This window comes from Bolinopsis microptera, chromosome 2, assembly GCF_026151205.1.
Source record: "Bolinopsis microptera isolate Bmic1 chromosome 2, MBARI_Bmic_1.0, whole genome shotgun sequence".
NCBI classification, from domain to species: domain Eukaryota; kingdom Metazoa; phylum Ctenophora; class Tentaculata; order Lobata; family Bolinopsidae; genus Bolinopsis; species Bolinopsis microptera.
In genome coordinates, this window is record NC_087073.1 from 15,528,400 (window position 1) to 16,645,962 (window position 1,117,563).

At 38.1% G+C, this 1,117,563-nt stretch overlaps 71 protein-coding genes and 8 long non-coding RNA genes across 119 annotated transcripts; 49 read left to right on the plus strand and 30 right to left on the minus strand.

Moving 5' to 3' along the window:
- Positions 1 to 6,001: 6,001 nt before the first annotated feature.
- LOC134826315 (uncharacterized) lies at positions 6,002 to 12,698 on the minus strand. The gene is made up of 3 exons (XM_063838646.1): positions 10,827 to 12,698; positions 8,290 to 8,478; positions 6,002 to 6,770 (listed from the first exon to the last, which is right to left on the minus strand). The coding sequence occupies exons 1-3, from the start codon at positions 12,638 to 12,640 to the stop codon at positions 6,200 to 6,202; spliced, it is 2,574 nt and encodes an 857-aa protein (XP_063694716.1). The 5' UTR covers positions 12,641 to 12,698; the 3' UTR covers positions 6,002 to 6,199.
- Positions 12,699 to 24,219: 11,521 nt separating this feature from the next.
- LOC134826836 (5-hydroxytryptamine receptor 7-like) lies at positions 24,220 to 31,720 on the plus strand. The gene is made up of 11 exons (XM_063839339.1): positions 24,220 to 24,278; positions 24,570 to 24,627; positions 24,787 to 24,930; positions 25,080 to 25,213; positions 25,429 to 25,520; positions 26,350 to 26,438; positions 28,974 to 29,110; positions 29,342 to 29,433; positions 30,889 to 31,075; positions 31,373 to 31,533; positions 31,713 to 31,720. The coding sequence occupies exons 1-11, from the start codon at positions 24,220 to 24,222 to the stop codon at positions 31,718 to 31,720; spliced, it is 1,161 nt and encodes a 386-aa protein (XP_063695409.1).
- A 179-nt stretch (positions 31,721 to 31,899) lies between these two features.
- LOC134826316 (arylsulfatase B-like) lies at positions 31,900 to 34,722 on the plus strand. Its single transcript, XM_063838648.1, has 2 exons — positions 31,900 to 32,152; positions 32,303 to 34,722. The coding sequence occupies exons 1-2, from the start codon at positions 31,984 to 31,986 to the stop codon at positions 33,778 to 33,780; spliced, it is 1,647 nt and encodes a 548-aa protein (XP_063694718.1). The 5' UTR covers positions 31,900 to 31,983; the 3' UTR covers positions 33,781 to 34,722.
- A 9,400-nt stretch (positions 34,723 to 44,122) lies between these two features.
- On the minus strand, positions 44,123 to 53,223 carry LOC134826321 (uncharacterized). Its single transcript, XM_063838653.1, has 7 exons — positions 53,117 to 53,223; positions 52,773 to 52,930; positions 52,109 to 52,265; positions 51,705 to 51,833; positions 51,300 to 51,407; positions 47,934 to 48,042; positions 44,123 to 44,688 (listed from the first exon to the last, which is right to left on the minus strand). Exons 1-7 carry the CDS (start codon positions 53,160 to 53,162, stop codon positions 44,583 to 44,585), a joined length of 813 nt encoding a protein of 270 aa, XP_063694723.1. The 5' UTR covers positions 53,163 to 53,223; the 3' UTR covers positions 44,123 to 44,582.
- Positions 53,224 to 55,594: 2,371 nt separating this feature from the next.
- Positions 55,595 to 68,381, minus strand: LOC134826837 (nucleolar protein dao-5-like). The gene is made up of 5 exons (XM_063839340.1): positions 68,321 to 68,381; positions 65,609 to 65,756; positions 63,928 to 64,063; positions 58,607 to 60,208; positions 55,595 to 56,196 (listed from the first exon to the last, which is right to left on the minus strand). The coding sequence occupies exons 1-5, from the start codon at positions 68,379 to 68,381 to the stop codon at positions 55,660 to 55,662; spliced, it is 2,484 nt and encodes an 827-aa protein (XP_063695410.1). The 3' UTR covers positions 55,595 to 55,659.
- An 18,751-nt stretch (positions 68,382 to 87,132) lies between these two features.
- LOC134826838 (arylsulfatase I-like) lies at positions 87,133 to 88,008 on the plus strand. The gene has a single exon (XM_063839341.1). It carries the CDS (start codon positions 87,133 to 87,135, stop codon positions 88,006 to 88,008), a length of 876 nt encoding a protein of 291 aa, XP_063695411.1.
- A 2,647-nt stretch (positions 88,009 to 90,655) lies between these two features.
- On the plus strand, positions 90,656 to 92,732 carry LOC134826322 (arylsulfatase B-like). The gene is made up of 2 exons (XM_063838656.1): positions 90,656 to 90,831; positions 90,972 to 92,732. Exons 1-2 carry the CDS (start codon positions 90,663 to 90,665, stop codon positions 92,447 to 92,449), a joined length of 1,647 nt encoding a protein of 548 aa, XP_063694726.1. The 5' UTR covers positions 90,656 to 90,662; the 3' UTR covers positions 92,450 to 92,732.
- Positions 92,733 to 93,440: 708 nt separating this feature from the next.
- Positions 93,441 to 99,556, plus strand: LOC134826839 (uncharacterized). The gene is made up of 6 exons (XM_063839343.1): positions 93,441 to 94,407; positions 95,146 to 95,277; positions 95,418 to 95,681; positions 96,335 to 96,647; positions 97,613 to 97,785; positions 97,962 to 99,556. Exons 1-6 carry the CDS (start codon positions 93,441 to 93,443, stop codon positions 99,428 to 99,430), a joined length of 3,318 nt encoding a protein of 1,105 aa, XP_063695413.1. The 3' UTR covers positions 99,431 to 99,556.
- Positions 99,557 to 103,846: 4,290 nt separating this feature from the next.
- On the minus strand, positions 103,847 to 106,628 carry LOC134811500 (uncharacterized). Its single transcript, XR_010159820.1, has 4 exons — positions 106,397 to 106,628; positions 105,335 to 105,445; positions 104,488 to 104,681; positions 103,847 to 104,109 (listed from the first exon to the last, which is right to left on the minus strand). It is a non-coding gene; the product is annotated as an uncharacterized LOC134811500 (long non-coding RNA).
- A 4,246-nt stretch (positions 106,629 to 110,874) lies between these two features.
- Positions 110,875 to 121,399, plus strand: LOC134811159 (uncharacterized). Its single transcript, XM_063817897.1, has 26 exons — positions 110,875 to 111,082; positions 111,222 to 111,318; positions 112,495 to 112,635; positions 112,804 to 112,990; positions 113,294 to 113,461; positions 113,673 to 113,853; positions 114,054 to 114,258; positions 114,418 to 114,517; positions 114,817 to 114,979; positions 115,140 to 115,237; positions 115,366 to 115,513; positions 115,689 to 115,859; positions 116,021 to 116,200; positions 116,408 to 116,542; positions 116,659 to 116,834; positions 117,321 to 117,504; positions 117,811 to 118,003; positions 118,628 to 118,767; positions 118,879 to 118,959; positions 119,078 to 119,206; positions 119,324 to 119,431; positions 119,578 to 119,670; positions 119,881 to 120,084; positions 120,278 to 120,394; positions 120,647 to 120,769; positions 121,207 to 121,399. Exons 1-26 carry the CDS (start codon positions 110,960 to 110,962, stop codon positions 121,300 to 121,302), a joined length of 3,741 nt encoding a protein of 1,246 aa, XP_063673967.1. The 5' UTR covers positions 110,875 to 110,959; the 3' UTR covers positions 121,303 to 121,399.
- An 8,645-nt stretch (positions 121,400 to 130,044) lies between these two features.
- Positions 130,045 to 134,909, plus strand: LOC134811429 (uncharacterized). The gene is made up of 5 exons (XR_010159803.1): positions 130,045 to 130,199; positions 130,322 to 130,436; positions 130,762 to 130,917; positions 131,802 to 131,917; positions 134,126 to 134,909. It is a non-coding gene; the product is annotated as an uncharacterized LOC134811429 (long non-coding RNA).
- Positions 134,910 to 143,989: 9,080 nt separating this feature from the next.
- LOC134826253 (uncharacterized protein KIAA2013-like) lies at positions 143,990 to 157,752 on the minus strand. Its single transcript, XM_063838569.1, has 11 exons — positions 157,570 to 157,752; positions 157,083 to 157,282; positions 156,497 to 156,600; positions 154,257 to 154,429; positions 148,602 to 148,719; positions 148,045 to 148,228; positions 147,140 to 147,297; positions 146,769 to 146,924; positions 146,122 to 146,253; positions 145,007 to 145,191; positions 143,990 to 144,853 (listed from the first exon to the last, which is right to left on the minus strand). The coding sequence occupies exons 3-11, from the start codon at positions 156,524 to 156,526 to the stop codon at positions 144,676 to 144,678; spliced, it is 1,314 nt and encodes a 437-aa protein (XP_063694639.1). The 5' UTR covers positions 156,527 to 156,600; positions 157,083 to 157,282; positions 157,570 to 157,752; the 3' UTR covers positions 143,990 to 144,675.
- A 318-nt stretch (positions 157,753 to 158,070) lies between these two features.
- Positions 158,071 to 161,254, minus strand: LOC134811455 (uncharacterized). Its single transcript, XM_063818289.1, has 4 exons — positions 161,121 to 161,254; positions 160,869 to 160,974; positions 160,319 to 160,530; positions 158,071 to 160,039 (listed from the first exon to the last, which is right to left on the minus strand). Exons 1-4 carry the CDS (start codon positions 161,190 to 161,192, stop codon positions 159,767 to 159,769), a joined length of 663 nt encoding a protein of 220 aa, XP_063674359.1. The 5' UTR covers positions 161,193 to 161,254; the 3' UTR covers positions 158,071 to 159,766.
- A 10,639-nt stretch (positions 161,255 to 171,893) lies between these two features.
- On the plus strand, positions 171,894 to 188,326 carry LOC134811422 (uncharacterized). Of its 18 annotated transcripts, XM_063818229.1 has the most exons (20): positions 171,894 to 172,061; positions 172,183 to 172,308; positions 172,525 to 172,585; positions 172,703 to 172,796; positions 172,953 to 173,133; positions 173,416 to 173,502; positions 174,118 to 174,361; positions 174,604 to 174,768; positions 174,959 to 175,061; positions 177,163 to 177,292; positions 179,037 to 179,226; positions 179,562 to 179,657; positions 179,970 to 180,085; positions 180,713 to 180,775; positions 181,399 to 181,593; positions 182,624 to 182,694; positions 187,097 to 187,171; positions 187,489 to 187,524; positions 187,626 to 187,669; positions 188,155 to 188,241. In XM_063818229.1, the coding sequence occupies exons 1-19, from the start codon at positions 171,922 to 171,924 to the stop codon at positions 187,640 to 187,642; spliced, it is 2,190 nt and encodes a 729-aa protein (XP_063674299.1). In that variant the 5' UTR covers positions 171,894 to 171,921; the 3' UTR covers positions 187,643 to 187,669; positions 188,155 to 188,241. The 18 variants fall into 18 exon arrangements, with proteins under 18 accessions (XP_063674299.1, XP_063674295.1, XP_063674296.1 ...); XM_063818225.1 differs by lacking the exon at positions 187,626 to 187,669 and having other exon boundaries at positions 188,155 to 188,326; XM_063818226.1 differs by lacking the exon at positions 187,626 to 187,669 and having other exon boundaries at positions 174,619 to 174,768; positions 188,155 to 188,326.
- Positions 188,327 to 190,264: 1,938 nt separating this feature from the next.
- Positions 190,265 to 197,373, minus strand: LOC134811985 (protein MON2 homolog). The gene is made up of 5 exons (XM_063819153.1): positions 197,186 to 197,373; positions 196,364 to 196,459; positions 195,987 to 196,178; positions 194,234 to 194,310; positions 190,265 to 190,444 (listed from the first exon to the last, which is right to left on the minus strand). The coding sequence occupies exons 3-5, from the start codon at positions 196,066 to 196,068 to the stop codon at positions 190,265 to 190,267; spliced, it is 339 nt and encodes a 112-aa protein (XP_063675223.1). The 5' UTR covers positions 196,069 to 196,178; positions 196,364 to 196,459; positions 197,186 to 197,373.
- Positions 197,374 to 198,369: 996 nt separating this feature from the next.
- On the minus strand, positions 198,370 to 353,740 carry LOC134811419 (protein MON2 homolog). Its single transcript, XM_063818217.1, has 34 exons — positions 353,551 to 353,740; positions 353,191 to 353,346; positions 352,675 to 352,775; positions 352,328 to 352,454; positions 351,963 to 352,030; positions 347,549 to 347,680; positions 346,656 to 346,844; positions 346,237 to 346,335; positions 345,904 to 346,051; positions 345,186 to 345,306; positions 344,790 to 344,904; positions 344,165 to 344,437; positions 343,812 to 344,018; positions 343,539 to 343,694; positions 343,219 to 343,431; positions 343,047 to 343,076; positions 342,617 to 342,804; positions 342,292 to 342,454; positions 341,952 to 342,122; positions 224,825 to 224,953; positions 224,459 to 224,635; positions 224,130 to 224,276; positions 223,725 to 223,909; positions 223,432 to 223,575; positions 221,362 to 221,489; positions 207,338 to 207,495; positions 205,420 to 205,537; positions 205,199 to 205,265; positions 204,784 to 204,974; positions 203,754 to 203,801; positions 202,932 to 203,027; positions 202,555 to 202,746; positions 200,800 to 200,876; positions 198,370 to 199,763 (listed from the first exon to the last, which is right to left on the minus strand). The coding sequence occupies exons 1-34, from the start codon at positions 353,711 to 353,713 to the stop codon at positions 199,182 to 199,184; spliced, it is 5,259 nt and encodes a 1,752-aa protein (XP_063674287.1). The 5' UTR covers positions 353,714 to 353,740; the 3' UTR covers positions 198,370 to 199,181.
- On the plus strand, positions 235,620 to 240,497 carry LOC134811986 (uncharacterized). Its single transcript, XM_063819154.1, has 4 exons — positions 235,620 to 236,584; positions 236,976 to 237,039; positions 237,256 to 237,468; positions 238,248 to 240,497. Exons 1-4 carry the CDS (start codon positions 235,620 to 235,622, stop codon positions 240,495 to 240,497), a joined length of 3,492 nt encoding a protein of 1,163 aa, XP_063675224.1.
- Positions 253,402 to 258,102, plus strand: LOC134811991 (protein MON2 homolog). The gene is made up of 9 exons (XM_063819165.1): positions 253,402 to 253,446; positions 253,536 to 253,664; positions 253,858 to 254,034; positions 254,218 to 254,364; positions 254,619 to 254,803; positions 254,953 to 255,096; positions 256,961 to 257,088; positions 257,571 to 257,840; positions 258,083 to 258,102. The coding sequence occupies exons 1-9, from the start codon at positions 253,402 to 253,404 to the stop codon at positions 258,100 to 258,102; spliced, it is 1,245 nt and encodes a 414-aa protein (XP_063675235.1).
- On the plus strand, positions 276,862 to 278,029 carry LOC134811843 (uncharacterized). The gene is made up of 3 exons (XR_010159858.1): positions 276,862 to 276,955; positions 277,117 to 277,251; positions 277,372 to 278,029. It is a non-coding gene; the product is annotated as an uncharacterized LOC134811843 (long non-coding RNA).
- LOC134811427 (sideroflexin-1-like) lies at positions 291,316 to 393,022 on the plus strand. The gene is made up of 8 exons (XM_063818256.1): positions 291,316 to 291,339; positions 390,795 to 390,979; positions 391,211 to 391,381; positions 391,518 to 391,672; positions 391,861 to 391,980; positions 392,134 to 392,250; positions 392,386 to 392,537; positions 392,689 to 393,022. The coding sequence occupies exons 2-8, from the start codon at positions 390,801 to 390,803 to the stop codon at positions 392,782 to 392,784; spliced, it is 990 nt and encodes a 329-aa protein (XP_063674326.1). The 5' UTR covers positions 291,316 to 291,339; positions 390,795 to 390,800; the 3' UTR covers positions 392,785 to 393,022.
- LOC134811992 (tetratricopeptide repeat protein 8-like) lies at positions 310,965 to 317,176 on the plus strand. Its single transcript, XM_063819166.1, has 4 exons — positions 310,965 to 311,201; positions 311,699 to 311,901; positions 315,532 to 315,727; positions 316,361 to 317,176. Exons 1-4 carry the CDS (start codon positions 310,965 to 310,967, stop codon positions 317,174 to 317,176), a joined length of 1,452 nt encoding a protein of 483 aa, XP_063675236.1.
- LOC134811428 (uncharacterized) lies at positions 350,484 to 352,167 on the plus strand. The gene is made up of 3 exons (XM_063818257.1): positions 350,484 to 350,669; positions 350,829 to 350,963; positions 351,084 to 352,167. The coding sequence occupies exons 1-3, from the start codon at positions 350,492 to 350,494 to the stop codon at positions 351,758 to 351,760; spliced, it is 990 nt and encodes a 329-aa protein (XP_063674327.1). The 5' UTR covers positions 350,484 to 350,491; the 3' UTR covers positions 351,761 to 352,167.
- On the plus strand, positions 362,425 to 370,099 carry LOC134826587 (tetratricopeptide repeat protein 8-like). Of its 2 annotated transcripts, XM_063839014.1 has the most exons (6): positions 364,474 to 364,668; positions 366,993 to 367,121; positions 367,248 to 368,722; positions 368,958 to 369,089; positions 369,239 to 369,340; positions 369,509 to 370,099. In XM_063839014.1, the coding sequence occupies exons 2-6, from the start codon at positions 367,010 to 367,012 to the stop codon at positions 369,656 to 369,658; spliced, it is 1,971 nt and encodes a 656-aa protein (XP_063695084.1). In that variant the 5' UTR covers positions 364,474 to 364,668; positions 366,993 to 367,009; the 3' UTR covers positions 369,659 to 370,099. The 2 variants fall into 2 exon arrangements, with proteins under 2 accessions (XP_063695085.1, XP_063695084.1); XM_063839015.1 differs by lacking the exons at positions 366,993 to 367,121; positions 367,248 to 368,722; positions 368,958 to 369,089; positions 369,239 to 369,340; positions 369,509 to 370,099 and adding exons at positions 362,425 to 362,679; positions 363,193 to 363,395; positions 365,319 to 366,889 and having other exon boundaries at positions 364,473 to 364,668.
- On the plus strand, positions 375,807 to 377,330 carry LOC134826840 (actin-2-like). The gene is made up of 3 exons (XM_063839344.1): positions 375,807 to 376,383; positions 376,583 to 376,642; positions 377,179 to 377,330. The coding sequence occupies exons 1-3, from the start codon at positions 375,807 to 375,809 to the stop codon at positions 377,328 to 377,330; spliced, it is 789 nt and encodes a 262-aa protein (XP_063695414.1).
- On the plus strand, positions 378,765 to 386,048 carry LOC134811425 (uncharacterized). Of its 4 annotated transcripts, none has more exons than XM_063818252.1 (7): positions 378,765 to 379,022; positions 379,163 to 379,326; positions 379,569 to 380,926; positions 381,082 to 381,198; positions 381,336 to 381,467; positions 381,593 to 381,694; positions 381,996 to 382,537. In XM_063818252.1, the coding sequence occupies exons 2-7, from the start codon at positions 379,221 to 379,223 to the stop codon at positions 382,128 to 382,130; spliced, it is 1,950 nt and encodes a 649-aa protein (XP_063674322.1). In that variant the 5' UTR covers positions 378,765 to 379,022; positions 379,163 to 379,220; the 3' UTR covers positions 382,131 to 382,537. The 4 variants fall into 4 exon arrangements, with proteins under 4 accessions (XP_063674322.1, XP_063674320.1, XP_063674321.1 ...); XM_063818250.1 differs by having other exon boundaries at positions 378,937 to 379,022; positions 379,221 to 379,326; XM_063818251.1 differs by lacking the exon at positions 378,765 to 379,022 and adding an exon at positions 382,648 to 382,736 and having other exon boundaries at positions 379,162 to 379,326; positions 381,996 to 382,161.
- LOC134811421 (uncharacterized) lies at positions 384,794 to 487,208 on the plus strand. Of its 5 annotated transcripts, none has more exons than XM_063818221.1 (20): positions 384,794 to 384,809; positions 454,613 to 454,824; positions 454,938 to 455,034; positions 455,123 to 455,273; positions 455,406 to 455,504; positions 455,766 to 455,932; positions 456,256 to 456,455; positions 456,604 to 456,692; positions 456,844 to 457,089; positions 457,591 to 457,743; positions 458,053 to 458,107; positions 458,236 to 458,367; positions 458,552 to 458,648; positions 461,236 to 461,443; positions 461,685 to 461,842; positions 462,432 to 462,501; positions 463,585 to 463,734; positions 476,116 to 476,199; positions 486,040 to 486,193; positions 486,364 to 487,208. In XM_063818221.1, exons 2-20 carry the CDS (start codon positions 454,656 to 454,658, stop codon positions 486,450 to 486,452), a joined length of 2,568 nt encoding a protein of 855 aa, XP_063674291.1. In that variant the 5' UTR covers positions 384,794 to 384,809; positions 454,613 to 454,655; the 3' UTR covers positions 486,453 to 487,208. The 5 variants fall into 5 exon arrangements, with proteins under 5 accessions (XP_063674291.1, XP_063674294.1, XP_063674293.1 ...); XM_063818224.1 differs by having other exon boundaries at positions 456,274 to 456,455; XM_063818223.1 differs by lacking the exon at positions 458,552 to 458,648 and adding an exon at positions 458,855 to 458,966 and having other exon boundaries at positions 456,274 to 456,455; positions 486,364 to 487,154.
- On the plus strand, positions 403,960 to 441,161 carry LOC134811423 (long-chain-fatty-acid--CoA ligase 1-like). 3 transcript variants are annotated; one of them, XM_063818246.1, is made up of 13 exons: positions 403,960 to 403,971; positions 421,767 to 421,875; positions 427,037 to 427,164; positions 427,492 to 427,636; positions 428,238 to 428,353; positions 431,517 to 431,644; positions 432,726 to 432,863; positions 433,530 to 433,695; positions 435,526 to 435,686; positions 437,354 to 437,524; positions 438,004 to 438,137; positions 438,406 to 438,592; positions 439,563 to 441,161. In XM_063818246.1, the coding sequence occupies exons 2-13, from the start codon at positions 421,823 to 421,825 to the stop codon at positions 440,121 to 440,123; spliced, it is 2,088 nt and encodes a 695-aa protein (XP_063674316.1). In that variant the 5' UTR covers positions 403,960 to 403,971; positions 421,767 to 421,822; the 3' UTR covers positions 440,124 to 441,161. The 3 variants fall into 3 exon arrangements, with proteins under 3 accessions (XP_063674316.1, XP_063674317.1, XP_063674318.1); XM_063818247.1 differs by lacking the exon at positions 435,526 to 435,686 and adding an exon at positions 435,736 to 435,896; XM_063818248.1 differs by lacking the exon at positions 421,767 to 421,875 and having other exon boundaries at positions 403,963 to 403,971.
- LOC134811424 (long-chain-fatty-acid--CoA ligase 1-like) lies at positions 416,221 to 419,023 on the plus strand. The gene is made up of 2 exons (XM_063818249.1): positions 416,221 to 416,538; positions 416,715 to 419,023. Exons 1-2 carry the CDS (start codon positions 416,248 to 416,250, stop codon positions 418,398 to 418,400), a joined length of 1,977 nt encoding a protein of 658 aa, XP_063674319.1. The 5' UTR covers positions 416,221 to 416,247; the 3' UTR covers positions 418,401 to 419,023.
- On the plus strand, positions 419,813 to 421,265 carry LOC134811426 (spartin-like). Its single transcript, XM_063818255.1, is given in 2 exon segments — positions 419,813 to 420,533; positions 420,536 to 421,265. Coding segments are annotated over 2 exon segments (1,356 nt in total). The 3' UTR covers positions 421,171 to 421,265.
- Positions 450,238 to 454,485, plus strand: LOC134811703 (carbohydrate sulfotransferase 1-like). The gene is made up of 8 exons (XM_063818732.1): positions 450,238 to 450,361; positions 450,476 to 450,601; positions 450,772 to 450,944; positions 451,225 to 451,345; positions 451,437 to 451,600; positions 452,665 to 452,829; positions 453,088 to 453,186; positions 453,359 to 454,485. The coding sequence occupies exons 1-8, from the start codon at positions 450,256 to 450,258 to the stop codon at positions 453,515 to 453,517; spliced, it is 1,113 nt and encodes a 370-aa protein (XP_063674802.1). The 5' UTR covers positions 450,238 to 450,255; the 3' UTR covers positions 453,518 to 454,485.
- LOC134811510 (nitric oxide synthase, inducible-like) lies at positions 464,799 to 468,389 on the minus strand. The gene has a single exon (XM_063818358.1). It carries the CDS (start codon positions 468,386 to 468,388, stop codon positions 465,170 to 465,172), a length of 3,219 nt encoding a protein of 1,072 aa, XP_063674428.1. The 5' UTR covers position 468,389; the 3' UTR covers positions 464,799 to 465,169.
- On the minus strand, positions 476,044 to 483,139 carry LOC134811420 (uncharacterized). Its single transcript, XM_063818218.1, has 15 exons — positions 482,917 to 483,139; positions 482,657 to 482,750; positions 482,224 to 482,433; positions 481,815 to 482,001; positions 481,499 to 481,678; positions 481,158 to 481,251; positions 480,923 to 481,035; positions 480,674 to 480,798; positions 480,517 to 480,593; positions 480,225 to 480,403; positions 479,827 to 480,027; positions 478,597 to 479,666; positions 477,474 to 477,660; positions 477,198 to 477,299; positions 476,044 to 476,990 (listed from the first exon to the last, which is right to left on the minus strand). The coding sequence occupies exons 1-15, from the start codon at positions 483,054 to 483,056 to the stop codon at positions 476,851 to 476,853; spliced, it is 3,099 nt and encodes a 1,032-aa protein (XP_063674288.1). The 5' UTR covers positions 483,057 to 483,139; the 3' UTR covers positions 476,044 to 476,850.
- An 18,632-nt stretch (positions 487,209 to 505,840) lies between the features above and the next one.
- Positions 505,841 to 567,552, plus strand: LOC134811040 (DNA mismatch repair protein Msh6-like). The gene is made up of 24 exons (XM_063817746.1): positions 505,841 to 506,170; positions 513,188 to 513,361; positions 513,745 to 513,994; positions 514,210 to 514,321; positions 521,166 to 521,431; positions 521,690 to 521,752; positions 521,908 to 522,021; positions 522,231 to 522,419; positions 522,586 to 522,694; positions 526,164 to 526,336; positions 527,779 to 527,983; positions 528,097 to 528,332; positions 528,691 to 528,827; positions 530,041 to 530,255; positions 530,537 to 530,670; positions 530,934 to 531,118; positions 531,957 to 532,097; positions 532,248 to 532,348; positions 532,583 to 532,755; positions 565,452 to 565,629; positions 566,150 to 566,239; positions 566,390 to 566,495; positions 566,610 to 566,722; positions 566,856 to 567,552. Exons 1-24 carry the CDS (start codon positions 505,878 to 505,880, stop codon positions 567,050 to 567,052), a joined length of 3,954 nt encoding a protein of 1,317 aa, XP_063673816.1. The 5' UTR covers positions 505,841 to 505,877; the 3' UTR covers positions 567,053 to 567,552.
- On the minus strand, positions 511,527 to 512,305 carry LOC134811044 (uncharacterized). Its single transcript, XM_063817751.1, has 2 exons — positions 512,035 to 512,305; positions 511,527 to 511,811 (listed from the first exon to the last, which is right to left on the minus strand). Exons 1-2 carry the CDS (start codon positions 512,210 to 512,212, stop codon positions 511,627 to 511,629), a joined length of 363 nt encoding a protein of 120 aa, XP_063673821.1. The 5' UTR covers positions 512,213 to 512,305; the 3' UTR covers positions 511,527 to 511,626.
- On the plus strand, positions 560,594 to 644,188 carry LOC134811042 (uncharacterized). Of its 3 annotated transcripts, XM_063817748.1 has the most exons (6): positions 639,260 to 639,439; positions 639,755 to 639,899; positions 641,405 to 641,538; positions 641,926 to 642,109; positions 642,347 to 643,537; positions 643,744 to 644,188. In XM_063817748.1, exons 1-5 carry the CDS (start codon positions 639,302 to 639,304, stop codon positions 642,454 to 642,456), a joined length of 711 nt encoding a protein of 236 aa, XP_063673818.1. In that variant the 5' UTR covers positions 639,260 to 639,301; the 3' UTR covers positions 642,457 to 643,537; positions 643,744 to 644,188. The 3 variants fall into 3 exon arrangements, with proteins under 3 accessions (XP_063673819.1, XP_063673820.1, XP_063673818.1); XM_063817749.1 differs by lacking the exons at positions 639,260 to 639,439; positions 639,755 to 639,899; positions 641,405 to 641,538; positions 641,926 to 642,109 and adding an exon at positions 560,594 to 560,621 and having other exon boundaries at positions 643,347 to 643,537; XM_063817750.1 differs by lacking the exons at positions 639,260 to 639,439; positions 639,755 to 639,899; positions 641,405 to 641,538; positions 641,926 to 642,109 and adding an exon at positions 627,962 to 627,971 and having other exon boundaries at positions 643,347 to 643,537.
- LOC134811041 (uncharacterized) lies at positions 569,677 to 581,711 on the plus strand. Its single transcript, XM_063817747.1, has 21 exons — positions 569,677 to 569,822; positions 569,934 to 570,069; positions 570,325 to 570,445; positions 570,595 to 570,689; positions 570,860 to 570,942; positions 571,075 to 571,204; positions 571,507 to 571,646; positions 573,783 to 573,897; positions 574,040 to 574,292; positions 574,504 to 574,874; positions 575,008 to 575,221; positions 575,348 to 575,460; positions 575,636 to 575,829; positions 576,095 to 576,242; positions 576,353 to 576,467; positions 576,651 to 576,754; positions 579,605 to 579,987; positions 580,252 to 580,446; positions 580,620 to 580,741; positions 580,856 to 581,040; positions 581,230 to 581,711. Exons 1-21 carry the CDS (start codon positions 569,776 to 569,778, stop codon positions 581,464 to 581,466), a joined length of 3,501 nt encoding a protein of 1,166 aa, XP_063673817.1. The 5' UTR covers positions 569,677 to 569,775; the 3' UTR covers positions 581,467 to 581,711.
- LOC134811045 (uncharacterized) lies at positions 581,726 to 585,732 on the minus strand. The gene is made up of 3 exons (XR_010159752.1): positions 585,303 to 585,732; positions 584,311 to 584,568; positions 581,726 to 582,989 (listed from the first exon to the last, which is right to left on the minus strand). It is a non-coding gene; the product is annotated as an uncharacterized LOC134811045 (long non-coding RNA).
- LOC134826520 (uncharacterized) lies at positions 594,257 to 615,063 on the minus strand. The gene is made up of 13 exons (XM_063838908.1): positions 613,011 to 615,063; positions 612,693 to 612,789; positions 611,542 to 611,646; positions 599,357 to 599,482; positions 599,009 to 599,093; positions 597,511 to 597,635; positions 597,224 to 597,320; positions 596,954 to 597,085; positions 596,463 to 596,557; positions 596,026 to 596,175; positions 595,665 to 595,814; positions 595,320 to 595,442; positions 594,257 to 595,185 (listed from the first exon to the last, which is right to left on the minus strand). The coding sequence occupies exons 1-13, from the start codon at positions 614,942 to 614,944 to the stop codon at positions 595,105 to 595,107; spliced, it is 3,300 nt and encodes a 1,099-aa protein (XP_063694978.1). The 5' UTR covers positions 614,945 to 615,063; the 3' UTR covers positions 594,257 to 595,104.
- Positions 636,674 to 639,165, plus strand: LOC134826437 (nuclear protein localization protein 4 homolog). Its single transcript, XM_063838812.1, has one exon. It carries the CDS (start codon positions 636,684 to 636,686, stop codon positions 638,460 to 638,462), a length of 1,779 nt encoding a protein of 592 aa, XP_063694882.1. The 5' UTR covers positions 636,674 to 636,683; the 3' UTR covers positions 638,463 to 639,165.
- Positions 644,189 to 648,880: 4,692 nt separating the features above from the next.
- LOC134811047 (carbonic anhydrase 2-like) lies at positions 648,881 to 705,000 on the plus strand. Its single transcript, XM_063817754.1, has 7 exons — positions 648,881 to 648,904; positions 689,698 to 689,896; positions 690,020 to 690,132; positions 703,685 to 703,834; positions 703,994 to 704,060; positions 704,177 to 704,319; positions 704,426 to 705,000. The coding sequence occupies exons 2-7, from the start codon at positions 689,710 to 689,712 to the stop codon at positions 704,612 to 704,614; spliced, it is 849 nt and encodes a 282-aa protein (XP_063673824.1). The 5' UTR covers positions 648,881 to 648,904; positions 689,698 to 689,709; the 3' UTR covers positions 704,615 to 705,000.
- On the minus strand, positions 653,213 to 655,188 carry LOC134811477 (uncharacterized). The gene is made up of 3 exons (XR_010159816.1): positions 655,073 to 655,188; positions 653,950 to 654,096; positions 653,213 to 653,795 (listed from the first exon to the last, which is right to left on the minus strand). It is a non-coding gene; the product is annotated as an uncharacterized LOC134811477 (long non-coding RNA).
- On the minus strand, positions 655,523 to 657,450 carry LOC134811049 (uncharacterized). Its single transcript, XM_063817756.1, has 5 exons — positions 657,174 to 657,450; positions 656,820 to 656,963; positions 656,528 to 656,650; positions 656,183 to 656,323; positions 655,523 to 655,857 (listed from the first exon to the last, which is right to left on the minus strand). The coding sequence occupies exons 1-5, from the start codon at positions 657,280 to 657,282 to the stop codon at positions 655,739 to 655,741; spliced, it is 636 nt and encodes a 211-aa protein (XP_063673826.1). The 5' UTR covers positions 657,283 to 657,450; the 3' UTR covers positions 655,523 to 655,738.
- On the plus strand, positions 657,982 to 663,756 carry LOC134811048 (protein C1orf43 homolog). The gene is made up of 6 exons (XM_063817755.1): positions 657,982 to 658,283; positions 658,480 to 658,581; positions 659,163 to 659,313; positions 661,749 to 661,912; positions 662,033 to 662,281; positions 663,066 to 663,756. Exons 1-6 carry the CDS (start codon positions 658,224 to 658,226, stop codon positions 663,141 to 663,143), a joined length of 804 nt encoding a protein of 267 aa, XP_063673825.1. The 5' UTR covers positions 657,982 to 658,223; the 3' UTR covers positions 663,144 to 663,756.
- Positions 669,994 to 670,417, minus strand: LOC134811832 (uncharacterized). The gene is made up of 2 exons (XR_010159855.1): positions 670,165 to 670,417; positions 669,994 to 670,077 (listed from the first exon to the last, which is right to left on the minus strand). It is a non-coding gene; the product is annotated as an uncharacterized LOC134811832 (long non-coding RNA).
- Positions 672,843 to 676,502, minus strand: LOC134811046 (tubulin alpha-1A chain-like). The gene is made up of 4 exons (XM_063817753.1): positions 674,782 to 676,502; positions 674,113 to 674,637; positions 673,576 to 673,950; positions 672,843 to 673,396 (listed from the first exon to the last, which is right to left on the minus strand). The coding sequence occupies exons 1-4, from the start codon at positions 674,782 to 674,784 to the stop codon at positions 672,944 to 672,946; spliced, it is 1,356 nt and encodes a 451-aa protein (XP_063673823.1). The 5' UTR covers positions 674,785 to 676,502; the 3' UTR covers positions 672,843 to 672,943.
- A 172-nt stretch (positions 705,001 to 705,172) lies between the features above and the next one.
- LOC134826548 (type-2 angiotensin II receptor-like) lies at positions 705,173 to 706,666 on the minus strand. The gene is made up of 2 exons (XM_063838946.1): positions 706,136 to 706,666; positions 705,173 to 706,007 (listed from the first exon to the last, which is right to left on the minus strand). The coding sequence occupies exons 1-2, from the start codon at positions 706,652 to 706,654 to the stop codon at positions 705,408 to 705,410; spliced, it is 1,119 nt and encodes a 372-aa protein (XP_063695016.1). The 5' UTR covers positions 706,655 to 706,666; the 3' UTR covers positions 705,173 to 705,407.
- A 4,668-nt stretch (positions 706,667 to 711,334) lies between these two features.
- LOC134826841 (uncharacterized) lies at positions 711,335 to 714,568 on the minus strand. The gene has a single exon (XM_063839345.1). The coding sequence runs from the start codon at positions 714,566 to 714,568 to the stop codon at positions 711,335 to 711,337; it is 3,234 nt and encodes a 1,077-aa protein (XP_063695415.1).
- Positions 714,569 to 722,471: 7,903 nt separating this feature from the next.
- LOC134811452 (uncharacterized) lies at positions 722,472 to 728,062 on the plus strand. 3 transcript variants are annotated; one of them, XR_010159810.1, is made up of 7 exons: positions 722,472 to 722,561; positions 722,781 to 722,854; positions 723,737 to 723,819; positions 724,773 to 724,916; positions 725,124 to 725,204; positions 727,052 to 727,252; positions 727,975 to 728,062. It is a non-coding gene; the product is annotated as an uncharacterized LOC134811452 (long non-coding RNA). The 3 variants fall into 3 exon arrangements; XR_010159809.1 differs by having other exon boundaries at positions 725,143 to 725,204; XR_010159811.1 differs by lacking the exon at positions 723,737 to 723,819 and having other exon boundaries at positions 725,143 to 725,204.
- Positions 728,063 to 771,523: 43,461 nt separating this feature from the next.
- Positions 771,524 to 775,618, plus strand: LOC134811395 (uncharacterized). Its single transcript, XR_010159800.1, has 3 exons — positions 771,524 to 771,802; positions 771,944 to 772,039; positions 775,018 to 775,618. It is a non-coding gene; the product is annotated as an uncharacterized LOC134811395 (long non-coding RNA).
- Positions 775,619 to 818,328: 42,710 nt separating this feature from the next.
- On the plus strand, positions 818,329 to 828,148 carry LOC134811228 (carbonic anhydrase 2-like). The gene is made up of 6 exons (XM_063817995.1): positions 818,329 to 818,524; positions 818,648 to 818,760; positions 826,820 to 826,969; positions 827,128 to 827,194; positions 827,311 to 827,453; positions 827,560 to 828,148. The coding sequence occupies exons 1-6, from the start codon at positions 818,338 to 818,340 to the stop codon at positions 827,746 to 827,748; spliced, it is 849 nt and encodes a 282-aa protein (XP_063674065.1). The 5' UTR covers positions 818,329 to 818,337; the 3' UTR covers positions 827,749 to 828,148.
- A 27,886-nt stretch (positions 828,149 to 856,034) lies between these two features.
- On the plus strand, positions 856,035 to 860,069 carry LOC134811937 (N-acetylglucosamine-1-phosphotransferase subunits alpha/beta-like). Of its 2 annotated transcripts, none has more exons than XM_063819104.1 (3): positions 856,035 to 856,195; positions 856,415 to 858,630; positions 858,821 to 860,069. In XM_063819104.1, exons 2-3 carry the CDS (start codon positions 858,239 to 858,241, stop codon positions 859,584 to 859,586), a joined length of 1,158 nt encoding a protein of 385 aa, XP_063675174.1. In that variant the 5' UTR covers positions 856,035 to 856,195; positions 856,415 to 858,238; the 3' UTR covers positions 859,587 to 860,069. The 2 variants fall into 2 exon arrangements, with proteins under 2 accessions (XP_063675174.1, XP_063675175.1); XM_063819105.1 differs by having other exon boundaries at positions 856,035 to 856,208; positions 858,821 to 859,987.
- Positions 856,790 to 858,135, plus strand: LOC134811939 (N-acetylglucosamine-1-phosphotransferase subunits alpha/beta-like). Its single transcript, XM_063819106.1, has one exon. The coding sequence runs from the start codon at positions 857,194 to 857,196 to the stop codon at positions 858,133 to 858,135; it is 942 nt and encodes a 313-aa protein (XP_063675176.1). The 5' UTR covers positions 856,790 to 857,193.
- A 20-nt stretch (positions 860,070 to 860,089) lies between the features above and the next one.
- On the plus strand, positions 860,090 to 864,960 carry LOC134811936 (uncharacterized). The gene is made up of 2 exons (XM_063819103.1): positions 860,090 to 860,324; positions 860,523 to 864,960. The coding sequence occupies exons 1-2, from the start codon at positions 860,144 to 860,146 to the stop codon at positions 862,094 to 862,096; spliced, it is 1,755 nt and encodes a 584-aa protein (XP_063675173.1). The 5' UTR covers positions 860,090 to 860,143; the 3' UTR covers positions 862,097 to 864,960.
- A 254-nt stretch (positions 864,961 to 865,214) lies between these two features.
- Positions 865,215 to 866,098, plus strand: LOC134811941 (N-alpha-acetyltransferase 38, NatC auxiliary subunit-like). Its single transcript, XM_063819109.1, has 2 exons — positions 865,215 to 865,392; positions 865,600 to 866,098. Exons 1-2 carry the CDS (start codon positions 865,236 to 865,238, stop codon positions 865,719 to 865,721), a joined length of 279 nt encoding a protein of 92 aa, XP_063675179.1. The 5' UTR covers positions 865,215 to 865,235; the 3' UTR covers positions 865,722 to 866,098.
- A 129-nt stretch (positions 866,099 to 866,227) lies between these two features.
- Positions 866,228 to 867,437, plus strand: LOC134811940 (ADP-ribosylation factor-like protein 2). Its single transcript, XM_063819107.1, has 2 exons — positions 866,228 to 866,553; positions 866,718 to 867,437. Exons 1-2 carry the CDS (start codon positions 866,261 to 866,263, stop codon positions 866,977 to 866,979), a joined length of 555 nt encoding a protein of 184 aa, XP_063675177.1. The 5' UTR covers positions 866,228 to 866,260; the 3' UTR covers positions 866,980 to 867,437.
- A 3,146-nt stretch (positions 867,438 to 870,583) lies between these two features.
- Positions 870,584 to 873,322, plus strand: LOC134811209 (uncharacterized). The gene is made up of 3 exons (XM_063817967.1): positions 870,584 to 870,702; positions 870,824 to 870,970; positions 871,153 to 873,322. The coding sequence occupies exons 1-3, from the start codon at positions 870,600 to 870,602 to the stop codon at positions 872,490 to 872,492; spliced, it is 1,590 nt and encodes a 529-aa protein (XP_063674037.1). The 5' UTR covers positions 870,584 to 870,599; the 3' UTR covers positions 872,493 to 873,322.
- A 2,067-nt stretch (positions 873,323 to 875,389) lies between these two features.
- Positions 875,390 to 885,633, plus strand: LOC134811234 (uncharacterized). Its single transcript, XM_063818001.1, has 9 exons — positions 875,390 to 875,595; positions 875,774 to 875,863; positions 881,926 to 882,048; positions 882,298 to 882,444; positions 882,733 to 882,907; positions 883,069 to 883,944; positions 884,149 to 884,324; positions 884,622 to 884,777; positions 885,053 to 885,633. Exons 1-9 carry the CDS (start codon positions 875,425 to 875,427, stop codon positions 885,341 to 885,343), a joined length of 2,205 nt encoding a protein of 734 aa, XP_063674071.1. The 5' UTR covers positions 875,390 to 875,424; the 3' UTR covers positions 885,344 to 885,633.
- A 112-nt stretch (positions 885,634 to 885,745) lies between these two features.
- On the plus strand, positions 885,746 to 890,351 carry LOC134811235 (uncharacterized). The gene is made up of 8 exons (XM_063818002.1): positions 885,746 to 885,976; positions 886,134 to 886,417; positions 886,752 to 886,833; positions 886,961 to 887,156; positions 887,312 to 887,970; positions 888,167 to 888,350; positions 888,777 to 888,910; positions 889,076 to 890,351. Exons 1-8 carry the CDS (start codon positions 885,776 to 885,778, stop codon positions 889,307 to 889,309), a joined length of 1,974 nt encoding a protein of 657 aa, XP_063674072.1. The 5' UTR covers positions 885,746 to 885,775; the 3' UTR covers positions 889,310 to 890,351.
- LOC134826842 (VPS35 endosomal protein-sorting factor-like) lies at positions 890,351 to 901,523 on the plus strand. The gene is made up of 21 exons (XM_063839346.1): positions 890,351 to 890,468; positions 890,872 to 891,090; positions 891,361 to 891,454; positions 891,625 to 891,749; positions 891,958 to 892,102; positions 892,269 to 892,405; positions 892,657 to 892,774; positions 893,093 to 893,226; positions 893,459 to 893,616; positions 893,787 to 893,920; positions 894,380 to 894,548; positions 897,365 to 897,458; positions 897,607 to 897,755; positions 897,875 to 897,991; positions 898,694 to 898,862; positions 899,046 to 899,196; positions 899,366 to 899,543; positions 899,717 to 899,843; positions 900,132 to 900,240; positions 900,384 to 900,514; positions 900,661 to 901,523. The coding sequence occupies exons 1-21, from the start codon at positions 890,355 to 890,357 to the stop codon at positions 900,772 to 900,774; spliced, it is 2,886 nt and encodes a 961-aa protein (XP_063695416.1). The 5' UTR covers positions 890,351 to 890,354; the 3' UTR covers positions 900,775 to 901,523.
- A 617-nt stretch (positions 901,524 to 902,140) lies between these two features.
- LOC134810991 (uncharacterized) lies at positions 902,141 to 906,412 on the minus strand. The gene is made up of 9 exons (XM_063817689.1): positions 906,026 to 906,412; positions 905,336 to 905,763; positions 904,914 to 905,007; positions 904,579 to 904,660; positions 904,178 to 904,309; positions 903,558 to 903,725; positions 903,285 to 903,375; positions 902,928 to 903,051; positions 902,141 to 902,291 (listed from the first exon to the last, which is right to left on the minus strand). The coding sequence occupies exons 1-9, from the start codon at positions 906,248 to 906,250 to the stop codon at positions 902,265 to 902,267; spliced, it is 1,371 nt and encodes a 456-aa protein (XP_063673759.1). The 5' UTR covers positions 906,251 to 906,412; the 3' UTR covers positions 902,141 to 902,264.
- Positions 906,413 to 910,719: 4,307 nt separating this feature from the next.
- Positions 910,720 to 916,420, minus strand: LOC134810992 (uncharacterized). Its single transcript, XM_063817690.1, has 10 exons — positions 916,361 to 916,420; positions 915,812 to 916,141; positions 914,376 to 914,800; positions 914,010 to 914,103; positions 913,482 to 913,563; positions 913,169 to 913,300; positions 912,635 to 912,805; positions 911,872 to 911,962; positions 911,417 to 911,540; positions 910,720 to 911,185 (listed from the first exon to the last, which is right to left on the minus strand). Exons 2-10 carry the CDS (start codon positions 916,013 to 916,015, stop codon positions 911,159 to 911,161), a joined length of 1,350 nt encoding a protein of 449 aa, XP_063673760.1. The 5' UTR covers positions 916,016 to 916,141; positions 916,361 to 916,420; the 3' UTR covers positions 910,720 to 911,158.
- Positions 916,421 to 933,099: 16,679 nt separating this feature from the next.
- Positions 933,100 to 937,379, plus strand: LOC134811901 (cilia- and flagella-associated protein 251-like). The gene is made up of 6 exons (XM_063819046.1): positions 933,100 to 934,934; positions 935,072 to 935,236; positions 935,545 to 935,733; positions 935,840 to 935,971; positions 936,146 to 936,281; positions 936,716 to 937,379. The coding sequence occupies exons 1-6, from the start codon at positions 933,108 to 933,110 to the stop codon at positions 936,952 to 936,954; spliced, it is 2,688 nt and encodes an 895-aa protein (XP_063675116.1). The 5' UTR covers positions 933,100 to 933,107; the 3' UTR covers positions 936,955 to 937,379.
- A 164-nt stretch (positions 937,380 to 937,543) lies between these two features.
- Positions 937,544 to 939,594, plus strand: LOC134811902 (cilia- and flagella-associated protein 100-like). Its single transcript, XM_063819047.1, has one exon. The coding sequence runs from the start codon at positions 937,544 to 937,546 to the stop codon at positions 939,221 to 939,223; it is 1,680 nt and encodes a 559-aa protein (XP_063675117.1). The 3' UTR covers positions 939,224 to 939,594.
- A 951-nt stretch (positions 939,595 to 940,545) lies between these two features.
- Positions 940,546 to 941,463, plus strand: LOC134811903 (DNA-directed RNA polymerases I and III subunit RPAC2-like). The gene is made up of 2 exons (XM_063819048.1): positions 940,546 to 940,646; positions 941,141 to 941,463. Exons 1-2 carry the CDS (start codon positions 940,547 to 940,549, stop codon positions 941,353 to 941,355), a joined length of 315 nt encoding a protein of 104 aa, XP_063675118.1. The 5' UTR covers position 940,546; the 3' UTR covers positions 941,356 to 941,463.
- Positions 941,464 to 941,648: 185 nt separating this feature from the next.
- Positions 941,649 to 963,055, plus strand: LOC134826614 (tetratricopeptide repeat protein 21B-like). The gene is made up of 16 exons (XM_063839067.1): positions 941,649 to 941,701; positions 941,818 to 941,947; positions 942,055 to 942,165; positions 942,288 to 942,457; positions 942,744 to 943,117; positions 943,232 to 943,330; positions 943,488 to 943,604; positions 943,766 to 943,841; positions 957,657 to 957,862; positions 958,039 to 958,131; positions 958,592 to 958,721; positions 959,233 to 961,254; positions 961,547 to 961,656; positions 961,879 to 961,999; positions 962,223 to 962,290; positions 962,431 to 963,055. Exons 5-16 carry the CDS (start codon positions 942,977 to 942,979, stop codon positions 962,506 to 962,508), a joined length of 3,261 nt encoding a protein of 1,086 aa, XP_063695137.1. The 5' UTR covers positions 941,649 to 941,701; positions 941,818 to 941,947; positions 942,055 to 942,165; positions 942,288 to 942,457; positions 942,744 to 942,976; the 3' UTR covers positions 962,509 to 963,055.
- On the minus strand, positions 945,595 to 948,172 carry LOC134826615 (potassium voltage-gated channel subfamily D member 1-like). Its single transcript, XM_063839068.1, has 4 exons — positions 947,966 to 948,172; positions 947,251 to 947,448; positions 946,701 to 946,807; positions 945,595 to 946,514 (listed from the first exon to the last, which is right to left on the minus strand). The coding sequence occupies exons 1-4, from the start codon at positions 948,128 to 948,130 to the stop codon at positions 945,692 to 945,694; spliced, it is 1,293 nt and encodes a 430-aa protein (XP_063695138.1). The 5' UTR covers positions 948,131 to 948,172; the 3' UTR covers positions 945,595 to 945,691.
- A 5,998-nt stretch (positions 963,056 to 969,053) lies between the features above and the next one.
- On the plus strand, positions 969,054 to 1,019,381 carry LOC134826534 (kinesin-like protein KIF23). 2 transcript variants are annotated; one of them, XM_063838927.1, is made up of 19 exons: positions 969,054 to 969,127; positions 969,272 to 969,716; positions 969,890 to 970,078; positions 970,334 to 970,479; positions 970,731 to 970,896; positions 971,472 to 971,582; positions 972,114 to 972,224; positions 972,593 to 972,712; positions 972,940 to 973,179; positions 973,511 to 973,627; positions 975,118 to 975,270; positions 975,511 to 975,684; positions 975,791 to 975,871; positions 976,529 to 977,276; positions 977,729 to 977,802; positions 978,729 to 978,797; positions 978,980 to 979,141; positions 1,018,204 to 1,018,256; positions 1,018,407 to 1,019,381. In XM_063838927.1, exons 1-19 carry the CDS (start codon positions 969,120 to 969,122, stop codon positions 1,018,411 to 1,018,413), a joined length of 3,174 nt encoding a protein of 1,057 aa, XP_063694997.1. In that variant the 5' UTR covers positions 969,054 to 969,119; the 3' UTR covers positions 1,018,414 to 1,019,381. The 2 variants fall into 2 exon arrangements, with proteins under 2 accessions (XP_063694997.1, XP_063694998.1); XM_063838928.1 differs by lacking the exons at positions 1,018,204 to 1,018,256; positions 1,018,407 to 1,019,381 and adding exons at positions 996,513 to 996,565; positions 996,716 to 997,103.
- LOC134826539 (DDB1- and CUL4-associated factor 12-like) lies at positions 1,003,906 to 1,009,881 on the plus strand. The gene is made up of 7 exons (XM_063838934.1): positions 1,003,906 to 1,004,354; positions 1,004,545 to 1,004,809; positions 1,005,629 to 1,005,789; positions 1,006,991 to 1,007,062; positions 1,007,267 to 1,007,445; positions 1,007,559 to 1,007,697; positions 1,008,242 to 1,009,881. Exons 1-7 carry the CDS (start codon positions 1,004,142 to 1,004,144, stop codon positions 1,008,410 to 1,008,412), a joined length of 1,200 nt encoding a protein of 399 aa, XP_063695004.1. The 5' UTR covers positions 1,003,906 to 1,004,141; the 3' UTR covers positions 1,008,413 to 1,009,881.
- An 8,277-nt stretch (positions 1,019,382 to 1,027,658) lies between the features above and the next one.
- LOC134826538 (DDB1- and CUL4-associated factor 12-like) lies at positions 1,027,659 to 1,033,466 on the plus strand. The gene is made up of 7 exons (XM_063838933.1): positions 1,027,659 to 1,027,935; positions 1,028,127 to 1,028,391; positions 1,029,211 to 1,029,371; positions 1,030,581 to 1,030,652; positions 1,030,857 to 1,031,035; positions 1,031,149 to 1,031,287; positions 1,031,825 to 1,033,466. The coding sequence occupies exons 1-7, from the start codon at positions 1,027,723 to 1,027,725 to the stop codon at positions 1,031,993 to 1,031,995; spliced, it is 1,200 nt and encodes a 399-aa protein (XP_063695003.1). The 5' UTR covers positions 1,027,659 to 1,027,722; the 3' UTR covers positions 1,031,996 to 1,033,466.
- Positions 1,033,467 to 1,036,640: 3,174 nt separating this feature from the next.
- On the plus strand, positions 1,036,641 to 1,048,886 carry LOC134826535 (outer dense fiber protein 2-like). Of its 2 annotated transcripts, XM_063838929.1 has the most exons (16): positions 1,036,641 to 1,036,818; positions 1,036,946 to 1,037,075; positions 1,037,428 to 1,037,540; positions 1,037,709 to 1,037,759; positions 1,037,895 to 1,037,962; positions 1,038,180 to 1,038,314; positions 1,038,455 to 1,038,574; positions 1,038,740 to 1,038,855; positions 1,038,997 to 1,039,093; positions 1,039,240 to 1,039,416; positions 1,039,588 to 1,039,766; positions 1,039,917 to 1,040,016; positions 1,040,177 to 1,040,332; positions 1,040,502 to 1,040,590; positions 1,044,129 to 1,044,302; positions 1,047,564 to 1,048,886. In XM_063838929.1, exons 1-16 carry the CDS (start codon positions 1,036,689 to 1,036,691, stop codon positions 1,047,694 to 1,047,696), a joined length of 1,968 nt encoding a protein of 655 aa, XP_063694999.1. In that variant the 5' UTR covers positions 1,036,641 to 1,036,688; the 3' UTR covers positions 1,047,697 to 1,048,886. The 2 variants fall into 2 exon arrangements, with proteins under 2 accessions (XP_063694999.1, XP_063695000.1); XM_063838930.1 differs by lacking the exon at positions 1,047,564 to 1,048,886 and having other exon boundaries at positions 1,036,683 to 1,036,818; positions 1,040,502 to 1,040,628; positions 1,044,129 to 1,044,217.
- Positions 1,048,887 to 1,048,891: 5 nt separating this feature from the next.
- LOC134826532 (uncharacterized) lies at positions 1,048,892 to 1,060,000 on the plus strand. 2 transcript variants are annotated; one of them, XM_063838924.1, is made up of 18 exons: positions 1,048,892 to 1,049,039; positions 1,049,216 to 1,049,305; positions 1,049,445 to 1,049,560; positions 1,050,160 to 1,050,255; positions 1,050,405 to 1,050,513; positions 1,050,621 to 1,050,688; positions 1,050,843 to 1,050,960; positions 1,051,092 to 1,051,188; positions 1,051,353 to 1,051,479; positions 1,051,670 to 1,051,764; positions 1,051,898 to 1,052,033; positions 1,052,251 to 1,052,344; positions 1,052,571 to 1,052,734; positions 1,052,961 to 1,053,138; positions 1,053,331 to 1,053,497; positions 1,053,749 to 1,058,278; positions 1,058,521 to 1,059,000; positions 1,059,153 to 1,060,000. In XM_063838924.1, exons 1-18 carry the CDS (start codon positions 1,048,892 to 1,048,894, stop codon positions 1,059,264 to 1,059,266), a joined length of 6,927 nt encoding a protein of 2,308 aa, XP_063694994.1. In that variant the 3' UTR covers positions 1,059,267 to 1,060,000. The 2 variants fall into 2 exon arrangements, with proteins under 2 accessions (XP_063694994.1, XP_063694995.1); XM_063838925.1 differs by lacking the exons at positions 1,048,892 to 1,049,039; positions 1,049,216 to 1,049,305; positions 1,049,445 to 1,049,560 and adding an exon at positions 1,049,905 to 1,049,926.
- Positions 1,060,001 to 1,062,893: 2,893 nt separating this feature from the next.
- On the minus strand, positions 1,062,894 to 1,066,146 carry LOC134826542 (charged multivesicular body protein 2a-like). The gene is made up of 6 exons (XM_063838939.1): positions 1,066,022 to 1,066,146; positions 1,065,412 to 1,065,727; positions 1,065,101 to 1,065,183; positions 1,064,638 to 1,064,692; positions 1,064,236 to 1,064,327; positions 1,062,894 to 1,063,610 (listed from the first exon to the last, which is right to left on the minus strand). The coding sequence occupies exons 1-6, from the start codon at positions 1,066,099 to 1,066,101 to the stop codon at positions 1,063,586 to 1,063,588; spliced, it is 651 nt and encodes a 216-aa protein (XP_063695009.1). The 5' UTR covers positions 1,066,102 to 1,066,146; the 3' UTR covers positions 1,062,894 to 1,063,585.
- Positions 1,066,147 to 1,066,261: 115 nt separating this feature from the next.
- LOC134826541 (N-terminal Xaa-Pro-Lys N-methyltransferase 1-B-like) lies at positions 1,066,262 to 1,067,364 on the minus strand. The gene has a single exon (XM_063838938.1). It carries the CDS (start codon positions 1,067,362 to 1,067,364, stop codon positions 1,066,504 to 1,066,506), a length of 861 nt encoding a protein of 286 aa, XP_063695008.1. The 3' UTR covers positions 1,066,262 to 1,066,503.
- Positions 1,066,292 to 1,073,526, minus strand: LOC134826533 (tonsoku-like protein). The gene is made up of 10 exons (XM_063838926.1): positions 1,073,359 to 1,073,526; positions 1,072,794 to 1,073,224; positions 1,072,377 to 1,072,577; positions 1,072,024 to 1,072,231; positions 1,071,567 to 1,071,710; positions 1,071,246 to 1,071,397; positions 1,070,830 to 1,070,941; positions 1,070,269 to 1,070,489; positions 1,069,803 to 1,070,021; positions 1,066,292 to 1,069,633 (listed from the first exon to the last, which is right to left on the minus strand). The coding sequence occupies exons 1-10, from the start codon at positions 1,073,465 to 1,073,467 to the stop codon at positions 1,067,687 to 1,067,689; spliced, it is 3,744 nt and encodes a 1,247-aa protein (XP_063694996.1). The 5' UTR covers positions 1,073,468 to 1,073,526; the 3' UTR covers positions 1,066,292 to 1,067,686.
- Positions 1,073,527 to 1,073,999: 473 nt separating this feature from the next.
- LOC134826292 (leukotriene A-4 hydrolase-like) lies at positions 1,074,000 to 1,076,484 on the minus strand. Its single transcript, XM_063838621.1, has 3 exons — positions 1,074,822 to 1,076,484; positions 1,074,519 to 1,074,634; positions 1,074,000 to 1,074,336 (listed from the first exon to the last, which is right to left on the minus strand). The coding sequence occupies exons 1-3, from the start codon at positions 1,076,361 to 1,076,363 to the stop codon at positions 1,074,102 to 1,074,104; spliced, it is 1,893 nt and encodes a 630-aa protein (XP_063694691.1). The 5' UTR covers positions 1,076,364 to 1,076,484; the 3' UTR covers positions 1,074,000 to 1,074,101.
- A 306-nt stretch (positions 1,076,485 to 1,076,790) lies between these two features.
- Positions 1,076,791 to 1,077,878, minus strand: LOC134826293 (small ribosomal subunit protein uS4-like). The gene is made up of 3 exons (XM_063838623.1): positions 1,077,745 to 1,077,878; positions 1,077,411 to 1,077,579; positions 1,076,791 to 1,077,108 (listed from the first exon to the last, which is right to left on the minus strand). Exons 1-3 carry the CDS (start codon positions 1,077,859 to 1,077,861, stop codon positions 1,076,822 to 1,076,824), a joined length of 573 nt encoding a protein of 190 aa, XP_063694693.1. The 5' UTR covers positions 1,077,862 to 1,077,878; the 3' UTR covers positions 1,076,791 to 1,076,821.
- A 6,906-nt stretch (positions 1,077,879 to 1,084,784) lies between these two features.
- Positions 1,084,785 to 1,090,692, minus strand: LOC134826540 (uncharacterized). 2 transcript variants are annotated; one of them, XM_063838937.1, is made up of 8 exons: positions 1,090,637 to 1,090,692; positions 1,087,822 to 1,088,091; positions 1,087,106 to 1,087,345; positions 1,086,831 to 1,086,930; positions 1,086,553 to 1,086,663; positions 1,085,425 to 1,085,573; positions 1,085,188 to 1,085,270; positions 1,084,785 to 1,085,036 (listed from the first exon to the last, which is right to left on the minus strand). In XM_063838937.1, exons 1-7 carry the CDS (start codon positions 1,090,689 to 1,090,691, stop codon positions 1,085,191 to 1,085,193), a joined length of 1,005 nt encoding a protein of 334 aa, XP_063695007.1. In that variant the 5' UTR covers position 1,090,692; the 3' UTR covers positions 1,084,785 to 1,085,036; positions 1,085,188 to 1,085,190. The 2 variants fall into 2 exon arrangements, with proteins under 2 accessions (XP_063695007.1, XP_063695005.1); XM_063838935.1 differs by having other exon boundaries at positions 1,085,183 to 1,085,270.
- A 4,563-nt stretch (positions 1,090,693 to 1,095,255) lies between these two features.
- Positions 1,095,256 to 1,099,921, minus strand: LOC134826536 (uncharacterized). Of its 2 annotated transcripts, none has more exons than XM_063838931.1 (10): positions 1,099,794 to 1,099,921; positions 1,098,484 to 1,098,595; positions 1,097,742 to 1,097,852; positions 1,097,407 to 1,097,555; positions 1,096,917 to 1,097,312; positions 1,096,661 to 1,096,760; positions 1,096,354 to 1,096,464; positions 1,095,901 to 1,096,049; positions 1,095,659 to 1,095,741; positions 1,095,256 to 1,095,507 (listed from the first exon to the last, which is right to left on the minus strand). In XM_063838931.1, the coding sequence occupies exons 1-9, from the start codon at positions 1,099,846 to 1,099,848 to the stop codon at positions 1,095,662 to 1,095,664; spliced, it is 1,263 nt and encodes a 420-aa protein (XP_063695001.1). In that variant the 5' UTR covers positions 1,099,849 to 1,099,921; the 3' UTR covers positions 1,095,256 to 1,095,507; positions 1,095,659 to 1,095,661. The 2 variants fall into 2 exon arrangements, with proteins under 2 accessions (XP_063695001.1, XP_063695002.1); XM_063838932.1 differs by having other exon boundaries at positions 1,095,654 to 1,095,741.
- Positions 1,099,922 to 1,101,357: 1,436 nt separating this feature from the next.
- On the minus strand, positions 1,101,358 to 1,114,044 carry LOC134826652 (putative methyltransferase NSUN7). 4 transcript variants are annotated; one of them, XM_063839114.1, is made up of 15 exons: positions 1,113,965 to 1,114,044; positions 1,112,132 to 1,112,240; positions 1,107,198 to 1,107,307; positions 1,106,890 to 1,106,983; positions 1,106,679 to 1,106,737; positions 1,105,277 to 1,105,446; positions 1,104,926 to 1,105,055; positions 1,104,486 to 1,104,659; positions 1,104,228 to 1,104,327; positions 1,103,833 to 1,104,072; positions 1,103,556 to 1,103,675; positions 1,103,135 to 1,103,350; positions 1,102,923 to 1,102,993; positions 1,102,665 to 1,102,789; positions 1,101,358 to 1,102,444 (listed from the first exon to the last, which is right to left on the minus strand). In XM_063839114.1, the coding sequence occupies exons 2-15, from the start codon at positions 1,112,223 to 1,112,225 to the stop codon at positions 1,102,363 to 1,102,365; spliced, it is 1,785 nt and encodes a 594-aa protein (XP_063695184.1). In that variant the 5' UTR covers positions 1,112,226 to 1,112,240; positions 1,113,965 to 1,114,044; the 3' UTR covers positions 1,101,358 to 1,102,362. The 4 variants fall into 4 exon arrangements, with proteins under 4 accessions (XP_063695184.1, XP_063695182.1, XP_063695185.1 ...); XM_063839112.1 differs by having other exon boundaries at positions 1,105,277 to 1,105,485; XM_063839115.1 differs by lacking the exons at positions 1,112,132 to 1,112,240; positions 1,113,965 to 1,114,044 and adding an exon at positions 1,109,372 to 1,109,568.
- Positions 1,114,045 to 1,117,563: the final 3,519 nt, after the last annotated feature.

Here is a 1,117,563-nt window from a genome sequence, read left to right on the forward strand (position 1 = left end):
ACTGTCGTGGCAAAGCAGAATTTGTTCAAAATCACGAATGAGCAAAATTTTAACCTTTCGCACGTGCAAACCTTAAGCGGACGTTGCGTCCGCATCTAATATTGAATCACCGTCAATTTTGGCGTGATGGTGTTTTATATATAGTTTGATAAGCATGAAAAGTTTCAAAGTATTTCAAGAAGAACTGTTATCACAACGGCACTCCAAAGTTGACAGAAATTGGTGAAAACAGCAATTTTCAGTGATTTTAGCAATTTTCTATCAATTTGGGCGTGGCCCCACGTGTGCAACTTTTCGATTTTCAACTTTAAAACTAGCCTATGACACAATTTAGATCTTTAGGAAGCAAAATTGAGCTCCACAACCCAAGGGATGGTGTAACACCAGAGAATACTAGAACGTAAAATTAGCGTTTTTATAAAATTATTCTTTAAAAAAGCACTAACTTCAATAGCGAATATCTTTATGAAGGAGCAAGCTAGAAACACTTTCCGGTAGATTTTGAGAATGCTTAAACAATTATCTTAGATGAAAATTTCCTCAAATTTTGAATAAAATTACTCCTCAATGGCGTAAAATCGATTTGAAAAATGACTACTTTGTGAAAAATCAAGTTTTAAAAATGGTTAACTTGATGACGTCATCAAGTGGTGATGATGACGTTGAATTACTTTTTAACATAATGTAAACTGAAGTCTAAACAATTATCTTCAAGACCTGTGGTCCGAAATGGCTGTATCTTTTATACTTCAGAATTTACGGACACTTAAATACAGGCTATAATTCACTGGCAAAGCGTCTATCCCTGAATATATATATATATGTATATATGTATATATATATGCTCGCCTAGTTTACTAAGCTTGAGCACTCTAGGGAATGAATAGATCTACCGCTCAGCTTAAATGCAAAGCTCCTAACTTGTAATGAGTTTGTAGAGCACTCTGGTACCTATGTAATTCCCTCATTATTAAGGCCTTGGTGGCCCAGTGGCGCGGCGTTGGGCCAGTAATCGCAAGGTTGCTGGTTCAATACCCGCCATCGGCAAAACCAACCTTGATGATTTGAGCCATACTGATGAGTCCTAATAGGACGAAACACTGTGTCTATGGATATATATGCTCGCCTAGTTTACTAAGCTTGAGCACTCTAGGGAATGAATAGATCTACCGCTCAGCTTAAATGCAAAGCTCCTAACTTGTAATGAGTTTGTAGAGCACTCTGGTACCTATGTAATTCCCTCATTATTAAGGCCTTGGTGGCCCAGTGGCGCGGCGTTGGGCCAGTAATCGCAAGGTTGCTGGTTCAATACCCGCCATCGGCAAAACCAACCTTGATGATTTGAGCCATACTGATGAGTCCTAATAGGACGAAACACTGTGTCTATGGATATGTATATATGTATGTATATATTTGACCAAAACCCATAATCATGGGTAGAGTGTACCGCTGCCAGTGTCTCTCTTTTCCAAACAAAAGGAAATGATATTAATTTGAGGAACAGTCCGCTAATGCAAATTGATACCGAGAATGAAATCGGTCGCTCGCTTTTTCAAATCAATAAGCTTTATTACAATTCGTGAGCCGTGATCGAATGGAAAAAGCGAGCGACCGATTTCATTCTCGGTATCAATTTGCATTAGCGGACTGTTCCTCAAATTAATATCATTTCCTTTTGTTTGGAAAAGAGAGACACTGGCAGCGGTACACTCTACCCATGATTATGGGTTTTGGTCAAATATCATCTCTTTTTGATTATAATGTCAGGATAATTTACACAGCTAGTCGAAACTTCATTAACAAGGAGGTAATTTCGACGATTTCGAAATTCTGCCTTTGAAAACGTTTCCTTGTGTTTAGTTAGGTATATCTGTCGATAACCGACTGAATATGGCACTTTTTACTCATTCAAGTTGGCATTAAATTCATATATAATGCCATTTAAATATCGTGGAAAGCAGAATATATTCGAAATCACGAATGAGCAAAATTCTCACCTTTCGCACGTGCAAACTTTGAGCGGACGTTACGTGCGCATACAATATTGAATCACCGTAAATTTTTGCGTAGTGGTATTTAATATATAGTTTGATAAGCATGCAAAGTTTCAGAAGATTTCAAAAAGAACTTGGATCACAACGGGACTCCAAAGTTGATAAAAATCGTGAAAATAACAATTTTTAGTGATTTTAGCTATTTTAAATCAATTTGGGCGTGTCCCCACGTGTGCAACTTTTCGATTTTTAACTTTAAAACTAGCCTATAACACAATTTACACCTTTAAGAAGCAAAATTGAGCTCCACAACCCAAGGGATAGCCCAACACCAGAGAATACTAATTCACAACTTTTGTGTTTTTATAAAATTATTCTTCAAAAAAGCACTAACTTCAATAGCAAATATCTTTATGAAGGAGTAAGGTAGGAAACTTTTCCGGTAGATTTTTTCCTTTTCACCCTTTTGAAAAAAGGCAATAGTGAAAGGTTACGAATGGACGTTTTTGCAGAAAAACGTGGATTTTGGGGATTGCAGTAGGTGGGTCAAATATATGTCGTGTTGCTTCCGTTCGTTACCATGTCAACTTGCCGCGCGCACGCGCGCGAGGATTGCTTGCGGAGATGTGGTGTATAGCTAGTCTGTGGTCAATGAATGCGCGGCGCACGAGCGTATTTTAATGTATACTAGTAATGTATAATATTTTGTAATAAGCCCAACTTGAACGTGGCACGCGTAGTGGAATTAAATTAAACTGGAATTAAACTTGAAATTACCAAGGAGAACACTAACGGACTCGTTTTGGCTATACATCAATTCATAAATAAGTTCATATATAAAACAAAAGCCGAATAAAAGTATGAAAATAAAAATCTTAAAATTTAACCGCGTTACAATATCACGAAGTGGAAATAAAATCAAATATAATAATTTAAATGCTAATAGAAATACTGGATGTGTGCATAAAAGCAAGTCCAAGGAGATATGTTAAACTACATAAGGTGATGGGACGTTGAAGGAGATGAGTAGGGGACGTGAAGCGAGGAGTGTATTGATGTTTCAATATTATTATTATAGCTGATTAGAGCTTATATTAATAGTTATAGTGAAATGGAAATCTAGCGTCCGCCAAGACGAAACAACGGGCGCAATTCTTGTTAGAATGCTTGAACAATTATCTAAGATGAAAATGTCCTCAGATTTTGAATAAAATTACTCTTTAATGGTGTAAAATCGATTTGAAAAGTTGTTGTTTTGTCAAAAATCAAGTTTAAAAAACACTTAAATTGATGACGTCATCAAGTGATGATGATGATGATAAATTATTTTTCAATATAAAGTAAACTAAAGTATAAACGATTATCTTTAAAACCTGTGGTTCGAAATGACTGTATCTTTTATACTTTTGAATCTACGGACACTTAAATGTAGGCTACAATTGACTGCAAAAAGCGTCTATATATATCTTCACGACAATCTGTTGTAAAACAGGGGTTCCAGAAAACCCACTTCCCGATACTCCTGAAACATGAAATTTTTTTTACTGTCGACTTGGACAAGGTCTAGACGCCCTGCAAAGTTTCAGATCTCTAACTCAATTTTAACATGGTTTTTAAGGCACCTGAATATGGCGATTTTGGGTTTTTTTACCTAATTTCGTATAACATGCTGGCGCGTATTTTGCGCAAATTTCTTAAAAACCTCCATATAACTATTTTTTATTCCTGTCATCTTTAACATTGAATCAGAATGTTTTGAACTTAAATGTACCTGCTGAATTACTTTCGAAAAAGTCTTAATGCCTGGAAAACAATAAAGGGGATATAATAGTATAGGGGGTAAATAGTATTGTGAATATAAGGGCGACGGTAATGCTTGCCAGCATTGTGATCACGACAATCTGTCGTAAAACAGGGGTTCTAGAAAACCCATTTTCCGATGCTCCTGAAACTTGAAACTTTTTTTGCAGTCGATTTGGTCAACGTCTAGACGCCCTAAAAAATTTCAGATCTCTAACTAAATTTTAACATGGTTTTTAACGCACCTGAATATGGCGATTTTGGGTTTTTTACCGAATTTCGTATAACAGTGCTGGCGAGTATTTTATGCAAATTTCTTAAAAATCTCAGCATAACTATTTTTTATTCCTGTCATCTTTGACATCAAATCAGAATGTTTTGAACTAAAAATAAATCTGCTGAACGACTTCCGATGAGTCTTAATGCCTGAAAAACTCCTGTCGGAGGCGGCGGCCTTCGGCCGCCGCTTCCGGCCGGAGTGCACGCTTCGCGTGCACGAAAGAGGCTTCCGACGTGTACCAAAGGGGGTGTAAAGTGTAAAGGGGGTATAATAGTAAAGGGGGTACAATAGTAAAGGGGGTACATAGTATACCCCCAATAAAGACACCGCTCGTGCTTGCCAGCACTGTGATCATATTGAATTCAACTACCTTTTGATCAAACTTGCCGTATGCTTGATTTTGAGTTACCTAGCTTTTAATGAGTTACCTAGCTAGCTAGTCTATTGCTCGCTTAGTTCTAGCTCTCTCTCTGTTCAGGAAGCACCCGGTATCACGTGCTAAAGTGTTTAGGTATGTATCCGACCACAATTTGTTTGTTGCGCCCTGTAAGGAAGGATGGTGGAGATTCTTTGATTAGGGGCTCTCATACAATGGGTTGTAGGTTTATAACCTACCAGGACGCGCGCCGAGTTGGACTATGGAACAGATATTTTACGAGTATCACCCGTTAAACAATGGGCGGCAAAATGAGACTGTGATCAAATCAGTAGCAATCGCATGACTACTCAAGAAATTACCTCAGCTGTAACGTATCCCTGATCCCATTCTTTTTTGTCGTTGCCACAGATTCCCAAGGGCTAGAACATAGAACATAGAATGCGTTACCAAAAACTATTCGTGTGTTCCGGAAACAATTTGTTGTAGGGCCGTTTAGAAACGCTGACTTTGTCGCGGAGGATAACGTTTTTAGAGTTAGAGTTGTCCGTTTTACTTTACGGACAATAGTAAAACTTTAACCGAGGCAAATTATACTAGTTTGCCTCATCAAACATTAGACAAATATGTCATTAACTTGATGATTAAGTCAATAGTCACACTATGTAGGGATACCAGAACAAAACTTTTATCTTTCTATGTAAGTATAAGCAGACGACAGACACGTCCAGCTTATATAAATAGTTGTCACTTTCTTTTCACTTTTGTCATAACGTGGCAAATTAAGATTCAATTCATCAATAACGCACAATGATTCCTTAATTACTGTTAAACTTTCAATCTAATTAATTACACTTGCAAGCTGTAAAGTATCCATAACCGTTTCCATCCGTTCTGCTTCGTTCCACCCAGTTCGTACATTCATTTATAATGTTAATTTCTACGACGAATAAATCATTATCATGCAAGCTAAATGTATCTGTTTTGAAACATAAATACTACTACTATAGTAGTATGCCATATCAGGAGCCCTATATAAAGTCAAAGAGTGTGTGTCCGGCTGAAGTCGGAAATGTAGATTATTATTTTGTGAACATGAATACGTTACCCTTGTTTAAGATGTTGGACGTCCAACAAACGTACGTTTGTTTTGATCTTGTAAGCTGCCAAGTGCCAGTTTCATGTAATCAAAACCTCTTGCCTGACTTACCAGGCACTATGTCTTATGAAATTGCTGGGCATACTTTTGGAACTTGCATGCACGTACCGGCTGGTAGTGGTACATTGTTTTCTAGCATATTCCTTGTCTATCAATATTATCATTGAGCGATCCAATAATGAAGATCAGCCCCAGTTGAGGTTGTTTTTTTCGGCATGTTCCTTGTTTATCAATATCATGTGATTTGTCCAATCAATAAGATCACCTTTGTGGAGTTATATAAGCCTCGGTTTAACCACTAAACTTATATTTTGTATTTTTGATGTAGTTAAGGGGTCGAGGTCAGGGGTGTTCAAATTAAGTTCCTTGTGACAATAAATTAGCGATCCTTTGTCTTTTCGAAATGATAATGATATGTTAATTCACATGAAAAAAATTTACAATATTCATTGCTCAATTACGAAGGAACAATCAAGTATCAAGCATCAAGTTTTCAGTAACACTTGAAAATTGAAATATATATAGAAGAAAAATAAAAATCACTATTTTATCTAAGAACGGTGTGACTCATTTACTGACAGTCACTAAAATTACACGGGGGTCTCAATGACCTCTATCATATTTAAAATGTCCTGCTTAGCAGTGTTCAGATCTCTCACTAACTCCTCGTGTTCAAGAAGAGATTTCTGAATCCGCTGATCAAGCACTATCCGCTGTTTCTTCTCCTCTTGGATGAACCTATTTAAATCAAGCAGCTTCACAGCTAGTTTCTGTTCGTAAAATTTAGTATATGCCCGGATATACTTCTTGTGAATGGGAAGGTTGTTACCAGTACTGCGGTGATATCCCCGCTTTAACTTTGCCGTCTCCACACACCTGGCACTGGACACCAGAGTTTTTTTAGTTTCCGTAAAGCTATTCTCGCTATCGCTATAAGTTTCGTGCAGGTTTGGCACAGATTTCTGATGGATAAAGGATCGCAGTTTCATTACTTTTAGATCGGGATTTAGTTTGTCCGCAGGGTCGGTAACGCTCGAGGAGGGCTGCTTTTTACTGCTGACATGCGAAGGACTGTGTCCGTAGATCGACTGGAGAACGGCCTTGTCACAGTACACTCTGTCATCCACGTGGATCGTAGATCGTCTCATTCCTTCCTTGGCCCTGAGAGTGATTGGTTTAATATCAGTGCAATATTCTTATCAGTGCAATATTCTTATTATGATTATACAACTATGTGATACCATACAGAAACTGCTGAACTAATGAATAGTATCGATTGAGGTGATATAACATGTTCAATCGGCCATTTAAATTATTCTCGATTGCATGCTTTCAGTTTCAAGCATCCTATGAATAGACTAATTTGAAGATACTATTCTATGGAGCGGTCGAATAGCACTTTAACTCTTTAAGTGGTTCTGAGTAATTGCAGACATAGTTCACTAATGCGTTACCGTGTTTAAATGCCCTTCAGCTGCTAAATTCAGGCTTTTGAAAGTCTTTATAAGAGGTCTGCAACGTTTAAAAAATCAGAACCTTGCATTGCAAGTTGCAATAAAATTCTTTCAATTTTGAATTTCTGGTGGTAGTATGTTTGATTTAATGGAGCAATCAAACGGCAAGTTGGTCGTTTAGCTCCGGACAGTCTATGCACGGTCCCTGCACGGTCCCAGCACAATGAACACTTGATGCACACACGGTTAGTAGCCGGCTAATGACCGCTTTTCAAGTGCCGGCTAGTAGCCGGTTTGGAACCTCAAGAAAGTAGGTCTGCTTTAGAGCTCAGCTAATAGCCGGCTAGTGACCGCCTAGTAGCCGGTTAGTAGCCGGCTAGTAGCCGGCTAGTGACCGCTTTTCAAGTGCCGGCTAGTAGCCGGCTAGTAGCCGGTTTGGAACCTCAAGAAAGTAGGTCTGCTTTAGAGCTCAGCTAATAGCCGGCTAGTGACCGCCTAGTAGCCAGTTAGTAGCCGTTTTGTGGTCACTATCCGGCTAGTAGCCGGTTAGTAGCCGGCTAGTGACCACTTTTTAAGTGCCGGTTAGTAGCCGGTTTGGTAATGTGAAGTTGAGGAGCTGTTATTACAAAAGTGGCTACTAGCCGGCTAGTAGCCGGTGTTCATATGTTACTGTGCAGGCACCGTGCATAGACCGTGCATAGACCGTGCAGGGAGTGTGCAGGGACTGACCGTGCAGGGAGTGTGCATCAAGTGTTCATTGTGCAGGGACCGTGCATGGAGTGTTCTTTTGTTGTTGCATGGACCGTGCAGGGACCGTGCATAGACTGTCCGGAGCTAAACGACCAACTTCCCCAATCAAACATTGTTAAGTAATGTCTCTAAAAGCCTTACAGTGGATAGCTCGGCACTCTGTTATTCGTTCCCACAATTGATACGTTTCATGGTTTATAACCGAACATTAAGATTAAATATTATTTTGCGGTAGTTAAGTGGCATGTATACTTTGACTATTGTCATCCTGAAAGACTGTGTCTTCCAGTACCCATAAAAACATTATATTATCGAGTCGTGAATAAGACTTAACACAACCCAAGCCAGGTAAGGATTGTATTCGACGTTTGAATTTCGTGTCAGATTTTGATGAGTTTTCTGTTACTCCCAATAGTATAATAATGAGCTTTTTGAAGCTAGCAAGAGGAACAGATTTGTTCCAAATATTGCCTCACCTGTCAGACTCAGGTAGCAGTTGGTGCCTCCTCCGTACAACAGCAATGCCCTCAGGGTTGATCCTTACTTCGATCTCCTTGTAATAGTCATCCTCGGCGGGCTTGATGAAAGTAGTGTTAAACATCTCGTCGTCAGTCTTGTAGAACACCTCGTCTGAGTACTTGTTCCGGGTGCCCGCCGTGCTCAGCCTGTCGAAGTATCATTGGTTCAATAGTTCAACTTAATACGACATGACGTCCATCGTCTTGATATAAATAATCCTATGATACTCAAGCTTAACAGTTTATAGTTGATGGTTTTTTAATATCACATGAGTCCAGATATATCTACGATTTGACAGTTTATTCGTTGTAGGAGTTTTCCAGAATTTGCTTATTTTAAGAAAATATAATGCAAATTTACGTCGCAGATTTGATAATAATCTGGAGCCAGACATATGGTATACGTGATATTTAGAAATTAACTTATAGATGCCTAACAGATTAGCTTTATCGTCGCGTTGCATTTGCAGTAGTTATTTAATGGAATATTGGCGAACAAGCGTGTGCGTGAACTTCAAAGAAATATGTGCGGTTACTGACAGTGATAGTGATACTGTATTTATTCAATCAAAATGTTCGTTTCCATCAATACTCTTCAACAAGGTGTCTGTTAGAAGGACGTTACATTTGTTACCAGTCACCATGTGCACATTGCATGACACGTTACGCACTAATATAAATCTGGGAGCAGGTTATTCACATAATATCTCATTTAAATTATGTTTCACCGGATGGCAACTGAGATAAACGTTTTAAAATAATAAATATTGATCAGAATCGATTCAAATTTGAATCGAACTACCTTAAGGCCAATAGATTTAACAAGTTACCATCATTTTAATCACAGATTTCGCAAAGTTTTAGTCTACAACAATTTTAGTCACATTTTTCGACTTTTCGAGACCATTTTCCATTCCTTTTATTTTATTTTTCCATAACACAAAGCAGCGGTTTTAACTATCCCATATTCATCCACAGTACTTTTAAATAGTGACCTAACTTGGCTCGTGACAAATATTTTTTGATGCAGTTTTTGCATTAGGTTAGGAAAGGCTAAATTCTAGAAAGGGGCGTTTCACATAATTACTTCATGAAGTATCTGCATCTAGTTTAACTCACTGAATTCAATGAATTAAACTAGATGCAGATACTGCCTGATGGAAAATGGAAGTAAGAGAATGTGAAAGCATATAAGCAGTGGATTACACGTGTAATAGTTAAAGTAGTTCAGCAGTAGTTCAGCAGCATAATATTCATGTCATATATGCTCTACCGAAATTTTGGTCTGCTTTTAAATTAGTTGCCGAAAAATGTAGTCTCAATAAATTTGGTTTACAACAATCAAAATTTTGACTAAATTTATGTCGACTAAATTTGTCATTCTTAAGGTATGTTGATCAATAATGAGGGTTGATGATACATCATACAATGTTGATAGAATTTTTATAAAATTATGATAAAATTTTGATGCAATAATGATCATCGAAGGATCATTGTTGATCAATAATAATGTTGAAATCAAGATTGTGAAGGGTCTTAGTCCCAGGGCTATTCAATACAAGCAGTGTTCACTTTTTTTCGTGTCGTTTTGTGCAGATAATAAAAATAATAAATTGAAATTGAATAACACCGCTTTTAAGATAAAACTTATATTCAGCAGTGTTTGAACTATTCATCCCAGAAAATATCATGAATACTGAGCTAAAAGATAACTTATGCTCGAAAATATATCGTCAATACTAAAGCCCGAAAATGGTACTTAAATATATTATGCAAAGATCGAATTCCAAATACGACCGCAATAGTTATCCATAAAGTTTTTCAAGTTCATATGGGGACAGTTTGAAAAGGTAAGATTTTATAGAAAAGCTTTAAAAGATTTAAAAGATCAACATCGAATAAAATAAATTTGATTTCTCAGTCACTAAGTGCCCTTTTCACTTTTTCAGTTCTATTGAATCGATCGTTTGCTTAGGATTGAAAATTAATGAAAGAATTATTTTAGATACAGCATTCATTTTATTGGCTTTTTAAAAAAATCGACCCATGATGCTAAAGAGAGTAAGAAATCGCTACTCTTATTTCATCATTACATTGATTTAATTATTAAATTAATCTATATTCAAATTAATTGTTTTTTAAATTTTGGTTTTGGGGTTCAAAAAGTGGGCCTTACTTCATTCTTATTCTACACTGGACGAAACATTTTCTGGATTTAATCAAGTATTATGGATTATTATTTTGCTCTACAGTCGATACCTCAAATAAATCATTCGAACAAGGCTCACTTAACTTGATAAAGCATTATGTTGCTTCATTAAAACCTAAATGATTTGTTCCCGTATGAGTTTTTTTAAAGGGTTCTGTAAATTTTGACATATTGACCACACACTGTAGCTGAATTTTTACGACATTTGACGTAAGTCACCGTCCGCAAAACTGTTGATTTTACAGCAGGGATGTTTTCTCAATATAATATAAATCACAAATCTTACCTAAGAACGTCTGAGTTTCGTTTGTCCTTGATTTCTCCGATCTTCTGATTATCCTGAGCAGTGTAATCCTCAAGTTCTTTCTTGATTTCTTTTAACTTTCTTTGAAGTGTTGCTCCACTGTAGTTTCCTTGTTTTGGTGGACTGTACCGTTTTAACAAGTCCTGCATCTCTGTTCTGAGATGCTGCTTACTTTCTGTTGACTGTTCCACCATCGTCGTATCCAAATCGTTATCAAGATCCACGTCACCATTATAGGCAGCTTCAATCGTTATATCTGGAGCCTCAATTGTTATTTCCGGAGATTCCATCCTTATATTGGACCCCTCCGCGTACACACCTCTAACCTTGAACTCTGGGTTCTCCGTTAACACACTTTTGGTCACTGTGGCCTTGGCCTTGCCATCTGCACTTAGAGGATTGTTACATTCTGTGCACCTTTTGACCGGGGTGAAAGTTGGGTTTTGGTAGGCTTTAATGGCTTTCGGTTTTACAAGGGTCTGTTTCGCGTGACTGATATCGCCACTGAAGTTAACCGTTTGAGAGTTTCCACGAGATGAACAATCTGAATTGGACGACTGTCTCACGTGATCAAAGTTGGGTGTAGACCGTGACGACTTTGATTTGCTTTTAACACTCTCAATCGAAGAAGTGCCTGAATCACGTCGCTCTGAGTTGCGATCTTTAGTCGGGGTAGAAGATTTGGGCATGATAGAACCCCGGGTTACATTCTTAAGCCTGACAGATTCAAGACTTGGTGCTGGCGAGCTGCTCTGACTTGTTTTTGACATACAGGGACTTCCACTCGAAGATAGGTTAGCCCTTCTCCTGGTCAACTTGCTTTCTCTTTTTGGTGACCCCGAAGACTCCTCAAACAATTTAGAGTTCCTTTGCACTGATGGAAGATGATTAGTATTTCTCGGGTGAACCAGAGGACTGACCAGACCTCGAACACAAGCAGATCCATTCATTATAGCGTCCTCCTGTTCCCTGTTAACATCCGAACAAGATGTAGCGGGAAAGCCTGTTTCCATGACTATAGGGATGCTGTGAACACTGTCTCTGTCAGTTACTTTCTTCATCACTCCCATGGTGTCATCCTCCTGCTTTGTGGTTTTCTTCTTACGGAATATAAAGGGAGAAAGCGCACGTTTGAGGGATCCAAATGAGCCTCCACTCGGTTTACCTGACTTTGTTTTGTTCATCTGGGCTTCTGATTGAGTCCTTCGGATGTCTTTGGAGAATAGGTTTTTCCTTTTTCCGCCATGAATGGCTAGGGATTGGTTCTTTCCCAACGATTTACCCCATCCATCATCCATTTCTTTGAACGAGAGCGGTCCCGCGGGAGCTGAAGATTTAGGAGGAAGAGTGCTGCCTCTCTTTTTATCAAGCTGATGAGGGTGTTTATAACTAACAGGTGGTTCTGAATGCCTGGAGACTGAAGAGTGATCACTAACACTACTAGGAATACTAGGCTGTGAGTCTGTAGCAACGTTCTGGAGATGATAAGTTCGGGTCAGATAACGATCCGAACCAAACTTAGCCTGGTGCAGGTCCCTAGTCGCGGAGGAGGTACTATCAAAGATATTACAAGTGTCGTTATTAAAGATACACAACGGAGAGGCAGGTGTAGTAACTGAAGAGATTGACGTGCTGTAATTCCCAACTGTGGGAAGTAGTCCAGGAGATGCCCGCTCTGGTGCTGGTGTCTTATCTCCTTCCTTCGTCACACGGAGTTTTTGTGCTTCGAGGAATGTGTCCGCAAAGTGGCTACTCACCCTACTCCCTCCGCTCACTGGCTTTCCCTTGTTCTGCATGATCTTATCGGATCTCAGTACAACGTCACCAGAGCTTCATATTACCGCTAGATCTGAATAGTACAAGTGTTTAAGGGGGGCTAATTGGTTTCAGGAGATAAACATTGTAATTGGAGGGAGGAATTGGCAAATAATTTAGTGAAATTCGAACCGTGTAATTATATTAAACCAATATACGTAGAGCACTTTTAAGGGTGTCTCTTACGGTGATGTTATCGCTAAATGATTAACTCGATCACATCATGTAGCCTTGGCGTGATTCGCTCACTCAAAATAAAGACCGGTAGAGACATTCTATTGGCTTTCTATGAGGTACACACTAAATTTTTAGTTTTAAAAACCTTTTTATCTTATCACGACTGGTTGGCAGCGGTGGATTATATATGTACGTACAGCAACATAATGTATGTATATACCAGCATGACGTTTACAATCACCGATGGAATGCATGTCCAAACCCTGCCTACCTGCCTAGGTCGGTCCAGATGAAACCAAGAATACTGTAAAAAACAGCGATGACTGTTTGAAGTAACACAACAATAACTCGTAAACAGAAATATGAACGAAGCTGAAACACCAGACATATCTTAAAATAGAAACCATCAAAGTCTACCAAATGGTAGTGCAGGGATATCAGGCAAAATATTTTACACGGCAGAAAATTTGCAAGGTCAACTGAACAATCATCCTTCAATTATCCTCTTGTTACAAAAACTTAAACGGCATAAAATTGATACGGATGCGTCAGTAAATGTTCTGTGCTAAGGTATAATGGTCACACAAGCAGTAAGTACCATCAATTATCATGGACATGTGCTTGCAAGACACGTCCGCATCAAACTAACAAACTGAAGGACAAAATGATTTGAGTTTCGTGAAACGAATAGGAGATAAATAAATGAAGACAAAGAGAATCAGAAAGATTTAACATCACCTCTATACAGCTATTTAGAAAGTATTTTAGGAGTGGCTACACATGAACTAGCACCGTACCGCAAAACAACGCAAGTACCACCACTAGGAAGTGGACTGAGGGGCAGTTCTTCCTCAGATATTATAATATGAGGGTGGGTCACTACATATTATAGCTGGACACCGCACATTTCAGGCAGAAGCTGGCAAATTGCCCGGAGTTAAAGAGAGAAGCCTTGGTAATTACACCTGCCATTCTAGACAGCTCGGTTAGCTCCACTCTGCCGGGTCGGAGGGAGCAACAACAAACTGATGTGTACTAGTACACGGAGTCATGTCGCTGTATTGTGGCATCTCTGCAAAAAGAGCGATGACTTTATGACATTTAACTCTGGAATTAGTCGTTAATTTTTACTACAGTTGTCGAAATATCCGCGTCATATTGTACACTTACCGATATATCGGCACATCCTGAAAACATTATACAGAGTACAGACTGATGGCGTGTATCAACTTACTGGTACTCCACCCAGTAGTAATAATTTCTCAGGAGACCAGGACAGAAAGCTGACCAACTGACTAACTGTGTACAAAGCTTTAAAACTTTTAATACAAACCAAACCATTGATCCTAGCAATTCTGCATAATCTAATTCAATATATGTTAAAGATTTGATGTTAAACCATGCTAAACAAAGGTCGGACCAGTCTACGAACCACAGAGCACACGTTCAGACTAGCCAACAAGTCGTCAGGAAGACAGAACACGGACTGAAGATTAGTAAAACCGAGGTGGTAGTTCCAGCCTTGCAGACTGATATTGTAAGAGTCATACAACCCGGCCCAGACGATGGCAACAGTATCTGGGGCGGCAGCAGCACCTATTTTAAAGAGATAGACTGAACAGTGAACAATGCAGACTAGTGTGGCCACGAGAAAACTTCAAGTTAGAGCACCGTTCATTAGAGGGGAGAGCACAATGGAGCCATTAAGATTAGAGCTGACTACTTGACTAAAGCTCTTCTCCTCTTCTCCGGAATGTACAGGTCATTCAGAGGTTCTTATTAAGCTGGCTTTTATTCGCAAGGTCACGCCCTACTTATACTGAAAAACTGATGTGAAGTCACGCAAGTTCAAATACATTAAAATCGGCCGGCAGCGAAATATGAACATAATATATGCAATGTTTTAAGTGATATGTCAAACGAGTTAAAGAAACTACATAGAAGCCACAGTATTAAATTATACTTTTAAACTTCTCGGGGAGCATGTTTTATTGTTTTGGACATAATGATAAAAGAATAAAATGTCGCATGTGTAATACATAAGAATAGAATCTTACAGAGCGTACAATAATATCAAAACATGCACTCCCCCGGACTTTACTGATAACTCCCGGACAGCTATGAGTAAATAACAGAGGAAATACTGAGGAACAGTTTGCAAGCAAATCATACAACGGGGGATCCTCATAATGTGTACACTGCGCAAACACTACCTCTGAGAGAACCTATAGAGATGATTGCTTGCCAAGTGCATCCTCTGGTGGCTGGCGAATATATCTTATCACTAGGTGGCACAATCAGCTGATACAGGCAATATGCTTGATTGTATGATTAGATTATGTGATAATTACTAATTAGAGGTGAGACCTTATTAGAGGAGGAATTGTAATCAGGTGAAGAAGATTGTCTGACCAAAGGAACCCTGAGAGAAACTGTAAAGTGACAGATAGAGTGTAAATAGAAACTACGGTTGCTAAAGATCTAGGCATACAGCATAATTACAAGGTCAGAAGGGCGAAGGCTACACAAAAGTGAATGACAAATTTCAGGGTGGAACCTCAATACACTGTCCAGGGGATATAATATACCTACTACAAATTATTATAGCAAGGGAATCTCTAAAAGTACATATCGGCTAATACTTCACTACTGTTGGGAGAAAGCTGTCGAAAAAGGTCCGAGTGCTAACAGCAGCCAACGAGGGTTCTCCAGCTACGTCAATGACAAAGTAGGACAACTAATTAGACTATTAGAGGATACATATCATCTTTAACTCTATTGGGAAGTGTATAACATGTATCTTGAATCTATAGTTTAGATCTCTGGTATGTGTCTCCGGTATGTCTATGGTATGTTTCTCTGGTATGTTTCTCTGGTATGTTTCTCTGGTATGTTTCTCTGGTATGTGTTTCTGGTATGTGTCTCCCGTATGTCTCTGGTATGTTTATGTATATGGTTATGTCTATTGTATGTCTATGGTATGTCTATGGTATGTCTATGGTATGTCTATGGTATGTCTATGGTATGTCTATGGTATGTATATGGTATGTATATGGTATGTCTATGGTATGTCTATGGTATGTCTATGGTATGTCTATGGTATGTCTATGGTATGTCTATGGTATGTCTATGGTATGTCTATGATATGTGTATGGTATGTCTATGGTATGTCTATGGTATGTCTATGGTATGTTTATGGTATGTCTATGGTATGTTTATGGTATGTCTGGTATATCTGGTATGTCTCTGGTGTGTTTCTGGTATGTCGTCAATAAATTGTCTTCATTATCATAGTTAACAGAGCCGAGGTACATACAAAACTGTCGCGCACTATAAAGAGCTCTATCACTGCAGACGTATAAAACATAAAATACTAGAAACCCGCTAGTCGAAAGCTTTGTTCGAGGAAATTTTAAAAATCAGTTATGTTTTAATTTCTCTTCATCAAATAGCTCTGTTATACTGTAGACATAATGGAATTTATCTAACAATGGCGACAGCGTTGTTAGTATTCGGATTCCCAAAACGATACTTTTTACCGCATCAAAAAATACCAATCACAACCAAAGTTATGAATATAAGTCATAGCGTGAGCGTAAATGTGAGCTAGTTTTGAAATTATGACGTAGCATACAGCATCACAACGCGCGTAGTTAAGATGTTATTGCTCGCGCACGTGCATTTTAACGTTGCTACGCAACAGCGCAGTAAACCTTTGCTAAAATAACGACATTATTCTAACGGTTATTTTACCTCACTTCCGACGTTAATTATAAAAAATCTAAAGCCTAAATCAAAATTCTAAGAATGCTATAGCCTATTCCTATCCTTTTTCTACAACCCTGCTAAAAATGGCGAGGTTTCAACTCCATTTGCGAGCTGGGTTTGATTTCACCAGAGGGTCATTTTGAGGTCGATTTTCGGTGTTTTTTCTTCTATGTCCCCGTTGCCGGGGAAATTTCGTCAAGTTTAAAATATAATATAGATGTAAACAGGAGAACAACAAACTGCACAACAAAAACTTTAAAATGGTGGTTATATGCGGCCTGAGAGCGGTACACACAAGTTCCAGAAACACCGTGTCACACTGCGTGAACATCTGTAGTTACTGACAATGACATATTCTTTAACCCCATGTAATCCAATTGTGTATAATCTAATTTAACCCCTCTTTGTCCAGAGATTGCAACCCGAGCCTACAACGGCGGTGGACCCAGAGTTGTCTCGGGGCTCGTGTAACACACAAGTCACAACATTTCTACAAACATCACCGTACTGGCGCCACGCACCACACCTTTTATACCTGATTAAGAGGTGCTGGCGATGGAGTAAATGCAGTGATCTTAAACCCTAATTCTTGTTTTCTAGCTGACTTCTTTTTGAAGAAATTGCACGGAATGTTGGAAAATTTGTAATTCAGTTGGACGCTGGACTGCCGGACGGCTGATTATTAAAAATACCCATCATTGCTCGTAGAAATTGTAAACAGATTATGAAGATTGAGGTGATCATTGCTCAAAAATATATATTCATGGTGGCGAATGAACAAATGTAAATTACAGCAGAAACTGATATAATCATAATAGTTATGGGTTATCTCCATTATTCATGTAATCTTTAGTAAATCGTGATTGTAATCCACGACAAAGAGTCAGCATATTGATTTGATTAAACAACAGAGGAAATTATGATTTAAACCACAGGGAATACGATTATGTTCTATCAGTAACAATTACCCATGACGGTTCAACAGGCCAAACTAATTTTGTGATTGTGAGATGGCAATCCCTCATTAATTATACTATTGCTTGTACTTACTAGCTTATTAGATAGCAGGTACCCTCTATTATCTATACATTGTTGTTTGTTTATAGAACCTGTCCCCAATCTCGTATTGGAAAACGATCCGACTAAATTCTGAGTGGTACCTGCAAAGGTATTTATTAAGCATTTAGAGTTCTGTAAAACTGCAGTAATTACAATTGATGTGCTAGAGCCTAGAATATTTAGTTAAATTTATCGATATCAGATATCGACCCCTGGCCCCTACTTCCAAATTTTCAATTTATCCCAAATTTATGCACAAATTGTGCAGAGTGTGAGAGTGATGTGTTGACTATTTCCTAGATTCCATTTAATAATATTAATGAACGATTTAATCTTGCGAAATGTAAATTTGTTCCCTACGTATTCCTCATGTAATATGTAACGTCAATACCAAACTAATTATTGAGGAGTTGATTCCTGGGTTGCAGTATGTCTTCCTGATTTTCCAAAGCTTAGAATTTTTTTTCTATTCTCACTTTTTTAATGAATGATACAATTTTAAGGTTAACGTTATCAGTTATATTATGGTTTATCCTGTGGTTATAGTTATAAGGAGGGCTAAAGTCAGGTTATTGCACAGTATATGCTGGGTTGTGTTATACTGCATATATAATACTATTATCAAGAGTTTAAATTCCCAAATAGTCAGACTGAGCAGGTTGAGCTGTAGTAAAACACAGTACTGAGGTGTTAAAACATTTTCATTACTATCTTCAGTAACATCCTGAATCAGAAACTCGGTTAATATCAGTTCCTACAAAGTGTAACATTGGAAATGAAATGACACAACTAAAAACGATATGAATATTTTTAAAAAACATAACTCTTGTGCCCCAATGCAATAGAAAACATTTAAGATAAATCCAATAATGGAATCCCAAACGGGTCCACGGCATTGAGCCCCAATGGACGTATAGTTCTTAGTTTCTGAATATAACGGTGTTCATCCACTTCTAGAGTTCTTGGGCTGCTATTACTGAGAATTGACACTTTATAAGCCTGGTTGAAATTGTCACGTTGTTTCATGTTATGAACTTCTACAAGGTGTTTACCCAAGCTGAATCCGTCGTCGTTTTCTTCAGGGACAAACGTATTGTCCGAAATGAGTTTGTAGTAATGGGCGCGATGTTCGTTTACTCGTGCCCTGAGGGGCTGCACCGTTCTTCCTACATAACACATGTTACAAAGTTGGCAACTGAAGAGGTATACAACATTGTAACTGACACATGTACCAGACACTGCTTTGGCTCGCTGTCCATTGACTGTTATTGATGGATGTGGAGATATGATGTTACAGGTACCGCAGTGTCTGCCCCCACATGGTCTTGTGTGAGGTTGGGTTAAGTCATCCGCAAACTGTTTTGCTTTGACTAACTTCCTTCTAAATGATGTTCCAGTACGTCTGACGAATTTGAAGATAGGGCGTGATGTACCGGCTCTAGATGATATTGGGGAGCCTGGGGTGTTTCCACTTGTATGGGAACCAGATAATCCTGAGAAGCTCCTGGTTCTACTGAGTTCTGGCTCCAATCTTTGTACCGATTCTACTAACTCTTGATCACTGCCATATGTTGAAATAACGCGGACTGCTGGTTCTGGAGACTTTGGTACCAGGACATTGCTGTTTGAGTTGTCCAGTGGTTTGAGACATCTTTCAAAGCCTTTGACCTTTTCACTGATGTTATCTACCATAGTTTTAGGGTAGTTGGATTGGAAGAAAAAGGTTTTTAATTCATCAATTTGTTTTCGGAGTCTGTCGTTATCATTGATGATTCGCCGGAGTCTCAGGCATGCACTATAGACTATGCTGCTGAATGTATGGTTCGGGTGGTGGGAACCGAAGTACAGGTAGGAGCGGGCATCAGTCTCTTTAACATGGAGGTCTGTCTGAAGATCACCTGCGGTGTCGAAACAAAATTTGATGTCTAAGAACGACACATAAACATTGTTATCTTCTATGATGTTCTCATCAATGTGGAGGCCAAGTTCTGCTAGCCTTGAGTTGACAGTCGCGATGAATTTTGAAAACTGTCTTTTCGTACCATGGAATACTATATAATAATACTATTATACTTATGGCTGGCTGGTGATCATGATTGTAAGTTGGGAGCTGGAGAAATAGTTTACGACTCAATAGCCCCAATGTAATCAGCCGGGGGCGTCCGTTTTATATACGTTATTTAATAGCCGTGGTACGTCTGCAAGGTTACTGTTTATTGGAGGGAGCTGACCGTGCTTCATGTGGTTTATAACTACAGCAATCATTGTTGCAAGATCAAAGACCATCGAACGAAGACTCCTATAGACATATGTAGAAACTTTCAAAGGAAACTTCATTGGGTGCCCATGAATCAGCTGGACCGGTGTTGTCCTCTGAAATCACGTTTATGTTCCACACGAGAGCAGGGACTATAGAAATCCCATTACTCATGTGTCAATATTATAGCTAAACTGCGTGCCACCATCAACTATTAACAGTTGCATGAATACTGCATTTTAGGTTTGTACTCCACTCGTTCTAACATTGTCATTTCAACTGTTCATGACCCTCATCAGCCGTCTACAAAAACTGTTCTATAGTGACTCTACATGATTGGAATGGCAAAGGGGATCTTATAGCTTCCAAATGAAACTCTTATCCAATCCAATAAACTTTTCTTCGATTTGAAAGATCTAGATGTTGATTCGCTCAAAATAATTCTCAAGTCGGATCTTTCTCAACCACTTTTTTTCATTTTCTGTATTGGATTTAGATGAAATTTGATCGAGATTTGTGAACACCCTCATTTGCAGCAACAAAAATTAGCATGAATGAAGGTGATTGGCTAATTTCATTTTCGATCATCCCACGAATGGTATGCGTGTAAACCGAATTGAAGGTCACGCGTATAAGTTAGAATCGAATCATTTCTTTACTATACAAATTACTGATACTGGCTTTAAGTGTTAAACTTTAACGATTATGGCTTCATGTTAACTTAGCAGTGTATCTATGAACTAAATGGTCACTCAAATTTATTATTAAATAGCTTATCAAACTCTTACTATTGGAACCTTGAAATCATCTATTGATGCCCGTCAATGTAATCAATACTAGATATAGTTTGACGGTTGTCAATTTCCATATTTTGACATTCAAATTGACTTTCCTGCTTCAAGTCATTAACTGCGACCCTCTCGAATTTTTTCATATCTATTTTGAGGTAACACGACTTTTGTCCGACAGTGACTCTTGTCCGACAGCACTATTTTCTTGTGTTTGAAGTGATATCTCAGATTTGGCACATAGAATATAAATAAATATAACCATCGTACTATCTGGAAAAGTTCAAGAAAATCGTATAGTACTATAGTAGGGTCTGACAGCAACTATTGTCCGAAAAAAAAACTAATTTCGGATCTGAACAAGAGTTGCTGCCGGACAAGAGTCGCCCAATCCTATTTTGACGAATATATCGAAATATCTGGTAGTAATAATGAGATATGAAGACGAATTTGGAATAAATAAACTGGAATAGTTGTTAAATTACGTCTTAAATACTCGCATTGAGTGTTACGCTGTTGGTATTGTTGACAAACCCCAACACCCAAGGAAAGTGAGTGAGAGCCGGCTAAGGTACCAAACGCTTTTAACTGAAAATGAGTGTTGGACTACATACATTGATCCTGATTTTAGTCAAAGTAACATTCATTACCCGAAGATCGTACTACGTTTCTTCTCCGTACTACAGCTATACAGGATGGAAAAACTACAGGTTTTTCGAATCCTATACGGACGTCTGCACTCTGTACCCTGCACTCTAACATTTTAACATTCTACTTTAAGTAGTTTGCCAGATTACACGATTACATTATTTTACGATTATAGTAATATAGTAATGCACATATTTGAACAATTTATCTCTAATCTACTGTTTGGCGTTATATTATAATAACTTATAACGATGAAGGATATTTAGACCAACTGAAACCTAAAATGTACGCTAATTCCTACACTTCCACAGCTCCGACAGCAACACAAACACCGCCACTCTGACTCATTATCTGACCTGGAAGCAGACCCTGGAAGCAGACCATTATATTGGCAGGAAACCGTAATAACAGTTTATGTGGCCTCACCCTAAACGCTAAAAACATTCGTTATAAACACACCAGTACCATTAACCCTAGTAGTCCAGTCAACAAACAATTTTTATACGATAAGCTACAATAAACACGCACACGTCTATTAGTATATTATACACTATAACTAGTAGCAAGGTGATACCTGTTTGTCGCAAGGTGATACCTGTTTGTTGACGTTATAAAAACAAATAGTCTGTAACAAGGTCCTCATTTCCTGTATTTCATGCGTATTATTTGCAGAAGTTAATAGGGCTATTTTAAGTTATTTGCTTTGCATAAATTGGCATGCTTAATATTAGTTTCATAATTCTCATGGTTCGAGCTTCGTAAAAAAAATCCGGTTAAAATATTGGTTAGGAAATACAATCTGTCGGAAATAATTTTCGCTGGCCTGACACGGTTGAACTGGAAACGCGTATAACAGTGTGGTCTGTGACACGGTTGAACTGGAAACGCGTATAACAGTGTGGTCTGTGTGGTCTGTGACACGGTTGAACTGGAAACGCGTATAACAGTGTGGTCTGTGTGGTCTGTGACACGGTTGAACTGGAAACGCGTATAAAAGTGTGGTCTGTGATAATAAAGACCGGAATATTTGGGATCCGGAAAATATCTACTCATAGAATTCTCTGTAGCGACCTTCGTAATAATTCATTCATGCGACTTAACTTGCATTTCTTGAACAGTTCATTGGACCAAAACGTATGCGTATTCTTTCACCACAGAGTACGATAGATGACTTGAAAGATTTTAATTCATTCTACAAAAATACGTGGGCCATAATCTTGAAATTTCGTGTAATGAAAAGGATTCGGTCTCTAATAATTATAACCGATAAGGTGTGCGTTACTACAATGGAATCCTTGCAAAGATGAATGAATCGAAGATCGTGCTTCTAGTTTCATTGTGGCATGGATTCTCAATTCGGTATTATTCTTTATATCACCATTTTGATATTTTTGATATTTTAGTTGGAGGGAAGTTGACCTAAAAATAATTCTCGCCTTCTCAAAAACAAATGATTGTGCGTCACGAACATATTATAAAGATATAGGTCCAAACTTTGTAGAATTTTTATGAGTTACGTTGAATAATGAATATGTATATAAGGCATAATAATTCGCACGCATTGAGTGCCTCTCAGCTCTTCACATATACTAAAAAGGTACCATTGTTAAACGAGAAGAGAATGATTCATTATTCGTATCTTACTATTTTACTCCATTATTTTGTCGATCGTTCTGTCGTTGTTGTGGAGTTATGAGACTGTAATTCAAATGAATTTTGGGACCTTTACTGATAGTTGAAATTCGACATATGACGTCATCTAGCGTCATCTAGCGTCATCTAGCGTGAAATATCGCCAGATGATGATAGATGACGCTAGATGACGCTAGATGACGCTAGATGACGCCAATTAGCGACATTGTCGCTAAGTGCACGGCACCTTTCGAATGTCGCTATCTAGCGCTATCTAGCGCTATCTAGCGCTATCTAGCGCTATATGACGCTATATGACGCTAGATGACGCTAGATGACGCTAGATGACGCTAGATGACGCTAAGCACGCAGCACTGACGCCAGGCGCTATTTTCATAAAATTTCCGCCCTTTTTTTTGCGACATCTAGCGGTATCTAGCGCTATCTAACGCTATATGTCGCAACGACATCTGACGCAGCGCTATCTAGCGCTATCTAGCGCTATCTGGCGCTATCTAGCGGAGAATGTCGGTTTGTGACAGTTTACGCTAGATAGCGCTAGATAGCGCTAGATAGCGCTATATGTCGCAACGACATCTGACGCTATATAGCGCTATCTGGCGCTATATAGCGCTAGATAGCGTGAACTGTCGTTAACTGTCGTTAACTGACTTATCCCGCTATCCAGCGCTTGATGTCGCCTGCGTCAGATGTCGTCGCGACAGATGTCGTCAGATGACGTCAGATATCACTAGATGGCGTCAGATAGCGTCAGATGTCGCGGCAACATATGACGCTAGATGACGCTAGATGTCGTCCCTAGAATTTTTATGAAAATAGCGCTATCTGTCGCCTGGCGTCAGTGCTGCGTGCTTAGCGTCATCTAGCGTCATCTAGCGTCATCTAGCGTCATCTAGCGTCATATAGCGTCATATAGCGCTAGATAGCGCTAGATAGCGCTAGATAGCGCTAGATAGCGACATTCGAAAGGTGCCGTGCACTTAGCGGCAATGTCGCTAATTGGCGTCATCTAGCGTCATCTAGCGTCATCTAGCGTCATCTATCATCATCTGGCGATATTTCACGCTAGATGACGCTAGATGACGCTAGATGACGTCATATGTCGAATTTCAACTATCAGTAAAGGTCCGAATTTTGCCCGAAAATGATATCCAAAATGCTTGACACATCACTATAGATATATGATTTTTGCTAATATGATTCAGGAAGGATGGAACAAGAAAATGTAACTGATTTTTTCACCGAAGAGAACCCTCATCGAGCATCATTGTGAGTAGAGGAATCCGAATTGTGATTAATAACTGTAATACTTTAATTTAAAGGAGGTTCAATGTTTAGCAACTACCAATCCTATCTATAGGAGTGGTAGTTGCTAAACATTGAACATATTTATAAATAATCGCCGGATTAACTTGTTATCACTGAACAGAATTATTAAAGTTTCTTTCCACGACGAGCTCATTAGGCACTTCTTCAGTCTTTTTTAACGGTTCAACGAAATTTGTAATGCTAGATGCGTGAGTCCACAATACCGAATATTAATAAACATGACATTTTCAGGTATTCGATAGATTGGTTGGATTATATACTCTTTGCTTTTGGAATTGGAGTCTTGACTGTGATTATTTTTGGCAATTTTCTGGTATGTCAAAATTACCCTTTCAATTCTGTTTAACAATCATTCGCTTCATCTCGGGGGTTTAACTTAAATATCTTTGACACTCAGTAACTGATAATATACTTAATTATTCTAATAGAAATCTTCCTAAATCCCCAGATCCTCCTGTCGATGAGAAAGATAATGATCCTGCATGTGCCTACAAACATTTTAATAGTGAACCTTGCCACCTCAGATTTAGGGGTGGGCCTCTTCGTCATGCCCTTCAGTGTAACCTCCTTCTTCAAGCTTCGGGACCATACCGTATGTTTAATGAGTCTATTATTTCTAGCTTTATTTGTAAACATTTCAAATCAACATCTGACCAGGGTCCTACTATAATACGTTCAAACCAAATTATCTCTGGAAAAATATCACTGAATTAATAAGCATAACCCAGTCTGTTGTCCCAGATCTTGTACGATCAGAGTGAGATGTGTAACATTGTGGGAGTGCTAAGACAGATGTTACTCTGTTCCTCTACCTACACTATAGCTGCTATCAGCTACGAGAGATTTCTGGGAGTTAAGAGACCTATGTCTTACAAGTCAGTTAAAAAACTGTCGATTATACGATGTGTAATTTTATTGAGTCTTCTACCAAATCATGTCCACGTATGGCTATTTTCTGGAATCAAATCTATTAACATTTATCTGAATTGCAAGTACCATGATTTATGTTAATATCGAGGTTTACACTAAACGAAATTTGTAAACTTCACTAAATTTAACGCTGAGAAAATAATCACTGCATCCGTTTCAGGAGGATTGTAAACAAGAAGTTTGCTTTGACAACAGTGGCAGCAATTTGGTTTTACTCCACTATTTACTCCCTTGTTACTGTTGCAATGCCAGGTACAGTTTTTGACTATCTTAAGTAGTAAATATTTAAGAAGTGGTACTGATATAGAAACCTTCCTTGCTAGAAGCCTCTGATATGAAGCTAAACTGCAAACAGAACTAATTATACCTGTCATCTACTGCGAAGATTCTAACATTCTGTAGAAATGCGCTTATCAGCAAATTTGCGACGATTAAGTTATAGCAAATGAATACATTTTAAGTAAATGGAGGATAAAGAAACAGGAGAAAAACAAAAATGACAGTTTTAACTTTTATCACGATATGATATAAAATATTATTAATATTATTGAACCCAAAAACTCTGCTAGGGAAGTTTTAATATAGACAAGTATGCTTTTAACTGAAAATATTAGAAATGCTAATAACAATGTAAATAGACGACTGGATCACGATCAGCTTGTCGAGAAGTCATTAAACAATTCGGGCGTTGTACAAGAAGCCTTTATAATTTAGAGACAGTACAAACGAAACTAAAATAATTACTAATTATAGTAGGGTAGTCCGCAAGTTGAAGTAAGTTGAGTTATTCTTTAGAATAGTTTAAATGCTTCCGTTTAATTACTAGGTACCTACTTAATGTTGAGTATTTAATTAAGCCATCTTTAAGTCCAGAAGTAGTAATACAGCTTATCTTGCTTGAGGGTTGTAGGGATAATGGTAAAAGCTCATTAAAAATAAAGTTTATTAAACAAATCGCCATGTTCAACAACCAAAAACGTGCGAATTGACGCGTGAGTGGTAACGCGTGAGCGGTAACGCAAACCTTTTTACTACATTAAACTATATTTTCATTCTCATAAAAAAATACTACACTCCACAGCTCATGTAGGAGCATATGTTTACAACGACTACACGGGTTACTGTATACAACAATGGTGGTTCGGGACCGACGTCGGAGAAACTATTGAGGTTATCTTTTTTCAATTATACTATTATAGAATTCAGATTGTAATAATTAGAAACTGATCGAATTCAAATTCAGATAACTAAACAGATGTAAGAACTGCTGTACTAGAGTACCAAGCAAACTGAGAACAGTATTTAGCTGATCAGAAGAGTTTAGACTGATTTCGCATGAGGCATATTCAATATATTAAAGGACCAGTTAACTGAAAAATTTGTAGTCTCCAATTTGGCTAAGATTTAAATCAGCTGTGACAAACTGGTAAAGAATCGTATCGCCGAAAGAACCAACTCTCTAGCGTACGTGTAACGCGTGTTATTGCAATAATAAGCTGTGGCCTCGTGACGTCATAAAGTCCCTCAGTGCGCGCTTGCATAGCGTAATTTACATTACAAATGTTTATCATCGTCAATAAAACACGTGTAACTCACTCAAATTTTAGAACTATGACTATTACCCTAGTTCTCCAAAATCCTTATAGTTTTGGCTATCATCCTAACTAAAGGAATAGCTGATTGGATGTACAGTGCTCACGTCATGATTTTAAACAGTGATATAGGTTCTTGAACAGTGGCGGGTGAATGTACGGTTAGAAAGTTTCTGCTATTACAACTTATGTCATATGTGATAATTTTGGATTGTTTTCATTGCTTAATTACACAAGCAGGGAGACTGTACCGATTATTTTTCCCCAGTCCATGAAACTCTAACGAATTTAGAAAGAATACAGATAAGTAGGAGTTTGTTCAATTCCGAGAGCAATTATATTTATAGCATAGCGAAATTTCTAAATTTAATCTGCAAGTGTCTGCCAGTACAGGAGACAAGAAGTCTGGCTACTTTACGGCCGTTCCTCTGGAACCATTAGTAGAAGTAGCTTCTATCAGAACAGTGCCGTGGGAACAGAATTCCCGCCAAAATACCCGGTCTACCAAATAGTAAAATTACTGATTGGAGGTGTGTACGGTGTGAGGTGTGTTTTGAATTAGACTTCCGGCTTACCTAGTTGTTATCCTAATTGCATTATCATCGGTGCATAACATAAATAAACTACTGGTAAGTTTAAATACCCAGTGCAAACGTGTTCAGTCGATCGACCCACTGAACAACTATAGAATTTCCAAGACCCTATTATTCTCTGGCCATATATTACGGCACGATCGATTGTTAGATGGCTAAATGACCAACGTTAATCTATACAATTCTAAAACTATGAGCTAGCACTTTAATCTAAAAATACCTTTTTTATATTACTCCTGATTTTTACATTTCACGTAAAACATTGTCGCCAGAGGTTGATCATGGACACTAACAGCTTAATTTGAGATAAATGACTTATGAGCTTCTCTAAAGTTAACTCTAAAGTTGTGTAGTCCAGTCATTTATGGACATTTATGGAAATGAACCTGCAAATGTTCTAATACTCACGAAACTTTGCAAAGACCTTCCCGAAGTTATGATTAAACGATTTTCGTTTGGAGACATTTTTTTGACCGTGGAGAAAACCCAGGAGGGCCACGCCCATATTGACCCAATAACGTAACCGACCCCTTGCTTCTGAAGGTCGTAGAGACTTCAAAATAGGCTTGAACGAAGCCGCATATGCATGTTTATATAGGAGTTATTGAGCAACACATGGCCTAAAATCCTTACTTATCGATAAATTCGCCAAAAACCATTTTGGGCGTGGTGCTAAGCCCATTTTCGATATGATCGTGATGGAGTCTTCAGACAGGATGCAAAAGAACCGCAATTAGCATATTAATATATGACTTACGAACAAACATATGCCTTAAAGTGCTTACTTTTTCAGTTATTGGCGAAAAACTGATTTTCGGTTCCAGAAATCATGCAAAACTATGGGTATCTGGTTAATTGGGCTATGAAGGCCCTAAAGGTTTTTGAATGTGTGCAAATTGTGCAGAATGGCCATGTTTATATACAACTTATGAAGCAACATGTACCCTAAATTACTTACTTTTCGAGTTATTCGGGGGAAAAGATTGTATTATGTCCATTTTTTACCTGTAAAATACAGTCTCACGAGCTACTCTGCGCGCAAGAGGGACTTTATGACGTCATCGCCAAAATAATACAAACGCTATTTACACGCGTTAGAGAGCAGTTAGAGATTTAGGAATTTCGACTCGTTGCTTAGTTTGCTATTTGTCACAATCTGTCAAAATATGAGGATAACTTTTTTTTCAGTTAACTGGTCCTTTAATTACATTTTAGGACTAAAGATACGCTTTGTATAAACCTGGCTATGTTCGATTAGTCGTGTTATTATTGAACCTGTAATTCATCGCTGTATAATAGTGTAGGAATAATTTCATGTGGTCAAAGTGTTAATTTCCCTCGCGATGATTTTTGCAACATGAAATATCAAATGAGAATTAACGAAACATAGTACATGCCACACGGGTTATTTTACTTTTAATTAGCACGAACAATCAGAATTACTTATAAAAATCTACACCGATGAAGAAACATCGACATATCAGAATTACTTAAAATGTTTAACTGGGTACCTTTTTCAGGTTGTCGTCAACACTGTCCTCAACTTCGTCATACCTTTTGCCTCCATGGGATATTACTACTCCAAAGTGCTGACGGCACTGCACGCAAACCTTCACTTCTGTTTCAAGATGAAAGTTCCCTCATCCTTCCAAGCAAAGTATGTCAGAACTAAAAGGGACCGTGAAATCAACTCAGCATGGACCATCCTCATAATAATGGTCGCTTTTGTACTTTGTTGGGTGCCTTTCCTCATCCAATTTGCTATGATTATAGCTCACAACTTCAACATGGAAGATCAGATGCAGTTGTACTTTGTGACGTTCGCCAACATTTCTTACTTTCTGGGGTGCGGAATAAATCCTTTAATCTACATTTTTCGATGCGCAAGATTCAAGAAGGAGTCGAAGAGACTGATTTTTGTCTTCCTCGAGAAGATTGTGTGCTGTGAATCAAAGTTGAGGAAAATGATAGCTGCCCAAGGTAAAATGGCAGCTGATCCTAATCAAGCTTAATCGCCGTTATGCTGTTTTAAGTTGGGTTGGCTGAATCTTATTTATCTATCTCCTAGTTTATTTCTGGAATGGCTCACCAACATGATGAAGGGGAGTAGTTTAATAGTTTGATAACCTATTATCATACAGTTATTTGTTTTCTTTACCAAAAGTTTTGAAACGCAATACTTTGCTCGTTTATTGCGTTTCATTATCAGCTTTTACCTGTTTTAATTCATCAAATAAAACTTTATAGAAGTATGAGTTATTCAGTAATTCAGCTTTCCATGATGGTTGGTAAAATTTCATGCTGAGCGTTTAAAAATTAACATGCTTTTTGACTGATTAAAGATTACAATTACAAGTTGAAAATATCATAGTCGTGGCCGTTGTGCCTTAAGTTCAATTGATTGCTGATTTGAAGGAACAATCGCTGGTTTTATTTTTTGTTAACTGCTACTATAACAGAGTTGCACTCCGCTGAAGTTTCGTATTTCGCGAAAACCATTAATTGAAGTTATCATGTTTTACCAGCTATAAGACTCTCAAATAAGCTGCCAGGCAACTAAACCCCATCCATTTAACCAGTACAATTAATACGTCTGCAAGTAATTGGCATTCTTGCATTATAAACATTGCGATAATTAGAAGTAGCTCCGACATCTAATTATTTAACTTAAAGAACCATTTAATACGAATTATATGTGCAACTAAGAACCATTGATGAAGTAGAAACAATAATAGCTAATAATGCCAATAAATCTACAGTCTTCTCATGATACTATTACTAGGAAACAACAAATCGCACAAGGAAAAAAGGGAGCGTAGGCGAAGGACAATAAAAAGGAAATATCCTTTAAATATTCGAATTAATACTAATAAATAAACTTTTATGAAATATCTGCTAGTCAAGCAGAGGGCACGAGCTAAAGGTGCTGTTATAATTATATCGTTAAATAAGTCCTCCTTGGATTAACAAACTCATCACCAAGGTGAAATTCGCAGATTAAGTGATAACTTAACATATAATTTGATATTTAAATAGGTAATTAAATGTACTGTTTTGGCAAAGTAAGTAAGTATTGGCATCAACGCAACCCATCGAAGCTATCCAATATAAATATGCACAGGCCTTAGAAATTAAAGCTGTATAACTTGTCCAATAACTTGGATGAACCAGAATAGTGCAATTAGTTAATTAGAAGCTCCCAACCGGACTCACACTTTATGTTCAGTAATCAGTGGAATGTGAATGTTGGAAAACGGGCAAATATAAATCCCTGGAGGTTATTCAAGCCATAAAAGTTAAAGAAACTACAAAGATTATAAAAAGCCATAAGGATTGGGGAAGGGATCATGAACTTTTTGAATTGGGGCCGCTAATGCAAAGGGAAATCAATTTTATAATCATTAAACCCTGCTTTGGTAACGCTTATTGTACCAGCGGATCCGACTCGAAAGAAGATGACACCGAATGACTACGCACGCGCAAGTATAAAGTACTACGCTACCACGCGGGCCAAGAGGTTAGCAGACGCTAAAGTGGGATCTCGTATGGCTGTATTGCGGAGGGAGGATAGCGAGTACAATACTAGTGCACTTGTCAGTTACAATGTGGAGGATTATTCCAGGTAGGTGCAATGTTAGAGGGGTCAGGCTTGACAGGATTATATAATATGTGAACTTGAAAAGTAGTTAAAATTAAAAACGAAGCCCAATTCCATAGCCTACTTGTGGACCCTGAAGCAAAAAAGTGAATGGAGTGGCTATGAAAATGTATTATACATTTACAATACAATACCTCTAACATATTCTAGATTTATCGAATTTTGATGTTTTACTTAAACAAACTATCGCGAACTGAAAGATAACTGATCGATATATTGTTTTTGTTAAACATTTGATCGTAATTACTTTCTTCCTCGCAGTCCTCCGTCAATCGAACTTGATGACACTGATGATCTGGGCGGGTACGGTAGATTACGACAGACTGTAGTGGTTATCCACAACCAGCCAAACCCTAACAGGCTTGATTCCAGCTACCCAAGATCTAAACGCAAAGTCACCCTCAACGCTGCCAAACTTAGAAGTTAGTAATATGTATATTATGTTTGTGGCTAAGCGGATTTATATTTTAAAAGTTTATTGCAAACTTGTTATGATTATCAAGAATTGGCAACCCGCCAAATTCGTACGTCACACACCTGAATGATAGAATATATTTAGGCAGTTGTAAGTAGAGATCTCTATTAGATTTAAATTCTACAGAGACTTGAGAGATGAGTTCGCTGATTTTATTTGTACTGGGCTTTGTAGATTTCTGCTCAGTTATGTCTTTGATTAGATTTTTCAAAGAATGAAATTTAACACCTAAACCGGTGGGCAAATGATAAGTAAAAGTTCCAACGTCCATGATAAGCAGAAAATATGGTATGGTATGACGTTTCCATAACAGATATAATCGAATCACGCTTTATTTTCCTTGAGAACAGTGCCATTAGTCGATTTGCTGTTCATCGGTGAATGATAATCAAAAGCTATGATTTGTTTCGTTGTTCTTTGTGCACTGTCGATAGTGCAGTCTGCAGCATTTGACGAGAGGCAACCTAATATCATTTACATCCTGAGCGATGACCTGGGACATGCAGACGTCGGTTTTACTGGAGGGAGAATCAAAACACCAAACTTGGATAAACTGGCAAAGGAAGGTAGGGACTCAGAAAAACATGCACATTCAACCCCAGATCCAATCTCTAACAAATTCAAACAAATCTAATAATATCATGATAAACAAAAGTGGTTTAAATTTACATCATGTATAAAACGATAGCTCGATTTGACGAGCTGTAAAATTACAGGTGTGCTCCTAAAACAGCACTACGTCCAGCCGATTTGTTCTCCAACTCGAAGTGCCCTAATGTCAGGCAGGTATCCAATACACACAGGATTTCAACATAGCGTCATCCATCCCGGGGAACCCTGGGGTCTTCATCTGGACGAGACCATCATCCCTCAGATACTTAAGGAGTATAACTACTCAACTCATGCTGTGGGAAAGTGGCATCTTGGTATGCACACATGGTCCTACACCCCTGCACATCGTGGGTTCGATGACTTCTTTGGGTACTATCTGGGAAGTCAGGACTACAACACCCACATAAGGGGCGGAGGATATGATCTGAGAGACGATTACTGGACTAAGAAAGGCAAGTTCGTTGACGATGTGAGATACGATCTGAAGGGACAGTACAGCACGGAGCTTTACACTCAGCGGATGGTAGATCTGATCTCTGACAAGAAGGCTCAAAAGAACCCCTTCTTTATTTATATGGCTTATCAGAACGTACACGCTCCTCATATGGTCCCTCAACGGTACATAGACCAGTATTCGACCCATATAAAAGATGGACAGGAAAAAACCTTCGCAGCGATGGTCAGTGCAATGGACGAAGGGATAGGAAACATAACCGCAGCACTGGAAGCAGCAGGTTTGGCTGATAACACCGTCATCGTATTCAGCTCTGACAATGGAGCAAATGTAGGGTGCGTAAGCCATGTCACTGCTAGTAATTACCCTTACAGAGGCGGCAAACGTTCTATCTATGAAGGTGGGATCAGATCACCTTCATTTGTATGGGCTGGAAGTCGACTAGCTCCTGCAACATCTAACGCTCTCATTCACGTTGCTGATTGGCTGCCCACATTTTGGGGTCTTGCTAGTCTGCAAGGGACGATGAAGCCGAACAACCCCATCAAAACTAAGTCACTAGATGGCGTAAATCAGTGGCAGACTATATCAGAGAATAAAGCTTCGGAGAGGACGGAGATCTTACTGAATATTGATCCTTATCCTCTAAGTAATGGTCACAAGGTCCCTAACTATGGGATCAGATGGAAAGAGTGGAAACTAATTCTAGGGTCAGGGGGTCCCCCAAGTGGCTGGTACCCAGCTCCAAGACTGAACGATCTCGAGACCGCGGACAGAACTTGCCACAAACCTATCGCAGGCCTCGTGGAGCTATACAATATCGAGCTGGATCCTTACGAACGTAGAAATGTGTCCGACCGCTACCCTCACCTTGTAAAGAAGCTAACTCACAAGTTGATGGCGTACAATGCAACTGCTGTTCCACCAGGGAACATGGCAACCGACCCAGCTTCCGACCCCATACATTTCAACCACACATGGATGCCTTGGATGGAAGATGGGGAGGAAGTAGGGGAGAATTTGAGGAAGAACTTGTGGGAGATGGAAGAGTACAACTGGGTCCAAATGGAGGTGGAAGAGCTGCCGGACCCTTGCTACCAGGTTGTGAATAATGGTGTAGATTTATGAGCTTCAACAAACTAGTTCAGAGTGATCAATATGATTTAACGAACAACTATGAACTGTGCTTATTTTTTACTTTTCCATGGTTATGTCAATAAATCTAACAAGATTTTAACAAGGTAGAAAAAAATGAAAGGTTTCGCTTATTGTTTGTAAAAAGTAGGTGCTTGAATTTTGTTGTGTTCTCTGAGCCATTATAGTAATCATTTATTTTTTATTTCTTTTCTAAAATTTTAGAAAATCTGTTAAACAGATAGTTAATTGGGAATGGAAGCATTCAGTAAAATAAAACTACCAAGTCACAAGCGTTTTTACTTATTTTAGCAAATGTGGAAAAACGTCACCCAAAATTTTTAGAACTGGTTATTTAATTGAGTGAAATTGGAATTACGGAAAAAGTTATAGTACAGCAACAGAGATCTGAAGAATATTATTTCAATATTTGATAACTTATCTTGGAGCTGTATTGAATTTATAGTAGAGATTTAGTATATAATAGCCTGGGGTCCCCAGGTAAATAAAGACTTTAAATTATGGGTCCACGTGCATCATAGTCGTTCACTAAGAGTATAGAACGCGAGCCCTTGCTAATTATAAATATGATTAGAGATGATCTGCACGATCAGTCTATCTAGAATTATAAAACACCATTTATCTTATATTTCTTATTTTCCACTTAACTCGACTCCAGTTTAATTAATTTTCCAACACGTGCCTTCCAGTATCAATCTATTAGTATTCGTCTTGCAGGTGTTTTTTATCTTTACGAGCTGATCCAAATAGGTGGCTCCTTAGTGTCTTACAGTCTTACGATAATTGCTGAGAGGTTTCCTTACGTTTGCTCTTTTTTCAGTTTCGTCGGTTTTTATCAATAATGGTAGTCATTGTATAGATTTGAAAAAATGTAGGACGGTCGCTACAATTAATTTAAAATTCGTACCAGATTTCAAACATGACGATCTTTGGAGAGAATTTTATTTGGTACGCTAACGGAACAATCCAAGACGAACCAACGGAAGCCTCATGCAACTACATCTTCTTCATATCACTGTCCCTCAATCTCCTCATCACCACAATAATAAACCCCGTGGTGCTATCTATCCGACTAAAAACTGCAGCACGGAGCATACCCAGCTTCCTAACATCCTTCCTGATGGTAACAGACCTGGTCACCAACACCTACTTCCCCGTACTATGGGGATACAAGCTGCTGAGGGAGAAGGAGGAAGATAAACTGGTCTATCTGACAACCACGCCCTACGAGGTATTCAACACGTGCCTGCTTGAGATCGTGTCAATTCTCTCGGTCTGGTACGTGGCAGTTTTGAGTAACCTGGCTAAGGACAGTATAATCCATCCACTGAAGAGGAGATCCGTGAAGAGAATTAAAGGTATCATCGTCGGAGGGACCGGTTCTGTTGTGGTCTTGGTAATCACTGTGGTTGCAGTTTTCGTGGTGGTACTGCCCGAGCATTTAACCATGATATTTTCCAGATATAATCAAAAAGTTGGTGATCTTCAAAACATAGCAATCCAAATTTTCTTGGCAATACGAAGTGTTTGTATTGTCCAGATCATCTCATCGTACCTCCACGTAGCGTACAAGCTGATGATAAAGAAATCAGGGATGGAGGAGACAAGAGTTCAAAACGAGAAAGGAGGTAGGGCCGCTTTAGCCATGAGCCTCGCTGCTATCGCGGGGTACATATTCGAGCTTACAACAAAATTTACCCCATACTTGGCACAAGGAAACTTAAATTATTACAACGGTTTCATTATTAATTGCTTCATACCTTCGATGCTAGCAGCGTACAATTCGTTCATTCAGCTAGCTCTGGTGAAGGAAGTAAAGAAACGGTTCACACCAAATAGAGGAGGAGTTGTTACTCCAGTTCAGCACACAATAGCTTGTGAATGTGAGTTGGATCATGAGGATGATTATATTCAAAATAACAATGCTGGGACTGAACTTTGAAGCACAGGATTTCAGTTCTAACTGACCGGCAGAGATGTGCACCGTGTTACTTTTAGGCGGCGGTGGTCTGGACGCCAAAATTGGTCGGCGGTGGCGGTCTGACCGCGGTCTGACTACTAGATATCCAAACCGCGGTCTACTGTGTACATGGTGGTAATTTGGTTGTTTAACTGATGTATATGAATCGATTTCTTAATATCACTCTACATTGAAGAACTAATTAATTTATTGTTAATAGCTGTATTTGTTGATCTGACGGCCAATACATCATAGTCATAGACCGCGGTCTGGGTCAAAATTTCGCGGCGGCGGTCTGGGTCAACATTACGCGGCGGCGGCGAATCGAGGTGCACGTCTCTGGTAAAGAACTATATATGGTAATGTGTTAACAAGAATGGTTCTTGGTAGAATTGTGTTCCGTTATTTCTCTCAAACTTGTACTTGGTTAATTTATATAGGTTCAGATTGCATCTTTCAAAATATGAAATTTAACACCCAAGCCAGTGGGTACTGCCAACGATAAGATTCTAGGTTTATGATAAACAGAAAATATGGTATATATAATCGAATAACCGCTTTACTTTCCTTCAAGGGGTTTTATTACTCGAGTTGTAATTCATTGGCAATTTATTTGCAAGAATTATGATTTGCTTTGCTTTTTTTGGTACTCTATCGATAGTACAGTCTGCCAATCCTGAAGAGAAGCAGCCTAATATCATTTACATTCTGAGCGATGACCTGGGCCATGGAGACCTTGGTTTTACTGGAGGGAGAATCAAAACACCAAACTTGGATAAACTGGCAAATGAAGGTAGGGACTCAGAAAAACACGGAAATTCAACCCCAAATCAATTATACAACAAGCAGAATGAATAAATAGTCTGTAAGAAATTAAATGATTATGAAAACGACTTTGGTTTACATCTGATTTGACGAGCTGTAAAATTACAGGTGTGCTCCTAAAACAGCACTACGTCCAGCCGATTTGCTCTCCCACCCGGAGTGCTCTAATGTCAGGCAGGTATCCAATACACACAGGACTTCAGCATTTCGTCATTCTTCCAGGTCAACCCTGGGGGCTTCCTCTTGACGAGACTATTATTCCTCAAATACTTAAGGAGTACAACTACTCAACTCATGCTGTGGGAAAGTGGCATCTTGGCATGCACACATGGTCCTACACCCCTGCACATCGTGGGTTCGATGACTTCTTTGGGTACTATCTGGAAGTCAGGACTAAACACCCACATAAGGGGCGGAGGATATGATCTGAGAGACGATTACTGCGCCTAAGAAAGGCAAGTTCGTTGGCGATGTGCGATACCGATCTGAAGGGACAGTACAGACGGAGCTTTACCCACTCAGCGGATGGGGTAGATCTGATCTCTGACAAGAAGGCTCAAAAGAACCACTTTTTATTTCTATGGGCTTATCAGAACGTACACGCTCCTCATATGGTACCTCAACGGAAATAGCACCAGTATTCGACCCATATAAAAGATGGACAGGAAAAAACCTTCGCAGCGATGGACGAGATTTCATTCTTGTATTGTCAAGCCAGGAGTGTTAGGGCTTCTCTTGACCAATTAACGTTTAATCCGTTTAATCTGTTTAATCATGGTGTTAAAACATTTTTTGTCACATTTAAGAACACTTTTTGTCGCATTTTAGAATATTTGAATCGGACTTTTTTGATCAATTAAATTATAATTTATATTCATATAATTTATTTTTTTAAATTGGAATTAGAACTCGGTAAACGCACAGTCACTTAACGCACGGTAAACTCACGGTTAACTCACGGTAAACGCACAGCCTCTTAACTACTTACTTACTTAACATACGTAACGGTATACTCACGTTTAAATGACGCATGGTTGACGAACTGTCTTAGTAAATGAGTCTTGACCAACAGAAACTACATTTAATTTAGTTCAATATTGACTGCTACTTTATAATCAATTTCTGCAGCTCTGGACCAAGTTTATTAATAATTAAGTTCACAGACAAGACACAATATGTCAGGCCAGACAACATAACGTTGGCAGGTATTCGCCTATTTAAAGGCAGTAAGATCAGTATATTAAAGTCATTATTGTAACGGTATATCAGAACCAGACAGAAACAAAGTGTGATGGGCCTGAGCGGAACCCCTCGGTTTCAGTTCCTTGTTTAACACTACTGCAGTATAGCAAGGGCATTCACCGAGTTCTCCACAAGATGCTCTGTCAAATGTTGCTTATATACCGAGAATCTACAGGAAATGTTTCCTTGTAGGTTTAGAGAGTGATCTGTGAACTGATAATTACCTCATTCAAAACTTAAAGGAATTAGAATTCCTATACTATCCCAACAAGCTACACCAAGCATAGCTTTAGACGAGAACAGCCGCGATAAATCAGCAGGCTAGCGCTCTTGAATATATATTAAACTCATTATTGTAACGGTATGTGACTCAATCTTTAAAGGAACCTGATGCTTGGTGCATCCTCCATAGCTTTGAGATTAAAAGCTTATAAAAGCTTTTAATTTCTAAATACAACTTTTAGTTTCCGTTTTTAGCTTTAAAAATAGTAATTCTAAATTCATGGGGCAGATAAAAGCACTAATAGTCTAATAGTAATCGACAATTTTAATAGGCATGCACTCTTTGGATGGCCTTTCTCCGTCTGTTTTACATATGTCGTACTATATTTTGCTATCTAGACTAACTTATTTGTACATGATGAGTGATCAAGACTTACTGTGTGGACATTGGAAAATGGAATCGTTACTTACTGACACAGTTAATGAAGTCTTCCTTTTTAGGGGACCAGTTCACTTCTTCGGTACTTTTCTTGCACTGCGACTTACTGCTGCCAACGTTACCCGTAGCAATCGTATATCCAGGCTGGGGGAAATTCGTTGTGACACATTTTACACATTTTACAATTTTACACATTTTACACATTTTACACATTTTACACATTTTACACATTTTACACATTTTCACATTTTACACATTTTACACATTTACAAATTTTACCCATTTGATTCATGGAATTAATACGGGAACACTTAGCGGGCCCAATTAATAGGTTAACCTTTTAAGATAATTACAATAGAATAATGCAATGGTGAGGAACTAAGAGTACCTGGCAAGAGAAGGAAATGAAAGAATCTTTAAGGTATGTGATAGGAGGACTACTGTCCTCAGATGTTACTATAGCTGCAGGATAGGATACCATGTACTTGTCCTCTCTTACTGGAGGACAACCCTCTGAAATTGTGGCGGCTGATTTAATTACCTTAAACAACAGTATTAATTGTTTCTTCTTTTAAATAAACCAGATTTTCCGGCTGCCATGAAACCTGTGGTGTCAGAATCAGATATACGCCAAACACAGTGCGAGAGCTGCAGCATGATTATTGTTGTTCATGTTAATTTATCAGACTTGTCACATTTGGGAACCTTAATTACCTCTTCCTCTCAAATGATGACTTCTTCATTCGTGAATTTTGTAATAAACTATTTTACCAAAACCCATAATCATGGGTAGAGTGGACCGCTGCCAGTGTCTCTCTTTACCAAACAAAAGGAAATGATATTAATTTGATTGACCGTTCTCAAATGCAAAATGATACCGAGAATGAAATCGGTCGCTCGCTTTTCCCCCACAGATGCCTTTGGGTAGTTCTTCTTAATCTATTACAATTGTAAATGAATGGGAAAAGCGAGGGACCGATTTCATTCTCGGTATCATTTTGCATTTGAGAACGGTCAATCAAATTAATATCATTTCCTTTTGTTTGGTAAAGAGAGACACTGGCAGCGGTCCACTCTACCCATGATTATGGGTTTTGGTAAAATATCATCTCTTTTTGATTATAATGTCAGGGTACTTTATAAAGTCGAAATATAAACTGATATCTTCATTAATATTAATAAGGAGGAAGTTTCAACGATTTCGAAATTTTTCCTTTAAAAACATTTCCTTGTGTTTAGGTAAGCATATCGGTCGATCACTGACTGAATATGCCACTTTATACTCATTCAAGTTGGCATTAAATTCATACATAATGACATTAAAAAGCAGAATTTGTTGGAAATCACGAATGAGCAAAATTCTCACCTTTCGCACGTGCAAACTTTGAGCGGACGTTGCGTGCGCATCCAATATTGAATCGCCGTAAATTTTTGCATGTAATTGTTTTATATATAGTTTGATAAGCATGCAAAGTTTCAAAGTATTTCAAGAAGAACTGTAATCACAACGGCACTCTAAAGTTGACAGAAAATGACGAAAACAGCAATTTTCAGTGATTTTAGCAATTTTCTATCAATTTGGGCGTGTCCCCACGTGTGCAACTTTTCGATTTTCAACTTTAAAGCTAGCCTAATGCACAATTTATACCTATAGGAAGCAGAACTGAGCTCCACGACCCAAGGCATGGCCCAACACCAGAGAATACTAAATCGCAAAATTGACGTTTTTATAAAATAATTCTTCAAAAAAGCACAAACTTCAATGACGAATATCTTTATGAAGGAGCAAGCTAGAAAAACTTTCCGGTAGATTTTCAGAATGCTTGAACAATTATCTAAGATGAAAATTTCCTCAGATTTTGAATACAATTACTTTTTAATGGTTTAAAATCATTTTTTAAAGTTATTACTTTGTCAAAAATCAAGTTTTAAAAACGGTTAACTTGATGACGTCATCAAGGGGTGTTCATGACGTCAAATAATTTGTTTATACAATGTAAACTAAAGTATAAACAATTATTTTCAAGACCTGTGGTCGGAAATGGCTGTATCTTTTATACTTTTGAATCTATGGACAATTAAATACAGGCTACAATTGACTGGCAAAGCGTCTATCCCTGAATATATGTATATAGGTATTTGACCAAAACCCATAATCATGGGTAGAGTGTACCGCTGCCAGTGTCTCTCTTTTCCAAACAAAAGGAAATGATATTAATTTGAATAACCGTCCGAAAATGCAAATTGATACCGAGAATGAAATCGGTCGCTCGCTTTTTCCAATCAATAAGCTTTATATTATAATTCGTAAGCCGTGATCGAATGGAAAAAGCGAGCGACCGATTTCATTCTCGGTATCAATTTGCATTTTCGGACGGTTATTCAAATTAATATCATTTCCTTTTGTTTGGAAAAGAGAGACACTGGCAGCGGTACACTCTACCCATGATTATGGGTTTTGGTCAAATATCATCTCTTTTTGATTATAATGTCAGGATAATTTACAAAGCCGAAATGTAAACTCATAACTTCATTAATATTTATATTAATAATTAGGAGGTAATTTGTGGCTGTTGGAATACACCGAAGTAAAATAAGTGTCTAGATAAAAAAAAGTTGGCATTAAATTCATATATAATGCCATTTAAATATCGTGGGAAAGCAGAATTTATTCGAAATCACGAATGAGCAAAATTCTCACCTTTCGCACGTGCAAACTTTGAGCGGACGTTGCGTGCGGATACAATATTGAATCACCGTAAATTTTTGCATAGCAGTATTTTATATATAGTTTAATAAGCATGCAAAGTTTCAGAAGATTTCATATAGAACTTGGATCACAACGGGACTCCAAAGTTGATAAAAATGGTGAAAACAGCAATTTTCAGTAATTTTAGCAATTTTCTATCAAATTGGGCGTGTCCCGACGTGTGCAACTTTTTGAATTTCAACTTTAAAACTAGCCTATAACACAATTTAGACCTTTAGAAAGCAAAATTGAGCTCCACAACCCAAGGGATGGCCCAACACCAGAGAATACTAATTCACAACTTTTGTGTTTTTATAAAATTATTCTTCAAAAAAGCACTTACTTCAATAGCGAATATCTTTATGAAGGAGCAAAGTAAGAAACTTTTCCGGTAGATTTTCAGAATGCTTGAACAATTATCTAAGATAAAAATGTCCTCAGATTTTGAATAAAATTACTCCTTAATGGTTTAAAATCGATTTGAAAAGTTGTTACTTTGTCAAAAATCAAGTTTTAAAAACACTTAATTTGATGACGTCATCAAGTGATGATGATGAAGATAAATTATTTTTTGATATAATGTAAACTAAAGTATAAACAATTATCTTCAAAACCTGTGGTTCGAAATGACTGTATCTTTTATACTTTTGAATCTACGGACACTTAAATGTAGGCTACAATTGACTGCAAATTGACTGCAAAAGCGTCTATACTATACTTCACGACAATCTGTTGTAAAACAGGGGTTCCAGAAAACCCACTTCCCGATACTCCTGAAACATGAAATTTTTTTTACAGTCGATTTGGACAAGGTCTAGACGCCCTGCAAAGTTTCAGATCTCTTACTCAATTTTAACATGGTTTTTAAGGCACCTGAATATGGCGATTTTGGGTTTTTTACCTAATTTCGTATAACATGCTGGCGCGTATTTTGCGCAAATTTCTTAAAAACCTCCACATAACTATTTCTTATTCCTGTCATCTTTAACATTGAATTAGAATGTTTTGAACTTAAATATAGGTACCTGCTGAACTACTTTCGATGAGTCTTAATGCCTGGAAAACAATAAAGGGGATATACTAGTATAGGGGGTAAATAGTATTGTGAATATAAGGGCGACGGTAATGCTTGCCAGCATTGTGATGTATGTATCACGACAATCTATCGTAAAACAGGGGTTCTAGAAAACCCATTTCCCGATGATCCTGAGACCTGAAACTTTTTTTGCAGTCGATTTGGTCAACGTCTAGACGCCCTGAAAAATTTCAGATCTGTAACTCAATTTTAACATGGTTTTTAAGGCACCTGAATATGGCGATTTTGGGTTTTTTACCGAATTTCGTATAACAGTGCTGGCGAGTATTTTATGCAAATTTCTTAAAAATCTCAACATAACTATTTTTATTCCTGTCATCTTTGACATCAAATTAGAATGTTTTGAACTAAAAATAAATCTGCTGAACGACTTCCGATGAGTCTTAATGCCTGAAAAACTCCTGCCGGAGGCGGCGGCCTTCGGCCGCCGCCTCCGGCCGGAGTGCACGCTTCGCGTGCACGAAAGAGACTTGTAACGTGTACCAAAGGGGGTATTATAGTAAAGGGGGTTTAATAGTAAAGGGGGTATAATAGTAAAGGGGCTATAATAGTAAATGGGGTACATAGTATACCCACAATAAATGCAACGGTCGTGCTTGCCAGCACTGTGATTAACGAACTGGTCGACAAATTAATTAATTCCTTTGTAGGATCGCAGTTGTTTATAATCGACTTCCATATATGGGCATTGACATACCATCACAAAACAGATACCGATCGTATCCCAAAACGTTCTTGGAGATGTCAGGCTTCATGTTGTTTCCCACTTCGCAACTTATCTTGAGACCTTCATCATGGTCCAGGCTAAAGGTGTTGACCCCGTCTACTTTTCTTATTCCGTTGACAAATTGCTGAAAACATGTAAAGTGCTATTATTATTTTGATCCCAAAATAAGAAGACACACCTGAGCTTTGTTTCAACTTCATCACAACTTTTTAATACAATGACACGTTATACCACAAACTTATAATAAATAATAAGCCAAGTTTTAAAACCAACAAACACAACAAACCAATATAAACTTACGTATCCTTCTACACACTTGACAGTGATAGACCCTCCAACTCCAAACCTTACCGTCAAGTTATTGTCCTCATTCGTTAAGTCTAAATCGTGAAAATAGGACACACCTTTCTGGACTATTACTTGAAAGTTGTAGGTGAAAGTACAGTCTGCTCTAGAGGTCGGCATCAAGGCCCAAATAACAGTTACTGAAATCAGGGATATGGTAATTTGATGTTTGGAAACTCTGGGTATTGCAATTTTAGGCATTTCGAGCGATTGAGTATACTTTCTCTGCATGTTTTTTTAGTTAGTTGTACGTGTTAATTAAGTACTGCATTACCCTGCTGGCGACAAATTGATTTAACCCAGCTTTATCCTTGATTAATTTATAAAAGAAGAAAGGAAATGTCCTTACATGAAAGAAAGTTGATTGAAGATCCTTGTGTTGTCCTCTGAAGAAAATCCATAGCTGTGGTGTACAAAATGCTCATTAATATATATTTTTCTTTCATTTTTTCTTTGTAATTTTGTCTCTCATTAATATCGAGGTTAATGAACATGGACTGTTTTAGATCTCACAGTCGGCGAAGTTTACTTTACAAGGGGTCGCAAGGTCTAGTACAATATATATTGTATATGTATATGCAATGTACTAGACCATGTGTGTATATGCAGTGTATAATGTATATGCAGTGTATATGCAATGGTATATCTTTCTCATCACATGGTATCGTTACATTACCGGCTTATTAAGATGTTAAAAAATACTCAAAATTATGCTTAAAGTATCATATATAGTAGAAATATTAGAAATACTAAAATATAGATCAGCAGATATTTCATTGGAATAATAATTTAAAGTTTATCAAACATGAACCAAGTTTTTCAGTAGGTTAAATATGCAGTTATATTTTATTTTAATTTAACACGCTCATATAAATCGAAATGTAGATGTTGTTAAAGTTGTAAATAAGACCACCATAATAACGTTTTCTCTTGAGATTTCACACAAATCACAATCTCTGTTCCAATTTGTTTTGCGAGTAGTCTCCAAAAATGCCGAACTTGGAGCACCACTCATGCCGTCAACGTTTAATCGTAATTTTTACATCCGTTCAGCTCATGATTCTCCTTATTCCTCAATTTACTCGAAATTATAAATTAACATGATTTTCGGCTAGTTAAAATGTCACCTGCAGTGCACATCTAGGCACCTACAAGTGCATCTCTATCTATCTAGACAGCTGCAATGTATACACACTCCGGTGTATTCTCGTTCCAAATGTTAGCACCGGTGCAAGTTAGGTTCTTGTAACCAACCAGGGTGTATCCAGGATCGCAGCTGAAGATGAATTATTATAGTTGCTTATCGTTCCTTATCTATAGTTTCTATTACCTTTCTTCTTCTTCTGCTTCTAAAAAAAGTTTCTTGTCACTTCTTATTATATTTTCTTATCATTTTCTTTGTGATGTGCAGTTTTTGTTACGTGTTGATAATCTAGCTCTCAATTATCTCTATTTTATCGCTACATTATAACTGCCATTGTGCGGGTACTGTGTTTTTACTTTATACAAGTACAAGTACACGATGGATGATGATGAAATGGATATTCTTCAAAGATTGTCAAATTACTCTTCCTACATTACCGATCACCATCAGGTCTATAACTCTTGGGTCACTGAACTCTCGGAAGCTATGAACTGTGACCATGAAAATGAGTTTTCAGCTGAAATGTTCAAAAAGCCAGTGAAGGCAGTTTTAGTCAAACATTTGTATAATGCGTATCGGACTACCAGTGATCATGTAGATACGTTTCTGGATATCAAGAAAGATATGGAGGAGTTGAAGAGCGATCTTATCCGATCGCAAAGTACTGTTATCAAGCTGCAGGCTGAACTTCTGGAAAGCAAATCGAAGCAATTGGAATCTTTCACGTATAGTTTTAATTATTCAGATTTGGTACATGATGGTACACGTATTTTTTAAATTTTATATTTTTGTAGCACGTGTAAATTTTTTAAAAGATAGTTTTTTCGCGTGAGTTGCATCACGGGGATTTTGTTGGTATTTTTATTTTTAGGGTGTTGTTAAGAGGGAGTTTTAGGATTTTTTGAAGGATTTAGTAGGTAGGGGGGGATTTAGTCGAATTTGTCAATACCTCCTGGAGATATTGACGAAATCGATTAAATTTTCCCGGGGGATATAGTGTAATATGTAGGCTGGTTGCAGCAGTTTTAGAGTAGTTTTAGCAGTTGTGTAGATTGTAATTTAGTGATTAATATGACCGTTAGTAATGGGTGTAGATTTAGGTAGTTAAGTGACCACGTGGTACCACGTGGCGCGTGTCGATAACGCATTTCTGGACATGTTAGGATTAGTTCTGGAAAAGCTCTTTAGGTGACGTGTTTAATCAAAGTGTTAACCGCTGATCTAGAACGCCCAACGTGGCCCGTCTTGCCACAGTTTAAGTTGTGATTGTTGATAATATCTTTATATTCATCATTCGAACGTTATTACTCGATTCAACTGTTTCCTTTGTTCAACTCTAGCTTAGGACCGAATTGTAGCATTTGAACCGTTTGATTCACAGTACCGCACTTAGTTGTTTGTTCCGTTATTCTTTTTCCTTCCTCTTTTCCTTGTCATCCCCTTTAGTTTTAAGATTCTTGCTATAAATGGCTACAGCTAACACTATTAATGCTAAGTACCAAACAACAAGTGGGAGGTGGATCGTTGGTATACCGTTAAATCGATTTAACACCGCAATTCCAGTCGCAAGCCTGGGACCACTACTAGCATAGTCACAACATCTACAAAGCTGCCATATAGCCTGACTGACAATTTTATCGACTGACTGACAATGTTTCTTCTTTTTCCCCATTTAGAATACAAAGATTTGTACATTTTAGCTTATGATTAATATTGTATTTTTACCTATAGTTTACCTAGATTGCATGTATGTAGTAGTCATATCAGAGTAATTGGCAATACAAGTTATCGTGATTGTCGTATTAACGTAGAGTTCAATACTTAGTTATTGTGAGTTATTGCGGTTGTCAGTCGCTAAGAACGACTGAGTGAGTAGTGTATATTGTGAGTACACCTTTGTGAGCAGGCACTGTAGACCATCGGTACGCCCCGGGAGGACTGGTCTGGTGCCACCTTGTTTTGCACTCCACTGTCAAGACCACCGTCCAGGACACTGTTCAAGCTGGGATAATCACATTCAGTCAAGCTGTTTCGAAACCGCACCTGTACTCACAGAAGAGAGCTTGAAAAAGGTTGTACAGAATGTTATATCAGAAGAGGATCGAACTAAGAATGTGTTAATATTTGGTTTCGAGGAGACTAGTGAAGAGAATCTGAATCATGAAGTTGGCAAGATGTTTCAGCAGATTGAAGAAAAGCCACACTTCGAAGCTGTCCGGGTTGGGAAGAAGTCAGCTGAAAAGATTAGATCAGTTAAAGTTTCTTTTGAAAATTCAAGTACAGTCCATCAGATATTAGTGAAAGCCAAAGAACTGAGACTGATTTCACGTCATAAAACTGTTTTCATTTCTCCGGACCGATCACCTGAGGAACGAACTATCCATCAGCAGTTGGTCTTAGAGATGAAACAGATTGCCAAAGAAGACACAGATAAACATTATTATATCAGAAGTGGTAAAATTTGTTGTAAGGACAAGATAGTGGAGTGAACGATTTATAATAATGTTTAATTATATACATCCTTAAGTTGTTTTTTTACCGTTGCTATGCTAACTTTTAATGTCAATAAGTAATTTAGTTTTGGATTTTTTATATCATACTCATTAACTGAATATCTTAGTTTGGGGTATATTCATAGGCCAGCCGCTTTGACATCGGCAATCTTTATTTTTATTTGGATTGTTGATATAAGCGGGATAAAAATGCTTTATTTCATTTCATTTCATTTTCATTTCATTTATTATTACTAAAACTAGCATGAACACTTTTATCCCCAAAACGGTGCCAAGAGACAGCAATATTTACTTATTTTACGATTTTAATACCACTTAAGGGTCCAAATTTCGGAATCCAAAGTTCTTATTCATTGGCCAATTTTTTATTACATCATACTGGTCAAAACTCAAAAGGCAATAAAAGCATTCGACCATCCAAACAAGTTTCAATGGTATATCTTTGTCATTTTCCCTCGATTCAATCTTCCCTCATTTGATCATTACCGTAGTTCTGAGCGGCCCACAATTACCTTCGAGTTCGACTACTAGTACTACCCTACGATAACCCTTTCTATGCATCTTTATTAGTGACTTGCCTCCCTACAAAGATAAAGGTCCATTATCTCTGCGTCAATGTATCCAGGATCCTCCCTGACTAGTTTACCGTACTCTCGAAAGGTTTCCCACTATCCAAACATAATTTCCTCTAATAAATCTTTCTGCCTCACTGACTCTCATCATCTAACTCACAGACCCGGGTTAAATATCTCATCTAACTGAAGTCAACAAATAATAAATCACACCGTTTACATATAGTCTGGAAATATAGTGGACAGGAATTTTAAATGAAAGTTTATAATTAGTTTATAAATGTTAACTTACAAGAAGGTTACGGAGTCCCCAGGTCTAAAGGGAGAGGCTCCTTTGGTAGTGCTGGGCTTATCAGTTGTAGCACCATTTGAAACCGCTTGTGTAATGTCTTTACAACCGCCTGAGAGGTTTTAGACGGTTTTAAAAACGGTTTTGATTTTCCGAAATAATAATGTTATAATGTGATTCATGGTCACTGGTCCAAAATTCTGTCAAACCGCGAAATTTCGATCAAGGAAACGGCAGAAAATCTTTTCTTCAAAAATATCTTTTTACATTCTGATGATTTTCCGTTTATCAAAGCTTTCTTTGGAAGTATATATAATAACATCTATAAACAAAAGAGCACCTAAAGAGGCTCAGCAAAGTGCTGGCCTATTTACGCTTACGAAGACTCATTCGTTCAATATGTCTCAAAGTAAATAAACTCCTCCATCCTACTCTATCTCTTGCTAAGTTCACTAAGTTGGTAAAATCATCTTCATTTTTCAAATAAATTTGTCTCTTAAATAGGTCCTTTTTTACAATAATATCATACAAATTAGTCCTGTGTCTACCCACTCGTCCCTTTAGTGTTTGACATCCTAGTGTAGCAAATAACAGAGACTGGTAGGCAGGCGTGTCGTTGTCACTGCGTAGAACATGACCTAGCATTGTCCACCGTGCTTTTTCCACTCTCTCGGAAAGGGGCCTGGTCTGGGTACGAGCGTAGAGGGCCTTGTTAGATATTGAGCTAGGCCAATAGATGTGTAGGATGCGCTTGAGGTGCTTCCTCTGAACAACATCTACAGACTCTAGAACATGCTGAGGTACGGCCCAGCAGCAGCAGTTGTACAGGAGCACTGATACTACTAGTGAGTCGTAGAGTTTGATCTTTCTCTTCTCAGTTATCTGACTCCTTTCTGATCCCTGGCACCACAGCTTGTCAAATGACCAGAAGGCAGAGTTAGCTTTATTTATTCTATTAGTAACATCCTGCTCTGATCCAAGCTTAGTACCAAGAAGCGTCTCGTTTCTCCACTCCTCTTTTCCTCTTAGTTCATTACCCCACTCGTCACAGGCACCAACTTCTTCCAAATACACTCTGGTAAACTTTGTCTTTGTGTCATTGACAAAGAGACTCCATTCACTGAGAATATTCTTGGAGATCTGAAAGATATCCTGTAACTCCTCCATATCTTCACCAATTTCCTCTACATCGTCTGAATAGCCGGACTCAAGAGGCATGTGGTTATCGGCTATCGGAGGGTTGGGTCTTGAGGGGAGGACTGCTCTTATGTGCACTACAGCTCCAGCTAGATTGAGGGTAAACAATTTACCAGCTGTGCTGTCTCCTTGGGAGGCTCCTATGTTGAAAGATAACATCTCTGAGTCAGTAGAACACACTCTGACTACTAGAGTGGTGTTAGCCATGAGGTATTGTACAAGCCTCAGGTCGTCTCTGGAGCATCCTGCAGCTTCTAGTAGTCTGATTGTTGTACCTCTGCGGATGGTATTGAAGGCAGCTGACATGTCGATACTCACTTTGTTCCATTCAAACTCCTTCTTCATTACTACTGATATGAGCATGCTCTGTGCCCAAACTAGGTCGGCACAGCTCCTGCCAGCTTTGTAGGCAGCTTGGAACGGTCCGGTGAAGTTGTCCACAGCTCTCTCTATTCTGTTTAGCACTATCAGTGACAGGATCTTTCTAGAAACATTCAGCAGGGTCAATGGTCGTATCGACTTAACTGGGCCACGAGTTTTACCAGGCTTAGCCAGTGGTGTGAAGTAGAACTTTGAGTAAATCAATCGTGTCTTGTGCCATCCTCAGTGACCTTGTAAGATGGTTATTCAAGAAAAATTCAGTGAAATTTGGGTCGCTGAAAGCTGAAATTCGAATTTATCCTACCGGTAGGACATATTCAAAATATTCATCGCATTAAAGTTTTCTCCGGATATACTGCTTTCAGTACCTTGATAGCGATTTTGTGTTTATCAAAGCTTTCTTTGGGAATAGAACGTCAGTCGTGTCTTGTGCAATCCTCAGTGACCTTGTAAGATGAACGAGATCCGAGCCGGGATATGCCCTCCTCAAGCATCTGAAGACACAATGTTCAAATGCTTTAATGGCCTTCAAATCAGCATGAAAAAATAAAAAATTGGTCGAGGAATAATAATTATAGTGCCCAAAATTTGGACCCCCATATTATGGTGTCAAAAACGCGAATTAAATAGGTAATAATTATTTTAGTCTCTTGAGTTTTTTTGGGTTAGACGGGTTTCTGGCCAGGAGTATCTGCTTAACATGCTTTGCTTTATACTCGGACGATGAGCCCTCGGTCCCCACAAAATCTTTAGAATTATAGTTAAGACTAGTAGTACAGTTTGTGAAAGGAACTCATGGTCAGTCTATAAAACACATGAAAAGCAGTGTGCTCCATACCCCTTAGTCTCTAGCTTTGTTATCAAAACACGTGATTCGATCACGTGATGTTATCTCATTGTAAACAGGGTTTATTTGTTTGATTACGTGTTGTATTGTAATGTATTAACACAAGTTAACTAATAATATTATGTATATGAGTACAGATTCGAAGTGGAACATCGAGTTTCGTTTTGGCGAGGTCTGGCGAGCTGGGAGCAACTTTCGAGATCATCTGGAAGGGCTGATCTAAAAGCATGCTCTGATCAGTATTTAATCTTACTAGACTAACAGGCTAGTTAACGAATATATGACATCTAACTTTGCTCTGCAAATACATTATCTTTCGCCGCGATTTTCGAAATTTTCGCCGTGATTTTGCCTAATTTGGCATGTCACGCGGCGCCGTGATTTTTGGCCTAAATAATCGCGATTTTCTTTTGTCCTTGGTTTCTGCTAGTGTAGTATAATTGCCCATGAGGTTTGATCGCATTTCCTCGCTGACAGGCTTAACACGTTAACAGTTTGGTAAATCCCACTTCATTACTGGTAAAACATGAACAAAATTAAATGTGAGTTGACATTTTACGCTTTTATGCTCTTATAAGTGGTTTGGGTGTGGTGACCATCGGGGATCTCAGTGTACGATTGATGTAGACCACAAGGACAGAGGAATTATTTTGGTGCCCAATCTTGCAACATGAACAGGTTTTTCTCACGGGGCCGGGGTACTGCGATCATTCCACGCCCAATCTCTGTTTGACTAAGTAAGCTGTATAACTATAAGCTGTATTACGTTATTGTAAACTTCAATCACTAGTAAAATTACGCAGACTTGTTCAACTTGCTGACATGATATTTTGCTCGTCTTGTACGCGCGAAAGCGTACATATAACATAAGGGTATTATATGGAACAATATATATAGCGACTATAAGTATAATATAGCGACAAAGTTATTAAGGTGTTACTTACTGATACAGTCGATGATGTTGTCAGTAGACCATGCCACTGCCCTGGTGTCACTGTCTTTCTTGCACAACACTGAGATCTTTCCAACGTTACCAACTGATCTTGTATACCCTGCGAGGATGTTGCTCGTAGGTATTTTCTCTGTTATATTCTCTACGCTATAAATCCAACTCTATCAATATCAACCTTTCTCTTTTTATAATTTTCTCTCTCCCACCTCAAAGAGGTAAAAAGCCCTTTCACCTGCTAGTTCCGCTTTAGAACTTCCAAAGTTTATACCATAAAATGCTTAACATAAATATCAACGCAACAGACCGCTGAGGTATTGAATATCAACCTTATGAGGCTAAACTGGCTGCAAAGTTTAACCGTAAAGACGGCGCGGTATTTATTACAAATATTACGAACCTGGTTGGCAAGCGAGAGACACGCTCATGAAGTTATTGGAGATAAGTGGCGGACTATTTTCCTCGCTGGTGACTATTGAAGCAGGGTACACCACTTCGTACCTGTCCTCTCTGTATGGTGTGCATCCCTCTGAAAATAGGACCGGTAGGTATTGCCAGTGATTTTAGGTTTAATCATATCAGTGCTTTGTTTGACTCTCCCAAATGGATACAATTACGTTTAGATCAGTATATAACCGGTTCAAGATTTAGGTCTTAGTCTCGACTCTTATATTCGCTGATTGACAATTTTCAGTAACCGATAAGAGTTGATATGGATATGATAATGATAATATAATATGTTTACGCATGATTTTTACTGGGTATAAACCGAGGGTTCAACTTGGTTTGTTAACCGTAACTCACCGTCGCAGTACAAGACTCTTTCATCCCCATTGAGATCCTCAAATATATTAGGGTGCAAGGCCCCAGTCTCCTCGTTGCAAGTCACCGTGATTCCCAATCCTTGGTCCATTGCAAATACGTTTAAACCTGTTGTTCGTCTTACACCATTTACAAATTGCTGCGAGCATATTATTGTAATATATATGCTACGTTACCAATCTGTATACTGTATACCGACGTGATTTTTAATTATTTCTTAATATTACTATAATTAGCTTTGCTGTAGTAACCGAAAACTTGACCCAACCAGCTCACAAGCAGTTAACAAGGTAACAAGGTAACAAGGAAAGCAAATTAACTTGCCAGTCAGCTCTCGGCTGTAATTTTCATCGGCCAATATCCAATTATGCGATATCAGCAGTCTTATCTAATTTTATATTTTGTGGGCCAAAAGAGACTCTTCCACGTCTTTAAATGTATTGCAAGTTAATACAAAGCTCGGTATGGTCCTTAGGACGGGCCTCGCGTGTTGGTATAAATATTCAACATAATTTGGTGCATATAATGCAGTAATATATAACGGGGTGTGGATCTAACAAAGCAGATGTTAGTCTAAAACTAGTCTTGACAGTGATGGAACTCCGTTTACTTAAGGCAAACGTTATAAAAATAGAAGTCAACTTACAAAGCCTTTGACTTGACATTTGATGACTGAAATCAATTCGTTTTCTTCATTTTCTGTAATATTTAGTTGGCCGGACCCGTAGGTGGTCGTCTTCTTCTCGTTACAATCTTGCATTCCGATCACAGGTATTGACCAAAGCCAAAGTATAGTCGTGACAACTGCAATGCAATATCACACAATTTTATTTTAAATGTTTTCTTTTAAGGGTTTGTTTTTTACAGACGTATTTATATGTAAATTGGAGCGTAACCTGATCAGATTATTGCCGTATCATATACGGCAGCGAAAATATTGCAGTGACAAATTCGTACGTATTTGTTTATTGATCTGTGCTAAGTGCTTACCAAAAATTGACCTCGACAATAATCCAGAATATTTAATACTGGACATAAAGACGTATTATCACACAAACTGATACTGACGATATAAACTACAACAGAAAGGATATTGCAAGTTGAATGTTGTCTAAAAATACAAGTGTGCAATTGTACTAAAGGAAATGACTGGACCCTAAAGTGAGGTATACCCAAATATTTAAGTTTTAACTAGACACGATTATTATCCGTATACTTCACAGATAAATTGCTGTCTTATGATTCCATGCATACTGATTACTGATACCCAAATTTAGAAGTTAATCGTAAGCGTTTCTGTACCGAAGGGCAAATCTTTGGACGGAATTTCTCTTCAGTTATCAATCAGTTAATTATGAATGACATGAGATCCAATACTGAAAGTTAGATAAGGGCCGGAGAAAGCACCACAAAAGCAGGCACGTAGCCAGGGGGGGGTGGGGGGAAATTGAACCCCAGAAAAAAAAATAGAACCCCAGAAGAAAAAAAAGCCCCCTAGTCCCCATGGTCGCCTGGTAACTGGGCTGTGTTTATGACTGCAGTCTGTACTGTTAAAACGGCAGGCAATTGCAGACTTCACCATTTCGTAAATTATTCCCAAATCCCATTATATTTATACATGTACTTATTCCATTCAATGTGGCAAGTACTGAGTTCGGTAGGGACTGGTAAGACATTTTGGCATTTTCTTAGTGCTTAATTTCCAGCGAAAAATTAAAGAGCAGTAGTACCACAGGGCCTAGACCGTAAGAAATGTCAAAATCTTAAGACGATGAGGCCTGAGCAAGTCGTAAAACTAAATTCTGATTGGAGAATGCAGATTGCTGTTGTTCAGTTACCAAATTTACGTAAGTACTTGATTCTTTTCAGTATCAGTTTATTGCTGTCCTACAAATTTCTTTAATGCCAAATGTCGTCTAATACACCTTTTTTCTCAAACATTTTCCGGGGGCTGCCCCCCGGGCCCCCTAACCCCCCCCCCCCCCCCCCCCCCGCACAGGGGCTCCGCCCCTTGACCCCGCTGAGAGCTGCGCCCCCAGACCCCTGTTGTAGGTTTACAACCTACCAGGACGCGCGCCGAGCTGGACTCGTCGACGGAACAAATATTTTACGAGTATCACCCGTTAAGACCCCTGCCGCAGCTTGCTCGCTTCGCTCGCTGCGCAGCTGAGTTGATCGCGTCGGCTCGCTTCGCTCGCCGAGGCCCCCCCAAAGAAAAATCCTGGCTACGTGCCTGCACTAAAAGGAAAATCATATTGTATTTGTCTAATTATAATCCTACTTTCAGGGATTGGGATGAAATTTCCTGAACCGAAATTTCATAGTTTTGACTGAATTTTGTCCAGTAACCAACTAGTCAATTAGCTATGATATACTTATAGTTATAGATGACATATGACACATTCGAGGTGCCGGAAGTCTGATCATTCCAGTCGGAGGAAGCATACAACAGCTAAAACTTTACAAAATGAAAATTCATATTCTTCCATTTCTGTCCCATTTTCAAGTAATGGAATTTTTGCCGAGTGACCAATTAGTCAGTTAAATATAAATGGTTATGATACGATTGAGTTTTTTGAAGTCTTATTCCACTTCCACTCGGAGGAAACTAAGTACAACACTACAAATCTATTACTGTATTAGTATTACATTTATTGAGCCATGTAACGTAATTCAAATTGTAACTTTTCGTCCTTATTACCTGGGGACCTCAGGCTATCATGTTCATAAACATAAAGATTAGGCGGAATGACAGGCTGAGCGCGGCCCAGTAAGTCTCGTCCATGACAAAGGCGTGGGCCGAAACGTCGATAACTATTTGTTTGAAAAACTGAGTGGAGACTCTCACTTTATTCCAAAACATCAATTATATGATCGACCCACTCAAAAGAGCGAAAACAAATTGTTATAAATGGTATTTGTTAAAATGAGTATTATGTAATCCGCTATCGTGTCCACTGCCGTAGTGTTTACTGCTGCGGTAGTCGTGCCCGGTGAATAATGAATAATTTGCGGACTCTATAAATTTTTGTAAATCGTGGTCATTGAATTTGAGGGCTAACATTTTTAATACATCCGAGCTAATCATGGTGAAATAAAACTAATCGATAGTCACAAATTTTTTTAAAGACCTATTTCATCAGTTAAAGTTTCGCTAAAAAAAGATTTACACTATTTTAAAAGAAATTTACACCATTTTAAAAGAAAAATTCTTACATTTGATAGTAAAAAGGAGGTCAATCAATAAAAATCAAACACCATGCTTGAAGTAGGTACCCTGTACTGAGGGCTCATCTTGTTTGTTTAAAAGCATGAATCAGGGATTTAAAATTACCAAGGGAAATACAACACAATTTACAAATGTCATTAAGACAAGGTGAGTGATCACAAAAAACCCGTAAAATGTCCTCTTTGGACTTTATATTGTCATTCACTATAATAATCATCTGATTCAGATTACATTTAACCTGTCAACAGAGGACTTCCCAACTTGAGGCAGCCTAAGTTAGAGTGGAATCTTTACTAACCCAATTTTAAGAAGAATGAACAGCCTTAGAATCAGCCCCCGTTTTAGCAACATCTCCATTTGTTGAAGAATCTTTAGAAGCATCTGCAGTTTGAGAAGCATCTGCAGTTTTAGAAGCATCTGCAGTTTTAGAAGCATCTGCAGTTTTAGAAGCATCTGCAGGTTTAGAAGAATTTGCAGTTTTAGAGGCATCTGCAGTTTTAGAAGCATCTGCAGTTTTAGAAGCATCTGCAGTTTTAGAAGCATCTGCAGTTTTAGAAGCATCTGCAGTTTTAGAAGCATCTGCAGTTTTATTGGGAGTATCATTAGATTTAACCTCTTTATCTGCAGACGAACCTTTTGAGACATCAAAGTTAACGATTTTGTTAGAATCTTTGTCATCTGATTCATCTTTGTCTGTTTGCTTTTCAACTGTTTTATCAGCTTCAGTATTCTCGCTCTTATCGGTTGAATTTCCTTCAACAGCCTTTGTTTCAGATGCTTTATCGGTCGTATTGTCCAGGACTACAACAGGTTCTTCCTTCAGCAACTCAGTTTCAACCTTCTGAAAATGTGAGAACTTGTCAACTTGTGTTAAATTCAAATAATTTGCTAAATTAATACTTCATTTGCACATCGAAAAAGTTTTAAGATTTGGTTGTCGTGAGCTTTATCTTATTACAATCGAATGGTGATTTCTAGAATTAATGATACATCCAATTCCACCAAAGACAGGTGTATATTAAAAAATAATTATGAACCGAAGAGAAACTAAAGTTCGAAAAGGTCGAAGGTAAGACAAGAGGCTTCATTACACCTGAAGAAGCAAAGTCTGTGATGGGTATTTCAGACAACACAAATAAGGCAGGCACAGGCCCGACCAACAGGCCAAGTACAGCTCCTCACCATAAACCGGGAAAGAGCTACTTTTACCCCTCCTTGAAAGTGCACAAACTGAGGAAAGACCAACTTATCCCAGGAGTTGAACCGCCAGTGAGACTTATTACAGCACTTCAAGAAGGTATCAGTAAAAAGAGTGATGTGTTTGTAGCCACGAAATACTTAAGACCCCTGGAAAAAGACTTCTGCCAAGACCTCCTTACAGACACAACAGATGCATTAATTTGGCTCGACGAAATCAACTCTAATAAGCCCCAAGTTGAAAAGAAAACATATAAACCGTTTACTTTTGACTTCAAGGGCCTTTACGACTCACTCAGCCCCTCCCTTGTCATTGAAGCTCTTAAATTTGCCATGGACCAATTAAGACCCGACTGGTCTATGAACTTCAAAGCTTGGCTAATTGACTTGGTGAACCACAGCCTAAAATCATCTATAGGTTTTTTCGAGAATGCTTGGTACAAACAAATACACGGTGTACCTACTGGAGGTTCTCTATGTGTTCAACTGGCAAACATCGCTGTGTTTTATGTCCTTAACAAGGAAGTCTACTCAAACCCCACACTAATGGACCAAGTAGCATCTGTTAAGAGATACATTGACGACGGAGCAGGTCAGTTTACAGGTACTACCAGACAGTTTTCAGCATGGATAAAGAAGGTCAACGAAAACATCGCTCCCGATGGCCTTGAAATAGATGAATTCCAAGCAGAAAATACAGCTGAATATGTCAGTTTTCTAGATGTACAGTTTACTTTCGACCATCAAGGAGAGCTTCAAACTGATCTATACGTAAAAGAAACAGACTCCAGGTCCTACCTACATTTCAGCAGTAGTCACCCCAATCACATATTCTCAGGAATTGTATACTCCCAGTGTTTACGCCTCAGGAGGATAATCAATTCAAAGGAGAGATTAGAGACCCAGCTTAACATTCTCAAACGGGCGTTTCATGAATCAGGATACCCTAGTAAAATGGCTGACAACATAGCTAACAAAGTCCTTGGCATGGAAAGAGTGTTAGTCAGGAAGAGTACGGTCGAGCCTAATGAACAATCCCCGCTATCAGCCATACCAATCAGAGTCATCTCCAGTTATGGAAGTGACAATGACTTGGTGAATGTTGTCCAGAAATACGAAGGTCACTTGAGACGAACTCGTAGTTTTAGTGAAAGTGAGAGTCAGCAAGCCACAAACTCCACCACAGCACCGAAAGAAAAAAATAAACTGTTTCAGTTTGTGAAGAAAACGGGATCTACGCTTAGATCTCGCCTCGTTACATCTAAACAGCTTGCCTTAGGTGCTAAACATGGTAAAACTGAACCCTGTCACAGAAGAAACTGCAAGTGTTGTAAAATGATCATGAATAAGGACTCCATCACATCAAATGGCAAAAAGATCAAATCAGCCCCTGGTTGTTGCGAGACCTATAACATCATCTATCTTGTACAGTGTTCGATTTGCAAGAAAAACTATGTGGGTAGGACTATTAATAGCTTGCATAAAAGGATGGACGGACACAGGTCCAAATTTTATGAAATCGTTGATGGTAGAGCATTTTATATTACTAGTGATGAGTATAGCCTAGGAGTTCACTTGATTGACCACGGTTTAGGAGTACATACAGATTTTAATGAAACTTTTAGAACTTTTATTTTAGAGAATTGCAGTCCCAGTACACTTGAAGTAAAAGAAAATAACTACATACATTTGCTTAATTCTCTTAGACCTTTTGGCCTTAATACTGTCAATCCCTTTGGATTACCTATATTCCATAAACCTTAATATGATCTTTTTACCTTTTTCGGATTCTTAATTTTGTAACGGTTTGAGTTTCACTAACCTTTTAACATTTTTTAGGTTCAATGTCACTGGAGATGACTACAATCGAAATATATTTGGCAAGAATCTGAATGTTTTCAGTGTTGAAAGTTTAAATTCTTAAATCCTGGAGTAGTCATTCGTGTCCCTGATATTTGGGTTAATTCTAACTCTCCTGAGAAACTAAAGTTTTATTTTCTTTCGATAAGTTTATTTTAAAAATTGATCAGATCATCAAAGAAACTTAGTTGTACCTTATGATCGGCGGGTTGGGGAGGAGGTTTTGTTGGAAACAGTTTGTTGACATCGAATGCTGGATTCTTCTTCAGTTCATCTTCGCTCACGGATACAACTTCACTGTTTTTACCAGCATCTTTCGTTTCCTCGCCGTCACTTAATTTCTCTGCATCATCACTAGATTTTTCTTCATCAGATTTTTTGTCGCCAGCACCTGATTTTGCAGCATCATCAGTTTTGTCACCACCACTAGTTTTTGCTGCATCATCAGTTTTGTCACCACCACTAGGTTTTGCTGCATCATCAGTTTTGTCACCACCACTAGGTTTTGCTGCATCATCAGTTTCGACAACGCCACTAGTTTTTGCTGCACCATCAGTTTTTTCACCACCACTAGGTTTTGCTACATCATCAGTTTTTTCACCACCATAAGGTTTTGCTGCATCATCAGTTTTTTCACCATCACTAGGTTTTGCTGCACCATCAGTTTTTTCACTATCAGATTTCGCTGCACCATCAGTTTTTACACTATCAGATTTTGCTGCACCATCAGTTTTGACACTATCAGATTTTGCTGCATCATCAGTTTTGTCACTGCCACTAGATTTTGCTGCACCATCAGTTTTTACACTATCAGATTTCGCTGCACCATCAGTTTTTACACTATCAGATTTTGCTGCACCATCAGTTTTGACACTATCAGATTTTGTAGCATCATCAGTTTTTTCACCGCCACCAGATTCTGCTGCACCATCAGTTTTGACACTATCAGATTCTGCTGCACCATCAGTTTTGACACTATCAGATTTCGCTGCACCATCAGTTTTGACACTATCAGATTTTGCTGCATCATCAGTTTTGTCACCGCCACTAGATTTTGCTGCACCATTAGTTTTGACACTATCAGATTTTGCTACACCATCAATTTTGTCACCATCAGATTTCGCTGCACCATCAGTTTTGTCATCATCAGATTTTGCTGCACCATCAGTTTTGACCACCGTCATCTCTTGAAGGTTCGTCTTGTTGACCACCACACTGGGATGAGGTTTATCATCTTTAGGTTCTGTGTCAGTTTCTGGTTTAGCAGAATCTGAGCCCTTTTCATTTTCCTGCGACTTCACTTCCTTTTTTGAATCTGCGCCGTCTTGAGACTCTGTGTCCGTTTTAAGTTGTTTCTCATCACCAGAACCAGCATTAACCTCTTTGTTGTTATTGTCACCATTTGGTGCGGAAGGTTTTTGGGCCGTATCTTTCGCGACATCCGCCTTACTCTGGTCGATAACGGCAGCTTTCTGATTTTCGGGGACAGCAGGTTTCACAACTGCAGGCACCGGTTTACCAGCCTGATTTCCATCGACAGCTTTAACATCTGCCGACTGGGTGCGTGGGACCCTCTTGTGAGGAGCAGCAGCTACTAAACAAAACGTGCACAACAATATAATCCGTAGTAGCCCCCCGGACAGATCATTTCTTTTGTTCCCCCTTGATAAACGCATTAACTTCTTCTTACCATCCCGCCTCAAAACCGCGGTAGCGGACTTGGGCACTGAGCACCACAAACTGACAAAGTTTCCACCGACACTGAGCTGAACTCTCCGAACTACAAATATCACGCACTAGAGAGCACTACACTTATACTTATCAGAGAAAAGAAGGTGCTATATGGGCCGCGGGCGAAGAGGAGTGCAAATATATTACAGAAGGTTATAACGTAACAGTATTAAGATTATGTGTACAACAGGTGTGTGCAGCTATGATTGAGAGTTGTTTAACAACAATGAGAGAGAGGGAGGGTGAGCCTCTAAATATGGAATAATTGTCAACATCGTCTCGCTGCCGCGAGAACAATTGCAAAGATTTAGATCAGTAGTCTACCAAATTTGTAGCACAATTATTATAAAACTCATGGGGCCGGTGTTGAAACAAAAGATTTATTCAAAGTTCGCACAGTAAATGCTTTAGTTTTACGGATGATACAGGTAACCGTAAATATTTGTTACAAATATTTGCCCCGGTACAGTAGGCAGTGGCGTAACGTTGCCTGTTGGCGCCCCCCTGCCGAAAAAAGCGCCCCCCTGTTGGCGTAACCTCCCCTTTTGGTGCCCCTCCCTAAAATTGAACAAATTAGGTGATTTTAGAGAATACGCCGGTAAAATCTCTAAAAAAGTGTGTATCTAGAGCAAAACGCGCAGTTTTGCTAGTACTTTAGTTAAGTTTTCGAAATTTTCCCACATTCAAACGACGATTTGGCGCCCCCCTAAGACGGCGCCCCCCTGCACAGCGGGGTCAGCAGGGCCTATCGTTACACCACTGACAGTAGGTACAAGATACCGCTTTGCGCGCGGGTCATAGGTTGTATATAAGTACTAACTCGAATGGGGAAAGTGGGGGCGGTATATAATACAAGCGTTATATTTAAAATATATAGGTAGGGCAAGTCGGCACTGTAATGTAAAGCATGATTGGGAGATTGCGCGGCGTGCCAATGACACGTACGTATGATGTCCGAAGATTTCGCATATTTTTTATCGTCATCACTGATTGTAAATGTAAATTCAGGAATTGAAGAATGAAAACACCGTACACACTGAACGAATAAGCTGAGAATGCTAACTCTTTATTATTAACATGGAACCACCTGCAGTGATCATGGACGATTAGGAGTCCCATGGTGGGTTGGGGGGGGGCCGAGGGGTGAGTGTTAATGTAGCTTGTTTGATCCGAATCAGCGTCCAAAACACATTGATGAAGAATGTTTTCATACCCTTAGGCCATAGCTTATCAGCTAAGGCTTTATACGAAATAAACTTTTGTTCAAATGGGGGTGAGAAATTTACTTTTAGCGGAGCCATGCAGGCACCTTGCATATTGAGTAGCGAAAAGACCTGCTGCTGGAGTACTTGACTATATTAATAGCTTCTTTGCTTTTAAGTTCTGGTAGTAGGTTATCCACTCGATCCGAGGCGCCTATGAGAATGACCTATCCATTTGTTTGTTCTTGTCTTGAGCGGTGAGCAAAATATAGATGACTTGATTTCCTTATCACTTATGGCATAATTTTACATGAAAATATGGTAGATAATAATCTTAATATAGTTCAAGTTATCTATAGAATTCAACTACCTTTTGATCAAACTTGCCGTATGCTTGGATTTGATTTCCTAGCTTTTAATGAGTACCTACTAGCTAGTCTATTGCTCGCTTAGTTCTAGCTCTCTCACTGTTTCAGGAAGCAACCCGTATCACGTGCAAAAATGTTTAGTATGTATCCGACCACATGTGTTGTTTGCGGCGCCCTTAAGGAAGATGTGGAGATTCTTTGATTAGGGGCTCTCCATACATTTACAATGGGTGTAGGTTTATAACCTACCAGGACGCGCGCCCGAGTTTTGGACATGAACATATATTTAACTAGTTATCACCCGTTAACCAATGGGCGGCAAAATAGACTGTGATCAAATTGTATCAATCGCATACTACTCAAGAAATTACCTTCAGCTGTCAGTATGAGCGTATCCCTGATCCCATTCTTATTGTCGTTGCCACAGAATCCCAAGGGCTAGAAACATCGAACATAGAATGCGTTACCAAAAACTATTCGTGTGTTCGGAACAATTTGTTGTAGGGCCGTTTAGAAACGCTGACTTTGTCGCGGAAGGATAAACGTTTTTAGAGTTAGAGTTGTCCGTTTTACTTACGGACAATAGTAAAAAACTTTAAACGAGGCAAATTATACTAGTTGCCTCATCAAACATTAGACAAATATGTCATTATCTTGATGACTAAGTCATTAGTCACACTATGTAGGATACCAGAACAAACTTTTATCTTTCTATGTAAGATAAGCAGACGAACAAGACACGTCCAGCTTATATAAATAGTTGTCACTTTCTTTCACTTTGCAAACGTGGCAAATTAAGATTCAATTTCATCAATAACGCACAATGATTCCTTAATTACTGTTAAACTTTCAATCTAATAATTACACTTCAAGCTGTAAAGTATCCATAACCGTTTCCATCCGTTCGGCTTCGTTCCACCCATTTATACATTCATTTATAATGTTAATTTCTACGACGAATAAATCATTATCATGCAAGCAAATGTAAATCTGTTTTTGAAACATAAATACAACTACTATAGTAGTATGCCATATCAGCCCTAATAAAGTCAAAGAGTGTGTGTCCGCTGAAGTCGGAAAATGTAGATTATTATTTGTGAACATGAATAAGTTTACCCTTGTTTAAGATGTTGGACTCCAACAAACGTACGTTTGTTTTTGATCTTGTAAGCTGCCAATTGCCAGTTTCATGTAAACAAAACTCTTGCCTGACTACCAGGCACTATGTCTTATGAAATGCTGGGCATACTTTTGGAACTTGCAATGCACGTACAGCAGGTAGTGTAACATTGTTTTCAGCATATTTCCCTTGACTATCAAATATTATCATTGAGCGATCCATTAATGAAGATCAGCCCCAGTTTGAGGTTTGTTTTTTTTTCGGGCATGTTTCCTTGTTTATCAATATCATGTGATTTGTCCCATCAGTAATAAGAGCAACCTTTGTGATTATAAAAGCCTCGTTTAATCCACTAAACATATATTTTGTATTTTTGATGTAGTTAAGGGGTCGAGGTCATTGGTGTTCAATAAGTCCTTGTGACAATAAATTAGCGATCCTTTTCTTTCGAAATGATAATGATATTTAATTCACACCATGAAAAAATTTACAATGATTCATTGCTCTATTACGAAGGAAACAATCCAAGAATCAAGCTCAAGTTTCAGTAACACTTGAAAATTGAAATATATATAGAAGAAAAATCAAAATCACTATTTTTAACTAAGAACGGTGTGACTCATTTACTGACATTCACTAAAATTCACGGGGTCTCAAGACCTCTTATCATATTTTAAAATTGTCCTGCTTAGCAGTGTTTCAGATCTCTCACTAACATCCCGTGTTCAAGAAGAGATTCTGAATCCTCTGATCAAGCACTATCCGCCGTTTTCTTCCCTCCATCTTGGAATGAACCTATTTAAATCAAGCAGCTTCACAGAGCTAGAGCTTTTCTGTTTCGTAAAAATTTTATATATGCAGCGGAATAGCTTCTTGTGAATGGGAAGGTTGTTACCAGTACTGCGGTGATAGCCCCGCTTTAACTTTGCCGTCTCCACACACCTTGCACTGGACACCAGAGTTGTTTTTAGTTTCCGTAAAGCTATCCTCGCTATCGCTAATAAGTATCGTGCAGGTTTGGCACAGATTTCGATGATAAAGGATCGCAGTTTCAATACTTTTAGACGATTTAGTTTGTCCGCAGTGTCGGTAACGCTCGAGAGGGCCTGCTTTTTACTGCTTGACATGCGAAGGACTGTGATTCCGTAGATCGACTGGAGAACGGCCTTGTCCACAGTACACTCTTCATCCCCGGTGATCGTAGTTTCGTCCCTCATTCCTTCCTGGACCCTGAGAGTGGATTGTTTATATCAGTGCAATATTCTTATCAGTGCATTATTCTTATTATGATAACAACTATGTGATACCCATACAGAAACGCTGAACTAAAGAATAGTATCAATTGAGGTGAATATAACATGTTCAATCGGCCATTTAATTATTCTCAATGCATCTTTCAGTTTTCAAGCATCCTATGACTAGACTAATTTGAATACTATTCTATGGAGCGGTCGAATAGCACTTTAAAACTCTTTAAGTGGTTCTGGAGTAATTGCAGACATAGTTCACAAATGCTTACCGTGTTTAAATGCCCTTCGATCTGCAAAATTCAGGCTTTGACAGTCTTTATAAAGATGTCAGCAACGTTTTAAAATATCAGAACCCTTGCATTGCAAGTGGCAATAAAATTCTTTCAATTTTTGAATTTCTGGTGTAGTAAGTGTGAAACTTTAATTGGAGCAACAATCAAACGGCAAGTTGGTCGATTAGCTCCGACAGTCTATGCACGGTCCCTGCACGGTTCCAGCACAATTGAACACTTGATGCACACAACGTTAGTAGCCGGCCTAATACCGCTTTTCCAAGTGCCGGCTAGTACCGGTTTGGAACCTCAAGAAGTTGGTCTGCTTTAAGCTCAGCTAATTGCCGCTGTGACCGCCCTAGTAACCGGTTAGTAGCCGGCTAGTAGCCGGCTAGTGACCGCTTTTCAAGTGCCGGCTATTAGCCGACTAGTAGCCGGTTTGGAACCTCAATAAAGTAGGTCTGCTTTTAGAGCCACCAATAGCCGGCTAGTGACCGCCTAGTAGCCGGTAGTAGCCTTTTTGGTGGTCAGATCCGGCTAGTAGCCCATTAGTAGCCGGCTAGTGACCACTTTTATACAAGTGAGCGGTTAGTAGCCGTTTGGTAATGTGAAGTTGAGGAGCTGTTTATTAAACAAAAGTGGCTCTAGCCGGCTAGTACCTGATCATATGTTACTGTGCAGGCACCGTGCATAGACCTGCAGGGGATGTGCTGGGACTGACCGTGCAGGAGTGTGCATCAAGTGTTCTTGTGCAGGGACCGTGCATGGAGTGTTCTTTGTTTGTTGCATGGACCGTGCAGGGACCGTGCATAGACTGTCCGGAGCTAAACGACCAACTTCCCCAATCAAACATTGATAATAAGTCGTCCTAAAAGCCTTACAGTGGATAGCTCGGCCACTCTGTTTATCGTTCGCAACAATGATACGTTTCATGGTTATAAACCGAACATTAAGATTAAATGTATTTTGCCGGTATTAAGTGCATGGTATACTTTTGACTATATGTCACCCTGAAGACTGTGTCTTCCAGTACCCATAAAAACATTATATTTTGGAGTCGTGAATAAGACTTAACACAACCAAGCAGGTAAGGATGCATTCGACGATTGAATTTCGTGTCAGATTTGATGAGTTTTCTGTTTAAAACCCAATAGTATAATAATGAGCTTTTTGAAGCTAGCAAGAGAACAGTATTTGTTCCAAATATTGCCTCACCTGTCGGACTCAGGTAGCATTGGTGCCTCCCTCCGTACAACAGCAATGCCCTCAGGTTGATCCTTACTTCGATCTCCTTGTAATAGTCATCCGCGTCGGGCTTGATGAAAGTAGTGTTAAACTCTCGTCGACAGTCTTGGTAGAACACCTCGTCTGAGTACTTGTTCAGGGTGCCCGCCGTCTCACCTGTCGAAAGTATCATTGGTTCAATAGTTCAACTTACTACGAATGACCTCCATCCCCCGTCTTGATATATAAAATCCTATGATACCAGCTTAACAGTTTTTATAGTTGATGGTTTTTTAAAATCACATGAGTCCAATAATACTACGATTTTGCAGTTTATTCGTTGTAGGAGTTTTCCAGAATTTGCTTATTTAAGAAAATATAATGCAAATTTTACTTCTCAGATTTGATATTAATCTGGAGCCAGTCATATGGTATAACGTGATATTTAGAAATTAATAACTTATAGATGCCTAACAGATTAGCTTTATCGTCGCTTGCATTTGCAGTAGTAATTTAATGAATATTGGCGAAACAAGCGTGTGCGTGAACTTCAAAGAAATATGTGCGGTTACGTGACGTGATAGTGATTCTGTAATTATTCAATCAAAAAGTACGTTTTCCATCAATACTCTCAACAAGGTGTCTGATCGAAGGACGTTACATTTGTTACCATCACCATGTGCACATTGGCATGACACGTTAACGCTACTAATATAATCTGGGAGCAGTTATTCCCATAATATCTCATTTATTTAAATTTTTTCAACGATGTGCAACTGGAGATAAACGTTTTTAAAATAATAAATATTGATCGAATCGATTCAAATTTGAATCGAGACTACCGTACGGCCAATACATTTAACAAGTTACCATCATTTTTAATCACTAGATTTTCGCAAAGTTTTAGTCTACAACAATTTTAGTCACATTTTTTCGATTTTCGAGACCATTTTCCATCCTTTTTATTTTAATGTTTCCATAACACAAAGCAGCGGTTTTAACTATCCCATATTCATCCACAGTAACTTTTAAATAGTGAACTATCTTGCTCGGACAAATATTTTTTGATGCAGTTTTTTGCATTAGTTTAGGAAAAGCTAAAATTCTAGAAAGGGGCGTTATCACATAATTACTTCATGAAGTATCTGCATTCTAGTATTTAACTCACTGAATTCATGAATTAAAACTAGATGCAGATACTGCCTGGATGGAAAATGTGAAGTAAGAGAAAGTGAAAAGCATATAAGCAGTGGATTACACGTGTAATAGTTAAAGTAGTTCAGCAGTAGTTTTCAGCAGCAGCATAATATTCATAATCCATATATGCTCTACCGAAATTTTGGTCTGCTTTTAAATTAGTTCCGAAAAATGTAGTCTCAATAAATTTGGTTATACAACAATCAAATTTTGACTAAATTTATGTCGACTAAATTTGTCATTTCTTAAGGTATTTGATCAATAATGAAGGGTTGATGAACATCATAACTATGTTGATAGAATTTTTATAAAACTTATGATAAAATTTTGATGCAAAAAGTCATCGAAGTATCATTGGTTGATCAATAATAATGTTGAAATCAAGATTGTGAAGGGGCTTAGTCCCAGGCTATTCAATACAAGCAGTGTTCACTTTTTTTCGTGTCGTTTTGTGCAGATAATAAAATAATAAATTTGAAATTGAATAACACCGCTTTTTAAGATATAACTTATATTCAGAGTGTTAGAACTATTCATCCCAAAAATATCATGAATACTGAGCTAAAAGATGAACTTCGCTCGAAATATATCGTCAATACTAAAGCCCGAAAATGGTACGTAAATATATTTATGCAAAGATCGGAATTCCAAATACGACGAATAGTTATCCCATAAAGTTTTTCAAGTTTCATATGGGACAGTTTGAAAAGGTAAGATTTTATGAGAAAAGCTTTAAAAGATTAAAAGATCAACACGAATAAATAAATTGATTTCTCATCACTAAGTGGCCCTTTATCAATAGTTTTTCAGTTCTAATTGAATTCATCGTTTGCTTAGGGATTGAAAATAATGAAAGAAATATTTTAGATACAGCATTCATTATATTGGCTTTTTAAAAACAAATCGACCCATGATGCTAAAGAGAGTAAGAAATCGCTACTCATATTTCATCATACATGATTTATTAATAAATTAATCTATATTCAAATTAATTGTTTTTTAAATTTTGGTTTTGGGTTCAAAAAGTGGGGCCTTACTTTCATTCTTATTCTACACTGGGACGAAACATTTTCTGATTTATCAAGTAAATGGATTATTATTTGCTCTAACAGTCGATACCTCAAATAAATCATTCGAACAAGGCCATTTAACTTGATAAAGCATTATGTTTGCTTCATTAAAACCCTAAAGATTTGTTCCCGTATGATTTTTTTTAAAGGGTTCTGTAAATTTTGACAAATGACCACACACTGTACAGAATTTTTACGACATTTGACGAAAGTCACCGGTCCGCACGAACTGTTGATTTTACAGCAGGATTTTTCTCATATAATAAAAGATCACAAATCTTACTAAAACGTCCTGAGTTTCGTTTGTCCTTGATTTCCTCCGATCTTCTGATTAACCTGAGCATGTAATCCCTCAAGTTCTTTCTTGAATTTCTTTTAACTTTCTTTGAAGGTGCTCCCTCTGTATTTTCCTTGTTTTGGTGGACTGTACCGTTTTAACAAAGTCCTGCCATCTCAGTCAGAGATGCTGCTTACTTTCTGTTGCCTGTTCCACCATCGTCGTATCCAAATCGTTATCAAGATTCCACGTCACCATTATAGGCAGCTTCAATCGTTATATCTGAGCCATCAATTGTTTATTTCCGGAGATTCCCATCCTTATATTGGACCCCTCCGCGTACACACCTCTAACCTGAACTCTGGGTCTCCGTTAACACACTTTTGGTCACAGTGGCCTTGGCCTGCACATCTGCACTTAGGAGGATTGTTACATTCTGTGCACCTTGTTGACCGGTGAAGTTTGGGTTTTGGTATGCTTTAATGCTTTTTGGTTTTTACAATGTCTTTTCGCGTGACTGATATTCGCACTGTAGTTAACCGTTTGAGAGTTTCCTACGAGATGAACATCGAATTGGACGACTGTCTCACGTGATCAAAGTTTGGGTGTAGACCGTGACGACATTGAATTTGCTTTTAACACTCTCAATCGAAGGAAGTGCCAGAATCAACGTCGCTCTGAGTTGCGATCTTTATTCGGGAGAAGATTTGGGCATGATAGAACCCCGGGTTACTTCTTAAGCTGACAGATTCAAGACTTGGTCTGGCAGCTGCTCAGACTTGTTTTTGGACATACAGGGACTTCACTCGAAATAGGTTAGCCCATCTCCTGTCAACTTGCTTTCCTCTCTTTTGGTGACCCCAAGACTCCTCAAACAATTTAGAGTTCCGTTTTTTTTTTTGCACTGATGGAAGATGAATTAGAATTTCTCGGTGAACCCGAGACTGCACCAGACCTCGAACACAGCAACACCATTCATTATACGTCCCTCCTGTTTCCCTGTTAACTCCGAACAAGAGTTAGGCGGGAAAGCCTGTTTTCCATTGACTATAGGGATCGTAACACTGTCTCTGTCAGTTACTTTCTTCATCACTACCCATGGTGTCATCCTCCTGCTTTGTGGTTTTACTTCTTACGGGAATATAATGGGAGAAAGCGCAACGTTTGAGGATCCCAATGAGCCTCCACTCGGTTTACCTGACTTTGTTTTGTTCATCTGGGCTGTCAGATTGAGTCCTTCGGATGTCCATTGGAGAATAGGTTTTTCCTTTTTCCGCCATGAATGGCTATTGATTGGGTTCTTTCCCAACGATTTATTACCCATCCATCATCCATTTCTTTGAGCGAAGCGTGTCCCGCGGGAGCTGAGATTTAGGAGGAAGGTGCTGCCTCTCATTTAACAGTCTGATGAGGGTGTTTATAACAACATGAGGTTCTGACAGCCTGGGACTGAAGAGTGATCACTACCACTACTAGAATACTAGGCTGTGATCTGTAGCAACGATTTCTGGAGATGAAAAAGTTCGGGTCAGCTAACGAAACCGAACCAACTTAGCCTGGTGCAGGTCCCTCGTACGCGAAGGAGGTACTAATCAAAGATATTACAAGTGTCGATATTAAGATACACAACGGAAGAGGCAGGTGTAGTTAACTGAAAGATTGACGGCTGTAATTCCCAACTGTGTGGAAGTAAGTCCAGGAATCCCGCTCTGGTGCTGCTCCTGGTGCTGGTGTCTTATCTCCTTCCTTTCGACACACGAGTTTTTTTTGCTTCGAGGAATGTTTCCGCAAAGTGGGCTACTCACCCTACTCCCCGTCCGCTCACTGGCTTTCCCTTGTTCTGCATGATCCTATCGGATCTCAGTAACAAAGTCGACAGTTCTTCCATAATTACCGCTAGATCCGAATAGTAAAAAGTGTTTAAGAGGGGCAAATGGTTTCAGGAATAAACCATTTAAAATGGAGGGAGAATTGGCAAATAATTTAGTGAAATGCGAAACCGTGTAATTAAGTTAATCCAATAAACGTAAGACCACTTTAAAGGGTGTACCTCGTTACGGTGATGTTAACGCTAAATGATTAAGCAACGAGTACACACATCATGTAGCCTAGGCGTGATTCGCTCACTCAAAATAAAGACCGGTAGAGACATTCTATTGGCTTTTTTTTTTTCTATGAGGAACACACTAAATTTTTAGTTTTAAAAACCTTTTTAACTTATCACGACTGTTGTCCAGCGGGTGGATTATAAATGTTACGTACAGCTAACATAATGTATGTATAAACCTCTGGTAGAAGACCCTAGATACATGACGATTACAATCACCGATGGAATGCATTACCAAACCCATGCCTACCTGCCTAGTCGGTCCAATGAAACCAGAATAAGTAAAAAAACAGCGATGACTGTTTTGAAGTAACACAATAATAACTCGTAAACAGAAATATGAACGAAGCTGAAACACCAGACATATCTAAAATTAGAAACCATCAAAGTCTATACCACATGGTAGTGCAGGGATCATCAGCAAAATATTTTACACGCAGAAAATTTGCAAGGTCAACTGAACAATCATCCTTCAATTTATCCTCTTGTTAACAAAAACTTAAACGGCATAAAAATTGATACGGATGCTCAGTAAATGTTCTGTGCTAAGGTATAATGTCACACAAGCAGTAAGTACCATCATTATCATGGACTTGTGCTGCAAGACACGTCCGCATCAAACTAAACAAACTGAAAGGCCAAAATGGATTTGATTTCGTGAAACGAATAGGAATAAATTAAATGAAGACAACGAGAACAGAAAGATTTTTAACATCACCTCTATACCAGCTATATAGAAAGTATTTTAGGAGCGGCTACACATGAACTAGCACCGTACCGCAAAACAACGCAGGAGATACCACCACTAGGAAAGTGAACGAGGGCAGTTCTTCCTCATATATAAAATATGAGGGTGGGTCACTACATATATAGCTGGACACACGCACATTTCAGGCAGAAGCTGGCAAATTGCCCGGAGTTTTAAAGAGAAGAAGCTGGTAATTACACTGCCTTCTAGACAGCTCGTTTAGCTCCACTCTGCCCGGGTCGGATGAGCAACAACAAACGATGTTTACAAGTACACGGAGTCTGTCGCTGTATTGTGGGCATCTCTTCAAACGAGCGATGACATAATGACATTTAACACCTGAATATAGTCGTTAATTTTTACTACAGTTGTGTCGAAAATATCCGCGACATATTGTACAACTTACCGAAATATCGCCACATCCTGAAAACATTATACAGAGTACAGACTGATGGCGTTGTATCAACTTAACTGTACTCCCACCCAGTAGTAAATAATTTTTCTCAGAGACCAGGAACAGAAAGCTGACCAACTGAACTAACTGTGACAAAGTATAAAACTATTAAGTACCAAACCAAACCATTGATCCTAGCAATTTCTGCATAATCTAATTCAATATATGTTAAAGACTTGATGTTAAACCATGCTACACAAAGGTCGACCAGTCTACGAACCAAAAGAGCACACTTTCAGACTAGCCAACAAGTCGTCAGAAGACAGAACACACGGACAGAAAATTAGTAAAACGAGGTGGTAGATCCATCCCCTTGCACACTAGATATTGTAAGAGTCAGTACAACCCGGCCCCGACGATGGAAACAGTACTGGTGCGGCAGCAGCACCTATTTTAAAGAGATAGACTGAACATGAACAATGCAGACTAGTGTTGGCCACGAGAAAAACTCAAGTTAGAGCACCGTTCATTAGAGGGGAGAGCACGTATGGAGCAATTAAGATTAGAGCTGACTACTTGACTAAAGCTCTTCTCCTCTCTCCGATGTACAGGTCATCAGAGGTTTCTTAATAAGCTGGCTTTAATCGCAAGGTCACGCCCTACTTAGAACTGAAAAAACTGATGGAAGTCACGCAAGTTCAAATACATTAAAATCTGCCGCAGAGCGAAATATGAACAAAATATAGTGCAATGTTGTTTAAGTGATATGTCAAACGAGTTAAAGAAACTACATAGAAGAGCCACCAGTATTAAATAATACATATAAACTTCTCGGGGAGCATGTTTATTGTTTTTGACATAAATGAATAAAGAATAATATGTCGCATGTGTAATACATAAGACAAGAATCTACCAGCGTCAAAAATCAAAACATGCACTCCCCCGGACTTTACTGAAACTCCCCGACAGCTATGAGAAAATAACAGAGGAAATACTGAGGAACAGTTGGCAAGCAAATCACACAACGGGGGATCCTCATAATGTGTACACTGCGCAAACACTACCTCTGAGAGAACTAAAAGAAGATTGCTTGCCAAGTGCAACCTCAGGTGGCTGGCGTGAATATATCTTTCACAAGGTGGCACAAACACTGATACAGTCAATATGCTTGATTGTAATGATTAGATCAAGTGGAATAATTACTAATTAGAGGTGAGACCTTATTAAGGAGGAATGGTAATCAGGTGAAGAATATTGTCTGAACCAAAGTAACCCTGAGAGAAACTGTAAAGTGACAGATAGAGTGTAAATAGAAACTACGGTTGCTAAAGACTATGCTACATCATAATTACAAGGACAGAAGGGCGAGGCTACACAAAAGTGAATGACAAATTTCAAGGTGGAACCGTCATACACTGTCCCTGGGGATATCATATACCTACTTACAAATTATTTATAGCAAGTGAATCCTCTAAAAGACATATCGGCTAATACTACACTACTGTTGGAGAAAGGCGTCGAAAAAAGGACCGATTGCTAACAGCAGCCAACGAGGGTTCTCCAGCTTACGTCATGACTAAGTAGGACAACTAATTAGAGGATACAGTATCATCTTTAACTCAATTGGAAGTGGTACAACATGTATCCAGAATCTATAGTTTAGATCACTGGTATGTGTCTCCGGAATGTCTATGGTATGTTTCACTTGTAAGTTTTCTCTGGTATGTTTTTCCTCTGTGTATGTTTTCTCTGGTATGTGTTCTGGTATGTGTTTCCGTATGTCTCTGGTAAGTTTAAGTATATGGTATGTCCCTATGGTATTTCTTAATGGTATGTGTATGGTATGTCTATGGTATTCTATGGTATGTCAAATGGACTGTTTATGGTCTGTCTATGGAATGTTTATGGTATGTCTGGTATATCTGGTATGTCCCTGAGTGTTTCCCTGGAATGTCCGCCAATAAATTGTCTTCATTATCATATTAGACAGAGTCCGAGAGGTACATACAAATACTTTCGCGCACTATAAGAGCTCCTCACTGCAGACGTATATAACAAAAATAATGGTAAACAGATAACAACAAACTGCACAACAAAAACTTTAAAATGTGGGTATATGCGGCCCTGAGAGCATAACCCACAGTTCCAGATACTCCGTGTCACACTGCGTGAACATCTGTAGTTACGACAATGCCATAATACCCTTTAACCCCATGTTGTATCCTATTGTGTATAATCTAATTTAGCCCCTCTTTGTCCGAGATTGCAACCCGAGCCTACAACCGGCTGGAAACCCATAGTTGTCTCGGGCTCGTGTAACACACAAGTCCACAACATTTCTATCAACAAACATCACCGTACTGGCGCCACGCACCACACCTTTAATACCTGATTAAGAAGGTGCTGGAGATGAGAGTAAATGCAGTGATCTTAAACCCTAAATTCTTGTTTTCTAGCTGACTTCTTTGAAGAAATTGCACACGGAATGTTAGAAAATATGTAATTCAGTTGGACCGCTGGACGGCCGGACGGCTGATTATTAAAATACCCATCATTGCTCGTAGAAAATGTAAACATATTATGAAAGAATGAGTGATCATTGCTCAAAAATATATATTCATGGTGCGAATGAACGAAGTGTCAAATACACAGCAGAAACGGATATAATCATAAAGTTATGGGGTTATCTCCGATTATTTCATGTACTCTTTAGTAAATCTTGAATTGTATCCACGACAAAGAGTCAAGCATATTGATTTGATTAAACAACGGAGGAAAATTATGATTTTAAACCACAGGGAATACGATTATGTTCTATCATAAATCAATACCCATGACATTCAACAGGCCAAACTAAATCTGTGATTGTGAGATGGCAAACCCACATTAATTTATACTATTGCTTGACATACTAGCTTATTAGATAGCAGGTACCCTCTAATATCTATACATTGTTTGGTTTGTTTAAAAACCTGTCCCCAATCTCTATATGGAAAACGTCCGACTAAATTTCCGAGGGTACCTGCAAAGGCTATTTATAAAGTATTTAGAGTCTGTAAAACTGCAAGTAATTACAATTAATGTGCTAGAGCCTAGAAAATTTATTAAAATTAACGATATCAATACGACCCCTGGCCACTACTTCCAAATTTTTCAATTTAACCCAAATTTATGCACAAAATGTGCAGAGTGTGAGAGTTGATAGTGTTTGACTATTTCCTAATTCCATTTAATAATATTAATGAAACGATTTAATCTTGCGAAAATGTAAATTTGTTCCCTACGTAATCTCATAGTAATATGTAGACGTCTCTACCAAACTAATTATTGAGGAGTGATTTCTGGGGTTTTTTGCAGTATGTCATTCCTGATTTTCCAAAGCTTAGAATTTTTTTCTATTCTCACTTTTTTAATGAAATGAATACAATTTTAAGGTTAACGTTATCATTAAATAATGGTTTATCCTGTGGTTATAGTTTATAAGGAGGGCTAAAGTCAGGTTTATTGCACAGTATATGCCTGGTTGTGTAATACTGCATATATAATACTATGAACTTATGGCTGCCTGTGATCATGATGTAACGTAGGGAGCTGGAGAAATAGTTCACGACATCAATAGCCCCCAATGTAATCAGCAGCGGGCGTTTCCGTTTATATACGTTATTTATAGCCGTGGTACGTCTGCAAGGTTACTGGATTTAATGAGGGAGCTGACCGTCTTCATGTGTTTATAACTACAGCAATCATTGTTGCAAGATTCAAGACCATCGAACGAAGACCCTATAGACATATGTCGAAGACTTTCAAAGGAAACATTCATGGGTGCCCATGAATCAGCAGGACCCGGTGTTGTCCTCTGAAATCACGTTTAGTTCCACACGAGAGAAGGGACTATAAAATCCCTTACTCAGGTGTCAATATTATAAGCCTAAACTGCGTGCACCATGCAACTATTAACAGTTGCATGAATACTGCATTTTAGGTTTTACTCACACGTTCTTAACATTGTCATTAACTGTTCATGACCTCATCAGCCGTCTACAAAAACAGTCTATAGTGACTCTACATGATTGGAATGGCAAAGGGGATCTTTATAGCATCCAAATGAAAACTCTGTATCCCTATCCAAAAAACTTTTCTTTTCTTCTGATTTGAAAGATCTAGAAGTTTATTCGCCAAAATAATTCTCAAGTCGAATACTTTTTCAACCACTTTTTTTCATTTTCTGTACTTGATTTTAGATTAAATTTGATCGAGATTTGTGAACACCCTCATGTTTGCAGCAACACAAAAAATTATCATGAATGAAGGTGATTGGCTATTTCATTTCGATCATCCCACGAATGTATGCGTGTAAACCATGAAGTCCACGCGTATAAGTTAGAATCGAATCATTTCCTTACCTATACAAATTACTGATACCTGGGCTTTAAGTGTTAAACATTTAACGATTATGGCTTCATGTTAACTTAGCAGTGTATCATGAAGAATAAATGGTCACATCAAATTTATTATTAAATAGCATATCAAACTCTACTATTGAACCTTGAAATCATCTATTGATGCCCGTCAATGTAATCAATACTAGATATAGTTTGAGACGGTGTCAATTCCATATTTAGACATTCAAATTGACTTTCCTGCTTCAAAGGTCATTAACTGCGACCCCTCTCGACTTTTTTCATATCTATTTTGAGGTAAACGACTTTTGTCTGTCCCGACAGTGACTCTTTGTCCGACAGCACTAATATTCTTGTTTTGAAGTGAATCTCAGATTTGGCAACATAGATATAAAAATATAACCATCCTAAATATCTGGAAAAGAGTCAAGAAAATCGTATAGTACTATATTAGGGTCTGAAGCAACTATATGGTTCCCGAAAAAAAAAAACTAATTTCGGATCTGAACAAGAGATGCTGGCCGGACAAGAGTCGCCAATCCTATTTGACGAATATATCGGAAATATCTGTAGTCATAATGATATATGAAGAAGAATTTGGAATAAATACACTGGAAAGTTGTTAATTACGTCTTAAATACTCGCTTGAGTGTATTACGCTGTTGGTATAGTTGACAAAGCCCCAACACCCAAGGAAAGTAGTGGAGAGCCGGCTAAGGTACCAAAGCGCTATTTAACTGAAAGATGAGTGTTGGCCTACATACATTGACCTGATTTTAGTCAAAGTAACATTCATACCCGAAGATCGACTACGTTTTCCTTCTCCTACACAGTATACAGGATGGAAAAAACTACAGGTTTTTCGAATCCTATACGGACGTCTGCACTCTGTACCCTGCTCTCTAAACATATTTAAACATTCTACTTTAAGTAGTTTGCAGATTACACGATTCCATTATTTCACGATTAAGTAATATAGAAATGCACATATTTGGAACAATTTATCTCTAATCCTACTGTTTGGCGTTTATAAAATAATAACTATAACGATGAAGGATATTTAACCACTGAAACCTAAATTGTACGCTAATTTCCTCACTTCCACGACTCCGACAGCACCAACAAACACCGCCACTCTGACTCATTATCTGACCTGGAAGCAGACCCTGGAGAAGCAGACCTCAAAATATATATTGGCAGGAAACCGAAATAACAGTTTATGTGGCCTCACACTAACCGCTAAAACATTCGTTATAAAACACACCAGTACCATTAACCCTATAGTCCATCAAACAAACAATTTTATACGATAAGCAACATAAACACGCACACGTCTATTAGTATATATACACTATAACTAGTAGCAATGTGGATACCTGTTTTGTCGCAAGGTGATTAACCTGTTAGTTTTGACTTATAAAAACAATAAGTCTGTAACAAGTCACTCTCATTTCCTGTATTTCAATGCGTATTATTGCAGAAGATTAATGGGGGCTAATTTAAGTTATATGCTTGCATAAATTGGCAGCTTATTATTAGTTTCATAATTCTCAATGGTTCGAGCTTCGTAAAAAAATCCGTTAAAATATTGGTTAGTGAAATCAATCTTTCGAAATAATTTTCTCTGGCCTGACACGGTTTGAACTGGAAAACAGCGTATAACAGTGTGGTCTGGACACGGTTGAACTGAAACGCGTATAAATTGTGGGTCTGTTGAGGTCAGTACACGGTTGAACTGGAAACGCGTATAACAGTGTGGTCTGTGGTGGTCTGTGACACGTTGAACTGGAAACGCGTATAAAAGTGTGGTTCTGAGATAATAAAGACCGGAATATTTGTGGATCCGAAATATCTACTCATAGAATTCTCTGTAGCGCCTTCGTAATAATTCATTCATGCGACTTAACCTTGCATTACTTGAACAGTTCATTGGACCAAACGTATGGCGTATCTTTACCACAAGGAGTAACGATAGATGACTTGAAAGATTTAATTCATTCTACAAGAAATACGTGGGCCATAATCTGAAATTTCGTGGAATGAAAAGGAATTCGTTCTCTAATAATTATAACCGATAAGGTGTGCGTTAACAACAATGAATCTGCAAAGATGAATGAATCGAAAGACGTGCTTCTGTTTCCATTATGGCATGGATTCTCAATTCGTAATATTCTTTATATCACCATTTGATATTTTTGATATATTAGTTTGCGAGGGAAGTTTGACCAAAAATAATTCTCGGACATCTTCCTTCTCAAAAACAAATGATTGTGCGTCACGAACATAGTAATAATGATATAGGTCCAAACTTTTAGAATTTTTATGAGTTACGTTGAAAAATAGAATATGTATATAAGGCATAATAATTCGCACGCATTGAGCGCCTCTCAGCTCTTCACATATACTACAAAGGTACCATTGTTAAACGAGAAGAGAATGATTCATTATTCGAACTACTATTTTTTACTCCATTATTTTGTCGAACGTTCTGTCGTTGCGGTGGAGTTATGAAGACTGTAATTTCAAATGAATTTTGCCCGAAAATGATATCCAAAATGCTTTGACACATCACTAAATATATATGATTTTTGCAATATGATTTCAGGAAGGTGGAACAAGAAAATGTAACTGATTTTTTCACCGAAGAGAACCACATCGAGCATCATTGTGAGTAAAGGAATCCGAATTGTGATTAATAACTGTAATACTTTAATTTAAAGGAGGTTCAATGTTTAGCAACTACCAATCCAATCTATAGGAGTGGTAGTTGCTGAACATTGACATAATTTGATAAATAATCGCCTGGATTAACTTATGTATCACAGAACCAGAATTCTAAAAGATTTCTTTCCACGACGGCTCATTAGGCACTTCATCATCTTTTTTAACGGTTCAACGAAAATTTTGTAAATGCTAGATGCGTGAGTCCACAATACCGAATATTAATAAATCATGAGCATGTTCAGGAATTCGATAGATTGGTTGATATATACTCTTTGCTTTTGGAATTGGAGTCTTGACCAGTGAATTAAATTTTTGGCAATATTTCTGGTATGTCAAATTACCCTTTCAATTCTGTTAAACAATCATCGCCTCATCCGGGGATTAACTTAAAAATCTTTGACACCAGTAACAGATAAAATACTTATTATTCTAATAGAAATCTACCTAAATCCCCCAATCCTCCTGTCGATGAGAAAGATAATGGATCCTGCATTGTGCCTACAAACGTTTAATAGTGAACCTTGCCACCTCAGATTTAGGGGCTGGGGCGTCTCGACAGCCCCTTCAGTGTAACCTCCTTCTCAAGCTTCGGGACCATACGTATTGTTTAATGAGTCCAAATTATTTCTAGCTTAATATGTAAACATTTCAAATCAACATCTGACCAGGGTCCCTACAATAATACGATTCAAACCCAATTATCTCTTGAAAAAAATCACTGAATTAATAGCAAAACCCAAGTCCTGTTTGTCCCAGATTACTTGTACGATCGAGGAGTGAGATAGTTAACAATGTGGGAGTGCTAAACAGATGTTACTCCTGTTCCTCTACCTACACTATAGCTGCTAACAGCTACGAGAGATTTTCTGGGAGTTAAGAGACCTAATGTCTTACAATTCATTAAAAAAACAGTCGAATATACGATGTGTAATTTTTATTGAGTCTTCTACCAAATCATTCCACGTAATGGCCTATTTTCTGGAAATCAAATCTATTAACATTTATCTGAATGGCCAATACCATGATTTATGTTAATATCGAGGTTTTACACTAACGAAATTTGTAAACTTCACTAAATTAACGCTGAGAAAATAATCACTGCATCCGTTTCTGGAGATTGTAAACAAGAAGTTTGCTTGACAACTTGGCAGCAAATTTGGTTTTACACCACTATGTTACTCCCTTTTTACTGTTTGCAATGCAGGTACAGTTTTTGACTATCATTAAGTAGTAAATATTTAAGAAGTGGGTACTGATATATAAACCTTCCTTGCTAGAAGCCCTCTGATAGAAGCAAAAAAACCTGCAAACATAACAAATTATACCTGTCATCTACTGCGAAGATTCAACATTCTGTAAAATGCGCTTATCACAAAATTTGCGACTATTAAGTTATAGCAAATGAATACTTTTAAGTAAATGGAGGAAAAAGAAACAGGAGAAAAACAAAAATGACAGTTTTACTTTATCACGATAAAGATATCAAATATTATTAATATAATTGAACCCAAAAACTCTTGCTAGGGAAGTTTTAATATAGACAAGTATCTTTTTAACTGAAAATATTAAGAAATGCTAATAACTATGTAAATAGACGACTGATTCACTATCAGCTTGTCGAGAAGTCATTAAACAATTCGGTCGTTGTACAAAAAGCCTTTATAATTTAGAGACAGTACAAACGAAACAAAAATATTACTAATTATAGATAGGGTGAGTCCGCAAGTTGAAGTAAAGTTGAGTTAATTCTTTAGAATCGTTTAAATGCTTCCGTTTTAATACTAGGGTACCCCCTACTTAAAGTTAGTAATAAATTAAGCCATCATTAAGTCCAGAAGAGAATTAAACAGCATATCTATGCTTGAGGGTTGTAGGGAAAAAGGTAAAAGCTCATAAAAATAAAGTTAATTAAACCAAATCGCCATTGTTCAATAACCAACCAAAACGTTGCGAATTGACGCGTTGAGTGGTAACGCGTGAGCGAAACGCAAACCTTATTTAACTACATTAAACTATATTTTCATTCTCATAAAAAATACTACACTCCACAGCTCATGTAGGAGCATATGTTTACAACGACACACGGGTTACTGTTACAACAAGGAGTGGTTCGGGACCGACGGTCTCGGATAAACTATTGAGGTTATCTTTTTTCAATTATACTATTATAGAAGTCAGATTGAATAATTAGAAACTGATCGAATTCAATTCAGAATAACTAAACAGATGTAAGAACTGCTGTACAGAGGAATACCAAGCAAACTGAGAACAGTATATTTAGCTGATCAAAGATTTAGACTGATTTCGCATGAGGCATATTCAATATATTAAAGGACCAGTAACTGAAAAATATGTAGTCTCCCATTGGCTAAAGTAAATCAGCTGTGACAACTGTAAAGAATCGTAACGCCGAAAGAACCAACTCTCTAGCGTACGTGTAACGCGGTGTTATTGCAATAATAACGTGGCCTCGTGACGTCATAAAGGTCCCTCAGTGCGCGCTGCATAGCGTAATTTACTTACAAAATGTTTATCATCGACAATATAACACGAGAAACTCACTCAAATTTTAGAACTATGACTATTACCCTAGTTCTCCAAAACCTTATAGTTTTAGGCTATCATCCTAACTAAAGGAATAGCTGAATTGGATGGTACAGAGCTCACGAACATGATTTTTCAACAGTGATATAGGTTCTTTGAACATTGGCGGGTGAATGTACGGTTAGAAAGTTTCATGCTATACAACTTATGTCATATGTGATAATTTTGGATTGTTTTTCAATGCTTAATTACACACGCAGGGAGACTGTACCGATTATTTTTCCCAGTCCATGAAACCTACGAATTTAGAAAGAATACAGATAAGTAGGATTTTGTCAATTCCGAGAGCAATTATATTTATACGCATAGCGAAATTCTAAATTTAATCTGCAGTGGTCTGCCAGTACAGGAGACAAGAAGTCTGGCTACTTTACGGCCGTTCCACTGGAACCATAAGTAAAGTAGCTTCTATCAGAACAGTGCCGTGGAAGCAGAATTCCGCCAAAATACCCGTCTAACCAAATAGTAAAATTACAGATTGGAGGGCGTGTACGTGTGAGGTGTGTTTTGAATTAGACTCCGGCTTACCTATTGTATCATAATTGCATTTCATCGGTGCTAACATAAATAAACTACTGGTAAGTTTTAAAATACCCCTTGCAAAAGTGGTTCAGTCGATCGACCCACTGAACAACTATAGAATTTCCCAAGACCCTATAATTCTCTGGCCATAATTACGGCAGCGATCGATTGTTAGAATGCTAAGATGACCAACGTTAATCTATACAATTTCTAAAACTATGAGCAAAGCACTTTTAATCTAAAAATACCTTTTTTATATACTCCTGATTTTTACATTTCACGTAAAACAATGTCGCCAGAGGTTGATCATGGACCTAACAGCTTAATTTGAAGATAAAATGACTAGAGCATCTCTAAAAGTATAACTCTAAAGTTGTGTAGCTCCCAGTCATTTAATGGACATTTATAATGGAAATGAACCTGCAAATGTTTCTAATACTCACGAAACTTTGCAAAGACCTTCCCGAAGTTTATTGGAAATAAAACGATTATCGTTTGGAACATTTTATGACCGGGGTTTGGGGGGAGAAGAACCCAGGAAGGGGCCACCGCCCATTTTTGCCCCAATAACGTAACCGACCCCTTGCTTCTGAAGTGTCGTAGAGACTTCAACATAGGCGTTGACGAAGCCGCATATGCATTATATATAGGAGTTATTGAGCAACACATGGCCTAAAATCCTTACTTATCGATAAATTCGCATAAACCATTTTGGGCTGGTGCTAAGCCCATTTCGATATGATCGTGATGGTGTCTTCAGATCAGGAAAGGCAAAAGAACCGCAATTAGCATATTAATATATGACTTTTACACAAAAACATATGCCTTAAAGTGCTTACTTTTTTCAGTTATTGGCGAAAAACTGAATTCGGTTCCAGAAATCATCCAAACAATGGTATCTGGTTAATTGGTCTATGAAGGCCCTAAAGGTTTTGAATGTGTGCAAATTGTCAGAATGCCATGTTTAAATACAACTTATAAGCAACATGTACCTTCAGATTCTATTTTTATATCTTTATTAAAATATAATTCAACTCATACTACACAGCGTGATAGTCAGGCTACCAGTGTTTTAGCAGAGCTTTCTCATAACTTTCAGATTCTTATTTTTATATCTTTATTAAAATATAATTCAACTCATACTGCACAGTGTGATAGTCAGGCTACCAGTGTTTTAGCAGAGCTTTCTCATAAATTTCAGATTCTTATTTTTATATCTTTATTAAAATATAATTCAACTCATACTACACAGCGTGATAGTCAGGCTACCAGTGTTTTAGCAGAGCTTTCAAATAACTTTCAGATTCTTATTTTTATATCTTTATCAAAATATAATTCAACTCATACTGCACAGTGTGATAGTCAGGCTACCAGTGTTTTAGCAGAGCTTTCAAATAACTTTCAGATTCTTATTTTTATATCTTTATTAAAATATAATTCAACTCATACTGCACAGCGTGATAGTCAGGCTACCAGTGTTTTAGCAGAGCTTTCTCATAACTTTCAGATTCTTATTTTTATATCTTTATTAAAATATAATTCAACTCATACTGCACAGCGTGATAGTCAGGCTACCAGTGTTTTAGCAGAGCTTTCTCATAACTTTCAGATTCTTATTTTTATATCTTTATTAAAATATAATTCAACTCATACTGCACAGCGTGATAGTCAGACTACCAGTGATTTAGCAGAGCTTTCTCATAACTTTCAGATTCTTATTTTTATATCTTTATTAAAATGTAATTCGACTCATACTGCACAGCGTGATAGTCAGGCTACCAGTGTTTTAGCAGAGCTTTCAAATATCTTTCAGATTCTTATTTTTATATCTTTATTAAAATATAATTCAACTCATACTGCACAGCGTGATAGTCAGGCTACCAATGTTTTAGCAGAGCTTTCACATAACTTTCAGATTCTAAGTAGAATTTCTTGTTTCATAGAATATTAGACAAGTAATTTGGTAAAGAATTGAGGGGTCAATTAAAAATAAAACAAGAAAATCCAGGTCAGTCCATCAACTGGGCTCAGATCCAAGTCAAGATAAGTCCCTCAACTAGGCTCAGAACAAATCCAGGTTAGCCCCTCAACTAGGTTCAGAAACAAATTCAGGTTAGTCCTTCAACTTGGATCCTCTGGTGGGGGAGATCTCTAGGAATGTCAATGAGAAGCTTTCCTACAACGCCCTCAACTTCGAGCAGGGGTAGCAGATTACTCAGTCTCCTGTGGTGAAAATTAGTTTAATAAATATTCTATGAATTATTTTAAAAATTTGTTTAATAACTCTATTTCATCAAGTAATTTTATAGCTAGATAATTAATGTTACTTAACAGAACAGTTAGGGTTTCAGTTACTTACATCAAGTAAGGCAGCCCAATCTATTTCGGGGATAGGCAACGGCATCTGCTTCCCTTTCGATTTCTGTAGAATTTGAATATGTTATTTACAATACAACCATCGTTTTTAGAACACTGCTTCGTTATATATAATTATATATATCTACCAAATAAAGTGAACCAATCGAATGGAATCGATTCTCTAGAGTTGGTAAAAGCAATGTGAAAATGGATTATTTAACTAACAATGCGTGATAGCACATAATTAAAGTGATAAGCATAATTTAATGTTTGTTTGATGTGAAATGCGATAACTAGTTTAAATTCTAGTATATTTACGATATACAACTTGCAAAGCACAGCCTATCTATGTCAATTTGTGATTTTCAATGAGCTTACTGGTTTCGTTTGGGGGTTCTCTGTAAATTCCTGAGAAACCCTGCCCCTTGACTTTCCTGATCTTGCACCCTGTAATATGATTAGGTTATGCATAGTGGTAGCATACATTGATATCTAGTTATGCAATTCATCTGAAAAAAACAAAAAAAACATTGAAATATTCACAAATCGCAATTCGACAGCGAATTGCACAACTAGACGTCGATAAAATTTATTGAAAGCGTCTATCTTAGTATGATAAAGCTAAGTTGGTTGTCATCAGACCACTCTAAGTGAAAATCTAATACCTAACATAAATTCTGAATCTCTTTTGTATACGATTTAAAGTCAGAACTATATGAAAATGAAAATTTACGTTGGTCTCAGCTGGTGTCACTGTCCTTTTTACCGGCTGAAAAATTATCGGAGTAGGAAGCAAACATACACTAAAACCATGGTTATCTTTATTTGTGAATTAAGACCATAAATATAAATACACTCTTTAATTCTTATACATTTTTTTAATTAATTGATGCTAAAAAAGTGAAATAGCAAATTCATTTATATTGGAATCTTTAAAAATGTACCTTTCTTTTTTTCGGGGTATCCTCTACTTGGTTGTCCAGGATGGCAATACCAACAATATTCTTAAACTTTCTGCCACCATGGTTTGCAGACACCTTTTCTCTGATTTGTATTCATACTCTATCAGTCTCCTAAAAGATTAGTATTGAAATACCTAAGCTAATAAAAGTATATCTTCGGTCAGTGGAGATGTTAACTAACTATTTTGAACTCATCATCAAGAACACACAGTCTTTCTACCAATACCATGTTACCATTGAAAGATCGTATATGACAGATATATCTTTTATTATCAAGGGTATTTCAATACTTTTAATGTAAGTAACGAGCTAAGCTACAGTACTTACTTTTAACAATTGCGGTATGATCTGGTTGTAAACTGTAAAGTCTTCTACCGTGTCATCGTTGAACATAATGGTAAGTGCTGTCTTATCCTTGCCTGGTGATGCCAAGAATTCTATTTTCCCGTTTAAGTACATAATCTTTCTAAAGTTGAACAAATGGTTAAGGGTATGAGAAAATGGATAACTAAAGTTTCTCAATAGTTTACATGGATTAATCAGTTAAAATTAGATAATATTGGTAAGAAGGTTTTAAGATTGTTGGAGGAACCAACAGAGATGAACAAGAAGTGAATAAAAATGTGTGCGTATCTAGTCTATCCGTGATATTTTTACTGAAAAATGGGTGTATTTGCGCTGGATAGGATCAAAATTTTAGTCTTTTGAACGTCATCGCAAAGAGTTTGAAAAGCGATTGTTCTTACACATTCAAGGAAAAGAAGCACCCACCCTTCTCATGGTTAAATATCGTCCCAGAGTCTTAAACAAAGAACTTAAACTTAAAGAGAACTGAATGTTAGTGAACTGGAAGTGGTGCAGCTATATAAGGACGCCTGTGCTCATTTCATTTGGGCTCAACATTCCTCCTTTTCTACTTACTTGTATCCAGTCCAAAAAAGAATTTCACTGTAGTTTGCTTGCATCAAGATACCTTACTAGCTTGCATCAAGATAGTATGGTAGGTAAACTGTGCTACACTTCACTTTGTTACTATGATCTGTGATAAATTTAAATTAAAATAAAATTTGTCACCGTTCAAGTTAAATAAGGCAGTCCAAAAAAACAATTTCACTGTAGTTTGCTTGCATCAAGATACCTTACTAGCTTGCATCAAGATAGTATGGTAGGTAAACTGTGCTACACTTCACTCTGTTACTATGATCTATGATAAATTTAAATTAAAATAAAATTTGTCACCGTTCAAGTTAAATAAGGCAGTCCAAAAAAAAGAATTTCACTGTAGTTTGCTTGCATCAAGATACCTTACTAGCTTGCATCAAGATAGTATGGTAGGTAAACTGTGCTACACTTCACTCTGTTACTATGATCTATGATAAATTTTAACTTCTAAGAATTTAGCTTCCATGCAATAGACAGTGAGCTAGTTGAACAATGAGTTTATCATGCACCTGGATCAGTAAACAGTACTTTCATCTAAGAACTGAATAAAGGAACGAGTTTGTGATGAATGCGTTAAAGTCTAGTAGGGTAGGGGTGTGGTAGTTTTTAGATCAAATAAGTGAAAAATTTAGCTTCCATGTGGTGGATATCAAGTTGGTTGAACAATGAGTTATTGAATTTTACAAGCTCACCGCTCGATTCAATCATCTGCTCTATCTAAATGAAAAACTTCGTACGCTGTTAATTAATCTTCATGGTTCATACAATAACTTCACTCGAGGAGAGACCGTTTGCACTGTTAACAATATCTAGAGAGGCCAGAGGGTTGACTGTTTTCTCTATTCTAGATCTATTCAATAGAGGCTGACAAAGTTTTATGGAACTGCAGACAATAGTTAAAAAGAACTAACTGTTTTCTGGATCTTCAGACTCTAATCATAGAGAGTTACTCTTTAGATCTACAGATAATAGTAAAAAAAAGGAGTGATTGGTTCAGCAATAGAGTTTGTAAAACGGTTATCAAGTATCAAAAATCCGTGAAATTTTTACAAGTGTCGAAAATGCTCGAAATTTTTACAAGTATCGAAAACCCGTGAAATTTTTACAAGTGTCGAAAATCCTCGAAATTTTTACAAGTGTCGGAAAATCCTCGAAATTTTTACAAGTGTCGAAAATGCTCGAAATTTTTACAAGTATCGAAAATCCGTGAAATTTTTACAAGTGTCGGAAAATGTGTGCAATAGCAAAATGTGTGCTACAGAGGGTAAATATCTCTTACTGGCTGATAACACCGTCATCGTATTCAGCTCTGACAATGGAGCAAATGTAGGGTGCGTAAGCCATGTCACTGCTAGTAATTACCCTTACAGAGGCGGCAAACGTTCTATCTATGAAGGTGGGATCAGATCACCTTCATTTGTATGGGCTGGAAGTCGACTAGCTCCTGCAACATCTAACGCTCTCATTCACGTTGCTGATTGGCTGCCCACATTTTGGGGTCTTGCTAGTCTGCAAGGGACGATGAAGCCGAACAACCCCATCAAAACTAAGTCACTAGATGGCGTAAATCAGTGGCAGACTATATCAGAGAATAAAGCTTCGGAGAGGACGGAGATCTTACTGAATATTGATCCTTATCCTCTAAGTAATGGTCACAAGGTCCCTAACTATGGGATCAGATGGAAAGAGTGGAAACTAATTCTAGGGTCAGGGGGTCCCCCAAGTGGCTGGTACCCAGCTCCAAGACTGAACGATCTCGAGACCGCGGACAGAACTTGCCACAAACCTATCGCAGGCCTCGTGGAGTTATACAATATCGAGCTGGATCCTTACGAACGTAGAAATGTGTCCGACCGCTACCCTCACCTTGTAAAGAAGCTAACTCACAAGTTGATGGCGTACAATGCTACTGCTGTTCCACCAGGGAATACTAAACATGACCCAGCTTCAAGTCCTAAGAATTTCAACCACACATGGATGCCTTGGATGGAAGATGGGGAGGAAGTGGGGGAGAATATGAGGAAGAACTTGTGGGAGATGGAAGAGTACAACTGGGTCCAAATGGAGGTGGAAGAGCTGCCGGACCCTTGCTACCAGGTTGTGAATAATGATGTAGATTTATGAGCTTCAACAAACTTGTTCAGAGTGATTAATATGATTTAACGAACAACTATGAACTGGGCTTTTTTTTAAACTTTTCCATGGTTATGTCAATAAATCTAACAAGATTTTAACAAGGTAGAAAAAAATTAAAGGTTTCGCTTATTGTTTGTAAAAAGTAGGTGCTTGAATTTTGTTGTGTTCTCTGAGCCATTATATTAATCATTTATATTTTTATTTCTTTTCTAAAATTTTAGAAAATTTGTTAAACAGATAGTTAATTGGGAATGGAAGCATTCAGTAAAATAAAACTACCAAGTCACAAGCGTTTTTACTTATTTTAGCAAATGTGGAAAAACGTCACCCAAAATTTTTAGAACTGGTTATTTAATTGAGTGAAATTGGAATTACGGAAACAGTTATAGTACAGCAACAGAGATCTGAAAAATATTATTTCAATATTTGATTACTTATCTTGGAGCTGTATTGAATTTATCGTAGAGATTTAGTATATAATAGCCTGGGGTCCCCAGGTAAATAAAGACTTTAAATTATGGGTCCACGTGCATCATAGTCGTTCACTAAGAGTATAGAACGCGAGCCCTTGCTAATTATAAATATGATTAGAGATGATCTGCACGATCAGTCTATCTAGAATTATAAAAGGTCCAACGAAACAAGAATCAATTATTGAACAGCTGGCATCCCAACACCATTTATCTTATATTTCTTATTTTCCACTTAACTCCAGTTTAATTAATTTTCCAACACGTGCCTTCCAGTATCAATCTATTAGTATTCGTCTTGCAGGTGTTTTTTATCTTTACGAGCTGATCTAAATAGGTGGCTCCTTAGTGTCTAACAGTCTTACGATAATTGCTGAGAGGTTTCCTTACGTTTGCTCTTTTTTCAGCTTCGTCGGTTTTGATTAATAATGGTAGTCATTGTATAGATTTGAAAAAATGTAGGACGGTCGCTAGATTAATTTAAATTCATACCAGATTTCAAACATGACGATCTTTGGAGAGAATTTTATTGGGTACCCTAACGGAACAATCCAGCAAGACGAACCAACGGAAGCCTCATGCAACGACATCTTCTTTATATCACTGACCCTCAACCTCCTTATCACCACAATAATAAACCCCGTGGTGCTATCTATCCGACTAAAAACTGCAGCACGGAGCATACCCAGCTTCCTAACATCCTTCCTGATGGTAACAGACCTGGTCACCAACACCTATTTCCCCGTACTATGGGGATACAAGCTGCTGAGGGGGAAGGAGGAAGATAAACTGGTCTATCTGCTAACCACGCCCTACGAGGTATTCAACACGTGCCTGCTTGAGATCGTGTCCATTCTCTCAGTCTGGTACGTGGCAGTTTTGAGTAACCTGGCTAAGGACAGTATACTCCATCCACTGAAGAGGAGATCCGTGAAGAGAATTAAAGGTATCATCGTCGGAGGGACCGGTTCTGTTGTGGTTTTGGTAATCACTGTGGTTGCAGTTTTCTTGGTGGTACTGCCCGAGCATTTTGATTTAACCATGATATTTTCCAGATATAATCAAAAAGTTGGTGATCTTCAAAACATAGCAATCCAAATTTTCTTGGCAATACGAAGTGTTTGTATTGTCCAGATCATCTCATCGTACCTCCACGTAGCGTACAAGCTGATGATAAAGAAATCAGGGATGGAGGAGACAAGAGTTCAAAGAGAGAAAGGAGGTAGGGCCGCTCTAGCCATGAGCCTCGCTGCTATCGCGGGGTACATATTCGAGCTTACAACAAAATTTACCCCATACTGGGCACAAGGAAACTTAAATTATTACAACGGTTTCATTATTAATTGCTTCATACCGTCGATGCTAGCAGCGTACAATTCGTTCATTCAGCTAGCTCTGGTGAATGAAGTGAAGAAACGGTTCACACCAAATAGATCAGGAGGAGTTGTTGCTCCAGTTCAGCACACAAGAGCTTGTGAGTTGGATCATGAGGATGATGTTATTCAAAATAACAATGCTGGGACTGAACTTTGAAGCACAGGATTTCAGTTTTAACTGACCGGCAGAGATGTGCACCGTGTTACTTTTAGGCGGCGGCGGTCAGGACGCCAAAATTGGTCGGCGGCGGTGGTCTGACCGCGGTCTGACTACTAGATATCCAAACCGCGGTCTACTGTGAACATGATGGTAATTTGGTTGTTTAACTGATGTATATGAATCGATTTCTTAATATCACTCTACATTGAAGAACTAATTAATTTATTGTTAACAGCTGTATTTGTTGATCTGACGGCCAATACCTCAAAGTCATAGACCGCGGTCTGGGTCAAAATTTCGCGGCGGCGGTCTGGGTCAACATTTCGCGGCGGCGAATCGAGGTGCACGTCTCTGGTAAAGAACTATATATGGTGATGTGTTAACAAGAATGGTTCTTGGTAGAATTGTGTTCCGTTATTTCTCTAAAACTTGTACTTGATTAATTTAAATAGGTTCAGATTATATCTTTCAAAATATGAAATTTAACACCCAAGCCAGTGGGTACTGCCAACGATAAGATTCTAGGTTTATGATAAACAGAAAATGTGGTATATATAATCGAATCACCGCTTTACTTTCCTTCAAGGGATTTTATTACTTGAGTTGTAATTCATTGGCAATTTATTTGCAAGAATTATGATTTGCTTTGCTTTTCTTTGTGCTCTATCGATAGTGCAGTCTGCCAATTCTGAAGAGAAGCAGCCTAATATCATTTACATTCTGAGCGATGATCTGGGACATGGAGACCTTGGTTTTGCTGGAGGGAAAATCAAAACACCAAACTTGGATAAACTGGCAAATGAAGGTAGGGACTCAGAAAAACACGGAAATTCAACCCCAAATCAATTATACAACAAGCAGAATGAATAAATAGTCTGTAAGAAATTAAATGATTATGAAAACGACTTTGGTTTACATCTGATTTGACGAGCTGTAAAATTACAGGTGTGCTCCTAAAACAGCACTACGTCCAGCCGATTTGCTCTCCCACCCGGAGTGCTCTAATGTCAGGCAGGTATCCAATACACACAGGACTTCAGCATTTCGTCATTCTTCCAGGTCAACCCTGGGGGCTTCCTCTTGACGAGACTATTATTCCTCAAATACTTAAGGAGTACAACTACTCAACTCATGCTGTGGGAAAGTGGCATCTTGGCATGCACACATGGTCCTACACCCCTGCACATCGTGGGTTCGATGACTTCTTTGGGTACTATCTGGGAAGTCAGGACTACAACACCCACATAAGAGGCGGAGGATATGATCTGAGGAGTGATTATTGGGATGAAAACGGTCAGTTCGTTGACGATGTGAGATATGATCTTAAGGGACAGTACAGCACGGAGCTTTACACTCAGCGGATGGTAGATCTGATCTCTGACAAGAAGGCTCAAAAGAACCCCTTCTTTATTTATATGGCCTATCAAAACGTACACGCTCCTCATATGGTCCCTCAGAGGTACATAGACCAGTATTCGACCCATATAAAAGATGGACAGGAGAAAACCTTCGCAGCGATGGTCAGTGCAATGGACGAAGGGATAGGAAACATAACCGCAGCACTGGAGGCAGCAGGTTTGGCTGATAACACCGTCATCGTATTCAGCTCTGACAATGGAGCAGACGTAGAATGTGTAGAGACGGTCACTGCCAGTAATTTCCCTTACAGAGGAGGCAAGCGTTCTCTTTATGAGGGCGGGCTTAGATCTCCTTCATTTGTATGGGCTGGAGGTCGACTAGCTCATGCAACATCCAACGCTCTCATTCACGTTACTGATTGGCTTCCCACATTTTGGGGTCTTGCTAGTCTGCAAGGGAAGCTAAAGCCAAACAACCCCATCAAAACTAAATCACTAGATGGTGTAAATCAGTGGCAGACAATATCAGAGAACAAAGCTTCGGAGAGGACGGAGATCCTGCTCAACATTGATCCTTATCCCCAACGTTGTGGGCACCAGCTTCCTAACTACGGGATCAGATGGAAGGAATGGAAACTCATCTTAGGATCAGGGGGTCCTCCGAACGGCTGGTACCCAGCTCCAAGACTGAACGATCTCGAGACCGCGGACAGAACTTGCCACAAACCTATCGCAGGCCTCGTGGAGCTATACAATATCGAGCTGGATCCTTACGAACGTAGAAATGTGTCCGACCGCTACCCTCACCTTGTAAAGAAGCTAACTCACAAGTTGATGGCGTACAATGCAACTGCTGTTCCACCAGGGAACATGGCAACCGACCCAGCTTCCGACCCCATACATTTCAACCACACATGGATGCCTTGGATGGAAGATGGGGAGGAAGTAGGGGAGAATTTGAGGAAGAACTTGTGGGAGATGGAAGAGTACAACTGGGTCCAAATGGAGGTGGAAGAGCTGCCGGACCCTTGCTACCAGGTTGTGAATAATGGTGTAGATTTATGAGCTTCAACAAACTAGTTCAGAGTGATCAATATGATTTAACGAACAACTATGAACTGTGCTTATTTTTTACTTTTCCATGGTTATGTCAATAAATCTAACAAGATTTTAACAAGGTAGAAAAAAATGAAAGGTTTCGCTTATTGTTTGTAAAAAGTAGGTGCTTGAATTTTGTTGTGTTCTCTGAGCCATTATAGTAATCATTTATTTTTTATTTCTTTTCTAAAATTTTAGAAAATCTGTTAAACAGATAGTTAATTGGGAATGGAAGCATTCAGTAAAATAAAACTACCAAGTCACAAGCGTTTTTACTTATTTTAGCAAATGTGGAAAAACGTCACCCAAAATTTTTAGAACTGGTTATTTAATTGAGTGAAATTGGAATTACGGAAAAAGTTATAGTACAGCAACAGAGATCTGAAGAATATTATTTCAATATTTGATAACTTATCTTGGAGCTGTATTGAATTTATAGTAGAGATTTAGTATATAATAGCCTGGGGTCCCCAGGTAAATAAAGACTTTAAATTATGGGTCCACGTGCATCATAGTCGTTCACTAAGAGTATAGAACGCGAACCCTTGCTAATTATAAATATGATTAGAGATGATCTGCACGATCAGTCTATCTAGAATTATAAAAGGTCCAACGAAACAAGAATCAATTATTGAACAGCTGGCATCCCAACACCATTTATCTTATATTTCTTATTTTCCACTTAACTCGACTCCAGTTTAATTAATTTTCCAACACGTGCCTTCCAGTATCAATCTATTAGTATTCGTCTTGCAGGTGTTTTTTATCTTTACGAGCTGATCCAAATAGGTGGCTCCTTAGTGTCTTACAGTCTTACGATAATTGCTGAGAGGTTTCCTTACGTTTGCTCTTTTTTCAGTTTCGTCGGTTTTTATCAATAATGGTAGTCATTGTATAGATTTGAAAAAATGTAGGACGGTCGCTACAATTAATTTAAAATTCGTACCAGATTTCAAACATGACGATCTTTGGAGAGAATTTTATTTGGTACGCTAACGGAACAATCCAAGACGAACCAACGGAAGCCTCATGCAACTACATCTTCTTCATATCACTGTCCCTCAATCTCCTCATCACCACAATAATAAACCCCGTGGTGCTATCTATCCGACTAAAAACTGCAGCACGGAGCATACCCAGCTTCCTAACATCCTTCCTGATGGTAACAGACCTGGTCACCAACACCTATTTCCCCGTACTATGGGGATACAAGCTGCTGAGGGAGAAGGAGGAAGATAAACTGGTCTATCTGACAACCACGCCCTACGAGGTATTCAACACGTGCCTGCTTGAGATCGTGTCCATTCTCTCGGTCTGGTACGTGGCAGTTTTGAGTAACCTGGCTAAGGACAGTATAATCCATCCACTGAAGAGGAGATCCGTGAAGAGAATTAAAGGTATCATCGTCGGAGGGACCGGTTCTGTTGTGGTCTTGGTAATCACTGTGGTTGCAGTTTTCGTGGTGGTACTGCCCGAGCATTTAACCATGATATTTTCCAGATATAATCAAAAAGTTGGTGATCTTCAAAACATAGCAATCCAAATTTTCTTGGCAATACGAAGTGTTTGTATTGTCCAGATCATCTCACCGTACCTCCACGTAGCGTACAAGCTGATGATAAAGAAATCAGGGATGGAGGAGACAAGAGTTCAAAGAGAGAAAGGAGGTAGGGCCGCTTTAGCCATGAGCCTCGCTGCTATCGCGGGGTACATATTCGAGCTTACAACAAAATTTACCCCATACTTGGCACAAGGAAACTTAAATTATTACAACAGTTTCATTATTAATTGCTTCATACCGTCGATGCTAGCAGCGTACAATTCGTTCATTCAGCTAGCTCTGGTGAATGAAGTAAAGAAACGGTTCACACCAAATAGATCAGGAGGAGTTGTTGCTCCAGTTCAGCACACAAGAGCTTGTGAATGTGAGTTGGATCATGAGGATGATTATATTCAAAATAACAATGCTGGGACTGAACTTTGAAGCACAGGATTTCAGTTCTAACTGACCGGCAGAGATGTGCACCGTGTTACTTTTAGGCGGCGGTGGTCTGGACGCCAAAATTGGTCGGCGGTGGCGGTCTGACCGCGGTCTGACTACTAGATATCCAAACCGCGGTCTACTGTGTACATGGTGGTAATTTGGTTGTTTAACTGATGTATATGAATCGATTTCTTAATATCACTCTACATTGAAGAACTAATTAATTTATTGTTAACAGCTGTATTTGTTGATCTGACGGCCAATACATCATAGTCATAGACCGCGGTCTGGGTCAAAATTTCGCGGCGGCGGTCTGGGTCAACATTACGCGGCGGCGGCGAATCGAGGTGCACGTCTCTGGTAAAGAACTATATATGGTAATGTGTTAACAAGAATGGTTCTTGGTAGAATTGTGTTCCGTTATTTCTCTCAAACTTGTACTTGGTTAATTTATATAGGTTCAGATTGCATCTTTCAAAATATGAAATTTAACACCCAAGCCAGTGGGTACTGCCAACGATAAGATTCTAGGTTTATGATAAACAGAAAATATGGTATATATAATCGAATAACCGCTTTACTTTCCTTCAAGGGGTTTTATTACTCGAGTTGTAATTCATTGGCAATTTATTTGCAAGAATTATGATTTGCTTTGCTTTTTTTGGTACTCTATCGATAGTACAGTCTGCCAATCCTGAAGAGAAGCAGCCTAATATCATTTACATTCTGAGCGATGACCTGGGCCATGGAGACCTTGGTTTTACTGGAGGGAGAATCAAAACACCAAACTTGGATAAACTGGCAAATGAAGGTAGGGACTCAGAAAAACACGGAAATTCAACCCCAAATCAATTATACAACAAGCAGAATGAATAAAGAGTCTGTAAGAAATTAAATGATTATGAAAACGACTTTGGTTTACATCTGATTTGACGAGCTGTAAAATTACAGGTGTGCTCCTAAAACAGCACTACGTCCAGCCGATTTGCTCTCCCACCCGGAGTGCTCTAATGTCAGGCAGGTATCCAATACACACAGGACTTCAGCATTTCGTCATTCTTCCAGGTCAACCCTGGGGGCTTCCTCTTGACGAGACTATTATTCCTCAAATACTTAAGGAGTACAACTACTCAACTCATGCTGTGGGAAAGTGGCATCTTGGCATGCACACATGGTCCTACACCCCTGCACATCGTGGGTTCGATGACTTCTTTGGTACTATCTGGGAAGTTCAGGACTACCACACCCACATAAGAGGCGGAGGATATGATCTGAGGATGATTCTTGGGATGAAAACGGTCATTCGTTGACGATTGTGAGATATATCTAAAGGGACAGTACAGCAAGGAGCTTTACACTCACGGATGGTAGATCTGATCTCTGACAAAAGGCTCAAAAAACACCTTCTTTATTATATGGCCTTATCAAAACGAACACCGCTCCTCATATGGTCCCTCAGAGGTACAATAGACCAGTATTCGACCCATATAAAAGATGGACAGGAGAAAACCTTCGCAGCGATGGACAGTGCAATGGACAGGGGATAGGAAACATAACCGCATCACTGGAGGCAGCAGTTTTTTTTTATATTTTTTGGCTGATAACACCGTCCACGTACTTCGCTCTGACAATGAGCAGACGTAGAATGTGAGAGACGGTCACTGCCAGTAATTTCCCTTACAGAGAGGCAGCGTTCTCTTCATGAGGGGCCGGGCTAGATCTCCTTCATTTGTATGGGCGGAGGTCGACTAGCTCATGCAACATCAACGCTCTCATTCACGTAACTGGATTGCTTCCCACATTTGGGGTCTTGCTAGTCTGCAAGGGAAGCTAAAGCCCAAACAACCCCATCAAAACTAAATCTCTAGGATGGTGTAACATCAGTGGCAGACAATTATCAGAGAACAAAGCTTCGGAGAGGACGAGATCCTGCTCAAACATTGATCTTATCCCCACGTTTGTGGGCACCAGCTTCCAAACTACGGGAACAGATGGGAAAGAATGGAAACTCATCTTAGGACAGGGGTCCTCCGAACGGCTGGTACCCAGCTCCAAGACTGACGATCTCGAGAAGACCGCGACAGAACTTGCCACAAACCCTATCGCAGGCCTCGTGGAGTTTACAATATCGAGCTGGATCCTTACGAACGAAGAAATGTGTCCGACCGCTACCCTCACCTTGTAAAGAAGCTAACTCACAATTTGATGGCGTACAATTGCAACTGCTGTTCCATCCCAGGGAACATGGCAACCGACCCAGCTATCCAGACCCCAACATTTTCAACCACACATGGATGCCTTGGATGGAAAGATGGGGAGGAAGTAGGGAGAATTGAGGAAGAACATTTGGGAGATGGAATAGTACCACTGGGTCCCAATTGGAGGTGGAAGAGCTGCCGGACCCTGCTACCAGCAGGTTGTGAATAACGATGTAGATTTATGAGCTTTGAGTGATACAACAAACAAATTCAGGATTCAATTAACTTGACAAAAAAATGTATTTCTTATTTCAGTGTTTTTAAAGGTTAACTGTCGAGATCGAATCAAAAGGTTTCCGAAACAGATCTGACTAATAATTTGTATAAATAAGTTTTTTAATGTTTTAATGTTATTTATATTTTAACTCGTTTTTTTTCATATTATGCACGGTGGGCTCGATTGAGCGATAGAAATAGAGGGTACTTGAATTGATAATTTCCGACAATGAAGGAAGCTTTTCTGCAAGTTGAATGGAAAGTTTAAAGGTTTGAGCAAATGTAGAAGAGCAGCAAATAGTTTTACAACATGGACTTGATTGATGTTTTTATTTTAAAACAAAACATAGACATTAGAAACCTACAAGTCCTACATAAAACTAAAATCTAAAAAGGTGTGAAACACTGTGGATTTCTGTAAATGTTTGCACAGTTTTTGGTGAATTTGTTTTCCGTTACGTCATTCAAACATGTGCTTGATTCAGCGTAGGGTTTGGCAGCGATTAGGGAGCTCCGTTATAGGCGCGCGGTTCCTTCGAGAGTGAAATTTTGTACCCATCGTATAAAGGGCGGGGGTGAGGCAACGTAGTTTTCTCGTATAAGGGGGTGGACATGCGCGTTTCCCGTGTTTATGCGCGGCGTTACGGCGGTGACTCAAATTCATTATTGAAGAGCTATGATTTGTTTCGTTGTTCTTTGTGCACTGTCGATAGTGCAGTCTGTAACATTTGACAAGAGGCAGCCTAATATCATTTACATTCTGAGCGATGATCTGGGCCATGCAGACGTCGGTTTTACTGGAGGGAAAATCGAAACACCAAACTTGGATAAACTGGCAAAAGAAGGTAAGGAAACAGATAAAACGCATGTTGATCATTGAACCACAAAAACCACTGTCAAACAAAATCCGGCAAAACGATTTGAAGTTGTATTATCAAAAAATTATGATAACAAACATGACTTTCATAAGAATCCAACAAAAAACAGCTTGAGCTAGATTTTATGCGCTGTAAAATTACAGGTGTGCTCCTAAAACAGCACTACGTTCTTCCAGTCTGTTCTCCAACTCGAGGAGCTCTGATGTCAGGTAGGTATCCGATACACACGGGTATGCAACACGGAATCATCCATCCAGGTGAACCCTGGGGTCTTCATCTGGACGAGACCATCATCCCTCAGGTGTTAAAGGAGTACAACTACTCAACTCATGCTGTGGGAAAGTGGCATCTTGGTATGCACACATGGTCCTACACCCCTGCACATCGTGGGTTCGATGACTTCTTTGGGTATTATCTGGGAAGTCAGGACTACAACACCCACATAAGGGGCGGAGGATATGATCTGAGAGACGATTACTGGACTAAGAAAGGCAAGTTCGTTGACGATGTGAGATATGATTTAAAGGGACAGTACAGCACGGAGCTTTACACTCAGCGGATGGTAAATCTGATCTCTGACAAGAAGGCTCAAAAGAACCCCTTCTTTATTTATATGGCCTATCAAAACGTACACGCTCCTCATATGGTCCCACAGAGGTACATAGACCAGTATTCGACCCATATAAAAGATGGACCGGAGAAAACCTTCGCAGCGATGGTCAGTGCAATGGACGAAGGGATAGGAAACATAACCGCAGCACTGGAGGCAGCAGGTTTGGCTGATAACACCGTCATCGTATTCAGCTCTGACAATGGAGCACATGTTGGTTATGTGAAACATATTACAGGTAGCAATTATCCGTTCAGAGGCGGTAAACGCTCTATTTACGAGGGTGGGATCAGGTCTCCTTCATTTGTATGGGCTAGAGGTCGACTAGCTCATGCAACATCCAATGCTCTCATTCACGTTACTGATTGGCTGCCCACATTTTGGGGTCTTGCTAGTCTGCAAGGGAAGCTAAAGCCAAACAACCCCATCAAAACTAAATCACTAGATGGTGTAAATCAGTGGCAGACAATATCAGAGAACAAAGCTTCGGAGAGGACGGAGATCTTACTGAATATTGATCCTTATCCTCTTGGTAGCAGGCACCCACTTCCTACCTATGGTATCATATGGAAAGAGTGGAAACTAATCTTAGGATCAGGGGGTCCCCCGGACGGCTGGTACCCTGCACCAAGTCTGAATGAGGTGGACCGGGCTTGTCACAGACCAGTGAATGGCTATGTAGAACTGTACAACATCGAGCTGGATCCATACGAACATAAAAATGTGTCTGATCGCTACCCTCACCTTGTAAAGAAGCTAACTCACAAGTTGATGGCATACAATGCAACTGCTGTTCCACCAGGGAATACTAAACATGACCCAGCTTCAAGTCCTAAGAATTTCAACCACACATGGATGCCTTGGATGAAAGATGGGGAGGAAGTAGGGGAGAATTTGAGGAAGAACTTTTGGGAGATGGAAGAGTACAACTGGGTTCAGATAGAGGTGGAAGAGCTGCCGGACCCTTGCTACCAGGTTGTGAATAACGATGTAGATATATGAGCTATGACGGAAACTATGCATAGCAATTTTTGGAGAAGAATAACATCAACATGTACACTGCGAGAGTACGATCAAAACTATAATATTGGGGGCTTGCTACGCTCAAGCTGAATATAATGATTTATGTTGATTCATGATTATTTTGATGAGTTTAAAATGCAAATGTTTTCAAAATGGCTTATTCTTATAGTGTTTGAATGGCGTCAGTGAATTGTTTCTCCTTGTTCTTTTTAAGGATTCTATATCTATATAAAGATATAAGAAACTGATCTAGTAGGCCGGGAAGTAACAAGTATTTTTAAAATATTTAAAAAAGTAGACATTAATTGGAATCGTAATTACTAAATTCAGGACCGCTAAATGATAGCAACAGATATACAGCAAACAAAATTTCAACATTTCAGAAATATCTTTGTGTAAAATATGTATCTTGGAGACAGCTAGTGTTACTGTTGACACGTTAAAAAAATCTAAAAAAGTTAGGAGCCAGTAATATTCAGTTGACTAACAGATCTCAACTACCAGGGCTAGGAGAGGAGACAATTGAAGAAGACAGTCACAGTGCCATCTCACTGGATGTGGACAGAACCCCTGGAGGTGACTCCTCCAGCACCAGCTCCAGACAAGTCAGCCCTCACTTGAGGATCCTGAGGGGACTCAGCAGAAAACTCCACGTTATAACCTCCACTATATCCAAACAAGATACTGAGATCAGCATGGGCTCCAGTAATGTCTTTTGTAGAAGCAAAACCGCTCCTCGGAGGGTAAGTTTAGAGAAGGGAACGAGCACTTTTTCAATGAACACTTCAGCAGAAACCAGTCAGGGAAGACAGGCAACAACACCAAGTTCTAACGACCGGAGCACGCCCTCTCTCTGGTATGAAAACATCACAACCCCTCTGAAAGCGTCCAAGAACATGTTCCGAGGAATGTTTGCAGATCTCCAAGACAAGACTTCTTCCACTTTTGGAGGGTGCACGCCGCGCACCGCACGTTTTTGCTCTGATGCGGACGACTTGAATCTAAATGAGCACTTGTATGGTGGCCGGGGTATGAGCATGGAGTCTCGAGTTATTGGCTTGACATCATATCCTGTAGAGGATATTGAGGACGAGACGTTTCAAGAAACAGAGGGGGAGGTGTTCGGCAACAGAAATGTCACACCAGCAAGACAGTCTGATAGAATATCAAGGGACAATTGTACACAACCAGCGGAAACTATAGCCAAAAGCCAGAGCACTGGTAATATAAGTGATTTTGGATTTGACCCAAAAATAAAATTCAACAATTTTGTACTTGATAGTAGTCTTTAGCCGTTAATTCTTTCATTAGCTTTTACGCACAATTTTTCGTTTAAGGACACGTTCATTTGAGTTTGAGGATATTGGTAAATATAAGTGACCCTATTAAAAGGCACAGTGTAGTTGACTTTGTCACACTATGAAATTACACAAACCCTTGATGGTTAGGATAATCGTCTCATCCTCTAGGCTAACTTTGTCACATAACGATATCTTAATCAGGTGATAAGATATCGCTTAAATACGGCCGGCACGGAAATGGTTACATTGTCACACTATAAACATGTGACAGAGTAAATATGGACCCCTTGCTGCCGTTTTTGACCAAAATTTTGAGTGTCCAGTTGATTGGATGTGTACATATGACCATTACCTACATATTTGACGACTTTTTTCGTTAGATGGTGCACTCAGGTTTACTCTGTCACACATTTAAGAAAATATGTGAACAATGTTTAGGGAACCCTGATAAGCAATGCTGAGTAGTGTAGGTTTAGTTAATGGCCTGGAAGTGCTAGGAATTGTTATTATATCATATAGTCGCAAGGAATTAAAACACAGAAGGCACAGACAAGTTTACTTTGTCACATAATCTTGATGATATCTGAACATGTGTGAAATTGAACAAATAATGATATACCAGCTTAAACCCTTTGTATTACGTACTATGGATCAAACAACACTGCTAGTACCATGCACCAGTCACATAAATCATTAACGTGTGGTAATATGTTAACAGTGTCACAATTAATCTACCACAACATGGTCAAAAATAGGGTAATTTCGTCACAAAAAAATTATCATAACTCTGTCAGCTCCTTGCTGGCAAAATAACTAGTTTATCGACATTTTTTTGATGATAAAATTACATAGTATTCTAATAGAGGTATAGTTCTTCAAAATAGGGGCAAGACATGTTTACTTTGTCACATCAGTTATTATAAGAGTTAGGTAATCGTTATCAGATTAACCGATCTTTTTCGTAGTATGGATCAATTAATATAGGCAATAAAGCATCCTAATTCCTATGCCAATTTTAACACACTATCTTGATATTGTTGGGGCAGGAAAAGTTAATTTTGTCACATGTTCAGTGTCTTTGACAAATTAATCTAAAATTGTTAAACTTGAGCTCTGATGTTCTGGACAACATTCTAACAATCGTTTCTGAAAGAATGTTGAATTCTAATACAGTTATAGATCTTCAAAATAGGGGCAAGACATGTTTACTTTGTCACATCAGTTATTATTAGAGTTAGGTAATCGTCATCACATTAAAATATTTTTTTTTGTAGTTTGGATTGATTTATTTAGGTAATAAAGCAGCCTATGCTAATTTTTACACACTGTCTTGAAATTGTTGGGGCAGGAAAAGTTAATTTTGTCACATTTTTAGTGACTTTGACAAATTTAACCTGAAATTGTTAAACTCGAGCTCTGATGTTCTGGACAATATTCTACCAATCGTTTCTGAAAGAATGTTGAATTCTAATACAGTTATAGATCTTCAAAATAGGGGCAAGACATGTTTACTTTGTCACATCAGTTATTATTACAGTTAGGTAATCGTCATCACATTAACATATATTTTTTTGTAGTTTGGATTGATTTATTTAGGTAATAAGGCAGCCTATGCTAATTTTTACACACTATCTTGAAATTGTTGGGGCAGGAAAAGTTAATTTTGTCACATTTTTAGTGACTTTGACAAATTTAACCCAAAATTGTTAAACTCGAGCTCTGATGTTCTGGACAATATTCTACCGATCGTTTCTGAAAGAATGTTGAATTCTAATACAGTTATAGATCTTCAAAATAGGGGCAAGACATGTTTACTTTGTCACATCAGTTATTATTACAGTTAGGTAATCGTCATCACATTAACATATATTTTTTTGTAGTTTGGATTGATTTATTTAGGTAATAAGGCAGCCTATGCTAATTTTTACACACTATCTTGAAATTGTTGGGGCAGGAAAAGTTAATTTTGTCACATTTTTAGTGACTTTGACAAATTTAACCCAAAATTGTTAAACTTGAGCTCTGATGTTCTGGACAATATTCTACCAATTTTTTCTGAAAGAATGTTAAATTCTAATAGAGTTATAGAATATATAGATCTTCAAAATAGGGGCAAGACATGTTTACTTTGTCACATCAGTTATTATAAGAGTTATTACTTATTATAAGAGACTATTTCATTATATAATCATTGTTTTTAACCTATTTACGATTTCGTTTAATTTTTTGTGACAATGTAAACATCAACTGATCTTAACTTGCATCAACTACATTGTCATCATGTAAAGTTTTCCCGCCTTTCCAACCAAAATCAGATATAAATAATTCGCCCAAAATTTTAAATTCCATATATTGTGACAGAATTAACCTCATTTCCCAATAACCAAGTGCCTGTATTAGCTTACTATTCAAAGCAACATATTTTAAGGCTATGATTGGTACTCCGTACTTGGTAGATCAACCATCAAATAATGAGTAAAAAGGGTTTTGAGGACACCTCACAGTAGAATAGAGGTATGGTATTCTGAGTGTGACAAAGTTACCTAAATATTGCCTTGTAACCGTTCGATCCGTGCCCTTTAACCAATGTTGTATCATAATTGTTAGATTGACCTAATCTACTATGTTCCAGACCAAGGAATGATAATTAGACAACTGCAGTTAACTAAGTCACACAAAATGTGACATTTGAACCATTATAGTGCCTAACAACAATAGATTTTCTTTCTGAGCAGTGCATATGGGAGTATGGGTTACGCGGCTAATGTTCAGAACTTCTGAACGTGCTAGGTTAATAGATGTCAAAATTAAGCCACTATCGTCAAAAACGCTATTATTTTTGTTTACCAATATCCTCAAACTCAAATGAACGTGTCCTTAAGTTATATCTATTTGCCTGGTCAAGAGTAGAGCTGCTTTAATTTTGTTCTGTTTTATTCGGGCTGTGAAAAATTGCTGAAATACCCCGAATCATTATTATTTGAAGCATTTATACTGTACTACATTTACCGTATTACGCTGAATTTTCAAATAATTTACTTTTTTGAACTATAATAGAAAAACAATTATTTCGTTAAATTGTCGAAGTAACAATGACAGCACCCGCTGATGAAACAAACAAAACAATTACAACCCACACGAGTCACACAAATAATATATTCTAAATTTCTAAATTGTCCAGATTTCAAATTTTTAGTTTTCTTTTGAAGAGCCAACGGGAAAATAAAGATGCTTCAAGTTAACAATGGAGGTGTTCGTTGTGGAAGCTTCAGATCTCAGTTTGAAGAAAACTTTGTCCTCTTTCTCGTCGCAGAATGTTTGGATGATTGACATGGTGTTGAAATCTTCTATCTGAAACTGGTTGTGCGGTTGTTAACAGGGTAAATAGGTACAATACTGACCGGCTGTGAGAGGGCTATTACTATTAGCCAGCTATCAGTTATAGCTACATTGCCAGATTCGCATCAACATGCATCGAAATCTTGGTTGAAATAAAATCAGGGCCTAGTTTTTCTATTAAAGCCATTACAACTCTGGGTCTGGCAAGAAGCTCGATAAGTATCGTCAACGAGCAAGGAAGCAGGCAATACGCATTATTGTGACCATATTCAAAGCGAGACTGTTTCTAAACGTATTATATGTGGCTATTAGTATTTACTCGTCTTATTTAATGAAATATATTACGATGTTGTTAATACTTGATAAAATATTTCATGACCTTACTAAGACACTTACCAGTGTCTTTACAAGGAAGGATTGTGATAGTCTGATCTCCTTGCAGTAACTGGTACTGTAAGATGTTATCCGATAGGGAGTAGTCCAGATCCCAGCTTGTAGCAGAGCAGAGAGACGGGCAAGTTTAGCTACACACAGATATTTGGTGTTGTTCATGTGTTTCATCCAATCTATGTCGTACGGATATACTTTACCTGCAACATTTCACAACCATGAGCAATAAGTTTGACAGTTAGTCTCAAGAGGTAATCCACCGAGGCGTGCAGTGCGAACTGTGTAGTGTGAACTGTGCAGTGTGATGGGTGCACCGCCTCTTTATATAATATAATGTCTTTAGTCTTACCGCCACCGTGGTACCCACTCATTTCATTATTTCACATTTTCAAGTTGCAGAATCGGCCGGAGATATGATCATCAGATAATTTACCTCATACCGTTTCTTTGAATAAAGTTAGTGCTCTCAAACCCCGATCAATATACTCCTGATAAATATCTACTTTCAAAGCACCCTTAATAATGAAATTAAAGCAGGCCATTCCTTTAATTGTAATGGGCTCATTTTGCGCTTATCTTTTATCACTTTTTAACAATTGTTTAAAAGTTTAAATGCTAATTTCGTCGTTCGTTCAATCTTTATTCTGCAACCCCGTACGTCTAAAAAAGTGTAAGTAGTGCGTAATCATGACTTCCTCTGTTATTGCTGGATCATCTATTAACATGAAGCCGACATGTTTTAATATAGTCATAGATGGTGTCCAATATTTGTTGGCGTACATTGGGGAAATAACTTGAATCTTCAAATGAACAAGATCCAAAAACACATGAATTTTATTTCAACAAAACTTACTTTCAAAGTAAAAGACACCCTGCTCTCCGGTCCTTGTTTTCGTAAAGAATCTTGAAATACAGCACCACACAGCCCGTCCATAGAAGACGTAGTCAAATTGCCTGGCAAGTCCTGAAATTGAAATGCTGATAAAGGTGGTACGCATTAATGAGTTGGATTGATATGCACTACTATACATGATTAATAAATAATAAATATACATGATATTTGGAAAATTCACAAATTTTAACGTATTTGAATATTAAATAATGGCATCAGCACCAAAAAAGTTTTCTTTCGAAAGTGCAGAAGTCATCGGATTCTCGGAATTAAAATATATTGTACGTTGGTTTTCCATTCTTACCACTGATCTAGCCTAGATAAATGCCGAAAAATAGCAATTTAATCAATGGAAGAACATTTATCAGTAAATAAATGGTCGAGTTGCCACGTGTTACTATAACCGAGTATAATAAAGCATGAAGTAAGCAATAAGTATTACAAGTAACGACAAAGGAACCTTTGTTGTGGCCGAGCTGTGTTATTCTTCGGAAACACAGCTCGGCCACAACAAAGGAGGCCATGCATAATATAATCATGAGATACTGGTATAACACACGTACTGCAGTTCATGATAATAAGATATTCATTTCTTGGAATTGCAATTCCAAGAAATTAAATTCTTATTATCATATTCATGTATACGATTTTCTTGATGTTTCTTGTCCTATATAGTATATATTGTAGCTACTATATATAGCTATTATATATGTGGCATAGGATTGTTATGATAATTTTCAACTCGGCCCGTTTCTAACAACACTATGACATAGTGTATAGAGTATAGAAAATAGACCCTGTATACGAATACAGTATTACTGTATAGTAAGAATAGAACTTTATAGTTTCTATCATTGAACCAACTTTCCTGGCTGGCCATACTATTCAATATTCATTCTGTAATGCCGATAAATGACCATGATACTAGCATGCTGTAAATTAATTTCATGTTGATAGATTTATCTTTCTATAACTACAGAAAATGTTTGAACTTTGATTAATAAATATTGAAAAATAACGTACCAACTAGATAAAAGGGGACGGCAGCCCATGTGAGGCTGATACAAGGGAGAACTGTGAAGACGAGATGGTAAAGAAGCTGAAACCCACCCAAAATATGGGTCAAAGAGGACAAGAGTGAGAAAAACACAACCTGTGAAGCTATGTCATGGCGAAAACGCATTTTGTACAACTATACAACCAGAGTGAGCTTATTTGTGTTGCACACAGATAGGTTATATACAGAAAACAAAAGGGATCGAGGCTGCATACAAGTGTAAAGTGCACAATACAGCTCTTATATTCAGTGTACTTCTAGGAGTGTGTATTCATTAAGATCTTTTGTTTGGTAACTTTACTTGACGAGCAGACAATATACTAATGTAAGTACCAAACTACTCACCACGTTATCTCATGGCTGTCACTTTTACATTATCTCCACACATTTAACTCCGGCATTCAGCGGGGATGCTATACCCAGAGGCAGGCAAACCGTCTTCATTTCATCCTTTTGTGGCCCACCTTTAAAAAAATACCAAACTGAGAGGTTGTCTGTGTAGAGAATTGGGTAGCGTATAAAAACTAAAAGCAGGTATTTCATTTATGTGTTAAGGTATAGATGGTTATTGGTTGAGTGATGCTGTCCCTTTTGGTCCACGTTCGTATTGCTTCAGTCGTGATACGTTCGGGGCTAAAACAAAATATACATAAGGAATAAAGTAATAAACCGAAAATTCCGATTTAGATTATTTTATAGTAAGCACGGTATTTCGTTTATATGATAGTTTTTATTTACGTACAAGGTTTTTTTGCATAAATTGGTCGTTGCACGGGCGAAATGGTTAGCTTAAATTTATGACCCCAACGGCCACGGGTCACTCATATAACGACTATTTTATTTACCTCGTGATTCATTGGCCTTCCTTTATTCACGATATTTTGTTAAATTATACATTTATTTATTTAATAGCCTATAAGTGCTGACAAAACTAAATTTATGTAAAAATTTCTACCGGTAAAAAGTTAAAATTAAAAATTCACTAGCCTGGGTTCTAAAGTCTAGCGCAAAATTAGTTTCATAGCATAGCGGTAAGGACAAAATACATTTTGACTTTCAAACTTTAAAAGTGCAACATCAAGTTTTTAATTTTTGAACATAATAAGCTTGGCTTTAGTGGGAGCGAATAAGCTGATAAAGAACCGAAATTCACAAAAATTATATCAAGAACATCCCCAGGTACCACAGGGTTGCCACACCCCAGAGGTAGGCAGAGCATCTCAATGCTATCCTCTCGTGGGCTTTCTTGGCCCAACCTCTCAAAAAAAAAGAAAGAAAAAAGTACCAACAAAATTTGGCACATTATTCGTGAAATCCAATAACGTGGCAATAACAATACTTAGAGGCTGGGGCCAGCTTATACATAAAGTCCGCTGGTAATTTTGGCCGTCCAGACTCCAGTAGTGGGCCGATAAGGTACTAAGGTAATTCGATAGAACATGACAACATTAACAAAGAAATAAGGTGAATATTTCTAAATATTCCCAACTTATCGGATGAATACGCCAAGAAACCAGTTCTGAGAGCACGTGGGCGGCACTTTGCTTATCACGTGGGCGGTACTCCTGCCAGTCATATATCCCAGCTCATTACTTCATTATACTTATATACTCCTCAGAAAAATTGACTGAAAATATTTTAACTTGAAGTGCAGTGCTCGTCTAGACTAAGTTCAGACAGTGGGAGCTTTACTAGCAGCTCTAACAGGGGGTACAGTTGTTGTAAATCTGAGAAGGTAAAGCTCGGGTGATATACGCGTACATATGTAACACTAAACCGGCCGATAAAGCATGAATGATATATACTCTTGCCCAAACTTATCATTCACTTCTACAAACCTGCCATTAAAATTCGTTCACTTTCGTATGTTTGAAATCTTTTTAGTTTGAGCTTGGATTAGCGGTGGAATTCCAGGGAATTTGGTGTGGTCTTAGGGCCTTTCTGTACGGTTGCTTGGTCATCAACCTAGGTCATATAGTAAATTCTTCGACTCAGTAAGTACTGCTATAGGATAGGTTCAGAAAAATAAAATTTCATTTTTATTTCTATTAATACTCAACCATGAATATTGGTCATATTATGCGGTTTTTGTGCTGTCATAATGATTTCTAAACACAGTACTAGGTACATTACATAATAAGGGCGTTTGTAAACGCGCTTAATCACTCAGATCATTTATGATGAGGTGCTAATTGATTTTGATAATGTAACCCGATCTGGTGAGTCTCAAAATTCAAGTGTGAATACCCACCTCCTTTCAGTTTTTGTGACGCCCAAGGCAACCCTTGCAACACTACAACCTTCCTGACGACTAATCTATTTCAGCAGTCTTGTACAAGGTAAGGAATATAACACTGTCAGATATAGCTTATGTAAGGGTATAGTAATCTAAATTTAGCCTAAAATGGGCTTTTTATGATTTTCAAAACTTTAATTATTTTTTCCACTTTAATTATTTCGGTTGGGAAATTACTAATATTTTGATACCTTATATTTCTGATATTATTTTTTGTTTTGAACTTGTTGTTTTAACTAACGATTTTACAATAATTATTATTAATTGTCAGTTTAGGGACATAAATCCGACTTTCCAAACTCTAATTCTGGCCATCAGAGATTTATTCAAGAAATTTATTAACTTTAGAGTATTTAATAATTGTGCTAGGATCGTGTCCGGACAGCAAATCCTTCGTCTTTTCTTATGTTAGCAACCGTTCATCTAGCTTTAGTGTCCATAATTGTAAAAAGGAAGAATTGTTTTGTGTGGTTTACCACTTTGTCAGGTGTCAGGACTCAGGCATGAGCTGTTTTAGAAGGTCTCCAAGAACAGGTTGAAGGACTTCATTATAAATTATTGATTAATTTCTCTTGGCAAAAGATTCCATAGCTTTGTGGCTTTTATCCCAATTAATGAGTTATCATGATGATTTACAACGGACCTCCGGACTTTGGTACATTTTTTTAACTTGTTAACTTATCAGGGCGATACGCCAGTATTGACACCATACAATCGACGCTTCTCAGTTCTTCGCTCATCCCTTTTTAATATTTTCCATTCAATATTCGCCCCTCGACTCTCTCACTCTCAGACGTAATTATCAGCCAAAACGATATAAAGTGCCGATGAAATCGTTGGATTCCATTGATTTTTTTCCTGAGCACGATAAAATATCAAACTTTATTTGTGCTAATTTTCAAGTCAACTAATCAGTGGACACTCATCGCACTAAGAACTCCTCGAAACGACGTCTCCCGTTATTTGTTTGTCAGGCTAGTCTTTTGATTGCTGGTTGTTTAGGGTTGTTTACTAATACTAGTTTCTCAAAATGGAGAGTTATCTGATTGTTGATCTAGTTGAGAAAATTTTCAAGCCGTCACCTTCACATTCCCTACTGTAGAGCAAACCAACAAACATAAAAGATTTACTGGGCTATGCCATTTTCAGTCCTCAGTCTTGCACTGCGTTTTAGTGGTAATTTCAATACGGAGTGGACGATTTAATTCGCTAAGTGGCTGAAATGGGAGCCGCCAGTGAAAGGCTCTTTACACTAGTTTGCCGGTTCCATGAAAGCATGAAGATCATATATCGGGCGAAATCTTTTTACGATCTTAGTCATAATAACAGTCTTTACATTTCAGCTGTTGTACCGGCTGGGAGGGTAACGTATGTTCAACAGGTGAGCAACTACAGTTCCAGAGTCTATAATTAAACTAAAAGTAAAATATTCGACCATTACAACAATTAAACTATTTTAAATTTCTAGTTAAGATATAAAACAGTAATTGCGTATGATTATAACTGTTTTTTCTCCAATATTAATACTTAATATTCAACACGTTCTCCCCCAGATAAAGATGAATGTAACGAGGTAGATGCACCTTGTCCAGGATACTGTATTAACCTACCTGGCTCTTTTAGGTGCGTACTTTTTTAAATTTTACAATTCACCCATCATTATCTACCCTTATAATACATGTATCACCCATAATTTTCTACCATTACAAATTATTTGGTTGAACTAAAAAATTTAACACCCACTTTATTTTTTTTAAACCTCGATCACCCGCTTATACGTTTATAAATATAATTGCCGCATTTACAACTGCATCATTCCTATTTTGGCCTAATTCATTCTCGTACATAGTCACATTAATTATCAATTTTCCACACGTAACCTGCGTTTTGTCAAGCCAGATGCAAACCGGTTTGCTTTATTAGGAAGGAACATCGTCGAACACTGAAATAAGCTTAAAGTAGAGAAAACTTGGCTGATAAGAGAATATGTGCTTGTGTGTCCTAGGTTCTTAACAATTTGTATGCGTGATGTTAGTTTTTCGGCATTATTGAATAGCCTTATCGGTCACAACCTTTACTTTTATCATACGAGGGGACCTTTTGCGCTAGTATCCTAAAATGATAAAGTAGGCAAAATACCCCAGCAATCACTATTAGATTGCTAGTTCATAGGAATCTTCATGGCTGTTTCACACGAGAGACGTGACTCAGAACCGTATGCCGATACCACTTCATGGATACGGTTCATAGGAACCACAGTTCACATTGTAATCTAATTTCTATCTGCAGGTGTGGTTGTCCAGATACGACCCAAATATCAGCTGATGGACGGCAATGTGTGAACCTCTGCGTTCTGGTGAGATCAGACTCTCATTCAATATTTAACCTTTCCAGTGACTTTTGAACTAATTCACCAAGTACGCGTATGGAAAGTTTTGTCCCTGGGAGGTTCAAGATAAGAGAGTAGGGATAGTTAACCCTGGGTACCATATCAGGCTCAGTGCGAACAACGTTGTGAGATTGTCAATGTTACTGCAGAATGCCACTGTTTCAGTGGTTACTCCTTGGATCAAAACGGGATCAACTGCACTGGTAAGATGATGTGTGAATATGAATGTTTTTGAATCCTCTTTTACCATCACACGTTATAAAGTATTTGTTGATACAGCTGTTACAGGATCAAAGTTTTTAAAGCTACAATACCTCCAACCAGTAATTTCCCCGGAACATAAGACCCTGCCCCCTCCAGACAGAATTACTAATAACAATCGCGGGTACACACTACACAAGTAGCTAAAGTATTTAACCTTTTGCTGTATCAGATCTCTATATCCCATCCAATAAAGCAAGAATAATGAATCTTCAACTCTAACTCCAGTCAACACAGCATTTGCCTTCACCGATATTTTGCTGCACCAGATATTTTGCTGCACCAGATATTTTGCTGCACCAGATATTTTGCTGCACCAGATGCCAAACAAAGTCGCGTGCCAACACATATGTAAAATATTACAGCGATGGAATAATCAATATTTTGGGCCTAAACATGTCAGTGGTGACGAGATAAGGCACCCCATGAGAGATAGTAGACATTTGAAGCCCACATTCCTAGCTGATATGAAAAATGAAATTGAACTTTGCCCTGTATATCTGAGTATCTGTGGTCTTAAACATCCGGGAAACACCATCTCTTCCTGGACCCTTCGAGAAGTACTGACTCCAAAACTTAACCTCGGAACTCGTGATCGAACTACCTTATTATGTATGCCAAGAAGCTGTGAGGGGTGCTTGACATACGATACATTTGGAATATTCTCCCTTATCACGGTCCTGGCCACCTGCTCTGATTATAAAAAGGGAGACCGCCACAGGTAGACACGTGAATACGTGGGGCTCGTTAAGCTACCAGTAGTACTTCAGGGCAGGGGCTCTTATTATTGTGACGTCGTGTTTATCTTACTGACGCCATAAAGTATAATCAGACTATTGCCCTTTGTAATTGTGACGTTATGAGTATGGGCTTTTATGGAAACTAATAAAAATATATTTTTCGGTTCTATTCTCTACTAGGGACCAATATTATCATGACGTCACTATTATCTTTCTGACGCCATAACGGGAATACCTGTGCTGTGCCGTGGCCGCTCCGTGAAATGAAATCAGACTATTGTTTCTTATAATTATGACGTTATAAATATGCTATTGTAATAATTATACAAACAAATGAACATAAAGTCTAGTACCGACTAGAACCGACGACTTCTTCAGACATTGACGAGTGTGTGACTAACGTTGCAATCTGCGCGGACCACTCCCACTCACACTGCGAGAACACGATAGGGAATTATACCTGTAAATGTGACACTGGGTACACGGAAAACGGTACTGTCTCTGATTGGACATGTCACGGTGAGTTCTCAAAAAGAAGTAACAGAGGATGAAATATTTTCTTAACTTCTCACCAAGTTTTTTAATAAATTAACCAGATTAACACTGCAATAGCATGGATTGTAATAAAGCATTTAAAACAATAAACACGGAACTACCATTCTCTTAGTACCCATACCTCCCGCTCAGATATTGACGAATGTACAAATGGAGTAGCTCTCTGTACGGACACGTGCACAAACACACCTGGAGGGTACACGTGCTCCTGCCCTCAGGGCTTCTATCTCCGTAACAACCACACTTGTCAAGATATAGACGAGTGTGCGAGCAACACTACTTGTCCTCTTACTGCTATTTGTACGAATACTCCCGGAAGGTTAGATCACACATTTGTTCGGAATTATCTTTTATCAAAAACAGAAGATGGATTGATAAACTGATAAAAGTTCCTTTTTTTTTTTCAAGAAGTTGGTTCACGCGTTCATAATTAGGGTGGACTCAGGACTGGATCTGAAGTGTTACAATGATGTCATGGGGAGCCCTAAAATATTTTGGTACTTGGTATTTGGTAACTTGGTACTCTCTTCGAAATGAAATTCGTAAGAAAGTTAAAAAATGTTGGTACTTGGTACTTTCCTCTAAATGAAATTCGTAAGAAAGCTAACTGTATTTACTTCAGCTTCAACTGCTCCTGCCCGAGTGGTTTCGTGTACAACGTAGTGAACAACACGTGTGATAATATAGACGAATGCGTGACCCCCGGAGTTTGTGTCAATGGCGATTGTCAGGATACACAAGGGAGTTTCCAGTGCAACTGTCATTCTGGATTCGGGTTTTTCAACAAAACGTGAGCAATAATTATCGTGTTCATTGTTCACCTCGTTAAGATAAGAAAAGACTGATCGTTATCGACAAATCATTTACAACTACAGCGACAAACATATTAATCTTTAAGTACGGAAATGACATAGCCACGTGTTAAAAACATTTGTATTTAGTATTTACGAAAGTGGATCATTGCTTCAAAACTAAGAAATCAAACAGCACCTTATCCGTAGTTTCTGCAAAGACATAAACGAGTGCAACATAAAGCCAGCCCTATGCCCCATGGGCTGTGTTAACACAATCGGAGGGTACCATTGCACGTGTTCGTTTGGCTGGCTGGCTAACATGACAACACACACGTGCGAGAAACAACCCTGGAACACTTGTCAGCAGATATGTCAGTACGACCCCAACGTAAGTATTAGTAATATAAAACCCTAAAAAGTCCTCCTCCTCTCTGAATCGCATGCCATTCCACCGTGCGGCCATTTCGATTAAAATTTGCTGATAAAAAATTTGTAAATAACAAAAAGATTTTTTTAAAAGAAAAAAAATGTAAAAACATTTACTGTTCTTTTGTTAAACTTCATTTATTTACTGTCAACTTTCGGCAGGACCATAATAAATGCATCTGTAAGTGCAGCAGAGGGTTCGAGGCTGACCCTTTGAACAGTAGACAATGTATTGATATTGACGAATGTGTGACACAGCCGAACATTTGTCCAAACGGGAGGAAATGCATCAACACAGTGGGAGGCTATCACTGTGACTGTCTACCTGGTTATATAAACGATTGGACTAACTCTGGAGCTTGCATAGGTGTGAGAACTTACATTTTTCACTAAGAATCCCGTTTAGGTTGTCAAAAGAGCTGTTCAACCAATTTTTATTTACCGATAGAAAAACTTTAATGTCATGTGGCAAGTCTTGATTGAAGTAGTGACTGCTTTTATCAATAAAAGCGCAATATTTCCTCAGATAAAAATGAATGTGAAGAGCCGCACATTCTTGACCAGTGTCTCAAAAGGAAGAACAGAACTTGTATCAACACCATAGGATCCTACAACTGCTCTTGCAAGTAAGCCTATCGTCTTGTTCGAACCAAAATTGTTCATTTAAGATGGCCACCTAGTGTGTTGGAAACGCGCAGATGCAGGTTTAAAGACATTTAAGTTTAACATCACAATCATAATCTGCGTGCCCTTTGGGGAAAAATATTTAACTTATTTCAATAATATATTACTTTTGAGTAAATATTGGCTGGTACTACGGACTAGTCCCCCAATTAATCAACAAAATTAGTACATGGACAATCACCACGGTAGGAATTTGCCTTTCACTAATTCATAGGAAAGATATCAAATGTTTTGTTCTCAGAGAAGGATTCGAGGAGGTGAGCGGGGTTTGCGCTCAGATAGACGAGTGTGAGACTGGTAGGGACGAATGTGAGTACTACTGCGAGGATAGTGATGGCAGCTACAAGTGCAGCTGTCCTCCTAATCAGAAGTTGGACAGTAATCTTCACAACTGCTCTATGATCGTAAGTTTATAGCGTGCTGGCACTGCTTTTTCAGCATCTGTTTTCTCAACAGCTTGTGAAGTTTCTTTTTCTGTATGACTAACTTCTTCTAAACTGCTCCATTCGACCATTCTCGATTCAATTTATAGTTTTAGTTTTGTAATTGAAATGTACCCTGCAGGAATGCGGAGCTCCAAAATTAAATAACTGTAATAGTTTATCAGCTAATTGTACGCAAGTTCATCTCAACTGTACAGACGATGATTTCTACTTAAACAGGTTAGTAACAAGTTATACAAACACTTTTATCAGGAGTCATATAATATTGAGTTCAATACTTTCATCTTGATCAACTGAAAATTTGTGATCTTTAAACACCACGAAAAAAACTAAGGGTGTGATTTCAGTGCCTGTCAGCTGACTTGTGATGAAGCTGGAGGATATTATTTAGATGGGCCTGGTCTGATAACCTGCACACATGCTGGTCAGTGGGACGATGAGACCAGCCGATGCTTCTGTTCCGATGAGGAGATTGTCACTCTGTCCAGAGATTGGGTTAGTCGTGTCTCTCAAGTCTCAGTTAAGCTTATACTCACGATGACTGTCATCGATATCACTGTTGGATTTAGTGAACGTTGTTAAATCAGGTTCCAAAATATCATGGTTTAAATACATGGTTGATACTGCACAGAGATAATGTGGTAAATTTTACTAATTTGATATCTCCTAGGTGAACGAGACAACAGGGACACCGGACAATATTGATATCATCATAGAAGTCCCAAAATGCAAGCCCTTCCACAACCACACCATCAAATATATAGACGGGTTGCCTCCCGCGATAAGGATCCTTCAAATGTCAGCTGACAGCAAGAAATTACTTATCAACAAAGACCTAAATGTACGAATTTATCGTTCAGTTGATTATCCTTTCGGGATTCCTTTCTTTTCTTAGCATGTTAAGAACGGGATAAAATTTCAAAGTGATGAAGTCAGAGATCGACTTAAATTTTATTCGAAAATCAACTCTATAAACCCCAGAATAACCCGGTTCATTTTCAGCAAATGGTAATCCCAAATCTCTCGACCTCTAATCCAGAGGACAAATTTTCATTTGAACTTGAGGTGACACACAGCTACGTGAACAGGACTGCTGTTCAGAAAGAGCAAGTGGTTTTGACTTTTGTCAATGTGCCTCAGGCTCCTTCTATACCGGAAGTAAAAACACCCTTCACCCTCTCGGTCAGTAAAGCCATAGCTATGAATATTTTCATTCATAGCCCCTTCACAAGCATGGGAAACTTGTTATCAATGCTTTTTATTATCGGATTACAATAAAAATTACGCCGACAATGCTGATGAATGACATATTAACTACCGATTTTCGAAATAAAATTGTATGTATCACGCAAAATCATGCGGTTAGGTCACGTAACCTTTTATTTACAGTCCATGGATAATGAGACCGACATCTCTCAAAGAATCTACGATTACAACGGTGACAAAGTCTCGTGTACCTTGGATGATTCTCTGATTGAAGTGGACTTGATCCCCACTCGTGGATACAAAAACTCTCACTCTATGGTAGGTTGATTGCACATTAATTAATACAGTGCAAGTACACAAACAAATGTTTTAATGTGCTTTTCAGTTTTACGATCACTGATCAGTTATTTTTGACGTATCCCTATTTCCAACAGTGGTTGAGAGTGAAGAACGGTACCTTTAAAGATGTTAAGGAGAGGAATAACGGGTCCTCCTCCTACAACTTTACAAAAGAGCTCTTCTGTGAGGATGACTCACCGGAGAATATGAGAAGCAGTAAAATGATTTCCATATTTTTTACCATCAACGACCCCCTTGTCGACATCAGCTCGTAAGCAACTCATTGATATTTATCTAATTCATTATAATATGAAGATTTTATTTCAAGAGCACCGTGATGCTACACTTAAGTTATTACATTATAATGTAATTCGGAAATCCGTCTTACTTTTTAATTTTATATGTACTTGCACCTTTTTTTTCACCTAGTGCCACGAGACATTTCTGGGAAATGTCTCCTAAAATCCCGGAAACACTTTTTAGCATTTTGTCCTATAAACTTGGACTTGATCCCAATTCCGCACTTTTCATATGAAGGAATTAATTTCTTACCAAAACGAAAACTCAATTACCTAAGTAACAAAGTCTAGTTTTTTGGAGATAATAAAATGTTGGTACAATTCAGGCAAACATGCTCATGTAAAATGTAGATTGTAGCAGTCACTAAAATCACTTAGCACATGGCATGATTCATTATTTGGAAATGATTAACAACAAAAGCTCAGAAAGCAAGTTTTTTAAATGTATCAAATCTTAGGATCCAAGTGCAACCAAGTAAAGCCAAGCTGGATCAGATACCAGCAGTATTCGAAGTAAAGGCATGGGGAAAATACATGGACAACTCAAATGGAAAATCAAAACGGAAGAAGTACGGAGTTGAAGGTGACGACACATCAGAAGATCCGGAGGTGGACGATATGGTGGAATCTACTACATTTGAGGTAGGTTAGTGGTTACTCAGAACAACAACTTAATGAACACGCCATCAATATTACTGAATATAGCTAATTAAGGACAAGGCTGATGGTGAAACTAATATATGTTTAATTGACACTTGCTATCTCTTATACTCATTTACATGTGATCACTTAGAGATGGATCCGATTCATCATGTGTAAATCCATGTGGGTTGCACCATCTCCGTCAGAGCGGCTTGCTTATCTGTAAGGGTTCATTTGGACACAAGCAACAACAAAAATGTAACACACGCGGGGTGACAACAGTATTGATAATAACTATCCCCATAGATTGAGCTTGAAAAGAATTACGAATACAGCGCATACTTTGAAGTAAAAGAAAGAACTCTGAAGTACATCCAAAAGTTGGAAAAACCAGGGACATACAAGTTACCCCTGCGTTTGACTGATACTCAGGACCAAAGTGGAGAAGGGAAGAAGTTTTCTGTAAACATAGAGATTGAAGAAGTGAAGACTCAGCCTGGTTAGTAACATTAGCTGTACTACGAGGGGATTTTAGGGAATTAAGGCCGACAAATTGGCTAACAGCGATTAATCTGCGAGCAGTGGTCACGTTTCCAAACCAATCACTTGCTACTCCTTAAAATCACGTGCTACTCCTTAAAATCACGTGCTACTCCTTAAATTAAAGTGTCAATTTGATTAACTTCCAATCTGAACAAGTTCAATTTCATGATAACTCCAACGAAATTACAAATTGAGTTAATAGTTCAAATCGGGTGTGTTAAGATTTTCGAATATGGTGACATAATTCTAAAATTACTTCGGAAAAAATAACAAAAATTAATTCATGTTTTCTCCAGGACAGTTATTAAATAATTTCCTCGTTTATACTAAGTTCATGATATTCATGTAAACACTTTTCTTTGCAGATGTAGGACAGATTGTGACGATTGTAAACACTTTTCTTTGCAGATGTAGGACAGATTGTGACGATTGTAAACACTTTTCTTTGCAGATGTAGGACAGATTGTGACGATTGTAAACACTTTTCTTTGCAGATGTAGGACAGATTGTGACGATTGTAAACACTTTTCTTTGCAGATGTAGGACAGATTGTGACGATTGTAAACACTTTTCTTTGCAGATGTAGGACAGATTGTGACGATTGTGGTAGTAGCTGTGGTCGTCATCGTGTTCGGTATGCTTCTCCTCATTTACAACTTCTGCAGACGACCTGCCTTCGATAAAAAGGAATCTTTTAGACTCAACCCGGTCTACGGTCAGGTAATTGTATTACCTTGATTTATAACATGTTGATGAAAACAACTCTGGAGTAGGGCATTATTTTGAAAATGTCCTTGGAAAGGCATGATATTTTATATTTTATCTCTCCAGGAGTTACAAGACTACTACGTTGATATGGAAAATCTGGAGATAGATTTTGATCGGAAACTTGGTAGCGGACATTTTGGAGTGGTAAGTGAATTTTCAAAGCATAGAGTCCGATCGGCAACAGATTTCATGTCAAATTTCCAACTTGTAACTCCCCTTTTATATTTAACATCAGGAAAGTGTATTCTGTAATCTACCCCAGGTTTACTTCGGACGAGCAACATCTCCTAAGATCTGCCAGAGAAATTTAGGTGAAGAGAAGTGGGTGGATGTGGCGGTTAAGGAATTAAAAGATACCGGTAATATGACGCAGATGGATGCTTTCCTAAAGGTTTGTTGATCGCTGATAACTATATACTACTGTTTAGATTACATAGACACCATGAAATCATGTTGAGCAATTTACAACTTTCTAATCTGGACCGTCATTTTTCTTTCATCCCTCCAGGAGGTACAAGCCCTGACCATGTTCAAACACCGTAATATTGTGTCCTTGCTCGGCATAGGAATATGTGATGGTCAACACAAGTACATCTTGATGGAGCACATGAATGAGGTAAGAGCTCCGGAATTTATCTGCGGAGTGAGGGTTTCGAGGTCAAAGTTGATGTTTTAAATGTATCTGCATTCTGCTTGTGTGTCTCTAGATAAAGGCTAATTCGAAGAAGACTAGTAGTAATTCATGACTTCTTTTTCAACCAGGGTTCTTTGAAAGATTTCCTGAAATCATTGAAAAAGAAAGAAAACAACATAATAGACCTGGAAGAGCAACACTTTATATACATGGCTGCTCAGGTAAGGAAAATTCCTAAAATATTTATAAGAATCACCAATGGCCCGTTTGGCTAACGCATCACATACGGTCTAGCTAGGGTTCAAGTACCCTTTAAGATTATTCAGCTGACGTATCACAACTCTACTCATGCCAAATTATGTTAGAATAATGATTTCATAACTTAAAATAAATGTTGGCATACATTTTGTTAATTTCATCATAACTTACAGGTAGCTGATGCTATGTGTCACATGGAGAAGATAAACGCAGTTCACAGAGATTTGGCTGCAAGAAACTGTCTCGTGAACAGCAAACTGATGGTCAAGGTGGCAGACCTTGGCTCGGCAACAAATCTCAGTACAGCATCAGGGTCGCTCACTGAGTACTACAAAGTCGGAGGGAAGCCAATACCCATGAGGTGGTCCAGTCCAGAGGTAGTCCTGATTAGTAGAATATAATTATCTAGGCTACCATAGTCCATCAGCAATAGCTTTTAACCATCTGAACTAATACCACCAAAGGAAAATAATTTATAACTATCACATAATTATGAAACAACTTGATGATTATCCTGATATTTTCAGTACTTTGTATAAAAATTAGAATAACCGTGAACATTTTCCAAAGGTATTGAGTACCGGCAAACACGGGATACCTTCAGACGTATGGTCGTTCGGAATTCTGTTTTGGGAAATTCTAACACACTGCGAGAGACCTTACAGCCATTACCAGGCTGAAACCGAGGTAAGTTGTGACTGACAGCTCCGGCTTGTCAAATTTTGATTGACCGTCTCGTGCTCATCAGAATCCGTGACAAATGAATTTAAAACCCCAGTCTTGTATCATAACCATCGATATTTCTTATATTCAATCAGGTTTTTCTCATATTTTTGAAAAATGACACTGATAAGACATTGATAATGATTCTTGATATCTGATTACCGGCCTGGAACAGTGCCAGAATATTTACTCGCTCACGAGTTGGTTTTGCTCCAGGTTTTAGATGCCATCAAAGGGGGAGAAGTCCTGTCAGTGCCTAATTCGTGTGATCCCAAGATAAGCGAGTTGATTTACTCCTGCTGGAGATACGAGTCGGAGTTCAGACCTAAGTTTTCAGATGTAAGTTAACTAAGGTGTCATGTTGATCACATCATGATAGATCTTGAATAACTAAAAGCCTTCCAAGTTTTATAGCGTTTTTATAATATATATATTTTTCGCTTAATGTGGACTGTAGACTGTAGAGCTAAACATAAAAAGTACAGATTTCTAAGTAATTTAATTATAAACCTTTATAACATGAAAAGTACAGATTTCTAAGTAATTTAATTATAAACCTTTATAACATGAAAAGGACAGATTTCTCAGTAATTTAATTATAAACCTTTATAACATGAAAAGTACAGCTTTCTAAGTAATTTAATTATAAACCTTTATAACATGAAAAGGACAGCTTTCTAAGTAATTTAATAAGCCTTTTTAATTTTATCTTGAAGTTTGAACATTGAGCCAAGTACAATCGGATCTCATGACAATGTAATTGTTTCAAATTTCAGATATTTGAGAAACTGACAGCCATTCTTACGAAAGTATACGAAGTTGCTTATTGTGAGCAAAAGGACCAACTTGAGGTGGACATTGGAATCTTATAGTATCTGATTCATGTTGCACTAGTTATCAAGAGATCAATCTAAGACTTCAGATTCGCCAAGAAGAGAACTGGGTTCTTTTTCAATTGTCATTCATTAAATGGCGTAGACCGAAGCGCTAGCTACCCGACCAATCCTTCTTAGCTTCAGCAAGTAGCTGATATCAAATAAAACGAAATAGGAGGAACATCAAAATAAATCAAATTAAAGAGAGGAACATCAAAGCAAAGAACTTTTAGCCTTGGACTATACGATCACCTGGTCCTTCAATGTCACTGAACGACTTAATCAACAACTCTATATAATATGTGAAATTCTATCGTTATTAATATTAATGGTTCAACATTTTCTGTGTCTTTAACAATCATACGCGATACTTTGATAATCAAGGAGCAAAATAAAACGCTCTGAGGAACTAATTTGATTTGACGAAACAACCGATTAAATTTAAATTTTGCACAAGGCGCAGTTGATATTTGTGATTACTCAACCGAACGAGGATGTAATAAGATTTGACTGAATCAGGAAATATTGGAGAGATATTATCGGTAGTGGATATTACCTAATATAATAAATGTAAACTTTGAGCTTTTTAAGCAATTACTATTTTTTTGAAATTTTAAACCATACAACTACAAGACTTTTAGGTGTAAATGGATTTTACAGAACTAATTTTTATATCACCAATTTCTACGATTAGAATTGGTATATAGTGCTTTTCCTTAAGGTTTATGTTTTACTTTTATCGATAAATATGAGGCCAAAAATATTTGAAAAAAGTATGACTTTTTGCCATAGTTTTATTTGAGCATTACTTCATTTGCTGCGTAAATTGTAAATGAAAACACAAGATTCTGAGTAAAAAGAGTTAATTAAGTCTTTTTTAATTGGTTAATTTCACGGGTGAATCCGTCAAGGCGTCAATATCGCTTATAAACATTAGACATTAAAACAGCCATCTTTTGTGACGGATCAACTTTGACTGAAACGTTAATTTCGGTGACTATACGTATAAATCACTATTATCTATTCTACAACTATTTGACGATTTTGAGAGTCATGGAAATTGAAGTTTGTGTTTGCAAAGAAGATAATTTGTTAAAATAATACTCATAGAATACTCAATTTTTGTCATGAAAAAAAAATCTTATTCGCTTGTATTATATTTGTAATGAAACATATATTTTTCCGGATTCTTCTTTTTTGGATGGTGTAGTACTATATTTATTATATCGAATAGACCATGAAGTTTAATTTAAAGATTGAGACAAAAAAGTAAAGCTCAGTTTTTTCAATAATGAAGCCTTGTCGCAGTTCCGTCCACGACTTTTGAAATTTCTTAACTTTAAGTCAACGGTGTATTTAGCCATTGAACCCCCAATGTGGACATGAAACTCCCAATATCCAGTTTAAGAAATTGTTAGTCATTTTTTAATGTTACTTGTGAAGGTGGTCCATAGACAGATACCTAGATGTAGGACTTTAGTCTTTACTGGCTGATCGTTTCCTTATCACTTATACATCATTTTTTGCATGTAATTTACATGAAGTTGTGTTTGGATAATATTTATTTCTGCTACTTTACGGCCATGATTATTTTATATGTACTATAATATATTATACTATGTATAACTTTATACCCACTAGAGAGGGACAGCGCATAATATGGTGGTGTTACTCTTAACTCACGCGAATAGCATCGCATACTGTAACTACTGCCGCAAATACAGTCTAACCTAGCGCACGTGTAAATCTATACTAAAGATCCAAGTTATATCCTAAAACACCTTAGAGATCAGATGGATAGCTGCACACATTGGATTGTGGGGTAATGAAAAAGCAGACGAGCTGGCCAAAAATGGTACAACCAGTGAATCCACTTTGAATTGCCCAATTCCACAATCTTACATCAAACGCCTGATCAACGACAAAGTCACAAAACTTAATCAAGAATCATGGATTACTGATGGTCCCAGACACACTAAACTGACACTTGGACATAAAAACATCAACATCATCAAAAATCTCAACACTACACTCAGTAACAACAGACAAAATTATAGAACTGCAGTGCACCTCATCACGGGACATTGTGGCCTCAACAAACACCTACACACCATTCGCAAATCAGACACAAGTGCTTGTCCTAAATGCGGCGACGAAGAGGAGACTGTCTCACACTTTCTCGGACAGTGCCCGGCTATTGCCCAAATAAGAGGTCAATATTTCCGGGACTACTACCTCTCTGTCAATGACATATTCGACGACCAACACATCTCCACCATTGTCAACTTTACAAACCACACTAAACGCTTAGTGGTGCCAGAGGAGTTGGACCAGACAGGTGTAACATAGCGACTACTTTAACGCCGTCTTATTTCGCCTCTCTCTTCCACACTCAACCACCACTTAAGCGTTTATCTATGACACACCCCACAACACTTACCATCATCCTTGATTACACATCTTGATTCCACTGGCATCCTCCCACAGGACTGCCATACCCCAGAGGTAGGCAAAGCATTCATATGCTATCCTCTCGTGGGCCAACCAGGCCCAGCCTCTCTAAAAAAAAAAAAAAAAAAATCCTAAAGCTCTAAAGATAGCTAGTGAGGTATCCTACTTATAAATTGCTAAGAGAAGTGAAAATCAGTCATTAAAGATTTACAGAAAAATAAATACTAAACCAAGATAACTAAAAGAAGAAGATTCCTACAAATACATTATTCTACTAATGCTATAAAGACACAATGGTCCCCCCAAACTAAGATACCCGACAAACCCATAACCCAAATTCTAGCAACCTCTGCCCGGGCCGATCTGAACCTCTCCCCAATAAATCAGTAAACGCCGATGTTTAATCGAACGCAACTCTCAATAATAAATTTTGCCCCATTGGCATTCCCTGCACCGCTAAAGTTCAAAATCGTGTCCATGCACTAACTAAATCTCGGTTATAACCACAATAACACCATACCCTTTAATTTTAAATATACATATTATCAGATACCACGAGTTTATTTTAGCTTTCTAGGTAAAACATGAATCAAAAAATGAATCAATCACACTCATATTTATTTGAACGTTGGTTGCTTTCATCATTAAAACTAGCTACTAAACTAAAAACTTCCACGTGCATAAGCTGCATAGTGCATACGTGGTTTATTGCAATTTAATGCCACCTTCTTAAGCACGTACCATGCACCCACGTACCACACGTGATAACCCCAGTGTAATCAAATTGCTTAATCTATTGAAGTACCGGTCATACATCAGTATTCCGACGGCAGTACGGCGGCAGTACGGCGGCAGTCCCGCGGCAGTACGGCGGCAGTACGGCGGCAGTCCCGCGGCAGTACGGCGGCAGTCCTGCGGCAGTACGGCGGCAGTCCTGCGGCAGTATGGCGGCAGTACGGCGGCAGTACGGCGGCAGTCCCGCGGCAGTACGGCGGCAGTATAGTGACAACACTTATATCAGAATTTTGATCCAATTATTCCATGATTTTGATGATTCGTTCACATTGATTTATGAATTAAAAATATATTTCGAGAAATCAATAAGTTGTAAATAAGTTCATACAATATCATTATAATTTTAAATCAGTAACTGTCACCCTGGAGCAATAAAATATTAAAATAATTCAGATTCATTGCAGGTACTTCTGGTATCTTTTGTATTTCTCTGATCTGATTATCGTCAACATCTGAACACCTAAATCTTGAAGAATGGATTCCTCTCTCAGCTCTACTACATCATCCCCCAGTATCCCTAGTCCGTCTACTTTTCAGAAATCAAACTCAGAGATTGTAAAGATTGCAGGACGGAGGACTACACTCGACTACCTTGTGGAGAACTACAGCTGAACATATCCCTCTGCAGTTTACATCGAACGACACTACTGGCTAGTAGATCTCGTCCCCTCTCTCCTAGTCCTACCAACGATCCTACTATCCTTCCTGGTGCCACTCAAGCTGTTATACCTTCTAGACGAGGAGGAGCTACTCCACCAGATACTGATAATGCTCGCCTAGTAAGACCTGTGGTTACACCTACCCGACCCTCTTCCAGTTCCTCACCACCACCTAGTAGACGCCGTCTGAACACTGATGAAACCTACTCCCGCTCCTCTGTAGCTGGCGAAGCCTTATCCTCCTACAACAGAGTGCACAGAGACTTTGCCAACCGTCCTGATACCTCCATCAGCCTCTCAAAGTTCCTGAAACAGAAACGAATCCCTGAAAGATCCTTCTACCGCAAGAAGAAGATAGCAGAGCTGATTATCCTTGATAGACCACGATTCGGCAGTCTCATCAAACAGATTCTCATGGAGGAGCGGACTGACAGGATCAACCAGCAGATTCTCTCTGACCGATGTGGGGCTATCCTCAAGCAGAGTGACTTTCTGGAGAAGAAACAACTCGCAATTGCTGCTGGAAAGATTCTCTAAATGTAAATTATTTTATTGCTCCAGGGTGACAGTTACTGATTTAAAGTTATAGTGATATTGTATGAACTTATTTATACAACTAATATTGATTTATTCAAATATATTAATTGACAAATCATCAAAATCGTCTCTTTAATTGACAAATCAATGTGAACTAATCGAATCAAACTCATGAAATAATTGGATCAAAAGTCTGATATAAGTGTTGTCACTATACTGCCGTGGCACTGCCGCCGTACTGCCGCGGGACTGCCGCCGTACTGCCGCCGTACTGCCGCCGTACTGCCGCCGTACTGCCGCGGGACTGCCGCCGTACTGCCGCCGTACTGCCGCGGGACTGCCGCCGTACTGCCGCCGTACTGCCGCCGTACTGCCGTCGGAATACTGATGTATGACCGAAGTACCACAAAGTACTAGTAATTGTTTAAGAGAGTTCTCTGGCAGTTACGAAACTCGAGAGACTGTGGGATACTGAAGGGAAAAGAAGCAGTTCTAACGAGCTCTTCTCAAACACAAGGATATAACTTGTGAACTCGGCTAGTATATATGAAACATTTGTCATGGAGTTGTAGAGGGAGTTATGTGCCTCGCCGGGCTAAAGTAGTGGATGACCTTGCTGTACGGCAAGTTAAACAAGGATCTGAAACTACTAGGTTCCGTACAGACTCAACTCTGCACCCGTGTCAATATGTTCATTATATGCAAGCCTCTTGATTTATAATCACCGAGTCTAGTAATTGTTTAAGAGAGTTCTCTGGCAGTTACGAAACTCGAGAGACTGTGGGATACTGAAGGGAAAAGAAGCAGTTCTAACGAGCTCTTCTCAAACACAAGGATATAACTTGTGAACTCGGCTAGTATATATGAAACATTTGTCATGGAGTTGTAGAGGGAGTTATGTGCCTCGCCGGGCTAAAGTAGTGGATGACCTTGCTGTACGGCAAGTTAAACAAGGATCTGAAACTACTAGGTTCCGTACAGACTCAACTCTGCACCCGTGTCAATATGTTCATTATATGCAAGCCTCTTGATTTATAATCACCGAGTCTAGTAATTGTTTAAGAGAGTTCTCTGGCAGTTACGAAACTCGAGAGACTGTGGGATACTGAAGGGAAAAGAAGCAGTTCTAACGAGCTCTTCTCAAACACAAGGATATAACTTGTGAACTCGGCTAGTATATATGAAACATTTGTCATGGAGTTGTAGAGGGAGTTATGTGCCTCGCCGGGCTAAAGTAGTGGATGACCTTGCTGTACGGCAAGTTAAACAAGGATCTGAAACTACTAGGTTCCGTACAGACTCAACTCTGCACCCGTGTCAATATGTTCATTATATGCAAGCCTCTTGATTTATAATCACCGAGTCTAGTAATTGTTTAAGAGAGTTCTCTGGCAGTTACGAAACTCGAGAGACTGTGGGATACTGAAGGGAAAAGAAGCAGTTCTAACGAGCTCTTCTCAAACACAAGGATATAACTTGTGAACTCGGCTAGTATATATGAAACATTTGTCATGGATTTGTAGAGGGAGTTATGTGCCTCGCCGGGCTAAAGTAGTGGATGACCTTGCTGTACGGCAAGTTAAACAAGGATCTGAAACTACTAGGTTCCGTACAGACTCAACTCTGCACCCGTGTCAATATGTTCATTATATGCAAGCCTCTTGATTTATAATCACCGAGTCTAGTAATTGTTTAAGAGAGTTCTCTGGCAGTTACGAAACTCGAGAGACTGTGGGATACTGAAGGGAAAAGAAGCAGTTCTAACGAGCTCTTCTCAAACACAAGGATATAACTTGTGAACTCGGCTAGTATATATGAAACATTTGTCATGGAGTTGTAGAGGGAGTTATGTGCCTCGCCGGGCTAAAGTAGTGGATGACCTTGCTGTACGGCAAGTTAAACAAGGATCTGAAACTACTAGGTTCCGTACAGACTCAACTCTGCACCCGTGTCAATATGTTCATTATATGCAAGCCTCTTGATTTATAATCACCGAGTCTAGTAATTGTTTAAGAGAGTTCTCTGGCAGTTACGAAACTCGAGAGACTGTGGGATACTGAAGGGAAAAGAAGCAGTTCTAACGAGCTCTTCTCAAACACAAGGATATAACTTGTGAACTCGGCTAGTATATATGAAACATTTGTCATGGAGTTGTAGAGGGAGTTATGTGCCTCGCCGGGCTAAAGTAGTGGATGACCTTGCTGTACGGCAAGTTAAACAAGGATCTGAAACTACTAGGTTCCGTACAGACTCAACTCTGCACCCGTGTCAATATGTTCATTATATGCAAGCCTCTTGATTTATAATCACCGAGTCTAGTAATTGTTTAAGAGAGTTCTCTGGCAGTTACGAAACTCGAGAGACTGTGGGATACTGAAGGGAAAAGAAGCAGTTCTAACGAGCTCTTCTCAAACACAAGGATATAACTTGTGAACTCGGCTAGTATATATGAAACATTTGTCATGGAGTTGTAGAGGGAGTTATGTGCCTCGCCGGGCTAAAGTAGTGGATGACCTTGCTGTACGGCAAGTTAAACAAGGATCTGAAACTACTAGGTTCCGTACAGACTCAACTCTGCACCCGTGTCAATATGTTCATTATATGCAAGCCTCTTGATTTATACACAGCTGGAGCGTCATAAAGCCTAGGACTTACGCAGGTATTTTAGCTGAACCGCCTTCTGATAAAGAACTAAAGCTGAAAATTCCAGACTTTAAAGTTTTTTTAGTTTAGCCCCTGAGAAAGACTGCTCAAGATTTCGGGACATTAATCAAAATATTTAACCCCTGGGGCCGGGTTTTTAGGTTAATGGTCATAGATCAGACAAAGCTGGTCGGTCGGAGGTCGGTCGGAGGTCCAATATTATTATTAATTAAATATGAAATATCCCAAAAAAGGACAACGGGAAAAGCGAGCGACCGATTTCATTCTCGGTATCATTTTGCATTTGAGAACGGTTATTTAAATTAATATCATTTCCTTTTGTTTAGGAATGACTGGCAGCGGTCCAGCGAGTCTCTATTAAAAAAACTAAAATTTGAATAAAATTACGATGTTAAGAATGATAAAATACTAAAAGCTGACTATGAGTACAAATGACAAAGTATAACTTTCTTTTTTGATGAAAAATGACGGACTTCGTAAAAAATTAATCTTTTCAGGTAAAAAAACTCAACATCTTCAGTTATGTCCAATTAATCTAACATCCTATCCTATCCAGCCAGATAGCCTCTTGTGATGATTCATTGTATCACGTGGTGACCCCCACTGTCGCTTCACTATCGTCTTCGACGATACAGGGGGAGCCGCGCACTTCGTGCGCGGCGGGTCATACAACGTATGACAAATGATTCATCAGAAGAGAAAAAACAAAAAATTCCTTAATGTTTTATATTAATTATTATCAAGCAGTGCCATGAGACCAGCAACATTATCCTCTGCCGTCTCCAATATCTGGTCCTCAGGAAGCTCGAAAGCAAACTCCCCCAGGTCCCTCAGCTCTATGGTATAGGAGTCAGTAACGTTGAGATCCTGGTAAGCCCGATCAGCACTTACCCCACTAGCAGTATTGGGTATTTAGTTATATTTTCGATTGTACTATATTTCTATGACAGTTATACATTTTACTTAAATAAAATTATTTGCTTTACTAGTAGTATTCTAAAAGTAGAATTAAAGAAAAGTAACGAAAAAGTCGATATAAGATAAACTTGTCATTATAAAGTGCGTTTTGCACACTATATAATGACAAAGATCAGCTGTCATTATAAAGTGCTTGTCACTATATAGTGTTGTCACTATATAGTGTGATTACCGGGTAGATGCTATAGGAGATGCTTCCCTTAGCGATAAGAGTGCACTTCTTTTTTTTCTTACATCCGATCCATCACTAAATCGTTGATAATCTGGAAGGACAAACCCTAAGATTCAAACACACGCTGACATCGGTCCAACTTTCCAGGTGAGACTTTGCTGCAATGTGCAGCTCCTCATTTAAAATTAACCCTCACACCCGATTTCTCGAGTATTCAGCTGAGTAGACCGGGAGCTGCATAGTCCACTCATGATCCTTAGCTGAACGTCAACGACGCTCACCCCACGACCAGGCAGACAGTGGGATTTGAACACGCAACCTCACGATTGCAAAGCTGGCGTTCTAACCAACTGCGCTACCTGGCCGTACAGGTATCAGTACGTGGGCTTGCCAGAATACTGCACGTGTGTGAACTAAAGTCTAAAACTACGCCGCGCAATGGATCGTGTTCAGCTGATCACTTTTCTTTGACTGTCTCTTTGTTACGCACTGTCTGGCGAGCTCCTGCGTTTGCGTTTGCTCTCTCGTTGCCTGCTCGTCTTTTTGCTGTAATGCCTGCCACCAAAGGAAAGGAGTGGAATGCTGTTATCATTGTTCAGAAAGGAAAGGGAAAGGGAATCAACAGTGAACAGGACAAAGTAAGATGTCTCTACTGCAACTACGAATTTTTTGCAACTGCTTTACTTAGCAAGACATAATAAATATTCAACCTTCTAAAACGTGATATCTAGTTCTTCAGCTATCTATCATTATTTTACAGCGAGGCTTGACCCGAGCTGCTTCAAAGCCGACTTAAGGGCAGTTGGACCTGTCTTAAAAGAAGTTGAATACTCTTCAGATAAAGCATGTATGAATATCTGTATCGCTACAACGAGGTAAGTTTTGATTATTTTAAGTACTTTATGTTATAAATAACATCAAATGTTATAAGTAACATCAAAGTATATAATTTGTTACTCTTTGACTTCTTTTTCATCATTAGTGGCAGTGCCACTTACCGAGCTTTGCCTTTTTGTTGCAGGTTGACAATGGTGACTTTACCATTTTTGAACCATATTGCACACGTGAAACGAGCGTTACCTGTAGAAGACTTACAGTAGTTCCACAGGAGTGCTTATAAAACTGACTTAGACAGTAAAAGTAGTTCCACAGCTAGACTGAGTCTATCAAAAACCTAACAATCAGTATTAATTTCTCCAGCTGTATGGCGGCGGTTATTAGTCCAAAGCTTTTGGATGTGACAAGTTGTTGGTGAGTACACTCTGTCCGATGATAATGCCTATGCTTGTTACACTGCTGAAAGACGATGCTTGGAAACCAAAACCCCTACTAATACAGCTACTACCCCTGATCCTAGTAATGAAATATTTAATAAACTTGCTCTGCTCTAACATTAATTAAGGAAACAATATAAGAATTAAAAATTTCTGCCCAATATAATTTCGCAAAAAATTAACTTTGGAAAATTCCAAAACTCCATGACGCTGTTTATTTCAGCCAGTTAGCGCGAGCCGACAGAAATTATTTAAATGTATCACTCGTGCAATGAATCAACTTTGGCGCGCGGGAACTTAAACTCGCTGTGAAGAAATTACCACTTTAATTAATAAAACTCTCAGTCCGTAGGGTTTCTAGGATATATGGTACAAAATATAACAAGAATTTCGCCGCAGTTACACCACGCACGATTAATTTTTCCTGCTTAAACCGTTAATATTTGCCACAAAAAGTTAATTTTATCGATTAATAAAAATTAGATATTGGATTATTTTGTTGTTAAAAAGTTGCAATATTTTCATCGTAATTTGTTATTGCGCGCGTGCAGGATTGCATGTAATCGAATATTTAGTACGCCGCGCACAAATTTTGGGCTAATTTAATTTGAACGGCATCGTTTGACAATTGAAATTCGCGTTGGATACTGCAATTAACTAACACATGCCGAGCGTCGCGCGCAGCATAACAGACGCTTCCTATACTCATAATTATAGGGGAGTGGTCTATATTGCGAAGGAGCATACTTTTGTCGACATCGCAGGACCGTCGGGCCACCTCATATATCCAAACCCGATTACTTGTTCCCTACGATCTTTTTGCCTTCGGCAAGAGCAGGGAAAAAATTACTTTTGTTACCTACCGTGCGGCGTGCAGACGTATTTTCTTAATTTTGCAAAATTAAAGTTTTCTGGATTTATTACTTTTATAAATTGACTACTTTTAAAATTATATTTATTTTTCAGATCCAGGTTTAACTTTACGCAACACAAATGGACTTGAACGGCAGCTTTCACAACGCGTCCCTAAGTCTCCACCTCCTGCTGCTGTAAAGTCCTAAAGAGAGATCACGGTACTTTAGGTATATACCATATTCGTATTAATAATTTTACCAAAAACCCATTATTGGGTAGAGTTGACCGTTGCCAGTGTCTCCCTTACCCAAACAAAACGAAATGATATCAATTTGAATAACCGTTCTCGAATGAAAAACCATACCGATAATGAAATTGTAAAACATTAAAATTACAACAAACCAACTTAAATGTATTAATGTTTTTAAAGCACCTGGATATGGCAATTTTGGGGTTTTGCCGAATTATATAGCTATTCTTTATTATTGTCATCTTTAACATTGAATTAGAATATGTTGAACTAAAACTACACCATAAACCCGCTGAATGACACCTGATCAGTCTAAGTGAACGAAAAAATAGTCAAGTACGTGTGTAATGGGTATATATGAAACATTTGATATGGAGTTGTAGAGGGAGTTTTTGGCACTATCAGTGAATCCACTTTGAAGTGTCCAATTCCACAATCCTACATCAAACGTCAAATCGACAACAAAGTCAACAGACTGAATCAGGAAACTTGGGTAACTGACGGTCCCAGACACACCAAACTGACACTCGGCCACAAGCATGCCAAAATCATCAAAAACCTCAACACTACACTCAGCAACAACAGACAGGATTACAGAACTGCAGTTCACCTCATCACGGGTCACTGCGGCCTAAATAAACACCTTCACACCATTTGCAAATCAAACACCAGTGCTTGTCCTATGTGCGGGGACGGAGAGGAAACTGTCTCACACTTCCTTGGACAGTGTCCGGCTATTGCCCAAATTAGAGGTCAATATTTCCAAGACTACTACCTCTCTGTCAATGACATATTCGACAACCAACACATCACCACAATTGTCAATTTCGCAAACCGCACCAAACGCTTAATTGTGCCGGAAGAGCTGGATCAGACCGGGGTGACTTAAAGTATTATCTCATATGCTGTCTCGTCTCGTTTTACTTTTCCAAACCCAGCTGGCATTTAAGCGTATCATTTTGACTCATATAACATCTTACACCATCCTCCACCAATCACTCTGATCTCACCGGTAACCTTCCCCAAGGTTGCCACACCCCAGAGGTAGGCAGAGCATCTCAATGCTATCCTCTCGTGGGCTATCTTAGCCCAGCCTCTCTAAAAAAAAAAAAGAAAAAAAAAAAAAAGAGGGAGTTATGTGCCTCGCCGGGCTAAAGTAGTGGATGACCTTGCTGTACGGCAAGTTAAACAAGGATCTGAAACTACTAGGTTCCGTACAGACTCAACTCTGCACCCGTGTCAATATGTTCATTATATGCAAGCCTCTTGATTTATAATAGTAAAAAGGGTATAATGGCTGACGGTCGTGCTTGCCAGCACTGTGATAACAGATTACTCTTACATTACTTGGACCAGTTCCAGACCTTTTCTTGACGGTTACATTTGTCCGGTAGTGTTCTTGCCGATAGATAGCTGGCCTATAACCGGTCTTGCTACTACATGTGGAACACAAATGGCAAAACATTGGAGGGGCACTCCACATGGAGTGCTCTTCGCTGTTCAAGGATTAAGGCCACTTTTTGCCACCTTTCTTGTCTGTCAAATATCTTTAGTTGCGAACATCGTAAAAGGCTGAAAATTCGGCGAATATGTACATTGTACAATGCCGACCGGCACAATGCCGACCGGCATTGTACAGATTTGCCGTACATTATAATAATGTAAGGGAGGAAGGCCATTTTAAGAAAACTTCAGCAGGATAATATCACATAACTAAACCATTGATTGCAAGCCACAAATAGCCACTAGTGTAAATATAGGGTATATGAATATCGCCACACCCAGTAAAAAAGGGCTCAAATTTATGGCTCTTTTGCAAAGGCTTAGAATAAGTATTTTATTACCATGGTAAAACTTTCTCGGGCCTTCAGCCCTCTTAAGTTCTACCCGGTCATATCTATACTTATTCAGTTATTCAACATGGCTTACTGAGTAGTGTGTGGATATGATCGAGAAAATATGTATTTAGCATTATCAATAGCAGTATTAAGTAACTTATTAAGTTTTTTAAAATTACACATACCCTGGTCGTCTCGCTCGCTCGTCTCACGTACCAGGATTCAGGAAGCTTGAAAAGAGCGCCGCGCACAGGGATTGGCGAGCCAGGTAACAACAGGGTTGATGGTTATCAAGGGTTAAAGCATGAAAACTATACATGTTGTTCATTAACACTACGTACTTGCAGTATTCAGACAGCATCTCATACATGATGGAACAACCCACAGAACGTCCCACCAATTGTTGTTCCAGTGCAACTGCAGCCAGCTATAAATGTGCAAGAGGAGCCGTTGTCTTCAAGTTCAGATCCAACTCTGTTTAATGTTGTTGTGGACAGTGAGCAGAATATTCCAAATTATGAAGTAGTGATGAGTTATCCCGCGGTGGTCTGAGGGCTCTTGCTAAATCACTCACCTAAATCATGATGACTATAGTGTATAGTGAAAACGTTTGCGCGTCTCCTACCTTTTAAATTATATATCAATATGCACGTTAGTAATTGTTTGAGATATGTTTAGCGCATACCAGTTCCATATAGAGTAGATATAAGCAATCAGGACTGATATTGTTTTCTAAAAATGTTATAAAACACGGCTCGACTATATCATGCTATTCAATCTATTGTACTTTTTTCTTTTGAGGTTTCTGACTCAGACTGCAGCTCTATATAATAATGGTTAAAAAGGTCCTGCGATTTTCGCGTCATAGCGTATAAACAGTCGCCGTGTTGAAGTTGAACTGTTACGGTTTCGTATAGTACTGTCGGGTTGTCATACTCATACGTTGTATGTCGTATGACCCACCGCGAACGAGTGCGCGGCTCCCCCTGTATCGTCAGGACGTGAAACGACCGTGGGGGTCACGACGTGATACAACTGTCGGGTACTAAATAGGTTGTGAACAAGAAAAATGCGGCCGCTTTTCTTTTGTGGATGGCCACTCAATTTCCCGATTCGATCCGTGATGGCATATTTTATCATATTCCATACATCATATACATAACAACCTGGGGAACCCTTCATGTATCACGTTGTGACCCCCACGGTCGTTTCAAGCTATGGTGACAATACAGGGGGAGCCGTGCGCGGCGGGTCATACAACGTATGAAAAGGGAACCCAGTCTTAACTGTTTATAAGCACATGCAGATATGACGGAGTTGGGAGTGACAGGCCGAGCGCCGCCCAGTTAATATAATTTCATGTTGCATTTGAAAATCGTGTATATTTCTATGTACTTATGTATTTGTAACTATATGTTTATTGTTTATGTAACCTGACAGTGACACGGATCAGGGATCTGTGCAAAATTAAAATAGTAATTATAACTCAAAATAATAATAATTTGTCATTTGTAGCGCGATGCGTTACTATGCCGCGCCGCGCATTCAATTATGCTTATCGCAACGATCGGCGCGGCGAAATGAGCTACTGGGCCTCGCCGAGCTGCGGAGAATTGACATCGTCAATTAATATGCCATCAATAATAGTGCCGGCATAGTGGGCTACGTACATGGTGAAATTAACAATGTACTTGGTCAGTTCAGCACCGCGCGCCAACAATTGTTTAATTCAGATTATCGCGAAAAATAACTTTGCGCAGGTAGAAACGCGTGGGCGATAACTGGGAGCGGGAGCACGTACGTACGCTCGCAAGTTACCATATACAAAAAACCGCGTCCGCTAACCCTTGTCCTTGACTCTTTTGTGCCTTCGGAACTTTGTAGGTTTACACCTACCAGGACGCGCGCCGAGTTGGACTCGTCGACGGTCCTGTTCCAATGACCCAATGTATGGCCATGGAACAGATATTTTACGAGTATCACCCGTTAATCGGAACTTTGAGTCATGGATCGGGGAAAATTTGACCATTGTTAATGATCTGGTCCGGCGCGCGCTACTTCGTAGCACTTGCCATCGCGCGCTACTTCGAAGAAATTTAGACGAGTAACATCCGTCAAGGAAAAATCCTTCCTATACACGTTGCAAAACTCTTTCGTATACTCCGACCGGCTTTTGTGGCCAGAGGCCGCCGCGCGCGAAAAGGGGTTACCACAGGTCCGTATATATAGTTGTAGCGCGATGCACTACTGGGTCGCGCCGCGCATCAAATAATTCTTCTCTTCGGTAGATCGGCGAGATGCACTACTGCAGCGCTCCTACTAAATCGCTCGCCCAAATTTTAAGAAAATTCTTGTGAGAAGGCCCTTTGGGTATGAAAGTGATTTGAATCGGTGTATTTTTGGACGCTGATTCCGAATCACCCCCCATGACCTAGGGTTAAAATGCTTCCCTGGAGAGTTATTGGCAAAAAACCGTTTTGGTCACGTGATAGGCTAGTAAAATACTAATTCGATTGTTTAGGGCTCGGGTTAGAGTTAGGGTTGTGGTAAGGGTTATGGTTAGCTTCGGGGTTATGGTGAGGGTTAGGGTTGGGATAAGGGTTTATATAAGACCGTTTTGTACGGCTGCAAAACCATAAAAACCAAAGTCACGTGAAATTTTTGGGCGAGCGAATTAGTAAAAGCCGCACCACTGTGCCTCACCGAGCTGCGAAGGATTCACATCGTGAATCAATATATATATATATATATATATATAGCTTGATTCACGATGTCAATCCTTCGCAGCTCGGTGAGGCACAGTGGTGCATTTCGCCGATCTACCGAAGTGTGGTTGCGAGAAGCATTATTTGATGCGCGCGCGACCCAGTAGTGCATCGCGCTACAAATATATAGCCGATTTTGCAGATTTAAGTTACGGGAAAACCAGCGGACCTAGCGGCAATATCGGATAGCTAGTGGAAACTAACGGATGTCTTACGGAAGCTAGCGAATGCCTAGCGGACATCTCACATCTAACGCGCGCAATTTTGCCGCGCAGCGTTATTACCTAGCGGAAGACAGCGGATAGCTAGCGGGATTTAGCGGTGTATCATGTCATTTTAGTTAATAATCGGTCTGCAGTCCATTTACATTTAGCTTAGCTGCAACCATTGGCTCTTACTTTGATTGACGATGTCAATCCGTCGAGATCGTTGCTCTGCGAAGCAGAGCAACGATCGACGAAGCAAGAATGCTAGAACGATGCGAAGCAAGAATGCTAGAACGATGCGAAGCAAGAATGCTAGTTCGCGCGGCGCGTCGAAGCGGCGAAGTCCTCCAAGTTCTTACTAAATCGTTCGCCCAAAAATTTCATGTGACTTTGGTTTTTTTGGTTTTGCAGCCGTACAAAACGGTTTTACATAAACCCTAATCCCAACCCTAACCATAACCCCGAAGCTATCCATAATCTTAACTACAACCCTAACCCTAAGCCTAAATAATCGAATTCACGTTTTACTAGCCTGTACTGTGACCAAAACGGTTTTTTACCCATAACTCTCCAGGGAAGCATTTTAACCCTACGTCATGGTTGGTGATTCGGAATCAGCGTCCAAAAATACACCGATCTAGATCACTTTCATGCCTAAAGGGCCTTTTATTTTCACAAGAATTTTCTTAAAATTTGGGCGAGCGATTTAGTAGGAGCGGCAACCATTAGACCTCAAATTTATTCATTTTATGCATATAATGATCAAGCCGCACTTGATTCACGATGTCAATCCTTCGCATCTCGCCGATCTGCATAATCTCGCCGATCTGCATAATCTGTGGTTGCGAGAAGCATTATCGCATATTGGATGCGCGAGAAGCATTATTGGATGCGCGCGCGCGACCCAAAAGCCGCACATGATGTACAGGTATGAGATGTACAGGTATGAGTGCTGCATTTTAGCGCGTTTCCTTTAGGCGTCCGCTAGTTTCCGCTGTGTAACCGCTATATTCCGATAGCTGACCGCTGGCTTTTCTGTAACTTAAATCAGGTAATACGGAGCTGTGTTACAACGTGTATCAACAAAATCAAGTAATATGCTCGCGCGCGACGGTACGTGAAACGACTCCACGCACCACTGTTACTTGCCGAATTAAATACTGTTCCGCGCGTTCCGTAAAATTGGTATCAAATGGATACAATTTAAATATCCCCATTTTGTCCTGAAACCTGTCGGAAGCTTTCATGATATGTTTTTATAGTGACGTTATGTACTAGAGGAGTGGTCTGATAACCCAACCCACTGCTATGAGTGTCCAATTCCACAATCCTACATCAAACGTCAAATCGACAACAAAGTCAACAGACTGAATCAGGAAACTTGGGTAACTGACGGTCCCAGACACACCAAACTGACACTCGGCCACAAGCATGCCAAAATCATCAAAAACCTCAACACTACACTCAGCAACAACAGACAGGATTACAGAACTGCAGTTCACCTCATCACGGGTCACTGCGGCCTAAATAAACACCTTCACACCATTTGCAAATCAAACACCAGTGCTTGTCCTATGTGCGGGGACGGAGAGGAAACTGTCTCACACTTCCTTGGACAGTGTCCGGCTATTGCCCAAATTAGAGGTCAATATTTCCAAGACTACTACCTCTCTGTCAATGACATATTCGACAACCAACACATCACCACAATTGTCAATTTCGCAAACCGCACCAAACGCTTAATTGTGCCGGAAGAGCTGGATCAGACCGGGGTGACTTAAAGTATTATCTCATATGCTGTCTCGTCTCGTTTTACTTTTCCAAACCCAGCTGGCATTTAAGCGTATCATTTTGACTCATATAACATCTTACACCATCCTCCACCAATCACTCTGATCTCACCGGTAACCTTCCCCAAGGTTGCCACACCCCAGAGGTAGGCAGAGCATCTCAATGCTATCCTCTCGTGGGCTATCTTAGCCCAGCCTCTCTAAAAAAAAAAAAGAAAAAAAAAAAAAAGAGGGAGTTATGTGCCTCGCCGGGCTAAAGTAGTGGATGACCTTGCTGTACGGCAAGTTAAACAAGGATCTGAAACTACTAGGTTCCGTACAGACTCAACTCTGCACCCGTGTCAATATGTTCATTATATGCAAGCCTCTTGATTTATAATAGTAAAAAGGGTATAATGGCTGACGGTCGTGCTTGCCAGCACTGTGATAACAGATTACTCTTACATTACTTGGACCAGTTCCAGACCTTTTCTTGACGGTTACATTTGTCCGGTAGTGTTCTTGCCGATAGATAGCTGGCCTATAACCGGTCTTGCTACTACATGTGGAACACAAATGGCAAAACATTGGGAGGGGCACTCCACATGGAGTGCTCTTCGCTGTTCAAGGATTAAGGCCACTTTTTGCCACCTTTCTTGTCTGTCAAATATCTTTAGTTGCGAACATCGTAAAAGGCTGAAAATTCGGCGAATATGTACATTGTACAATGCCGACCGGCACAATGCCGACCGGCATTGTACAGATTTGCCGTACATTATAATAATGTAAGGGAGGAAGGCCATTTTAAGAAAACTTCAGCAGGATAATATCACATAACTAAACCATTGATTGCAAGCCACAAATAGCCACTAGTGTAAATATAGGGTATATGAATATCGCCACACCCAGTAAAAAAGGGCTCAAATTTATGGCTCTTTTGCAAAGGCTTAGAATAAGTATTTTATTACCATGGTAAAACTTTCTCGGGCCTTCAGCCCTCTTAAGTTCTACCCGGTCATATCTATACTTATTCAGTTATTCAACATGGCTTACTGAGTAGTGTGTGGATATGATCGAGAAAATATGTATTTAGCATTATCAATAGCAGTATTAAGTAACTTATTAAGTTTTTTAAAATTACACATACCCTGGTCGTCTCGCTCGCTCGTCTCACGTACCAGGATTCAGGAAGCTTGAAAAGAGCGCCGCGCACAGGGATTGGCGAGCCAGGTAACAACAGGGTTGATGGTTATCAAGGGTTAAAGCATGAAAACTATACATGTTGTTCATTAACACTACGTACTTGCAGTATTCAGACAGCATCTCATACATGAGATGGAACAACCCACAGAACGTCCCACCAATTGTTGTTCCAGTGCAACTGCAGCCAGCTATAAATGTGCAAGAGGAGCCGTTGTCTTCAAGTTCAGATCCAACTCTGTTTAATGTTGTTGTGGACAGTGAGCAGAATATTCCAAATTATGAAGTAGTGATGAGTTATCCCGCGGTGGTCTGAGGGCTCTTGCTAAATCACTCACCTAAATCATGATGACTATAGTGTATAGTGAAAACGTTTGCGCGTCTCCTACCTTTTAAATTATATATCAATATGCACGTTAGTAATTGTTTGAGATATGTTTAGCGCATACCAGTTCCATATAGAGTAGATATAAGCAATCAGGACTGATATTGTTTTCTAAAAATGTTATAAAACACGGCTCGACTATATCATGCTATTCAATCTATTGTACTTTTTTCTTTTGAGGTTTCTGACTCAGACTGCAGCTCTATATAATAATGGTTAAAAAGGTCCTGCGATTTTCGCGTCATAGCGTATAAACAGTCGCCGTGTTGAAGTTGAACTGTTACGGTTTCGTATAGTACTGTCGGGTTGTCATACTCATACGTTGTATGTCGTATGACCCACCGCGAACGAGTGCGCGGCTCCCCCTGTATCGTCAGGACGTGAAACGACCGTGGGGGTCACGACGTGATACAACTGTCGGGTACTAAATAGGTTGTGAACAAGAAAAATGCGGCCGCTTTTCTTTTGTGGATGGCCACTCAATTTCCCGATTCGATCCGTGATGGCATATTTTATCATATTCCATACATCATATACATAACAACCTGGGGAACCCTTCATGTATCACGTTGTGACCCCCACGGTCGTTTCAAGCTATGGTGACAATACAGGGGGAGCCGTGCGCGGCGGGTCATACAACGTATGAAAAGGGAACCCAGTCTTAACTGTTTATAAGCACATGCAGATATGACGGAGTTGGGAGTGACAGGCCGAGCGCCGCCCAGTTAATATAATTTCATGTTGCATTTGAAAATCGTGTATATTTCTATGTACTTATGTATTTGTAACTATATGTTTATTGTTTATGTAACCTGACAGTGACACGGATCAGGGATCTGTGCAAAATTAAAATAGTAATTATAACTCAAAATAATAATAATTTGTCATTTGTAGCGCGATGCGTTACTATGCCGCGCCGCGCATTCAATTATGCTTATCGCAACGATCGGCGCGGCGAAATGAGCTACTGGGCCTCGCCGAGCTGCGGAGAATTGACATCGTCAATTAATATGCCATCAATAATAGTGCCAGCATAGTGGGCTACGTACATGGTGAAATTAACAATGTACTTGGTCAGTTCAGCACCGCGCGCCAACAATTGTTTAATTCAGATTATCGCGAAAAATAACTTTGCGCAGGTAGAAACGCGTGGGCGATAACTGGGAGCGGGAGCACGTACGTACGCTCGCAAGTTACCATATACAAAACACCGCGTCACGTCCGCTAACCCTTGTCCTTGACTCTTTTGTGCCTTCGGAACTTTGTAGGTTTACACCTACCAGGACGCGCGCCGAGTTGGACTCGTCGACGGTCCTGTTCCAATGACCCAATGTATGGCCATGGAACAGATATTTTACGAGTATCACCCGTTAATCGGAACTTTGAGTCATGGATCGGGGAAAATTTGACCATTGTTAATGATCTGGTCCGGCGCGCGCTACTTCGTAGCACTTGCCATCGCGCGCTACTTCGAAGAAATTTAGACGAGTAACATCCGTCAAGGAAAAATCCTTCCTATACACGTTGCAAAACTCTTTCGTATACTCCGACCGGCTTTTGTGGCCAGAGGCCGCCGCGCGCGAAAAGGGGTTACCACAGGTCCGTATAATATATATAGTTGTAGCGCGATGCACTACTGGGTCGCGCCGCGCATCAAATAATTCTTCTCTTCGGTAGATCGGCGAGATGCACTACTGCAGCGCTCCTACTAAATCGCTCGCCCAAATTTTAAGAAAATTCTTGTGAGAAGGCCCTTTGGGTATGAAAGTGATTTGAATCGGTGTATTTTTGGACGCTGATTCCGAATCACCCCCCATGACCTAGGGTTAAAATGCTTCCCTGGAGAGTTATTGGCAAAAAACCGTTTTGGTCACGTGATAGGCTAGTAAAATACTAATTCGATTGTTTAGGGCTCGGGTTAGAGTTAGGGTTGTGGTAAGGGTTATGGTTAGCTTCGGGGTTATGGTGAGGGTTAGGGTTGGGATAAGGGTTTATATAAGACCGTTTTGTACGGCTGCAAAACCATAAAAACCAAAGTCACGTGAAATTTTTGGGCGAGCGAATTAGTAAAAGCCGCACCACTGTGCCTCACCGAGCTGCGAAGGATTCACATCGTGAATCAATATATATATATATATATATATATAGCTTGATTCACGATGTCAATCCTTCGCAGCTCGGTGAGGCACAGTGGTGCATTTCGCCGATCTACCGAAGTGTGGTTGCGAGAAGCATTATTTGATGCGCGCGCGACCCAGTAGTGCATCGCGCTACAAATATATAGCCGATTTTGCAGATTTAAGTTACGGGAAAACCAGCGGACCTAGCGGCAATATCGGATAGCTAGTGGAAACTAACGGATGTCTTACGGAAGCTAGCGAATGCCTAGCGGACATCTCACATCTAACGCGCGCAATTTTGCCGCGCAGCGTTATTACCTAGCGGAAGACAGCGGATAGCTAGCGGGATTTAGCGGTGTATCATGTCATTTTAGTTAATAATCGGTCTGCAGTCCATTTACATTTAGCTTAGCTGCAACCATTGGCTCTTACTTTGATTGACGATGTCAATCCGTCGAGATCGTTGCTCTGCGAAGCAGAGCAACGATCGACGAAGCAAGAATGCTAGAATAGAACGATGCGAAGCAAGAATGCTAGTTCGCGCGGCGCGTCGAAGCGGCGAAGTCCTCCAAGTTCTTACTAAATCGCTCGCCCAAAAATTTCATGTGACTTTGGTTTTTTTGGTTTTGCAGCCGTACAAAACGGTTTTACATAAACCCTAATCCCAACCCTAACCATAACCCCGAAGCTATCCATAATCTTAACTACAACCCTAACCCTAAGCCTAAATAATCGAATTCACGTTTTACTAGCCTGTACTGTGACCAAAACGGTTTTTTACCCATAACTCTCCAGGGAAGCATTTTAACCCTACGTCATGGTTGGTGATTCGGAATCAGCGTCCAAAAATACACCGATCTAGATCACTTTCATGCCTAAAGGGCCTTTTATTTTCACAAGAATTTTCTTAAAATTTGGGCGCGCGATTTAGTAGGAGCGGCAACCATTAGACCTCAAATTTATTCATTTTATTCATATAATGATCAAGCCGCACTTGATTCACGATGTCAATCCTTCGCATCTCGCCGATCTGCATAATCTCGCCGATCTGCATAATCTGTGGTTGCGAGAAGCATTATCGCATATTGGATGCGCGAGAAGCATTATTGGATGCGCGCGCGCGACCCAAAAGCCGCACATGATGTACAGGTATGAGTGCTGCATTTTAGCGCGTTTCCTTTAGGCGTCCGCTAGTTTCCGCTGTGTAACCGCTATATTCCGATAGCTGACCGCTGGCTTTTCTGTAACTTAAATCAGGTAATACGGAGCTGTGTTACAACGTGTATCAACAAAATCAAGTAATATGCGCGCGCGCGACGGTACGTGAAACGACTCCACGCACCACTGTTACTTGCCGAATTAAATACTGTTCCGCGCGTTCCGTAAAATTGGTATCAAATGGATACAATTTAAATATCCCCATTTTGTCCTGAAACCTGTCGGAAGCTTTCATGATATGTTTTTATAGTGACGTTATGTACTAGAGGAGTGGTCTGATAACCCAACCCACTGCTATGAGGGGGGAGGGAGTGGGGATGGTAGGTGGACTTCAATATTTTCTTTCTGACATTTCTTATGAATTTTTTCCTAAAACACTTCAGCTGATAAATAGCTCGATTGGAAATATTTCCTCCACATTTTCATCGTTTTAAGTTAACCTTTGCAAATAAAGATTTCGGTAACAATTATTGAAATCAAGAGGTATGCTCCTGATCCCATTCGTCTTAAATAGCACGGCGATGATGATATAAGTAATTACCCGAATATAATTTCAAATAGTCGTAAAATACAATTCTCTCTTAACAGTGTAAGTTTACTTAACAGAAAATTGAATCATAAATGAAGTAAACAAAAATATCAAAAAAAACCATCTCATTGAAAATCCAGTCACAATCACATGTTACCACACCTGGAGAAGTGGACCTGCCAATATTATAAACTTCATTATAAACACTAATTTGTGTGTCCTTCTCGACAAAGAATAAATTATTTGACAAAAGAGAAACCAAGCATAATTATAAGTGCACATTCGCAACTAAATATTTATGTAAGCAGTAAATCACATTCGCCCTGTTTCTTTTTCGGTACAAAATAAACGTTTAATAGATAAACAATTTAAGAATTTTTAAGTAAATAGGTGTTGAAAGATTTTTAGAAACACTAAGTTGATAATATATCTCTACTACATCATAATTAATTATGTGATTATGTGATATCAAGCCAGCAAGATGTACATTGAATCGATATTTCAATTCATTAGGATATGTATCAAAGGAACTATTTGTAATTAGCAAAAACATTTGCCCTTCACTATACCCATTTACCCATTACCCCACTTTATGATAACTGTACGAGTCAATTATACGATATCGACAAAGTTAACTATAGAAATCACGGTAATATAAAAGAGTGACCACAAGCAAATAATCAACTAATAAATCAACTCATCAGCCTATCTAGCTGATTTATTTAACCCCCTGTCGCCGCTACAAAATTCCTTATAGATCATATGAAATAAGAGTGCGTGGAATACAACGATAACCATGGAAATGACAATGATGAATAGTGCTGAAATAGGATGTTCTTCCAGCGAGTGAAGATCTAGTCCGTGGTGTTCTTGTATAAGCTGCCTGTGAAAGGAGAGTGGGGTAGAAAAAATGAATGTTATAATCTAGCGATAATGCTGAGCTTGTTTGATAAAAATAGCGGAAACCTGATCTGATTTCAAAAGTTGTCATGACCACCGTGAAATCACCAAATAAAATATAAATTATCAAACTAACCTAAGAGTGATGAGCTGTTCCTGTTGAGTTGCGATATACACAATAGGAGTGGCTGGGTTAGTGGGGTGTATGGAGAATGTGATCTCCTTTCCGTTGCTCGGAACTGTTGCTATCTCGCTCGCGCAGATCTGATCACATGCGTATAACGGGATGTCGTTGAACTCTGGATTCTTCCAGATCTTCACCTGAGATAATTGTCATGTTAGTTATCTCGCTAGATTCCGTTATTGCACGTTAAAATTTAAATCATCCCCCATGATAATGTTTGGGATGGGCACCTTCCTTTAAACGCTTCATGATTCAGATAAACAGTTAAATATTTGAAAATTGCAAGAACTTCCCTAATTATGCGCATTCTCATTAATTAAATTTCATCTTAATGATACAATAATTTCATTCCAAACCATTTCACCATCCTTCAACGTAGACCCTTGGTCTACAAAAACAGTCTGTGCAACCTACTTTACAGTCTAGATTCTAGACTCTAGAAGGAAGATAAATGATTCATGCTAGCAACTTCAGTCGGATTTTACGTTTATCTATGTCACTAGCGGTCATTTCAAGGTCACTAAACGTAACGAGGACGGAAAATAAAAAATGATCCGTTGGAACATGCACTGAAATTAGAGCATAGAGAGAATCCTCTACGCTACATGATCTGACATGTAAATATGTGTTATGAAAAGGCAGAGTTTTAAAATGGCCGGATCATGCATTTTTGATTACAGACAAAGAAACGATAGAACAACCGGCCCCGGAGATATTCATGATCTAATGAGGCATAATATGCTCATATTATGATGACGGCAATGGATTAGGAATCTAAGGCTAATTAGAAATGAAATTTATAAGATCACGTCAGTATGGCTTGGTTGACGTGGTCACGTGAAATGACAGTCAGGCTGATGACTCTAAACAGAAGCATTATAGTTGTACAATATGATTTATTCGTCCAAAAGAAGGTTTAAGATTTTCCAATACTAGGCAGATATTATCCAGATGTCAGTTGTAAATAGTAAATTTATTGGTTTGCAAATAGCTTGAAATGAAGCTCCAGCAATGTGATTCCAGGTTATTAACAGAATCTAAAAGAAAATGCTAGTTATGCTACTCACGTATCCAGTGTGGGAAGGAGTGTTAACAGCTACAGAAATGTTGATAAGTATCTCCTGAAACTCTATACCCCACAGGGTTATGTACCCCTCCATTGAGTGGGGGTTCAGAGCCAGTTCCAACCCGTGTATAGTCTGTGGATATACATTATACATTATACATTATATAATATTATCATGTATAATATATATAATTATATACAATAGTTGTAGATGTGCGATATTTGTATGTTCCATTAGAACATTGTCATCACAGAGTCGAGTCTATTAAAAAATCAGAAAGTTTCTTGAAAGAATCGTCAAATGAGACTCAATTTAAACACTACACGACATAATCAGATTATATTATTTGTATTAATTGTTATATGTATATATACATTACATCGCAGAATATGTAGTAATTTAACTAAGGAGTTATATTACTTGTCACTATATTCAGATTACCCTGTAGTGCAGAGTATGTGGATATAATACAATATGTAACAACAACACTGTCTATCCATAGACTACTGATAACTTGTCAAGACATAGCTACCTCTCGGACTTGCATTACAGCTGATTCGTTTCTTTATGATTTTATTATAGCAGCTGGAGATAACAAAGGTAATCACAGCACACCGTTTAAATACATACAACTAACAAGCTCTAACCTCAATGAGACCAGTGAAGGATCTGAGAAGAGCCTGATAAAACATGAGCCTGCTAGAAGTGCTGAACTCACTACAGCCCCCAGTAGCGAGGACTGTTTTCCAGGAGGATAACCTAGCGTAGGCTGCGTCCAGAGACTTCACTTGAGTCCACAACACCTGGACAAGGAATGTTCTAGAACTATTCGTTATACTTTTAATTAATGTATGTGATGTATTTTTAGTGTACAATGCAGATTGTATACTTGTATTATTTAGTCACTGGATTACACGTAGGTGAGACTCATATCAACATGTTAACATGTAAAATGACAGTTGAATGAGGAGCTGACTGCTGAGCGCTCCTATAAGGAGAAGGCACGGCTGGTACCTACCGGGGAATGGCTGCTGGGTGAGCCCTTAAAACAGTTAGTAGTGGAGGATTCAGGTATAAGAGTGGGGGGCTTGTACATACTGATCAGATAGTACATTGTCAGGTTCACTTCCAGGGGTTTAGCCATCAGATGGTCTTGGAGCGGTTGTAACCGTAAACCTGAGAGAAGGAGTGTCAACTTAGTTTTAAGGGGTAGGATTGTAGACGAATATCTTACAGTTGAAATTTACATTTAATAAAGTCATTGAGATAATCTTAATAAAGCTGAGATAATCTTAATAAACCTGAGAAAAGGAGTTTAGTTACAATCTAGTGTTAAGGGTTAGAATTACAAGCCAATTGTAGACGAATGTCTTACAGTTTAAACTCAATTTATGTATCAAATTATGGATATGTCATTGTCTTGTACTAGAGTGACCCAATCCGCTAATAGCTTTGACATAATTTTTTGTAAACGAATTTTATTTTAACCTAGCAACTTATTTGTGCGTGGAAATACTGATCCTGATACAGTACCACCAAATGGCATGGGACCCGTAATTTTTCCCTTCGCATACATAATATTCAGGAGATTTTGGAAGATTAAATGCAGCATGCGTCATTAAGAATTTAGTAAGTGAATCAAGACCGGCGATCAGAGATAATTAGATAAAGAATTATAATTGGAAGCAGGGGCTAGTTCACGGGACCGAGTTCACGAGAAGTAATCCAGTCTGTAATATTTAAAAACGTCTGATTTTGAGTTTGGAGATAACTGGTTTTCCTTTTACTGCTAATTACTAAAAGCGACCTCTACAGTCTTAACATTCTAGCTTCATAGGCAAGACTGCCAAGACATTCCGTCATATAGAGTAATAGCTGTCAGTCCCACTACTACTCAAAGAGTAACAAGAAACAAAAACTCACCAGATTTTCTGATATCCTTCCAGTTAGCCACGTGATCGAGTACAACTTTATTCTGATCCAGGTTAATCAGCTGCTCCTTTACAATCTTACATACATCCTTCAGTTTCTCACTGCGTTCTCCAACGTCAGGTAGTTTACTGGAAGCAAGGGACACAAAGAGCTTAACATTGCCGTCTTTGTACGCCTGATAAGAGGGAAATGCTTACAAAAACTTGGGACAGACTTTTATATATCATTCCCTATCATTTTATGTTACATCGTGTCTTATCTTTTGATAAGAGGTTTAAACAAAATTTCGTTAAAATGATGGAAACATTTGTTTGTTTACGTCGCTCATGGTGAAATCTAGTTATATGAAAATTTAAATCAAGTTATACATTAAGAGTATTTAAATTTGGTTATATTAGTATTTAAAATCGAGTTACATAAATTTACATCATGGATTTATGGGCTTCACAAAAATATAGGTTTAACAAAGATTTTCGGCCAGATAATTTGAAGCAATACATAAGACCATGATAAGTCTACACTATAAACCAACCAACAATCGAACTCACCTCAATATCAATAGTCTTATGAGAGAGAACAGAAGCAGCAGCAGCTACATAAGCTTCTCCATTAATAGAGTGAACTAGATCAGAGTAAACTACTCCCGTCTTCCCTGATACCTTTATACTGAAACGGTGGAGATATTATTTTAAGGGTCATCTGGGAGGACTTAATATAATTAAAAAGTAATCGGTTGATAATATATTATTAATAATTAACAGATCATCAATAATATACAATATATAATAATAAATTGGCAGCAATGATAACGTATCAGATGAATATCTTGTACGATGTGAAGACTACCCGCAAATAATTTGCCATGTTTATGCTGCAAATATGCAGTTACCTGAGCAGCGGGAAAATAGACATGAGCAATGTGGTAAACTGTCGACGTACACATGACAAACGGTGGGCACACCAGCATAACTAGATACTGACTGCGCAGTCATGCAGTGCTCCTCCCTGGGCGTATTGCAACAAGTAACAGTTAGTGAGCCTTCTTAAAACTGGAGAGTAAATACAGAACGCATTTTGTTGTGGCACACTTTAGGAATTATACTTTGGACTGGTATTGTTTTTAGCGCCCCCATTGAACACCATTGAATATTAGCCCAACAACTTTAGATTAATTCGGTAAGTTCGATCCTTATTTTCTTGGCTGGACGAGATTCCAGAATCCGGCACCAACTTTTTGGCAACAAAGGTTTTCCATTTTGGGTAGGTACTAGGCAGCTAGCCGCTTGTGTTCTAAAAGGGTTGGCTTGCTGTTCGTTCAAATTTCAAGGATGTGAATTGTGAGCGGTCTGTTGTGATCTAATTTTGGTTGAGTATCAAATCCCGTCCTTCATGCGAGCTAAAATTGGTCACGTTATCTATCAACTGACTGTACCGGGCCGCGTGGCTACGTCACTCGGTGACCACGTGCCAGACAAACTGGTGCCGTACCATAAAGATCATTAAGTAGTACACACAAGTTCAGTGTGCAACTTGCACTTAAAAGATGCCGAATGCCTCCCAGCACACTAATTTATTATATTACACAGTGCTTACAGCACTATGTGGGCATGTTCTGACTTTTTACGCTTCATAATTAAGAACAAATAAAAATTAGTTATACAAATTAGGAATGGGTATCATGCCCAATGAATACCTAGAGTCTCACTGAGTAGAATCCTACCATCATGATGAAATTTATCTCAGGTTGTGCTGCGGACTCCTTTAAATGAGAATCCAGGTAAATATCCAAGTAACCGGGACTTTGGTATTTGTGTTCATTATACTTATCCATGTTACTCTGGTTATCTGACGACAAACACAATCCCTTTACTGTACGATACTGGCGAATTTAGGGGTTTTCTAAAGTTCTGCATTTCCTTTGAGAGGCACGATTCCTTCACGGGCTGAGGGGCTATGAAGATGCTCGTAAATACAGTTACTGCCCCGAAGCCCCGAGGATATATCAGCTACGTCATCACGGAAATGGGAACCTTCGTTTAAAACGCTGGATAGGAGCCAGGATAGGCAGCACTTAGTAAGAGCTATTACGGAAACATTACCGCAGTTTAGTTTCTTTAATGGGGAATGTTGTACAGTACATCACCATGCCTCACTGAGAATAGCAATATATATTTTGTAGGTTTCTTATTTATATTAAGAGCATTTCAAAGAAGCAGACCAAACATCTCATCTCTTATTGTAATATTACACATTCAACCAGATGTAGTGATGTATACATATTTACAGTATTCAGAAGAACAAGTAATACTCCATAAATTAGTAATCATCTGAGTTAGTTGTGTGCATGAGTTGTGTCTAATCACTGGCATGGTGTGGCATCATTACATGAAACGATGTGCACTGTGCAGCAGCCCACACTTCGTATCGACAAGTCCTTGGTTATGAATATTATGAAACATGAGCAGTGAATTGTTATATACAGTTTTGTACAGGTAATATTGATGTTACTGACATGTCATGGATGTGTTCCAAGTTTTGATTAATTACGAGAGCACAACCTGATAATTAATTAATATCAGGTAATTTTACGGGCGGGTAGCCGCTGCCAAAATACAAGGCATGTGTATACGTTAGCCTATCAAGATTCAAGACTCATTAACATACAGCTTTTGCTATTAAATAATACGGGTGATTGTAATTGACAATTGTTTTAGTTTTACGTGATGCAAATCCAATTAAGTATTAAACATGACAGGAGATGTATGGTGTGACACATATCCTGTCACCTGGTGTCATGTGATAAAATCAGACCAACTGTTCATATTAATACTTGTATTAGACAGATGAATGGGATGATACATTTTATGAAATTGCTGTTTAAAATAAGTGATTCAATTAAAAATATGACAATTGTCCATCAGAAAGTTCCAATATAGATATATCAGTTCGTTTTAATATAGAAAGTGAGTTTTAATATAGATACTACAGTAAGCTTTCAACACATTATAAACAATATATTATGACAAAGAACATTATTGTGATTGTAAATAAAAAATTTAGTTTAAGTAATTTCAACGATTTAGTGTACAAAGCTCATGACAGACGCTTATGGAGAAGCTATGGGTGAGTCGAGACTACTCGGCCACTCGATTTTATGATTTATATTCTATTATCTTGTGTTTGCTGTATATAGTTGATTAATAATAATAAACAATATATAATATATTGTATCTATATACATTATACATGTGTTAACAATTGCACAGTTCCACCTCATTGTAAAGCAATTGCAGCTAAAATGTACCGTACTGTACTGTACTACTTTACTATAACTTATTGTTCTAATTACTATACGGACACGTTCATTGAAGTTTGAGGATATTGGTAAATTTCTAAAATAGCGTTTTCGACGATAGTGGCTTAATTTTAGCATCTATTAATCTAGCGTGTTCATAAGTTCTGAACATTAGCCACGTGACCCATACTCCCATATGCACTGCTCAGAAATAAAATGTATTGCTTTTAGGCATAATAATGTAAAAAATGTCACATTTTTGTGACATTGTTTACCATAGCTGCCCAATTATCATTCCTTGGTCTGAAATATAGTAGATTAGGTCAATCTAACAATTATGATACAGCATTGGTTAAAGGGCACGGATCGTACGGCTTTAGGGCAATATTTCGTAAACTTTGTCACACTCAGAATACGAGACCTCTTTTCTACTGTGAGGTGTCCTCAAAACGCTTTCAACTCATTATTTGATGGTTCTTCTGCCAATCATAGCCCTAAAATATGTTGTTTTGAAAAGTTAGCAAATACATGCACTTGGTTATTGGGAAATGATGTAAATTCTGTCACATTATATGGAATTTGAAATTCTGGGTGAATTTCCGAAATCATTTATATCTGATTTTGATTTGGAAGGCGGGAAAACTCTATATAAGGACGATACACGGATACAGTTGATTCAAGTATAGGGCAGTTGATGTAAACATCGTTACAAAATGATACGACATCGTAAATAGGTTACATTTTGCGGGGAAAATCTATATAAGGACGATACACGGATACAGTTTATTCAAGTATAGGGCAGTTGTTGTAAACATCGTCACAAAATGATACGACATCGTAAATAGGTTACATTTTGCGGGAAAACTTTATATAAGGACGATACACGGATACAGTTGATTCAAGTATAGGGCAGTTGATGTAAACATCGTCACAAAATGATACGACATCGTAAATAGGATAAATTTTGCGGGAAAACTCTATATAAGGACGATACACGGATACAGTTGATTCAAGTATAGGGCAGTTGATGCAAACATCGTCACAAAATGACATTGTAAATAGGTTAAATTTGGAAACAATGATTATAGAATGAAATAGTCTGTGATTAACATATTACGTACATTATAAAATGGGCAGGGGTTTTTATATTTCCTGTATCTCTGTATTAATCATTTCGGACTGTAATTAGGACTGTTCACGTGAAAGAAATTGTATCTAAATTTTACAATGACGTACTCGTATGTGACGAAATTTACATTCCTTGACCCTATTTTGAAGAACCATACCTCGGTTAGAATTCAACTATTCAATGTTCTTCCAGGAATTATTGGTTGGTTATTGTTTAGCAAATTAGAACTCAAGTTTAACAATGCTGAGTTTAATTTTACTAAGTTACTGAAATGTGACGAAATTTACTTTTCCTGCCCCAACAGTATAATTTCAATGTGATGAAAAATTGGCATGGATTTCAATATTTCCTGTATAAATCCATTCTAACTATAATAAGGACTATTGATATGAAAGAAAATCTATCTAAATTTTAAAATTACGTATGTGACGAAATTTACATTTCTTGCCCCTATTTTAAAGAACCATACCTCAGTTAAAATTCAATTTTCTTCCAGGAATTATTGGTTGGTTATTGTTCAGCAAATTAGAACTCAAGTTTAACAATGCTGAGTTTAATTTTACTAAGTTACTGAAATGTGACGAAATTCACTTTTCCTGCTCCAACTAACAGTATAATTTCAATGCGATGAAAAATTGGCATGGGTTTCTATATTTCCTGTGTAAATCCATTCTAACTATAATAAGGACTGTTGATACGAAAGAAAGTCTATCTAACTAATGCAAGTGCTGATGTGACGAAATTTACATTTCTTGCCCCCTATTTTGAAGAATCATACCTCGAATAGGATATAATTTTACTTTATCACCATACTTATGTCGATAAACTAGTTATTTTGCCAACAAATAGCAAATAAAGTTATCATATTTTTTTGTGATGAAATTTACAAATTTTTTTACCATGTTCAGGTGTTGAAATTTTGCCAATGTTAACATATCACTCAATCACTACCATATAATAACTTATATGACCGGTTGTGTGGTTGAAATATTGTTAATTGATCCATAGTACGTAATATAGGGTGTTTAAGTTGGTATACTATTATTTACTCAATTTCACACATGTTGAAATATCATACAAAATGTATGTGACAAAGTTTACCTATTTCTGCCTTCTGTATTTGTATTTGCCTATAACAATGAAATATGTGAACAATTCCAAACACATTCAGCTCACAAAATAATGCTAGACTATTCGGCATTTCTTGTCAGGATGTCATAAATATCCCTCATATAAATTTCTTAAATGTGTGACGGAATTTACATGGTGCAACCATTTAACGAAAAAAAGTCGCTAAATATGTAGATAATAGTCATATGCAACTATCCTATAAATTTGAAATTCGAAAATTTGGTCAAACACGACAACAAGGGGTCCATATAAACTCTGTCACGTTTTTATAGTGTGACAAAGTTTACAACTCACTGCCGGCCGCATTTAAGCGATATCTTATCGTCTGATAAAGATATCGTTATGCGACAAAGTTTATCTAGAGGATGAAACGATTATCCTAACCATTGAGGGTTTATATAGTTTTATAGTGTGACACATTTTACATCATCGTGCCATTGAGTAGGGTCACTAATATTTACCAATATCCTCAAACTTCAATGAACGTGTCCATACAGTATACACGATATTAGATAGGTATCATATTATACTTATTACTTCTGTGTATACATATCCTCAAAGTGCTAATTTTCTGTGCTGTGCTGTACTGTTCTACTCCACTGTTAACTGTATTATATACAATATAAAACACTGCACAACAGTACTTACTTCTGTATGTCCTCCAAGTGGGTGTCTATCCCAGTTTTCACAGTAACCGTCTGTTTAGTCTTGGTAGGGTTGTTAATAGTAACATCATGTCCGATAACAGAGGTAGTAGCTAGGGAGGTGAATATCGTCTCCTTGATGGTGATACAGCTCTCTCCCACGTGGTACAGATCCACCTGATAGAGGGGGGGGGGGGGGTGAGAAGGAGATAAAACACAGTACTGGAGAAGTAGTGGTTATCTAGTCACGTGATTTACCAGCTCACTAGCCCTCTTACCTGACAATATATTATATACTCAGCCCCCCATCATTACCCACGTACCACATTCATACATTCGTCTAGATATGAAGATATCAAGACCCTTCTCACGTTGTACCATAGGAGCTGCCACTGCATTCTATAATCACCCTACATTCCTATATATAATACACTGAGAATGTAAGGAGAAGCAAGGAGATGTAGCTCGCCTGCTCGCATGTTTGGAGTTTAACAATTGCACGATAATAATTAATTAACTATACATTCCACAATCCTGTGGAATGGATTGAACAAGCATATCAGCTGATGATTATCTGCAGATGATTATTATATAGCAAGTATATAATATTCTATATGGTCTGTGGTTCTGAAACCACCTTATATTGTACAAGATGCATAGTACTTAATTCATAAGATACGTATTCAGCTGAACATCTTACAGAACCGTTTCACTGTCACTGTGCCAGATGTATTCTGAATATCTCACGGTATGAACTATTATGTGTTTAAGCGAGTTTTACTGCTCAAACTGTGGCTTCAGCAGAGATACTCAAACTTCTCGAAAGCTCTAACAGGAAATGAGAAGAACTAATTGCAGCACATCAGACCGCAGTCAAGTTTAAGGTTACCACAACAATTTCAATATGTACAAATCTGCGCATGAGTACTTAATACTTAAACAGTTATAATACAGCTAGCCCGGGAGCTTGTTACTTAATACTTATTCAGTTATACAGCTAGGGACTTGTTTTTAAAGTACTTTCAAAACATTTTCAAGTTTAAATCACATTTAAAGACAACAAACAAACAAAAAAAGACGTATTAAACCGTGGTCATTAGGAAAGTTCGCACGAGATAGACCACGTCACAACAAGAACTTTTAAGATAGTCATATGATGTTCAACTAATTGACTTTCGATTAATAAAATTTTTGAAGCATCTAGTCGAGGGCAAATTAAAGCTAACGAGTCATTTTACATTTTGTTTTCTTATGACAGCTTCCAAGCATGCAATAAAAGTTTAAACATGTTTATTCGATTCATCAGATCTCACTCTTTCAGAATCCGAAGAGAAGAGGTTGAATATGGTGTAGAGGCACACTCTCGAGGAACGTTTTGACGTTGTCCTCGGACTAGCCCTTCAAATTGTTTCTGTCTAACCTGTATTCATGAACAGTCGACGATCATATACTAACCTGACATGAGTTTTGAGAGGTGAGATTGAGGCTAACTCCTGTCACGCTTATTATAATATTTAATTAGTGATAGTTTTAATGTTGAATGCTTTTATTTACTGTATAACTCCACTTTTGAACTATTTGACGACCATTTATTATTTTCATAATCGCACCGGCTTTTTTCCAGGGAGTGCGATTACAAGACTAATTGCACCGTAAGCATATTCGGTGCGATTACAAAACTGATTGCACTACTTTTTTAGAGCCCTCTCAATAACTGTTCTACTACTATGAGGTACTGATTTAAATATTGATTTAATTTTAAATCAGTAACCTGGGGTAATTTATGTCCGACAGTGCAACAGATTTATGATCATAATAAAATAGAAAATATTTCCTTGCGTTTTTTCTTGTAAAACTTTCTCAAACAGTTCCATTTTTATTACACTTTATAGTTTAGAGCCTAATTTGGCATGATATCAGATCATGTGATATTATATTGCCCCATGGAGAGCATTGCCAGAGCAATTGGTCTCGTGCGTGAGCTAGGAGGTCGCCAGACATCTCATTTTAAACTTTTAAAGCCGTATCGATTTTCTATACGTACGCATATCAAAAATCAAATGTGTAACTAAAACAGAAATGAAATTACAAAAGTTTTAAATTTTTGTCAAAAAACAAACTTTAAGGGGTGTTTCTAATGACCAGGGTCTATTACAGATTTAAAATGATTAATAATGATCTTAACCATCAGCTATATTAAAATAGGTAATTCGATCAACTTTATATAGCCAGATTAAAATATACCTGTCCATTTTTGAGGTGAAGTACTGACATAGCCAGCGAAAAGGCACTGTCGTGAATGTAGAACTTGAGATTAATGTTGTGTCCTAGATCCAGAGGTTGGGCATCTGGGGGAGCAGTCATCGTTAAAATCAAATAACTTTTAATCCTCCAGTCTTAAATCTATACATTTACATAAAATAAGCTCTAGACTCAAGATCTTATTTTTTTTAGGGAAATGTATAAATTTATCATCACGAGTCTTATCTAGTACGTGTTAACTGTTAAAGTAGCCGGATATCATTTTGGCACGAGACGATTATTCGTACAAAGTAAGGTGTTGATGTATTATATTCCCTACAAAATCAACAACTTATTTTGTAAACTAGAACATTTTAGTGCGAAATATTGTATCAGAGCTGATAATCTGTGATCGGATACTAGACTCCAAGGAGACAGCTTTTAACTCTAAGTGCAGGTTGAAATCTTATAACTGAAAAACCCGGAAAGACAGTGATCTGTATTTTGAAAGCTCCAGCTTAATAAATATTTCGTACCACTTATAATATGTTTTAAACAACCCCCTCCAGACAGTGATATCTGAACTTACTATCAAGGAGGACAGAGTGAGCGCCAGTGAGCGGAGTAGTGGCCACGTGACCATTACCCACCAGGAACAGTCTATCTGGTCTCTTGGGTCCCTACATTCAGGACAATGTCCATTTCAGCTGATAGTCTCTCAAACTGAGCTCTGTACCCTGACAGACAGGGGGGGAAGTTGGCTACCCGTGTTGAGATCGGGGCTGTCTCCTGGGGGAGGATAGTTAATAGTTGAGTTAAATAGTTTAAAAGTAAAATAGTTAGGTAAAGTAGTAAATATCAGTTAAGTTAAAACTTATCTGACGATATTGATCGACTGATAATTTAGAAGACTGACAGTTTAAATAGCTCAACAGACAATAATAGCTTTGGTAAATCAGTACTTCTTTTATTGAAATTGTAAGGCTCTAAAAGCTAACAGCAACAAAACACAACAAACCACAAAAAAATAGAAAATGTATCACATAGAAATGGTTGCCAACAACAACAAAACTCACCGGTTCTGATTTAAAGCTGAGACTCCTAAAATAAAGACCAAGGAAGATGATAATACCAATAGCAACAAGGATCCGGCGGGTTCTGGTGGGGGCCAACACTACAGCCATGTCCACACGAAATGGTAAACTTGGCATTATGGAGGGAGTATGGAGCTCACTCTACGTCCTCATTGTAACATGGCTGTGATTATAGGGGGGACCAGTGTTAGATCTAGTGGACTATAATTGGTATTAATAGCATAATTGGTTAATTGAAATATACTATAATTGGGATTAATACCATAAAAGGTTTATCAAAATAGCCAGTTTGTATTTTGTATTTTGTATGTTAATAACCATTAGCCAGCTACTGCATACTGGAATGATGTCACCAATTAGTATGTGAATGTTGTGATTTAGTAGCAATTTGATTTAGCTCAAATTTGTCCATTATTGATTAATTGATTATTACTAGGATTAGCAAATTACCAAAAAGCAAGAAAACAACATCACTTATAGTTTATGATATACGTTTGGGTCTTATTTAATAAACTGTACAGTTACAGAGTTTCGTTAGAGGATCACAACGGTTGCACACACCCGATATTAGTACTAATGAAGCAAGATTATGTAATTTAAACAGCATTTAAATATAAATGGCACTAGAACAACGAAATTAGCAGGTTCACAAAAAAAACTGAACTTTAAGTGTAGCGTAATTTTAAAGAGTGAAATCAAACATCAAAGTGGATCAGTATAAATCGTGTTAACAAAGGTATCAATTGACAGCCAAGTAAGTAAAAATCAAGAAATTATCCTCATAATATAGTATTTACAATATATGTTTAAAACTAGCCTACTGATAATAATTACATTTTGATATTTGGATACAATTCTGAAGGGTTTCAACACAAAGATCATCCGTTCTGCGTATTTTATATGAATTTATGTTGGGTGGGTTTTTGGAGAATTAACAACAAGAGTAAAAGTTACAAGAGTAACGTTTAGTCGTAACCATGTAACCATGGTGACGAGTTGGATGGTCATGGTGAAATATGGGAGAAGTCTCCAAAAAGTTGATAGGATTAGCGGAAGTGGAGAGAAGATAGTCAGCTGGTCAAGCAAGGATCATACAGATATGGGAAGAGGTGACTAAGAAGCAAAACCCAATATTTGGCAGAGAACTAATATTGTGTATTAAGCAATTAATATAATCAAAATATCACAAATATCTGCTCCAATGTTCCGTGAAGATAATAGAATGCAGTTGTTGCTAGTTGCATGGATTTGAAACCCACATCTTCCTTCTGATGTGATGACCACCAAAGATTGCCTCAAATTCCTTGCGCTGAAAACTCCACAGATATCCATTTTGAAAAATAATAAAATCATTTCCTAATCACCCTCTTTTTCAGAGCATATCGCACTGTAAGTTTTAATGAACAAACTTTCGGTATTTTAAATCATTAATTTAACGCTGCTGGGTAGTCTTATTTAGCTTAATATGATTTAACGCTGCTAAAATAGCTTAATATGATTGATCCAAATGTGATATTTTTATAATACAGAAAATAGTGCATCAAATTAAAACAATGATAATAATTTACATCAAACGTCAAATATTTACAAGAAAATGCTAGCTATTTTCACTAATTTAGAACGTGTTTAGTTCTCATTTCACAGTAAACAGCTCATTATCGTAGACACTGATAGTCTTAAATTAGTCTTGCTCAGAGCGGCAAATGTTTGAGAAAGATGGCATGGTGGCTTGTGTTTTAGTCAATCTGCGATCGATTATTATTGTGAACTATTAAGTCAGCTTCAAGTTATTGTTATCAGGTCAATAGGCATGTTTCTATTTGAACTACGACCAAACTAGTGAATAATAGCTAGTCTTGAACATATTCCATGGTTTATCTACAATAAAAGGCATAAAAACCTATTTTTAACCGTTTTTATTTAATCTGGACCTTAAAAAACAACACGAAATCAGAAACAGCTACAACATCGCACGTAGCACAATAATTTCCATTTTCACCTTTCCTCTTAAATATATCATGCTCGGAGAACAACCGGTACATTGTCCAATCTCATATATAAGGTACCCAGATTTCATGCACTCGAGTAATCCACGATAGAAAAGTTACGCTAGTCCAAACAAACCGTCAAAAACAAATAACAAATGTATCAATAACGACAGGTCCCACAACAACTGTCCTCATCTACTGTTTTTGCTTGCCAGACTAGCAGCTATCTTCCGTAATCCCTCTATCCCATTACACATCTGCTTGACAAGTTTCTCCGCGTTATCCGCACTTTGTGATAACTCCCAGGACACCCTGTCAGTTTCACATGATGTTATTTGGGAGCGGGTTCTGGCCAGCTCAGATTCAGCTTCCGCAGCTCGTGCTTCACTGCGCTCTAGCTTTTTCTCTACCTTCTTAACCATCCGATCCAAGTCTTCGGTATCTTGTTCTTCTTTGTATCGACTCTGAAATGATCCAGTGTAATTTGGGGAACTGCATAGGTTTAAGATATCAACAGAAAATCTTAAGATGCAATAACATTATAATCTCGTTATTGTAAGGGTTGTGATCGTAATCTGTTGAAAAATGCATACTGAGAATAAATTTAAATGAAAAATATTCTGTTACTCGCTACATTTGTTAAAAAGGCTACTTTTACTTTGGACATGTTAAAATTTGACTATTATAATCATCAGTAGGGAATAAAACTAACTAATTTCTAGTATAAATCATTTCCTGCTCACCTCAGAAAGTTCCAGATGTAATCTCTTGCACTTCTTCCGGCTCTTTTGTAACTCATTCTCTGTCATGGCTAGTTGTGCTTGGAGCTGGTCCACTTTCAAGCCCAGCTGTGTTGTCATGAATTCCTTTTCTTCTAGTTCTGCATTACGTAGTTGCATTGCTTCCAGTGTGTCCCGTAATTCTCGCATGCTCATGTGGTACACACTTTTTTGGTCTGATGGGAGGTATATATTATATAAAGATTAAATGTGGGTAAAAGTGCAACACCAAAATAGACTTCTCGTTAGCTGAGGGCCTGATCACAAAAGATCGGGCATGAATACAACAATCTGTATGGGACTCAATAGTTCAATAGTGTGAATTGCTATATATTTGGTTTATATATTTATGATAGTCGATATGATATATAATACTAATTGTGTTCTATTTCAGAATGTGCCACAAACATGTTGTCTGTGGGGTTTGATAATTACTTGTAACAACTGGTGTGTTTCATTGCATAGTGATCCATTTAAAGTTAACAAATAGGTCCGGTGCACAGTATCCACTTACTTGGAGTGCCGGGTTTGGAGGGAGGTTTAGAGGAGGGAGCAAGCGAGGGAGAGAACATCTTCCTCGACAAGTTTTCAGATGGCATAGGATCTGGTTGATAAGACTTCTGTGGGAACGATGAAGATTAAGTTGATTTATTCGAACAACATGAAGAAATAGATTATTTAAATCCATGTAATAAACAGTATTCTATTGGGATAGAAAACTGTTGTTGTATGAACGACAACAAAGAAGATTATAAGGTCGACTTACTGCTACTTCATCGTGACCGTTTAAGAAATTCAGAAAAGAGTATGGATTCTCAGGATTCTCTGCATTTCCCATACCTAATAAAAACAACGTAAGAGCGATTAACTTTACATCATAATTCGATCTTTATCTAAAAATTGAAAAAATCCCGACAAACATGTGATTTTGATAATCAACGACATAAGATCAAAGACAAAAAATTAAGGACAGAAGATCGATGTTCAACAAATAAAAAATTGCAAGTTTTGATTTGCAAATATATATTCTTTTATCGTTTAATACCAATATTGATTACATGTTTCATAAAGTTAATCAGCATCAACAAATTTACAAAAGGGCAATAATATATAAACTTTTTTTAAGTGACCTCCCAACACAGTACACTAGCATAGTAGCACAGTGATGATTCTTGGTCCAAACATATATTATATATACATTTTAAATAATTTAGGGAGACCCTATTATAAGGTTCTCACGAAAGTTGTAAGGCTAATTCTAAGTAGTGCTATTTAAGGCTAGCACTACTAGTAAGTTGTAAGGCTAATTCTAAATAGTGCTATTTCTAGATTTGGTCAGTCCTAAAGGAAAAGCTTTCCTACTGGGACTGCACATCCCTTTAACTTTAAGATGTGCACTGGGAATGATCTTAGGTTAATTTCAAGGCATCCTTTGAGTTTAACTCAATTCTTCAGGTTCTATTCTTCTGATGTTCCAAAGATCTTTGACAGCTTGTGTAATACCGATATCATGTTGGTTGAAATAAAGTAATGTAACAATTGTTAATGCAGTCACCACTTTTAAGATTGCACTTATGATAGCCATTGCAGTTGTATTAGGAACATAATCAGTTAACACCTGCAAATAAAATACATAATTTTAGTGTGACAATGATTATTCCAGCATTTAAACAAATAGTCTCACATACTAATTTAAAACTTATTAAATTCAAAAGATGCTTCAGATGTCATTAAAATGTAAGGTATTTACCTGCTCAATACCCCAGTGGGTGTGAAGGGGGACAAGAATTGCGAGAGCATGATCAAAAGCAAGGGTTGGATATACTGCGGCTCCAACCATAGCACCGACGGTGAGAATGGATACATACCTCTCAGCCTGAAAACATATCTATTGAATTATCTGATGCATAGAAATGTAAAACAAGTGTAAGTGATTTAACACAGCTACAGGGCATGATACAATCTGCGAAAAGGGTTATCACGAGTCAAAAAGAGTTATTATCTATTGAAAGTTTAGTGCAGACTTACCCTCCAATGCTTAACACTTGAGTCAGAGAGATAAGACACTTGTGTCAAGTTGGGAAGCAGTTGCCTTGAAACAGGCCTCAGCCTCATGCAGCCAGATCTAACAACAGCTGATAACATCTAAGTTGGAATGTTCATTAAATATTCAATTCTCTTAACATTTCACAGGATACATTAAATAACACAGCATGAACATGAATTGAAATATGTTCAAAAGATTATAATAATAATATAATAATATATATATATATAACTCTAAAACTCTAAAGTAAAGTAAAGTAAAAATAATGACATAACATCATCACACATGTCTGCAAAGTATCAAATCACTATATGGAAAAACATAAATATCTTAAATCACCAAAATTAATAAATTATTAACTACAACTTTATTTTAAAAAATTCAAAAGCATCCCCAAAAGATAACCCTATTCATACTTCCCAGTGGAATAAAGATTTATAAATCGGTCACAAGAGCAACTGCCTAAACATGCAGAAGTGAAAACAAATAAATAAAAATACTAGCAGTCCTTGACACTCGTAATAAATAGAATATTAAATTCGTTTAATGTCATCAAATTCTTAACCATACATGTGACACCAACCTTCGTTGTGTAAGAATGATTTAACAACCTCTACTTGACACAAAACATGTACTAAAAGGTTTGGCATTCTGTATGACATAAATATTTATATAATACCAATAATTGGGCATCCATACTCCATTCAGCATCCATATTGATTCAATAGGCATAGTTAGTGTGAGCATCAAACTTAGACAACAAAGCTAGACTTCGCAAACGTTTTTCAGAGCAGTGCTACAACATTTACAGAAACAAAGACTTTCTACCTTGCATTAGACTATATTCCAGCATCATGATATCTTTATTATTGGAGGGTCCCTCCATTACCATAGTGAGTGAAACAAATTTAAAATTTTATCCTTTATTTTACAATCATAATATAATAATATTTATAAGCCTCCGTTTTGAAAGTTTTAAATTTTAATACATTCACATTTCTATTTAAAATTCAATTTTATGTACAAGTCAATAACTGGCCGCCAAAGCCGCGCATTCTTGAAAACAGGATTAACTTGATTATAGTTATACGACTATGTAAATTAAAAACTATCCGTGGTTTTTTCTTTTAAATAAATAAATTATAATTTTACCTAAGTCCAAAGCCAGCTTTGAAAAATTTACTATTAAATCATAATATATCGTCAACTTTAAATATTTACAATGCAACAATTCATTAATCTGTAAACACGCGTACTCCAGCCCCTAAACGCATAAATTGTTATGCGGCGCGGCTCAAGCCGCGCACGCACGTATTATTTTATACTGTTTGCTTTCTAATAAATATCGTGCCAATGTGTACGTCTAAATTGTAAACGTTCATGTTTTGTGTAAAGTGAATCCAATTGGGACTAGTGACAAGGATAAGGACCCAAGTGCCTGTACGGCTTTTTCGGGCCCCTGTGGACCACTACTCTTGAAATCACTCTACAACATTGAACATCTATATCTACTACGTCATTTGGCAATTATTGTCATTAATCTAACTTTCTAATTAATTGCCGAGGGGGAATAGTAAACGCTTCACATTAAAATTCAATATACAAAATTCAAAACCATCAATACGGTATTAAATATTATGGACAAGTCTATAGATCTATTTCGTAGTCATATATTCACATGATTTGCTTTATATTATATTATCTTAATACTGTAATGAAGTACAGTAGGATTTGTGTTTCGAGAAAGAAAGGTTGCGGTCAAATTATTAACAAAAGTAAACAAAAGTCCATCAGGGACTCCGTGCGCGTGGAGTCGAAAAAGGTACACGGCTGCTGTCTGGTGCTGCTAGGCATTTATTGATCAAGATGTTTTATTGTATTGATTTATAATGATTCTATTGTTCGTGACTAATCAAGTTCTAAGTGGAGGTATAAAGTGCTGGTCAAGATACTTCGTCATCTCATGTCCAGTATAATGATTAAGATAGTATACAATGCAGTTTTAGTAGTTGACCCATACAGTTAAGTCCGTCATAACTCACAATCGTTAAGTCGTCGGTCAATTGTCAAAGTCGTTGTGTGTTTATTCGTTGAGATAGCAGTAAGATAAGATGTTACGCGCGCGCGCGTTTAATCCCGTCGACGTGAAATGTGACAATGAAAACGCCATAGAATTATTATTTTCGCGCGTTACGTAGAGTTTACCAGTGTGTAATACTAGTTAACACTGGGTGTACACTGAGTGTAAGTGTAAGTTTCATATACAAGCCGTTGAATATTTCCAATTTTGAGTGTATCGTGAGCATGTTTTACAGTGCGATTGCTCGGTACTAGTGTGTTTGTGTATATATATACATATATCATTTGTGGAGTATGGTGTAAGTAATGTTTTTGGTTGGAGTGCAGTGGTTATATGTATGAGAAAAGATATATGGTCATTTTAGTAACTCACATAAATCAGAACTTGGGCTCATTTGTGGCAAAATTAAGCTCACACCAATCAAGTGTATCATGCTTGAATTGCAATTCTCGTAAGGCAATTTTCAATATATTCTTAAACCCGTTTGTCAGAGTATTAAAACTTATCTTACTTGATGTTTGTCGACAGCTGTTCCACATGTAGGATGATTGGTAGATGAATTGTGAGGATGGTTGTGATGTAATGAAATAATCCTCTCGTCGTGGTGACCTGTTAAATGATGAGTACAGTGATAATGGTTCCTCTAACTTATTAATTTTGAATAGTTCTAAGAGACAAGTGTACTTGTACAGATTGTGGACCGTCAACAACCTGTGGGTTTTAAACAAGGGCTTGGAGTGTTCTTTTTGGTAAAAGTCCACCCCCAGTCTTTGCTTATCAACAGGTCGTGTTCGGGCAGGCACACGTTTTAAACTTCTCTAGGTAAGCTTCTCTATCCCCAAACAGAATTCTTATACACTTTTTCTGTGTTTTAAAGATAGGTTCAAGTCGGTTATTGCTAAAACCACCCCACACAGATATTCCAAATCCTAAATGTGATTCAAATAGAGTATGATATAAATCCTTATAATACTGCTTTGGGACAATGTGTCGTATTCTGCACAGCTTTCCTACTTCGCATTTAAGTTTTGAGTTAAGTGACTGCGTATGTGATTTCCAGTTAAGTTGGTCGTCAATAATAACGCCTAGAAATTTAGCTTCTTGAACTCTTTTAATAACTACATTATTTAAAGTTAGTATGTTCTCGTCATTTTCTACTTCCTCTTTGGCCCGTGAGGGTTTAAAATGAATAAAACAACATTTCTTAATGTTAATATGTAATAAGTTTAGTTTCATATACTTGTACACAAATGATAGAACTTCATTTCCTTTTTCGTATAGTCTTTTGACACATGTGTCTTCTATAAATATGTTAGTGTCGTCGGCAAATAGTATAAACTTTCCTATAATTGATGAGTTACGGATGTCATTAATATAAATAATAAAAAGTAAGGGACCAAGACAGCTCCCCTGCGGCACTCCATAGACTACTGGAAGTTTCTCGGATTCTTCACCTAATACCGAGACATACTGGTATCTGTTCGACAGGTAACTTGCTATAAGGTTATTTGCATTTCCACGGATTCCATAATTTTCTAACTTATGCAGTAACTTTTCATGTGATATTGTATCAAAGGCTTTACTAAGATCAATAAATATTCCAAGAACGTGTTGTTTTTTCTTGAGGCAAGATTCTACGTGGTTCACTGAGTAATTTAGGGCATAACTGGTCGAGTGATTTTTACGGAATCCGTACTGGTTTTCATATAAGGAGTTCTGTGAATGAAAGAAGCTGTATAATCTATTGAATATAATCTTTTCAAATATTTTACCAAACACAGCTAGCGTTGATACAGGTCTATAGTTTTCAAGGAGTTCCTGGTTATCTTTCTTGTAAATGGGACTAATCCTTCCAACTTTAAGGTCATCTGGAAATATGCCATCTTTCATACATTCGTTATACAGTACAGTGAGTAAAGGAGTAACTATTTTAGAGGACTGCTTAATTACATGAATCGGTATGTCACTTGCCTTGCCATTTTTAAGTTCAGATATGATTTTGCTAACCTCGTCTGTTGTGCAGTCATGCATGTAAATGCTGGAAGTGTTTGAAAGCGGTAGATAATCATAGAAACTAGGTATACTGTTTATGTTAATTTGTCCAAGATCATTGTAAGCGGTATTTAGGTCATAGGATAAAAAGATAGAAGATTAAATGATGCAACCAAAATCTTTATTTTATTGAATTTAGAAATGACCAATATAGTAAATGTATGTTCTATTTTTATTTTTACATTTTAGTTTTTCAACCATACATCATATTATGCAATATCCCGTGAATTCCATGGAGACAGCTCAGAGAACCTGGCAATGGCATTATGTTACTATTAGGTAACCCTACAAAATTGTAAGTGCCCCCTACAAAAATTTTACTATACCAGATTAAAAAAGTTCAATATTTTTTACAGTTTTTCGTATACACATAATGTCACAATGACCCTATATAAAACAACCCTTCAAAAACTCAATATTTGAAAATCACCCTTGGCCTTGTGGCTCCAAGTTCAAATCTAGACTATTTATATTGACAAAGTTCTTTCATGCACCTCTGTTTCACCTAGCAGCCATGAGTCTACGCGTACTGCATGACGCGCTTGTTTCACAAGTAGAATAATGCCTTCAGCGGTCGCACGCTACTGCAAGCGAGAGGGCTTTGGTTAGAGCAACACCTCTGTCTCCTCGAAGAGAATTCACCGTTGTTCTTAAGATTTCGAAACGACGGCGCTTCCTTAATATATATCCTACAGCATTTGAATATCTTTGACTTGTATCACGTTGCGACCCCCACAGTCGTTTCACCCCCTTTATCGTCCTGACGATATTCCATTTTACTAGCCAGCTTATTCGCCAGTCTTTCAGCTTCACCGCCCATTTCACCAGACGTTAACAGTTAACGGGTGATACTCGTAAAATATTTGTTCCATATATATACAGGACCGTCGACGAGTCCAACTCGGCGCGCGTCCTGGTAGGTTATAAACTTACAAACCAGACGTTGAGAAAACTAACGTTTGCAAAATGATTACTGTTTGCATCATATCAGAAAAGTGCTTAGCTCTTTTATAACTTGTCAAACATTGTTTGAAGCGCAATGCGTAACTATGCCGCGCCGCACACTTAATTATGCTTCTCGCAACGACGAAATGCGCTTCTGTACCTTGCCGAGTTGCGATGAATTGACATCGTCAAATTAAATACATTGTATGACCCGCCGCGCGACTGTGGGGGTCACGACGTGATACAAGTATTTTTAATCATTAATGCATATACAAATATAAATGTTTAAAAATGTTTGATGTTCAGCCTTTGTGAAACTTTATCATACGTTGTATTTGTATCACGGTGGTGACCACCACACTGTCGCTTCACTATAGTGACAGTATGACAACGTTGTATGACCAGCCGCGCACGAGTGCGCGGCAACTTTAAAAAGTAATTAATTTTTAATGCAAGCAACAAATTTAGCACCCAATTTACCACTTTTGGAGCACAAACTCAAACCTAAAACCGGCCGAGCACAAAGATATGTTAACGCCACGATTATTGGGTGGATTGATTCCCAGAATATTTATCAGCACGCGGCACTAATAATATAAAGTTCATTATCGAATTTTATCGAATTTTATACGAATCAAATTGGATTGGTGCTTTCGGTTGAGATATAAATCCTATCCGTAAAAGACAAAATCAACGTGTATGAAATTATACCTGTATACATAGTGCTGATCTAAATTTGATATTTTGGCCTAATAATTTTACCCTTATCAATAATGACCAAATTATTAAACATGATTATGATTAGTGATTTTCCAGACTAGTGTTCGGTTTCCTTTATAAATTTGCACTCAAGGATACCTCCACAAGATCAAAAAATCGTTTGATAAGGCAAAATTTAGCCATTCGCACCAAAAAGGTAGGAACTTGGCACTGTTTATGTTATGTGTTAACTGTTACTGGCCAATGTATAGTGTATACAAGAAATGTGAAGACTATGGTATGTTAGCAAATAGCTATTTAGTTTATCAGGCTTTTGTGTTAACCGTTCAGGCTGTTTTGAATTATTTGTCATTCAATTTTATTTATATTTAATGACCAATCCCTTTTCGTTTGTTCAATCCATTCAACATGGCAGTAAGTAGTAGTAAACCCGCGATGGGGTGGCATGTGCCTCAATAAAAATATTACAATCATTTATTATTATATCAATTTATCGTTAAATATTTCAAAAATATAAATAACGTATGGTTGATCCTTCACACTTGGTAAAATATATAAAAATAAAGTTAATCTACACTAAAGAATAAATAATCTATATTATATAAATCAACAATATTAACTCCCCATCTTCTTGTAGTCATTTATCAAAGCGGTAGAAATCCAAGTAATTTTAGTACGCGGTGCGCAAGGAATTTCGTTTAAAAAAAATGTGTAGGCAAGATAAGCCTAAGTGTGGCAGTGAAAATTGAAAAATAAGTTGCAGAATAAATTGCAGTGACTGACTGTCAAATGCATTATCGCAGTTCATTTATTTGACTGCACTAACGTTTAAGATTCTTACAGCTGTTATATTTTGCTAATATTTTGTTTAAAAGTTGTAAAGGACAAAGTTCTTGTCCGTCCACGAAAGGTTTTCTAGGTCAAGTTTTTGTTTGTCCTGTAAGTAACGTACAATGTTGTCCTTGTATGAATTAATAAACTTATCTTGTAACTTAGGTACGTTGAAGGGAAGGATTTTATTTATTTCGTTTATCGTGTTGTTATATAATCGTGGTCCTACGTTAGAGATGCTATAATCGGTGATCCGTAATCTGTTGAACTTAATTTCAAAATACTTTGGATTTCTCCTTTCCGTTTGTCTAAGCGGTGATTTTTCAAATATACTACAGATACTCGATGGTGCTACTCCCATATAAACCTTGTGCATCAAAGTTAGACAGCTTTTAGCAATGAGATTAGGAAGAGCCAAAATTCCTATATTTTGTTGAAGATGGATTTTGTGTGAGATGGTAGTTTACGTTTTTCTTTGTCGTAAAAATAGTTATGATATTCTGAATCAGTGGCGCGAATAGCTTTCTTTTGAGCAGAGAATAAAGACTGAATGGAATTTAAAGATTTAGTACCCCAAACAGTAGCGCAGTAATACAGGTGAGATTGAATTAAACTATTGTATAGCATTTTTTGAGCTTTATTCGGAATGGAACTTTTAAGTTTCATCATTACGCCTGCATTTCTGGATATTTTAGTCTTTAACTGTTTAATGTGCTGGCTCCAGCTAAGTTTTGAGTCAATAATGACACCTAAAAATCGTTCATGTTCACTTTTCACTAGTCGCTGTCCTTCTATACTAATATTTATATCCTCTGGTAATCTGTTAGTGAATATCATGTATTTAGTTTTTCCTACATTAAGTTTAAGACCGTTGTTTTTAACCCATGTCTGTACAGTATTTAAAACTTTGTTTGCACGCATGTTCAGTTCAGTGTACGTGTCGGCAGAAACGATGATGTTTGCATCATCAGCGAAGAAAATATAATGGGCTATATCGCTTACATTTGCAAGGTCGTTTATGTAAATAATGAACAATATAGGACCAAGAATGGACCCTTGAGGAACTCCATGTTCCAATCCCATTTTTTCTGAACTGCAACCGTTGACGTGAACATACTGTTTCCGGTTAGTTAGATAAGACTCAAACCAGGATAAACTAAGGCCTCTTACACCATAGTGCTCCAGCTTATGTAGCAGTATCTCACTGTCTACTAGGTCAAACGCCTTGGAGAAGTCAAGAAGCAGTAATGCTGACACTTGCTTCCTTTCTAGAGCTTTATGTAAGTTAAACTGAGCTTCAAGCAACGCATGTTCACAACTGTGACCCGATCTAAAACCAAATTGCGACGCATATAGAATATTACGTGATTTTAGGTGCTTTACTAAACGTGCATGCATTATTTTTTCGAATATCTTTGAGAAGCAGGACAAAAGTGAGATTGGTCTGTAGTTTGTAATTTCGCTGCGCGATCCTCCTTTATGGAGTGGGATAACCTTAGCAAGTTTGAGCTTTTCGGGGAATACTCCTTCGTGAAGGGAGTGTGAGATCAGGTGATTAACTACTGGAGACAGCACATTGCAAACCTTTTTAAGAGGCTGTATATTCATATCTGAAGTCGATTTGTTCTTAAGATCATGTATGATTTCAGCAATTTCGGAGGGCGAGGAGTCCTCCAGCTCCATATCAAAATCACATCGACTAGATTGGGGAAGAGAATGTCCTACTGATCCTGCACCGCGAACCAGATTGTTTTCGCTCTTTAGGTTCTCAGCTATATTAGTAAAATAATCATTAAAACTGTCAGCTATATCTTGTGAGTCGGTTATAACTCTATTTTTATAGTTAATCTTACTTATTTTTATTTTTTCTTTTGATTTCTTGTTTAATATTTGATTAATCATTTGCCATTGTAATTTGCTATTGCTCGCATGCTTTTTAAAATATGATGCGTACTACTTCTTTTTCGCAATATCTACTTGTTTTTCAACAAACTTTTTCATATGCTTATAAGTTTTTTCATTTTTTTCAGTAGGCTCTTTAACAAAGGATTTATATAGTTGGTTCTTTCGATTGCATGCACAGTAATCAATTAAAAGGCATGGTTATTTTAATATTATGAACATTTTGAAATCCCACTTGGTTGATGGAGATTAGAACCAATTCTTTACCCTTATTAGTGTAACAATGGATTATATTTAAATTGACCCACTCATTTTTAAGAGGTGTAACTAGACCTGGAGCTCCAGGATTATTTAAAACATATAAGTGATACGAAAAGCTTGATTTAGCAGTAAATCGAAGTCTTCTAAACATCCTCTCCAGTACACAATCAAAGGGAAATTTATTTGGAGCAAAATAAGTAACATTGCATTCACCAATCCTGAATGAAATACTAGAACCTCAAGAAGCTGATCCGCATGTCTCCGCTACTAAAATGTTTAATGAGCCCAATCACTCATCACTTAACAGTTTAATCCTCAAAGTGAGTTGTACAATCTAGGTTGTTTTAAGTAGCTGTTGATAGTGTAAAACAGGAGTGACTTGATCGTTTTCATAACTTCGATTTACAATCTGTACCATAATAAAACTAGCACTGCCATGGGGTTCAAAAAGAGTCATTGTAAGCCTCCAGCGTAATGGTCCTAAGTCTCTGCCCCATGCGGTGCCTGTCAGCATCAGCTAACAGAATAGCCCTAACATAACGATCAAGCCAAAAATTAGGTTCTATAATGATTTAATATTGTTGAATAAAGAGATTTGAATATAATATTTGTTTTATTCTGATTGGTTTGTATCAATTCCACATTTTCCTGACGTAATTTAGCCTCTTCTAAATATCTGTTTATACTCACTTAATAATATTTCCAGAGCTCATGGAATTGTGATGTCAGATGCAAACAAAAAGCATTTTCTTACTGTTGACAGCAATTCTTCTCATATTCACTGCAGTTGACTCCATTGAACCTGTTTGCTTTAACTGTCACTGCAGTACATATGAACTAGACACCAGTATCTCTTGCAAAAAGGCCATGTAAGTATTATGATCTATAACTTGTTGCCTACTTTATCCCTTTCTCTACCTTTTGTGCTTCAGGCTTCTTTTGTTCAGGCAAAATATCTTGATTTTTCATCTTTAACAAAGATCTTTTCAGAACTGATAAAACCTCATACTTTACACTGTGGACGCATAACATCAGTGTAGTTCAAGGTAGTGATGTTGTACTAGCCACTGAAGTTAAATCACATACTGAGAAATACTGTTGGTGCACTGATGCAAAGTGAGTAATACTGAATTGTTTTACAGTAATTATGTTTTTTTGTTTCCTTAAATCACAATAATTGTAAATTCAATTGAAATGGAGCCCTTTATCTGCTAAGTAAATATGGTATATTTTAAATTAAAGATGCTTTTGTGCCAGTGAAAATATATCATAATTATTGTAGCTACTTTGAATAATCTAGAGTAATCTTTAATAATTCCTCTTTTGTTACAGGTTAGAGTGGAATGGATTGTTTCAAAATTCGTCTGGTCGTCTGCTCACTGTTAAAATTCTGGTAAATAACGTACAGTAAACATTTATGATTTATCAAATATCAAAGATGGAAAAGGTTGATGGAAAAACTGTTAGAAGTTATCTTTTCTGAATGCACTATGACATTACACTTCTTCAGAATGCTACTAAGACAGAAACAGGGCACTATTGGGCTGTTTTATATCTCTCAGAGAAATTTTATTTCTCTGACCCCATATTCCTCAATGTTACAGGTAATGTACTTTTAGCTGTACATGGCCTATCATTTATTTATCATTCACTCTGTGCCTCAAACATATGTCAATTCATAATATTCTAGCTATTTAAAAATGTATCTAGAATTTCAAACAAATTCTTAAAAAACTGTCAATAAATTTAGTTTCCTTCAGGACCACCAGAAGTCATCCCTAGCCCACCATTGAAGGTAGACCCTAAAATGGGGGCGCTGATAGTTGGAATCTTATTTGTGGTGATCATGTTCTCCGGTATTTCCATTCACTGTTTGAAGCTGCACAAAAGGAGTTTACAGACAAAGAAGCGAAAGAAAGAACGCATGCAATACGATCTAGAGTGAGAACCATATTTTTTGTAGTTAAACTCTTAAGTTTTGTTTCATAAAAACAATCTGAAATCTATCTGATTATTCCAATGCCACGTGTACCGCGGTACTGACTTTCTTTTAGTTACAACATTGATCTTTCATTTATAACGTAGTGCAGAGTGCAGTCTTCCGTAAACTGTGTGGCAAATTATCGCCCCAAGATTTTGTTACGTTTCTTATAAATGTAGATTAGTTTTGTTGATTAACAGCACTTTGAGGAACTCTGATTTCGAATATGTATTCCCATCTAGCAGGGTAATGTATAATCCCAACTCGGATTATGACACCGTCGACCCCCTCTCAAACGGCAATGAGTACATTGCTCGACGAGAAAAAACGTAAAGTTTTACCACTAATCATTGTTATCCCGCTCTGTGATCATACACTGTTAATGCTGTGTAATATTTAATTGTGTACGACATGTGTAAATATTGTTGTGCAGTTGTCCGCTGGGAAAATGAACGTGATGAGCATTTGTTATCAATTCGTAAATGAATCATGTAAGTGTTTGATATGTGCACAGGGGGACAGAAAACCTGATAATGTTGCTCAGACAAAATTTTAAAAGTTAAAATATTTGAAGTAACTAAAAAATATGTATTTATCAAAAATGTTAGGGTCAAATGTAAACTACTGATCCAAGGTCGTGTAAAATTGTATTACTTAATCTAATAACTTACCAAGTGATGATTGTAATAACTTGCGTATTAAGTTGATAATTTCAACAACTTATTTTTTCCTCCTCAAAATGAACTGTAAGAATGCTGTGTTGTTGAACGTTCACACTACAAGCCATCATAAACATTAAACATGTTTAATACAAAACATTAATAATATTAATCATGTATAATACAGAATTCACTTTCATACGCAGAACAATTCCTGCTGGTCCGAAAAATTTCAAACAACAAAGTTTATTCAAATTCTTAACGCTTAATTTAAACTTGCCACAGGTCTGAATCCCGCATCCCGCTGGCCCGTTGGGAGCTCCAACATCCTACCAATATAATCCAGGAGTCGGACACGGAACTGCCAATATTCGGACCTGATCCCCGGCCTCCTAGCGATCTGGAAGAGGAGGGATCAGCATCCAGCAAGTCAGATGAGAGCATTGCCAAGTCTTCTGATTCTCTGAGTAGTTCCGAGGAGAGTAAGGAGGATAAGAAAGAGGGAGAGGAAGTCGAGGTACCAGTTAAGGTAATCCGAGGCGTGATTTTATCTTTATCTCTGATCATTAGCTTCCGTGTCTATATTATCTCTTGTAGACTGTGTAAGTGTATAATGTGTGTAGAGACGTAGAGGTTGGAATTTTAGTGTGCAAGTTTAAAACATAAAACTGTGGATATGTAATCGCATAAGTAACAATTGTAATAAGTTTTAGATCGGCCGATCTAAGCCAATTTGTACTAAACGCCTATTTAAACACTAAACCAGTACAGTTCCCCTACCTTCAGACACCAGCCCCCCGACAGGAACCCTCAACAAGTAATAACAGAGTCCACCCTGCACCCTCCTCAGCTCCAGCTAGCCCGCTTATAATGGTTCCAATAAAAGATGATAGGTTCACTACAGAGAGGTCCTGGTACAAGTCTCTTAACACCGAGGTTTGGAGATCTAATCGTTGTAACGTCTTAAAACTACACTCATTCGTCTACCTACTGTTTTGATGTTTTAAATAGATAATGTTATGTTCAATTTTGGTTGAGATATGTCACAAAATATGAGGCAAGTCAAGTAAAATATTTTCAATTTATCGGAACTTGACCTGAATTGAAGTTTGAATCTCGATTACAGGTTGTGAGCGAGTCCCTTCTATGCAACAAAGAACACGCAGCGAAGAAAGAAGAGAAAAAGAGGAGGAAATCCATGGCAGCCTCACAGAGCAGTCTCGCAAAAGGTACATCTCCTCTACCACAAACTATAATACAAGGCGCACAAGATAGAACTAGACGCCAGTGTGTAATAGAGAACCCGTACACCCCTCCCCTCACCCCTCTCTCTCACTCACCAATACCAGCCAGAACAACTCTCTCTCTTCCTCCCGGAAATACTGACCTTCAAAGAGGACACAGCACAGTTTACAGGACTTACAGTTCACCGACAGCCGACCGACATTACTTACACATACCACCGAGACGAGAGCGTAGAATCAGCATTCCCCGCCCGATTAGAGAGATTAACTCCACTATAATGGATGAAATTAGGAAAGAAACAGTTATTACCCCCAAAAAACGCAGAGCCAGCGTTGCTGGTCCTATTTTTAGTAGTAGACAAACTGATCCCCTCTCCAGTTTCCGTGACAAAACTGTTGATGATAAGTTTACTGCCTGGGTACTCCGAAACAAAATGACCCGTTCAGTGACGGACCCTGAACTGGGTGAGGATGACAGACTCTCTGACTATGGAGTGACTCCTTAGTTAAATTATTACCTGTACACTTGACAGGCCCTTGTCAAGTGTCAACCTCAAAATAAAATGAATCATCTCGTAAGAGTCAATTTATCGCCGAGTTTTGATATGTTCTGACAATTTGTATATTTTACTTCAAAATTTGAACGAACCACATTATGCTGTCTTAATAACACACAGTAAAATATCACATTTATATAAATAGACTTACTACTACGCCCACCGGTCACCACTCTGAAGTTAGCCGATCTCAAGGTCATACCTGACACCCCGACCACGAACATGACACGGTTGCTTGCTAGATCTCAAACAGATACTAACCCTCGCCTCAGTTGAAGTAGACCACAACTCTGGTGGTGACCACTACAGCTGCTGATGTATCTTGTGTAGCACAACTTGTGTAGTACATCTTGGTTTTATTGTACATTTACACAGCATATTCTGCAACCAAATATCTGGTTTGAAGATGACAACTAGACACTTCAGGGCTGACTGTTTATGTTTATTTGGCACTTCTGGCCAAGGTTTTACCTACATGTCTGCTGTACTACATGTCTACTGTTTAGCCTGGCCTGACAGGTGTAAATGTTAAAACCAGCGTATGGAAAATCACATCACTGCTGGCTTAATTTTTTGGCAAATGATAGAATCCGCTAGACAGAGATAATATTTTTAGACAGTTCTCTAATAAAATATAATAAGATGATAAGATATAAAGCAATTTTTACATCATGTATTTGTTACTTTATATCCTAATGAACTAAAGTGAGTAAAGTGCCAATAATTCTAATGTTTATTTGTTTAATTGCAGAATCAGGTACTCCACTATTGTACTAACAGTGGCAGTAATTGGTATGAGGGTAATTACCAATAATGATCAGATATTTAACGCTATCTTGTGGTTTGGCATGAAGTATGCTTACAATAATACTGTTTACCTTGCGGTATTTTTTCCCCGCAAAATGCGATAAACCGCCAATTATCGTTAAATATAGATTTAGAAGAAGTTCATCGCATTCCGTGACTGGGTTTTTGTAAAATCTTACGGAGTTAGCAGAACTAGGCGTATTGAACTTCATTAACGATCACAAAAATTGGTCCATTTCGTCACAGCTACAAGTAAATTAAAATGTACCGCCCAGCTTCGGCGCCGCGGGGTTTCTAAATATTAGTGCAATTAGCAAATGAGAAGCTGCCTTGTAGCCGGCTGTGGTTGAGGCCAGGATACTTTGAGTGTTCCTGTTCTTTCTAGATTAAATACAATATCGTCACGAACAGCACGCAATAAATCAACAACCCATGTTGTTAATTATTCACTGACTTACATCCTATACAAAACATGTTCATATTGTTCCATGACGTGTAAAATGCTGGAAAGCCTGATCCTGACTTAGTTTGTAATCTTAGACAAAAGCTTCTGATTTTGTGAGGCATTGACATTTTTAAAGTGCGTGAAAATATGGTGCCAATAATAGTAAAGCTGATATGAGACTATAATATGTATAATATATACTGTATTCTAAGCAATGCCCTCCAATTTTTATATTCTTATTAATTCTAGAAGTTCATATAATAAGAATTATTCGCAGGTTTGCTGAGGGTTGGTGATCTGGGATCTGGTGTGTTCGGATCCAACTCTCACCTAACACAAGATAAAATAGACAGGCTGACTGAGGCACACAAGGTTCTCTCTAGAAATAAGTACAGATACGGCATGAGGTACGTGAAAATACGATTATTATTAATTATAAAACTTATTTACATTAAACATAATCACTCAACTGCTTTCTCAAGGGTTTACTAGTTTTATTGAAATGTAATAAAGTAGTCGATATTTACATTTTAATCTTGTTACCCTGAAGACTACTCCTATATTTCCAGACAATAACTCCCACTCTTGTTACCCTGAAGACTACTCCTATATTTCCAGACAATAACTCCCACTTATTACCCTGAAGACTACTCCTATATTTCCAGACAATAACTCCCACTTATTACCCTGAAGACTACTCCTATATTTCCAGACAATAACTCCCACTCTTGTTACCCTGAAGACTACTCCTATATTTCCAGACAATAACTCCCACTCTTGTTACCCTGAAGACTACTCCTATATTTCCAGACAATAACTCCCACTCTTATTACCCTGAAGACTACTCCTATATTTCCAGACAATAACTCCCACTTATTACCCTGAAGACTACTCCTATATTTCCAGACAATAACTCCCACTCTTGTTACCCTGAAGACTACTCCTATATTTCCAGACAATAACTCCCACTCTTGTTACCCTGAAGACTACTCCTATATTTCCAGACAATAACTCCCACTTATTACCCTGAAGACTACTCCTATATTTCCAGACAATAACTCCCACTCTTGTTACCCTGAAGACTACTCCTATATTTCCAGACAATAACTCCCACTCTTGTTACCCTGAAGACTACTCCTATATTTCCAGACAATAACTCCCACTCTTGTTACCCTGAAGACTACTCCTATATTTCCAGACAATGTCAATAACTCCCACTTATTACCCTGAAGACTACTCCTATATTTCCAGACAATAACTCCCACTCTTGTTACCCTGAAGACTACTCCTATATTTCCAGACAATAACTCCCACTTATTACCCTGAAGACTACTCCTATATTTCCAGACAATAACTCCCACTCTTGTTACCCTGAAGACTACTCCTATATTTCCAGACAATAACTCCCACTCTTGTTACCCTGAAGACTACTCCTATATTTCCAGACAATAACTCCCACTCTTATTACCCTGAAGACTACTCCTATATTAATTCCAGACAATAACTCCCACTTATTACCCTGAAGACTACTCCTATATTTCCAGACAATAACTCCCACTCTTGTTACCCTGAAGACTACTCCTATATTTCCAGACAATAACTCCCACTCTTGTTACCCTGAAGACTACTCCTATATTTCCAGACAATAACTCCCACTTATTACCCTGAAGACTACTCCTATATTTCCAGACAATAACTCCCACTCTTGTTACCCTGAAGACTACTCCTATATTTCCAGACAATAACTCCCACTCTTGTTACCCTGAAGACTACTCCTATATTTCCAGACAATAACTCCCACTTATTACCCTGAAGACTACTCCTATATTTCCAGACAATAACTCCCACTCTTGTTACCCTGAAGACTACTCCTATATTTCCAGACAATAACTCCCACTCTTGTTACCCTGAAGACTACTCCTATATTTCCAGACAATAACTCCCACTCTTGTTACCCTGAAGACTACTCCTATATTTCCAGACAATAACTCCCACTTATTACCCTGAAGACTACTCCTATATTTCCAGACAATAACTCCCACTCTTGTTACCCTGAAGACTACTCCTATATTTCCAGACAATAACTCCCACTCTTGTTACCCTGAAGACTACTCCTATATTTCCAGACAATAACTCCCACTCTCTCCCCAGTTTGCCCACCCCGCAACATGCTGGAACCCGTCCCACCGTTATGGGAATATTCGCTGACACCGTGCCACACAACCACATACCAGCCGGAGCCACCATCCACATCACCAACCCTGACAAACGCAGAAATCATGTTCGGAACATCTTCGGGGACACTTCTGCTCCAATCAACTATAGAGACAGATCAAGATCGGTGAGTGTTTGTGTTGTACAGTCAGAACACATTAAAGGACAAACTAGAGAACAAACAACCAAACGAACAAACGGACAAACCACAGAACAAACCAAGAACAGGACCAAACTGAGACGACATTCACACTGCGTCGTACTGACTCCAAGTAAACAAACAGAGTTACATGCTCTGGTACCGACTAACTCATGTACTATAAGATCTGTCTGGGACAGGAATAAGGTTAGAACATGAGAGTCAGCAACAATTGTTACTCAACTTATGGTTAATTTTATCTTTTTCAGATTTCCCACATCTTCAATAAGGAACATTTATTCTCAATAATCAACAATTCTCAGGGATCACACTATGAAAAGGGATATGGGAGTTATCATTTGATACGAGTGTGGTCGTATGAAAATGATAACGAGATCTATCGTGTCCGTCCTCGTACTGTAAGAATAAAGTTACTGCAAGATAAATGGGGGCCTTGATCTTATCTGCTTATCTAACAGTACTCTCGAATGATCGTGGGATTTGTCTTATAAAAGTCTAGAATTGTGTGTAGTTTTTGCGGCTTCTCAGCTCTTAGTAGATTACACATTATATAATGGGTATATAATATAATATGATTATTCTTACACTAACAATTACATTTCCAGCTGATACCTTTCGACCCACCGTGCTAACCCCGCACACAAATATAATTGACATAATATGTCAATATTGTAATAATAATTATAATATTAATATTACCCACCTCCCAGGTTCAGTTCTCAGACGCCAACATAACGAAGCGTTACAACTCCGCTGACGATCTATCGGACCCTAAACCCAAGGATAAGAAACCTAAGAAGCTGAAGAGTAACCTGAAAAGCAAGAGGTTTGTGGGGCTACGCTGTGTACTTGTTATCTGTATGCTAGTTGTGCTTTGTCTGTAGCCGTATCTGATTTTACGTGATACATCAATTGCTAAATTAGAAACCTCGGTGACGTTTTAATAGGTTTAGTTCGTGAGTCATGCCAGTTTCACCATTTTGGAGATAAGGTGGCTAGAATGTTGTTGACCCAGTTATATCTGTTAAAATGGACGTGACTTTTTGAAATTATTTAAAACTGAAAGCAATTCTTGCTGAATTGATAATTCAGCGGTCAAAACCGCTTTTTTTTATTGTGTAGAAGTTCAGCAATGAAATATATATATATATCTATATATAATGTATTTTAAACTTGACGAAATCCCCCCGGCAACGGGGACAGAAGAAAAAACACTGAAAATCGACCAAAAACCGACCCTTCTTTTTGAACATAACTGATTTTTTAAATTTCCTCGAACAAAGCTTTCGACTAGCGGGTTTCTAGTAATATATATATTACAGACCGTTTGTACATACTAGCGCACGCCCTATTAAATTATCTTATCTAATCTCATTATTGCGTGTTGAAACTGTGTTTAACTGCATGCCTTGTAATCACTTTAACCTGGCATGATGTGATTCCTTGATTTTAGGTCCCACAACAAGAATAACATTGAAGTTGATGGATCTGCTCCGGATGACTATAGTACTCATAAGTAGGTTATCTTTCTGTTGGGGTTTCAGTTAACAATATTTGATCCTGCTGTTCAATTAATAATTCAAATCATTTAAATTTAATGTGTCCGCTGTTGGATTTGTGGCAGCTAATAATCTGTGTGCAATTACTTTGTTAAGTTTATTGCTAGCAACTGTTTCTATGTTAAATCATTTTTCACATTGTACAACACGTACAGTCTGTTCTGATCAAATTAAACCGGTTTTGCATCAAACAATTATCGAGTTGAGATTATCGGTAATACAATATCGTTTAAATTTCGGAAGTTCATCGCTTTTGTATCAGATCAAGCAATTTTTGTGCAAGAACTAGCAGTTAGCACGAAATATGTGGAATATTTGATAACGTTTAGCATTCTTGTCGCTACAAATTTAGCCAATAAAGATGGCAGGAGCCCAATCGGCTTATCCTAATTCATCAAACGATAACTCGATTTTTCATGAAACAGTTGCTGAGCAAATCATGTCGTGGTAATTCTAAAAGCAATTATCTGAAAACTCTAAAAAAAAGCACTGTCTATCTCCAGCACTCTTTATCTGAAGCTTTCTCTCTTTATCTGATGAAGTATCTCCTGAAACTAATCTCTCTCACACCTCCTCTCAGTGGTTCAGAACCACGCCTGTCTAGTTCCGGATCCAGTGTCTCTAAAGAGGAGAAGGTGGTGGTTAGAAGGGGTTCAGCTCCAGCACCCAGTGATCAGATCAGTCTGCCCGAGTTAGACCTGACTCCTGCCTCCCCTGTTCCCTCCCCAGTTCAGCTGAATATTGAGCCTCCCACTCCTACCTGTATAAACAACAGGTATGTGGACGGGGTACATTATATTACACGTGATGTGACAGTTTGTTTGTTTCAGGTAGACTTACGTATGTTAATTGTAGTTTTAATCATCTATTCGAGAACTTTCTAAAAAGACCCACAATTCTACAATTGTTTGGCGCCAAGGACATATCCAATTTGTTTCTGGGATTCAGGCCACAGGGATACCGGCGATACATCTCGTATAAACAATATACATGTTAATTCTATAACCTCAACCAGTGCAAATGTGTATGTAGAACTTTAAAAAAATTCGATCGAAGAGTATTTGTCAATTAATTAAATTAACGGCCAGGTAGCGCAGTTGGTTAGCCAGCTTTGCAATCGTGAGATTGCGGGTTCAAATCCCACTGCCTGCCTGGTCGTGGGGTGAGTGTCGTTGACATTCAGCTAAGGATCGTGAGTGGTCTATGCAGCCCCCCGGTCTACTCAGCCGAATACTCGAGAAATCGGGTGTGAGGGTTAAATGAGGAGCTGCACATTGCAGCAAAGTCTCGGGCGAAGAAAGTATGGTACACACTACCTTAACCGTCACTGGCTAAAAAAACAAATCCTTCGGCTTCCTGTAATTGGCTGGTTGCACTTGTGTAACAATATGGCTGTTGGAATACTCCGAAGTAAAATAAGTGTCTAGATTTAAAAAAAATCTGTACAAACTGGTGCTATATCTGTGTCAGAAGTCAGGATGTTCGAAGGAAGGATGAGGCTCTTAATTTCCATGGTTTCTTTCAGCTGCTATAAGCTGATAAAAAAACAATTTTCTACTAATTTCACGCGGTCCTCTCATAACTTGTGATTGTGTAATATCCAGATAGGAACTAGGAACTCGTTACTTCATAGCACAGTCACCGTCGGCCTTTTCTTTGTTTCTTTGGTTATGTTTATCAACCCTCCAAAGTAATCAATATTTTATATTTTTCTCGAATCATTTTACTATCAAAGTGCTGGGAATTGTAATGTTGGGCTGAAAAGAAACTAAAAAATGTAAGAATGTAACAGTGTCACACCCCAGGTTTATTGTTACACAAGTTGATAGCGACATGGAAATTGACCCGTCTTCTGGCAACCCCGCTGAGAATTGTGGTGAGTTTAATTAATGATGCTGTAGTTTGTACTTTTCAGCCATTCTTCAATCTTCATCTGCTTTAGATCTTTAATCTTTACTAATGTAATTCGTGTGTGCCATGAGTTTCTCGCCAGCACTTGAAGACGTAGCCAAATAGGGTGTCAGCGATGTTTTTTATTTATTAGCTAAGAGGATGAAGATAAGTGAACTGGAGCACCGATCAAATTAATGTTTTCAAGTGGTGTGCTTTTATTGTGTGAGGTACAGTTCTATCACACATTTTTGTTCCCAGTTTCAGAAAAAAAAGTTAAACGAAAAATAGGCTGGACCAACAGCGAGGTTCCGATTGCACCGGTTGTACCGGTCGTACCGGTTGATGTTCCGGTTGTACCGTGACGAATGTAATTTGTCGTTTTAGGCAAGATTTCTTGTTTTGTGCGTGAAAATGATTGCTAAAAATCTCAATCACTGACTTGCTCAAACATTATTGTGTTGTCATACATTGTACGTGATCTCAATTATCAATTGATAATAATTTAATGATGCTGTCCGTCTCGTGAATTTCGTGAAGTTACGCAACGTGATCAATTATTGTCACTCACATAATTTGTTATAATTATTATCTGAAATCTATACTGTCTTGGTGGGTGAAGGATAAATATTCTATCGATTACTAATCTCAATTATCAATCAATAACATAATACCGTTAACTGTGATTGGTGGAACCAAAATATCTTTTGTGATCCTATCAATTTCATATTTGTATTTTGAATCTAAATCACTTAAAAGTCTGATCACTATGATAATACTATGTCGATACTCGATACATTATACTATCTGGATTGCTACCTGTACACAGCTGTGAAAGTTGGATTCTGTTAACAGAAGCTGAACTTCCTCAAAACTTACAGCTGAACGCCAGTCGATACCATTGAATCCCTTTCCATAGTTTTTACTTTCATTTCAGATTCTACAAAGAAGCACCTAGCATAGTAAAGAAAACAGTAAATGTTGAAGAGTTGAACTGTTGAAGAGTTGAACTGTTGATTCAGTGGTAGCAGTCTAGCAGAGTATACACATACAAGAACAGCTACAGTAGATCAAGATAAGATTCTGAGTCTTCTGAGAGTTCTCGACAACCTCTTCGGCTTTAGCATCGCTGTTAGTTTGAATACGAAGCAAATAAGAATTGTACACTGTGCATGTTAGATAGAACAAACTTTTACCTTATCGGCCCTGGCCTAATAACGGACCTGACCAGTGACCCTGACAATCGAAGGCCTCATATTACTCACCTCATTCTTAATTATCAATTATCACAATTAATTCCATGCCATTCAGATGAATTCTGTAACGACTGTTTTGACAAATTTTATTCATTGTGGTCGGCAATCTGCTGGCTCCCATATTTTAATGAATGTGAAAATATGCAATTTACAGAAATCGTACGAGTTTTTAGCGGCACTAGTAAAGTCTAGAATATATTGTGTGCTTGCTTTACCGCTAATTTTGTCATGTAGGTAGTTACTTTATTTGGCTTGATTTCTACGACCAGTCAACGTTAATCAGCCTGCACACGCACATCTTCACGAATTTTTTACTAATCTTTAAAATAAATTCTGCAGTTCAGGATTACAGAATTCAGTTATTGATTATTCTTGTTATATTAACCAATAACGAGGAATTTTCAGTTGTTTTTTAACCAAATTTTGTATTTTTTCAGATGAGAGATTTTATTACCTTAATTGGTTCTCTTTCACAGTTTTCCAATTTGAATTATGTTATCTAACATAGTTGATATTGTTGGGTAGATGACGTAATGTCATAGGGGTTCACACATTACGTAATTACTTTTTGGCCAAATTTTAAACCCCCTCCCTCCCCCTCCGTAATCATTTTTAAACATAGCTATTGTGTCAAAATTACACTAGCGCAGTCATTTGGAAACCCCTATCCCCCCTCGGCTGATTACGTAATATTATGTGAACAACCGCATAGGTTCTATTTGTTTCTGAAAGTTTTTATTTCAGATATTTCTTATATCAAGTCCCGGGTTTCTTCAGAATTATTGCTATTGTGTTCATATTATTAAAATAAAGTAGAGTTGTAAGGAAAAACTGTGTTTTAGTATCTTGTATCAAAAATTCACAGATAGTTCTTGAAAATATTGGAAAATAAATGATGACATTAACCGGAGAGTTAATGTGATGCACGAAAAGCCTTTTAGCCCTATAAAAGTGGCACAGTTTCAGCTGTTTTTAAAATGTGAGTCATGTGGCACGAGAATTGCATGTGAAATGCAAATATATTCGGAGATTCATACTGTAAAACCCTCATTTACCGCGCCGGGTGTAGTTATTTTCCCCGACAACCCCAGGCCCAGTAAATTGGGGTTTAACCTAAAAAGCTTGTATTATGGGTCCGTAGCATGGATGATGCAATGCAGGTATGTATAATGAATTAGCATTTAACAACAGTGGGGCGTTACATTACACTTAACATGAGGGTAAGATAGAATGTTGTTGAAGTCTCCCGACGAAGAAAATAGTACATGTAAAATGTAATCCCTCAATTACATTGAGTAGTTTGCCTTTCTGTGAATACCCATTGTTATTGGTTATAATAATATATATATAACCCATTCTAATCCTTGGACAGTTGGTTTATGGAAACCCATAACATAATACTTTAAAATAACTCATACTAAAAGTATAAAAAGCCATACATAAGTTCAAACTTGGCTCAAGTTAAAAGTTTAGTATGTAACGTGTTGAAAACTATAAATATGTGTTAAGCCAGAAACGTCGGCATGTTGCATGTAGGCATGTTTCTTGACCAACTCCCAAGGGAATTACTCTCTAATTTTGGCAATTTCTCTGTTGGCAAGCGGGATGTTTGAGACAAATATTTGCCGGAACATGATCCCTGGTTTACAGGTCTAGTCAACAACTACTGATATATAACAATTTAAGATATTATGTGGATTCTCAGACATAATTTAAGATATTTTATAAACATATCCCATTATATTCGATAGCAGCACCCTACTCAGGTAAGTAGTGTAATGGTGTCTCCCATTGTATCCAGTTTACTTGCTCAGCTCGTACTTGTACCAATGCATGCAGGGTTAGATTAATTACTTCCCAGCCCAAAGTTGTAAGTGACAATGCAAGTGTGGAATGTATAAGCCCACTACTACATAATCCTCAACATACCATTCAAACTTTATATCATTATTATCGTGTCCCAATAAAGGAAAGTGCAGAAATAAAACTTGGATGTCAACCTATTTTACCGATAACAATTCGGAAATCTAAGAAAAAATAAGACTCTGCAAATCAAATTTATGATGTCAGAAAAGTTTTGCAAATTATGCGGATATAATAATATTAATAGAATTTTGTCAGCGCATTACTCGCTAGAAAATTGAATTTGTTGTTTAAAGAGCTATTTCTGGATTACATCTGACAAAAATGTAAACAGCATGATATAATAACGTCATTACTCGAATAAGCCTTTGAAAGGTAAGTTACTATTCTTAGACCATAAAAAAGTCTTATCACATGAATCAACTAAGTACTTCTGTAAGATAAGAAAATAGCAATCGTGTTATTTCTTGGCTTACCTAATTGCCACACATTGCGAAAGTGTGGAACGTTCAGATCTGAAAACGTCCGTACGTGACGTCACGCCGATGTATTACAACCATTGAAATTAGTAGCAAATAGTACGTGGTCATGATGTATGACTAAGTGGTCAGGTTGTGGTTGCTGTTACTCTACCTTACCTCTTTACCTCATCTCAGAACAATATGTCATGTGTCTGACTGAACATATAAGTAAGCATGATTTTAGTGCTAAACGGCTGAGAATAACCCAGAAAGGGAAATCACAGCATCTTTGGGAAAGAGTACACATCTTGTGACCCTCTCAGCTTGTGTCAAGTCTGAGTGTCCACTCTCAATAATCTGCCAATGTCATTACAGCATCAAACAACTGCTAGCCAACTACATTATGTCTTAATTACTGCATGTGAAATAATATGTAATGCATATTATCTTACTTTCCTGAGTGAAATAGAGAAATGTATCAGTCCGCAACTTATTATATTCATGAAAATCATAAAATGTACATTTATGGTTAAGATAAGATTATAAAATGGAACTGGGTCCACTGAAAACTCAAGTTCAACTTCATGTTCATCGTTTGGATTTCTACATCTCTGAAGAGCACATATTACATTTCCATGTACACAGTACACAGTGCACAGTACACAGTACACAGTAGACAGTACATAGTACACAGTACATAATACACTGTACACTGTACACAGTACACAGTACATAGTACATAGTACATAGTAAACAGTACACTGTGTACAGTACACAGTACAGACACTGTTTAATAATTGCTTTCCAGATCCACTGAGTAGACCAAACTACTGGGATTTCTCTGGCTCCGGATCCAGTGTGGACGACTGTGGCCGAGGCCAAGGTAACAACCAGCTCTCTTATCATTTTGATGTTTTATATTAAAGAATGGCATTCGGTTTCATTTTAAATTGAATGTCTGATTATGAAATTTGATTAAATTGATTTTGTTAGTACAATCTTAATTAGGGGTCGTTTACATATTATTACATAATCACTTTTTGGACAATTTTTAACCCCCTCCCCCTCCGTAATCATTTTTACACATAGCTATTGTGTCAAAATTACACTAGCGTAATCATTTGGAAACCCCCTTCCCCCCTCGGCTGATTACGTAATATGTGAACAACCCCTTATGTTAAAACTCTAATCTACCTTCAGGTGGCCAGAAGAGAATGCAGCATCTGACAGTGCCAGGTATTATAACATTCATTTGATAACTTGATATTTCCGTTCATAGATCATGGAATGCTTTGCCACAATCATATTACGTCTTCTGTCATTTGAGTTTTTCTCAGGATATTTGAGGTTCTGAAAAGTAGAATCATAGAATATAGGCTATGTAAGTTGTATTCGTTGTATTTTGTGTGGTTATTGAGCATGTTATTGTGAACTTTTCTGCTTGGTGTAAACTTGAAAAACCCTGTTTCTTTGTTAGAATTCTACCATCTGTACAGTACAGAGGGTTAAATGGATATAATAGGACTTAGAGACAGCAGCTGCAGGGACTTCATTTAAAGTTGATATTCTCCTTACTAATAATATGAATAACCACTGACCGGTCCATTTAATTTATACTTTGTAAACCTTATCAAGGCCGTCGTGTGTGACCAACTAAAGGTACAGATAACATTAAATGAACTCTTAAAAGATAAACGAAATCCTGAAAAGTTTTACCCAACACTGTGAATAGTACACACGACCATTCTAAACACGGTTGTTTAAACTATGGGTTCTAGAAAACTCGCCGCCATATTTCTACTTACACTGTCCCTTAATTAACATATTCTCTCAGATATTATGTTAAACATATTTCCACATGCACAGGTGGTTTGTTGTACCCAGGTCTGGTTCTACCATTCGAGGATCCCACGAGTGAAGGTATTGATAATCGCGGTTACTGGTCAGAATGAGATGAATCTAGGACATTGTTTAGAGAATGGAGTTATACAGTAGGGTAGAATATGAGGGTCGGAGTATAAGTGGTTTGGAGTTGTAGACTCGGGATTGCATTGTCTGATTCAAGTTTTTAATTTTGAATATTATTTAAGGGTCATTGTGATCATAATTGGTCCGTGAAATAGTGAGTTATATCTGAGTTCCTTTTAAAAATTAAGATCATTTGATAACATAACAGCTTTACAGCGATTTTAGTACCTTTCATTGATCTCTCCATTTTTTTAAACCGTGATAAGGAATTTATCAATGTTCTATCTTATTAGACAAACAGTTTTATTTATTTTACGCCGTGAATTACTTAATTAAGTTTAACTCTTTTTAGTGTTTACGTTTTTTATTTTCTTATACTATATATGGGATTAATTTTACTGGCCACTACATCACAAATAAAAGCGCTTGTTAAGTGATAAAAATGGGGGGGGCGTGGCGTTGTCTCAAATAAAAATGATACGGGCAGCAACCTAGTTAATTTAGTTTTGTGTTAGTTATTTGCAAGTCTAATTCGAATAGATCTTGCTGCTTCAAACGGGCTAACAGTTTCAGCTTAACAGATTGAGTAAATACTATATATTATTCAATGCATGTAATCTTTTACATAGTACTTTATATATTTGAGGTTTCGACTTTTATACGGTTGTATTTTGCTGTCCAAAACAAAATAACTAAGGAATGTTTACTGTCAAAATTAGATATTAAATCGTATCTATATCTATCTAGAAGTAAGGACACTTGCTTCATTTTGTAATGAAACGGAAATTCCGTTATTACTAGCAGCTCAATTTTTTCAAATCATTAAAGGGATTGGTAACTAAAATGGAATTGCGTAAACTAACTTCCTCCATTAGAATGGCTTTAACCAAAAATTATACATTTAACGAAATCAAGTATGTTATCATTCGTTTAGGTATTAAACTACAACTAAAAGGACAATCGCATTTCAATTCCTCAAAGATTAAATTTAAAGCATACAATATGTCACGGATTACGACCCAATCATATATATAAATCTATATATTTATTAAATATTAAAGCAATAATCTTTAAAAGTTAGATCTAATGTTTTCCTCTAATATTTTTGGCCTGCATCAGTTGCGAAGTTTGGCAGGAGTATTCCCTGACTTTAACCTAATCGTTCTAACCTAAGTCGGTTTTCTACTACTTTAACTTAAACAAAAGTGCACATCAGTTACATAATTAACATTAATGAATTTATATTGACTTCTCCTCCTTTTTAAATGTATGACCTTACCAACTAACATACAGAATTCAACATACACATCAGAAAGAGGGTAGCCGAAATAACTAAACCTTCTCCCATAAAATTCACAGATAAAAACCAGCAGGAATTACTCTTGTGAAGTTAATTTGGCCCCACTCTACAATGACAACTTTAATTCCTTGTACCAAGAGAGAACCCCTTAACCCAATATCCTTTAACTTTCATGTCAGTACAAAACAAAGTATTCACTATAAGAGTTTTCCAGAACGCTAACACACGAACAATCCGACAGCGGACTAATTGTACAAACACAAGTCTCATCCTTCTGGATCTAGATGTTTTTCTGCTCATTTCCAACCACCTTGAATCCAAAGTATATAAGTTCGTTTTTCTGTGAGGACAAATTTCTTCTGTTCTCAGCGTCTGTTTAAATCTACCTCGTTCTAGTGGTGATCATGTTTCATTTTCTGTCGGTTTTGTGGTCAAGCTCAGTCAGCTGATCCTCAAGTTCAGATGCCTTGAATAACACATAATCCTGGCACGATTCGCATGCTAGTTCTATACTAATTGGAGCCTGCTTCTGGTTCCTCAAACAGCTTGAACCAGGTTCCTGACACTGGAACCGATGGCGCTATCAACCGTTCCTCAATAGATGGAACACCGTGGCGCATCTATATTGTTTCTGGTTCGGAAGACGGAGCTGAGCCCTGTTCGTAACGGCCCATGCTACCTTCACTATATCAGCACGAGATTCCCGCTTTACACCTCCACTGTCTGTGTTCCTTCAGAGCAAGCAGGGTCTGACTTTGCTGGTTCGTTAGAGACATGTTCTAGATCATTATTGTCGACCCCATCAGTCTCAGTCTCGTCTGCCGCTAACTTTGGCGGGACGAGCAGATCTCTGAATCTATGCAGTGCTTCTTTTAGTGTGTCCCGCACCTGAGGATAGGTAACTGTTAGAAGGAAACTGATTTAACGGAATCTTCTAGAATACTATAATTATTATACGCATTCGATCTTAAACTCTTAGTTAATTTCAATGTATTCTTTCCTGAGTACCTAGAGAACCTTAAAACATCCCTTGAAGTCTAGTTTAATTTCAAGGTATGTGATTCACCTAATTAAGGTAGGTAAGGTAAATCACATGTGCATAATATTATTTTAACACTGTAAACTTAATAATATTATCTGGAAACTGTAAAGTGGAACGTATTAAATCAAGAACTTGATACATAATACGGAGTATTCACGACACAGGTCTAGAGTCTAGACCATACCATGATGCAGCATGTATTTCAATCTTACATTCCCTACTTCTACATAGGGGGGGGGGGGGGGGCAAAGCCCCAAAAGGCCCCGATTTCTAGGGCCCTTTTTGGATTTTCGATATGTGTAGGGCCTTTTGGGGCCCTAGAATTAACTTCAATTTCATCAAGTTTGATATATAGCTAAGTGCTTTATTAAGAAACTGTTTACACCATTAAAATATTCAAAACCCCTAAAAGAAATCAAGTCATCCTAAAATGGTGATCAGTACAGATCAAGACAGCTAGAGTTAAAATTTGTTTCTCCAAGCAACTCTATCATCGGCTAATATCTTAAGCTTATTAAGATCATTCAAAGAGTTAAGTTTTAAACCTCTACGGGTCAAATCATTCACAATAATCTTGAACAAATTCTTACGATGCGCACCGACGCGCCCTTTACAGTTTGTTGTGACAGCAAACTTTAACGCTAATGCAGCGGGGGAGTCATCAGCACTACGCAAGATATGACCTAGGAGCTTCCACCTTGCTTTAGGGACACGATCTGATAGCTTAACTGAGTTACATCTTAGGTATAAGTTTGCATTTGATATTGTTCCATGAGGCCAATAAATGTTCAGTAATGATCTAAGGTGTTTTCTATGGCAAATGTCTAGTTTTTCTAGTGACTTTGCAGTAGGACACCAACTACTGCAATTGTACATGATGATTGATACAATTTGGGCTTCGTATACTGCTATCTTACTGGTAACGGAGATATTCTGCTGAGACCAGATCTTGGTGAACTTATAGAAGGCATTGTTCCCAGCAATGCATCGAGCAGCTATATCACTTTCACTACACAACAATGACCCAAGAATCTTACTCTTCCGCCAATCTTCATTTCCACGTAACATGGTATCATCACGACCAGGGATTGTTTCTCCAACAGGAGCGAGGAAAACATGGGTAAATTCTGTTTTCTCTGTGTTAATGAACAGGTTAAACTCCTTGAAGACTTCCTTAGCTATTGGTAGGATAGCTTCTAAGGATTCTTTTTCCACGTTCATGAAGTTACAATCATCTGAATACGCTGACTCCAGTGGCATACCTTCTTTTGAAATAGGGGGATTGGGTATGTGTGGGGGAGACTCTGCTAGTCGATGGCGTAGTTCTATAAGAGCTCCTGCTAGGACAAGAGTGAAAAGCTTGCCGGAGAGACTGTCACCTTGAAAGGACCCAAGAAGACTCTCGAATACAGCAGATAGTTCTCCTTCCACTCTGACCTTGAGCATGGTGTTGGTTAAGAGGAGTCTTACTAGCCTGAGGTCGTCGTCTGTGCATCCAGCTTTGACAAGAAGGTCAAGTATAGTCTGGCGTTTGATTGTGTCAAATGCTCGAGACATATCTATGCCCATCTTGTGATACTGGAAGTGTTTACGCGTGACAACCGATATCAACATCCGCTCAGCCCACACTAGATCACCACAACTTCTACCATGTTTGTACCCCGCCTGCGTGCTACCAGTGAAAGCATCAACTTTGTCTTCAATTCTCTTCAGTACAATCATGGATAATATCTTACGAGCACCATTTGATAGACATAGAGGTCGTAGACTAGTGACAGGACCAGCTGGTTTGCGAGGTTTCGGTAAGGGGGTGATGATGGCTTCACCTATAACATCAGGAAATGAATTGGTCTCCAATGCGCTATTGATGATCTCGGCATATTTTGACCAGAATTTTGTACCAGCATTTTTCAACCACTCGTTGTAGACTTTATCTGGACCAGTGGCTTTGTTGTTCTTGAGAGATTGGGCGGCTTTCTTTACTTCATCACATGTGATGGGTATGTCTAGGCAGCGTCCATCCCCTATAAATGCTTGAAGTGGTTCATCATCACACGTGAACTGCTTTTCGTAGTAGTCTCTGATCACTTGAGCTTTACCAGCATCTGTGGCAACAAAGTTACCTTCTTCATTGTGGACACTGATAGTAGATTTGGGCTTAGTGTCAGCTAGAGTACGCACAGCTTCAAACATCTGCCTTGTGTCATCTGTTGACATGATGGTTCGAGCGATGTCATCGGCACGTGTGTCAGCAAGGTTCTTGAGATGCTTACGGATGTCTTTCTGTAACCTGTTGATCCTTGTACGGACTTGAGTTCTGTCAGCAACTTGGTTGTTACAGTTAAGTGCAGCTTGCAGGGTTTGTCTCTCTTTTACAAGGGCTTCAACAGTTGAGTCACTACTGAAGTTACGGTTTCTGGAGCGTGGTAGTGTCCCGATTACTTCATCAGCAGTTGTCTTAAGGACATCCATCAGGTTAGTGAGATCATCATTAGGGTTTGATGTTACCTGAGAGTTGTTGACTTTCTGTTCGACTGAAAGTTGGTATTTGACTTTGGTGGGAAGGTCAGTGGTGAGCAGGGAGTTGTTATATCTCTTAACTACTGAACTTATCTTTTTTGTAGGAAAGATTTTGTAGTAGGGGGCTAGTTTGATCTTACAAGCAACGAGTCTGTGGTCTGAGTTAGTAGCAAGACCGCCATATGCTCTACAATCTTGGAACATGAATCTGCTGCGTGTTCTGCACAGAATATAATCTAATTGGGCAAAGACTGGACGAGTAAGTTTGCTACCTTTAGGGCGACCTTTGGCAGAAATACACATAGAGAAAGTAGTTCGATGTCTACAAGGATGATCAAAATAGGTATTGGTAGCAAACAGTTTGTTTAAGCACATGAAGTTTAATAAATGTTCACCGTTGAAATTCCTTGTACCCATTCCAAACTTGCCCATATACTCTGTTACACCATACTGATAGTCCAAAGGAGATAAGGTTCCCAACTTACTGTTGAGATCACCACAAACAAACAATTCATGAGATGCAGGAACTGAAATAGCATGGGTGAGTTCTCTGTAGAACTTTCTAAGAAGGGCAGGGTTTCCTTCTGCTTTAGGAAGTGCTTTAATGATATTATCTGACTACTTGCACAGTACTTTTATGTTTATTTTCAAGTGTATTTACATCGAGATTATGGTCCATAAACACTATCAAATAGTGGACAGGGTCAAAAGGCCCCGATTTCTAGGGCCCTTTTCGGATTTTCGATATGTGTCATGTGGGGCCTTTTGGGGCGTTGGCCCCCCCTACATAGTACATTCCCTACTTCTACATTACTTCAGTCATTTGAAACCGAGATCTGTGATGTCAGGTGGCACACAGGAAATTAATTTAGCAGCTTACGTGTGAATTCTGACAGTGTTACAGTGTAAAATAAATGATCACAATTCACAATGGCCATTCATAGCCTGACATTAAATCACTACCACTATTTTAGTATTCACTGTCTGGCAGTCGAGTAGGAGTAAAATTGTAACATCTTGTTGACCGACCATTAAAAAAACATGACCTGATCATGATAATGGTATAATATGGTATTTTTAAAACCGGACTAAATGATAAGATAATAGCAACATACCTCGTTAGAATTGCAGGTCACACAGTCGATAAGATAAGGGTAGAGTCCAACTACGTGGTCCCATACCTCCACATCAACTGAAATATTTTAAATATTAAACTATCCGTGTTAAAATGGAGTTTCTAGCATGTTCACAAACACGAGTATACGAAATTCAATGTTGATTGGGTGTGGCCTCTAGAAATATATTTTTATTAATTTTGGCGACGGAATTTTCGAATGAGTAGTTACAAATACAGCATACCATGTGCAAAATTGCAGGTCTCAGATATAATACATGACTAATGACTATGTTATAAGACCCAACGTATTTGTACTGATTTTTGGCCCCCTCTCCCCCTCCCTAGTTCCTGTATTATATTATGATAATATGGTAACTTGTATCAGTCACACTGTCATAACACGGAAACACTACCCATTATATCATGAATGTTCTGTATGAAATAGAAACAGTAGAAACCTTAACCACGTACTGTACAAAATGTTGTGGACATATCCAATAAACCACATTCTTATCATTTTTTTCCGACGGCATGCCGTCCTGATAACCTTAAATGACAGACATGATGTCTGTCATTTAAAATTGTCGGCAGTCTTATCACATTACGTATCTTGACTTGCTCATTTGCCCACTTCCCACCTTAAGGGGGGGGGGGGGGGGTCACCCTGATTTTTTGTGAAACTTGGTTTCGAGATAGCAGTTGACCAACAAACTAGGACCAGTGACCGAACTTTTGAGGGGGTCCCCGACCCCAACCGCCAAACGGTGCCCGCGGGGCAGCCACGCCCATATTTGGTTCAAATTAGGCCCAATTTAGCCAAATACCCTGAACATGCCCAAAACCCAGATTTTATGTGCACTACTTGTAGCTAGTGGTCCCCTGAACAAGTATATGAATTTTCATCAAGATTGGGCAAAAAATGACTGAGTTATGAGCCAAAAACCATATGACCATATTTGGGCATACGCACCAAATTTGATCGATTTTGGCCCATAAATTGGTCAAATATCAATATTTTTGAATAAAACCAACTTTATATGAAAGGTAAGCTTATACTACACATTCTCTATGATTATCAGCTCAGTATCTACCTAACTGTGGATTCTGTGTTCAAATAATCACAAAAAATGAACAAAATCGTCCATATCTCAGTTCGTGATATTTGCAAAACTGATTTCGCTCAAAACAATAGAACTCGATAGGGTTTCAATATTTTTACATGAAATTTTCAGAATCAACGTAGAATCGCATTTCGACCTTAAGTCTTGTATTGAAATTTTGAGTTAGGCCTTTAAAAAAATTTGGCGGCCAAATTCCAAAATTTGCCAGGCATTTTTCAGAATTTGGCCGCCAAATTTTTGGTGCGCATGCCCAAATATGGTCATATGGTTTTTGGCTCATAACTCAGTCATTTTTTGCCCAATCTTGATGAAAATTCATATACTTGTTCAGGGGACCACTAGCTACAAGTAGAGCACATAAAATCTGGGTTTTGGGCATGTTCAGGGTATTTGGCTAAATTGGGCCTAATTTGAACCAAATATGGGCGTGGCTGCCCTGCGGGCACCGTTTGGCGGTTGGGGTCGGGGACCCCCTCAAAAGTTCGGTCACCGGTCCTAGTTTGTTGGTCAACTGCTATCTCGAAACCAAGTTTCACAAAAAAATCAGGGTGACCCCCCCCCCCCCCCCCCCTTAAACACTTCGCATTTAGTTTTTAAACTTAAAGAGATAAGAAACAGTCGACCACTTACTGTGGGTCATGTGGTCACGTCTAGCTTGCAGGGAACCAATAAGAGAAGATATGGCTCTCATCACAAAGGCTATCTCCGCCATCCTAGAGCGGGGGAGAGGACAGCGGCCGCTCAGCTTCTCGTCCTTCACGTAGTTTTGTAGCACCTCCTGGCAGCGTTTCAGTAGAGTCCCCAGTGCTAGTTTAGATACATCTGAAGAGTTGTACTGTGAAGCAAAATAAGCACGAGTTTTCCTAGATCTTACGGACTCAAGGTATAGTAGTAAAAGCTTTGTCCCCTCCATGTCCCCTCGACAAAAGTACTCAAGTCGCTACTTCACACCGTAATGTACACTTCCCACTCCCATATTAAAAGAGAGAAGATAATTGTATACTGACCTCCGGACGAGCTACTGGCTTTGTAGAAGGAAAACTGTAAGAGTGTCTCAAAACATGACTTAGCGAACTGTTCTCTCAACGGTAGAGTGTTGATTGCTGGGAGGCAAATGTTAGTTGTTACAGTAACTTACTTTTTCTGCTTCTGTTAAAGGTTGAAATAAATCGTATGATAGCCCAAAGACTGTGTTATATTATCTTAATTTCATGACTGGCCTTGATAACGTAATAACGTGTAAAACATTCATTAACCACAATAATTGAACATCAGTTTCATTTAAATGTAAGGTTACAAACAGTGATTTAAACAGTTATTAAACATTCTTTGTTAATCATGCGACACTGCATACCAGTTATCAAATTGGCCACTCCAATAAACGTATAATAGGCAATTTGTATAACAATCTGATGTGAAGTTTAATAAATAATTAGAGGGTAGGTGATACACTTGACAGCATTGTGCAAAACACCAAACTGCACACATAACACATGGACAGTCACACGCAGTTCAACACAATTATCAAGTAAATCTAAGTAATGTTAATCGTAACTGTGCGTAGATATGCAGACTAAGGAGTGATGAAATTTATATATGCTAGTGATGTCATTCCAGTCAAACCCAATGCCGTCGGGAAAATGATTTTTCGACAATAGGAGAATGATAACTATTTTTAACGAAATTGGCAACTGACAGGTAAAATGACAATATAAGAATGTGGCGGATTGAAGATGAAACTATGTGTTTTAGTGATGTGATTTGTGATTTGTGAGTGAGAGTTATTTATTTACTTGCATGAGATGAAAAATGTAATAAATTTTACTTACCATCTGGATCCGTAGCTCTCAGCGTGGCTGGCAATGGGTTGTACAATTCTGCTATTGAAATAAACAAATTTAGCGCTTCACATTGTACAGCAAACACAGAATGTTTATCCTACCCGATACCAGGTGCTAGTAATTTTTTGTTACCATTATAATTTAGACTATGTTATTAAGTTGGGCGGTTTATTTTATTTACTGTCCAGAACGTGAGATGGTGAAGCTGCATAAAATGGCAGAAATTTGTCTACTGACGCTATTATATCTTCTGCAGCAAGCAGTCCTCGTGTCAACCTGCTCTTTCTAATGTAGGAAATACTGTATTTTAACAACCTAAACAAAATTTAGACGACAGTAATAGCTAGCACAGCGACATTGGAATAGCGAGAAGATTTAGAAAAAGCTGCTAGATGGGTGTGACGCTAAGTAAAGCAATGAGTTATTCACTGTTCACTGTTTTCCATTTTCCAATAACCAAGGAGTAAAATGCACGGAATTTTGTTGACGTGTGTGGTTGATAAACTTGCATCTTGCAGTGGGTGGTTTGATTGTCATGAGTTTGCTCAACATCAGCAAAGTGTACGGCAAAGTGATTGGTATTCTGAACCTTTTAAAAATGAAGATCAATTTGATAACATTAACAGCTTTAGCAGCGATTTTAGTACATTTCTTTGAATTTTCTCATTTTTTACCGTGATAAGGAATTTATCAATGTTCTATCTTATTAGACTAACCAGTTTATTTTATTTTTACGCAGTGAATACTTAATTAAGTTTAAGCTCTTTTTAGTGTTTACGTTTTTATTTTGTTATACTTATATATGGGATTATTTTTACTGGCCACTACTTCAAAATAAAAGCGATTGTTAAGTTTTAAAACGTTGTCTCAAAATAAAATGATACGGGCATGAAACCTATTTAATTATTTGTTGTGTTAGATATTTGCAAGTCTTTCGAATAGATTTGCTGCCTTTCAAACGGGCTAACAAGTTTCATGCTTAACAGATTGAGTAAATACTATAGTATTATGCAATGCAATTGTATCTTTTACATAGTACTTATATATTTGGAGGTTTCGACTTTTATACGGTTGTATTTTGCTGTCCAAAACATAAAATATCTAAGGGAAAGTTACTGCAAACTTAGATATTAAAGTCGTATCTATATCTATCTAGAAGTAAGGACACTTGCTTTCATTTGTGAATGAAACTGAAAATTCGTTATTATTAGCAGTCTCAATTTTTTCAAATCATTAAATGGGATTGTAACTAAAATTGAAATTGCGTAAACTTCCTCCTTTAGAAAGGGCTTTACCAAAAATTTATACATTTATCGAAATCAAGTATGTGTATAATTCGTTTAGTATTAAACTACAACATAAAAGCGACAATCGGCATTTCAAATTCCTCAAAGATTAAATTTAAAGCATACAATATGTCACGGATTACGGACCCAATCATATATATATATCTATATATTTATTAATATTAAAGCATATTAATCTTTAAAGTTAAGATCTAAATGTTTCCTTCTAATAGTTTGCATGCATCTGTTGGCGAATTGGCAGGAGTATTCCTGACCTTTTAACCTAAGTCGGTTTCTAACCTAAGTCGGTTTCTAATACTTTAACTTAATCAAAATGCACATCATGTTACATAATTACATTAATGAATTATATTGACTTCTCCCTCCTGTTTAAATGGTATGACCTTACCAACTAACATACATAATTCAACATAAACATCAAGAAAGAGGGTAGGCCGAAATTAACTAACACCTTTCTCCCATAAAATTCAACAGATAAAACCAAGCAGAATTACTTTGTGAAGTTAATTTGGGCCCACTCTACAATTACAAAATTAATTCCTTGTACCAAGAGAGAACCCCTTAACAATATTCCTTAAATTTCAGTCAGTACAAAACAAAGTATTCACTAAAGAGTTTTCCAGAACGCTAACACACGAACAATTCCGACCAGCGGACTAATTGTACAAACACAAGTCTCATCCTTCCGGATCTAAGACTGTTTTCTGCTCATTTCCCACCACTTCTGAATCCAAAGTTTTAAGTTCGTTTTCTGTGATGACAAATTTCTTCTTGTTCTCAGCTTCTGTTAAATCTACCTCTGGTTCTAATGGTTGATCATGTTCATTTTCTGTCGGTTGTGGGTCAAGGTCATCAGCTGATTCCTCAAGTTCAGATGCTTGTACTACATAATCTGGAACTGGTTCGCATGCTAGTTCTATACTAATTGGAGCTGCTTCTGGTTCCTCAACAGCTTGACCAGGTTCCTGAACAGATGGAACCGGTGGCGCTTCTATATTGTTCTGTTCGGGAAGACAGGGAGCTGAGCCATTGTTCGTATCGGACCATGCTACCTTCACTATATCAGAACGAGATTCCGCTTTTACCTCCACTGTCTGTGTTCCTTCAGAGCAAGCAGGGTCTGACTTTGCTGGTTTGTTAGAGACATGTTCTAGATCATTATTGTCGACCCCATCAGTCTCAGTCTCGTCTGCCGCTAACTTTGGCGGGACGAGCAGATCTCTGAATCTATGCAGTGCTTCTTTTAGTGTGTCCCGCACCTGAGGATAGGTAACTGTTAGAAGGAAACTGATTTAACGGAATCTTCTAGAATACTATAATTATTATACGCATTCGATCTTAAACTCTTAGTTAATTTCAATGTATTCTTTCCTGAGTACCTAGAAAACCTTAAAACATCCCTTGAAGTCTAGTTTAATTTCAAGGTATGTGATTCACCTAATTAAGGTAGGTAAGGTAAATCACATGTGCATAATATTATTTTAACACTGTAAACTTAATAATATTATCTGGAAACTGTAAAGTGGAACGTATTAAATCAAGAACTTGATACATAATACGGAGTATTCACGACACAGGTCTAGAGTCTAGACCATACCATGATGCAGCATGTATTTCAATCTTACATTCCCTACTTCTACATAGGGGGGGGGGGGGGGGGGGGCAAAGCCCCAAAAGGCCCCGATTTCTAGGGCCCTTTTTGGATTTTCGATATGTGTAGGGCCTTTTGGGGCCCTAGAATTAACTTCAATTTCATCAAGTTTGATATATAGCTAAGTGCTTTAATGATATTATCTGACTACTTGCACAGTACTTTTATGTTTATTTTCAAGTGTATTTACATCGAGATTATGGTCCATAAACACTATCAAATAGTGGACAGGGTCAAAAGGCCCCGATTTCTAGGGCCCTTTTCGGATTTTCGATATGTGTCATGTGGGGCCTTTTGGGGCGTTGGCCCCCCCTACATAGTACATTCCCTACTTCTACATTACTTCAGTCATTTGAAACCGAGATCTGTGATGTCAGGTGGCACACAGGAAATTAATTTAGCAGCTTACGTGTGAATTCTGACAGTGTTACAGTGTAAAATAAATGATCACAATTCACAATGGCCATTCATAGCCTGACATTAAATCACTACCACTATTTTAGTATTCACTGTCTGGCAGTCGAGTAGGAGTAAAATTGTAACATCTTGTTGACCGACCATTAAAAAAACATGACCTGATCATGATAATGGTATAATATGGTATTTTTAAAACCGGACTAAATGATAAGATAATAGCAACATACCTCGTTAGAATTGCAGGTCACACAGTCGATAAGATAAGGGTAGAGTCCAACTACGTGGTCCCATACCTCCACATCAACTGAAATATTTTAAATATTAAACTATCCGTGTTAAAATGGAGTTTCTAGCATGTTCACAAACACGAGTATACGAAATTCAATGTTGATTGGGTGTGGCCTCTAGAAATATATTTTTATTAATTTTGGCGACGGAATTTTCGAATGAGTAGTTACAAATACAGCATACCATGTGCAAAATTGCAGGTCTCAGATATAATACATGACTAATGACTATGTTATAAGACCCAACGTATTTGTACTGATTTTTGGCCCCCTCTCCCCCTCCCTAGTTCCTGTATTATATTATGATAATATGGTAACTTGTATCAGTCACACTGTCATAACACGGAAACACTACCCATTATATCATGAATGTTCTGTATGAAATAGAAACAGTAGAAACCTTAACCACGTACTGTACAAAATGTTGTGGACATATCCAATAAACCACATTCTTATCATTTTTTTCCGACGGCATGCCGTCCTGATAACCTTAAATGACAGACATGATGTCTGTCATTTAAAATTGTCGGCAGTCTTATCACATTACGTATCTTGACTTGCTCATTTGCCCACTTCCCACCTTAAGGGGGGGGGGGGGGGGGGTCACCCTGATTTTTTGTGAAACTTGGTTTCGAGATAGCAGTTGACCAACAAACTAGGACCAGTGACCGAACTTTTGAGGGGGTCCCCGACCCCAACCGCCAAACGGTGCCCGCGGGGCAGCCACGCCCATATTTGGTTCAAATTAGGCCCAATTTAGCCAAATACCCTGAACATGCCCAAAACCCAGATTTTATGTGCACTACTTGTAGCTAGTGGTCCCCTGAACAAGTATATGAATTTTCATCAAGATTGGGCAAAAAATGACTGAGTTATGAGCCAAAAACCATATGACCATATTTGGGCATACGCACCAAATTTGATCGATTTTGGCCCATAAATTGGTCAAATATCAATATTTTTGAATAAAACCAACTTTATATGAAAGGTAAGCTTATACTACACATTCTCTATGATTATCAGCTCAGTATCTACCTAACTGTGGATTCTGTGTTCAAATAATCACAAAAAATGAACAAAATCGTCCATATCTCAGTTCGTGATATTTGCAAAACTGATTTCGCTCAAAACAATAGAACTCGATAGGGTTTCAATATTTTTACATGAAATTTTCAGAATCAACGTAGAATCGCATTTCGACCTTAAGTCTTGTATTGAAATTTTGAGTTAGGCCTTTAAAAAAATTTGGCGGCCAAATTCCAAAATTTGCCAGGCATTTTTCAGAATTTGGCCGCCAAATTTTTGGTGCGCATGCCCAAATATGGTCATATGGTTTTTGGCTCATAACTCAGTCATTTTTTGCCCAATCTTGATGAAAATTCATATACTTGTTCAGGGGACCACTAGCTACAAGTAGAGCACATAAAATCTGGGTTTTGGGCATGTTCAGGGTATTTGGCTAAATTGGGCCTAATTTGAACCAAATATGGGCGTGGCTGCCCTGCGGGCACCGTTTGGCGGTTGGGGTCGGGGACCCCCTCAAAAGTTCGGTCACCGGTCCTAGTTTGTTGGTCAACTGCTATCTCGAAACCAAGTTTCACAAAAAAATCAGGGTGACCCCCCCCCCCCCCCCCCCTTAAACACTTCGCATTTAGTTTTTAAACTTAAAGAGATAAGAAACAGTCGACCACTTACTGTGGGTCATGTGGTCACGTCTAGCTTGCAGGGAACCAATAAGAGAAGATATGGCTCTCATCACAAAGGCTATCTCCGCCATCCTAGAGCGGGGGAGAGGACAGCGGCCGCTCAGCTTCTCGTCCTTCACGTAGTTTTGTAGCACCTCCTGGCAGCGTTTCAGTAGAGTCCCCAGTGCTAGTTTAGATACATCTGAAGAGTTGTACTGTGAAGCAAAATAAGCACGAGTTTTCCTAGATCTTACGGACTCAAGGTATAGTAGTAAAAGCTTTGTCCCCTCCATGTCCCCTCGACAAAAGTACTCAAGTCGCTACTTCACACCGTAATGTACACTTCCCACTCCCATATTAAAAGAGAGAAGATAATTGTATACTGACCTCCGGACGAGCTACTGGCTTTGTAGAAGGAAAACTGTAAGAGTGTCTCAAAACATGACTTAGCGAACTGTTCTCTCAACGGTAGAGTGTTGATTGCTGGGAGGCAAATGTTAGTTGTTACAGTAACTTACTTTTTCTGCTTCTGTTAAAGGTTGAAATAAATCGTATGATAGCCCAAAGACTGTGTTATATTATCTTAATTTCATGACTGGCCTTGATAACGTAATAACGTGTAAAACATTCATTAACCACAATAATTGAACATCAGTTTCATTTAAATGTAAGGTTACAAACAGTGATTTAAACAGTTATTAAACATTCTTTGTTAATCATGCGACACTGCATACCAGTTATCAAATTGGCCACTCCAATAAACGTATAATAGGCAATTTGTATAACAATCTGATGTGAAGTTTAATAAATAATTAGAGGGTAGGTGATACACTTGACAGCATTGTGCAAAACACCAAACTGCACACATAACACATGGACAGTCACACGCAGTTCAACACAATTATCAAGTAAATCTCAGTAATGTTAATCGTAACTGTGCGTAGATATGCAGACTAAGGAGTGATGAAATTTATATATGCTAGTGATGTCATTCCAGTCAAACCCAATGCCGTCGGGAAAATGATTTTTCGACAATAGGAGAATGATAACTATTTTTAACGAAATTGGCAACTGACAGGTAAAATGACAATATAAGAATGTGGCGGATTGAAGATGAAACTATGTGTTTTAGTGATGTGATTTGTGATTTGTGAGTGAGAGTTATTTATTTACTTGCATGAGATGAAAAATGTAATAAATTTTACTTACCATCTGGATCCGTAGCTCTCAGCGTGGCTGGCAATGGGTTGTACAATTCTGCTATTGAAATAAACAAATTTAGCGCTTCACATTGTACAGCAAACACAGAATGTTTATCCTACCCGATACCAGGTGCTAGTAATTTTTTGTTACCATTATAATTTAGACTATGTTATTAAGTTGGGCGGTTTATTTTATTTACTGTCCAGAACGTGAGATGGTGAAGCTGCATAAAATGGCAGAAATTTGTCTACTGACGCTATTATATCTTCTGCAGCAAGCAGTCCTCGTGTCAGCCTGCTCTTTCTAATGTAGGAAATACTGTATTTTAACAACCTAAACAAAATTTAGACGACAGTAATAGCTAGCACAGCGACATTGGAATAGCGAGAAGATTTAGAAAAAGCTGCTAGATGGGTGTGACGCTAAGTAAAGCAATGAGTTATTCACTGTTCACTGTTTTCCATTTTCCAATAACCAAGGAGTAAAATGCACGGAATTTTGTTGACGTGTGTGGTTGATAAACTTGCATCTTGCAGTGGGTGGTTTGATTGTCATGAGTTTGCTCAACATCAGCAAAGTGTACGGCAAAGTGATTGGTATTCTGAACACTGAGGTAAGCAAAGATGTCATGCCAAAACTAGCAGATGGGTCGTGCAATATCTAGCAACTTTGATTTTTTTGCACGCACACGTAAGCTTACTTTTGTGTTTAATCATGTGCTGATAAACTGAGAATCATTTATTTTTCATAATAAAAAACAAGAATTAATAATTAGGAATAGCTCATGGCTAGTACAACAATTGTAAGATTTTCATTATTTTTAGTAATTATTGTTGGATCTTAAAATGTTAGATTTTTTTTGAAACCACTAGAATTTAAGCAAATCACGGTAAAAAATACCACAATCAACTAATTACACAATCAATAAATCAACTTAATTAATTAATTGGGCATGATCTGAAATTAAATGCCACACGATCACGACACCCCAAATTCAAACAGTAAATCCAGGAAATGATCAGATCACACTGCTCACCTGTAGTGAGGGGTTGAGGAGAGGTAGCATGCACGGAGCCCCGGTTAAGCAGTGTCATAACGTGGGATATGAAGGTGGGGGGAGTGTGGGAGGCGCGAGGGAGGATCTGTTCCTGGATCAGTCTGATCATCTTAACGTCCAGTTGTTCGTGTGCCATTCTCTCTTCGTATGTCAAATTCATTGGGGGTCTACTGAAAAAGTGTTGATAAACCTTGCAAAAGGCTGCTTTGTGCTGGGGGAGGTTTTATGCGGTAAAACTGCTTTTCTAAACTGGCCATGCTATAGACTTATAGATGCAAAATACCACTATTTTTTATGTCTTAACGTGAATCAAACACTTATACTGCGTGCAACCCAATGTAATATGAAATACACGCAGAAAAATGTGTTTACATGCATGGTCTCGGTTACTTACTGATCCCCAAACAAGAATTCTTCGATACATTTTCCAAGTTCTATCCACATTCCTTCAAACTCAGACGCTGAAAATATATTCAACAGTTACTGGTTAAAGTAAACATACACCTGTCTGAGTATAAGTAGTTAATAGTAGTTGCATTATTCTCCTTGGTAAAAAAGTGAAAATAAATACACGTTAACAGCTTTCTTTGTGAAATGATGACTGAGATAATAAACCTGTATCACAAGCCGTGTCCACGCCCTCCTCAATAACAGATATCAGTGTAGCATGGCAGAGTAACCATGTAGATTGTGAGGGACAGCTGTACTTTAATCCCAGCGGCCCGCGAAGCATCTGAAAATTAAGTTATTATAATATGCTGTGCAATGTTAATTATTAACATTATTTACTATTTATAGTTGGCATATTTTCGATGGCCCAACTGATCGCAAGAGTGTAGTATGAAATCAAGTTTGTGCATTCCTAGGATACCATTACGTGGGGACTGAGTTAAGGGGTATTACTGCCCCTCTGCCCGTCCAATATTGTGATTTCATGAATTTACTTGATGTAGGGCGCTGGTTGTCTTTCTATGAGAAATCGACGCGCACGTACCATCCTGCTGAGAAATCGCCCCTAGCTCTAAATATTTGTCTGATGAATTCAACTAGGACACTTTCACCGCGATCGAGACCGGAGTCAAAGAAAGCGGTTGATTGCTCTCCTCGAACTACGCGTGCAGTAAGTCTGCAATTCCAACGAAATGTTCTCAAATTGGAAATGTGTAAAAAGTTTAACAAGCTGCACGTGGGCTGCTATAAATAGCCTAGCAAGTAGCAACTAATGGTGTGCACAGATTTGCTTGTAACTCTCACCTTACGTTGTAATCTGCTCGATCCTTTGATTGAGAAAATTCACAGTTTCAAGAAATGAAAGATTTGAAGACTCGACCCTCCTGATCATCGCAATCTTCATACTGATGCTAGGGAGTGCTATTCTGGGCCTGTTCATATATTATGTGAGGGCCATGAGAGCGGACAGCCGTTTGGCTTGTAGCAGGCTCACATTTACGATCAACAAAGTCCGAGAATTAGACATCGTAAATGATCGAACGTTCAAAGAGTTCGAAATGTTGATAAATCGGAAACTAAAGACAGTTTTCGCTCAAACTCCAAGGATAGCACACCGAACATCAGAACAAGGACTACAGACGGACACCGTTTTGGAAATAGGAAAACAGGATGTTGCTCTCTAGGCAGACATGAGCAGAGTCAACACCCTCTCACTGCTGCTGGTACGACCAGCCCTCTCATCTGATGTTGTCATCCCCATCGCTGAGTGAAAGACACATCATGATCACTACCACGGACATGGAATATTGGAGACCCCCTCACGGAAACGAAAAGATTGGAAGATGGAAATCGCAACTACTACTGTAATTTTACAACCACACATCGGATTTTACAACCACACTCTGATTTTACAACAAAAAATCGGATTTTAGCACACCATTTTAAAGACTTTAGCAACCACCACAAAGACGTCAAAGTCATTTTATTTAGTCGGGCAAGCAACACTGCACGTCGTGCTTGTGCCACAGTGGGGGGAGCAAGGTAGGAAACTACCTGCTCTTCGTGCCAGCCTTATAGCTCTGCTAGATCCTGTCGACTTGTCAAGTGACGGGGTCTAACAGAACTAGGGGTTCCACTGCAACGGATCTGATCTGGCTGGTGGTCCTGGAGTGCGGTCAACTCCATGGCCATTTTTAGTTTAGTTAAATTATTCTTGCTGCATTGCATCGTGTACTTTCACGCAGCATGCATGATAAACCTAAAATACATATATACCTAAAATACCTAATAGTAACTAGGCGGCCAGCAGTGGGGTTACGTTGCATGTTGGCGCCCAAAACTGTCCCACATTCAAACGACGATTTGGCGCTCCCTTTTAGGTGAAAGTTCAGATATTGAACAATTTATTTCCATACTCACGAGAATTATTAAACCTCCATCTGAACACATCTGCAGCCGACAAAAATTTCATAAATTGAGTGAAAGAAGCTCTACTGAATTAGAATATTATATAGACTATAACTATACGTTGGATGAACTTTAATCAATAATTAATGTTTTCACAATTTAAGCTACATCTTACCTTGACAATGTTCTCCATGACATGGGTCTTGATAATGCTATCCTCTGTCTTGCGGGTCCTGTAGATTTCTACAGCACTGCTAATACACTGTTCTCCTAGCGCTATGTAAACAGATTCCTCAGATTTGGACATCCTCGTCTGATGTGCTAACTTTTTACCTGAGGAAATCATCTCGATTAAGGATGGGATCAGGGAGAATAACGGTGGATGTGAAGGGGTATGTAGAGATGAAGACTTGTTTGCGGACGTGGGACGATGGGAACCATTTACGGATCAAGCGGTCTGTGCGTACAGAATTAATCACCTGAAACTATGCTTGGTGTAGCTCGTTGGGATAGTGTACCGTCACAATAGTGACTTTAATATCTACCACGGCCAAACTGTCCACTTAAAACTTTAAAAAGCACCAGACGCTATCTTAAACACTTGCATTCTGATAATTGTATGTTTTTGAGACAAGCAATAGAACAGCCGATCAGAAAATGTAAGCAGACTTATTCGGAACAATTTGAATTGTGCAGTATGACTAAAGTTTTGAACGGATCACCCAGTATTATTCATCATTGGACCAATGTTCGTCATAATGGTGTCAAAGCGAGAAAATGCTCAACTTGCGATGCAGCGCTATTTTTAGAACTCTAAATTTGGAATGAAAACTCTGAACAAAATACTTTCAAATTCATGAATAACATAAAGTCTACGTTAATGCCACAGCCCACAAAGCATTAAAACTCAAGTTTTAGTAATGATATACTTGTATATTTGATATCAAGAAAATTGTACCAAAAATTAAATATCACAGTTTTCTTCCAGTGGTCAAATGTTATCACATCAAACGTTAAAACCCCAAAACACCAACGGTTTAATCCTGCGAGCGTAAGCATTCCTTATCCAATGTTCACTGCAACTGCTGGCTCCAGGTAAAACTTTCCTGATTAAATTTAACGCTCGTTTCATCCATCTCGTTATCACACAGTAGAGACCAAAGTGTTAACTATAACCACTCCTCCAAGAGAGTATTTCTTAACCATAACACCAACCCTTACATTGTCGTAATACTTGTGTCCAACAACCAGGAGGACGTTGGAAACCATTAGTCCGGTCCAAATAATATACATTCCTTCCGCAGTAAGTCTAGCTTGAATGGTCATGGAGATTAGGCCCAACAGGATTGTAAAAAGCCAGTACGCTATTATAATTTTGTAGATAAGCTCCTTTCGTACTTGATACTCGACCAATTCTGTAAGGAAATATTTTATCTTCTCTTTGGTGATATTTTCAACTATGCAGTTCATCCTGGAATCCTTCTCCAAAATCTGGTAGGCCTCCTCCACAAGTGATAGAAATTCAGAATCGAATGGTTTGTCAGTGGTGTGAGTGACATACTTTTCTTCTGTTATATCATACAGGAAGCGAGAAGGGATGTGTCCCTCTGGCGGGCTCATTTCACCGACAGTGTAAATAATCGCGTATGATAAATAAGTATATCAGCCGCAAACTTAAGGAGGACGGTGAAGAGGTATTGTGGTTACCAGTACTGCGCAGACATCAAGAAAAAGGAGTTAAGTTTGAAATGTAAGACGGCCAAACTTTCAAGCAACGCAAAGGAGAAACTGTGGCTCCCGGGTCTCGAAGAGTGACCTTTACAGCTGCGTTGAGGAGTAGAGATGCGAATTGCGTAATGGAGTATTGTCACGCGTGTGCTATTAACATACCGTACGTTCTTATGTCTTAATGTCATAAAGAAAAGATATTATTAAATTGAGACCCTCAAAGTAGCAACATTAACTAACATGTCATATTTCAGGAGCCGACTCAAATAACAGCTCTCGGGGACACTCCTACGGGGACAGCCTGCCGTGATGATTGTTCATCGTTACCCGTGAAAATATGTGTGATTTATCGATCATGACACGTACCATACCTTGTTTCAAAGTACCAACCGGGTTAATATTTATCAATCCAGAATACTGGCATTCTACTAATTGGTTTAATATGTTGGTAACGAAGTGAAAGCTACGCTCCGCTGTTGTGCGGTGTATTTCAAGAGAATTGTAACTTAACACTTAATTAATATGTGAACCATTCCGTGTGAATTAAATTTGGTTATAATGGTTTTTAATTAATATATTATATGAATTATTCCAATTATTTCACTGCTTTAGATATAGTCACTGGTTAGTGGTTATTCGTGACGTACTTCGTAAAAGTAGGAAAATATTCTTCAGAAAATCAGAACGTTTTAACGTTTTTAAAATATAAAAATAAGTAAAAAGTGAATATGCGGTAAAAAATGCATTCAATATTTCTGACAATCCCTTGACTAACATATTAACCTACAACGAAACAAAAAATAAGACATAATATCACGTATTTTCCTAGAAGCATAATCAAGACCCAGATGGCCAGAGGTATTCACATCACAAACACGCAAGATAAAAACGTTTCACTGAGGGGTCGTTCACATATTACGTAATCAGCCGAGGGAGGGGGGGTTCCAATTGATTACGCTAGTTTGATTTTGACACAATAGCTGTGTATAAAACTGATTACGGAGGGGGGGGGGGGGTAGAAATTGTTCAAAAAGTGATTACATAATATGTAAACGTCTCAATAAGGCCCAACACAGGGACTGAACTGATTCACAGAAAATGAGAACACCATCACAGTATCTGATCCTAATATCCCCTGTCCAGCAATCCAGCACTGAATAACCAGATAAACACATTCCTAAAATAACTTAACCTAAAATAAGACGAGTTCTCCGCCCTCTGAGAATATCTCCACACGTGGATATGGCATAAAATGGCATAAATGGAGAATTAGTATTACCCAAGGGTTTTTCCATTTTCTCCATAGAAAAAGTCACCATTTTATACCATTTAAAAACGCAATTTTTTACAAAAAATATAAAGGACGAAATAATTTAAATACAATAATCATCTAGAATCTAAATATTATTTCGAACACCAAAAAGACAATTTTTGCCCTTTTATCGTATTTCGACCTTCAACAATTTTCCAGCTTTTCTGGAAACGTTTTTTTGTTCACGTTTCATGCTACCCTGATCATTATTAGCCGAAAATGTTTCTTCGATTTTCGAAGTCCGCACCTACCCTTCGATATATAGTCGATATAATAATCGATATACGATTTTGGACTCGTGAGTACAAAAATTTTAAAAGTTTTTTTAAGTAAAATGTTTTAAAAGTTTTCCTGGAAACCACTTTTCTTCAGTGTTCATGTTACTCTGATCATAATGAGCCAAGCACCTTTTCAACTACTTACTATAGCCGGATATCCGATCGATTTCTAAATTGTATCACAATCAGAGTGAAATTTAGTGGAATTTGAATTGCAAAATAGTCGAATTGATCTTGGCCTCTAGTAACCTGTTATGAGCCTCTAGTAGCTTGGTATGAGCTTTGAGACTTGAGTAGCCTGGTATGCAAAAATAAACATGTTAGTGTCCAAGTAAGCTGCCACAAACGTAATTCGGTGATCAAAATTCATGGCATAAAATGGCATAAAATGGGGAATTACCCAAGGGTTTTTCCATTTTCTCCATAGAAAAGTCTCCATTTTATGGCATTTTATGCCAGTGGCCCCTCCACACCCTAAACCATCTCTTCTTTCTCCGAACTAAGAGGGTTTACAATAACAGTTGGCTGGTCTTTTTCCGTGAACTTGTCAATTATCCCGTACACCTGGGTGTGGTCGTAAAGCTTGTGTCCGATGACAAGGAGAACGTTAGACAGAAGTAAACCTGCCCAAATAACATACATTCCTACGTCCGTGAGACATACCTCCAGAGTCATGGCAACTAGTCCCAACAGAATCGTTATCAGCCAGTATCCTATGGTTACCATGTATATGTGCTCTTTTCGAGCCTGATAGTCTATCAAATCATCCAAGTATTCTCGCCTCTTCTTATTCTCCATATCTTTCACTGAAATAGCCATGTCGATTTGAATATTCTTTTCCAGAATTTTCCGAGCATCTTCAAGAAAAAACGCCAGTTGTTGAGCCTTCAACATTTCTTCCTTGGTGAGTATCATCTGTTTTTCTAATATCAATATCTTTGTCTCTGACAGATCATGCTGAGTGCTTCCTTTTCTATCTTTCGCCTTCATGATGCTTCAAATGGCCCTTGAATAATAAACTGTTATAAAAGACGTGCAATTATTGACGAAAATATATTATTTGTTAAAAAATAAGCGATGAAACGTTCGGCTATCACACAGGTGAAGATGATCTATTAAATATCCGGTAGAAAAGGTATAAAGAGAGAGAATCGCAAAGAATTATCAAATGCTATTTCAACTCGAGCAGCTTTACAAATCATCAGAAATTGCGATCTACGATCACGAATTACCCCATTACACACTTTTTAGGTCAATTTAAATCGTAGAAATTAGATTTGCTAGCCGGATTACGCCAGAAACTAATCGTTATACCGTTTTGGGTTGAAATTTTAAACACAGGCAGCCGTACAATGAGGTGATAACTGTAAGATAGAAACCAAGTCTTGGTTTATGACACCGGTCAAATTTAGACAGTATTAAATTAGATCATTCTACAATATTATTCCAGACTCGGGAGGGGGAGTATTTCCAAAGTTGATGACGACTTCGCGAAAGCTAACAACGCAATATTCACAATGATACAGGATGAGGCTTAATCGCATTACAATTTAAAAGTTAGTTTACCAGTTGCTGTGTGGCGCACACTTTTAAACATTTTCACTTTGACACACTTTCCCACGTAGTATAATAGTTAAAAACGGCCGAGGGTCAGATTTATACTATAAAATATTGAAAGCACATTTTTGGTCTGGCTTGGAAAGATGCGACAGCCGATACAATCTCAAAAGAAGCAACTGGAAGAACGTTGTAACATATTATCAAATCACGGCAGACAGTCGCTCGGTCCATACGTCATGATATGTTTATAATATTAACGGGGAAACTGTAGAAACGAAACGTAAACAATGCAAATGTAACTTTGTGTTCCAGGCGGCGTAATTAGTTTCCACATTCAATGCAGATTGAATTCTACATTCAATACCATGCCTTGCAAACAGCACATTTTTTGTATATATATAGGATTCATATCAGATTGTTCTAAAAAAATGTGTAGATAGAATTGCTCATGTGTAGGAAACAAGGTTACCAGGTTTAAGTTTTTTCTCGAAACAGGCAATATTTGGGTTCCGAGAAATAACAATAACTCAATTTGCTGTGTATGTTCTGCATTATACGTGTAATCCAAATGTTGCCTCTGATCTACAGCATCTATAAGAGAGCACGTACGTTGAACACGTCCGTTCTGGTTTCAAATCTTCTCAGCGAAAGAGAAGAACTTAACTTGACATAAAGGAGATGGGGAAAATATGTATGATGATAAAATGTTGAAAAGCTCATTGAACAAGACAAGGAAAATTTGATTGTTTTTTTGCTAATCGCCATGTAACATGTACGCATCGTCACTTTCAAACCTCTCAAAGAAACATGCTGCATGGATCATAAAACACCGTTCAATTTCCCATCAACGGATTACAAAAAGACAACAAGACGTGCAGTGCCGAAAGAAATGATTGTAGAAAAACGCATAATAGGATAAAAAGTAACGTGAAGCTGTAACAATATTTAAATTTAAGTTAAATCAACTGCAAACTAAATATTGGGGTACAATTTACTAGAAGGGCGGAAGTGATACCAACACTTTGAGAGAAGCCGTAAATAATAACTATTTGTCAAGCAATAAAACCACAAAACGACTGTAACTGTGAACTTTCTGGAACAGAAAATGAACAAGGTTGTTACTCAAATGTGATGTGACGAATTAGATGCATGATACTCTTTACATGCTGCAAACAATGTAGTTATCACTCATAGCTATACAATGCAGTCTGCGCTATACACTGCGCTATACAATATACACTGTGAACTGGACACAGCTATACATTGCACCATATATACATTGTACATTACATTATAAAATATACACTAGAAACGCACTTAGATGTGTATGAAGTAAGAGGAAGGCTGCTCAGATAAGATGAGATGTGACCTGGCTGACTAGACTCTCGAACATTCCAATGTATTGTTTTGCTAATAAAAACTCAAAAAGTACTATTAATTACAATTGCTTACCAGACTAGAAGTCTTTAAAACTATTTACAAGTTACATCGTCATTGGTTATTCATACATTTTGATACTCAACTTTTAGGGTATTTGCAACATAATGTTTAAATACATACCCTTACTTGACAAAATAATGATCTATATTCTATAGCAATGTGTTACGGACTTGCGAAACTTTTGAAAAGTTGACAATTTAACGTTCAGAAATTCACTTTTAACAAACAAAGAACGAAAAGCACCTACGTCTCGATTTTAACGCCAAACTCATCCACACGAAGTAGGTATGATTCAAGTAATGCAGGGTTACGGCACATTTAATACTGCATCAGAGCACAGCGCATAATGTTCAGAGATATTGATAAAGTATCTTAGATCTAGATTATTCCATTTCATAAATCAGATAGGGTTGGGCTGAGAAAATCAGATAAAGATGGAACAATATTGGATGAGTTAGTAGAACACCTGATGCAGTGTGATTTCAGATATGAACACGGTTTATGGTTTCTGCAGATCTTAGCCAGGGAGATGGGGATAATATCATAGAGCCGGGGACCCAGCTATCATGCAGAACGTAATGAGAATAAACTCGCACAATCTTACAGTTGGACAACAGAAATGTTTATCATGAAGAAGTCATTTGCCCGGGAGACATGATTGAATTATATTTGATACCTTGAGAACATCAAGCAGCACTGATTGTCGCACGCAAATTATTACATGACTATAACAGTAGTCATGTATCTGTAGTGATAAATACGCTCTTGTATTCGGGAGTCTCACAACTATGTACATGGGTCGATGCAGCACCTAGAATCCTAGATCTAACATTCATGTCTTGTTAAGGACGTAATACCTGCTCAATGTAGAATAGAATAGAATAGAATAGAATATTTATATAATAATTATTATTATTTATAGAATACTTATATATAATGCTATATTATGAATATTCAAGTTCCCTCAGCTCAGGATAACCAAGCCGTTCCATTCATCTTGTTGGAGCATTGTGTAGTTCAGACACACCCAATGTGTTTGTGTCACGAGAACACGATACATATGGAGTAGAAAAGGCAACGAATATGAAATGAAATTACCTAAGTTGATTTAGGTAATTCCCCAAAAGTTCCCCAAAAAAATTTTCAGATTCTACCAATGATTGTAGGTATTGTATTTTGTTCTTTTCGTTTATTTTATATATTTACATATCTATACGTGCTCTGTATAGCATTCTTACAAAATTGAGCAGTAAACACAGGGGGTCCAAGGGGAACTTTGGGGAACTTTTTTTTGGGGAACTTCAGGAAACCTGGGGGACTTTCCCAAAGTTCCCCAAAAAAATTATCATGCCAAAAAATTATCATGCTGCAAGTATCAACAAGTAAGTTAAAATTATACCTTATAATAACATACATGTTAACATTAATGGGTATTAATGTATATTAGAGAAATTTTGAATAATTTTGGGGAACTTTTTTTTGGGGAACTTCAGAAAGTTCCCCAAAATTCCCCAAAAAAATTATCATGCCAAAAAAATTATCATGCTGCAAGTATCAACAAGTAAGTTAAAATTATACCTTATAATAACATACATGTTAACATTAATGGGTATTAATGTATATTAGAGAAATTTTGAATAATTTTGGGGAATTTTGGGGAACTTTTTTTTGGGGAACTTCAGAAATCTTGGGGGACTTTCCCAAAGTTCCCCAAAGTTCCCCTTGGACCCCACCCTGATTTATTCATTCGAGGAGAAATTCATGGTTAGGTCAATAAAATGCCATATTTTAGATCCCCACCAACTTTAGCCACCAAATATACAACATACATATTGTGTAAGCATAATTAAAAACATTTTATATCGACGTTTTGATAACAGAAAAGCTAAACTGATTTCAGAATCTCAGAAATAATTCAACAACAGAATATGCAACATAAACGAAAAAGGTTTCATTCGTTGATCAAAGCTAGTAGTGGCTGTCTAAAAATATAATCCCAATAATTTTGGACCTCATGATAGATTTAAATATTAGGCTACGTCATGGATATACTTAGATATTTCATCACAGGATCTATATTATGCTCTCTTGAGTAACATAAAATATTATGTAATTTGTAATGAGATTAAATCTTATGAATTAGGGAAAGCGGTTTTGCCAAACCGTTTTAGCTAAAAAATTGATATACCTAGCCACATTAATGAGAAACACATAGCGGTAAAAATTGAGCCATAACCCACCATTATGTGTCGATGTCTACATTTTCAGCCGATTTGAAGTACAATTTTCAAATTCACTTCCTCGCTCCGGACCTCATTTAACATAAACAATCGTCATGAGCCATTAGGTCTACAGCACATGAGGAAATATTTTGTGATCTGAATTAGTCTTGCGATGTAGACTTCAGCGGTAGGGCAATGTGTAGGTACGTGTTTTTTCGTTGAGAGCCTCTATTCCGATGCAATTTTCAAACGATGACCCGTTTATTTATGAATATTCATTAGCATACCAAACATTTCATGTGTTAGACATTAGCTTGAAATCCAAGGATATTAACAAAAAAGGGTCGAATCTTGAGATTGCAATTTGCAAGCTGACAAAGTTACAAGGCAGCAACGTATTCATGAAACTTTTAAGCAGAATTTTTAATTTGCCACTAGGTTCCGGTTTGGCAACAAAAAAATTGATTGATGATGATATCCGACAATTTTCGGTCCAACAGACAAATTCCTAGAATTGGTGTGATTATATGTATCATCAAATGCGTCATCCATTATGATATTTATTTGCACCGAAATGATGCTGTAAGTTGATTCGGCTGGGATAGTGATATTCCGTTAATTAGCGGTCAGTTAAGTTCTTAGGAGCAATCGGCATGCCCAAAAACACGATCAGATCGCGATTTACATATATCTTAAAAAGGAAACCAAAACCAAAACTTCTACAAACTAAGGAGGGTCCCATTTCTCCGAGACCACGTCACGGTTATACAGAACGGTTATTCTAGAACTATAAAATCGAAGCTCGGGAGAAGGTGCAATAATAGTCACGTAGGTGAGTTGCGGAGGGTTACACTGTTGATGTATTGAGAATTGAGATTTGCTAAACAAGTCATAAGTCTCCTACTCAACAGAAAATTTAAACAGATTTCTGTATCAAATCTAAATTAGGACGACTCACATTTAATCACAATTTTAATTGCTAAATGATAAATAATTATATTTAAAGGACCAGTTAACTGAAAAAAAAGTTATCCTCATATTTTGACAGATTGTGACAAATAGCAAACTAAGCAACGAGTCGAAATTCCTAAATCTCTAACTGCTCTCTAACGCGTGTAAATAGCGTTTGTATTATTTTGGCGATGACGTCACGAAGTCCCTTGCGCGCGCAGAGGAGCCCGTGAGACTGTATTTTACAGGTAGAAAATGGACATAATACAATGTTTTTCCCCGAATAACTCGAAAAGTAAGTAATTTAGGGTACATGTTGCTTCATAAGTTGTATATAAACATGGCCATTTTGCACAATTTGCACACATTTAAAAACCTTTAGGGCCTTCATAGCCCAATTTACCAGATACCCATAGTTTTGCATGATTTCTGGAACCGAAAATCAGTTTTTCGCCAATAACTGAAAAAGTAAGCACTTTAAGGCATATGTTTGTTCGTAAGTCATATGTTAATATGCTAATTGCAGTTCTTTTGCACCCTGTCTAAAGACTCTATCACAATCCTATCGAAAATGGGCTCAGCACCACGCCCAAAATGGTTTTTGGCGAATTTCTCGAAAAGTATGGATTTTAGGCCATGTGTTGCTCGATAACTCCTATATAAACATGCATATGCGGCTTCGTTTAAGCCTATTTTGAAGTCTGTACGACCTTCAGAAGCAAGGGGTCGGTTACGTTATTGGGTCAATATGGGCGTGGCCCTCCTGGGTTTTCTCCACTGTCAAAAAAATGTCTCCAAACGAAAATCGTTTATTCACACCTTCGGGAAGGTCTGTGCAAAGTTTCGTTAGTATCTGAACATTTGCAGGTTCATTTCCATAAATGTCCAAAAATGACTGGACTGCACAACTTTAGAGTTAACTTTAGAGAAACTCATAAGTCATTTATCTCAAATTAAGCTGTTAGTGTCCATGATCAACCTGTGGCGACAATGTTTTACGTGAAATGTCGTTTAACTTTAACCATCTAACAATCGATCGTGCCGTAATATATGGCCAAAGAATAATAGGGTCTTGGAAGTTCTATAGTTGTTCAGTGGGTGCACTTGGTATTTAAACTTACCAGTATTTTATTTATGTTATGCACCTCAACTACTGGCAGAGATTAAAGGCCCTAGATCTGATGTCATTGCAAAGAAGAAGAGAACGATATTTAATCATTAACATGTGGAAAGTTCTGCATTGCAAGTGCCCTAATGATATTGGTATCCAGTTCTCGGTGACTCTCAGACATGGTCAAAAAGCAGTTGTGCCCAGTATAGCTAAGTCCAGCAGTCAACGTAATCAAGCACTACATGACAACTCATTTGCAGTAACCGGACCTCGATTATGGAATGTAATCCCAACACATATGCACACCATCGAGGATCCTATGCAATTCAAAGCAGCTTTAACGAACTTCGTGAAGTCATTTCCGGACGAGCCTCCAGCTCCAGGATATGCAGCCGTCGGAATGGAAACTCCTTGCTGGATTGGAGTGGTGATAAAACAGTTTCTACACTGTCCGGGGGGTCGACTTTTTCGATGGCCCGATAGAGGATTCTATGAAGCCCTAGAAAGTAACAAAGTAACAAAGTAAGTATATGTACCGATGATAATGCAATTAGGATAACAACTAGGTAAGCCGCAAGTCTAATTCAAAACACACCGCACACCATACACTCGAACTCCAATCTGTATTACTATTTGGTAGACCGGGTATTTTGGCGGGAATTCTGTTCCCACGGCACTGTTCTGATAGAAGCTACTTCTACTGATGGTTCCAGAGGAACGGCCGTAAAGTAGCCAGACTTCTTGTCTCCTGTACTGGCTGACACATGTGGATTAAAATTAGAAATTTCGCTATGCTATAACTCTATAAATATAATTGCTCTCGGAATTGAACAAACTCCTACTTATCTATAGGTTCTTACTTACTCCTACTTATCTACTCCTACTTATCTATAGGTTCTTTTCTAAATTCGTTAGAGTTTCATGGACTGGGGAAAAATAATCGGTACAGTCTCCCTGCTGGCTGCTTGTGTAATTAAGCAATGAAAACAATCCGAAATTATCACATATGACATAAGAACTGTAATAGCAGAAACTTTCTAACCGTACATTCACCCGCCACTGTTCAAGAAGCTATATCACTGTTTAAAATCATGACGTGAGCACTGTACATCCAATCAGCTATTCCTTTAGTTAGGATGATAGCCAAAACTATAAGGATTTGGGAGAACTAGGGTAATAGTCATAATTCTAAAATTTGAGTGAGTTACATGTGTTTTAATGACAACGATAAAGATTTGCAACGTATTACGCTATGCCAGCGCGCACTGAGGGACTTCGTGACGTCACGAGGCCACAGCTTATTATTGCAATAACACGCGTTACACGTACGCTAGAGAGTTGGTTCTTTCGGCGATACGATTCTTTACCAGTTTGTCACAGCTGATTTAAATCTTAGCCAAATTGGAGACTACAAATTTTTCAGTTAACTGGTCCTTTAAATGGGTGTCTGCTGTCTCCGCCAAACTGCGCGCGTACATTCAAAACTATAGCTGCCATCAATTGTTGTGCATAAATAAGCAGCTATCTGGTGTTCCATAATGGAACCACCAAAACAACAGCTCATCACAATGCTGTTAAATTCGCACTAAACGTATTATTCGAATTAAATTCGCATACGAATTTTTCTCTGAAAATTGCCGCATTTAAAAATATACCAAATACGGGAACAGGAAATCACGTGTCCGCATCAAAATGTTCACGATAGTTGGCTTTGTATTGTGCAATGTTGCCAAAACATGTGCTTCCCGCAACACGTGCGTGGTTACTGGTTAGTGATCACTAGCGTGGGTACTGACCAAGATCGCTATGTGGTTAAATTTAGCTCATACCCGAAAACGTTATGGAGTAAACTAACTTTTCTTGATAAACTTAAAATCACTTAATTTCCTCCACAGTCTAGTCTCCTTGTCGAGGTTTGTAAGTTTGAGATTTGCATGTTTGAAGTATAACGTCACAATTCACATATCCAACTAGATTATAGACTCAAGAATGCTGCGCGTTCTATTCCCACAGCCGCATTTTTACCGAATTTTCCGCGCATATTTTGGCGAATTTAACAGCCCTAAAAATTAAAACTTGACGTTGAAAATTGGCGAATTATTCGCGTACTTTTTGAACACTGTAAATACGCCGTACTTTTTGACGAAAATTTGGCGAATTTAACAGTCTGAGGTCATCATAACATGGTAAGGATTAAGCGGTACTAAAGAATAGGGAAACTACGCGGACGACCGGTTAATTAACAGGTTAATACACGGTTACCGATCACTAATTCAACGCACGAAAAACACACGATTGACGCACTCATGGCCCGCAGACATCAAAAGGGTACTTAACTCACTGTTTGTCAACCGTGCGTCACGTGTCCAGCGACCGATTACCAAGTTCCCGATTGAAGTTCAGTCTGAATACTGAATGGACACCTTAATATAAAAAGTGTAACTGTTGTTATTTACGAGGTCTACGAGGGACATAGTAGTAGTTATACTGCTGATTATTATTACTCTGTTAGCGTATTTGTGGACCAAACAATGATAAGAAGGCAAAGAACTAATTATCGGTTGTATTATTATATTTAAAGGCACCGTACTGGAGCTGGAAGTTGATTAGGTTGGAATAGTGAAATTCCGTTAATTATAACGGAATGGATAATAATTGAATTTCCGGCATAAGCCAGAAACTCAGTAGTCAGTATTGGTCCTTTAACCAAGCAGGACGGTAACAAAATACAAATGACTTGGGAGGAAGCAGATAATATCGTTATACAAAATAAATTATGGAAACAATGCTAAGCGTAAAAATAACATACGGATAAAGATCAAAACAAAACAGCTCGTAGCCGAATGGGTACCTGTATTATATCCTGATATGCCATTTGAAGGTGATGGTAGTTGAGAAGGTGATAAATGGTGAGAAAGTGATAATCTGTGCAGTGGCAGAGAAAGTGATGGGACGGGGTTAATCGGGGACACTTCAGACGACAAACTGGGTGCAGGAGGGGGAGTATTGCAGGACTGGTGTGGCGTGAGGTTAGGTGCAGAATGTTGAGGTGTAGTATTGGATCGGGGTGATAATCTGTAGTCTAAAGTTGGGCGAGGTGTTCGAGGTGATAGAATCTTACCTGAGAGAATAGAAAATGATGGAAATAGAATTAAGTTACTATGGAAGTTGTCGTGAAGTTTAATGATAAATGAGGGATGAACTGGCGGGTCAGTTTAATTTGGACACCAAGAAACCAGCAGCGATACTTCAAACGAACCAGATTTATGATCATAATTTATTCATGAACTCAATACATTTCCGACATGACCTACGCATTTTCGTAACTACCCTAACTAAACAGACTTAACATACATCGAAATTTATCAAAGATATTAAATTTCAAATCCTTTATAATTCAAATCTTAAAATCAGCCTGAATACCAGCGATCCAAGTGTTTAACCAGAAGTGTTGACTATAGTGGACTACCCCAAAAGTTAAACCTCCCAAGTCCAACACTTTTCTACCGGCCCTTCGCCACCAGCACAGTAACTGATAAAGTTAGCCACAGTTACTACTTATGTACTAACCAAATAAGTATGATAATATGTACTTACCAAGTAAATCGAGAGCAGGAGTACCGAGGACAGGGGGAGGGAGGTAGGAGAGTGTACCTAGAACCAGGTACTCCATTACCACGTGGGCAGCTAGGGACATCTCCGTGTCCGGGCACTGGTCCACACATCTGGTGGGGTGTTACGGTCAGCTAAGGGTTAGCTTTACAATTAGAGTTACGGTCAGCTAAGGGTTAGCTTTACAATTAGAGTTACGGTTAGCTAAGGGTTAGCTTTACAATTAGAGTTACGGTCAGCTAAGGGTTAGCTTTAGAATTATAGTTACATTTAGCCATAGGGTTAGCTTTAGAATTAGAGCTACGGTCAGCTTAAGGGTTAGCTTAAGAATTAGAGTTACGGTCAGCTAAGGGTTAGTTTTACAATTAGAGTTACAGTTAGCCTTAGGGTTAGCTTTACAATTAGAGTTACGGTTAGCCTTAGGATTAGCTTTAGAATTAGAGCTACGGTTAGCTAAGGGTTAGCTTTACAATTAGAGTTACGGTCAGCTAAGGGTTAGCTTTACAATTAGAGTTACGGTCAGCTAAGGGTTAGCTTTAGAATTATAGTTACATTTAGCCATAGGGTTAGCTTTAGAATTAGAGCTACGGTCAGCTTAAGGGTTAGCTTAAGAATTAGAGTTACGGTCAGCTAAGGGTTAGTTTTACAATTAGAGTTACAGTTAGCCTTAGGGTTAGCTTTACAATTAGAGTTACGGTTAGCCTTAGGATTAGCTTTAGAATTAGAGCTACGGTTAGCTAAGGGTTAGCTTTACAATTAGAGTTACGGTCAGCTAAGGGTTAGCTTTACAATTAGAGTTACGGTCAGCTAAGGGTTAGATTTAGAATTATAGTTACATTTAGCCATAGGGTTAGCTTTAGAATTAGAGCTACGGTCAGCTTAAGGGTTAGCTTAAGAATTAGAGTTACGGTCAGCTAAGGGTTAGTTTTACAATTAGAGTTACAGTTAGCCTTAGGGTTAGCTTTACAATTAGAGTTACGGTTAGCCTTAGGATTAGCTTTAGAATTAGAGCTACGGTTAGCTAAGGGTTAGCTTTACAATTAGAGTTACGGTCAGCTAAGGGTTAGCTTTAGAATTATAGTTACATTTAGCCAGAGGGTTAGCTTTAGAATTAGAGCTACGGTCAGCTTAAGGGTTAGCTTAAGAATTAGAGTTACGGTCAGCTAAGGGTTAGTTTTACAATTAGAGTTACAGTTAGCCTTAGGGTTAGCTTTACAATTAGAGTTACGGTTAGCCTTAGGATTAGCTTTAGAATTAGAGCTACGGTTAGCTAAGGGTTAGCTTTACAATTAGAGTTACGGTCAGCTAAGGGTTAGCTTTACAATTATAGTTACATTTAGCCATAGGTTTAGCTTTAGAATTAGAGCTACGGTCAGCTTAAGGGTTAGCTTGAGAATTAGAGTTACGGTCAGCTAAGGGTTAGTTTTACGATTAGAGTTACAGTTAGCCTTAGGGTTAGCTTTGCGATTAGAGTTACGGTTAGCCATAGGATTAGCTTTAGAATTAGAGTTACGGTTAGCCTTAGGGTTAGCTTTAGAATTAGAGCTACGGTAAGCCTTAGGGTTAGCTTTGCGATTAGAGTTACGGTTAGCCTTTGGGTTAGCTTTAGAATTAGAGTTAAATTAGCCTTAGGGTTAGCTTATGGTTATCTGCCTAGATTTGCACCTATTTCTGTCTAATTTACAACTCATAAACCTAGTCGACCAATAGTATCATTTACAAACAAGTCGTGTGTCATATTTTATCTGAACACTTTTACACCAAGTTTACTGCCTGCTGATATTATTTGTCATCGTGCTTAAAAAACACACCTATTCACATGACTTGTCGTAGGACAGCTCGGAGTTCTGATTATTCTAAAACAGTATCGTTGATTCTTAAAGAGTTCAGTTGATGACAATTTGAATTACTGTAACTTTAATTTTATATTACTTCTATCCTTCTCTTCCACACAACCAAATTTACGTCTTTTATACCGTATAGCCTAACCTAGGACTACCCCTACAATATTCTCTTCAGAAAAGATGGTTGGTTTCAGCTGAATTATCTACTCACTCAAGAGCGATGAGGATAGAGGATTGAAGTGGAGTCAGGTTGCTATCCTGAGCACTTAGAACGAACGGTAGGTCTGGTCCTATCGGGACAGCAGCAACTCCTCTCACTACTTTGGAAAAGTTCATCATATCCTCCCGGGTGAATCTGGACAATAAATTTCTGTCATTGCACTAAGAACCAAATTACAACTTGGAATCAATTTTTGACTGGTAGTGGAAACACCTTATCACAATGTTGACACAACTGAGCAAATCATTAACGCGTGATTTACATAACCAAGCAAATTATCTGACCTGCTGGCGACTCTGGGGTAGATAAGAGTGAATATCCTCATGAGACTGGTAAGGAAGTTCTGAGCAGGAAGATCATCAGTACCCTCTACCGGGTAGGAGAGGTAGGGGTGGGTGATACGGTGCCCTATGGTGTGCCACGTGTGCCAGGCTACGTCCCATAATTCTGACGCTCCCTCCTGGGTCCCCTTTAGATTGGAGTTAATTAATTATTAGGGAAACAAGGATTTACAAGTCTCGTGGTCCAAACAATAATTTGTTCTTTTTACATTTACCTCAAGTTCAGAAGGTTGTACATGACATACATTTGAGTAGCGTTACGTAAGTACATACATTAGTGTGGTGGTCCAAGTTTTTGACTCGATATTTTACGGGGGTACATAGTTGCACAGTTAATGGAATACTTACATTATCCTTGAGTAGTTCGTGAAAGCTAGTTAGGGCAGCGGTTGAGACCTCACTAGTCGGATGAAGAGCTCCACTCTCTATGTGCCTCAACAGTAACTCCCATGCTCCGAAGAAATTGTCAAGCTTGAACAGGATACTTCGCCATGTCTGAGAAAATGAGTTGCAAATTTAGCACGTTGCAAACATAGAATTAATAGAGATGTTTCATGTTTTCTAATGTGAAGAAAGGTTGCTGCAAGAAATGTTGGTACATACTAATGACTACATAAACATTAAACAGTGGTATTTGACAGAATCACTGCAGCCCCCTGTCCAAACTCCAAACATACCTGAAAGACCCTGGCAACGCCGGAGATGGCCCCAACTTGAGTCTCTGCCCACTGTTTACACGCTGTGTTACGGGTGTGGTGTACTAAGATAGGTGTACTGGACTCTGCTCTCTCGAGAGACTCATCAGGAGCGGTGGAGGAGAGACATTTCACCTCTTCCAGCAGCGGGAATAACACCTGAACAACCGGGTTGTACTCAGATTAATTGTGTTCTACAAAGAAAGTGAAATATCGGGTGTGTTCACTGTCCAACATAATACACAAAGGACATCGTGAAAATCACCTGTGAAAATCACCCGTGATTGCCTTTTCAATGCCTATATATAATGCCACCTTGTCTCGCTAAGTTACAAATAGTAAGATTACCTTCCAGAGGACAATGTTCCAGGTCTGGGGCTTGAGGAGATCACCGTGAGCACTGAGGGTTGAGAACAGTGTCTGTCCCGCACTCTTCCGAACAGGTGGTCTCACGTCTATACACAGATCTCCTACTCTCTGAAAGGACAGGGAATGCGTGAGAAATATAATATTACATAATATATATTATATGTATATATATATATTGTTAGTCAGCCACTATTGTCAGTAAAACAACGCGTTGACTTTACAGTCATCCTGATATAAAGACATGTTAGTAAATTTATTCAGTGAAATATCTGGAGCCAGGCCATACGTTCATGAGCGCTGAGTGCTGACTCATTCAACCATAAAGTGGAACTGCCCATGAAACAGTGCGGACAGCTACATAATTATAAGGACTTTGTTGGTGTAGTGGAAAAGGTGGGTAGTGCTGTTTTTATGGCCTGTTCGGACTTTCATTCTTGGCCTAGGTTATGTGGGACAAGCAACCGCTGCAAAACAGAAAGACCACTGCTCGAGAAGGTGAAGGTTATCAGGTTTCAGCGTGGCTCGGTCCAAATGGAATGGAAATCAGAGCACAACGAGGTTTTCTTCCGTTCTGCTCCATTTCTGCGGCAGAAAGAAGAGAGATTGATCCGGTTAGGTATAATTATAGCTTTCCCACAAAATCAATCACGGGGTATAGCAAGCGCTAAAAAGAAAGATATAGTTCAAAAACTTTGTAGACTTATGAGCCCCCGATTTTTTCGTCAAGTTTTAAATATAAATAGATATATTCTCGATAGTATTGACTGAATAAATAGTATCTGGAGAGAAGATTTGTAGGATACAATACTTGAGTAGGAACAGTGTGCCTCGTGACGTGTAAAACTGTAGGTACTTCGCACGAAAATAGCTGGATAACGCAATATTGTTCACACACGTTTCGTGTACCTTCTTAGCTTAACAATTACAGTGAATGGGATATTGACTTTGAGTACTCAGAGTAGGGAATGTTAGGACATGATTGGATCTTGTGATATAAAGTAAGAATAGCTCATCGCATGTAATACTCAACAAGCTGGTATATTTTTACTACAAGCTTACAGGAAAAATGTTTCATACTTTTATTTTGTGCTCGATAGACTCGGCCTGGGTCAGCTGCCTTATAGAGCGAAACATATCTATTCATTTCTATATATAATAGCTCATCTTATATACCTCATATTCACGCTGTTTTCAATCTAACTTTTTGTTCGTATTGATTCGTGATCAAAGGGACAGTTTCAATATTCCGTATTATTACAACCTGTTCCTGACCATACATATTTCTTGTACGATTTTAAAGCTTTTTTCGAGTATGAGTGTTGTGCCTTATAACATGGTAAACACTAAGTTTTCTGCTTACCTAGCTCATAGGCTTCCTCAAACCTGTACATCCGCTAGCTGAACGCTTTATTCAAGGAAATTTAAAATCAGCTATGTTATAGTTTCTTGTTATCATCTATCTATCTACGATCTAGCTCCGTAATATAAATTGTATGGATTTTTATTTGCCGATAACGATAAAGGTTTTATTTAAGTATTCCCTAATTGATACTTTTACTGCATCAAAAAACATCAATCACAACCAAAGTTATGGATAGTCATAGCGTAAATAATTGTAATGTGAGCTAGTTATGACGTATCATAGAGCATGACAACGCGCGATGCTAATCTGTTCTTGCTCGCGCACGTGCAATCTCTTGATGTTGCTAAGCAAGGACGCTGTTTACCTTAGCTAAAATAACGCCATTATTCTAACGTTTATTTTACCTCACTTTCGACGTTAATTATAGAAAATCTAAAGCCTTAATCAAAATTCTAAGAATGCTATAGCCTATTCCTATCCTTTTTTTACAACTCTGCTAAAAATGGCGAGGTTTCAACTCCATTTGCGAGCTGAAATTGGTCACGCCAGAGGGTCATTTTTAGGTCAAAATTTTTCGAAAACAAAATTATTTTTTAATCCGCTGAGGAGAAGGGAATGTTTTTGTGTTCTTAAACCATCACCAATCAATTTGTCGTAAAATTTTAGGTCAGAATGATCGCAGATAAAGTTCCCACTAATGTTGGTGCACTTGAGCACTTTTCTCAGAAAACGAAATTTTAAATTTTTTTATTTCAGCGTGTCCCAATATTACAACCAGTGTTTCATCACAATAGTTTAAGGCTAATTTTTCGTCTTATTTTCGATGACCAATGTTTTGAACGGGTCATTTTCATCAGAACATGGAGTTGTGAACGAGTACTTCGTACAGATAATATGCTCTGTTAACCTCCCTGAGTCCCTGATATAATAACCGCTTTCTTAATAGTTTTATCCGGAAAAACGTTTTTTTAAGAAGGTAATACGTTATCTTATAATTTTCTACTTGTAGTCAGGAGATTGGAATGTTAGATTATAATTAAACTGATTTGATTCAAACAAGGTACTTATCAGGGGTGTTTCTGTTGATCAGCTTCATCAGCTGTTGATCAGTTTCTGTTGATCTATTATAATATGATAATACAAAATTAATTAAGTTTTTATTTTCGTCCCTTAAAATCACCACGAATATACCTTTGTTAGACTCGACAACGATGGTTTAGTAGATGTAGACAAGTGACAACGATGGGTAAGAAGCTGAAAGAAGAATACATATTTAGGGGAGACATCAAAGGTTTTGATAAACTCAAAGGATCAATAGGTGTGGATTGGTTTGATTTCAGAGACATGAAAAGTCAATACTTCCTCTCTCACGCTCACAGCGATCATTTTAATTTTAACGATTCTCACAAAAATAAAACCCGCGATTGTATCGGGTTATTTGCTTATGAGTTTGGCCATAAACTTGAGCAAAGACCTCATACAAAAACTCATTGTACCGCAACAACTTGGGAAATTATCAAACGACTTCCTATTGGCAAAGTTCTTGCTACGGACCATCAAAATTTTGAGACACTAAATAACCATATTGTCATCGTGGAGCCAGATATTGAGAACTCAATAACGATAGAGCTACTTGACGAGAATGGGGAAAACTCTGAACAAACAATTGATGTGACCGTAATCCCAGCTAATCATATTCCTGGAGCTGTTATGTTTCTGTTTGAAGATAAAAAGGAAAACAAACGAGCTCTTTATACCGGGGACTTCCGATACAATGTCAGGGAAGAGAACGATGAGATGACAGCTTTGAGAGAATTCGTTGAAAGTTATAAGAAGGTTATTGACTATTTGTATGTTGATATTACATGTTTAGATCTAGGGAGATTGTATCATCCCGACCAGAATCAATTTCCAAGCAGGCAGGAGATGGTTTGTAATCTCATCGAGTAATGGTTTGTAATCTCATCGAGAAATATAAACCTAAAAATGTTCACATAGACGCAGAGTTACTAGGAGCAGAAGATATGGTAACAGCTGTTGCGGAATCCTTCAATAACACAGCTGGTGATATTATATCTAGACTAAATGAAGGTTGTTTAAGAAGGGAACTTTATGAGTATACATTGCAATGCATAAAGAAAACCATTGAAACTGAAGTTCATATTCATATTCATAATAAACGTATCTTTGACTTTAAATCTGTTTGCAGAAAGTGTAAAGAAGATAAGGATACACTAAAAATTCGGGCTACATTGAAATGGATTTTCGGAAAAGATAAGAACTATTCTTACAGTAATCCGGACACCTGGATGAACAGTTGTACAATAAAGGCCAAAGTAAGGGAAGATGGCAGGTTCTGTATTCACATCACTCCTCGGATTATGAGCTAAGAGAGTTCCTTTCTCACCTCAAATTCAAAGAAGTGTTTCCGATAAGTGAGTGCTTTTCTCGTAAATATTTTAAAGGAATCAAATACAAAGATGTGACCGGCCCAGAAATCAACTCAGAAAAGAAACATCACCATATCAGGAAATCTCTTTATTTTTCCCTCAAATCCACATCAATGAAATACAATGACGTACCAGTAAACGTTCTCTGGCTAACAGGAAACAGTGATTCGGATGATGGAGTATTATATATGCCGGATGATAAATTTCACGTAACCAAGAGGTACTTCAGGGATTATGATAACATCTTATCAGAAGTGAAGGAAAACAGCCAACCAGTCGACTTCCTGATCATTCCATGTACAATGGAGCTACAAAAGTCACTTGAAAAAAATGGTTACGATCTCTCTCGATTCATAGACAACTTGACAGAGGCAATAGCGACTAAAAACGTAGATGAAGCAATAAGTAAGGTGCTATTTTACTCCACTATAAATGACATGGATGATGAATGGGAACAAATAATCAAGAAAGTTCCCAGAGTATTTTACATAGACCTGAGCAAAGTACCCGAATACACCGATTCCGACACTCCTCTGATTCTTGAGTCTAGTATTATTTTGGAAACGTTGAAGAACTTGATCAGGAACGAAGACAAAGAAGTGGATGTTAGTGACTGGCCGATGCCGTATAAGTTCAGTGAACGGAAGAGGGAGTATGAAAAAAATTGATAAGGATATTTTCTGCATGAGATTCACTAAAGCTGATTAAAGCTGATTAAAGTTGATTAACTTTCCAATCCCGTACAATATCAATATAAGCATGCACAGTAAGTTACTATAGTGTAAAACGTGTAAAGTGTAAACTTATTTTTGATTGATATCAATTATTAATTTTTATTGCCATTGGGTTTTGATTTTATTAATGGAGATATGACCAGATCAGGTTCGTAATTATTTGCCGATTATGTGATTCCAACCCCGGCCCCGTAAATATATACATGCACGATAGGTAATTATAGAATAATTTAGAATATTATGTACTATATCGTATAAACAAATAAACTTAAAAAAAGGCCCTCTGGTAAAGGTTTGATGTTACATGTAATTGTAGTAATTGTGACTCTATAACTATTGACTATTGGGTAAAACTTTTGTTTTAATTGGTATCAATCCATATTGATTTTCATGTAATTAACATAACCTTGATAATATCAATTCAACTTCTATTTAAAACGAAGCAAGGTGGTTCTACAACGCTAAATTGTTTCATAATTTCTGCAACAGGGCAATCAGTATTCCGGCGTGGGTTTACAGAACACAGAAGATAAGGGACCGGTAGTAGATTCAGTGGTCGACCGGGGGCAGGATTCTGACCGGGGCCGGGGAGCCCCAAAATAGCCGGGCCGGGGCTGACCACTGAGAATTGGCCGGGGCCGAGTCCGGGAAATCATCCATTTTGCAGGGGCCGGGGGTAGTTTACCAAACTGAAGTCAGAAATTGAAACACGAATTTGATAATAATTTAGGCTGGTGTGATGCAATCGAGAAGGATTAACCTCAACGTGCGGCTTATCCTCACCGACTTGAGGATTAAACCGCAACTTCGTGCTGTGAACCAAATCAGGATAATCCTCATTATCCTGAGATCCATACTTAATTTCTAATCCTCAACTCGGAACTGAGGATAACCCTTAGCTGCTACTTTATCTGGACCTCGGGATTTAAAAGTAATCCCACATCCAAATATTGCTCGGTTCACAAAAATTTACCATAAATGTTAGGCTCTGTAGTTTACGTTGAGCCGTAGTTTTAGCTGCAGTGCAGTATTTTTACTTACTAGTTTCTACGTATGTTTTATCGCAAATTTCTCGGAGACGATTAATTGAAAAGTCTGATACTGAGGAAGAACCACGGTTTTTATGTTACTAGCCGTAGTCTAATTTAAGCCGTATGCTGTATTTTCTATATTTAAACGTACTCAACGTAGACAACAAATTTTTCAACTTTGAAATCTCATAATTACCATTAAATTGTGTTTGATTTTTTTCAAAAATGTGCCAAAATCATTAATGAAATCCCCGGCTGTGCCCCCGGCAAATGCATGGTTTTTGGCCGGGGCCGGGGTTAAATTTATTGGCCGGGGCCGGGGTTTACCCCCGGCGCTTTTCCAAATTTTGGGCCGTTATGTAACTTTGTCACATAACGATATCTTAATCAGGTGATAAGATATCGCTTAAATACGGCCGGCACGGAAATGGTTACATTGTCACACTATAAACATGTGACGGAGTAAATATGGACCCCTTGCTGCCGTTTTTGACCAAATTTTTGAGTGTCCAGTTGATTGGATGGGTACATATGACCATTACCTACATATTTGACGACTTTTTTCGTTAGATGGTGCACTCAGGTTTACTCTGTCACACATTAAAGAAAATATGTGATGAATGTTTAGGGCACCCTGATAAGCAATGCTGAGTAGTGTAGGTTTATTTGATGGCCTGAAAGTGCTGGGGATTGTTATTATATCATATAGTCGTAAGAAATTAAAACACAGAAGGCACAACCAAGTTTACTTTGTCACATAATCTTGATGATATCTGAACATGTGTGAAATTGAACAAATAATGATATACCAGCTTAAACCCCTTATATTACGTACTATGGATCAAACAACACTGCTAGTACCATGCACCAGTCACATGAATCATTATCAGGTGGTAATATGTTAACAGTGTCACAATTAAACTACCACAACATGGTCAAAAATAGGATAATTTCGTCACAAAAAAATTATTATAACTCTGTTAGCTCCTTGCTGGCAAAATAACTAGTTTATCGAAAAATTTTTGATGATTAAGTTTCATAGTATTCTAATAGAGTATAGTTCTTCAAAATAGGGGCAAGATATGTTTACTTTTACCATGGATAAACGCCAAAAGAGGGCTTTCTACCTTACCATTGTAAGATCAATCTTTGAACATTGCTCAGTTATATGGTGTCCTCAGCGATCGACACACATGTCGAAGTTTGAGGCAATCCAGAAAAGAGCGATCAAATGGATCAATGGACAACAGTTTGATCATTATAGTGATATTGTATTCTATGAGAAGCAGAAGGAGCTTAAAATTCTACCCATTAGATCTAAGTTCATCCATAATTCAATTACGCTCTTCTATAAAATAGTAAATGATTTGGTAAGTATATCTCTACCTGAATATATTACTGTTGTTGAAGCTGAAACAATGAGGTACACAAGGAGCACGGCATCAGTCATTGAAGGACTTGACACCAGCACATATACCTGCTCTATTGTACCAAACTGCGATAGTTTCAGAAACAGCTTCTTTTATAGAACAATGCTTCTGTGGAATGCACTGCCAGCCTATGTTAGACAGACTGAGAAAATTTCTATTTTCAAAACAAAGCTAACTGAATTTCTCTGGTCTTCTGACGTATGCTGGCCTGATTAGACAGCCCATCATGGAATATTATTATATATATATTTTACTTTATGAATGTCATACTCTCTATAATTTGCCCCTCGCACCTGCAGTAGAACGCGCCGTTTTTACTCTTATGAAACAACCCGAAACAATGGCGCGTCACGCAGTACGTGAGTGGCTAGATTATAGATTGTTCTATTATAATATTATTTAATTATGTTATTTTGTTGTTATGTCGTGTAAGTTTGTGGAGTAGTAGCAAGAAGGTATCGTATACATTTAAATTTGTTCTCTTGATTATTTATTAATGATTTTATGTAGGGTCGGCACCAATGTAATTATGGTCTTGCCACCGTGTTTTGGTTCAGCCGAAATAAATTTTACCTTGATGTTTTTACATATTGTTTCTCACTCCAGCTGAGTCTGGTAGTGTTGAGTATCATGAATATTTTTCTAGCTCTCTTTTTCCATGTTTTTGCTTCACAGGAGATATTGTGGTCTTTTTATTGAATATAACTGTAATACATTGATGTAAAGTTTATTTGAATTTTGAAATTTTAAAAAAATCAGTTATTATAAGAGTTAGGTAATCGTCATCAGATTAAAAGATATTTTTCGTAGTTTGGATCGATTAATATACCTGTAATAAAGCACCCTATGCCAATTTTAACGTGCACTATCTTGATATTGTTGGGGCAGGGAAAGTTAATTTTGTCACATTTTCAGTGTCATTGACAAATCAATCTAAAATTGTTAAAATTGAGCTCTGATGTTCTGGACAATATTCTTCCAATCGTTTCTGAAAGAATGTTGAATTCTTATAGAGTTATAGATCTTCAAAATAGGGGCAAGACATGTTTACTTTGTCACATCAGTTATTATAAGAGTTAGGTAATCGTCATCACATTAACATATATTTTGTAGTTTGGATTGATTTATATAGGCAATAAAGCATTCTAGTATGCCAATTTTAACACACTATCTTGATATTGTTGGGGCAGGGAAAGTTAATTTAGTCACATTTTTAGTGACTTTGACAAATTTAACCTAAAATTGTTAAACTTAAGAATGTTGAATTCTAATAGAGGTATAGAATATAGATCTTCAAAATAGGGGCAAGACATGTTCACTTTGTCACATCAGTTATTATAAGAGTTATTATAAGAGACTATTTCATTCTATAATCATTGTTTTTAACCTATTTACGATTTCGTATAATTTCTTGTGACAATGTAAACATCAACTGATCTTAACTCGCATCAACTACATTGTCATCATATAAAGTTTTCCCGCCTTTCAAACCAAAATCAAATATAAATAATTCGCCCAAAATTTAAAATTTCATATATTGTGACAGAATTAACCTCATTTCCCAATAACCAAGTGCCTGTATTAGCTAACTATTCAAAACGATATATTTTAGGGCTATGATTGGTAGAGCAACCATCAAATAATGAGTTGAAAAGGTTTTTAGGACACCTCACATTAGAATAGAGGTATGGTATCATGAGTGTGACAAAGTTACCCAAATATTGCCTTGTAACCGTTCGATCCGTGCCCATTAACCAATGTTGTATCATAATTGTAAGATGACCTAATTTACTGTATTTCAGACCAAGGAATGATAATTAGACAACTGCAGTTAACTAAGTCACACAAAATGTGACATTTGAACCATTATAGTGCCTAACAACAATAGATTTTCTTTCTGAGCGGTGCATATGGGAGTATGGGTTACGTGGCTAATGTTCAGAACTTCTGAACATGCTAGGTTGATAGATGACAAAATTAAGCCACTATCGTCGAAAACGCTATTATTTTTGTTTACCAATATCCTCAAACTCAAATGAACGTGTCCATATAATAACATAAAATTCTCGAGAATAGCAGAATATCATATTACATATATTATATATTGTCCGTTTTGTCTACACTTATTTTCATGACTCGGGTATACATTTACAATGTACAGAGTGGCTTAGGGTAACTAAAAAGGAGATAAGCAACTCGGCCTCAGGCCATCCCAACTTGCGGGAGAGACCTGCCCTTGTATCTTGTGTTGTAGTTTGAGTGATACCGCTGCCGGTAGGGTGCCGGAAGTGGTCGCTGTGCAGGACTGACAATTTCATTTGATTCTGAAACTTGAGGACGTTTTTTATTGCATGATGTTTAGTGCTGATGTTGGTTAGATAACCATTGCCTTTCTTATTTTAAACCCCTCCTAGTCCCGTAAATACATACCTGCATCTCGTATATATAATAGTGTTGTAATCAGTTTATATTTTAAACTAATTACAACACTACAAATCTATTACATTTATTGAGGACGTTACAGAAGGAATGTATTTAATGTAGTTATGGAGGAGTCCCAACTCTCCTCACGTCCGTAAATGGAGTTTTCTTTGTTGTTATTCTGTGGTTATTTTGATATTATCTTATATTTTGATTTTGTTGATATTTGTTGATATTTGTTGAAATTTGTTTTGATTTATTATTATTTGTTCTTTTGTTGTATCTTTGCATTAGTATTATGATTTTGGTGTTCAGTAATGTTTTATTAGGAACTTAGTAAATTTTGTTTTTGTAATTATTTTTATTCAGGACGATACAGAGTGAATGGATTTAATGTAGTTATTGAGGAGTCCTAACTCTCCTCACGTCCTTAAATGGAGTTTTCTTTCTACCATATATAATAATAAATAAATAAATTCTACCATTTATTACACGCTTCGACATTAAAATATACCCAACAAAGATGGGATATGTTTAAACACATTACGATATTGATGACCTCATGAAATGTAATATTAACGATTACGCTTACCTTAGAGGGTGCAAAATGTATGCAAACATCATTTTTATTTTATTTTATTTTGATTGATTCCAATTTCTGTTTTAGTAAAGCTCATCTCTCAAAGACGCATTTTGTAATTGAAACGAATTTGTCTTGTTGGACGCAGCGGACGAATGGTTCAGGGGCTGTGACTTGAAATTGAGTTTTAGCAGACAGACGATCGTATAATAAGCAGTATTGTCAGTCCTTTAATTAGTCATGTATATACTTTTGTAAAAGTCAAAGACAAAACAATTAAGGTCACAGGGGGGGGGGGTCCGAGTTCAACTTTGAGATTTTGAGATAATATGTTCTAGAGCTCGATCTAAGTTTTCAAATGCTTTTGTTCTCAACGAAAAAAAAGTTTCCCATCTGTAGATGTTGCGCGTAAAATTTTGAGGTTTACCTGTAATTCTATTGTAAATAAAAAGTTTAAATACGGTTTTGGCAGAAATCTATCTTCTTTTACAGTTTACATCAATGGAACCTTGTAACTTGGCAAAAGTGTTTGTGAAGGCCTTGTCCAACAGAAATATGAGGCGATTTTTGATATTTTGGTGTTTTCAGGAGAGCCGGGTAGTACGTGGACTGCCAACTGGGCTCGGAACCCTCCCCCCCCCCCCCCCCCCCCCCCCCCCCACCCCTGTGGCCTTAAGTAGCTTTAGCAGATTATCGAATGCAGCTTTTCATTATATATTGCACTTTTAAATTTAAGTCACCACAAAATACCCCTGTTAGCCAAGAATGGATCGGAAGAAGATGAAGGTCCGTACAGATTACATATTCCGAGGATTTATCAAAGATTTTGGTGACAAACCAGAAGGAATACACGTGGACTGGTTCGATTTCACATCTGTAAAGAATCTGTACTTTCTCTCTCACGCTCATTCCGATCATTTTACCTTCGAACATTCTTCTAATTACATTGGGTTATTAACCAAAAAATTTATCGAGCAACTTAAGAAAAAATCTCACATCAAGATTTATTGTACCACTACTACTTGGGAAATCATCATAAGACTTCCTAAAGCTAAGGCTGTGGTGGAGGAACTTGACAAGCTTAAAGAAAAGAACTTTGTCCTTGTGGAGCCAGATATTGAAAATCCAATAACGATAGAGCTACTTAACAAGAAAGGAACCAAAACTGGACAAACGATTGATGTGACCGTAATCCCTGCTAACCACATCCCCGGAGCTGTAATGTTTCTGTTTGAAGATCTTAAAAATAAGAAAAGAGCGCTCTATACTGGGGACTTCAGATACGATGTCAGGGAAAATAACATTGAGATGAGAGATTTGGAAAAATTTGTTAAAAATCTTAAAGCTAATGCTCGGATTATCGACTACCTGTATGTTGATATCACATACTTAGACATAGGTAGGTTATATCATCCGGATCAGAACAAACTACCAACCAGACAGGAGAGCAAAGATGCAGTTTTTGATCTTATCAGGCGTCAGAATCCAAAAAGTGTACACATAGACGCAGAGTTACTAGGAGCAGAAGATATGGTAAAAGCTGTCGCGGAATCCTTCAATAACACAGCTGATGATATTATATCTAGACTAGATAAAGACTGTTCAAGAAGGCAACTGTATGAGTACACTCTGCAAGGCATAAACATTCCCTGTGTGGGAACTACTATTGAAACTGACGTTCACATTTATGATAATGCAATTTTTGACGATGAATCCCCAGCTTGCGGAAAGTGTGACGATGACACGATGAGTATTCGGGCTACATTTAAATGGCTTTTCCGATATCATTTAAAGAATTATTCCCACGGTGACCCGGAAACCTGGATTAACAATCGTGAAATAAAATACCGTAACACTAAAGATTACTGGCAAGTGGTATTTACTCATCACTCATCGGACGCTGAACTGAGACAATTTTTCTCTCATCTTGAGTTCAGAAATGTTTTTTCCGATTAACACACCACTTCCTCGGTATTTAGAAGGAAATAATTCCACTCCTAGAATAAGTTTAAATTCAAAGGAGGAACAAACATACATAACACGATCACTCCGTTCTTCCTTGAATAAAGACTACTTCAAGCCTAAAGTCCTCTGGTTTTCAAGAAACTCCCGTGTTCACAGAATGAACGAAAAATTTCAGGTGACCGTCAATAACTTCAACAACTGTGAAGAGATCAGGTTCCAGGTGCATCATAATATAAATCATTCAGATTATATTATCATCCCATGCCCACCTTATCAGTTATTTATCAGTGATTTCATTGATGACCTAACACGCACATTGAGTTTCAAAACCGCTGTGTTATTCTATTCTATCACGGATGGCTATAGCGATGAATGGAAGCAAACAATCAACCAAATTGGGTCTAACAAGGAATTTTTTTACATTAACCTGTCGAAGATTCCATATTACACCGGATCAAATGATCCCGTAGAAGCCGAAAATCGCATCATTATCGAGACCTTAAAGAACTTACAAAGAAACCGTGACAAATTTTTGTTAGCTAAAGACTGGCCTATGCCTTATGAGTTCAGTGAACGGAAGAGGGAGTATGAACAGGATCATCAGAAAGAGCCAGCAAGTCAAGAAGTAGGGATGGTGGATACTGAGGAGGTGAACAACAACATTGGTGGAGCTGAGGAGACTGCTTTTCAGAAAGATGAACCCCAGAGTCAGGAGATTGAAATGACAGAACCTCAGAAGTGACCGGACATTAAAACAGCTGTATCATATTTGCAGGGCTGACAATTATATATGATTCTGAAACTCAAGAACGTTTTTGTTGCATGATGTTTAGTGCTGATGTTGGTTAGATAATAATATTAATATATAATATTTTTATACAGCGTTCTAGCGGTACGTTATTGATGATCTCATGACGTGGAGTAGACGTTAGTTAGGAAAATTAATGAGAATGTGCTGAAAGAATATCACGTTACATCTTGATATTGAATAATATGCTGACCTTAGAGAATGTAGGCAAAACATTATTTTAATTTTCTTTCATTTTAATTCGATTGGTTTAAAGTTTTATGCTATTAGAGATATCTCTTGAGATAGATTTGTTTCTTTGAAACGGAGCAGTTTTGTTGCACGCCGCAGTTAATAGTTCGGAGGATCTAACTTGCAACCTAGTTGAACCTGACGGTTGATCGTCAAGAAGCAGACATTGTGAAATGCACTTCGTATATTTATTAATGATGAATTATATAAGTATTCAGATAAGAATACGCTATTTTGATGACTAATGTGGACGAAAGTATAGGACGACGGCGTGGTCGGTAAAATTTCGTAGGCGGCGTGCAACAAAACTGCATTTGAATTTCACACTGAATTTAACACACTGTATTTTAGAATGAATGTTACAGTCAATACTAACAAATATATTGCAGATAGGCGAGATGGGCGAGACAGAGCCCATGTTTCAAGGCCTGATCGAAGGTTTTAAAGAAAAGGAGGATGCTCCTGGTGGAATGGCAGTTGATTGGTTTGAAGGCAAAATGAAGAATCTATATTTCATTTCCCATGCCCATGCGGACCATATCAAAGGATTATTTAGTCATGAAAATGAGTTTTACAAACAACTAAAGTTGAGACCCTATGCCAGGATTTACTGCACCAAGGTCACTAAGGAAATTATCTCAAGACTTCCAATTGCGAAAGACAACCCCGATGTGATGAACGAACTTGAGAAACACTTGTCTATCTTGGAACCCAATAAAACGAAAAAAATATACTTTTATTTGCTTGAGAAACTAACCCAAAAGTGGATACAAGTCCGAACAGTCACAGCCAACCATATTCCTGGAGCTGTAATGTTCCTGTTCGAGGATGGTAAGAAACGAACTCTTTATACTGGGGACTTCAGATACGATACCAGGGAAAAGAATAATGAAATGCAAGCTTTGAAAGAATTTGTTGAGAATTATGATGAGGTTATCGATTATTTGTATGTTGACATCACATGCTTAGATCTAGGGAGATTGTATCACCCCGATCAAAATGTGCTGCCGAGCCGGCTGGAAATTACAGACACAATCTGTCGACTTATTAAAGACAAGAAGCCACGCGATGTTCACATCGATGCAACGCCGCTCGGCGCTGAAGGCATGATAAAAGAAGTAGCGAAGATCTTGAATAGTCCGAGAGACTCAATTATAGATAAACCAGCAATTAATGACAGTAAAAGGAAGGAGCTCTACAGATATATGCTAAATGATCTTTCGAACACGTATTCAGACACCAGTGAAATTGGTCTTCATATTTTTGATAAAAGAACCCCCAAATATAAATGCGTTTTGTGTGACGAACATACACTAAGAATTCGAGCTACATTAAAGTGGATTGTTAAACAACCCACAGGAAAGTATTCCCACAGCGATCGCACGACTTGGATTAACGAGCGTGATCACAAAAACGGAGATTATTGGCAGGTTGTGAATTCACACCACTCCTCTGATCATGAGCTGAGAGAATTCATTTCTCACCTTCAATTCAAGAAAGTGTTTCCGATAAGCGAGCCCTTGTCTCGCCAATATTTTAAAGGAATCTATTACAAAGATGTGACTGGCCCAGAAACCAACTCAGAAAAGAAACATCGCCAAAAACCGGTCCCCAAACATTACAAAAAACCGGTCCCCAAACATCGCCATATCGAGAAATCTCTTTATTTTTCTCTCGAATCCGCATCAATGAAATACAATTACGTACCAGTAAACGTTCTCTGGCTAACAGAAAACAGTGATCCAGATTATGGAATATATATGCCGGATGATAAATTTCACGTAACCAAGAGGTACTTCAGGGACTATGATGACATCTTATCAGAAGTGAAGAAATACAGCCAACCAATCGACTTCCTGATCATTCCATGTACAATGGAGTTACAAAAGTCACTTGCACTTACAAAACTGTATTACGATCTCTCTCGATTCATAGACAACTTGAAAGAGGCAATAGTGACTAAAAACAAGAAATTCGATGAAGCAATAAGTACGGTGCTATTTTACTCCAACATAAACGACATGAATGATAAATGGAATTGGAAACAAATCATCAACAGTAGTTGCTTGTACAGGGACAAACTAATTCCCAGAGTATTCTATGTAGACCTAACTAATGTACCAGAGTACACAGAATCAAACAGTCGGTTGGTTCTTGAAACTCTCATCATTTTTAAGACGTTAAAGAACTTAATCAGGAATGAAGACAAGCAAGTGTTTGTTAGTGACTGGCCGATGCCTTATGAGTTCAGTGAACGGAAGAGGGAATATGATCAAGAAAATCAGGATAGAGCCAGAGAGCCAGCAAGTCAAGAAGTAGAGATGGTGGATACTGAGGAGGTGAACAACAACATAGGTGAAGCTGAGGAGACTGCTAATGAGACGTTGACGACGGCCTTGGATCTTTCAGAGACAGAAACCACGCAGAATCCTTCCTTACATTCCTTAACTCCCTTACTGAAGACCTCAACTTTACCCAAGAACATCCCTCTACAGACGGAACTATACCCTTCCTTGACGTTCTCATCCACCCTGACAAATCCACATCAGTCTACAGAAAACCCACCCACACCAACCTCTACACCAAGTACTCCTCCTGCACCACCAACTCATCTAAGAACGCAGTCATCCGATCACTGACCAGAAGAGCCCACAACATCTGCTCACCCCAACACCTTGACGACGAACTCCAGACAGTACGACACGTTTGCCTCCAGAACGGCTTCCCTCCTCACCGCATCACCACCATCATGGACGAAGTACAACGGAAATTCACCAACCCCTCTCGCCACCAATCCCTAGCCTCATTCAACCGACAGACCCGTGAACATGCCCTTAGTGTTTCTCTTCCTTTCCATCCCTCCCTATCCAAACCCATCTCCAAGATACTCGGACAACACGACATCAAAGTCACCCACTCCTCTGCTACCTCCCTCCGCAACCTCCTCACCAAAACGAAGACCACACCCCCTACTCACCTCACTCCCAACACCATCTACGAAATTTCCTGTTCACAGTGCCCCTCCAAATACGCCGGACAGACCTACAGACCCTTGGTCCACCGCATGAAAGAACACAAACGATGTTACAGACTCAACAACGCCATCGACGAATCCACAGACAGAATCAAATCAGCCCCTGCACATCATGCCCTGACCACCGGCCACACCATCTCCTGGAACAACATCGAAGTCCTCAAATCCCTCACCTCACGCTCCCAACTTGACCTCACAGAACACGCAGCTATACAAATACGACAACCAGCTATGAACAGAACAGACCGCGCACCATTGCAGTAATTCTTTAGTGTTCCGGTATTTTATTTCACGATTGTTTAATCCAGGTTTCGGGTCACGTGGGAAATTAATTCTTTAAATGGTATCGGGGAAAGCCATTTAAATGTAGTCCGAAAATTATCATCGTTGTAATCGTCACCACTTTCCGCAAGCTGGGGATATCATCGTCAAAAATTGCATTATAATAAAATGTGAAACGTCAGTTTCATGTAGTCACACACAGGAATGTTTTTGCCTTGCAGAGTGTACTCATACAGTTGCTTCTTGAACAGTCTTATTTCTAGTTAGAGATAATATCTCAGCTGTGTTATTGAAGGATTCCGCGACAGCTTTTACCATATCTTCTGCTCTAGGTAACTCTGGTCTATGTGTACCACTTTTTGGATTCTGACGCATGTAAGATCAAAAACTGCATCTTTGCTCTCTGTCTGGTTGGTAGTTTGTTCTGATCCGGATGATTTAACATACTATCGTCTAAAGTATGTGATATAACATACAGGTAGTCGGATAATTCCGAGCTTTAGCTTTAAGATTTTTAACAATTTTTCCAAATCTCTCATTCTGTTATTTTCCCTGACATCGTATTGAAGTCCCCAGTATAGAGCGTCTTTTCTTATTTTTAGATCTTAAACAGAAACAATTACAGCTCGGGGATGTGGTTAGCAGGGATTACGGTCACATCCATCGTTTGTCCCAGTTTGGTTCCTTTCTTGTTAAGGTAGCTCTATCGTTATTGGATTTTCAATATTGGGCTCCAAAGGACAAGTTTTTTCTTTACGCTTGTCCAAGTTCCTCCACCACAGCTTAGCTTTAGGGATCGGGGTGATACAATCTCCCGAGATCTAAACATGTAACATCAAGATACAAATAATCGATAACCTCATCATAATTCTCAACAAATTCTTTCAAAGCTTGCATTTCATTATTCTTTTCCCTGGTATCGTATCTGAAATCCCCAGTATAAAGAGTTCGTTTCTTACCATCCTCGAACAGGAACATCACAGCTCCAGGAATATGGTTGGCTGTGACTGTTCGGACTTGTATCCACTTTTGGGTTAGTTTCTCAAGCAAATAAAAGTATATTTTTTTCGTTTTATTCGGTTCCAAGATAGATAAGTGTTTCTCAAGTTCGTTCATCACATCGGGGTTGTCTTTCGCTATTGGAAGTCTTGAGATAATTTCCTTAGTGACCTTGGTTTTTTTCATGACTGAATAATCCTTTGATATGGTCCGCATGGGCATGGGAAATAAAATATAGATTCTTCATTTTGCCTTCAAACCAATCAACTGCCATTCCACCAGGAGCATCCTCCTTTTCTTTAAAACCTTCGATCAGGCCTTGAAATATGGGCTCAGTCTCGCCCATCTCACCTATCTGCAATATATTTGTTAGTATTGACTGTAACATTCAGTCTAAAATACAGTGTGTTAAATTCAGTGTGAAATTCAAATGCAGTTTTGTTGCACGCCGCCTACAAAATTTTACCGACCACGCCGTCGTCCTATACTTTCGTCCACATTAGTCATCAATATAGCGTATTCTTATCTGAATACTTATATAATTCATCATTAATAAATATAATACGAAGTGCATTTCACAATTTCTCCCATGTCTGCTTCTTGAACGATCAACCGTCGGGTTCAACTAGGTTGCAAGTTAGATCCTCTGAACTATTTACCTGCGGCGTGCAACAAAACTGCTCCGTTTCAAAAAAACAAATTTATCTCAAGAGATATCTTTAGTAGCATAAAATTTGAAACCGATCAAATTAAAATAAAAGAAAATTAAAATAATGTTTCGCCTACATTCTCTAAGGTCAGCATATTATTCAATATCAAGATGTAACGTGATATTCTTTCAGCACATTCTCCTTATACTTAAATCCTAACTAACGTCTACTCAATCATCAATAACGTAACGCTGTATAAAAATATATAATATTCTTATCTAACCAACATCAGCACTAAACATCATGCAATAAAAAGTTTCAGAATCAAATATAATTATCAGCCCTGCAAATATGATACAGCTGTTTTAATGTCCGGTCACTTCTGAGGTTCTGTCATTTCAATCTCCTGACTATGGGGTTCATCTTTCTGAAAAACAGTCTCCTCAGCTTCACCAATGTTGTTGTTCACCTCCTCAGTATCCACCATCTCTACTTCTTGACTTGCTGGCTCTCTGGCTCTATTCTGATTTTCTTGATCATATTCCCTCTTCCGTTCACTGAACTTATACGGCATCGGCCAGTCACTAACATCCACTTGTTTGTCTTCGTTCCTGATTAAGTTCTTCAACGTTTCCAAAATAAAACTACACTCAATAGCCCGAGAAGTGTCTGATTCAGTGTATTCTGGTACCTTAGTTAGGTCTATATAGAAAACTCCGGGAGCTTCGTTGTCTCTGTGCAAGCGACTACTATTGATTATTTGTTTCCATTTATCATTCATATTGTTTGTAGTGGAGTAAAATAGGACAGCATAAATTGCTTCATCGAAGTTCTTGTTTTTAGTCACTATTTCCTCTTTCAAGTTGTTGATGAACCGAGAGAGGCTACAGTCAAGTTTTCCAAGGGACTGTTGTAGCTCCATTGTACATTGAATGATCAGGAAGTCGATTGGTTGGCTGTATTTCTTCTTCACTTCTGATAAGATGTTATCGTAATCCCTGATGTACCTCTCGGTTACCTGAAACTTATCATCGGACAGACTTTCTCTGTCAATTGAATCACTGTTTCCTGTAAGCCAGAGAACGTTTTCTGATTCGTCATTGTATTTCATAGATGCAGAGTCGAGAGAAAAATAAAGAGATTTCCTGATATGGTGATGTTTCTTTTCTGAGTTGGTTTCTGTTTGATCACTTACATATTCGAGCTTTTGATATGTGATTTCTTTCCAATTTTCACGAGTGACTGGTTCGTTTATCGGAAACACTTCTTTGAATTTGAGGTGAGAAAGAAACTCTCTCAGCTCATAATCCGAGGAGTGATGTGAATACAGAACCTGCCAGAAGTTTCTATCTTCCCTTACTTTGGCCTTTATTGTACAACTGTTCTTCCAGGTGTCCGGATTACTGTAGGAATAGTTCTTTAAATAATATTTTCCGAAAATCCATTTCAATGTAGCCCGAATTTTTAGTGTATCCTTATCTTCTTTACACTTTCTGCAAACAGATTTAAAGTCAAAGATATGTTTATCATGAATATGAATATGAACTTCAGTTTCAATGGTTTTCTTTATGCCTTGCAGTGTATACTCATAAAGTTCCCTTCTTAAACAACCTTCATCTAGTCTAGATATAATATCACCAGCTGTATTATTGAAGGATTCCGCGACAGCTTTAATCATATCTTCTGCTCCTAGTAACTCTGCGTCAATGTGAACATTTTTAGGTTTATAATTATATTTCTCGATGAGATTACAAACCATTACTTTGCTCTCCTGCCTGCTTGGTAATTTGTTCTGATCTGGATGATACAATCTCCCTAGATCTAAACATGTGATGTCAACATACAAAAAGTCGATAACTTCATCATAATTCTCAACAAACTCCTTTAAAGCCGTCATCTCATTGTTCTTTTCCCTGACATCGCATCTGATGTCCCCGGTATAAAGAGCTCGTTTGTTTTCCTTTTTATCTTCAAACAGAAACATTACAGCTCCTGGGATGTGGTTAGCAGGGATTACGGTCACATCAATCGTTTTTCCAGACTTCTTCCCATTCTTTTTAATCTTGTAGAGCAGCTCTATCGTTATTGAGTTCTCAATATCTGGCTCCACTAGGACAAAGTTCTTGTCTTTAAGCTTTTCAAGTTCCTCCACCACAGCCTTAGCTTTAGGAAGTCTTATGATGATTTCCCAAGTAGTAGTGGTACAATAAATCTTGATGTGAGGTCTTTCCTGAAGTTGCTCGATAAAGTCTGTGGTTAATAACCCAATGATATTGAGATCATCTTCGAAAGAAAAATGATCGGAATGAGCGTGAGAGAGAAAGTACAGATTCTTCATGTCTCTGAAATCAAACCAGTCCACGTGTATTCCTCCTGGTTTGTTGCCAAAATGTTTGATATTTCCCTGGAATATATGGTCTTCACGAACTTTCTTCTTCCTGACCATCGTTGACTAACTGGGGTATTTTTGCGGTGAATTTAAAGTGCAATTATATTACGAAAAGCTGCAATCGATTATCTACGAAAGCTACTTAATTGTTTTATCATTGACTTTATAAAAGTATAAATGACTGATTAAAGGACTGACACTACTGCATATTGTGCGATCGTCCGTCGGGTAAAACTAGATAACAAGTCACAGCCCCTGAACCCTTTTGTCTGCGGCGTCCAACAAGACTACTTCGTTTCATATACAAAATGGGTCTTAAGAGATAACGTTTAGTAACATAAAACTTCGAACCAATCAAAATGAAAGAAACTTAAAATGATGTTTGCATACATTTTACATCCTCTAAGGTCAGCATAATATTCAATACCAAATGATATTGAATACGCAACATGATATTCCATAATTGCAGTCAAACTTGCCCAAACTTGTAAACCTTAAGTCTATGTCATGAGATCATCAATAACGTAATTTGTTCAAACATATTACATATTATGTATATATATTTTATATATATTATATATACGAGATGCAGGTATGTATTTACGGGACTAGGAGGGGGTTTAAAATAAGAAAGACAATGGTTATCTAACCAACATCAGCACTAAACATCATGCAATAAAAAACTTTCTCAAGTTTAAGAATCAAATGAAATTGTCAGTCCTGCACAGCAGCCACTTCCGGCACCCTACCGGCAGCGGTATCGCTCAAACTACAACACAAGGGCAGGTCTCTCCCGCAAGTTGGGATGGCCTGAGGCGCTTATCTCCTTTTTAGTAACTAAACCCCAAGTCACTCTGTACATTGTAAATGTATACCCTCATGAAAATAAGTGTAGACAAAACGGACAATATAATATAATATATGTAATATGATATTCTGCTATTCTCGAGAATTTAATGTTATATATGAGTTCGTTGATGAAGTAATTCATCAACACTCAGAAGATAATAATATTCTGTTTGCACGATTGAATCTTTATTTATGATTAGGTGGTGTGATTAAAATTTATTGAAAATGAGGAAACATAGTAAAAACGATAAAATTAAGATCGAGTTTTGATAGAACCGTGCTCTGTTGAGTCTTATTAAGGAGAGGAGAGGGAATAAGACTTTAACACCGCTTTCGCAAAATAATGTAAGTACATGATTACGGAAGAAGAATATTCATTGTATTGTGTCTGATATCAAAGATGGTAAGGACCCTGAACTGGAGCTAAACCGAAAATTTGAACGACTCTACCAACGCAACGCAGTGTCTGACGTCTATCTACTGCAGGCTTATAAACTTAACGAAAATAAGCATTAAATTGAACAAAATCACGCCTTATAATCTTCGTTTTACACTGCTCTGGCGTAGTCATAAAAAATAGACGGTTTTCTTCTACAATCGACAAAACAAAATGATTTTGAGACAAATTCTGTGCGCCAATAATCATATCCGTAAGAATATAGACTGTCAAAAAGAAGATGACTTGTCACGGGGCAGTGGATATTGTCACGGGGCAGTGGTGTGTAAAAATCAGTTTTAGGACTGAACAATTCTTCGATTTTGTCATTGTTGTTGCAGAAAAACAATTCGTCAACTGCCACTCCTCCAGACGCATCTAGAATACTTGTGAGTTCTATATATTATAAGGGTTTTGTCTTGTTCATTTCACGTAAATAATTTGCATAATATTCATAAAAATTGGCTGAAATATTCAATTTTAGAATTTTTACTGTTAAATTTAGTGTGACCAACCAGGGCACCGTCGTTTTGACGACGTACCTCCATCTCCAATAACGAACCAATATTGATACAGAAAGTGCACGGTAGTACATGGTATCTGCTAGATAAAAGATTCAATCCACTCAGTGGTCGACCGGGGCCCCGGCCCCGGCCAAAATCACAACCCCCGGCCCTTCCCGGCCCCGGCCCAAAATTTGGCAAATCGCCGGGGGTTAACCCCGGCCCCGGCCAATAAATTTAACCCCGGCCCCGGTCATAAACCATGCATTTGCCGGGGGCACAGCCGGGGATTTCATGAATGATTTTGGCATATTTTTGAAAAAATCAAACACAATTTAATGGTAAATATGAGATTTCAAAGTTGAAACATTTATTGTCTACGTTGAGTACGTTTAAATATAGAAAATACAACATACGGCTTAAATTAGACTACGGCTAGTAACATAAAAACCGTGGTTCTTCCTCAGTATCAGACTTTTCAATTAATCGTCTCCGAGAAATTTGCGATAAAACATACGTAGAAACTAGAAAGTAAAAATACTGCACTGCAGCTAAAACTACGGCTCAACGTAAACTACAGAGCCTAACATTTATGGTAAATTTTTGTGAACCGAGCCATATTTGGATGTGGGATTACTTTTAAATCCCGAGGTCCAGATAAAGTAGCAGCTAAGGGTTATCCTCAGTTCCGAGTTGAGGATTAGAAATTAAGTATGGATCTCAGGATAATGAGGATTATCCTGATTTGGTTCACAGCAGGAAGTTGCGGTTTAATCCTCAAGTCGGTGAGGATAAGCCGCACCTTGAGTTTAATCCTTCCCGATTGCATCACACCAGCCTAAATTATTATCAAATTCGTGTTTCAATTTCTGACTTCAGTTTGGTAAACTACCCCCGGCCCGGCCCCGGCCCCGGCAAAATGGAAGATTTTCCGGACCCGGCCCCGGCCAATTTTCAGTGGTCAGCCCCGGCCCCGGCTATATTGGGGCTCCCCGGCCCCGGTCAGAATCCTGCCCCCGGTCGACCACTGAATCTACTACCGGTCCCTTATCTTCTGTGTTCTGTAAACCCACGCCGGAATACTGATTGCCCTGTTGCAGAAATTATGAAACAATTTAGCGTTGTAGAACCACCTTGCTTCGTTTTAAATAGAAGTTGAATTGATATTATCAAGGTTATGTTAATTACATGAAAACCAATATGGATTGATACCAATTAAAACAAAAGTTTTACCCAATAGTCAATAGTTATAGAGTCACAATTACTACAATTACATGTAGCATCAAACCTTTACCAGAGGGCTTTTTTTGAGTTTATTTGTTTATACGATATAGTACATAATATTCTAAATTATTCTATAATTACCTATCGTGCATGTATGTATTTACGGGGCCGGGGTTGGAATCACATAATCGGCAAATAATTAGTACGAACCTGGTCATATCTTCATTAATGAAATCAAAACCCAATGGCAATAATAATTAATAATTGATACGAAACGAAAAGAAACGAAACACTGTATTTACTACCCCGCTACTATGCGACAAAGATATTGTATAAAGATAACTAAATAATTTACACAATACGGTGCCTATGTCTGAGCGGCTCTCCTCAAATAACTTTCTCTCCTCCTCGGAGCAGAAAGTTAAAAACAAAACACGGGTCTCATAAACCAAAAAATACTAAATAATGTTAAAGAGATAATATCAGATTAACTGTCGCAAAAAATGGTTAAAGTATACATATTACATATTTGATTTTATTGACACACCGATAAAAACCAGAAAAACAAGAAGTGGATACTCGGGAAAAAAAACACACAAAAAAAGACTAAGCCACAAAAAATAGCTTAACCAGGCTATAGCTGATCATACAAATAGTTCTTTAACTTACCCTTAAAAGAAAGTTTACACGTTTTACGCTATAGTAACAATTACTGTGCATGCTTATATTGATATTGTACGGGGTTGGAAAGTTAATCAACTTTAATAAGCTTTAATCAGCTTTAGTGAATCTCATGCAGAAAATATCCTCATCAATCCATGCAAAAGAGTGCCTCTTGCAGTTCTTATATTTTGTAGGTTCAAGTTTTAGAGTCAAAATATACGATTAAGTCGATTTCAGGATAGTTATAGTTATCAGAACTATGTATGCCCTGATTCCTGAAGTTTCTCCCTTTTAAATTGTCATTCCTCTGTTAAACCACGATTTATAGATTCATCGTCGTTTATGTTCTTCGTCGGTTGACCTACCTATGTCTAAGCGTGTTATGTCAACATACAGAAAGTCGATAATCGGAGCATCAGCTATGAGTTTTTTAACAAATTTTTCCAAATCCCTCATCTCATTGTTTTTTCTTTTTTTCTAGTATCTGAAGTTTCCAGTATAAAGAGCTTGTTTCCCATTATTTTTATCCTCAAACAGGAACATTGCAGCTCCAGGGGAGCTGTTAGAAGGGTTCCAAAATCAACACGCTCAAAAACGACATTCTTAAGCGACTGAAAGATTTGAAAATAGCTCTGGCAAACCAGCTTGCTGATTTTTCTCATACTCCCTCTTCCGTTCACTGAACTTGTACGGCATCGGCCAGTCGCTAACATCCACTTCTTTGTCTTCGTTCCTGATCAAGTTCTTCAACGTTTCCAAAATAATACTGGACAGAGGAGTGTCGGAATCGGTGTATTCGGGTACTTTGGTCAGGTCTATGTAAAATACTCTGGGAACTTTCTTGATTATTTGTTCCCATTCATCATCCATGTCGTTTGTAGTGGAGTAAAATAGCACCGTACTTATTGCTTCATCTACGTTTTTAGTCGCTATTGCCTCTGTCAAGTTGTCTATGAATCTAGAGAGATCGTAACCATTTTTTTCAAGTGACTTTTGTAGCTCCATTGTATGTACATGGAATGATCAGGAATTCGATTGTTTGGCTGTATTTCTTCACTTTTGATAAGATATTATCATAACCCCTGAAGTATCTCCCGGTTATATGAAATTTATCATCCGGCATTAAATATAGTTCTCTATCATCCGGATCACCGTTTCCTTTAAGCCAGCGAATAAGCCAGCGAACGTTTACTGGTACGTCATTGTATTTCATTGATGTGGATTCAAGTGAAAAATAAAGAGATTTCCTGATTTGGTGATGTTTCTTTTCTGAGTTGAATTCTGGGCCGGTCACATCTTTGTATTTGATTCCTTTAAAATATTCACGAGAAAAGCACTCACTTATCGGAAACACTTTTTTGAATTTGAGGTGAGAAATGAACTCTCTTAGCTCATAATCCGAGGAGTGATGTGAATACAGAACCTGCCAGAAGTTCCTCACGTTGTCTTTGTCCTTTATTGTACAATTTTTCTTCCAAGTGTCCGGATTACTGTAAGAATAGTTCTTATCTTTTCCGAAAATCCATTTCAATGTAGCCCGAATTTTTTTCCCTGCTCTTGCCGAAGGCAAAAAGATCGTAGGGAATAAGTAATCGGGTTTGGATATATGAGGTGGCCCGACGGTCCTACGTTGACGACAAAAGTCTGCTCCTTCGCAATATAGACCACTCCCATATAATTATGTGTATAAAAGGAACCTATTTTGCGCGCGCGACGCCAGTTATGTGTTAATTAATTGCAGGCATAGCAACCAGTTTTAGGTGCTTGACGACTGTTAAATTTCCGCTAGCTCTCCGCTAGGCATCCGCTAGGCATCCGCTAGGTTCCACTATTCATCCGCTATTGCCGCTAGTTTTTTAATAAATTACCGAGTGATAAAATTCAGAACAAACTAAATTATTACATCAGCTGATAAACTCGTGGCCGATTATTTAACAGTTGATTGACACTGAATGGTAAAAAGCGATTACATTTACATATTTAAGAACAGATGTTACTTTACATTTACATTCAAGAAGCAACTAAGATCAAGATTGCGGTATGCTTTTAAAGATTCCTATATAGTCGATGGTGCTGTAGATGTGTCGAGTAAGCATCAAAATGTATTAGTTTATGTTAGATACTTATAATAACTAAGATGAGACAGAATATTCTATTCCAGTCAAAAAAGTTGGCATACGACGATGCAATAATATGACGTGACATAATACACATCGTTAACACGAAACAAACCGCGCAAAATATGAAATGATCTACAACCAAACCACACGTACACAGATCAACGCGACACTACAAAAATGCGCGCAGAATTTTCAAGTTCTGCACGTGGCACGCCAAATATATCGAAAACGATTATCATGTTACATGTGCGCCAAACACCACTCTGGGATACAATAAAGTAGAACAATTACATTGTAGGCAGTAGGGAAATTTGATCGTGCGTGGTTTTACCGCGGCGAAATTCTTGTTAGTGTATCCTTATCTTCTTCACACATTCTGCAAACAGATGTAAAGTCAAAGATCCATTTATCATGAATATGAATATGAACTTCAGTTTTCTTTATGCCTTGCAGAGTGTACTCATAAAGTTCCTGTCTTAAACAATCTTCATCTAGTCTAGATATAATATCAGCAGCTGTGTTATTGAAGGATTCCGCAACAGCTTTTACCATATCTTCTGCTCCTAGTAACTCTGCGTCTATGTGAACATTTTTAGGTTTATATTTCTCGATGAGATTACAAACCATTACTTTGCTCTCCTGCCTGCTTGGTAATTTGTTCTGATCTGGATGATACAATCTCCCTAGATCTAAACATGTGATGTCAACATACAAAAAGTCGATAACCTCATCATAATTCTCAACAAACTCCTTTAAAGCCGTCATCTCATCGTTCTCTTCCCTGACATCGTATCTGAAGTCCCCAGTATAAAGAGCTCGTTTGTTTTTCTTTTTATCCTCGAAAAGAAATATCACAGCTCCGGGAATATGGTTTGCTGGGATTATGGTCACATCAATTGTTTGTTTAGATTTTTTCCCATTCTTGAAAAATAGCTCTATCGTTATTGAGTTCTCAATATCTGGCTCCACGGTGACGATGTGGTTATTTAGTGTCTCAAAATTTGTATGGTCCTTAGCAAGAACTCCGGCAATAGGAAGTCGTTTGATAATTTCCCAAGTTGTTGCGGTACAATGAATTTTTGTATGAGGTCTTCGCTTAAGTTCACGGCTAAACTCATAAGAAAATAACCCGATACAATAGCGGGTTTTATTTTTGTAAAAATCGTTAAAATTAAAATGATCGCTGTGAGCGTGAGAGAGGAAGTATTGACTTTTCATGTCTCTAAAATCAAACCAATCCACACCTATGGCCATTAATCCTCTGAGTTTATCAAAACCTTTGATGTCTCCCCTAAATATGTATTCTTCTTTCAGCTTCTTATCCATCGTTGTCACTTGTCCACATATACTAAACCATCGTTGCCTAACAAAGGTATATTCATGGTGACTTAAAGGGACGAAAATAGAACTTAATTAATTTTGTATTATTATAATATAATAGATCAACAGAAACTGATCAACAGCTGATGAAGCTGATCAACAGAATCACCCGTGATAAGTACCTTGTTTGAATCAAATCAGTTTAATTATTATAATCTTACATTCCAATCTCCTGACTACAAGTGGAAAATTATAAGATAACGTATTTTTGTTGTTTGCGAAAAAAGCAGAAATGACCTTTTTAAGAAAACTTTTTTCCGGATAAAACTATTCAAGAAAGCAGTTATTATATCAGGAAAGTTAACAGGGCAATTTGTACAGAGTACTCGTTCACAGTCGTTAGCAGAAAATATAACATCCACACATAATATGGTCCGGGTTGCTTATCATAATAGAATTAGTTTCCTTGGAAACGTTATGTATTTCATTACTGAAGACGAAATGAGAGCTTCTATTCACTATAATACAAAATTCATCTGGATTTGTATAAGTTTCGACTGACTGCAAGCTTTTGTCACATATGAACGTTGAAATTATGCTTTAAATAGCTGCAACACATTACACGATGGTTTAAATGGTTAAATTTGTTAAAATGAATCTATATAATCAACATTTATTGTTGAAGACATAACTAGCAATAATGTGAATAATAACTACAAATGTACAAAAGAAACAAGCATAAGGCTAAAGAAATATGTTATTGTTAAACGAATCAGCATTAAATTAATTATTTAACCGGGAATGTTTTATTGTTAGCAAGATATCAAGACTAGAGGAAGGAAGCACTGATTGACGAACCTAAGCCCGATAAAAGTTTCATATAATTATAATCATCTCACCAAAACAAATAAATCTTTGTGTCCGAAAACTGAGGCGTGTTCGTCAGATAAGTCGGAGAATAAAGCAAAAGAGTGCCTAAAATAAGTCGTTAACTTAATGCAGACCGCAGTTTATTAGAACAAGAAATGCGGCCGCTTTTCTTTTGTGGATGGCCGCTCAATTTCCCGATCCGTAATGGCGTATTATATCCACCAGCGGGCTCTTTTTGCTACGGCAAGAGTAGGGGAAACAATAACACAATCACGAGATTATGAGAACAACCCATTAGTCGATGAAACACAGAATGTAATATAACACCGTCCTCTCAGAGAGTAGGAGATCTGTGTATAGACGTGAGACCACCTGTTCGGAAGAGTGCGGGACAGACACTGTTCTCAACCCTCAGTGCTCACGGTGATCTCCTCAAGCCCCAGACCTGGAACATTGTCCTCTGGAAGGTTAGTTATCTTACTATTTGTAACTTAGCGAGACATGGTGGCATTAATCATTATATATAGGAATTGAAAAGGCAATCACAGGTGATTTTCACAGGTGATTTTTACGATGTCCTTTGTGTATTATGTTGGACAGTGAACACACCCAATATTTCACTTAGAACACAATTAATGTGAGTACAATCCGGTTGTTCAGGTGTTATTCCCGCTGCTGGAAGAGGTGAAATGTCTCTCCTCCACCGCTCCTGATGAGTCCCTCGAGAGAGCAGAGTCCAGTACACCTATCTTAGTACATCACACCCGGAACACAGCGTGTAAACAGTGGGCAGAGACTCAAGTTGGGGCCATCTCCGGCGTTGCCAGGGTCTTTCAGGTATGTTTGGAGTTTGGACAGGGGGCTGCAGGGATTCTGTCAAAAATCACTGTTTAATGTTTATGTAGTCATTAGTATGTACCAACATTTCTTGCAGCAACCTTTCTGCACATTAGAAAACATCTCTATTTTAATTCTATGTCTGTAAGTGCAACGTGCTAAATTTGCAAATTATTTTCTCAGACATGGCGAGGTATCCTGTTCAAGCTAGACAATTTCTTCGGAGCATGGGAGTTACTATTGAGGCACATCGAGAGTGGAGCTCTTCATCCGACTAGTGAGGTCTCAACCGCTGCCCTAACTAGCTTCCACGAACTACTCAAGGATAATGTAAGTATTCCATTAACTGTGCAACTATAATGTACCCCCGTAAAATATCGAGTCTAAAACTTAGACCACCACACTAATGTATGTACTTATGTAACGCTACTCAAATGTTATTGTATGTCATGTACATTGTACAACCTTCTGAACTTGAGGTAAATGTAAAAAGAACAAATTATTGTTTGGACCACGAGACTTGTAAATCCTTCAATCCTTGTTTCCCTAATCACTAATAATTAATTGACTCCAAATATCTAAAGGGGACCCAGGAGGGAGCGTCAGAATTATGGGACGTAGCCTGGCACACGTGGCACACAATAGGGCACCGTATCACCCACCCCTACCTCTCCTACCCGGTAGAGGGTACTGATGATCTTCCTGCTCAGAACTTCCTTACCAGTCTCATGAGGATATTCACTCTTATCTACCCCAGAGTCGCCAGCAGGTCAGATAATTTGCTTGGTTATGTAAATCACGCGTTAATGATTTGCTCAGTTGTGTCAACATTGTGATAAGGTGTTTCCACTACCAGTCAAAAATTGATTACAAGTTGTAATTTGGTTCTTAGTGCAATGACAGAAATTTATTATCCAGATTCACCCGGGAGGATATGATGAACTTTTCAAAAGTAGTGAGAGGAGTTGCTGCTGTCCCGATAGGACCAGACCTACCGTTCGTTCTAAGTGCTCAGGATAGCAACCTTACTCCACTTCAATCCTCTATCCTCATCGCTCTTGAGTGAGTAGATAATTCAGCTGAAACCAACCATCTTTTCTGAAGAGAATATTGTAGGGGGTAGTCCTAGGGTAGGCTATACGGTATAAAAGACGTTGTGTGGAAGAGAAGGATAGAAGTAATATGAAATTAAAGTTACAGTAATTCAAATTGTCATCAACTGAACTCTTTAAGAATCAACGGCACTGTTTTTGAATCAACGATACTGTTTTAGAATAATCAGAACTCGGAGCTGTCCTACGACAAGTCATGTGAATAGGTGTGTTTTTTAAGAACGATGACAAATGATATCAGCAGGCAGTAAACTTAGTGTAAAAGTGTTCAGATAAAATATGACACACGACTTGTTTGTAAATGATACTATTGGTCGACTAGGTTTATGATTTGTAAATTAGACAGAAAGTGGTGCAAATCTAAGCAGATAACCGTAAGCTAACCCTAAGGCTAATTTAACTATAATTCTAAAGCTAACCCTTAGCTGACCGTAACTCTAATTCTAAAGCTAACCCTAAGGCTAACCGTAACTCAAATTCTAAAGCTAACCCTAAGGCTAACCGTAACTCAAATCGTAAAGCTAACCCTAAGGCTAACTGTAACTCTAATTGTAAAGCTAACCCTTAGCTGACCGTAACTCTAATTCTAAAGGTAACCCTATGGCTAACAGTAACTCTAATTGTAAAGCTAACCCTTAAGCTGACCGTAACTCAAATCGCAAAGCTAACCCTATGGCTAACTGTAACTCTAATCGTAAAGCTAACCCTAAGGCTAACAGTAACTCTAATTGTAAAGCTAACCCTTGTTTGTTTGTTTATAGAACCCGTCCCCAATCTCGTATCGGAAAATGACTAAACTCAGGTCTGAGTGTGAATACGGGTGGTACCTGCAAGAGTGTTCATTAAGCATTTAGAGTTCTGTAAAACTGCAGTTACAATTGTGCTAGAGTATTTTTAGAATATACGATTGGTATCAGATTTATATCCCTACATGCTTCCAAAATTTGTAAAGCCGTAGTACATACATATCATATTACACCGGAGCCTACACAGTGCAATCTCCTCCAGTCGATCTGCGCCGCGTATGTTTATATAAGCGCGCGGCGCAGACTGGAGGAAACCACACTCTGCAAGTTCGATCCAGTGCAATGCTACATGTACGTACTACGGCTTCATCTCCAACTTTCTGCACAATGTACTGGAATGTTTTGAAGGAAAAGAAAGAACAACAAAAATGATATATATAAATAAAATCAGCGATTTAATGTTAGCCTTAGGAGGGTAACTTTAATTACCTGGTTTCTAAAATCAGCTTTTTAAAAAAAATAATAAAGTATGTAACGTCGATACCAAACCGATTATTGAGCGATAATAACTGAGTAGTTGATTCCTGGGTTGCGGAGTCATTCAGATGTTCCAGTTTTTTAATGTGGTTCTTGTTCAGTTCTTGACCAGAAGTGTCTAATGAAGTAAGTCAGACAAGCAAACTCTTCCTTAAATGCTGATATAAGTCGTCTCAATCCCAGAAATTATGAATGATGACCCAGTGTAAAAGTGCAGAAATCGGCCGAAAATAACAAAGACTAAAAACAGTTAAAAAGTGACAGGATTCAAACACAAGGAAAATTAATAACTTAGAGCATAATAAGGAATATCTCCAAACGGAGTTTTCTGAGAGGGTGAGAGGTTCTTTAATTAGAGCTAATGATTAAAAGAGACCCACTAAAGGTACTAAATTAACCGGACTGCTAGCAAGGAATCGAGATTGGGAATAAAAATAAAAGCGGAATAAATTTTAAGATCAAGCTAACCCTAAGGCTAACTGTAACTCTAATTCTTAAGCTAACCCTTAGCTGACCGTAACACCCCACCAGATGTGTGGACCAGTGCCCGGACACTGAGATGTCCCTGGCTGCCCACGTTGTAATGGAGTACCTGGTTCTAGGTACTCTCTCCTACCTCCCTCCCCCCGTCCTCGGTACTCCTGCTCTCGACTTACTTGGTAAGTACATATTATCATACTTATTTGGTTAGTACATAAGTAATAACTGTGGCTAACTTTATCGGTAACTGTGCTGGTAGCGAAAGGCCGGTAGAAAAGTGTCGGACTTGGGGGTTTAACTTTTGGCGTAGTCCATTATAATCAACACTTCTGGTTAAACACTTGGATCGCTGGTATTCAGGCTGATTTCAAGATTTGAATGATAAAGGATCTGAAATTCAATATCTTTGATAATTTTCGATGTATGTTAAGTCTGTTTAGTTAGGGTAGTTACGAAAATTCGTTGGTCATGTCGGAAATGTATTGAGTTCAAGAATAAATTATTATCATAAATCTGGTTCGTTTGAAGTATCGCTGCTGGTTTCTTGGTGTCCAAATCAAACTGACCCGCCAGTTCATACCTCATTTTACATTTATCATTAAACTTCACGAAAACTTCCATAGTAACTTAATTCTATTTCCATCATTTTCTCTCCTCTCAGGTAAGATTCTATCACCTCGATCACCTCGCCCAACTTTAGACTACAGATTATCACCCCGATCCAACACTACACCTCAACGTTCTGCACCTAACCTCACGCCACACCAGGCCTGCAATACCCCCCCTCCTGCACCCAGTTTGTCGTCTGAAGTGTCCCCGATTAACCCCGTCCCATCACTTTCTCTGCCACTGCACAGATTATCACCTTCTCACCATTTATCACCTTCTCAACTACCATCACCTTCAAATGGCATATCAGGATATAATACAGGTACCCATTCGGCTACGAGCTGTTTTGTTTTGATCTTTATGATCCGTATGTTATTTTTACGCTTAGCATTGTTCCCATAATTTATTTTGTATAACGATATTATCTGCTTCCTCCCAAGTCATGTGTATTTTGTAACCGTCCTGCTTGGTTAAAGGACCAATACTGAGTTTCCGGAAATTCAATTAATATCCATTCCGTTATAATTAACGGAATTTCACTATTCCAACCTAATCACCTTCCAGCTCCAGTACGGTGCCTTTAAATATCATAATACAACCGATAATTAGTTCTTTGCCTTCTTATCATTGTTTGGTCCACAAATACTCTAACAGAGTAATAATAATCAGCAGTATAACTACTACTATGTCCCTCGTAGACCTCGTAAATAACAACAGTTACACTTTTTATAATATGGTGTCCATTCAGTATTCAGACTGAACTTCAATCGGGGAACTTGGTAATCGGTCGCTGGACAGTGGACACGTGACGCACGGTTGACAAACAGTGAGTTAAGTACCCTTTTGATGTCTGCGGGCCATGAGTGCGTCAATCGTGTGTTTTTCGTGCGTTTAATTAGTGATCGGTAACCGTGAATTAACCTGTTAATTAACCGGTCGTCCGCGTAGTTTCCCTATTCTTTAGTACCGCTTAATCCTTACCATGTTATGATGAGCCCAGGCTGTTAAATTCGCCAAATTTTCGTCAAAAAGTACGGCGTATTTACAGTGTTCAAAAAGTACGCGAATAATTCGCCAATTTTCAACGCCAAGTTTTAATTTTTAGGGCTGTTAAATTCGCCAAAATATGCGCGGAAAATTCGGTAAAAATGCGGCTGTGGGAAATGGGAATAGAACGCGCAGCATTCTTGAGTCTATAATCTAGTTGGATATGTGAATTGTGACGTTATACTCCAAACATGCAAATCTCAAACTTACAAACCCCGACAAGTAGACTAGACTGTGGAGGAAATTAAGTGATTTTAAGTTTATCAAGAAAAGTTAGTTTACTCCATAACTTTTTCGGATATGAGCTAAATTTAACCACATAGCGATCTTGGTCAGTACCCACACTAGTGATCACTAACCAGTAACCACGCACGTGTTGCGGGAAGCACATGTTTTGGCAACATTGCACAACACAAAGCCAACTATCGTGAACATTTTGATGCGGACACGTGATTTCCTGTTCCCGTATTTGGTATATTTTTTAAATGCGGCAATTTTCAGAGAAAAATTCGTATGCGAATTTAATTCGAATAATACGTTTAGTGCGAATTTAACAGCATTGTGATGAGCTGTTGTTTTGGTGGTTCCATCATGGAACACCAGATAGTTACTTATTTATGCACAACAATTGATGGCAGCTATAGTTTTGTATGTACGCGCGCAGTTTGGCGGAGACAGCAGACACCCATTTAAATATAATTATTTATCATTTAGCAATTAAAATTGTGATTAAATGTGAGTCGTCCTAATTTGGATTTGATACAGAAATCTGTTTAAATTTTCTGTTGAGTAGGAGACTTATGACTTGTTTAGCAAATCTCAATTCTCAATACATCAACAGTGTAACCCTCCGCAACTCACCTACGTGACTATTATTGCACCTTCTCCCGAGCTTCGATTTTATAGTTCTAGAATAACCGTTCTGTATAACCGTGACGTGGTCTCGGAGAAATGGGACCCTCCTTAGTTTGTAGAAGTTTTGGTTTTGGTTTCCTTTTTAAGATATTCATCAGAGGCACATATTAGGTGCGGTAAAAAAATCGAAATTATGCGGTACCGCACCCGACTATAAAGGTAAAATGTGCGGTAAGGTGCGTTAAATTTTTACCAATTATGCGGCAAATGTGCGACGATTTTTTCGAAATTTTTGCGGGAATTGTGCGGTTTTCTTTTGCATTTTCTGAAGGACTTTGGAAATTCTAAACGTATAACCGCCGCTCTTATCAAAAACAGGTCTGTTTATGTGTTACTGAGGGTGTAGTTCTTTACTAAGACCATGATTGAACCTATATTGAGATTCAGTTATCTGAGAACAGTGACTTGATCTGGTAGAGATCAGGAGACAGTTATTTGAGGACGCCTCTTGATAGAGTCGATCAGATCCCATGCGTGGTCGCAAATATGTGACACGCTTGTTGGCATTGATCGTCAGTACTTGTGAACCATTTGATACAAGATCCATTAAGCCCACTATAAAGCCAACGCTACTATATATACAACGCTACTATATATACAACGAATAGAGCTCATTACCCGATAAAAAGGGCTGCAGGTATGATCGAAGTACGGTAACGACGAGGGTTCCATAACGGCCTGGGTCACGGTCCCGAAAGGGCCTGGGTTACGGTCCCGAAAGGGCCTGGGTCATGGTCCCGAAAGGGCCTGGGTCACGTGGCAACCGGGTCACGTGGCCTAGGCATGAGTTCCAAAAGGGCCTGGGTCACGGTCCCGAAAGGGCCTGGGTCAGGGTCCCAAAAGGGCCTGGGTCAGGGTCCCGAAAGGGCCTGGGTCACGTGGTAACTGGGTCACGTGGCCTAGGTATGAGTTCCAAAAGGGCCTGGGTCACGGTCCCGAAAGGGCCTGGGTCACGGTCCCGAAAGGGCCTGGGTCAGGGTCCCGAAAGGGCCTGGGTCACGTGGTAACTGGGTCACGTGGCCTAGGTATGAGTTCCAAAAGGGCCTGGGCCACGGTCCCGAAAGGGCCTGAGTCACGGTCCTAAAAGGGCCTGAGTCACGGTCCTAAAAGGGCCGGACTTTTAACATATTTTGGTTTTTAAACTCGAAAATCTTAACGCGAAAATTTCAAAATTATGCGAAATTACGCGGAAAATGCTAGATTATGCGGAAATATGCAGAAAATTACAAAATGTGCGGAAGTGTGCGGAAAACAATAAGTTATGCGGAAATGTGCGGAAAACAGTAAATTGTGCGATCCCGCACCCATCGCACCTAATATGTGCCTCTGATATTCATATATGTAAATCGCGATCTGATCGTGTTTTTGGGCATGCCGATTGCTCCTAAGAACTTAACTGACCGCTAATTAACGGAATATCACTATCCCAGCCGAATCAACTTACAGCATCATTTCGGTGCAAATAAATATCATAATGGATGACGCATTTGATGATACATATAATCACACCAATTCTAGGAATTTGTCTGTTGGACCGAAAATTGTCGGATATCATCATCAATCAATTTTTTTGTTGCCAAACCGGAACCTAGTGGCAAATTAAAAATTCTGCTTAAAAGTTTCATGAATACGTTGCTGCCTTGTAACTTTGTCAGCTTGCAAATTGCAATCTCAAGATTCGACCCTTTTTTGTTAATATCCTTGGATTTCAAGCTAATGTCTAACACATGAAATGTTTGGTATGCTAATGAATATTCATAAATAAACGGGTCATCGTTTGAAAATTGCATCGGAATAGAGGCTCTCAACGAAAAAACACGTACCTACACATTGCCCTACCGCTGAAGTCTACATCGCAAGACTAATTCAGATCACAAAATATTTCCTCATGTGCTGTAGACCTAATGGCTCATGACGATTGTTTATGTTAAATGAGGTCCGGAGCGAGGAAGTGAATTTGAAAATTGTACTTCAAATCGGCTGAAAATGTAGACATCGACACATAATGGTGGGTTTTGGCTCAATTTTTACCGCTATGTGTTTCTCATTAATGTGGCTAGGTATATCATTTTTTAGCTAAAACGGTTTGGCAAAACCGCTTTCCCTAATTCATAAGATTTAATCTCATTACAAATTACATAATATTTTATGTTACTCAAGAGAGCATAATATAGATCCTGTGATGAAATATCTAAGTATATCCATGACGTAGCCTAATATTTAAATCTATCATGAGGTCCAAAATTATTGGGATTTTATTTTTAGACAGCCACTAGCTTTGATCAACGAATGAAACCTTTTTCGTTTATGTTGCATATTCTGTTGTTGAATTATTTCTGAGATTCTGAAATCAGTTTAGCTTTTCTGTTATCAAAACGTCGATATAAACTGTTTTTAATTATGCTTACACAATATGTATGTTGTATATTTGGTGGCTAAAGTTGGTGGGGATCTAAAATATGGCATTTTATTGACCTAACCATGAATTTCTCCTCGAATGACTAAATCAGGGTGGGGTCCAAGGGGAACTTTGGGGAACTTTGGGAAAGTCCCCCAAGATTTCTGAAGTTCCCCAAAAAAAGTTCCCCAAAATTCCCCAAAATTATTCAAAATTTCTCTAATATTCATTAATACCCATTAATGTTAACATGTATGGTATTATAAGGTATAATTTTAACTTACTTGTTGATACTTGCAGCATGATAATTTTTTTGGCATGATAATTTTTTTGGGGAATTTTGGGGAACTTTCTGAAGTTCCCCAAAAAAAAGTTCCCCAAAATTATTCAAAATTTCTCTAATATACATTAATACCCATTAATGTTAACATGTATGTTATTATAAGGTATAATTTTAACTTACTTGTTGATACTTGCAGCATGATAATTTTTTTGGCATGATAATTTTTTTGGGGAACTTTGGGAAAGTCCCCCAGGTTTCCTGAAGTTCCCCAAAAAAAAGTTCCTCAAAGTTCCCCTTGGACCCCCCCCCCCTGTGTTTACTGCTCAATTTTGTAAGAATGCTATACAGAGCACGTATAGATATGTAAATATATAAAATAAACGAAAAGAACAAAATACAATACCTACAATCATTGGTAGAATCTGAAAATTTTTTTGGGGAACTTTTGGGGAACTTTTGGGGAATTACCTAAATCAACTTAGGTAATTTCATTTCATATTCGTTGCCTTTTCTACTCCATATGTATCGTGTTCTCGTGACACAAACACATTGGGTGTGTCTGAACTACACAATGCTCCAACAAGATGAATGGAACGGCTTGGTTATCCTGAGCTGAGGGAACTTGAATATTCATAATATAGCATATATATAAGTATTCTATAAATAATAATAATTATTATATAAATATTCTATTCTATTCTATTCTATTCTACATTGAGCAGGTATTACGTCCTTAACAAGACATGAATGTTAGATCTAGGATTCTAGGTGCTGCATCGACCCATGTACATAGTTGTGAGACATGACTACTGTTATAGTCATGTAATAATTTGCGTGCGACAATCAGTGCTGCTTGATGTTCTCAAGGTATCAAATATAATTCAATCATGTCTCCCGGGCAAATGACTTCTTCATGATAAACATTTCTGTTGTCCAACTGTAAGATTGTGCGAGTTTATTCTCATTACGTTCTGCATGATAGCTGGGTCCCCGGCTCTATGATATTATCCCCATCTCCCTGGCTAAGATCTGCAGAAACCATAAACCGTGTTCATATCTGAAATCACACTGCATCAGGTGTTCTACTAACTCATCCAATATTGTTCCATCTTTATCTGATTTTCTCAGCCCAACCCTATCTGATTTATGAAATGGAATAATCTAGATCTAAGATACTTTATCAATATCTCTGAACATTATGCGCTGTGCTCTGATGCAGTATTAAATGTGCCGTAACCCTGCATTACTTGAATCATACCTACTTCGTGTGGATGAGTTTGGCGTTAAAATCGAGACGTAGGTGCTTTTCGTTCTTTGTTTGTTAAAAGTGAATTTCTGAACGTTAAATTGTCAACTTTTCAAAAGTTTCGCAAGTCCGTAACACATTGCTATAGAATATAGATCATTATTTTGTCAAGTAAGGGTATGTATTTAAACATTATGTTGCAAATACCCTAAAAGCTGAGTATCAAAATGTATGAATAACCAATGACGATGTAACTTGTAAATAGTTTTAAAGACTTCTAGTCTGGTAAGCAATTGTAATTAATAGTACTTTTTGAGTTTTTATTAGCAAAACAATACATTGGAATGTTCGAGAGTCTAGTCAGCCAGGTCACATCTCATCTTATCTGAGCAGCCTTCCTCTTACTTCATACACATCTAAGTGCGTTTCTAGTGTATATTTTATAATGTAATGTACAATGTATATATGGTGCAATGTATAGCTGTGTCCAGTTCACAGTGTATATTGTATAGCGCAGTGTATAGCGCAGACTGCATTGTATAGCTATGAGTGATAACTACATTGTTTGCAGCATGTAAAGAGTATCATGCATCTAATTCGTCACATCACATTTGAGTAACAACCTTGTTCATTTTCTGTTCCAGAAAGTTCACAGTTACAGTCGTTTTGTGGTTTTATTGCTTGACAAATAGTTATTATTTACGGCTTCTCTCAAAGTGTTGGTATCACTTCCGCCCTTCCAGTAGATTGTACCCCAATATTTAGTTTGCAGTTGATTTAACTTAAATTTAAATATTGTTACAGCTTCACGTTACTTTTTATCCTATTATGCGTTTTTCTACAATCATTTCTTTCGGCACTGCACGTCTTGTTGTCTTTTTGTAATCCGTTGATGGGAAATTGAACGGTGTTTTATGATCCATGCAGCATGTTCCTTTGAGAGGTTTGAAAGTGACGATGCGTACATGTTACATGGCGATTAGCAAAAAAACAATCAAATTTTCCTTGTCTTGTTCAATGAGCTTTTCAACATTTTATCATCATACATATTTTCCCCATCTCCTTTATGTCAAGTTAAGTTCTTCTCTTTCGCTGAGAAGATTTGAAACCAGAACGGACGTGTTCAACGTACGTGCTCTCTTATAGATGCTGTAGATCATAGGCAACATTTGGATTACACGTATAATGCAGAACATACACAGCAAATTGAGTTATTGTTATTTCTCGGAACCCAAATATTGCCTGTTTCGAGAAAAAACTTAAACCTGGTAACCTTGTTTCCTACATATGAGCAATTCTATCTACACATTTTTTTAGAACAATCTGATATGAATCCTATATATATACAAAAAATGTGCTGTTTGCAAGGCATGGTATTGAATGTAGAATTCAATCTGCATTGAATGTGGAAACTAATTACGCCGCCTGGAACACAAAGTTACATTTGCATTGTTTACGTTTCGTTTCTACAGTTTCCCCGTTAATATTATAAACATATCATGACGTATGGACCGAGCGACTGTCTGCCGTGATTTGATAATATGTTACAACGTTCTTCCAGTTGCTTCTTTTGAGATTGTATCGGCTGTCGCATCTTTCCAAGCCAGACCAAAAATGTGCTTTCAATATTTTATAGTATAAATCTGACCCTCTCGGCCGTTTTTAACTATTATACTACGTGGGAAAGTGTGTCAAAGTGAAAATGTTTAAAAGTGTGCGCCACACAGCAACTGGTAAACTAACTTTTAAATTGTAATGCGATTAAGCCTCATCCTGTATCATTGTGAATATTGCGTTGTTAGCTTTCGCGAAGTCGTCATCAACTTTGGAAATACTCCCCCTCCCGAGTCTGGAATAATATTGTAGAATGATCTAATTTAATACTGTCTAAATTTGACCGGTGTCATAAACCAAGACTTGGTTTCTATCTTACAGTTATCACCTCATTGTACGGCTGCCTGTGTTTAAAATTTCAACCCAAAACGGTATAACGATTAGTTTCTGTAATGGGGTAATTCGTGATCGTAGATCGCAATTTCTGATGATTTGTAAAGCTGCTCGAGTTGAAATAGCATTTGATAATTCTTTGCGATTCTCTCTCTTTATACCTTTTCTACCGGATATTTAATAGATCATCTTCACCTGTGTGATAGCCGAACGTTTCATCGCTTATTTTTTAACAAATAATATATTTTCGTCAATAATTGCACGTATTTTATAACAGTTTATTATTCAAGGGCCATTTGAAGCATCATGAAGGCGAAAGATAGAAAAGGAAGCACTCAGCATGATCTGTCAGAGACAAAGATATTGATATTAGAAAAACAGATGATACTCACCAAGGAAGAAATGTTGAAGGCTCAACAACTGGCGTTTTTTCTTGAAGATGCTCGGAAAATTCTGGAAAAGAATATTCAAATCGACATGGCTATTTCAGTGAAAGATATGGAGAATAAGAAGAGGCGAGAATACTTGGATGATTTGATAGACTATCAGGCTCGAAAAGAGCACATATACATGGTAACCATAGGATACTGGCTGATAACGATTCTGTTGGGACTAGTTGCCATGACTCTGGAGGTATGTCTCACGGATGTAGGAATGTACGTTATTTGGGCAGGTTTACTTCTGTCTAACGTTCTCCTTGTCATCGGACACAAGCTTTACGACCACACCCAGGTGTACGGGATAATTGACAAGTTCACGGAAAAAGACCAGCCAACTGTTATTGTAAACCCTCTTAGTTCGGAGAAAGAAGAGATGGTTTAGGGTGTGGAGGGGCCACTGGCATAAAATGCCATAAAATGGAGACTTTTCTATGGAGAAAATGGAAAAACCCTTGGGTAATTCCCCATTTTATGCCATTTTATGCCATGAATTTTGATCACCGAATTACGTTTGTGGCAGCTTACTTGGACACTAACATGTTTATTTTTGCATACCAGGCTACTCAAGTCTCAAAGCTCATACCAAGCTACTAGAGGCTCATAACAGGTTACTAGAGGCCAAGATCAATTCGACTATTTTGCAATTCAAATTCCACTAAATTTCACTCTGATTGTGATACAATTTAGAAATCGATCGGATATCCGGCTATAGTAAGTAGTTGAAAAGGTGCTTGGCTCATTATGATCAGAGTAACATGAACACTGAAGAAAAGTGGTTTCCAGGAAAACTTTTAAAACATTTTACTTAAAAAAACTTTTAAAATTTTTGTACTCACGAGTCCAAAATCGTATATCGATTATTATATCGACTATATATCGAAGGGTAGGTGCGGACTTCGAAAATCGAAGAAACATTTTCGGCTAATAATGATCAGGGTAGCATGAAACGTGAACAAAAAAACGTTTCCAGAAAAGCTGGAAAATTGTTGAAGGTCGAAATACGATAAAAGGGCAAAAATTGTCTTTTTGGTGTTCGAAATAATATTTAGATTCTAGATGATTATTGTATTTAAATTATTTCGTCCTTTATATTTTTTGTAAAAAATTGCGTTTTTAAATGGTATAAAATGGTGACTTTTTCTATGGAGAAAATGGAAAAACCCTTGGGTAATACTAATTCTCCATTTATGCCATTTTATGCCATATCCACGTGTGGAGATATTCTCAGAGGGCGGAGAACTCGTCTTATTTTAGGTTAAGTTATTTTAGGAATGTGTTTATCTGGTTATTCAGTGCTGGATTGCTGGACAGGGGATATTAGGATCAGATACTGTGATGGTGTTCTCATTTTCTGTGAATCAGTTCAGTCCCTGTGTTGGGCCTTATTGAGACGTTTACATATTATGTAATCACTTTTTGAACAATTTCTACCCCCCCCCCCTCCGTAATCAGTTTTATACACAGCTATTGTGTCAAAATCAAACTAGCGTAATCAATTGGAACCCCCCCTCCCTCGGCTGATTACGTAATATGTGAACGACCCCTCAGTGAAACGTTTTTATCTTGCGTGTTTGTGATGTGAATACCTCTGGCCATCTGGGTCTTGATTATGCTACTAGGAAAATACGTGATATTATGTCTTATTTTTTGTTTCGTTGTAGGTTAATATGTTAGTCAAGGGATTGTCAGAAATATTGAATGCATTTTTTACCGCATATTCACTTTTTACTTATTTTTATATTTTAAAAACGTTAAAACGTTCTGATTTTCTGAAGAATATTTTCCTACTTTTACGAAGTACGTCACGAATAACCACTAACCAGTGACTATATCTAAAGCAGTGAAATAATTGGAATAATTCATATGATATATTAATTAAAAACCATTATAACCAAATTTAATTCACACGGAATGGTTCACATATTAATTAAGTGTTAAGCTACAATTCTCTTGAAATACACCGCACAACAGCGGAGCGTAGCTTTCACTTCGTTACCAACATATTAAACCAATTAGTAGAATGCCAGTATTCTGGATTGATAAATATTAACCCGGTTGGTACTTTGAAACAAGGTATGGTACGTGTCATGATCGATAAATCACACATATTTTCACGGGTAACGATGAACAATCATCACGGCAGGCTGTCCCCGTAGGAGTGTCCCCGAGAGCTGTTATTTGAGTCGGCTCCTGAAATATGACATGTTAGTTAATGTTGCTACTTTGAGGGTCTCAATTTAATAATATCTTTTCTTTATGACATTAAGACATAAGAACGTACGGTATGTTAATAGCACACGCGTGACAATACTCCATTACGCAATTCGCATCTCTACTCCTCAACGCAGCTGTAAAGGTGTAGCTTCCCGTCTTCTATTGTATAATTTGAGTTCAGGAGTAGAAATGAGACAAGGTGTATAAGATAGGGCAGTGTAATGTAAACGATGAAGATACACTATAATCTATCCGACAAGATCACAACTAGAGTCAACTAAGATCACAATAGAATCACACTATAGTTACACTAAAATCACACTGAATACGGTTGAAATAGCTAGTATATAAAGAGGGCCAAACGCTTGCGGAGGTTAGCCACAACCTTGCCTAGAGGCCAGTTGTGGCGTGCAAGCCTTTGCAATGCTTAACTGTTTTAACTAATAATTGCATGTCATATATCGACCGTTACACAAACTACTATAATAACCTAATCAGATGTTATATCTATTACTCAGCTCTATTACAAGCAAGCGATATCATTATTAATAAAGTAATAAGTATGTGCCCCCTACACCTACCCGTAAGATTAAAGCACCAACGAACCCCACATGTGCACAAAATTACCGTCTACCGCAGCTTGCTCTAATGACCCAGTTTACCCCAACTAGTGGATTCTAAAGGTGCCGCTGGGGAATAAAAGCCCAGCTTGAGGTAAAGCGATTCTAATATCTTGTAACGCATTCTAAATATCCGTGCCAAATGGGAATGAATATAATCAAGAATAACTGTTGTTCTGAACTGAAACCATTAAGAGGGGTTTATAAATATCTGTAAAGATATGTGTGGATACCATACTGAGCCCCGACTAGGTAACAGTGAGTGTACACCTAAGACAGGTACCACGTGTCGAATTAAGTCTACCGGAAAGGAATCCCGGCTTCATTCTGGGTCCTAGTAACAAAAATCGGAGGGACATTTTTTTTTTTGGAATCATGGTAACAGGTCCTGGTAAAAAACTCGGCATACGGAGTCATTTTGGCCGGTGACCACAACACGAATTGTTTGAAATTATGTTGATAATCTTGAGTTGAACATCCCGAAATGTTCGTTCTAAGTAAAACAAAATGCAATTTAGAGAAAGGACACATAATTATATTAATATTTAAAAAAAAATGACATAAGCATTCGCCTTTTATTATTATATGGCGAGCGCATACCTAACATATGCAATCTGCAACTGATAAAAGTTTCTAAATGAAAGCGAATACAAAGCTTTTTATAGATGCTGTTCATCAATCGCTGGATTGCAACCAAAAAACTGGTGATATATAATATCTAAAGGTTCCACGTGGGTAAAAAAGTGCTTAAAGGGGCATACCCAAACCAGTGGTTTGTGCCGTCCAGACCAAAATGACCTCATATGGCAGTTCAGCAGTGACCTTCTTGCGCACCGGTTTCCACACCAAAAATAATTATTTTTTGAGAATACCTATTTTTTTGTAATCGAGCATTTTCCTGGTTAAGAGTGCAATTTTTCGGAAAAAATTATTTTAGTGGTTGAGAACGCTATAAGTTAAATAAGATGTTCTTGCGTTATCGGGATGAAAATTACTTGCTCGCCGTTATTCACAATCTATGTCAAGGTGAGTGTAAAAAAAAAATCTTGATATCGTCAATCTAAAAAGGCTGGTGAGATCTGGTATATGAAATTTTTTTAAAAGTCAAAAAAGCTAGAAAATGATGTCCTCTTTCCAGGGCTTACTTTTAAAAAAACAAAAAGTTCAGTCGAGTGAAGATCGGATTATTTTTGATGGCCTGACATCAAATTGTTCTCTGAATTCTGGCGCATTTTTGGATGCCCTCAAAAAAAAGATTTAACTCAAATTCACACTTCTGATCTATTGGAAACCTCAAAGCCAAACCAACAAATTGATGGCACCATCTTTTTTTTCGTTTTTAAATATTTACTGATTTTTTCTAAAGCAGTATTTAGGGGTGATTTGTTTGTTCATATCTCATATATAAATGTGCTAAGTTATGGGAGGTTATTGTTTCAACCCTACAAAAAGTCACTAGTCTACATTCCTATCAAAATTTTAGAAAAATCAGTAATATTACAAACGAAAAATGTGCTAAAATTTGTTGTTTGGCTTTAATGGCATCAAAAAACTGCGCCAGTAATTCAGAAGAAACAATTTGATGTTCAAGACCTCAAATAAGCCGATCTTCCCTGACTGACTTTTTTGATAAAAGAAAAAGGCCCTGAAAAAGGACCACTTTTTTTAAAGCTTTTTTGACTTGAAACAAAATTTCATAACACACACCAGCTTATTTTTTAGATACGATATCAAGAGATTTTACAACACACCTTGACATAGATAGTGAATAAAAAAACGCGAGCAAAATTCAAACGCGATACGCAGCAAGAAATGGAAATACCTTACAAGACATAATTTTTGTGGATCATAATTCCGTGGGGGAACGTGAATTAATGGGGGAGAAGCGAAAAATATGGGGATTTTTTTTTATCATCATAAATCCCAAATTTCGTACCCCAAATAAATTTTTCCCCTCCTCGCATTTTTCACGCTAAATTAGTTTTCAGATAAAATCAAAAATCAGTTTTTTGACGAAATTTTTAAAAATACGTGGAAAAACTAATTAAAATCATTTCCCTTCGTTTAATAAAAAAGTAAAATCGTCTGCGTCATCGTCGTCGCTATTCTTCAACCCACCTTGAGTCCTCCTCACTGCGTGTAAGGTCCCAGGTGTATGCCTCCCTCAACACTAGGAGTTTTGAAGCTTGTCCCAATTAATGTCTCCCCTACTCCTTGAAAGGTGAAGACTAAGTTTTTTGACTTTCTAAAAACCCTCCAGAGAAAAAAAAAACAGTAATTTTCTATTCAGTAATTTTTAATAACTTAAGTAACTTTCTATTTTACCGTGAGAAAATGCGTATCCTTGTCTCACAAAAACAACGTAAAACAACTTATTTGACAAATTCCACCTCAAATTACTCTATTTGTAAGTAAATAAAGCCAATTACATAAAAAATTAAAAAATGTTGTGGGATTTTTGAAATGGCGGGAGGCCACAATTTTGGTAGTACGAAAATATGGGGATTTTTTTTTTATTTTTTTTTTGTCCAAATCCCCAAATTTCGTACCATAATAAATATGTCTCGTAAAAGGTAACCTTATAAGTAGCGATCTCATCCACAAAATATTTTTTTTTTTTTTTTTTTTTTTTTTTTTTTTTTATTTTTTTTTTTGTTTTCCGAAAATTTGCACTCTTTAAACCAGGAAATGTTTGTTCGATTACAAAAAATAGGTAAGTTCCCTCCAAAATAAATTTTTTTTTTTTTTTTGGGTGTGGAAACGGTGCGCTAGAAAGTTCACTGAAACAGCCTAACAAATGAGGTCATTTGGTCTGGACAAATTTGAGGGTATGCCCCCTTAATAACTGTTTTGAGACTAGTAATCAATCTCATTATTTTATGTGCTTTTAGTATCGGGATTTTTAACTTGCTCTTATTTATCAGCTTACCAACATACAATCTACTGTTACCATTCGGCTACCTGTCCACCGTGTACATATTGTATTCCACCGTGTCATTTGAACCATGGGAAGTAATCAGAAATCAAAATGACAGGTATGGGGGGGGGGGAAAACATTAAGATCATCACCGGAAGCTACCTTGATAAAAAGGCTGGAAATACCTATCAGACCGGTTATCTCCACTTTTGAACAGTGTTCAAAGGTACGTACGGAGCCATTGGTCAAGCGACTCGAATCAGTTTAACGGTTTTGGTTACGTGAAAAAGTTGTGCTGGAAGTTTTCTCGGTATTGCTCTTGCTGGATCAAGAAGGGTTTCAAAGTCTTTGCTAAGCCCAGCTCTTATGAATTGTATTTTATTATTTCGGTTTTTCAAAGCTCTACATTACCCAACCATATGTAAAGAATGTGGTGAGGACTATGTTTATTGGACCACGAACCTCAAGTACCGCCTTTTTTCAACCTGCGTTAGGAAGGAGATGTTTTTACAAAAAAAAATAAATAAAAAAAAAAAAAAAAATAAAAAGAAAAAAAGGTTCACCCATGAATGCGAGAGGAACAGAGTGCTGCACGAGACACTATCCAACCATGACATATACCCTGCAGGATTTTGTTTGGTTGAGTGATAAGTGTCATGATATTGATATGACCGATAGAACCCAGAAAACATAAGAAAGTCCACGTCATAAAATTCCCGGAACGAACTCTCACCTGCTGGGGGGAATCAGTTTTCCCCTGACAGCTCTAATGACTTATCAAGCATTGCTTCTCCAGAACGCTAAACATAAAAAAAATATCGTCAAACCGCCAATTGAATCTCTCCGATCTCAAAACACAGAACCTTAGCATGCGGACCCTCGCTCCTCAACCACAACTGAAAAACACGCTGCCCCATCCTCCAACGAAACTATGTCGAATTTTCCTAAATTGGACTGGCCCCCACCGGTATGAGCGGGAAGAAGGAAGTTAGGTGGGAAAAGCTGCTCACTAATTCATCCCCGGGTTGTGTGAAAACCCAGTTTCCCATGTTCAGGGACGAACAGTTAGAAAGGGTTGCAAAAAGGGCAAGAATTGTCCTTTTTTTTTTTTTTTCCTTCCATCCCGAAATCTGCAAAAACTGGCGCTTGGACATCGGTTCATTGTTTTCTAAAAAAGGATTGTTCGAAATTTTATCCCGTCGCTCCGCTCAGGAAAGTATAAACATAAACAACAACAACAACAACAACAACACCAACCCTCAGTGTCCCCCGAAAAAGCGAAGTAAGCAGAAACAAAAATGGTGCAAAATCAGGAACGTCAGCAATTCTGGAATCGACCAATGTTTTTTAGGGAGAGTTGCGAAACGTTGGGTCACTGGGTAGAGGGGCGACCAAGTATAAGCGATGGAGAAGAAGATGAGCCAAGGTGCACCCAGCGTGCCAACCCACAACACGCAGCCACATCAGCTCTCCAAGCTCCCCCCACCAATGATGTACCCGCTCCAAAGCAACCCCAGCCTATGATGTCTCTAGGAGTGCTCCCAGGCTACCGCCCCATCCATGCCTTACCTCTCCCATTCACTCCTCATCTACTAAATGCCGAGGAGCTTGGAATCCGTCTGGCGAAGAGTGGTCGGTAGAATGGAAAACTTAATGACCTTATTGGTCAAAGTTTGAGGAAAAAACGAGAGTCAGGGCACGTGTTCCCCTTCATCGCGATTTACGGAGTCCTGGTAAAGTTCCATAAACTACAGTGACGCTCAAACTCCAGATACCGGCTACTCAGTTTCAAGATGGACCGTAGCAAGAGGAGTGGAGGAGGTGTTTCTTCTCTACTCCAATGTCGTCTCGATCCCATGTCAGCTTCAGAGTTTTTAAAACCGACGACGGTACTTGTCAGGGGCCTGTGCAAATGTTACCCCATCCTGCGAAATAGGCTATTGGATGGCAGGTCATCTACCAGACGCCCCCCACTGATGCGAGCCTATTCAAGCTTTCTCAAAAGCTTTTTTGGATCACTTGGGCACGCTATCAAAACCTTGACCAACGATTGATGAGTTGTTTCATAACAGGGGAATTCAACCTACTCTCAGGTTGACGTGGGGATCGCTTCAAGATCCACACCCGGTGGGGAAACATTCAGAAAATCAAATTTTATAAATTCGGCCCAACGTTGTTAAAACTTTTATTTCAACCTATCTTCTTCTCAGTCAAATGGCAACGTGCCTACCAGAGAAACAAAACATTTTGGGGAACCTGGTTTTTCTGTTAACAATGACCGACTGGCTATCGATGTTATATACGGGAAGGGGCAACCGGGGGGGGGGGGGGGGATATATCTGATCACGATATGGTCAGCGTCCTACTCTCCTTCCAACAATCAACCCTGTGTGATGGAGGAGGCCCATGCTACATATCTTGTAGAAATGAACTTTCGAAAGCATAGATTTCCATCAAGCTGATTTTCGCCCCCAACGGAATAAGTTTTTGAAGCTATTGATTGGGAATGAACCTGAGAGATGCTGGTAAATACGTTCGAGGAATTTCCTCCTGCCAAGTTCACTGGATAAAGTACTAAAACCACGTGCATATCGAACATTCCCCAAGAAACGACCTCCCATCAGCAAGCCTAAAGCTCTACAACTCTCTCAGAAGACGGAAGTTCTACAAGCTGAAAAAACCTCGTCTCTCTTCCGCAGCAAGGTGCGCCGGTGACAATGCCCGAATCGAAGGAAACTTGAAGAACGAAATTATTCGGGGCTGGGTGCTATGAAATAAAGGAGGGCCATAGTCAAACCGGTCCTGTAGGGAAGGTGGTGAGAATCCCTGCCACGTTTTTGGTCAGTTTCGCCGGGGCTCATGTCTTTCCTCGAGGGAGCATTAGTGTCTACAGAAAAACTGACAAATCCTAGCGAAGTCCAATCCGAACCACATCTTCCATCGGAGGTGGTGCTGGGTCAGCTGGTTACTGAACGGATTGGCCTGGAGAAAGGCATAGTCCTGTTATTCTTAAGTTAACCATAGAGGGGGTCAGGCGCTGTTCGCTCACGGCTGGTTCTTGGAGCCAACACCCTCAGCCCCACAGAAGTGGGAGCAATGTCGGTGGTGGCTCACCCAGATAACGGACAGTGTCTCTCCTTCTTTCTTCTTGGACTTGCATTGTTGCTGGTGAGTCAGCTGGCAACAGTGTACCATACTGACTGGATCTGATCACACCAGTCTCATTTCCAGGCGTTCCCACCCCCACTCACTCACCCACTCACACGCCGCCCCCCGGGCCGCTCCAGCTAGTGGATATCTAGCAATTAGTTATTTTCCAGCTAGTGGATATCTAGCACTTACTCCTTTTCCAGCTAGTGGATAATGGTGGGTTTGCATTCTTGAAGAGTGGGTCTGACAACCAGAGTGGTGGGTCTGCACTTGAGAAGAGTGGGTCTGGCAGCTAGAATGGTGGGTCTGCAATCTAGAAGTGGGTCTGGCAGTTAGAATGGTGGGTCTGCAATCTAGACGTGGGTCTGGCAACATGAATGGTGGGTCTGCACCCTTCAGGCTTAAAGAGTTGGTCTGACAACCAGAGTGGTAGATCTGCACTTGAGAAGTGTGGGTTTGGCAGCTGGAATGGTGGGTCTGCAATCTAGAAGTTGGTCTGGCAACCAGAATGGTGGGTCTGCACCCTTCAGGCTTCAAGAGTGGGTCTGACAACCAGAGTGGTGGGTCTGCACTTGAGAAGAGTGGGTCTGGCAGCTAGAATGTTGGGTCTGCAATCTATAAGTGGGTCTGGCAACCAGAACGGTGGGTCTGCAGTCTGCACCTTTAAAGAGTGGGTCTGACAACCAGAGTGGTAGATCTGCACTTACTTTATATTATTGTGATGTCTGATTATTACTGTCCCCAAATTTCTTTAATGCCAAATGCCGTTTTAATCACCCTATTTCTCAAAAATTTTCCTGGGGGTTCGCTCCCCTTGCCCACCAACTTAATATTATTCTGATGTATGATTATTACTGTCCCCAAATTTCTTTAATGCCAAATGCCGTTTTAATCACTCTATTTCTCAAAAATTTTCCTGGGGGTTCGCTCCCCAGCCCGGCCCACCAACCTTGTATTATTGTAATGTCTGATTATTGCTGTCCTACAAATGTCGTCTGGAACACCCTATTTCTCAAAAATTTTCCGAAGGCCAAGGCTGCGCCCCCCTAGCCCCCCAACTCTGTATTATTGTGATGTCTGATTATTACTGTCCTACAAATTTCTTTAATGCCAAATGTCGTCTAAAACACATAATTTCTCAAAAATTTTCTGGGGGGCTGCGCCTTCCCCCCTCCCTAGCCAACCAAACGAGCTTCGCCCCGGCTACGTGTCGTGTCGGGCTACGTGCCCAGAATCGAAAAAACTTAATCTTTAAATGAATAACGGAACCTTCTTTTTGAAGTTACGAGATGATAATATAATTGGGAGGCAAAGTGGGTATCGGGCTTGGGGCTCATAATGCGCAAAATTTGGCCGCTGTCGAGTGGGTCTGCCTAAAATTCACAGATCTAGCTATGGGTCTGAGACATTTGTAAAAAAAAAACCTTAGTTACGGTGGCATCACCGCTCCATACGTGACTAGCTAGCTTGGAGGTCGTTATTAAGTCATTAAACGTACATTAGTTTAAGTTATATTATTATAAGGGACTAGTGTAATAGTGTGACGTGCAGCTGGTTTTACAGCCTACACACCACATTTGTCGAATGAAGTGTTGTTATGAGCTGCATCTCTTACTAGGAGCTTTGTTTTCTGACTAGTAACGGCTTCTTTTTTTCATGTCCACATCTAATTCTAAATTTTATTGTTGGAGCTCTGTGAGTGTGTTTTGTTCTTAGCACTGTATTTTTACATGGCTTATGTTCTGTTTTACCGTAGTTTATTTTATACAGAGCTTTAGCAAACAAAAATTGATACAGCATTGATCATTCATGCTTCCTAATGCAATTAAACTCTCGGTTAACATTTTTATTTCTGGGAGTAGGACATTAATACTTGTGATTCTCTTTTGCTTGACAATCCAAATAATCACATGATAATTGTTGACTTGATAACGATGATTGTAACACTTACATACCCATAAAAGTAACGTAATTAATCATTGATACGTAGAAAATAAATTGTTCCATGTTGTGTGTACTTTTGTTACGTGTTTATTATTGAGCTCTGTTATCTCATCTCTTATCGCTCAGGATAATAATATAATGTACTGTATAAACGATACTCTCTACTTAGAGGAATCAGCCTCGAATTCCTGGAATATCTCTGAACTGAGCCGGAATGACACATTTTGTAAGGGTGTTTACACGTTTATCAGATACACTTCTGCACCACTGGGCCTGGCTATCATCTTCATCAACATCTTAGCTTTCAAAGCTATAAGTAAGTATCAGCTATTTCATGAGACTGCGCATTTTGTAAAATTTAGTGATGTTCATATTAATTTGGAGCTATTTAATCATTAATAGTATTTGCCGATTCCCGGTATCGGACAACATTTTCATAGAAATTAAAATATTGATTATTCGTGATATCTTTTTCAGGCAATGTTATGAGATCACATCTATCGTTTGGAGGAAACGCTGTAACTCTAAAAGGGATCACCTTTTTTGACGTGATGAACGGATGTTTTCTGTTAATATACTTCGTTGAGACTGCTATGGGCAGCTTTTTGAAAGGTTTGTGATTTTCAGATTTTGCAGAAATTGAAGATAAGGTAGAAAGCTTCACAACATGAAAATACGTCTTCTCAAAATACGCGTTATATAATGTCACACTTTTACAGAATCTTTCTACAGGTAGCGGCAGCGGTACTGGAAAATATTTCTGGAAAGCAGAGGTGTGGTGTTCGTGGCTGTGCATATACTCATCCGTCCTATTCCGTCTCTACCTTTGCTGCCAGCGTCTCTACAGTTACGGAATGCTCCTCGTCACTGCTCAAAACACCCATCTCATTCCTGAGTCTAGGAGGAAATCCTACAAAGTATGTTGTGCTCTGTTTATCGTTGCAAACATCGAGCTAGCAACTGTCCTTCTGACCAAACACCCTTGGTACAACTTCTTCAAGGAGAGAGGGATGTACACAATTCCTTTTCTGCTCATCCAGGACGTAGCGGTCGTTCTAGTGAGTCTCCTCTCAATTGTTGTCCTTGTTTCTTCCACTTCGCGATCGTACAGCAACGTTCTCGTGTCATCTGCCGTTCTTCCGCTCTGTCTGATTTCAGTCTCTTCAGTGATCACTAATCTAGCTACTTTTTACGGTGACGTTCTATGTCTGTCAAGGTCTATAGAGGTCACGAATCATTTTTTACTTACAATGAAACCAGAATGTTTTATACCATTGGCAAAAGCCTTGACGTACTTCGATTCTCTATTTTTCCCGATTATTTTGTTTTATACGAGTGCAAACCTAAGAAAGAGCCTTGAGCAAGTTGTATGTGGCGTTCAGCCAGTTAGTCAGCCACTTGTACAATAATTGTGTTCCTACCGATTAGTTTTCAGTTAAATCAACAGTTTAAATTTGACGATTTGTGACTTCGCTAAGACAGATCATAAGATCATTTAGTATTTGAAGTCGAATTCTTGAATACTAACAATTTTGGTGGAACTCCGATAGCGTTAAAAAACAGTGCTTGAAGTATCAACAATACAATTGTAATTTCACGTGTTGTCTGCTTCGTTGGGAGTTAACTTGTTAAATCAATTTAACCTACTTGGAAAAGTAAGTAAGCATCAGTAGCACAAACACCCATCTTCTCGGTCTCCGGAGGACCACTTTCATCTGTAAAATTGATCATTTACTAATACTATATCATTTTAAATCTTGAATAATAATAATAGTTATGTCTCTAGATTTCTGAACCCACAGCTTCCATTTTATTGTTTGAAATTGTCACAAGAACTCGTGTTTTGTTATCAGTGGATTCTTATTCTGTTTAAATGTAGAAAGTTAAAGAAAGATGTTTATCACAGTTTTGTGACCCCTACTGCAATTGATGGAAATATTAACTAAAACTATTAACAAATAACAGTTTTTCAACTGAAACGAATAAATTGTTATTACTTGTGAAGCCCCAAACTTACTCTGTCTAATCCCCTCCTGAACGACCCTATCGAATACAACAGCAACGACCTGTCTCAGGGTGGCAGCTGCCGTGTTTGCGATTGTGTGTTCGGAGGACGAGTGAAGTTGAAAACAGATCGCAATCGCCTGAGGAGAATAACTTGATAAAAAGGCAAATTTTCACACTGAGTATTGTCATATTGAGTCAAATTACTACATAAATAATACAGATTGTCGTTAATTTGGTGTAACGTCAAATCATAGAGATATAATGGCAATCTTTACTAAAATTAGTCTCGCGTACTTTACATTTTACAGTGAACTATTGAGCATGCTGCAAGAATTTCTCAGAAAAAGCTGGCATATTCAGCGCAGCAGGAATTATCATTAAATTATAATTGAATTAGGAATTATAATGGGTACCTGAGCGAGTGTTTCTCCGTGCAGCAACTTTGTGGATGTAAGCAGCAGCAATATAGTCTGCAGTATCCTTAAAAGCTCTATCTCCTGTCGGTGCATGTCACCTGGTGGAAATAAGTAATTAGAGATAAAATAACATTTTGTTAATCATGCATGTTTAAAGTGGTAAATTATAAAGTTTCAATATCTTTAAAAATTACAGCCCTTCTTTAGTCTCTAGCTCCGTATTCACAGGCAACAAACACAATAACACCGAGCAATTATTTGGACCTGTTCAACAAAATATATATCAAAACAGTTGAATTCTTGCCAAGTCGGCACTGTAATTAAAAAATATGATCACGCACAGTGACAAGCAAAGGCACAGCACGTTTTATGATTTTCAAATGTACCTCAAAGCTCAACAAAATATTTTTTTTGGGTAACTTGGTAATATTATAAATTATGTAATTTATAATATTACCAAGTTACCCAAAAAAAATATTTTGTTGAGCTTTGAGGTACATTTGAAAATCATAAAACGTGCTGTGCCTTTGCTTGTCACTGTCTGTACAGACAGGATGTTTTTTAATAATTTGTTTTCAAATTTCAAATATAAGGTTAATAATATTATGTACTCACTCAGAGTTTTAACGATAATTGTTACAGATGTATCAGGCACAGCATCATGAGAGATCAGCTTTTGAATACAAGTGATACTGATAAGAATCAACTTTGGATTCTTTGTTTCACAGCCGAGGATAAAGGGTTGAATAACATCGTCTGACCTGGCAATAACTGAAATGTTCATTATTGAGTTTCTACTCTAAACTTAGTTTTAAATACAATGTGGTACCTTAATTCCCAAAAATTTGGGCGACAAAAAATTTGATCGGGCCTCTCGCCCAAATTTTTTGCAGACCAAATTAATTGCATAAATCTTTTCCGTCTGCTAAATTTTTTGCTAACCAAATTTTTGGCATTTGGCCTGTGGCCCTGAAATCTATACAAAGATGGCTTTTTCTTCATATCCAAGTGAAATAATATTTGAAATTTTAGTTTTCTAATCTGTCATTCATGGCTTGACCAAGTAAAAAGGCTTATATTTTAAATGAATCGAAATAACTGGAATAGCTAACAGCTACTAATAAAACAAATGGCTAGAGGTACGGATAGCTAGAGATTTAAACAAGATCTCCAAATGGATTATCATCCACAATAAAGTCTGATCTACAAGCATCAGTTATACCTGACTTCTCAAAGCCTTTCCTTATGTCATCTGGCCTCCCTTCTAAATATACAAAAAGTTCGTTGATCCAACGAGCGTGTACTTCACGGATCACTGTCAAGCGGGTATCAATTTTCACATTGTCTGACGAAACTCCTCCATTGAGCTGACACACTATGTTTTTCGCGCACCGATCTTCGTACTTATTGCGCATGAATTTCTTAGCCAGTCCATTGATAGATATGTCCAGGTGCTGTAGATGATGGGTCATATTAGCTGGAACTTTCTGTAGGATGCAGTTGTTGGCTGTCATCAGATCTTTTAGTGTCTGTGTGTGTTGGGCCCGAAACACATCTGATATCAGTAGCGCTTTCTCGAACTGATTTTATGTAGGGAAGAAGGATTTTCTCTGAGAACTGGACACTGGTCAAACCTTTCGACCATCTGGTGAGGCGTCATAATGATAATTGTATGTGAAAGGGGTATGATAAGATATGCTGAGTGTAAGTAGACTAAACTATCTGATTGATAGACTAAATATCACTATTGTATATCTATCATTTTGTACTGTGCCATCATCACTGTATTTTTTAGTAGTTACTGGGCAGATCGTAAATTTCATAATGTGAAACAACTCAGACTACCACCTACATGCTTAAAATTGAAAGCAAAATGACTGGAATAATAAGGAATAATAATGAACTAAGGCAAATATCTAACTGAAATTTTAGTGGAAAATCGTTCATTTTTCGAAGAATTTGTGCCCAAATTTTCGGTCGCCCAAATGAGTTCAAATTTTCTGCCCAAATTTTTCGGGCTCAAATAAATTGTGCTCAATATAATGGCACACAAATTTTTTGGAACTAAGGTAATTTAAAAACTTCATACATTGTTTTTGTTAAGATGAAAAACTTGAATAGTCAGTAATGTTTTTGGCTATTATACATAACAGGATTATATTCAGGTCCTTCTTGTTAATACTAGAACCTAATAAATTTGAAGTAAATCAAAATAGTAACTCACCTTCATTTATATGTTTATCATTAGCAGCACTTAGACTTCTGAGTTTTAAGATGGCTCTTTCAGCTGCATCTTTCACTGCAGGGTGCCTCCTCTTTGCTTCTGAGGAAACACTTCTAAGATCTGTCTGTAGGGTGTCAACCAAGTTTTTCCATTTCCCGATCATTGCATATCAACAATACCTACTGAAATTCAATCTTTGACATTTGACAAGTATGTAACTAGATAAAAGATATTAATCGAAGTGGCCATCATTGTTCACTGTTGAACTACTGATAGATGTTACACAAAGTTAGAGTTAGTTCATTGAAAATGTCGCCCAGGCCCAGTAAGTATGTGGTTAGTGTTTTAAAGGAGTTTAGGGTTGGTTTGTATTATGGCAGTTGTGTAGGTAAGCTTGGGTAATCTTGGATTAATTGTTTGAAAACCTTATTCAATAACTGTCACACTGGGTGATCTGAGTATGCAGTCAGTTTAGGGTCAATTTTAGATAGATTCTGGGTAAGTTGGTGTAAATTTCAGGTTACTTTGAGGGTTAATTCTTCTGTTTTTTTCTTACCAAATTTTATTTTGTTGACCTCTGCTGTTCATCAGTTTGGCCGCTTTATTTAGTTACTCCAGAAAAGCATGTATAATTCAAACAATATATAATAATAATAATAATAACGCATAATTTGTATACCGCTTAGGCCGTGTAAGCGACCAAAGTCCCACTAATATAATGGGGTTGATACTGGCCAACAAAGCGGTGATGGCCAAACAATCAAGTGATGAAATTGGCAGAGCACAATCAATTCAAGTGTTGCAATGAGTTGAGCACACTACGTAGGTAACGGAAATGGTTCATTGCTACCAATTGAACTTTAAACAATCAAATATATACACACAAATTTTCAATTCATATTTACCGAATTTTTCTTGGAGAAGTTATCTTTTGACTCTTAAGGTTGCGAACAAAATGAAGGAGCAGACTTTAGGCTAGAAACTTTATTGTATTTATAGACAATAATATATTTATAGCCTAAAGTCTGCTTCTTCATTTTTTTCGCAACCTTAAGAGTCAAAAGATAACTATCATATTTTACCTTTAAGTTATTATATTCATAGACATGTATATGTCTGAGTGGTTATGTTTTGTTGTTTCACACACACTCATTCCCTTAGCATGTAAATACAACAAGGATGTAAATATAGAGGATTCAGGTGAACGGAACGAGAGCTAACCCTGAAGGGCAGGTAGTGTAATGTTTAGCTTATTTTGGTTTCTATGTAGTAGTTTCAGTTTCTTTGTAGTAGTTCCTTTAGTCCTAGGTTTGTAGTTTTGGGGTTACTACTTTCTAACATACTTTCTTATATTTACAGGGTTGTTTTTAGTTCTAGTGAGTGTCTGCTGCTGTAAGAGTGAAAGCCAGACAAGTCAAGTTCCAGTGTGTGTGTGTGTCACGGGGACCACACAGAAGAACCTAAAGAGAAGATCTAGTGTTTGTGAGTAAGGGAATATCACAACACGTTCACATCACTTCTGGGGAAGTGATAGAAGAATTAGTTTCTAAGAAGTTAGAAGAAGTTAGAAGAAGTAGTTTATAAGAAGTTTGAACTGTTATTAAGAAGGATTTACAGTTTTGGGAAGATTTGTTTGTAATCACATTACCACACCACTCACGAGGTTAAGTGAGTGAGAGTTGTGTTTGAGGTCTGTGTAGAGTGACGTGCAGTGATAGTGAGTGCAGCGTTAGTGTGCTAACCCATTACCAATTTGTTAACAATTCATTTACTAACCCATTTAACCATTTGTTACCAATTTAGTTACTAACCCAAATTACAACTTGTTTTACTTTGTCTCCCGTGATTGATCAGAACATACAATTAAACAGTGGTAGCAGGAAGGAACGATTAGATCAATCATGGGGGAAGACAAAGTCCCTAGGTTAACAGATACAACGTGTTATGGGGATTGGAAGAGAAGGGTTACTGTATGGGAAGTCTCAACGAGCACAACTAAGAACAAGAGAGCAGCTACCCTTATAACGTGTATGAGCGGTAGACCAGAGCAGGCTGCTATCCAACTCAAAATCGACGATTTGAAAGGAGAAGATGGAGTAAAGAAACTGATAGCAGAAATGGACAAACTGTTCCTACCAGACAATACCCAGCAAGTGTTTAACGCTTTGGATGCTTTTTTGGAGTATAAAAGACCAGCTGATCTATCTATGGAAGACTACTGCAGGGAGTTTCACTACAAGAAGAAAATAGCAGAACAGATGAGCGACAAGACAGACATGTTTGATGATGGTGTCCTTGGCTATTTCCTACTCAAGAACAGTGGTCTTGAACAGAACAGTATGACCTTAATTAGAGCTACAGTGACGAAGCTCGAGATCAGTTTGGTGGAAGGAGCTTTGAAGAGAACGTTTGGAACAGGACTATCAGGTACGCTGATGGGTTCTTCGGGACTGGGAACATCAGCTATGTCGATTAAACAAGAAGTGATGTACAATCGACACTCTTCAAGCGAGACTGATCAGTCAGGGGACTGTTCCTCAAGAAATCAAGCATCTACATCGCTCACTAGTTCAGATGAGGCAGAGAACGAGACCTTCTACAATAAAGACTCAAAATCGTATGGAAACAGAGCTAGAGGATCATACCATGGTTATAAGGCAGGAAACAGTTTTAGCTCAAGAGGTAACTACAGAGGTAACTGCAGCGGTGATTACAGAGGCAGGGGTAACTACCAAGGGAACTACAGCAACAGAGGAGGCAGATACGGCAGCAGAGGGGGTTCCAGCTTCAGGGGAAGAGGAAAGTACAGTGTCCAGAACAACCAGCAGAACAACAGGAAGGATCAGAACTTTGTTTGTTTCTACTGTGGGGGTGAAGGACATAAGATTGCAGACTGTCCCAAGAGACTGCACTGCTGAGAAGTCTACGCAATACTTCCAGTCCTTTGCTAACGTCCAAAACAGTGAGACTTTCTTGTGCCATAAGACCTACAACGGTGCCTTGTTGGATTCAGGCGCTAGTGCTACAGTTTGTGGGGAACAGTGGATGACGAAGTTTGAGTATTCACTGACGACTAGGGAGAAGAAACTGGTGCAAGAAGAGCCGTGTCATCAAGTGTTCAGATTTGGTGACAGTGACCCCATCATATGTACGACGAGGAAGAACATACCCATAACCATCTGTGGGAATGATATCATGCTATGGACATACGTTGTGGAGAGTGACGTACCCTTACTCTTGTCCAGAACAACTATGTCAAAGATGGGCTGCCAGATAGATTTCCAGAGGAGCGAAATCAAGGTATTTGGACGGACAAAGAAGCTTGTTATAACAGATTCTGTTCACATGATTATCCCCTTCGAAGCCAGAAAAGTGATCAAGTGTGATGAACCAGAACCAAGCCCAAAGACTAAGCCAGCTTCAACTGATCAAGCATCATACATTGTAGATTTGGAGAATAGTAAAAAGACGGCAGAACATCTACACAAGTATTTTGCCCACGGATCTGCTAACAAGATCAAAGAAGTTGTGTTAGAGTCAAGCTTGGAGAAGAAGAGCGAAGTGTGCAAAGAGCTTGATCTGATAGAAAAATCTTGTGATCAATGCCTGAGACACAAGAGTAAGAAGATACCGCATAGAAAAGTTGCTCTACCTGCAGGGAAAGCTTTCAACGAAAGAGTTGCGATGGATCTAAAGATGCTTGAGTCTGGGGATACTATTTTGCACATGATCGATTGTGTAACCCGATATGCAATGGCGATCAGTGTAAAGAGCAAAACAGCTACTGAAATACTGGAGAAAATATTCAGAGTCTGGATCTCAGTATTTGGAAGACCTGGTCAGTTCTTAACTGACAACGGAGGAGAGTTTGTCAATCAAGAGTTTAACGAGATGTGCCAACTACTTGACATCGTTATCTCCACTAGTCCTGCAGAATCACCTTTCTGTAACGGTATGGTTGAGCGCCATAATGGCATCCTGGGAAAGATGATAGACTCAACTATGGGAGACACAGGATGTAGCTTGGAAACTGCGATTTCCTGGTCTGTAAATGCCAAGAACACACTGACTAACGTGCAAGGATTCTCCCCAAGTCAGCTAGTATAGTGTTCGGCTACAATCCTAGCAACAGCAGCTTACTTGATGAAAGACTGAAGCTATCAGTTCTTAAGACTGAAACTACAAGCAAGTTGGTAGCTAATATGATAAACGCCAGGGATACAGCAAGAAAGAAGTTTGTACAACTTGAGAACACCAGCACCATCAAGAAAGCTCTTACTGAACGTGTGTATGCAGGGAGGAATAAACAGTATAAGAATGGAGATAATGTTTATTTCAAACGTGAGAAAAGCAAGTCATGGCAAGGACCTGCTGTGGTAGTTGGACAGATTGACAACATAATTGTTATAAAGCATGGGGGACTGCTATATCGTGTCCATCCTTGCAAGATAATAGAGAAGCACGAGGCTGACAGTCAGATAAATGGGGATGCAGAAGAAGGAAAATCTGATCAGTTGGAGGAGCCTGACACAGCAGCTGTCAAACGAATGCTATCAACACTGGATAGTGATGCAGATCCAGATTCTGATAGCAACTACGACATCCTTGAACCCAGTGACTTGGTTCAAGAGCTGGAAGAAGACGAGATTCAAAGACCCTCGGAAGAACAGAGTCAGGTGGGAGTTGGAGGACGAAAACCCTCTGAAAAGCAGAATCAGACGGGAGTTGGAGTTCCCAGAATGAGCCAGAACGCTGCTAAGCCTAATACAGGAAGTACACCTTCGCAATCCAGCGGATGGAAGCCTGTGCCAACTTCTAACGGAAAGTTGAAACTGAAGAAAGATGATGTGATACGGTACAAGAATAGTAATGAAGAAGAATGGAAAAATGGTATCATCATCGGCAGAGCTGGTAAGGCTACTGGGAAGATGAAGAACAAGTTTAACATCTTGACAGAAGATATAGAAGACCCAGAACCCATACTGCTTGATAAAGTTGAGGTTGAGGTACAAGGTACCTACCACCTTGTAACGGATGTTGAAAAGGACGACCCAGCTCTCATCAAGGCTAAAGAGGAGGAGATCAAGAGATTTCAAGAATTCGACGTGTTTGTTGAAGTTAAAGACCATGGACAAACCAGTGTAACGTCTAGGTGGGTCATAACTTCAAAAGGAGATGGAAAGTACAAGGCAAGACTAGTTGCCAGAGGATTCCAAGAAGAACTTAACGGACAGTCCGATGCTCCGACTGTGAATAAAATTAGTAAGAGGCTGTTCACAGTTGCTGCATGCCGAAAATGGGAAGTAAAGAGTTTAGATGTAACAAGTGCTTTCTTCCAAGCAGATGAACTCGACAGGGAGATTTTTGTCAAACCACCAACTGACATAAGGAGAAAAGGCATTGTTTGGAAGCTAAAGAAACCACTTTACAGTTTGGGTGATAGTGCTAGAAGATGGTATCTAACTTTAAGAGATAGACTCATAGAGGCTGGATGTGTTATCTCAGTTCTAGATCAGTCAGTATTCAGGTACTATGATGAGAGGAATAGTTTGTGTGGTATCATAGTAACCCACGTTGATGATCTACTGTATGCTGGGAACACCAAGTTCCAGAGAGAGATTATGAGAAAAGTACTGTCATACTTCAAGATATCAAGAATGAACGGAAAAGATTTCACATACCTTGCATTGGATGGTCAATAACTCAAGAAAATGGTTACATATCTGTGAATCAGCGAGAATACTGCAAGTCCATTGAACCTGTAACTGTCAACTCAAAATCGCCTAAAGACAGTGAGCGTTTCTTGAATGATTCAGAGAAGACCAAATATCAAGAAACATTGGGGAAGTTGTTATGGCTAAGTAGTCAAACCAGACCTGACCTCAGCTATGACACGATGGAACTGTCGACCTACACAAGTTCAGCTAAAGTCAAACACCTCAGTATTCTTAACAAGGTCGTTAAGAAAGTTAACTATGGACCCCAAGAGATCAAATATACCGAAATGGATATTGATCAAGGTGAACTGCAAGTAATATTCTACTCAGATGCCAGTTTGGGTAACCTGCCCAACAAGATAGACAGTGGGAGAGGCTATCTAGTCTTCATATCTGATAGAAGGCGAGCTTCACTTGTTGCCTGGTCTAGTAACAAGATCAAGAGGGTAGTTCACTCTGTGTTTGGAGCAGAAACTTTGGGATGTGTATATGGTTGTTCAGCAGCCATTTATGTCAGACAACTGATATCAGAGATACTCTACGATGATCCTACAAAGGCAGTCATACCTATTGTTGGATATGTGGATTCCAATCAGCTTTACCAACAGGTTACATCTACAAAACAGTGTCTAGACATGAGAATGAGGCTAGACATAGCTGGTATCAGACAGACAGTGAAATCAGGAGAAGTTCAAGCTATCAAGTGGATTCCTACTAAAGAGATGCTTGCTGATTGTCTCACAAAGAAGAACGCAGACTACAGTAAACTGAAGATCACTCTTGAGAGAGGAAGATTCTGCTGATTATTTTGTTGAACTACTGAAGATATGGAGGAACTTAGTGGAGTTGGGTTAAAAACATATAAGAGATACGATGATTTAACTTGTAGAAGCTTTCAATAAACATGTGTTAATCGTCGTCAGCTGAATGTGATGTGGTGGGCAATGCTTATATGTGAATGAGTGGTGTCAGGGATGGAGGGTGGGGGAGGTGTGCCGTGTGGGTGGGAAAGTGAAAATTACAGTACAATGTCAATCAAAATTTAGTCTTCTGTTGAGGTTGAGAAGGAAATGCCAGATGGTCTGGACTTTAAGGATTTGGCAATTTTAGGAAGAATGGGGTCCCAGAGGGAACTACATTTGGGTGCGCGGTCTGTTCTGTTCATAGCTGGTTGTCGTATTTGTATAGCTGCGTGTTCTGTGAGGTCAAGTTGGGAGCGTGAGGTGAGGGATTTGAGGACTTCGATGTTGTTCCAGGAGATGGTGTGGCCGGTGGTCAGGGCATGATGTGCAGGGGCTGATTTGATTCTGTCTGTGGATTCGTCGATGGCGTTGTTGAGTCTGTAACATCGTTTGTGTTCTTTCATGCGGTGGACCAAGGGTCTGTAGGTCTGTCCGGCGTATTTGGAGGGGCACTGTGAACAGGAAATTTCGTAGATGGTGTTGGGAGTGAGGTGAGTAGGGGGTGTGGTCTTCGTTTTGGTGAGGAGGTTGCGGAGGGAGGTAGCAGAGGAGTGGGTGACTTTGATGTCGTGTTGTCCGAGTATCTTGGAGATGGGTTTGGATAGGGAGGGATGGAAAGGAAGAGAAACACTAAGGGCATGTTCACGGGTCTGTCGGTTGAATGAGGCTAGGGATTGGTGGCGAGAGGGGTTGGTGAATTTCCGTTGTACTTCTGTCTGGAGTTCGTCGTCAAGGTGTTGGGGTGAGCAGATGTTGTGGGCTCTTCTGGTCAGTGATCGGATGACTGCGTTCTTAGATGAGTTGGTGGTGCAGGAGGAGTACTTGGTGTAGAGGTTGGTGTGGGTGGGTTTTCTGTAGACTGATGTGGATTTGTCAGGGTGGATGAGAACGTCAAGGAATGGTATAGTTCCGTCTGTAGAGGGATGTTCTTGGGTAAAGTTGAGGTCTTCAGTAAGGGAGTTAAGGAATGTAAGGAAGGATTCTGCGTGGTTTCTGTCTCTGAAAGATCCAAGGCCGTCGTCAACGAAATGGGAGTAAGTGTTCGGAGGGTCAGGACATGAGGATAAAGCTAAGGTCTCGATTTCAGCAAGGCGGATTTCAGCTAGTTCAACAATGAGGGGGGATCCCATTGTACCACCTTCGTCTTGGGAGTAGCCCTCCACAAAGTCCTCGCATATTGATCGTGAGTCAGTACAACAGTGGCGTTGCCCTTATCAGCAGGAAGAAATTTCAATTCAGATTTCTTAGATTTTAAAGATTTAAGAGCGGTACGTTGTTGTGGAGTCAAATTGTCGGTGGTCATGTCACGTTTATTGTCAAATTTAGATAATACAGAGGTGACCTGATATGTGGCTGAGGCTTCCATGCCTTCTCCTAGTTGTTTAGTGATATTCTGTATGAGGGGAGCCAGGTCGGGGGTAGGATCTGAGGTAGGTGTCGGGACGAACTTCAGTCCAAGGGAGAGGACGTCAGTTTCAGCTGTGGAGAGGGTCTGTCCGGAGAGGTTGATCACTGTTTTGGCTGTGGTGTCTTTCTTGGGGGTAGGTGAGGTCTTGAGGAGGGGACCATGAAATGTGGGAGAGGGTATGTCGAGCGTTTTAAGAGTGTCGTAGGGTGAGAGGAACGGGGTGTCGTATTCTGAGAGTAGTACCGCGAACTTCTTTTGGTGAGTAAGGAGTTGTTTTCTGTGGGTGTATGAGGATTTTTTGGTGTTGAGGTGTCCTAGTTTCTGAAAATATTGAGGGGTTATGAGTGATTCTATGTGTCTGAGGTTGTGCTCATAAGTGCGTTTGTGTTGTGCATATTTGAGGCGATAGTGGTTGAGTCTTTCAGTGATGAGGAGGTTAGATGCGTGAGTGAGGACTTCAGTTGAGCGTTTGGTGGATAGTGGGTTGGTGAGTCTGAGTCCCTTAGGGATGAGTGAGTGATCACGGCAGGCTTTCAGGAATGATATGTGACATGAGTTAATGGCCATGTGTTCTATGCTGTGAGAGGTGGTTTTGGCCAGTGTGGATGCATGCTGTCCAAATAGTGATATGAGTGAGTCATTAAATGAAAGTTGGGTGGTACGGTTGATGTGTTGATTAGGTGTTTGTGTTGTAAGGTTGGTGTGTTGATTAGGTGTTTCTGTGGATTCTGCACTGTTTGCTGTCTGATCCATAGGGGTGGGAGCGTATTTTAAGATTTTAGTATTGATAATGTCTTTCTGTGAAGGAAACATGTTCTTGAGGCGTGTTTGGCAGGCTATTTACCCCGAAATAATAACTCGTGGTATGGGACGCGAGATTTCGTGGGCACTAGCTTGTCGCGGCCACTGGAAAATGTTTCTCAGAGAAGATTTTGAGTACTTGTCGTAGCGCGCAGGAACCTTCTTGTGTGAAGTAGACCTAATTTTATGTCATTTTCGTTTTAATTTTTTACGCGCGCACGAAGCGCTAGTTTTAGTCTTTTCAAAACTTTAAAATAGGGGGAGTATCATATTTTACCTTTAAGTTATTATATTCATAGACATGTATATTAGTACAGACAGATCCGTCTGAAAAAATCGATCTGCCGACACACAAAGCTTACAAAGGATTTTTGACGTTTTTGAGTCCTAATAGATGTCCTTTATGGCTGACCAACTTTTCCAAACTTTTCCACGTGTCTTAAGGCCACTTTTTGCCACTTTACCACTTTTTACCACCTTTCTTGTTTGTCGAATATCTTTAGTTGTGAACATCGTAAAAGGTTGCGGATCAATCGAGTGTGTTCATATTACCATGAAAAAAAAACTTTTGTTGTAACAAGTTTTACGTCAGATAATCAGTTAATTGGATAATTATCAAATAGCTAATTAGCAAAATTCTAAAAATTTTTTATTGGCTCAAAATGATCGGAATAGCTTAAAAACACGGAGAAAAGTAGTTTTTAGAAAAACTTTGAAAATTTTTCACTCACATTTTTTTTCGAGACTTGGAAAAATTTCGAAAATTCAAAATATTTTTTTCCGCCAAAAGTGATCAAATTGCATGAAACGCGGAGAAAAATGCTTTTCAAAAAAACTTAGTGAATTTTTCGTTTCAAGAATACTGAAATCACCAATATTTGTAGTTGGAGTTCAGTAAATCGCGGCAGATTTTAGTAATGAGAAATTACTAAGTGGAAAGGTCTGAAACTGAAAAACGTTAACCATACGATATAAGAGTTTCATGACTAATTACAATACAGCCTTATCGATCTTCACAGAAACTGCACCAATGGCACAGTCAAGATCGAAAGACGAAACGATAGCCTGCTGTACTATCATTTTATTGATTTCAATGATGAATCAGTGGGGTTAAGATAATATAGAGTTTTAATACTTTCAACACTACTATATAACAAATAATTTGAGATTATGTGACTGATTAAATGCTGAAGATAAAAGAAATATATTCATTTTGCTAAGATTATGTTTGCGTTTCATTGCTCAACAGCTGTTCGAAGGATCAAATTTAAGGTTAAGATAATCACATTTGTAATAAATAAAAACTCTCTGTACCGTCAATTGTGCTAATCTAAACCGGCCTACCTGGATTACCAGACCTCTTCTTTTCCTCAACAATCAAACCAAGTTGTTCATATAGCATTTGGTGGGCGATGTAAGTACTTATCGAGCTGTATTCAATCACAATACGACACAATACGTGTATATTATATGGCTCTTAATGAGGTTTATGAAACGCTTAATACCGTGAGAAACCCGGTATAGAGACGTTTTACAGTTTATCACGAAAACGTATACTTGGCCTCATGGCTCATTTACAGTTCGAAGAAGGCAAGAACAGACCAAGGAAACTAAGGAACAGCCAGATCCAGGAAGCAAGTGTAAATACACCTTCCAACATCTACTGTGACTTGTTTTGTATTGTACTGCATACCGCTTCATTTGCTATGCGGTATAAAATCACCCCCATATGTCAGGGTCGGCTAAAAGTAAAATCAACAAGGGTAACATACGGGCAAGGATAAGATTTAGATACGAGCGTCGGGCAAGGGGTAGTAAAGAACCGGTAATAATTCATTCAGTAAAATGTTCCACGAGAGTCAGGATATTTTGGAAATTGCTAATAGAGACAGATCCTGATCAGGAAGGATTGTTAATGTTATTGAGGATGTTGATTTGAAATCTGGACGTTGTGAAGTAAAAATACAGTTCTTCCCGCAGGATATTCGGGGCCCATTATGATCAGCTCGGGACAGATCGAAGAGCATTGAAAAGAGCGAGTTGACATTTTAAGCTTTCTGGTCTTTTCTTGCCTTCTTTGAGCTGTCAAAGAGTTATGAGGCCAAGTAGACGTTTTCGTGATAAACTGTAAAGCCTCTCACGCCTCACGGGAGAAACGAGAAGTGTACGGTATAGAACGTTTCATATACCTCATTAAGGGCCATAATATAATATACACGTATTGCATTGTGTCGTATTGTGATTGAATACAGCTCGATATGTACTTAAATCGCCCACCAAATGCGATATGAACAACTTGGTTTGATTGTTGAGGAAAAGAAGAGGTATGGTAATCCAGGTAGGCCGGTTTAGATTAGCACAATTGACGGTACAGAGAGTTTTTATTTATTACAAATGTGATTATCTTAACCCCACTGATTCATCATTGAAATCAATAAAATGATAGTACAGCAGGCTATCGTTTCGTCTTTCGATCTTGACTGTGCCATTGGTGCAGTTTCTGTGAAAATCGATAAGGCTGTATTGTAATTAGTCATGAAACTCTTATATCGTATGGTTAACGTTTTTCAGTTTCAGACCTTTCCACTTAGTAATTTCTCATTACTAAAATCTGCCGCGATTTACTGAACTCCAAAGTTACAAATATTGGTGATTTCAGTATTCTTGAAACGAAAAATTCACTAAGTTTTTTTGAAAAGCATTTTTCTCCGCGTTTCATGCAATTTGATCACTTTTGGCGGAAAAAAATATTTTGAATTTTCGAAATTTTTCCAAGTCTCGAAAAAAAATGTGAGTGAAAAATTTTCAAAGTTTTTCTAAAAACTACTTTTCTCCGTGTTTTAAGCTATTCCGATCATTTTGAGCCAATAAAAAATTTTTAGAATTTTGCTAATTAGCTAATTGATAATTATCCAATTAACTGATTATCTGACGTAAAACTTGTTACAACAAAAGTTTTTTTTCATGGTAATATGAACACACTCGATTGATCCGCAACCTTTTACGATGTTCACAACTAAAGATATTCGACAAACAAGAAAGGTGGTAAAAAGTGGTAAAGTGGCAAAAAGTGGCCTTAAGACACGTGGAAAAGTTTGGAAAAGTTGGTCAGCCATAAAGGACATCTATTAGGACTCAAAAATGTCAAAAATCCTTTGTAAGCTTTGTGTGTCGGCAGATCGATTTTTTCAGACGGATCTGTCTGTACTATATGTCTGAGTGGTTATGTTTTGTTGTTTCACACACACTCATTCCCTTAGCATGTAAATACAACAAGGATGTAAATATAGAGGATTCAGGTGAACGGAACGAGAGCTAACCCTGAAGGGCAGGTAGTGTAATGTTTAGCTTATTTTGGTTTCTATGTAGTAGTTTCAGTTTCTTTGTAGTAGTTCCTTTAGTCCTAGGTTTGTAGTTTTGGGGTTACTACTTTCTAACATACTTTCTTATATTTACAGGGTTGTTTTTAGTTCTAGTGAGTGTCTGCTGCTGTAAGAGTGAAAGCCAGACAAGTCAAGTTCCAGTGTGTGTGTGTGTCACGGGGACCACACAGAAGAACCTAAAGAGAAGATCTAGTGTTTGTGAGTAAGGGAATATCACAACACGTTCACATCACTTCTGGGGAAGTGATAGAAGAATTAGTTTCTAAGAAGTTAGAAGAAGTTAGAAGAAGTAGTTTATAAGAAGTTTGAACTGTTATTAAGAAGGATTTACAGTTTTGGGAAGATTTGTTTGTAATCACATTACCACACCACTCACGAGGTTAAGTGAGTGAGAGTTGTGTTTGAGGTCTGTGTAGAGTGACGTGCAGTGATAGTGAGTGCAGCGTTAGTGTGCTAACCCATTACCAATTTGTTAACAATTCATTTACTAATAAATAATAATAATAAATACAACATTTATAAACCGCCTTATAGCTAAATCATATAACTCGATATAATTTAATCCTGGAGATAAACTCCAGTGCTTTCTAAAGCGGCTCTTACATTAACTGAGCTTAGTTTAATTGAAAATTAGACATGACAAGTTCATTTTACCTATGTAAATGCAAAATCAATCAAATGCTAGAGAAAAGAAGTATGTTTTAAGTTTGGTCTTGAAAGATGTAACTGACTCAGCTGATCTTATGTCGTATGGCAAGGAATTAAATACTTTAACTGCACAGTGACTAAAAGCTTTCTCTGTGTTTACATAGTTAGGAGAGGGCGGAAAACTAAGGTAAAAATAATCATTATCAAGACGTACATTTTTAAAACTTTGCTGCCTAGGAGATATCAACTCTTTTAAGTAAGGAGGAGCTATATTATTTAAACACTTGTAGGCAAGTAGGGCAATCTTAAAATCTATTCTAAATCTAACTGGTAGAAAATGAACTTTCTTAAGTAGTGGAGTAGTGTGTGCCTTTCTTCCTCTCCCGAAAATAAATCTTACAGCAGAATTTTGCACCTTCTGTAAACGACTTAAATCATAAGAGCTCAGTCCAAAATATACGCTATTGCAATAATCAATTCTAGAGAGTACTAGAGCATGAACAAGCTGAATCTTAAGGTTAAAAGACAGTTTTGATGCAATAAACCACAAATTTCTGATCTGAATATTACATGCTTGAACCACTGACGTAATCTGATCACTCATTGAAAGATAACTGTCCAAATACAGCCCAAGACTCTTCACAGTTCCACTAACAACATGTGGCTCTTGATCCTTAACAATCTGTAGAGAGGCTGGAATATTTTGTGAGTCAAATTTAGAGGATATAACGATGACTTCAGTCTTAGAAGAATTCAGTTGAAGGAAATTGTTTGTCATCTATTTCTTGATATCAGACATACAGTGTTCCATATTGTGCTCTAGCTGTGATGGGTCATCAGAATCAAGAGTGAAATACAGCTGGGTGTCATCAGCATACAAATGAATATAGCACCCATGCATACTTGCAATGTTCTCAAGATCTTTGGTGTACAATATGAATAGCAGGGGGCCAAGGATTGAACCTTGTGGCACACCTATCTCAAGAACAGTTGCTGAGGAAGACGAATCCTTGACTTTGACACAAAATGAACGGTTAGCCAAGTAGGACCTGATCCATGTAAGAGCAATGCCTGTAATGCCATAAGCAGATCTTAGCTTCTTGATTAATCTTGGGTGATTGACAGTATCAAATGCAGCACTCAAATCTAGAAGTAAAAGAACAACTTTAGTTTTCTTGTCAATAGTTATCAAGATGTCGTTATGGATTCTGGTTGTTGCAGTTTCACAGCTATGAAACTTCCTATAGCCGGACTGAACTTTAGAAAGCAAGTTGTTATCCTCAAGATAACTGGTGAGCTGTATAGATACACACTTCTCAATGATTTTTGACAAGAATGAGAGATTGCTAATAGGCCTATAGTTAGATAGAGATTCACCGTCAAGGCCACGTTTCTTCAAACTTGGACGAATGAGAGCCTCCTTAAGTTTTATAGGAAACTCACCTTTAACTAATGATTCATTGACTATAAATGAGATCAGAGGAAGGAGTTCTGGGAGACACTTGATGAGAATCTTTGTAGGTATGGGGTCAAGATCACAGAATTTGTTAGACATATTCTTTATGATGCTTACTAGTTCTTCATCAGACACATGACGGAATTGTACTATCTTTGGGCTATTAGAAAGAGGAACAAATTCATCTGAGTTAGGAGAATCTTGGGATTGTTGTTCTAAATAAATGTTGTTGTATATGTTGTCGACCTTTGATTTAAAGAACTGTGCAAAGTTGTTAGCACTCTCAAGATTTGAAGAGCAAGAAGGTGTAGTAGTACTAACTTTTTCTTTATTGAGCAACTTATTAACGATGGAATAAGTCTTTTTAGCATCACCTGCACTAAGTTGAATGAATCATACAGTACAACCGGTCAAATTAGACTAAGTCCAATTCAATGCTTTACGGACTACTTACCAAGGCCAAATACCTCAAGTATATTTCTCAGCGATTGTACACCAGAAGAAATAGAGAAAATCATTAGCGAACTCAAGAATGGAAAAGCTAGTGACATCCCTATTCACGTCATCAAACGAACGTATAAGATTATAAGCCCACTCCTGTCAGTATTATTTAATGAACACATGAGAAATGGAACTTTTCCAGACCGACTGAAAATTGGTAAAATTAGCCCTATATACAAAAAAGACGGTACAGAATATCTCGAAAACTATAGGCCAGTATCTACCCTAGCTGTGTTCGGAAAGTTATTTGAGAAAGTAATCTACTCCCGTTTGTACAGTTTTCTTGTGTCGCAGAACGTTTTGTTTGAGAACCAGTTTGGTTTTAGGAAGAGTCACTCAACTAACCACGCCCTTAATTACTCAGTTGACTATGTAAACTCCCATATAAAGGAAAAGCAACATGTATTAGGTATCTTTATCGACTTATCAAAGGCATTTGACACTATCAGTCACGATAAACTTCTCATAAAACTTGACAAATATGGTATAAGAGGTAACGCAAACGAGCTTATTGGAAGTTACCTATCTAACAGACAGCAGTACGTTTCAGTTTTAGGTGAGGAATCTGATAAACTCCCTGTTATTTGTGGAGTACCACAAGGTAGTGTTTTAGGACCGCTACTGTTTATAATTTACATAAACGATATCTATAACTCATCAGACCTAGGAAAATTTATACTTTTCGCTGATGACACCAATATATTTGTAGTCGACAAATCTGTCCAGAATCTCTACCAAAAAGCTAATACTATAATGAATTCTGTTTACAATTATATGAAATGCAATCTTCTCCACATTAACATCAAGAAATGCTGTTACATTCACTTTACACCAGGAAAGAAGGATGTAACTAGTAGTAGTAGTAATGATCTTATTTTAACGTTGAATAACACAGTCATTAAACGTGTTGATGAAACTAAATTCCTCGGCGTTATTATAGATAAAAACCTTAACTGGAAACCTCATACTGCATATCTTAGTTCTAAATTAAAGTGTGGAGTCGGTAAACTCTGCCGTATGAGAAGATGTATACCTAAAGAGCTGTATAATGACCTCTACCACACTCTTCGAATCTCATCTAGGATATGGGATCTCAGTGTGGGGAGGCATATCGAACAATAGGCTTGAACCAATATTTAAAATTCAAAAAAAGTGCACTCGTATTCTATTTGGTGATCAAGAGGCATACAGTAATAAGTTCAAAACATGTGCTAGAACCCGCCCAATTGGATCCCAAAAACTCGGAGCCGACTTCTATGAACGAGAATCAAGTAAACCCCTTCTCAGCAGAAACAAAATACTCTGCGTGCATAATTTGTATAAGTACCACTGTCTACTTGAAATGTTTAAAATAATCAAACTTCACACTCCAATACCGATGTACAATTTATTTCAAAAGTCACCCCGACGTGATAACTACTTTATTAACCCCCGCTGCAACCAATTTGTTTGCATATAAAACCTCGAATATGTGGAATAAATTCCTTAAACCTTCTAGTAAGATTGACTTCTCGTCCCCAATTGCACTTGTTAAAGGTCGCATTAAAACTATGCTACTCAATGCTCAAAAAGCTGGAAACACTGATGAATGGTCAGAACTCAACTTTGATGGAAATGACATGTGCCTATAATTAAGAACACACAAACTAGTCCATATAGATTTCATACTACACACACAAAATAACACACACAATACACACCACAGTCAAACATAGAAACTATATATTTACACATATAACACAAAACACTGATCAGCTCATCCGCTTTACACTAGTGTCTGGACTTGTCTGGAGTGTTCGTCTGGAACGTGGGACGGACTCACAAATATATTGTGTAAACGTAGCGCACGAAACTTAAATATTGTATAACTCTATCATTTCATTACCCAGCGTGATTTACCGCGCCAGAATAATGAAATGAAGCCGCGCTATAGATCTGTGAACCTACAGTGACTTATATCTTATATTTTGTATCTCTTACTACGTAACGCGAAATTAAGTTGTATCACACTCCCGGTTTTGGACCCCAATGTTAACCTTGCAGCAACTGTGTCAGCCCAATATACTCTAGAAGTATGATCACACTTATTTTAATGGGGGGGGTGACATGTCTCCAATGTCTCCAATGTCTTTTGTCTTTTTTGAAAAGATAGGGTGCAGAGACATGTCCTGGAGACATTGGAGACATTGGAGACACAGCTTTTGGAGACATTGGAGACATTGGAGACATTGGGGACATTGGAGACATTGGAGACAAAGCTTTTGGAGACATTGGAGACATTGGAGACACTGGAGACGTAGATGTATGATTGGAGAAGGAGGAGGATTTAGGAGGAGGATGACCCGGGAGGAGGACTCAGGAGGAGAAGGAGGAGGATGAGGACTCAGGAAGAGGACTGAGGAGGACTGAGAAGGAGGAGGACTGAGGAGTACTGAGGAGGATGGCTGAGAGGGAGGAGGAGGAGGAGGAAGAGGAAGAGGACTGAGGAGGAGGAGTAGGACTGAGGAGGAGAAGGAGGAGGACCTAGGAGGAGGACCCAGAAGGAGGACTCAGGAGGAGGAGGAGGAGAACTCAGGAAAAGGACTGAGAAGGAGGAGGACTCAGGAGTACTGAAGAGGATGACTGAGGAGGAGGAGGAGGAGGAGAAGGACTGAGGAGGAGAAGGAGAAGGTGGAGGAACTAGGAGGAGGATGAACCAGGAGGAGGACTCAGGAGGAAGAGGAGGAGGACTCAGGAGGAGGACTTAGGAGGAATGAGAAGGAGGAGGACTGAGGAGAACTGAGGACTGAGGAGGAAGAGGAGGAGATTGAAGAGGAGAAAGAGGACCCAGGAGGAGGAGGACTGAAGAGGACGATGAGGATGAGCACTGAGGAGGAGGAGGAGGACTGAGGAGGATGGCTGAGGAGGATGACTGAGAGGGAGGAGGAGGAGGACTGAGGAGGAGGAGGAGAAGGACTGAGGAGGAGAAGGAGGAGGACCTAGGAGGAGGAGGACCCAGGAGGAGGACTCAGGAGAAGGATTCAGGAAAACTGAGGAGTGAATAGGAGGAGGAGGGGGAGGACCTAGGAGGAGGAGGACCCAGAAGGAGGACTGAGGAGGAGGAGGAGGAGGAGAACTCAGAAAGAGGACTGAGGAGGACTGAGAAGGAGGAGGACTGAGAAGGAGGAGGACTGAGGAGTACTGAAGAGGATGACTGAGGAGGAGGAGGAGGAGAAGGACTGAGGAGGAGAAGGAGAAGGTGGAGGAACTAGGAGGAGGATGAACCAGGAGGAGGACTCAGGAGGAAGAGGGGGAGGACTCAGGAGGAGGACTTAGGAGGAATGAGAAGGAGGAGGACTGAGGAGAACTGAGGAGGAGGAGGCCTGAATAGGAGGAGGAGGGGGACTGGGGAGGACTGAGGAGGAGGAGGACTGACGAGAAGGATGAGGAGGAGGACTGAGGACTGAGGAGGAAGAGGAGGATGAAGAGGAGGAAGAGGACCCAGGAGGAGGAGGACTGAAGAGGACGATGAGGATGAGGACTGAGGAGGAGGAGGACTGAGGAGGATGGCTGAGGAGGATGACTGAGAGGGAGGAGGAGGAGGACTGAGGAGGAGGAGGAGAAGGACTGAGGAGGAGAAGGAGGAGGACCTAGGAGGAGGAGGACCCAGGAGGAGGACTCAGGAGAAGGACTCAGGAAAACTGAGGAGTGAATAGGAGGAGGAGGGGGAGGACCTAGGAGGAGGAGGACCCAGAAGGAGGACTGAGGAGGAGAACTCAGGAAGAGGACTGAGGAGGACTGAGAAGGAGGAGGACTGAGAAGGAGGAGGACTGAGGAGTACTGAAGAGGATGACTGAGGAGGAGGAGGAGAATGACTGAGGAGGAAAAGGAGAAGGTGGAGGAACTAGGAGGAGGATGAACCAGGAGGAGGACTCAGGAGGAAGAGGGGGAGGACTCAGGAGGAGGACTTAGGAGGAATGAGAAGGAGGAGGACTGAGGAGAACTGAGGTGGAGGAGGAGGAGGACTGAATAGGAGGAGGAGGACTGACGAGAAGGATGAGGAGGAGGACTGAGGGCTGAGGAGGAAGAGGAGGAGGATGAAGAGGAGGAAGAGGACCCAGGAGGAGAAGGACTGAAGAGGAGGATGAGGATGAGGACTGAGGAGGAGGAGGAGGACTGAGGAGGACTGAGGAGGATGGCTGAGGAGGATGACTGAGAGGGAGGAGGAGGACTGAAGAGGAGGAGGAGAAGGACTGAGGAGGAGAAGGAGGAGGACCTAGGAGGAGGAGGACCCAGGAGGAGGACTCAGGAGGAGGAGGAGGACTCAGGAGGAAGACTCAGGAAAACTGAGGAGGAGGAGGAGGAGTGAATGGGAGGAGGAGGGGGACTGGGGAGGACTGAGGAAGAGGAGGACTAAGGAGAAGGATGAGGAGGAGGACTGAGGAGGAGGATGAGGACTGAGGAGGAGGACTGAGGAGTACTGATGAGGATGGCTGAGGAGGACGGCTGAGGAGGATGGCTGAGGAGGATGACTGAGGAGGATGACTGAGAGGGAGGAGGAGGAGGAGGAGGAGAAGGACTGAGGAGGAGGAGGAGGAGGAGAAGGAGGAGGACCTAGGAGGAGGAGGACTCAGGAAGAGGAGGACTCAGGAGGAGGACTCAGGAAGAGGAGTCAGGAGGAGGACTGAGAAGGAGGAGGACTGAGGAGAACTGAGGAGGAGGATGAGGACTGAATAGGAGGAGGGGGACCTGGGGGAGGACTGAGGAGGAGGGGGACTTGGGGAGGACTGAGGAGGAGGAGGAAGACTGACGAGAAAGATGAGGAGGAGGACTGAGGAGGAGGACTGATGATTGAGGAGGAAGAGGAGGAGGATGAAGAGGAGTAGGAGGAGTAGGAGGACTCAGGAGGAGGAGGACTCAGGAGGAGGAGGAGAACGACTCAGGAGGACTCAGGAGGAAGAGGAGGAGGAGGAGGAAGAGGAGGAGGCTGTGTCTCCAATGTCTCCAAAAGCTGTGTCTCTAATGTCCCCAATGTCCCAAATGTCCCCAATGTCTCCAATGTCTCCAAAAGCTGTGTCTCCAATGTCTCCAAAAGCTGTGTCTCTAATGTCCCCAATGTCCCAAATGTCCCAAATGTCTCCAATGTCTCCAAAAGCTGTGTCTCCAATGTCTCCAATGTCTCCAATGTCTCCAATGTCATGTCACCCCCCCCCCCCCCCCCCCCCCCCCCCCTTTAATGAACAAAAGACCCATAATTAATTTAATCAGATACTCGTCAACAGCAGCAGTTTCCTTACGTGTGATGTGTTGTCCTTCTCCTTTCTGTGTCCCCGTCGTTTTGTTTTGTGACAATACATTGTAGTAGTGTTTTAATATTTAAATCGAACGCAACTCAATAGTTAATAATAACAAACACAAATACTATTTTAAATAATTGATTAATATCGATTTATATACGAACCAAACATTAATTAATCTTTAATAACCTTTTATATATGTGTTAAACGATCCAGGGCATATCTAAAATTCGATAATGAACTTCATATATTATTAGTGCCGCGTGCTGATAAATATTCTGGGAATCAATCCACCCAATCGTGGCGATAACATATTTTTGTGCTTGGCCGGTTTTAGGTTTGAGTTTGTGCTCCAAAAGTGGTAAATCGGGTGCTAGTAAAGCTCTTGCAGGCAACTGGCTCCTTTTGCCAACTGCTTTTGGTTTAAGCGCTGACTCACATTTGGAACTGGCACTGGTATAATTGTAATATCCTACGAAGTCAGCATGCTATATTATTTTGCAAAACTCGTTTAATATCTTGACAATATTTAAAGTTTATGGTTTTAGGTTTAGGCGCGGCGCACGCACCGCTTATATGTTATAGCTCATTCAGCTTCTGTTTTCAGCGCTGTGTTGCTACACACTGTATAGCATGTGGGTCAAGCGCGGTGCCGCGCCTAAACAGCAAAAGAGTTATTTATTTTAAAATTTATTTTTGTATCTCAAAAATGATGTAAAGTTTTTAATATGACGAAGAATTAAAGCTATTTCCGTATAGCCTAAGTGCTAAGCATGCTCGTTAGAAAAACTATGAACAATGAACATAACATGCTAGCTTTCTTTATTTTGTAAGTCGCGTCGGCTGACATCTTGGGTTGTACTGGATGTAACAAGTTTATTATCGGATGTCTACTTATATTTATTATGATATCATTATTCATTGTAATGGCAATAAAATTTAAATTTTGTTTTACTTAAAAAAATTTTGTTTTACTTACTATCTTGTAACCTTGTTTTGTAGAAGTGATCTCTTGTGGATACAATGACTGAGGATGCTCTCTCTCTCAGTGGCGTAACGAAAGGCCCTGCTGACCCCGCTGTGCAGGGGGCGCCGTCTTAGGGGGGCGCCAAATCGTCGTTTGAATGTGGGACAATTTCGAAAACTTAACTAAAGTACTAGCAAAACTGCGAGTTTTGCTCTAGATACACACTTTTTTAGAGATTTTACCGGCGTATTCTTTAAAGTCACCTAATTTGTTCAATTTTAGGGAGGGGCACCAAAAGGGGGGGGGGGTGTCATGTCCGTCTATGTCCGCCTATGTCCTGTCCTTTTTGGATTCTATGAGACAACGGACGTGTTTTTTGGGACATTGGCGGACACGGACGGACATTGGCGGACTCGGACGGACATTGGCGGACTCGGACGGACATTGGCGGACTCGGACGGACATTGGCGGACCCGGACGGACATTGACGGACTTGGATGGACATTGATGGACATTAGCGGACATTGGTGGACATTAGCGGACAAACATTTTGAGGACTGAAGAGTACTGAAGAGTACTGAAGAGTACTGAAGAGTACTGAGGAGGATGGCTGAGAAGGATGGCTGAGGAGGATGGCTGAGGAGGATGACTGAGGAGGATGACTGAGGAGGATGACTGAGAGGGAGAAGAAGGATCAGGAAGACCCAGGAAGAGGAGGAGGAGGAGGACCCAGAAGGAGGACCTAGGAGGAGGAGGAGGAGAACTGAGGAGGATGACTGAGGAGGAGGAGGACTCAGGAGGAGGACTGAGGAGGACTGAGAAGGAGGAGGACTGAGGAGGATGGCTGAGGAGGATGGCTGAGGAGGATGGCTGAGGAGGATGGCTGAGGAGGATGACTGAGAGGGAGGAGGAGGAGGAAGAGGAGGAAGAAGACTGAGGAGGAGGAGGAGAAGGACTGAGGAGGAGAAGGAGGAGAAGGAGAAGGAGGACCCAGGAGGAGGAGGACCCAGGAGGAGGACCCAGGAAAAGGCCCCAGGAGAAGGAGGAGGACTGGGGAGGAGGAGAACTGTTGAGGACTGATGAGGAGGACTGAGGACGAGGAGGAAGAGTAGGAGGAGGACTGAGGAGGGGAGGAGGAAGAGGACTGGGGAGGATCAGGAAGACCCAGGAGGACCCAGGAGGAGGAGGAGGAGGAGGAGGACTGAGGAGGACTGAGGAGGAGGACTGACGATGACTGAGAAGGAGGAGGACTGAGGAGTACTGAGGAGGTTGGCTGAGGAGGATGGCTGGGGAGGATGGCTGAGGAGGATGACTGAGGAGGATGACTGAGAGGGAGGAGGAGGAGGACTCAGGAGGAGGACTCAGAAGGAAGAGGAGGAGGACTCAGGAGGAGGACTTAGGAGAAATGAGAAGGAGGACTGAGGAGAACTGAGGAGGAGGAGGAGGAGGACTGAATAGGAGGAGGAGAAGGAGGGGGACTGGGAGAGGACTGGGGAGGAGGAGGACTGATGAGAAGGATGAGGAGGAGGACCCAGGAGGAGGAGGAGGACCCAGAAGGAGGACCTAGGAGGAGGAGGAGGAGGAGGACCCAGAAGGAGGACCTAGGAGGAGGAGGAGGAGGAGAACTGAGGAGGATGACTGAGGAGGAGGAGGACTCAGAGGAGGACTGAGGAGGACTGAGAAGGAGGAGGGCTGAGGAGGATGGCTGAGGAGGATGGCTGAGGAGGATGACTGAGAGGAAGAGGAGGAAGAGGAGGAAGAGGACTGAGGAGGAGGAGGAGAAGGACTGAGGAGGAGAAGGAGGACCCAGGAGGAGGAGGACCTAGGAGGAGGAGGACCCAGGAGGAGGACCCAGGAAAAGGCCCCAGGAGGAGGAGGAGGACTGGGGAGGAGGAGAACTGTTGAGGACTGATGAGGAGGACTGAGGACGAGGAGGAAGAGTAGGAGGAGGAGTGAGGAGGGGAGGAGGAAGAGGACTGGGGAGGATCAGGAAGACCCAGGAGGACCCAGGAGGAGGAGGAGGAGGAGGACCCAGGAGGAGGAGGACTGAGGAGGACTGAGGAGGAGGACTGACGATGACTGAGAAGGAGGAGGACTGAGGATTACTGAGGAGGATGGCTGAGGAGGATGGCTGGGGAGGATGGCTGAGGAGGATGATTGAGGAGGATGACTGAGAGGGAGGAGGAGGAGGACTCAGGAGGAGGACTCAGAAGGAAAAGGAGGAGGACTCAGGAGGAGGACTTAGGAGAAATGAGAAGGAGGACTGAGGAGAACTGAGGAGGAGGAGGAGGACTGAATAGGAGTAGAAGAAGGAGGGGGACTGGGAGAGGACTGGGGAGGAGGAGGACTGATGAGAAGGATGAGGAGGAGGACCCAGGAGGAGGAGGACTGAGGACCGAGGAGGAAGAGGAGGAGGAGGACCCAGGAGGAGGAGGACTGAGGAGGACTGAGGAGGATGGCTGAGGAGGATGACTGAGAGGGAAGAGGAGGAGGAGGAGGAGGAGGACTGAGGAGGACTGAGAAGGAGGAGGAGGAGGACTGAGGAGGACTGAGAAGGGGGACTGGGGGAGGACTGAGGAGGAGGATGGAGGACTGAGGAGAAGGATGAGGAGGAGGACTGACGAGGACTGAGGACTGAGGAGGAAGAGGAGGAGGATGAAGAGGAGGAGGACGACCCAGGAGGAGGACCCAGGAGGAGGACTCAGGAGGAGGAGGAGGACTGGGGAGGAGGAGGACTGTTGAGGACTGATGAAGAGGACTGAGGATGAGGAGGAGGAGTAGGAGGAGGACTGAGGAGGGGAGGAGGAAGAGGACTGAGGAAGATCAGGAAGACCCAGGGGGAGGAGGAGGAAGAGTAGGAGGAGGAAGCATCTAAATGTTATTTCCATTTTTGTCCGTTTTTGTCCATTTTTGTCCGTTTTTGTCCGCTCTATTTTTTGTCCGTTTTGAAAATATAGGGTACTGAACGGACAAAAATCATGATCCCCCTATAACAGCAAAAATTGAACATTTTATTTAGCAATTTAGGTGTCCATTAATGTCCGCCTATGTCCGCCTATGTCCGCCTATGTCCGCCTATGTCCGTCTATGTCCGCCTATGTCCGCCAATGTCCGCCTATGTCCGTCTATGTCCGCCTATGTCCGCCTATGTCCTGTCCTTTTTGGATTCTATGAGACAAGCGGACATAGACGGACGTGACACCCCCCCAAAAGGGGAGGGGGCGCCAACAGGGGGGCGCTTTTTTCGGCAGGGGGCGCCAACAGGCAACGTTACGCCACTGCTCTCTCTGATGTTTTCCTGTACAGTCGTTTATAATCTGGGCAATCATGATTCTTTTGATACAGTCTCTCAATCTTTCTTCTCATTGCTTTTGCTAGTTGACAGTGTGTAGACCACCATTCAGCGTTATGATCTTTTCTTGGGATGAAAGTTTTTTCTTTAGCATGCTTGTCCAAAATACTGCTCAGCTCAGACTCATAGATATCAACTGCACTATCGAGGTCATTGAAGCAATCAGTGTCACATAGTTTTGACTTAAGAATGTCCTCAACAAAAGCATCTAGGTCTATGCAAGCAATGTTTCTGTAAGTAATTGGTTCTAGAGTGCCTATGGGTGCTGGAGATACATTGCAATTAAAAGCAACAAAGTAGTGGTCAGACGATGTGCCAGAATCAGTAATGACAGGATCTAGAACTTCAATGCAATCGTGAGTAAAAGAACCATCCCTGGTAATTACAAGATCTAATATGCCCCCATCTCTGTGTGTTGCAGCTGAAATTTGTTACACCCACCCACAAGACTTAAGTAGTGAATTAAACCTTTGTGCAACTGAATCATTTTCGTCTTCAATGTGGATATTAAAATCACCCATGATCAAGGGCTTTCCAGGTTTGTCTACTAAATCAACCAAGAGTTGCTCAAAGTCAGTTAGAAATTGGGGGATGTTAGCACTCTGAGATGTGGAGGTGCCAGAACGGTAAATTGAAACAATTCGTAGTATATCTCCAGAAGAACCCATTTAACCAATTGTTACCAATTTAGTTACTAACCCAAATTACAACTTGTTTTACTTTGTCTCCCGTGATTGATCAGAACATACAATTTAACAGTGGTAGCAGGAAGGAACGATTAGATCAATCATGGGGAAGACAAAGTCCCTAGGTCTTTTGACTCTTAAGGTTGCGAACAAAATGAAGGAGCAGACTTTAGGCTAGAAACTTTATTGTATTTATAGACAATATTATATTTATAGCCTAAAGTTTGCTTCTTCATTTTTTTCGCAACCTTAAGAGTCAAAAGATAACTTCTCCAAGAAAAATCAAGGTTAAATGCGACTCATAAATATAGCCCCCTTGAACTGTATTTACCGAAGTGAGCAAAGTTCGATTTATTTTTTAGTATTGACAAAATAAACGATGTAATTTTTTAATTTGTTAACCTACATTACAAATTTCGATATAAATTCAATAAAGACTGAAAGTTTATAAACACCTTGTAAATCAAAGTCTAATTCAAATACAATCGGTGAGTGTTATTTAATCACCATAAGCAATGAGGAATTGCTCTAAGGATGTTGAATATATCATACCAATAGATAGCGCTCGATTATAAATATATACAGTTTTGAAAATGTGCTGTACTACGCCGCGCATAAGTGTTTATAAATTAGATTGTGAACATGAATATTTGTTTCGTGAATAATTAAATTAAGTTTTTGCATTGTCATTTTCAACAAGCAAAAATTTACTGAAAAGTTGATGTTGATCTTCATAAATTAACTCGGAGGTTGGAGGACTTCGCCGCTTCGACGCGCCGCGCGAACTAGCATTCTTGCTTCGCATCGTCGATTATTGCTCTGCTTCGCAGAGCAACGATCTCGATGGGTTGACATCGTCAACCAAACTCGGAGGCTTCAAGTTTTAATATTTAAATTAAATAGCAAGCTAGATTTTTAGTTTACTAAATTGTAAATTTATTCATTATTTGTTATTAAATTGTTTGCAATCCAAAATTAAATTAATTTTCCTATTTAAATGTGTTGTGTGCCGTGCCCTGGTCGTACGTTTGGTAATATTTTATTTATAGCATTTTTTGAGTAAACTGCATAAATTATGTATTTATTTTATAATTGTCAACCAGATTGTTTTAATTTTGTAAAATCTAAAACGCGCGGCTTAGGTGCGTCGCGTTTGGAGTCATTTTTAAAAAATGTTGTTTTCTTGAATTGTATTAATTGGTAATACATAATAACAATAATAGAAATCAAATTTTGATCAACCTGGTAAGCCCAGGTTTTTATATTTATGTTCATAAAACATAAATATAAAAACCGAACAGAGATTCGGTTGAATGACAGGCTGAGCGCTTTTACTAAATCGCTCACCCAAATTTTAAGAAAATTCTTGTTAAAAGGCCCTTTGGGGATGAAATTGATCTGGATCGGTGTATTTTTGGACGCTGATTCCGAATCACCCCATGACGTAGGGTGAAAATGCTTCCCTGGAGAGTTATGGGCAAAAACCGTTTTGGTCACGTGACAGGCTAGTAAAACATGAATTCGATTGTTTAGGGCTCGGGTTAGGGTTAGGGTTGTGGTAATGGGTAAGAGTTATGGATAGCTTCGGGGTTATGGTTAGGGTTAGGGTTGGGATTAGGGTTTATGTAAAACCGTTTTGTACGGCTGCAAAACCATAAAAACCAATGTCACGTGAAATTTTTGGGCGAGCGAATTAGTAAAAGCCAATGCTGAGCGCCGCCCAGTAAATTTTGATTATTTGTCTTTATAAAAAGCTATTAACACCAATCACACGAGCTTATTACTTTTGATTTGTAATTCAAGCAAAATTGTTTTCGTAGTTAAATATATCCTATTTTATAAAGGTCTAGTATTTTGATGACACGAGTTGAGATCTCGAGGACTGCAGTCGTACTATACAGCAAAAAAATCTTTTGACCTCTTATATTATTCGGACTCGTAAAATCTGGACTATTAAGGATTGGACAATACGTAACCTGAATATCCGAGGAGAGTTCTGTTATGTAGCTTGTTATTGTAATTTGTGATCCAAACATACAAAAGAAGGCATATTACCTGAATAACTTAGGTGAGATCTTGGGACGTTTGCTTGGTCTCAAAATTCAAAACTGAGCACTGCTTACTATCAGTATCTAGCTTAATATCTAAGGTGAGATATAGATCACGAAACCTTCTTTTGACTTCAATATCCGAACCTTGTAGAAAGTAGGATTATTTTCATTTTGGTTTGTTATATTTGAGTACTGGACCGTTTCTGCTTATGATATGACTGTTTGGCTGGGTAAGTTGATAGGAGTGACTAATTGATTGGAGTGCCTAATTTTGTGAGATGGAATACCACACAGGGCAGAGGTACTCAGATGCTGTGGGATACATTAGGAAGCGCCGTCGTTTCGAATTCTAAAGAACGACGGTAATGTCTCTCCGGGGAGACAGAGGGGCGAGAAAGAACTTTGTCAATATAGACAGTTTAGATTTGAACTTGGGGCTGCAAGGCCAAGGGTGATTTTCAAAATATTGAGTTTTTAAGGGTTATTTTTATATAGGGTCGTTGTGACATTATGTGTATACTGTTTGAAACATTTTATTGATTGAAATAAATTTTCGTGCACATACAGTTGAATTTTATAATTCAATTTTGTGAGCTGTATGTTGATGATTATGCAGGCCCTGCGTGGGGTTGAACTTACAATTTTAAATTTATCTATAAGTATGATATCACATGTATTGATTGTACTCTGCTTAATACAGGTTTTGTCTTCCTTTTAGATCCCCAGATATGATTCCCCAATCATCTTCTTCTTGATGTTTAACCAAAAAAAACTAGAAACGGCTGAAAAGTTAATTTAACAGTGCAAAAGCATGAACTCGCTCAGTCCAAACTCGCTGCATTAAAAAGTAAATTTAATTCTGAGCCCCCAACACAATATATCGGCCAGTAATTAAATAACTTGGTGTAGAGCTCAGACAGCACACTCCATCCATCAGAGGCAGCTATTGAGGGCGTCCAGGCGTCCGTGGACGCCCTAAAATTATTATCTGGTGGCTGGTGCTTAAAATAGAAATAGTAATTAGTAATAGTGTTAGGAAATAACAAATCGCAATATAAAGCTCTTTATTCACTATCATACGTTTTAATGTAAGCGCATGCATGATCTTCGTGAAATTTTGTGTTGTAGGGAGTCCAACCCTACCATTGGACTTCTCAGCCGCGCAGTTTTAACACATAGTTAATTGTAAACGTTACAAAGCACATCGTGGGCATCCCACTACAGGTAATCTATTATGATTTGCCTCGATTTGAGGGTCCAGGACCCTTTGCAGTTTGAACTATTGACTGCTATGATACTGCGCGGCTAAGATTGTACACGTGTGGTGTCCTGTTTCAACCATGTTATAAGTTTTTGTTTTTGTTTGCTGTCGCCTGTAAAGTGTTACACATTACATATAACAAGGCCCTGTGTGTAATGTATTCGGTAGTTTGGAGGGATCAGCTTGAGCCGGCTCCCAAGCCCCCTCCCCCCCCCCCCCCCCAGTCCATCGATTGGACCCCCAACAAAACTGCCAGCCAGCTCCCACGAGCCGCCTCTGCCATCCATCATTATACAATTAGACCCCTGATTATAATGTATCTTGAGACATGGCATAATGTTTTTAGCTCTTTACTTATCTCCTTCGATAATTACCATCATCATTATCGGGGGATGAAAACCATTGACCACATACAACTGAACTCAGAAAATAGAAAAACATCCATACAAACTCAAAATAAGCAATTCATGAAGCATACACTCTAATTATTGCAGATTATAGATGATACAGTATTGCACTGCCTCCAGAATCTAACCCACCACTGTAGTAAATGACAACAGGCTAGTATTACAATACCACTAATGATACACAAAACCACCAATTAAACCATCTCCCGAATATAAAAATTAAAAAAACTTTAATCATTTGGTTTCGTCAGAGTTTTGTCGGCACTAAACCAATAAAAACCATGCCCATAACTCCAACTGTTTTCTTGATTAAGCTGTTCGGAAATTACCCACAGACAGACAGACACACAGACACACACATTTTGGGATTATTAGTATAGATTAGACTACAATTATATTAGCCCAAATTTAATTTTAGACCTTTTAATTTTTTCAGTACTTATAAATCAAATAGTTTTTGCTATGTCTCCTCAGTGAGCTTGAGGTAGGAGTGTGTAGGAATAATCTCGGTTTGTCATCCCGCTGTTTGTGAGGAGTCCTCGCAAACAGCGGGATGACAAACCGAGATTATTCCCACAGCACACACTCCCCCACCGTTTTAAGTTAACACTGAATTCGAAAAAGGTTTAACGTATTGATCTAGTTTATAATGTGTTCTTTTTGTGTATTGATGATTTTATTCTATACTGTATAGTTTTTATTAAGTTTATATAAGTCAAGTTTATACTTTTATATAACTGAAAGTTGTTTGAAAGGTATTCCTAAACTGATTCACACAAATTCCTATTGTTAGAAAGTCAAAATGTCTCTCATGGAAAAGCAACTCGACCCTTTGTTCTTAGCTCGGAGCTACCTCAGAAGAAGGAAATTTGATTCCTGTATAGAGATTTGCTCCAAAATGCTGGAGAAAAATCCTTATGATCAATGTGCCTGGTTCATGAAAGCTAAAGCCCTGACAGAACAAGTTTATGTTGATGAAGTTGAAGCGGACGCAGATGGAATTGCTGAGATGCTTATGGATGACAATAGTATTGCTCAGGTACTTTTCTTTTTATTTTACATCTCACTTCTGAGGCGAGCCTTTACCAATTGTCATTCTGCTGTTATATTAACTATTAATTGAACTCATTTTTCAAACTCATTCCAGTCTACGAAAGGACTGAGGCAGTTAAAGAAATATAGCCCCGATCATGATAGACCAAGAATTGGACCGTAGATCATATCAAAATTGTAGCCTGGAATCATAGCAACACATTTTTCATGAACTTATTACTATATTAAATAACTTTCTGTTGCAATGATAATAAGGTTGAGTATTGTATCATTACCAAATAACTAACACTTATAAATTTGAAATTTAGCTGTATATAAATTGATAATATATAACATGGTTGGTCTGTATAGCTATAATGTAAATCACGAGGACGAAAGCATAATTAATGCTAATTGATTAGGACATCATCAAAAATATCTACAATCGAGGTGTTTTACAATTGTACACGACGACAACAATAGTATCATTGCTGACTCTCCTAGGTAGCAAGACCTGGCACCTCCTTCAAGAAACCAGGAACATCAGGACAGGGCACCTCAACCTCCCAGGGGGTCAGACCCATGTCCCAGTCAGGGAGACCAGTCAGTGGGTTTGTGAGGCCGGGTACTCAGTCTGGCAGACCTGGTACCATGGAACAAGCTATCATGACTCCCCGTACTGCTCATACTGCACGACCTGTTACCAGGTATGTTACCAGTGCTGCAGGTATGTTACCAGTGCTGCAGGTATGTTACCAGTGCTGCAGGTATGTTACCAGTGCTGCAGGTATGTTACCAGTGCTGCAGGTATGTTACCAGTGCTGCAGGTATGTTACCAGTGCTGCAGGTATGTTACCAGTGCTGCAGGTATGTTAATTATTACCAGGTATGTTACCAGTGCTGCAGGTATGTTATCATTGCTGCAGGTATGTTAATTGTTACCAGGTATGTTACCAGTGCTGCAGGTATGTTACCAGTGCTGCAGGTATGTTACCAGTGCTGCAGGTATGTTACCAGTGCTGCAGGTATGTTACCAGTGCTGCAGGTATGTTAATTATTACCAGGTATGTTACCAGTGCTGCAGGTATGTTACCAGTGCTACAGGTATGTGTTTCTTTCAGTTTACTAATGTTCTCTGCCGTATCTATTCTAAGAAACCTTGCTTACTTTTACTGTTAGAAAATATTCAGACATTATTATTTTCTGAGAATTGGAATAATAAAAGCGCTCTTTCTTTATTGTAGATCAATATTGATATTTATAATTTAGAATATAATACGAATGAAATATTAAGAGATGAAGTTGTATCTGTCCTTAATTTTTAAATATAATAATATATAAATACAGTCAAACCTCTTTATACCGTGCCTTTCTATACCGGGTACCTCGGTCGTTATTATTAATCTTCATATTATAATTTCCTATATTTATAAATTAAATTTCAATGTATAATCATAGATAATAATCCTATTTAGGAGTAAAATAGAATCAATCTCCTCAAGAATCAGTTTTTCTCAGGCTTATGTGATGCAGAGGCACATATTAGGTGCGATGGGTGCGGGATCGCACAATTTACCGTTTTCCGCACATTTCCGCATAATTTATTGTTTTCCGCACTATTCCGAACATTTTGTAATTTTCTGCATATTTCCGCATAATCTAGCACTTTCCGCGTAATTTCGCATAATTTTGAAATTTTCGCGTTAAGATTTTCGAGTGTAAAAACCAAAATATTTTAAAAGTCGGGCTTTTTACGACCGTGACCCTGGCCCTTTCGGGACCCTGACCCAGGCCCTTTCGGGACCCTGACCCAGGCCCTTTCGGGACCCTGACCCAGGCCCTTTCGGGACCGTGACCCAGGCCCTTTTGGAACTCATACCTAGGCCACGTGACCCAGTTACCACGTTACCCAGGCCCTTTCGGGACCCTGACCCAGGCCCTTTTGGGACCTTGACCCAGGCCCTTTCGGGACCGTGACCCAGGCCCTTTTGGAACTCATACCTAGGCCACGTGACCTAATTACCACGTGACCCAGGCCCTTTCGGGACCCTGACCCAGGCCCTTTTGGGACCTTGACCCAGGCCCTTTCGGGACCCTGACCCAGGCCCTTTCGGGACCCTGACCGAGGCCCTTTTGGAACTCATGCCTAGGCCACGTGCTCACGTGACCCGGTTACCACGTGACCCAGGCCTTTTCGGGACCGTGACCCAGGCCCTTTCGGGACCGTTACCCTGGCCCTTTCGGGACCGTGATCCCAGGCCCTTTCGGGTCCGTGACCCAGGCCGTTATGGAACCCTCGTCGTTACCGTACTTCGATTATAGTGTATCAGTTATCATTCGTAACTTCACCACATCATCTGCTTACTCTATATCACATCACAACGTCATGGACCGTTTCCTAAAGAAACGAACAGCTACAGACAGTGACCGGCTGCACGACGGCCAGGCCCCCTCATTATTCGGGGTCCCACGGAGATCATATCATGTCACCAATTAGTGACGTATGATTAGTGATGTGATCCATCAGTAGAATTTAATTGACCTAGAAATGGGCTAGATACAGAGTAGAGTTCACATGTCAACTCTGTTCACATAATATTATTAGTTAAATTGTGTTAATACTTTACCATACTACACGTAGTAAAACAAATAAACCCTGTTTACAATGAGATAACATCACATGATCGAATCACGTGTTTTGATAACAAAGCTAGAGACTAAGGGGTATGGAGCACACTGCTTTTCATGTGTTTTATAGACTGACCATTAGTTCTTTTACACAGATTGTACTACTAGTCTTAACTATAATTCTAAAGTTTATCTTTTGTGGGGACCGAGGGCTCGTCGTCCGAGTATAAAGCTGACACTCTTGATCACTACGTTCATAGAAATATTTCCTTTACCCTCATGAGATGTTGTCTGTATATATTGTCTTAACAATTGATCAATGTTCTCATTGTTCCAAATCTCATGATTCAATTTCACTTAACAAATTAACTCCTAACTAACCTTATGCCTAACTTACCTTATGCCTAACACGCATTACACATTATTTTATTTCCTCATCTTTGCCTTTGTTGATTGTTCATCTTCTCGCACAATTCCTTAAGTGGGCTAGTCATCGTCATGTGAATGTTTGCATAATGATCATTATGATCATTATGAGCCTAACATATTTTTTTCCGGTTTACTTGCTACACGTTGCGATCAAAAGGGTGTTTCAACGATTTACTTTACTGAAGCCCGTACTGTATCTAGCCCATTTCTAGGTCAGTTAAATTCTACTGATGGATCACATCACTAATTATACGTCACTAATTGGTTATATGATCTGATCTCCGTGGGACCCCTAATAATAAGGGGGCCTGGTCGTCGGCCTCTCCAGTGACCCATCATCAAGCTCACCACACAAGAAACAGAAGATACCTGCATGGGATCTGATCGACTCTATCAAGAGGCGTCTTCAAATAACTGTCTCCTGATCTCTACCAGATCAAGTCACTGTTCTCGGATAACTGAATCTCAATATTAGGTTCAATCATGGTCTTAGTAAAGAACTACACCTTCAGTAACACATAAACAGACCTATTTTTGATAAGAGCGGCGGTTATACGTTTAGAATTTCCAAAGTCCTTGAGAAAATGCAAAAGAAAACCGCACAATTCCCGCACAAATTTCGAAAAAATCGCCGCACATTTGCCGCATAATTGGTAAAAATTTACCGCACCTTACCGCACATTTAACCTTTATAGTCGGGTGTGGTACCGCATAATTTCGATTTTGTTACCGCACCTAATATGTGCCTCTGCAATGTGATGTATACATGGGCCATGAAGTGAGCAACCTAGAGGGGATACGATTAGATTATTAGATAAATATACCATTAGTGGGCTTAGAAGGCTACAACTTTCCCTGAAAATGCGTGCTCCTACTGGAAATCATTAATCGTTCAATTTCCGTAGAACTAGAAAGTTGCATTAATGTACCATTCGGGCCACTTTGTTAGCTTGGGCTTTATTAAACGAAGCCGCCCACTGATCTATGACCGTCATTATCATTCATTCGATTGTTATTCCGGGTAAGGACAATGTGGCCCTAAATTGGCTGCATCTGATTTGTGATCCGTTGTTGCGTAGACAACAAACTGAATTATAAATGTTTTGTAAATTGCTTTTATCCCAAGTCTCGACCTATTCCAGTCTCGACATATTCCACACCACTTATCACCTGATCGTTCGGTTTTCCGGTTTTTAATCGGTTTCCGGTTTTTAATCGGGTACTTACAAAGCCGGCAGGCTGTAAAAATTGCAATAAAATAAAAACGCATTTTATTGCAGTGCGTCCGGTAGATTTGTACGTTTGGGAACTGCGTCCATGCTGTCAGAGCCTGACGGCCCTTTCATCAACCCCTCTCAACTAAATCTTGCAAAGTACGCTGACAGGCCTGGTCTCAACAAAGTCCTGTTCGATTATCTCTTCTACCACGAGAACGACATCAAGAACTCCCTCGAACTTGCAGCTCTTGCAACTCAGGTAAGATTAGAAACATGATGTTAAAGTTGCGGGTTTTCATCTCCTTTTTCTGGACACGTGACAGGTAGATGGGTGTCATCAGTCATGTGTCTAGAAAAAGTGGTATTGCGAACTCACCAAACAATTAGAAATACTCCGGCAATCTGGTAATCTGTCCACGGATACTTCATCACCTTGTTGCAGTTATTTACCACTAGCACTAAGCGCTTTTTTAACGTCTGTTTGTTGGCTGTGCGTTAACCGTTTGTTTACCGGGCTGTGCTTTAAGTTTCCGTGTTTTGTGTCACGTGACCAACGTCCGTTAACAGTTTGTAAACAAGCGTTCGACAGATTACCAAGTTCCCGGATAAATGTTTATCATTATAATATGATAACATAACACCATCATGAACTAGCATGTTACACACAATATGTAATATCACGCTCTCTGGTTTGCTGATTGCTAATATTGTGTTAAACTGGAAACTGAGCTGTTTAACGGATTGCTCTTACGTTGCTTCTTGCTTTGCTCTCGTGATATAGATATGCACACTTGCTTCTTATCATTATTGTACTGTGAACGTTTCCATCTAATTTACCTGATTTTTCATCTAATTTACCTGATTTTTCATCTTATTTACCTTCCCTACACAGTCGTCCAAATATGATGATTGGTGGTGGAAACAACAGCTCGGCAAGTGCTACTACAGATTGGGACTCTTCCGAGACGCGGAGAAGCAGTTCCAATCCGCCCTGAAACAACAACCAACAGTTGACAACTACCTGTACCTGGCTAAAGTGTTTGTGAAGTTAGATCAGCCGCTAGCTGCTCTGGACCTGTTTGAGAAGGGAATGGAAGTGTTCCCGGGGGAGGTGTCCCTGATAATCGGGGGAGCCAGAGTACACGAGGGGTTAGGAGATCTGGATAGCTCGGTTAAGTTCTACAAGAAAGTGTTCCAGTATGATGCGTCATGTGTGGAGGCTATAGCTTGTATTGGTACTCATAACTTTTACTCTGACATGCCTGAAATAGCTTTACGTTCCTTCAGACGGCTGCTGCAAATGGGGGTTTGTAACACTGAACTTTACAATAATATCGGACTGTGCTGTTTCTATGCGCAGCAGTATGATATGTCTCTGACGTGTTTCGAGCGTGCGATAAGTCTTGCTCAGAAGGAAAACGTGGCGGATGTGTGGTATAATGTCGGGCATATTGCTGTGGGAATTGGGGACTCAAACCTGGCATACCAAGCATTCCAAATGGCTCTTATCTCGGATAACAACCACGCGGAGGCGTACAACAATCTGGCGGTTCTGGAGATGAGGAAAGGAAAAGTAGAGCAAGCCAGAGCTTACTTCCTCTCAGCCATGACGATAAACCAGGAGCTATACGAGGCCCATTATAATCTGGCTATTCTCTCTGAAGGGCAGGGTGACCTAACTCAAAGGGGGGCAATAATGAATGCCTAATGTGAGTATCATCTGTCAATGTCTTGTAAAAAAGTCTGTAAAAGAGATATGAGTAACTTATATCAAGAAAACAACAGGAAGTTGTCGTCGTTGAAAAAAAATAAATATCTAGAATATAAATTAGAATATAAAATAACAGTCAGTCAAATGTGTCGCAAATGTAAATTATCAAATGGTAAAACTGGTGATACAGTCACCAAAAATAAAACTAAGTATAATAGTTAGAAAATAAATTAAATTGGTCTATAAACACCACTAGGTATAATAGGGTCTATAAATAAAAGTGGTTTATAAAACTACCAATTTGCGAACCCTAATTTTTCAATATTTAAAAAATAATAATGATAATAATAATAAAAATAAATACAACATTTATAATCCGCCTTATACTAAATCATATAACACGATTATAATTTAATCCTGGAGATAACTCCAGTGCTTTCTAAAGCGGCTCTACCCTTTAACTGAGCTTAGTTTAATTGAAAATTAGACATGACAAGTTCCATTTGACCTATTTAAAATGCAAAAATCAAATCAAAGCTAGAGAAAAGAAGTATGTTTTAGTTGGTCCTTGAAAGACGTAACAGACGCCGCTGATCTGATGTCGTATGGCAAGGAATTAAATAATTAACTGCACAGGTGACTAAAAGCATTCTCTGTGTTATCATAGTTGTAGGAGAGGGGCGGAAACTAAGGTAAAAATAATCATTATCAAACGTACATTTTTAAAACATTGCTGCCTAGGAGATATCAACTCTTTAAGTAAGGAGGAGCGATATTATGAAATCATGTATGTGAATTATAAGATAATAAAGTTAGTAGTATTACTGAGACTGTGTTTACATAACACTACAATTTTAGATTACTGATTGGTATTTAACCGATACCTGACTTGACAGCTCCCTCCCAAAGGGCCCTCAAACAAAACCGGATTTTTTCGATCTATCAGTTGAGTCGACCAATAAAAATTCTCAGTAGACTTAGTGGTAGATCCAACAGTACCTTAAGATCACAGATAAGCTATGTTAAAAAAACCGAAAAGATGCTACATCATAAAAAACATTTGGAAGTTAGCTTAGTTTTATAAAAACGTCAATCAAACAATTTAATAATACAATAAATTGAATCGAGTGATGCAATTGGCAGAGCACAATCATAATCCTGAGCAATAAATCTCATCTTTCCCTCATACTTCTTTTTTTCAGGATCAAGTTGAAGGACTAATGGGATATAGGGCCGTCCATACCTTCTTGTCTGGCCTGAAATGCACAGTTGAAACAATCACAGTATATAATACATTAATCTAGTTAATGATCATATAGATGTTAAGTCATGATTAGAGTTATTCATAAATAATTTGTCAATTTAAAAATTACATGCTAATACAATCTAATAATATGAATATAAAGGATTAGTAACCATTATTTACTATGCAAAATGCCCCATCCACATAGTGTAAATATATATAGAATCAAATTCCATATCATCATTAAACTGCTCAATAGTCAGTTTTTATAATATAATATGCCCAGGCAAAATTAAATAACTTCTATATACCTTACTGTCATACTACAAATTAAATTAAAACATTTGAAAATCTGTTTACCAGAGAAAAAATTTTCTAATCCTAATGCAAGTGAAATAATTTAGGATGCAATAATGAATGCCTAATGTGATTATCATCTGTCACTGTCCTTGTAAAAATCGTAAAAAGAGATTATGAGTAACTTATATAGAAAAAAAACATGAAGTTGGTGTCTGTTGTAAAATAAATAAATATCTAGAATATTAAATTAGAATATAAAATAACATCAGTCAATGTGGCGTCAAAATGTACAATATCTAATGTTAAAACGGTGATACAGTCACCAAAAATAAATACTAAGTAAAATAAGTAAATAAATAAATATGGTCTATAAAACAACCACTAGTATAAATAGGTCAATAAAATTTAAAAGTGGTTATACAACTCCCACTGTGCGAACCCCTTATTTTCAATATTAAGAAAATAATAATGAAATACAAAGAAAAATAAATACAACAATTATAAACCGCCTTATAGCTAAATCCTATAACTCGATATTAATTTAAATCTGAGATAAACTCCATGCTTCTAAAGCGCTCTTACATAACTGAGCGTATGTTTAAAATTGATAAATTAGACATGACAAGTCATTTTTACCTATGGTAAATGGCAAAATACTTCAATGCTAGCGAAAAGAAGTATGTTTTAATTTTGGGTCTGAAAGATTAACTGTCTCACTGATCTTATGTCGTATGCAAGGAATTAAATACTTTAACTGCACAGTGACTAAAAAGCTTTCTTTCTCTGAGTTTACATATTTAGGAAGGGCGAAAACTAAGGTAAAAATAATCATTATTCAAGACTACATTTTTAAAAAAAACTTTGATGCCTAGAGATATCAACTCTTTTAATAAGAGGAGCTATATTAGGATATCATGTAGTGAATTTAAGTTAATGAAGTTAGTAAGTATTACTGAGCTGTGTATTAACCATAACACTACAATTTAGATGTACTGATTGGGTATTTAACGATACTATCTTTTACAGCTCCCTCCTCATAAGGCCTCAAACACCGATTTTCGATCAATCAGTTGAGTCGACCAATAAAAATTCACAGTATAATAGTGTAGATCCAACAGAACCTTTAAGATCACTGATAAAGCTATTTAAACCGAAAAGATGCTACCTCATAAAACATTTGGAAGTACATTATGTTTTATAAAAAACGGTATATCAAACAATATATATATACAATAAATTGAATCGAGTGATGCAATGGCAGAGCACAATCATAAATCATGAAGCAATAAACCTCATCTTTCCTCATACTCTTTCAGGGATCATTTGAAGCACTTAATTGGATAAGGGCCGTTCCATACCTTCTTTGGTCATTGGGCCATAAATGCACAGGTTTTGAAACAATCCAGGTTATAAACATTAATCCTAATTAATATCACATAGATGTTAATCATGATTAGTGATATTCATAAATAACTTGATCAGATAAAAATTACATGCGAATACCAATCAAATAATATGAAAATTAGGAGTAGTAACCTTATTTACTATGCAAAATGCCCCAAACCACATAGTGTTAAAATTTATATAGAATTCAAATTCATACCATCATTAAACCTCAATAGTCAATATATTAGCCCAGGCAATATTAAATAACTTCTTATATACCTTACTGTCAACTACAAAATTATAAACATTTGAAATCTGTTATCCAGAGAATAAATTTCTAAGACCAAATGCAAGTGAAATAATTTAAATGCAATAATGAATGCCTAATGTGAGTATCACTGTTCAATGTCCTTGTAAAAAAAGGTCTGTAAAAGAGATATGAGTAACGTATATAGAAGAAAAAACAGGAAGTTGTCGTCTGTTGAAAAATAAATAAAATATCTAGAATATAAATTAGCAATAAAATAACATTCAGTCAATGTGTCGTCAAAATGTACAATTATCAAATTTACAACTGGGTGATACAGTCACCAAAAATAAATACTAAAAAAATAATAAATAAATTAAATGTGTTCTTAAAAACTACCCCTAGGTATAATAGGTCAATAAATTAAAAGTGGTTTTTATAAAACTCCCACTGTGCGAACCCTTATATCAATATTAGAAAATAATAATGATAATAATAATAAAAAATAAATAGCAACATTTATAAACCGCCTTAAAGCTAAATCATATAACTCGATATAATTTATCCTGGAGATAAACTCCAGTGCTTTCTAAAGCGGCTCTTACATTAACTGACTTTATAGTTTAAATTGAAAATAGACAGACAAGTTCATTTTACCTAGTAAATGCAAAATCAATCAAATGCAAGAGAAAAGAAGTATGTTTTAAGTTGGTCTTGAAAATGTAACGACTCAGCTGATCTTATGTCGGTATGGGCAAATGGAATTAAATACTTTACCTGCATCCAGTGACAAACAGCATTCTCTGTGTTTTACAAGTTAGGAGAGGGCGCGAGACTAAGGTAAGAAATAATCATTCTCAAGACGTACATTTTTTAAAACTTTGCTGCCGAGGAGATATCAACTCTTTTAAAGTAAGGAGGAGCTATATTATGATATCATGTATGTGAATTTAAGATAAATGAAGTTAGTATATTACTTAGCTGTGTTTACATAACACTGAACAATTTAGAGTACAGATTGGTTATTTAAATCGATACCTGATCTTTTGACACAGCTCCCTCCTCATCAGGGCCGTCAACTAACCGATTTTCGATCAATCCATTGAGTCGACCAATAAAAATTCACAGTATAATATGTGTAATCCAACAAACCTTTAAGATCACTGATAAAGCATTTTAAACCGAAAAGAATGCTACATCATCAAACATTTTGGCAGTAGCATTATGTTTTATAAAAACGGTCATTCAAACAATATTATATATAAACCCAATAAATTGAATCGATGAACAATTGGCAGAGCACAATCATAAATCATGAGCAATAAATCTCATCTTTCCCATCATAGCTCTTTTCAGGATTCAAGGTGAAGACTAATTGGGATATAGGGCCTCATACCTTTCTTGTCCTTGGGCCAGAAATGCACAGTTGAAACAATCACAGTTATAAAACATTATCTAGTTTAATGATCATATAGATGTAACATCATGATTAGTGATATTCATAAAGAAATTGTCAATTTAAAAATACATGCGAATACCAATCAAATAATATGATAAATAGGAGTAGTAACCATATTACTATGCAAAATGCCCCAACCACATAGTGTAAATTTAATAGAATTCAAATTCCATATCATCATTAACCTCAATAGTCAAGATAATAGCCAGGCAAAATTATAACATCGTATATACCTTACTGTCTACTACAAATTAATTAAAACATTTGAAATCTGTTAACCGCAGAGAATAAATTTCTAAACCTAATGAAGTGAAATAATTTAGATGCAATAAAGAAATGCCTAATGTGAGTATTCATCTTCAATGTCCTGTATAAAAGTCTGTAAAAGAGAATATGAGTAACTTATATAGAAGAAAAAACAGCAGATAGTTGTCGTCTGTTGAAAAATAAATAAAATATCTGAATATAAATAAATAGAAAATAACATTCAGTCCAATGTGTCGTCAAAAATGTACAAATTATCAAATGTTAAACTGGTGATACAGTCACCAAAATAAATACTAAGAAAAAGAATTACATAAATTAAATTGTGGTACTATAAAACTCCACTAGTATATGGTCAATAAAGTAAAAGTGGTTTAAAAAACTACCACTGTGCGAACCCTTATTTCAATATTAAGAAAATCATATATGATAAATAATACTAAAAAAAATACAACAATTTATAAACCGCCTTATAGCTAAATCATATATCTCGATATACATTTTAATCCTGGAGATAAACTCCAGTGCATCTAAAGCGCTCTTACATTAACTGAGCTTTAGTTTCATTGAAAAATTAGACATGACAGTTACATTTTACCTATGGAAATGGCAAAATCAATCAAATGCTAGAGAAAAGAAGTATGTTTAAGTTTGGTCTGAAAGATGTAACTGACTCAGCTGATCTTATTTCGTATGGCAAGGAATTAACATACTTTAACTGCACAGTGACTAAAGCTATTCTCTGTGTTTATCATCTGTTAGGAGAGGGCGGAAAACTAAGGTAAAAATAATCATATCAAGACTACATTTTTAAAACTGCTGCCTAGGAGATATAACTCGTTAAGTAAGGAAGGAGCTATATTATGATATCACATGTATGTGAATTTAAGATAATGAAGTTAGTAGTTATTCCCTGAGCTGTGTACATAACACGACAATATAGCTGTACTGATTTGGGTATTTTAACGATACCTGATCTTTTTGACAGTCCCTCCTCATAAGGGCCTCAAACACCGATTTTTCGATCAATCAGTTGAGTCGGACGACCAAAAAAATTCATAGTATAAATATGTGTAGATCCAAACAGAACCTTAAGATTCACGATAAACCTTAATTTTTAAAAACCGAAAGATGCTACATCATAAAACAGTTGGAATTAGCATATGTTTTAATAAAAACGGTCATTCAAACAATATTATATTTACAATAAATTGATCGAGTGAATGCAATTGCAGAGCACAATCATAAATCAGAGCAATAAATCTCATCTCTCATCTTTTCCTCATAGCTCTTTCAGGGATCAAGTTGGAAGGACTAATTGGAAAAGGGGCCGTCCATACCTCTTTGTCTTGGCCAGAAATGGCACAGTTGAAACAATCACAGTTTATAAAACCATTATCTAGTTAATGATCATATAGATGTTAATCATGATTAGTGATATTCATAAATAAAATTGTCCAATTTAAAAAATACATTGCAATACCAAGTCAAAAAATTATGATATATAGGAGTATATTGTAACAAATTAACAAATTCAAATGCCCCAAAAACCACATAGTGTAAATTTATAAGACTTCAAATTCCAATCAACATTATACCTCAAAAAGTCAATATCAAGCCCAGGCAAAATTAAATAACTTCTTATATACCTTACTACGTCATACTACAAATTATTTAAACATTTGAAATCAGTTAACAGATAATAATTTCTAAACCAATAGCAATGAAATAATTTAGATGCAGATAATGACTGCCTAATGTGAGTATCATCTGTCAATGTCCATGTAAAAAGTCTGTAAAAAGAGTATTATGAGTAACTATATAAAGAATAAAAAACAGGAATTGTCGTCATTTTGAAAAATTAATAAAATATTCTTAGAAAATAAATTAGAATATAAAATAACATTCAGTCAAAGAGTCGTCAAATGTACAATTATCCAAATTTTTAAAACTGGGTATACAGTCACGGAAAATAAATAACTAAGTATAATAGTAAATAAATTATATGTGGTCTAAAAAAACTACCACAAGGTAACATAGGTAATAATTAAAAGTGGTTCATAAAACTACCACTGTGCGAACCCTTATTTCAATATTAAAAAATATAATGATAAAAATAATAAAAATAAATACAACATTGATAAACCGCCTTAAAGCTAAATCATATAACTCGATATAATTTAATCCTGGAGATAAACCCATGCTTTCTAAAGCGGCTCTTACATTACTGAGCTTAGTTTAAATTGAAAAATTAGACATGACAAGTTCATTTTACCTATGTAAATGCAAAATCAATCAATGCTATGAGAAAAGAAGTAAGGTTTTTAAGTTTGTCATGAATATGTAACTGACTCAGCTGATCTTATGTCGTATGGCAAAGAATTAAAATACTTTAACTGCACAGTGACTAAAAGCTTTCTCTGTGTTTACATAGTTGGAGAGGGGCGGAAAACTAAGGTACAAATAATCATTATAAAGACGTACATTTTTTAAAAACTTGCTGCCTAGGAGATATCAACTTCTTTAAGTAAGGAGAGCTATATTATGAAAAACATGTAATGTGAATTTTAAGGATAATGAAGTTAGTCGTATTTTACTGACTTTGTGTATACATAACCCTACAATTTAGATGTACTGATTGGGTATTAACGATACCTGATCTTTTGACAGCTCCCTCCTCATAAGGGGCCTCAAACACCGATTTATCGATCAATCAGTTGAGTCACCAATAAGATTTCACAGTATAATTGTGTAGATCCAACAGAACCTAAGATTCAACTGATAAAGCCTATTTTTACCAAAGAAAAAAATAAACCAAAAGAAGCTACATCATAAAAAAAAAACAAAAAAACCCATTTTTGGAATAGCCATTATGTATTTATAAAAACGGTCATTCAAACAATTTAATATATACAAATAAATTGAAACGAGTGATGCAATAGGCAGAGCCAATCATAAATCATGAGCAATAAATCTCAATCTTCCCTCATACACTTTTCAAGGGATCAAGTTGGAAGACTAATTTGATATAGGGCCGACCATCTTCTTTGTCTTGCCAGAAATCTCACAGTTGAAAACAATCACAGTTAAAAACATTAATCTAGTTAATTGACAAAGTAGATGTTAATCATGATTAGTGATTATTCATAAAAATAAATTGTCATTTAAAAATTACATGCGAATAACCAATCATTAATATGATATAAGGAGTATAACCATATTTACTAGCAAAATGGCCCCAACCACATAGGTGTAAATTTAATAGAATTCAAATTCCCATATCATCATTAAACCTCAATAGTCATATAATAGCCCAGGCAAAATTAAATAACTTCTTAATACCTTACTGTCAACTACAAATTATTTAAACATTGAAATCTTTTAACCAGAGAATAAATTTCTTTCTAAACCTAATGCAAGTGGAAATAATTTAGATGCAATAATGAATGCCTAATGTGAGGTATCAATCTGTCAATGTCCCTTGTAAAAAGTCTGTAAAAGAATATGAGTACTTCTATAGAAAGAAAAAACATGAAGTTGTCGTCCTGTTGAAAAATAAATAAAATATCCAGAATATAAATTAGACTATAAAGTAACATTCAGTCAATGTGTCGTCAAAATGTACAATTATCAAATTTTAAACTACTGGTGATACGTCACCAAAAATAAATACTAAGTATAATAAGTAAATAAATTTAATGGGTCTATGAAAACTACCACTAGGTATAATAGGTCAATAAATAAAAGTGGTTATATAAACTAACCACTGTGCGAACCCTTTTTCAATTATAGAAAATAATAATGAATAAATACTAATAAAAAAAAATACAATCAAGTTATAAACCGCCTTATAGCTAAACATATAACTCGATATAATTAATCCTGGAGATAAACTCCAGTGCTTCTAAAGCGCCGGCTCTTACATTAACTGAGGCTTATTTAATTGAAAATTAGACATGACAAGTTCAGTTTACCTATGTAAATGCAAAATCAATCAAATGCTATGAGAAAATGAGTATGTTTTAAGTTTGGTCTTGAAAGATGTAACTGACCCTTCAGCTGATCTTATGTCGTAGTGGCAAGGAATAAATACTTTAACTGCACAGTGACTAAAAGCTTTCTCTGTGTTTACATAGTTAGAGAGGGCGAAAACTAAGTAAAAATAATCAATTATCAAGACGTACATATTTTAAAACTTTTGCTGCCTAGGAATATCAACTCTTTTAAGTAAGGAAGGAGCTATATAATGATATCATGTATGTGAAATTAAGATAATGAAGTTAGTAGTATTACTGAGCATTGTTTACATAAACACACAATTTAGATGTACTGATTGGTATTTAACGATACCTGATCTTTTGACAGCTCACTCCTCATAAGGGCCTCAAAACCCGATTTTTCGATCATCAGTTGAGTCCGACCAATAAAAATTCACAGTATAAATATGTGTAGATCCAACAAAACCTTAAGATCACTGATAAAGCTATTTTTAAAACCGAAAAGAAGCTACATCATAAACATTTGGAAGTAGCATTATGTTTTTATAAAAACGTCATTCCAACAATATTATATATAACAATAAATTTGAATCGAGTGAAGCAATTGGCAGAGCACAAATCATAAATCATGAGCAATAAATCTCACTTTCCCTCATAGCTCTTTTCAGGGAGCAAGGTTGAAGGACTAATTGGATATAGGGCCTCCCATACCTCTTTGTCTTGCCAAAATGCACAGTTGAACCAATCACAGTTATAAAACATTAATCTAGTTTAATGATCATAATAGATGATTAATCACATGATAAGTGATATTCATAAATAACTGGCAATTTAAAAATTACATGCAATACCACTCAAATAATATGAGATATAGGGAGTAGTACCATATTTAACTATGCAAAATGCCCCAAACCACATAGTGTAAATTTTTATAGAAATTTCAAATTCATATCATCATTAAACTCAATAGTCAATATAATAGCCCAGGCAAAATTAAATAACTTCTTTATATACCTTACTGTCATACTACAAATTTATTTAAACATTTGAAATCTGTTAACCATAGCATAAATTTCTAAACCTAATGCAAGTGAAAATATTTAGATGCATAATGAGATGCCTAAGTGGAGTATCATCTGTCAATGCCTTGTAAAAAAGTCTGTAAAGAGATATGAGTAACTTATATAGAAGAAAAAACAGGAAGTTGTCCGTCTGTTAAAAATAAATAAAATATCTAGAATATAAATAGAATATAAAAAACATTCAGTCAATGAGTCGTTCTTAATGTACAATTATCAAATGTAAAAACTGGGTGATACAGTTCACCAAAAATAAATACTACGTATAAAATCAAGTAAATAAAGTAAATGTGGTCTATAAAACTACCACTAGTATAATAGGTTCCAAAAATTAAAAGTGGTTTATAAAACTACCACTGTGCGAACCCTTATTTTCAATATTAGAGACAATCATAATGATAATAAATAATAACAATAACATACAACATTTAAAAACGCCTTTATAGCTAATCATATAACTCTATATAATATAATCCAGAGAATAAACTTCCATGCTTTCAAAAGCGGCTCTAAACCTTAACTGAGCTTAGTTTAAATTGAAAATTAGACAAGACAAGTCATATTTACCTAGTAAAAAGCACATCAAACAATGCTAGAGAAAAGAAGTATGTTTTACGTTTGTCCCTTGAAAGAAGTAACTGCCACAGCTAGTCTTATGTCGAATGGCAAGAATTAAATACTTTAACTGCACAGTGACTAAAAGCTTTCTCTGAGTTTTACAAAGTTAGAGAGGGCTGAAAACTAAGGTAAAAAATAATCATTATCAAGAAGTACATTATTAAAACTTTGCTGCCTAGAGATATCAACTCTTTTAAAGTAAGGAGGAGCTATATTATGATATCAAGATGATGGAATTTAGATAATGAAGTTAGTAGTATACAGAGCTGTGTTTTACATCACACTACAATTGTAGATGTATCTGATTGGGTAATTTAACGATACCTGATCTTTTGACAGCTCCCTCCCATAAGGGCCTCAAACTCCGATTTTTTTCGATCAATCGTTGAGTCGACCAATAAAAATGTCCACAGTATAAATATGTGTAATCCAACAGAACCTTCAGAACACTGATAAAAGCTATTAAACGAAAGATAGCTAACATCATAAAACCATTTGGAAAGTACATCTTATTTTTATAAAAACGGTCATTCAAAAATATTATATATACAATAAATTGGAATCGAGTGATGCAATTGGCAGAGCACAATCATAAATCATGAGCAAATAAAATACTCATCTTATCCCTCATAGCATCTTTTCAAGGGATCAAGTTGAAGGACTATGATATAGGGCCGACCATCACCTTCTTTGTCTTGGCCAGAAATGCACCAGTTGAAACAATCACAGTTCTAAAACATTAATCAGAAATGATCATAATAGGATGTTTAATCATGATTGTGATATTTCATAATAAATTTGTCAAATAAAAAATTACATGCGAATACCAACAAATATATGATATATAGGAGTAGTAAACCAAAATTTACTATGCAAAATGCCCCAACCGCAATAGTTGTAAATTTAAATATGAATTTCAAATTCCAATCATCATTAAACCTCATAGTCCAATATAATAGCCCAGGCAAAATTAAATAACTCTTATATACCTTAAATGTCATACACAAATTAATTAAAAAATTTGAAATCTGTTAACCAAGAGAATAAATATCTAAACCTAATGCAAGTGAAAAAATTTAGATGCATAATGAATGTCTTCCCCTAATGTGAGTATCATCTGTCATGGTCCTTGTAAAAAAGTCTGTAAAAGAGATCTAGTTAACTTATATAGAAAAAAAAACAGAAGTTGTCGTCTGTTGAAAAATAAATAAAATATCTAGAATATAAATTAGAATATAAAATACATTCTCAGTCAATGTGTCGTCTAAATGTACAATTATAAATGTTAAAACTGGGTGATACAGTCTCCAAAATTAACTACTAAGTAAATATGTAAATAAATTAAATGTGGTCTATAAAACTAACACTAGGTATAATAGGTCAATAAATTTCAAAGTGGTTTATCACTACCACGTGCGAAACCCTTATTCAATATTATGAAAATAATAATGATAAAAATAATAAAAATAAATACAACATTTAAAACCGCCTTATAGCTAAATCATAAGAACAACTCGATCTAATTTAATCCTGGAGTAATAAACTCAGTGCTTTCAAAGCGGCTCTAACATTAACTAGAGCTTAGTTTTAATTTGAAAATTAGACATGACAAGTTCATTTAACCTATGTAAATGCAAAAACAATCAAATGGCTAGAGAAAAGAAGTATGTTTTAAGTTGGTCTTGAAAGATGTAACTGACTCAGCTGATCTTAGGTCGTATGGCAAGAATAATACTTAACTCACAGTGACTAAAGCTTTCTCTGTGTTTACATAGTTAGGAGAGGCGGAAAACTAAGGTACAAATAATCATTATCAAGACGTACATTTTTAAAAACTTTGGCTGCCTAGAGATACAACTCTTTTAAGTAAGGAGGAGCTAATATGATACATGTAATGATGAATTTAAGATAATAAGTTATTAGATATTACTGAGCGTGTTTACATAACACTACAATTTAGATGTACGATTGGTATTTAACGATACCTGATCTTTTGACAGCTCCCTCCTCATAAGGGCCTCAAACACACGATTTTTCTACAAATCAGTTAGAGTCCGACCCATAAAACATTCACAGTATAATATGTGCAGAATCCAACAGAACCTTAAGATCACTGATAAAGCTATTTTAAAAAAACCAAAAGGAATGCTACATCATAAAACATTTGTGAGGTAGCATTATGTTTTTATAAAAACGTCATTCACAACAATATGTATATCTCCATAAATTGAATCGAGTGAAGCAATTGGCAGAGCACAATCATAAATCATGAGCAATATATCTCATCTTTCCCACATAGCTCTTTTTCAGGGATCAAGTTGAAAGGACTAATTGGGATATAGGGGCCGTCCATACCTTCTTTGTCTTGGCCAGAAAGCACTAGTTGAAACAATCACAGTATAACGAAAACATTAATCTAGTTAATGATCATATAGTGTTACTCATGATTAGTGGATATTCATAAATAAATAGTCAATTTAAAAATTACATCGAATACCAATCAAATAAATATGATATATAGGAGAATAACCATATTACTATGCAAAAAGCCCCAACCACATAGATGTAAATTTTGATAGAATTCAAATTCCGGCCATATCATCATTAAACCTCATATCAATATAATAGCCCAGGCAATTTAAATAACTTCATATATACCTTACAGTACATACTACAAATTAATTAAACATTTGAAATCTGTTAACCAGAGATAAATTTCTAAACCTAATCAAGTGAAAATAATTTAATGCAATAATGAATGCCTAATGTGAGTATCATCTGTCAATGTCCTTGTAAAAAAAGTCTGTAAAAGAGATATGAGTAACTTATATAGAAGAAAAAACAGGAAGTTGTCGTCTGTTGAAAAATAAATAAAATATCTAAATATAAATTAGAATATAAAATAACATTCATCAATTTGTCGTCAAAATTACAATTATCACAATGTTAAAACTGGGTGATACAGTCCCCAAAAATAAATACTAATTATAAGAAAGAAAATAATTAAATGTGGTCTATTAAAACTCACCACAAGGTATAATAGGTCAATAATTAAAGTGGTTTTTATAAAACAACCACAGGTGCGAACCCTTATTCAATATTAAAAAAATAATAATGATAATAATGAAGAAAAATAAATACAACATTTATATTATAAACCGCCTATATAGCTAAATCATATAACTCGATATAATTTAATCCTGGAGATAAAATCCAGTGCTTTCTAAAGCGGCTTCTTACATTAACTGAGCTTAGTAAATTGAAGAATTAGGACTGACAAAAGTTCCTTTTACCTATGTAAAATGGCAAAATACATCCAAATGCTAGAGACAAGAAGTATGTTTTAAGTTGTCATAAAGATGTAACAGACTCAGCTGATCTTATGTCGTATGGCAAGGATTAAATACTTTTAACTGCACAGTGACTAAAAGCTTTCTCTGTGTTTACTATAGTTAGGAGAGGCGGAAAACAAGGTTAAAAATAATCCATTATCCAGACGTACATTTTTAAAAAACTTTGCTGCCTCGGAGATATCAACTCTTTTAAGTAAGGAGACTATATTATGATACATGTATGTGAATTTAAGATAATGAAGTTAGTAGTATTGACTGAGCTTTGTTTTACATAACACTACAATTTAGATGTACTGATTGGGTATTTAAAACGATACCGATCTTTGGACAGATTCCCTCCTCAAAGGGCCTCAAACACCGAATTTTCGATAATCAGTTAGTCGAACCAATAAAAATTCACTTATAATATGTGTAGGATCCAACAGAACCTTAAGATCAACTGATAACGCTATTTAAACCGAAAAGATGCTACATCATAAAAATTTGGAAAGTAGCATTATTTTAAAAAACCGGTCAAATCAAACAATAATATATAAACAATACAATTGAATCGAGTAGATGCAATTGGCAGAGCACAATCCTAAATCATGAGCAATAAATCTCATCTTTCCCTCAAGCTCTTTTCAGGGATCAAGTTGAAGGACAAATTGGATAATAGGGGCCGCCATACCTCTTGTCTTGGCCAGAAAGCACAATGAAACAATCACAGTTATAAAACAAATAAACTAGTTAATGATCATATAGAGGTTTAATCTATTTGTGATCATCAAAATAAAATGTCCATTTAAAAATTACATGCGAATACCTAATCAAATAATAAAAATATAGGGAGTAGAAACCATATTACTATGCAAACTGCCCCAACCACATAGTGTAAATATATATAGAATACAAATTCCCTATCATCATTAAACCTCATAGTCAATATAATAGCCCAGCAAATTAAATAACTCTTATATACCTTACTGTCATAACTACAATTAATTAAACAATTTAAATCTGTTAACCAAGAATAATTTCTAAACCTAAGGCAAGGAAATAATTTAGATGCAATACTAAATGCTAATGTGAGTATCATCGTCAATGTCCCTGTAAAAAAGTCTGTAAAAGAATATGAGTAACTTATATAGAAGAAAAAAACAGAAGTTGTCGCTGTTGAAAAATAAAATAAAATATCTAGAATAAAAATTAGAATATAAAATAACATCAGTCAATGTGTCGTCAATATGTACAATTATCAAATGTAAAACTGGGTGAGACAGTCACCAAAAATAAGTACTAAAGTATAATAAGTAAATATAATTAAATGTGGTCTATAAAACTACCACTATCTAATAGGTCAATAAATTAAAATGGTTTATAAAACTCCCACTGTGTGCGAACCTCTATTTCAATAGTAAGAAAATAAAAAGTTAATAATAATAAAAAAATACAACTTATAAACCGCCTTATAGCTAAATCATCTAACTCGATATAAATTAAATCCGGAGAAAAACTCATTGCTTTCTAAAGCGGCCTTACATTAACTGAGCTTAGTTTAAATTGAAAATTAGACATGACAAGTTCAGTTTACCTATGGTAAATGCAAAAACAATCAAATGCTAGAGAAAAGAAGTATGTTTTAGATTTTGGTCTTGAAAGATGTAACTGCTCAGTCTGATCTTATGTCGTATGGCAAGGAATTAAATACTTTTAACTGCACAGTGACTAAAAAGCTTTCTTCTGTGTTTACATAGTTAGGAGAGGGCGGAAAGAGCTAAGGTAATAATAATCATTATCAAGACGTACATTTTTTATAAAACTTTGCGCCTAGGAGATATCCACTCTTTTAAGTAAGGATGGAGCATATATATATCATGTAAGTGAATTTAAGATAATGAAGTTAGTAGTATTAACTTAGGCGTGTTTACATAACACTACAATTTAGATGTACAGATTGGTATTTAACGATACCTGATCTTTTGACAGCTCCCACCTCATAAGGGCCTCAAACAACCGATATTTTCGATCAATCAGTTGAGTCGACCAATAAAAATTCACAAGTATAATATTGTATAGAACCAACAGAAACCTTAAGATCACTGATAAACTTATTTAAAAACCGAAAAGATGCTACATCATAAAACATTTGGAAGTAGCATTATTTTTTAGAAAAACGGTCCATTCAAACAATATATATATAGCTATAAATTGAATCGAGTGATGCAATTGGCAAGAGCACAATCATAATCAGAGGCAATAAATCTCATCTTTCCCTCATAGCTCATATCAGGATCAGTTGAAGGACAAATTGGAAATGGGCCGTCCATACCTTCTTTTTCTTTGGCAGAAATCAACAGTTGAACATCACAGTTATAAAACATTAATCTAGTTAATGATCATATAGAAGTTAATCATGATAGTGATATTCATAAATAAATTGTCAATTTAAAAATTACCTACATGCGAATACCATCAATAATATGATATATAGAGTATAACCATATTTAACTATGCAAAATGCCCCAACCACGTAGTGTAATTTATATAGAATTCAAATTCCATATCATCATAAAACCTCCATATCAATATAATAGCCCCAGGCAAATTAAATAACTCTATATACCTTACTGTCAATACTACAAATTAATTAAACATTTGAAATCTTGTTAACCAGAGAATAAATTTCAAACCTAATGCAAGTGAAATAATTTAGAGTGCAATAAAGAATGCCTAATTGAGTATCATCTGTCAATGTCCTGTAAAAAAGTCTGGTAAAAGAGATATAGTTAAACTTATATTGAAGAAAAAACCAGAGTTATGTCGTCTGTTGAAAAATAAATAAAATACTAGAAATAAATTAGAAATAAAAATAACATTCAGTCAATGTGTCGTCAAAAGTACAATTATCAAATGTTAAAACTGGGTGATACAGTCACCAAAAATAAATACTAAGTAATAATAATTAAATAAATTAATGTGTCTATTAAACTACCACTAGGTAAAATAGGTCAATAAATTAAAATGGTTTATAAAACTACCACTGTGGCGAACCCATTTCAATATTAAGAAAATAATAATGATAATAAATAATAAAAATAAATACAACAATTATAAACCCGCCTTATAGCTAATCAAATAACTCGATATAATTTATCCTGGAATAAACTCCAGTGCGTTTCTAAAGCGCTCTTACTTAACTGAGCTTAGTTTAATTTAAAAATAGGACATGACTAAGTTCATTTTTTTACCTATGTAATGCAAAATCAATCAAATGCAAGAGAAAAGAAGTATGTTTTAAGTTTTGGTCTTGAAAGATGTTAACAGACTCAGCAGATCGTTATGTCGTAGGCAAGGAATTAAATACTTTAACTGCACCAGTGACAAAAGCTTTCTCTGTGTTTTACATAGTTAGGAAGAGGGGCGGAAAACTAAGGTAAAAATAATCATTATCAGACGTACATTTTTAAAACTTTTGCTGCCTAGGAGATATCAACTCTTTTAAGTAGGAGGAGCTATATAAAGATATCATGTATGTAATTAGATAATGAAGTTAGAATATTTACTGAGCTGTGTTTTACAAACACTAACAATTTAGATGTAACTGATTAGGGTATTTACCGATAAAACCTGATCTTTTTGACAGCTCTCCCTCCTCATAAGCCCTCAAACACCACCGATTTTTCGATCAAATCAGTTGAGTCGACCAATAAAAATTCACAGTATAATATGTTTGTAGATCCAACAGAAACCTTAAGATCACTGAAAAGCTATTTTTAAATCCGAAAGAGATGCTACATCATAAAACATTTGGAAGTAGCATTAGTATTATAAAAACGTCATTCAACATATTATATATACAAAAATTGAATCGAGTGATGCAATTGGCAGAAGCACAATCATAAAATCATGAGCAATAAATCTCATCTTTACCTCATAGCTCTTTTCAGGGATCAAGTTGAAGGACTAATTGGATAAAGGGCCTTCATACCTTCACTTTGTCCTATGCCAGAAATGCAACTAGTTGAAACAATCACAGTTATAAAACATTAATCTAGTTAATGATCCATATAGATGTTAATCATGATTCGTGATAGTTCAAAATAAATTGTCAATTTAAAAATACATGCGAATACCAATCAAATAATATGATTATAGAGTAGTTAACCCATTTACTATGCAAAATGCCCCAACAACCACATAGTGTAAATTTATATAGAGATTCAAATTCCATATCATCATTAAACCTCAAATAGTCAATATTAATAAGCCCAGGCAAAATTAAAATTACACCTTATATACCTACTGCATACACATTAATTAACCATTTGAAATCGGTTAACCAAGAATAAATTCTAAACCTAATGCAAGTGGAAATAATTTAGATGCAAATAATGAATGCCTAAGTGAGTATCATCTGTCAATGTCCTTGTAAAAAAGTCTGTAAAAGAGTATGAGTAAACTATATAGAAAAAAAAACAGGAAGTTGTCGTTCTGTTGAACAAATAAATAAAATATCTAAATTATAAATTAGACATAAAAAATAACATTCAAGTCAATGTGTCGTCAAAAGTACAATTATCAAAGTGTTAAAACTGGGTATACAGTCCACCAAAAATAGATACTAAGTTATAATAAGTAAATAAAAAAAATGTGGTCTAAAAAACAACTACCACTAGGTAAATAGGTTCAATAAATTAAAATTGGTTTATAAAACTACCACTGTGCGAACCCTTATTTAAATATTAAGAAAATACTAATGATAATAATAATAAATAATACAACATTTATAAACCGCCGTATAGCGAAATCATATAACTCTATAAATTTAATCCTGGAGATAAACTCCAGAGCTTTCAAAGCGGCTCTTACATTAACTGAGCTTAGTTAATTGACAATTAGAACATGACAAGTGTCATTTTTTAACCTATGTAAATGCAAAATCAATCAAATGCAGAGAAAAGAAGGTTGTTTTTATGTTTGGTCTTGAAAGATGTAAAGACTCAGCTGATCTTATGTCGTATGGGCAAGAATTAAATACTTTATCTGCAACAGTGACTAAAAGCTTTCTCTGTGTTTACATAGTTAGGAGGAGGGCGGAAAACTAAGGTAAAAATATCATTATCAAGACGTACATTTTAAAACTCGTTTCTGCCTGGGAGATATCAAACTCTTTAGTAAGGAGGAGCTATTTATGATATATGTATTGATTTAAGATAAGAAGTTAGTGTATTACTGAGCGGGTTTACATAACACTAAATTTAGATGTACTGATTGGGTATTTAACGATACCTGATCTTTTGACAGCTTCCCTCCTCATAAGGGGCCTCAAACACCGATTTTTCGATCAATCAGTTGAGTCGACCAATAAAAATTCACAGTAATAATATGTGTAGATCCAACTGAACCTTAAGAACCTGATAAAGCTATTTTAAACCGAAAAGATGCTACATCATAAAACATTTGAAAGTAGCATTATGTTTTATAAAAACGGTCATTCAAACAATATTTATATACATATAAATTGAATCGAGTGATGCAAGTGCAGAGCACATCATAAATCATGAGCAATACAATCTCATCTTTCCCACATAGCCTCTTTTCCAGGGATCAGTTGAAGGACTAATTGGATAGAGGGGCCGCCATACCTTCTTTGTCTTGGCCAGAATGCACAGTTGAAACAATCCACAGTTAAAAAACCTTAATCATAGTTAATGATCATATAGATGTTAATCAAGATTAGTGAATATTCATAAATAAATTGACATTTAAAAAATTACATGCGAAAAACCAATCAAATAATATGATTATTATAGGAAAGTAAACCAATTTACATGCAAAATGCCCCAACCACATAGTGTAAATTTATATAAATTTCAAATTCATATCATCATTAAACCTCAATAGTCCAATATAATAGCCAGGCAAAATAAATAACTTCTTATATACCTTACTGTCATACTACAAATTAATTAAACATTTGAAATCTGTTACCAGAGAATAAATTTCTAAACCTAATGCAAGTGAAGAAGTTAGATGCAATAATGAATGCTAATGTGAGAATCCATCGTCAATGCCTTGTAAAAAAAAGTCTGTAAAAGAGAATATGAGTAACTTATATAGAAGAAAAAACAGGAAGTTTCGCTTTTGAAAAAAAATAAAAATCTAGAAATAAATTAGAATAAAAAATTAACATCCAAGTCAATGTGTCGTCAAAATGGACAATTATCAAATGTTTAAACTGGTGATACAGTCACCAAAAATTAATACTAAGTATAATAAGTAAATAAATTAAATGTGGTCTATAAAACTACCACTAGTTATAATAGGTCAATAAATTAAAAGTGGTGTTAAAAAACTACCACGGTGCGAACCCTTATTCAATTATTAAAGAAAATAATAATGATAATAAATAATAAAATTAAATACAACATTTATAAACCGCCTTATAGCAAATCATATAACTCGATATAAATTTAATTCTGGAGATAAACTCCATTCTTTCTAAAGCGGCTCTTACATTAACTGAGCCATAGTTTAATTGAAAATTATACATGACCCAGTCAATTTACCGAAGTAAATGCAAAATCAATCAAATGCTAGAGAAAGAAGTATGTTTTAAGTTGGTCTTGAAAGATTATACTGACTCAGCTGATCTATGTCTATGGCAAGGAATTATATACTTTAAACTGCACAGTGGACTAAAAGCGTTCTCTGTGTTTACATAGTTTAGGAGAGGGCGGAGAAACTAAGGTAAAAATTAACATTACAAGACGTACATTTTAAAACGTTGCTGCCTAGGAGAATCAACTCTTTTAAGTAAGAGGAGCTATATTATGATATCATGTATTAATTTAAGATAATGAAGTAGTAGTATTAACTGAGCTGTGTTTTACATACACTACAATTTAGATGTACTGATTGGTATTTAACGATACCTGATCTTGTGACAGCTCCTCCTCATAAGGGCCTCAAACACCGATTTTCGATCAATCAGTTGAGTCGACATAAAAAATTCACAGTAAAATATGTTAGAACCAACAGAACCTAAGAATCACTGGGAATAAAGCTATTTTTAAACCGAAAAGAAGCTACATCATAAAACATTTTGGAAGTAGCATATGTTTTATAAAAACGGCCCATTCAAACAATATTATATATACAATAAATTGAATCGAGTGATGCAATTGGCAGAGCACAATCATAAATCATGAGCAATATATCTCAGCTTTCCCTCATAGCTCTTTTCAGGATCAAGTTGAAGAACTAATTGGATATAGGGCCGTCCATACCATCATTGTCTTGGCCAGAATATGCACAGTGAAACAATCACAGTTATAAAACATTAATACTAGTTAATGACATATAGATGTTAATCAATATTAGTGAATTTCAAAAATAAATTGTCATTTTTAAAAATTACATGCGAATACCAATCAACTAATATGATATTATAGGAGTAGTAACCATTAATTTACTATGCAAAATGCCCCAACCACATAGTGTAAAATTTATATAGAATTCAAATTCCATATCGTCATTAAACCTCAATAGTCCATAAATCGCCCAGGAAAAATTAAAAATAACTTCTTATATACCTTACTGTCATACTACAAATTAATTAAACATTTAAATCTGTTAACCAGAGATAAATTTTCTAAACCAATGCAAGTGAAATAATTTAGAACAATAAATGAATGCCTAATGTGAGATCACTGTCAAGGGTCCTTGTAAAAAATCCTGTAAAAGAGATAGGAGTAACTTATATAGAAGAAAAACAGAAGTTGCGTCCTGTTGAAAATAAATACAATATCTAGAATATAAATTTAGGAAAATAAAATAACATTCAGTCAATGTGTCGTCAAAATGTACAATTATCAAATGTTAAAACTGGTGATACAGTTCACCAAAATAAATACTAAGTATAATAATCAATAAATTAAATGTGGTCTATAAAACTACACTAGGTTTAATAGTCAATAAATTAAAAGTGGTTTATAAAACTACCACTGTGCGAACCCTTATATCAATATTAAGAAAATAATAATGATCATAATATATAAATAAATACAACATTTTATAAAGCCCGCCTTATAGCTAATCATATAACTCGATAAATTTAAAATCTGGAGATAAACTCCCAGTCTTTCTAAAGCGGCTCTTACATTAACCTGAGCTAAGTTTAATTGAAAATTAGACATGACAAGTCATTTACCTATGTAAATGCAAAATCATCAAATGCTAGAGAAAAGAAGTAATGTTTTTTAAAGTTTGGTCTTTGAAGATGTAACTGACTCAGCTGATCTTATGTCGTAAGGGCAAGGAATTAAATACTTAACTGCACATGACTAAAAGCTTTTCTCTGTGTTTTACATATTAGTATGAGGCGGAAAACTAAGGGTAAAAAAATCAATATCAAGACGTACATTTTTAAAACTTGCTGCACTAGGAGATATCAACACTTTTAAGTAAGGAGGAGCTATATTATGATATCATGTAATGTGAATTTAAGATAATGAAGTTAGTAGTATTACTGAGGCTGTTTTATACATAACACTACAATTTAGATGTCTGATGGGTATCTAACGATACCTGATCTTTTGACAGCTCCCTCCTCATAAGGCTCAAACACACCGATTTTCGATCAATCAAGTATTGAGTCGACCATAAAAATTCACAGTATAATATGTGTAGATCCAACCAGAACCTTAAGATCACTGATAAAGCTATTTTAAACCGAAACAAGATGCCTACAATCATAAACAATTTGGAAGTAGCATTATGTTTGTATAAAAACGGTCATTCAAACAATATTATATATACAATAAATTGAATCGAGTGATGCAATTGGCAGAGCACAAATCATAAATCAATGAGCAATAAATCTCATCTTTCCCGTATACTAAAACTCTTTTCAGGATCAAGTTGAAGGACTAATTGGATATATGGCCGGTCCATACCTTCTTTTCTTGGCCAGAAATGCTAACAGTTAAACAATCACAGTGTATAAAACATTATCTAGTTATGATCATATAAGATGTTAACATGATTAGTGATATTCATAAATAAATATAGTCCAATTTAAAATTACATGCGAATAACCAATCAAATAATATGATATATAGGAAGTAGTAACCATATTAACTATGCAAAATCCCCACCCACATAGCGGTGTAAATTTATATAGAATCAAATTCCATATCAACAATAAACCTCATATCAATATAATAGCCCAGGCAAAATAAATAACTTCTTATATACCTTACGGTCATAACACAAATTAATTAAACATTTGAATCTGGTAACCAGAGTATTAATTTTCTAACCTATGCAAGTGAAATAATTAGATGCAATAATGAATGCCTAATGAGTATCATCTGTCAATGTCCTTGTAAAAAATCTTTATAAGAGATATGAGTAACTATATAGAAGAAAAAACAGGAAGTTGTCGTCTGTTGTGAAAGAAATAAATAATATCTAGAATAAAATTAGAAATATAAAATAACATTCATCAATGTGTCGTCAAAATGCACAATTACAAATGTTTCAAAACTGGGTGAACAGTCCACCAAAATAAATACTAGTATAAATAATAAATAAATTAAATGTGGTCTATAAAACTACCACTAGGTATAATAGGTCAATAAATTAAAAAGTGGTTTATAAAACTACCACTGTGCGAACCCTTATCAATATTAAGAAAATAATAATGATAATAATAATAAAAATAAAATACAACATTTATAAAACCGCCATTATACTAAAGCCATATAACTCGATAAAATTTAATCCTGGAGATAAACGTCCAGGCTTTCTAAAGCGGCTCTACATAACTGATCTTAGTTTAATTGAAAATTAGACATGACAAGTTCATTTTTAACCTATGTAATGCAAAATCAATCAAATGCTATGAGAAAAGAAGTAGTTATTAAGTTGGGTACTTGAAAGATGAAACTGACTACTGATCGTTATGTCGTATGCAAGGATTAAATACTTTAACTGCACAGTGACTAAAAGCTTTCTCTGGTTTACATAGTTAGGAGAGGGCGGAAAACTAAGGTAAAAATAACATTATCAAGACGTACAATTTTTAAAACATTGCTTCCGTAGAGAATAACAACTCTTTAATTAAGGAGGAGCTATATTATGATATCATGTATGTGAATTAATGATTAAGGAAGTTAGTAGTATTACTGAGCAGTGTTACATAACACTACAATTTAGATGTACTGATTGGTATTTAACGATAACCAGATCTTTTGACAGCTCCCTCCTCATAAAGGGCACAGAAAAACCGATTTGTTCGATCACGTTGAGTCGACCAATAAAAATTCACAGTAAATAATATGTGTAGATCCAACAGAACCTTAAGATCACTGCTAAATGCATTTTAAACCGAAAAAGATGCTACTATCATAAAAACATTGGAAGTAGCTTATTTTTATAAAAACGGTCATTCTAACATATTATATATACAAAAAATTGAATCGAGTATGCCAATTGCAGAGCCAATCATAAATCATGAGCAATAAATCTCATCTTTCCTCATAGCTCTTTTTCCAGGATCAAGTTAAGCCCGAATTTGGATAAAGGGGCCGTCATACCTTCATGGAATTTTACCTATAGTTGGAGCCGACTCATTAGCATCAGAACTTGTTCGTTTACTGAATACACTGAGTACACTGTCTAATAATAAGAAAACTTACTGACTTTTGACCTCAATCCGTAGTCCATGACATGACGTGCCGGTCAAGAAATGTTATAATAACTGAAAACTATCTTAAATAAAAGGGTAAGTGAAAGTAAGGGGACTCTTGAGTCTATGTAATCAAACATTAGCTCAAACCTGGAATAAGCTGATCCACAGAGTGTCAAAACAGATTTCAGAAGGGTGGGTCTGTCTGAGTGCCACGATAGGCCCTGATATTATCTCCTGTTTCCTGATCTCACCGCATTCTTCAGTTGAGTTGCTAGAGATCTTGTCATGGTTCTGGTACAGGAAATCACTGATGTGCCACTGAAATTATATTAGGTTTAAGAGAACTGATCAGGGGTAGGTATTATCGAGGTGACGAGGAAACTGATTCGTTTCAGAATATTTAACATGCTGTTCGTTCGTGTCCTCATACTCTAGAATACGTTATAGTTCCCCTAACATTTAGAAGTGACCACAATAAAATGCTCACCAGAAGTCCCACGGCAGTGAGACTAATATTGAGCTCAGCTCTCTGATGTCCGAACCCTCCCGTCACCTCGACACACTGCGCTATACAAGCAGGGTGGATGAGAGGTAGGAAGTCGTTAACGAGGAGATGTTGGGAGAGGAAACCTTGCCGTACCACTGTTTCTCTGAGGATGTTAGGTTTTGTTATAAGACGTACAATTAATAGCTCTCATTTCTAAATAACGTTCAAATAGTACTTGAGGAGCAGGATGCTGTTGCCCAATTTTATTTATGTTAGAGAGTCGAGTGAACAAAAGTTGTTTTGAGTCAAAAGAGGTGGAACTTACGAAGAAGCATGGCCAGCAGTGACGACGGATCCCAGGATGTAGAGAACGGGAGGCCACGCAGCGAGCGGTAGAGTGTGGCCCCGTGAGTTAAGGATGTCATGGAGACATTCCAGCTGTTTTAGTCGGACATCCTCACTTCTTATCTCGCACATTTCTACCAGAGGACCCAGTAATGATGTCGTCAGTTCCTGAAAATGGTTATTTGTAAAATACTAGCTGATTATTTGTTAACTTTTTGTTGCTGTGCTGAAAAAGCTGCACAAGACATTCCACGCACAGAATCGAAGTTTAAATTTGCTTTTAGTCAAAGAGTTTTGAGAACGAAAAACTCAGAGCCATGCAAACGATAAAACGAAAACTTGCTTTCTAATATAATATGAGATTGACAAGATATCTTTCTCACAATCACACAAAAATCACTTTATCTTACCAATCCAGTCACATTTCTCGGGACATACGGCTGATAAAAAGTATAAAAATGGTAAGCAGATAAATCCTCTTCATAATATCTACATGATTATTGCTTAGTTAACACCACAGCTTGAACAATGCATTGACGGCAGATTTTAAGAAGTAAAACCTAGGGTATACTCAGTACTCACAGCATTCTGAGATAATGGGAGACTGTGGTCCGCCTCAATAGCAGCACGGAGGAGTTTAGTGAGAGAAAGAGCACCCCAGGTACGGCGAGGAGTGTATTTCTCGTGGCAAACTGTGAGAAGGTGAGCAGAGACTTGCTCCCATAGCAGGTGTAATCGAGACAGGTTTACTAGGCATGTTTCTAGGATCTTACCGACTGAGAACAGCGACTTTTCCTGAAACGATTATTCATATATTCACATGATATCCCATATTCCCATGTGATGCATAAAATCAAACTCCTGTAAAGGTATAAAACCCACATTCAAGTTATCGAACTTACTCTGGTAGTGGACGCCTCAGTTTCAGCCGAAAGCTGACAGAGAGCTTGTATCAAGTGCATGAGGGCCTTTTCAGAGAGGTATTGTGAACTCTGGAACAGTCTAGATAACATGCTACATATGATCGGGAGATCTGCTGAGAGAGCAGCTGTCTTCACCTGCAGGAGAAATAGATCGTGATCTTGATTATAAGGTTAGAGCTTACATTTTCAATTAAAATGTCTAATTTAATTTGTTCAAATAGGCTAACAAATTCTCTAATTTTCTTCACTCACCACATTAGCGCCATCAGCAGATGGACTTGGAACTAATTGTCCGTTATCAGTAGGAACCAGGCCCAGTATCCAGGTCAGATGTTGCAGTGTTCTGAGAACCATGTTCCAACCAGTTCCCAGTATCTTGCCGTGACAGTGCGCCATGGAGAGGAGGGACCTCATGCACTGTATGTTCTTAGCGGACAACATCACTAGATGCTTGTCGTCCTGAATGTTCATCTTAAGTTAGTAAGGTAAAATGAGGAGAAAATGTGTTGTTGTTGTGTAAAATTTGTAAGCATTCGAATGAACAAATTGCATATTTGCGGCGTTCAATTTATCAAGAACTGAACATTTAAATACAATTCTCTCACCTCGACATGCTTAACTCCAGTAATGAACAAGTCGTAATGTGGGGGAAGTGACGCTTTACACAGCGCAGTGATGAACGCATCTCGGGCAATGTTAATTCCAAGAGAACCACAAAGGCTAGCGAAGTCCTGGTGACTTTTAAGAACAAGCTCTCTTGCAGTTTCATCTTGAGCTGCGTCTAACAGTAGAGACAGAGCTGCAAGTAGACCGTGCCAACTTGCATTTGTCATCTCTGACACTGTTGCCATCAACTCGTCGTCAGAGTTAGATTCAGCCTGTAGATGTTAAATGATAAAGTGTTTATAATATACCATCTGTTATTGTTTCTAAGAAGCGGCTGTAAACTTCATTATAACACCAATGGACTAAGTTTAATGTGTACATACTACATCAATACATCGTAAGTGTGAATACAATCGGACAGTATATATTATGTATTAATGGCCCACCACGCGTACATCCGTGCGAAGGCGCGATGCTGTCATGGAAAATGCTTTTTTGATACACTTTCAATACAGAGTTTGCATCGCGCGTTACAAATACGCGTCTTTTAAGCGACACATTTTTACCTCTATTTAAATTCCTCCGATTAACAACAACACGATTTATCCAAGCGCCAACACTCACAAGATTATGACTCTGAAATATGCTGTTGATGATGTGGAGGATAGCTGCATAAGTGACCCCCAGTGTGTACCCATCCGTGAACGGTGGGGCCTCCGTCTTCTCTAGTGCTGATAATCTGTAACAGGTGTGGTATATTAGACCTGCAGTTTCGCTCCAGCGCTACTCAAAATAAGCTTTCAAGCGGTCATTAATGGTCTTGGTACCAGACATTGGAAATAGTAGCAGTTTCAAATTACTTTCAGTCAAAAGCTTTTACTTTCTCATACGAGCTTTAAATTAGCAGTGCTTACCATGTTTAAATTAAAAACAAGACAATGTTAAATATGACTGCTACATGTTAACAAACATTAGAAGAAACATGAACAATGTATTGTAGATATGGATATAATTACTTACAGTAAAGGTTTGAAAGTGCTCCTCATACTGGGAAGTGCTGATAACATTATGGTTGTGTGTCCCAGCGAGAATATAATATTGTCCAGGGGCTGCTGTCCTAGATGTACTGGACTCGCTACACCTGTACAATATGGGGTATTGAACTTTGCTGAGACATTGTTTGAGTTAAAATACAATTATTTTAATTCTAGGTTAACCATCATGCTTCGTCAAAGCAAAATCTTCCGATCTAGCAATAGTCTTCATGGGATGAAAAACACCGAGAGCTGGGTTAGTACAACTCTACATTACTCTCAAACATATCCACTACTTTGAAATGTTGCATGTGATGTAATTGATGATTTGCGAAACCAGAGTGTTATAAGCTTTTAAGTAAAGTAACTAGATTGGCGATATCTAATGATCGGCTATTAGTGTACATTGTGTCGCAATGCGAGACATCGGCGAGACATTGTCGCTTGTCCAGCGGTAAATGAATTTTACACATAAACCTGATTCATTTAGCAGTATTGTATTGCACATCATAATGTTATCTTGACATATTATGATAAATTATTAGTTATACGGTAAATATCTGACTAATTACACATGCCAACATGAAAAAGCATTAACACCAGCCAAGTTTGTGGTTAGATTCCGGCATTCCTAAAACCACACAGAAAATGTGGAGTGATCACTAAAACAACGGCCCACAAAATGAGGATCTTACTAAACAAACCATTTTGGCTGGCAGGAGTGTTCCCCGTGAACAGGGACTGAAGGAAGCCCCCCATTGCTCCCATTATTTCGTGGAACACTTTAGAACTCTGGTCTTGTAGGTCGTAACTTTTACAGAAATCAGATAAGAGCGCAGGTTCACTGCATACCTGAGGTTATCAGTTGTTAAAGGTATCGGAACCGTCTTCTAAACTTCATCAGCTTCTCTTTGAAGTTTGAGTAGTTAGATCATATCTCTGATCTCTATTCAAAATTCTAACAAAATATCATGTCATCTGATCAGTAATAATTTGTAAAATATTTAGCATGTTATGTAGCACACTGGACAACATACTTGATGTAAAACTTCGAGAGCAACAGTTCGTTGCCAAAAAGGCTTATCAGCATCTAGAAACTTCACAATGATCGATAAGAATATTTCACATTCAGTTACCTGGTAAAGTGAGTTATTATATTAGACATAATCATGCGACATTACATTATCCAGGAAAAATAATTACCCTTTAAATTCTCAATGTTACATCCAAAATTTTATTTGGAAATACAAATCTCAGATATGCAGCCATGATACCCAAAATTTAATTTAGTCATAAAAGTCTAAGTTATGCAACCCCCAGTCGCTGAATAAATTCGCAACATGTAACGTATGATAGATGAAATAATCATACTGACCGAGTGCATTGTGAACTGCTTAACAATATTGGTTACTTTAATCACGACAATATCAAGCTACATTGTTTTAAGATCACGTACCAGTTCTGAATGATAATTCTTCAGCAAACAGTGCACGATCCTAAGCAACCTGACACACACAGAAAAGAGGTTACTATCAGAAGTGGTGCTGGGTTTGGGTCCTCCTCTGCTGTGTTTTATAGAGGGGGAGAAGAGCTTTATTATCAGGGGACACACCCGTTCTTTTAGCAGGAACGTGAACTCCTTTTGCTGTGGTGTGGTAAAGGTATGTTATAGTTATGTGGTGAGGAAAGTTAATGTATGTACATTGTACATTATTATAATATTTAATCACAATATTGTTTGATGTAATTAGCACCGAGGCAATAGTGTACTACCTTGATGTAATTACTACTATAGAGTTTTAAGTATCCAGTCATTTGGACGTGTGCCAAGTTTCAATACAATACATCTAAAGTGTACCCATATAGAACTGACAGCTGAAATCACTCGAATTGGCACGGTCCACCGACAATACTATTTTTAGGTTAATTTTGATTGGCTGACCGTGCTAAGATTATCTACTCTTACTACTTTACTAACAATTCTAAATCTCTAGGTACCAAGAATTGTATTGCTATTCGATCTAATAACAGAGTTTTAAATGTAGTTGAGGACGTTTGTTTAGAACAATATAAACTAGGAAGAAGATTGAAGCGTCATGGATAAAGTCACTCTCCCCGTCCTAAATTTATAAGTCTCTGTACAGTGTACGTGATATGTAGTTTTGTTGCTGTGATCCTTCGTTTATCAGCATTCAGCATGAATACATTCCTTTGTTTGCCAGTGCACGAATACATTCTATTTCTAACTCCGCCCTCTCACCATAAACATTTTCTACTTTTAATTTCCACCTCGTCCCTCTAGTCCACTAATTAATCGCAAACTGTTTAAAAACATTGTGGTTAACTCACACTCACATCAGTAAAGGTATCGTGAGAGGAGACCAGTACGTTCTCCAGCAGCTCTAGTCCAAATGTTCGGGGCACCTCCTTCACACCGACCAGCCAATAGGGAGGCTCCCAATTAGTCAGCTGACATATGTCCTGTAGAGGGGAGGATAGTTGTTATTTGTCAAGTTTTACAGTTATTAAATTGTTAATTCGTGGGGGAGGATAGTCGCTATTTGTCAAGTTTTCCTTTTACAGTTATTAAATTGTTAATTCGTTAGCTGCCGTACTTTAATTTAGAGGAATGAATGTTATGAAGGATTTTTATTTCTGTAACATTTTACGGCCAATCCCAGCTTTCCTCGTGGCCAAGTAACACCAAGCTAATTAGTAATACTACTACTGCTACCCGCTGTAATATTGTCATTTAAACAAATTACAGAACTACAAATCTATTGCATCTATTGGTATGGGTGAATATTATGTAATGGGATTAAATATTATATCTAATCTAGTCATATCCAGTCCGCATATCCAGACCGCACACTACCTAGGACTAGTAGCGTCTCAACACACATAATACACTAGTTATAATACACTAGTTACACTACTTACTTTAGAGCTTTAGGTTACCTTACACACATTGTTCAGCTGAATATTGTGGCCAATATTATCTGAAATACAACTAAGACTATTCCTCATTTCATACCCTACACACAAGGATATCTTTAGCAATAAATCTCTGTCCATTATATGACTCAGTGTGTACACCAAAATAACACCCCATATAAGCTTAAATAATATAACGGTCTCTTTTGTACGGTTCTCTGAAGACAAAGCTCCAACAAAATGATCGGGTCCTGCAGTGATCTACAGTTTCGCAATATCACTAGTTGGTGTCATTCACGCACACTCATAGGTGCAAGGGTACATTTAAAAGTAAAGATCATTTCATTTTTACTGAGCAGGATAATATATTGCTTTGGAGAATTAATCTAGGCCAATTCAATCAACAAAATTAACGAAATGATCAGAGCTCTGATCATTTCTTTAAATTTGTTGATTGAATTGGCCTAGATTCTCCAAAGCAGAGCTGACATATAGGTTTGCACTCTGCACTTTCAGCAACAATACTATAATAACCACGCTTAGGTCTTTCTGGCATGTGTAAATAGTGTGAGTGGCGGAGTTAATTAGTGAATAATAAAATTTTTATTTTTTTAAAAAAAACTAAAAAAATTAAACACTTCAAATCTATTACATTAATTGAGGACGTTACAGAAGGAATTAATTTAATATAACAATAAAATTTAATATATATTTTGTAATTCATACTTACAACCTGGATATTTGATACATTTGGTCGTGTTTACAAATAAAGCTGGTATGTAGAAGAGATAATATTAGCTTTTAGTGATATCGTCACATAATTAACGATGATTTACTTATCAATTTACAGTAATAGGACACAGCAGTTCTAAGACCGATTAGTGCATTTTTGTTTGATAACTTGATAAGTAGTTCTATAGTCACTGCTTATCAGCTTTATATTACTAAAGTGTTTAGTTTGTTTCATACTATACTATAGATTTTCCGAGTGATTGTACCCCATCCATAATTTCTTACATGCTACGAATTTTTGACTGAGAAATTTGTGCCTTTGTTACAATTGTTACTTTTAGTTTAATAAATTATGATGATTATATATGAATTTTATTTGATAGATTGCTTATCTTAAAGTTTAATGTTTTACAGGCTCTAATGATGTATTTTTACGAAGATTTCAAACCTTACGTTTTGTTTCGTGTCCAAAAGCATTATATAATTAATTTAATATGGTCCTCGGAGTCCTGACTCTCCCCCCCTTTAAAGGGATGGCGTCCTCTCTGAGATTCTTGTGGCATGTATAAATAACACCTTGATACCACGCGTCACATGATAAAGGTATCACATATTTGAGACACAAACTGCTTGTAATACACACATACTCCGTAATGTTTTATCAGTTTTACCTTAGTCACGTTTGATTAAGTCACGTCTTGTTCGAAATTGTTTTTACTTTCTGTAACTTTCTGTTACGGTGGCATCACCGCTCCATACGTGACTAGCTAGCTTGGAGGTCGTTATTAGTCTTTAAACGTACATTAGTTTGAAGTTATCTTATTATAAGGGACTAGTGTAATAGTGGGCAGCGGTTTTACAGCCTACACACCTCATTTGTCGAATGAAGTGTTGTTATGAGCTGCATCTCTTACTAGGAGCTTTGGTTTTCTGACTAGTAACGGCCTTCTTTTTTCATGTCCACTATCTAGATTCTAATTTTTATAGTTGGGAGCTCTGTGAGTGTGTTTTTGTTCTTACGACTGTATTTTTACATGGCATAAATCAAGAGGCTTGCATATAATGAACATATTGACACGGGTGCAGAGTTGAGTCTGTACGAACCTAGTAGTTTCAGATCCTTGTTTAACGTGCGTACAGCAAGAACATCCACTACTTTAGCCCGGCGAGGCACATAACTCCCCTACAACTCCATGACAAATGTTTCATATATACTAGCGAGTTCACAAGTTATATCCTTGTGTTTGAGAAGAGCTCGTTAGAACTGCTTCCTTTCCCTTCAGTATGTTCTGTTTCACCGTAGTTTATTTTAATACAGAGCTTAGCAACAAACATTGATACAGCTTGATCATTCATGCTTCCTAATGCAATTAAACTCTCGGTTAACATTTTTATTTCTGGAGTCAGGACATTAATACTTGTGAGTCTCTTTTGCTTGACCAATCCAAATAATCACATGTAATTGTGACTTGAATAACGATGATTGTAACACTACATACCCATAAAAGTAACGTAATTAATCATTGATACGTAGAAAATAAATTGTTCCATGTTGTGTGTACTTTTGTTACGTGTTTATTATTGAGCTCTGTTATCTCATCTCTTATCGCTCAGGATAATAATATAATGTACTGTATAAACGATACTCTCTACCTAGAGGAATCAGCCTCGAATTCCTGGAATATCTCTGAACTGAGCCGGAATGACACATTTTGTAAGGGTGTTTACACGTTTATCAGATACACTTCTGCACCACTGGGCCTGGCTATCATCTTCATCAACATCTTAGCTTTCAAAGCTATAAGTAAGTATCAGCTATTTCATGAGACTGCGCATTGTAAAATTTAGTGATGTTCATATTAATTTGGAGCTATTTAATCATTAATAGTATTTGCCGATTCCCGGTATCTGACAACATTTTCATAGAAATTAAAAGATTGATTATTCGTGATATCTTTTTCAGGCAATGTTATGAGATCACATCTATCGTTTGGAGGAAACGCTGTAACTCTAAAAGGGATCACCTTTTTTGACGTGATGAACGGATGTTTTCTGTTAATATACTTCGTTGAGACTGCTATGGGCAGCTTTTTGAAAGGTTTGTGATTTTCAGATTTTGCAGAAATTGAAGATAAGGTAGAAAGCTTCACAACATGAAAATACGTCTTCTCAAAATACGCGTTATATAATGTCACACTTTTACAGAATCTTTCTACAGGTAGCGGCAGCGGTACTGGAAAATATTTCTGGAAAGCAGAGGTGTGGTGTTCGTGGCTGTGCATATACTCATCCGTCCTATTCCGTCTCTACCTTTGCTGCCAGCGTCTCTACAGTTACGGAATGCTCCTCGTCACTGCTCAAAACACCCATCTCATTCCTGAGTCTAGGAGGAAATCCTACAAAGTATGTTGTGCTCTGTTTATCGTTGCAAACATCGAGCTAGCAACTGTCCTTCTGACCAAACACCCTTGGTACAACTTCTTCAAGGATAGAGGGATGTACACAATTCCTTTTCTGCTCATCCAGGACGTAGCGGTCGTTCTAGTGAGTCTCCTCTCAATTGTTGTCCTTGTTTCTTCCACTTCACGATCGTACAGCAACGTTCTCGTGTCATCTGCCGTTCTTCCGCTCTGTCTGATTTCAGTCTCTTCAGTGATCACTAATCTAGCTACTTTTTACGGTGACGTTCTATGTCTGTCAAGGTCTATAGAGGTCACGAATCATTTTTTACTTACAATGAAACCAGAATGTTTTATACCATTGGCAAAAGCCTTGACGTACTTCGATTCTCTATTTTTCCCGATTATTTTGTTTTATACGAGTGCAAACCTAAGAAAGAGCCTTGAGCAAGTTGTATGTGGCGTTCAGCCAGTTAGTCAGCCACTTGTACAATAATCTCTCAATTTATGTTCCTACCGATTAGGTTTCAGTGAAATCGACAGTTTAAATTTGACGATTTGTGACTTCGCTTAGACAGACTATTTAGTATTTGAGATCGAATAACGATAAAAAACAGTGCTTGAAGTATCAACAATACAATTGTAATTTCACGTGTTGGCTGCTTTGCTTGGGAGTAAACTTGTTATTAATAACCTACTTGAAAAAGTAAGTAAGCATCAGTAGCACAAACACCCATCTTATCGGTCTCCGGAGGACCACTTTCATCTGTAAAATTGATCATTTACTGATACTATATCATTTTAAATCTTGAATGATAATAATAATATTCATGTCTCTAGATTTCTGATTCCACAGCTCCCATTTTATTGTTTGAAATTGTCACAAGAACTCGTGTTTTGTTATCAATGGTTTCTTATTCTGTTTAAATGTAGAAAGTTAAAGAAAGATGTTTATCACAGTTTTGTGACCCCCACTGCAATTGATGGAAATATTAATTAAAACTATCAACAAATAATCAGTTTTTCAACTGAAACGAATAAATTGTTATTACTTGTGACTTACTCTGTCTAATCCCCTCCTGAACGACCCTATCGAATACAACAGCAACGACCTGTCTCAGGGTGGCAGCTGCCGTGTTTGCGATTGTGTGTTCGGAGGACGAGTGAAGTTGAAAACAGATCGCAATCGCCTGAGGAGAATATCTGAGTATTGTCATATTGAGTCAAATCACTAAATATTTATGATACAGATTGTCATTAACTTGGTGTAACGTAAAATCATAGAAATATAATGGCAATCTTTAAACTACTAAAATTAGTACTGCAAGAATTTTTCAGAAATATCTGGCATATTCAGTGCAGCAGGAATTATCATTTAATTATAATTGAATTAGGAATGATAATGTGTACCTGAGCGAGAGTTTCTCCGTGCAGCAACTTTGTGGATGTAAGCAGCAGCAAAATAGTCTGCAGTATCCTTAAAAGCTCTATCTCCTGTCGGTGCATGTCACCTGGTGGAAATAAGTAATTAGAGATAAAATAACATTTTGTTAATCATGCATGTTTAAAGTGGTAAATTATAAAGTTTCAATATCTTTAAAAATTACAGCCCTTCTTTAGTCTCTAGCTCCGTATTCACAGGCAACAAACACAAAAACACCGAGCAATTACTTGGACCTGTTCAACAAAATATATATCAAAACAGTTGAATTCTTGCCAAGTCGGCGCTGTAATTAAAAAATATGATCACGCACAGTGACAAGCACAGGCACAGCACGTTTTATGATTTTTAAATGTACCTCAAAGCTCAACAAAATATTTTTTTTGGGTAACTTGGTAATATTATAAATTACAGAACAGACAGGATGTTTTTTAATAATTTGTTTTCTAATTTTAAATATAAGGTTAATAATATTATGTACTCACTCAGAGTTTTAACGATAATTGTTACAGATGTATCAGGCACAGCATCATGAGAGATCAGCTTTTGAATACAAGTGATACTGATAAGAATCAACTTTGGATTCTTTGTTTCACAGCCGAGGATAAAGGGTTGAATAACATCGTCTGACCTGGCAATAACTGAAATATTCATTATTGAGTTTTTACTCTAAACTTAGTTTTAAATACAATGTGGTAATTTAAAAACTTCATACATTGTTTTTGTTAAGATGAAAAACTTGAATAGTCAGTAATGTTTTTGGCTATTATACAGGATTATATTCAGGTCGTTCTTGTTAATACTAGAACCTAATAAATTTGAAGTAAATCAAAATAGTAACTCACCTTCATTTATATGTTTATCATTAGCAGCACTTAGACTTCTGAGTTTTAAGATGGCTCTTTCAGCTGCATCTTTCACTGCAGGGTGCCTCCTCTTTGCTTCTGAGGAAACACTTCTAAGATCTGTCTGTAGGGTGTCAACCAAGTTTTTCCATTTCCCGATCATTGCATATCAACAATACCTACTGAAATTCAATCTTTGACATTTGACAAGTATGTAACTAGATAAAAGATATTAATCGAAGTGGCCATCATTGTTCACTGTTGAACTACTGATAGATGTTACACAAAGTTAGAGTTAGTTCATTGAAGATGTCGCCCAGGCCCGGTAAGTATGTGGTTAGTGTTTTAAAGGAGTTTAGGGTTGGTTTGTATTATGGCAGTTGTGTAGGTAAGCTTGGGTAATCTTGGGTTAATTGTTTGAAAACCTTATTCAATAACTGTCACACTGGGTGATCTGAGTATAAATAATAAAATAATAAATAAATACAACATTTATAAACCGCCTTATAGCTAAATCATATAACTCGATATAATTTAATCCTGGAGATAAACTCCAGTGCTTTCTAAAGCGGCTCTTACATTAACTGAGCTTAGTTTAATTGAAAATTAGACATGACAAGTTCATTTTACCTATGTAAATGCAAAATCAATCAAATGCTAGAGAAAAGAAGTATGTTTTAAGTTTGGTCTCGAAAGATGTAACTGACTCAGCTGATCTTATGTCGTATGGCAAGGAATTAAATACTTTAACTGCACAGTGACTAAAAGCTTTCTCTGTGTTTACATAGTTAGGAGAGGGCGGAAAACTAAGGTAAAAATAATCATTATCAAGACGTACATTTTTAAAACTTTGCTGCCTAGGAGATATCAACTCTTTTAAGTAAGGAGGAGCTATATTATTTAAACACTTGTAGGCAAGTAGGGCAATCTTAAAATCTATTCTAAATCTAACTGGTAGAAAATGAACTTTCTTAAGTAGTGGAGTAGTGTGTGCCTTTCTTCCTCTCCCGAAAATAAATCTTACAGCAGAATTTTGCACCTTCTGTAAACGACTTAAATCATAAGAGCTCAGTCCAAAATATACGCTATTGCAATAATCAATTCTAGAGAGTACTAGAGCATGAACAAGCTGAATCTTAAGGTTAAAAGACAGTTTTGATGCAATAAACCACAAATTTCTGATCTGAATATTACATGCTTGAACCACTGACGTAATCTGATCACTCATTGAAAGATAACTGCCCAAATACAGCCCAAGACTCTTCACAGTTCCACTAACAACATGTGGCTCTTGATCATTAACAATCTGTAGAGAGGCTGGAATATTTGTTGAGTCAAATTTAGAGGATATAACGATGACTTCAGTCTTAGAAGAATTCAGTTGAAGGAAATTGTTTGTCATCCATTTCTTGATATCAGACATACAGTGTTCCATATTGTGCTCTAGCTGTGATGGGTCATCATAATCAAGAGTGAAATACAGCTGGGTGTCATCAGCATACAAATGAATACAGCACCCATGCATACTTGCAATGTTCTCAAGATCTTTGGTGTACAATATGAATAGCAGGGGGCCAAGGATTGAACCTTGTGGCACACCTATCTCAAGAACAGTTGCTGAGGAAGACGAATCCTTGACTTTGACACAAAATGAACGGTTAGCCAAGTAGGACCTGATCCATGTAAGAGCAATGCCTGTAATGCCATAAGCAGATCTTAGCTTCTTGATTAATCTTGGGTGATTGACAGTATCAAAGGCAGCACTCAAATCTAGAAGTAAAAGAACAACTTTAGTTTTCTTGTCAATAGTTATCAAGATGTCGTTATGGATTCTGGTTGTTGCAGTTTCACAGCTATGAAACTTCCTATAGCCGGACTGAACTTTAGAAAGCAAGTTGTTATCCTCAAGATAACTGGTGAGCTGTATAGATACACACTTCTCAATGATTTTTGACAAGAATGAGAGATTGCTAATAGGCCTATAGTTAGATAGAGATTCACCGTCAAGGCCACGTTTCTTCAAACTTAGACGAATGAGAGCCTCCTTAAGTTTTATAGGAAACTCACCTTTAACTAATGATTCATTGACTATAAATGAGATCAGAGGAAGGAGTTCTGGGAGAAACTTGATGAGAATCTTTGTAGGTATGGGGTCAAGATCACAGAATTTGTTAGACATATTCTTTATGATGCTTACTAGTTCTTCATCAGACACATGACGGAATTGTACTATCTTTGGGCTATTAGAAAGAGGAACAAATTCATCTGAGTTAGGAGAATCTTGGGATTGTTGTTCTAAATAAATGTTGTTGTATATGTTGTCGACCTTTGATTTAAAGAACTGTGCAAAGTTGTTAGCACTCTCAAGATTCGAAGAGCAAGAAGGTGTAGTAGTACTAACTTTTTCTTTATTGAGCAACTTATTAACGATGGAATAAGTCTTTTTAGCATCACCTGCACTATCTTGTAACCTTGTTTTGTAGAAGTGATCTCTTGTGGATACAATGACTGAGGATGCTCTCTCTGATGCTTTCCTGTACAGTCGTTTATAATCTGGGCAATCATGATTCTTTTGATACAGTCTCTCAATCTTTCTTCTCATTGCTTTTGCTTGTTGACAGTGTGTAGACCACCATTCAGCGTTATGATCTTTTCTTGGGATGAAAGTTTTTTCTTTAGCATGCTTGTCCAAAATACTGCTCAACTCAGACTCATAGATATCAACTGCACTATCGAGGTCATTGAAGCAATCAGTGTCACATAGTTTTGACTTAAGAATGTCCTCAACAAAAGCATCTAGGTCTATGCAAGCAATGTTTCTGTAAGTAATTGGTTCTAGAGTGCCTATGGGTGCTGGAGATACATTGCAATTGAAAGCAACAAAGTAGTGGTCAGACGATGTGCCAGAATCAGTAATGACAGGATCTAGAACTTCAATGCAATCGTGAGTAAAAGAACCATCCCTGGTAATTACAAGATCTAATATGCCCCCATCTCTGTGTGTTGCAGCTGAAATTTGTTGCAGCTGAAATTTGTTGCAGCTGAAATTTGTATGCAGTCAGTTTAGGGTCAATTTTAGATAGATTCTGGGTAAGTTGGTGTAAATTTCAGGTTACTTTGAGGGTTAATTCTTCTGTTTTTTTCTTACCAAATTTTATTTTGTTGACCTCTGCTGTTCATCAGTTTGGCCGCTTAATTTAGTTACTCCAGAAAATCATGTATAATTGAAACAATATAAAATAATAATAATAATAACGCATAATTTGTATACCGCTTAGGCCGTATAAGCGACCAAAGTCCCACTAATATAATGGGGTTGATACTGGCCAACAAAGCGGTGATGGCCAAACAATCAAGTGATGAAATTGGCAGACCACAATCAATTCAAGTGTTGCAATGAGTTGAGCACACTACGTAGGTAACGGAAATGGTCCACTGCTACCAATTGAACTTTAAACAATCAAATATATACACACAAATTTTCAATTCATATTTACCAAAGTGAGCTGAGCAAAGTTCGATTTATTTTTTAGAATTCACAAAATAAACGATGTAATTTTTAAATTTGTTAACTTACATTACAAATTTCAATATAATTCAATATAGTAATTCAATAAAGACTGAAAGGTTATAAACACCTTCTAAATCAAAGTCTACTTCAAATACAATCGGTGAGTGTTATTTAATCACCATAAGCAATGAGGAAATGCTCTAAGAATGTTGAATATATCATATCAATAGATAGCGCTCGATTATAAATATATACGGTTTTGAAAATGTGCTGTACTACGCCGCGCATAAGTGTTTATAAATTAGATGTAGATTGTGAATATTTGTTTCGTGAACAATTAAATTAAGTTTTTGTATTGTCATTTTCAATAAGCAAAAATTTACTGGAAAGTTGATTTTGACCTCCAGAAATTTACTCGGAGGCTTCAAGTTTTAATATTTAAATGAATTAGCAAGCTAGATTTTTAGTTTAATAAATTTGTTTATTATTTGTTATTAAAACTTTCGTGATTGTTTGCAATCCAAAATTAAATTAATTTTCCTATTTAAAAATGTTGTGTGCCGTGCCTTGTCATACGTTGTATGACCCGCCGCACGAGTGCGCGGCTCCCCTGTATCGTAGAAACTCTATAGTGAAGCGACAGTGGGGTCATTGTAAGTTTACAACCTACTAGGACGCGCGCCGAGTTGGACTCGTCGACGGTCCAATATTATATATTTATTTATTATGATATCATTATTCATTGTAATGGCAATAAAATTTAAATTTTGTTTTACTTAAATTTTGTTTTACTTAATATATATGGAACAGATATTTTACGAGTATCACCCGTTAACGTGATACAAGCCGTGCCCTGGTCGTACGTTTGGTAATATTTTGTAGCGCGATGCACTACTGGGTCGCGCGCGCATCGAATAATGCTTCTCGCAACCACAGATCGGCGAGATGCGAAGGATTGACATCGTCAATCAAGTAATATTTTATTTATAGCATTTTTTGAGTAAACTGCATAAATTGTGTATTTATTTAATAATTGTCAATCAGATTGTTTTAATTTTGTAAAATCTAAAACGCGCGGCTTAGGTACGTCGCATTTGGAGTAATTTTTAAAAAATGTTGTTTTCTTGAATTGTATTAATTGGTAATAAGAATAATAAAAATAAAATGTTGATCAACCTGGAAAGTGGAAACCCTTGTATCACGACATTACGTGGTGACCCCCACTGTCGCTTCACTATAGTGTTTCACATAGCCATTTGCCTACGCGTACTGCGTGACGCGCTTGTTTCACAACAAGGTCGCGCGCTACTGCAAGTGAGAGGGCTCTGGTTAGAGCAACTATAGTGTTTCTGTAGAATTTCTACGATACAGGGGGAGCCGCGCACTCGTGCGCGGCGGGTCATACAACGTATGACAAGGAAACCCCAGGTTTTTATATTTATGTTCAGAAAACATAAATATAAAAACCGAACAGAGATTCGGTTGAATGACATAACAGGCTGAGCGCCGCCCAGTAAATTTTGATTATTTGTCTTTATAAAAAGCTATTAACACCAAACACACGAGCTTATTATTTTTGTTTTAGTAATTCAAACAAAATTGTTTTCGTAGTTAAATATATCCTGTTTTAAAGGTATAGTATTTTGATGACACGAGTTGAGATCTCGAGGACTGTAGTCGTACAGCAAAAAAATCTTTTGACCTCTTATATTATTCGGACTCGTAAAATCTGGACTATTAAGGATTGGACAATACGTAACCTGAATATCCGAGGAGAGTTCTGTTATGTAACTTGTTATTGTAATCTGTGATCAAAACATAGAAAGAAGGCATATTACCTGAATAACTTAGGTGAGATCTTGGGACGTTTGCTTGGTCTCAAAATTCAAAACTGAGCATTGCTTACTATCAGTATCTAGCTGGACGTAGCAGCTGTTGGACTGTATGCACCATTCGAAAGAACATTCTTCGACATCAGGGTCACTCATCCTAATTGCGACTCCGATACATTTAAGCCAATAGATAAAATCTACAGTGCGCATGAGAAAGAGAAGAAAGATCTCTTTGAGGAGAGAGTACTTCAGTCAGAGAAAGGGTCCTTTGTCCCACTAGTCTTTACAAAATCCGGAGGTATGGGCCCACTCTGCACTGTGTTTGTAGATCGTATTTCTGAAAGGATAGCTGACCACAATAAAGAAGCTAAGAGCCAGATCAAAAATCACATCAGAACACGATTCAGGTTTGATCTGCTACGAAGCACACTCCAGAGGCGGCTCGTGGGAGCTGGCTGGCAGTTTTGTTGGGGGTCCAATCGATGGACTGGAGGGGAGGGGGCTCCCTCCAAACTACCGATTACATTACACACAGGGCCTTGTAAATGTAATGTGTAACACTTCACAGGCGACAGCAAACAAAAACAAAAACTTATAACATGGGTGAAACAGGACACCACACGTGTACGATCTCAGCCGCGCAGTATCATAACAGTCAAATTGCAAAGGGTCCTGGACCCCCAAATCGAGGCAAATCATAATAGATTACCTGTAGTGGGATGCGCACGATGTGCTTTGTAACGTTTACAATTAACTATGTGTTAAAACTGCGCGGCTGAGTAGTCCAGAGGTAGGATTGGACTCCCTACAACACAAAATTTCATGAAGATCATGCGTGACCTTTATATTGCGATTTGTTATTTCCTAACGCTATTACTAATTACTATTTCTATTTTAAGCACCAGCCACCCTATAATAATTTTAAGACGTCCACGGACGCCTGGACGCCCTCAATAGCCGCCTCTGGCACACTCATAGCACTCAGGGGAATCAGAGGAAGACAAAAAGCCCAGCACCTTGACTGGATGACGTATCCTTCAATCTCATTCCTCAGAAGACGAGCTTTGAGGTCTCTTAAGTTTGTTTATGTAAATTTTATAGATAATTTATTATAGCTTTTATAATGTGTAAAATTTTACGGACGAAATGATCCCAGGGGGGACTCCCAACCCACCGCCTCGGCGGGTAGTTGATACACCCTTCACAAGCAAGAGCCACTTTGGTCTACTTGCTGTGAGGTGTCTCAGCTACATGGGTTGGGGGTCCCCCTTTTTTTTCATTTTTTTTTCAGTACTTAGCTTAATATCTAAGGTGAGATCACGAAACCTTCTTTTGACTTCAATATCCGAACCTTGTAGAAAGTAGGATTATTTTCATTTTGGTTTGTTATATTTGAGTACTGGACCGTTTCTGCTTATTGATTGAAATAAATTTTCGTGCACATACAGAATGAATGTTTAATAATTTAATATATATTATGTAGACCAAGCTCTGTGCACGGGATGCTTCCTGGAAGAATCCAGTTCTGTTAGCGGGGCACCCTACCTAAAGCCAAATTGAGATATAATAATCATATTCCTAGGGAAATAATCAGAAATCGAATACCAATCAAATTGATTGATTGAAATAAATTTTCGTGCACATACAGAATGAATGGTTAATAATTTAATATATATGTAGACCAAGGTCTGTGCACGGGATGCTTCCTGGAAGAATCCAGTTCTTTTAGCGGGGCACCCTACCTAAAGCCAAATTGAGATATAATAATCATATTCCTAGAGAAATAATCAGAAATCGAATACCAATCAAATAATATGATATATAGGAGTAGTAACCATATTTACTATGCAAAATGCCCCAACCACATAGTGTAAATTTATATAGAATTCAAATTCCATATCATCATTAAACCTCAATAGTCAATATAATAGCCTACAAATTAATTAAATTATGATATGACTGTTTGGCTGGGTAAGTTGATAGGAGTGACTAATTGATTGGAGTGCCTAATCTTGTGAGATGGAATACCACACAGGGCAGAGGTACTCAGATGCTGTGGAATACATTAGAAAGTGCCTTCGTTTCGAAATCTTAAGAACGACGGTAATTTCTCTCCGGGGAGACCGAGGGGCGAGAGAGAACTTTGTCAATATAGACAGTTTAGATTTGAACTTGGGGCTGCAAGGCCAAGGGTGATTTTCAAAATATCGAGTTTTTTAAGGGTTATTTTTATATAGGGTCATTGTGACATTATGTGTATACTGTTTGAAACATTTTATAATTCAATTTTGTGAGCTGTATGTTGATGATTATGCAGGCCCTGTGTGGGGTTGAACTTACAATTTTAAATTTATCTATAAGTATGATATCACATGTATTGATTGTACTCTGCTTAATACAGGTTTTGGCTTTCTTTTATATCCCCAGATATGATTCCCCAATCATCTTCTTGATGTTTAACCAAAAAAAACTAGAAACGGCTGAAAAGTTAATTTAACAGTGCAAAAGCATGAACTCGCTCAGTCCAAACTCGCTGCATTAAAAAGTAAATTTAATTCTGAGCCCCCCAACACAATATATCGGCCAGTAATTAAATAACTTGGTGTAGAGCTCAGACTCCATCCATCATTATACAATTAGACCCTGATTATAATGTATCTTGAGACATGGCATAATGTTTTTAGCTCTTTACTTATCTCCTTCGATAATTACCATCATCATTATCGGGGGATGAAAACCATTGACCACATACAACTGAACTCAGAAAATAGAAATACATCCTTACAAACTCAAAATAAGCAATTCATGAAGCATACACTCTAATTATTGCAGATTATAGATAATACAGTATTTCACTGCCTCCAGAATCTAACCCACCACTGTAGTAAATTACAACAGGCTAGTATTACAATACCACTAATGATACACAAAACCACCAATTTAACCATCTTCCGAATATAAAAATTAAAAAAACTTTAATCATTTGGTTTTATCAGAGTTTTGTCGGCACTAAACCAACAAAAAAAACCATGCCCATAACTCCAACCGTTTTCTTGATTAAGCTGTTCGGAAATTACCCACACACAAACAGACAGACAGACACACACATTTTAGAATTATTAGTATAGATAAGACTACAATTATATTAGCCCAAATTTGATTTTAGACCTTTTAATTTTTTCAGTACTTATGAATCAAATAGTTTTAGCTATGTCTCCTCAGTGAGCTTGAGGTAGGAGTGTGTAGGAATAATCTCGGTTTGTCATCCCGCTGTTTGTGAGGACTCCTCACAAACAGCGGGATGACAAACCTAAATTATTCCCACACCCTCCCCCACCGTTTTAAGGTAACTCTGAATTCGAAAAAGGTTTAACGTATTGATCTAGTTGATAATGTTGTCTTTTTGTGTATTGATGATTTTATTCTATACTGCATGTATAGTTTTTATTAAGTTTATATAAGTCAAGTTTATACTTTTGTATAACTAAAAGTTGTTTGAAAGGTATTCCTAAACTGATTCACACAAATTCCTATTGTTAGAAAGTCAAAATGTCTCTCATGGAAAAGCAACTCGACCCTTTGTTCTTAGCTCGGAGCTACCTCAGAAGAAGGAAATTTGATTCCTGTATAGAGATTTGCTCCAAAATGCTGGAGAAAAATCCTTATGATCAATGTGCTTGGTTCATGAAAGCTAAAGCCCTGACAGAACAAGTTTATGTTGATGAAGTTGAAGCGGACGCAGATGGAATTGCTGAGATGCTTATGGATGACAATAGTATTGCTCAGGTACTTTTCTTTTTATTTTACATCTCACTTCTAAGGCGAGCCTTTACCAATTTTCATTCTGCTGTTCTATATTAACTATTGAATTGAACTCATTTTTCGAACTCATTCCAGTCTACGAAAGGACCTAGGCAGTTAAAGAAATATAGCCCCGATCATGATAGACCAAGATCAGAATTGGGCCGTAGATCAGTAGATCATATCAAAATTGTAGCCTGGAATCATAGCAACACATTTTTCATGAACTTATTATTATATTAAATAACTTTCTGTTGCAATGATAATAAGGTTGAGTATTGTATCATTACCAAATAACTAAAACTTATAAATTTGAAATTTAGCTGTTTAGAATTGATAATATATAACATGGTTTGTCTGTATAGCTATAATGTGAATCACGAGGACGACAGCATAATTAGTGCTAATTAATTAGGACATTAAATCAAAAATATCTACAATCGAGGTGTTTTACAATTGTACACAACACACGAGTAGTATCATTGCTGACTCTCCTAGGTAGCAAGACCTGGCACCTCCTTCAAGAAACCAGGAACATCAGGACAGGGCACCTCCACTTCCCAGGGGGTCAGACCCATGTCCCAGTCAGGGAGACCAGTCAGTGGGTTTGTGAGGCCGGGTACTCAGTCTGGCAGACCTGGTACCATGGAACAAGCTATCATGACTCCCCGTACCGCTCATACTGCACGTCCTGTTACCAGGTATGTTAATTGTTACCAGGTATGTTACCAGTGCTGCAGGTATGTGTTTCTTTCAGTTTACTAATGTTCTCTGCCGTATCTATTTTAAGAAACCTTGCTTACTTGTACTGTTAGAAAATATTCAGACATTATTATTTTCTGAGAATTGGAATAATAAAAGCGCTATTTCTTTATTGTAGATCAATATAATTTAGAATATAATACGAATGAAATATTAAGAGATGAAGTTGTATCTGTCCTTAATTTGAAAACATAATAATATATAAATACAGTCAAACCTCTCTACCGGGTACCTCGCGCTCGGTCATTATTATTTATCTACATATTATAATCTCCTATATTTATAAATTCAATTTCAATGTATAATCATAGATAATAATCCTATTTATAGGAGTAAAATACCTTTATTTTCTATCTTCAATTAATAGAATCAATCTCCTCAAGAATCACTTTTTCTCAGGCTTATGTAATTATGTGATGTATACATGGGCCATGAAGTGAGCAACCAAGAGGGGATAGGATTAGATTATTAGATAAATACACCATTAGTGGGCCTACAACCTAGAAGGCCTACAACTTAGAAGGCTACAACTTTCCCTGAAAATGCGTGCTCCGACTGGAAATCATTAATCTTTCGATTTCCGTAGAACTAGAAGGTTGCATTAATGTACCATTAGGGCCACTTTGTTAGCTTGGGCTTTATTAAATGAAGCCGCCCACTGATCTATGACCGTCATTATCATTCATTCGATTGTTATTCCGGGTAAGGATAATGTGGCCCATAATTGGCTGCATCTGATTTGTGATCCGTTGTTGCGTAGACAACAAACTGAATTATAAATGTTTTGTAAATTGCTTTTATCCCAAGTCTCGACATATTCCATATCACTTACATATTCCTGGAAAATGATTTTCCACTTTATTCTGTTCTTTTTTTTTCCGTAAAAAAAAATTCAAAGAACTATCAACTGATCGTTCAAGTTTCCGGTTTTTAATTGGTTTCCGGTTTTAATCGGGTACTTACAAAGCCGTCAGGCTGTAAAAATGGTAATAAAATAAAAACGCATTTTATTGCAGTGCGTCCGGTAGATTTGTACGTTTGGGAACTGCGTCCATGCTGTCAGAGCCTGACGGCCCTTTCATCAACCCCTCTCAACTAAATCTTGCAAAGTACGCTGACAGGCCTGGTCTCAACAAAGTCCTGTTCGATTATCTCTTCTACCACGAGAACGACATCAAGAACTCCCTCGAACTTGCAGCTCTTGCCACTCAGGTAAGATTATAAACATGATGTTAAAGTTGCGGGTTTTCATCTCCTTTTTCTGGACACGTGACAGGTAGATGGGTGTCATCAGTCATGTGTCTAGAAAAAGTGGTATTGCGAACTCACCAAACAATTTGAAATACTCCGGCAATCTGGTAATCTGTCCACAGATACTTCATCACCTTGTTGCAGTTATTTACCACTAGCACTAAGCGCTTTTTTAACGTCTGTTTGTTGGCTGTGCGTTAACCCTTTGCTTACCGGGCTGTGCTTTAAGTTTCCGTGTTTTATCCGTGTGTCATATGACCAACGTCCGTTAACAGTTTGTAAACAAGCGTTCGACAGATTACCAAGTTCCCGGATAAATGTTTATCATTATAATATAATAACACCATCATGAACTAGCATGTTACACACAATATGTAATATCACGCTCTCTGGTTTGCTGATTGCTAATGTTGTGTTAAACTGGAAACTGAGCTGTTTAACGGATTGCTCTTACGTTGCTTCTTGCTTTGCTCTCGTGATATAGATATGCACACTTGCTTCTTATCATTATTATTGTACTGTGAACGTTTCCATCTAATTTACCTGATTTTTCATCTAATTTACCTGATTTTTCATCTTATTTTAAACCTTGGTTTTATCTCCCTATACAGTCGTCCAAGTATGATGATTGGTGGTGGAAACAACAGCTCGGCAAGTGCTACTACAGATTGGGACTCTTCCGAGATGCGGAGAAGCAGTTCCAATCCGCCCTGAAACAACAACCAACAGTTGACAACTATCTGTACCTGGCTAAAGTGTTTGTGAAGTTAGACCAGCCGTTAGCTGCTCTGGACCTGTTTGAGAAGGGAATGGAAGTGTTCCCGGGGGAGGTGTCCCTGATAATCGGGGGAGCCAGAGTACACGAGGGGTTAGGAGATCTGGATAGCTCGGTTAAGTTCTACAAGAAAGTGTTCCAGTATGATGCGTCATGTGTGGAGGCTATAGCTTGTATTGGTACTCATAACTTTTACTCTGACATGCCTGAAATAGCTTTACGTTCCTTCAGACGGCTACTGCAAATGGGAGTTTGTAACACTGAACTTTACAATAATATCGGACTGTGCTGCTTCTATGCGCAGCAGTATGATATGTCTCTGACGTGTTTCGAGCGTGCGATAAGTCTTGCTCAGAAGGAAAACGTGGCGGATGTGTGGTATAATGTCGGGCATATTGCTGTGGGAATTGGGGACTCAAACCTGGCATACCAAGCATTCCAAATGGCTCTTATCTCGGATAACAACCACGCGGAGGCGTACAACAATCTGGCGGTTCTGGAGATGAGGAAAGGAAAAGTAGAGCAAGCCAGAGCTTATTTCCTCTCAGCCATGACGATAAACCAGGAGCTATACGAGGCCCATTATAATCTGGCTATTCTCTCTGAAGGGCAGGGTGACCTGAATACTAGCTTTAAAGAGGTCAGGAAATCTCTGGAAGCTTTCGCTGAACATGTTGATTCTAAGAATCTTCTGACCCAGCTCCGCCAGTATTTCACTTTGTTGTAAATGGTTTTGGGAAATATTCAGAAATTATCAGAATTGTTTTTTTCCGTAAAATGTACATCAGACTTTCTCAGTATCACCCATGTGTATTGTATGTATTTAACTGTATACTATACATAGTATAATTTATTAATGGTTATAAGGTTATGTTTTCTGCAAACTACCCTGAAAATAAGCTATGATTTTGTGTACAATAGAAATTTCTCCAGAACTAAAAACTTTCACAAAACTCGGACGATAAAAGGACTAGTGATCTTGCCACGTATATCTTGTAAATTGTTTAAAGGTTTAATGGTTTAATTAAGTTGTATGTGACCACCGAGCAAGCTATAATGTGGTCATTACATGGCCCGGAAGAGCATCACAGGCCAGGATATCTATCAATTATAATACAATTATCATTCCAACTGTCTCGCTTTATTGCATGTCATTTTCCTTAAGGCCATATTTGTTGAAGTTTCGTGTAAAAATATTCGTGTGTACATAGAATGTGATGTTATCTTAATAAATATTAATCCTTGCAGTTGTATAGAATTATGTAGTAATTGTATCATATAATGCATTTTATTATACCTTGCTCACATATTATTATACACCTATATATTGATAGCAATTTCCTGTAGATATTGATTTAGTTCGATTGTAATTTGAAACTCGTTTTAATGATCTTTTTACACTGTGTGAGCTGTAAATCTTCCTTTTTTATTATCATACTCAATTATTTTTCCTGTTGTAAAACATAAAATGTGTTATCATCCCTTACTTAATAAATCAAACCTCTTTTAGCCCCGAAAAGCGGTCGAATGGCATGCTATCTGACGAACACAGTGTACGACTGCGATGCGAAGACCATATTCCAAGCTTCTGTCCACATCCTTCGTCAAGATATCCAAGCTGCCAGAGACGTATTTTCAGGTGACTTTCTTTGTCCCATGTAGTTATATGATGGCATGAGATATTCTAGATCTGAATGATATCCCTCGACAGTCTACAGTGAGGAGATCATACCACCAGAAACTGATCCTTCTTTTTATTTTCTAGGAAAGCTCCAGGACTTCAGTAGTATTTCAGAACTTCTCGGCCCGGCAAATCATGATCTTAACCAGACCGTTCTGGGATGGTTCGACGGAAATAACGACTTTGTCCCAGAGAACCCCGATCACTTCTTTGACAGAGTGTTTCTTCAGCTAAATTTTACAGATCCCGAGATTATGTCGACATGTGGTTTCCTTGAACAAGCAGGAATCAAGTGTCATAATGGCTTCCTCAGTGACTATCCCTCCGAGATATATGAGAATCGTCTCAAAAAGTTTAACGACTACACCATGAAAGTTCTCAAAGACAACACCTCAAACATCTGGCCTGACATGACGCCCTGTCAGCGTACTAGCTGCAAAGTCCTCCTCTGGACTGTAAAACACAGCAACCGGTCATTTCGCGGTCATATATTCCCCATCGATCAGTTTTACGGGTATCACGGTCGGTACATGTTCCTGATGACCGACCTAGCTGTGATTGAAGACAGTGCTGATATTCAGCGCTACATATCACGTGTAATTGGTGGCGGACACAAGTTCAACAGGATAGTAGCTGACATGAAACGGAAGGAGGCTGTGGGAGCGATAGCACCCCGATGCTGCCTGGAAAAAGTTGCCAGCACCATAAAACAAACACTATTTGACCTTCATTCTGAGGACAACAAATTGATATGTACTGCTACGGAGAAATATGAGGCTGCAACTGGAGAAATGTTACCTGAGAACTATATCAAAGCTATCAGACATGCCATTGAACTGTACCTCATACCCGGGCTGACCAACTGTCTGAACGCTGTGCGGAGCTACATACAGATCTCCTCAGGTGAGGTGGGGTTGTGGAAGATGCAGGACGGTGAGGACTACTACGATCATTGTCTAAGGTGGGAGACTACCACCACCCTCACTCCCGAGCAGATATTTAATCAGGGTAAAAACGATACTGAGAACACTCTGGATAAAGTAGTTCAGGTTGTGAGGGTGATGAATGAAAATGGGGATATGACTCTGAACAGTTTGGATCCGCCATCTGTAATTTTAAGGGATATGTTTGAAAACAAGAAGTTTAGATTTCAGAACGGTCCTGAGGGTAAGAAGGCAATTATCAAGTACTGCCAAAATCTGCTGAAGGAGGTCTCTACAAAGGTGGACCATTTGTTCAGGGAGAAACCATTGGCTGCGTGTGAAGTATCCGAACTCCCTGAAGCAATGTCCCTGGGGGGTGCTGCTGCGTTCTACCAAGAGAGCACTCTAGATCTCACTCGACCTGGTATCTTCTACATTAACACTGGCAACATGGCAACTCACCTCAAGCCTCAGATGAAGAGTCTAACAGCCCATGAATCAGTGCCTGGGCACCACTTCCAGATCTCCCGCATGATGGAGAACAAGAAGCTACCGGCCTTTCGGAGACGTTACAGTTCCAGATACGCAGGATTTGTTGAGGGCTGGGGCTTGTACTGCGAGTGCTTGGCTAATGAGGTAACTTGTTCAATGATCATTATATATATTCTGTAAAATACAATGTGCTTTGATTCATGACGTATGTTTAAAAACCTTCTCTTCACATTCAGATCATAACTTTTTTGGAAATCCAATTCATTGCATTGAAATCAATAAAATTGGCATCAATTGGCAAATAATAATTTCTTTGGACAGTGCTTAATTTATTGTACATAGTATGCACGGTATCGTAAATTTAAACGTTTTATTTCAGATTGGTTTCTATAAAGACAAAAGCGGTTTAGATAGCTACGATACATTGGGCTATTACACGTTCGAGCTCCTGCGATCAACTAGACTCGTTGCTGATACAGGAATACATCGCTTCAAATGGTCAAGGGAGAAGGTAAATCGTAAAAAAGCTGTACATAAAATAAACATCTGGCATCTGTTTGCTCTGCAACTGGGAATCTAACGTCTCCCATCGAATCAGCCAAGTTGCAGTTTTGATAGCAATTTTGTGTTCAAAAATTAAAACTAATTATATATTAACAGGCTATCCAGTATATGATGGAGAATACAGGGATGGGCAGAGAAAGAATAGAGTCGGAAATAGACCGATACTGTGTTCTTCCTGGACAGGCTTGCTCATATAAGGTGATCTTATTGTGTTCTAGGTAGCTAGTTCAAATGAAGTAAAGATTATTTCGAAAAGTTTCAAGTGCTTCGATTACATGTTTTAGGTGCTAGTTCTATAATCTTTATATCATCTTTGAATAATATATTTACCTATAATTACAGCTGAGTAATTTAAATCATCCTCAGATCGGACAAATGAAGATTCTAGAGATTCGAGCCAAGTTAGAGAAACAAGAAGGCTTTGACCTAGCCAAGTTTCACGACAAGTTGCTAGGTTTGGGTTCAGTTCCACTGGAAATACTAGAGGAGGAGATGTGGAGTGGGGAGAAAGTATAACTTTTCTTCCATATGGAATGTTTTGTTCACTGGACTTGCAGTATGATTATCATGTTACCTTAGTTAAGTGACCACTTTGATAAGGAATATAAGGAACTGAACCCTCCTATGATTTTAATTTAAAGCTGATGTTTTTAAATTATGTTTAGATGTAAAAAATGTAAAAAAAAGACAATTTGGTATAATTCTTATTTGAGATTTAAACCCGTTATATTAGTGGGTAATAACATTGATGATTTCAACTCCTCCGACAAAAATCTTTGTACTTGTGTCTCTTGAAGTGGAATCTTTGCTTGTTTAGAGTTATGAGATTAGACTAGTCACGCATTGGTTCTTTTATCTTTAGATTATTGTGTTTTATCTGTTTGTAAGAAGCATAGAAAGCATGTAAATAGCTCTTTTGGACGAATCTTTTCAGATCTTTTTATTGTTTTTACTAAATTTATTTTATTTTTATTTTAAGACTAGATTAGATGCAGTGTTTCGATCGCAGAAGGTCTACTCAAAATGATAGAAATTGAATTTCAAAACAATTGAAATTTGAACAACATCATACAACTAAATTAAATAACGACTCGGAATATTACTGTGTGTTAACTAAAATATAAAAGAGTGTAATGTGACCCTGCCCCTGTATCTCGAATATCCGCCACTTATCTTCCCCTCTTTGGCTCTCTCTCTCTCTCTCTCTCTCTCTCTCTCTCTCTCTCTCTCTCTCTCTCTCTGGATCTGCTCCCTGCATCTTGAAAGTTGTTACACCCCCCCCCCCCCCTCCCCCTTCTGAATGATGCGATATTAACGCTTTTGACTTAATCCAATTATCTAGAAGATACAAATTATCATTGCGCCATGGCAAAATTCGTCCAAATGGCGAAGAAAAAAAAAGATCCTAGTACTGTAGTATGTCGTAAGGTTTTTTTTTACATATTTGATAGATTTACCGATCTGGCTTGACAAAGATTTTCAGAAAAAATCATGTTCGCGGGAAGCAAAAATCCGATGAGTTTTTTAGGGGGGAGGGGTAGGGGGTTGAGGGGGCCGGGGGTTGGGAAGGGTTGTCACATGACGAGAAATTTTTTGCAAAAATTAAACAATCTTTATTTGTTGATATTATTCACCCCTGTTGCCTAGAGTGGTGGGTCTGCACTTGAGAAGAGTGAGTCTGGCCGCTAGAATGGTGGGTCTGCAATCTAGAAGTGGGTCTGGCAACCAGAATGGTGGGTCTGCAATCTAGAAGTGGGTCTTGCAACCAGAATGATGGGTCTCTACCCTTAAAGAGTGGTCTGTTAACCAGAATTGTGGGTCTACACCCTTGAAGAGTGGGTCTGACAACCAGAATGGTGGGTCTGCACTTGAGAAGAGTGGTTCTTTCGGCTGGAATGGTGGGTCTGCAATCTAGAAGTTGGTCTAGCAACCGAAATTGTGGATCTGGATACGAGAATAATGAGTCTTCACTCTCTAGAAGAGTGGGTCCGGAAACCAGAGTGGTGGGTCTGCACTTGAGAAGCGTGGGTCTGGCCGCTAAATGGTGAGTCTGCACCCTTTAAGAGTGGGTCTGACAACCAGAGTGGTGGGTCTGGACTTGAGAAGAGTGGGTCTGGCAGCTGGAATGGTGGGTCTGCAATCTAGAAGTTGGTCTGGCAACCAGAATGGTGGGTGTACGTACACCCTTGAAGAGTGGGTCTGACAACCCGAGTGGTGGGTCTGTACCCTTGAAGAGTGGGTCTGACAACCAGGGTGGTGGGTCTACACTTGAGAAGAGTTGGTCTGGCAGCTAGAATGGTGGGTCTGCGATCTAAAAGTGGGTCTTGCAACCAGAATGGTGGGTTTGCTTTCTTGAAGAGTGGGTCTGACAACCCGAGTGGTGGGTCTGGACTTGAGAAGAGTGGGTCTGGCAGCTGGTATGGTGGGTCTGCAATCTAGAAGTGGGTCCGGCAACCAGACTGGTGGGTGTACGTACACCCTTGAAGAGTGGGTCTGACAACCAGAGTGGTGGGTCTGCACTTGAGAAGAGTGGGTCTGGCAGCTAGAATGGTGGGTCTGCAATCTAGAAGTGGGTCTGGCAGTTAGAATGGTGGGTCTGCAATCTAGACGTGGGTCTGGCAACATGAATGGTGGGTCTGCACCCTTCAGGCTTAAAGAGTGGGTCTGACAACCAGTGGTAGATCTGCACTTAAGAAGTGTGGGTCTGGCAGCTGGAATTGTGGGTCTGCAATCTAGAAGTTGGTCTGGCAACTAGAATGGTGGGTCTGCACCCTTCAGGCTTCAAGAGTGGGTCTGACAACCAGAGTGGTAGATCTGCACTTGAGAAGAGTGGGTCTGGCAGCTGGAATGGTGGGTCTGCAATCTAGAAGTTGGTCTGGCAACCAGAATGGTGGGTGTACGTACACCCTTGAAGAGTGGGTCTGACAACCCGAGTGGTGGGTCTGGACTTGAGAAGAGTGGGTCTGGCAGCTGGAATGGTGGGTCTGCAATCTATAAGTGAGTCTTGCAGCTAGAATAGTGGGTCTGAAATCTAGAAGTGGGTCTTGCAACATGAACGTGGGTCTGCACCCTTAAAGAGTGGGTCTGGCAATCAGAATGGTACGTCTACACTCTAGAAGAGGTGGATTTTCGCCCTAGAAGGGTGAGTCTGGAAACCAGAAAGGTGGGTCTACAATCTGGAATATTAGTGGGTCTGGCAACCAGAATTGCGGGTCTGCATTCTAGAATAGTGGATCTTCACTCTAGAAGAGTGGGCCTGGCAACCAGAATGGTAAGTCTACACTCTGTCAACCAGATTTGGGGGTCTATAAACTAGAATATAGGAGATATGGCTACCAGAATTGTGGGTTTGGACAACCCGAATGGTGGGTCTTCACTCTAGAATAATAGGTCTGGTGGGTCTACACTTTAGAAGAGTGGGTCTGGCAACTAGAATGGTGTGTCTGCAATCTATAAGAGTGGGTCTGGCAACCAGAATAGTGGGTCTGCAATCAAGGGAATCAAGATGAGTGAGTCTGGCAATCAGAATGGTGGGTCTGCACCTTAGGGTAGTGGGTCTGGAAACAAGAATGGTGGGTCAGAATTCTTGAATAGTGGGTCTTCACTCTAGCTAAGAGTGGGTCTGGCAACAAGAATGGTGGGTAAGAATTCTAGAATAGTGGGTCTTCACTCTAGAAGAGTGGGTCTGGCAACCAGAATGGTAAGTCTACACTCTGTCAAGTGTCAACCAGAATTGGGGGTCTAAACTAAAATATAGGATATATGGCAACCAGAATTGTGCGTCTGGAGTCTAGAGTCTAGAATAGTGGGTCCGGCAACCCGAAAGGTGGGTCTTCACTCAAGAATAGTGGGTCTGGCAATCGGAATGGTGCGTCTACACTCTAGAAGAGTGGGGCTGCCAACCAGAATGGTAGGTCTTCGCCTTAGAAGAGTGGGTCTGGCAGCTAGAATGGTGGGTCTGCATTTTAGAATAGTGGGTCTTGACTCTATACCTACTAGAAGAGTGGGTCTCCTCTCTAGAAGAGTGAATCTGGCAACCAGAATGGTAATTCTTCACTCTGTCAACCAGAATTGGGGGTCTATGAACTAGAATATAGGAGATATGACAACCAGTCTGGACTCTAGAATAGTGGGTCTGGCAACCAAAATGTTGAGTCTGCACTCTAATAGAGTGGGTCTGGCAACTAGAATACAGACACGTACCCAAGGGTAAGACCCCCGGAAAAAAATTGAACCCCAAAAAAAATAAGCCCCCTAGTCCCCATGGTCGCCTGGTAAGTGGGCTGTGTTTATGACTGTTTGATTAAACGACACGACAGGCAATTGACTTTAGCATTTCGTAAATTATTCCCAAATCCCACTATACAATATGTACTTATTCCATTCAATGTGACAAGTACTGAGTTCCCCCCTAGCCCCCAACTTTGTATTATTGTGATGTCTGAAATTACAAATTTCTAATGCCAAATGTCGTCTGAAACACCCTATTTCTCAAAAATTATCGCCGTCCTACAAATTTCTTTAATGCCTAATGTCGTCTAAAACAAATAATTTCTAAAACTTATCTTGGGGGCTGCGCCCCCCCCCCCCCCCCCCCCAGCCCCCCAACCCCCCAACTTTATATTATTGTGATGTCTGATTATTACTGCGCCCCCCAGCCCACCAACCTTGTATTATTGTAATGTCTGATTATTGCTGTCCCACAAATGTCGTCTGGAACACCCTATTTCTCAAAAATTTTCCGAAGGCCAGTGCTGCGCCTGCCTAGCCCTCCAACTTTGTATTATTGTGATGTCTGATTATAATTACTGTCCTACAAATTTCTTTAATGCCAAATGTCGTCTAAAACACATAATTTCTCAAAAATTTTCTGATTGGCTGCGCCCCCCCCCTCCCTAGCCAACCAACTTTATATTATTGTGATGTCTGATTATTACTGCCCTACTAATTTCTTTAATGCCTAATGTCGTCTGAATCACCCTATTTCTCAAAATTTTTCGGGGGGTGCGCCCCCCCTAGCCTCCCAACTTTGTATTATTGTGATGTCTGATTATTACTGTCCTACAAATTTCTTTAATGCCAAATGTCGTCTAAAACACATTATTTCTCAAAAATTTTCTGGGGGGCTGCGCCCCCCCCCCCCCCCCCGGCCCCCCAATTTTATATTATTGTGATGTCTGATTATTACTGTCCCCAAATTTCTTTAATGCCAAATGCCGTTTTAATCACCCTATTTCTCAAAAATTTTCCTGGGGGTTCGCTCCCCTAGCCTCCTAGCCCACCAACTGTATATTATTCTGATGTATGATTATTGCTGTCCTACAAATTTCTTTAATGCCAAATGTCGTCTGAATCACCCTATTTCTCAAAAATTTTCCGGGGGTTGCGCCCCCCAGCCCACCAACCTTGTATTATTGTAATGTCTGATTATTGCTGTCGTACAAATGTCGTCTGGAACACCCTATTTCTCAAAAATTTTCCGAAGGCCAGGGCTGCGCCCCCCTAGCCCCCCAACTTTGTATTATTGTGATGTCTGATTATTACTGTCCTACCAATTTCTTTAATGCCAAATGTCGTCTAAAACACATAATTTCTCAAAAATTTTCTGGGGGGCTGCGCCTTCCCCCCTCCCTAGCCTCTAGCCAACCAAAGGAGCTTCGCCCCGGCTACGTGTCGTGTCGGGCTACGTGCCCAGAATCAAAAAAACTTAATCTTTAAATGAATAACGGAACCTTCATTATGAAGTTACGAGATGATAATATAATTGGGAGGCAAAGTGGTTATCGGGCTTGGGGCTCATGATGCGCAAAATTTGGCCGCTGTCGAGTTGGTCTGCCTAAAATTCACAGATCTAGCTATGGGTCTGAGACATTTGTAAAAAAAAAACCTTAGTATGTCGTGTCCAAATAATTCAACCTCATGCGCACGAAATCTAGTCTAGTACGACAAGAATTTTATAAACAAATTTATTTTTACTACCGTGTGTAATTCAGATAATTGTAAATTTTATTAATTGATGTAATTAAGTATCTTAATGGATAATGATCCTGAGGTGACGATGATTTTATTCAACTGCAGTTGATAATATGTGAAGGAATTTAGGTTGTTTTACATTTTTATTTTATCTTGTAATTAGTACCATGTAAATATTTAATGTAAAATAAGCTTTTATCCGATCCTAATGAAAAGTGCTGTTCAAAAATGTTATTTACTTCATAGATATACTTACAATTTAGCATATTTTATAAATTGCGTTGTTTTAATCTCGTTTCATATTTGCGTCAAGTTCAAATGCTTATTAAACGAGACGATCCATTCACATGGAAAATGTAACAGTTGATATAGAAACAAAATGAATTTCAAGTGCATTTGAAAAAGTGTCAAGATACGCGATCAACAATCCTAATGTAATAATGATATAATTATATTGTGCATCCCGAGTGTAATGTTACAGTTAATTAGTTTTAAACACTAATACTCTGAAATTATATCCACGTCTGCAATAATACTTCCTATTTGCTGTTCAAACCAGTTCTGAAAACTTGTTCAAACTTCAAACTTGTTTAAATAACTTGTTCAAACTTTTGCAAACTAAATCTTGATCTTGTTCTTTAGCACTTTTTTATGTGAAACACAAGTTTTTCAGTTCCGTTATGCCACCCGAATGAGCTCCACTAGTTCATATGGTTCAGATACATCAGAACCAGCCACTGCTATTGTAATAGATAACGGTTCTTACTCCGTAAAATGTGGGTTTGGTGGAGAAGATGCACCTGAAACTTGCTTTGTAACATACCATGATGTAACCAAGACGTGTGAGGACGACAACACTCTCCTTCATGAGAACTACCACTTTGTAGACGAGCGGGATTTACCATATTCTATATTGAACCCGGGTGATTTCAACAAGTACCCTGTCATCAGTGAGGGTGTTGTTAAAGATTGGGACTGTTTGGAGGCGCTCTGGGAGAAGTTCTTGCTGGAAAATAAAGTGGACTGTTCCGAACAGCCGGTAGTAATGTTGTCAGCGATTAGTAACAACAGTGCTGCTAGCACTAGGAAGTTTTGTGAGATTTCGTTTGAGAAGTTTGGGTTTAAGAAGCTTTGTATTGCAGCACCGGAGACTATGGCTCTGGTTGCTAGTGGGAAGGATATGGCTGTGGTAACAAATATCGGGTACGATAACTGTGTTTCTGTGCCGACTATCTGCCCACTGAATGGTTTTAAGAAAAAAGTTACACGTAGGTTTTCCTAATCTCTCCTTTTCTTTATGTGCGCTTTTCTTTTCTTATAGGAAACAGCAATTTCAATTTTTTTCAACAAGATGTGAAATTTGGGACTGTACTGGGTTTCTGTTAGATTTGTATATTTATTTGAATTAAGTTCAATTAAATTCATCATAATATCAAAATTTAGATAATATTGTTAATTCTTTATCAGGCGAAGCTAAAACCGAAGATGTCAAGATATTCCCAGTAAAAGTGGGTGGCAAGCATGTCAGTGAGTACATAAAACACGCTCTAATAAACACACACCACCTAGAAGACAACACCAACCTGACCCACATAGTTGAGGACATCAAAACACGTCACTGTCACGTGACACCCTGGGGAGCAGACCCACGTGACGACTGGTCTCCAGAGCAACAGTACACTCTTCCTGACAACACCACCATCTCTCTCACCGACCTGGTCAGAGACAGCACCGGGGGGGGGGGGGATCTGTTTTAGTACCCGAGATGAGGACAGTGGTATGAACATTGCTGACTCCTTGTGTAGGAGTGTGGTGAGGAGTTCTTTACATAACCAGGGTTACAGTTCACATACCATGTGGGATAACATGGTGAGTACGGGGGAACTTCACGAATTTCCAAACCCGGGATGCAGGATGCCCACGTGGAGGTTCGAATACAGAGTGATCCAGGTAAATTCTTTTGTAGAAATTCTTTAAAGTTATGTTTTGTGATCCTGATATTATTATACACTTTTCCAATGTGCTGGGTATCTGATAACAGTGATTTAATTTACTGTATTCAGGTGCTAGATTCAGGACGGTAGCAGCGCCTGAACGTAAATATTCCCCATGGATTGGGGCATCCATTTTCAGTTCTCTGTCCGGGTTTGGGGATTATGGTTTATCTAATTTGGACTTCGAAGAACATGGGCCTGATGGAATGGAGATACTGTAATGGATGTTTGCTTTCAGTGAGTTGCTTCAATTTATTTACAATCAGTGTTGGGATAATTGTGGTCAAATTAATTTGAGTGTGGTAACCCTGCACGATTATGATTCATATTTTGTATTTTAGACCTTGATTATTAGAAACACTCCTCCAATTTCGTTATTTTTGCTTGAATTATAAGCTTTTCAATTTTGAATAGTTTTCTACAATATTAAATTTTGTGTGAGTTTTGACTTGATGTATATTATATCAATTTGAGTAAAGATTGGCTGGAACTCCGGGCCAATTGCCCAATGCCCCCAGTTTTAAAAGTTGGGCAATTGCAAGACCAGTGAAACTTGCAAATATTTCTAAAATATATGCAAAATAAATATTCCATAATATTGGTCGTCCCAAATATCACTTCCTATTTGCTGCTCCTAAACTTGTTAACATACTGGGCATGTTCTGCACAGTCACGTTTCACTGGTATTTGTTAACAACTAAATCTTGTAATTCAGCGCTCATTGTTACTACAAACACGTACAACAAGCAGTTTTATTGTGTACAAGTGATGACGCTGCTATACTGAGTTATTGCTTGCCCTATAATTGCTGAGCTCCATTACTTACCAAACTGATATGGTTTTTTGCCAAGATTCGCCCTCTTTTGATTTTTGATTTTATCAAAATACATCGATAGTATTTTAAGTCGCTGCATTATTAATAAACTTGCCATTATTAACTTGTCACATTATGAAATAATGATAATAAGCTTTGTGGATTTGATATTATGAACTTGTAGCTTTGTGGATTTTGATATCATGAGTGTAGCTTTGTGAATTTTGATATAATTACGAGTGTAGCTTTGTGGATTTTGATATAATTACGAGTGTTGCTTTGTGGATTTTGATATAATTACGAGTGTAGCTTTGTGGATTTTGATATAATTACGAGTGTTGCTTTGTGGATTTTGATATAATTACGAGTGTTGCTTTGTGGATTTTGATATAATTACGAGTGTTGCTTTGTGGATTTTGATATAATTACGAGTGTTGCTTTGTGGATTTTGATATAATTACGAGTGTTGCTTTGTGGATTTCGATATTATGAACTTGTAGCTTAGTGGATTTTGATATTATGAGTGTAAGATTTCTGTAATTTAGTTATTAGCTGAATACTGTAATAAACACCTTGTGGTTGATTCTCTCGTATTTCTACTCTTGTAGATAATATGTCCTGTTTCTCGTGTTGTGTTCAATATAGCGTACTCTACAATCTAGATCTATAAAATGGAGTAAGAGTTACTGGTATGGGGGCGACAGCCTCTTATCTCTCCGCATAGTTTCTAGTTGTGCTAACTAACAATGGAGTCTGAGGTCTGCTTAACATCAACTTGTAGAACTTATCAATTAAAATTGTCTCATTCATCTCCTATTATAAGATTACATTCACACATGTCACATTTGATAGTTGAACGGCATGAGATTAGTGGAAAACAAACGAACGAATAAACTTCAAGTTGAAGTTGTTTTGAACTTTGGCAATGAACCTTATTACCTGACCACTGACCACTGACCAGTATACACTATACAGTATACACCAGTATAGTATACACTATACAGTCTATACACTACACGGAGCTAGGAAGAGTCTGTTTCCATGCAGTCTCACCCTAGTAGCCTCATCAAGCAGGTGCTAAAAACGTACGACATTTACGGTTAGTGTCAGATTGGTGTTGAGATTGCCTCTCATGGGCCAAATTCCTGAGATCAATCAAACATTCGAAGCATGGAATTGATTAATCATAAAATATAAAACTGTCTGTTCAATGTTCCTATTACATAAGGTTTATTTTAGGTCTTATAAATTCACCAAGCAGTAAACGTTGTAACTTTATTAAGTTATACTGACATAGATGATGGAGGCTAGGACATTGTATGGATTGCAGCCATCGATTGTGTTTGAAGCGTCCGTTCACATTTTGCGTCACAATTACTCAGCAGCAAAAGACGTCGCATCAGGTAACTAGTTTTATTTTTTAGGTCTGTTTGAAAGTTTGGATTCCGCTTGTAACAACTTGTCCGAATCGTTTTTTTTAAAGAAAAAAATGCGCAACTATAATATGTATCATTAATTTATTATGCATACTGATTACTGTCATATACAAATCTTTCATAGCTTCTCAAGAGTGCTGTTAAATCAGTAAATATCACTTTTTATAGAATTAAGCTTATTATGGTATGGTAACTAAGCTCAAATTCAGGCAAACTACAAAAATTGTCCGGTGTCGAAGAATTGCTCGGAACTTCTCAAGATAATCCTGATAACACTGTCTTGTTATGGATAGACGGAAAGAACAACTTTGTCCCACCCAACATTGACCATTTGTTCGAGCGTGCGTTCCTAGAACTGAACCTGAGAAACCCCGAAACCCTTTCAAAACTCGGATTTCTTGAGCTAGCTGGCATTAAAAACCAAAACGGATACCTTCAAGAATCTCCTTCCGATCACCACGAGGAAGTGCTAAAGTTATCCAGTGAATACATGCTATCTGCGCTGGAAGAGAATTGGTGGGAAAATTTAAGTTCTGAACAAGAGCTTTCTCGAAAAATCCTAAAATGGAGAGTTGAGAATAGCAACCGCGATTTCAGAGATCACATTTTTCCAATTTCACTGACCTTTACAAGTGACCTTAAACAGTTCATTGTCCTTATGATCGGTAATCCTGTCGTAGGAAGTATTCCTGATGTTGACTTGTACATTCACCGATTGCAATCATACAAAATGAAGTTTGAACTGATTGCCTGTGACATTCGCAAGAAGCGAGAAATCGGAGTGATGGTTACCAAGTTTTGTCTGGAAAACATTGTGAGTGTCATCCAAGGACTAATCGAAAATCTTAATACCGAAAACAGTAACTTGGTGCTTGCAGTTAAGGGTAAATACAAAAAAGCCTCAAATGTTGATTTACCCGAAGATAAGATTGAACAAATTCGATCGACGATCAAGAAATATGTCCTGCCAGGATTTGAGGAAATTCTTGACGAAGTTAAGATCTGTATCCCTTACTCCTCTGACACTGCTGGAATTTGGGGACTACCCCGAGGAGACGAATTCTACAAACACATTTTAAAATGGCGCACTTCAACTGATTATACTCCCGAAGAATTGCACCAAATCGGGCTGGATAATGTGAAAAAGCTTCTGGAAGGTGTTCAAGCTGTCGTAAAACAGCTCAATGAAAAAGGGGACACGATTTTTAATGATGAAAACTCCCCTGAAGAAAATCTGAGGATTCTTTCGGTGGATGAGAAGTTTCAATATGAAGATAATGAAAAGGGGAGGGAGGAATGTATTAAAGATTATGAACGTTTATTAGATGAAGTCACCGATAAAGTGAGACACTTATTCAACATGGTTCCTCCTAATCGGTGTATCATCCAGCCAATGCCTAAAGAAATGGGAGGCAGCCTTGGTGCTGCAGGTATTTACTATGAAGGTTCCTTAGATTTAACGAGACCTGGAATGTTTTTGGCCAATCTGACTAATTTGAAGCGTCATAATAAAAGTGGAATGAAAACCTTGACTGCTCATGAAGCGGTTCCTGGACATCACTACCAGGTATATATAATTCTATAAGTTAATAACATTATGTTTTTAAACTCAATTTGTTTTATATACTACTGCTAGTAATTTACATTAAATGTACATTTTATTCCTGATTGGATCCACATACTTTGTTTGTCAGTGAAATTATGATAAGCTGATGATCTCAGTGCTCAATCGAGAGGGAGAACTTAAAGTTGCCCTATTTTCGGAGATGTAGAGGGTTTGGAATGTTCGCTGCGTTTTCTGAAGGATGGGGTTTATATGCTGAACATCTTGGTAGAGAGGTGAGACCCTTGTATTTGTCTAAATTCCAGATGAAAATTCCCCAAAAATAATGCTGCATTCGATTTTGAAAGTTATCGGTATTTTTAATCGATATGGGAATTGTGCCGCATGTCAACTACCTGTATTTTCTTTTCAGACGGGGTTCTACAGAGAAGATGATGGAAGTGAGGGTTACAGTGTGTTGGGTTACTACTGTGCTCAGCTACTCCGTTCTACCAGACTGGTTGTGGACACTGGTATACACGCCTTCAAATGGACTAGACAACAGGTTTCTATATATAATATTATAATTATCGATTTTAATTTAATATATTGTGTCTTTGTGTGGATTTTAGGTGGCGATTGTTTCGAAATATCATGAATTGTAATGATTTCAAATTTATTACTCAACAGGCAGTAGATGTGATGGTTCAGAATACCGGAATGGATAGGATTGTAGCTGAGGCAGAAGTGGACCGTTACTCTTCCCTTCCTGGACAAGCTTGTGCATACAAGGTATCTTCTAGAGTACTAGATCTGCAATATTGAGAACGATAAATTACGTTAATATTTGCAATATTTTATATTTGATACACGTCCTGTCTTCCCTGTTAAAACCTATTACAATACTAATTGTTTAGATTTTAGTCCACGATTGCTATGGCTATTATTATGTTTTAACGCAATGACGCGTAACTTTGTAACTTTGTAACCTTGTATTTTCAAACAGGTTGATTTTGATATTCTCCCTTTTTCATTACGTGTAACCAGTGAAAGTATAATGCTGTTAGGCGCTTAATTTTAACACAATTCTCAGATAGGGCAGCTGAAAATATTGGAGATAAGGGAGAAGTTGGAAGAACGGCCAGACTTTGATATCAGGAAGTTTCACGACAGAATACTTGATATTGGAGCCGTTCCTCTGGACATATTGGAGGAGGTTATGCTGTAAAGTGTAAACACGAGTGTAACTGTAACTTAAGGTTTTTATAAACTTTACATTTTACGATCGTTATTTTATATATCCGTATTTGTAGTTATTCTAATGTTGAACCTCCAGCCTTCTATGTGGGCTATGAAATTTGTTGTAGTTGAATTTTTACCTTTTTAGAACTTTGCAATTATTTACTGATTTAAATTCTGTAGTGTTAGTTTTTGTTGTTATATGGTACAATTTAATATAATATAACATGATAATATTTATGAATATGTTGCTTTAGTACTTTTGTCTCGCGAGTTAGGTGTTAATTTACCCAATTCATTTCTTTAAAAGAAGCCATTAAAAATGAAAAAGTACTTTTTAGTTTGAAAAGGATTCTTATATCTTTACCTAAATTCCGCAATTCAAATTGCCACTATAATTAGTGTTTAATTTAAACACGGGTATTCTCATGATCTATATTATTATTATTAATAGATCTATTACACCGACTCGGTTACTCGTACCTTAATATTTGGCTATGTTATAGGACCTCATGACGACTGTAAGAACACTGTACGGACTGAAGCCCTCGGTGGTGTTTGAAGCCTCTGTTCACATTCTCCGCCAGAACATCCCTGCTGCTAAAGATATCGTCTCAGGTAATGACCGGAGTTATTTAGTTTTGGTTTCAGTTACCGTTTCACAAGCAGCCGTATAAAGAAACTTGATGATTTGTTTTGGCTAATCATTTATGACACTCATGTTTAAATTAAACTCGATTTCAGGCAAACTACAAGAATTTTCCGGTGTTGAAGAATTGCTCGGGACTTCTCAAGATAATCCTGATAACACTGTCTTGTCATGGATAGACGGACAGAACAGCTTTGTGCCACCCAACATTGAAAAGTTTTTCGAGCGTGCTTTCCTACAAATGAACTTGAACTTTCCCGAGATTCTTACGTTCATGGGGTTTCTTGAGCAAGCCGGCATCAAGAACCATAACGGATACCTTCAAGAATCACCGTCCGATCACCACGAGGAAATCTTAAAACTGTCTAATGATTATTTACTCTCTGCACTAAATGACAATAGATGGGAAAATTTAAGTGGTGATCAAGAGGTTTCTCGAAAAATGCTGAAGTGGACCGTCGAAAACAGTAATCGTACGTTCAGAGACCACATTTACTCCATGAGCCAAATGGACGGAGCTCACACCCTATTTGTAATGCTGATGTCCCACTTTGCTGTGATACAAGACGATGCCGATGTCGAGTTTTACATGAATAGACTGGAACAAGCTAAGATGAAGTTTGATCTGATTGCTACAGCCATGCAGAAGAAGCGTGAGTTGGGAGTGTTGCCTCCTAGGGTTTGCCTTGAAAAAGTTGTCCGATCTATTGAGGGGATTGTTACGAATCTCAAAACAGAAAACAACAATCTGATAACAGCAGTTTTAGAAAAGTACAAAGCAGCAACGAAAAATGATTTGTCGAAGGATAAAGTTGAGAGTATTCGAGCTAAGATCAATGACTACGTCTTGCCTGGATATGAAGTAGCATTGGCAGAGGTTAAAAATTGCATCGCCAACTCTTCTGATGATGCTGGCATTTGGAAACTACCTCGTGGAGCTGCATATTATGAACATTGCTTGAAATGGCAGACCACTACCGATTACACTCCTAAGGAAGTACATGAGCTTGGTCTTCATCACTGTAAGAAATTTCTGGATGGTGTTCAGAGTGTGGTGAAACAGCTTAATGATAAAGGAGACATGACTCTCAACGCTAACAACTCCCCGGAGGAAAATCTTAAGATAATCGGTGAAAATGAAAAGTTCCTGTACGAAGACACAGATGAAGCAAAGGAAGAATGTATTAAAGAATATGAGCGATTGTTGGTTGGAATCACCGAAAGGACAAAAGATATGTTCAACATTGTTCCATCTAGTACGTGCATAATTAAACCCATGCCTCAAGCTATGGGAGAAGGTGGAATGGGCGCTTGCTATTTCCCCGGTTCTTTGGACTTAACGAGACCTGGAATGTTCTTTGCTAATGTAGTTAACATCAAGTCTCAGAATAAGAGCCAAATGAAAACTTTGACTGCTCATGAAGCTGTTCCCGGTCATCATTTCCAGGTATGTACATGTTTCCAGATATCCTGAGGTATTTTGGTCGGGTTCTTTAACTAAATAAATCACCTCAAAAGTACCCTGATTCTATATTATGATGAAATAATTGAATAATGTGTACACTGTACATGTATTTCGATTAGTTTAATTGATTTTTGTTAATTATATTGACCGCTGCATCATATCTCATAAGTTTGCAGAGTCTAACCCTATTTATATTGTAGAGACCTTTGGCAGGATATTTGTCTCGTTAACAATAACACGATACCTTTAATTTGTATAAAAGCTTGTCTTTGAAGACGTGTATTTGCTGACGTGTCTTATTTTCTGACGTGTTTATTCTGGAAATCCCTTTTGCTACAGTACAGTATTAGAGAATCTAAAACCCCATAACTTTCTTTCAGTGCTCGTTGCAGTTAGAGAACGAGAAACTTCCCTACTTCCGAAGATCCTGTGACGAGGACAGATATACTGCGTACATTGAAGGCTGGGGACTGTATTCTGAATACATTGGAAATGAGGTAGATACATACACTTAATACTTTCAACAGTACTATATAATTATAACAAATAATTTGAGGAAACGATGTAACAGAGACCAGAGTCAATAGATTTTAATGTTGCCATGGGGTGGCAAATCCCCATGCATCGTGGTCCGGTAGTTTCATTGCGTCTTAATATTGTAATGATAAATTATGACATTACACTGATTTTATTCTTAGTCTGCTTAGTTTTGGTAGAAGGGAATCAACCGGACATATCTTTGGAGCTGTGATTGGTAACTGTTATCTGCCTGTTCTCTGACTGTTATCTAACTGTTATCTAACTTTTATCTGACTTTGCAATCCTTTTCTTTTCAGACGGGGTTCTACAGAGAAGATGATGGAAGTGAGGGTTACAGTGTGTTGGGTTACTACTGTGCTCAGCTGCTGCGTTCTACCAGACTGGTTGTGGACACTGGTATACACGCCTTCAAATGGACTAGGGAGCAGGTTTCTATTTTTTTATAACATTCCAATCAACTTGTAACTTGGATACCATTAGAAAGGCAGCTTGTAGTCGTAGATAACTTTTAAAGCTTAATTGAGAACGAATTATATATATTAACACAATGTGCCATTTAAATAAGTTACACGAGTAAATATTGAAACTGGATACGCCTAATAAAGCTTATATAATATAATCATTAACAGGGAATTGAGCTGATGATGAAGAACACGGGGATGGCCAGAAAAGAAGCAGAGGATGAAGTTGACAGATACTGCGTGCTTCCTGGCCAGGCGTGTGCTTACAAGGTAAAATAAATATAACAGGCTTATTAATTAAAGAGTTAAAGGTTCTAAATTATGACCGTTATTTCAAATTAATACCAACTTCATTAATTCTGACTTTATTTTATTTTTCAGATTGGCCAGCTCAAGCTATTGGAGATAAGGAAGAAGTTGGAAGAACGGCCAGACTTTGATATCAGGAAGTTTCACGATACCGTACTTGATATTGGAGCCGTTCCTCTGGATATTTTGGAGGAGGTTATGGTGTAGGCTTTAAGCTATCACAGAATATTTCTTTTTTTGTTGCTATGAATTAATGTTTTCCTTTAACATTGATTAAGTTTAACATTGATTAAGTTTATATATTATCTGTTTTATTTAAAAACATGTGCATGACGTAATGGTGTTTCATTAAATTAATAAGTTATTCAGTATTCATTTTGGGCCATTTTAAGTTAAATTCATGAATTTGTTTCATACATGATTGACATAATATTCGATTTCAAATAATTTATTTCATGGCATGGGAGATGTTGTTTTTATCTGATGGTCCAAGTTTTCATATAGCATCAATAATTCATTGACCATCTTTCACATTGAGCATTAAAAATTAATTCTTGAATTATAGATTCTTCGGAAGGTTTTAAAGGCAACTTTTTCAAACAAACAATCTATATACGAACAATCTTCTCAGGAAAGTTACATTACATGGCAGATATCCTCCGAGTCACTTCAGCCGCACTAGATTCCTTACTAAGCGCCTCATCCTCCTCTACCTCCGTTACAAATCAGAGTTTCAATCGCCGACTCAAGGTCTCTGGCAAGCATGTCAAGGAAATATCACTAGAGGAAGTCTTGCGAAGAAGTCAGGATGAAGGAATTAACTTGGCAGAATTTCTGAACAATCAACCTGCAAATTCTTCTGCTAACGAACTTCATTTCAACACCGAACATAGGACCGTTACTCCGAGTAAGTCAGTCTTGGTGGGTAATTTTGTCGATGATGAGTCTCGACATTTAGTTGCCCCGAGTGCAGACAGCTCCGAATACATTTCTATTATTGACGTGGGAAAGTCTTTGTCAACAACAAACAGTCTCTCTTTAAGTAGCAAGGATTCCTCCCATTTAAAGAGTCTAACTCTGATGTAAGTATGGATAAAACCCTACGAGACACTGTTGATCTCATACCCGTTAAAGAATCCAGTGGCAGGAAAGACACATCTGCAGCAACTAGCAATGTCTCCTCGTTGAAGACAGCAGAAGTTGTTGATGCTAGCACACCTAATTCGGCCCGACACAAAGAAGCTACTCTTGGCGAACCAGAAGTTTCGAATATTAACTCAGATCATTCTCTGGGTCGTCTAAAAACTCCAGACATGTCAGACCAACCACCAGCCCTCCCACCTCTACATCTTCCACTGAGGGGTCTGAAACAAGGGTCCTTGGGTTCAGTTGAGTCTACAAAGGAACAACCCGTTCCAGATATTGAGGTGAAATCACTTTCAAGTGCTCACTCAAGCACAGCCCGCCAGATGTTACAAGGGACTAATGGTCCAACAAAGCGAGGAGCTGTTGCAGTACAAAGGATCAACCCTCCACCTGCCCCTGCTCCAGTAGCTGATCAAACTTCCCAGATCGCGGCTGCAGTGGCAGCGGCCGTAGCTGCTACGACTCCCTACTATCAGTTGAAAGCAGAAATGGAGATGAAACTCGAACAGCTCACCGCTGAACTACAGAGGCAGAATGCCCCGAAGATAAATAAATCTGATTCTAAAGATGCAGTAGAAGTTTCAGCTCCATCGGATGGAGCAAACGATTCGCTAGATATAACTGTGGTTCCTGAAAATGATGAGAAAGAAGATATTGGTTTGCCAACTCCGATTCACCCTAGAGTCGCACCTAAGCCACGATCTCACAGAAAAGCGAGAGAAAGATCAGGCATGCAGGGTTCCCAAGAAAAAAATTTTGGGGTTTTAATGTTTAGAAAAAAATTGGGGAAAAGTTAGGTTAGTTCTGATGAACCTGTCACTAAACGTGTAACAGCTGAATCTTTAAGGTCTCAGTTTGAGGAATCTGCTGATGAAACTCAACAAAGTGTTTCGAATCCTAAATTTATAAATCGGACAAACGAGTATGAGTTGATGAGAAAAGACTTGGTCAACCTGCTGAATGAGGCAAGGAATGCAAAGAAAGAGATTGAAGATATGAGACATACTGAAAGAATGCAAGGTTTGAGAACCACTGTGAGGAGCGAGGCTCCTGCTGATGTTTACTTAGAGAGGATCAGAGAACGTGAGGATAAACTCTTCAAACCGAGGTACTCTGCTAGCGAAAGAGAATACAAAACCCCTGCTTATATCCTCCAAGCTAAAGATACTCTGCATGAGATCGAAGAAAAGAGAAGTTCGGTTGAAAGAAAAGGCTATCCCTTGGACTCAACCTACCTTTGCGAAGAGCAATCGCCTGAGGACGAGAAAATCTCTAAAAGGATTTCAGAAATCTTGGACAACATTCAAAAAGAGGTAAAGTCCACGAATCCTAAGAAAACTGTAATTAAAGCTGAACCGCCTAAACCAATAAAGCGGAAACCTAAACCAAACACAAAGCTTGCTGAGAAAAAGGCTCTTTACAACAAGCTACGATCTGAAAATCAGTACCATAACATCCAAGCCAACATAGGCAGACTAAAAGAAGAAGAAAAGGTAATGCGACCCGGACCAAGAGCTGGCGAAGATAAAAGTAGTTACCAGTCACCTTACAAACGGTCAGGTTTACCTCAGAGTTTCCCCCTTGCTCCCCTTCCTAGAAGTTTTCCTCTGGATCCCCCTTCATTTCAGAATCAGAGCACTCCTTTACGCACATTGAGACAACAAATCTCAACTCAAACATCCTTTGTGGCAAGGGAAACTTTTAATTCAAATCAGTACTCAAAACCTTCCACCAGAGACGTCTCAGTGTACCCCACTCCTACTCCGAAACATGCTAGATCAACAGTGCTCTCCACTTAAAATACCTACACAAGATAAATCTCAGAGTTACACTCCTCTTCCTTCTGAAGAAGATACAACATACAGCTACGAGGAGAGTGAGAGAGACCTGTTTATGGGGGTTGTAGATCTACCTCGGAGTGTCACTATCTCTGGGGTTAAGAGGATACCTCCCCCTGTCGACAAGTACTCTGCTAAACTTATCAGTGACAGACATCCGACAAAAACGTCTTTTCACCCTACTACAAACGAAGACAAAGTTTCAGTGATGCAATGGTTAGAGGAAGCAATTCTTGAGAAATTGTTAACCGATTCACCCGAGAAGACTGCTGCACAAGATGAGGTTTCACAGATTCTCGGAGAAGACGTGATGAAAGCGATCTCAGATCTCGGTTTGGGACTGTCTCCTGATCAGTTGCACGGGTTGATGTCTGAGATTATTAAAGAGCAGGTCGAGGAGAGGATATCACATTGTATCACTGAAGAGAAACCTCCGAAACCAGCTTCTCCTGAGCAGCAGACATATCCAGGAAATGACAGTAAACCAACATACGATGAATCATTTGAATCATCTTCATCATCCTCCTCCAGCAAGTCCTCCTTATCCCCAGCTGTAACCCCCAGTTTCACTGAGACAGAGGAACCTTCCGCATCACTCTCCCATATCTCTGAAGTGTCGTACATGTCTCCACTTAGGTCTCCAGTCTTCACTCCTCCTCTCAGCCCCGAGGTTGTCTCCGTTAGTGATCACACCAAGTCACCTGCTCTACCTGAAGGTGTCCCTCAATCAGCTAAAGTTATGGTGAAGAAACAACCACCTACGTATTTCAATGATACGCTGGAACAGGTACCACTTGATTTAACTGACGAGTTTGTGGATCCTGTAACTGTTTTCACTCCAGATTTGACATCATTACAGCAGGACAACACCCTGTCTTTGGAGGGTACTACAAAAAGGTCTGCTCTCGGACCATTCACCCCCCTAAACACTGTACAGGACCCAGTTTTAGATGATTCTCTAATATCGCAGCACCCTCTAGATGTCACGAATCATTCAGTCATTTCTCAACATCCGCTCGAACTGACAGCCTTATCAGAAAATATAGACATCCCTCCAACAGTCGAGCCTGAAGACTCGTCAGCATCATCCACCACGATGTCTTACACAGAGACAACAGATCACCCTATTTCAGCCGGGGAGATACTGCCAGGTATGTTGCCAAGAGAGATAACTCAGCAGGTGTTTACAGGACCATTAAGTGAGGGTGAGTGGCCTCTCTCCCCCAGAGCAACTGACTTCCTGCAACTTGTCAAGGATCCAGACATCAGAGAGCTGCTAGAACAGCGAGTAAACGCGACTAGGAGTCCGGGATACGCCTTATTCCACCCTCAAGATGACACTATACCTGAGGAAATGGTATCACCCTTAAGGGACGAGGGCAATCTCCAAAGATCTGATCTTGAAGCGGGACCTTCACGAACCTTACCACCAGCTCCGAGAAGAGTTTCTCTGCCAACCCCTAGCCCCCGGCCCAGAACGCAAAGTTTGGAACATTTGGAGACCCTGGAACTTGTCACCCCTCTACCAGATGGAGATGATGGGAGAGTGGGCAGTCCTTCTCCTCCACCCTTTATGGGACTACAGCTAGAGGACTATGAGTTTTCTGGCGAGGAAAGTGTCACCAAGTCTGATAAATCTGATGATAGTTTTTGAAAGAGAGACTTTTTCATTTAAATATATTTATTTATACTGTGACAACTATTGTTGCATTCCTCCCTAAAAGGAAAACCATTGAATCCTTCTGACAACCAAGTGCTTCAGTCATGTTGGTTTATATGAACAATGAACATTAATTGAGGTGATAACACGAGTACACATGACTCTTTTAAATCTCATTTCTAAAATGTTTTTAATTCAATCTTGATATGTTTGACAGGACACGGTATTCAGCACATAACATTTACAGATCTATACATTTTACCGTTTTATCAGACGTTTGCTTATGCATAAGCACCACAGTATTGAATTATTTATTCGTAACTTATTCAGAATTGTTCATTCTACAGAACTGTACAGTATTATATTTATAAACATATTTATAAATACATTTTGATACCACATTATCTTGAAATAAATTTCAAACTTGTTTAATGGACCCTTTCTTCCTAATTTATCTTTACATCTTGTTACTTAGTATCTATCAAGCATTCTGTATTGCTGCAACCTTGAAAAAGTATACACACTAAACTTGATTACCAGATCACCCAATACATTTGTTAGTAATTTGAACCAACATATCTTTCTAGTCCGATGATGGATTCAGATGTCCGGATATTACCCGATTCTGATGTCGATATAACGAAATCACGATGGGGAGATCTGACCTTCTATACTAGATTCCGCCACTTCTTTAAGCTTACAGATCCTACTAACTGTTTAAAGGGCAATAAGAAACTTGATGAAGCTCAGGATATTGTGAAACAATACAAGTATGTTTTATAATATACAAGTGTGTTTAATGTTCCATAATCCCACTAACCGATCATGTCATACTGTCTTTCTATATTGAGTCATCAACTCAACTTTTAGCATCAAGTTTTCAATCTCAAATTGGATACCATTCAGTGAGCAACCACTTCATCCGGTAATCCAGTAACCAGCTTAGACGGGTTACTTTAATAATAATAATATGTTAATAAATTGACTAAAACCCCTCACAGATCTGACGGTACAATGCCAGTAGGAGGGGTGGAGGCTCTATGGAGTGCTAAGTACCTGTACGAGAGTGCCTTCCACCCGGAAACAGGAGACAAGCAGAATGTTATCGGCAGAATGAGTTTCCAGGTTCCAGGTGGTATGGTAATTACTGGTATTCTCATGGCTTTCTACAAGTAAGTAGGCTTAGTTTACTGCTGAGTGTTAAATCAAGTACCTGTGTTTATCAAGTCTCGACTGTTTGAATGGTGAATATGGCGATGATCACGCCGTCCTGAAAATAGTTTTTTCATCCGAATAAATTTATTTCAGGAGCCCGTTGGAAGTGTTTCTAGGGCAGTGGTTGAATCAGTCGTTTAATGCTCTAGTCAACTTTACTAACCGTAGTGGAGACAAGCCGCTTCCAAACAGTGTCATACTGTCTGCTTACTTCGCAGCTACATCTCTAGCTACTGGAGCTTCTATTGGTTCGTTATTTCTGCATATTATGATATTTTGAAAACATGCCATCGTCCATTCCTTAACTTGCTTATAATGTTTTAAGTTCGCTTGATTTTGTTTATTTAAATCTAACGATCCAAAATGTACCAGAGATGTCTCCAATATTGCAGGAATCCATAATTATTGTAGGATTCCAATTCCCCAAATTTTTCAGGTCTAAACAAGACTCTAGCTCCTCGAGCACCTCCAATAGTTGGACGTTTTGTTCCCTTCATTGCTGTGGCTGTAGCTAACATGGTTAACATTCCTTGTATGAGATCTCAGGAACTTAAAGGTACCGTTCTACTCCAAAGAGAGTGTATTGTAACGATTAAACTAGAATTTAAAGAAACACATAGCACCCGTTTAAAACATTGTCATTATCATTGGGGGCCTGAGTATGTTTTTATATTGTTGCTCTTGCAATTAACATTGTCTCTTTGTTTAGAAGGAGTAGTGATAGTGGACGCTGAAGGTAACAAGTTGGGACAAAGTGTTACCGCAGCTCAGCGGTCCATTGTGTCAACTACATTCTCAAGGATCTGTATTGCTGCTCCGGGAATGTGTAAGTTTAGAGTTTTACAAGTCATAATAAGTATATGATATTAGTCATAATTGTAATTGGAGCAACAGACGTATAGAATAATAGTGCAGTTTGTTTTTATCATATATACTAATCTGACCTCGTGTCCCCACCCAGTGATGACGCCTATAATAATGGAACAGTTGGAGAAGAAGCCGGCTATAAAGGCGCTCTCAAAATGGAAGAATTGTGTGCTCCAGACTCTACTGGTGGGGAGTTTCCTTTTGATTGCCGTTCCTGTAGGTTGTTCACTCTTCGCTCAAGTACAGGTTGGTCATTGGGTGCAGCAAATGTGTTTCGTTTTTTCTGAACAGCAGTAATTACAGCGATTTGGGGTTACACTGACAACCCATAATTGTTATGAATAAACAGCTCTTGTTTTATAAGGATTCAGTCTATAAGCCAGTGCTATATTTTCAGAGTATTGCTGTGGACGATTTAGAAGACGATCTTAAGAAAGCTATTTTAGCTAAGGATAGTAGCTTGAAGACTGTTTATTATAATAAAGGACTTTGATTGATGTAACAGCCGGTGTATAATTTATTATTTTGGGACATTTGTTTAGGAGAGTTTTTATTAGACGAGTTTTTTATTCTCTTGTATGATACTCTAATATTTTTATTGCTCACTTTCAAAAATTATTGAAAATTGATTGTTTTTATGAAGCGATATGTTTATAAGTTTATAAGTTTTAAGGATTTCTAACCATGGTATCATATTGGATATGATTATTTCTATGGTAACTGGTTTATTAGATGTGCTTTTATCTTGTTCGGCATCTTCTTAATAATACTTACAAGCATCAAGCATGCCGTCGAAGTGCGGTCGAAATTGTCATAAAATTACAATCTTTCCATCAGTGTTTTCTGATTTCAAAAATTTGATATGAATGATTAGAAAGAACATCTCATACGATTTCGATTGTAGTATTGTGAATTGTCAATGTATAATGGTGATAGTCGCTAAAAACAGAGTTGCGGCATTAAAAGAATCTGAAAGCGCGAACTCTAAGTGACGTCGGGCTATATAAAGTTTTACTGTTAGAGCTGTTTGTTTGCGCGCACCAATTAAATATGAATGATATACCTTACAAGACATATTTATGGCGGCCTAATTTGCGACGACCGAAATTTTGGCGGTCCGAAAATATGGCGAAATTGAACAAAAACCGTCAAATTTCGGACGTCACAGAAAATAAGGGTATTTTTCATCATTTTTTGTGACAGTAAGCAGTAAAGAAATTTCTGAAATTCGGTAAAATCATGTTCAAACTTAATCTGTATTAAGACTGTAAGACTTTCATGTTAGCACATACATGTATTTTAATGCAAATTTAAACTGTATTGCTTGACATTCAATTCGTCATTGGTGTTGTGATAATTTGTCCCAAGTAGTCATGGATCTGACGACATTCCCGTCTATATAACTTCCGCCCCGGGGTTTGAGACTTGGAATACCTCAAGGGACCCATTAGAAACAAATTTGGCTTGGGTAGAAATTTTGGCTATGGTGCAGTTTTGCGCAATCGACCACGCCCTTTTTTGGCGCTTTTGCAACTTTAGAATCAAAATAACTCCGCTTCTAATTGGAATTAGAAGCTCAGCTTGGCTTTAAAGTTGTTCAGAAGCATCTTATTTAGGGGGGTAGAGCATAATTTTAAAGTCAACAGACATCAGGTTGTTGAGTTATGTGACCACACCCTTATTTACCCTCGCGAGTCGTGATTTTCACACTAAATACGAGATATCTCGGCTTCTGATTGAGCTACGTGCTCATCCTGGGCATTAAAATTTTCAGAATCATCACATTGAGTAGGGTAGACCACAATTTCAAAGTCCTCAGATGTCAGGTTGTCGAGTTATTAGGCCACAACCTGTTTTTACGCTCTCGCGGGTAGCGATTGCAGCGCTTAAAATCAAAATAACTCAGCTTCCAATTGAAGTTAGGAGCAAAACTGGGGCAGCAAAATGTTCACAATCATCACATTAAGTGGGGTAGAACGTAGTTTCAAAGTCCTCAGACGTCAGGTTGTTGAGTTATTAGGCCCCACCCAAATGTTTACGCTCTCGCGAGTCCCGATTCGACGCTTAAAATCAAAATAACTCTGCTTCTGATTAGAGTTAGGAACTAAACTTGGGCATAAAAATGTTCAGAATCATCATATTGAGTGGGGTAGAACGTAGTTTCAAAGTCCTCAGACATCAGGTTGTTGAGTTATTAGGCCCACACCATAGTATTTACGCTCTCGCGAGTCGCGAGTGGACACTTAAAATCAAAATAACTCTGCTTCTGATTAGAGTTAGGAACTAAACTTGGGCATAAAAATGTTCAGAATTATCATATTAAATGGGGTAGAACGTGGTTTCAAAGTCTTCAGGCGTCAGGTTGTTGAGTTATTAGGCGGAACCCTATTTTTACGCTCTCGCGAGTGGACACTTAAAATCAAAATAACTCTGCTTCTGATTAGAGTTAGGAACAAAAGTTGGGCATGGAAATGATCAGAATTATCATATTAAGTGGGGTAAAACGTGGTTTCAAAGTCTTCAGACGTCAGGTTGTTGAGTTATTAGGCGGAACCCTATTTTTACGCTCTCGCGAGTCGCGAGTCGACATTTAAAATCAAAATAACTCGGCTCCTGATTAGAGTTAGGAACAAAAGTTGGGCATGGAAATGTTCAGAATTATCATATTAAGTGGGGTAGAACGTGGTTTCAAAGTCTTCAGACGTCAGGTTGTTACCTGAGGACCCCAGGCTATTATGTTCATTAACATAATATATAGATTTGGCGGAATGACAGGCTGAGCGCGGCCCAGTAAGTCAGGTTGTTGAGTTATTAGGCGGAACCCTATTTTTATGCTCTCGCGAGTCACGAGTCGACACTTAAAATGAAAATAACTCGGCTTCTGATTGGAGTTAGGAACAAAACTTGGGCATGGAAATGTTCAGAATTATCACATTAAGTGGGGTAGAACGTGGTTTCAAAGTCTTCAGACGTCAGGTTGTTGAGTTATTAGACGGAACCCTATTTTTATGCTCTCGCGAGTCGCGAGTCGACACTTAAAATCAAAATAACTCGGCTTCTGATTGGAGTTAGGAACTGAACGTGGACATAAAAATGGTCAGAATTATCACATTGAGTGGGAAAGAGTGTGGTTGTACGGGATTTAGAGAGTATTCACTGTTTGCTCTGGGCGAAACTTACTTTTTCTGGTTATTAATTTAATTTTCAAACTACTTTTACCATTGCAGTTGTGAGCAATTCATCTTGGCCAGGAACAAGAAAAACACATTATTTATCGTATAAGGTGACCTATAAGCCTTATAGGTCACCTTATACGATAAATAATGTAATTAAGGTCGACGTAAGTTCGTCAAACATAAATAGAAAAATAGAACTCAATACATGAGATCATAAATAGAAGTATTAGAACTCAATATTTGAGATCATAAATAGAAACATAGAACTCAATACATGAGATCATAAATAGAAGCATTAGAACTCGATATTTGAGATAATAAATAGAAACATAGAACTCGATATTTGAGATCATAAATAGAAGCATTAGAAATCAATATTTGACATCATAAATAGAAACATGGAACACAATATTTGAGATCATAAATATAAACATAGAACTCAATACATTTGTTAATAATAATTGAAATACGTCGTCTGAAAACTTTAAAACCGCACTCTACCCCATTTAATATGATAATTCTGGACATTTCTATGCCCAAGGTTAATTCCTAACTCTAATCAGGAGCCGAGTTATTTTGATTTTAAGTGTCGACTCGCGACTCCCGAGAGCATAAAAATAGGGTTCCGCCTAATAACTCAACAACCTGACGTCTGAAAACTTTGAAACCACGTTCTACCCCACTTAATATGATAATTTTGAACATTTACATGCCCAACTTTTGTTCCTAACTCTAATCAGGAGCCGAGTTATTTTGATTTTAAGTGTCGACTCGCGACTCGCGAGAGCGTAAAAATAGGGTTCTGCCTAATAACTCAACAACCTGACGTCTGAAGACTTTGAAACCACGTTCTACCCCACTTAATATGATAATTCTGATCATTTCCATGCCCAACTTTTGTTCCTAAATCTAATCAGAAGCCGAGTTATTTTGATTTTAAGTGTCCACTCGCGAGAGCGTAAAAATAGGGTTCCGCCTAATAACTCAACAACCTGACGCCTGAAGACTTTAAAACCACGTTCTACCCCATTTAATATGATAATTTTGAACATTTTTATGCCCACGTTTAGTTCCTAACTCTAATCAGAAGCAGAGTTATTTTGATTTTAAGTGTCCACTCGCGACTCGCGAGAGCGTAAATACTATGGTGTGGGCCTAATAACTCAACAACCTGATGTCTGAGGACTTTGAAACTACGTTCTACCCCACTCAATATGATGATTCTGAACATTTTTATGCCTAAGTTTAGTTCCTAACTCTAATCAGAAGCAGAGTATTGTTAATTTTAAGCGTCGAATCGGGACTCGCGAGAGCATAAACATTTGGGTGGGGCCTAATAACTCAACAACCTGACGTCTGAGGACTTTGAAACTACGTTCTACCCCACTCAATGTGATGATTGTGAACATTTTGCTGCCCGAGTTTTGCTCCTAACTTCAATTGGAAGCTGAGTTATTTTGATTTTAAGCGCTGCAATCGCTACCCGCGAGAGCGTAAAAACAGGTTGGGGCCTAATAACTCGACAACCTGACATCTGAGGACTTTGAAATTGTGGTCTACCCTACTCAATGTGATGATTCTGAAAATTTTAATGCCCAGGATGAGCACGTAGCTCAATCAGAAGCCGAGATATCTCGTATTTAGTGTGAAAATCACGACTCGCGAGGGTAAATAAGGGTGTGGTCACATAACTCAACAACCTGATGTCTGTTGACTTTAAAATTATGCTCTACCCCCCTAAATAAGATGATTCTGAACAACTTTAAAGCCAAGCTGAGCTTCTAATTCCAATTAGAAGCGGAGTTATTTTGATTCTAAAGTTGCAAAAGCGCCAAAAAAGGGCGTGGTCGATTGCGCAAAACTGCACCATAGCCAAAATTTCTACCCAAGCCAAATTTGTTTCTAATGGGTCCCTTGAGGTATTCCAAGTCTCAAACCCCGGGGCGGAAGTTATATAGACGGGAATGTCGTCAGATCCATGACTAAAGATGCCAGAATTTATTTTTATTATTTTACTTGATATTACTTTTTAAAAACAAAATAAAGCAGTGAAGGCACAGTCATTGAAATAAGCTAAAAGATAATGCGACAGATTCTATTACGACGACCGAAATTTTGGCGGTCCGAAAATATGGCGAAATTTTCAGAAAACCGCCACATTTCGTACGTTATAAATATTTCTTGTAAGGTATTGAATGTTGGCGCGCTCACTGCACTATATAATAATTATAATAATTGATAATATACTCAGCTATTATTGATTATGCAATTTACCTGAGGACCCCAGGCTATTATGTTATTACTGGGCCGCGCTCAGCCTGTCATTCCGCCTAATCTCTATTATATTCGGTTGTTTACCAACATTAAAGCCTGGGGTCCTCAGGTAATTATGTTAATAAAGATTTGGCGGAATGACAGGCTGAGCGCGGCCCAGTAATATGCAATGTGCAACTACTATCGTTACCTGTATTGTGTATTATAATATATTATATGATTATGCTGTTATCAGTCTAGTACAGTTACTTTATAATACACCATACAAGTAATATTATGTATGATTACATGACGTATGATTGCTCTATCCAGAGCCCTTAAGCTTCATGCAGTGAAACAAGCGCGGCCGCAGCGGCGCGAAAGCGCATGTGACATAGTTAGGTAAAGACTTGACGGATGTTATTCGTCTAAATTTCTTCGAAGTAGCGCGCGCCGCTTTCTTCTCGAAATGGCCCGACGGCGCGGCAAGTGCAACGAAGTAGCGCGCGTCGGGCCAGACCATTAACAATGGTCAAGGTGAAGACGTATGACTTGGAAAAAGTATGTCATACGTTGTATGACCCGCCGCGCAAGAGTGCGCGGCTCCCCGCCCTGTATCGTAAGAACGATAAATTGAACGATACTATAGTGTCATAGTGAAACGACCGTGGGGGTCACGACGTGTTACAAAACAAAGAGTGTTGCTAATCATAAATAATATTTTAACGGGTGATATTTGTTCCAAATCACTTTATTTACAGTCAATCTTCGATATTATTCGAAAAGGGCCCCTGTTGAAACTTAAAACCAATATTTAAATTGATGTATTTTTGGACGCTGATTCCGAATTACTCCCCAAAGACAAATGGGTTAAAATTATGCTCCCCTGGCAAGCCGCGCCGCAAGATATTGGCGAAAAACTGTCTCGATCACGTGATATGATAATCGATTGTTAACGGGTGATACTTTGTATCACGTGGTGACCCCCACGGTCGCTTCGACGATACAGGGGGAGCCGTGCGCGGCAGGGGGGAGCCGTGCGCGGCGGGTCATACGACGTATGACAAGTGATACTTGTAAAATACTTGTTTCAAATTATACCGCGTCCTGGTAGGTTATAAACTTACAATATGGTTGTATTGGGATGCACCACTGGGCCTTACCGTGCTGCTAAGGATTGACATCGTGAATCAGGTGATATGACCGTATACGGTAAATTATATTAATTCTTCCTTATATATAAGGAAGAATTAATATAATTTACCTGGACCCAGGCTTTTATAACCAAAACGAGCGCGCCAACTCGTCGACGGTTTTGACAAATATTTTAATAAAGTGTCATTGTAGGTTTATAACATACCAGGACGCGCGCCGAGTTTGGAACAAATATTTTACGAGTATCACCCGTTATAAGTGTCATTACACCCGTTAAATCGATCATCGACGATATGTTAATTGACGATGTCAATTCATCGCAGCTCGGTGCGGCACAGTATGCAGTATTAAATAGCGCATCTCGCCGATCTAGCGAGAAGCATAATTGATTACTGGGCCGCGCTCAGCCTGTCATTCCGCCTAATCTCTATTCTGCCAAATCCTTATTCTATATGTTTATGAACATGATAGCCGGAGGTCCCCAGGTATCATAATTGAGTGCACTACAAACGATATACAAATAAATATTTTAACTTCAAATAAATATTTTACGGGGTGAACTTATGGAACATTTTGTAAAATTACCATATACATCTTAGTTTAAGGACTTTGCCTGATTCTTGCATGCTTCTCATTGAAGAAAGTTGACATCGTCAATTAATATATTGTTATATAAAACGTACTTCATACTTGTTAATATGCGGGTATCACCATTCACCAGTTCAAAGTTTTTTTTGACAACTAGAAAAATTTTAATTGTTTATTAAAATATTTAGTACAAACAATGTTTTTAAATTGAGCTAAGTCACGATATATTCTGTAAAACGAAATATTCTGTAAAACCCTCTGGTGTCGAGATTACTCCATCAGATCCCAAATTCGGATCCACTACTGTTAAGGAGACCCGCATCCAGTAGGGACTGTCAGCGGTAAGCTACAGCTCCTGCTGGTAATCGACTCGGAAAACAGTGGTGGTCCCCGTTTTTGGGTTGGAAATGATGAAAACCAGATCTAAATCAGTTGAGAACAAAAATACCGATTCTAGTAGGCTTACTAATCCAGATCAATGTACAGACCCAGAAGAAACAAATAAAACTGTCTCTCAAGCAATCAAGGATTTGAGGACACTTACCGAGACTTGTCCAATATGCGATCTTAAAGTGACTGAGTATGACGATGGCTTGCTGTGCGAAAGATGTCACTCATGGCATCATAGGAATTGCTTGAAGATCAGTAAAACAGAATACAAGAAACTGAGTGAAAGCGATGATGAATATCTATGTACAAGTTGCGTAAAAACAACATCAAAGGACGCTGATACTGTGGTAGAAGAGGCAAAGGAGTGCTGTTTCCCAGATCATGAAAATGTAAGTGATCCATCTCGATTGAAATTAGGACCATGGAATAGTTGGGAAGTTCTGACAAAATGTGAGGAAATGTATGGTGTTATAGTTAAATGGAGAAGAAACATATTTTTGCTTCCCTCAGGGGCGGCAGGAAAAGCATTCATCGAAGAAATGACTAAAGTGGCCAACAATTTCATATCAGGCAGTGCTATGGAATCATTGACCATGACCCTTTTGATGATAATGCCATCACTGCTGTTGCAGAAACCCTCAAAGAGGTCCAAAGCAAAGGAACACACTGAAGTGTTGAAGAGAAGACTTGTTTTGTGGCAGGCAGGTAAGCTAGAAGAGCTGCTGCGAGAAGGACAGGAGATTCAGAGGAGATTGGGAAAGGGGAAGCATAAACATGGCCATGTTGAGAGAGTCTTCACTCGACTCATGATGAAAGGAAAAGTCAGTGCAGCAATGCGGTGGATTGGTGAAAATGCCACCGGGATTCTTGAACCTACTCCAGATGTGATTAAAGTGCTGAAAGAGAAGCATCCCAAGGCATCACCTGCATCAAAGGGAAGCTGTCTGAGTGGACCAGCGAAGAGGGTAGAGCCGGTTATACTTGACAGTATTGACGGGGAATCGATAAGACAAGCAGCAAAGAGAGTACAGGGTGCTGCAGGGCCTTCAGGAATGGATGCGGATGCATGGAAGAGACTACTGTGTTCTAAACAGTTTGGTAAGAAGTGTGAGGATCTATGTAATGCCATAGCAGGGATAGCAAGGAAACTATGTGTCCGGAATTTGGATCCAACGCTGTTGACCTCATTGACAGCATGTCGACTTGTCCCCCTGGATAAAAAGCCTGGAGTCAGGCCAGTAGGCATAGGTGAAGTCTTAAGAAGGATAATAGGGAAAACAGTAATGACCCTCCTACAGAAAGATCTGGTTGGAGCAACTGCTCCTATTCAAGTTTGTGCTGGTCTTCAGGGAGGAGTGGAAGCAGCAGTCCATGCTGCAAGGGACTGCTTTGAAGACCCTGAAACTGAAGCTATCATCTTAGTGGATGCAGAGAATGCATTCAACTTGCTGAACCGAGAGGCTGCTCTCAACAACATGAACATTGTATGTCCGGAAGTTGCTACTTACATTATGAACACCTACAGAATGCCTGCTAGACTGTTCATTGCAGGAGGAGATGAGCATCTTTTTAGTGAAGAAGGGACCACACAAGGTGATCCACCTGCCATGGGATTTTATGCCTGTGGTACAATACCATTGATTGATGCAGGAAACATTGAGAGAAATGTGACTCAGATCTGGTATGCTGATGACTCTGCTGCTGGGGGAAAACTGGAGGAAATAAGGAAGTGGTGGGATAACCTCTGTATTAAAGGACCACTCTTTGGATACAACCCTAAATCTTCTAAAGAATGGGTGATAGTCAAGCCTGAGCACGAAGAGAAGGCAAGAACCCTATTCCCAGATGTCAATGTGACAAGCATTGGTCGACGATATCTGGGCAGCTTCATCGGAACAGACCAAGGAAAAGAGGCTTTCATTGAGGAAAAAGTTCAAGAATGGTGTCGTGATCTTAAACAGTTAAGTGATATAGCATCAAGAGAACCTCAAATAGCATACAGTGCATACATGTATGGGCTTAGTAAAAGATGGAACTATGTGTGCAGAACTACCCCAGGAGTTGCAGATAGGCTCACTCCTCTAGAACAAGTAACACCTGATGAGTTTATCCCAGCTATCATTAACAGGCTGTTTAGCTGCACTGATGAACTAAGGAACATAATGGCTCTACCACCAAGATATGGAGGATTGGGTATACCAGTTATGATGGAAATGGCAGACCGAGAGTACAATTTCTCATGTAGAGCCACAAAACCCCTTAAAGAAGCTATTCTCAAGCAGATAGACAACTACACAGAGGACTGGAGACACAGTAAAGGAGTGAAAATTGAGATAACGACTGAACGAAATCTCTTCTATCAACAAAAACAAGCAGAAATACGCCAGGAGCTCGAGTCAACACCACTGGCAAAGTTGATGTTCCAACTAGCGGCTGAGAAAGGGGCAAGTGCTTGGCTAACAGCACTACCTTTAAAAGAGCAAGGATATCTGATGAATAAACAACAGTTCTCAGATGCAATAGCTCTCAGATACAACCTGAACTTAAAGGACTGCCCTAAGACATGTACGTGTGGCCAGAAATACTCAGCAAACCATGCGCTCATCTGCAAACTTGGTGGATATGTGTCACTGCGGCACAACTCGCTGAGAGACACCTTTGCAGAACTAATGAGAACTGTGAAATGCAAGGATGTGCAGACGGAGCCAGTTCTTCTACCAGTTGATGGTCTAGAATTACCAAGGGGAACAGTCCTAGGAGACCAAGCCAGGCTGGACATTTCTGCAAGATCGATTTGGAATGCTTCAGAGAGGGCATTTTTTGATGTAAGGGTATTTCATGCCCCAGCCCCCTCCAATGCAAGCAAATCGATACCAGCAATGTACCTTTCCCATGAAAATGAGAAAAAGCGATGTTACAATGCAAGGGTTCTTGAAGTGGAGAAAGGAAGCTTCACACCTTTAGTGTTCTCGACTTCTGGTGGAATGGGTGGTGAAGCTGAGAGACTGGTCAAGAAGCTGGCCAGTAAGATGGAGTACCACACTGGCCAGAGGTACTCAGACGCTGTAGGATACATCAGAAAGCGCCTTCGCTTTGAAATCCTTAGAACAACAGTGATTTCTCTCCGTGGAGACAGGGGTGCAAGAAAGAACATTGCAATTGTTGATATAAACAGTCTAGATCTTAACTTGGAGCCACAAGGCCAAGGGTAATTTTTGATTGTTAAGGGAATTTTTTGAATTCTTTAAGGGTTGATTTTATATAGGGTCATTGCTATATTATGTGTATATTGTTTGAATAATTTTATTATATAAAAAAATTGAGCTAATTCGACGTGCTTCGCGAACTGTCATTCCTGTAACTATGGTGAGCTTCAAATAGTGTGTGGTATAGATCTGTATTGTGTATGGACTTCTTTTGCGTGGTACAAAGTCTCCAACTGTATTCAGAGTAGTAGAGACATAGTTTAACTACCAATTAAGTGCTCTTATTAAGAGGCCTAAAGAAAATTGCCCGTCGATGGCTATTTCATGACACTTGGTTTCTTTGTATTGTTTTATCGGAAAGCCATTATATTATTATTATTTATATGGAGTATACCATTTATATGGAGTATACCATTTATATGGAGTATTACCATCGAATCTTCTCTTGTCCACTGTACCGCTGTTCCTACAGAGAAACCATTCAAGAGCACTCCACTAGTGACCAACCATGCTGGTCTATCTTAAGAGATGGTAGTGATGGCAGCATCACTGCCTTCCGATCTTTAGCACAGATCGCCATCGATGAACTATCATAGAATTGATACTTATACTTATAGTGCTCCTTCACCTCCATCCCCCTTCATGTCCTACATCTCCTTATGACATCACTCCCCCTTCAGCCTCTACTACTCCTTTACTACTCCATCTACTGCCTCATCTTCTGGACATCATTATCTTCTAGTTTAGTTGAGAATTCTCAACACCCACTTCCAAGTCGAGTACTCTCGACCCACTTAGTCCACATACCTTGCAAACTTACAGCAGGGTATTTGTAATGGTCTAAGTCCCTAATACACGCCAAAGATGGTTCCTCTATACTCAACCGTAGGAGAAGAGAATACATTTATTGAGGTTGTATGTCAATGTAAATGGTTGTTGCATGATAAAGTTATCTTAAAGACATCCTAAGGACTATCAGACATCGATTTTTAAAGCAGTTTACTCCCATCTATCACCTAAAGATTATCAGACATCACTTATCCTTATCCTCCGGAGTGCTACAAAGGTACTGTAATCATAAACTAAATTTCGAACAGTAGCATCTTTTTGTGATAAACTATGTCTGGAATACCAGTTGGCTCAAGAGATTACAATCTGAGATATCGAGGGAATTCTGTTAAATTCCCCAGTAACGGCTCTCGTCCTACTGATAAATGTTCAAATTGCTTAACTCTATTAAGAGAGAATGATAGTCTTCGTCGGCAAATTTCTATTCTCTATAAACAATTATCAGAAAGTGACAGTGCACTTAAAGTTCCCCTCAGCGATGGTTCACTTATCCCTGTGTTGCCCCAGGTACCTGATCACTGTGAAAATTCTATCAATGTTCCCCTCAGTAATAGCTCATCCTCGCATCTTGTTTCTGAGTTAAACCAAGAGCTATCCAAATTAGCAGAAGACAGTGAACATTCAGCAGAAATTATCAACTCGGAAAATCCAAAACACTCTGTAAATGGTGTCAATGGTGTGACCAACTCTATCAATCCATACCAAGATTTGAGTCGAGGAGTTTTTCAGTTTGTTGACACTGCCAAGTTAGATATAGAAACCCACTATACTCATGAGTTTGAGAATAGGACAGTTGCATATTATGGGGACTTTCCTTACGCTTACAATGGAGGCTTTCATAACACTAGGCCAGTAGCAGACAATCCCTACCTAAAGTCTATTTTAGAACGCTTACGCTCACAGTTCCCAAAGTTAAAATTCAATAGTGCTATGATTACCAAGTATAGAAATGGTCAGCAAGGAATTCCCTTTCACTCGGATGACGAGAGGTCAATTTCACCAGGCTCCATGATCTCCACCATCTCTTTAGGGGCTACTAGAGTCCTAAGCTTCAGATCCAAACTTAGAGCTCATATTGCTGACCTTACCCTCTCCCATGGTGACATAATGAATATGACCAGACAATCCCAGACCAGCTTTGAACACAGCCTCATCCAGGACAAGTCTAAAACCATGAGAATAAGCATTACTCTGCGCCTAATTGATGGCAGCGCAACCTTATCTACTCTGTCTGATGTTTCCAGTCAAGTTAAAAACACTGAACCCTCGGCCCCTAAGACTAGATCAATAGAACATTCTGGTAAATCTTTGTGTGTCTACATTAGCTCTAGTATGTTCTCCAAATTAGAGGGAGAAAAGCTATCGTCCAAACAACATGAGGCACATGTATTCAGCTACCCTGGTGCCACAGCCAATGCAATCAATGAACGGTTTCAATCAGATGTAAGAAAAGACACTCTTAATACCAATAATGTGAAAAGCATTGTACTTATGTGTGGTACAAATGACGTGGACTCTATCCTGAACAGCCCTCGCAACATGAGGACTAAACTTCTGTGCCCTGATAGTTTTTCTGGTGATGCTAGAGCTCTTGACTTTACAAACAATTGTATTGAAAAACTTGTACTTTTCCTTCACAAGTGGGCACCTGGAGCTGATATTAAAATTGTTAACTTATTACCTCGGGAGAGTTTCTCCAGAAACAAGGTTATAACAGATATCAATGGATGTATATCTTCTCTGCAAAGAAAATACACCTATGTAAAACTGCTCTCAACCGAGACAAATCGTTTCTTGTTTAGTGATAAGAAAGGCTTTAGAAAATCGTCATTTTTTAGTAGTTATGGAGAGGATAATGTCCATCTCAATGATTATGGCATAGTTAAATTAGCAAGGCACTTGAAGTATCATGCACACCATTAGAATACTGCTGAATACTGACATAACACTCCTACCATCAGTTTTATTTTTACAGTACGACATCCAGACAAATACAACCTGCTTCTATTCTGTTTTTTAGTTTAAACACAACTTTACAACTTTTATTCATTCCATTGTGAATTAATAAGATTCACAAGATGACAAATTTTAATAATGCAGCTGATAGGTTTCACAACCTCTGCATTGGTCATTGTAACATTCAAGGAGGGCTTCTTAATTTAGCTAAAAGTAATGAACTTTCCCAACTTATTAGAGATCATAAATTAGACATACTTTCCCTAAATGAGATGAATCTTAATGATACTATTGACACAGACACCATAAATATTCCTTCCTCCTTCAACCTTATGCGATGCGACAGGCCAAACAGTTCTAGGGGTGGTTGTGGCTTAATGATAAACAAAAAACTAGCTTACACAGAATTAGTTATGGATAGTAAGCTTGATAACATTGAAGCATTATGGGTGAAGCTTAAGAATAGCAAGATCAATGTTTGCTGCTTCTATCGCTCTGGAAATTATTGCAGTGTTGATAACTTTATTGAGTACATTCATTTTTGCATGAAAAAATTGAATGGGAAAAAGGTTATCTGGATTGGGGATATAAACATTGACCAGAATAATATCTCATCCACCCAGTACAAAAAATTAGATATGACCTTGAGATGTTACAATCTAGTTCAAACCATTCAAGGGATAACTAGAGTTGCTAAACGTGGAGACAATTTTACCCAGACTACTATTGATGTAATATTCACTAACTGTTATGCAGATTTTGTTCAATCTTCTGTTCTTGATGAACGTATTGGGGATCATCAAGCTATTATGTGTGAGATAGATTGTAAAGTACCTATAGCTCCTAAATTTGAAAAGGTTGAAATTAGAAATCATTGTAAACGTAATGTTAAACAATTCTTAGACTATCTAGATACCTGTTCTGATTACAGTCCACTATTGGAAAGTACAGATGTTGAAGCTATCACTGCTGGCCTTTGTCATCATATTGAACAGGCATATGCAACCTTCTTCCCTTGCAAGACCATAGAAAGGCATGAAAAGTTCATACATAAACCTTCTACTGAACTTTTAAATGCCATTAATCATACACATTTTCTTCTAAAGAAATTCCGTAAAAAGAAGGATAAGAGAGACAATGGAAATTGCAATAAATGTGGTACATGTAGCAAATGTATAAAGTGTAATGAGGCCTGGGATTGCTACAAGATTCAGAGAAATATTAGAAATAAATTAGCTAAAACCTGCAAAAAGGCTAATGTAATCGATGATCTACAAGTTAAAAGTGCCAAGAATGATATTAAAGGGATATGGAAAACTATCAAACTGGCATCAAATATGACCCCTGGTACAACTAATTGTCAAACTATCAATGAGAATGATCCTGAGCTATTTAACTTTCATTTTGCAAATGTTGGATCAAGATTACAAAATCAGGCCCCCAATATTGAAAGAGTTAGTTTTACTGATTTTTTACCTCCTAGAACTTCTAACATCTCATTTGATAGATTCCAAGAAATAAATGAAACTGATATCCTAATGTATGTCGAAACGCTCAAGAATGACAAGGCCTCATATGACGATGTGCCTCTATTTTTACTTAAGCAAGCTGTACCACACATAGTTGAACCACTGACCCATATTGTCAATTTGAGCCTTAATACAGGTGTTGTACCAACCCTTTGTAAAAAAGCTAGAGTAACTCCCATCCATAAGGCAGGAATGAAAGATGATCCTAATAATTACAGGCCAATATCCATCCTTCCACTTATAGGAAAACTTATAGAATACTTTGTCGGCAAGCAACTCACTGATTACATGGAAGAGAACACACTTTTCATCCGGCATCAATATGGCTTTCGGAAAAATCACTCCACAACTTATTTGATGTACGATCTGATGGACGAAATATATATGAGTAAATCTAAGTCTTATAAACCAGGAATCATCTTTCTTGATCTTAAGAAGGCCTTTGACACAGTGAATCATGAAATATTGCTTCAAAAATTGGCATATTATGGAATTGGTGGCATTGCTTTAACTTGGTTTAAGAACTTCTTATCTTGTAGATATCAATGCACAAGGATCAATGGCAAAATAAGCTCATTTTTAGAAGTTCTGAGTGGTGTACCACAAGGAAGCATCATTGGGCCTATATTATTTAGTATCTTCATAAATGACATCATTTATGCCTGTAACCTATCTAAGCCCTTTCTATTTGCAGATGATGGTGCACTATTCTTTGATCAAACCTGCAGAAGCACATTTATAAACATGAAAATAGAACTTATGACAATCTTTAAATGGCTCAGTGTTAATAAATTATCACTCAATGAAAAGAAGACTGAATTCCTATTGTTTGATTCTGTTGATCAACATGATGAACTAACCATTGAATGTAATGAGGTAACTTTCACAATCAAGGAGTGCAAAGAGACAAAATATCTTGGCCTCATTCTAGATAGTAAATTAAACTTCAAAAGCCATGTAGATTATATTATTAGGAAGGTCATGAAGAGAATTGGTGCCATGTATAGAAGCAAAGCACTGCTACCCATTAAATATAGGAAAATGTTTGCCAATGCACTCATGTTGCCACAATTCGATTATTTAGACACGATCTATTGTAGAGCTGGCAAGACAAAACTTGCTGAACTTGACACTCTGTACAAAAAGGTAGCCAAAATAGCTCTCAACGTTCCACAAACAGAGAGCAGCCTTAATGTTTATAGAGACATGAAATGGTTACCACTCCATCTTAGACGACAACTCTGTCAAATTATATGTTTGGAATCATCCATGACAATTGTCCTACAAACTTTATGAACAAATTTAGTTACATATCAGGAGGTAGTAGGAGCGGCGAAAGCTGCAACCTATATATTAATAGATCAACATCACATAAAAACTTTCAATACTTGGGGGCAAAATGTTGGAATAATGTTCCAACAGATCTACGAAATCTGCCCGATGTTAAAAGCTTAAGTGATTCGTATAAGAAACAGCTACTCTCATCTATAACTTACTTGACTTGACTTACTTGACTTAAGGCGGGTAGTATTCCCGAGATCCATTGACAACAGTTCTCCACAGCTTTCTGTCCTCCATCAGTCTAGCTATCTCATCTACTGATTTCAGCCCAGTATCTGCTTTTAGGTTATCTAGTAGTGTTAGGTAAGGTCGCCCCCTGTTAGTATGCCCATGACTCGGCTTCCAGAGGATCAGTTTGTTCAGTGTCAGCTCCGGATGTCGGTGAGCATGACCTGCAAGTCTGAGCCTTCGTTGGGTTATCTTGGAGCTGACTTTAGGAAGATCACCGTACAGACTGTGGTTGCTGACATGGTCTCGATATTGATTGATGTTAAGGGCCATTCTTAACATTCGTGTATAGCAACCATCAACCATCTTCTCCAGCCTTTTCGTCATAGTCCAAGTCTCAGAACCGTATAGAAGCACCGACTCGACTAGTGCTGTGAACACTCTGGTCTTGATAGACTTTCTAAGGTTAGATTTCCAAAGTTTTTTGAGAGTGTGGCATGCTCCCCATGCTCTTCCTTTCCTAACCCTGATATCACTCTCACTGTCTCTGATTCTAGAACCAAGATAGGTAAAGTCTTCCACGTGCTCTATTGTGTTGTTACCCAGGGACTTGATGGTATCAGGGTTCTCGATGTTCTGAGTAATGAATTTGGTTTTCCCTTCATTCATTTTAAGTCCCACTGTAGCAGCAACTCTTTCTACCTCTAGCATCAGCATCTCTGCCTCCTTTACAGTATCTGCTATCAGAGCAATGTCATCTGCAAAACCAGTGTCTGTTATCTTCTCCGCCTTGACTCTCCTACTCCGATAAGGCTTAATGGTAAATCCTATTTCAGGATGCTTGCTTAAGGCTTGTCTCATGCAATAGTCAAGGGCTATAATGAACAAGTATGGTGCTAATGTATCCCCTTGAAGAACTCCTGCCAGGATATCAAATAGCTCGGTATCCCCATCTGGTGTTATAACTTTGCCCTTCGTGTTGACATAGAGAAGATTAATGATATCTACAATACTGTCCGGTATTCCATAGGCCTTTAGTATTTGCATCAAAATTCCCCGGTGAAGTGAATCAAAGGCCTTCTTAAAATCAACAAACACCATAGCTACCGGTAAATTTCTCTGTCTAGCCCCCTCTAGAATCCTTCTGAGTGCCAAGATGTGACTAGTAGTGGACCGTCCTTCCCGAAAACCATTCTGAGTGTCCCTAAGTACCCCCTCTATAGCCGGCTGGATCCTATTAAGCACCATTCTATTGAGAGTCTTAGCTACGAGAGAAGTCAAAGATATCCCCCTCCAGTTTCCAGGGTTGGTCAAGTCTCCCTTTTTGGGAACCGGGATGATGTTACTTATCCTCCACTGATCTGGCGCAATACCATCTGTCAGGGCTTTGTTGCAGAAGGACAGCACGATTTCATCCAGGTCGCATCTTTTGAGGACTTCAGGTGGTATGCCGTCATCACCTGGTGCTTTACCTTCTTTTATCCTGTGTTTAGCAGCTTTAAGCTCATCCACAGTAAAAGGTTCTGTACTGATGTTGAGTCCTTCATCATCTATAACAACAGACCCTAATTACACCGTCGACAATTCATATGACAAATTTTACACTGCAATCATAGTCGACGATAACTAAGTATCTTCTAATTCTTTTAAATCTGAGGCATATATAATTTATGTCGAAAGGATATTCCCTTTTTGACCACCTTACCATTCTGATTGATTTTGCACATGACTGACATGTTTTAACTGGAGAAGGGATTCGCACAGTGGTAGTTTTATAAACCACTTTTAATTTATTGACCTATTATACCTAGTGGTAGTTTTATAGACCACATTTAATTTATTAACTTATCATACTTAGTATTTATTGTTGGTGACTGTATCACCCAGTTCTAACATTTGATAATTGTACAGTTTATTGACGACACATTGACTGAATGTTATTTTATATTCTAATTTATATTCTAGATATTTTATTTATTTTTCAACAGACGACAACTTCCTGTTTTTTCTTCTATATTAGTTACTCATATCTCTTGTACAGACTGTTTTACAAGGACATTGACAGATGATACTCACATTAGGCATTCATTATTGCATCTAAATTATTTCACTTGCATTAGGTTTAGAAATTTATTCTCTGGTTATCAGATTTCAAATTTTTAATCAATTTGTAGTATGACAGTAAGGTATATAAGAAGTTATTTAATTTTGCTTGGGCTATTATATTGACTATTGAGGTTTAATGATGATATGGAATTTGAATTCTATATAAATTTACACTATGTGGTTGGGGCATTTTGCATAGTAAATATTGTTACTACTCCTATATATCGTATTATTTGATTGGTATTCGATTTCTGATTATTTCTTAGGAATATGATTATTATATCTCAATTTGGCTTTAGGTAGGGTGCCCCGCTAAAAGAACTGGATTCTTCCAGGAAGCATCCCGTGCACAGACCTTGGTCTACATATATATTAAATTATTAACCATTCATTCTGTATGTGCACGAAAATTTATTTCAAAAAGAGAATTAGGTGACTGTATTTTGTTCTAATGTTGATATTAATATAAGTATGTTCTAGTTGTTAATCCTTTTGTTTTAACGTTTTTATGGTACTCTCCTTAAATTATTTCAATGCAGTCACTCAGATGATTTTTAAATCAGGACACTTAAATAAAGACACATACTCTGCCCACAATAAGGGGCCATAATTTTAAATTATGTAACAGTATAGAATTATTATTATTATATGGAGTTAAAGCAAATCTGGTATTTCTACTGGTTCAGTTTAATTGAATATGTCCGTGTGAAGGTTCAGATAGCCATGTGTATACGCGTACTGCGTGACACGCTTGTTTCACCCTCGTGCGCTACTGCAAGTGAGAGGGCTCTGGTTAGAGCAAGTGTGAAGGGTGTTATGGACCATATATTTTCTTATAGATGTCAATAGTTGATTGCCTCTCTCATACGCCTCATCTACAGTTTTTCCTTTAATGGAGATAACAGTGTGTACAGTAAAACCCCAATTTATCACGCCCCGATTTACCACAAACCCCGATTTACTGCAAACCTTGATTTAACGCGGCTTCTTCCTTTCTCCCAAACTCCGCGGTAAATCAGGGTATTGCTGTATTTATATGCAAAGGAGGAATAGGAGTGATCCAAAAACATAATCTTGTAGCTAGCTTTGATAACTTGCAATCAAAAGGTTAAAGATACAGGTCTTGCTGGCTAAATTAATCCATGGGGTGGGGAAAAGACTGCAGGTACATAATAAACAGTCCACAGTCCCTACAGTTGACTCAGTCAAATAAAAGGAAATTACTGTGAGGAAGGGCCCTACCAAAAGATTTAAATCTTGTCGGTGTACCCATCATATACAATATACATTATACACACATGAATGTATTGTAAACAATTATGGCCCCTTAGCTTATTGTGGGCAGAATGTGTCCTGTCGGAATATTCAAGTAAAACAAAGATCTTTTAGCAACATCAAAAAAAAGTATTCTGTACCCATGATAAATGCGTTATAGTAAGTTCTTGATGTTAACCGACACCACTGGTCCTAGTTAGATTTAGCCATGGCACGACTACTCAAAAGTAACAGTTAAATAGGTGTGACATACTATTATATTCTTATAATTATATCATATGAATTGATTGCACTGCTAATAAATAAAATACTTTGTTTTACTAAAAAAATACTTTGTTTTACTAGTACTCATATTCAATATTACTACCATTTCAAAGAAGTGGTTTTATCCAAGTATTTATCAAAAATGTAGATATAAATCTCAGGAAATCTAAGTTCGACCCATATCTATAATCTCTGAAATTTCTGTGCAATTGTACGAAGAATTACGTAAGTTATTAAAGGGTTGTATGGGCAGTTTCTTCTGGGCCACCCTGTATTATATAAAATTGTACTTTTTATGTGCTTTTTATGTGTTGGAGGATGCTTCCTATAAGAATCCTGTTCTTTTGGTGGGGCAACCAGAACAAAAGCGTCCAGAGATTAAACAGTCATGTTTTCTTTATTTTCACCCTTAAAATTAAGAAATTTTGTTTAAGATGGGTTAGCTCAGTTATTGCATCTTTTGTGTCTGAATCAATCATTTCAACGTACACAAATTCTATCAAAGTATGATAATGTCAATAATTCATCTTGTGTTACACCAGTGATCTTGTAAACAATTTGACTGTTGATTTCATTGCAATATATTTACAGGGTGTAAGTCATGGTCATGTTAGTGTCCGCCGGAATCCTTATCTTACGACATGTATCAGGCAACCCTGAAATTCTGCTTTTAAAGTCTGCTGAAGGTTGTTGCTGGGGTCCTCCTAAAGGCCATCTAGAAGGATCTGAAAATGGTTTCGATGCTGCTATTAGGGAAACTTATGAAGAAACTGGAATAACCTTCGATGAAATTGATATGATTGATGGCTTTCAAGAATTAATCTCCTATCAAAGTAGGTCAAGACGGTTCAAAACTGTTGTATTTTACCTTGCAAAAGTGGTTGACTCAGACGTGAAAATCAACCTGTCATCAGAACACAATGATTATGCATGGACCACTCTGACTAAAGCTCTTGCTTTAGTTCAACTGGAATCGATAAAGAAAGCTCTCTGCTCGGCATTTGCTGTTTACAAAGATGTTAGAAATAAGCGCCCTGCAATTTGTGAAGCAATGTAACACTAGCCGATATTCAATATGCTTAGGTGTTAAATCAAACTCTGATCAGTTGATTGAAACCGTTAGTTTTTACATTCATGTTTCTGTACCTCTCTACTTATTTTTTGAAAATTTAACACAAGTATAATTTTGATGCACAATAGTTTAACCCTGTGCTCAGGGTTTTAGATCATATATCTGCATATTTAGCAAAGCTTTCATTGTTTGTACATCCTTTGACACACTAGCATTTTCTACTGTGAATGTACATCTATTTGAATTTTATGTATAGTATTTTAAAGTAAGCTAATTTATTTATGATGTCCCATGTACATGTCGTTGAGGCAATTGTCATACCGCTTAGGAAACATTCTTACTTAGAGATAGTATATTATGAATTATAGAGGACTGAACATAATACCTAAGTTAGTATAGAACAGTTAACATTTATAAACTACTAGAATATTTAGAAATAGATTATACCGATGGAGTAGGCATATTTAAACTGTAAATAGACACCAGTAGAGGCATGGCCCATTGATACTTTTTAATGTACAATATAGACATATTATGGTAGCCAACAATTGTCATTACACTTATATCTAAATTATATGAAGAAGTTTTTATTTATCATTCCAAATCGAGATTTTTAACGTAAAAGGATAATATTTTTATCGTTTTTAATAACCTTTTTTGTACATTTTTTGTTTTTGTACACTTTATGAAGTTATGACTCTTTAAAATGTTTCTATGTTAAGATAGTTTGAACAGAGAGATTTTACTATTTCTTGTTCTTACATGAACAGTAAAATTTTTTTGCACTTCTATTCAATACATTGTAAAAATATGTAGCTGGACACTACACCCATATTCTAAGTATATTGTTGGAAGCTAAAGTATCAATAGTCGATGATATAATACATATTATGTTAATGTTAATTCGATCATCAACATGTAGATTGTAGAAGGACCTAATCGTGACCCCCGAGGGTTCATTTACCGTTCTTATTATAAATTGCAATAGTTATAACCTTCTGGAACTACAAAAATTGATAGGAAGTGCATGAAATAGGTACTTAAATGAGGTTGTGCAGAAATGAGTTCAGTTCAAAGCTTCCGCCAATCATTACATAATATATAATAAACCTCAGTTTTCCTCCATCATTCCTTGAACTCACTTCTGGGCAGTCGTATTAGATATTCTGGAAACACGTTTCCAGTGTATAAACGGCTTATGATAGATGTCTATTTGTTGCCTTGAAGTAAGTGTAAGACCATTCAAGTACAGTCAAACCACTGTTTAGAAGGCTTTTTGGGGGAGTGCAAAAATTCCGGGTAAATGAAAGTGAATGTTAAAACTTACAATTTCTTTAACCATAAAGAGAAAAAAGCCTGGATATTCGAGGAACCTGGTAAATAGTGTCACGGTTAAAATTGGTTTGACTGTACAACTTTATTGGCAATTATTAGGAATTGTTTGATAATGTTTCATCTTGGTTAGGAATCGTTCACATTATATATTACATATGCATAAGCCAACTTCTAGACGAGGGGGTTTGGGAATGGGTAGTACCCTTAATTAATTTCTATACATAATAGCTATATCTAAACAAGTTTATAGAGCAGATGGGGTGGAGGTAAAGAAGAAAGCTAAAATCTTGCTTATGTTATGTGTGAACGATCCCTTATTGCCGATAAGGTTTGATCTTTACAACGTTAAAATTTGACAGCAAGCTAATTATTTGAAGATGTGAGATTTAGAGTGAAATTTTACTTATATGATGTTGAAAACCCAATTAGAACTAGGTTTAAGATTTAAGAAGCATACACCTTACTGACTATCAACTCAGAACAATATGCAAAATTTCTAGTTTTTAAATTTTTTGATTCTTTAATAACTTTTTGACTCATTAAAATGTATAAATTTTATCGAAACGGTTATCGAACCATTTCAGTGCATTAAAACAATGATATCATTGATTGCTTTTAAAACGTTCAAACACATCACATTTTAAAGATGTATGCTTCTATTAATTGATTTTAGGTTGTGTAATTGAATTTACAATTCAAGACTGCAAAACGGCTGGCTTGGAGCCAATGTTTTTAACTGAAACATTGGTGTGCTCTACCTCACTAACGTGAGAGGTTAAGATTTAAATGTGATATTATCAAAATTTTAGTCTCTTGATTGCATAGCAATATCATCATACTTGACTATATCAAAACTGAGGGATAAATTCCTCAAACTTCTAAACAAGGATGAAATTGTTGGATGAATCGTTTAAGTTAGATCAAAACCACGCCTGAGCTGCTTATACGGTCAAGGAAACACCTCAAAGATTTTTATTTCCGAATGAAAATACAAATTAGTTAGTTTTAGGATATCCATTTACAATGTTTTGCAGTCATGGTAATATTTTAATTACTAAAAAGGTATGTTACTTTAAACGATGTTTATAATTGAGGGTTGGATATTCTAATCAACTGTAATATTTCTAATTGGATCGTATCCTCTGCGTCTAATTGCTACAAATTGTCTTATTGCTACAAATATTTCAAATCTTATTATTATATGTATCAGTTATTGTATAATTTTAATTAACAATTTGTTACTCACTCTACATAACTTTGATGTTACACGTTCTTGTAGGTGTTAAAAGAGTGATGGTTGTGGGGATTGCCATAGCATCGGCAGTGTTTGCAGCAGCGTGCTACGTACTCTATACCACCAGAGTACCTACCCCAAAGGGGCTGCCTGCTAAAGTCCTCACCAGGGCCGTTAATGGAGAAGAACACCATCGGGAGAGTGTAATGGAAGATGGCTGGGTCCCTGTTATATCCACACTCTATGAAGCGTTCAAAAGAGGATATGTTTTGGGCCCTTCAGCTCCTTTTCTGGGGTTCCGGCAAATGGAGCTCCCTGGCAAGCCTTATAAATGGCTTAGTTATGAACAGGTATTTTGATTTTAGACTTAGAATTCAGTTTTAAAAGAGGTACAATTAATTTTAATTTCGTGTGTTAATTTTGCATAAACAACTTGAGAGTTAGAAAGTAGTTTGAAGGTTATAAAGTAGTATAATAATAATATACAATTTCTTTATTAAGAAACACTAATTTAAATTTTTTTCAGATATACGAAAGATTCCGAAATGTAGGATCGGGTCTTGTTGATAAAGGTTGTCAGGAACAGAGCTTTGTTGGGATATACGCCAAGAACAGCCCTAACTGGGGGGTCGTCATGCACGCTTGCAGCGCTTACAATATGACACTTGTGCCCCTCTATGATACCCTGGGTGCTAAAGCAATGACACACATCCTCGATACTACCGGACTTGAAGTTGTCTTTGTTGATTCTGCTCTCGTATATAATATCTTAAAGTGGGCTGAGGAGTCTAAGATAAAGTTGATCGTGTCGATAGGCAGTGATTTGTCCGATGAGAACATAGAAAAAGCGGCAAGTCTAGGTGTTGACATCATTAAGCTTGGTGACTTTGAGGTTTATGGCCTGACCAAACGAATTGAGCCCAGGCCTCCTACTCCAGAGGACATAGCTCTGATTTGTTATACCAGTGGAACTACTGGTACACCAAAAGGAGCTCTGATATCCCATGGTAACATTGCTGCTTGTTGCATGGGACTGAAAGCAAATGTCACCACTTTTCTGGACCACCGTGATACCATTATCTCTTACCTCCCTTTGGCTCATGTTTATCAATTCGCCGTCGAATGCTTCTTTGCTTATTTAGGGGCAAAGATTGGATATTTCCAAGGAGATCTGAAGCTTCTTCTGAACGATTTTGAAACTCTTTCACCCACCGTAATTCCATCTGTGCCTCGAGTTTTAAACAAAGCTTTTGATAAAATAAACGGCCTTGTTCACGAAAAAGCTCTCGTTGGGAAACTCTTCGACATCGCCTTAGCATCAAAAATGAAAGAGGTTGAGGCAGGAATCTACCGTCGTAACTCTCTTTGGGACCGCATTCTTTTCAAGAAAGTACAGAAATCCTTTGGAGGTAAATGTCGTCTGCTGATCACCGGATCTGCACCTTGCCGAGGTGATATCTTGCAATGGTACAGAGCTGTATTGGGATGCTACGTTATGGAGGGTTTCGGTCAAACTGAGATGTCCGGAGTGAGCACTATGTCATTGGACGGTGACCACTCGATTGGTCACATCGGAGTACCCTTCCCATCTCTGAGAGTTAAGCTTGTTGATGTACCTGAGAAAGAGTATTTTGCAAAGGATAACCGCGGTGAGATCTGCTTCCAAGGCCCCACAGTCTTTAAAGGCTACTTCAAAGACCCCGAGAAGACGGCAGCTGCTATCGACAGTGAAGGATGGCTGCATTCAGGAGATATCGGCAAGTGGACAGACCATGGATGTTTATCGATAATCGACCGAAAAAAGAATCTGTTTAAGCTTGCTCAGGGTGAATACATTGCTCCAGATAAGATTGAGGCCGTCTACGAGCGCTGCCCAATTGTTGGTCAATGTTTCGTGTACGGAGAGTCCCTCAAGTCAAGTCTTGTAGGTATCATAGTACCAGATGAACTGATTCTGTCTAAAATGGACCCCCCAATTTCTGTAGAAGAATTTGTTGCAGATCCCAACAGTGCTGGCATGGTCCTCCAAACGATCCAGACAATGGGCCAAAAGGAGCTGAAGAGTTTTGAACAGGTACGACACATCAAACTTGTACCCGAGGCTTTCACTGTTGAGAACAACCTGGTGACTCCTACCATGAAGAAGAGAAGAGAAGCTATCGCTGCATCTTACACTGATGTCCTTCAGTCCATGATGGTCAACATGGTGTAGTTTGTTCAATATCCATCCAATATCCACTGTAACGAACAGTTGTAACTTTTATAATCCTTTGTGCTATGTCAAAATATCTTATTAATATCATACCATAATACTAAAAACTTCAAAATTATTATATTGAAGTTTGCTTGCTATTTATCACCTATCATTACCAGAGTATCCCATAATATGTACTGGGATTCAAACTTCATTGCACACGTTTATGCTGGACACACTTATTTTAAATTAGATTTCAGATTAGATCCAATTAGATTTATTTTTCCAAACTATCTGATAGTATCAGATAGCTTAGTAACATAATTGAAACTTTTTCAGATATTCCCGGATTGATTTGATTTTAGAGAATCAGATTTAAAAGTATGTTCTTACTGGAAATGGGTGGACTTTCATTTACACGAATTGAATAGTTTATATGAAATTTTTGTGTTTTCAACCATCCCAGGTTATTGTTGTGTTTGCCAGTTTTAAATTAATCTTAACGTTTTATTTATGAATAATTTGTACCTTGATTTTTGTATCCTTCGTGATTGTTAAAAATAAGTTTAAAATTATTATTATCATATCCATGATGTACTTTTTTTTATGTGTTAGCTTGGTACTTCGCTCTTCTATAATTATACTCTGTCGTAATTGCTTACAGGAAGAAATTAAAACATACCATCTCCAAACTTATTTAAATTGTATGGTTCCTGTAAGTCTTAAATCTAACCATACTCTTCACGAATACTATCAACATGGTGATAAATTGCGTTTAAACATTTCACAATTCCGGAATGGCACTTTAAATGTATAGGCCAAACGGATTCAATTCATTCGATTAATTAATATAATTCCATTCTTAATATCAAATCCATGTCTAGGCAACCTCCATAATAAGATGTGTGGCTGAATAGCAAACAAAGACGCTTTCAAAGAATTTTTCAAATTTGTAAGTTTCATCAGCAGTCCTTTTTAAAGAGAACACTAGGTTTTCCCGGATGAATATTTAATATCCTGCAGAGCACAAATTTTAAGCATGTCAACATCATTGATCAACCTACCATTAAATCAATTATAGAACGTTGTAAATTTTACAACTCATTCAATCCTCTATAACAGTCCGAAATATAATTACTATTAACATGATTGCTTTGTAAATTCCTAATCCACTCGCCCTTCATATAATTCCACTATGAAAATTCACTCTCAGAAGCTTTATTATCTAATATTACTGCAGGATGCAAGCTTCACACCAGAGTCCATCCAGCTGTACCCAGGTGGACAGTATATACGAAAGAATCAAAACGAAATTAAAGAACGGCTACAAACTAATATTCGAAGCACAGAGTGCTGACACAGAGGGAGATGTGGAGCGCGCAAAACACTTATACTATCAGGGGCTCAGTCAGATAACCAGAGCTATTAGCATGCGCTGCTCTGATCCCAGATTACAACAAGACGTTAAGAAGGCTACCTTTGTTTTGAATATGGCAAAAGAGAGGTTACGAGTTTTGGAGGAGGTTGTTAACGAGCCAAGTGCACCTCCGAAAGAGGAAGATATGGACTTGTCAAATTTGTTGGAAGATATGGATGATATCCATAGTCTCCTTTCTGGTGCTCAAGAGGCAAAGGAAGTCATTAGCATTCCATCGGGTATCTCCATATTTGATGTTGATGGTGCTGGGGAAGTCACCCAAACCGGTAAGAATGTCTCCGCGAAGGTGAGTCACCTGATCTCATCCAAGTACACTAACCCTGTATCGTGTCTCCAGATAGGAGAGATGATGTATCCACTGGTCTCTAAAGCCTCTCCAGTGCTCCAGGTCGGGGAGAAGCAGTTCATGTTCCCATCCTTAACTCAAGCTAATAAATACATGGGGGTCATCCTTGAGAATGTAGACTCCAAACAGGTGGCTGATTTTCAGAAGTTGATCATGTCCCTCACCAACCTCCACGTCAAATCTTGGGATGACGTGATCCTGGATGATAGTTCTAGTAGTGTACAGAGTGTAGAACCAGTCCGACCACCGCCCCCAACACGACCCCCTGCTCTCTCCACATCAGAGTCCAGCACTGTAGTTAAACCGTATCTGAGAGAGGATCCTCCAGCTCCTCGGACAGTTGATAAAGTATCAGGAGGTATCAGGCTACTGCTGAGGTGGTGTCCATGGGCCTTGTTTGGGGTTCTAAAGTTGGAGGAGACTTGTTGCGGAAAGGAGCACATTCTCTGAAAGAGCACATCAAACCAAGCACCAGGAATGTAGAGATAAGTGATAACACTCGGCAACAGATTGCAACTCTCCGAGATACCACTAAAAACGTGTCCGTCCTGACGGGACAAGCTGTTTGTCAGCTAGCTTCAGGGATATCAGCCCTCGCTAAACTGGTTGCTCCACATGTTACTGCTGGCGTTAAAAAAGTAGTCGGCTCATCAGATAACAAGTATGTGGCGGGTGCTAAGAGCAGAATATCAGAACAAAACGTGAAGGACGCCTGTCAGGTGGGAGCCAGTGCACTGGCAGGATTAGCGACACTGTATGATGGTCTGGAGGAAGGAGCCAAGAACCTGGGGCGGGCCCTGGCTGAGGGCGCTAATGTGACAGTGACAGCTAGATACGGCGAGGCTGCTGGGTCAGTTGCTGAGGATAGCATTCACAGTGTTGTTAATGTGGGTTTAACTTATGGGCAGGCTCGGAAACTGGGCGGGAAAGCATTGGTTAAGCGAACTGCGAAGTCTACTGCTAGTGAGGTTGTGAGACACAACGCTAACGGTCAGACACAGTGAATTTTATAGTTTTCTAAAATATCACGTACTTGTACGTGTTCATGTTAATAGTATTGTGTATAATCTTGGAGGATTTATACGCTTAATTTTATTACCGAATTTTATCATCGGGCGGGCGCCATAATCAAGTTATAAGTTTGACAATGTGAATTTCATGATATTTATTATTCTGTTTAGATGTGTAATATATTTATAGATGTTTCTCGTATTACGTTTTGCAGAAGCTCTGTTGTGCAGAGAATAGAATACTCTCTGTTTTTAAATTTCATCCAGTTCAATGTTATACTCATTACAAATATCTTGTTTCTTACATTTTCAACTGAAAAAACAAACACTTGTTTAATTAACTAACGTGAAGCACTTCTCAAGTCTCAATTAACTCTTTTCTTTTTGAAATTGTTGAACTGCTGACTGAAAGGCTATTTGAAGCTATTTTAAAGCACTGTGAATTTTCTTAATTAAGTCCCTAACCTTCCTACTGCAGCATTGTATCGTACTCTTGTAAAATCTTTGTGGTGTTAACATAAATGATAAATAACAACACAACAAAACCCAACCTCATTCCCACATTATCATAACGTTTGTATTGTACCAAGTGTTAAGGTGACTGGTGAGCTGTCAGACTGACCACACTTCCTGTACTACTTGCAATATGGACCATTACAACAACCTTGTGACGACTGTCCGACAACTCGTGTCTACCAGGTAAGAGACATTCTGCTCAATCAGCCCCGGGGTACTTTAATTCTATGTAGTTATAGTGCATGTGGCATGTAATACCTTAAATCGTATCTTGTGATAATATGTAATACCTTCATTCTTATCTTGTGGTATGTAATACCTTCATTCTTATCTTGTGGTATGTAATACCTTCATTCTTATCTTGTAGTATGTAATACATTAAATCTTATCTTGTAGTATGTAATACCTTCAATCTTATCTTGTAGTATGTAATACCTTCATTCTTATCTTGTGGCATGTAATACCTTCTTTCTTATCTTGTAGTATGTGATACCTTCAATCTTATCTTGTAGTATGTAATACCCTAAATCTTATCTAATATCTTGTAAATATGTAATACCTTCATTCTTATCTTGTGGTATGTTAGTTGATTATAATTGGTTAGTTCTTGTAATTACATGTAAAATTTGAGTTCCAGTCTGGTTCCAGACATGATGGCACCCCACCTTCACAAATTCAAAAAGTTCATTCTTATATATTGTAGTATGTAATACCTTCATTCTTATCTTGTGGCATGTAATACCTTCATTCTTATCTTGTAGTATGTAATACCTTCATTCTTATCTTGTGGCATGTAATACCTTCATTCTTATCTTGTAGTATGTAATACCTTCATTCTTATCTTGTAGTATGTAATACCTTCAATCTTATCTTGTGGCATGTAATACCTTCATTCTTATCTTGTGGTATGTAATACCTTCATTCTTATCTTGTAGTATGTAATACCTTCATTCTTATCTTGTAGTATGTAATACCTTCATTCTTATCTTGTAGTATGTAATACCTTCATTCTTATCTTGTAGTATGTAATACCTTCAATCTTATCTTGTGGCATGTAATACCTTCATTCTTATCTTGTGGTATGTAATACCTTCATTCTTATCTTGTAGTATGTAATACCTTCATTCTTATCTTGTGGTATGTTAGTTGATTATAATTGGTTAGTTCTTGTAATTACATGTAAAATTTGAGTTCCAGTCTGGTTCCAGACATGATGGCACCCCACCTTCACAAATTCAAAAAGTTCATTCTTATATATTGTAGTATGTAATACCTTCATTCTTATCTTGTGGCGTGTAATACCTTCATTCTTATCTTGTAGTATGTAATACCTTCATTCTTATCTTGTGGCATGTAATACCTTCATTCTTATCTTGTGGTATGTAATACCTTCATTCTTATCTTGTAGTATGTAATACCTTCATTCTTATCTTGTGGTATGTTAGTTGATTATAATTGGTTAAGTGGTTAGTTTTTGTAATTACATGTAAAATTTGAGTTCCAGTCTGGTTCCATGATGGCACCCCACCTTCACAAATTCAAAAAGTTGGAATGAATTATCGATTGCTCAAACGATGACAATGCATGTTGATTTAATTATTGTTAAAATTGTCGAGAATTTTTACGATCTACTCATTTTAACGATCTGCTTATATAATTGTTATGACCTGATTATATTTTTCATACAGTGAGCTTATCTTCACGACCTGCTGATAACTGTGTTCCTCCGCAGAATCGGATGATTTTATTCAAAAGCCGCCGTCAAATTCGCTGCCAGTGACGAAGGCAAAATCGTCAAACTTCTAAAGTTCTAAGTCACCATTGAAAAAGTATTCCACAGTTGAATAAACTTAATTCTTATAGTGCACTTCTGTGGAATTGTAGCAGAGCATGAAGAGATAGTGTAATTCCTTGATGTTGTGTAGTACTTTAAATTATAATGTGGATAATTAATTATGTAATTACTATGTACATACATAATCATGTCATTGGTTTGGCTGTAATGTTGTGGAATTTATCCTCAAATGTTTTGTAAGTGCCGTTGGGTAATGTGGTGAGTGGTTGTGTAATGTATACTGTGGCCTTATGGATCCCTTAAATTGTCCTGATTTGTACGGTCTTTATTTGTGATAAACTCATGGTTGTAATCAATCATTTTTGAAAGTTTTTTACAAAACAATCAATGATTATGACGTTGGACTCTTCATTTATTCTTATTTAACAAACATACTAGATGTGGATTCTGGTGGAGAGGTTAAAGATATTTTTGATGCGTTATAGAGTTATAATCAGTTATATCTGGGGTTTAATTGACCAAAAGTAGAAGCTGATTGGTTTAATGCTGTCACGTGACAAAAAATATGCTTCATACTCACCAGAATCCAAATCTATTTCTTACTCCATGAACGTGATTAGAGTCTCTTAAAATTCGCATATTTTCAATAATATGGCTTCAACTTTTTGAGTGCAATAAATACAACAGAAACAATACACGGTAACGGTCGGATTTATTGGAAAAAGTTAATACAGAAAATTGGTTATGTCCTGTGGTGCGGTTGTTCATTATAAATTGTAATGACTCACTGATTGGTTTAATGCTGTCGTGACTCAAGAGCAGTGAGATAAAGCCCTTCTAACTGAAGCAATCCGATTTAAAGATGGTGTAGAGGAGACTTATTGAGCTAGGTACTAAATAAGGACTTTAGGCTTGAGTGCATTGCAGTCGGCTAGCTTTATATATGAGGTTCAAACCCTCACAACTAATCCGGAGATTAAATTTCAAAACCGTCCACTGGTTACTCACTTAGAATCTTCATGCAGACCTATAATTGACGCTTGTGACCGTTGGAGTGTCGGTGTAACTTAATATGCAAATACCGGCTTATATCGACCTAGTATTGGCTAGAATGTTTGGTTTCTTTCCTGTTAACAGACTCCAAGTTAACATACTTACTTTACTTTAAAGATTTTAGGTGTTGGTGAGAGTTGGTAAGTTCTCTGTCGTCTGATTTTAACCAGCCCGTTTTCTATTTGTCAATGTTTATAATTACTGGTTGAGAGGGATTCTGCTGACCACCTTCAGCTGAGGCGCCCTCCCAACTGCACGCTTTGCTGACCACCAGATCACCCCATATTTTCCTCGTCCCCTCTTATCAATATAAGTTAAATTTTCACTCACTGTGCAGTGTGCAATGTTACAGAGTCCCTTTGGTACATTTGTGAAATTTATCCTTGTCTTGCTAAGGATCAACAGCTGTTTGTTGGTTTGTAATAATCTGATTGCTGTCAGCAGTACGTCACACGCACAGCACGCACGATCCTAATATGGGCAGCTAGTAGCGTGCTCATATTGTACGGTGTTGTTTGGCAACCGCTTGTACTGCTCAGTATGTAATGTTATGTGTTGTGTGCTCTGTGAATCCTTGCCTTGTGAGATTGTTTGAATATTTCAGTTTGATATTGTAGAGAGAGGTTTCGTTTGTGCAGCTAAGTAGGTTTTTAATGGGAATTGTTGTTCGAGAGGACGTGATTTCTACGCCGCCCAAATATGGGATCTCTATGGAGTAACAAAATGTGACGTTTAGTTTCTTAAGAGGCAGTGCTCATTCGAGATCAAAGATTCTAAAGGCACTATAAAAAAACAATGCAGGACAGCAAGATACTATGTCATCATAGTTGTTGAGTGCCAATGGATCTACCAAAATAGGTTTCTTAGTAGACCAAACAGATAGTTGTTACTGTAGATAGGTCCCGACAACGAGGGTGCTTGTTGTAAAGGCACAGTATATTTTCAAATAAGCCTTCACTTGCCAAGAGAGTTTAACCAAGCGTTTAATGTAGCTGGCGGACCCATCTTTAGACGAATCAAGAGCGGTCAGGAGAGTTTTTAAGAGCGGATCTGCTATATAAAAGGTTGCCAATAACTTGCCAATAAGTAGCCGTATTTTGTCATCATAATCGGAATCAACAGGTGACATAGTTTACAGATTCAGTGTACGTGTATAATGTATGTGTGTATACTTTGAAGTGTACATTGTACAAGGCCGTCTAACAATTACACGTACACAGTGATGAGCTCGTCTTATTGTAAATAGAAACAGCAGATAAGGGAGAGCTCTACACAAATGTAAACATATATAAACGTATGCAAAATGTGTAATATGTGCTTTACAAATGTTCACTTTATCTAGTAGGAAACCGCTATTTTTGATAGTTGCATGAATGCGATCAATACTCTTTTTTGATCAGTATAATTTATTAAAAATCAATTTCTTTTTGGTGTGATCACTTGAGTTCCGCCAATCCAGCAAACTGCTGATATTCAGCTTACATATTGTAAGGTAGTGCAGCCTGTTTGAAGATACATGACAAAGACATCAATTGCAAACCTAGCAATAAATCACAGGTTTTACAGCATTTATGCAATAACAACCATCTACATGCTCATAATTTCTAGATTTAAATATGCTGATGCGGTGATCTTATTCATACATGATCATCTCCAAACTTGATAGATGATTATGGTAGACAAATCAAGATAAGACGTTGTTAGTTGAACATATATATATAGGAGATGTGCAACCAACCAGCTTTATTTGTTTTATCTGCCCGTCCTAAAAGAGCTTATATAATTGTGTTAGACTGTACTATAGTGTATAGTGTATAATGCTAGATTAATGTAAGATTACTAATATATTTTGCATGAAGGTGCATTTGTGGCCACGCCAAAGAGAGAGATGGCAAGTTATTATATAATACGTTGTTTTTAGACTGAGAGGGTGTGTACAGTTATTCGCAATATTATAGTCGCTATGAGTCTTCATTTCTTACTCTTGATGTAAAGAAGTTTTTGTGATGACGTTGAACACTAAGTGTATCGTATTAGATGCAGATTCAGTACAGAATCCTTACAGAAAACTGACATATTATTTTACACAATAAGTATATTTTAATTGGAAACTTTGTACCAACAAGTTTTAAAAAATAAAGCTCTGCTAGATTTTAGAGCTGCTCTACTATAAATAATGTATCCATAAACATTCTACGATTAGAAATATGTTCCTCATGACAGGAGTACTTGCTAAGTTAGCTAGTACTCCCAGTACTCATTACTCAGTACTCAGTACTAGTACTCATTACTCAACTACTAGGCTGAAGCAAATTCTACCGCTCCGACCCACTGTATTCCTGATGCATCTTCAAAAAGCATGTGCACTTTTCGAAGCTTTTAAATGCTATCAACTTATCAGCGACCTTGATTTACCACTGTTGATAATCATTGCTAAACATGTACTAAACCATCATGTTACACACCCCCCCTCCTGACACATCCCCTACCCAATAGAATGCAGGAGTTAGATATAGACGAGAGTATCTTGGTGCCGGCCGCCCTTACAACCAGCGCCCTAGCCCTCTCCTACGTCATGTACAGACAAGCCTTCTCTCTCCCACCCCGCCGAGCTCTGCCACCTCGTGAGTATTAAGTGTTCCAGCTATACAGTGGGGAAGCATGCTGTGAACGTCTGGTACTAAGAAACTATCAAGTAGCTGAACCTGATCACATTCAATAAAGTTAACTAAACAATAAAAGCATGTATATTGAGTAAGGTTCAACAGATTTCGAATCCGAATATTTTCCGGTATTAAACCTATTCAATGGTTTCCGGGATCGTAATTACAGGAATTTTTCACTAGTTGAGCTGACATTTCAATGCTAACATATTATGACTTTATGAAGAGCATAGTGTATCTCGACCTCTGGTAGCTCCACACTGTTTCCTAGCCTACACTTTATTTCAGAACTGACGAAAGAGGTAGACGCAGCCACGTGCGAGAGAACCTCAATAATACCCGACCTAGCCCCAGAATATCTTGACAGGTGGAAAGAGTTTAAGACTGCTTATGATTGTTTTCAGAATGGATTAAAGATCAGTCCTCACGGCCGGTAAGTAATTATTAGCTCCTGAAAAATATTTTCAATTGAATCCCGGAAATTCTTTCAAGGGTTGCCAGCAAAAGCCGGAATTTATTGAAATTTCGGACCTGATTTCTGGGTTGAAACATGTTTTCTATGACGAAATAGATGTTGTTTTAAAGGCTCATAATGCTTCACTTAAATATTGCTAGTTTGAAGAATTTTGCCAATAATTCCCGGCCATGCAAAGGGTTTAAAACGAAAAGCTTTGTAAGCCAATTAGGCAATATTTGACATCCGAGCAGGCTTATCAGCAAAGATAGGCCCAGAACAAGTTTGACGTTGCCGGCTGCTGTTCACATTCATTTCATCTCCACAATATAAGCTTCTGAATGGGTTTAAAATTCGATTACCACTTGTTCGAACATAATCCCAACTTGTCCGGTACCAGTAATGTACGTACCTGGCAAGGGTTGGCTATAGAATCCCATTTTCTGGTATTCCCTGGAAAGATAATTCCCGCGTCATAACTCAGTTAATATCATAAGATATTGTTCACCGCATGCTCTCAGTTAATATTATATGCTGTCCACCGCATGCAAGCTCACGAGTAAACGTAACAATGTGTCAGGTGTTTGGGAGAAAGACCGGGACCCGATCAGCCATATGGCTGGCTAGACTACACTGAGGTATCAGAAAAAATAAAACGAATGGGCTCTGGGCTTATCGCATCTGGGTTTAAACCTGGTGAGTACAATAGTATACTATATATTCCATATTATAGTCATGTATACTTATAGTGTATCTATATATAGTGCTACAGAGAACATATCTCCTTCAGAAGCCTAGGTTATGTTTTATACTGATTTGTTACTATGTTATATCTTTATATTATAGTAAATTATGTTTAAAAGTCATGAAAAAACGTAATTAATTATGGGGAAATTCAAGGAGATGCCCCTGACTCCATGGCAACACGTGCGTGATCGATTTATAAAACCAAATTAGCAAATGACATTATTACACAGAAATGTTGAATAACTTTGGCTCTAATACGTTACTTTTAAAACATCGAGTTTACTATTATCTGACATCTAGCACTATCAACACCAGTCCCTCCGATCAGTATTGACCGGTTATATGTTGTCTTGACTAAAACAGACGTTTGACTAAAACAGACGTTTGACTAAAACAGACGGGGTTCATAAATCACAGTTTAGCACTTAGTATACTAATACAGCTCTTTAGTCTTTAGGTATGGCTCACTATAGTTCCTCCGTAAGTCTACACGATTTACGGAGTACAATTGTTGTGTCTAAACTCTAAACGGATCCACCCCATTCCTAGAAATCGCACTATATTACTATTAAAGACTAAAAGTTAAATAAAATGATTTAAAGAAAGAAATCCAATACTTTACTCAACGCCATTCGGGAATGTTAGTCCATCCAAATAAGAGAGTGTAATGACGTCATAAAAAATGTATTTAGTATTTACATCATGTAAAAGTAATTTAATTAGCAGTAAATGAACTTAAAAGGCATCAGTAACGGAAGTACCAGCGTCTCTGCTGTAATAAAACATGAGAATTACGTTATTTGTTTACCTGGTTTGTTGATGGAACTTGGGAGCCAAGCCAAATTTTCTAATCGCACACGAACGGCGAGCCTTAAATTTTCCCCATTCCTGAGCTATAAAATCAACTCGTGATAAACGTACTAGCTTCAAGATATTTTCTTAGATAACTCTTATTTATAACTCCTATTTATCGAATTATCGGTGTTAAAGTAGCGAACTTACGTGTCTACTTGACTTAATTCACCTCCACAACAACAATTAGATATACAAGAAGCTGAGTACAACTGTACAAGACGTGATGTAAAATGAAATTACAGAGTCGTTAATGAACTTAAAATACCAGATCAGTAGGTGAACATCTACCGGTGGCTCCGTTGTAAGACATGAAAATTACGTAATAGTTGTTTACTTGGTTTGATATTATTGGGAGCCTAGCCAGGTTTATAATAGGAAACACGAATAATTGTTGTCATGGGACGATGATTTCGACGGGCGTTGCAACAACCTAGGTAAATCATTTCCGCATTTTTGAGTATTTCATAAACCGTAGAAAGTTCAAGCCGTTTCTACGTTATTAATTGGAAGAGACTATTCCTTGACAATTGAGACTTCTCGGACACCGAATTTACTTGGTGTGATAATTATGTGGAGCCTAGCCAGTTTTATTATAGAAAACACGAATATTGAATTTTTCTCATTTCGAGCTATAGCGGTGAAATTAGGCTTTTCCTACAAATACAATAAACCATAATAAAGAAGGCTATACCTTACTAATGCCAATCTCATGAGTTTTGAAAGAGCGAATCCATTACGTCAATGGACTTTATTCAAGACTAATAGTTCACCTCCAGAACGACTTAGAAGCATGAAGTTGTAGTGATGTGATGTAAAATGAATTCACTGCTCTTGCGATTAATTAACTTACAATACCACCAGTAACTGAAGTACCAGTGTCTCTGTGAATTACGTGATAGTTGTTAAATGTTAATCCACTATAAAATTATCACCGATCAGGGTCATATTATGACTAATCTAACAAATTTTATGAACGAGAATAATCGTTGTCATGGAACGGTGACATCAACGGGCTTTAACTACATTATTTAACTACATTTCCTAATTTGTCCGAGAAAGCTCGAGAAAAATGGTGTTTTTGAAAGAGCTGTATGAGTTAAAATATTCATACCTTTTTCATTGAAAACATGCAGTTTTTCCAAGGATAACATAATTTATCGGGACAATGATTTACAAACAAGCAAGATATTTTTACTCATCCGCACAAATTCCAACGTTAGTGGGCCCCGGTAAAATACCTGTTGGGACTCAGTTAACTGATCATTGGATACAATGAGGCTGCCTATCCTATGCTATCGTTTTTAGGGTTACTAGAAGTAGTTTCTTTGAAATATACTATTTTTCTTTAGAGAATATTTTGCATTTAATCCAAGGTATAAACTTTTGGAGTAATGGTGCTTTTCCAAGAAATATAATAATATGATCGATTGCTCGATTGGACCACAACTCCACATTTTATTTTATATTTCTTTGAAATAAGCGCCCTATAATCCTTCAGGGTTGCTAAAGGCACCAAGCACCGTTCCTCCATAATATGTAATATATTTTCTTTGAAATATACTATTTTTCTTAAAAGTGGATATTTTTATTCTGTACCTAAGAAATAAAATTTTGGAGGAATGGTACTTTTCAAATAAATATAATACAATTGATTGAATCTAAACCACAACATCAATTCACGTTACTTATATACTTATTTGAAATAACAATAACATCATATTCATAATCCGTAGAAGAATTCTAGCCGTTTAAGCAGCAATTTTTCTTTAATGAGCTTTATTTAAGAATTCTATCGTTGTCAATATCAAAATTGCAAATCTTTAACTCGAAAAGCATCAGGACTATTCGGCCTCAAATCTCGATGTTTTTTGTCCCTCTCATTTTTTATCCCTCATGGTTAAAGTCATGGTGGTTAAACAAAATGCGGTGTCTTCAGTAAAGACTAGAGACCAACGTTTTCTTATCATCAACCCTGGAAATTCAGTAATATCTCTCTCCAGTCTACCCCCATCCTACTCAATATCATATTTCGGCTTTCAAAGACTGGTATATCTCTAAATATACCATTCATTTGAAATTAAAGTCACGTTCGTTATGACTTCATGATGAGTGTGTGTAATTTTGTAGACGCCAGCGCAAACACAAAGAATCAAGTGCAAATATTTCCATATTTGATATAAAAATTACAAACCTACTCAGAATGCACTACAGTTGGTGCTGGTTGGCAGGGTCCCAACTTAATCCTCTTTTCCCCCAGGTCAGGACACGCTTGTGGGTATCTTCGCACAGAACAGTGTTGCGTGGCACAGCACTATGCAGATGTGTAACCACTACAGCATGGTCCTCGTTCCCTTGTACGACACTTTAGGTGAACAAGCTGTTCAGGTGAGGAATGGCATAAACTTGCCTGTTATATAATCTACAGTTTTCATGGTGTCGCATGTAGATTCTACATGCGACACCATCAAAAGTACGGGTTGCTAATGGAAGATAAAAATTACTTTCAGAGCAGAAACTGTCCAGAGTTTTAATTTGATTAATTTGGGCCTATAACGTCAGAATTCAGAAACTTGATAATATACAGTTACTGATATTATCGTCGGGCCAAAGATCAAAGAAAGGATGTTTAGACGGCCGTATATTTTCTCTTTTAATGAGCACTGTTCCAAAAAACAGGACGCTTTGTTCTGAGGCCTGAATATTATAAAATTGACGCATTTTTTGCGATTTGCAACCTTGCAGGCCATAACTGTAACCGATTCATACCCGAAATAAAATTTCAAACTAATACGATTTTAATTATCGCGTGACCCTCTTAATCTTATCAGAACTGTAATAAAAGGAGCGAAGCGTGATGTTGATGTAGAGTCATGAGACAGTACTCCCAGGAGGCCTTGTTTGACTTATGACCCATTATCGTATTTTTAAGGGTTTTAAATTTACCTACTTTCCGTAGAATTATGAAAATATATACTGCAAAGGTCCGACCACTGATAAGACCGCTAATTAAATGATAATTAACGCCCTGTAACAAGATTTTTGAACGAGTATAACAGGTTGCGTGAGGTCTATACGATAAACGACCAAATAAACGCAATTACGACTTATCAGAAATGCAAATTAGTATTTAATTAATTTATAGGGTGTTTATTCAAAACAGCAGCTACCAAGCCTCATTTCACTTGCATTTCGGTGACCTGATAATAATATAATAATTGATAAGAAAATGTCCCTGTTTATTGTGCAGAGCAAAGTACGCTTGTTAATTGTACAATTTGTGATGTTGGCAAGTTGCCATGTTTGCCCCCCCCCCCCCCCCCCCATAGAAGTGTCTGCAGGGTTCTTTCTTAAGCCACTGAAGCTGTGAGATATTATGAAGTTATAAGCTTCCGCTGTATAAACTTCAACTGTATTTATATTAATTCCTAATGTTGCAACCAGGTAATTAAAATGCTTTTTTCCTCAGTTCATACTGGGTAAGACGCAGCTGAAACTAGTATTCACGGACAGTAAAAGACTAGACATCCTTCTGAAGTACATCACAACGGACTCTAGTGTTTCAGTTATAGTGCTGACTGACGGGACTGCTTCTTCCGACCAAGAGGTATTTCAGCACCTTCTTTAGCAAAACTTCTTGCTATAAGATCACTGTCTATGATTCTGCACGTCACATGATATTTGTGTATATAACTTATAAGATTTGTGCCCCTGGGACTCAGGTTTGATATCTGAATCTCCTTTAGGAGCTGAGAAGGAATAGATTGTGCTTGCTTTCTGAAAAGTGGTGCTAAGTGCGAGCTAGGACTGCGCCCTTAGTAGTACTAAGTGCGAGCTAGGACTGCGCCCTTAGTGGTGCTAAGTGCGAGCTAGGACTGCGCCCTTAGTGGTGCTAAGTGCGAGCTAGGACTGCGCCCTTAGTGGTACTAAGTGTGAGCTACGACTGCGCCCTTAGTGGTACTAAGTGCGAGCTAGGACTGCGCCCTTAGTGGTGCTAAGTGCGAGCTAGGACTGCGCCCTTAATGGTGCTTAGTGCGAGCTAGGACTGCGCCCTTTTCGACTTAGTGACTTTTTCATCGCTAATAACCAACTGCGGACAGAAGTGTGTCTACGCACTATGCTTGCTTTCCTACAGTGTACAAATAGTACTTCTTCCTTACCAAAATTAACGCCCTACTTAAGATACTTTCTATTGTATTCGGAATAAGTCACCATTGCTACCGGCTACTTCAGTTTGATAAACCATCAATCTTTAACACAGTTAAATTACCAGGCAGCAGCGTCGGGGGTTGGTATTGACATCAAGTCTCTTGCTGAGATTGAATCACTCGGAGAGAAAGCGCTCCAATCCTTCTTACCTCCTGTTGCTTCAGATGTAGCTCTGATTTGTTATACCAGTGGTACCACTGGCCTGCCCAAGGGAGCAATGATCACTCATAGTAAGTCCCGTTTATTAATATTTACACAGTCATGGTACGTGGTGTTTAGGACTTTGGGATTGTTCCAGATTATGATCTTTGTATATAATTCGTTTTCGTATTTATTCTCTATTCCGTTGCAGAAGGTGACAAAATTCGCACGAATAATTTTGTTGCATTCTTTCTCAAGACCATTCTAGATTAAGTTTATTTCAGCAATAGATTTAAAACGTTAATTTAAGTCACGTATTCAAAATATAGAACTCGCTATAATTCAATTCGATTTTTAAAACTTTGGATCAGTCGCTTTATTGGTACCGCGACAATTGACCCCCCGACAATTGACCCCCCGACAATTGACCCCTATGTAATTACACTGGGGTCAATTGTCGCGAAATCTAGGTTTTAGTACGACAATTGACCCCCCGACAATTGACCCCCATGTAATTACACTGGGGTCAACTGATCGGGTTAGCCTTAGGGTCAGGGTCCTGGATCAGGATCCTGGGTCAGGGTCCTGGGTCAGGGTCCTGGGTCAGGGTTAGGGTTAGGGTTAGGCCGTTAGGGTTAGGGTTAGGGTCAGGGTCAGGGTCAGGGTCCTGGGTCAGGGTAAGAATTAGGGTTAGGCCGTTAGGGTTAGGGTTAGGGTTAGGGAGTTAGGGTCAGGGTCCTGGGTCAGGGTCAGGGTTAGGGTTAGGGTTAGGGTTAGGGTTAGGGTTAGGGTTAGGGTTAGGGTTAGGGTTAGGGTTAGGGTTAGGGTTAGGGTTAGGGTTAGGGTTAGGGTTAGGGTTAGGGTTAGGGCTAGGGTTAGGGTTAGGGTTAGGGTTAGGGTTAGGGTTAGGGTTAGGGTTCTGGGTCCTGGGTCAGGGTCAGGGTCAGGGTCAGGATCAGGATCAGGGTCAGGGTCAGGGTCAGGGTCAGGGTCAGGGTCAGGGTCCTGGGTCCTGGGTCTTGGGTCCTGGGTCCTGGGTCCTGGGTCCTGGGTCCTGGGTCCTGGGTCCTGGGTCAGGGTTAGGGTCAGGGTCAGGGTCAAGGTCCGGGGGGTCAATTGTCGGGGGGTCAATAGTCGGGGGGTCAATTGTCGGGGGGTCAATTGTCGCCCACCCGCTTTATTGTGTTTACCTACACATAGACACTAACATGCAGAAAACTTTATCTCGGATCTGCATGAAAGGGTAAAATATACTAAATGTCATAACATTTGCTGAAACCAAGGAGGCAAAAATCACAACACCACTTTCTGACCTTCTCCAGTTTTTCAACGAAAAAATGCTGTTCACAGTGAAAATCACAACACCACTTTCTGACCTTCTCCAGTTTTTCAACAAAAAAATGCTGTTCACAGTGAAAATCACTTTCTGACCTTCTCCAGTTTTTCAACAAAAATAAGCTGTTCACAGTGAAAATCACAACACCACTTTCTGACCTTCTCCAGTTTTTCAACAAAAATAAGCTGTTCACAGTGAAAATCACAACACCACTTTCTGACCTTCTCCAGTTTTTCAACAAAAATGAGCTGTTCACAGTGAAAATCACTTTCTGACCTTCTCCAGTTTTTCAACAAAAATAAGCTGTTCACAGTGAAAATCACAACACCACTTTCTGACCTTCTCCAGTTTTTCAACAAAAATAAGCTGTTCACAGTGAAAATCACAACACCACTTTCTGACCTTCTCCAGTTTTTCAACAAAAATAAGCTGTTCACAGTGGAAATCACAACACCACTTTCTGACCTTCTCCAGTTTTTCAACGAAAATAAGCTGTTCACAGTGAAAATCACAACACCACTTTCTGACCTTCTCCAGTTTTTCAACAAAAATAAGCTGTTCACAGTGAAACCTCCGTCCCCAGATAATGTAGGCTCAGTATGCGGGGTTATTATCAAGAACCTGTGGGGATTCAAAGTGGACCACAACGATGTCTTCATATCCTACCTCCCCGCCGCTCACGTCTACGAATTTGCAATGGAGTGTTTCCTCGCATCCCTCGGTGCCAGCATTGGTTTTTATCAGGTGAGTTTCTTATAACTATCCCATATTGTAACCCACGTGTCTTCTTCAGATAACGTATTCATGACCTGTCTGGGAATGGACAGGAACATCCAGCCGTGGCCCCATGGTAAGGATGACTGTATGTTATCGTATCTACCTGCCGCTCACAGCTACCAGTATTCTATGGAGTGCTACTTTGGGCTGATTGGTGGCAGTATTGGGTTCTATCAGGTACTCTGATTAGTTCTGTCAATATGGCAGGAATCTTACTGTTCAGTGCGCTGGATTGATCAAATCGTAATCCGGAATGTTGGGATCATGTTTAGAATCGTCGTATTGATTGATGGATCTTGTTATGATTCAGTACAATCCCTACAATGAACGGTGCTTAGGACGGCCTTTTTTAGTCTTCAGGTATCCCAATCAGGGGGTTAGCGACAGACAATTTCGTCCCTAGATGAGAATACTTATAATTTTCTACATCAGTTGGTGATTTGTAATGTTCAGTTTGTATTGTTATGTCGATCGATTAGAGAATAGAGTGATACAATTGTATTGATTGTCAGAATGGCTAGCTTTATCAATACTACCAATCTTATGAATTCTGACGAAAAATCATCTGACTCGAATGAGAGCATAATGTCGAATATGAGATTTGAAATAACTTAATCCAATCATTTTATATGTGTTGCCATGTTTATGTATGCAACGTGTCTTCGTGTAATGAGTTTAACAAACTAGTTTCTTAACACATCAATACATTTATTTATAACCGATTTCGTACATCGTACGAATTGGAATGTACCTAAATTAGTGATATTATGTACTATATCTTCAAGAAATGTTAACCCATGCCATGTATCTTCATTTAATCGATACAAAAGAACAATATTTTCAGTATCACGTGCATAAAAACACAGACATACACGTGGTGCTGTGCCAGGGTAGGCAATGACCAATTTGCTTGCAGTCTTGAATCCCAAATGGCAAAGCGCCAAGATTGTTTTCCCCAGAAAATTCTAGGGGAGTCTAGGTCGTTCTGGAAGCTTTGAAAGGGCTAGAAAAGGGCCCGAAGTTTCCTGTTGTTGACGTTGTCTTTCACTAACTCTACGGCGCATAAAAACATACATGCATAATATTATGAACATGCATAATATATTATGGCGGACAAGCTACATTTCTCTGAGAAATATCCATAAATTCAACATAATTATTCAATGCTATATTCAAGTTTGAACTTACTTTAACGAGATTTATGAGATTTAAAAAGGTGCACATTATGATGATCACCATGGCCAGTGAACTTTCAAAAGTTGTTTACATTCTCAAACCTCCAAATCACGTCCTTTATCTAACATAACACGATTGTACATGTAGACAACAGCCTAGATTTCATACGAAATTGTTAATTCTTTGCTGTCAAGTTGTCTACAGGCTGCTTATTCAATGTAACAATTAATAATCATGTATTCCGTTATTTGCTAGAATATAAAACAAGACGTGATTGACCGTTACTGCATGTATAATGTGTATAATTCTGCTACTTATAAAACTCAGCACTGGTAATGTGCTATACATAACAACACAGGACCATGAAATCAATAATGTTGTGAATTGGAAATCATTAATTTCGTCCCAACCCCACTATTTATTCCCCTTCCCCTGCTCAATCACCTCATACTCTACAGGGAAACATTAAGCTGCTACTGGACGATATCGCTCACCTGCAACCCACAGTATTCCCGTCTGTACCACGTGTGTTGAACAAACTCCACGACAGAATTATGGAGGGTATTGGACAGAAACCCGCTTTCGTTCAGTGGCTGATCGGCAAAGCTACGGAGAGCAAGCTCGCAGAGGTTTGGATTCTCATCACATACTTCTTAGAAATTCTCTTGTATTTCTTGGCACCGATCTAATTGTTTTGCAAGTCATATTGCTGGAATGATAATACTTTGTGGCTAAGGTAAAAGGTTACAAATATGCGGAAGGTATATCGTGTCGCGTTCGTCATGCATAATTTTCCATAATTTATGTTGATATTTCTGTAATAACGGTGGAGATCCTTAGCCACATGGGCCACAAATTGAATATTTTAAATGGCTAATGGATATTTTTAGCACACTGTTTTTAACTCGTCGTTTGAGTCATAAAGTTAACCTTTAAACCTAAACAAAATATTTAAAACATTTTTAATTTCTTTATAAAACCGAGAATAATATGGAACTGGATCTGAGTAAGACTGTGCCCCATTTTGTCCCAAAAATAAACATAATAAAACGTCGATAATTATAGATCTGTAAAACAGCACCGATTATAGCATCCTGTATTTCTTCAGGTAGAACAAGGTATATGCCGACAAAACTCAGTGTGGGACTACCTGATATTTAAGAAGATCAGAAAGCTGCTGGGAGGCAACATCCGGCTTGTCATCACTGGGTCAGCCCCCATTGCTCCCAGTGTGTTGCAATGGTACGTGGAATCTTAGGATCTTAGGATCAGTATTCGAATATCTTGACTCCTAGATATGCCGACTGATCGTATTTTTTATTGTGTTGCTCTGCAGGGTAAAGTGCTCTGCACTTTGCAACCACAATCAAACCTGATTTGGTCATGCTGGAAATGCACTAATATTTAAAATGAGTGAAATATTTATAATTTCTCATATTGTTGAAATATTAGATTTTAATATAACGCTCCATTGTGTTCTACGGAATCTCACCCCACGATTACCCTCCAGGTACAGATCAGTATTAGGATGTTTCGTGATAGAAGGGTACGGACAAACAGAAAACTGTGGTGTGGGAACTATGTCCATGTACGGAGACACCATCCCAGGGCACGTGGGTACACCCGCCCCCGGTACCAACATTAAACTTGATGACGTGCCCGATATGAACTATAGGGCCAGCGAGGGCAAGGGCGAGGTGGGTTTATTATGGTATTTTCTTATCTAGGATGTTTTAAATACTGTCACGGAACTAGTAAATACTTCAGCCCTTAAATTCCTCAATACGTTCCTGTAGCAGTAATTTACCAACCGTAGTCGTACGCGTATAAATCGTTTTTGGCAATCTTTAATTGCCCTTATCAACATCTCTGCAGCCAAATTGATCGCACAATGAATTACCAAGGTCTACTTACCTAGTGTGCAAAACTAAAATTCCTCAAAGGTACGTGCAACACAATTAGTGGTGACACACAAAACCCCCGTTATTTCCATATCAGGTTTCATTCCTTTTAATTTGCTCCTGCTTCTCGATGCACAGTTTGGATGCTATTTTGGAATACAAATTTGGGTGAATCATGAAACACTTAAGTTTTTCATTGACTCCTGCGCTGACGTTGCTTATAAGTTAGCCTGATTTAGCCGATGGAATAGAGTAAACAACGTAAAATTGGATTAGTATGTGATTTTTCGGATAACACAACATATGAACCGGCCATATAAAGAAGGTTTGAAAACTGTAAAGTCAGGAATAGGAAAGGGCTCCGTTATTCGCGTGTAAAGACTTGAGAATTTCTTCTAATCACTCCATTCCTCATTTTTTATCTAGACACTTATTTTACTTCGGTGTATTCCAACAGCCACAATGTTACACAAGTGCAACCAGCCAATTACAGGAAGCCGAAGGATTAAATTAAAGAGTTCCTCACCATTTCAATATTCCGTTTTAACCTAACCTGTGTAAATCAGCGTGATTGATTTACCAAATACCAACTATCTGAGTTGTGTACATGATAGTCTCTGCCTCTACACTGTTGGAATGGTTATTGTTCTATAAAGTTAACATATATGTACGGAACACAGCTGTTGGACAATTTCCACACAGCTGCCTTCTCAATTCTTCAATAGTCACGTACGTACTACGTATGTTATAACTCTATTATTTTCAGGTTTGTCTCAAGGGGCCGATCGTATTCAAAGGATACTATCAAGACCCAGAGAAGACCGCAGAAACGATAGACAGTGACGGCTGGCTGCACACCGGGGACATAGGAACATGGACCCCACATGGCTGTCTCCAGATAATCGACCGTAAAAAGAACATCTTCAAGTTGGCTCAGGGAGAATACATCGCCCCAGAGAAGATAGAGATCGCGTACGAGGGCAGCCCTCTTGTCGCACAGTGTTTCGTCTACGGTGACTCCTTGAAGGCTACCCTTGTTGCAGTCGTCGTGCCTGAAGAAGCTGCTGTCAAAGCTAAATACGGAGAGAAAGTTACCCTCCAGGAAGCTTGTGGAAAGAAGGAAGTGTATGATGAGGTGATGAGCGAACTGGCCAGGATCGGTAAGCCCGTGTTGAAAGGATTTGAGCAGGTGAAAAAGGTGCACCTTCACCACGAACTCTTTTCTGTAGAAAACGACATGGCGACGCCAACATTCAAGAAGAAGAGGGTTAACATCGCAGGGAACTTTAAGGGACAGCTCGCTAAGTTATATGAGGGCCTTGATTAGTATTTTGAAGTGGTCAGGGTGTATGTACCGTGTTATATCGGATATCGTTAGTACAGCGAATAAAATTGATACATGTTTTTACCATGTGATAACTGAATTGTTGATTACGTAGTGCCTACTGCCTGATAGAAGCAATTATTATCCTAATCAGATTATGAAATCGCCACTCTCTTTTCACGTCTCGTTATGTTGATTTATAGGTTTTTTTGTCGCGCAACAACAACAATAGTTGGCGCAGTTAGCGTCAAATACTCAAGATCTCAGTAACAATTTACTAATTTGACCAATTCCAATATCTTCTTACACGGTTTCCTGGTCTGTTAGGTATCTAGAGTATACATCAGTCGCTGTGTACTGTGTAGTGTATAGACAGAGCATACATCTTGTATTTTTACTAGCTGCTGTATTTTGACATCTGAAATGAATGAGGTAATGACTTGTTCTGTGTTCAATGAGAAATGTGAACCAGATACCGCATTTTTTAAATTAGTAGCAGTAGTAGTAGTAGTAGTAGTAGCGACGGAGATGTGTGCATTGCTGCGCTCAGCGATTACAGTAGAACCGGAAAACATACTGGAAGTAATGCATAACATAACATTTTCTGCATAATTGCATGCGTTTCATGAGAGTGGTGGTTGAAAAAGAAGTAAGCATTGATTTTTTGTAGTTTGATGTTTAATGATATGATAGTCAATATAAATTATTTACTTCGTAAAATTGTATCTGTTGAAATTTAACTTATCAAACTGAAGGTGAGGGTATTTGTTGACTATAATAAAGCATTTAAATGGCGTTTTAAATCGTTGTAAAGTGTTTATTGTGATCCTAAGGATTAGAAACTGACAAGATTGGATATGATAAAGACCAAAGAGAAGATGAAAGTATCTTGACTCATGACTCAGAGTGGTATTGGATGGAAGGATTGTGCTTATATTAGTGTGATTAATCGATATGTACACAGCTTGTTAGCACCGAAATGAAATAGTTTTTGCGTGTTGATACTTGATATTTAGTACTTGCTAAAATTTGTATTGTAAACTTATGTGTGCTCACTTGTCGAGGTCATTCTATCTGCAATTTGAAACCGAATTCTTTATATGGTTAGTGGCTGATTTAAGATAAAACATCCAAAAACACGCCCCTTTCAAATCAGATGATGTTGTAACGTAACGTAGGGCGCCGCGGATAAATGATAATATTATATGAAAATCGGATACATCCTATCGAGTAACTGCGCGTTAAAAATAATGCGCGCGTATATATACGTCACTTCATGAATGCAGTTTGTTTATTCTTTTATTTTAGTAAGGGGAAAAGTGGCATTCCGTTGGATCGGTTTGTTCACGACGATTTCTCAACGGAATATGGTAGTTAAGACCCTTACGAACATAATTAGACTTGTTGCCAATTTTGTATCTCGCCGCCACACCCTTTTTTTGCCACGCCCATTTTGAGGGTCTCGCGTGTAGTGAAAATCAGAGTTTTTGATAATTTTGGTCGAATTAGTCATGCTATATATCAAACTAGGGGTATTAAGACTCGAGAAACACGTTGCAACTATCTATTTTAGTCTAAAACAATTCAAAATCAACATTTCGATAAATTTTATTGAATTTTAATCTTGAAAACAGGAATAAACAAAGTTTCCCATCTCAAGGTACTGAAATGATATTTAAAACAATCAAATCTAGTATCATTGTTAGACTGAAAAATACTCAGAATACCATAGGCATTTGGTATAATAGAGAAACATCATAAAACAAACTCCTCGCCAAGTGTAAACACGCTGGCAGTGAAATAAACAAGGTACAATATACTGACGAAATATGGTACAATTCGAAATTAAAGTGCACTTCATAACCAAAATATCCATATATATTGTGTTGATGCATTTTGATCATAGTTCATTAAAATTTGTTCATTGTGAAGCACTTCATTTAAAGCTAGTCGACGGTTTCAAACATACTATCTTCGTTATCGCAGTCTATGCATAAACAGGCTTCTGAACACCTTTGATTGTTTTTGTGGCAACCACATTGGTTGTTCACGCACTTGTTCTTTTTACATTTGCAGGTTATCATCTCTATACAAAATTCCGGTGCAGGTAAAATGTCCGTCATGACAGCTGCCAATCTGCCATCTTCAATCTTCCACCCCTGGTCTACAGAACAATCGGGATCGGAAGTGTGGGATGAAAGCTTAAAATTGAACGTTTCCACATGAGTGTGACGTAGTTTGCTCGTTTTATATGGAATTTAAGTGCTGCTTCCGTTGGAGGCAGGACTTCTCCATCTTCCTGATGTTTGGAATATAGCTCCCATCTCAAGGAGCCAACGTCCTTGACATTAGAGTATCTATTGAGATCGTCTTGTCTCTTTATATACAGTTTTACAGTGAACAAACTAAGACAGTCAATCACATCATGTGCGATTTCTTCACCTCCACCGAACAGTTTCAGGCCTCTCATCATAGCTTCGTCATCGGCAAACAAACGAAGTGTTTTTAACGCCCTTGATTTGGTGATTTTGTTGAACCTGCCTGTGTAATCACATCCCGTGAAAATGTAAGCTCCAAGGAGGGCCTCGCATAAACTTAATCCAAGAGAATTCACCACCGACTTTATTGGGACTACTTTTCTTTTTTTACTCGTTATCAGCTCAAATATTATGTCCATACCAGTTACCTGCGTTGTAAGATATATAGCTAGTATAAAGACATCGGTATCTGGAGATACTATCCGAAATGTCGGAGGGTTCACAGCATCAGAGCTAAGCTGCCTGATAATGCACAGCAAAAGTGTATCAGCTTCGTGCTGGCTATGTGTTTCAATTTCCCACTCTGGCATATTTGATAGTATCTCAGTTCCTTGCACAATGATAAACAACTTGTGCAAGGAACCTAATTCAGCCATGACCATCTTTGAGAAAAACTGACACATGATTTTTTTGTTCTCTGGGTGAGACATAAGCTCCTTAAGTTTGATGTTTTTGATAATGGTCCGCTCTGACAGTTTGTATTCAATTTGATTTTTGTGTCTGTCACACCATGTCTGTTTCTTCAAATTGGACAATGATTGGTCGTAACGATCAAATACTAAGACAACCTTTGGATACAGAGAAGTTTCGTCAATAATCCGTTTAGTAAATTGTTTCGAAAGATCTTCTAGTGTAACAATATCTGGAGACATTTTCAGCTGGTTTGCAATACCCATACCGTCAATAACAATAAAGTCCTGCGATGGGGAATGTGATGATTTCTCTGTTGAAACTCCGACGTGACCAATTATATCATTGAAAAAGTCAGACTTGTCAGTGCACTTCAATAATCTTCCTTCAGAGTTGAACAAAGAGTGAGGAACCACGGTAAACTCGTAAGTCTTCACCAGTTCTGCAACATCCAGGCTTGATCTTGAGCGTGATATTACGAGGAGACGTGTCATTAGCCCTCGCTCCTCTCTGAGTTTAACAATCTTTTCTGTGGTCTTGATCGTTATGGCTTTATTCAGAGTCTTGAAGGTTTTCAGTTTCCGTTTTGTTAATGTTTCCCATATAGAGACGTTTGTTTTCGACCCTTCAAATCTTTCAGTTGTGAAATCATTCAACATTACCTCCCCAATTTCTTTGATGTTCAGTATCTCCATATCGTCTTTCAGTACGGTGTGAGACATCACATTGAACACTATTTTGGTCGTCTTCAAGTCAACATCAAGGAAATCAACTAACGCAGCTTTGTAAATTTGGACTCGTTCGGTGTGGAACTTTTTATAACCATTTGCGTCTTCATAATGAATATGGTTTGTTGTATCAGGATTTGATGTCTCAAACTGCTTAGTAAATTGCTCCCGCAGTAATCGTTTAATCGGTGCAGTTAAAACGTACGTGTCAATTCCTTCGTCTGACAAACCTACTATCCCTCCCATCGACTTAAGCTCTTTGTTAACTTGCTCAAGACAGTGGTCCACTCCTATCGCTACGAAAGGCGCTTCAGTTTTATTACAACAAAAATTTTTGGAGAGGAATAACCACGTTGCTGGATCTTCGGTTCGGAGTTTATTCATTGAGGACAAGTACACAGGTGTCATTCTGGCGTAGTTTTGCAAATCCAAAGCAAAGAAGTATTTTGTGAATTTATCCAATGATACTAGGTGTAAGTTCCAAAGTTGTTGCCTTGTAGCTCTCATAAATAGTAACATTGTTTGTATCATTTCTAACACATTATTGAGAAACTTTCCCTGTTTCGGAAGATCTTCCCTGAATGTCTGGAACTTTGAAAAGATTTTACCCGACTTCAATTCCTCGATGAGCTGATTATGACAGGAAGGCACATCTTGTAAGCCTGTTCTCATCTTATGCAGAATGGGACCGACAATTTCTTTTACCTTTTCCTTAGATTCATCGTCAGTGTCCAGAAATTGATCGTATAATGTCTGAAAAATGGACGTGTATAATATCAGGCTAGCAGCCACGCACCGTTTCATGTGCTTTCCTTCTAGAATCTTCCCTATGGCTAATGGACCGTAAATACCGCAGTGACTGAACAGCTTCTCGAGTCCACTATTGTCAATATATTTCCCAATAGCTCTACACATAGCAAAAACTACATGTAACTCGCCCATCCTGAATATGAAGTGATCTCCGATATCCCCTTTGGAATACAACTGTATCGCCTTTATGTACAGCTGCAGATCTAAAGTGACGATCGTTTTTTGATCTGGTGTGATTTTTGTAGATATGCCTTGGCACATCTTCAATGCTGTATACAGTGTCGACCAATCTGTAGGCGGTGACTTTATAAGAGGAAGCATTGCAATGTTTGTGACCCCAGCTTTGGAACAAAGTCTCGCGTTGTATGATTTCTAGGTAAGTGTAAACTGATTTTCTTCATCATATAGCTGTTGTAAGCCCCAGGTTTCGTCGTAATGTTGATATCTTTGCTCGTCAACACATACAGTTCCACGATACTTCGGAAGAGGTGGAGATAACATCTTTGGGGGGTAACATTGCTGCAGCTTAACGTTGAGATTGCTCCGTGTGTCATCATTTTGAGTTGATGATACCCTTGACAACTTAATCACTTGTTCTCCCAACTTAACATCATTCTGGAAAACTGTTATCAATGTACCATGGAGCTGACCTTTCCCATCTTTACTGTCCCGCTGGAAATCAGAGTTATCAATGGCAAAATAGGGTCTTGTTTTTTTGCAGATTGTTAAAGGCACGTAGCAGTTGTTTTCATCTAAACAATGTACCTTGGCGTAACTCTCGATGCAATCTTCAATGAGCTTTATTTTTTTGTAGTCTTCAGAAACGTTAAGGCCCTTCGTTTCCGTAATAATCTTTTTGCTCCGAGTACTGTTGTGGATGGAGAGTCCTAAACCAACAGAGAAAGGGGTTTCATTACTGTGGAATCGCTGTTGTGGGCCATTAACATCACCTTTGGCTAAGCTTCTTCTCACAGATCGATCACTTTTCGTGTTAATGGAGATGAGCTGACACAGCATATCTATTGTCTTGCTGGTTTCTTTAGCCTTAAATTGTGTAAGATCGCCGGTAACATCACCATACAGCAGCCATTTCAGAAACGATTTCAATTCAATAGGAGACTGGAATGAGGTAAAATCTCCTGTAAACGTCCATTTGCTTAGCTCTGCGTCCTCCATCGACTTTCGAATCACAAGTGCTGCCTTACGAATATTCCACATATTAAGATCCTCAATCAATGCATCAACTGCAAAAGAGACAACTCTAGTAGAACATACAGTATCAGGACGATTTTTTAGTGTGTTCGGGATGAAGACTATACCACTTAGATTGTCAAGAATCAATTCCTTAATGTGCTTTTTAAACTTATTTGCTCCAAGAACACTCTCATCGACAGGAACATGGTGCGAAAAAATGGTGACGTACTGTTTATGTAGCTCCTTGGTATTGGTCCGAAAGTCTCTGTAACCGACAGTCTCGCACTTATCTAATAGCCAAATAAGAAACTCAAGGTCTACGGCCTGTCCTGGCTCGGTACTCTGCACCCTCTTCTGTTCAATTTGATCGGCATTTCTCTCTGCTTCAACCAAACACTTCTTATGATACATGATATCTCCAGCAACCGCATCTGGGACAGCTCTCAAGCGAATCCCAAGCTGTTCATCAGTAGTGACCCTAGCAATACGACAAAATGATTCACTTACAGGGAGAGTGAGAACGAGATGCAGTGTATCAGCTGTCCCCAGGCAGAACACACACGATCTGCGAACAGAAATAAAATAGAATCAATTGAACTCCTGAATTTATTTTTAAGATTAATAATAATTAACAGTTAATTAGGGTTAATATTTATCAATTACATCACCAGCAACACGGCTAAACGGACACAAGGACAATATCACGAAAATAAACCGAAACGGACTCAATCACGCACACAGGGACAATATCACGCAAATAAACAGACTTTATCACGCACACAGGGACAATATCACGCAAAAAACGGACTTAATCACGCACACAGGGACAATATCACGCAAATGAACAGACTTTATCACGCACACAGGGACAATATCACGCAAATGAACAGACTTTATCACGCACACAGGGACAATATCACGCAAATGAACAGACTTTATCATGCACACAGGGACAATATCACGCAAATGAACAGACTTTATCACGCACACAGGGACAATATCACGCAAATGAACAGACTTTATCACGCACACGGGGACAATATCACGCAAATGAACAGACTTTATCACGCACACGGGGACAATATCACGCAAATAAACAGAGTTGATTACGCACACAGGGACAATGTCACGCAAATGAACAGACTTTATCATGCACACAGGGATAATATCACGCAAATGAACAGACTTTATCACGCACACAGGGACAATATCACGCAAATGAACAGACTTTATCACGCACACAGGGACAATATCACGCAAATGAACAGACTTTATCACGCACAAAGGGACAATATCACGCAAATGAACAGACTTTATCACGCACACGGGGACAATATCACGCAAATGAACAGACTTTATCATGCACACAGGGACAATATCACGCAAATGAACAGACTTTATCACGCACACAGGGACAATATCACGCAAATGAACAGACTTTATCACGCACAAAGGGACAATATCACGCAAATGAACAGACTTTATCAAGCAAATAACGTACTCCTACACGAACAATTATAAGATAACACAATATGACCTTGTTTTAATTATTATCAATTTAAAACAAAAAGTGCTGCAGTCTTTTAAATCTAAAACTGACCTGAACACTGAAGACGGCAATGCTTGAGATCTTGTTAGTATTCCTTCATGAGGTTCAGGAGAGATGTGCGGGGGATCTTTATTAGCAGGCTTTCCTGGACCACGATTTAGCTGACAGGGTTCTCCTGAGAAAATAAAATAATCAATACGCGTTTTGCATTTAATTCTATGTTTGCAACTGTCAGACAGCGACAGGATGCACAATTATGTAATTTTCATAAATTAAATTTAAAGGACAAAAGGCACCTGTAAAATTTTGAGTCAGTATATTTTTAAATGCCTTAATTGGTAATCAGAATCCAGTAAGAAGATGGTGGCTTAGTAAATACGTTGCATAAACTTTATACAAAAAGCACATAGACCGTACCTGAGTCAATCGATTCTTGGTAGCGCCGTTTGCACCGTTGAAGTTTACTTATGGAGCTGAATTCCTGATAACAGATGCGATGATACCAGCCAGATAGCAGGTCAATAGCAGTTTTGCCAGATTTTAGGAGAATTTGGCACGTCTCCAGTACCTTTTGGTCTCCCCAAGATGCTCGATCATGGACATTCTTAAGAAGCTTGTCGATAATTTCGACACTGCTTGGGCAACCTAGAAACAAACACAATTAACTTATACATATAGTAAGAGGACATAAATTAGACCATGTACGATGTTTACACTGCAATATCGATATTCGGTACTGCACATTTGAAAGAAAAAACTGGACGATTACATAGCAAATGTTGTTGCTGATATTAATTCCTGCAACTAGTTATTCGTATACAAAAGTTTTGAAAAAACAAAGCGGGATATATATATATCAATTTAAACTTACTTTTTGTTTGGTTGCCATGCACCTCTTGGCAAAGAATGCAGTTATCTAGTGTAAAGTCGACCCGACGACGTTTCAATTTAGACAAGATCATGTAATAGCAATACTCTGAAAGTGAGGACGGTTAAATTAAATTTAAAAACTTACAAAAGTAAAAAGTAAGTTCGATTGAATTCGAATTCTAACAATTTCTTTGTGCACAAATATTCATGGCATTATAAAAAGTTGAAAAAAGAGCACACGTACCGATTGCAGTTCAAAACGAAAAATGTGAGAGATCTTCGTCTATCGGGCATCCCTGGGGAAGGCAGGGCGGGCCTACGCCCCATACACTTCGAGTTTAAGTCTTCCTCCACAGAGCATTCCGATAGTATGAGCCCAGCAAGTTAGAGATCATCTTATCCCATCGTGCATACACAAATATATGTGTAATATATATGCATATATGCAGCGTGGGAATGCCAGGGACTGTCTTTTGCTTAATGTCTAATTGTTTACCAGACTTTGTGAAACCAGTTAACTTTAGTATTTGAACATTGTAATTAAGTTCTTGAGACTGAATAATTAAACAAAACGCTAAATATGGAAATATGTATTCGCAAAGTACTCATGTAACTGCACCCATTTTATCATAGTTAGTTTCATTCTAATCTAGATAATATCAGAGAACGCGGTTCCTGAGCACATTGGCTTTAAACAGATAGTTGCAACGTGTTTCTCGAGTCTTAAAACCCCTAGTTTGATATATAGCATGACAAATTCGACCAAAATTATCAAAAACTCTGATTTTCACTACACGCGAGACCCTCAAAATGGGCGTGGCAAAAAAAGGGTGTGGCGGCGAGATACAAAATTGGCAACAAGTCTAATTATGTTCGTAAGGGTCTTAACTACCATATTCCGTTGAGAAATCGTTGTGAACAAACCGATCCAACGGAACCCTTAAATCGACCACTTTTCCCCTTACTATTTCGGAATTTTGAATCTATCTTTCGTTGGGACGGCACGCCGCACGGTATTGATATTTGATTTCTCTGGTGACTTACTTTGGACCACTATTCAATGAATGCTCTCTGAATTCAACGAACATGGTCTGCTGTGACAAAGACAAGTCACAAGTGCCGTCGATTCTGAGAATTGTCCCAATCCTTGCTCTGTTTTCTGCTTATTATTAGTACGTGCAGCTGACAGCTGTGTTACAGCTGACAGCTGTCCTGTAATAATATAATATGAGAAGCGAACAAGACGATCACTAAGTCATTACAAACTGAGATCGGATTCCTGGAAAATGTAACAATCGTAAACTGCTCCATTTTTCGGACACAACAGTGAACAGGGCCGGCGTTACGAGATATCAATTACTGGGTAATTACTTCTTTTCGACATCTGCATCAATCCTTAGAATGTGTCACTACAATCATACTAGAGTAATCAGCAAATGTCAACAAACGTCACCAGGACCGGAGTTGTGGTCTCCGAGTCGGTAATCACACTATATAGTGACAACACTATATAGTGACAAGCACTTTATAATGACAGCTGATCTTTTTCATTATATAGTGTGCAAAACGCACTATATAATGACAACACTATATAGTGACAAGTTTATCTTATATCGACTTTTCCTTACTTTTCTTTAATTCTACTTTTAGAACACACGGCTAATATAATATTAGCCGAATTCAACTCGTTTTTACCAAAAACTAGCTTATATGCTGTAAATTGGACAGTGAACACCTATCGCCATCATCAACATGGAGTTGTTCGCCTATTATAAAGTATAAAAACTTAAAAACAATCACACAATTTGTGAACAGGACGATTTAAATGAATTCTAGCTTCAAGACCGTTATTAAACTGGTTACAGATAGTATCGTCACTTTAAGTAGAAAACTACTTATGAATTGTGACTTGTGTACTGGAATTGTAGTTACTGCTGTAGGTAATTGTAGGTACTGCTGCTCTCGTAGTTAGCTTACAGCTCTGTATGGTAAGTTTGGTAATTTATATTCCCACTTATTCTCAACGTTGTTATCGTATGTCGTATGTGAACACCATTATATTGATCTCTCCCATATTCAACACAATAGAGGCTTACAGGGGCATGGTACGACATCATCGGCACATGCCAAAACCCTCTTACAGTATGTCTCTTTTTCTCTGAAAACACACATTCTGTTCAACATTTTATTGTGTGCTAATATAATAAAGCTGATAAAGAACTCTTTTCTCTTACCTCTTGTTTTTCTTTCACACAGGTTTCCTTGGGACGACAACTAACTCAAATGCTGCAGTTATTGGATTTCTTGTTTTCATAATACTCACTGTTTACTGCTATGCCCTTTTGCAGATCTCACAGCCAATCGAATCTTCGTTGACTAATAGTAAGCTAATTGTTTTTCATTATCTTACACTTCTGGCATGGGCACCAATGAACATTATTTCACATAAAATCCGATTCCTGAAAAAATCACATATTAATAACTTATGAACAGAAAGTAGCTTAGGAATCAGATTTGTAAAACGATTACCATTAACTGCTGAAAACGATTAGGTGCTCCGGTGTTCCGACCTCAGCTGACTCTTATTCTCTCCCAACAAAGATCGGGTTCCAGTTGGCTGGGCTCCATTTTCAACTCCGATCCAGAGATATTCTATCTGTTTGAACCGCTACACACCAAGATATATCAGTCATCATCCCTCCTTCTCTCCACTGTCGATGCTCAGGTTTGTCTGTTTGACCAGAGAATCTGGCTGCATCGTTCTTCAGAGTGGTATCTCTAAACAGGCTTTCGCCTTTCATGTTCTTCAGTCTTCACACAATTATCCAATAGAATTAGACGTCTTTCTCGAGCGTAGGCTCTCCGGAGCTGATGTGGATATTTCACAAACTAAATGTTTTGTAAATTTTCGTTTTATGGTGTGGCATGGCTTCATATAGAATTAGAGTTTTACAGCCACTCAGGCAAGATTGTACGTAGAGGTATCGAGTCAGTCCTATTTTTAGGTTGAAATTCTCCACAATATTTGCACCTGCAACTTTGACAGCGAAATACCTTCTTATGGTGTTTTGGAGCACAGCAGTGTGGGGCAACGAGCTCAAACTTTGCTCTACAACGTGGATACAGGTGAAGTATATTAGTTTCCTCGTTCACACAAAACATAATTCGTGATTTATGATTTAATTGGAAATGCCGAAGATAATCTGGTTACTTTTAGGTTACCTTCGGGACCAGTGTTTATCAGCTAAAGCAAGAGTAGCTAAAGTGGTCAAGATAGCAGACATTTACACGTTAGAAAGACTGCAGACCAAATACCCAGGGTGCGAGTTAGATGTGGTCCATCTTGTTAGAGATCCGAGAGGTTCCGTCAACTCAAGGATGGTGAGAAACGCCTCTTATGAGTATATTTCTATTGAATACTCGACATTGCATGATTGTTTGGTCTTTCATTTGAGAAGTTTTGATTGTATATCATCGAATGGAACGACCGCTTGATTTGAAGCAAAAGACTATTAAATTAACAAAGGACGCTATCGAATTAAATAACTTACCTGCACAGCCTATTAGTAAAGATTCTTGAATGCGATGGTCATGGGGACAGAGATACTGTAAGTTCCTATTCCGAGGAGCGATGAGCTAACACCTCTGCTGTTACCTTATCTTGTGCAAACTTTCTGATATCTCGAATTAAATAAAGACAAATTTAACGATACGTAACGAAGTAACAAGATAAACAGGGTGGGGATTTAATCCTTGTTGAAAATATTCCTACCTTCTGATTGGTTCATCCGCGTCACTACGGATGTTCTGATTGGATCGCTGCTCGATCACATGATCAATCTGCTAGCCGATAAACATCGAGCAAGATAACGCATCGTCCACTGAGCATCGAGTAACATAATCATGTGATTTTATTGTCAGCCATTCATCTTCGGGCGAAGTAACAGTGCCAGTGTCGACGTAATAAGCAATCCTCTGACACGAATCACGATACTGCTTATCTCTCTATATATTCCCTTATCTTTTCCTAGTCTCTTGAAAATATGTCTGCTATATATGATAACCTACCACGATAGAATTTTCTAGACGTTTAAGTATGCATAGCGTATAATGGAGGTGGGTTATGGCAGTGCAACTCCAGAATTAGAGTGGTTGTTTTAAGATGATTGGTTAATTAATATAAATATAATGTCGATGACCCAATACACAATAGAAGCTAGGTAGAAGATTATTTATTTATTCGATAATTCTCACAATTTTAAGCGTCCGATTCTGTAGTTCCCGTGTCTAGAGGCGTCTAGAGGCGTCCGATTCTGTAGTTCCCGTGTCTAGAGGCGTCTAGAGGCGTCCGATTCTGTAGTTCCCGTGTCTAGAGGCAGCATTTCTGAACAAAGTAAAACCAGGACAAAGTTAGGTAAACTCAAGATTGAGAAGTTTTGCCTCAGGGAACATTCCAGAGGTTCTTTCCCGGAGAGGTGACAACAACGAACTTTACAGTGGAAGATGTGAGCAGGGCTGCTGGGATTCTGTGTGAGGATCGGACCAGGTTGGTTAAGGGGCTGCAAACTTTTCATCGAGCTAGGAGACTTCTGACCGTCAAGTATGAGGATGTGAGTAAATAAACTTTAATCAACTTTATAAAATTCAAAATTGAGGCCAAGGCTCATTTATATAGTCTATTGGAAATAAACTTGATATTAATTTAAATTTTTGTAATATGCTAACAATCTGTTACTGTTAGAACAAAATATGTATCAAATGTATTTATAAGTATATATAATCGGAACTTTGAACTTGAATAAATGAATACTGTCGTTCAATGACAGTCATCATCAAGTATGATTGCCAATTAACGTCCCTTTTTCTAGATAGCAGAAGATCCTATAACATCGATCAAGGATCTATTCTCACAACTGGACATCACATTCTCGATCAGCGTGTACAACTACATTCTAGAGTCCTCCAAAGTAAGTTAGAGCTCATTGATTTGGAACTTTGATCCCCAGTAGTAGTACGGTAATGACCTTCTGACCATGCAATCCTTCCGTCAGTCATACTTCGATTAAGCTGAAGGGTGTAATTAAAATCAGTCCTAGCAAAACCGATGAGTTCAATGTTTTCCCCTTTCTCAATTCTCAGGCATCCAGCATAGAGTCTGGTGGGTATGACACAATGAAGAACTCCCGGGCAGTATACAAAAAGTGGATGCAAACCATGGAAACCTCACACGTCCAAGCAGCAACCGTTGCTTGTTCTGAGCTGTTAAAAACTCTGAACTACAACACCACACTCTCCTGATAACTTATCACTTCTTGCATAATTTATGTTTTTATGATTTGCTCCTCTTCACAAGTTAGACGATTACAATAGCAGGGACACGTGGACTGCCGTGCATGACGAGGCAAGCAGCCGCCGAGCAGCTACTCAAATAACCGGGCCATTCTCCTTTTCTGATATCGGTTATCGTGTTTTACACGTCTGTTTAATATAAGTGTCCACAGTATAGTTGATTTGCTTGCTTGAATACCTGGACAATACTTCCTATCGTGACGTTTTAATTAGAATTGTAGGCTGAAGCAGTAGACAGATAGATACGAAGAAACAGCCGCTGTGTTATATTGAGGTCGATTGCTTGTTATACAGTGTTACAGAGTGTTCTAAGTAAATTATCATTAGCTCTATATATAAGCTGTGTAATTACTTGTTACAAGATCAGAGGATAATTTTCTCTTAACATTGACCTTTGTACCTTGATGACATATCGTCTTTACCGTCACCATTTACCAGTTATCCTCTTATAGTCAGTCTTCAGAGCACATTTACCTCCACTCTGTATGTTCTCATAGTTCATTTCATTTGTGGGACCTTTTAATGGTGTTTCTGTTTGTGGTTAGAAACCTGATCAGTGGTATTTTACTGTGAAATTACAAATCGACTTTACAACTCACACTAGACCGTAGAGCCCCCTGTACTTACTATTCTCCTAACTTTATCCTAAAACTTTGTCTGATTGGACCGACCGACTCTACAGTAATCGGCAACTTGTTTAATTAAATCTATTTTGATTAAGTTTAATGTGTGCGGTGAGATTGTCTGATAGCGTAGTCTCAGTTGCAATTGTCACTGCTGACTACTCTTAATCTCGCTTCTGACCTAATCAATTTGCTGCCTTGACAATGGTCTTTGTATTTGTATTTTGTACTATGTTGGATAAATTTTTAGATGCATCTAATTACAGCTCTTAATTTCAGAAAGTATACGTTTTGAATTGCTTGTTTAATCTTTTTACACTTTTTTATTGATTAAAATTAAAATGTCCGAAATTGATGGAACTAAAATATTTTTGCTCTCCAATTACCTGTCAATAATTCCAGCCTTAACTAAACAGTACACAGCTAAACCAGTAACAAGTTGAGCGCCCCCGGAAATGTGAGAGATGACGACACTACTAGAGCGCCCCATAAGAGAGGACCGGAGTGTTCCACCCACAAGAGCACCCCGACCTGTAACTCTCAAACCTGTCGAGGATGAAACAGACAAACCTCGACAAGTTTACCGTATCAGAAAGTCAGACTACGTCAAGTTACCTCCTATCAAACCCAAAGGTTAATAATTCTTCTCAACTTTGACTTTCGATGAATAGAAGTTAAACAGTCGATCACGATCCCTCATTTTCTCCCCTACCTTGAAATCCCCTCTAATAATCATTTAAAAACAGCAGCGAAAGAAATACACCGGTATGATGAAGACAGAAGCTTGTGTGATCGGGTTGCCGACGAGATTCTTCTAGATGAGCACATGCTAGATATAGAGAGGTATGTTGAGCAAATAATACCATCCTTTATACTTATGCTTTTCACTGACCATACTGTTTAATACAAAATCGTTATATCATTTTTCCAGGTATGTAAAAGATCTTTTGCCTGATCTTGCATCGCATCCTGCTAAAATTAGAGAAACTATACGATCACCCACCATGATCAGTGAAACAGATCTCAGTCTTTGGAAAGGCGGAGCCGGCAGAAAGGGGGCACATGCAGCTGGCCACCAAAGGGTAAGTTAAGGGGGCCTATTTTATTGTGTTAACGATTCTTCTTTTAAATCTGGGTATTTTTGATAATTTCGGTTTAAGTTTGGGAATCTATCGTTATTCGAAGTTGCGTTTATCTATTTCTTTTTTCGACAGAAGGGTTCACATTTGCCGATAAGCGCTTTGTATAATCTGGGGCAAGCACTGCTCACCGTACAACAAGCCAACCTGAACAGAGACCTTCTCGAAAAAGAGGTTACTATTTTTCAAATATGTATTTTAAACCTTTCTTTAGAAGAAGCAGAAGTGTCCATTCAATCTGAACGCCAATCCGCTGCAGCTTTCCAAATATCAGCCATATTATTATTTATTGCCTGTTATTGCAATCTACATATATATGTATATATTTTCATGGTGCAGCGAGCGAAAAACTAATATTAATTTGCACGTTGAAACCTAACTTAACTGGTAACACTCGAACAGTCAACCACATATTTTAACGTCACCTGATTGCAGGTGGAGATAAAGCGTATCCTGGAACAACACCGTCCCATCCTACTCAGAAGTCTGAAGAACTGGCGAACGTTAGGGAAAGATGCTAAGATGAGACGTGAAAGGTTGGCGATTGATGGAGCTGGATTTGGCGGGGACGAAGGTGATAGCATGGGCTCTCCTCTTGGCAGGTAATCTGAGAAATGTTGACCTTATATCGCTTGGTTCTGTACTATTCTCATAAACCTGATTGTAGATTTAATAATACCTTACTACGGTACTACGATAAGATCAAACCATTCCAATTTCCATTCACTGTAATTGTTCTCAATTCATTGAGAGATTAGACGTTATTCATACAGGATACTTTATGTCAGAACATAGAATCAAGAACACTTTCTGAATTTGTATGAATCGTGAGTTGTGACTGTGATGTATATTTCTACATAGTGGTTTCTGAATTGCATGTTCCATACAAAATACTGCATGCTTCTTCTACATAACTACGATATAGCAGCATATCTGCAAATAGGGACAGTGCCCTCGGGGACAGTGCTCTCGGAGACAGTGCTCTCGGACTGTGGGAATCAGGGGATCAAGACACCGACTACCTGCCCTCACAGCGAACCCTGGTGACAGGGGAGCAGGAGAGAGCTAACCTCCTTCACAGTTTGACGGAGGGAGAGTTAAAAGAGGACACTGAGGATACCACGGGTAGGATTATCTTACTTAGTTATTTGATTCGTTCAACTCAATCTTACTGGTTAATCTTACAATCTGATCCGATAAATTAACCAATTGTTTCATTTATCTATTTGTCTTTATTTGACTAAACATGATAGGTTTTTTGTATTTCATACAGAGACAGAAAGTCCGGAATATGGGGACTCCAGTGGTGAGGCTGACAATGAAGACGATAGTTCTAGTGATGACGATATAAGCCCCCTTCAGGTACATATTATTCATATCGGCACAATGGGAGAATATTAACTAAACGATTTCTCAAATGGCAGATCATACTTATTGCCATAATATTCGTGGTAAAGTTCATTCAATAATTTTCTTATCTTAATCAAAGCATGCAACCCTCAACCCTCTTTAGTTTAATTCACCTACGGACACAACTCCTTCTACCTCTACGATGGCATCTACTACACCACCTCAACCCACTCCTGTTTCCGCCCTCGAAGTGAAACAAGAATCTGCCTACATCCCCTCACCTGAACCAGACATATTGCCAACTCCGACACCAAAGCTGCAGAGCAGACAAAGTCTACCTGCTGTTTCTGCCATGTCCGAGGACTCCCTTCGACCTCCTCACAGCAGTGACATCCCCCACTCCGGCAAGGTTTCCTCAGCATGAGAAACTTAGTTCCTTGTTAAATGGTGCATGTCTTTGTCACTGATCGGATATCCGACGTATTTTTTTTCAAAATGGAACCCCGACTTTGCATGAAGCATTTTTACTCTTTGTTAGCCTTTTGCCTATTTTGCATGTTTTTGCCAATAATGAGCACCGGCTTGATGTGAAATGCATGAGTTCACACAATTTTACAGCAATTCGTTTGTAGATAAGATATAGAGACTATAGAACGAGCGTACACGCTCTCATTTGATGCCTACAAGCACAACAAGCATGATATATTCAAGCTACCATTTTAAACCATGTTTCACACACTTAACGGCTACTGCATCAATTACTGAAGAAACTAGACTGTAGCCAGTCAAATCAAATCCAGTGTGTATCGCAGTGGAGATGCTTCCATTCTGTTCCGAACACATGAACGCTCAAACAAAAATTAAAAATCATGTTCCTGAAGTTTCATGAAACCGTCAACTGCATTTGTAGACCAGTGGGACAGATCGGAGTGTGCTGGCTCCAAGTGATGATATTTTGGGGATCAATGCCATGTTGAACGATACTGACGACGAGGAAAAAGGAGAGGGGGAGTTAGGGGGAGAAGAGGATGAGGATGAGCAGGAACACAATTGGTCCTCAGAGGTAGTGTTGCAACAACACGCTTTATTGTCTTACCACTTCAAAATCTTATACGATCAATTCTGTTCTTTTAGTTTTATTGCCTTTGATCGCTTTCTAGTACTACAAAGAACAAATTCTTGCAAGGAATTTGTGTACTTAACAAGATCTTCTGTTTCATATATTATATTAGACTGCTTTGTGCGATGATGCCGCAGCTTTAGAAAATGGCGGCGAGTAGTTCGTAGTGGAACATCAAAATGTGTATTATTCACACCATAGTTAGATCGGGAGTATATGAACAATATTTAGAGAACGCTTCTTATATTTCAGGATTCCTTGTCAGCAACAGAAGACGATGACCTTGATGAGACTCCGCCTGCTGTTTGTAAGTTTTAGTGTTCATTAACATGGTGAAATACAAATCTATTCACTGATTATCATTAATTAAATATGAAATCACCGCTTTAGTATGGTCCAATACTCAATACCAAACGATTAATTCCAGTATATCAGATGTTTACAAGCCTAAAGTCAAAACGCCTACTCCAACACCACCTCCGACGCCTCCCCCAGAGCCACCTGTTATTATAGTGGAGAAGACTCCCACACCCCCACCTCCCGTTGTTACAGCTCTTACCTCCCCAGGTTCCCTTTACTTCTCAAACATTTCTTAGCTGTCTATTTTTCGAACTGTTACGTGTTCGCATAAGACTAAGCCCTGTTTGCATTTTAAACATGCGGTCTCAGCATTGAACCTACGATTTACAATTAAATGCCATGATATTTTTGTGGGTAAGGGTTTGATTTCAAGATGACCAGCCGTTTCCAGCGAAAAAGATTCTCGCGAAACCGCCGGCTCGTGTAACCATGCAGCGCCTTGCTGAGGACGACTTTATCAAGGGCAAGATGGCCGAGGCAGCCGCCAGGTAATGGTATTTTTATATTTATCTTACCGGGATTCTGTCTTGACTTATCCATCGATCTGGCGGTATCTAGAAAATGTTTTCCTTACATATCGATCATATAGGAACATCATATTTGTGATGGAGCTCAGGAGCTGATTGATGGGTAAGTTAAGGTAGAATATTCCCTTATTGCAGAATGTAATTGTGATTTGGTGCATGTATTTTAGAGAAGGCGAAGCTCGCTCCACCTCCTCGTACGAAACGCCTTACTTTTATGGAGGAAGAGATGCTCAGGCAGATGAAAGAGGACCGTCAGTTGGAGAAACAGGAGCGCGAGCGGTAATTCGTACACCTTCTCTTTGTAAGGACATGACATCCTCATAGCCCTGGCCTTCTGTATATAGTTTAGAGAAATAGAACAGAAATGTGGAATAGAAGACTCCGTAGAACATTTTACACCTGTCTGTTCTGCACTTTTGAGCTCCCTCAAGCTAGTGCATCTTCTTGTTCTTTGTGCTGTTGATAGACAACCAGTGACTACTGCAATTCTTACGTTCCCAATCTATATCTTGACCACCAATTTTCAATGCTATTAAAATCACTTAAAGCACAAGCTGATAACATTTTAAGCAGAGCCGAGTTCAAGTCATGCACCCTGGCAGCAGAGCTTGAAGAAGTTTCCTGTTTTACAGATGTGCTTCTAAACAATCTGTTCGTTCATTGATTTTGAGAAGTTTCCTGTACTACAGAAGCGCTTCAGCACAAGCTGGTCTTTTATCGATTTAAAGAAGTTTCCTGTTCTACAGAAGCGCTTCTATACAATCTGCCCGTTCACCAGTTTGAAGAAGTTTCCTGTTTTTTTTACATACGTACTTCTAAACAATCTGTTCGTTCAACAGTTTGAAGAAGTTTCCTGTTTTTTACAGACGTACTTCTATACGATCTGCCCGTTCACCAGTTTGAAGAAGTTTCCTGTTTTTTTACAGACGTACTTCTAAACAATCTGTTCGTTCAACAGTTTGAAGAAGTTTACTGTTCTACAGAAGCGCTTCTATACAATCTGTTCGTTCAACAGTTTGAAGAAGTTTCCTGTTTTTTACAGACGCACTTCTATTATCGATACAATCTGTCCGTTCATCAGACTTTTTATCTCCGCAATTTAAAGTATCGATACAGAACTAACAAGCACTTATTTACATTTTACTGATTCTGCTTGAGTCACGTGCTCCGATCTGATTGTGTCTGGACGGTCTCCGCGAGTGTTCATTGGTGGAGTAACAGACCGCCTTATTATTTCATTAGTCAGAAAAGTGGCCATAAATCATGTATGTAGTGTGTCCAAGTGGTGAGAGCGCCGCGGCTGATAACAGTTTCGTGTAATTGTTTTATTCTATTCTTGCGAGCTCCGATGATCAATGAGACTGCAGTATACGTTCTTCAGATTTAGATATTGTTGCGATATCTTTTTGTGGACAATTGCTTTGAAAACAGGAAATCGTGGATCGTCTGTGCTTGCCTCTGAGATTGACATTGGCTTTAAAAGCATCTGATACTTAACACTACCAGTAAGTTCTCACCTATGTTCGTAATACTTCTAACAATCCACCTGATTGCATACAATAGATTGTTACTAATACTTTACTTTAATCATCATTATTCATTCTATCCGGGCAAATTAAAAGCTTTCTTACGGTGAGCGTTTTAATATTTTCAATGAAAATTGTTGCGTGATCATCAGAAATAAGTAGCTCTGATTCACTGATAGCAGGATAGATACATTTAACAGTTAAATTTGATACTAACCAACAATGATAAAATGTGGTGACTGAGTCATAAATCTTCAAATATTACGCGAAAAAGCATGCAGCTTTACTCTCTTCCATCGCTCAAAGAGATCTGCATCGGTGCATCCGGCCACAATCACCGACAACTTTTTAATCAAGACGGCATATATTGGACATTGGTGTTTCTAAATCCATTTCCCACGATACAAGCTGGTGTTTCTTTTGTTTTACTTTTTCCTTGCTTTTCCTCTATACGTTGAAGTAAGATTGTGTGGCTACAGTTGATAGTACCACTATAATGGCTCTATCCGCTGCTGTGGATGATGATTTTGATAGAAGGGTCATGTTATCTATTGGGTTACCCTTCCTTTTGAAGAGAGTAACAAACAAATTCAAGCAGAAGTAAGTTGTTATGAAGTAGAGCGAAAGAGATAATGGCCCAAAATGAACCTCGACCTTGTATTTGGTGTTTACCATGTGATCTTTAGTTCTCATAGATATTAAATTAAGATCACAAATATGTACTGTTAATCTAATTGTAGTCTGTAGAGTGACTGTTGCTGATCGCTGATAGCATCAGGCTATATTAAACTGCTGATTTTCCATTCTGCTAGGTCTATATTTCTGACAATAGTATTGACTACTGATGTAATCTTCAGCTATTCCCTCATTCAACGTTGTTGTAGTAATTTTATACCAGCTGTTATCCTGGTTTCTGCAATGTTCAGACTTGCATTTTTACAGATGATGGTGTAACATCTAACACCGGGAAATCAGACTCGTTATTTCTACTTTGGCATGATTTCTAACATTTCCCCCCTCAGAGCGAAGCAGCGGGCAATTGAAAAGGCTCTGGAAAAGGAGATGGAAGAGGTAATGGAATCCCAGAACAGTGAAGAACTGAACGGAGACGAAAATGTTGATGAGATCCTTCAGAGATTTACTATAGTGGATAAGGGGAGACTAAACTATCTTAACAAGATCTTCAAAGATTACCAGGCTGAGGAGGAGCACCCCTACCTTACACACCAGGTTTATTAACTGTGTATTAATTGTTAGCACAGAGTATTCTCTTGTTATTTGGTGTAGTGGGTGAACTTGGAGATTTAAGACCGTGTTTGTTTGCGTGCAGATCCCTTCTTCTTGTTTCAAGAAAAGAAGATTAGTAATTCGCTATTCTGCTATTTGTGAACGAGGACTGTTTAAAATAGTTTACTTTTCTTAAAGCACCGTTGTCCCTGATATCAAAATTAACTTAATGTAAATCTTTCAGGAGATGAAAAGGGCGCTGTCTCAAATGAAATCCTGCACCAAAATCACACGGAAACAACTGAAGTTCATCGAGTTACTCCTCGGACTCAAAAAAGAGAAAATTTCGTTCCATACGTTTGCCGTCATGGCCACTCTGATCGATCACATGTCTCATAAAGAGTAAGTCGTGACCGCAAGATTGCAATCGCTGAATAGGAATATTTAAAGTTGAATTTTGGTTTACGAAACTTGGCACTAAGTTATTCTGAACCGGTTAAATCAAAAATTGTATTTATTGAAATTCGAATTGTCCGAGTAATGAACGAATGATATTCAATGGTCAGCAAATTTTCGTCGCATGCTATTTGCGTACACTCGACACGTACAATTCCTCACTGTAAATAAAATTGATAAAACCACAAATCGCATCTTTTAACAGTCTTGAGTCTTCATCATGTTTCAATTTTAGATTTTAACTATCCTGCATTTGTCATTCATTATGCATTTCTGTACTAAAAGTGAATCACGCACTAAACACGCTAACATTTTAAAAGACTGGTTTAAAAAGAAGGGAGTGGTGTTTTTGGAAGAAATGTTGGATCTGAACTTTCCGTCGAAGATTGCTGCTTACAATCATCTGTTTGAGCTTATGAGTTTGGCGGAAAGATTTTCAACTTTTCCGCCATTTCTCGGTGCGACCAAAAATAAGCCCATCAGAATTATTGTCATCATGAAACCTAATACTCTAATATATGGTTCTAAATTTCAGCCCGGCGACGCTGGCAATGTTCGACAGCATTGATCTGACCAGGCTGGAACACGATCTGCCTAGGTTAAAGGTTAGTTTCAGATCTCTTCAATCGTAATGAATAATAATAATCATATTTAGTTATAATAATCCATGTTTTATCAATTATATTTCGTCAAAAGCTTTCAAAGGTCGTTAAAAATAAGGTTAATTTGTCAATGTCCCGAGTAGGCTCGGGACATTGACATTACTATACTTGGGGGGGGGGGGGGGGTCCAAGGGGAACTTTGGGGAACTTTGGGGAACTTTGGGAAAGTCCCCCAAGATTTCTGAAGTTCCCCAAAAAAAGTTCCCCAAAACTCCCCAAAGTTCCCCAAAATTACTAAAAATTTACTTTAATACCCAAAATATACATTAATGCCCATTAATGTTAACATGTATGTTATTATAAGGTATAATCTTAACTTATTTGTTGATACTTGCAGCATGATAATTTTTTTGGCATGACATTTTTTTTGGGGAATTTTGGGTAACTTTCTGAAGTTCCCCAAAAAAATTTCCCCAAAGTTCCCCAAAATTCCCCAAAATTATTCAAAATTTACATTAATAGCCAAAATATACATGAATACCCATTAATGTTAACATGTATGTTATTATAAGGTATTAAATCTTAACTTACTTGTTGATACTTGCAGCATGACTCAATAGAGCTGTAAGTTATGCCTTACTATCTGATTTTTTGCATTACATTTGGTTCAACTCCTGTATCATCATTTATAATTGCTCGGTGCAATTCAAATATAGTTATGTTTACTGCTCAATTTTGTATGAATTCTATGCAGAGCACGTATAGATATGTAAATATATAAAATAAACGAAAAGAACAAAAAACAATACCTACAATCATTGGTAGAATCTGATAATTTTTTTGGGGAACTTTTGGGGAATTTTGGGGAACTTTGGGAAAGTCCCCAGGTTTCCTGAAGTTCCCCAAAAAAAAGTTCCCCAAAGTTCCCCAAAGTTCCCCTTGGACCCCCCCCCCTATACTTATAGTGCCACTCGTTGACTCGAAGTTAAAAATTCATCTTTAAATTATGAAGATGACATTACAAATATACAAGATCTTTATAATTATTATATTACTGATAATGAAATTACTGTAAAACCCCTCCAGAGATTATTTCACTGCGTAAGCGAACGAGACGTGTTCGGATGGCCAAAATTGACTACCACAGCGATGGAGATAGAGCTGTTGGCCGCTTGCGTTCCCGAAAGTACAAGAGTTAAAATAATTAAAGAACTTGACCCGGACGAGGTCGGCGAGGTGCGTCTAAAACTTTTGTCCTGTTTTTATTATTATTGATGATTAATATTATGTTGATTTGGTCTTTTATTGATAGCGATACGTAGACCGTAGCGAATATGGTGAAAATAACGAAAAGTTTATCTGTCTTTAAACTAGAACGGCGGCAGGACGACCGCTTCACGTACTTTAAGTCTAAAAGTATTGTCTCTGTTACGTAACGCTAAAATATACGCCCGTGGAACTCCCGCGTTAGGTAGAAAAATAAACAAGCAAAACGTCCTGGCTTCAGGAACCAATGAGATGCAATAGTTAAGAAGAACGATTTCCAAAAGGTGGTAAAGCATTACTTAAGAAATGCTTAGCTAGAGGTTTCAACTTTAATCTCAGATGTAATTCTGGTTATTTATATTATCTGAGAGCTTTGAAGGGGGCGATGAAGAGGGGCAAAAAACAAGAGAGGAAGCTGAAGAAGTGTAGTTATGAATGTGAGCCGGGGTACCAGACACTGCGTCTCGTCCTTCAAGGACAAGATTATTGATAGTATCAGACAGATTAAGAACGTTGAACTACCTTGAAATTGAAACATTGTAAATTACAAATATTTTTCACACAATTGCGGTGCAAATTTTATTTCTTATAATTTTCACGTACCTTATGAGACATATTTATGTTCTACATAATTCCGGTGACCTAAATGATTTGGGAACGAAAATATTGGAATTTTTATCGAAAACCGCCATATTTCGCCACAAATCCCCAAATCATGGTATTTTGGGATTTTTTTATCTCCTTATTTTACAAAAAATGAAACCCAATATTTGAGAAAATTAAATACAAAAATCTTTTAGTGTTCATTAATTGTTTGATGAATCATATTTATAACTTACTATTTTGATCAGCTGATAGTAAATCAATAAAGCCATAACTAAGGAAAATACGTGAAAAATAATTTGGGGAAAATAATGATGTTGACCCCTAAATTTTGGTAATCCGAAAATATGGTGTTTTTTTTTTCGAAAAACCACCGACTTTCGTACCATTTAAATATGTCTTGCAAGGTATATAGAATAAAACAACGAGTATAAAATGTTATATATTGAACAATATAGATTAAACAATCTTATATTTCAAAGCAATGTTAAATTTTCATATTGGATTTTAATTTATCGATAGAAAATAAATAGTTCAGTTAGCTGTTTTTATTCTCAGAATTAGCATATCTAGATATTGATGCGGTAATTACAAAAGATTTTTCAATAATTTTGGTTATTAGTTTTTGTAAAACACCTTTTCATAATCAGTAACGTATGTCAAGTTAATTTTCATGCGCATGCAAAGGCGTAGCTTTACGTGTAATGAACTGTTATTATACACGCATGGCCTCCATACATTTGCATCAGTTCTAGCGAACAATACTTTATCTTAACAAAACTGTTACAAGTTTGTAAAATGTTCAACCGAATTTCTCCTCCTGGTACCGCTTGCGACACATCATCTCCTGTAGCGAAACACACCCTTGCTCCAGTAGAGTCTTCTCCAGCTGACCCCTGACTCCACCCACCGCCTCACTTCCTCCACACGAGTACATGTAACCACCATCCCGAGACACTCTAGCTACAACCTCTCCTTGCTCTGCTATGAGATCCTGGACATAACCCTTCTTTGCTAACACTGTCGTGAGACCTGTTTTTCTCACTGCTTTCCAATTTTGACCGGGCATCTTGAAGTTAGGCTCTGTTCTCGAGTAGGCTGCTACGAGATCTTGGACACGACTCTTCTTGAACATTTTCTTAGCCTCTATTTTTATCTCTACTCTCCCATTTTGACCGGGTTTCTTGCAGTCTGGCTCTGATCTTGAGTAGGCTCTGAAGGTCTTTATGTTCAGCACAGTAGCAGCACTCTCCAGCAGTGAGTTAAGGAAATCATGTTCTTTGTATCTGCAGCCGTGGAAGATGAAGATGGGTCCTGTCTTAATGCCTGTACGGGCAGCTCGTTCCCGGGCATCGATAAACGACATGAAGGGAGCAAAGCCAGATCCAACTGACACAAGAAGCAAAGGGAGTCTTGAGTCCTGTGGCAGCCTCATCTGCTCGTCACCTTTGGAGAGGTAACCCTGAATCTTCTCGCCCAGGGGTGCTTGTCTCACGAAATCAGAGGTCAATCCTCTGACCATCTTACCGTCACTCATGAATTCATGCAAGGCAATCAAAATGTTCAGGGTATGGCTATCATTTTGACACGAGGCTATACTAAAAAGTCGTCTCTTGATTGTGGGTATTTGCCCGATGAACTTAGCGCTGTCCAATTCTTCTAATTGATCCTCCCTGCTTGTTTTGTGTCCGTTCTCACCATTTTTGTCGTCTTTCTCAAGGGTTTCATGTAAATTAGCTGGTATTTGTTTGAGATCTGCCACATTGCCAAAGAATTCGTCTATGGTAAGTCCTGAATAATTGGGATTCCATTGTCGCCAAGGCTCATGGATCGCTATCTTTTCTTCGATTATTAACGGGATACTGCTGAAAGGAACATCAGAAAGACGTCGCACGATCTTTTCTTTAACAGATGATAAGTTTTTAGGGAAGATTCCTATGTGTTGTCCAGGAAGAAAGAGTAGCATGTCACGTTTGGGATCGGCGTTATAAGATAGAGTAAGCAAATAGTACTTCTCTGATGCACCGTCCGGAGACAGGCTTTTCTTTGCTTTTACCGTAAACTCGAACATCTTCTCCGAAGGACCTATTTCCTCTTGGAAACACTCACTCAGGCTTCTCTTGTCCGAGTACCGCCATCTGTAAACTTTGTCTAAGGTCGCACCTTCAATAGCAGTGTCCTGTGGCCGTCCACTCAAAGGTAAGTAATCCTTGCAGCATTTCTCATACAATGCTTTAATCCAATTGTCGAATTCTAGCTTTTGGTTCCCTTGATCGTCGCCGAATCCAACTTCAGTGATGCGCGTTCCTCCCCCGATCTCCATTTCTCTATCAAGGGTCTTTCCAAAATTTGCAAAAGTTTCTATGTACTGAGAAGATCCCAGTCCAAATACTGCGAACTGCATGCCGTCAAAACGATAGGATTTGTTGAGGAGGTTCCTGTGGAATTCCTCCGCCATTGAAGGGGGTCCTCCTTCTCCAAAAGTAGAAGCAATGGCTATAACGATGTCAGAGCAATCAATGCACTTCTGAAGGCCGTCTTTATTGGTAATTGAAGTGATTGGTAGGATAGACGCGCTAAACGCCTTGACGAATAGTGACTCAGCGGTCCTAGCATAACTCAAAGCGGTGCCCCCTTCAGTGGCATACACTATGGTCGCTCGTTTTCTTTCTTTGAAACGTTCCCTCATCATTTCAAGGCATTTCATGACCGTTGTAGCCAACGCACGAAAAGATACTTTGTTCCGACGTTTCCTGAAGAACATCTCAGGGCCTGGCTGGTATTCATAAGATGGTGACAGGGTATACCGTAGCATCTCCTGATGGAAGGTGGGTACCAGACCACCTGACATTGGTGGAACCACCCAGAGCCAATCTGTAGGACACCCTCCTCTTGTCCTCATTTCTTCCTTCATAAATAGGTGGAAACTGTCTGAAAGTGTAAAGTGATCCGTCATGGAGACGCGAGCAAGTTTGAAGCTGTGGTAAACTGCCCTTGTCAGTTCCGTAGCCACTGTACATTTCCAATAGGTAGAGTTCTTCGAAACATCCAACTTTAACGCCCTCCCGATAGGTTCCATAAGATTGTATCTAGACTCAGCCAGCAGATTCATTATGGAAATCTCAGTGTCCTGGAAGAAACCGGCGACTTGATTGCAGGTATATTGGATACCTCCTGCCTCTAACATCATTGAGCTTACTGAAGGTATTGCATACCATTGTAGACCCAGCTTAGTAATTTCTGGTTCTGTGGGATGAGTAATATCGACTACATACCCTTTGATGTCATTCGGTATCTCAAATACCTCCGTATTTTGGTTGGCATCCGTAATTATGATGGGGAGTAACTCAAAGTTACCCTCCTTTATAGGCTTCCAGCCTAAACTCTTGGCAAGGTTGGCAAGATAAACGTTCTTAGGGTCACCAATAACATCTCCATTTTCCTTTTCAAAACCTGCGAAAGCGAGCAGAACACCATTCCAAACTCTTATTCCCGGTGTATCTTTGGCTTCCATGTATCGTTGACGAAATACAATGGCAGATGGGTTTACCTGACCCCCATTATACGACACCCTCAGATTTCTGCAGATAGCATCGAAGACGTCTCGACAAGATGATGCTTTTCTTGCATCAACTACTGTCAAGGTTTTCCAGAGGTGTCGCCCGACGCAGCGTGGTGCGTTCCTCCAGGCAGTTTTAGCGGCCCAGCTGAGCTCCTCAGCAGTGTGCTCGTAATCACCGGTGGCCTCCATCGTACTTAATGCCTGAGTTACTCTAACTTTCTTTGTTAAGATGGGGTTACAGAGTTCCAAGTCAGCGTAATAGTTATCGAAGAACTTGTTCATTTGGACGATGGCTTCTGCTTGAGTGAGAGGACCCCGTCCGCTAGTTAGCATCTTTGAGCCTTGGCAGGGTGCCCAGGGTCCGAACTTGTCCCGACTATCTTTGTGTAGAGAATCAGTCAAGGGTACTGAAGCATCACATCTGAAGTCATTCAGTTCTACGTTCTTCTTGAACGACATATTATCTGGGTACAAAATATTAGTATGTGATAAGAAATATAAATCCTGTTGAAACAAGGTAAGGGACATGAAAGCTTTTATACATTTATGTAATTGCTTTGCAGGTGTGTAATTAGAACAGTAATCGTTTTTATAGATCGGAGAATTTGTGAAAATTACACTCAGGGTGTTTCATAATAAGGCAGTACAATATTAAAAACTTAATGACTGTAGTCATCGTGCCAGCCTCGACCTGACGTAACTGAACTGACATTAACTACCAGTAAACAGATTGTCAGATTCATTTTCAATAGCGAATGATAGTGCCACTTGAGCTGGCCGGTGTTCTCCTGGCTCCTGAGATTTGAGAATATAGCCATACATCTTCCAACGCTAATATTCAATACGCTTCCGCAGTATTTCAACTGCCATTGGAACTGCCATAGAAAAATCTTTATGAATTATGACGTGAACGAATTCCCCTAATTATCGTGCTCAGATCATGGTATTAAAGGGGTTTACACCAAAACAGGGGATTATGTCGGCCAACCGAAATGACCTCATAGGAATTTCAGTGACCATCTAGCGCACCGTTTCCACACCAAAAAATTTTTATTCGAGAATACCTATTTCTGTAATCGAACATTTCCTGGTTAAAGTGCATTTTTCGGAAAAGCATAATTTGTTTTGTTGAGATATAAGTCAATCATTTGATGATATATCAAGCTGAAATGTTGCACGAAGTTTATTCATATCTTGTTCAAGATGTGTGTAAAATCTTGATATCGTATCTAATCTGAATAGGCTGTGTTTCTATAAAATTCGTAAAGTCAGTTCTTACTTGAGCTGGACTTTACAAATCAAAGCTATGGCAAACAAGGCACGTCAAATGGCCGCATGGGTATTAAGTGTCTTCCACACCATAAGTTCTACTATCATGTTGACACTATACAAGTCCATGGTACGCCGTTTACTCGAATAGTAATTCTGCTGCCCATTATGAAATCCTTACTATATATAAAGCGAGACGATATATATGGACACGTTCATTTGAGTTTGAGGATATTGGTAAACAAAAATAATAGCGTTTTCGACGATAGTGGATTAATTTTAACATCTATTAACCTAGCACGTTCAGAAGTTCTGAAAATTAGCCACGTAACCCATAATCCCATATGCACTGCTCAGAAAGAAAATCTATTGTTGTTAGGCACTATAACGTTTCAAATGTCACATTTTGTATGACTTAGTTAACTGCAGTTGTCTAATTATCATTCCTTGGTCTGAAATATAGTAGATTAGGTCAATCTAACAATTATGATGCAACATTGGTTAAAGGGCACGGATCGAACAGTTACAAGGCAATATTTGGGTAACTTTGTCACACTCAGAATACATCCCTCTATTCTAATGTGAGGTGTCCTCAAAACCCTTTTAACTCATTATTTGATGGTTGATCTACCAACCATAGCCCTAAAATATGTTGTTTTGAATAGTTAGCTAATACAGGCACTTGGTTATTGGGAAATGAGGTTAATTCTGTCACAATATATGGAATTTTAAATTTTGGGCGAATTATTTATATCTGATTTTGGTTTGAAAGGCGGGAAAACTTTATATGATGACAATGTAGTTGATGAAAGTTAAGATAAGTTGATGTTTACATTGTCACAAAAAATGATACGAAATCGTAAATAGGTTTAAAATAATGATTATAAAATGAAATAGTCTCCTATAATTACTCTTATAATAACTGATGTGACAAAATAAACATGTCTTGCCCCTATTTTGAAGATCTATATATTCTATAACTCTATTAGAATTCAACATTCTTTCAGAAAAAATTGGTAAAATTATATTGTCCAGAACATCAGAGCTCAAGTTTAACAATTTTAGGTTAAATTTGTCAAAGTCACTAAAAATGTGACAAAATTAACTTTTCCCGCCCCAATAATTTCAAGATAGTGTGTAAAAATTAGCATAGGTGATAGGCTGCTTTATTACCTATATAAATCAATCCAAACTACAACATAATATATGTTAATGTGATGACGATTACCTAACTCTAATAATAACTGATGTGACAAAGTAAACATGTCTTGCCTCTATTTTGAAGATCTATAACTCTATTAGAATTCAAGATTCTTTCAGAAACGATTGGTAGAATATTGTCCAGAACATCAGAGCTAAAGTTTAACAATTTTAGATTAATTTGTCAAAGACACTGAAAATTTGACAAAATTTACTTCCCTGCCCCAACAATATCAAGATAGTGTGTAAAATTGGAATAGGATGCTTTATTGCCTATATTAATCGATCCAAACTACGAAAAAGATCTGTTAATCTGATGACGATTACCTAACTCTTATAATAACTGATGTGCCAAAGTAAACATGTCTTGCCCCTATTATGAAGAACTATACCTATATTAGAATACTATGTAACTTTATCATCAAAAAAATTTCGATATACTAGTTATTTTGCCAGCAAGGAGCTAACAGAGTTATAATAATTTTGTTGACGAAATTACCCTATTTTTGACCATGTTGCGGTAGTTTAATTGTGACACTGTTAACATATTACCGCCCGATATTGATTTATGTCACTGGTGCATGGTACTAGCAGTGTTGTTTGATCCATAGTAAGTAAAATAAGGGGTTTAAGCTGGTATATCATTATTTGTTAAATTTCACACATGTTCAGATATCATCAAGATTATGTGACAAAGTAAACTTGTTTATGCCTTGTGTGTTTTAATTCCTTACGACTATATGATATAATAACAATTCCTAGCACTTCCAGGCCATCAAATAAACCTACACTATTCAGCATTGCTTACCAGGGTGCCCTAAACATTCTTCACATATTTTCTTAAATGTGTGACAGAATAAACCTGAGTGCACCTAAACCATCTAACAAAAAAAGCCGGCAAATATGTAGGTAATGGTCATATTATGTACCCATCCAATCAACTGGACATTCAAAAATTTGGTCAAAAACGGCAGCAAGGGGTCCATATTTACTCCGTCACATGTTTATAGTGTGACGATGCAACCATTTCCGTGCCGGCCGTATTTAAGCGATATCTTATCACCTGATTAAGATATCGTTATGTGACAAAGTTAGCCTAGAAGATGAGACGATTATCCTAACCATCAAGGGTTTGTGTAATTTTATAGTGTGACAAAGTCAACTACACTGTGCTTTTTAATAGGGTCACTTATATTTACCAATATCCTCAAACTCAAATGAACTTGTCCATATATATCCGAACCATTTTACTGACACCACGGCATCAACTTTAACACAACTTTCCGCAAAAACCGTGAATGATATACAACTTAAACTTTTTTGACTGGTTCAAATTAGGTAATTATCCAATTAACTGATTCTCTGACGTGACAATTTTAGCAGCAAACGTTTTGTCATTGATCATATTTATATGATCAATGACTGCAGATAGAAGGCTGCAGATTCACCAAGAGTGTTTATAAACACTTTTGGTGAATCTGCAGCCTTCTACGATATTCACAACTAAATATATTCGACAAACAAGAACTGAGATTAGCAGTTAAATATTTGATGAAGCGTTCAAGTTATAGGAATGTGCTGTCAATACCGAGCAATGGATTCCCAAAAGTTGCTACTTTTGGGAATCCATCGGTTCAATTTTAGAAAGAAGCATTACTAAAAGGATACTCCCATCGACCATAGAGTTTTCTAAGGCTTGATTGTTGCAAGATAACCATTAAGTTAGGGCATACACGTGGAAAATATTGGAAAAGTTGGTCAGCCATAAGCGTCATCTAGTGACACTCAACAATTTGAAAAATCTTTTGTAAGCTGGTTTAAGTCAGAATTGTCTGTACTAAAATGAAAATTTGGATCCCTGAATCTTATGTCGTAAGATTATCGCGAGCCGCCACGCACCCTTAGAAATAAGCTAAGAAAAATTCTTCAACGTGAATATTTTACTTATCAGACGGAGCTGAGATTAATAGTTAAATATTTCATTAAGCAACGAGCAGTTCAAGTTATAGGAATTTGCTGTCAGGTTTGAAGCCTTTTTGTTTTTGTCCCAAGGGGTCGTTCACATATTACGTTTATTCCAAATGCTTACGGTTGATTACTTCAAACTTCAAAGGTAGATCTGATGGGTACCACCAGTTCAAGTACTAAAGCATGTTTTTTTCGCAAAAAGGGCATACATCCTTTTTGCTTATATGATATCGACGACAACTCGAAAAATTAGAATTTAAGGGTATAATATGATGCTTCATAAGTTGTAGATATTTATGGCCATTGCAAACAGTTTGCACCTAGTCTCTGTTACCTTAAATTTATCTAAATTTATAACCAACCTATATTTATTTTCTCCAAATTAACTAATATGTAGCTTAAGGCCAATAAATTTGGTTCACAATAAATGTTGGTAACCATAATTTGAGTCACAAATTTTGCAAATTTTTAGTCTACAACGATTTTAGTCACATTTTTCGACTTTTCGAGACCATTTTCCATCCATTAATTTGATTTTTCCATTATTTAGCTAGTTTTTCCCGATTTTGCGCATAAAGTCATACTTTAAAATTTAACGTCAGGCATGTTTATTAAATGGTTTGTTGCAATAAAGAAATAAAACAAATCATTTGTATAATAAAATGCCATCTAATCTATCAATTCGGTAATGAGAACCCGTCTGACAATTACATTATATTAAATATAAACAATGTAAGCTCAATATTATTCATGTCATATAATATGCTCTACTGAAATTTTGGTCTGCTTTTAAACTAGTCGCCAAAAAATTTAGTCTCAATAAATGGTTTAAAACAATTTTAGTAAACATTTTGACTAAATTTATGATAGACTAAATTTGTCGTTCTTAAGGTAAGCCAAAAATCAAATTTTTGCTAATAGTTCGAAAAGTAGGTGTTTTAGGTCATATATTTCTTCCTAAGTTGTATATAATTGTGATATTTGCAGTCTGAGCACTTTCAAACCATCATTCGCCTGCCATAATATGATCAATGCAGTCATTTTGTAACCCCTGTTGGGCTCTTGAGCTTCCTAATGGCATAAATATATTTGAAAAGTTTGGTTGTTAACACCTGATGAAAATGTGCTCTACACCTTTAAATAGAATCAACTGACGATTTTTCCGTGTTAAAACTTTTTTGGAGCATATTAGTTATTTTGGCCCAGTTTCAAAAACCCAAATCACGTGATAATTTTTCGGGCGAGTGAAATAATATGAACACAAATTAACATGAGTTTCATTAGAGCATTAAATCGCGGTGTGCGTCATTACAGGATGCCATTTTACTATGGAGGCTTCAAATAAGTTAAATTTTACTTGAATAACGAATTTAAGGATATGGTATGTATTCAGTATTAGGTAATAGTTATTTTAATGTGGGTATAGTTGTAGGTATATGCTCCTATAAAATCACTAGATTGGGCATATAATGCGTTCACAAAATAAAAACCATTACTACCCATGCAATTAGTGCTACCAAAATATAAATTTTGATAACTGCACCACTAATCAACTAATCGTCAATTTCCGTATACTATGAAATGCATGCAATATTCCCAAAAATAATTGAACTCTTGTCCATGCCATGTATTCATTGGCAGTTGGTGCAAATACCAATCTTCTCTCCAAATGTGATTATCTTGATCGTGTGTTATTGACGTGAAATTCGGGAACAGAAATCTTCTTGAAAATCTATAAATAGAATGTAAAACATTCTTCAGGGCGGTCAGTAGACTACCTTGTGAGTTGTAGTATGTAGTCATCCGTGCCAATAATCAAAATATTGATTGTAATGCTGAGCACTTTTACTATTATATTACTGACACTGTCAACACTACTATGTAACAAATAATTCGGTCCCACTATTAAGCATTCGCTAAGGATTTTCTCTTGGGCCCTGAGAATCTGGAAGTAGGATCATTCTATGTGTTTTTTCTATGCTGATTCCGAAACAACCCCATGACATAGGGTTAAAACGCTTCCCTGAGGAGTTATGAGTAAAAAAACTGGTTTGGTCACCTGTGACCTGATAGCCTAGTAAACAATATATTTAATGTTGCCATGGGGTGGCTAGTCACCATTCATCACTAGTTTTACTGCCTCTTTATATTTTATATAATATATTATATTATAGGTAACATGTGCTTAATAACTTTAAGTTTAATTGATTACCATTTATACGTTTACCTGCATTAAGAAACAAGTCTGGTTATGCAACTGAAAATATGCGATTAATGCTTCATTTTAAATAAAGTTCATTTGTCACCTATTGAAATTCTTTGTCGGGTTGAACAACTTTATTTTAAATCTAAAGCATCGAAACCATGGAAACCTTACCCTACCTACTACCTTGAGAGAGGCCCCTTCAAAGGACTAACTTCGTCAGGTATTTTGCCCTCAGTCAGGTATTTTGCCCTCAATGTTTCCCATGATACTGGCAAACCAGGCAGGCTTGATCGGTAGTAGTAGCTGAGCAGTACTTTTCCAAACAACTTGGGTAAAATGGTCCGTCGATTCCCAGCCAATATCATCATCTTTACTAAGTGTGAATTAAAAAAATAAAAGTTTGCTACCCACTACCCAGTGGTATAGGAATAGTTTTCTTCTTGGGGGGGCAAAATCTTAAAGTTTTTATAATGTAGTACGCGTTGTGCGCCACAGCCGGAATTTCAAAAATTTCATGTCATTCGTTGTTATTGAGAAAAGTTTGATATGCAGCCCTTATACAATTTTGTGCAGTAAGGAGTCCGGGCAAAACATTCAGTGTCGAACATTCCTGTAAAAAAGTTGAAGGTTGTGGCAGGATGGCCGAAAGATGCATCAAGTCAAAATTTTATTGGCAAAATAGTAGTAATATAATTGTAATGCTTTTGGACACGAAGGGAAACACATAATGTAAGGCTTGAAATCTTCGTAAAAGTACATCATTAGAGCCTCAAATTATTTGTTATATAGTAGTGTTGAAAGAATTAAAATATATAATAATAATATAATTGTGTACAGTTTGCCGAGGCAAAGATTTTTGAGCATTTGCTCGTGCAAAAGGCCTAGAAGCAATTTGGCAATAGAGATCATTTTCAAACACAGTTTCAAGGCCGGTTTAAATAATGCCATTTTATGCATACTAGGGCCTGCCAGTAGTTCATGTGAAATGAGTCTAAAAGGAACGAGAAAAGGAACACACATTGTAGTCTATTGGGAAAACTTTCAGCGGATTTGCTATCAGGATGAAAATCTGGCAATGAGAAATGATAAATCCAGCAAGATTTTGTTGTGCCTCGGGGAAGACAATGAAAACAATGAAACCATGGAATAATTTATTTTCAATACCGTTATGAATCTTGACCCTTGTTGTTATATTATGACTATTAATATAATTTATTATTTACATTGATGCAAAATATGGTGATAATATGTTATTATTAATACATTATATATAATTAATATAATGTAATTAATACATGATTAATATAATTTTAATGGACATAGCATATTATGGTACTATAGTCGTCGTTACGTTCCATCTAACCAAAGCTTACCGACCATTCTGATAATCCTATGAGTACGCCGGAAACCATATGCTAGTCAGATTGCTGGGTTACTGTACTTAGAAAAACAAAAAACAATGAAACCTTTTAGGGGAGTAAATTATTACAAATATTAATATTGATTACATTACTACACATATTACTATACATCTCTATTTCAGATTTCTATATTCGACTTCATCCTGTTCACCCCATTCTGGGTCTACCTACATGACGGAATAATAGACAACCCTTTCAGAGAAATCGTAAGTTTCTCAATCTGTGTTTGTAATAATTATATAAGTACATACTACATAATTGTAATAATCATTGATTACTAAGACTTTCATAAAGCCCTGACAATTAGTACTCCTGAATCGTTCGTTTGAAAATTTTTAACCATATTCCCATGGATCCAAACTGAAATGTTTGGTCGTAATTTTAGTAATTTTAATTTTGGTTATTGATTGCAATAATTAAATTTAAAATGCCCTGGATCATGGATTGTGGCTCAGAGGATCCTCAGCAGCTACGTTTAGAGAATTACTCTTATCAAACATGGATTAGCAATGACAAAATGTTGACGCATGATTGATAATTATTGAAAATCTACCTGGAATAAATAGCACTAAAATTAAACGTTCAACTGTCAAAAGTCTGTTTCACGTCATCTAATTCTACAGAGTCATCACTGATGGAAGCAATTCCTACGAAGTATCACATTCCAATATAACAGAATGATATTTTTCATCTCCTTTTGTGTTGAATATTGTTGGATATACTGGTGGTTGCTGCCAGATCTGTTTATACTTTTCATCTGATGGTTGGTCCACAATCCACACAGTAGTTAAACGGGTTGTATTCAGGCGGTACTTTTACGGCTAGGAACTTAAAGCATGAGGTACTCTATCTCGACTCTATAAACAAGCGCAAGATGTCTTGAATTTACCGCCTCCCCCTGTTTCTATCATCTTACAAGAGCAGGTGTTGTAGTGACAGTCTGACTCACTGGTGGAACCTTCGCTAGACGTCTTTACACCTGGACACGTGTTACAACCTGAAATACAAAGTGTTAATAGCAGGACTCCTCTGTGAACGCATTATTAAATCTTATTTCCAAATAATCTTTCATTGCGAATATTTTTAAATTGTGAAGTGATCCTTTTTCCATTTAATTCAATTATATCAATGTCGATAAGGGCATTAAGGTTGACTTGAATGGAAGAGTTGAGTGTGATGAGAAGGTAGGGTGGTTGAAACTGACCATTTGTTCCACTGTCAGCATTGTCCCCTCCGGCCATCCAGTGGGAAGTGGGACAAGTTTCACACCCCTCCTCCGTGTAGTAGCTCCCTCCCGGACACGACCCTGTTACAAGAGTATTCTTAAGGCTTCAACAGCTTGTAAAGCATGTGTATTCATGAATTCCCCTCTTTATACCAGCAAGATCAGTACTGAAGTCAGAACTTAATGAACATGTAGAATCTCTGACCCTAAGACACTGTTCCTTCTAAAACTACAAATCAAAATTAGAACTGTTACCTGATCTGAGCCTGCACTCAGGGACATCCCCCTCCTCAAGACTGGCCACTTTGCACATGACAGTCTCGTAGCTATCCATACATATCTCACACGTGATACTGTTCTGACCAATGAGTTCGTAGCCGTTGTTTATACAGGTTACCGTTATAGTGTTCTCCCCTCCAGAAGTCAGGATAGCATTCGGTACCTGGTAATGATGATACCTTCAGTTAGAGCTTTAGAGGTTCTGTACTATTATCCATTGTATTAATGTGATCCTTGATGTATGGAAACCATCAGAAGATCTTAAGGGGCCGGGGCCGGGGGCCGGGGGGGTCTTAATCAAAATTCTCTCGAAATTTACTTTTTAAATGTTTCTGATAGAGGGGAGTGATATCTATTAGCTGCTTTTGGTCCCATGGAAAAATATTGTTCCTAGCCAAAATTATCGCCGGTCAAAGGTCAGCGCTTATGTGTAATTGTATTGCGCTAGCGATTTTCAATCGCGCGCCCTGAAAATCGAGTCTTAAAATCTATCTTCTCCTACATTTTTTGAGCAATCACCCTGAAACTTCCAGGATATGTTTTAGGGATCATTTAGAAGAGATCTGTCGAGCCGAATTTTATGATGGGCTTCAGAAAATTTTTTATTCGATTTTCAAAATCTTGGACTTCATTTTTTGACGATTTTTCCAGGTCCAACATTTTCAAAATCGAATAAAAAATGTTTGGATGCCTATCTTAAAATTCGGCTCGACAGATCTCTTCTAAATAATCCCTAGAACATATCCTGAAAGTTTCAGGGTGATTGCTCAAAAAATGTAGAAGATAGATTTTTAGACTCGATTTTCAGGGCGCGCGATTGAAAATCGCTGGCGCAATACAATTACACATAAGCACTGACCTTTGAGTGACTTTGACCGGCGACAATTTTGGCTAGGAACAATATTTTTCCATGGGACCAAAAGCAGCTAATAGATATCACTCCCCTCTATCAGAAACAACTAAAAAGTCAATTTCGAGAGAATTTTGATGAAGACCCCCCCCCCCCCCCCCCCCCGGCCCCCTTAAATCTGAATAATTACTTCTTAGCGTTATCTGCTGATAATAATTCTACATAGGCATGGAAATATTCAGTATTCACCTTGAGCTCGTTGCACGTGTTGCATTCAGGGGCATCATTGTTAAAACTAGTCCCAGTACAAGTCAAAGTAGAAGACCCCTCTATTACAAACCCAGAGGAACAGGACACGGTGATGACCTGGCCTGATGTGGCTGGCTGACTAGCCCCCGTTATCTCTGCGTTATCTACCGTTATGACGGGACATGCAGGCAGGGTACAGGTCGGGGTATCCACGTTAAATGTTGTACTTTGGCAGATCAGCTCGGTATCCCCCTTTATCAGGTAACCGTTGTTGCAAGTAACTGTGATTGTAACCCCGTGATTAACCGGCTGGCTTGGGGTTATTTCTCCGTTATCTACAGTGATAGGGGAACATTGCTGGATCTGACATGTTGGCAAAGTTCCAAAATCCGTCCCGTCACAAGTCAACTCGCTGTTTCCACTTATAGTGTAACCATTGTTACAGGTAACAGTTATTGTTTGTCCTGAACTGGCTGGCTGTGTTGCACCTGTTATCTGAGTGTTATCTACTGTTACAGTAGTACAAGTGCTAGCAGACACAGGGTTGCAAGTTGGAGAAGAGCCGCTGAAACTAGTTCCAGAACAAGTCAGGGTCGCGGAACCTGATATCTCAAACCCTTGGTTACAAGTGATGGTGATATCTGTCCCTGAGTTTACTGGCTGTGTTGGTGTTATTGAGCCGTTATCCACCGTTATTGCTGTGCACTGCTGCTGTTGACATATTGGCATAGTTCCAAAATCCGTCCCATCACAAGTAAGCTCACCATTCCCACTACTCAGACTGTATCCATTGTTACAGGTGATGGTGATAGTGACATCAAAGTTTACCGGTTGAGATGGAGTTATCTGCGCATTGTCTATTGTCACAGTAGCACACTGTTGGATGTCGCATGTTGGCAAAGTTCCAAAATCCGTCCCGTCACAAGTCAACTCGTTGTTTCCACTTATAGTGTAACCATTGTTACAGGTAACAGTTATTGTTTGTCCTGAACTGGTTGGCTGTGTTGCACCTGTTATCTGAGCGTTATCTACCGTTATTGCCGTGCACTGTACTTGTGACGGTGCTGAATCTGAAAAAAAAGTATCTAGTCATACAATATACATAAGTGTAATAGTCCTCGCTGCTCTATGTTATTTTAAGTTCTTATACCTCTCGCACCAAACTTGCTCACCAAAACCCCTAAACTCCTTCTATATCGAGGGGTGAATAGTTTAACATAGTTCCCGTACCTGAGCAGCCACCCTCCTCTGTACAGCTACAAGTAGGTAGATCCTGGTCCCACACCCCCGCATTACAGGTCATAGTATTGGCTCCCTCCAGGGTGTAACCAGAGTTACATGTTGCTGTGGCTATTGTACCGTATGTTCGGGCGGTGTTGTCGAATGTTATCGCTCCGTTATCTACTGCCGTGCTGATATCCCAGCAGGTAGCTGAAAATGTGGATTAATTTTAGTTCTTAGGTCATGGTCTCTGATCTTTAAAATTTTAACCGGGCAGTACTGCAGGAGTCCTCCTGTTATATTTCTCACTAAAAATTTGTTGCATCCCTCCCTACTAGATATTTGGTGGAGGGGTTTTACTGCATCCCCCCCCCCTACTAGATATTTGGTGGAGGGGTTTCACTGACTTGCTCTGCTGCACATCCCTCTTGCTACATAAGTTAGCGAGTTCTTGAAGGTCCAAACACCGCTGTTTTTGTTCACCATTCCATACTTGCCGCCAGTGAAACTTGACGATGTGAAGTTGACGTAGTTAACTGGTGTGTAGTTATCTACCCAGTTGTACTGTTCGTCTTTTAAAGGGTCCCTGGGGTTTGATATTGTGTTGTTGTCTTTATTTGATTAAATTAACTGGCAGATTCACGCCTGTTTTTCGGATTGTCAACCTTAAGAAAGTGAATATTATAAGAAATGACTCACTCTATACCGATCCATATGAAATTGAACTTATCATTGCTCTTTACACCCGGAACCAGAGCTTCAACCTTCTCCACAACCTGGCGGGGTAAATGCCTACATATCCAGTCAATTTGTATTTTGCTATCATAGTAACTGATAATATAAGGTTCTATTTTACCTCCTGGTTATGTTTCTGGGTAGGGATAACAGCCAGGTCCCAACCCGTACCCATAGCTTGACAGGATGCCTGACAGTCACCTTTAGTCCCCAACTTGGCGTCCAGACAAAACTCGTACTCAAAATCTGTCGAGATGTAGGCATCAACTGCTGATATTTCCTTAAACTGGAACTATTCAAAAGGTTGCAAGAAAGTGGGTGGTCCTTGTAAAAGGAGCACTGCTCCCCACAATAAGACACATTAATGTACCTCTTCTGGTGATGGCGGTCATGTAGTATGCCTCATTCCAGTAATTGCAAGAATCCAGATTTCCGTCTCGTGCCAGGTTGATATAACCATAATCACCCCAGTCCGTTCCGTAGCTGTAAAGAGTTAAACAGTTAAGTAAGGTGTGCAGATGCAGTAGGTGTGTGAAGATTGCTCACGTTGTAAAACTAGTCACACTTGCAACTCTTGTCATACTTGTAAAACTTGTGGACCCTACCTGTTCTTGACTCGAATGGTAGTAGGGGTGTAACCTACAAGCAACATAGCATGAAGGAGGGGCTCACTTGCACAGAGACTGTCTGACCAGGTTCCTGCAGGACCGACAAGTTTACAAATGGTTTTCAATAAACCGGTTATTAGATTGTTGCAATATTCTATCACTATCAGACAATATAGGACGCATCAGCCTGATCGTGATTTCAGTCGCTGAGACACAAACGCCAGAAAATCTTACTATTTTACCTCCGGAGTAGGAGAAAATCTTACTATTTTACCTCCGGAGTAGGAGAAAATCTTACTATTTTACCTCCGGAGTAGGAGAAAATCTTACTATTTTACCTCCGGAGTAGGAGAAAATGTTGTTGCTGATGTAAACTCCGATAGATACTGGTGAGACATTGAGGGCGGCGAGAACACTGGCCTCGTTATTTCCTGCCGGATACCAGTCCGTAAACCATATCTTGGTCATGCGGTTATTGGTCCCAGTTTCAATATCAGAAGTGTAGGTACATGGTTCATCTGAAAGTTATTTCGAACTGAGTTTTTAAATGATCTATGAAGTTATCAGGTAAGAGTAACATAAATGTTTGTTAGTTTTAAATCTTGATGCAGTTGATATCGACAAAAAGACACATTTTAGGCACATATCACGTACAATCAGCAGTGTAGGGGTGATCAGAGGCGTATAACATGAACTGTCTGAACTTGGTCATCTTGTACCCATCATTAGTTGTTCCTCCTGCGCATCCAGAGTAGGAGAACGTGCAGTCTACAAAGTACTGCTCAGAGAACTTAGCGAACTCTCCTGTCAGCTTCTTGTACAGTGCTTCTATTGTACACGTCTGGAAACAGTCGTGAAATGTGGTTTTTCAGGGGTTTGTGAAGCAGATAGAAAGTTACGACTTTGAATAAATTGTTACTTTATTTAAACTGTTGAAGTTCAGAGCGCTAAACATAGAGTTCTGGTATTACACGCCTTTAAATTTGATATTATTTAATGTAATAGAGTAAATAGTAAGATGAACCCATGATTTCTGCTTGAGGCACACCGTGTTTGAACTCACATTGGGAAAGCTCCAGCAGGACCCGCAGGAGGCCTGTTCTCCTGGCGTGTGTAATCCAACAGTTTTCTCCCAATAATCGAAAGTAGTTTCAGTTGATCGCTTTGAAATGTGGTGTTGTGGTGGTGAAGATAAGGTTGTCTTTGGTATGATATCAGTTATATTCAGTCCCAAATTGTAAGGTGCTGTCCGTGTTGCGTACTCTTCATCGTTCTGGTGTTTAGTTAATAGTTATTGTTTGCAGGTTGCACTTCTGATACAAATATCCGTTATTCAAATTAACCGTTATATCAAAGTCAATCGATTTTGCTCAATACACTTAAATTTAAGTTAATTAAACCTTCTCCTTCGTTATCATAAGCATATTTGATAAGTTAATAAGTAATAATTGTTCTGCATCGAAAATATATTGTCATTCATATGCTTGTAGACGCACAAGGACAGTCAGTCTGTTTAAACTTTCCAACATCACTCCCTCTGTATTTTCATCTACAGTCGTTTTAGATGATATGAATCTTCCCCAACGCTGACTTAGTGAAAATGGTGGGGTTAGCTAATAATTGATTGCCATGAGAAGTTTTCTAACGAAGAATTAAAGACTATCAACCATAAAATCAGTTCTATAGCGTTCTTAACCAATTACCAAATTTTAGGAAACTGTAGAAATAATTCGTACAATCATAAGCTTTCATTAACCTTCTGTCAGCATCATTGATCGGTCTGATTCCCCATCTGTTGAGAGTGTTCTGAAAAAGTTTATTTGCTTCTATTGTAACTTCTGTAGAATACAGTGATTGCAGTACCATGGTGAGAAGCAGCAAGAAACGAATCCTCATTTTTCATCGAGGTACACTGATTCAGGGAAGACCTACGAGATTGGATTTATGCTCATTTATCTTTTCCTTCTTTCTATTTAGTTTTTCACAACAAACTTGATCAAGGTGTAAAATGTTAACATGTATTTCATTTTTTGGATTAGGATGCAAAAATAATGACTACGGAAACATGAGCAACAAAACGGAACAGCTAAGCAGCAACAAACAAAACCTTCGCATTTTCAGTGTTAGTCACATACATATTACCCGTAATAGTACTACCCTTCTTTGATAAAGCAACAATAGCTGTTTTATTTGGTGACTTTAATGGTAGGGCTTGCTTGATAGTAGCACACAGTTGGGCTGTGCTTGTTATCGGAAAGCTTGTAAAGTCCCACGATTAAACAGAATGTATGAAGTTTGAACTTAATCAGTCCGTGATATTATGATATTTGTCCATGATATCAAAATATAACATGCATGATGAGCTGATACATATAATGAATACTATATACTACTATAAAACAATTATTAATAAAGATAAAAAAGATATTTTGCGCCTCCTAGTACCTCAGCAATCAGCTCGCTTTGCACGTTTTAAATTATCAATTTGTGCTCCGAGTGACGAATCTACTAAATTTTAAAACGAGTGAGACTACTTCAGCTATCATGAGACAAAAAAGAAAAACGCTGGGATATTTTCAACCAAATCAGCAAAAACCCGCCTAAATCGATAATTAAATTACAAACGATCTGTTAAAAAGGATAATACTATATTTCCATTCCGAAAAGATTTCGAAATTTCGTTAAAATCCAAAAATTGGATCGATCTCGGAGTTTTAAAATTCTGCTTCAATGTAATCAGACCTTTCTGCATCAACACTCTGACAACTAAACTACGTCACAAATATTTCTTACTGTCACAACTCAGAGTTGTTCGGTAGAATTGCCATTACCAACAGACTGTTTACTAGACTGGACTAAGGAACTATGATTATATATACCTACTGCTTTCCCTTGACAACCCCCATGATACTCATACAAGCATCCATAAAATCCCTTACAGAACGGCTCCAGTGTGTCTATAAACGTGGTATCTGAGTGACGTAGTCACGAGGTACTGTCACGTGGTATGACCCGTGATAGTTCTTAGCCATTTAGAGGGCTGATACACCCTGGTGTATCAGTGTTTTTTTTACTTCCTTGCACTTTTTTACTTCCTTCCACGCTTCAACCTGGAGCTCGCCTGTCATTGATACTTATGAAAATACAGTACGTTTATAACGGAGGTCACATGAACAACACCAAGCATCCATTGATATGTTAAGAAATCGCCACGTGATACGTGATGTCATGCACGCTACCTGTCAGGCCTCTCATTGGACAATGAACACTTTTGAAGGTGTGAAAAATCAGTTTTTCGGTATTTTCGACCTCTTAGTTAACTCCAAATTTCAAATTTTTGGTCGTAAACGGTAAGTATCACCGTGAACCTGAGCCGTGCTGTAAGTAAATTATAAAACTGCTGACAAAACTCGTGCCTTCGGCTCTCGTTAGGTCAGCAGTTCTATAACTAACCATATAATCATATTATAAACATGATCCATGGGCCAGCATTTTAAAATTGCTGTATCATACGTAATGTCAGCAAACGTCACTGCCTAACTGTCCTGATTAAATCTATCCATCATTTTAAGATTGTGGATATTATCACAGTTCATAGGCGAACACTGCATAGCTTCGAACGTCATTGGACATCATCGACTTTTATTTGTACAGTCCTAATGTGTACGTTGAAACCTTTAGACGTTGAGTGCTCTGTAATCATGGTCTGGCTAAATAGTGACAAAAAGTAATGTAAATTGGTCAAATCAATATTATAAGAATTTGAAAGCAACAAGAATAAGATTTTTTGACAAATTTATAATTTGATTTGATTCCTAAGTTTCGAAGTCCGAAGATCTACTGTTCAACTTTATAGACAGAAAACGTACTTCGTAGTTAATATATTCGAAGTAAAGCAGAATATTCTGGTAAAAACAAAAGACAAGTAACAAAGGTGAACAATGTACGTAAGGTTTTACTTTCACAATAAAATTATCGTAACAATTATATATAGTTTAGACGGATATACTTTTATCTAGTTTAGCAATTGTTTCACTAACAGTAATAGCTGAGAACAAACACGGTCACGTTTTAACATACACTATTAACGAAATGTTTGCATATCATAATTTCGTTCCGTGTCAGATATTCACACTCCGTAAAAACGCTGCTGATCGAACGGTTAGAGTTGATAGACATAAAACAGTGTATACTGTATAGCAATACTGCTTCAACCATTACCAAATTATATCTTCGGTCCTTTCGTAAAACTGTTTAAATCATTAAACTGTTAAATCATCACATTTATGGAAATATGATCAAATTAATATAAATTAAAAAGTACCTAACAGGATTCAAACTGATAGTAATCAGTAATGGTAATGCCGCTGCTTAATCTAGTTGCGAAAGTATCACGAATTCAAAACACAAACAAGTATTAATGACAAATGATTAGTAATAACTGAACACCCCATAACTACTATTACTGGTCACTAATTACCTTAATTTGTATGCACTGTTAAAACAGACTGAAACCAGACACTGATTTTGACATTTAGACAGAATAAACAGAACTTTTCCTAACGATCTGACTACCGAAGTGTTTATGATACGGACTACAGTCAATATTACTGGTAAATTTTCCTCCAATTAAATTAGGTTACAGTACAGGTCCATATCATTCTCCCAGAATAGTTTCAAGTTTGTTCATGTAATTTGTCCATTTGCAATCAATCACCTCAACAATCTTTACAGTTTTTTACAATCATCCCAAAGTTTATTTCCGAGCCTAACTGTTGCCATTTTCCAAATCAAGTGAATTGGCAAAATGTTCAGTAAAATTTCGACCTAACCGTAAACCTATATAGTTTCCAGCTGATAACTAACGTCTCGTCTCCAGGAGAGAGAAGTGGTGTCGCCAGTTCACCGAAAGTGGGGTGTGTCGGTGCTGTGGTTGCCGGAGAACCATCAAAACGCTCGAGAACCTCGTGCTAGTCCTGCCTCTGGGTGTGGCAGTGAACGTTCAACTCCTCCAGTCTACATTGAGGATCCAAGTAAGTCATCATTCGTATAAACCATTTAAGCATTTACCAATGATTACCTTTTTGACAATGGAATTCAACCAAATGCTGGAGATGTAAATAAGATATTTGCCGTGTGACAGTATTGTACTTAAAATATTACTAGTAATTTCCCATGTGACCCTCACTATCCAATCTCTCAGAGATGAGAACGGTGCAAGGTGAGCCGGACTATTCTGATGAGGAGGATGACGATACGGAGGGTATCGTAAACAGCGATGATGAGGACTGATAACCATGGCAACTACCGGCAGAAGATGCAGAATGCATCCTGTTTATATAACAGATAGTCACGTGTTCTAGCAGATAGTCACGTGCTCTAGCATGAGGAATTGATACTAATTTCTGGGTCTATTTGTACTATTGTAATCGGATTTTGGGAACCGAAAACCTTCATAAGCTGATATTGACATTGTTGTTATGGCTTAATTCAAATTGTGGTATGAAAAGATGTATTTCATATGAGAAAGAAAACGTCAGATTAAAACATCATTAAATATGAAAGGGGAGTTTTTAAATTTTGGTCGTTGAAAATTGAACTGATTTGGTTTACTTTTAATCTCCAATATTCTGTTAACAATATCCTCATAGTGTTCACTATCAACTATACCAAGGCAAATAATCGTATATTTGGAGCGGTGCTCATGTTTCAGCGACTGCATAGCGACTGCATAGCGACTGCATAGCGACTAGACTGCATAGCACGCTTAATTAAATAGTTTGCGATTTGACATACAATTATACAATATGTTCGCGAACATGATTATAGTGTACCGGTACGCTTGTTGGCGTTACTTGTATGCGCGGGTTTTTTTGGGTTACTTCGCAAGGTTAGGCTTCGCTCTTCAGAATATTATTTTTACATGTTCAATGTTGCAACAATTAATCAGCTCTGGAAGATTTATGTCAAATCTAATTAATAGTTATAACATTGAATAAACTGTACTTTTGTTTCATTTACATTATAATTAAGCTTGTATCACATCGTGACGGTCGTTTCACTATAGTGAGAGTTTGAACGATACAGGGGTGTAGAGTTTGAACGATACAGGGGGAGCCGCGCACTCGTGCGTGGCGGGTCATACAACGTATGACAATATTAAGCATTCAGTTTGTACTTGTAGCGCGATGCGTTACTTTGCCGCGCCACGCACAAAGAGAAGAATTGTTTGATGCGCGGCCGGCTCAGTCTAGTAGTACATCGCGCTACAAAATACAGCTCAAAGCAACGTCTTAAATTTTGCCCTAATTTAATTTTTATCACTTATACCAACTCCGATTATAATATCCACCAAGCTTTTCGGACAATTTTTAAAGTCCTATTGGAAGGTCTTTCGCAGATCGAACGATCTTATTCTTATTCCAGGAATTACTGGTCATACGTTGTATGACCCGCTGCACATGCACACGAGTGCGCCGCGCGGCTCTCCAGTATCGTAGAAACATCATGCACATGCATTGCATTATAAACAATTAACAATTAAGTGAAACGATAATGGGGGTCACGGCGTGATATAAGGAATTACCTGGGGCCGGGACCTCAGACTATTTTGTCATTATATATAGTTGTGTTTGTATCACGTCGTGACCCCATCGTCGTTTCACTATAGAGTTTCTACGATACAGGCGGGTCATACAACGTATGACAACAGACGGGTATATATATAAAACTAAAATGTAAGTATGAACCACAGAATAATCGTTTAATATCATAAAAGAGCAATACAATGGCAGTCTGAACTAATATAATAGCACACCAGTTCACAGTTAGACCTAGGCAAAATTGAAAGAATTGCAAAAAAGAAATTTACATTAGAAGTCGGAAACCACATACGGCAATAACTAAATTATATTACCAATTACTGTTGGATGAATTTGTATCATGTTGCGACCCCCACGGTCGTTTCACTATGGTCCTTTATCGTCCTGACGATACAGGGGGAGCCGCGCACTTCGTGCGCGGCGGGTCATACAACGTATGACAAGGATGAATCGAGGATTCAGAGGTAGTCATGACACTCGCATCGCTTTGTAGCGCGATGCGTTACTAGACTGTGCCGCGCCGTGCACTCAATTATGCTTCTCGCTAGATCGGTTCACATATCCATGTGTATACGCGTACTGCGTGACGCGCTTGTTTCACAAGTTCTTTGCCGCCTACGGCGGTCGCGCGCTACTGCAAGCGAGAGGGCTCTGGTTAGAGCAACTAGATCGGCGAAATGCGCTATACTGTGCCTCGCCGAGCTGAGATGAATTGACATGTCGTCAATTAAGCATCGCTCGATTTTACCACCCAATAATTAAATATGATAATCTAACTCACAACTCAGCGCGGCTCTTGTAGCGTATACGTCACTTTTGTAGCGGGATGCCGCACCGAGCTGCGATGAATTGACATCGTCAATTAAACGCGATGTCACTTCTTTCCAATTGATGAGCAGCAGTTTCTTTGCACTATAGTCCTCGCCTCCTGTGGTGTGTTACCTGGGGAATAGAGATTCGGCGGAATAACAGGCTGAGCGCGGCCCAGTAAGTGGAGTGTGGCCGGGAGGCGGGCGCGCGCCACTGCAAGCGCAAGGGTTACCTGGGGACCCCAGGCTATTATGTTCATAAACATTATATAATATGAATAAAGATTTGGCGGAATGACAGGCTGAGCGCGGCCCAGTAAGCGCAAGGGCTCTGGATAGAGGCAAAGCGAGCCTGTGCACTGTGGTCTCCAGGTAAATTGTTGATTGTATCACGTCTGACGTAGTGACCCTCATTGTCATTTCATTTAATGAAAGCCATGATATAGATACAGCCGCACATTCGTGCGCGGTGTGCATACAACGTGAGGCAACTAGTTTATAGTAGAGGCTCTTACGGGCAAAAATACGTGTATTCTGCTAAGAGTTTAGAGACCTAACCGCTAATTAGACACAATAGTATGATGAAGGATCGATAATATGTTAAGAAGTATAAATTTGGCTTTATTAGTCACATGCTATACCAATGCGCGTTTTAAACTTTGGCAGTATATTATTCTAAGGCAAATAGAGTAATCATAATCATATTTTGTCAGCAATAAGATCACATTATTTTCTATTTGGTGTGAAAATATGAGCTAGAACGGACATAATCTCGCTGAGTTATAGCTGTTTGAAATTTATGATGAACGCATGGGTGCCAATTGATAACAACTAAATGCTTTTGCGCGTCTAAAATTTGGCAAAAACGCTTGCGGAGTGACAATATTCAAACTTCGATAAAGTATATGATGTGGGTACTTCTCAGAAAGGAAAAATTTAGGCAAACACGATGTGACTATTTTTGGGTTGATTTAATACAACTGCAAAAAATTATTCAAACTTCAAGCAAAAAAGTCAAAATTTTTACCACTTTTTTGGATTTTTACCTGCGCTAAAATAGAGGGATTTGTTTTATTTTTATACCATCTTGTGCGGCTGTCTTTTAGCTATCTTTGTGCAAATTTTGCCGACATGCCAACAAAATTAACTTGCTCAAAATATCAAAAAACATGGTTTTTTGGCCTTTTTTTGGCCCAAAAATCGGGTTTTTGCGATTTTGACCGCACTAACTCAGTCCAATCATCTTGAAACTACTTTTAAACGATTCTACGGTCAAAAATACGTCTAGTAAGGTGTATCTGGGGTCCCTAGCGTATCATGCAGACAATGCCCGTAAGAGCCTCTACTATTAGGGTAACTTAAATTTCAGTTTTAATTACATACAGCATACATCGCGATCGAGTCTAGTTGTTGCTTTGCAGATTGCATACTGTACCTACTTGTTTAAAGATTCCGTTGCGGGTTGCCAAAATTTGAAAGTTCAAATATTTTAGACCACACCGTACCCATTCAATATTAAAACATTTATATTTTATTTTGTGAACATTGCTAGCTCTATCCAAAGCCCTTGCGCTTAAGCAGTGGCGCTCGCCAGCCTCCCGCGTGCAAAACAAAAGCGCATGCAGTGGCGCGAAAGCACATGATTAGGTGAATTAACTGTGAACATGCTCGACGCCTAATTTTGCAGAGACGGTAAATTATCAAATCATGCGCATAAATATTCCATCTGATCTAAAAATATGATGTGAAACGGATTAGAAATGACAAAGTTATCATGCATTTTTTGTATCTTATTAGCAAAATTGATTGTGTGACACTAACTGTGACACGCGCGCACGACATTTTAATTGGGCAGCCTCACAACGATTAAATTCTCACAATGTTTATAACGGGGTGGTCAACGGGGTTACCTTATACGTATTGAATAAACTCCTTATTATATACTTTGTATTTCGAAGCTACAACTCTAATTTTTTCGGGACATGATTAAATAAATATGTTAAAAAGTTCGTAGAGGGCTTAATATCCGTATAAATTTAAATTTTGGGAGGTTTTAACAACTAATATTTTTATTTAATTGCCCTTTTCTGTAATCCTAAACATTTTTTTCCGTAAATTATTTTTTCTGTAAATTTAAAAATTTGTTTTTTTTTGTTTTTGGTCTGCACTCTCCGATCCTGTATCACCCTGGATTCTTCTCGACGTATCTTTGTAAAAGGTATATACCTTCTAGTCAATCTTTTGCTACTCCAAGTCCCCTAAGATATCTGATCTAAAGTTCGTGCTAGTTATATATATATATGAAATATATTTTTGTCTGCTTTAATTGATACTAAATAAAATTGTTGTTTTCTTGAAATTGTTGTTTTCTTGTTTTGATGAAGGATCAAATTTGATATTTTACGATTCTGAATCATTCTTCATATATTATATGTTTTGTTGTTATTTTTGTCGTTATTTCGCTATTATGTTATATTTTGTTGATATTTGTTTTGATTTATTATTATTTATTCTTTTGTGTTCAGTAATGGCGTTCAGTAATGTTTTATTAGGTTTCGTAAATTTTGTTTTCGTATTCATTTTTATTCAGGATGATACTTTGATTGAAATATTGAAATAAATTTTCGTGCACATACAGAATGAATGGTTTATAATTTAATATATATGTAGACCAAGCTCTGTGCACGGGATGCTTCCTGGAAGAATCCCGTTCTTTTAGCGGGGCACCCTACCTAAAGCCAAATTGAGATATGATAATCATATTCCTAGAGAAATAATCAGAAATCGAATACCAATCAAATAATATGATATATAGGAGTAGTAACCATATTTACTATGCAAAATGCCCCAACCACATAGTGTAAATTTATATAAAATTCAAATTCCATATCATCACTAAACCTCAATAGTCAATATAATAGCCCAAGCATAATTAAATAACTTCTTATATACCTTACTGTCATACTACAAATTAATTGAACATTTGAAATCTGTTAACCAGAGAATAAATTTCTAAACCTAATGCAAGTGAAATAATTTAGATGCAATAATGAATGCCTAATGTTAGTATCATCTGTCAATGTCCTTGTAAAACAGTCTGTACAAGAGATATGAGTAACTGATATAGAAGAAAAAAAACAGGAAGTTGTCGTCTGTTGAAAAATAAATAAAATATCTAGAATATAAATTAGAATATAAAATAACATTCAGTCAATGTGTCGTCAATAAACTGTACAATTATCAAATGTTAAAACTGGGTGATACAGTCACCAAAAATAAATACTAAGTATAATAAGTTAATAAATTAAATGTGGTCTATAAAACTACCACTAGGTATAATAGGTCAATAAATTAAACGTGGTTTATAAAACTACCACTGTGCGAACCCCTTCTCCAGTTAAAACATGTCAGTCATGTGCAAAATCAATCAGAATGCTAAGGTGGTAAAAAAGGGAATATCCTTTCGATACATCAATTATATATGCCTCAGATTTAAAAGAATTAGAAGATACTTAGTTATCGTCGACTATGATTGCAGTGTAAAATTTGTCATATGAATTGTCGACGGTATAATTAGGGTCTGTTGTTATAGATGAGAGTAGCTGTTTCTTATACGAATCACTAAAGCTTTTAACATCGGGCAGATTTCGTAGATCTGTTGGAACATTATTCCAACATTTTGCCCCCAAGTATTGAAAGTTTTTATGTGATGTTGATCTATTAACATATAGGTTGCAGCTTTCGCCGCTCCTACTACCTCCTGATATGTAACTAAATTTGTTCATAAAGTTTGTAGGACAATTGTCATGGATGATTCTAAACATATAATTTGACAGATGGAGTTGCCGTCTAAGATGGAGTGGTAACCATTTCATGTCTCTATAAACATTAAGGCTGCTCTCTGTTTGTGGAACGTTGAGAGCTATTTTGGCTACCTTTTTGTACAGAGTGTCAAGTTCAGCAAGTTTTGTCTTGCCAGCTCTACAATAGATCGTGTCTAAATAATCGAATTGTGGCAACATGAGTGCATTGGCAAACATTTTCCTATATTTAATGGGTAGCAGTGCTTTACTTCTATACATGGCACCAATTCTCTTCACGACCTTCCTAATAATATAATCTACATGGCTTTTGAAGTTTAATTTACTATCTAGAATGAGGCCAAGATATTTTGTCTCTTTGCACTCCTTGATTGTGAAAGTTACCGCATTACATTCAATAGTTAATTCATCATGTTGATCAACAGAATCAAACAATAGGAATTCAGTCTTCTTTTCATTGAGTGATAATTTATTAACGCTGAGCCATTTAAAGATTGTCATAAGTTCTATTTTCATGTTTATAAATGTGCTTCTGCAGGTTTGATCAAAGAATAGTGCACCATCATCTGCAAATAGAAAGGGCTTAGATAGGTTACAGGCATAAATGATGTCATTTATGAAGATACTAAATAATATAGGCCCAATGATGCTTCCTTGTGGTACACCACTAAGAACTTCTAAAAATGAGCTTAGTTTGCCATTGATCCTAGTGCATTGATATCTACAAGATAAGAAGTTTTTAAACCAGGTTAAAGCAATGCCACCAATTCCATAATATGCCAATTTTTGAAGCAATATTTCATGATTCACTCTGTCAAAGGCCTTCTTAAGATCAAGAAAGGTGATTCCTGGTTTATAAGACTTAGATTTACTCATATATATTTCGTCCATCAGATCGTACATCAAATAAGTTGTGGAGTGATTTTTCCGAAAGCCATATTGATGCCGGATGAAAAGTTTGTTCTCTTCCATGTAATCAGTGAGTTGCTTGCCGACAAAGTGTTCTATAAGTTTTCCTACAAGTGGAAGGATGGATATTGGCCTGTAATTATTAGGATCATCTTTCATTCCTGCCTTATGGATGGGAGTTACTCTAGCTTTTTTACAAAGGGTTGGTACAACACCTGTATTAAAGGCTCAAATTGACAATATGGGTCAGTGGCTCAACTATGTGTGGTGCAGCTTGCTTAAGTAAAAATAGAGGCACATCGTCATATGAGGCCTTGTCATTCTTGAGCGTTTTGACATACATTAGAATATCAGTTTCATTTATTTCTTGGAATCTATCAAATGAGATGTTAGAAGTTCTAGGAGGTAAAAAATCAGTAAAACTAACTCTTTCAATATTGGGGGCCTGATTTTGTAATCTTGATCCAACATTTGCAAAATGAAAGTTAAATAGCTCAGGATCATTCTCATTGATAGTTTGGCAATTAGTTGTACCAGGGGTCATATTTGATGCCAGTTTGATAGTTTTCCATATCCCTTTAAGATCATTCTTGGCACTTTTAACTTGTAGATCATCGATTACATTAGCCTTTTTGCAGGTTTTAGCTAATTTATTTCTAATATTTCTCTGAATCTTGTAGCAATCCCAGGCCTCATTACACTTTATACATTTGCTACATGTACCACATTTATTGCAATTTCCATTGTCTCTCTTATTCTTCTTTTTACGGAATTTCTTTAGAAGAAAATGTGTATGATTAATGGCATTTAAAAGTTCAGTAGAAGGTTTATGTATAATGAACTTTTCATGCCTTTCTATGGTCTTGCAAGGGAAGAAGGTTGCATATGCCTGTTCAATATGATGACAAAGGCCAGCAGTGATAGCTTCAACATCTGTACTTTCCAATAGTGGACTGTAATCAGAACAGGTATCTAGATTGAAATAAATTTTCGTGCACATACAGAATGAATGGTTAATAATTTAATATATATGTAGACCAAGGTCTGTGCACGGGATGCTTCCTGGAAGAATCCAGTTCTTTTAGCGGGGCACCCTACCTAAAGCCAAATTGAGATATAATAATCATATTCCTAGAGAAATAATCAGAAATCGAATACCAATCAAATAATATGATATATAGGAGTAGTAACCATATTTACTATGCAAAATGCCCCAACCACATAGTGTAAATTTATATAGAATTCAAATTCCATATCATCATTAAACCTCAATAGTCAATATAATAGCCCAAGCAAAATTAAATAACTTCTTATATATATATACCTTACTGTCATACTACAAATTAATTAAACATTTGAAATCTGTTAACCAGAGAATAAATTTCTAAACCTAATGCAAGTGAAATAATTTAGATGCAATAATGAATGCCTAATGTGAGTATCATCTGTCAATGTCCTTGTAAAAAAGTCTGTAAAAGAGATATGAGTAACTAATATAGAAGAAAAAACAGGAAGTTGTCGTCTGTTGAAAAATAAATAAAATATCTAGAATATAAATTAGAATATAAAATAACATTCAGTCAATGTGTCGTTAATAAACTGTACAATTATCAAATGTTAAAACTGGGTGATACAGTCACCAAAAATAAATACTAAGTATAATAAGTAAATAAATTAAATGTGGTCTATAAAACTACCACTAGGTATAATAGGTCAATAAATTAAAAGTGGTTTATAAAACTACCACTGTGCGAACCCTTCCTCCAGTTAAAACATGTCAGTCATGTGCAAAATCAATCAAAAAAAGGTAAAAAAAGGGAAAATCCTTTCGATACATCAATTATATATGCCTCAGATTTAAAAGAATTAGAAGATACTTAGTTATCGTCGACTATGATTGCAGTGTAAAATTTGTCATATGAATTGTCGACGGTATAATTAGGGTCTGTTGTTATAGATGAGAGTAGCTGTTTCTTATACGAATCACTTAAGCTTTTAACATCGGGCAGATTTCGTAGATCTGTTGGAACATTATTCCAACATTTTGCCCCCAAGTATTGAAAGTTTTTATGTGATGTTGATCTATTAACATATAGGTTGCAGCTTTCGCCGCTCCTACTACCTCCTGATATGTAACTAAATTTGTTCATAAAGTTTGTAGGACAATTGTCATGGATGATTCTAAACATATAATTTGACAGATGGAGTTGTCGTCTAAGATGGAGTGGTAACCATTTCATGTCTCTATAAACATTAAGGCTGCTCTCTGTTTGTGGAACGTTGAGAGCTATTTTGGCTACCTTTTTGTACAGAGTGTCAAGTTCAGCAAGTTTTGTCTTGCCAGCTCTACAATAGATCGTGTCTAAATAATCGAATTGTGGCAACATGAGTGCATTGGCAAACATTTTCCTATATTTAATGGGTAGCAGTGCTTTACTTCTATACATGGCACCAATTCTCTTCATGACCTTCTTAATAATATAATCTACATGGCTTTTGAAGTTTAATTTACTATCTAGAATGAGGCCAAGATATTTTGTCTCTTTGCACTCCTTGATTGTGAAAGTTACCTCATTACATTCAATGGTTAATTCATCATGTTGATCAACAGAATCAAACAATAGGAATTCAGTCTTCGTTTCATTGAGTGATAATTTATTTACACTGAGCCATTTAAAGATTGTCATAAGTTCTATTTTCATGTTTATAAATGTGCTTCTGCAGGTTTGATCAAAGAATAGTGCACCATCATCTGCAAATAGAAAGGGCTTAGATAGGTTACAGGCATAAATGATGTCATTTATGAAGATACTAAATAATATAGGCCCAATGATGCTTCCTTGTGGTACACCACTCAGAACTTCTAAAAATGAGCTTATTTTGCCATTGATCCTTGTGCATTGATATCTACAAGATAAGAAGTTCTTAAACCAGGTTAAAGCAATGCCACCAATTCCATAATATGCCAATTTTTGAAGCAATATTTCATGATTCACTGTGTCAAAGGCCTTCTTAAGATCAAGAAAGATGATTCCTGGTTTATAAGACTTAGATTTACTCATATATATTTCGTCCATCAGATCGTACATCAAATAAGTTGTGGAGTGATTTTTCCGAAAGCCATATTGATGCCGGATGAAAAGTTTGTTCTCTTCCATGTAATCGGTGAGTTGCTTGCCGACAAAGTATTCTATAAGTTTTCCTACAAGTGGAAGGATGGATATTGGCCTGTAATTATTAGGATCATCTTTCATTCCTGCCTTATGGATGGGAGTTACTCTAGCTTTTTTACAAAGGGTTGGTACAACACCTGTATTAAGGCTCAAATTGACAATATGGGTCAGTGGCTCAACTATGTGTGGTACAGCTTGCTTAAGTAAAAATAGAGGCACATCGTCATATGAGGCCTTGTCATTCTTGAGTGTTTCGACATACATTAGGATATCAGTTTCATTTATTTCTTGGAATCTATCAAATGAGATGTTAGAAGTTCTAGGAGGTAAAAAATCAGTAAAACTAACTCTTTCAATATTGGGGGCCTGATTTTGTAATCTTGATCCAACATTTGCAAAATGAAAGTTAAATAGCTCAGGATCATTCTCATTGATAGTTTGACAATTAGTTGTACCAGGGGTCATATTTGATGCCAGTTTGATAGTTTTCCATACCCCTTTAAGATCATTCTTGGCACTTTTAACTTGTAGATCATCGATTACATTAGCCTTTTTGCAGGTTTTAGCTAATTTATTTCTAATATTTCTCTGAATCTTGTAGCAATCCCAGGCCTCATTACACTTTATACATTTGCTACATATACCACATTTATTGCAATTTCCATTGTCCCTCTTATCCTTCTTTTTACGGAATTTCTTTAGAAGAAAATGTGTATGATTAATGGCATTTAAAAGTTCAGTAGAAGGTTTATGTATGAACTTTTCATGCCTTTCTATGGTCTTGCAAGGGAAGCAGGTTGCATATGCCTGTTCAATATGATGACAAAGGCCAGCAGTGATAGCTTCAACATCTGTACTTTCCAATAGTGGACTGTAATCAGAACAGGTATCTAGATAGTCTAAGAATTGTTTAACATTACGTTTACAATGATTTCTAATTTCAACCTTTTCAAATTTAGGAGCTATAGGTACTTGACAATCTATCTCACACATAATAGCTTGATGATCCCCAATACGTTCATCAAGAACAGAAGATTGAACAAAATCTGCATAACAGTTAGTGAATATTACATCAATAGCAGGCACGTAGCCAGGGGGGGGGCTAGGGGGGCGGCAGCCCCCCCCCGGAAAAAATCGAACCCCAGAAAAAAGATAAGCCACCTAGTCCCCATGGTCGCCTGGTAACTGGGCTGTGTTTATGACTGCAGTCAGTCAAAGATTTGAACTGTGGATTAGTAAATATATGTCATTAAATCCAAGCAAACATTCTAGAAGACTTCTATAATTATAGTCAATAGTGTCCCCTAGACCGTAGGAAATGTAAAAATCTTAAGACGATGAGGCCTGAGTAAGTCGTAAATTCTGATTGGAGAATGCAGATTGCTGTTGTGAAGTTACCAAATTTACGTGAGTACTTGATTCTTTTCAATCCCAGTTTATTGCTGTCCTACAAATTTCTTTAATGCCAAATGTCGTCTAAAACACCCTGTTTCCCAAAAAAATTCCGGGGGGCTGCGCCCCCCTAGCCCCCGCCAAGGGGCTCCGCCCCTGGACCCCTGCCACAGCTTGCTCGCTTCGCTCGCTGCGCAGCTTGATTGGACGCGTCGGCTCGCTTCGCTCGCCGACAGCCCCCCTCAAAGAAAAATCCTGGCTACGTCCCTGATCAATAGTAGTCTGGGTAAAATTGTCTCCACGTTTAGCAACTCTAGTTATCCCTTGAATGGTTTGAACTAGATTGTAACATCTCAAGGTCATATCTAATTTTTTGTACTGGGTGGATGAGATATTATTCTGGTCAATGTTTATATCCCCAATCCAGATAACCTTTTTTCCGTTCAATTTTTTCATGCAAAAATGAATGTACTCAATAAAGTTATCAACACTGCAATAATTTCCAGAGCGATAGAAGCAGCAAACATTGATCTTGCTATTCTTAAGCTTCACCCATAATGCTTCAATGTTATCAAGCTTACTATCCATAACTAATTCTGTGTAAGCTAGTTTTTTGTTTATCATTAAGCCACAACCACCCCTAGAACTGTTTGGCCTGTCGCATCGCATAATGTTGAAGGAGGAAGGAATATTTATGGTGTCTGTGTCAATAGTATCATTAAGATTCATCTCATTTAGGGAAAGTATGTCTAGCTTATGATCTCGAATGAGTTGAGTAAGTTCATTACTTTTAGCTAAATTTAGGAGACCACCTTGAATGTTACAGTGACCAATGCAAAGGTTAAATGAAATTTGTCAGCTGAGTTGTGAATATTTGTCATTTCACAAAACGTGTTAGTCGTTGTGTCTGATTAAACTAAAATCAGGTGAAAATTATCTGCCTGTAAATATTTTCAATAGAAAAGTTTTAAACTTGAAATCAAAATAAATATTCAGGTGGAAATGTCATGTTGATTTCAATGGTGGGCATGGTACTTGATGTGCTTTGCTAGTTTAAAGATACCATCGCTGTTTAGATGCACATTGTCTTCCCCAAATCTACTAAAACAAGATGATTTCCTAAATCCAGATCTATCACTAAACAAAAATCGATTCATCTCTGTGGGTATAAAGCTAACAAACGAGTATTTGGAAGGAATCTTAGATAAAAAGATATTGATGTCATTTATCACTTTATTTCTAGCAAAACTTTCTCTTGGTAAAATGTTTATGATCTTAATTTTTGCAGCTGGAGCCCACAAGTGAAGTGACTGGATCAGATTATCAATAGAGCGATTGGTGTTATCAAGGGCCTTTGCTTTTCCTGTGAACTCATCGGGTGACAATAATCTATTCCTCATGTGTCGAGGACTCTCTAGGATTAAGTCCACATCATTAGTTCCACACATGAGTACGATGGTCTTCACATTATTTGCATCAATTGACCTCTTTCTTTCATCTGAGTGGAAGCGTTCATTGATACCGTTTGCAATGCCACCAGGATAGTGAAATACATGTGCTTCTTGATGAGCAGAGGATAGTTTTGTAGCATCTAACTTGCTTGAGCTAACATACACAGCAAGGGATTTGCTTTTGACTGAAGCAGGGGGTACGGTGCTCTTATGAGTGATTTTGTTGGGTGATGATTTCCCTTTGATTGAGGGTTCAGTTTCTCTTACAGTAACGAAAGGCTTACTTGAGGTATCGGGTGGAGCAGACAAGGTTGCACTGCCATCAATCTGGCGCAGAGTAATGCTAATTCTCATGTCATCAGTATGGTCCTGAATAAGGCTGTGTTCAAAGCTGTCCTGAGATTTTCTGGTCATAATCATTATGTCGCCATGGGAGAGAGTAAGATTGGCAACGTGGACTTTGCTTTTAGACCTAAAACTGAGGACTCTTGTTGCTCCTAACGATATGGTGGAAATCATGGAGCCTGGTGATATGGACCTCTCATCATCTGAATGGAATGGTATTCCTTGCTTGCCATTTTCGTACTTGGTGATCATGGCGCTGTTAAATTTCAGACTTGGGAACTGTGAGCGTAAACGTTCTAAAATAGACTTTAATAAGGGATTGTCATTTAACGGCCTTGTGTTATGGAAGCCTCCATTGTAGGCATATGGGAAATCCCCATAGTATGCTACAGCCCTATTGTTGAACGTTTGTGTGTATTGTGTTTCCATATCCAACTTGAGAGTATCAACAAACCTGAATACACCTCGACTCAAATCATGATATGGATTGATGGACTTACCCACAACGTTAACACTGGTTGAAGATTGTTTGTTAACATCAGAAGAATTCACAAGAGATGGGTTGCTATTAAGTTCAGTCACACTGCTAACTTCACAGTTTTGAGTTTCTGATTCATGTTCAGAGATAAGAACATTGTCCCTGCAAGAGAATGGAACCGCAATTTTGTCATGGCCTGAGCCTTGGGTAAGTTTGGTTAGACGAGCAATTTGTCTCCTCAAATTGTCGTTTTCAAGACTTAGTGATATACAGGTAGAACATTTTGCTTTTGCACTGTTAGGTCTGTCACGAAGGCTGTAATTTCTGATTGGGATACCGGACATAGTTCAAATAAACACAATAATGCAAAGAATTCAGGATAGAGTCTAAAACCGATGCTACTGTTTATAGTTATTTAGTTGTTGATTACAGTACCTTTGCAGCAATTCAGAAGATGGGAATGAGTGGTGTCAGAACAGGTATCTAGATAGTCTAAGAATTGTTTAACATTACGTTTACAATGATTTCTAATTTCAACCTTTTCAAATTTAGGAGCTATAGGTACTTTACAATCTATCTCACACATAATAGCTTGATGATCCCCAATACGTTCATCAAGAACAGAAGATTGAACAAAATCTGCATAACAGTTAGTGAATATTACATCAATAGTAGTCTGGGTAAAATTGTCTCCACGTTTAGCAACTCTAGTTATCCCTTGAATGGTTTGAACTAGATTGTAGCATCTCAAGGTCATATCTAATTTTTTGTATTGGGTGGATGAGATATTATTCTGGTCAATGTTTATATCCCCAATCCAGATAACCTTTTTCCCATTCAATTTTTTCATGCAAAAATGAATGTACTCAATAAAGTTATCAACACTGCAATAATTTCCAGAGCGATAGAAGCAGCAAACATTGATCTTGCTATTCTTAAGCTTCACCCATAATGCTTCAATGTTATCAAGCTTACTATCCATAACTAATTCTGTGTAAGCTAGTTTTTTGTTTATCATTAAGCCACAACCACCCCTAGAACTGTTTGGCCTGTCACATCGCATAAGGTTGAAGGAGGAAGGAATATTTATGGTGTCTGTGTCAATAGTATCATTAAGATTCATCTCTGAATACAGGTTACATCAAATGTTCAGTAGATATTATGTACTTGGACAGAGTGTAAAACGTGTGTACATCACTATTTTCAAAGATTCATCTCATTTAGGGAAAGTATGTCTAATTTATGATCTCTAATAAGTTGGGAAAGTTCATTACTTTTAGCTAAATTAAGAAGCCCTCCTTGAATGTTACAATGACCAATGCAGAGGTTGTGAAACCTATCAGCTGCATTATTAAAATTTGTCATCTTGTGAATCTTATTAATTCACAATGGAATGAATAAAAGTTGTAAAGTTGTGTTTAAACTAAAAAACAGAATAAAAGCAGGTTGTATTTGTCTGGATGTCGTACTGTAAAAATAAAACTGATGGTAAAAGTGTTATGTCAGTATTCAGCAGTATTCTAATGGTGTGCATGATACTTCAAGTGCCTTGCTAATTTAACTATGCCATAATCATTGAGATGGACATTATCCTCTCCATAACTACTAAAAAATGACGATTTTCTAAAGCCTTTCTTATCACTAAACAAGAAACGATTTCTCTCGGTTGAGAGCAGTTTTACATAGGTGTATTTTCTTTGCAGATTTGACATACATTCATTGATATCTGTTATAACCTTGTTTCTGGAGAAACTCTCCCGAGGTTATAAGTTAACAATTTTAATATCAGCTCCAGGTGCCCACTTGTGAAGGAAAAGTACAAGTTTTTCAATACAATTGTTTGTAAAGTCAAGAGCTCTAGCATCACCAGAAAAACTATCAGGGCACAGAAGTTTAGTCCTCATGTTGCGAGGGCTGTTCAGGATAGAGTCCACGTCATTTGTACCACACATAAGTACAATGCTTTTCACATTATTGGTATTAAGAGTGTCTTTTCTTACATCTGATTGAAACCGTTCATTGATTGCATTGGCTGTGGCGCCAGGGTAGCTGAATACATGTGCCTCATGATGTTTGGACGATAGCTTTTCTTCCTCTAATTTGGAGAACATACTAGAGCTAATGTCTATGACACACAAAGATTTACCAGAATTTTCTATTGATCTAGTCTTAGGGGCCGAGGGTTCAGTGTTCTTAACTTGACTGATGTTCTTGAGGGATGGTTTACATACGATTGAGGGCACAGTTTCTTTAAGATCTATCATGTTGTGTGAAAGTTTACTGGAAACATCAGACAGAGTAGATAAGGTTGCGCTGCCATCAATTAGGCGCAGAGTAATGCTTATTCTCATGGTTTCAGACTTGTCCTGGATGAGGCTGTGTTCAAAGCTGGTCTGGGATTGTCTGGTCATATTCATTATGTCTCCATGGGAGAGGGTAAGGTCAGCAATATGAGCTCTAAGTTTGGATCTGAAGCTTAGGACTCTAGTAGCCCCTGAACTCTAAAGAGATGGTGGATATCATGGACCCAGTGACATAAAGTGAGGAATCTAAGAATCTAATTCCTAGCCATATTAATTTCCATAGCCACGCCGACTAATTTTTGTCAACAAAATTATTAAATCAACTTTAAAATAGTCGCTCTCGGTTGTTACACACTGTAACGCCGCGCACTGTACTTTAATTCTATATTTATCTGAGAAGATGTTCGAATCGAGCGCAAATGGCAGATTCCTGTCAGGATCCTAGTTCTTGCGCTTAACTTGCGCGTTACCAAATAATCCAAGATATTTCTGTCAGGATCCAAGATTTTCCTACTACCAGTATGGTAGTATGGACTGTTTGGTAGTATGGTAGTATGGTAGTTGCAGGAACGCGCGAAGACTTATATGTAAATATTACTAAAGCGTACATGGAATCGTATCCTAGTCGGTTAATCCGTCGGTACTATATTAGCAGATCGCGAGTTCGAGACCCGGAAAGGAATTTTTTCACAATCTTTTGGCAATTATGAATAACTATACTAATGAATTAATAACTATACTAATGTAAAAGTAAAATGAAATCGTTATCCGGCCGCGGAGCGGCCGAAAAATTTATGGTAGTCGTTTTAAAAATATATGGTAGCCGTTTTTTCTTTCCAGACTGGATTCCTAGTCCCTTTTTAAATTTATGTCACTGGGATCATGGAGCCTGGTGAAATTGACCTCTCGTCATCCGAGTGAAAGGGAATTCCTTGCTGACCATTTCTATACTTGGTAATCATAGCACTATTGAATTTCAACTTTGGGAACTGTGAGCGTAAGCGTTCTAAAATAGACTTTAGGTAGGGATTGTCTGCTACTGGCCTTGTGTTATGAAAGCCTCCATTGTAAGCGTAGGGAAAGTCCCCATAATATGCAACTGTCCTATTCTCAAACTCATGATTATAGTGGGTTTCTATATCTAACTTGGCAGTGTCAACAAACTGAAAAACTCCTCGACTCAAATCTTGGTATGGATTGATAGAGTTGGTCACACCATTGACACCATTTACAGAGTGTTTGGGATTTTCCGAATTGATAATTTCTGCTGAATGTTCACTGTCTTCTGCTAATTTGGATAGCTCTTGGGTTAACTCAGAAACAAGATGCGAAGATGAGCTATTACTGAGGGGAACATTGATAGAATGTTCACAGTGATCAGGTACCTGGGGCAACACAGGGACAAGTGAACCATCGCTGAGGGGAACTTTGAGTGCACTGTCACTTTCTGATAATTGTTTATAGAGAATAGAAATTTGCCGACAAAGACGATCATTCTCTCTTAATAGAGTTAAACAATTTGAACATTTATCAGTAGGACGAGAGCCATTATTGGGGAATTTAACAGCATACCCTCGATATCTCAGATTGTAATCTCTTGAGCCAACTGGTATTCTAGACATAGTTTATCACAAAGAGATGCTACTGTTCGAAATTTAGTTAATGATTACAGTACCTTTGTAGCACTCCGGAGGATAAGGATAAGTGATGTCTGATAATCTTTAGGTGATAGATGGGAGTAAACTGCTTTAAAAATCGATGTCTGATAGTCCTTAGGATGTCTTTAAGATAAATTTATCATGCAACAACCATTTACATTGACATACAACCTGTAATGGTCGTTACATTTACCGAGGCATTAGTTCCCACTGGGGGTCCTCAATAAATGTAATAGATTTGTAGTGTTGTAATTAGTTTAAAACTCAGGATGATACAGAAGGAATGTATTCATATAATATAATTCGAATGGCCAATCACAATTCAATAAAATTTAACTCGATGCGACTATCCAAACTATCAAATAAATGCTAAAATGAACCTTCATTAGAAAAAATTATGAATGAATAAGAATATTTTTCTAGTTGACAAATTCTTCGAACCAGTGGTGGTACTAAGTCATACCAGAAAGAATTTAATCATTTCAATTGGGCATTCAGTGACTGATCTATAATAAAGGCCAACATATTATGGGTACCGACTTTTGGCCCACCCTGGCCCAGGGCCCTGTATAAGTGATAATCTCGTTATTTCAATGCAAAATCTGTGCAAAATACCGACGTTCAACTTAAATCTGAGAATACAATCTTTTTTAGAAATTACAATTCAATTACATATTATTTATCACCCAATCAATACAATCAATCAATTAATATTAATATGTTGTCCAAATACTTTTTAGCACTAAATAGTACTATATTCCGTTCCGTTAGATGCACAGTGGTAATGTAAAAAGACTTCAATTTTTATTGATGTACCAGGTACCTTTATAGATAACAGCAGGCCATTCCATGGCTCCACTTAAGCTATGAGTATTAGTAGAATCATCCTTGATCCCGAGAGTAATAACTTATAAATTGTGCACAGTAGCGTAACCAAGGGCCCGCGCCATCTTGGGGGGGGGGGGGGGGGGGGGTCAAATCGTTGTTTTGAATGTGAGACAATTTGGAAAAACTTAACTACGGTGGTAGCAAAACTGCATGTTTTGCTCTAGAAACATACTTTTTTTAGAGATTTTACTGGCGTATCCTGTAAAAAATGTAATTTGTTCAATTTTTGGGAGGAGCGCCATAGGGGAGGGGGCACCAACAGGTGGGGGGGGGGGGCAACTGGCATTGTTACGCCACTGATTGTGCACTGCCTACAATCGTAGCAAAGGCAGCAGCTGGTGTTTCCGCTATTCCACTGAGTCTCTGGCGGATTTATCTGTGTTTATGCTTTGCCAGATATGGTACACTTTCTTATTATCTTAACTGCATATTATTTTTCTACAACCAGTTGTAAACTTTAATTGCAAGCTATAATTGATTCATGCAAAGAGTCACATTTTTGGGCAATTATTTTATATTTTAAGCTGGGGAGATTTTACCAAGTTTAAAATACAAGGTCTTCAAGAACAGCTGAAAGCTAAAGATTCTGTACTCCATCAGTGAATATTGAGCATAATTTTTATTCCAAAAACCGTAAACATGTACATGTTGGGTTCATAACATGTATTCAAAACCAGTGTATTGATTTGACCCCGTCTGAACTGAAGATAGCTAAATATTAGCAGAGGTTGGCTTTCAAAGTTCACTTTTTTGTTGTTATGAAATATTGATGGATTAAAAATTTTTTTGATGAACAATTTTGTAAGGTGAACATTTTGTTATTATACTTTTATGAATTGATTGACTGCAATAGAATAAAAACAATGTTCTCAACAAAAATCAAGCAGGATGAAAAAGTTTTTCAAAGTTGTTCCCACTGCTAGTAATCCTCTTGGAGGCGGGGTAAATAATGCCCAATCACCTGCAGCAGCAAAACCATCTGCTACCTCCATTGAAAAAATTCAAAAGTTGAAGGGGAATGTGGGTGATAGGGAGAAAAAGAAAAGAAAGATTGGTTTGGACAATGACATATTTGATGCAGATACAACCATGGAGGATTGCCCAGAGGACACTGCATCTCCTGCTGAAGAAATTGTGATATCAGATGATGAAGTTGTGATATCAGATAATGATACTGACAAGTAAGTCGTCTTTGCAAGCTAACGTTTTGTCAACAATGTTTCTTGGTCAAATTACCCATTATGTCTTTAATTCGATGATTGATGTTGGCTTTATTGGGATTCTTACAGAAAGCATCTTGTAACTTACATAACAGGCACCGTTTTATATATCTAAATTATTAGATATCCATTTGTGTTGCAAAATTTATAGTTGAATTCAGTTGAATATTTGATCAGTATTTTTTGGACTCAGTATCAGACCAATTTCATTTAATCATACTATGAAATGTTGGCCTAATTTACATGAAATGCTCTATTTGATTTTTAGCTGAACATGCGGATTCTACCTACAAACAGTGGCCACACCTATGTTTCACCCATTTGTGTTCCTCAAAATTTTTGAGAGGCTCAAATAAATTTGTTATGGCTAATGATTCATGTTCGAAATGTGACTCGCAAATGTGACTCGCAAATTTTCTAACCTGATAATACTGGTTAATTTCTATTATTTCTTGCGACCTGTGATGTTGGCAAATTATAGTGGTTGTTGCCCTCAGAATCCACATTTTATGAGATATTGAACTGTAAATCTCAGAGGATATTTAGTGTAAGCGTACCTTCTGCAATTAAGTTATGGGCCTTAGATTGTTGGTCACTGCTAAGTGCTATATCGAAATCAAGTTTCTAAAAATTCAGGCTTACCTCCCGTAATTCGAATAAGTATTACCATTTTCAATATTATTTTGTGAAATCATTGGAATCAATGCAATGTAGAATCATATCCAGAACTAACGTTTTAAACAGATTCTTGATTTGAATCACCATTCAAATTTGCACATAAGATTTGTGTTATATTAAATCAATGCAATGTAGAATCATATCCAGAACTAACGTTTTAAACAGATTCTTGATTTGAATCACCATTCAAATTTGCACATAAGATTTGTGTTATATTAAATCAATATTTGAAGGCTTGATACAAAAATGGTCAATCACAACCACAAGAATAGATAATGTTAAATGTTGCCACATCGAAATTGTCTCTCATACAGTTGAATACATAATCAAAAGGAGTGGGAGAAACCCTGACTGTGGTATATCACTGACCAAAATTAACTTGGTTTGGATGGCTGATACCGGCTAAGGCCTGCCAACATTTGTCCTTTAGTGGTTTTCGCTTTGACCAGTCTAGGTGTATTAATTTCAGGAGGTTTGGGAGGTCCTGTATTTTCTGACTTAGCCTCTAATCTTTTTTTTTCTTCTTTCTTTTCCGTTTCACGATCACTCCATTCCTTTAACAATTGTTCCTCGTCCTTCTTTTCATCTGATACAGTAGTGGTAATGGTGACTTGACTGATGTGAAAGTTTGAGTTTGGAAGGCCCTTAATGCCACCCCTGAAAACCAAATAATCTTGGAGCTGGCTGGCCTACTACAATTAGTCAAGTTTTTTGTTGATGAGTGTTAAGTGTGTCTAAAATTACCCAAAATCACGTTATACAAGGAGAAAACTATAAAATATCGGATAAGTGTAATAAGGGGTCGTTCACATAGTATTATTTAATCCCCTCCCCCTCCGTAATAACCGTGATCAAGACCCTACCCCCCCCCCCCCTCCTGACAATTGTTTTTCAAATATCTTAAATTTAAACTAAACGTTTTGCCTTTCCAAGCTGAAAACAATCCAGTAAAAATATTTCCGAAGTTCAAAAGTTTCCGAAATTTTCATAAGTCACCACCTCACCCTCGATATACGATCTTGGAGTCGAGGTTCCCCCTTTGTGATGCAATCTCCCCTATGCAATACGAGTTCGGAAGCGGGGAGACTGCCTTTCAATGTACGTATCGAGAATGCAGAATGACTCGGGCCGAAAATATTTTAAATATCTATGGGGACTCTTCCGGTTGTGATACAAATTTTTGTTTGTTGAGTCATTCATTCTGGCCGTTGGAGCATACAAAACTTTAAGTTTTCGCGATATTTGTCAGATGAGGTTTAAATTCCATCGTAAAGTTGCTGATCTACACAGTGTGGCATTTTCCTATTAAGAGTGCAGTGCCCTTGTGAGGGATTATTACTATTATTATTATATATTTGTTACGATTAGAATTGGTCATTAGAACCACCCGGGCACCGTCTCGGTTTTACGATATACAATCAGTCAAAAATTTAAAAATTTTTCCTGGAAACTACTTTTCTCCACATTTCATGTCACCCTGATCATTATTAGCCGAAAATATTTTTCAGGGCCTAGCCCTCGAGAATTTTTCCTGGAAATTAATGAAATTTCTGATTGATATCCGAAAATTTTGATTACGTAATCAACGACCAAACCCCTCCCCCCGGCCCGTAATCAACTGTAAGCATTTGGAAACCCCCTCCCCCTCGGCTGATTACGTAATATGTGAACGACCCCTAAACCAATGCAATGCCCATTATATAAATTACCCATCCCAGGGCCAATATAAAAGATGTAATGATGTTCACTCTATTTCATGATATTCTTAAGAGCTGATAGCCTTGTAAATTCCTAGGTTGACTTACATCGTTTTTCTGTATATGTTTTGCTGTTATCAGGCTTCGGCGTTTCGAATGGAGTGTTCGAAAAATTGGTTGTGAAAAAACTTTTTTTGAAAAAGTTAAACATTTTAAACAAAGGAAAGGTTGGAAGCAAAGGGACTATGCTCAGATGCATGTGAAAAGTAAAAAGGAACAGAAACGGAGCTCCTTGGGAGTCTAGAACTGTGATGTACCAAATCATCCTCTGAGTAACAAATATTAGACGCCACGGGACACTACGTGAAAATACAGGTTCCCAATAATTATAAATGCATATTGCATACCCTAAAGGGTGTGCTATAGATTTTACCACGAGACGGCAGACTGAATGTTCTTGGAATGTTCATGTCAATTGCCCAAGACCTGTTCATTACAATTGTCCCAAATGCTGGCTTAATAATCTTTTTGATTTTACCCAAAATTTGTTCTTCTCACAACTCAATAAGTAATTCCTTAGAAAAGCAGGATTTAGTAGATCAAAGCTTGGTCTGAGTATTATCTTAATGGGGATAAAGTATATTGTACCACTTCAAATTTTGATACGTGGCCAAAGTAAAATATTATTGTTTCTAAGCATTGCATTGATCTATTAGAACAAAGGTTATCAAAGAAGTATCAAATCAACAACATTAATTTAAAGTAACAAATTGCCTCATTTTCGTCAGCCGGCAGGAACCTCTATAAAACGGTGGCGGCACACTGCGGCATGAGGCTAGACTGAAAACGGTTGCTGGAGAACTTGAGATTCTCAACCTGTCGATCCATCATCTTCTTTCTCTCCCTATCGGCTATATCCCTTGCCATGTCTCTTGATTCGTGCTCCTCTCTTTAATTTCGATGAAAGTTTAAATCCGTCCTTTCATAAGCTGATATGGCAGTAAAATTGCAATACTGATAGTTGGATCATATCCGGTGAAATTGCAGTTGTAAGAATTAATAACGATATTCTGATGATGATCGGCCGAAAAGAAAATTGCATCCTTCTCCTGCATTGGATACGATAAATCACAACTTAAAGTTGAAGAACAGTTATGGAATTGCTGACTTAGCACTGAATTTGCTGAAGTTAAGCTCAACAAAGGAACATCGGATGAATTTTATTTAGATATTAGTGATAGTGTGCCACAAGGATCAAATTTGGAACCGTTGCTCTAATGAACGGATCCAAACTCTAACTACTAAAGGTACAACTTGTAACACAGTGTATTCTGGGCTCACCGAAAAGAATCAAGTTACAGAAGATCCAAAATAAGGTTTATACTCGATATACACGGCAAAAAGAGGAAGAGTCGATAATGCCTTATCTTAAAAAGCTTCACTTCCTTCCTGTGAGATGCAGTGTCAAGTTTAAGATCACACATCTTGTATTCAATTGTTTTAAGTACTATAGCACTAGACGACGTGAAAGAACTATTCAATTGAAGAGATATTCTTGGAAGAAGTTCAAGATTAGATTGACTTCTATTTATTAAGAGTTCATAAGAAACTTTGATCTAGTAGAGCTGAAGCAGCATTTATTAATTTGGTCATAAAATATGGAATGAACTTCAATACTTTATAGGATCTTTATCGAATATTGAGACTTTTAAATCATATCTAAAAACTTTATAATTTTGTATACCTTTTATAGATATTAAATGTGCACCATAGTATGTTCTGTCCCTAATATTTTTCTATGTTAAGCTGGTAGGTAGTTAGAATTAGATCTGAATGATTATTTTGTTACAAATATTTTAAATACTTTGTAGACAAATAATTGCGTATAATTTACCTTCCCTGGAAAAGTTGTCGTCGTCACGAGAGTGATACTGTTGTGCTCTGGGGCTGTTTTGACGCCTCTGTTTTGTTTGACTGTCGAGTCTCTTCCGACTCTTAACTGGTGAATCTACCCTCTTCTTCCTCTCTCTACCTGCCACATCCCTTGCCATATCCCTTGCTTGGTGCTGCTCCCTTTGATTTCGGTGAAAGTCGAACACCGTTTTTCTACCAGCTGATGATGTGATTTGTGAGGGATCAAAAAGGTTGAAAAAGGTTTGAGAAATCGAATTTTTGATACAAATTCGGGATTCACTCGAGCAGGCTGGTGGGAAATTTTGGCTAGGGAAGAAAAATACTTTTGAAAGGTAATGTTAACAGCAACATTATTTGACAAATAATTGCGTATCGTTTACCTTCTCTGGAAAAGAGATTATTATGAGAGTTATCTCGCAGCAGCGGCAGCAGCAGCTTTTTCTTTTCAAGCAGCGGCAGCTTCTTCTCTTCAAGTTGAGTCAGATTGTAACCGTGTGCAGTCATGATTAAGGTTCTATTAAAAATTAAAGTATCAATAAACTTTTGTAATGGATGTCGGGTGAAGAATAAGCTTATAATCTCGCTCGGCTCTTTTTGAAACTTGCTTGGGAAAGCAAAATTTGGTCTTTAACGTCAAGATTCTAACTTGTGACGTGACAATCTTGTCAAGGAAACCAAACTAGCAACTGGTGATTTGGATTCTAGAACTTTAAGTACCTTAGTTCACATTTTGATTACGCCTTTTTAGACATTGTCCTTATTTGTTCATTTATTTGAAAATAAAAAGCTTGGCACTGTCGTGTAGCTAATTATTTACAATTTAGTTACATCGTCATTTTGGACACTCAATAAACTGTCTAATTAAATGGTGCTATCCTCTGGATTTTGTATCGATCCTCAAACAATGGCGTTGATGATACAGTGACAAGACAGATTAGTAAAAAGTATAGATCTATTAAAACAGGCATTAATATGAAAACAAAGATTGTTAAGTAAGTTTTTTAACAGAACTATCAAAAGAAGAACATTTTCAATATGGAAACAAATTGTGCTAAATAAAAAGTAGTGCAATAAATTGCTCCACTCATTAAAGATTTCACAAATTACAAAAGTCTGAATGATTATTGATTAGTGAGGCAGATATTTACTAAGGGCACTCGTCATAGTTTGTTTATGTTGGAACTGCTTGCTGGAGAACTTGGGATTCTCAACCGGTCGATCCATCCTCTTCTTTCTCTCCCTATCTTCCATATCCCTTGATTCACGCTCCTCTCTTTGATTTCGTTGAAAGTTAAACTCAGTTCTTCTATCAGCTGATGATGTGATTTGTGAGGGATCAAAAAGGTTTGGATAAAATGATCCATACAAAATACAAATAGATCGAGCAATAGTAAAGATACAATTAAAAACCAGTTCATTTAGTGAAGCATTATCAATTATGTTGCATTTAATTAATTAATTCTCTTATCTAAAGGCAGCTCAGGACTAGACATTTATTACTAGTTCTTTGAATGGTTACATCATTGACAAATATACCTTGTCTGGAAAGGGAGTTGTTGTGAGAGTTGTCCTGAAGAGCCCTGGAGGTGTTAGGATATCTCGGTTTTGCTGGGTTGTTGAGTCTCTCCTGTTTCACCTCCTCCATTCGTTTCTCTGACCACTGCTGCAGCTTCTTCTCTTCAAGCTTAGTCAGCTTGTAACCGTATGCAGTCATGATGAAGATTTTATCAACAATTTAATTATCAATAAACGCTTTGATTAATGTCGGGTGAAGAACAAGCTTGCATGCTTTCTTTTAAACAATTTTTTGAGAAAGCAAACGTTTTTCCATGACGTCAAGATTCAAACTTATGACGTGATAATCCTGTTGTAGCAACCAAAGTATGACCTGTTTTCTGGATTCTAGGACTTTGAGTAGCTACGTTAACATCCCAATAGCACCATTGTGTAGGCCACTCCTTTTCCAGAGAAGGGAAACAATGTGGATAATGTCGTGGAGCTTGGACCTTATTTTATTATTTGTTAATTTACTAGAAAAAACAACTTGACACGGACGTGTAGCTTATTATTCAGAATTTAATTATGTCATTGACTTTTTAACTTTTATCAAATAAGATTTTGGGCTTAATAAAAAATCAAAACCAAATGCTCCTCTCTCTAATAACTTGTAAAAAAACTAAGAAATTTGTCGGCTCTAGTTTAAGAATTCAAAGATCTGTGGTTCAGAAAATGTAATTAAAAATTTTGTCTTTTTATACAATGACCACTCAACAAACTGTCCAATAAATATGTCGTATTATGAAATCTTGTATGGTAGTGATTCTGGATCAATTATTCTTTAATTAAAAAAAGTTCCTTTGGTGATAGGATAGATAAGTAACTGAGTTACATTTATCGTGTTTAACCGGTTAAGTTTAAAGTAGTACATAACTCGCGGAAATCCAACTATCCACTCCGTAATCGATTGGATGACAATTTAACTGAAGCACGGTTTTCTGCTTTGAGGAACTTGTTTTGTTAGTTCAATAATTGGACATTCAGATTTCAGGAGTCAGAACACACCCGGATTATTACATTTTGTCGGGAATCCCCGCATTTTGTCGTTTGATTAATGCTTTAAAATCTGAATGTAACCCACTCAAAATTGATGTGTGAGTGTATCCAGGCTGATAATGTAATATTATTTCAGTGATATCAGAGGAAAGTTGGTTTGGGCTAAGCTGAAAGGTTTCCCATGGTGGCCGGCCGTGGTGTGTGATGATCCAGATTCCAACAGATACATCAGGACTAACAAAGCAGGCGTTGAGAAGACTCATGTTCAGTTCTTTGACATACCTCCTTCACGGGCTTGGGTTCCTGCCAAGTTAGTTAGTTTTGTTTAGTTATACTACTTGGGCTCCTGCCAAGTTAGTTAGTTTTATTTAGTTATACTACTTGGGCTCCTGCCAAGTTAGTTAGTTTTATTAAGTTATACTGCTTAGGCTCCTGCCAAGTTAATTAGTTAAATTAGACTTTAGTTATACTGCTTGGGCTCCTGCCAAGTTAGTTAGTTTTAGACTTTAGTTATACTGCTGACATTCTGAAAAGTAGATGTTGTAGTTTTAAGGGTTCAATTTAACTGGTTTACTCTATTGAAGTTAAAGTAGCGGAATTTAAAATAATACGGCAGCAGGGTAAATAGATTGTTCGCCGCTGCTTCTGTAGCTCATTATGTATATTGTACTTGATGAATTTTCATCGACTCAGGTATTGTAAAGACTACCAAGGTTCCAAAAAAGATAAAAAGTTCCTAGAAGAGGACCCCGAGCAAGAAAAGGCATCCAAAGAGGCTGATACGTATCTAGATAAAAGTTTGTCTGCTAGACTTGAGCTGCTCCTTGTAACCAATATCGAAAATAAGGAGAATGTGGAGAGTGTGAATATCAACAAGGAGAATTCTGCCGAAGAAGAAAAGAAGGAGCCTGTTGAGAAGAGAAACACGGATTCCAGCAAGAGGGTTTGTTACTTTTGAACTTTTAGTCGTCAATTCTTTCTCTACATTCAATGTATCAGCTCCATTTTAATTCTTGAAGAAGTAAATGTTTGACCTTAGACGTCATGTTAGTCTAAACTCTTTGAATCTGTAAATTATTCGACCAACAAGATATATTTTTGATGAGGTGTTATTATTTAAAAGTGCTTAACCCTACTAAACTGGATACATCGGCTTAGGCTCAAATGAAACGCAAAAATGAGGAGGAGGACGATGATGAAGAAGACTTGAAACAAAAGATTGTGCAGCCGAAAAAGAGAGCTAAGAAAACGGTTATCAACTCTGATTCTGGTAATTTGTAATCAAGTAATTCGGGCCTATGTTTATTTTAAAGAAAGGGGGCATATTGTCTAGAAATTACAATACATCTAGACGTGTTTTACCCCTTTAAAGTTTAAGACTAATATTTAAATTTAATTTATGATCAGTTTAAATTAACTAAAAATGGAGTTGACCGCACTCCAGGACCATCAGCCAGATCAGATCCGCGGCAGTGGAACCCCTAGTTCTGTTAGACCCCGTCACTCGACAGGATCTAGCAGAGCTATGAGGCTGGCACGAAGAGCAGGTAGTTTTCTACCTTGCTTCCCCCACTGTGGCACAAGCACGACGTGTTGCTTGCCCGACTAAAGCCATTAAAATGGTGTGCTAAAATCCGATTTTTTGTTGTAAAATCAGAGTGTGGTTGTAAAATCCGATGTGTGGTTGTAAAATCACATCTGTAGTAGTCCCGATTTCCATCTTCCAATCTTTCCGTTTCCGTGAAGGGGTTTCCAATATTTCATGTCCGTGGTAGTGATCATGATGTGTCTTTCACTCAGTGATGGGGATAACAACATCAGATGAGAGGGCTGGTCGTACCAGCAGCGGTGAGAGGGTGTTAACTCTGCTCATGTCTGCCTGGAGAGCAACATCCTGTTTACCTATTTCCAAAACGGTGTCTGTCTGTAGTCCTTGTTCTGATGTTCGGTGTGCTTTCCTTTGTGCGAAAACTGTCTTTAGTTTCCGATTGATCAGCATTTCGAACTCTTTGAACGTTCGCTCATTTACGATGTCCAGCTCTCGGACTTTGTCGATCGTAAATTTGAGTCTGCTACAAGCCAAACGACTGTCCGCTCTCATGGCCCTCACATAATATATGAACAGGCCCAGAAGAGCACTTCCTAGCATCAATATGAAGATCGCCATGATCAGGAGGGTCGAGTCTTCAATTTCTTTCATTGCTTCAAACTGTGGATTTTCTGGATCAAAGGATCAAGCAGATTACAACGTAAGGTGAGTGTTACAAGCAAATCTGTGCAGACCATTAGTTGCTAGGCTATTTATAGCAGCCCACGTGCAGCTTGTTAATTTTTGCTCAACTTCATCTGATCTGCACTTGTATGTGATCTGCAAAGTTATGTTCTTCATATGTGGGACCATTCTTTAACCATTTCTTATAAGAACAAGGCCGGCGATGGAAGGCAGTTCATTGATTTTGTTCCTGCTGGGAAAAGAAAAGCAGGTACAGACGACCGGAAGGAGAGTCGTGGTTTTGGGATCTTGAGTGGGTATCGGGATTGGATAGTGCTGTCAGACCTTGAGGGGCAGCTTAAGTTTCCCAATGAGATTGTGGAAACACGGCTGAGGCCGGACCTTGTGATATTCTCAAGGTCGGCAAAGACAGTTATTTGGTGGGAGCTAACAGTACCATCTGAAGAGCGGATCGCTGAATCGCACGAGTACAAGCTCGACCGATACAGCGGTCTGCAGGCTGAGATTCAGGCGAAAGGTTGGTGCTGTTATAATGCCGCAGTCGAAGTTGGAGCTAGGGGAGTGGTTGCGCAGAGTTTGGAGAGAGCTGCAAGGATGATTGGTTTTAGGGGAAGAGAGCTGAAGAAGCTGGTACGGGACAGCGGGAAAGAGGCAGCCCACTGTTCCAGATGGATTTACTTGTTATCGAGAAAGAGGGAGTGGGAGTTCAGGAAGGTTGGAGCTTGAGAGTTCACTATAACATCTAGAGGTACCATAAACGTTATCTCGTCGCCAATTGCGAGCTCTAACGGGTCTCCTCAAGTGACTCTCGGATCAGATGGTGGTTCAAGGGTGGACTGCTGGGGCGCCTGACAGGAAACCGTATTGCGATTAAAGCCCCGAAACGGTGTCAGGTTGGTAACTGATGATTCTGATCCATGCTCCTGTGAGTTTGCTGTTGTATCTCAACTCGCTAAACTGAGGCATCTCCGCATCTTGGGTGAATATGGGGGTGATGCAACGTCAATTAATGTCAGTATTCCATAAAAACCCCAAACTGACATTGACATTAATTGACATTAATTGACATTAATCGACATTAATTGACATTAATTGACATTAATTGACATTAATTTGTCTTGAAATTTGAGATTATCATTATTCGATAAATATTCAATCTAGGTAAACTATAGGTAAAAATATAATATTAATCATAAGCTAAAATGTACTAATCTTTGTATTCTAAATGGGGAAAAAGAAGAAACATTGTCAGTCAGTCGAGAAAATTGTCAGTCAGGCTATATGGCAGCTTTGTAGATGTTGTGACTATGCTAGTAGTGGTCCCAGGCTTGCGACTGGAATTGCGGTGTTAAATCGATTTAATGGTACCAACGATCCACCTCCCACTTGTTGTTTGGTACTTAGCATTAATAGTGTTAGCTGTAGCCATTTATAGCAAGAATCTTAAAACTAAAGGGGATGACAAGGAAAAGAGGAAGGAAAAAGAATAACGGGACAAACAATTAATTGAAGTATTCATAGGAGCATTAGATATTGTAATTACAAGCTTCAATAATAAATCACTGACTAAAACTTCTAATTAAAATGACACTTGGTACGCTCGCCCATTTTCACTGGTCAGTCTGAACTTCGGTTTAGCACGTTGTACACTTATTCACCTAAGTTTCAGAATTTGTTCAGTTTAGCAGAGTTAGTACCCGTGTTTCAATAAATCAAAAGATATCAGGGGAGTTCTTTAATAATGTTACGGTCATCTAGAATACCGAACTTCCTGAAAACGTTATCATATTTCCTCAGACAACGTTTAATGCCTTTAATCAGTCTATCACGGCTATATCCTCTATCAATTAGAATTTTGAATATTTTGTGAAGATGGGAGGTAAAGATATCCAATCTAGTGCAAACATTACCATATCTAAGAACTTGACTTGAAAAAACGTTGTAGCCAACCTCGGTTGGGATGTTACTGTGAGGAAATGTAAGGGATACAACATGAAAATTAAAATCATCAGTTTTGTTATACACTGATATTTCTAGTCCTTCTGTGGAAATATTAATATTTAAATCAAGGTAGTTAATGATTTTATTATTGGAACCAGCTCGCTCCATCTCCAATGAATTAGGATAAATATCTTTAATCAATTTATGAAAGTAAAGGTAGTTAATAATAGATAAATCGTCAACATATCGTTTATTATTGGATAATATCTTTGCTAATCCCATTTTCTTTTCCTGAAGTAAACGTTTCATATAATTAAATTCCTTTTTGCCAACAGTGAGATCAGCTATAGGGGAACTTGAATTTCCACCCATAGGAATACCCTTGGTTTGTATGAATACAATCCCACCGAAGACGACATAAGTGTTATAAATAATAAATTTAACAGCCTCTTTTAGGTCATCTTGACTAAAGCAGGCATGAGAATCATAGGTTTTATTGGAAAAGAAACATGTATTACTGTCTCTTTTAGAAATACAAATATATCTATTACGGTCTGAAAATATTAAATCAACAACTTCATTAATCATATTCTCTACTTCAATCAAGTCTAATCTGGTATAAAGAGTAGTAAAATCATATACTTGTATATTATAAACATCGCTATTTTTGATAGCTTCAAGGAATTCACTTGAGGAATCTATGCTCCAAAACATGTTTATACCGCTGTTGTTGTAGATTGCCTCGCAGTATTTCTTGAAGTATTTCCTCAAAAGTTTCAGACAGCAGTTAACTTGGACGTTAAGTTGTTTCGTAACGCAAAAACGGGCACCTGCAATGAACCTCGCCTTGTAAGGGTTCTTATGAAGCTTAGGGTTCCAGAAGATGCGTGCTAGTCGCAAGTTTTTATCTTCAACTTGTACATTAAATCTCTCCTTTAGACTCTCAGATATTTTATTGACATAATGAGTCTCGTCTTCGCTACAGGGTTTACAAGATATTCACGTCTATGTAAGTTAGACCGGTTCAAAAAAACAAAATGTCCTTGAATAATTATGAGTATGTTCTTATCTGTTGATCCTTAGCTTCAAAGACCACCAAAAAAAATTTCAGCTTCCAACTCTTCCATCTTCGGTCCCCACCGGCCACGCCCATATTTTATTGGTTTCTTATACAGGTAAAATATCTAGAATCTGCTTTTTTAGTATGAAGGAGTAATGTTAACTGTTTAAGATTCGTTATTCAAATATAAATGTCATGAAGGCATTTCGTTTAATGTGGGTTTTAAGTTCTGATGATGTTGAGAACCACGCCCTTGGATGGCCACGCCCATTTAAGAAAATTTAATTTCGGAAAACCGTATTATTTTAGTTTTATTGTTTAATGATCTGAATTTTTTCACATTTCACATTTCCATATGTGATAGTAGTGAATAAATTGATGATATAAACGTTCTAAAGTGCTAAAAATATGGTAGAACTACATAATCTCTGGTCGAAAAATATCGTGTCAATTAATGTCAGTATTCCAAAATTTTGCAAAACTGACATTGACATTAATTGACATTAATTGACATTAATTGACATTAATTGACATTAATTGACATTAATTGACGTTGCATTCCCCCCGTGAATATGCGTACATCTTCATACTAAACCCAGGTGTGGCATGTGTCAGTGAATACGGGCGAGCGGATGCAATAGCGAAGGTGGTGTGGCAAGGCCTAAAAGACACAGTCAGATAGTTGTCAGCTCCGTATTTCGCTGCTACTGATGCAGTCCTTGATCTGGCAATCAAGGCTTCTCTGTTTTTCGTCTAACTATGTACCGTTGGGCTTGTGGAACCCGTAGGGGGGACATACATAGGTTAGAATGGTTTTGTGCACCAAGAGGAGTGAGGGAATGAGGGTTGAAGAGAGAGAGAGCTAGAGAGTTGTTAGGGTGGTTAGGATCAGTGGGTGGAGTGTTTGGTTGGAGCGTTCTGTTTTTGCTGTATAGCATTTTAGTCACTCCGCAGTTTATTAACTGTGTCTCAACTCTAAAAATAGTTAACATGATAATTTGGAGGGTATTCTGCATACTTGATATATATAATAAATTGATATATATAATAAATTCAGCGTTACATGAGTACTGAGAAGGGGTCAGAAAGACGATTTACAATATGGCGCGGTCGACGAATGTCTTTTAGGTGTTAAAACACTAGCGCCTTCATCACATTTTACCGCCACGCGCATTATTATATATATACAGGGTGGCCCAAAAGTGACTACCCACACGCAACCTCTTAATAACTCACGTAATTCGTCTCCAAATTGCACCCAAATTTCAGAGATTATAGATATGGGTCAAACTTAGATTTCCTGAAAGTTTCGTAAGCCACGCCCAATTACAGTGGGCGTAGCGTGACACTCCCTCTTTTTCACTATTGTCTTCTTCTTGTATTATATATATACTAGTGTAACCCGGCCTTCGGCCGGGATTTCACTGCCGCAGTTAAAAAGGGTAGGAGTAATTACCTGTTGAGTCAAAACCCGCATTTGGTGAGCAATTCTATTCGGAGTGCCCTCACGTCGTATCCAATGGTATCAAGTAAACAATAGAAATTAACCCTTAACACCATGCACCACACCCGCCTATCATATTTGTGGACATGCATTACAATGTCGTATGAAAGTATGAACTCTCTCTACAGTCCAAACAGACCGTTTGAGCTCTCCCTCCCCTAATAAGTTTATAATATTACATCACCATGTAATATATTATTATCTAACTTTTAAAACAATCTCGAAATAGTAAAGAAACATCTTAAGAGACTGATAAGTGCCCAAAAAAATGTAATATATACGCCATGTAATATATACGCTACATAATATTATGCAGAGAGAGCTAGCCCCGTAACTCTTGCCGTTCAGCTCAAGCCATTTTATGTAACATTTGTGGTACAAAACCGTCAATTAAACCACTTACCACCGACCGATTTAAAAAACCTTTTTCATTTAACTTCGCCAGAGTTTTGTCGGCACTTTACCGAAAAAATCAGCCCCGTAACTCTTACCGTTTTCTTGATTAAGCTGCTCGGAAATTACAAACAGACAGACAGAAAACACACATTCTGGGATTATTAGTTAGATTAATTGATCGTCAATTGAGTGCGCTGCATTGCTTTAATTTATACCTCTGTAATCATGCCATGATTATCCTGATGTGATCATCTTGACCAATGAATTATTAATTAATTTAAACTGTATATTTTACTGCTCGATACAGTCGAAAGTTAATTTCTGAATGCATAGCTGACCCGTTCGGTTTTAAAATTAAGGTTGGGGTTCTAAATCGATTTCCTTTTGTCCTTGGAGGCTGGAGCCACAGAGTAGAGAGGAGAAATCACAAGTAAGCTTAATTTAATAATCCTCACTCCGTCACCACTCGATCACATGATACAATTCCAGTTCTGCCCTCCCACAAGCTGCTCAACAAACAATTATCTCAAGCTCAAGTTGATAGACCGTGTGAGACTGGTATTATCTATGAGAAGTTCACAGGAGCAATTAACCTACTCTCCCAGAAGTTCACAGGGCTTGTTAAGAGATTGCCATTAAATTATATATTTTCTAACATTGAGCAGTTCTTTCTAAATTTGGAATACTTCTTAGTAACAACACAAATTGGTTTAAAAATATACTGAAATTAAATGTGCTCTTAAAACTGTGAAACGCTAACACCCGGCCTGCAATTAAGGTTAACACTTCTAATTATAGAAGTCGTATGACAAGATTGTAAAGGACGACTATCATTTATTTAAAATCATATCTGGCGCTTCGATTTTCCCAGAGCTAGGCGAACTGAATCCGACGGTTATCATTCTTCTCCTACGTGCACATTTACTGACGTTCCCAGATTGAAGTTTATCTCTTACATTAACTAAGATGATCATTTGCAGAGAGTGATTACAAACCAGAAGATGACGAAGAAGACCAGGAAAGTTCAGGTGTTGAGGAAGAACAGCTCTCTCCTAAAACTCCGAAAAGCAAGCCCCATTCCAGTCACGGATCAGCTGATTCTAAAACTCCACTTTCAGTACGGACCCCTGTGACCCCCAGGACCCCTGTTACTCCCAGAACTCCAATTACTCCAGCATTTAACTCTAGTAAGGCTGCCGCTAATCTGGCAAAGTTTTCAAGAACACCCAGCAGTGCTAAATCAAAGGTTAGATGTATTCTGGGTCATGTTTTGGCCTTATTCAGTAAACGTAATAAGAATCTCAGTTCAGACAGTTTAGAAGCTCTGATAAGACTGGGTCATTTTTGGGTAAACTAAATTGTTGTCTAGAATGGTAAAATGTGTTCGCCACCCGCGGAAGTGATAAACTCCACTTTGACGTGCAAGATTGCAACTTCCATGTTAGATGACAAGTGCAATTTAGGTATCAGTAGTACAGAAATTTTAATTTAAAATATCTCCCAGGTCGGGGAGCCGACTCAGTACTTACACCATACGTTGAAGTGGCTCAAACCAGACAATATTAAGGTAAAATATTTATCAACCCATCATTGTGCCATGTAATTTTTCTTGAGAGACTTTTACCAGTGTTACATGCATCACGATTCACGAGACTCGACTCGTTTCAAGGAACAAGTCAGGATGTATATTGTATCTTTGTATAATCTACTAACTCCTACAAGGATGGAGCTAAAAAGACACCTGGACATGAGGATTATAACCCGAGAACTCTCCACGTGCCACCAGACTTCCTCAGTAAATGTAGTCCTGGCATGAGGCAGTGGTGGGAGATCAAGGTCTGGGAAACTAATATGAGAATATTTGATACGAAATTTGTCTCTTGTGCGTGACCTTATTAGCAGTATTTTGACGTAGATAATTAGAAAAATGTCTTGTCGATATCTTGCTAAGGGGAATAGCAGTTGCTTTTTAGCAATTAAACAACAATTAAAGTTCTTATGTGAACAGTTTTATTATTTTATTTCAAAATTGTATCCCTTTTCAGAGCAAACATTTTGATCTGATTTTGTTTTTCAAAGTTGGCAAGTTCTACGAGTTGTACCACATGGATGCTGAGATATCCGTTAAAGAACTAGGCTTAATCTACATGAAGGGGGCCTTCGCTCACTGCGGCTTTCCTGAGAAGGCTTTTGGGAGATACTCAGAAACATTGGTCCAGAAAGGCTTCAGAGTGGTGAGGCTGTCTGCGAATTATACTTAATTGAACAAGGCAGTCATAGTACATTAAATTTTATTCTTGAATTGCTACAGTTTCAGTTTGACAATTAAACGAAGCCTATTACAAGCACTTAGCAGTTAATTAATTAGTTCAATTCCGGAATAATAGGTCTTTCTGACAGGCCCGCATTGAGCAAACCTCGCGACCAGCCGAGATGAAAGGGAAGCCAGTGACCAGGGAGGTCTGTGCTGTTATAACGAAAGGAACGAAGACTCACAGCGTTTTGGAAGGTTAGTTGGTTAAATTTACTGATATTTTAAAGCCATCGTATGTTGGGGTTGCAGCGAGCGGTGAGAATTTGTCCCAAATTATCTCCGATGACAACCATTTCAGTGATGGTCTTTTATCTAATCCTGACTTCTGAACGTCTTAAATTACCCGTACAAGCTCTTTTAGGTGTACATACATACTTTATACTACCAATGATTTAATAAATATGATTAGCCTTATTCATAGATTGATGGTGGGGTGACATGTCCGCTACTGTCCTATTATCTTATTGAGTGTCCAAAAAGGACAAGGAAATTAGCGGACATTGACGGACGTTAGCGAACGTTTTTTTTCCTTAGGCGGATAATTTTGGTCCTGCCTTTTTGAACAAGCTAAAATTCTATTGTTACTAATACTGATAATTAAGTATTAACTCCAAAATCGTGTTATTTCTTGATATTAAACGAACCTCCTAGCATGCGAATCTATACTGAGAGTGATAATTTGATTGACATTTTACGGCTAGTTAGTCTTCGTGGTATACTCTCAAAGAAATGGCTAGAATGTAGAGTAAAGGAAATCAATAATATGCTATTTATGTGTCATCCAATTATCGTGGAGAGCATATGGAAATGGAAGTGTTTAACTGTTCTATAATCTGCGTGCAATCTGACAAAATTGACATCATATTATTTATAACTGAAAAGACAATATTCTTATTTGACATAAAACTCTGCGTGCACCAGACACCCTTCAAAATTCACTGGTTCCAACAACCGGTTCCGACCCAATGGTTGTTTTATATGAGATTTCGCTAACTGGGGTTGTCACTGCTGTTGTCACTGTGACGGGACCTCCTACTGAGATAGTGAGAACCTTTTAACAAACGGAAACATTTCTCGCTAGGAAATGGCCTTCAGTTCTCGGTAAGAAAATTCATTTGAATTTTGAAGGATAAAATGAAAATATTTTAAACATTTCATAACTCTCAATGTTTTAAATCAAAAAATAAGTCATATCGTGAAATTTTCACCGTCACTCAATATTCAATCAGCATTTTGAATAGCGAAGAAGACAATGAATCTCGTAACTCGTGTGTATCTTTTGACTGAGAAAGTCCTTGATGATGACGAACCTCAATAGCATTGCAAGATCGGACTGTATCGTATGAGGCAACTTGCGCTACCTCCTCGGTTCTGGGATAGGGGTCAATTTTATTTTAGACAAAAATGTGTGGTACATTTTAACAACTACTGTAGCAGTACATCAATAAATTATTCAACCAACAACAACGAAACTAATTCCGGACGATCACGATTCACTTTGAGATTTCAATCGATCTATCATCCGTTATAACACGTGCAGGGGGAATCAGAAACACGAGTAAACACAGTAATCAGGCAGGTTTAACGAAGATCATGCGAGCTGTTGCATCATCAGTGCTAGCACATCAACTTTCTACCTCAGGAAGGGGGGAGACACAGGTGCTGCTGTGAGCCGTTATACTCCTGCTCGTATCCTTGGGCAGCCTGATCACATGATTTTGTTTTAATAACATCTCATTTCTGAGCGTAGAATTCAGCTGAGTAGGTTGCATCTGTATCGAGCGACTGAGATTGTTGATGTAGCTCTGCTTCTTGTAGTTGTAATCGGTAACCTGTATCGGTTTGCCTCGTTTGAACTTTGAGGTTGTGTGCCTCATTTCCACCTTACAGAATCCCTCAACCTCCCTGAGTGGGAGCTGTCTGGAGAGTTTAGGGGTGTAGTAGTTGCGGGACCTGCACTTCATCTGATAGAACTTGGTGGAGTTGGCGGGGGTTTCTGGCGGCGGCGGCGTGGTGTCACTCGGCGTCTTGCTAACGAGCCTCGCGATCAGATCGTTCAAGTTCATACCTGGTGCAAGAGAAAAACTAGTGTCACTGATAATAGGAGGGTTACCAGCACTGAATATATCTAGACACCAGGAAAGTAGTGTCTTTATTAAACGTTTAAACTTGTAGCCAATGTGAGCGAGTATCGGTGCTGATTAAAACTATTCACGCTCACAATACTGATCAGATGCACACATTAACGTTCCAACGTATACAGCCTCAAAGCAAAACGAGCGAACACCGACAGCTACAGATGAACTTTTTATGTGATATTATGATAATGAGATTTGCTGACCCAGCAGCGTGGTATAGACCTAATCTCGAATTACATGATATAATGTCGAAATAATATTCAAATCACGCTCTACACGAAGCAGCACCGTGTCAAATATATACGAGATAAACCGTGCCACTTTTGCCAAATTAAACGACGGTCAATTCACACTCCATCTCATTCACAATACACAAGCTACAATATGACATTTTCATTGGATATTTAAAACAATTTATCCACATATCCCGGCATATCTTTTGTTGATAATCAGATGTTATTTAAGAAGCTCGATTAAAAAACTTGAAATTTAATTTAGCATGGTAGGTCATGGCTCTAAACTGCAGAGCTGAGATTTATAGTAAGTAAAGCCAATCGTAAACCGGTTCATTTCCGGCGTGCTGGGACTAAACAAAGATTCGAACTTCCGAAACATCATACTGCATATTATGTGAAAAAGTTGGCTGAATATTATGTTGAAAAGCAATGGCACTGGATGGAAATAAGTAGAGTAGAAGTGGGTGTGTTCGATGTAAGCTAGCGGTAGATATCAATTAGTGAACACTGTCAAAAGCAATCGTATCAGCCCAAAAAATAATATCGGATTTTTACTGTTGCGGAATAAATGCGGCTACAGTGTATCCGAATAATAAGAGCTTGCATGATTATTGTGCATACCAAATGATTGAAATCTTCGATTTCTCAAGCAATTAAAGTTTTACTTATTATTAGATAACAAAATGCGGACAGCAATAAAAAGTTAAAATGGCTCGGTGGTTTGTGAATTACGGTTACTGGGTTGAAAGATTCAGAAATGAGATAGTGCCAACTTCGTCACAATAGCGTTAGAATTAACAAACACGTCTTGAAACCTAATTGCTGAAATCCCTTTTAGAGTCCGGAAATTGGATCAGAAAACTGATGTAATTTTATTTTGGAGCAACTGTTTAGTAGATCAAATGTCCTCTGGTCCTCAAACTGGATACCGTGTTAATAAATCCATTTTCCCATGGCTTATAATGGTAACATGCATTACGGTGACAAATCGATGGTATTGATCGATTGCCAACCCAAATTGTGTCGTCATAAGTCTCACTTAACAGTTAGGAGCAAGAGTGAGTCTGCGACAAAGGTTTGTAATTCATTTCGGGTTTTATTGGATAATCTGATAATGACTGCTAATATTAGTTCACGGACAAAAATCATACATTGTAAAAATCCTTGTACATCTCAAAATATCTCAAATCAATAGGCTGTGGTCATGAACGCGTCAAACCATCCCAAACGACTTCGATCTCAAACAAGAAACTCCAACAAATTAAAATTAATCCGATCTAACTTGTGCAGGTCAGTCTCCGGAGGTGCAGAACTGTTACTTGATGGGGGTGTGTGAGGGGGAGGGGGAGTATGGTGTGTGCCTGATAGATACTTCTGTCGGGGTCTTCACTCTGTCACAGTTCACTGACGACAGACACAGTTCCAGACTACGGACACTCATATCTCACTACAACATCGTTCAGGTCAGTTTCATGGAGATCGAAAAATCAGCTTTTACCGTTAACAGAATTTAAAATTTATATTTCGACAATGTTATAAAAATGTTGAAGAGTAATATAAGGCGTGTATCTGCAGAAGATACGCGAAGCACTAATGATTGCTTGCTGATCCAATATTGCAGCTCGTGAATATCACAAATTCTTGCACATAAGCTCCGACTGAGTTCATTCACATATTTTAGATGATAGTGTAGTAAGGATAGGCGACCTGTCTGCTAGGCTCCCTCTCCTGAGAGTAAGGACCCTGAGAGTAAGGCCGGTGACTGACAGCTGGGCGCCAGTTATCAGGATTATCAGTGCTCCTAACCAACAACTCAGTGTACTCAGTAAACTGCACTTCTGTCCCTTCCTCCTCTCTCTCACAGCAACAGCAGCAACCTCCAGTACCTGGTCCTCTTCTTAGGTGTTTAGCGTAACAACAGAACATCAGTACCATCAGGAACATGATCACACACGCAATGATGATAAACACAGCAACAGCAGTGTAATCGTGATCCTGGCAGATGGCAGCCCCTCTGATGTCAGTCCCACAGTTGTAGTGACCGTAACAGTGGACGCCATGTCCCCGCCACTGGTGGAAACTGTCGTCTATCCAGCAGAGAGGGAGTCCGGATCGGTTGAGGGTACAGTAGGAGTAGGAGTTATCACAAGGTATGGAGAAGTTCTGACCCATGCCGCTACCCCAACATTTGGTGTCGTAGCAGTCATAATCAGCAGAGATTTGGTGGAATAGAAATATTAGGATGAAGGATGGAGTAATAGTCATGACGTCCTGAAACAGTTTTGTTAGATAGCTGCCTTTAACTTTTCCATGGATCTGATAAGTGCATATTTCTGTATCACTAAATTGTATTAGCATTACATAATATGAGCATGTTAACAGCAAATATGTTGATATGCATCGATTAGTCTGGAAGGACACAGCGATGTCTCAACAGGAAAATAGCAAAACTCGTCCTTATCTAATAAATGACGGGAAACAATCAATAAATATAATAATAGTGCTCAATTCGACAATAATTATAGAAACTAATCAGAAATCTCACTAATCCTAATCTCGATGGTGTGGGTATCATCTTACATTAGATTAACACATTAAGCTCTTATCACTAGTACATTCACTGCTTTGTTAAAAGAGAAAATAACGTTCGCAGTTAATAATGTAGATAATGTACAGGTAGATTATGTGCCTATGTGTTCTTCCTGGCTGTTAAATTAGAATTGTAATTATCATCGTAATTTAAGGTCAGTGTAAACTGGAAATACACTGTGACAAAACTTAATTTCAATCTAATTCAGATAACTTTACGTGGTTATTCAAAAATCGGCCATCTTTCTTCGATGCACAGTTCAATTATAAATGAGAAAATGAAATTTCCTTAAAGTTTCTGAATTATCTTCCTCAGGTTCTCTATCCACGAAGAGAGATATCAGACAAGCTGCAGAACGTTCTGAAGATGGAGCTGGGACAAGCTCTTCAGGAACCACTAACTAAAGAAAAGGAGTTCTGGGGTGCTAACAAGACACTGAATCAGCTAGCCTCGGGAAAATACTTTGTGGAGGAGGGGCAGGATGATGCTGTGTGGCCGCAACTCTTCTCCGAGATCACAGGTTCGAGCTCACCATCATATATTCTGGTGAAATGTATTCGTTATATTTCCACTCGGAAACGCTAAATTTATTTAATATTTAAGTTCACAAACTTCACTCCACTATACATACAGTGGGTGAAGAAAGAAGCTTTAACGCGGAACCCAAAGAAGAGTACTCCCTGGCTGTGTCGTCCCTGGGAGGCTGTATCTGTTACCTGCAGAAGTGCCTGATAGAGCGACCCTTGTTGGCTCTCAAGCAGTTCCAGTTGTTTGCTCCTGAGCAGTTTCATGTGCGAAGTGGTGGCAACAAGTTCCCGTCTGAGAATCAAAAGCTGGTTTTAGACAACATTTCCATCGCTAACTTAGAGGTAAACTCTGAAGCTTTTCCATTATTATTTGTAGGCGTGGCTAGACAATAAACACGCAATATTTATAGTGTTAACTTTTATGCATCCTGAGTGCAAATTATTTGCTGAAAGTATTAAAAAGTTTGTTTGAATAAAATATGACGCAAAACAAACATGTCCTCTTTTGTGAAATGTGAATTGTATTTGTACCGATTCGTTTTTAAACTTTTGCGGCAGCTGCTGGTGTCGCCCGTTTTAAAACTATACGATCGTCCATTGTGCTCTAATGATTTTTGAATGAAAAACGTCTAAAAATATCCGTTGTATCATTTAAAAAAAGTTTAAATTGTCCGTATAACTATAATCTAACTATTTTCAGATCTTGTGCACGAGTGAGGGTAAGCAGGAAGGCTCGCTGCTAAGTATACTGGACAGGTGTGTCACTGCAGCAGGGAAAAGGTTGTTGAGACAGTGGGTTTGTGCTCCGCTCTGTAATCCTGCCCAAATAAATCGCAGGTAAGACTTACTTACTTCATAAAATAAGAGATTATAATTTCAAATTTGAACACCCTATACTCAGCTAGCTGCTAGTACTGTCAACTCTATCTAGTCTTTGTTCAAAATGCGACATAATTTTCGCGGATTCAACTACAAATTTCACTGTGTGTGGTTATGAAATACGTACAATGAAACTAATAATACTGAATTATATGCGATGGTCAATGAAGAATTTACTATTAAGTACAGGGTGGGCCAAAAGTCAGTACCCATACGTTGGCCTTTATAGCTCAGTCACTGAGTGCCCAATTTAAATACTTCTTTCTGGTATGACTTAGTACCACCACTGGTTCGAGGAATTTGTCAACTCGAAAAATATTCGCGTTCATTTTTTTCAAATGGAGGTTCATTATCACATTTATTTGATAGTTTGGATAGTCGGATCAAGCTAAATGTTATTGAATTGTGTTTGGCCATTCGAATTACGTTTGTCCTGAAAGAATTAGAACTGTAGCTTCTCAGATGACCGAGATATGAAGCATAACGAGTTTATTCATTACGTGTGATCAGGTGATTGGTTTACCTAATCACGTGATAAGGTGCCCCCGTTAACTACCCCGTTATACATTATGGGAATTGTTAAGGGTGCCCAATTAAGGTGTCGTGTCACGGTGTCACATAATCACCCAGTCAATTTTGTTAACGAGATACAGAAAATGCTTGATAACTTCGTCATTTCTAATCCGTTTTGCCTCATGTTTTCAGATCATATGCAACATTTGATAATCTACCGTCTCTGAAAAAAATTAGGCGTTCAGCATGTTCAGAGAAAACAATATAAGTGTTTTAATATTGAATGGGCGTGGTCTAAAATATTCGAATTTTCAAATTTTGACGACGGAATCCTCGAACCAGTAAGTACAGTATGCCATCTGCAAAGCAACAGCTCTCAAATATAAAACACGGCGGAGCTATTAAGGCCAACGTATGGGTACTGAATTTTGGCCCACCCTGTATGTTGCCGGAATAATGATACTGGAGATTTGAAACATAAAATTAAATTGCTTAACAGGAAAATTAAATAGCTTAAAGTTAATAGTTCAGAATTTAGTGGCTGAGGAAGACTGGAGTAGAGCTGTAATTTATATTTGATTTATTAACTTCAAATATTATAACTAGAAATACTGTATTAATTCCTCGCTACTATTGCTCTACCCACAAATCTCCACAGGTTAGATGCCATAGACAATCTGCTAGCGCATCCCGGCAAAGTGAAGCAAGTCCAGGGTGCTCTGAAGAAAGTTCCCGACTTGGAGCGACTTCTTCGCAAGATACACGCGCAGGGTGTAAAGATGCCGAGGGAACATCCCGATTCTAGAGCCGTATTCTTTGATGCTGAGATTTATAGCAAGAAGAAAGTGGTCGATCTTGTCAACTCGCTTGACGGTAAGTTTCATGTACATCATGATCATCCAAGTTCTTGTTTCTTGAGATCACGTTGAAATAACTGTTCTTTGAACAGCCCCCGCCCAGTCTCAGAAAGGATCAGCAATTTTAATTTGACTAATCAAATTGCGCAACATTAATTCAATAATCAAATTTAATTTAATAATTGGGCTTATCTGTCAAGACTGAGTATTTGAGCTGGCTTCGTTTATTTCAACCACTTTCTACAGCTCAATCTAAGTATTGAGGGAGGATCTACCTTACTTACCCGATTTTCCCAGGTTTTGCAAAGCTGATGAGTATGATGAAACTGTTCGAAGACGTCCAGTTTACTTCAGACTTGCTCAAAGAAATAGCTGAAATCGACGCTGAAAAGGGATTCCCAGATCTTACTGACTTATTGAAGTTTTACCAGGTTACTTGATTACCATGCCTATAATTCCATGACGACACGATGAGTCATGCTTTGTCTTGAGATAATGCTCTAAAGTCTAAATAATATATCATTTATCAGTATAATAAGGATATAATACGTTGTAATTGTAGGCTGCCTCGTTGTATTATAAAACCATCATGACGTGTAAACGTTAAGTGTAATTACCACCACACCTCAACTAAGTTTACAGAGAGCGGGGCAGTGTTATTATGGATTCTCAATTAATGATATTCTGTTTTCAGAACTGTTTCGACAAAGAAGAAGCTTTAAAGAAGGGTATTATAATTCCCAAGGAGGGGGTCAACGAGGATTTTGATCAGGTTGCATCTGAGATTGAGGCCATTGAGCAAGAATTTGAGACTTGTCTACGAAAGTACAAATCTCAACTCCAGTGTAACCTAAGCTTCTTCGGGACAGCTAAAAACAGGTAACAGTTAATCTGATGAAAATTGTGGTATCTTATCGGGACTGTTTATTTTGGACACTATTTTTAAGTTTATGATGTTTTACGTTTTTTGAGAAATTTTTCAACACAATTAACCTAAAATAATTAGATTTAGTTTCTGTTGTCGTGGTTAATAGTTATATGGGTGGTAAGTAACAGTGATACTAATGGATACTAAATAAATGACAGCTTCGGTCATGGCATAAAGAAAGATTTAGAAAACTTAAAATTGTGTAACTGGTCAGTATTTGAACACTTCGAATTTTAATTTCCCCGATCTTCCCTTTTTACAAATCAAGCTCCAGCCTCCACTGGCTCCAGCCTCCACTGGAAGTGGAGTCCACTGCACAATGAGACAATGCAGCTAAATGTGTGCCAGCACTAAACTGCTCAGACAGATCGGTATTCGACATAACTCACAATTGATTATGGAACATGCCGACTTTATAGTTTTATAGTTATCTTAGTTATTAAGTTAAGTAATTAAAACTTTAGGGTGGGGCTGAGCCAGTGTCTCATTCTTGGTGTCTCATTCTTACGTAGTTTCGGTTGCCCGTGGCGCAGTTTTATAATTTATCAGACATATTTCTTACCAGACAACGAAAATTAATTGTTTATAAGCATGCAGCAAGATTTATCAGGATAAATTTAGAATTCCTTTATACTAACCAGATTATGGTTAGTCTGCAGAGCTATAAAATCAAAGGAGAATTCTGTTTACTTTTGAAGATGAATGAGAAATATGCTATTAGGAATCAGACGACATTTTAGGATTTAGGACACGAAAACGATAAATTGTATTTAATAAACGCATTTTCAGGTTCCAGACAGAAGTCCCAGACTCAGCCAGTAAGAGGGTGCCATCATCTTGGGAAGTACAGTCTCAGAGGAAGGGATTCGTCAGATACTACTTTCCCGAAGCAAAGCAGCTTAAAGTGGACCTGGAAAAAGCTGAGATCAGGTAACTGTTATGTGCGATTTAGCCGTCTATTATAGCATTAAATGGCAACAAAATCAAGAAGTTTATTCGGTTAATATGCGTTTTAGCGATTATATCAATTAAAACTTAGATTTTCATGAACTGGCCCGGTTGATTACTCGATGATCGCAGGAAAGAAGAGGCCCTAAGGGATACAATGAGGGTGCTCTTCCACAAGTTCTCCAAACACTATGACATGTGGAGCAGAGCTGTGAAGTGTAGCGCACTGCTTGGTAAGATATCATTATTATGTAACGCGATGGAAATACCTGTCCAAACCCAGGATACATAACATGAAGACTTTGTTGTAACTTTGTATGAAAAGCATTAACATACTCATGAGACACAGCTTAACTGGTTTACCATCATCGCTTATAATTAATATGCGGCGTCAGAGCCTAAGCTCCAAACCGCCGACACTCCGCCATCTTATGATCCTCTACAATCTACATTCTACAACCCCTCAGACGTGTTACTGTCGCTGGCACTGTACAGCTCCTCTCACGAGACGATAAGACCGGAGATAGTTGTCTCGGAAGAACCATTTCTTAAGATAGAAGACGGTAGTCACCCCACTCTGATGCCCTCTTTCTCCCCTGGGGAGTTTATCCCTAACGACACAACCCTGGGAGGTGACCAGGTATGTAGTTTTACATTTACCTTGCAATTTTTCAACCTGATATTTAAATTCCATCCTCCCTGAGTGGTATAGTTAATGGTTTAAAGGTCTATAACATATAAACGACAATTACAAAGCGACATCAAGAGCCTTGTCGCTTTTTACTGACAATCTCGCCAACCGATCAGACAAGCACCCGACTGTTGCTCAGTAAATATATAATTTCCAACAGTTGAAGTCATAATTAATGCATATTACCACACAAAGCTAAACGATGCAGTAACTTCCTCTGTTTCTAGTTCCACTGGCGCTCTATAGTCGCTAGCCGTCCACGCAGACGCTAACAGAACAATTCTAGATCTAATGATTGTCCTGGGATTGGACTGTTGTATCTGGAATGATATAAATTACAAGTCTATATTAATGGATTGGCAACATGAACAACTGTAAAGATGTATCGTTACAGCGTATGCCTAGTCGAATAATCAATTTCGAGAAAGTTCGGGCGATACCTGATATTGAGGATATTACTGCAGAATGTCGAGAAATGAATGGGACCAAATCAATTTCTATGGGAAATAGCGGTATATAAATAGCAAGCAAATAAGTCCGAAATTTATACAGTATCCATAGGTTTGGAGCTAGGTAAGTCGTCTTTTTCGTAACCAAATCTCAAATCACGTTTTTCTAGGGCAACAGTTTTTGGAATAAATCGTTCATAATTTTGATCACCATAAGTCAAATGTTTACGAAAAGTTCTAATTTTGTTGACCAAGAAGGCAGTGCAGTCCGGCCCTAAGTATGACCACTGGAGACGTATTTGGCCACATTAGGGTCGACCAAATTGGGGCTCATAAGGTTATTGTGTTACATAGTAACTAAATATTTACGACGTTAAGCTCCGTCACGCCCTATTTTACATTGCTTACTAAGCATGTGGTCAAGTTGAAACGGAGACCGATGAACAATGTAGATCTTTATCGTCTAGTCAATATTATGGGTTATCTGATTATCACCCATATATACCTTACAAGACATCTTACTATATATAAAGCGAGACGATATATATGGTTCCGTGCCATTTTACTGACACCATGGCATCAACTTTAACGCGACTTTCCGCAAAAACCGTAAAAGATATACAACTGAAACTTTTTTGACTGGGTCAAATGCTTTAATGGCCTTCAAATCAGCATGAAAAAGTAAAAAATTGGCCAAGGAATAAGAATTTTAGTGCCCAAAATTTGGACTCCCAAGTGGTGTCAAAAACGCAAATTAAATAGGTAATAATTATTTTAGTCTCTCGAGTCTTGACACCACTTTAGGGTAGACGGGTTCCTGCTAGTATTTATAACGTACGAAATGTGGCGGTTTTCCGAAAATTTCGCCATATTTTCCGAAAATTTCGCCATATTTTCGGACCGCCAAAATTTCGCCATATTTTCGGACCGCCAAAATTTCGGTCGTCGTAATAGAATCCGTCGCATTATCTTTTAGCTTATTTCAATGACTGTGCCTTCACTGCTTTATTTTGTTTCTAAAAAGTAATATCAAGTAAAATAAATAAATAATTCTGGCATCTTGGGACAAATTATCACCACACCAATGACGAATTGAATGTCAAGCAATACAGTTTAAATTTGCATTAAAATACATGTATGTGCTAACATGAAAGTCTTACAGTCTTAATACAGACTAAGTTTGAACATGATTTTACCGATTTTCAGAAATTTCCTTACTGCTTACTGTCACAAAAAATGATGAAAAATACCCTTATTTTCTGTGACGTCCGAAATGTGACGGTTTTTGTTCAATTTCGCCATATTTTCGGACCGTCAAAATTTCGGTCGTCGCAAATTGGTCCGCCACAAAAAAGTCTTGTAAGGTATATAATTTCTATAAGTTATAACTCTGTTCTTGTCCTTAAAGGCTTCGGCCAAATACATGACGACGGGGTATTATTCCTCTGATATTAATTAAACTGTGATTTGTCGGAGCGATGGTTCCACTTCCAAATAGTTAACCTCTGCTAATAAAGCTCCAAACAGCGATGGTGGACCTATCTTACTTTATCATCTTTGAGGTAGTTTGACTGGGATCATCTTTGTAAGACATCGTCAAATTGTAAGGGCGTCTTAAAATTAAATCACATTTGAGATGCCGACTGCCTCAGGGAAGATTTGTGCCTCGCAATGTTAAACTTATATTTATCTAAATCTTTTCAAACAATACATAATTATACAGAATTGAATGCTTCTAAATAAACCTCTCTCGATAATATAATAACTTGCATACTAAACCTAAACCTAATAATGAGATGAAAGATGAACTATTGCTTGTATTGACCGAATATGGTATTTTCTATCGTTCTTTCATTCGTCTTAAAATCACATACATATTGCTTTGGTTTTCACCCTACGCCGAAAAACGACCATTTACGACCGACCATGTGTTCCAAAGTTTTCATGTAACCGATCACCACAATTTAATCGTGGGTTGCTGAAGCCTTCATATGAAATGTTAGTTTGATAATTTATGTGAAGTCTTTGAGTTAACGTTTTTTGAATTGACTGGCAAACTATCAGATCAAACATTTTGTGCGCCTTTAATCGCACATTTGTAAACAGAACAATCTCACAATTGTCTTGCGGTCTAAGTGAATAAAATAGATAATTGTAGGAGAGTTGCAAGTCTTGATTAGTCTACAATCAACTCGTTTAAGTGACGTCACCAAGAAAGTAGGACCGACCACACTTTAAGTTAACTTTTAAGTTTAACAACCACAAAATACATCTAGTAGCTGTGAATTGACATTACTAATCAATACGTGGAACTGGAAGTTAACATTGGTTATGGAGTCTAGAGAGATCCAGATAGGTGCAAAGTAACTAATGAACAAAATGAAGTAACAAAATGAGTAACAAAAATGAACAGATTTATATAGCGCAAACACATGTCTTCTTTGGTGGCCTACTCCCAAATCACCTCCACCAAAAGAACAGTTCTTTCTTCCATTACCACTGGTAATACCAGGACTAAGTTAATGTACATATTATCAAGAGACAAATTATCTGAGATAAATTATCTGATAATATAATTTGATGAGGCCTGGACGAAATGTAAAAATAGTTGTAAACCATCCATGCCAGTAAAATAATATAAGTTGCACGTTGTGCCACTACCATAATTGTAAAATAAATCAGTTACCTGCTAACTAAATATTTACGAGGATTACTATTAGCTCTTGCATCACAATACCACACAGTACGTGAATATAACTATAAGGCCCCAATGGGTATATGACAATGAGGCGCTTGACAGGTCTTTTTGGGAGGTTACAGATACTGGGGACAGGGGATCACGTAAACCACGTCTGACGGGGTATTATTCCTCTGATATTAATTAAACTGTGATTTGTCGGAGCGATGGTTCCACTTCCAGATAGTTAACCTCTGCTAATAAAGCTCCAAACAGCGATGGGGGACCTATCTTACTTTATCATCTTTGAGGTAGTTTGACTGGGATCATCTTTGTAAGACATCATCAAATTGTAAGACATCATCAAATCATATTTGAGATGCCTATATATCTTGTATTTCATTTATAGATCCAGGAAGATATTTGTGATTTTGAGTTCCTAGTTTGTTAGAAAGAGTTTTCGCAGTAGCTTAAAAGTATCTTTGAGCACAGCACTGAAAACAAACATCAAACACTAAAGATAACATCATCTACACGTGGGAAAACAATAGTGAACTCGTAGGACATGAGTATTGAGTATTTAAGGCGGTGTTTAGAAGGAAAATCACATGACTTGTATTCATCCAATAATTGTTTAGTTCAGACTACCACCATTAACTTCAGTCAGAGGAAAAATTCAAATTCTATATTATATAATAATACCTTATGGCCAATAAATTTGGTTACAAAAATGTTGGTTACCATAATTTTAGACACAAATTTCGCAAATTTTTAGTCCAAAACAATTTTAGTCACATCTTTTCAACTGTTCGAGACCATTTTCCAGTCCATTTATTTGATTTTTTCCATTATTTAGCTATGTATTTTTTTTCCGATTTCGCACACAAAGTCATACTCTAAAGTTTAAAACGTCAGGCATGTTGATTAAATGATTTGTTGCAATAAAGAATTTTTCAAAAATAAACCAGTAGGAACGGTGATGTCATTATATTAATTATAAACAACGTAAGCTCAATAATATTCATGTCATAGATGCTCTACTTGAATATTGGTCTGCTTTTAAATTAGTCGCCGAAAAATTTAGTCTCAATAAATCTGGTTTACAACAATTTTAGTCGAAATTTTGACTCAATTTATGGTAGACTAAATTTTTCGTAACTATATTGCTATTTTTTGAAGATCGCACAAATATTTAAAATCATAAAATGATAACTGCGAAAACATCGTAAATTTCACGATTCAGTCTGTTTGCGTAAAGAATGCTTCAACTATTTTTGAATAATGATTTCCTTAAACTTTCCCCACCCGAATAATTTCCTTTCGAAGTTCCTCCTGCTCCTCATTTCAGACGAACAGATGCTGTATTTATGTTTTGTCGACCAATAATTTGGAATGAACTACCTTACTCAGTGAGATTATCATCGGTAGAATGTTTCAAAATGCCCTAAAGACATTTTATTTCCGCCTAGCTTTTGATAATATTCCTAATATTTGTCTATAATGTCTGAGCTGATATGAAAGTGCATAATTTTGGTAATTTTATACCAATATTTGTCCATAATGTCTGAACTGATAAAGAAGTGCATAATCTTGATATTTCCAAGTCTCGCTTGAATGACTTAAATTTACAACTTTATTGGGTATATTTTAATGTCAAAGCGTGTAATAAATGTTAGAATTTATTTATTTATAACTGAGTGGTACTCTATTCTATTTTCGCAGTCCCAGAGTTTTGTTATGAAAGGTATTCACTATTCAAGCAGAGCCACTAGTTTTCAGTCACAGCGATTTACCATTTAAACTGTTCTTCTCTCTGTACGTCTTGATATACCCACTATATAGCCACTGGGAGCCACTATATAGCCACTATTTTCCTGCCATCATAGCCAATAAAACAAATGATTGCCGTTGTCTTGATTGATTAGTCTGGAGTCAATTTGTCCATGTGACCTCACTACCAATGACACTGACATGACAGGGCATTTAGTCAACTTTAATTCCTGGAAATTTAGCAAACAAATATCCACCAAATAGTCCACGAAGAATGAGCAATTTTAGTTGGCTGCAATTTGGTGGAACTGGAAGTTGAAGCTGGGTTGGATGCAAAACGACTGTAATGAACAAGTTTATGTCCAACAAACATTTAAAATAAATCTTTAGATAAATGTAGTTTATAAAGAAAGTGGTCAAACAGTTTTCTTCATACGCGAGTCCACGAAGCACGCACCAAAAGCAGACCCCCCTACGACTAAGTATCAGTAGTCAATGACTAGACAGGGTTATTGAAAATTACAAAGAATAAAATGGCGTCTGGACTTGGGACCAGCTCATAGTACATTTCATTAATGCCCTCTGAAAACCATTCTGCTAGCTAAAAATGATGATATTGTTAGGTAAAACGTACTGAAAATTAAAATTAAGATTAAAATTGAAAACGAACTGAACTAACAAAAAGAATGCCACGTCATGCTAAAATAAATATTCCGAATTTAAATTAGTCCCAAATTTTCCCCAAATGTTAAAATACTTGTCGAAAAAGATTTCACCCTGAAAAAAAAATGCCCGGCAAATTTCAGAATTTGGCCGCCAAATTTTTTTAAAGGCCTAACTCAAAATTCTGTCCCAAAACTTAAGGTCGAAATGCGATTCTACGTTGATTCTGAAAATTTCATGTAAAAATATTGAAACCCTATTGAGTTCTATTGTTTTGAGCGAAGTCAGTTTTGCAAATGTCGCGAACTGAGATATGGGCAGTTTTTTCATTTTTTGCGATTATTTGAACACAGAATCCACAGTTAGGTAGATATTGAGCTGATATTCATAGAGAATGTGTAGAATAGGCTTACCTTCCATATAAAGTTAATTCCATTCAAAAATATTGATATTTGACCAATTTATTGGCCGAAATCGATCAAAATTGGTGCGTATACCCAAATATGGTCAAATGGTTTTTGGCTCATAACTCAGTCATTTTTTGTCCAATCTTAATGAAAACTCATATACGAGTTCAAGGGACCACTTGACCACAAGTAGAGCACCTAAAATCTGAAAAATACGGTCTCCGTGGCACTGGTAGTGGAAGTAAACAGGTAGACTCTCTCATTTAAAACTCTCTCTCTCTTCCTCTCACTGAACTACGGTGAGTTACTCACAGTCTCACACGAATAGTTTGTCGTAGAGCTCTCTGGTTGTGCCTTAACGCTATTTCACCACAACAATCTTTGGACAATTATACTTAGTGTCAAATATTTTACAGCTTGAATCACCCCGCTTGTAAGTTTCCAGTTTGTTGGAAGGATTTTGCATTGTAGCTACCAAGTTTTTTTTCTAGCCAAAAAAACAACCTACCCCGAAAAAAACCTCAGATAGAAAAACAGTAGTTACTCGTGGGATAAGTATTATAAGTATAACCGGCGGCATTGTCCACTTCATAATCCACTCTTCAACCGTCTCTGAACGGTGATAATGTTATTTGAGAATTACAGTTTGATTTACCATAATCCCCCTCACATTGTTTGTAGCGGCTCTCTCCCTGATCCGTGCTAAGTATTGTACCAGTCGTGCTGAATTTGAGACGGGTGTTAGATTTGGTCCCCTTTACTTACCGTGTGTGTGACATATTGCACCCCTGATATAATAATAGAGTGCCAACACACCTCTCACTCGTGGCGTATTAAAACCGTAATTTCGTCGTCATCTCTTATTTCCAATACCACGTATAACGATCACCTCCTTGTCGTCGTATTTAAGCGGTCTCGTATATTATGTTAGATTTACTGATTTACCGGCAGGATCATCCCAGACATGCAACATTCAACACGTAATTTGTTTTTCGATTGCTGTGTTATCTTTGTGTGTCGCGATAAAGCGCGTGGGACTAGTCCGCGAGAGAGCTTTTATATTGTCGGTATCATGTTTTAACACATCTCTGGTATTGGTCATGAGAATTCATTTATCCTTGCACGTAAAGTGAATAGAATTCTGTCTCCGATGTCTGTCCGTGAGTGGCTGATATCAACGAAGATCTTTGCACCCCATTATTTATTTCTTTGTCGAATATTTTTTATGTTGAACATACAACGGCCAATATTTGGAAATCTTTTGGGGAGTATTTAAAAAGGCAACTGCAACAGGGAGTGACAAGGTCACATTTTAACTTTTAAAGAGATGGCAGATTGTTCAAGAATAAAGAGCTCTCGCTCAATTATTTAAGCATGTCTATTATAGCACTCTTAATTTTGGGCGTTTATCTCCTAACAAAAATGGTGTTTGACGTGTTCCTTCATAACAATAAAAATAGTGTGCTGTGAGCCTGTGTAAACGGTTCCCGTGAGAAATAAAACTTCAAGTGGTTAAGCTGGGACTGGTATTAGATTGTTGTAATGTTGATGTTTAAGGTTGGGAAGGACTGATCCCACCTTTCTGATTGAGATGTCTTGATTTTACAAATATTCAGGTGTATCCAATATCCGTGTCTAGGAATTGACGTTAACTTCAAGATACAAAATGTTGATATTTTCTAAATTTCTTACTGTAAATATAATTATTTACTCAGGGCATCGTTTTTTACTGTAATATTTTACTAGAAAAAACACGTTTGTTTTTCTGGGTCCAACCCTTCACCACCTGGTGCCTCGCAAGTTTCCTCTTGTCAAATAACTGTCTTCTCTAGTTTAACTCTTCATAACTGTACTCTAATATAGTAATATTGGGCAGTTTTTGCAAAAGCACTGGAAGTTAATTGACCGGTGCAGTGTGTCGGGTAAGCGTCCTAATCCTAGGTATAACCTGACAACCGCAACTAAATAGTGCAGATCTACTTGAGAGATAGTGAGAGTTTCTACTTTCTGTTGAGCTTCCTCATTTCCTTTTACGGTGCAGTTCGATGCGACATCTTTAAAGAGGACTCATAAACATTAAACATTCTGTCAAGTAAAGCATTTAGATCTCTTTAGCAGATTCCCTCTCAAATTGAACAGTTTACTGATCGAGTCTGCCTGTGGTAGTCTCGACAAGTTATCATAATATCTCAATGATAGTATGTATGCAATAAAGTGCCTCTGCTTAAAAACACAATATTATTATTACTAAAATGCACTTATGCACCAGAATATGAAATTAATAGGTCCTCTCGACTGCACAATTGCTCTCCAAGTTTATTCTCCAAGCTTCATAAGTTCACTGATATTATTGAAATTTAAATTTCTAGAGGCTAGTTCATTAATCAATAAATTGAATAGATGGCTCACTCCGATATAAACACATGCCCAAACATGGCATATCTACCTTTATTGACTCTCCCTCTCTCTTACAGTTTTCTAGACACACTATGTTCAAACAGGTTTTTATTACTCATCACTCTTTGACACTGTACTGGTCAGTATTCATTCCGGAAGCCGGAAAGCCATGTTGTGAAATCAGAAATGAGAATGCGTTTGAACCCTAGGATGATTCCTGTGAGAGAGCTTTACCAATTTGATAGCTGGTGCAGACCAGCTTTTGCTGTTATATATTATTACGCATTGAAACTATTGGACTACGCGTACGGTGTATGGGGACTTGCCACGCCATAAAAACTACCAATATGTCAAGCAGCTTGACCTTGGTATTAAGGGTGATCTCACGACTTATATCGTTTAAGCTATATCTGTTAAATGAGGCGTTTCCCGGATGACACCTTAGAGCATTTTAGTCATAGTTACACTAGTCACTACTTTTTTTAATACTACAAATTAATCATCCCATAGATTAGACGTGTCTTAATTGGACAGGAAACCCTATTTATTCAAAATTTATTAAATAAATTATCCATTATTGGTACCACCGACTTCAATAGCATTGAATATCTCTAGAATACTCGACAATTAAATTAACCAGCAGTTTGATGCTGCTTGCTCCGTGATCTTAACGCTCTTAATGAATTATATCGTTAATGTTCCCATTAATATGTTTTTAGGACGTCGGGATTTAAGCTACTGTAATTCCAATTCTCTACTTTAAATCGTTAAGATAATTGCTTTCCGAAGGATGTCCAAGAAGATCTCTTTCAAAAACTGCCAACTCAAAATCGAATCGAAGAGTTAATCTGTGATTGAACTTTTATGTCTAACAGTTTAGAGAGTAGCGAACATATATTTCTACTCCAGTAGCAGGGAGGATTTGAGTGTGCACTTCGATGTATAGAGTTTTTTGTTGCTGAATCGGGTTAAATAGGTCATTAATAACTCAAAAAATCGAGGGCCGCATTTTGTGTCGCTAGTCCCAACCCTGTGGAGCCACGCCTATATTTTATATCAGGCGCGTATGTGGGAAATTCGTATCTCAGCTTCCGAAGGATCTAGAGACTCAAACTTGGGCTTAAAATGACCGCAATACGCATGTTTATATTAGCACTATGAAGATGTTAAAGCCTCCAGAGACTTATTTTTCGCGTAAAATGAAAAAAACTAATTTTCACTGAGGCGCGATGGAGATGACACGTTTTAAGCCACCAAAATTCATAAAATTGAGTATATCGTATGTGAAAAGTAGCAAATGTGCTGACAGGAGAGTAGCAACTTGTAAAAAAGCTTACAATCTCCAGGTGAAGGGTAAGAATTCTCACTTTTTTGCTGTATTATGTTACACCGTGAATCATTAATTCTTTATTGTACCGTGCTTACTGCTAAATTACAATTTTCGAGTTATCTTTCACGACCTTTGAGATAAATCTTCGAACGTAACTGGATATCACGCTACACCTCTGAAATTCTCAACAATACTCGACATACCTCAACAGTCAACAGCCCTTAACAGTTGTTTTGAAACGTGTACCAATCTCGCCTAGTTCGTGGATCCTTGTCGTGAATATGAATGTGTCGCTTCATGTTTGGATTATTGTTGCAGCAGCTGCTACTCTTTGGGGTCTTTGTGTGATACTTGGTAAGTACTTTAGCTTTTATATTGTTGCTTGAAGTTAATTCCTAAAATTCTCAGCGTATTTATTGATAAGTTGTGGGCATTTACGCAGTTTGTATAATAACGTAATATCGTAGAGCTAAGTGCATCGACTTTCAGGTTGTTTTGAGTTTATATGTTGGTCACGCAAACAGTGGCTTTTGAGAAGGCAGAGTGCTAGGAGGGTGACATATCATCGTGTTTCAATCAATGCTTTAGATGGTGTAAGTTTGATAGCCGACTCAGTTATTTCAAATTTACTTAAATATTAAGAAGTTCAGTATTGCACTATGAATAGCTTTTTCGTGAATTTGATATTTTTGTATTTAATTACTTCGTGATGATGGGTCTAATAAATTTAGGACATAGAGATTAGTATATCAGAAGATGCTGTCCCCAGAGTGTCTTCACCACCTCCTATTGATGATGGAATTCCAGGACCATCAGGAATAAACGTTAGTAACCTCAGTTTTCATTTGTTAGTTAATCAGTTGTGCAGGCTAAAAATGTTCTAATCGAAAATTAATTAAATTGTTATGTAGCTTTACTTGTAGAGGGTAGATTCCTCTAATTTACTTATTCGTCATGTTATTCGGATTTTTTTAACGAGATATGTATCCCTCATTATTTTTTTAGAGAGGAGAAACGGGTCCTGAATCCAAGATCAAAGGAATTAGCCTCTTACAAGATCAAGAGAGAGCAAAACTTGGAGACGCAACGAATGCAAAGCTAGTATGTGTTCTATGTGAAAAAGAAGAAAAATATCCGGAGCGTGATTTGCAAGGTAAAATAATAGTTAAGTTAGTTATATTTTAGTTAAATACGAATTAAATTGAATTACTTTTAAGGGACAGGTTTGTTACTATACTAACAGAGTAACTTGGCGGTTATTTTGAGTGTAACTTTTTTAAACGTGACGAAGCTTAATTCAACAGGAGATGACGATAAACGAAAGCTGGTATACGAAGCTGCCATAAAAATGGGGGATAGCAAAGTTCTAGACAACATTGCTAAATGTCGTGATACTTTTCGCTTCCACAACCAGTACAAGTATAATAAAATGAAAAATCCGAAGCAGTGCTTTAAAACCTATATGAAAAGAACCAAACGATTCAAACCCAAATCAACATCGAAAGATATATCTCAAGAAGAAAAAATGTCCTGTGAAACTACAAAGAGAAAACGTGAAAGCACCAGATCTAGATCAGCAAGCGGAGAGGTACCTGACCAACCAAGTAAGAGATCTAAAGCTACAAAATGCTCCGTCTGTCAAAAGCATCAAACAGGATCATGGCCAAATCAAACCTCACAGTTATACAGAGTATCTGAGATGAAAATGGGATCTACACGGGCTTCAAAATTTTTGAGTGCAATGGCATTTAACGAGGATCATCTCCACCAGCAGTATATCTATTGCCAGTCCGTAGGTGACATCTTTGCGGCTGACATTTACTATCACAATGCATGCATGAGCTCGTACCTGATTTCTTATGAGAGACAAGTTGAAAAACTTATGAACAATTTTCTGAGAGAAAGTGAAGAGAATATTTATGATGACGGATTGAAGGGGGTATTCGAAAAGCTTGATTTTGAAACCCAAGCTTACAAGCTGACTGATATCACAAAGACTATAAACAATGATCTAGATCTTAATTACAATAATCGAGCTACAAAATTCAATCTGATCAAATTCTTAGGAGAGGATATATCATTTTCCTACCCTAAAGACAGATCTGTGTCCCAGATAGTGTTTAAGCCGTCAGTTCCAGTATCTGGAATTATTGAACATAACCTTAGAGATCGTGATGTAATTATGGAATGTGCAAAAATCTTGTCAGCTGAGATCAGTTCATACAAATTTGAATTGGAAAACAGTTTGTGCTTGCCCAGTGATTTGGCTATATGTTTAGAGCGATTCAAAGATGCGAGACCGCCTCAGTGGTTGAAGTTTATCTCGAAACTTTTCTCGGGCAGAAAATGTACGCAGGGAGATTCATGGTTTCTCAAATTCGATGCATCATTTCAGTTCTTCTCAAATTGGATATCTGGGCTTAAGACACCGATGCATTGTGGCATAACCCAAGCTGTTCATTGTCTGACAAAGTCAAGAGAACTTATTGACATCATCAACAGGTTTGGCTTTGGAATAGGCTACGATTCAATGAAAAGAGACGACATTGAAATGGCTCAGACAGATATCGATACTGCGGGAAAGGATCGATGCCCAGTGAATAATTCCATAAAACCTGGAATTCCGATCCAAGGAGCTGTGGATAATTTCAACCACAAGGAAAGAACTGATAGTGGGGGAGATGTCAGCAACGATACTGTACTAGTCATATGGCAGAATGGAAAAGAGGATGATTTGGAACTAAGGAGCATGAGTAAGCGTGACACGACCAAATACGCTGTAGACAGAAAGCGGAGTCTGCAGCACACATTACCTTGCCAGCAGCTAATGACGTCGCAGCTTGCTAAAAATTCAGGAGAAATAAACGAGGAGTTCTCGCCAATAACTGCTCACATACACAAGAACTCAATTTTGACTGAAGTGAACGACGATTTCTTTGCATGGTTTGTATCCAGACTCAAAGGTACAAACGATATCCCCAATTTTACTGCTTTGCTCAGTAAATTAACCTCTAGGGAAGTTAGAATGATGACAGCAAGATCATTTATCCCGATACTGCCGTATCCTGCCACCTTGATGGACAGCATCTACACATCTATGATGAATTTCAAAGATGTGCTGCATCAGAGAGGCGAAAGTTCTGGAGCACTATGGTGTGATGAAGGGGTGTACTGTCTGGCAAAAGACATACAACTATTGAAACCGGAATTGTTCGGATCAATTTTTTTAGGTCTTGGCCCGTTCCATTGGAGTAAAATAATCATGGGGGCAATCGGAAAGTGGCTGAGTCCTTCAGGAATTGGAGATGCCCTGAAAAAGTCTGGAGTCTTTGCAGCTGATGTCGCACTGTCAAGTGTTCTGAAAGGAGGTGATTACATGAAAGCAAAAGACGGCATTAATATGATTGCTGAGTCTATATTACGTCTACAATACGAAGCTTTTCTTGAAAGCGATGAATTCATTCTATGTAAGGAGGAAATCGATCTTGACGGCATAGAATTTGACATTGAACAAGTATTAACGAAAGTCTATGACAACTCTGACGAAAACGACTTTGAAAGCTGTTGGGAGAGTTACAAGGTTTCATTAGACAGATTACACAAAGCGTTTCTTCAGTTCAAAGGATCTAATCACGGAAACGAAAACTTTCTCTACTGGGAAATTTTTCTGAGAGACATGTTCCCATGTGCAAGAGACTTTGAGGTATCCGTCCGCACTGGAAACTGGGAACTGTTTCTTTCTGCAGTGGAAAGGAGCTTAGAAATCTTCTTTGGCACAGGAAAGCCCAATTACAGTAGGTATGGAGCCCTCTTTTATCAAGATTGTTTGGATTTACAGAGAAAGTTTCCAACTCTACATAAGCACTTCAAAGACGGAAACTTTGTCTGTTACTTATCAGAGCGCAAGGGAAGTGCAATAGGATTTGACCAGGCCCTTGAAAAGGCGTACAACTTCACGGCTAAGGCAGCAGGTGGTATTATTGGGTCAACTCGCCAAAAAGAAGCAGTGGCTCTTTGGAATATCATTAAGCACCACAAAGATTTGTTTGTCTCTTTCTTGAAAGAAACTGCAAATATTGGCGAACACCAAGGAGAGCTGAACAATTTACACCACGAGTTTAATCTCAAGTCTGCAGGTAAGGGCAAGTCCCGAGTTGAAAAACTGGTTGACTACATCAAAACTGTAGGCAATCCCTTTGGAGTTGATAGCCCTGCTATGCTGATCAATCTCACAAGTCGTGAAGTTGTACTAAACACAGAATACCTTCTAAACTGTGTCGAATTTGGACGAGCAAACTATGATGAATTCGTCCAAGAACGTTTAGTTGAGAAAAGCAAAAGCTTACACGCCTCCATAAGCTTTAAGTATCAGTCTCCTTATATGTATATTGAATCTAATGTAATGGCTAAACAGAAGAAGGTAAAGGTGCTCACAGACGACCAAATGAATACATCAGCGGTAAATTTTATCGAGTATGCAGCATCCAGGGGTTGGGATTTGGAAGAAGTGATAATTTATCCTTTAACTTCACGTCCAGTGTATCTACTAGAGAAAGATTCCCTGAAGCAAAAAAAAGCCCCAAAATCGGATCTTGCCAAACAATTGTTGCAATTACTTGACAAGGAATCTATTGTGGTTAACAACACAAACCAGATACCTCATGTAGAAACGACAGCAGTTGTAATTGATTTTATGGCGATTGTCAGGAAATTGACATCAGTCAAGTTAACAGATGTCAAAACCTTCGGCTCACTTTGTGAGAAAATTCTGAATAACGTGACATCATATGGGCAGCAAAGTGAACAGATACATCTCATTCTAGAAAACTATAAAGATATGTCTATCAAAGGAGCAGCACGAGTAACCAGGGCAACCAAAGACGGCAATTTGAATGTAGGAGCGGTTTGTGAAGTGGTGTCTGAGGAACAGTCCTTACCATCTCCTTTGGATGATTTCTTCGACAGACAGTCCAACAAAATCAGCTACCAGAACTTTTTTGTACAATATTGCTCTTCTCACTACGTATCAGCAAAGCCACTATATTTGGCAGGAGGCTTAAAATCGGACCCAGACAAATGCACAGTGATTTCAGACGGTGTAATAAATGAAGCGATAGAATTTAGGGCATCTCACGAGGAGGCTGATGATCGTATTATGTTTTCGATCAGTAAGATTCATGCTTTATCAACAGAAAGTTGTTGTGTTTCTGTTGTGTCACCTGACACAGACATTTTCGTAAACCTTCTTTATTATCTCCAAAGTGCATGGCATGGTCTAAATCTTTACTTGCTCAGGAAGGGTGATTTTAAAGTAAAGACAATACGCCAAAAAGAATTGCTTCCTCTACACTTGCTACTGGGAAAAGTCGAGTCTAGTCTAGTGAGAAGCCTGCCTGCAGGTCACGCATTAACAGGTTGTGACACTGTTTCAAAAGTTGGCACAAAGTTGGCTTTGTTAAAAGCTCTTAAGCAGTTCAGTCATTTTATCGAAGATTTTGGATTGGATGTGCTTGACGAGGACATGCTCGAAAAAGCAGAACAATTTTTGGTGAAAGTTGTAGCTAACAAGGCCTTCATGAACTGTGCAACTTTTGACGAACTTAGACTAAGAATGCGGCAGCAAACAAGAAACGTAAGGTTTGTGGATCTTCCCTGCTCGTCTAATGAAGTAAGGCAGCATGTTCGAAGGGCTTATTTCCAAGCAAGGTTGTGGCTTGAAGCTGGAACAGGGGATGCTTCCCAAATCCTTGATGTGACAGAATATGGATACGACAGCAACTTATCTCCCACTTGGTTTGTGCCTCCACAAAGACCCCTTGATATACCTGAACCATGTAAATGTAAATCCTGTGTCAGGATCACGTGCCCATGCAGACAGAAACAATATGCATGCTCTAACTATTGTCAATGTCGTGAAATGTGCAAAAATCCAATCAACAATTCGAATTAGGAGAGATTTGACTTATTTTGAGTTTTATGGGCAAACATTGATCGGTAATTGTAAAAGTTTGTAAAATAAGAACTGTGCATGTGTTCAGTAAAAATCAGTTATTTTAAATTGTAAGCTTTTGTAAATATTGTTGCTCTTCTATCAGATTAAGTTAGCATATTTGCTACTTTTCACATACGATATACTCAATTTTATGAATTTTGGTGGCTTAAAACGTGTCATCTCCATCGCGCCTCAGTGAAAATTAGTTTTTTTCATTTTACGCGAAAAATAAGTCTCTGGAGGCTTTAACATCTTCATAGTGCTAATATAAACATGCGTATTGCGGTCATTTTAAGCCCAAGTTTGAGTCTCTAGATCCTTCGGAAGCTGAGATACGAATTTCCCACATACGCGCCTGATATAAAATATGGGCGTGGCTCCACAGGGTTGGGACTAGCGACACAAAATGCGGCCCTCGATTTTTTAAGTTACCAATGACCTATTTAACCCGATTCAGCAACAAAAAACTCTATACATCGAAGTGCATACTCAAATCCTCCCTGCTACTGGAGTATTCCAGGTATTAATTAGTGCTCTTGTTTCTTTTTCTGAATAAGAGTTATCTGCAGGAGGCAAAGCCCATTTTTAGTCACGGTTATTCGTCACAGATGTCCAAGAAGATAACCAAAAGTGTTGAACTCGACAATGGGTCAAATGGGTTAATTAACAATAACATAATAACACAATGTCTAGACTTCTATTTCGGTAGTTTAGAATTCCAGTCGATGTTAACAGTATTGATAATTTCCGGATATCGGTTAATTAAGGAGTGGGATGGGGGATGGGGGGGGGGGGGGGCAACCTCATGCCCATTTATTCCTAAGATTTTGATCAGATGGGCATCGATTTATCTTTAAACCGCTAAAACGAAAATAAACATCACCATCGTGTTCTCCTTCCTCCAATTAACATGTACAGATACATTTCAGCTCAATACTAAAGTATGGTATCAGAAATATTTTATTTTTCTATTTGTACCGAAAAATTATGAAAATAATGCTCATTTTGCCCATTTATTTCTCAACTTAACCCCCCCCCCCCCCCCCCCCCCCTTCGACCGCCTCCCCAACCATTCATTAAATCCCCTCTAACACAATTATTCGTCACGGTTATTTCCACAGAAGTCCAAGAAGATAATTAAAGCTGTGAACTCAGGTCTCAGATATTGCTCGATTTCGTTTAATTTGTTCGTGTTGACTTTTTGAGTTCACTCAAATCTCAACCTGAGTCATTCCTCAGTTTCCGTTTATAAAGTTGTAATTCGTCTAGTCACTAGACAGGTTATATGGTAAGTCTCTGGGTCCAATAACCGGATAGTTCGCTGACGCTCATCGTCAGCCACTACATAATTCAATTTTCGTAGTTGTCTGTCAGTATCTTAGATCAAATTTTATCGGCAGCAATCTGGGCCATGAGCGCGTCTTATAGTTATATCTAGCTTTGCTTCAAGTTCAATGTTCTTCCGTCCAGACAACGTTGGAGTTTATACTAATTATTATATGACATCCCTAGCTGCTGATACGGTCTATAAAGCAGCTGAAACTATCAGTGACAACCGAGAGCAGCTATCGTGGTTCATTTTTGTCCATTTTTAAAAATTAACTATCGTTCCTAGACTGTTAGATGGTTGTCAGATTATAAGTGTTCAAAATTTCATGAGCGGTCGAATATTTGAAATGGATATCATTGGTACGGATTTATTCTCCGGTTGAGATGATATGCAGTTAGACGGTCTTGATCTTCTTGCGGATACGTTCACCTTTAAGTAGTTTCGATATTGCGCCTTTAATACACAAAAGGTCTTTATATAGCACGTTATTCATATATATATATTATATAGAGGCCGGCTGGAAGGCAGGGTATGGAGAAAAGTTACGCCTTACAGTGCGGGAGATTGTAGAAAGTGCGGGAGATTACAGAAAGGAGGAAGATTGTACAGAAAGGAGGGAGATTGTAGAAAGGAGGGAGATTGTAGAAAGGAGGGAGATTGTAGAAAGGAGGGAGATTGTAGAAAGGAGGGAGATTGTAAAAGGAGGGAGATTGTAGAAAGGAGGGAGATTGTAGAAAGGAGGGAGATTGTAGAAAGTAGGGAGATTGTAGAAAGTAGGGAGGTTGTAGAAAGGATGGAGATTGTAGAAAGGAGGGAGATTGTAGAAAGGAGGGAGGTTGTAGAAAGGAGTGAGATTGTAGAAAGTAGTGAGATTGTAGAAAGGAGGGAGGTTGTAGAAAGGAGGGAGATTGTAGAAAGGAGGGAGATTGTAGAAAGGAGGGAGATTGTAGAAAGGAGGAGATTGTAGAAAGGAGGGAGATTGTAGAAAGGAGGAGATTGTAGAAAGTAGGGAGATTGTAGAAAGTAGGGAGATTGTAGAAAGGAAGGAGATTGTAGAAAGGAGGGAGATTGTAGAAAAGAGGGAGATTGTAGAAAGGAGGGAGGTTGTAGAAAGGAGGGAGGTTGTAGAAAGGAGGGATATTGTAGAAAGTGCGGGAGATTGTAGAAAGGAGGGAGATTGTAGAAAGGAGGGAGGTTGTAGAAAGGAGGGATATTGTAGAAAGGAGGGAGGTTGTAGAAAGGAGGGATATTGTAGAAAGGAGGGAGATTGTAGAAAGGAGGGAGATTGTAGAAAGGAGTGAGATTGTAGAAAGTAGTGAGATTGTAGAAAGGAGGGAGATTGTAGAAAGGAGGGAGATTGTAGAAAGGAGGAAGATTGTAGAAAGGAGGGAGATTGTAGAAAGGAGGGAGATTGTAGAAAGGAGGGAGATTGTAGAAAGGAGGGAGATTGTAGAAAGGAGGGAGATTGTAGAAAGGAGGGAGGTTGTAGAAAGGAGGGAGATCGTAGAAAGGAGGGAGATCGTAGAAAGGAGGGAGATTGTAGAAAGGAGGGAGATTGTAGAAAGGAGGGAGATTGTAGAAAGGAGGGAGATTGTAGAAAGGAGGGAGATTGTAGAAAGGAGGAAGATTGTAGAAAGGAGGGAGGTTGTAGAAATGAGGGAGGTTGTAGGAAGGAGGGATATTGTAGAAAGGAGGGAGATTGTAGAAAGGAGGGAGATTGTAGAAAGGAGGGAGATTGTAGAAAGGAGGGAGATTGTAGAAAGGAGGGAGATTGTAGAAAGGAGGAAGATTGTAGAAAAGAGGGAGATTGTAGAAAGGAGGGAGATTGTAGAAAGGAGGAGATTGTAGAAAGGAGGGAGATTGTAGAAAGGAGGGAGATTGTAGAAAGGAGGAGATTGTAGAAAGGAGGGAGATTGTAGAAAGAGGGAGATTGTAGAAAGGAGGGAGATTGTAGAAAGGAGGGAGATTGTAGAAAGGAGGGAGATTGTAGAAAGGAGGGAGATTGTAGAAAGGAGGGAGATTGTAGAAAGGAGGGATATTGTAGAAAGGAGGGAGATTGTAGAAAGGATGGAGATTGTAGAAAGGAGGTTTTAAGAAAAGCTGCCGGTGGTGGATATAATATAAGAACCATTTGATGTATGTAAAGGACAATGAATGTGGTACTGTTAGCACTAGTTAGTCACTAGTCCCCGTAGCTTATCAATTGTTTGTTTACAGTTATAATCTCCTCCTGGCCATAATATAACAGTTCAGCCTTTGTTCTCATATTTCAACCCATAGTTTGGTACTGTGTTAAGCACCTGAAGTTGACTGTAAATTGTTCAAAGTTCAGCCAAAAACGAGACAACCGGATCGGGGTTACAGTTGACTTAATGATGTAACCCGTTAACCTTGAAGTTGAAACCTTGAAAGTATACTTTAAGTTCATTAGTTGACACTTTGTTCGGATCAGTTTGCCACCCATTTAGACAGAATTTGTCGGTTGTTTAAAGTATTGCAAGCAATCTGTCATTATTTGTCTAGGTATAAGCATAAAGCGACTCTGGGTGTTTAATCGGTTGAAAAGTCAAAACATTTCGGTTAAATCGGTGATTATTGCCATTCGCTGAAAAACAGGCAATTTGTTTGACGTTGATTTAACAATTTTTCACCGTAGTTGCCAGTTATCTAGAAAATCTTTAAAAGTGCCATAATCCTTCCAGTGTTTTCATGGTGATGGAGGGTAACCCTTTTCCAGTGTTTTCATGGTGATGGAGGGTAACCCTTTTCCAGTGTTATCATGGTGATGAGTGATGGAGGGTAACCCTTTTCCAGTGTTGTCATGGAGATTCGAGGGTAACCCTTTTTCAAACGTTGAAGTGTCCTCATTATATCACCTTGATCACCGACTTGATTCATTGCTTAAAGTTCAATCAATGAATCAAGTCGATGATCAATATGCTAAAATGAGGACACTTCGTTGCCTTTAAATACCTGAAGTTCAAGTTGAACTTCATGTTATTTACCCGTTGATTTCTATTAATATTTAATGAGAGTAAGACAGCTAAGAGGACTACCTCCGTCATGATGCTGAATCGTAAAGTTGTAAGTTATGCTTGCAGTTGTCAGATTCATTAATTTCGACATCTCACATCATTTAACTTAATACAGAGGTACCTCTACCTACCCAAGGTAATACCCACTCTGTATCTTACAAGCTATATAATATATATAGCCACTTTATGTAGTCGCACTACTAGTTCTCGAGGAATTGTTATGCCATATAATTAACGAAGTCTTTTTATAGTTAATACTTTTTTGCTGCATTTTAATCTTGTATTAAACACTAAACATTAATTTTGGTAAATTCATCTCGCCAGCGTCCATTAAGTTAGTTAGATTCTTAAGAAAGTTTAAGATTCTTAAGAACTCGCTGCATTACAGAATACAGAGTGACGGTGTGGCCTGATGTCTCGCGACTCTACTCCTATTTCATGGTCCTGTTATCAGTTTTTTATTGGTCAGCACTTAGAGTACGGCCGTAATTTCTTTTCTTTGTTTCCTCGATAATTCATATAATTTTCACGCTGCTTCGTGCCAAAAATGTCTGGTCTTTCATCTGGAGCCGAACAATGTATATGAAATTCTACTCTTAAGATTTCATTTGTGATCGATATTATCTTGATTTCTTTTAAACAATCATCAGTTACCAGTTCTACAAACACGGCCACGGCGAATACCTATGTCCTAGTCCATGCTTTGCAACATGGCTGATGGCCATAGCATTAGCATATATCATCATTATTCAATACATTTCGGGTTTTCATAGCGAAAATACCAACAACAAATAAAAACTTTGTCTATTTCATTTTTCCCTCCATAACAAGGTATCAAGGACGGGGATAATGACTCTTATTATAGAACAGTCGGGGTAGCGTTAGAGGCTAACTTAGACTCAGGACTAACTAGCATGCTGAGGGTTGTTGACTGATCCACACTGTAATATCCAATATGATCATGGCATAATGCCATTTACGGCTCACAATAAATCAAGTTGACTATTCAATGTGTACACGGTTCCAGCTCCTCTTGTAGTAGTCATTCTAGTAGTATTGGTGCTGTCAGAGGGGTCATACTGCAGCTGGAATTAGAATGACAATTGCAAGGGACCCCAATAGAATATACGTCACCTCTAACGTATCTACTCGTTCAGTGGATGGAGTAGTCTAAGTTACCATTTCCCTTGATTAGAATAGACCCCTCCCTGTACTGCCATAGAACTTGGTCCCCCATCCTTCGTCTAAATATTCGTGGAATATTAGGTTGAGCGTTAGTTTTGTCGGCAGTCGACTATGATTCAAGACGAATTATTAGTAGCCATTGTCAGGAAATTAGATGTTGTACCGTATGAACGCTGTCTTTAAAGTTTCTGAGCTTTCTTGGAGCTTTCCAAGAATGTCTGGGTACCTCCTTACACGTGTTCTAACTGGTGCTTTGTATGAACTCCGAACCACCCTTGCTATCACCAGTGAAGGTTGCGCCCTAGAAACTGACATTGTACCTTATATACTGACTTCAGTAAGCAGGGATGTATTTTGTTTGTGGTCGTTAGCCTGTTGCTTGGCCATGCCTTTTTAGTCAAGAACTCAAAATGCATTTGGTGGACTTTAAAGTCAAACAGTAGAATAATGTGACAGTGACACCTCGACTTCTGGGAGGGAACTCCGATCGGATGCGGCATCTTCATTCTTCGATGTTCACTGAGCTATTTTTAATAATAACTCAAAACAATTTTTTAAAGTCATTAATCTGTCAGCAACCAAGCAACTTATACAGAGTTCTAGAAAACTGCAGAACAAGACATCAATATTTAGAATGACTTTGTCAGTTTGTGCACAATTATCTATTTGAAGAACTTTTCCATTTCTCTTGACAAATAGAGTGGAATTTTGTAACCACAGTCGTACACAAAAGAGGGTTCCCATGATGTGAATTCTCTAGAACAGTTTATAAATATCTTTTATCGTTTACTGTCAGTTTTGGGTATGACCTCTAGTGGCTGAGATATCATGTTTAGGCCTCTTGTTCTTTAGAGAAGCGTGTGGTGATATTGTCTTATAACTCGCCCATTTTTTAATGCTCTTTGCTTCTGCATGGTCCCGATGCAAAGTATATCCCTTCCACTTCAGTTCACTCTACTTGCTTGTCAACCTTGTATGAACCTTATAATAAGTGATGAGTGCTAATTGGAAATCAGGTGCCCTGTCAACTGTCAATGGTTCAACGAAGCAACGGAATTTGCTTATTTATATTCTGATTTAACGCATTTTGTGGTAGAACTTTATTTTGGCTTTTGACACATGAAGGCGATATATCACTATCAGTGATATGAGAGGTAGATTGCTTGTCAAAATACCCCACGGTCTGCTAATAGGAAACATTAATTCTCCACCAATATTTGTCATGCAAACTGCAAAGTACCACACCGCCCTCTCAGTATACCCAGTACCCACATTAAATGAACTGGTTTTACTGGCCGTGTCAACTGTCAGTAGTTGCAGACTGGTCAGGGTTTGTCTGGTGTTGTTGGTGCTTTACTCGTGCGATTGTGCAATATTACAATATTACATGAAAATATAATATTAAAACTCGGTCCTTAACCCTAATTGCACATTTTGCTTTCCATTTTATAGCCATCCAAGATCTGACGTGGTCGATCTCACTCTGTTCTACCAATTGCATAATTTGAAGGGCGGTCATCTAGTCATGGTTTACTGATCGAATCCTTTTTCTATAAATCATAATTTCAGTCTTTACCGACGCAGTATATTGAACGTTAACTTGTTTTGGAACAGCTTAACAGTGTTTGTAAGTAACGAAATCATTCCATCGTGCGAAAGAAGAGGAAGAATACACCATCACAGTATATCCATCATCAATACCCTCAGTCGCTCAAACCCCGATCCTGGTTAACAACGTCATGGCAACCGCTGATGCCAGGTCTCCTTTAATCCCCTAATCTACGTTGTGCTAGTGAAAAACTGATCTCGTTATAAACTCCACAGGCAACTATATAATGTTGCAGTGCAATTTCACCATGATATAGTTCCGAAGAACTCCTCAGCAGAATTCCACATAGCTATGTCGGGCTTCTCGGAATCATGCGTAATATTGATAATTTGTTATATATTAACACGTTAACATGAACTGCAACTCGAATTTAAATATACGCAATTTAGGTTTTAGGCTCTCGTATAATTAAATATCTGACGTTATAATACCGACTTAAGCGTTGAGATACCCATTATCAGCTGTAATGCTCGCAGCATTTGTTATGCCCACAGCATTTGTAATGCTCACAGCATTTGTAATGCTCACATGTAATGCTCACAGCATTTGTAATGCTCACAGCATTTGTAATGCTCACAGCATTTGTAATGCTCACAGCATTTGTAATGCTCACAGCATTTGTAATGCTCACAGCATTTGTAATTCTCACAGCATTTGTAATGCTCACAGCATTTGTAAATTTAATGATCACAGCATTTGACTTAGAGCCTGTTTATTATCTGAGGGGTGCACGGTGCCATTACTTGATGTTGAACTGCGCACGTTGTTATGTAATTTATATTGTTTGTTGTTTGGGCTATCACGCTTACCGTTTTGTCTTATAATAATAATTTTGTCTTTATAAACACATTTAGGGTTTTGTTAAAGATATTAATTATGATTAAGCCATAGGGAAAGATTAGACTTGGGCATTTTTTTAAATTATCCTTTGTTTAGGACTTTTGTTTAATAATTTGATAGTAATATTAGGCCATTAACAGCGTTCAAAACATTTTTGTTCCGTTTAGTCTACCCAAATTTATCTAAACTTGTTTTACCTTACCAATTGTAACACATTAACATTCTAGAAAACAATGAACGCCACTTCGGAGGAGATACCCTCAGTTGAGATGCTATTTGGTGTGCTCTCCGTGATCTGCTTCCTGATCGGAACTCCAGCCTCCCTCTTCTGTCTGATGTTCTTCTGGGAGAAGCCCCGGAAAACTATCAACATCACCATGTTCATCCTGATCAGCTTTGTGGACATGATAACCTGCATCCTGGTACTCTTCGTCGGACTTTCTGCTTTCAACGTTCACATTTTCTTCGACAACATAGGCTTCTGCAACTTCTGGGGTCTGACCTGGAGTGTGGTGATAAAGCTTTCTATCGTGATGATAGCGGTGTTGAGTGTGACCAGGACCGCCTCTATCCTCTACCCGCTCTCTAAAGTCAGTGCTAATGTCTTCCTCGGGATCGTGGGAGGCTACCTCCTCCTTTTCCTCATCCACTCTACCATACCCTACTGGTTTGGTATCCAGTACTCCTACTTCGAGCAGACAGCCCGGTGTACCTGGGATGATATAGAGGTGTACGGTTGGGGGGCTGGTAAAGCTGTCGAGTACTTCGTCACCCCTATCCTGACCTTCCTGGCACCCACCCTCACCGTCATCGTCTGCTTCTGTGTACTGATGTGTAAGCTACTGTGTCGGGCCCACAACCAGCTCCACTCAGGCAGGAACAATGCAGGAACTACACCCAGACGACCTCGTGTCTCTGTCATCTCAGTTGCCTCCACCATGAGCATGAGGGGGGACGCTAAAGTGCACTCTACCATCACCGTCCTGATATTGTCAATATTCTACATGGCCCTAACTGTGCCCTCCACTGTGATGAGACTAGTCGGATACACTCACGAACTTTACCACAAGGAACCTTACAACCTCACTGTGTCATACGATCTTTTCAGACTAATCACAACATACTTTCTACCAATAAACTCGGTTTGCAACACCATCGTCTATTTCGTGAGAATTAAAGACCTCCGCAAGTACACGTGCAAGATTTTCTGCAACATATTCTGCCCGCGCACCCCGTGCAACAGTGGGTCCTCTACCACCTCGTCCAGAGTTATAAGAAACAGTGTGGCTATGAGCAGCTGTAACGAGAGACGAATCAGTGCTGAGAGGCGCATAAGTGCTGGTGTGATGTGTAATGTTGGGAGTAGAAGAAGCGCTTCGGTGCTGGTACCCGTATTTGCCAAGTCGTGTCCTCACTTGGATGTTATTATTATCCAAAAGAAAGATAATAATGGTAATCTTCGTCCCCAACTATCAAGAAAAGATTATAATGCGCATGCATAGCTTTACGAGAATTATTCATTATTTTTTAATAAGACTCCTAATAAAGTTAAACAATTTATATTGATTTTTTGACAAGGGTCGACTGGATACCGGTAAAATCGACAATTTTTGATTTCCTTGTTCCTGGGAAATGTACATGATCAGTCTTAAGGATAATTTTGTTTTCCGAATTTGCGACATTTTGTGCCAAAATTGCAAAACAAAAGCAATTATGCCCCTCTTACCTTCTCCGGTTCCTTTCGATGCTTTGATGTATAATGAGAATTTAGAAGTAATATAGAGTTAGCTTTAGTTCATTTAATCCTTGTAGTGATTAAATTATTAATTCATTTGTTTGATGCTGGATTGTGTGCTGTTCACCGCAATTTAATAGTATCTACTATAACTAGATACTAGATACTATGTATATGACTAGATAACTTAGTTATAGTTCTTGCTGCAGTTTACTACAGTTTAACCCGAGTTTCTGCAGAAACCGACAGAAGGTTTTATTTTGCTAAACCGAGGGTAAATTTGGAGACGGTTTTTAATGAATAAAAGTAAGGGATTAAGATTTAGTAGTTCAAACGACTCGCACCACAGTACAAGAGTTGCAACGGTAACTTTTGAAGTATTGCGGTTCCACTTCACAGTTCCGCTGTAGCCGGATAATCTGCTCGGTAGTCGGTACATGGTATTTATTACGCGTTGCTTGATGTTAACTTTGGCCACTGCACCATTTATATTAACTTCACTATGTCTCGTTTTTTAATTGTACCAGCCAACTGAGTTAAAAATTAAAGCTCAAAAATAAAACCTCATAATTCATGATTAAAACATTTCAAAATAAAATCTATAGAATCTCGATATCAATCCCATATCACCTAATACAGAATATTACTTAAAATTATCTACTAGCCACCTATTTAAGCCACTTAACGAGGAAGCAGTAATCAGTATGTCCCGATAATGTCCTGATCCACATTTAAATTGACCCAGAATGGACAAAGTTGATCATATAATTATACAAATCAGAGAGCACATCCTCGGTTACGTCCCCGACATCCTTGCAGTTAGTTCTCAGCCAAGTGTGAACCTCCACGAACATTCTCTGGTTATCAACATCGGTCAGGTCCGGTTTCAGGTATCTGTTCAATCTGCCCAAGTAAGCGGAACATTTGTCCGTGTCCGGAATACACTTTTCCATCACCCAGGACCACTGACCGAGCCAGATGTCTCCTGCTTCCTCGTAGTTACCGCCGTCCTCCAGGCAAGCTGTTACATCCTCCCAAACCACACAGGCTGATCCGGACTGGACTAAAGCCAAGCAAGAATAGAAGTCAGCTGCGTTGCTGACTGCTAGAAGAGTAAACAAAGCGATTAATTTTCCTGAAAGCATGACTAGATTCGAAAGTTAGGTGCGATGATAAAGTGAATAACGTTTTATGAGGAAAATCAGCTCATCTTTTTATAAATTAGATTACCAAGGACTCCTAAGTGGGGTAGCAAAAATGATTGCGCGTGAATATTTTTAATTGCCATTTTGATGTATACCGCTGAACAACGCCTGATTCACGATGGAAACTTGTGGATTGCAATGCCCGTTTGGAACAAATCGTTCTCTTTTGACACGAGACATAGCGTGAGAGGAAGGACTTGTGCAAAGTTTGGAGATCATTTTCCAAAAACGGATCAATTTTTATTAAAATATTGGAAACTTCATTATTTGATTCATAGCAAGATTATTCTGTTTTATCTCTGGAACATTCGGGCTTGAACATGGGTGGCACAGTTCTCATATCACGTCAGCAGTGTGGCGACTAAGTACTCATAATATTACCAACTTCTGTACTACTTTATTTCATAGCAACTTATTCCAAATCACCATATTATCACTCGATCAGACGGGCAATATCGTAATTGGATAATTTCAACTAAATTAGACGGAGGAGGAGATATTTATTTGCACAGTAACCAGTTGAGCAGTGCTTGGTACAGTTTGAGGGAACAATAAGTTGATGGAGATTTCTTGACTGACATAACATTAATAAGATATCATGATTTTATGCAAATATTTCATCGAATACTCATAATATAACCAAATATGTAACAGAAGATTGTAACTTTGATCTACTATCTGGGCCAGCGATCTGCGATATGTGATATACATTACCCCGTTACCAAGTCTTTTTAAATGTCGAAGTTCCAGCTGTGTTTTTTCGGCTTTGACAAAATAAAAACACATCAAAAACTAGCGCCGCTCTTATTTTGAATCCAAAATGAGAAGTAGTAGTATAGGCCCTTACGGTTAAATTAAAGATTAACGGTTTTCTGTCGAGTAGAACAAGTTTCTGAATTTCACAATATCATTTTATCATTCAAATTTGCTGGAATTAAACCTCAGAGTGGTCTAACAACATTCCCCCGCCCTCATTACCATTCCCAGAAACCTATCTTATATCATTATACCATTCTCTTTGATATTAATCCTGCAACTCGAGTAAAACCGGTTAGCTGATAATATTTCATTCGCGGTGGGAACATTCAGTAGTTACTAGTTATGTCTGGGTGAAAATATATTTGTATCTCAACAAACCCGATTAATTAGTTTTAAACTAATTACAACACTACAAATCTATTACATTTATTGAGCATTATGTAGTGTAACGCGATGAAAGTATTTTAAGCGGGCATATCCTGTCCAAACCCAGGATACACGGCTTAAAGAATTTGTTTTAACTTGTTTGTATGAAATGAAATGAAATGAAATGTAATAATGTGCTTGTATACCGCCCATATGGTTAGCAACTGACACAAGTGCCAGGTACTAACCATGTCAGAGCGGTTCTAAAGAGTGAGGTGAAAATATCCAGCAACAAACAACTAAATCATCTCAAAAACAAATCTATTTAGGAAAAATTAAAACTTTAAATATATCATATAGTAATCATAGGAAGATTTATTGATATATACCACACTATCGATTAACAATAAACCACCAGAAAACTCTTCAAAAGTAACATAATATACTTATAGGAATCAAAAGAAGGATTAATAATATGTTAATACACATTGCACTACTAAATAAAGATACACCCTACAACAAATCATGAGAACAAAGAAAAAACAGCACTAATCACATACAGTCATATAAATAATGTTTAAGGGTACCTTTGAAACTGTCTACGTTGCGTAGTGATCGTATCTCCCAGGGAAGTGAGTTCCAAGCAGTTGGTGCGTAGTTGGTGAATCGACGTTGATCAATCTTACTATTTGTAGTTTTAGGAGTCTTTAGTCTGTAACAATCTCCTTCTACTTTTGATCTTGTACTAGCTATTGTCAATGGGTTTTCAATCACTACAAGATTCTGTATGTAGGCCGGTGCAATCCCATGCACAGCTTTATAAGGCAGACTTTAAAGAAAATCCTTTGGTCAAGAGGAAGGATATGTGCTCTCTTGTAGTAGGGAAGTAGGTCTTCTGATCGGTCTTTGATATTGTAGATGAACCGTATGGCACCATTGAGGGTTGATCTTAGCTTGTTTAGTCGTGTCTTTGGTAAATTCATGTAAAGAGAATTACAGTAGTCGAGCTTTGATATTACAAGCTGTGTTACCATCATGAGTTTCACTCCTTCATCCAGATAGCGCCCAATCGTCCTTAGATTCATCATTGTCCAGCTGCATTTCTGTTTGACACTATTAATTTGTCTTTCCATGGTAAGAGACTTATCAAACTTTACCCCAAGACTCTTCCAGCTGTCACCTTTACATTCAGTTGGAGTGATAGTTGTGTTTCCAACTGAATCGTCACCTCCATTTTGCAGTCTTTAAGAACTTTTGATTTGCCTAGGACAAGTAGTTCTGTCTTTGACTCATTGAGTTTCATAAAGTTTCCAACCATCCAATGCTTGATTTCCGAGAGACATCTATTTATCCGATCTTTGACATCTGCAAGTTCGCTTGGGAAGCTTGGATGAAAAGATATGTATAACTGAGAGTCATCCGCATATAGCTGGATGTCTAGTCCAAATTTGGCAGCAATATTCTGAAGGTCTTTAATGTAGAGTATAAACAAGATGGGCCCTAGTAGGGATCCTTGAGGGACTCCAAAGAGGAGTTCAAGAAGAGACGAGATAGTATCGCCAATCTTTACACAGAAATATCTGCTCTCAAGGTATGATCTCATCCATTGAAGGGCTTTCCCAGTTACACCATAATGCTTGAAAAGTTTCTCAAGGAGGATTTCGTGATCAATAGTGTCGAAAGCTGCACTGAGATCCAGGAGAACCACAGCCACGATGTTACCTGCTTGAATCTCCTTGTTTATGTCGTCAGTCATCCTGACAAGAAGGGTCTCACAGCTGTGCTGTGGGCGGTATCCAGACTGGACAGGGCAGTGAAGGTTGTTTGTGTCCAGATGGTCATTCAACTGGTTCAGTACAATTCTTTCCAGGAGCTTGGATATAGCAGAAAGGTTCGATACTGGTCTATAGTTACTTAAACTGTCAACATCAGCGTTCTCTTTCTTAAGGGTTGGCTTAATAACCGCTTTCTTCATTTGAGAAGGAAATGATCCTGTCTCAGTAGACGTGTTTAGGATGTGCAGGAGTACAGGTGTTAGCTCATCCACACAGCTCTTCAGTAGGAATGAAGGAATGGGATCCAGACAGCAGAACTTGTTACTCATCATTTTAACCAGTTTTCTGAGGTCTTCAGCACTGATAGGGGAAAACGTGTGAAGAGTTGAAACATAATCAGGTTCACTTGAAAGAGCAAGTGTTTCCTCCGGGACATTTTTGGATGCATCCAATTCAATGTCTTTCCGTATTTTGTTAACTTTCTCAGCAAAGAAGTCTTTGAAATCCTCTGACAGTTTTACAGGGTCTTGATGTTTGGGGAGATCCTGTGTCTCGTTACCAAGAAGTCTGTTAAGCTTCTTGTAAAGGGCCTTTGAGTCTCCTGATGATGCTCGAAGCGACTCTTTGTTATAAGAACATCTCTTCACAAACTCTAAACTAACAAATCTATCTCTGAGATCTATGTAGTCTTTCCTGGTACCCTTTCCTTTGCGCCATGCACGTTCGGCTGCTCTCCTCTTTTGACGTAGCAAACTAAGGTCTAAGTCAAGCCACGGCATGGGTTTCTTCCGAAATTTCTTCTTTATAACAGGACAGTGCTTATCCATGAGTTGAGTAAGGACAGAGTTATACAGTGAAGTCGCTTCTTCAGCAGTTAAAATTGGATCAATAGTTGACAGGTTGGAATTCCTTAGATCATCCTTAAAAATTTCAATGTCTATGGATTTGAAATTTCTGTAGCTCAGAAATTTGCCATTATCATTCTTACTAAGTCGAGTGTCAACATCGAAGAGTACTAGAAAATGGTCTGAGGAAGTTCTTGACTGAACAATGTTAAAATTGCTAATCTACTGGGTAGAGATCACTAGGTCCAGGGTACCGCCCTGATTATGAGTTGGGACTATTGGAACATGTTGTCGGAGGTTGTACTGAGCTAGCAAGTCCAGAAACTTCTTTGGATAGTGTTCATCGGGTCTTTCAACATGAAAATTGAAATCCCCAGTCAAGAGAGGGTTTCCTGGCTTTGCACACAGTATTTTAAGGTATTCTTCAAACTCCTTTAGGAAGTCACATTCTGTGTACCTTGCTTTCTTTGTGTAGGGGGGTCGGTAGATGTTTACTAGTCTCAGCAACTCTGATTCAGCACTCAGAAGTGATTCCATCACTTGAAATGACTTAAACTTGGTCACTTTGGTATTAGGCTTCAGTTCAATCGAACTTCTGTAAACCATTGCTATACCACCTCCACTGCGGTGTTTTCTAGGATCAGAAAGTATGCTCCAGCCACTATCTTTTATCTCAGTGAGTTTTGCTTTGTCGCCATCTCGAAGAAATGTTTCTTGCATAAAACAAATGTCACAGTCTGTTTCCCACAAATGTTCTAAAACACCAACAGTCTTGTTTAAAAGAGATCGGACATTGAAAGTTCCACATCTCAACTTCTTCCTAGTCTCATCTTTTGGTCCTTGACCCTTTGGCGATAGGCGTTTTTTGTCTGCTCCGTGCATCCTGCAGTTCTAGACATGACTCGTTCTTTTTCTCTAATAAAGAATGGACAAAGATTATCAGCAGCTTTATGCGTCTTTGCAGCATTTTTCTCTGTGGCACTTTTACTATTAAAGCAGTTAGAACACTTTATCCGATCAGTCCTATTTTTTATCCTGTTTTCACAGTCTTTAGAAGTATGTGCTCCAGCACAGTAGAAACATGTAGGAGAGGCATCTTTTAGCTTGCAGTACTGTGACTTTGCCATATGGCCAAATTGCTGGCAGTGGTAACATTGTACTACATGGAGTCGGTCATATACACGATGTCTTTGTAGGCCCAGGTATATATAGTCACCACATTTTCTGATGACTTCTCTAGCCTCTATGGGCAGTTGAATGACAGCAAATTTTTCTTTGATATCATAGTAGACTACTTTGACATTAGCATCCTTCATACCTGTGTTCTTTTCCAATAGTTCATCAAGGATCTTTTCTTTGGTGTCAAAATCAAGGTGAATGTCAGATATTGTTAGTTTGGGATCTAACTTCTTTGGTTCTACTGACTTTGAATTGACTTTAACTGACTTACACTTTTGTGTCAGCGCTCTTTCCGCTTCTTTCATGTCATCTTCAGTAGTAAAACTCAGCACTGTTGTACCATTACTTACCCGTTCATCTTTAACTCGGACACCTTTAAGAGAGTTCTTCACGTCCTTACGATAAACTTCGGTCCATTCATGGTTAGTGATAGTAGTCTCTGTATCATCCTCGTTCACTGGTGACTTGGCTATAGTAATCGTGTGCCTTGCTGGCAGGGGCTTCTCTATTGGGAGGTTAGCTTGCAGGGATTCCGCAGGGGAAATGGCAGCCACTGAAATAGCTTCTTTCAGAAGATTAGGTAGGACTTCACTCAATTGTCTCTTAATTATGTTTTCTAGAGTTTGGCTGTCCTGTTCCGGAAGGGGGACAAGTGAGGTCTTTGCTAGATCAATAGCTCTGGTTGCAATGATGTATAGTTCTTTACAAACCTTGAAAATATGTTCTTTGTTGTTGCTGGTGGGTATATCTGTTAAAATCTTTGCTTCGTGGATTGTTTTCTTACCTTGAAAGGACTTTTCGTTGATTAGGTCGAGCTCTTCTTCCAGTTTCTTCAAGTCATCCATATCTGCTAATGAAATCAAGGTCCTATACCCAAGATAAGCTGTAAGTTTTTAGAAAAACTTAAACAGCTACAGTAACGTAGATCTGGGTGTGTATGATAACAACTTAACAATAGAAACCTCAAATTATTTGTTATATAGTAGTGTTGAAAGTATTAAAAAACATCAATATAATATGTACTATGAAAAATCTTGCAAACCGCCACAGTTGAATGTCTTACTAAAAAAGGATAACAAACGAATAATTCACTTCAGAAACTCTGTCTGGTAGTTACGGGCCCGAACATGGGTGGCAAGTCCACTCTGATGAGACAAGTTGGTCTCCTGGTGATCCTGGCTCAGATGGGGTGTCGTGTTCCCGCTGCCAGCATGTCATTTTCTCCTGTTGACAGAATATTCACCAGACTGGGCGCTTCCGATAATATCGTCAGAGGTTAGTGTTCTTAGTGAGAGGTTAGTGTTCTTATTGAGAGGTTAGTGTTCTTAGTGAGAGGTTAGTGTTCTTAGTGAGAGGTTAGTGTTCTTAGGGAGAGGTTAGTGTTCTTAGTGAGAGGTTAGTGTTCTTAGTATAGTTTTTTATAGTGGAAGGTTATGTTTTGAGTTTTATATAGTTTTTATAGTGTTATATAAGAAAATTTCATTAGCTGTTGGAACTTTCAAGTATCACACTTCACTATTTAACAAGAGGCATTTATTTTATTTACTTCATTTCACTTCGTCTCGGCGAAGATAACCTCACATGAGTTTCTTATTTGATGTATTGATTGCTTGGCTTTGTTTATTGATTCTCTATAAATATTAAAATTAAATAGTTCCGCTTTCAAAGATTTTAGTTTATCTGTATTTTATTCATTTAACTTCGTCTCGGCAAAGATAACGTCACATGAGTTTCTTATTTGAAGTGTTGATTGTTCGACCTATTAATTGATTATCAATAAAGAGTTTCGCTTCAGGGGAGAGCACATTCTTCGTTGAGTTATCGGAAACAAGTACAATCCTAACCCACGCTTCAAGACATTCTTTAGTGCTCCTGGATGAGCTGGGTATGGATATCATACAATCCTCTAGACATTACGTTTACAGCATGACGATTAAATCAGAAATAATAATACTATTTGCTGGTTATTTAAACATTATTCAACCCATCAAATAAGCTTCTAGCTGCACCCTCTTACCTGCTTGATCTTACACAGGTCGAGGAACTGCTACATACGATGGAACAGCAATAGCGGGGAGTGTTATTGAGAATATCAGTCAGGAAATCCAGAGCAGAACCCTCTTTTCTACTCACTATCACAGGTTATTATATCTGCTTGGTTTGTAAGGTTCGCCGTTTGTTATATCTCTTATTTCGAGTGATGTTAAAATGTATAACAAATAAGAAGCCTCCGGTAATATTGTGGTAATGTACAGGTTGGTAGATGAGCTGGGAGAGAAAGGTGAGGTGACGTTAGGTCACATGAGCTGTATGAACAACAGTGAGGAGGACGAACAGGACATCACATTCCTTTACAAACTCTCTCCGGGTATTTATATCTAGATACAAAACTTTCTATTCATCTGTTCTTAGTCTACTAATAATAAATAGTATAATTTACCTTACAGATTAATTTCAAACGGTTATTTATTCATGATTACTAAGCTCTCTTGCTCGCCCAGGGTCTTGTCCGAAGAGTTTTGGATTTAACGCCGCCCGACTCGCTGGAATTCCGGAACCAGTCATTACGGATGCTCTCAAGATCTCCACTCAGTTTGAGAGACTGTCAGATAGGTTCCACATCTTTGGGAAGCTGCTCAAACCTATATCAGATCTAGATCAATTGTGCTCGAGATTGGAAACTGTTCTTTCCTCTTAAACTATTGCAGCAAATTTCAGAACTCTACTTTTTAAAGATTTGAATTTCTTGCACTTCATACCACTATCATGTATTTTACGATTTTTATTTATCATTATAAATTATATTTTATTGAGTTTAAGCTCGATTCACTTTTTAGTACTCAGTTTTTTACAAATGGCTAAAAAATTACGATGGCAACGATACATTTTTTATTTGGAATTTAAGTGTTTAGATCACTAGTTGAATCTTGTATCAACGATCATGGATCAACATTTCATAAAAGTATTAGTTTGTCAACTTGATTAGATTTTTGCATTTAGAATTTTTTAAAAGTGGACTTTATTCGGCGATAAGTAAACTACATGATGTTTTAACCTATCAAAATTTGTATTAAACTAAATTCAGTTGGTCGCCACGCCATTTTATAACAGTGAACAGTAAATTAATAATTCATTTGTATGTTGTAATATTAATATTCTTAATCATAATTGATCGATATGTTTAACTTTAAGAGAAAAGGTAATTTCATTTCTCCAAACTAAACTTGAGCAGCCTAGACAGTAGAAGTTTAAGTAGAAGCAAGCATTATGTAAGCATGATGAAACAAAATATCAAAGGTATTTACCCCACTCCTACAGTTGCACCATATGCACGGTCCACAATATTGCAGGTGCATTGTGGTGGTGCAATCTAAATAGCATGTTCTACTGCATTGGAGGACTTCACCGCGCAAACTAGCATTCTTGCTTCGCATCATCGATCGTTGCTCTGCTTCGCAGAGCAACGATCTCGACGGATTGACATCGTCAATCAAGTTCTACAAAGCGGTAGAAATTAATGATTTAAAGCCCCGTGTTAAATTGACGGCTGAAATAATAAAATTCTCATGACTCCAACGCAAATCGCAATTATAGGTTTGTGTATCTTACTATATTAATATATTAATATAAACAATAAACTTAAAGCGAGACGATCTATATATATCTATATGTTTAATCCTGTATATATATCCGTACCATTTTATACTGACACCACGGCATCAACTTTAACACGACTTTCCGCAAAAAACCGTAAAATATATACAACTTAAACTTTTTTGACTGGTTCAAATGCTTTATTAATGGCCTTAGAATCAGCATGAAAAAAAAAAAAAAAATAGAAAATTGGCCAAGAAATAAGAATTTTAGTGCCCAAAATTTGGACCCCAAGTGGTGTCAAACTTGAGCTTGACTAACCCTGAACCCAGCGCGCACTACTTTGTACTTGTGGCACTTGCCTCGGGCTAAAATTCGGAAAGAAATGTGCTTTCGGTGGAAATTCAATTATAACTTCCGCTATGATTACAGATAACATTTACATAGGCCATATTTTTTCTCATTAAGGCGGCCCCTATGATCGACCCAGGCCTCAACCCGGCCGTTGCGTAATCAGTAGTAATCAGTAATAATGTTAATTAAATTGACGATGTCAATTCTTCGCAGCTCGGCGAGGCCCAGTAACGCATCTCGCCGATCTTACAAAGTGCTTTCGCGCTACTACAAGTACAAGCAGCATGCACTTGGAGGACTTCGCCGCTTCGACGCGCCGCGCAAACTAGCATTCCTGCTTCGCAGAGCAACGATCTCGACGGATTGACATCGTCAATCAAAGCATGCACTAAACTGTACTGCACTGATTTGAATTTGTATCTATTCTTCGTTTGGTAGCTAGTTCTAGTTAGTACGACGGTATGTCTAACGTCATATGTGTAATCAGTAATTGTATCATTCAAATTTATTTTTAAAGCGCGCGCGCATGTTTGCATGCACGTCAAAATTTAATTAAAAGATCGAGCGTGTAAACGCGCGGTAGTGTACATAACATTTGGTGTTTGGAGTTTATGTTATGGTCGACAAAGCGTTCGCGTTATAGCAGTTTGAATTTGTAGTTACACGCGTTCGCATGATTATATATTTGAAATCGTCAAATCTAATTACTTAAACCCTAATTTTGCATTAATATCTGACCCTTGTCTGAAAGTCGTAGGTACGCAATTTTGAGCTTGCATTGTTCACACTACACCATACAGAAGTAGTAAAAGGAATCATGTTCACTCCCTCTTTCTTACAGTTTATCGTCACCATTTCGTTTATATCATAATGGTCAGACTTTATTAGTTTCTAACCCACTATTGTGTCAAGACTCAAGTTAATTCAATAATTATTATATAATTTATTTGATCGTATGCAGTTCCCACGACAGTATGACTATGAAGGGAGCGAAGCCAGGGTAGGCCGTTGGGACTTGGGTTCTGTGATACTTTTCCTTTGAACCTCCCATACAGTAATAAATTCACTTCGAGTCTAATAAAATGTTAATGTAGCTCATTGAGTACAGATTCTGTCTACAGTGAACCACTTAAATCCTGATCAATTTATGCATTCGTACCTTTAAAATGTAAAGTTACTATATTTTACCATATTTCAGCATTATATTAATAATAATAGGTTTTGTACGGATTCAAAATGGTCCGAAGATTGAAGCATTACGATATTATTGCAATTGTCCGCTTCTAGTTCTTTTTTAAGATTCTAACAGTCAGATCAAAGTTCAAACACAAACGGTAAAGCTAATAAATTATGTATCTTTTTAATTTTCTCTTCAGGTTCATGATCAGCCAAAAACACAAGATTTTATAATACCGAATTGAAGGTAATCACCAATAACCAAAAGAATCGACGTGACTACAATAAAATGACATAATGAATGGATCTGGCTCAAATAGCTCACTCAATGATTGCTTGGAGACGTGAGTTTTAAGTTGTTCGTTGTGAACTTTCAAAGATGACGTGCTTTATGAACTTTTAGAATTTTCAAACCTTTCCCTTAAAAAACCCGCTCATTATGTCATCTGCATCAGGGCAGTATGGTATAAGATCGAAGATGCTAAGAGGGGTCGGGGTTTCGATGACATAGCGATCGACTATGAAATATTAACTAGCCGTGTGGAAGTCTTGCAAAACGATTGCGATGATGAAACGCTCATCACCAGCAAGGTATATAAATATTTGTATAGCTTCCAAAAATCAAATGCAGATATTTATCACGGAATTCAACTAAATTCTTATGTAATATGTTTCACTGCGTACAACTACAGTGTACACACTTGTGTTGTATCTCGCATTCTTATCTCTCATTCTATCTCTCAGTCTAATTTTGATTATACTTCTCATTCTACAGATTATTCCAATATCATAATTACTATTCGCATTCATACTAGCTGTTAACTGACCTCTTCAACTCCTGAACAGGCTCAAGAAGGAATGAAAATGTGTACAGAACTGTCAAACGATTTAGAAAAATCAGCTGGAAGGGGAACAGATTTACTACGCGGACTAGAGGACCTCATTGAGGATTTACTCTTCAGATTAGGTTTTTCTCCTAGATTTTTAAATTGCAAGTAAATAATTCTGTAATTAATGCATTATATATTATAGGAAAACTCCTCTTCAGTGAAAATGCATGTGACTGTATTTCGGATGTTTAAACGTTAAAAAATTTCAAATTATCTCCCCTTGTAGAGACGATACATCACTCTGGGCCTGGAGCAGAGGAGGAAACTGAGGAGGTGGAGGAGGAAGAGGAGGAGCCCTTCGATGAGGAAGATGCCAACTCTGTATGTTAACTCTTGTGAATGTGATGTACTCAATCTCATCTCCGCTTCAAGAAATCGAAATCTTTACGCACCAAAACCGAATTTGTGTAATCAAATACTTTTACAGTCTTAAATGTAATTTCTTTATGATTATCGCCATTGTTGCAGTAACTCAGAAAATCATGCTTTAGGAGATATTGGCGCTCCTGAAAGAGAGGGCTAAAGTTAAGTCCACTGTCGAACGTAACATCTTTTCCTGTAATGCTAAACTCAGGTAACATTAACAACAGGATTGCCCCCTTTTAAATGTCACTAATGAAAAGATAACGTTTTTTTACAAACTGAAAACATACAACCTATCAATTACATGTTTGAAGAACCCTCTCCTGATACCATAATATTTCAGCAACATAAAGAAGGAAATCTCAGAACTGGTAAACAGCAACCCCCGAAACCGACGTATGAGTAAACAGTTCAAAGCCCTTAATTTCGCTGGGATGAGTATGGGAATCGGAGCCCGTAAAGAACCTCGGCCGGTAAGGCTAATGAACGTCTTTCATAAACTTTCTAAATAAGTAAATCAACGAAGTATGGCCGTAGGTGATACATTGAAGTAGCCTAAGCTAATAGATTATAGCACCAAGAACAGTGCGATTTGCTGATTTGCGTATTTGGTATTGTTTTTAGCATATATTTACAATATATTTAGTTTTTTACTTTTCAGTTTTCATCGTTTTTCAAAACACTGATTCGCGGATAATTTGAAATTTGGAGACGTAGTGCACATTTATATGTTACTTGATTTTTTCTCATTTCTTCAAATTAATGTAATCTCCAGAGTATCATTGTTAAAACCCAAGAAGAACCGGAACAGTTCAACCCTGCAGCCTTGGATGTCAATTCTACAGTTCAAGCTGTTTTGAAATTCATAAACGATCAGGATTTTCTTCCAGAAGAGGCGAACCCTGCAATAGCAAAGTATTTTTTTTGCTGCTATGTAGTCTATTGTGATGTGACGTCTTAGTAATATATTATATTAGTAATTTGACCAAAACCCATAATCATGGGTAGAGTGGACCGCTGCCAGTGTCTCTCTTTCCCAAACAAAAGGAAATGATATTAATTTGATTGACCGTTCTCAAATGTAAAATGATACCGAGAATTAAATCGGTCGCTCACTTTTCCCATTCATTCACGGCTTACAATTAATCACATGCTGTAAAAATTCCTTTGGGTTGCGTTCGGGTCGATATACCTAGTATTTCGGGATAAGGGTGGTACTGGTAGTTAGTGAATTAGCTGAAGTTTATTGAATCTTTATTGCTGAGTACAGCTGCCTTCGGGTAGTTCTTCTTAATCTATTACAATTGTAAATTAATGGGAAAAGCGAGCGACCGATTTCATTCTCGGTATCATTTTGCATTTGAGAACGGTCAATCAAATTAATATCATTTCCTTTTGTTTGGGAAAGAGAGACACTGGCAGCGGTCCACTCTACCCATGATTATGGGTTTTGGTCAAATATCATCTCTTTTTGATTATAATGTCAGGGTACTTTATAAAGTCGAAATATAAACTGATGTCTTCATTATTAAGGAGGAGTTTCAACGATTTCGAAATTTTTCCTTTAAAAACATTTCCTTGTGTTTAAGTAAGCATATTGGTCTATCACTGACTGAACATAAAACATTATAATCATTCAAGTTGCCATTAAATTCATATATAATGACATTGAACTGTCGTGGTAAAGCAGAATTTGTTCGAAATCACGAATGAGCAAAATTCTCACCGTTCGCACGTGCAAACCTTGAGCGGACGTTGCGTGCGCATCCAATACTGAATCACCGTAAATTTTTGCATAGTGGTATTTTATATATAGTTTGATAAGCGTGCAAAGTTTCAAAAGATTTCAAATAGAACTTGGATCACAACGGGACTCCAAAGTTGATAAAAATCGTGAAAACACCAATTTTCAGTGATTTTAGCAATTTTTAATCAATTTGGGCGTGTCCTCACGTGTGCAACTTTTCGATTTTCAACTTTAAAACTAGCCTAATGCACAATTTATACCTATAGAAAGCAGAACTGAGCTCCACAACCCAAGGGATAGCCCAACACCAGAGAATACTAAATCGCAAAATTGACGTTTTTATAAAATAATCTTTCAAAAAAGCACTAACTTCAAAGGCAAATATCTTTATAAAGGAGTAAGATAAGAAAACTTTCCGGTAGATTTTCAGAATGCTTGAACAATTATCTAAGATGAAAATTTCCTCAGATGTTGAAAAAAATTACTTTTAAATGGTGTAAAATCAATTTTAAAAGTTATTACTTTGTCGAAAATCAAGTTTTAAAAACCGTTAAATTGATGACGTCATCAAGGGGTGTTTGTGACGTCAAATAATTTTTGTATACAATGTAAACTAAAGTGTAAACAATTATTTTCAAGACCTGTGGTCGGAAATGGCTGTATCTTTTATACTTTTGAATCTATGGACACTTAAATTTAGGATACAATTGACTACATTTGACTGTCAAAGCGTCTATCCCTGAATATGTATATATCACGACAATCTGTCGTAAAACAGGGGTTCTAGAAAACCCACTTCCCAATGCTACTGAAACTTGAAACTTTTTTTGTAGTCGATTTGGTCAACGTCTAGACGCCCTGCAAAGTTTCACATCTCTAACTCAATTTTAACATGGTTTTTAAGGCACCTGAATATGGCAATTTTCGGTTTTTTACCGAATTTCGTATAACATGCTGGCGCGTATTTTGCGCAAATTTCTTAAAAAACCTCCACATAACTATTTCTTATTCCTGTCATATTTGACATTGAATTAGAATGTTTTGAACTTAAATATACCTGCTAAACTACTTTCGATGAGTCTTAATGCCTGAAAAACAATAAAGGGGTATAATAGTAAAGGGGGTATAATAGTAAAGGGGGTAAATAGTAAAGGGGGCAAATAGTATTGTGAATATAAGAGGCACGGTCATGCTTGCCAGCATTGTGATATATTTTGAGATTTTGTTGATAACTTTTAGCTTTAATTTTATTAAAGTGTATTCATAGCTTTTCAAGTCGCAAATAAAAAACTTTAACTTCGCAGAGTGAACGCTTTGCAAAAGTTTCTACAGCACTCCAAGAACGAACTTAAAGCTGCAAACCAGAGAGCTACAGAGGATCAAATCAAATGCAACAACCTTGCAAATCGGTTACCCAAGGTTTGTACAACTACTGCCACATTTTAAAAATAATTTTCGGTAGTTTTTTGTTTGTCCGAGCTGGGTATTATATTATATATATTGGATATTACTACTACTAGTGCATAAAATAAAACCACAAACCACTGACAACATGTTTCAGTTGGAAGAGAGTCGAGTAAAACTAAGTCAGCGGGTCGACACCTTACAAGACCAAATCAAGGACAAAGACACGACAATAGCTAAACTGAGCATGAAAATAAGTTCATTAGAAAGTATGGCCAATAAACCCACGGCCACGACTAACTCCTCAGTGGTAAAGGAGCGGAAGGAAAGCAAGGGGAATATTAAACAAGCTGTGGTCCCTAAAGCCGTGTTGCGAGAAATCCTCCAGTCGTCAGATATTGAAGTCGAAGGTACAGAACTATCGTTAAACATCCGATAGTTAGGTGTTAAGTGGGCAGAGAAAAAGTTTTACATTATTCTTACTCATCGCTTGACTGTGTCAAACCCTGAACTGAAGTATGTGAAGAAGTAACGAGTAAAAGTGTACTGTTTAGCATAATAAATAGCAGTATTTAGAAGCCTTAAACGATCACTACAAATTGAGTTTCTAGGATATTTCAGGTAAACTTCAAGCACTGGCTGCTTCAAACGAAGCGATAAGGGTAGTGTTAGTCCGGAAGAACAAGCAAATCAGGCAGTTGGAAGGGACCATCATCCAGCTGAACGCCACAGCTAACTCTCAGAAAACCAAGATCGTGGAATTGGAGGAAGCGATTATATCGGGGACAGCTAATGCGGAAACTATCAGGGAGGAGAGAGTGGAGCAGAAGCCCCTTGTTATTGATGAGCTACCACCGCCCCCTTCTCCTGATATTGATATCGTAGATTCCAGTCATATTACTGAGTCCATAGACCTAGATTCTGAGGGGATGAGTACCCCAACTTCTAATGAAATTATACTGATTGACGGAGCTACAAATACAGAAATAGAGGTTAGATTTTTAAGCATTACACGACATAACAATTCGACTGAGATCTTCAATTGCCCTCCTAGTCCTCCTTATACCTAATATTAAATAAATGACAGCTCTAGATTTTGAATCAATTTACCATTCTCATTTGCAGATGGAAGATTTGGAAACTCAAACGGATGAGGTTGAAGAAAAAGACAGCGATTTTGTCAGTCCTGATTTGGGTGAATTATTCATGAACAAGAGGAAGAGAAGAGAAAGCAGAAAAGTGAGTGTGGCGATTGCAGCTGATGCTGGCATTCGAAAAGCTGCACGAAGGGTAAGCGTTGTTGAAGCCGCCCACAGAAAAGGCAGTATGTCACAAAAAGGTAATTGATTATTTACGAAGATTTAAAACCGATTTAGATTTTTGTTGAGTTTCTAGGAGAATCTTTTTAACTCATAGGAGGTGGGTATGATAAGTCGAGTCGATATTTAAATTAATTTAAACTCAGATGTGTTCGGTATTGGAGCGGGGTCAAAATCCCTCACAAAATCTGACCTGGCTACGTTACATGAGTTTCAGCGGACACACGACATAAACAACAAAACAGTCAAACAAGTTGAAGTGAGTTAACAAGCTTCTGAGCTTCTCCTAATAATGAGCTTATAAAATATTGGATTAAACTGCGTGATTAATGATAAACATGTTATTTGTAGCTTGACAATATTGTTAAAAGTTATCCTTGAGTTTTACCCTAGTTAACCCTTCGCTGTATTCATTAAAGTGATTTGCATTTCAGGATATTGCTGTACTGCAAAAGTACATAGCTTCAATGCGTGAGCAATCTGAGAAAAGCATGGAAAAAGTCCGAGAATTTATAGGAAAAGAGAAAACAAGAAACGATGCGACTATCAGAAGGCTGATAAACGAGCACGAGAAATTCCTAAGTAACCACAAGAAAGAATTTAACAAAGTGTTCTACTCCATACAAAGGTTAATCCACTAAGTAGATTAGTAGTAGATTAGAAGTAGATTAGAAGTAGATTAGTAGTAAATTAGTAGATTAGATTGGGGAACAGGAGAACCTACTTTAGGCTTACCGATTAGATAGATTAAAATTGTGGATGGAACCTTCTCTAAACCTGTTCTGTCCAATCTTGTGTGTACCTACTTGATAAAATTAAGTAAACCAATGGGCAATGCCAACAAAGATCTTAATACTAAATACCTCATATTCTCATATCTATGTCGGTTACAGATTTAGAGAAATGCTGATTGAGATACTAAACGGAAAGGATATAACACAGATCGTGCCAACAACTACTGTCAAGAATGAAATGAGTCCAATACAACTACGTATTCAAAGTACTGAGACGCTCAGTTCGCTGGAATTTGACGTCTTTCAAGTAAACTTTTTTGAATTTCATTTAAGAATTAGTTTTATTTTAAATTACCTAATTCAATGCACTACAATAGATCCTTCCTGGACGAGCGATTAAACAATATTTCAATTCAGGCAATCAAGCAGAAGGACATGAAGATAAGAGATCTTTCGGGAAGAAAACGTCTGGACGATAAAGACTTAGATAGACGAATTAAAGACAGAGAGAAAGCTGTATTTTCAATTCTTGGTATGTAACTATCTCGGATGTATCATGTAACTATCTTAGCAAATCTTAGCAAATCTTAGCAAATCTTAACAAACTGTGACTCCTGAATTTCCCAAAGTCTACTGCCACTTTTTAAGTTTATGACTATTTTAACATAAGGTTGTTTCCTTATTGTAAATCACACGGTAACAAAAACTGTTACAGATCACATGAACGATAGGTTAAAGAAGGAAAAGGAACTCGTTTCAAAGAAAGAAAAATGGGTTAACGAGAAAATTAAAACTGAGCTGGAATATGAAAAAGCTCAGGTTAGAACATCTTCTTAAAACATTTTATATCTAACTGATGAAGTATATTTACTTCGTGGACAAAATTTCAAGCGAGTATGGATTCTAGAAACTTAGATTAACCGTAATAAGATGATTTAAAATATATGAGTATAATTATGTACATTGTACATATATGTGTAATAAGCTCTGATCACATTTGATTGATCTGTATCCGTTTGATTGATCTGTATGTACTTCAATTGTACATAGAAGTCTAACAATATATGTTAAAGCAATATCATGATCAACTAAAGTTTAGTCTCCACAACCGTATCAATTGACAATTATACTGTTTAAATGTTTAACTTCATGGCTGATGAGGTAATGCCATCCTTCACTAGAGCACGAGATTTATTCTGATTCCTTGTTTCGCTCTCATCCAGCGTTCCCCGATCACTTGTATCTGTTTTGGTTTTGGTCAGTGCAAGAGGTCTTCTTTTTATCCATTTTCTGAACCGGTTGAATCTAAACCAGTAAAGGACGGGGTTAGCACACGCATTCAGAGTGGTGCTGAGACTGAGAAGCTGGCGACGTTCCAAGAGTAGAAATACATGAGAGGAGTACTGTAGATGGGACCAGGGTATTGTAATGTCTTTATCGTGATCAGGTAAAGGACAAAGTTAAGGTAGAGAGGAATGTTGAAGATTATGTAAAGGATTGTTACCAGGATGATGGTTAAGGTAAATCGGTTATTTCTCTTTTTCACAGCTGCTTCTTTTGTCTTTATCAGTTTGGTCAGTCCGATCTTGTTTTTCCTTAGAGTTCATTATCTAAGCTGCTGAAATAATGCAGCTCATGGTGATCGGAAGGATAGGACATGCAAGTGCTATCGTATCCATTGTATGGCCCAGTTCACCCCAAGTTGTTGAAGCATGGTCCCCCGGGTTTATCCCAGCAATAACCAGCCTCCCAATGGTACCAGACCCAGGAGAGGCGGGAACAAGGAGAAACATGTCATCAGCATCCAAACAACAGCTAGGAGGACCAACACAGCTCTGACACTGACTCTTCTTAGTGGGAAAAGAAGGATGTAGGTTCTGGAAACGGACAGAGCTGGAACCAGGAACACAGACATTCTGTGTGATATCCTGATTCCTGAAGAGTTTGTCTTGGGTTGGAGAGTACCCTGGGAGCCAGACGCCGTGTCATGTCATGCTTAAACGAGAGTAAACTGTAAAGATATGGGTCCTGAAGAGCGGTGAGTATGTAGAGGTATTTCATCACTCCTTTCAGTCGTTCTTTAAAGAAGAAGCAGATAGCTAGAATATTGGTAGGAACTCCGAATGCAAAGTAAATCAAATGTATTGTCCATATCATGAGGTCCGTGCTGGTAGAACTCTGTTTTGTTGTAAATTTACCTGCAATCTGGTCGGAATTAGAAATTAGTTGATCGACAATACCATTACGTATCATTCCATATCACTATTCATTTCAATCCAATGAAAACTAATGAGCAATAAGTGGTTTCTAACTTTAATTCAAGGATAAAAAGGTTCACGCTTTAAAAATACGTCCTTATAAGGATTTTTATTCCGCTTTGCAAAATAAAACCCTACCTAGACGGTGAGTATTATATTATGTGCATACATCCGTAGGATTTGAAAGGCACTGCAATGTTATCTTCTTCTAACCCTAAGCTCCTAAGTAAAACTATATACTCCAGGATGGAAAAAATGTTACAATCGTAATAGTCAAAACGATATAATATTCGTAATGAGTAAAATATAATAAAAAGTTCAGTAAGGTACTATCATAACTAGTCGAGTTGTTTTTAAAGATATCAATATAGCAAAATATCAAGTATGAACACTCAGATCTTTTTTTGTCTTGATGTCGAACAGATCCAGGAGGGAGTCGAGGAAAGGCTCTTCTTTCTTTTTGAAGAAAGCCTTTCCACGCCGAGATATTGGCACCTTCAAAATAGACTTGTAGTTTAGATGAAGGGACTTGATCTGCTTTACAATTGTGACGGTCGTCTTCAATACGTCTACGTATCATAAATACTCCCAGAACGTCACCAACTCTTTCCTAACGGTTAAAGCAGCATCAGCTAGACTCACAGCTCCGTGGTGATGCTCCAGTTCGAACATGATCCTCCGAAGTACGACACCATTTGAAGGCAGTTTGGAGAAGGGCATTTCATCTAAAAGAGTTGGGAGAAAGGGAAGTTCCCTACGGGGGATTCTTCTTTTAGGCATGATGTTCAGATTGTAGATGGCTTGGTGGTGGATTGTAAAGAGGGATGAATCGATATGTTTGGAACAGAAGGGACTGGTTATGTACTACTAACTACATGATGTCAGCGCTTGTAGCCGGTAACTCTTGCAGGTACCACCCGTATTCACACTCAGACCTGAGTTTAGTCATTTTCCGATACGAGAGTGGGGACGGGTTCTATAAACAAACAACTCTGGTAACCCTAGTGGATCATGTTATCAAGTAGTCGGGTATTAGTGATTAGTGATTACTCTGGTAACCCTTATACTTATAGTGGATCATGTTATCAAGTAGTTGGGTATTAGTGATTAGGGTTTATGGGATCTGATCCCTTTATCCAGAAACTTTTTTTGCAAGTATATTTTAAATAATCTACCAATCAAATTGCCAACTAAATTCTGCGAATCTATCAATTTAACCAGTGTTAACTGTTAAGTGTGTTACTCTCAAAAAATGTGGTGTTCGAAAAGTTTGTCTTGAGGCGAATTTAATTACCTAAGAAGCTCTGGCATTTATTTTGATTCCCTGGCCCCTATACTTACGCTCCTTTTATCATAACGGTATTATGTAATTATCATTCAGCAGGTTTCCACTGATGCGGTATATTTCCAGGAAAACGAAGTTCAATCTATAGAGAAAGCTCTAGTAAAGTTCTGGAAGGACCATCCCGAGCTAGTTGGGACATTGGGAATGAGTGAGGTGCAGTCTCGTACCCCTTCTGCAACCCCTCATGCCTCTTCTGAAATTCCTAGTGCTGTTAATGATCCAGGGGAAGTATTGCCTGATCAACAGAACATACTACCCTTCCCTGGTCCACAAAGAGTGTTGCCTGCACCTCCTTCAATGTTTGAGGAGGTTTCAGAGCAGTCGCTCGTGCCTAGAATGTATGTTAGGGTGGCGGATCAGAGAGGTAACCTTGATACATTCGATAAAGCCCATAGATTGGGGATAATTAGCAATCTCGCTCACAAACTTGTCTCCAACATCATCAACAGGTAAGGGACTATTATATTCCGCTGATGGATCAGATTATAGCACCATGGTTAACTTTTTACCTCGTTTACCTAGCTAGCTTTTAAGGAGAAGGGATCAAGGACTACTTTAATGTGACAGCTCAGAGCCAACGCTAATTAAATCTTTTCATCGCTTGAGCACCTGTCTAATATAAACGCCATTTTAAGCAATCGGGATTTTTTTAAAATCATAACCTTAAATACGGCAGAAACGAAAACCTTAGGTCACCAAAATCCTGCTTTTAGGTGGTTGGAGTTGATAGAAACGAAGATCTGTCACTTGTTCCGAGCCTACATCAAGTATCGCCGGTTCTCAGATCTTCAGAACGAAGTGATGAAGGAGGAACATGGTTCCAGTGACATGAACCGGGCTTTCCTTCTTCACCGCAGGATTAGAAATGCTATGGACCTCCAGCACAAACGACTTCACATCCAAATAGGGTCGGTATGATTTATACTGTTACAATTATTCCAGTGTTCAGCACTTGTCGTGTTTAAACCTTCTTTTGAGACCTTTTCTCGGCCATTTTCATTCTGATGCTGCTTGGTTTTTTTTTTCTTCCCATAAAAATGATGTTTGATAAAATGTATTAAATGTTAACTTCCTTTATCAGAAAATTTTCATCGTACTGCGGAAGCTTGCTAGAGGAAGAGGAACACTTCTTTGATACTCTGCAGGACAGCAAACTTCTTAAATCTGTCGTGAGACCAGTTTTTCATCAAGGCAATTGTAACCGTAAGTCTACTTTTATAGTGCTATTATTTTCATTCACTTTAATTTAGTTTTTAATGCGATCTCTGGAACCGGATCGGCAAGTGAAAATTCATTTTCAACTGAAATTCTCTCCAGTGATGTTTAAGAAGCTTCTGGACGTACAAGAAAAGCGTACAATAAACGTGACAGTCCCCTATGTAATGAAGCAGGACAGCACCTCTACTTCCAGCACTATTCCTGCTAAATTAGAGGAAATTCCAGTGTTGAAACAAGTCGCCAACAATAAACAAATTGGGAACTGGAAAACTGATTATAAAGATGTAAGTTAACTTAATGCTGCCTGGACAAAATAATTAATAATTATATATTTTAAAGGAGTTTTATTCAATACTGACACACCTCAAAATTATTTTTTAGAGTATGATTTCTTAAAATACTGTGACTTTTCGAGAATTTCTTTCATTTCCTTTTATTACCACTTCCTCAAATGTGAACATCATTAATCTCAGGACAACCGATCCAAGCCCCTCCTTATACCAAAAATGTTCCAACTAGACACCGACAGAATGGGGGCTATCAGACTATTTACAAAACAGCCGGCACAGCCACGTTCCCCGAGTCGCAGAAATGCTAGCAGATTTACATTGTCTGGACTACCTCCAATTCCACACTTGGAGAGAATTTCTTACATTCCTACCATATCCTCTGTTTGGTCTACTACTGACAAGGATAAAACTGAACCTTAGATAAAACTACTTCTCAAAATTTGCAATATTAGTTGCAGAGAATTCGATTGTTTGATTTTGTACAGATTTTCTTTAATGAGACTAATTTAAGATAATACCCAATACTGTTTTTTATCATTTTGACCAAATTTGTAAGTTCATTTCCGAATTTTTAGATTAAACACAGGTGAGTGTAAGTTTTATCTCATTAGTGGTGTTATTACACTTTGCTCTTGGATTTATTATTACTTCAAATGTGAACAATTAAAAATGATGTTTTGAGATTTTATGCAACAAAATATGGTGAATTTTGCATCTTTCAAAAATCTTAATACAGTCAACAGGTTGTCGGTGCAGCGATCATAAAAAATTTGAAATAAAACTGAAAAATGTAAAATAAAACTCAACAATTCAGGTGCAATGTGCATAAACCTGCTCCAGTAAATATGCACATTTTCAAGTAAAAAACTCTAATTGTACAGAACAGTAGAACTTTGTTTCGTTTCTATCCTTTGTAAAAATTAAAAAAATCGTAAAATGGTCCCCTTCATCTAAATTTCAGAGTTTGGCATCAAACCCCATATATAATTGATAATGGTATAGGCACATTTCTTTATTTTAGTTAATGACGAAACCTCAAACCGCTTTATCTAGAATTATAAATTTGAGTTGCAACTAAAACATCACACTATTATAAATAAATAAAAATATACTATATTGGCAGAGAAGCCACGCTTCGAATTGGGAGTAAAGCTGCTGAAAAACATAGAGCTGTCAAAGTATCATTTGGAAGCTCTAGCACCGTTCATCAGATACTGATCAAAGCTAAAGAACTCAGACTGTCTCAGTGTTTCAAAACTGTCTTAATTTCACCGGATCGATCACACTGGATCCTCATTATTATCATAGTCCCGTTGGATTTTAGAAACGATATCTCGCATCAAGAAACGCTCTTGTCCTTTAGGGAAGATAGGGATGGTATAGTCTTGGGAAAGCTGAAGCTGTCCAACGACTTCAGTCAATAAGGCAGGTTTATTCTGTAGAAATGTGCAGGCCACATTTATGTTTTTACCGTACTCTGTTAACTCCCATTTGATTGATGCATTGGGATTACTAACAATCTTATTTTTGTTTAAACATTTGTTTTCAAAAGATTCCCTCATTTCTACAAACTCGTTGACTTGAGATGCTACTTTTTCTCTGCCTACCCTATCGAGGTGCAGCTCGAATGTTTTGTTAAAATAATCAAATATTTGAGCATCTATAACTTGATATTTCAATATTTTTGCTTTAATTTCCTCTGACAGTGTCACTTTTGGCTTTGAGCTGACATTACGATTTAGATACACAATGTCAGTCATATTCCAGCTAAGATATTCTTTAAGAATGATAAGACTTTCGTCCATTCTGTCGGTTATCATAACAAAGTCCATCTCTTGGTCCAGATGTTCTATAAAGGCGTTTATCTTCTCTTGAAGTGTTGATTCCAACATTCTGCAATACGATGAAAATATTAAATATCAATTTCACATGACCACCTTTTTCTTCAAAAATAAAGATGTTTCATAAATTATGGACCAACTTTTACATAAATACGAGGCCTTTTTCCAGCAATCAGTGTTTTTAATGATTAGTTACAGATTTCAGAAGTCTGGTTACCAAATGTATCGATTATTCAGTAAAACTAAACGGCAGTATCGAGATAGCCCGACCACTGTCCGCGGACAACTGTCCGCGGACAGTTGTCCGCAGACACCTGTCCACAAACACCTGTCTACCAGATCATTTTACTGCATAATAACAGTATCCCCTGAATCAAGCAGGGTTCACATCATCCCCTGAATCAAGCAGGGTTCACATCATCCCCTGAGTCAAGCAGGGTTCGAGTGTGGATGAATATCTTCCAGTCAGACACCGCGTTTTCAGAAAGTCCAGTCATCTGTGATACCGCAATGCCAGCTAGACGCTAGTCCTTTTATACTCAAACAGAACAGCAGTTGTATGAAGGTCTTGAGAGCGAGCTTCTGTCCAGAGAGGATGCTGTCTGTTCTGATATTCTTGTACTTCTTGCAGGGGGAGCAGCGCCATATCAGTCCATCTGGAGACTTCGAGGACGAGCAGGGAACCAGGGACATAGATGCATTACACCCAGGACAGGACATGGAGCTCTTTAGGAGGTTTTTCTGGAATAGGAAGTCTCGAGCATTCTCTAGGGAGGCGGTGGGTCCATTAATTTCGTCCATTAGACAGAAGAGTACCATGTCAGGAATTGAAATAGTTGTTGTTGTTGATGATGGCAACTGATAATACTTCACCAAAAACGAACGACTTATATACCACATTTTAATCGTAATCATTTATTTCATTGAGCAATCAATATTATTCGTAACTAATTATATCCGAGAGACCACATTTGAATCGTAATCAATAGTTTGATCCAGAAATTTACTACGCTACAATTAATTATGCTAGTCGTAACTAATTGCATCCAAGATACCATACATACCATTCATATGATCTGGTAACCAATCAACTATTCACAAACACCTGTTGCTTGATTCAGGGGATATTGTTATTATACAGTAATATGATCTGGTAGACAGGTGTCTGCGGACAGTTGTCCGCGGACAGTGGTCGGGCTATCTCGATACTGCCAACTAAACATCATAACAAAACAACAGGCAACGTTACGCCACTGCCACTGTCCAGTCTTTTTGGCCCAAAGTTCCAATGAAACGAATTGTTCTGAGACAAATGGAGTCTTCCAACCCCCTTGTGGCTTGTTCATGAATATATTGATTCGCTTGTTTTGTTAGTGGTTAGGGCAAATCTATATCAGCCATTTTCTGTAACCTAACTTGGTACGAAGAGAGAATTTGGATGAACGGGATTAAAAATCGGGACTAAAAACGAAGCTTTTACATTTGATGACATACCATTCGCATTGTGTACTCATCCCTATAAAACCTAAAAGCAGACTGAAACTGGGACACTGGAGATCTGACAATAGTAGAGTAAAGAGAGGTTTCTTTGGGCATTATCGTGTGTTCAGCATCTGGTCGGAAAATTCCGTGTTGACACTGCATGTTGTACACTGATCCAGGTCTTGGAGGTAGCATGCTCCTGAAAATAGGAATTATAAAATATGAGGTATTATCGTTTATGTCATGACCAAAATTATTCAACTTAATTTTAACCTTTTGTCGAGTACGACGTAGTAAATCAAACTTTTTTGATTGTTTAACGTATTCAAATTGAGAGTACCTAAAGATCGTGTTAACGTTGATTTCGTGAACTTTAGATACGTATTCAATTCCAAAATGTAGAAGACGAGTATCGTTATTTTACCTTTAGCTACACAACAAAGTTCAGTAAGCGCCGAACTCTCAACAGTGTTGGTGCTATACAGTATTGAGTATACAACTCTCAGTACATTATGGGATATGTGGTCTAATGAATATATGGGCCAGTTTGCAGGTTTACTGAGTGATGCTGCTAATGATCTTGGTTGTTGGGTTGAGGAAGTGATGAAGACAATAAACTGTGATCAAGATATTCATTATTCATTAGATAAGTTATATTACATTTATAGATAAGTTCAAGAAACCGAACAAGGACGTTTTACTTTTAGTAAAGAACCTTTTTGATGCGTTTCGGGGTATATAAGGATCTTTTCCTCAAAGTGACAAGGAAAATAAAGGAAATGAAAACTGACATGATTAATTCTCAGAAATCAGAAATCATAATGTATCACATAATATATCACAGTGATAATGTATCACTGTCATGTTGAACACTGAATAATTAGTTCTAATTCTCCTTTACATGCCTGCATGCGTTTAACTTCATAAACTCACCGGGATTCTAAAGGGTTTATGTCATGCTCATAAGGAACCACGACAAAGTTGAGCCTTTTTCTGACTCCACGAAGATAAAAAACATCAACTACAGTGGAAGTTCCACACTTGTGGGTCTTTATAAACATCAAGTTCTTTTTAATTGATATCTGTTCCGAATGACTTAAACTTGGCTTATCTTTTGACTCGAACAGTTGATCTGAATTAATTGTTAATGTTGAAATCACTTTCTCTGATGTGTCTGAAACTACACCCTCACTGACAGAAATATTTATTATTGGCGAATTGACCATATAGGAGCCTGTGTCAGAAATCTCCACCCTTTTTCCTTTGTCATTTGCTAGTTCAAACATCAAGAAAACCAAACATGTAACCAATATGCACACGCCAAGTTTTAAACCAGTGTTCAGTGAAGGTACCATTTCTGATCGTTGTTGATGATAGTTATTTTAGTGTCAAGTTGCATAAACAATAAACATGGTTAGTGGTTACATAAAAATATACACGATTTTCAAATTCAATATACCTAAGGCCAATAAATTTGGTTCACAATAAATTTGGTTACCATAATTTTGGTTACCATAATTTTAGCTACATATTTCGACTTTTCGATACCATTTTCTATTTCATTTACCTTAAAAACGACAAATTTTGTCTACCCCGTCTGAGCATTACAGATAAAGCTGCAGTGAATTACTCAGGAATTTCAATAACATCAGATCCAGAGTTTGTGACTCTGTATCACTAAGTTCTTCAGTACACTGTTCAGTTTCTTTTTCACCCTTTTTCGACATTACCATTTTTGTCGGAACGACGTAGTTTATGTCGATATGATCCTTCAGCCGTTTTAAGTTCAACAGAGCATGCATTGGGATGGATCGATTAAAAAACTTTCGGTAATCGTACTGTAGTGCGACACATACTCTAGTGCGACAAGTACTCTAGTGCGAAGTCCGACATGTATGCAGTATATATATAATGATCCACTGAGTCACTCGTAAGCAGCATATGATCCTAATACCTATCACACCCATCGTATGAAGGTATATCTCCGATTGGGATAACAAGTTCATATGCTTGGGCCATATATAAGGTCACGATGATTCTACCGAAGCATCGAACAACATCAACATGTCTTCTACAATCACCTTCATTCCTGGACGCACTACTGGTTCAAGAAACTCTATCCATGACGGATACCGCTACTTTCTTCTTTGGGATTCTACCTACTCAGCAGAGAGAAGAAGATCTTTCCTGTTCGGCACTGTGGAAAACATGGATCGTTTAGCTGAGGCCCCTCATCTTGTCATCGATGGTACCTTTAGCACCTCGCCTAACTTGTTTGCACAGTTGGTGACTATCCACGGACTCTATCCTGACGGCTGAAGAATTCCCCTTGCATTCGGCTTACTCCCCGGAAAGACACAGGCTCATTATGAAGCCCTCTTGGATGAGCTTCTTGCATTTGGAGTCGAACCTCAATCTGTCATGAGTGACTACGAGAGAGCCCTGATCAACGCTGTGGAGACAACCTGGCCCACTACTACCAAGAGAGGATGTTTCTTCCACCACAAGCAAGCACTTTGGAGATAGATGCAGTAACATGACCTAGTCCTGGAATACAACGCAGAGAACTCAGCATTGTAAAGAATGTAAGAAATTGCCGAGGGTTGGCACAACGGTTTTCGATCCGTGATGGGCTGCACCAACCCTACTATCTGGGGATTTATCGACGTCCTGAAAAAGGAGCAGGATCTAACCCAGTGGAAGATCAACCAGAAGATTCTCAGACAACCACTTCCTCGCCGACAATCGACATTGTAAACACTGTATTGCAATGTCAAATTTTTATTGAATATGTAAAGTTTTTTGTCGCACTTTAGTTCGTGTTTGCACTGCAGTACAGGTAGTGCGACAGTGTCGGCCTTCGAACTAGACACCATGTTAGTTATGACGATGCTCGCTGCTGTGCAAAACAACCTGTACTTGAAGGAGGAAACCGCTTGAAGTCATACACAGGGAGATCATACTCCAGAGCCATGAAAGGTTAGGTTATCAAACAAAAGAACTACTACGGCAATATCAGCTTCAAGAAAGCAATGACAGAAGAAATCATTAAAAAGATGAAGTCAGGGACAATATTGGTAAAATGTGACTTTTCCCAAACTCGATAACATATTATGTCAAAAAAGAAGTGCCTAAAAAAACCTTCCATGGAACCACGCTTCCTGACAAAGTTACCATTATAAGAGAAAGGAAGTCGAGAATGAAATCATAGGACTGGACTGATGTATCTTATGTATGCTCACATGCTTATTTATACACACATGCTTATTTATACAAAACATGCTTGTTTATACAAAAACACATGCTTATTTATACAAAAATACGTGCAATTTCAATTGTTTCTTTCGATAAATAGTAAGTATCAAACAAAAATCAATTCGCAAGTCGAAGCAAACCGTATAAAAATCGAACTACTTGGACGATTACGTCTGCTAAATAGTGTGTTTACACAGAACTGAGAGGGCAGTCCCTTTGAGCATAGGAACGTTGTACGCGACGCATCACTTTCTTAATTAAGCTGTAGCGTGGCGTAGGAAGTAGATAGGGATTCCAAACTTTCACAGATGCAATTACATATGACATAGCGCAATACAAACATGCCCTTAGATACATAGAACAAGGTAGCATTACGTCATCCTATAAGTGAGTAGTTCTCTGTCGCCATTTCAGAAATAAATGCTTTTTCTCAGGGTCTGGCATTCGATAAAATCTTATGAATCGTCTCCCGGGCCATTTAGAAACCACTAGCAGGAACCCGTATAACCCTAAAATGGTGTCAAGACTCAAGAGACTAAAATAATTCTTACCTATTTAATTCGCGTTTTTGACACCACTTGGGGGTCCAAATTTTGGGCTCTAAAACTCCTATTCCTTGGCCAATTTTTTATTTTTTCATGCTGATTTGAAAAGCATAAAATCATTTGACCCAGTCAAAAAAGTTTCAGTTTTATATCATTTACGGTTTTTGCGGAAGGTCGCGTTAAAGTTGATGCCGTGGTGTCAGTAAAATGGCACGGATATATACATATATATCGTCTCGCTTTATATATAGTAAGAATAAGATGTTATTCTTACTGAAGTTTTTGGTACAGTCACCTTCGCCACATGACAGTGCACCATGATGACTTCTGCATTCTGCAAGATTGAAAATTCTGATAAAGTATTGAACCTGTTTGCATTTCAAATTGTACAACAGATGTAACCTTAGTTGTAGTGAACGCTGAACTTAGTCGTACTGAACGTACGTTCCAATCATTTTGTAGTGAACGTTTGTGAACGTTAGTGAACGTTAGTCAATATTTTGTGATGCTGTCAACGTTAGGGTGCGCTATGAACTCTCCCTGAAGTTGAAATATTTTACGTTAGGGTGCGCTATGAACTCTCTTTGAGGTTGAGATATTTAACGTTAGGGTGCGCTATGAACTCTCCCTGAAGTTGAGATATTCAACGTTAGGGTGCGCTATGAACTCTCTTTGAGGTTGAGATATTTAACGTTAGGGTGCGCTATGAACTCTCCCTGAGGTTGAGATATTTAACGTTAGGGTGCGCTATGAACTCTCCTTGAAGTTGAGATATTTTACGTTAGGGTGCACTATGAACTCTCTTTGAGGTTGAGATATTTAACGTTAGGGTGCGCTATGAACTCTCCCTGAAGTTGAGATATTCAACGTTAGGGTGCGCTATGAACTCTCTTTGAGGTTGAGATATTTAACGTTAGGGTGCGCTATGAACTCTCCCTGAGGTTGAGATATTTAACGTTAGGGTGCGCTATGAACTCTCCTTGAAGTTGAGATATTTTACGTTAGGGTGCGCTATGAACTCTCCTTGAGGTTGAGATATTTAACGTTAGGGTGCGCTATGATTATGAACTCTCCCTGAGGTTGAAATATTTAACGTTAGGGTGCGCTATGAACTCTCCTTGAAGTTGAGATATTTAACATTAGGGTGCACTATGAACTCTCCCTGAGGTTGAAATTTTATAAGAGGTCGTACAGCATGTGTTTTTAATATGTTTTCAACATACCCAAAGTCAAATTTATGGTTGATTTCGGGGAGAACCCCTCGCCCGGTTACACTGTTACAGGTCACTCCATTTCTTCAAACTAAGTCGCTTACAATAAATAAAGTTACGACGGAGTTGTTTGAAACTAAATATTATACAATTAATGGCGTAATTACATTGTGACAGATGCAACCCTCCCTTGCGGGTTATTTAAATAAAAATTTAATACTTTCCAGAGAGCCGAAACCCATAAATTTCCGACCAGTGCAAGTGGGCGGTAAGATAGTGCCAAAGATGTTTAACAAGGGTGATTTAACGAAAAATTTGAATTCATTTGAAACGTAAGTGGTCCGTACCGCTCTTTGTAGAACGATTTTAATTACGGCAATTGTTTCATTTTAAGAAAGAGTTACAGGAGTACAGAGGAAAATTGTGCATTTAACGATTATAATTTGAATCATTTCAATCGTGCTCACTGCTCAATGGGAATTTCAATCAATAATTTTATCTGGCTAGCAAATTAAAAGATAAAACACCTGGCAGCACACGAATATAAAAGTAAGAGACAATTCCCATAAATCAGTTGCCAGAAAATATCGTTTTTCATCAAGTTGTGCACCAACTAATCTTTCCTCATCCTTTGATACCATCATGGCCACCAGCCAACTCCTAACCATATCAGGTAAACGTAAATTCATTATAAAGTCAAATGTTCGCAAAAAACCAACCCAAAATTTAGATTGTATCATGAACCTTAGCTATTGCTTAATTCTGATCTTAGTTGTAGTGAACGCTGAACTTAGTCGTACAATGAGATAAAACCATGTTGTCGGAATTAGACAGTAAATAAACAATAATGAATAAAAATAAGTCACTAGTATAGCAAATAGTAATGAAATTATTGCTCCTTAATTCGTGAATTGTTCATAAGACGCAAACTTGCGTTAACATAAATAAGGTCTCGCTGCTTGTCAACTGTGAGGCGGTTTCTTTTTTTGTTTATCACCCAGTCGTACAAGCTCCAATTCGTCTCACAGGGTGAGGCTGATGTCGATTGCGACAGCGCTTTCATTGCAAAACTCTGTAGTTCGGGTACCTCGCAACCGAAGTTGCTCCACCAAGAGACTGGATCGTCAGAATCTTGGCTAAAACTTGAGGCAGCGTCAGTACAGAATAAGCCTCTTTTTTCTCGGTAGAACGTGTACTGCGAAATTATCTTCTTCTTTGTTGCGCCGTCACACCACGTGTCCATGACATCTAGAAACTCCTTCCAGACATCCTGATTCGTGTGCTGATCATATCCCTGATAAGCCGGGTGAGCACAAAACCCTACTGAATGTAGGGGGAATGGAGCTCGAGCCACCTTTTGTTGGCAAGACTAACCATATCACTCTTATGGTTTCTATTGCGGAAAGCAAAATTTGCTAACTTTAAGGTGAACAGATAATATTTGTAATAAATTACACCGATGAAACCAACAGGAATCTTAAGAATCAAAAAATCATCAAAAAACGAGGTCCAAGATTTTCAAAATCGAATAAAATTTTTTAAAGGCCTATCTCAAAATTCTGTCTGGCTCATCTCTTCTAAATGATCCTTAGAACATATGCTGAAAGTTTCAGGGTGATTGCTCAAAAAATGTAGGAGAAAATGGATTTTTAGACTCGATTTTCAGGGCACGCGATCAAAAATCGCTCGCGCAATACAATTACCACACACGCGCTGACCTTTGACCGGCGATAATTTCGGCTAGGAACGATATTTTTCCACGGCATCAAAAGCATCTGATAGATATTACTCCCCTCTATCAGAAACAACTAACTAAAAAGTCGATTTTGAGAAAATTTCCATAAGACTCCCCTGCCCCCATAATACAGTCAAGTCGGCTATAGACAATTGTCTTACAGTTACACGTTATCAATATGTCCTAGTTAATAAAGGACGATGGGTTGAGCAAATTATTAATCATTAAGTATTTTAATTGTATTATCATAAAAAGTATATATTTTCATTACCTAAATATGCAAAAGTTAACTGGAAATTTCATTTGTCAAAAAAAGTAGAGCCATTTACTTTCCACACACTATTTTCAACTCACCCTGTATTGTCTGAAAATCTAAGCAAGACCATTATCGGCTCGAGAATTGAGCATAAATAGTCGACTTCTATCCAGAAATGGGGGTCAAACACTAAATCTTTAGCGCACTCAAACAAATTCTTGTATGCATTACTTTTATTGCTAACAGACTCAGTAAGGGTTGGATCAATATAAGTCTTAATCAAAGTATCCTTGGAACCCTTCAGTCCCTCTAACATAATAAACTGGGTGGCAAACCGAGTTTCCCCTGGTTTTAGCAAATTGACAAGAGAATGGGTTCTTAACGTTTTTAGAATCATGTCGTGATTCTTCACATTTGTAACTATTTTGTTACAATTCGACAATGTCTCCTTGGTCCAGCTCAACTTCCCGACATCCTCGGCAAGTAGATCGAACTGGTGGGTTACACAGCATGATCGTATGATGTGTTCATAATCAGCTTCGATTAAGCGTCGTAGAGATTTATTGACATTTGGATTGTCTGTTACAACGTGGCAAATCCTGTCGGCAAGTGGCAATGGAAACGCTAGTACTTTGCCGGATAATTGGGCTATGTCCGGCATTTTAATTTCATTATAGCAATTAACGTTCCTTATGTTCCGAACGTTAAAATCTTTTAGCGAACGCGTTCACAAACTATTTTTAGTGAACGTTCCGTACGTTCACTACAACTAAGGATGTAACTATTGTGTTGTAACAATGTAACAGTTATCATGTATTTTCACTAGGTAATTATACTGAGTTAATTAGACTAGCAGGAACCCGTATAACCCCAAAATGGTGTCATGAAGACTCAAGAGACTAAAATAATTCTTACCTATTTAATTCGCGTTTTTGACACCACTTGGGGGTCCAAATATTGGGCTCTAAAACTCCTATTCCTTGGCCAATTTCTTATTTTTTCATGCTGAGTTGGAGGCCATTAAAGCAGCCTGTCATTCCGCCGAATCTCTATTCTATCTATGATTATGAACATAAATATAATACCTTATCGGACCTTATTTGGACGGACATTACATGAACGGACATAATTATGAACGGACATTAATATGAACGCTAGAAGGCCTCCAGCAGACCAATTGGAGAACCTTTCCGTCGTTAACTTACGGCACAATAAAGTTATGATAGTTGTCATATTCTGGACAAAAAGTTCGAAGTGAAAAAAATGTTTGAAAAAAATTCAACGGACTTTAACTTGGACGGACCTTAAATGAAAGGACTTTATTCTCGAACATTGAATACGCCGTATTTTGAGCCGATTTTTTGACGTATTTAACAACGATGGGAGCAATACCCAAAGGAGTAGTGCACTTGCGAAAACTGCTCCGTCATGGAATCGGAAATGGAGAGCTACTGTTGCAGAGAAAGCACACTGATTGCTGACACAGTAATAGGGCAATCAGAGAAAACCTGCGTTACTCTGGTTGATATTTTTAGGAAGACGATTGAAGACGAGGATATCTTGAAACTTCAAGCAACTAGTCTACAAAATTTCAAGAGAAACGTTGACGGCACCATTATATAGGCCCGAGGGTTTACGATACACTGCCTACACAACCTTCTTACAAATTTGCTCTTTAAGGTTTTATGGCAAGGGGAGGAGATATGTTTTGCCATCATGTGTAGTGAAACAAATCAGAAATCTCTACCCATCCCCAGCCGGAAAATACAGAGACTTCTTACCGGGAGCAATTAACTCGCGGATTTAGAGCGTTTTAATGGATGTTTTATGGTTTTAAAGTCTAGGTTCTATGTCAAATACCGATGTAAAACTTTCTCATACAGCTGTTCAATAATAATTTAACGATGCAAACATTACAAAAATGAAATATTGAGCCTTCTAACGAGCGGAAAAAAGAAGGCAAACAACACATAAACACTGTACTGAGAGGGAACACCATTCCAAACTAGGAACGTTCTGCGTGCAGCGTTAAATTTTATAGTGTGCGTGTGATATCTTCATTTATGTGGAACTGGAAGCTAGAAATTCCGTTCTTTGATCATATTAGAGTAAACGTAATGGCACCACAAAATCTTTGCCAAAAGTGAAAAACTCATTCATGTCATATTTGCTCTACTGAAATTTTGGTCTGCTTTAAAATTAGTCGCCGAAAAATTTAGTCTCATGAAATTCGGTTTACAACAATTTTAGTCAAAAGTTTGACTAAATTTATGGTGGACTAAATTTGTCGTTCTTAAGGTACAGGGTGGGCCAAAAGTTATTGGGCATACGTTGGTCCAAATAGCTCAGTCACTGAGTGCCCAATTGAAATAATTCTTTCTGGTATGACTTACTACCACCACTGGTTCGGGGAATTTGCCAAATCAAAAAATATTCGAGTTCATTTTTTTCAAATGAAGGTTCATTTTCGCATTTATTTGATAGTTTGGATAGTCGGATCGAGCCAAATTTTATTGGATTGTGCTTGGACATTCAAATTACGTTTGTCCTGAACAAATTAGAGTTATAGCTTCTCAGATGACCGAGATACGAAGCATAACGAGTTTATTCCTTACGTGTGATCAGGTGATTGGCTTACCTAATCACGTGATAAGGTGACCCCGTTAAACATTATGAGAATCGTTAAGGCTGCTCAATTAAGGTGTCGTGTCACATAATCACCCAATCGATTTTGCTAACGAGATACACATAATTTTTCTGATCAGATGCAACTTGTAATCAGGCGTCCAGCATGTTCAGACAGAACAGTATAGGTGTTTTAATAATGAATGGGCGTGGTCTAAAGTATTCGAATTTTCAAATTTTGACGACAAAATCCTCGAACCAGAAGGTACAGTATGCTATCTGCAAAGCAACAGCTCTCAAATATAAAACACGGCGGAGCTAGATTAAGACCAACGTATGCCCAATGACTTATGACTTTTGGCCCACCCTGTAGAATTATAATTATATTAACTGGGCGGCGCTCGGCATGTCACTCCACCATATCTGCATGCTTATTAACAGTAGAGACTGTACTGGGGTCCCCAGGTTGTAACTTGTATGGAATATTGAATATGATAAAATACGCCATCAAAGATCGGGAAATTGAGCGGCCATCCACAAAATAATTAAAGCGGCTGCATTTTTTGTTTGGTTAATCGGTACAGAAATAACAATTACAATGAATAAGTTGACGAAATGAGAAATCCTTGCCCATTAACCAGGCTATTTTCTCGACTTTAGAATTGCATTCCAAGGAAAGAATAGTTTAAGAATCTCATCCATCAAAGGCCTGAAACAGAGGCTTGAAAGTATGTAGTCATTTTAGTATCAAGTTCAAACTTAAATCTGAGATAATTTTAAAATGATACTTTGATACTTGATAGTCTGATCTGATAGAATCGAGAATCCATGCAGCAACCGCGGCCGTACACACCAAACAATTGCGCGCGCTCAGATCAGATCACGTGATCGAGCGTAGTCGTTGATTGGTCATTTTCTTTTATTCATATCTTTTGCGCCGCGCCTTGCGTATTCGTAGTTAATAATGTGCTTCAATTCCCAGAATTGTCATGGAATTCTGCGGAACGTGTTTGATATCTTCTTGTCCACATAAACGTCTGTTAAAAGACATCGCTCAGAGCGGTCATAAGAAGTTTAAAAGAAATATTGTCGAGGAACTAGGCAGTCTTTATCTTGGTGCGCTCCTCTCACATATAAACTGGACAATATCATTGAAGGTCCACCGGTCGGCTTTATCTTTCCAGCAATTCTGAAGAAAAAAACATTTCACTGATCACTGATCAGTAAAGTTTGATAGAAAACGAGAAGTTATCACTTCTCATATAGAAGTGTACTGAATTTTCTAAATAAATGCAATTAATGACAATAAGAAAATTAACATACGGTAATTATGATTCTGAACATTTCTGGAGCTTTGTTCGGAATGGCTAAGCGCCTTCCACTGTCGAAGAAGTCTTTTAACATCTTAATGTCTCTGATCGGAGGCTCACATTGTAAATACGGTACCTGGAAATAAAATGCATTTTCAGGGGACACGGAGACCGATATAGATTACAGCTGATTTAGTTATTCTGTATACAACACTCATACTTTAAAGTACAATGCGTGTACTTTTAAAAAATTCAAATCAGTTTTAAAAGTTAAAGTTTGATACTGATTAAATTTAAGAATACGGAAATATGAGCCATATCACAAACAATCTCACTATCAAACAAATTAAAAAGTCACCTCAGCGTTGTTGAAAATTTCACAACACGTGATACCATAGGACCAGACATCTAGAGATTTTCCGTAAGTGTGAGTCTCAAAGAACTCTGGTGGGTACCAGAGGTAGGGTATAACTCCTGTCTTGTGCTTGTAGTACTGCTTTTCTACACTCTGAGATGCAGCTCCGTTTTATATCCTTAACTACGCAATTATTAAATCACATATATTAGATAAAGCAAATTAATAAAGATGGTAAAATGAGACCTTCTTTTGGAGATATCATTAGGAATTTAAGGAATTTATAAGGCCGTCAATCATCTCTTCTTCCTGTACTATATACATAATACACGTTAACTATACATAAGTTTGAACACACACCCACCCTAGAAAGACCGAGGTCAGATATCCTAACTTTGTACTGGTTCTGTACCAGTACATTCCTAGTAGACAGGTCCCTGTGTATGTAGTTCTCGTTAGAGAGGAACTTCATCCCCTCCGCTATCTGACTTGCAAACAGACACAACCGCTCCACCTGTAAACCGCAGGGTTGAGTAGGAGGACCAGGTATTATCACTGTGAGTCTGTCCGGAATCATAATTAACTATCCTTACATTTGATAGAAGTATAATGTAATGTTATGTCATGAGCAGAAATTCAGCTTTGGAATGTCGCCATATCCACTGTCAAAGCAAGAGATATTTTACCATATAATAACCAAAAGATAAACCTCCAGTACGATCTCTATGAAGATCAACGACTAAACTATTTCCATCCTTACAACGCCCTCTTGCTATAGTAAGAACTGGTAGTTTTACTCACGGGTATGTCCGAGTTTTGTTCGATGTACTTATCAAGTGAACCAAACTTGTAGAAGTTCATGATAAGCCAAGCAGTACCGTCCCTTCTGTAAACACCTGTTAAAGTAAGCTTGAGTAATCACGTACCTAACAAGGCCATCACATGGGTACAATGTACAATGTACAATGTACAATGTACATTGGTAAGCCTCTGCAATGTCAATTCAATAGCCTGAGAGGGCAAATCATATTATCGGATTTTTCAATATCTGATGATGTGGAATTTGCAGGCAAAATCATAGACAGCGCTCAATGAGTTTAATGAAGTTAAGTAGTGTAAAATGAAGTTAAGTAGTGTAAAACATGGTATGTCAAGTCGAACGGATTGTCCCACTTGTATCTGGTTAAACATCAGTCAACACACATTGTTGACTATAAAACGCACGTGCAGGGCTAACTAAAGCACGTTTGCAAGAAAACAGCGCGTGAAAGAGAAAAAAACACAGAACAAACCTTTAAGAGGAATTATGTAATCATGTTTAAGTTGAGTCATGGCATCGATCTCTTTCTGTATATCGATAGCTTTTATATCAGGGTGGTACATCTTCACTGCTACTTCAGTGCCCTCGTCAGTTCTTAGGATACCTGGTGGAGTACAGCTTAAATGTAGGGTACACATTACACATTACACAATAGCTGTATTGATTTTCCTCAGAATTTACAGAAATGAAATTTGAAAGTTCACCTTAGTATATATTAAAGTAGCTGTTAATATGATCATACCTTTTTTGACGCTGGCAAAGTTTCCTTGTCCTATTATCGTTTCAGTCAGTATAATATCAGAGTCCTCTATTTCCTTTATAGACTCAATAACATCCACCTGGCATTATTATCCGGGCTTTAAAATGAACGCTAAGAAGTAACCTATCATTTTTACTACTAATATGTTAAGACCTAATCAACTATTAATGTTACGCTCGGGTCTGAGGCCAGAACAGGAAAGTAACACACATTTGATTAAAAGATTTTCTAAACCACAGAAACAAACTGTAGAAATGTAGAAGACTAACCTCAGAAGAGGGAATGTTGAGTTTTAGTTCGTACTGAACGTTATTGTTGATAGAATCATAGTCCAGCTGGTTGGGTCCATCCTCTATACTCTCTATCGAGTTGTACGGACTAAAGTAGTTCGCCTCTGAAAATACTGATCATACTCCCGTGATATTAGAGTCACACAATATAGTGCTTAAAATAAGGTTAACATATTTAGTGGGGCCAGCTATGGTAACCTTGTTACTCCCGTGATATTAGAGTCACACAATATAGTGCTTAAAATAAGGTTAACATATTTAGTGGGGCCAGCTATGGTAACCTTGTTACTCCCGTGGTATTAGAGTCACACAATATAGTGCTTAAAATAAGGTTAACATATTTAGTGGGGCCAGCTATGGTAACCTTGTTACTCCCGTGATATTAGAGTCACACAATATAGTGCTTAAAATAAGGTTAACATATTTAGTGGGGCCAGCTATGGTAACCTTGTTACTCCCGTGATATTAGAGTCACGCAATATAGTGCTTAAAATAAGGTTAACATATTTAGTGGGGCCAGCTATGGTAACCTTGTTACTCCCGTGATATTAGAGTCACACAATATAGTGCTTAAAATAAGGTTAACATATTTAGTGGGGCCAGCTATGGTAACCTTGTTACTCCCGTGGTATTAGAGTCACACAATATAGTGCTTAAAATAAGGTTAACATATTTAGTGGGGCCAGCTATGGTAACCTTGTTACTCCCGTGATATTAGAGTCACACAATATAGTGCTTAAAATAAGGTTAACATATTTAGTGGGGCCAGCTATGGTAACCTTGTTACTCCCGTGATATTAGAGTCACACAATATAGTGCTTAAAATAAGGTTAACATATTTAGTGGGGCCAGCTATGGTAACCTTGTTACTCCCGTGATATTAGAGTCACACAATATAGTGCTTAAAATAAGGTTAACATATTTAGTGGGGCCAGCTATGGTAACCTTGTTACTCCCGTGATATTAGAGTCACACAATATAGTGCTTAAAATAAGGTTAACATATTTAGTGGGGCCAGCTATGGTAACCTTGTTACTCCCGTGATATTAGAGTCACACAATATAGTGCTTAAAATAAGGTTAACATATTTAGTGGGGCCAGCTATGGTAACCTTGTTACTCCCGTGATATTAGAGTCACACAATATAGTGCTTAAAATAAGGTTAACATATTTAGTGGGGCCAGCTATGGTAACCTTGTTACTCCCGTGATATTAGAGTCACACAATATAGTGCTTAAAATAAGGTTAACATATTTAGTGGGGCCAGCTATGGTAACCTTGTTACTCCCGTGATATTAGAGTCACACAATATAGTGCTTAAAATAAGGTTAACATATTTAGTGGGGCCAGCTATGGTAACCTTGTTACTCCCGTGATATTAGAGTCACACAATATAGTGCTTAAAATAAGGTTAACATATTTAGTGGGGCCAGCTATGGTAACCTTGTTTGACTAGAGTCTAGACCGGGGAACTTACCAGACGTCATTTCCTTGTAGTTGGAATCATCGTTATCTAGATTGCAGTCGTAATCTGGTGTCTTGAACCACAACAGTCCGTCAATCTGCGTATATTATTCACATAATTATATAATTAATACATATGTATAATTATGGTAATTAACTGGGACGGAGCTAATTTAAAAAAAATAAAACAGTGATAGACTGTGAGAGTAGTAGCTGATAGATGCTGCATATCATTCTACAATACATGAACATTCACTATCTTGATGTTTTAAATGGATTACTAGGTAAAGTGAATTATTTAGAGTTTTGTATTATTGAGAGAAAGAATACTGCAGGTGATACAAAGAACTTTAGAACCGACCTCCTCAATCTCAAGCTCCTCCAGATCACGCAGGTCGTCGTCCATATTAGCAAAAGTGTACATGTTGGAGCCCGTTCTTTCCTTCTCAAGATCCAGCAGTCTTACTACCTTCTCCATCGACTCAACCTGTAAATTTAGTACTTTTAACACGTGACTTTTGCGGTGTATTCTGATTGCCTGGCACTGTGTCACGTGACTCTTGTGACCTATAGTGAGCCCTCTGATTGATTTATTGGTGATATTGTGGTAAAACGATTAACTGCAGTACATTTTATACGTTATTAGGTGTCGTATAACATTGGTAAGTTGGCGCAATGTTTGGTGCACGATTATAAAGAGGCATCTCAATATGGAATAATGAGAAACGTTTGATCAGAGCTAGAGGTTCACGACATTCTACACGTCTGTATTATCTAAACTACAATTAAACGCTGAAATTTGAATTGATAGAAAAATAATCATAAACATGTTGTAAAACATTTGTTGTTCGAATTGAGTTGGGCTTGAGGGAGTGGGAGAGTCGGAGGGAGAACAAATATAAAATAACAATAAAACCAATCGCTGGAGCAAAATCGTGACAATTAGATCGGGTTTTATTGTTTTTTTGGGTTGCAACCCCTCAAATAATATAGAAAATTAATCATTCTGAAAACATGTTATCTTTTGTGCTTGCTCTGGTAATCCTCGTTGTTTCCCAGCTGACGTTAGTTAGACCTTTGTCGGGAGAGGGCCCCCGTTTTACATTGGTTCTTTGATCTGTGGAACGTGATCTCATCATTGATAGGAGTTTGGCCTCCTCAGTTTGAGAAATTCCCTAAAACTGCGCACTGTTAGTGCGTACACAAAAAATAGCCATGATGTTTAAGGGGACATACACCAAACCTGTCCAACCCAAATGACCTCATAGGCAGTTCAGTGACCCTCTAGCGCACCGTTCCCACATCAAAAAAATTATTTTAAGAATACCCATTTTTGTAATGGAGCATTTCCTGGTTAGAGTGGAATTTCCGGAAAAACACAATTTGTTTCATGGAGAGGCTAAAAGTTAATAATTTCTTGCGGTATCGAGTTGAAATTTTGCTCGCCGTCTATTCACATATATTTCAAGGTGTGTGTAAAATCTTGATATCGTATCTAAAAAGGCTGGTGAGTTATAAATTTTTAAAGTTTAAAAAAGTCAAATTTTTTTGGCTTTGCAGATAAAAAATCACATTTTCTCCCATAACTTCAAAGGAAAGCCTTTTAGGGTGTTTTGTTGTTCATAACTCATATATAAATGTGCTAGTTGCGGTTATTTTGCGCCCTTCTAAAATTCACTAGCACATTCCTATCAAAAGTTTAGAAAAATAAGTAAATATGAAAAACGAAAAATGTGCCTAAATTTGTTTTTTGGCTTTGAAGTCAAATAGATCTGAAGATAAATGAGTAAAAACATTTTTGAGGGCATCAAAAACTGCGCCAGAATTCAGAGAACAATTTTATGTCAAGCATCAAATCAATCCGATTTTCCCTGACTGACTTTTTGGTTAAAATAAGTCTGAAAAGGACAATTTCAGCTTTTTGACTTTTTTTGACTTTAAAAATGTATAACTCACCAGCCTTTTTAAATACGATATTAAGATTTTACACACACCTTGAAATAGATGTGAATAGACATCGAGCAAAATTTCAAGCCGATACCGCAAGAAATGATTAAGGCCAGAGGGGGGGGGGGGGGGGGTAAAAGTCGATTTTCCAGTTTTCACATATTTGTTCAGAGCTGCTGGAGACGAACAAGAAGAAAAAAACCGGATCGAAATCTGACCTTGCGTTTTTAAGATATCGCGCGCCAAATATTGAGGTTTACATGTAATTACATGTAAAACTTTAACTTAAACTGTAAAAAGTTAAAAGTCCCTTAGTTGAGAATACTGGCCACATCCAGAAGCTGAAACTTGGCACAGTTGTTCCTTGGGCTGTCACCCACAATTCTATTGCACAGAATTTTGATATTTGCCTCTGTTCTCGAGATATGAGGTTAACTTTACCCCATTTTTCGAAAAATGTCGAATTTGGGGCAAAGTTAACCTCATATCTCGAGAACAGAGGCAAATATCAAAATTCTGTGCAATAGAATTGTGGGTGACAGCCCAAGGAACAACTGTGCCAAGTTTCAGCTCAACTAAGGGATGTTTAACTTTTTACAGTTTAAGTTAAAGTTTTACATGTAATTACATGTAAACCTCAATATTTGGCGCGCGATATCTTAAAAACGCAAGGTCAGATTTCGACAGTAGATGAATCCATAAATTTGGAACTTGGGCACATCGCAGTATTGGCCGTATTTGAGTGCTGGGAAGGCTCAGTTCGGTTTTCTAAAATGGATATTGCCGTAAGCTAGGCCTAGGAGCCATCAAAAGTCGTATAAAATTACCCATGGAATGACCAGAAATGAACGAAAATGAACATTCTTCTCAAAGTGCTCAGAATGGTTTAAAATGGGTCGGAAAGTGTTTACATTGGTCCTAGGACCACTCAAACCAAGTTTGGGAATCACTGCATGTCTAGAACCGATGTTACCTATGTTCCAAAATGTTCCAATTTTGGCACAATAATCCTCCTGAGAATCCAGATTTTTGGAACATGGGCACATCGAAGTATTGGCTGTATTTAAGTGCTGGGAAGCCTCAATTCGGTTTTCTAAGATGGATATAGGTAAAAACTAGGCCTAAGAGCCATCAAAACTCAAACAACATTACCCAGGTTCATGGAATGAACGAAAATGAACAAAAATGAATATTGTCCTAAAAATGCTCAGAACGGTTTAAAATTGGTCGGAAAGTGTTTATATTAGTCCTAGGACCACTCGAACCAAGTTTGGGAATCACTGCATGTCTAGAACCGATGTTACCAATGTTCCAAAATGTTCCAATTTTGGCACAATAATCCTCCTGAGAATCCAGATTTTTGGAACATGGGCACATCGAAGTATTGGCTGTATTTAAGTGCTGGGAAGCCTCAATTCGGTTTTCTAAGATGGATATAGGTAAAAACTAGGCCTAAGAGCCATCAAAACTCAAATAACATTACCCAGGTTCATGGAATGAACGAAAATGAACAAAAATGAATATTGTCCTAAAAATGCTCAGAACGGTTTAAAATTGGTCGGAAAGTGTTTATATTAGTCCTAGGACCACTCAAACCAAGTTTGGGAATCACTGCATGTCTAGAACCGATGTTACCAATGTTCCAAAATGTTCCAATTTTGTCACAATAATCCTCCTGAGAATCCAGATTTTTGGAACATGGGCACATCGAAGTATTGGCTGTATTTAAGTGCTGGGAAGCCTCAATTCGGTTTTCTAAGATGGATATAGGTAAAAACTAGGCCTAAGAGCCATCAAAACTCAAATAACATTACCCAGGTTCATGGAATGAACGAAAATGAACAAAAATGAATATTGTCCTAAAAATGCTCAGAACGGTTTAAAATTGGTCGGAAAGTGTTTATATTAGTCCTAGGACCACTCAAACCAAGTTTGGGAATCACTGCATGTCTAGAACCGATGTTACCAATGTTCCAAAATGTTCCAATTTTGGCACAATAATCCTCCTGAGAATCCAGATTTTTGGAACATGGGCACATCGAAGTATTGGCTGTATTTAAGTGCTGGGAAGCCTCAATTCGGTTTTCTAAGATGGATATAGGTAAAAACTAGGCCTCAGAGCCATCAAAACTAAAATAACATTACCCAGGTTCGTGGAATGAACGAAAATGAACAAAAATGAATATTGTCCTAAAAATGCTCAGAACGGTTTAAAATTGGTCGGAAAGTGTTTATATTAGTCCTAGGACCACTCAAACCAAGTTTGGGAATCACTGCATGTCTAGAACCGATGTTACCAATGTTCCAAAATGTTCCAATTTTGTCACAATAATCCTCCTGAGAATCCAGATTTTTGGAACATGGGCACATCGAAGTATTGGCTGTATTTATGTGCTGGGAAGCCTCAATTCGGTTTTCTAAGATGGATATAGGTCAAAACTAGGTCTAAGAGCCATCAAAAGTCAAATAACATTACCCAGGTTCATGGAATGAACGAAAATGAACAAAAATGAAAATTTTCCTTAAAGCGCTCAGAATGGTAAGAAAATGGTGGCAAAGAGTCAATATTTTCGTCCAACAGAGTCTTAAAGTTGCATTCAGAATTATGTACAATTAGCACACGTACCTCCAAGAGAAGGCAGAAATTATTTTATTGGGCAACTATTTTGGTATTAATAATCCCCCAATTAAATATATTGATGTATTTGTTCGTTGAGGGATGAAGGTTGCGGGTGAAAGGGTTGGTTGAGCGAGGTAGGTTGCTGGTGAAGGGGTTGGTTGCGTTAGGTAGGCTGGTGGTGAATGAGTTGGTTGAGGGATGAAGATTGCTGGTGAAGGGGTTGGTTGAGTGAGGTGGACTGCTGGTGCTTCTTTGAACTGGTAGATAAAGAGGTAGGCTCATCAATTTAGTGAAGGGATTCATTTTCGTTGTAGTTGTTGTGGTTAACAGAGAGGGAAAATGATTTGTATAACTTAATTATCTATTTATTCTCTTCTTATTCATTAACAAGCTTGCTAAGTTAATCCTATTGCTGATGACCTGATCTGATCTTACGCCTCTACATCCGATCACACCAAATAAGATCGGATAACCTTGCTACGCTCGGATCACCTTATTCAGATCACATCTTTATTTGCTTCCACACATCTATTACACGAAGTGATGTGATACAAATGAAACTGATGTGATCTAAATATAGGGTGTACATTGTGTGACTGTCTGACTGTTTATGGAATCACTGCATGCCTAGAACCGATACGAGGGGTGCAGAATACCGAACCATCTTAACAGTACAGTAAATGAATAGTCTGTTGATTGGCCTTATGACTCTTTCGTAAACTCTTTGGAATTGCTCAGAGCGGTTTAAAATTGGTCGGAAAGTGTTTGTATTGGTCCTAAGACCACTCGAATTGGAACATTATGGAACATTGGTAACATCGGTTCTAGACATGCAGTGATTCCCAAACTTGGTTTGAGTGGTCCTAGGACTAATATAAACACTTTCCGACCAATTTTAAACCGTTCTGAGCATTTTTAGGACAATATTCATTTTTGTTCATTTTCGTTCATTCCATGAACCTGGGTAATGTTATTTGAGTTTTGATGGCTCTTAGGCCTAGTTTTTACCTATATCCATCTTAGAAAACCGAATTGAGGCTTCCCAGCATTTAAATACAGCCAATACTTCGATGTGCCCATGTTCCAAAAATCTGGATTCTCAGGAGGATTATTGTGACAAAATTGGAACATTTTGGAACATTGGTAACATCGGTTCTAGACATGCAGTGATTCCCAAACTTGGTTTGAGTGGTCCTAGGACTAATATAAACACTTCCCGACCAATTTTAAACCGTTCTGAGCATTTTTAGGACAATATTCATTTTTGTTCATTTTCGTTCATTCCATGAACCTGGGTAATGTTATTTGAGTTTTGATGGCTCTTAGGCCTAGTTTTTACCTATATCCATCTTAGAAAACCGAATTGAGGCTTCCCAGCACTTAAATACAGCCAATACTTCGATGTGCCCATGTTCCAAAAATCTGGATTCTCAGGAGGATTATTGTGACAAAATTGGAACATTTTGGAACATTGGTAACATCGGTTCTAGACATGCAGTGATTCCCAAACTTGGTTTGAGTGGTCCTAGGACTAATATAAACATTTTCCGACCAATTTTAAACCGTTCTGAGCATTTTTAGGACAATATTCATTTTTGTTCATTTTCGTTCATTCCATGAACCTGGGTAATGTTATTTGAGTTTTGATGGCTCTTAGGCCTAGTTTTTACCTATATCCATCTTAGAAAACCGAATTGAGGCTTCCCAGCACTTAAATACAGCCAGTACTTCGATGTGCCCATGTTCCAAAAATCTGGATTCTCAGGAGGATTATTGTGACAAAATTGGAACATTTTGGAACATTGGTAACATCGGTTCTAGACATGCAGTGATTCCCAAACTTGGTTTGAGTGGTCCTAGAAACAATATAAACACTTTCCGACCAATTTTAAACCGTTCTGAGCATTTTTAGGACAATATTCATTTTTGTTCATTTTCGTTCATTCCATGAACTTGGGTAATGTTATTTGAGTTTTGATGGCTCTAAGGCCTAGTTTTTACCTATATCCATCTTAGAAAACCGAATTGAGGCTTCCCAGCACTTAAATACAGCCAATACTTCGATGTGCCCATGTTCCAAAAATCTGGATTCTCAGGAGGATTATTGTGCCAAAATTGGAACATTTTGGAACATTGGTAACATCGGTTCTAGACATGCAGTGATTCCCAAACTTGGTTTGAGTGGTCCTAGGACTAATATAAACACTTTCCGACCAATTTTAAACCGTTCTGAGCATTTTTAGGACAATATTCATTTTTGTTCATTTTCGTTCATTCCATGAACCTGGGTAATGTTATTTGAGTTTTGATGGCTCTTAGGCCTAGTTTTTACCTATATCCATCTTAGAAAACCGAATTGAGGCTTCCCAGCACTTAAATACAGCCAATACTTCGATGTGCCCATGTTCCAAAAATCTGGATTCTCAGGAGGATTATTGTGACAAAATTGGAACATTTTGGAACATTGGTAACATCGGTTCTAGACATGCAGTGATTCCCAAACTTGGTTTGAGTGGTCCTAGGACTAATATAAACACTTTCCGACCAATTTTAAACCGTTCTGAGCATTTTTAGGACAATATTCATTTTTGTTCATTTTCGTTCATTCCATGAACCTGGGTAATGTTATTTGAGTTTTGATGGCTCTTAGGCCTAGTTTTTACCTATATCCATCTTAGAAAACCGAATTGAGGCTTCCCAGCACTTAAATACAGCCAATACTTCGATGTGCCCATGTTCCAAAAATCTGGATTCTCAGGAGGATTATTGTGACAAAGTTGGAACATTTTGGAACATAGGTAACATCGGTTCTAGACATGCAGTGATTCCCAAACTTGGTTTGAGTGGTCCTAGGAACAATATAAACACTTTCCGACCAATTTTAAACCGTTCTGAGCATTTTTAGGACAATATTCATTTTTGTTCATTTTCGTTCATTCCATGAACCTGGGTAATGTTATTTGAGTTTTGATGGCTCTAAGGCCTAGTTTTTACCTATATCCATCTTAGAAAACCGAATTGAGGCTTCCCAGCACTTAAATACAGCCAATACTTCGATGTGCCCATGTTCCAAAAATCTGGATTCTCAGGAGGATTATTGTGACAAAATTGGAACATTTTGGAACATTGGTAACATCGGTTCTAGACATGCAGTGATTCCCAAACTTGGTTTGAGTGGTCCTAGGACTAATATAAACACTTTCCAACCAATTTTAAACCGTTCTGAGCATTTTTAGGACAATATTCATTTTTGTTCATTTTCGTTCATTCCATGAACCTGGGTAATGTTATTTGAGTTTTGATGGCTCTTAGGCCTAGTTTTTACCTATATCCATCTTAGAAAACCGAATTGAGGCTTCCCAGCACTTAAATACAGCCAATACTTCGATGTGCCCATGTTCCAAAAATCTGGATTCTCAGGAGGATTATTGTGACAAAATTGGAACATTTTGGAACATTGGTAACATCGGTTCTTCTAGACATGCAGTGATTCCCAAACTTGGTTTGAGTGGTCCTAGGACTAATATAAACACTTTCCGACCAATTTTAAACCGTTCTGAGCATTTTTAGGACAATATTCATTTTTGTTCATTTTCGTTCATTCCATGAACCTGGGTAATGTTATTTGAGTTTTGATGGCTCTTAGGCCTAGTTTTTACCTATATCCATCTTAGAAAACCGAATTGAGGCTTCCCAGCACTTAAATACAGCCAATACTTCGATGTGCCCATGTTCCAAAAATCTGGATTCTCAGGAGGATTATTGTGACAAAATTGGAACATTTTGGAACATAGGTAACATCGGTTCTAGACATGCAGTGATTCCCAAACTTGGTTTGAGTGGTCCTAGGAACAATATAAACACTTTCCGACCAATTTTAAACCGTTCTGAGCATTTTTAGGACAATATTCATTTTTGTTCATTTTCGTTCATTCCATGAACCTGGGTAATGTTATGCTACTTTCGATGGCCCTTAGACCTAGCTTGCAACTATATCCATCATTTACAATTATTTTTGGCACTATTTAGAGCTTATTAGGGCAAATAAATGCATGGCACACTTTTGGCACAATTTTGGCACATGTTCCAAAAATGTTCCAAAAATGTTCCAAAAATCTGGATTCATCAACTCGATTTCGATCCGGTTTTTTTCTTCTTGTTCGTCTCTAGCAGCTCTGATCAAATATGTGAAAACTGGAAAATCGACTTTTACCCCCCCCCCCCCCCCCTCTGGCCTTAACTTATAGCCACTCCACGAAACAGATTGTGTTTTTCCGAAAATTCCACTCTAACCAGGAAATGCTCGATTACAAAAATGGGTATTCTCAAAATAATTTTTTTTATGTGGAAACGGTGCGCTAGATGTGCGCTACCAGCTGTTTTCTTTGCTATCACCAGAAGCAGGGTTGATGTCACTACGAGGGTGGTGTAGGAGACAATGTTAACACCAAAGTAACAGATCACGCAATACCACCGGTACCATGCTGGCACACTGCCAGTTGTTTAGGAGTCATAGTTATAATTAGAGTCCCAGTAGCTGAAGTAGACTGTTTCTCGGAGGTAGATCATGTTTACGGCAAGTATTGGAGTGTAACCAGCCAGCATCAAGACCCACACAGTCACACAGACCTTGTTTCCTAACTGGGAGGATCTTGTTGTTAAAGGATACTTCACAAGAAGCAGCTTTAGTGTTGAAATGGTGCATGTTAGGATCATGGTCAATCCTGTACAATAATAGTTGATGTTGTCCTCAACGTGGCAGAGAACCTCGCCTGTCATCCAGCTATCTGTGATTAGAGCCAAAGTAACTGACAGAACCCTGAATAGAGTTTGAAGAAGATCACAGATTGCCAGATGCTTTATCACATCTACCGTCACCTTGTGCAGTTTGATAGCATTGTATTTAATGGTTGCTACGAGTATGATACTATCTCCTATGAGCGACGCTTCAAGAACAGTTAAAGAGTTAAGCTCAACAGTAACAAAATTGACCGCTCAGCGCCATCATTTATAGCTCATAAAGCGCCTTGTTGTCAGTTTGCATCTGTTACCTTTATAAAGAAGCTACCTGAGCAAAAGGTTACAGTATGGTCCTATGCTGTGTAAGTTTCTTAAGAATATCTAGTTACGACGTTTAATTACTGATAAAATTATGATTTGAATTATTGGTAATCACAATGTTAAGAAAGGTTTTCAGTATTAATTAAAAACTAGCCGTTCCAATACTGTGATGTAATTCCATCTTAAAGTGCTGGATAACTCATCTGAAAGTTCGTATAAAATGTATAACTTTACACTTTTACACTTCATAGAAGTGCAGTAATACAAGTATGATTGTATGGACTGTATTGTATTGTATTAAGCTGTTTTGCAGCATATTTTGCGCTCTGCTACATCTATAATCTATATTATATTTTGACAAAATCCCCCAAGCAACTGGGACATAGAAAAAAAAAACTGAAAATCGACATAAAAATGACCCTCTGTTGTCACCAATTTCAGCTCGCAAATGGAGTTGAAACTTCGCCATTTTTAGCAGGGTTGTAAAAAAAGGATAGGAATAGGATATAGCATTCTTAGAATTTTGATTAAGGCTTCAGATTTTTTTATAATTAACGTCGGAAGTGAGGTAAAATAAACGTTAGAATAATGTCGTAATTTCATCAAAGGTTACCTGCGCCGTTGCTTAGGCCTTAGCAACATCAAGATTTTGCACGTGCGCGAGGAAGAACAGATTAGCAACGCGCGTTGCCATGCTCTATTAATGCTTTTCAAACAAAGTTACAACTAATTCTTCATGTAGCTATGTAGTGCATCCTGGGTTTGGACAAGATATGCCCGTTTAAAATATTTCCATCACGTTACATTACATAATTCTCAATATAAATGTAATAGATTTGTAGTGTTGTAATTAGTTTAAAATGTGAGCTATGATACGTCATAACTAGCTCACATTACAATTTACGCTATGACTCTCCATAACTTTGCTTTGGTTGTGATTGATGTTTTTTGATGCGGTAAAAAGTATCGATTAGGGAATACTTAAATAAACCTTTATCGTTATCGGCAAATCAAAATCGATACAATTTATATTACGGAGCTAGATCATAGATAGATAGATGATGACAAGAAACTATGACATAACTGATTTAAATTTCCTTGAATAAAGCTTTCAGCTAGCGGATGTACAGGTTGAGGAAGCCTATGAGCTAGGTAAGCAGATAACTTAGTGTTTACCATGTTATAAGGCACAACGCTAATACTCGAAAAAAGCTTTAAAATCTGCCCAAAATGTATGGTCAGGAACAGGTTGCAATAATACGAAATATTGAAACTGTCCCCTTGAACATAAAGGTAGATTGATAACAGCGTGAATATGAGGTATATACGATGGGCTATAGGAATGAATACATATGTTTCGATTTATAAGGCAGCTGACCCAGGCCGAGTCTATCGAGCACAAAATAAAAGGATGAAACATTTTTCCTGTAAGCTTGTAGTAAAAATATACTAGCTTGTCGAGGATTACATGCAATGAGCTATTGTTACTTTATATCACAAGATCTAATCATGTCCTAAAATTCCCTACTCAAAGTCGATATCCCATTCACTGCAAATTGCAATTGATAAGCTAAGAAGGTACACGAAACGTGTGTGAACAATGTTGCGTTATCCAGCTATTGTCGTGCGAAGTACCTACAGCTTTACACGTCACGAGGCACACTGTTTGACTACTCAAGTATTGTATCCTACAAATCTTCTCTCCAGATACTATTTATTCAGGCAATACTATCAAGAATATGTCTATTGATATTTAAAACTTGACGAAAAAATCCATAATTTCTACAGTATATAGGTATATAACAGAGCTAGATGAATAGAAATTAAAACATAACTGATTTTCCTCGAACAAAGCTTTCGACTGGCGGGTTTCTAGTATAATTATATATAGAACTCCTGACTTTCTCTGACTTTATATATATTTACGTCCCCTAGAGATCTACTCATGTTAATTTTAAAACACTTATTGTATTCGTCGGCTAAAGGATTTTTTGCCATTTCAAACCCCCCCCCAGCCTCTCCATAATTACTTTTTACACATATATTTTTAGTGTAGAACCAACAATTATATTAGTGCAGTCCCCCTCGGGCTGGTTACGTAATGCTACTGATCTCTTATGAAATACTACATATTAAGCCGTTCGATGATTCGTTAATTCGATGTTTCTTTCTGCGCTGAGTACTGCCATTTCATCCTTGTTTCAATCTAACAAATTTCTCGTCAAAATTTTAACGAAAACTTTGATCTGAACTCTTTAATTATCTCATATTTTTGTCTGTTCTCACAAAAACAGACAACTCAACAACTTAACGTGAATTCAAAATCAACCAAGTCACATATTTTTACAAAGATAGATAAAATAAAGTTGAAAAGTCTCCCGATTAATTAACATCGATAAAATTGGTTCATTTAGCTTCATTTTAATAAGTTTTATGTAATTCCTTAGCCAGAAACAACAACAGCACATTATAAGTGCAGATCAGAAGCTAGCCACTGCAATCTCCGTTAAATGAAGATAAACTCCTTCTCAAGACAATAGTGTTGGAGCAGACATAGCCACCACCAAGAATTGCAAACACATTTCAAAGTTTCAATAAATCATAAATTTGACGGAAAACCAGAGTACAGATTGAAATTGAGTCACTTTAGTCACATTAACATAATATTATACATAGTTAGCAGGAATGTTTGCCTATACACAAAATGAGTTGATAGTATATATAATAATATAATGTTGTATAATTATTATAATATCCTGCCGGTGACCATGTAACTGTAAGAACCTCTATGAGGGAAATTCTAGAATTACACATTTTAAATTGTCAGTAAACTCAGTGTAAGATATAAACCGTGTAATCTATTTGTTGTGTTAAACTCAACGTTACATAATACTGCGCTGCTGAACGATATAACTTACGCAACTAAGTTTGAGACAGTGGTCGATGGTTTTCTCTAGCATGACCTCAAGAGACTTGTTATCATGCTTCACCTCCAAGTCTACTTTATACCAATACTCCTTTTCCTGAAGAAAAAACAATTAATGATATCAAAGATGTCACTTTGAGACATATGAGAATAGAGAGATATAGGTGATGATACTGTGGGCAAATTTTCGGCGACAACGCCATCTTATGGCTATAATTGGTACAAATGTTAGTATACAATTCTAAATTCCTGTTTCATTTGTCCCTGTCTCTTTCAACCGGATATTATCCAACTATCAGTATTTCATCATGAAACTAATAAACAGCGAACTACTCCAACATTTGATAGGTGATATTATTATATACACTAGTGTAACACGGCCTTCGGCCGGGATTTCACTTCCGCTTTCCATTTCTATTTAAATCGTTTTAGAAATTAACCCTTATCAACTCCGCACCACACCCGCCTATTATATTTGAAAACATGCATTGAAAGTAAACTAACAGACCGCGATGAGTGGCTCCCCCTCCCCCCTAATAAGCTTATAGTATTAGATGACAGTGAATATCGAGGCTAACCTAATTATGACTTATGTACTAACGCTACATATGCAGTAATGGGGGGGGGGGGGGGGGGGGGGGGGGGGGGGGGGGTGGGGGGGGGGGAGAGAGCGAGGAGGGAGAAAAAGTGAGCCATTTTATGTCACATTTGTGGTATAAAACCATCCATTAAACCACTTACCACCGACCGATTTAAAAAACCTTTATCATTTGGCTTCGTCAGAGTTTTCTCGGCACTATAAAAACCAGTCCCATAACTCTAACCATTTTCTTGATTAAGCCGCTCGGAAATTACATGCGCACAGACAGACAGACAGACAGACACACACACACACACACACACACACACACACACACACACACACACACACACACACACACACACACACACACACACACACACACACACACACACACACACACACATTCTGAGATTATTGTTTAAGATTATATATAGTTCCAACTAAGATCAGGAGTTAAACATTGATTCCTGAAGCTATCACTGTATTACTGTAAAAACATCTATACAAAGTTGTCTCAACTAACAAGGAATTAATAATGAAAAATTCCACAATTACAATACCTGATGAAGTAGCTCGACAAGTTGAGCATCAGTAACGTCAGACAGGGGAATCTCTGATTTGTTGAACATCTGCCACAGTACTATTCCAAAACACCACCTGATTTAACAGTCATACTTTAATCAAGATATTTAAAGCAGAATTGGAGGAATTTTAATACATCAGAGTGTACTCTTGTGATTGAAAAAGGAAAACTAATTTGTGGTATCAAATATAATTGTTTTGAGATAATCATGCATTTCAGTTTGCCCACTATTAATATGTACTTGTTTTTCTCTGTCAGATATTTCATAGATTAAATAATTTGTTTGCTGTTTTACCTATCAGTTAATTCGTTGAAATGATGATCGAAAAGTGATTCTTTAGGAAGCCAGCGTGCGGGATGATAACGTGGTTCCCCCGGGACAGTCTCCAACTTGAAAGACGGCTGTTCTTTCATTTGGGATCTCTCTCCATCCAAACGCTGAGTAGCAATGCTAATCCTCAGAATACCCACACCACCTACCTTCACTACTTTGGTGATAGGGTCCACTAGACAGTTGTGCAGAACTGGGAACCCGTGAACAATTTGCCTTTCATGTAATCCATAAATTCCTGAAGCAATCTGATGAGCCATTTTCAGGATATCATGACTGTCGGTGGTACCTTTGTTTCTCAGATAGTCGTGCAGACACACTCCAAAATCCTCAGTTATCTGGCACACGTTTTCACCTTGGTTGTCATTGCAAATGCCAAACAATCTGATGAGGTTTTGATGAATTGAGTTAGCATCACAGAGAGACCTGACCATGTTTTCAATTTCAAGAACTCTCGTGTTTGCTAGTCCATACCAAAAATTCTTGGGTAGCTGCATGAGTCGAACATTATGCTTTGAGTCATCTAAAGGAGAATAGAAAGTCCCACGTTTGTAATCATCGATCGTTTTTATTGTTTTTATACAGTTTGTCGGCAAAAAAATATGCCCTGGGATATTTATGTCTTTAACCATTGCGTCTGTAATAAATTTTTCAAGTCGTTTTCCGTTGATGGAAAAGTGTGATGCGAGCTCAAACAAGGAGCAAAATTTCTTTCCTCTAAAAGCATCGATTCTATATATAGGAGGTCCAAATCCAATTTCTTGAGAAAATGTGACAGTCATTTGATGAATCTGTTCATCCATACAGTAACTCAACGAGATTTCCCCTGTCGTCTGATTTTCATTGAGCTTCGGAGCTGCATCAAATGTGTTAAACATATACCAACCATCTTGAGTGCCATACCGCTTCAGTATCATCCTGACATCTTGTCTGGTGAGCTTAAAATGAACAGGTGGATTAGGGGCAATAAGGGGACATGACTTGTCATGGAGAATAATTTGGCGTCCTTTCTCATCAACAACTTCTGCAGGACAGGGTTCTTTTCTTGAACGAGGATATTCTAAGTTAGCATAGAAGAACATCATTGCAACACATTTTCTCCACTGTTTGTATTGATTCAGACCATCATCTTCGGATGATGATTCATTAGGAGCGAACTTGATCCCACACCAATTTCGTTGAGTCAATATGTCAATCCTCAAATCTTTTTCAAAGGCTTTTATGTAAAGATTGGGATAAGAAAACTCTATGCTATGTAGCTCTGGCCGATTCTGTTTCAATGATGCTGGATTGATGAAACATTTCCTGTCCTCTTCTGTAGCAGACTCATTATCCCCCAGTATCTCCATTTTTTCTCTGCAGATGTGCAACTTTCCAGTACTGAACCCTGACTTTAGGGTCATATCAATAGATACACTGAAAACACCCTTATTGAATCTGTTTACCTCCTTTATATTCTTATCCACAGTTCGGATGTAGTTTTCCATGCATTCATATTCGGTCCTTATATCTTTCAAATCTTTTAATGCTTTTGTGAGGGTAGCTTTGACTTCTTTTGATTCCATATCTAAGAGAGGGTGCTCAGTCAATTCTTTGTAGTGCCGTATATACTTATGGGGCTTTTGAGAATCTCCAAACACCATAGCCATAACCATAATCTCCATCGCACACAGTTCTACCAGAATCTCAGCTTCATTGGGAACATTTCCCTCCCTTACATCATTTTTATACTGATGGTAAATATACTGAAAACAAGAATTGTCAATGTAATAAAGGCAATCTCTTTCAGTGTGATAATCAACATATCGATAGTATATAGGCTCATTGCTGACACTTTCCATGGGTTTCTTATCAGGAATAAGATAAAAACCATCCTGTATGAGCATAAATCCTTTCATTGAGTTCACTGAAATCTTCCTGTTTTCTGCACATTTTAACAGTACTTCATTGACAGAAACCCCCTTCTCCAAATAAAGAGGTTCACCGAGATAAAAGTTGATTTTTATCTTTTCAGGATCCATCTGGAAAGTCAGTTTGGTTTAATATTCTAAAATCATTGCAAAATTTTAGTTGCCCTAGACCGGGGGGGGGGGGGGGGGCCGGGGGGGATCAGGTACTAAGTTCTGTACGTGATGTCGCCTAAGTGTAATTTTGGAATTTTGTCAAAAGATCCACCCACCCCCTTCGCGGTAGTAACTGTTTTTTCGGATCATAATTAAGACACCCACCCCCTTTTGCCGGCTTTTGTGGTACTAACTGTTGAGAAATCACGGTACTAACTGTGTCTTGGTATATAAAATAAGATACCCACCCATAAATTGCTTTAAACAGCTCATTAAACATTGGGAAATGGGCAAATTATACCCACTATTTAGTAGGGGTTTTGTTTTCAATGTAGTCGAATTAGATTAAAAGTTACAAAAACAGTAAAAAATTCAAAAAACCCAAAATAAACTTTTTAAAAACTCAAAACCCGTTCCCAAAATTGAAATTTGAGGTAAAATGGTTTTTTTGGGATTGGACACCCCCCTTAGGACCATGTACTAACTGTTTTTCTGGGGAATGTACCATGTACTAACTGTGTTTTGGAAGAAAATATGACCCACCCCCCAACGTCACATACGGTACTAAGTGTATGATCCCCCCACCCCCCCTCGAATTGGAAGAATTACAGCAGGAAAAATTGTAAACAAGCTTTTCAGATGGTCATTAATATGGCTCTTTAATATCATGTTTGGAGTGATTTGAATTGTTTCTAACTTGCCTTCTTTGAAACTTGCACCGAGCTCTAGTAAAGATACTAACATAAATTAGGTTTGTACCAAGAGTAAATACACCACAAGTATCAAAATATCTTTTAAGTAAGATCTATAATTTCTTCTAAAAACTCCACACTGGTCACTCATATCTATTAATTAGAAATAAGATAGTTTTAGACACTACACTGACTGGGCGGCGCTCAGCCTGTCATTCCGCCACATCTTCAGTCGGTTCAATACGATTATGAACATAAAGCCTAGGGTCTCCACTACACAACTGTCCTTCTATGGCAAGCTCACCAATAGCCTGCTGGGCTTGCTTGAGAGAATCTCAAAATATCTTAGACAACCATGCTATTTGAAAGCGTTTACTGGGCGGTACTCAGCGTGTCATTCCGCTGCAGCTTTAATCAGAATATTATGGGGTCCCTAGGTAAGAAAACGTTTGAAATAGGTAAGCTCTATGTGAGATAATGATAACCATATTACTATATAATATATATAAAGCAAGAAGATAAATATATTTGTTGCCATTTTACTGGTGGAGTAAATTATGTTTTTACAATGTTGTGTATATATTTGTTTGTTTCAAGTTCAATAATATTTCAAATATTTCAAACAATATACACATAATATAGCAATGACCCTATATAAAATCAACCCTTTAAGAATTCAAAAAATTCCCTTAACAATCAAAATATTTTTACCCTTGGCCTTGTGGCTCCAAGTTAAGATCTAGACTGTTTATATCAACAATATTTTTCTCGCACCTCTGTCTCCACAGAGAGAAATCACAATATAATATTGGTAACAATGGACCATTTTCGTTACCTATTTATCATTTTGGTGCATTCTTTCAGACCTCAGACCTGCACGGATGATAATTAATCACTCTACACTCGACTGTCACGTGACGAAAACGCCGTGATTTCATTGGTTAACCTGATAACGCGCCGCAGATCTCTATAAACACAAATTATTCATCGCGCGTGCAGTAAACTCAAATTAAGTCCTAATTTGTTACCGAAATTTGGCAACTATCAACATCATGGCACAATTAAGTCGCATGCCCAGTAAATTGCTAATCAAATGTACGGCACTAATAATACAGTCTACACTTACAGTGTATGAATTCATGAACGAATTTATTAAGGCAGATTGGTAGAACAACGATCGTAAATGATAATTTGTATTAACAGTGGAAAGTGTTCTTAAGGGAGACTGTTGTGCAGCCATGTCGGGAGTTATAAAACACCGAACACGACATTAAAAACACTTTCCAACTACAAAACTTAACCACTAAACCAGCTTTGAGCACCATTTCTAGGTTATGAGACGGCTAAATGATGCGAATAATAAATCCTCAGAGCTCCCAGTACTCTACATTAAAAACACTTTCCAACTACAAAACTTAACCACAAAACCAGCTCTGAGCACTATTTCTAGGTTATGAGACGGCTAAATGATGCGAATAATAAATCCTCAGAGCTCCCAGTACTCTACATTAAAAATACTTTCCAACTACAAAACTTAACCACAAAACCAGCTCTGAGCATTATTTCTAGGTTATGAGACGGCTAAATGATGCGAATAATAAATCCTCAGAGCTCCCAGTACTCTACATTAAAAACACTTTCCAACTACAAAACTTAACCACAAAACCAGCTCTGAGCACTATTTCTAGGTTATGAGACGGCTAAATGATGCGAATAATAAATCCTCAGAGCTCCCAGTACTCTACATTAAAAACACTTTCCAACTACAAAACTTAACCACAAAACCAGCTCTGAGCACTATTTCTAGGTTATGAGACGGCTAAATGATGCGAATAATAAATCCTCAGAGCTCCCAGTACTCTACATTAAAAACACTTTCCAACTACAAAACTTAACCACAAAACCAGCTCTGAGCACTATTTCTAGGTTATGAGACGGCTAAATGATGCGAATAATAAATCCTCAGAGCTCCCAGTACTCTACATTAAAAAAACTTTCCAACTACAAAACTTAACCACAAAACCAGCTCTGAGCACTATTTCTAGGTTATGAGACGGCTAAATGATGCGAATAATAAATCCTCAGAGCTCCCAGTACTCTACATTAAAAACACTTTCCAACTACAAAACTTAACCACAAAACCAGCTCTGAGCACTATTTCTAGGTTATGAGACGGCTAAATGATGCGAATAATAAATCCTCAGAGCTCCCAGTACTCTACATTAAAAACACTTTCCAACTACAAAACTTAACCACAAAACCAGCTCTGAGCACTATTTCTAGGTTATGAGACGGCTAAATGATGCGAATAATAAATCCTCAGAGCTCCCAGTACTCTACATTAAAAACACTTTCCAACTACAAAACTTAACCACAAAACCAGCTCTGAGCACTATTTCTAGGTTATGAGACGGCTAAATGATGCGAATAATAAATCCTCAGAGCTCCCAGTACTCTACATTAAAAACACTTTCCAACTACAAAACTTAACCACAAAACCAGCTTTGAGCACTATTTCTGGGTTCTGAAACGACTAAATGATGCCAATTATAAATCCTAAGAGCTCCCACTCTACATTAAAAACACTTTTCAACTACAAAACTTAACCACAAAGCCAGCTTAGCTTTGAGCACTATTTCTAGGTTCTAAAACGACAAAACGATGCGAATTATAAATCTCCCACTGCGTAAGCCGGTAAACTAATTAACCGGCTAAAAAAGCTGAGACGGCTATTATGTATTATCGTAACGACATGATCACGGCCGTTAAATGGCTATTAGTTGACTGTTCATAACAGCTGCTCTATATTTGTGCGCTCTATCATAAGGTTGTTTCAGAGCTGCTAAACTCCGGCTAATATAACAAGCCTTTTTATATAGCCATTTAAGAAGGAAAAATACTTAGCACTTTACAACCAACAATCACTCATGTTTTAAACCTTTATAGCGAGTCGGCATATTACAATTTTACCGAAGTCAATTATTTTTACTTGAAAAGTATAAGAGTTAAGACTGCAGAATCTTTAGTATTATAAGTATAAAAAGCAGAAAAACACGCCACATGAGGTCTCAAAATATAGATAACAGTAAGATTTTTAATCTGCCTGCACGTGAGATGGGGGGGAATGTTTTTTATTCTTCTTCTTTGCAGGAAGTGGTAACCTGCTCTATCCCTCTAGTTCTTTTTGTTGTTACGCCACTGCTTGTTGTATTTCCTGCTATCACCATGGTTGTGTGTTCCAGCCCTGTTAGGGTTCTTGGACAGCCAGGACTGTTTTTCTTTGCTCCTGATAAGATATTTATGATAAGATATTTATGAAAAATAAAATAAGAAGGAAAGGAATTATTCAACGTTTCAATGTGACAACATCGTAATCAAACGTGGGATCAACAGAAATTTGACTCTCATAAATAATATTCAATTCGGATTTCAAATATAATAAGGACCTAAATAAAGTAGTGTTTAAACCAAATTAATTGATGAGTACACCCGTCTTATTATATGCTATAGATTGAGTTATACAATATAAATATATACATGTATGCAGAATTTGATATGTATGAATCATGATCCCACCTAATTTGTGAACGGAAATTATTGCGGAATCGAAACTTTTTAAATACAGTAAAACCCCGATTTACCGCGGAGTTTGGGGAAAGGAAACATCCGCGGTAAATCGGGGTTCGTGGTAAATCGGGGTTTTGTTTGTTTACATTATACTAATTGTATCGATGTAAATACGTTTGGTCAAAGAAGAGTCAACCTAAAAGTAACAATTACATGGTAGTTCAGTACACTAATAAATATGTTGAGGATATCAACCTTAACAAGATCCTGAAATCATTCTCAGACATGCAGACTTCCTCAAGTCTCATGGAATTAAAATCAAGTCTGAGAATAGAAAGCTTCCATATCTGTATGGTACGACAAAAATGCACAAGGACCCTATTAAATTTCGATTCATTACATCTGGAAGAAATAGTTCCTTACAGCAGTTGTCTGTAGCTGTTGAATTATGTTTGAAAACGTGTCTGAAAGTTGCTAAAAATTATTCTGGGATTAATCTTACTTCGGAATATGTATTTTAGCATGACGTGTCATTCTTTTTGTTAGTTCGTTTTCAATAATTAATCTACAAATATCTACAAAAATCTACTTGGCTCCCCCCCCCCCCCCCCCAGATAGTTACATGGCTATTAGACGATTAATCTGAGCAAGTTTGAGCGAATTTATATGTGCCAAACTTGAGATATGACTTCAAACACATTAAAATATCTCAAATTGGCAGTTTTGGTACGATATTTGACGAAAGTCGATTATCTCAAGATCTTACTGATAGAATTTCTTAAAATGTTTCCAAATAGTTACATGGCTATAAGACAGACAATATGAGCAAGTTTGAGCGAATAAATAATATTATTTATAATATTATATATAATATTATACATTGCAGTGAGTGACTCACTGCAATGTATAATATTATATATAGATAATATTATAGGCTATCCATTATCGGTATGAAATCTTTTATCTAGATAAACAGATAAAGATTTAGGTTTTATCTAGATAAAACCGATAAAACCGATAATTTTTCTGCTGAAGGCCAAAGCCAAAACCAAAACGTTTTCCAAATTTCGCAAAAACTAATTGTCGACTTTTATTACTGTTTACCAGTAATCTTGCTAAAGTACCACTTCCTTTCTTTTGAAAATATTAGAGCATCAGTTTTCTTCTCCGGGGAGCAGAAGTGCACCAGTTCTCTTCAAAGCAGTAGACCAATTGTTTTCTACTCCTAAAGTCCTAATAACAGTAGTGTACTACCAGTTCTCTTCAAAACAGTAGACCAAGGGTTTCCTTCTCCTCAGAACAGTAGTGTACTACCAGTTATCTTCAAAACAGTAGACCAACGGTTTCCTTCTCCTGAGAACAATAACGCACTAGTTCTCTTCAAAACAGTAGACCAGTGACCACCAGTTTTCTTCTCCTGAGAAAAGTAACGCAATAGTTCTTTTCAAAACAGTAGACCACCGGTTTTCTTCTCCTAAGAACAGTAACGCAATAGTTCTTTTCAAAACAGTAGACCACCGGTTTTATTCTCCTAAGAACAGTAGTGCACCAGTTCTCTTCAAAACAGTAGACCAAGGGTTTCCTTCTCCTAAGAACAGTTGTGCACCAAATACCAATTCTCCTCGAAACAGTAAAGCATTTGAAGTGATTTCTTATCCTGTTGATAACTTGGAGCAACAGATTCCTTCTCCTGAAGACAATGTTTCACGCCCAGAACACTTACAGAATTCAATTGAGTGCCCTGCCGGTATTTTTGAATTTTTGACTCTTGTTCACAGTAACATGCTCGTGCCCGTCTCCAGAATGGTTGTAAGATAAAATGCCAGCATCTTCCTCAACAGAACAATGTCAATAACCTTCTCTGGATTTCGACAGTTCATACAGTTCTACAGTTCCAGAGGTATACAAATGTGAATAAACATCTTAAGCTCACATTCAAGTAAACTACCTCTTCTATCTAGTATCATACTAAAAGACGTTTGGGACTGTTTCTTGGATTACTTGGGAAGGCAAAAACAATAGTATTTCTTTACAATTTTACGGTATTGTGGCAGTATTTTCGGTAATATCTAGTGAATTTTTATACCGATAAAAATATGTTTTATCTAGATAAACAGATAAGTTTTTTTAACGAATTATCGGAGATAATTATCGGTTACGATTATCGGAGTGGATAGCTAAAATTGCACATCGTTTATTAATTGTAATTAACAATTAAAGCAACTCATTGAATGTTTTATCTGGCAACAGTTATTATACATAGTGTGCACTGAGTAGGAATGTGAGTATGCATTTTTTGTACTTATTAACGGTGAATCTTAACGTGGGCTAATTTTATTTGGTGATATCAATTATTTCATAGCCAAACTGGGGAAGGTTAAATAAAACAAGTTGTAATTAAATTAAATTAGCTGATAGTAGAAACTTTTCGCAAATAAACTGTGAACAGTGAACAGTGAACACATATAATTTGAGAGAGAATTGATTCGTTCACCGGACACATATAACATTATACTGTCCAGAGATATTATGGGAGGTTCAAGCTTATTAAAAGATTCTTTGAACTTTTGAAAAGTAGCAAAAATTGAGAAAAATTGATAATCTAGGAGGGGATAGGGAGTTGGTTCAAACATATAAGTAATAAAACATGTTTTATTTGCAGAATTATACAATATGCATATGTTATCGTCTTCGACTATAAGGGATGATGGGGCGATGACGTGATTATAATTATATATGATAAAGTTCCAGGTGGTGACTTATTGAAGGCGTGTAAGTGTGAGGATGAAGAATCAGCCTTGATGCATGAGCTGGAAGGGTGAACGAGGTAAAAATATGTACATGGTACAATTTCATAGAAACTGAGAACAAAAATCCTTTACATCAGTACAGACCGATATGCTTGCCTTCAATTACAAACCTTGCTTTAAAAATGATATTGTTATTCAAGTTAAAAGCCTTCGAAGTTTTTTAATAAACTATCGCATGATATTGTATATCAATCAAATTGCAACTCTTAAGTTAACTTGTTGTTTAATTGTATTACTGAGTCATAAATGAACACTTGTAGTACGTACCTATATGGCGGTTGATCTGCAACTTGTCCCATGCTGATAAACCTGATAATTAAAATATTTGTTGTAAATATCTATAATATTCACACTAGATTCTAGACGGCAAAGTTCGAATTGCAGTCGGAACTGCAGAGTGGCGACGTACATTTTGTTAATTTACTAAAGTAACTGGTAAAAACACTTCTATGGAAATAAAACCAGGTTATATAATAAATTTATAGTCTATTAAACTACATCGATAATAGTATATTATATGGATAACAATAATAATAATATCAGTTTCGGCTGCTCAGGTCAAAATCCGAAAACCTATCATTTTATGCATCCTAGATTTAATGATTCAAATAAGAAGCGCAGTGTTTCTAAAGTAAGCAGCATTTTAGACCGTAGACTTTTAGTAAAAGTCTACGGTCTAAAATGCTGCTTACTTTAGAAACAGTTTTACAATAGCTGGATCAGCTGGCTTAAGGAAAAACAATATATGCTCTTCGCATTAAAAAAACACAATTAAAACGAATGCAAAATTTGTGATTCTACTTCTAGGATCACATATCAAAAATGTTTTTAAATAGGACTCAAGCAATCAGGCGTAATCTAAATTCTAAACTAGTTTATTGATACTTGGCTTTGGCCGCTTTGCTTTATATTAAAATCTCAGCATTTTGATCCAGCGAAAAATTCTATTTGTACCTCGACTCATATGTCATACGAGACAGTACACTAGAAAATAAGGCTCAACAATTTTAACTTCTGAAGGCGGCTCTGTATCATTCTACATTCTGACAACAGTCCTTATATGCTATGTCAACAATTTTAAAACCTATTCATTCAACTTATAGGATTTCAAGGTATTACACAAGTGGCAATGATGAATCATGGATGATAATTGATTATTGACGAAAACTCGACAAGCAAGTTTGAAACCCAAAGTAAGAAATCGGGATCAAATATGATTGACACGTAACGCGCGCGTATAACATGTGCTTATCCAATGCGAAACTAAAAGTGGTGAAAATGGAAGAATCGACTGTAGAGTGATTTAGCGCGACCGGACCTGCACATTTCTTGTTCCTTCGGTTATATTAAAGTTGTATATGTCGTCCTTCCACTATCCAATTAACAGTCAAGGACTGTTAATTGGATAGTGTCCTTGGCCTTGACAGTTAATTGTGCGCGGCGGGTCATACAACGTATGACAAAGAATTACGAAACTGAATTAAGTGTAAAATAATTGTTAAACTTTAATCCAAGTTTTTTATCAGGAAGGACCAATTTTTATTACAACCAGTACAATCAACAATGTATTAATGAAAGTAGCAAAATTTGTTTTTGAATTTAATTTAAATTTAAATTAATATATTTTTGTATTATTTTAAAAATTTAATTGACGATGTCAATTCATGGCAGCTCGGCGCGGCACAGTTACCTGGGGATCTCAGGCTATTATGTTCATAAACATAAAATAGAGATTAGGCGGAATGACAGGCTGAGCGCGGCCCAGTAACGGCACAGTAGCGCATCTCGCCGATCTATTGACCATTGTTAATGATCTAATAATCTGGCCCGGCGCGCGCTACTTCGTAGCACTTGCCATTTCGAGAAGAAAGCGGCGCGCGCTACTTCGAAGAAATTTAGACGAGTAACATCCGTCAAGCCGATCTAGCCAGTCGCTGTGAGAAGCCTCATTGAGTGCGCGGCGCGGCACAGTAACGCATCGCGCTACAACAATTTAACATTTACTAAATTGGGTGCATTGTAGCGCAATGCGTTACTTTCGGTCCGCGCCGCGCACTCGATGAGGCTTCTCAAAGCGACTTTCTCGCTAGATCGGCAAAATACGCTTTTGTGCCGCGCCAAGCTGCGATGAATTGACATCGTCATTTAAGGTTGGGTGGTGTTTAGCTTGTCCTTCCGCTAAATCTTTATTCGTGTTATTGAATTATTTTATAATGCATTACGTGATTGTCAATGTTACGGTTTAACTTTCTTCGAAATAAAATATTTGGCGTCTAAGGCGCGCCGTGCATGTTCAAACTATGTTGTTCAGTTTGTAAAATCGAGCGCTACAGCTATTCAATTCTTCTGTGCGATCAATAAGGAGTTTGTTTCTTTCGTTGCTATAGTGTTATATTCGCTGATGATTGCTCTATCCAGAGCCCTTGCGCTTGCAGTAGCGCGCGCCCGCCTCACGAGCGTACTAAATCACTCTACAGTCGATCTTCGAGATTGTTCTAAAAGGGCCCCCGACAGTTGAAACCAACTTCAATCGATGTATTTTCGGACGCTGATTCCGAATCACCCCCCATGACATAAGGTTAAAATGCTCCCCTGACGAGATATAGGCGAAAAACTGTCTCGATCACGTGATATGACCGTATAAGGAAGTTAGTCTAATTTCTCGTTAGGGTTAGGGTTTCAGCATATGCTTTTGTTAAGGATTGGGTTAGGGTTAGGGTTGGGATCAGATAAGAGGGTTAGGGTTTCGAATAGTCGTTCAGGACCAGATAGAGAACGGGTTGAAAAAGTCACGTGACAGTCGAGTGTAGAGTGATTAATTATCATCCCCCGCCTCACGGCGGTAAAAAGGTAAAAAGGGCTCTAGCCATGAACCCACCCAACAATTTTGGCACCACTGTACAGTGGTGCCAAAATTTCCCGCGCTTTTTTCCTCATATGCTATGCAACGTGTGTAGCCTTTCAGATTGATTCACGATGTCAATCCTTCGCATCTCGCCGATCTGCATACGTGGTTGCGAGAAGCATTATTGGATGCGCGCGCGCGACCCAGTAGTGCATCGCGCTACAACCTTTCAAACATTGATTGTGTAAACGAGGTGTCGTACGTCACTTAGCTAAAGATCGGGTGACAGGGGGCTGACCATGCCCGAACCTAATTGATCATTGATTGGGTCTGAGGTCATGTGATTATGAGCCTATGAGGTCACGTGACTATGACGTCACCAGACTTTGTCCTTTGTTTCCCGCTCATTGGACCAGGTGAGCTTGCATGCTTGTGAATGTAGGTGTAAATACAGCTGTACTGTAGTTTATACCTAATTAACCCCTATACACTGTCACTATGCACTATAGAAACCTGAAAAGTGGTTACTGCATACTGGAGGGAGAAGTGCCAAGACTACCTGCGCTACATAGACGCTGTTGTCAGCAATGCACGCGCGCGCACGAACCTTCCCATCGGGGTTCGTGGATAGGTGCTTTTCTTGACTTGTGAAACAAGCGCGCCCGCAGTGGCGCGAAAGCACATGGTTAGGTGAAGCTGATGAAGACTTTACCGTTTCGCCGCCTCCTTTTAAAGTAGCTTACCTGGTGAGCCAGACTTTTCATTTCATAAACAGATTGAAGATACGACGATATGAAAGAATCGAATTCTGAAGTAAAACAAAATTTTTTTTTTTTAGTAAAACAAAATTTTTATTTACCACAAAACAATCAATACATATTTAATATTATTATACATTTACAAATAAATCTAAATTTAAATTCAGCTATAGACACAATACACAGCCCGCCGCGCAGACAGCCATACATTGCTGAGAGATTCTCAGGTGCAGATGTAAGCGCCGCGCGCGCGAGGTTTGTTATCTTACAATTACATGTCACGATATATTATTAATTATCAGAGAATTTTAGAAGCAAAATAATAATTGCATATTGGGAAAATTTCGGTCGTTAACGCAGTATAGGGCGTGGACACTGCAATGCTAATAACGGAAAATTTGGAGGCACGAGTTTCATTTAATTCAGCTACCCAATTTATATGTGACATGTACTTGTATTAAATTCAGATAAATGTTAGTAACAATCGACGCCAACATTGTGCAACTGTAAACTGCAAAATGTTAACGTCGATTATCACTAAATCACATCTCGCAAGTTACTAATTCTTTGCACTATATATGTTACGTCACTATAGCATATGTCATTCATATTGTACGTTATTGGTTATATAAGATAAAAATAAACATTTTATAATTGTTTCAATGTTCAACACAGCTAAAAAACGAATACCTACTTGCCCATCGATTAAGCAGTCGCCAAAACAAGGCTCAAAGTTAATTTACCTTCACACCTCGTTTTGGAGACTGAAGGATGTCAATAAATAAATAATGGATAACATTAATACTGAATATGATGGATAATCAGTAATATCAATAAAATCCACAATCACTAATCATGTTTTCGATGGGCAAGCACTCGCAACTGGATGCTGAAACAAACGGCGCAAGTCTTGCACCGTTCATGCAGCATACGTCGCGAGATATCATGAGCTCCGCTAACTCTGCGATTCTAACGGATGAATTAGGCTACCCCGACAGAAACACAGGTAACAAGGACACGAACACTGTTCGTTAACTCGTACCCCGGGTACCCCCTATAAAGATCTATGTCCCGCCGGAGACAGCCCACCACCAGTCATATCGAAAGCAGCTTTTAATTCTGCATTATAAATATCGCGTCGTCATAATAAATAATATACATTACCACTACACACTTGTCACTACCTTACAAGACATTTTTATAACGTACGAAATGCGACGGTTTTCCCGAAATTTCGCCATATTTTCGGACCGCCAAAATTTCGGTCGTCGTAATAGAATCCGTTGATTATTTTTAGCTTATTCCAATAATTGTGGCTTCATCGATTCATTTTGTTCTTGAAAAGTTAGTGATATGATGGTGGGACAAATAAACACAATATTCCATGATGAATTTAATTTCAAGTGATACGTTTTAAATTTACAATAAATTACATTTATGTGCTAACATAAACGTCTTATAAGAGACTAAGTCAAGATAAACAATTTAATACCAAACTCAATAAGTGAAACTGAAAGAGTCGAGCCGGACCCCTTAGAGGAAGATGAAGAAATCGATTTATAAGTTTCATTTTGTTTCAACATGATTTTACCGATTTTTAGAAAATTTTGAATTTCCTTTGTGTCAGAAAACAAAATGATGAAAAATACCCTTATTTTCTGTGACGTCCGAAATGTGACGGTTTTTGTTCAATTTCGCCATATTTTCGGACCGCCAAAATTTCGGTCGTCGCAAATTGGTCCGCCACAAAAATGTCTTGTAAGGTACACACTTTTATGCACAGTACAACTAAAATATTAACAAGAGACAGAAGAGTTTTACATCGGCTCAGCACCGCAAGGACGTTGGCTATACACGTGGTTCATAAATTAGTTTGATTTGGGTACGGTTCGACCGGGAAAGTGGTCGGGGTTAGTTCTCATAATGAGTAATCACTGTCGTCAGATATATTAGAGCGGGAACTCCCCCAGGTTCCGGACGAAACGCGCACAGTATTTAGAGTATCAGCGCGCAATGCTGTGCGCGCTCCCATATTGTTTTATCATTCGGCGATCGCGTTCAAGTAAAACAAATTTTTTTTTAGTAAAACAAATTTTATTTTATACCCACAATCAATTCATATTTAGTTCAAATATTTAAAGTCAAAATAACCATTTCACATAAGTGGTTATATTATAATAAAATAATTTGTGATAAATTAATAAATTAATTTACACTCAAAAATGAACAAAATATACACAATTTTTACAAGTGCAACACTGGTTCAGCGCGCGGCTGATCGAAAAAGTTTGATTTGATTTACTAACTACAGTGTACAGCGTACATGAAAAAATTACTTACTGAATCTTTTAATACTAGACACATTTTAATTCAGATGTTGTTCAATGAGTTAGCCACAAAAATGTTCAAATTATGTAGGAGGGTAAAGGACACAATTGCTAGTAGTGCTTCTTTGTGCCCGGTTAGGAAGTGCTATGTTGTTTACCTAATTTCAAGCATGGTATCCATAGATAAGATTATCAGTCAGTAAGTGGGAATAACAGGCAAGTATCACTTCTCACTCAGAATTCAGTGAAATTTTTGTCACACCAATCAGTTCCATACCTGTTTTGAGCTCTTAGAAGTGACTGTTTAAGCAAATTCTTGACAGAGCTGCAAGGGGAGGTGAAATTCATCGGCCCAACTTTACGAAATTCGTTCCACAGCCATGCAGATTTGTACATAAATTGATTAGTTGGAGAGGGCAAAAGTAAGTAAGTAAGTAAGTAAAGATTATGACATTACATCATCACAAGTGTCTAAAAAAATATCATTGCACTAAATAGAAAAATAATTCAAATAGATATATTCTTCCATCAACATTAATAATTTATTAAATTCAATTTTATTAATTAATAAAATCTAATGCATTATATATAAATAATTAATTAAAACTTCCCAGTGGAATAAAGATTTATAAAACGTTTCTTTGCCACAAAAGGATGAAACCAAAGATATTCATTATGTGTCTTCTTATTGCTTAAATAACTGGGTCCTTCAATTTTCCCTAAAACTTCGTTCGAAACATTCCAAAAATAAAAATCATTTACAATGTTTTTAGAAATCATTTCTTTCTTAAATCCTTCCAACCTAACTTTAAAGCTTAAAACTGTCGAGCAGTTCTTGACATCTGAAGGGAGTTTGTTCCAGTAAGGAATGACTCGCTCCGGAAGAAAAGAAGACTGGAGATTCTTAACTTTAGTTACACTCTTACTACACCTATTGGTTGAAACTAGATTAAGACCAGATCTGCTCATTCTGAACAAACCCGATCCATATTCAGTCAAACCACTAGTTACTTTAAAAGCTTCAATAAGGTCCCCACGTATTCGCCGCTCTGCCAGCGTTGTCAAATTGAGGATATCCAGTCTACGGCTGTATGGAAGAGTACCCACCTCATCAATAAGACGGGTAAACCGCCTCTGGACGCTCTCCAGCTCCAAAACAGTCCCCCAACTTCCATGAGCCGCAACTGGATTCCACAATTGGACACAATACTCAAGATGAGGTCTTATCAAAGCTTTATAAATAGCTATCATTACAACCTTTTCTCTAATAACTAAGTTCCTTACAATCCAGCAGATCATACGATTTGCTTTAGAAATACATGCTTTTATCTGTTCATTCCAAAGCAAGGAGCTATGGGTAATAACCCCCAAATCTTTTTCCTGTGCAGATACTTCTAGTTCTTTGGCTTTAGGTAGGGTGCCCCGCTAAAAGAACTGGATTCTTCCAGGAAGCATCCCGTGCACAGACCTTGGTCTACATATATATTAAATTATTAACCATTCATTCTGTATGTGCACGAAAATTTATTTCAATCAAAGTTCTACTCCATTCACAATATAATTCGAGTTAGGATTATTATTCAGATTAATATGGACTACTTTACACTTGGCAGGATTGAAGTTTAAGTGCCAAATACTCTCCCAAATTTCGAGTTCTAAAATATCATCAGATACACTTTTATGGTTAGCTGCATTACAAACTAACTTGAGATCATCTGCAAATAATTTAATCTTATTTTTAACATTGTCAGGTAAATCGTTTATATAAAGAATAAATAACAAAGGACCTAATACTGACCCCTGGGGAACACCAGATAATACGTGTTTCACCTCAGACCATTGTCCTTCTACACAAACCCTCATGGTTCTGTCTGTCAGAAAGTCTTTTATAACATCTAAAACTTTTCCCTTGACCCCAAACCCCTCCAATTTAGATAGAAGTCTAAAGTGGGGAACTGTATCGAAAGCCTTACTAAAATCAAAATACAAAAGATCAACAGGAGCACCTTCGTCTAAAATATCAAGAATATTATCAAATGTCTCTAAGAGATTAGATAGACAAGATTTACCCTTCACAAATCCATGCTGATGCTTTGAAATTCGTTCTTCTAAAAATGTTAATAAATGTGCCCTCACCAACTTTTCATACACTTTGCACAAAATACAAGTTAATGAGACAGGTCTATAATTTAAGGGATCAGATTTAACACCCTTTTTGAATAATGCTACAACAGATGCTGTCTTCCAAATGTCAGGCAGGACTCCTGTTTCTGAACATTTAACAAATAATTTAGTAACAGCTTCAACAAACATTTCATCGTATGCTAAGGATTTCAACAACTTTGGATGAACGCCATCCGGACCAGAACTCTTAAAAACATTAAGCTTTAAAAGCTGCTTCTTGATATCAGAACTGCTAATTTCCATATCATCAATCACCTCTTTGTTATAACTCTCATTTTGGGGAAGAGGGCCAGGTGGTTCACGCACAAACACAGAACTAAAGGCACTAGCAAGTACCTCAGCTGACTCAGATGAACTATTTGTGCGTGTACCATCTCCTCTATCTAAAGAAACAACACTTGATTTCACTTGACGTTTATTACGCAAATACGAGTAAAAAGATTTACAATTCTGTTTTAAATTAGATGTAATCTTCTTTTCATAATTTACTTTAGCTTTAATCTCTGCCACCTCAAAATTATGCTGCTTGCTATTTGCACAGCTCAAGTTAATATAAGAAGGATTAATATCAAATTCAGCCCATGCTCTGTCCTTGTTCTTCCTCATTCTTTTAAGTGCAGTTGTACTCCATGGCAACTTGACAGGTCTGTTGTCGAGATAAACCGAAGCAGCTGGGACAGCTGCAGCAACAGACTCCAATTTACTATGTAGTTCAACCCACATATCTTGAACATTATTTTTACAACTATAATCCCAGTCAATATTATTCATACTAAAGTTAAATAACTCTTCTGAGGAAATCTTACCCCAAATAGGCTTTAAAATCTTTTGTTTGGGACTTTTGTTAGTATTGGGTGAAACAATCAGTTCGACAAGTATCCCAACATGATCACTTTTGCCAAGCGGAGAAACGATCTTACAACCGTTGACAAGAGCATCATTTGTATACAAAACCTGATCAAGAAGACTCTCCTGGAGAGTATCTTTCACAAGCCGTCTTCTGGTTGTTTCGTTAGTAAAGTACCACGTCAAACCACTGTCATTAAATAAATCAATATACTTTTGTTGAATCATTAAAACCTGATTCTTACTAGAAATACCACTATTTACACTACCAGTTTCCCATGATACATTAGGTAGGTTAAAATCTCCTATGATAATGGTTTCAAAAACATTCTTTTCACTAGATATGTTCTTGATGCAAGATAATAACATATTGTTCTGTTCTAAATTCAAAGAAGTAGACCTATAAATACAGCAAATACTAATCAATCCACCAGAGGTATTGACATTAATAGCTAAAGAGTCTGGTGCTTTTAAAAATGAGCTCACTAATGACGCATTACAACTGTTTTTAATATAAATAATAGAACCGGGCGAATAGAATAGGGCGTGATTAACAAATTATCTTTCCTATTTGATAAGCCGAATAGGTAGTATAACGAAATTGGTACTCGTGACTTAATGATCTTAAACAATTCCATTAAACAACGGTATCTGTATGAAGAAATAGCGGATTCATACATTGAGTGCCGCCCAGTACAGTAAAGAGATAGAAATTAAAGTTCGGGACTTAGAGAAAGTTCCGCTACAAAGGGCTTTGAGTGTTTCTCCTTAGTGTTTTTTTTGCCTCACAATCGTTAGGGCATTTCGTCGTTATTGCTGGTCGGAAAGTTGCAACATGTCCAAATTGGATGGTATTTACCGGTTGCTATTTTTTCGGTTTTCGTTGTCTGCCATGCCTGAAAGACGCATAGCCGCGATATATTCGAATCTTTCAGTATCCATTAATGTGAAATTTTCGAAATTTGTCTATGTATACAGTAAAACAAGTTAAGTAAAACAAAGTACTTTATTTATTAGCAGTGCAATCAATTCATATGATATAATTATAAGTATATATACTTATAATTATATCATATGAATTGATTGCACTGCTATATATAATAGTATGTCACACCTATTTAACTGTTACGTTTGAGTAGTTTTGCCATGGCAAATACAAAGACCCATGATCTGCTGTCTGTTGTAAGCTTGTTGTAGCAAGTGTACTTTAACATTACTTGAAATTTTAACCCACCTAGGAGCATTTGTGTTGTAATGCACTTAGTCAATAAAGACACCGTGGTTGTTATAAAAAGGAGATGATGAAGCAAGTATTCAGGAACATAGGCATAACACAAAGAAGATTGGTCGGTGGGGATTGGGAGCCACTTAAATCACCTTTACACAGTGCCCCTCAGTAATCCATCATCAAACACATTTTTTGTGCGTTTCCATGGCGACCGCGCCCTAAAATTTGGATGTGCATCTCTAATTTTACTCCGAAAACTTTTGCCCTGAGATTATCCTTCATATGTATTAAATAAAATATCTCTACAATCATCATGTGACGAGATATGAATGATTATCGGATACACGTGCAAACTTGAATAAATGCTGAAATGCAGTTTGACATAAAGTGATGGACCACTTTTGCTTTGTTTCTTTGTATTTAGTTGCTATAATTTGCTCCACGATTATTCAGTAAGACGGCCAACTTAACAATGATGTAAATTCAATTTCTTGATTATCTTCAATTGAATAATATTTGTGAACACCAACTCTTTTGTCCTACATATTTGTCTGGCCCCTGGCCCTAGCAGCACATTTGTTACCGTAGCAACCACATAATTACTGCAAATTAATTAAATAACTTTGCTGATAAAAACATAACATATTCACACTTTCACAGCATGTCACTCACATTTCGTTCCAACCAAGAAGGGAATTAGAAATTAGAAATTAGAAATTAGAAATTAGAAATTAGAAATTAGAAATTAGAAATTAGAAATTAGAAATTAGAAATTAGAAATTAGAAATTAGAAATTAGAAATTAGAAATTAGAAATTAGAAATTAGAAATTAGAAATTAGAAATTAGAAATTAGAAAGATCATTACAAAATTACATGTGTCAGATCCCAATCAGTTATATGAAAGTTATACAACCAACCAAAAAAAACATAATATCGTAGATAAATAAATAAATGGTTTCAAAGTGTGCACGGAATATGGATACTAAGTCATAGCTTACTTTTAGGAAATCTTTCACGAAATAGATTATAAACAAAATTTCTGGTCTCAAAAATGTAATCCTCATTAAATAATTTACTGAATTGACTATTTGCGAGCATGTCATGTTGTGAAGGTCTGTGCTGTTTATTTGTCTGATCTCCTTGTAGACAGGACATTCTTTAAGCAAATGGACTTCGTCTTCTTTAATGATGTCACTAAATGGGAGCTCGTTTAGGAGGTCTATGGTGATTCTGTCTGAGCTGCAGCAGAAGTGGCAAGCTCTGTAAAAGCTGTTAGAATTTTTCCAGCCATATCGCCCCGTCTCGATATTAGGTTTGTGGGAGCTTGTCCTCAGCCATCTGATACATCGGGTTTTCTTGTGATTGGGTAGAGATAGGTATGGTTCTAATCCAAAGCTGCTTTTGACTTTGTTGCAGAATGCAAGCTTTTGTTTTCAAGTCGAGCTTTTTCCCACTTTTCTTGGAACCAATTTCTCATTCTATTCTGGACGAGTTGGCTGTTCGGCATGGGAACATTCTTCCTGTGTCTCCCCATATCGGGATATTTGAAGTTCTCTTGTTGACCCCAGTTGTCCATTTTGGAGGCGAGAGATGCAGGCGCTCGATGCTGTCATTTGCTAATTGACTGAGTGTGTCTTTGTCGGACTGTGTTTTCTTCTGGCAGATGTTGATGAGAATGTTGGTATAGGGGAGCCACACCTGACTACCGTATGAGACGACAGGAAGTATAAGGGTATCGAAGAGTTTGAACACAACCTCTTTAGAAATTGAGGAGAGATCAACCGTCTTTTTCAGGGAGAAGTATGCTCGAAGTCCTTTGATCCTGAGCTGCTCTTGGTTAAGCTTCATACTGCCACATATTGTGAAATGAGTACCTAGGTAGCAGTAGCTTTTGACCGAGGGGATTACAATACTTCTGCCGTAGGTAAATGTTTTACTCTCGAGTAACTGCCTTCCTGAGGGATTGAAGATGATGACCGCAGTTTACTATCAATCCCCGGAAGAAGAGAAAGAGGAGGAAAAAGCAGTTGAAGAGAATGAAGATACCTCTGATAAAGAGAACGCTGCTTCGTTACGCCACTTAGGGGCTGTGATAAAAATCTGTGTAAAGTTCTAGATTGCAACAAAACAGACAGAATGCAGTTTACAAACAAAATTAAAACATTAGTAGGTATAAATCTTGAAATATAACTAATAGCAAGTCTTAAACAAAGACAGGATTTTATGTGACACAATCCAGATAAATTACAAAATTGCAAAACTGCAAGCTTAAATGAATTTTTTGCTTGACCCTTGGCCTTGTAAATCTATTCCCTAAATCAATATGAATTGCTTTATATCATGATTAGATGTGCAGCTAAAATTTATTTTGTTTTAATTCCTAATTAGGATTTGCTGTCAACAAAAGAAGTCAATTGAATTTTGATAAGTAAATGACTGGTTTCTTTTCATAGTTTACAGTTAAAAGTTAACAGTTTCAAACTTTGCTCATAGAACGGTAGTCAAAATCTTTACGTCAATAAACAATTACTTATTTGTTATTGCTTTTGTGAAAATTATCGCGTTATCATTACATTTCATGATGATTTCACAGTGTATTTAGTTATTACTAAAAAATCAGAGGGGCCGGGCCATGGTCTTTCTTTTTCTTACAAAATACATATAATATATATATAAAATACATATAATATATATCATCATCAGCATATATGCTATGATATATATTATATGTATTGTATATATATATTTCATGGCTGGACTTCTACACAATAAAAGAAAGCGGTTGTGATTAGATCTTCGAAAGTCTTTGCATCGTTTATTTACATCAATTCTGAGAAATTATATCATTAAAGTAACTACAACAAATACGAATCATATACAATTGAGAATAAATAAAAACTAAAAGCAGTGGGAAAATCTGATGAACTGAAATTTAAAAAAAGAAACTGAAAGCCGTTAAAAATGTACTCTTATCTTATCTCTTATCTAAATACTGATAACTGATTCTCGGAAAATCACTTAAAATCACAACAAAAACCTGTAAAATTTATACTTAAGTAAAAAATGTAATATGCACGTCTCTGGAATAATGGTATACGGGTATTTGCCTCACCGAATGGCCAAAAAAAAGGAAGGTCTCTCAAAGTCACAAAACACATATATATATATACAGGGGGCCAAAAGCCAGTATGCAATCGTTGGCCTCAATAGCTTAGTCACTGATTGCCCAATTGAAATAATTCTTTCTGGTATGGCTTAATACCACCACTGGTTCAAGGAATTTGTCAACAACTTTTTTTTCAAATGAAGGTTCATTTTTGCATTTATTTGATAGTTTGGATAGTCGGATCAAGCTATATTTTAGTGAATTGTGTTTGGCCATTTGAATTACGTTTTTTTTAATTAGAGTTGTAGCTTCTCAGATGACTGAGATGTAAAGCATAACGAGCTTTATCATTACATGTGATCAGGTGATTGGCTTACCTAATCACGTAATAAGGTGACTCCGTTAACCACCATTCCGTTAAACATTATGGGAATTGTTAAGGGTGCCCAATTAAGGTGTCGTGTCACGGTGTCACATAATCACCCAATCAATTTTGTTAACGAGATACACAAAATGCTTGATAACTTCGTCATAATTTCTAATCCGTTTTGCCTCATTTTTCAGATCAGATGCAACATTTAATAATCTAACGTCTCTGATGTTCAGAGAGTACAATATAGGTCTTTTAATAATGGGCGTGGTCTAAAATATTCGAATTTTCAGATTTTGGCGACAGAATCCTGCCATCTGCAAAGCAACAACTCTCAAATATAAAACACGGCGGAGGTATAAGACCCAACGGTTGCACACTGACTTATGGGCTATGGCCCCCCTGTATTATATATAATACATTATAAAAATTGAATAAGTTTACATAACAGTCATAAGATGATAGATCATAATATAAGATGACTAGAAAGCCTGTGGTAACAGGGAGGAAGCTAGTAGTATTCTTTGAAATAAAGATTTAATCGCATAAAAAAATGTTCATCTTAACCAAAGATACAGCCGATTTAAATGTAAAACACTTAAAACACAACATAATCACCACAAAACCGATCAAAATGCCGTTCCAACACTCATTGCATGTGCACGTTTTGACACTGTTACCAGGCCATGGTTGCTATGCAACCTTTTGGTTTTTACCTAACTTCCTATTTTCATCTAATTTGCATCTTTCATTATTTATAATCATGTTGAAAAGTTTTTATGTTCATTGAAATTTAGTAGATCATTAACAGTAATTACTTCCTCAGTTGAAAGGTTTAAAATGTCGATCCTCATTCGAGTGAGATCTTCAAATGGTACGGAAAGAATATCCATCGATCCCGCAGTGCCCTTTTCTGACTTGGCAAAATTGTTGAGTGAAAAGTGTGATGTTCCATTGGACCAACTTTTTGTTTATCGTGACTTGAAAGATAAGAACCCGCTTGGGAACTCCAAAACTCGCCAGACATTGAAAACTTTGCGTTTGAATCATGGTGACATGTTGTTCATCAAATCTAGAGTTGAAACCCCAGATTCAGCGACTTCCTCCACGGTTCCGTCGGTTGCTTCCACAGACAGCCCTGTGCCCTCTCTAAGCAGTATCAATCTTGATGATGTTGACAGCAAGCTTTCTAAAAGTGACGGTTTGATCGGCAGGAAACTTAATCCCCAGCTCTGCAATCACAACGAGAATGGACGATGTGTACACTGTAGCCCTCTCGAGCCTTATGATGATGACTACCTGAAAGAAAATAAAATCAAGCACATGTCATATTATTCGTACCTCAAGAAGCGGAAATCTGGTTCTAACGGCAAGTTTGTGCAAATGGAGGATATTGACTGTAAGATCAAGCCAGGGTGTTTGAAACATCCGCCTTGGCCTGAAGGTATTTGCACCCAGTGCCAACCCCAAGCTGTTACTCTCAACCAGCAAGAGTACAGGCACAGCGATTTTGTCGAGTTTGAATCAGCTGATATTGTCGAGAATTTCATTAGCTATTGGAGAGAAACTGGTTTACAGAGAGTTGGGTTTTTGTATGGTCGATATGACGTGGAACCACATGTCCCGCTAGGTATCAAGTCTGTTGTTGGTTTCATATATGAGCCTCCACAGAACAATGATCAAAAATCTATTGAGTTGCTGGACGATCCTTATCATTGTGTAGTTGATGAAATTGCCAAGCTACTGGGACTTCATTGTGTTGGGTGGATATTCACTGATTTACAAGCTCTAAGCATATCTGATGGCACTGTGAAAAACCTTAGAAACGGCAAAACATTTTACCTCTCTGCACAAGAATGCATACATGCTGCATATTTTCAAAACAAGTATCCATCTCCTTCCCGATTGAGTCAGTCTGGAAAGTTTGGATCTAAGTTTGTCACGATATGCATATCTGGAAACGAAAGCAACACTATTGAGATGTTTGCATATCAGGTATCTAACCAGTGTATGGCATTAGTCAGAGATAATATTCTACTTCCAGCAAGAGAACACCCTGGCCTTGCGTATGTCAAGCTATCTTCGGAGGAACAGTATGTTCCTGATGTTTTCTTCCGTGAGAAAGACGAATACGGGAACATTGTAACGAAGGAGGCCAGGCCTTTACCAGTTGAGTATCTACTGTTGCAACTTCCGACTGGAACTCCTAAAGATGGACACAAGCCCCTGCTGCCTGGTGGTGTGGCACCCCCTAAGTTCCCTGTTGTAAACAGAGAGTCTCTGGATATGGAAGTGTTTAAGAAGTATTACAGAGAACAACCTGACGAATACTTTTTGGAGAGTCTGTCCGATATCAACGTGCTCTTCTTCTTGCATACCAATGATACACTGAATTTCCAGGATAGTCTGGCTGAACTTTGTACGGCAATTGTCAAGGTGGACAGAGATGCGGGCCAAGCTTTCAAGGAGAGTCCAACCTGGGCTACTCTGGAGCAAATACTGGCGGTGGATACTAATCTGACTGCGAGTAACGGAAGTACTTGGTCGTGTAGTATCTGTACTTTAATCAATAATTCTGACAAGACGCTCTGTGAAGCTTGTGGAACCCCTAAATCGTAGTGATATTTCAAATCTGCTGGCCAGTGCTCTTGGAAGTTATGTTACAGTATTTATGGGGAAGCTGTTATTGGTTTTTCTTTGTATTATTTCGGGTGTGAAAATGTTCCCCAGGTAGTCAATCCAATACAGTTAGAAGTTGTTTTTCATTACAACAGCTAGATTATGATACAGGGAATAGGGACATAATTGATCTTTATGGAATTTGAGGGGATTAATATTTAACAACATGATCATTGAAAATTGTTCAAATACTCAGGTGTCAGAAAAGTAACACTTTTTCTATTAATGTTAAATTATATATCTGGTAGCTGCTTATATTTCATCATTTATACTCTGAATATCGAAGGAGTAAGAATGCATGATGTATAAGAACGCCTTAATGGGTTTAATAAAACTGGGAAAACTTATTTCAGGAAGTTTTTATAGTTACCAGTTTTTCCTGGTCATATTGCTTAACTTTTAGTGCATTTTAAATAGAATATCAAGGGAAGAAATCAAACGCGTTTTAGTGTAAAATAATATATCATCTGTAATCATGCTTATTTCATGGGAAAAATGCAAAGATAAAGAGTAGATGATAAGATAAGAAAATCGGTGATCATTATTACTACAAAAACTTCAGTTGTATTGTTAAATGCTATTTTTCATTTGTAATTTGTAACTTGCAATATGTTTTTAATTGAATAGTTGGGTATGAAAACTAAATTTAACAATTATATATAATGTGTAATATATTTGAACCTCTCTCACTACAGATAATCTCCTAATTTATACAGGATTGAGTCGAAATAAATACTGCATCTTAAATATTTATACAATCAATCCAATTTGTTTAGAAGATGAAATTAACAAGTTTGTTGATGCTAATGGTGGTAGTGCGGTGCACAGATTGCTCTCTGCCGCTAGGTGACTCTTTCGGGGATACGCTGAACAGTTTTCTCTTCACAAGCTTTGCATCAGTACGCAACACCACTCTTGTAAGTTAGACTTAGACACTTATTATATCAATAATCATTATTTGCATTTAACAAACATGGATCAAATGAACGATAAAAGGGATGATAATATTCAATTTTGTCAGCTCTGCGATCTTTTAATTAGTTGATAGCCCGTTGGTATCCTTTGATTTTTGATACCATCAAACGTAATACCTATATATGTAAATTGTATCGTCTAGACTGTTCCTTGATGACGTTAATTTATTTTAATGACCATGTCAAATTGATAATATTTAAATTTATTAGTGACTGGTATTATAATTTTGTCTGAGATAAGAATTCGATATGTTTCAGATTCTTTCGCAACGATTCCACGAAAAGATGGCAAAATTTGACGTTAGTTCTGACAAAGATTCTTGGGGCCACGCTCTGGTTCGAATCAAGAAGTTTTGCGAGGAAGAAATCAGAACGATTTACTCGGACGTGTTTGGAATCGATCGTAAGTTTCCTATGATGATAAGTTATAACTAATTCTTACATATTATCGCGTGAATGTGAGCTAATTTGACTTCACCAATTTTAATTGCGACAATTTGACTTCCAATCAGTAACGAACAAACTATTAAGATGTAATTCATCAATTTAATATTCTAGAGATAGGCAAGATGAGATGGTTATCTTCGTGGCCATTTCATATTAACCAATTAGATGTCATCATTTGATAAGCTGTCATCATTTAAGAGTAATAACGGTTCAAGATATGATAAATTGTATCTAACAGCGGCATAACGGGACACTTGCCATGCACCAAAATTTTATCCTGGCTAGGCTGAAGGATTTAGCTCCCCTCGACCTTCTGTCGAACGAAACTTTTAAGTAGGGAACTTTTTGCTTTACCCATCATGCCTATCCAATGACCTTTACGATTTTTTGGTAAAGGTCATTGGATAGGCATGATGGGTTTGAGTGGATGATAAACTGTTACTAAAACATGATATCTCTAAACTGACAAGTGAAATTGTATAGACTATGGCTCGTCGTAACACAGGACCTCAAGTAACGACACTATTGCTAGAAATTTGATTTCAATCTAATGCAAATGCCCCGCGCGGCGGAGGAATCAAATTATTTCGCGCGCGCGATCGACATTATATTTGTTTGCTGGTCACGCACGTCCGAATAGATATCTTTGTGATTGCATCGACGGACCACGTGTATGGACTCCGTACGTCCAGTTCCGAATTGGAAGCTAGCTCAGTTTCGTCGAGACGTGTCTCGCACAGCCGTGAACTGTGTTACATTTCCGGTAACATTGATACACTATTGATCTGCGTCCTACGGGATACTAGAACGTAGGCCTAGTACATATTTACTAGTTCTTTTTTTTTTATCTAGACACTTATTTTACTTCGGTGTATTCCAACAGCCACAATGTTACACAAGTGCAACCAGCCAATTACAGGGAGCCGAAGGATCTTTTTGGCCAGTGACGGTTAAGGTAGTGTGTACCATACTTTCTTCGTCCGAGACAATGTGCAGCTCCTCATTTAACCCTCACACCCGATTTCTCGAGTATTCGGCTGAGTAGACCGGGGGGCTGCATAGACCACTCATGATCCTTAGCTGAACGTCGACGACGCTCACCCCACGACCAGGCAGTCAGTGGGTTTCGAACTCGCAACCTAACGATTGTAAGACAGGCGTTCTAACCAACTGCGCTACCTGGCCGGGGCCGCTAAAATGCATTAATATATAACGCTGTCTTGAGTATTTTAAAGCCCACCACATTTGTGTGATCTTTCTATAACTATCGTTATAACTGACACTCAGACACTGCTACTTAAATTAAACTACTACATCACAATGTTATTCAAGCTTCACTTATTGCCCCAGACAAAATTTTATATTGTACCAGCTTCAAACCTCATTTGACTCTCCGCTCTTGAGTCTTGCTTGAATTACCATGATTAAAGGACAGGATAAGTAACTTGACTATTCTTTCAGTAAACCAGCTGAAAATCACTCAAGCAAACCAAAAGCAGCTTGTCCTAATACTGTGTGGAGTACTGCTCTTGTTTTCTACTTTTATTATCCGAATATTCTCTCTGTGGACCATCTTTACTCTCTCACTATTGCTGGTTTGTGTTACTGCTCTCTTTTTTAAATGTAGACTCCTTGGATATTGAGGCATTCTCATATCTTTAGCATTCGTGTAGCCTGTACATATCACTGTGAACATCGTGTGTCCCTTCACTGCTCAAACGAAACACGTGTCCCTACTTTTGAGGGTGCAACGAATATATTAAAGAATAAAGGGCCGTCCACAAACCACAATTTACATAGAATCACAAACCCTCATCTCCTTGTCCCTTTTTGGCACAATTCTTTAAACTGAGAAATTGTTTGTGCACACTCCGCTGAATGTATCCATTGAAGAACAAAAAATGAGTCAAAAAGTGTCCTTTCAATGAAAATATCTTAATAAGTCGTTCAAGGTTCTTGAGACAAGTAATGTTCTATTTCAGGTATCTGTAAAAAGTATTTACGGGACACCAGCAATGGTGCACGCGTCCCTTTATCTTCTCGGGATACTGCTGGTAGCAGTTAACTATGCTCTTATGTACCCCGTGCAATCAATGGTGCTTCTCTTAACTTGGCAACTCGCCAAATACCTTGTGTGGTTCTGCAGTCCAAGTCCTGCCAGCCAAAGTATGTTTTTGGTTATCAAGACCGAGTATTTTTTGGGATTTGCTTACTATATTATACTTACTATATTATATATATGTATTTATAGGGATAATAATTTAGTTACTGTTTCAATCTCCAATAAGTAGGTTCACTAGAGATTTGGATCGGTTTAATCGTGCAACTACTTTTCGTAACCCCACGGCCCACAGTCTCTTTAAATTTTGAAATACACCCAGTAACAAACTGTGCCCTTACCAGGTGACGTGACTGGTATTGAACGGAGACTGATTTCCGTGGAGCAGAGATTAGAGCGGGCTGAGTTCCAGCTCCGGGAGTTCAGACAAGATCTCCGCCAACTTCACCAGTAGCTGCTCTATTCTTGTCAGTAGTGGAGCATGGCCATATTCTACAAGGCTAATGTCCTCTCAAATAAAGTGAACCTGTACAATTTTTAAAAGATGTAACTACTTATTATTTATGTGTTTGATGTATATTTAAATTTAGTTGTGCGGTGGAATTACTATTTTGAATTTTGTTAATCGTGCTAAGATGTCTGCTTAGGGTTTTAAACTACTCAGTATTCATGTTCCCATTTCAATGAAATTTCTTTTTAACATTTGAGTAATAAAGTGATTTATGTATATTTTAAATTTGAAAGTTTAACGGGTTGAATCGACATGAAAGTCTGCGAAAACTGAAATGATTATTTCTAGGTAAGGTAAATCTTTCCATTCTTCGCCCTTGCCCATGCATGTATACTCTTTTGACTAATTTATGACGCATACTGGATTTTATAATGGTTGATAGTTGTTGAACCCCTCCAGAACTTGTCCATACATTCATAATGGTTTATCGTCCAGAATATGTCCATACATTCATAATGCTCATTGTAAGTTTGCTTTTGACCGTTAATACATCTAAGTTATATCAACAACTTAATCATAATTGTACCATGTACAACATTTATATATTCAATTTTATGAACAAATAAACATTTTACGCCTATTTGATTTAATGAGTTTATTGTGGTTTCTATTTAGATGTAGCTTGGAAATACTCTTGTATGTCCACTAATTGTTGACCTCATATTCGTCTTAGTGGTTTATCCTTCCATTAATTTCCTAGATAGTCTACTTAATTTACTTACTATAACAGCATCCACGTACTTGCAACCAAACCGACAGAACTTAAAGCAGGAAGGAGCACGTGATCAGTATGTTAAATAATAAATAGTCTCCTAACACCACCTCTTCACGTTAGACATGGGACACAGTATCAGAAGTAAGAAGAAGAGGGCATTCAGGGCTGTTAAGCGTGTCCGGTACGGTCTGAAGGAGCGGGCTACTCTGGTTAAAATGCTGGAGACTGGTAATCTCAACAAGTATGTCGAGGAGTACCAGAAATCCAAGGAGGAACCTGTCGAGGGAGCCGAGCCCCAGAAACAGCAAGGTAGGATGCCGATTATATTAGAGTATGCTCAATATTTGTAATCTATATACTTAGTGCTATTCTGAATTAGTTGCTTATTAAACTTATATTTCGTCATATTGTATGATATCCGCCCTGGTAAAAACTTTTGTTTCGTTAATACACATATACATCAGGTTATAATTTGATATCATTCTCAATTTCCTCTAATAATCGGTGTTGTCTAGAAGGTACTGAAGTTGAAGGAGGACTCCAAGAAATGAAAGATCTGTCAGAAGAGCAACACAAGCGAAACTGGGACAGTAAGAACCAGATTAGGAGGAAACGAAAGAAGGAAAAGTTACTTAAACAAAAGAGTTACCGAGGTAAAAAATATACCTTTGCCAAGGGATCCATGACCAAGTCCTCTTGGTAAATGATGTCTAGATGTCCTGGAATTTTTACCTTTCTCGACCAAATTATTTGTTTCCTTATTTTTAAGTTATTTTTAATGGCATCAGTTAACTTTATTTTTAATAGTAAATAAGCTGGAGTTTTGGTTGTTGGTGCGATCCTCGGGATCAGGGAGTCATTGACTCCTTGTGTAATGTTGTAAGTCGTTATAAATCCCTAACCGTCAGTGTTTTTCCCAATAGCTGCCTGAAGCTGCTAAGTTTACATTTTACTTATTTATTTCCTTTGTTTTCTTGATCTTTATTTAGCGCAGCATAACCGTGATATCCTGAGATTTTAACCAATTGCTTCAAAATTCTACTCGGAAAATTTAGGAAAGAAAAGGTATAGTTTTTAAATAATTGGTAACAAAACCGTCCAAGCTGTTAATAGCCAGGTAATCATGATCAATATCCGTGTTAATAATATCGTATCAAAAGAAATAATGTGTTATACTTTAAATAAAATAATAAAGTGATTAATTCCGACAATTCACAGTCACCTTGCAATCGAGAAACTAAGAAATCACGCCGTAAAGTTTCAGTGTACATCACTGATGCACTGAAAAGTATAAAATAACAAAACTGCTGAAAAGAAGTCCCTCTGCCGTCCGGGTTATACTAAATTAACTTTTAGTTTTAATCTATAAAATCCAGTAATCAGTATTAATCTCTGCACTGTTGGGCCGTTGTTGGATCATCTTAACCCACAGGTGGTCTCCATATAACATGTTGCAGCTTTGCAGCACTGTTGTGTTCGGCGGTTTTCTGCAAGTGTGTCCGAGTAACAATACCTCTCAATTACCCCACACTTTGTTTTGTAATGCCAACCTGAAATTGATTTAGTATCAGAACTGTAATGCAGTGATGTAGAATTGGCGGTTGTGATATCTGATAATTATAATAGAGGGCCTTGCAGCATTTCTACTCGAAGCGCTAGGAATTCTATACTTTAATAAGCGTATTGTTGACCGTAGAATCGAGTAAAAGTGGTCCAGTAATGATGGGATCGATTTTTATCTTTATTTCGGACGTCTGAAGCTGACCTAACCAAAAATTTCTAAAAAACTGCCAATTCTTAATCAGTCCATTTAAAAAAGTTTTGTAACATCAATTCAATAGCTGGTATGCTGGAAAGTGCCGAATATAAATAATATATTTAAAAGAAACCTTTGTCCCCTTTACAAGTGTCCTGTTTTACATAATCACTGAGACAAGAACACCTGCCAACTTGAGCCATCTGTCTGAAAGTGAGATTACTACAGCTGCTCAGCCTCTTTACTCTGTCTTCTGTGTCTGGCAACGTTGGAGGACCATGAGAAGGTTGCTATTTAATTTGGGGTTTGTACTTAGCATCCCTTTGAGAAGGGATGCTACTTAGGTTTTATGCTTTGAGAAGGGTTGCTTTTTTGTAGAGATCAAATCAATTCAATTATTGGCGTCCTCATATAAAGTAAAACTGAATGAGATGTTCAAAACAATCACCGTATTCCGTAACAAGTTGTAAATATAGGAGTAATTCACATCATATTACGTAATCAGCTGGAGGAGGGGGGTTTCCAAATGATTACGCTACTGTAATTTGGACTCAATAGCTATGTGTAAAATGATTACGGAGGGGGGATGGGGGTTAAAAATTGGCCAAAAAGTGTTTACGTAATATGAGAACGACCCCTAGCGAGCGAGTGTTGTAAATATATCAATAAACATTAAACATGCCTGTGATTTGAGTGTTGACTAAGACCAACCAAAATACCCAAAGAAAAGCTAATGTGCTTGTAAAAGCGGGCAAAGCAGACATAATTGAACTCACGAAATAACAGATATCCTGATCACATAACGGGGGTGTTGCGGAGCTGGGTCACGTGACTATTATCTGGCAGGAAGAGGCTCCCGTTAACTCATTTAAGGAGGGCCTTGCAAACTGCGTTATAGGTACAACCCTCTTCTTGGGCCCTGTATTAATGTACATTATTTTTCTCATCCAACACTGAAACATGGTGAAAGATTATATTGCAGACGCAATGTTTTCGCTATCTAACTAGCTAGTGATAAGTTCTCTCTGATTGTAACAATAGACGAGGTTGCTCTTCTGTACATTCATGTCTCTATCATAAACCATTTATTATATCCAGTCTGTCCACCTACGTTTGAAGCGGTCACAAAGCGGTCACAAAATGCACCCCCAGTAGAATAAATACCGTTATCGCTAGCTAATTCGACACTAAGGCACTTGGCAAACTATCAGTATCAGTATTGGAGACAGTATGAGTACCTTTTAAGTCTTTTATTTTAAAATTATTTGAGACTAAACAATATTCAAAAAATAAATGACACAGAATTAGAATTTCACACGAAGAATTCAGAATATCATAGTGAACATCAAAAAACGAACTTTCAGATAAGAAAAATCACACCCAAAAAGCAATACACAATCCCCTTTTAAGATCATATCTATCTATCATAAAGAATAATTAAGCATCGAATATTTTTCCGCGAAAATCGCAAAATATCATTTCGTTGAAGACTGTTTATAAACGGAAATGAATATCCTAAATTATACGTTTTACAGTTCAGTTTCTTTTACTATATGGTTCTTCGGGTCAATCCTATGCTAGGGTTTCATTCGTATGTTTACGAAATTTTTCCAGTGTCGGGCTCTTAATCTGTTTGGTAGTTTTATCTGCTCTCGGCTTTTTCGGAGAACCACCCACCTGCTTCGATCCTGACATGGCAGATTTAGCAGCGCGGGAGTACCGTTGGCTAGACTGTTGGATAGTCTGTGCGGATGCCCTAGTAGATAGTGTTGCGTTGCCCAAGATGCGCACCTTGTCTTTAATCCCAATGACCAACTCTTTGATGCTCCTCATCCTAAGAACATGAAGCCAGGGGTGAAAGAAGAGGGAACTGTAGCTCAAGAGAATAAAGTAGAACTCACGCTGGTAGTTTACATTATCAAGGAGGCCTTCCTGGTACATGTAAGTAGTAATTCGGACATATGTAACCGGGAAGTTGGTAAGGACGAAGGAGAAAGTTACCAGCATGACCACAATGCAGCTTTGTATCAGCTTCCTATTCATTTGGCCTCTTTGTTGAACTGTGTAGTACCCTGACGACCCCATCTGAACCACTAATTTCAGAATGATCAAATTGGAGATCAGTATGATTAGCCAGGAAATTCCTGAAATGATCCCAGGGATGATCACTTCTGCCTCATGTAAGGCTGGTACGAGTTCACTGACAATCGAAGTTTCGAGGTCGCATCTTATTGGGTTTTTATAACGAGACACTTTCCTTTCTCCATCGTGTGGCTCTGTGTAGTATAAGCAGTTAATGAGAGAACCTCTCTCGTTAGAGGTAACTTCGTGTGTTCAGGTAGGGAAAGAAAAACGGGTACCATTCTTAGTAGAGGTAGGACAAGTATCACTCCACAGACTATTTTCATCCTTATCTTGGTCGCTACCGACATGTACCGGAATGGCTTTATAATTTGGAGGCATCTGTCAGCAGAGAGTGCTACAATTATCAGCATACGAAGATAAAAGAGGTATTCATAGAGGATGAACCCTATCTTTTGTGTGTAATAGACCAAAGACTCATTTTTCCTGAGCTCTTCCTCAAAAGTAAGTCTGATCCCGATGGGAAGTCCCAGCAGAACAGCGAGGGCCAGGTCAGCACAGGTCAGCAGCAAGCAGAACAGACAGGAGTTGCAGTAGGGGGAGTCTTTAATTCGCGTCCAGTTCTTACAGACAAGGCCCAGTAGAAATCCATCCACCACAGTGAAGAGACTTGCGACCGGTAGCAGGATATAACCTGCAATCTTTAAATCAGACAGAAGTATCGGTGTCGGTAGGGTGTTGTTATTGGGGGGATCAGTTGGAGTAGAAGTAGTCGTTTCACCTTCCTGCCCTTTAGTAGCATCTTGAGTTTTTCCTGTTATTAGGGATAAGGCAAGGGCCACAATCACCAACATTTTGTTTCTTCTCATCTTTATCCTCCTGTTGAGTGTTGATGTATCAAATAGTTTTCATCGCCCCTAAAACATATGATATGAGTGATAAAATGTTATTTTTAAATAATCTCGCTCCCTGGGTCGCTTTGAAACAGGGTTTTGGAAATTTCGTCGATTTAATTTTTAAATTTTTAAATTTTTATGGCGTCATAATGAACTTTTTAGTTAGTTATCACTAGTTGAAAAGGTTGTTGTTTCGTGACACCGGGTCAGATAAGTTCATAACGTTTACTGCTTTAGTGATATATCACTCAGAAAATGCTAAAATTGGGGGAAACGTGCCACTCGTTCGGCATGGTCGTCGTTGACCACAAGAGTTAATACTCCACGTGTAATTTATAGCAAGTCACAGGAGTTTTGAAAGTCTACATGTTCATTGTGGATCACTTCAGCAATACTACGTGGTAACTGGTAGACACGGACTCCGTAGACTTTAAACAATGGCATGTAGCTGGCTTCAAGTAGTGAAGGACAATTTGAGCTGCAAAATAATTTGTTCCATTTCATATCAAGGATGTTCCTTCAGAATAGTTTGTAGAGAAGTGACCGATTTTGTATTCTTGATAATATTACAATTTAGTCTCATTGGTCTATTTAGTCTGGCCAGGGTGATAACACTCAGTTGCATCATGGGGTTGCCCCCCCCCCATACTGTTTTCAAAAAAATTTCCCAAAGGGGAACACACAATCAAAGCAATGATGATGTACGTATCTTGCCAGCCTACGTCCTACTCCTACACCTACAAGTAGATGCATAAGCAGGGTTGGGAGCGGACCTTAAAACCTTTAAAAAACCTTAAAAATCGTGAAATTGCCAAAAAAAAAACCTTAAAAAGAGCGGTTTTAGCTCAAAAAACCTTTAAAAAGGAGATCAAAACCTCAAAAAGTTGAAAGTATTAAATATTTTAATACTTTCAACACTACTATATAACAAATAATTTGAGCCTGAAGATGGCGTTGACGCCGAAAATTTGCCCTTACTCCTTACTTCCTTGTTTCACTTGTCCTTGTCTCTTCCAACCGGATAATATCCAGATATCAGTATTTAGAAATGTGTATACCGTAAACTAACGATCAAAAATAATAGCTCTATCATTTGATCTATTCTCGCTATATCTAAAAAAAGAGGTTAACCTGATTTAATCACGTTTGGAATTTACTTTTTCTGATGATTATGAACCTAAAATTTAGAGTTAACATTTGCTGACCGAAATAACAAAAAATTATGGAGTGTAATAAAACATTAACCTCAATTTTATTAACCTCATTACCTCAATGTTGTGTAGTCAATTTTGTGAAAATCGGTTAACCTCAATTATTAAAAAAAGTTAAGCAGCTACAAATATGTGAATAGCAGCAATGATTTTGTCATCAAAAATTATATTGATTTAGAAAATAATATTTTGGTCGATGTTTTTGACCCCTTACCCCCTCTGGCCTTAAGATCATATCTATCTATCATAAAGAATAATTAAGCATCAAATATTTTTCTGCGAAAATCGCAAAATATCATTTCGTTGAAGACTGTTTATAAACGGAAATGAATATCCTAAATTATACGTTTTACAGTTCAGTTTCTTTTACTATATGGTTCTTCGGGTCAATCCTATGCTATGCTAGGGTTTCATTCGTATTTTTACGAAATTTTTCCAGTGTCGGGCTCTTAATCTGTTTGGTAGTTTTATCTGCTCTCGGCTTTTTCGGAGAACCACCCACCTGCTTCGATCCTGACATGGCAGATTTAGCAGCGCGGGAGGACCGTTGGCTAGACTGTTGGATAGTCTGTGCGGATGCCCTAGTAGATAGTGTTGCGTTGCCCAAGATGCGCACCTTGTCTTTAATCCCAATGACCAACTCTTTGATGCTCCTCATCCTAAGAACATGAAGCCAGGGGTGAAAGAAGAGGGAACTGTAGCTCAAGAGAATAAAGTAGAACTCACGCCGGTAGTTTACATTATTAAGGAGGCCTTCCTGGTACATGTAAGTAGTAATTCGGACATATGTAACCGGGAAGTTGGTAAGGACGAAGGAGGAAGTTACCAGCATGACCACAATGCAGCTTTGTATCAGCTTCCTATTCATTTGGCCTCTTTGTTGAACTGTGTAGTACCCTGACGACCCCATCTGAACCACTAATTTCAGAATGATCAAATTGGAGATCAGTATGATTAGCCAGGAAATTACTGAAATGATCCCAGGGATGATCACTTCTGCCTCATGTAAAGCTGGTACGATTTCACTGACAATCGAAGTATCGAGGTCGCATCTTATTGGGTTGTAGTAACCAGACATTTTCCTTTCTCCATCGTGTGGCTCTGTGTAGTATATGCAGTTAAGTAAAGAACCACTCTTGTTTAGAGGTAACTTCATGTGTTTAGGTAGGGAAAGAAAAACGGGTACCATTCTTAGTAGAGGTAGGACAAGTATCACTCCACAGACTATTTTCATCCTTATCTTGGTCGCTACCGACATGTACCGGAATGGCTTTATAATTTGGAGGCATCTGTCAGCAGAGAGTGCTACAATTATCAGCATACGAAGATAAAAGAGGTATTCATAGAGGATGAACCCTATCTTTTGTGTGTAATAGACCAATGACTCATTTTTCCTGAGCTCTTCCTCAAAAGTAAGCCTGATCCCTATGGGAAGTCCCAGCAGAACGGCGAGAGCCAGGTCAGCACAGGTCAGCAGCAAGCAGAACAGACAGGAGTTGCAGTAGGGGGAGTCTTTAATTCGCGTCCAGTTCTTACAGACAAGGCCCAGTAGAAATCCATCCACCACAGCGAAGAGACTTGCGACCGGTAGCAGGATATAGCCTGCAATCTTTAAATCAGACAGAAGTATCGGTATCGGTACGGTGTTGGTATTGGTGGGATCAGTTAGAAATGTAGTACTAGGTTTTGGAACAGTCGTTTCACCTTCCTGTCCTTTAGTAGCATCTTGAGTTTTTCCTGTTATTAGGGATAAGGCAAGGGCCACAATCACCAACATTTTGTTTCTTCTCATCTTTATCCTCCTGTTGATGTATCAAATAGTTGTCATCGCCGCTAAAACATATGATATGAGTGATAAAATGTTATTTTTAAATAATCTCGCTCCCTGGGTCGCTTTGAAACAGGGTTTTGGAAATTTCGTCGAAATTTTTAACTTATAAATTTGTATGGCGTCATAATGAACTTTTTAGTTAGTTATCAATAGTTGAAAAGGTTGTTGTTTCGTGACAACGGGTCAGATAAGTTCATAACGTTTACGGCTTTAGTGATATATCACTCAGAAAATGCTAAAATTGGGGGAAACGTGCCACTCGTTCGGCATGGTCGTCGTTGACCACAAGAGTTTTAAATACTCCACGTGTAATTTATACCTTCCCAATAGCGAGTCACAGGAGTTTTGAAAGTCTACATGTTCATTGAGGATCACTTCAGCAGTACTACGTGGTAACTGGTAGACACGGACTCCGTGGACTTTCAACAATGGCGTGTAGCTGACTTCAAGTAGTGAAGGACAATTTGAGCTGTAAAATAATTTGTTCCATTTCATATCAAGGATGTTCCTTCAGAATAGTTTGTAGAGAATCCACCGATTTTGTATTCTTGATAATATTACAATTTAGTCTCATTGGTCTATTTAGTCTGGCCAGGGTGATAACACTCAGTTGCATCATGGGGTTGCCCCCCCCCCATACTGTTTTCAAAAAAATTGTCCAAAGGGGAACACACAATCAAAGCAATGATGATACGTATCTTGCCAGCCTACACCTACAAGTAGATGCATAAGCAAGACCTACAAGTAGAGGCATAAGCAAGACCTACAAGTAGAGGCATAAGCAAGACCTACAAGTAGAGGCATAGGCAAGACGGAGATACCTATTACTATGTGAGATCGAACCAAAGAAACGTTTAACATATTTTATGGAAATGTGCAAGCTTTGAACATGCTCCCATTACTGTAAAGTCCCTATCCTTCAAGGTTTAATTAACACATTTATAATGTATAGTCCCCTAGCTAGTCTACTAACATTAAGATCAGACTATGGTCAGTCAGCTAAAGACCTGCCTCTTAGTTCAAGATATTATTTCCAATGAGCCAAACAGGGCTAGAAGTCGAGCAGAAATCGATGCATTGCACTTGGCGATTGATCTTGAAAATATATTTGTGAGGTTTTAAATTGAAAATTCCCCATTAGCCTAAAACCGGGTGTTAGGAAGGCTGCAGGAACTTGCCGAAAAAATTTAAATTAATCCTTATTTTTGGAATTGTATCGGTAATAATATGTATTAAAAGCCACATGGAGTTGCACAATAACTGTGATTCGAGATCTGACTCTGGTATTGGGAGTCGGATACAAAGTCCCGATATTACGATTCGAGATCTGACTCTGGTATCGGGATTCGGAGGGCCCTGCAATCCAAGGGCATTCCGATATTTTAATGGAGCGCAACTATCGATAACACATCTTGAACCCCTGCACCGATAAAACTCTTTGCACTATAGCTAAATCTCAGAAACGCCATGCTCTCTTAATATACTCTCCCTAAATACTAAAATAGGCATCGTACATTGTAAAGTGTGATCCGACCTGAAAAGTTGAAAACCCAGGCAGCTTTTTGTCGAGCCTTATTTACTATGGTCTTTAAATGTGAGGATTCTATGTGGGTATCAAAGATAGATCGTTGAACCGGAGGTCTCAAAGTTGACCTATATTTGAGGGTGACTTGTCTAAGTACTGATATAATTCACTGACAAAGGGAAGTTATCACCTTATATAAGATACTTTGTCTCCGTGAAGTGCGTGTGTGGGATTGTCCCTTGCATTTATTCACTTTCTGTTAAACGTGTCCGTTTTTTTTAAAGGTGGACTCAGATTTTTGTTCTATTTTACCATTTAAACCATCACACGAAGAAATAAAACTACCATTTCAATACACTGCAATTATTAGATAAACAAATTAATAAGTAAGATAAATAGGCTACATTTTAAGGGGGCATACACCAAAACAGTGGTTTGTGCCGTCCAGACCAAATGACCTCATAGGCAGTTCAGTGACCTTCTAGCGCACCGTTTCCACACCAAAAAAAATTATTTTGAGAAAAAAAATACCAAATGCCTATGAGGTCATTTGGTCTGGACAGATTTGGTGTATGCCCCCTTAAATGCGGGCACTGTAATGATTCTTGGGTCATCGATATACTAATAATTATGGAAAATTTTATATGAAAAATTCATTCTTTATTCATATCTAGAAAACTTCAAACTTTTTATGGATCAAACAATTTGACACTGGCATTATTGTTTAGTGTTTACCCATTTCTACACATATTTTCTATTGCACCCTTGCGAGCGTTCTAAATCACTCTACATTCGAACTTCAAGATTTTTCTAAAAGGGCATCGACGGTCGAACACAACGTCAATCAATGTATTTTTGAACGCTGTTTTCGAAACACCCCACATGACATAGGGTTAAAATTCTCCCCTGGCGAGATATCAGCGAAAAACTGTCTCGATCACTTGAAATGACCATATTAGGAAGTTGGTCTAATTTTTTGTTAGGGTTAGTGTTTTAGCATATGCTTCAGTTAGGGATTGGCTGACAGCTAGGGTTGGGGTCAGTGTAGTGGGTTAGGGTTTCGAATAGTTATTCAGGGCCACCTAGAGAACGCGTTAAAAAAGTCGTGTGGCAGTCGAGTGTAGAGTGATTAATCATCATCCTGGCGGTTCACTTAAGCTCCTGCACACTCATTTACACAGTGATGCAATGTGAGGCAGCATTCCCTCAATGGGTACAATTTATTCCAATTTTCGCATTTTGCTAGACGGTTTCTTCTTTTACACTCTGAAATCGAGATGTTTTGTCAGTGTCAAAAGTATGTTAACGTACAATGATAACAACGATTTAATGCTATTCGTAATCATTTATAATTAATAAAACATACAACTAAGTAATAAATGCTTAATGCATACGTGCAAATCGATTATAGAATACGTACGGGCAAAAGAGACTTTTGAAATGCTGAAAGATTGTAAATGCTTGAATTCACTGCACTTGGTATCGTAAATCTCCTGGGCACCCTTCGGCAAGCACGCTCGGCAAGTCCATTCCGACAAGCATTTGTCGTATTGAACTTGATCTGAAACTTCAAAATACTGTCAAAGTCCAATTAGTCAAGACATATAATATATAACATAAACATAATAACATATAATATAAACACCCTGACCTGGTTCACCGCATATACATACTTATATTTTCCAGGAATTATTTATTTTCCTGATACACGTTTTATTGTATTAATTAGACACGAAGGTAAACACACAATTGAGGCGTTTTTGTTATTATATAACATGAGCTCATGATTTGATTTCTAGTTTATTATGTATCTAACAGTAATGTTGAAAGTATTACATCTTTACTATACTTACTATTGGACTCAGGCCGCAGCGCCACGATTCTAAGGTCAGTTTAACTTTCTACGATCATTAACTTAGAGCATTTCTACCGTAAAGAGTTTCATGATAGGTACACAATTACTGGCAGCTGTTAGTGCAACATAATATCTGATTACGGTCTTTAAAACCTTTGAGCCATGGTATGGAGTAAGCTATCACGTGATACTGGTAGTAGTACATTTGGTGTGATGATGATAATGAGTTGATAATGTTATTTACTCTGATAATGTTGATAATGTTGATAGGGGGGGTCCAAGGGGAACTTTGGGGAACTTTGGGAAAGTCCCCCAAGATTTCTGAAGTTCCCCAAAAAAAAGTTCCCCAAAACTCCCCAAAGTTCCCCAAAATTCCCCAAAATTATTCAAAATTATTTAAAATTATTCAAAATTATTCAAAATTATTCAAAATTATTCAAAATTTCTCTAATATACATTAATACCCATTAATGTTAACATGTATGTTATTATAAGGTATAATCTTAACTTTCTTGTTGATACTTGCAGCATGATAATTTGTTTGGCATTATAATTTTTTTGGGGAACTTTGGGGAATTTTGGGGAACTTTCTGAAGTTCCCCAAAAAAAAGTTCCCCAAAATTCCCCAAAATTATTTGTTTCATTGATAATTTTTTGGGGAATTTATAGTGTTGATAATGTTACTTACTCTGAAGAGCGTGTTGCGCCTCCTCCACATCTGTGGTTAATACCACAAGGGCACCAGCTGTTACGGACAACAGGATCAAAATCACAGACGGATTCATAGTGGATATTGGACAAGTTGGTAATGAAACTTGTTGTGGAGGTGTTGAGGTAGTATACCCGTCTTTGCGTGATCTTCTCTGGCGCGTCGGTTTGTGTTTCCTTCTCCCAGAATTAGATTTTCCTGATTTGAGTTTAACTTGAACACGTTTCACATCTACTCATACTGTACTCAAGTGTAATTTACAAATCTCCTTCTCGGCGAAAAATATTCTAATTTTTCGTATAATTGTTTTGAAACGCTAATTTTTAATTCCAATGGTTTAAATGAGTTTGATCATTATCTATGCGAATTGATAAACAGAGATTCACTATTATCAATAAAAAAGAATGATCTATAATTGAAATTACACGATGTGCACGTTTTTATGAGAGGTTAATACATACAATTTCACTGTAAACCCTGTAAAAGTGTAAAATTTCGGTAAGAAGGTACAATAACATATTCCATACATCACACGTAAGCCTTAATTCAACGACTAAATGGCATAAAAAAGTAAGTCGAAAATCTTATAACTTATCGAAAATTATCATATCGTATACATTAGAATATTATCATATTTAGCGAAAATCAACATCCTCTGATTTCTTTAAAGGATTGAGCTGCTCTACAGCATTGCTTTCTTCCCCTTTCTTTCTCGTGACCCAGCAAGTAACAGTAGTGGTGATACTGGGCGGCTTTCGAGGAGTCTGCAATTATTGTCTTTAGTTTGTTCTCCATTAGTAATACATGTGATACATATAATGGGTAAAATGGTATCAGATAATAATAGAGAATGTACAAAATGCGTGTATTAATTATTATCAATTATAATTGACTAATTGTATACTTAATCAATATACATGTACTTATATAATACATACTTATACTTATGGCACTATCTGTGGATAGATTATAAAGAGGTACAACTTAGAACGCCCGCCCGCACCCCCCCCCCCCCCCCCCCCCCCCACTGCAAGTATGCAACTTCCAGCCTCATAATGTGACTAGGCCCAGTATAAACTTTTAACTCACCATATTTGCCATAAGGTGGTGTCCCCTGGTGGTAACAGAGGAACTTCTTATGCAGGATAGTTTCCAGACACCTACAATCCAGCATGTTTATTGGGTTCCTGCAGTCGTATAAGTATACATCCGGCCTATCGGCATCCTCCTCTGAAATTATACTTCTGTCATATTTAACTTATATTGAGTTATATCATTTCTATATATTAAGTCTACTGTGTGTGTTATAAGTATCAATGTACGTTGCAACTTGATTCAGAAGCTAACTACACAATACACTTGTAGAGATTACATGTAGAGATTACATGTCTTGCAGCCCTTCACATAATCCACATATTTTTATTGTAAACTAACCTATTTTGTCCCATTCTTCTGTCTCTGAATCTTCTATCTCTCCCCATTCCTCATCTCCTTCCTCTTCTTCTTTATCTCCTTCTTCGCCCCAGCTTGAGAACCCAGGTCGTTTCTCTTTATCTTCTGGCAGTGAAATGCTTTCAATTTATTAGTTCGTATATTTGTAAGAGTTATGACCTATAATACATATTTGGGGTACAAAATAATCTAGAAATGGGATAGTTTTCATGTATTATATTCTTATTTGGAAAGATGGGATTTTAAAACTAAACAAATAATATGTTGTTGATACCATCATTAATGCAAGATCTGCATGTTTTAGGGCACTTTTTGGCAACTTTTCGCTTGTGACAATCTTCCACCATACACGGACACCACTTTGCTCTATCTCGGCACTCTTCCTTGATCGGTTCCTCGGTGTTGTCTTTGGATACCTCTGTAAAGTTTTCTCTGAATTACACCAATTACCAAACCATAACATGTAATATAATGTCTCATCTCCTGATCAGAGGATATGTGCACACTCTCTAATTCTATAATCTATGTACTTACGTATTGTGTTACTATTTTATATTATAGACCCTTAAATCTTAATTCTCTTATGAACAGTAATCCAGTGTACTGTGTACTATTTAAATAATATTACTTGTGGTAGAGGATCCTTCCTCCTCGTGTTCTTTTCCCGCCCCAACGCTGGTACATTCAGCAATACAAACCACTATCAAGCTAAGCAGCACAAACCTGCCCCGAATCATTACAAACTTGCAAACAAATTGAGAAGTTCAAGCTTGAAAGACTTTGCAGAAGCGACCAAAAAAGTACTATAACGATAGAAATTGTCACTAAACAGTCAGCAGCCCGATATTGAGTTTCATACTAAAATTAATGATTGTCTTTATATCGAGTTACCCTGATTTGACCCTATACTCTGGCTTCTTGCAGGGCAGGGATTGCTGCAAATCTAATTTAGTTTCAGTCTACAGTTGTTAGTTAGTGACTGGCGTAATGTCAAATTAACTGCTCAAATCTTAATGTGAGGGTGATATAACTGTTACCCTGCATTGAATTCCGGAGATACGGAGACACTCGGATGACCTAGAATTAAGTCACCTTTGATGCATCTTTCAAATCTTCCGCAACTTACGCGAAATAGAAATCTCTGACTCAAAATCATGGCTTCGTACCGTGCGGTGCATCTTTAATCTTTATACTCTAGACAACCACCCAGCGAGCACACGACAGTGTTTATTAATGCTATAATTACTTCGTACTTTATCAAAATTCAAAAACTTCGTTCTTAAAAAAATCTCCATGGATCTTTTGTTAGGTATGCTGCGTTGTTGGAAAATGAAATTATGATCGTTCAATGCAGAAAAAATCGAAAATATCTAGATAACTCAATTTATTACACGGTACTATTTATTGATCGATATTTACAAAACTTTAAATATTCCACTCTGTTAGGCAAGATGGCTAAATGGCATGATTGAGCAGTAATTAGTTGTGTTGAGGCAGCTCACGGACGATGGATTTACAGCTTATTTAGAGTATTGCAACCGAATACCAATTGCTTACAATAGCCATATAGAATATACAAGGGAACATCCGTCCTCCTGCAGACCACCGTCAGAGACTTGTTAAGAGGGCTGAAGAGGACCAATCTCACTCAAGATCAAGTGGGGTGATTTAACTGAAGATGGCAGCTGCTGGTATCAGTCAGAATATCATCCTAATCATCGTGGTGTATGCTGTTTTGGTGAGTAGGTTGGAGTTTTGGCAGCAGTTATTCGGGAGATAAATTTAAAATGGGAAAGGTAGAGCCAGTGTTGGCCAACTGTTGGCTCAAATTTATACTACTTAATATTACTCCATGTTGATTCGTTATACTTATAATCATTGGGATTATTGTTAACCACATTGTTTTTTAAGTCACATGCTAACATTGTTGCCAGGTTGGGTTGATAATAGTGCTGATACTGTTTCGAACTAATCGCCGTATCCAGCTCCGACAGTACCCCACTCCCCACACTCCCATCGGAGATGAATCTAACTTGGTAGGATTATTTATGATGTTGTTGACGTTTATCAATGGTTGAAAAATAAGGGTATTATTTTCGTCTTGAGACACCTTGTTCTGTTGTGTAAATTTTAACCGTGAAATCAATGTAGTATGAGCATGACGTCATGTGTTTCGCTCAGGTGATACATTTTTCTCTAAAAATAACCAATCTATTTAAACTCAAACGTGTTCTCTTCATAACTAACTGGCATGGGTTGAATATTTTCTAATTTTACCTTAAATTTGCGGTTTTTGCCCGAAAAGTAGTTTGAGTCGCATTAATTTTCCTCAAATACCTAAATTGCCAATGCCATCATCTAGATTTCTACCCGGCGATTTAATATTCTTTCCCTAAAATATATCACATGACCATACTATGTGGACGAAGAATCTCGCTGAGCATCTGGCACTATCCCACGGAAAATTCCTCATTCAAACTGGTCTACGATTTTCGCCCGCGGAATTTAATTTAGTTCAAGGTGATTTAGTTCCTCTTTCAAAATAACTTCCAGCCGGCTGCGGATTAATTCGGTATAAGAAATACTGATTTGTGTCTAATAAAAACCCTTCCATCAGGCTATGAAGGAGGAAATAAAAGTCGGTCTTGGTAGGGTAGCAGAGATCAAGGTACAACCACGGTTTTTGGCGGTTGAAGGACAAGAAGGCGAGTCTCCCGACTCCGACCTTTCACATCGCATGATTGCTGTAGATTCTATGAGATCTTTAGGTGAGTTTTATCTTACAGAATTTTTAAAGAATTAGCTCTCTGCTAATACTTATTTTTGTCTTACATTTTCATTCTTGAGTACGATTCTTCTAGAAGAAAACGTGCCCATGTGCAGACGAAACTAAACCTGAAATTCTAAATCAGAATATTCAGGGTGCACTCAGAATGTTGTGTCCTGTTGAAATTGAGGGGGGGGGGGGGGGGGTTGGGCGTCTCCATCAGTCTCGATTCATTACAAAAATTGCGGGTTTTTCTTGCATCGCGGTAAATTTTCGACGACAGGTCTTGAAGACAATTCTTATACATGTGAATTCACAATTTACTATTAATTCACTAGAAAATGTTTGGTACACCCACCACGATTTTACCGGTAATAAATTTATTTTTCCAAAACCCTGTTTCAAAGCTATTTGCAGCCACAATCAAAATGATAGGTCGAAACAAATGGAATATTGCAGAACTATGGCATCGCTACCGTAGTTATAATTAGAAATATGATTAGAATTAGGACAGGGTGGTGCAGCCCGCCCCATTTTACATGATTTAGCAATTACGGTCTTGCCAAGTGGGCTGTTAGGTAAATATTTACGTGAATTGTCAATATAAATTTAAGATTTTAGAATCTGGTACCGTCAAATCATGAGTCATATTGCTATATTATGAATATTTGGCTCAGTTTATATGATTACACAATGTTAAACATGAAATATTACAAATGACCTAGTGCATACAATGGTAAATATTTCGAACACTTGGATTCTAAAATATCAAATGCGGCCGCGGGTTCAACGCCGCGACCATTATGCCAGTTAGCGTTTAAATAGAAGTTTGCTTGAAAGCAGCTTTTCAACTTCAAGATCGAAACATCAAGATCTATGACAAATATATTACTAAATAGCAAAACTAAGGCCTCCACAATATAAAAAAGTAGGAAAACCGTTCCTTTAAAGATCAATTTGGTAGCTTTCTTTATGACGCACTGCAGTCAGCAATGATCTTGTCCTTTTGTTAACAATGATCTTGTCCTTTTGTTAAGAATGACGCTATTGTCTAGACCTTTTGTTCGACTTTGAGCGGTACAAACTTTTCATGGCAAATGGATAACTAGAAAGCAAAACTGAGTCCTTCGCAGTGCCACTGCAGTATAAAAAGCAATAAAACCACTCATGCACGTGCCCTCCTTAGTTTAATTTTGCATGAAGAAGCTTTCTATACGACACACGGTCAAAATCAATCAATCAATCAATCTGTGAGCCGCATGACCCTGTCCTTTAGTTGATAATGACGCTATTGTCTAGCTCTCTTACGTTCGACTTTTTGATAGGTATAAACCTTTCATAGGGGGTAATTATGCCATATCTATAATGGAGTAAATACATATACAGTCATAAACATTTAACACCTATTACTACCACGTACTGTAAGAATGCCGTAACTCTCAACTACCGAGCACACCTATGTCGTGCTCGTAGTCGTATAGTATATCCGCTCATATAACATATCAATACTAATAGCCCCAGTAATTCTGTGTGTGGGAAATTTCCGAGCGGTTTAATTAAGAAAACGGTAAAAGTTCGGGACTGGTTTTTTCGGTATAGTGCCGACAGTGGCGTAACGTTGCCTGTTGGCGAAAATAAACTTGAATGGCTTTTACCCAATGAAAATAATCGGACATGGCGAAACAATATTATGAAGATTTACTTGTGCAATCCCTAAGGAATGGCGATGAAAAGTCATCTATTGGAAGAATGCACTATGGGACTTACTTAATGAACATACTGCGTTGATTTCATAATGAAAGGCCACTTAGCAGTTATCTTTATAAGTTATTTTAAGGTATGTTAAGCGTAACCCGGCAACGAGAGTAATAAAGGAAGTTAATTGGTTATTTAATATTTAAAATCATTACATGATGTAACTTAAATTTGAAGTATAGTATGTTAATACTAGTAAAAGTTATCAGTTCCAGATGAGAACAACAATTTAAATATTCCTGATGACTCAACGTGTCTAAGTTACTCCCCAAGATAATACACAAGATTCCTCAATTATTTCTCCTTTGTCGCCCGTATTATACCACAGACACTCCTCAAAACTGAAAATGCTCACGGTAAATTATTGTTCAGCTGTGTTGAATATATATTATATAACCTCCTTCAACTAAGTCTCTATAAATATAATGAGTTCTGTAAACTGTGTAATAGTAGCTGAGTATTTGTATTACGGACTAGCGCTTCCAGTGAGCTGAGATTAGGCTGCTATTACCAAGGTTCTTACGCCCCTTACTAATTACAAATACTAATACTAATTACCGACCATCTGGTATTGAAGCTTTGTAAGTTTGTATAATGTAATAGTGGTGTGGGCTACCAATGCCTCCAAGACGAATACTGATGTTATTATTTCCAGTAAACTGACAACGTATTTCTCATCAGATCGGATGGTGAAAGAGATATTGCCGACTTGGCAGAAATCCAAGAAGCACAGTGTCCGAGAGTTCCTGTACATAATGTCCCGTCCTAATGCCCCACTCGGCCAGGTGGACGATGTCTGCCTTGCTTTATTGGACTCTTACGAGAGGGCAAGATACGGTGCTCAGGTACAGCAGTGTGTATTGTGCTGCTCGTTAGGATTCATCCTTTCTCTGCTCCTGCTCTATTAAAATTAATGATTTTCTCAGTTTATATAGAATCTCAATCACCAACCAATTCTATTTCAGCCGTACAACGAGAACGAGAAGAAAGTTTTCATAGACACTCTGATGGACCTGATAAACAGACTCTCTATTTTGGATCCAGAGGACTTTGCGGAGGGCCCAGAAAGTACAGATATCGACCAAGATGATCTAGTTAAGTGGCTGTCAACTCCGGGCAGGGCCCCAGAGTTCAGCTCACTGGCCAGGAGCAGCAGTATCTCCATCAACAGACGTTCTGATCTTAATATCAGCGAGAGTAGAGATCTCATTGACGTAAGTATGACGTCACAATGACGTCACAATGACGTCACACTGTGACGGTGTCAATGTTATGAGTTATGAGAAAGTCTGTGTACTCAGAACAATTGGTCCATCAAGGGACCTAGTGTATTAGTAATTAAGTGGATGTGAACATTTTTTGATGGCGGTGTTGGTGTCGAACCACTCCAAATGGGGCAGTGACCGAGAGTGCCCAATGTCATGACAAGTTTACGACAATATGTGACAATATGTGCCAATATACGACAAGATTTGACAGTGAATTGACAATATACGACAAGATTTGACAGGGAATGACAATTTTTGACAGTGAATTGACAATATACGACAAGATTTGACATGGAATGACAATTTTTGACAGGGAATTGACAATATACGACAAGATTTGACAGGGAATGACAATTTTTGGCAGGGAATTGACAATATACGACAAGATTTGACAGGGAATGACAATTTTTTGGCAGGGAATTGACAATATACGACAAGATTTGACAGGGAATGACAATTTTTGACAGGGAATTGAAAATATACGACAAGATTTGACATGGAATGACAATTTTTAACAGGGAATTGACAATAAACGACAAGATTTGACAGGGAATGACAATTTTTGACAAGGAATTGACAATATACGACAAGATTTGACAGGGAATGACAATTTTTGACAGGGAATGACGGGGAATGACAATATACGACATTATTTGACAAACCGTGGGAAAAAGGGCACTCTCGGCCTCGGTCACTGCCCCAAATGTTTAACACGACGTTTATATTTCAGTTGTCCCTATCTGAGCCTGACGTGGCCGGGTCCTTAACAGGTCACATGGAACGACCGTCATCTCTCGATCTGTCGTGACTTCAGCCGGGGACAGGGGGACAGGGGTAGGATTAGGACATTAATTATTTGTTATAAAGAACAGGATAATTAAATGTAGAAACTTTAGATCTGGAATCTAAATCTTAATATCCCTTTAATATAATCTGTTAAAAATGTTACTAGATATCTGTAATGATTATGTTTATATATATGTTGATTTTGAAAATTTCGATAGACCGTACTTTACCCGGATCTTATAATGTCAGCTATGAATCGAAATTGAAATTTATAGCAATGATAGAAAATTAGTTTAGGAGATCACATCTTTTCAAGATCTTTGATTTTTAGATCCCTTCTTGTTACAATTTATAAGTGTCAAATAAGCGTTATCCTAATAATAGTTTTAAATGCATAATTCATTCTTGAGATTGTAAGACTTAAACTACTTTTGTTAACTGGTTTTCCCGCCCTTTTACTTTCTTTATAATAAAATTATGAGTTAATGATGGCAATTTTTCGAGGCACAAAATTTGAAAATTAGTTCTAATTTCAGCGGTTCAATTGCATTTCGAGAATTTATTTTTCGAGTTTTGTGAATATATTTCAGAGATTTTTGTTGATTGATTTTTGGACTAATATTACTTTTCATGCAGCTATTTTGTTCTATTTTTCTTACCAATCTCAGGAAATAAAGTGAAAATTAAACACCTTCTGACGAACATCGTGGGGTAATGGTTTATGGTAGTAATGCTGATGCAAGTAAGGGGGTTAAAGTGACTTTAACAGTTGGGAGAAATGATGTCTGAAATGGCAAAGTGGTTTTACTTTTAGAGGTTGACATACAGTAAACGAGCCTAATTAGGGTCATTGGTAATGAGTATATACTTATAGTCGGGAAGAGTAAAGTTGTGTAACTAGTGCTACTGCACTAATATGAATGTGTAAACTGCTAGTGTCTTGCTCCCAAAACTCGATAATTTACCGAAACACGGTCAGCACACGATTGATATACCGAATGAACAGTTGGCACACGGTTGATGCACAATGATCACTTCCCGCACAGTTTAACTTGATGCACACACGGCCACGATAATCACCGTAACCGGCCGGTAAGGGGTCGTTCACATATTACGTAATCATTTTTTGGAACATTTTTACCCCCCCCCCCCCCCCCCCCCTCCGTAATCAGTTTTACACATAGCTATTGTGTCAAAATTACACTAGCGTAATCATTCGGTAAGCCCCCACCTCCTCACTCCTCAGCTGATTACGTAATATGTGAACGACCACTATAAGTGGTCACTAGCTTAACGGGTCACTAGCTTAACGGGGGATACTCTTAGGGGTCGTTCACATATTACATAATCAGCTGAGGGGGGGGGGGGGTTCCGAATGATTACGCTAGTGTAATTTTGACACAATAGCTATGTGTAAAACTGATTACGGAGGGGGGGGGGGTAAAAATTGCCAAAAAATGTATTACGTAATATGCGAACGAACGAGAGGGAGAGCTTCAGCTAACGGCAATTGATAAGTTTGTCGAAGAAGATGATAAATGAAACTCGAAGATAGGTGGTAAAAGATAGAAGTGTCGACAAGGCTTTAACAAAACTTCCTCTACTTAGGATAACATAAACAAGGCCCGACGACCTGACTTAGCACGTGAGGCCGTCCAATTTTAAGAGCCAAGACTATGTTGTATGTATCTCCATGCATGAAGGGAGAATCAGCAAGTCTTAAACAATTTGAGGAAGCTGAACTATTCGTCAAGTTGTCCCAAACAAGATTGAACTCCCTTTGAGTTTATATAATTATAACAACGTTACTGGGCGGCGCTCGGCCTGTCATTCCGCCTATATTTCTATAATTGATAATATGATTATGAACATAAATATAATAGCCTGAGGTCCCCAGGTAAATAACAACGATGACTCTCTTGACTCTGGTTGTAATTCTCTGCGATTATATATTGGAGTTTAGTACGCACTCCCGATATCAGATAACAAAAGTAAAGGTGTTAATTAGCTCGCAATGCTGAGGTGCCTTTCTCAGTTGTCATGGTAACTAAAAGTGAGGCTTTTAATGGAGAATGGTAAGAAACACTTCTTACAATACTAATTAAATAGGTTATCAACCTACAATCACTAACCGGTAACTAGCAGGTTACTGACCACTTTCGAAGTGCCGACTAACACAAAGGGGTCATTCACATATTATATTTATATTACTTCACCTAGCAGTAGCCATGACTATGAGTCTAGTGTCTACGCCATACGCGTACTGCGGTCGCGCGCTACTGCAAGTGCAAGCGAGAGGGCTCTGGTTTGTGGTTAGAGCAAACATATTATATTACGTTTAATCACTTTTGGATGATTTTTAACTTCCGGCCCCCTCCGTAATCAGTTTTACACATTTTGTCTAAATTACACTATAGTAACCTGAGGACCCCAGGCTATTATGTTCATTAACATATAGATTTGGCGGAATGACAGGCTGAGCGCGGCCCAGTAACACTATAGCATTTGGAAACCCCCCTCGACTGATTACCGTAAACCGTTACGTAATATGTGAAGCCCCACGAAAACCTCACCGAACCTCCACGCAGTGTGAGGTGGGTGGCTCGAACTTGTAGGTTTATAACTTACCAGGACGCGCGCCGAGTTGGACTCGTCGAAACAAATATTTTACGATCAGTTGACATACGTTGCATGCCACTTTTCGCGCGCGAAGCGCGCGCCGCCGAAGGTGATATTTGGATACGAAACATGTATCAAACGATCAGTATCACCCGTTAACTTTTGTCATACGTTGTATGACCCGCCGCGCACGAGTGCGCGGCTCCCCGGCCCTGTATCGTAAAAACTTTACACCATAGTGAAACGACCGTGGGGTCACTCGACGTGATACAAGTTAACTTTAAGCTCGAACGGGAGGTACATGCGCTGGTTGTTTCTAATATAAACCTATGCAAAGGAAGGGACTAGCCAGCTCTACAATTGATTGACGATGTCAACCCTTCCAGATCGTTGCTCTGCAAAGCACTTGCATTGTGCATGGAATTAAGACATCCTTTGAAAAATTGTTATACTTATAATCAACATCGATAATGTTAATGTGCGTAAAATTAAATTGATCACGACTGTACTTGGTACTGCTGTCTGCAGATCACCAGGTGAAATCTGTTAGTGTTAAATTAGTCAAGAATAAACTCAATATCATAAAATTTAAAATGAGGCAGAATGCAGAAGGATAATAAATTTTTTTCTTTAATTCAACAGCTTGTTGAATTTTTTCTTTTTACTGGCTCCTGGGTTTTGAGCCTCTCGTCTGACACCACAATATGATGCCCGGCTTTCATATCCTCATTGGCGCATCTCAACTTACTTGGTGAAGTTGGAAGATGAGAAGAACTCTGTTCGGCTGTAAACTTCATGAACTTGAAGGGAGCTGAAATGTGAAATGGCTGACCATTTTATCTGCGGCTTGCAATATCTGTTCCATGACATGCAATGGTCGTTGCTCCTTGTGGAACATTAAAAAACGAAGAATATCCTTGTTTTACGGAGGATGGCTTGGAAGGGTGGTAAGAGTTCCGTTTATGTAATCTGATAACTTCATGGTTAAAATTAAATCGAGAAAGCTTTTTGAGAAATGATCACTAGGAGGTGCACGATAATAATAAACTTGCTCGGATTTTAAAAATTTTTGTACCACTGTTTTCTAGAGATTGTGAGAATTTCCCCAATACCAAATTTGTCATACCTTTTTGGAAAGATCAGTGAGTTTCGCCTAGGTGCCATATTTGATGGTGCGCGGCTTTTGGAGCAAAAGTAGCTGTAAAAGTCGCGTAATTTGACCAAATTCGTCCAAATTTGACAATTTTTGTCGTATTATTCGGATTTATCTTCAGTTCCTTAAATGAGATCATTCTGGAAATTGGCGACGACCTTCCAATAGGGCTTTCACAACTGTCCGAAAAATTTTGTGGATATCGGAGTTGATATAGTGATCAAAATGGGGAAAAATACGCTACTTTTAGCTGTAACATAATGTCTGATGGTTGGATATGCTTTAAATTTTTCGGACACTTTCCTTGTAAGTCTTTAAGTAAGCCTACCAATTTTTGTTGCAATTGGAGGTCGGGAAGGATACTCAATATCTATTTGTTTGAAGAAAATTGTGCTGGCCGAAATTAGCGCTAAAAAACCATCCTACAATCGGCACGCGCGGCTCACTGTCGATGGCGCACTACCTATGATCACTCCATATTATAATCCAAGTTTTCTTTATTGTCTATGACCGCCCACGTGCAAATTGAGACAACTGTCAACATTTTATGTAGGGTTGCCATGGTTTACTGTGCGATTACTACGCAATTGCACGCTCATTTTAATTTGCTGTAATGTTGCCAAATAATGAGTGCATACGTGCAAATTGCGCGAAAAATAAGAATTTGCAATAAGCAACGGCTTTGTTGTTATATTATTTGTAGATATCTAACTCTGTATTTTTTTAAACTGAAACTTTATCAAATATTCGGAAAAATAATTCCTTCGTCTTTTCAACCTGAGATCTGTCCCATAACAGCATAACCACGCACACAACCTGAGAAGTACAGGATTCGTTGTTTACAATTATAAGGATTCGCAGAGATGCTGCAGTATGCTTTACCAACCGATAAGCTGCTCAGCTCATAATAAATTGATTACATTCAATTGCATTTTAAAGCAATTTCCCCTGAAGTATGATCATTATAACCAGTTTTATCGTGTTTAGCGTCATCAAAAACATAGGGTTACACTTACATGATATTTACTGGGCCGCGCTCAGCCTGTCATTCCGCCAAATCTTTATGTTAATGAACATAATAGCCTGGGGTCCTCAGGTAAACATGATATTCGCTTCGATTTTCATTAACAAAAAATCCTTCTATTTTAAAATCTCTGGCCTAGCTGCCTGATGGGTTTCAGAAGGTGATCCATACCAGATCGAAATGCTTAACCTTACCTGGGGACCTGATCAGGCTATCATGTTCATAAACATAGAGATTCGGCGGAATAACAGGCTGAGCGCGGCCCAGTAACGTTAACCCGGCGGGGTTGCACCAGGGGCGGTGGTAACAGAGTTTCAAGAATCAAGACTCTCGGAGTCTGTTTGCTGTTGTCGATATCTATGTGTAATATATTTATGGTATATAATTTGCATTTGGAAGTCTCTCTCTCCAGAGTCCAGCAGCAGGAGTTGGAGAAATAGGATGCGTTGTGAAAGCCACCGTAAGGAAGGCTTACAGTCGACGCCGACCACTCAGATTATCATGTATCAGAAGAAGTAATATGTGAAGTGTGAACGAACCCTTATATATATTAATCACCAGGAGCCAGTCCACGACAGTCTTTCGCATGCTAGAGCAGGCTGTCTTTAGTAACTGGCTTATGGCTAGTGACCACTTTTGAGTAAAACCGCGGGTCTAGAACGGCGTTACACGGTACAACAAACGGCGCTATCTGGTTCCTAATCCTAAGCGGCGAGGCACAACTATAAGTAATAGTATAAAACAAAATATGATCAACTATGGCCATTGACCATTTAACATTGGCCTAAATACACTAATATTACCTGCTGTAATAACTGTGTCTGCAGTTACTACTGCTCAGCTCCTGAGATGAGCAATAAAGATAATTTCCGTAAATTCCCTGGTTTAGGTATGGGCATTGGGCCAACGACAAATTGTAATACCCTGAACTAGTTAAGTCCTTTTTTCCCTTTTAATGCAGGTAAAGTGAGGCTAACAGATCATTTCTAATTTTTCAATTATGTTTGAACAATAACGTCCTTTAAGTTTAAACTATCCTTTGACCTGGTATACATTATATGGATACTTTAGGTCGATGGTAGACTCCACCTACCCTTTCTGTCTTTTGATGGAGGGTAAAATAAAACTAACTATCAAGGGTTTTTTTTTCATTATTACATTTTGATCGGTTTTGTGATAATTATGTTATGTTTAAAGTGTTTTATATTTAAATCGGCTATATTTTCGGTTGGAATGGATATTTTTGGATGCGATTATAATTACAACTTTTTTCTAACAATACTACTAGTACTATAGCTTCCTCCCTGTTATATATATATACTAGAAACCCGCCGCTAGTCGAAAGCTTTGTTCGAGGAAATTTTAAGCATCAGTTATGTTTTAATTTCTCTTCATCATATAGCTCTGTTATACTGTAGACATAATGGAATTTATCTAACAATGGCGACAGCGTTGTTAGTATTCGGATTCCCAAAACGATACTTTTTACCGCATCAAAAAATACCAATCACAACCAAAGTTATGAATATAAGTCATAGCGTGAGCGTAAATGTGAGCTAGTTTTGAAATTATGACGTAGCATACAGCATAACAACGCGCGTAGTTAAGATGTTTTTGCTCGCGCACGTGCATTTTAACGTTGCTACGCAACAGCGCAGTAAACCTTTGCTAAAATAACGACATTATTCTAACGGTTATTTTACCTCACTTCCGACGTTAATTATAAAAAATCTAAAGCCTAAATCAAAATTCTAAGAATGCTATAGCCTATTCCTATCCTTTTTCTACAACCCTGCTAAAAATGGCGAGGTTTCAACTCCATTTGCGAGCTGGGTTTGGCATCACCAGAGGGTCATTTTGAGGTCGATTTTCGGTGTTTTTTCTTCTATGTCCCCGTTGCCGGGGAAATTTCGTCAAGTTTAAAATATAATATAGACTAGAAACCCGCCGCTAGTCGAAAGCTTTGTTCGAGGAAATTTTAAGCATCAGTTATGTTTTAATTTCTCTTCATCATATAGAGATATAGCCCCAAAACGATACTTTTTACCGCATCAAAAAATTTCAATCACAACCAAAGTTATAAATATATATAGGTATATAGCGTCATGAGGGTAAATGTGAGCTAGTTGTGAAATTCTGACGTAGCATACAGCATAACACCTAACCTGAGGACCCCAGGCTATTATGTTCATTAACATAATTGATTTGGCGGAATGACAGGCTGAGCGCGGCCCAGTAACATAACACCGCGCGTTGAAATCCGCTGTAGTCGAAAATTTTATTAAAGGACACTATAAGGGAGCGAATTTATCGTTCGAATTTATCGGTCATCGCTAGTCAATGGTCAAACAATCCAACAAATATGCTTTAGTTCCCGAACCCTGCTTCACTGAAAATATATGAATTACACATTTGAATCATTTCGGTAAATGTCAGGTCCCTCATCGTCTCATTTGATAGATCTGTTCAAATTGAAGTTTTTACGTATGAAAGAATTGTGATAAATAAAAAAGGAAATTTGTGCTGGATGAAATTGGTAAAATGACATAATCTATCAAATGACTCAACACTTGGGACGTTGAGTGTAGATTTAACCTGAGTTACAAATGTGAATAAATGGATATAGGTTGGAAAAACGTTAGAATTATTATTCATTATTATTATCGTTATATAAAAATATTATATAACAATTGATTAATATCTATAAATAGATAGGAAGAAGTCACTGAACCGGTTGGATTAAATGAAATGTGACGGACCTTTCTGATCATAGAGAGAGATATGGATGTATGATAGTATGATGCAAGTTCTGTAAATAGGGTTACGAACAAAATATAAATGTAAATTGTAAATAAATAAATCAAATCACATAAAAAATGAAACGCAATCAAAATATAATCATTACACGAAATATACAATGACAGAAGATAAAAGATAAAAGATAAAAGATAAAAGATAAAAGATAAAAGATAAAAGATAAAAGATAAAAGATAAAAGATAAAAGATAAAAGATAAAAGATAAAAGATAAAAGATAAAAGATAAAAGATAAAAGATAAAAGATAAAAGATAAAAGATAAAAGATAAAAGATAAAAGATAAAAGATAAAAGATAAAGAACAGAATGACATAATAAAATAAAATCTCTGACATAATGAAATAAAATCATAAATAATAAATAAAATCACTTCCGCTTACTCCTTCTTTTACCCTTCCCGCTAAAATCAGGTTCATTAAGATAAATCTTGATAAAATCTTCGTTGTCTTTTTTGAAATCGTCGTAATTTTCTAAAGTCTCAAGGATGGTGGAGACTATTACCAATGACTGTTGTACAGTCTCACCATCCTTTGGGAAGTATAATTTCTCCTCTCCATCTGAATGTTGTAGATGTCGTTTACTCATTGTCTTAAATTAGTAAATAGTCTTAAATATAGATATCTATATTATATCTATATAAAGTTCAATCACAAAGTTTATGAAATCATTTATGATACAAAAACTTACCAATAAAATAGGACATACACGCCTTTCCATCTATCACTTTCACTGTCATCGACATGTTATTCTCTGATCGAAAAAAGGACATTTTTGCTGAATAGTATGGGGAAAATGAAATATTTTATCAAAATCAAATGACTCAACACTTGGGAAGTTGAGCGTAGATCCTAAATCAAATAGGTTAATAAATGGATATTTACGTAGGTTGACAAAACGTTAATTCAAAATTATTATCATTATATGAAATTATTATATGAAAATTGATTGCTATGAAAATAAGTAATAGCTAGTTATGAAGAAAATCCTTGAACACGGGATTCTTTGCAATATTGCCCCGACTTGACTGCACCAAGATATCCTTAGATGGGATCTCTTCAGTATGGATGAGGAAATACCGTTTCTACCTTGACCCGGAACTATTGGGAGGCACTGTTTGAAGTCCCCCGACATTACCACAGGTATCCCACCGAATGGTTTGCACACTTTCCTTATGTCCTGGAGAGTACGATCGACTGCCTCAATGACCATTTTGTTTAGAAATAGAATCGTAACTTCATCTATGATGATAATATGCGTATTGCATAGGAGATCTGAAAGGCTTGTTCCTCTGTTGATGTTACACATGAAGAAACCCGCTAGTCGAAAGCTTTGTTCGAGGAAATTTTAAAAATCAGTTATGTTTTAATTTCTCTTCATCATATAGCTCTGTTATACTGTAGACATAATGGAATTTATCTAACAATGGCGACAGCGTTGTTAGTATTCGGATTCCCAAAACGATACTTTTTACCGCATCAAAAAATACCAGTCACAACCAAAGTTATGAATATAAGTCATAGCGTGAGCGTAAATGTGAGCTAGTTTTGAAATTATGACGTAGCATACAGCATAACAACGCGCGTAGTTAAGATGTTTTTGCTCGCGCACGTGCATTTTAACGTTGCTACGCAACAGCGCAGTAAACCTTTGCTAAAATAACGACATTATTCTAACGGTTATTTTACCTCACTTCCGACGTTAATTATAAAAAATCTAAAGCCTAAATCAAAATTCTAAGAATGCTATAGCCTATTCCTATCCTTTTTCTACAACCCTGCTAAAAATGGCGAGGTTTCAACTCCATTTGCGAGCTGGGTTTGGCATCACCAGAGGGTCATTTTGAGGTCGATTTTCGGTGTTTTTTCTTCTATGTCCCCGTTGCCGGGGAAATTTCGTCAAGTTTAAAATATAATATAGATATATATATGATATTAACACGGGCTTTCTACTTCTAGTTTGTTTATAAAACCAGCTTACTGTACTTCAAGCTTTCAAGAGTCCTAAGAGTATAGTAGGAATCCTAGGGTGTTCTAATTAAGTAATTGGTAATTTAGCAAACTCCTGGTTTGTGGGATGTTGATAATGCACTGAACCCAAATGAACACTCACATTTTGAACTAAGATTTAATCAAAGAACAAACATTTACACAAATATTGTGAAAAAGATTCTGATCACATCAGGGTGATATAGTTGAAAAGTTTTTACTTAGTTTAGTATTCTTCGGCCTCTTCTTCACCTTCACCCTCAACAGAGTCGACACCGACCTCTTCGTAGTCCTTCTCCAGAGCAGCCAGATCTTCTCGAGCTTCGGAGAACTCTCCCTCCTCCATACCCTCTCCTACGTACCAGTGGACGAAAGCTCTCTTGGCGTACATAAGATCGAACTTATGGTCAAGACGAGCCCAGGCTTCAGCGATGGCGGTAGTGTTGGACAACATGCAGACAGCCCTCTGTACCTTGGCAAGATCACCTCCGGGAACAACTGTTGGTGGCTGGTAGTTGATACCGACCTTGAATCCAGTAGGACACCAGTCGACAAACTGGATAGTTCTCTTGGTCTTGATGGTGGCAATGGCAGCGTTGACATCCTTGGGGACAACATCTCCTCTGTACAACATACAGCAAGACATGTACTTGCCGTGTCGTGGGTCACACTTCACCATCTGAGGGAAATATCGTTTTAAAACATCTGATCTGCAAATGTTGAGTTAGACAGCAGAGTGGTGGGTTATTATTCAGGAACAAGTATTTTTTGGTTAACTTAACTATAAAGCTTATGCTTATAAGTGTTCATATCCTGTTCAAAAGATAGGATATGTGATTAATTATTACGACTAATTACCTGGTTGGCTGGCTCGAAGCAAGCGTTGGTGATCTCAGCAACTGAGAGCTGCTCGTGGTAAGCCTTTTCGGCGGAGATGACTGGAGCATAGGTCACCAGAGGGAAGTGAATCCTGGGGTATGGCACCAAGTTAGTCTGGAACTCAGTCAGATCAACATTCAGGGCACCGTCAAATCGAAGAGAAGCAGTGATGGAGGAGACGATCTGTCCAATCAGTCTGTTCAAGTTGGTGTATGTTGGCCTCTCAATGTCCAGGTTTCGGCGGCAGATATCGTAGATGGCTTCATTGTCGACCATGAAGGCACAGTCAGAGTGCTCGAGGGTGGTATGGGTGGTAAGGACAGAGTTGTATGGCTCAACAATAGCAGTAGAGATCTGTTGGGGATGTTAATGATTAGTGGATACATTAGAACTCGAAGGATAAGTTTAAAGCGATTGTGGTCTGGTTCACTTTCAGTTTAAGAGATGAAAAACTGGGTCATGCTGTGACTCGTTATTCAAATTCAATTGCGACTTGTTCTATATTCAATGACATACCTGAGGTGAAGGGTAGATAGCGAACTCAAGTTTGCTCTTCTTTCCGTAGTCCACACTCAGTCTCTCCAGGAGAAGAGAAGTGAACCCAGATCCGGTACCTCCACCGAAGGAGTGGAAGACAAGGAATCCTTGAAGACCGGTGCACTGGTCGGCCAGTTTCCTGATTCTGTCCAGGCAGAGATCGACAATCTCTTTGCCGACGGTGTAGTGACCACGAGCGTAGTTGTTGGCAGCATCCTCCTTTCCAGTGATGAGCTGTTCAGGATGGAAAAGCTGTCTGTAGGTTCCAGTCCTCACTTCATCAATGACTGTGGGTTCCAAGTCGAGGAAGACAGCACGGGGTACGTGCTTTCCAGATCCAGTCTCGCTGAAGAATGTGTTGAAAGCATCATCACCACCTCCGATGGTTTTGTCAGAAGGCATCTGGCCATCAGGCTGGATACCATGTTCCAGGCAGTAAAGTTCCCAGCAGGCATTACCGATCTGTACACCGGCTTGTCCGAGATGAATCGAGATACACTCACGCTGAAATTAATGGTGTTAGACTTTAATCATTATTAAGAGTATGATTACTTTAAATGCAAAGCTAGATCTATGAAAATATTTTCGTGATTCGTATCGTATAATTAATTTAATTCGTATAATTAGTATAAATCGGCCGTAGCTTACCATGATTATTATAGTCAAGAGTTGGCTTCGGAGTAACGATACGAGACTAACAAAATTTCAGCAGAATGAATGTGAAGCGATAATCGGACAATTTATATGCAATGATCGTTGACAAATTGTCTTTATTGTTCCCGGGGTAACGTGCACTTGTACAGCTAAAGTTTGTTTTTGCTTGCTGTTACCAAGCTGATTCATTCTCAGCATGCATTCGTAGACTTCAAGTAATGTCAACAAATGTAGCAGTCATGCATCACAATCCCGCCCCAATACGAGTATTGAGTCTGTGCTTGACTGATCAAGCGATTTGCGAGTTAAAACATTTTGATGGGAAGCATGTGATTGCAACTGCACGAGACAATCTATCAGTTAGCTTTTGGAAAAGATATCGTAAAGCTTCGACTTTGAGGCTGTAAACTTAGGTTATAGTCAATTGTATATCAAAGTACTTAAAGTAAGTATATTCCCTAGCTATACAATTTTGTGGCGTACAATTTTTCTTTTAAAATAATCAAAATTGGTATCAAAATCATTAGGCTGATGATTCTAGGCAATAATTGCTTGAAATGAGAATTTTGTATGGTCATCCCCGTCTCATCGCTTACTAGTTAATTGTTCTGAGATTACATACATTAACAAGTAGTCTAGTCTCATGTGAGCTATAGATATATATAATCCAGCATAAGAACCTCTACGCTTACAGGTGTACTAATCTTTACTTTAATTCTGTAAAGTGATTGTTGCTAACTTTCACAGTACACTAGGGGTGGTGTTATATTTCAAAGCTTATCCGACAGTGAACAGACAACTGACTGCTGATTCTCTTACCACTTTTCTGACAGGTTTTTATCAAAGAAACAGTACCAGGTGCAGTTTACAGAACCCTTTACGCTTTGATCTCATTTGTTGTCCACAACACTTTTCATTTTTGTCTATTAACAGTGTTTGAAGTAAGATTCAAAGACTTCAATCTCACTTCACATTCAGCTGACAGATGATGTTCAGGATTAATCTTGTTGTCGTATCTGCTCTACTGATGAGTTTAGCAGTATCTGATACATGTGGCCAGGACCGAGTAGTGCTGGGGGACTGGTTCGTGGCCCATGGGTCCCCTGACCTTCTTGAAGAACCCATCCCAACCCTTGTGGGCTACGTTAGCACTAACCCATACGATGATCCTACCAACCCACCTCCCTCTACAGATGTGTACTGTGCCATGCAGTGGTCCAACACCACTGACCCTGATACCGGTCTCCGGAGATACAGACTGAAGAACTTTAACTCTGAAGGGGAGGCGGGTGCTGCCAACTTCTCCATCACACACAAGGGACACTGTGCGAGCTGCTCCACTCTACAGGACCTGGGGGTGTACATTAGGCAGAACTTAACGGATTCTACCAGGACATGTGGCAAGGAAGGTGTCATCTCGTCCGAGTGGCAACATGAGTGTCTGCAGAAAATTGGTTTCTCCGAGCAGTGTATCACAATATGGGAATACAATATTCTGAACACAAGAGACCAGTGCTTTTGGACCTGTATGTGGAGTGATATCAGGAACGAGCCCTTTAACAAACCAGACGGGAGTTTGAACGATTGTTTACAATGTGATGAAGATAAATCGGGTCCTAACTTCAAGTACTTTTCAGGGAGAACAAGAAGGAACTCCGGAATTCCAAGCTCCATTAAGCGGCCAGGTTCTCAACAATATAACATGGAACATTGCTATTGGTATGGTGATCTTTAAATTTAAGATATTTTGATTATTAAAATTCGCAAATATTTAATCTAATTCAAAATGAATAATCTGAGTTTAATTTGTTCTGTAATCTGTTATTGTGATTCTAGATGGGACTAGAGTTCGGGCGCTTGTAACATGGTTTCAATTAGTGATGGTATTAACTAGTGATAATGCAATAATAAAGCTAACGCAATACTCACAACTTAGCTTCCTGGTTTTACTCGCTCATAACCAAAGGGAAAATTACTTAAGTTACGTACTTTTAAAATATCTGTTAAAAGTACGTTATACTTTTAAATATCTTAACACTTTTCACATTTAACATATTTAACTGCTTCTGAACGATCGTACAAATTGTAAAATTATAACTCAAAAATCTATTAAGAGCTAACAAATACACGGCCCAACACTATGTCATCAAATCCCCTCACAATAGTCTCTCTCTCTCTCTCTCTCTCTCTCTCTCTCTCTCTCTCTCTCTCTCTCTCTCTCTCTCTCTCTCTCTCTCTCTCTCTCTCTCTCTCTCTCTCTCTCTCTCTCTCTCTCTCTCTCTCTCTCTCTCTCTCTCTCTCTCTCTCTCTCTCACTCCACGTGATATGTCGTCGCATCATTTGATATATCGTCATTTCATGGTCCCTAAACACAAAGGCATTTTCTGTACTTTTATACCATTACCGTACTTATGAACGAACCTTACTATATACCAATCATAACCAATATCATCACAATCATTACCAATATCATCACACGTGACATTCATCATCATGACAAGTATATTTCGAGAGGTTTCTAAAGTCCTAACATTACTAAAGTGTATCCTTCATCCTCCTCCTATCGCGACAAAATATTATAATTTTTAAATGAAACAGAAAATTCTGCTCTAGTAATAATAAGTGAAAGAGTCTTGCTTAGTGGGACAAATTATGTAACTGTCCCCGCGGTCCACGTATATCTTTGAAACATTCCGTCACATAGAATAACATTTAATAAGTAAATTTGTACTATTTTACATTATCTGAACAAATTTAAGATGTTTGTTGTACTTGTTACCAAATGGAAGTGGGGCAGATCGTCCTGGCACATGATAATGGGTTACTGTTTCCTCCGTTCGTGTAATTCGTGTTAACTTACCTCGCGATCCAAAGTGAAGTATGAATAAATTGATAAATAATTATAAATGCAAAACTAATGTACTTGGGCTTCCTGGACCCAATGTCACCAGGATATAGACTATTCAGTATTCACTGGTATTTAATATTTAGTAAACGCTTCCTTGTGATTATAATGTACCGGCTATTCAATTAGACTTTGAAAATAATTGTAGTGATATGTAACTGTTATTGCATACAAATTTGCATTTGATTATTTTATTGTTGTTATAATTTTTCAGGAAACTGGTCAGTCAGGTGTATCTTTGGTTGTAGTGGGGGGGGGGGGGGGTGTTGTAGTACACTTACATAACTATTCATGTACAACTTTACAAGTATTAGTAATGATTTAAGTTAGTACCTAGCTTATTTTATAATCATACTTTGAAAATGATCATCTCAGTCTTTCAGTCTGACGTAAATTTTATGTTTGAAATGACTGTAATTTCATCCAGCTCACTAAAAATCCTTAATGCTTTAAATTTAAGCAGTAAATTTAAGCTTAGAAATTAGTTTAAGAAATGTAAGTTAAATTTCTTACGTCGAAATCCTTTCTGAAAATAAATTAATTCTATTCATAAACTGTATTACTATTAGTCCACTTGAACTTGAAGGAATTTCAAGATTATTTTTAATTACAAAAAACTGTCTACTAAAGATTATTTGACCGGCATTCGTCATAAGACTGACTATGATAAGACTTACGATTATTTGGCATAATCGTAAATGATTATTCCAAATAATCATTTACGATCATTAGTAATATTGATAAACATAATTAGGCAGATTACCTTGTGCACTAATAACCCATTTGGTAACATCTGATCAACTCACTTCAAGTGCTGTAACATATGGTCAACTTGATAGCTTTAGTGAATATTGATTTTTGGTTCTTGATGGTTAATGTAGGTCGAAAAGAAATCTTGCATCATAGCCGTAACGGCGTAACGTTAAAAATAGTCTTTCAATTGAAAGGAAAATTCGTGATTTATCGTGGAAACTGAAATATTCGCGATTCGTTGTGGAAAACTGAAATCCAGAAAATGGGGGAAATGTAATCAAGGATCTGAGAATATTCCCGTAGACACGTCTTCCACCCCGAGGTTTGAAACCTGGAACTGCTGAAGGGATTAATGCAGTGGGAAATGAGGGAAATTACGATTCCGCACTTGCTAGATTTATTTTTGTCCTTGGTCATGAATGCGCTAAAGTAGAGTTTTCTGTGATAGTAAATAATGGTCATCTCGTGGCCTTGCACAATGCACAGCGTTCTGCTCTATCGTCTACTCTTACTTTTGTCTATTGTTATTGGATTGACCATGCGCTCGCTTATACTTCGTAACATTCGGAAGAAATGTAGACGCGAATCATTTGTCAATCATTCTTCAGCTAAAGCTGAATAGAAAGGTTCGATCGCTCGTTGCTTTGTTCACTAATTAATAAGTGATGACTCAGCTCGTTGAACAGAGGACAAGTCTATAAATTTAGTTCTAGATCCACGATCAGTATTATAGATGGCACTGGTAGCTTTGTACAATCCAGCCATGAGAAAGTTCAGGAATTGTGATCTGCTCAGGTTGATTTATGCGATTATACACTCGAGGTCCCAAATGCAGTTAACAGTCTTGGTTATATTCATAAATCCTAGCAATACTATACTACAGGGTGGGCCAAAAGTCAGTGTGCAAACGTTGGCCTTAATAGCTCAGTCACTGAGTGCCCAATTGAAATACTTCCTTCTGGTATGACTTAGTACCACCACTGGTTCGAGGAATTTGTCAACTCGAAAAATATTCGCGTTCATTTTTTTCAAATGGAGGTTCATTTTCACATTTTTTTGATAGTTTGGATAATTGGATCAAGCTAAATGTTATTGAATTGTGTTTGGCCATTCGAATTACGGTTGCCCTGAAAGAATGAGAGTTCTAGCTTCTCAGATGACCGAGATATGAAGCATAACAAGCTTGTTCATTACGTGTGATCAGGTGATTGGTTTACCTAATCACGTGATAAGGTGACCCCGTTAACTACCCCGTTAAACATTATGGGAATTGTTAAGGGTGCCCAATTAAGGTGTCGTGTCACGGTGTCACATAATCACCCAGTCAATTTGTTAACGAGATACACAAAATGCTTGTTAACTTCGTCATTTCTAATCCGTTTTGCCTCATTTTTCCAGATCATATGCAACATTTGATAATCTACCGTCTCTAAAAAAATTAGGCGTTCAGGATTTTCAGAGAAAACGATATAGGTGTTTTAATATTGAATGGGCGTGGTCTAAAATATTCGAATTTTCAAATTTTGACGACGGAATCCTCGAACCAGTAAGTACAGTATGCCATCTGCAAAGCAACAGCTCTCAAATATAAAACTCAGCGGAGGTATAAGACCCAACGTTTGCACACTGACTTTTGGCCCACCCTGTATTACTAACAACTAAGAGTCAGAGCATGTTCACTCTGTGCAGTAACGTGTAATATCTGGATAGGAATATTATTTAAGAGTTGCATTGTTGTAAATGTAACTGAAATTACCATCTGGTCGGCCCATGGACCATGGTGATGTCAAATGAATTAGTTAATTGCAAGAGTCACATCATTAGAGAAATGAGCTGTTGCGGATCCTTTAACATCAATTTAACCAGTCCAGTCATGTAATTTAACTTTAAGCACAGGCCAACTCATAAATAATGTTCCTATCCAGATATTACACGGTACTATAATAACACATGCTATCTTACTCTTAGTAACAAAGTGATGATGTTTAGTATTCAGAATTTTTGATGATTCCGTAAATACTTAAAAGCTTAAATACGACCAAAGGAAACTATTCTCTTTTAAGTTTAAAATAACTGTTAAAAAGAGCAGTTTCCCTTGCAGTCGTATTTACGTGATCATCACAAATTTTGAACACTAACAGCATTACATGCTGTAACCTTGGAATATAATATTGGAGGTTTATATATATTGTGTATTTAGTATTGATCGCTTTTGTTTTCTTGTGTTTTGTGAACGAAATGGCTTTCGTTTCATTTTGCGAGTAATTAATATAAATAATGGTGCTTAGGAAGCTTGTTAGCATGTACAATTTGGCTCACACTCTTCGACTGTTCATAATGTTTCACGATAAAAAACATTACATGTCCGATGTCGTAATAAACGTTCTACTTCTAATCTTACTTTTCAGTAATATGATAAAGTACATCCGAATTATACTTGAACACCTCATGATGTAATCATGATCTTTGTTTCCCTAATAGATGGTGGAAATAGAACGGAATGAAACAAACAATACCCATTTTATTGGTTATGTGGGCACTGGGCACTAGGAAATTCATCGTTATAATGTTATAAAGAGTGTTATTATTAATATAAGATATTTGGTGCAATTTATAGTTTGTACGTGATATCAGCATCGTTGTGTTTGAGCCATGAACCGCGACACACTTGCTCGCTTGTAGTTGCAGTTGTTTTCTGATTTGGGTTGGTCTTCTGATAAACACTCCAAAATAATACGGTATAATACAAATACACCCGCTTTTCTATATATTTTCATACAAGTACGGGTTTTACTAATTAATTTTGTACTAACTAATCGTCAGCGTGCTATCAGTATCACGTGACATGGGATTTTACGATTTTGCAGTCGAATGAAACGGTCTTACTGAACCCTAACCCAATGGGCAAGGACAAAAGAAAATCGCGGGGATATCGCGGGGAAATCGCGGGGAAAATCTCGAAAATTGCGGCAAAAGATAATTATATTTTTGCAAAGACATTGCACACGCATTTATTGAGAATATTAGTATAGATTATATCCAGGTTATAGAATATAGATGCGAATCGATAAAACGGAGTACGACGGAGACTTGAAGTCATTTATAATTCTCGATCAGCTTGGGGGCCATCTACTTAGGACGTCCGCCAAAATCGCAGATTTTCAGACCACCCCCTCCCCCTGTCCTAAGTAGGTGGCCCCTTGCCTTAAGGAATCTCTAATACAAAGCCGAACCGCATGGGGTACGTATAAAATGTGGCAGTATCCAGATAGCCCGACGGACAGCTGTCCACAAACATTTTATGGACAGTTGTGAGTTGTCCACAAACATTTTATGAAATCATGTGACCGCATAACAGTACACAGACAGTAGAGTGTAGACACTGGATCAAGCAGGGTTCACATCTTCGCAAGCACGGTTGGTTCACACTTCACATCATCGCAGCTTGAGTCCACTTGTCGAGAGGCTGAGGAGAAATATGTTTGCAGATAGGGTCGCAGGGTAAAGTTATAGGGCTGAGTTCGTTCGTTTCGTTTTCTCTGAGACCAGTTGTGTCGGGCGTCCAATCGACGGACTCAGGGGGCTGGGGGAGTTGGGGGTGGCCCCCCTTCCCCCTCCCCCAACAGCCAACGGCTATATTCGCCGATGACTGCATACAATACCACAGCAGAAAGTTAATTAATTAATTAAATTGTTCTAACGTATAAGGTAGGATTTCAAATATTACATCGAAGCTAGAACTTACCGTGCATATACTAGCACACACCCACAGTGAGTCTCCCCAAAGCAGCAGCAAAAGATGCTCTCGAAACTACTCACCTAAAAATTCTTAAATGGATATTGGGTGTCCACAAAAAGGCAAATAACAACTTCTGTTACGGCGACACAGGAAGAACCCCCTGGACAGTGACCGTCCTCCCTCAATGTATTGCCTACTTCTATAGAGCATCACAAGCGGTAGTATGTAACGTGAACACACTTCTGCACCATACATTTCAGGAGCAGAAACAACTGAACCTTACCTGGTATGACACTTGGTCCACTATATCATCAAGATAAGCACCTCCGCTAAACCAAACTTACACCCCGCTCTTGTATTGCAGCACGTGAGCACATGCACGAAACCTTTGTGAACCACTGGAAAAAGGATCTTCACAACCAGCCGAAGATGTCATTCTACACCGCGGTCAAATCTGAGTTTGGTGAAGAACAGTACTTACAGATTCCGTGCAGGCTTAAGAGAGCTAACATTGCTAAACTTCGCTCTAGCAGTCATGATCTGAGGGTAGAGAAAGGTCGATATACTAGTGATCGATACAACACAGCATTGAAAACGTGTCGTTTTTGCTGCTCTCCTGACACAGACGTCATTCGCTTTTTCGAAGAGCTACCTTTCTTTGAAACACCTATCCTAAAAACTGAGGACCATGTCATAACCGAATGCCCTGGGTATAGGACGCAGCGGCGGAAGTCACTGCGGCGGTGTACAGTCCGGCGGAGGACGGTACAGCGGAGGTCGGTACGGCGGTAGTTTCCAAAAAGGTTGGACGGTACGGCGGATCACATGACACCCACTTTACTTTGGACAGTACGGCGGTACTACTACTACTAGAAACTGTACCTATAAGATAGACCTAGCACTGCTAATATAACAAAATCGATTAGCTTTGAAAAGTTTTATTTTCCTCTTTGTTACTTCGAAATTAACTTTAATTAAAATTAAATTGGATAAAGTTTAACATATACATTGTGATTGCTAAGAACAGTTCTTGTTCCACTTTCTGGTTCGTATCAGATCTCGTCCGGTCTGCACAACGGTGGTTAAGCGAGTGCATGATGAGCTTGTTACGGTGAGATCTCATATCACTGCGCCGAGATGCAATGGGTAATAACAAGGGCATGAGAACACGTCACGAGGGATCGCATCCAGGAATCTGATCAACCGTAGCCAAGAAGAGAGGTTGCTCAGTGAAACGTAGATAATGATAGAGGCAAACAGTATATAAAGCGGATCAAAGTTGAGGAGATTATCTCATTAGCACTACCATATCCACTCTCCAGTACTGCAACACTACAACTTGAGTACAACAGCTACAACGATGTTCGATGAAGATACGGTGAAGGTGGTCAGAGGGAGAACTGCTAAGAGTCAGAACCTTCTACACCGTGGTTTCCGCTACTACAAAGATGGAAAGCCGACTCTGGATGGACGACAGGCTTGGAGGTGCGTGAAGTAGAACGACAGATGCAAGGGACGACTCCCGGATCTGGATACGCAGACTGATGATCCTCGCCTACAAGTACATTCCTACAGCGGACGTCCCGGACGCCTTCTTCAGTATCCTGGACCAGATGCCACCGACCTTGGACATCGACGACCTCCTCGCCTACTTCCAGACGACATGGATCCAGGGACTTACCACCACCTCTGGTACTGGACGAGCCAAGTTCCCTCCACTCTCCTCCACGAACAACTTCGTGGAGTCCTGGAACAAGAAGTTCTCCACTATCCTTGGACACTCCTACCCCACCATCTACAACTTCATCACAGCACTTCAGATGGAGCAGAGTTCAACAGATGGGAAGCACGCAGCCTACCTGGTCGGAGAGAACCCACCGAAGAGGAAGAAAGCTCACAGCGACAAGGACAGGAGGATTCACCGCATCGTGCAGAACTACCACTCATACGAAGATGATGTCTTGACTTACCTGGATCTGCTCAGAAGTGTTATGTGAATTATTGATTGCTGTAACTTCTTGATAATGATTTGTGGGATTTAGATATTATTGCTATTGAGTGTGTTATATTAACTTTTTGATTTTCAACAACTCAATATTCTCGATTTACATTGTTTGCAAAGCCCTGAATAAAAAAATGAACAACTAAACTAACAAGAATTATACAAAATGATAAAGAGAAAATAAAAAATAAAACTTATAATGCGAATCTAGAACAAAACTTAGAAACAAGTTGAATGTGTAAATTCTGTCTTACCTTATCGGACCTTATTTGGACGGACATTACTTGAACGCTGGAGGCCCTAGCGTCCATTTTAATGTCCGTTCAAATAAAGTCCGTTCAATTAATGTCCGTCCAAGTTAAAGTCCGTTGAAATTTTTTCAAACATTTTTCCATTTCGAACTTTTTGTCCAGAATAAGACAACTTTGAGAACTTTATTGTGCCGTAAGTCAACGACAGAAAGGTTCTCCTTGGTCTGCCGGAGGCACAGAAAACTCTACTACTACTACTACTACTACTAGTATATGATGTTTTCAAGGGTCATTTGGCGGAAAAAAGTCAACGAAATTATGGCACTCAACAACATAGTTCATGAACTAGTCCCCGCCAACATGTCAAACTTGTTCCAGCCTCTAGATATTACGGTAAATCGTGTTGCCAAGGACATTGTCCGACGTTGTTATAGTTCATATTACTCGGGGGCGGTAATGAAACAGTGCTAGGAAAGCTCCACGTGATGTTAAGGTTGACCTTAAGTTGTCTAAGATAAAACCACTTCACGCCGAATGGCTTGTAAAAGTTAACACTGAAATGCAGGACCGGGCTAGTTTGATTTTTTTAAAAAAGGTTTCCATAAAGCTAGAAATCACTGATGCTTTAAGCATGGACTATTTCATGCACGAAAACCCATTTGATGAAGATGATATGTGATATTAGACACTGATCATGTACACATATTTTAACATTTTTACTGCTTAATGACTGCTTTTCTTACTTACTGTATAAAAAATGGATTTAAAAATCATTTGCTGAAATTTAAAAAACATCAAAAAATATTGAAAAAAATTCGGATTTTGGATGGTTTTGAATGCCTTCGAGCGTTCATATTAATGTCCGTTCATAATTGTGTCCGTTCATGTAATGTCCGTCCAAATAAGGTCCGATAAGGTAGGTACAGTTTATAGTAGTACCGCCGTACTGTCCAAAGTAAAGTGGGTGTCATGTGATCCGCCGTACCGTCCAACCTTTTTGGAAACTACCGCCGTACCGACCTCCGCTGTACCGTCCTCCGCTGTACCGTCCTCCGCCGGACTGTACACCGCCGCAGTGACTTCCGCCGCAGTGACCGGTTCCCGATCATAATGAACTCCTGTCACACAAAAGAATTCGGGAAATACCTAACAGACTCTTCAAACCTTCGAAATCCTAAGAATAAGTCCTAATCCTCGCCTCACGTCCCCTACTCATCTCCTTCATCGTCTCATCAACTTATCGTAGTCTCTAAGTCTAACCTATCTCCTTGGACTTGCCTTTATGCACACATCCAGATTTTTTATTAGCATTTAAATTATTATATTTGATTTTATTTCCACTTCGTGATATTGTAACGCGGTTAAATTTTAAGATTTCATTTCAATACTTTTATTCGGCTTTTGTTTTATATCTGAACGTATTTACGAATTGATGTATAGCCAAAACGAGTTCGTTAGTGTTCTCCTTGGTAATTATATGTTTAATTCCTGTTTAATTCCTTTTTCAAAATTGTCCCACATTCAAACGACGATTTGGCGCACAAACCTTAAATTTTAACAATTAATCAATGTTCTCATGGTTCCAAATTTCATGATTCAATGTCACATAACAGTTAACAGATTAACTTTTAACTTTAACCTTATGCCTAACACATATTCATAACATATCATTTTATTTCCTCGTATTTTCCTTCGTTCATCTTCTCGTGCAATTCCTCAAGTGGGGTAAGTCATCGTCATGTGAATGTTTGCAGTTTTCCAGACATGCGAGGATCTGAAAAAACGTCAAAAATCACGATTTGTCGCGGAGAATGTTGGTGTTACGATTTCCATTTGTAACGGGATGTCACTCCACAACGGGATATTTGAAGTTCTCTCGTTGATTGTAAGCCGTTGAGATTTACCTTGTCATTGTAGCTGACGTTTATTTGCCCCTCCCGTGTTTTGACGCTGCAGATTACCGAGTAACAGACATGACTATCGCTTTTACAGAATACACCCTGCAGTGAGTGGTGTTCCACTGTACCAAACAGTGTATTTAGATTTTAGATACTCAAAATCTTGAAATTGAGTAGCAAGTAGGAGAGTCCTGCATTGAGTGCATAGTGGAATAACTCTGGTGAGGAGGGCGCTTTTAAAAATCATATCACACCTTTTTTTCCGTTATATTTTGTGTAGATACATCACCACACAGCTCTCTCAAAGTTCAAACTGATAATAATATAGTTGATGTGGATTTTATCAGGAAATTGTACGCACCATCAAAGTTAAACAAACATAAAATACCCATTCACCTTGTCGCCCCCCGCAATTCAGGGTACCGCCCAACGTATGTTTACATTGCACATTGTGGTCTGCCATCGTTCGGCCTATTCGGTGAACATAAACAAATGCGGCGCACTTTTTTCCGTGAATTAGTTATATGATCGCCACTTTCACTTCAAGTTCATGAGTCATGCTAGCAGTAGCTTAGCTCTTCCTCGACTAAGCCCTAATACTCCAAAAGCAGGGAGGCGTTGTGTGTGCACTTCGCTGCAAAGAGTTTTTTGCTGCTGAATCGGGTTTAATAGGTCATTGGTAACACAAATCACTGAGGGTCGCATGTTGTGTTTCAACCCTGTGGGAGTGGGACCACGCCCATATTTCATATTAGGCGCGTATGTGGGAGATTTGTAAGGGCTTAGAGACTTAAACTTGGGCTTGAAATGACTGCAATACACATGTTTAAATTGCAGGCACTGTGAACGTTTGAAGGCTTAAAATGCTTCCTTTTGAAATTGAAGCAAATTCAGAAAAGGGGCCGTCTTAGGGGGGCGCCAAATCGTCGTTTGAATGTGGGACAATTTCGAAAACTTAACAAAAGTATTAGCAAAACTGCGCGTTTTCTCTAGATACACACTTTTTTAGAGATTTTACCGGTGTATCCTCTAAAATCACCTAATTTGTTCAATTTGGGGGGGGGGGGGGGCAACCATATTAAAGTATATTAAAGTATATCCCCGGGTCAAAATCGGAAAAAATCCTACATTTTAATATACTTTAATATACCTACAATTAGAAGATTTATATTCTTCGTTAAGATTTACATGATGAACTATATTCTTCACTCAGATTCGCAAGATAAGCCTGTTTTAGGACTAGTACATGAATTTCCATCCAGATTGGTCAAAAATTGGCTGAGCTATGAGCTTTAAAAAGTATGCCCATATTTGGGCATACGCTTTTGCCCAAATTCGCTTTTGACCAAATTCGATAAAATTTCAATATTTTTTAATGAGACTAACTCTACTATGTGAAAGATATAACTCAGTGTTTGTTGAATATAGTGGATACTAAGTAAAAAGACCTCCATGAACAAAATTGGGAAAATTGCACATAATATCTCGGTTCGGAATACTAGCCAAAAAAAATTAAAATTGAAATAACTCCATCAGTTTTCAATATTTTTTCAAGAACTTTTTGGAATAGATTAAGAATTGCATTTCAAGCTTATTTTGGGCAACAATTTTTGAAGTAGGCCTCCAAGGAGATAGGGATATTAAAGTCTATTGTAGGTATATTAAAGTATATTAAAGTATATCCCCGGGTCAAAATCGGGAAAAATCCTACATTTTAATATACTTTAATATGGTTGGCCCCCCCCCCCCCCCCAATTTTAGGGAGGGGCACCAAAAGGGGAGGGAGCACCAACAGGGGGGCGCTTTTTCGGTCCAGGGGGGGGGGGGGGGCCAACATGGTAATGTTACGCCACTGTTTCTGCTAGTGTAAATAAATTTATAATTATGGAGCATCGCATGCCATAAAACTTCCAAGTTTAACATGATTGCAAAATCTCTATTCAGATCCTCCTCAAAACTATTTAACTATCTCATTTCCCTCAAGTTACTTCAAACTGCTTCAATTTCAAACTTTAAACATCTAACCATCTGCTTATAGCTACCAGTTACCACAAGCTGGGCTCTCTCCAATTATTATGACTAACCATCTCCAATATAACCTCATACATAGCGAACTAGAGTTCCAGTCTGGAACTCTACCTCTAGTTCTATCTACATTCTGCTACCCCCAACCAAGCGCCATATCTACCCAGCTACCCAGCTTTTTAAGAGATTTTACCGGCGTATCCTCTAAAATCACCTAATTTGTTAAATTATAGGGAGGGGCGCCAACAGGGGGGCGCATTATCGGCGGGGTGCCAACAGGCAACGTTACGCCACTGCCACCAGCCCGTTTTAATTCTAGCTCTTTCTAACAACCTCTGAATGATACCTTCTGCTCTACCTGTAGCTGCCACCAGCAATCTGGATTCTCGATCACATCTTGAATCAAAGATAACTTTAAAATTTCCTACGAAAGTATATTTGTACCATGTTAGCTAAGTTAGCTATAAATCAATAAGCTGGATCATCAGCGATAAAATTTCTGACGTACTCAATTCTTCCTCTATTTCATTAGTCAGTCTATTTCATTGTATGATATCTTTTCGTTCTTTTGGATCCTTTGGATCTCTTGGTGACATCCTTAAAAGTTAATTTAAGGAATTAACTTTAGTATTTAAGTCGTTCCTGGTATTGAAAAATTGAATTAAACCTTGCAAAGTGGATTTGTTAAACAGAAGCTGGAATTTCCCAGTTTTTTATTTGTTCATCTCAATTAAGCAAACTCAATACCGAAGACTAACGTCTAACGTGTGACTCTATTAAACTTTAATCTACAAGATCAACCTACAAGATCTTGTAGATCAACACGTGATGTACAAGTGTTAAATGCACGTGAGCTGCACGTGAGCTGCACGTGAGCTGCTGATTCATATTTGAGTTGTTATCCTACTGTCCGAACGTCGCTCGGTACACACCGAGGATATCTTTACTTTTAGAAACGTGCCCTTATTTATATACAAAATTTTCCTCCGGCAAGCAATCAGCAATGATATTCCTTTGACAAGTAAAGTTGTGGAAGTTGCTTGTTTCCAAAATGCAAATTATGAAAATCATCACGATTGTTAGCAATCAATAGGCGTTGCCATCAAACTGCCTCTAATTTTAATACTCGCAAATCTTCTTTGTTTTCAATTGCTAGATATTTACTGTAGCACGGTCATTATAATTGTTTGTAGTGACTTTGCACTTGCAGTGTGGGACTGGTGCGTTTACATTTGTTATTTATCCCATTTAAGAAATAACTTGCTACCACGGTATAACATTAAATAAGAACTTTACCATTTTCGATAAATCAGTTACAAATAAATCCATAAATTAGCACTTCAGACGAAATGTTAAAAGCAGCGGTAACCGTGTTTCTGGTAGCTGTGGTTTACAGCAGTGGCGACGTAATAGACTACGACACACAGGGCGAATGGGGAGGAGTGTGTAACAAAGAGGAGTCCAAGAATCAGTCTCCTGTTGATGTGATATCCTCTGAAACCAGCACTGAAGTGGATGCTAAATTTGTTGAACTGAGTAAGATGCAACTTTGGATTTTCTTTTTATTATTACGTAATTTGTTTCACATTGACGTAGTTAACTTAGGCATAATACTAATATCTATTAAGTTTAATTATTTAATTGCTTCCCCATTCCCAGGCTCTGGACAGGGTCTCGCTGCAACGAACGAAAATAACTTGAACGCCATCAAGATCAAGTTTACTGAGACAATTAAATACATGATTCCATGGATGGAAAACACTGAGGGCACGGTAAGTCAACCATTTCAATTTTAGGTGCTAATAGTATCTATTTGATCTTTGAACAAATCATAACTTATACTATGATACTTTATTATGATTCTTTTTTGGATCCTCAGCGACAAAATTTGATTACTATTTATGAGGTTTAAATTTGACCAAAACCCATAATCATGGGTAGAGTGAACCGCTGCCAGTGTCTCTCTTTTCCAAACAAAATAAAATGATATTAATTTGAGGAACCGTCTGCAAATTCAAATTGATACCGAGAATGAAATCGGTCGCTCGCTTTTCCCATTCATTCACGGCTTACGGATTGTAATAAAGCTTATTGAATGGGAAAAGCGAGCGACCGATTTCATTCTCGGTATCAATTTGCATTTGAGACGGTTCCTCAAATTAATATCATTTTATTTTGTTTGGAAAAGAGAGACACTGGCAGCGGTTCACTCTACCCATGATTATGGGTTTTGGTCAAATATCATCTCTTTTTGATTATAATGTCAGGATTTGCTCGGAAGTCCCTTGTCTGCCCACCGAAGTACCACAACCGAAGTGGGTTTGCTCTGAGACAGGTAGTGACAGCTTCAAGACTCCAAAGGTCTGTTGCATTGATATTTATTATTTTATGATTTCGTATATACTTTGGGAGTCCTGGAATGCAGCTAGCAGGAGTTGCATTCTGTGGGCACGGTGATAGAGCCTCCTTCTTTATAGTAAGAGGCCAGAAACCGTTGACCAGAACAGAGAGATAATGTCAGGATAATATACACAGTCGAAACTTCATTAATAAGGAGGTAATTTCAATTTTCAACGATTTCGAAATTTTACCTTTGAAAACGTTTTCTTGTTTTAGGTATGCATATCTGTCGATAACAGACTGAATATGGCACTTTTCACTCATTCAAGTTGGCATTAAATTCATACATAATGCTATTTAAATATCGTGGGAAATCAGAATATATTCGAAATCACGAATAGGCAAAATTCTCACCTTTCGCACGTGCAAACTTTAAGCGGACGTTGCGTGCGCATACAATATTGAATCACCGTACATTTTTGCATAGTGGTATTTTATATATAGTTTGATAAGCATGCAAAGTTTCAGAAGATTTCAAAAAGAACTTGGATCACAACGGGACTCCAAAGTTGATAAAAATCGTGAAAATAACAATTTTTAGTGATTTTAGCTATTTTAAATGAATTTGGGCGTGTCCCCACGTGTGCAATTCGATTTGCAACTTTAAAACTAGCCTATAACAAAATTTAGACCTTTAGGAAACACAATTGAGCTCCACAACCCAAGGGATGGCCCAACACCAGAGAATACTACTTCACAAATTTTGTGCTTTTATAAAATTATTCTTCAAAAAAGCACAAACTTCAATAGCGAATATCTTTATGAAGGAGCAAGGTAGGAAAACTTTCCGGTAGATTTTCAGAATGCTTGAACAATTATCTAAGGTAAAAATGTCCTCAGATTTTGAATAAAATTACTCCTTAATGCTTTAAAATCGATTTGAAAAGTTGTTATTTTGTCAAAAATCAAGTTTTAAAAACACTTAACTTGATGACGTCATCAAGTGATGATGATGACGTTAAATTATTTTTTTAAATAATCTAAACTAAAGCATAAACAATTATCTTTAAAACCTGTGGTTTGAAATGACTGTATCTTTTATACTTTTGAATCTACGGACACTTAAATGTAGGCTACAATTGACTGCCAAAGCGTCTATCACAATGCTGGCAAGCATCTCGTGACAACTATTGTAGTTTTAATACTGTCATAGCAAGGACTAGGAATAGCTCAACTCTAATAAATTTTATTCGTTGTTATGACAGTAAGTAGAATAATAGGGGTGTGTATAAGAAAGAAGATGGCTCCCAGGAGGTTGAACTACCGCTTCCGGCCGGCATGCCATCCGTGACGTCATCCCACACGGCTTGAAGTGGTGTGACGTCATCTCACGTGGTGTAACGTGGTGCAATGCATCCTCAAATCCTGTCACATGATGTGACATCATCTCACGTGGTGTGACGTGGTTCATCTCACGTGGTATGTCATCACCTCACATACTGTCACGTGATGTGATCTCATCTCACGTGGTTACTGCTCCCTTGCTTGCACCAGGGGGATAAATCATACCACGTGGTGTGACTCATCTCACGTGCTGTCTCATCACCTCACACACTGCCACATGGAGTGGTCTCATCTCACGTGGTGTAGTGTCATCTCACATCATGACTCATGGCTTGACCCAGGTCATGTGACCCACACAGTTATCCTATCATTATACCTTAACGTATACAGCCTGTCACGTGATTAGTCACATGATGCCAGACATGTCCTAATATGGAATAATTCTAGTCTTATCGTCAATGTGCCTGGATCTTGTTTCAGTGCAAACACATTCAGCTTGACACGTGATTACATCAAATATTTGAATGTGATATAAGACTGCTTTAACCCTTCAGACGTGCTGTAACCCCTATCTAGCCACATGATTGCATCAATTAATAGAATGTTATATAATGCTGCTTTTACCCTTCAAATGTGTTTTAATTTTATCTAGTCACGTGATTACATCAATTATTAGAATGAGATTAAGACTGCTTTAACCCTTCAGATCTGCTTTGACTGTATCTAGTCACGTGATTACATTTGTGTAATGCAAAACGAGCAGGATTAGGTTAAAGTACCATGTCCCACCATATGACACACCAGTGTAACATGAGTCTGCCTCTTACACCCCTCATATATATTTAAACCACGATGGAAACTGAGAAAGATGAAGCATAATCATAGAAATAGACACCTTTTTTCTGACAGCAGTTTGTAGTTTTCTGGGAACTCTTCTTTTAATTGCTTGAACTTTTCGATACCTGACTTTTTTAATATTTGATACCAACCTACCAAGGGAAGTAGAAAGAAATGCAAAGCTGTCCAAGAAAATAAAGTTGTCAGTAAAAACAGCTTTGAACTTTTCAAGCGTCTCAGGGAGCACGTCCAATCTCTCGACTCGTTTTGTCAAATCTAGTAGGAAGAGGTTGAGATCATATCCTTTTAGCTTAAGCACAAATGCTGCAACCTTTATCGAAATAGTTTATGTTGCAGGAATTGCATGCTGCACCTCTAAAGTTATTCTCTTTCTTCAAGTAGTCATGATCTCGAACTGGGTAATTTTTTTCAGATTCCCAGTTCAATTTTCTGTGACAGATTGTCGCACTCTTAAACTTCTTTTCATCCTCTGGCGTCATATTTATCGGAAGTTGGTTCTTTTCATAGCATTTCATCATCTCATCATGTATGCTAGCTAGCTGTGATATGAATTCTTCAGTCACAGGGATTAAAAGTATGATCAAATCGACTAGTAGTGTGGACATGTGTATCCAATCGAACGGGTATTCTGCTTGTACTGACTCCGCCATGGTAAATGACAAAGAATCATTTGATCACTATGGTTGGGTGGTAAACACTTTGAACAGTCATTATCATCTTTCATTGGGGATTTTGTAATAGGGAAAATCCAACGTGTAAGGAGTGTCACAAGGGATACGAACACTTTTTCAGTAACCCTTAACCATGTAGTTTCATATGTGGTTATCTTATTTTGTAATGTCACCCTCCGCCCCGGAGGGGCGGAGGGTGAGGGTGACTACTGACTTCCCCGGGGCAATTCACAAAGAATCATTTGATTAATGCTGATTGTGTGGTGGTCACTTTGAGCAAGCAATTCCATGTCTGAAAAATTGCATGTAATGTAGGAGTGTTATTCAATATATGAGGCTGACGTAGAGTGAGAGTACAGCTGTAACAAGACCCAGATTCTGAATTTAGCAGTCTTTACCCAGATGAAGCATCATGTGACTAATCACGTGACAAGCTGTATGTATTGGGGTGAAACAACCTGTTGCAAGATGATAGTGGAATTTCAAAGTCACATTGCTTGCACCAGGGGATAAATCATACCACGTGGTGTGACTCATCTCACGTGCTGCCTCATCACCTCACATACTGCCACATGGAGTGCTCTCATCTCACGTGGTGTAGTGTCATCTCACATCATGACTCATGGCTTAACCCAGGTCATGTGACCCACACAGTTATTCTATCATTATAACTTAACGTATACAGCCTGTCACGTGATTAGACACATGATGTCAGGCATGTCCTAATATGGAATAATTCTAGTCTTATCGTCAATGTTCCTGGATCTTGTTTCAGTCCAAACACATACAGCTTGACACGTGACAGCCATTATATAGCGATAATCGCAAATAATCGCATGAAATAACATATTACATTAGTATATAATAGATTATAATAGCATATAATAGCATATAATCCCATATAATAGTATATAATCGCATATAATCACATTCATTTATGCATATAATCACGTATATCATATCTAGTAAAATCACATTTTATTGTTTATACTCGCAAATAATCACATATAATTGCAAATAATCGCACATAATCGCATATAATCGCATGAAATAACATATAACATTAGTATATAATAGCATATAATAGCATATAATCGCATATAATAGCATATAATCGCATATAATCACATATAATCGCATTCATTTATGTATATAATCACGTATATTATATCTTAAAATCACATTTTATTGTTTATACTCGCAAATAATCGCATATAATTGCAAATAATCACATATATAATAGCAGGGAGGGAATAATCCAACTTATACATACAACTTATTAAAGTTCCTTTCAAAGATTTATTTTCACACTGATTACCAAGCACCATCCTGGAGATGGAACTGTAACTCTTGAGTCTGTCGAGCACTGCACCCAACATGTAGGAATACCTCCCAGTGGGGACATCAAAGGATCACATCAGATGGTACAAGGGGATCATCGCAAATTCTATGTCAATTAGTCAGACGGAGATCATATTCGAGATTTATCACTTTCTGAATTACCATTCATAACCAGTACTCAGCGCACCATTGATTTCTGCTTTCAAATGATAACTACTAATACTTAATTATATGCGATTATTTGCATACATGATCAGTTATACGTGATTATATGGGATTATATGTGATTTATATACGAGAGTGAATGCAATTATCTCTGATTGTGTATAATTATATGCGATTATATGAGATTAATTGCATACATATATGAACAATTATACGTGAGTATATGGGATTATATATTATGATTTATGTATGTGAGTGAATGGGATAATCTGAGATTATGTATAATTACATGCGATTATATAGTATATATGTGATTATGTGTGATAGCAAGGTATAATACATGACAAGTTAAGCCAACCAATAATGTCGATGCAGTTGAAGACCTCAAAGTTTTGTGAATCCATTTCTTTCCTTTGCACTGAAGGTAACATACCCAAAAAATTCAAAGCTAATGAATGTGAAAACATATACTTCTCCTTGGATTTACGAATTCCAAAACATCTCAGTAAACGACTTGATAAAAGCAATAATGGATATAAACAGGATAATAATGATTTACCGAAATTTGGTTTCGTGAAGCGCTTAGAAAAGATCTTTGATAGGGATCTGATGACAAATAACCCCTGGTTCAACCCAGAAGTTGCGATAAATTATTTTGACAAAAGGGTTAAAAAGGTTCGTTTTGTGACAACAGAAATCCAAGGTGACGTTCCACAGCTACCAAATTGCAGGAAAAATCACCTGATAGCTAAACCTGGTCAGTTACATGCCCCAAACTGTGAAAATTTCTCTCAGGAAACTGTTGAGATAATTGGTGATTATGCTTATCAAAACAGGCAATTCATCCTACAGGATCATGAGGAGAGGGTTGCAAATTTACAAATGATGATGAGGAAAGGCCTAAAAATATAAGTTTCATGGAATTGAGATACTGGATATGATGTAAAGACTTATGCTTGGCTTTTCCTGGGGATTTCTCCATGTGGAGTGTGGCACATCACAGCAAAAGTGCATTCTTCCTAGATCAAGAGTACCAAGAGATTTGTCCATGTGAAGTGAGACACATCACAACAAAGGAGCATTCTTCCTAGATCAAGAGCATTGTGAGGAGTATGGTATGAGACGATGAGCATTCAATCACTCTTGGGAAGAAATCGTTTAGATGTTTAATTGAAGATATTTAATATTACATCTGAACTCTCACTCTACCTCAGCCTCATATATTGATTAACACTTCTTACTTTACACACAATTTTTCAGACATGGAATTACTTGTTCAAAGTGACCACCACACAATCACAATTAATTAAATGATTCTTTGTGAATTGAACACCCTCGTGGGAATTGCTCTAACATTTTTGTAAATGTATAATTTAAAAACATGTTTATTTCGAAAATTATCGATAATTTTCGAAATAAACATGTTTTTAAATTATACATTTACAAAAATGTTAGAGCAATTCCCACGAGGGTGTTCAATTCACAAAGAATCATTTAATCAATTGTGATTGTGTGGTGGTCACTTTGAACAAGTAATTCCATGTCTGAAAAATTGTGTGTAAAGTAAGAAGTGTTAATCAATATATGAGGCTGAGGTAGAGTGAGAGTTCAGATGTAATATTAAATATCTTCAATTAAACATCTAAACGATTTCTTCCCAAGAGTGATTGAATGCTCATCGTCTCATACCATACTCCTCACAATGCTCTTGATCTAGGAAGAATGCTCCTTTGTTGTGATGTGTCTCACTTCACATGGACAAATCTCTTGGTACTCTTGATCTAGGAAGAATGCACTTTTGCTGTGATGTGCCACACTCCACATGGAGAAATCCCCAGGAAAAGCCAAGCATAAGTCTTTACATCATATCCAGTATCTCAATTCCATGAAACTTATATTTTTAGGCCTTTCCTCATCATCATTTGTAAATTTGCAACCCTCTCCTCATGATCCTGTAGGATGAATTGCCTGTTTTGATAAGCATAATCACCAATTATCTCAACAGTTTCCTGAGAGAAATTTTCACAGTTTGGGGCATGTAACTGACCAGGTTTAGCTATCAGGTGATTTTTCCTGCAATTTGGTAGCTGTGGAACGTCACCTTGGATTTCTGTTGTCACAAAACGAACCTTTTTAACCCTTTTGTCAAAATAATTTATCGCAACTTCTGGGTTGAACCAGGGGTTATTTGTCATCAGATCCCTATCAAAGATCTTTTCTAAGCGCTTCACGAAACCAAATTTCGGTAAATCATTATTATCCTGTTTATATCCATTATTGCTTTTATCAAGTCGTTTACTGAGATGTTTTGGAATTCGTAAATCCAAGGAGAAGTATATGTTTTCACATTCATTAGCTTTGAATTTTTTGGGTATGTTACCTTCAGTGCAAAGGAAAGAAATGGATTCACAAAACTTTGAGGTCTTCAACTGCATCGACATTATTGGTTGGCTTAACTTGTCATGTATTATACCTTGCTATCACACATAATCACATATATACTATATAATCGCATGTAATTATACATAATCTCAGATTATCCCATTCACTCACATACATAAATCATAATATATAATCCCATATACTCACGTATAATTGTTCATATATGTATGCAATTAATCTCATATAATCGCATATAATTATACACAATCAGAGATAATTGCATTCACTCTCGTATATAAATCACATATAATCCCATATAATCACGTATAACTGATCATGTATGCAAATAATCGCATATAATTAAGTATTAGTAGTTATCATTTGAAAGCAGAAATCAATGGTGCGCTGAGTACTGGTTATGAATGGTAATTCAGAAAGTGATAAATCTCGAATATGATCTCCGTCTGACTAATTGACATAGAATTTGCGATGATCCCCTTGTACCATCTGATGTGATCCTTTGATGTCCCCACTGGGAGGTATTCCTACATGTTGGGTGCAGTGCTCGACAGACTCAAGAGTTACAGTTCCATCTCCAGGATGGTGCTTGGTAATCAGTGTGAAAATAAATCTTTGAAAGGAACTTTAATAAGTTGTATGTATAAGTTGGATTATTCCCTCCCTGCTATTATATATGTGATTATTTGCAATTATATGCGATTATTTGCGAGTATAAACAATAAAATGTGATTTTAAGATATAATATACGTGATTATATACATAAATGAATGCGATTATATGTGATTATATGCGATTATATGCTATTATATGCGATTATATGCTATTATATGCTATTATATACTAATGTTATATGTTATTTCATGCGATTATATGCGATTATGTGCGATTATTTGCAATTATATGTGATTATTTGCGAGTATAAACAATAAAATGTGATTTTACTAGATATGATATACGTGATTATATGCATAAATGAATGTGATTATATGCGATTATATACTATTATATGGGATTATATGCTATTATATGCTATTATAATCTATTATATACTAATGTAATATGTTATTTCATGCGATTATTTGCGATTATCGCTATATAATGGCTGTCACGTGTCAAGCTGTATGTGTTTGGACTGAAACAAGATCCAGGAACATTGACGATAAGACTAGAATTATTCCATATTAGGACATGCCTGACATCATGTGTCTAATCACGTGACAGGCTGTATACGTTAAGTTATAATGATAGAATAACTGTGTGGGTCACATGACCTGGGTTAAGCCATGAGTCATGATGTGAGATGACACTACACCACGTGAGATGAGAGCACTCCATGTGGCAGTATGTGAGGTGATGAGGCAGCACGTGAGATGAGTCACACCACGTGGTATGATTTATCCCCTGGTGCAAGCAATGTGACTTTGAAATTCCACTATCATCTTGCAACAGGTTGTTTCACCCCAATACATACAGCTTGTCACGTGATTAGTCACATGATGCTTCATCTGGGTAAAGACTGCTAAATTCAGAATCTGGGTCTTGTTACAGCTGTACTCTCACTCTACGTCAGCCTCATATATTGAATAACACTCCTACATTACATGCAATTTTTCAGACATGGAATTGCTTGCTCAAAGTGACCACCACACAATCAGCATTAATCAAATGATTCTTTGTGAATTGCCCCGGGGAAGTCAGTAGTCACCCTCACCCTCCGCCCCTCCGGGGCGGAGGGTGACATTACAAAATAAGATAACCACATATGAAACTACATGGTTAAGGGTTACTGAAAAAGTGTTTGTATCCCTTGTGACACTTCTTACACGTTGGATTTTCCCTATTACAAAATCCCCAATGAAAGATGATAATGACTGTTCAAAGTGTTTACCACCCAACCATAGTGATCAAATGATTCTTTGTCATTTACCATGGCGGAGTCAGTACAAGCAGAATACCCGTTCGATTGGATACACATGTCCACACTACTAGTCGATTTGATCATACTTTTAATCCCTGTGACTGAAGAATTCATATCACAGCTAGCTAGCATACATGATGAGATGATGAAATGCTATGAAAAGAACCAACTTCCGATAAATATGACGCCAGAGGATGAAAAGAAGTTTAAGAGTGCGACAATCTGTCACAGAAAATTGAACTGGGAATCTGAAAAAAATTACCCAGTTCGAGATCATGACTACTTGAAGAAAGAGAATAACTTTAGAGGTGCAGCATGCAATTCCTGCAACATAAACTATTTCGATAAAGGTTGCAGCATTTGTGCTTAAGCTAAAAGGATATGATCTCAACCTCTTCCTACTAGATTTGACAAAACGAGTCGAGAGATTGGACGTGCTCCCTGAGACGCTTGAAAAGTTCAAAGCTGTTTTTACTGACAACTTTATTTTCTTGGACAGCTTTGCATTTCTTTCTACTTCCCTTGGTAGGTTGGTATCAAATATTAAAAAAGTCAGGTATCGAAAAGTTCAAGCAATTAAAAGAAGAGTTCCCAGAAAACTACAAACTGCTGTCAGAAAAAAGGTGTCTATTTCTATGATTATGCTTCATCTTTCTCAGTTTCCATCGTGGTTTAAATATATATGAGGGGTGTAAGAGGCAGACTCATGTTACACTGGTGTGTCATATGGTGGGACATGGTACTTTAACCTAATCCTGCTCGTTTTGCATTACACAAATGTAATCACGTGACTAGATACAGTCAAAGCAGATCTGAAGGGTTAAAGCAGTCTTAATCTCATTCTAATAATTGATGTAATCACGTGACTAGATAAAATTAAAACACATTTGAAGGGTAAAAGCAGCATTATATAACATTCTATTAATTGATGCAATCATGTGGCTAGATAGGGGTTACAGCACGTCTGAAGGGTTAAAGCAGTCTTATATCACATTCAAATATTTGATGTAATCACGTGTCAAGCTGAATGTGTTTGCACTGAAACAAGATCCAGGCACATTGACGATAAGACTAGAATTATTCCATATTAGGACATGTCTGGCATCATGTGACTAATCACGTGACAGGCTGTATACGTTAAGGTATAATGATAGGATAACTGTGTGGGTCACATGACCTGGGTCAAGCCATGAGTCATGATGTGAGATGACACTACACCACGTGAGATGAGACCACTCCATGTGGCAGTGTGTGAGGTGATGAGACAGCACGTGAGATGAGTCACACCACGTGGTATGATTTATCCCCCTGGTGCAAGCAAGGGAGCAGTAACCACGTGAGATGAGATCACATCACGTGACAGTATGTGAGGTGATGACATACCACGTGAGATGAACCACGTCACACCACGTGAGATGATGTCACATCATGTGACAGGATTTGAGGATGCATTGCACCACGTTACACCACGTGAGATGACGTCACACCACTTCAAGCCGTGTGGGATGACGTCACGGATGGCATGCCGGCCGGAAGCGGTAGTTCAACCTCCTGGGAGCCATCTTCTTGCTTATACACACCCCTATTATTCTACTACAATAATATAACTCTGAATGTTAACAAGTTTTTTAAAAGACTGTAGAAGAAGATATCATGCCTCATTCGTTGGAGTTCTCAGACCCGTCGACACTCTACTGCACAATTTCTAAGAAGAGGGTTGACTTCCTCAAAATGGGAAACAGGAGAAAAAGCTACAGACCATCAAGGCAGAATTAAAAGAATCATTTACCTAATACTTTTTAACAGTCACAGAGTTTTATAATAAATGAAATCGGTCGATCGCTTTTCCCATTCATTCACGGCTTACGTATTGTAATATAATAAAGCTTATTGAATGGGAAAAGCGAGCGACCGATTTCATTCTCGGTATCAATTTGCATTTGCGGACGGTTCCTCAAATTAATATCATTTTCTTTTGTTTGGAAAAGAGAGACACTGGCAGCGGTTCACTCTACCCATGATTATGGGTTTTGGTCAAATATTCACAATACTATTTACCCCCTTTACTATTTACCCCCCTTTACTATTTACCCCCTTTATTATTTACCCCCTTTATTATTTACCCCCTTTATTATGTACCCCCTTTACTTTTATACCCCCTTTACTATTATACCCCCTTTACTATTATACCCCCTTTACTATTATACCCCTTTATTTTTTTTGCCACGACAGTTTAATGTCATTATATATGAATTTAATTCCAATTTGAATGAGTATTAAGTGGTATATTCAGTCAGTGATCGACCGATATGCTTACCTAAACACAAGGAAATGTTTTTAAAAGAAAAATTTCGAAATCGTTGAAACTTCCTCCTTATTAATGAAGATATCAGTTTATATTTCAAATTTATAAAGTACCCTGACATTATAATCAAAAATTGTAATAGATTAAGAATAACTATCCGAAGGCAGCTGTACTCGGCAATAAAGATTCAATAAACTTCAGCTAATTCAATAAGTAATAAATACCACCCTTACCCCGAAATACTAGGTATCGACCCGAACGCAACCCAAAGAGATTTTTACAGCATCTGATTGATGTAATCAATCGAAACTTATTACAATTCGTAAGCAGTGAATGTATGGGAAAAGCGAGCGAACGATTTCATTCTCGGTATCATTTTGCATTTGAGAACGGTCAATCAAATTAATATCATTTCCTTTTGTTTGGGAAAGAGAGACACTGGCAGCGGTCCACTCTACCCATGATTATGGGTTTTGGTCAAATATATATACAGGGTGGGCCAAAAGTCAGTGTGCAAACGTTGGGTCTTATACCTCCGCCGTGTTTTCTATTTGAGGGTTGTTGCTTTGCAGATGGTTTACTGTACCTACTGGTTCGAGGATTCCGTCACCAAATTTTGAAAATTCGAATATTTTAGACCACGCCCATTCAATATTAAAACACTTATATTGTTCTCCCCGAACATGCTAGATGTCTAATTTTTTTAGAAACGGTAGATTATTAAATGTTGCATATGATCTGAAAACATGAGGCAAAACGGATTAGAAATGACAAAGTTATCAAGCATTTTCTGTCTCTCGTTAACAAAATTGACTGGGTGATTATGTGACACCGTGACACGACACCTTAATTGGGCACCCTTAACAATCCCCATAATATTTAACGGGGTTACCTTATCACGTGATTAGGTAAACCAATCACCTGATCACACGTAATGAATTAACTCGTTATGCTTCATATCTCGGTCATCTGAGAAGCTACAGTTCTAATTCTTTCAGGACAAACGTAATTCGAATGGCCAAACACAATTCAATAACGTTTAGCTTGATCCTACTATCCAAACTATCAAATAAATGCAAAAATGAACCTTCATTTGAAAAAAATGAACGCGAATATTTTTCGAGTTGACAAATTCCTCGAACCAGTGGTGATACTAAGTCATACCAGAAAGAAATATTTAAATTGGGCACTCAGTGACTGAGCTATAAAGGCCAACGTATGGGTACTGACTTTTGGCCCACCCTGTATATATATCCATAGACACAGTGTTTCGTCCTATTAGGACTCATCAGTATGGCTCAAATCATCAAGGTTGGTTTTGCCGATGGCGGGTATCGATCCAGCTCAAGGTTGGTTTTGCCGATGGCGGGTATATATATACTTCACGACAATCTGTTGTAAAACAGGGGTTCCAGAAAACCTACTTCCCGATACTCCTGAAACATAAAATTTTTTACATTCGATTTGGACAAACTGCAAAGTTTCAGATCTCTAACTCAATTTTAACATGGTTTTTAAGGCACCTGAATATGGCGATTTTGGGATTTTTACCTAATTTTGTATAACATGCTGGCGCGTATTTTGCGCAAATTTCTTAAAAACCTCCACATAACTATTTCTTATTCCTGTCATCTTTAACATTGAATTAAAATGTTTTTTACTTAAATATACCTGCTGAACTACTTTCGATGAATATTAATGCCTGGAAAACAATAAAGGGGATATAATAGTATAGGGGGTAAATATTGTAGGTTTATAACCTACCAGGACGCGCGCCGAGTTGGACTCGTCGACGGTCCTGGAATATGGAACAGATATTTTACGAGTATCACCCGTTAAGGGTAAATAGTATTGTGAATATAACGGCAACGGTAATGCTTGCCAGCATTGTGATAAACAATTGAACGCATATTCATGGTGGTAATAAGGGATAGTCAATCCACTTTCAAAGGTAATGACATCCTGTTCTCTGACTGCAGGTGGCACAACTACATCTCCATTGGGGGGCTCAGGATAGTGACGGATCTGAGAACTGGCTGGACGGGAAACAGTTCTCTGCTGAGGCGCATCTTGTTACTTCTTACGGAGACGGATCAAAATACGCTGTTATCAACCGTTTCTTCAAAGTCGTAAGTTACATGCTACCAACGTTATGCTAGCAGCTGGAAGTGGACCACAAATGCCACTTATCGTCGATTGAATATCTGCTGTTGAGTTTTAGTAGGGAGTTGATATAAAAGATTAAATTTAGCTGTAAATTCCTTATCCTATGTTAAATAAATCTTCAGGGTGCAGAGAATGCTCAGATCGCTAAAATGATCGCTTCAGCTGAAGCAGAGGGTGAAAATAGAGACAGTAAGTTTCGCCAATCAAATTTATTATAAAATTCAATAAGTATTGTCAGAATTGGTCATCATCACTGATTTTCTGAAGACGGTCGAAGGAAATCCACTAACTTAACGTTTTTACAGTTGCGGATTTCGACTTGAGTGCCCTCTTTCCAAGTGACATCAAGGAGGTCATAACGTATGAAGGTGGATTGACTACCCCTGAGTGTGACGAAGTTGTTCACTGGATTGTCGTTCCCGAACCTCTCACAATATCAACCGCACAGGTATGACATTTGGAACAAAATATGACAAAAACAACAATTCGTCTGATTCAACATAATATAGCATTATGATTTAATACCATAGGAAAAATACGCATTATCCTTTCAGTTGGCTAAATTGAGGGTAGTTAAACTCGGTGACGGGACTGGAGACGCCAAGACTTTCAACTGGAGGAACAAACAAGATTTAAATGAACGAACCTTCAAGCACTATAAAATGAAGACCTCAGCCTCCGCCGCTACTGTTATCTCACCTCTGCTTGCTCTTCTGGCACTCATTGTTAATGTGTTATGCTAAACTGTATGATAATTACAGAGATGATTCTATTGATCCTATTTCTGTAAGAGGTTAACGGTTCAGTATTATGTGAATGTATTACTGGGCGGCGCTCAGCCTTTCATTCCGCCTAATCTCTATGTTTATGAACTTTATAGCCTGGGGTCCCCAGGTAAGTGGAGGTACTATTTTATGAAGATGCCTTTTTATGGAACCTATCATATTGATTATGAAACTTATTTAATCGGTAGAATCATGATTATTTTAATCATGATTAAGTTTGAAGTTTGAAATATTCCAAAAATACCACTAGCTAGGTGTTTACTGTTTGATTTTGTAATATATTGATACCCTCTATTACTTATCTGTATCAATTATCATTTATTGTGTTTCTGTATTGTAAAATAGCTATTGTTTTCTTTAAAATTAACCTAGGGACTAGGGTATGCAACGAAATGATATATCGATTAGATTCTTGGCGATAATTGGGTCAAAATCGTTATCGGTTTATCTCAATAATTTGGTACCGATAACCGATGAAATGTTTTTAAATTCCTCCAATTAAAACATAGAAATTTTAGATTTAATCCTTGATAATATATTACATATCTATAAAGCAAAAAAATTCTGTTTTTAAAATCATTGCATCTTGCCCTAAATCTGAGGGGTCCTTACTCCTTTGCTATTTGCATATTACGTAATCACTAAAAGAATGGAGGGGGCTTCTAAATGATCACGTTAATGTCATTTTATTTTAAACACCATAGCTAGGTGTAAAACTGATAACAGAGGTTAAAAATTGACCAAAAAGCGATTACGTAATATGGCAGTCTGCAATCATCGTATTTACAATGACATTACTATAGCTAGGCTTCCTTAAATTCGACACTCCACTGTGACTTCTTACAGCTACTGCGTTATTATAAGTAACGCTATATTTCCTCTTGTTATTTTCACTGTAAGAATTAGACTCTCTAAAAACATAGCTAGTACTATTACGTCTGTTTTGGATCACCTTGACCACGAACAGCCTGAATCTCTTAAATCTGAACAGGTACAGCATGGGGTTCACTGTACTGTTCATCATTACGCTGATCGAAACCACAAAGCTTCGCAGATTAAAACTTGGCTTTTCAAACTCAAATACATTGTACTTAAACCCACTGAAACGGTCCACGTGGGCCACAATAAAATAAGTAACAAACGGTAAATTAAATAAGATGTAAATGACGGTGAACAACACCACAGTTTTAGTGACGGCCCTTTTACTGCCAGCGTCGGTGTGTTTGTGAAGTTCAATGATAGAAATGAGACAGCTGATGAGAATGGGGAATACTGGACTTGCTAACTCGATCCACATCAATGCTGAGTAGAATCTCCCGGCATGCTCGGAGTTATTTATTGCGTCCACATCCTGAATATTTAGGGTTATCATACAACTAACAACACTGCCCCCTCATCTTGCAGTGACATTATTTCTTAGAACGACTTATATTAACTGGATTTAAATTAAACTGAGATAAAAATGATGAGGTAACTTACGTGAGTAAACCACTGACACTGAATGTGTGTGTCATAGTACTGGTACAGGGTTCCGAACCAGAAGGGAATACTACTTTGAAGGAGCTGGATGACAGCGTAACCAACCATCAGACCGACTATCATCTTCTTACTGACCGGTTTAAAGGGATACTTCAAGCTGAATGTTCTGCTGATACTGAGCACGGCTACTAGAAACACAGACATTCTCGCCAGTGCATTCCACAAGACACCCCAAATCTGGCAAAATGCCACCGATCCAAATGCTCCAGGAGCTCGGTTAGAGAGATATGATATAGATACGGGGAGTGATAGGACACATATCCCGATATCGGTGGTTGTAATGGCGATGTAGACCAGAGTGCTAAGATGCCGCGGTTTGCGGAGGAAGTAGTAAAGGGACCAGGAGTTCAGAGTAGTGCCCAGGAGAAAACAGAGCACGCAGATAAATCCGTAGAGCAGGTTTATCCAATCATTTCTGTACTGCTGTTTTTCAAAAACTGACGGATCTCCAGGGGCCATAAGAGTTGAGACTTTCCTTGTAAATAGGTTTATTTATGACAAAAGAAGCTTAAACATGGATTATGGAAATTGGAAACCATAAGATAAACTAAATGAACTTGCTAAGTGTATATTAATATTGTCTCAAAGTCGAACCAAAGTTGTATTAACGATTGTAGTAATACAAAATAGGTTGAGGTGATAAACATTTCTCAGATATTTGTGGTTTTCGCTAACTTTTATCTGATCATATGGCCGTGTATTGGTACCTTTAACCTTTTACTTTATTGATGGAAAGTGGACACAAGCGTACAATTGCAACATAAGTCGTCACAATATCCAAAATAGGGTTTAACTTTATAGATATACGGGAAACCCCACAGCTGCACTGATAAAGCTTAATATTTCCTAAGTAAGACTCAGAATTCAGACTAATAATTATAATTGATGTCGCTGATAATTAGTGATAATGACCGAGCAAAATAATTAAAACTAACGATTTGGACTGAAGATCAGACACTTGAAGCCCAGATTGAATTTTAATTATACCTGTAGGACGTAGGTGGTGACTTACCCTCGACCAGTTAAAAGAATTCCCATAATATAATTAGGAATGGTAAAAATAAACCTACCAAGTACGTGTTCTTACTGTCGGGGAAATTTCCAGTTCTTTTAGCTGCAGTCAATATTAATATAGAGCAGTCAATATGGGGCTCCAAATACTAAGAGCCAGGTGCAATGTGGAATGTAAGTATATGAGTGTCTCCACGTGTGACCAAGTGTTGATAAATGAACGCCCGAATGGATTATTAGCCTGACACAGTTAACATACAAATAGCAGCATACTGAGAGGTCTCGGGATTTGTTCTAAAGAATAGCTTCGAATCAGGCAAAATCCCCCATGAACTTCGTGGATAGTAAAGTGTTTCTGAGAGCAGTTAAGTGTTTGGACGAGAATAACAATGACAAGAACAGAAATAATGATATCCTGGGCAGATGGAGAGGTACAGAACGGCAGTTTAACAACTTCGTCAAGGAGCTGAACAGACTAGCTGCACCTTTCGGAATACAGTTTGCTGACGCCCAGATTGATATAACTGTGAACTATCTTGATGTCCAACTGTACCTAGATGAAGAAGGCCAGATCCAGTACTCACTCTATAGGAAGAAGACTGACGCTAGCGACAGTATTTGAACACTACTAGCTTCCACCCTCCCCAAGTATTTGATTCGGTGGCATTCAGCCAACTGCTTAGAGTCATCAAAAGGAACTCTCAGGAACACACCAGCCTCAAAGACTTGGAAGATCTGAAAACCGACCTTTCTAGATGTGGGCACAACGCAGACAAATTGGACGAATTGGAGCCTTTAGCAGTAGAAAGAGCCTTGAGAAATGCTAGTGCAGCACACAGAATAGCCCCTAAGAAGGAAAAGAGTACAAGTTCCTTGGTGTTCACGACAAAGTACTTCAAAGAGGTGAAAAGTCTTAAATCCGTAGTACATGACATGAAAGAGGATATAGAGAGATTGATAGGTGATGTACGAATTATCTTTGCCCTGAAGAAACACGAGGCAATTAATGACTATGTCATAAAGAATAGATCTCTTAGCCGAGGGTTTGCCCAACACCAATTTCGTACAGCATCCTCTCAATCATGTGGTGGTAAGAAATGTGGAACTTGTCCCCTATTATTTGAGAGTGGAAAGAAAGTAATGGTCAATGGAAAAGAAGTTATCCTGGACATGAGTTTGAGCTGTAGAGACAAAAATGTAATATATGTTGCCCAGTGTAGTATTTGTACAGGTAGTAATTTAGGAGAGAGCACCTAGTTTGGTCAGACAACCACTGAAGTGAGACAACGTTTTAATGGGCACAGGAGTAAATTTAAATTAGATGCTGATAAGTCTTATACTAAATCAGCTTTATCGCAGCATTGCTTTAATGAACACCCGGAATCCATGAGTCTTATTAATTTTAAAGTTGCATTTGTCAAGAAATGTCCAGCAATAGAACTTGATAGAGAAGAGCATCGATTAATTTCTATATTCAGAACTAATATTTTGGGGATTAATAGAATAAAAGTTATAAGATGATAAGTTTAGTTATTTTTGTTGTGTAATTTATTTGCCTTCCGTAATTTTTGTCAGTATTTATGTTTTATTATGATTGGTGTCCCGTTAAATTTTATTTAAATTAAAATAAATGATTTTTTTCCATACATACAAAAATTTTTTGGGATTCTTGTTATTAAGTCTGTTTTGTTTCTACCTAAATATGAGCCTAACTTATTTCTATTCAGGAGGTTCTCTCAAGATGATTTTTAATTCGAAGATTTCAAGAGCCTAAACTGTGTATGATTCGCCTCTCCAAACAAATCAAAAGAACAGAAATAAGTCAGCTGTCCAGACTGAGAACACAGCAGCAGCAACTTGTGTACAGATAAAGGGCTTTGTGTTCACGTCTTATACAGGTAGAACAGTGTGACTTTACTTGGAATCACGAGAAATGTGGGACATCTTAAAGATAAATTGACGGTTATTCCTGATAGCGGTAGAACGGAACGAATAGGGCCATTTCGTTCATTAATCGCAAATTACAGTGTGATCGTGCACGACGGCACCATAATTATGAACAATTACGATAATTAAGCAACTTATTATTGATAAAATAAAAGAAACAGTGCAGTGTGCCGACCCAAACAAATGAATTATAACAAACGTGAAGTTAAGTTCAAGAGTGGATTTCATTTCTCAAACTTGTAACTTTGTAACCTTTACAATTACAAAACTGAGAGGTCACCAAACTTGTCTGACAAGTGTAGTGGCTCCCAAAGCCACCTTCCAGCTTCATGAACGTTAGATATTGCTAACGAAAAGTGCGGCACAAGTCAATGAAATATATTCAATTCACCTCAGATCCGGTCGTGTGACCATGTAATATTATCATGAAGTAAGTCATGACGAAGTGAAAACTCGATCCTAATTGAGTTTTCGAGCGAGTTCTGGAATTAAAAAAGAATCCGGATAAGTGTGCAGCCGATAACAAGAGGGCATGTGGGAGGATTTTGATTACACATATTTGGCAAAAAGTGGAAGGGCGTTGGAAGTCATGACGTCAATTTAAGAACAATTTTAGTTCTGTTGAAATATCGCGGTAGCAGAAGTGAAAACAGGTGGCACTGCGGTATGCCAAGACTTTTTGTGCGATTTGGTTTCAGTCATTACTCCTGCATAGCGGTGGAGCAGTTTCTCACCGAAATATCTGACACGCATGACTTACCCCTGACCTGTCTCCGTCTGCCTTTACAAGTCTGTGGATGGAATGTGTGAGAGAATAAAGGAATGCTGCCCTCCAGGATCTGACTCCCTCGGTCACCAGAAGAGACAAGACGACTTGTCATAAGACACACTAGCTGGCAAAAGATTGCGATAACTTCAGAAATAGACTATATCTCATAAAATCGTACCAAGTATCATGAGGGCTGGCAACGAATGCGTTTATGAGGCTGGGAGAAGAAAATGACTGTTAAAGTTGTCGCCACAAAGTAAGCTCAGTAAATATGCCTGGCAGCACATTAGATATTATGAAACGTGAACATGTGCTAATAGGTCTGGTAAATACACCTGGTTGATATCTTGCAGTATAAATGCTGGTCCACATTTACCGTGTCTTATCATCAGGTATATTCCTAATGTTTGATAAATATAATGTTGTTCGGTATTATATGGACCTGCAAATGTTGACTATACATATACGTATATGTTTGACATAGTTAGCTGTAAAAGAGAAAAATGGTTGAAAATGGTCATTCAAGCAACAGTTTGAGCCACAGTCAACAGTAAACCAGTCAAATATTTACAGAACAGATTTTGTTTCAATTTAAAATTAAATACGGTCATCACACACAGAGTTTCATCTCAACATCTGCATAGCAAAGAGAAAGGTGTAGGCTGTCAAACCATTGTCCTCTTATTTGGCCCACCTCAAATATGGTATCGCGTGTCTCCTGAATCCATCCTCTGAGAGCAATAATTGTGGCACTTTTCTCTTCCTGTGCCAAAACACGCCATCTTCCCAGACTTCAATTATATCCATGAACCAATGTAGGTACTACAATACTAATAAAACTGCTGGAATAATTTCTGCACCGGATCATAGGGTAAAGATACAGTTAAACTGCGAAGGCACAACACCAAACCAACCCTACTCAATCTCCCAAAAACAACCTTCTCCTGGTCGGCTATGTCCCTCATCCTGCACTTGACCCCCGCAGAGGTCACAAGCCCATCGGAGCACAAATGAGCGAGAAACGGGGAAGCCTTAGCTACCGGGCCAAGGACTGCATCACTAGCAGCGAAATACGGATATACCCTCCCTTTTACACGCGTTCAACCGGCACCCGAACCACACGCTGTTTCTTAGACATAACTTCCCACTTACATCAGTGTCTTCTCGCACCAACTGGCATCGGCAAGTGGCGACACTGTGTAGACTCAACCCTGAGCTTGATCAGAATCTTCAGTCACAAACCTGACACCGTTTCGGGGCTTTCATTGCGATACGGTTTTCTGTCAGGTGCCCCAGCAGTCTCTCTTGGACCACCATCTGATCTGACAATCACCCGAGGATACCTGCTAGAGCTCGCGATTTACGACGAGTTAGCTTATGGCACCTCTGGCTGTTAGGTGAAGTCATAAAGCTCAAACAGCTCTCATCTCCCACTCTCTTTTCCTAGACAGCAGATAAATCCATCTTGAACAATGGGCTGCATCCTTCCCACAATCTCTGACCAACTTCTTGAGGGCTCTCCCAGACAGACCAATCTTCCTTGATGCACACTCCAAACTTGCTGCGACCACACCTCTAGCACCAACCTCAACAGCCAAGCTGAAACATGACCACCCATTAGCTTGTATTTCCGCTTGTAGACTGTTATACCGATCAAGCTTCAGCTCATGGGATGCAGCTATTCTCTCTTCCGACGGTACTGTAAGCTCCCACCAGATTACTCTCTTGGAAGCTTTCGAGAAAAGAACCAAATCTGGTCTTAATCTGGTCGTTGCTATATCCGACGGGAATTTCAGCTGCTTATCCAGGTCTGCTAATACTATCCAATCAGTGGCCCCACTCAGAATCCCAAACTCACTGACTTTCGACCTCTTCACCTCCTTAAACCTCCCTCCTGCTGGAACAAACTCAATGGCTTTCCGAGTGACACAAGAACTCTTCCTCTTGTTGACTCTCCGCTCACAATGGAATTTAACCTGGTCTGCTATTTGTTTAAGCACCTTATCGTGGCGCCATCGGTATCTCCCTTGACTTAGTGCCACAGGACAACCAGCCAGGATATGCGGCACAGTTCCCAACTTGTCACCACACAGCTTGCACATCCCATCCTCATCCTCGCTCCACTTGGATGCTAAAGCTGGTGTAACAAGCGTGCCATACACAGCACTAAGCAGAAAACCGATTAATGAGTCCCCATACTTGAAGAGCGTGTGCCAGCTCATGTCAGTCCTTGTCACCAGCTCTCTCCAATTACCCCACCTGGACTGCATCTCCAACGTACCCAACTGCACCTCTCTTTCCTTCCTGATGTTCTCCTTAACCCTATCCAACACCTCCCTCTGCTGCTCCTTTTCTGACATCTTCTCCCAGGGCTTCTTCCAATCACCGAAACCAATTCCCGCTCTACTAAGAGGTTGCACCATACCTCGCACTGTCTCACACACCAAGTCTCTTTCAGCTTCGTGAAGCTGAGCATCTGCCTTCCAAACTCTCCCAGACCGCACCTGGGGTTGCACCGCTCTGATCAAAGCATCCTGAGATGTTTGATATGACTGCAAGAGACGGCACTTTTCTACTTTCCAAGTGTCGGTTAGGCTGTCGATGGGGAGAGCAACACTGGATGAATGACTAAACAGGCAAGAGCTACTAAGCGTGTGTCCCACTCCTAGCCATTTTCTGAGATGACTGTTAGTTGTTTGCTCCCAGCGAGAAACAGTGCTGATCGGGATATCATAAATGGCAAGTGGCCACTTCATCTTTGGAAGGACCATATACTGATACCCCCAACATTTCTGCAGGCCGGTGAGGGAGCTAAGATCGAGTCTACTGAGGTATGTAATAAGATCCTCGTGTGTTTTCTCGATTATAGCTTTGTCCTTTCCTTCTGCCCGAATCCACCTCCCTAGAAACTTGATTGGTTTCTCAGATACATTCGGGATCACCTCCCCGCTAAGCTGCAACCTCGCCTGACTACCTTCTGAACTCTCTACAACCCACTCCACTGTCACTCCCTTCTGGTAGACTAGTGCCCTAGATTTAGACGACTTAAGCTTGAACCTTGACCACACAACGAACTCCTGATAAACATCAAGCAGGGTTTGCATATCTACCATTTTAGCCGTGGTAAGGCAGCTATCATCCATAAACAGCTTAAGGGGTGGTATAGCTGTTCCATCCTTAATGTACTCGACACTCCTGGGTACCTTCATCTTCAAGTACTCGTCAGAAAGGTTCATGCATAGCACAAACAAGATCACCGAGATGACACAGCCCATAAATATTCCTATCTCGAACTGCTGCCACTCTGATGTCACTGTTTTAGAGGAGAATCTTCCGTAAACTTCCGAGAAGTATTTGATTACGATGTTGATAACTTTCTCGGGGATATGATAGAAGCGGAGTGCTTTCACAATAAGTAAATGTGGAACAGCCCCGTAAGCATTCGCCAAGTCTAACCAGACAACACTGAGATCCTTTTTCTTAACTCTAGCATCTTTGAGCACCTCCCACATAGCTCCAAAGTGCTCTGTACATCCGTGTACACCAGGAACTCCACCCTTCTGCACTGAGAGATCCACATACCCGTTAGCGACAACAAAGTTGGTTAATCTCTTCGCCAACACAGTGAGGTATATCTTCCCCTGAATGTTTCCTAGCGATATAGGCCGTCCTGTGCTGGGTCCAAAATCTCCATCCGCCTTAGGAATGTAGATCCCTTCAAAGTACCTACAGTTGTCTGGGTACTCCTCAGCCTTGTAGCCTCCTCTCAGCACATGCCACAAGTTCTGAGATATTCCTGGACACCTCTTGTACACCGTATACGGGATGCCGTTGTTACCAGGTGAACTCTTACCTCTGGCTTTCTTAACAACCTCGTCGAACTCCTTCTTGGTTATATTCCTGATGTCAAACCCCACAGTTGGGCTAGGAGCTGCCTCAGGTAACCCATTCAGAACGCCAAGAGGAACTGCCCGACTGGCATCACTATACGTATTAGACAGGTGGTTGTCTAACTCCTCCTTACTACACTTTAACTCTCCCACAGGGCTTGGTTCAAGAATACCTTTAATAGCCTTGAAAGGATCTCGAGTAAACCCACCTCTCTGTCTCCTCACTTCTCTCTGCTTCTTCCTCCTTGCCTCTGCTCTTCTCAACTTACACAGCTTCTCTGCCAGGCCTCTAAGTAAAGCATTGAAACCTTCCTTTACAGACTGGGAACAAGCTTTCCTGGCTTTCCTCCTCAGCTCTCTCCTCTCAATGACCAACTTATCAATCTCCTCCTGTCTCCTGTTGGCAAACCTGAGACCTTTACCTGACTCTGCACCATCAATCACGAGCCCAAACCATTCCACACCTTCATCATACACCGTGTCGCAATGGCTCACCATCTTCTCCTGGAATGGCTTCCCCTTCTGCTCCTGTCTTACTCTCTTACTAACACTCACATCAAACTCTACCCACCTCTCATCCTTTGCGGCCGGCCACTTCACCTTGGGCTTCTTAGGGGCAGGTGGGTCAATAGAAGAACTCTTTGAAAGAAGGGCCTGGATATCCCTGGCACTGTGGTTATCGTCCTGGCCAGGTACCTCCACCGAATTTACAGATGCAACATCTAACGGCTGCTCCCCTTCCCAAGAGCACTTCATCCTTCCTCGATGAATGTTCCTACCCCTTTCCGTTGTAAAGCGTCGACCACACACGCAGCTAAACTCCTCTGCTACATCAGAATCAGGGGTCGAGAGCTCTCGACTGTTTGTATAAGTCCTTTTCTGATTCATGGCAGGACGTGGTGGGTGTCCACAAAGCCTTTATTTTTCACCCGGGCAACTCGTCCCTAAATAGGAACTCCCGGAACCTTAGAGAGGCAGGAGGCGCAGGACCGATGTGGACTAGGAGGTCTCCGCTCGTTAAAACCCCATCACACCTCTCTATTGCAGTAACCGCTGCAGGCACGGATCTCAACTCAACCCAGAAGCCAATTCCAAGTGTAGCATCTGTTCAAATCAGGTGGGCCTTACCCCACGGTAGCTGGCCAATCCCAGCAGTATCATAAAGTAGCATAGGGTAAAGATACAGTTAAACTGCGAAGGCACAACACCAAACCAACCCTACTCAATCTCCCAAAAACAACCTTCTCCTGGTCGGCTATGTCCCTCATCCTGCACTTGACCCCCGCAGAGGTCACAAGCCCATCGGAGCACAAATGAGCGAGAAACGGGGAAGCCTTAGCTACCGGGCCAAGGACTGCATCACTAGCAGCGAAATACGGATATACCCTCCCTTTTACACGCGTTCAACCGGCACCCGAACCACACGCTGTTTCTTAGACATAACTTCCCACTTACATCAGTGTCTTCTCGCACCAACTGGCATCGGCAAGTGGCGACACTGTGTAGACTCAACCCTGAGCTTGATCAGAATCTTCAGTCACAAACCTGACACCGTTTCGGGGCTTTCATTGCGATACGGTTTTCTGTCAGGTGCCCCAGCAGTCTCTCTTGGACCACCATCTGATCTGACAATCACCCGAGGATACCTGCTAGAGCTCGCGATTTACGACGAGTTAGCTTATGGCACCTCTGGCTGTTAGGTGAAGTCATAAAGCTCAAACAGCTCTCATCTCCCACTCTCTTTTCCTAGACAGCAGATAAATCCATCTTGAACAATGGGCTGCATCCTTCCCACAATCTCTGACCAACTTCTTGAGGGCTCTCCCAGACAGACCAATCTTCCTTGATGCACACTCCAAACTTGCTGCGACCACACCTCTAGCACCAACCTCAACAGCCAAGCTGAAACATGACCACCCATTAGCTTGTATTTCCGCTTGTAGACTGTTATACCGATCAAGCTTCAGCTCATGGGATGCAGCTATTCTCTCTTCCGACGGTACTGTAAGCTCCCACCAGATTACTCTCTTGGAAGCTTTCGAGAAAAGAACCAAATCTGGTCTTAATCTGGTCGTTGCTATATCCGACGGGAATTTCAGCTGCTTATCCAGGTCTGCTAATACTATCCAATCAGTGGCCCCACTCAGAATCCCAAACTCACTGACTTTCGACCTCTTCACCTCCTTAAACCTCCCTCCTGCTGGAACAAACTCAATGGCTTTCCGAGTGACACAAGAACTCTTCCTCTTGTTGACTCTCCGCTCACAATGGAATTTAACCTGGTCTGCTATTTGTTTAAGCACCTTATCGTGGCGCCATCGGTATCTCCCTTGACTTAGTGCCACAGGACAACCAGCCAGGATATGCGGCACAGTTCCCAACTTGTCACCACACAGCTTGCACATCCCATCCTCATCCTCGCTCCACTTGGATGCTAAAGCTGGTGTAACAAGCGTGCCATACACAGCACAATAATTTCTGCACCGGATCATAAGATAAGCCTGATCACAAATGTAATAATGTAAGGTAAAGTCGAGCGCGTTTAGGATTAAAACATTGTGAACTCTACGAGCGTTGGAATCAGTCCCATGACTAATCTGATATCAGTTGTAAATTGTAATGAGAGTGAGATTTGATAATAATGTTAACGTCTCAATGACGGGACAGACATCAGTAGTCAGGTTACAGCACAATATTGAACTGAGAGAGTACCAGGTAACAAAGCACAATATTGAACTGAGAGAGTACCAGGTAACAGAGCACAATATTGAACTGAGAGAGTACCAGGTAACAGAGCACAATATTGAACTGAGAGAGTACCAGGTAACAGAGCACAATATTGAACTTAGAGAGTATCAGGTAACAAAGCACAATATTGAACTGAGAGAGGACCAGGTAACAGAGCACAACATTGAACTGAGAGTACCAGGTAACAGAGCACAATATTGAACTTAGAGAGTACCAGGTAACAAAGCACAATATTGAACATAGAGAGTACCAGGTAACAGAGCACAATATTGAACTTAAAGAGTACCAGGTAACAGAGCACAATATTAAACTTAAAGAGTACCAGGTAACAGAGCACAATATTGAACTTAAAGAGTACCAAGTAACAGAGCACAATATTGAACATAGAGAGGACCAAGTAACAGAGCACAATATTGAACATAGAGAGTACCAGGTAACAGAGCACAATATTAAACTTAGAGAGTACCAGGTAACAGAGCACAATATTGAACATAGAGAGTACCAGGTAACAGAGCACAATATTAAACTTAAAGAGTACCAGGTAACAGAGCACAATATTGAACATAGAGAGTACCAAGTAACAGAGCACAATATTGAACATAGAGAGTACCAGGTAACAGAGCACAATATTGAACATAGAGAGTACCAAGTAACAGAGCACAATATTAAACTTAGAGAGTACCAGGTAACCGAGCACAATATTGAACATAGAAAGTACCAAGTAACAGAGCACAATATTGAACATAGAGAGTACCAGGTAACAGAGCACAATATTGAACATAGAGAGTACCAGGTAACAGAGCACAATATAATCAGTTATTACACTTTTCAATATGTTTGTATTCTATATTTCTATTGCTCGCTTATCAGTTGCTTAACACTACGTTGATAAGACTAATTGCTTGTTTTATCAGTGGCGTGTTTTTATGATGTACAAATCGGAGAAATACAAGAATTACAAGCTCGATGAAGTGATAGATGATGGAGTTGAGTGAATTAGGAAAACTCTCGGGCTTGTTAAAGCAGGACATGTTAATGCTTCACAATCAGTGTGTTTTACTGGTCGTAAGGAAATCTCCAGCCATGTCATGTCTAAAAGTTTTGAGGCTGCGTTGAGAATTGTTTATGGATAATCAAAGTACATTGATCAGTTGGAGAAAGCTAATCAGAAACACCAGTCCGATGTGATTGACAGTCAGGGAACCATCGTTGATTTACAGAAAGAGCTGCTAGCTGCCAAGTAACAGAGCACAATATTGAACATAGAAAAGACCACAATTCCAGTCAACCGACTCCTAACTACGACATCCAGGGACACATTTACACCAGATACCTCCTCCTCACAATAACACGCGTATAATTGGTATCATCATTAGTCGTTGCAGTAGTTAAAGGGTAGCTACTTATTGTAAAGTGGTAACGGTGCCTGAGTATTTACAAAGTGCCAAATGTTGCTAATCGCCAGGGTTGTGATTAGAGGGCACACCTGGTGAACGTTTAGAGGCTGATAAGTTCCGGTTTTAAGGCTGGATAAGTGGCTGGAGGATACGTATTACGTAATTCTACGTGTTTGATATTGCGCAATATATTGTCATGTTTTCATCCCATGATCATCTCAATTTTAGATATATTATTGCGTCCAGTAATTTTGCCCTATGGATAAAACAGATAAGAAATAAAACAAATTTATTTTCGATGCAATAAATTTCAATTCATATTTGGATAGAATGTAAGTCCAAAATCCATGACGACAATAAAATCATGAGCAGAGTTTGAGAGTGGATTTTCCCTCCCGTTGATCAGTGGACAGCCACGCTTCATTCTCGTTCCGGAAATACTTGGGGTGTCTTAGATCCTGGCTGTGTACCTCGATCATCTCGAACAACCACTTGTCATCACCATCAACCATCACCTCGATACACTTTATCTTACCCACGTCAGTCAGCCCTTGGAACACAAACATGTCTTGTCTGCCTTTCTCGAAGTTGTTCCTCGCGGGATCGAACAGGTATCCGGTCGTCGCTGAGCGGCTCTTCTTTCCTTTTCTCCCGATTATTCTCAGTCTTGGATAGATGTTGTCAGAACCACCGTGGAGGTCGGTGGAGGTTGTGGTAGTGATGTAGTAAGTCTGAGTTCCTTGCTCACACAGCTTCAGTTCAGATACTCCCTCGCTGGGCGTGCTTGACAGGAACATGCCCTGGTTGTAGAAGTAGACTTTATCCTGGGAGGCGCTGCTCGATGCCACTGCTTTGTCCATCATCCATTTGTCGGGAGTGTTTGTTGAGAGCACTATACATTGTATTTTGCCAATATTTTCCATCGAATGTGCGGTGAAGGTATCGGTGTGGCCTCTCTGGAAATCATTTCTGTGTGGGTCATCTAGGCTTCCGAAGTTGACGACTTTTCCGTTTTTACCAACAAGCTTAGCAAATATGTTGCCGTCAGTTTCTGCATTCTGTCTCCATCCGGTTCTTATCTCCAGTTTGTACTCTATTCCAAAAGATTGGGCCACGCAAATTGCTAAAAGAGCTAACTGAAGCTTCATGATAGATGAAGCAGCGCAGGTTGAGAAATAACGAATTTGCCTCGACGAATGCAACTTAGCCAGCTTTAGAATTGAATATATAGTCAGTGAAGTGAAACAATTACGACTACAAACCTGTTTATCACATGTAACAAGTGAACTAATCACATAGAACATCATATGAATAATCAATCGAGAATTGAATATGGTAGAGAAATAATTGTTTGCATATTGAGATGCAAACTTGATCAGAAAACAAATTATAGTTCTCATGGCATTTTATTTATGTGAGTGTTGGAGTTCAACGAATTGCACACTTTAAATCGAAATCCCGTGGTTACAATTATAGAAAAGGCAAAAACCAAATTCACAATTAAGGAAAATCTATTACACATCAATACAAGGAAAGAAGGGAACACAAATTATCGGTCGTAAATTCTGGCGCATTTTGTTCACCTTGTGAAAGTAAGCTATTTTCACCCATTGCATATCCAATATCTTAGCCGATCAAAATTCGGCAAATAAAGTAGATAGTTATTCATTATTGTTCTATACGTAACATTGAAATAAATGCTTATAACTCTTTGTAGCGCGATGCACTACTGGGTCGCGCCTTACCTGAGGGCCCCAGGCTATTATGTTCATTAACATAATGAATAAAGATTTGGCGGAATGACAGGCTGAGCGCGGCCCAGTAAGGTCGCGCCGCGCATCAAATAATTCTTCTCGCAAATAATTCTTCTTCGGTAGATCGGCGAGATGCACCACTGTGCCTCACCGAGCTGCGAAGGATTGACATCGTGAATCAAATAACTCTTTAAAAGAATATAGGGCACACATATTTTTTGATATAATAAGAAGCTTCACTGCTTTACGCTACAAAACACATAATTATAGCTAATGATATTAACACATTTGTCCAATTGTCCATTGAAAATGATTGGTCACTTCAAATTCTGCTTTCTCGTGGAATGAACTTCGAGTGCAAGAACAGTTTATAAGTTTCTGTATCATTGCACACATACGAGTCAAACTCTCCGGCTGATGAGCTACCAGTTGCAGTACCACTTTTGATTCACGATGTCAATCCTTTACAGCTCAGCAATTGCTCTATCCAGATCCCTCCCGCTTGCAGTAGCTATTCTACTTGTGAAACAAGCGCGTCACGCAGTACGCGTAGACTCATGGCTAGGTGAAGCTCCAGTGGTGCATTTCGCCGATCTATCGAAGTGGTTGCGTGAAACATTATTGTCTGCGCGGCACGGCCCAGTAGTGCATCGCGCTACATAAGTCATAAGTATAACAAAGCATCGCCGGGTGATACTCTTAATTGACGATGTCAATTCATCGCAGCTCGGCGCGGCACAGTAGCGCATTTCGCCTTCACCTAACCATGTGCTTTCGCGCCACTTCGGGCGCGCTTGTTTCACAAGTCAAGAAAAGCACCTATCCACGAACCCCGATGGGAAGGTTCGTTCGCTTCGTGCGCAGTGCTGACAACAGCGTCTATGTAGCGCAGGTAGTCTTGGCACTTCTCTCTCCAGTATGCAGTAACCACTTTTCAGCTGTTTCTATAGTGCATAGTGACAGTGTATATAGTAGAGGCTCTTACGGGCTTTGTCTGCTAGATACACTAAAATCACCAGACCCATCTTAAAAGACGTATTTTTGACCGTAGAATCGATTAAAAGTGGTTAGAAGTGTTTAAAATGGGGGTTACCCGGTTTTATTTTGAAAAAACCTATTTTTGGCCCCAAAAATGGCCATTTTTTGAGGTTTTTTAGAAATTTCGACAGGTTAATTCAATCGAAAAGCTTAGATATTTTGGGTATTTGTACATTTTTATTTGCCGCACTAGTTAATACCAATATAATAGGCATACACAAGAGTTTACCTGGTCAAAATTTTAAAAAACCTCCCAAAAAAAATGTTTTTTTGCGCGCTAAATTTTTTCGGCTCTTTACACACCCACAATGAAATATTTTTGCCCACAAAGTGTTTTAATACTGTTCAATAATACCTATTTGATAGTTTTTCAGCGTTAAAACAAGTTTTGAAAGCGGAAGAAAAAATTATATTTTTCGTGGTGCTGAGCACTTTGAAATTTTTTGAATAAAATCGAGCGCTACCGTAAAATTTTAGTAACCCTTCCCTGAAACTCATTTAAGTTTTTGTACCGGTAGTGTTTTGTACTTTTCTGAAGTTCATGCCTTCTCTGGCTTAATTTCATATAATATTGTTTAAAACAGCACAGTAAAGTGTTTTATAATAGTAGAGTGCCATTTCTAATACTTCAATGTTATATTGTTGAGATACCTTTACTTGGCTGATTACCTTTTGTTAATACAATTTCACCAATTTAGTATTGCATTGCTTATATGACTATTTGGATTTATAATTTATCGATTGTGGGTATGAATTAAATTTTGGTTCACAATTAACAATAAATATCTACTGTATGGTACCCTTACAAGATTAATTATAGATCTTTTGACAGGAATGCCTGACTTAAACCCCCTCATCCATCACTCATTCCGTGTTACCTGTTGGATGTGGAGGAACCCTACCACAAACTGAAATATTGTGAAGGTACCCTTCAGTACATAAATAGAGCACTGTAAATAATATAGATTAGTTACTGCTATCTTCTCAATGCAATTTTGAATACATGTCAGGAACACCTGACTTAAACCCCCTCATCCATCACTCATTCAGTGTTGCCTGTTGGATATGGAGGAAATCTACACCACAAAGGGGAATATTGTAAAGGCACTCTTCAGTACACATAAAATAGAGCACTGTAAATAATATAGATTAGTTGCTGCTATCTTCTTAACATGATTTTGAATTTATAAATAGTAGTAGAGTAAATGTCAGGAATGCCTGACTTAAACCCCCTCATCCATCACTAATTTCGAATAAATGTATAGATGCTGCATTGAATTCATGAAGATATCATTCGTTTTGAGCAATCATTCCCTTAGCTCCCCCATTCTTTGATTGTTTCAAAGAAGTAGTCAAACTACAATATGTATTGTTTAGTTACATCTTTAGGTAGGGTGCCCCGCTAAAAGAACTGGATTCTTCCAGGAAGCATCCCGTGCACAGACCTTGGTCTACATATATATTAAATTATTAACCATTCATTCTGTATGTGCACGAAAATGTATTTCAATCAAAAACATCTATTGCTTGTTATTTAAGCCATTTCATCTCTAGTAGATTCAAATCATTTCTGCAATTCTGAATTATGTTGCTGAACAAACTTGACAATCACCATTAGAAAGAAGGTGACATGTTTATGGACCCAGAACTAGCTAAGACAGCTAAGACTCTGTGTACATGCGAATCACTTCAAGAATCTTCTTGATGAAAGAAGCTTTTGTGGTTTGTTAAAAGACTTCGATCCGCTCACAGCCATGCAGATTAAGACGAATTTAGATCGACATTATTTTGATAACAATGAAAACTCAAATGGTTTGATTTTTAGCTAAATTACCATAATTATTATAATTAATTAAATACAGGCTGACAATGTTTCATTTCACAAAATGTATCTGAATAATGTAATTTTAACTGAATCTTAAGCTGTTCAAAAAGCTTTGTTAGATGATGTTATCGATGCTGTATAAGTTGAAACCTTTTGATGATGAGAGGTACATGAACAAACCTACACTAAACAATACTACATTCCAGCTTGAAACGAAATGAGTGGAGTTGAACGACGCCTGTTTATCGAAACTACATCAATCAACTTTTCAACTATGCAGGTTATTAATGAAATGAAATGAAATACTACTACTTTGTCGGAACTAAGTCCGATCTACGCCAGATAACCCCCTCCATATATCCCTGTCCCGCATCAGAGTTCACAGTTCCTCTTTTGAGTTTGTCCCAATTTCCTTCAGTAACATAGACAAGTAGCTTTGTCTTGGTCGCCTTGCTGTGCTCTACAATGCATAGGTTTCCATAAGACTAAATCACTGGCAAGTAGCTCAGGATGTCTGATGCAGTGTCCTGCCATTTTTAGTCTCCTGCTTCGTAACTTGTTTGACAGCCTTGGTAGACTACCATACAAAGTTATATTGCTGACCTTGTCCTTCCATGAGATACCCAGCACCATACGTAGCATCTTTGTGTATGTCCCGTCCAATACAAATGAAATAAATTATTTTTATCACGCTTATATCAACAATCAAAATTAAAAACTTATGGACGTATATCACTCATTATTATGTATCACTCTCTAACATCTTGTCCTCACTAGAAATATTACCACTTCTGATATAATAATGTTTTTTTGTGTCTTCTTTGGCTCAGGCATGGCTCCAGCTCAAAATCTTTGGGTGGGTGCAGCTTGGCGCATGGTGGGGGGGGGGGGGGGTGAAGCCCCCTGGAAAATTTTGGAATTTTACTCTCCTAAACATATTTTAATATCTCCAAAACAGTCTCAATTGATTACAGAAGTCAATTGACCCTTAGTATATACAAAATTTGACAATTTTTGTGTGAACATTTTCAAATCGTTTGGGTGGGTGCAACACCCTTTGGGTGGGTGCGCACCCACCCGAACCTACACGGTGGATCCATGCCTGCTTTGGCTATCTGTTTCATTTCCAAGACCAACCGCTGATGGATAACTCGATCTTCAGGTGATCGATCTGGAGAGATGAAAACAGTCTTATGATCTTCACACAGTCTCAGCTTTTTGGCATTTACTAATATCTGATGAACGGTAAGTTAGAATTATCTAGCGAAACTTTGACTGGTCTAGTCTTGTTGGCTGATTTTCTCCCAACCCAGATAGCTTCAAAACGTGGTTTTTCTTCAATCTGCTGAAAAATCACGGTAACTTTATTGCACAGTTCCTCTTCATCAGTCTCCTTCAAACCAAAGATGAGCACATTCCTACTGCGATCCTCTTCCGATACACCATTCTGTACAACCTTTTTTAAATTCTCTTCTGCAAGCACAGGTGCATTTTTAGTCACAGCTTGACTGTATGACTTCATCTCAGCTTGGACAGTGTCTTGAACGGCGGTCTTGACGGTGGAGTGCATGGATTCCAACTGCTTCGATTTAGTTTCCAGAAGTTCAGCCTGCAGCTTGATAACAGTACTTTACGATCGAGTAAGATCGCTCTTCAACTCCTCCATATCTTTCTTGTTATCCAGAAACGTACTTACATGATTATCGGTAGTCTGATACGCAGAATACAAATTATAAATGTTTTACTGAAACTGGCTTCACTGGCTTTTTGAACGTTTCAACTGAAAACTCAGATTTATTGTCACAGTTCGTAGCTTCCGCGAGTTCAGTGATCCAACCGTTATAGACCTCATACTCTTCAGTAATGTAGCTAGGTAGAATAAACTGACAATCTTTGAAGAGTATCCATTTCCTCCATCGATTACTTGTACTTGTATAAAGTAAAAACACAGTACCAGCAAAATGGCAGTTGTAATGTAGCGATAAAATAGAGATATGAGCTAGATTATCAACACGTAAAAAAAACTGTAAAACTGTATCATAATATTATTATGCTTTTAACATCATCTGTTGTGATATACATGACAAAGGGTTGGAAATGTACAGTAACCTTACTATATTGCAATTACACAATATTATGTGAACGACCCCTAACCCCTTATCTAAGGCTCTATAAGTATTGAATAATGATAACTGCAGGATTTCAAAATGTACAAGGCATCATATCAAAGATTGCATATGCCCGAAAGAAGGACAAATCCAATTTGGCTCTCTGGATGTATGGAAAGCTCTCAACCTTCCAGAAAAGGACTGTTCAAAGGAACACTTAAATCCCTCCGACAGGTAATTATTATAAATAATAATTTAGTCTACACTTCATTATGTCAAATCACCTACCATAATGAAGAACTAAAATTGTTGTGTTACGTAACCAAGTTACGTAACCAAGTTTAATGTGACTCAATTTTGGTGGAACTTTAGAATTTGGACGTTATATCTATCATGTTCATCTTAAATCTCATATTATATACTCAATATTCAATTAAACAGACAAAGATAACCTCTCTAGGCCCTCTGGTGGTGACGTATAAGTGCTTTCTCAGTACTTTCTCTCGCTTTTGGACAAATCCAGTGAGTTAACTTTTTATCAGTGGTCGACCGGGGCAGGATTCTGACCGGGGCCGGGGAGCCCCAATATAGCCGGGGCCGGGGCTGACCACTGAGAATTGGCCGGGGCCAGGGTTTACCCCCGGAGAATTGCCAATCTTTGGCTGGGGGTTGTGATTTTGGCCAGGGGGCACCGGGCGACCACTGCTTTTTATGTCACGATTTTAAAACTTTATTCATAAGTTTATGAAACATCAAAACTCTGCATGCTCTGCATTATGTAAAGTCAGTCATGCACTAGAGCACAGTTCACATATAATAACCTAATCCAGCCTAGGGGAGGGGGTTTGAAATCGCTTGTGCTAGAGTGATTTATACTCAATAGCTATGTGAAAAGTGGCTCAAGGAGGGGAGACCGACGTAAACAATTTTGAATTGGTAGAAGTTAAGTTTAGGATTTAATAAAAAACTTCACCGGACCGTTCCAAGCTGCCTACAAAGCTGGCAGGAGCTGTGCCGACCTAGTTTGGGCACAGAGCATGCTCATATCTGTAGTAATGAAGAAGGAGTTTGAATGGAACAAAGTGAGTATTGACATGTCAGCTGCCTTCAATACCATCCGCAGAGGTACAACAATCAGACTACTAGAAGCTGCAGGATGCTCCAGAGACGACCTGAGGCTTGTACAATACCTCATGGCTAACACCACTCTAGTAGTCAGAGTGTGTTCTACTGACTCAGAGATGTTCTCTTTCAACATAGGAGCCTCCCAAGGAGACAGCGCAGCTGGTAAATTGTTTACCCTCAATCTAGCTGGAGCTGTAGTGCACATAAGAGCGGTCCTCCCCTCAACCCCCAACCCTCCGATAGCCGATAACCACATGCCTCTTGAGTCCGGCTATTCAGACGATGTAGAGGGGATTGGTGAAGATATGGAGGAGTTACAGGATATCTTTCAGATCTCCAAGAATATTCTCAGTGAATGGAGTCTCTTTGTCAATGACACAAAGACAAAGTTTACCAGAGTGTATTTAGAAGAAGTTGGTGCATGTGCCGAGTGGGATAATGAACTAAGAGGAAAAGAGGAGTGGAGAAACGAGACGCTTCTTGGTACTAAGCTTGGATCAGAGCAGGATGTTACTAATAGAATGAATAAAGCTAACACCGCCTTCTGGTCATTTGACAAGCTGTGGTGCCAGGGATCAGAGAGGAGTCAGATAACTGAGAAGAGAAAGATCAAATCTACGACTCACTAGTAGTATCAGTGCTCCTGTACAACTGCTGCTGCTGGGTCGTACCTCAGCATGTGCTAGAGTCTGTTGATGTTGTTCAGAGGAAGCACCTCAAGCGCATCCTACACATCTATTGGCCTAGCTCAATATCTAACAAGGCCCTCTACGCTCGTACCCAGACCAGGCCCCTTTCCGAGAGAGTGGAAAAGGCACGGTGGACAATGCTAGGTCATGTTCTACGCATTGACAACGACACGCCTGCCTACCAGTCTCTGTTATTTGCTTCACTAGGATGTCAAACACTAAAGGGACGAGTGGGTAGACACAGGACTAATTTGTATGATATTATTGTGAAAAAGGACCTATTTAAGAGACAAACTTATTTGAAAAATGAAGATGATTTTACCAACTTAGTGAACTTAGCAAGAGATAGAGTAGGATGGAGGAGTTTATTTACTTTGAGACATATTGAACGAATGAGTCTTCGTAAGCGTAAATAGGCCAGCACTTTGCTGAGCCTCTTTAGGTGCTCTTTTGTTTATAGATGTTATTATATATTTAAAGAATATCATTCTTTTACCACATACATAAGACTTTGCCGTAGGGTATACAAAAATGTGACCATTCATCAATTTTCAGAGTGCTGTATCTGTACCCGAATAGAAATAAAGGATTTTAATGACACAGTTTTCTTCCGCTCTGAAAGTGAACGAATTACAAAACAGTCTAGAGAATTCCTCGCCCTGCTGCAGAAGATCAATCCTGGGTTGTGCTCACCAAAGCAAACCTCTTTATTTGTGTATTCAGTGTCTTAACTATGTAAAAGACAACTATAACAGGGTGAGTGGTTTCCTCCTGTTTTACTAACATTTAAAAACATCAGGAGGTGACCGGGATTCCCGGTACCGGGATTGGCAATTTGAGCTATCCCGGTCCCGGTCCCGGTCAAATGCTGATTTATTTATTTATGATCCCGGTCCCGGTTAATTCGGGATTCTTGGTCCCGGTCCCGGTCCTGGTCCCGGTCAATCACTCAAATTTGCCGGGATCTTTTACATAATTTCATTCACTGTGATTTTAAGTTTTTCCTTTCATTCATTGTGAATTTCATCTTTAAATATCCTCTGAGCCAAATACAACAATGTTTAAAATTGCTTAACAAGTTTGAGTAATAAATTATGATCATGAATTAACCAGTAATCGACCGGAATTCCCGGTACCGGGAATCCCGGTACCGGGATTGGCAATTTTGAGCTATCCCGGTCCCGGTAAATTGATAATCTCAATTTTGAGCTATCCCGGTCCCGGTCCCGGTCCCGGTCCCGGTCCCGGTCCCGGTCAAGTCACATTTTGTATCCCGGTCCCGGTCAGGCCTGAAATCATGTCCCGGTCACCTCCTGAAAAACATTATTATTCAAAGGTAAATAGACAGCGAGTAGTAATTTTTAATCCATTTCTATCGGATTTGCAAACTTTTAAAATGATATAACACTTGTACGATCTCAAACTTATGTGATATGATACTGTTGATATAAATGTGGGAAGTAATAAAGTATTTGCAGGTGTACAGTGCTGTTTCTGAAATTGACGAATCCTCTTGTGATGAAGATTGAAGAAGCTATTGCCATCCAAGTGGAAAAAGTCCCGCCTTTGTCACCATCCTCGAATAGAACTAAGAAAATGAAGAGACTTTCTTCATTTAGTTCCAAATCAAGTGGACCAGATGTTGATTTGTTTGAAATGGACTGAGACTTGTGTTTCATATGCCAGGTTGAACAGGTTTGTGTGAAACTTTTGCTCGCAAATATAATCATTATACATATTATCTCGATTTAATTTTAAGAGTATGAGAGGTTATTCTTCTTTAACAATACGAATTTCCCTAGACGTTAGAAACGAAAAAGGATAGTCTGATTCAAGGAAAAGATAATAGTTTCTTCGTCGATTTCGCAACATACTATCTGTGGACATCTACAGAAATCGTCAGGATCTGTGCAACATCGATGTTAATCCTGATTCGCACATGAACAAGTGCCCTGTTCTTAACCCTGAGAGTCTCGGAAAAGATCTCTATAGCAAGCTAAGTAGATATCACAAAACATGTCGTTTGAGGTACAGCAACTCGAGGGTGAAACAATTGAAGGGTAAATTATCTGAAGCTGTAAGTTTAAAACCTGTCTCTAAGGCAGGTTTTAAAATGGAAAGACACGTGTCCACGCACGACAACACCAATGCTGCATTAATGAGTGCAGGTATTGATACGGACCTTTTAACTGGAGCAGGAGAATGTTTTACCAGAACTGTACCTCGTGTCTGACCTGAAGCTTAAGTACAATGACTATGTGACGTCTAATTTATCTGAGAACGCTGCAAACTCCAGCAATGTTTAATCTGATCACATCAGTTTTCAGAAAGACAATGTCGGTAAGACGAGTTTGTTTCGACAGCAGGATCGTATCTAATCTTGCCGCAACAATAGATGCGGATAGAGATGATAACACTTTAACAAAGACAGCACTCTTAAAGGAGATTAGAAAAGAAATCTTTCAATGTAGAAACGAATTCTATCAGAAGATTTATCTTCAAAAACATGTTCGATTTACTGATCGGACTGTAGAAATATAGTGTTTATGTGGATTAATCTGTTAAAGCAGGGCTATTGTATCATTTTAACATTAACTTTGCATAGTGATGATACGTTTATTGTGTCTCTTGTGATCATCTATTTCTACACTGTTACGGTACCACGAGGTTTCTGGCGCAGTGACGCGCTTTCGAGCAAATATCGTGCTAGATACGTCACGCGCCGCAACCGAATCAGATTTAAGTGCACTTTTTCCATTGTAAACACTACATACGACGCGCAACACGTTCTACGAGGTCGAGATTTTCGAGGTCTCTAACACCGGAATGGAGCAATATTTAGACGATCTGACACTTTCTAGGGCTTAAGCAACCTAAGAGAAATTAGGGGAACAACTCAGAAAAAATTTTTAGTCGATATTCCGGTGTCTGTAGATGTCCGAAGTTTTGGCAGTAAAGTGCTCACAACACAGCTTCTGAAGGCTCTAGAAGGTTCCCGATACCGTCAGAGTGTTCAGTACACTCCATTCTATCATATAAGAACCCTAAAAGAAGTCCCAGGGCTCGAGCAAAGAAGCGTGATATTTGCCCGTAAGAGCCTCTACTAATAAGGGTTAATTAGGTATAAACTACAGTACAGCTGTACTTACACCTACATTCACAAGCATGCAAGCTCACCGGGTCCAATAAGCGGGAAACGGAGGACAAGGTCTGGCGACGTCATAGTAACGTGACCTCATATGCTCATAATCACGTGACCTCAGACCCAATCAATGATCAATAAGGTTCGGGCATGGTCAGCCCCCTGTCACCCGATCTTGAGGTGACGTACGACACCTCGTTTACGCAATCAATGTCTGAAAGGCTACACACGTCGCATATGAGGACAAAAGCGCGGATAATTTTGGCACCACTGTAGAGTGGTGCCAAAATCGTTGGGTGGGTTCATGGCTAGAGCCCTTTTACCGCCGTGAGGCGGGCGCGCGCTACTGCAAGCGAAAGGGCTCTGGATAGAGCAACATTTCGCCGTTGCGAGAAGCCTCATTGAGTACGCGGCGCGGCACAGTAACGCATCGCGCTACAATGTACAAGCGCGTCACGCAGTACGCAAAGACTCATGGCTATGTTGTGTGAAAGCTGTAAACACAAAAATATACAATTTAAAATTTGTTTCTCTAAAATTTGTTTTGTTAAAAGACTCTTCACAGTCTACAAAAACTTTGTATTTGTTGTCTATTTTGTTGCCTATGTGTCGAGCGTGCTAAATCACTCTACAGTCGATTTTCGAGATTATTCTAATAGGGCCCCCGACAGTTGAAACCAGCTTGAATCGATGTATTTTCGGCCGCTGATTCCGAATCACCCCCATGACATAGGGTTAAAATGCTCCCCTGCCGAGATATTTGCGAAAAACTGTCTTGATCACGTGATATGACCGTATAAGGAAGTTGGTCGAATTTCTCGTTAGGGTTAGGGTTTCAGCATATGCTTTTGTTAGGGATTGGGTTAGGGTTAAGGTTGGCATCATATCAGATTAGAGGGCTATGATTTCGAATATGGAATAGTCATTCAGGGCCACCAAGAGAACGTGTTTAAAAAGTCACGTGACAGTCGAGTGTAGAGTGATTAATCATCATCCCCTCTGTGTAGCCCCTAGATTGTAGCGCGATGCATTACTGGGCCGCGCCCTGCATCTTCTCGCAACCACAGCTTCGCCTTGACCATTGTTAATGATCTGGCCCGGCGCGCGCTACTTCGTAGCACTTGCCGTCGGGCCACATTTCGAGAAGAAAGCGGCGCGCGCTACTTCGAAGAAATTTAGACGAGTAACATCCGTCAAAGCTTCGCCGAGCTGGGAAGGATTGACATCGTGCAAATCAACCCCGTAAAGCAAATGAGCGTTGTTCACAACATCGCTTATTTCATTTTGTTCTCAAATACCTTACTGGGCCGCGCTCAGCCTGTCATTCCGCCAAATCTTTATTCGGTTTATGAACATAATAGCCTGGGGTCCCCAGGTAATCAAATACCTTACCACATCACAATATTTTTTTTCCTGGCTATGAAGTCCTCTTGGATTCTTTAAAAATAAAATTTTTAGTAAAACTATATACACAATACACAGCCCGCCGCGCAGACAGCCACACATTGCTGAGAGATTCTCAGGTGCAGATGTAAGCGCCGCGCGCGCGAGGTTTGTTATCTTACAATTACATGTCACGATATATCATTAATTATCAGAGAATTTTAGAAGCAAAATAATTATTGCATATTGGGAAAATTTCGGTCGTTAACGCAGTACAGGGCGTGGACACTGCAATGCTCATAACGAAAAATTCTGTTCTTTGAACATGCCTCCAGATGTGAGTAATATAGCCGGGTTGAAGGTGGCCTTCTCCACATTCAACACTCTCTCCAAGTGCTCATCCTTCTTCATACCCAACTAATAGATTTTGAATCTTGTAAGGGTACCCTTTACTAAAGTGCATTGCATGGATACTATACAAATTAATGAAATTTAACTGTCCTATCAAAATTAATATAAGTTTCGGGTTGTGCATAACACGTCGAATTTTTCATATTTGGACTTGTATATTTTTCAATTCTGTGGCATGATGATGAAAATTTTAAAAGTAACTGGCTACAATGAGCATTTTATTAACAATAAATAGTATATAATTGATGGCAGCGCAACCTTATCTACTCTGTCTGATGTTCCCAGTCAAGCCCCTAAGACTAGATCAATAGAACATTCTGGTAAATCTTTGTGTGTCTACATTAGCTCTAGTATGTTCTCCAAATTAGAGGGAGAAAAGCTATCGTCCAAACATCATGAGGCACATGTATTCAGCTACCCTGGTGCCACAGCCAATGCAATCAATGAACGGTTTCAATCAGATGTAAGAAAAGACACTCTTAATACCAATAATGTGAAAAGCATTGTACTTATGTGTGGTACAAATGACGTGGACTCTATCCTGAACAGCCCTCGCAACATGAGGACTAAACTTCTGTGCCCTGATAGTTTTTCTGGTGATGCTAGAGCTCTTGACTTTACAAACAATTGTATTGAAAAACTTGTACTTTTCCTTCACAAGTGGGCACCTGGAGCTGATATTAAAATTGTTAACTTATTACCTCGGGAGAGTTTCTCCAGAAACAAGGTTATTACTGATATCAATGAGTGTATATTAAATCTGCAAAGAAAATACACCTATGTAAAACTGCTCTCAACCGAGACAAATCGTTTTTTGTTTAGTGATAAGAAAGGCTTTAGAAAATCGTCATTTTTTAGTAGTTATGGAGAGGATAATGTCCATCTCAATGATTATGGCATAGTTAAATTAGCAAGGCACTTGAAGTATCATGCACACCATTAGAATACTGCTGAATACTGACATAACACTCCTACCATCAGTTTTATTTTTACAGTACGACATCCAGACAAATACAACCTGCTTTTATTCTGTTTTTTAGTTTAAACACAACTTTACAACTTTTATTCATTCCATTGTGAATTAATAAGATTCACAAGATGACAAATTTTAATAATGCAGCTGATAGGTTTCACAACCTCTGCATTGGTCATTGTAACATTCAAGGAGGGCTTCTCAATTTAGCTAAAAGTAATGAACTTTCCCAACTTATTAGAGATCATAAATTAGACATACTTTCCCTAAATGAGATGAATCTTAATGATACTATTGACACAGACACCATAAATATTCCTTCCTCCTTCAACCTTATGCGATGCGACAGGCCAAACAGTTCTAGGGGTGGTTGTGGCTTAATGATAAACAAAAAACTAGCTTACACAGAATTAGTTATGGATAGTAAGCTTGATAACATTGAAGCATTATGGGTGAAGCTTAAGAATAGCAAGATCAATGTTTGCTGCTTCTATCGCTCTGGAAATTATTGCAGTGTTGATAACTTTATTGAATACATTCATTTTTGCATGAAAAAATTGAATGGGAAAAAGGTTATCTGGATTGGGGATTTAAACATTGACCAGAATAATATCTCATCCACCCAGTACAAAAAATTAGATATGACCTTGAGATGTTACAATCTAGTTCAAACCATTCAAGGGATAACTAGAGTTGCTAAACGTGGAGACAATTTTACCCAGACTACTATTGATGTAATATTCACTAACTGTTATGCAGATTTTGTCCAATCTTCTGTTCTTGATGAACGTATTGGAGATCATCAAGCTATTATGTGTGAGATAGATTGTAAAGTACCTATAGCTCCTAAATTTGAGAAGGTTGAAATTAGAAATCATTGTAAACGTAATGTTAAACAATTCTTAGACTATCTAGACACCTGTTCTGATTATAGTCCACTATTGGAAAGTACAGATGTTGAAGCTATCACAGCTGGCCTTTGTCATCATATTGAACAGGCATATGCAACCTTCTTCCCTTGCAAGACCATAGAAAGGCATGAAAAGTTCATACATAAACCTTCTACTGAACTTTTATATGCCATTAATCATACACATTTTCTTCTAAAGAAATTCCGTAAAAAGAAGGATAAGAGAGACAATGGAAATTGCAATAAATGTGGTACATGTAGCAAATGTATAAAGTGTAATGAGGCCTGGGATTGCTACAAGATTCAGAGAAATATTAGAAATAAATTAGCTAAAACCTGCAAAAAGGCTAATGTAATCGATGATCTACAAGTTAAAAGTGCCAAGAATGATCTTAAAGGGATATGGAAAACTATCAAACTGGCATCAAATATGACCCCTGGTACAACTAATTGTCAAACTATCAATGAGAATGATCCTGAGCTATTTAACTTTCATTTTGCAAATGTTGGATCAAGATTACAAAATCAGGCCCCCAATATTGAAAGAGTTAGTTTTACTGATTTTTTACCTCCTAGAACTTCTAATATCTCATTTGATAGATTCCAAGAAATAAATGAAACTGATATCCTAATGTATGTCGAAACGCTCAAGAATGACAAGGCCTCATATGACAATGTGCCTCTATTTTTACTTAAGCAAGCTGTACCACACATAGTTGAGCCACTGACCCACATTGTCAATCTGAGCCTTAATACAGGTGTTGTACCAACCCTTTGTAAAAAAGCTAGAGTAACTCCCATCCATAAGGCAGGAATGAAAGATGATCCTAATAATTACAGGCCAATATCCATCCTTCCACTTGTAGGAAAACTTATAGAATACTTTGTCGGCAAGCAACTCACTGATTACATGGAAGAGAACAAACTTTTCATCCGGCATCAATATGGCTTTCGGAAAAATCACTCCACAACTTATCTGATGTACGATCTGATGGACGAAATATATATGAGTAAATCTAAGTCTTATAAACCAGGAATCATCTTTCTTGATCTTAAGAAGGCCTTTGACACAGTGAATCATGAAATATTGCTTCAAAAATTGGCATATTATGGAATTGGTGGCATTGCTTTAACCTGGTTTAAGAACTTCTTATCTTGTAGATATCAATGCACTAGGATCAATGGCAATCTAAGCTCATTTTTAGAAGTTCTGAGTGGTGTACCACAAGGAAGCATCATTGGGCCTATATTATTTAGTATCTTCATAAATGACATCATTTATGCCTGTAACCTATCTAAGCCCTTTCTATTTGCAGATGATGGTGCACTATTCTTTGATCAAACCTGCAGAAGCACATTTATAAACATGAAAATAGAACTTATGACAATCTTTAAATGGCTCAGTGTTAATAAATTATCACTCAATGAAAAGAAGACTGAATTCCTATTGTTTGATTCTGTTGACCAACATGATGAAATAACCATTGATTGTAATGAGGTAACTTTCACAATCAAGGAGTGCAAAGAGACAAAATATCTTGGCCTCATTCTAGATAGTAAATTAAACTTCAAAAGCCATGTAGATTATATTATTAGGAAGGTCATGAAGAGAATTGGTGCCATGTATAGAAGTAAAGCACTGCTACCCATTAAATATAGGAAAATGTTTGCCAATGCACTCATGTTGCCACAATTCGATTATTTAGACACGATCTATTGTAGAGCTGGCAAGACAAAACTTGCTGAACTTGACACTCTGTACAAAAAGGTAGCCAAAATAGCTCTCAAAGTTCCACAAACAGAGAGCAGCCTTAATGTTTATAGAGACATGAAATGGTTACCACTCCATCTTAGACGACAACTCCATCTGTCAAATTATATGTTTAGAATCATCCATGACAATTGTCCTACAAACTTTATGAACAAATTTAGTTACATTTCAGGAGGTAGTAGGAGCGGCGAAAGCTGCAACCTTTATGTCAGTAGATCAACATCACATAAAAACTTTCAATACTTGGGGGCAAAATGTTGGAATAATGTTCCAACAGATCTACGAAATCTGCCCGATGTTAAAAGCTTTAGTGATTCGTATAAGAAACAGCTACTATCATCTATAACAACAGACCCTAATTATACCGTCGACAATTCATATGACAAATTTTACACTGCAATCATAGTCGCCGATAACTAAGTAACTTCTAATTCTTTTAAATCTGAGGCATATATAATTGATGTATCGAAAAGATATTCCCTTTTTTACCACCTTACCATTCTGATTGATTTTGCACATGACTGACATGTTTTAACTGGAGAAGGGGTTCCCACAGTGGTAGTTTTATAAACCACTTTTAATTTATTGACCTATTATACTTAGTGGTAGTTTTATAGACCACATTTAATTTATTAACTTATCATACTTAGTATTTTTTTTTGGTGACTGTATCACCCAGTTTTAACATTTGATAATTGTACAGTTTATTGACGACACATTGACTGAATGTTATTTTATATTCTAATTTATATTCTAGATATTTTATTTATTTTACAACAGACGACAACTTCCTGTTTTTTCTTCTATATTAGTTACTCATATCTCTTGTACAGACTTTTTTACAAGGACATTGACAAATGATACTCACATTAGGCATTCATTATTGCATCTAAATTATTTCACTTGCATTAGGCTTAGAAATTTATTCTCTGGTCAACAGATTTCAAATGTTTAATTAATTTGTAGTATGACAGTAAGGTATATAAGAAGTTATTTAATTTTGCTTGGGCTATTATATTGACTAGGTATTGAGGTTTAATGATGATATGGAATTTGAATTCTATATAAATTTACACTATGTGGTTGGGGCATTTTGCATAGTAAATATGGTTACTACTCATATATATCATATTATTTGATTGGTATTCGATTTCTGATTATTTCTCTAGGAATATGATTATCATATCTCAATTTGGCTTTAGGTAGGGTGCCCCGCTAAAAGAACTGGATTCTTCCAGGAAGCATCCCGTGCACAGAGCTTGGTCTACATATATATTAAATTATTAACCATTCATTCTGTATGTGCACGAAAATTTATTTCAATCAATATATCGAAAACTTTAATTTCCAATGGACTATTATAGAAACCCACCAAACAAATTTTACCCTGCCAAAAAGTTTTAAAGCATAAATACTTTAGTATAAAGTTCAAGATCTAAACAGTTACTACACTTCATAATACTATTAAAATATTGAAAAGAATATTCAAACAATATACACATAATATAGCAATGGCCAATTGGCTGACTATAAGGTCATGGCCTGAACAAACAATTTTTTTAAATAGTCAAGTGATGCTAAAGCAGAGCACAAATGTGTAATAAGTTAATAGATTAAAAAAACTGATTCATGTGATGCATTACGCAGAGCACAGATAAAAATACTGATTCAATGATTAAAATTAAAGCTGTGAGTGTCAATAAATTACTGTGTCATAAAAAGGAACGATGTACACGTGATCTGAGATACCAATATCTCAATATCAAAAGGATAGTGTCTAGAAACATTCATAGTCCATGGTGGCAGGTATCAAGTTAAACGAAGTTACACTGACTGGCAATGTATACGATTGCCGTCTCCCCCTCTCACCCCTGACCGCTATCAGGGTGCTCCTGAGGATTGAGAATCTAATCCTGGTGCGCATGTAAAATTATTTAATTAAAATATTTAATTAAAATTCTGTGGCAAAGAAAGGGAACACATTTTCCGACCTATTATGGTAAAATCATCGCATCTCAAGCTGTGGAATAGTAAATCATTTCATTCTTACATCAATTGAAAAAAGTGCTGTTTCTTCTTCTCAATATACCTTAACCCTCTATTTTACCTAAAACTATATCTGACACTTCCCAAAAGTCGCCTGGGTCCACTTTAGTAGACACAGTCTTCTGACTAATAGAATTCTTATTTTTTTCGGAGACCCTCATGAGTTGACCCTCACGAGGGGGATGCAGTGGCGTAACGTTGCCTGTTGGCGCCACCCCCGCCAAAAATGCGCCCCCCTGTTGGCGCCCCCTCCCCTTTTAATAAATAATAATAATAAATACAACATTTATAAACCGCCTTATAGCTAAATCATATAACTCGATAAGTAAGTAAGTAAGTAAAGATTATGACATAACATCATCACAAGTGTCTACAAAATATCATTGCACTAAATAAAAAAATAATTTAAATAAATATATTTTTCCATCAACATTAATAATTTATCAAATTCAATTTTATTAATTAATAAAATCTAATACATTATCTATAAATAATTCATTAATACTTCCCAGTGGAATAAAGATTTATGAAACGCTTCTTTGCCACAAAAGGATGAAACCAAAGATATTCATTATGTGTCTCCTTATTGCTTAAATAACTGGGTCCTTCAATTTTCCCTAAAACTTCATTCGAAACATTCCAAAAATAAAAATCATTTACACTGTTTTTAGAAATCCCAGAAATCATTTCTTTCTTAAATCCTTCCAATCTAACTTTAAAGCTTAAAACTGTCGAGCAGTTCTTGACATCTGAAGGGAGTTTGTTCCAGTAAGGAATGACTCGCTCCGGAAGAAAAGAAGACTGGAGATTCTTAACTTTAGTTACACTCTTATTACACCTATTGGTTGAAACTAGATTAAGACCAGATCTGCTCATTCTGAACAAACCCGATCCATATTCAGTCAAACCACTAGTTACTTTAAAAGCTTCAATAAGGTCCCCACGTATTCGCCGCTCTGCCAGCGTTGTCAAATTGAGGATATCCAGTCTGCAGCTGTATGGAAGAGTACCCACCTCATCAATAAGACGGGTAAACCGCCTCTGGACGCTCTCCAGCTCCAAAACAGTCCCCCAACTTCCATGAGCCGCAACTGGATTCCACAATTGGACACAATACTCAAGATGAGGTCTTATCAAAGCTTTATAAATAGCTATCATTACAATTTCATGACTGACATGTTTTAACTGGAGAAGGGATTCGCACAGTGGTAGTTTTATAAACCACTTTTAATTTATTGACCTATTATACCTAGTGGTAGTTTTATAGACCACATTTAATTTATTAACTTATCATACTTAGTATTTATTTTTGGTGACTGTATCACCCAGTTTTAACATTTGATAATTGTACAGTTTATTGACGACACATTGACTGAATGTTATTTTATATTCTAGCTTATATTCTAGATATTTTATTTATTTTTCAACAGACGACAACTTCCTGTTTTTTCTTCTATATTAGCTACTCATATCTCTTGTACAGACTGTTTTACAAGGACATTGACAGATGATACTCACATTAGGCATTCATTATTGCATCTAAATTATTTCACTTGCATTAGGTTTAGAAATTTATTCTCAGATGGTTAACAGATTTCAAATGTTTAATCAATTTGTAGTATGACAGTAAGGTATATAAGAAGTTATTTAATTTTGCTTGGGCTATTATATTGACTATTGAGGTTTAATGATGATATGGAATTTGAATTCTATATAAATTTACACTATGTGGTTGGGGCATTTTGCATAGTAAATATGGTTACTACTCCTATATATCATATTATTTGATTGGTATTCGATTTCTGATTATTTCTTAGGAATATGATTATTATATCTCAATTTGGCTTTAGGTAGGGTGCCCCGCTAAAAGAACTGGATTCTTCCAGGAAGCATCCCGTGCACAGACCTTGGTCTACATATATATTAAATTATTAACCATTCATTCTGTATGTGCACGAAAATTTATTTCAATCAAACGACCTTTTCTCTAATAACTAAGTTCCTTACAATCCAGCAGATCATACGATTTGCTTTAGAAATACATGCTTTTATCTGTTTATTCCAAAGCAAGGAGCTATGGGTAATAACCCCCAAATCTTTTTCCTGTGCAGATACTTCTAGTTCTACTCCATTTACAATATAATTCGAGTTAGGATTATTATTCAGATTAATATGGACTACTTTACACTTGGCAGGATTGAAGTTTAAGTGCCAAATACTCTCCCAAATTTCGAGTTCTAAAATATCATCAGATACACTTCTATGGTTAGCTGCATTACAAACTAACTTGAGATCATCTGTAAATAATTTAATCTTATTTTTAACATTGTCAGGTAAATCGTTTATATAAAGAATAAATAGCAAAGGACCCAATACTGACCCCTGGGGAACACCAGATAACACGTGTTTTCGATATAATTTAATCCTGGAGATAAACTCCAGTGCTTTCTAAAGCGGCTCTTACATTAACTGAGCTTAGTTTAATTGAAAATTAGACATGACAAGTTCATTTTACCTATGTAAATGCAAAATCAATCAAATGCTAGAGAAAAGAAGTATGTTTTAAGTTTGGTCTTGAAAGATGTAACTGACTCAGCTGATCTTATGTCGTATGGCAAGGAATTAAATACTTTAACTGCACAGTGACTAAAAGCTTTCTCTGTGTTTACATAGTTAGGAGAGGGCGGAAAACTAAGGTAAAAATAATCATTATCAAGACGTACATTTTTAAAACTTTGCTGCCTAGGAGATATCAACTCTTTTAAGTAAGGAGGAGCTATATTATTTAAACACTTGTAGGCAAGTAGGGCAATCTTAAAATCTATTCTAAATCTAACTGGTAGAAAATGAACTTTCTTAAGTAGTGGAGTAGTGTGTGCCTTTCTTCCTCTCCCGAAAATAAATCTTACAGCAGAATTTTGCACCTTCTGTAAACGACTTAAATCATAAGAGCTCAGTCCAAAATATACGCTATTGCAATAATCAATTCTAGAGAGTACTAGAGCATGAACAAGCTGAATCTTTTTTTTTTTTTTTTTTTTTTTTGTCGATGGGCGCTCACTCTACCTCCCCGGGTTTGCGGGGAGGCTACGTCCGCCTTGTGGCTAACGTCTCTTGGAGCTCCTTTGGTTGCGGAGGTGTACCGAAAGCTCGGCTGGGATGGGGACTCGCTGAGCCGGCACGAACCAAATGGACATAACATTGCTGTTATGACCCGGTGGAACGGCGATACCCCTAAGAGTATCTGCCATATGTTCCGTCATCGGGGGACTTTCTGAGTCCATAGAAAGTCAACTGTCGAAACAGCCTCCCGGAAAATTGGGTTTGATAATGCGAGAAACTACCACTTCCACTGTTATCTGGCTAACAGCTCCGCTAGGTGTTTCTCGATATTTACTGTGCTTGATGTTTTTTGTTTTGCCGTGATTTGTTTGGTCGCGCGCGCACCAGTTTGGTGATAAATTTGTGGCTTTCTTTACTATGTATGTCTTTGTCCGCGCGTTCCGTGTTTTCAGTAGACCCCTTTTGCCGTTCTCTCTGTTTATGTGACGAGCTATTGTACTGTTTTGGCATATTTGTGGGTTTTAGGTACCATTTGTCCATGGCTGGGTCGTTTTGATATTCTACTGTCCGTAGCGGAAAGGAGCTTGCCGGGCTCCTGTGTGAGTGAGGTGGAGTGGAGAGAGGCTAGGTATGTGCTGGTATTTGATCTGATCCAGCCAGACGACGTTTAGCCTGCCGGACAATGAGGGGCAGTTACCATCCCCTACCAACGTGGAGGTCACTCTGAGGTTGCTAGTGGGTCCAGAAACAACAGGGGGGATGGAGTGAGTGATCCCTGCAGCTTGCTGGCTAGCCACCCCAAAGCGGGTGGGGCTGTGAAAGCCGTGCTCAGACTAGGCACCCCACCCGTCGTCTCTTCTTGCAGTAGCAAGGCGTGTTAGTTGATGAGGACTAACACAAGGGAATCTTAAAGGACCAGTTAACTGAAAAATTTGTAGTCTCCAATTTGGCTAAGATTTAAATCAGCTGTGACAAACTGGTAAAGAATCGTATCGCCGAAAGAATCAACTCTCTAGCGTACGTGTAACGCGTGTTATTGCAATAATAAGCTGTGGCCTCGTGACGTCATAAAGTCCCTCAGTGCGCGCTTGCATAGCGTAATTTACATTACAAATGTTTATCATCGTCAATAAAACACGTGCAACTCACTCAAATTTTAGAATTATGACTATTACCCTAGTTCTATAAAATCCTTATAGTTTTGGCTATCATCCTAACTAAAGGAATAGCTGATTGGATGTACAGTGCTCACGTCATGATTTTAAACAGTGATATAGGTTCTTGAACAGTGGCGGGTGAATGTACGGTTAGAAAGTTTCTGCTATTCAACACTATGTATGAGTCTTAAAACCCTAACCAACATTACTTTAGAGCGGAAACTGAAGCGGTAAACGACACCAATTTACCAGAATAAACATACTGACCCGCTCTTATGTGATCAATGAAGTTTAGCCGACCCTCCTAATAATTACTAAGTAACTGGTAAAAGGACACATTAGGATCAATATTTTTCGGTGCCTCATCAAATATAATTATAATTACCTGAAAAAAATATCATTAAGCAGGGTCCCTCATACTTTTTAAGCTACACCTTCTGGAAATAAGACCCAAAATTAACCGTGTTTTAATCAACAACCACCCCCCGACAATATGGAGAAAATAATGCAAATGAGTACATAATGGATGCGTTTTGATGATTTCTATCGCTTTTTACCTAGTCACATCTTAACATCTACCGCTTGTACGTCTAGTGGATATAACCTACTGAGTATCAATATAACCTTGTCCTAACAAGGTAAGGTTAGGAAGGTTGTAAAGAATGTCGTATCGAAAAATGTCTTCACATCTAAAATATCACCAATCGCTACAACCTACGCTATGCTTTTTATAATGGTAAATATAATGATATGAAGGATCATATACTTACCTACTAATCATTAGTAGGTAAGTAAGTAAGTAAAGCTAAAGATTATGACATAACATCATCAACAAAGTGCCTACAAAAAATCATTGCACAAAAAAAAAGAACTACTTTAAAATAAATATATTTTTCCATCAACATAATATTATCAAATTAAATTTTATTAATTAATAAAAATCTAAAACATTAATCTATAAAATAATGTAAATTCATTAATAACTACCCTGTGGAATAAAGATTTATAAACGCTTCCTTTGGCCACAAAAGGAAGAAACCAAAGATATTCATTATTGTGTCTCCTTGTGCATTTAAATAACTGGGTCCTTCAAATTTTCCCCTAAAACATCCATTCGAAACAATTCCAAAAAAAAAAATCATTTACACTGTTTTTAAAGAAATCATTTCTTTTCTAAATCCTTCCAATCTAACTTTAAAGCTTAAAAACTGTCGAGCAGTTCATGACAACCTGAGGGAGTATGTTCCAGTAGAATGACTTCGCCTCCGGAAGAAAGAAGACTGGAGATTCTTAACTTTATTACACTCATATAACACCTATTGGGTTGAAACTAGATAGACCAGATCTGCTCTTCTGAACAAACCCGATACCATATTCAATCAAACCCCCTAGTTAACATTAAAAGCTTCAATAAGGTCCCCATGAATTCGCCGCTCGCCAGCGTTGTCAAAATTGAGGATATCCATCTGCATACTGTATGGAAGAGTACCCACCTCATCAATAAGACGGGTAAACGCCTCTGGGACGCTCTCGCCAAGCTCCAAAACAGGTCCCCCCAACTTCCTGAGCCGCACTGATATCCACATAGGTGTGTAGATATGTTTAGGTATAAAATAGGGAAAACGTGAGTTTTAGGAAATATTGACATGTGTATGAAACGATAATTGGTGTGATAGTACATTACAAACGTATTTCACAATTCCCGCTCCCATTATCGCACAAATTCATATACACTCCAGTAAGAAACTCTCAAGATCTTATGTTCATCACGACCACACCGACAAACCCACACTGCACCATACCAAACTGTATCATATGTCCACTCATCACAACAAATCACGACTGCAAACCAATGTGTCCATATACAAAGTTACGTGTAAATTATGTCAGAGCTATATATAGGGGAAACGAGTAGAACAGCACACGATAGATTTTTCAGAGCATCGAAGACCAGACACAGGCCTTTAACCTAGTCCTATAAAAGGCGTTGGCTGCTCATTTATTCATAGTTTTCACGATAACATGAACCAGATATTTTCCTTCGATATTTTAGAAATTAACTTATATAGCACCATTAAACGTAAAGTGAACAGAAAGCTACTACATTAATTTAATTAAACCTATATCAATAACAAAGACGAAGTGCAGAGCCTTAAGGGAATTTCTTTTACAACTATTCAAAGACCAAATTTAAACAAATAAGCAACACGAACCTGCATGTTCAGTAGATAATTATGAACTTTGGACAGTAGTGATAAAATCGTGTGTAACAAAATCACTATTTTTTCAATGTAATGTACAATACCATTTTGGACTGAACCCTGTATTCAGTGTGGTGGTAATTTTAATTTAGCATTTATAACTAGTATAGAACATTTATTATATACTAAAAATTTATAACAATTTAAAGCCTGCAGATGGCGTTGACGCCGAAAATTGCCCTTTACTCCTAACATTCCTTGTTTTTCAAACTTTCCTTGGTCCTCTGTCCAACCGATAATAACTCAGAAATCATTAAATCAATAATATTCGTAACTAATTATATTCCGAGAGACCACATATTGAATCGTAATCATAGATTTTGAATCCAGTGAATTCTAAGCTACAATTAATCATTGCAAGTCGTAACTAATTAGCAATCCAAGATACCACCATACTATTCATATGATCTGGTAACCATCAACTATTCACCTGTTGCTTGATCACATGGGATACTGTTTTTTATACTGTAATATGATCTGGTAGACCAGTGGTCCCCCGCGGACCGTGGTCCGCGGACCCGAGATCGGCTATCTCGATACTGCAATGGTACCAAGGCAGAGTGTAGGGATACAAGATTGGCTCCAGGAAAAAGAAACCTAAGCTTAATAGAACCGAACGGAAACAACAGGAAGTGACTGAAGACACTAAACACACTCCAACAGAACTGAATGGGACCAAGCAGAGTGTAGGAAACAAAGATTTGTGCTCCAGTAAAAAGAAACCAAGCTTAATAAGAACCGAACGAGAAACTACGGAAGTGATGAAAACTCTAAAAACGACACAATAACAGAATCTGAATGGGAACAAAAGCAAGAGTGTAGGGAAATCCAAAGATTGTGTCTCCAAGAAAAATGAACCAAGCTTAATAGACCCGAACGGAAACTAACAGAAGGACTGAAACTCTAAAACGAAACTCTATCGTAACTACAGGAAAGGAACTACAACACCTTAACTACACTCTATCCTAACTAACAGGAACAACACAGAACTAATGGGACCAATAACCGAGTGTAGGAATCAAAGAAATGTGCTCCAGAAAAAGAAACCAAGCTTAATAGAACCGAACGGAAAACAACAGGAAGTGACTGAAACTCTTAACGACACTCTAACAGAACAGACTGGGAACCAAAGCATAGTGTTATTGCATCAAAAGAATTGTTCTCCAGAAAAAGAAAACCAGCTTAATAGAACCGAACAGAAACAACAGGAAGAGACTGAAAACTCTAAACGACACACAAACAGAAAACTGAAATGGGACCAAGGCAAGAGTGGAAGGGAATCAAAGATTATGTGCCTCCAGAAAAAATAAACCAAGCTTAATTAGAACCGACACAGAAACTACAGAAAAGTAACTGAAACTCTAAACGACACACTAACAGAAAACAGAATGGGACCAAGGCGAGTGTAGGAAATCAAGGATTGTGCTTCAGGAAAAAAGAACCCAAGCTTAACCGAACCGAAACAGAAACCACGAAAGTAAACTGAAACTCTAACGATAAAACTCTATCGAACTACAGGAAAGGACAATCACCTTAACGACACTCTATCCGAAACTAACGGAACTAACGACAGAACTAAAAGGGACAAAGCCCAAGGTAGGGAATCAAAGATAGTGCTCCAGAAAAGAAACCAAGCTTAATAGAAACCGAAACGGAAACTACAGGAAGTGATGAAACTCTAACGACACTTTAACAGAACTGAAATGGGACCAAAGCAAGTAAGGAATCAAAGATTGTGTAACCAGTAAAAAGAAACCAAAGCTTAACAGAACCGAACAGAAACTACATGAAAGTGACTGAAAACTCTTAAAATGACACTTTTTTGGAGTAGGCTAGAAGTCTGGAAACTTTTAGTAGATGGACTTTCTGTATCACTCCCGCCTTACCTGAATAAGCCACTTTAACACGTCAGCTCTACAAATCAACTGACCAACTGGGTTTATGATGGGTAAATCTTTCTCTTACTTTTTAATTATCCAGGAAATGTATAATTGTTTGTATAATTGCATAATTGTTTTCATATTAATCATTTATTTAATCAACGTTACCAGATAAAGCTCATACCACTGATTTGACCTGACATACTTAAACATTTCAGAGGATTTCATTGGGTGAACGTTACAAGTGGGACTGGTGAAGCATTTTCAAACAACACCAAACGAGGAAACAAGAGGCATACGAAAATTGCGAGGATACTGAACAACAACGGACGTTATCTACTTAATGAATTTTTAATTAAGTGCATGGGTTAACACAGTAACCTTTTGCCATGGGCCCTGTAAATCGTCTGTAATCATCTGTTAATCAACATTTAGGCAGTAATAATTAACAATAACTAATACTGTATATCAGCTGTTAACTATAAAGCTATCAACTAATATTATTCTATGTGACTGTATTTAAACTGTACTGCCATAATTATGAACCGTAAACATTATTATGAATAATTTCGATTTAACTATAAAGACTATAATCTTTGATTTTTAAGCTGTTTTCCAACTGTTAACATTAACATTTGAAACGAAATCAACACTTATTATAAAAACTCCAACTAATCCATCTGTCAGCAGTTCATAAAGACTTTATGAGGTTCCCTTAAACCCAAACAACAATACATTATGAGCGAACTGAAGCGGTACGAACAAACAATTGTAAACCAGATAAACCACTGACCCGCTCTTTTGATCTTGAAGAACGCCCGTCCCTAATATTACTAAGTACTGGAAAAATGACGACCTTTAGGATCAATATTTCGGGCCTCATCAAATATTTTTATAATACCTGATAAAAAAATAACAGTAGCAGGGTCCTTCATACTTTATAAGCTACACCTCTTGAATAATCCTAAATTATACGTGTTTATCAACAACCAACGACAATGGAGGAAATAAAGCGAAGATGATACATAATGATGCATATTGATGATTTCTATCGCTGTTTACTAGGGTCACTACTTAATACTACCGCTTGACGTCTAGTTGATATTACCAACTGAGTATCAATATACTTGTCTACAGGTTAGGTTATGGAGGTGTAAAAGATGTACGTATCAAAATGTTTCCTTCTTCTAAACAATCACCAATCGCTACACCCACGCTATGCATTTTATAGGTAAATATAATGCTATAGGAACATATACTTACCTACTAACATTAGTAGGTAAGTAGTAAGTAAGAAAAGAGTTATTACAAACATCATCACAAGTGCCCTACAAATATCATTGCACTAAATAAAAAAAATAATTAAATAAATAATATTTTTCCCTCACCATTAAATAAATTTTAATCAAATTAAATTTAATTAATTACAAATAAAATCTAATACATTACTATAAATAATTAATTCATTAATCCTTCCCGTGGAATAAAGATTACTGCAACGCCTTTCTTTGCCACAAAAGATGAAACCAAAGATATTCATTATTTGTCTCCTTATTGCTTAAATAACGGGTCCCTTCAATTTTTCCCTAAAACTACATTCGAAACATTCCAAAAAAAGAAAACTCAATTACACTGTTTTTAGAAATCAATTTTCTTTCCTAATCCTTCCAATCTAACTTAAAGCTTAAAACTGTCGAGCAATTCTTGACATCAGAAGGAGTTTGTGTTCCAGTAAGGAAGACATCGCTCCGGAAGAAAAGAAGACAGTGAGAATTCTCAACATTAGTTTACACTCTTATTACACCTAATTGGGTTTGAAACTAGATTAAGACCCGATCTGCACCATTCTGAACAAACCCGATCCTTATTCCAGTCAAACCAGTATTACATTAAAAGCTTCCAATAAGGTTTCCCCATGTATTCGCCGCCTGCCAAGCGTTGTCAAATTGAGATAATCCAGGACTGACAGCTTGTGTATGGAGAGTAACCCACCTCACAATAAGACGGGTAAAACCGCCTCTGGACGCTCTCCATCTCCAAAACATTCCCCCAACTTCCCATGAGCCGCAACTGGATATCCACAAAAGGTGTGTAGAATGTTAGGTAAAAAAATAGGGTAACCGGAGTTTTAGTAATATAGACATGTGTAAATGACGAAATTGTGTGATAGTAACATACAAAACGTTTCAACAATTCCTCTCATTATTGCAACAAATTCATATTCACACCAGGTAAGGAAACTCTCGAGAACTTATGTTCATCACGACCACACGACATACCACACTGCACCATACCAACACTGTATCTATGTCACTCATTCACAACAAATCACGACTGCAAACTCAAAATGTGGTCATATAACAAGTTACGTGTTAAATTATTTTCAAGAGCAATATATAGGTAAACGAGTAGAAAACAGCAATCACGATATATATTTTTTCAGAGCATCGAAGAGCAGTCAACAGGCCTTTAACCTATCCTGAAAATGAGTTGGCTGCTCATTATCAGAGTTTCAACGATAGACATAGAACCAGATTATTCCCTCCTTCGATATTATTGAAATTTAACATTATATAGCACCATTAAACGTAAAGTGACAGAAGCTTTACTACATAATTTATTAAAACCCCAAGTATCAATTACAAAGAAGAGTGCGAGAAGCTTAGGATTTCTGTTTACAAACAAATTCAAATACAAATTTAAACAAATAGCACATACGAACCTGCTGTTCAGTAATATATAAGTACTATGGACCAGGGTTGAAAAAACTTGTGTACAAATCACTATTTTCAATTAATGTACAAAACCATTTGATGTTCAACCTGTATTCCTGTGTGAAATTTTAAATTTAGCAATTATAAACTAGTATAGAAGCAATTAAAATATACTAACATTTATAACAATTATAAGCCTGAAGAATGGCGTTTGGACGCCGAAAATATGCCTTACTCCTAACTTCCTTTTTTCACTAGTCCTTGTCCTCTTCCAACCGGATAATAATCCAGATCCAGTAAATCACAATTATTCGAAACTAATTATATACCGATAGACCAACATTTGAATCGAAATCAAATTATTATCCTGATAATTTACTACGCTATACAATTAATTATGCAATCTTAACTAATTGCATCCAAGATACCAAACATACTATTCCATATGATCTGGTAACCAATCAACTATACACCTGTTGCTTGATTCAGGGGATACTGTTTATTATACATGTAAATATGATCTGGTAGAACATGGTCCGCGACTCGTGGTCCCGGACCGGACGGGCATCTCGATACTGCCAATGGGCACCAAGGCAATGTAGGAATCAAAAGATTGTGCTCCAAGGTAAAAAGAAACAAGCTTAATAGAACCGAACGGAAAAACTACAGGAAGTGGACTTGAAACCTCTAAACGACACCTAAACAAACAGAATGGGAACCAAGTCAGAGTGTAGGAAAATCAAAGATTGTCTCCAGAAAAAGAAACCAAGCTTAATAAACAGAACGGAACACAGAAGTGACTGAAACCTAAAACGACACTTTAACAGAACTGAATGACAAAACAAGAGTGTAGGGAAACAAAGATTGTGCTCCAAGAAGAAATGAACCAAGCTTACTAAGAACCGAACGGAAACTACAGTATGTGACTGCAACTCTAAAAACGAAACTCTAAACGGAAACACAGGAAAGGACTACAACTCCTTACGAACACCTACCGAACCTCCTTTTTAAAACAGGAACTAGACACAGAACTAAATGGGACCAAAAACAGAGTGAGGGAATCAAAGATTGTGCTCCAGTAAAAAGAAACCAAGCTATAATAGAAAACCGAAACGGAACTACAGGAAATTGACTTGAAACTCTTAACGACACTCTAAACAGAACTGAATGGGACCAAAACAGAGGTGTAGGGAATCAAAGAATTGTGCCTCCAGGAAAAAGAAACCAAGCTTAATAGAACCGAAGACAGAAACTAACAGGAAGTGACTGAAAACTCAAAACGACACTCTAACAGAACTGAAATTTACCAAGGCAAAGTGTAGAATCAAAGATTGTGCTCCCAGAAAAAAGATAAACCAAGCCTTAATAGGAAACCGAACAGAAACAACAGTATGTAACTGAAACTCTAAACGCACTCTAACAATAACTGAAATGGGACCAAGGCAGAGTGTAGGGAATCAAGGAATGTGCTCCAGGAAAAAGAAAACAAAAGCTTAAACAGAATCCGAACAGAAACTACAGAAAGAAACTGAACTCTAAACGAAAACTCTATCGGAACTAACAGAATGGACTACAATGGAACTCTTAACGACACTCCCTATCGAACCCCTAACAGGAACTAACACAGAACTAAATTGACCAAAGCAAGAAGTGTTATGGAATCAAGATTGTGCTCCAGGAAAAAAGAAACCAGCATAATATAACCGAACGGAAACCTACAGGAAGTTGACTGAAACTCTTTTAACGACACTTTATCAGAAACTGAATGGGGACCAAAGCAGAGTATAGGGAATCAAAGATTTTGTTTCCAGGAAAAAGAACCAAGCTTACCAGAACCGAACAGAATCTACAGGAAGTGACTGAAATCTTAATGAGCACTTTTTTTGGGAGGAGGCTAGAAGTCTGGAAACAGTTAGTAGATGGACGTTTTCTGTTCAAAGTCCCCCTTACCTGAATAAGCTCTTTACACGGCAGCTCTACAATCAACTGACGCAACTGTTTATGAAGGTAAATCTTTCCTTACTTTTTAAATTTTCCAGGAAATGTATAATTGTTTGTATAATGCATAAATTGTTTCATATTATCATTATTTAACAACGTGAACCAGATAAAGCTCAATACCACTGTATGAACCTGACAAACATAAATACATTTCAGAGGATTTCATTGGGTGAACGTTACAGTGGTGCAGGTGAAGCAAAACAAACAACACCAACACGAGGACAAGAGACCACGAAAAATAGCGAGGAGGACTTGAGACAAGCAACAACAGATATCTACTATTGAAGATTTAAATAATGTGCATGGTACACGTAACCTTTGTATCATTGGGCCCAGTAAACGTCAGTAAACAACTGAAAATCAACATTTTAGGGCTGTAATGAGTTAACATTACTAATATACTGTTATTATCAGCAGTTAACTATAAACTACAACTATATTATTCAATGTGACTGTATAAACTGTACAGACTTAATAAGACGTAAACATTTCATATGAAATTACGAATTTTACATAAAATGACTTAAAATACATTGATTTTAAGGCAGTGGTTCAACTGTTAACATTAACATTTGAAAACAGAAAACAACACTTAATATAAAAAAACTCCAACTACTCATACTGTCCAGCTGTTCTTATGACTTTATGACAGGTCCTTAAACCCTAACCAACATTACTTTTAGAGCGTAACAGAAAGCGGTTACGCCAACAATTGTACCAGATAAACATCTTGACCGCTTTTTGAATCTTGATGTTAGCGACACCGTCCCTAATAAATACTAAAACTGGTAAAAGACGACTTTAGGATCAATATTTTCGGTGCCTACATCAAATATATAAAATACCTGATAAAAAATATCAGTAGCAGGACCTCATACATTTTAAGCTACACCTCTGGAAAAATAGTCCAAAATTTAACGTGTTTTTCAACAAACCCCGACAAAAAGGAGAAATAATGCGAAGATAGTCATAATGGATGCTTTTTGAATGATTTCTAATCGCATTTACTAGGTACTCTTACTCTAACCGCATTGTAAACGTCAGTGGATATTACCTTACTTAGTATCAATAAAACTGTCTACAATTGTAAGTTTAGGAGGTGTAAAGAATGTACGTATATAAAATGGTACTTCCTTCTAAAATATCACCAATCGCTACACCTTACGCTATGCATTTTTATAGGTAAATATAATGCTATGAGGATCATATACTTACCTACTATCATTAGTAGGTAAGTAAGTAAGAAGTAAAGATTATGACATAACAACATCACAAGGGGGGGGAATATATTTTTGGGGGGGGTCTACAAAATATCATTGGCAACTAAATAAAAAAAATAATTTAAATAAATATAATTTTCCATCAACTTAAAAATTTATCAAATTAAATTTTATTAATTAATAAAATCTAAATACATTATCTATAAAAATTATTTCATAAAAACTATCCCAGTGGAATAAAGATTTAATGAAACGCGATGTCCTTTGCCACAAAGATGAAACCAAAGATATTCATTATGTTCTCCTTATTTGCTTAAATTAACAGGTTCCTCAATTTTCCCTAAAAACTTCATTCGAAACATTCCAAAAATAAAAATCAGTTTACACTGTTTTTTTGAAATCATTGCTTTCATAATCCTTCCTATCTAACTTTAAGGCTTAAAACTGACGAGCAGTTCTTTGAACATCAGAAGGGAGTATTGTTCCAGTAAGGAATGACTCGCCTCCGGAAGAAAAAAGACTGGAGATTCTTAAATTTAAGATCAAACTCATTATTACACCTATTGTGTTTGAAACTAGATTAAGAACCAGATCTGCACATTTCTGAACAAACCCGATCCATATTCATTCAAACCACCTAGTTATTTAAAAGCTTCAATAAAGGTCCCCCATGTATTCGCCGCTCTGCCAGCGTTGTCAAATTGAGGATATCCATCTGCAGCTGTATGGAAGAGTACCCACACTCATCAATAGACGGGAAAACAGCCCTCTGGACGCTCTCCAGCTCCCAAACAGTCCCCCCAACTTCCATGAGCCCGCAAACAAGGATTCCACAAAGGTGTGAGATGAAAGGTATAAAATAGGTAATCGTGAAGTTTTAGGTAAATATTGACATTTGTATACGTAATTGAGGGATAGTACATACAAACGTTTTCAACAATTCTCTCCATTATTGCAACAAATCATATTCACACCAGTAAGAAACTCTCAGAGATCTATGTCATCACGACCACACGAACAAACCACACTTGCACCATACTCAAACTGTAATCATATGACCCACTCATCACAACCAAATCACGAACAGCAAACCAAAATGGTGTCATATACAAAGTTACGTGTAAATTATGTTCAAGAGCTATATATAGGGGAAACGATTATTAACAGCACAAACGATGATTTTTTCAGAGCATCGAAGAGCAGGTCCAACAGGCCTTTAACCTAATCCTGATAATGGCTTGGATGCTCATTATTCAGAGTTTCACGATAACAATAGAAACCCCAGATATTTTCCTTCGATATTTTAGAAATTTAATCTTATATAGCACCATTAACGTAAAGTGACAGAACTTACTACATTAATTTATTTAAACCTAGTATCAATAACAAAAGAAGAGTGCGAGAAGCTACGGGATTTCTTTAACAACAATTCAAAGGACAAATTTAAAACAAATACAAACAACGAAACCTGCTGTTCGAGTAATATTATGTACCTTGGAAACAAGAGTGTAAAACGTGTGTACATCAACACTATTGTTCAATGTAATGTACAAATACCATTTGATGTAACCTTATTCATGTGGTAATTTTAATATAGCAATTTAACATTAATAGAAGCATTTAATTATATACTAACATTTATAACAATTTTTAGGCCGTGAAGAAGGCGTTTGAACGCCGAAAATTTGCCCTTACTCCAAATTCTTGTTTCACTTGTCCTTGTTCCTCTTCCAACCGGTAATATCCAGATATCAGTAAATCAATATATTAGGGGGTAACTAATTATATCCGAGGACCACATTTGAATCGTAATCAATAGTTTTGATCCAAGTAATTTACTACGCTACAATTAATATGCTAGTCGAAACTAATTGCATCCAAATACCAAACATACTAATTCATATGGACAGGTAACCAATCAACTATTTCTCGTGCTGTTGCATGATTCAGGATACTAGGTTATTATACAGTAAAATATCTGGTAGACAGTGTCCGCGGACCGTGGTCCCGGACCGGATCGGGCTATCTCGATAACTGCCAATGGACCAAGGCGAGGTGTTAGTGAATGGAAAGATTGAGCCCAGTGACAAAAGACACCAAGGACTTAATAGGAACCGAACGGACACTACAGTAAGTGAACTGAAACTCTAAACGACACTCTAACAGAAACGAATACGAGGATGGACCAAGGCAGGAGTGTAGGAATCAAGGATTGTGACCAGGAAAAAAAGAAACCAACTTAATAGAACCGAACGGAAACTACAGGAAGTGTCTGAAACACTAAACGACACTTTAACCAGAAACAGAATGGGACAAAAGCAGAGAGTAAGGGAAATCAAAAGATTGATGCGCCAAGAAAAAAATTAACCAAAGCTTAATAAACCTGAACGGAAACTACAGGAAGTGACTGAAACTCTAAACGAAACTCAATCGGAACTACTGGAAAGGAACACAACTACTTAAACGAACACTCTAATCCCCGAACTAACAGAACTAACACAGAATAAATGGACCAAAACAGAGTTGTAGGACTCAAAGGATTGTGCACCAGGAAAAAAGAAACCAAGCTTAAAGAATCGAAACGGAACTAACAGGAAGTGACTGGAACTCTAAACGACACCACTAACAGAACTGAATGGAACCAAATCAGAGTGTAGGGAATTCAAAGATTGTGTCTCCATGAAAAGAAACCACGTCTAAATAGAACCTAAACAGAAACAACAGGATGTGACTTGAAACTCTAAAACGACACTCTAACCAAACCTGATTGACCCAGGCAGAGTGTAGGGAATCAAAGATTGTGCTCCATAAAAAAGAAACCAAGCTTAATAGAACCGAACAGAAACTAACAGAAGTAACTGAAACTCTAAACGACAACTCTAACAGAACTGAATGGGGCAAGCAGAGTGTAGGGAATCAAGGATGTGCTCCATGAAAAAGAAACCAAGCTTACAGAACCGTAACCGAAACTACAGAAAGTAACTGAAACCTAAAACGAAACTCATACGGAACCTACAGGAAAGGACTAACCAACTCATAACGACACTTTCTAAACCGAACAAACGAGGAACTAACACAGAACAAATGGGACCAAAGCAGAGATGTAGGGAATCAAGATTGTGGCTCCAGGAAAAAAGAAACCAAGCTTAAATAGAACCGAAACGAAACTACGGAAGTGACTGAAACTCTTAACTGGGAACACTTAACAGAACTGAATGGGACCAAAGCAGAGTATTTGGAACAAAATAGTGGGTTCCAGGCAAAAGTAAACCAAGCTTAACAGAACCGAACAGAAACTACAGTAAGTGACAGAAACCTTAAGGACTCTTTTTTGGAGGATGCTAGAAGTCTGGAAACAGTTAGTATAAGGGACGTTTCTGTTTCACCATCCCCCTTACCTGAATAAGCTCTTTAACACCGGCAGCTCTAACATCAACCTGACCCAACCGGGTAATTGAAAGGGTAAATCTTTCTTACTTTTTTATAAATTTATCCAGGAAATGTAATAATTGGTTGTATAAAATTGCATAATGTTTCATATTATCATATTTAACAACGTGACCAGATAAACTCATAACCACTGTTGACCTGACAAACCTAATAACATTTTCAGAGGAATTACATTGGGGTGAACGTATATCAGAGGGACTGGTGAAGCATTCAAAACAACACCAAGAGGAACAAGAGGCCCACGTAAAATTGCGAGGGAGGACTGAACAACAACTACTGTTATTACTATTGAAGTTTTAATTAAGTGCAGGTACAAGCTGTAACCTTTGTCATGGGCCCTGTAATTCGTCTGTAATCAACTTGTAATCCAACATATAGCTGTAATAATAACAATTACTAAAAAACTGGTATCAGCTGTTTAACTAATAACCTAACAACTAATATTAAATTCTAATGTGACTGTAAATTAAAACTTACTGACTTAATATGACTAAACTTTATTAATGATAATTACGATTTACATAAAAATGACTAAAATCTTTGGAATTTAAGCTGTGTTCAAACTGTAACATTAACATTTGAAACGAAATCAACACCTTATTATAAAAAACTCCAACTAATCATCTGACCCAGCTGGTTCATTATGACTTTATGAGGTCTTAACCCACCAACATTACTTTTAATAGCGGAACTGAAGCGGTACTACAACAATTGTAACCATAAAAAACAACTGACCGCTCTTTGATCTTGAAGTTTAGCGACCCGTCCCCTAATAATTACTAAGTAACTGGTAATAGGACGACTGTTAGATCCAATATTTTTTTCGTGCCTCAATCAAATATAATTATAATACCTGATAAAAAATATCAGTAGCAAAGGGTCCTTCAAAATTAAACCTGTTTTTTTTTTAAGCTAACACCTCTGGAAAAAGTCCAAAATATAACGTGTTTATCAACAACCACGACATACGGAAATAATGCTAAGATGAGATACAAAATGGATGCTTTTTGATGATTTCTATCGCTTTAACTAGGGACACTTTACATCTACCGCTTGTACTCTAGTGGATATTACCTACTGAGTATCAATATACTGTCCTACTATGGTAGGTTAGGAGGTTGTAAAGATGTACGTAATAGAAAATGTCCTTCCTTCTAAAATACAACCATCGCTACACCAAAGCTATGGCATTTTAATAGGTAAATATAATGCCTATGAGGATCATATACTTAACCTACTATCCATAAGTAGGTAAGTAAGTAAGTAAGTAAAGATTATGAAAATAACAAACATCACAAGTGTCTACAAAATATCATTGCACTAAATAAAAAAATAATTTAAATAAAATAAATTTATTACCATCAACATTAATAATTTATCAAATTAAATTTTAATTAAATAATAAAATCTAATACATTATCAATAAAAATTAATTCATTATAAATTTCCCAGTGGAATAAGATTTATGAAACGCTTCATTTGCCTCAAAAGGATGAAACAAAAGATATTCATTATGAACTCCTTATTGCTTAAATAACTGTGCCTTCAATTTTCCCTAAACTTCATTCGAAACAATTCCAAAAATCAAAATATATACACTGTTTTTTTTTAGAAATCATTCTTTCTTAAATCCTTCCAATCTAACTTAAAAGCTTAAAACTGTCGGAGCAGTTCTTGACATCTGGAAGGGCGTTTGTTCCAGTAAGGAATGACTCGCTCCGGGAAGAAAAGAAGACTTGGGAGAATCTTAACTTTAGTTAACACTCTTATACACCTATTGTTGAAAACTAGAATTAAGACCAAATCAGCTCAATCCTGAACAAACCGATCCTATTCAGTCAAACCATAGTTACTTTAAAAAGCTTTCAATTAGGTCCCCATGTCTACGCCGCTCTGCCAGCGTTGTTCCAAATTGAGGATATCCATTCTGCAGCTGTATGGAATAGTCCCACCTCATCAATAAGACGGGGTAAACCGCCTCTGGAACCCATCCACCAGCTCCAAAACGTCCCCCAACTTCCATGAGCCGCAACGGAATCCACAATAGGTGTGTAAGATGATAGGTATAAAATAGGGTAATCGTGAGTTTAGTAATAATTGACTGTGTATGACGTAATTGTGTATGGTACATACAAACGTTCATACAATTCTCTCCATTATTGCAACCAATTCATATTCACACCAGGTAAGAAACTCTCAGAGATCTTATGTTCATCACGACCACACGACAAACCAAACTGCACCATAACCAAACTGTAACATTTGTCCCACTCATCCACAACAAATCAACGACCTGCAAACCAAAAAGTGTCATAATACAAAAGTTTACGTGTAAATTATGTCAAGAGCTAATAGTATAGGGGAAACGAGGTAGAACAGCACACGATAGATTTTCATAGCATACGAAGAGTCATCAACCGCCCTATAACCTATCCAGAATAATGCGTGGGCTGCTCATTATTCAGAGTTTTTTTTCAACGATAACATAGAACCGATATGTCGTTCGATATTTAGAAATTAACTTATATGCACCATTTAAACGTAAAAGTGACAGAAGCTTACTACATTTATTTATTAAAACCTAGTAGCAATAACAAAGAAGAGTGCAGAAGCTTAAGGGATGTCTTTTACACAATATTCTAAGACAAATTTAAACAAATAGCACAACGAAAACCCGCTGTTCAGTAATATTATGTACTTGGACAGAGTGGTAAAACGTTTGTCATCACTATTTTCACTGTAAGTACAATAACCATTTGAGGTAACCTGTATTCCAGTGACGTGTAATTTTAATTTATCAATTTTTAACTATATAAGAAGCATTTATTATAATACACATTTATAACAATTTTTAGGCCTGAAGAATGGCGTTGACCCGAAAATTTGCCCTTACTCCTAAGCCTTCGCCTTTTTTCACTTGTTTCCCTTGTCTCTTCCAACCGTATAATATCCCAGGATATCAGTAAATCAATTTATTCGTAACTAATTTATATCCGAGATACACATTGAATCGTAAACAATATTTGATCCAGTAAATTTACTAACGCTAACAAATTAATATATGGCTAGTCGTAACTAATGCAATCCAAGATGACCAAACCTACTATCATAAGATCTGGTAACCAATCAACTATTCCCTGTTTGCTTGATTCCAGGGATACAGTATTCATACATAAAATGATCTGGTAGACAGTGGTCCTCGGACCGTGGTCGCGGACCCGTGATCGGCTTATCTCGATACTGCCAATGGGACCAGGCAGAGTGGTAGGGAAACAAAGATTGTGCTCCAGGAAAAAGAAACCAAGCTTAATAGAACCGAACGGAAACTACAGGGAATTGATGAAACCATAAACCGTCAACTTCTAAACAAACTGAAATGGGACCAAGGCAAGAGTTTAGGAAATCAAAAGATTGGTTGCTTCCAGGAAAAAGACACCAAGCTTAATAGAACCGAAACGGAAACTAACAGGAAGTGACTGTAACTCTAAACGACAACTTTAACAGAACTGAATGGGACAAAATCAGAGTGAGTAAGGAAATCAAAGATTGTGCTCCAAGAAAAAATGAACCAAGCTTAATAAAGAAACCAACGGAAACAACAGAGAATGAACCTGAAACTCTAAACGAAACTCTATCGAACTACAGGAAAGGAACTAACAACTTCTTAAACGACACTCTATCCGAACTAACAGGGGAAAAAAAAAAAAACTAACACAGAAACTAAATGGGACCAAAAAACTGAGTGTAGGGGAATCAAAGATTGTGGCTCCAGGAAAAAGAAACCAAGTTAATAGAACCGAACGGAAACTACAGGAAGTGACTGAAACTCTTAACGACACTCTAACAGAACTGAATGGGACCAAAGCAGAGTGGTAGGAATCAAAGATTGTGCTCCCATGAAAAAGAAACCAAGCTTAATAAACCGAACAGAAACTAACAGGAAGTGACTGAAAACCCCTAAACGACACTCTACCAAGAACTGAGATGGTGACCAGAGGCAGAGTTAGGGATCAAAGATTGTGGCTCCAAAAAAAGAAACCACGCTTAAATAGAACCGAACAGAAACCTCAAAATAACTGAAACACTAAACGACACTCTAACAGAACTGAAATGGACCAAGGCAGAGTGTAGGGAATCAAGGATTTGTGCTCCAGGTAAAAGAATCCAAGCTAACCAGACCCGAACAGAAATACAGAAAGTAACTGAAACACTAAACAAACTCTACGGACGACAGGAAAGGACTACAAAATTCTTAACGACACTACTATCCGAACTAACATGAACTAACACAGAAACTAAATGGGACCAAAGTCAGAGTGTAAGGAATTCAAAGATTGTTGCTCCAGGAAAAAGAAACCAGCTTAAATAAGAAACCGAACGGAAAACTACAGGAAGTACTGAAACACTTAACGACACTTAAACAGAAAACTGAATGGGGACCAAATGCAGAGTAATAGGGAATCAAGATTGTGTTTTCCCCCAGGAAAAAGAAACCAAGCCTATAACAAACCGAACAGAAAACAAAACAGGAAGTGACTGAAACTCTTAATGACACTATTTGGAGTAGGCTAGAAAAAAAAAAATCTGGAAACCTGATTTAGTAGGGTGGGACGTTCTGTTTTTCACTCCCCCTTACCTGAAATAAGCTCTTTTACACGGCAGCGTCTACATTCAAACTGAACCAACTGGGTTATGATGGTAAATCTTTCATACTTTTTTTTAAATTTTCCAGAAATGTAAATTGTTTGTATAATTGCCATAATTGTTTCATATTATCATTATATAACAATACGTGACCAATAAAGCTCATACCACTGTTGGACCTGACAAACTATAACATTTCAGAGTGATTTCATTGGGTTGAACGTCTACAGTGGGACTGTTGTAGCGATTTCAAACAACACCACCGAGGGAAGAAAAAAAAAAGGCTAAGGACCACGAAAAATTGCGAGGAGGACTGAAACAACAACTACTGTTATCTACTATTGAACTTATAATTAAGTGAACGGTAAACTGTAAACCTTGTCATTGGGGCCCCTGTTAATCGTCTGTAATCATCTGTAATCAACATTTAGCTGTAATATAAACATTACTAATAATATGTTTATCATCTTTTAACTAATAACCTATCAACTAATATTATTCTATGTGACTGTATTAAACCCTGTACTGACTTAATATTAAACGAAAACATTTATTATGAAAATTAACGATTTACATATAATACTAAAATCTTTGATTTTAAGCTGTGTTTTCAACTGTTAACATTAACATTTGACGAAATCAACCACTTATTATAAAAACTCCCAACTAACATCTGTCAGCTGTTTCTTTTATTGACTTTATTAGGTCTTAAAACCCTACCAACATTACCATTTTAAGAGCGAACTGAAAGCGGTAACGACAACAATTTTGTAGCCAGATAAACAACTGACCGCCTTTTGAATCTTGAAGATAGCGACCCTCCTAATAATAACTAATAACTGGTAAAAAGGAACCTTTAGGATCAATATTTTCGTGCCTCATCAAATATATTATAATAACCATGAATAAAAAATATCAGTAGCAGTGTCTCTTCATACTTTTAAGCTACACCTCTGGAATAAGTCCAAAATTAACGTGGTTAATCAACAACCCACACGACAATTAGGAGAAATAAGCGAAGATGAGTAACAAATATGATTCTTTTTGATGATTCTATCGCTTTTACTAGGTACACTCTTACATCCTACCGCTTGATACGTTAGTGGATATTACCTACTGAAGTATCAATATACAGTCTAACATGGTAGTTAGGAGGTGTACAAGATGAACGTATAGAAAATGTCCTTTTATTTTCCTTCTAAAATATCAAACCAAATCGCTACAAACCTACGCGGCTATGCATTTTTAAAGGTAAATATAATGCTATGAGGCTCATATAACTTACCTACTATTCATTAGTAGGTAAGTTACGTAAGAAAGTAAAGATTATGACAAAACTATCATCACAAGTTGTCTACAAAATATCATTGCACTAAATAAAAAAATAATTTAAATAAATATATTTTACCATCATCATTAATAATTTATCAAATTAAATTTTTATTAATTAATAAAATCTATACAAATATCTAAAATAATTTAATTCATTAATACTTCCATGAATAAAGATTATTATACGCTTCTTTGCCACAAAAAGGATTGAAACCAAAGATAATCATTATGTGACCTCCTTATTGCATAAATAACAGGGTCCTTTCATTTTTCCCTAAAACTTCATTCGAGAAAACAGTCCAAAAATAAAAATCATTACACAGTGTTCACTAGAAATCATTTCCTTTCCTTAAATCCTTCCAATCAAACTATAAAGCTTAAAACTGTCGAGCAGTTCTAGACAACTGAAGGAGTTTGTTCCAGTGAAAGGAATAACCTCGCTCAGGAAGAAAAAGAAACTGGAAGATTCTTACTTTTAGTTACACTCTTAATACACCCTAGTGGTTTTGAAACTAGATTAAGACCAGATCTGCTCATTCCTGAACAAACACGATCCATATTCAGTCAACCACTAGTTACCTTTACAAGCTTCAATAAGGTCCATGTATTCGCCGCCTGCCACGTTGTCAAATTGAGGATATCCAGTCTGCAACTGTATGAAGAGTACCACACCTCAATCAATAAAGAACGGGTAAATCCGCCTCTTGACTCTCTCCAGCTCCAAAACAGTCCCCCCACTTCCATGAGCCCGCAACTGGATTCCACAATAGGTGGTGTAGATGTTAGGTATTAAAAAGGGTAATTCGTGAGTTTTTAGTAAATATTGACAATGTGTAATGACGGAATTGTGAGATAAGTACATACAAACGTTTCAACAATTCTCTCCATTATTGCAACAAATTCTATTCACACCAGGAAAGAAACTCTCAGAGAGCTTATGTTCATCACGACCACACGACAAACCACACTGCACCATACCAAATGTATCATATGCCACTCAATCCACAACAAATCAACGACTGCAAACCAAAAATGTGTCCATAACAAAGTTTACGTTTGTAAATTATGTCAAGAGCTATATATAGGTGAAACGAGTAGAACAGCAACGACGGATAGAAATTTTTCACAGAGCATCGAATGAGCCGTCAACAGGGCTTTAACCTATTCCTGAAATGCGTTGGCTGCTCATTATCAGAGTTTCACGATAACATAGAACCAGATATTTCCATTTTCGATATTTTAGAAATAAACTTATATAGCACCATTAAAACGTAAAGTGACAGGAATGCTAATACATTAATAAATTTAAACCTAGTATCACAAACAAAGAAAAAGAGTGCGAGAAAGCTTAAGGGAAATTCTTTTAACAACATATTCAAAATCAAAAAAAAAAAAATTTTAAACAAATAGCACACGATCCAGCTGTACAGATAATATTATGTAACTTGGACCAGAGTGTAAAACGTGGTGTACATTCACGTATTTTCCAATGAAATGTACAAAACCATTTGATGTTAACCTAGTATCAGTGTGTGTAAATTTTAATTTAGCATTTTAACTAGAATAGAAGCATTTATTATATACTCACAATATAACAATTTTAAGCCTGAAGAAGGCGTTACGCCGAAAATTTGCCCTTACTCCTAAACTTCCTTGTTTCACCTTGTCCTTGTCTCTTCCAACCCCGGAATAATATCCCAGATAGTCAGTTAAAATCAATATTAATCGTACTAATTATATCCGAAGAAACCACATATTGAATCGTAATCAAATAGTTTGAACCAGTAATTTAACTACGCTACAATTATTATGCTAGCGTAACGTAATTGCACCAAGAAACCAAACATACTATTCAAATGATGTGGAAACCAATCAACTATTCACCTGTTGCTTGATTCAGGGATACAGGTATTAACCAGTAATATGAACTGGTAGACAGTGGTCCGCTGACCGAGGGTCCCGCGGCCCGTGATCGAGCTAATCTCGATACTGCCAAATGGGACCAAGCAGAGTGAAGGGAAACAAAGATTGGGTGGCGTCCGGAAAAAAGAAACCAAGCTTAATAAACCGAACGAGAAACACAGGAGAATAGACGAAAACTCTAAACGAACACTCTAACAGAACCAGAATTGGGACCCAATGCAGAGTGAGGAAATCAAAGATTGTGCTCAGGAAAAAGAAACCAAGCTGTAATAGAACCGAACGGAACTACAGGAAAGGTGACTGAAACCTAAACGACACCTTTTAAAACAGAACAGAATGGGAACAAAAGCTGAGTGGTAAGGAAATCAAAGATGTGCTCCAATAAAAATGAACCAAGCTTAATAGAACCGAACGGAAAACTACAGTGAATTACTGAAACCTCTAAACGAAACTCAACGGAACTACAGGAAAGGACTAACAACTCTTAAACGACACTCTTTCCTAACTAACAGGAACTAACACAGAACAAAATGGGACCAAAACAGAGTGTAGGGAATCAAAGATGTGCTCCAGGAAAAGAAACCAAGCCATAATAGAACAGAACGGAAACTACATGAAGTGACTGAAACTCTTAAACTAACACTCAAAAACCAAAACCCCAAAGAACTGAATGGACCAAAGCAAGTGTAAGTAATCAAGGATTGTGCCACCCAGGAAAAAGAAACCCAATGCTTAATAGAGACCGAACCAAAACTACAGGAAGAGACTGAAACTCTAAACGACACTCCTAACAGAACTGAATGGGACCAAGGCAGAGTGTAGGGAATCAAAGATTGTGCCTCCCAGAAAAAGAAACCAAGCTTATTAAACCGAAACAGAAACTACAGAAAAGTAACCGAAACTCTAAACGACACTCTAACAGAACGAATGTGACCAAGCAGAGTTGTAGGGAATCAAGGATTGTGCTCCAGAATAAAGAAACCAAGCTTAACAGAACCGAACGAAACAACAGAAAGTTCTGTAAACTCTAAACGAAACTCTATCGAACTACGGAAAGGACAAACAACTCTTAAACTACACTCTACCGAACTAACAGGAACTAACAACAGAACTAAATGGGACCAAAGCTGAGTGTAGGTTGAAACAGAAGATTGTGCTCCAAGGAAAAAGAAACCAAGCTTAATAGAACCGACGAAACTACAGGAAGTGACGAAACTCTTAAAGACACTTTAACAGAACTGAATGGGAACCAAGCAGAGTATAGGGAATCAAAGATTGAGTTCCAGAAAAAGAAACCAACATAACAAACCGAACAGAAACTAACAGTAAGAGTTGGACTGTGAAACTCTTAATGACACTTATTGGAGAGGCTAGAAGTCCTGGAAATGTTTATGTAGATTTGACTTCTGATCAACTCCCCCTTACCTGAAATAAGCTCATTTACACGGCAGCTCTACAATCACTGACCAACTGGGTTATGATGGGTAAATCTTTACGTACTTTTTTAAATTTTCCAGGAAATTTATAATTGGTTAGTATAATTGCATAATGTATCAATATTATCATTAATTAATCAACGTGAACCAGATAAAGCTCATACCACTGATGACCTGACAAACTTATAACAAATTCAGAATGATTTCCATTTGGGTTGAAACGTTTCAAGTGGGGACTGGTGAAAGCTTTCAACCAACACCACGAGAAACAAGAGGACCACGAAAATTGCGAGGAGGACTGAACAACCAACTACTGTTACTACTATTGAAGTTTTTTAATTAAGTTGCATGGAAAACACTGAAACCTTTGTCCATTGGGCCTGAAATCGTCCTTAATCATCTGTAATTCAACATTTTTAGCTGGAAATATAACATTACTAAATATACCTGTTATCACTGTTAAAATTAACCGATCAACTAATATTATTCTAAGTGTGACTGTATTTAAACAGAAACTGACTTAAATGACTAAACATTATAATGATAATAACGAAATTACATAAATGAAACTAAATCTTGATTTTAAGCTGTGATCCCAACTGTTAACATACAATTGAAACGAAACAACACTATTATAAAAAACTCCAACTATCATCTGTTCAGCTGATTCCTTAAGACTATGATGGACTTAAACCCTAACCAACATTACTTTTAGAGCGGAACTGCAGCGGGTACGAACAACAATTGTAACCAGATAAAACCACTGACCGCTTCATTTGAACTTGAAGTTAGCGACCCGTCCCCTAATAAATTCCTAAGTAACTGTTAAAAGGACGACTTTAGATCAATATTATCGGTGTGCTCATCAAATATATATAATACCTTGAAAAAAAATATCAGTAGCAGGTCCTTCATACTTTTTAAAGCTACAACCTCTTGAATAAGTCCAAAATAAACGTGTTTTATCAACAACCACGACAATATGGAGAAATAATGCGAAGATGAGTTACATATGATGCTTTTTGATGATTTCAATCGCATTTTACTAGGTCACTCATACATCTACCGCTTGTAGCGTCTAGTGGATATTTCCTACTGAGTATTCAATATACGTCTACATGGTATTAGGAGGTGTAAAAGATGTAACGTATAGAAATTCATCCTTCTTACAATATCACCAATTCGCTACAACAACCAACCTACGCTATGCATTTTTATAGGTAAATATAAATTGCTATGGATGATCATATACTTACCTACTATCAATTTAGTAGTAAGTAAGTAAGTAAGTAAATGATTATGACATAACATCAAACACAAGTGTCTACAAAATATCATGCCTAAATAAAAATAATAATTTAAATAAATATATTTTTCCATCAACAATAATAATTTAATCAAATTAAAATTTCATACTTATAAAATCTAAATAACATTATCTATAAAAAATTATTCATTAATACTCCCAGTGGAATATAAGATTATGGAACGCTTCTTTGCCCACAAAAGGATGAAACCAAAATATTCATTAAATGTCCTCCTTATTGCTTAAATAACTGGGTCCTCAATTTACCCTAAATCATCATTCGCAAAACATTTCCAAAAATAAAAATCAATTACACTGTTTTTTAGAAATCATTCTTTCTTAAATCCTTCCATCAAACTTTAAAGCTTAAAAACAGTCGAGCAGTATCTTGACACGAAGGTGAGTTTGTTCCATAAGGATGACCTCGCTCCGAAAAAAAGAAGACTGGAGATTTCTTAACTTTAGTTTACACTCTTCAACTCTAGATTTGATGAACAACATGTCACCATGATTCAAACGCAAAGTTTTCAATGTTTGGCGAGTTTTGGAGTTCCCAAGCGGGTTCTTATCTTTCAAGTCACGATAAACAAAAAGTTGGTCCAATGGAACATCACACTTTTCACTCAACAATTTTGCCAAGTCAGAAAAGGGCACTGCGGGATCGATGGATATTCTTTCCGTACCATTTGAAGACCTCACTCGAATGAGGATCGACATTTTAAACCTTTCAACTGAGGAAATAATTACTGTTAATAATCTACTAAATTTCAATTTGAACATAAAAACTTTTCAACATGATTATAAATAATGAAAGATGCAAATTAGATGAAAATAGGAAATTAGGTAAAAACCAAAAGGTTGCATAGCAACCATGGCCTGGTAACAGTGTCAAAACGTGTACATGCGATGAGTGTTGGAACTTTGGAACGGCATTTTGATCGGTTTTGTGGTGATTATGTTGTGTTTTAAGTGTTTTACATTTAAATCGGCTGTATCTTTGGTTAAGATGAACATTTTTTTATGCGATTAAATCTTTATTTCAAAGAATACTACTAGCTTCCTCCCTGTTACCACAGGCTTTCTAGTCATCTTATATTATGATCTATCATCTTATGACTGTTATGTAAACTTATTCAATTTTTATAATGTATTATATGGGCAATTCCACGTAGTGTAATTCACACTTTGCACAAAATTTAGCTTTTAATTGCATGCTAATTGTAGGCTAACATTAGCAGCATGATAATATAAAGTCAGAATGAAGTTTAAACGTTTGTGATGATGTGGCAACAAAAGTTTAATGTCTATCTCTTATACTTTTTATGCGAGCAGCATTTTAAAAAGTAGGCGTTATTCACAGGCATAATTTGGTGTTTTAGAAATCTTGCCTTAAAATTGCAATTCGTGCCCCAGTGTAATAGCAGAAGTTACAATAAGGCTTGATCACAATAAAGTACACATTTTTTCAACTTCCTATGTCCTTCCTAACATAAATTTGTGGAATGTGTGTAGTACAGGGACAATATAGGAAGTAAACGTTATTCACATTTGGACGTAGTGTAACTCACACTCTGCCCAGTTGCTCTGTTTGTGCGTTGTATTGATGTTTGCTTGTTCTTGATTTGGTTGCTGCTATTGTAAAATGGTGAAGTAGACTGACTATTACTGATTTTAAATTAAATTGACTACTAATTGGTCCAATTAGATACTGGTAATGGTGTAGATTACACCCCACTGCCATACCACAGTGGTCCGGGCGCCCATGCGAGGTAGACATAAGACATAGGCATGACTAAGGGGTATGATATACCACAGAACATGTATTCTAGAGGTATCTTGCCCCAAAATAACGTTTAAAAAGGTTTTTAGAGTGATTAAATGGATATTTGACCTCAAATATTAATTTTACCTCATTTTTCGTCAAAAATTGCATTTTTTGGCAATTTTTTGCCATTTTTTAGGACAAACTACAAAAATAAGTTGCAAATTAACTTTGGTAAGCATCTATAAGTTGATCTATCTGTAAGTATAGGACATTTAGAGTAATCTTAGAAAAATGTACAGTGTAATATTGTGGCATGATTTTTTTATGAGCTCTCAAAGGTTCATGATTAGACAGAAATTGGGTGAAATTTATAACTTTTTGAATCCATTTTTAGACCATTTTATCACTTATATCAATTCTAAACTACTTCTTTGCGTTTTTAATGTGAAGAGGTCATCAAGAGCTTTAATTTGATACCTCTATACATGGTTTTTGATAAAAATTAGAATTTTTTGGGGCAAAAACACTGCTCTTTTGAGCAAAATTTAGTTACGTGACAAGAAAATAAGGTAATTTTAGCCCCAAATTGCTGATATTTTCTGAAAATAGGCCTTTAAATTACTCAAATAAGTGTTCCCAGACCTAACAATGACTATAAAACACTTTCAAATCAATTTTGATATCCTAATCCATTTAAAAATCATTATTTTTGCGATTTAAGGTCTAAAAGTGGCACATTTTACCCTAGCGGAACCCTAATTTCGATTAAATTACCAACACTTTCAGGCAGTTGTTGAAAATAGGTCCCTGGAATTGCCCTGGAAGTATTGAAAGTACAATTTATTTCACAACAAAGCATTTAAACCACTTGTTTTATTAATTTTCCGCTGTGTAAATTACACTACCAAGCTGTGAATTACGCTACCTGTGAATCACACTACCCCTACTTTTTGCACTTCCAGTGTGACAAAACGAATGAAATTTTCTGACCTTTATAGATGACTAAAGTTGCCGTTAGAGAGAGAGTTACGAATCAAACAGACTTATAGGGGGGGGTATTACTGTCCATTTTGTCCATTTTGTCTTTGTCTTTTTTTACATTTTTTTGTGAAGGACAGTAGTTTGTGGACAAAATGGACAATACTAGGGACAAAAGGGACAAAAGGGACAAAAATTTTGGACAAATGAGACAAAAAATTAGACAAGCTCAAATGTAGAGGTAAAACAAAATTTAGTAAGTAAAACAAAATTTTTATTTACCACAAAACAACCAATACATATTTAATATTATTATACATTCATAAATAAATATAAATCTAAATTCAGCTATATACTCAATACACAGCCCGCCGCGCAGACAGCCACACATTGCTGAGAGATTCTCAGGTGCAGATGTAAGCGCCGCGCGCGCGAGGTTTTTTATCTTACAATAATTACATTTTTATCTTATAATAATTACATTTTTATTTTATAATAATTACAATTTATTAATTATCAGAGAATTTTAGAAGCAAAATAATTATTGCATATTGGGAAAATTTCGGTCGTAAACGCAGTTAACGCGAGTGCAACTTGAGCAAAGCGCGAGCGCATGCGGAAAAGGATCGCGTAGCTAGTCAAGATGTTGGTAAATATTTGGCTTGTGGCGCGATGTGTTGCTCTAACTATAACCCTCTCGCTTGCAGTAGCGCGCGACCGCCAAGCACTTGGTTAGCTAGGTGAACGCGATGTGCCTTGTAGGATGAAATCCTACTAGCTGACGCCACTCGCAGCTGTGCTGCTCGCTGTACGTCAGCGATCGAAATTTATAATATATATATCGTAATAATATATTTATAATATATATATCTGCACCTGAGAATATCTCAGCAATGTGTGGCGGCGGGCTGTGTATTGTGTATATAGCTGAATTTAAATTTAGATTTATTTGTAAATGTATAATAATATTAAATATGTATTGATTGTTTTGTGGTAAATAAAAATTTTGTTTTACTAAAATTTTGTTTTACTAAAATTTTGTTTTACTATACGCATATCACCCATTAAGATGTGCCACCCGACGCGCCACGCAATTTTTATCGTTGCTCGTCGGACGTCGACGAACAACGAAGCTTGTTGCGACGCGCCGCGCAATGAGCTGCCAGGCTAGGACATCGTCCTGGTCCAAAAAATTTTGGCGAGCGATTTTCTCCAAAAATTTAATGTGGGCGCCGACTTCCACTCTGGCTAGGTTTCTTCTTACCCAGCGCGCGTTCCTTAATGGGATGAGGTAAAATTAGGTAAAAATGAAAAAGAATCCACTGACTTCCAATTCCATGTACTCTGGCCTGGCCAGAGTGCTTTCATAAAACTCAATTACTAGCTTGGCGTTGTAGGAGTGAAGCGAGTGATACACATTACTTTGACTAAACTCTTGCTGATCACAATACAATACAGGGAGGTGGGTAACACGGCTCGCAGTTGCAGCTGCGGCTCCTCGCTGGCGGTAATATTTCAATGAACAAGAATTAAGAAAAAGAGAATTTAAGAAAAAGATAATTTTATTTTCCACAGAATAATCAATACATATATTACAAACATGAATTTTCTCCCTCAGTATCTATCTAAAGCTTTTAAAGACATGATTTGAATGCTATCCTACTCAGCACATGAGTGCTACAGGATGGTGAAAGAATTTTTATAAAAAATCATTAATCATCAATGTGGAAGATATGAGGTCATATGATATGTGTGTGCGCGCGCGCGCGCGTTTACAAACTTGATATCTTCAGTCCTTTCACATATACTGTGTTTTTGTTTTAAACTTAATTGAATCTGAACCGAAATTGCCAAAGGAAGCAGATAGTGTAACTCAGAAAGACTACAAATGTATAGTTTGTGAGATATTGAGGTTATACTCCAAAAAATTTGCAATGATGTCACACTTCACCTAACCATGTGCTTTCACGCCACTTCGGGCGCGTTTGTTTCACAAGGGCGCAAGGGCTCTGGATAGAGCAAATGTCACACCAGAAAATCCCTATTTTTGGTATTATATTTAACCTCATATCTCAAACGCGCAGACCGCAGTACTAGATTGAGCTAAACTTGGTCAGGTTTTGTAGCTTTGACTATCCTCGATCATATGGAACAGGAATAAAACTGTTTAGATGTTATATCTTAATTATATTAGGCACTTAGTTCACCTAACCATGTGCTTTCGCGCCATTTCGGGCGCGCTTGTTTACCGCCGTGAGGCGGGCGCGCGCTACTGCAATTGCAAGGGCTCTGGATAGAGCAAGGCACTTAGTTCTGAAAAGTGAGAATGTCATTAATACTGCTTTCACTGCAATGATTGTCAATCAATAAGAGGATCAACATGATACACGTACAGGTTAAAGTGTTACCAACATGATATAAATCATTCAGCAGTTTTGTGTGCGCGTTGAATTATCTCTCTGGCTTTGTAGATTTGTATACTAGTGTATGTACTAAGAGCGCCAACTTGTGGGTGAGATTTTATGTCTCAAAACCCAACATATTATACACCATTGGAAAGGTCTCATTGAGTAGAGTCATATGGTACCAAGTTTTGGGTAAATGGCTGCTCCTAGCGGAAGTTATAACCCGTCAAAGTCCCAAAAATGATCAATTTAGAAAATGGGGCGGGACATCGTGTTCTTAAATTTTTTTACGAAATTTTTTTACAGAATATTGTTAATCACATTTTTTTACACAAGATTTGCTGTATGCCGTAATTTTATTTTCCGATATTTGAATCAAAAATAATTTTTATTTGGATTTCAAAGTACGCGCTACGCCGCGCAGTTAGAAATCGCAATAAAGAGATTTAACCAAATTTTTTGTTGCGCCATTTTTATTCTCATATCAAATATGCGCTGATACTTTTCGGTCGAATTTCTTTTTGTTGCCGCTCATAGCAATTAGCATAGAGCCTCAATGCACACACCGTATATTTAGTTTGATAGTAGTTGTTTTGTTGCACATTGTAATGCAGATGTTACTAAATGATCTTGAGAGGGTATTTAATATAACTGAGTTAGTGTTACTGCGTTTTGGCTGCGATGTGCTGGAGACTACTAGAAACTTGTTTTAGTATAGAATAGCTTAGTGGATCAGGATGTTGCTAAATTAAATTCCTTGTTACACTCGTTTAGTTCTGGACAGGATTTGAACGTTTTACACTTTTATCAGATCATTTCAATCATGCTTCATACCGAAATTACAATTAACCCATTCAAGCCTTGTATAAACAATAACGGACAGTATTCTGTGTTAGAAAAAATATATGTACTTCCAATCGAATCGTGCAATTGCCTTGGTACACAGGTGCACATTCTTTGATGCCCGAAACGCATTCCAAGCTCTAGATATCTGCCTTCAATAATGGCCTATAATCACATTTGCCAAAAAACAGCTGCTTTGTAATGCTGGTGTGTCCCACTTAGTTTGATTATCTTAGTGAAGCTGTAATATCGAACTCGAAGACCTGTTTCGTTATTATTTCTTGAAATGCAGGTATTTGAAGGTTTTGAAGCAATTTTTTTCAATTAATCTATTTTCCTGGTGTAGAAACAGACCTAACTTGATGTATATTGTTTATTCTAATTAAAGTATATTTGAATTTAAAATATGAACTTCAAATATCATTATTTCTAGCTGAACCAGAATTTCCTTTGGGACGAGATGCTTTCCTGACAAACATTATTGTATGCTGATATAATAATTAACAACCGATCCTATGGGCTGAAATATGTAAGTACTTTGTTCAAGCTTGATGTGACCTTTTTTTATCTTAGTATACTTATGACTGCTTTAGCTCAGCCTTTATAATAAAAGATAACCTCTTACCAAGCGATTGTGGAGAGAAATGACAGTCCTATTTACCATTACCATTTTACAACTATTTAACAGTACCACCAACTGACTGTAATTTTCAAGCAAGAATTATTACTGATGAAAACCCATTAAATACCTAAAACTGCGTTGTACAAACACACTTGTTTATTGATAGTTAACATTAAGGATGGTTGATGCCTGTTAAGTTCATTACAGTGGAGTTCCCACCTACGAGTGGTGGCTGAGAGGTGGCGCGCCTGAGAGGTGGCGCACCTGAGAGGTGGCGCGCCTGAGAGGTGGCGCGGTGTATGCAGAGTATGATAATGTCAGCCTTGCCGCGGACGCGATAATTCAAACGTAATGAAAGCTAATGTCAGCTGCGCCGCAAGGCTGACATTATCATACTCTGCATACACCGCGCCACCTCTCAAGCGCGCCACCTCTCAGTTTACCACTCGTAGGTGGGAACTCCACTGTTATGCTCATCTACTTACCAGTTTATTTACAGCCAATTCTTATCATTGTGACTTTAGCAAGTGGATATTTTCAATGCAACATTTAAACATCGTTTTTAGGCAAGATTGGGCAATTTGGTTTTGATCACTGGATTGATCACCAAAAGTTACTTAATTGAATAATAATTTGAAACTAAATCATTCGAAATCACTGATTAAGTGCCATTGATTGAGTGAAGAAATCACAGATTAAGTGCCAGGATCATGTATCCGTGCCAGATCTTAAAATGGTCATAACTCGGCTTAGTTGTAAACAACGAACTTGAAGTTATAGGAAAGCACTTCAATTATCAAACCAAGTCCAAATGTGTCTGGAAATTTTGGAGTTCCTAACTCAAAACGTTCTCAATTTATGGTGACAATAGAGAAAAAGAGGGAGTGTACAACCCTATACAATCTCACTAGTGACAATATACCTTTATTTACTTTTGAAACACTGAGACAGTCTGAGTTCTTTAGCTTTGATCAGTATCTGATGAACGGTGCTAGAGTTTCAAAATGATACTTTGACAGCTCTGGGTTTTTCAGCAGACATATTCCCAATTTGAGCAGCTTCGAAGCGTGGCTTTTCTGCAATTTGTTCAAACACATCACAAATTTGATCGCCAAGTTTCTCTCCTGTATCCTCCTTGAGACTAAAAATGAAGACATTTCTGCAATCTGCTGCGATCTTCTTCAGCTACAACATAATTCCAAACTATTTTCTTCAAGTTTTCTGCCGTGAAAGTGGAGACAGAGCTGGGGGAAGGGTTTCCTCTGCATTTTTTGCTGATTTCTGAGCACTGATGATTTCACTTTTCATTTCCTCTATCTTTTTATTCGTGGAGAATACGCTGATATTAGACAATACCCTAAAACGCATCAAAAAGGTGCTTTACTAGAACGTCCTTGTTTGGTTTCTTGAACTTCTCGAATGTGATATCACTATCTTCATCAAAGTTTATTGTCTTCATTACCTCAACCCAAATACCAAGATCATTAGAAGCATCTGAAAGCTGGTCAAAATGTTTACTTGACTACATTAGAGAGTCTAAGTACACATCTTCCATAACGTACTCACAATTGTATAGCACCGGACACAAAGTAGCAGATAAGTCGTCGAATTATAGCAATAAGAGATGTACATGTAAGAAATGTAGTAAATCAAAGTTTTCACTTTTTAGTCCCCGTCGGATCACATGATTTCTCTCCGCATAGAATTGGTTCCCAATTAGTGGTTTTACAGTACCGTCGAGCTAGAATAAAGACTCCATATGAGTGTGTTACGTATTGTTAAGCTAGGATCTTAGCATTAAGCAATAAGGTGTCAGAGAGCTAAGAGATGACAGGGAGTGATAGACAAGGTTCGACCGGGATCCCGGTTTATAATCCCGGATTTTTTGAAAAACTGAAGTTTAAAGCAAAATTATTTACCAATTAATAAACAAAACACTGTCAGAGTCAAGTGCCAATTTGTTGGGTAAGCTGTGCTTGTGCTTTTTATCAGTTGCGGATACCAGATTTTAATGTAAGTGTTAAGTGCTGGTTTTCTTAGCTATGATCCCGGTCCCAAATCTGGCTGAATCCCGGTCCCGGCGTATACCTGGTTCCGGCACTCCTTTCCAGTCCCGGCCAAAAAAGCAGTCCCGGTCGATCCTTGGTGACAGAAGGGGCGGTAAATAATGTTTTGTTTCTGATGTTGGTCAAAGAGCGTACTGTATAGCATTGAACCTACACAGTTTTAGTACCCATCACTTGAGTACTTGTGAACCATAGTCCATGACCACTAATTGGGAACCAATTCTGTGCGGAGAGAAACCATGTGATCCGACGGCCAAGGGGACCAAAAAGTGAAAACTCTGATTTACCGCACTATTTATCTTTCCCCAAACTGTACTGTAAGTCGGGGTTTTACTGTATATATTATCACGAAGATCAGCCCAGGCTAGTAATTGCCATCCTGATATTTAAAGTAAATACCATTTTATTTAGAAAATAAGTGCTTACTTTCTATCACCATCTTATCAGTAATACTAGGCAAAATAGTGATACGTATACATATAATATAGTGCAGAGTGCTACATAGAGATCAATTGTTTCATCTTAAGTTTGTTACGCAGCTTACGCTCATACCTGGTAGTGGTAGTGGTACCAGTAGTAGTGATAGATTGCCCGACCCTAATCGTGGGTTTTAATCACGTGCTTCATGCTTGTTATAGGTGGTTTTCAGCTGTTATGTTCTAAAAATTATAGCGCTCATTGTAAGACGTAGGTTCAATGTTGGTATGGTTTTAATTAAATTAGTTACCCAGAATTTTATTAAGATATTGTAACGTAATAGCTTTTTGAGTTCCGTTATTTTGTTTAAGTGTAATTGTTATTCAAAACATATAATTTCAGGTGTTAAAAGCTTGGAGCAAGACACATTACGATCGATGGCGTTCGCTGACTGATGCATTGCTATTTACTGCTGACTAGCTTATCCTTTTGTTGCCTCTATTCTGTGATGAACACCAATTAGAATCAATCGATTTAATTCACAGGATATTACGATTGTTTACAAGGGCCCTAGCACCTGTAGTTTAAGTTATTCGATTCGATTTTTATTAAATAACGCCATTTTTCTTTTTCTGATCTATTATTAGAGCTGTCAATGTCTTCATCTTATATTTACTGCTGCGATGTTTTACTTTATTTTATATATCAGTTGAGACTAATTAATGAATTTGAGGAATTTACAAGTTTTAAATTTTTGATAATATTTGATATTTCGCCATATTTATAAATGTGTTATCAGTAGTCAATAACTACACGATATGTAATGTATTTGATTTCTGTTTGTGTGTACAACCACTCCCGTGCATAGTAAAGCAGGCGGAGACTTGCACGTGCACGTGTTAAGAATTTGGAGCTAAATTTCGATCATTTACTGTTGAGTTTAGAGTGTTCTACGAAATAATAGCATGTATCTTCGGTTGTGATTTAAATTTTATGATACGATAAAAATTGATTTCTAGCTTCCTCCCTGTGACAACGGATTTTCTAGTATGTCTTTAGAGTAAAATAAAGGTCGAGACATATTTATATGGTACGAAATTCGGGGATTTTTGGAAAAAATGGGAAAAAATCCCCATATTTTCGTACTGAATTTCTGAAATTTCGTACTGAATTACTGAATTTCTGAAAAAAATCCCCATATTTTCGTTCCCCCATAATTTCGATCCCCGCTAATTATGATCCACATAAATATGTCTTGTAAGGTATGCACCACATACGATGGAATCAAACATTATACTTCGATCAATTATGCGCAATATCACGAACATCTTCTAGACCGGCAACAGAAATCAAACTAAAATGATGCTAAATTCATCTTGTATTGTACTGATTACAAGTACGATTCACTCGATGTCAGAACAAATTCGGGAACTAAGACTTGTGAAATGGTAGATACCTATAATCTATATTTTAATACTCACTATTAGGGATATAACGGACAGCATTACAGCAATAGTCTTTAATGCTTTAAATGTTCAATAAACTCCTCGCATGTTTGGGTGTACTTCAGCATACTAGTTGCATACCATAAAGATTTAAGATATAACCTGATCTCGTTCTATTAACAAACGGTTCTAGATACAGTTGGGAGCAAGCAGGCCATAAATGGGGGCACCAGGCCACCATTTCATTAATTTATGTATTGGTTAATTAAGTAATTAGTGACGTGGCTAATTACTAGCTGAACTCTCTACAATTAATTCCAATTATAGTTGTTAATAACTAGTTTCAGAATAAGTTAGATTCACATTCGACACAAAAACCGAGAATGCACTCTGGCATTGTTCGTGCGCTGCTCGGGAGAGCACGTTTCCTTGATTTGTGTAGGGGATTTCACACTTGTATGAGTTCCCTGGTATTTGGAACATTTTCAGGTGGTTTAATGGTTATTTGAAAAATGAAGATGATTTTACCAACTTAGTGAACTTAGCAAGAGATAGAGTAGGATGGAGGAGTTTATTTACTTTGAGACATATTGAACGAATGAGTCTTCGTAAGCGTAAATAGGCCAGCACTTTGCTGAGCCTCTTTAGGTGCTCTTTTGTTTATAGATGTTATTATATATTAATGGTTAGTACTTGTCCCTAACAATTAGAAAAACCGAGTTTCGACATCTTGACCCACTCAGGCCACTCCCAGGGGCCACGCCCACCCCAAAATTACTGAAATCCAGGTCAAATCAAGAATGAGAATCTTTACCCTTGTATGGATTTATGTTCCGGGGTATTTGGAACATGTTTAGGATGTTTAATAGTTATTACCTGTCCCAAACCATCAGAAAGACCGAGTTTCGACATCTTGACTCACTCAGGCCACTCCCAGGGGCCTCGCCCACCCCGAAATTACTGAAATCCAGGTCAAATCAAGAATGAGAATCTTTACCCCTGTAGGAGATTTATGTTCCGGGGTATTTGGAACATGATTTGGTGGTTAGATAGGAAGTACCTGACCCCAACAACCAAAGAAACTAATTTTCGACGTCTTGACCCACTCAGGCCACTCCCAGGGACAATTCGAAACTATTTTTAGGGGATTTGAAATCCGTGTAAAATCCCCTACAAAATCCCCAACAAAATTCAGGGAAACGTCTTCTGCTACGTTACTCGGAATTGTAACGCGCAATTTAACAATTTGTAGACAAAGAAGCGCGCCGCGAACCACGCGGAATATCAATTGTCTCTTCAAGTATTTCAAACTCTGTTGACAAAATAAATTGATTGTGACTCTAATAATGGATTAAAAATTACGGCATACAGCAAATCTTGTGTAAAAAACTGTGATAAACAATATGCTGTTAAAAAAATTTGTCAAAAAGTTTAAGAACACGATGTCCCGCCCAATTTTCTGAAGTGACAATTTTGGGACTTTGACGGGCTATAACTTTCGCTAGGAGCAGCCATTTCCCCAAAACTTGGTACCATATGACTCTACTCAATGAGACCTTTCCAATGGTGTATAATATGTTGGGTTTTGAGACATAAAATATCACCCACAAGTTGGCGCTCTTAGTACATACACTATACATTGTTTGTACATTTTCTGTACAACGTGTACGATGCCTTTGCCGCTACAGAATGAACACTTGGATATGATAGATGATGCTATGGTTATGAATGGCCAGTTCCTTACGGAGTATGTGAATCAGATACACATGGCAACTAACAGTATTTTCAAGGAGATTAGAAGTAAAATCGGTGCCGAACACAACGATGATGTGCAATTTGACAAACTGAACCAGAGAAGTGTGCCTAGAGAGAGGTTATCAGAATGGCTAGAGACAGTGTGCTGTTTGCTGAACGATTACTGTGGTCCATTGTTACAATCTGCCACAGAAACAGCTACCGACAACAGGGTGTTCAGGAAAGAAAAAATAGAAGATGCGACTAAGATCATAGAACTGCAAGAGAAGTTACTCTTTAAGCAAGAAGAAGATATGACAAAAATCAGTGATCTGCAGGAGAAGTTAGCTTTGAAGAAGGATGACGAGATTGGAACTGTGAAAAGTGCAGCTCAGAAAGAGATTAAGACCTTTTCGTCTCTGTTGAAAAACACGTGCAAAAACGCCTTTGCACCGAAGAAAATCCAAGCTGCAGTGAAAAGGGTTGCCCTAGAAGAAGATCGAAGTAAAAGTCTGATTATCTTTGGGATTCCAGAGACTGAGGAGAACCTGGATGCTAAGGTATCTGGTATTTTGTTGGACCATCTCAACGAAAAACCAAAAATTTTGAGATGTAATAGAGTTGGAAAGGACACAAGTGAACGAGTCAGACCAGTTAAATTCACTTTGTCAAGCTCAGATCAAGCTCGTACCATCTTGAGCAAGACTAAGTTATTAAGACATGTAGACGGGTTTACTTCTGTTTACATAACTCCTGATAGATCAGCTGCAGACAGAATAGCCTACAAGAAAGTTGTCGTCCAGCTACTCAATAAAAGGACAGCAGAGCCGGACAAAGTTCACGTAATCAGGAACTTTAGAGTCATTAGCTCGGAGAAGGAGCCTTGAGAGTTTTATATTTTCTATAAGTACAATATTATATGTTTTGATTCATTGATTAATTAATTGTTGCTAGGGCCCAATGTTATTGCGGGTGTGGTATTTACTGCACACTACCGTGTTTTGGTTACCCCTCTTTCAATACATAATTTGGGTTTCGATATTCTGGGATAGTGAGAATTAGGGCTATATCGGATTTTTCCTTTTATAACTGGGTTTATTTAGAAGCATTCAATTCTGTATAATTATGTATTGTTTGAAAAGTTTTAGATAAAAAAAAATTTTATGAGCAAGAAGATTGCAAAATTAAAACAGCGCGAAATCAAGCCTGTTAGAAAATAAATCACCCTATTATATGAAAAGAAGATCTACGAAGAAAAATAGAAGATGTTTAAATCAATTGACCAACTGAGTAGCAACAGCACAAAACTTATGATTGAAAGACTGAAAGACACAGCTGAAAAAGTTACCTGGGGACTCCAGGCTATTATGTTCATTAACATAGCCTGGCGTAATCGAACCCTCTAAAACGCGGAAATAGGCGCGTTTATGCAATTTTACAATCAAATAACCAGATTTTACGATCTAACTCAGCGCGCGGCTCTTTTAGCGCATACGTCACTTCTTTCTTATTGGTAGTTGGCGTGCACGTGATCTTTTGCGCGGCTGTAATTGGTTCTGAACGATCACGTGAATGCGAGTCACGTGCGCTGTAACATCCAATGAGCATTCGCACTTTTTTTCAGGGCGATGGAGGTCGTAATTCACTCAGCCCGAATAAAGATTCGGCGGAATGACAGGCTGAGCGTTGACGGATGTTACTCGTCTAAATTTCTTCGAAGTAGCGCGCGCCGGGCCAGATCATTAACAATGGTCAAGCTGAGCGCAGCCCAGTAACTGAAAAAGAAGCTAAATGTAAACAAATGTGGAACAAGAAGGAACGCTTCCTCAGACACAGGAAGCATAAAGAATCGACACCCTGTACCCTATCGGAAATCAGCGACTTCTCTTTACTGTCCATTTTGTCCCTGTGTATTTGTTTCGTTTGTCTCTGTCCTTTTTGTCCATTTTGTCCATTTTGTCCCCGCCTTTTTTGTCTTTTTTGTCCCTATTATCTTTTTTGTCCCTTTTGTCCCTCTTGTCCATTTTGTCCCTTTTGTCTTTGTCTTTTTTCAGTTTTTTTTTGTGCAGGGATAAAATGGACAGTGGCACCCCCCCCTTATAGTGTAGCCACAGTAAAACATTTTTCACTATTTGGTAGCGTTATTCACACGCGAAGAGGAAAAATTTGATCATAAGACACTCAAAAAGTAAAGAAATTTGGCCCTCAAAATTAGGCTGGCCTTCTATCTGAAGCCCACTAGGTTGATATACAGGATAAAATATTGAATTCTCCGATTAATAAAGCTCCCTAAAATCTTTCGGAAAATAACTGGATATTCACACTAAAGATACACTAAATTTAAGCCAACTTTGACGCGCTACAGTTTTTAAACTAGGCTAGATATCAACAAACGGTTTTTTGCCCCTGAAAATATGGTCAAATATCTTAAAGATTTTCTATCTCTCCCAAACCACCTCCAAACTTTATTATTTTGTTACTGGTTACCGTTATCGTGGAATTGCCCATATATAATACAGGGGGGCCATAAGTCAGTGTGCAACCGTTGGGTCTTATACCTCCGCCGGGTTTTTATATTTGAGAGTTGTTGCTTTGCAGATGGCATACTGTACCTACTTGTTCGAGGATTCTGTCGCCAAAATTTGAAAATTCGAATATTTTAGACCACGCCCATTCAATATTAAAACACCTATATTGTTCTCTCTGAACATCAGAGACGTTAGATTATTAAATGCTGCATCTGATCTGAAAAATGAGGCAAAACGGATTAGAAATTATGACGAAGTTATCAAGCATTTTGTGTAGTATCTCGTTACCAAAATTGATTAGGTGATTATGTGACACCGTGACACGACACCTTAATTGGGCACCCTTAACAATTCCCATTATTTTTAACGGAATGGTGATTGGTGGTTAACGGAGTCACATTATTACGTGATTAGGTAAGCCAATCACCTGATCACATGTAATGATAAAGCTCGTTATGCTTTATATCTCAGTCATCTGAGAAGCTACAACTCTAATTTTTTCAGGACAAACGTAATTCAAATGGCCAAACACAATTCACTAAAATATAGCTTGATCCGACTATCAAATAAATGCAAAAATGAACCTTCATTTGAAAAAAAATGAACTCGAATATTTTTCGAGTTGACAAATTCCTTGAACCAGTGGTGGTATTAAGCCATACCAAAAAGAATTATTTCAATTGGGCACTCAGTGACTAAGCTATTGAGGCCAACGTTTGCATACTGGCTTTTGGCACCCTGTATATAATATATATACAATACATATAATATATATCATAGCATATATGCTGATGATGATATATATTATATGTATTTTATATATATTATATGTATTTTGTAAGAAAAAGAAAGACCATGGCCCCTCTTGCAATTTAGATGGTAGAGCCACAGTATGCTTTGTCTCATTTTAAGTTTTCCCAAAGAATTTTAGAAAAAAAATCTGATTTTTTAGTAATAACTAAATACACTGTGAAATCATCATGAAATGTAATGATAATGCGATAATTTTCACAAAAGCAATAACAAATAAGTAATTGTTTATTGACGTAAAGATTTTGACTAACGTTCTATGAGCAAAGTTTGAAACTGTTAACTTTTAACTGTAAACTATGAAAAGAAACCAGTCATTTACTTATCAAAATTCAATTGACTTCTTTTGTTGACAGCAAATCCTAATTAGGAATTAAAACAAAATAAATTTTAGCTGCACATCTAATCATGATATAAAGCAATTCATATTGATTTAGGGAATAGATTTACAAGGCCAAGGGTCAAGCAAAAAATTCATTTAAGCTTGCAGTTTTGCAATTTTGTAATTTATCTGGATTGTGTCACATAAAATCCTGTCTTTGTTTAAGACTTGCTATTAGTTATATTTCAAGATTTATACCTACTAATGTTTTAATTTTGTTTGTAAAAATTTGCATTCTGTCTGTTTTGTTGCAATCTAGAACTTTACACAGATTTTTATCACAGCCCCTAAGTGGCGTAACGAAGCAGCGTTCTCTTTATCCTGAAATGTTGTGAGAGATTAGCCTGCCAAGTTTCAGAGGTATCTTCATTCTCTTCGACTGCTTTTTCCTCCTCTTCCTCTTCTTCCGGGGATTGATTGTTAACATTAATAAAACTGCGGTCATCATCTTCAATCCCTCAGGAAGGCAGTTACTCGAGAGTAAAACATTTACCTACGGCAGAAGTATTGTAATCCCCTCGGTCAAAAGCTACTGCTACCTAGGTACTCATTTCACAATATGTGGCAGTATGAAGCTTAACCAAGAGCAGCTCAGGATCAAAGGACTTCGAGCATACTTCTCCCTGAAAAAGACGGTTGATCTCTCCTCAATTTCTAAAGAGGTTGTGTTCAAACTCTTCGATACCCTTATACTTCCTGTCGTCTCATACGGTAGTCAGGTGTGGCTCCCCTATACCAACATTCTCATCAACATCTGCCAGAAGAAAACACAGTCCGACAAAGACACACTCAGTCAATTAGCAAATGACAGCATCTCTCGCCTGCATCTCTCGCCTCCAAAATGGACAACTGGGGTCAACAAGAGAACTTCAAATATCCCGATATGGGGAGACACAGGAAGATATCCGCTTGGAATACAACTGAGTAAGCTCTTTCTTGACTTCCACAACAGGGTCGTCCTCCTTGACAGAAAAAACTCACCACATATATTGTTCGCCATACTTTTGTAGAGCAAAGAAACCTAGAGCTGACCTGGTTCCGAACATCGAGAGCGCTGACCAACGCATTTGACCCAGGAGCAATTAAACGAACAATTGTCTCGAAGAATGTTCCCATGCCGAACAGCCAACTCGTCCAGAGTAGAATGAGAAATTGGTTCCAAGAAAAGTGGGAAAAAGCTCGACTTGAAAACAAAAAGCTTGCATTCTACAACAAAGTCAAAAGCAGCTTTGGATTAGAACCATACCTATCTCTACCCAATCACAAGAAAACCCGATGTATCAGATGGCTGAGGACAAGCTCCCACAAACCTAATATCGAGACGGGGCGATATGGCTGGAAAAATTCTAACATCTTCTACAGAGCTTGCCACTTCTGCTGCAGCTCAGACAGAATCACCATAGACCTCCTAAACGAGCTCCCATTTAGTGACATCATTAAAGAAGACGAAGTCCATTTGCTTAAAGAATGTCCTGTCTACAAGGAGATCAGACAAATAAACAGCACAGACCTTCACAACATGCTCACAAATAGTCAATTCAGTAAATTATTTAATGAGGATTACATTTTTGAGACCAGAAATTTTGTTTAAATAATCTATTTCGTGAAAGATTTCCTAAAAGTAAGCTATGACTTAGTATCCATATTCCGTGCACACTTTGAAACCATTTATTTATTTATCTACGATATTACGTTTTTTTTGGTTGGTTGTATAACTTTCATATAACTGATTGGGATCTGACACATGTAATTTTCTGATTTCTAATTTCTAATTTCTAATTTCTAATTTCTAATTTCTAATTTCTAATTTCTAATTTCTAATTTCTAATTTCTAATTTCTAATTTCTAGTAGCAATGTTTTCCGCACACAGGGTCCCGTAACTAGCAAACTTTCACTTTTCAGCAGAGTTGTGGTGCGGGGTGTCTCAGGGGTCACAGGTTGATCCCTCAAACTTCTAGCTGTATTCTGTTGAATCAGCCGTGTATCCTACGATGAAGATTTTAATAAACTGCTACTTTGTAACTGTTAGACAATATACTGTTAGGCAAGCGCTATCACATAGAAATTATGATCTAATTCAAGTAAAAGTTATCAGTTGAACATACCAAATGATCAGCGGAACCTATCATCATCTTCCTTTTGGATAGCTGATCCTTGTAAAAGGTTTCATCTTCTTTGCGGAAGTTGGCTTTGGAGTGTACGATGTCCCAAAGCTTATTACAGCTCGCCCAAAACTCCCTGATATTTTCAGTCCGCTCTGGGTGTCGCACTGTGTTCCTGTGCTGTTTCACGATGTTTCTGAGAGACTCAACAACTGTGCAGCGAGCTTTCGTCTTTGTGTAGGCCTTGGTCCAAATCGCCAGCGTTTCATCTATTACTATGTTCTCAGAAGCTTTTTTTAAAGAATCGGGAAGCGATCTCCTAGGAATAAATACCTAGCCAAAACGTCAGAAATCAACGGCAGCTGGGATGGTGGCAAATTTTCAAGCAAGTGTTCCCTTATTGGTGTGTGGTTGGAACGAAATGTGAGTGACATGCTGTGAAAGTGTGAATATGTTATGTTTTTATTGACAGCAAAGTTATTTGTGGAACTACGGTAAGAACACCTGGTTTAATTTGCAGTAATTATGTGGTTGCTACGGTAACAAATGTGCTGCTAGGGCCAGGGGCCAGACAAATATGTAGGACAAAAGAGTTGGTGTTCACAAATATTATTCAATTGAAGATAATCAAGAAATTGAATTTACATCAATGTTAAGTTGGCCGTCTTACTGAATAATCGTGGAGCAAATTATAGCAACTAAATACAAAGAAACAAAGCAAAAATGGTCCGGATCACTTTGTGTCAAACTGCATTTCAGCATTTATTCAAGTTTGCACGTGTATCAGATTATCATTCATATCTCGTCACATGATGATTGTAGAGATATTTTATTTAATACATATGAAGGATAATCTCAGGGCAAAAGTTTTCGGAGTAAAATTAGAGATGCACATCCAAATTTTAGGGCGCGGTCGCCATGGAAACGCACAAAAAATGTGTTTGATGATGGATTACTGAGGGGCACTGTGTAAAGGTGATTTAAGTGGCTCCCAATCCCCACCGACCAATCTTCTTTGTGTTATGCCTATGTTCCTGAATACTTGCTTCATCATCTCCTTTTTATAACAACCACGGTGTCTTTATTGACTAAGTGCATTACAACACAAATGCTCTTAGGTGGGTTAAAATTTCAAGTAATGTTAAAGTACACTTGCTACAGCAAGCTTACAACAGACAGCAGATCATGGGTCTTTGTATACATAGACAAGTTTCGAAAATTTCACATTAATGGATACTGAAAGATTCGAATATATCGCGGCTATGTGTCTTTCAGGCATGGCAGACAACTCAACGAAAACCGAAAAAAATAGCAACCGTTAAATACCATCCAATTTGGACATGTTGCAACTTTCTGACAGCAATAACGACGAAATGCCCTAACGATTGTGAGGCGAAAAAAACTGAGGAGAAACACTCAAAGCCCTTTGTAGCGGAACTTTCTCTAAGTCCCGAACTTTCTATCTCTTTTACTTCCGAAGTTAGGCCCCTAACTTTTTCTGGGTCGAGCTACTATACTCTTTACTGTACTGGGCGGCACTCAATGTATGAATCCGCTATTTCTTCAGAATTCGATTCTTTCATATCGTCGTATCTTCAATCTGTTTATGAAATGAAAAGTCTGGGTCACCAGGTAAGCTACTTTAGGAGGAGGCGGCGAAACGGTAAAGTCTTCATCAGCGAATATAACACTATAGCAACGAAGTAAGTAAGTAAGTAAAGATTATGACATAACATCATCACAAGTGTCTACAAAATATCATTGCACTAAATAAAAAAATAATTTAAATAGATATATTTTTCCATCAACATTAATAATTAATCAAATTCAATTTTATTAATTAATAAAATCTAATACATTATCTATAAATAATTCATTAATACTTCCCAGTGGAATAAAGATTTATAAAACGCTTCTTTGCCACAAAAGGATGAAACCAAAGATATTCATTATGTGTCTCCTTATTGCTTAAATAACTGGGTCCTTCAATTTTCCCTAAAACTTCATTCGAAACATTCCAAATTTCTTTCTTAAATCCTTCCAATCTAACTTTAAAGATAGATGATGATTAGATTAGATTAGATTAAGAATAATGACATAAACATCATCACTAGTTTTAAACATTCTTTCTGATTTCCTCATTATCAGAACTGTGAACATTTCACAGCCTTCGTCATTATAAAACAAACAAATTCTATAACTAACATAATTGTCATAATTTATTTACATATAAAAAAGTTTAAAAAGTTAAAAACCGTTAATTTAAAAAATAAATAAATAAAAACAAATTCATGAGATATTTATTCCCTTTCTCTTGGCAACACACGGATTTTTATATAAATATTGGACTTGTTGCTTCTTCTTTTCGATATAATTTACACCCTCTATTTTTGCTAAAACTATATTTGACACTTCCCAAAAGTTGCCTGTGTCTACTAAATTATTAGTCTTTTTAAATTCTTCTAGATTAATTTTAAAATCAATAACAGACACTGAATTTCTAACAAAAGATGGCAATTTATTCCAAAAGCTGATAACACGCTCTGATAAAAAATTATTAGACAAGGTTTTAATATTTCTATCAATATTGTTAGATTTAGTGCTAACAATTTTATCTCCCGATCTACTTAAATTGAAAATATCTTTTCCATACTCAACCAATCCATTTACAATTTTGTAGGCTTCAATCAAATCTCCTCTAACCCGTCTCTCTGCGAGTGTTGTAATCTGTAAGGCATCCAACCTTTCACTGTAAGGAAGTGTTCCAATATCATCAATAAGGCGTGTGAACCTTCTCTGGACATTTTCCAGTTCAATGATAGTAGCCCAATTCCCATGGCAGGCAGGTGGAGACCACAACTGAGCACAATACTCCAAGTGGGGTCTTATTATAGTTTTATAAACATTTCTCATTACATTAATTTCTCTTATAATGAGATTCCTTGTAACCCATGCAATCATACTGTTTGCTTTACTAATTATACAACTTTTAATATGTTTCGACCATTTCAAATCTGAAGAAGTTAAAACTCCAAGATCTTTCTCTGCTTCAATACATTCAAGTGTAACACCACTAAATACATATTCTTGAAGGGGATTTTCATTAAATGGAACATGCATTATTTTGCATTTGCTAGGATTAAACTTTAACAGCCACACATTTTGTCAGTTTTGCAAGCTTTCTAACATATTGAAAGTGCTTTCAGTGTCATTGGCATCCATAATAACTTTAAGATCATCTGCAAACAGTTTTGATATACCATTAATACAATCAGGCAAGTCATTGATAAAAATGACAAACAATAAAGGACCTAAAACAGACCCTTGTGGGACGCCTGATAAAACATCACGAAGGTAGGAATATGCTCCACCAACAAATGTCTTAAATCTTCTTCCAGATAAAAAGTCTTTCACAATATCTAAAGTGTTACCACTTATACCCAAATTTCTCATTTTTGTAAGTAGTCTATGATGTGGAACACTATCAAATGCTTTACAAAAATCTAAGTAAAACACATCTACGGGTGCACCATCTTCTAATAGTTCGATGATACATTCTACACTCTCTAATAGATTAGATAAACAAGATTTACCTTCTACAAATCCATGCTGGTTTGGATTTATCTTCTTACTAACAAAACTCATAATATGCCTCCTTACTAATTTTTCATATAATTTACATAAAATGCATGTAAGTGACACTGGCCTGTAATTTAGGGCATCTTTCCGACTACCCTTTTTATAAAGAGATGTAACATTTGCTGTCTTCCACTGTTCTGGAATTTTCCCACTTGAAGCACATGTTTGAAATAATTTAGTCACAGCAGAAACAAAACTTGAATTATGTTCAAGTTCTTTTAATAATTTAGGATGAATGCCATCTGGCCCTTTACTTTTACTAATATTAATTCTTTTCAGTTCTCTGCCAACATCATCCATTGTTATCTCAATATTTTCAATGTGTAACTCATCCGCAATAAAATAACATTCTCTGTTCAAAGGTCCATCTGGTTCTTTGACAAAAACTGAAGCAAAAGCATCAGCCAATACTTCGGCAGTTTCAAAATTACTTTTGGTCAAAGATCCGTCCGGTTTTTCCAGGGATGATACACAACTTTTTAACACTCTTTTCCCTCTTAAATATGCATAAAATGGCTTTGTATTATATTTCATACACTGTGTAATTTTTCTTTCATAATTAACTTTACACTTAAATGAATTACTATCAAACTGTCCTTGTTGGTTCAGTGCAACATTAAGATTTTCAGAAGAAGGATTATTATCAAAAATATACCAACATTTATCTGTCTTTTTCCTGCATCTTTTTAAGGATGAATTTGCCCAAGGCTCACATTTAAAGTTCTTTTCCGTCGGAACTATATCAGATACTAAGTTAAGCTTTGAGTGTAACTCACTCCACATATCTTCAGAAGTTAAAGTACCCTCACTAAAAGACCAGTCAATTTCAGCTGATCTGTGTAACAATTCTTTGCCAGAGACTTTTCCCCATAAATTTCTAGGCTCCTTTGCAGCCTCATCATCTTGCTTACTGTTACTAAGACTTAGATTTAATTCTACATTAAAACAAACATGATCGCTCTTCCCCAAGGGGGAGACAATCATTACTTCATTGACCATAGCTTCGTTTGTAGAGAGAACCTGATCTAGTGTACTCTCTTGAAGTTTACCGCTGACAACTCTACGTCTGGTAACTTCATCTGTGATATACCAAACCAAGCCATTGTCTTGTACACATTCCATAAAATTCTTTTCTATAATTAAACCCTTATTACTTGTTCCTAAAGGAGCATTAACAGTTCCACTAAGCCAAGATACATTTGGTAAATTTAAATCTCCAACTAGGATTGATTCAACATTAAAAACAGCTAGTTTTGCAATCATTTTGGTCATCGCATTGTTCTGCGCTTTAGAAAGAGACATTGATCTATAAATACATGCAATATTTACCCTACCAATGTTGCTATCGAATTCAACAGCAATCGAATCAGTGACCCTAAACCAATCTATGACAACTGGGTTCAAAGAGTCTTTAATATAAATAATACAGCCTCCACCACTACTAACAGAACTTTCTCCTACTTCTTCATTAACTGTAAAATCTCTATCTTTTCTAAATATTTTGAAACCAGGTATGCTAATTTCAGCATCAATAATTTCATTGTTAAAATGAGTTTCATTTATGCAAACAATGTCAGACTGGTACAGCGAAACAGCATTTCTCAATTCACAAAACTTATTATATAAACTATTACTGTTACTATAAAACAATTTAAGGTTTAGGCATCCTATAGCTTTGCTTTCTCTGCAAGTCGCTTTCTCCGTTCCTGTCTCACAAAAAATTGGACGTCTCTGTCAGCTCTGTTCAGATCCTGATTGATCCAATAAACTTCTTTCTTCGTTTTCTCAGAATCCACTTCTATCTTCCAACCTTTCCCATAGTTACTCCAATACAATGCAGCCTCTTTTGATTTTAGTTTTACAATCAGCGGTCTAGGTTGATGTTCTCTGCTTTCACCAGATTCAGTTAATTTACCTGCCCGAAAACAGGACACAATCACGTCTTCTTCCATGCCACAAATTTCATGTAAAAACTTGAGATCATTGCTTTGAGATCTGTTCTCTTTGATAGCCGTTTCGGGAACGTGTCTAATGATCACATTACATTCTCTTTTGATCCGTTGGATCTTGTCAGCATCAATCTGTTGGACTGTTGCCTTCACTAATTGAGTTGGTGGCTTGTCACTAATAGTTGCCTGGAGGTCAACCTTCGCTGCATCATTAAAGCTTAAAACTGTTGAGCAGTTCTTGACACCTGAAGGGAGTTTGTTCCAGTAAGGAATGACTCGCTCTGGAAGAAAAGAAGACTGGAGATTCTTAACTTTAGTTACACTCTTATTACACCTATTGGTTGAAACTAGATTAAGACCAGATCTGCTCATTCTGAACAAACCCGATCCATATTCAGTCAAACCACTAGTTACTTTAAAAGCTTCGACAAGGTCCCCACGTATTCGCCGCTCTGCCAGCGTTGTCAAATTGAGGATATCCAGTCTGCAGCTGTATGGAAGAGTACCCACCTCATCAATAAGACGGGTAAACCGCCTCTGGACGCTCTCCAGCTCCAAAACAGTCCCCAAACTTCCATGAGCCGCAACTGGATTCCACAATTGGACACAATACTCAAGATGAGGTCCTATCAAAGCTTTATAAATAGCTATAATTACAACCTTTTCTCTAATAACTAAATTCCTTACAATCCAGCAGATCATACGATTTGCTTTAGAAATACATGCTTTCATCTGTTCATTCCAAAGCAAGGAGCTATGGGTAATAACCCCCAAATCTTTTTCCTGTGCAGATACTTCTAGTTCTACTCCATTTACAATATAATTCGAGTTATATTATGATTATTATTCAGATTAATCAACGAAAGAAACAAACTCCTTATTGATCTCACAGAAGAATTGAATAGCTGTAGCGCACCATTTTACAAACGGACCAACATAGTTTGAACATGCACGGCAAGCCTTAGACACCAAATATTTTTATTTCGAAGAAAGTTAAACCGTAACATTCACAATCACCGTAACATTCACAATCACGCAATGCATTATAAAATAATTCTATTTATTAGAAAGCAAACAGTATAAAATAATACGTGCGTGCGCGGCTTGAGCCGCGCCGCATAACAATTTATGCGTTTAGGGGCTGGAGTACGCGTGTTTACAGATTAATGAATTGTTGCATTGTAAATATTTAAAGTTGACGACATATCATGATTAGATTTAATAGTAAATTTTTCAAAGCTGGCTTTGGACTTAGGTAAAATTATAACTTATTTATTTTAAAGAAAAAACCACGGATAGTTTTAAATTTACATAGTCGTATAACTATAATTAAGTTAATCCTGTTTTCAAGAATGCGCGGCTTTGGCGGCCAGTTATTGACTTGTACATAAAGTTGAATTTTAAATAGAAATGTGAATGTATTAAAATTTAAAACTTTCAAAACGGAGGCTTATAAATATTATTATATTATGATTGTAAAATAAAGGATAAAATTTTAAATTTGTTTCACTAAATTTGTTTCACTAATAACACAAATAAAGATTTAGCGGAATAGTAGAGGCTCTTACGGGCATTGTCTGCTCGATACGCTAGGGACCCCAGATACACCTTACTAGACGTATTTTTGACCGTAGAATCGATTAAAAGTGGTTTTAAGATGATTGTACTGACTTTTTGGGGGTGCAATTGCAAAAAAACCGATTTTTGGGCCAAAAATAGGCCAAAAAAACCATGTTTTTTGATATTTTGAACAAGTTAATTTTGTTGGCAAGTCGGCAAAACTTGCATGGAGATAGCTAAAACACAGTCGCACAAGATGATATAAAAATTTGAAAAATCCCTCTATTTTTTGGGGGTAAAAATCCAAATAAGTGGTAAAAATTTGACTTTTTTTGCTTGAAGTTTGAATAATTTTTTGCAGTTGTATTAAATCAACCCAAAAATAGTCACATCGTGTTTGCCTAAATTTTTCCTTTCCGAGAAGTACCCACTTCATATACTTTATCGAAGTTTGAATATTGTCACTCCGCAAGCGTTTTTGCCAAATTTTCGACGCGCACTACGCGCAAAAGCATTTAGTTGTTATCAATTGGCACCCGCGCGTTCATCATAAATTTCAAACAGCTATAACTCAGCGAGATTATGTCCGTTCTAGCTCATATTTCCACACTAAATAGAAAATAATGTGATCTTATTGCTGACAAAATATGAATATAATTACTCTATTTGCCTTAGAGTAATAGACTGTCAAAGTTTAAAACGCGCATTGGTATAGCACGTGACTAATAAGGCCAAATTTATACTTCTTAACATATTATCGATCCTTAGACATCATACTATTGTGTCCAATTAGCGGTTAGGTCTCTAAAATCGTAGCAGAAAACACGTCTTTTTGCCCGTAATAGCCTCTACTACAATATTAATCATTAATGAACTTGAAACAAACAAATATATACACAACATTGTAAAAACATAATTTACTCATATACATATTACATATTTATTACTGTGTAATCCTCATGTTGCTAAAAAACGCTTTATCAACTTATATAGTAGTAGAAAGTATTTAAATTAGATTCATTTTAACTAGGTTGTTTAGGCCAATAGATTTAAGATAATTTTTAAACTTTAGTAGATATATTTTTGATGATGTGTGATGATGTTTGTGTCATTATATTTTGATTTGATTTGATTTTGATTTACTCCACCAGTAAAATGGCAACAGATATATTTATCTTCTTGCTTTATATATATTATATAGTAATATGGTTATCATTATCTCACATAGAGCTTACCTATTTCAAACGTTTTCTTACCTAGGGACCCCATAATATTCTGATTAAAGCTGCAGTGGAATGACACGCTGAGTACCGCCCAGTAAACGCTTTCAAATAGCATGGTTGTCTAAGATATTTTGGGATTCTCTCAAGCAAGCCCAGCAGGCTATTGATGAGCTTGCCATAGAAGGACAGTTGTGTAGTGGAGACCCTAGGCTTTATGTTCATAATCGTATTGAACCGACTGAAGATGTGGCGGAATGACAGGCTGAGCACCGCCCAGTCAGTGTAGTGTCTAAAACTATCTTATTTCTAATTGATAAATATGAGTGACCAGTGTGGAGTTTTTAGAAGAAATTATAGATCTTACTTAAAAGATATTTTGATACTTGTGGTATATTAACTCTTGTTACAAACCTAATTTATGTTAGTATCTTTACTAGAGCTCGGTGAAAGTTTCAAAGAAGGCAAGTTAGAAACAATTCAAATCACTCCACACATGATATAAAAGAGCCATATTATTGACCATCTGAAAAGCTTGTTTACAATTTTTCCTGCTGTAATTCTTCCAATTCGAGGGAGGGGGGGGGGGGATCATACACTTAGTACCGTATGTGACGTTGGGGGGTGGGTCATATTTTCTTCCAAAACACAGTTAGTACATGGTACATTTCCCAGAAAAACAGTTAGTACATGGTCCTAAGGGGGGTGTCCAATCCCAAAAAACCATTTTACCTCAAATTTCAATTTTGGGAATGGGTTTTGAGTTTTTTAAAAGTTTATTTGGGTTTTTTGAATTTTTTACTGTTTTTGTAACTTTTAATCTAATTCGACTACATTGAAAACAAAACCCCTACTAAATAGTGGGTATAATTTGCCCATTTCCCAATGTTTAATGAGCTGTTTAAAGCAATTTATGGGTGGGTATCTTATTTTATATACCAAGACACAGTTAGTACCGTGATTTCTCAACAGTTAGTACCACAAAAGCCGGCAAAAGGGGGTGGGTGTCTTAATTATTATTCGAAAAAACAGTTACTACAGCGAAGGGGGTGGGTGGATCTTTTGACAAAATTCCAAAATTACACTTAGGCGACATCACGTACAGAACTTAGTACCTGATCCCCCCCCCCCCCCCCCCCCCCCGGTCTAGGCAACTAAAATTTTGCAATGATTTTAGAATATTAAACCAAACTGACTTTCCAGATGGATCCTGAAAAGATAAAAATCAACTTTTATCTCGGTGAACCTCTTTATTTGGAGAAGGGGGTTTCTGTCAATGAAGTACTGTTAAAATGTGCAGAAAACAGGAAGATTTCAGTGAACTCAATGAAAGGATTTATGCTCATACAGGATGGTTTTTATCTTATTCCTGATAAGAAACCCATGGAAAGTGTCAGCAATGAGCCTATATACTATCGATATGTTGATTATCACACTGAAAGAGATTGCCTTTATTACATTGACAATTCTTGTTTTTCAGTATAAAAAAAATTTTCCATTTTTTAGTAGGTTGATTTCCATACTTTCATAAACAGCACAATGCGTGATATCAAATATATAATGCGGATGCCGGTTGTATATCTTTTTACAATTGCAACTGTGACAGTAAAATTCCCCGGCCGAAGGCACGGGTTACACTAGTATTATATAATTTCAATAAATCTGTGTGTGTGCGTGTAATTTCCGAGCAGCTTAATCAAGAACGAACGGTAAGATTACGTGGGCAGGTTTTTCGGTATAGTGCCGGACAAAACTACGAGGGAAGCCAAATGGTAAAGGGTTTTTTAAAATCTGGTCGTGGTTTAGAGGTTTAATTGATGGTTTTGTACACAAATTTTACATTAAAAGGCTCACATAATATCTCCCTCCTACGCTCTCTCTCCCATTACTGCATAATTGCATATTATGTACCAGCTGTTGTACATATATCATAATTACACTGTCCATATAATACTATAAGCTTATAGGGGATGAAGGTTAATTTCTAAAAACGATTAAATAAAAAAATGGAAAGCGTTCAAGACAGGAGTGATGAGGTGTACTAGTCGTTGTAACAGGGTGTACGGACATATGATCATGGAAGTGGTGCTAATAATACTAGCATTATCCACGAGAAAGAACTGATTATGCGAATATGTTTAAATACTATTGGATACGTGGAAGGGCACTCCGAATAGAATGCTCACACTAATAATCAACTTAATAACACCAGAATGTGTGTGTGTGTGTTCGTCTGTGTGTTTTCGAGTGTAATATCCGAACGGTTTATACAACCAAAAACGGAAGAGTACGTGACTGGTTATTATCGGTATAGTGCCGACAAAACTCTGATGACGCAAAATCTATTTTAATTCGGCCGGGAAAGTGGTTCAATTGACGGGTTTTTGACCACATATGTTGCATAAAATGGCGTGAGCAAACGACCAAGAGTTACGGGGCATGCTCTCATATCAGATAGCTCTTACTGTATAATATGTAGCCTGCAAAAAGTAGCGTCCATAATTGCGTTAGCCCGGGAAGAATTCGCTGTAATGTTATAACCATACACTTATTAGGGGAGGGGGGACTGTTAGTGTTTGGGTCTGTTTGACCTGCAGAGAGAGAGAGAGTCATACGACAATGTTTATCGAGTTTTCAAATTAATAGGCGGGTGTGGGCGGAGTTAACAAGGGTTAATTTCTATAACGATTATAAATAAAAATAGAAAGCGTTCAAGACGGGAGTGATGAGGTGTAATACTCGTGTTCAGACCCTTATGAGCATGAATGTGGTGCCTCATGTCTAATAATGAACTTAATTATCACAAGAAATAACTGATTATGAGATTATTGTTTAAAGAAACTATTGGGTCACCTAAGCGGGTTTTGACTCACGGAATTACTCCTACCTATTTAACTGCGTCAGTGAAATCCCGAGCCGAAGGCATTATCTATATAACTAGTTTAAGTGAAGTAACTGCACCACAACGCAACCTTTCAAATTTCGAGCTGAGAGTATAGACTATATAGACACACACCACATCATATGATCTCAGCTAAAATGTTTATGAGTATTTATGATTTAATTTGAAGATACAAATAGCTTAACCACTGCATGTAGGTATATCACATAATTCCAACACAGGATCAGTTCCCTCACCATTTAATAACACCAGAATGCCTCGATTTTTCACACAGATCAGGAAAAAAACATGATTAAGAAATGAAGAAATTTCTAAAGTAAAAAGAAATTACACAGATCATTTGACAATCCAAGCCCCTAATTCATTGCAGTTTTATTGTAGATTTTACTTAAATCCTACAATAAATGTTTGTGCCCCCTTATACCTGTGCTCCGACAGTCCGACCTTGATAACAAATATTAATGGAACACTAACTACCAGAATATCAGAAATTGAAGACTTTATTACCCCCTGGATTTTCTGCAATAGATTTCTCTTGCAGTCCCTGAATCAGGGTGACCTGAAAATGTTTTTGTAATAAGCTAATTTCCTAAATAAAAGTAGGTAGTGTTTATGCGAATCGTAAACTAACAATTTGGCTTCTGTCTGAGAGCCCATTTAGAGACATTTCGAAGTTTGTTGTAAAATTATTTTATGACGCTCGATAAATAGAGACATGTCTCATCTACCAAAATCCAATAATCTGGATAAGAATAAATCCAAATCTGGATTATGCCGTATTGTGGCCCGCTGTGGGCGAGACTAGTAGCTAATCACCTGTTGTTGCCTTAGAACTTGAAGAAGCACCAAGAAAACTTACCGCACAGGAGTTCTTCTGGTGTACATTAGGTGATTGGCAGTCCCATGCACTGGCAGAACGATCCCCTTGATTTTGTGACAGATACAGTTCCCCTGTATTCTGTCCATACTTATCCGCTTTATCAACACACTCTGTCTGAGCTGGAAGTTAATCCATTTGTTATTCCTTAAGAAACGTTAATAATGAATAAAGTCGTATCTAATTTACAACTCACATAAACCCGGCATGCGGCAGGGATTATATTTCAATTTTTCCCGCGACGCGCGGAAAAATTTATAATAATTCGAGTGCGAAGCCACGAGGGATTATAATGGAAAATAATCCCGACGTGCTTTAAGCACGAGGGTTATTTTAATATAACTTAAAGCGAGCCGTGTTATGTGTTATAAACCCCTCCGGGGGTTAGTTGCACAAGGACCAACAAATTTGACATTTTACTCTTAATTCTAGCCATAGGAGATCAGTATGGAAAATATGAAATGGAATTGGGGACTACCAAATTGAAATAAATACAACTAGGTACTAATTACAATATGAAATTAGGGCGTTTATATCTAAACATTATCCTCAGTCAGAAGTACTATGAATGAATATGAATATCGACATAAAGGGGCGTCGAGTTAAGCCTGGCAATCGATAAAAGGTGGAGCAAATAATGATATCGTGGCATGAAGTTCATCAAAGTAGACGGACTATCATACATGCTATATCAAACACGACAAAATTAACCGAAAAAATCAAATGTAAACGTCGAGACAATTCTTTGAACTGGTCCTAATAATTTAAGAGTTTAAGTAATGTAAGCAGTTGCTGGAGTTTTGCCAGCGCCTGCAATTAGACCGATACGTAGATCAAGTGATTTTAGTTCTTACGTTAAGCCATAGGCACCGTGACATTTTTACCAATGCGCGTCCGTAGTAGTTAGTCACGTGATACCGTCATCAAAACACGTGACAGTGGCGCATTGAAAAATTCTCATTGAATATCAAAACAAAACAAATCTTGTTGAGCCCAAATTAGCGTGCGGGAATTATAAGAAGTTGTTGCCGGGGTTATTTATTCAGCGGGAAAAAACTTCCAGCGGGAGCGGTATCATCAGAATCTATTTATCGGAGCCGGTATTATCAGAATCTTATTCTATCCGAATGGTTTATAACAGGCGGTAAAGACCCTGAGTTGATGCAAACATTACAAAAAGACATGATATCCCAAATATCTGGCATTCTGGCTCATTGTTTATACAAAGTGGAATCATCGAATGTACAAGTTTAGAATAATCATTAAGGTATTCTACCCTAAGGCTAAACCTTTAAGTTTTAATTATATGCAAACAAATATTTTTAACGACCTTAGCCATCACTCGATGGACGATGACGTCATCAGTTAAGCGTTTTTAAAGCTGATTTTTGACAAAGTAACAACTTTTAAATCAAAGTCGATTAAAATCACGCATTTCGTGTTTTAGTATCTCTGCTGTTGGGTCAGCCTTTGGGATGTGGAGGTAAGTCTGGTTTTCTATACTAAGGGGTCGTTCACATATCAAGACCCAACCCGCCCCCCCCGCTCCCCCACTTCTGACAGTATTATTACGTAAACATGGCCTGACCCCCCCCCCCCCCCCCCCCCCCCCCCCCTTTTGACTTTTCCCCCTTTTTTCCCTGAACACTTTTACCTTACGTATGATGCTACCCTGAACCAAATTAATGTGCCGAAAGTATTGTTATGATAACCGGCCAAGCCCTTTCAAAATAGTCGGAAATCCGATAAATTTTAATTTTATCACTATCAGAATGAAACCAAACACCCCCAATTGTTGTAAACCAAATTTATTGACACTAAATTTTTTCGGCGACTAATTTAAAAGCAGACCGCAAAATTTTAGTAAGCATATATGATTATCAATATGACATGAAATGAATATTATTGAGCTTACATATTTATAATTAATATAAATGAGCATCACTGTTCTACTGCAGAAACACTTTGAACTATTACAACCTGTAATCTACTGCTACGCATTTCACATTATCTTACTCCCCTTTCCATCCAGGAAGTATCTGCATCTATTTTAACTCATTGAAGTAATTATTATTATTACGAACCCCTTATTAACCAATTAATCATGCCATAAGTATCACATTATGGCATGATCACTCTCTCGATCTTCGGCTTCCTCGTCACGATCTTCGGAGTTATTATTTACCTCCACATCTTGTAAAGTTTACACTGATAATGCAGGACCGAGGTGGTCGAATACAAAATATGTTTTTAAAGCAGGTATTACTGATATGATGCTTAAAAGCATGAATATTTAATGCACGGATAACCCATTTGAGAAGATCACCTGTAAAGGTATGTTCCTCAAATCTGGTCATATTTCTATTTGTTGTTTTGTACACAACTTTCATTATCAAACACAGATCTAGAGATATTTATTGACATTATTGCGTTGATGCTTAACGACTGCCTTTCCTGCATATTGTACGAAAAATTATTATAAATATCTGCTTAAGTTTAAAAAAGCAAAAAAAAGTGAAAAATATTGGATTTGATGGTGTTTTAAATATGCCCGTTCCAGCGTTTCATTTTAATGTCCGTTTCATATTATGTCTGTTCATTTAATGTCCGGACAAATAAGGTCCGATAAGGCTAGATGATACGTACGAAACTCTACGAACTCCTCAGTGACAACGAGACTCAACGAACTCATCCAACCCAAAATACGAACTCTTGAAGGGTTCGTTTTGTACAACTTACGTAAAAGAAAATTAAACGAGATTGTTTTAACAATTCACCAATTCAACACATAACAACACGATTGTAAAACAACTAAATAATTGTACTCGCAACTTCTACCACGCCGACAGCGTGTACACTGTACATTTCACAGTACAAGGACGGTCGATCGACAGGAACATCTGCGCCAATAGTATTGCGCGCGCACGTTTTCCCTGGACACGTTGCAGAAAACTTCAACTTGTACTTCTGGCGTTGCGTTTCGTTTTTCCCCTCTGCGTAAACAGCTGTGATCACACCGAAAGTACATGTACATTCATGTTCATGTATGATGTATACATTTTATTTTGCATTAAACAGACTGAAACTATTTGAACTTGACGTGCAACTGTGTATAAGACATATAGGTAAATTTTGATGATTCAAATGTCATTGTAGGTACAACTTTCACAGTAAAAGTAACAGTGTACAGTACTTACAGTAAAACATTTCCAATTGTTTTTTTGAAAAATTACTAACGAACTCCAACGAACTCTAACCGAAACTCCAAATTTTGACGAACTCCACGAACTCTAACGCCCAAAATCAACGAAACTCCGCATCTATGCGATAAGGTATTCGTATATTCAAGATTTAAAGTGGGTTGTTAGAATAGCTGGTTAGCTTTAGAGGTCCAATAACCAAAATTTTTTGATCGATGATTATACGGAATTTCCGAGCTTTTTGGAAGTCATTATTGAAAAAAAAAATGTCGCATTATCGGTTTATTCGGTTAGAATTTATCGCCGATAACTGATAATTGACATTTTCACAGAATTATCGCCGATAATATCGTTGCAAACCCAAGTATGAGTGATGTGAGTGGAATGGTTAAAGTGTTTCTTCTTCTTGTACCCGACCCATTGTAGTATTCGGAAAGCATCAATCAATTACAAGTAAATAAACCTTTGAGGGGTCCCGGACCCCAACCGCCAAACGGTACCCTCGGGGCAGCCACGCCATATTTGGTCTAAATTTATGCCCCAATTTAAACCAAATACCCAAAACATGCCCAACAACCCAGATTTAAGAGTTGCTCTACGTGTAGCTAGTTATCCCCGAACCCGTGTATGAAATTTTTATAAATAATTGACAAAAAATAATTGGAGTTTATGGGCCTAAAACTATAAATGCACATTTTGGGCATACGCACCAAATTGATCGATTTTGGCCTAAAAATGATCAATATCAATATTTTTTTAATGAAACCAACCGACGTAAAGATCCGGCCGACCAACTGGGAACCTCTCATTCCTCTCCCACAGGTATCACATCACATGGCCCCAATCAGTGACGTATCAATTTGTGATTGATCCGCTTCTAGAATTTAGCTTTGAGGGGGGGGGGATCACCCTGATTTTTTGTGAAACTTTGTTTCGAGTATATTGAGTAGAACCGACCGGATTGGGGTTTTGTCTGCCGGGCCGGATTCAGCCGATTTGGAACTCAAATCCGGCAAGCCGGATTATGCCGGAACCGGAACCGGTGTTCAGAGTGAAATAAAGGCAGCCGGATTTAGGCCGGATTTTGCCGGATGTTTTGCCGGAAAATTTTCCTTCCTTTCCACGCCTAATCTCAGCGAGCACTTCTTGCCAGCTTTGCATAAGGGATCCCATTTTCCTTCTGAGTAGAACAACCAACGGACGATGTTTTAGATTTACACTACTCGACCTCGACTTAGGGCGGTTCTTCAACGTCCGAACAGATATAGTTTTTTTACAAATCTTCCTATCTAGCTACTTGATTATTGCGTAAACAAGCCGTACGTAGCAACACAATGTAACACGAGTAGACAACGATTCCACGACACTAACAGTAATAATCAAATAATGAATCTAATGGCAAATGCTGCCAGACCCCGGCCCTGATAGAGTGCGATTGTGCTAATCCTCCTTTTTTTCATGCAAGTCTGAGTAACATTGGCACGTGAACTTACAACCAGAGTGCTTAATAAGGTTGTATTCGTAAGCAGGCACTGTTCTAGTACAGTACTACAACGTCTGCGTCTCGAGCTGAGGTCACATTGATTTGCAATAATGACTAATGTAAACCCTGAACACGTGACCTTCCATATTTTTCGTATTTCAAATCAAAGAATAAATACTGCCAATTTTGCTCGATTATAGCCGGGGTCTAGCCCAGGGAGTGGCCCAAAATATTTCACGGTATTATCTAGAGGTCCCGCACCTACCCCTCGAATTATACACAATTTCTGGTATTCTGGACAACAGGTTCCCCCGGTAATGCGATCTCGGAAGGCAGGCCTCCCCTTGCAACACGAGCTCGAACGGGAGCTCTCGATACAGGAGTACTTCACGAGAACGACTCAGACCGACAACATTTTTAAGTTAAAATTTTTCAAGTTTAATTCCTGAAAACCACTTTTTTTTCCACGATTCAGCTACCTCTGTTCATTATTAGCCGAAAAAGAATTTTTACGGTTTTTCGAATCCCCACCTACCCCTCGATACAACAATTTTGGAACTCAAGTTTTCCCCCGGTAATTGCGATCTCGGGAATGCCGGCTCCCCTTTGCAAACGAGCTCGTAAGCGGGAGCTGCACGATACAGGAGTGTACGACCCTCGCGAACCGACCTCAGACCGAAAACTTTCAAGTCAACATTTTTAAAAGTTATTTTTCTTAAAAACCCACTTTTTTTTTACCACGATTCAGGCAACCCAGTTCATTATTAATCCGAAAATATTTTTTGATTTTTTTTATTCGTAAAAAAAACTGAAATCCGGCAAAAATCCGGCAATTTTTTTCCAGCCGACCGGAACCGGAACCGGATTTTGAAGCCGATAACCGGGCCGGAACCGGATACAGCGATTATCCGTCGGTTCCTATAGTATGACCAACAAACAAGGACCAGTGACCGCACTTTTGAGGGTCCCGTACCCCAACCGCCAAACGGTACCCGCGGCGCCACTCCCATATTTGTCCAAATTAGGCCCCAAATAAACCAAATACCCTAGACATGCGCCCAAAACCCAGATTTTTAGTTGCTCTAACTTGTAGCTAGTGATCCCCTGAACCCGTTTATGAAATTTTTATAAAATATTGGACAAAAAATAACTGAGTTATGAGCCTAAACCTATATATGCCACATTTTGGGCCTACGCACTCAAATTTGATCGATTTTGGCCTATAAATAGCTAAATTGATCAAATATCAATATTTTTGAATGAAACCAACTTTATATAAAATGAAAGCCTAACTAACTACACATTCCACTATTGATTATCACTCAATATCTACCTAACTTTGGAATCTGTGGTGCAAATAATCGCAAAAAATGACAAAATTGCCCATATGCAATCTCAGTCGCGATATTTGCGAACTGACTTCCGCTCAAACAATAGAAACTCAATATGTTTTCAATGATTTTTTCACGAAATTTCAGAATCAACGTAGAATTGCCTCAAGCATGGACCTTAAGTTTTGGAACATCATTTTGAGTTAGGCTGAAAAAAATTTAACGCCAATTCTGAAATTTTCCGGGCATTATGAAAACTGGAAATGTGGGGCTTGTGTTACGAATGATTCATTGGCGTTGGGAAAAGAACTGAAAATCGTCAACGTCAACATGATATTTGGTGGATTCTAAAGCCCAATACTAATTAAAAATTTTTATCAGTCACAAGGGTTAACGCAAAAAATACCCCTTGCACATACCTGTCATACTGTGTAAACTCTGCAAACTAAATGTTGAACCAAAACAGTTTTTGAGTTTACAAGATTTAAAAATTATAATTTGCTTATTTTGTAATCCGCTATCGCCAATATAGCAATATGATTTTATAACTCTGCCTTTCAGTGAAAGAATGTTATTTTAATCTCATTCGAGAACAGTAAATGAAGAAAATATGAACCACCTTATTAGTTAGAAATAACAAATATGCCTACTATCCTAAATCCCAAATCCATATATGTTGGTTAAATTATGTAACTAAAAAACCCGTGGTGGGAGGAAAACTAATAGTATTTTTGTTAGTAAGTTTAAATCGTGTCAATAATATCCTACACAAGTACTTCAACTGAAGATACAGTCCGAATAAAATGTTGCTTCGTACTAAACACAGCGTAATAACAACAAAAACCGATCAAAATTACGTTAAAACGATTCATTGCACGTGCACGAGCGTGGTAACAATCCTCTTACCATGGTTACATATGCAACAACTTATTTCTCGTATACTTTTGCACGTGGGCGTCGTACATACATAAGACAAAAAAATAATTCTATGAAATAAAGTAGAGATTAATTATTAATCCAAAGGATGTCGATAAAAAGTTGTTTTCTTTTATGTTTTGAACACATTGTTCAATCTAGAACCCTTCTACGACCATTCAGAAGTTTGTTTTTAATAAGCGGAATTCGAAAGGTAAATAGTGTCATTCTTACAAATTTCAAAAATTGTTAAAGCGAAAATATTGAATAATGAAAATTTTTGGGAACAAGATTAATTATAATAAAAAATAGTTTCATTATACGAGTAATATAATTGTGAACATTAAATTTATCAAAATATATTTTTTGAAATATTTGAAAATTGTACTAATATTTAATTCAATTAATTTAATTTGTTTTTGAAAAGATGTTTTGTAAAAATGTGTTTCTTCTTTGTTTTCTCAACACACTGCATTAAACTAGAAACTTCTAGGATATATCAGATCGTGACTTATTTGCGGAAAACCAAACTGGAAAAAGGTGGTAAAAAAGTGGTAATTGAGAATTTTGCTGAAGTTCAGAAATTTAGGGACCTCTCTGGAATGATTCCTGGGACCTGTCCCCGACCATTTCCCGTTAAAAATCGCTTTGTTGGCGAATTTTGTCCGACAAAGGCTTAAATTAAAAACGTATTTGGCTCACTTACAATGAATGTTCAGTTGCATAAATAAATTTTAAAAAATTGTATGTTGTATAAAATGTGTATGCCTGATACGCCTGTAACATTCCTGTGACGGTAGGGTTAATGAAAATCTTCTCCGATATGACAGGCTGCTTCACAACGTACTTGTTGTTGGATGATTTTATCTGTAAAAAAGTTCTGGTGATCATCACGCTACTTGTTATTAATAATGAAATTAATGAATATGAAATATGTCACCCCTCAGAACACTTAACACAATTAGTCCGTATCTACTGCACATGTACCAGGTACCTATTACCTAATAATTTTGCTAATACCTATCTACACCAAATCACTCCAAATAAATTAAAACACCATCACTAAATAATAACCTCCAAACTGTACCCCCCTTTCCATACGGATGTTCAAGCACGGGGAACGACCTTCACAACTTTCTTATCTTGCAAAAAAAAAATGGAGCACACATCCATCCCATGCGTGTCTGAGTATCGTCATACCGCCTTCTCCCCTGCAACCGAAACAGAACACTTGTTCAGTTGTCAGCGGGCACAACTATATGGTACACACACTGGTACAACTCTATGGTACACTCTATGGTACACAGTCACTAAGGTACACTCTATGGTAACACACTATGGTACACTCTATGGTTCACTCTATGGTACAACTCTAAGGTACACTCCTATGGTAACCCTCTATGGAAACACTCTATAGTACACACTAAGGTACACTCTATGGTTCCTCTATGGATACACTAATGGTACACTCTATAGTACACATTAAGTACACTCTATGGTACACTCTAATGGTACACTCTATGGTACACACTATAGTACACACTATGGTAACCCACTAACTCAATGTTTACACTCTATGGTACACTCTAGGTACAACTCTATGTACACTCTATAGGTACACTCTAAGAACACTCTATGTTACACACTACGGTACACTCTATGGTACACAACTATGGACACTCTAATGGTTCACCTCCTATGGGTACACTCTAAGGTACACCTCTATTGGTACAACTCTATGGTACACTCTATTGTAACACTCTAAGGTACACTCCAATGGAAACACTCTAGGTACACTCTATAGTACACTCATGGTACCACTCTATGGTACACTCTATGGTCCCTCGATAGTTACACTTTATAGAACACGCTATGGTACCCTCTATGGTACACTCTATGGTACACTCTATAGTACACTCTATTAGTACACTCTATCGTACACTCTATGGTACACTCTATGGTTAACACAACTAATGGTACACTCTATGTTCCACCACTATAGTTACACCTCTATGGTACAACTCTGAGTAGTTATAACGATCGTAACTTACCGGGAGTGGTAATTGGTAAATAATGGCATAAAGCATTTGGGTTAGTTAAGAGTAATAAAGTAATTAAAAGTAAATAAAGAATAATCAAGGTGTCAGGCGACAAATACAGTAGTCAATATTTTATACGATATAGAGAGTTAGTTTTCATCACTTACTCTACTGTTGTTGTGGTCGTGTCTCAGGGATGAAAGTAAAGTGCTGCGTGGTGTGCACGAGAAGACGAATCTGCTTTATCTAAGGAGTGAGTTATGGTTATACACCTGGAAACATATTTCCAACCTTGGGCACCCGTTATTAAACTAGGTGTCTATGGGGCGCAATTTCATGTTTTGGTTACCGACATTTTTAACAATATTTCTTGTTAGTAAGGGTATATTTAAACACTATACATTTCCTAACCTCGAATGAAACTAACCTTTCTTTCTTTGATTGATAATGACTGCTGTCGGCCGACCATTTAGAAAATGGAACTTTTGTAAGGTCCTGTCATTTTCTCCAATATTCTATTTCTTCCCCTACCTGGGGAAAATAGAGTGTGATTAAAAATAAACCCGAAATTATGACTGTCTTCGAATCTAGTTTGTAACTTCAATTGACAAAGCCAACAACTTAATTTGAAAAGATTAAGAGTAACAATAAGCTATAAATGAAGTGAACGTGTAACTCACAACTGGTCGATGCCATTTACTTTGCTGTTCTGCCAGAATGAATGCTTCTGTCTTCCTCCTCAGTGCTTTTCCCGTCACCATGGAATAAGTAATGTCCATGTACAACCGTATCTTGCTTCGTCTGTGTCCCCCCAAGCTAAGGAAATTATCCTGATCAGTTATAGATAATATTGTTCGATCATCGAAATCATAAACAAATGAATCACAGCTTTAATTCTTACAGCTACATGAGCCATTTATGCCCTAGAAAGGTCCAAAAATCAGTGCTTGAAAGTTGAAACACAAATGCCCACCTGTTGTAAACACTGGTAACAGTGGACTCGGTCTACCCCATCATAGAACTGTTGCATTTTTCTTGCTGACCCCGTTCTTGTCCAGAATAATCCTGCTACTAATCTCCTTGTCTCCCTCACAGTGCAGTTCAGCCCTCCCCTGGGCTACAATCACCTCCAAAGGGAATATACCCCCGCTCTGGCGATATCGAACTCAACTGAAAAAAAAAAAGGGGGGGGGGGGGTGGGTGGTACTGTAGATGCTGTATTGGTGGGTGGTGATTATCTAGTGCCTTTATAACGTGCAGGTAGTCATGGTGATCATTCGTGTGATAAATAACATTTACTGTTATATGTTCGCTCAATAATTGAAGAACAAATAATATATATATCTTATGGATAATATTGACGTCGCGGGACTCTTAACGGCGTGAAACTCTCACGCCTTAGATCCGGACCCCGTGGAAAAATAGCGATATTTTTTGAAAACCTTTAAATGTTTTCACTACTTTTGATAATGATAAACGTATTACCATGCTATATAACCCAATCTAAGGATTAAATCATAACATTCTTATTTAGGGAGTAAATTTTCATCATGCAAATCAATTTGGATTGGGTACACAAATTATTTTTATGTGCTAGTATCAGATTGTGCTTATACCGAGAGTAGATTGAAATAAAAAGATTCTGTCGAAGTACATTAAATGTACGTTTATAATGTATATACGTATAATTATTGTTTCGTCGTACATATAATTAAAGGAGGCATTTTCTGGAGAAACACCGATAAATCAAGAAAAGGGTAGCTAGCAAATCAAGTATTTCGTTGCATTCATGCAGGCAAAGAATAGAAAACAAAGATACTATCAAAATCTCGAGTCTATAACATGAATCCCAGTGATCATCATGCCAAACACGACAATTTCAACAACCAAAACTTCAGATCAATAAATTATTCCAAAAAAGATATGGGAACAATTCCACCGTAACATTTCATCGACCAGGATTCAGCACGTAGTGCCCCCCCTCCCCCCCTAGCCCCCTCCAAAGGGGCGGAGCTGGTCGACTGAGCTGCGGCAACTGATTGGACGCGTCCGGCGTCCGGGGTCATTTTAGCTGAACTATAGGGATTTTGTACTTGTAGGCTGTAAAAGAAAACTGTTTGTCACTGATAGAGTAAAGAAAGTGCTACAAATCAATTTTAAAGTAAACTTGGCCGTATTTTTGCCGTAAATTGCCAACAGCAAAGTGAGAAACCCAAAAAATATTCACTCAAAAGGAGAAAACCACGCGGGCCAAACAGCCAAAGCTTGACAAATTTTTTACCCCCCCCCCAAGTGTTGATTGTGGCAGCGCTGCAACGTTGCCGTTGGGTTGTGCGCTGCTTTACTTACCTGTAGTAGCAGAAGGTTTGTAGCAGCAGTAGACTGAAACAAATTCTCTCATTATTTTTTATAACATACCCCTCCTAAATAATGAGGAAATTATCATAATATGTTTAACATTTTGTTGACGGATATTTTTAAATCAGATTAATGAACATATGGAAAGATCTCATTCGCCAATATCACCAGCAAAATCTCAATAGATGAAGCTCTATTAAGTAATAGAAACATTATACGTATAAACCGAAAGAAAATTACTCACTTTTCTGCCGTAGTTTGAATCGTAATTTCGACCTACCTAACCGTCGACGAGTCCCACTCGGCGCAACCGGGCGCGCGACCAGGATGTTATAAAACCGAACAAAATATCACTCCTAAGTCATAAGTCACAACGAAGTCTCTAGATTGGACAATGAATATTCAAACCACAATTCGTTACAAAACCAGCACTTTAATTCTTCGACAGCGTAACAGACATGTCGGCTGTCCAACAAAAGGGACCAGAAGGGATTCTGACCAGTATTTAGTAGAGTAACAGAAACTCCAGGTTCCAAACCACAGAAGCCATTTAAAATGCAAAAGTCTGAAAAGTAGTTAGGCACATTGTTCATCGCAAAGCAGCCGAGTGCCAAGACTATTTGTCGATATTGTAAACAACAGGACATAGTATCAAGGACCAGTGTTTAAGAGGAAACAACGTACACGAGCTCATACCCACCACTCCTGTACAGATCTGAGGCTGAGTCATAAGTCAACACAACCAAGCCAGCCAACAACAGCAAAAGAGCTGCATCCAGCTCAACTATACATCGAGTGATATTTGCATCAGATTAATTGTCAGACGTTGATGGTTGTTATCTGGGGAGGGGGGCCAATGGGTATTTTTTTGTGAAACATGATTTCGAGAAAGCAGATATCAAGCAAGAACTTACGTGGGCGGAAAATTGGACACCCCGAACAATTGACCCGCCGACAATTGACCCTTCCGACTATTGACCGCCCGACAATTGACTCCCCCAAACCTAACCCTAACCCTGACCCTTACCCGGACCCTGACCCTGACCCTGACCCGATCATTGACCCCAGTGTATTACATGGGGGTCATTGACGGGGGGTCAATTGTCGGGGGTCATGTCGTTACTACACACCAAGATTCGCGACAATTGACCCCGTGGAATTAGTAATACTATTACAAATAGCCCCCAGCATCTCTAGTCTCTCAATATTCCGATCACAGAGCGCTTGTCAATGTCAATATCGACAGGAACCCTTTTAAGAAGGATTCTAACAGTCTTGAATCGCCAAATCCATAGAAGCCCAAAAGCTTCCAAATGGAACTTATCAAGTCCACTCTGCAGAACACAGCAACTAAGTTCCGGCTGGCACAAATGATCATTCCATTCAAAGACAAAATGGACTGCCGTTCCTTGATCAACCAGTGAACACAGCAACGACGCTGCTCAGCTTAATGAGACGTGTTTGCAACTACCACAATCTTGCGAATTTTGTTACTACGACGACCAAAATGGCAAACGCACAGTAAGAAAAAGGTGGTTTGACAAAGCGTAGACATGCTAAAAGGGAGGCCAACAGAGCCGACAGAATGCCAACATAACCCACACAGCAACTTCCTTCGTGACCACCACTTCCTCCGAAAAAGGAATACCGAGCTTTAAGAGGATGAAAAAGGGGAAATTCCCTGTATGAGAGAACCAGAGATAAACGAAAGTGGAGATGTAAACTGGCATCACCTCAAACGGCTATCCGACCATACAAAGATGAAGAACCATTCGACATAACGTCTCATCCTCTTCCACAATTCTATAATGATCTCTACAACCGAAGTGTGGTAGGAACGATCACTCAAGGGACGATGTCACCTCACTCCATTGTCCAACATTCGCAGCTCACCAAGGAATTGTCGATGAACCTGAATCCGCGACTTCAACGTTACCGGAAATCAAAGATGCAACAAAAAAACTCAAAAACAATAAGAGTGGTGTCCGAAGATCTGATACATCCACCGAAAGTTGAAAAACTCCAACGATAAACTCCAACCCGTGTGGTTAAAACTCTTCAACTCCTGCCCCACAGCATGGAACTTACCCTGAACAACCCTTCACACTCCCCTCCATAAGACGGGTGACCGACCAAAACCTGATAACTATCGGGCCATAACAATTGGGAGCTGTCTCGGTAAACTCTTTTCGAATCTACTCCTCAAACGGTTAATCGAATTCAGAGAATGAGCCTGTCCCTGACCGACCCTTATCAACTTTGGATTCAGGAGTGGATCCCCAATGTAATGACCACATACACACCCTAAATAACAATCATAGAGAAATACGCCAAGAAAGAGAAGAAGGCGACTATTCGCATGCTTTGTTGACTATCGCAAGGCTTTCGGATAGTGTATGAATGGAAGCACTTCTGTTCAAGTTGAGCAACATGGGACTAGCAGGCAAATCTCGAATGCATCATCACATGTACAAACAACTCTTCAAAACCCTAGTCAAGCTGATCCTAAAGTCTCTCGCAGCCATTGACGTCACGATCGATACGAACAAGGGCATCCAAATGTCCCTGAGCTTCTTCAAAACTTTAGAGCCACGAGCTCTCCTCAGGCTGGAACAAATTGAGGAATTGGATGTAACCTCTTCTAAAAAACGATGGTTAAAGTAGCCACCTCCGTGGGCAGATGAACTGGTCCTCTTAGCGCTGGATGCGGACAGCTTACAGAAACTGCTGAAGCTGCATGCATGTCTATGCCGTAAAGTGGGAGTTTGTCTGTGAACATCAACAAACCATGTGAGGTATTTAACACAAGCTCCACACGAATACTCAAATGTGCTTACGGATTTAAAAACTTAGGAAACTTGGACATCGCACCGTAAGAAAAATACTGCAACTTGGAATCCAATATCACTCTGAACGGTTCCTTCAAACAAGCAATTCGACGAGCTTAGAAAAAAGCTCTACGCTCGTTTCTTCTCTAATGAGACGAATTATTGACACGAGAGCACTCTCCACTAGCACGATGCTAAAACTCATCGTATAGCTTAGTCAAGCCAGAAGCTACATAACGGATGCCCTGTTTGGCTCCATCGACCACATCGCGAAAGCCCATACTCTTCAAAAAAACCAAGAAGTGAGTCACCCAAAAAAAGCAGCAGCAAAAGATGCTCTCGAATCTAACTCACCTAAAAATTCTTAAATGGATATTGGGTGTACCACAAAAAGCAAATAACAACTTCTGAAACGGCGACCAACAGAGAACCCCCTGGACATGTGACGCGTCCTCCTCAATGTATTGCCCCTACTACTATAGAAGCAATCAACACAAGCGGTAGTATGTAACGTGAACACACTTCTGCACCATACATTTCAGGAGCAGAAACAACTGAACCTTACCTGGTATGACACTTGGTCCACTATATCATCAAGATGAGCACCTCCGCTAAACCAAACTTACACCCCGCTCTTGTATTGCAGCACGTGAGCACATACACGAAACCTTTGTGAACCACTGGAAAAAGGATCTTCACAACCAGCCGAAGATGTCATTCTACACCGCGGTCAAATCTGAGTTTGGTGAAGAACAGTACTTACAGATTCCGTGCAGGCTTAAGAGAGCTAACATTGCTAAACTTCGCTCTAGCAGTCATGATCTGAGGGTAGAGAAAGGTCGATATACTAGTGATCGATACAACACAGCATTGAAAACGTGTCGTTTTTGCTGCTCTCCTGACACAGACGTCATTCGCTTTTTCGAAGAGCTACCTTTCTTTGAAACACCTATCCTAAAAACTGAGGACCATGTCATAACCGAATGCCCTGGATACCACTCCCTCCGCTCAAAGCTTTCTGATAACCTGAAAAGCCTTGTAATGCTAAAAGAGTATAGGATCATAATGAACTCCTGTCACACAAAAGAATTCGGGAAATACCTAACAGACTCTTCAAACCTTCGAAATCCTAAGAATAAGTCCTAATCCTCGCCTCACGTCCCCTACTCATCTCCTTCATCGTCTCATCAACTTATCGTAGTCTCTAAGTCTAACCTATCTCCTTGGACTTGCCTTTATGCACACATCCAGATTTTTTATTAGCATTTAAATTATTATATTTGATTTTATTTCCACTTCGTGATATTGTAACGCGGTTAAATTTTAAGATTTCATTTCAATACTTTTATTCGGCTTTTGTTTTATATCTGAACGTATTTACGAATTGATGTATAGCCAAAACGAGTTCGTTAGTGTTCTCCTTGGTAATTATATGTTTAATTCCTGTTTAATTCCTTTTTCAAAATTGTCCCACATTCAAACGACGATTTGGCGCACAAACCTTAAATCTTAACAATTAATCAATGTTCTCATGGTTCCAAATTTCATGATTCAATGTCACATAACAGTTAACAGATTAACTTTTAACTTTTAACTTTTAACTTTAACCTTATGCCTAACACATATTCATAACATATCATTTTATTTCCTCGTATTTTCCTTCGTTCATCTTCTCGTGCAATTCCTCAAGTGGGGTAAGTCATCGTCATGTGAATGTTTGCAGTTTTCCAGACATGCGAGGATCTGACAAAACGTCAAAAATCACGATTTGTCGCGGAGAATGTTGGTGTTGCGATTTCCATTTGTAACGGGATGTCACTCCACAACGGGATATTTGAAGTTCTCTCGTTGATTGTAAGCCGTTGAGATTTACCTTGTCATTGTAGCTGACGTTTATTTGCCCCTCCCGTGTTTTGACGCTGCAGATTACCGAGTAACAGACATGACTATCGCTTTTACAGAATACACCCTGCAGTGAGTGGTGTTCCACTGTACCAAACAGTGTATTTAGATTTTAGATACTCAAAATCTTGAAATTGAGTAGCAAGTAGGAGAGTCCTGCATTGAGTGCATAGTGGAATAACTCTGGTGAGGAGGGCGCTTTTAAATATCATATCACACCTTTTTTTCCGTTATATTTTGTGTAGATACATCACCACACAGCTCTCTCAAAGTTCAAACTGATAATAATATAGTTGATGTGGATTTTATCAGGAAATTGTACGCACCATCAAAGTTAAACAAACATAAAATACCCATTCACCTTGTCGCCCCCCCCCCCCCCCCCCCGCAATTCATGGTACCGCCCAACGTATGTTTACATTGCACATTGTGGTCTGCCATCGTTCGGCCTATTCGGTGAACATAAACAAATGCGGCGCACTTTTTTCCGTGAATTAGTTATATGATCGCCACTTTCACTTCAAGTTCATGAGTCATGCTAGCAGTAGCTTAGCTCTTCCTCGACTAAGCCCTAATACTCCAAAAGCAGGGAGGCGTTGTGTGTGCACTTCGCTGCAAAGAGTTTTTTGCTGCTGAATCGGGTTTAATAGGTCATTGGTAACACAAATCACTGAGGGTCGCATGTTGTGTTTCAACCCTGTGGGAGTGGGACCACGCCCATATTTCATATTAGGCGCGTATGTGGGAGATTTGTAAGGGCTTAGAGACTTAAACTTGGGCTTGAAATGACTGCAATACACATGTTTAAATTGCAGGCACTGTGAACGTTTGAAGGCTTAAAATGCTTCCTTTTGAAATTGAAGCAAATTCAGAAAAGGGGCCGTCTTAGGGGGGCGCCAAATCGTCGTTTGAATGTGGGACAATTTCGAAAACTTAACAAAAGTATTAGCAAAACTGCGCGTTTTCTCTAGATACACACTTTTTTAGAGATTTTACCGGTGTATCCTCTAAAATCACCTAATTTGTTCAATTTTGGGGGGGGGGGGGGGGGGGGGGGCAACCATATTAAAGTATATTAAAGTATATTATATCCCCGGGTCAAAATCGGAAAAAATCCTACATTTTAATATACTTTAATATACCTACAATTAGAAGATTTATATTCTTCGTTAAGATTTACATGATGAACTATATTTTTCACTCAGATTCGCAAGATAAGCCTGTTTTAGGACTAGTACATGAATTTCCATCCAGATTGGTCAAAAATTGGCTGAGCTATGAGCTTTAAAAAGTATGCCCATATTTGGGCATACGCTTTTGCCCAAATTCGCTTTTGACCAAATTCGATAAAATTTCAATATTTTTTAATGAGACTAACTCTACTATGTGAAAGATATAACTCAGTGTTTGTTGAATATAGTGGATACTAAGTAAAAATACCTCCATGAACAAAATTGGGAAAATTGCACATAATATCTCGGTTCGGAATACTAGCCAAAATGACTTCATTAAAATTGAAATAACTCCATCAGTTTTCAATATTTTTTCAAGAACTTTTTGGAATAGATTAAGAATTGCATTTCAAGCTTATTTTGGGCAACAATTTTTGAAGTAGGCCTCCAAGGAGATAGGGATATTAAAGTATATTGTAGGTATATTAAAGTATATTAAAGTATATCCCCGGGTCAAAATCGGGAAAAATCCTACATTTTAATATACTTTAATATGGTTGGCCCCCCCCCCCCCCCCCCCCCAATTTTAGGGAGGGGCACCAAAAGGGGAGGGAGCACCAACAGGGGGGCGCTTTTTCGGTCCAGGGGGGGGGGGGGCCCAACATGGTAACGTTACGCCACTGTTTCTGCTAGTGTAAATAAATTTATAATTATGGAGCATCGCATGCCATAAAACTTCCAAGTTTAACATGATTGCAAAATCTCTATTCAGATCCTCCTCAAAACTATTTAACTATCTCATTTCCCTCAAGTTACTTCAAACTGCTTCAATTTCAAACTTTAAACATCTAACCATCTTCTTATAGCTACCAGTTACCACAAGCTGGGCTCTCTCCAATTATTATGACTAACCATCTCCAATATAACCTCATACATAGCGAACTAGAGTTCCAGTCTGGAACTCTACCTCTAGTTCTATCTACATTCTGCTACCCCCAACCAAGCGCCATATCTACCCAGCTACCCAGCTTTTTAAGAGATTTTACCGGCGTATCCTCTAAAATCACCTAATTTGTTAAATTATAGGGAGGGGCGCCAACAGGGGGGCGCATTATCGGCGGGGTGCCAACAGGCAACGTTACGCCACTGCCACCAGCCCGTTTTAATTCTAGCTCTTTCTAACAACCTCTGAATGATACCTTCTGCTCTACCTGTAGCTGCCACCAGCAATCTGGATTCTCGATCACATCTTGAATCAAAGATAACTTTAAAATTTCCTACGAAAGTATATTTCTACCATGTTAGCTAAGTTAGCTATAAATCAATAAGCTGGATCATCAGCGATAAAATTTCTGACGTACTCAATTCTTCCTCTATTTCATTAGTCAGTATATTTCATTGTATGATATCTTTTCGTTCTTTTGGATCCTTTGGATCTCTTGGTGACATCCTTAAAAGTTAATTTAAGGAATTAACTTTAGTAATTAAGTCGTTCCTGGTATTGAAAAATTGAATTAAACCTTGCAAAGTGGATTTGTTAAACAGAAGCTGGAATTTCCCAGTCTGAGACGAAACGGAATCTCGTTAGCTTTTCGTGTTAAAAGCGATTTCTCAACGGTTATCACCTCTCTAGATGATTCTCAAAACATTTGGACTTTATTGCATTTTTGAAATAAATGCAATAAGGGCGTTTTCGGCCACACCCTTTTTCAGGGTTTTGCGGTCACTCGAATTTTTGTATTTCAGTCCAGGAAGGTCTTAAAGACTATTCCGATACACCAAAATGTGCCTAATAGCCACATTTATATACAACTTATGAAGCAACATATACCTTAAAATGCTTCGTTTCGGAAATATGGCCGAAAAACGGTTTTTGGCTTGACGCAGTTCAAATTTCCGTGATTTTTGGCATTTCCGCCTAGAAAGGTCGTAGAGACTATTCTGATACACTAAAATGTACATAATGGCCACATTTATATACAACTTATGAAGCAACATATACCCTAAAAGGCTTATTTTCGGAAATGTGGCTGAAAAACGGATTTTTGCTGAGCGATAATATTCACAAATGGGCTATTGGACTGTTAACTAGAACGGTCTTAAAGACTCATGAGCAACATAGCATTTGTCACAAGATGTAAGATGAGTCACTTTGTGTCCAGAAACACCTACAAAAATTAAAGAATGATCTACTTTATTGGGCATCTCTCTTAATGCGCCAGGCCAGCAGCATATTTGTGTCTTACGAAAGGGCGATTTTTCAAAATTACGGTTTCTTTAGGTCAATGGGTCAGTTGCTAACAGTAAATTGTTTGAAATTGCCGACTCATGCACATCATATACTCAAAAACGCTCACTTTAGGAGTGATTAGTAAATAAGTTTAACTACTGCATGATTTGTGAAAAGTGAAAACTCCAACACTTTTTTATTGGCACCAATTTAGCCAAAATGTAATGAAAAAAAACCATGATATGTATAATGTACTAAGAATACCGGACCTAAAATAATTCGGCACTGTTTCCGGGCCAGATTGTTGCTTGACCACTGAGCAGTACTGACCAGTACTTCAGAATGACCCCATATCCTTTTTTTCAGTCGCATAGATTTTCCCATCGTATGATAATGCGTGTCATTGACTGGCTAGTTCTTCTGTTATTACAGCTGTTAGCTGCCTCGAGATCTTTAGAGCGGGGAGGGGGTCTTAATGACAAAAATCTGAACGATCTCTTACTAACGGGACACTACGGGACAAGGGACGGATCTCGGGCCTAATAGCTGGAGTCTGCACCTAGATGGTCAACGTGAGGATAGCATGAGGATTTAGGATGCTCTGCCTGCCTTTCATAAGGTCTTGTAACCCCGAAAGCTGGTATATCTTATCTAAATTAATTAACCTTGGTTACATCCCGTGCTGTTTCGAATTTATAATTAGATTTATAGGTCCAATATCAAGCAAAAAGTCTGATCTCCGGTACTGATGTTACACTCACATGATCTTCGACGCGAGGATCTCCGAACTCCGATCTTAAAGTTAAATCTCAGAGCCAAAAAGAGGAACCTAAGCCTCGGTTCTTCTCTTTGAGAGGCAAACAGGAAATTCGGTGTTATCAACTCAAAGTCGGATTCGTAGCACAATTGAAAACCAAAGAATAAAAATCTTAATGAATTCCTGACATCCTAAAATTAATATCAGGTCGTATTCGATTCAGTGGCCCAAACTCCAGTAGGTTACAAGACTTAAGTTCAAGTCGAGGAACACTTTGATTAAGTATGATCCTTGTCTAGTTGGAATTATCGCATATCATGCAGTAGTTATCTACTAATCACTCCTAAACTGAGCGTTTTATAGTCGAATCTCGAACCCTGCCATTCGGCCAAGTAATCTTAATCTGAAGTTCTAGAATTATAGTTATAATGTTCTAGTACTAATGTATTAGTGCCCTAGATAAGATCTCGAGGCAGCTGTAATAACAAAAGAGCTAGCCAGTAACAACTTGATTAAAAAACTAGGGAATGACACACATTATCATACGATGGTAAAATCTATGCGAACCAAACCACTGCAGTATTATTAAACTGCGGCCAACAGATCTCAAACCAGGGATAACAGACCAATATTGGTCGAGACAGCGAAATCAATCATAATTTTAAAGTGGGGTACTGGTCAGCGGTCAAGCAACAATCTGGACCAGACCCAGTGCCGATTTATTTTAGGTCCGGTATAGTATTCTTGAACAGTACATATATCATGGTTTCATGGCATAAATAAATAAAAAGTTTGAAGTTGAATTTTGGTCTGGCACATATCAAATTTAAAAATTAAATTGGTGCCAAGGAAAAATTGGGGGTTTTCACAAATCATGTAGTAGTTATTTACTAATGACTCCTAAAATGAGCATTTTTGAGTACATGATGTGCATGAGTCGCCAAATGCGACCAATTCGCTGTTAGCTGCCGAACCTTTGACCTTAAGAAACCGTAATTTTGAAAAATCGCCCTTTTGTAAGACACAAATATGCTGCTGGCCTGGCCCATTAAGAGAGATGCCCAATAAAGTAGATCATTCTCTAATTTTTGTAGGTGTTTCTGGACACAAAGTGACTCATCTTTACATCTTGTGACAAATGCTATGTTGCTCATGAGTCTTTAAGACCGTTCTAGTTAACAGTCCAATAGCCCATTTGTGAATATTATCGCTCAGCAAAAATCCGTTTTTCAGCCACATTTCCGAAAATAAGCCTTTTAGGGTATATGTTGCTTCATAAGTTGTATATAAATGTGGCCATTATGTACATTTTAGTGTATCAGAATAGTCTCTACGACCTTCCTAGGCGGAAATGCCAAAAATCACGGAAATTTGAACTGCGTCAAGCCAAAAACCGTTTTTTCGGCCATATTTCCGAAACGAAGCATTTTAAGGTATATGTTGCTTCATAAGTTGTATATAAATGTGGCTATTAGGCACATTTTGGTGTATCGGAATAGTCTTTAAGACCTTCCTGGACTGAAATACAAAAATTCAAATGACCGCAAAACCCTGAAAAAGGGTGTGGCCGAAAACGCCCTTATTGCATTTATTTCAAAAATGCAATAAAGTCCAAATGTTTTGAGAATCATCTAGAGAGGTGATAACCGTTGAGAAATCGCTTTTAACACGAAAAGCTAACGAGATAGCCTTTTAGAACGGTTGGGATCCGACTAGTTTTTTATTTGTTCATCTCAATTAAGCAAACTCAATACCGAAGACTAACGTCTAACGTGTGACTCTATTAAACTTTAATCTACAAGATCAACCTACAAGATCTTGTAGATCAACACGTGATCTACAAGTGTTAAATGCACGTGAGCTGCACGTGAGCTGCACGTGAGCTGCTGATTCATATTTGAGTTGTTATCCTACTGTCCGAACGTCGCTCGGTACACACCGAGGATATCTTTACTTTTAGAAACGTGCCCTTATTTATATACAAAATTTTCCTCCGGCAAGCAATCAGCAATGATATTCCTTTGACAAGTAAAGTTGTGGAAGTTGCTTGTTTCCAAAATGCAAATTATGAAAATCATCACGATTGTTAGCAATCAATAGGCGTTGCCATCAAACTGCCTCTAATTTTAATACTCGCAAATCTTCTTTGTTTTCAATTGCTAGATATTTACTGTAGCACGGTCATTATAATTGTTTGTAGTGACTTTGCACTTGCAGTGTGGGACTGGTGCGTTTACATTTGTTATTTATCCCATTTAAGAAATAACTTGCTACCACGGTATAACAAATTAAATAAGAACTTTACCATTTTCGATAAATCAGTTACAAATAAATCCATAAATTAGCACTTCAGACGAAATGTTAAAAGCAGCGGTAACCGTGTTTCTGGTAGCTGTGGTTTACAGCAGTGGCGACGTAATAGACTACGACACACAGGGCGAATGGGGAGGAGTGTGTAACAAAGAGGAGTCCAAGAATCAGTCTCCTGTTGATGTGATATCCTCTGAAACCAGCACTGAAGTGGATGCTAAATTTGTTGAACTGAGTAAGATGCAACTTTGGATTTTCTTTTTATTATTACGTAATTTGTTTCACATTGACGTAGTTAACTTAGGCATAATACTAATATCTATTAAGTTTAATTATTTAATTGCTTCCCCATTCCCAGGCTCTGGACAGGGTCTCGCTGCAACGAACGAAAATAACTTGAACGCCATCAAGATCAAGTTTACTGAGACAATTAAATACATGATTCCATGGATGGAAAACACTGAGGGCACGGTAAGTCAACCATTTCAATTTTAGGTGCTAATAGTATCTATTTGATCTTTGAACAAATCATAACTTATACTATGATACTTTATTATGATTCTTTTTTGGATCCTCAGCGACAAAATTTGATTACTATTTATGAGGTTTAAATTTGACCAAAACCCATAATCATGGGTAGAGTGAACCGCTGCCAGTGTCTCTCTTTTCCAAACAAAATAAAATGATATTAATTTGAGGAACCGTCTGCAAATGCAAATTGATACCGAGAATGAAATCGGTCGCTCGCTTTTCCCATTCATTCACGGCTTACGGATTGTAATAAAGCTTATTGAATGGGAAAAGCGAGCGACCGATTTCATTCTCGGTATCAATTTGCATTTGAGACGGTTCCTCAAATTAATATCATTTTATTTTGTTTGGAAAAGAGAGACACTGGCAGCGGTTCACTCTACCCATGATTATGGGTTTTGGTCAAATATCATCTCTTTTTGATTATAATGTCAGGATTTGCTCGGAAGTCCCTTGTCTGCCCACCGAAGTACCACAACCGAAGTGGGTTTGCTCTGAGACAGGTAGTGACAGCTTCAAGACTCCAAAGGTCTGTTGCATTGATATTTATTATTTTATGATTTCGTATATACTTTAGGAGTCCTGGAATGCAGCTAGCAGGAGTTGCATTCTGTGGGCACGGTGATAGGGCATCCTTCTTTATAGTAATAGGCCAGAAACCGCTGACCAGAACAGAGAGATAATGTCAGGATAATATACACAGTCGAAACTTCATTAATAAGGAGGTAATTTCAATTTTCAACGATTTCGAAATTTTACCTTTGAAAACGTTTTCTTGTTTTAGGTATGCATATCTGTCGATAACAGACTGAATATGGCACTTTTCACTCATTCAAGTTGGCATTAAATTCATACATAATGCTATTTAAATATCGTGGGAAATCAGAATATATTCGAAATCACGAATAGGCAAAATTCTCACCTTTCGCACGTGCAAACTTTAAGCGGACGTTGCGTGCGCATACAATACTGAATCACCGTACATTTTTGCATAGTGGTATTTTATATATAGTTTGATAAGCATGCAAAGTTTCAGAAGATTTCAAAAAGAACTTGGATCACAACGGGACTCCAAAGTTGATAAAAATCGTGAAAATAACAATTTTCAGTGATTTTAGCTATTTTAAATCAATTTGGGCGTGTCCCCACGTGTTCAACTTTTCGATTTGCAACTTTAAAACTAGCCTATAACAAAATTTAGACCTTTAGGAAACACAATTGAGCTCCACAACCCAAGGGATGGCCCAACACCAGAGAATACTAATTCACAAATTTTGTGTTTTTATAAAATTATTCTTCAAAAAAGCACTAACTTCAATTTATGAAGGAGCAAGGTAGGAAAATTTTTCGGTAGATTTTCAGAATGCTTGAACAAATATCTAAGGATAAATTGTCCTCAGATTACTTCTTAATGATTTTAAATCGATTTGAAAAGTTGTTCTTTTGTCAAAAATCAAGTTTTAAAAACACTTAACTTGATGACGTCATCAAGTGATGATGATGACGTTAAATTATTTTTTTAAATAATCTAAACTAAAGCATAAACAATTATCTTTAAAACCTGTGGTTTGAAATGACTGTATCTTTTATACTTTTGAATCTACGGACACTTAAATGTAGGCTACAATTGACTGCCAAAGCGTCTATCACAATGCTGGCAAGCATGACCGTGCCTCTTATCACAATGCTGGCAAGCATAACCGTCGCCCTTATATTCACAACACTATGTACCCCCTATACTATTATATCCCCTTTATTGTTTTCCAGGCATTAAGACTCATCGAAAGTAGTTCAGCAGGTATATTTAAGTTCAAAACATTCTAATTCAATGTTAATGATGACAGTAATAAGAAATAGTTATGTGGAGGTTTTTAAGAAATTTGCGCAAAATACGCGCCAGCATGTTATACGAAATTAGGTAAAAAACCAAAAATCGCCATATTCAGGTGCCTTAAAAACCATGTTAAAATTGAGTTAGAGATCTGAAACTTTGCAGAGCGTCTAGACCTTGTCCAAATCGACTGTAAAAAAAATTTCATGTTGCAGGAGTATCGGGAAGTGGGTTTTCTGGAACCCCTGTTTTACAACAGATTGTCGTGAAGCTATCACAATGCTGGCAAGCATTACCGTCGCCCTTATATTCACAATACTATTTACCCCCTATACTATTATATCCCCTTTATTGATTTCCAGGCATTAAGACTCATCGAAAGTAGATCAGCAGGTACATTTAAGTTCAAAACATTCTAATTCAATGTTAAAGATGACAGGAATAAGAAATAGTTATATGGAGGTTTTTAAGAAATTTGCGCAAAATACGCGCCAGCATGTTATACGAAATTAGGTAAAAAACCCAAAATCGCCATATTCAGGTGCCTTAAAAACCATGTTAAAATTGAGTTAGAGATCTGAAACTTTGCAAGGCGTCTAGACCTTGTCCAAATCGACTGTAAAAAAAATTTCATGTTTCAGGAGTATCGTGAAGTGGGTTTTCTGGAACCCCTGTTTTACAACAGATTGTCGTGAAGATATATATATATATAATATAGACGCTTTTTGCAGTCAATTGTAGCCTACATTTAAGTGTCCGTAGATTCGAAAGTATAAACGATACAGTCATCTCGAACCACAGGTTTTAAAGATAATCGTTTAAGCTTTAGTTTACATTGTATTGAAAAATAATTTAACGTCATCATTGATAAACAATACTTTTTGTATTGTTTATCAATGATATTCCTCTTGGCCTTTCGGATAATACTGATATTGTTTTGTATGCCGATGATACAAAAATCTGGCGTAAAATACATTCATCTTCTGATAATACCAATTTACAAATGGATATAGACTATCTCTCTGACTGGGCACTTAGAAACAAAATGCGATTCCATCCAGCAAAATGTAAAGTGCTTATTGTTTCAGGAAAACCATCTTTATCTCCTCCATTCGCATATAATCTTGATGGCTCTCCTCTTGTGTATGTAGAGTTAGAAAAAGATCTTGGAGTCGATGTTACTCCTAAGCTCAGTTGGAATAGTCAGTGCGACAGAATTTATACTAAGGCCTGCCAACAACTTGGTATGGTCAGAAGAGATGGCCATATTGTCATTGATCAGAAACGTCGCCGGGCGCTTTACCTCTCCCTGGTTCGTAGCCAATTCGAAAATTGTTCCATAATCTGGCGCCCTTGTAATAAATCACTTAGTGATAAATTAGAAAGTCTCCAAAAGAGAGCTATTAAATGGATTCTGTCTGAAGAGGGCCGCAGTTATCCACCTGAGCAATATGTCAAAAAGTGCAAGCTTGTCGACATTCTCCCTTTGTCTCAAAAGTTTGACTTGAATGATCTTATTTTTTTCCACAAAGTTCTTAACAATTTAATTCCTGTATCGCTGCCTCACTATCTCTCTTTATATCAGGGCACTTCTCGACTAAGACGTTGCCACCTCGACAGTCTGTCTATTGTGTCATCAATTTTACCTAAGTTAAGTCAGAATTCACACACCACATTTACCTCAAATAGCCCACTGGCAAAATCATTTTTCTACAGAACCCATATACTGTGGAATGGACTCCCTTTACAGGTAAGACAGATTGTGTCTACTAGTCTTTTCAAAGCTGAGGTCACTAAGCATCTATGGAAATGTTTATTGGATAGTGAAACAACAGTCTAGCCTAGTCTCTTTGCTCCCCATATTATTATTATATAGTTTTATTAATTTTTTTATCTACCTTCCTATACTTTCAACATCATATCACACTTCACCCGCACACCTCACACATTAATGACCATATCAGACCTGTATCTAATGTATCTGGAATTTGACGTATTGAAATACCAATTTTGACTATATATCCACAGTTATTCACCATGGATTTGTTTGTTATTAAATAGTTTTTCATAAATTTTTGGATTTAGATTAATTCGATGTAATGGGTCCAAGTTACTGCGGACATAGTTCACTATGTGTTTACCGTGTTTGGGTGCCCATCATATTTTACAGATGGGGGCGATATTTTGAACGATTCTATTTTATATTCATCTATTGCTGTACTCTGTAAAATTTGAAAAGTATTTAATTAAAAAAAAAAAAATCATCACTTGATGACGTCATCAAATTAAGTGTTTTAAAAACTTGATTTTTGACAAAGTAACAACTTTTCAAATCGATTTTACGCTATTAAGGAGTAATTTTATTCAAAATCTGAGGACATTTTCACCTTAGATAATTGTTCAAGCATTCTGAAAATCTACCGGAAAGTTTTCCTACCTTGCTCCTTCATAAAGATATTCGCTATTGAAGTTTGTGCTTTTTTGAAGAATAATTTTATAAAAACACAAAAGTTGTGAATTAGTATTCTCTGGTGTTGGGTCATCCCTTGGGTTGTGGAGCTCAATTTTGCTTCTTAAAGGTGTAAATTGTGTTATAGGCTAGTTTTAAAGTTAAAAATCGAAAAGTTGCACACGTGGGGACACGCCCAAATTTATTTAAAATAGCTAAAATCACTAAAAATTTTGATTTTCACGATTTTTATCAACTTTGGAGTCCCGTTGTGATCCAAGTTCTTTTTGAAATCTTCTGAAACTTTGCATGCTTATCAAACTATATATTAAATACCACTATGCAAAAATTTACGGTGATTCAATATTGTATACGCACGCAACGTCCGCTCAAAGTTTGCACGCGCGAAAGGTGAGAATTTTGCTCATTCGTGATTTCGAATATATTCTGCTTTCCACGATATTTAAATGGCATTATATATGAATTAAATGCCAACTTGAATGAGTAAAAAGTGCCATATTCAGTCGGTTATCGACAGATATACCTAACTAAACACAAGGAAACGTTTTCAAAGGCAGAATTTCGAAATCGTCGGAATTACCTCCTTGTTAATGAAGTTTCGATTGTGTAAATTATCCTGACATTATAATCAAAAAGAGATGATATTTGACCAAAACCCATAATCATGGGTAGAGTGTACCGCTGCCAGTGTCTCTCTTTTCCAAACAAAAGGAAATGATATTAATTTGAGGAACCGTCCGCTAATGCAAATTGATACCGAGAATGAAATCGGTCGCTCGCTTTTCCCATTTAATAAGCTTTATTACAATTCGTAAGCCGTGAATGAATGGGAAAAGCGAGCGACCGATTTCATTCTCGGTATCAATTTGCATTAGCGGACGGTTCCTCAAATTAATATCATTTCCTTTTGTTTGGAAAAGAGAGACACTGGCAGCGGTACACTCTACCCATGATTATGGGTTTTGGTCAAATATATATATGTATATATGTATAGACGCTTTTGCAGTAAATTGTAGCCTACATTTAAGTGTCCGTAGATTCAAAAGTATAAAAGATACAGTCATTTCGAACCACAGGTTTTGAAGATAATTTTTTATACTTTAGTTTACATTATATCGAAAAATAATTTATCGTCATCATCATCACTTGATGACGTCATCAATTTAAGTGTTTTTAAAACTTGATTTTTGACAAAATAACAACTTTTCAAATCGATTTTAAAGCATTAAGGAGTAATTTTATTCAAAATCTGAGGACATTTTCACCTTAGATAATTGTTCAAGCATTCTGAAAATCTACCGGAAAGTTTTCCTACCTTGCTCCTTCATAAAGATATTCGCTATTGAAGTTTGTGCTTTTTTGAAGAATAATTTTATAAAAACACAAAAGTTGTGAATTAGTATTCTCTGGTGTTGGGCCATCCCTTGGGTTGTGGAGCTCAATTTTGCTTCCTAAAGGTCTAAATTGTGTTATAGGCTAGTTTTAAAGTTGAAAATCGAATTGCACACGTGGGGACACGCCCAAATTCATTTAAAATAGCTAAAATCACTAAAAATTGTTATTTTCACGATTTTTACCAACTTTGGAGTCCCGTTGTGATCCAAGTTCTTTTTGAAATCTTCTGAAACTTTTCATGCTTATCAAACTATATATTAAATAACACTATGCAAAAATTTATGGTGATTCAATATTTTATGCGCACGCAACGTCCGCTCAAAGTTTGCACGTGCGAAAGGTGAGAATTTTGCTCATTCGTGATTTCGAATATATTCTGCTTTCCCACGATATTAAAATGGCATTATATATGAATTTAATGCCAACTTGAATGAGTAAAAAGTGCTATATTCAGTCTGTTATTGACAGATATGCCTACCTAAACACAAGGAAACGTTTTCAAAGGTAAAATTTCGAAATCGTTGAAATTACCTCCTTATTAAGTTTCGACTGTGTAAATTATCCTGACATTATAATCAAAAAGAGATGATATTTGACCAAAACCCATAATCATGGGTAGAGTGAACCGCTGCCAGTGTCTCTCTTTTCCAAACAAAAGAAAATGATATTAATTTGAGGAACCGTCCGCAAATGCAAATTGATACCGAGAATGAAATCGGTCGCTCGCTTTTCCCATTCATTCACGGCTTACGTATTGTAATAAAGCTTATTGAATGGGAAAAGCGAGCGACCGATTTCATTCTCGGTATCAATTTGCATTTGCGGACGGTTCCTCAAATTAATATCATTTTCTTTTGTTTGGAAAAGAGAGACACTGGCAGCGGTTCACTCTACCCATGATTATGGGTTTTGGTCAAATATTCACAATACTATTTACCCCCTTTACTATTTACCCCCCTTTACTATTTACCCCCTTTATTATTTACCCCCTTTATTATTTACCCCCTTTATTATGTACCCCCTTTACTTTTATACCCCCTTTACTATTATACCCCCTTTACTATTATACCCCCTTTACTATTATACCCCTTTATTTTTTTTGCCACGACAGTTTAATGTCATTATATATGAATTTAATTCCAATTTGAATGAGTATTAAGTGGTATATTCAGTCAGTGATCGACCGATATGCTTACCTAAACACAAGGAAATGTTTTTAAAAGAAAAATTTCGAAATCGTTGAAACTTCCTCCTTATTAATGAAGATATCAGTTTATATTTCAAATTTATAAAGTACCCTGACATTATAATCAAAAATTGTAATAGATTAAGAATAACTATCCGAAGGCAGCTGTACTCGGCAATAAAGATTCAATAATCTTCAGTTAATTCAATAAGTAATAAATACCACCCTCATTTGAAAAAAATGAACGCGAATATTTTTCGAGTTGACAAATTCCTCGAACCAGTGGTGATACTAAGTCATACCAGAAAGAAATATTTAAATTGGGCACTCAGTGACTGAGCTATAAAGGCCAACGTATGGGTACTGACTTTTGGCCCACCCTGTATATATATCCATAGACACAGTGTTTCGTCCTATTAGGACTCATCAGTATGGCTCAAATCATCAAGGTTGGTTTTGCCGATGGCGGGTATCGATCCAGCTCAAGGTTGGTTTTGCTGATGGCGGGTATATATATACTTCACGACAATCTGTTGTAAAACAGGGGTTCCAGAAAACCTACTTCCCGATACTCCTGAAACATAAAATTTTTTACATTCGATTTGGACAAACTGCAAAGTTTCAGATCTCTAACTCAATTTTAACATGGTTTTTAAGGCACCTGAATATGGCGATTTTGGGATTTTTACCTAATTTTGTATAACATGCTGGCGCGTATTTTGCGCAAATTTCTTAAAAACCTCCACATAACTATTTCTTATTCCTGTCATCTTTAACATTGAATTAAAATGTTTTTTACTTAAATATACCTGCTGAACTACTTTCGATGAATATTAATGCCTGGAAAACAATAAAGGGGATATAATAGTATAGGGGGTAAATATTGTAGGTTTATAACCTACCAGGACGCGCGCCGAGTTGGACTCGTCGACGGTCCTGGAATATGGAACAGATATTTTACGAGTATCACCCGTTAAGGGTAAATAGTATTGTGAATATAACGGCAACGGTAATGCTTGCCAGCATTGTGATAAACAATTGAACGCATATTCATGGTGGTAATAAGGGATAGTCAATCCACTTTCAAAGGTAATGACATCCTGTTCTCTGACTGCAGGTGGCACAACTACATCTCCATTGGGGGGCTCAGGATAGTGACGGATCTGAGAACTGGCTGGACGGGAAACAGTTCTCTGCTGAGGCGCATCTTGTTACTTCTTACGGAGACGGATCAAAATACGCTGTTATCAACCGTTTCTTCAAAGTCGTAAGTTACATGTTACCAACGTTATGCTAGCAGCTGGAAGTGGACCACAAATGCCACTTATCGTCGATTGAATATCTGCTGTTGAGTTTTAGTAGGGAGTTGATGTAAAAACAAAATGTAGCTATAAATTCCTTATCCTATGTTAAATAAATCTTCAGGGTGCAGAGAATGCTCAGATCGCTAAAATGATCGCTTCAGCTGAAGCAGAGGGTGAAAATAGAGACAGTAAGTTTCGCCAATCAAATTTATTATAAAATTCAATAAGTATTGTCAAAATTGGTCATCTTCACTGATTTTCTGAAGACGGTCGAAGGAAATCCACTAACTTAACGTTTTTACAGTTGCGGATTTCGACTTGAGTGCCCTCTTTCCAAGTGACATCAAGGAGGTTATAACGTATGAAGGTGGATTGACTACCCCTGAGTGTGACGAAGTTGTTCACTGGATTGTCGTTCCCGAACCTCTCACAATATCAACCGCACAGGTATGACATTTGGAACAAAATATGACAAAAACAAAAATTCGTCTGATTCAACATAATATAGCATTATGATTTAATACCATAGGAAAAATACGCATTATCCTTTCAGTTGGCTAAATTGAGGGTAGTTAAACTCGGTGACGGGACTGGAGACGCCAAGACTTTCAACTGGAGGAACAAACAAGATTTAAATGAACGAACCTTCAAGCACTATAAAATGAAGACCTCAGCCTCCGCCGCTACTGTTATCTCACCTCTGCTTGCTCTTCTGGCACTCATTGTTAATGTGTTCTACTAAACTGTATGATAATTACAGAGATGATTCAATTTGTTAATATTAGCTTTTGACAGCAGAATATTATGTAAATAATTGCCTATTTCTGTAAGAGGTTAACGGTTCAGTATTATGTGAATGTATTACTGGGCGGCGCTCAGCCTTTCATTCCGCCTAATCTCTATGTTTATGAACTTTATAGCCTGGGGTCCCCAGGTAAGTGGAGCTACTATTTCATGAAGATGCATTTTTATGGAACCTATCATATTGATTATGAAACTTATTTAATCGGTAGAATCATGATTATTTTGATCATGATTAAGTTTGAAGTTTGAAATATTCCAAAAATACCACTAGCTAGGTGTTAACTGTTTGATTTTGTAATATATTGATACCCCCTATTACTTATCTGTATCAATTATCATTTCTTGTGTTTCTGTATTGTAAAATAGCTATTGTTCTCTTTAAAAGTAACCTATGGACTAGGGTATGCAACGAGATGATATATCGATTAGATTCTTGGCGATAATTGGGTCAAAATCGTTATCGGTTTATCTCAATAATTTGGTACCGATAACCGATGAAATGTTTTTAAATTCCTCCAATTAAAACATAGAAATTTTAGATTTAATCCTTGATAATATGTTACATATCTATAAAGCAAAAAAGTCTGTTTTTAAAATCATTGCATCTTGCCCTAAATCTTAGGGGTCCTTTGCTATTTGCATATTACGTAATCACTAAAGGAATGGAGGGGGCTTCTAAATGATCACATTAGTGTAATTTTATTTTAAACACCATAGCTAGGTGTAAAACTGATAACAGAGGTTAAAAATTGACCAAAAAGCGATTACGTAATGTGGCAGTCTGCAATCATCGTATTTACTATGACATTCCCATAGCTAGGTTTCCTTAAATTCGACACTCCACTGTGACTCCTTACAGCTACTGCGTTATTATAAGTAACGCTATATTTCCTCTTGTTATTTTCACTGTACGAATTAGACTCTCTAAAAACATAGCTAGTACTATTACGTCTGTTCTGGATCACCTTGACCACGAACAGCCTGAATCTCTTAAATCTGAACAGGTACAACATGGGGTTCACTGTACTGTTCATCATTACGCTGATCGAAACCACAAAGCTTCGCAGATTAAAACTTGGCTTTTCAAACTCAAATACATTGTACTTAAATCCACTGAAACGGTCCACGTGGGCCACAATAAAATAAGTAACAAACGGTAAATTAAATAAGATATAAATGACGGTGAACAACACCACAGTTTTAGTGACGGCCCTTTTACTGCCAGCGTCGGTGTGTTTGTGAAGTTCAATGATAGAAATGAGACAGCTGATGAGAATGGGAAATACCGGACTTGCTAACTCGATCCACATCAATGCTGAGTAGAATCTCCCGGCATGCTCGGAGTTATTGATTGCGTCCACATCCTGAATATTTAGGGTTTAGCATACAACTAACAACACTGCCCCCTCATCTTGCAGTGACATTATTTCTTAGAACGACTTATATTAACTGGATTTAAATTAAACTGAGATAAAAATGATGAGGTAACTTACGTGAGTAAACCACTGACACTGAATGTGTGTGTCATAGTACTGGTACAGGGTTCCGAACCAGAAGGGAATACTACTTTGAAGGAGCTGGATGACAGCGTAACCAACCATCAGACCGACTATCATCTTCTTACTGACCGGTTTAAAGGGATACTTCAAGCTGAATGTTCTGCTGATACTGAGCACGGCTACTAGAAACACAGACATTCTCGCCAGTGCATTCCACAAGACACCCCAAATCTGGCAAAATGCCACCGATCCAAATGCTCCAGGAGCTCGGTTAGAGAGATATGATATAGATACGGGGAGTGATAGGACACATATCCCGATATCGGTGGTTGTAATGGCGATGTAGACCAGAGTGCTAAGATGCCGCGGTTTGCGGAGGAAGTAGTAAAGGGACCAGGAGTTCAGAGTAGTGCCCAGGAGAAAACAGAGCACGCAGATAAATCCGTAGAGCAGGTTTATCCAATCATTTCTGTACTGCTGTTTTTCAAAAACTGACGGATCTCCAGGGGCCATAAGAGTTGAGACTTTCCTTGTAAATAGGTTTATTTATGACAAAAGAAGCTTAAACATGGATTATGGAAATTGGAAACCATAAGATAAACTAAATGAACTTGCTAAGTGTATATTAATATTGTCTCAAAGTCGAACCAAAGTTGTATTAACGATTGTAGTAATACAAAATAGGTTGAGGTGATAAACATTTCTCAGATATTTGTGGTTATCGCTAACTTTTATCTGATCATATGGCCGTGTATTGGTACCTTTAACCTTTTACTTTATTGATGGAAAGTGGACACAAGCGTACAATTGCAACATAAGTCGTCACAATATCCAAAATAGGGTTTAACTTTATAGATATACGGGAAACCCCACAGCTGCACTGATAAAGCTTAATATTTCCTAAGTAAGACTCAGAATTCAGACTAATAATTATAATTGATGTCGCTGATAATTAGTGATAATGACCGAGCAAAATAATTAAAACTAACGATTTGGACTGAAGATCAGACACTTGAAGCCCAGATTGAATTTTAATTATACCTGTAGGACGTAGGTGGTGACTTACCCTCGACCAGTTAAAAGAATTCCCTTAATATAATTAGGAATGGTAAAAATAAACCTACCAAGTACGTGTTCTTACTGTCGGGGAAATTTCCAGTTCTTTTAGCTGCAGTCAATATTAATATAGAGCAGTCAATATGGGGCTCCAAATACTAAGAGCCAGGTGCAATGTGGAATGTAAGTATATGAGTGTCTCCACGTGTGACCAAGTGTTGATAAATGAACGCCCGAATGGATTATTAGCCTGACACAGTTAACATACAAATAGCAGCATACTGAGAGGTCTCGGGATTTGTTCTAAAGAATAGCTTCGAATCAGGCAAAATCCCCCATGAACTTCGTGGATAGTAAAGTGTTTCTGAGAGCAGTTAAGTGTTTGGACGAGAATAACAATGACAAGAACAGAAATAAGTCAGCTGTCCAGACTGAGAACACAGCAGCAGCAACTTGTGTACAGATAAAGGGCTTTGTGTTCACGTCTTATACAGGTAGAACAGTGTGACTTTACTTGGAATCACGAGAAATGTGGGACATCTTAAAGATAAATTGACGGTTATTCCTGATAGCGGTAGAACGGAACGAATAGGGCCATTTCGTTCATTAATCGCAAATTACAGTGTGATCGTGCACGACGGCACCATAATTATGAACAATTACGATAATTAAGCAACTTATTATTGATAAAATAAAAGAAACAGTGCAGTGTGCCGACCCAAACAAATGAATTATAACAAACGTGAAGTTAAGTTCAAGAGTGGATTCCATTTCACAAACTTGTAACTTTGTAACCTTTACAATTACAAAACTGAGAGGTCACCAAACTTGTCTGACAAGTGTAGTGGCTCCCAAAGCCACCTTCCGGCTTCATGAACGTTAGATATTGCTAACGAAAAGTGCGGCACAAGTCAATGAAATATATTCAATTCACCTCAGATCCGGTCGTGTGACCATGTAATATTATCATGAAGTAAGTCATGACGAAGTGAAAACTCGATCCTAATTGAGTTTTCGAGCGAGTTCTGGAATTAAAAAAGAATCCGGATAAGTGTGCAGCCGATAACAAGAGGGCATGTGGGAGGATTTTGATTACACATATTTGGCAAAAAGTGGAAGGGCGTTGGAAGTCATGACGTCAATTTAAGAACAATTTTAGTTCTGTTGAAATATCGCGGTAGCAGAAGTGAAAACAGGTGGCACTGCGGTATGCCAAGACTTTTTGTGCGATTTGGTTTCAGTCATTACTCCTGCATAGCGGTGGAGCAGTTTCTCACCGAAATATCTGACACGCATGACTTACCCCTGACCTGTCTCCGTCTGCCTTTACAAGTCTGTGGATGGAATGTCTGAGAGAATAAAGGAATGCTGCCCTCCAGGATCTGACTCCCTCGGTCACCAGAAGAGACAAGACAACTTGTCATAAGACACACTAGCTGGCAAAAGATTGCGATAACTTCAGAAATAGAACTATATCTCATAAAATCGTACCAAGTATCATGAGGGCTGGCAACGAATGCGTTTATGAGGCTGGGAGAAGAAAATGACTGTTAAAGTTGTCGCCACAAAGTAAGCTCAGTAAATATGCCTGGCAGCACATTAGATATTATGATAGGTGAACATGTGCTAATAGGTCTGGTAAATACACCTGGTTGATATCTTGCAGTATAAATGTTGGTCCACATTTACCGTGTCTTATCATCAGGGATATTCCTAATGTTTGATAAATATAATGTTGTTCGGTATTATATGGACTTGCAAATGTTGACTATACATATACGTATATGTTTGACATAGTTAGCTGTAAAAGAGAAAAATGGTTGAAAATGGTCATTGAAGCAACAGTTTGAGCCACATTCAACAGTAAACCAGTCAAATATTTACAGAACAGATTTTGTTTCAATTTAAAATTAAATACGGTCATCACACACAGAGTTTCATCTCAACATCTGCATAGCAAAGAGAAAGGTGTAGGCTGTCAAACCATTGTCCTCTTATTTGGCCCACCTTAAATATGGTATCGCGTGTCTCCTGAATCCATCCTCTGAGAGCAATAATTGTGGCAGTTTGTTGTTCCTTCTCCTTCTCTTCCTGTGCCAAAACACGCCATCTTCCCAGACTTCAATTATATTCATGAACCAATGTAGGTACTACAATACTAATAAAACTGCTGGGATAATTTCTGCACCGGATCATAAGATAAGCCTGATCACAAATATAATAATGTAAGGTAAAGTCGAGTGCGTTTAGGATTAAAACATTGTGAACTCTACGAGCGTTGGAATCAGTCCCATGACTAATCTGATGTCAGTTGTAAATTGTAATGAGAGTGAGATTTGATAATAATGTTAACGTCTCAATGACGGGACAGACATCAGTAGTCAGGTTACAGCACAATATTGAACCGAGAGAGTACCAGGTAACAGAGCACAATATTGAACTTAGAGAGTACCAGGTAACAGAGCACAATATTGAACTGAGAGAGTACCAGGTAACAGAGCACAATATTGAACTGAGAGAGTACCAGGTAACAGAGCACAATATTGAACTTAGAGAGTATCAGGTAACAAAGCACAATATTGAACTGAGAGAGGACCAGGTAACAGAGCACAACATTGAACTGAGAGTACCAGGTAACAGAGCACAATATTGAACTTAGAGAGTACCAGGTAACAAAGCACAATATTGAACATAGAGAGTACCAGGTAACAGAGCACAATATTGAACTTAAAGAGTACCAGGTAACAGAGCACAATATTAAACTTAAAGAGTACCAGGTAACAGAGCACAATATTGAACTTAAAGAGTACCAAGTAACAGAGCACAATATTGAACATAGAGAGGACCAAGTAACAGAGCACAACATTGAACTGAGAGTACCAGGTAACAGAGCACAATATTGAACTTAGAGAGTACCAGGTAACAAAGCACAATATTGAACATAGAGAGTACCAAGTAACAGAGCACAATATTGAACATAGAGAGTACCAGGTAACAGAGCACAATATTGAACTGAGAGAGTACCAGGTAACAGAGCACAATATTGAACATAGAGAGTACCAAGTAACAGAGCACAATATTGAACATAGAGAGTACCAGGTAACAGAGCACAATATTGAACTGAGAGAGTACCAGGTAACAGAGCACAATATAATCAGTTATTACACTTTTCAATATGTTTGTATTCTATATTTCTATTGCTCGCTTATCAGTTGCTTAACACTACGTTGATAAGACTAATTGCTTGTTTTATCAGTGGCGTGTTTTTATGATGTACAAATCGGAGAAATACAAGAATTACAAGCTCGATGAAGTGATAGATGATGGAGTTGAGTGAATTAGGAAAACTCTCGGGCTTGTTAAAGCAGGACATGTTAATGCTTCACAATCAGTGTGTTTTACTGGTCGTAAGGAAATCTCCAGCCATGTCATGTCTAAAAGTTTTGAGGCTGCGTTGAGAATTGTTTATGGATAATCAAAGTACATTGATCAGTTGGAGAAAGCTAATCAGAAACACCAGTCCGATGTGATTGACAGTCAGGGAACCATCGTTGATTTACAGAAAGAGCTGCTAGCTGCCAAGTAACAGAGCACAATATTGAACATAGAAAAGACCACAATTCCAGTCAACCGACTCCTAACTACGACATCCAGGGACACATTTACACCAGATACCTCCTCCTCACAATAACACGCGTATAATTGGTATCATCATTAGTCGTTGCAGTAGTTAAAGGGTAGCTACTTATTGTAAAGTGGTAACGGTGCCTGAGTATTTACAAAGTGCCAAATGTTGCTAATCGCCAGGGTTGTGATTAGAGGGCACACCTGGTGAACGTTTAGATGCTGATAAGTTCCGGTTTTAAGGCTGGATAAGTGGCTGGAGGATACGTATTACGTAATTCTACGTGTTTGATATTGGGCAATATATTGTCATGTTTTCATCCCATGATCATCTCAATTTTAGATATATTATTGCCTCCCTCAATTTTGCCCTATGGATAAAACAGATAAGAAATAAAACAAATTTATTTTCGATGCAATACATTTCAATTCATATTTGGATAGTAGTATATAAATCATGAGCAGAGTTTGAGAGTGGATTTTCCCTCCCGTTGATCAGTGGACAGCCACGCTTCATTCTCGTTCCGGAAATACTTGGGGTGTCTTAGATCCTGGCTGTGTACCTCGATCATCTCGAACAGCCACTTGTCATCACCATCAACCATCACCTCGATACACTTTATCTTACCCACGTCAGCCAGCCCTTGGAACACAAACATGTCTTGTCTGCCTTTCTCGAAGTTGTTCCTCGCGGGATCGAACAGGTATCCGGTCGTCGCTGAGCGGCTCTTCTTTCCTTTTCTCCCGATTATTGTCAGTCTTGGATAGATGTTGTCAGAACCACCGTGGAGGTCGGTGGAGGTTGTGGTAGTGATGTAGTAAGTCTGAGTTCCTTGCTCACACAGCTTCAGTTCAGATACTCCCTCGCTGGGCGTGCTTGAAAGGAACATGCCCTGGTTGTAGAAGTAGACTTTATCCTGGGAGGCGCTGCTCGATGCCACTGCTTTGTCCATCATCCATTTGTCGGGAGTGTTTGTTGAGAGCACTATACATTGTATTTTGCCAACATTTTCCATCGAATGTGCGGTGAAGGTATCGGTGTGGCCTCTCTGGAAATCATTTCTGTGTGGGTCATCTAGGCTCCCGAAGTTGACGACTTTTCCGTTTTTACCAACAAGCTTAGCAAATATGTTGCCGTCAGTTTCTGCATTCTGTCTCCATCCGGTTCTTATCTCCAGTTTGTACTCTATTCCAAAAGATTGGGCCACGCAAATTGCTAAAAGAGCAAACTGAAGCTTCATGATCGATGAAGCAGGTTGAGAAATAACGAATTTGCCTCGACGAATGCAACTTAGCCAGCTTTAGAATTGAATATATAGTCAGTGAAGTGAAACAATTACGACTACAAACCTGTTTATCACATGTAACAAGTGAACTAATCACATAGAACATCATATGAATTATCAATCGAGAATTGAATATGGTAGAGAAATAATTGTTTGCATAATGAGATGCGAACTTGATCAGAAAACAAATTATAGTTCTGGCATCTATTTTATGTGAGTGTTGGAGTTCAACGAATTGCACACTGTAAATCGAAATCGCGTGGTTACAATTATAGAAAAGGCAAAAAACAAATTCAAAATTAAGGATTAGGCGAAAATCTATTACACATCAAGGAAAGAAGGGAACACAAATTATCGGTCGTAAATTCTGGCGCATTTTGTTCACCTCGTGAAAGTAAGCTATTTTCACCCATTGCATATCCAATATCTTAGCCGATCAAAATTCGGCAAATAAAGTAAATAGTTATTGTTCTATAACATTGAAATAAATGCTTATAACTCAGCTCTTTAAAAGAATATAGGGCACAAATATTTTTCAATATAAAAAGAAGCTTTACTCATACTGCTTTACGCTACAAAACACATAATTATAGCTAATAATATTAACACATTTGTCCAATTGTCCATATAATAGAAAATGATTGGTCACCTCAGATTCTGCTTTCTCGTGGAATGAACTTCAAGTGCAAGTTTATAGGTTTCTGTATCATTGCACACATACGAGTCAAATTCTCCGGCTGATGAGTGATGAGCTACCAGTTACAATACCAATTTTGATTCACGGTGCCAATCCTTCACAGCTCGGCAAGGCCCAGTCATGTGCATTTTGCCGATCTAGCGAAGTGGTTGCGTGAAACATTATTGTCTGCGCGGCACAGCCCAGTAGCGCTAGGGGGTGCACGATGAAATTAAACTTGCTCGGATTTCCAAAATTTTTGTGCTAAAAAACTTAACGGGTGATACTCGTAAAATATTTGTTCCATCGACGAGTCCAACTCGGCGCGCGTCCTGGTAGGCCGGTTATAAACCTACAATAAAATTGTCATACGTAGTATGACCCGCCGCGCACGAGTGCGCGGCTCGCCTGTATACAACAATAAAAAACCATCCAATGGTCAGCGCTCGCGTCTTATTATACGGTCGATGGCGCACGGCTTAGTAGTGGATCGCGCTACATAAAAATCATCGCTGAGCTGCAAAGGCCAGAATTGACATCACGAATCAAGTTGTAGCGCGATGCGTTACTGTGCCGCGCCGCGCACTCAATGAGGCTTCTCACAGCGACCTGGCTAGATCGGCGAGATGCGCTATTGTGCCGCGCCGAGCTGCCATGAATTGACATCGTCAATTAAGAATCAAGCTATTATACTAGCAAAATTTACGTTTCGTTAAAATAGTGTTTTTAAATTTGGGTCAATGTAAATTATAAATTTTCCTAAAAAGTTTTATTTTGGGCCGAATACAAAATAAAAGTTTCCAACTTTAAACTTTAATTTTGCAAATTATATTTCTTTGATTGGTTGCGCTGAAATGTGCAAGTGTCACGCGCATAAAGCTTGGAATTTAACGGGTGATACTCGTAAAATATTTGTTTCAGTTATCAGGACCGTCGACGAGTCCAACTCGGCGCGTGTCCTGGTAGGTTATAAACCTACAACTTGGAATGTGCCACTGATCATGTAATCACGAATTAGTAAATTTTAACAGGCGATACTCGTAAAATATTTGTATCAAGTATTCAAGACCGTCGACAAGTCCAACTCGGCTCGACACAGGAGGAGCCAAGTGCAAAGAAACTGTCACTAACTGCTACAAACTGTCACTAACTGCCACAAACTGCCACTAACTGCCACAAACTGCCACTAACTGCTACAAACTGCCACTAACTGCCACTAACTGCCACTAACTGCTACAATCGCGCCCACGCATTTGCGCGCGACAGTAGCAGTTAGTGGCAGTTAGTGGCAGTTAGTGGCAGTTAGTAGCAGTTAGTGGCAGTTTTTATGCGCGTCGGGATTTCAAATCGAGCGCTCATCAATTTTTATAATAGCAAGTCCGCAGCGTTTAGAGCTGCATTGTTGATTATTGGGCAGCGCTCAGCCTGTCATTCCGCCGAATCTCTATTCATTAATGAACATGATAGCCTGAGGTTCCCAGGTAACATTGTTGACTAAACCAGACTGTGCACGTTGTGCTAGATGTCAAATGTTGCAGATAGCGTATACGTTTTTTAAAACTATGTTTTGATTTGATTTGACTTGACTTAACTTGTAGTAAACGGTCGGCCGTTTTACAACACGGCAATATGACTGCTTGTGTTAGTTTCGACACTAAATATTTTGTTCTCGCTGCATGAGTATATAAATGTTTGATATGAATTATGAAATGAGAAGTCGTGTATTATGTAATATAATAGATTCAGAAGACTCGTAAATGTGCAAGTATATGAATATTTATATTATATCATATCCATTGAATTATATTCATGGGACCAGCAAAAGCAAACAGCATTTATTTTTATTTATGATAAGATGATAAGTTCATTATGAGCAATTTTTAATTTAGTTCGTATCAGGCTAGGAGTCTAGTAATCGAGTTTTATTTGTGAATAAAAAAACTTCTCTACGGTATTAGGAAAACTGCTGTGATAGACCGGAGTGCAGCAAAAAATTTAATAGCTTGTCCTGGACCGAATTCTACCAAATATTTACTACAAGTATGACACTTTTCGGATTTAGAAGGGTGCTGTCCAGACTATGAGTATGTTAACGGTGCGCGGTGATATCGTTGAAGCTAAAGTCGGCACTAAAAATTAAAGTAAATATACCTCACGCCACACACTAATTGCATACGTTTGTAATTTTATTGTCTCTTATCAGCTTGCTTATTTCTCCTACCCGAACGCCTAACGGAGAGATTACTTTGTTATTTTACGTATCTGACAGGTAAAAATTAATAACAATAAATTTCACCTACTGAACGTATTCATAATATAATATATAATAGAAAAGTTGCTAGTTTGGTTCTCCACCGTGCAATAGGATCTGTTTCACGTTCCGGTTCACTCTTTAAGATAAAAGCCTCTAATCGATGATTTTGCCCTTATAGCTTAGTTGTACTTGTAGTGAATTCGTACGGAACGTTCACTAAAAATAGTTTGTGAACGCGTTCGCTAAAAGATTTTAACGTTTGGAACATAAGGAACGTTAAAACAGGGCCTCCCACGGATAAAACAGTTTTGTGCGGAGAAAGAAGTGAAGAGAGAACGAAGCCAAAGAGTTCTCCGACAATTGTTCCAGCCAGCCTCACCGCAGCAACGCCAACAGCAAGCAGGAACTTATCCTAATCCATGCAACCTATACAACGCTGACCAAGAATGGACACAGGACATGCCACGGTACCACTATAATATTTGATTTGATTCTCCGTGATACTGATAGCACTAGCAGTAGCAGAATTTGCTGCTTATAATTCCTGGGCGTTGCTAAACCTGTCATTCCGCCCTATCTGCTAATGCTATAGACATATTTTTAATCGCCATAATATGTTCAATGTTAAATCAATGTGTTTAACTTAATAAATGCAAAAGCCTGAGCGAGGTACCGTACCCAGGTAAATTGATCTTTGCAAGTTGAATTTGCGTTTCTGAAACCACTCTCTGCACTGGTAATTGTATTTAAAAGGGAACACAAAATGATGAACGTGACCAAAATTATTCCCCGCGCGACGCGATAGCCGATAACTGATAAGATTCTCTTTCAGCATTCAGTTTCAGTTAATTCTGGGTAATTCGCGCGTAAAATCGTATTGGCACGTGTGCGTTCCATGTTCTCAGAATTAGGCAACGGTAAGTTTATAATCTTTAACTTTAACTGTTTGGAAACAGGTGTTGTTATTTTATGCTGGGAATCCCAAAAAGTGCTTGATCGGCCAGTTCATCATTGTGTCTCGCTAAATACTTGGCTAGTTTCATTATGCTTCGACTAATCATCACTGTTGGCTTGGGGATGGTATTCAACTGTTGAGGGCCTACTGTAACAGCCATTGATACGCTTATAGTTATCAAACAGCAACTAACCGATATCCAATGGGTCTCAGCCATAGATTTAGAACAATATAGGCTCAACGGTGGCTCGGAAAAGTATAATCTTCATGGTATGGTCTTATATATGATTTTGGTCTATTAGAACGAGTTTTAAGTGAAATATATCCTGGACCAGAGATGATTATGAATAAAAAAATACTTCAGTTCGTGAAACTGACTTTTTAGATATTAGTCTTACTATCACTATCAATATTTATAAGGGAAAATTTTTTTTAAAACTTTACGACAAGAGGAACGATTATAATTTTGATGTCATTAATTATCAGTTAGTTCGTTTAGCTCGTATTAATAGTTCTTATAACAGTTTTATTTTGGATTGTAAAAATTTAGTTCGTAAACTTGCACGACAAAGTTTTAATATTGCTGCACCTTGCGCAAACGGTTTGAAATCTTTGTCGACAAGTATTTTAACATTTGGGGAAAATTTGGGATTAATTTTACTTCGGAATATGTATTTTAGCATGACGTGTCATTCTTTTTTTTAGTTCAGTTCGTTTTCAATTTTGAATCTTAATTTTAATTTTCAGTACGTTTTACCTAACAAAATCATTTTTTACTTTTAGCTAGCAGAATGGTTTTCAGATTGCATTAATGAACTGTGCTATGAGCTGGTCCCAAGTCCAGACGCCATTTTATTCTTTGTAATTTTCAATAACCCTGTCTAGTCATTGACTACTGATTTATGAAATCACTAATCCTTTCGATTTCTGTGCCACTATAACTGCCTTGATTTCATCAGTCCCTATATTGATAGGTTCATGCGCAAATTTACCTAGTTTAGCCGTCATTAATTTGGTACAGACCACTAAAAATAGTTTGTGAATGCGTTCGCTAAAAGATTTTAACGTTCGCAACATAATGGTAAAGGAACGTTAATCAGATTTAGAATATCAACACGTCGACACGCCATCGTTTCCCGCAATTTTACATGTTCTAGATGAGTTAGGAGAGTTTTAGCGCGCATGCATGCACGTTTCACTTTTCAGGCCCTAAAACTCCGCTATATAGTGTTTCTGGATAGAAGTCGACTATTTATGCTCAATTCTCGAGCCGATAATAGTCTTGCTTAGATTTTCAGACAATAGTCTTAAGATTCCAGTTGGTTTCATTGGTGTAATTTATTACAAATATTATCTGTTCGCCTTAAAGTTAGCAAATTTTGCTTTTCGCAATTGAAACTATAAAAGCGATATGATTAGTCTTGCCAACAAAAGGTGGCTCGAGCTCCATTCCCCCCTACATTCAGTGGGGTTTTGTGTTCACCCGGCTTATATATCAGGGATTTGATCAACACACGAATCAGGATGTCTGGAAGGAGTTTCGGCAGTATCGAGATAGCCCGACCACTGTCCGCGGACAACTGTCCACGAACACCTGTCTACCAGATCATTACTGCATAATGACAGTATCCCCTGAATCAAGCAGGGTTCACATCATCCCCTGAATCAAGCAGGGTTCACATCATCCCCTGAATCAAGCAGGGTTCACATCATCGCACGCGAATTTCAATCAGCGGTGGTGTCAAGGCTTATTAAACGATTAAGCAACCTTACGGGAGGCGGTGGGTCCATTAATTTCGTCCATTAGACAGAAGAGTACCATGTCAGGAATTGGAATAGCTGTTGTTGTTGTTGTTGATGATGGCAACTGATAATACTTCACCAAAAACGAACGACTTATATACCACATTTTAATCGTAATCATTTATTTCATTGAGCAATCAATATTATTCTACTACTTGGAAGGAGTTTCTAGATGTCATGGACACGTGGTGTGACGGCGCAACAAAGAAGAAGATACTTTAATTTCGCAGTACACGTTCTACCGAGAGAAAAGAGGCTTATTCTCTACTGACGCTGCCTCAAGTTTTAGCCAAGATTCTGACGGTCCAGTCTCTTGGTGGAGCAACTTCGGTTGAGAGGTACCCGAGGCCGAACTACAGAGTTTTCCAATGAAAGCGCTGTCGCAATCGACATCAGCCTCACCCTGTGAGACGAATTGGAGCTTGTACGACTGGGTGATAAACAAAAAAAGAAACCGCCCCACAGTTAACAAGCAGCGATACCTTATTATTATTTATGTTATTATATTTATGTTATTATATTTATGTTAACACAAGTTTGCGTCTTATGAAAAATTCACGAATTAAGGAGCAATAATTTTATTATTATTTGCTTATTGCTATACTAGTGACTTATTTTTTTTCATTGTTGTTTATTTACTGTCTAATTCCGACAACATAGTTTTATCTCATTGTATCCATTTAAAGTTAAAAACGGACATTAAAATGAACGCTCGGAGCCCGGAGGCATTCAAACGTTTACGTACGGGCGTTGACTTGAACGTAAATGGGCAGACTATTTAACTTTAAGGTTAAACGGATATTAATATATGTACGCTATGCCCTAGCTGGGGCCTCTTCTCAGACTCTCGAGCGTTCAATTTGAATTGGTGTCGATTCAAAATTAAAGTTAATTAAAGTTCAATAAGATAAACTTATCATTGCTGGTTTGATTTTGGAACCTTCTCTAGACCTAGTAATTTTGGATTCGTAAGTTATGTGCGAGAATAGCTTCCCAGTCCCACGTCAAAGTGATTTATAGATTATCCTTATTTTTAAGGGAATCGTTAGGTATTCGTATACTTATAGTATAGTTTTATTATTACACGTACGTGACCAATATTATTCCCCGCGCGATGTTATTACAAATTAGATTCTCTTTCACTTTGATCAGTTTCTTTCAAAAACAGATTCGCGCGTCAAATATATTTAGTTTGCGCGCTTTTGGTACTCCCAAAAGTACGTCAAAATGTAATTCTGTGAATTGCATTATTATAAATTTATAGTCATAGGTAATAGGCTCCATGTTATTGTCCACAGGACTGGTCACCGTTAACCTTGTTTAACTTAAACTGGTCGGAAAACGCTGATGTGTTATGAAAAATAATGTTTATCGCTTTGCCATTCGGCCGGTAGAATTAGATCAGAAAATCATGCGGATACCGATAAGACGATAAAACAGTTATCGAATTTTATACCTTTACCTAAGGCTAATGGTGATGCAACGCTAATGGAATACCTTGATCAGAAAGAAGTAAGAACTTTTGCTTTTGGCAAATCTAACAACCACGGAAATTTTCAGCGACATCAACGCTAAAATCGGAAACGATTTTCACTTCAAGATCTACTTAGAGAAAGTAATGACATGTCGGTGGGGATCGCGACGTGATACAAGTAGTATAGTATGGTATCTACCTTAAGTTATGGAACTGCTGAAGGTAATTCGTTAGAAGGCTTACATCTCGATCCCGGGGTGCGGATAGAAGAAAAACATTATTTATAGTCTTGGACACTTATAACTAGCTGATAGCACAGACTACGTTTTTGTTAGGAAGAATTAGGGTCCGCAAAAGATGACGGTCAGGATAAGTTCTATGTCTGTCATGTACAATATATTATTATAGGAGAAACACTTTTGTATAGAGAATAGGTATGCTATAGAAAGATATCATGTACATAAAGGTAAGTATAGGTACTTATTGGTAGAATTGTGGAACACAACAAGAAAATTGAGAATAATCTTGTGCGAGGGTAGGGACCCAGATGGCGTTTCTAACCCAAATAAACTTTAAGGAGACTTCTCATCAGTAGCCGCACCTGATCCTTAATCGGTTTCTGAACTGGAATTATATGGGCTTCCAGACGGCCAGACCGAGTATTACCATCCCATCCTTCTAGAGTTCATCACAAGTAGCACCCACCTTGAAGATCTTTGACACCCAGACACACCCCATTGGCGAACAAACTTTGGATATAATCTTACATGCTCCCGAAGGAATCCCTGGTTTATGGTCTTTCTCCTCGTCACCAGCACTTTCGCTAGAGTCACCAGCCCTTTCACTGGAGTCATCAGCCCAATCATTGAAGTGTACAGAAGTACAGTTGTGTGTTAGATCAATTTCTTGGTCTAACATTTAATACTAATTCGTGCGTAAAATCAAATTCGCACGTGTGCACTCAATGCAGTTCTGGTCACGTACCGGTAACTTTAGTCTTTAACTTAAACTGTTTGGAAAACAGATGTGTACATGAAATATATTAATGTTTATCAGCCGGTAAAGTATTTGGAGGGAAAAATCTCACATACACCAGACGAAAAATTTGAATGATTGGAGTTACTTTTACTTATCATGTCTAAATATTAATAAGGTTTACTGGCTCAGTTTTTGAATGTATGGGAATGAAAATAATTTCACTCGAATTTCGACAGATCTTATACTAACTTGACTGTACTTGTAGCAAACCGCATGACGTTTATTGATCATCAACTTTCAATAGTTCAAAGGTATTTTCATCCATAATTAATGATGACACATATATCTGTTAATGCTCGATACTTCATTCCGTGTACTATACAGTGTACACAATCATAAGACGCAAACTTGTGTTAACATAAATATAATAACATAAATATAATAACATAAATAATAATAAGGTCTCGCTGCTTGTTAACTGTGGGGCGGTTTCTTTTTTGTTTATCACCCAGTCGTACAAGCTCCAATTCGTCTCATTACGTAGAGATGCTGTGCTGATAGACATTGCGGATGCTGACCATTATACGATAATGAGACTAACATATTTTTTCATTAAATGCCTAAATTATTAGCATTTAAAATATTTTCTGCTGACACGTGCATGCACGCGCGCTAAAACTCTTCTAACTCATCTAGAACAAGTAAAATTGCGGGAAACGATGGCGTGTCGACGTGTTAATATTTCAAATCTGATTAACGTTCCTTTACCTTATGTTCCGAACGTTAAATCTTTTAGCGAACGCGTTCACAAACTATTTTTAGTGAACGTTCCGTACGTTCACTACAACTAAGCCGGGTGTCTATCAAAGTAAATACTCATACTTTGACAATGACATCATATTTGCGGACCCTAATTCTTCCTAACAAAAACGTAGTCTGTGCTATCAGCTAGTTATAAGTGTCCAAGACTATAAATAATGTTTTTCTTCTATCCGCACCCCGGGATCGAGATGTAAGCCTTCTAACGAATTACCTTCAGCAGTTCGGTTCACGTACTGTAGTGCGACACGTACTCTAGTGCGACATGTACCCTAGTGCGAAACCTCCAAGATCGACACTGTCGCAGTAGAGTACGCTACCTGGATCGTAGTGCGACACGTACCCTAGTGCGACAGAGAAATTTCAAGGCCGACACTGTCGCACTACAGTGCGCTACCTGGACTGTAGTGGCAGTGCGACACGAACTAAAGTGCGACAAAACACTTTACGCAATAAAAATTTGACTTTCCATTTTTAAGTTTTAATGACAAGAGTGTAGTCGTGTATGAGTAAATATGGGGTTAATTATAAAATCAAAGATTACAATCCACGAAGATTAGGTCCACGAAGATTAGGTCCACGAAGGCAATAGCACCGATCGTCTTAAAGTACTTCCGTACTGCTGAGTTCTCTGCGTTGTATTCCGGGACTAGGTCATGTTGCTGCATTTTCCTCCAAAGTGCTTGCTTGTGGTGGAAGAAGCATCCTCTCTTGGTAGTATACAGGTTGTCTCCACAGCGTTTATCAGGGCTCTCTCGTAGTCACTCATGACAGATTGAGGGTCGACTCCAAAAGCAAGGAGCTCATCCAAGAGGGCTTCATAATGTCCAACAGCATCAGCAATTTGGTGTTTCGTAGGGAGGTCAGTATCGGAAGCTTTCCGTTTCATATGCTGCTTTGCTGTGTGGACAGAGTTTGCTGCAGGAGTAGGAGGGTGGGAATAAGTCTTCGTACTGGTCACTGTAGTGTCGTTCATCAGACTGAGACGTCCGGAGCAGATCTTCCCAGTGGATCGCCAGTAGGTCCTGTCGTCGCGCTTCTAATTATCCAGGCAGTAGCGGTATCCGTCGTGGATAACGTTTCTTGAACCAGTAGTGCGTCCAGGAATGGAGGTGATTGAAGAATACATGTTGATGTTGTTCGATGCTTTGGTAGAATCATCGTGACTTTATATATGGCCCAAGAATATGAACTTGTTATCCAAATCGGAGATATACCTTCATACGATACGTGTGATAGGAATGAGGATCATATGCTGCTTAAGAGTTACCCGGTGGATCACACACTGCATACGTGGCTTGAACTGACCCGAAGGAATTGTGATCAGTGGATCACTTCGAAACACGTGATGTGAACCGACGAATCGTATTCGCAAGATCAATTCGAAATAAGTGACGTGAACCGACCCGACGAATCACTTAATGGTCCATAAGAAGGATAGGATGTGACCTGAGCTTGGAAATAAGTCAGGATATTTTGTCGCAGTAGAGTACGCTACCTGGATGGTAGTGCGACACGTACCCTAGTGCGACAGAGGGTGTTTTTGTCGGACTTCGCACTAGAGTACGTGTCGCATTACAGTACGTGTCGCACTACAGTAAGATTACCCTTTCTCTGAGTAGATCTTGAAGTGAAAATCGTTTCCTATTTTACTTTTAGCGTTGATGTCGCTGAAAATTTCCGTGGTTTTTAGATTTGCCAAAAGCAAAAGTTCTTACTTCTTTCTGATCAAGGTATTCCATTAGCGTTGCATCACCATTAGCCTTAGGTAAAGGTATAAAATTCGATAACTGTTTTATCGTCTTATCGGTATCCGCATGATTTTCTGATCTAATTCTACCGGCCGAATGGCAAAGCGATAAACATTATTTTTCATAACACATCTGCGTTTTCCAACCAGTTTAAGTTAAACAAGGTTAACGGTGACCAGTCCTGTGGACAATGACATGGAGCCTATTACCTATGACTATAAATTTATAATAATGCAATTCACAGAATTGCATTTTGACGTACTTTTGGGAGTACCAAAAGCGCGCAAACTAAATATATTTGACGCGCGAATCTGTTTTTGAAAGAAACTGATCAAAGTGAAAGAGAATCTAATTTGTAATAACATCGCGCGGGGAATAATATTGGTCACGTACGTGTAATAATAAAACTATACTATAAGTATACGAATACCTAACGATTCCCTTAAAAATAAGGATAATCTATAAATCACTTTGGCGTGGGACTGGGAAGCTATTCTCGCACATAACTTACGAATCCAAAATTACTAGGTCTAGAGAAGGTTCCAAAATCAAACCAGCAATGATAAGTTTATCTTATTGAACTTTAATTAACTTTAATTTTGAATCGACACCAATTCAAATTGAACGCTCGAGAGTCTGAGAAGAGGCCCCAGCTAGGGCATAGCGTACATATATTAAAGTATTAATATCCGTTTAACCTTAAAGTTAAATAGTCTGCCCATTTACGTTCAAGTCAACGCCCGTACGTAAACGTTTGAATGCCTCCGGGCTCCGAGCGTTCATTTTAATGTCCGTTTTTAACTTTAAATGGATACAATGAGATAAAACTATGTTGTCGGAATTAGACAGTAAATAAACAACAATGAATAAAAATAAGTCACTAGTATAGCAATAAGCAAATAATAATAAAATTATTGCTCCTTAATTCGTGAATTTTTCATAAGACGCAAACTTGTGTTAACATAAATATAATAACATAAATATAATAACATAAATAATAATAAGGTCTCGCTGCTTGTTAACTGTGGGGCGGTTTCTTTTTTGTTTATCACCCAGTCGTACAAGCTCCAATTCGTCTCACAGGGTGAGGCTGATGTCGATTGCGACAGCGCTTTCATTGGAAAACTCTGTAGTTCGGGTACCTCTCAACCGAAGTTGCTCCACCAAGAGACTGGACCGTCAGAATCTTGGCTAAAACTTGAGGCAGCGTCAGTAGAGAATAAGCCTCTTTTCTCTCGGTAGAACGTGTACTGCGAAATTAAAGTATCTTCTTCTTTGTTGCGCCGTCACACCACGTGTCCATGACATCTAGAAACTCCTTCCAGACATCCTGATTCGTGTGTTTATCATATCCCTGATATATAAGCCGGGTGAACACAAAACCCTACTGAATGTAGGGGGGAATGGAGCTCGAGCCACCTTTTGTTGGCAAGACTAATCATATCGCTTTTATAGTTTCAATTGCGAAAAGCAAAATTTGCTAACTTTAAGGTGAACAGATAATATTTGTAATAAATTACACCGATGAAACCAACAGGAATCTTAAGACTATTGTCTGAAAATCTAAGCAAGACTATTATCGGCTCGAGAATTGAGCATAAATAGTCGACTTCTATCCAGAAACCTAGGAGAATCAGGGGACATCCTGTTGTCAATTTATGGGAGGTCGACTTTACTGCTTTGATCACAGACGTCCGATACAGCAGCAGAAGCGCAAGATCTGCTGATGAGCAATTCCGTCGGTCTGTACCTAATCAATGACGGCTAAACTAGGTAAATTTGCGCATGAACCTTTCAATATTATAGATTATACTTTTCCGAGCCACCGAATTGAGCCTGTATTGTTCTATGGCTGAGACCCATTGGATATCGGTTAGTAGCTGTCTGAAAACTATAAGCGTATTAATGGCTATTACAGTAGGCCCTCAACAGTTGAATACCATCCCCAAGCCAACAGTGATGATTAGTCGAAGCATAATGAAACTAGCCAAGTATTTAGCGAGACACAATGATGAACTGGCCGATCAAGCACTTTTTGGGATTCCCAGCATAAAATAACAACACCTGTCTCCAAACAGTTAAAGTTAAAGATTATAAACTTACCGTTGCCTAATTCTGAGAACATGGAACGCACACGTGCCAATATGATTTTACGCGCGAATTACCCAGAATTAACTGAAACTGAATGCCGAAAGAGAATCTTATCGCGTCGCGCGGGGAATAATTTTGGTCACGTACATCATTTTGTGTTCCCTTTTAAATACAATTACCAGTGCAGAGAGTAGTTTCAGAAACGCAAATTCAACTTGCAAAGATTAATTTACCTGGGTAACCTCGCTCAGGCTTTTGCATTTATTAAGTTAAACACATTGATTTAACATTGAACATATTATGGCGATTAAAAATATGTCTATAGCAGATAGGGCGGAATGACAGGTTTAGCAACGCCCAGGAATTATAAGCAGCAAATTCTGCTACTGCTAGTGCTATCAGTATCACGGAGAATCGAAGCAAATATTATAGTGGTACCGTGGCATGTCCATTCTGGGTCAGCGTTGTATATACTTATATATGTTGCATGGATAAGTCCCTGCTTGCTGTTGGCGTTGCTGCGGCGAGGCTGGCTGGAATAATTGTCGGAGAACTCTTTGGCTTCGTACTCTCTTCACTTCTTTCTCCGCACAAAACTGTTCAATCCGTGGGAGGCCCTATTATTCAAATAAAGTTCTGAACCCTCAATCAAGCGTTTAGTTCTAAAACTTTGGTAATGGAAATTGTAGTTTTGTAGCTTTTCTCATAACTATCGTCCTATCGAACTGATGATCAATAAACATCACGCGGTTTGCTACAATCAAGTTAGTATAAGGAGTCGTTTACATATCAGCAGAGGGGTCTTCCAAATTGCAAATGATTACGATTGACCATATAATATTGTAATTTTGGCACAATAGCACAATACTAATAGCGATACCCGGATTTAACATTTAAACAATTTGTAATCGTATTGCCATGCAGTGTTTGTGTAACTGTAGTACTAGTTGGTAATCGCTTTTCTTGTCAAAAAGTTAATATTTGTTTCCTTCGATAGTAAATTATTTTGTCCCAAATTCATATATTTTCTAATAATACAAAATTGTTTTTAGACCAATTATACAATGTCAATAAGTCATGTGGCATGTAAGGCGCCAAAGACAAATTGCTAAAAGGCTCGGCGCAACTGCAGAAAACTGCCACTAACTGCCACAAACTGCCACTAACTGCTACAAACTGCCACTAACTGCTACAAACTGCCACTAACTGCTGCAAACTGCGCGCGCAGTGCGTGGGCGCGATTGTAGCAGTTAGTGGCAGTTAGTGGCAGTTAGTGGCAGTTTGTAGCAGTTAGTGGCAGTTTGTAACAGTTAGTGGCAGTTTGTGGCAGTTAGTGGCAGTTTGTGGCAGTTAGTGGCAGTTTGTAGCAGTTAGTGACAGTTTCTTTGCACTTTGCTCCTCCTGTGTCGAGTACTGGTAGGTTTTGTAGCGCGATGCGTTACTATGCTATGTCGCGCCGCGCACTCAATGAGGCTTCTCACAGCTAGATCGGCGAGATGCACTACTGTGCCGCGCCGAGCTGCGATGAATTGACATCGTCAATTAATGGTAGGTTATAAACCTACAAAGTAAATCAAAATGGTAACCAAAATGTCGCGCGCGAGCCAATTAGCTCTAGCTTTTTTGTCTGAATCGCTTGCACCACTCGGCACAAGAGGACTATAGTGCAAAGAAACTGCTAATAACTGCTGCTAACTGCTGCTAACTGCTGCTGCATGCTAACTGCTGCTAACTGCAGCAGTTAGCAGCCTGTCTTTACGGCGCAGCGCACGCCGCGCGCAACTGCTGCACATTACCTTACAGATGTAAATTGCTCTAGCCAGAGCCCTCACGCTTGCACTTTGCATGAGTAGCGCGTGAAGCAAGCGCGTCACGCAGTACACAAAAATTGATGTGGCTATGTTGTATTGTGTGAAATTGAAAGCTGTAAACACAAAAATATAGAATTTAAAATTTGTTTCTCTAAAATTTGTATTTTAGAAAACTCTTCTTAGTCTACAAAAACTTTATATTTGTTGTCCATTTTCTTTAATTGAAGCGCGATGCACTACTGTGCCGCGCCGCGCATCTTCTCCCAACCACAACCTCGGAAGGATTGACATCGTAAATCAACCCCGTAAAGCAAATGAGCGTTGTTCACAACATTGCTTATTTAATTTTTGTTCTCACATGCCTTACCACATCACAATATTTTTTTTCCTGGCTTTGAAGTCCCCTTAGACTCTTTGAACATGGCCTTCAACACTCTCTCCAAGTACTAATCCTTCTTCATACTCTACTAATAGATTTTGAATCTTGTAAGGGTACCCTTTACTTACATAATAATAATAATAATAATGTCCCTTGCCCTGCAAGCCCTGTTTCTTGATTATACAGCATTTATTTATCGTGTACTACATTGTAGTAGGTAATAAACATTTGTAGTAGTGTAGGGTTGTTTTAATTTCTTTTTGCTAGGTTTTATAATATTTATTTGTATAATTTGTGATTGTTTCTCCTGGTTTTCTTCCCTTGCGTAGCAAGCCCTGTCTCTTGTAAAAACAACCTCGAAAGATTTGTAGATACACATAGTCTCTACACCTTTACCCTCTGGTCCCTAGGGTCAGCTGATCCCGGGCCAGAGGAAAACTACCGACTGCCAAGGTTTGACGCCTAGGCAGTCGAGACCTCTTATTGAGACCCTTTATAATAATAATAAATTAATGTTATTTTGATACAGCACCAAAAGGTTAAATAATTTAAATTTAACCCTTATGCTCAGCTGTAAAAGATACCTAAATGACAGTAGAGATCGTGCATCTCGCCTTGGACTGGAATTAAAAACGGAAGTTTATAGCTACAAGTTAAATCCTGACTAAATAAGGCAGAAACACCTTTAACAAGAAGATATCCAAGAAAGGTTAGCAGGTTTTCTAACAAAACATATGAAAAATAGATGATGACCACAAGAAATCTATGTATGAGACTCCAAATATATATAACTCCAAATATACAAACAATCTGAATACTTCAATATACAATACAAAATTATTAAAAAAGCTTACTGCAGAACAGTAACTGATGTTACAGAAAATCTAATACAGTCATGTCAAATTATCTGGGCAACATATAAGTCTAGAGACGGTGAAATAAACAGAGTAGAAGAAGATGCTAAAATACTTGAGACAAAATACAAAGAATAAGGCAGCTTTCTCCTGGGTGCCAACCCAAAAAATGTTGGTGTCCCGGGATAGAGCCTCCTTTTCTGACCTACACTAAAATTTTGTTGGCAATTTTGTTACATTGCATGAATACTATACAAATTAAAGGAAATTTAACTGTCCTCTCAAAATTAATATAAGTTTTGGGTTGTACATAACATGCCGAATTTTTCATATAATATTTGGACTTATATTTTTCAATTCTGTGGCATGACGATGAAAATCTTAAAAGTAACTGGCTACAATGAGCATTTTATTAACTAAATTGATTGAAATAAACAATAAATAGTATCGATCGAAAACTTTAATTTCTAACGGACTATTATAGAAACCCACCAAACAAATTTCACCCTGCCAAAATGTTTTAAAACATAAATACTTTGGTATAAAATTCAAACATAGTCTGCCCACGATAAGGGGCCATAATTGTTTCAATTATGTAACTGTATAGAATTATTATTATTATTATAAAATTCAAGATCTAAACAGTTACTACACTTCAAATATCCTATAAAAATGTTCAATTAAAATTCTGTGGCAAAGAAATGGAACACATTTTCCGACCTATTATGGTAAAATCATCACATCTCAAGCTGTGGAATGGTAGTTTATTTCATTCCTACATCAATTGAAAAAAAGTGCTGTTTCTTCTCAATATAACTTAACCCTCTATTTTACCTAAAACTATATCTGACACTTCCCAAAAATCGCCTGAGTCCACTTTAGTAGACACAGTCTTCTGACTTCTAGAATTCTTTTTTTTTCGGACACCCTCACGAGTTGCCCCTCACGAGGGGGATGCAGTGGCGTAACGTTGCCTGTTGGCGCCCCCACCGAAAATGTGCCCCCTGTTGGCGCCCCCTGTGGGTGCCCCCTGTTGGCGCCCCCTCCCCTTTTGGCGCCCATTTAAAAAAAGACAAATTGGGTGATTTTAGAGGATACGCCGGTAAAATCTCTTTGAAAGTGTGTTTCTAGAGCAAAACGCCCAGTTTTACTATTACCTCAGTTAAGTTTTTCTAAATTGTCCCACATTAAAACAACGATTTTGTGCCCCCCAAGATTGCCTGCTGTGCGGGGTCAGCAGGGCCCTTTCTTAACTGAGGCACTAGCAAAACTGTGCATTTTACTCTAGAAACACACTTTTTTAAAGATTCTACCGGCGCACCCTCTAAAATCACCTAATTTTTACAATCTTAGGAAGGCCAAGGGGCACCAAAAGGGGAGGGGGTGCCAACAGGGGGCGCTTTCTCAGTGGGGGCGCCAACAGGCAACTTTACGCCACTGGTGGAGGGTATCTAACCATATAATAGTTAGCTAATGAACAATTACCTGTATTTGATAATTTATGAGTGACCTTTTAAAAACTTAATCAAATTAATTATAATAATAATAATTTTATACAGTTATACAATTGAAACAATTATGGCCTAGCCCGGTTCATAAAACAAAAATATTATCCAATAATTACGGCGATAGGCTTATCTGTTGTTCCTTAGGCCAAATAACTACCAAAAAAATTTTGAAGCTTCAACTCCAACCGGAAACACCCCCACATGCCACGCCCATTTTTTTCATCAATTTTTAACAGGTAAAAATCTTCATATCATCAATTTAGGCATGAAGGAGTGCTTTTAGTGCTCCAACAGTTTGGGGTCTAATAGTAATGGTAGAAAAAGGTTAACTTTAGTCAAAGTCTCAAGCCTCCACGGCGCTTGGTTTAGGCGCACCGGATCTCGCGTCTCGCGCCTCCGCCGCGAGATTTGTTGCGCCAAAACTAAAGGTCGTAGAGACATGAGACTTCGACTAAAGTTAACCTTTTTCTACCATTACTATTTGAGTATCACAGTTTCAGAGCTCTAAACACATTCCTTCATCCTTAAAACAACAATCATATGGATTTTGCCTGTAAAAGTGGAACTGATCCTTTAAAATCAGCAGGCTGTCTAATCTTCGTTGCCAGAGGAATATTTTCGTCAAACTATGATTTAAATGAGGTTCTTATTTCTTCATAACTCGTCACTGATAGGATCAGCATCGATGAGGTCCAATAATTCCTTCATAGCTCGTCACTGACAGGGTAACCGATTACTTTTAATAAGGTCTGATGATTTCTTCGAGACTAACGAGGATACGTCAGGACCGACGAAATCAATCAGGGAAGATTCCTTAGCGAGGGCTGGAAGCGTTGGTTTTCTGATTTCAGGCTGGAGTGATGGAAGTTGACCAATCTTCTTTGCGATCAGGTTCCTCGTCTCCAAAGATAAGGATTCGTCAAACACAGCCAGAGGGACGAGATCCTCAGTTAGGTACCAGGTGTGTCTGTTGATAACCTGCGCTGTGGAACTGGATACTTTCTTGTTCACCTTCGAGAACTTCTGGATTCTCCTGTGCAGCTTTAGGTCGTTGGAAGCAGCAGAGAAGAGGGATCCAGAGGTGAACCATGCTTCCAGGTAAACGAAGACGGCAAACAGCGCCATTTGTTGGATCTTCTTCTTCGTCCTCCAGTGAAGTCCAAGCTGATGGCGTAGAAGTGACATCTTCAGGATGTAGATGGCTTTACTCATCCAGCGAGCGTGGTGGTCTGCTCCTGGTCTCTGGATGTGGTAAGTGTATCCCTTTTTCCTATCGATGGAACCTCCAAGGATTATCTTCGTGAGCTCCAGGTATTCCTTGTAGTCTCCTCTGGCCAGGTTCTTCACGTGCTGAGGTGACAACCGAAGGTCGATGAAAGCAAGAAGGTCTTCCGTCTCTTCTTTGTAGGCGGCAGGGATCTCCGGAAGCTTCAGGTCGTCCAGGTTGGGAGGGATTTGTGATGTCGAATAAGCTGTCCAACGTCGATAGGAAAGCGGCTTCCTTCTTCTTATGGGCTTCGGTTCCTCGTCGAGATGTAGGAATCTTCATGATTTGCTTGTAGTCGAAATGAAGTTCTATCATACGTTTGGTAATAGTAGATCGACAGTTCAAGATATCTCCGTATCCAGCGTACTCCCAAAGCTCCACCAGTTCGGTCTTTACAATCTGGACAGCTTCAGTTAAGCTCAAGCTGCCGTGATTCTGCTCCAGCTCGAACATGATCCTCCGAGTAACTGCGCCATATGTTGGGAGTTTAGAGAACGACAGCTTCTCAAGCAGGGTTGAAAGAACACTGATCCTAACTTGAAGGGAATCCCACTAATGAAATATCCAGCAGATAATTATTAAATATATCTTAACAGGTAAAATCTATAAAATTGTTGATTAAAGCATGAAGTAATGTGTTTGAGACATTGTTGATGTGCTTTCCTAATAGTAATGGTAGAAAAAGGTTAACTTTAGTCGAAGTCTCATGTCTCTACGACCTTTAGTTTTGGCGCAACAAATCTCGCGGCGGAGGCGCGAGACGCGAGATCCGGTGCGCCTAAACCAAGCGCCGTGGAGACTTGAGACTTTGACTAAAGTTAACCTTTTTCTACCATTACTATTAGACCCCAAACTGTTGGAGCACTAAAAGCACTCCTTCATGCCTAAATTGATGATATGAAGATTTTTACCTGTTAAAAATTGATGAAAAAAATGGGCGTGGCATGTGGGGGTGTTTCCGGTTGGAGTTGAAGCTTCAAAATTTTTTTGGTAGTTATTTGGCCTAAGGAACAACAGATAAGCCTATCGCCGTAATTATTGGATAATATTTTTGTTTTATGAACCGGGCTATTATGGCCCCTTCAATCAAATTAAAACCATAGTTGTTGTTTTTTAATCATCCAGCACACTAGTCCCAATTAAAATGGAAACCATTTAATGCTTAATCGATTAGGATCATGCCCATTGCAAAGAGTTACTTCATCCCACCTCCTCCTGAGGGAAATTGGCCTCCTTTGAAGGACCCCTGGGCTAGTTTTTGGAGTTATAAGCAGAAAGTGCGACATACAAATATGTATAATGTAAGTACTATTGTAACACTTATATGATAATATAACAATAATTAAAGAAATATTTTAGTGAAACAGTTTAATAATCTTTCACTCGTAAGCATTTAAATTTGTATGGGTATGCCATGCTGGGACAAATTTTTTGCTCCCTTAATAGTCAGATTAATCAAAATTTAGAAAAAATATGTAGTAGTATTTGATTATGCTTACATTCACAAGCAATACTTAAGCAACTCTCAATCAATCCTTAAACAGTGTTAAGATGATACCAACAACAAACAATTTTCAGATAACACGTTATGGATTGCCAGGGTTTACCTGGGGAGTTTCTCTTTGGATGGCAACATTTGTTGGGATAAAATCATGGCGCCTCATCACAAACAATCCCAAACCTGGAGCAAAGCGAGCTGTTGGTGAAATTCATGGCCATGACCCAGCTGGTTTTTGAAAATGCTGAAGCGAATCAAATGTTGATCAAAGAACAACTATATGCCACTAAGAATCTTATAAGTATTGGTTTTGTTAGCTGAAAAATGTTGGAGGTATTAATTTTCTAGCTTAAACTCATGGAAAACTTCCCATAAGTGAACATACCTTATTATTGGATTTTTATGAGCACAATATAAAGTTGTCTTCTTGTACATAAGTTATTATTTTCATGTTACCCTGTAAGCGAAAATTGATAAATAAGTGCATATTATTATTGCATTGTATTGAGATAATGTGTTTCCTTAGCCTACATGTAATCAGTTAATGTTTCATGTTTTGGAATTGTTTTATAGAGCCAAGAAATTGAAAATTGATCTTAGACTCATTCATTTTTGAAATAATGTTGCTGCTTTTTGACACTAGAAATCCCGAATGTATACCACTACCATTTCCATAGCTCTGATGTATTGGTTGTAATGTCAGAAAGCTGTCCTCGAATACAGAATGAACAAGCTATTTGCCTTCGTGGGTGTATGTTTAAATGTCCTTTTGTTGGTCTACATTCTCTTTTCTACTCTAAAGGTACTTTTTCTACGTAAGTGCTGATTTTGTGATAATATTATACATGTCATTGATTTGTTGTTCTTATCAATAATCATCAATACCAAAGAATGTATAATCTGTTTGAGAGATTTTAATTAATTTTAATCCAATAATAGACGTATCACTGCAATTACTTATTTTGTACCAATGTACCAAGTTGCAACTTTTATTCTTTTGATTGATTTATTGCATCTCCAGGATCAGGACAGCTGCGACAACATCCAGGAAATATGTTACAGTTCAAACAGACACCTTCCTATAGATGTTGTGTACACTTGGGTGAATGGCTCGGATCCATTGTTACGACAATCCATTGAGTATTATAAGAGATTGTACAGCAATCCAAGCTATGGTAAAAGTAACGAAACCTACCGAAATCGCCAAAAAGCTGAAGATTTTTACTGGACGATCATTGCTAAGTGTTCGTGATCAAACGAAAGCAAATTCAGCTGACTCAAATGTTGTTGATAATCCTTTTGAGGTTCCTAAGGAGTGCCCCATTGAGGGTTGCATAGCCTCCCCGGCTGTTGTAAGTAGCAGTTACTTACCCTCAAGTACGTTTACAATAGAGCAGATACAGACAGTTTGTTGGCTTTGCCAACACTCTTGAGATAAAGTATGCTAAACCTGAGAATGCTGAGGAATCCACATTGCTTTTCATAAAGTTTCCTTCCGTATCTGATGCTAAACTAGCAGCAGGACGAATCATTACTCGAGGTTCTTTGACAGTAAAATTTAGGCCTGTGTTCTATACCTTCCAGCATGGCAAAGGACCGTATGTGAAAACTAGTAGCAAATTGACAGATATTTCAATTTGCAAACTTGAGAAACCCTCAGAACTTCCTGGTGTACTTTCTTATGATGAGACTGAGAATCTGCTGTGTGTTGAAAAGGATGAATTCCCAAACATTCAGCAGAATTGCCGGGGTATTCTTGATAGAGAAACGTTTCTTGTTTGGCCTCCATGGGAAAAATACATGATCGGACAGTTATCAATCCAAGATGTTGGTGCTCATAGATTTGCTGATAATGAAGAATTGAGGTACTCACTACGTTCTGTGTACAAATTTGCACCTTGGGTAAGGAATATATACATTTTGACTAACGGACAGATACCAAATTGGCTCAATGTGCAGCATGATCGAATTAAGATTGTTACCCACTCGGAGGTTTTTCAAAATAAGTCCCACTTACCAACCTTTAGTTCTCCTTCTATTGAATCTAACATGAAGAATATACCCGGCATATCAGAACACTTTCTCTACTTCAACGATGATGTGTTCCTAGGAAGAGCAGTGTATCCAGAAGATTTCATTTCAACAGAGGGATACAAAGTTTTCTTGGCCTGGAACATTCCTAACTGTAACACAGGGTGTCCAGCTAACTGGTTAACGGACGGGTACTGTGATCTAGCCTGTAATGTGTCTGCTTGTAATTTTGATGGTGGTGATTGTCAGTTAGGTTCCCCGGCTGTTGCAAGATTGGCAAACAGTGTAATTAATGCAGTTCCTGGGGCCGCTTCGTTTGCTCAAAGTTATTGTAATCCTGGGTGCTCCCAATCGTGGGTGGGAGATAAGTACTGTGACCCAGCTTGCAATGTGAACAAGTGTGGATTTGATGCGGGTGATTGTGGAACCAAGGACATAAAGTCAGAACTATTCGAAGTGGCACTAAAATCTATTACAAATAACACAAACATTGACGTTCCAGCTGGTGTAAGTGCTATGTATTTTAACGTGAGTTTAGAGAATGGAACTGTGGACACTGCCAGTTTTGAGTCTGATGATGAGGCTCTCGTTCGGACCTCAATCTTATCCTTACCACATAAGATTGTTTCATTAACTGTATTTCCAAACAAAACTGGGTCTGTTTCTGTAGCATTTACTTTTAGCAATCATTCATCAAAACCATTGGGTTGAACGTGAATTCCTCACTATCAGCTGAACCATTTGTCAAAGTTGAAAACTCTGTTGACCTGATACAGAGAATCAAGTTCGACAAGAACAGTGGGAAATTCCCATCATGACGGCCTTAGAACTTGACAAAGAGTACAGTGGATTTATCAGTAATATCATGGACACAGTTGATAACAAAGATCTATCTGAGACAGCCCAAAGTTATGATAACAGTCTAGTTGAACTAGTCAAGTCGGGACTGCTTACTGAAAAAGGAAGATGGGTTAAACTTGGGAAGTTTATTGCCAGTGAGAGATCAGAGGAAGCTGAAGGTATCAATCAAAGAGAACTGAAAGCAATGGAAATGATGCCAAAGAGGCGTTTACTGGACACGTTTGCAGATTCGATTCATCATGTCAATAACATCTACACTTCAAAATTTGGTAAAGCACCACGCAAGGTGCTATCCCACATGCCTTTTTTGGTTAATAAGACTATACTTGGTGATCTTCAATCAAGGTTAGTAAATGTTTTTGATTATTGACAGAAAAGTAAACCAGAGTGGTCTTGACCTGTGATACATTCAATCAAATTACAAACTACGTCTCGTCATCTTGTGTCTAAAATTAAAATGATATGTCTTGTCTTTTTCAATATCTATTAAATTTATTTTTATCGTGAGTTTACAATTTACATTAACAATTTTCAGATTTCCGGAAGAATTCGCAAAAACCTCTTCAAACAAATTTCGCAGCTCTGATGACATGCAGTTTTCATTTTCCTACTACTACTTCATCATTCACGCTACTCACCGCCAGAGTGTTACGACATTTCTCCAAAATATAGACATTGATGGTAACAATGTTTACAGCAGTGGCGAACTAAACATTTTAATGACTAGGTTATTTACTCTGCCAATCGCTGAATCTAATCGGACATTATTTTGGGATATCATGAAAAATTGCTCTATACCAGAAACTCCCACCATATTTGGTCCGGAAAATATAACCAGTTGTGATAACATAACGTCCCTGATCAACAAAACACTACAAAACGTGACCACATACAAACACGAGATTGTTGATGATAAGGACGTTACATTTAAGATGCTGAAGAGCAACTCTACAAGGGTAAGAATAGATCTGGACTACGTTAGGAACAATCCCAAGAAGTTCATTTGTCTGAACGATAACATGGACCATGGTAGTTCGTACGAGCACTTGGAGAACACAGATATGCTGGCAGAGTTTTATCAGACCATGTTTCCTGAACCCAGCCCATTTGAGCATCCTCCTGGTACTGTTAATAAGTATAGTACTAAGGCAGATCTCCTTGTCCATCTAGCTCAGCAGAATAACACGTTTTATATCGCTCTATGCTTTGTGAGTTTAATTTGCCTACTTTATGGTTGTTATTTAAAAAGAAGGAGTGTAAAAAGGTGTATCAGAAATATAATCTTCCGATTTGTGATATAGTGCTGATGGTATAGTGATGAAGTGTGCATGTTTATGATGATAAGTTTTATTAACTCTTTAATACTTTTTAATACTCTGTGATTTTTGTGTTTTGTGATTTTGCAGATAACAGAAATGAAACAATATATGTTTTAATTAATTTCCAGCTTTTTATCTACGTTCTTTTATGATGCAGACTATATTATTTATTGCTTTGGTGACGTTTAATTAATACAAAGTTTGGGATTTTCAATAAATGAATTGATTAATGTGTTAGCTCGGAGACTTTCATGACGTGTCAATGTTAGTAACACTTATAAATGTAGTAAGACTTCAGGACAAGCTGTTCTATTCGGTGATTCTTATTTGTTTAGATTTACCATTTGAAAAACAGTTACCGCGTTTCTTTATTCCTGTTGGGCACTTACATATTGAATCAATATTATTGATTTACATTACTCAATTCCAAGACATTTCTTATATCCATATTCAGATTTAACTTTGTGACACTCTAATGTTAACACAGCGTCCTATCAGCCGCAATGTGAAGTACCCAAACTGTACATGTAGGTGAAAGCATGGGGAGAAAGAACCAGTACTTTGGGGTGAAAGTGGGCAGAAAGCCAGGTGTTTATACTGATTGGTCAGAGTGTAAATCTCAGATTCTCGGAGTCGATTCGGCAAAGTGGAAGAGGTTCACTACTTATGAGGAAGCTAATGTGTATTGTTGCACTGATACCATCAAAATAGAGGAACAAGGTCTGTTTTTAACAATTAATGTTAAGTTTTAAAGAAGTTTATCTGATAATTTAATTTAAATTGTAGTTTAGGATGCTTTGTTGTGGATTTAATCATTCGGCAATACACTCTCAAATCATTGTTAAATCATAATAATAAATCTTTGTTTTCAAATATTTAATTAAATGCATTAACTCTAAATCTCATAATATTTCTCAGAAGTCGTTCCTGGTTCTATTGCAAGACCGATTTCTATTGAAGAAGAAGATGCTGAAGAAATGAAACCCTCTTCTGCTCATTTGAACTCCTCCCCAGAACGGTGTTACAATCCTAAAAGATACCGACCCGACACCAACACTGGATCAGATACAAATGCCAAGGTAGACTGTCAAAAGACAGTGATGCGAGCAATCCTCGGGTTGACGAACAATGTTTACAACCCTTCATCTACCCCTACATCCTCCCCTTCTGCGAAGAGGAAAACATCTGTTCTTGATACCAGTAACATCTCCGCTATATCGTGTAGTGAGACTAATGTAAAACCTGAAGAGTCAGAAGTTTTAAGCAGTAATGCAGATACAACTCTTACAAATGCATCTGTTACAGAAATAAAAAATAGTCAAACTAAGAAAACATCATTCCTTCCTGATATCAGAAAAACGAACAAAACCGTACAGCCTATAAAGTCCAAGATAAGACCTAAAATGAAACACAGATTGGTCAAGCAGCCTGTAGCACCAGTTAATAAGTATGTAGAAGATCAATCTGAGGATGATGACATTGAAATTGTCGAGAATCCTTTAAGAGAGATCCAAATGAGTCAATCAACATCAGAGGAGTATCTAAGAGTTGGCAGCAGCGAAGGGGAAGTAGCTGTTGGAATTTTCTGGGACATTGAAAATGTAAGAATGCCTAGAGGATTGAATCCTGCCGTTTTTATCACAAAGCTACGTGAGAAGTTTGTGGATGAATCGTCAAAGTTTTGCGAGAAACACTTTTATGTTGTCTGTGATGCTCGTGAAGAATCAAACTTAATCATGAAGCAGTTGTTTGAGTTTCATGTGCGTATAGTTCATGTTCCAAGACTAAAAGCCAATTCATCAGACAACGTCATCAGGGATTTGATGCATGAATTTGTGGGATACAACAAGTATTGCAGGATTGTTCTCATATCCGGCGATTGTGACTTCAGTCATGATATTCACAATTTTAGACGAAACAAAAAATGTGAATGTATACTAATACACAACCCAAATGCAAAAGAGAGTCTGATACGATCCGCCACATCAGCTCATCTGTATACTGACCTGATTAAAGGAGATATTATTCAACATCAAGCACTGCAAAATAACCAGCAAAACCAATCTAGAGGGCTCAGAAAACATGCCCAGCTTTCACATCTTTATCTTGCTCAGAATTCACGACCCAACAACCAGATGCCCTTCCCAAATAAAAAGGTCAAAAACAAACAGAAGAAACAGCAAGGTGGCATGAATCATCATCGAGACCGCTTCTACAACCAAGACTTCAACCACAAGGGAAATGAACAATTGACCAATGGTGACCACGCTGTGACCAGTGATAAAACCGGTGAAGCTGACTCTCCTGCAGTAGAAGTGTTAGATGAGGCTCTGCCGGATTTTATACCCTTGTCCCCAACATCAGACTGGTCGTCAGTAAGTAAAGCTTACTATCGTAAAAAACAGAAAGAAGTGCGCTCACCAAGAAATCAACCTCGTAAACAAAAGTCAAAAAAATTTAAAGGGGCAAACATTTCAGTCCGAGACTACTAGATGACTAGTCAGTCTATTATTAAGATTTCAACTTCCAAAGGGTTTCATGTGAATTGTTGTTATTTTATTTCGGAGGATTTTTTCATCCATTGTTGCGTTGAATTAATTTATTAATCAAATTCAAGTTATATTTGGAATCTGTCTTCACTTGTTTCTGTCTTTCAGAAACAAACAGAAATTTTAATGAAAGAAACATCAAAGTCAAGTTATGTATTAATACCAAGTTTTTTAACGTTCAATTTAAATTATGCAGATCATCAGATTTCAATGTCATGTTGTCTCATTATATTAATCGTGAGAGGGGCCGGGGGGCCGGGGTGGGTAGCGTTACATCGTGATTGGTCAAATCTTCAAAGTAGATTTCTCTGCTCTATCATAATGATAGGATGTAGGATAAAGATGTTGTAACGAGACTTGAGATATATTATAATCATGATGCATAATGTTTATAAGGTTGCATTTTATTTGGTTGAAAACTGTCATAATGCCAAGGTAAAACTAATGAAATGTGGTAAGGTACGTGCATAATATATAATTATAATATTTTCTGTGATTTTATTTTGATAACCTTGCAAAATATTCAATAATATTTGTTTGCTTTTGGTAATTTTGTTGTGTTTTTCTACAATTTTATAGAAACAATTTTATTTTCATTCTGTATTGATGAACATTGATCAGAAATATTTAATTGAAACTGTAGCATTATAATTGTAATTTGCTTTTTCATCAGCTTTTGCCAGTTGCCTTTACATCGATCCAATCAGGTTTAAGAAACTATGGACGAGTCTCGTAAAACTGAGGGAACTGTAGGTAAAACTCGGCATGCTTCTAGTTCTACCCCTTCTTCAAAGAAAAAAGCACCCCCTAAACACGTACTAGACACTAGTACAATTTCAAATATTTCATGTTCTGAAAAAGAGGGAACATTTGATCATGACACGACGATAACAAATGTAACTGTTATAGAGGTTTCGTCTGATGTGAGGGAATTAGGTACCCCCTGTGCGAAGAAACCCGATGACAAAATTGGAAAAGAAAATGTGAAACCATCATGCTCCAAAGATGCTGCAACAGCGGGAAACGCTAAGAAGAGTAAGAAGAGGAAACTTGTTGGTACTAGGGTAGAACATTATTCTGATTCTGATGAAGCTGAGGACACCATTGTGTTCATGGAGAACCCACAGAAGTCTATTCAAATGAACCAGTCAACAACTGAAGAGTTCCTTCGGCTAGGGAGCAACGAAGAAGAAGTTGCTGTTGGGATATTTTGGGATATCGAAAACGTGAGGATGCCAAAAGGCCTCAATCCTGCTATTCTGATCACGAAACTTCGTGAGAAGTTTGTGGATGAATCGTCTAAGTTTAGTGAGAAGCACTTTTATGTTGTCTGTGATGCTCGTGAAGAATCACACTTAATCATGAAGCAGTTATTTGAGTTTCATGTGCGCATAATACATGTTCCAAGATTGAAGGCCAATTCATCAGACAACGTCATCAGAGATTTGATGCATGAATTTGTGGGTTACAATAAGCATTGCAGGATAATCCTTATTTCAGGCGATTGTGATTTCAGTCATGATATTCACACTTTCAGAAGAAGTAAAAAGTGTGATACCATACTTATTCATAACAAAAATGCAAAAGAGGCCCTGATAAAATCTGCCAAATCTGCTTATTTGTACACAGAATTGATTAAAGACGAAATTCTACCCAAAGAAAAAGAGCAATCGGCTAAACAGCCTCATTCTAGAACAGAACCCCCGAGGCGAATGACCAGAATCATCAGTAACAACAATCCTAAACTGAAGTCGACAAAGCCGATTGCAAATCAGGAACAGGCTTTAAAGCAGCAACAGCAGCAAGCCCGTAGCAATCCCCGGGTACCTTCTCAAAATCCGTTTGCTAATTACCGTAATCGAGCACAACATCCCAACCAAACACAATACTCCAATCAAACCCAGCGCTACAACGGCAACAATGCGCAATACACCAACCTGGGGCATTACTCCAAAAATGTGCATTACTCCAACAATGCGCAATACACCAACCAGGGGCGACACACCAACAATGCGCAATATATCAACATTGCGCAATACACCAACCAGGGGCAACACACCAACAATGCGCAATATATCAACATTGCGCAATACACCAACCAGGGACAATACTCCAACAATGCGCATTATTCCAACAATGCCCAAAACTCCAACCAAGCTAATGGTCAAAATAATATCTTCATGCGAAACAACCAGTTCAATAGGGAGAGTGGTCGTTTCCGATCATGGTAACTGAAGTTATTACTATAATCATATACTCTACTTTATTAGTTTTATATGAGGGTAAAGAAAGTAGCATGGATTAAGAGGTTACTTATCATCAGATGTAATCTATTAGTAACTTTTAAAGTGTTAGCTATAATATCTGTTTATCAGATAAACTATTGTGATATACTTATATAAAGGGGTTTAAATAGTATAAATTATAATGATGTTAGCTTTAGAAGTAACGTTTACAAGCCTACGTAATGTACGGCCGATAAATTGAATTTTTTATTGAATTTACAATTTCACTTCTATATAATAATATTCAATCTCAGAAAAGGGAGAACATTTTAAATGTATTGTCAAAATAACAGTGATTTTAATTTACTCAAGTTGTTCATGTTTCGATTTTTTTGAATCGTGTTTCGGAATGCTTTTTGTAGTGTTGATATTGTGCCGAGTTCTGTTTTAAATTTTCTGCAATTAATCATAACTTGCACTAGGTGTTGGTAGTTACTAATTTCTAATCGACTAAGGTTTTTAAACTTTTATGAAATGATTGTTGTTGTTATTGCCGCATTATTTTTAAAATAATGAAGTAGATATTTTCAGATAATTTATTACCATGTATTTTTAAATATCCACTCTTTAAAACAGCTATAAATTACCTTATGATGTTTCTTTCGTCCATCGACCTCAATTTTTTCCCTACGCTAACAAAATAAAACTTCTCTTGAAATCCACATTATAAGACAATCAGCAACTATTACCTCATATAATAATTCATGTTTTCGAATTGTCAATCTTTAATTTTTGAATTGTTTCGATAACCCGAATATTTGTCAATATCAAAATATGTTCAGAAGTTTCTGGTAGGCATGGAAGGTGAGGGGAGGTTTATCAAAGGACTTGTAAACAAAATGCTGAGAATCCAAATCAGCGATGGTAGAGTACTGATAGGCTCACTTCTCTGTACTGACAGAGATCAGAACTTGATAATGGGTGGGGCGGCGGAGTACTGGCACGATGAGACTGGTGAGTGAGACACATTGTTAGAAACATTTCTCTTTGGTCATGAGTTGTGTACAGTAAAAGTAAAGGATAACTCTGTACTGTATGTATGACATTACGTAATTAACTTTATTTAAACCATTTAATAATTCAAAATCTAAATCATAGATCTAGAGTCTAGTTACATAGTTTAATAAATGTTTTGTAAGAAACTAACCTCCTTCTTTTCAGCGGGGGAAGCGAGGATGTTGGGTCTCGTTATGATACCAGGTCGACACATCACTTCAGTGCAAGTTGACAACTCGGACAGTGACATTGAGAAACTGTTGGCAGAACACGATAAAATAAAATGAGAGTTTTATTAATCGGGCAATTTGGTGGTCATTAGTTATCCGAGACCATGGTTATCATCATTTCATGTATTTGAAACGTCACATTTCTTGTTGCTTTAAAACAGACCAAGATTATATATGTGGTAGTAATTTATATGGGGATTTTGAAACAGACGAAAAATGACAGAGATGTACAAGTTCGTTTGCGGTAAGAAAAACTGTTTGCACTGTGCACAACTTTGTATTGAAGAGACAAAAACAAGCAGAGATTTTAGTAGATTATACTCACTTTTTTCTAATGGCGTGACCTGAAGTGACCTCATATGAACTTTGTTTTATATTAAATTTATATGTATTTGGTTGATATTTTGTATTTATCATCGATTCTTGTTTAATGAGCCAATGCTGTATCACTGAAATTTGATCATCATTTTGTAATTTTGAAGTGTAACTATTTCAATAAACTTGATCATGCGTATCTCGAATTTTATAAATGATTTTCATTTTAAAGTACAGTTATATAAAATTTTCTCTTAAACTTATTCACCAGTTCAGTTACAATGGGACTTCTCACAATTCTTAAGAAAATGAAGGAAAAAGAAAAAGAAATGCGTCTACTCATGTTAGGACTGGACAATGCCGGGAAAACCACTATCCTCAAGAAATTTAACGGAGAAGACATATCCACCATATCGCCCACACTAGGCTTCAATATAAAAACTCTGGAGCACGGGGGATTTAAGTTGAATATTTGGGATGTTGGTGGTCAGAAGAGTCTGAGATCTTACTGGAAGAATTATTTTGAAACAACTGATGGTTTGATTTGGGTTGTGGATAGTGCTGACAAAAGAAGGTACCAGTTTTATTGTCCTGAGTATCCCTTTTTAAACTCACTTAAACTGGCAATTTCCGGTTATTCACTAAGTCGTATTTTCTTTTCTTTCTAAATTCACTCGCTAATACCTTCAAAGCACTCATTAATTAATTAATTATCATTAACCAAGCACTCTGTTCCAGGTTAGAAGCCTGCAGTAAAGAACTCTCTGGTCTTCTCCTCGAGGAGAGGTTATCTGGTGCCACTTTACTGGTCTTCGCCAACAAGCAGGATCTTCCTGGAGCTTTGGACCCAAAAGAGATCAGAGAGGTACTCGAACTGGATAACATCAAAACTCATCACTGGATTATTCTGGGTTGTAGTGCTGTGACTGGTGAGAATTTGTTGAAAGGCATGGACTGGTTGATTGAGGACATTGCATCGCGGATATTTACTGTTGACTAATTTAGAATTTTTATCACGAATATGTTATGGAGTACAATGGGCACCTCAGTTTTGATATAATTAATCACTATTTTCGTTTATTAGAGAATTTTTGAAGAAATAGCGCACCTGGCTCCACTATTTTTCACAATTTTTGCCACAAAATTACGGCGAAAGTGGCTTAGCTATTATGACTTTCTACTCTGTTTCGCCATTCATGCGGGAAATCTCAAGGGCCCCCCCCCCCCCCCCCCCCCCCCCCGGTATAAGATATAGGCATTATATATATAACCATTTGCATTAACCATTGTTTTGAGTATTATACTCTCAGTTAATATGAGGTCGCTATATTTGATTTAACTTCTTTGTTTACTATTTGTTTGTTATGTATAAACTTTCATGTATCAAATTAACGTAACATTTTTTATTTGTACTGTATATATAATACTATATAGTAATAATAACCAGTCATCCATACTTTATTGAGTTTTTATCTTAGAAAAATAGATTTTATAAAACGGACTTAACTTGAGATTAAGTTAAATTTCATGCATCTGGTCCGTTCATGACAAGCTCTTCACCCACATCCAGAAAGTTTTATATTTCCTCCCAGATGCGTTTTTTTCTAAATTCTGTGGCCCGCTTGCTTCGATCGCAAGTTTGGGGAAGGGGCTGTCGGCGAGCGAAGCAAGTCGACGTGTCCAATCCAACTGCGCAGCGAGCGAAGCGAGCAAGCTGTGGCAGGGGTCTGGGGGCGCAGCCCCCAGCAGGGTCCAGGGGCGAAGCCCCTTGGCGGCGTGGGGGCTAGGGGGCGCAGCCCCCCGGAAATTTTTTGCGAAATAGGGTGTTTTAGACGGCATTTGGCATTAAAGAAATTTGTAGGACAGCGATAAACTGGGATTGAAAAGAATCAAGTACTCACGTAAAGTTGATAACTTCACAACAGCAATCTGCATTCTCCAATCAGAATATTTCACTGTGTTCCAAAACTGACAGGATGTTCCTCTTTGATTTTTATACAATCGAAACATTTTCTTCAAAAATTTCCTCAATTAATTTGTCTTCATTCCAAAAAAATATTTCGAAATTTAGGAGTTACTTCTCAAAAATTTCCTCTTCTTCTCCCGTTTTTCCTCCCAAAAAAAATTTCCTCCCAGGCTGCCTGGCAAGATGGCGTGTTTCTGGATGTGGGGCTCTTCATGATTTTATAATTTACTGTTCTGTCTACATTACATAAATAACTTTGAATAGCTTAGTAGACCGTATCTTATGTCGAATCAATTTCGGTTAATACCTATCTCCCCAATGCTTCTATCTAGTTCTAAATCTCGTTATTATTTGTAGTGATGGCATTCGAAGAGATAGAAGCTCCGAAGGTTTCAGTACCAGCAGACTTTGGAATAGAGCGTCTTGGAGATCCTAGCCACAGTAACATAGTATTTAAGTTAAAAGATGACCTGGAGATTCATGCAAACTCTGTGATCGTGTCACTAAACAGCCCGGTTTTAGAGGAATTAATCTCTTGCCTCTCTTTTGAGACCATTGATGTTGATGATTTTCAAAATGATGCAGTTCAGTGCTTCCTTGAGGGTTGTTACTCAGGACAACTGAAGAAGATAAATAAGGGTATATTCAGAGATGTCAGCAAAATGGCACACGTTTTCAGAGTGGAGTGGATGGAGAAAAGGTGTGCAAGTTACTTCCAGTATCTCGCTGAAAATATACCAGGTGTGTTTACTTTTCAAGATCTGGCATTCCTGTTTGAGGAGGCATGTTATTTGGAGAGAAGATTTAAAAAGGAAGCCTCTCTGGATTTAATTACATCGAAGTTATCCTCTTCCGCTTCCTACCGCAAGTGTTTTGTGGAGCAATACCTTCAGGAGAATTCGGGACAGCTTGACGATAGACAGCTAAATGCCATATTAAAAGTAGTTCAAAGACAGCCTGAGATGCTCGTTTCGTTTGTAATTGACCAGATTAGGGCCGATAGATCCTCTCTAGGCAAGGACGCTAAATATTTCCTCCGAAACGTTAATTTATCTCGATGTTTCAGGAAAAATCCTGACCTCAAAGAGAAGTTTATTGAACACCTATCTCTATTAGAATTCCCATCTGCAGAGGATTATAAATTGGTTTTGTTATTATACAAATCTTGTAATACGGTGATAGAAAAGTACTCTAGTATCCCTAATCTGTTCAACTCATTCAAAACGATCAACGAGTTTTCCACCTTTGAAGAGGTGACTCACTTTTTAAGTTCTTCACAAGATGTGAAAAGCTTCAACATGTTTTTCGAAGGAATATTTTGTTGGTTATTTAATCAAGCCAATTCTGAAACAAAATTGCCTGCCAATTTTGATGACCGCATTTTTGCTATAAAGGAAAAAAAGGAGTGGAAAAATATCTCTTCTCATCTTGTTGAAATGTTGGTTGTCGATGGAGAGAGATTACCAGTTTTTCAGTCATTTGAGGGTGTTCTCAACAGATGTCAGGCTGTATCATCCAAAGGCTATGCATACGTCCCTTCCTTGCGTGATTATGACTGGAAGGAATTACTGTTGAAAGAAAATGATATTGAATTTCATATCAGCCAAAGTGATCTAAATCCTATTGAAGGTCCGTGTGCTGAGAGAGGTGAATGCGGTTTTATAGTACATATAAAAGCATCGACAGAAGAGAACAGCTGCTCTTTTAACATTGAACTGCTCCAAGATCCTGAAGCATACCCAGATCACATTCATTTTCACGAGGACATCATTTGCAGTAAAAACATGCATTTCGTTCTAGAAATGACATTCTCAGGCAGGAAACGTCTTTTTCCCGTCTCCTGGTATGGCAAACCTAATCCTAATGTAAACGCCTCAATATGGAAATGGGGAGCTATATACTTTATGGACAAAGGTGAGACTCCTCTGGGTTTCCCAGATGAGAATATAGAGTGGCGTTGGGGACTTGGCAGGAAGGCAAAGATCACACCTGCCTTCCTCATTTCTAGAGATTTACATTGATTTGAATTTGAAACTATTTACCTATTATAATTACAGCTCAACGTTGCTCTGTAGCTCTGTAGCAACAATCAACATGCTATTGAGCTATTCTTTCTTATTAAGATTCATTTTTTTAATCTTTTAATCATTTTCTGTGAATAATGTTCAATTTGAAGACTCAATTTTGAATTTTCGATAAGTTTGTACAAAATTTGTTTCCAAAATATTTTGTCCCGATTATTGTAGTACATGTCTGTCTCCATATGGTATTTTAGTACTTTTTAAAGCGAGTATTAATTCTCGTAATTTTAATGTAATGCTTTTTATTAACTTTAGATTTTATGGTCATATGAAAGAAGACCGATGAATCTCACCACTGCTTTACTGCTTATTATAATGACGATCTAATTTTCTGCTGCATGCATGTTTTGCTACAAGATATTCCATCGAACGTATTACATCGTTTAAACATTTAGGCGGTGTGTTATTTTAAAGCATTATAACCTTAAAATTGGGCAAGCGTCCAATTTTATCATCATTACAGTAACATGTGAATCGTGAATTGAGAAATGTTCCACTTAAAACTCGTACTAGAAGCATTTACAATTTACATTATATTTTCACTACAATAAAGTAACAGGACATTCAGAGATCATGGAACGTGGCCTAAAAAGGAAAGACACTAAATCCAATTCCTCGGAACACCACCAATTAAAAAAGAGTAGAACTTGCAACGACTCCCAATATCAACTGACAGGTTTGCTTCTAGATCGAATTTGATTTCCAGGTTTGAAGTTATGAATACTCTTTATTTAGGTGTCAGGATTTATTTTTTACTAACTGGCGGTTTGAATGATTCTAATTGTATATTGCTTTAGAAGGAGACGTTAATTCAGCGAATGGTCACGTGGTTCACTGGAACTCTCTGCCTATCAATGTTATGATAGTTATTTTTGGAAAATTGGCTGCCGGGGATCTAGCACAATGCTCGTTAGTATGTAACTACTGGCAGGAAATATTACAAGGTAACCTATTTTAGATTTCGCAACATAGGTGATCCTTTTGTTTTCTTATTATTTCCGCAATCTTTTCTTGATTTACTCTGCTTTATTATTCATCATGGGCCATGGTTATCTTCTCTTGACTCATTTTTACCAATTACTGCCCCACTACTCTGAAGAGAGCTAATTTGCTATCTATATTTCAGATGACTACGTGTGGAAGCAGCTATTTTCTCTTCACTGGAATGTAGCTCCCACAACCCCTCTCCGACCAGACGTCCAGGAATCCTCGTGGCTTTCAGAATACAAACGCCTGCATATCCTGCAAAACGGCTCTGCAACGGTGACTTGCAACGTTCACCACGGTGAAAGTGTTTACGATCTGACCTTCTCCCGATCTGGGAAATATTTGTGTACGTCTTCAAAACGATTCATCGTCATGTGGTCAGTCGGTGATACCATTGAAGTTTTCAACAAGTTGTATATTTCATGTAACGAGAAGGCAGATCAAGGGATACAGAGGGACACAGAATCTGGGATACGTTACACTCTTTTTAGTGAAACTGACGAATATTTAATGATTTTTGGATTACAATTGCAGCTTGACGGAGAGGAGTACTCTGACAAAATGTTTCAAGTTCTCATTTACACTTTTCCTGACTGTTTTCTCGCAAAGACCGTGGATTGGTGGGATAATAATTGTGATGCTAGTCCTGGTTGGTTGGGTAGATCTACTTTTATAATCACCGAGTTAAATGAATCAGGATATGCAGGCAAATTAATGGTATGGTCCGTGTTCAAGCAGCATAAACCGAAAGAAATTGTGAATGTAGACTATGACATTGAAGATGTGGCTGTGATGAACAGTAGAAATGGATTGCAAAAACTTCTTTCATTTTGCTATGATGAAGATGAGCGACTTGATGAGGATGATGATGATGACTTTGTGGACTATACAGAAAATCGTCACAAAATGTCGTTTTATGTTGTGAATTCGGACCTACCCTTGAAAGAGCATGTATGTAACCCAAAGCGATTCTGCTGTGTAGAATCAAAGTATTATTCACCTAATCCAAATCATTATTCATGTGATCGTCATCCTGTGATGGACAAACACTTTGGAGCAGCAATTCGTCAGGTCGATGATAGTTTGACGGACAATTTTGCAGTCGTTTGTAGACCGATCAGGGAAAATTGTGAGGGTGGCAAGATCAAATATTCTAAAGAAAAGTTAGACCTAAGAATTTTCGACCTCAAAATGAATTTGATGAGGGTTGTGCCTCTACAGTCAATGGTTCCACCCCAGCTTTATTTATTCGACCACGATTATTGGTTGGATGAACATTTTAACAGTTTGATGATATCAGGTGATTTGCACCCAGGACTGCTTCACTATTATGATCTTCACTATAATGTTCATATTAAAAAGAAAACAGGTCACACGGAGGGTTTGAACTATGCTGCTTTCGCTCCAAATACACCGTTTTTACTTTGCACTGTTTCTGATGACTATTTGATTAAGTTTTGGGATTTTAGATCTAAATAAAATAAATTAGAAAATTATTATCTTTGACGGGTTAAAAACGGTTTCTTTCTTTTATTTATTCTCTTGTTGTTTACAGGGTCTTTTTTAGCAATCAATTACAAATATATTAATTTGTTCCCCTCACTAATGACCAATTACTGGTTTCATAATTATTTATTATTTACTAGGTATAGAGTATAGAACCATTATCTCCGATTTTTTATTTATCAAATAAATCTGCTTGATTATGATAATAATTGTTAGATGTTGTTTCGGATTGATTGTTTAACTTATTAATGTTTCATATTTAAACATGACTATTTGAAATGACTCACATGTAGTATTATGACTCACGAGTCTCACATTATTTTATCACTTTTATCCAAGTAAAGCAACTTGACATTTGTGTTCAACTGTATGCAGCTCAAATTGGTCTATTTTAAATTGTGTCGGGGTCAACACGGCACATACTTCCGTACACAGGAAATATTTGTCCGATGTATTATAATATCATCATTCCACTGTTGAATCTCATCCTTTCTACTCTCACATTTTCAGTCGAGGATCCCTCCTCTCACAGTTGGCTCTCTCTCCCAGCCCCCATCTCGATGGCTGTGTTAACTTTGCCAGACTGTGCAATGTCTCAGAAGACAGCATAGTCAAGTTTTGGGGTTTCTAAAGTCACAAAAAAAGTATTTGTTGGAAAGTATTTGTTGGAAAGTAAGTAAGTTTTTAAATATTATATGAACTAATTTAAATAGGTAGAATATTTAAAGGATTAACATGGTAATCATGGTAATGATTGATTGAAAGCCCCTCGTAAGGACAATCCTGAAAAACCTAACTTCTAGAAAAAATTATATCAAAAATAAAAGGATGAAGTCAAATGAAGTCAAATGTGATAAATCATAACAAATGTAATATAATCGATGGTATATTAATTTTGATAGTTGCACGGCAAATTTTAAAAATGAAGTTTCGAGACTTAGAAATCCTGGCATTACGGCTCTCATTCCTTTCTTTTGTTTACGGAATAAGCACTAAATTTAATCCTAGACATGAAGCCCCAGATCAAGGAAGAATAGTCAAGGTGTGACTGAATAGAACTGTGGTAGATTTGATATTTCAAAAGACATATTTCCATATTATTGAGTGAAACCTTTCTTACAATTTCAGCAGTAATTTAAAGTTCCATGATATTGATAATCAGTAAGTTAACAAATCACTAGGATGATACTTAACTGAAAATAAGATTGGTATGCCCTCGACTCTTGGTCCCTTAGCCTTGAATGATTATGTTTTCTTCTATTAATTTCGTTGCATATTTGTATTTGTTTATAGTTTGCTCCAGCTGTTAAATGACTGCTTACAATGCTTCACTCTCAATATAACTCAATAGGCAACGTTAAGTTATTTAGGCTTAAAATAGTTCGGAGCGGTTTTTTTATACAATGCAATTTCTGATGCTCACTTTTTAACTTCTCGGTCTTGAACGTGAAAACTTTAATTTATTCTTCAATTTATTGCAACTGATCCGTTTCGACGTATATTTGAAACGATGTTATGACCTGACGTAACTACCTTCGTATGAATCATCACCTACTTTAAACCTGCATAATTGTTACTAATTATTGTTAGCATATGTTTTTTAAACAAGCTCGGTTGAAATGTCAGACATAATTCAAATTGATGTAACTGTGAGGAGCTTTTTAACTCGCTCATTTTGTTGTTTCACATGTTCATTATTTTACGTTACATTTTGTTTTTGTAGTTTTGTTTACCTGAAGTTCGTTTACACGTTACATGAGTTGCGGTCTATCAGGGTATGCAACGAGATAGTATCTCGATAAGATTATCGGCGATACTTGGGTCATAATCGTTATCAGATTATCTCGATAATTCGATGAAAATTATTTTTTAAATTCCTCCGACTTAAACTCAGAAATTTAAGATTTAATCCTCAATAAATAACGATAGTAGTTCCAGTGTTATTATTACTGCATACTAATATAACTTACAAGCCGTACCTGCATCATTCTAAATACAGAGTAGAGCTCATTATATTATTATGGAGACATATTTATGACTTATGTCATGCCTTGGTATTGTTATGGTTATCATTTATCTAGTCTTGCAATCTAAATTTAAACAGAACTATTATCAGGAGACAAGAATAGCATTCCCGTAATTACAAGATAACCAAAACAAAAGTATGGTATTTCTCAGGGCGTGGGCACAAAACAAATTCCAAAATAAAAAGAACGGAATTAAAAACTTATCACAGTTGATGAATCTCTTAAGGTTACGTACACTTTTCGGCTGTTCAATGTTGCTTTTCTTTGATTCTTGAAATGGCTCTATAAGTATATAATATGTATTATGTATAAATGACTTACGAGTGCCGATTTGTACTCACTACTGTAATATTATGAGCTCAAATTTGATAACCTAATTATAGACCGATAATATTTCGATAATTCCTAAACATTTATCAATTATATTTATATCGATAAAATATTGGACCTATAATGCAAACCGTACTGTATTTTTTACTTTATAACATTGTTTATTATTGGAGCGTTCGATACAGATTACGAATCGTAGCTAATTCTGAAACACGTTAGTTATTTAATTTGTTCGGTTTCAGATTTTTTAAATATTTTACATATTACAATCCAAAATTATGTATGCACTTATATAATTGCAAATTCTATGAATTATTTTATAAAGTCCGGTTTTACTCTGAAAGTTGGACCAGCAGGCCTGCATTCTAACAATTCAATTATTTTATGTTTGCAACTCGCTAAACACAGTGGGTCTAGACTCCAGACTTTATAGTAAATTCCATCTGTTATCATAATGTTTTATTGTACCAAGACAACGATCAGTGTCTGTATGTTGGTTATTATTTTCTGCAGCACTTCTACAATATAACTAGCACTACAATTTAGCGATGAATGAAGACGATCCACTGTCTCCCATGATAAAGAGCAGCGTGAGCTCCATTAAGAAAGAAATAGGGGTGGAGGTTCCGAGTCATGCGCAGCGCATCTTACGCAAACTCAATGAGATGCGCGCTAACTGCTATCTTTGTGACACAGAACTCATCTGCAAAGACCAATCGGTCAGTTGTGCTGTCATTATAATAGCCTGAAATAATACTTCTGTAGCTGAATTTTAGACATTTATAACTTCCTTATTCTCAAAACATCAGATTCAACTTTGAAGGTGCAAATAATGGTGATGATGAGGCCTTAAAATCTGATTTAATTGACGATGACCTGTAAACTATTACCCTTCAGTTCTACGTGCACAGATCAGTACTGAGCGGAGGCAGTGCCTACTTCTCAGCTTACTTTGACAGATGGTTCCCCAACGCTGATGAGAAAAAGGTAGCTCACATCATTCAGTAACACCAAGCACCCATTCAGTAACACCAAGCACCCATTCAGTAACACCAAGCACCCATTCAGTAACACCAAGCACCCATTCACAAATATTCTTAATACAAGCTGACGTTTAATCTGTAACCCTCTACCTCCGTCTTAACTCCTCTAGTTGACTCCTTTATCCAGCTCTCTGCCTCCTTCTTAACTCCTCTAGTTGACTCCTTTATCCAGCTCTCTGCCTCCTTTCTTAACTCCTCTAGTTGACTCCTTTATCCAGCTCTCTGCCTCCTTCTTAACTCCTCTAGTTGACTCCTTTATCCAGCTCTCTGTCTCCTTTCTTAACTCCTCTAGTTGACTCCTTTATCCAGCTCTCTGCCTCCTTCTTAACTCCTCTAGTTGACTCCTTTATCCAGCTCTCTGTCTCCTTCTTAACTCCTCTAGTTGACTCCTTTATCCAGCTCTCTGCCTCCTTCTTAACTCCTCTAGTTGACTCCTTTATCCAGCTCTCTGTCTCCTTCTTAACTCCTCTAGTTGACTCCTTTATCCAGCTCTCTGTCTCCTTCTTAACTCCTCTAGTTGACTCCTTTATCCAGCTCTCTGCCTCCTTCTTAACTCCTCTAGTTGACTCCTTTATCCAGCTCTCTGCCTCCTTCTTAACTCCTCTAGTTGACTCCTTTATCCAGCTCTCTGCCTCCTTCTTAACTCCTCTAGTTGACTCCTTTATCCAGCTCTCTGCCTCCTTCTTAACTCCTCTAGTTGACTCCTTTATCCAGCTCTCTGCCTCCTTCTTAACTCCTCTAGTTGACTCCTTTATCCAGCTCTCTGTCTCCTTCTTAACTCCTCTAGTTGACTCCTTTATCCAGCTCTCTGCCTCCTTTCTTAACTCCTCTAGTTGACTCCTTTATCCAGCTCTCTGCCTCCTTCTTAACTCCTCTAGTTGACTCCTTTATCCAGCTCTCTGCCTCCTTCTTAACTCCTCTAGTTGACTCCTTTATCCAGCTCTCTGCCTCCTTCTTAACTCCTCTAGTTGACTCCTTTATCCAGCTCTCTGCCTCCTTCTTAACTCCTCTAGTTGACTCCTTTATCCAGCTCTCTGTCTCCTTCTTAACTCCTCTAGTTGACTCCTTTATCCAGCTCTCTGCCTCCTTTCTTAACTCCTCTAGTTGACTCCTTTATCCAGCTCTCTGCCTCCGTCTTAACTCCTCTAGTTGACTCCTTTATCCAGCTCTCTGCCTCCTTCTTAACTCCTCTAGTTGACTCCTTTATCCAGCTCTCTGCCTCCTTCTTAACTCCTCTAGTTGACTCCTTTATCCAGCTCTCTGCCTCCTTCTTAACTCCTCTAGTTGACTCCTTTATCCAGCTCTCTGCCTCCTTCTTAACTCCTCTAGTTGACTCCTTTATCCAGCTCTCTGCCTCCTTCTTAACTCCTCTAGTTGACTCCTTTATCCAGCTCTCTGCCTCCTTCTTAACTCCTCTAGTTGACTCCTTTATCCAGCTCTCTGCCTCCTTCTTAACTCCTCTAGTTGACTCCTTTATCCAGCTCTCTGCCTCCTTCTTAACTCCTCTAGTTGACTCCTTTATCCAGCTCTCTGCCTCCTTCTTAACTCCTCTAGTTGACTCCTTTATCCAGCTCTCTGCCTCCTTCTTAACTCCTCTAGTTGACTCCTTTATCCAGCTCTCTGCCTCCTTCTTAACTCCTCTAGTTGACTCCTTTATCCAGCTCTCTGCCTCCTTCTTAACTCCTCTAGTTGACTCCTTTATCCAGCTCTCTGTCTCCTTCTTAACTCCTCTAGTTGACTCCTTTATCCAGCTCTCTGCCTCCTTCTTAACTCCTCTAGTTGACTCCTTTATCCAGCTCTCTGTCTCCTTCTTAACTCCTCTAGTTGACTCCTTTATCCAGCTCTCTGCCTCCTTCTTAACTCCTCTAGTTGACTCCTTTATCCAGCTCTCTGTCTCCTTCTTAACTCCTCTAGTTGACTCCTTTATCCAGCTCTCTGTCTCCTTCTTAACTCCTCTAGTTGACTCCTTTATCCAGCTCTCTGCCTCCTTCTTAACTCCTCTAGTTGACTCCTTTATCCAGCTCTCTGCCTCCTTCTTAACTCCTCTAGTTGACTCCTTTATCCAGCTCTCTGCCTCCTTCTTAACTCCTCTAGTTGACTCCTTTATCCAGCTCTCTGCCTCCTTCTTAACTCCTCTAGTTGACTCCTTTATCCAGCTCTCTGCCTCCTTCTTAACTCCTCTAGTTGACTCCTTTATCCAGCTCTCTGTCTCCTTCTTAACTCCTCTAGTTGACTCCTTTATCCAGCTCTCTGCCTCCTTTCTTAACTCCTCTAGTTGACTCCTTTATCCAGCTCTCTGCCTCCTTCTTAACTCCTCTAGTTGACTCCTTTATCCAGCTCTCTGCCTCCTTCTTAACTCCTCTAGTTGACTCCTTTATCCAGCTCTCTGCCTCCTTCTTAACTCCTCTAGTTGACTCCTTTATCCAGCTCTCTGCCTCCTTCTTAACTCCTCTAGTTGACTCCTTTATCCAGCTCTCTGTCTCCTTCTTAACTCCTCTAGTTGACTCCTTTATCCAGCTCTCTGCCTCCTTCTTAACTCCTCTAGTTGACTCCTTTATCCAGCTCTCTGCCTCCTTCTTAACTCCTCTAGTTGACTCCTTTATCCAGCTCTCTGCCTCCTTCTTAACTCCTCTAGTTGACTCCTTTATCCAGCTCTCTGCCTCCTTCTTAACTCCTCTAGTTGACTCCTTTATCCAGCTCTCTGCCTCCTTCTTAACTCCTCTAGTTGACTCCTTTATCCAGCTCTCTGCCTCCTTCTTAACTCCTCTAGTTGACTCCTTTATCCAGCTCTCTGCCTCCTTCTTAACTCCTCTAGTTGACTCCTTTATCCAGCTCTCTGCCTCCTTCTTAACTCCTCTAGTTGACTCCTTTATCCAGCTCTCTGCCTCCTTCTTAACTCCTCTAGTTGACTCCTTTATCCAGCTCTCTGCCTCCTTCTTAACTCCTCTAGTTGACTCCTTTATCCAGCTCTCTGCCTCCTTCTTAACTCCTCTAGTTGACTCCTTTATCCAGCTCTCTGCCTCCTTCTTAACTCCTCTAGTTGACTCCTTTATCCAGCTCTCTGCCTCCTTCTTAACTCCTCTAGTTGACTCCTTTATCCAGCTCTCTGTCTCCTTCTTAACTCCTCTAGTTGACTCCTTTATCCAGCTCTCTGCCTCCTTCTTAACTCCTCTAGTTGACTCCTTTATCCAGCTCTCTGCCTCCTTCTTAACTCCTCTAGTTGACTCCTTTATCCAGCTCTCTGCCTCCTTCTTAACTCCTCTAGTTGACTCCTTTATCCAGCTCTCTGCCTCCTTCTTAACTCCTCTAGTTGACTCCTTTATCCAGCTCTCTGTCTCCTTCTTAACTCCTCTAGTTGACTCCTTTATCCAGCTCTCTGCCTCCTTCTTAACTCCTCTAGTTGACTCCTTTATCCAGCTCTCTGTCTCCTTCTTAACTCCTCTAGTTGACTCCTTTATCCAGCTCTCTGCCTCCTTTCTTAACTCCTCTAGTTGACTCCTTTATCCAGCTCTCTGCCTCCTTCTTAACTCCTCTAGTTGACTCCTTTATCCAGCTCTCTGCCTCCTTCTTAACTCCTCTAGTTGACTCCTTTATCCAGCTCTCTGCCTCCTTCTTAACTCCTCTAGTTGACTCCTTTATCCAGCTCTCTGCCTCCTTCTTAACTCCTCTAGTTGACTCCTTTATCCAGCTCTCTGCCTCCTTTCTTAACTCCTCTAGTTGACTCCTTTATCCAGCTCTCTGCCTCCTTTCTTAACTCCTCTAGTTGACTCCTTTATCCAGCTCTCTGCCTCCTTCTTAACTCCTCTAGTTGACTCCTTTATCCAGCTCTCTGCCTCCTTCTTAACTCCTCTAGTTGACTCCTTTATCCAGCTCTCTGCCTCCTTTCTTAACTCCTCTAGTTGACTCCTTTATCCAGCTCTCTGCCTCCTTCTTAACTCCTCTAGTTGACTCCTTTATCCAGCTCTCTGCCTCCTTCTTAACTCCTCTAGTTGACTCCTTTATCCAGCTCTCTGCCTCCTTCTTAACTCCTCTAGTTGACTCCTTTATCCAGCTCTCTGCCTCCTTCTTAACTCCTCTAGTTGACTCCTTTATCCAGCTCTCTGCCTCCTTCTTAACTCCTCTAGTTGACTCCTTTATCCAGCTCTCTGCCTCCTTCTTAACTCCTCTAGTTGACTCCTTTATCCAGCTCTCTGCCTCCTTCTTAACTCCTCTAGTTGACTCCTTTATCCAGCTCTCTGCCTCCTTCTTAACTCCTCTAGTTGACTCCTTTATCCAGCTCTCTGCCTCCTTCTTAACTCCTCTAGTTGACTCCTTTATCCAGCTCTCTGCCTCCTTCTTAACTCCTCTAGTTGACTCCTTTATCCAGCTCTCTGCCTCCTTCTTAACTCCTCTAGTTGACTCCTTTATCCAGCTCTCTGCCTCCTTCTTAACTCCTCTAGTTGACTCCTTTATCCAGCTCTCTGCCTCCTTCTTAACTCCTCTAGTTGACTCCTTTATCCAGCTCTCTGCCTCCTTCTTAACTCCTCTAGTTGACTCCTTTATCCAGCTCTCTGTCTCCTTCTTAACTCCTCTAGTTGACTCCTTTATCCAGCTCTCTGCCTCCTTCTTAACTCCTCTAGTTGACTCCTTTATCCAGCTCTCTGCCTCCTTCTTAACTCCTCTAGTTGACTCCTTTATCCAGCTCTCTGCCTCCTTCTTAACTCCTCTAGTTGACTCCTTTATCCAGCTCTCTGCCTCCTTCTTAACTCCTCTAGTTGACTCCTTTATCCAGCTCTCTGCCTCCTTTCTTAACTCCTCTAGTTGACTCCTTTATCCAGCTCTCTGCCTCCTTTCTTAACTCCTCTAGTTGACTCCTTTATCCAGCTCTCTGCCTCCTTTCTTAACTCCTCTAGTTGACTCCTTTATCCAGCTCTCTGCCTCCTTCTTAACTCCTCTAGTTGACTCCTTTATCCAGCTCTCTGCCTCCTTCTTAACTCCTCTAGTTGACTCCTTTATCCAGCTCTCTGTCTCCTTCTTAACTCCTCTAGTTGACTCCTTTATCCAGCTCTCTGCCTCCTTCTTAACTCCTCTAGTTGACTCCTTTATCCAGCTCTCTGCCTCCTTCTTAACTCCTCTAGTTGACTCCTTTATCCAGCTCTCTGCCTCCTTCTTAACTCCTCTAGTTGACTCCTTTATCCAGCTCTCTGCCTCCTTCTTAACTCCTCTAGTTGACTCCTTTATCCAGCTCTCTGCCTCCTTTCTTAACTCCTCTAGTTGACTCCTTTATCCAGCTCTCTGCCTCCTTTCTTAACTCCTCTAGTTGACTCCTTTATCCAGCTCTCTGCCTCCTTCTTAACTCCTCTAGTTGACTCCTTTATCCAGCTCTCTGCCTCCTTCTTAACTCCTCTAGTTGACTCCTTTATCCAGCTCTCTGCCTCCTTCTTAACTCCTCTAGTTGACTCCTTTATCCAGCTCTCTGTCTCCTTCTTAACTCCTCTAGTTGACTCCTTTATCCAGCTCTCTGCCTCCTTCTTAACTCCTCTAGTTGACTCCTTTATCCAGCTCTCTGCCTCCTTCTTAACTCCTCTAGTTGACTCCTTTATCCAGCTCTCTGCCTCCTTCTTAACTCCTCTAGTTGACTCCTTTATCCAGCTCTCTGCCTCCTTCTTAACTCCTCTAGTTGACTCCTTTATCCAGCTCTCTGTCTCCTTCTTAACTCCTCTAGTTGACTCCTTTATCCAGCTCTCTGCCTCCTTCTTAACTCCTCTAGTTGACTCCTTTATCCAGCTCTCTGCCTCCTTCTTAACTCCTCTAGTTGACTCCTTTATCCAGCTCTCTGCCTCCTTCTTAACTCCTCTAGTTGACTCCTTTATCCAGCTCTCTGCCTCCTTCTTAACTCCTCTAGTTGACTCATTTATCCAGCTCTCTGCCTCCTTCTTAACTCCTCTAGTTGACTCCTTTATCCAGCTCTCTGCCTCCTTCTTAACTCCTCTAGTTGACTCCTTTATCCAGCTCTCTGTCTCTCAGGTGGAACTTCAAAGTGTGGACCCCTCAGCTCTGTCAGTCCTGCTCGACTTCCTCTACTCAGGAGTCCTGAACATCAACACCAGCAACATGTTCGATATATTCGTAGCTGCCGATACCTTGCAGGTACAGTACCTCCGTGTGTGTTAAAGGCGGATCTGCTTTTTTTAGATCTGACGACTGACACTTTTTTTTGTGTTATTGTTGAATTTTAATGTATTCAATGTTATTAACATTAAGAATGTAATATGTTCAACATTAAACAACTTCGTGGTGTTTTATTCTTAACGTTAGTTTCTTTTCCTTTCCAGATGTAGAATTGTATGTTTATACACAACATAAACACTAAGTTAAAAGCCATTGTTCTCTCTGCAGGTAGAAGAAGCGCGCCACGTGTGTATAACAAAGTTACACGTGCATCTCAACCCTGACAGCTGTGTTGATATGCTCAACTTTGCCATGCACTTCTTCCTTCATCCCCTGGCTGAAGCTGCTATCAATCTTATCGCCACTGAACCATTAGTGAGTTATAACAAAATAAACATGCAGCTTTTGATTATTGACAGCAATTATATAATACCTTATAAGATATTATATCTATCATTACCATGATAGATTACCAATTACCTTTACTATTAATATGATTTCAGTTTAATACTTATAATCTATGTGTCAAGGTATGTCAACACAGAGTATACAACACTAATAATCTCTGTGTCAAGGTATACAACACAGAGTATACAACACTAATAATCTATGTGTCAAGGTATACAACACAGAGTATACAACACTAATAATCTCTGTGTCAAGGTATACAACACAGAGTCCAGGAACACGAGTCTGACAGACGGCTCGTGGGCGGAGATACAGACCTGGATCAGGAGAAACAGGATGGTGGTTAACCCTTACAATGTTACTTACAACTTACTACAGATACGTCCCGGATCATCCACCAAACTTAGAGAGATCTTCTGTGGCATGATAGGTTCGTTTTTTAGAGAAGTTCTCCTCGTCCCAAATAAATAAAAATTTTTCATCTGAATTAGGCGAAGGTGTATTAAAAAAAATGTTTGTTACACCATCTTTGTTCACGAAAAAAATCGTTTGCCACCAATAACTCAAAAAGATCATCTTTCACTGTTTCAGATGAACGAACAGAGGGGCTGATGTCCGCCCAGGTGTTACCTACAGCTTTATCAATTCTATCTGCTGCTCGATCCAACATTGAGACAAAAGGAGAGGTCACCAGCAACGAACCGACCTGTAGCTCCTCAAGTACAGATCATACTGAGACCTCCTCACTGGAGGACCTGGCCAGCAGAGCACATATCATGATACACTCACTTCCTGCTGACTCAGACCAGACACAAGACCCACACAGAGGGTCCAGTAAAACTGAGGTACCAGAGAATGTGACTACATCTCTGCAACCAGGTGTAATTACTCCAGTGCCAACCCCCTCCTCCACTGATATCTGGTCTGAAGGAGCAGCTGGGGCTTCAGGGGCAGCTACAGGACCAGCAGCCCCACCATACCGAGCCAGTCGACTGTGGACTATCTCGTGTAACCACCCCGGTGGTTACTATAGGAGACTGGACCAGGACCAGAGGGTGGTGAAGAAGCGCCGGGTGGTGGTTGAAGACACCAAACCACGGTGGGTAACCAAGATAGTTCTGTTAGGAGGCTGCAACAGCACCACCTCCACCGTGCACACTATATTCCACAACATCCAGCCCTTCAGCGTGGTGACAGGGGTGACAGTTGTCCGGGACAACTTGTCACATGACATCCTCCCTGAAGGGAAGAACAACGACGCTGAGTGGGAAGAGTGTGGGAGTTTGTCACAGCTGTGTTACGGGTGCGCTGCTACAACTGCTGGGACTAAAGCTTATGTTTTTGGTGGGAAGGACGCTAATAGCCAATATTTGGCTGAGTTCCAAGAGTTTGACATGTCTACCAATACCAGCAAGAGACTCGCTAAAGGACCACAACCTAAAGAAGATGCTGTCGCTGTGAGAATAGGTTAATTCTTGTTTTCCATGTTTGTTTTTTTGAATTATGTGCTTCTTTTACTGAGCTATGTGACACAGTTTAACTAGCTCAGCACGCATGCTTAAACATCAAATTCAAGTGTTTATCTCACAATTACTGACATTTGACAGTGCTCCAAACATTACTTCACGAGTAGCACATAGCTCCAGGTACGTTACACCCGACCCCACTCAGGCGAGGATATTTACATAGTCGGAGGACGAAACAGCACAGTGCAACACAGTCAGTACAAAGTAGACAAATACAACATCCCCTCTGGGAAGTGGGAGTCGGTATCACCATGTTTCAAGATAGGTTATCAGGGTGCTGCTGCTGCTTGTAATGGCTTGCTCTATACTTTCTGTGGACAGGTTCGTTGGGCCAACATCTGTACAATATTGGGGAAGAAAGAAACGTCTGGGCAGTTGAGATTAACGTTAAATGGGTCCAGTGGTTTGAGCCATGGTTGCAACTTTGTAGCCATTATCAGTTTTAGGCAATAGGCCCACGATTTTCATTGTCCAAATATGGAAAGTGAAACCTCGATATTGTTTCTGTCTAGTTCTAATGTACCGTCACAATAGTGACTTTAAAATATATGAATCATGAAATATGACACATACATCAGTGTCAAATTACAAAGAGAAAAATACGACACATATTTTCAGCGGCCGCACGGCAAGGCAACAGACACAGTGATGTGTTACATGCCGCACAGCGACTCTTGGTCCCCACAACCGAATGCCCCCACCACTATGAACTCCTGCCAAGCTGCCACACTTCAGAGGAAGATTTTCCTCCTCGCAACTGAATACAAGAACCTGGTTAGATTTAAGTTTTGTCATTTATTACTGAATTTACCAGGATGTGGTAAGAATGTTGTGCTGAACTTACTTTCAGTTTGTTTGTTGGTTGTTTAGATCTTTAAAGGGCGTTATTTGGCTGAGTAGAATGATGATACTTACTAAAGTACTAAGATCTAAGAAAATGTTCATTGTCCGGTCAAAGCACCGACTGATTAGTCATGATAAGTCATAATTAGTCATAATTAGTCATGATAAGCACATATTGGAAATGTCTGATCCTCTATATCCCTCAGATTCTGTACCATTTCCAACCGGACCAACAACTATGGACCAAGATCAACAAATGTGAGCCATCTATTAACGAACCCCAGAATTTTTTCATAATGAACAGCGCAGTAGTAGCACACGAGGGGCATCTCTACGTTCTCCTATTCATGTGCGAGGATGTGGTGCGGGTTATTCGGGTGCAACGCTTCAACATCGGAACAGGCGAGTGGGAGATAGTCTCAACCAAACCTGTTCCTGTACAAAACAGTGGTGTCGTGTTGAACAGCTTCATAACTAATATCAAGCCTCTCTGTTGAAGATCTGTGCTTGGATGTTTGCGGAGTAGTAGTACGAGATTTTGGGTGGTTCATTCTCTAAACATGACTACGGGCTATGCTGAAATCGATTTTATGAAGTTCTTATCTTCTTGTAGGGCATTTTTATTTGCATGAATTTGTAATTATTTATATCTAAATAAAGTGGCTTTTTTCGACTGATTTTCTTTCACGAAGTTTTTAAAAGATCTATGTAAAATGAATACAGGGATATATTATATTATATAATAGTATGAGCTGAACATGACAAAAAATGTTGCTTTATTTTATAGTATGTACGTATATAATATATGTCGGCTACGATTGATTAGGAGGACCGTCACCTTGTCCCGCATATCACCACATTGTACAGTATCATATATACCCGTTCCTGTCTCTAGGATGGATTATCCAGACGAACGAGAGGTTGAAGACATGGATACCTCCTCATCCCCCATGGAAGTAGACATTGCGACGGAGACCCCTGAACCTGAAGTTATCACTATAAAGGAGGAGCAAATCGAGGCATGTGAGCTGCTTGATGAGGAGGTTGAAAAGGAACAGGAAGAAGAAGAAGAAGAAGATGAGGAAGAAGAGGAAGAAGAGGAGCAACAATTCACCGAGACTGAGAAACAGGTAATTTTACCAAGGAGAATGATTCTTCTATCTTCATGTTATAATTTGTTTAATTAAAAATATCGTTATTTTGGGAAACGCTTCGTGCAACCCCCTCCAGCTCTCCAGGCTTCGTGCATTTTTAAAATTCGTGTCCTAACCAATTTAAACCACGCAGATTCAAGACATCATGGAAGAGAATGATCGTCCAGGATTCGAATCGGATCTCGAGAAATATTTGAAAACAGATACTGCTGATCGAGCTGCTATTCATGCTACCATTCAGAAAAATCGGAGTGGCCCCCAGCCATACTTTCCTGAGGGATTTGAAGTGTGCGAGTTTTTCCCCAAGAAAGGCTGGCAGGGGTACTACCTCATTGTTGATGGTCACAGGATGTCCTTGAACACAAAGAGAAATATGACAGTGGTTTTTCGTTGCAGATTTCAAGAATCTGGTTGCACGTCAGTCAAGTTTATACTTTTTAGAAACTCATCTAAGTTGTCTGGATCATTCTGCAACAGACTTTTAGTATTGTTCTACAATACACTGATAAGATGAAACTAATAACAAAGTTGTTTGAGAATTGAACATTTCTATGAAAATAAGTAAGACCGGAGAATGCAACGATCATCTTTTAATTTTTGGCAGTCATTATCCCCCTTGCTATAGGCATATAGTATGTTGACCCCAATTCCTAAGACCTGATCTTTGCATTTTTTGATATTAACTGTCTTGCATTGTCTTGCATTGTTCAAAGTGTCAGTTCATAACATTCCAAATATCCCTCTACTTCAGTGCGAGATACAGAATAACTAATGGTTCAATCGCGAAAGCCAACCAGCATAATCACAAAACCCTTAAGGGACAACAAAAGAAGGTAAAAACACCTTACTAGATTTAATCTAGCTCGGTTAACACAATCAAATATTAAGGTAGGACTTTTGAATTTTATTTCTATCCGAAATCATTTCACATTATCTAGCCTGATTATGATAATATTTTAGTTGGAAAAATCGAACAAGCACTACGATTGCATATATTGCAACGAGAAGTTTGACGACTTGGCTGAACGTAAAGCACACGTGCTTAATGAACCACACTTTAATGCCCCCTGGCCTATGGACGAGGAGCTGTGTGTATTTGCTGATTTTACTGACCAGCCAGTTGACACCCCCGAGGATGGGCCTGCTGATAAACTCGGTCAGTGGAATATTTGAGTTCGGAAGACGGAATTTAGTAACCATGTGATTGTTGGAAATACTTTAGTAAAATGCAACTGTTTTTAGTTCTGACTAATAGTGCGAATATTTACCTCAGTTCCTGGCCCCTGATTATTTACTACGGAATATTTTCAGATTCTCCAGAGAGTGCTCATAAACTCCTCCCCAACTGCGATGATGTATCAACAAGACTCGCCATTACTGCAAAAAACGAGATGATCATATTACGACCCAATACAAAACGTCCTCCGATATACCCCAAATCCCTGCCATATCCGTACATCCCTAAAAACACACCACAGAATAAATGGAGACTGCGCAAAGAAGATCTCGAACTGGCTCGCAGTCCTAGTTCCATTGTGTCTGAAACTGACAGTAATGAAGCCTCTGAAGAAGTTGTCCTGAAAATCAAGAACTCAGTCAATAAGAAGAGAGATGTGAGCTCTGCTGAGTCGATCCGTAAATCTAGACGTCCTGTAAAGAGAGTCGAAAATTACGCCAGAAAAAATGAAGCCGAGAGACAGTTAAGGATGAAGGGACTTGAAGAAACTGATTCCGGGCGCTCTTCACCAGCTGCTAAAAAGACAGGTCAAACTGTGAACAAGAAGAAACATAATGATATTGTCGAAGAGGCAAACTCTGGGCGATCATCTGTTAAGAAGAAGAATAAACATATGGAAGTTGAAGAAACTACAAAGTTGGACCAAGCTGCGAAGAAAAAGAAACAAAAGGACGATGAAATACGCTCAGTTCCACAACGAATTGAGAACGTAATTGAAGAGTACGAAGACAAGGTTTGTTGTGTTGTAGTGTTGGCTTCATTATGTTTGGTCACTGCTTTGAAACTGCGTTTGCGTAGCGCGCGGAACGATGTGATGGATAAAATTGTGATTTTCCAATACTGCTTTTCACGTCATCTCTTTTTCCTACCTTTGTAGATCGAATAATATGTGATGTACACTAGCTTACAAAGTGCATTCTTAAATTCAGGTTGTGCTGCACTGCGACCTGTGTGATGTGAAACTGAATTCTCTGAAGCACAGAGCCGACCACAACCTATCAGAGGGACATCAGGAAAACAAGAAGCGGCTTATTGAGGAGAACGCTCGCTGCAGAGCTTCGCTCACTTTTAATAAACCCATATTCACGGAGGAGTTCTTGGTCTACAACAAGGGTAAACTGCTAACTTTTATTGTATGAGTTAGGTCTTTACCAAAGGTTTCAAGTTGTACATTTGCCGTTGACTCATTTTGAAACCTGACGCAGCTGATTCATGTATACTTATACAACTGCGGTATGTGCACTGCCGTCAGTGTCTTTTGGGATAACACGATTTATTGAAAAGAGGCGAGGCCGAGAGCGATAATTGTTGTTTTTTATTTCATTAAGTGAATTGGAGTTCAATAAGTGGTTTACAAGTCGTTTCATGCTTTCATAATATCACGTTTAAACTAAGTAGACATTATCAAAACTCAAAAGTGCTCAAGTATGGGCAAAATTGTTCTTCAAACTTCAATTGACGGAAATTGGCATGAAGTGGAAAAAGGACACAATTTAAGAAACTCTTAAAACCAACTTTTACGACTTTTCCAATCCACAGCACTGGAAGCAGAACTACGAAGTCTGCGAAAAGGAGCAGTTGAACTGGAGGAGCAGAATGCGGTGCTATCATCTCACATTACAGAGCTAACTGACGTTGTGAAGGAGTTGAGAAACGCAAAGGCGATCATGCAGGTTTGGGAAACTTGGGAATTTGTTAATTGTTATTTATTACAATCATGCATTTTGGTAGAAGCAGTCAGAGGTTCATGATGTAAAATCTTGAAATTATTTTGTGCCTTACTTTCAGAAGTTTTGAACTAATCATAGGACCATATTTTGATCTGACTATATTTTCAGCGCCAGCACTCAACCCTAGACGTACACCTCAAAGACCTTAAATCCGAACTGTCAAAGGTGTTCGCTAACGTTCTCTCAACTGAAGTTTCCTCTGAAAACTTCAACGAAACGTTTAACAAGCTCTCCGTGGCTATAACCGGGAAGAATGGGAACAAACGGGGCTACTCGGACGGGATAACGACCAAGCTGAAAAGACACTTGAAGCAGGCCCGCATTGATTCGGTGGCGTTATAGCAGTTAGAGAACCAGTGTCGAGCTCCGGACACCTATTGTCGTAAACTTGGCATGGACCCTGTGAGCTTAAAGTTACTGAAAATATTGTGACATGAGCTGCACGTTATTTGTAGAGCCGGGCCAGGGATATTTGTGGTGGCAGCGCAAAGATTTCACATTATTGTTTGCATTGTGTTCCTGGCCGGGCCAGGGTGGATATTTGTGGTGGCAGCGCAAAGATTTCACTTTATTGTTTGCATCGTGTTCCTGGCCCTTTTTAGGAATGGTTTTTATTAGAGGAAAGGACTTATTTTCATTGAACCTAGGATTTGATTTTAAAACAAAAAAAACGTTGAACGATCCAGTTACGTTGATGAATGTCTCCACGAATGATAGGTTTTTCAAACATATTAGTAAAATATTGTGTTCATTTTGAATAAAATATCTCCCAGTCCTATTAAGACTGGATTGTTTTAAGAAGTTTACTTAATTTTCATGTTGCTATTTTTACATATAATGTGGAACTGATGCTGAGTTTTCTGCATCATACTGATATCAATATACCATATTATCAAATTTCTTATGCTTCAGTTAGGGGATAATTTTTATGCAAATTAACTTATTTCTATTTCAATATTCAACCAGAATCGTGATTTCGATACCGCAAGTTGTAGTACAACTGTTGTAATGAATCCAATGTTCAAATAAAATCAAATTGGCCGTTCACATGATCTGTGAATTTTTAATACACTTAACTAATGCTTGTGGATCATCATTTTCCACGAATACCCAAGAATCTTGTTTATGCTAATTGTTATACTGTATTGTTCGAACGATGGAAAACTCATGTTTATGTTTTAGCTCTTCTTTATATTTGATCATGCCATGATGAAAAGTCGATATCATTTGTATTATTTTTCCTGGAATTTTAAAATTTGTGGCCGAATTTTCCTCTTGTCGGGTCTCCCAGAAACGAGCTAATTTCACTATAGATCCTAAATTGGGATTCCTAATGCATATTTCATCTTACAAACACTGCTCTGCTTAAATTGTCTTTATTTTTAGGATGACAGAAGTCCGATGGCCAGTCAATGTGAAATCGTATGCTAAAGAAAAGCTCAGCCATGCTCGGCTGTCTAAAACGAAGAGTCACCCATTGCAAGGGGTAACCCAATACCAGGTCAGGACAGTTATCGTTAATTAATTTTATAAATTTTATCAGCCAGTTGACGATTGACTAAACCTGTGCTCCATTTAGATGAATGGCATAAATTAGACGATCAGTCAGCACTCGATTATACGCGCCTCTATTAAACTATTAAACTATACTTATATTAACAGCAGTATCGTCACACCTCGGGTCATTGCTCTTTACTTCACCTTCAACCTACCTCTGTGCTCACTAAAACCCTTCCAATTTTATTTCACCTCCTCCTATTCTTCCTCCCTAGAATTCTGTGCTTCTTAGGATTAGAAATGTCGGTACTCTAGAAGTGTAGAAAATATGTTATATCGTTCGATGATCAACCAAATCTTGTTGAGGATCTGACTAATAGTAGCTTTTACGATCCAATTTCTATCAGGAATCTGTGGTAGACGAAGAAAAGAAACCGGAGGAACCTTCCACAAAGAGGGGTGGATCAGATTTCATCGTATCAGATCCTCTCTCTTCAAATCCGCTCTTTGATGACCCGCTCAATGACCCTCTGTCCGGAGGTGATGAACTTGAACCTATGCTGGCGTTTAATGAGCCTAAAGTTAATGTTACCAAGAGTCGCAGAAAGTCCCCTCCTGCACCAACTGTAAGTTAAACTAATATTCAATTCCATGGCGCTGGTCTCAAGTCGATTCGTTTCTTTTGATTTGTTGATCTGAGGTGATAAAAAGTAAACACAGATTCACGAATTAAAATTATTATTGGGAGTCGAGCTTGCTCATTGATTAGTGGATTGAAAACAGTGTGTTTACATGGTTTATTTGCAGTACAGTACTTTACGACGATAATCCGCCTCCCCACTAGACATAAAAATTATTCATTGTCGAAACAAACCATGACTCTCTGTTTATACCAGGACCATTGGATACAAAGGAGAGGGGCGATCCTATCTAAATTCACCACCTCTCAGAAACTCACACTTTCTGCTGGATCTAATAAACATGAACGAGGTACGCTCATGGTCTCTACCTTGAGGTTTTAACAATCGCAATCTATCTTATACTTATTCAATGATAAATATGGTTTGTCCTTTACTTGTCGTTTACAGAACAATGGACATAATCTCAACTATCGGCTATTGCCTATTACAGATGACTGTGTATATAACTTCATATTTCAGCGAATGCTTCGTCAATGTTACCGGAGAAAGTTAGAGACCGATTGGAGCAGCTGGATGAGATGGAGGATGGTCCAAACCTCAGTAACCTCACTCAAGCTGAGTACACCAAGACAATCGAGAGATGGGCAAGGTGAGATGTTGATTTAACTCAAGGAGAGCGGTGTTTTCAAATGTATCTTGTAACTTGTTCATAATGTAAAATATGCCCTTAAGTTTAACAAATAAACTAAGAGTCTTAATTGAAAATAATAGACGCGTTCAAAAAATTGTATTCACAAACTTAGCGCAATTTTCTTTAACTTTGATCGAAGTCTGATCTAACAAAATACACAGTCGCTGTATGCAGCGTGGGACACGGAGCAGCGAGTGAAGGCGCTAAAACTAGCTATCCAGCTGAGTAAGCTGCTTATAGACACAACCACATCACAGTTCTACCCTAGCAAGTTCGTCCTTATCACCGACATCCTCATGAAGTTCGGTTAGTAGCCACACGAGTAGAGATTCGTTGTGTTCATAAAGATACTGTTCAAAGAAAAAGGAAGCTAGCTGGCTCTCAAAAGAGTTGACACAACTTCAATTTTAGAATAAATTCGTGAAATAAGTAAAATCGTCTGGTTTTGATTTTATTTATTAATGTTATACAGGAGGACTTGTGTTTGCCAGATTGAAGGACAAGTCAGCGGTAGTACAAGGCCACATAACAATTCCCCTCCGGTCTGACTTCACTCCAGAAGATGTACCGGACTCTGCCAAGGAGACTGCTTCTAACTGGTTTTTCAAGGTGCGCGTTTTATCTCATTTTTAGAGTAATAATATCAGGGGCAATATATATTGTTATATGATAAATAAGCTTGTTCAAAGGTTCTCTGATCTACAACCATCGATAATTGTAGATGATTCTTGGCGGTTAGAGTATGGAATAATTAGTAATACTAATTGCTAATTAATCATCATCTTTTGGAAACATCCGCTCTGGCAATTTGATTAAAAGTTGATCTTAGCGGGTAGAGTAATAATTATTCCTTGTTTCAGTTAGCCTCTATCAGAGAGCTGTTACCCAGACTGTATCTACAACTTTCCATCCTGAAGTGTAATAAGTTCATGTCATCCGACGAGCACAGATCAGTGCTCATGCACATCACTCTAGGAGGTAAAGATACATTTTATCAAATTATTCTGATGCTGATTGTTCCACTTTTTAAGTAAGAGACAATTCTTTAATGGGAGAAATAAAGTTATCGTCACAGCTTATAATGCAAAGTGAAAAACACAAATTTAGAGCAAAATTACTAAACGACAACAATGCATCACTTGACCATATAATGCCGTTCTTATTGATACGATTTGATATACGAACTATGCGAACTATACGAACTATACGAACTATGTGATGATAATTAAATAATGAATTTAATTAATTAAATAAATTATTAATTAATTAATCAAATAATAAATCCCCATCTTCCAGCTCGCGGTATAGGTGACCCTCTGGTTGCGAACTATCTACGGTGTTTTGTTTGTCGAGTCGGGGCTGTAGTTGATCCTGGGTTCGATTCTTATCTTCACCCTCTCTTCCAGGACGCACTTTTTATCTATCCTCAGGTACGTTGACATGTTCCATCACTCATAATAGCCCATGGTATAAAAAATCAGCCTTTTTCTTAATAACTTGTTTACTGAAACTTATAATGTTAAACTTTCCAGTTTCTTAGTCGACCAAGGCACCTTATCTACGGCATATTCTTAGATTAACTATTTTCTAGGATTTAAGGCTGTAACCTTAGTAACCGGCTTTGCAATGGAGTTATTTAAAACATAAATCGATATGTCGCAGATTCTGAGTAGGGGCAAGCGGCTGAAGGACACGAGTATCGGAGGATATTGTATAACACACACTCCGGCTTATGATTGGCTGCTCAGTTGCTTGGGTCAACATCTCTCTTCCCACGACTTGGAACAGCTTATCGTGCAGGCTTCCGAGATCCAGAACAAGTAGGTCAACACACTCAAACAACATGCTTCATATTATCGGTATTATTTAAGACAGTAAACACCGGACAAGTTTTTGAGATACAATCTATCTGAAAGTGCTGCACAGTTGCTTAGTAACTTCACATGAACCTGCACAGTTGCTAATAGTAACTTCACATGAACCTCCACAGTGGTATCCTCCTGAACGCGATACTCTCCTCTCTACCATACAACTACATCACTGATCACGTGTTCGAGCTAGTGGATCAGGTGATCAAGTGCCAGGAGACTGCCTTCCCTGTTTTCTACCTCCTCAAAAACCTTGGTAAGAGATTCCCATGTAGAAGTTTGCAGCTTTGTTGAAACTCCAGTTTAATCCTTAATATACCTTGTTGGAAGTGCCTAAGTGACTAGAGGAGTCAGACTTTATATATCAACGAATATTGGTGTGAATACTATAACGAATAACAATGGACCCCTCAATATTCTAATAGGGAAAGCAAACCTGAAATCATTTATACCCAGACGTGAGCAGTTAGCACTTCTGCTGACAAATCGTGAATTGTTCTTAAAAACATAGCAAACTCTACTTCATAACTATACTTCACACTTTACAGCTGCTCAATTAACTAAAACTGCTTTCACGCACATTCTCATCCTTATTCTTTGCTGTAGGGTGGATGATTTTACTTCTTCTGCAATAATTAAACAAAAGCACAAGGAACTTGCCTAATAACTGGAAAGTAACAAGAGTTTTGCTAATAGTAATACCAGACTCCATCAGGCGACAAGCTGACAAATGGTAACCATGGTAACACGTCACAAGCCAGGACTATGTCGACACGTGACCGGAAGAAGCTGATCAAGGTGGTGTGGACTCAGCTCTCATCCCTGGAGGGGCAGATTGATGAGTACATGGAGAGTGCTGTCGTCTGGCTCCAGTTTGTCTGCCTGTGAGTTCTCATTTCAATTTTATCCTCAATTTGAGTCTTCAAAAAAACATGAACAATTATTTTTAAATGGAATTGGTATTCTACATTGATACTTTTGAAGTGTTTTCGGCTACCGGACAACTGAACCCAATTTGGACTTTTCCTGGACAGGGTAGCTTGGGAAAATAATTATAAACCCAATCAGACTACCTAATTAACTTTGAAACGACAACTGAACCCAATCGTCACTAGAAATCACTAACAGTTTAACAGGTTTCCAAATACCGTTCTAGTTTAGCTGCTGCCTGGTTTCTAGTGCTAGATCACAAGCCTAGATCTCCATGGTCAAGGAATACATGAGCAGGATATTTCTTGATTGTGTACTTCTGGCATCTCCAAGTAGAGGTAGTAGGGGTATCTCGATCCTTTCTCCGGGTGTAGAGGAAACCGTCTGTGTCCAGAAGTAGTTGAGCTCCTCTTTGTCCGCTGATGTACTTGCTGAAGACAACCATGATTCGATACTGTGACCATTATCTCTCTTCCTTATGTATTGATCCGATCTGTATAACAAGCGTACTAATATATGACAAGGTCTCAGGTGCCTTTCGATCGCGAGATCTGATCTAACAAGCTTACGTGTTCACGAAGCGTGCCGAAAAGGATACGATCCACTGCTCCTCAAGCATCGAGATCCGACCCAGGGCTCAAGATCTGAACCATGACAGGCCCTCCCAAAGCATCAGGAGTCACGAGATCTGAGTCAAGTAACCTGAGCCAAGTATACAGCGTGCTAATGGTGCGTTCCATCAGCTTTGGAAGACATGAAACAGTGGAACTATAAGATCGCCCATCAAGATCTGTATCTACAAGGCTAACTTTCAAAGCTAGTTACTGACAGGTGTCGATAACATCAACAGAGACGCAGCAAAACAGTTAGCTCTAAAACAGTAAAACGAGTGGAACACCGTAGAAGAGATGTGTGTGATGCAGGCCACTCCAACGACTAGGAGGAGACCTTTTCAATCTTCACGTAGCATGTATTTATTAATATTTTACCGGGGTAAGCACAGGGCTCCAATGCTCTAAATTACAGTGGTCATGATCTATCCTATAGTGATAATGACCACAGTCCCCTGCGAAGAAGGAGAACCTGAAAATCCGATCGTTGGGTTCAGTTGTCGTATTTCCTTGGGTTCAGTTGTCGTATTTCCAATTTGGTTGCAGTTGTGATATGACCTGGGTTCAGTTGTCGTTTTGGGATTTAAGCTGATTGGTCACCCAATTAAGCTGATTGGGTGCCTGTTAACTGCGTGGGAGGGTGGCAGACAACTGAACCCAATTGAACCTAGTTCCCACGCAGTTAACAGGCACCCAATCAGCTTAATTGGGTGACCAATCAGCTTAAATCCCAAAACGACAACTGAACCCAGGTCATATCACAACTGCAACCAAATTGGAAATACGACAACTGAACCCAAGGAAATACGACAACTGAACCCAACGATCGGATTTTCAGGTTCTCCTTCTTCGCAGGGGACTGTGGTCATTATCACTATAGGATAGATCATGACCACTGTAATTTAGAGCATTGGAGCCCTGTGCTTACCCCGGTAAAATATTAATAAATACATGCTACGTGAAGATTGAAAAGGTCTCCTCCTAGTCGTTGGAGTGGCCTGCATCACACACATCTCTTCTACGGTGTTCCACTCGTTTTACTGTTTTAGAGCTAACTGTTTTGCTGCGTCTCTGTTGATGTTATCGACACCTGTCAGTAACTAGCTTTGAAAGTTAGCCTTGTAGATACAGATCTTGATGGGCGATCTTATAGTTCCACTGTTTCATGTCTTCCAAAGCTGATGGAACGCACCATTAGCACGCTGTATACTTGGCTCAGGTTACTTGACTCAGATCTCGTGACTCCTGATGCTTTGGGAGGGCCTGTCATGGTTCAGATCTTGAGCCCTGGGTCGGATCTCGATGCTTGAGGAGCAGTGGATCGTATCCTTTTCGGCACGCTTCGTGAACACGTAAGCTTGTTAGATCAGATCTCGCGATCGAAAGGCACCTGAGACCTTGTCATATATTAGTACGCTTGTTATACAGATCGGATCAATACATAAGGAAGAGAGATAATGGTCACAGTATCGAATCATGGTTGTCTTCAGCAAGTACATCAGCGGACAAAGAGGAGCTCAACTACTTCTGGACACAGACGGTTTCCTCTACACCCGGAGAAAGGATCGAGATACCCCTACTACCTCTACTTGGAGATGCCAGAAGTACACAATCAAGAAATATCCTGCTCATGTATTCCTTGACCATGGAGATCTAGGCTTGTGATCTAGCACTAGAAACCAGGCAGCAGCTAAACTAGAACGGTATTTGGAAACCTGTTAAACTGTTAGTGATTTCTAGTGACGATTGGGTTCAGTTGTCGTTTCAAAGTTAATTAGGTAGTCTGATTGGGTTTATAATTATTTTCCCAAGCTACCCTGTCCAGGAAAAGTCCAAATTGGGTTCAGTTGTCCGGTAGCCGCGTGGGAACTAGGTTCAATTGGGTTCAGTTGTCTGCCACCCGTGTTTTCTGGTGGTCTATTGTTAATCGTAGAATGGTATATATCAATAAATCTTCCTATGATTACTATGTGATATAATTAAAGTGATATTTTTCTGGATAGATTTGTTTTTGAGATGATTTAGTTGTTTGTTGCTGGATATTTTCACCTCACTCTTTAGAACCGCTCTCAGCTCTGACATGGTTAGTACCTGACACTTGTGTCAGTTGCTAACCATATGGACGGTATTCAAGCACTTTATTTCATTTTAACTTTCAGGGAGATGAACAACACAAAAGACCTGGATGTGATTCTGGATGATATTATCAAGCACTTGCTGCCTGCCAGAACTTTTGAAGCTTGCTACCCCGCTGTAAGTTTTCTTAATAACATAAATGCTTTTACTGTATTTTATATAAAATTAAAACGCTGTCGTGAGCTTTTTAGAACCAGACACTCTGAATGTATCAAATTTTTAAAGGAAACCCGCTCCAGATTAATTGAAATTCTTTGCGTTTCAGTTGGATAAGATATTGTCCATTCTCTTATCTTCTCAAGACGATGTAACAGAGCTGTTCTCCTTATCTAAATTCCTCCCGTTCCTTGACCTGTTTCAAAAAGAAAGTGTTAAAGTGGAGGCTTGCAAGTCCATCCTCTCTGCTTTTAGAAGGTATGGTGACAAGTGAGATTTTGCGATTCCTTTTTTCCATCAATCGTTGAATTTTTTCTTTCCAAAAATGAACCCTTCTAAAATTAGCGTGACCCAGGACAACATATCTTACATTCCAGTAAGAACGAAGGAAGCACGCGTAGTCCGATAGCTGTCAGCAGTTTTATCTACATCTGTAAAACTCTCCACAACTCCGTAAATGCACTCACAAACGAAGATCAGAAAAGAGATATCAGGTTTTACTTTTTACTCTCAGCGTTTCATTCAGGACAACAGTTATCTCCAGAGTTTGTACTTGTTTATTATATCTCCAGAGTTTGTACTTGTTTATTATATCTCCAGAGTTTCTACTTGTTTATTATATCTCCAGAGTTTCTACTTGTTTATTGTATCTCCAGAGTTTGTACTAATTGTTTATTGTATCTCCAGAGTTTGTACTTGTTTGTTATATAATCTCCAGAGTTTGTACTTGTTTATTATATCTCCAGAGTTTGTACTTGTTTATTATATCTCCAGAGTTTGTACTTGTTTATTATATCTCCAGAGTTTGTACTTGTTTATTATATCTCCAGAGTTTGTACTTGTTTATTGTATCTCCAGAGTTTGTACTTGTTTATTATATCTCCAGAGTTTGTACTTGTTTATTATATCTCCAGAGTTTGTACATGTTTATTATGTCTCCAGAGTTTGTACTTGTTTATGGTATCTCCAGAGTTTGTACTTGTTTATTATATCTCCAGAGTTTGTACTTGTTTATTGTATCTCCAGAGATTGTACTTGTTTATTGTATCTTCAGAGTTTGTACGTATGTTTATAAGAAAGTGGTCTTTTATAAACTAATAAAGACTCTTTATCCTATTTCTTTATCCCTATTACCAGCTGAATATTCCATGTTCCTCTGTATACTCTACTTCCTGCTAAATAAAACATAACCGCAGTGAGCTGATAAACAACTTCATATCCTCCGTGAGTTACGGTAGAGACTTTGAGGAACAGCTAGGATTCTACGTGGAGTGTCGTGATGCATTCTCTAACCTGGACTCTATTCTCTTTTACCTGGTTCAAAGTGTTTGTTCTCTTGCAGTCCAGACTCTAAATATCACCAAGGTTTGTCAGATCTCACAATACCCTAGGGTGTTTAAGGTCTGAACTCTTTAAACGTGATCAAAGACATCAATGGGGCGCAAGATAACTGAGTCGTAAAATGCCCACCACCCCCACCCCAACATCTCCCGCCCCCCCCCCCCCCCCCCCAAATTATCCAGTGTTAACTACTTCTCCACTCCCCAGGGGAACCACAACAAGAAGAGTGGCTCGTTTGTGAGGGGCTGTGTGGCCTACAGTTACATCACTATACCCAGCATACTTTGTTACTTTGCCCGACTAGACCTCTACCTGCTGGCTGGTCAGGTGGCCCTTCTCAACTCCTCTCTTGTTCAGTGTGGGTTTACTACTTGTAACGAAACCTTCAGAAGCAGTTTTTTAAACAAGAATCACTTTTAAATTATATGCACAACTTATGTCTGAAAGATGAGGGACGTCCGTGTTGTAGTAGTGTAGACTTGGTAGACTCTCTCTAGTTATAATTCTAAAACGAGTATGCAATACAGGTGACTCCCTCTACAAAGAAGCACTGACGCTGATAAGCGAAGTTCCTCCTTCACTTACTGGAACTGACGGTCGTCAGTATTCCACGGAGCGCCGCCTCATTGACTGGGTATCCAGATACCTCTCCAGTCTGCTATATGTCCCTGACAACCCCGCTCAGCAACCGCTGCACATTTTCCGGTGATTTATTAAAACATTCTTAATATGTAGCATAAAACAAGTTTTCATAATTGCATATTTAGAATTTTTTTAAATGGACATGAATGCGCTACAAGTTCAATCAGAAATGGAGATTGCGTCGTCGAGCCAACGTAGGCGGGTATGCCTTATTTTATGGTTTAACTTGTTTTCAGTGAGTTGTGCAGTGCTATAGAGTCTTACAAACACTGGTCGAGTAACGGGAATCTTAAAGTACGGGGAGTTCTGTTGAGTTATCTGCTGTCTATCGGACAACCTACCTTCAGTTTCAACATTCAAAATGTAAGTCACCATTCTTATCCTTCGTACGATATTTAAATATATGTGCTAATTAATTACTATAGTTAATAACTTTTTTAGATTACTTATATTTTAACTGTTAATTCATCTGGTGGGTCAGCATGGTCTATTCTATTTTGGATTCCTTGGATTCCTTGGACCTGGATTCTTCGGCTACTTAAACATGGCATGAAATACGGCTGTGGCTAGAATCCCACTCCCAGTTAACTGTTAATTATGGTATCATTCGCCGTGTTATGTAACAACTTGTTGAGTGACCTTTGATCTCAGGTAGTTTCCAATGATAAACTGTATGGACAAAATAAGAAGTACCTAGCTCAAGTGGATGAGCTGCTGGAAACAGTCTTGGAAAAGATTATCAGTTACCTTGATGCCATCGGTCAGTGCAGTGTTATGTGTCTAATGAAATTATCCTTAATCTCCACGAATGTTTACGGATAGTCCCAATTAAAACGAGACAAAAATCGAGTTTAAATGTTGTGGGTAAACGAGCCGGACTAACGGTTTCTCTTCATCCAACAGATAAATTAGCGCAGGAGTCTGAGAACCTGGAAGAGTTGACTCGGATAGCATATCGGGTTGTAGAGGGGCTAGATGTAACGCAGCCTAACCCCAACAAGCTGCTTACTAAAGTTGCTTCTCTCTGCTACCAGGTTAGTGTTATGATATTGTGATATTACAACTGGAAGTGAAAACTAGTGCGTCATATTCTTACACGATTTATAATTTAGCTGAAAAATGTGTGTCTTGAAATATTATGCACCGCTTTAAGTTAATTACCCGATATTCAAATTTTCAGGCGAACAGGAACTTCTTGATTGTTGAGAGCGACGTGGCCAAATCTTCAGTTCGATGGACCAAGATGCTCCCCGCACTTCAGAAGATACAACGTGAGATAGCGACTCAGATTTAGATGTTTCTCTGCTCTGACGTCACGACGTGCCAACTTTAAATCGGTGCAGCATGACAATTTGACATTAAAGCTATGGTACAGATTGAACATTTTGAAAAGATAATCTTATGATAATATCATGGGCTAAGATGGTTATAGTTATTGGAACTCGTCCACATTCACGTAATCAGTCACAATCAGCGTGCTAAATCAAGGTCGAGATTTTTCTAAAAGAGCCCCTCGGAAGTTTCGACGTATTTTTTAACAATGATTTTGAATCACGCCGCATGATTGAGGGTTTAAATGCTTCCCTTTTGAGTTATCGGCGAATGATTGCAACTTTTTTTTCGACTACTTGTCACTTGTCAGGGCCACATAGAAACCGTATAAAAGTCAGACACGTGATGGTCCAGTGCAGAGTGATTTATCATCATTCAATCAGTCGGATAGGTTTTAATATACTATGGAAATGATCCAAGATATTATGTACATGTTATTAAGGATGGTAGTTTTGGGTAAAGCATGTCATAATGACGTACACGTTATAGTATAAATAATTATGTTATGTTCACTATTTTGTGTTAAATTTTTGAACGTCTTTGACCTGCCGTATTTGGCTTCTTCACTACTGCTTGACTGTTTTGTTTTTCCTGTTTGATTTCCGTAGAAGGATTTTTGAATTTATTTTTGTTGATTTCGTTAATTAGATGGTGTTCAGATTTTTTATTTTTGTATGCTTTTTATCATTATTCACAAATAAGTTGTTTAGTAATTTACCGTAACTATTGTCCCTTAAAGGTTTTGGCGGTAAGGAAACTGTCTGCTGCTATTTAAAAACAATAGCAGCAGGGTGCAGGAACTTGCTGTGTGGAGAGAGGGAGAAAAGCATGAAAGCGCACTGGCAGAAGAACTAGTAAAAGTCTTGCGAGGCCAGCTCAAAGGAGTGAAATAGCCAGTCAATCTAATTGCGTCATCAACAATTGAAGCTCTGTATATCAAATGATTGTGATTCTAATTTATATTCGCAACAAAACCGAACATTAAAAACATATTGGTGAAATGAATTTACGATGGTAAAAAACCGTTTAATTATAATAAAAATAGCCATTGGAAACTTTTTAGTTCTAAAAACTTAAAAATAAGCTTAAAGTTAAAGTTAAAGATATAGCGTTATTGGTTAAAGTATAGTGAGTAAATATCAGGTGGTCTGACTTTTGAATAAATTCAAATTTAGGAGTCGTTCACATATTACGTAATCAATTTTTAGACAATCCCCCCCCCCCCCCCCCTCCGTAATCAGTTTTACACAGCTATTGTGTCAAAATTACACTAGCGTAATCGCTTTGCGCTTGGAAACCAAAACCCCCCCCCCCCCCCCCCCCTCGGCTGATTACGTAATATGTGAACGGCCCCTTGGCCTTATGTTTATCCATTATCCATTATCCATTATCCAATTTGGAGTCGCAAAAGTACGAGTGATCCATCTCCATAATGCATAAACTTCAACGAAACTACTTGGAGCACCGAACAATCTTTCCCTGAAAACGAAATGAAAATTAAATTTAGTAGTTTATCAAGAGATCTCAAATTCTGCCAATTCCTAATCCTAAGTCGGTAGAGTTGCACAATTTTACTTGACGGATGTTACTCGTCTAAATTTCTTCGAAGTAGCGCGCGCCGCTTTCTAGCCCGATGGCAAGCCCGATGCAAGTGCTACGAAGTAGCGCGCGCCGGGCCAGACCATTAAATTAACAATGGTCAAAATTTTACCTTCTCACTTTTGTTTACGGTTACCGTCCACTGCAACCGGGGCTCAGAATATGAAATTGTGCAGCCCACTTTAAAAGGCGTGAACAGAATGAGTGATGAGGTTGATACACATTGCATACCTCAACCTGAGCGCAGCCTGTCTCGTACATGACGCGAAGCCGGCCGGCGCGCGAAAAAGTGGTATCTAATCAGGTATCAGGTATGCAACGTTGAACGTGTTTCAATGATGAAGTTGTTATGAACAATTTTCTATTGTTAATGGACTAACCCGGCTAAAATTTCGAGAAGAAAACGGCGCGTTTTTAGTGCTACAGGCTACTTGAGTACTTCGAAAAAATCTAGACGAGTATCATTGATCATCTAATCATCCGTGATCAAGTTGAACAACCTTGTTAGAGCTATACCTCGCAATATTTTGCAGCGTGTAGAGTCCTCATTAAGTCATCACGAATGTTTGCAGGGACCGTCCAGGAGGCTCTCTTTTCCATTTCCCGAGCAGACCATTCTCTTTCGAAACTATTGTCCAACCTGGAATGTGGAAACAGAGTTAGAATTCGATACTAATGTGGTTAGGTTAGTTTCTAAACCTATACTTATAGCTGAGTACAAAAATGTTGTTGACAAATTCGCGGATGATTACTATATATACACGATGACACATATTATGTATTATATACAATTGCAATTACAAGCACATTGTGTAACATCACGGCAGATTTGTAGGTACAACTACAGTGTAAATTAACGTTATTTTGACTAACTCGTAAAAGCTTTGCCACTCAAAGTCGGGATCCATGGCGGGAATGATCTTGTACACACTTTCAACCACTCTCTGAACGTTGTCGAACATTTCTGTGGATAAAATAGCTATAAGCTATAGCCATTCTGCATATACAATAGAGAACTTCAACTACATAAAAATAAAGGAGATGTAATTAAATCCTGGAGCTGAGAATGAGATGATACCGACCTTATCGGACGTTATTTTACCGAACCGTAGCTATTGCACTAATAGTAATGAATTATGTACTTACTCTCATCCTCCAGCATTCTCCTCAAACAGCACGGGTACAAGGCTCCTCTGTCCTTCTTACATTTCTTTTCGCAGTAGAAAGCGTTGGTTGCTTTGGCGGTCATGTTGAGCGCCACTTCCCAAAACTCCTCAGTTCCTCCGTCAAAAGTCGGATCCCGACCGTCTTTAGCTGCATTTGTAAATATTACGGAGTGAAATTTATTAACTTCCTTCTTGCCTATAACTATTTGAACTGAACTTAAGTATACTAAGTGGCTAAAAACCTTCGTCCCAGCCCTCAGGAGTTGACGTTATATTTATATAATTTTAATTTTATATGTGAACCCTTTTTTAATTCTAAGGTTATATATTCTAAGGTTATATATTCTAAGGTTATATATTCTAAGGTTATATATTCTAAAGTTATATATTAAACTTATTCTTAAAGTGTACATGGTCATGATAAATTTGAAATTAAAATGTACAACTATTTACAAATACAGTATAGCAGCCACAGAAAACTGGTGTTTAAATTTCGAGTGTTATTTCGAGCCTCAATTATAGCAGATACAGCTCCTTACAGCTGTTACGTTCTAGTACTAAAAGTACGTATGACTACGTATATAATTTATATTAACGTACTCCAAACGCGGTATGAGCCAAACATAGCATCGCAACGTTTTTCTTGAGTCTTCTTGTACTTTCTGCCACCGTCATCGTAATCGTCTAAATCCTCAACAGTATTCACACCCATCTCTACTAACTCCTCAAGAACTAGGAATGAATGTGTCTGTAATGAAATATCTAGCATTTAATATTTTAGAACCCATATTGCATAATGATAAATGGAACTTGGTTGAGGATCGTTCACATGTTACACTTACGTAAGCTAGTTTACAAACAGCTATGATGCCAGATGCGAAGTGTAAAAAGTCGACAGTGACAGCTGAAGTTCAAAGAGTTATATATATATAACTAACTATATAACCAATATATATATATATTGGTGATCGAATAATAAATGAATATTGAACAAACATTGCCGTTGAAAATAGAGTTGAGACATATTCCAGTGCTGGTTTCCTCACACACTCCCGCCAGCAATCTATCAAAGAACTTGCTCGCCTGTGGGACATTATCGTAAACAATATGCTTACATAAACCAAGAAATGTAAATACAAGTACTACTGTTATTCAAAATTGGTGATACATAACACAAAAGTCGAGAATCTGAATGGATACACCTATTGTAGTTTGACACAAACTATACATCAATATGAATATTCGACAGAGGTAAACTCTGGCAAACTACAGTCCAGGCTCTGTCAAACTCAAATTAAACATAAAATCATTATTTTTTTTAATATTTTTTACTTACAGATTTAACGTCCACGTTTCTAGCAATCTTTTCGAACGCTACAATATCATTTTCGTTATTGCCAGTTGCAGCAAAAAGAGCATTGGCGTTATAGCTGAAAAGTTCATATTTTGTTCGTTAATTATGAATTAACAGTAACAGCTAGTAACACATGTTGTTATGTAGCGATGACTACAATGACAAGAAAATAAATCCAATTATATACAGTCCAAATGAAATTGTGAACTGAATGAAACAATCGTATATTTATCAGGGAACAAATTATTATATATGATTATGAGGCCATCCATTAGTATTACATGACAATGACATGTTGCTAGGAACTGTGGTGCTATACAAATTCATGGTCGTAAGTTGTTCCTTGCTTGTTGCTAGTCACTACGTTTATTATGTAAATTAATTATACCAACCATGATACTTACAATGGGGCACATTTGAATGCAGCTTTGAAGAACTCCCGTCCGCAGGTACACATGTCCAATTTCTCAAATGCAGTTGACAACTCCCTGTGGATGATTTCCATGCCTTCCTTGTAATCGGTGGCGTTGAAGAAGTCCGTGAATATCTGTGCTCCGTGTTCCAGGAAGTAGTGAGCGAGATCACATTTGAATCCGACGCACTGAGGGCTGACACTCTCAAATTCTTCCATGCAGTTTCGGTCCAGCAGGAAGGAGTTGTAGATGGTGATGTTATCTGAAGTCAAGTAACACAGCTCTGGGATCACGTCCTCTCTCACACGTTCGATAACGCTATCATCAAACCTATATTTCACTCCCTCTTCGTGGACCTCTGAGTCCACAACATCATTTATGTCGTCATGATAAACACCAAGCATCTCTCTTATTGGTCTCTGCGGGTTTTATTATTTAGTTCAGTATGTAAGAGCTGAAGAGATTAGGTATAAAACAAGTGCTGTGTTGCTAAGCTCAATGAGATGCATGGACTGTTTAATTCACTCGCCAAACATAGATTACATCTGGCCAAATAACGGCCCATGCATGTAATTGCTGTAGTACTAGTACTCTAAGTCTAACTCTAAGGGGAAACCCTTGCACTCAGCACCAGTAAGGGGCTTTTTAAAACTTTTTATTAAAAGTCTGATTAACATGTACCGGCTCGGTGATCAGTCGCGGTTGAGTGTGACGTCTGCGTGTGCGGTGTGATTCTCCTCCCGCCGGCTCAGTGGTAGGTCTGTTGCGACGTGTGTAGAATCTTTCTCCCGCATACTCTTCTTCCACTGCAGCTCCTTCCTCATAATAACCATAGTATTCTTCTTGTGCTGCCACACTGCATATGCACAGCTGTGCCTGTAGCAGTGCTGTCAGGAGGAGCTTCATTTTGCTGATTTATCAAGGTTTCCGGGTTTCACTGCTAAACAATAAACAAATTGTGAGAAATGAATTTTCCCAGAGAACATTTGCAGTCAGCACCGATGTTCTGGTGGCTGCCGCTCAGTAATTTTCTTCAATTGAGTTAATGGGAGAAAGATAAGAGCTGGAGCTACCAAAATAATAACTGGCACGCAATGCCCTTTTCGCGGCGCTCTTTCCACTTCTTGCATATTGTCATTGATATAGACTACAGAGAATTCAGCAATAGACTATCGTGCCGGCACCGTGCTACGTCATGCTAGCAAGCTAGGTATTACCATAATAGCACACTATAGGACATTTGTATTAGTGGACAGAAAATCTAATTTGGTCAGATAATTTTGCAATTAATTCGATCCATCCACATAAATCTGGCAAGCACGACTGACGACGGCCGTCGACTTTTATATTTAAAGTCCTTTTAATTTTATTATTCGAGCGTGCTAAATCATTTTACACTGGACCTAGAACTTCGAGATTTTTGAAAGTTTGTCTAAAGGTTGAAACTATAAATATAAGTATAACATGAAACTATAACATGAAGCGATTAATTTATTTTTGAACGATGATCCCTAATCACACATTAGTTGCTACACGGTGTAACAATCAGGCTTGTCCGCCGCCGCCGAACGCCGCCGCCGCCGGGTGATTTTGCCACGCCGAACGCCGCCGATACACCCCGGCGTACATCGGCGTACAGCGTGCATTTCCTGACTTCAAAATAATTCTGTCTTCATTTGAAGATATCAGAGTTACTGATAGCGATTAGCGGCTAGGGGCAACACACACATGATACACACCTTTAGCTAACTTAACAATATTGATTATCAGAAGAACTGAGCAGATACCTACTCATAAGTTTGACTGCGAAGAAGAAATTTTACAATTCGAACTTTTAAGATTTTGGGCCGATAGGCAAAAAACTTTCCCAATACTCTCAAACATAGTAAGAATAGTGCATTGTATACCTGCCAGTAGTGCGGAAATTGAAAGAACCTGGTCGGCTGCAGGTTTAATTCTTTCTAGTCAGCGATCTAGGACTTCAGGTTGTACAGTCACTGCTTTTCGAGCTAATAGATCTCCTCTTTAGTAATACGAATAAATTTATTTGTGTTTCTCTGTATAAGAACAACAATTTTTTCTCTAAAAAGGAATATAACGGATACTTATGTTTTTCTGCTGATAAACTCAAAACAGCTATTACATTTATTCTGTTTAACACTTTTGTTTGTTTTGGGGATCAGATTTTAAGACAAACGAAAGGCATTCCCATGGGAGGGAATTCTAGTAGCCAGTTCGCTGATCTTTCGCTAGGGAAGTGTGAATTCAACTACATGACACGCCTAATCAAAGAAAAGAAGTTCGGTCTCGCTAAGCTCCTCTCAAGAAACTGCAGATATGTCGACGACCTCAACACCATGAACTATTTGCATTTCTCTAACCTAATCAGGTCCATTTATCCACCTGACCTGCTTATGGAGAGGAGTGGTGACGACAATAAGTCCGTAAACTATCTCGACATCAACATCTCGATGAATAACTCCGGACACGTCGCCACCAAGCTTTACAACAAACTTGATGACTTCAACTTTCCTGTGGTCATGTACACCTTTCCTAACAGTAATATTTCCTCTTCTGTTGGTTATAATGTTTTTTACGGTCAGGTCCTTCGTTACTCTTCCATTATCTCTGACCTTGATTCTTTTCTGTGTTCTACCAACACCCTTTATAGGACACTTCTTTCAAGATGTTATAATGACAGACTCCTGAAGAGTAAATTCAGAAAGCTTCTGAAAGACCGGCCTAGTATTCTGTACAAATACAGTATACTTGATGTCAGCGACATCCTTGACATCACATTTAACGTGAACAGGTGATCACTGACGAGTGATTGCTAGGGGGTCTTGGCACATTAAACCGGTACAGGTATTAAACCCCCGAAACCGGTGTGCCAAGTCATCTGCTGATGATGTTCACATAACATTATTTCCTCTCTCCTTTATTCCTTCCGTCTTTTCTTAAACTTACAGTTCAGTTACTTTATTTCACCAGGTCTACCTAAGGATCAATTATTCTTTGGTGGGGTTTCACTTCTGGTATTGGCTTCATTCCTGTTCCTTTTCCTTATTCTTTATTCTTATTTTTTATATAGTTTAATGAGATTTCAAATATACACTGTTTTGTTCTAAAAACTATGATTTTGTTTCCAACAAAAAAGATTGAGAGATCCATATTCAATTGATTTCAGCAATAATTTATTGTTTATGTATTTTACCTTAAATAAAATAATTGTATCAATTTGTCTCAACTTTTATTTGATAGCAGATAATACCATAACAATATACCAACATCATTTGTTGAAGTTAAGTCTAAATTACCCAAATTAAGTACATGATCATATTCATATTTCATAGACCTCAATTTAGTTGGCCTTGATTTCACGGCTCACGCCGGCGTACGCCGCCGCCGCCGGTGTAATTTTAGTGAAACGCCGCCGCCGATCCATTTAGCCACGGCGGACAAGCCTGGTAACAATTGTAGTAATCCTGTCTCATGCACGATGCGTGTTCACATAATCATGAGTCGTCGCGTACTATACTACTACTACTAGTAGTAGTACTACATACTACTGCAACTGCAAGCGCGAGAGCTTTGGTTAGAGCAACGATGTGTGCACTCCGGCCAGCCGGAGATGGGAGACAGCCTTTTGTAGCTTGAGGCTGCCGCACGCGAAAAGGAGTTAATGTTATATTACAACGTTTATCAAGTATAACGGGGATTAAAATGCGATATAACATATAAACCGTTTCTATCACGTGACATGACCATCTTATGAGGAAGTTGATTTAATTTCTAGTAAGACTAAGGGACAAGGGTTTTTATAAATTGTGGCATATACCTTAGTTAGGGATTGAGTCTAGTTAGGATTCGATTAGTTAAAGTTTATACTTATATTGTATATGGTTTAGTTGTGGTCAGAACACATAATAGAGGGTTATGATATTGAATAGCCCCTCAGGGCCATCTAGAGAACGTATTTAACTTTAAGTAAATCACGCGATAGACGAGTGTAGAGTATGGAGTAATTTGTAATATTAATTCCAAATTAATTATCATACTATTCCTGGCCGGGCCTTCGGAAAAATCCACTTTGGCATGAATTTGATTAAAAGTTGATCTTAGCGAGTTATAATTATTCTTTGTTTTATTTAGCCACTATCAGAGGGTGCAGGATATATAATATCCGCCGGAAGCACACTCTCCAAATTGCGCACATTGCTGCAATTTCTTTCAAACTTCATGAATCTTGGAGGACTTCGCCGCTTCGACGCGCCGCGCAAACTATCATTCTTACTTCGCATCGAAAATCGTTGCTTTGTTAATTCGCATCGAGCAACAACCTGAAAGGGTTGACAATCATCGTCAATCAACATGAATCGAGATAAATTATTTTTCAACATATTCACAGTTAATATATGCACTTATACAAATTACTTGGAATACTTTTGAAAGAGATTAACAATCTCAAAAACGCTAATAGTAATGACGTATTTCTCCATAAAAACAATAAAAAAGCACAATAGCGTGAGAAGCTTTTGTCGAGGTGCCTCAGAAGTGATTTTAAACGATTCCCGGTCCCCGTTCAATTTTGGTCGTAGAAAGCTAACTTATTGCATAATCAAGGAAGTTAGACATATTTCATACGTATCAAATTGGATGTGCTTTTGGCGGAGATATAACCTGCGCCCAGAGGGCGTTACCCAAACTGTATCTACAACTTTCCATCCTGAAGTGTAATTTAGTTCATGTAATAAGTTCATGTCATTCGAAAAGCACAGGTCAGTCTTCATGCACATCACTAGGACTATAATTATAGGAGGTAAAAAATAGGGATAGATTATGTACATCAAATTCTGACGGCTTTTTCATTCATCGTAGTTTCACTTTTTAATATAATAATAAATATTGAATGTTAATTGGCTAAACAATGAACAATAATTCTACAAGAATTTTTTTAAACTCTCATAACAAACTTTACTTCATAACTTTACAGTTTACTTTCTTAACTTGAACTGCTTTTAAACACGAGGCTTATTATTCTATTAAGAGTAAAAATAATTATGTTATAGGGGGCCATCTACTAAAGACGTCTGCCAAAATCGCAGATTTTCAGACCACCCCCTCCCCTGTCTGGGTGTGTTCGAATTTTCAAAACCACCCCTTATGTTATACTAATATTTTTGACTTAACGTTAAATTAAATACTGCTTTTGACATAGATTAGTGAAAAAGGTGAGGGGCTATGTGACTTCCTCACTTCTGCTTGACAATTTTTCTGTTTGATTTCAACAACAACACAACAACAACAACAAGGATATTTATTAATTTATTTTTTCTGATTTCGTAGGCAGAGTAAGGGAGAAGGAAAGCAGCACGTTGTAACTTGTATACCTCTAATCGGCCGGAGGCCGCCGCGAAAAGAGGTATTATATATATAAGTACACTATATAATAGTTATACTGATACAACGTGTGTCAATTTCAAATGAAAGCGCACTCATGGCGAGTAAAACTAAAATAAGCCTTGCGAGGCCTTTGGAGGATTGAAATCGCCAGTCAATCTATTCGCGTAATCAACAATTGAAGCTTTTTATTTCAAATTATCACTAGATTTTATATTTGCAACAAAACCGAATATTACAAAATTGTTGGTGAAATAAATTTACAATGGTTAAAAATATATAAAATTAGCCATTGGTTACTTTTTAGTTCTAAAAATAAGCTATAAAAATAATAAGATATAACGTAATAGTGAGTAAATATCATATGGTCTGATTGTCCAAAGTACGATTCCATCTCCGTAGACTTCAACGAAACTACTTGGAGCACCTAACAATCTTTCCCTGAAAACGAAATGAAAATTAAATTTTGTAGTTAGTCAAGCTAGAGATCTCAAATTTTACCAATTCCTATGTCCTATGTCGTTTAGAGTTGCACAATTCTACCTTCTGTTAACTGTCCACTACAACCGGGACTCAGAACATTGTGTAATCCAGTTTAAAATCGGGCGTGGCGCACAGAATGAGTGATGAGGTTGTTAAAGTTAAACATCCTTGTATATATTAGAGCTATACCTCGCAATATTTTGCAGCGTGTAGAGTCCTCATTAAGGCGTCACGAAGGTTTGCAGGGACCGTCCAGGAGGCTCTCTCTTCCAATTCCTGAGCAGACCATTCTCTTTCGAAACGATACTCCAACCTAGAAGCAGAGTTCAATAATATGTGGTTAGGAATTTCTAAACCAAAGCCCACACTGCACTTTTTATTTTCATCAAGGATGGCATTATCGAGGAATATCTATAGTTGAAGAAAGTGTTGTTAACGTATTCTGCTATCGTATTATAATTATATACAAGCACATGTTAAACATCGGCAAAAGTGTAAGTATAACTTAATTATTATAATTATTATAATTATTATAATTATTATAATTATCATAATTATACTTATAGTATTAATAATTAATAATAGTATATATCTCTTGAATCTTGATTAAAACATAATTTTTACTATGAGTACATATTACTAACTCGTAAAAGCCGTCCCACTCAAAACGGTAATTCGTTGCGGGAATGATCTTGTACACACTTTCAACCACTCTTTGAACGTTGTCGAACATTTCTGTGGATAAAATAGCTAGAGTCATAGCGCATGTAGAAATAAAGGGATTATCATTTCTATTCTTGAGCTGAGATACTATATTATCGGACCATGCACGAACGTATGTAAGTACATCTATATAATTTTATCAAAGATTCCGAAACATTAACATTAACAAGACGTGCGGCTCCAGGGAATAGAGGTGAACTTAAAAAAGGATTCAACCAATACAATTCCAGTATCGTTGCCGGCTCTTACTAATTCGCTCGCCCAAAAATTTCACGTGACTTTGGTTTTTATGGTTTTGTAGCCGTACAAAACGGTTTTACATAAACCCTAATCCCAACCCTAACCCTAACCATAACCCCGAAGCTATCCATAACCCTTACCACAACCCTAACGGTAACCCTAACCCGAGCGGCCTAAACACTCGAATTCATGTTTTACTAGCCTGTCACGTGACCAAAACGGTTTTTTGCCCATAACTCTCCAGGGAAGCATTTTTACCCTACGTCATGGGGGGGGTGATTCGGAATCAGCGTCCAAAAATACACTGATTCAGATCAATTTCACACCCAAAGGGCCTTTTCACAAGAATTTTCTTAAAGGGCGAGCGATTTAGTAGGAGCGATCGTTGCCACGTGCCAAAACACACTTTTACGTGGTTATTGCACTAATGAATTCTGTACTTACTCTCATCCTCCAGCATTCTCCTCAAACAGCACGGGTACAAGGCTCCTCTGTCCTTCTTACATTTCTTTTCGCAGTAGAAAGCGTTGGTTGTTTTGGCGGTCATGTTGAGCATCACTTCCCAAAACTCCTCAGTTCCTCCGTCAAAATCGGACAGATCCCGACCGTCTTTCTCTGCATATTATGTGAATATTTCAGAATAAAATTAATTAACTGCATTTTTGCTTCGTATTTGAATTTGAACTTTATCAATTTGAATTATGTTTTTACCTTATTACACAGTACCACAAAACAAACTCGCAGGAGTTGACGTTATAATTGTACGTGAATGCTTTCTAACTCTAAGGTAAGTGTACCATAAACTATTCACAATGTTACAGGCACAGAAAGCTGATGTTTAAATTTCGAGTGTTACTTCGAGCCTTAAATTTAATCAGCAGCCAGCTCCTTACACAGCTTGTTACAGCTCCTTACACTTTACAGCTGTTCCTTACTAAAATAACATCGACTAAACATATCTAATTTACAACAACGTACCCCAAGCGCGGTATGAGCCAAACATAGCATCACAACGCTTTTCTTGTTCCTTCTGGTACTTTCTGTCACCGTCATCGTAATCGTCGAAATCCTCAAGAGTATTCACACCCATCTCTACTAACTCTTCAAGAACTAGGAATGAATGTGTCTGTAATGAAATATCTAACATTTTCTATTCTAGAACCTATATTGCATAAATGGATATATTAGTTGAGGATCGATCCCATTTTACTTAAGCCAGTTAAAGATCCCTTACGAAGCTCTATGTGGCGAAGTATTAAAAAGTCGATACTGAATATTGAACAAACATTACCGTTGAAAATAGAGTTGAGGCATATTCCAGTGCTGGTTTCCTCGCACACTCCCGCCAGCAATCTATCAAAGAACTTGCTCGCCTGTGGGACATTATCGTAAACAATATGCTTACATAAACCAAGAAATGTAAATACAAGTACTACTGTTATTCAAAATTGGTGATGCATAACTATAAGTCTAGAATCTGAATGATACGCTAGAGTTATAAGCAGCACATGGAACTCTATCTAGTCTAAATTACGAACTATATTCGACAGAGATCACAACTACAGCTTCCAGGTTGCAGGCATCACAGTCAACCAAGTCCAACTTTAGGCCTTGCCAAACTAAAGTACGTATTACAGTTGGATTTTAAGGAGGGCAACAATTATCTAACTCTCTAACATGCAATAACTGCCCCTAGTAAGAGACACCAGAGTTTGTCACTATTGTAATCAGCGCACGTGACAGGCCGAGCAACGTCTGACAAACCATTATATAACCTATTTTATTTTTATTTTTATTTTTGTTACTTTAAATTACTTACAGATTTAACGTCAACGTTTCTAGCGATCTTTCCGAACATTACAATATCATCCTCGTAATTTCCCGTTGCAGCAAATAGAGCATTGGCGTTGTAGCTGAAAAGTTCATTTGTTCGTTAACACACGTTGTACTTGTAGAGATGACTGCAAATACAGTGGCAAAAAAATCTAAACAGTCCAAATGAAATGGTAGACTATCAAATTAAGCAATTGTATATTTATTAGGGAACCCTTTATTATATATGAGGCCATCAATGACATATTTCTAGGAAATGTGGTGCTAAAATAATTTATGGTTTTCCTTGCTTGTCGCTAGTCACTATACTACGCTTATTATATATATTAATTTTAACAACCACGATACTTACAATGGGGCACATTTAAATGCAGCTTTGAAGAACTCCCGTCCGCAGGTACACATGTCCAATTTCTCAAATGCAGTTGACAACTCCCTGTGGATGATTTCCATGCCCTCCTTGTAATCGGTGGCGTTGAAGAAGTCCGTGAATATCTTTGCTCCGTGTTCCAAAAAGTAGTGAGCGAGATCACATTTGAATCCGACGCACTGAGGGCTGACACTCTCAAATTCTTCCATGCAGTTTCGGTCCAGCAGGAAGGAGTTGTAGATGGTGATGTTATCTGAAGTCAAGTAACACAGCTCTGGGATCACGTCCTCTCTCACACGTTCGATAACGTTATCATCAAACCTATATCTCACTCCCTCTTCGTGGACCTCTGAGTCCACAACATCATTTATATAACGCTGCACACCAAGCATCTGTCTCAATGGTCTCTGCGGGTTTTATTGTTTATATCAGTATTCAGTATGTAGAATCTAAAGTGATAAGGTATGAAACTAGTGCTATAATGCTCAGCGTAATGAGACGTCTAATTCACTCGCCAAACGTAGATTACAGGGTCAGATAACGGCACCTGTTATAGTACTCTAACGGTGAATCCTCACTCAGCACTTTACAAGACATTTTGTCTTGTCCGGTATAATTTCATATGCCGGTAAGCGCTCCTTTTTTAAAAGCCGTTCGACCCACACAATCAATTTTTGAACGATTCCTTATCTCAGCGCTACACTTATCGAGAGTATACCTTATCGGACTTTATTTGAACGGACATTAATTAGGCGCTGGATGCCATATCGTTCATATAAATGTCCGTTCAAATAAATTCTGATAAGCTGGTAGTTAAATTAAATATTGATCTTGAATGCCGTCGAGCGTAATAAATAAATTATATTGGTCACTACTGTCAGTGGCTGAAGGAAGGTGGACACTGCGACAGCCTTTATCCAATCAGCTTCTAGTTGCTTCCAAATCCCAATAATATCTTTAAATAACTGTCACGTGACAAAAATAAAAAAGGCTCATCTCCCCGTTTAAATTGCACCAATCCTTAAATTTTAAAGTGTATGCACGACCAATATACGACCCAAAGAAGCGGTGCCGCAAAGTGATACTGATTGCAGCTTGGGGACGACAATTTGAACATCTTAATTGAAATTATTGAATTGTTTTTGTGTGGGAATTTTGATTAGTTGATTTCATTTATCCTAAAACTTTGTGTTTTCCTGTCTAGCAAAGTCATTATCGGTATCCAATCAATCATGATCAGGTCGATATGTCCTCAGTATGTTTGGTAAAGCCTAACGAACCTCATTAATATACGCTAACGCCTTACTCTTGGTCAGATTGAGTGACGAGATCACTGATTGAGTGCAGAGATCACTGACTGAGTGCCAGCTCAGATCACGTATCCGATGGATTTTTCACGAAATAACAAAAACTTGTACCGGCTCAGAGGTTGGTCTGTTCCGACGTCTTTCTGTCATGGGGCGGCCTGTAGCCCAGCCATCCGCGTCTGCTGCATCTACCACTTCTGGTGCAATTGATGCTGCTGCATCCGAATCCTCATAATAACCATAGTATTCTGGTTGTGCTGCCAAACTGCATATGCACAGCTGTGCCTGTAGCAGTGCTGTCAGGAGGAGCTTCATTTTGCTGATTTATCAAGGTTTCCGGGTTTCACTGCTAAACAATAAACAAATTGTGAGAAATGAATCTTTTCAGAGAAAATTTGCAGTCAGCGCCCATGTTCAGAAATTTCCTCCAATTGAATTAATCTGAGAAATAGAAGGAGTTGGAGTAACCAAAATAGCACAATGTGTCAGTTGGGGACGATTAATCTTATTTGGTCAGATAATTTTGCGATTAATTCGATCTACCCACAAAAATCAAATACACCACTAAAGATAATGGCTGGAAGTTCGGAAACATCCACTGTGACAATTGGATTAAAAGTTGATGTACTTTGAAATTTTCCAACATTATCGCCTATTCACCGCATACTCATTAACTCTGTGCTCAAATGGGGACATCAAGGTCACGAACTGTAAGGATCTGCATTCGCTCCCCAGCTACAATCTACAAGAAAACACGACAAATAAAATCAGAAATGCAATGAGATACTGGAGGAGTCTTAAACCCACTTTATGTTGAGACGAATACGGAACATCATATGCTTTACTTGTGAGCGCTAAATATTCCAAAAACTAACACCTTATTTCCATCTTTGACACCTAGTGGCCCCCGCTGACTTGTGGGGCCACAATGTCTGGATGTTATTACAAAGCATTATGCTCTGATTTGGGAATTCGATCATCTCGAACGAAGTGGTCAGAAGGAAATATTAAAACCTCAGACCGCCCAAAGCTCTGACTTTGAGTGACCAGTAACATTTAGATAGGTCCATAAATTATTCTAATCCTTCCTCATCATAACACATACCGCTCCACAATCCATCTTGCAAAATATATTTTTAATACAAATTTGTAGTCCATGTCTTTCATCATCTGCCGGGAAAATTGAAATATTCTTTTTATATCCTTCGTCCTTGCATAATCATTGCATAGCAAATAAATAGTAACGGTTTGCGAAGGATTTAAGGTGAGTTGCGGACAATTAAAGTGAAATTCGGAATAAACTTACAAGGCCACAATTGGACTCGTGTACGGTTAAAATTAAATCTGTGTTTAGTTAGATTTCTTAGCTCCAAATCTTTTCACCGCTGTTCCGTCATCTATAATTCAGTCGTAAAACTCCTCCTTCGCCGATAAAGGGAAACTATAATGTTATATCAATTAAGAATGGAAAAGGAAACTCGCTAAGGGCTACTGATAAGTTTAAAGTATAGCTACAGTTACAATTGACATGTTACTACAGACAGAGTTAGTTTAAATGGCGTAGCGTCTACAACTTTTGAAGATCAGAAATCTGAATCCAAGATCCCTAACATTAACAGTGTTTTGATATTATTATTTCACCTATTGTTATGCGCGTAAGTTAATGCACCTATTTTCCATAAATGGCACTATACGACTATGGACTATAGTGGAGTGATTTAGAATTGGCGATTGAGATCTCTGATAATATTATCCCCGGTATTTCCACTCGAAACCTTGAACACACTTTACTAAACGGGTTTTTGACCGTAGAATCGATTAAAAGTGATTGGACTGATTTTTATGGGTATTTTGATTGGATGAAATTGTTACAATTTCTAAATAACCGCCAATTCTAAGTCGGTCCACTATAGTCATTACTGTGACATTGATCCCGACCACTAACCACATCAATTTAACTCAATCAGTTTCTGGAGATTTTGCTACCACTCAAGTTTCGAATCTGCCCTGTAACTTTCACATCCTTTTCGCTTTTGGACCAGCGAGCGACTCGGGACGGACTTCAAAGAAAGATACACTGGCTGTTCACGCTAATTCTCGGAGAGGCAATATCTAACGAGCAGAAACGTGCATTCAATTTCCCAGCCTCTATATTGTTTAGCTGGTATAGTTCTTTTTTTTTGATACCGCTCCCAACGGTCAAACCCTTTATGGGTAAAGATAAACTGAAATACAATACATAGCATGCAAATGAACAATAAATCCAATCATCTATAAAATGTGTTAATTGAAACTATAATCATAAGCATACTCTCCATAAAGTGGGAAAAACAGCTGGTATAGTTCTTGAAACTCGCACATTTTTCAATAACTCTAGAGTATAATATGATAACTGTAGAACCACACTGCACATACCACACTGCACATACCACGCTGCACATACCACACTGCACATAACACACTGCACATACCACACTGCACATACCACACTGCACATACCACACTGCACATACCTGATACCACACTGCACATACCACACTGCACAGACCTGATACCACACTGCACATACCACACTGCACATAACACACTGCACATACCACACTGCACATACCACACTGCACATACCACACTGCACATACCACACTGCACATAACACACTGCACATACCACACTGCACATACCACACTGCACATACCACACTGCACATACCACACTGCACATACCACACTGCACATACCACACTGCACATACCACACTGCACATACCACACTGCACATACCACACTGCACATACCTGATACCACACTGCACATACCACACTGCACATACCACACTGCACATACCACGCTGCACATACCACACTGCACATAACACACTGCACACACCACACTGCACATACCACACTGCACATACCACACTGCACATAACACACTACACATAACACACTCCCATTATCTTACTGTGACCTGTACGGTGCTGCTGATTGAACCTGATAACAGACTCAGTATTTTCTGTTAACAACGGAACTGTTCGGGAAGTGTGTTGAGGGGCTCAACCTCATTTCCGGAGAAATTGTGATAACCTGCGTACAGAGGAATCTTCCGTTCAATCAGTAGTATCATTAACGTGTCACATAAGGTCATCATTTTCAAAAATAAGGTAAATTGATGGAGAATTGAAAGGAACAAATGAAGGTACCTCTATTGTGACAACATCACAGATACCTGTTCAGTGGTATTGGTAAAACGAAACATTTAGATAGATCAGCTTCATGAACTTCAATAATGATATTTCAGATAAGTGTGGAGCACCACCCCGTGACAACCGGTGCCTCCTTCCCGGGGTGGGAGGGGGGACAAGTGTGGAAGTGTGGAGTGCTCTGGGATTTGTGCCTGCGGTGATCCATAGCAAACAAATGCTAAATATTCTGAATTTCCATCCTGACCCTCACAATTTACTTCTAGTCATTTAGATTTTAAACTATCTGTCCTAGGCGGCACCCGCTTATTTATGGAAACCCTAGCATAATGAATATTTTGCATGTTAATGACCTTAAATCCAGCCATTGAATCGTTGAAAAAGTCGGGGAACCTGTACCAACCACAGATCAGCGAACTCGGCGGTAAAAGTCTTTGTGACTCTCAGAAATCGTCATGACAAACCAACAAACTTAGTCGTCAGTTATTTTATATTTATCATCACATTATTTTAACTTCTGTGTGATACTTGATACTGTTATATAAACAAATTCATACATAAATATGTAAATTCTGATTTCTCTGACTGAAGGAGAAATGAACCAACCTATAAGTATAATATCCTTCCTTATTCATTATTATTATTGATAATTTGGTTCCATCTCTTGAAGACTGCACTATGACTAAGACTAAGAGTTTGCCACAGGGAATTAGTATATAAACCTGAGATAACTGGACACTCTGAAGTTTAACATTTGTTACCGGAGGCACTAAAACATAGTAGCAGGGGGCGACAAATTGTAACTGTGACCAAGATGTACCCTACCTAGGGCCTTACGCTTCGTAACCTCTTCAATCGACGAGCGGCTGTTCAGTGTTCAGCTGTGGTTACAACAAATAAGTGACATACAACAATTTGTAATAAATATTTAAGAAATGTCGACCATCTCTTAAATCGCATGATTTCCTGTTATGCAAAGCAGAATGGATTATAAATATTAAAAATGGTACTCACTTATTTTCACACAACACTAAATGGGTAAATTAAGTTATGTAAAATATCAGATCTCTATGTTAAAGAAGAAATATCTGAGGTCTTTCGTTTTAGCAAAACACACTGAAAAGAACGGGACGGGGACGGGGACGGGGACGGGGACGGGGACGGGGACGGGGACGGGGACGGGGACGGGGACGGGGACGGGGACGGGGACGGGGACGGGGACGGGGACGGGGACGGGGACGGGGACGGGGACGGGGACGGGGACGGGGACGGGGACGGGGACGGGGACGGGGACGGGAGACCATTGCCATTAACGAAAATTTAAATCCATCGTAATCACTAATCTTTTGGTTACAAATTTGCCGTAATACGATATTATAACTTATCATAACCTGATTTCAAGCAGTGTTAAGAACATCTTTAACTTTTGAACCTTAAAACAAACCTATTATTTCGCAATTTGGTGTTTCTCCAATAAGCACAATATCTCCATCTTCACACTGAACTTTGCTTCCTCCCCTGTTTCGCAGTGCACTGTTATCTGTGTTCCATGCTCCACAGCTGAAGCTGTACTGATTGCAAGTTCTCCCACTTTAAGCTTTGTTCCTTGCAGGGCGCTGGAACTAAGGATAATTATTAATTATGTTTTTGTCGTTTCATGTAGTTGAGTTGTGTAATATGTGATATGTATGTGATTTATGTAGTTCGGTTGTATAGACATGGCATCATAATCATTGATCATGCACTACACCGTCACGACAACATGTGTAATTTTATCAAGAAATGACGTGCTGGCTAGGCTTGATTCATTGCCCAACTGACAAACCCAACTGACAAACGGTCAAACACAAGCCTCAAATATGTCATAATGCACTGACGTTAATAATTTACCTAAATTCCCAAAGATAATTATTTCGTACACACTACACAGCTATTTTTGTCAGGCTTGATCTTCATGCCGTCATTTTTACTGTATCAACAAGTTTACTCCCAGACGATTCACCAAAACCAGACTTGGGGTCCTCATGGACTACTTTGTGCTCTGAGGGAGATATTATCACATTGCACCCCCTCACAAGAACATTGTCATACGTTGTATGACCCGCCGCGCACGAGTGCGCGGCTCCCCCTGTATCGTCGAAACTCTACAGTGCAGCGACCGTGGGGGTCACCACGTGATACAACAAGAACATGAGCTTCTAGAGCAGATGTGCGTTTCTTTACTGTTTTCTCCGGTCCCCCAATACCACACTACCCTCTCCATTGTCATACGTTGTATGACCCGCCGCGCACGAAGTGCGCGGCTCCCCCTGTATCGTCAGGACGATAAAGGGTGAAACGACCGTGGGGGTCGCAACGTGATACAACCTCTCCACACAGTACTCCTGCCTTCTTGCCTAGCCCTGCTAGCGTCGACGAGTCCAACTCGGCGTGCGTCCTTATGGTAGGTTGTAAACCTACAAGTTCACTGATCGCTCGCACGCGTGAATTACAATTTGGCGTCATGGCAACAACATTATTTTGCAAAGTTAAAAAGCTGCGATCTTTAATTTTGCGGTCGCGCTAAATCACTCTACAGTCGATTTTCTTATTTTCATTACTTTAGTTTCGCATTGGATAGAGCACATGTTATATCCGCGCGTTACGTGTGGTCATATTTAATCCTGATTTCCCAATTACGTTTCTACTACATGCAGCTTTATACTTTGGATTTCAAACTTCGAGTTTTCGTCAACAGTCAATAATTATCCATGATTCATCTGCATCAGTGCCACTTGTGTTATACCTTATATTATGTAGTTATAATCCTATAAGTTTAATGAATAGCTGTTAAAAATGTTGATCCTCATTTGCTCGCAGGTGTACTGACATATGCATAGGTACAAATAGAATTGTTTGCTGGATTAAAATGCTGAGATTTTAATATAAAGCAAAACTAAGTATCATTAAACTAGTTTAGGTTAAGCCTGATTGTTTGAGTCCTATTTAAACATATTTTTGATATCGTGTCCATTAGTCAATGATCAATCAGATGTTATATATTATAACATTACGAACTTATTATATCCAGTATCCACGTTTGCGCCAATTGTGTGATCCTAGAATTGCAAATTTTACATTCGTTTTAATGGTGTTTCTTTTATAACGAAGAGCATCTATTGTTGTTCCTTAACTTTAAGCCGGCTGACCCAGCTATTGTAAACGTTTACGGTCTAAAATGCTGCTCACTTTAGAATCACTAAGCTTCTTATTTGAATCCTTAATTTCTGACATCATAATTCCTAAATCTAGGCTGCAAAAAATGATAGGTTTTCGGATTGTGACCTGAGCAGTGAGCAGCCGAAACTGACATTATTGTTATAATATACTTATACCGTGTAGTTTATAGAGTATAAATTTATTGTATAACTTGATTTTATTTCTATAGAAGTGTTTCGACCAGTTAATTTAGTAAACTAACATAATGTACCTCTGCAGTTCCGACTGCAATTCGAAATATTCTGTAGGAATCCATATATTTGTTGGTCAATATATTAATATGATGTTTGGTTCATTTGAACTTTGCCTTCTAGAATCTAGTGTGAATATTATATTATAGATATTTACAGCGAATATTTTAATTATCAGGTTCAGCAGCATTATGTAAAATATGGGAAAAGTTTATCAATAACCGCCGAATATTAGGTACGCGTACTTATACATGTGTTCAGCTGTGATTCAATAATATAATTAAACAACAAGTTAACTTAAGAGTTGCAATTTGATTGATATACAATATCATGCGATAGATTATTACAAAACTTCGAAGGCTTTTAACTTGAATAATAATATCATTTTTAAAGCAAGGTTTTTAATTGAAGGCAAGCATATCGGTTTTTACTGATGTAAGAGGATTTTTGTTCTTAGTTTCTATGATATTGTACTGTACATATTTTTACCTCCTTCACCCTCCTAGCTGCATCAAGACTGATTCTTCATCCTCACACTTACACGCCCTCAATTATTGTCACCACCTGGCACTTTATCATATATAATCACGTCTTCGCCCCATCTTCCCCAATTAAAGACGATTACGTATGCATATTGTATTATTCTGATAAATAAAACATGTCGTATTACTTATATAATGTTTAAACCAACTCCCGGTCCTAGGTTATCAATTTATCTCAAATTTTGCTACTTTTCAAAAGTTCAAAGAATCTTTTAATAAGCTTGAACCTCCCATAATATCTCTGGACAGTATAATGTATGTGTCCGCTGAACGAATCAATTCTCAAATTATATGTGTTCACTGTTCACTCTTTATTAACAAAAAGTTCCTACTATCAGCTAATTTAATTTAATTACTATTTGTTTTAGTTGACTATGAAAACCTTCCCCATGGGGAAGGTTTTCATAGACAACAGTTTGGCTATGAAATAATTGAAATCACCAAATAAAATTAGCCCACGTTAAGATTCACCGTAAATAAGTACAAAAAATGCACATTCCTACACAGTGCACACTGTAACTTTTGCCAGATAAAACATTCAATGACTTGCTTTAATTACAATGTATATTGTATAATATAGATGGCTAATGACTACATGTTTCCATTGTAAAATGATCATGTTTCCATGGTAACATCCACTCTATATATTTTACGAAAAATTCCTATTATCAGCTAATTTATTTATAGTTTAAACTTTAATAGTTGGTGACGAAGTTGGATCCTCCACTCTGTGTTTCAAAACATATCAGCTGTCGACGTTTCGGCAACACGCCTTTGTCATAGACAGGACGTTACAATAACTTAAATAGCTCAATAAAGGTAATAGATTTGTATAGTGTTGTAATTAGTTTGAACTAATAACAAAAAAGATGGGTGATTGGGGCGTTGTTTAAGAGTCGCATGACGTAATGTTGATAGGTGAAAATTCTGTTTTTCCTCCACTAGCGAGCTCAACAAGTGAAACAAGTTGTTAATGTCACAAAAATATTTTCGATGGTCTACATCTTCATCAGTTCTGAAATTTATCAATTAAAATTAAATATAACGACAAGGAACATATGTGGTAAAACTCTGACAGAAAAATATATTAAATACTACGATACGAAGAATTATGACATACACTGATTACAAAACTAAACAAAAACATGAAAGTACTAAACAACTACGAATTGGAAAACTAACGTCACTTAAACGTAAACAAATCAAACTGTAGCACAGGTGCAACTGTTCAACACTAAATTTAGTCCAAGTAAATCCGGCTAAACCGGTAATAGTCTATTCCCAATTATACACAAATTATACACACAGTACGATACACACTTATTCGTGTAGCATAAACTTCATTGTTTCTAATAACTCTTCCTTAACATTTATAGAGGGTTCATGTTTACTTATCAAAATAGCTTCAGATATTTTACGACGTGCAGTACTAGACTGTTTATCTAGAATGGTGAAAGTTAGTACAGGTACACATTTAACATGATGTTCTACAACGTGTTTGCCTATGGCATTGTTAGGATATGTGGAGGGAGGTTAAAAGACCTAAGTTTCTACAGCGCCGATATCTACGCACTCTATACGAACCTAAACATCGACTACTGTATAGATGCGGTTATCTCCATGGCTGAAGAGTACTGGAACGAACTATCAACGTTTGGGATCTCCCTTGTTGAACTCCACAAACTGCTTGATTTAGTGTTTAAGAACTCTTTCTTCACATTTGATCAGAAGCTGTATTGGCAGGGAGAGGGCCTCTTCATGGGTTGTAGCCCAAGTCCAGGAGCTGCAGTTATTGGAGTTTACAGGATGGAGAAGAACAGTATTTATGTAGATACATTTTATATCAGCAGTCCAGTTAGTTTGTATTATACACGTTATATGGATGATAACAGTTCATTAGCACAGAATCGGGAGTATGCGGAGCAGATTTGTAAAATGATAAGAGATCAAGACCCTAACGGACGTATCAAGTGGGAGATTGATTTTCCAGAACCTGAAAATTTTGTACCGTTCTTAGACACGGAAGTCAAGATTGATCCAGATGGTGTCCTTGTTAGCAGGTATTATAGAAAACCTCAAAATAAGGGCATTATACTACATGCTAAGTCGCACCACCCACTCTCAACTAAGGAGGAGGTACTACGGAATTTTTACATGACGGCTAGTCAAGTTTCCTCCGGTCATGAGGAGAAATAGCATTCATTCAAAATGGTTGATGACTTGGCCAGTAAAAACGGGTACAAGCCCTTCAGAGCAGTACCTTTGACAAGAACATCACGTCGAAATAATAACCCCTCAGATTCGTACAAAGCGCCACTAAAACTCCCTTACGTGTCTGAAGAAGTGTCCTCCAAAATCAGGACTTACATCAAGAAGAAGAAACTGGCAGTTAGACCAATATTCACTCCAGGTCGAACACTTAGTCAGAGATTTTGTCAGTCCCGTCCTCTTGACAAGAGAATGTGCACGCTGGGTAATCCTCAAAACTGCAAAATCTGCCCCCTTATCACCAACGGCACTTGTGACAGAGGAACTTGGTATATCGAGTAGACTGCAACTTGTGCCAGAATTTCTACGAAGGTGAAACATACAGACCCTGCCACGATAGATTCAGTGAACATGTTAGGGCTGCTAGTAATCCCTCCACATATCCTAACAATGCCATAGGCAAACACGTTGTAGAACATCATGTTAAATGTGTACCTGTACTAACTTTCACCATTCTAGATAAACAGTCTAGTACTGCACGTCGTAAAATATCTGAAGCTATTTTGATAAGTAAACATGAACCCTCTATAAATGTTAAGGAAGAGTTATTAGAAACAATGAAGTTTATGCTACACGAATAAGTGTGTATCGTACTGTGTGTATAATTTGTGTATAATTGGGAATAGACTATTACCGGTTTAGCCGGATTTACTTGGACTAAATTTAGTGTTGAACAGTTGCACCTGTGCTACAGTTTGATTTGTTTACGTTTAAGTGACGTTAGTTTTCCAATTCGTAGTTGTTTAGTACTTTCATGTTTTTGTTTAGTTTTGTAATCAGTGTATGTCATAATTCTTCGTATCGTAGTATTTAATATATTTTTCTGTCAGAGTTTTACCACATATGTTCCTTGTCGTTATATTTAATTTTAATTGATAAATTTCAGAACTGATGAAGATGTAGACCATCGAAAATATTTTTGTGACATTAACTACTTGTTTCACTTGTTGAGCTCGCTAGTGGAGGAAAAACATAATTTTCACCTATCAATAATAACAAAAACTATCAAACTATATGATCGACCCACTCATAAGAGGTAAGAAAGATGACCATGCCAATATCAGCTAATGTAATGTAATCACAACTTGTTTAAGTTGACTTATATGAAAACCTTCCCCAGTTTGGCTATGAAATAATTTGATATCTCTAAATAAAATTGGCCTAGTACGTTAAGATTCACCATTTATAAGCGAGCTACAAAAAATACACACTCACATTCCTACCCAGTGCACACCATAACTGTTGCCAGATAAAACATTCAATGACTTGCTTTAATTACAATTCATAAATGATGTGCAATGTATCTGGCTTTGCAGTTTGCAGATAAAAAATCACATTTTCTCCCATAACTTCAAAGGGAAGCATTTTAGGGTGTTTTGTTGTTCATAACTTATAAATAAATGTGCTAGTTGCAGTTATTTTGCACCCTTCAAAAAGTCACTAGCACATTCCTATCCAAATTTTAGAAAAATCAGTAAATATTAAAAACGAAAAATGTGCCTAAATTTGTTATTTGGCTTTGAGGTCCAATAGATCAGAAGGTGAATGAGTAAAAACATTTTTGAGGGCATCAAAAACTGCGCCAGAATTCAGAGAACAATTTTATGTCAAGCATCAAATAATCCGATCTTCCCTGACTGACTTTTTGTTAAAATAAGCCTGAAAAGGACAATTTTAGCTTTTTGACTTTAAAAATTCATAACACACCAGCCTTTTTAGATACGATATCAAGATTTTACACACACCTTGACATAGATGTGAATAAACGGCGAGCAAAATTTCAACCCGATACCGCAAGAAATGATTAACTTATAGCGTCTCAACCACAAAATAATTTTTTCCGAAAATTGCACTCTCAACCAGGAAATGCTCGATTAAAAAAATGGGTATTCTCAAAATAATTTTTTTTGGTGTGGAAACGGTGCGCTAGAAGGTCACTGAACTGCCTATGAGGTCATTTGGTCTGGACAGATTTGGTGTATGCCCCCTTAATTGTGCCATGATGTTGATAGTTGCCAAATTTCGGGAGTTGGAGTTTGGACTTTCCGTACCATGGTACAATATTTGACGAAAGTCGATTATCTCGAGATCTAACTGATAGAATTTTTTAAAACTTTCCAGGTATTTCCAGAGCTATAAGACGGATAATCTGAGCAAGTTTGGGCGAATTTCTATGTGCCAAACTTGAGATATGACTTCAAACACAAGAAAATATTTCAAATTGGTACAATATTTGATGAAAGTCGATTATCTCGAGATCTAACTGATAGAATTTTTTAAAACTTTCCAGATAGTTCCAGGGCTATAAGAGGGATAATCTGAGCAAATTTGGGCGAATTTCTATGTGTCAAACTTGAGATAATATATGACTGTGTTCCGTTAGAAACCGCCAATTTGGAGATATTTTCTTGTGTTTGGAGTCATATCTTAAGTTTGGCACATAGAATTTCTCCCAAACTCGTACACATTATCCGTCTTATAACCATTTAACTATCTAAAAAGTTTAAAGAAAATCTAATGGTCAGATCTTGAGAAAATCGAAAATATATTCTAAGTTATTCACTAAAACACTCGATTTTCGACCAATCCATATTATGGTACAGTTTTGTCGTGTTTGAAGTCATATCTTAAGTTTGGCACATAGAAATTTGCCCAAACTCGCACGGATTATCTGTCTTATAGCTATGTAACTATCTGGAAAGTTTAAAGAAAATCTATGAGTTAGATCTCGAAATATATGCCTGTGTTCTGTTAGAAACCGCCAATTTGGAGATATTTTCTTGTGTTTGAAGTCATATCTTAAGTTTGGCACATAGAAATTCTCCAAAACTCGTACACATTATCCGTCATATAGCCACGTAATTATCTGGAAAGTTTAAAGAAAATCTATTGGTCAGATCTTGAGAAAATCGAAAATATATTCTAAGTTATTCACTAAAACACTCGATTTTCGACCAATCCATATTATGGTACAGTTTTGTCGTGTTTGAAGTCATATTTCAAGTTTGTCACATAGAAATTTCGCCCAAACTTGCACGGATTATCTGTCTTATAGCCATGTAACTATCTGGAAAGTTTAAAGAAAATCTATCAGTTTGATCTCGAAATATATGCCTGTGTTCCGTTAGAAACCGCCAATTTGGAGATATTTTCTTGTGTTTGAAGTCATATCTTAAGTTTGGCACATAGAAATTCTCCAAAACTCGTACACATTATCCGTCATATACCCATGTAATTATCTGGAAAGTTTAAAGAAAATCTATTGGTCAGATCTTGAGAAAATCGAAAATATATTCTAAGTTATTCACTAAAACACTCGATTTTCGACCAATCCATATTCATGATATTATGGTACAGTTTTGTCGAAAGTCCCTCTGAATTTCGGTAACAAATTAGGACTTAATTTGAGTTTACTGCACGCGCGATGAATAATTTGTGTTTATAGAGATCTGCGGCGCGTTATCAGTTAACCAATGAAATCACGGCGTTTTCGTCACGTGACAGTCGAGTGTAGAGTGATTAATTATCATCCTTAATTTTGCTCAAAATCATACTTTTCAGGATAATTCAAAATCTACGTTGTCCCAAATTGTGCTCCTGGGGAGTTAACTTTTATATAGTTATACGGGACGGACATTTTGTTGAAAACCAGAACTTTCTATATATTTCTTTTACTTCCTAAATTAGGCCCTTAATGGTAAAGTTTTTTGGGGATGTTATTTGTTATTATACTCGTCTAAATTTCTTCGAAGTAGCGCGCGCCGTTTTCTTCTGGCCCGATGGCAAGTGCTACGAAGTAGCGCGCGCCGGGCCAGACCATTAACAATGGACAAGTTTCACTAGGTCGTTCTTACGATAGGGGGTGCACGATAAAAATAAACTTGCTCGGATTTTAAAAATTTTTGTACCACTGTTTTCTAGAGACTGTGAGAATTTTCACAATACCAAATTTGTTATACCTTTTTGGAAAGATCAGTGAGTTTCGCCTAGGTGCCATATTTGATGGTGCGCGGCTTTTGGAGCAAAAGTAGCTGTATAAGTCGCGTAATTTGACCAAATTCGTCCAAATTTGACCATTTTTGTCGTATTATTCGGATATATCTTCAGTTCCTTAAATGAGATCATTCTGGAAATTGGCGACAACCTCCCAATAGAGCTTTCACAACTGTCCGAAAAATTTGGTGGATATCGGAGTTGATATAGTGATCAAAATGGGGCAAAATACGCTGCTTTTAACTGTAACACTTTCCTTGTAAGTCTATGAGTAAGCTTACCTATTTTTGTTGCAATTGGATTAACGGGTGATACTCGTAAAATATCTGTTCCATATATTGGACCGTCGACGAGTCCAACTCGGCGCGCGTCCTGGTAGGTTGTAAACCTACAACAATTGGAGGTCGGGAAGGATACTAAATATTTATTTGTTTGAAGAAAATTGTGCTGGCCGAAATTAGCGCTAAAAAACCATCCTACAGTCGGCACGCGCGGCTCACTGTCGATCATGGCGCACTACCTACTTACGATACAGGGGAGCCGCGCACTCGTGCGTGGCGGGTCATACAACGTATGACAAATATATTACTGGCTGCGAGTTTTACTAAGGATTACCGCGTACTTTTCACAGCGAGTTCATTTTTGCACGTGAGTTTAAATTACACGCGTGATGCATTGCAAGCTTCACGCGACGCAATATTTCAGTCTATTAGAAGAAAATAATTTGCAAAGTAAGTAAAGTTGAAGCTGCCATTTTTTATTCGGCCCAAAATGAAACTTTTCGGGATAACTGAAAATTTAAATTGTATCAAATTTCCCCTTGGAAGAAAAATAAAAGCGAAAATTTTGCAAGAAACCCGAAGTCCCTATTTTTACTTTTGGAGATAGGTCCCAGCTATTGACCATTGTTAATGGTCTGGCCCGGCGCGCGCTACTTAGCTTCGAAGAAATTTAGACGAGTAACATCCGTCAACCCCAGCTAATAAGCTATTGACCATTGTTAATGGTCTGGCCCAGCGCGCGCTACTTAGCTTCGAAGAAATTTAGACGAGTAACATCCGTCAACCCCAGCTAATAAGGTTATTTGGGTTTCTTTGCTATAAAATGATACTTCAAATTTTTCGCGTCATTTCCATTAATAATATAATGATAATTGTAAAATGTTTATTTCAAATCACAAATGTTTGTTTCAAATATTCGAGACCGTCTTGTATCACGTCGTGACCCCCAATGTCGTTTAACTGTAGAGATTCTACGATTCAGGCTACATCTGTTGCTTGAAACAAGATTGAGACCGGATCTATATCTGCTAATTATAAACATCCCCGATCCATAATCAGTCAAACCACTTGTTACTTAAAAAGCTTTTATGGTGTCCCCACATATTCGCCGCTCTGCCAGCGTTTTCAAATTGAGGATTATCAGTCTACGTCTGTAAGGAAGAGCGCAATCTTAGGGGGGGGGGGGGGCCGGGGTGCCAAATCGTCGTTTGAATGTGGGACAATTTCGAAAAACTTAACTCCGGTACTAGCAAAACTGCACGTTTTGCTTTATAGAAACATACTTTTTTAGAGATTTTACCGGCGTATCCTCTAAAATGATCTAATTTGTTTAATTTTAGATAGGGGTGCCAAAAGGGGAGGGGCGCCAACAGGGGGCACTTCTTCAGCAGGGGACGCCAACAGGCAAAGTTACGCCACTGATTCTTTGATCTGTTCGTTCCAAAGTAGGGAGCTATGGGTAATAACCCCCAAATCTTTTTCCTTTGCAGATACTTCAAGTTCTATACCATTTACTTTAGCTCCCGTCACCTACTAACTACTAACTACTAACTACCATTTACTTTATAGTTTAAAATAGGATTGCTGTTAAAATTAATATGCACTACTTTGCACTTGGCAGGATTAAATTGTAAAAGACAAATACTTTCCCAAACTTCTAATTCTTCGATATCTTCAGTACTCTCGACCCACTTAGTCCACATGCCTTGCAAACAAAAAACTTATAGCAGGGTATTTGTAATGGTCTAAGTCCCTTATACACGCCAAAAATGCAATGGTTCCTCTATACTCAACCGTAGGAGAAGAGAATTAGGTGACTGTATTTTGTTCTAATGTTGATATTAATTAGTATGTTCTAGTTGTTACAGTAAACGACCGGGGGTAGGATTTGGCCGGGCCGGGGCCGGGAATGTCCAAATTTTGCCGGGGCCGTGAATTTAATTATTTATTAAGATTTAAGGATTTAGGTGGAATATCGTAATTGTAAAAACTATCAGAGGTTACAAATACAAAGGACTGCTCTTGAAAGTTGGCACTCTGGACATCATCCTTTCAAAATTGAAAATCCATTTTGAGATTTATATGAAAGTTTTAGGCCGATTTCGATCAAAAATTCCCAGCCAAATTCCGGGCAAAAATTGAAAATCGGCCGGGGCCAGGGCCAGGAAGAAATAGCTCCCCCCGTGCCGGGATTTTACGGCGCCGGGAATCCCGGTCGATTACTGAGTTGTTACTCCTTTTGTTTTAACGTTTTTATGGTACTCTCCTTAAATTATTTTAATGCAGTCACTCAGATTTTAAATCAGGACACTTCAACAAAGACACATACTCTGCCCACAATAAGGGGCCATAATTTTTAAATTATGTAACAGTATAGAATTATTATTATTATTATTCAGTAACACTACTGTGGATAGAATAGAGATTCGGCGGAATGACAGGCTGAGCGCCGCCCAGTAACCCATTTTTATGTAAAACGTTTTGTTCGGCTACAAAATCAAATAACCAAAGTCACCTTTAATTTAAAGGCGAGCAAATTAATATAAACCCATTTTCACTGGGTTATTTTTTTACTTTTTTTACTTTTTACATATATACTTATGAAAATCAAGCATTAAATAAGAAAGTTAGGTAAAATGAAATGTTATGTTTTGTGTTTGTAACAATTATTATTAGCGTTGTGGCGCCAAGCGTGATGCACTAATGGGCCGCGCTGCGCATCCAATATGTATTACGAACACAAAGTTGGAAACAAAAATTGTTGTGCTAAATTTTGGTGCTTCTCAGTCCAATGCAATTAGTGAATATCATTCAAGCAATGTCAACCTATATCTAATCTATTTAAAGAGTGACAACCATACTGCACATTGAATTAGAATTCCGTTAAATATCAAATTGATTTATTGTAAACTTGTTTAATCTGTAATAAATGGCATAAAATTGAAATTTTTGTTTAACTGAAATTTTTGTTTAACTGAATGTTGTTATAAGTTCAGATTGGATAGAATTAAACTAAACAGGTTATTTTTGTTCACGGTCTATTTCGATAGATTAAGTAAAAAGAATACAGATAAACTTTAGCTTTGTGAAGCATACTATTCGTTTAACATTTAAATTAGAGTTAGCAATATTGGGTCTGATGTTAGAGGAAAAGCCAATTTTATGCCAATTACTTTAGAATGTTGCTACAAAGTGGAATATAAATGTTACTAGAGCAAATATTTTTCTTTAGTGAGAATGTCTCACTAAAGACTCCAAGATTATTATTAGAGTTCACCCACCTCGAAAAGTAAGGGGTCCTGTCGAAAGTTCCTGAATATTGCAAAATTTCAGCACACATACATTGAAGTGTACTGGCACGTATATTGATTATAATTACTGTAATTAACTGTTGTTTTTAGTATATCAGTACAAACTAGAATAAAGTTTGTTGATGCCAGTTCCGTTTGTTTCTGGGTTCAGTTTGCTTGCATGGCCCCAACTGTGCAATAAAAAACACTTGCACATTGGGCCACGTGTAGTATGGGCCTGCACTGAAATTAGACAGGGTTACTTTAAAAATTAATTCTTTGAAAAGGTAGTATGAATATATCTGAACTTACTATGTATTACTGCAGAAATTGATAAGACTTTATTTCTTTTGAATTGTATTCATGTAAATTCAAATTCAGGAAGCTATGCCTGAGGATAAAGAAGCAGCTGATGATCAGAAAGATCCCTTTGCCCTGAACATATCTTGGTGTTTTGGGTTCAACAAAGAGGTCGGAGTCCAGAATATATCTCCAAACAGTAGCAAGAAGTTAATTCTGTATGCGGCTGGTCACACTGGGATCATTTATGATTTTGTTAATAACACTCAGACCCTGTTACAAGGTCACACATCGAACATAACCTGTATAGCTGCAAGTGGAAATAAACGATGGGTTGCATTAGGAGACAATGGGCCTGACAACATGATTTCCATATGGGACACAACGTCTGGAACACCTATACGAAATATCTTTAATGTTGGTGGTGTCATGTCTTTGGCTATTAGTAATGATGCTCGTTATGTTGCTATGATCAGTTCTCTCAACAATGAATTCATTATTTGGGATTGGACCTCTGAAAATGATGAACCTTTGTTCAGAAAAGAACTTGATGCAAATCCTCAAACATTTCTAACTTTCAACCCTGAAAATTCATCAGAGCTGGCTTCCAACAGTCTCCATGAAGTAATCTTTTACCATTTTGATGACAAAAATCTTACTGTGCACATTCCGGATTTACCTGAAAAAGATTTTAACAAGCCAATTGGTAACTTCAGTCAGACTGCATTTAAAACTGGATCAACAGAAGCCTTAGCAGGCAGCAAAGATGGTTCTGTTACAGTATTTGACAATGATGGATTAGCAGAAAACGGTGCATACAAAAAGGTGCTTAAACTTGTAAAACTCATTGATGATCCAATTACAGTGGTCACCAACTTTGATGATTTGGTAGCTGTAGGCAGCAAAGACGGTGCTGTAAGATTTTATGATTCTCAGCTGAGGATTAAAAATTGGTATGGAACATTTGATTCAGGACGTGTCGACTCGATTTCATTTGCTTGCAACGACAAAAATTCTTCAGAGAGTGATGAAAATATCAAAGCTATGCCTGCTGAATCGACATTAAATGCTCAACCATTTGTAGTAACTGATTTCACAATAAGCACTGACGAATCCATCATTTGCCATGTACCAGCAAAAACTAACCAAGTCAAGAAGTTACTCCAGGAGCATGATGATGCTGTTAAAGCAATCGATACACACCCTGTCTCCAATTACATTGCTGTTGGGAGTTACTGTGGACTGCTCAAGATATGGGACTATATTGAAAAATCAGAGGTCAACTCTCGTGCTTTTGGACTTGGAAACGAGATCACTGCAATGAGCTACGACAAAGTCGGGGAGTTTCTTGCTGTTGGATTTTATGATGGTACTATTCTGATACTTGATAGCACAACTCTGGAGACAATATCTGGAGGTGAATTCAGCCATGCAAAAGCGCTTATAACCCAACTTGCCTTTTCTCATGACAGCATTTTCTTAGCAGCAACTGATCTTGATGATACTACAACACTTATTAAAAGAGCCAGTGATTCTGAAAACGAGTGGAACTACATCGGTCGCAACAAGGCTCATTACAAGTCCATAGTCAACATCATATTTGGCATTGCCTTGGATTCTAACGTACCAAGACTTTTGACTTTGGGAATGGACAGGAATTTAGTAGAATATGATATTCTGAACAGCACAGAAGACAACCTGATTGTGATGAGCACAGACAAAATAGAACAAAGTGCAACTCCAGTATCATGTGCTTGGTATCCTCCAATCAATAAAGAGCATTTCTTACTCGTGGCTAATTCTGAGTACAAGTACAAATTATTGAATGCTACCACTAAAAGATGCAGGAAAACTCTTCTTGGGCCAACTCATGGATCACACATACAGAAAATCGTAAATCTTGCTTATCCTGAGGTTTGTGCTATGCATTATTCTTTTATTCGAATATTAGACTAAACATTTTGAGCTAATGTTTTTGCAATAAACGACTTTAGTGGATTTCAAATCATTTTCACACAGTTGGTCAATCAGAATAATCAAACTTGTTTCAGGACAAGCACTACATAGCGTTTATAACAGAAGATAAGATAGGGATGACGACTCTGGCACTGGATGGCAATCCCCACAACACTACAGCATTACTGGCCCACTGTGACGGTGCAAGCAATATAGTTGCCTGTCCTAATAGCAGATTCCTCTTCACTGTTGGAGGAAAGGTATGTAACGCAACACAGCAATTTACTATAATAACCAAGTTATATATGAAGATTTTGAAGTTAGATTGTGGGAGATGTAATAAGGATCGATAGTAAGAATTTAAAGTCATGCAGGACCTGCTCAAACCAATTTGACTAAATCAAACTAATTTCGCAACTAATTACTACGTCATGTTCATTGTTCAAGTTAGTACTCTTGTTGCGTTAATATATAATATCAAGATGTCAATATTCTACTGGTCATATCATTATATTATGTCAAATTTAACAATAGCCTCGTTCACTGATTCATAACATTTGTCCGGCAGGTCTGTAGAATGTGGGAAGTGAACCCTGATGTGCTGCATGCCACAGCTGCTCTAGGTGGAAGTGGTCTGGAACCTTTCTACCAACTGTTGGAGGGAGGAAAAGAGGGGCCCCTGGCTAAGGAGATGGAAGAATACTTCTATTACTCTCAAATGAGGAGCCAGTCTGTAGCTACCACAAAACATAGAAAGGTTAAACTAATCGGTTTATTACTCTACAAAAACATGTTTTCAACTGGATTAATGTATACTTTTAAATAACCACTTTTGCTTTTAAATAACCATTTATTTCATCTAGGTGGGCCAGCATGTTGCATTGGAGGAAGTCCCAAACATAATGCGTGCACTGGGTTTCTACCCCACTGAGCTTCAAGTACAAGACATGATCAACGAAGTGAAGTTCTCTCAGTATGTTGATACTGGAAAAACGGTCGGTCTTATATTGTTATTTGCTTTCATTTCTAAAATTTCTAGATGGGGACCGAATTAGCTCGAATATTGTAGCTTACAGTGGAAAAGTAATAAAAGTAAAATAATTGAATCATCATTAATGTAACCTAATATAGTTAGACATAATATTGTCTAATAATATTGTAATTGTCAGGTATCTGAAATAGATCTTGAGACCTTGATAAAACTGTACTGCAACCACCGCCCCGTCTTTGGGTTGCCCCTCTACCAAGTCTACGACGCATTCAGTACGCTGGCTGGCGCTGATAGTGACGGTCGAATAGATCGAGGTAACATTTACTGTACTCAATCGAACAAGCAGCAAGCACATGATGTGAAAATTATAATGAATTGCATAGTGATATCAAGCAAATACCACAGCTTAGTACACATATATCATTATCCCACAGTGGGGAGACTTCTAATTAATTGATTAATTGCTCCACCCTAAACTTGCTATGGTTGGCAAATTATCAAAATTTAAATATGTTAGGTACTGGTATGTTAGCTATGTAAGTTATCTCAGCTATCTTAGCTATCTTAGCTATCTTAGCTATCTAGTCTATCTTAGCTATCTTAGCTATCTAATCTAGATCTAAGCTATCTAATCTATCTTAGCTATCTTAGCTATCTTAGCTATCTTAGCTATCTTAGATATCTAAGCTATCTTACAACCCAGGAAGCTAGATGTTTAATCAACAACCTACAACAAATTTTCTTACAGGTCTGTTACTTTCACTGCTGCAAAACAAAGGAGAACACATCTCGGAGCCGGAACTGGCAGAATACCTAGCTTCTCTGCTAGAATTACACGGCAGTGCCACCAACAAGGAAGACAAGATGGCAGTGGTTGTTGCTTCTGAGGCTGGGACCACTCTGGAGAGAGTCTTACCGGAGATAATAGATGCGGACATGTTCACTGGACACGTGTTAGGGTTCATGCCCGCTGCTATTGCTGAGTGAACCGGGTTAGACACCGAACTGTTCTTATATAGTTGATGTTGAAAGTCAAGTCCTGTTGAAATTGGATGATGTACAGACTAATTTACCGGCACGTCATAATTTCTCCCAAGTTATGAGGTCGAACAGTATAGTTGCCACCACAGACTAATTTATCAGTTGGGTCTTTTACGAGTACTAATTTATTTAATAGGGATGATCTCTGTATTCTAAAGATTTTGATATGGGGTGTATGGTTTGACTCAGAATAAAATAATACTTATGTTTTTTCCACCATTATGAAACCTATAAAAGCAGATTTTGGTGCCGGCGAAATTTGGTGCCAGCATTATTTCAATTTTAAATTATTGGAAGATTTCAGATGTACATAATAATATGTAAATGGAATGTAATTGATCACACTGTTTTAGATATCCTTGCCTTTTCAATTTTCTTCACAATTTGTTCAATCTAAAATTCTTAATTGCAGGCATTTGAATTTTTGACTTTCTGTGGATTGCAATTATAATTTTCTATTTGTTTTTTGATTATATTTAATTCTTTGCATGAATAATACAGTTATAAACATTTAACAACTCCTATCAGTCAGGCTATGGCAGTAAAAAGAGCCAGCAGCCATGTCTCAGCCCTGGCTAGCAAAGAATTAGCTCCCATCCCCGTGAAACCCACAAACCCCTTCAAAATTCCTCCAGAGAATGAGATATTCCAGCTCCGTGATGCTGAACGGCAACGCAAGAAGTCCGACAGAGAGAAGCAACGAGCATTGCGTGTCCACGAGAAAACAACGTATGCCCACCAGATGCGTGCGAGAACTCTAAAAGCTCGCCAGCCGTTTGGAGATGCGGATCTGGATGGCGCTGCTTTGGAGGACACCAAGGATCAGATAATAGGACAAGATGATCCGTTACAGTTGGCAACTAGAGACAGGAACGTTGAAAAGGAGGATCTGGCCAGCTTTGTCGCTAAAAAGCGGGAGATGTTCCTCGTTCAGTACTCCCTGGGTGTCAAAAGGGACGAAATGAGGAAACTCGAGGAGATTGCTCAGGCCGAGGAGAGGAAACTCGAGAAAGCTGAACAGTTCTTAGAGGAGGATGCCATGATGTTTGACGAGTTCTTGAAGGAGAACGACAAAAATTCTGTGGAGGCCATAAAACAAGCTGAACAGGAAACAAAAGCTAAAATGGAAAAAGTGAGCGAAATCAAAAAGATTCAAGCACAGATAACTGCTCTAAAGAGCGAAATCAGCAAAAATGAGGATCAGTTGAAAGAATATCAGACGTATAAGAAGTTTTTGGAAGATCTAACACCCCCAGAATGGAAGACAGACAGACAAAAACGAAGAGCAGCCAGAAGAGCAGACCGCAAAAAGAAGAAGGCAGAAGAACGACCAACTCCCACTACACCATCCCAACCAACATCCTCAGCTAAACGAACCTCAGTATCTAAGGGAACCCCCAGAGGTTCCCTCGGAGGAAAGAGGAAACAGTCAGTCTTACCCGGTGATGCAGAAAGTCTAGTTTCCGCTACCTCAGCAGAGGTTGCCCCTGCTGAGAGTGATTATGAGAGCGATGACAGTTGCGAACTTTTCTTCGCAGATCCTCAGCAACTCCTCAACATATTTGCCGAGCTCGAAGAACAGAATCTCTCGTTGATCCAAAACAGTCAGGAAACAGAAGAAGCTTTGGACGAGATGAAACAAACAATCGAGACAACTAAAGCCAAGATGAACAAGGAGACTGAAGTTTTAAAAGCACAGATTTCCTCTCTTGAAAGTCAGATAACAGCAGAGGAGGAGAAATCGAAAGAGTTGGAACACAAGAGTAAGATGTTCAGTTATGGTCATTATGAGGGCGACGGACAAGAGAAGATGTTGGAGCTGTTGAACGAAAAGGTCGAGGAAGTCTATAGGAGTTGTATTGGTGACAACGAAGCTAACATTTCAACTCTCCAAATGTTAACAAATATTGAGAACAGGCTGGAGGAACTGTTCGAGCATATTGAGATGATGCCTCAGGAGAAGGTAGAACTGGCCGAGAAGGCTAAAGAGAAAGAAAGGAGGTTGAAATTACGAGAAGAAAAGCGAGAACAACAGCGACTGCACCAAGAGGAGAGGGTAAGGAAAGCTCTGGAACGTGCAAAAGCTGATCCTAAAGTTCAAACTGGCAAACGGCTAGTGTTCAGATCCAAGCCTCCAGAGGTCCAGAAAAAGAAGACTGATGTAGTGGACAAGAAAAACGAAGAGGACGAAGAGTTAGCGTACTACTTTTCTTAGATCTTTCATTGCAAATAAAGAATCGATTACACGGTGGCTGCGAGCCTTGATTTGACTTTATTCAGAACATTTATGGGTCCACGTATGAAGAGAGGGAGAGGTATGATTTTTATGATGTCAACAACAAATATATGTTCTATAATCATCACCGCCCGGCGCCCATTAATTTTGATAAAAGCAGAATGATCAGAATTTGTTTTAAAACGTAAGCACAACGCTCACGTGATTTTATTTCAAATGCATTTAATACATATTTTGATCACATGCACATGTCAGATGTATCATAAGAGCTTATATCTTTTTATCAGAGTATTGAATGTAGATAATCATTGTATAAATCATGTATGTACATAACAAAACAATGTTGATGATGACTTGATTTGATTTTGCGAAAAAGTTTAGTCTTAGAAAAAAAAACAGTTTACTATATACTGTTCAATGAAAGTATGAATCAGCTGCACTGATTACATCTACCTTACTCGGGATTATTATGACCGGGATAAAGTGGCGGGTTAAGGGTAATTTCGCCATATTTTTCCCGAACCACATTTTCACCGGTCGTTAATAAACCCGCCGTCTCAGCTTTTAGGGTTCCAAGGGGTATGGGTGCTCATATTTTAATCGTTGTCTTATATTCACTAAAGAAGACTATTGGGACACTTGTTGTAGGTTTATTGACTTCATTTGGCTGAAATTGCAAAAAATTCACATTTTTTCCCAATTCTTGTTGTTGTCATATATCCTTATTGTCAAAGTTGATTTAAATAGGCCAATTTTTAATTTCTTAGGTATTGACTATCTCTACATAATGAAATAGGACTCAAAGTAAAAGTAACAGTTAAATTAAAACTTGAATTAATTAGAACTGTCAATAACATGAATCAGTTTCATCAGTGATCAGTCATTTATTCATAATTCTAAACAATGTGAACGATGCATTCTTTCGAAGATTTTCTACAAATTGAGTCATAATGGTTATTTGATAATTCGACTTGTTTCACAAGTTTTAGCAATGCGAAAATTTCTAAACTTGCTTATCTCTAATAAGGAAATTTACATCTGAGACAAAATTTTTGAATCTAAAATTGAAAGGTTGGACACCGGTAAAATGGCGACCGGGAAAATGTGGTGGGTTTTGAGCAATTTCGCCATATTTTTCCCGAACCATATTTTAACCGGTCGTTAATAAACCCGTCGTAATAATCCCGAGTAAGGTATAAAACTGAAACTTTAAATCTTCCATTCAACACCTTAATCCTCGTAAGAGTTTGTAATTTACTTGTGCACTAGTCTCACCTTAACCGTTACCATCCACTAGTAATAATGGAGACGGAACATGTTGGAAAACTGAGTATTGTGGAGGGCGAGGAACATGATGATCTCTGTACTACACTTGTTCTACACGGAGAGGACCACACTATGGGTAAGCGTTTGTACGTAAATGGTGAAAATTTAGTGAATACTGTGTATTATACTGATCTTACATAACCATCCGCTCATCACAAAATATCACTAACGTGCAAATCCATTGGTGGGGCGTTTGATATACATCACCCTGACATTGCTTTGTCAACGTCGCGTCGTTTGATCGCCCCCGGCCCCCCCCCCCCCCCCCCCCCTCTTTCTATTCATAGGTCAATCAGCAATTAAGGGGGCAGGGGGGGTCATCATAGAAATTTTCTCAAAAAAACTTGATTTTCAGTACACGCGATCAAAAATCGCTTGCGCAATACAATTACACACAAGTGCTGACCTTTGACGGGCGATAATTTCGGCTAGGAATAATATTTTTCTATGGAATCAAAAGCAGCTGATAGATATCACTCCCCTTTATTAGAAGCAACTAAAAAGTCGATTTGAGAAAATTTCCATGAAGACCCCCCCCCCCCGCCCCCTTAACTGTCTCTCTCCTGCTAGGTAACGTAGTGCGGCACATGCTGATAAAAAACCCAGCTGTAGAGTTTGCAGGGTACAGTGTACCGCACCCCTCCGAGAACAAGATCAACCTCCGGATCCAAACCTACAACACCCCCTGTTTATCAGCGCTGTACACGGCCCTGGATGATATCACTGACGTATGTGATCACGTGCTGGAGACGATTGATAAGGCCGAGGAGAAGTTCCAGGGATAGTGTGCAGACAATGATGTATTTTTTAACTTTATTGTGATCTGTTTTTAAGAGGGAATAAGTTTTATCTATTGGATTTGCTGACATTTTATATTTTAATTATTTGACGAATCTTTTAAACTTTTTCTTTGGAAAAACTGACCCTGTTTTATTGTCGTCGAGTTGAATAATGAATATCCATGAAATTTTCTCTGTGATAAAACACTTATCACTGTGCTAATAGTATGACTCTGATGCACATTGCACCTCACCATTACACAAGATCCTAACTTGTAACACTTCATATTATAACCTGCTTACTTTTAATAGGGGTGCAAGTTGAATGGCAGCCTCAGACTCGGCCTTGTTGGTGAGTTATTTTAATTGTTGCGGCAATTCCTGAGTCTTGTTTTATATTATTCATAATCACTTCTCTACGTTTTTTATCATTTGATTAATTTGAGATATAAATAACATAATTTTCAGTCAAAATTGTTTTACTATGGCCGAGAGAAGCTGTATAACACGATACAGAACACGATAGTGGAAGTTAAAGAGAAATATGGCAGTGACCCTGTTCTGTCATTCTTTGATGGCGTTTCTCTCCTCATGCAAGGTATTATGTCAGTTCAATTATGATTTTCTCAAGTAAAATGCTAACCAAAGCTTATCAGGTGTAATAAAGATCAGTGACATTTTTTAACATCGACCTCTTCCTGTCAGATCACATTCCTGAAGCAATGCGAGAGCTTTCATCGATAGGTGATCACAGGGACCTGGTCATTGCTGCTTCCTTCGCACTAATCATGGCCCACAGAAAAGCTAGAATCATTGGTTTGTCTTTTGAAATGCTATTTTTAACTCCAATGTTTTAATACTGTTCATTAATATATTATCAATTTGTGGTTATTTCTGGATTTTCTACCGATAAAACTGTTAATTCCGTTTCCATTCAGATAAAGAAGCAGTGTCTGAGCTAGAAACCCGGATAAAACATGAACGGTCCACTGCCGGGGAGAAGAATCTATATTTTGCTGGGTTGTTTCTTGTACTGTGTGGCCGTCCTGATAAAGGCAGAGATTACTTCAACAGACTGCTCAAAATAACGAACGGGAAAAATTTGGACGTAAGTTGGGCGCCAAATACTGGTGTCTTCGGTTACTTTGTAATTTATGTGTTCGTGGAAGACGCGCGTACTTTTGTCTGTATAATCGCAACGTTTTAATGAAAATGCTGCGCGCAAATTTGTTGTATCGCTATGACAACACGCGTTCGCGATTTGGAGATTGGCTGGCCTGTACGTACTGGGTGCATGCCAGTAGTATGCAACCAGACATGCATGTGGTGTGTTTTACAACAGGATGTTGTTCACTTTCTGTAAGATTTTAGCAATAATAATATGTCTCCTGCAGGGCATTGCCATGCTTGGTTGGTGTGAACTTCTCATGAAGAAAACTGGATACCAAAGCAAAGCTCTTAAATATTTAAAGAATGCACGGAGCTTCCAGGTGGATCAAAAGATATCAACACCCTTGTTGGTCTGGCTAAATGTCATGCAGCTCTCAAAAGATGGGACGATGCACTGGACAGTGTGAATCAAGCGGTTGTTCAGCATCCGAAGAACCTACCGTGCTTATTGGAAAAGATGAACGTATTGCTGGCTATTCAGGATTGGGAACAGGCTTATGAGACGAGCAATAGAATTCTTAAGGCTGATCCTAACTGTATCCAAGCGAAAGCAGTGACTGTACTGTATATGTTGTGTCTTGAGGGAAAGTACTCCGAGGTAAAGCCCGTAAAATTCATCTTGATTATGTAATTTTGATATTCGCATTTTGCAGTAACATATTTATATTTCTCAGTGATTTTAGTACGGCACATCTAATAATACTCTCTTTAGGTTGCTCAAAAACTTGGAGAGTTAGTTACCACAATGGATAGGTTTGAGCCGGCAGCTCATCAACTTTACCATCTCTACAGTGCTGCTTTTTCTCGTCTCGTAAGTGGAAAAACCTGATTCTACACATTTACCTGTTCTCTCTGGTGTTATGATCGGTTTCATCGACTACATATTCAATTATAACGGTAAATTTATCGTCTGGCACTCCCCTGGTTTGTATTATTCCGAACCTAATAATACCATAAACCTCTGCCAGTGTGGAAGGCACAACATGGTGCTACAACAGACGATAACTCTGCTAGAACGAGCCATGTCTATCAGTCATGACAACAGTCTTTACCACACTGAGATGGGAAATCAACTCATGATGCAGGTCAGCACTTTATTCTCATATATTTTATGTCCTTTTCTCAAAAAGCCCTAGCTGGTAAGTTCACGTTTTAAGTACATCTGGTTGCGATTTTTAAATGACTTGATACTAATTATAGGTATCTGTTAGATCATGACTTCTACATCTTAATATTCTCATTTCAGGGCAAAGTTGGTGAGGCCAAAAAGTGCTTCAAAAGAGCGTCTACAATCGACGAAAGTTCAATGTTGGCTTGTTTAGGTAATGAACTACTATTTTTACAAAAAGAATGCTGTTGTAATTACTGGAAAACAATACTCTAGCAGTATAGCAAACCAGGTATGACTTTAATTAGAGAATTTTAATTCAACAATCTTACCACGTTTTAATCATGAATGTGGTTTGATTCCACTAATATATAATCCACTACTGGAACTGAAAGTGTGTTGCCTTCTTCGATAACTGGAGATATAAAGTAGCAGATCCAGGGTTTATGAGTTGCCCAACGTTTTTCCTTTAAATTGTGCAACGAGGTTCTTCACTCCGGTTTTTTTCGGTTGTGCTGGATTTAAATACTTGTTCGTACGCTTATTATATCGAACTTTCCACAAATCTGAAGTAGTTAACAATAAAAATCCTTAAGATGCGATAAGTATACAACAAAGACCGGTAAAACATATTGAATGCAGCCGGATTAGAAATAGTTATGGGGTTGGTGGGACAACAGCATTTCACGATGCGCAATTTACAAGAAGGCTTTGAATAAAATATTCCATATAAACTACACGATCACCGATATGATGAAATGAACTGAATATATGATTGTTCGTACGCTCCATCTTACGAAATATTGTCTCCTTTCGATTGGTGATTGGTCGTAATAACCTTTCAAAACATCCAGATCCATGAATATGTTTTGAATCACAAAGTTGAATTGGATCACCAAGTTATTAAATGCAGGCACAGTGGCTTTTATCCTTTGATACTCTATTCATCCTTTGATACTCTATTAGTTCAACAATTAACTTTGGAGTAATCGACATCATTTGTTATGTTGAATGCTTAAGTTATTCGACATTTATACCTTTTGTGACTGGAAAAATTTAGTAGCTCGAAAATTCTTCTAGGTGAACCGTTTGTCAAATGTAAGACAGTTACAATCAACCATAATCTGCAGGGTAAAACTTTGCGCTAGTCACTTCTTTTATTACGAATAGATACATTGAACAATGTGAATTACATATGACATGGCTAGCACACAGTTGCAATGGTATTACATATGACATGGCTAGCTCACAGTTACAATGGTAAACTATCCAAATCCGATTCCATATTCCATACTTGAAAGTATGAACATATTGTCATATTGTCATTGTTTACAAAACGGTAATTGTCACTAACTAAGCAACACACCCAATGACGTATTATGACGTATTATCAAGGAAACGGAAATGCACATTCATGGGCTTCAAAACAATTGTTTTGGTGGATACTTGTGCTATCATTGTTGTCCATGAGTTCAATTGTTGACCTTTTTCATCGCTTCCCTTCCCTTCCAAATCCGAGTTATATTAGATACGTGTTTAAGTGTGCATAAACAAGGCGTAAAGTGACTAAACTGTATTAATAAGCTGTGTATATTGTGATTGTACATATTTTATATAAATAACGCATGTATTATGCAGTATGCACTGCTGTATGCCTCGTCTTAAGTCTAAACATGCATGTTTAGAAATTAATATTTCTACGGAAGACGTTTGAAGAAGGGAAGGGAAGCGGCTCAATTTTAATTTAGACTTTTCTAAATACGGTCTACAATAAGGAACGACAGCAACATGTTTGAGTAATCGTAAAAAGTGCACATGAACTTTTAATGAGTTAAGATTTCCGTTATTTTCCGGTGTTCATTTCTCACTGAACTTTCAGAGCTACAAAAAGGGAAAAATCAATGGTTGCCTGGGGAGCGGGGGCAAATTAATTGTTCCTAAAACAATAATAAGGGCTAAAAACATAAAAATCATATCGTTATTACACCACACACAAAGCCGCTACCGATCACGTGTTTAATTACACGACCAGAGCAGCAAAAGTCCCTGACCCAGCAGCCAACCTCACACTGCCGTGCTGCTGTTATAATTTGAACTGTCAATCTTCTTGCTTTCTGCCATCTGTCTTCGTAACTCTATCCTGTTCTCTTTCTGAATATACGCGTGATACGTTCTCGTTACTTTGGATATGATAACCGTCATGGGCAGAGCTAGAACCAACATGCACGACATGATACAGAGGCTTCCAATGATTTTGCCTTGCCATGTTATAGGGTAGCAGTCACCATAGCCCACGCTGCTCATAGTCACCACCACCCACCAAGCGCTGCGCGGGATCGAGTCAAATGCGGCGTTGTAGTTTCCGTCCTTGTCCTCGATTCCCTCCACGTAGTGTATGAGGCTGCCGAAAAATATGATGGCAATCGACCAGAAGAAAATGAGAAAGAAGAGTTCACTTACGCTCGTTGAAAGCGCCAAAAAGATGATTTTGATGCCGTCGGAGTGGCGGGCAAGTCTTAATACTCTTACTACCCTCAAAACTCGCAGCACTACAAATATATGCGCTATTCCTCCTGGGAATATTAGTCCTATGTAGTAAGGGAGAATTGAAATGAAGTCCACCCAATTGAGCACGTTTTTTACAAAAATTATAAACTGAGGACACGCAAAAGCTCGCAGTATGAACTCTAGTGTGAAAAAAGCGATGCAGGTCGTTTCAATACAGAAGAAGACAAAATGTAGAAGAGTAGTTTCGTCGGACACCTTCTCCTCGATTTCTGGAATAGTTTCTACCATGAAGATTGTAACTGCCATTAGAATACAAACGATGGAGCAGTAAGACCAAATTCTTGCTCCGACTGAGGAATTCGATTTCTCAAGAAATGTCCTGAAAAGGCAATGTTAAATTTGTGATAAAATGATATTACATTCAGGACTTGTTTATGATTTCTTCATTTACAGAAGTTCGTGAGCTGCCTCATTTTTCTAACAGTTGAAATATTCGCTTTGCGGTGATGACTTTAGGCCTCTTTAGTCTTTAAGTATGGTTTATCCCCTCTAAATTTAATCTTACCAAACCATGTTGGCTTTCTTTGGTCGTGCATTCTCCTCTTCTCCCGACGACTCACCGGGCGTGTCATTCAGCTTCAGAAAGTATTTAGTCAGCCGGAAGAACTTTATCTGAAATTAGTTTGAACAGTTATGACTAGTCGGATCAGCTAAAGACCTGTTTGGTGAAGTTAGTGGTCGGAGGATGCCGACTCAAGAAAACGTTTGAATTGTGACGTCATTATCAGGTATTAACATGTTGACCAAAAAATAGCAAATGAGTGAAACTCCTTTCATTAATTTAAGACTTAAGGAAATGCTTAAGACGATTAACACAATTTATTTGATAGCTTCTGAAACAAGACCCTCTCGTATCAATTATATATTTCCATAATCCCCCTCCAGTTTTAAGGAATATGCCTCATCCATGCTGACAAGGTACATTAATTAAGGCGGGAAAATAAATTAGGCGGAAAAATAATCTAGACAGAAGAAAAAAAATAAAGGCAGAAAAAATAAATTAGGCGGAAAATAAAGTTTATCTATTCTCTTTTCACCTGACCACACATTCTTACCTCTTCCAAGAAGCGTTCCTCTGTGATACTAGGCGGGCAGTAGAGATGTCCATTGGTCTGATAGAAGTGTAGGATAGTGTAGAATATCTGAGGATCTGTGTCTATGATGTGCTCCCCGCTCTCTCTGTCATAGTACTCGCGCAACTCTTCGGAGCCCAACAGTGTGTCCTTGTACTTGTGTAGAGTACTTTGAAACACCTGAGTTAGTTGAAGGATCAATAAGAGGACCAAGTCTTAGAGGTAGCCTGTAAATATGGGTAAGTATTAAATTTAAGAAGGTTTTGAACTATAGAATACAGGTGGAATTGCTAAGTCACCGCTACGTTCGCGTTGTATCATGCATCAGCTATGTGGAGTGAGACAGTCTCATTTTCCAATATGTTACACCGAATTTGATTACCACACCGACATGATCATTTACTGCCAAATTAGTGTACAGTATACAATACCAATAGAGCATAATCTCTGTTCGGGGGAATTCACAGACAAGCGGATCGTTCGCATGATGAGCCTAATAGATATCTAACACAAAGGCACATCTACAACCCAGTTCATTAATGAATATTTAAGTAAGATCCAGGGTGTCAAATAGTGACTGAATTAACGTGCAATTTTCTCGCTGGGATAAATTGATCATAGAACAGTACAGTGGTGCAAATTTACATCGATTTTTTAGTTTTCCTACGGGGAGTTTGAATCAATCATTCAATCTTACCTCATAAAAATTACCCCGAACATTGAGAACCACAATGTTATGAGATCTCTGGCTGGGTTCAGTCCGGTAATCTTGAGAGATAATAGACTGCCTCCTGAATATTTTATCTCGCTGTTCCTTTAGCTGCTGCTTTGTGACTATCGACTGACGTCGGATCAAGATCATCCTAAGTTCGCATCATAATTCATGGATCCTATTCTGTGAACAGGAAACATGTTTAAAGATGTTATGCTAATAGAAGGACAACAGTTACAAAAGATAAATAATTATAATACTAACATCACTACGATAATATGATCATAATGCATAATAAACGAAACTTAGAGTAGCTCTTATTAACCGCGAATATTTCTGCGATTTGACGCGATTAAGACTGTCAATTCTACTTCCAACAAGGAATTTAAGATCCGATTACATTTTTAAAAACTTGATCAACTATCTCTCTCCTATAAAATAAACTTATTTAATAATAAGTCACATTCTTCACATCATGCCCGCGTGTGTTGATACCTAGAGCTAAACGGGCTGCTCTCTAATTAATACCGACACATGTGAGATCTTGGTCAGCCTTGTAAATACACTACCGTTTTGTGACAGCACACGACGCTGCCATTTTAAATGTGGCGGGCATAATTGCTGTCCGGGCTAGGTCGTGGCTTCTGCCAAATCATCCTTTTTTACTCCTGCAGAGACAAAATGACAGAGATAATTTGTGCCGCTCCACTAAGAAGGTGTATCTACTGATAGGGTTACCACACTTTGTTTTTATTGGTGGAAAACGCATTACAAGTACTGTATAAACTATAGTTTATAGAAGCTCAGAAAAATGTGTACGCTCTCACGAAAGATCTTCGTTAATTAAACAAATATTAAACTTAATTAAAATACATTGTCCAGGAATTTACCGATTCATTGTCTGGCTCATTCAGAAACAATGAGAGAAGTTTCTTTTCAAGGATCACTATTCCAGCGCAATGAAATCGAGGAAATATCGCAAAATATTCACAAGTTAATTAACACGTTAATTTGAAACTTCAGCGATTGAAACTAATTTGAGAGTTTCATTGTGTAGCTGAGACAAAAAATTAACAGAGAAATATGCAAAAATTCCAACAAACTAAAAGCTCAAGTACCCAAAAAGTAGAGAGAGTGAAAAGCTATAATTAGCAGCAAATTAAAACTAATAATATTGATGTCTCTAATCTATTCTATTGTACCTAGACGATTATTTTCAGCTACTAGGGCTATTCATGTTGATGATTTCATCTACTTAGGCTCCTGGATCGAGAGCACAGATAGGGAGATAAGGGTTGGAAAGGGAAAAGCATGGGGTGCCTTTCATAGACTGCAGGATATCTGGAAATCCAAACTCTCTAAGAGCCTTTAGATTAGACTGTTCATAATGGCTTGTGAGTCAGTACTGCTCTACGGATCAGAAACCTGGACACTGACAAAGGCCCCAGAGAAAAGTTTGGACGGGACATACACAAAGATGCTGCGTATGGTACCGGGTATCTCATGGAAGGACAAGGTCAGCAATATAACTTTGTATGGTAGGCTACCAAGGCTGTCAAACAAGTTACGAAGCAGGAGATTAAAAATGGCGGGGCACTGCATCAGACATCCTGAGCTTCTTGCCAGTGATTTAGTCTTATGGGAACCTATGCATGGTAGACAACAGCAAGGCCGAGCAAGACAAAGCTACTTGTCTATGTTACTGAAGGAAGTTGGGACAAACTCTAAAGAGGAACTGCGAACCCTGATGCGGGACAGGGAGATATGGAGGGGTTATCTGGCGTAGATCGGACTTAGTTCCGACATGGTAGTAATAATAGTAGGGCTATTCATCTGCTAAACTTCATCATCAAAGACTACTCGATGTAATTGTTCTGTTCAGTTGGAGTCAACATACTAAATGCCATTTCTAACCAACTGATACCCACAAAAGTATGTAAATATCAATATATAAATAAGGTCACACAGCTCTGAACGTTCGCTTTGTTTGCTAATAAAAACCGAGTCACAGTTATGGGCTGCTGTTGCCGGGGAACGACAGGTCCTAAGGCAAGCTGCTGCCGGAGGCTTACTATAAAAATATTGTGATTATCGGCGACCAATAATAATTATTATACTTGTGAAAATGTTCTACGGGTTTCGATCATGTTTGGAGGGCAAACGGAAGTGATAAAATGTGGGCAAATCGTAAACTTCCCAATGCATTAATATTTAATAACCATTTAAAGTTAATGGTTACTAATAAAGCAATGAAAGGCATTAGTTTGCCGGATTATTGGCGCACAGATTACAAATCAATCGCACAGAAAAATCGCACAGGATACACTTTTCAAAGGATTATTATCAGTGTTTAAATCACACAGAAAACAAAACCTAGGCTACATGTCCCGAGTATCTGCTGCTACATTTGAATGATGACAAAACAACATACTCACACGCCAGCTCCCATCCTCAACAACAAAAAGTCAGGCGACGAGACGCAGACTTACAGTGGGATACGTTAATAAGTTCTTCATTAATTCTTGAGGCAGCCACATTAGAAGATGCAGATCAATCTTTGTTGGCATTATTGTATATCATTTAGATCTTTAATTGTCGACCGCAGCATAACAATACCCCGACTTGACAGCGATAATATGTGCATAATTCGGGAGAAGCAGCAAAATTACAATATCATTCACGCCGGCCTGTGTGTGTGGACGTGTTGTCGATTGTCAGTCTCTTTTACGTGAACAAAACCCACGCCAGCCTGTCCCAGGTAACCTAAAAAACGAGTTCCGATCGTCCAGTTTTCCTTAGTTCCTAGGAAGTTTACGAAGACCAGGAGAAAGTTTGGCTGGCCCGCGTGGGAATAGTCGCGAGCGCGGGGGGAGAAGGGGTGGAGTCAGGTCATCTGAAGGCAAGTTGTTACTTTGATTATTAGCCTGAGATGGTTACTACTTCCTGTTGCAGCTACAAATTACAGCTGTAACAACAAGCCATGCTTTTGTAATTAACATAATATCGTACGTTCTAGTAACGACTAACCAATACCGCAACCAATACCGCAACCAGTACCACAACCAGTACCACAACCAATACCACAACCAGTTCCACAACCAATACCACAACCAATACCGCAACCAATACCACAACCAGTACCACAACCAGTACCACAACCAGTACCACAACCAATACCACAACCAATACCACAACCAATACCACAACCAATACCACAACCAATACCACAACCAGTACCACAACCAATGCCACAACCAATGACAATACTACAATCAATACCACAACCAATGCCACAACCAATGCCATCACCATGTAGTTGATATGCTGAAACCTTAGTTCCACCTTGCCGGCAGTATTTCGAAAGCTTTATTTGGTAACTTCTTTTATCAGGGCTATTAGAGAACCAGTAAACAACAATGATCTGCATTAGCCAATTTAATTAGATAATTGTAGTTTACAAGATGATCATATAATTACAGTATTTTGGAGTATCCGCCATCCGGACGTGAATGCCTTGATATAAAATATAGGAGCCTGGAATGCAACCAAGAGATATTTCAACCAATATTTGTAAAGCAGAATCAGGCAAAGAATTCTTAAAGCAGCCTTGCAGACGAGGAGTTGAGATATTGCGAGGGTCCCGATTCAAACATCATTCACCAAACAAAACTACTGTATATCGTTGCCTTACAAAATATATCAATATTCAAAGAATGACGTGTTTTAGCTTTGACGTGTTCTGTCTATTCATCCGTTTGTCTTTACAAATGGAGGAAAGTGCATAGTGTATCTACATTCTACAGTACACACAGATCTATACAGCGAAAGAAAGGCCCAGTAATAACCGCGACCGTACACTTGTGCAGCAAATTTAATGATCGTTGTTTTAAATTGCACTGCTGGACTGCTGGTAATCTCCTGATATAGATCAAATGATCGATGTGAAGGTTGCCTGTGAGGCACCAACGTTGTAAACTATGAGTGGTGCGTTCTACTCTAAGGCTAGCTCTGTTCGAAAATCGATACGTTGTGCTGCTGTGTAAACGTTTAAATATGGAGTTCCTAAATGCCAATTACGCTAAACTTTATATGAGTATACCGCCGTTAATATGTTCTTGTGTAATGTATCGAGAGTTTTTATTAGTTCGTGATATGTTCTTATTGCAGATATCCTGTATACGAGAGCAATAGCACATTGCACAAGACCGCAAAGATACTTATACTCTCCACTCGTTATAGACTCTAATGGTCCTGATATGGATATCTTAGGAAGCCATGCTCAATTTAAACACTTTAAAATTTAAATCTTTTCATATTGAATTAAACAAAATTAAATTAACTAAATTTAAAAGGGCCTTTTTTCTCGTGAACTTCAAACAAGTCACAAGATGAAATACCGACAATATGGCGCCCGTTATGATGCAGTGAGATGGGCATATGTAGAACCTTATTCAAATAGGAAGACAAGTTCCGGTGAACATCATGGCAGTGCAAATTAACAGCGTTGCAATCTTACTATACCGTATTCTATACAAGTAATCCAACTGAAAGTGAAAACAAGAGATGGTTAATTGGTAACCATATCTACATTAAAACAGAAAATTTGGTCCAATGTAGATCATTCGGCGTCCTGTAATTGGTCGGTTACTTAATAGCCATATGGCTGTTGTTGGAATTACCAAAGTAAAATAAGCATGAAATTAGAAACAGGAAGAATCGCGATTATTTGACTAGAACTGGCGTGACAGGATTGTAGTATATATACACACTCGCCTAATTGATTATACAGCTTTAGTATTCGACACATCGCACACTAATTATTATGAGCCAGATGCAGGTGATTATGTGCTCTTGATGCTGCCCGCGTGCACTTGCTGGAAGATAAACGGAAATCGTCACTATTTCCGGCTTATTTCACGGTTAACCAGGTGACAAGATGGGTGGAGTACCCCGCCCAGCCGCACAAAGTTAGTTTTTGGACTGTTCCACAGTCCACACGTATCTTAAAACATGGTTGTCTATTATTGAACCACCTTCAAAGCTTGCCGATGCACCGGGGTATCGCAATAAAACGTGATATTGGTAGCTTATGTTAGTTTGTAAGGCATCACGCATGCTCAATATTGGCGGCAAACCTTTCAAGCCTCCTATAATCATCGATGGTAAATACGTCAAAAAATCGCCTGTAAATACGCCGTATTCAAAAATTCTAAGAAATACGTGAAATAGGCAAAATTTGGCGCTTAAATTCTTTGATGGTAAAATTTCTCAAAATACGCGCGTATCTCTTTCGAAATACGTGATTACAGATTAGTGATATTTGCGCGTGCGTCGCTGGCCCAGTGGTATATTAATATAGCAATACTGACAGTCGTTTTGGAGACTTCACGGTGCTCGAATGAAAACGCTGCAGCGACTTGCTATTCTTATGCTGAACTGCAACCAATCAGTCGGTCTGCTGCAGAGCAGAGCTTTTCAGGTTATAAAGCAGTTATGCCTCCCTCGAGGAATAGACATTCAACCGAGACCCAGTTCCAGTGCATTTTTATCTATTACAATATTCGCAGACTAAGATCACAAGTCTCTCTTGCTTGAATTTTGAAACCGGTTACCGGATTAACACGGACTTCCCAGTGGCATAAGTTTAAAAAGTGACTAGGAATCCAGCCTGGAAAGAAAAAACGGCTATAATAAACTTTTAAAACGGCTATAATAAATTTTTCGGCCGGATGACGATTTCATTTCACCTTGCTAGTTATATTACAGAGGTATTTTTAGTTATTCATTAGTTATTCATAATTGCCAAAAAGTATGGGAAAAAATGATCCTATCCGAGTCTCGAACTCGCAATCTGCTGATATGGAGCTAGCGTATTAACCAATGAGGCCACGATTCCATAAACTGTAATGTAATATTCATATATAGATCTTCGCGCGTTACTGCAACTTAATTTGAAATACGTAATTTATCATCGGGAAATACGTATGCGTAGTACCTACGCGTAGTCTCCCCAAAACGCATTTACCATCCTTGCCTATAATGGTTCGCTAATATACCCTCCTCCTACTATGATAAGGTGAGTCTTACTGGGAGGGGCGGGAGGCAACGACCTAAAGTGGCATTTATGCCATTTTGGAATTTAAAATTTTGACAAACCAATATTTTACAGAGTTTTAGCCTTAAAGAACGATAGAAATTGGGTTCCCCCTGGCCTTTCTGTACATTTTCAAACAATTTTGTTCTTCAGATATCATAAACTTGGTGATAAAAGTTGTGTCTCGCCAAGCTGATTACATTTACGATCCTGTGAAAAGTATTTCAAAATAACGGATATTTTGGAAGTTATATGACCAGACTAGATACTAACAATTTCCCTTAAATTTAGCATCGTGCAAAATTCTACCCGATCATGCCAAAGTCTGATCATGCTTCTAGTAGCCTGGTGTGAGCTTCTAGTAGCCTGGTCAGTGGTCATGGTATGAGCTTTGATTTACTCAAAGGTTTTCCATTTTCTTCATAGAAATTTATGCCATTTTAAGTCTTGGCTCTGGCCCAAAATTCCACCCACAATAAAATTACAATAGGTATTTGGATCGATTTGTTTTTTAAATAAGCAGCGTCCAATTTACAAATGGTTGATCTATCATTTACTGTAGGTGAACTCAGAAGGATTCACCTTGAACTCAAATTACCTAGGCTTTTAACTGAAAACAGAGGAAGTGGCTCTTATATAATCTTCAAGATAATTTGAATTCTTGTTAATGCTGCGCTCTTACTCTGAAGTTGCAATTATTCCCTCTCTTAACAAAGAAAGCTGAAAATAAGATCAAGAACCCAAATATATATAATCCATGATTGAGCCGGTAGAGTGCGACATTCATCACAGAACATACAAAAACTACTGAAGATCGTGTTGGCAACCGCCGTCTAGAGAACGGGTGTATACAAAACAGAGAAAAAACAATTACTGATGAAGACATGTGTTGATAAAAGAACGACCTCAAAAGTCAAACTGTACAATGCTATACAATCAGACGGCGAGTCTGACAATGGACTATTCCGTTTGCATTTCAAAGCGAAAATTGTCATAACGATCTGCTGGATTCAATTAAATTTATGAATTTAAAATGACAAGTCATACAGTAACAGCGATGTCTAATCGATTGCAATTTGGTATAATTAAACTTAATATCAACGCAAATACTCATAAAATGTATATTATCTGTTGCAGACTTTCCTGATACAAAGTAGAAGATCGCACCATGCCATTGTGGGTCGAAATAAGCTGTCTCTTTTTTTACAAAATTATCAGAGATAATCATTACATCACTCTATTTTTTTTACAAGAAGACAGTAGGAACACATCATTATAGAAATTGATTTTTAAAACTGACTTATGACACAGGATTTTTATTAGTTGCTCTGATCTGTGCATGTTTTGTATTGTCCGCTCATAACCAATAGAATATATTATATATATGTTATAATCAATAGAGAATATAAATAAATGTAATGTCACGTTTCAGAATGTCTGGACGTAGGCTACAAATGATATTCCGTAAGGTTAACACACCAGTACTGTAGATCGAGCAGTCTGACAAATGAATGTAATAAAAAGAAGCAAGTGGAAACAATTGAAGACTGATTATGGGAGATGCTTGGAGAGGATTGACGCAATCTATTAATAACAAAAGGCGAAAGAACAATCAAACGAGACGAATCATTATGATTTATTGGGTTGGGAGAATCGATTTATTACGTTTATAGACAATGCCTCGGCTGTAATTTGTGATAGACCTACTCAGTGTACTGTCGATTATAGATACCAGACGGTGTGTCAGTTGGAGCCGTGTGGTGCCGTGGTGATGATGTTGTCAAATCTGCTGTATATACATTGTACATTATGTACACGTGTCAAGAGTAACAATCGAGCAATTACACTGGGTTCGTCTAGGGGTCAAGTCTTTCACAACATCGTGTTATGTTTTCATGGAAAAAGCATTTCTTGTGTGATCAGCATTGTATCGAATATCGGCGGCTGAGACGCACACTCACGCACAGTTCGATATCGTTGAGAAAAATAAGAAAATGGATGGGACTCGACCTAATAATGTGCCCTTTGGTACTCCATTGACAATATAGGCAAGATTTAAAGGTGTCATGGACACATTGGACAGCTAATACTTGATTACGGCATGTATTTAAAGTCGTAGGAAAAGATCCAATCCATTCATTACTTTCGCGTTAGTGAACAACGACAAAACGACATTACAGTTGAGCATAGCTAGGCTAGACAGTGTACAAAACAAAAGAGTTGAATTAAATCGATCAGAAAGAAAAATAACTAATATAATAGACACTAAATGATGTCATGGAAATTTAAGATAAACGGAAAATTAACAAAGATAAATATCAAAGATGAATATGGCAAATGTTTTGGCCGGAAAAAGCAAAAACCGGTAACATTTTCGGTTGACAATACAAGGTGAATGGCATATTAATTTCCTGTCAAAATGATCAGCGGCTAATTCATCTAAGGGTTTATGTTATTATTAATATTATGTCCAACACGACCGTCGACCATGATTTATTAACACTTTTGTAAATCAAATCTTATGTAAACATCTAGTGAACAGTTTTTAGTAGGGTACCCAAGTTTAAACTAAACCTCCGTCATAGCCTTTCTCTTGTCTCACTCGCTGTTTCTGGAGTTTGTCGAAATCTTTAAGTAGGTCGTAGCAAAGAGGAAGTCGTAAAACTCTTGAAGCTAAAACCTGAATCTGCTTCTATATAGTTAGAATGGTCTAGACAGAGGAATGTCATGCTACTAACTAGAATGAATATCGCCTCCTCAGCTAAGATCAGTCCTAACTCTAGGTGAAATCAGTCCGAATTTCAAGATGTTTAGTTCGTTTCTTTTTATGAGCTTCTAATTGGACACAATCATTAACAGGTGACCTTTTTCTTACGTCTAAGGGCTTATTTTCGAACAACCGTTGCGTCGGCGAAATTCAATTTCTAAAGGATAGAAATAAGGCAGTAGTACCTGACAGGGCAATGATCCAGCAAATGACAAGGATACATAGCAACAGGATAACAGCGTTTATAGAGACAGATCAGATATACGGTCCAAGTAGTAGTAATAACAACACAGACCACTGACAACCAGTTGCCATGTTACCCTAACAAAGTAATATCAGGAAGCTGCTGTGATCGGACCGATTACACTCCTCCGATCCATTGTTACCAACTACTACAAGCTTACAAGTATATTACTCCTCCTCCGACTACAAAGTACAAGTATTACTCATACTCATTATGACAGATGTGGACCTGCCTCTACGGAGCATGTCTGATAATACCTCGACCCACCTAAATTCTTGCTCATCACATTCCGAGAGACTTCGATGTACATTTCTGGATCACACAGTATGTGTGATCAAAGCCAGCTAGAGGAAGATAAGTGAGAGAAATACACCAGTCATTATATGGTGGTGTCATGTCTCACCGCACAAGTGGTGAGCTGATATAATGTGTCCTGATTATGCTGTCCTGACCGGGTGTATGACGCTACAGCGCCAATTATACAGCGCCATATTATCAGCTGGTTATGAGACATAATTAATGCATAATTATACAGACAAGCAAATGATTGTAACTTAATTAATGTCCTCAGGTGGTACAAGGTGTCTCCTGGCAGCTGGCTCGATTGAGGACGCTGCCTCTCAGCTGGACTTCCTTCACGAGATATCAGCTACCACCTCCCGGCCCGCTGAGCTTATGCTGCTGAGAGCTCAGGTGTCTGCTAAGCAAGGCGTTGGAGAGGCGGAAGTCTTAAAGCATCTCAACGATGCCATTGAGATCAGATCTTCTGAGTTGGAGGTCAGTTTTTTGCAGTTTAAATCCTCTAAATTTATATTTGCTTATTTGTAAACAGCTAATATTACTGTAAACAAGCTACTGGAAAACTTCAACCATAAGAGGCTATCACAGCGCCCTCACGCGCATGTATTACCCATTACATATAATTTATATAATTTAACAACGCTATCCCGCAGAATGAGGTGCCAGGATGCGAGTATTTTATTAAAATGGACCCTGACTTTCTTCTTCAGATTGTCGAGCTCTACTTGACTTATGCTCCCTCAGAGGTAAGACTTGAGCTGATGTTTTTACTGGTAGTCATTTGTCGATTGTGTGATTTAAAACCTTGGTTATGATTTGAGGCTTGGTGGTCCAGTGATCCAGTGGTTGCTTGGAAGGGCTTCTCAAGGTTGCGGGTTCGAGAAATGCTTGTGCGACTATTATATTTTATATTCAGTACACTAAGTTAGACTATTGACGTAGTGGACGGTTGAGCTGTCAAATCCAACGATAAGCACATTAATCAGTGACCTTTGGCACTTCAAACCGCCTCAAACCTCCGCTGATTTATTTATAATATGTTATTGTCAAGCAGCAGCTGCTGCATGTTTAGCATATTGATTTATTGTGCCGTAAAATTAATAATTGATTTATTAAACTAATGTTTAATTAAATAATTGTTTTACTATTCTCAATTTATCTAACATTGAACTCTAATATCTTACATGACCCTCAACATTTGTTCAGCCACAAGGAGCCGGCCAAGTTCCATCAGCAGCTTTGGGAGTTTGTTCCAATATTCTCTCCCCTGTCATTGCTGGGGCGCCTGGTATGCTCAGTGCAGTTTTCCTCCTCGCTAAAGTCAAATATCTCTCTGGTTAGTCGAAATTACTCTCGTAAAATTTCAAATCAAGCGTTCCATTTTACATCAGTCGGCTGAGTCTACCTCTTGAGCATTTTCAGTTTCCTCCTTGTATTCTTTCGCAGTGAACACGTTTTATTACATGTTTCCAAAGTCGATTAGTTCTCATGAGTCCATATATAGATTATTACTTGAAGATTTATGGCTCTGAAAATAATTTGCTGTCAATTTTGCTGAAAATAGGCCTCAGGCTCAAACGTATTAAAAACTGTTCCTTAGTGCTCCTTAGTGCTCCTTAGTGCACTTAAACTCTTGAGACAGCAATTACTGGCTAACTTTATAAAGGTTTCTTGTCGCCGATGCATGGTACAGCAGCCACGAGAAGGACATGTTATAGCCTACCTATTTTGAGACGTATTTATTGAATTTTGGAATTCGTTTAGCTCATGAATTTATTTAATGTAGTTGTTATAGAGATCAGCAAATTGAGATTTTGGGGATCTAAACTTTTTGCCGTTTCCCGCAGGTCAGAAAGACGGAGCTAAAGCGTTGTGTCAGGAATGCCTGAACCGCGACGTTTCGTACGGAGAAGCCCACCTCTTAATGGCACGGATATCACTAATAGAGGGCAACCACAGGCAAGCTGTTCAATCCCTCGAGATAGGCCTAAGTTACAACTTCGAGCTGATGGAGTCACCTGTGTACCACTATGTTCAGGCGTGTGTACAGAAGGAACGTGGAGATGATGAGACTTGTCTGAAGACTCTGAAACAGGCCCTGAAACTGTTCACCAAAGATAAGGGCAGCAGCACTGACAAGATTGCTGTGTACTTGGAACTGATCGAGGTGAACAAGAAACTTGGGTTCAATCACGAAGCTGCAAAGATAATGCAGGACGCTATTAACGAGTTCCAGAATACTCCTAACGAGATCAGGATAGCGATAGCAAACGCGGATTTGTCTGTAGCTAGAGGAGATTATGAGTCGGCGTTAGTGACCCTGAAGAAGATAGAACCTGACAAGCCGCACTACAATCAAGCCAGGAAGAAACTTGCTAACATCTACTTCAAACACCGCAAAGACAAGAAGATGTACATCAGCTGTTTTCAGGATCTGGTCGACCAAAATCCTTCCCCTGAAAACATCATCTTGCTAGGTGACGCTTACATGCAGATCATTCAGCCCGACAAAGCTATCAGTGTGTACGAGTCTGCTCTTAAGAAAAATCCTCGAGATGCGAAGTTAGCTAGTAAAATAGGCAAGGCATTCGTCAAGACACACAACTACAACAAGGCTATTAATTATTATGAGACAGCTCTAAAACAGACACCCACTTTCTCGGAACTAAGGTATGATCTAGCTGATTTGCTCATAAAACTCAAGTCTTTTGAGAAAGCTGAAAGAATTCTGAAAACAGCTCTTGAAGGTCTCGCTGCCAGATCTGATCTCCCGAGTTTGATAGAGGAGTCCAAATACTGTGAGTTATTAGGATCACTCGCCCAGAAGAGAGGTCAGCTTGCTGATGCACTGGACTTTCTCAAGAGGGCCGGCGAAGGAATGGACAAAGTCGTCAAGCGTGCATCCGTTGAGAACTCTGACAAAATTGATGAATTTAAGAAACACTTTGCTCGGCTAAGTATGAACATAGCGGAACATTACTGTGATGCCAGAGATTTCACCAAAGCCATGGAGTGTTACAGAGATGCCTTAGCGCAGGACCCTGACAACGTATCCGCATCACTGGCCCTAGCAAACCTTCACATCTCCACTGGTGAATTGGAGGAGTGTCAGAACATATGCTCCTTGCTCCTTCAGAAGAACCCTCAGGACGAACAGGCTATTGTAGTGCTCGCCAACGTGCTTTTCCAGCGAAGCCAACACACAGAAGCTATCCACCATTTCCAGCAGCTACTGAAGAAGAGACCAGACAACTTCACTGCACTGTCCACTCTTATCGACCTGCTCAGAAGAGCTGGGAAGGCCGAGGAAAGCACCAGATTCTTGGACATGGCTGAACGGTCCTCTGCTAAAATACCTCTGTCTCCAGGTTTTAACTACTGTAAAGGACTGCACGCCTGGTATGGTGGCAACTCTCACACCGCACTTAAGCACTTTAATCTGGCCCGCAAGGACTCGACCTGGGGCGAAAAGGCAGTGCTGGCCATGATCTGGATCTGTTTGAACCCCGACAACGACACGCTCGGGGGAGAGGTATTTGCTAACTCAGAACCTGAACGTTTGGTGGCGGAGCGCAAAGAGAATGATATGTTGTCAGTTAAAGCAGCTGAGAAGTTACTCCACGATCTGAGGCCCACCAACGCTCAGAGCGCGATGAAAGTTCGCATACTGGAGAATTACTGTCTGATAGCCACGCAGAGCAAGCAAAACGTGGAGCGCGCCCTGGATAGTTTTATGGAAGTGGTAGCCACACAGAGTGATCACGTGCCCGCCCTGCTCGGGTCTGCCATCGCTTTCATGATCCTCAAACAAGTTCCCAGGGCCCGGAATCAACTGAAACGTATAGCGAAAATGCAGTGGAATCCGATCGGTAAGATCTCAATGATCTGCCATGTAGTTCATGAATCATGATTTAAGTAAATCTTTTCCTGAAAATTAGATACATCGATTATTTCAATGTTTAAGTCGCTGACTGACCACTGTGTAGTTTGATAATAAGCGTAAATGAAGTATGCCTACTAAGGTAGGTTTACTTCATTTACACCTATTATCAAACTACTTCTGAGATAATATCACGTCTGGTACAGTATCGCTATAAACTGAGGCTCTGGAAATTGTTCAGTCTTAAACACATTTATTATTTTTATAAACTTTAATTCCAGATGCGGAGGAGTTTGAAAAAGCGTGGCTACTCCTGGCTGACATCTATATTATAAACAGTAAATACGATATGGCGCAGGATCTCCTGAAGAAGTGTATTCAACATAATCAGGTAAGCGAATGCCCGTTATACAACGCATCTAAACCCGTTATCTGGTATAGATTATGCACATTTTTATCGGCCCCCGATTTTTGAATGTAATGAATGCAAGTTGTTTAAATATATCCGCACCCACTGATAACGTTTGTTTCATCAGAATCGTTTTAACATCACAAAATCATCAAACTTTATGACAGAAATTGCAATTTTATCACTAACAATGACTGGCACCAGGCGTGTTTCAAAGCGTGGGAATATCACGGTTACGTGAACGAGAAAGAGGCGAGCTACAAGGATGCTGCTATTAACTACGAGAGGGCGTGGCAGTTCAGCAACTTCACCAACCCTACCATTGGTGAGTTTTACTTTGGCAATCTGCCAGGTCTTCAATTACAACGAACGACTGTTTTTCTGATTTCAGCCTCGTTTTATTATTTTTGTAATTATTTCTCGGTCTAGTTTTGGTTATTTGTGAGAATGTGCATGCGTCAAGTAAAAAGTACCTCTCCAATGGTCACTTCCCCATTTTAATTATTAAATTTTGTAATATTGATTATAGAAATTGAATTTCTTTGCAGGTTTCAAACTTGGATTCAACTATCTTAAAGCTAAACGATTCGTTGATGCTATCGATGTTTGCCACAAGGTTTGACGCCTATTTGATGACACTTTTAGCTATCAAATTATATTAACTAGTTCCTCATTTTTTGTACTTTTTTTTATAACTCTTTATTGTCCATATAATTGTATTTTTTATAATCCCTTTAGAGCCCACTTCTTTTTCAGGTGCTGAATCATCACCCAAATTACCCAAAGATCAGAAAAGAAATCCTTGAAAAAGCCAGAGCGAACATCAGAGTATGAGATATGTGCAGATTCTTCAGAAAATACCTTCCTCAGTATCAAATTGTCTGTTAACCGAACAGTGCCGCTCTCTTACCAGATCAGAAATATTTAACTTACTTTAGATTATTATTTCTTTCTTGACATAGTTTGATAGTGCTGGCATTATCAATCCATTTAATTTGGAACGGGTTCAGACTTCAGAAATCATAATTCATTGTGTGGAAATATCAGTGATTGGTGTCAATAATTTGTATAGTGTATATATATATTATTATATATGTAAAAAGCAGTGAATATCCAGATTGTTAATAAACAGTTATTTATTATAAATTTTTAAGATGGTGCCTGATATGCAACAGCCATTGGTTATGTTTCTAGAATGTAGAAGCGTCAATGGTTTTACTTTTACTGTAAATGTATTGGTACCCGAAGCAAGAAAAATCTGAACGTTTATTAAGTTGTATTTTTGCTATTTGTGTTGTTTGGTTTTATATCTCTCATATGAGTGTTTTAATCATCCCATGTAAAATTACGATGTGCTTATCTCTAACTTTTTAAAAGCTTTATCTGGTGAATTTTGATTCGATAATATTAAATCGATAATATTAATTCTTTGACCGTATAAAAATAATTAAGCGGTTATAGACCAGTTTCCTCGGGTGGTGCAGTTTGGGACAAGAGAATGTGGTCGCGCGCTACTGCAACTGCAAGCGAGAGGGCTCTGGTTAGGGCAAGACCACAGCTTGACGGCACACAACATATGAAAACACAATTATCATTATAATTTGTAACATAATAAAAATCCTATGATTCGAATAAATAAACTTGTTTAATTAAAGCAGCAGTCAACACTAATAGTAATGCAGAATACAAAAGTCTGATTAGCCGCTAACTTACCCAATATGCAATAAAGCACTCAGTTATCTCGATGTAAGTTGAGCAGGTCGTTAAGAGTCTCACTACTAAAGTGCCACGTTGTGTATAGTTCCTTTACCCGCCTATAATTCTATACTTTTCTGATCTAGCGACAACTTTGAACTTCTCTTCTAGATAGTTACTGGGCGGCACTCAGCATTTTCATTCTGCCGAATCTCTATTTATGAACATAATAGCCTGGGGTCCCCATACCAGTACACAGTAACTAGATAGTGATTAGTGACCATTGACCAATGTAGTGCTGAACAAGTATTGGTTGGTTAGTGTCACAGTTACAAGGATTTTGTAGGTTTACAACCTACCAGGACGCGCGCCGAGTTAGACTCGTCGACGGTCCTAATATATGGAACAAATATTTTACGAGTATCACCCGTTAACAAGGATTGGTTGGTTAGCTTCACAGTTACAAGGATTGGTTGGTTAGTTGTAAGTGTCACAGTTACAAGGATTGGTTTCTAAATTAAAACCATCCGAAGTGCAAAGTATAATTTAAATTGGGATTATCGTTTAAGTTTGTGGTTTGATCGACGCCTCTTTGAAGTAAGAGGCCAGAAACCGTTGACCAGAACAGAGAGAGAGAGAGGTTTGATTGACGATGTCAATCCTTCGCAGCTCGGCGTGGTTCAGTGGTGCATCACGCGGATCTAACGAAGTGGTTGCGAGAAACATTATTTGATGCGCAGCCCTGAGCCCAGTAGTTTGTGGTTTGTAGCTCAGTGCACAACTTACTGGGTCATTCACCTTGCCATGGCCCATGAGTCTACGCGTACTGCGTGACGCGCTTGTTTCACAAATAATATAGATATCCTGTGCCGCCTTCGGCAGTCTCGCGCTACTGCAAGCGAGAGGGCTCTGGATAGAGCAAACTGGGTCACGCTGCGCTTCAAAGACCATGCTTCTCGTTACCTAGGGACCCCAGGCTATTATGTTCATTAACATAGAATAGAGATTAGGCGGAATGACAGGCTGAGCGCGGCCCAGTCATGCTTCTCGCTACCACGATCATATCGTAGCACTACTGACTGATCGTCTAGGACGTAGCGCTACGAGCTGGGAAAGAGCAATCAAAGTTTTATTTAAGTCAAGCATCAATACAAGGCGCAGTTTGATGTTTATATCTCCTGCGAAAGCAAACTCCCAAATTGCGCGTGCTGTACGCTGTAGTAACTTTTTTAAACTTCATGAATCGAGATCAAATCTTTTGCAATGTATTATAAAAAATCAACATATGCACTTATTATATATAATCTAAGTAAACTATAGGTAAAAATATAATATTAATCATAAGCTAAAATGTACTAATCTTTGTATTCTAAATGGGGAAAAAGAAGAAACATTGTCAGTCAGTCGAGAAAATTGTCAGTCAGGCTATATGGCAGCTTGGAATATATTTCAAAGAGAATAACAAGCTCAAAAACGGGATTGGGGATAATGATTAATCACTCTACACTCGACTGTCACGTATGATGTTGTAGCGCGATGCGTTACTGTGCCGCGCCGCGCACTCAATGAGGCTTCTCACAGCGGCTAGATCGGCGAGATGCGCTACTGTGCCGCGCAGAGCTGCCATGAATTGACATTGTCAATTAACGTATGACGTATCTTTTTTAACACTTCCTCGAAGTGGCTCTGAATGACTTGCTATATCCAGATCCCTTGCACTTGCAGCGGCGCGAAAGCACTTGATTAGGTGAACTGAATGTCTATTCGAAACCCTAACCCTCTAATCTGATCCCAACCCTACATTGAATCAAATAGACGAAAATTTCGATTGTCAGTGCAGGGACCCCTTTCACTTTTAGAAACATTTTTGATTGGCGATGTCAACCCATCGAGATCGTTGCTGCAAAGCAAATCAACGATCGACGTTGACGGATGTTACTCGTCTAAATTTCTTCGAAGTAGCGCGCGCCGGGCCAAATCATTAACAATGGTCAACGATCGACGATGCAAAGCAAAAATGCTAGTTCGCACGGCGCGTCGAAGCGGCGAAGTCATCCAAACAAAATTGAAGCGAAAATTTGTAATATATTACCTGGGGCTATCATGTTCATAAACATTCCGCCGAATAAAGATTCGGCGGAATGACAGGCTGAGCGCGGCCCAGTAAAAAGTATATACACACTTTTTTGACACACGCCGCCTGGCGTACACGCTTTGAGAGGTATACAACGTGTAGCAAACAATTTCCCGTTCAATTTCAGTTGACTCATATCATACGTTAACTTTAATTGACGATGTCAATTCATCGCAGCTCGGTGCGGCAAAGTAGCGCATCTCGCCAATCTAGCGAGAAGACTCATTGAGTGCGAGAAGCCTCATTGAGTGCGCGGCGCGGCACATTAACGCATCGTGCTACAAACGTTGCTCTAACCAGGGCCCTCTCGCTTGCAGTAGCGCGCGACCGTATTCTACTTGTGAAACCGTATTCTACTTGTGAAACAAGCGCGTCACGCAGTACGCGTAGACACATGGCTATGTGAACTACAAACGTTAACTTAGTGCAAAATAAAGCAAGTTATAAATCTATTTCATACGTACGCGTATCAAATTCAAAATTGGATGTGCTTTCACGGGAGATATAGCACGGTCAATCAATTAGTCAATCAATAAGTCAATATGCATTATTAATTATTTTACATTTATACGGGTAAAATCTAAGTAATCTAAAATTTGGCAATTGTTAATGGACTATCACTAACTTGGCGCTACTTCGAAAACATTTTTTTATGATATCATTTTTCAATTTTATTGCCATTACAATGAATAATGATATCATAATAAAAATAAGTAGACATCCGATCATAAACTTGTTAGGTCCAGTACAACCTAAGATGTCGCCTGACTAACAATGTGGTGTATACATGGACACATCCTTAACATCTTAGATAGATGCTAAGAGTGATGGAAGACTCCCCAGCCTATTTGTAAATATTATTTGCTAGCTATTAATATTTTATGAATATTTGTGATGATCTTATGTATCATTACTTTACTTTACTTTACTTACTTTATTATGTTTTGATTCGATTTGATTTGATATGATTTTAACAAATAGTCTTCACAACCTCCGGAGGTATGGGACCGCTCTGCACAGTGTTTGTAGATCGTGTCTCTGAGATGATAGCTGACCACAAAAAAGAAGCCAAGAGCCAAGTCAAAAATCATATCAGAACACGATTCAGATTTGATCTGTTAAGAAGTACACTCATTGCACTGAGGGGAATCAGAGGAAGGTCAACAGCCCAGCATCTTGAACTGCAAGACGTATCCTTCAACCTCATTCCCCAGAAGACGAGCTTTGAGGTCTCCTAGATTTGTTTATGTAAATTTTGTAGATATTTTACTGTACTATTTTATATTGTATACAATTTTACGGACGAAATGATCCCAGGGGGGACTCCCAACCCACCGCTTCGGCGGGTAGTTGATGCACCGATCACAAGCAATAGCCACTTTGGTCAACTTGCTGTGAGGTGTCTCAGCTACATGGGTTGGGGGTCCCCCCTTTTTTTTTTTTTTTTTTTTTTTTTTTTTTAACAAATAGTATTACATTTTTGACGGCCCCAACGTTAATGTGGCTTTTGCTATGTGTTGGTTCAGCCGAATTAATTATTATGTAATCAAGTTTATTTTTCTCTTTTGGTTAGTTGTCATCCGGCCAAACATTAAGCAACTTATATTGCAGCACCATTTTTCAATTAGAATGTTAAAATATGTCATTGTAATTTTGCATGGCTGAAATGTAACGCTTGATTTGTATATATAATAATTAATTGAATTTTCAAATAAAATCAAAAAATCAGCCATTGAAAGCATGAACTAAAAAACCCTCACAGAGAGCAAAATTTTTACCAAACCCCTAAAGATATACTGGAGGGTTCTTAAATCTATTGTTAATTCTGCATAATATAAAAACTGCTGCTGCAATGATAATACTATGTGCAGAGCCCACTACAGCTACTATACAATGTATTGAAGGCTAGGGGTATCCTAAGAAGATTCCTGATCTTTTCTCATTGTCTTTTCTCAACTTCCAGCAATTGTCTAGAAACTTCCATTAACTTGATAAAATTGAGAACGAAAGCACTATTAATACAATCACAGGCTGCTGACTTAAAAGATACTTGGACTCCAAACAATTTTAAGTTACAGTAATTTAATTTAATTGCAGCGGCACATAATTTAAACTATTGCTATCATTATTGTACTACAGACTGAAAATATCTCAGATCGATTTTGGGCGTTTTTAACCACTTGTAGTTGTAATTCTTAAATATGAGATATCCTAATTTATAACTTTTTAATCAGAGTGAACTATTAATTGATATTTGATAATTTATTTATTTGATAGTTTAGTCTGATATTGATATTAATATTGATTATATTGATATTGTTATTATTGAATGAAGCCAACTCCAGACATAAATAAAACTACTTCTATTAACAAAGGGACTTGGAGTATAAACGACCAATTTTGCATTATTGTCTATCCAACCAAGAATTCAGGAGGCAAGGGTGGGTGCGTAAACTTTATGGTCTGCACTCTGCACTCTCAGATCCTGTATCACCCTGGATTCATTTCGACGTATTTTTGGTAAAAGTATACATATACTTTCTGGTCACTCTCTTGCTACTCCAAGTCCCCTAAGATATATGGTCTAAAGTTTGCACTAGTTATATTTATAAAATATGTTTTTGTCTGCTTTAACTGATACTAAATAAAATTGTTGTTTTCTTGAAATTGTTGTTTTCTTGACTATTACAGATAGAAAGATCCATTGCAAATGAGTTTAATATCTACTTCAATTTTATTGCCTCCACTCTGAGGAGATGTATTCAAACAATATATAGATATTATATGACCCTATATAAAAATAAAAATCTGAGTAAAAAACCCCTTTAAAAACTGGGGAACATTTACAAAAACCTTAACAGTAAAAGTAGCCATATGACAATCTACTGGCTCTAAATTTATATCTAAATATGCTATTTTAACTGCACTACCACTTTTATCCCTCTTTCTCCTCTAAGAGCAGTAATTGTTGTTCTCAATCAGTCAAATCTTATTCTTTTCCTGATAAATGTTATCGCCTCACTGTATCTTTGACCTGATCTTCTAGATAATTTATCAGCTAACTTCTTGAAGAAAGCATTAGCTTCTCTTCCCATTCCACCTGTTGTTGATAGGACTATTGGTGTGAATGTTCCATGTTCAACTTCAATGATCCTTTTGTTGTATGCGCTTTTCTTCTGTCTCTCATGGCTAGTGTAAATACTCGTTTGAGATCCAAGAGCCTTATTGGAAGAGCATGAAATACTCTTACATCTAAAAATGCTCTTACCGATGGGTTCCAAATAGTCTTAGCGAGTTTTTATCATTCGAAGACTACCTTGTATGCTGTCAAACAGTAATTTGCACCTAAGTTCACACCTAATAATTATAAATCAAAATTCAATTTGATGATAACCTTTAGACTTATCTTTAAATGTCTGACCTTCACTTACATTAATGTCCTATACTGATGTAGCAGGTAGCTAAAGGATTGTTACGGAAATAATTGAATTTGAAAACTGAATAGCTTGATGCCTTGGTCAGTAGTCACATCATTTTTTGCTGATCAGTGATTTATTTTTAGGCACTAATCGCAATGACAAAGGACTAATCACTTATCAGACTTTGCACGGCCACCATGTCAAAGTGAGTATTTCCTGTATTTGAAAGTATTTTCAATATTTGTATTTCTTCCAATTTAGCTTTGATTTTGTAAGTATGATCAGTTAACAAACATGATACCATTATGTAGAATAGTTTAATCTACTACTTACCAACATACTTTCTCAGAGCCCACACTCCTGGTCCTGCTATAAGAACTCCCAGTTCAACTCAGAAAACCCCTAAAAGAAGAAAATGTACAGATCCAGTTGAAGTCTCATGTAGGATAAGACCTGTGGCTGGTACCTCCTGCGTAGATCAGATTAATGATAATACTCTAAAGATAACAGCTCCTCCTGGTTCTCAGACATTTAAGAACAACCCAGTTTCGCTGTTTTACACATTCAACAGTATCTTTAATCAAGAGGAAGCACAAAAAGCATGTTTTGACAAATTAGCTTTGCCTCTTGTTGACGATTTGATAATGGGAAAGAATGGATTGTTGTTTGCGTATGGTGTAACTTGTTCCGGAAAAACACATACAATGATAGGGCAAGCCAATAATCCTGGTATCCTACCACGGTGTTTAGATGTAGTTTTCAATTCAATCGGAGAGAACCAAGCTAGACCATTTGTGAGTAATTTTTAGAAATATCATTTACATCAGTCTTTTTTTGTATATATTTTTCCATCTTGTTAGAATGCATATTTCTCATTGATTTCTCAAACACCAAAGTTGGAGATAATCCATACGATTGAGATTAAATATTTTTTTAGATACTTATGCTTCAAACAAACCATCCTCAGATATTTTTACCTGATGACAACAACGGTATGAAAATACAGCCCGAGTATCAAGCAGCTCTTATGAAGAATCAGAAGGAACGCCAAAAACGTCAAGAAGACAGATTACGAAAAAAAGAGGGCCGGCCAGAAACACCTGACTTGTCTAAATTAGATGAGATTAGAATACCAGATAGTACGAAGCTTGATTGTGTAAGTTCATTTTCATCGCTATTTTTGCTGCTTCGGTTATTGCTTTGAGAACACGCTTTCATCTCAAAGTAAATATATACTGTTTTGAGAGTAATCCTGGTGCATCTTAACCAATACACCCGACTATGAAGTAGTCGCTGTTTCAACTTAACTGATCTTGGAATATGATAGTTGATTTAAAATTCGAATATGTAATTTATTAATTTTAAAGTATTGTATTCTGAAGAAATTTACTAAAAAGTCAATACAATATAGGTCAATGAAGACAGTGCGTATGCTGTGTTTATCAGTTACATTGAAGTGTACAATAACTACATATTTGATCTACTGGAGGATGACCAAGTTAACGAGTATGGACATCCTGTCTTACCAGAGAGTAAGAAAGTCGGTGAAGACACAAAGTAAGCTGTAGATCAATTATAATATAATGTATCAGCAGTAATAACTAATACTGTATCAGTTTTAACGAATGAACAGCTAAATTATTTAACTTAATCTATACTAACTTTATGGACTACGTTATATAGGTTGATCAAAACGATGAAAAAACTACATTTTACGAATATTTTCTTCTGTGAATAAGTAATGAATTTTATTAATATTTTAATATTTTAACTTTTCCCGGGTATAAATTCAAATCCTATAACTCCAGAAACAAAGTGATGTATGCTAAAGATGTAGTAGAAATTGAGGTGAAGAGTACGGAGGAAGCATGTGCACAGCTGTGGAGGGGTCAAGAAAGAAGACGGAAGGCAGCAACTATCCTAAATGACAAATCCTCGCGTTCTCACAGCGTCTTTAATATCAGACTCGTACAGGTGGGACTTTCAATGGATTGCTCTTATAGATCATGTGTACAGGAGTTTATATTATGGAGATATCCCAGGTGTTGTGTACTGTCCTCTTGCTAAAATGTACGTGTTCTTCAGAGTACCCAGTTGCAGTAAGGCACATACGATCTCTTGTACACACTCCCGAACACACTCCCAGGTGTTGACAGGCTGCCCTAAAACCCCCTTATCAATTATCAGTCCCGGGTCTCTAACCAAACTGTAATCATCTGCTCCTACCCCACATCTATCGTTTCACCTAATACCCCCAATTTCGTGTAGTGAGCATATTATCATGTAATGGGACCCGTGAGAATGTGTGACTGTCACCCTTTGCTCGTGTTACTTCTCATTATTACTGTACTTAGTGTTGCTATGGCGATGTAGCACTCACGCTCCCCTCTATTTATTATGCTACGTTCAACAACCAAACTTTGTAATTAGCAAGATGTTGAAACGAATCTATCCTTTTGCCACTACTGCTCCATGGTAAACATCCAATCAGTCTTTAAAATCTGTAATTATGAAAATCCCGATAATAATGAACGATTCCCTCTCTCCAGGCACCATACGATGAGGAAGGGAAGCAGATCCTGTTAAACAAGGAGATGATAACAATCAGTCAGCTGTCCCTGGTTGATCTGGCTGGCTCTGAACGTGCCTCCAAAACTAACGTGAGTTTACTTTTAAAGATTTCATTAGCCCCAAGTTTTGCCACAATTTTGATGAAACCACCTTTTACTTTATGTTCTACTTATATAATATATTGATTGCTATTTTTGCTCTGTTCACGCGAAGTTACAGAAAAGTTACCTGACCGGGCTAAGCAAAATCAACTGTCTGCCAAAAGTGACTCGTTTGACCCTTTGTAATAATTATGTCTCATATTATCATGGTAAATTCTCCTGTCTGCAGGAGGGTGTTTTTGTTAGTTTAGTAGCCGGTATTTCATCTTAACTTCAGACCTGTCTTGTTTTCACCTCTTACTTCCTGTATACATATCTTTCTATGCAGTGTGCCATATTTTAACATAGTAATTAGTGTCTACCTGATTTAACTGATATGCCAAGAATAATAGGAGCTACTTTTACTAACGGCCGCGTTGGAAATCGTCCAATTTCGTCCTACACAAATAACCTTAGAATAGGAACACTGGTGGTTCCCCAGAATATGGAATATGGATCATGTGACCAACCATATCCCAGGCTAAAGGAAGTCAGCTGAAGGAAGCAGGTGGTATCAACAGTTCACTCATGACCTTGCACGCTTGTCTGGAGACCTTGAGAGCTAACCAACTTGCTGGTCGCAACATCAAGGTTTGTACCATTGTTCCTTATTTCTATTCATTTGCCCAGTTTCGTTACATCATTTATTTCTTATTTTCCCGCTCTTTCTTGGTGATGATTTTTGAAGGGTTCCTCCTTCAATTTTGGGACTCAAGAAAATGTGTAATGGTCTGTAACAATACACATTTAAGATTTTCATTAATCAGATTACCGTGTGTAACAATACACAAACATTACCAGGATTGATTTAATTTCCGTGATCAAAACTAGATACTAATACATTATTGTTATGTACGATCATTGCTAAAATTAATCAAATCATGTCAGACACCCAGGCTACCCACATTTTGGAATGTAACACATTATTCACGGTTTATAATATCGGTATATATCCTCAGATGGTGCCGTATCGGGAGAGCAAGATAACGCTGCTCTTCAAAAACTTCTTTGAAGGATCTGGCAAAGTGAAGATGGTCGTCTGTGTCAACCCTCGTTCCGAAGACTTTGACGAAACCTTGGTAAGTTGAGAACTGCGGTTTTAAAACCCCCTCAAAATAGCAGTGTGTTGACACTGTACCCCCACAAATAACACTAGTTTAACATTTCACGCGGTGCCATTACTCGCACCGTGTTAGTTCCAGTCTCCGCACATCACAGCAACCTGTCTGCAAATCTTCACCTCGTGAACGAGAAGGGCCCTGGCCCGTGGTCGTGTTAACATTAACACATCTCTCTCTCCCTGCAGCATGTGATGAAGTTTGCTGAGTTAACCCAGGACGTGCAAGTGCAGCGCGGACAAGAAGTGCAGTTTGATGATAATGTGCTACAGCCCGGCCGCAGAAAACAGAATCTGCTATATAAACGTGTTTCCGGCCAGGCTGAGCCTCTGTCTGACATCACTAACAATAATACCAGGAATACTTTCGGGTTTAACCTCCCTGCTGTTCCACCCGCTTTCAGCATGCCTCCCTTCCCTACTTGGACTGTAAGTTTTAGTTTTTACTCTCGTGTGTATTTAACATCGTCTTTTCGTGAAATTGATATAATCATTTAATTTCAAACTTCGATTTGATATCAGTGTCCCAAAATTCTTTATATATGTAAATTATTCATTTTTCAAATCAGATGGAGAGAAGTGAATTATTGTGCTCTTTAGATTTTTTTCACTCATTTCGTTTGACGATTTGTCAAATTTATGATCGTTTGTCCAACACATTTAAGATGTCACATTAACCCCACTTTATTATCATTAAATACTAATGTTAAGTGAATAATGAACCACCCCGAACGCGAAGCTAACATGTTCCCTTTTCAAGACCGGAGACGGTTCGTCAGAAGACAAGATCCAAGCTGTGCTGGCTGCACTTCACGAGAGACAGCAAATCAAGAAAGATGCTCTCTCTGACTTTGAAAAACGAAAACAACGCATGAGGGTATGCTATTAGTTTTAAATAAAAATTGATCAATTGCATATTATTAACTGATTTCCTTTATTTCTTGAATTGTGAACTATCATGGCAAAGCTACGTCGCATTTATTGTTAATTGCACTTTTACGTTTTGAATGGGGGATTTGCTTAAAACAAATTGAGCGGCAAATCTTAAACTACATCTGAGTCAATTATAACTTTATAACTACGCAATCAGACGCTTTTGTGTCTTATCTAATCTTTGCCTTGATTTTAAGTCCGTCAGATAGATAAGATAACTGGATAAATTGTGTATCAATTTAACTCAAAATGGTCTAGAAAGTTTCTTATCAATAAGATAATTTTATAAATTGCTTAGTCTGAAAAGAATTACAGCTTTGTCCCAAGGTTTCACAAATTTACTACAACTCAGCAGTCAGCGCTCTCTTTCTCTCTCTTTCGAGGCGACACTGTGTCTGCAAGTATTTGTTTACACAGGTACCTCTCCTACTAGTTAACTTCAGACATTACAAAGTTAACAACACTATAAGTTTCCTGTAAACTTGGCTGGTCTTTAACATAACACTTGCATGGTATTGAGGGGTGTGGGTCGTGGGACCTATAAAGGGCTCTTTTTACAGTCTTGACTAAATAAAACTGCTGTCATGATGACTTTTAATTTTAATTCGAGGAGTTTTGAAATAGTTCTTGTTTTCCTTGCACCATTCAATCCTTCAGAATTTCCAGCTATTGATGCAGATATCACCATTCACCAAGTTTAAGTTCGGTTTAATTTCAATTCTAGTGCCTCTGTAGTCTGTAACCCAGGGTAACCAAGAAATATTCTGAAAGGGCTCAATTTGTCCGTATTCTTATCTACAAAATACCTCTGAGGGTTAACTCGATTAAAACCAGTGAACACATCTAGTGTTCTCTTTCCTGCACAGATCAAGACATTCCCATTCATCACGTAATTGAATGGTTAATGGGTGATCTCGATCCTTTTGTAATGTTGTATGCAGAGAAAAATTCAAATTCTAACCTGCACCATCCGTCATTATATGATCATGTATAATTTTAAAATACAAATAAGTTAATAAGGTTCCAGCTTGGCTCCACGAGATAACTGCTTATCTTCTAATTTGTATTCCCCGCTGAGATTTAATAAAACAAGATGTATATTCCCGAGGGAGTATATGTCAACATCTGTTTAATATTATACCGGGCGTGCTGCTTCTGCAAATATGCTCTAAGTGTTGTAAACAAGTGTGAGCGGGCTGGTCTTGACAGGGTACTGTTAAAGTATTGAGGTGTTGAAATGTATGGCAAATATTTGGCATCTGCGAGCTGCCAAGTGCGAGCTGCTCGCAAAGTCTTCAGTTGGATTGTGTTTATTACAGTGTAAGGCCGCAGATCATTGCTACGCCTCCTTTGCAATTACGTTAAAGATCTAATTCACTAATTCTTTAGTGAATTTATTGAACGTACATTTTAAATAAGCGGAATGTATTTCAGGCGGCTTTGATACAGATGGAGAAGGAAAACGACGAGCTACTTTACAAGACTACCCAGGGATCTGACGAGATGAACGTTTTGAGAGAAGAAAATGAGCACATGAGAGTCCATCATTCTAAACTGGAGAAAGATTTTCTAAAACTTAAACGAGAGGTTTGATTTGTTTGGGAGAAACATTCTTCCTTCAGTAAACATCTCCGGTTTTATATCTGTCATACCCTCGCAATTGGATTGTTTTACTACTTTTCATAGCTCACTCTAAAAACAATTTAGTACAAGATTCAGTTAGTCAAACTAAATATTAAGAGTAATACGTCATACTAACCTGTAATAGAACTAATAATCTGTCAGTGTAAATAGTTTCTAAATTAAGTTTAACAAATTTACTCTCAGAACGACAAATTGAAGAAGCAAAATGCTCTTTATCTGTGCGAGAGAAAACAAGTTTTGGAAGAGAAGAAATTAACTGAGGAGAAAATCAAGAAGGAGATTGAGAGGAGGGAGAATATCAAGAAAACGTTTAAAGTGGTCGTCGGAAGGGAAAAGGAAAAATGGGAAAAGAATGCGGTAAGGCGCCATTTACATTAACAAGATGAATTGGGCTTCACTTTTCTTACATTAGTAAATTAGGTTCCCGTGAAAGTCCAAGTAACATAACCGTAATATTCCCCAGGAGCAAATGATACGGAGAGTAGATCTACGTGCAGCTCAACAAGAGTCCAAACTGCGCCAAGTCCTGGAGATAGTTGGCGGAGTAAGTGAAAATGGTCAGGGGTCCGCTGGGTCTGACCAGTCGTCCACAGACGACACTTCCTTGTCAGCCATCTCTAGAAACACTTCCGTTTAAGAATACTGACTCACAAATCGACTATTATCGTTTTAGTCCGGTGGAATCTAGATTCAATTAGCTAAGCTTTCTGAGACTAAGCGGTTAAGTACCAGATCATTTACTGAGTGATGTTTCTCGGAGTGCGGAAATAACCTTAATTCGAGAGAAAAAAGTAGAGAAGTGAGATGTAGATTTGAGGAGATAATGGCTCTTGAATATCGATATCTCGAAACGTTATCTCGTGACAATATCTTCGTGTAGTTACTCTTCGTGTAGTGCATATTTTAATCTGATCACTGATCAGTTGAGACATTGAGTTCATAATATACCTATGAAGCTCGGTAGAATAAAACAGCCTTATTCTACTTCATAAGGGATTTTTGATAAATTTTTGTTGAAAATCAGAGTATGATCAAAATGCAGAGCATGACTTCTCAGACAGTCAAAATGGAAACTTTGATGTATGTTTTATTTTCAGAAATAGACGTGTTGGGTTCACAAAATTGAATTATACGTATTTTACCATTGTACTGATTGAGACATCCCATGACAGCTACAGTAACCTCGTTCACTTCCCACCAGAACCCAGATTTGATGCAGGATTTACCGGCGATAGACCCCCCAGAGCTGAGCGACATCAACTTCCCCTCTTCCTCCGGCACCTCCTCCTCCTCTTCTGGCCCCAGTTCAGCGAGCAGCGCTACTGATCTCCCTAATCGTACCGACCAGTATGGGTACTCCCAGCCATTTGCAAATACTAAGAAATATCTAGATAGGCGAGGGAGAGTAATGCCAGACGGAGGAACCACCCCACAAAGTAGAGGAGAGTTCAGTACAGGTCTGCCCAGTAATTACGCTCCTTCTTCTAAAGCTCCCTCAGAAGTGCCATCTAGCAGGGCTTCCTCCTCTAAAACTGTATCTACAAAAAGTAATCCAACTAAACCTGTGAGAGGTCCTGCGGGTGGAATCAGAGTCCTTCCCCCTGGTCCTGTCCCAGCACTTTCTCCCATAAAAATCCCCAGAACTCCCGCCTCGCAAGCCTCTAAGAAGAGTACCACTCCACACGGTCCAGGCACTGCACCCAGATCAACGGTTCCTACTCCAGCACCCTCGATAAAACCTCACGTTTACAGCCCCGTTTTGACCAAAGGTTCGCGGACTGGAGCAAAACCTAAAGCAAAATCTCCTCACCAAACAATACCTTTACCTGGCAAAGAATGCCACATATCAGTCGATGATAAGCCTGATATTCCCTTAAAAGCAAAGATTCCTAAGAACATTGACGGCTCAAAGTGGTTAAATCATCGACCAATCGAAAATTTTGATGAAGGTAATGTTAAAATTTAAACTCATCCCCAACGAGGTTACAAAAATTTGGGATGTCTCAATCACATTTTACCTGATATTTTGTTGATCTTATTGCTTGTTTTTGGTGCTTGGGACTTCCTAAATTTTGGTAACCTGAAATAATTGTTTTGCTGTTGAAATTCAAAAAACATGTCGTCTGATCGCCGATGGTGATAAAATTTGGGAAGTCCTGGCCATTGTAAAGTCTTTGACTGTGAACCAAGCTACCATGTCAAAATTTTGTACATTTTGAAAATAAACAATTTCGGTAACCACTCTGTTTTATTGAATCTAAATTTCAAACAGCAAAATAGTTCAAGAATTATTGTGTATCAACAAAATAACTGATTCTTTAAAAATTGTATCGAAATAAACGTGACCTTATGGACCTTAGCTATCCTTACGATGGGTTTAATAATTTAATCGAATTTTCAGCAAGCGTTCTAAAACCCAATCTTGAAAAGAAGAGAACAGTCGCTATACCAGACGTAGATGATTTCGATGATCAGGTACGTGAACATCTGTTTAGATAACTGTGTATCCCTCCGGTATGTGTGTGTAATGTTGGTACGTAAGATGAAACTTCATTTAATGACAATGGATGGCTCTTCGGACATTCGAATAATCGAGCGTTCGAAATTGGCGCCCTATTTTGCAAAATTTCTTGATTATTTGCGTAGTGCTTAAATCGTCGTGAGCATTTTGTGACGCGCACGAAGTTACGTGCGAGAGGATGTGTAGAATTTAGCCATTATCAAATGTAACATAACATGCACAGTACACCGCACCCTCACCGATTTGTCGGGTAAAATTAGTGAAGACTGGGGGGTGATCAACTATCAAGGTTGAAAGTTTCAAGAGCATCTAAGCTTGAATTAGGTTGAAATGGAAACACGACGGCACCACATCAAAACAAGGACTGGTTATGAAGTCTCTCTTAATGTGCGCAATGTGATGTCTGTAATAGTGAATAGACGACTGTCTGGCAGTCCGCTCTACATCCAGTTTAGTTACAAATTCAGTCTGAGGCCGAATCTACATGCCACAACGTTACAATGTCAATATGTTTCGTGGACACATATTTAGCGGTAGCTTGATACTTACGGTGACTTGTGATCAACCAAAGTAGCACCGCCAGCACAGTGGGGTTCCCACAATCTGGCAGCTTTAGTCAGTGTCCTGTGATCTCTTAAATAACAAATCAATCTGTCCTGGTTCATTGAACTGCAAGCTCTTGCGACATCGTGATGAAAAGATCATAATATAGCTCATTAGTAATTAGTGAGGTTATTAAATAGTCTATTCGGTAGCGACGCTGATGTTTCAGGACTTCTAGATAAATATATTTTCATGAATTAACCTAAATGAAACGTTTTTGGTTGGTTGTTTTATACCCAATTGCAATGATTGGCTCGACTTAATTTGTCATTTTCAGACGAATCGGTATCTGCTGCAGCACCAAGAACAAGACTCCATTGGTGAAATCAGGACTCACTTTATAAAGGTAATAGTTCGACCTTAACCAGGGTCCTGGTTCAAAGTCCGGCATGGTTTTTGAGATTAGTAAGAAAGAATACCGATTGTTTTATGATAAAATGTATTTTTAAATCGTGCATTATAGTTACATTTCAACTAAAAGATTTGACCATGGTACACAATTGAATACTATACGAGTTTCTGACTCAGGGTGATATAAAAGTGTCAAGAGGTGGTGGACGCTGCGTGGAGTTTACTGATATAGAGACTTCTTCTGTTAAACCATCTGCCAAAGAAGCCTATGGAAAAGGATGCAATGTTTACCCGCCCCCTATTGCTGATTCTGGTGATTGGACCGACACTGAAACTAGGGTATGTTACCTTTTTTTTGGAAGAAGCCAACACTAACTTTCTACTTTTTTAGGGGTCACTTGTTACGTAATCGTTGAGGGGAAGGGTTTTTTTAATGATTATGCTAGTTTAATTTTAACACTAGCTATGAGTAAAACTGATATCGGAAGGGGGGCTTAATATTTGCCAGAAAGTGATTACGTAATATATGAAGTTGAACAACCCTGGGGGGGGGGGGGGGGCAACCATATTAAAGTATATTAAAGTATATCCCCGGGTCAAAATCGGAAAAAATCCTACATTTTAATATACTTTAATATACCTACAATTAGAAGATTTATATTCTTCGTTAAGATTTACATGATGAACTATATTTTTCACTCAGATTCGCAAGATAAGCCTGTTTTAGGACTAGTACATGAATTTCCACCCAGATTGGTCAAAAATTGGCTGAGCTATGAGCTTAAAAAATATGCCCATATTTGGGCATACGCTTTTGCCCAAATTCGCTTTTGCCCAAATTCGATGAAATTTCAATATTTTTTAATGAGACTAACTCTATGTGAAAGATATAACTCAGTGTTTGTTGAATATAGTGGATACTAAGTAAAAAGACCTCCATGAACAAAATTGGGAAAATTGCACATAATATCTCGGTTCGGAATACTAGCCAAAATGACTTCATTAAAATTGAAATAACTCCATCAGTTTTCAATATTTTTTCAAGAACTTTTTTGAATCGATTAAGAATTGCATGGGGGGGGGGGGGGGGGGGGGGGGGGGCCAATGGCATAAATGGAGAAAATGGAGAATTACTCATAGGTTTTTCCATTTTCTCCATAGAAATAGTCTCCATTTTATGCCATTTTATGCCATTGAAAACCTGAAAAATTTAGAATTTCGAGAAAAATTATTTTTAAAAAAGATATTTTCGGCCAATAATGAACAGGGTATCATGAAACATGGAGAAAAGTGGTTTTCAGAAAAACTTTGAAAAATGTTGACTTAGAAAATTTTCGGTCCGAGTCATTTTCGATACGTACCTCCCGTATCGAGAGCTCCCGATTCCGAGCTCTTGTTGCAAAGGGGAGGCCTGCCTTGCGAGATCGCATTATCTCGAGTCCAAAATTGTGTATCGAGGGGAAGGTGTGGACTTCGAAAAACCGAAAAAATATTTTCGGCAAATAATGAACAGGGTAGCATGAAACGTGGAGAAAAGCGGTTTTCAGAAAAAATTTGAAAAATTTTGACCGAAAAAATATTTTCGGCTTATAATGAACGTGGAGAAAAGTGTTTTTCAGAAAAACTTTGGAAAATTTTGACTTTTAATTTACCCCTCGGTACACAATTTTGGACTCGAGGCTTCCCCCTGGTAATGCGTTCTCGGAAGGCAGACCTCCCCTTTGCAACACGAGCTTGGAATCGGGAGCTCCCGATACGAGAGGTACGTATCGAGAATGACTCGGGCCGGAAATTTTCGAAGTCAAAATTTCTAAAAACCACTTTTCTCCACGTTTCATGCTACCCTCTTCATTATTAGCCGAAAATATTTTTTTGGTTTTTCGGTTTATCGAAGTCTGCACCTACCCCTCGATACACAAATTTGGACTCGAGGCTTCCCCTGGTAATGCGATCTCGGAAGGCAGGCCTCCCCTTTGCAGTGCGAGCTTGTTTCGACTTTCGAGGATGTAGGTCTCACTTCTCAGTGCCTATTACTCTCCCCTATTACTCACTCCTGCTGTAGCCTGTAGAAATAACTTTACACTAGGCTTAAGTAATTATGAGTTTGCCTGAAGTGTGCCTCTACTAACCTAGTATAAGCATCAAGTAGCCTACTATGAGCTTTCATTAGCTTGTTACGCCCCTAGTAAGCGTAAATAAACATGTTAGGATGTCCAATTTAGGTGTTAAATGGTGTTAAAGATGAAATTTCGAAGACAAAATTCATGGCATAAAATGGAGAAAATGGAGAATTACTCATGGGTTTTTCCATTTTCTCCATAGAAAAAGTCTCCATTTTATGCCATTTTATGCCATTTTATGCCATTGGCCCCCCCCCCCCCCCCCCCAATTGCATTTCAAGCTTATTTTGGGCAACAATTTTTGATGTAGGTATAGAAAACCGCGTTTCTTGGTATTTAGTGTATGCTAGTCAAGCTCTAGTCACGAAGCACGAACGGCAGGGCGTACCGTATAGTAGAAATGAAACGAGTATATTAAAAAGGATAATTAATTAAATGGAAAAGTAATACAAAGTGAACGTCAACAGATAAAACTTCTAAGTGTTCGCTCCAAACGATTGACGTGACTATAGATCACTCGACGTGTCTAATCACAAAAGATAGTGCTCAGTCAGACTGGCTATCGTCAATTCGAATCCCTTAAAATGATTAAGGGGCAACTAAGAAGTGAGCTCTCCACTTCCGGCTCTTCGGGTATACTCTCAAAACTTCGTCACGCCACACTGCGTGACAGCACAACGCATTTGCTTGTACCACGTGACACGCCGTCTCGCCAATGAGCACTCCACTAGCAGTCACGCTGTGGTCGCGAGGACCAACCACAGGCCTGGCTGTAAGTCAGGTGCAAAGTGAGCGGACGGCTCGTTTCAGACAGTTAGTCTGACAGTAGTTCTGCCAGCCAACCGACTTACACTCAAAATGTGTAACTCCCAAATACGAACATATAAAAACATTGGTTATTATATAATACCCGGAAACACATACTAAATTATACGTCCCGTAAACTTTATACTAAAACTAAGATATCCTAAAAGATATCTCTAAATACCATATTACAACATCTCTACCCAAAAATTTTTTTCGAATATTTTAAAACAATAAAATAATCGCCCTTTTCAAAATTTAAATTTCAATGCTTCCACGCATCAAAAGTCCAAAACTTAAAAATAGGTCAAGTTTCAAAATATAGTACACGGCCCTAACCCTGTGCATTAAATTTAAATCCTCAAAATCCTAAAGTTAAAACTGAAAATACTAAAATTAAAACTAAAATTGACTTCCAAAAATCTTTTAAAACTTTCCAATACTTCCTTTTCGCACCAAGTAGCAGAGTCCTTGGTGTTGAGTCTTCATCATTAGATAGAGCTGATCGAATCTCTAAATCGTCCTTGACAAGCAAACAAAGAAGTCAAAATAAAATCGAAAGTTTCTACGTTTCCGCCACTAAAGCAGCCCTGAGCGAGTCGTGTTGCGAGTAAAGATCCTAATATCCCTATCAGTACTGTTCTGAAAGATACACGTGTTATACCTAAGTAAGGTACTAAATCCCTGCTAAGTACTAAATGGAAAGTTCTAGCTAAGTGCGTAAGATATTACTGTACTGAGACTAGATTCCAAAGTAAGTGTACTCCCTGTCAGGGCTTCTTCCCGTCTTCTACTGGCTCAAATACCTCAAGAGATCCTTGACCACACTAACTTTCTCGTACCCCAAACGGTCGGGTTGTCTCCGCTCCTCAGGTCTCCTAGTGTTATATCTACGCTCCTCCCTCGGAGGGCTCTGTCTTCTTAGATCCACAGGGGAAAGCGATCCTGTTGTGTCAATGTCGTGCCCCACTGTATCATATGACATAGAACTGTTATGACCCATCGTTCCTTTACCAACAACTGGACTCGATGATCTTCTAGCGGCCGATCTCTCTCTAGCTGGAGTGAAGAATTCTGCAGAATTATCAACTGTTTCTACACTATCGCCTGAGGGAATGTTATGTGTGAGAGGTGTTACAGTACTAAAACTAGGATTAGTAGAATTCATATCTAGTTGTGCAGGACTATTCACAACCCTAGGAGTAGAACTTAAACTAGGTTGTTTATAAATGCTAGCTGCACTATCCTTCTCCAGACGAAACTTCTTCGGATGAACCTCTCTTCTCCTTGCTACAACTGGTGCTCTTCTCAGTTGAAAATCTGTCTCCTCTTCACTATCACTATCGGAATAGACTACATCTCGCCTTGATGAGTCCGTCTTTAACTCGGCTTCATTGCTAACAATTTTAGGCAATGTAAAGCTAGTCTCTAGTTTCTCAGAAAACTTGTTCCTGACATATCTCTTTAACTTTCCAATGTTAAACACCTTCTTCTCTCCATCAGGCAAATCTAAACAGTACAAGTGATCGTTTATCTTCTTAGAGATCTTATACGGGCCAACCCAACGAGGACCGAACTTGTGCTTTGGACAATTTATCAAAACAAAAGCTTCCTCACCTTCCTCAAAGAATGGTCCTTTAACGTGCTTATCGTGATATCTCTGTGCATAGCAAAAATCACGCTCAGCTTGGACCCTCACCTTCCTGGTGATAAACTTGAGATTCTTGTACAGCTCGTATGCTTCAACATCAAACTCATTCTCCTTCATAGGCTCTAGCTCGAAATCCTTACGATTCTCAGCTAGCAGGCTTAAAGGTGTGTTTAACTCACGACCAAATACCAACCTGTTGCTAGAATAACCTGTGTGCCGATTCCGCAACGAGTTAAGTACAAAGACTACTCTAGATAACCAAAGATCCCAGTCCTGGTATCGTCCTGGTGGTAAGCTGGTTCTCAGGGCAGTATTCAACCGACGGTTCGCTCTTTCAACTCTTCCAGTACTTCGAGAAACGTACGGTTGGCCATGAATGTATTTGCAATCTAGGGCTTGAGCTATGGTCTCGAAATAATTAGCTCTAAAACCTGGATGATTATCAGCCATCATGAATCTAGGCTGGCCAAAACGATCAATCCAAAACCTTCGAATCAATGACACGCTCTCCTTAGCTGTCTGGGTCTTAGTAGGAATAGCTACCACATAATTTGACCAACAATCAGTTATAGTCAAAATATATTTGTATCCTCTAGGTGTAGCACCAACCTTCTCAGGAACTATATGATCGAAACAAATTGCTGAGTTAAAAGAGTGGAACAATATGTGCTTGAGAGGTGCCTTATTGTATGCCTGAGGCGGCTTACTTGCTGCACACCTGCAACATGCTGCGATCCATAACTTGAAACATTCACCCATTTTCGGCCAGTAGAAATGTCGTTTACAGACCTCAAGACAATTTTCTACTCCAGCATGTGCAGTCTCCTGGTTATGCACCATGTCCAGGACAGATTCATGCAAGGATTCGGGGACTATGATCAACTCTCTACTTCCCTCCGGATCCCTCACTTCAGTCCAACGTCTCCTAAGTATCCCGTCCTTGATACTTATAAGATCAAACTGTTTCCAATAACTCAACAGTTCCTGAGGCAGTTTACTAGTCTGAATGGCAACAGGTTTCTCACCCTTGGTAACCCAACTGTAGATCTGGTTTAAAATATCATCATCCTTCTGAGCCTGTTTAATCTGCTCATGGGTAGGATTAAGAAACTTTACTCCTCTCTCTAGAGAGCTTACATCACTAGTAACCGCTGAAACATTTTCCACTACATCAACTGCTCCCGCAACTACTGATGCTTCCTCTGTAGTATCAGCCTGAGTAAGATTACAATTGCAATGTCGGCTATCAACTTCAGGCGTAATCTGAACAATGTTTACAACACTAGGGTCTTCACTATTCTCATCAAACAAGAACCCCGGAATCATACTGTCCTCAACACTCACCTCATTGCAAGATTCCTCAATCAGATTACTGCAATCATCATCAACCACAGTCTCGCTGCTAACTGGTACCTGCATCCTCTTAAACAGTATCGGGTGTTTACATCTATAATGTTCACGTCTCACCCGGTTTACTCCCTCTAACGCAGCATCAAGACTAAAAGTGGAACTATGACCAATGCTCGCAACATTTTCTCGAGATTTACCATAAACCTGATACTTATAACGACTAAGTCCATCACACATCTGGTTACTCTTCCCCGAGATATGCTTCATGGTAAAAGTATAGTTAGCAAGCTCCTGAAGCTTCCTGATAACAGATGACGACATTTTAGAAAATATTGTCGTAATATTCAAGAGTGGCAGACAATCTGTGATAACCGTGAAGTTTTTAACGCCACGTAAGTAAACCGAGAAATGTTTCAGAGTCTGATATAAAGTCTCAAATTCAATTTGAGTTTGCGGCCATATCCGCTTGTGGTCCGGAACTTTACGAGAAAAGTACGCAATTACCCTCCTCTTACCTTTGATCCACTGAGTCAAAGTACCACCAAATGCGTGTTTAGAACCATCCAAAGTTACCTCATAACTATTTTCCGGATCACTAACCTCCGGAAATGCTAGGACAGGACTAGATATCAACATGTCACGTAACTTCTGAAATGCAATCTGGCAATCCTCGGTCCACTCGAATACCTTGTTCTTACGAAGTAACGCATAGAGAGGACGTGCTATCTCGGAATATCCCTTGCAGAACTTCTTGGAATAATTCAACATGCCTAAAACTGATTGCAATTCAGCTCTATTACTGGGAGGTTCTAGACTCTTAATATGCTCTATACGAGAGTCGTTCATCCTGACTCCTTCCTTAGTTAGAGTAATACCGACATATTCAACCTCCTCACGTAAAAATCTGCACTTACGAGGTGTTAGTTTCAGATTACCCAACCTTAGACGAGCAAAGAGTACTGACAGTATCTGAATGTGAGACTTAACATCACGCGTAAATATCAACAAATCATCTATGAAGAATGCTAACGCATCAGATATTCCCAGACCGTTTATCAGCCGCATGACCATTCTAGTAAACGTAGCTGAACTAGATTTCAGGCCCATGACCATTCTAGCAAACTGATACCGTTTCTGATTGTGCATGAACGCCGTGACATGCCTGGATTCCTTGGTATACGGAACCTGGTGAAAAGATTTACTCAAATCCACTGTTGAATACAAATTTTTATCGCCCACCTTGTCTAAAATGTGGTTTAAATTCGGCAGCTCCATTAAATCATCCTGAAGCTCTAAATTTACCATTCTTAGATCCGCAACCAATCTAGAGCGATCTCCTGATGGCACCAGGAAAAGGGGAGAATTAAAATTAGAATGGTCAGGGCATTCCTCAACCACACCAGATCTAAGCAAACCTCTAATCTGTCTATCCATTTCCGGCTGCTGCTTAAACGGAATCCTTCTCGATGGAACCCATCTAGGTTTATAGTTATCCTTGAGCTGGAGATGTGCCTCAAAGAAATTACAACAACCTAAATCATGCTCTCCACTCGAGAAAACGGTTCTATACTCCCACACAGTCTCTCGAAGATCATTCTTGTCTTCCTCGCTAATCTTCAACTCGTCTAACTTCAACTGCTTGAAAAGACTCTCCCTATCCCATTCCTTAACTAGCGGCTCCTCATCAGCTAGCTGGCTTACCTCCGGCACTGAACAATCAGATGACACCGCATTAACTGTTTCACAGGTCACTCTCATGACTCGCTCACCAAACTCTACAGGCTTCATCTTACCCAGCCACGTTCTCTTATTTATCTTCACAGGCTTATCTGTAGGATTCATGACTCTAACAGGGACCATGTTGTCCTCAGACCGTATGAGAGAGTGCGCTGTGAATATGCCAGTACCTACAACCGTGTTAATATGAGGTTCTAACTGTCCATAAACGTCATCACGTTGACTTCTAGGTCGCAGCAATTTTCCTTGTATATGAGTGCCCGAGAGAGGTGGTATAATTACTGTCTCGTTGCATACTACCTTCATGCAGCGTTTAGTGGGTTTAGGTGGTGTTCTAAAACATGATGAACCCTTATTAGTATACAGCAATCTATCTCTGGCATTAATATTAATCCCCTGATCAAACATCAGATCCATGCCTATCAGAACCTCTGCCTCATGAAATTCAGAAACAACAAACGTGTGCTCAAAAGATTTTCCGGCAATTATCACTGGCAGCTTAATCTGACCGAAAGTCTTTATACTATTTCCCGAAAAGGACTTGAGCTTGAGATTACACGACACAACCTTCTCAAACTTATCTATAAATCTGACAAATGATTCAGCAATTATAGAAATAGATGATCCCGTATCCACAAAGAAATTTGCTGATCTACCAGCACAATTTCCTCCAACCAAAATGCAGTTTCCCTTACTGCCACCAATCTCGTTACAATCCTCATAGAAGTTTAAAGGCGCCTGGTTGTTAGGTCTATACGCTCTGTTCCCACTCTGTTGGCCATCACCACTCTGATATGGAGACCCTCTGTCTTGATATCTACTTCTATTACCAGCAAATCTGCTCGGACAGTTTCTCTGAAAATGTCCTATATCACCACACTCCCAACAACCTTCTAACTGAGAGCGAACGTTACGTGATCCCCGATTATTAGAATTAACCACGTTGCGAGCTGGCTGATAACGTGATTGAACAGACGTGTTTCTACGATCATCATTTCTCATACCACCCCTAAAACTATTGCTAACCAGATTAGGAGTCCATGATCGGCCTGTGCGCTGGTTAACTTCCGAATGGGAAGGAGGACATTCAGGACTGTAACTCTCCTGTCTAGTGCCCGTCATTAAGTGGTCCCGATTTTGCCCAGGTGCTGTAACTCTAGTTCTCTGCCCATTAAACTCAGAATTATTTACAGCGAAAATCGTATCCTGGGCCTGAGTGAAACTCCCTGGTTCACCACCAACAGCTAACGTGATACGCTCAGTGTGGATTGCTAGTTTTACTGCCTCTCTATAGGAATGTAACTGGGACTCATAAAGCTTAGTCCTTACAGCTACGTCACGAGCTCCTACAACAAGAACATGCAAGCAACTCTCGTCCCTCTTCGACTCGCAGTCGTATCCGGCTTTAAAAGCAAGCTCATCTATACGTGAAATAAACTGCTGTAGGTTCTCATTAGCTAACTGACGCAATGACATGAGCTCAGTTCTATAGGCCCAAGATTGAGTAGCTGGAAATATCTCCTCTGAGTATCGCTTAATAAGAAGATCAATATTACATCTCTCGTCCGGCCTAAGAGAGATTTTCTGCAGTATTTCCCAGGTGGATTCACAACGAATGTACGACAACATATACGTGCTAATATCAGAACCACCGCTATGTCCACACAGAATCAAATGCTCCTTGAACCGCCTGGCAAATCTGATGAAATTAGATCCAGTGTCAAAGTAAGGAGGCTTGGGAGGCTTGGCACCCGTCAAATGTGGACCAGCGACTGAACTATTCAATGGGGTTATCATACTGTTGTCAAAATCATCCCCGATGTTCACGTTTCTAAACTTAGTAACTGTGCTAAGTGGTTCTGGCCGTACATTATCAATCTTATTCTGCAGGCATTCTAAAGCTGAATTCAACTCCTTCTCTAAATCGGAAATGTCATGGCTATCTGTACCTAAACCATCTATCTCCTCCATAGTCTTATTTATGTTTGACTCGATAATTGACGTCGCCCACTCCATTTCAGCTGCATAACTATCACACATGCTAAAACGTGAATCTAAATGTAAAAGTACACTTACAAATAGAGTAGATAAGTACTGGAACAGGCGTACTCCTCACGTAGCTGGAAAATCTTCTAGTCAAGACTTTACTATTCTTTACTGGAACTGTAACTTCTACGTCTATCACTCCTGAGTAGATGTACGAAAAGTAAGGTTGCTAAACTCACGCAAATCTCACTAACAATCTAGGTAATAACGTACTGAAGTCTACAAGCGGCTGTAAACTAGGTGCTCGTCAAAACGATCGCACTCAACTGGAATATACAGGTACCACAAAATGGGTAGCTACACTTACCAAATCTAGTAGGAAGTACTGAAAGATCTCGAACAATCTCCACGTAATTCTTCTGCACTAGAAGATGATATAGGTGATACTAGAAGGATCACGAGCAAAAATAGCAACACTAAAAGTGGCCTCCAGATATAGAAAACCGCGTTTCTTGGTATTTAGTGTATGCTAGTCAAGCTCTAGTCACGAAGCACGAACGGCAGGGCGTACCGTATAGTAGAAATGAAACGAGTATATTAAAAAGGATAATTAATTAAATGGAAAAGTAATACAAAGTGAACGTCAACAGATAAAACTTCTAAGTGTTCGCTCCAAACGATTGACGTGACTATAGATCACTCGACGTGTCTAATCACAAAAGATAGTGCTCAGTCAGACTGGCTATCGTCAATTCGAATCCCTTAAAATGATTAAGGGGCAACTAAGAAGTGAGCTCTCCACTTCCGGCTCTTCGGGTATACTCTCAAAACTTCGTCACGCCACACTGCGTGACAGCACAACGCATTTGCTTGTACCACGTGACACGCCGTCTCGCCAATGAGCACTCCACTAGCAGTCACGCTGTGGTCGCGAGGACCAACCACAGGCCTGGCTGTAAGTCAGGTGCAAAGTGAGCGGACGGCTCGTTTCAGACAGTTAGTCTGACAGTAGTTCTGCCAGCCAACCGACTTACACTCAAAATGTGTAACTCCCAAATACGAACATATAAAAACATTGGTTATTATATAATACCCGGAAACACATACTAAATTATACGTCCCGTAAACTTTATACTAAAACTAAGATATCCTAAAAGATATCTCTAAATACCATATTACAACATAGGCCTCCAAGGAGATAGGGATATATTAAAGTATATTGTAGGTATATTAAAGTATATTAAAGTATATCCCCGGGTCAAAATCGGGAAAAATCCTACATTTTAATATACTTTAATATGGTTGCCCCCACCACCCCCCCCCCCCCCCCCCCCCCCAAATAATTATTACCTATTTAATTCGCGTTTTTGACACCACTTGGGAGTCCAAATTTTGGGCACTAAAATTCTTATTCCTTGGCCAATTTTTATTTTTCATGCTGATTTGAAGGCCACTAAAGCATTTGACCCACTCAAAAAAAGTTTCAGTTGTATATCTTTTACGGTTTTTGCGGAAAGTCGCGTTAAAGTTGATGCCGTGGTGTCAGTAAAATGGCACGGATCCATCCATCGATATATACATATATATCGTCTCGCTTTATATATAGAAAGATAATGGACGATAGTTTAGTCAAACTAAACTGGTTATCTAAGACATAATAATTTCGCAATGAAAGCTCCGATTATAAGATTACAAGAATGCCTCTGTAGTTAACTCGCCAGTCCAAACGCTCCTATTCTGGACTAAAAATGTCTTCCATGAGAGCTAAATACCTCCTCTACTGCAGACTGAACAGCTCTATTCAAAAAGTATCACTCCTCCAGATGAATAGTCCTCAATGCCAGCTCGTTGCTTTTAGCCATTATTAGCAGATCAACACAGGTTATTACCTCCTCAGACCTTAACAAGCTTGGATGATAATTTAGTGAAACTCAACTGATGATCTTAAACATCATTCTTTCTCAATGATTATTAATATTCGTTCATATAAGCTGACATTGAGGACTATTCATCTGGAGAAATGACACGTTTTGAAGAGAGCTATTTAGTCTGCAGTAGATTGAGTATATCTCCTGTTAAATACTGTTCACGACGCCTAAACACTATTGTCTTAATACTTATAAGCAAAATAACCCTCGATCCTCATGGAGCTACTAATTCGCTTGTTTAATACAGCGTACACGCTAATTTAATACCAGCTGATCAGTTATATTGATTATTCATGTAAATGTTGTTAAAGATGATTTGTCCTTTCTATTCGCTTGTATGCTTTATATCGGCCATAATATCTTTAATAAACGGCCATAATATCTTTAATAAACCGGTTCAAGCAGCTAATGCGTTTTCACTCAGAAATATTATTTAGGAAAGAAGCATCCTGTAATATAATGTCCGACGTAAAGGATGTAGCCATGAAATCTTTTTCCACCTCCGCTTGTGATTCCTCAAGGTCCCACTTATGGACTAAACAGGATTACCTTCTAGCCTCGCTGGCAGTGCTGATAAATATTGGTGATGGTGTTGAAGCTTTTCTCCCTGGAGTCATTACTCAGACAGTATCATGTGAACTTGGTCTATCGGACTTTCAAGAAGGAATCCTAGCTGTGATTATGTTTCTGTTTTGGGCAATCGCAACTATGATTTCAGTCCCGATTTCAAAAAAATTAGGAGAAAGATTTACAATGCTCTTGTCACTCTATCTGTCCATTGGCTTTGCTATCTTATGTGCAGTGGTTCCCAACTATTACACCCTCCTCCTCTCTAGAGCTTTGATCGGTATCTGCGTTGGATTGAACTTTTGTACAATCGGGATATCCCTCGCCAAGCTCGTTTCTTCTAAAGAAGTTCATACTCACAGCTGTTTTCTTTCAACACTTGGTTTCGCAGTTGGAGGAACTTGGGTGTCGTTACTAGGATGGGTGATTCTAGACATCGTGAACTGGAGAGTCTTCGTTCTGCTGACTTCTATCCCACTTTTTGTTCCTCCAATCATCATTATTCACTTGTTTCTCAATGAAAAGCCCGATGGAGTAGAAGAAGGAGATAACGAGTCTGTGGTAGAGATTTATACTGTTCCAACCGAATCTGACGGACTCGTCGACAAAATGCCACAAAATATCCCGAATTCTAATTATACCATAAGAGTCTTCAAAGCAAGTCTATTTCTTTTCTCCAGCATGTGCTCTGGGTTTGGATGCATTATTCTTGTTCCGTGGTTGATGAGAAGCTATAAGAAAGATCTTGTTCACGATACCGAAAATGGAAATTGCGAGGAAGTGGTGCAAGGTGACGATTTCCTGATTCTAGCGGCAGTAACTGGTGCAACCAACCTCGTAGGGCGACCACTAGGGTATTTTCTATGGAGTCGTGTAAAGTTCTTGACCCTGCAATCTACAATCACAGCCATGATGGCTCTGAGTTACGGTTTTGTACTGGCAAAACCTGGTATCGTAGCTTCAGTGATCCTTCTCGGATTGGCAAAATTATGTTACTCTATACAGTCTACAGAAACTAGAATACTTTTATATGATTACGACTACTACGGAAATTCTGGATTTGAGTTGGGAAGTGCTGTGACTTTAGCCTCAGGAGTGATTGGAGCCGTGGTGGGCACATCTCTAGCTGCATTCCTCGATCCTTTTGCTGCAATAATTGAACACCTTAGTGATAGTGGGCGTCGAGCTCGTCGTCATCTGCGTCTTAAGGAGATAAAGGAACGATTTTAATAATTATTATGGGACATATTCAAATATTGGTTATATATAACTAGTAGTTATAGTCGTAGCTTCTTTATTATTATCATAACAATAATTGTACCTTATTATGGTAACAATTTGGTGGTACCTTTTAAATGTTTCAACTAGTAATTATCTATAATACTATATTTTAAACTTGACAAAATCTCCCCAGCAACCGGGAAAATTGGACCAAAAAATGACCCTTCTTTGTAGTCAATTTCAGCTCGTAAATGGTGTTAGAACCAAAAATTCAAATTGTCGAAACATTCTGACCAAACTGTCAAAAAAAAAAGGATCCCAAAAATTTTTTTTCAAAAAAAAAATCTTTTAAAAAAAAAGTGAATTTTGGGGAAAAAAAAAAATTTTTAAATCCCGGGAAATCTTTTTTTTAAATTTAAATTTTTTAATACATTTTACTTTACATTTTCAAAATTTTTTTAAACCCCCCTTATCCCCCCAAAAAACCCTTTTTTTTAAATAAAAAATTTTTAACCAAATACCCAAAAATTTAAAATTTAAAAAAACAAATTTTTTTTAATCAATTTTTAAATTTAATTTAAACCAAATAACTCTAAAATAAATTAAATTTCAAAGAAAGGGGAAGACCCCCTTGAGGAGGAAGAAAAATTTCCCCCTTTTTTCCCCCCCAAAAACCTTTAACCCCACCCCCTTTAAATTCCCCCTTTTCAAACCCAAAATTTTAAAATTAAAAAAAAACCCCTTTTATTTCCTAAATTTTTTAATAACATTTTCTTAAAATTTTTAAAATTTAAACCAACCCCCTTATTAAATACACCAAAAAAAAAAAAACTTTACCCTTTACACAAAAATTTTTTAAAAAAATTTTTAAACCCCTTAAAAATTTTTTTCCCCTTATCACCCACGGGTTTTTAAAAATAAAAATTTTAATTTCGGCTCAACAAACCAAATCCCAAAACCCCGATTTTCCCCCCAAATACCTTATAATTAAAAGGTATAATCCCCCCTTTAAAAAATTTCCCCCTAAAAAATTCCCCCACCTTTTTCCCCAAACCCTCCCCCTATTCCCCCTCCCCCCCAAACCCTTCTCTACCCCCAACAACCCCCCCCCAAAAAACCCCTCCCGAAAATTATATCCGCAAAAATTGTCTACCACAACCAAATTCCCCCCCCAAATATTTCCCCCCCCCCAATATTCTCCCTTTCCCCCCCAATTTTCCCTTTCTTCCCCCAAAACAATTCCCCTTCCAAACCCAAATTTCTCCCCCCACAACATTCTCCCCCAAAAATATTGGGTCCCCCCCAAAAATTCCACTCCCCAAAACCCCAAACATTCTCCCACCCAACTATTCCCCCTACCAATTTCTCTTCCCCCAACATTCCCCCCCCAACAAACTTTCCCCCCCCACCCCCAATTACCAAAATTTCCCCGACCACAAAAAATTCCCCCCAACCCCCCAAACATTCCCCCCCCCCCCAACAACCCCTAACCCCCAACAAAACCTTTTTCCCCCCCACAAACTTCCCCAATCCCCCCCAAACCCCCCCTTTCCCAAAAATATTCCCCCCCCACAACCCCCAAAAACCCCCACCCCCCCCAAAAAATTCCTCCCAAACCACCCCCCCCCAAAAATTACAACCAAATTCTCCCCCCCAAAAACTTTCCCCCCCCACCAAAAACACCTCCCCCCAACTAATGCTCAAAACCGCGAACTATTGCCCTTAACCACGAACTTTTTCCTTTTTTTCCCCGAACCTTTTCTCTGAAATGACGAACTGATTCTTTTCCCCCCCAAACTAAATTTTCCCCCCAAACCCCCCAACCCCCCCCCTCCCCCGTCCAGAATATTGTTGAGAGAAGTTTCATACCACGAACCCCACTTCTCTTAGCCCCCCTAAAACCCCCTGGGCCACAAATTTTCTGAATCCCCCCCTTGCCCAAATTTTCTTGGCCCCCCTGCCTTTAATTTTCCTACCCGGAAAAAACTTCCCTTTTTAACCCCAAACCTTTTGCCCTTTCGGTAAAATTTTCACCCGCCCACCAAAGGGCACTTTTGGGTAAACAAAATCTCCTTAAAACTTTGCTTTCTTTTTTCACTTTCCCCTTGCACCCAGCCCCCACTCCCATCATTCTTTTCCTTGTTCCCTCTGGCGCAAAACCTCCGTTAAAGTAAAAACATAAGGATGGGGGTTTTTGGGAAAGATTTGGTTTCCCATGTATTTGCTGGTTTTTGGCAAAAAGTTTCCCTCCTGTACATTTGGGTAAAACTGTTTCCTTTTAAAAACCCCGGGCTATCTTTTTTTTAGGGTCAATCCCTGCAACCCCCGCTTTCCCCTTACAAACCCTTTTTTTCCCCTTGTTTTGTCTTACAGCAATAGCCCTCCGTAATAAATATGGGGTATGGATAACACCCGGGACATTCGTTGGTGGGGTGGCTTCCCCCTTTTTGCAAAATGGTTTCGCTCTTGAACCCCCCGATGGAGGGGCGCTTTGGGGTCATCTCTTCAGGTATTTTCCCACAGCACTCCTTGAGAAAAAAATGTGCTTTAAACAGGAAGACTTTTTAAAAAATTAAAATTTTAACTTAATTTTTAAAAAAACCCCCCAAATGGGCCAGGCCCTTTTCGGTTTATATCTGTAGAAATTTTGTTTGCCCGATTTTTTTATCTTTCCCCCAAAATTTTTGGCCCCAAACTATTTCATTTGGAAAAAATCTTGCTTGGCTTATTAAAAATAAACCCCGTTTAAAAAGGTTTTCCAAGGGGGAAAAAGAACGACAAATAACATCCGTTTAGGTCCCTTTCCCCCCTTAAAAACCCCAAAAAATAAAAATCCCCTTTTGCTCTGGTTAATAAAACACCCCCCCCTCCCGATGGGCCCCCCATAATGTTTTTTTCCCCCGATCCCCCGAAAAATTTTAAACCCCAATTTTGGTACCCCAAAAAAATTTTTCTAAAAATGGGGAAAATTCTTTTTTACCAAAACCGGGTGGAAAATTTTTCCCCGTTTTCCAAATTTTAAAACCCTTTAAAAATGGAAAATTCTATTTTGTATTCCCTTGGTTTTTTAATGATTTTTATGGGATTGGGTCGTTATGAGCTTGGTGACTGTTGCTTGTTGGGTTTTTGGGGGTGCGACGGTAGAGTGTAGGGGGGGGTGTAGAGGGAAATGGAGGGCAAAAAAAAATAAACCAAATTTAAGGGGGGGGGGGGGGGGGGGGGGGGAACCATATTAAATATATTAAAGTATTCCCCGGGGCAAAATTGGGAAAAAAAAATACTTTTTAATTTTACTTTAAAAAAAGGGGTTTGGCCCCCCTCCCCCCCCCCCCCCCCCCCCCCCCCCCCCCCCCCCAAAAAGGCCGTGCTTATTTCTTACGTTTTACTTGTACTTCGACGCAAAAAAAATTTAATATTTATATGTCATTGGCTTAAAAAACTACCTAATTAAAATTCTTTTTTTTTTTACTTTTTTTTTGGGGGCAATTTAAAGGGGGTTCCCCCGTGTTTAGCCAAGGGGGGGGGGGGGGGTTGGGGGGGGGGGGGGGGGGAACCATTTTTTTAAAAATATTTTTAAAGGGATTTTCCCCGGGGCCAAAAACGGGAAAAAACCCCAAAATTTTAAAAACTTTTAAAATACCTCAATTAGAAAAATTTTTTTCTTTCGTTAAATTTTCTTTAAAGAAAATTTATTTTTTCCCCTCAAAATTTGTGTTTGCAAGATAAGCCTGTTTTAGGACTAGTACATGAATTTCCATCCAGATTGGTCAAAAATTGGCTGAGCTATGAGCTTTAAAAAATATGCCCATATTTGGGCATACGCTTTTGCCCAATTCGCTTTTGACCAAATTCGATAAAATTTCAATATTTTTTAATGAGACTAACTCTATGTGAAAGATATAACTCAGTGTTTGTTGAATATAGTGGATACTAAGTAAAAAGACCTCCATGAACAAAATTGGGAAAATTGCACATAATATCTCGGTTCGGAATACTAGCCAAAATGACTTCATTAAAATTGAAATAACTCCATCAGTTTTCAATATTTTTTCAAGAACTTTTTGGAATAGATTAATAATTGCATTTCAAGCTTATTTTGGGCAACAATTTTTGAAGTAGGCCTCCAAGGAGATAGGGATATATTAAAGTATATTAAAGTATATCCCCGGGTCAAAATCGGGAAAAATCCTACATTTTAATATACTTTAATATGGTTGCCCCCCCCCCCCCCCCCCCCAACCCTTTATGATGAGAAATACTTCTCGTTTGAATTTGATACCTCACAATACGATACCTCTTTCATTTTAAGGAGAGTTCAGATTTATTATAAAGTCCGTTTCCTTCAGTGTGCCGTTGGAGTTGGCATCCCCACTGCCAAAACAAAGCCTCCTACGCATGCGTAAGTATTGTACATAATCTTCCCTAATCTTGCATTGTGCAACTTTAATTTCACTTCGTCGATTTTTAAATTTGTAGATTGATCAGATCAACTTGAGTGTCTCCCAAATTTTATTTTTTGTCTCTAAAATTTAACTAGCTCCTCTCACAGCCGGTGAACAGAAAAGAGATAACACCTGCAGTAATTGTAACGTGCAGAACAAACGCTTCCTGAAAATCGTGAAACCTACTCCCGCTCTTTTCCCAGAGATTTTAGATGAGATAAGAAATTTCCTATTGGACTATTTAATGACATGACCAATTAGTCTTGTGTTGGGGTTTAAGACTGTTAAATATTTTGTATTGTAATTGTGTTTTGCCAATTTTTGTTTTTAGTTGCGATATTTTTAACGACATGCTATGCAGATAAATTCAGGGGATAACCCATTATATTGCAGCATTAACTGTATTATTGTTTTTATTCAATAGCTACGACTATTTGCATTGGCATGAATTATCAGATTAACTTATATTCGGAGTTTGGACTAAAGTCAAAATCACTCGTGCCACAATCGTGACTGAAATTAGAATTTAATTGGTATGAATCTCTTTTATATCAAAAGGTTTTGAAAATCAGGTAAACTCTTGCTAACAATTGTATTTTAAATTTTCGTCCTTTGGGCCATTACTTATTACTTATGTTTACTGGGACGTCATTTTTGGGAGAACAGTTTCGGTAAATTTCTATGAACTATTTGTGTATATAATGTTAGTGTTTTAGATCATAGATATCTATTTTAGATACTTGCTTTATCTCTATCATCTACTTGCTACTATGGTGCCAGAATCTGAATGAGTTAAACTTAAAGCTTCTTGTGCGATGAGGTCAGAGGTAGAATTTGATAAAAATTTGACAAGTGCTTTCGTTATACTTTTAAAGTAATTGCAGTGTTGGTATCAAAACTGATTTTAATAACATTAACAGGAAGATCACGGGCAACCCTGAAATGTTTTTGCCATAACACACAAGTTTGAATATAATATTAATTGTCATCTCCGAAGTTAAATATTGTTGTTTGTTGTTGAGTCCTCACGACCTAATTAGTTGTCTAATTTGTTGGAACTGAAAATGTATTTGTTGAATCAGAATTTAAGCTGCTTGATTATGATTAACAGTGCAGGCGCGGCGCTCTTTTCATGCAGCGTGAGAAGCAAGCTAGGTAAGATCATGGTTCCTAGCGACATGTAGTCAGATCTTGACCATTGTTAATGGTCTGGCCCGGCGCGCGCTACTTCGTAGCACTTGCCGTCGGGCCAGTAACATTTCGAGAAGAAAGCGGCGCGCGCTACTTCGAAGAAATTTAGACGAGTAACATCCGTCAAAGTCAGATCCCTCGAGCACGCACAGTGCTTTATATTATAGTGTTTGGTTGATACACGTAACTTTCTATACCACTTTTTGCGCGCGAAACGAGGTACACAACGTGGAAAAACACTAAGACGGCCCCGCCCCAGGCTAGTTATTGGTTGTAGCGCGATTTGTACATTGTAGGTTAATAACCTACCAAGACGCGCGCCGAGTTGGACTCGTCGACGGTCTAATATTTGAAATAAATATTTTACGAGTATCACTTGTTAAAACGCGCGCGATGCGCTACTTCATACTTTTGACTTTGCCGCGCATCCAACAATCCTTTACTTCTCGCAACAGCCATTCGTTAGATCGGCGATGCGCTACTGCGGCCTCGCCGAGCTATGAATAATATATTTGTATCACGTGGTGACCCCACTGTCGCTTCACTATAGTAGAGTTGACGAGTTGTAGAATTTTTCACCTGTAGAGTTTCTACGATACAGGATTCACATAGCCATGTGTATACGCGTACTGCGTGACGCGCTTGTTTCACAACAAGCGGTCGCGCGCTACTGCAAGCGAGAGGGCTCTGGTTAGAGCAAGATACAGGAGGAGCCGCGCGCACTCGTGCGCGGCGGGTCATACAACGTATGATAAGATACACCTGGTTGATACAAAAGTGATAATTACTTTATTGAGTATAACAACACAATAGTTGTTATTCCGAAATAATTTAAGTTACACAATTTTAATTATTTGCAAATGTGTAGGGATAATTTAGAAATTTTATATAATACTATATTTGATATTGTACTAGTTTAAAAAATAAATAAATCGAGTTTGTATTTTAAGGACCTATAGTAATATTTAATTGACGAAACCAATTCTTCGCAGCTCGGTGAGGCCCAATAGCACATTTCGTTAACGGGTGATACTCGTAAAATAGTTGTTCCATATATTGGGGACCGTCGACGAGTCCAACTCGGCGCGCGTCCTGGTACATGGTAGGTTGTAACAACCTACAAACATTTCGCCGATCTATCGAGGTTGTTGTTGCGAGAAGCATAATTGAGTGCGCAGCGCGGTCCAGTAACGCATCGCGCTACAATAGCACTATGCACTTGCTAGTATGTAGTATTTGAATGGAAATCTGGGCTTTTAATACATATTATAGGCTGTATATTGTTCGTTCACAAAGAAAACAACAATTTCAAGAAAACAACAATTTTATTTATTATCAATTAAAGCAGACAAAAATATATTTCATATATATATAACTAGCACGAACTTTAGATCAGATATCTTAGGGGACTTGGAGTAGCAAGAGATTGACTAAAAGGTATATAACTTTTACAAAGATACGTCGAGAAGAATCCAGGGTGATACAGGATCGGAGAGTGCAGACCAAAAGTTTACGCACCCACCTTTGCCTCCTGAGTTCTTGGTTGGGTAGAAATTTATGCAAACTTGGTCGTTTATACTCCAAGTCCCTTTCTTAAAAGAAGTAGTATTAACTATGTCTAGAGTTAGCTTCGTTCAATAATAACAATATCAATATAATCAATATCAATACCAGATAAACCTACCGAATAAATTATTAAATATCAATTAATTCATTCCGATAAAAAATTTTATAGATTTAGATATTTAACTTATCTAAAAACATTACAACAAATGTTTAAAAAGCGCCCAAAATCGATTTGAAAGATTTTCTGTCTATAGTACAATCATGATAGTAATAGTAAGTGTGTGCCGCTGCAATTAGATTTGATTACTGCAATTTAAAATTGTTTGGAGTCCAAGTATCTTTTAAGTCAGCTGCCTGTGCTTGTATTAATAGTGCTTTGGTTCTCAGTTTTATCAAGCTAATGGACGTTTCTAAGCAATTGCTTGAAGTTAAAATTCAAGCAAAAAAGAACTGAATGGATTGCTCTTGTTGTGGCAGTAAATTTGTTAGGCTGTAGAGTTTTGTTGGAGAGCAGACCGGGCGCTTTACTAGGTCAGTGATGTTTTGGGGATGGAAGTTTAATTTTTTGCTTTACTGAGGAGTAAAGGAAACAGTCTATTAATACGTGATTTTCGTCCTCAATAGGCTTGAGCCCTTTGCTAAAAAGCAGTAAGTGCTCCAACGTTCTTCTCTTAGTACACTGTATATACAAGGGGGGGGGGGGGGGGGGGGGGGGTTCGTATCTGTCCCTTTCGACGTAGAGGTTGTGCTGTGGCAGCTGATATGTGATACGAAACCTTGTCAAGCTTTTTCAAACATCAGCTATTTTGATCATTCGTAGATGTGCCTCTGGTTCAAAATCATGTTTAATTGGATAACAGAATTTAAGTTTTGGCGAGGAGGTATTCACGAATTCTTCCCTCATGTTATGACTGATTTGGGCGGAGAGCTTAGATTTTGAGGAAGATGAGTGGTGAAACTTGTATTTGGTGAGAATCAACACATTCATTTTTCGAGGGTGTCTATCCTTATAGCTAGACAATTACCATTGCTTAAATTATCTGTATACTGTTCGAAACATTTTTGGTCAGGTAGATTTGCTTACGTAAATTTTGTAGATATTTTACTGTACTATTTTATATTGTATACAATTTTACGGACGAAATGATCCCAGGGGGGACTCCTAACCCACCGCTTCGGCTGGTAGTTGATTCACCGATCACAAGCAAGAGCCACTTTGGTCTACTTGCTGTGAGGTGTCTCAGCTACATGGGTTGGGGGTCCCCCCCCCCCCCTTTTTTTTGTTTTTGTAAAAATCAACACATCTGTGCAATATTTCCTCGAGTTTTCAAAATGTGTGCCATTTTTATAACTTCTAATCCATTGTATTGGTTTATTCATTTTTCGAGGGTGTCTATCCTTATAGCTAGACAATTACCATTGCTGGAATTATCTGTATACTGTTCAAAACGTTTTCATATCTCCTCGGTTGTATGAAGATGGGTCCTACCAAAAGATCAACATCTTCTTGTGGTACTCCTTTAGTACATCAATGTAGTGTACTGTTAACATAGTACTATACTACAATATGCATGTACAGGGAGTTCCCAATTTTCAGCTGAGAATGCTCAATTCAATATATACATGAAACTCTGCTACTTTGGCCAATCAGGTTAGGTACCTAAGTGGACATTCCAACACCACTCACCAGTGCGCCGGGTCAGTGTTGGACTGCCTTAGGATGTGTTCAATGAAACAATAAGTTTTGAATGAATGAAATACCTGACAATCTACACTCCTATAAAAATTAAAAAAGCATGAGTAACTCGTAGTGATTTATGATTTCTAAAAACTTTAAATTAAACTTGGCGCTCACAGGTCCTCATGATCATGTGATCGCCGCATGAGGTTCTGTAAATGCGCAGGGCACCTTCGAGCTTATATTATTCACCTTACTGAGGCAGTCAACCAACGCGCAGCTTTATTTTTATGATATGATATGTTTTGATTGTTATTAATACGGGTATCGGCCTTACAAAATGACATGAAAAAGGAGATGGCTCTGAAATGCACAAAAATGAGTTTTGTTCATGTTTTATTATCCAGATAGGTAGTTCAACAAGTATATTTTTCTTCCCGGGGGTTGATTTCATTAAATAACCGTAAATTTTGCGATAAAAATTGTCATCTTTGAAATCTTCCAAAAAAACATGCCTTACAAAATGACAATTTCGTTACAGCTGTCATTTTTTAACAGCAGCCTATAGAAATTTGATTTCACCTAGGACAGTTAGATAAATATAATATATTGAAGATTAGAATAGCTTTTACAGGAAAAAGGATGGTTGGAAAAAGTTGGGCAACTTTGCGTGAGATTGTGCCTTACAAAATGACAACCCAAAACGGCATCACTCCAAATCCGATTTGGGAAAAAGTTTCATTATTCTTTCACGTGTCTTACTGTTAGATATATATGTTGTTTATATTATACCAGTTCTGTTTTTACCAGAATATATTAAAAAAGGAACATTTTTTATACTTTGAAAAAATTGAAAAAATGTCATTTTGTGAGGCGTAAAAATCATTTTTTGTTTTCATACTTGAACACAGTATTTGGTTCTATTTGATATGTTCTATGCCTGGATAGATCACTTTTCAGTGTTTAGTTAACGTTTGACATGTATTACTCTCTGCTTTCACAAAATAGAAGCTTTATTTCGTTGAGTTTTGAAATATTTTTAAAACGTTTTGATATCAGAGCTGCACTTTTGTAATGCTTACTTGATTGTTAACTGTCAGATTATGATTATATTTAACTCCTTCTTGTATTGACTGTTTCTGATCCATTTTAGATGATGAAAGTAATTCAATCTGAAACACTGTCATTTTGTAAGGCTTTCGGTGTCATTTTGTGAGGCATTTTTATCAAAATTGATGATCAAACGAACACATATAGGCTCATCATAAGCTTACTGGGTTTTAGAATACCAATGATTAGACAAGGTGCATCCAATATAAATATGCCATCTTTGTATCATAAAATAAAACTGTCATTTTGTGAGGCATAACACTGTCATTTTGTGAGGCTAGGTCGTTTTTTTGTCATTTTTCCTACCAAAGTCACTAAATCAGTTTTTTTATTTAACCAGAGTAGTCTTTGATTGACATAAGTCATGGTAGTACCTGGTTTCCTGGGGTTAAATTCAAAACTTTGGTCTCCATTCTGGTTAACAGTTAGGCGGGGCAATGACTGAACAGCAAAAACGTCCAAATTTATGTAAGAAATATAGATTTTATGTCATTATCATTCCTTGGGAAGTGTTAATTAATGCTTTTTCTTTCATACAGTAAAAGGAATAGGGTTCAATGTATAGGGAACCTAAGCTACAGCATGGTCTATGTCGACTGTCATTTTGTGAGGCCTGTCATTTTGTAAGGCCGATACCCGTAAATACCAAAATTTAAATTTGTTTTCCTAAAAAAAATTTGTTTTCCTTTTCAATGAAACAATAAGTTTTATTTTACATTCCTTTCATAAATAAAATAAGAGCTTAAACCACGAATTAGTTAACTAGAAGTAAACTTGAGGAAATATTCTTTAGTGGTTGTATATAATTATTTAAAAAACTTTATTTGTTAGATCCCAAAGAAGCCCCATCCTCTGCTTTATCTCAGTAGCAGCATGAGCCCTGGTTTCCTGCCATATTGAAGGTACAGGTACGGTAGTGGATTGAGGGTACCAAGATCTTCCCTGTTGAGACACTTCTTCAAGATACCGACATCCCTCTTTTGGATATGTGCCAAGGGTCGACACTCAACATTGTAGTTCCTTGATGATTCTCTAATGTAGAATTATTATTATTATTATTCTAATGTAGCTATGATTATTGTTCATGATTGAAAACTTGATAAACCGGATAAAACTATTGTTAAAAAAAGTAAAGGAAAGTGGAGCAAAATGTATTCGACATTACATTATCACACATCTATGCAAAGTAGCATCAAACTATAACATGATAAAAAGTCAAATACAATCAAATACAATTTGAATAAATATTACCTTGTATACATTATAATTGAAATGAAATAAAATACAGTATGTTTATCCTGCTTACATCAACACTCAAAATTAAAATAAAGATTGCCGATGTCGAAGAAGCCTTACAACATACTCAAAAAACTAGGTACTCAATTTGTGAATGTGATAGTAAAAAATGTAAGAACCAAAGTACTTTATTTGACATAAAAATTGTATCACACATGCGCTGCTTATCACTCATTATTATATATCACTCACTTTAATATCTTATTCTCACAAAAAAAATTACCACTTCACTTCTGATATAATAATGTTTATTTTTGTCTACTTTGGCTACTTTGGCTATCTGTTGACGAATAGCTTGATCTTCAGGTGATCGATCTGGAGAAATGAAAACAGGTTTATGATCTTGACACAGTCTCAGTTTTCAGATATTTACAAATATCTGATGAACGGTACTAGAATTACCTAGCGAACTTATAGTCTATCCAGTTTATCTAGCCCTTTCTCTGTCACTTACTTAACAACAGTAGAACTGTTACATACAGTTTTGCCTCAGTATGTGGACTACAATATTGGGTACAATTTGGCTGTGCCTTCTTTGTTCATTATTTGAACCAGTAGTTTTCTATCATTGTGGCATCTAAAACAAATCTTTTTAAATCTACATTTTTCTAATCTTCAACCCTTGAATAGAATGGAACTGAAAGTTATCATGTGAGTTTATCAAGATAGAATGGAAACATACGACCGGCAAGATGGGAAAAATGGAAAACATTATCGGGCACCTGTACAACAGGGACAGTAAGAGACCTATACCCTACAACCATCGCAAGCAAATAATAGCCAAGTCCCGGAACTGCAGCTACCTGACTGAGAGATGTATCGAAGTGCCCAACACTTACAATAAGATATTTGCTTCTGTTTGGGTGGACACTGACCATGTGGTTGTGGGCACCAAATGTAATCGTGTAAGTGTAAACATTCAACAAAACGATACATTCCTCTAACTAACACAGCACACTGCTGAACTTAAATAATTGCATTGACTGACAATACATCAGAATTTCATATTGCTTCAGCAAGTTTTTATTGTCTAGAACTGCCTGTTCTTCTAACTTATACTACTTATAATTCTGTTATAACTATCGATGATTTCAGTTGTTAGAAATTAATGTGCAGAATGGATCAAAACGAGAGATACCATTAATGAGATCACCTTACCCGCGGGAAGTACCAGACCAGACTGCCGGGATACACGCTATCGCTCTCAACCCCAGCAAATCCTTCATGGCTACTGGAGGTCAAAATGTCAACGATTTAGCACTGTACTCCCTGCCAGATTATCAGCCGTACGCTGTCGGAGAGTTTCACCAAAGCTGGCTCTTCGGAATATCGTGGATCAACGACTTCATGCTTTGTACTGGTTAGTGTTGTCTTTATTTGTCCAGCAAGTAAAACTGTAAAACCCTGATTTAACGTGGCCATTTCCTTTCCTCCTTTCCTCCAAACATACTTAATAAAAAACAAACCGATTTACTGGGACTGTTTCCCTTTCCCCAAACTCTGCAGTAAATCGGGTTTAACTGTCGAAAGATCAGCCTCACACATCTACAGATGAATTTTAGCTTTCGACAATGAAAAGTAGTAGTAATAAAGTTGTGCAGCTCATAAATGACTTAGCTAAAAGGTGGATGTTCCGTTTGCGGTTTGTGAATGCATGTTAATTTAAGTGCATTATTTCTTTAACAACCGGACACTACACGGACATCCAAGGAAAATGACCTGTGTAGTAATTTGGTCGCATTCCAAATGTTTTCCTCCAATCACCAATATTGAAGTAACTGTGACCAAGATCTGCTCTTTTGATTAGATAATTGTAAGATAATTGTCTTGCTGTTTTGAAGCTAGTTACAGACAAGGAAACACAGGATGTATTTTAAGCAGAATTCGATTTAGTGATCCTATAAATAGAGAAATAGGGTAAATAGTGAAATTGGTGGTGTGCGATGGGCGCGTTTTCATTTCCAATAATATACTCGCATTGTATGGTTCAACTATGAGGTGTTTCTATCATATAAACTGCAATAATACACTACATTATTTAATGTATGATCCAGGAAACATATGCTGGCGTCATTCGCACTAAATACATTTAATATGCGATGTTGACTCGCCAAGATTTAGAGTCAAGTATATAAAAAGTTTTGAATAAAATGTATTTAAAAGATTCCCTTCTAACCAGGTGCACGGGATGGTAACGTGTGTTTGTGGACCATATTCGACGTTGATGGCTTCTCAACATATGAAGAAGAATGTGGAATGTACCGGAAAACACCTATCGAGATACTGAGAACTGAGGGTATTATCCGGATACGAGATACACACTACAATCCCACCTGTGAGGTAACTATTTGTTATTATACAAGTTTAACTTGTACGAATTAAGAATGAAGTAGAAATGAGAAATATGTATGGCATGTTGTGGTGGACAAAATTATGATGAAAATTTGGTATACATACCCATTTGTGGAAGCACTAAAACTGCCATATTTTAGGTTAGAGTACTGAATATTTGCGGGTGATAAGTCTCATTGTACATTATGTTTCTGGTGTAGGTATCATGTTGTACAACGTTAATTTAAAGAGTGTACCAGTGGCCCGTTATTATGCACTTCTGTCTTCTATTCAATATTATAATTTGTGGCGCAACAACGTCCTGGCCATGGTATAATGACGCTATTCAGGGTTAAATCAGGGTTTATTATTGACTTTAATTGAATGAGCCCGAAATATAACAACACATGTTGAGATATTAAACAAAGGAAAATAGCTCTGCACTATAAATAGTTGTGCCTAGAGTGTTTCAATAACATTAGATCTGTCTGGATTATTACACTCGTGTACTGTAGTGAGCACATTCAGGTCAATTAGTTAAGTATATAGTTTCATGTACAGTGTACAGTGTACACACTGCTTACGTCACGTGCGCTGTCACGTGCGCTGGAGATCTATTTTTAGTCCTACTCAGCTGCTCTTCCTGCAATTGTAGGTCGGCTAAGTGGTTCCAGGTTTCAACGTGATTTATTAACTTAGTATAAGGTCATATTGCAAATCTAATTTGAACACATGTTTCAAATATGATATACATGGTTTGACTGTTGACTGTTGAGTTGATTATTTGCAACTTAAGTGCATGCTATCAGCGAAATTCATGGAATTTTCCAGAAGCTTCCTTGCGTGATAGTATAATAGCATATTGAAGCCGTTTAAATCTATGATTGGACATGCAGAATACATTGAAACTAGTTATTAAAGATCGAGACTATCATCATATTATGGCTAGGATTATTATATCGCATATATTGTACTTTTTAATCATGTTTATATGATTAAAATACAAGTACAATCATTGGGAGCTAATCAAAGAATTTAATTGACACTGTGGTGAACAGTTTGCGAAAATTCCTGGTTATAAATTCCGCCTTAACGGCAAGTTGATGGTGGACAACTCCAGGTCAAATTTCGCCACAGTGACGTGTACAGTTATAATTGAACTACATTGGCATATGCCACGTGGAATGTAACGCATAAATTCCATTTTTAGAGATTGGGGACTATAGGATATGGAGCTGGTAAATACGACGCTAAAGTCTGTTTTGTGGACATCAGGCAACCGGTAATAACTTAATTAATTATTTAATTGGGCTGTGACCTGAGATTTCACATCTATGTAATCCTACCACCCTCTTATCTTTTTCTTGATGTGATCCGTCTCTTATCGCGAATACGATCACCTATTTGGAAAATCACCCATTTGGAAAATATAAACTGATAAATCTGAGATCCGCCATCATTGTACTTATTAAGGAGACTTTTTCAGCTGCAGAAAAGAGTGATAACATTGCCTCAAAAGGAGGAGAATATAGTGATATCAGGACATGACAGCAGCCCTCTATTTGCTGTTGGCAGCCTCTCCCATCTCATGCTTATCGATGATCGAGATCCCAATACAACCGATATTACTTCAGTTAAAATCCTCGAACCCGCTCAAGGCATTAGGTATGTTATATCTTTGAAAGTATTGGTATTTAACTTCGCCTTCTTTTCAAGAATTTGGTGTAGTTTATGATAGAATGGAATGTGTGGAATACCAACTAAATGTAATTTTGCAGGTCGTTATCGTTTCAAGGAGACATCATTACAATAGGGGCATGTAAAACCAGCCTTATGTTCTACGACGTCAGAAATCGAAAATATGTAACCGATCACGACGAAAATCCAGTCAAACGAAAACTCAAGCAGGGATATGTTGTAAGTTCTTTTGGTATCATTGCTTTGTTGATAGAGTTGTGTTTATATCATTTAATTGTGTTAATAAAATTGGTGTGACTGGGTCATGACTCATGGGTGATAAACTTCAGTGAGACAGCGTTATCAAGGTCTCGGTGTTATGAAAATAATTTGAATGCTTGTGTAACGTAACACGCGAACTGTCTAACTGCGTCAAAAATGCACTCCTGTGAACATCTACTGTATTATTTTTGGAAAATTTAGTGCGCGGCTCAGGTCAGATGACATTTGTTTACGTCTTGTTTACGTCTTTCCAAAGCCTACATACCTATTAATAGAACACGCATTGTTCACTAGTATATCTGTTGCAAATTTTGTATGATGAAACATACGCTGCAACTTCATTGGTAGGCTGAATGGCATCACTTATGTGGTCGAATCAGTTATTGTGTGGTCGAATCAGTTCAAATGGATAAACATTTTATCAAGCCCATGGCAGCTAACAAAGTAAACAAATCAGTTTTATTACCAATAACTTCAGAGTCTAAACTTTATAATGTTTCAGGCAGAAAATATGGACTGGCACATGCACCGCTACTCATTTTACCCTCCCTCAACATCAGATGTCATCAGCATTATGACTCACTGCTACGATGATTCGGGACTCCGACTTTTCGCAGCCGGAGGTCCATTACCTTTAGAACTTATCGGTAACTACGCCTCGATCTGGGAGTAGACTGTATTTACTGAATACATAGTGAACTGTGATATTCCATTCGCAATTACCGGCCCTTGGTTCTACGGTCCTAGTATCTAACTTGAGTTTGTCCATGCATTTTAGTTCGGAATTTGGATGTACCGGTTCTAAATTGGTCCAGTATTATCTGGTGTTAAGAGGCGAAAATAAGAATTTGGCAAACAGGTGAGTCTGAAAAAAGCCGGCAACGCTTTTGTCCGGACAACTTAAGACCGATAAAGTGTAAGCGTACAAAATTGAACGGAGAAAAAGTTTCATAGTTCAGTTTTAGTCAAGTGTCAGACCTTAATTAATGATTCGGTTTTTCTATAAATTTGGGAAATTTTTTGATGCTCTTTACGGCTTGTAACTAATTATGTAAACCTACATTTGGGATTTTAATAAACTAGATGTTTTGGCGGTGGAACACTGCTTCAGTGCTGGTACCTTCGGGTCGACCTGTTCATTGATAATATAATCATCTGGGTAGTTGGTACAATTCTTAAAACCCACGTTTAGAATGACCTGTAAAACCTAGGTTAAACTGCAACAGGATTATAACGTGATAGAGAACTTGTGGGCGATTTTGTAACTGAAAAGAAAGTCGAAATGTACGACGTTCAGTAAAGCGCGTGTATACTCTCAAGATATTGGATATTGATAACAATAATATGGAGAATGGAGATGAACCTAGCAGTGGAAAAAAAGAGTAAACGAATTTGTTCAGGTTACCTTTATTTTGGTTTTGAAGGAAATCTAAGAAGGAGCCTATCACAAATACACATTGGTCTAATATCAAGATATGCGGTAGTTTTCACTCAATCAATTCAGCAAGCACGTTAGAGGAGAACTTGCTGTTTAGAGTTCTGTGTATTTCCAGTTGAAGTCTGCGTATTTTGAAAACCTGCCTGAAACAATATCTTGCGAGCTGGAATAAGAGACCGATTCGCTTGAAGAAGAATTTGGTGGCTCTTGATGTCAGTTCTCAATTTTATGTACCATTTGTGCAGCTTTTCTTCCGTTATGTTAGTTGGTTTTAAGTATAGTAATCATTGAGTATCTGCTTCAGGAATCAACTAGTAGATGGTAAACCAAATGCGACTTTTTAGTGTACGATATTTTGTATTGAAGAGCGTGATTTGATGATGTTTTCTCAGGGTCGTCAAATGATTCTGATTAAAGACCGGGCAAATGATATATTTATTTGGATTCTTACTGTTTTTCGATTCTTAATAAACATAAAATACCCAACACATTAAATTATGATATGAAAGTGTTTTATTTTTGGGTAGGTATAAACTTGTACAATTTTATTTATACACAGTTCAAGAATTGTTGTGTGTAACAAAACATTTTCCCAAATATAACTTATCGCCTTATTGTTTGTCAGCTTGAATTTGAGCGATATTTAATCCTTGTTAATATCATTATTTCTATATGTTTCTTCAGTGAATGTTACAAATTGTATCGAATAACAGAAGTTTCATTTTTCACTGATGAAAGGTTCGAAAAATCGGGCTAAAATCTGCTTAATCCGAAAACAAAATCAGTCGAATGGGAATAGGATTTATCATTTATTGTGTATTATATATTGGGCAAACTGTCACCTAGATGTAACCCTGTTAAGGTCCTTAATAATGCGCGGCTTATATGTAAATTACATGTATTTGTAAGCCGCGCATTGACGCATTGTTTGTTGTTAAGGACTTTGAAATCTTGTTAATATAATAAGGACCTAATTACAGGGTTACATATTGGTGACAGTAACGATCAACAATTGACAATGGAACTTGCGTCATGCTTGAAATAAAAATGCCGAACAGATGTAAAGGGCCCTTACACTGGTGTGCCCACCTACGAGTGAAATTGAAACGTAGCGCGCCTGAAACGTCGCGCGCCTGAAACGTCGCGCGCCTGAAAGCATGACAATGTCAGCTGCGCCGAAAGCTTTCATAAGGTTTCAGTAATCGCGTCTGCGGCAAATTAGAAAATTTTTAAAAATTTGCCAGTATTTGTCACAATTTGGCGGGACTGGAATATGATGCATTGGTTCGGTTAAAAAACCACCAGATATAATGATAACAAGATTAACGGTGACTGAAATATGGCGAAAACTTGTTTAGCCCACAGCTATTGAAAATGTCGAGTTTACGAAGCTTGATGACTTAATGATAACACAATTCTTTTAGGCAGATAAAGATATTAAATCAAATACGTGAAAACATAGCACAGTATGATAAATAAATGAACATTATTCTTAGTTTATTCCTTTTGTGTGAATAAGATCACCGTAGCAGACAGCAGTTCACGCAACATTGGCCGTGTGGACTGCTTGTCACTTGCGGAGGACATTTAAAAAACACGTTCTAGAAAAGTACACGTGTTAGTCAAAACAATACATGCACGTATTACAAAAATAATTACAAGTGTTAAATTACCAATTCTTAAAAATACACGTGTTACAAATACAAATACACGTGTAACAAAATACTGAGCACATATCAGGCCATATATTTGCTTAAATTTGAAGTGAGTTAAGTTTTAGAACCCTTTAAAAGCAACTCTAAAACTCAATTTCTTACCAGTTCTGAAGGATTGGGAGCTAAAAACGATGAAGTATCGTTGATCAGGAGCTCATTTATCAGTTTTATAAAAACGCCAATAGCAAAATGCGAAGATATTTTTTTTATAGGGTCGCCCAGGAGAAAAAAAAATTCTTTGTACTTCCAAAGTATACATCCTTTTTTTTTCGCAAGTATTTCGAGAAATGTCCATGCTTGTTATGTATGCAGTTTCATTGACCTAAAACAAATGAAGGAATTAAAGTGAATTAATCTGGCGGTTTGAGTTTTCCTTTATGCTGATAAAGAGCTGATTAGTGGTCCTAAGAATGGACGCCATAACTTATCTCTGGATCTCAATTCGGTTGACTAATTAAAAATAATAATGCAATCTTTGTCCTTGTCCTCTCCCGCAGAAACCAAAAGATGGTTTAGGAGAATCGTCGAGGACAAGCCCGGCGTCCGAAGAGCTTCCGAAGAGGCTTTTTTCAATCAGTATCCAGCCTTGAAATGAACAGTTTTCACAGACGATCTGCATAAAATTCAATTAATATAAGCTGGACCTGTTCTTATGATAAATTAATTAAAAATAAACATGTATCCCCACTTGGAAACGATGTCACAGACAACACAGCCACACAATTTAACGTTAAAAATTTTTCATTAAATAACCCAAATTCGCTTTTGCCCAAATTCGATGAAATTTCAATATTTTTTAATGAGACTAACTCTATGTGAAAGATATAACTCAGTGTTTGTTGAATATAGTGGATACTAAGTAAAAAGACCTCCATGAACAAAATTGGGAAAATTGCACATAATATCTCGGTTCGGAATACTAGCCAAAATGACTTCATTAAAATTGAAATAACTCCATCAGTTTTCAATATTTTTTCAAGAACTTTTTTGAATCGATTAAGAATTGCATTTCAAGCTTATTTTGGGCAACAATTTTTGATGTAGGCCTCCAAGGAGATAGGGATATATTAAAGTATATTGTAGGTATATTAAAGTATATCCCCGGGTCAAAATCGGGAAAAATCCTACATTTTAATATACTTTAGTATGGTTGCCCCCACCCCCCCCCCCCCCCCCCCCCCCCCCCCAAATAATTATTACCTATTTAATTCGCGTTTTTGACACCACTTGGGAGTCTAAATTTTGGGCACTAAAATTCTTATTCCTTGGCCAATTTTTATTTTTCATGCTGATTTGAAGGCCACTAAAGCATTTGACCCACTCAACAAAAGTTTCAGTTGTATATCTTTTACGGTTTTTGCGGAAAGTCGCGTTAAAGTTGATGCCGTGGTGTCAGTAAAATGGGACGGATCCATCCATCGATATATACATATATATATCGTCTCGCTTTATATATAGTAAGATAATGGACGATAGTTTAGTCAAACTAAACTGGTTATCTGAGACATAATAATTTCGCAATGAAAGCTCCGATTATAAGATTACAAGAATGCCTCTGTAGTTAACTCGCCAGTCCAAACGCTCCTATTCTGGACTAAAAATGTCTTCCATGAGAGCTAAATACCTCCTCTACTGCAGACTGAACAGCTCTATTCAAAAAGTATCACTCCTCCAGATGAATAGTCCTCAATGCCAGCTCGTTGCTTTTAGCCATTATTAGCAGATCAACACAGGTTATTACCTCCTCAGACCTTAACAAGCTTGGATGATAATTTAGTGAAACTCAACTGATGATCTTAAACATCATTCTTTCTCAATGAATATTAATATTCGTTCATATAAGCTGACATTGAGGACTATTCATCTGGAGAAATGACACGTTTTGAAGAGAGCTATTTAGTCTGCAGTAGATTGAGTATATCTCCTGTTAAATACTGTTCACGACGCCTAAACACTATTGTCTTAATACTTATAAGCAAAATAACCCTCGATCCTCATGGAGCTACTAATTCGCTTGTTTAATACAGCGTACACGCTAATTTAATACCAGCTGATCAGTTATATTGATTATTCATGTAAATGTTGTTAAAGATGATTTGTCCTTTCTATTCGCTTGTATGCTTTATATCGGCCATAATATCTTTAATAAACGGCCATAATATCTTTAATAAACCGGTTCAAGCAGCTAATGCGTTTTCACTCAGAAATATTATTTAGGAAAGAAGCATCCTGTAATATAATGTCCGACGTAAAGGATGTAGCCATGAAATCTTTTTCCACCTCCGCTTGTGATTCCTCAAGGTCCCACTTATGGACTAAACAGGATTACCTTCTAGCCTCGCTGGCAGTGCTGATAAATATTGGTGATGGTGTTGAAGCTTTTCTCCCTGGAGTCATTACTCAGACAGTATCATGTGAACTTGGTCTATCGGACTTTCAAGAAGGAATCCTAGCTGTGATTATGTTTCTGTTTTGGGCAATCGCAACTATGATTTCAGTCCCGATTTCAAAAAAATTAGGAGAAAGATTTACAATGCTCTTGTCACTATCTGTCCATTGGCTTTGCTATCTTATGTGCAGTGGTTCCCAACTATTACACCCTCCTCCTCTCTAGAGCTTTGATCGGTATCTGCGTTGGATTGAACTTTTGTGCAATCGGGATATCCCTCGCCAAGCTCGTTTCTTCTAAAGAAGTTCATACTCAAAGCTGTTTTCTTTCAACACTTGGTTTCGCAGTTGGAGGAACTTGGGTGTCGTTACTAGGATGGATGATTCTAGACATCGTGAACTGGAGAGTCTTCGTTCTGCTGACTTCTATCCCACTTTTTGTTCCTCCAATCATCATTATTCACTTGTTTCTCAATGAAAAGCCCGATGGAGTAGAAGAAGGAGATAACGAGTCTGTGGTAGAGATTTATACTGTTCCAACCGAATCTGACGGACTCGTCGACAAAATGCCACAAAATATCCCGAATTCTAATTATACCATAAGAGTCTTCAAAGCAAGTCTATTTCTTTTCTCCAGCATGTGCTCTGGGTTCGGATGCATTATTCTTGTTCCGTGGTTGATGAGAAGCTATAAGAAAGATCTTGTTCACGATACCGAAAATGGAAATTGCGAGGAAGTGGTGCAAGGTGACGATTTCCTGATTCTAGCGGCAGTAACTGGTGCAACCAACCTCGTAGGGCGACCACTAGGGTATTTTCTATGGAGTCGTGTAAAGTTCTTGACCCTGCAATCTACAATCACAGCCATGATGGCTCTGAGTTACGGTTTTGTACTGGCAAAACCTGGTATCGTAGCTTCAGTGATCCTTCTCGGATTGGCAAAATTATGTTACTCTATACAGTCTACAGAAACTAGAATACTTTTATATGATTACGACTACTACGGAAATTCTGGATTTGAGTTGGGAAGTGCTGTGACTTTAGCCTCAGGAGTGATTGGAGCCGTGGTGGGCACATCTCTAGCTGCATTCCTCGATCCTTTTGCTGCAATATTGATCACCTTAGTGATAGTGGGCGTCGAGCTCGTCGTCATCTGCGTCTTAAGGAGATAAAGGAACGATTTTAATAATTATTATGGGACATATTCAAATATTGGTTATATATAACTAGTAGTTATAGTCGTAGCTTCTTTATTATTATCATAACAATAATTGTACCTTATTATGGTAACAATTTGGTGGTACCTTTTAAATGTTTTCAACTAGTAATTATCTATAATACTATATTTTAAACTTGACAAAATCTCCCCAGCAACCGGGAAAATTGACCAAAAAATGACCCTTCTTTGTAGTCAATTTCAGCTCGTAAATGGTGTTAGAACCAAAAATTCAAATTGTCGAAACATTCTGACCAAACTGTCAAAAAAAAAGGATCAAAATTGTCAAAAAAACATCTTTCAAAAAATAGTGAATTTTGAGAAAAAGAAAATAGTAAATCGGGGCGCGGTAAATCGGGGTTTTACTGTACATTGTATTTAAATACAGTCGACTGGGACATGTTTCATATTGTAGACCCTTCCTTAGTCCTGAATTAAACAGTTTTTGTTTTTATCAGTTTTTTAGACTTAGGTCACCAAATTAGACTTAGATGTTATCGTTATTTATCAAGGTCAATTGTAATTGGGTGAATTGTAGTAACCATAGTAACGTCTGAAGATTGATGGAGAGTCCGGTTCACAAACATATGGATTATTTGACGCCCTGAGCCGAGCAAGAAATTCCTTCGTGAGTCTACAGTAACCGTGGTTATCCCAGCAACTGTAGATTTCATTTTCTAGTAACCGTATTTATTTTAACTGTGGTGACATGAGCATTGTTATTGTGCCGTATGTTATGTAGTGATGCACATTTCGTGTTTAGTTTTATTATCAATTATTAAACACTTGGATGAATTTTGTATAAACTATAATTATAAATAATAAACTTTACGTGTCCTCAGCTATATTAATTTAGTTTTTATAATCATATTTAAATTCTTTTCCGCTTATTGTTTTCAACCTGTATCACCAGGCAGCTGAAATTGATATCTGAAGTAAGGTAAACATTTTATTTGGCGAAGGCTCAACGAAGACCGGAAGATCCGGCGAAAACCCGGCGATTTCGACAAATACGCTTATAATAGGGATAATACGTGATAAGGTAAACGTTTTACTTTTGCCTACTGATAGTGCCGCGCACTTTTGCTCTGAGCCGTGCACTATTGCTCTGAGCCACGAACCATTGCTCTGAGCCACGAACCATTGCTCAGAGCCACGAACTATTGCCCTGAGCCTCGAACTATTGCTCTGAGCCGAGAACTGTTGCAGGTTGCTCTGAGCCACGAACTATTGCTCTCAGCCACGAACTATTGCTCTCAGCCACGAACTATTGCTCTCAGCCACGAACTATTGCTCTCAGCCACGAACTATTGCTCTGAACCACGAACTTACGAACTATTGCTCTGAGCCACGAACTGTTGCTCTGAGCCACGAACTATTGCTCTGAGCCACGAACTGTTGCTCTGAGCCACGAACTACTGCTCTGAGCCGCGAACTATTGCTCTGAGCCGTGCATTATTGCTCTGAGCCGTGCATTATTGCTCTGAGCCGTGCATTATTGCTCTGAGCCAGGAAGACTCTTATTTACCTACCTTCTGCTTTCTGGTAGTTTTCACACGTCCCACAAGGACACTGGGTAAACACATCTCCTTCACAACACGTGCTATCTTTTTCTAGCTCACTCCCATTGCACCCAGCTCCACTCCCATCATTCTTTTCCTTGTTCGTCTAGCAGCAATAACCTCCGTTAAAGTAAGCATAAGGATGGGTTATTGTGCATCGATTCGGTTGCCTATGTATTTGCTGGTTGTTGACACAGTTCCCTCCTGTACACTGGATAAAACTGTTTCCTTCACAACACGTGCTATCTTTTTCTAGCTCACTCCCATCGCACCCTGCTCCGCTTACACCATTATTTTCCTTGTTCGTCTTACAGCAATAGCCTCCGTAATAGTATGCGTATGGATAACACCCGGGACATTCGTTGGTGATGGCTTCCCTCTTCGCAAAATGGTTTCGCTCTTGAACAGCCCAGATGGAGACTGCTTTTGGTGTCATCTCTTCAGGTATCTCGACAGCACTCTCTTGAGAAATATGTAGCTGAAACAGGAAGACGAGTATTATCTTCATGTTCAGCTTCATTTTAGGAACATCCAACTGAGGCCGAGGCCCTTTTGACGTAGTCATATCTGTAGAATGGTGTTAGTCAGATTTATTTTTTATCTTGTCAATTTTAGGCAAAGCTATTTCATTTGGAAAACTCTTGCTTGGCTTATTCATACATAACAGTTAACAAGGTGTCCAATGGGGATATAAGAACGACAAATAAACATCCGATGCAGGTCCGGTGACCACTTATATCAGAACATAAAAATACCTTCTGCTCTGGTAATAAGCACCAAAAGATGGCACATAATGTTTTTCTCTCCGATCGCGATTTTAATAAATTTGGTACAAAAAATTGTCTAAAAATGTAAATAACATAATTTCACCGTGAAATTTGCTGTTTTCCACTTTTAAATCTGTAAAGCTGTAACTTCTATAGTATCAGTTGGTTTTTAAATGATTATTATTGTATTGGGTCGTTATGAGCTTGGTGACTGTTGCTTGTTGGTTGTTAGAGGTGCGACGTGTAGAGTGTAGAGTGTAGAGGTAATGGAGGTCAAAAAGAATAAACAAATAAGGGGGGGGGGGGGGGGGGGGGGGCCAACCATATTAAAGTATATTAAAGTATATCCCCGGGTCAAAGTTGGAAAAAAACCTACATTTTAATATACTTTAATATGGTTGGCCCCCCCCCCCCCCCCCCCCCCCCCCCCCCCAAATAAGGCCGTGCTTAGTGCTTACTGTTTTACTTGTACTTCGACGCAAAATTGAATATCATATGTCATGACTTAAAAACTACCTAATTATATTCTTATTTTTTACTTTTTTGTGGACAATAAGGTGGTTCACCGCTGTTTAGACCAGAGTTGGGGGGGGGGGGGCAACCATATTAAAGTATATTAAAGTATATCCCCGGGTCAAAATCGGGAAAAATCCTACATTTTAATATACTTTAATATACCTACAATTAGAAGATTTCTATTCTTCGTTAAGATTTACATGATGAACTATATTTTTCACTCATATTTGCTGTTTGCAAGATAAGCCTGTTTTAGGACTAGTACATGAATTTCCATCCAGATTGGTCAAAAGTTGGCTGAGCTATGAGCTTTAAAAAATATGCCCATATTTGGGCATACGCTTTTGCCCAAATTCGCTTTTGACCAAATTCGATAAAATTTCAATATTTTTTAATGAGACTAACTCTATGTGAAAGATATAACTCAGTGTTTGTTGAATATAGTGGATACTAAGTAAAAAGACCTCCATGAACAAAATTGGGAAAATTGCACATAATATCTCGGTTCGGAATACTAGCCAAAATGACTTCATTAAAATTGAAATAACTCCATCAGTTTTCAATATTTTTTCAAGAACTTTTTGGAATAGATTAATAATTGCATTTCAAGCTTATTTTGGGCAACAATTTTTGAAGTAGGCCTCCAAGGAGATAGGGATATATTAAAGTATATTAAAGTATATCCCCGGGTCAAAATCGGGAAAAATCCTACATTTTAATATACTTTAATATGGTTGCCCCCCCCCCCCCCCCAACCCTTTATGATGAGAAATACTTCTCGTTTGAATTTGATACCTCACAATACGATACCTCTTTCATTTTACGGAGAGTTCAGATTTATTATAAAGTCCGTTTCCTTCAGTGTGCCGTTGGAGTTGGCATCCCCACTGCCAAAACAAAGCCTCCTACGCATGCGTAAGTATTGTACATAATCTTCCCTAATCTTGCATTGTGCAACTTTAATTTCACTTCGTCGATTTTTAAATTTGTAGATTGATCAGATCAACTTGAGTGTCTCCCAAATTTTATTTTTTGTCTCTAAAATTTAACTAGCTCCTCTCACAGCCGGTGAACAGAAAAGAGATAACACCTGCAGTAATTGTAACGTGCAGAACAAACGCTTCCTGAAAATCGTGAAACCTACTCCCGCTCTTTTCCCAGAGATTTTAGATGAGATAAGAAATTTCCTATTGGACTATTTGATGACATGACCAATTAGTCTTGTGTTGGGGTTTAAGACTGTTAAATATTTTGTATTGTAATTGTGTTTTGCCAATTTTTGTTTTTAGTTGCGATATTTTTAACGACATGCTATGCAGATAAATTCAGGGGATAACCCATTATATTGCAGCATTAACTGTATTATTGTTTTTATTCAATAGCTACGACTATTTGCATTGGCATGAATTATCAGATTAACTTATATTCGGAGTTTGGACTAAAGTCAAAATCACTCGTGCTACAATCGTGACTGAAATTAGAATTTAATTGGTATGAATCTCTTTTATATCAAAAGGTTTTGAAAATCAGGTAAACTCTTGCTAACAATTGTATTTTAAATTTTCGTCCTTTGGGCCATTACTTATTACTTATGTTTACTGGGACGTCATTTTTGGGAGGACAGTTTCGGTAAATTCCTATGAACTATTTGTGTATATAATGTTAGTGTTTTAGATCATAGATATCTATTTTAGATATTTGCTTTATCTCTATCATCTACTTGCTACTATGGTGCCAGAATCTGAATGAGTTAAACTTAAAGCTTCTTGTGCGATGAGGTCAGAGGTAGAATTTGATAAAAATTTGACAAGTGCTTTCGTTATACTTTTAAAGTAATTGCAGTGTTGGTATCAAAACTGATTTTAATAACATTAACAGGAAGATCACGGGCAACCCTGAAATGTTTTTGCCATAACACACAAGTTTGAATATAATATTAATTGTCATCTCCGAAGTTAAATATTGTTGTTTGTTGTTGAGTCCTCACGACCTAATTAGTTGTCTAATTTGTTGGAACTGAAAATGTATTTGTTGAATCAGAATTTAAGCTGCTTGATTATGATTAACAGTGCAGGCGCGGCGCTCTTTTCATGCAGTGTGAGAAGCAAGCTAGGTAAGATCATGGTTCCTAGCGACATGTAGTCAGATCCCTCGAGCACGCACAGTGCTTTATATTATAGTGTTTGGTTGATACACGTAACTTTCTATACCACTTTTTGCGCGCGAAAAGAGGTACACAACGTGGAAAAACACTAAGACGGCCCCGCCCCAGGCTAGTTATTGGTTGTAGCGCGATTTGTACATTGTAGGTTAATAACCTACCAAGACGCGCGCCGAGTTGGACTCGTTGACGGTCTAATATTTGAAATAAATATTTTACGAGTATCACCTGTTCAAACGCGCGCGATGCGCTACTTCATACTTTTGACTTTGCCGCGCATCCAACAATCCTTTACTTCTCGCAACAGCCATTCGTTAGATCGGCGATGCGCTACTGCGGCCTCGCCGAGCTATGAAGAATATATTTGTATCACGTGGTGACCCCCACTGTCGCTTCACTATTAGTAGAGTTGACGAGTTGTAGAATTTTTCACCTGTAGAGTTTCTACGATACAGGATTCACATAGCCATGTGTATACACGTACTGCGTGACGCGCTTGTTTCACAACAAGCGGTCGCGCGCTACTGCAAGCGAGAGGGCTCTGGTTAGAGCAAGATACAGGAGGAGCCGCGCACTCGTGCGCGGCGGGTCATACAACGTATGATCATACAACGTATGATACACCTGGTTGATACAAAAGTGATAATTACTTTATTGAGTATAATAACACAATAGTTGTTATTCCGAAATAATTTAAGTTACACAATTTTAATTATTTGCAAATGTGTAGGGATAATTTAGAAATTTTATATAATACTATATTTGATATTGTACTAGTTTAAAAAATAAATAATCGAGTTTGTATTTTAAGGACCTATAGTAATATTTAATTGACGAAACCAATTCTTCGCAGCTCGGTGAGGCCCAATAGCACATTTCGTTAACGGGTGATACTCGTAAAATATTTGTTCCATATATTGGGGACCGTCGACAAGTCCAACTCGGCGCGCGTCCTGGTACATGGTAGGTTGTAACAACCTACAAACATTTCGCCGATCTATCGAGGTTGTTGTTGCGAGAAGCATAATTGAGTGCGCAGCGCGGTCCAGTAACGCATCGCGCTACAATAGCACTATGCACTTGCTAGTATGTAGTATTTGAATGGAAATCTGGGCTTTTAATACATATTATAGGCTGTATATTGTTCGTTCACAAAGAAAACAACAATTTCAAGAAAACAACAATTTTATTTAGTATCAATTAAAGCAGACAAAAATATATTTCATATATATATAACTAGCACGAACTTTAGATCAGATATCTTAGGGGACTTGGAATAGCAAGAGATTGACTAAAAGGTATATAACTTTTACAATGATACGTCGAGAAGAATCCAGGGTGATACAGGATCGGAGAGTGCAGACCAAAAGTTTACGCACCCACCTTTGCCTCCTGAGTTCTTGGTTGGGTAGAAATTTATGCAAACTTGGTCGTTTATACTCCAAGTCCCTTTCTTAAAAGAAGTAGTATTAACTATGTCTAGAGTTAGCTTCGTTCAATAATAACAATATCAATATAATCAATATCAATACCAGATAAACCTACCGAATAAATTATTAAATATCAGAGCTATTAGAAACTGCTGGCTGTAAAGATGTTACCACTGAACCTCTCCTCATTCCTGTCAACGGGAGAGAACTTCCTGCAGGGGCCAACAAAGCAGATGGAGCTAGATTAGATGTTAGTGCTAGGAGTGTATGGAACCCATTGGAAAGGGCATTTTTAGATGTAAGAGTATTTCATGCTCAAGCTCCTTCCAATAAGGCTCTTGGATCTCCAACCACTATGTACAATAGCCACGAGAGACAGAAAAAGAATTTATACAATAAAAGGATTGTAGAAGTGGAACATGGGACGTTTACACCGATAGTCCTATCAACCACTGGGGGTATGGGAAGGGAAGCTAATAAGTTCTTCAAGAAATTAGCGGATAAACTTTCTAGGAAATCAGGCCAACGATATAGTGAGGCAATGACATTTATTAGGAAGAGAGTAAGATTTGACCTTTTGAGAACAACAGTCATAGCTCTTAGAGGAGAGAGAGGGTTAAAAAGTAGTAGTGCAGTAAAAATAGCAGAATTAGATATAAATTTGGAGCCAGTTCTTTAAACTGGCTTACTTATACTACTTAAAGGGTGTTTATTTAGTTTTCTATTGAATTTATATTGAATTTTTATATAGGGTAATTGTTATATTATGTGTATATTGTTTGAATCTTACTCTCTTTTTTTAAATATCAATTAATTCATTCCGATAAAAAATTTTATAGATTTAGATATTTAACTTATCTAAAAACATTACAACAAATGTTTAAAAAGCGCCCAAAATCGATTTGAAAGATTTTCTGTCTATAGTACAATCATGATAGTAATAGTAAGTGTGTGCCGCTGCAATTAGATTTGATTACTGCAATTTAAAATTGTTTGGAGTCCAAGTATCTTTTAAGTCAGCTGCCTGTGCTTGTATTAATAGTGCTTTGGTTCTCAGTTTTATCAAGCTAATGGACGTTTCTAAGCAATTGCCTCATATGACGATGTGCCTCTATTTTTACTTAAGCAAGCTGTACCACACATAGTTGAGCCACTGACCCATATTGTCAATTTGAGCCTTAATACAGGTGTTGTACCAACACTTTGTAAAAAAGCTAGAGTAACTCCCATCCATAAGGCAGGAATGAAAGATGATCCTAATAATTACAGGCCAATATCCATCCTTCCACTTGTAGGAAAACTTATAGAATACTTTGTCGGCAAGCAACTCACTGATTACATGGAAGAGAACAAACTTTTCATCCGGCATCAATATGGCTTTCGGAAAAATCACTCCACAACTTATTTGATGTACGATCTGATGGACGAAATATATATGAGTAAATCTAAGTCTTATAAACCAGGAATCATCTTTCTTGATCTTAAGAAGGCCTTTGACACAGTGAATCATGAAATATTGCTTCAAAAATTGGCATATTATGGAATTGGTGGCATTGCTTTAACCTGGTTTAAGAACTTCTTATCTTGTAGATATCAATGCACTAGGATCAATGGCAAACTAAGTTCATTTTTAGAAGTTCTGAGTGGTGTACCACAAGGAAGCATCATTGGGCCTATATTATTTAGTATCTTCATAAATGACATCATTTATGCCTGTAACCTATCTAAGCCCTTTCTATTTGCAGATGATGGTGCACTATTCTTTGATCAAACCTGCAGAAGCACATTTATAAACATGAAAATAGAACTTATGACAATCTTTAAATGGCTCAGTGTAAATAAATTATCACTCAATGAAAAGAAGACTGAATTCCTATTGTTTGATTCTGTTGATCAACATGATGAATTAACCATTGAATGTAATGAGGTAACTTTCACAATCAAGGAGTGCAAAGAGACAAAATATCTTGGCCTCATTCTAGATAGTAAATTAAACTTCAAAAGCCATGTAGATTATATTATTAAGATGGTCATGAAGAGAATTGGTGCCATGTATAGAAGTAAAGCACTGCTACCCATTAAATATAGGAAAATGTTTGCCAATGCACTCATGTTGCCACAATTCGATTATTTAGACACGATCTATTGTAGAGCTGGCAAGACAAAACTTGCTGAACTTGACACTCTGTACAAAAAGGTAGCCAAAATAGCTCTCAACGTTCCACAAACAGAGAGCAGCCTTAATGTTTATAGAGACATGAAATGGTTACCACTCCATCTTAGACGGCAACTCCATCTGTCAAATTATATGTTTAGAATCATCCATGACAATTGTCCTACAAACTTTATGAACAAATTTAGTTACATATCAGGAGGTAGTAGGAGCGGCGAAAGCTGCAACCTATATGTTAATAGATCAACATCACATGAAAACTTTCAATACTTGGGGGCAAAATGTTGGAATAATGTTCCAACAGATCTACGAAATCTGCCCGATGTTAAAAGCTTTAGTGATTCGTATAAGAAACAGTTACTCTCATCTATAACAACAGACCCTAATTATACCGTCGACAATTCATATGACAAATTTTACACTGCAATCATAGTCGACGATAACTAAGTATCTTCTAATTCTTTTAAATCTGAGGCATATATAATTGATGTATCGAAAGGATTTTCCCTTTTTTACCACCTTACCATTTTGATTGATTTTGCACATGACTGACATGTTTTAACTGGAGAAAGGGTTCGCACAGTGGTAGTTTTATAAACCACTTTTAATTTATTGACCTATTATACCTAGTTGTAGTTTTATAGACCACATTTAATTTATTTACTTATTATACTAAGTATTTATTTTTGGTGACTGTATCACCCAGTTTTAACATTTGATAATTGTACAGTTTATTGACGACACATTGACTGAATGTTATTTTATATTCTAATTTATATTCTAGATATTTTATTTATTTTTCAACAGACGACAACTTCCTGTTTTTTCTTCTATATTAGTTACTCATATCTCTTTTACAGACTTTTTTACAAGGACATTGACAGATGATACTCACATTAGGCATTCATTATTGCATCTAAATTATTTCACTTGCATTAGGTTTAGAAATTTATTCTCTGGTTAACAGATTTCAAATGTTTAATTAATTTGTAGTATGACAGTAAGGTATATAAGAAGTTATTTAATTTTGCTTGGGCTATTATATTGACTATTGAGGTTTAATGATGATATGGAATTTGAATTCTATATAAATTTACACTATGTGGTTGGGGCATTTTGCATAGTAAATATGGTTACTACTCCTATATATCATATTATTTGATTGGTATTCGATTTCTGATTATTTCTCTAGGAATATGATTATTATATCTCAATTTGGCTTTAGGTAGGGTGCCCCGCTAAAAGAACTGGATTCTTCCAGGAAGCATCCCGTGCACAGACCTTGGTCTACATATATAATATTAAATGATTAACCATTCATTCTGTATGTGCACGAAAATTTATTTCAATCAATTGCTTGAAGTTAAAATTCAAGCAAAAAAGAACTGAATGGATCGCTCTTGCTGTGGCAGTAAATTTGTTAGGCTCTAGAGTTTTGTTGGAGAGCAGACCGGGCGCTTTACTAGGTCAGTGATGTTTTGGGGATGGAAGTTTAATTTTTTGCTTTACTGAGGAGTAAAGGAAACAGTCTATTAATACGTGATTTTCGTCCTCAATAGGCTTGAGCCCTTTGCTAAAAAGCAGTAAGTGCTCCAACGTTCTTCTCTTAGTACACTGTATATACAAGGGGGGGTTTCGTATCTGTCCCTTTCGACGTAGAGGTTGTGCTGTGGCAGCTGATATGTGATACGAAACCTTGTCAAGCTTTTTCAAACATCAGCTATTTTGATCATTCGTAGATGTGCCTCTGGTTCAAAATCATGTTTAATTGGATAACAGAATTTAAGTTTTGGCGAGGAGGTATTCACGAATTCTTCCCTCATGTTATGACTGATTTGGGCGGAGAGCTTAGATTTTGAGGAAGATGAGTGGTGAAACTTGTATTTGGTGAGAATCAACACATTCATTTTTCGAGGGTGTCTATCCTTATAGCTAGACAATTACCATTGCTAAAATTATCTGTATACTGTTCGAAACATTTTTGGTCAGGTAGATTTGCTTACGTAAATTTTGTAGATATTTTACTGTACTATTTTATATTGTATACAATTTTACGGACGAAATGATCCCAGGGGGGACTCCTAACCCACCGCTTCGGCTGGTAGTTGATTCACCGATCACAAGCAAGAGCCCCCCCCCTTTTTTTTGTTTTTGTAAAAATCAACACATCTGTGCAATATTTCCTCGAGTTTTCAAAATGTGTGCCATTTTTATAACTTCTAATCCATTGTATTGGTTTATTCATTTTTCGAGGGTGTCTATCCTTATAGCTAGACAATTACCATTGCTGGAATTATCTGTATACTGTTCAAAACGTTTTCATATCTCCTCGGTTGACTCAGTCGAATGATCAGGGGACCTTGATTTAGGGTTGTATTGACACACGTTGTAGACCTGCTGCACACAAGTGTGCAGCTGTATCGTGGCTTTTGCCACGATAGTGAAACGACAATGGGGTTCACGACGTGATACAAGGGTTGTATGAAGATGGGTCCTACCAAAAGATCAACATCTTCTTGTGGTACTCCTTTAGTACATCAATGTAGTGTACTGTTAACATAGTACTATACTACAATATGCATGTACAGGGAGTTCCCAATTTTCAGCTGAGAATGCTCAATTCAATATATACATGAAACTCTGCTACTTTGGCCGATCAGGTTAGGTACCTAAGTGGACATTCCAACACCACTCACCAGTGCGCCGGGTCCGTGTTGGACTGCCTTAGGATGTGTTCAATGAAACAATAAGTTTTGAATGAATGAAATACCTGACAATCTACACTCCTATAAAAATTAAAAAAGCATGAGTAACTCGTAGTGATGTATGATTTCTAAAAACTTTAAATTAAACTTGGCGCTCACAGGTCCTCATGATCATGTGATCGCCGCATGAGGTTCTGTAAATGCGCAGGGCACCTTCGAGCTTATATTATTCACCTTACTGAGGCAGTCAACCAACGCGCGGCTTTATTTTTATGATATGATATGTTTTGATTGTTATTAATAAATACCAAAATTTAAATTTGTTTTCCTAAAAAAAATTTGTTTTCCTTTTCAATGAAACAATAAGTTTTATTTTACATTCCTTTCATAAATAAAATAAGAGCTTAAACCACGAATTAGTTAACTAGAAGTAAACTTGAGGAAATATTCTTTAGTGGTTGTATATAATTATTTAAAAAACTTTATTTGTTAGATCCCAAAGAAGCCCCATCCTCTGCTTTATCTCAGTAGCAGCATGAGCCCTGGTTTCCTGCCATATTGAAGGTACAGGTACGGTAGTGGATTGAGGGTACCAAGATCTTCCCTGTTGAGACACTTCTTCAAGATACCGACATCCCTCTTTTGGATATGTGCAGAGGGTCGACACTCTACATTGTAGTTCCTTGATGATTCTCTAATGTAGAATCATTATTATTATCATTCTAATGTAGCTATGATTATTGTTTATGATTGAAAACTTGATAAACCGGATAAAACTATTGTAAAAAAAGTATAAAGGAAAGTGGAGCAAAATGTATTCGAAATTACATTATCACACATCTATGCAAAGTAGCATCACACTATAACATGATAAAAAGTCAAATACAATCAAATACAATTTGAATAAATATTACCTTGTATAGTATACAAGGTAATATTTATTCAAATTGTAATGTATTCAATTATATTAATGTATACAATGTATACATTATAATTGAAATGAAATAAAATACAGTATGTTTATCCCGCTTACATCAACACTCAAAATTAAAATAAAGATTGCCGATGTCGAAGAAGCCTTACAACATACTCAAAAAAATAGATACTCAATTTGTGAATATGATAATAATTTATTATTATCAAGTAACCTTGATAAAGTCCAATGCGTGACGAAAATTTGGTTTTACAGTTTACTTAGTTCCTTGTTTCACTTTGTTCACAGTTTTATTTCGGGAGACGTGAAGTCTAAAATGAAAGCTAAATTCGTCTCAAACTCACGCTCAGCCTTAAGATCTATTTGAATATGATAATAACAAATGTAAGAACCAAAATACTTTATTTGACATAAAAATTGTATCACACATGCTTAATCCTTATCACTCATTATTATATAGCTCACTTTAATATCTTATTCTGACAAAAAAATTTACCACTTCACTTTTGATATAATAATGTTTATTTTGGTCCACTTTGGCTATCTGTTTCATCTCCAAGACCAACTGTTGCTAAATAGCTTGATCTTCAGGTGATCGATCTGGAGAAATGAAAACAGTTTTATGATCTTGACACAGTCTCAGCTTTAAGATATTTACAAATATCTGATGAACTGTACTAGAATTACCTAGCGAACTTATAGTCTGTCCAGTTTATCTATTCCTTTCTCTGTCACTTATTTAACAACAGTAGAACTGTTACATACAGTTTTGCCTCAGTATGTGGACAACAATATGTAATACACTTTGGCTGTGCCTTCTTTGTTCATTATTTGAACCAGCAGTTTTTTTATCATTGTGGCATCTAAAACAAATCTTTTTAAAACTACAATTTTCTAATCTTCAACCCTTGAATAGAATGGAACTGAAAGTTATCATGTGAGTTTATCAAGATAGAATGGAAACATACGACCGGCAATATGGGAAAAATGGAAAACATTATCGGGCACCTGTACAACAGGGACAGTAAGAGACCTATACCCTACAACCATCGCAAGCAAATAATAGCCAAGTCCCGGAACTGCAGCTACCTGACTGAGAGATGTATCGAAGTGCCGAACACTTACAATAAGATATTTGCTTCTGTTTGGGTGGACACTGACCATGTGGTTGTGGGCACCAAATGTAATCGTGTAAGTGTAAACATTCAACAATACGATACATTCCTCTAACTAACACAGCACACTGCTGAACTTAAATAATTGCATTGACTGACAATACATCAGAATTTCATATTGTTTCAGCAAGTTTTTTATTGTCTAGAACTGCCTATTCTTCTGACTTATACTACTTATAATTCTGTTATAACTATCGATGATTTCAGTTGTTAGAAATTAATGTGCAGAATGGATCAAAACGAGAGATACCATTAATGAGATCACCTTACCCGCGGGAAGTACCAGACCAGACTGCCGGGATACACGCTATCGCTCTCAACCCCAGCAAATCCTTCATGGCTACTGGGGGTCAAAATGTCAACGATTTAGCTCTGTACTCCCTACCAGATTATCAGCCGTACGCTGTCGGAGAGTTTCACCAAAGCTGGCTCTTCGGAATATCGTGGATCAACGACTTCATGCTTTGTACTGGTTAGTGTTGTCTTTATTTGTCCAGCAAGTAAAACTGTAAAACCCTGATTTAACGTGGCCATTTCCTTTCCTCCTTTCCTCCAAACATACTTAATAAAAAACAAACCGATTTACTGGGACTGTTTCCCTTTCCCCAAACTCTGCAGTAAATCGGGTTTAACTGTCGAAAGATCAGCCTCACACATCTACAGATGAATTTTAGCTTTCGACAATGAAAAGTAGTAGTAATAAAGTTGTGCAGCTCATAAATGACTTAGCTAAAAGGTGGATGTTCCGTTTGCGGTTTGTGAATGCATGTTAATTTAAGTGCATTATTTCTTTAACAACCGGACACTACACGGACATCCAAGGAAAATGACCTGTGTAGTAATTTGGTCGCATTCCAAATGTTTTCCTCCAATCACCAATATTGAAGTAACTGTGACCAAGATCTGCTCTTTTAATTAGATAATTGTAAGATAATTGTCTTGCTGTTTTGAAGCTAGTTACAGACAAGGAAACACAGGATGTATTTTAAGCAGAATTCGATTTAGTGATCCTATAAATAGAGAAATAGGGTAAATAGTGAAATTGGTGGTGTGCGATGGGCGCGTTTTCATTTCCAATAATATACTCGCATTGTATGGTTCAACTATGAGGTGTTTCTATCATATAAACTGCAATAATACACTACATTATTTAATGTATGATCCAGGAAACATATGCTGGCGTCATTCGCACTAAACACATTTAATATGCGATGTTGACTCGCCAAGATTTAGAGTCAAGTATATAAAAAGTTTTGAATAAAATGTATTTAAAAGATTCCCTTCTAACCAGGTGCACGGGATGGTAACGTGTGTTTGTGGACCATATTCGACGTTGATGGCTTCTCAACATATGAAGAAGAATGTGGAATGTACCGGAAAACACCTATCGAGATACTGAGAACTGAGGGTATTATCCGGATACGAGATACACACTACAATCCCACCTGTGAGGTAACTATTTGTTATTATATAAGTTTAACTTGTACGAATTAAGAATGAAGTAGAAATGAGAAATATGTATGGCATGTTGTGGTGGACAAAATTATGATGAAAATTTGGTATACATACCCATTTGTGGAAGCACTAAAACTGCCAAGTGTACATATTTTAGGTTAGAGTACTGAATATTTGCGGGTGATAAGTCTCATTGTACATTATGTTTCTGGTGTAGGTATCATGTTGTACAACGTTAATTTAAAGAGTGTACCAGTGGCCCGTTATTATGCACTTCTGTCTTCTATTCAATATTATAATTTGTGGCGCAACAACGTCCTGGCCATGGTATAATGACGCTATTCAGGGTTAAATCAGGGTTTATTATTGACTTTAATTGAATGAGCCCGAAATATAACAACACATGTTGAGATATTAAACAAAGGAAAATAGCTCTGCACTATAAATAGTTGTGCCTAGAGTGTTTCAATAACATTAGATCTGTCTGGATTATTACACTCGTGTACTGTAGTGAGCACATTCAGGTCAATTAGTTAAGTACATAGTTTCATGTACAGTGTACAGTGTACACACTGCTTACGTCCCGTGCGCTGTCACGTGCGCTGGAGATCTATTTTTAGTCCTACTCAGCTGCTCTTCCTGCAATTGTAGGTCGGCTAAGTGGTTCCAGGTTTCAACGTGATTTATTAACTTAGTATAAGGTCATATTGCAAATCTAATTTGAACACATGTTTCAAATATGATATACATGGTTTGACTGTTGACTGTTGAGTTGATTATTTGCAACTTAAGTGCATGCTATCAGCGAAATTCATGGAATTTTCCAGAAGCTTCCTTGCGTGATAGTATAATAGCATATTGAAGCCGTTTAAATCTATGATTGGACATGCAGAATACATTGAAACTAGTTATTAAAGATCGAGACTATCATCATATTATGGCTAGGATTATTATATCGCATATATTGTACTTTTTAATCATGTTTATATGATTAAAATACAAGTACAATCATTGGGAGCTAATCAAAGAATTTAATTGACACTGTGGTGAACAGTTTGCGAAAATTCCTGGTTATAAATTCCGCCTTAACGGCAAGTTGATGGTGGACAACTCCAGGTCAAATTTCGCCACAGTGACGTGTACAGTTATAATTGAACTACATTGGCATATGCCACGTGGAATGTAACGCCTAAATTCCATTTTCAGAGATTGGGGACTATAGGATATGGAGCTGGTAAATACGACGCTAAAGTCTGTTTTGTGGACATCAGGCAACCGGTAATAACTTAATTAATTATTTAATTGGGCTGTGACCTGAGATTTCACATCTATGTAATCCTACCACCCTCTTATCTTTTTCTTGATGTGATCCGTCTCTTATCGCGAATACGATCACCTATTTGGAAAATCACCCATTTGGAAAATATAAACTGATAAATCTGAGATCTGCCATCATTGTACTTATTAAGGAGACTTTTTCAGCTGCAGAAAAGAGTGATAACATTGCCTCAAAAGGAGGAGAATATAGTGATATCAGGACATGACAGCAGCCCTCTATTTGCTGTTGGCAGCCTCTCCCATCTCATGCTTATCGATGATCGAGATCCCAATACAACCGATATTACTTCAGTTAAAATCCTCGAACCCGCTCAAGGCATTAGGTATGTTATATCTTTGAAAGTATTGGTATTTAACTTCGCCTTCTTTTCAAGAATTTGGTGTAGTTTATGATAGAATGGAATGTGTGGAATACCAACTAAATGTAATTTTGCAGGTCGTTATCGTTTCAAGGAGACATCATTACAATAGGGGCATGTAAAACCAGCCTTATGTTCTACGACGTCAGAAATCGAAAATATGTAACCGATCACGACGAAAATCCAGTCAAACGAAAACTCAAGCAGGGATATGTTGTAAGTTCTTTTGGTATCATTGCTTTGTTGATAGAGTTGTGTTTATATCATTTAATTGTGTTAATAAAATTGGTGTGACTGGGTCATGGGTGATAAACTTCAGTGAGACAGAGTTATCAAGGTCTCGGTGTTATGAAAATAATTTGAATGCTTGTGTAACGTAACACGCGAACTGTCTAACTGCGTCAAAAATGCACTCCTGTGAACATCTACTGTATTATTTTTGGAAAATTTAGTGCGCGGCTCAGGTCAGATGACATTTGTTTACGTCTTGTTTACGTCTTTCCAAAGCCTACATACCTATTAATAGAACACGCATTGTTCACTAGTATATCTGTTGCAAATTTTGTATGATGAAACATACGCTGCAACTTCATTGGTAGGCTGAATGGCATCACTTATGTGGTCGAATCAGTTCTTGTGTGGTCGAATCAGTTCAAATGGATAAACATTTTATCAAGCCCATGGCAGCTAACAAAGTAAACAAATCAGTTTTATTACCAATAACTTCAGAGTCTAAACTTTATAATGTTTCAGGCAGAAAATATGGACTGGCACATGCACCGCTACTCATTTTACCCTCCCTCAACATCAGATGTCATCAGCATTATGACTCACTGCTACGATGATTCGGGACTCCGACTTTTCGCAGCCGGAGGTCCATTACCTTTAGAACTTATCGGTAACTACGCCTCGATCTGGGAGTAGACTGTATTTACTGAATACATAGTGAACTGTGATATTCCATTCGCAATTACCGGCCCTTGGTTCTACGGTCCTAGTATCTAACTTGAGTTTGTCCATGCATTTTAGTTCGGAATTTGGATATACCGGTTCTAAATTGGTCCAGTATTATCTGGTGTTAAGAGGCGAAAATAAGAATTTGGCAAACAGGTGAGCCTGAAAAAAGCCGGCAACGCTTTTGTCCGGACAACTTAAGACCGATAAAGTGTAAGCGTACAAAATTGAACGGAGAAAAAGTTTCATAGTTCAGTTTTAGTCAAGTGTCAGACCTTAATTAATGATTCGGTTTTTCTATAAATTTGGGAAATTTTTTGATGCTCTTTACGGCTTGTAACTAATTATGTAAACCTACATTTGGGATTTTAATAAACTAGATGTTTTGGCGGTGGAACACTGCTTCAGTGCTGGTACCTTCGGGTCGACCTGTTCATTGATAATATAATCATCTGGGTAGTTGGTACAATTCTTAAAACCCACGTTTAGAATGACCTGTAAAACCTAGGTTAAACTGCAACAGGATTATAACGTGATAGAGAACTTGTGGGCGATTTTGTAACTGAAAAGAAAGTCGAAATGTACGACGTTCAGTAAAGCGCGTGTATACTCTCAAGATATTGGATATTGATAACAATAATATGGAGAATGGAGATGAACCTAGCAGTGGAAAAAAAGAGTAAACGAATTTGTTCAGGTTACCTTTATTTTGGTTTGGAAGGAAATCTAAGAAGGAGCCTATCACAAATACACATTGGTCTAATATCAAGATATGCGGTAGTTTTCACTCAATCAATTCAGCAAGCATGTTAGAGGAGAACTTGCTGTTTAGAGTTCTGTGTATTTCCAGTTGAAGTCTGCGTATTTTGAAAACCTGCCTGAAACAATATCTTGCGAGCTGGAATAAGAGACCGATTCGCTTGAAGAAGAATTTGGTGACTCTTGATGTCAGTTCTCAATTTTATGTACCATTTGTGCAGCTTTTCTTCCGTTATGTTAGTTGGTTTTAAGTATAGTAATCATTGAGTATCTGCTTCAGGAATCAACTAGTAGATGGTAAACCAAATGCGACTTTTTAGTGTACGATATTTTGTATTGAAGAGCGTGATTTGATGATGTTTTCTCAGGGTCGTCAAATGATTCTGATTAAAGACCGGGCAAATGATATATTTATTTGGATTCTTACTGTTTTTCGATTCTTAATAAACATAAAATACCCAACACATTAAATTATGATATGAAAGTGTTTTATTTTTGGGTAGGTATAAACTTGTACAATTTTATTTATACACAGTTCAAGAATTGTTGTGTGTAACAAAACATTTTCCCAAATATAACTTCTCGCCTTATTGTTTGTCAGCTTGAATTTGAGCGATATTTAATCCTTGTTAATATCATTATTTCTATATGTTTCTTCAGTGAATGTTACAAATTGTATCGAATAACAGAAGTTTCATTTTTCACTGATGAAAGGTTCGAAAAATCGGGCTAAAATCTGCTTAATCCGAAAACAAAATCAGTCGAATGGGAATTGGATTTATCATTTATTGTGTATTATATATTGGGCAAACTGTCACCTAGATGTAACCCTGTTAAGGTCCTTAATAATGCGCGGCTTATATGTAAATTACATGTATTTGTAAGCCGCGCATTGACGCATTGTTTGTTGTTAAGGACTTTGAAATCTTGTTAATATAATAAGGACCTAATTACAGGGTTACATATTGGTGACAGTAACGATCAACAATTGACAATGGAACTTGCGTCATGCTTGAAATAAAAATGCCGAACAGATGTAAAGGGCCCTTAGGGGGTACCAATGGCATAAATGGCATACGTTTTATGTCATAAATGGAAATTTTTATTGGCCAATTCTCCATTTATGCCATGAATTTAGGTCTTCATATTTGACTTTAAATTCGCAAATTATTATTAGTACTTGAATGAGAGACATGTTTCATGCTTTATAACGCTTGGAATGATCGTTAAAGATTCATATGACAAATAAAGAAAATAGAAATGTATTATATCATAAATGGCATACGTTTTATGGCATAAACGGAAATTTTTATTGGCCAATTCTCCATTATGCCATTTATGCCATTGGTACCCCCCCCCCCCCCCCCCCGCCCTGAGGATATGAAAGTAATCACAAATCAAGATCGATGTATTTTATGTTTTAGGACCAAGGACGATAATTCTGAGTCAACGCGCATTCGGATTGTGGATTGACAAATTTAATCGCCCTAGCCTATAGCCATCACTAACAGTTTTGCTCTAACCAGAGCCCTCTCGCTTGCAGTAGCGCGCGACCGCCGAAGGCAGCAAAGCACAAAATGCAAAAGAAACAAGGTGCAGTACGCGTATACACATAAGTATAACATGGCTATGTGAACTAACAGTTTATGATTCAGTTTAAGACGAGTGATACGCTTAATTTTAAAATATAATTTGTTCTAAATATTGCATATTGACCGCGTCGTTGTAGGTTTATAATATAAAGTATATAATATAACCTACCAGGACTTACCTGGGGACCTCAGGCTATTATGTTCATAGATACTGATAGAGCTAGAGATTCGGCGGAATGACAGGCTGAGCGCGGCCCAGTAAACCAGGACGCGCGATGAGTTGAAACAAATATTTTACGAGTATCACCCGTTAACCACGTCGATGAGTCCAACTCGGAGAGGGTTTTGATAAATTATAAATTTACAATTTTTAAATAAATATATTTGAATTTACAAAAAAAATGGAGGACTTCGCCGCTTCGACGCGCCGCGCAAACTGGCATTCTTGCTTCACCTGACAAGATCGTTGCTCTGCTTCGCAGAGCAACGATCTGGAAGGGTTGACATCGTCAATCAACAAAAAATTTATCATTTTGTATTTTGGTTTATTTTCTGTTTTCACATGACGGCTTTGTGGCTCGTAACGGCTTAGTGGCTCAAACGGCTTAGTAGCTCAGTTGGTTAATCTGCCTGGCATTGCTTGAGGTACCAGGTTCGATTCCCGACTCTGTCACTAGCCGTGGGGTGAGCGTCGTCGACGCTCAGCTAAGGATCCTGAGTGGTCTATGCAGCCCCCCGGTCCACTCAGCCAAATACTCGAGAAATCGGGTGTGAGGGTTAAATGAGGAGCTGCCCATTGCTTACTGGGCCGCGCTCAGCCTGTCATTCCGCCAAATCTTTATTCAAATATTTATTTATATGTTAATGAACATAATAGCCTGGGGTCCTCAGGTAACCCATTGCAGCAAAGTCTCGGGCGAAGAAAGTATGGTACACACTACCTTAACCGTCACTGGCCTAAAGTATAATTGAATCCTTCGGCTTCCTGTAATTGGCTGGTTACACACTTGTGTAACAATGTGGCTGTTGGAATGTCCGAAGTAAAATAAGTGTTGAGATGTGTGATCTGTGAACCAATTTTCTGGTTTAATCCATTACGTTACTGTTTACTGCATGGGCCGCGCTCAGCCTGTCATTCCGCCGAATCTCTATTGATTATGAACATAAATATAATAGCCTGAGGTCCCCAGGTAACGTTACTGTTTACTAAAATCATATGTTTAGCAAGACTAAAAATTTGAATGGCGCCGCTCACATTTCATATGCTCTCTTCAAACCACAAACAAATATAAAGTATAGTGCTACAAAATCGAGCGCTATTGTACTTCAATCTTCGATGTTTTATTTTAAAGTTTTTAATTGTAAACATTTTTGTTTATCTCCTGTACTACATGACCAACCTGAGGGTTTAAGGATAGCAAGAAAAGAAAACTGAGTACATTGCGTGAAAGATGATTACATTGATTTCGGCTATGTTATATATTATGTTTGCGTGTTACAGAAATCACAGATCAGGGAAGAACTTTGTTTATTTGGACCTACATACCCTAGAATGATGTATTCGAATAATTTAATTGGATCACTTAATTACTGGCACATACAATCTACCAATTAGCAATTACCAAAACCAACAATACATCACTGCAGTCCTTTTACACTCATTTTTAAAACTTTTTTTTCTAAATTTTTTTGAAGTAATTATATTTGTATATGAGATGCCCAGAGAGGCATAAATTTAAATCTTATCTTATCTAAATTTAATGTTGAACTTTATGGTTACTGGACAACACATTAAACCATTAACATCCTAACAGTGCAGTATCATTTGTCGCAAGAAATCAGAATAATCAGAAATTATTTGGAACCCCCAAAAACTGTCTATTAATGAGTCTATTCGTTGTGTTTATTGTACTGTAAGGATTAACGGTCAGTTTTACTTAGAACTCAGTATGCTCTTTTAGGATTTGTATATCCATCTTATTTACAGCTACATATGTCGTATAATCTATAAGTTGATAATACATTACACGTTTAAAACAATTGTCAGTAAATAGTGAGCACCACACACTTGACTTGGTAAAGGAAAGTCTCGTTGTTACAGCTGTTAGAATCCTACAGAGAGTTAACACAACTAAATTAAAAGAAGAGTGCCTTTTTACATCAAGAAAGCTGGATTCCTTTCATCGGGTTGTAAATTTAATGATAATGATAATTTGTTCCTCACCAACTTGTTGTTAACAATTAGTGTAATGAAATTTGTTCAATTATGGAATTTATCTAACGAGTTACATGAAATTGATAGCCTAGGTAGCATGGGTGAACTGGAAACGGCTGTAACAAAGTCCTGGGCTTCTATCTTTATTGATACCACAAACACAGAACAGCTGGTGTACGAAGATTTTATTGCAATTTACCATGTCATGAATGGCTTGGAAATACCTGGTATGTTTTTGATGATATTTAACATTCTGTTCCAATTGTTTAATGACAATGCTTTTGAAGATAAAGTTGTGTCATCAATAACCAGTCTTAGTTATTAGCAGTAAACATAAAACATAAAATATTTCAGAAGAGCCTATAAAAAATGTTGCGGAGTTCCTGGTTGAAAACCTGAAGAAAAAAATCGGTTTACCAGATTGCACCCTCAGAAATGCAGATTATCAGTTAAAAATTCTGGTTTATCTGTCCTGCAGTTCTGAGTAAGAAAATTTATGAGCTATATTTTAAACCTGACTGATTCCTGTCAGCAAACTCCAGCAAGTTGTGCTTTACTATCTATAACACTGTTCAGTGATACTCTTAAACTTCTTGATCTTTAACACTTGTTGTAGATCACTTGTTGTAAATCATGATATGCAAGTTTTAACTTTAAAGTTTTTGGTTTTTTAAAGAATAAACGATAAAGGTTACATCATAATTTTCAATTCTCATTTTCACTTATATTAAATAAAATTATATTGTTATGTATCATATGTATGATTTTGTAAACATTGGCTGGTGTACCAAAAACCGGTCCCCAAACAAACAAACATAATACTTGTCTCCTTTCAGTTGCCCAACCCAAGCATCTACAATAGAGAGGGTGACACGTTTAGAAAAGGAGGAACAGATTCTTATATATGAGATTATTCAAGACATAGACGGGCTTGTAGCATCACATGCTAGTAAGTTTATTTCACTAAAGTTTACTGGTAATACATTTACTGCTATCTGCTAAGATGACGAAAATTAACTGGTTCATGTTGTGTTGTGAATCTAGTTTTGGAACTTTGGTTGTAATTGAGCATTTCAATTGATTTAAGTTCTTACTCTACATGAAATTTCCCAATCAGATAAACAAGAAACAGGGAAATCTTCTGAAACATGTATCACTACCACTCCAGGTAAGATTTTATTTCATTTATACTTATGCAGTGAGCCATATTTAATACTTTCAATAAGAAATATTTGACAATCAAAACCATGATTTATTGAAATCTGCGATCAATCAGGGTTTTACTGTATTTATACTTAATTAGGAAAGAAGCAAGAAAATGCTATAAAGACTTTGGAAGAGTCATTCTCAAATTCAACTGAGACAGAAGAGGTTTGATCTCATTACTACTACCGGTGCAGTGCATATTCTTGAAAGAATTGTGAATATTTGTTATGCAATTGATAAATTATTTGAAAATCTTCACTCTGAAGTGTGACAGCATGGACATGGTTTAGCAAACATTTGTCACAAATAATTACCAAATTTTCAAAATTATTTATACATTAAATTAATTATATAGAAAGTTGTAAAATAGTTGAAACATCAGAGTTGGAAGGAGAAGTACAATGCTCTGCGACTGCAACACATCTCAGACGAGGCAGAGATACAGGAGCTGAATGACAGATTGGAGCAGTGCTTTGAAGAAATATCACGTGTCAAAACAGAGAGCACACATTTACAGGTTTAGTGAGCGAGAAAATAACATTGGTATCATGGGATGGGTAGTTCGAAAGTGTTTGCTGAATGCTGAATCAACAACCATTTTCTTCGATTGAGATCAAAATTATCAAGATTTAATCTATACTATATTTTAATTTTCAGAGCCAAATCGTGGAGAAGAACTCTATGAAGTTACAATTGGACGATTTTAAACTTGCAAATGCCGACTTAGTGGATCAGTTGGAAAAATCTCAGAAGAACGTCTCAAAACTGAAATTAAAGGTTTTAAAAACTATTTTAAATTCGGTATTCAATGTCTATTTACATTGCATACACAACTTTCCCTTTGATCTGTTATGTACTAAACACCTTTTAAATCTAAAACTTTACACAGTGATTCCGTTCCAAATCGTTTAATAAGGTTAAAAAATACATATTTTACATCAGGTAAAAGACGTAGCTGAACTGGAGAGCGCTTTGAGTGACAATCAGAATGAAGTAGCAAAACTAACAGAAGATCTCGCCCAGGCCCAGAGGCTCAACTCTCAAAACCAACTTGCCAGGTTACTAAAGAGTAACTGTAACAATCATAATGTTGAAATAACATGTTCGCCGAGCAATCCAAAATTAGCTGGCAATATTTGTGTCTACATAAAATAGCATAACAGTTTTAATCACAATTTTTCCAAATTATGTGTTCCCAGGCAAGAACAGCGTAAAGAATATCAAGAGAAGTGTAGAATACAAGTTGAGAACAAAACGTACCTTGCTCTTATTGCACAGCTTCGAGCTGAAAACGAGGTAATTTATGGCTTGTTATCATTGCTGGAGTTTTCGATACGGATGTTTGACTTGCAATTTAACTGGACTCAACATCTTAATTTTTCCATGGATTGATTATTAGGACCTTCTAGAACCTTTAATAGCTGACTCATAACCCACTACAGACCCTAAAGCAAGATCGGCGTCAGAGCTTGTTACCAATGAACAGGCTCAACAACATCCCTGACTCCAGTTTCGAAGCTTTACCTTCTCTAGCTGATGAACTGATGACTGCTGAAGCTCCTCCTACTAACGAGGAACTAGAGACTCTGAAGACAGAGAACACTGAGCTGAAAACTAATGTAAGAGACTGGTCAATTCAATCGCCATGTCTGTTGAATGTTATGTAGCTTTCATAAGCACGTATACACTACCTTTTTTTGAATAGATCAACCCATTTTATCCTAGCGTGCTCACTCCGACCCTCGCAGAAAAATAACCCTTGTTATTGGCCTTATGTTTTCACTCTATAGGTGGAGAACCTACAGATTGGGGAGAGAGTAATGCAGGAGCAGATAGAGTCTCAAGTTGAAGAGATCACCAAACTGACCAACAAGTACCATGAACTGGAGATGTCTCACTTCAGGAAGGCTGAGCAGCTCGAGTCCTGGAAAGCTATGTACCAGAAGTTCAAATACGAAAGCGAAGCCAAGTCAGTTTTAAATTCATTTGTCGTGATATGATTTTTTGTAATGATATCGTTGAATTAACCAAATTAATTTTGATCCGATTGAGCTGTTTTTTTGCGATTTAACTGCACTGTAAGACAGAAGTTTATTAACTGACGTAATTCATTTTACAGGTACGACGAGATTGTACACGAGCACCGACAAGAACTTAGCAAAATAAAATCTGACCTCCACGATTCACTGTTTGTCGCTAAGAAGGATCTCCTTGACAAGGTATGATTCTAATTATTATGTATTACAAGTACGATGAATCCTAACCTAACGTGGATTCTAGTCTGACACCTTTCTTTATTCATCCAGTGAAATGTACGTCGCACGTTATATTAAGTATTATAAATCATTTGATCAAGTTTTTAAGTAAGTGCTTATATAGGAGTCAGCAATAAAGAAGCTACAAAGACAACTGGAGATGCAGAAGACCCGAGCAGTGGCTGCTCGACCTGAATACTCCTCACCGTCCCCCAATACACCTGTCATCATCAAGCGATACAGGACCCCTAAAACTCCATCTAATATTCCTAGACTTTTGGTAAACTTTTTCGTTATATATAAAATATTGTTCACTTAGGTAATCTAAGTTAGGTTTTTAAAATGATGAGATTCTGTACGTACCAATCGATCGAATGCGTCAAACAAAAATCTACGAACTATAGACTATACAGTACCATATATATTACATCACCATTGGTTCATTTCAGACTCCGAAAAGAAATTACGTCAGAGACTTTGACAATTCTAGAATGGACGAAATGTCAAAACGAAACCAATCTGTGCTGCCACATTTAAGGTAAATTCAGAAAACCAATCTGTGCTGCCACATTTAAGGTAAATTCAGCATAATCGTTAAATGAATATATAATAAGGGCTGTATTAATGATAACCACTACTTTATCATCTCAATTCTGATCACCTAACAGCTAACTCTGCTTAACCCTAACAGTGACCTCTGGTGACACTACCTCATGCTCATTGTCCATCACCACACACACGTACTGACCAGCACTACTTACCGGAGTACTGCCCTTCTCTCCCACTCTCCTAGCAAATACTCCTTCCTTTCTTACCCATCCTATCTTACAGTCCTCCAACCCACCCTCCATCATTTTCTTGCAAATAGAAACATTTACCGGATCAACATTCCCACCTCCAACTCTAAAGACCCTGAACTCAACTACACAGTTTCCTTTCCTTGCCTTGCAGGTTACCTTAGTCCTGAGTGGGTCTATGTGAACGCTTTGTTCTGGTACCAGGACGTTTACCGTGAACACTGCCTCCCCCACTGACTCTCCCTTCTGAACCGCACATGTGTAAGTTCCGTTATCAGCTGCTGATACCTCTGATAATCTCAAAACTAGCCCGCTAGTGGACACTCCTGTTTCTATCTTATCATCTCCCTTATACCACGATATATCCTGTGGGGTGATCCCTCTTGTGTTAACCTGACAAGTAATACTGAGATCCTGTCCTACACTCACACTCTCTACAGGATCTACTGCTTCAACCCAGGAACTATCACAGAACGGACAGCACAGGTCGTCTCTACTGGCCAGTATCTCCTCATCTTCACAGGTCAACTCACGGCAGGAGATGGGAGTGCAAGTTATCTGACCTGCTGTGTGGCAAACACATTCCTGACATTCCCCCTCCTCTCGAACAGTATCACCTGGCTGGTAGAATGCTCCTTCGTACAAACACTCACATTCCTCACTAGTCACACATAACCCGTCCTGCAAGAACTTTCCTACCGGACAGAAACAGCCCTCAATAGTTCCTTCCGGTACTGGATGCTGGTCTAAACAGGTGGGGGTTGGTGTTGGACCCTTTGTTAGGTATATTAGCTCTTCTGAGCACTCAAACGGGCAATAGTTAACAACCTCTCGCCAGCCTGATACATCTACTCCAGCTTCATAGCATGTAGAAACATAGTTTTCATACTGCGAGCAAGCTGAGTTAACTACCAAGAGATGGACACAGACCTCTGACATACAGTTGTGATAGACACCTTGATCCATATCTCCTATAGGAACACTCGAGTGACACATCGAGAAAGGAGGAAGCTTTAGAACATCACACAAGGTGCTAGCTAGTTCATATCCCATGATGACATCATCACACGGGTGATATGGTGGTGGTGGAGGGTGACAGTGCTCGTCGTACTTCTCGTGAAGCATTCCCAGACTGTTAGCTGATCCTCCAGTCAGATCATCACCAGGGTCTCCATTCCAGTTGCCGCAGAGTCCCTCGGTTATATTAGCACATGAACCATGTAACCAGAGCTCTGCCTGGATGTAGGTGCCAGCGTTAGTGGCTCTGGTTCTTACTGCTGGGATCCTGTCTTTGCTGTATTGGTACAGCCTTATCTCCAGCTGCCCGTGGTTTACTATTTCTAGCCTGTCTCCGTTCTTGTGTGATTTGTAGTATGGTACTTGAACTTTCTGGTCGTTAACAAATGCGTGATACTGATTGGATATAGCAAACTTTGTCCCTTTGAAGACCACTTCGATCCGTTTAGCAATGCTAATAGCATGCCTTGGCCTGCCTAGATCCACTTCAAGGTCTGCATTCTTAAAGTAAACCACAAAATCCTCACAACTAGCAGCCTGGTAAGTACATCTCCCATCAAAGTCGTAGTACTCCATATCAAATGTCTTATAGTGGGGGTCTCCACTACTTGTACAATAGCCCTGATTCTTTACACACAGATCAGTGCAGGTATCCTGATCTACCCAGCTGGTTTCCCCTTCCGGACACTTTCTCACATCCCCCACCTGCCCACCATCACACTTGCAGATAATCCCATGAGCAGTACACTCACACATCTTCCCCTCCTGGTGATACCTATCCCCTCCCCTGAGAGACCTGCCCAGAAAGTCTACACAGGTCACATCACGTGGTGCCCCGTACACCTCTATCTCGGTCACGTGTAGAGCACCTGACTCTCCTCCCCACACTGTTATCTCTCGTCCTACCACGTTCAGCTTATCAAATACATATGCTGGTTTTCCAGGCTCGTAGTTTATTATACCGACAGTGTTACCGTCCACTGTTACGATGGCTTGGTTGAGGTTTTCCTGGCAGCAGTCCATTCTATTGAATACAACTATGCTGTGTATGAAAACGTATGTTGGGAATTTCAAACTCCACCACGCAGCTTGACCTTCAGTTATCGTTCTCTGAGGATACGCAGTGTTCGTTTGAGGAGAAAATATTATTACGGGTTAAAATATTGGTTGCACACGTTAAAACTCCTCATTATTCCCTTAAATTGCAGTTCTTTCTTTACCTGAACTGAGTTGTCAAAAGAGCTTTTCCAATAACCATCTTTATTACTGTCAATCGCTTTCCATGCCTGACTGTTAACACCAAATCTATCTATTTGCGTCGCTACACCTTTACCTGCTATGTTCTCGTACCCAATGTTACTCCTGAAAAGTAGGGAACAGTTCTGTCATGTTTGCAGGCCATGGGCTATCGTTATCAAAAAGTTACTGTTGAGCCACAAGAATTGGTCTCACTTAAAAAAGGCTTCTCAAGAAGGTACGCAGTGATTTATGAGACAAATTAAACTCGTTACAAAACAGTACATATGATTTATACGTATGAAAAATCATAAATATAACTAACTATAAGGCTTACCGTATAATGACCAAAGAAACAAGAGCAACTTTGAGGATGTCATATAGCTCCCATGCTAGTTCGCCGATATTAGGAATGGCAGAAAAAAAGGACTCCAGATTGTTTTGCTGGGCACAAGGAAGTCCACTGCTTTACAGTAAGCGAGAAATCTGTATGCAATACAGTAGCAGGGTCCGACAAAAACAAGGATCAACAGAATTTAATCTGAAATAACGTTCCACTAAAGCGAAGTAACCCGTAACAAAATTCGATGTATTTACAGAATATTGATTTCATCCCTTCATCAAATAGTTTGACTTCTCTCAAGTTACCCAGGCTTACATTCCATGATGAACTAATATTGCAGACGCACACAAGTTATTAGGCTTGCTAATGACTCTGAAAATGGTCTGTGTTCAGTCTAATCATGGTTTTAATACATAGTGGATAGCAGGATAGTGGCGGGAGAAGAAATTTGTTGTGACACGTGATCAAAATCTGTCACTCAGCAAATTTTACCATGTTATTATGTGAATAAACCAAATTTATAATATATTATGGAGGTTTGAAGATATTGATCACCTCCAATGTCTATCCTTATATCCTTGTATGGTAAAATCACAGCCCTATTCCACAGGAGCTGTATTTCATGTCCAAATTTGGTCATTTAATAACGATACAAGGTTAAAATGTAAAACGTCCGTTTTCAGGTCTACCTACCCAGTAGAAGTGCAGTACAGTGAGAAACCTATCGCTCTGGACGGCTCCGGCAAGATCACCAACAGTCAACCTTTCAACCATTCAACCAGACACAATTACAACTTCAACTCTGAACCAGCTAAGCCCAGTGCTGCTTTTGAGATTCCCAACTCTCCCAAAACCAGGTTTCAATATTACTTTAACTTTTTCAATTTAATGAAACATGTTACATGATGGATTTTGTGAACATTTCCAATCTTGTACCACTATTAATCAACTTAATAACACCAGAATGTGTGTGTGTCTGGTGTCTGTCTGTCTGTCTGTCTGTCTGTGTGTAATTTCCGAACGGTTATACAAAAAAAACGGTAAGAGTTACGGGACTGGTTTTTCGGTATAGTGTCGACAAAACTCTGATGAAGCCCATAAGCAAATTTTTTTAAATCGGCCGGTGGTAAGTGGTTTAATTGATGGTTTTGTACCACAAATGTTACATAAAATGGCTTGAGAAGAACGGCAAGAGTTACGGGGCTTGCTCTCTCTCTCTCTCTCTCTCTCTCTCTCTCTCTCATTACTGTATAATATGTTATAGCTGCATTTAAGTAGCGTCATAATTGGATTAGCCCGGAAGATTCGCTGTAATGTTATACCTTAAGCTTATTAGGGGAGGGGGACTGTTAGTGTTTGGGGTCTGTTTGGACTGCAGAGAGAGAGAGAGAGAGAGAGAGAGTTCATACGACAATGTTATGCGTGTTTTCAAATATAATAGGCGGGTGTGGTGCGGAGTTAACAAGGGTTAATTTCTATAACGATTTAAATAAAAATGGAAAGCGGTTCAAGACGGGAGTGATGAGGTGTAATAGTCGGTGTTCAGACCTTATGATCATGGAATGTGGTGCCTCATGGCTAATAATGACTTAATTATCCACAACAAATAACTGATTATGAGATTATTGTTTAAGAAACTATTGGGTCACCTAATGCAGGTATTGACTCAGCGGGTAATTACTCCTACCCTTTTTAACTGCGGCAGTGAAAACCCGGCCGAAGGCCGGGTTACACTAGTATATAGATATAACCATTTCATTAACTATTTCCTCTATTACAACGTAAAAGAAGAAATAATGTCATATTAGTAACAGCATCAAAACTTGACACTGAACTATTCAATGCCACGTCTTGACGCTGAATTCACTATTATGACACACTTTGTTATATCGCTTGTTAATTTTGTAGTATGTATCAAGTTGTACCAGCTGATAATTAGCACACAGACCTCATGAAATTCTGCAAGGGGTTATGGCGGTTGCATTTGCTTAAAATTTACATTCCTTTTCCGGATGAGAGCTTGTTATCAAGTGCAGCTGAGTTCAGCTCTTTTCGTTGTGCATTGCGACACTGTGTGTAACTTTGGTGACTCTATTTCAATCTGTTGAGGGATTGCGATCCAGCTTGAGTAGTTATTCATTTGCCAAGTTTCATAGTTTTTTGTTTTTTCTCAATTATTGATAGAATTAGTATTACTTGCCATCTGATAATATACTTTGATTTAAAAAAGTTATGCTCTCTTTCTATTACCGAATACCGGGCCTATATTATGTTGCCTCAGCTCTGGTTACTTTAAAACCGATTCACCGCTTTTAGATTCTGATCATTAATGTAATAGGATAAAATGTTTCGTGAGGGGGATATCGCCAGGACAGCACAGTATCGAGTCAACTTGTTCATAGATTCTTACTTAAAAGGGAACACTAAAAATTACTCTACTATAAGTGATGGTGCCTGTGAAAATGGCAACGACCCAACTGAGTTTAATCGCAAGATAGAGGGTGAAAAGTCTTTGTGCAAAGAAATTTCTCTAAATGATGAAACAATTCTTAAGAACTGTCTTGAAACTCAAACAGTAGCCCAAACAAGCAAAGAGCTGTATAAATGTTTTATGTATGAGAGTGCAGAAGAACGGCTACTAGCGCTATCTCAACCAGTGCAATCTCAACCAGTGCAATCTCAACCAGTGCAACCTCAACCAGTGCAACCTCAACCAGTGCAATCTCAACCAGTGCAATCTCAACCAGTGCAATCTCAACCAGTGCCACCTCAACCAGTGCGATCTATAAGTGAAGGTCCTGTTTTTGTAAATTGTCGACGACCACCATCTCAAAAAGTAAAATCTCGACCAGTTGACGATCGAAAACTGTACTCTTGCCGCAAGTGTGACTACAAGTCTAAAGCAAAATGGAACCTCCAATCCCATCAACTTACTCACACTGTTGAAAAGCCCTACCAATGTTCCCGCTGCCACTTCAAATCAAAATGGGAATCTAGCTTCGACATGCACATGAAAAGACACGACATGATAAAACCATACAAATGTCCCACATGTGACTTTAGAACCCGCAGTAAAAATGTTCTTATCCGCCATCGCAAAGTTCACTACAGCAACAGGAGATTTAAATACAGGGTGTTTCAAGACTCGTGTCCAAATGTCTGCTTTCCCTGACATCAGTATTTTCCCTCAGCCAACCCAAACTTTTATGGACTCGGATAACTTTCCCATGCAACATAGCGATATAATTTGCTGTCCTTATCGTGTCTGCCTTCTCATCTTCATTTTCGAAAAAATGGGATCCGAAGACACCATGGTTACCGAGGCCCATCCAAACAGTCACATTTTCCCTAGTCTTTGGACCTTCCACAGTCTCAAATGTCGTCACCAGTGTTTAAAGTTTATAAGAGACACTCTGAAAATACCCGAAAGGTTCAGAAACAAAACTTTGTGGCTTATATATTCAATAAAGTCTCATAAAATGGTATAGCATGAATGATATTATGATTGGTGTAACCGAGATTGACTCAAGGCTTGGGAAACTATTTTAGAATTCCGTCAGTGTCCGTGCCTATTTTTGCTTACGGTACTACTTACTTTGAGGTACTTGACGACGTTATACATAAATATATTTAAATTCGATATGTATGTATATTTATTTCAAGTTATATTCAATGTCCAATGTGTTTTCATTCTTGGATATAATTACGATTAAGACGCGCGAACATAATGAAGTTGACTTGAACTCGACTATAGGTAAAACACTCGACGAGTGATCATAAATATTTACTTCAAAGATATTTGCATAGAAGAAACTAGAGGGTGAGAGGTTCTTTAGTAATATAGAACAATTAAATATACTTACTTAATGCCTACATTACACTGTCTGTAACTGAGGATGTTGCACGTGTCACTTGATGTGGCACGTGTCACTGAATATGACGGTTTACATCTCAACATCTGATCTAGCTACTGATATATTAGCAGTGAGGTGTTCGTCATGTATTGGTCTAACTCAAAAGCTGAATAAAGTCACAATATAGGCAGCATGTTTGCATACCAAACATTCTCTAATTTAAGCAATAATATGACATGAAGTGGAATAATTAAAATACTCCAGGTCTAAGAAACGAGAGCCGTTACCTGCCGCTCAGCCAGCCAAGAAGGAGTGCAGCGGTAAAAAGAAGGAGAACAATCCCTGTGTAATGCTACAATTCTCCCCTCCCAAGCCCAACTACAGACGCAGGAGATAAGTCTGCTGAAGCGGCTCTGTGAAATGCGGTACTCTTGGCGGGAGTGTGTAATATTAAATGTGGCGAAGTGACGTAACGAGAAGAAATTGATAAATCCGATGTAAGAAATTCTGTAAAATAGATTGAAAAGAAGTAGTTCGAAATAGCCGATGGGTTCACGAATACTAGTGACATGAGGCCCAGCCGGTTGGTATGAGAGCATGTTTTCATTTCTGATTCACTCTTTGGGGAAACATCTGCTTGGTGTCGTAGTGCTCGGAAATGTATTTCGGTCCACTTTCAGTAAAACTAAAACGGCACGCGCGCACGCCGAATCATATTTTTCTGTCAATCTCTAGTCGAATCTTTACGCGGCAATATTCGATTCGTATCTCACAAACGTTTTATTTTGGTAGACGATGGATTTGTTAATATTGGAACCTAAATTTCACTGCCAAAATAATGATGGTATGTGGACAGTGGGCGTGAATGTGATAGAATATGCATGCGAAGCGTTACATGAGCTTTATTTATTGAGGGTATCTTTCACTGCCAAATGTGCAAGTTTGTTTATTTAGGAATATAATATAGTGTGTTGGTGCCTTTACAGCTTTTGTATGCTTTTCCGAGCGCGATATTTTCTATTTAGGAGTTTGTTATCTTTCTAGTTTAATCGATCGGTAGGAGGCGCCTATCAGATTATACTTGAGCTCCATAAGAGGGATTTATTAGCTATTGGAATGAGGCATTAGGCCTAGATACCGTTGGGGATTGTTCACGTGTAATAATACGCAAAATCCGTTTCAATTCAATAATTGTTTGCGCTTTTCCTATGTAGTATGTAAGTATTTTCATATCTCAATCTCCTGCTTTTTAAGAACTTGTAATATGTGAACGAGCCCTTTCAGGTTTGATATTTTTGCATCCAGTTGCAAATGGTTTAGATTCTTTCTAAATTTTCATTGTTTAAATATAATCGTCGTGATATTGATAATGATTCGTCAGTATTAATTGAAGGTCAAAAATTCGGTTTTCTGTTAAATTTGGCAGCTTCATTACAAAATAAATAAAATATGTGTGATTTTGCTACTCATTGTCGATTTCTATTTCATTCGTGAAATGCAGTGTGAACAAAGGACATAAAGTGTGTTTTAATCAAAATATTCTATTAGACTGTTTAATAATTTATTCTCAACTTGCTTCAATCTCCCAAGCAATGAGCAATGAAAATAGTGGAGTGCAAGTAGCGATACGAGTGAGGAAGCTCATCAATAGAGAAGTCAAAGCATGTGAAACAGTTAAATGGAATATTCACGAACAATCCATCTGGGAAGCAGACCGGAATGATTCTGCTTACACATTCGGTAATTTATCTCTCATCAAGTTATACTTAGAGTTAAATGAAGACTCAATGTAAGACGTTAAAAGTATGATCTTGTAATTCAAGGTACACATAGGCCTAGGTAGTATTTTGAATTCAAATTGAATATCATTTAATAGTAATAAGATCGCACTATTTTGATTTTAAAAATTTCTTCAGATAAGATCCTGAAAGAACATGTGTCTAATGAAGAAACTTATGAAGAGCTTGCCAGAAATCTCGTTATTTCTGCCATGGAAGGCATAAATGGTAAGTCAAACAATAATAATGAATTTCAAGCCGAACATTTTATTTTTAAATCATCACTGTGAAATAATTGCATCCCTTATAATATTCAGAATTTCAGCTATACTCCTGAATACCCAGATTTAAATCACAATTTCTGCAGCCACGATATTCGCTTACGGACAAACTTCATCCGGCAAGACGCACACCATGATGGGAGGAAAGGAAGATAAGGGAATCATCCCTCGAGCTGTTCAGGATATATTCCGATACTGTGCAGTAAGTTGTGTTGAACAAAACATCCTGTTCAGGATATATTCCGATACTGTGCAGTAAGTTGTATTTTACAAAACATCCTGTAGAGGATATATTCCGATACTGTGCAGTAAGTTGTGTTTTACAAAACGTCCTGTTCAGGATATATTTCGATACTGTGCAGTAAGTTGTGTTTTACAAAACGTTCAGGATATATTCCGATACTGTGCAGTAAGTTGTTTTGAACAAAACATCCTGTTCAGGATATATTTCGATACTGTGCAGTAAGTTGTGTTGAACAAAACATCCTGTTCAGGATATATTCCGATACTGTGCAGTAAGTTGTGTTGAACAAAACATCCTGTTCAGGATATATTCCGATACTGTGCAGTAAGTTGTGTTGAACAAAACATCCTGAAATTTCTCGTGGGAAAACGTCTAGATAAAATACTGTCAGATGAAAAAATGTGGTGTGCTCTAATCAAACTCTGAAATCATCGGCCAAATTCATTGATATTTAAAAATAAAATAATTGTACTCAATTCCGTCAATATTCTGACCTTTTCTCCTGCGGGGAAACTAAATGATTGATTATTAAAATGTAAAATTTAATGAACTTTTAGGAGCACAGTGAGGACAGGAGTTTCTTACTGAGAGTATCCTACATGGAGATCTACAATGAGACAATTACCGACTTGCTGAATCCCGACAAAAATCAGGTAAGTCCACAAATATAGGGTTTTGTGTTCACGTTGTTCAAGAAAGGGAAACATCGTTTTTGCCGTTTTGATATGATATGTATTTACAAAGTGTATCTCCTGACTCCTACTAACATCGTATTCCTGTCTGAAATTCCTGTCTTTTCCAGAAACTGAGAGTAAGAGAGAACATCAGAGGTGAAGTGTATGTGAAGGACTTAGGAGAGGTGTTGGTGACATGTGAGGAGGATATCTACAGCTACCTTGATGCTGGAGAGCGTGAGTCTTACTTTTCATTTCAATTATTGTAGCTACTGTTCTATATCGCTTGAACGTTGAAAGGTAGTTGACCACTGATCAGGGTTCATAAAATTCTAATTTTTCAGTGTCCCGACACTTTGCTGCTACGAACATGAACGAGCGAAGTAGCAGATCTCACACCATCTTTAGATTGGTAGGTTCAATAATTAATATCATCAGCCAATCAATTACAAAATCTATAGTATACAGTTGATTAATAATAAAATATAGCAAATATATAAAAGCATTTAATTCATCTCCTGCAATTCTGGGAATTATATTTATCATTAAACTAAGACGTTATCCAGGTAATAGAAAGTACAGAGAAGGGAAGTGAGGCAGAGACAGAGGGACAAGCTCGCTGCGTGCGAGTTAGTCAGCTCAACTTGGTAGATCTGGCGGGCAGTGAGCGAGCCAAGTCTACTGGTATGTGTCACCTTCAGATATTGAGTCATATGATAGTTTTTACTTTGGTAAATAAGCGCTTTATCCTAAAAATATAGCTTTACATTATAACGGTATGGCTACATATTTGCTGATGTGCCTATAAATTTCAGGGGCAGAAGGAATTCGTCTGAAAGAGGGCGGTCACATAAACACCAGTTTGATGGTTCTGAGCAAAGTTATCGCCAAGCTCTCTGATCCCAATGTCAAGTAAGTTCAACCTTTATTTCACATCCAAATTGTTATTAGGTTAACCAATAACCGTATATTTTAATACGACTGAGAACCTGGACATGAGTTTCTGGACCATCTGAGAAAAGCGGAGCAGAGAACGGAAAGAATGCCGAGAATTACCCTTTATTATTCTCTTTCAGTGTGATCCCGTTTAGAGAGTCGAAGCTAACCCGAATCTTACAATCGTCACTTGGAGGAAACGCTAAAACGTGTGTGATATGTACCATGACCCCGGCCGCTATCGAAGAGTCTCATTCTACACTTAGGGTAAGGGGAACTTCTTACGACTTTAGGTTTAGAGGTCCGATTTGATTTTCTTAAAAACATAAAGTTTTGTCACAACTATCTAACTATTATTGATTACAAAAATATATTTTAAGTGTGCTAGAATGCTATCATTGGTCACTATGGTACATGTTATGGGTTGTTATGGTGATTACATCTGCGTTCATTTCAGTTTGCAAAGAGCGCTAAGATGATGAAGAACAAACCTATCATAAATGAAGTAATGAACGACAAAGCGATCATCTCAAAATACGAAAAACGTATTAGGTAAACACTGATGACTAATGCTGTTAATTGATATTGAAAAAATGTTATTTTTACCATACACGTTTTGAAAGGATAATTTGTTCGCTATTTTCCCTAAAAATTTTCAAAATTGAACGACTTGTTTTGTAACCAGGAAACTGGAGCGAGAGTTAGAAGAGAAGAACCAGCTGGAGTCACATGTGAAGCTGCGGGACAATGAGATAATGGCACTGAGAGGACAACTTGTTGGCTCGATCCGGGCTGTTCTCCCTCCGGGTGCCTCACCATCGGTCAGTTTGTAATGGTTCTCTTCTTTCGGTTTTTATTTCTTAAATTTTATTTTCGTTTGTCACTCTCAAATTATGATTACCTACGTTTGATCGGAAACCCAATGTAAGTTGTCGTTGGATTAGGAATTCACGCTGGAAATACCTAAGTCCAAACTCGTTGCATATAACTATTTGCTAGTTCTAAAGTTCTCTTCAATTTACTCCTTTTTTCTTTCAGAAAGCGCGAAGAAGAGAGACATTTTTCCACGGTCCTCAGGGCCTTGTCCCCTCCCCTCGCAACACTTTCATCAAAAGTCGCCTCACTAACGAGAGTAAGATATTTATAAAAAAAAGTTTTCCAATGTGATTTCTTCCCCAATAAGAAGTATTCTTATCGATGGAAAATATAGAACTTGAAGTTGGGAGATTATACCGATTATATGAGAAATGTTTTTTGAGAACCGTCAATCTTGGTCTTCGAACAATAAGGGGATCCTAAATTCCAGCGCACACATATTTAAGCTTCTTTTGCTCACATTATTGCATCACGTTGTACAGGTGATAAGGATGGTTGTGCTAAGAAGTTGTTCACCTTACCCGCCATGGTGTCAGATCGTGAGTCACGTGACTCCTGTGTTGATGAACGTGAATCTATGGAACGTGAAAACTCTCAGCTGAAGTCTTCACTCGAGCGTGAGCAAGCTAAAAACGGCAAACTTAAGGTCAGTTCTTAAACTCACTGAATTTAAGATTTCTACCTCACCTTTTATTTTTAGTAATAAGAACGAAAATATTAAAATTTACAAATGAAGCATACATCAATGGAGTATACAGCTACAGTCCATGGAGTATACAGTCCATGGAGTATACAGTGCAAAAGATTAAATCCTTATAAGCATCTCTAACAAGCAATTCAAGTACTGAACTAAATGATTGCCCACTCCCCAGACTGATCTAAAAGAGCTCGAAGAAATGTGTACGGAGATGGGAGATCGGATGCAGGACCATATTGACGAGCAACAGGAGCAGATTGACCAGTTTTGTTGTCAAGTTGAGGACTCTGAGAATTTGGGACAACATCAGAAAAACAAAATTCAGGAGTTAGAGACTATCCTCATTGCTGCAGGTACCTCTAGAAACACTTCATACTGTACACTTCTTAAATTGTTTCATATTTTTAAACATTGTTGATCCGCAAAAATTTTAGAATCGAAAGAAATTGTCTACGTCCTTTAGGAATCGTTCACATACTACGTAAGCCAGATTCTGGCCATTTTAGAATATATCCTTTTTCTTGAACATCACATCATCTAACCAGGAGAAGAACGACAAGATCTGCTAAACGAGTTAGAAGACAACAGAATTAAGATCAGACAAGTTGAAGAGAGGAACGTCCTGATACTGAACGAGGCAGAGGAACAAAGACTGGATCTGGAGAGTCAGATATCTAGACTAGCGTCAGAGAACAACTTGGTGTCTAGTCCTGTAAGTGTTAATAGTTTAAACTTATAGTAGTAGACCTTTATTTCTAGCTGTTTCAGAATTCGTGCGTCTGGACCGTTTACATTACTTACACTTTTACAATGGTTTTTTACATGAGTTCTGATATGTGATATCTATCACTTCTGATCCAATCAAATCACCTTAAAAAAGTTCCCGCTCTTTGTTCATACTGAATACCGTGTTAATTAAGTGTAACTGATAATGCATCTTCTCATCGTTTAATTTTATTTCAGGGAAAGAAAAGGAAATCTGACCAATTACCGATAGGCTTTAACCCGGAAGCAGTGGTGAAACTTAAAGCTGAAGTAGACTCTAAGAGCGTAGAAATAGCTCGCCTCGAATCCTTACTTAGGGGCTATGCCTTGGAAACAGAAGAAAAGCTGTCCGCCCTCCAGAAAAAGTACGAAGAAGAAGCTAAACGAGGGCAAGAATCAACCCAGCAGTCACTATCTGGGTTCGAAGATAAGATATCTCAACTAGAAGAGGAGATAAGATCCCTTGAAGAGGCAGCAGCCCAGAAGAACACTGAATTCTCTCAGATGCAACGGCTAATCCAGGAGCAGACGGAGCTTGTGGAGATTGCCGCTCAACAGGAGATAACAGATTTGAAGACAGCTCTAGAGGATTCAAACACCGGTAGATTGGAACTGTGCACAGAATTGGAGAAGTTAAAGCGAGATCATTCAACACTTCTGTTGAAACTTCAGCACACTGATGAAACTCTTGAGACTGCTAGAATTGAAAGACAGTATGAAATGGAAGCTTGCCCAATGGAATCTATTTCAGATTTAGAACAGCTCAAGCAACAGTTATGTGTGAAGGAAAGCGAGATCGCTGACCTAAAGAAAAATAAAGAGGTTGACGTTGAGATGATAGAAATGCTGGAACAGAGGGATAAAATGATTGCAAACTTGAGATCTCAACTAGAGAAGACCTTTTCTAGTCAGGAAGATTTTGAACGTAGCCGACAAGATTCAAACGAACGGATCAGTCAGTTAGTAAACGATGTTGAGCAGAAGAGCACAGAACTAAATGACGCAGAAGATAGAGTGATTCACCTTCAGTTGGCATCTGTTGATGCAGGACTTCAGATTGAACAACTTGGAAACGATAAAAAGATCGCAGATCTTAAGAAAACTGAAAAGTTCGAAGGCGAGATGAGAGAAATGCTGGAACAGAGGGATAAAATGATTGGAGACTTGAGATCTCAACTAGAGAAGACCTTTTCTAGTCAGGAAGATTTTGAACGTAGCCGACAAGATTCAAACGAACGGATCAGTCAGTTAGTAAACGATGTTGAGCAGAAGAGCACAGAACTAAATGACGCAGAGGATAAATTGATGCACCTTCAGTTGTCATCTGTTGATGCAGGACTTCAGATTGAAAAACTTGGAAACGATAAAAATTGTATGGCTAAGCGGAATTGTGACCTTTCCAATCAAAACTCTCAGCTTGCTCAAACCATTTTGAAACTGGAGAAGGAAAAATTGGTGTTGGAAGACATCTCAAAGTCAAATGAGGGTAACGTTGTGACTATAGGTGATACGTCGAATGATATCCATAATGCAACCAAGTTTGAGTCCTTGCAAGCGGAAATTTCCGACTTAACCGGGCAAAATAAACGTTTGCTCGAAGAAAGCTCAGTTCTGTGCAGCAGAATCTCTGAGCTTACCACTGAAAATGAAAAGTTACGAGAAAAGGAAACGGCAGATAATCCTAATCCGATGATCGAATCTCCTTCATCTGATTTAGAACAAATATGCAACTTGAAACAGCAGGTTTCTGATCTTCTAGAAAACAGTGCTAGACTTTCTGAACAAGTTCAACTGCTCACTCAGTCCAACGAAGGTTTGAGCGCATCTAAAGCAAGTCTCGCTGAGCGTTTAGATATCGTTTCAGAAGAGAACGTTAAGATGTCTGAGCATTATACTGCACAGTTCAAGGAGAAAAACGATCTGTTAGCTTTTGCAAATAATGAGGTTACTCGACTTACAGCGGCCGTTGAAAACTGGACAGAGCAAAATTTAAAGCTTGGTCAGGAGAGTCTTGTCTCATCTGATGTTGCTCATGCGACCCTCGCCTCGTCGCTAGAACAGCAGTCTGAAATACAAACTTTGAAGCAACAGATTGAAAGTTTTAATCACACATTCGAAATCACTGTTAGTGAACATGAAAACAATGTCAAGGAGCTTAACGGTCAACTGTTATCTGCACAAGATGAAATCACTAACATGGCAACTGTTATCTCTAATCTCACAGAGGAAAAATCAAAACTTGTCATTAAAAGTGCTGACCTTTCAGAAAGTTTGGCGAATTCGACTAGTTCAATCCTAAAAGATTCTGAAGAAAACCGGAAAGAAATTTTAGAGCTAGAGCAACAAATAAAAGTTCTAACAGAGGAGTTAGCTAGACTAAATCAAAGGATTTTGGAAATGACTGAAAAACAATCCTCCACTGAAACGTCCCTCCTTGATGCCACTGAAGAAAAAGACCGATTGAACAGTGCTTTAGAAACTATTTCACTCGAGGCTAGGGAAGCTGATCAGAGGAAAGCAGAACTCCAGAAAAGGCTACAGGAAATGGAGACAAAACTTGTTCAGTCGGAGAAAGAAGTCTCAATCGGTAAATCCTGTATGGCTGAACTAACTGAACTGATCGAGGAGAAAGATAGTGAGCTAGATGCTGTAAAATCTAAGTTGGGAGAGACAGATACCTCCTTCTCTGATTCCGCTAAGGAAAGGGATCAGTTAAAGGTAGAATTAGAAACAGTTTCTGTCAGGGCTAAAGAGGCTGAACAGAGTCTAGCAGATTATCAGCAAATGCTAGAGGAAATGGAGACAAAACTTGTTCAGTCGAAGAAAGAAATATCAATTGTCAAGACTTGTATGTCTGAATTTTCCGAACTGATTGAGGAGAAAGAAAGTGAGCTAAATACCGTAAAATCTAAGTTATATGAAACAGAAGAGTTGTTAGCTGCTTCCAAAGAAGCTCAAAGTGAGGTGGAGAGTAATTTGAATCAAAGCAAACATTCTCTCTCAGTGATATTGGAAAACGGCGGAGACACAACCAACCTTGATGCCATGCAAGAGCAGCTTAATAACAGAATAGCAGAGATTAGTTCTCTAGAGACTAAGGTGAAATCACTTGAAGTACTCTTGGATTCAAAATCTTCAGAGAGCTTGGAACTGAAAAATGAACTGAAGAGACATTCAGACATGATAAATTCTCTTCAGGCTAATGAAGTCGACGAATTTGCTTTACTAGAAGAAAAGGCCATCCTCGAAGAAGATATTTGCTTCTTGAAAGAGCAGCTAAATTGTCATGTCACAGAAATCAAAGAAATCGGAATACGACTGGAAGAGAAAAATGTCTGCCTAGTACACTTCGAAAATCAACTGAACGTAAAGAATACCGAACTCTTACGTATGCAGACGGAGTACGAAGAAAAGCTAGCTGATTTGGAAAAGAAGAACACTGACTTGAACTGCAGGGTTGCTGAGGAACTACGAGCCAAGAACGCTTTGAGGTCAGATTGCGATGAGTTGATGACTTCTTTGCAAAGAAAAGAAAGGGCGATGAAAGGAAAGGAAGAAGAACAGCAGGCTCTATTCCAGCTAGAAGAGGAACTGAAGGTTCGAGACAGGGATATCGCAGAGAAGCTTGTAGAACTGCAGGAATGTGTAGGACACATAGAGAAGACTGAAGAAGAAAAACAGGAACTGCAGAAGATTATCTCACAGATGAGTGCTCAGATGTCTCAGTTAGAAGCTGAAGTTTTGTCCCTCACCGAAGAGCGCGATGGTTACTTGCAACAGACTTCAAATCTAAACTTACAGTTGGAGCCTTTGACTGATTTAAAAGCACAATACGATCTAAAAACTGAAGAGATGCAAACCATGAAAGATGAGATCCTCACTCTTATCCAAGGCTTATCCGAGGAAAATGAGAAGAATAAAGTTCTGTCTGACGAGGCAGCCAATCTAAAATCTAAAATCCAGTCCATTACAGGAGAACGGGATTGTCAAGTTCAGACCATCTCTGATTTGAAGTCCCAGCTTCAGGAGCAGGTTGAAAAAGAGGCAGAGCTGTCGTCAAAGTTGTCTTCAGTCTCGAATGATTTGGAGGACAAAACATCTTTCATGGGAGAGTACCACTCAGTTAGCAAAGAATTGGCAGAGGTGAAGCGACTTCTTGAAGTGAAGTCAGAAAGCCTCCGAAAATCTGAAGAGCAGATAAAAGAACTCAGGTCTAGTAAAGATGCTTTTTCAAGCAGACGGAAACTTCTTGAGGACCAGATGGAAGAACTGCAGAAAAGTATTCTTGAGTATGAGATGATGAAAAGTAGTTACATCCAGCTGAAGTCTGATTTCGAATCGCTCCAATACAAGAATAAGCTCGCTGATGCCGCAAAGGCTGAAGCTGAGAAAGACCTCAGTGAATATCAACACTATCACGAGTCTACCATCAATACAGAAAAAGCTAAATATCAACAGTTGACAGAGAAGTACAACGAACTCTCTGAACGGTTTAGGACAGAAACAGAACAATTGAAACAAGAGATGGTTGATCACGAGCGGGAGCTCAGCACTCAGATCTCCACTCTGACGTCAGATAGGAACCACTTTGCACTGCAAGTTAAAGAGTTCTCTGCAAATCTCTCCAACTTAAACCAAGAAGTTGTGAATCTTACTGAGAACAAGGACAGCTTGACTGCCAGACTTAAAACTGAGTCTGAAAGGTGTCTCAAGTTGGAAGCGAAAAGAGTAAGTATAAAATATTGCTCCGTTCAATGTCGTTATGTAATCACATTTCGTCTATAATTTAAATTTACTGGTATAAATTATTACCTAGTGATAACTTGAACATTTGACATAGACGCGGTGTTATCCTATCAAATTGACCGTTTTATCTTTATTATAGTAATTTTACAACTAGAATTTTACAACTATCTCTACTGTAGTCTTTACTTTGTTTTGAGGCAGCTTTATACCTTCCTTTCCATCAGATCAAGGACGACAAGGAATATTTAGATATGTACAACAAGCATCAGGCAATGTGTAACGAAGCAGATACCATCGAAAGCAAATACAATCAGCTCGACACAAACTTCCAAAGCCTCAAAGAGTCACTGGAGAAGGAGATAATCCGAAGAAAGTACGTGGAAACTGTTGCCAAAGTGAACCCAAAAACCTACAACCCAACCACATTAGAGGAGTTCATGAAGGGGTTGGAGACAGACCACACAAACTACTTGAACAGGATAAAGAACACGTACAAGGACGTGGGCTTGGTTTGTCAAGTGTGCGACAAGCGTCGTAAGATCGACCCCAATTCTCCGCGGTATGTGCCCCGACCACCACCAGATGGTGCGGCCAGTGCGGGGGTAGACCGGAATGTGGGTAGACAGAGGGACGCGAGTGATGAGAATAAAGCCACTGCTGTTGTTGTGTCACCTGACCTTGAGAATTCCGCTCCCGGACATCAGGTATTTATCACTTGCAGTCATTTTTACGTACGTTTTATACTATTCTATTAAATTTATCACCTTCAAATTATTTGCCAACTTCAGAAAGGTTTCTCGAAATTTAGTACAAAACATGCCATCATGATCCATTGTTGATTTGAAATATTTTTCAGGTGAACCCCTCCGAGGAAGCTCAGAACAAAAGGCCTCTCTCCCCAGGCCAACCCCAGAGAAAGATCGCTCTCAAAAAACCGAAGTCCAGTGAAGATGACTGTAAGCAGCAGTAGAACTTTCCATCAAATCCTCTAATGGAAATTAAGTTATCATTTTTTGTGAAATTTGAGTCGAATATGTTAAAAGTTATATTAAGAGTAAGACCTGGGCGAAGAAAGTTTATTTCTACTTTTAGCCCGGACTCCTTGTTTGATATATGTTAACGTTCGTATTGTTATGAAGGGGAGGCGACATATAATCCATTATTAGGGATGTATTCTAATTGATTTTTAAAACGACTATCATTATTTTGGCTGCAGGACTTGTTGAATAATCAGCACTTCATGAAAGTTGAATGCAAGTTTTAATGAATAGATTAGACAACGGTAAATTAGAATCTGGATTTATTTTAACGAATATGTTATTTAAATTAGGATTTGTAATGTTATGTTTTAATTGTTTTTTAATAATTTTCTTATATTTCCTATTATCAATTCACAATTGGTATTGGTAATTATATTTGTTAATCATCCATTTCTCACCGAACATTTTAATTTGCCTGATGCTGCATTGTATTTCATTATGCTTACATTTTCATTGCATGTATTACATGAATAATGAACCCATTTCTAAATTTCAAGAACACAGAAATGTGAGATTCTTATTTCCCATCGTGGACGTTAGCATCTTGTGTTCTAAAGTTACCAGTTGTTGAAGGAAGCCATTCTAAACCTGAAGAATGAAATTGTTTTGGTTTTCTATATGCTATAACATATAACTTCTAAAATTAAGTTTACAATCGTGTGATAGGTTGCGTTTTATTTGGTTATACCATACTACTACTAGGGTTCAGAGTTGTTGATAAATCAATCTACACTGGACTGCCACATCATTAAGTTTAACACGTTCGCGTTCTCTATCTATAAAGCTCTGACAAACAATTCAAAACCATAACCCTCTGTACTGATTGTAATCCCTAAATTGGGCATTTCACATTTGCTAAAACTCTAACCCATAACCTGGCGCGAAATTTGACCTACTTCCTTTAATAGTTATATAACATATGGTTACCTTAGTTCGTCTATTTATGGCGGGTAATATTGTGGCGGATAAAAATAATGACAGGTAAAAATATGGCGGATTTTCCGAAAATCCGCCAAATTTAACCCGCCACTTATTTACCTGCAATATTAGTTTCAGAATAAAATTTATTATGACATATTGTCATTGATGTACCCTGTCTGCTGTCAGAAATTCAAAAGTTGACTCGCGGGTTTTTATTATGGCGGGTAAAAATAATGGCGAGTTAAAATATGGCCATGGCCGAATTTATATATCCAAAAAACCCGCCATAATTAAACGAACTAAGGTATGTCACGTGATCGAAACAGTTTTTCGAACTCCTAATAAGGAAGCGTTTTAATCTAATCCTATTTCAATTTGTATGTCCAATTTGGGCCTGGGTGATTTATGAACAGAAAAAGCCTCAACTTGAAGTCCCCAGTACAACTACAGGTAATGGGCTGGCGCACTTAGACTTAATTGTGAGCAAGTGTGGCAGGTATCGCAGTGCATGGTCAACTTGTATCACGTTGCGACCCCCACGGTCGTTTCACTATGGTCTTTATCGTCCTGACGATACAGGGGGAGCCGCGCACTCGTGCGCGGCGGGTCATACAACGTATGACAATGGTCAACAACAGAGGGAGAGGGAAAGAGAGGGAGAGGGAGAGGGAGAGGGAGAGGGAGAGGGAGAGGGAGAGGGAGAGGGAGAGGGAGAGGGAGAGGGAGAGGGAGAGGGAGAGGGAGAGGGAGAGGGAGAGGGAGAGGGAGAGGGAGAGGGAGAGGGAGAGGGAGAGGGAGAGGGAGAGGGAGAGGGAGAGGGAGAGGGAGAGGGAGAGGGAGAGGGAGAGGGAGAGGGAGAGGGAGAGGGAGAGGGAGAGGGAGAGGGAGAGGGAGAGGGAGAGGGAGAGGGAGACAAGGTGAAATAAGGCAAATAATAACTGGTGACAACTAGATACAAATAATGGACGTTTCGGCACTCAAGACTTTGTAGCGCGATGCACTACTGGGTTGCGCCGCGCATTAAATAATTCTTCTCGCAACCACAGAGTATGCAGATTGGCGAGATGCGAAGGATTGACATCGTGAATCAACTCAAGACTCAATGGGATCCTGATAACTTCTAATCAATTATTATGAGAACTGTACAACGGGAAATGTAAACAGGAAAATTAAATATAAACAGGAAATGAAATGTGAGGATAACACTGCAGTTTACCTCATCACGGATCACTGCGGCTTAAAGTTAAACAAACACCTTCACACAGTTTGCAAATCAAGCACCAGTGCTTACTGCTTGTCCTATGAGTATGCATGCGGAGACGAAGAGGAAACTGTATCACACTTCCTTGGACAGTGTCCGGCTATTGCCCAAATATAAAATAAGAGGTCAATATTTCCAGGACTACTACATACTACTTCTCCGTCAACGACATGTTCGACAGTTGACCATTGTTATTGTGTATTGGCCCGGCGCGCGCTACTTCGAAGAAATTTAGACGAGTAACATCCGTTAAGTTCGACAGCCAACACCTCACCAGGCCACGATTAACGATTTTCAATTTCGCAAACCACACCAAACGCTTAATTGTGCCGCGCCGGAATAGCTAGATCAGACCGGGGTGACATAAAGAAAACTCATATGTAAATGTTGTCTCGTCTCATTCTACTTTTTCAAACCCAGCTGGCATTTAAGCGTATCATTTTGACTGATGTCACTTTTAATACCATCCTGCACCATTCACTCTGATTTCTCCGGCAACCTTTTTAAAATTAGTCTCTATAGAGTCTTGACACCATTTTAGGATTAGACAGGTTCCTGCTAGTATCAATAAATGGGGGGTGGTTTTGGAATTTCGGACAAATCCGGACAGGGGGTGGTTTCCGAAATCCGGAAATTTTGACAGAATTAACGAAGCGAAAATATCCCCTTTATTTCATATCAACTCTTTGACACTATAATTATTCGGTAAGTTTAGATCCCTGTATTTTGAACGAGTACTTAAATGTGTGTAACTCTGCTAAACTTGTTCGACACTATAAGTAAATGTATTATTGTCTATTTTAAAGTGTACACAGTACACATTTTATCAACATTGAATTTGAGTTGGTTTTATTTGTACTCTTAAAGGTAGCTGGAAATCCGGGAGAGGTTTTCAAAATTTGGACACATCCGGACAGGTGGTCTGAAAATCTGCGATTTTGGCGGATGTTCCCTTAATAACGTTTAATTCGTGTCAGAATTTCACTAACATTTCAGAGAATATAGATATGGGTCAAACTTAGGATTTCGGAAAGTTTCATTGATTACAGAAGGAGTGGCAGTTAAAATGCTCCCCTGGAGAGATAAATGTCTCGATCTCGTGACTTGAATAAATAAGCAGTTGGTCTAATTTCTCGCACGGGTTAGGGTTTCGGCACATGCTCTGGTTGGGATTGGGGTCAGAGCAAAGGTTTTGAATAGTCACTCGGGGCTACCTAGAGAACTTGCTAAAGGAGGTCACGTGACAGTAGTGATTAATCATCACTCTAAGCTATAGATGTTTGAAAGTAACCACACCACACACCACAGGAAGAATTAGGATCGAGTGTTAAGCGAGGTGCTATTCATTTACCTTGGTTGTCAGAAATAAAACAAATTATTCGGAATTATCATTAATTGAATTTAACTATTTACATCGTACATATTTAAACAAAGAATTTCGTAATTGAAAGAAAACGTAAACGAAATTTAAGGAGGGCTGTGAAGAGTCTGAAATTAAACATCTTGTATGCTAAAGTTCAACTTTTCGGTTGTGCGCATGATTCGTAGGGCTTTCAAATTTCGAAATTTCATACGGCAGAGGAGCCCAAACTCAGCAATAAATTGATGGTTCATTATGGCGGCCAGAGTCGAAGTTAATAACACACACACAAGTGACTCATAAACATGCCCTTAAAGTCTGATAAAACAAATTACATAGTACATACAGACTTATCGTAAGCGGCACATAATCTTAAAATCAATCGTAAAAACTACCAGAAAAGCGCTAAAATACAAGTTCACCACGCAAAAATGCCACGTTGAATTTAAAATAACACAACACTAATAGTTACATTTCGATTTACTGACCAGTGGTCAAAATAAACTACATACAATATTTTTTCAGTCTCACTTTAAACTGTCTGATAAAAATCAATCATTGAATAACATACCAAGGTTAATATAAAGAATTTACAAATTACAAACCACAACTGCTCGTTAGATTTAACCAAAAGGGTCTATAAGTCCCGTGGAGCGTAAGAAATAACATTGGAGAATGTTGGGGATGACAGGGGTTGAGAGAACACTCTAGTCTCGTCTCAAGTTGTCCAATCTGTAAATTGAAATGAGGTGAGCTTCTCGTAGTTTGAAAAGGGGTCGTTCACATATTACGTAATGAATATTTGAGCAATTTTTACCCCCCTCCCCCCTTCCGTAATCAACCGTAATCAAGACCTAACCCCCCCTCTCCTGACAGCAATATTACGTAATCATGGCCTGACCCCCCCCCCCCCCCTTGAATTTTTGTCCTAGAAAACACTTTTCTCTACGTTTCATGCTACCTTGATCATGCTATCATGATGAGCAGAAATCATTGTTATGATATCCGGCCAAGCACCTTCTAAACTATACTACTTACTATTAATATTATAGCCGGATATTATTCGATCAATTTCTAAATTTTATCACTATCAGAGTGAAATTGAGTGTAATTAGAATTAGAATATTGTCAAATTGTTATTATTCTAGAGGGTAAAAAAGAAAATTTTGATTACGTAATCAACGACCGAAACCCCCTCCCCCCCCCCCCGTAATCAACCGTAAGCATTTGGAAACCCCCCTCCCCCCTCGGCTGATTACGTAATATGTGAACGACCCCAATTAAGAAAACAAATCATCCACAACATGTTTACGAACCATCAACGAAAAAATAAAATTAGCTAAAAATTGTTTCTAACCTGGCCTGGAGTTCGTCATCTGCGTTCTGTTTAGCACTGGCTTTCTCTTTACCTCCCGCCAGAGATCCAGTGGCCAATGGCACAGCCCCCAACTGAAAAGGAGCGTTAGGTGATATTTTGTTAAGACAACTGGCTACCTGATTTTATTGGAACTACACAACAAAATGGAGGTTATTGTAAGTTTAAGTTGGAAAATTAGTAACTTTAGTTACAAATAACAAGTCAAACATATTTTGGTTTAGCATGTCTGTGAATGTTCACAAGAGTTATTTCATGTTAACAACAGTGAACATGCGAGGAATATTAGGGAACCCCCAATTGGTGTAAAATAAGAAGGATGATATCCGTGAGCAGGGTCGTAGAATTATCGCTCAGTAATTTAGGTTGGACAAACAAACAAACCTCTTCTCCAAGACTGAGTCCCAATTCATCAAGAACTTGGTTCACTAGCTGGTCACTGAAATAATGTGCTCAGTTATGTCTTTTGTTTCGGAAAATTCGCAAGTATAGCTAGCAATCGAAATTACATAACTGTAGTAGTTCTGATTGATATAATACGATATATTCATTTTAACTTGATATGCCGGTCACGTCCCTAGCTATTATAAAGCAATGAAAGGCATTAGTTTATACCGGCTGGCTAGCTGGCTGTACTGTGCGCGGCGTATTGCGCGCAAAATTTTGATGGCTGAGTTGTCGAGATGTGGTCATTTGTTAGAATACAGCGCAAGGCGCCTTACACTATCGACACAAAAATATGTGACAGTACTTTTTCCATCGACGTTAACATAATATACGCGTTTGCTTTTCCAGGCTAGGGCAGTGCCAAAATTTGGACCAATTCAAAGCAGTTACAAAATTGTACCTCTCTTCTTCGTCTTCTTCTGCACCCATAACATCATCCATAACATCATTCATCATCTCTTCTTTCATGTCCATCGTATCGGCCTGAAATTATATTTATTACAAAATCTTTACAAATGAAAACATCTGCTCAAATTATTTGTCCGATATTCATGTTCAGTTAAAGTTGCACAATTAGTAACGTTAGCTACAAGTAACAACTCAAACATATTTTAGTTTTGCATGTCTGTGAATGTTCACACGAGTAATTCCATGTTAACAACAGTGAACATGCGGAGGTATCATAAATCTGGATACCATATTTTGACATACCTCTTTCTCAAAGTCCATCATGATTTTCTGCATCTGAGGCATGTTCATCTGTTTGTTCATTGCGCCCATGGCATTTGTAACTCCTTTCATGGAATTCGCCATGGCTCCTTGTGACTTCAGGGTAGTTATTTTCAGTGAAACAGCCTGAATGTTTGCTTTCATCATGATGAATTTCTTGACATACCGCCTGGTTCTGACCAAATCTTTTGCCATAACTTTAACTGCAGACATCTCCCCCTGTTTTGCCATTTTCTTGATATCGTTGATGATCTGCTTCTCTTGGCGCTCAAGTTTCATTTTCTCTTTATCAAGATCTCTGAAATATAAAGGTAATCGTTAAAAGATTTCATATGAGTTTGGGTCAACCTAGTCCAACGAAATAAATATAGGTATGCGCGGTATTAAGGTTTATGTAAGGTTTAAGTCGCACAATTAGTAACGTCAGTTACAAGTAACAACTTAAACATATTTTAGTTTTGCATGTCTGTGAATGTTCACACGAGTAATTCTATGTTAACAACAGTGAACATGCGAAGAATATAAGAGACAACCTAATTGATTTGACTAATTAACCTAATTGATTAAATAACCTAATTGATTGGTCAATTACCTGATAGCCCTGTTTAGTGCTCTCTGATTCGCTTTGAGCATCTCCTCAGGCGATTTCTTACGCCCGAATAAGAACGACATCGTTTAAGTGTAACTATCCGCTTTTAATGGTTCTTTTACATTGCTGTATAAGATAATTCGTTTAAAAGGCATTTTTACAACTGTATATTATTAATTAAAGTTATTTATATATGTCAAAGATCAACTTTTGGAGAGATTCAATCACATTCAAAATCTATAGAACGATAATAAATAAATAATTGGTACACCATTCTTGTTACGAAACATATGCTGAAATAGATAAATAAACAAATTATTGCGTGCCCATATTAGGTCATTAAAATGTTTTATACACGCTGCCTGAAGAAATATACTAAACAAAAATACAGAAGTGAGAAATCCGGGAAATGCGCTACCTTAGTCCCTTTCACGCTGAAGAAAGGGAACAAACATAATTGCAGAATAGTAACGCCTGAAAATGTGCTACCTCATTGCATAGTACTTAACTTTAAATAACTCTCGAGGGAAGTTTTTCTGAAAAGAATCCACGACAATTTCAAGACCAGCTCGTTTGAAAATCTGTTTTAACTGATAGTCAGATCTAGTAACACTACTGTCATTATCATCTAGTTCACAACCGTTCTTAGTAACGTTATCTTTCACAACAATATACCCATCTTTCTTGAGAGATTTCTTAAACCTAGCAAGCAGTTCTATAAAATCATAGTCTGAAAGATAAATAATGACCCACTGTACCCACACCAAATCGTAAGTGTTGGGCTCAGGATGGAAGTCCTCTAGCCCGCAGCAATGCTGCGCAGGTACACGTGCAAACATATCCTCCCCAAGATACTCTCGCGCACTGTCCAAATGCTCCTGACACGTGTCTATCATCTCAACCTTATCAAATATGTTGAGCAGCAAACCTTTAGTGACCCTGCCAATACCAGCTCCACAATCTAATGCTCGCTCTGTGTTCAGGCCGGTGTAGAGTTTAGCTAGAAACATAGCAGAGCTACACAGATCTGAGTGTGTTAGAGATCCGTAGCCTCCTAACATACCATCTACTGTGCTGGGTACCTCCTTCCAGTAGTTCTTAGACTTGCTGTACCAGTCCTCTCTGTTAGACATACATTCCTGAACTCTGTAGTTCCGCACTACAAACTGCTGGGAGTTCTCCGCATCTGTTTCGATGGAGCTGTCTGTGTGTTCTCTGGAGAGGTCTGAGTCTGATGTTTCCTGTGAGCTGGGTTTTGAGTCGGAGGGTTCAGGCGTGTTGAGTTTTGGTTCTGTGTCGAGGTTGGGACTAGAGTTGGGGGCTACGTTTTCCGCTTCAACTGTCATCGATCCGCTCTTTAAATCTTCATCCTTTCAGATTTCATGTTAGAAAATCTCGATTGATCTGGGTCTGGTAAATTTTCTTTCGACGATGTGCTATTTCGCTTGTCAATTATAGCAATTAACAAATAAAGCTATCAATGATGGTTTTGAAAATGGTTTCATGTTATTTGTTAATTAAGTTAGTAGACACTGTAAACAGTAAGCTTCAATTAATTTAAATTCGGCATGTGATATATTTACAAAAGTTAATGTATATACCAAATAAACCAATGAAATATTTACAAAATTCAACAAATAAAGAACACCAATTAAAAATCAGATCTGGTCACCTGACTGCCCCAGCGGCTCCTTTAATAATCAACTTATTACCCTGGCAGGTGACACAATCCCTGATCTCCTCGGACAGTTCCTTACAAAAGCTGGGATAATCTATCTTGTTGTAACTCAGATCACACATCTCCACTGAGCCGTGGAGGGCTGTGATGATGTCAGCAGTGACGTCACCAGCTTTACAGTTCTGTAGAGTGAGATGAGGAGGAGCCACCAGACTCAGAGTCTCAATACCCTCTCCTCCTAGCGGATTAGAGGACAAGTCCAGGAGGGATAGTCGAGGAAATAACATCACTAGATCTACGACTGATTCTCCGGTTATGTGGTTGAAGGGAGCTTTGAAGGAGGTTATATTTCTGAGGTCGGGTAAAATTTCCCGGAAATTTGTATCGTTCAGGTCACAGTTTTCTAGACACAGAATTTCCAGAGTTTTTGGGAGATTTACCCCTGACTTTTCTATGTTTGATCCCCCCAGGGTTAGAGACTTTAATCTCTGAGGAAACTTCGGGAAATGGTGGATATGATTTTGTGACAAATCCAACGACGAGATGTTACATTCGGATAGTTTCTCCGTAAGTTCAGGCGAAAGATGGGTTTTAGTGGTCAGAGTACAACTTACACCTGATACCACACTAAGGGTCGGCATTGAGACAATCAGTTCTACAAGTGCTGTAAAACAGTTTGATATACTGTTATAGTCCAGCTTTAACGTGCTCAAAGGAAGCTGAGACAAACATTCTGACACTTTCAAAAAGTTGGTGTTGTTGATGCCACAGCCAGACACATTGATATCTGACAAGGAAGTTAAAGTAGGTACAGCACTACAAAAAGTGTTCAGTACCTCCTTAGAAAGGCGGTTAAACGAGATATCCAGCTTCTTAATCCCCGTGCAGCAGAGTAACGTTGTAAAGAAACACTCCAACTGTTTGCTGGATGCTAGAGACCTGGACAGCGAGACATTAGATAAAGTTCCGGAGAAGATCTCTTTTAGAGCCGGTTCTACTGATAACCGAGTACAAGTTTCCAGATACTTCTCCAACAGTCCCACATGTTCCGCCTCTTCTATCACTCCAACCAACTCATCACCGTCTACTAAGAGCTGGGTTGCTACATCCTCGCTGTCCAGTTCCGCTCCGTCGCTGGTAGTGAGACTGAGTTTGGGGAGAATGCCAACTTTTGAGCGGTAACGTTGGGAAGCTTCTACAGCTAGGTCCGCGATTGTTTGATTTGGTTTAACTGGGAGGAAAAACAAGGTATCTCTGATTTTGATCTTTACTCTGAGTTTTGGATGCAGATGGTCGGAGGTAGTCTGTGAGGGGGGTCTGTGAGGAGGATCAGAAGGAATTGAGATAATTTCAGGGGTATCAGGACTACTTTCTTCATCTTTTATCCGAATGTTTGATAACTTCGATTGTTTTGGTCTTTTCTTGCCGCTGGATCTAGACAAGAAAGGATCTTGAGGTAGTTTACGTTTCGGAGACGGATTCCTGTCTTCAACAAGCCAATCATCAACAATAGGGCGTTTAGAGGGGTGTCTTGGTGGATCAGAAGATCTCTGCTTTAAAGGAAGTGTTAGTTTATCCATCTGTTTTCTGCTGAGAATAGCACTGTCAGACGCCCTCAAATGTTTTGCTTTGTGTGATGAAATGTTCTCCTTGCCAACTATCTGACTTCTTTGAGTAGAAGTTGCCACAGGTTCCAGACCCTTTTGATAAGAAAACGAAGAGTTGGATCCTGTGGTGAACAATTCCTCTTGCTCCATTTTCTTTACAATTTTCCGGGGTTTAGGCGGATTCTTGCTTACTTCAGCCAGATAATTCTTTATAGCTAGTCTTTGGTCGGTGAGAATGTCGTCTGGATCATCTTCAAGGATATTCTCAACGAGTTGCAGAGCCGAGCGACCATCGTCATCTTTGGCTAGGATATTAGCTCCACTTTCAACCTGAGAAAGACAAATTGATCGTTTTAATTGTTTTCTAATTTATGATAGGTCCGGATAGGTCACCACAATTACAATATAATAAAAAATGAATGAAACTAAAACCACACAATTCATTTTATCTTACGATGTCCCACGAATATACAAGAAGGAAGAAGGAAGAAGCACGCACCAGATATTTGACGATAGAGAAGTTGCCCCACTGAGAGGCGTCGTGAAGAGGAGTAATACCCCCACACTCACGGCCACCACGATCATTTATATCAGCTCCCGCTGTAACCAGCAATGTCACTATCTCCAGGAATCCGTGGTTACAGGCTTCGTGTAGAGGTGTCCAGCCGGCGTGGTCACGTGTGTTGGGGGACGCGTGTTTTGCTATCAGTTCACGCACCTAAATATTCGGAGATAAGGTAAGATTACAAATAAAGATTGAAAAGAAAATGAGTCAAGGGAAGAGACTATTTATTTTCATTGTTACGGCATATTCATGATGTATTAACAAAATATCAATACATCTTGGTAAATGCTGCGTTGTTTTAGGCTGATGTTTATATCGTACAATTGATACATTGTACATTCAGGTCAGCCAAAAATAATCATTGGAGAGAAACAGAAAGTTAAATATTAATTAAACAAACCTTGTCAATTTTTCCCTCGACACACGCTTGATGTAAGGGAGTTTCCCCTTTCTCGTTAACTTTCGTCAGTTTCCCAGCTCTTCTCTTTCGCATAGGTGCAGTTTCACTATCATCGTCAATAGCTTCGCTTTCACTTTCACTAATCTCCACGTCTGACATGTTCCAGGTGTCTTGAGACATACTGCAGCTATCAGGAGTGTCTTCTTCAATCTTACTTAGTTCTGACGAAGATGTAAATTCAATTATTGAGTAAAACACAACGTGGGATGTATGTATCATGACACAGTGTGTACTACAAATTTGAAAATAAAGTAAGATTTAGTGCAGATTCGAAACCACAATAAGACATTGGTCGAACTGTTACGGCATATTCATGATGTATTAACAAAATATCAATACATCTTGGTAAATGCTGCGTTGTTTTAGGCTGATGTTTATATCGTACAATTGATACATTGTACATTCAGGTCAGCCAAAAGAATGGGATGTTATCTATGAAACAATGCACGTATATATATATATTATATATATATTCCTGTACGATAATCCTAACCAGCCTACCTGTTTTAGCAGTTTTGACCACCTCCTGTTTGTCAAAGTGTTCAGCAACTTCAATGAGGGCAGTAAGACACAGTATCTGGTCTTGTGGAGAGTGTGCCTCGCCAATACCCGCCTGAACTGCATCATAACAATCTGTGAAGGGAACTGTCAGAAAAATAATCACACATATATCTAGTCTACAGCCTGAGGAAAAAGTTTATTTCAGGAGAAGTTTTAGTTGTTCAACTGTAAAGACCGACTTCTTGAGGTCATGCTAGACGTTTCAACGTTTTTATTATTATAACATTAACAATTAACAAACTCATGCTGGATAGACAGATTTGGAAAAAAACTATCTCTGTTGGGACGTTGAAGCCGCCCTAAGTCGTCGTAAGTCGTATTATTATAACTTAGAGAATTCATATTTTGGATGTTACCTGATAAGACTGTTTATCTTTGAGGGAAACAAGAGCGATGTTGGCCCAAGTAGCTGCAGTGGACACAATAGATATCTGCTGGGTGTAATGATACAGAGATAGCTCGTACTCCCCGGTCTCTCTGTAACATTCTCCTAACTTTCCGTGCACTTCTGATACAAGAGTTTATTGTTACAAACCGGGGAACGATCCTAAGTTCATTAGCAAGCAGTGAGAATGGCAGAAAGAGAACTGTTCAGAAGTGAAACCAGTGATAGGGTAGCCTATCTGGCAATAACTTAAGGAAGTAACACAAATAAGAAACTAAAGAAACCTACCAACCAGCAACGGAAGGTGCAGGAAGCTCGCAGTGTTTAGCCAGCTCCAGTTCCTTCTTCAACCATCTCTTAGCTTGGTTGTTTAGTGACAGTTTCAGCAGAGTGTTCGATATTTTTGAAAGGATACCAACTTCTCTTTCCGTCTCGCCTGAAATTTTGCGAACTGTGAGAAAGACTGAAGACTCAAACGCCATTATTGTCATTATATCACACATAGCTGTCATTATATCACACATCTCAGTTCAAACAAACGTGTTAGTGCTGTTACGGCATATTCATGATGTATTAACAAAATATCAATACATCTTGGTAAATGCTGCGTTGTTTTAGGCTGATGTTTATATCGTACAATTGATACATTGTACATTCAGGTCAGCCAAGAAAAACCACGGAGGTACATGTTTAAATGACACTAGATAATAAATATATGAGATTTGGCATAGCAATCAAATGTTTCTTACCAAAATCGACCTGTTGTGTGGACATGATAAGCTTGGTAGCCTTGTAAACTGTCATGGCTTTGTCCAAATCACTGTTAATCTGCAGAGATCTCTTGGCACATCGCCGAGCAAGGAGAATGCTATCCGAGTGGAGATGAGCGAGAGCTAACATTTCACTGCTCTCTGATTCTTCTTGTTCGTTTTCGTTTACTTTGCTAGCTTTTACTGCCTAGAGAATTCAAGGTTAGAGACTTGTACACATTTTCCCCAAATTTTAGAACTGCAGAAAACTGTCTTAAAATGAAATTAAGGTAAATGTTTTAACGGTACAGCGTCCAGATATATAAATCTGTAAGTAAAAGGGAGCCAGAAACCTGTTCTCCGTAGAGTAGGGCCTCAGAAAGTTCACCACTATGCAAGTAAGTTTCACACAGTTGAAGAAGCGCTAGATGCTGCACAGCGCCATCTCGGTTTAGCTTTGCTTCCTCCAGCGCTTTTTTCAGGTAATCGACACTCATGGTAGGGTTGACTTTGTCATAGAGCAGGCCAACGTTGAGGTGCAATCTGGCTCTCATCTGCAAATAATGTTGTGAGTTGAAGTTGACTGGGTAAAGAAAATCATTCAGTAACCATGGTAACTGTGCTTTAAATGGCCCCACACTATTGATTAGCTAAAATCTACACAACTCTTATAACTTATTAGAGGACAGAGCAAGAGTTATCACTTAGCCTAGAAGGCCCAGATTACAATACAAATATTAAAAAGCATAAGAATTTTCTCGAAGTCCTACCTCCATAACTTCTTTCTCAGAACAGAGTCGTTTGCTCCTCAGAGTATTAACTAACTTCAGAGCAGTGATATAATACAGTCCAGCCTTCTTTCTCAACGGTACCATAACAGACTCCTCTGTCTCAGACATGAGCTGAGTATAGTAAGTTCTTCCCAGAGTTGCATTAGCTCGCTGCTGTTCCAACAAGTCACCCAGATCTGTGGAGATCTTCATGAACTGCTCTTGGTGGGAGATGGCAGCGGGAAACTCTCCCAACTCGGCAAACACTTCTCCAACTTTACGATGAGCGACGGCTATGTCGAGGGGCTTGCCGTGCTTCTCACTGAGTTCAAGATCTTGGGTGTGGTATTGTAGCGCCAGGTTGAGAAACCCAGATACAGCTAGCATGTCACCCAGAGCGTTACATAGCTTGCTCTGCTCTGATAGGTTACCTGAAACAGTGTTGTTGTTGAGTCAGCGGTTTTTAATAGCAATCTAATTGATTATCAACAATGATAGGCGTAATGAGGTCTGGAATGCTTTCTATTAACGTATCATGAAAAGAGTCGTTACCTATTACATTTACCTTTCGCTGTGGCGGATTTCAGTGATTTTTGTAGACGTCTGACTTCGTTTCTCTTGCCTCTCTCCAGCATGGACAGATCTTCTTCAGCGATGCTGTCCTGCTTTCCCATACTACCACACCAAGCATCTAGTTCTACCTAAACTAGAATTTAGTTCATTGCTGAAACCTGGGATTAGACAGATACTCATGCTGCAAATCAGGGGGCTTTCTTACGACCAACAATGATTACAATTCATTATAATAACATGTACATATATTATAATGGCTCTGTCCTATTATTTTCCAAAATCAGATTTATTTGCTTTAGTTTTGAAGAGTGTCTTTTGCTTAACTTAGCAATAATTTTTAGTTACAAATCAAGTTTAATCTTACTTTGCGCTTTTAGAATTCGTATCTTACAAATTATTACACTTTTAAATGAAGAAAATGTTTTAACAATCTGAAAAACAAATCAATCGTGGAATAAATCGATACCCTATTAGCTATCATACCATCTATAATGTTCAATATTTTATGGGTACTCTTCTTATCGAAAAAAACTTAACAATTCTTCATTTTATTATAATATCAAAATATATAACTAAAGATAAGCTATCACTATGTTCATCTAAATATAATAAGCTATTACTATCAATATAAGCTCATACCTCAAAAAATGAATGAAACGAATCACAATAAATTAAATGTAGCAATTATTTATAAAATCAAATTTCGAAATCTCATATCTACGGCAGAAACAAATTTCAAGCATTAGCTTGATGAGCCAGTATGTCTTTCTCAACCATGCTACGGCAAATGTTATGGTAAAAACTCTTCTTCCTTTCAAAAACATCTATGGCATGTTGGCTGTATTCCTTCCAAGAGAAAAGATCTCGGAATATCGGTCGAACAAACTTCATTCTCCCTTGAGTCGTCACAAAGTTTAGAGCTTTGCTGACGATAGGACTATAGCGTGCCTTGATACAGACTCGACACCACCTGAACGGAAAGGACCTCATTAAAGAATGTATCATTTATACTTTAGCTGACGCAGGCAATATTGTACAATGTACAATATCAAACACACTTTTAGCTTATAATGGGAGAAAAAAAGGAGTTTAAAGCAACCATCATGATCAACGAAACCTTATATATACTGTTAATGTTGTTATATTACTTACGCGAAAAGAATCTCTGCGTTTTGAGAGTCGCCGAAGTGGAAGGTCGAGTCAAGCTGTTTGACCGTCTCCAAGGTTACGTCATCGTAAGTGTGTAGCAATGTAAGGGTGGATATCACCTAAACACGAGTAAGTCTATGAAAGTTAAACTATTGCATTGATTTCAGTTATTATTAGAATATCTCTTTTGATAAGCTTCCAGGGCAAGGCAGATGCAAATATATACATATAAACGATAATTATTTTAAAGGGCATGTAACTAGCTGATCTTAAAAGGTTTAAAGCTTTATCAGAAATGCTAAAAACCTGTTTAGAAGATAAAGATTCTCGTTCTTTTTCAGATATATCCCCATTAGACCATGCCTTGGCAACCTCAATTGACTTTTGTTGACGGGAATCATCGTATTTAGGAATGACTAAAGGCATCCCGGGAGTGGTCAGCCACCCTCTCCAGTCAACCTCCACATTCGGGAAATGTGACTTGAAATAACTGACGAACACTTCGGAAGTGATACTTTTGTATGCATGTTCTGCAATATAGCTTCGTAAGAAGGGGTCAAACACAGCTGGCCCTCCGACTAAGGTTTCTAGATAAAATAAGAAAGTTGATCCCTTCTCATAGGGGACAGAGGAGAATGCATCGTCAGGATCTACCCCATCCAGGTTAACGTTCAAGGCAGTAAGAGGGTTGTCCTTACCAAACACTTCAATAGCATATTTCAGACTGTTAAGACCCATCATGTGAGCACCTTCCCTCACTGCTTCTCCTTCTTCGGGTCCTGCCAGCTTAGCCAAAATCTTCCTCTCCAAGAAAACTGTAAATCCTTCGTTCAGCCAGAAATGTTCCCAGTTAGCGTTGGTGACCAGATTTCCAGTCCAGCTGTGAGCAATCTCGTGAGCAACTACATTTACCAAACTTTTATCGCCCGCGAGAAGTGTGGGAGTTACAAAAGTCAGGCAAGGATTTTCCATGCCACCGTATGGAAAAGATGGTGGCAGAACTAGCAGATCATATCTCCCCCACACATACTCCCCTGCAACTTCCTCAGCTGCTTTCAGGATGGTTTCTGTATCTTCAAACTCACTGTAGCACTTGTCGATGTTAGCTCTTTCTGACCACACCCTAACTCTGGGGCTTATGTCTTGGGACACTATGTCTCCGATAACAATAGCCAGCAGATACGCTGGAATTGGAATTTTCTGGTTGAAGAAATAAGTTGTGGTGGATTCAGATTCCTCTGATCTCACAGATACAGCACTCATAACAGCTACTAGAGGTTTGTCTACAGTGAGTTCTGCGGTGTACGGTGTCTTGATACCAGGTGTATCTTGACAAGGGACAATACTTCTAGCGTGTATAGCTTGGTTCTGTGTGAAAAGGTAGGGGTGCTCTCCGAATGTTTGGTCAGGACTCAGAACTTGGACACCAGAAGCAGTGGGTGAGGTTTTGTAGTGAACAGTAACTCCATTGGTAGATGGCTGCAGTGAAATTGTTAGAGGAGATCCAAATTCTTTGAACTTATCACCAACAACATATTCCAGTTCCTCTCCACTTGCTTGGTCAAGAATCCTGCTGATGTCCAGATCCTTGCAGTCCAGAACCAGCGACTGACATTCTTTGTTGACTCTTTTAAATGCAATGTCAACATGACCAGACAGAACTGCACTTTTCAGATCGGCAGTCAGAACAATATTGAGCGTTGTTGTCCTGATTTGAGAGGAGTCAGAGAACGAGGATGGATCAGGGCGGGGAGACATCCTATTCTCTCTGTCAAAATAGAGTTTTATCCAGTGGCCAATTAAAATACTTGCTATTATCGGTACAACCAGAGTCTGAAAATGTGACATTGTTTACAGACGAATCAGGTGGATCGGACCATATACCATGCAACTGGCAACAAACAAACCTTCTGTTTTAACCCTAATAAGTTGAGAGTAAGAAATCAGGAACAACAATCCACGTCCAACCAGTTTCAAATTGTATAAATTTAATTTATTTTGATAACAGAACGAGAGCGAACACTGAACATAAATCAACCACAATATTTTGGGTTATAATTAGACCTTACTTGTAGGTCAATGACCGTGAGGATTACACAGTTTTATTAAGCATGCACCGCCTCAATTGTTTAACTTTTACGTGTTAATCCAATATTTATTCAAGTCATTTTAACAGCATAATTGATCTGGCCAACATCCACTTGGGACACAACATGAGATACCAATTTTTGATATTTGGATATTTGTTCGTTGAGGAGACAGTAAAACATGAATATTAAATATAACTAAAAAGACAATTTAAAAGATTAATCCTCATCCTCATCGGCATCAGCAGCACCCTTATCACCAGCTCGCATTCTCTTCCTCTTTACGCGACCTTCTCGACCAGATCCGTATGCGGAATTAATGGCGATATCAATATGTTTCTGAGCGTCCAATCGCACTATGAATGAGGGGATGTTTACAACTTGTTTTCGTACTCTGATATGCTTCTGTCTGATCAGGACTCGGGCATGATGGATACTCTTAGCAAGTCCTAGTTTGAACACCTGGGTTTGGAGACGCCTTTCAAGGAAATCTTCAGTCTTGAGACCTGTAAAGAGGTTAAGTGTTACTCCGAGAACACAGGAGCTCAACAGGAAATCCAAGCCCACAATATGGAATGGACTTAGAGGGTCCTAAGTGTTGAAAAAACTAAACATGGGATAATTGCCATGAGCAGGGTTATGGTCGGGTCATTGCAGTTTTTGACATAAAATATAAACATTAAAAAACGTCTTTACAGATGAAAAACAAGTTTACTTGAAACAGATGAGAATATCAAGTTTAAATTTGCTAAACAAATATTTCTATAACTTTATCACGTCATCTAAATTGGTAGTCTAGGAAAATTACCCAGGACATAATCGAGCTTCATTCTGTTCTCGTCGAGCACACCGATTCTGACAAGCCGCCTAAGGATAGCATTTCCCTCAAAGAGACGTCTGGGATCCTTGTCTTCAAGGGTCAGCAATTCTCGAGCAGCTTTCCTGATTTTGGCAAGAGTATACTTAACCCTCCATACCTGAGAATGATTTGTTGTAAAATGGTGATATAGAAATGTGTCATAACTTGTGTAGTCAGGCCATGATCACTTACAATGATAAACAAGGCAATCGATTAAATAAACATAAACAGTTTGATCATTCGGATAACAATAACGTTTTATTTAAATGAGATAAACACATACTTCTCTTTTGTTACGAAGACCGAACTCTCCAATAAGCTTAAGTTCGCTGTCAAGTCGTTCCTTCTCAAAAGGACGACGAGGAGTCGTATAGGTCTTGGAGTATACGATGTGACTCATCCTACCTTTATCAAAACATTGTTAGTTGATATTAATAATAAATCGAAGTTTAATAAACCACTGATGAGAAGATTAGATTAGATTAGATTAAGAATAATGACATAAACATCATCACTAGTTTTAAACATTCTTTCTGATTTCCTCATTATCAGAACTGTGAACATTTCACAGCCTTCGTCATTAAAAAACAAACAAATTCTATAACTAACATAATTGTCATAATTTATTTACATATTATAGTAGAAATTAAATTAATAAGTTTTTTTTAAAAAGTTTAAAATGTTAAAAAACCGTTAATAAAAAAATTAGATAAAAACAATTTCATGAGATATTTATTCCCTTTCTCTTGGCAACACACGGGTTTTTATATAAATATTCAACTTGTTGCTTCTTCTTTTCAATATAATTTACACCCTCTATTTTTGATAAAACTATATTTGACACTTCCCAAAAGTTGCCTGTGTCTACTAAATTATTAGTCTTTTTAAATTCTTCTAGATTAATTTTAAAATCAATAACAGACACTGAATTTCTAACAAATGATGGTAATTTATTCCAAAAGCTGATAACACGCTCTGATAAAAAATTATTAGACAAGGTTTTAATATTTCTATCAATATTGTTAGATTTAGTGCTAACAATTTTATCTCCCGATCTACTTAAATTGAAAATATCATTTCCATACTCAACCAATCCATTTACAATTTTGTAGGCTTCAATCAAATCTCCTCTAACCCGTCTCTCTGCGAGTGTTGTAATCTGTAAGGCATCCAACCTTTCACTGTAAGGAAGTGTTCCAATATCATCAATAAGGCGTGTGAACCTTCTCTGGACATTTTCCAGTTCAATGATAGTAGCCCAATTCCCATGGCAGGCAGGTGGAGACCACAACTGAGCACAATACTCCAAGTGGGGTCTTATTATAGTTTTATAAACATTTCTCATAACGTTAATTTCTCTTATAATGAGATTCCTTGTAACCCATGCAATCATACTGTTTGCTTTACTGATACAACTTTTAATATGTTTCGACCATTTTTAGAGAAAGTAATAAATTTTAACCCTCTGAATTGAAAAGACTGTCCTGGCAAGCTAGGAGAGTACGACCCCCATTAAGCACACAAGGAGAGCTAGAAACAACACACTCACGTCATCTTGGTCTGTGCAATCCTCATGGTTGCCAATGAGAACTGTAGAAACAGAAGCTTGACTGCCTCATTGAGTTTATTAGGTTTATTATATCCAGTCAAGGCATTTTGAGATACATAGAGGCTTGATACTTACCAAAAGCAATATGATCAATAACACTAACGCATTACTGGCCAGAAGGACCTACTATAATAGTAGGCTGTTTAATTTATATTCCCTGTTATACACTTTTATTGGAATCACACCTACATACAACTTGAATATTCCGGCAAAGCTTGATATATCTCATGGGACATGAATGAAGTAGAGGAGATCTCATGTAATTTAAGTGACAATTTAGACAATTTCTATTCCACCTGTGCTGTAATCAGCCAATCGCATCACATTTGGCTATCATCGCAGGTATCGTTTGTGCTAACTTGCACCCAGCAGTGAACAATCTATAGATCCCAAAATTTACCTTTTATGTCTGGTCAGTATTTTAATAGGCTTTAAAAGAACTTAGCTTCCTTCTACTTGTGTTCTCTCAGTTAGAATGAAATTATTGACATTTCAAATAATTCTGGTTGCAATGGACCATTTCGGCTGCCGGAGCTGTGTGCCGGTATTCTTGTTAAATATACAGATTTCGTTTCATTAAAGAAATAACGGTGAGGAGTAGCAGATTATCCTTGAAAAATAACAGTATCTCAAGACCTTAACCTAAAAACAAGGAAGACATTGCATTGGCAGTTGTCAGAGAAGTGTGGGAGCTTAACATTTGTATATTACATCACGAAATCACTGGGTAAGAAACTAAGCAACAAATTTAAGATCGAAAATGTCATTCAAACGATGTATATTTAAACATCCAATCAAATCAAGCGTTCCAAGCGGCAGAGCACGATGCACAGGTAACGGAAATGGTCCTTTGCTACCGATATTATTCCCTGAAATATCGACAGTCAAATGTATACATGTACATCTACTATAAAGTAAAGTAAAGTAAAGTAAAATTTAAGATGTAACATCATCACACATGTCTAAAAAATATCATCGCACTCCGTCATTGGGGTAGCACATAGACTTCCGATAGAGGAGCCTCAATAACAGTTGTTCTCATCATTGAAAATCTTATCCTTGTCCTCACATGCCTTACCGCGTCACAATATCTTTTTCTTGCTAGCTGTACAATTTGAAAAAGACAAAAAATTCAAGATGTCAGACATTAGTGGAATTGCATAGTCTCGCGGTGGAATAACACTTACTGTGTAGAGCTTGCTTAGTACTACTGGGTTTGTTTATTAACTTAACCAAGTAGTTATAGAGGTTTGCTAATTCATCAACAGAAGTTTCAATATTGTTCAAACGATATATACAAATAATTTCAATAATCATATTGCTTGAACGTTAATCCTGTCCAACAAGTTGCCAGAGCCAAATACAAATATCATGACAGTCAAAGGGCCGATAGTGAAGTTGTCCATTGTCAAGATACATATTCAATATTAAATTCCTGAGGTGAGCTTCGACAGGTCTGTATCAGTACAGCCCCTACGGCCAACTCTCATTTTAGAGATACATACAGTACCATGTCACACGATCTTTAATCTATAATGTTTAACGGTTGATAATCGTAAAATATTTGCTTCAAGACCGTCGACAAGTCCAACACGGCGCGCGTCTTGGTTACCTAGCTTGCTAGTCTATTGCTCACTCATATCACGTAATGCGAGTTACCTGGGGACCGCAGGCTATTATATTTATGTTATATAGAGATTCGGCGGAATGACAGGCTGAGCGCGGCCCAGTAAAATGCGAGAAGCTCGAAAACAGAAAAAACAACCTTAAACCATCCTACAGTCGGCACGCGCGGCTCATTGTCGATGGCGCACTACCTATTTTAATGTTAAAACTGAAGGATATCTGGTAATCCAAACTCGCAAAAAGCCTAAAATGTAAAAATTAAATTTTTCATAGTATAGCAGCCTGTGAATCAGTACTGCTTGACGTATCAAAAACCTGGACACTGACAAAGGCTCAAGAGAAAAGTTTGGACGGGATATACACAAAAATGTTGCATATTGTATCACCAATCACGTGATGACCCCCACGTGGCCGGTGACCCCCACTGTCGCTTCACTATAGTGGAGTTTTTACGCGATACAGGGGGAGCCGCGCACTCGTGCACGGCGGGTCATACAACGTATGGTTGCATATGGTGCTGGGTATCTCATATGGTGCTGGGTATCTCATGGAAGGACAAGGTCAGCAATACAACTTTGTATGGTAGCCAACCAAAGCTGTCAAACAAGCTACGAAGCAGGAAATTAAAAATGGCGGGCCACTGCATCCGACATGCTGATTTACTTGCCAGTGATTTAGTCTTATGGGAACCTACGCACGGTTATAGAGCACAGCAAGGCCTACCAAAACAAAGCTACTTGTCTATGTTACTGAAGCTAGTTGGGACAAAATCTAAAGAGGAACTGCAAACCCTGACACGGGACCAGGATATAATATGGAGGGGTTATCTGGCGTAGATCGGACTTAGTTCCGACATAGTAGTAGTAGTAGTACTAGTAGTAGTTAATGGTTCAATGGTCAGTGTATGGTGCATTGACATACGTTGCATGCTACTTTTCGCGCGCGAAGCGCGCGCCGCCGCGGGATACGAAACATGTATCAATGGTGGCACAAAATTGCAATGTAATCATAATGTATGTTGTAAGATTAAAGATATGTTTGTTCTCGAGCGTGCTAAATCACTCTACAGTCGATCTTCGAGATTGTTCTAAACGGGCCCCGACAGTTAAAACCAACTTCAATCGATGTATTTTCGGACGCTGATTCCGAATCACGAATCACCCCCAAGAATTCACGTAGCAGTACGCGTACTCGCGTACTGCAAGCGAGAGGGCTCTGGTTAGAGCAACCCCAAGACATAGGGTTAATTGCTCCCCTGATGAAATATTGGCGAAAAACTGTCTCGATCACGCGATATGACCGTATATGGTATATAATTATATATAAGGAAGCTAGTCTAATTTCTCGTTAGAGTTAAGATTTCAGCATATGCTTTTGTTAGGGATTGTATTAGGGCTAGGATTGGGATCAGATTAGAGGGTTAGGGTTTCGAATAGTCGTTCAGCTAGGACCAGCTAGAGAACGAGTTGAAAAAGTCACGTGACAGTCGAGTGTAGAGTGATTAATCATCATCTATGTTTGTTGGGGGACGTTGTAGCTTTATAACCTACCAAGACGCGCGCCGAAATATTTGAAACAAACATTTTAAGAGTTTCACCCGTTAAGGGGGACGTTAACTATTGTCAATCATTAAATTTAATTTAACTAGCAGAAACCCGTATAACCCTAAAGTGATGTCAAGAAAAATAATTATTACCTATTTAATTCGCGTTTTTGACACCACTTGGGAGTCCAAATTTTGGGCTCTAAAATTCTTATTCCTTGGCCAATTTTTTATTTTTTCATGCTGATTTGAAGGCCATTAAAGCATTTGACCTAGTCAAAAAAGTTTCAGTTGTATATCTTTTACGGATTTTGCGTAAAGTCACGTTAAATTTGATGCCGTGGTGTCAGTAAAATGGCACGGATTTATATATATATATATCGTCTCGCTTTATATATAGTAAGATAGGCTGATCCGGCGCGCGCTACTTCGTTACACTTACATTAGCTTGCTAGCTGTTGTTACTTGCTAAATGCTAGTGTATTGCTCGCGCTCGCGTCTCTCACAGTGAGGGGGGGGGAGATAGCAGTTGACCAACAAACTAGGACCGGTGACCGGACTTTTGAGGGGGTCCCGGACCCCAACTGCCAAACGGTGCCCGCGGGGCAGCCACGCCCATATTTAGTCCAAATTAGGCTTAATTTAGCCAAATACCCTGAACATGCCCCAAAACCCAGATTTCAGGTGCTCTACTTGTAGCTAGTGATCTCCTGAACTCGTATATGATATGACAGCGAATATGACAGCGAGTTGCAACTTTTTAGAGGCCTGGTTAACAAAGAAACTCACACAAAAGTATTCAAAGAATACTTCAGACGCATGGATGATAGGATTTTAAGCTGGGATACAATAGATGAGATGTTTTCTGATATGTTCTCCCAAGATACTCTGGCAGAGGATTTCTCGAAACTCAAACAAAAGTAGGATTCTACAGAAACGACGGAGTTTGCCTATTCAAATATTTTATCCAGAGAACAGATCCACAGCAGGCGTTCGTATGGAGTATTCTTATACTGGACTTCATTTGTTTTGTGGTGATATCAATCTGCTACATCATTATCAGCATACTATCTACCAGATCTTCAAATAATGTGTCATCCAGAAGAAACGATAAACAGACTCGTCAAAGAAACAGGAGAATGAACCAAAGGATTTCTTTCATAATTGTTACAGACTTTCTCTGCTGGGTTCCGTTTATCATTATTTGTATGTTTCATTATTTAGAGATCCTTGATGCTACACCATGGTATTCAATCTTCTCTATGGTGATTCTACCCATCAACTCTTGACTCTGTGATTAACCCCTTCCTCTACAACGATATTTTCATGGGAAAAGTTAGGGTGGTAACCCCCCAGTTCCATGGCCGGATATTATGCCAAATTATTAGACGGAGGTCCATTTCCCGTAGATCATCTCCGGAGATGATTCTCCGGCTCCGTCTACTGTATTAGACGGAGATGAAGCTCTCCGGGAATTTCTCGGAGATTAATTCATACAGAATCATACAGAATCAACAAAATTACCGTAGATGGTCTCCGGTCGTGGAACTGCAAACCGGAGAAATATCCGGAGAAATATCAGTAGACGATCTCCGTCTAAAATTTGGCATAATATCCGGCCATGGAACTGGGGGGTAATATCCCGAACTTATTCTATAATATTAGACTGTACTGCGAGCTTGCGGTCTCTAATAGCTCCTGCACCGCAAGAGAACATTGGAATGCAAGAGATATCTCAAATTAACATCTGAACTTAAGGGGAAAAAATGTCATATGTTTTTCGTATGGCCGTGTTAATGAATGATCAAATTTAGCTGTGTCGTGTCCAAATGTTAGAGCTGAACTTGTTGGATTGATAAAATTTTAACAAGAAATTAGTACTACGAAGAATATACATTTCTAAAATGCGTTATAAATAGAGATTAATTTGGCTGCAGAGCTGATGACTGTTGGAGACCATGTTTGTTGATTTAGTGTTGTTTGGTTAAATGTTTTACTTTTATTAGTCAATAAATTCATTTTTCTTATAATTTGTGATGTTTGATTACTTACAACTAAGTTAATTTTTTGTCTGTGGATTATTGCATCAATCGTAAACAAATGGAAAAAGTGAGCGACCGACTATATTGTCGGTGTAATTTAATGATTAAATACACGGGTTACGGTAACATGTCTATTGTCAGATCTGTAGACCAAATCTAGGAGGAATACCGGGAATCTGTAGACCTCGTTACCGCTGGTATGTTCTGTTAATTGTGTTATAGTCCGTGTAGGATTTAGATTTAGTCTACAGATTAGATCTAGTTTTTAAGTGTTATTGTTTCTAATGATGATATCTTGTCATGAGTTGAGTTGCTACTACTCTATTATAATTTATTGGGACACATAATAGTTTACACCGTCCCATAATAAACACAGTAGTTACAACTAAACAACACAAGTAGTTACAACTAAATATTTGTGTACTTGAATTCTGATCATTCTTTTGTCTTGATATAGTTGAGTTATTATTTTTGGGTTAAATATGGAACAAATCAAACATGTATTGGCGGAACAGAAAAATAAAATGAAATAACCGAAATCTGTTCCGAAATTGCACAATAATCAAAGTTCAAAAAGTTGAATTCCAAACAATAACTTGCTTTTATAATTGAAAACCAGAAAATTTGCATTTTATTTTTGATGATTATAAAGATCGGCTTCAGCCAATAAAAAAGAACAGTCTGTTAAAGGAAGTAGTTCTCAGTATCATACACATTATCCTTTAAATACCAATCTTTAGGTCATCTGGTCAGGCCTGAGAATTATATTTGTTAATTGAATAATCAGTACGCAATGAATACTTATAGTTATTATTTCGCCATATATCTGAAAAAATTATAATTTATTTCTATAAATGAAAGATTGGGGTAACAAACGCAAGCGAATAACTTAAACTCGTACTTAACCACTTAAACTGCAACCGCCTCCAGTGCTTTGGGCAAGTTGAGGTTTGTCCATTGGAAACCGTTACTGCCGCCAATGAGAGCCACTGAAATTGTACTTTTTATATCAATTTACCAATTCTGTTTGGTATTAATAACCAGCTTTTAAAAACTTTGTATAGTCCTACGAACATGAATTAAAATGAATCACCAGAATATTGAAAAAAATTAGTTTGCTCAGAAAATACAATTTTCGCAAACCAGCAGTAGCCAAAGAAATGTCATCTCGTTGAGGGAATCTAGCAGCGATCTCTTCATCATTGAAGGATATTTTGTATTCCGCATCTAGGACCTCAATCGTAACCTTAAACATCTCATCAGCTCCGAAATTATCCCTGCTGAACGCAGGCCTGAAAATATAGCGTTAAGTGTATTCAGTATATCATTCGATTGGAAATTTTGCTTACGACGAAATTTTAGTACATAATATTCGTAATACACCGTCAATCATCATACCAAGAAACTCTAGAGTAGCTGGATTATGCTACAAAAATAAAATAGTATTTATTTAAAAAAATGCTGCCTATAATACTAATAGAAATACTATTTCAATATTTGAAATCTTGATTAAACAGTTAAGGCCAGAGGGGGGGGGGGGGGGGTAAAATTGGTTTTTCCAGTTTTCACATATTTGATCAGAGCTGCTGGAGACAAACAAGAAGAAAAAACCCGGACCGAAATCTGACCTTGCGTTTTTAAGATATCGCGCGCCAAATATTGAGGTTTACATGTAATTACATGTACAACTTTAACTTAAACTGTAAAAAGTTAAAAGTCCCTTAGTTGAGAATACTGGCCACACCCAGAAGCTGAAACTTGGCACAGTTGTTCCTTGGGCTGTCACCCACAATTCTATTGTACAAAATTTTATATTTGCCTCTGTTCTCGAAATATGAGGTTAACTTTACCCCAAATTCGACACTTTTCGAAAAATTGTCGAATTTGGGGTAAAGTTAACCTCATATTTCGAGAACAGAGGCAAATATCAAAATTTTGTACAATAGAATTGTGGGTGACAGCCCAAGGAACAACTGTGCCAAGTTTCAGCTTCTGGGTGTGTCCAGTATTCTCAACTAAGGGACTTTTAACTTTTTACAGTTTAAGTTAAAGTTTTACATGTAATTACATGTAAACCTCAATATTTGGCGCGCGATATCTTAAAAACGCAAGGTCAGATTTCGGTCCGGTTTTTTTCTTCTTGTTTGTCTGCAACAGCTCTGATCAAATATGTGAAAACCGGAAAAACCAATTTTACCCCCCCCCCTCTGGCCTTAAATGGTAAAGGCTTTCAATCTGCACCTAGTTATTAGAATTGCTGGCATCATTTACCTGATGTTTCTCTGCCAAGCCCCGTTGACGTTGTTGTTCAGAACGATTGTGTCAATGTAAGGTCTAAAGTCCACATGAAGTAGGTTGATTTCGTCACCAAGAATGTTCACGCTGAAAACGTATTGATATCGTGGGTGAGATTTTACAGCATTATAATACACAAACATAATTTTGTGTCATGCTCGCATGATATAAAAACATTTATTCATTGCCAAACGATTCATATTTAGACTTCAATTCTTTTGCAAATACTCATGAATCAGCACAAGGGAACGTACTTGAATTTGACCGTAGTAATATCTTTGAAGATCCCCCAAGCTTCGATGATATCACCTACTGCCAATGGTCTGGCCAGAATGTACCTCTGTCCTCCAATAGCTGTAACATTAAGTCGAGTTATATTTCTAAATCTGCACGACAAATTGTCGTGATGACAAGTCATAATGTTATCTTTTCTTTCGAAATGACCATCGATAAGGATCAAAATTAAAACGATTAAAATGATAACGGTGTCAGAGACGCAGGTCTAATGAAGACAAGCACTTAATGTTACCTAGACAGGGATCAGTGTTGCAGTCTTGGGATTCTGAATCATCTCCATCACAATCGGCCCCTCCATCTGCTGGAGCAGGGTTGGAACAACTTTTGCTTCTACTTTGAGATCCTCCTCCGCATGCAGCAGAGCACTCAGACCAATCCGAAAAGTCAGACCATCCTCCGTCAACGGGGCAAGGGTCAGCATTACAGTCTTGAGATTCAGAATCGTCTCCATCACAATCAGCCCCTCCATTTGCTGGGGTAGGGTTGGAACAACATAGGGTTAATATGCTAATGAGTGACAATAATTTATATCTGTGTTATAAACATAAAATTGTAATGATCATTGTAATCATTGTCATCATTGTCATCATTGTATTTATTTTGATCACTGTAGTGATTTTGATATAACATTGACAACAGCTATGCATTATATAAAGATACAAAATATATGAGTTGGGTATATTAAAGAATGTTAGGTATTTAGAGTGTGTGTTTAGAGAGGAAGGAATGAGAGTGTGATCTGTAATAAACATTGCTTACTAATAACGATCTCCATGCGTACTTTTTGTAAAACACATTTCAGAGGTATAAGCCACTGAGTCGTCAAACTTAATTTACTAAACCGAACCTTGTGGCTATGAGTGAATCACAATACCTGTTATTTAATGATATACTGTAATCTGGTAAAATGCTTAAAGTACTACAGGGTGGAAAAGATTTGATCAATACCTGATATCAGTGTCATAATGCTGGGAGGGGATCTCTTGGGGATTACCAGGGTCGCTATCCCATCTTCGTACCTCAGCTCATGATAACGACCGTAAAAGGTGGTACCAAGGATTCTGCCACAGTCTCTGAGTCCCCAACTACCCTGTCTTCTACCATTGTTAAACTTTACAGCCCCGTCACCAAGCAACTCAAGGACCCCGTTATTAGTTATACCATCATGAGCCCAGTTCCATTTACTTGTACTGTTTTTCTTTATTGGAAATGGGGATCCTACTAGGTAAGCTGTTAATAGTCGACTAAATGAAATATTCTCCAACACAGAAAGCAGCTACAATAAAAAGAAAACAAATATTAGCTGTATATCTCGAGTACTTGTGGATGTGGGATTGGGTATTTTCGAAACTATCTAGTGCCGCCACAGCGCCGCCACAGCGCCGCCACAGTACCGCCACAGTACCGCCACAGTACCGCCACAGTACCGCCACAGTACCGCCACAGTACCGCCACAGTACCGCCACAGTACCGCCACAGTACCGCCACAGTACCGCCACAGTACCGCCACAGTACCGCCACAGTACCGCCACAGTACCGCCACAGTACCGCCACAGTACCGCCAAAGTACCGCCACAGTACCGCCACAGTACCGCCACAGTACCGCCACAGTACCGCCACAGTACCGCCACAGTACCGCCACAGTACCGCCACAGTACCGCCACAGTACCGCCACAGTACCGCCACAGTACCGCCACAGTACCGCCACAGTACCGCCACAGTACCGCCACAGTACCGCCACAGTACCGCCACAGTACCGCCACAGTACCGCCACAGTACCGCCACAGTACCGCCACAGTACCGCCACAGTACCGCCACAGTACCGCCACAGTACCGCCACAGTACCGCCACAGTACCGCCACAGTACCGCCACAGTACCGCCACAGTACCGCCACAGTACCGCCACAGTACCGCCACAGTACCGCCACAGTACCGCCACAGTACCGCCACAGTACCGCCACAGTACCGCCACAGTACCGCCACAGTACCGCCACAGCGCCGCGACCGGCCACAGCGGCAAATCTAAAGGTGACATTATTGCGGCGAAGTACAAGTTACTCTGGTATATTGGCACTATAGTAGTTTTTACATAATATGAATAATATCACCAATTTTTTCCCGATCCATGACTCAAAGTGCCGAAGGCACAAAAGAGTCAAGGACAAGGGTTAGCGAACGAGGTTTTTTTTTTGTATATGGTAGCTTTGCGACCGTACCTGCGAGCGTGCGACCGTACGTGCCTGCACACACTGTAATCGCCCACGTGACTGCCTGCGCAAAGTTATTTTGCGGAATAATCCGAATTAGCTAATTGTTGGCGCGCGGCGCTGAACTGACCAAGTACATTGTTAATTTCACCATGTACATATCCCACTAGGCACTAATTGATAGCATACTATTATTATTTTGAGTTACTTATACTATTTTGCACACATCCGTGTCGGGTGTCAGGTTGCATAAACAATAAGCATATGGTTTTTAAAAATATACACGATTTTCAAATTCAATATGGAATTATATTAACTTGGTGGCGCTCGGCCTGTCACTTCGCCATATCTGCATACTTATAAACACAAAACAGTAAAAACTGGGGTCCCCAGGTTGTATAGAAAATGATAAAATACGCTATCACGGATCGGGAAATTGAGCGGCCATGTGCACAAAAAAAAGCGGCCGCATTTCTTGTTTTAATTATTTTTGAACGCTGATACCGAATCACTCCAGATCACATGACTTGACTACATAAGGAAGTTGGTCTAAGTTTTTATTTATTCTTTACTATTTGTTTAACTTTAAGACAATTTGACGGTCAAAGGTTCAAGCCTGTATATTTGATAGGTTAATTTGACTTTATGACAATGAGAAACAGGGTTGGTTACTGGAAATTTTTTTAACGGTCAAAGGTTTGAGTTTGTTTAATTGATAACGTTAACGACAATGACAAGCAGGGATCTCGCAGGGATAGATAAGCAGGGATCTCACGATCGGAGGGATTGTTAAGCTGTTTGAAGTTAACCAGATACAGGAGAAGAAACGGGAGCAGTGGGGGGGGGGGGGGGGGAATAGTCGCTATCTAATGATAAATAAGGAGTTGTTAAGCTGTCTTTAGAAGCCGAGAAAAGCTCATCCAATAACAACGTTTATGACAATAAAAGCGAATTAGACAGAGATGGGAAGGACTCGCTTACATGGGGACCCCAAGCTATTGTGTTCATAAACAGTAACTGACCCCAGGGCAAGCTCTAGGGTCAGTAGGTACGTTGGTTAACCAGGTCAAGCTTTATATAAACAAGGATCTAGGGTCAGTAGGTACGTTGGGTAACCAGGGCAAGCTTTATATAAACAAGGATCTAGGGTCAGTAGGTACGTTGGTTAACCAGGGCAAGCTTTATATAAACAAGGATCTAGGGTCAGTAGGTACGTTGGTTTGGTGCTGCTAGACTCAGACTCGGAGCTCTAATCAGTGACTCTTGTTTGATTATTGTGTCGAGTATTTGCTAGTATTAGTCAACGTCGTAGGGAGATTTTGGATAGATGCAATTGAAGGATAGTAGCCTGTTTACATCAGAATAGAGGGCCATAGGGGTTTGAATAGTCCCCAGGGCCATCTAGAGAGTGTGTTTAAGTAAGTCACGTGATAGTCAAGTAAAATCTAAATCGTTATATTATTGAAGTTTATAAAATAGACCCACCTGCACTGCTGACACAGGCTTAAAAGTATCAAAAAGTGAAAATTAGAATCTAATTTATATCTTTAGCTTACCGCTTGAGCAGAGTCCGAGGAGTCCAAAACCAATGATGATATGGAGGCTTGTCATCTTAACTATTTAAATAGTAGGTTAAACGATCGTAAAATCACTGAAAATGAATTTCATTCCCGCTAAGTATATTGCTTGAACGATAATTTCTCATCAAAGTAAGTCAGTCCCTCAGGGATTACCTAATAGTAATATGTGAACCCCACTCAAGCATTACCTAATATGTAGAAAAATAATTGCATGACATTGATAGCAAAAACAATGACAAAAGGATAATAACGTATTAAATAGAAAAAAGGCGCAGAATGGTTTCTGAAAATTCAGACGTCCGGAATAAATGGTCTCTAAAAAGATCACAGTCAGAGAAAAGATCCTTCTTTACTGATCTAGATACTACGGATTCATCCGGACTGGACATAGCTGCTACCTAAATAAACACTAAACAGCACAGCCACGTTCTGAATTTTGTGAGGCTTTGCTTATACTTATAGGCCAGTTGTGAGGACAATATTTTATAATTTATCACCTCATCAGTGAACAGACATGTAAAATATTCCACCTGAAATTAAAACTTGTGAGATTTTATTTTACTTCGGCAACTCAATTATATTTATACGTATAAGTATATACAAAAAACACCCTGGCTGTAAGACTAAGCTGGTACATAATATTTAATATTCGCGCTATAATCACGGTGATTTATCAAACTAGCTTCTAACTGAATTAGTCATGAGCTCTGTAATTCTAACGCCAGCATTTTCCATTACTTCGACAACTCAATTATATTCACAAAACGATGGCTATTCACAAAGCAACGGCCAGGTAGCGCAGTTGGTTAGAACGCCTGTCTTACAATCGTTAGGTTGCGAGTTCGAAACCCACTGACTGCCTGGTCGTGGGGTGAGCGTCGTCGACGTTCAGCTAAGGATCATGAGTGGTCTATGCAGCCCCCCGGTCTACTCAGCCGAATACTCGAGAAATCGGGTGTGAGGGTTAAATGAGGAGCTGCACATTGCAGCAAAGTCTCGGACGAAGAAAGTATGGTACACACTACCTTAACCGTCACTGGCCAAAAAGATCCTTCGGCTTCCTGTAATTGGCTGGTTGCACTTGTGTAACATTGTGGCTGTTGGAATACACCGAAGTAAAATAAGTGTCTAGATAAAAAAAATGTCTGACCATAAAACTAGGTCGGAGTTTAACATATAATTAATACTATAATCATGATGATTTATCTGACTATTTTACAAGGTATTGAATTTCAAAGTGCAGACATGTGAAAAATCTTCCTCCTAGTGAAATTAATTTGTTGTTTTACGGTATGAATGCATTCTTTTAGAGTTGTTTGATATACCAGTACCAGGTCTTATAGGGATAACTTTAACAACAAGATCACAAAACTGCCTCATATTTATGCAATGTCAAAATTTGAAAGTGTATTTCCAAATATTTCAGTAATAAATCATTTTTAGCCTTTCTTTCAGTGATGGAAGTGTTTATTTGTGTTTTTAGTATATGCAAACCTGTTTAATATGCCCAAAATAAAGTTTCTAACAACGTAATTTGATTTTTGATAAAAACTTCATTCTGACAGCCGCATCATTCTGACAGCCTTACACCCGTACTGCAACTTGTATTACATTATATCAGGGTGCGGCAACTCAAAGATAACTTGTAGATAATCATAAATAAGGCTATTGCGGTTATTTTAAGATGATGTCCATTAAAAAACATCACTAAGTATAATTCCTGTCCTGGTCAGTTTCCAGACAGAGCAGGAACCAGTATCAACAATGAGTACCTCACATTTGTTGTAAAATCAAAAGGGCCAAAAGCAGCGTGTACATAAACAATATCTGTGTTTGTGACGATGGAATATGATGCGTCTCTTATTCGCAGGTGTGCGATCTAGTGGATGGTTGTGGGGATGGGTCAGATGAAGCACGCTGTACTAATCATTTCAAGTGTAATTCTTCTGGACATTACATTCCGCGAACAAGTAAATGTGATGGTAAGATTGATTGCCTAGATTCATCAGACGAGTGTAATGATGAATGTTCAAAAGCAATACTTGATGGACTTGTACTGAAGGCAAACCTCGCAATAATCATTGTCAGCATATCATCATTCAAGAAGTGTAGAACGACGGTTGCTCTGACAAATAAATCATTAGTCATCATGATAAGTATCGGTGATCTCCTAGTTGGATCATATCTCTTAGCAGTATCTTTATTCGATGGAGTAGTCCATGGTGAGGAGTACTGTAAGGACCAGACTTCTTGGCTTTCAAGCAGCGAATGCTCCATACTAGGTGTCACAAGCACAATCAGATCTCACCTTTCCCTGTTGGCAATGACTGTGTTGAGTTTGATGAGGGTTCATGGCATATGGAACTCAATGAGAATTTCAGGAGGGGTTTCTGTAAAAAATTCTATCAAAGTTATTGCTGGAAACTTTATCATTCTTGTCATATCAGCTACAGTAGCATCCATTCCTATAATGAAATATTTTGACGATTTCTTCGTCAATGGAATAAGATATGACAATGAACTTCAACTATTCAGCGGTTTGGTTAACAAAGAAACTCACACAAAAGTATTCTAAGAATACTTCGGACGCATGGATGATAGAATTTTAAGTTGGGATACAATAGATGGGATGGTTTCTGATATGTTCTCCCACGATACTCTGGCAGAGGATTTCACGAAAACTCAAACAAAAGTAGGATTCTACGGACTTAACTTAAGGCGGGTGACTTAAGGCGGGTGGTATTCCCGAGATCCATTGACAACAGTTCTCCACAGCTTTCTGTCCTCCATCAGTCTAGCTATCTCATCTACTGACTTCAGCCCAGTATCTGCTTTTAGGTTATCTAGTAGTGTTAAGTGAGGTCACCCCCTGTTAGTATGCCCATGATTACATCATTATCAGCATACTATCTACCAGATCTTCAAATAATGTGTCATCCAGAAGAAACGATAAACAGACTCGTCAAAGAAACAGGAGAATGAACCAAAGGATTTCTTTCATAATCGTTACAGACTTTCTCTGCTGGGTTCCGTCTATCATTATCTGCAAGTTTCATTATCTAGAGATCCTTGATGCTACACCATGGTATTCAATCTTCTCTATGGTGATTCTACCCATCAACTCTGTGATTAATCCCTCCCTCTACAACGATATTTTCATGGGAAAAGTAAGGGTGGTACTATCCCGGACTAACACTAGAATATTTGACCTTAATGCGAGTTTGCGGTCTCTAATAGCTAATGCACCGCATTTGAAGTCCGTTCAGTTGAGTTGATTGTGGTGCGTGATTAGTTGATGGTGCACAGCGGGGTCGTGATTACTGCTGGTCGCAGCACCATCAACTAATCAGCAGCTCAGATTTAATTACAGAGTGCAGGAATGATGGTGTTTTTCGTATGGCCGTGTTAAATTAACACGCCATACGAAAAACACATGACATTTTTTAACACTGTTAATGAATGATCAAATTTAGCTGTGTCGTGTCCAAATGTTAAAACTGAACTTGTTGGGTTGATAAGAATATAATTAAAAAAAAGGCGTTTTGTTTGAGAAAGATTAGGGGACAGAAATGTTTACTTTGTTTACTATCTGTATTTTACAGCTTTTGTTTATATATATACTAGAAAGCCCGTGGTAACAGGGATGAATCTAGTAGTTTTCTATTTCTTTGGCAGTCAGTTTTTATCGCGTCAAAAAATATCCGTCACAACCAAAGATACAGCTGATTTAAATGTTGCTCGTACTAAACACAGCGTAATATCAACAAAACCGATCAAAATGACGTTGAAACAATCATTGCACGTGCACGTGCGTGTAACAATCCTCGTTACTATGGTTATTATGCAACTACCTATTTGTTATCTATTTGCACGTGGGCGGTCGTACATACAACAAAAACAATTCTTTGAATTATAGTAGAGATATAAAAAGGCGTTATACAAAAATATTCATTTGGCTGCAGAGCTGATGACGACTGTTGGAGACCATGTTTGTTGATTTAGTGTTGTTCGGTTCAAATTAAATTTTTAACTTTTAATAGTCAACACATTCATTTTTCTTATTCGTGATGTTTGATTAATTACAACTAAGTTAATTTTTGTTGTTGTGGTTTATCGCATCAATCGTGAAAAAATGGAATATAGCGAGCGATCGACTTCATTGTCGGTGTAATTTAATGATTAAATAAACGGGTTACGGTAACATGTCTATTGTCAGATCTGTAGACTAAATCTAAAGGGAGGAGTACCGGGCATCTGTAGACCTCGTTACCGCTGGTATGTTCTGTTAATTATGTTATAGTCCGTGTAGGGTTTAGATTTAGTCTACAGATTAGAGCTAGTTTTTAAGTGTTATTGTTTCTAATGATGATATCTCGTCATGAGTTGAGTTGCTACTACTCTATTATAATTTATTGGGACACATAATAGTTTACACCGTCCCATAATAAACACAGTGCAGTTTAATTACTACAGCGATTGTAGTTAAAGTAGTTACAACTATAAAATATTTTCATACTTGAATTCTGAACATTCTTTTGTCTTGATAAAATCGAGTGATTATTTTTGGGTTAAATATGGAACAAATCAAACATGTATTGGCGGAACAGAAAAATAAAATAAAATAACCGAAATCTGTTCTGAAATTGCACAATAATCAAGGTTCAAAAAGTTGAATTCCAAACAATAACATGCTTTTATAATTGAAAATCAGAAAATGTGCATTTTACTTTTGATGATTATAAAGATCGGCTTCAGCCAATAAAAAAGAACAGTCTGTTAAAGGAAGTAGTTCTCAGTATCATACACATTATCCTTTAATTACCAATCTTTAGGTTATCTGGTCAGGCCTGAGAATTATATTTGTTAATTCAATAATCAGTACGCAATGAATACTTATAGTTATTACTTCGCCATATATCTGAAAATTTTATAATTTATTTCTATAAATGAAAGATTGGGGTAAAAAACGCAAGCGAATAACTTAAACTTGTACTTAACCACTTAAAATGCAACTGCCTCCAGTGCTTTGGGCAAGTTGAGGTTTGTCCATTGGAAACCGTTACTGCCGCCAAAGAGAGCCACTGAAATTGTACTTTTTATATCAATTTACCAATTCTGTTTGGTATTAATAGCCAGCTTTTAGAAACTTTGTAATTGTATAGTCCTCCGAACATGAATTTAAATGAATCACCAGAATATTGAAACAATTAGTTTGCTCAGAAAATACAATTTTCGCAAACCAGCAGTAGCCAAAGAAATTTCATCCCGTTGAGGGAATCTAGCAGCGATCTCTTCATCGTTGAAGGAGATTTTGTATTCCGCATCTAGGACCTCAATCGTAACCTTAAACATCTCGTCAGCTCCGAAATTATCCCTGCTGAACGCAGGCCTGAAAATATAGCGTTAAGTGTATTCAGTATATCATTTGATTGGAAATTTTGCTTACGACGAAATTTTAGTACATAATCTTCTTAATACACCGTCAATCATCATACCAAGAAACTCTAGAGTAGCTGGATTATGCTACAAAAATAAAATAATATTTATTGAAATCCAACAAATCTTTAAGTTTAACGTCGACTGCTGCCTATAATAGAAATAATATTACAACATTTAAAATCGTGTATAAACAGTTAAATGGCAAAGGCTTTCAATCTGCATCTAGTTATTAAAATTGCTGGCATCATATTAACCTGACTTCTGCCTGCCATGCCCCGTTGACGTTGTTGTTCAGAACGACTGTGTCAATGTAAGGTCTGAAGTCCACGTGAAGAAGGTTGATTTCGTCACCAAGAATGTTCACGCTGAAAACGTATTGATATAGTGGTTGAGATTTTACAGCATTATAATATACAAAAATAATTTTGGGTCATGCTCGCATGATATGAAAACATTTATTCATTGCCAAACAATTCATATTTAGACTTCAATTCTTTTGCAAATACTCATGAATCAGCACAAGGAACGTCATGAATGATGAATCAGCACAAGGGAACGTACTTGAATTTGACCGTAGTAATATCTTTGTAGATCCCCCAAGCTTCGATGATATCACCTACTGCCAATGGTCTAGCCAGAATGTACCTCTGTCCTCCAACAGCTGTAACATTAAGTCGAGTTATGTTTCTGAATCTGCACAACAAGTCATAATGTTATCTATTCTTTCGAAATGACCATCGATAAGGATCAAAATTGAAACGATTAAAATGATATCAGTGTCAGAGACGCAGGCATAAAGACAAGCATTTAATGTTACCTAGACAGGGATCAGTGTTGCAGTCTTGGGATTCTGAATCATCTCCATCACAATCGGCCCCTCCATTTGCTGGAGCAGGGTTGGAACAGCTTTTGCTTCTACTTTGAGATCCTCCGTTACATGCAGCAGAGCACTCAGACCAATCCGAAAAATCAGACCATCCTCCGTCAACGGGGCAAGGGTCAGCATTGCAGTCTTGAGATTCCGAATCGTCTCCATCACAATCAGCTCCTCCATTTGCTGGGGCAGGGTTGGAACAACTTCTGCTCCTACTTTGAGATCCTCCTCCGCATGCAACCGAGCACTCAGACCAATCAGAAAAGTCAGACCATCCTCCATCAGCTGGCAGTTCGATCTTTGTCCACTGGAATCCGTTGCTTCCCCCTCGTAGCGCCACTGAGGTATCAAACGTTATATTGAATTTCAAGTCCGACAGACCAAGAATTAGTTGAATGTCAAAACTTAGTGAAAATATAAAAATATCACGAACCAGCGTTGGCTAGAGTAATGTCATCTCGTTGTGGGAATCTAGCAGCAATCTCTTCATCGTTGAAGGAGATTTTGTATTCCGAATCTAGGACCTCAATTGTGACTTTGAAGACTTCGCCAGATACGAACGTGTCTCTTCCGAACGCTGGTCTAAAAATAACGTGTTAATACCGAAATCAAGATGTTGGCGAATATTTAATATTTAACAAAATAATAATATGCATCTCTTAATTATTTAGCATACTATTTTTTAGCATATTTCATATTTTGTTTAAGAAATAGCGCACTTGATGGATTTTTAAATGAATTTCTCGAATCAATGTCAAAAATCTTTACCTGACTTCCGCCTGCCAAGCTCCGTTAACATTGTTGTTTAGTACAATCGTGTCAATGAATGGTCTAAAGTCCACATGGAGAATGTTGACATCATCACCGATAATATTGACACTGAAATTATTTGCGTTGATTCGAACAGAATTTAAAAAATGGGTTTGCCACTTATCTTTGAAAAATTGTTTGCAGTGGATGATAGCTAAAACATTAACTGATCTAAGTCATACTAAAAACCCGCAATTTAGTATAAAATACTAAAAGTAAAAACTCACTATACATAGTTGTATGTATAGTTGAAACCTTTATTCGAGGAAATTTAAAATTAGTTATGTTTTAGTTTCTTTACATTATTTAGCTCCGTAATGTAAAATGTTTGGAATTTCATTAGGCAATGACAACGAAGTTTAATTTTAAAATATTCCATAAATGGTAAACGATACTTTTTACCGTTTCAAAATATCAATCACAATCAAAGTTATAAATATGAAATAGGATCGTGGCGTGAGCGTAAATGTGAGCTAGTCATCATAAAGAAAGATAACGCGCGTTATTCTATCGCAAATTTTTCCTCACTTCCGACGTTTATTGTAAAAGATCTAAATCAAAATTCTAAGAATGCTATAACAGGTGCATTTTTTTCCTACAACCTTGCTAAAAATCGCAAGTTTTCAACTCCATTTGTGAACTGAATTTGCCGGTGAGATTTCGTCAACTTTAGAACATACTATAAATATTAGATACCTACTTGAATTTTTCTGTAGTGTCATCCACGTAGATTCCCCAAGCCGAAATGACGTCCCCGACCTTCAGTGCTCTATTTAAAGGGTAACTCTCTCCTGATGTGGCATCAATTGGAGCTGAAGTTGGAAAATTAATAATAATCAAGTAAAAAATAATATTATAAACTGAATGAGAAAAAAATGAATATCCGAAATCATATTAAGTTAAAAATGATGTGCGCACTAAATGGATTGGCTTTTGGAATGTTTTCTATACTCTATTACTGTAGTCAAACTCAACAACTCATTGTTCGTGAATTTAATATAAGGCTAATATATGTATTCATAATCCTATGGTGCACTAATTCTGAACATGTATTTCGATTACTTTGCTGTTTTCCTGTCGTTTGCCTACTATGCCATCATTGCATGCTGTCAACTCATGACCTATGCTAATGCTTCATCGTAAATCATGTGTAATTGTATGAAAACGAACTAATTATTATTGAACGCAATAAGTATGATTAATTGACGTTATTTATCAGAAGAAATTAAATTGCTGCAAGAAAATAACTAAATTGATCCCGCTACCTGCCAAGAACTGGCCTGAATTCTTGAAGGACCAACTCAAGGAACGTAGCAATTAGCATACAATATATTTTATAGTTTTAGCTGTTGTACTAGGTATCTTATTCTTTGAAATACATCCTAACATCCTACCTCAGTACCTTAGTTTTCGGGCGACCTTGATTTTGAGTCAAAATTAGATATTAAGAAAAATAAGACTATGATTTCGTGTCGAGCGTGCTAAATCACTCTACACTCGATCTTCGAGATTTTTCTAAAAGGGCCCCGACAGTTGAAACCAACCCGAATCGATGTATTTCCGAATCACCCCCATGACATAGGGTTAATATGCTCCACTGACGAGATATCACCCGTTAAGTAATTTACAGCAATAGGAAACAGGATAGCAGCCTGTTTACATCAAAATAGAGGGCCATGGGGTTTTGAATAGTCCCCAGGGCCTTCTCATAGCCATGTGTATACGCGTACCGCGTGACGCGCTTGTTTCACTGCAAGCGAGAGGGCTCTGGTTAGAGCAACCCAGGGCCATCTAGAGAGCGTGTTTAATTTAAGTAAGTCACGTGATAGTCGAGTATAATCTTACCTGGGGACCCCAGGCTATTATGTTCATAAACATAGCCTGGCGAAAAATCGCCGCCCAGTAAAGTATAATCCAAATGATTATATTATTGAAGTTTAGAAAATAGACCCCACAGGCTCAAAAGTATAAAAACTGAAAATTAGAATTTAATTGATATTTTTAGCTTACCGCTTGAGCAGAGTCCGAGGAGTCCAAGACCAATGATAATATGGAGGCTTGTCATCTTAACTTATATTTGAACAGGAAGCTAGGAAAAACGATCGTAAAATCACTGAAAATGAATTTCCTTCCCGCTAAGTATATTGCTTGAACGATAATTTCTCATCAAAGTAAGTCAGTCTAGATTGTATAATCACAGTATGTGACTCATGTACAAAGTCATGCGTCAGACTCAGATTGGACTCTTTTACTTAGTAACACTTGGTGGGTAGGCGTGATCTTACTCAGCCGTATGATCATGGAATTATGTATAATAGTCGTGTGTGACATCAATTAAATAAGTAATTCCTGTATGCTCCAATTTCGATGAATAATATGTGGATTTTGTCAAATAATTTTGTTGGGGAAATAGCGAAAATAAGGAATTTCTTCGCAATTTGTATCCCAAAAGTTTTGATTCAGCTGAAATCTTACGATTGGTCTATGCATCAAAGTGAGTAAGTTAAAGAATGATAAATCCAGTAGGTCTTCAGTCTTAGAGTTTGAGAAATGAGCTAGATCAAGAACTGAGCTACTCATTTGTAAAACTAAATCGGATCATCACCTCCCTATCGTATATATATATACTGTCTCAATATTAGTATGCTCTCAAATCTCAATTGAGAACATTAGTGATGCGGTGCAAGTTAGGGCTGAGTCTGAGCCAGTTAAAAAGCCCCTTGAGGAATGACAGAGAGTTGGTGTGCTACATTTAGCCATCTTTCCAGTGGCCGACATATACTGGCACACGGTTTATAGTTTATACACGCTTGACACATACTCCAGAAAAATGGCCTCACCACATTAATAATTCGGTCATAGAACAGGCAAGGCTGGTCGGTCGGTCGGAGGTCGGTACTTACGACTACAAGTTACGACTAAGTCAAGTTTGTTGAATCGTAGGTTGATAAAATCAAATTGTGTTTGTCTTAGCTTTAACAAAATTGGTACAGTTCCATCGTTGATAAATTTTGTAATTTTATTGCTTCTCATAAATGTTCCAGTTGAAGTATGTACTCAAAATTCTAATAGTCTGTAAATTTGAAATCAGCTTATGTTATGTAAAATTTTAATTGTAAATAATTGAAAATGGTGTGCTTCCATTAAATCAATCGCCTAAACATCCTGTTTTCTGAGGATCTGGATATGAAATTAGTGACTCAAGTCGAATGTCGATGTATTTTAGGACGCTTATTCGGAATCAGCGCCCATTACTAATACTGAATGAAATGAAATGAAGATCGCGACGTGAGACAATAAAACCCAAGTCACGTGATAATTTTTGAGCGAGCGAAATAATAAGAGCTGTCACCAACATTGAACACATGTTAACGTGTCGGTATGACGGGCGAGGGTTACTACATATTATTCGTAATCACCTTTTGGAAAATTTTTACCCCCTCTCCGTAATAAGTTTTACACATAGCTATTGTGTCAAAATTACACTAGCGTAATCATTTGGAAACCAACCTTCTTCTCGGCTGATCACGTAATATGTGAACGACCACTATGCAAAAAAAAACAATTTTGTTTTTGAAATAAGTCGAACACAGAACATATCATTGACATCATTGGTTATTGAATTACAACCAAACCAAAATATGAGATCCCAATATAGGACAAACACAATCCTGAAGAAAGGGAAAATATTGCATGATCACACACCCCTCGAATGGTTATCAGTTTGTGAAACAGGACAGTGTATAATGCTTTTTTGAGTTCTAACGATATGACAGCTACACTGATAGATAACGTCTACACTCTCAATATTATTATGAGTCTACATAATATCAATATCGCTTCGAGATATAAAAAATCAAACTGCAATTAAAAAAACCGTGTATTTGGAAATACTACCACTATTGAGGGTCGAATTTAATAACTTGATACTCTATAAGTATAACAAGAATTAAAAACCTTTAAAGCCATTGCATTAAACAAAATATTCTCCATTTTCAGATCTAAAATTCTGTTTTCTTACCGACAACAGCGTACTCTGAGGCGAGTGATAGAATTTGGTATACATATAGCTAGAAGACAATAAACTGAACAAAACGTAAAACAGTTATATTAATCGTAGCGCAAACATTATAAATCTTAGTTGTTTTACTGAATCAAACGTTTAGCCTTTAAGAATTAAGATTGAGTTTAACGATAAACTAAAACTTAAAGGATAAAATATATCGAAAATTTCGGTCAAAAATCACTCACAATTATATCTTATTTTATCTATGAGTATCATCTACACCATTTTGACGATACTATACAACCGATCGCGTCCATACTACATAGGTTTATTTTGCATATAATTTCACATGTTCAGCCCTTCTGATTCAACACAGAAATTTTTAAAAATCAACGCAATCGTGAATGTTATTAACTCCAAGATCAAAAAGAGCCTTTTATGTGTCTATCCAAGTCGGTAAGTTTATACTCATTATGATAACGAAAAATCTACCAAGACCGATAAACATTGATTCGCAAACTTGAACGGAGACTGAATCCAAAATAGATGGGACACTCTTTCATTCTTCATCATTCATTTTCTCTTTGCACTCTTGCGTGATTTGCCGCGAACCTTGATCATGGAAGCTGTGGTAGGGTCCATAGCTGAATCTCCCCTGAAAATATCGTTATAAGCTCTAAGAACAAAACATCCATAATAGTCAAGCAAATAGCAATATAATCTTATCTCGTAGTTTAAAGGTGTACACCGAGATATGGAAAGAATTTTAACATTTTTGTTTTTTAACTCAATCTGATAGTCAAGCGAATATATTAAATTGCTATTTATAATTACAATATACACCAGTAAATTCATAGTACTTAGGTCAAACTTACTTGAGTTTCTTGGCTGCTTTCTTATTTTTCTTGTGTTTCTTGGCACTGCTAGATCCCTTGCTAGGATCTCCTCCAAGCGTTCCCTTCTCTAGCGCACGCTCCAAGATTGTGCTAGACTTGACGGCCTGAAAATAATTTGTTTAGTAGTACTCACATTACAGCTACTATTGCCACTAAAATTTAACAGCATCAGTTTAAACTACATATTAAAAACATTTTAATATAAATAAATCAACTCTAGCAATACAAAGTACTCACCATTCGTTGAAAAGTGGCCACGAAGAATCCTCCCAGCTCGGCAGTTGGCATTACTCTCAAACACTTACTTGCTGAAAACCATCATCATTCAATCCAATTACTGGCTATAAATTATACAAACTATTGTACAGCATCTGTTATATCAGCACTAATTAAACCCAATCAATTCTATTTTCTTATCTTATCATTACTTTTTCACTTATAATACTTACAAATATCAGTAGGAATGTTCTTCATGTTGACGAGAGGGTGATAGAAAGAGTCGTTGGTGAGAACAGATTCTCTAACTGCACTGTCCACAGGGACGAGACGGAAGGGGCTATCATCAGAGGACTCGCTCAACTCATCACACACCTTTCTAACGAGGTGTTCACACTCTTGAGGGTGGATGGAGCGGGTGAAGAACACCACACAGCTTACTTTGGGAACTACAGGAGAGAGGAGGGGTGTTAGAAAGAGGTTAAACGAAGGTTCTCAACTATGTTACTACATGGGGAATGCATTTCTCATTGTGATGCAGTATAATTGGATTTTTAACTAATACTGGTATTATTTTTAAGATGGAGCCCTTCATCACTATGTTTAGTACGACAAATGAAAGTTTCATCTGACAAGAAATACAGGTGAACTGACAGCTGAGTGCGTGTTTAAGGGTGAGGTACTGTGTTGTCACATATCGGGGGAGACTGGCAGTGTCACATGGTCCTTTAGCTACTGCTGGCAGGATCTTCTCCCCTTCCTCCACCACCAACTCTGTGAGAACACACCATCAGAGGATTATAGAGGATACAATCAGAGTACAACTTTACTTTTGTATTAGGTGTTCAGTGTTCAGTGTAAACAGTACATATTTAGCACAGACTGCTAGTGTAATTTGTAAAGAACGGGTAAATACGAGGAAAACACTTACCGACAATATCCACCACTCCAGATAGGCTACTAGGAGGGTTACACAGTATCCCCCGTACCCCTTTAAATATCTTATCTTTACAGCTTGACTGGAGAAACGGCTCGTTCACTATGTGGACGTTGGAAGCGTTCAGAGTGTCAGATTTAGTGAGCAGCTTTTCTGTGGCGTCGGGAGCGGGACCAAACGCTAAAACTGACCCTTCCTTACTCTGTAGCGCGGCTAGATAACATGCTGCGTTCCCTGTAACCAGTTATTAGTTAGATCAAGGGAATGTTCTTAACAAAATTATTAAATGAACAAACTGGATCCATAACACGCTCCACGATAGGTTTGGGGTTTTTTAGCCTGTTTCTACAATCAACGCAATAACCTATCAGTTGTTCACTATTCATTACCTGTCCCGATATCAGTGACAATGACGTCATCGTTAGAAGAGGGCCCGTTAGGAGAGATCATATTGTGGAGAATTGAGGCTGCTACTACTGTGCTCTTATCCTGGTACATTATCTTGTCAAAATTGTATATCTATTGAACGAAAACATAGTATTTACACTAAAGTTAAAATTAAAAAATGCTCATCGCAGATAAACACATACATTAGATTTGATATCAAAGACAAAATTGATACGTTTATTCAAATTGCTTCACCAAACCTGAAGTAGCAAGGATCCGTCGTGAACCAGAGCGAAGTTAGTGAGATCATCTTTACTGTCGGGTGAGAAGACGAGGAGTTGCTCCAATAGAGGATCACAGTAGAAAGAGAACGGTGTCCAGGGTTCCAGGGGGGCTATCTTGGTGTAACCCCGGTTTTCTAGCGTCATTATCACCTGGTGGAATGGTTTCAAGTTAGGGTTGCTGCTTTCTTATCACTCGAGGACCCAGTGTTAATAAAATCAGTGAGTGTAAGTGGAGGCGTATTGAGGATTAAGGTGTTGAAGAGAAAATGAGAATTCATTTAATAAATTACAGTACTGTACTAGGTAGAACTTAGTTAGTTCAATTACTTCCTAATCAGAATATTCAATATAACGTATTTAACAACAACAGACCTGGTCCTAATTAAGTGCGCGGCGCGGCACATCGCGCTACAAACCTGGTCCTTGTTCCTCCTGAGACTGTTCACCCTCACGTGTCTTGGAGTGCTTACACAGGACTTGTACCGTATCCGGATATCATTACTCATCAGTTGGTCCTCTTGGTATGCGTTACATTTTATCCTGCACCTGGTAAACATGAGATCACGTTAATTTCAGGACCTTCACATCGCAATTTTTCCTTCCGTGTTCCTTTTTTGTTTTCCTATACTTGCTCAGTTTGTCAAAAACAATTTCTTCTTGGCAGCGAAATCGCCAAATATAGTAGCATATTTCCCTATTTTCACTGTGGTTCTAAAAGTATGGTGACCCAAATGTAGAACAAAATTGTAACTATTTTGGGTACTGACCTAGCGAAAGCAGCGTGGAACTTGGTCTTGAATCTGAGGAGAGCCTCGTGGACCTCCTGAACCTCCCTGACAGTCTCCCCAAACTCGCACTGGTACGCTCGGGGAGCCTTGAATCCCAGTAACTTGAGGTTGTAAAGCATCACTGCCACTAACGACTGACATTGTCTGAACTGAGGATCACGAGAGGGTGGAGGGTTAGAAATGGAAACCTATTGGAGGTGAGAGGGGTTAGAAATGAAAACCTATTGGAGGTGAGAGGGGTTAGAAATGGAAACCTATTGGAGGTGAGAGGGGTTAGAAATGGAAACCTATTGGAGGTGAGAGGGGTTAGAAATGGAAACCTATTGGAGGTGAGAGGGGTTAGAAATGGAAACCTATTGGAGGTGAGAGGGGTTAGAAATGGAAAACCATTGGCGGTGAGAGGGGTTAGAAATGAAAACCTATTGGAGGTGAGAGGGGTTAGAAATGGAAATCTATTGGAGGTGAGAGGGATTAGAAATGGAAACCTATTGGAGGTGAGAGGGGTTAGAAATGGAAAACCATTGGAGGTGAGAGGGGGTTAGAAATGAAAACCTATTGGAGGTGAGTGGGGTTAGAAATGGAAATCTATTGGAGGTGAGTGGGGTTAGAAATGGAAACCTATTGGAGCTGAGAGGGGTTAGAAATGTAAACCTATTGGAGCTGAGAGGGGTTAGAAATGGAAACCTATTGGAGATGAGAGGGGTTAGAAATGGAAACCTATTGGAGGTGAGAGGGGTTAGAAATGGAAACCTATTGGAGCTGAGAGGGGTTAGAAATGGAAACCTATTGGAGCTGAGAGGGGTTAGAAATGGAAACCTATTGGAGGTGAGAGGGGTTAGAAATGGAAACTAATTGGAGGTGAGAGGGGTTAGAAATGGAAACCTATTGGAGGTGAGAGGGGTTAGAAATATAAACCCATTGTAGGTGAGAGGGGTTAGAAATGGAAACCTATTGGAGCTGAGAGGGGTTAGAAATGTGAACCTATTGGAGCTGAGAGGGGTTAGAAATGGAAACCTATTGGAGGTGAGAGGGGTTACAAATGGAAACCTATTTGAGGTGAGAGGGGTTAGAAATGGAAACCTATTGGAGCTGAGAGGGGTTAGAAATGGAAACCTATTGGAGGTGAGAGGGGTTAGAAATGGAAACCTATTGGAGGTGAGAGGGGTTAGAAATGGAAACCTATTGGAGGTGAGAGGGGTTAGAAATGGAAACCTATTGGAGGTGAGAGGGGTTAGAAATGGAAACCTATTGGAGGTGAGAGGGGTTAGAAATGGAAACTAATTGGAGGTGAGAGGGGTTAGAAATGGAAACCTATTGGAGCTGAGAGGGGTTAGAAATGGAAACCTATTAGAGCTGAGAGGGGTTAGAAGTACAGTAATACCTGGACGTAGCTGCTGTAAAAGTAAGTATCTAGTAACAGGTCCTCTATCACTTGAATATCTGAAGAGGAAAACACAATTAAATTTACAGGTATGCAAAGTAAAATATTCATAACTTAATTATTCTTAACGATCGTGATTTTTTCCACACAAATTCCGATGCTCAAGAAAGAAATCTCATTAAAGTTTCTGGTTCGAAACTTGTTGACTCACAGTGAAAAGTTCCAAGGGCTAGTTTATAAGTCTGCCTCATGAGATAGGGATCTGTTTTAAAATAGGAGGGCTGCGGAGGTAGTCCTCTCTGACCCTGTAAAGTTAAGTTGACATAATATATACTGAATTTTAGCATATTTTAGCATATTGTATGCTGAATCTTATATTGGAAGATTATACCAAAATGATAAAGGTGCCGAAATCAGGGTCAGTGGAACTGAATGAGGGATCTTATCTGATTGAAAATCATTTCATTATGTTATGAAATGAAACATCAAAGGTAATACGTTAACTTTAAGCTAGATAACCTGAATGTATTCGAGGTAAACACTGGCAGCTAGCATTACTCTGTGGTTGTAGGGGAGAAGGCGTTTTGTTCTCTGGATCGTGTTCACCTCCTCAAACTGGGGCTGAGGATCTGACAGAGATGGCTTAGATTTAGGATAATATTTAGGTTGATCTTGCATGTGGGCGGGATATGATGGTTTTGGTTGTCGGGAATAGAAATGTTGATCTGGCGGAGAGTGGTAAGTTTTATCTTAGGGAAATAGCAAGGTTAAACAGGTTGGTAACCACATCGCTTTATTACCATATATCTGTTCAAATGGTCACATTTCTTTCTGTATCGACATAATATTGATATACGCGCTTGGAGTAGTTAAAGAGAAGAAGTCTCAAAATCAATGGAAAATAAGTGACATTTTTTACGAGAGCAGTGATAATCTACCCAACAATCACCTCATCTCTATATTGTATAGATCCCTCGATTATAAGACACAAAAACCAGCTCAGCCAACTCTACATTTTCTAGACTAGTAATAAAGAATCGAGCAGCTGTATGCCACAGATAAGAGGGTGAAATGAGTAGAAAAAAGAAAAACGGACAGAGAGTTCATGTTGATATCAAACATTTCAAACTTCAAAGCCGCAATGATCAATCGATTACCTTACTCGGGATTATTACGACGGGTTTATTAACGACCGGTTAAAATATGGTTCGGGAAAAATATGGCGAAATTGCTCAAAACCAACCACATTTTCCCGGTCGCCATTTTACCGGTGTCCAACCTTTCAATTTTAGATTCAAAAATTTTGTCTCAGATGTAAATTTCCTTATTAGAGATAAGCAAGTTTAGAAATTTTCGCATTGCTAAAACTTGTGAAACAAGTCGAATTATCAATAATTGTTGAAAGTAGACAGAAATAATGACTCGTGGTTAATCAAACTAGATGGAAAATAATTTTTAACATTTGAAGCGTAACAACCAGATCGATATTAAGATAAAGGGAGAGCTGTCTAGTCTTCCAATAAGTTGTAATCATCTTCGTTATCTTCATCTGGATCATCCCTTTCATCAGTTTTAATTAATTCAAGTTTTAATTTAACTGTTACTTTTACTTTGAGTCCTATTTCATTATGTAGAGATAGTCAATCTCTACTATAATTCAAAGAATTCTTTTTGTAGAATGTATGTACGACCGCCCACGTGCAAATTAGACGAGAAATAGGAATTTAGGTAACAACCAAAAGGTTCCATAGCAACGGTGTTTTAATGCACACATGCACGTGCAAAGATTGTTTTAACGTCATTTTGATCGGTTTTGTGGTAATTAAGTTGTGTTTAAAGTGTTTTATATTTAAATCGGCTGTATCTTCGGTTGAGATGGATATTTTTTGATGCGATTATAACTTTCTTTCAAAGAATACTACTAGCTTCGTCCCTGTTACCACGGGCTTTCTAGTACCTAATAAATTAAAAATTGGCCTATTTAAATCAAATTTGACAATAAGGATATATGACAAGAATTGGGCAAAAAGGTGAATTTTTTGCAATTTTAGCCAAATGAAGTCGAAAAACCTACAACAAGTGTCCCAATAGTCTTCTTTAGTGAATATAAGACAACGATTAAAATATGAGCACCCATACCCCTTGGGAACCCTAAAAGCTGAGTAGGCGGGTTTATTAACGACCGGTGAAAATGTGGTTCGGGAAAAATATGGCGAAATTACCCTAAACCCACCACTTTATCCCGGTCATAATAATCCCGAGTAAGGTATGTAGCGATATTGATGAATTAAAGTTCCACTTCTCTGATGTTAAATACACAACCTATAGATGTGGATACTGGCGGGGAGGTGAGACACATTTGTTTACTTTAATAGTAAGTACATGTTCGGCGGGTTGAGGAGGTGATACACATTTGTTTACTTTAATAGTAAGTACATGTTCGGCGGGTTGAGGAGGTGATACACATTTGTTTACTTTAATAGTAAGTACATGTTCGGCGGGTTGAGGAGGTGATACACATTTGTTTACAGAAGAGAGGATTAAGTTCCGCTGTATGATATTACATGCTCAGATATCACACACATCAGAGATATCTAGATTGATAGATAATACTCAGCAGAACATGCAGCAGAAAGTGCTTGTCTCCAACACAGAATAAATAACATAGCCACTATAGTCTACCGTCACCCTACCTTGGTTCATGAATATCCAAACAAAATCGTTCCAATCTTTAATATCCCAGAAACCTTCGGGCAGGGGCCTAGAGTTCATTCTCTGCAACATAACAAAACCACAGAGAGCAGACGACGGTAAAAAAACAAACTCTCAGGTAAGGAACCGACCAGGCAAGAGTCTCGGCTCTCTCTCCTGCTGACACTCCTCCCTCTGTTTCTCTAATTAATCCTGACCGGAGTAGTTTTAATCATTGAGCTATTGTTGACCAGCCAACAGCTGAGCCACGTGAGGATCACGTGCCCGTGCATGCCTACATCATACTCACTGATACTCAGGACTGTAGTCGTGACGTCATCTGACCACGTGACCTGCAGTCTGAGCAGGTCTGCTCGCTCCAGTTTGGACGGGCAGTTGGTGAAGAGACCCCGGATGAACGATAACATTGGAGATGCTGTCAGAATGGCAGGAGAATATGAACTGATGAAAAGTTCAAATATTGAGGGTATAAGGGGGAGAAGTAAAACATATTGCTTTCAGTGGTGGGGGTAAAAAAACATGGTAATATGATTTATAGTGTCACACAAAGTCATAATTAACACATGTTCGGCGCAAGCTGCAGTCACTAGTCGTGACTTTTGAACTGCTTGTAAATATATCGCCACCTACTTTCATATGTCAGCAACGATGATTGACCAAGCAGGTCAGGACAGGATTTTGTCCTATTTTCGAGAATGGCGAACTGAAGAACAAGGAAAACGTAACAATTTGATAAGAAAAATGAGAGAGAGAGAGTCGGAGTTACATGTGATCCTATGTGAGAGGCCTGATATTTAAACGGCATTACCGGATGGTTATTGTGATGTCACAGTGCCTATTATCTTGTCCGGCAGCCAATCATGCGGTTAGTACTTAGTATGACACAACTTCCGTAAAACATACTATGATAAACAAACAACATGTAGGTGGCATTTGTGACAATCTGTCATTTGTCACTGTCTGTCATTTGTGAACGTTTTGCTTATTCACTCATCATCATGAGACTGAGCATCTTATTGGCTGGTTTCATAGCAGCAACTGTATTAGTCTATGAAGCAAAGACAAAGCCCCTGCCATGTGTGAGTTTACGAGGAGCACGAGGTGTACCGTGTGGGAAGATTTCTCGAGGTAAACCCCCCAGTGCCCGAGGAAAGCCGAATATACCCAGATTTCTCACTTCATACCACAGCAGTTCAATAGGATACAGCACTGGAGCTTTAACTTCACTGTTGCCGGGTGATTCCAGCACTACTTTACCAACACCTCCATTACCGTGGAAAACTAGCCCCTCCACTCCTCAAACCTCTAAAATAACCGCCCCACCCCAGCCAGCCACCCCCGACAGCTCTACAGAAACTCCTTCACTGCAGGAAGAATCTAGCACTTACTCTGTTTCTATAACTGCAGCCTCTTCAGATGGGAAAACCACCACTGCAGAAACCCTGTCACCAGCAGCGTACACAGGGGTAACAACAGAAGACAGCCGAGAAGTGTTCTTTGCTTTCAACTCAAACACAGGTTCCAGTGGTCCATACACCTTCACTCAACCTCCCACAGACTTGTCCACAGAGATATTCTCTGAGGAATCGAGTCGGTTTACCTTTGGTCCGACAGAAATCACGGATTATTTTTCAGATGGTGAAACATCGACTGAAGAATGGACAGAAACTTCTCGATCATCGGAATTTACGGATGAAACTGAAGCCACATCTGAGGCAACTCCTCGATCATCGGAATTTACGGATGAAACTGAAGCCACATCTGAAGCCACTCGTCGATCATCAGAATTTACGGATGAAACTGAAGCCACATCTGAGGCAACTCCTCGATCATCGGAATTTACGGATGAAACTGAAGCCACATCTGAGGCAACTCCTCGATCATCGGAATTTACGGATGAAACTGAAGCCACATCTGAAGCCACTCGTCGATCATCAGAATTTACGGATGAAACTGAAGCCACATCTGAGGCAGCTCCTCGATCATCGGAATTTACGGATGAAACTGAAGCCACATCTGAGGCAACTCCTCGATCATCGGAATTTACGGATGAAACTGAAGCCACATCTGAAGCCACTCGTCGATCATCGGAATTTACGGATGAAACTGAAGCCACATCTGAGGCAACTCCTCGATCATCGAAATTTACGGATGAAACTGAAACCACATCTGAGGCAACTCCTCGATCATCGGAATTTACGGATGAAACTGAAGCCACATCTGAGGCAACTCCTCGATCATCAGAATTTACGGATGAAACTGAAGCCACATCTGAGGCAACCACTGTCCCACAAACAAGCTCAGAAGCACAAACAACCACTAAAGCACAAACGACATCAGAATCAAAAACAACTTCCCCAGTTCCATGTAAACGAGGACGGAAAGGAATGAGGAATGGTTGCAAAAATGAAAATAATAAGAAAGGTGGTGATGATAGGAAAAGGGGCGGTCGGGATCGGGACTATAGAAGAAAGGAAGATATGAAAAACGACAAAAAGGTAAAGGGAGATGAGAAAATGTACGTGAAACCGGAGAAAGGCGGACAACGAAACAACGGACGAATTAAAGGTGACCGAGAAATAATTCTAACCTAGATTACCTTGAATATTGGATATGTAGTTGGTACAGCGTGAAAGATCCCGAAAGAAAAATTTACGGACTATAAATTTATATCTTAACTTTAAATATGTATTAATGGAATTTACTAAAATTTATAAATTGTAACTAATTAGTTATCATACCGATAGAGACCCCTATCGACGCCCCAGAAGAATCCTGGTTAACTCCCAGTTCTTCAAGTCTACCTATTGCTGTAGGTCTCAATATTTCCACCATGCTCGTTCTTCTATTCTGAAAAATATGATTCAAATTATAATTGTTCAATAACGGATTATAGTGTTAATAGTGTTCAGAGAATATAATTATCAAATGTTTCTATTCTTTCGATTTGTTCGACAAAACCTATTGCACCTAGAACTTAACTATCAAAATTATGTCTAGTTCACTCGACTTTTTAATCGTCGATGAACGACTACTAAACGAACTTTAGACTTCCTGCGTTTTTTTGGGGAACAATCAGTAGTAAGCTTCATGTTGGGAAGGTTGTTAAAACAGGTTGGAGTACTTGATGACGAGAGTGACAATTTTCTTTCTGCATCAAGATCAGGAGCTGAGAAAACAGCCCTATTCTCACAAGAACATGCAGTCTTCCCGCACTTCAAACACCGTATAGAAACTGAGCCGGTTGATCTAACGTTGGTTCTAGAGGTAGTAACTGCAACTGAGGATCTTCTCTTCATTTTAGTTTCCATAACTTCGTGTATGATCTGTTGGCCTGTCTGTTGTTCTCTGACGTGAGTTTTAGCCATTATTTGAGTGGCGAGGGAGCTCAACCGCCGTTGTTTGCCGAGTCTTTGTTTTCTCGTGCGGTGCTTAGAGAAAAGTTGTTCATTAAACTCCGTGAGATACAGTACCCGTAATCGCATTCTCTCCAATCGAGACATAGATGATGTTGACAAAACATTAAGAGTAGATCGCCTGCGCCGTAATTTAGGTTCTATAGGTTTCTGATTGCACTGACTTCTATGAAAAGAGATCTGACTCCAGAGTTGTAACGCTGATTGCAGGTTGGGTAGATACAGTATAAACTCGTCAATTACTGTTTTCTGAAGCCTGTTTGAATATGGCACCTGGCAGGTGTTTGTGTATCGAACGTTTCTTTCCATTCTCTCATCAAATAAAGAGAGCAGAGAACCACTACAGCTCTCAGTTCCATCTCCATCAACAGAGAAATCTTTTCCAGAATCATTGCATTCCTTCCCCTTATTTCTCTCTTCCTGATCCTCTTCTAACTCCTCTTCATCCTCCTCAGTAATCGAATACTTCTTTTCTCGATGAAGATCATTCAGGTTGCATGAAAGAGTAATGAAGTCAAACTGATCGATCATTAGAAGCTTTATAGCATTCAAGCGATAGGTTCACGGATAACCTCTGTTTAACTTCAAGGACGATTATCTAATGTCTAGTAATACAAAGATGTACTGAAGTTCAAACCACTGAAGCGCTACAGCGACCTGTCTTGAACATAGAGTATAGATAGGATATAACAACGTCTGTTTTCCTCCGATAAAACCAAGCTATTGATCACTAATAGATGTTTAAATGTCATGGCAACCGCCATTATAATCGATCAGACTATATCCCGGATACGAAATATCCGCACAATTAGCACCTTGGTCTTTAGCTCTCAGTGAGTCTCACTCCTTAACATCCGTTGTCCAAATGAGTCTACCTTTTGTTAACCTAGACCCAACATTACCATTAGCATTGCCAAAAATAGCATTCGGAGCTTAAACCGTTAATCCGTTATCTGTCTCGTTATCTGATTCCGTAGAATATGTTTGAGTTTCAGTTACCAGCAGAACTCTATCTAAAACCGGTTGTGCTTCTAATCGTCCGTAAAGGCGACCGCAATACATAATTTCATACCGAACGAAGCAGGGATAGAAAATAGATGCAACGTTTAACTATGTCATTATCATGTATGTGTCATGTGACAAGGTATGAGGACGAACCTTTTGTAATTCCTGATTTGAGTCTGCACGTCTGGTACTCCGGAGAAAACTGTGATTATCACACTCTTCTCCTCACATCTAGAAATGGAAAATAATGATCTGATTATCTTTAACACAATGGTTTGAAATCTTGTAATTTTGGGTAATAATTTTCAGAATATGGAATGAAAACATTGTATAAACGTTTCTTCAGATTCAGCAGAACAGGACATTCGAGAAATACATTTCGATCAACAGATTCTCTACGATCGCAATTCACTTAAACTGAAAGCAAGACACGAAGTGTGCGACTAAAGACGAGCTAAAGGACCATAAGAAGCGCAGTGAATTGATTACCGGACTTAATTTAATAATTAGGTAATCAGGTAATTAATGTTCACTTCTTTCTCTAGGTTATCAAATCTCTCAATAAGACGGGTAGTGTCTGTAAGCAGTATCTAGCTATGCAACTAAACATGAGGATTAGAACATGGCAACAAATGTTTTATGTAACAATTCACAACTATTATCATGATTTATGTGATAACAAGCAATAAGCATAGGCAACATAACAGTATCGGCTGTTCCTTGCACAGCCGCGACAATACTGTTAATAAATAACAAATATTCCACCACGTATGAAGTAAATTAAGTGAATGTGAGAAAGGCAATATTTAAATGAGTCACCTTTGTATGGTTCCCCACTTCAGATATCCCCTTATCGAATTGAATAAATTATGTGCGAAATTAAAGGATAACCTCCTACGCATATTTTATCTGGGCTACAGGGAGAGGGTTTTAGAGGCACCACATTTGTCATAGCTTGGTAGTACTACTATCCTAATTTATCATTATGGCTTAACTTTGAGACTTACACGAGACCATCCTGGAGTCACCACCATTATTCTCCAAAAACATCTTGGGCATCACTGCACTATACGGTCAAATCAGTACGTTTTATCAGTAGTTTTATAACTCTCCTTGGCCTAATAAAACTAGACCCTTCATATATTCTAGAAATAAAGTAGAGCAAAATACTTCAATGATTCACGCTGAAACGAGTGCCTGCATAACAACTACGCCACAAGTCAAGCTACTGTAGTCGTAGAGCACGCACAAGTATTCGACTTGTAATACTCCTTCGAGCAGGAATGTGCACTGTATAAACAGTCCGAGTTTAAAATCTAACCACAAGAAATTTTACAATGTTAAACACGATAAACAATAAATTATATGACATTTTAGCGCCACGAACCTAAGCGAAAGTAAAAAATCCTTGTATTAGGAGTAGAAGTGAAATATAAGCCCTGTAAGATTGGTAAAGTGAGAAGATGGTATATTTGGGTAGATACAATTAGATTTTAGGGTTTAGCAGTGTAATACGTAATGTGAGGAATGATTTATGATCGAAATTTAGGGTGTACACTTCAGACTTCTTCCAAACCAATTGTGCTACGTTTGAAGTGAATATACCAAAAAAATGTTAAATATGCTCATAATACGGTTTTAGAAAATAACATCAAACACTTAATCTCACAATAATTATCTCTCATTCTCATCACCAAAATCACGTCTGTATATAATTCAAACTAAAACCCTCCACTTAATCGGCAATTATTGATAGATTTGAGCAATTATCTCGCAATTATAATTATCTCGAATTATAAATTTGAGCAAGCTGGAGATTAAAATAATTTGGGAGCCCAAGTTGTCAAGCTGAATCACAACACATACAGAGAAAAAATTGGAGCAGCTCAGTATACGACAGAAAGAAATAGTGTACATATCGTGCAGTGTATTTAGTAGGTCGTTGAGCAAAGTGTTCACTGCTTGTCTCTCAATAGATATACCAAGCTTGAATAATGTTGAGAAGTTATTACTTCTATGCGGCCACATTTCAGATCTACGCTGTGCCCTGAGAGCATGATTTAAAGGCATATTTAAGGATCAGATATGCATTGCAGACTATAACTCAACAAAATCGAATTATAATTTAATTGTTTTTTTCAGCGATGCAACACTTAAGTTCACGCTTTTCAGAGTGGATCGCTGGAACGGTTGCTTTATTATGGTGTATCCTAGTTTATTGGTTCAAGCACTGAGTAAATTTCATTGGTATAAATATTCAACTTTAAGGCTACGAATGTCCCAAATATTAGGCTTTCTGAGTGGCGACTTGAACTGTAATTGCGCGCATGATAATGTGAATGAAAACGCAGAGAGCTTACTAAATAGCGGCTTAACTGGTGTTACAAAGTGCACCGAACAGAGGACAATCACCACGTTATTTGTCTAATATTACATGTCAGGCGTCAGCTAGATGATTAACAATCAAGCAACTATCGGCTAAAGAACGCTAAAGAACAACATTAAAACGGGGTGGTTTTTTATGATAATAGGTCGAGTTAAAAACAAGTGACCACCTTGATGATCAGCGACACGGACAACCGAGGGACGGAGTAAATGTTTGATCGTGCAATGATGACGTTTAAGACTTAAATCGTCTGCGCATGTGAGATGGTAATGGTATGTAAAAACAAAAGCCTTTGATGAAATTTAAGAAAATGTAAAAAAGTAAAACCAGAAGAAATTATAATAACGAATTAAAATTAAATCAACACTTTATTCTAAAGAAAATAGAACACAGTGCATGTTGGAATAACGAGGTCCAGGCCCTGGATAGTTCAGACGTGAGTCTTGAGAAGCACTAGTTCTATCTTCATTGTTCGAGCGAACAAGCGCCTGACAAGCAGTGAGTCAGGGTTGCACAGCCTCGGAACCGACGACACGTGCATTTGATAGTGACTTTATTTTGAGAGTGACGTCACGTGCATTTGATAGTGACGTTATTTTTAGGGTGACGTCACGTGCATTTGATAGTGACGTTATTTTGAGAGTGACGTAACGTGCATTTGATAGTGACTGTATTTTGAAGGTGACGTTATTTTGGTGACGTTATTCGGAGAGTGAAGTCACGTGCGTTTTATGTGTGACGTCATTTTGAGAGTGACGTTATTTTGAGAGTGTAAGACTATTTAAAAGTTAACTAATCAGTCATTGATTTAAATTCTTCTATCTTGCGATCTTTATGCCGTGATATCATCGTATTAGCATCTCTAGCTAGAAGTTCATTATTTAGCATTATCCAGATGCTCATACTCTTAATGTGCTATTTCTTCACTCGGGCTCATGACCGACATCAAACATGTTTGACAAAGTTCACATCCAATAAACTATTTCACTTTTCAGTAGACTGACCCTTTGTCTGCTTCTAATAAGCTTACCAAACAACATGACCTGTTCTGTTAGGCTGCAGCCGTATCTATTATTACATTTCATTGTCATGATAAATATGAAATATAGATTGGAGACATGTGTTATAATTGGGATGCCTGGAACGATGTGGCAGAAAATATTTGTAGAGCAATACAATAGTGACGTACACGTAACTTTGCAAGGCTTTGTGTATTGTGTAAACGCGTACAATTGGCCGTTATCTTGGTTGAGCTGAGGAATTGGAAGAATAAAATGCTGCCGCCTATTGTGTTACTGATTTGACCATTTTCAAAACAGATCGCAAATAAGAGGAGTTCTCCGGGTATGAATATCAATGTTTTACA

Coding starts and splice junctions, on each gene's coding strand:
- LOC134826315 (XM_063838646.1), bottom strand. CDS start 12,640: ATGCAGAACAAGGGAAAGCCAGTGAGCGGAGGGAGTAGGGTGAGTAGC. Junction 8,479..10,826: donor CGAAACTCAGACGTTCTTAG/GTAAGATTTGTG, acceptor ATACTTCGACAG/GCTGAGCACGGCGGGCACCC. Junction 6,771..8,289: donor CTGCTACCTGAGTCTGACAG/GTGAGGCAATAT, acceptor AATCACTCTCAG/GGCCAAGGAAGGAATGAGAC.
- LOC134826836 (XM_063839339.1), top strand. CDS start 24,220: ATGGAACAAGAAAATGTAACTGATTTTTTCACCGAAGAGAACCCTCAT. Junction 24,279..24,569: donor AACCCTCATCGAGCATCATT/GTGAGTAGAGGA, acceptor TGACATTTTCAG/GTATTCGATAGATTGGTTGG. Junction 29,434..30,888: donor GAAAATGATAGCTGCCCAAG/GTAAAATGGCAG, acceptor TTATTGTACCAG/CGGATCCGACTCGAAAGAAG.
- LOC134826316 (XM_063838648.1), top strand. CDS start 31,984: ATGATTTGTTTCGTTGTTCTTTGTGCACTGTCGATAGTGCAGTCTGCA. Junction 32,153..32,302: donor GGATAAACTGGCAAAGGAAG/GTAGGGACTCAG, acceptor GTAAAATTACAG/GTGTGCTCCTAAAACAGCAC.
- LOC134826321 (XM_063838653.1), bottom strand. CDS start 53,162: ATGTCCAGTATTAAATATTCTGGATTATTGTCGAGGTCAATTTTTG. Junction 52,931..53,116: donor ATTGTCGAGGTCAATTTTTG/GTAAGCACTTAG, acceptor ATTGCATTGCAG/TTGTCACGACTATACTTTGG. Junction 51,408..51,704: donor GTCTCTCGCTTGCCAACCAG/GTTCGTAATATT, acceptor ACATCCTCGCAG/GGTATACAAGATCAGTTGGT.
- LOC134826837 (XM_063839340.1), bottom strand. CDS start 68,381: ATGGTGACGTGGAATCTTGATAACGATTTGGATACGACGATGGTGGAA. Junction 64,064..65,608: donor AACCTGAGGGCATTGCTGTT/GTACGGAGGGAG, acceptor ATCCACTCTCAG/GGTCCAGGAAGGAATGAGGG. Junction 56,197..58,606: donor CCCAACCCGCCGATCATAAG/GTACAACTAAGT, acceptor TCACATTTTCAG/AAGGTTGAAACTGAGTTGCT.
- LOC134826838 (XM_063839341.1), top strand. CDS start 87,133: ATGTGTGCTACAGAGGGTAAATATCTCTTACTGGCTGATAACACCGTC.
- LOC134826322 (XM_063838656.1), top strand. CDS start 90,663: ATGATTTGCTTTGCTTTTCTTTGTGCTCTATCGATAGTGCAGTCTGCC. Junction 90,832..90,971: donor GGATAAACTGGCAAATGAAG/GTAGGGACTCAG, acceptor GTAAAATTACAG/GTGTGCTCCTAAAACAGCAC.
- LOC134826839 (XM_063839343.1), top strand. CDS start 93,441: ATGACGATCTTTGGAGAGAATTTTATTTGGTACGCTAACGGAACAATC. Junction 94,408..95,145: donor GCACACAAGAGCTTGTGAAT/GTGAGTTGGATC, acceptor CTCTATCGATAG/TACAGTCTGCCAATCCTGAA. Junction 96,648..97,612: donor CCGACCGCTACCCTCACCTT/GTAAAGAAGCTA, acceptor TCATTATTGAAG/AGCTATGATTTGTTTCGTTG.
- LOC134811159 (XM_063817897.1), top strand. CDS start 110,960: ATGGATACGGTTCATAGGAACCACAGTTCACATTGTAATCTAATTTCT. Junction 113,462..113,672: donor TTCGGGTTTTTCAACAAAAC/GTGAGCAATAAT, acceptor CCTTATCCGTAG/TTTCTGCAAAGACATAAACG. Junction 116,543..116,658: donor ACAAAAACTCTCACTCTATG/GTAGGTTGATTG, acceptor TATTTCCAACAG/TGGTTGAGAGTGAAGAACGG.
- LOC134826253 (XM_063838569.1), bottom strand. CDS start 156,526: ATGTCAGTACTTCACCTCAAAAATGGACAG. Junction 145,192..146,121: donor CTCCTTCCCACACTGGATAC/GTGAGTAGCATA, acceptor CAATTATCTCAG/GTGAAGATCTGGAAGAATCC. Junction 144,854..145,006: donor GAACAGCTCATCACTCTTAG/GTTAGTTTGATA, acceptor CTCCTTTCACAG/GCAGCTTATACAAGAACACC.
- LOC134811455 (XM_063818289.1), bottom strand. CDS start 161,192: ATGGGAAATGCAGAGAATCCTGAGAATCCATACTCTTTTCTGAATTTC. Junction 160,975..161,120: donor ACGGTCACGATGAAGTAGCA/GTAAGTCGACCT, acceptor TCGTTCCCACAG/AAGTCTTATCAACCAGATCC. Junction 160,040..160,318: donor TACATCTGGAACTTTCTGAG/GTGAGCAGGAAA, acceptor GGATCATTTCAG/AGTCGATACAAAGAAGAACA.
- LOC134811422 (XM_063818225.1), top strand. CDS start 171,922: ATGCAAACAAAAAGCATTTTCTTACTGTTGACAGCAATTCTTCTCATA. Junction 173,503..174,117: donor ATTGCTCGACGAGAAAAAAC/GTAAAGTTTTAC, acceptor AACTTGCCACAG/GTCTGAATCCCGCATCCCGC. Junction 187,172..187,488: donor CGACTGTGGCCGAGGCCAAG/GTAACAACCAGC, acceptor ATCTACCTTCAG/GTGGCCAGAAGAGAATGCAG.
- LOC134811985 (XM_063819153.1), bottom strand. CDS start 196,068: ATGGCGGAGATAGCCTTTGTGATGAGAGCCATATCTTCTCTTATTGGT. Junction 194,311..195,986: donor ACGTGACCACATGACCCACA/GTAAGTGGTCGA, acceptor AAAATATTTCAG/TTGATGTGGAGGTATGGGAC. Junction 190,445..194,233: donor TGACCTGCAATTCTAACGAG/GTATGTTGCTAT, acceptor ACCTATCCTCAG/GTGCGGGACACACTAAAAGA.
- LOC134811986 (XM_063819154.1), top strand. CDS start 235,620: ATGGATCGGAAGAAGATGAAGGTCCGTACAGATTACATATTCCGAGGA. Junction 236,585..236,975: donor GAATCCCCAGCTTGCGGAAA/GTGTGACGATGA, acceptor CCGTGTTCACAG/AATGAACGAAAAATTTCAGG. Junction 237,040..237,255: donor GTGAAGAGATCAGGTTCCAG/GTGCATCATAAT, acceptor AACCTGTCGAAG/ATTCCATATTACACCGGATC.
- LOC134811991 (XM_063819165.1), top strand. CDS start 253,402: ATGGCGTATTATATCCACCAGCGGGCTCTTTTTGCTACGGCAAGA. Junction 255,097..256,960: donor TCTATCCTCATCGCTCTTGA/GTGAGTAGATAA, acceptor ACACCCCACCAG/ATGTGTGGACCAGTGCCCGG. Junction 257,089..257,570: donor TCCTGCTCTCGACTTACTTG/GTAAGTACATAT, acceptor CTCTCCTCTCAG/GTAAGATTCTATCACCTCGA.
- LOC134811992 (XM_063819166.1), top strand. CDS start 310,965: ATGTCTCTCATGGAAAAGCAACTCGACCCTTTGTTCTTAGCTCGGAGC. Junction 311,202..311,698: donor ATGACAATAGTATTGCTCAG/GTACTTTTCTTT, acceptor TGACTCTCCTAG/GTAGCAAGACCTGGCACCTC. Junction 315,728..316,360: donor TTGCAGCTCTTGCAACTCAG/GTAAGATTAGAA, acceptor TTCCCTACACAG/TCGTCCAAATATGATGATTG.
- LOC134811428 (XM_063818257.1), top strand. CDS start 350,492: ATGTACTGTATAAACGATACTCTCTACCTAGAGGAATCAGCCTCGAAT. Junction 350,670..350,828: donor CTTAGCTTTCAAAGCTATAA/GTAAGTATCAGC, acceptor TATCTTTTTCAG/GCAATGTTATGAGATCACAT. Junction 350,964..351,083: donor TATGGGCAGCTTTTTGAAAG/GTTTGTGATTTT, acceptor ATCTTTCTACAG/GTAGCGGCAGCGGTACTGGA.
- LOC134811419 (XM_063818217.1), bottom strand. CDS start 353,713: ATGATCGGGAAATGGAAAAACTTGGTTGACACCCTACAGACAGATCTT. Junction 342,123..342,291: donor TCACTGCCGTGGGACTTCTG/GTGAGCATTTTA, acceptor ATATAATTTCAG/TGGCACATCAGTGATTTCCT. Junction 203,802..204,783: donor TCCTCAACCCCTCACTACAG/GTGAGCAGTGTG, acceptor TTTCAATAGCAG/AATTGTACAACCCATTGCCA.
- LOC134826587 (XM_063839014.1), top strand. CDS start 367,010: ATGGCATGCTATCTGACGAACACAGTGTACGACTGCGATGCGAAGACC. Junction 368,723..368,957: donor GCGAGTGCTTGGCTAATGAG/GTAACTTGTTCA, acceptor GTTTTATTTCAG/ATTGGTTTCTATAAAGACAA. Junction 369,090..369,238: donor TCAAATGGTCAAGGGAGAAG/GTAAATCGTAAA, acceptor ATATATTAACAG/GCTATCCAGTATATGATGGA.
- LOC134826840 (XM_063839344.1), top strand. CDS start 375,807: ATGAGCTCCACTAGTTCATATGGTTCAGATACATCAGAACCAGCCACT. Junction 376,384..376,582: donor TTTTAAGAAAAAAGTTACAC/GTAGGTTTTCCT, acceptor ATTCTTTATCAG/GCGAAGCTAAAACCGAAGAT. Junction 376,643..377,178: donor AGTGGGTGGCAAGCATGTCA/GTGAGTACATAA, acceptor TACTGTATTCAG/GTGCTAGATTCAGGACGGTA.
- LOC134811425 (XM_063818252.1), top strand. CDS start 379,221: ATGATGGAGGCTAGGACATTGTATGGATTGCAGCCATCGATTGTGTTT. Junction 379,327..379,568: donor AGCAAAAGACGTCGCATCAG/GTAACTAGTTTT, acceptor GCTCAAATTCAG/GCAAACTACAAAAATTGTCC. Junction 381,199..381,335: donor CTGAACATCTTGGTAGAGAG/GTGAGACCCTTG, acceptor TTTTCTTTTCAG/ACGGGGTTCTACAGAGAAGA.
- LOC134811427 (XM_063818256.1), top strand. CDS start 390,801: ATGATGGATTCAGATGTCCGGATATTACCCGATTCTGATGTCGATATA. Junction 391,981..392,133: donor GAGATCTCAGGAACTTAAAG/GTACCGTTCTAC, acceptor CTCTTTGTTTAG/AAGGAGTAGTGATAGTGGAC. Junction 392,538..392,688: donor CACTCTTCGCTCAAGTACAG/GTTGGTCATTGG, acceptor CTATATTTTCAG/AGTATTGCTGTGGACGATTT.
- LOC134811424 (XM_063818249.1), top strand. CDS start 416,248: ATGGTTGTGGGGATTGCCATAGCATCGGCAGTGTTTGCAGCAGCGTGC. Junction 416,539..416,714: donor AATGGCTTAGTTATGAACAG/GTATTTTGATTT, acceptor AATTTTTTTCAG/ATATACGAAAGATTCCGAAA.
- LOC134811423 (XM_063818246.1), top strand. CDS start 421,823: ATGGACCATTACAACAACCTTGTGACGACTGTCCGACAACTCGTGTCT. Junction 428,354..431,516: donor CGCATCTGGGTTTAAACCTG/GTGAGTACAATA, acceptor CTTTTCCCCCAG/GTCAGGACACGCTTGTGGGT. Junction 437,525..438,003: donor CGGAGAGCAAGCTCGCAGAG/GTTTGGATTCTC, acceptor GTATTTCTTCAG/GTAGAACAAGGTATATGCCG.
- LOC134811703 (XM_063818732.1), top strand. CDS start 450,256: ATGTCGTATGTGAACACCATTATATTGATCTCTCCCATATTCAACACA. Junction 450,362..450,475: donor CATGCCAAAACCCTCTTACA/GTATGTCTCTTT, acceptor TCTTTCACACAG/GTTTCCTTGGGACGACAACT. Junction 450,602..450,771: donor CGAATCTTCGTTGACTAATA/GTAAGCTAATTG, acceptor GAAAACGATTAG/GTGCTCCGGTGTTCCGACCT.
- LOC134811421 (XM_063818219.1), top strand. CDS start 454,656: ATGACGACACTACTAGAGCGCCCCATAAGAGAGGACCGGAGTGTTCCA. Junction 457,744..458,052: donor AACACAATTGGTCCTCAGAG/GTAGTGTTGCAA, acceptor CTTATATTTCAG/GATTCCTTGTCAGCAACAGA. Junction 463,735..476,115: donor ACCCGGACGAGGTCGGCGAG/GTGCGTCTAAAA, acceptor TCTCTATTTCAG/ATTTCTATATTCGACTTCAT.
- LOC134811510 (XM_063818358.1), bottom strand. CDS start 468,388: ATGTCGTTCAAGAAGAACGTAGAACTGAATGACTTCAGATGTGATGCT.
- LOC134811420 (XM_063818218.1), bottom strand. CDS start 483,056: ATGAGGATTCGTTTCTTGCTGCTTCTCACCATGGTACTGCAATCACTG. Junction 480,594..480,673: donor CCCAGAAACATAACCAGGAG/GTAAAATAGAAC, acceptor TTACCCCGCCAG/GTTGTGGAGAAGGTTGAAGC. Junction 477,300..477,473: donor TGAGTGCAGGCTCAGATCAG/GTAACAGTTCTA, acceptor CTCTTGTAACAG/GGTCGTGTCCGGGAGGGAGC.
- LOC134811040 (XM_063817746.1), top strand. CDS start 505,878: ATGAAAAAGTTTTTCAAAGTTGTTCCCACTGCTAGTAATCCTCTTGGA. Junction 531,119..531,956: donor TTCGGGACAGCTAAAAACAG/GTAACAGTTAAT, acceptor ACGCATTTTCAG/GTTCCAGACAGAAGTCCCAG. Junction 566,240..566,389: donor AGTGCTCCTGGATGAGCTGG/GTATGGATATCA, acceptor GATCTTACACAG/GTCGAGGAACTGCTACATAC.
- LOC134811044 (XM_063817751.1), bottom strand. CDS start 512,212: ATGACTGCATACGGTTACAAGCTGACTAAGCTTGAAGAGAAGAAGCTG. Junction 511,812..512,034: donor CAACTCCCTTTCCAGACAAG/GTATATTTGTCA, acceptor TCACATCATCAG/CTGATAGAAGAACTGAGTTT.
- LOC134811041 (XM_063817747.1), top strand. CDS start 569,776: ATGAATGGATCTGGCTCAAATAGCTCACTCAATGATTGCTTGGAGAC. Junction 573,898..574,039: donor TTGCAAATCGGTTACCCAAG/GTTTGTACAACT, acceptor AACATGTTTCAG/TTGGAAGAGAGTCGAGTAAA. Junction 575,830..576,094: donor GTGTTCTACTCCATACAAAG/GTTAATCCACTA, acceptor TGTCGGTTACAG/ATTTAGAGAAATGCTGATTG.
- LOC134826520 (XM_063838908.1), bottom strand. CDS start 614,944: ATGAAAGGATTTATGCTCATACAGGATGGTTTTTATCTTATTCCTGAT. Junction 611,647..612,692: donor TTGTCGAGCTACTTCATCAG/GTATTGTAATTG, acceptor TTTTTTCTTCAG/GAAAAGGAGTATTGGTATAA. Junction 597,086..597,223: donor CTTTGCCAGCGTCAAAAAAG/GTATGATCATAT, acceptor GTACTCCACCAG/GTATCCTAAGAACTGACGAG.
- LOC134826437 (XM_063838812.1), top strand. CDS start 636,684: ATGTCGATCCTCATTCGAGTGAGATCTTCAAATGGTACGGAAAGAATA.
- LOC134811042 (XM_063817748.1), top strand. CDS start 639,302: ATGAAATTAACAAGTTTGTTGATGCTAATGGTGGTAGTGCGGTGCACA. Junction 639,440..639,754: donor CAGTACGCAACACCACTCTT/GTAAGTTAGACT, acceptor GATATGTTTCAG/ATTCTTTCGCAACGATTCCA. Junction 642,110..642,346: donor TCCAAGTCCTGCCAGCCAAA/GTATGTTTTTGG, acceptor TGCCCTTACCAG/GTGACGTGACTGGTATTGAA.
- LOC134811049 (XM_063817756.1), bottom strand. CDS start 657,282: ATGATTCGGGGCAGGTTTGTGCTGCTTAGCTTGATAGTGGTTTGTATT. Junction 656,964..657,173: donor GGAAGGATCCTCTACCACAA/GTAATATTATTT, acceptor AAAACTTTACAG/AGGTATCCAAAGACAACACC. Junction 656,324..656,527: donor AGAAGAATGGGACAAAATAG/GTTAGTTTACAA, acceptor GTATAATTTCAG/AGGAGGATGCCGATAGGCCG.
- LOC134811048 (XM_063817755.1), top strand. CDS start 658,224: ATGGCAGCTGCTGGTATCAGTCAGAATATCATCCTAATCATCGTGGTG. Junction 658,284..658,479: donor TCGTGGTGTATGCTGTTTTG/GTGAGTAGGTTG, acceptor CATTGTTGCCAG/GTTGGGTTGATAATAGTGCT. Junction 658,582..659,162: donor TCGGAGATGAATCTAACTTG/GTAGGATTATTT, acceptor CCCTTCCATCAG/GCTATGAAGGAGGAAATAAA.
- LOC134811046 (XM_063817753.1), bottom strand. Junction 673,951..674,112: donor CTATCTACCCTTCACCTCAG/GTATGTCATTGA, acceptor CATCCCCAACAG/ATCTCTACTGCTATTGTTGA. Junction 673,397..673,575: donor GCTTCGAGCCAGCCAACCAG/GTAATTAGTCGT, acceptor TATTTCCCTCAG/ATGGTGAAGTGTGACCCACG.
- LOC134811047 (XM_063817754.1), top strand. CDS start 689,710: ATGTTAAAAGCAGCGGTAACCGTGTTTCTGGTAGCTGTGGTTTACAGC. Junction 689,897..690,019: donor TGCTAAATTTGTTGAACTGA/GTAAGATGCAAC, acceptor CCCCATTCCCAG/GCTCTGGACAGGGTCTCGCT. Junction 704,320..704,425: donor TCACAATATCAACCGCACAG/GTATGACATTTG, acceptor TTATCCTTTCAG/TTGGCTAAATTGAGGGTAGT.
- LOC134826548 (XM_063838946.1), bottom strand. CDS start 706,654: ATGGCCCCTGGAGATCCGTCAGTTTTTGAAAAACAGCAGTACAGAAAT. Junction 706,008..706,135: donor AGTGTCAGTGGTTTACTCAC/GTAAGTTACCTC, acceptor CTAAATATTCAG/GATGTGGACGCAATAAATAA.
- LOC134826841 (XM_063839345.1), bottom strand. CDS start 714,568: ATGAAGTGCTCTTGGGAAGGGGAGCAGCCGTTAGATGTTGCATCTGTA.
- LOC134811228 (XM_063817995.1), top strand. CDS start 818,338: ATGTTAAAAGCAGCGGTAACCGTGTTTCTGGTAGCTGTGGTTTACAGC. Junction 818,761..826,819: donor TGGAAAACACTGAGGGCACG/GTAAGTCAACCA, acceptor CTCTGACTGCAG/GTGGCACAACTACATCTCCA. Junction 826,970..827,127: donor TCAACCGTTTCTTCAAAGTC/GTAAGTTACATG, acceptor ATAAATCTTCAG/GGTGCAGAGAATGCTCAGAT.
- LOC134811939 (XM_063819106.1), top strand. CDS start 857,194: ATGATCGGACAGTTATCAATCCAAGATGTTGGTGCTCATAGATTTGCT.
- LOC134811937 (XM_063819104.1), top strand. CDS start 858,239: ATGACGGCCTTAGAACTTGACAAAGAGTACAGTGGATTTATCAGTAAT. Junction 858,631..858,820: donor CTTGGTGATCTTCAATCAAG/GTTAGTAAATGT, acceptor AACAATTTTCAG/ATTTCCGGAAGAATTCGCAA.
- LOC134811936 (XM_063819103.1), top strand. CDS start 860,144: ATGGGGAGAAAGAACCAGTACTTTGGGGTGAAAGTGGGCAGAAAGCCA. Junction 860,325..860,522: donor CATCAAAATAGAGGAACAAG/GTCTGTTTTTAA, acceptor AATATTTCTCAG/AAGTCGTTCCTGGTTCTATT.
- LOC134811941 (XM_063819109.1), top strand. CDS start 865,236: ATGGAAGGTGAGGGGAGGTTTATCAAAGGACTTGTAAACAAAATGCTG. Junction 865,393..865,599: donor GTACTGGCACGATGAGACTG/GTGAGTGAGACA, acceptor CCTTCTTTTCAG/CGGGGGAAGCGAGGATGTTG.
- LOC134811940 (XM_063819107.1), top strand. CDS start 866,261: ATGGGACTTCTCACAATTCTTAAGAAAATGAAGGAAAAAGAAAAAGAA. Junction 866,554..866,717: donor GATAGTGCTGACAAAAGAAG/GTACCAGTTTTA, acceptor ACTCTGTTCCAG/GTTAGAAGCCTGCAGTAAAG.
- LOC134811209 (XM_063817967.1), top strand. CDS start 870,600: ATGGAACGTGGCCTAAAAAGGAAAGACACTAAATCCAATTCCTCGGAA. Junction 870,703..870,823: donor CTCCCAATATCAACTGACAG/GTTTGCTTCTAG, acceptor ATATTGCTTTAG/AAGGAGACGTTAATTCAGCG. Junction 870,971..871,152: donor CTGGCAGGAAATATTACAAG/GTAACCTATTTT, acceptor TCTATATTTCAG/ATGACTACGTGTGGAAGCAG.
- LOC134811234 (XM_063818001.1), top strand. CDS start 875,425: ATGAATGAAGACGATCCACTGTCTCCCATGATAAAGAGCAGCGTGAGC. Junction 882,908..883,068: donor GATCTTCTGTGGCATGATAG/GTTCGTTTTTTA, acceptor TCACTGTTTCAG/ATGAACGAACAGAGGGGCTG. Junction 884,325..884,621: donor TCTATACTTTCTGTGGACAG/GTTCGTTGGGCC, acceptor ACATATTTTCAG/CGGCCGCACGGCAAGGCAAC.
- LOC134811235 (XM_063818002.1), top strand. CDS start 885,776: ATGGATACCTCCTCATCCCCCATGGAAGTAGACATTGCGACGGAGACC. Junction 885,977..886,133: donor TCACCGAGACTGAGAAACAG/GTAATTTTACCA, acceptor TAAACCACGCAG/ATTCAAGACATCATGGAAGA. Junction 887,157..887,311: donor TGGGCCTGCTGATAAACTCG/GTCAGTGGAATA, acceptor GAATATTTTCAG/ATTCTCCAGAGAGTGCTCAT.
- LOC134826842 (XM_063839346.1), top strand. CDS start 890,355: ATGACAGAAGTCCGATGGCCAGTCAATGTGAAATCGTATGCTAAAGAA. Junction 891,750..891,957: donor CCAAGACAATCGAGAGATGG/GCAAGGTGAGAT, acceptor CAAAATACACAG/TCGCTGTATGCAGCGTGGGA. Junction 897,992..898,693: donor GATCAGAAAAGAGATATCAG/GTTTTACTTTTT, acceptor ACATAACCGCAG/TGAGCTGATAAACAACTTCA.
- LOC134810991 (XM_063817689.1), bottom strand. CDS start 906,250: ATGAAGCTCCTCCTGACAGCACTGCTACAGGCACAGCTGTGCATATGC. Junction 903,052..903,284: donor GAGTGGCAAAGCTTTTACGA/GTTAGTCAAAAT, acceptor TCCACATTCCAG/GTTGGACAATAGTTTCGAAA. Junction 902,292..902,927: donor ACGCTGCAAAATATTGCGAG/GTATAGCTCTAA, acceptor TTTCGTTTTCAG/GGAAAGATTGTTCGGTGCTC.
- LOC134810992 (XM_063817690.1), bottom strand. CDS start 916,015: ATGAAGCTCCTCCTGACAGCACTGCTACAGGCACAGCTGTGCATATGC. Junction 912,806..913,168: donor TGGCTCATACCGCGCTTGGG/GTACGTTGTTGT, acceptor CATAATATGCAG/AGAAAGACGGTCGGGATCTG. Junction 911,541..911,871: donor GAGTGGGACGGCTTTTACGA/GTTAGTAATATG, acceptor CTCTGCTTCTAG/GTTGGAGTATCGTTTCGAAA.
- LOC134811901 (XM_063819046.1), top strand. CDS start 933,108: ATGCCTGAGGATAAAGAAGCAGCTGATGATCAGAAAGATCCCTTTGCC. Junction 935,972..936,145: donor ATGTTGATACTGGAAAAACG/GTCGGTCTTATA, acceptor TGTAATTGTCAG/GTATCTGAAATAGATCTTGA. Junction 936,282..936,715: donor TGACGGTCGAATAGATCGAG/GTAACATTTACT, acceptor ATTTTCTTACAG/GTCTGTTACTTTCACTGCTG.
- LOC134811902 (XM_063819047.1), top strand. CDS start 937,544: ATGGCAGTAAAAAGAGCCAGCAGCCATGTCTCAGCCCTGGCTAGCAAA.
- LOC134811903 (XM_063819048.1), top strand. CDS start 940,547: ATGGAGACGGAACATGTTGGAAAACTGAGTATTGTGGAGGGCGAGGAA. Junction 940,647..941,140: donor CGGAGAGGACCACACTATGG/GTAAGCGTTTGT, acceptor CTCTCCTGCTAG/GTAACGTAGTGCGGCACATG.
- LOC134826614 (XM_063839067.1), top strand. CDS start 942,977: ATGAACGTATTGCTGGCTATTCAGGATTGGGAACAGGCTTATGAGACG. Junction 943,118..943,231: donor TTGAGGGAAAGTACTCCGAG/GTAAAGCCCGTA, acceptor TACTCTCTTTAG/GTTGCTCAAAAACTTGGAGA. Junction 943,605..943,765: donor GAAATCAACTCATGATGCAG/GTCAGCACTTTA, acceptor TTCTCATTTCAG/GGCAAAGTTGGTGAGGCCAA.
- LOC134826615 (XM_063839068.1), bottom strand. CDS start 948,130: ATGATCTTGATCCGACGTCAGTCGATAGTCACAAAGCAGCAGCTAAAG. Junction 947,449..947,965: donor TTCGGGGTAATTTTTATGAG/GTAAGATTGAAT, acceptor CAACTAACTCAG/GTGTTTCAAAGTACTCTACA. Junction 946,808..947,250: donor AGGAACGCTTCTTGGAAGAG/GTAAGAATGTGT, acceptor AACTAATTTCAG/ATAAAGTTCTTCCGGCTGAC.
- LOC134826534 (XM_063838927.1), top strand. Junction 975,685..975,790: donor AAAAATGGGAAAAGAATGCG/GTAAGGCGCCAT, acceptor AATATTCCCCAG/GAGCAAATGATACGGAGAGT. Junction 978,798..978,979: donor TCAGGACTCACTTTATAAAG/GTAATAGTTCGA, acceptor TTTCTGACTCAG/GGTGATATAAAAGTGTCAAG.
- LOC134826539 (XM_063838934.1), top strand. CDS start 1,004,142: ATGGGAAAAATGGAAAACATTATCGGGCACCTGTACAACAGGGACAGT. Junction 1,005,790..1,006,990: donor ACTACAATCCCACCTGTGAG/GTAACTATTTGT, acceptor TTCCATTTTTAG/AGATTGGGGACTATAGGATA. Junction 1,007,063..1,007,266: donor TTGTGGACATCAGGCAACCG/GTAATAACTTAA, acceptor AGACTTTTTCAG/CTGCAGAAAAGAGTGATAAC.
- LOC134826538 (XM_063838933.1), top strand. CDS start 1,027,723: ATGGGAAAAATGGAAAACATTATCGGGCACCTGTACAACAGGGACAGT. Junction 1,027,936..1,028,126: donor TGGGCACCAAATGTAATCGT/GTAAGTGTAAAC, acceptor CGATGATTTCAG/TTGTTAGAAATTAATGTGCA. Junction 1,031,036..1,031,148: donor GAACCCGCTCAAGGCATTAG/GTATGTTATATC, acceptor GTAATTTTGCAG/GTCGTTATCGTTTCAAGGAG.
- LOC134826535 (XM_063838929.1), top strand. CDS start 1,036,689: ATGGGTGAACTGGAAACGGCTGTAACAAAGTCCTGGGCTTCTATCTTT. Junction 1,040,333..1,040,501: donor CTAATATTCCTAGACTTTTG/GTAAACTTTTTC, acceptor GGTTCATTTCAG/ACTCCGAAAAGAAATTACGT. Junction 1,040,591..1,044,128: donor TCTGTGCTGCCACATTTAAG/GTAAATTCAGAA, acceptor GTCCGTTTTCAG/GTCTACCTACCCAGTAGAAG.
- LOC134826532 (XM_063838924.1), top strand. CDS start 1,048,892: ATGAGCAATGAAAATAGTGGAGTGCAAGTAGCGATACGAGTGAGGAAG. Junction 1,050,961..1,051,091: donor TGAGCGAGCCAAGTCTACTG/GTATGTGTCACC, acceptor TATAAATTTCAG/GGGCAGAAGGAATTCGTCTG. Junction 1,052,034..1,052,250: donor CTCCGGGTGCCTCACCATCG/GTCAGTTTGTAA, acceptor TTTTTCTTTCAG/AAAGCGCGAAGAAGAGAGAC.
- LOC134826542 (XM_063838939.1), bottom strand. CDS start 1,066,101: ATGTCGTTCTTATTCGGGCGTAAGAAATCGCCTGAGGAGATGCTCAAA. Junction 1,065,728..1,066,021: donor GCACTAAACAGGGCTATCAG/GTAATTGACCAA, acceptor TTTATATTTCAG/AGATCTTGATAAAGAGAAAA. Junction 1,063,611..1,064,235: donor GATGACGAACTCCAGGCCAG/GTTAGAAACAAT, acceptor TTCAATTTACAG/ATTGGACAACTTGAGACGAG.
- LOC134826541 (XM_063838938.1), bottom strand. CDS start 1,067,364: ATGACAGTTGAAGCGGAAAACGTAGCCCCCAACTCTAGTCCCAACCTC.
- LOC134826533 (XM_063838926.1), bottom strand. CDS start 1,073,467: ATGGGAAAGCAGGACAGCATCGCTGAAGAAGATCTGTCCATGCTGGAG. Junction 1,073,225..1,073,358: donor GAAATCCGCCACAGCGAAAG/GTAAATGTAATA, acceptor ACACTGTTTCAG/GTAACCTATCAGAGCAGAGC. Junction 1,071,398..1,071,566: donor TCCTGCACCTTCCGTTGCTG/GTTGGTAGGTTT, acceptor CTCTTGTATCAG/AAGTGCACGGAAAGTTAGGA.
- LOC134826292 (XM_063838621.1), bottom strand. CDS start 1,076,363: ATGTCACATTTTCAGACTCTGGTTGTACCGATAATAGCAAGTATTTTA. Junction 1,074,635..1,074,821: donor AATCTTTATCTTCTAAACAG/GTTTTTAGCATT, acceptor ACTCGTGTTTAG/GTGATATCCACCCTTACATT. Junction 1,074,337..1,074,518: donor AACGCAGAGATTCTTTTCGC/GTAAGTAATATA, acceptor CTTTCCGTTCAG/GTGGTGTCGAGTCTGTATCA.
- LOC134826293 (XM_063838623.1), bottom strand. CDS start 1,077,861: ATGAGTCACATCGTATACTCCAAGACCTATACGACTCCTCGTCGTCCT. Junction 1,077,580..1,077,744: donor GTCTTCGTAACAAAAGAGAA/GTATGTGTTTAT, acceptor AATCATTCTCAG/GTATGGAGGGTTAAGTATAC. Junction 1,077,109..1,077,410: donor GAAGCTCGATTATGTCCTGG/GTAATTTTCCTA, acceptor ACCTCTTTACAG/GTCTCAAGACTGAAGATTTC.
- LOC134826540 (XM_063838937.1), bottom strand. CDS start 1,090,691: ATGACAAGCCTCCATATCATCATTGGTTTTGGACTCCTCGGACTCTGC. Junction 1,086,931..1,087,105: donor CAACACTGATCCCTGTCTAG/GTAACATTAAGT, acceptor TTAATGTTACAG/CTATTGGAGGACAGAGGTAC. Junction 1,085,271..1,085,424: donor CATTTCTTTGGCTACTGCTG/GTTTGCGAAAAT, acceptor GTACAATTTCAG/TGGCTCTCATTGGCGGCAGT.
- LOC134826536 (XM_063838931.1), bottom strand. CDS start 1,099,848: ATGACAAGCCTCCATATTATCATTGGTCTTGGACTCCTCGGACTCTGC. Junction 1,097,853..1,098,483: donor GACACTACAGAAAAATTCAA/GTAGGTATCTAA, acceptor AAATAATTTCAG/TGTCAATATTATCGGTGATG. Junction 1,097,556..1,097,741: donor GCTTGGCAGGCGGAAGTCAG/GTAAAGATTTTT, acceptor CGTTATTTTTAG/ACCAGCGTTCGGAAGAGACA.
- LOC134826652 (XM_063839112.1), bottom strand. CDS start 1,112,225: ATGGTGGAAATATTGAGACCTACAGCAATAGGTAGACTTGAAGAACTG. Junction 1,105,486..1,106,678: donor TTTACAGCAGCTACGTCCAG/GTATTACTGTAC, acceptor CACCTCCAATAG/GTTTCCATTTCTAACCCTCC. Junction 1,103,351..1,103,555: donor CCTTAAACACGCACTCAGCT/GTCAGTTCACCT, acceptor TCTCTCCTGTAG/TTCCCAAAGTAAGCTGTGTG.